At 40.4% G+C, this 1,026,921-nt stretch overlaps 7 protein-coding genes, 5 long non-coding RNA genes and 1 other non-coding gene across 60 annotated transcripts; 8 read left to right on the top strand and 5 right to left on the bottom strand.

The window, feature by feature from the left end:
- Positions 1-3,705: 3,705 nt before the first annotated feature.
- AQR (aquarius intron-binding spliceosomal factor) lies at positions 3,706-92,764 on the top strand. 2 transcript variants are annotated; one of them, XR_014058714.1, is made up of 37 exons: positions 3,706-3,956; positions 7,218-7,274; positions 9,556-9,596; positions 11,023-11,058; positions 13,764-13,884; positions 16,217-16,357; positions 18,008-18,076; positions 19,078-19,178; positions 23,002-23,078; positions 25,887-25,951; positions 29,736-29,852; positions 31,613-31,726; positions 33,055-33,158; positions 35,373-35,475; positions 37,890-38,010; positions 39,863-40,004; positions 43,143-43,321; positions 46,299-46,466; positions 47,569-47,738; positions 48,814-49,055; positions 50,978-51,124; positions 51,876-51,945; positions 54,245-54,355; positions 57,002-57,111; positions 59,518-59,653; positions 61,736-61,945; positions 64,015-64,152; positions 66,682-66,753; positions 67,757-67,944; positions 68,661-68,832; positions 70,097-70,267; positions 72,407-72,492; positions 77,144-77,318; positions 78,006-78,119; positions 81,351-81,711; positions 89,673-89,706; positions 91,921-92,764. XR_014058714.1 is itself a non-coding variant. In XM_081507092.1 (35 exons), exons 1-35 carry the CDS (start codon positions 3,882-3,884, stop codon positions 81,660-81,662), a joined length of 4,455 nt encoding a protein of 1,484 aa, XP_081363218.1. In that variant the 5' UTR covers positions 3,706-3,881; the 3' UTR covers positions 81,663-81,957. The 2 variants fall into 2 exon arrangements, 1 of the variants encoding a protein (XP_081363218.1); XM_081507092.1 differs by lacking the exons at positions 89,673-89,706; positions 91,921-92,764 and having other exon boundaries at positions 81,351-81,957.
- Positions 92,765-136,887: 44,123 nt separating this feature from the next.
- Positions 136,888-136,994, bottom strand: LOC145515911 (U6 spliceosomal RNA). The gene has a single exon (XR_014061118.1). It is a non-coding gene; the product is annotated as a U6 spliceosomal RNA (small nuclear RNA).
- A 6,678-nt stretch (positions 136,995-143,672) lies between these two features.
- Positions 143,673-145,895, bottom strand: LOC145512743 (uncharacterized). Its single transcript, XR_014058713.1, has 2 exons — positions 145,743-145,895; positions 143,673-144,746 (listed from the first exon to the last, which is right to left on the bottom strand). It is a non-coding gene; the product is annotated as an uncharacterized LOC145512743 (long non-coding RNA).
- A 40-nt stretch (positions 145,896-145,935) lies between these two features.
- ACTC1 (actin alpha cardiac muscle 1) lies at positions 145,936-151,399 on the top strand. Of its 2 annotated transcripts, none has more exons than XM_081507089.1 (7): positions 145,936-145,983; positions 146,565-146,715; positions 148,031-148,355; positions 149,078-149,239; positions 149,368-149,559; positions 150,342-150,523; positions 151,069-151,399. In XM_081507089.1, exons 2-7 carry the CDS (start codon positions 146,587-146,589, stop codon positions 151,210-151,212), a joined length of 1,134 nt encoding a protein of 377 aa, XP_081363215.1. In that variant the 5' UTR covers positions 145,936-145,983; positions 146,565-146,586; the 3' UTR covers positions 151,213-151,399. The 2 variants fall into 2 exon arrangements, with proteins under 2 accessions (XP_081363215.1, XP_081363216.1); XM_081507090.1 differs by having other exon boundaries at positions 146,424-146,715.
- Positions 151,400-182,557: 31,158 nt separating this feature from the next.
- Positions 182,558-186,484, top strand: GJD2 (gap junction protein delta 2). Its single transcript, XM_081513901.1, has 2 exons — positions 182,558-182,873; positions 183,868-186,484. Exons 1-2 carry the CDS (start codon positions 182,803-182,805, stop codon positions 184,760-184,762), a joined length of 966 nt encoding a protein of 321 aa, XP_081370027.1. The 5' UTR covers positions 182,558-182,802; the 3' UTR covers positions 184,763-186,484.
- A 33,728-nt stretch (positions 186,485-220,212) lies between these two features.
- ARHGAP11A (Rho GTPase activating protein 11A) lies at positions 220,213-350,568 on the top strand. Of its 4 annotated transcripts, XM_081507085.1 has the most exons (15): positions 220,213-220,423; positions 227,494-227,589; positions 294,575-294,655; positions 306,925-306,987; positions 331,803-331,873; positions 333,580-333,676; positions 334,194-334,447; positions 335,099-335,262; positions 335,429-335,575; positions 340,080-340,154; positions 341,223-341,387; positions 343,533-343,662; positions 344,115-344,223; positions 346,061-346,199; positions 346,740-349,218. In XM_081507085.1, exons 7-15 carry the CDS (start codon positions 334,383-334,385, stop codon positions 348,320-348,322), a joined length of 2,577 nt encoding a protein of 858 aa, XP_081363211.1. In that variant the 5' UTR covers positions 220,213-220,423; positions 227,494-227,589; positions 294,575-294,655; positions 306,925-306,987; positions 331,803-331,873; positions 333,580-333,676; positions 334,194-334,382; the 3' UTR covers positions 348,323-349,218. The 4 variants fall into 4 exon arrangements, with proteins under 4 accessions (XP_081363211.1, XP_081363210.1, XP_081363209.1 ...); XM_081507084.1 differs by lacking the exons at positions 220,213-220,423; positions 227,494-227,589; positions 294,575-294,655; positions 306,925-306,987 and adding exons at positions 327,498-327,749; positions 350,501-350,568 and having other exon boundaries at positions 346,740-348,016; XM_081507083.1 differs by lacking the exons at positions 220,213-220,423; positions 227,494-227,589; positions 294,575-294,655; positions 306,925-306,987 and adding an exon at positions 327,498-327,749.
- On the bottom strand, positions 326,002-327,966 carry LOC145512741 (uncharacterized). The gene is made up of 2 exons (XR_014058712.1): positions 327,595-327,966; positions 326,002-326,568 (listed from the first exon to the last, which is right to left on the bottom strand). It is a non-coding gene; the product is annotated as an uncharacterized LOC145512741 (long non-coding RNA).
- Positions 350,569-351,605: 1,037 nt separating the features above from the next.
- On the top strand, positions 351,606-408,280 carry SCG5 (secretogranin V). 2 transcript variants are annotated; one of them, XM_081507087.1, is made up of 6 exons: positions 351,606-351,637; positions 353,153-353,385; positions 390,489-390,638; positions 394,828-394,940; positions 401,714-401,767; positions 407,893-408,280. In XM_081507087.1, the coding sequence occupies exons 2-6, from the start codon at positions 353,160-353,162 to the stop codon at positions 407,986-407,988; spliced, it is 639 nt and encodes a 212-aa protein (XP_081363213.1). In that variant the 5' UTR covers positions 351,606-351,637; positions 353,153-353,159; the 3' UTR covers positions 407,989-408,280. The 2 variants fall into 2 exon arrangements, with proteins under 2 accessions (XP_081363213.1, XP_081363214.1); XM_081507088.1 differs by having other exon boundaries at positions 394,831-394,940; positions 407,893-408,277.
- Positions 408,281-432,737: 24,457 nt separating this feature from the next.
- Positions 432,738-447,660, top strand: GREM1 (gremlin 1, DAN family BMP antagonist). 2 transcript variants are annotated; one of them, XM_081508184.1, is made up of 2 exons: positions 432,738-432,906; positions 443,677-447,660. In XM_081508184.1, the coding sequence occupies exons 1-2, from the start codon at positions 432,740-432,742 to the stop codon at positions 444,230-444,232; spliced, it is 723 nt and encodes a 240-aa protein (XP_081364310.1). In that variant the 5' UTR covers positions 432,738-432,739; the 3' UTR covers positions 444,233-447,660. The 2 variants fall into 2 exon arrangements, with proteins under 2 accessions (XP_081364310.1, XP_081364311.1); XM_081508185.1 differs by lacking the exon at positions 432,738-432,906 and having other exon boundaries at positions 443,678-443,704; positions 443,915-447,660.
- A 71,311-nt stretch (positions 447,661-518,971) lies between these two features.
- On the bottom strand, positions 518,972-1,006,734 carry FMN1 (formin 1). Of its 40 annotated transcripts, XR_014058704.1 has the most exons (23): positions 1,006,624-1,006,734; positions 1,006,011-1,006,091; positions 990,854-990,918; positions 988,250-988,281; positions 962,613-964,604; positions 867,929-868,107; positions 846,276-846,393; positions 795,394-795,455; positions 755,436-756,208; positions 749,901-750,051; positions 711,372-711,459; positions 692,456-692,517; positions 690,248-690,336; positions 681,619-681,748; positions 680,021-680,167; positions 678,871-678,930; positions 674,783-674,903; positions 670,451-670,716; positions 619,251-619,343; positions 553,399-553,450; positions 548,348-548,497; positions 522,240-522,324; positions 520,309-521,046 (listed from the first exon to the last, which is right to left on the bottom strand). XR_014058704.1 is itself a non-coding variant. In XM_081507056.1 (22 exons), the coding sequence occupies exons 5-22, from the start codon at positions 964,471-964,473 to the stop codon at positions 521,002-521,004; spliced, it is 4,266 nt and encodes a 1,421-aa protein (XP_081363182.1). In that variant the 5' UTR covers positions 964,474-964,604; positions 988,250-988,573; positions 990,854-990,918; positions 1,006,011-1,006,139; positions 1,006,624-1,006,734; the 3' UTR covers positions 518,972-521,001. The 40 variants fall into 40 exon arrangements, 34 of the variants coding, with proteins under 34 accessions (XP_081363182.1, XP_081363175.1, XP_081363171.1 ...); XM_081507056.1 differs by lacking the exon at positions 670,451-670,716 and having other exon boundaries at positions 518,972-521,046; positions 988,250-988,573; positions 1,006,011-1,006,139; XM_081507049.1 differs by lacking the exon at positions 670,451-670,716 and having other exon boundaries at positions 518,972-521,046; positions 1,006,011-1,006,139.
- On the bottom strand, positions 870,947-872,747 carry LOC145512737 (uncharacterized). The gene is made up of 2 exons (XR_014058711.1): positions 871,964-872,747; positions 870,947-871,913 (listed from the first exon to the last, which is right to left on the bottom strand). It is a non-coding gene; the product is annotated as an uncharacterized LOC145512737 (long non-coding RNA).
- Positions 965,684-977,436, top strand: LOC145512736 (uncharacterized). 2 transcript variants are annotated; one of them, XR_014058709.1, is made up of 4 exons: positions 965,684-966,374; positions 966,692-966,796; positions 972,163-973,109; positions 973,833-974,601. It is a non-coding gene; the product is annotated as an uncharacterized LOC145512736 (long non-coding RNA). The 2 variants fall into 2 exon arrangements; XR_014058710.1 differs by having other exon boundaries at positions 965,689-965,918; positions 972,062-973,109; positions 973,833-977,436.
- A 201-nt stretch (positions 1,006,735-1,006,935) lies between the features above and the next one.
- LOC145512735 (uncharacterized) lies at positions 1,006,936-1,012,296 on the top strand. Its single transcript, XR_014058708.1, has 4 exons — positions 1,006,936-1,007,247; positions 1,008,775-1,008,862; positions 1,009,270-1,009,417; positions 1,010,290-1,012,296. It is a non-coding gene; the product is annotated as an uncharacterized LOC145512735 (long non-coding RNA).
- Positions 1,012,297-1,026,921: the final 14,625 nt, after the last annotated feature.

The raw sequence follows: 1,026,921 nt of genomic DNA, 5'->3' as shown, positions 1-1,026,921 counted from the left end.
AAGATTGAAGGCGGGAGGAGAAGGGGATGACAGAGCATGACATGGTTGGATGGCATCACCGACTCAATGGACATGAGTTTGAGTAAACTCCGGGAGTTGATGATGGACAGGGAGGCCTGGCGTGCTGTAGTCCATGGGGTCGCAAAGAGTCAGACATGACTGAGCGACTGAACTGACTGAATTGATCTTACCTACATAGTATGAATTTAAATTAGGTACAAACTTTCATACTCTATTCAAAGAAGAGATTTAGTTGAGCCAGGTTTAATTTGTTTTTATTCCATCATTATGGAAGGAAACTACAGTTTAATGTACAGAAATCAGATTTCAATTTACATTATGTAAGATAACCAATGATAATTACACATGTTTTTTAGGGGATAGCACCATGTTTGAAGTCTGCATGTCTTTTAAGAATCCTTTATTAGAAGTGATGTTGGCTAGGACTGTTTCATGCAGAGTATCTGCTCTTCAGAAGCAGTGAAAAGACACACTTAATTCCTTTCTTGTTGAGGTTTCTCTTATTGTCAGTTAGGAGGGGTTAGAATTTCAGGGCTAAGTGTCAGAATTCTATTAGCACTATTCCATTAGAGAAACAGAATTCTATTAAAGGAAAAATAGGGAACTGAACTGAAAAAGAAAAGTGGTGCAATGGTGTTATTAAACACCATTTTACATCTCTAATATTTTACATCTCTATTGACTAACTTCTATTCATTCTTTGAAGTTTGAGCTTAAACACTGCTTCCTCTGGAAGGCTTTTTGATTTACCCTAGCACTCCATTTCCAGTGCTCCCACTGCTTTTTGTTCTTAACTATGTTAATTGTCCCTGTTGATTAGTGGTTTTCAAACTTCAGTGTGCACTGGAATCTTCTAGATTGTTAAAAGCAAAGATTGATGAGCTGCACCCTCAAGAGTTTCTGATTCAGTAGTTGGGACTGGGCCTGAAAATTTGCACTTACACGAGTTATCTGTTATTGCTGTATTGAAACTACACTTTGAGAACCATTGAGTTACACTGTTGTTAGCAATACATGTTTCTGGAAAGCAAGAGAAGGCATGATTTTATGTTTTATAAATATAGTATAAAACAGTATCTCATGTTGTTACATTCTCAAATGTATACTGAATATATAAAGAAAGAAATGAATAGAGTCATGATTACGAGCTCTTATATTATCTGTAAATCTCTATTTTCATTTAGAGCCTTTCATTCACTCTTGGAATGAGTTTGCCTTCTAATGTGTTGAGGTCCCTCCCTGATGTTTTTGATTGTCAAAATCTTATCTACCTTTCAACACTCATCATAAAAGGTATTCAGAAAATCTTATTTTTACCTTTTGTTTTATAGACTTTATTTGTAATTAAAGTGTAATTAGATACTTTATGTATTCAAAATCTGTTGCTTTTAAAATTATGATCATACAAATCATCTTTAGTTCTAAAAACAAACTTTATACCATAGAAATTAGGAAAAGAAAAAAGGACTCCATATTTAATTTTCATATTTACAGACACTTTTGTTTTTCCTTCACAGCTGTTTATTCTCAAACAGGCTATAGATATTACAAAATTCAAATATTTCAAAAGGGTATAAAATGTAAAATAAGACTTCCCTTGTTCCTGTTCTTCCTTCCCCCAGTACTTCCTCCCTAGAGGCAACTGTGTTACCAGTTTCTTGCCTATGGTAATCCAGGCAGGGTTTACTAGAGACATGTTTAATTTTTGAATGGATTTGGAAGTGGTAGAAGTATGCATTCAAACTCAATGATAAGCTAAAACTAATAATTCTATTTAAAAATTGGGCAAACAATTTGAATAGAGGATTCCACAATCATGAATGGCAAAGAAGCACAGGGACACTCAACATCATTAGTCATTCTACTGCTACTGCTGCTAAGTTGTTTCAGTCGTGTCCGACTCTGTGCGACCCCATGGACTGCAGCCTACCAGGCTTCTCCGTCCATGGGATTTTCCAGGCAAGAGTACTGGAGTGGGGTGCCATTGCCTTCTCCGTCATTAGTCATTAGGGTAATACAAATTAAAGTTACAATGAGATATGCCACATAACTATTAAAATGGCAAAAATTAAAAAGACTATACCAAGTGTGGATGAGAAAGAAGTGGAATTGGAATTCTCATACACTGCTGTTGTGAATATAAATAGTACAACTACTATATGACCCAACTATTCCACTCCTACGTATTTACTTGAGAAAGGGAAACACATCTCTACATTAAGAATGCTCTTAGTGCATTATTTGGAATAGTCAAGAACTGGAAACAATTCAAATGCTTGTCCATAGATGTGTAGGTTAACAAACTGTGGTATGTCCGTAAAATAGACTACTACTCAGCAATAAAAAGGAATGAACTATTAATACTTGCATCAACATGGATGATACTCAAAATCATTATGTTGGACTTCCCTGGTGGTACAGTGGATGAGAATCCACCTGCCAATTCAGGGGCCACTGGTTCAATTCCTTGTCCAGGGAGATTCCATGTGCTCTGGAGCAGCTAAGCCTATGCACCGCAACTACTGAACCCATACTCTAGGGCTTTAAAGTCACAACTACTGAGCCCAGATGCTACAACTACTGAAGCTCATGTGCTTAGAGTCTGTGCTCTGAAACAAGAGAAGCCACTACAAAGAGAAGCCTGTGCACTGCAAAAGAGAATAGCCTCTGCTTACCACAACTAGAGAAAGCCCAAGCACAGCAACAAAGACCCAGCTCAGCCAATAAGATAAATAAATAATAAAAATCATTATGTTGAGTGAAAAAAAGATAAAGGGACATACTGTATTATTTCATATTAGTAAAATCTTATTAAAAGTATATTAATTAGATTAATAGATTAGACTATAGATTAATATGCACTAATATATATTAGTCTGTAGGTTAATATACTTTTAATAGGATTTTACAAAAATGAAATAATATAGTATGTACCTTTTTCTATAGTGACAGAGGGGCTTCCCAGGTTGCTCAGTGGTAAAGAATCTACCTGCCAGTGCAGGAGATGCAGAGACACAGGTTTGATCCCTGGATCAGGAAGATCCCCTGGAGAAGGCATTGGCACCCCACTCCAGTATTCTTGCCTGGGAAATCCATGGACGGAGGAGCCGGGTGGGCTGCAGTCCATGGGGTCTCAAAGAGTCGGACACGACTGAAGTGGCTTAGCACGCATAGTGACAAAAAGATCAGTGAGAATGGATGGGTAGAAGACGGATACGAATGGATTGCAAAGGAGTAGTAGGAAACTTTTAGGGACACTGGATATGCTTATTATTATGACTTTGGTAATGGCTTCACAGATGTATGCCTACGAAAAAAAGATCAAATTTCACACAAAATATGTGCAGTTCACTATAGTCTAATTTATATTTCCATGAATCAGTTTAAAAAGTTAAAATCAAGCCTTGCCTCCCCGTCTAATTTTTTTTTTCAGTACTACTTTTTTTTTTTTTAGGGTTGAAAGAAATCCCAAGTCTCCCTCTTCCTCCCCCAACGCTAACAACAAAACCTCCACCAACACCGTCCATCAGGCCACTGAGACATCAATCCAGGCTCGCTGGTGTTTTTCTGTCAGCTTCCCACTAGGGGGCAGAAGCGGAAGAGGTCGAAGCTCTTGCTTCTCTAGCTCAGAGCCGACGCCTCGCATGCACTTCCGGCCTTGTTGTGTTCCGCTTCCCGAAGAATGTACAAGCTGCGGTACGCGTTCCCAGTGAGACGGTAAACCTTGAGGATACTCTGCCCCGCCGAATTTTTGCATCTCGGAATCAGGCAGCTGCAATCGCCTCTTAGGGGAAGTTCATCGGATTCACCGCTGCTCGGAGCGGTCCTTTCTTTTCCATTGGAGCGGAGAGAGCGCTGCCATGACGGCCCCTGCTCAGCCCAAGAAAATCGTGGCCCCTACGGTGTCCCAGATCAACGCAGAGTTCGTGACCCAGGTGGGCTAGGGCGAGTCTGGTGTGTGTGAAGGGATGAGGACTCCGAGGCCAGGGGGTGGAATTTTCCTCGGGAAGGGAGCACCCAGGAGGCATTTGTTCATAAATTCATTAACTAAAGTGTATGTGCTGTGTGCCAGCCACCGTACTAGCTCTTGGGGAAACCATGGTTAAAGAGGCTCTGCCCTGGGGGCTTCACATTCCAGAGGATACAAAAACATGAAAAGAAAAAAAGCTTTTATGCTTGAGTTTGTCGCTGGAACGATGAATTCGCAGAAGGAACACCCCAGTCTACCTGAGACTGGCACGATTTCGTAGCAGAGGTGATGCTGAACTGAGTGTTGAAGGAGGGATAGGCTTATTCTTATTGTTAGAGTAACCTCGATCTTTGAGCGGAGTGATGAGAATCAGACAAGAGACTTGCTCCGAATAAACGCGTCTAGGGAGAGCAGTCTCCGACGCTAACGCGTGAGTGTACCTCTAGAACCAGTTACTGTGTTTTATTGTGAACCGCGGTTGGCTTTGAACAGGGAAATACAGTCCCGGTAGCTCTTAGCAACATTCCTAATCCTTATTTGTTGTTTGGGGTATTGACTAACAGCGCAAGTAGCTCAAGGTAGAACTTACTACTCACTAACTTCTTTCTTCTCTGTGCCCTGTCTCAGCAGATTTGCCAAGGCAGAAGCACAGGAGTCACTTTGAGTCCTTCTTTTCGTAGCCTGCACTTTGCTACATTCTGAATGTCTCTTACATCTGTCTGCTTTCTGTGCCCTAAGCCAGGTTCCCATGGTTTTCTTCCTGGACCGAGGTATCCCAACCTGTGTTCTTGTCTTTCCACTTGCTCTCCTCAAGCTCATTTTTCATATTGTTGTCAGTGATTTTACCCAAGTACAAATCTAATCACCTCACTTATCTTCTTAAAATTTCTAATGAGTTCTAATTGCCCTTAGGATAATGACTGAAATCATCCAAGGTGTTTTATAGTCTTGCCTGGGCTTATATCCAGTCTTGTCTGTTATTTCCCCTTTTCTAATTGTGTTTTAGCCATACTGAACTGCACTTAATTGTACTGTGTTATCTTTCACCTCCTGGCCTTTCAACATTGTTCCTTCTACTTAGAATCCTAATCTTCTCAGCACCGCCCCCCCCCCTTTCTTATATGGTTAATTCTTGGTCATCAATCTACATTAATTTGGAGAGGTTTTTGTGGACAACTTAGACTAGATTGTTATGGTTGTTCAGTCGCTAAGTTCTGTCCAACTCTTTGCAACCCCGTGAACTGCAGCACACCAGGCTTCCCTGTCCTTCACTATCTCCCTTTGCTTGAACTCATGTCCAGTGAGTCGCTGATGCCATCCAACCATCATCCTCTTGTCACCCCTTCACCTCTTGCCTTCAGTCTTTGCCAGCATTAGAGTCTTCCAGTGAGTCGGCTCTTTGCATCAGGTGGCCAAAATATTGGAGCTTCAGCTTTAGCATCAGTCCTTCCAGTGAATATTCAAGATTGATTTCCTTTGGGATTGACTGGTTGGATCTCCTTGCTGTCCAAGGGATCTCAAGAGTCTTCTCCAGGACCACAATTCAAAAGCAACAGTTCTTAGGCTCTCAGCCTACTTTATGGTCCAACTCTCAGTTCCATACATGACTGCTGGAAAAACCATAGCTTTGACTATACAGACTTTTGTCAGCAAAGTGATGTCTCTGCTTTTTAATATGCAGTTTAGGTTTGTCATAGCTCCAGACTAGATTAGAACCCTCTTTTCACATATATTTGAAATTTTTGATAGAAGTTATTAGTTTCCTCCCCTCAGGGAGCTTACAGTTTAGAGATGTCAGTAAATGAACTGTAGTTTCAGACAGTGATTATTGCTATCAGGAAAATGAAATGGCATTGTGACAGAGCAGGTGGAGTATATAAAAGCAGTCAGGAAAGTCCTTTCTGAGGTGATTTTGACCTAAGACCTGAATGCCAAAAAAGGAGCCAGTTGGGGAAGAGCAGGGAGACAGTCGGGGGAGAAGCAAGTGCAGATGCCTTATGGGGTGTATGTAAAGAAGCCAGGAGAGCGAACCTGTGAAAGGAAGGATGGTAGAGATGGGGACAGAGTATGTAAGGACAGTACCATTTCCTTTCCCCTCCTCCTCCATTATTTCTGAGCACCTGATGCACCTGACCAGAGAAGGTGCTTTCTAATGATTATTGAGTGAATGAGGTGTAGAGGTTAAAATTTAGCTATAAAGAAGACCCCATATCTGAGTTCAGTGATCTCACATTTTTAATGATAAGCATTTTTTAGCAATAAAGTATTCTTAAAGTATGTACATTGTTTCTTTTGAGACAATGCTATCCACTTAATAGACTGCTGTTATTGTTGTTTAGTCTCTAAATCATGTCCAACTCTTTTGTGACCGCATGGACTGAGCCTGCCAGGCTCCTCTGTCCATGGGATTTCCTAGACAAGAATACTGGAGTGGGTTGCCATTTCCTTCTCAAGGGATCTTCCTGATGCAAGGATTGAAACCTAGACTCCTGCATTGGAGCCTTTGGCCACCTGATTCAAAGAACTGACTTATTAGAAAAGACCCTAATGCTGGGAAAGATTGAAGACAGGAGGAGAAGTGGACGACAGAGGATGAGATGGTTGGATGGCGTCACTGACTTGATGGACATGAGTTTGAGTAAGCTCCGGGAGTTGGTGATGGACAGGAAGGCCTGTTGTGCTGCAGTCCATGGGTTCACAAAGAGTCGGACATGACTAAGCGACTAAACTGACTGACTCCTGCATTGGCAGGTGGATTCTTTACCACGCAGCCACCAGGGAAGCCCTCCTGAGTGTGTGCCAATCACTTAAAGATTTATTGTTTTGCAGATCAACATTCCTGAGGACTTTGAATCTGGTGTTTAGTACTGGCTCACTTGTTAACATTTTATCCTGGGCAGCTCATTTAATTTTTCTAAACCTGGGTTTCCTTAGCTCTATGCTGAAGATGTTTGACTGTGGTTATTAACTTTCCCCTAGAAAAGTATGTTTTGTTTTATTTTTAAAATCACGATAGCAGGTTGCCATGCAGGGCATTACTGACATTCAGTGGATTGTGGCCAAAGATGCTAACTGGTCTACAAACCCATGTAGTCCCCTTAGTAGGTAAATTACTCTGATCTAACGTGGCCCTGTGCCAGAAGTGCTTGTTACTGAATGATCTCGGTCTTTTAGCTCTACAGCGTATGAATATATGACTTACTATTTATACTGTTTACTTTTGCAGTTAGCATGTAAATATTGGGCGCCCCATATCAAGAAAAAGTCACCCTTTGATATAAAGGTAAGTATTTTTGATTTTTGGCATCCTTTTTGAATAAGTATGCTCTTTGTATCTCTTTTTCAAGAGGTGATTTATCAAAAGCTTTTCACTTTTTTTTAAAGTTAAAATGAATGGTTTTCTAAACTAATGATTACTCATAACAGAAAATTTGAAAAATACGGAGGCTACACATAAGAGAATAAAAGATCATTACTTAGTGATAACCTCTACTATCATTTGTTGTGTTTCCTTTAAGCTTTTTAAAAAGTGTGTGTGGATTTTCCTGTTCATCGATTCTTAGATTGTTTTTGATTTATCATTATTAGATGGCCACATAATGAATATCTTTGTAAATATACAGCAGTTTTCCTACAGTTTTTTTGACAGTTCACCTAGGATAGAATCTATTGTTTTCTGGCTGATGAACTGCAATAACGATCTGTAATAATGGTGGAAGAGGGGTGACTTGTTTAGTGTAGAGAATGGACTTAGGATTCATGTGACACAGTTTAGAATAATTGAAAAGAAAAAAGCCTAAACGTAAGATTAATTCTTACTGAAATAGGTTCTTAAAAAGAGGTGCTTACATGAAATAGAGCTGACATATTGCATGCCGCTTAACATGTAGTAAAGACTGACATAAAGCTTTGCCATTATAAATCGAATTGTGGTACTTTATTGGAAAAGACCCTGATGCTGGGAAGGATTGGGGGCAGGAGAAGAAGGGGATGACAGAGGATGAGATGGCTAGATGGCATCACCGACTCAATGGACATGAGTTGGGGTAAACTCTGGGAGTTGGTGATGGGCAGGGAGGCCTGGAGTCGTGCGGTTCATGGGGTCACAAAGAGTCAGACACAACTGAGCAACTGAACTGAACTGAGGCACTCTTAGTAAAACTGAACCCCAAATTTCTTATTATTTGAGCTTAAATGTTTTATCTATAAATATATTTGTTTTGCCAGCAATCCCATTTTACTCATTAGGAAGATATTAAACTTGACATACATTAGTTACTCTTAATTATTGGCCAGGTTGCTTTATCTTACTTTATGTTGTTTGTATATGTTTATGCTTGTATATGTTGGGTGTGGAGGTTCCTAGAGTCATTTTTCATTGATAACAAAATTATCTTGATGACTCTACCAGATTGTGTTGAACCTAATTAGATCAAGATTTTTAGAGATTAAATTTTAGTTAATCATTTAGATCATTTTAGTTAATACTAGAGATAATTCTAGATGAAGCTACGTATGCCTGTTTAGAAAAATTTTATTTTAATTTGGTGTTTAAAGATTATACCCTTCATTTTATTATTTTTTAATAATTTAGATTTTGATAAAAAGAAAGCAGAAAAAAAACAAATTTCATATAAATTCAAGATTTGCTTGCCTCATTATCTTCCTGCCTTTACCACCCACAAACATTTATTTGACAGATATACTCTGAGCAATTAAAAGATATCAAAATTGCCATAAAATTATATTATACCATGTTAAAGCACTTCGTAATTTTAACTTTGAAACTACTCTTATCACTAGCACTACTGTTACTTCTGCTACTGTTAACTATTATTAAAGGCTCACCTTATGCAAGGATCTGGGCTGAATTCTTTATGTGTTGTCTTTTAGCAAACCCATGGGGTACTTATTAGTGTAATTAGATCCTTTTTGTATACTGGGAAACAGCCTTAGTAGCAGTCAGGCACATGCAGAGGTTGTAGCCATCAGCAGTGAAGGTGACTGGTTTGAATCAGGCTTCCAACTCCAGAACCTGAATTCTTAGGGATCATACCATCTTACCCACTCTAACCCAAGTAAATGGAAATCTGAGGTTTTATCATGCATTTGGAAAACAGAATGTAATGATTGGCATTTGTTTCTGTTATCTCTTTGTGCTTTCAGTTTGCTTTCTGATTTTTGAAAACACATTGTTAAAACTCTTAGATGAAGCCTGGTAACGTTTAGTATACTTTGTTAAAAATATGTTTTAAAAATTATCCTGATCTTGTGAATTTTTGTTTTCCCTAGAAATAAAATAAATACATCATTTTAATAATTATTCCTATAATTATTTTTATGTAGACATATTTATTTTTTCTACTACTTTGCTTTCTTGTTATTTTACATTTTGAGGAATATAATGGGATTATAAAATATATCTCTGAAGTATTATTTCACTAGCAGTAATATTTGATAGTTTTCCTAAACAACTTGTTTTGTGTAATCTCAGTAACTGAAAACTCTCAGAGTCTGAAAAAAATTATTTGAGATATTAAACATTGTTATATTTTTAATAACAGGTGATTGAAGATATATATGAGAAAGAAATTGTCAAATCAAGGTAGGAATGAGTTTAATTTTTATAGATAGGAATTAGATGGTTCTAACTTGGATCTCATCTGAGCTTCTAAACTGAATGTAATTATAAACTTGGAACTTTCTTTTCTTTCTTGATCTGGTCATCAAGGAGATGGTAGCTAGAAAAATTACATCTAGCTGCTGAAGCGTCATAAGATATTTCTTTGCCTTGTAATTTTTAACTCAGATTAGAGAGATTAAGTTCTTTAGGGTTTATTTTGTTTTTGGAGGAATGTGAGGAAGACTAAACATGGAGATTTTAAAATTTCAGTTCAATTAATACTAATTTTCTTACTATTTTCTGATAAATCTTTTTAAAAGATTATTTAAAAATGGGAAAAATAAACGTACATGATAATTAAATACCAAATAATGAAATATGTATTTTGTACAAGCTATATATGTAATAAAAAATTATTTTGAACAATACACAGAAGAATCCAGATTGATTGTTCTGTGTAACAATCACTCTGGAGTAGATAGCTCAGAGGTTCATGTCAAGTCCTTGTCAGTCTTTTAACAAACTTTGTATAAGTAATATTTGTCATCATTACTTGTAACTTCTCGTCCTTTAAAGATTTTCTGGCATGTCTAGTCTCTAGACCCATTTTTATATCTTATACGTATATATATACCATTAGTTAAGCTCTTTACCTGTCTCAGCAAGTTTAATTTGCAAAGCTGGAAGCTTGTATCCAGTGGCATGGTTCTGGTCTGGCGTCTTTATTTCTAATATACAAAATGATAAAGCTAAATTAGTGGATATTTGAACCTGCCTTTGCAGAGATACCCTGTAACTACAAGATCATTTATCCATATAAAACAAACACTTCTGTTTCTTAAAGTATATACAGAAATATCTGATATTGTCTCTACAATTTTCTAATATTTTAGACTTAATATCAAGACTATATGACATGTCTGTAATACAGATATGTGTCCCTTATATAGGAAAGCAGGCATGACTTCAGCAGACCGTTTCCATTTTATTATTATTAAATGAAAGAAGATTAGTGCTTAAGAAATTGAGGCAGACTAGCTTTTGGCAATGGTGATCCAATAATATTGGTGATCCAATATTATGAATGTTGATGAGCACTTGTGTTTTGATTAAATCTAGTCGGCTTATTAGTTTGTGTGTTATATCCTTGTATGTCGTGGTGCTAATTGTGTTTGTTATATGAATAGGATATAATTCTTCTTAGATAGTTTTAAAAAATAAACAACAAAATAAAAATATATAAAAGCAAAATTTGCTTTCTTCAATGTTTTATTGGATATAATTATTCTGATATGAGTCAATATTAAAACAAGATTCCAGAATACATCTCTATTAGTAACTCAGAAATGTTATATTCTCTATTTATTCTCTATTTAAATATTTTTACTGTTGACTTTTATATTTTTAGGTTTGCCATCAGAAAGATAATGCTCTTGGAATTTAGGTGAGTTAAAAGACTTTACTTTGATGAAGTTAAAGATGGCAACGTGACTTAACTTTTAACTAGGTTTTCTGTACACTTCTGTGAGTTGGTAAGAAAATAATTACTATAGACTTTTGAAGATTTATATTTTTGTGTTTGGCTTATTTTGGAATACGTGTATGATATCTTTTGTTTTCAAGGATGTTGTTCCATTGTTAGTGTAACTGTATTTTGAATTGTCTCTCACTAATTAAGATAGTTTGTGCTGAGCACTTTCTGAACTCTTACTTGGTTCCTCTAGTTACAGTGGGAGTAAACTGGAATGCATTCTATAGCCATTTTTTTTCCTTCCAAGCTTATTTATTATTACCAAATCAACCTTGTCCTGACCTAAACCGTTTACAGGTATTTCAGGCAGAAGAGGATATGCAATTTTTAGATTATAATTTAGGTTATATTACAGCTAGGTATGGCCAGTAGACTGGAAGTAAAAGCCAAGATTGTTGTTGATGGTAGTAGTATTTGTCACTTATTGAACCTTGTGCTAGACATAGTGTTAAACATTTTATATAGAGAGCAATCATAGCAATCCTGCAAAAAGTCAATATTATACTTTCCATATAGTGAAGGAAAAAAACTGAGATCAGAGCAGTTAAGTAATTTGTTCAAGATAATGCATTTAAGTAATTGGTGGAGCTAGGATGCCACTGTCTGATGCCAAAGCTCATGGTTTTTCCACTTCTCCACACTCCCTTGAGGTATAGTCTGCATCAGAAGTCAGTCTCTGTTTTAATAACTATAACTCCTGGAGATAGTGAAAGACAGGGAAGCCTGACATGATGCAAGGGTTGCAAAGAGTCAGACATTACTTACAGACTGAAAAACAACACTCTCTTCATAAACTGATTTGATCCTCACAAAAATGGCATAAGACTAGCGATCTCTTCAAGAACATTAGAGATACCAAGGGAACATTTCATGCAAAGATGGGAACAATAAAGGACAGAAATGGTATGGGCCTAACAGAAGCAGAAGATATTAAGAAGAGGTAGCAAGGATACACAGAAGAACTGTGCAAAACAGGTCTTCATGACCCAGATAATCATGATGGTATGATCACTCACTAGAGCCAGACATCCTGGAATGTGAAGTCAAGGGGGCCTTAGAAAGCATCACTACGAACAAAGCTAGTAGAGATGATGGAATTCCAGTTGAGCTATTTCAAATCCTGAAAGATGATGCTGTGAAAGTGCTGCACTCAACATGCCAGCAAATTTGGAAAACTCAGCAGTGGCCACAGGACTGGAAAAGGTCAGTTTTCATTCCAATCCCAAAGAAAGACAATGCCAAAGAATGCTCAAACTACCGCACAATTGCACTCATCTCACACACTAGTAAAGTAATGCTCAAAATTGTCCAAGCCAGGCTTCAGCAATATGTGAACCGTGAACTTCCAAATATTCAAGCTGGTTTTAGAAAAGACAGAGGAACCAGAGATCAAATTGCCAACATCAAAAAAGCAGGAGAGTTCCAGAAAAGCATCTACTTCTGCTTTATTGACTATGCCAAAGCATTTGACTGTGTGGATCACAACAAACTGTGGAAAATTCTGAAAGAGACAGGAATACCAGACCACCTGACCTGCCTCCTGAGAACTCTATATGCAGGTCAGGAAGCAACAGTTAGAACTGGGCATGGAGCAACAGATTGGTTCCAAATTGGGAAAGGAGTATGTCAAGGCTGTATTTTGTCACCCTGCTTATTTAACTTATATGCAAAGTACATCATGCAAAATGCTGGACTGGATGAAGCACAAGCTAGAATCAGAAAGATTGCTGGGAGAAATATCGATAACCTCAGATATGCAGATGACACCACCCTTATGGCAGAAACTGAAGAAGAACTAAAGAGCCTTTTGATGAAAGTGAAAGAGGAGAATGAAAAAGTTGGCTTAAAGCTCAACATTTAGAAAACTAAGATCATGGCATCCAGTCCCATCACTTTGTGGCAAATACATGGGGAAACAGTGGAAACAGTAAGAGACTTTATTTTGGGGGGCTCCAAAATCACTGCAGATGGTGACTGAAGCCATGAAATTAAAAGACATTTACTCCTTGGGAGAAAAGTTATGACCAGTCTAGACAGCATATTAAAAAGCAGAGACATGACTTTGCCAACAAAGGTCCATCTAGTTTTCAAAGCTATGGTTTTTCCAGTAGTCATGTGTGGATGTGAGAGTGGGACTATAATGAAAGCTGAGCGCTAAGGAATTGATGCTTTTGAACTGTGGTGTTGGAGAAGACTCTTGAGAGTCCCTTGGACTGCAAGGAGATCCAACCCGTTCATCCTAAAGGAAATTAGTCCTGAATATTCATTGGAAGGACTGATGCTGAAGCTAAAACTCCAATATTTGGCCACCTGATGCAAAGAACTGACTCATTTGAAAAGACCCTGATGCTGGGAAAGATTGAAAGTGGGAAGAGTGTCAGTAATCTTTGATATTTTCCTACTTTGAAAGTATAAGACTCTCATTCCCCAGAGCCATATTTGCTACATATGTTTGCAATAGTAGGACTGACCTACATTATAGAGTAATTTGTGATGGGCTCTTAGACTATAAGTACAGGTTTTCAAAAAAGTTGTAAGTAATTAGACTTTTTCCGGGGAGTGATATAATGAGATGGTAGTAACTAATGAAATATTCTATGCCTTTTTATTCTTCGCAGCCAGTATCTTGAAAATTACCTCTGGATGAATTATTCCCCAGAAGTGTCCAGCAAAGCCTATTTAATGTCAATCTGCTGTATGGTCAATGAAAAATTCAGAGAAAATGTCCCTGCATGGGAGGTAACAGATTTAAATTACTTCATAGCTTTCTTACTGTGCTCACTTAAGCTGTTACAAAGTAGCCTTTTAATAATATTTTTAGAACAGAACTTTATCCAAAAATAAAGTAAATATTGAGAAAAAGAATGGGTGTATGAAAAATATTGGGTTGCCCAAAAAGCTTGTTCAGGTTTTCCCTAAGATGGTATGGAAAAAGCCAAACAAACTTTTCAGCCAACTCAATGATATTTCTTTTGGTTTCAGTTCTTTCTTTAATATGTTGTGTATTGAAAAATTATGAATGTGAAATTATTTTTCTGCTTTGTGCTTAAAGAATGGCATGGATTATGAAGACTTGTACATCAGATAGAATAAATTTTATATTAAGTAGCTCAAAGAGTCAGACATGACTGAGGGACTGAACTGAACTGAGCTCAAATAGATAATGTTCAATGAGATAATATTTTTCAGTGCCTTGTTTCACAACAGAGAGTATGTGTTTATAGTTTTACCCGAGTAAAGTAGTATGTCTAAAGTCAAGACAGGCGCTTATATTGTAATTTCAGTCTTCTCTTTATCTGATTTGGGATCTGTTTTCTCTTTTGAAATTTATTATTGACATTTTCTCTTTGTGCTACTGTAACAGAGCCTTGATCAGCTAACAGAGGTCCAAAATCTAGGTTTTCTTTGGCCATTATGAAATGGTCAGCTCATCAAAAGAGTTCCTTCCCCTCAATCATACTTCTTTAAATGAAGGAAAGCCATGTGTACTTGCCATCTCTTTTGAGGGGATGGTCTCCAAAATGAAAAGGTGTTAACATTCTTTAAGATAAAACCATGGACCCTCAAATATTCATTATTACCATCGTATAAGGGCCTTGTGTCTTATTGAGAAATCTAGGAGGTTTCTTAAAGTTGCTTCGAACCACCAGAGGAAGGGAGAGGGACACTAGAGAATGATTTCATCAGTTTTCATGTTGTAAAGACCACTTTGGTGATTAGAGTTGATACAGATAAAGAGAAGAGGTTACACACAGATTTGGAAAGTAAAATTGATTGGATTTGATCATTGAAGTAGCTTGAGGGATGGGATATTATTTTCAGTAACCTTCCAGGTTTGGGCAACCAAATGTAAAATATGAGAGGTGCCTCTTACCAAGCTAGGTAGAAGAGGGTTGAGGAATACTTTGGGGGGTACAGAATTGTTGAATTGAGTTTTGGACTTTCTGAGTTTAAATTGCTTTTGGAATATCTAGATGAAATTGTGGTAGACAAAGCAATCTAAGGACTGAAGAAATCTGGACTGAAGATGTGTATTTAGAAGCATTAGCATATGGAAGTTGACGTAATGGGAGAGGGAAAAGAAGAATTAGGCTAGACCCCCAGGGACACTGCCTTGTAAAGTGACAAGAGAAACCTTCACATCAAAAAGGAGTTGAGGGTTGGTAAGTGTCCTTAGGACTTGACAGCTGTGACAGCTTCAGGAGAGTGCTGTACATGCAAACTTGTTTTAGAGAAGTAAGTGAAAACAGCTAGTGTAGGTCATACATTTTGAGCACTTGCCTATGAAATAAAAGAGAGGTAACAGAAAGGTGGGGAGGTAGATCACAGAGAAGCTTGAATATGTTTACATTATTTACCTTTTCTTTTTAAAACATTATTTGTATGTTAAGAGTAAAGTGGAGAAGGCAATGGCACCCCACTCCAGTACTCTTGCCTGGAAAATCCCATGGACGGAGGAGCCTGGTAGGCTACAGTCCATGGGGTTGCGAAGAGTCGGACGCGACTGAGCGACTTCACTTTCACTTTTCCCTTTCATGCATTGGAGAAGGAAATGGCAACCCACTCCAGTGTTCTTGCCTGGAGAATCCCAGGGATGGCAGAGCCTGCTGGGCTGCCGTCTATGGGGTCGCACGGAGTCAGACACGACTGAAGCGACTTAGCAGTTAGCAGTAAGAGTAAAGAGATAATATAAAGGAAAGGGTAACTTTGAGATTAAATAGAATAAGAAGACTTCAGTTTTTGCTAAAGATGTTTCTTTGTTTCAGCTAGAAGAATTAAAACACTTTAGATCTTTAATAAAAAAACAAATCCTAAGCTAATTACCTGCCTAATACTTGAAGAAAAAATAAAGGAATCAAAGCCTTTTATTAGCTGAAAATTTCTGCAACTCTCACATTGTCCTGCCAGAAATCTTTATTTGACTTGCTACAGTGAATTATAAGTAATTACTATGTTTGTAATTACTACATTTGGTTAATAGACTCCTAAAAAGTCTGCCAGTGTTCGCTTACAGGAGAAAAAGAGGTGAGCAAGCCATTTCAAAATGAGTTTTTATTCTTTCTCTTTTCAGACTTTTAAGAAGAAGCCAGATCACTTCCCATTCTTTTTCAAGTGCATCTTGAAAGCAGCATTAGCTGAAACTGATGGTGAATTTTCACTCCACGAACAGACAGTCTTACTGCTTTTTCTTGACCACTGCTTCAATAGTTTGGTAATTTTACTTTATCTTTTGGGAGAGTGTTCATATTTTCTTATTCTTTTAAGTTGACTGTAAATGAGATTAGCTCTAGAGCCAGCTCCTCATAGTAGTGGAGAATGAGGACAATGCTAACATTTCAGTCCCTTCTTGGGAAAATCATCTTGTAGGATCTGTTTGCTTTTTAATAGATTTGGACTTGATCCCTTCTTTTTTCTGTCTAGCTTCTAAGTAAAATGATAAGAACTGAAATTCTCCAAATATAGAACAGCAAAGAGTCTGTTAACATGTACATTGAGTATTGAGATCAGTGTCATAAACTATACACAGGAACGTAGCTTCATTACTTCTCAGTCATACCTCATTCGTAACCCAGCAGGTCAGCAAGAGAGTTACATTTTGAGTTGACTGTGTAGGGGTGATTATGGATGATCTTTCAAAATCTCTTGGGTTACGTATTATCCATTTTTCATTCTTTATAAGATTATGTTCTAAAAAATAAACATTTATAGTAATTAATATTTCATTTGTACTTCTCTCCTGTGGTTATCTGAAGATATTTATCTTTAAATAAATAGGTATATACCTGTATATGTATATATATATGTAAAGGTGCTTCTGAATTGATAGTGCATTTAGACCCATGCAGGAGAATGCATGAAGGTTTTTCTTACCCTGAAAACAGTGTTGATAGTTGGATGGTTATTATCTGTTTCCATGTAGTACCTAACATGGGTCTTGCAAAGACCGGGAAAAGATTTATATTCAGTATTACCTCTTTAACATTTATTAAATTAAACAAAGCAAATTTAAATAGATGTGATTCCTTGTCAGAAATGGAACAAAACCAAGATTTAATTAGTATTATTGGTAGTTTTATGCTAGTTTAATTAACTTAAAAGCTGGCTTATTATTGGTACTTTTTTTCAGTTTACCACCAGTATTCATTATTTGACGTAGTTATGCTCTAAAAAATAGCTGTGAACACAGAATTAGCTAAAACTGAACCACTGCTCTTAGGGAAAATACAGAGATAGTTTCATGCAAGCCTCTGGTCACATTTTCATCAGGCGATCAATGTATAGCCTTGTTTATATATGTTTCTATTTAAAGTCACTTTATGTATGTTGTTGATTTGTTAATGTTGAACTTGTGACCAACAGTGCTGTAACTTATATCTGAACAAACTTACCTAACACACAGTATTTTCTCTTTAAGGCACATCACAGCATTCTTCCCCTGGGAACACTGAACAGCACTGAAGCCCTGTGCTTGGGGCCATTGTAAATAGCAAAATCACCAACAAAAATCACAATATTGTGAGAAAGTAGCACTAAATAGACCGAGAAGAGATGCTGGTGTAAGAGAGCTGAAGCAAGCAGGCAGAGCACACCTTGTCTAAACTCAGCTCAAAATGTGTGTGTTGGGCAGTTCACACTTGGCCCTGCCCCGTGCTGTCACTGAAGGACAGTGAAAGCATCGAGAGGATTGAACTGAGCGCTAGCAGTACATTTTGCAAGTTGATGAAATCACAAGTATGGAATTTGCAAATCATGAGGCTTAGCTTTATCTTTTTAAAAAATGCATTGAACTTCTTAATAATAAAAAATCATTAATTTGAAAGAATTGATGGCACATTCTCCCCCTCATGACTGTTTTAAACAGGAAGTAGACTTGATACGGAGTCAAGTACAGCAGCTTATCTCTCTCCCAATGTGGATGGGCTTACAGCCTGTAAGTATCTCAGTTCAGAAACTTACATGTATTTGTAAGTGGAACATGTGGTTTTAGATGGTGTAGCTTTAATATGGACATAAAATGACAGTTAAAAATCCCCCACCAAATTTGTCTAATTTACTATGCATTAACTAATCATAGGTGTAGTTTTTTTCAGTTTTAAAGCTTTTGTGTATAAGCCAATAAATGTTTCTCCTAATGTCATTATTTTAAGGTGAAATAAGGTAATATCTATTGAGCTCATAAAGGGAGTTAATTTAGTAAAATATTATTATTCATAGATACGTCTCTGGCTGAGACTAAATACAGACTTGAATTTTTAATTTTCCTTGAATGGAATGTACATACAGCTATAGGAGAAGATCTGAATTATGTTTAATATTAACAACTTCATTTTTCTATCAAAGTCTTATTAGATAAAATAGGCGAGTATCAAAGCCAAATTAACAGATTTTAGGGAGTAAAGTTAAAAATACTAGATTTCTATGTAATACTGTATTCAGAATTTCATTTCCTGCACGTGGGTGGTTTTGCAGACATTCAGATATGCAAGCTCATTCATAAGTACCAGTTGATGAAGGTTAAAACAGGCACCTATAAATAATCATTACCAAGTTAAAAACGGATAAGTGCCATGAGAAAGAGTGGTGGTATGGACATTTCCTTATTATGATAGCTGTTCTATGTGCATTGTTTCAGACTGACTTTTTGAACTTTAAATGTTAATGCTCATATTTTTCAAACTGAAGTCCTAAATTTTAGAAATAAGAAAGAAAATTTATTACTGAGCTTAAAATCTTGACAAGAAAAGGCAATTTCTTTTGTCTTATTTTTTTTTCTGTTGACAGGCATCAGAATTGAACTAGTTTTTTAAAGTATAGGTATTAGTTTCTTACATTCCAGCTTTTGTCACATTCCTATCTGGTTTTATCCCATTGCTCTATATTATATTCTTACATTGGGGTTATGGCTGATTTAATGCCACATCATTCTTTCAGGCACGATTGGAATTAGAATTAAAAAAGACACCTAAGCTAAGAAAATTCTGGAACTTGATTAAAAAGAATGATGAAAAGATGGATCCAGAAGCAAGAGAACAGTATGTTATCAAAGCTTTGTTCCATGTTGGTTTGTTATACTGAGTTGTGGGTCTTAGATGTTGCTGACTTGTTTTGTTTTTTTTCTTTTACGTAGTGCTGAACCAAATAAATGATTAAGAAGTGCTTTTACTTAGGCCATCATAGAAATATTTTTTACAGAGGTTCGATGGAGAAGCCATACATCATCATTTCTCCTTTCCCTTATTGCTGCCCCAGTCACAAGTGTTATCAGTGGTCGTCCCTTTGCCTGTTGTCCATCATAGTTTGTTCATCATGGATGGGTCTCAGTTTTCTCCACAGTCTTCAGGCTATCAGTCCAATTTTTCTTTTTTTCCCATTCCCTCACTCTTAACAATAACTTACATGCTTCACTTTATACAATTCATTCATTCAATAAATCTAAGTGTTTATTATTTGACTGGGTACTATTATAGGTATAGGCGATATGGCATAGAACAAAATAGAAAGTAATTCCTGCTCTTGTGGAGTTTACATTCTAGCTGGGGAAAGCAGCTCATAACAGATGGATTTTATGGTATATTATCCAGTGGCTCATGCTAAGGAGAAAAATAAATGCAGTATATAATGAGTAAGGAAGCAGATGAGGGTTGCAGGTTATTTTAATAGTCAGTTCAGTTCAGTCGCTCAGTTGTGTCCGACTCTTTGCGACCCCATGAATCGCAGCACGCCAGGCCTCCCTGTCCATCACCAACTCCCAGAGTTTACCCAAACTCATGTCCATTAAGTCAGTGATGCCATCCAGCCATCTCATCCTCTGTCGTCCCCTTCTCCTCCTGCCCCCAATCCTTCCCAGCATCAGAGTCTTTTCCAATGAGTCAGCTCTTCACATGAGGTGGCCAAAGGATTGGAGTTTCAGCTTCAACATCAGTCCTTCCAATGAACACCCAGAACTGATCTCCTTTAGGATGGACTGGCTGGATCTTCTTGCAGTCCAAGGGACTCTCAAGAGTCTTCTCCAACACCACAGTTCAAAAGCATCAATTCTTCGGCACTCAGCTTTCTTCACCGTCCAACTCTCACATCCATACATGACCACTGGAAAAAGTATAGCCTTGACTAGACGGACCTTTGTTGACAAAGTAATGTCTCTGCTTTTAAACATGCTATCTAGGTTGGCCATAACCTTCCTTCCAAGGAGTAAGCGTCTTTTAATTTCATGGCTGCAGTCACCATCAGCAGTGATTTTGGACCCCCAGAAAATAAAGTCTGACACTGTTTCCACTGTTTCCCCGCCTATTTCCCATGAAGTGATCGGACCAGATGCCATGATCTTAGTTTTCTGAACGTTGAGCTTTAAGCCAACTTTTTCACTCTCCTCCTTCACCTTCATCAAGAGGCTCTTTAGTTCTTCTTCACTCTCTGCCATAAGGGTGGTGTCATCCGCATATCTGAGGTTATTGATATTTCTTCCAGCAATCTTGATTCCAGCTTGTCTTTCTTCCAGCCCAGCGTTTCTCATGATGTACTCTGCATAGAAGTTAAATAAGCAGGGTGACAGTATACAGCCTTGACATACTCCTTTTCCTATTTGGAACCAGTCTGTTGTTCCATGTCCAGTTCTCACTGTTGCTTCCTGACCTGCATACAGGTTTCTCAAGAGACAGGTCAGATGGTCTTGTATTCCCATCTCTCAGAATTTTCCACAGTTGATTGTGATCCCCACAGTCAAAGGCTTTGGCATAGTCAATAAAGCAGAAATAGATGTTTTTCTGGAACTCTCTTGCTTTTTCGATGATCCAGCGGATATTGGCAATTTGATCTCTGGTTTCTCTGCCTTTTCTAAAACCCGCTTGAACATCTGGAAGTTCATGGTTCACGTATTGCTGAAGCCTGGCTTGGAGAATTTTGAACATTACTTTACTAGCATGTGAGATGAGTGCAATTGTGTGGTAGTTTGAGCATTCTTTGGCATTGCCTTTCTTTGGGATTAGAGTGAAAACTGACCTTTTCCAGTCCTGTGGCCACTGCTGAGTTTTCCAGATTTGCTGGCATATTGAGTGCAGCACTTTCACAGCATCATCTTTCAGGATTTGAAATAGCTTAACTGGAATTCCATCACCTCCACTAGCTTTGTTCGTAGTGATGCTGTGTAAGGCCCACTTGACTTCACATTCCAGGATGTCTGGCTCTAGGTGAGTGATCACACCATCGTGATGACCTGGGTCGTGAAGATCTTTTTTGTACAGTTCTTCTGTGTATTCTTGCCACCTCTTCTTAATATCTTCTGCTTCTGTTAGGTCCCTACCATTTCTGTCCTTTATCGAGCCTATCTTTGCATGAAATGTTCCTTTTGTATCTCTGATTTTCTTGAAGAGATCTCTAGTCTTTCCCAATCTGTTGTTTTCCTCTGTTTCTTTGCATTGATCGCTGAGGAAGGCTTTCTTATCTCTCCTTGCTATTCTTTGGAACTCTGCATTCAGATGGGAATATCTTTCCTTTTCTCCTTTACTTTTCGCTTCTCTTCTTTTCCCAGCTATCTGTAAGGCCTCCTCAGACAGCCATTTTGCTTTTTTGCATTTCTTTTCCATGGGGATGGTCTTAATCCCTGTCTCCTGTACAATGTCACGAACCTCTGCCCATAGTTCATTAGGCACTTTGTCTATCAGATCTAGTCCCTTAAATCTATTTGTCGCTTCCACTGTTTAATCATAAGGGATTTGATTTAGGTCATACCGGAATGGTCTAGTGGTTTTCCCTACTTTCTTCAATTTAAGTCTGAATTTGGCAATAAGGAGTTCATTATCTGAGCCACAGTCTGCTCCCGGTCTTGTTTTTGCTGAATGTATAGAGCTTCTCCATCTTTGGCTGCAAAGAATATAATCAATCTTTGCCCCTCTACTTCACTTAATTGAGGCTAACCTTTTAAGCAGTCTTCCAGACCAAGTACTTTAACCTGTAGTGCTTTCTTCTGAACTCCTGAAACACACAGTGTTTTTCGTTGAAACATCAGCTCTTTTTGTAATGATTAGATTGTGTATAGTTGTTTAGAGTGCAAGTTCTACGATCAGACTTACCTAGTTTCACACTCATCTGCTGTGTAAGTTTGGGCAAGTTACTGTACCTCTTTGAGCCTCAGTGTGAAGTCAGGACAGTATAGTACCTGTTTCGTAGGACTGCTGTCAGCATTAGATTATTTTGTATGATGTCCTTAACACAGCTCAGATCCTAGTGCAGTAGGTGCTCAGTTAATGTCAGGCAGTTTTACTAATTAATGTTGGCTTGTGTTACTGATTATATTTTATGACTTGTTGTCATTTCAACTATATTTTAGTCATTTCCCTCCTTGTTATTTCCAGCAGGACTGGCATAATCATTTGTAGCTCTCCAATACATGATGATTGGTTTTTGAATAGTTGGTACATGATGCATCTTAAATTAGTAATGAGTAAAAAGTTGTTTTTTAAACTAACATTTAATTTTTATACATTGTGATACTCTTTAATAATTTAAGCATATTAAAGCATGAAATTGCTTATTTCAACTACATAGTTAAGTACTAGATTTTTAATGTTGAAGGCAGACTATAAATGAAATTTTGAAAACTCCTTTCTAGTCCTGACCTTGAAAACACAGAGATGCTTTCTTGGCTGGTTATTAGGCCAGTAATGAGGCTCCTGTTTTCTTCATGTAATGCTGTATTTCTCTCAAGGAAGAAGCTGTTTAAATTATGGTCCTGATTTCAGAGAGAAATGAAACAATTTGAGCAGTGTGAGAAAGGCTGTTCAGCATTTAAATTTTACTTTTGAAATAATTACTTCTCAAAAATAATTTGCTCCCTGTTTGTTATCTGTCTGATTTTAGAGCCTATCAAGAAAGAAGATTTCTTTCACAACTCATCCAGAAGTTTATCTCTGTGCTGAAATCAGTTCCACTTTCTGGTAGCTATCTTTCTTTTCTCAGCTCATTTGTGAAGTTACCATTCACATGCCCATCTGGTATTTATATTTAGTCTAAAAGCTGCTCTCTAAATGATTTTAAATTATATTGACAAGGGGTTATGTCCTTCCCTTTTCAAGTATGCTACCAGTCTGAGTATTGTGACTGCCTTAGAAATTCACATCATTTAAGGGCACCAGCATGGTTATTGAAATGTTCGTTTATTTAGCAATTATTTTTGGAGCTTCCTCATAACACACAGGTTTTAAACAAGGTTTCCGGGACATGGTGAACAAGATAGTCACAGACCCTATCCACGTGGCATTTATAATTTGGTACTGAATAATGTTTTCAAGCCATGTCAAATACTGTTAGGAGGGGAAGAGGAGAATTATTTTGAGATATGAGCTACAAGATGAAATGGGAAGTATTTTCCTCCATCGTTGTCCCCATGTATTATGAAATTTATTATTATGCTGTGTGGAGTATAGACTTCAAAATATATCACGATTATCCACTGTATATAGATACGTGTGTGTGTGTGTGTGTGTGTGTGTATGAGCTCGATGTACCAAGAGGACCTAACTACATTTTGCTGGGTTGGCAAGATTGACATAAGCATCTAGTGAGTGCAAATAGGGTATTGTTTACTTAATAAAAGTATGTGTATGCTGTGTATGCTATATCATTAGTTGTTAATATTTTATTTTCTAACTGAAATATAATCTAAGAACAGTTCATTAGGTGTACCATATTTATATGCACCAGAGATTATACCATACATATGGATCAGAGATTGCAGCTTTGTTTAAACTAAAATACAACAATTGTGTACTTATAAATGTTGACTTTCCCCAAGTAATAGTTTACAACTGAAAATCACACCTGTAATTCAGTGAGGAATAGATAATAATGCTACAGATGCTAATTTATGGTACCAGATTTGGGGTATAATATTACTACCAGTATTAGTATAAAGAAAAAATTGTCATATGCTTATAATCTGTCACCTAATGTTTATACATTTAAATTTTTCAGTGAAGCACCTTGAACCTGGAAAGAGGACTTAGATTTGGTTTCCTTGACACAAATAATAATAATGAGAGCCAGTAATGTATAATAATTAGTGTCAAGTTGGGAATTCCCTGGTCCACAGTATAGGTCTTGGCACTGTCACTACCTTGGGCCCAGGTTCAGTCCCTGGTCAGGGAACTAAGACCCTACAAGCCATGCAGTGCGGCAGCACCCCACCACCTCGCACCCTCAAAGAACTGATGTCATCTGGAAAGGTTTGAAAGTCAAGTAAATATAGCAATATAGGGCCTGCAGAAATTTTAATGACTAGCAAAGCACTAAATGTTGCCATCGTCATAATATATTGTCAGAAAACAAAATTTCTTAGATTGATCTTGAGCTTTAATCAAAATTTATCAACTTGCTGACAAAGGAAACAACCTAGATGAAAATAGTGTGCCAGTTTAGAAAGGGCATAAAACCAGATGGATTATATAGTTAGAAAACAGAAAACTAATTTTTAAAAGATTGTGTGTAGTTCCATTTTGCAAGGTTATTGCAAACAACCGTCCACATCAATTGTTACAAAGGAAATCTGTGTAGGATGATTAGAAATGTCAGGGCTGCTATCAAAAGAAGGAAAAAACACACAGTACACATAAAAAGCAAGTGATAAGAATTTATTGGTGTCCAAAATTGGAATAACAGGGCTTCAGCTCTGAACAACATGCCTCATAGGGCCAATTAGTGGGAAAATATGCAGCTTTATCCACCAGAACTCAGAAATTGAGTGCCAAGCATCATGTTCTAATTTTAAATAGGCCATTTCCAGTAATTTTCTCAAGCTATAAATAAAAATATGGAATACAGATTTTGCTCATTTTTAAATTTTGGACAAAATTATTTTCCTTTTCCAGTAATAAGAACAGAAGATACAACAGAGGACCAGTTGGAACGGATTTAATTTAAAAGTCATTCGTTTAAATTCTTTAGTTTTAGCAACTGTATGACCTAGGCTGTGTCTCAGAAAACTGGATGTCAACTCTAACTGGCCAAAAATCAAGTCATCTTCCTCTGGTCCTCAGTTTCTCGCCTATAAGATGAAGAGCTAGTAAGATGTTCTCTGAGGTCTTTTCTAGCCGTGCAATTCTATAGTTACGTTATTTTAGGGTTTGAATTAAGGACATGTGTTACTTACAAAAGTATTCATATTCTTTTTTCACATAAAGCCTTCTATTTTCCTATATACAACAAATAAATAAGTAGATTTAAATAAATTCGAATAAAGCATTTGTAGGACACCTTCTGTAGGTCTAGCACTGGGTTATTCACTGCTGGGAGTCCTTAGACTAGGCACCCTAAATTTTTCTCCTTTTCAGTTGAAACAATCTTGCCAGGATGGTTTCAGCTGGTAAAATAGCAGAACATTTTCTGAAATGAGAAGAGATTTTTACTCTGAAAGTATATCATGTCACAAAGTTGTACTTATTTTAAAAACGAAAATGGCCTAAAAAATAAACACTTTAAAAATATTTTTGCAGGTCTGATTTTTAAAATGTGTCTCTGATGCAAGCTACGTTTTTCATTTTCTCCTACTTATAGAGCTTGATGTAAGGGTAAGGCTTGCCCTTTTTGAAAATATGTGAGGTCTGTACTCTGAATCATAGTTAGTCCAATTCTGATAAATGAGATAAATAACCTTGTTTAAATAATTAAATAACTGCCAGTTTTAAGATATAGTACCATAGAATGACCTAAGTAAGAAAGTTTTAACATGTTTTCTCTGTGATGTCTAGATCCTGTCACTATGGACAAAGTTCATTACTGTGAAAGATTTATTGAACTTATGATTGATCTAGAGGTAAGAAGTGTGCAGTGATTTTTCTGTTACATAATCATTAAGAAAGCTAGTGATTATATATGTAAGATTAAACCTATGACTATACGTGAAATATTTCTTTTTCACCTCAAACTGGCCTTAGTTTGTTTGTACCTATTTCAAGTGTCTTATAGAGAAGAAAGTCAAAAGTGATTAACTCTTGAAGTTTCAGATGACTGTCAAAGGGCTGTGTTTGTTTAAACAATGTTTAAAACAATGTTTAAAAACATTATTTAGTAAATCAACATGAGTCCAGCAAGGGCAGTTTATTTTCTGTCACATTTAATTACCCCTTCATAGAGTTTTAAAAAGAGCTGAAGTCATAGGTTTATGGCCATCTTTTTAATCATCTCACTTTTCTGAGTGTGCCTGATATTGTTGATGAAGAAAGATATAGCTGCTTGCTATTGTCAATTTTTAAAATTAAGATTCTTAAAAAAAAATGTCATGCTACTAGGTGCAAGATTTTGATGCAAAGTTCAGATGCAGAGCTGGTGTAGTTCAGATTGAATTCATTTCCTTTCATTTCCTCTCCCTTTTTAATGCGGGAAGTTGAAAGAAGTTGTTCATTTCTTATTGGGAGAACTAGGATGGTTTCTAGACTTGAGGATGCGAGTATTGGACTAGTCATGAGATCTTCATTCAGATTCAAGCACTGCCAGAAACTATAATCTCTGAGGATCTCAATAACTTCCCCTTTAACATGAGGGTATTTGACTAGTTTAGTGGTTTCAGAACTATGTTTGTCATAGTTTCTCAGTGTTGTCTTGCTGACTATCACAGGACAATGTGGGAAGGAGAAACTGAGAAGTTCAGTTCAGTCGCTCAGTCGTGTCCAACTCTTTGCGACCCCATGAATTGCAGCACGCCAGGGCTCTCTGTCCATCACCAACTCCCGGAGTCTACCCAAACCCATGTCCATCGAGTCAATGATGCCATCCAACCATCTCATCCTCTGTCGTCCCCTTCTCCTCCCGCCCCCAACCCTACCCAGCATTAGGGTCTTTTCCAATGAGTCAACCCTTCGCATGAGGTGCCCAAAGTATTGGAGTTTCAGCTTCAACATCAGACCTTCCAATGAACACCCAGGATTGATCTCTTTTAGGATGGATTGATTGGATCTCCTTGCAGTCCAAGGGACTCTCAAGAGTCTTCTCCAACACCACAGTTCAAAAGCATCAATTCTTCGGCGTTCAGCTTTCTTCACCGTCCAACTCTCACATCCATACATGACCACTGGAAAAACCATAGCCTTGACTAGACGGACTTTTGTTGGCAAAGTAATGTCTCTGCTTTTAAACATGCTATCTAGGTTGGCCATAACCTTCCTTCCAAGGAGTAAGCGTCTTTTAATTTCATGGCTGCAGTCACCATCAGCAGTGATTTTGGAGCCCCAGAAAATAAAGTCTGACACTGTTTCCACTGTTTCCCCATCTATTTCCCATGGAGTGATGGGACCAGATGCCATGATCTTAGTTTTCTGAACGTTGAGCTTTAAGCCAACTTTTTCACTCTCCTCCTTCACCTTCATCAAGAGGCTCTTTAGTTCTTCTTCACTTTCTGCCATAAGGGTGGTGTCATCCGCATATCTGAGGTTATTGATATTTCTCCCGGCAACCTTGACTGCAGCTTGTGTTTCTTCCAGCCCAGTGTTTCTCATGATGTACTCTGCATATAAGTTAAATAAGCAGGGTGACAATATACAGCCTTGACGTACTCCTTTTCCTATTTGGAACCAGTCTGTTGTTCCATGTCCAGTTCTCACTGTTGCTTCCTGACCTGCATACAGGTTTCTCAAGAGACAGGTCAGATGGTCTGGTATTCCCATCTCTTTCAGAATTTTCCACAGTTTATTGTGATCCACACAGTCAAAGGCTTTGGCATAGTCAACAAAGCAGAAATAGATGTTTTTCTGGAACTCTCTTGCTTTTTCGATGATCCAGCGGATATTGGCAATTTGATCTCTGGTTTCTCTGCCTTTTCTAAAACCCGCTTGAACATCTGGAAGTTCACGGTTCACGTATTGCTGAAGCCTGGCTTGGAGAATTTTGAACATTACTTTACTAGCATGTGAGATGAGTGCAATTGTGCGGTAGTTTGAGCATTCTTTGGCATTGCCTTTCTTTGGGATTGGAACAAAGACTGACGTCTTCCAGTCCTGTGGCCACTGCTGAGTTTTCCAAATTTGCTGGCATATCGAGTGCAGCACTTTCATAGCATCACCTTTGAGGATTTGAAATAGCTCAACTGGAATTCCATCACCTCCACTAGCTTTGTTCGTAGTGATGCTTTCTAAGGCCCACTTGACTTCACATTCCAGGATGTCTGGCTCTAGGTGAGTGATCACACCATCGTGATTATCTGGGTCGTGAAGATCTTTTTTGTACAGTTCTTCTGTGTATTCTTGCCACCTCTTCTTAGTATCTTCTGCTTCTGTTAGGTCCATACCATTTCTGTCCTTTATTAAGCCCATCTTTGCATGAAATGTTCCTTTGGTATCTCTAATTTTCTTGAAGAGGTCTCTAGTCTTTCCCAATCTGTTGTTTTCCTCTTTTTCTTTGCACTGATCGCTGAGGAAGGCTTTCTTATCTCTCCTTGCTATTCTCTGGAACTCTGCATTCAGATGGGAATATCTTTCCTTTTCTCCTTTGCTTTTCGCTTCTCTTCTCTTCCAAGCTATCTGTAAGGCCTCCTCAGACAGCCATTTTGCTTTTTTTGCATTTCTTTTCCATGGGGATTTTCTTGATCCCTGTCTCCTGTACAATGTCACTAACCTCTGTCCATAGTTCATCAGGCACTCTTGTCTATCAGGTCTAGACCCTTAAATCTATTTGTCACTTCCATGGTATACTCATAAGGGATTTGATCTAGGTCATACCTGAATGGTCTAGTGGTTTTCCCTACTTTCTTCAATTTAAGTCTGAATTTGGCAATAAGCAGTTCATGATCCAAGCCACAGTCTGCTCCTGGTCTTGTTTTTGCTGACTGTATAGAGCTTCTCCATCTTTGGCTGCAAAGAATATAATCAATCTGATTTCGGTGTTGACCATCTGGTGATGTCCACGTGTAGAGTCTTCTCTTGTGTTGTTGGAATAGGGTGTTTGCTATTACCAGTGCGTTCTCGTGGCAAAACTCTATTAGCCTTTGCCCAGCTTCATTCTGTACTCCAAGGCCAAACTTGCCTGTTACGCCAGGTGTTTCTTGACTTCCTACTTTTGCATTCCAGTCCCCTATAATGAAAAGGATGTAATGCAGTACTTGGATGCAATGCAAGTACTGAAATGCAGTACTTGGATGCAATCTCAAAAACGATAGAATGATCTCTGTTCGTTTCCAAGGCAAACCATTCAATATCACGGTAATCCAAGTCTATGCCCCAACCAGTAATGCCGAAGAAGCTGAAGTTGAACGATTCTATGAAGACCTACCAGAAACTGAGAAAGGAATCTCCAATTAGGGATTTCCACTCCCTTTCCCCCATTTCTAAACCTACACACAGCATATACTGGGATTTCACATAGGATTTTGTTTGAAAACTACTGGCCAAGATAGAATCTGAGATTTTTTTTCCAGTGCTGATTTTGTTTAGAAACATTACCACTGAGTTTATTTACAGCATGGACTAGACCCTTTGCTTTGTGCAGTGTCTTCTGAGGGGCTGAGGGTACTCTGTATGTGGTTAACACTTCTGCACTGAGTATCAGTGGACTTCACCTCTAGCTGGGAGAACGTGCAGACTTAGTCCTGTGGTGATTATTTTCTCCAGGCCCTACTCCCCACAAGACGCTGGTTTAATACCATCCTGGATGACTCCCACCTTTTGGTTCACTGTTACCTTTCCAATCTTGTTCGTAGAGAAGAGGATGGCCATCTTTTTTCCCAGGTAAGCACTGGTGTATCTGAATATACTTACTGTTTTCATTTCTAAGTTGATTTTTCCTTCCTTCGCCATGCAACTGGGAGTACCAGGGCATGGCACAAAGTAAGCTTTTGCTAAATATGTAGTTGAATGATGTAAATTCCAAATTAGTCATTTTAAAGTGAAACCAAGTCTTGATACACAAAGTGGATGCCTTCTCGTGTAGGTGACCTCTACTAATGTGATATCATCATCTTTTTTTCTCTTCTAAATACTCATTTTATTAATTAAACAGTAAAACAATTAAGCATTATTAAAATTGAGGGGGATAGTTAATTCAAATAAAACTTTCGTTAACATGTGATGTTATCATTGGGCTAAGTTATGCGTGATATAGTTCCACGTGCTCATATATTTTGATTCTGTGTCAGTGACTACTGTGGACTATAAATAGATGATAAGCATTAATTTCAAGCAAAGTTATTTAATGTCATTAAATATTAGCAAAGAGCCTAATATCACGGCTCTCTTTCCATGAGATGATAGTGACGGGGCGGTGGGTAGAGTGGAAGCGTGTATTTACTTAGTCTGCTGCCTTGAGTTGAAAGGCAAGTGCACTTTGTTTACTGCTGTGTGTAGGAAGACAGAGGAGTAGGGTTTCCCGTTTCCTATAATGTCATCCAGAAGAAAAGTCTTCCAACGGACTTCCAACGCTTGCCTTTGGTGTGATCACAGCTGGAGATAAAATTTTTGTATATATTTACATACTCCCCTAAAAACTCCTATCTTGTGTCTGTGAGCATTCCTTTTTTTCCTATTCTCTTACTAAATTTTACCCAGTGATTAGTCACATATATTAAAATACATTAAAATCCTAATATCGGGGAGGGGGAATAAACTGGGAGATTGGGATTGACATATACACACTACTGTATATAACTAATAAGAACCTACTATATAGCACAGAAAACTAGTACTCTGTTATGACCTATTTGGGAAAAGAATCTAAAAAACAGTGAATATATGTATATGTATAACTGATTCGCTTTGCTATACAGCAAAAACTAACACAACATTGTAAATCAACCATACTCGGATAAAAATTAATTTAAAAAATCCTAATATTTGATCTGCTATAGGTTAGAATTAAGAATAATAAAAATTGGGGGCAAATGCAGCCCCAAATTCTGTTGATGCTGCCATCACAGGGGTAAGGAGGCCTTCAGCAGTTGTAGGAACTAAGCCAAAGAAAGGGCTTGATGGCTATGGAAACTGTAGAGAGGAATGAATAACTTAGCTTTTCCTCCTACCTTGCTATTTTTTTCCTCAATACAGAGAAGAGTATCACTAATTGAGAATTGCAGAATTCTCATCAGAAAATTCTGACTGGCGTAAACCCTCAGGAGTTCCCTCTGATTGTATGGGTCTATATATTTACAGTGATGTAGAGAGAATTTTTTTTTTTTCCGTTAAAATGATTGACTTCCTTTGATTAGTTCCTTAATGTTTCTTTAGTATTGTGACTGCAGTTTTAAGTTCTTCCCTGTAGAAGCAGACCAAGTATATGAGATAGACTTAACAATTTATTCACAGTGTATACTTTATTCTCACCTAAATAAAACATTTGTACATGTTATGAAATGTTTTTTGTAGTGTTGACATTCCAAAGCTTTTCGGTACCTCTAAGAAGGTATGTGTGCATATTTATTATTTTTAATAGTGTCTGTTTTTGCCTTCTTGCTCTCATGTTTGCACACTTCATTAATTTAAATGTATCCTTTCAGCTTTTGGACATGCTTAAGTTCTATACTGGTTTTGAGATTAATGACCAGACTGGAAACGCTCTGACAGAGAATGAGATGACAACTATTCACTATGATAGAATTACTTCTCTCCAGGTAAGTGAAATGCATTATATATAGCCTTTGCATCTGTTCCATGAAGCTGTGTCATAAATAATTTAGGTTTTATATAGTACAAATAGGAAAGTATACTTAATAGTATACTCATCTTGAATTTTTAAAATATTGCTAATTCTGATGGATTTATGGAAAGGAAAGGTTTCTTTTATAGTCCTAATTATCAAGAATCAGTATATTGATATTTGACACTCAAAAAATATTAGTTATTGGGCAAATTTGGTGCATTTAAATATCACCTTTATTTTATGAAAGAGTATTTCAACTTGACAAAGTATGTGTGCATGCTTCGTACATTTTAAAGATAAAGACATATAATGGTACTGAAATTTACCAATGCAGCTCAGATATGCCCTGAAAGTACCTTTGTTTTTATTATTGAGCTCATTTTGCTCTTGAACTCCATTTCCTCTGGTGGCAGAAGGAGACTTTTATTTCTCAATTTAAAGTAATTAAGATCCTCACCTTTTAAAAGAGTCTTTTGCAGGGAGGGGGGCACGGAACGTGTAAAGACACAGCCAAACTCAAGTTCAGATTATCTTTCACCATTATCTTTCACTGTCTCTCAAGGTCATTGCTCTTCCTGCACACAGTCCCAACTCAGGTATCTTTTCCTGCTTTTCTCAGAGTGTTAGTGTTTTTGTTCCTCTGCCTCTGCCCTTGAAGTGACCATGGCTGGTGTGGTCTGTGCTGTCCTCTTGGCACCGGCGAGGCGCAATGATTGGTCTCTTGGAGGCTGGTTGTCAGCCTACTGACAAGGTCCCAGTGCTTGATCTTGATGGAGCTGGAGTCCTCCTGGGAGCCGACTCCTTCATCTTCTAGCCCAGGGAACTCACTTGCAGGCTTGGCGCAGGGTCATTTTGCTGTTGTCTGTGGTAACCTCATGGCAGGCCTCTCTTTCCTGAGTTCCAAAGTCAAGCAGGGTGCATGCAACTAAGCTGTAGGCCCCTCCCTCAGATACATCTTTAGTGGGAGTTGCCCTTGAGACTTCCTTTTAGTTTTGTTAAGCCAGTTCTTAATAATAAAGTGTTTTGTTTTGTTTTTTGTCTTTTCCTGGCTCTTATCATGTATATTCAAAACGTGACTTTAGAAATCAAAAACTGAGCATTGACTCTGGTTTTATACTCTTGCTAGAACAATTCTGTTTTCTTTTCCCGTTGTATCTAGTGCTTTTGAACAAGGCAGAGGTCACATGTGAGAAGCATATAAGAAAGAGAAGTGCGTTAATATTTTTTAAAAATATTTTTTCTGTTATGCAGTAAGTTGTTATATGTCGACGTTAATTTTTTTTTCCTGTTCTTTTCTAGAGAGCTGCTTTTGCACATTTCCCTGAACTCTATGATTTTGCTCTCTCAAATGTGGCAGAAGTAGATACTCGGGAATCCTTGGTCAAGTTTTTTGGACCTCTTAGGTAAGGCAGTATGAAAGGATGACTGGATTTTAATTTTCTTTATTTGCTTTTAGTTATTTTTGCACTGCTTTAGGTGATACTATTTGTTGCACTACTATTTATTGACAGTTAAAACTAGCTTCTCTCTAGCATTTCTTATCTTTGGGTCACTTAAATATAATTATACATCTCTCTTTTTTGTAAAATTTATATTTTTATCTTTAAAAAAATTTTTTTTCTTTGTCGTATCTTTCTTTTTTATATTTTTTATAACTTATACAGTTTTCCTAATTTATAGAGTTTGAACCTAGGTAGTTGGTTGTCTGATTTCTGATCCCTAAATTTTTTTTTTGAGGAGTAATTGACATAAAACATTATATTAGTTTCATAGGTATAATGTAATGATTTAATATTTATATTTATTGTGAAATTGATCACTGCAAGTCTAGATAGCATTCATCTTCATGCATGTAGAACTTTTTTGGTCTTGTAATGAGGACTCAGATTCTGCCTAATTGATCTATAGATATAAGTATGTTCCAGTCAAAATCGCAGCAGGAAATTTTATAGAAATTGCCAAGCTTTCTCTCAAACTAATATGGAAAGGCAAAGGAACTAAGATAGTCAAAATCATTTTTGAAAAAAACAAAGTTAGAGGATTTCCACTACCTAACTTCAAAACTTTAACTATAAAGTCACAGTAATCAAGACATTGTGGTATTGAAAACAGGGTAGACATAGATCACTGGAATAGAGTCAAGTGAAATAGACCACTCATATATGATTAGTTGGTTTTTGACTCAGGTGACAAGTCAACTCAATGGGAAAAGGCTAATTTCAACAGTGGTGCCAGAACAATTGGACATCCATATGCAAAGTATGAAACTTGACCAATTCCTCATATCATATACACAGATTAACTCAAAATAAATCATAGACTTAAATATCACAATTAAAACTTACAAGAAGTATAGGAGAAAATCTTTGTCATTGTGCTTTGTGCAGTTTTCCATAGATACCAGAGCACAGTCCATAAAGGAAAAAGATTGATAAATTGGACTTGGTCAAAATTTGAAATTTTCATTTGAAAGACATTGTTAAGAGGATGAAAAGAGAAGCCCCATACTGGGAGAAAATACTGGCTAAATTCATATCTGATAATGGACTAGTATCCAGATGTCTTAGAACTCAGTAACAAGAAAACAACTTAATGGCTGTAGATTTGAACAGATACTTCACCAAAGAAGATATGTAGATTTCAGTGAGTCTATAGAAAGGTACTAGTATCATTTGGCATTATTAGTTATTAGGGAAAAGCAAACTTGAAATGAGATACCATTACAGACCTATTAGAATTGTTTATAAAAGCAACAAGGTATTGACTCTTACCAAAGACATGGAACAATTGGAATTCTTATATATTGCTGATGAGAATTCAAAGCGGTAGTGCCACTTTGGAAAAAATTTGACAGTTTCTTACACAATTTAGCATGCACTTACTGTGTGATCTAGTGTTCTCAGACATACCCAAGAGAAATGGAAACTTAGATTCACAGAAAAATCTGTCCAGAGATTTATTTAGTAGCTTTATTCATAGTTGTCAAAACTGTTGTTTTCATTGAAGTGACAGGTTTATTATTGTTCAGATTTTTTGCTCTTATTCAAATCTGAATAACCTTAGTTTGTCAGTCATTCTTTCAAGTAAAAAATGTGTGCAAAGTATATACTTCCCGTTCTGTCACACAAAATTTCTAAAAAACAGATACTCAAGTCCAAATTAAATAATGTTAATAAATCTTTGCTGTTTCATCATGGACATTTTTAAAATTGACTTTTTAAAAAAAAAATGACTGTGGCAGCAGGAATGCCATGACCACTTACAGCACTGGATGGTGCCACTTCCTTGATCCAGGATGCCAGTTTTACCCACCACCACATTTGGACTGTCACTGTACATGTAAAGACAGTGGGAAAAAGCCTGAATAATGTCTTGGTAGTCATATGAAAAAATGTCCTTGAAACCTCCCTGAAAAGATTAGGGACTATGAGAGGTTTGCAGAAGACTGAGAAGTCTGTATTAGAGATTTAATATTCATATCTGATTTCATGTATTTGTTGCTGTGTCATAGGATTATATTTTCTAGGTAAAACTTTTCAAGCAGTCTATAAAAGGACTTTTCAAAAGTGAAGTTATTTATAAGACAATATTCTGATGGCAATATTTTTGTTCTGCAGTTCCAATACCCTCCACCAGGTGGCATCATACCTCTGCTTGTTACCAACCCTTCCTAAAGCTGAAGACACAACTTTTGATAAAGGATTTCTTCTAGAATTATTGGTAAATATTAGTGTTTCTTGAATTTTGCATGTTTTTCCTACCTTTTTGAATCATTCTTAAAGATCTAGGTTGGTAGAGGTTTTTTTTCTGGGCTAAAAAATTGATAGATTCTTTTACCTGATTCGGATCATATCAACATTTGATTTTGTCAGATTTCTTTTTCATCTCTTAGATTACTTTTTTCAAGTCTCTTACCTCTTAAAACTGCTTTCTGGTGTGGATTCATTCCATGCAGACATTTGTGAGCAACATCTGTGTCAAGCACCGGATTAAAGGCCTTGGGGATACAGAGATGACCGACACCATTTCTGCCTTTAAGTGATCACAGTTACATTTACACACACGCGTACATGGATAATACACATATATATTCATATCATTTATCTGTTTATTTTTAATGTTATTACTTAAATATAGCACCTTGAATATTAAACCATACCTTTATCACTAGAGAACTCATGAATGTTTAGAAATAGAGAAAATTATCACTTCTTCAGTCATTTTGGGAAATGAGTATTAGTTTGAGCATTAACTCAAGCTTTTTGTGAAGTTTTAATTTTTTTAGTGCAGTTTTAGGTTCATAGCAAACTTGAGGGAAATGGATATACCTTACTTTTTAAACTTCCATAAAATATTTCCTAAGGAGGATGATTATTTAACCATACCCTACCGTGAGTATCTAGATTGTTTGCAGTGTTCACTCTTACAAATAATGATGCAGTCCTAATATAGGCCTCTTTGTGCTCAGATGTGGACCTTTAGGAGAGGTACCTAGAAGTGAAATTATTTGATTGAAGCATGTGCTTATTTAAAAGATTCAGCCTAACTGTCCTTCAAAAGCTGTATGTTCCCATCAACAGTGTGTCAAAGTCTGTCTCCTTAAGCTTTTTTTTTAAAAAGCTTGTTTTAATTCTCTGTTTCCTGACTACTGTAAGATTGAGTTGTCTTTTGTATGTTTCAAAAATATTTTTATACCTATATAAACTTATACTGCATGGAGGTATGTTGTATATATCTTTTTTTTACACATAATAATAGGCAAATGGTTTTGAGATATATTTCAAGCTAATATAAGGTTTAAAACACAGTTCCTTTCTGTAAAGGGGAAGATGATATGCTTGTTTTGGGGTAGTAACAGGAAACTATCTGTAGCAGGTGTTTTAAGCCTGGTGACAGGTGTTTAATGCCATTTGGAGAGAAATTCTTGGGAAGGGTTTTAAATTAACCAAGTATGGAAAATACTCTTTATCCATATATTCACTTGGATGAATTGTGTGTCTTGGATCACTTTCTTTGCCTTCCTTCTTAAAATCACTTTTCATTGTCTCTGACTAAAAGTGCTTTCTAAAAATTCCTTGTCCTATTTTCTGACAATGTAAAATCTTCTCTGGTAAGTCAGGTTTTGGAGATTAATAATAAATCCTTACTATAGAAAGAAATGAGGATTTTTCCAGGAACCTTTCTAATGGAAAATAGGTTTGAGTATAAAGTTGATCTTGTCTATGCTTTTTAGGGTCTTACAGCTAAAATTTCATCCTTAAAATTGAAATAGTTATGTGAAAAGAAAACAGTTTTAAAAATTTATAGTGCTATATCATTATCTTTCATTTTCTCCCTCTCTTAAAAGATTTTCACAGGCTTTGAATTCTAATATCCAACTGAATTATGATTAAAAAGTTAGAATATTCTTTACATGATAGCACAGTATCTAAAACAATACTATCTTTACTGAAAAGAATGTGACACGTTATTCAGATATTATTTTAGCATCTCTTAACTAGGTAACAAACTTACTTCTATATTTGAGATAGATTGCTAAAATATTAACAATGGAGGGGAACATAGAGGTCACTAAGTCCAGCTCTCTCATTCTCGTTTTACAAAGACTACTGAAGCCAAGTTATTAAAAAACTTACCCAGATTGTTTAACCAGTTAGTACAAGAGTGAAAACCATAACCTAGGACTTAGGGTTCTCATTTTGTTCTTGCATTAATGAGTGCTGTGTGCCATAGCATCATCTTCTTTAAGGTCTCTGCATGTGCCAAGCTCTTTGACACTGTTTTACAGGATTCCATTTCATTTTTATAGGAAACCTAAGAGGGAAGTTAATCTGTTTTACTGAAAAGGAAATTAAAATCAGGGAGGTTGCAATAACTAGCCCAGCATCCACATAGCCCATAGGTAGAGGTGCTGGGAGTTAAACTCAGATCTGTCGAATTCCAGAGTTCATCACAATCAGTACCTCTTTCATATTTGATTTATGGAGAACATGGAAAAAGGAAAAAACATCTCTTGTTAAGTTTTATGAAAAATATGAAACTTCTCATTCCATACTTCTTGGTGAATTTTTTAATAAGTTATTTTGATTAAAAAAAGATGTTTCTGACTTTCTTCCTAAACTTGTTTCTTTTAGGTATCTCGTCATGAACGTCGAATTTCTCAGATTCAGCAGTTGAACCAGATGCCTTTGTATCCAACTGAGAAGATCATATGGGATGAAAATATTGTCCCAACTGAATACTATTCTGGGGAAGGTATGGTAATAAAGTACAGCATTCAGATGTAACATGAAAGTTAGTGTAGAAGTCATCATATGTACCTGAACATCCTTCTATTTGCTTTATCAGTCAGTTCAGTTCAGTCATTCAGTTGTGTCCGACTCTTCGCTACCCCATGGACTGCAGCATGCCAGGCCTCCTTGTCCATTGCCAACTCCCAGAGTACACTCAAACTCATGTCCATTGAGTTGGTGATGCCTCCCAACTATCTCATCCTCTGTCGTCCCCTTCCCTGCTTTCAATCTTTCCCAGCATCAGGGTCTTTTCAAATGAGTCAGTTCTTTGCATTAGATGACCAAAGTATTGGAGTTTCAGCATCAATCCTTCCAATGAATATTCAGGGCTGCTTTCCTTTAGGATGGACTGGTTGGATCTCCTTGCAGTCCAAGGGATCCTCAAGAGTCTTCTTCAACACCACAGTTCAAAAGCATTAATTCTTTGGTGCTCAGCTTTCTTTTGTAGTCCAACTCTTACATCCATACATGACTGCTGGAAAAACCATAGCTTTGACTAGACGGACCTTTGTTGCTAAAGAAATGTCTCTGCTTTTTAATATGCTGTCTAGGTTGGTCATAACTTTTCTTCCAAAGAACAAGCATCTTTTAATTTCGGGGCTGCAGTTACCATCTGCAGTGATTTTGAAGCTCAAAAAAATAAAGTCTGGCACTGTTTCCATTGTTTCCCCATTTATTTGCCATGAAGTGATGGGACCAGATGCCATGATCTTCGTTTTCTGAATGTTGAGTTTTAAGCCACCTTTTTCACTCTCCTCTTTCACTTTCATCAAGAGGCTCTTTAGTTCTTTTTTGCTTTCTGCCATAAGGATGGTGTCATCTGCATATCTGAGGTTATTGATATTTCTCCCGGCAATCTTGATTCCAGCTTGTGCTCCATCCAGCCCAGCGTTTCTCATGACGTACTCTGCATACCTTAGGGTAATTTTCTGGTACTCTCAAGTGCAACTGTAGAAGCTAGAAACTATTCAGTGTTTTGAATGCTTAGCATTAAGAATTTTTATTAAACTTAAGCATTCCCTAATAAATAGTGGTGTGTATGTGTGTGTGTGTGTGTGTGCATCATGCTGTATAAAATGTGCCCATAAAGCTGTGTTTTAATGAGACCTAACAATGCTATAAGTGTAACTTTAGTTATGTCACTGTAAATGTATTTTGGGGTTCTTTTTTGACCTTTTGATGTAGATGCTAAGTGCTTGGTTATTTATTATCCAAGGTAAATAGTGTTACATGAGGATAATGGAAAGAATATTATTGATTAATATTGTCATAGAAGGGAAAGAACTCTAGGAATAACATAAAGTCAATGCCTTATCCTTAAAGTCTATCAGAAAGGCAAAGATTCAGAATACAGTGGTGATCACTGAAGATAGAGTTATGTAATAAAATATGCTAATTCAGTTTTCTTGGTAAATCTGGTCATGGGCTATATGTTTATGCTAGCATTATTTACTTTGAGATTTGCCAAATGTAAGTTAGGTGGTAAGGAAAGAATTTTTTAGACCCCTTGTGTCAGTTCTTTTAAGTATCTTTAAGCACTGTTTAGAAGCACTGTTTGCATATGAGTCATAGATGTACAGACTACATGTATTAATGAAATTCATCCTTTGTTCCCAATCTTAATATATGGCATTTGTTAACTTGGTTTCAGTTTCTGTATGGAAACAAAAATAAGACCTTTTCAAATATGCTGTATTTTAAACACTGTTAAATTAGGTTCTTAACAAATTTGTGGTGCCTTTTTTTTAATATGTAAAGCAGATGTCTGATTTAAAAAAAAAAAAATTCACTGTGGATGTTATTTTCCTTTTCAGGTTGTCTTGCTCTTCCCAAGTTGAATTTGCAGTTTTTGACTCTTCATGACTACCTCCTAAGGAACTTCAATCTCTTCCGCTTAGAATCAACTTATGAAATTAGGCAGGACATCGAGGATAGTGTCAGCAGAATGAAGCCATGGTTAGTAAATTGGTTCCACTTGCAACAAAGAGATGCAAACAGTGGCTGACATACTTCTGTCAGAAACCTCATACGTGTATTTAGAAATAATACATCTGGTGTGAAGATGCACTTTAAAATATGAAATATTTACTCTTTGAGAAATTCTTTAATGTGAATTAGGTATAACCAAAATACTAAAATAGAAAATATGTTTCTGGGTACTTGGGAGTGAGACTGAGGGAAAGGGAGGAGAGGTCATTGCTCTGGGAGGTGGGGAGGGAGTGGGAGTAAGTCGGGCGATAGTAAGAGGGTAAAGAGGGAGCGGGACGGGCTGGCCGGCAGGTGTGTACTAGGCAGGGCAGTTTAAGTCCTGGGAGAAGCTTATGATAAAGGGGTATTCTGTTACCCCAACTGCTTTTGCGGCTATCATCACTAGTCAGCCTCTCTGAAGGACCTGGCAGGAGATGAGGGGCATAGCTGAACATTGCACAGAGCGGAATATTGGAAAATCTTCCCTGGCCCTCCCGCCACAGGTTGCCTTGAAGAGACGGAATCGTCAGCCCTCCCTTTTAGGGCCTTGTTGAGTAGGTTCCATTATTTGAGGAACTTTTCTGGCCCAAACTCAACTTTCCACCTGCTAGCTTACGTCTGGAGCTCCTTTAGCTAAGAAAAGCCTTTCATGCTGTTGTAGGCAGTTGTGCAGTATAAGATTTGTGAAAGTTAGTTTTGCTTTTCAGACATGACTGACTTTGGGTAAATGCCCTTCATTCACTGTTTCATTTGTAGTATGAAATTATTACTGATGATAAATTACATATCACAAATGACTGAAAACGAGTAAAAGAATTCTGTAAAATGAATTTTCATCACATTAGTGTCACACCATGCAGACATACATATAATTATACTGCATTCTTTGTGAAAACTTAACATGTTTTAAATGTGAACTGATTCTGGTATCTTCCAGGCTTCTCTCCTGACTAATTACAGAGAGCTGCATGGATACTGTGATTATGATCCATTTTTTTGTCTTCCATATTTTATTTCATACACAGTTCTATTTTTTAATTAATTATTATGTGGAAAGTTATTCTGAATGAGACTATAAAACACAGCGTAAAGTATTTTTGACTTAATAATCAGTTGAGTCAGTGGGCAGGCCAGCACTGTGAAATTTGTATACCCTCTGGCTGATCATCTCTGCCCACAGCTTTGCTGAAATCACTGCCCATTGTTTGGACCCTGGGGGAGTGCTTGATCAGAAAGCTGCCTTACAATTTATGGTTACCTCGCACTTATATGTTCAGATTCTGGACCAAATTTTGATCATTTTGCAAAGTAGGGACTTCATAGCTAGCAATTCATCAAGTAAAAAATGCACTTATACTTTACTTAAATGCCAAATAAAGCAATAATACTTAGAGTTCTTATGGTTTATTAATAAAGTAATTTTTTTTTAGCTTACATTATTTTCTGCGAGTAGAACATGTATCTTTTTGGAGATAACTTCTGATAATAAGTTTTTCTAAATTTTTTTTTAGAAAAATTTGTTTTTCTGCCGATCATTGAAAACTGTTCAAAATAATGAGATCTAAAAGGATGGGTCTTCTTTTTGTTTCATGTCCTGAAGGAGGAAAAGTAGTAGAGGCATTTTTACTCATTACGCAGTTCTAATCATATTTTCAGGCTGTTGAAACTACTGAGCAGTATAAGAGGATGTGCTTATGAGGGTCAGAAATCTACACATTTTTAATACCTCATGTTGCAGGTAGATTTTATAAAGAGGTAAGGAATTGGAGAGAGTAGATTAGTGGTTGCTTGGGAGTAGGAGCAGGACTGACTGCAGGTGGATGAGGGCGATCTTTTAAAGCGTGATGAAAATGTTGTATTAATTGGATTGTGGTGATGGATGAACAACTTTATAAACCTACTGTAAATTACTGAATTACACATTTACAATGAATGAATTTTATGGTCTATCAACTATATTAAAGTAAAGTTGTAAAGAATGGAGGAGGTGATATAAAATTATTACAGAAGCTTTTATGCTCAAGGTAATGCCTTTTTAGGGGGCTTCCTTGGTGGCTCAGATGGTAAAGAATCTGCCTGAAATGCAGGAGACCCAGGTTCAATTTCTGAGTCTGGAAGATCCCCTGGAGAAGGGAATGGAAATCCACTCCAATATTCTTGCCTGGAGAATTCCATGGACAGGAGCCTGGAGGACTAGTCCGTGAGATCGCCAAGTCGAACATGCCTGATCAACTAACATGCACACACATTGCCTTTTAGAAATTGTTTCAGTACTAACCAAATCATTGGAATAGCAAACTTTATTTTTAATTAGTTTCACTCTTTGATGTCATGTAGTTTTACGATTTTTATTTTCTTTATCTTGGTAAGCATGTTATTTTAGGCAGTACTTTCCAATTTTGGAGTGTTGCTTCAGTTTTTAATATTACAAATTTCCCAAATACACTATTTAATGTGAAAGCTAAAGCACTAGTATAAGAAGAAATAATGAGTATTTGCATGTTAGTGGTTCTCGTTATTAGGTGTAGCTTGATTATTCCCCACACTCCCATTCATGGCAATATCTTTTCAATATCTTAAATATTGTCCCCTAAAGAAAGCATTTGCATAGATATCATTTACTTATCTTTAGTTTTTTTAAGTCTAATTTGTTCTAAAACGTTTTTGAAACAATTTGTAGAAATATTCCCTGATGGCTCAGATGGTAAAGAATCTGCCTGCAGTGCAGGAGACCTGGGTTTAATCCCTGGATCAGGAAAATCCCTTGAAGAAGGAAATGGCTACCCATTCCAGTACTCTTGCCTGGAGAATTCCACGGACAGAGGAGCCTGGCAGGCTACAGTCCATGGGATCACAAAGAATTGGATACAACTGAGCAACTACCTGAAGAGGGAGAAAGGGCAAAAATATAAAACTGAATGCTGGATAATTTTATTCTTTAACAAAATGGCTCAGCTCTTACATATATAAATTCTATGTTTTTCTTAAGTTTAAGAATAAGATTTCCATATTAATGTTAGAGCTTAAATACTAGCTAAACATGTATTTCTAGTTACTAGTTTAACTTGTCTAAAAGTTGGGCAAAGTTATTTTTTGTTTGAGTAATCATCTGCTTCTGATTTTTAGGCAATCAGAGTATGGCGGTGTAGTGTTTGGTGGTTGGGCGCGAATGGCCCAGCCCATTGTGGCATTCACTGTGGTGGAGGTCGCCAAACCCAACATAGGTGAAAACTGGCCAACCCGAGTCCGCGCAGATGTTACCATCAATCTGAATGTCAGAGATCACATCAAAGATGAATGGGAAGGTAATTTTGTATTTCAAGAAGTGGTTACCTTTTGTCTTTTACTTTGTAGACGTTTGCTTAGAGCATTAGCAAAAACACATATGCTAAATATTGCCCTTTTAAGTGTATTAAATTTTATCTTTAAAGTTTGGCTTAAAAAATGACAATTGATTTATAAGTATTACTAATAAAAACACCAAGGATCATACAGAATAATAATTAAATACCTTAATACTTTACTAAAAAGCATAAAATAGCATGTATAGCAGAGTGTTTTAAAAATTGCAGTTGGCAGAGCTGAGAGGAGAGCATTTTAAGTGTTAAAATGTGTCAGAAATGGCTCGTAAATGGATTTAAATGGACACTTTTCTATTCCCAGCTGTCTATGACAGCTCTTACTACCCTGTTATGAGCAACCGGAGCTGGTGGGCTTTATCTCCTTCTACCTTTGTGGCGTGCCAGAAGGAAAGGGATAGTCCCTTAATGGATCAGTTTTCAGAAATTACTGCTCTCGATATAGCTGTTTATAACCTCAGGGACTGTATGATACATTTGTCAAATAATTTTGAAGGAATCCAGCAACAAAGCTGGCCAGATGTTTAACAAATGGCCACTGTAGTAGGTAGAGTTTGTGACAGATTGTTTTTATGACTCCTGTATCCCTCAAAACTGTTCCAGTCTGACACATTACACGTCTAAAATAATGTATACTTTTGTTATTGCTGAATTGTGAGAGAGGCATTCAGTTGCTGATGAAGGTCTTAAATTTATTGCTCCTTAGAGCTTGAGGAGGTATTAAGATAAATACTGTTTTACATAGTGAGTAATGAACTGAAGTAACTTATTGGCCACCCCTAGAAGTACTAGTGATGCCTAGAAATAAAACTTGGGGGGAAACAAAGACCCTTTGTAGAGATATATAGACAAGCTCTCATTATGATGTTAAGGGGGAAAAGGGGTTCTTTACCCCAAACCCCTTGGAAACTCCTTACTTCCATTACTTGGAGACTGCTAATCAGAAGGCCATCAAGTCATCTTATTTATTTTTTTTAATGGACCTCTGGCAGATGAGAAATAGAATGGGTAAATTTTGATGGGCAAGATAGGAAACAATAGGGTATTGTGGGATGAGTGATTTATTTGGGGCAGCAGTCCCCAGTCTTTTTGGCACCAGAGACAGGTTTCATGGAAGATAGTTTTCTATGAATGAGAGTAGGGGGATGGTTTTGGGATGATTCAGATGCGTTACATTTATTGTGTACTTTATTTCTAGTATTATTACACTCTGATATATAGTGAAATAATTATACGACTCACCATAATGCAGAATCAGATCATCAGGCATTAGATTCTCGTAAGGAGCATGCACCGTAAATCCCTCCCATGTGCAGTTCACAGAGAGGTTCGCACTCCTGTGAGAGTCTAATGCTGATCTGGCAGGAGGCAGAGCTCAGGTGGTACCTGTCTGTGGCCTGGGAGTTGGGACCGGGCCCGGTCAGGGGCATGGTGGGTAGAAGAGTATTTTCTGGGAAGCCAGAGCCAAACTGCAAGCCCTTTACTGTTTCCAGATGGAGCAACCAAATAAAAAATGAGAGAGAAGTTCTGTAAACAGTAATGAGTATTGCCCTGTAAAAAACAAAATTTTGCGGAAATGAAGTTAAATACTATAAAAGATCCTTGTCTCTTCAAGAAAGTATGAAGCTCAGGTCATTATTTTCTCCATTACCCCATTTAAAATTACAAAAACAGAATTAATGAAACTGAAATATCTAGAGGACAGAGCCAGGGTGGAGTAAATGCAAATGGTTGAAAGAGTTGAGATTATTGTAATACAAGTATTTTTAATGTGGGCTGAGACATCCCACAGTATCCCTCTGTGATGCCAAAAAGTGACATTGGTAGGGACAAAATTACTTCCCAGACCCAATTCTTTGGCTCTAAGACTTGGAGGTTTCAATGAGTTGTATGCATCAGAAGTTATGTAGGCAGTGCAACTCACTTAGTAGATCATTTCCCCTTCATTGTCATGGTTCTTCTGCTTCATTGCCTAGAATTTGTTGGGAAATAAGCAATCAATTCATTATTATGAGTCACTTATTACTTCTAGCACACTTGAACCATATTCCACGTTGAAACCACCAGAATGGTGCTAATACTATTAGCCACACTCAGATTTGCTGATTTGATTGAGTTGTTTATCTTGTTACCAAGGTTATGAGCAAGCAAAATGTTTAAATTTGCATTCGTACTATACAATAACTAACAAAAAATGAATGAGAAAAAAATGACATGTAACATTACATGCTGTGTGGTCTAAATAAAAATCCCTCATCTTCCAGTATGTCTGCTTTTAGTAGAGCTGGGAATCTTATTTAATCCATTATTTGAGCTAATGAATGGGAAACTACGGACTTTGGCACAAGTCTCCTGTTTCTTGACATTTGCTTATGAAAATTTCAGTATTTGCCAACTGAAGCAACATATATTTGGCTGTCTCCTCAAGATGCTGTCTATAAACAATGCTTTCGTGCCTTGATGAATTATTCTAGAGTTGACCTGTTCTGGTGAAATGCAGTTAGACTATTGTTGAAATGACACTGATGGATAGTTTAAACTGATGTTAGAAACCTGCTAAATATGATATAGATGCCAACCATATTTTTGGTTACTTATTAAGAATGTTAGAAATAAGAAAGATGACAAGCATCTAATTTTGGAGTTGTAACATGATCTAGAGGACTTATTCAGTAATGTTTATATGGCATAAATTTTCTCATTTTAATATAAAGAGAAATTTTTATTATTGCTGTCAAACATTGAGTATTAAAGATATAGGAAATCTATAATTGTATTACAAAGTAAATATAATCATTGATCATCTCTGATATTTTAAAAGTTTTTTATGTCTTTTCCAAAGATAAAAGGAAGAGAATTTACCAATGGAAGACAGAAAGCAGCAGCATTCTAATAAGTGAAAATGTGTTTTATGTTTTACTAGGCCTTCGGAAGCATGATGTATGCTTTTTAATTACTGTGCGTCCCACAAAACCTTATGGTACCAAGTTTGACCGAAGAAGACCTTTTATTGAGCAGGTTGGCCTAGTTTATGTCAGAGGCTGTGAAATCCAGGGCATGCTAGATGATAAAGGGCGTGTCATTGAAGATGGTATGATGATCTTTATTTTTGAAAGTGTGTGTGTACATAATGATAAATTTCTTTGCCTTTTTGCTTCCTAGGTAATTTTTTAGTTGTTTTATATACTAAATCAGCACAAAGGATTATATATATAGAAGTGTGGAGGGTACCTACCACCCAGTTTTAGAGATAAATAATATGGTTTCTGGACTTCTGTATTAGATTTTGGACAAGCTCTTTTGAAATTGCCTATATTTAAAACTCTTCCTTTTATGATATTTTATTGCTTTTAAAAACCTCTGAATACCTCCTATAGTTTTTCACTGATATATTTTCCTAATATTTCCTTTTTAAGTTTCACTGATCTGCTTCATGATAGCCATGGCTCATAAATGGAAACAACACTCTCCTGTGATTTAAAATACATGGTATCTATGATGTCATATGACTGGGGTAGGGAAGGGATGGTCAGCTATTAATGTTTGATGGATGGGGCCAGGGATGTTAAGTACCTGAGCAGAACTGTCTGCTAGAAGGAATTATCTTGCCCAAGATGCCAGCATAACCCTATTTAGAAACATCTCCTTGGGGCTTCCTTGGTGGCTCAGTCGGTAAAGAATCCACCTGCAGTGGAAGAAACCCAGGTTCAATCACTGGGTCAGGAAGATCCCCTGGAGAAGGAAATGGCAACCCACTCCCGTATTCTTGCGTGCAAGAGGAGCCTCGCGGGCTGCAGTCTGTGGGCTCACAAGAAGAGTTGGACACAACTGAGCAACTAACATATGCACACACACACAGAAGGAGCTGTGAGTAACTGACACAAGTAAAGTTCTTTGACTTGTAAGGCGCCTGTTCTAGTTGAGGGCATACACAAATAATTGCAGTTCATGGCATTGTACCACAAACATCACACGATTGTTCTGGGAAGAAATAGTAACAATTTAGAGAAAGGAGAAAATCTTTTCAGCTTGGAATTTGAAATGGATGAGTGGAAGGCATTATAGTGGGAGGAATGGCTTGCAGTTAAGTCTGAATACTTTACTCATCATTTCTAGAAAAAGAATACTGTTAACTTACTTTGATATTTGAAACATATATATTTCATTTAACAAGCTTTAAAAAAAATGTCTAGGACCTGAACCCAGACCCAGTCTTAGAGGAGAATCAAGGACCTTTAGAGTGTTTTTGGATCCAAATCAGTACCAACAAGATATGACCAATACTATTCAAAATGGAGCAGAAGATGTGTATGAAACTTTTAATGTAATAATGAGAAGAAAACCAAAGGAAAATAACTTTAAGGTAATTTGTGGGCTATATAATTAAAAGTACTGTGTCTTCATTTGAATAACTTTTAAGACATAACTACACAGATACTAGGTTTAAAAAGATTTGTTAAAATAATGGTCATTGCTTTTGTTTTGATTTTAAACAAATCTCTTAATTCTTAACATAGATTAAATATAAATAAATTTATTTGCTAAATCTTATTTTGTCTTTTGATGAGACTTCGAGAATTTTAGGTAGAGGTTAGTGCAAGAAAATAAGAAAATATAAGTGTGATTAACATACACTATCTTGTTATTTCATTATCTTGTTGGATGTATAGCATTTATAATATAAAAATGTCTGGTTTTGTTATTTTATTCTTTGAAATTAATTGCCTAACCTTCTGATTTTCGTATGTTGCATAGATCACTTTGTTGAAATAATTATTGGAAAGTCTAAGAATCTGCCTTGGCTCTTAGTAATTACTTTTGACAATATATATATTAACTATTTTAGGGACCTCTTATTGTAGTCCTAATTCTTTCATTCTGAAATTTAGACATTTCATTTTTATCATTGTTCATTTATTTTTTATTTCTTATCTCTAGCAGTGCTAATTTTAGTATTTCTAAATTGTGGTGTGTTTCACAATCAAGGCATACATTAATGTGCTTCTGGTTGTATGTGGTCTCAGTAATGAGGAACTATAGGCTATAAGGTGGAGGAAACTCCAGTAATTTCTAAGAGGAAACATTTTTTTCAAGGGTTTGTTCTATAATGTTTTCTTGCTATTGCGTAGACCTGATCCAATTTTCATACTGCTCAACAGAAGTCAAGTGGTAAACTCATCTATGACATTCTGTCTAAATGATCTCCTAATGGATAAACTGTTCTTGCTAAGTTTGGTCTTTTGTTTAACTCAGTGTATGGTATCAGCTGGAAATATAGCTGTTGATTCAGTCTAGCCAAGCACCTGTCAGCAGAAAATAGCTTCTTGCCTTGAAACACTTGGGAATTCTGGATTAGTACAGCCAGCTCTACATTCCATTGAAGTGCAAATGTTTGAGATGTCTTCTTGACAAATCCGTTTTTGTCCTCTTACTGACAGGCTGTGCTGGAGACTATCCGGAACCTGATGAATACTGATTGCGTGGTACCTGACTGGCTGCATGACATCATTTTAGGTTATGGGGATCCAAGTAGTGCACATTATTCCAAAATGCCCAATCAGATTGCCACCCTTGATTTCAATGATACATTTCTCTCCATTGAACATTTAAAAACCAGCTTTCCTGGTCATAATGTTAAAGTAACTGTGGATGACCCAGCTCTACAGATACCCCCTTTCAGGTAAAGTCAAAACTGGATATACTCCTTTCCAAGCTTTCTGTAGTCATTCTGAGTGAGGCCATCAGGACTGTAGCTAAAGTAAGTTTTAAGTATCATATCTAGATTTTGTTTGGGTAGTTTTCACCTTCCCCATATAATCACTGGGATAAATTTATTTTATTTGACTCTATTTCTAATTCTTCGTGTAAGACCACAGTAAAAGTAGCCTTTGTCTTACAAGGGATCAGTTTGAAGAGTACTATATTGATATATTTGTAGCATTTGACTGAAGAAATAAGTCCTAATTAATATAATGAGCCATGTGATTTTGAACTCTTGCTTTTTAGGAAAAAATTCTTTTTTTCTTTTAACCCTATTTGCTTTCACAATTTTAAATATTAATAATATTGTTATACTCAAAATTAAAGGAGCTTTGGATTAGTTTAAGTAAAAGAACAGAGTACCTGAAGTCCTGAATGCTTCATAAATTCCATCATATGAATTAGTGGCAAAGCACTAGGTATACCTGGGATGTTAACAAAGGATTTAGTTACTTTCTTAGTTGCAAATTAGAACATATAGCTTTTAATTAACCATTAAATATAAATATAATAATTATACATATTAAAAACATGTACCCTTTTTAATTCTCAAACCTAGTCTTCCTCCATACTTCTCTAATCTTGTTAATGGCAAAATCATCTTGAAATCTCAGCATTATTTTTTAACCTTTCTATTCCCATAACTCTTGGTGTGTCTTACAGATTCTGCCTTAAGGATACGTTTTGTTTTTTTTTCCAAATGTCAGTCCTGATGGCTCCCTCTCTAAACCTTCAGCACTGTCAGTCTTTGTAATGGTAGTGTCTTTCCTGCCTCTTGTCTCCTTTCTTAAATCCATCATACGATGCCTACTGCTAGAGTCATCCCATTGTCTGACTACAAACTGACCTCTTAGCTTCTTTGGTTCTTAGCTTTTTTTTAATCTGTTTTTTTCAGAATGTGAACAAAGACTGGAAAAAGTACATATAGAGAATTAGTTTTTTAGTTTAATCTTAAGAGTTTTCATTGACTTTCCACCAGGTACCTATGGGGAGTTGCTTCCTGGGGTATCCCTGACCCCAGGCTAAGAACTTGTGCCTTAAAGGCTTGATATTCCAAAGGTGTCATAACAAGGTGCCAGTCTTTCTCTCGAGCCTTATATTCTGTACTGTATCCTACACTTCTGTAGAAGTGGCTATTTGCTTCTTCCTGGAATGTCTTCTGAAATTCATTTTAGATACTATCTTTCCCATAAAGCCTTTTCCGATTAAATGAAGGACAATGTGTAAAGCACTTTACAGTGAATATGCTGTAAGTATGTAAATTTTCTTTTGTAAACATTATGCTAAGTGAAAGAAGCTAAACAGAAGAGAACAAATACTATATCCATTTACACAAAATGACCGGAATAGTCTGATAGGAAGACAGAAAGTAGACTGATTGCCAGAGGCTAGTTTTGAGTTGGAATACGGAGTGACTGCTTAATTTATATATAGAGTTTCCTTTGGAGTGATGAAAATACTTTGGCTTTAGAGAATAGTGGTGACTGTACAACATTGTGAATGTGCTAAAACCCACTGAATTGAACCTTTTAAAATGGTGACTTTTATATGAATATTATCCCGGTTAAAAAAAAGTTATTTCCCGTAGGAAAAAAAAATTAGATAAATGTTTTTTCTTTGATTCTCCCTTAATCAGATGTCTTTTTTCTTAATCTAAACACACTTAACCACATTTCAGTGCTTTTAAATCTACTTTTTTGAAATTTATATGCAGAGAGTAAGTTCCTTTAAACCATAAATGATTCTTGCTAATGATTGTCCTCTGTACAATGTCACGCATGAGACAGATACTTGGCAAACTGTTGTTAATTGTGAAAGTAAACAAAGGTTTTGGTCTTGTAGGATAACTTTTCCAGTAAGAAGTGGAAAGGGGAAGAAGCGGAAAGATGTAGACGGGGAAGATGAAGACACTGAGGAGGCAAAAACTTTAATTGTTGAACCTCATGTTATTCCTAATAGAGGTCCTTATCCTTACAACCAACCCAAACGGTAATTTCACTGCCTCTGCTAATTATAATAACAGATAATAGTTTGTGATTTCACATGGATTAGTAATATTTAAAAGTTTTTCTGATTCTTTGAAAATTTTAAGAAACTTCTTTTTCTGAACCCTCCTTACTTTTCTTCTGTTGGTTGACTCAATAGTTCAGACATTTTTGAGCATTCTGTAATAATATTTCAAAAAGAAACATTTTCAGGGACGATGAAAAATAAACATTAGCACTCTACCTGAATGTGACCACAAGGTTCCTACTTCATGAGCATGTGTTACATTTAGCAGCTACCCTTGCGCATGTGTGTCTTGAGTAATAAAGTGGCATTGTGTTTGGTATTAGATGGGGAACTAGTGCTTTGACACTCCAGATAAGATCTGGGCTAACCATATTGAAAAATAACTGTAGTCTTTTCTTTCCACAAGATTCATTCAGTTTTAATTGGTCTGTGGAGGGGCAGAGGTAAAATTCAGAATAGACTGGGTCAGTCACGTGATCTGCTGTGCAACATTGTGCTTATAGATAACAATACTGTGCTGTACATTCAAAATTTGTTAAAAGAGTATGCCTTTATGTACTTTTTGCTGCACAGGCACAGCCACAGAAAGGGCTCGGATGGGAGGAAGAAGAGATTGAGAGACCAGGGACAAATACAGAGCAAATGTTCAGACCTCTCGTTGTCTAAATTCTTATTAACATCATCCATCTTTATGTTTAACCAAGTTCTTATCAACTCTTATTTGCAGTAATACAATTCAGTTCACTCATACACAGATAGAGGCCATCCGTGCTGGAATGCAGCCTGGGCTAACTATGGTAAGAGAATTACTGTTCTACTAGTTCTTAAATGGATGCAGACTAGAAGTAAGCATCAGATTTTCAGAGTATATTCCATTTTTAAGCACAGAAACCCATTTGAGTTAAGTGTTTATAAGTAATTGTGGCATCTTACGTCATTGGACACTATTCATTTCAATGTTCATAAAAAATGTTTCATTGGAACCGAGCTGTAGCCATTTGTATATGTACTGCCTATAGCCATTTTTATGCTGACACAATGCATAAAGTGTTTATTTGCTGGCCCTTTGCGAAAAAGTTCTGTTGACACTGATTTAGAAGTGTGTTTAATTTACAGGTATTTTTAGGTTTTCCTGTTGTCTTCCAGTTACTGGTTTCCTGGTCTAAGTCCATTATGGTCAGAGAGCATATTGAATGCTTTCTATAATTTTAATTTTTTTAATTTACTAAGGTTTGTTTTATGGCCCAGGACATGATCTGTTGGTGAATATTCCATGTACACTTGAATATCTGTTGTGTTGTCTTGAGTGGAGTGTCCTATGTGTGCCATTTGGTTGTTGCTATTGTTCAGTACTTCTTTGTCCTTGAGAGAGGACTGTTGAAGTCTCCAACTGCAGTTGTGAATTTGCTTCTCCTTTCAGTTCTGTCAGTTTTTGCTTCTTGTGTTTTAAAGCTTTATGGAGATATACGTACCCTTTCAGGGTTGTTGTGTCTTATTGGTGAATTGATGCTTTTGTCATGTATAATGTCTGTCTTCATCACTGGTAACTTTCTTTGCTCTAAAGCCTACTTTGATATTAATATAGCCAATGCAACTTTCTTTTGATTAGTATTTACATGACACATCTTTTACTGTCCTTTCACTTCTAACCTACCTGTTATATTTGAAGTGAGTTTCTTGTAGACAGCATATGTTTGGGCCTGGTGTTTTCCCTCTGTTCTAAAGTCTCTGCTTTTAATTGATGTGTTCAGTCCATTTGCATTTAATGTTCTTATTGATGTGTTTGGATTTAGGCCTCCCGTTTTATTATTTCTTTTTTATGATTGTTCCCTTTTTGTGTGTTCCTATTTCCCTTTTCCTGCCTTTTTCTAAGTTATTTTGGTAGTTTTTAGTGTTTCATTTCTACTTATCTATTTCGTTTATATCTCTTGTATAGTTTTTCTTAATGGCTACTCTAGAGAATTGTAATATACATACTTACCTTTTCACAGCCTACTTAGAATCAATATTTTATCTCTTAAATTGAATGGAGGATCCTTGCTTCCATATAAATCCCTTTACCTTCCCATTTTATGTTGTAGTTGTCATATATTTTACCTGTGAATACATTGAAAATGCTATCACACAATATTAAAATTTTTTATTACAGACATCAAACATATTTTACAGAACTCCAGAGGAGAATAGTCTATTACATTTACCATTTATCCTTTATTCCTGATATCTCAAGTATCCTCTGGTATCATTTCCTTTTTTTTTTTTTGCTGTGCAGCATGTGGGATCTTACTTCCCTGACCTGGGATTGAACCCGGGCCCCCAGTCATAGAAACGCAGAGTCCTAAACACTGGACACCATGGAATGCCCCAGAGTCGTTTCCCTTGCCTGAGGAGTTTCTTTTACCAATTTGAAGAACAGATCAGCTAACAATGAATTAACCTTTGAATTCCTTCATCTGAGAGTATCTCTAATTCATTTTCATTCTTTAAAATATTTTTCACTGGACATAGAATTTTCATTGATAGTTTTCTCTTTTCAGCCCTTTAAAAATGTGATTCCACTTCCTTTTGGTTTCCGTGGTTCTGATGAGAAGTGCACAGTCATCTGAAATGTCTTTTTTCTATATGTAATATATCATTTTTCTCTAGTTACTATTAAGATTTTTTCTTTGTCTTTAGATTCCAACCATTTAATTATTATATGTCTGGTCTTAGATTTCTTTGATATTATTCTGTTTATGCTTCAGTGAGCTTCTTAAATCTGTTATTTATGTCTTTTGTCAGATTTGAGAAATTTCCAGCCATTATTTCTTTAAATAGTTTTCTACACTGTATACTTTTCCCTCTCTAGAACTTAAAGGATATCAGACCTTTTAATATTGCCCCATGGATTCATGAGGGCATGAATCTTTTTTTCTGCTATTTATTCAGGATGGCTGATTTCTATTGATTCATCTTTAAGTGCACTCTTACCTTCTCCATGTTGCATTGAACTTACCCACCAAATTTTTTAACTTGTTTCATCTTTCAAGTTTAAAATTTTCTTGTTCTAACAATGTGGTAATTCAGTAGTTTGCTATGTTTTCATCTACTCTTTAGGTTGTGGGCCCACCAGGTACAGGAAAAACAGATGTGGCAGTTCAAATTATATCCAACATCTACCACAATTTCCCAGAGCAGAGGACTCTGATTGTTACTCATTCCAATCAGGTAAGAAAAAGGGAATGTGTGTGTACATGTGTGCTCACGTGTACACATGCTTGTGTGAAGTGGATGTGCATGTATGGAAGAGGAGATGCATGGAAGCACAGTGTAGATTTCTGCTTATATGATAACCTGATTATGGGCACACAGAATACCAGGAAAGGCTGATGAGCATAGTGTTGTTGAGTTAATCTTGGTTTATCACTGGTCATGACCAGACCATTCTAATAGAGGCAGTCCACATATGGAAAAGCTGAGAGGAATATTTGCATGCGTGGTAATTGACTTTTTCCCCCATCTTCCATTCTTAGCTAGACCTTTTACTTTAAAAGCATTACCCCTTACTAGTAGTATTTTTCTGCTACTAGAATGGATATTCCTAAAAGACTAAACCTATATCATATTGACATTGGATTGAATTTTAAGTTCTTATGAAGTATACATATGAATATGTATATTACATGGGTGGACTGTTTTAGGTTGCTGGTCCAGTACATAAAACGTTTATAAATAGCTGGGGCTTCCTTGTGGCTCAGATAGTAAAGAATCTGCCTGCAATGTGGGAGACCCAGGTTCAATCCCTGGATCAGGAGGATCCCCTGGAGATGGGAATGGCAACCCAGTCTGGTATTCTTGCCTGGAGAATCCCATGGACAGACAAGCCTGGCAGGCTACTGTCCATGGGATCGCAAAGAGTTGGACACGACTGAGCAACTGACCCTTTATAAATAGCTAAAACAAGAAAAACAAACTCCTTTCTTATAAATAATGGATGAAAAATTATCTTTACATCTATATGTGTGCCAGGGTATTTATTCTAAAGCTGTCATAGAAATAAGGAAGAACAAGTAATATTTATTAATTCTCATGTAAAATGTGACAGGCAACTCTCAGAACCTTCTGAAACATGTTGTGAAACTTGCGCAGTAGTCTGTGCCAAAGGTACTTGTTTTCTCTGAATACATATTAAAAATAGTGCTTTCAGTTCAGTAGTTTTTTTAAAAAAACTGGTCTATGAAGAAGCACTGGGTTTTTAGAATGCTCAATGTTATTTATTCTGTTACTCATCAACTTTTAATCCCAGAATTTTAAAACTATTAACTGTCCATCCAATTCATTCATTCTGTTTTCTTATCTTTAATGTTTGTAAGTAACTGGCATGGTATACTAAAATTATGCAGGGGAGAGGGTAATCGAGGCTTTATGTTGATAAAAGAAGCAAACTATGTAAAGATTTTTTCTTTCTTCTGTTTAATGAAATCTAGTCTGTAATAATTTTACCTATTTTCAACTTCTTAGAATGAGTAAGATATTATTCATGTGTTGTTTTAACATACTGGTTTTTTTTTTTAAACAAATTTTGTCATAACTTGATAATGACTTTCTGTAGTATCCTCTACTTGTGACTGACTTGTGTAGCACTGTTTTAGAGATGATATTATTTTGCAAAAATAGCCAAAGACGTCTTTGATCCTTTGATAATCAAATCATCCTCTTTAATGCAAATTGTTTATTTTTCAGAGTATGTATACCAGATCTTGGTTTGAATATGTGATTCAAGCCATTCTCCAACATCGCTTTAATTCATGATGAAATCTTACAGTTTTTTCTGAGATTGCCATGTGCGACTATTTTTTGCCCTCTAAATCTATGTGGTTCATAAGTTTAGATAGGGAAGGTTTAAATAGTGAGTAATGCCATGTGGTCTGATCTACTGCATCTCAAGTTTTAGATGGAGAATATTAAGAGTTTGGATAGTGTGAATTATTTTTTCGGAAAATTTTGTTTATCTCATCAGTTTCTGAGCTCTAATTGCTAGAATTTTGGTAGTAAAAGGTAGCTGTATACTTTATAACTTGGATGTTTACAAGGCTGGATATTGACTTCATGGTCAGGGCTAGACTAGTGGTAAATTCAGGGAAATATTTGAGTGGGGGCTAATTTTTAAATGTCATTTTTATTAGTATATCTTTACATGCAATGAAACGTTTGCCTTTCTACAAAACCTTGTGACTACAGATGTTCAGATAATAAGTACTAGGGTTTCAGGAAGCCCCAAAGATGAACATTTCACGGGTAAATGTCTTTCATCAGAACAGTTTGCAATTAGGGCTCTGCTCCTTACTGTGTTAAGAGCTAACTTAGATTCTCAGCCTGAGATTTGAGTGCTGCACTTGGGTTTCCTCTCTGTGGGTCTCTTGATGTCTTCTACCAACACACCTCCTGGGAGGCCTTCTCCAACCACAAAACCCTTCCAGTTTTCTGCAACTCATAGAAATTTTGTGGAGTAAAGTAAATTTGATGTGATTGTTAATTATTTTAGTAATTATTACTACTTGAGGGAAATAGAACCTGAGCCAGAGCCTTCTCTTTTCATAAATTATCAGAGATGTAATAGATAGATGACTTTTTATGATTTCCAGTTATTGTTTGACTACACATACATATATTGCATTATCACAAATCAATAAAAACACTATTTCGTTTAAATTATAAATGACCTAATATGTTTCCTTCTGTGTTTAGACTTTGATTCTTAACTGACTGGGCAATACTCATCCATTTCTACCCTTGTGATTGTTAGTTTTTGTTACTTTTAAAGGAGCTTACTGATTCTTTAAAACTCACTCATTCTTTTTTTTTATTCTCCAGGCTCTGAACCAGTTGTTTGAGAAAATCATGGCTTTAGACATTGACGAGCGCCACCTCCTGCGTCTTGGTCATGGAGAAGAAGAGCTGGAGACCGAGAAAGATTTCAGCAGGTGAGCAAATTGGGGTGAGTTTTGAAACAGTATACAAAGAATTTTTAACCTTCTCCTCTTTTTCTTTAATAAAGAAAAAAACAACAGGAAAGAGCAGTGAATAATCCAACTGAATTCTGAAGGGTTTTAGTGTAACCTACATAGGTATATTAGGTTGACCCCAAAGTCCAGTCATGATCTCCCTCTGCTCCAGTTCTACACGTTTATGTCATTTTTCCCCTCAAACATATGGTTATTTCAGTGAAAAGAGTTATCTTGTTCATCTTTTTTAAATTGCAGGTTTCCATTTGCTTTCTGTTTACTGAAGTCAACATTGCCAAACCCAAACTGTACAACTTTACACAATTCCTTTTCACATTTCATCTAGACATTTAATTTCATATAATCTGAGCACAATTAGGTAGATTCACTTAACAAAATGCAATTGGAGATTAGTGATAGTATAAGCTTTGGGGTTGTAAGTATTATTTCAGGAATTTATTGTCAGTTTAGCTGGACTTTATGTTAATGTGACATAAAGTGACTAAAATTTTACAAGTCAGATTTCTTCTACTATTAGTATTTTGGTTTTTCCTTCAAAGTTGCTGTATAAAAAGCAGCTCATTTCATTTATAATTAAACTAGTTTTTAAAGCTTGATTTCTGACATAGACGTAATAAACAGCTGTACCTAATTAATACAGCCTTTGACTATTGAACATTACTTTTGTAATCATTACTAAATTGTTTATAGACATCAAAAGACTTAAAAGAGTATTGAATTACTATGTTGCATTTATTTTGAGTTCTTATATTAAACAGCTCCCAAATATTTTTTAGCTTCTAGAAAGTCAGAGGACAAGATCCACACACATTAAGTTACTTGGGGCTCTGGATTCTTAATTTTTGAACAGCTGGTAATGCTTCTGAGTTCTTCCCATGGGTATTTCTTCTTGTTAAACCTAACTTACACAAGTGGGCTCTCATCTCTCAAAATCTGCTAATCCAGATTTCAGTGAATGTATGCAGGCTGATGAAATGCTAAGTTGTGTAATTATAAGTGTATTTCGGTGTAATTTATAGTTTTTAGAGAATATTATAATAGAAAAGAAGTTGCATTTTTAAAGTGATTTCTTAGGCTACCAGTTTTCTTGGGGAAAAACTCTTTTTGCTTTCTGATGGGTAAGTCAAGCTCCAGGTCTTACTAGTAATGTGTGTGCTTGTTTGATTGTGCAGTTATTTCATTTTTCTCTTTGTCATAATTAAAAAGATGGGGGAATAACCAATTGATGGAGCAGAACACGTAGTCAGAACATGCTCATTCATCAGTTAGGTTTGCCATCTTACATGGGCATGATTTGCGGCACCCCAAAGTGTTTACAATAATAATATCAGAGATCACAGAACACAGATAACAAATATAATAATAATGAAAATGTTTGAAATAATTCAAGAATCTCCAAAATTTGATACAGACAGCAAATGCTGTTGGAAAAAAATGACAGTGATAGACTTGTTAAATGCAGTGTTACCACAAACCCTCAATTTGTAAAAAACGCAGTGTCTGCAAAGTACAGTAAAGTGAAGCCCAATAAAATGAAGTATTCCTGTCCATTGCTTTCATTTTTTTAAAATTAATTGAGACGTTTTAAATATAGTTTTAGATTTACAGAATACTTGAGCAAATATTACATAGGATTCCATTGTATACTGCTTCTGCCGCTTTTTTTTTTCCGTTGGTTAGGAATTATAGCAGGCACTCTGTTACGGTGGAAAGAATTTGCACAGGCTTTGGGATCCAGTTCTGGTTCCACTTTTTTTTCTTAACTACCTATCTTTGGGCCAGGTACTCTCCAAATTTCAGTTTTCTTACACATTCAGCAAATATTTATGAACCTATTTGGTCCAGATGCCAAGCTGTGTTCAATGCCAAAGAATAAGCAAATAAATTTTGAAATTACATTTCAAAAGTTTTAGAGCAAACCTACTTTTATGATAGTGGTATTCAGAGTAGCCAGTTTGTAAACTATATTCTGGTTCGTTATGAGATGAACTAGCACTTGAATGTACTATAGTGTTTTCTTCTTTGTAACGGTCTTTTTATGAAGAAAAAAGAAAAGATAGCTGTACTAAAGGTGTTTAGTAATATAGTTAATTTTCCTTTCTCACAGACCACCAACACATTTGCACATCATCCTTGATCCATTGGTAGATTTTAAGTTGCTTTGGTATAAAATAACTCAAGAACTACCACTTGAGTTATTTTATACCAACGCTACTTAGTAAATATAAACTATGTTTTTTACCTTTTATTCTCTTTGCCCATTTATTATTTCTGTTATGCTTTTCTTAAATATTTTGCTAACAGTTTCCTTGAAAGTCTCTTCATAATATAATTTTGCTTTTTCTGCTTAATTGAAATTTTTAGGTATGGAAGAGTTAATTATGTCCTAGCTCGAAGAATAGAACTTTTAGAAGAAGTCAAACGATTGCAGAAGAGTCTAGGGGTTCCAGGAGATGCTTCATACACTTGTGAAACTGCGGGCTATTTCTTCTTGTATCAGGTATAAGAGATTAAAGATATTTATATCATACTTTATTGGAACATACTCTTTGTTTAGAAACTGGGATGGGTTCTGGAGATCTTTTCTTGAAAATTGTTTTTTCTAGTAGATTAAAATATATGCTGTTGCCAAAGCTATATTTGTGGATGTTAAATGTTTTGTCTCCTATTGTCTTCCATTTTCTTTGCTAAATAACTGTACTTGATGACTCATTCAGTGAAAGGCCAGTGTTGCTACTTTTAAATTTTTTTCTTCTCCTTTTTTGTTATTGACAAAGTTTCTAGTGTCTCTTTTTTATTTTTTCATTTTTTTTCATTACTATAGAAATATAACTAAATAGTCTAGCTATCCAGTGGTAGAAGATGCAGTTTTTAACTTACTTCTAATATGAATATTAATCAAGGAATAAAGAAAAGCATATTTTCTGTTTAAATTTCCAAAAATACATTTTGTTATAGAATTGATTTCAAAGTAGGAGTTTAAGTTAAAAATTCTTTGACTTCAATTTAGAGGTATGTATTTGCTTTTGTTAGGGTTAATTTTGGGGGTGTGAAAATTAATGAGAAATAAACTTCCAAATAAAATGAATAAAAATGAAATTTTAATACTTGGTTTACTAGTAATTTTAAATGGATTAAACATCAAATAATGAAGATTTTTGTATAACTCTGTTCTCTTTGTACTAATGCTATTTGTATATTTTAGGTATAAATCACAGTGTTGAAATTTTTAAATGTATATGAAAAAAAAGTTTATGCTCCTTATAAGCTGATAAACCAGTTTATTCTATTCAAAATGAGTATATTTCATGGTTCCTTATGAAATATGGAACGTATGCATGATGTTGCAAAATTATCTGCATTTTAGACTCTTAAGAACTTTGAATAATGGGGTAATGATCATGCTTAAGTGCATGTTTGTCACAAAATAAAAATCACCAGGCTCTTAGAGAAAACTACTTTTAAAAGTAGTAGAAATAACATAAATTATTGAGACCTAAGTAATAAATTTGAGAAATATGAACTGGAAGCCTCACAGTGTACTTCAACAATTTTTAACACACAATAATCACATTAGGAAAATTGTTGAAAAGGAAAATTCTCAAGCTCTGTCCCCAGAGACTTTCTTTTAATACGGTGTGATATCCAGTAATCTACATTTTTATTTAGCTTCTCAGATATTCTGCCTAAGGACCACAGTTTGAGAAACACTGAAGTTATAACAGAAAAACTGAGAGAATTACAAAAATTAAGTAGGAACTGAGTAGGGTCACAGTTAACATTTACACCAGCATATATTTAAACTATCTATATCCAAAAAGTCATAAAATGAGCTTTCAAGTACATAGTCAGCTTAACCAGAAATTTTTTATATGTATACTCAAGAGAATTCAGAAAATTCTGAAGGTCTAGGAGGAGGGTTGACAAGTGCTAAATTGATTGAAAAGCTACTAGAGCTGGACTTAACCATATATGGAAAGAAACTGAGATAGTGAAAAAATAAGGAATTTCTTTGTTCAGAGAGGGCTTTTTGGATCATCCATCATAAACTGTTTTGAATATGCATGGAAAATCTGAAACATCTGAGATAAAAAGTCCCATGAGATGATTCTAAGGTACTTTCCCATCTGTACATGTTTTATTTAAGGGTTTTTTTACCCTACAGTCTTAAAGTTTACTTTTATAAAAGAAGAGCAGTTTGTCAGTGACTTGGATAAGAAATAGTCTGGTTGGGTCAAAGATTGCTTTTCTTTTCCTTTTCCTACCGGACCACCAGAGAAGACCAAACTAAGCGCATTTTTTATTCTATTATTTAAAACGTTGTTTAGTCACTTAGTCATTTGGACACCAACTCTTTGCAACCCAATGGACGGTAGCCCGCCAGGCTCCTCTGTCCATGGGATTTTCCAGGCAAGAATATTGGAGTGGGTTGTCATTTCCTTCTCCAAGGGATCCTCCCAATTTAGGAATCAATCCAAGTCTCCTGCATTGGCAGGCAGATTCTCTCCCACTGAGCCATCAGGGAAGTCCATCTAAAACTTAAGGGCTGGCCAATTTAACCTCAAGTGTCTTTTTCTTACAGGTGATGTCTCGTTGGGAAGAGTATATCAGCAAAGTGAAAAATAAAAGTAACACGATGCCAGATATTACTGAAGTCTCCGCTTTCTTCCCTTTTCATGAGTACTTTGCAAATGCCCCTCAACCCATTTTTAAAGGCCGATCTTATGAAGAAGATATGGAAATTGCTGAAGGATGTTTCAGGCATATTAAGAAAATCTTTACTCAGCTTGAGGTAAGGATTCTCAAGTTCTTTTTACTTTCTTTTAAAGGTTTTAAGCTTAGCTGGTTTTCTTTTTTTTTCAAGTAAGTAGAATATTCAAATCTAGCAAACAAGATTATTACTTTTAAGTGGAATTATTGGAAGCATGTATTGTTCTAGTTGAAGAAATAAGTAAAAATTATGATATGAATTGAATCACCGTTTTTTTTTTTCTGGTGTGAAAGTCTTAGTATTTAAGAAAGGAATGCTTGCTTTAGGAGATTTAACAATAGTTCCTTGATTTGCAATTTGGCCATTCTAAATTCTTTATGCCTTTGACTTGTGGGCAAAAAGTGAGGTTGCTGTGTTATCCAAGATGTTCCTGGTTATTAAGGTGAAGTAAGAATTACGACTATACATAGGGGACAGAGAAGAATGTTTGGAACCCAGGGCCCCTGGGATGCTTCCTAGTTTTCTCATTCCTTATTGGAAACATCCCTGGAAGACTACAGCAATACTGTAAAAGGACCACATTTCAGACTCACATTCTTCTCAGTTAGAAGGTTTAGGATTACTTCAGATTAAAATGGCAAAGATTGTCTCTTTTTAAAAGTCTTTGTACCTTTTAGATATGATTTTATCCCTACTTCCTACAACAATATCCGGCAGATAGTAAATATTCAGTGAACTCTGATACATGGTATGAGTAGGTGGATAGAAATGGATGAATGGTCAGTACAGAATAATAAATATATAATGTACATACATATGTAGTATATATGTAGTATGATAATGATAAATAAAATTGTAAAACCTGCAAAACAGTGTTGTGGTATGCTTATGATTACATAAATAGAATATAAAAGGATAAAAGCATATAATCTATAATAATAGCTGTCCGGGAGAGAGTGGGAAGAAGGAAATACAGGGTACCTCCACCTGTGCCTGTGATGCTTTAATTATTTAAAAATAAATAAACCAAAACAAATGTTTAAAAGTCTGATGTAAGTACTCTGCATGGCTCGTTTACTCCTTATATCCATCTATTGTCGATTCCCCTACTCTGCTCTGGGATCCTCTGCCATGGTCTGGGATGAGACTGGTCCTTGGAGTTTTGATTTCCCAGCTTCTCATATCAGCTGACTTCTGGCTGGGTTTACCCAATGAGAAATGTGGCAAATATAGAGGAAAGAAGGAAGCCAGGATTTTTCACTACCAGCTCTCTCTGCCTGGGGTTTCATCTCTTGCATGACTCCAGTTTCTGCTGACCTGGTCCACTGCTGTTCCAGCTTATATTAATACCTCAGTTTCTGGGCTTAGATAACACTTCCTCCTCTTTATCCTTCCTAACCTACAGATGGTCATAATATTCTGCTGTTGCCAGTCTCTGGGTTACTTCACCATTCGCTGGTTGGCTTTTCTACTCCTCCATCACCTGCATAATGGGTTCCTTGCAATAAATTCCTTTCATTATGAATACTTGACATAGTGTCTATTTTCCTGGAGGTACAAGGGTGATCAATATTCAGTATTCTTGTTGATACAGTAAATATTTTACCTTATCCAAAAAAAAAGTCCAAATTGTAGCTTTAATCTCAGTTATTATTTGAACTTAATTAATTACTTATTAATCGTGGGCATAATTGTTGTTCTATCAGTTCAGTTCAGTTCAGTCACTCAGTCGTGTCCGACTCTTTGTGACCCCATGGACTGCAGCACGCCAGGCTTCCCTGTCCTTCACCAACTCCCAGAGCTTGCTCAAACTCATGTTCATCGAGTTGGATGATAGGCTTAGTTTATGCTGCTGCTGCTAAGTTGTGTCTGACTCTGTAAGCCTATGGACTGCAGCCCACTAGGCTCCTCTGTCCATGGGATTCTCCAGGCAAGAATACTGAAGTGGGTTGCCGTGTCCTCCTCCAGGGGATCTTCCCAACCCGGGGATCAAACATCTCACGTCTTACCTGCATTGCCAGGCAGGTTCTTTACCACTGGCACCGCCAAGATATTTACATTAATCTTGCATATAAAGTCATAAACTGGATTATTGAACGTATGCATGATTTTCCTAAAACAAGTATCTCATTGTTTCCTCACTCCCATAGGAATTCAGAGCCTCTGAACTGCTTCGAAGTGGACTAGACAGATCTAAATACCTTTTGGTGAAAGAAGCCAAAATCATTGCTATGACCTGTACTCATGCTGCCTTAAAACGACATGATTTAGTCAAGTTAGGTTTCAAGGTAAAGACTTATATTTTAGTTCCTTAATTCATCTGTGCAGCTGTTGGTTCCTTTCTTTTCTCTTCTCTCCTTAATACTAGGCCCTTTCCCTTGAATGTTTGCTTCTTCCTGAAGTTCGCATTTATAATTACTTTAAAATGTCTCTAAAATGATAATACTCCCTCATGTTTATATGATTAGTAAACTCTAATAAATCTAATTTTTCTCAATTTAGTTATTAGATGTATTAATATGTCCTTTAAGTAACATTATAGCCATATGACTGTCTAAATAACTTCTAATACTTTATAAGGTAAATTAATTTACTTTCACTGTGTTAAAAGAATCTCCAAACAGAACTAAAAACTTTATAAAAATATTTGACAGTGTTTTTCACCTATTAGGAATCTGTATGCTTGCCTTATTTACCTTTTAAGCACACATCCACTGCCAGTAATTTGTTCATTCAGTAAATGAAAAGCATTCTGTGTGAGGATATGGAATACACTTATTTAGACTGTCAGACAAGATATTTAAATGACTCTATCTCAGGATAAGGACTGGAGAACCAAAGGGTAGAGACAGCCTGTTACTTGTTACTCAGTCGAAATGTAATGTAATAACTTATCAGTCAATTTGAGTTTGCAGACACTTTGTGACTTTGCTAATGGTACTGACTAAGCTCTGATTTTAATGCAAATCATTTAACTTCCCTCCAACTGGTTTATCTGATGTTGTTAGTGTTTTGTGTACTGGTTTGAATTCAAAGTTAGCAAAACATTTGTTGTTGATGAAAATAGCTGACATTTTTTAAGTGTTATGAGGTCACTGGAAGATAAGTGCTAAATAAATTCAAGGTGATAGAATTGTTGAGATCTTGGATTAAAGTTTCCTCAGCTATAAGGTAGGACAAATATGATAATTTATTAAAAGGTAGTGTGAACTTAACCTAGTGGTGTGAACTTACCTTTTGCAAATTAGTGAAAATTTTTCACCTAAATATTTTGTTCTTGCTTTGGGCTGACACATAATACACACTTTGGATTTGCTGTTAAATCATATTAGTTTTAACAACACAGGGAAATGATACAATCTAAACTGAGCATTTTATGCTTTCATGCAGCTGTTCACATGCATAATCTACAAAACAGTACTTGTAGCATATCATATTTTCATTAATCATTTTCTTATACTGTGCTAGTAAGATAGTTACCGTGAGTGCTGAGGGTATCCCTTAACATTACTCCCCACTCCCCAATTATCTAATCTTTCAACTCTTTTAATATTTCCTTTGTCCTTTTCATTTATATCAATAAAAAATGCTAAATTTCCATTTTAGGCATTGTCTTTTGATTCTGTGCTGTCTCCATGGAGACATGTAGGCACTTTTGTGTACTCTTTTCCTTCCTTAATACACCCAGCATAGTTGTGTCATAATTTTGCTTTGCAATCAAAATCTCCTTTTTAACAGGAGCTATAGATATATTTTTATAAGTTAAATCACATTAGATTTTCAGAGTTGTTTCTCAGGAAGGAGTCTCTTTAAGCTGTCATCTTTGAGCTTTTCCCATTCTGTTCTCCACATTGTGTCTATCACCTTGAGACCCCATATGGGAACTTCTGAGAAAATATGGCTCTTTGAACCCCTCCTCCTAGGTTCCCACCAGGATGACCTAACTAATCATTGTAATAGGGAAATTTAGCATCAGATAGAGCTAAAGAAGATACCCATCCACATGCCTAAAACTTAAGGTAATTTGAGTAGAAAACAGCACAGAATTGAACCTTAAATTTCATCATGTCCAATAGAAATCCAGCTACCAGTCTTGAACAAATACAAGCATATTTTGGTAAAAATGAGTAGCACAGAAACTGCTGCTGCTAAGTCGCTTCAGTCATGTCCGACTCTGTGCGACCCCATAGACGGCAGCCCACCAGGCTCCTCTGTCCCTGGGATTCTCCAGGAAAGAATACTGGAGTGGGTTGCCATTTCCTTCTCCAGCACAGAAACTAGAGGATATATAAACAATTAACTTAAAAGAAAAAAGTTAATTAAGCATTAAGAGTAAATATACTCCCCCTACCTTCCACTTCCTTGAAAAAAATCAGGGGAGAAAACTTTGAAAATAGAAAACAAAAGAACTCTACTTTGTGCTTAGTAAGAGTCTCAAAGAAGGTATTTTATGAGGAATAGGATATCATACTATAAATAGCAATCAGAATTAGAAGAGGAAGGGAAAGATAAAACCTGATGAGAATAAATCTAGAAGAAATTGGGTATATAGAAGATTCACAAAGAATGAAATTTCCTTCGGTTGGAGCAAGACTTGATTTTTCATTATTTTATAGATGTGCAGTGCTTGACATTCCTGGAAACTAGGATTCAGGCACAATGGTAAAGAAGATCATGAACTTTCTGTTTGAATAATTTGTATGTTATTTTTATCTGAATTATTTGAGAGGTTTTGGGATGCTTATTACAGTCATGGTGGTAGCTGTTTGGGTTTCAAACTGTCTGTTTCACAAGCTTTCTTTTTCTCCATTTCTCAGTATGACAACATTTTAATGGAGGAAGCTGCTCAGATTCTGGAGATAGAAACTTTTATACCTCTTCTTCTACAGGTAAGATACTGAAATTGACACAAAGTAGAGGTTTAAGAATTCTGGAGGGTGGAGTCAGAAAACTAGACTTTGGGGGTGCTAATTGCTATGATTATATATTCTCCTTAACTTCATTATGTTTAATATTCTATTTTAAGCATGTAAACTTCCTTTAATTTATTCACTGGTTTTTGAGTAGTTTGTATTATTTGGGAGTACTGTTTAAAAATTCATAGTTTGTCTCTTAGTTTTGAAAAGACAGCAGTGTTTCTCAAAATTACATTTTTATGCAGTTTGGAGGGAAGACGAGCTCTTTTTTCATTTCTTTTAGAGTTGTTTCTGGAATTATTTTTGATCCCTGGGTACATTATTTTTCTTTAATTTATGCCTGAAATTTTTTAGTTAAATGATGATGTTTAAGAATGTTTTCTTATTGTATAATAGTCTTTACTATGGAAGCGTAAAAAAAAAAAATGTGGAATTCTTGATTGAAGAACAGAGGCTCCTCTAATTTATAGATAATTGGGTTCTGAAAGTTGTTTTGTAAAGCCAAGTTATCTGGTATTTTTATTTTATCAAAATATGTTTCAAGAAACAAGGAGACATGTAGAGTAGAAAATTGAAGTAATAGAGTAGGAAATTAAAGAAGGTATAATTTCTGCTGCCTGTAATTGTGATACAATTTGACATCTTTCCATTTCCCTGCTTGGGCATCTGTTTCTTTCTGTGCACCCTTTGCCTGATTAGGACCTAAGCCTTCCAGACCTCTTTGGGTTACCCTGTGTAGGGTGAGTCCATGCCTGTCTTCTCAATCCCTCCAGCCTCCCTCACACACTGTCAGCTGGTGGTACCCATACACGTCATTCTATAAATTTGCCAGATTCTTCTCTGTGGAACTGGTGAATGGCAAGAATTAGTAAACTGTAAAGCCATCATGTGAATAGCAAGAATCTTGTGCCATGAACTGGAGATTAACAGGGTAATACATTAATTATTTTGCCATTTCCCCACTTTTTATTCCTAGAATCCTCAGGATGGTTTTAGCCGACTAAAACGTTGGATTATGATTGGTGATCATCACCAGTTACCTCCAGTCATTAAGAACATGGCCTTTCAGAAGTATTCAAACATGGAGCAGTCCCTCTTCACTCGCTTTGTCAGGGTTGGAGTTCCTACTGTGGACCTTGATGCCCAAGGGAGGGCCAGAGCAAGGTAAAGGAGACTGGGCAAGGGGAGATGGGAGCAGGGGACTGGATGTTGATACTACTTCTGTTTAAGGACATCAGTTCCATGATCCAACTATTTGATAGCATCTTCTGTATAGACTCTTAGCACTCTCTGCTATCTAGGAACTTGCCTGGATACACATCTACAAATTGGAAAATACATTTATTGCCTTCAGCATGAGTTGTGAATTGAACAAATGAGTTCCTTCATTTTATTCATTGAGATTAATTTAAGTGACTTATAAACTAAAGGCTTTCTTTCACTGTTACCTCCTTTTTCTTCATGCCCCCAAAAGACATATGATTAATATCATTTTGAAATCTAAAGCTAGAGGTGAACAAGAAGAGAACACACTAATTCTTAATTCATAAAGTATATACGTTCCCTCTCATAGAGTTACTTGTAGTTTTTTTTTCACTGTACAGACTCTTCCTTGATTTTCTTATCTAAGGAATAAAGATAGCATTTACCTTAGAGAACATAATAGAGTTATCATTTCTGTAATATCATCAGTCTCCTGATTTGCTTGATGGTAGGGAGACAAAGGTTGCAAAAGCATTATTGCTAAAACAATGAGCACAAAGTAGGTAATATGAAAATTAACAGGAAGAACCCAGTTCCTTAGAAACCCCCTTAGGTATATTAAAAGGGAATGTACACTGCTGATGTTTCCTGTTCGGGGGGGCATTTGTCTTTAAAAGCTTGTGCAACCTCTACAACTGGCGATATAAGAATCTGGGAAACTTACCCCACGTGCAGCTCTTGCCGGAGTTTAGTACAGCCAATGCTGGCTTACTCTATGACTTCCAGCTCATTAATGTCGAAGATTTTCAGGGAGTTGGAGAATCTGAGCCTAATCCTTACTTTTATCAGGTAAGAAAAAACAAGAAACTTTTAAGTTTATTTTGTATTTTCCTGGCTTACTTCCTATCTGAATTAGTATTACTGAACCATTTAGCCAACCACTGAATAAAGGAAAGTTAGATTTCCACCTCACAGACAACACACATTTTTCTATTTCAAATGGATTAAAGATATATATACCAAAGAAAAAAAAACAGTAAACATACTAGAAAGAAGAAAATATTGATGAATATATAATGTTAGGATGAGAAAGGTTTTTTAAGCTTAGAAAATCCAAAATCATAAAGAAAAATATTGATTTGAGAACAGAATTTATTTTCATCATTTAACAAACAATTAACAGCCAATAGAAAAATACAATAAGGACAAGAATATGCAGTTCACAAAGATACATGTATAGCAAGTATAAATCACTGGAGCATATTTTCACCTCTGTTGGGTTAGGTTTGGGAAATTCTATACTCATGCAATGCTAGTAGGAAAGTTATTTGGTGGACATATTGTTAGTACTTATTAAAAGCAATATTCTTACTTCTATGAATTTATCCTTTAAAAAATAGACAAACTTGCAAAGACTTATATGGTAAAATGTTCATCACATCTTTTTTACTGCAGATTATTTTTGAAAAGAAAAACAACCTAAATGTTATTAATAGGGATTAATTACACTTTTACCTATTCCATATAATACTGAATAGCTACTAAGAATATTATAACTTGGTTTACTGACAGGGAGAATTTTTATGCTATATTAATGAAAAAATCAGGTTGCAAAGTGTATCTATAATATCCCACTTTGTTTTTCAAAAACAAGACATACGTATAGAAATATGGACAGATAATTACCACATATGCCACATATGCTATTTTCATGTATCATTGTTAATTTTAGATAAGTTAATTGCTCAGTTTTATGAGAGGTATTCACTTGTCCAAGATAGTAACTTGTCACTTCTTGAGATGTGATGAATGAGCAAATTGTACTAGTTAACTGTTTTCTCTACATGTGCTGCATGCTTAAGTCACTTCAGTCATGTCCAGCTCTTTATGATACTATGGACTGCCAGGCTCCTCTGTCCATGGGATTCTTTAGGCAAGAATACTGACATGGATTGCCCTGCCCTCCAGGCGATCTTCCCAACCCAGGGATCAAACCCGCATCTCTTATGTCTCCTGCATTGGCAAGCAGATTCCTTACCACTAGCCTGGAAAGCCCTGATTTTTCTCTATAAAGGGAAATAAATGCACAATCTGATTAATGTTTTCGTTACAGAATCTTGGAGAGGCAGAATACGTAGTGGCACTTTTTATGTACATGTGCTTACTTGGCTACCCTGCTGACAAGATCAGCATTCTGACAACATATAATGGACAAAAACATCTTATTCGTGACATCATCAACAGACGATGCGGGAGCAATCCATTGATTGGAAGACCCAATAAGGTAATTTTATAATATGTTCTCTTATTCATGTTGTTGGCAAGATAGATTTATATTTATTTTGAGTTATTTGTGTTGTTCTACTTTGCTGCTGCTGCTGCTAAGTCACTTCAGTTGTGTCCGACTCTGTGCGACCCCATAGACGGCAGCCCACCAGGCTCCCCCATCCCTGGGATTCTCCAGACAAGAATACTGGAGTGGGTTGCCATTTCCTTCTCCAGTGCATGAAAGTGAGAAGTGAAAGTGAAGTCGCTCAGTCGTGTCTGACTCCTAGCGACCACATGGACTGCCGCCTACCAGGCTCCTCCGTCCATGGGATTTTCCAGGCAAGAGTACTGGAGTGGGTTGCTATTGCCTTCTACTTTGCCATCTCCTTTTAAAATATGTGAGAAAATGAAATAATAAGAACTCTATAAGTTATTCTCTGACACTTCTGACATTGTTTTCGATTTACTGTGAATGTCTGTCTCACCTTACACATTGATGATTTTTGCTGATAGTAACCAGAAATAACTGTTTCTAAAACTTTTTGTTGGTAAATGATATCTGATTATATATATCCTTTACAATAGAAATAGGAATTGTAGCATTTTTTATCTTGTTTTACAAAGGTATAATTCATACTGCTTCTTAGTGTGTGTGTCTCTGTGTGTGTGTATACACGCATAGGAAAGTGTTTTTCTTAGGGATAAAGGAAAATCAAGTATATTCAGACCTTAGGATTTTTTTTATTACTTTTTTTGTTTCTTATGTGATATGACAGAGTGATATCAAATAAAAATGAAGATCCTTGATTTTATCAATAAAGGTTTGAAAAATTAGAATAACAAAACGTAAATATAGTATTAGTAATGAAGAAATTAGGACTTTGGTTGTGAACATAGCTGTATAAAGCTCTTTCATCTTTTCTTGGAAATCATCCACAAGTAAGAGGAAAATGGGAGCGGGAGAAAACAAATTACACTTTTAGTGAGATGACATGTGACTAAGATCAGGAAGAAAATTGCAGGGAGAAGAGAATTTAGGGGATCAGTCTTGAAAGTAACAGCAAAAACATACTTAAAGTGAGTGGCATACTTTGAAGTGTAAGAGCTACATTCCTACTCAACAGTGGATGTGGGTATTGGGGTGAGCAGAAGCCTTTCAGGTCCCAGATTGGTTCAAAGGAAACTACAAGTGAACAGTATTTGGGGGGAAAAAAAGACTGTAGTAGCAGTGAAAAAGAGGACCATCTGTTGTGAAAATCACTGAGCCTTTAGGAAACAGTTCTGCTCACCCCAGCCTATCTTCTCTATTAATACATAGCTAGTCTAAGAAACCCACTTAATCAGTGGTGAAATAGAGGGGAAAAGGAAACTAGCACAAGCTCAATTTATGAACGAGGGAAAGAGCATCAGAACACACTAACTGATAAGATAACATACCCCAGAAAGCATGTTGGCCTAGAAGAGATGAAAATTTTGAATGCATATTTGGGTATGAATTTTAAAATGCTTAATGAAGTAGCCACTTCTGTAAGGGAAGGCTACAAAACAAAGAAATTGAAGAACCAGGAAAAGATAAAATGGGAACTAGCAGAAAGTAAAACAAAATGAAAGAAATGGAGACAAAAGGAACGGGGAGGAACAGACACTGTGGAATTCCATAAGGGATATAGAGAGTGAAAATGAGAAACTAACAACTTTGAAATATAGAAAGTTTAAAAATATTAAGAATCTCAGTATCGCTCTCCTTTTACTTATAAGTAACAAAAAAAAACTTAGTAAAGAAAGTTACTCTCTCTTGTATCGAGAAGATAAAAGGGACACTAGGTATATAATTAGCTGAATACGGTCCCTGCTTTCATGGGGCTGAGTAGTCTAGTAGAGGGAAGACTGTTAATACCACAAATAGTTACTTCGTTATCCACAGAGTTAAAGATGAGTGCTGTAAGTGTAACATAGAGACACAGCCTGATCTGGGCACCATGGTTTATTTCATAGGGTTCATTTACTTGTTCTTTCAGTTCCAACTATATAGTTATGTTCTTTTGGGATTGATTATTTTAAGGATAAGATTTTTATTTCTAGCACATTATTTTAATGATCTCTCAAGAGTTTTTGCTTTTGAAAATATACCACATTCCCCTTTTTTTCCTCCCAGGTGACAACTGTTGACAGATTTCAAGGTCAACAGAACGACTACATTCTTCTGTCTCTAGTACGAACCAGGGCAGTGGGCCATCTGAGGTATGTAAGGAATCATTTTCATAATAGTGTTGAACCTGACTATCTGCTTCAATTTTGAGCTTTCATAGCTAAGTAGTTTTCAGGTTTAAAGTATAGTTAATTGTTATGGCAACTTTTGGTGCTTTTTGTTGGAATGTAACAGTATCATATTCTTTGTGTAATCATTGCCATTGCTTCTGAATTTTTTGAATCTTAAATATTTTAGTCATTTTAACTTTTTTACTCTTCAGGAACATTCAGAGATAGCATTTGATCATAAAATATACACACATACATATATGTGTGTGTATATATATATCCTATATCTGTTTGAAATTTAATGTAAGAAATTAAAGGAGGTAAAGTGGTAAAAAGTCTCTTAAGTAAATTTTTCATTGCATGGGATTTCTGACTTTACCTGACACTGTCTGTTAGCTCAGTGTTAGAGAGGATGAAGGAACCATTTGTTCTCTCAGGATTAAGAATTATCAAAACAAACAGTAACCCATTTTTATCATTTATTGTGATGTATTTATGTGCTGGAGATTTTGTGAAAATAATATCTCCTTATTACAAAGCAGCCACTTAGTTTTATATAAACCTTCATCTCATGTGACTTACTAGCAAAACTGTAAGGAGAGTTCATTTTATTATTTTATTTAATGGATATAAAAAGAAAATTCTGCATGCTCTCTTAATGTTGTCATTAAGTCAAGATCTATTTGATATTTAACCCAGAGTGATCAGGTTCCACTAAGCCAATAACTTTTATGTAGGAGTAAACAAAGATGTAATGTTTCAAGAAATAATTTCAAGACTGTAGCATTCTAAAATACAGTTTATTTTTACTTAAGTGTCAAACGTGTTTTTGGAAATTAACTTTTCTAAAAAGCAGTTCCATTTCCTCATTGAAATTTATACCTGCTGCTAAATAGGGCATCATTATGATTTACCTAATTAAAATCTCTCATCCAAGCTCACAGTATGAATACGAGAACACTGCTTCCTCCTCTCTCCACCTTTTCCCTTGCTCTGTAGTGCTTTTGTCTTTTTCCCATTCCCTTGACTTTATTTCTATGCTGTTCTTTACCTGACTTTTCTGAAAACTCAACTAAATAAAGAGAAAGATGATGATAATAAAATGCTTATAAATGAAGGCTTAAAAATGAACCTGATTTCATTATTCTCTCACATATCCAGCTTTTCTTTATCCAAATAAATTAATCTTCTTTGTATTTGCCAAACTTTTGTTTTGGAAGTTCAGCTTCTTTGGTAGCTGCTGGTGATGGTGATGGTAGTTTTATTAAAGCATAGAGGGGGAAAACTTAATTTACCAATTACCTGTAATTCAACTATCCAGCTAGTTTAGGTATCTTAGTGAGAATTTTATCAAGCTCCTCACAGAATATTTTGGTTTGTGGATGCAATCTTTCATGTCTTTCTTTTTCTAAGAAGCAGTAAAATATTTTGTCTTTCAAATTTCAAGATACCAAGGAAACCTTCCGTCTTCCGTATTTTTCTTTTTAGTAGCATCTTTATTGAGATATGATACACATGCTATACAATTCAGTATGTAAATAAACTGTATTTTAAGTGTACAATTCAGTGATTTTTTTGTGTATAAATAAACTGTATTTTAAATGTACAGTTCAATGATTTTTAGTGTATTCATAGAGTTATACAACCATAGTCACAATTTTAGAACATTTTCTAAAATAGCGAGAGACCCTATACCTGTCAGTGGTTACTCCCTTCCTCTCCCCGTCAAGTCCTTGGCAACCACTGTTCCACTTTGTCCACAGATCTGCCTGTTCTGAACACTTCATGTAAATGAGATTACTTAGCATAATGTGTTCAGGATTCATCCATGTTGTAGCATGTGTCAGTACTTCATTCTTATTAATTGCTAAACAACATTTTGTTTTGTGAATATTTTACTTTTTATTTACCCATTCATCAGTTGATGGACACCAGAGTTGTTTCCACTTTGTGACTATTTGGACTACTGTGAACATTCATGTACAAGTTTTTGTGAGAAAGTATGTTTCCTTTCTCTTGGGTGTAGACCTAGGAGTAGAATTGCTGGGTCTTGGGGTAACTCTGTCTAACCCTTTAAGAGACTCCTAAGCAGTTTTCCCAAGTACCTGCCATATTTCTTTTACTCATCCAGGACAGACTAAGCAGGTGATTGTATAGGAGCCAGGCTATTCAGCTTTGGTTCCAGAGACCTGTTTTAGGACACTGTGGAGCTGTTCAGAAGCTAGAATAGTGAGACATTTCTGGTCCCTTTTCCAACATTCATTGTTCTTGTCCCTATTGACCTGAATAGCCCAGCTACAAATAGAAATGCTTGTGACTCGTTCAGAGCAAGTCAGTGAAACTGTCCCCAGCCATCCTCTGAAGATCATGAAAGAAGGTAGTAGTTCCCATTGCCCCAGTTTCAAGATATAGCTCCAAGGAACCCTATCTCTTCATGCTGCCACCCTGTACTTTTTTTGCCTAGTAGTTTGTTATGTTTATGGTGTTTGATCATTCATTTAACAGATATTCTCAGATCCTTCTATTATTTGGCAGTATGCTAGGTTCTTGATATATAATGGTAAATCTAACATTCATTGTCTCTGCCCCCATGAAGCTTAGAATCCAGTGGGGGAGACATTAACATGTCTTTGGGAAATGCCTACATTTGATTCTGCAGAAGATTTTAGTCTGTCCAGTGGAGATGAGCTTAGTAGAGCCACTTAACTGCACTGTAGTACGGGGACTAGAGGGAAGAGTTCCTCAGAGGAACAAGTTTGTTGTCGCTGCAGTAGCACTGCGGCTATGCTCCGCCTAGAGACAGAGCCTTCTGGATGAGAAGAGGAGAACTGAATAAAGTTTTAATACTTATGTGAGAGCTCATGCTGAATATTTCTAGCATTGTACCTCTAGTTACTAGTTTTGGAACCACCCACCTATGGCATGACCCCGTGGGCTTCTAAGGAAGGTAGAGGAACTGAAAAACAATTTGACTTGCAGTAACCTAAAGATAACATTTCCTTCAAGAATCCAGTGTGTCACAAATGTAGAAATTCATCAGAACTACTGTAAAAGGGTGTGCTTTCTCCTTCCACCTAAATGAACCTTCTCTTAGTTTGGGTTGGTGGGGTATAAGGATTGTACACCCTCCAACATAACTGCTATTATATACTGATGTTGTACAGTTCCTTCTGATAAGGGAAACTATATCCTTATCAAGGCCATAAAACACAACAGAAAATGAGACTGAATTAGAGATATTCCCCAAATATCTCCCATTATGCAGAGACAAAGAAAAGCCATTTAATAAATATTTCAATTCCCAATTCTCTGTCTGGTTATTATATGATCTTTGTAACATTTGGTCCCTATAACACTCTTGAACACTTTCTTTCAGTTATTAGGGATGCTTATACAAGATTTTATTATTATTCATGAACATCTTCTCTTTTGTAGAATACTCACAAATTTAAATAGCCATCTAACAGCATCTTAGGAAAACAAACTGTCCTCCGTATTGGAAACTAAAACTATATTTTCTTACTAAAACACATTGTAACTAATGTGAAATAATGAAGTGAAATCAGGCTTACATAGCTACTCTTTTATTGTTTTTTTCTTTTTACAGTAGATCCTTGTTGGTTATCTGTTTAAATACAGCCGTCTATACTTGTCAGTCCTAAACTCCCAGTCTATCCCTCCCCACCACCCTTTTCCCCAGGTAACCATGAGTTCATAATTTAAGTCTGTTTCTGTTTTGTAAATCAGTTCATTTGACTCAGGTAAATTCAGTAAAGTTTTAAGAACATATTCTTTCTAAAAGATAAAGGAAAGTGCCATCATTCATCAGATAGCCAGCTACCTGTGTAGCTGAAGCATGCATTTTGGCATTTTTATCACTGTTTATGTGAACACTGAGACCTATTATAAGCCAGGGATTGGGCATAGGTACTAGAGTAAATGCATGAATAAGACATGGTATTATTATGTTATATCATATCATCACATTGTATTTATGTTTGTATTGTAATTATTACTATTATAAATAAGTATAAAGCAGTGTGATTAGAGTTATCCAGGAAGTAAAATTTGACCTATTAACCTTGACAGAGCATGGGAATTTGGTGGGTGAAGTAAAGGAAGGGCAGGTGGTTTGGATTGACTTAATGGTGGTGATACAGTAAATTGGTAACTAACAACTGAACTATTATAGCTACTTAAACCTTTTTTTAACTTCTTATTTTATATTGGAGTATAGTCAATTAACAGTGTTATGGTAGTTTCAGGTGGACAGCAAAGGAATTCAGCCATCCATATACATGTATCCATTCTTCCCCAAACTCCCCTCCCTTCCAGGCTGCCACCTAACTTTGTACTTAAACCTTTTAAATCAGTGCATTGGTTATTTTGTGATTTCCCCCTACTCTCTCCACTCAAAAACACTTAGAAGTTGATAATAAAGCATTAACTTCTTACTTGGTTAACTAGTTACATAGCACTGATTAACTTAATGTTTATCCTGTTTTTGAGAAACTTAACTCTGTATTGCCACAGCTTAACAGTAATATTTAGTAGAATGTTTAGTAAATAAAAGGCTGCATAAATATATTTTTAATCTTGATGTATTTTAATCAATTTTGTTTGTTTCTCAAAGGGATGTCCGTCGCTTAGTGGTTGCCATGTCTAGAGCCAGACTTGGACTTTATATCTTCGCCAGAGTATCCCTCTTCCAAAACTGTTTTGAACTAACTCCAGCTTTCAGCCAGCTCACAGCCCGCCCACTTCATTTGCATATAATTCCAACAGAACCTTTCCCAACCAGTAGAAAGGTAAGACTTCTTTCTTCATTGTGTGGGGCAGCATTTCTTACAGGTGACTGCATTGTTGGAGAGCACCACATAGGTCGTCTGATCACTCGTTTAGAGTGCTCCTTACACTAAGGAACTGAATTAGGTCGTCTATGTAAAAATAATACCAGCTGTCATAATAAGGAAATCCTTATTGGACTGTAACATTTACATCTTAATGTCCTCTTACTGTTCTTATGTCCTCCAAACCCTAACAGTGTTCATACATAAGTTGGAGACATGAACTTCTATTGAAGTGTTTATCTTTCAGTGGTTTTCACTATATACTTAACTTTCTTTTTCTGTTTTTTAAAATTTATTTTACTGAAGTTTAGATATTTACAATGTTGTGCTAGTTTCTGGTGTACAGCAAAGTGATTGAGTTATACATATATATACATTCTTCTTTGTACTTTTTTCCATTGTGGTTTATCATGGGATATTAAATATAGTTCCCTGTGCTATACAGTATATTGTTTATCCATTCAATATATAATAGTTAGCATCTGCTAATCGCAAACTCCCAGTTCATACCTCCCTCACCCACTCCCTTGACAGCCACAAGTGTGTTTTCTGTGTCTGTTTCTTTCGTAGGTAAGTTCATATGTGTCGTATTTTAGATTCCACATATAAGTGATTATACTTAACTTTCTTTTTGCCTTCTTCTAGAATGGAGAGAGACCATCCCATGAAGTACAGATAATAAAGAATATGCCCCAGATGGCAAACTTTGTATACAATATGTATATGCATTTGATACAGACCACACATCATTATCATCAGGTGAGTTTTCTCAGAATTGACTTATTATTGTTCTTGCTGTAGAATCTTCTCTGTTGGCAAATAAATCTTTAAAGTACTTGATTATTCCTTGTGAGACACCAGCTAAACCAAAGTAGATTACTATTCATATAACATCCATATTTTAAAAATATCTTTTATAGATATAATCTGGCATTAATGAATTCCACATATCTAAAGTATACAATATGATATGTTCTGATATTTGTATGTACCCATGACTATAATTGAGATAATGAACATATACATTATCCCCCCCAAAGTTTTCCATGTACACCTGGATAATCCCTCTCATCCCTCACCACTTCCTATTTCACCTTCTCCAGGAAACTGAGGATCTACTTTCTGTCACAATAATTAGTCACCATATTTTAGATGTTTATGTAAATAGACTCAAACAACATGTACTCTTTTTCCCCTACCTGTTATTGCGCAGCATTATTTGAATATTCATTTGTACTTCAGAATGTATCAGTAGTCCTTTTTGTTTTATTGTTGAATAAGTAATCCATTATACAGATGTACCAAGTTTACCCATTCATCATTGATGGACATTTGGGTTTGCCTCCAATATTGGCTCTTACAAATAAAACTACTATGAACATTCTCCTACAAGTCTTTGTACCTTCTCTTTGGTAAATTTCTAGGAGTGGAATGGTTGGGTAGTATGGGAAGTATGTATTCAACTTTTTTTAAGAAACTGCCCACCTGTCTTACAAAGTTGTTGTCGTTAGTCAGTTGCTAAGTCATGTCCATCTCTGCAACACTGTGGACTGCAGCTCACCAGGCTTCCCTGTCCTTCACTATCTTCTGGAGTTTGCTCAAACTCATGTCCGTTGCGTCAGTGATGCCATGCAACCATCTCATCCTCTGTCACCCTGTTCTCCTCATGCCCTCAGTCTTCCCCAGCATCAGGGTCTTTCCCAATGAGTGGCTGTTTGCATCAGGTGGCCAAAGTATTGGAGCTTCAGCATCAGAACTTCCAGTGAACATTCAGGGTTGATTTCCTTTAGGATTGACTGGTTTGATCTCCTTGTTGTCCAAGGGACTCTCAAGAGTCTTCTGTAGCATCACAGTTCAATTCTTTGGCACTCAGCCTTCTTTATGGTCCAGCTCTCACATCCATACATGACTCCTGGAAAAACCGTAGCTTTGACTATAGTCTTACAAAATTGTACCATTTTATATTCCCACCAGTAATGTGTGAGTGCTCACACATACTTATGCTTGGTCTTTTATTTTAGCATTCCAGTAGGTATGTAGTGGTCTCGTGGTTTTAATTGGCGTTTCTCTAATAACTGTTGATGAACATCTTTTCATGTGGTTATTTGCCTTCTGTATATCTTCTTTGAGGATGTGTCTGTTTAGATCTCTCACTCTTTGGGGTTGTTTTATTATTAATGAGTTTTGAGAGTTTTAAATTTTAATCTGACTACAAGTTCCTCATCAGATGTTTGTTTTTACAAATATTTCCTAGTATGTGACTTTTTTCTTTTCATTTTTAGGTGTCTTTCAAGTCCCAGTGTATCAAGTTGTTTCTTTGTGATTCATGCTTTTTATGTCCTAAAAGCATTTAGCATTACCCAGAGTTATGGTTTTATTCCAATGTTTCATTCTACAAGTTTTATAGTTTTTTTTTTTATAAGTATGATACATTGTGAGTTAATTTTTTTATTTGGTGCAAGTGTTGAATTTTGCTCATTTACATGTGAATATCCAGTTGTTTCAGTACCATTTCCTGAGGAGGCTGTTTTTTCCCTCTGTTGACCTGACTTATTTTTTTTTTTTTTTGAGAGTAAAAAAGCAATTTTTCAAATTGAGATCTAATTGACACATAATTTTATATTAGTTTCAGGTATATAAAATAATGATTTGATATTTCTATATATTGCAAAAACAATCACCACAATAAATCTAGTTAATATCCTTCACCACACAAAGTTACACATTTTTTTCTAATGTTGAGAACTTTTAAGATCTTACCTTGTGGTCTTAGTAAAAAAAAGTCCATTGACTATATGTGAGAGTCTTATTTTTGGGCTTTCTGTCTTGTTCTGTTGATCTTTGTATCTTTCCTTTTGCCATTACACTATCTTTATTAAAGTTTCTTTATAGTAAATATTGAAATTAGATAATGTGAGTCCCGGAAATTCCCTTGGTGGTACAGTGGTTAGGAAGGACCCCACACTTTCACTGCCAAGGGCACAGGTTCAATCGCTGGTCAGGGAACTAAGATATGGCATGCCACACATTACAACCAAAATGATAATAATAATAATGTGACTCCTTTAGTTTTGTTGTTCTTTTTCAAAATGTTTTTGCCTATTCTAGTTCCTTTGCTTTTCTCTTTACATTTTAGAATCAGCCTATCTCTTTCAATCCCTAGAGAAAAGCATGCTGAGGTTTTGATTAGGATTTTTGAGTGTTATTGCTTAGGATCAATTTGGGAGAAATTAACATAACAATATTGAGTCTTCCTTTCCATGAATATGATATCCCTCTCCACTATATTTAGGACTTCTTTGAATTCTCTCGTCAGTGTTTGGCAGCTTTCAGCCTACAGCCTTCATACATACGTTGTTAGTTTTATCGCTAAGTATTTCACCTTTTGTGCTGCCATTGTGAATACTGCTTTAAATTTTTTTCAGTTTCCAACAAAAGAAACAAAATTCCTAAAGAAAGAAGCCAAGCCTTAGCTCCAGCAAGGGAAGCCGGTTATATAGAGCTGCTCCAGTGCTCTGATTAAGTGGAGCAGAAGCCCTGTGCCTGCTGCTCTCTCCCTGCCCTGTCTCAAGGCTTGGTTCCTCCTCACCCTCTCTGGGCTCCTTGATTGAAGTGGGCCCTTTCTTGAGTTGGTGTGCCAGTCAGTCCTAATCAGCCACTCTTTTCCAGTGTTTATAATAAGTTCCTTCATGAAAAAGTTTAATAGCTTTTGATATTGGTTTTTCTCCCCAAAGATTTAATATATATTCTCATCTTATTATCTGATATCTGTGTAAGCATATTCCATGGAATCAGCAAAACCTAGGCCGTTATCATCAGAGTTGTTACCTCTGCAATATAAAACAGCCCTCAGTGTTTTGGAGCTTTCTAGAGTGATGGTATCTATTAGGAAGATAATGTGAGAGCCTAACTTTATAAGCCAGGTGGTTTTTTTTGGGGGGGGGGTTGATTCATTAATGTTTTCCCTCTTTTTTTTTTTCTCTTCATCAGACTTTATTACAGCTACCACCTGCTATGGTAGAAGAAAGTGAGGAAGTGCAAAGTCAGGAAACAGAATTGGAAACAGAAGAAGAGGCCATGCCTGATCAAGCTGACATTGTACCTGATAAAACAACAGATGCCAGCTCCAGTCAGGAAACCTCAGTCTCTGAGACCGAAACCACCCCCAATCAGACAGGAGCCAGCTCCAGTCCCGAGGCTATCCCTGCTGAGTCTGCGATCACTGGGACAGGACCGGTAACTATTCCAGCGGAGAATAACACCCCTCATGATGTCACATCCACCCCCGGAGAAACCCAGTAGCCAAGCTGTAGCTCTTCTTAGAGAGGACATTTCACAGACAAAGTCATAGGTAAAGTTACGCCTTGTATTTTATATATGCTTCTGCCATTATAATGGCACTAATTAATATTCAGTCCTTATTTTTGTTAGCTGATTGTCAATGTTTGTCTTCTTGGATGTATTAAAAAAGAATGTATGTGTATGAACAACTCCAGTTTTATTTGTTCAATCAGAAGAGTAAATAACCATTCCTTTGCTATTTTGATCATTAACTATGTCTGTAATCATACCCACATTAAAAGAATTTTGTATGGAATAATAGTTCACATTTTTAGTGAACTTCTCTAAAAAAAAGGATGAAATGTACTGGAATTAACTGTAAATGACCTTAAGCAAGTGTCCGAATTGGGGAGGAAATCATTTCTTCTATCATAGTGTGAGATGCTCAGGTCATGTTTCTTTCTGTCCTTCATTTCTTTGCTGTCTTCCTTGATGGAAAGGCATTGACACCATAGGATATAGGTTACTCCAGTCCATCGAAGAGGACATGCGTTTCCTTCCCCCAGATCTCAGAATGTGTTAGAATCACCTAGAATGTCTATTTATTCTTGAGGCTGCTCCAGATCTAATGAATCAGAGTCTCAGGGTTAGAGCCCAGGAGCCGGCATTTTTATGTTTACAGGTGCTACACCATTAACATTTGAATTGCTGACTGAATGGCATTGGATTAGTCTGGTGAGGCTGAGCCAAAATTCGTCATTCAGCTAAGCAAGAAGAATCTGGCAAATCCATCTGGGCAGGAGCAAAGGTCCAGGGTCCAGGCAGTGAAAATCAGTGAACTTAATTAACTCCTGTATTCTTGATGGATTTCTCCCAACACAGAGGTTCTTCTGAGTTTTCTCTGTTGTTTAGTTCTCTTGATAGATAACCAGCTACAAAGAGACCTCAAGGTAAAATGTGCTTCAGATTTGGGAAAGCAACTGTATTAGGACCTTGCTTCTCAAGTGTGGTTTGCAAATCAGCAGCATCAGTGTTGCACTGAAATTTGTTAGAAATGCAGAAGTTTGGGCTGTAGCCCAGGTCTACTAAATCTCAGTTCACATTACCACAAAGTCCCTTGGTGATTCATCCGCACTTTGTAGTTTGAGAAGCACTGTACTGAGATTACTGTGCTGTCCTCACATGAACCAGAGGTAAAATAGTGATTCTGTGATGATAGAATTTACAGTTAGTGTGACTTATGTTTTCTGACAATGGACCTTTACTTACAAGGTTCCTGGGCATGGTGACCAGAAAAGAGATGAATATGTGTATGTGGGGAGGGTGAAATTGCCCAGTGGTTCTCTTCCCCCTTTCCACATCTGCTGGAGTGGCTAAGGGACACATTTCCCCAAAATTCTTCTCCAGTGCATCTACCTTGAGGCCTGACCATGTCCAACAAAATTTTGAAGAATTAAGCACGAATTGGCACAATGCCAGTGAAATGCTTCTCTGGTCTTGACATTTCGAAATAATGAAGAATTCATCAGGAAATTAAACCCAGAAAGTCAAGTCCCTGATATTTTTGAGTAACTAGTGTTTACTTCACTTTACCAGTCTATGGTGGGTATAATTTAGACTCTCATCTTGATGCTTCCCACAGCATCAACAATTGTGTAAAGATTGGATGGGGAAGGGGAAAATGAAAGTGATAGGATAATGAGGAAAGTAAAATGCCAAGGAAACTAAATTCAGAAACCCACCTCTTTGTTAGCAGAGTCAGCATGGCACCAAATGGTCTGTTACATAATTTCTCTGAGTATAAAAATTTGAAAGCAGGTGTTGTGGGCTTCACCTAGTATGAGGACTACTCTCAGAATTATTTTCATTTGTGAATATATAGTATCAGGCTAAGCAAGAGGGAAAGCAGCTTTACCGTATTACTGTCTTTCCTAGAAAAGATTTATTTTTCCCTCTAGCCTTTAGAGGATATGAATCATGGTACCTGAAACCAAAATAAGCAAACTGTTGTGCTGTCTTTCCTTAAATAAACCATTTCCCTAAGACTATATATCACTCTAGCTCTGTGACTGAACTTTTTCATCTGCACCTGATTTTTATCACTAAAAAGAAAATTTTAACTGGAAGGTAAATAATTTCTTTGCCTTCGTCAAATTAAGAAAGGGATGATGAAAGTGGGACTTGAATTATTTTAATTTGTTTATTCACTAAAAAGGCCAGTGAATTGCAGTTGACTATAAAATTGTGGAATTTTTAAAGGAACTTAAGAGAGCTTTTCTTATTTTAAATAATGAGGAAACTGAATGAAAGATTCTTAACCAGGGTCACAACCATGGGAGACTGGAGAATTCAGTTTATAGACTAGGGCAGTTTTTTGCTTTTTTTTTTTTTTTAAAGTCAACCACACATGAGTACTTGCTTCATAAATGAAAAAATTTTTTATTTAACTTGGAGTTAGTACAGACACAGGTATTCTCACCAGGTGACCCTTTCAGATTAATGTTCCCATTGCTCTGCATCCTGTTTTTCATATCTGAATATGTCATGATTTTGGAGTTTATTTTTAAAAGCAAACCAAAAAGACACATGCCAAGAGAAACAGCATGAAATGAAGCAATTCAAGCATTTAGACTTTTTTCCACAAAATGCTGAGTTAAGAAAGTTCATTACCAGCAGTTGAGAATAAATAGCTGTATTGATTTGGGCAAGTGAGTGGAAAGATCTAAATATTATCAGTTCCCTTGAAGTTAGTGTGAAGATAAAAGATATTTTGCTAGATACTGAGAGAAATAGTACAAATGGACCATTTGTGCTCCTATAAAAAATGAAGTTTTTTATGATCAGGAGACAGCATGATATTGAAAAACAGACTTTGGATTCATCCAGTCCTGACTTAAATTTTATTTCATTTGCTCATCAGCATTTGGTTTGACCTTGACGAGTATTATAACCTCTCTAAGTCCCAGTTTTGTTATCTACAAGATGGGGGACATATCTGTTTGTTTGTTAATAGGGTAATTCTCAGAAAATATCTGGCACCTGGCTGCTCAGTAAATACCACTACCCACCCCACCCCCACCCTCAATTTTCCTCCAAATCTTTGAGACAGGATATTACCAAATAATTCTTTGACTCGAGCACTTAGCTATGCCCTTATCCAGGGAGCATGGAGGACGATGAAGAAGGCCAAACGTGGTGGCAGATGACATTTGAGATCAGGGATCAAATTTACTGATTCAGAACCTTGAAATCAGCCCATAACAACATTGAGGAAGGTCTCTGCTGGCAGATGACACTAGGTATCATTGTGCTTGGGATGTACTGATAACATCAGTTCTGTATCCTGTATCCCCCACCCCAAGATCATCTATATTATTGCACTTATCTAGCTTGAATATGCTTTTTCCTTTTCATCTTGCAGTCACTTATATGGTGTTTTAGAGATTTTTCTTCAATTAAAATAAGATTAAACAGATTGAAAAAAAAAAACAAACACCAACCCTTTTGCACACGCCAGAAGAGCATTTAAAAACAGGCAGTGCTTTGCTTCCTGTGAAAAATGCTTGGCAGTTAGCCTTTGTAATTATGAAGCAGTCATGTTAATAGACGTTTAAGAATGATAACAACTGGAGCTGTACTGAGCCAGTGATGGAAATGAGCATGTGAGACTGTTTTTTCTTTATCCATTGCTGCTCTTCAGTGCCCAAGAAAGGGTTCTAATTCAGTAGTATCCAAAAGCTTTGGACATTCTTGTCTTCCTTCATAGAGACAAACCCCAGCTCAGTCCTCTGGAGCATGACTCAGAATGCAGAACAGTTACTGCACAGACTGACAGCTTTATTGCTGGCTCTACTTTTTGGTTTCCACTTAACTTCACTGCCTACTTAAACTTTTGCACTTACATATAAAGATGGCTAATCCCAGTATTTCTCAACATATGTTAAAAAAAACCATTCATCTGAAAGAATACTTGGAAAAAAACATGTTCCGTGATCAAATAAGTTTGAGGAACATAATTAATTATTATTCCCCATTTGTAGACTAACAGTGCATTGTTAGTTAATGAAAGGTTCTTTCCTGCTGGAAAAAATCAAGTTAACTCTACTTAATCTAGCATTTCTCAAACTTATTTGACATTGGAACTCTTTCTTTCTTTTTCTTCTTCAAAGTAAGACATTCTAGGGAACTGGTTCTGAGGTTTGATATTTTTACATTAGCAAATGAACTTTGATTCCCCCTTAGAAAGTTAGGGGGATAAGACTATACAAGCCCCAAATATGCTGCTTTGGCAAAAAGAATATTTTGAGCTGAAGGCAGTTGAGAAGATGCAGATAGAGAAAGTTTTCTCCGTCCTTTTGCTTCTGCCTAAAAGTAGGGCATGAATTTCTCTTTGTAAAGATGTTCCCTCTCTCCTGAACTAGGAAGAAAACACCCCTTATTACTATACGCAGAGATAATGCTGAAATGAGTCTGCATAAACCTTACTAAAATAACTCACCATTATCTGCCATTAATTTCCCCATATATTTACTTTCCCACAATTTACCACCCCTAAAAACCCAAACTCCTTTTTTTTGCCTTATTTACTTTTCCATAATTTATTATCTTTTGTTAAAATAGTATATAAGCTTAGAAGCCTAATAGTCTGGGGGGAATTTTTACTTCTCTTCTGTGCAACTCCATGGAAGTAAAGTTAAAAACATACTTAAATTTATATGCTGTTTCTCCTATCAATTTGTCTTTTATCAGCTCAATTCATAGGCCCCAGTTACAGACTTAAGGCAGAGGAAAAGTTTTCTCTCCCCTACAAAAATAAGACTTTAATACATTGTTTTTCCACAAGTAACCAGAGACTCAAGTAACAGCAGAAGAATCTAGAGGTGAAGTGATTTGTACAAAATGTCATAGTGTAATTTGTTGAGTGTCATGTGGTATTAATAGCAACATCCTGAAAATGCAAATGAGTAAAAATTTGATCAGTGTACCATGACATTCGTTCATGTGAGCCTTCGAAGAAAAGGTCACTGAGCATTTTCTGTTTACATTTTAATTTTAGGCTCCAGGATTTCACACCAACTTTTTCTCATTTTTTTACTCTGCAGTAAAAGAACAGTCTGTATTTCCAGTGTGTGTTGTTTTCTCAGTTCTCTAAATGTTTGTTTTCTTTAAAAGTTTGTTTCAAAAAGGGAGAAGATTTAACATGGGCAATGGGGGTGGACCAGAAATAATAGGAGAAAATTTAGACAAATGTAAAACATGAAAAAAATTTCCTTTCAGAAAAATGTAAGAGAGAAGACCCCAAAACTTACCTTGCATCAGACATGTTGAATTCTCTCTTAGTTTATCTCCAGAGATGACTGCCCACTTCTCTCTCTCTCCATCTTTGACTTACATAGTACATTCACCTGAGACCTGTTCTTACAGTAAATCTAAGGGCAAGAACTTCAATGGTAGCTGTTTCTCCTTGGGAGATGCCTGGCTTAATATGAATAGCTATTTTGAGAAACTGATTTTATCGACTTTTTTTTTAGAAAGTCAAGAGTTCTTGACAGAAGGTGGTCATAAAAAATATCCTCTTTTTCTTCTCCAGTCATTCATTCGTTTTGAGGGGAGTTATCTTCTGGTTTTTAGTCCAGTTGTTCACAATAAATATGGTTCTGTTTTACTGTATTTTCATTACCCCTCTGCTTCTAGTAGCACTTTCCAGTGCTGGTTTCTTCTAATCCCAGACTTCCCCAAGAATAGTAGTGGAACAAGAATAGCCGAAGTTAATTTACATTTTATTTTGCTGGTTGACTACTTTTCACAGAAGTGAATTAAATTATACATAATAAACTGTTGGAAGATATCTTTGAAACTATCTAATTCTTGTGTATTCCTAGACTGAGTCTCTACTCTGTGACAGGCAACAATGCCACAGTTCATAGATGAGAAACACCAAGGCATTGGCTGGTTCGCCTCCGACATGATGGTTAGTTTAACTGGGACAAGAACCACCATCTGATATGCAGGCAGATCCCTTACCTCACAGATGAGTAAGGCAAACCTACCAAAGAGTTCCTCTCAGGGGAATTCCCTGGTGGTCCAGGGGTTAGGACTCCACATTTTCACTGCCAAGGACCTGGAGTTCGATGCCAAGTCAGGGGCCTGAGATCCCACAAGCTGTGCAGTGTGGCCAGAAAAGAAAAGAATTCCTCCCAGGATTAGAATACCAAAGAGAAGACTAGGTTGCCAGAATCAGGATAGAAAGTAAGAGGTCTATAAAAAAAGATACGCTTTGATGTTTACAGTGTTTATACTTAAGGGTGAAAGCCAAATTAATATTTGTTTTGGATTGAAAAAAGTATGAGAAACATATAATGTGAAGGGACTATAGTAAGTAATGTTTAATTGCCAAAATGCTAGTTAATTATCCTAAAGCTATCTTTTATTTTTAAGCAAAGCCAAAAGAGGTTAAATAGCAATTTTGAAAGAATCTAACAAATGATAAGGGAAAAGTTAGAATGTACCAAGACCTGCGCTTTCAATCACTAGTATAGGCATACCTCAGAGATACTCTCTATGTGTTCCAGACCACTATAATACATTGAGTATTACAGTAAAACAAGTCACACTTAATATTTCAGTTCCCTAGTACATATAATGGAGAAGGAAATGGCAACCCACTCCATTACTCTTGCCTGGAAAATCCCATGGACGGAGGAGTGTGGTAGGCTACAGTGTGTGGGGTCGCAAAGAGTCAGACACAACTGAGAGACTTCGCTTTTCACTTTCAGTACATATAAAAGTTGTTTACACTAAAGTGTAGTCTATTAAGTATGCTAAATAGCATAATGTCTAAAAAGATGTACACACCTTCGTTTAATATTACAAAAAAAATCTCTAACCATCATCTCAACATTCAGCGAGTCATAATCTTTTTGCAGGAATAACATGCAGGATCACAGATCACCATAATAAATATAACAATAATGAAAACAGTGTGAAATATTATAAGAATTACTAAAATGTAGCAGAGACACAAAGTGAGCAAATGCTGTTGGAAAAGTGACACTAATGGACGGCAGGTTGCCACAAACCTTCAATTTGTTAAAAAGTAGGATCCATAAAAATGTAGTATCCTCAGTGCACTGTTCTATAGCCTTTGTCACAAATCAAATAATTGTATATGTGTGGGTCTTTTTCTGAAATAGTTTCATTGGTCTATTTTTCTTTTCTTGTGCCAGTATTTCACTGGTTTAATTACTACAGCTCTATATTAAATCTTGACGTCTAGTTATGTATTCTCCCTTAGCTATATTCTTCAAGATATCGGCCACTCTTTAGTTGTCTATTTTATAGATAGTATATATATTTATGTCAGTTCCAGTCTCCCAGTTGGAAATCCATAAAAGAAGGGATATATATATGTATGTATATGTATGGCTGATTCACTTAGCTGTACAGCAGAAAGTAACACAACATTGTAAAGCAATAATACGCTAGTAAAAAAAATTTTTTAGGATATTGACCACTCTTAATCTTTGTATACACTTTAGAATCATTTTGTCAATTCTAAAAAAAAAAAAGTGCTTGAATTTTTGTTGGGATTTGCATTGATTCTGTAGACCAATTTGGAAGAAAGCTGACATCTTTATCATCTAGGAATGTGTCATCTCTTTCCGTTTACTTAAGCCTTCTTTAATCTCAGTAATGTTTTGTGAGTTTTCTAGATTAAGGTTTTGGCCATCTTTTGTTAAATTTATTTATATTTATTTTTTATACTATAAATGGTACTTTAAAACCTACGTTTTATCATTATGTTTTGTCATTGTTACTGGTATATAGAAATACAGTCTATTTCTTGTATGTTGACCTGGTATGTAACAGTCTTGCTGAATTCACTTATTTCTTAGTTTGACTGTAGATTATTTTGAATTATCTACATATATAATTATGTCACCTATATAAATAATGGTAGTTTTATTTCTTTTTCAATCATTGTACTTCTTATTTCCCTTTTAATCTCTGTGCCTTATTGACCTATTGAAGACTTCCAGTATAGTATTGAATGGAGGCAATCAAAGTGAGTATCTGTGTCTCCTCCCTGTCTTAGAAACAAAGCTTTCAGTATTTAACCATTAAGTATAGTGTTTGCTATAGGTCTTTGTAACACTCAGATTTTAAGAGTTTCCCTCTATCCCTAGTTTGCCAAGTATTTTTCTTTTTGACATGAATGCTGCTACTGCTAAGTCACTTCAGTCATGTCCAACTCTGTGCAACCCCATAGACAGCAGCCCACCAGGCTCCTCTGTCCCTGGGATTCTCCAGTCAAGAATACTGAAGTGGGTTGCCATTTCCTTCTCCAATGCATGCATGCATGCTAAGTCGCTTCAGTTGTGTCCACCTCTGTGCGATCCTGTGGAAGGCAGCCCACCATGCTCCTCTGTTCACGGGATTCTCTAGGCAAGAATACTGGAGTGGGTTGCCATTTCCTTCTCCTTAGATGTTGAAATCTCACAAATATTTTTTCTGTATCCATCAACATAATTATATGCTTTTTCTCCTTTATTCGATTAATGTGGTGAATTGCACTGGTTTATTTTCCTATTGATTTCTTTTTCTTCAAGTCATGGGCCAAAATTACTCTTCTTCAGGTGCCTAATAACTTTAGTTGAATACTAGAAATTACAAATGCTATGTTTTTTAATGTTTAGATTTTATTGTCTTCCTGTAAAGACTGTTGAAGTCTGTTTTGGCAGGCAGTTAATTGTGGGTATTAGGTTGATTTTTGTTTTTTGTTTTGGTTTGGTTTGGTTTTTGGAGGTGGGGCACAATACATTGTCCTGTAGGATCTTAGTTACCTGACTAAGGATCCCTCACCCCCAGCAGTGGAAGTGTGGAGTGTTAACCACTGGTCCATCAGGGAGGTCCCTAGGTTGATCTTTTTTGTTTTTGTTCTTAAACTTTGTTATGCAAGTATAGTGGGGCTTCCCGGATGGCTCAGACGGTAAAGAATCTGCCTGCAATGCAGGAGACCCGGGTATGATCCCTGGGTTGGGAAGATCCCCTGGAGGAGGGCATGGCAACCCACTCCAGTATTCTTGCCGGGAGAATTCCAAGGACAGAAGAGCCTGACAGGTACAGTCCATTGGGTCACAAAAAGTCGGACACGACTGAGCAACACAACAGAACACACAGGTATAGAGTACTTTACTTTTAGCTCTGTTTCTAAATTATAAACTTTCTGTGGTCACTGCCACAGGTGTTCAACTGAAGTGTCTGTACTCGAGCTGGTAGAAATTTAAGCCTTGATTTTTGTGTGAGCTTTGGGAAATATTTAGCTTATAGTGCCCAGATTCTTTGATTGACTTCATGGAGTTTCACCCTATATATGTACAGATGAGTATTCAGCCAAAGACTCGAGGGGACCCCTGTTCAAACTTCTGGACTTCTTTCTCTGCATAATTCTCTCCTTTCATAGACTCTGCCCCCAAAGTCCACCCAGCTCAGCCTCTTCAGGTTTTAGTTCCTAAAGTCAGTGAGACTGCTGGGTTTCTACTCAGGTTCTCCTTCCATGTGCTGCTCTTTGGGAAGTTGCCTTTTGGCAAAAAGCCAAGGCAGTCACAGGGCTCACTTTATTTTATTCCTTCAGGCATCACAGATCTTTGCTGCCTGTTGTCCAGTGTCTGAAAATAGTTGCTTTGTATATTTTGTCCAGTTTCCTAGTTGATCATAGTGAGATGATGAGTTACTATGAGCAAAAGCAGAGGTTCTTACATTGATTGGTTTTTCAAATATTAAAGCAACCTCATATTCCTATACTTTGGCCTCCTAATGGGAAGAACTGACTCAATGGAAAAGACCCTGATGCTGGGAAAGATTGAAGGCAAGAGGAGAAGGGGACAACAGAGGAACAGAGGGTGAGATGGTTGGATGGCATCACTGACTCGATGGACATGAGTTTGAGCGAGCTCCGGGAGACAGTGAAGGACAGGGAAGCCCAGCATGCTGCAGTCCACAGGACTGCAAAGAGTCAGACATGACTGAGCGACTGAACTGAACATATTCCTAATATTTAAAAAATAATTGTTATATCAAGTTTACTAATGCTTTTATTAGGATTCTTGCATCTGTGTTTATGTGAGGTGGTTCTATAATTATGATGATGATGATATTAGTTTATCAGCTTGAGTATCAAGATTATTTTGACCTCATAAATTCAGTTAAATTTTCTGTTTCTTTTACTGGAAATGATTTTGTAAAAGTGGTGTCTTTTTTTTTTTTTTTTTTTTTTTAGCATTTGGAACATTTTACCAGTGATGTCATCTAAGCCTGGAGATTTCTTTGTGAGAAGGTTTTAAATTTCAGATTAATTTATTTAATGGTATAGGACTATTCTGCTTCTTGTTGTGTGTTTGTTTTGGTTAGTTGTTTTTCTGTAGGGATTTGTCCATTTAAGCTGAATTTTCAAATTTATGTGGGCAAAAGTAATATATTATCAATTTTTTAGCACAGCTCTAGCTGTATTGCACACATCCCATATGTTTCCATTAACATCCATTCAAGATGTTTTCTAATTTCCATTGGGACTTTTTTAAACACATTTTTTCATATTCTTTGAAAATGTTTTGGAACTTAATAGATACGGTAGTTACACAACATTGTGAATGCACAAAATACTACTTAATTGTTCCCTTAAAATGATTAACTTTGTGTTACATGAATTTCACCTCAATTTTTTAAAAAACACCTTCTAAGAAGTGAGTCTCTTAATTTCTAAGCATTTAGGCATCTTTCTTACCTTTCTGTTATTTCTAGCTTTGTTCCACCATGGTCAGAGAACATACATTGTATGATAATAATCCCTTGAAATTGTCAGGACTTTTATGGTACATGTTTCATGTGTCCTTGAAAAGATTGTGTATTTTGTAGTAGTTAGGTACCATTAGGTCAAGTTTGTTAATTATTTTGTTCACATCCTTATATTCTCACATTTTTTTTGTCTGCTTGTTTTAGCAGTTACTGAGAGGTGTGTTTAAAAAAAATCTGAGTGTGTTATAGACTTGTTTATTTCCTCTTTGAATTCTCAAGTTTTGCTTTGTGTATTTTAAGACCATGTTATTAAAAGCATACAAACAAAATTATTATACCTTCTTGATGGATGGATTTTTTATTATTTAGAAATATCTCTCTTTAAATATATTTCTTGCCTTAAAGACTACCTTGTCTAACATTTATTATAGCTATACCAGCTTTCATTTGTTTGCTTTTTACATGGCATTTTTTTTCCTTACTCAAACTTTCTAGGGCCTTTATATTTAGGATTTCCTGTTGTAAGCAATATATTGTTGGGTTTAGGATTTGATTGTACCTACTTTTAAATAAGAAGTTGACACAAAAGTTATGGGTGAGAAGCAAAAAGACTACCTCACTCACAGAATAGCAAGCAACATGGACATGTTTGTTTGCATCAGATCCTCTTGCTCTCCAAGTTCCACAGTGGTGACCTGGAGGCCCCGAAGTGTGCCTGCGTAGTCACAGGTTATGTTATAGAAGAGGAACAGTGGGGAACCTCCTACTTTTACAGTGAGCAGCAAGCAAACCTATTCGTAGTCCCAGAGGGAGACATGTCCTCATCCCTCTAGGAGTTTTTGCTGCACACTCAACTCTCTTGGAAAATGGCCCGAGTGAAGTGCAGCCTGGCATTCTTGACACACCCACGGAGAGCGGGCTGGGATACTCTGAGCTTATTTATTTCTCTTTGTATTCTGTCGGCTGTTCCTCGGTGCATTGTCCCCTTCATGGATCACAGCCTTGTCGTGGCAAAGGGGCTTGCGTAACTCAAATGAAGCTTTGCCATTCAGGGCCACCCAAGATGGATGGGTCACAGTGAAGAGTTCTGACAAAATGTGGTCCACTGGAAGAGGAAGTGACAACCCACTCCAATATTATAGTCGTAAGAACCCAGTGAACAGTATGAAAAGGCAAAAAGATATGCTTGCCCCTTGGAAGGAAAGCTGTGGAGGACAAAGGAGCCTGGTGTGCTACAGTCTGTACGGTCACAGAGTCAGACACAACTTAACGACTGAACAACCACAGTCAAAAATCTTTTACCTTCTTGATCAACACTATTTTATCATAAGAAAATGCCCCTCTTTAACTCTAGTAATGCTTCTTGCCCTAAAATCTACCTTCTCATATTAATTTAATAGCACTAGTTTACCTCAGGTTAGATTTTCCACTCCATATCTTTTTAAAAACCATCCTCCTTCTCAATCTTTCTGTCTTTAATTTTTTCTTTTGTAAGGAACTATATAATTATTTAATTTTATATAATTGATGGTATATTGGGGTTTATTTTAACCATTTTATTCTCCTGTGTTTTTAGTTCGCTTTTCATCTTTCTTGCCTTCCTTTGGGTATATACAGTATTTTTTATTACTTAATTTTTCCCATGCTATTAATTTGTTAAGAATACATTCTCTTATGGTCTGACACTGTGTGTGAAACATCCCACAGGCCTTGGATGATGCTTCCTCGCTTCAGAGAGGGTTCCCCCTCTCCTCTCACAGGCAGTCCGGAGGCAGATCACCTCCATCCAGAAGGGCCACACCCCTCCCAGACTGGTGTGCCATCTTTGGGAAGGTCAGCTCTGACTCACTCTCATTCCTAGGATATAGCCATGTAGAGGTTCCAGCTGAGAGTCTGGGGGACCAGTCCTTTTGGGTAAGTTCTGAATTCAGTATTGGTCTCCATAGCATTATGAAATGGTCAAAAAATTCTGCTTTGCTTTTCCACCCACTTTCTATTTGGCTCTAAGCCTCTTGCCTACATACCTTAATCAGTAAATAACTTGAAGAAAACTCATGCTGATGTTGGGGTCACACTTTTGCATCCCCTCTTCTCTGGGATCTTGATTCTGTGTGTCCTAATTACCTGGGCAGCTTCAAACTTCAATTTTTATCTTCCCACCCCCATCACATTACTGCCAACTTCTCAGCCATTTGCCCTGCACTGAGAATTGCCAAATGCCCTGTCTTTTTCCATTTGGGTTGCTTTAACAAAAATACCATAAACTGGGTGGCATAAGCAACAAACATTTCTCAGTTCTTGAGTCTCAAGAGTCTAAGATAAAGGTGGTGGCAGATTCAGGTCGGTGAGAGCCTACTTCCTGGTTTGTAAAGGACTATCTTTTCTCTGACCTCACACATTGGAAAGAGGGTAAGAATATTCTCTGGGGTCCCCTTTAAAAGGGCAGTAATCCCATCGGGTTTCCCAGGTAGCTCAGTGGTCAAGAATCCGCCTGCCAATGCAGGAAACGCAGGTTCCATCCCTAGGTCAGGAAGATCCCCTAGAAAAGGAAATGGCAACCCACTCCAGACTTCTTGCCTGGAAAATCCCATGGACAGAGAAGCCTTGCGGGCTACAATCCGTGGGTCGCAAGAGTCAGACATGACTGAGCGACTAAACAACAACAAAAATCCCATCCATAAAGGATCCACCCTCATAATTTAATTATTTCCCAAAGGCCACACGTCCAAATAACCATCACAGTGCCAGTTAGGATTTCAACCTAAGAATTTGGAGAGAATACCCATTCAGTGCATGCCCCTAGGCATAGAGCAGTATGCAGAAACTTGGAAATCACCTCAGTAAGTACATTTCCCTCAAGTCCTGGCTATGTCACCAGGTTTCTTGTGCCTCAAGCATTTTTATTTTTCCCTCTACTTTTCTCTAGCTTTTTCATTTGTTCTTGATGAGAGTCGGTCAGCCCATCCCATCAGAGCTGGACTGGACCACCTTTGAACAACACTGATTAAATGCCTTAGTGTACCTATTTTATAACGTCTCATTTCCCTTACTGAACTCTTAAGTCTCTGCAGAGTTACCGTGAATTCTCAGCTTAATCAGACTAGGCCTCCTTCCTGAAACAACTGGTTGGCTCTTCTTTTCATTAAGGAATGTCTCAACCCCACCTGCAGATGTAGCTTTAACCCTGTTCAGTCGCTCACTTGTGTCTGACTCTTTGCAACCCCATGGACTGCAGCACGCCAGGCTTCCCTGTCTATCACCATCTCCTGGAGCTTGCTCAAACTCATGTCCATCGAGTCAGTGATGCCATCCAACTATCTCATCCTCTGTCACCCCTTCCTTTCTCCTCCTGCTTCAATCTTTCCCAGGATCAGGGTCTTTTCTAATGAATCTGCTCTTCGCACCAGAGGGCCAAACTATTGGAGCTTCAGCATCAGTCCTTCCAATGAATATTCAGGACTGATTTCCTTAAGGATTGACTGGTTTGATCTTCTTACAGTCCAAGGGACTCTCAAAAGTCTTCTCCAACACCACAGTTCAAAAGCCTCAATTCTTCAGCGCTCAGCCTTCTCTATGGTCCAACTCTCACATCCGTACATGACTACTGACAAAACCGTAGCTTTGACTATACTGACTTTTGTTGGCAAAGATAATGTCTCTGCTTTTTAATATGCTGTCTAGGTTTGTCATAGCTTTTCTTCCAAGGAGCAAGCCTTAACCCTGACCTCTAACCAATCCTGAGACTCACTGGGAGAAGATGAAAGAAAGGCATGCATCACAGACTAGCCCCATGATCCGCAGCTTCAGGTCACCCCTACTATCAGATGGGCTCAGAGCATATTCATTAGACACAGGCAGTTCCAGATTTCAGTGGGCCCAAAGTGTATACAAGTTTAAGAGCCATGTTTAAGGAAAAGGATTCAAAATTATGATCACAAAATAAAGTATAAGGTTTTAGAAGAGGCCATACGCAAGAGGAGTCTTGAAACTTAACTTTCATTAGCTTCATACTAACTCTGTGTCTGGTATGGGTTTAAATTTTTGGTCCTAGCTTTCTTTCCCCACCCTTTTTAAACCCCTATCTTAAGGAGCAGCTCCTCTAGAAGTGTTTACTTCACACAAGGTTTGGATTCTAATGCTGTACCTGGCCTAACTGTATCCCTAAAAGTGGCTGGCAGGAAAGAATGTCCTAAGGTCCTCCAGAAAGGACTTTGGAGTCAGAAGAAGGAAGCTCAGAATCAATGAGAGACAAAAGATGTTTACTGACTACACTATTTGTCAAATACTGTGCTTTTACATGCCTTCTCTCATTTAATCGTCTCAGTGACCCTGAGACTTAGGTATTACTTTAAAATCCCTACTGTACAGATGAGAAAACTCTGAGCCTTATTTGTCCAAAGTAATCAAATGTATAAGTGAGAGAACTAGGATTTGAACTTTGACTCCAAAGTCTGTCTTTCTCTAAACTGCTTCAAAATATAACCATTTCATTATATTTACCTACAGAAGCCTGGCCCATAGGTGGGTTATAGTGTCTGCGATGACATTGGAAATGTTGCTTTATGATGTTGGAATCATAATGCGTAACAAATCTACTTTTCTTATTAACTGGAGATGATAATGTTTTGCTTACAACAGCCATAGAATTTTGCTTCAGGCAGGTCCTCTTTGGTTCAGTCACCATGGTTATGAATTTATTTACATCATTTGTATTTAAGCATTTTTTAGTTTCTTGTGAATCAAGTGTCAGAGAACTCTCCATTGCCATTTATTCCTAGTTTGTACCATAGTGCATTTAAAGTATCATAGGGAGGGGCTTCCCTGGTAGCTCGGTGGTAAAGAATCCGCCTGTCAATTCAGGGGACATGGGTCCAATCCCTAGTCCAGGAAGATCCCACATGCCACAAAGCAGCTAAGCCCAGGCACCACAACTCCTGAGCCTGTGCTCCAGAGCCTGCAAGCTACAACTGCTGAAGCCTGTGCACCAAGAGCCCGTGCTCTGCAACAAGAGAAGCCACTACAAGAAGAAACCCACACAGCAACGAAGACCCAGCCCAGTCAAAAAGAAACATAAATAAAAATTTTAAAAATTATCGTAGGGGTACAAATTTTTGATCATTTCCTTATTTATTACAAGAAGAATCAGTATTCCTCCAGGACCAGAAGAGAAACCAAACAGACACTGTTTCATCTTAGCAGGATCTGTAGTTGTACTGTTGCCTTTTGTCAGCTCTGCTTATGTAATTCCAAAGAAGAGCACTTAGCACTGTTTAACAGACTTTTTCTCAGAGAGGGCCTGGGTGTGCAGCACCCTGCCAAGTTTCCCATTAGTTATAGAGAAAAGCCATTTGTATTCTGAAATTGCAAATCAGCCAGGCAATCACCACCCAGAAATAGCCCCCATGAAAATAAAGCAGTGCTATATTTGAAACCTTAATCATGTATATTTATAGACCTGAGTTTAGTTCTATTTGGAAATTTTCACATTATACAGTAACGTCGTGATTACCAACATGCTCAGAGGGTGAGGGGGATGGGACGTTTGATCCACTTATATTTTCTGAGTAATGGGGAATTAGTCACAAAGAATTTTTCTGTCCATCCTTTGGTGAATGCCTTTCAAAAATTGTTTTGGTCACCTCATAAGGAGATCAGAAAGCCACCTGTGAAGTATTGGGGGTGGGAGGAGTAAGGAAGTGTGTCACTCACCAGATTTGTCATTTGACACATTAAAATCCACCATTAGAGATTCAGTTTTATGGCTTAGGGCCTTGTTCCCATATTAAGACAAAAAGTACTTGGGTTGGCTAACGCATTGCACATATTAATGTTTCAGGACTCAGTGCGTTTGTTAGGAGATTTCCGGAGAGAAGATTCAAAAATATGTAGGGCACCTGAGGCTGGAGGAGGGCATGGCAACCCACTCCAGTATTCTTGCCTAGAGAATCCCCATGGACTGAGGGGCCTGGTGGGCTGCAGTCCATGGGGTCGCAAAGAGTCCAACACGACTGAGTTACTAACCACAGTATGGGGCACCTGAGGGCCTTTGGTACCTGGAGCTAGAGAGCAGTTCACCTGTTTCCAAATGCTGCCCAGGGCCAGGCCTCTTGGCAACAGTCTGCCCCTCTTCAGGGATATTCGTCACCTATCTACGTGGCTGGCAACAGTCTGCCCCTCTTCAGGGATATTCGTCACCTATCTACGTGGCTCGCGTTTCGTTGGCCCCTCAGACTCACATTCAAATGACTCATGAGCTTCCACACTCTAACCCCTGTTTTGTGGCATTCACTCTCTCCCTGTCTCCTAGTCATTCATGATGGTGAGGAAAAGCCCCACTGAGCACACACTGGAAGGAGGTGAGGCAGAGAGACATTTAATATCTAGAGGAAGAATATTGCAGGCAGAGAGATCATTAGTGGAAGGTCCTGACCCAGGACGTGGCCCAAGGGTTTAAGACAGATGAGGTCGTGCATTTTGGAGCCAAGTGGACCTAAATTAGAGCTCTCCAAAGGACCTCTGCTGCTTGCTCACTGGGTAACCCTGAATCACATGGCTTTAGTTTTCTCATCTGCATAATTGGGGTAGTAATACCTTTCTTGAAGAATTGTTAATAAGGATCAAGTATTTTGAGATACGGGATTGACTAATATAATGCCAGACACAGCAGAAACTCAGTAAATGGTAGCTGTCATCATCATGATGGTTATCTACTGGTCCATGGCCTATTAGAACTGGGATGCACCCCAGGAGGTGAACGGTGGGCAAGCAAATGAAGCTTCATCTATGTTTACAGCTGCTCCCCACACTTTGGGTGTCACTGTCTCCCATCCCATTCAGATGGGACTGTCCAGGTACAAGGAAACAAGCAACCCATTCAAGATATTATGAAACTCATTCAAGGTTTTCACAGCCAGTAAGTGGTGGAGCCAGGATCTGAACCAGGAAAACAAGCTCAGGGCTCCCACTGATTCTGCATTATGGTGAGTTGTATAATTATTTCATTATATATCACAATGTAATACCAATAGAAATAAAGTGCACAGTGAATGTATATATTTGAATCATCCCCAAACCATTGCCACCCACCCTCTCTGGTCCATGGAAAAACTGTCTACCACAAAACCAGTTCCTGGTGCCAAAAATGTTGGGGACCGCTGACACACCTGAATGGTGGCGTTACCAAATGATGCTACAGTTACTAGCTTATGGATCTTCTCTCCCACATTAGACTGGATTCCAGAGTGGCCTTCCTATTTCAAGCAGGTTAGAAGCCTCTGGCTATAAAGACGGAGTATGTGCCTTGGTTTGCTAGACAGAAAATTTCCAGGAATCATTTGTTTGGCTAAAAATGTTTAGAGAACTCTTACTGTGTAGCAGCTCCCTTCCGTCAGACAGACCAATAGTATAACAAACATGTATTAATACATCCAAACCTGCTTTGCATGGTTTTAAATATTTGCAAAGATCTGGTCAAGAAGTTTCCTTCTTAGTCCTGACAGTGTCCGAATCCTTCTCTGTGATACCTTGGTTTAGCAGAACAGTGTCAGAGGTGGCATGTGAGATACTGCTGCTGTTGTCTGGCTCTGACACACAGTAGGCATAATCTGAGTTGGGGAAAGACCTGAGACATGGCAGTGATGATGTTGATGGCGTTAATTAAGCATTTATACTTCAGATACTGTGGTATGTGTTTTACACAGATGGTTACATTTGATTGTCACAACGACCCTAGGGTAATAGATTTCCTATTTTATAGATGAGGACATTGAAGCCTAACAAAATTAAGATTCCCATCAAGGTTTACATAGCCAGTAGTGGAAGAGCCAGGATTTGAACTAGAATATTTGGGTGCAGCTTGGCATGCTGCAGTCCATGGGATCGCAAACAGTCAGACATGACTGAGCAACTGAACAACAACAATTTGAGTACAGGAGGCGACAGAGGATGAGATTGCTGGATGGCATCACCAACTTAAAGAACATGAGTTTGAGTGAGCTCTGGGAGTTGGAGTGGACCGGGAAGCCTGGCGTGCTACAGTCCATGGGGTCGCAAAGAGTCAGAAATGACTGAGTGACTGAACAACAACAACAACAATTTGAGTACAAGTCTGTACCTGTGACTGGTTCAGGCGTGGAGGTGCTACCCAGAAGGGTGGACCCAGGTTTTGGGAAGGGGGAGAGAGTGGCAGGTGTGTGTTCATGCCACCAGGAAACAAGGTGGCGTGTGCAGAGGGGCCAACTGAGACAAAGCGGGTGCAGAGTCCATTTTCATCTGCTCCTGAAATAAGTGTAGTAGGTGAGCAGACTCACTGTGAAGGGCTGTGCTTGTGCCTAGTCGCTCAGTCGTGTCTGACTCTTTGCGACCCCATGGACTGTAGCCTGCCAGGCTCCTCTGTCCATGGGGATTCTCCAGGCAAGAATACTGGAGAGGGAGCCATTCTTTTCTCCAGGGAATCTTCCCAACCCAGGGATCAAATCCAGGTCTCCCACATTGCAGGCAGATTCTTGACCATCTGAGCCACCAGGGAAGCCCAAGAATACTGGAGTGGGTAGTGTATCCCTTCTCCAGGGGATCATCCCGACCCAGAAATCAAATCAGGGTCTCCTATATTACAGGCAGATTCTTAGCCAGCTGAGCTACCAGGGAAGCTGAGCAGACTCACTCTGGCCTCTCAGACGAGTGTAAGTGCTACTTGGCTTTCTGGAGTGAATTTCTGGTGGTGGTGATCCACAAACAGAGCCTCACAGGTTGCTACTGGTCACATGCTACTTTCCCTTGGCACCATGGGCAGCAGCATCACTGATGGACAGAATGTGTTCAAGGAGAATTCATTCCCCAACATCACACTGATCTGAAGATGGGACTGCTTTTATTAGTAAAACACTTAATGGGTTCACTCACATCCGTTCTGAAGGGAAAAAATCAGCTCCTCCTCAATCATTTTTCTTTTTTCAGAAATGACTAGAGACTTGGCTTCAAAAAAGGATGAATGACTGCCAGGTGCTGACTCACCATTCAGCTGCAACTGCCCAACCAAGGGCAGAGGCGGGGTGGTGCCCTGGGGCATCGGTGCAGAAGCCGTGTCCTGCCCAGGTGGCATGTGCTGGGGGACAGCAGCTCAAAGCCTTCTCTTCTGTTCTGGCTCACAGCCCAGGCTCTTCCCTGGGTCCCTTTCTGCTCCTCCTCATCAACACGTGCTGTGACCTCCCAGTGTCAGAGATCTTGAACACCTCGCTGCGCTCCCCAGACCCATTCCTGTCTCTGTCCTCACCGGCTCGTTTTCACCTCCACTGGAGCGTCCTCTCCTGCATTCCTGCATGGGGCACAGAGCGTCGCTCACCTCCTTTACCTCCCACTTCCACTTTGGCCCTTCAAAATGTTTTCTTCCTCCTTCCTTTGCTGTGATAGAGAAGCTGTCCAACAGCATTTAGATGGAAGCAACACAAAGGGCATAGCTAATCCCAGCAGTCGTGCTCTGAGCAGACCTCAGGGCCATTCCAGCCCTGAGCTGCTCTGGCTAAACCCTGCCTGGAGTTTGAACAAAGAAGATCTTTGCCATCACAGACAAACTAAATCTTCGAACATTTGACCACTGCGGGGAAAGTGGTCCACATACTGAGAGAGATGTTCGCATGGGAAGAGGAGCTGGGAGAAAGTGCATCAGCTAAGGTCACCTGTTCAGCATGTGGCCAGAACTTTGCTAGGATGTTGTCACCTGAAATTTTTTTCAAGCCTGAGAGGGTAGCACAGCCCCATTTAACAACTCAACAGGAACAGTTTTCTGCTCATGTGCCCGTGTGTTTAGAGCTTCTGAAGGATGCTGGCCGTGCTGCAGCTTTATAGTTGCTCAGGGTCAGCATCAACTGTTACCTGCTGTGTGTGCTGTGCTCAGTAGCTTCAGTTGTGTCCGACTCTTTGCACCCCATGGACTGTAGCCTAACAGGCTCCTCTGTCCATGGGATTCTCCAGGGAAGAATACTGGAGTGGGTTGCCTTGCCTTCCTCCAGGGGATTTTCCCAACCCAGGGATCCAACCCAAGTCACTTAACATCTCTTGCGTTGGCGGGTGGGTCCTTTACCACTAGCACCATCTGGGAAACCCCTAAATCATTACCTAGAAAGCTCTAAATGCTCACTCAGTGGCATGGAGTGATGTACTTACAAAATCTTGAAGTGGTGGAATTTACATCTGGGTGTCTTAGCTTCTCCCCAGGTATTAAAAAAAAATCACTCATTCCCATGCCTGGAGAGCCAAAGAAATGCCATAATATTTCTCAACCACTATCATCACCACCACCTTACAAAGAGTGAGAGGAAACCAGTCAAGGGTCCTTTTCACAGCCCCTCACTACCCCAGACTGCTTGCAGTGTATGTAATCCATTCAATTTTAGAAGTAAATTAAATAGAAGTTCTGTGATATCGATTATTGACTGGAGGAAGCATCAAGGTGTTACACAAAAGTTTCTTCAAACAGAAAGAGACTTTTATGAGGAAACTAGATATGAAGGCCTTCCCAGATCTTTGTCCCAGGAAAACAGGTGAAACCTGCCTTGTCCCCAGCTGCAGAGAAACTGAAGACCCATCATGCCTATGTTGTGGGCTTTCCTGGTGGCTCAGTGGTAAAGAATCTGCCAGCCAACGCAGGAGATGTGGGTTTGATCCCTGGGTCAGGAAGATCCCCTGGAGAAGGAAATGGCAACCCACTCCAGTATTCTTGCCTGGAGAATCCTATGGACAGAGGAGTCTGGCGGGCTACAGTCCATGGGGTCGCAGAGTCAGACACGACTGAGCACGCACACATGCACACAAGCCCATGTTAGAAACGTGAAGCTGTAGAACTACTCAGCTTAAGAAAATAACAACGACTCAGTGCTGAAACACAGTCTATAAATAAGTGCATCCTGTGAGGACCAAATTTGGAAACTATGATCCTTGAAGAAGAAGTCAGACTCCACACACAGATCCATACCTCCACACACAATCCATCCATTTGTGACAGAAATAATTTGCACCATAAAGATGGGACCAAACAGATGACATTCCCCATCCACACTGGTTAAGGGTTACCAGCAGCTTCTTAATGATATTGATACCAGAATCCTCTGTATTCTCTTTACAATACACTGGAGTGTGGGTTGAAAGTCTCAAAAAAATCCCACTTGTCATCATCATTACATTTTTGTCAGAGATAAACGACCTTTTTGAGCACAGTTATTCGTAGATAGCTAGATCTTCCTATCCCATTGTTGAAAGAAGCCTTACATAAAAGAATACATAAATTATTCACAAATTTATATAAAATACATAGAAATATATAGAATACATAAATTTATATAAAATTCAAAAACATGGTCACAGGAATCTATGGTGAGAGGAATCAGAACCATAATTGCTTGTGATATTGAGATCAACTGGAAGGGAGCCTAAGAAAACTTTCTGGGGTGATGGAGGTGTTCTGCATCTTGACTAGGGGTGTTGGTCATATGGGTGTAGACATATTTTAAATTCATCAAGCTACACACTTAAATATGTGCACATCAGGTTTGCAATTCTAAGGTAAAATTTATAGAATTTTAAGTCAACCTAAAAGAAAAAAAAATTACCTAAGCCCTTAGGTGATTATAGTGGATAGCACTTTCTAGAATACTCCCTCCATCAGAACATATTCTTACCTCTCAGGGTCTCAAATCCCTCTTTCTTTCTAGTATCTGGAGAGTTTCTTTTTATAGAGACTTCTACACACTTATAAAAAAATATTTTTACTCAGCATTTCTAGTTGTTTGTCCTAGGCTAAAGATTATCCTGGTCCACTATCTGCTGGAACCAGAAGCCTTTACATTCTGTAATAACTTTGCAGTACATTTTGCCTTGCATTTGAAATGTATAAATATATACACATTTCTCTGTGTGTGTGTATATATACACATGTACTCATACACATATGTAGAGAAGTCTATCTTCTCTTTAGTAGCTTTGAGATTCTTATCTTGGATTAAAACATATGCTTTCAAACCATTGTTCAAAATCTGCTGGTGGACAAGCCAGGTTATATGTCCGGAATACCTAAAGGCAGTTACCTATTATCAGTAGTGTCTCTCTCAGTCCTGTACCTGAATGTTGCTCACCAAGCAGCATGCTGCTGGGTAAAGCACTGAAAAAGGAAACAGAAAACACCATCGTGAAAGCCAAGAGGTCCTTTGGGAGCTGACAGATGGCTGTGACATCTTCTGTTCTTGTTTATCTTTTCTCATTTAACTTATATTTTTCTCCTGTGGTTAGGAGCCATGTTTAACCTCCCCCACAAATGTCACATCTAACCCCTTTATTGAATTTTAGAAAGTGGTTCTAAATAATTAGAATTATATAAATCAATATAAAAAATAATCCATTTCCATTTGTGTTATGACTTAAATGCCTCTGAACACAATGAAAATCAATGTTGGGATCACCACTGCTATTTACACTTAGCCGTGTTCACATGTGATGTTTAGAAGTTATTCATCTAATTTGGGAAATTCCTGACTGCAGTAAATTTAAACTAAGCATGATATCATCACACTGAAATTCTCATTTTCACTGTAATATCTAAAGAAGGGAGAATGGCACCCGACCTGTGAAAACTGCCTCACTTATGTGAGAAGTGTGCTTCTACCGATGGCATGTGTTAATCAGGATGTGAGGTTGGAATAGATTTACTGTAATGGTGGAGGTTTTCCCACATAGATAATGATGATGATGTGTGTGTTTGAGAGATATGTTTTTATATATTGAAAATATATGCTTATGAGAAAAAATACACATTATATATGTATGTCCTTATAAAAACATTAAGGGACTTCCCTGGCAGTCTAGTGGTTGAGACTCTGCCTTCCAGTAGGGGATGTAGCCTTGATTCCTGGTCAGGGAGCTACGATCTCACATGCCTCATGGCCAAAAATACCAAAATATAAAAGAGAAGCAATATTGTAGCAAATTCAATAAAGACTATGAAAATAGTCCACATAAAAAAATCTTTAAAAAAAGAACATTGTATATTACCTAGATTCTAAGATGTACCTTTCTCTCTACTTTAACATTTATAACCATGTCTACATTTTATGGAGTGACTTCTTTTTCCCCAAACATCTGTTGTTGAACTGATGGTGCACTTTCAGTCAATAGCCTCCTAGTCATGGGAATATTGTGCCCGCCCATGGAGAACTGAGAATTTTGGTGGAAGAGGTAGCATCCAAACATGCATTTCCTCAGCATGCAGATTCTCACACCTACTAAACCAGTAGGGAACTTCACAGAATCAACATTTTCTGTTTGTCAGGTTGTACTTTCTGGGGAAGATAGACTTCTCTACATATGTGTATGAGTACATGTGTATATATACACACACACAGAGAAATGTGTATATATTTATACATTTCAAATGCAAGGCAAAATGTACTGCAAAGTTATTACAGAATGTAAAGGCTTCTGGTTCCAGCACATAGTAGACCAGGATAATCTTTAGCCTAGGAATGGAATGAATTGAATTGAATTGAATTGAATGAACTGGAGAAGACACAGCTTTGCAAGCAACAGACTAGGAAAGACGGCTGGACCTTGCAGAGTTTTTCTAAAGTGTTATAATAGTTGGATTACGGTTGGAATCAAACCCCCAAAATATCACATTTGAGAAATATTTATTTTATTTAAAGGCAAATTGGTTTGGCCAACATTTCTTCAAAGAAGTTGGGTTAAATGAATAAATGTGTAACCATTTTTATGGCGTTCTAAGATATATAGATTAGATGCCTCCAGGAGAAACATTGATAGATAGAAATATGGAAATACATTTTAAAACTTAAGAAACTTGGAGAATAAATCTTCCACCTTTCGGCCTGTTTGATAGTAGCAAGCACAGTGTCTGGCACATAGTTGATACACAAGTATTTATTTAATGATTGTAAATATTTATTTCGTGAATTATATTTACCTGTTAAAAGAAAATAATTTCAATCTTTCAATGAAAAATAATCAGTCTGCAATGCTAATACTTTGCTTGATGCAGATATGATCTGAGATGCTCTTTCTCAATATCTTCTCTTCATGCTGTTAACGTTAAAATGTAGATATAGTTGAAAATTCTGGAATGCATGCAAGCTAAGGAGTGCGTTTGGAAGACCTAAAAGCTGGCCCTTTATCTTGAGATTCATTTCTTTCACTCTAGTTAGGAAGGACTGGCTACTGAGCTGTTGAAATCATGAGCAACATTGTTTTTAATACAAACTTCATAAGTTGACTCAGTAAAGTAATAATAGAACAATAGAAAATAAAAGTTAATTAAAATGAAGTATGGGCAATATTAAAACACTAAATCTAAGTGGAAAATATAACTGTAGTAGAGTGCAGGTGGTGGCTTTTCTTGTTTCAATTTTAGTGCTAACTGCCCAAAGTATCTACCAATATTAGCATATCAGAAATAAGACCATATGCTAAAACAACATAACTTCAGACCTCATTGCTTTATAGGTAAATGTGGGGGCTTTTACCTGTAATGCTGAATAGAATAAAAAAAACAGGATAATAAATTTCCAACCATAATACAACTATTATAACACTTTAGAAAAACTCTGCAAGGTCCAGCCGTCTTTCCTAGTCTGTTGCTTGCAAAGCTGTGCATTCTCCAGTTCATTCAATTCAATTCAACTCATTCCATTCCTCCCATATTTGCAAAACTTTCTTGTTAGATTGTTACCTTTGATTCTTCCTCTACTTCCACATAATCTTTTGGGTCTGTGGTTTTGTTTTATTCATGAAATATTAAAGCAAATCAGAAGTGCATCTGATTTTCTGTTTTGGAGAGAACTAGATTTTTAGCAAACATTTCATAGTCACATCTTTTACTAGAGTTTCTCTTCTGCCAGTTTTATAGTCTATTTCATGAAAATATTACCTTTATCTTTATTCTGGCTTGATGGTCTATAGCATATCCTGTAGACACAGCATATCTTTCTCTTCTTTTTTGCCTAGCCAAGTATCCTCTGCTTATGGCTATCCACAACCATATAATTTAAGATTTCCATATAATTTAAATACAGTTTAAAGATGCATTTCTATACAGTGTAATAGCAAAATAAAAATCTGATTTAAAAATGGGCAGAGGAACTGAATAGACATTTTCCAATGAAGACACACAAATGGCCAAGAGATATGTAAAGGTACTCAACATCACTAATCATCAAGGAAATGCAAATCAAAACTACAATGAGATATCACCTCACATCTGATAAGATAACTGTCATCAGAAAGACAAGAAATAGTTTTGGCAAAGACATGGAGGAAAGGGAATCCATGTGTACCATTGGTGGGAATGTAAATTTGTATAGCTGCTATGGAAAACATTACGGAGTTTCCTCAAAAAATTAAAAATAGAATGACTATATGATCCATCAATTCCACTTCTGGGTATACATATGAAGGAAACAAAATCACAATCACTATCTTGAAGAAATATCTGCACCCCCGTGTTCATGGCAGCATTATTTACAATAACCAAGACATGGAAATGGATGAATGGACCGAGAAGATGTGGTGTATACACATATGGAGTACTATTCAGCCATAAAAAAATAAGGAAATCCTGCCATTTGCAACAACATGGTTGTGCCTTGAGGGTATTATGCTAAGTGAAATAAGTCAAACAAGGACAAATAATGCATGATATCATTATACATGAAAACCAAGAGAAAATGAATTCATAGAAGCAGAAAACAGATTGGTCATTACCAGAGATAAGGGGCAGGGGGTTGGTGAAATGGGGGAACGTAGTCAAAAGATATAAATTTCCAGTTATATGATAATTAAGTTCTGTTGATATAATGTACAGCATGTAAATTACTTAAAAATATGCAACATTTAACTATACTACTGTATACAACTATAGTTAACAATACTCTGTATTATACATTTGAACATTGCTAAGAGAACAGATCTTAAAAGTTCTCATCACAAGAAAAGAAGTTGTAACTATGTGAGGTGATGGATGTAAATAAACTTGAATATTATTTCACAATATTAAATAATTATGTTGTACCTTAAACTAATTAAATATTTATATCAATTATAACTCAATAAAATGAGAAAATCATAAAAATGCAATTCTATTCCCCTCAGATTATTTTCAACATGTTCTAATTACGAGTTTTATTTCACCAAGTCCATGATACCTAGGAGATAATTTCAAGTTAATTTACTGTCCATGGATGTGTGAAAATATATAAAGAACTCCCAAATGAGATTGGTGGCTATTGTTTCAGAGCTGTCTATAGTAAGGGACTCACCACCTTCACTGGCGTTTAGCAGAGACTCAAAAGCAGATAGGGAGTGGAAAAGTTTCATAGTACAGAAAGGAGAAGGCCTGAGGTATGCTCTCGTTGAAGACTGTTGACCTGAGGAAGCTGGAGGTAGGCTCACTAGAAGCAGGGCATCTCACATGACTGGTTTGGGGAGAACATTTGACTTTCTCTGATTGGTCCTGCATTGGAAGCAGGGATTAAACATAGGAAACCTGGTAGTCATTGTCCAAGTTCTTACCATTCTAGGCTCATTGCTACAGGGGTTGAGGTTTGGCTTCCTGGATTGGTTGCTACAGACCTGTGGGTCAGAGTTTTATGGTCAAATATACTGTCTTACTTTACTGTTGTCTGTTTACATACTCATTCTCTCACGTGTCAAAGTTTTCGCTTAGTAGCTATTTGAATCAGACCCAAGAATGGCTGGTAACCAAGACATGGAAATAATCTAAGTGTCTATCAGTGCATGAACAGACCAAAAAGAAATGGTGTATACATATAAAAGGAGTACTGCTGCTGCTGCTGCTAAGTCCCTTCAGTCGTGTCTGACTCTGTGCGACCCCATAGATGACACCCCACCAGGCTCCCCCATCCCTGGGATTCTCCAGGCAAGAACACTGGAGTGGGTATTCAGCCATAAAAAACAAGGAAACATGAGGTGGGTTCACTTGGACATGGCATAGGAGTTGGGACAGCTAAAGGAGCATCCTGACATCTGACAAACCAAATTCTACACAGTGGACTGTGAGTAAATAGCATGGATGCAAAACACATGTAAGGACTCCAAAGACTTCCTTTAATGCTAAGAATCTCAAGATTCTGTGAGATAGTTGTTGAGAAATGTAGTGTTTCAGTTCCTGCTCTGCTACATAAGAATGGGCCTTGGCCCTGGAAACTTTAAGAAAATAAAGAGCCCTTACATCCTGTGCTGGCTTTATTGCCTTGTGTTTAAATATCTTTTCCTGTTTTAGACTCAAATGCACTCCTTTTGGTCTGTGTAAACCTGTGTGTCATATGGCACTTGGCTGACCCCACTACTATATCCATTACTGATGAGGAGGGAACTGGGTCCCTCTCTTGCAGTAAAAGAGGGATGTGTGCAGACCATCACCCTGTGTCAGCTGCAGGGTGAGACCCACTGGCTGTGGGGGAACCAACACCCACCGCTGAAGTTGACGTTGCTCTGCCTCATCTCTGTTTGAGTGAAATGCCTTTTCACCCAGTGCCTGTGTGCATTGTATCATTCTTGGTGACCTTGAACTATGGAGTGGATTGACATCCCAAGGCTGCCACTCCTGCTGGACTGGGACTTTTCCCCTTGAGGTGACGGTGGCTGTCACTTGCCTGATAGATGTTATCAAGGAAATCTGGCTGTAGAAGGAGGGAACACAGACGCAAGACTAGGATTCCAGAGGAAGATTTAAGCCCTAGGTTCTAGAGTACTACCAGGTCCTTGTATGTAGATGAATGAAGGGAGGACCGAGAAGAAACCACAACCTTGTCCAGCAACTTACGACGATGGAAAATGGTGCTAGGTCTGGACGATCAGGTTCTCTGCCAGAAGCCAGGCACTGTTAATAGAACAAGGACATAAGGTCCTGCTTGATGCTGAGTTACTCGAAATTGCTCATGATTAGAAATTAAATGGGCGCCAAACAACTTTATGTGAAATGGCAGCTGCCTTCCAGGCACCATCACAAGCCATGGGTCTCCTTTAACCCAGGGCCGAGCTGACTGCAGCAGACTTTTGCCTGGACTTTTCATGTTGTTCCTCCGAGCATGCACCCTCTCTCCTTGCCTCCTTTCCAGAGTATTCCTGTGCCTCCAGAGCACCCACCAGATCCCCAGTTCCCTCAGACCTCTGATTCAGGACCTCCCTGTTGGTCTAGTGATTAAGACTGTGCTTCCACTGCAGGGGCATGGGTTCAATCCCTTGTCAGGTAAGTTTCACATGCTGCACACTGAGGCCAAAAAAACACAAACTCATTCAAACATCTCATCCTTCCACCCCCTTTGGCTTCTCTCTGAGGTCTTTGGCCACCAGCTCATCAGAAGGGCCCGTAGCCCTCGTCTGACGCTCCTCCAAGTCCTCTTTATCCACTTGTCACCATTGTTGCTGCCTTTTGTAACCAGCAACCTTCTTTAAAGCTATAGTATCCTGTTCCTTCCTCTAATTCTATCATTTCACTGTTGAAATCCTTTTGATATCTTTTAATTTCTCTTAAGATAAAGACCAATATCCTTAATAAGGCCATGGAAGGCACTAAGTGAGCTGGTCCTTGCCAACAGCATGATGAATAGCTACCCACAAGGCATGTGGATTTATGTAGTAGAGAGTTAAACCTAAATGAACATGCTCCCTACTTCCAGGTACAGACTTCGCCTCAGATTCTTGAGCATTACACTCATCCAACAAGTGTTTAAATCATACGTGGCACAGGGCACTGAGGCAGACACTGAGCAGTCAACAAAACAAAACAAAAAAACAGCAGATGTGATCCCTGCCCCTCAAGGAGTTAAGACTCTGGTCCATTGGCTCCCAAACTCAAGAATCACCCTGGCGGCTGGTTAAAACCCTAAATGCTGGGCCCCACCCACAGAGTTTCTGACTCAGTAGGTCTGGAGTAGGGCTGGATGATTTGCATTCCTAACAAGTTACCAGGTGATGCTATCGGTCCACAGCATATACTTTGCGAACTCCTGCTCTAGCAAAGCATAAAAATAAAACAGTTAATTTCACAATACTTTACTTACTATGTATGCCAAGGAGAAGTATAGGATACTATAAGCTAGGTTAGCCAAGGCTTCCTTTAGAAATCATTGAGCAGAACCCTGGGAATGAACTCAAATTGGATGGATGAACAAGGAGAGGGAGTAAGATCCTTCTAGGCAGAGGGCCTTTGTGAAGGTTTGATGCATTTGGAGGAATGAAAGAGGGCCTTGGTTGGAGGTCAGAACAAGAGAGAAGGCATGCTTTCAGATGAAGCTGGAATCTTATCTCCCTTTACTTAACAGGTGGTGTTTACTGTTGATTTACTAAAAGAGCATGTCTCCACCCAGGGTGCACATTGGAATCATGAGAGGGAACTTATAAAACTACTAATGCCCAGAAATTCTAATTTAACCAGTCTAGGATGGGACCTGGATTTTGATAATTTAAAAAAATTTCCCCAAGTGATTCTACTTTGCAGACAGGGTTGAGAATCTAAGAAGATTGCAATTTCCATTTTTCCTCTCACTTCTCCAAAGGACTTGTTTCATTGTTTTCTTCTTTTCCAGTGGGTTAACATTCCTATATTCTAATCCTCCACCCTCCCCTTTAAAATATATCCTCTGGGATTCACTGTAAGATGAGAGAAACCAACACAAATTTCACTAGTAGTCTCTTCTTTTAAGCAATAATCAAAGTAAAAATTGAAACAGGAGAGAAAAAGACCGATTTTAATCAGCTAGGAATCTTAAGTTGGGCTCATTGACTTTTAGGTGATAGAATTTGTTTGAACCTGAATTTTTCACCATGTAATTTTATATTCTAAGTAACGTGGAGTATTTTTCATTCATATTTGTATAGAAGGATTATGTCTTATATAGTGAGACATTTCCCACAGAACCTGGTTTGTAATGACTGAATAAAAAGCTAATGTAGCATTAGTCATTATTTTGTATTTTATCCCCATCTACCTATGGGCTCAGACTTCCCTGGCGGCTCAGTGGCAAAGAATCCTCCTGTTAAGGCAGGAGACTTGGGTTTGATCCCTGGGTCAAGAATATCCCTGGAGAAGAAAAGAGCAACCTACTCCAGTATTCTTGCCTGGAAAATCTCATGGACAGAGGAGACTGGCAGGCTACAGTCCATGGGGTCCCAAAAGTATCAGACGCGATTTAGCAACTAAACAACCACCACTGATTTTTCCCCATTACACTCCTTTAAAGGAAACCAATATTCTTCCACTCAGTATATGTATGTCTGATTCATTTTGCTGTACAGTTGAAACTAACACCACATTGTAAAGCAACTAAACTCCAATAAAAGTTAATTTAAAAAATTATTCCACTCACATTGTCACTCTAGTCAATGAATACTTATTAAGGGAAAAGACAGAAGGAAGGAAGCCTGAGAGAATGGGAGCAGGGGGAGGAGAGAAAAAACACCAAGATCAAGACTGACCTCAGGAGTCCGCCCACATAGCAGAAAAGGAGAAGCAAGGGGGCCGCCTGTGGGTGGCGTGCACGCCACACACTGCTTCATTTTATCCTCCCAAATACCCTGGACAATGGTACTATCTTTCTTATTTTGCTCGCAAGGAGCCAAGACTGAGAGATCATGTTAAGCTCACAGATTTTTTTTTACTCCATGCTAGACACAGGGTTAAGTATTTTCTGTGAATTATTTTTCCAAACACTCACAACTACTTGAGTTTGGCACCGTGTTCCCCATTTTACAAAGAAACCATTGGGGAGAGACAAAATCACCTGCCTGGTCATACACACCTAATCAGAGATGCAAGTGGGACCTGAACTCAGGCAGGACCTTCTCACCCCAATTCTGGACTGTTCACACAAGGCTGCTTCACAAACTGAAGCAGGGAAGGATGTGGTTTTCCCTGACCCCAAGTCCCTGGCTTTCTCAGTGATCCCACACTGCCAAGGAAGAAGGATATGTCTGCAGCATAGAAAAAGGAGAGTCAGTCAAGAATGGACTTAGGAACAGAGGAGATGAGACACTAGAAGACACTGGTTGATGCTTGTTTATGTTGTCTTCCTGGGACAACCTGTGTGGAACTCCATACTGGTATCCGGGCAGAGGACAAAAAGGGAGAAAAGTCATGACTTCTGTTCTTAAAGACTGAAGAGAGGGTGTAAATAGATATTGTGAGCATGAGGACACAAATGGAAAAGTGACACTGTGTAAACAGACCCAATTAAAAATACACATGTGCTAGGGGCTCTGCTAAAACTGGACCAACTATCTGGAGCCAGGGAGGGTCAATCAGGGCAGCTGAAAGTGTGAGCTGAAACAGGAGTAAGTTGGTGGGAAAGAAGGGGTGGGCAGGAGAAATGCTTTGAAGGTGAGCGTGTGAGGCGCAGAGGATGTAGGCTTTGCCAGGATGGGACTGAGAATTGAGCCAAAATGTGGCAAAAGATGAGGGCAGTTGGGTCACAGAGTTGAAGGGTTGGCAGACCTCGCTAGAGTTCTTAGACCTGCTGAGTGTCAATGAAGAGTCCTATACAACAGGCCAAGCAAAGTTCTCCAGCCAGAGCTGGATAGGACCTTAGAGGTCAATGGGTCTGATGCTACTCAAAGGTGGTCTGGAGAGCTTGTTGGGCTGCCCTGGTGGCTCAAATGATAAAGAATCTGTCTGCAATGCAGGAAACCTGGGTTCAATCCCTGGGTCGGAAAGATCCCCTGGAGAAGGAAATGGCAACCCCCTCCTGTATTCTTGCCTGGAGAATTCCATGGACAAAGGAGCCTGGAGAGCTACAGTCCATGGGGTCACAAAGAGTCAGACACAACTGAGCGACTAACACACACACACACACATACACATACACACACACAGAGCTTATTAGCATACAAACTCTCAGCACGCTCCCCACTCCTGAATTAGGATCTACATTTTAACAAGACCCTCCAGTAACTGTATGCACACTGAAGTTCACCAAGCACTGAAGGAGAATGCATAAGGGATTAAGAGTCCTTGCCTCTTGTCAATGTTGAAAAGAACTAGGTCCAGAATGCTAAGAAATGATTATTTTTCTGGAAGAGGGAAGTGGCTTTTTAATGCTTCTTATCATTTAATGCTTCCCTGGTCCTGCAAGAATACTGAACTTCTTGAGAGATAAAAGGTGAGCCCTCACCCCTTGGAACAGTAGAAGATGTGGTTTGGCCTCCTACAGGTCTAAGTCAGTAATTTCAAAATGCTTCAGCCAGCTGATCCTAGTTGCTGCAACTCTATTATCAGGCACAAAACCCCTACGAAGTCCAGAGAGTCAAGGCCCGTGGGAAGAGTGGTCTGAGGAATGAGAAGGGAGCTTGGTGTGACGCAGGAGATCCAGAGAGCCAGAAGTGGTCCCTAGGTTCTTGGTGGCTGTCAAATATTTCAAGCTGGTGGTAGCTTGAAATCAGATGTGGCAGGAATCTTTATATCACAGAAGTCAACAAACAGTACAAATCCAGGCTTTATTTTTTTCAGAGAGCCAGTTTAGCAGCACATGGCTGTAGGAAAATACAGGTGGGAAGAGAAAAAGCCCAGGAGTCAGTATGTGTAAAGTGTGGAGGGAGAAATTCAGGGAAGAAGACAAGTGAAATCCTAGGAAATGATGCTACTAGAGGTCCTTCATTTCAAACTTGTGGTCGTGACTGGGACTCATCAATAGCCTCACTTCTAAAAGCCCTTTTCAGAGGGCTGTCTTAAGAGTGGAAATTCACTGAAGCTTTGATGAACCTGAAAAAGTGTGAAATAATGTGGAGAAAAACACCATGAACTGACTAGAGAAACATATAGAGATGACCGGGCAGCTGCTGCTCTATGGGGTGAAATGTCCTGTAAGTTTTCACCTGCTAGGGTATAAGCCTAGAGAAAGTACTTGGCAGGTTCATCTGGGCTGGGGGCTTTTCATCAATCACCTGGATATGTGTTTAATTCTTATCATGTTTGCACCCAAACCAGTCTTTTCTGTGACTTACGTTTATCCTTGTGCTTCTGATATTATCACTACTTCTGGTTAAAAAACAAGTGTCTGAGAAAGAAGCATGTCATAAGAATGCGTATCTCTCTCTTTTTTAATTAAACTGTCAAATGCATTTAATAAACTATATTCTCCAACATCTCTGCTTCAGTCAGGTCATTTTCCTTAATTTCCATTGAAAACATCTTGAACTTTTCCACTTCTATGGCTTTGCTTTTTTTGTGCCTCTTGTTTGGGATGCTATTCCTTTTCCTGTCCTCCTGGTCAACTCTACTTGAAACTTAAGACCAAATACTACCTCCTCCAGGAAGTCTTCTTGGATCACTCCAGCCTGTAGTAACCTCTTTCTCCATTCAATGCTGATTGTCTGGACAATGTCCTTGGGATTGTGTCTTGTACTTTCCCAAGTGAATTTTAGGAGGTATGGTCTATCTGGGCTTCCGTGATAGCTCAGCTGGTAAAGAATCTGCTTGCAATGCAGGAGACCCTGGTTCGATTCCTGGGTAAGGAAGAACCCCAGTAGAAGGGATAGCTACCCACTCCAGTATTCTTGAGCTTCCCTGCTGGCTCAGTCAGTAAAGAATCTACCCGCAGCGTGGGAGATCTGGGTTCGACCCCTGGGTTGGGAAAATCCCCTGAAGGAGGGCATGGCAACCCACTCCAGTTCTTGCCTGGAGAATCCCCATGGACAGAGGAGCCTGGTGGGCTGCAGTCCACAGTGTCGAAAAGAGTCAGACACACCTGAGCGACTAAGCACAGCACAGCACATGGTCTATCCATTGCAGAGTTCCAGCTATGGAGACTTCTGACACTCAACAGTTGCCTGCAGTAGGGCACGTGATAAAAATAATACACATTTTTCCGCTTCACATATCTTCTCTCTACTGTCAAATTCCTCAGTAGTCTAAGCATGCCACCCTGTGCCAGTTAGCATTCTTCTCTGTCTCTTTGTTCTAAAACTAGACATTGTGACAATACCAATGGCACCACTGCCCCTCCTTCCAGCCTACCAGCCAGCTCAAATCAGTAAAAAGGATCAACTGACTTTGGTTCTGATCTAAATCTTTGCTTTGAGATGATCAAATTGCATAAAACCTAATTTAAGTAAACAAGAATAAGTGCATTAATAATACAACAGGCTTACCCTGACTGGGGCAAAGGGAAAAATAGATATCTTGATAATCCTAAATGAGTCTCTTATTAGCTAAATAGAAAGGGATATACTTTTGTGAACTGGGAGAAGGGAGCAGGGCAAATATTCCCCGCCTTCCTCCCTGGCACCCCAGTAGACCCATGGCAGCACAGTTGGGTAGTAGGGTAGCCTGATCACGTAGGCGCCTTTCTTACACACACACAGTATTTTCCTTGAAGAGAGGATTTTTTTTCTTCTCTTTTTTTTTTTTTTTTTGCCTCCCGGTGCCTCATGAAAAGCTTAGACTAGCTCGTGTCACACAGAGACGTGACCAGATCTCTAAAAGAGCTTCTAATTATAAACATGTTGTTTATTTTCCTGGCTTCATGTCATCTGATTTTCTTTTCATTTACATGAAATAGGAGACATCAGCTTTGAAGACTTGCTGACACTTTAATGAAAAGAACTTTGGTTGTGAGTTGGATGTTTTTATTTGTTTCCACGTAGTCCCTAAACTGAATATCTCAAATTCACTTCGGAGCTGAGATTCACATCCTACTTTCTACTAGAGAAAATCCATAAATTAGCACAAGATAGGAATCTGGCCCTGACTCCCATTTATTTTACTCATATTTTTTTGTTTTACAATTTCATGTGATCTTTTTTCATAGGTTCCAATCCTTTGATGAAATTCTCTATTTTGCCATTTATTTTCTTGAACATATTCATCAGGTTTTAAAAAATATATCTCACATCCTTGTCAGATGACTTCAGTGTCTGAATCTCCTGGTGCTCTCTTTCCATTGTCTAAGAGTTTTTCTCACAGATTTTTAGTTATTTGGTCTTGCCGAGTACTCCTTTATTATGTACTAGACAGTATGCATGAAAAAATGTAGAGATAATTTAAAGCTCTGTAGGATATCTTTGGGCTTCCCAGATGGCACAGCAGTAAATTATCCATCTGCCAATGCAGGAGACCGGGGTTTGATCCCTGGATAGGAAAGATCCACTGGAGAAGGAGATGGCAACCCACTCCAGTATTCCTGCCTGGAGAATCCCACGGTCAGAGAAGCCTCGGGGGATTACAGTCCGTGGGGTCGAAAAGAGTCCGACACGACTGAGCACACACACACACACAAGATACCTTCCTGCAGAGGCAATTTACTTTTGATTTTGACAGACAGGGTAAGGCCAATTACTCGAAATTATCCCGGGACTGAGCTGATTCAAATCCTGTTTACTGTCAGGCTGTCTTTACTCATGGGGTATAACTCACTTCAAACAAATGTTTTTATATAAATAAATGTTTCAAAAATACGCCTTCAAATAAATGCCTTTTTAAAATGCTTGGGACTTCCCTAGTAGTCCAGTGGTTAAGACTTTGCCTTCCAATTTAAGGAGTGAGGTTCAATCCCTGGTTAGGGAGCTAAAATCCCACATGCCTCATGGTAAAAAAACCAAAACAGAAAACAGAAGCAACACTGTAACAAATTGAACAAAGAGTTTTTAAAATGGCCCACATTTTAAAAAAAAAACAAAAAACAAAAAACCTTATATAAATAATTTTAAAAATAAAATCTTTATCCAAACTTCCTAGTTAGTACTGGATGGGAGACATGCTAGCCCATCGTAGCCAGTAGAAGTTTATGTGAGTTAACGATTCATCAACAACTTAGCGTTCATCAACAACTTAGAATCAGAGGGATTTTTAATGTAGGAATGGTTTTCTATGAAATGTTACTGTGTCAAACTTTGTGTTAAGAAGTCTTAACTACTCATCTGTTTAAATTCAGAAAATACAACTCGAGGAGAACAAGATGGCAGAGGAGCAAGCGGACGTGGAGTATATCTCTCTCCACAGATACATCAGGAATACACCATCAGACACAGAACTGCATGCAGAACACCAGCTGAGAGCAGACAGGAGTACCTGACCGGTGGAAAAGAATATATAGAACCGCAAAAACTCGGTAGGAAGAAGAAACTAGGAGGAAAAACAGGAGTGTTAGTAGGACTGGACCTGCGCTCGGCAGGTGGGGGAACTGAAGCAGGGGTCCAATCCCCACATTGGGGCAATCGTCTGAGTCAGAGGAGAAACATTTAAGGCTGAGAGTGAAACAATTGATCTGTGGCAGCCTAAATGGAATGAGAATCAGGCAGTCCTTGCCACAGCCATACATGCCCCAGACAGGAACGCTGGTCCCCTGGAAAGTGGAGCTGCTGGGAGCTGAAGTATAGGGAGGCAATCCTAGGACAAGGGCTGCTGTTGACTGTGGAGAGATGGATTGGGGAAATGTGAGGAAGGAGACTGTGGTGGGAAATGCTGGTGGAGGAAAGCCAGGCAGCCATGAAAGCAAGGCAATACTGCTTAGTCAGGCATAGGGGGTGGAGCCATCCCTCTCTCCTCACACCTCAGCATCGGCAGCTGAACAATAGGGAGGCTGGCCCATCAAACGCCTGATGCCCTGAACTACAGAGTAGGACCCCACCCAGGGTGCCCCTATAAGTGCCTGACGCACCGAAAAACAGAGAAGGACCCCCAGGCAAGGGAGCCCTCTAAGTGCCTGAAAGGGCAGAGCTATGGAGAAAGACTGGCTAAACAGGCCTTCTGATCCCAGCTACAAGAGGCTCAAAAAAAAAAAGACTGCTCAGTTCAGTTCAGTTCAGTTGCTCAGTTGTGTCTGACTCTTTGCGAAGCTGTGGGCTGCATCATGCCAGTCTTCCTTGTCCATCATCACCTCCTGGAGCTTGTTCAAACTCATGTCCATTGAGTCAGTGATGCCATCCAGCCATCCCATCCTCTGTCGTCCCCTTCTCCTCCCTCCTTCAATCTTTCCGAGCATCAGGATCTTTTCAAATGAGTCAGTTCTTTGCATCAGGTGGCCAAAGTATTGGAGTTTCAGCTTCAACATCAGTCTTTCCAATGAATATTCAGGACTGATCTCCTTTAGGATAGACTGGTTGGATCTCCTTGCAGTCCAAGGGACTCTCAAGAGTCTTCTCTAACACCACAGTTCAAAAGCCTCAATCTTCAGTGCTTAGCTTTCTTTATAGTCCAACTTTCACATCCATACATGACTACTGGAAAAACCATAACTTTGACTAGACGGACCTTTTTTGGCAAAGTGATGTCTCTGCTTTTTAATATGCTGTCTAGGTTGGTCATAACTTTTCTTCCAAGGAGCAACTGTCTTTTAATTTCATGGCTGCTGTCACCAACTGCAGTGATTTTGGAACCCCCAAAAATAAAGTCTGTCATTGTTTCCATTGTTTCTCCATCTATTTGCCATGAAGTGATGGGACCAGATGCCATAATCTTCGTTTTCTGAATGTTGAATTTTAAGCCGACTTTTTCACCCTCCTCTTTCACTTTCATCAAGAAGCTCTTGAGTTCTTCTTCACTTTCTGCCATAAGGGTGGTATCATCTGCATATCTGAGGTTATTGATATTTCTCCCAGCAATCTTGAAGCCAGTTTGTGCTTCATCCAGCCCAGCGTTTCTCATGATGTACTCTGCATTTAAGTTAAATAAGCAGGGGGGAAATATACAGCCTTGACGTACTCCTTTCCCAATTTGGAACCAGTCTGTTGTTCCGTGTCCAGTTCTAACTGTTGCTTCTTGACCTGCATACAGATTTCTCAGGAGGCAGGTCAGGTAGTCTGGTATTCCCATCTCTTTCAGAATTTTCTCCAGTTTGTTGTGATCCACACAGTCAAAGGCTTTGGCATAGTCAATAAAGCAGAAGTAGATGTTTTTCTGGAACTCTCTTGCTTCTTCGATGATCCAACGGATGTTGGCAATTTGATCTCTGGTTCCTCTGCCTTTTCTAAATTCAGTATGATCACCTGGAAGTTCACACTTCACATATTGTTGAAGGCTGGCTTGAAGAATTTTGAGCATTTCTTTACTAGACTGTAAGATGAGTGCAACTGTGCAGTAGTTTGAGCATTCTTTGGCACTGCCTTTCTTAGGGGTTGGAATGAAAACTGACATTTTCCAGTCCTGTGGCCACTGCTGAGTTTTCCAAATTTGCTGACATGTTATATGCGGCACTTTCACAGCATCATCTTTTAGGATTTGAAATAGCTCAACTGGAATTCCATCACCTCCACTAGCTTTGTTCGTAGTGAGGCTTCCTGAGGCCCACTTGACGTCACATTTCAGGATGTCTGGCTCTACGTGAGTGATCACACCATTGTGTTTATTTGGGTCATGAAGACCTAGTTCTGTGTATTCTTGACAACTCTTCTTAATATCTTCTGCTTCTGTTAGGTCCATACCATTTCTGTCCTTTATCGAGCCCATCTTTGCATGAAATGTTCCCTTGGTATCTCTAATTTTCTTGAAAAGATCTCTAGTCTTTCCCATTCTATTGTTTTTCTCTATTTCTTTACACTGATCACTGAGGGAGGCTTTCTTATCTCTCCTTGTTATTCTTTGGAACTCTGCATTCAAACAGGTATATCTTTCCTTTTCTCCTTTGCCTTTTGATTATCTTCTTTTCACAGCTATTTGTAAGGCCTCCTCAGACAGCTGTTTTGCCTTTTTGTATTTCTTTTTGGGGGGATGGTCTTGATCCCTGCCTCCTGTACACCGTCATGAACCTCCATCCATAGTTCTTCAGGCACCCTGTCTATCAGATCTAATCCCTGGAATCAATTTCTCACTTCCAATGTATAGTTGTAAGGGATTTGGTTTAGATCATACCTGAATGGTCTAGTGGTTTTCCCTACTTTCTTCAATTTAAGTCTGAATTTGACAATAAGGAGTTCATGATCTGAGCCACAGTCAATTCCTGGTCTTGTTTTTGCTGACTGTACAGAGCTTCTCCATCTTTGGCTGCAAAGAATATAATCAATCTGATTTCGGTATTGACCATCTGGTGATGTCCATGTATAGAGTCTTCTCTTGTGTTGTTGGAAGAGGGTGTTTGCTATGACCAGTGCGTTCTCTTGGGAAAACTCTATTAGCCTTTGCCCTGCTTCATTCTGTACTCCAACGCCAAATTTGCCTGTTACTCCAGGTATTTCTTGACTTCCTACTTTTGCGTTCCAGTCCCCTATAATGAAAAGGACATCTTTTTCGGGTGTTAGTTCTAGAAGGTCTTGTAGGTCTTCATAGAACCATTCAACTTCAGCTTCTTCAGCATTACTGGTCAGTGCATAGACTTGGATTACTGTGATATTGAATGGTTTGCCTTGGAAACAAACAGAGATCATTCTGTCATTTTTGAGATTGCATCCAAGTACTGCATTTTGGACTCTTTTGTTGGCTATGATGACTACTCCATTTCTTCTAAGGGATTCTTGCCCACAGTAGTAGATATAATGGTCATCTGATTTAAATTCACCCATTCCAGTCCATTTTAGTTCCCTGATTCCTAAAATGTCAACGTTCACTCTTACCATCACCTGTTTGACCACTTCCAATTTGCCTTCATTCATGGACCTAACATTCCATGTTTCTATGTAATATTGCTCTTTATAGCATCGGACTTCACTTCCATCACCAGTCACATCCACAGCTGGGTGTTGTTTTTGCTTTGGCTCTGTCTCTTCATTCTTTCTGGAGTTATTTCTCCACTGATCTCCAGTAGCATATTGGGCACCTACAGATCTGGGGAGTTCATCTTTCAGTGTCCTATCTTTTTGCCTTTTTATACTGTTCATGGGGTTCTCAAGGCAAGAATACTGAAGTGGTTTGCCATTTCCTTCTCCAGTGGACCACGTCTTGTCAGAACTCTCCACCATGACCTGTCTTTCTTGGGTGGCCCTACACGGCATGGCTCAGAGTTTCATTGAGTTAGACAAGGCTGTGGGCCATGTGATAAGATTGGTTAGTTTCTTGTGATTGTGGTTTTCAGTCTGTCTGCCCTCTGACGGAGAAGAATAAGAGGCTTATGGAAGCTTCCTGATTGCAGAGACTGACTGAGGGGAAAACTGGGTCTGATAGGGCCATAACTCCTGCGGTAGAGGCAATCTGTGTCCCTGCACACTTGGCACCACCAGGGTCCCTGCAAGCCAAGCAGCTGTGCCACCTTCATGCTCAACTCTCACTGGGGTAGAGCTGCCACAGGCCAAAAATGTCTTGTGCCTATGTGCGCAGGGTTGCTTCAGTAGTGTCCGACTGTTTGAGACCCTGTAGACTGTGGCCTACCAGGCTTCTCTGTCAGGGAGGGGGGTTCTCCAGGCAAGAATACTGGAGCGCTTTGGCCAATACTAGCTGCCATACCCTTCTAGAGCTCTATATTTCCTGCTGCCTTAGCCGCCAACTCCCCGAGTTCCTGGTGCTGCCAGAATCCCTGCGACCCAAGCAGCTGCACCACCTCCACACCTGGCCCTCACAGGGGCAAACCCAAGTCTTCCAGGGCAGCCTCAGGAGCAAACCCCAGTGGGCGACCCACATGCAGAGGTGGAAATAAAACCACAATTGAAACCCAGGGGCAGAGTGGCTAAGGAAGAAGATCCAAAACCTTCCCACCAGCTTTTGAGCTTTTCTCTGTCACATTTTTTTGCTGTCATTATAAACCTCTGCCTCTATGTTGGGCTTTTGCAGTTCTGGGGAGTTTTCCTTTTTTTCTTTCTTTCTCTCTCTCTCTTTTTAATTTTAATCTTTTAAACCTATTATTATTTTTTCTACATTTACTCCTTTCTTTTCTTTCCCTACTGCTCTTTTGCCCTTGCAGGTAATCTTTAACATATATAAATCTTCTTTATCTACCTCTATTTAACTTTTCATATCTATTCTTTTTTCTTTTCTTTCTCTCCTTTCCTCTCAACATATTTGTTAGTTTTATTTTCACTGTTTTATTCCCCAATTGGCACCTTGCTTTAGTTTTGTTTTCCAGTTTGTGCTTTAGTTAGTTTTGCTCTGGTAGATATAATTTTTGGTTTCCTTTGTTCACTGGGTCAATCTACTATATTTTATTTTTTTGGACTGTCTTGATTTTGCTTATGGGTGTATATGTATATGTGTATGTTCAGTCACAGTTTTTATTGTTATAAACTTCTGCCTCTATGTTGGGTTTTTGCAGTTTTGTGGAGTTTTCCTTCTTTTTTTTCTTTTTTCTTTCTTCTTCCTTTTTTTTCCTCTTTTGATAATTTTAATTTTTTAAACCTATTATATGTTTTCTACATTTATTCCTTTGTTTGCCTTTCCTACTGTTCTTTTCCCCTTGCAGTTAATCTTTAATGTGTATAAATTTTCATCTACCTATATTTAACTTCGCATATCTATTCTTTCTTTCATTTCTTTCTTTCCTTTCCTCTCAACAGATTTGTTAGTTTTGTTTTGATTGCTTTATTCCCCACTTGGCATAGTTTTGTTTTCCAGTTTGTGCTTAGTTAGTTTTGTTCTTAACTGGTAAATATTGACTTGCTTTGTTCACCTGGTCAATCTACTGTACTTTATTTTTTTGCACTGTTTTGATTTTGCTCATGGATATATATGTTTAGGTGTGTATATTCCATTATTTTAATTATTATTTGCCTGATTTTGTAACTGCCATTTGTCTGGGGTTCATCTTTGGTTTCTCATTTTTGGATATTTGTTTTAATCTCACTTAATGTCATAACAAACCACCAGTGGAATCTTTGTTCCTGGCCAGAGATCAAGCCCTGAGCCTTTGGAGTGGGAGCACTGACTCCAAGGCCCTAGACTACCAGAGAACTAACCCTGGGGAGTATCAAAAGTGAGAACTCACACAAAGGAAACCACTTGCATACAAAACCCAGCATTACCCAACCACCAGTAGCACCCTGTGCAGGATGCCTCATCTAAACAACAAACAAACAAACAAACAAACAAATACAAACCCAATCATCAGGAGACAGGATTACCACCTCACTCAGCCTTGCCCATCAGAGGAAAAATAAACAAACAACAAACAAGAACTCAGCACAAATCTCACCCTATATGAACCTGACACAAACCACTGGACCAAACTTAGGAGGGCAGAAACCAAAAGGAAGAAAGAATTCAACCTTCTTCAAGGAAAGAATTCAACTTTCCTTGAAGCCTGGGAAAAGGAGACCTCAAACAAAATAAGTTAAAAAAAATAATGGAAAGGCAGAGAAATATTACACAAATGAAGGAACAAACTAGAAACACAGAAGCCCAAATAAATGAAAAAGAAATAGGCAAACTACCTGAAAAAGAATTCAGAATAATGATAGTAAAGAGGATAAAAAACCTTGAAAACAAAATGGAAAAAATGCGAGAATCAATTAACAAAGACTTAGAAGAATTAAAGAATAAACATACAGAGACAAACAGCATAATGACTGAAATTAAAAATACTCTGGAAGGAATCAATAGCAGAATATCTGAAGCAGAAGAACGAATCAGTGAGCTGGAAGATAAAATGGTGGAAATAACTTCTGAAGAGGAGAATAAAGTAAAAAGAATGAAAAGAACTGAGGACAGTCTCTGGGACAATATCAAATGCACCAACATTCAAATTATAGGGGTCCCAGAAGAAGAAGAGCAAAAGAAAAGGTATAAGAAAATTTTTGAAGAGATTATAGTTGAAAATTTCCCCAACATGGAAAAGGAACTAGTCAATCAAGTCCAAGGGACACAAAGAGTCTCATACAGGATAAACCCAAGAAGAAAAATGCCAAGACATACTAATCACACTAACAAAGACTAAACACAAAGAAAGAATATTGAAAGCAGCAAGGGAGAAGCAACAGGTAACATACAAGGGAAACCCCATATGCTTAACAGCTCATCTTTCAGCAGAAACTCTGTAGGCCAGAGGGAATGGCAGGATATATTTAAAGTACTAAAAGAGAAAAATCTACAACCAAGATTACTGTACCTAGCAAGGATATCATTCAAAATTGATAGAGAAATCAAAAGCTTTTCAGACAAACAAAAGTTAAGAGAATTCAGTACCACCAAACCAACTTTACAACAAATGTTAAAGGGACTTATATAGTCAAGAAATACAAGGGAAGAAAAAAGATCTATAAAATCAACCCCAAACAATGAAGAAAATGACAATAGGAACATATATATCAATAATTACTTTAAATGTAAATGGATTAAAACACTCCAATCAAAAGACACAGACTGGCTGAATGGATACAAAAACAAAACCCATATGTATGATGTCTACAAGAAACCCACTTCAGACCTAAAGATACATATAGCCTGAAAGTGAGAGGATGGAAAAATATATTCCATGCAAATGGGAAGCAAAAGAAAGCTGGAGTAGCAATCCTCATATCAGACAAAATAGACCTTAAAATAAAGAATATTACAAGAGATAAGGGAGGACACTACATAATGATCAAGAGCTCAATCCAAGAGGAAGACATAACAATTGTAAATATCTATACACCCAACACAGGAGCACCTCAATACGTAAGACAAATACTAACAGACATAAAAGGAGAAATTGACAGTAACACAATAATAGTAGGAGATTTTAACACCCCACTCACACCAATGGGAAGATCATCAAAACAGAAAATTAATAAGGAAACACAAGTCGTAAATGATACATTAGATGAGATGGATCTCATTGATATCTTCAGGACATTCCATCCAAATGCAGAAGAATACACTTTCTTCTCAAGTGCACATGAAACATTCTCCAGGATAGACCACATCTTGGGTCACAAATCAAACCTCAGTAAATTTAAGAAAAATGAAATCATATCAAGCATCTTCTCTGACCACAAAGCTATGAGACTAGATATCAATTACAAGAATAAAACTATAAGAAACACAAACACATGGAGATTAAGCAACACGTTTCTATATAACCAACAGGTACTGAAGAAATCAAAAGGGAAATAAAAAAATTTCTAGAAACAAATGACAATGAAAACAGGACAACTCAAAACATATGGGATGCAGCAAAAGCAGTTCTAAGAGGAAAGGTTATAGCAATACAATCCTACCTCAAGAAACAAGAAAAATATTGAATAAACAACCTAACTTTACACCTAAAACAACTGGAAAAAGAAGAAAAAAAAAAAACCCAAAATTAGTAGAAGGAAAGAAGTCATAAAGATCTGAGCAGAAATAAATGAAAATGAAATGAAAGAAAAAATAGTAAAGATTAATAAAACTAAAAGCTGGTTCTTTGAGAAGATAAACAAAATTCACAAACCTTTAGCCAGACTCATCAAGGAAAAAAGAGAGAAGAATCAAATCAACAAAATTAGAATGAAAAAGGAGAGGTTACAGCAGACAATGCAGAAATACAAAGGATTATGAGACTATTATTAACAACTATATGGCAATAAAATGAATAACCTGGAAGAAATGGATAGATTCTTAGAAAAGTTCAATTTTCCAAGACCGAACCAGGAAGAAATAGAAATTATGAACAACCCAATTACAAGCCCTGAAATTGAAGCTGTCTGTGATAAAAAATCTCCCAAAAAACAGAAGTCCAGGACCAGATGGCTTTACAAGAGAATTCTATCAAACATTTAGAGAAGAGCTAATACCTATTCTTCTAAAGATCTTTCAAAAAATTGCAGAGGAAGGAACTCTTCCAAGCTCATTCTATGAGGCCACCATCACCCTGACACCAAAATCAGACAAAGACAACACACACAAAAAAAACTATAGGCCAATATCACTGATGAACATACATGCAAAAATCCTCAACAAAATTTTAGCAAACAGAATTCAGTGACACATCAAAATGCTAATACACCGTGATCAAGTTGGGTCTATTCCAGAAATGCAAGGATTCTTCAATATACTCAAATCAATCAATGTGATACACCATATTAACAAATTGAAAGATAAAAACCATATGATCATCTCAATAGATGCAGAAAAAGCCTTTGACAAAATTCAGCACCCATTTATGATTAAAACTCTTCAAAAAATGGACATAGAAGGAACCTACCTCAAATAGTAAAGGCCATATATGATAAGTCTATAGCAAACATTATTCTCAATGGTGAAAAACTGAAAGCATTCCCCGAAGATCAGGAGCAAGACAAGGGTGTCCACTTTTGCCACTATTATTCAGCATAGTTCTGGAAGCCCTAGCTACAGCAATCAGAGAAGAAAAAGAAATAAAAGGAATCCAGATTGGAAAAGAAGTAAAGCTCTCACTGTTTGCAGATGACATGATACTGTACATAGAAAACCCTAAAGATAGTATCAGAAAATTACTAGAGCTCATCAGTGAATCTAGCAAAGTTGCAGGATACAAAATCAATACACAGAAATCAGTTGCATTTCTATTTACTAACAATGAAAAATCAGAAAGAGAAATTAAGGAATCAATCCCATTCACCAACAAAAAGAATTAAATATCTAGGAATAAACTTACCCAAGGAAACAAAAGAACTGTACACAGAAAGTTATAAGACACTAATGAAAGAAATCAAAGACAACATAAACAGATGGAGAGATATTCCATGTTCCTGGGTAGGAAGAATCAATATTGTGAAAACGACTATACTAACAAACGCAGTCAGATTCAATGCTATCCCTATCAAATTACCAGTGGCATTTTTCACAGAACTAGAACAGAAAAATTTCACAATTCATATGGAAACACAAAAGACCCCGAATAGCCAAAGGAGTCTTGAGAAAGAGAATGGAGCTGGAGGAGTCAATCTTTCTGACTTCAGATTATTCTACAAAGCTACAGTCATCAAGACAGTATGGTACTGGCACAAAAACAGAAATACAGACCAATGGAACAAGATAGAAAGCCCAGAAATAAACTCATGTACCTATAGGTAACTTATTTTTGACAAATGAGACACAGTATGGTACTGGCACAAAAACAGAAATATAGACCAATGGAACAAGATAGAAAGCCCAGAAATAAACTCATGTACCTATAGGTAACTTATTTTTGACAAAGGAGACAAGAATATACAATGTGGCAAAGACAAATTCTTCAATAAATGGTGCTGGGAAAACTGGACAGCCACATGTAAAAGAATGAAATTAGAACACTTCCTAACACTATACACAAAGATAAACTCAAAATGGATTAAAGACCTAAAGGTAAGACCAGAAACTATAAAACTCTTAAAGGAAAACATAGGCAGAACACTCAGTGACATAAATCAAAGCAAGATCCTCTGTGACCACCTCCTAGAGTCATGGAAATAAAAACAAAAGTAAACAAGTGGGACCTGATTAAACTTAAAAGCTTTTCCACAGCAAAGGAAACTATAAGCAAGGTGAAAAGACAACCCTCAGGATGGGAGAAAATAATAGCAAATGAAACAACTGACAAAGGATTAATTTCAAAAATATACAGCTCATACAACTCAAAACCAGAAAAACAAACAACCCAATCAAAACGTGGGGAAAAGACCTAAACAGACATTTTTCCAAAGAAGACATACAGAGGGCCAACACAAGAAAAGATGCTCAACATCAGTCATTATTAGAGAAATGCAAATCAAAGCTACAGTGAGATCTCACCTCACACCAGTCAGGATGGCCATCATCAAAAAGTCTACAAACAATAAATGCTGGAGAGGGTGTGGAGAAAAGGGAACGCTCTTGCACTGTTGGTGGGAATGTAAATTGATACAGCCACTGCGGAAGATGTTATGGAGATTCCTTAAAAAACTAGGAATAAAACCACTGTATGACTCAGCAATCCCACTCCTAGGCATATACCCTGAGGAAACCAAAATTGAAAGAGACACATGTGTCCCATTGTTCACTGGAGCATAGAACATGGAAGCAACCTAGATGTCCATCAGTTCTAATGGGATGGATGAACCTAGAACCTATTATACAGAGTGAAATAAGTCAGAGAAAGACAAATATCATATTCTAATGCATATATACAGAATTTAGAAAAATGGTACTGAAGAATTTATTTACAGGGCAACAATGGAGAAACAGACATAGGGAATAGACTTATGGACTTGGGGAGCGGGGAGGGGAGGGGGAGATGAGTGGAAAGAGTAACACAAAAACTTACATTACCATATGTAAGAGAGATAGCCAATGGGAATTTGCCATATGGCTCAGGAAACTCAAACAAGCGCTCTGTATCAACCTGGAGGAGTGGGATGGGGAGGGAGATTGGAAGGAGGTTCAAAAGAGAGGGGATATATGTATACCTATGGCTGATTCACTTTGAGGTTTGACAGAAAACAGCAAAATTCTGTAAAGGAATTATCCTTCAATAAAAATAAATTAATTTTAAAAAAACCAGAAAGTACAACTCATCTGTTTAAATTAACCTATTGAATTAAATTAAGAAAGTCAGAAATATAGCCATGCTTAAAAAACAAATGATGTGCTTATTTTATTTGTCAAGTTGGGTTCTCAAGTCATCACAGATGGCAATGCTCTAGCTTTTAAACCACATATTTCATGCATTATTTTGTTTGCACACTTATGAAAGCTTAAATGAGAGACTTCATATTTTTCTAAAACTATAACCCATTCTATCTGAGCTTCCCCAAATAATATATTATAAATTCATAAAAAGTAGCAGTGAGAGGAACACTAGATCAGTCTCAGGAATTAGAAAAGAGTAAAGACAATCTATGTTCGATTTAAAGCATGTGTCAGACCCTTGTCCCCAAGAGCCTATGACTCCTTAGATTTGAGGAAGAAAATTTCCAGATGATTCCTTTGCAGATAATCTGAGAAATACTAGTTAATAGATTTGATACCAGCAATTCCCAATGTCTACTCTTACTCAATTGTATCTGTATTTCATGAAAACCAGAAACTGATCTGAAGTTTTTGGAGTTCCATGTACATTTAATATTTAATACAATTATATCCATGGCCACCATAAAAAAATCTACAAATAATAAATGCCAGAGAGGGTGTGGGGAAAAGGGAACCCTACCACACTGTTGATGGATTTGTAAATTCATATAGCCTCTATGGAGAACTGCATGGAGTATGAGGCTCCTAAAAATCTAAAATTAGAACTACCATATGACCCAGCAACCCCACTCCCAAGCATATACTCAGAGAAACCATAATTCGAAAAGGCACATGCATCTTAATGTTCATTGCAGCACTGTTTACAACAGCCTAGACGTGGAAGCAACCTAAATATCCATCAACAGAGGAATGCATAAATAATATGTGGTACGTATATACAATGGAATATTATTCAGCCATAAAAGGAACAAAATGTTAATAGTGCCATTTGCAGCAACATGGATGGACCTAGATACTGTCATATTGAGTGAAATAAGTCAAACACAGAAAGACAAATATCATATAATATCGCTTATATGTAGAATCTAAAAAAATGGATAGAAATGAACTTACTTACAAAACAGAAATAGAGTCACAGATGTAGAAAACAAACTTATAGTTACTAGGGGTGGGGGAGGATAAATTGGGAGGTTGGGATTGACATATACACATGATAGATAACTCATAAGAGCCTGCTGTATAGCACAGGGGACTCAGTGCTCTGTAATGGCCTATTTGGGAAGAGAATCTAAAAGAAAAGACTGAATATATGTTTATATATAACTGATTCACTTTGCTATACACCTGAAACCAATACAACATTGTAAATCAACTGGACTCCAATAAAGATTAAAAAAATTATATGTAATTACTATCCAAAGCAGTGAGTATTTATTGCACTAGTGTAGTGTAATACTTAAGTGTATGAGTTTGGGAGTCTGCCTAAGGTTCAAATTCTAATCTCATCCTAACTAGCTGTGTGACTTTGGAAAAGTAACTTCTCTGAACCTTGTACAGGGATTAAATTGTTATAATGTATGAAATGTGTTTATCAGTGATGAAAAGCACTTTTTAAATACTAATTATTACAACAACCTTCTGAGTAGATGGCATAAGGGGTTTTTTTTGTTTGATTGTTTGTTTGCTTTCCTGAAGGGGAAGTTTAAGTCTAGAAAATTGGAGTAAACTATTTAAGATCATGTAGTTGCTGAGAGGCAGAGGCAGTGGTGAGGCTCAGGTCTTTATGAGCCTATTCATTGGCTCTTACTCTAAACTGCTCCCCACTCTCCAATGTGGCCAGCATCCTCACCACCAGGTGGGTATAAATGTTATCTCAGTGACCATTTACCCGAGGTCAGTGCCACTCAGGGTGTGTTCCTTCAGCATCGGCATCTTGCAGGAACATCTCAGAAACGCAAATTATCATGCCCACTTCAGACCTACTGAATCAGAAACTCTAGGGATGGGGCCCACCAATTTGAGGCTGACCAAACTCTCCAGGTGATTCTGCTGTAAGTTTAAGTTGGAGAAGCATGCGGTTAGATCGATAATTCTCACCTTTGGCTAGACATTGGCATTACTTAGGGAACTCAAAAAAACCCCCCAAAACCCTAGGGACTTCCCTGGTGGTCCAGTGGTTAAGAATCCATCTTCCAATGCAGGGAATGCAGATTCGATCCCTGGTTAGGGAACTAAGATCCCACATGCCACAGGGCAGCTAAGCCCGAGCACCACAACTACTAAGCCCACTTACTCTAGAGCCTGTGGTCCACAAGAGAAAGCAGCACACAGCAACTAGAGAAAGACTGTGTGCCATCGCAGAGAGCCTGCTGCAACGAAGACCCAGTGCAGGCAAAAATAAGTAATGAATAAATAAAGAGTGCTGAATTATTCCCATAAAAAATTTCCCAAATGCCAGGTGTACCCAGACCAATTAAGTCAGAATCTATGGAGGCACGACCCAGCTATCAGCTCCCCAGTTGATTCCATGTGTGACTGAGATCGAAAACAACTGGCCTAGATTTTTGTCTGCTAGATGCCCCTATCCACACAACTGATGGTTCCCTTCCCCATCCCTCATACACTCCTGCCTTTTTTAGGTTCCCAAGAATCCCTGGGGACACTTCATCTATGCTCAGGGTAAAGTGTGGGCTGTGCCCTCTGGCTGCTGCCATGCCTTGTCCACTCTGGCCATCATTTGAGCATCCTGTGCCACTTGCTCCTTACTGCCAACATTCCAGCCCCATTGGCGCCTTCTTCTGGTGCTACATCTCAGGCTAAACACCATTCACTGCTCGGATCTGGACTAACTCAGGAAACTGGCTTCCCACCCTTGAAGTTCTGCTCTTTTACTCTGTGATGGCTCTCTTTGTTTGCAAAATAGGCCTTCCAGTTCAAGTGTTTACCTGCTGCTGTGGTAGCTCAGCTGGGATGTTTTAAAGACCTACCATGCTATTAATCAGGAGCATCACCCCTCTCCAGCCTTCCGAGTCTGCTGAGTCTGTTCGTTGTACCAGATTCCACCTTCAGTAGATGTAAACTCTCTCTCTGGGGCTCTTCCATCACGCTGTGGTTTGCCTACTGTCATCTGGACCTGATCCATCAGACTTGCCCATGGACACTGGAACCTCTTCAACCTCGGTGGCACCTAACTGCACCTGCCAGATCTCAATTGGACCAGCCAGTATTCTTGCTATAAATATGGAAAATGAGATATATTTAATATGACTAGTATTTAAATTTCATAACTATGGTAACCTGAACATAGGAACTAATTCATTCAGAATCAGACTGAATGGAAAACTGAAAACACTGGATTTTAGGGAGTGTACCTTGTGTTTTATTTTCAATACTTTTATATTTTAAGATAATTGTAGATTCATATGCAACTATAAAAAACAATCCAGAGACCCTGTATACCCTTCATTCAGATATAACTATGAAACCCTTCATTCTCGTGTAACTATGAAACTATATCATAGCTAAGAAACTGGCACTGATGTAATCCATCAACAGCATTCAGATATCACCAGTTTTAGTTTCACATGCACTCATGTGTGTGTCTATGTGTGTATTTGTTGTTGTTTACTCACTAAGTTGTGTCCGATTCTTTTGCAATCCCCATGGACTGTAGCCCGCCAGGCTCTTCTGTCCGTGGGAATCACCAGGCAAGAATACTGGAGTGGGCTGCCTTTTCCTTCTCCAGGGAATCTTCTCAACCCAGGGATTGAACCTGCATCTCCTACATTGGCAGGGGGATTCTTTAACACTGAACCACCTGGGAAGGGCATGCGTGTATTCAATGCTATGTAATTTTATCACATGCAGAGATTCATATGGCCACCAAACTACAGATCAGTCCCATCACAAGGATCTCTCATGCCATCCTGCTGACACCACCCTGGTGGGAGAATAGGAACATTGCCCATTGATAACAGGCAGGAAAGATTCGATCAGCTCCCAGATCATCCTACCAACACCACCAAGCAAGAGAATTAGAGCACCACCACCTGCCTCTGCAGAGATGGGGTGGGGAGAAAGAGCAACTCCCTATTCTGCCCCACTGAAATGAAGGGGTATTGGGATGCAGTTTCCTTAGTGTTTAGCTGGAGTGGGGTAGGTATTACCGCAAAGGCTTTCCACTGTGAGGCCTCTCTTTTGTTGGTTCCTTGACCAGAGCCCTGATGGCTCAGACGGTAAAGGATCTGCCTGCAATGCAGGAGACCTGGATTTGATCCCTGGGTTGGGAAGATCCCCTGGAGGAGGAACGTCTACCCACTCCAGTGTTCTTGCCTGGACAATTCCATGGACAGATGAGCCATTGGCAGGTCCAGGATGGAGGCCACGAGAGTTTCTGTCTGGGGTCTATGGAAGGCAATAGGGAAATCTATAGAACTCATCACTGTACCAAGGTCCCTGTGAGTACAGCTCTTCTTTCCTCCTTTGAGTCTTCCTCTGCTTGCATGTTATATAATGTCCACAGTTGTAAGAGGGAGGACCTGGGAGGAATAGTATGTTTACCATGGCCAGATAGAAGTCAGATCTATACTTGATTTATTTAAAAGTCATTATTGAATTTGTTACAATATTGCTTCTGTTTTATGTTTTGGTTTTTCAACTACAAGGCGTGTGGGATCTTAGTTTCCTGAACAGGGATCGAATCTGCACTCCCTGCATTGAAAGGCAAAGTCTTAACCTCTGGACCACCAGGGAAGTCCCTATACTTGAATTTTAAGAGGAATAAATATTAATAGATAACAGGTATGTTGATACCAACAATTATTTCATACAAGCAACTTTTCATGGTTACAATTTTAGTTCAGCTCAATATTCCACATCTGTCATATATATTATGCCATAGTATTTAACAAAAATTCATTTTCAAAATGAGACTATTCTATAAATAACTTCTGAAACTTCAAAGAAAATTAAATTATCTTCTCTGTAGTTCTGTGTAGGTGTACTTAGATGAGTTTAATTCTCCAAACAATGATTGTTTTCCACTTAACAAAAAACTCAACACCTAACCAATTTAACTAAAAGAGATTTTATTGTACATGGAAAACTTGGAGCAGAGTGAGATAATTGACCAAATATGAGGACAGTTTTAAAAATAGCATTACTGGAGAAAAAGATCCTAAACAACACTCAGAGATGCCATATCTTTCTTCAAGTATGTGGAGGCTATTATGTAGAAATCGCCACTTGCTAAGCAAGACAAAAGCATTGATTGAATCAACAATATCTTGATTTTAATGGCTAACCCCATTTAGCCACAAAATTGGACTCTTTCTCTTGTTCATGTCTATATTTGCAAAATAAGCATCATTCTTTTGATCCTGCTTGGTTAGAAATAATGCCTTTTCAAATCAGAGGGTTTATTCATTTAAAATATTTTGCTCACTGACTTGCAAAATGACAGACTAAGAGCACGTCTGAGCTTCCACATAGGTGAAAGCAAGCCTGAATCTCTCAAAGAAATTATTTGAAGCCCTTTGTTCAAAATCAGTCACTGAGAACTGAATATCTTCTTGGTTGATGCTGAGAATTTAAATAGTATTCAGAGACACTAGGAGGGTAAAAGATACTTTATTAGAAATGACACAAACTCCAAGAACAGGGTACCAAATTTTCCTAGCATGACACTTTTTTAGGATAAAAGGTATATTGCCACACATCAGTCTCAGAGTGGTGACATTATGAAATGTTATCTAGCCCTTCTACTCCCACAAATATCTGAAGAAATAAAGAGCATTAGTTCATTCTTAGCCACTGCCCAACACCAACCTTTTTAAAAATTTATTTTTCTAATTGAAGTATAGTTGATTTACAATATTGTGTTAGTTTTAGATGTACAGCAAAAAGATATAGTTGTACACATATTCGTCTTCAGATTCTTTTCCTTTATAAGTTATTACAAAGTATTGAATACAGTTTCCTGTGCTATAGTACAGTAGGTCCTTGTTAATCCCAAATGCCTAATTTATCCCTCCCCATCACCCTTTCCCCTTTGGTAACCATACATTTGTTTCTATGTTTGTGAGTCTATTTCTGTTTTGTGTATAACACCAGCTTGTAAAAAATTCTGTCTGTGTGATTGTGGCTAAAGCAGATGCTTTGGGAAAGTGTGCTTGGTCTCTCGGAGAAGGCAATGGCACCCCACTCCAGTACTCTTGCCTGGAAAATCCCATGGATGGAGGAGCCTGGTAGGCTACAGTCCATGGGGTCGCTGAGAGTCGGACATGACTGAGCGACTTCACTTTCACTTTTCCCTTTCATGCACTGGAGAAGGAAATGGCAACCCACTCCGGTATTCTTGCCTGGAGAATCCCAGCGATGGCGGAGCTTGGTGGGCTGCCATCTATGGGGTCGCACAGAGTCGGACACGACTGAAGCGACTTAGCAGCAGCAGCAGCAGCAGCTTGGTCTCTCCACAGTAATCTTTTTATGAAATAGAGGAAACAGGAGCTAAAAGATTTTTACTCAGAGTCTCTCAGATTCACACAAACATGTTCCAGGTGAGCAAGTAGGCAAGCTTAACATTTAAGCTTTCATATTTAGTCAGAATAAAGGTTAGTTTCCAGGCAGATCAAAGAAAACTCTTGAGTACACAAAGATATAAACTATGAAACAATATTTTAGGATCTTTTCTTTAGGCCTGAGGGACTTCCCTGGTGGCTCAGTGGTAAAGAAGGTAAAGAACCTGCCTGCCAATGCAGGAGACCTGGGTTCAATCCTGACCCCCTGGAGAAAGAAATGGCAATCCATTCCAGTACTCTTGCCTGGAGAATCCCATGGACAGAGGAGCCTGGTAGGCTACAGTCCATGGGATTGCAAAGAGTTGGACACCACTTAGTGACTAAACAACAACAACAACTTCAGATCTGAAGTGTGGGTACTTCTAGAACATTGAAAGTGAGAGTGAAGTCGCTCAGTTGTGTCCGACTCTTTGCGACTCCAGGGACTGTAACCTACCAGGTTCCTCCATCCATGGGATTTCCCAGGCAAGAATACTGGAGTGGGTTGCCATTTCCTTCTCCAGGGGATCTTCCCTACCTAAGGATTGAACCTGGGTCTCCCGCATTGTAGGTAGACGCTTTACCGTCTAAGCCACCAGGGAAGCTTTAAAATATGGGACGCTTTATGAATTTGCGTGTCATCCTTGCGCAGGGGCCATGCTAATCTCTCTGTATCGTTCCAATTTTAGTATATGTGCTAGAACATTGGAGCAGTTATAATAAACAATATGTTCTGCCTCTTAGGATCACTTTTGCCATTTCTGTTACCATTCTGGGGTACACATCCCTGAGCAGGACAAGATGAGCACAGTTTACCTAAAATTTTCCACTGCCCAGTGTGAAAGCAAAGCATCACAGTATATACAATGTGTTTCCAATTTATCATTTTGCATTCCCTATTCAGACAGAAGCTAATGGGGAGGGTGGAGGGGACATGGGTCTGCACCCCTACCACCATCTCCCCACTTGTTTCCCTCTTTCTCTACCACCACCTTGGGCAATCCTTGAGTGAACACAGGAGGAGCAGGTTGTGCCTGTCTAAGGGATCCCCTTCTGCACCCTCAGGAGCAGGGCTCTGAGCAGAGGATATAGAGAGAAGATAGCTGTACCCATGGATGGAGAGGGGAGCCCAGCATAAATCTACAGATGTTAAGCTACAAAGTTATACAGCAACTGTGAACTCTCTGGAAAACAGCATATTTAAACAGAGTTTACAAAAGGGTTAACTGAACAGAGGGTGCCCTTCCTGTTCACCCATGAAGAATATCCTCACTTGAGGGCTGTCTAGTCCTTGCAAGTGTTTCTTGGGTGATGTGATACTTTATGTGGTTACACCCTGTGGATCATGCTCAAGATTGTTCTGATCACTTTTCAAAGTCATATCAGGGCTCAGTGGTGGATTCTTTTCTCAGCTCTCAAAGCCTGGCTCATCTCTCTGAAATGCCATATACGTGGCATAACTATACCTAGTTATGTGTGTGAGTGCCAGCGTCTTCACTCAAATAACAACTCAAGAAGACTTTTCAATTGTTTTTTTAATTGAGTTGGCCAAAAAGTTCATGCATTTAGTGAATACATTGCTCAATAAATTTCTTGGCAAAAATAAAGAACATGTCTTTTATTTTTACTTAAAACTGAACAAACTTTTTGGTCAATCCAATATTTTGGAGGAACAACTTCAGTTTCCTATCTCTGGTGAACACAGGCTTTAGGCAAAGCCTTTATTTTTACTACTTTTTAATTTATGAAATTAAGTTAGAGGCTATAAAGGAAAGAGGAGTTGGTTATTTGTAGTCCTAAGAAGAGTTTGGAAATATTGATCATAAAGTAGCTATAAATATGTTCCCTAAAAACAACTGTTTTCAGACTCTTTACAGAAGGACAAGGCCTTCAGCAATACAGTTACACAGTTTACTTTTATGTCCATGATAGAGTCGTCTTTTTAGGCTGTAATTTTGAAACAGTTCAACAGCTGGGTTGGCAATGAAAACCCACCCTCAAAAATATAAAAGTGAAATGTAGATGCTGTAATCCTAAGGGCAGAGCCTCTTCTCAGTTTGGCATTCTTTGGTTCCAGCTGTTGACTAGAGACAATTTAGATTAATATAGTAAAACCAAAAAATGCTTTTAATGCAAATTCCTTGCATTACTTGTCTCTCTTTAAAGAGCAAGTGGACATTCTTGCAAACGACCAGAATAGGAGGAATAGATACGGAAGCCAAGGCCTCATGAATTTTATGTCACATTTAATTTTATTTTAGGGAAGTTAAAATGGAGACCTTTAAAAACTCAGCCAGACATGTCATTTTCTTTGTCCTCCTCTGTTTAGTGTTTCCTAGTTTACCACAACAAGCATTTATTATTTTTATAGTGAGGGAAAGGTTATTTTAAATTGCCAACTAGACTTACCATGATGTTAAAAGGAAAATAAAAAAGATACAATCCCTCATAGGCAAAGGGTGTTTTCATGAAGCATATATGCTTGTATTTGGAAGGAAGAAACCTGCAGACATATGCAAGATACCTTACATTCTTGGTTACTTGATCACCCCAGTTTCAATTTCAAATATTCTCTCCATGGTCCCATGAGTTCATTTTTATCTATTTATCCATTCATCCTTTGTTATCTCTCATTAAAGATGCATGGCAGGTTATAAAGATAGATGGACATAGAAAATTTAAAGGTGGAAGAAAAAGAAAATGAAAAATAAAGGTGGATGTACAAGACAGATCATAATGAACAACTGGGCCACAAGTGTAGTTTTCTGAGGTTTTTCTTGTGCTGTGCTTAGTTGCTCAGTCATGTCCAACTCTTGGTGACCCCATGGACAGAGTCCATTCTCCAGGCAAGAATACTGAAGTGGGTTGCTGTGCCCTCCTCCATGGGATCTTCCCAACCCAGGGATCAACCCAGGTCTCCCACACTGCAGGCGGATTCTTTACCATCTGAGCCACTAGGGAAGCCCAAGAATACTGGGGTAGGTAGCCTATCCCTTCTCTAGTGGATCCCCGACCCAGGAATCAAACTGGGATCTCCTGCATTGCAGGTGGATTCCTTATCAGCTGAGCTTCCAGGGAAGCCCTGAGGGTTTTCTCGGCCACTGCCAAAAGAAAAATTTGATTGGTCACTAGATTCAGGATCTACAGGATCAAAACAAATCAACTACTTGGTAGAAATCCTTTGTACTTGGTACAAGAACCAGACAGGAAATTCTTCTAAGAGGCGCATAAAGAAGACCATACTCTATGTATTATTGCTGATTTGTGTTGTTTATGGCAGAAACTAATATAACACGGTAAAGCAATTTTCCTCCAATTAAAAAATAAATTAAAAAGACCATATCCTATGAAGAATACCCATGACAACATCCTTGCATCCTTCTAATAGAGGTGTGACTTGTTTCCTACACAGCTTCTTCATGTAGGCTAGTAACATCATATTAAAGAGCAGGTCTGTAAAAATGGATTCTGCAGCTAGCAGTCAGTCCAGCCTCATCTAGAAGCTTACTATGTTGATCATGTACACATGTGAAGTCTCAGTATAGTGCATGGACCCAATATGTAGTTTAAAAATGTTAGCAATTAGTCCTACTGCTACTTCTGTTGCATGTCAGATGTATAGGTGATTTACAATGTTGTCTTAGTTTCAGGTGTACAGTAAAGTGAACCTGTTATACATATACACATATGTATTACAGAGCATTGAGTAGAGCTCTTTGTGCTATAAAGTTCTTATTAGTTATCTATTTTATATATAGTAGTGCGTTTATGTCAATTCCAGTCTCCCATTTTATTCCTCCCCTACTTATCCCCCGATAACCATAAGTCTGTTTTCTATATCTATGACTCTATTTCTGTTTTGTAGATAAGTTCATTCAAACCCTATTTTTAAGATTCCATGTATAAGCAATATCATATTATATTTGTCTGTGTCTGACTTATTTCACTCAATATGACAATCTCTAGATCATCCATGTTGCTGCAAATGGCACTATTTCATTCCGTTTGATGGCTGAGTAATATTCCATTGTACATATGTACCACATCTTCTTGAGAGATGTGAGTGTTGGACCATAAATAAAGCTGAGTACCAAAGAATTGATGCTTTTGAATTGTGGTGTTTGAGAAGACTCTTGAGAGTCCCTTGGATCAAACCAGTCAATCCTAAAGGAAATCAGCCCTGAATATTCATTGGAAGGACTGATCCTGAAGCTGACACTCTAATACTTTGGCCACCTGATGCAAAGAACTGACTCATTGGAAAAGACTCTGATGCTGGGAAAGATTGAAGACAGGAGGAGAAGGGGATGACAGAGGATGAGATTGTTGGATGGCATCACCAACTCCATGGACATGAGTAAGCTTCAAGAGTTGGTGATGGATAGAGAAGCCTGGTGTGCTGCAGTCCATGGGGTTGCAAAGAGTTGGACACGACTGAGCAACTAAACTGACAGACCACATCTTCTTTCTCCATTCCTGTATTGATGGACATTTAGGTTGCTGCTGTGTTCTGGCTATTGTAAATACACTGCAATGAACACTGGGGTGCATGTATGTTTTTGAATTATGGTTTACTCTGAGTATATGCCCAGGAGTGGGATTTCTGGGTCATATGGTAGTTCTATTTTTATTTTTTAAGGAACCTTCATACTGTTCTCCATAGTACCTGTACCAATTTACAATCCTACCCAGTTGTGCCTATTTTTGACAAGGCAGAGATGGACGCCACACACACAGCTGAGGGAATGTGGCTGGCAGGAGGATTGCTGAGATCACAGCTCTCACCTCCTACACAGACCCCCTAGCTCTTGTGTGATCTCAAAACTTAGGCTTGGGTTTGGGTGATGCCACATTTGGGCTCTCTGGGGAAGACAGGATTGCTCCAGGTAACACTTGAAGAGTCGAAACTCCAGAAATAGTTACCGCAAGTGTGGGGAGCAAGCCAAATCTGACCTAAGAGGAATACCTTCCAAGCAGAAACCTGCGAGCTTCAGCACTTCATTCTAGAAAGATTCAAACTCCTTTTAAGGAATTCAGATTAGAAATCCTTTGTGATTTCCTGGGATAGAAGAGACTAAAGATTTGGCTTTTCAAGCATTAGTCCCAGGTGACTCAGACCCAGAAGGTTGCCCTTCTACATGATGCTCCCCTTCCCTCGTCCTCCTTGTCTTTTCTCTAAACCTCATTAAATGGTTCATCACAGTTGCTCCTATCATGTCAGAAGGCAGTGACTGCCAGAATCTGCCTAGAACAGAATCCATTTGGAGTTGAAATACCCTCCCCCTGGGTTAATCTTCTCGGGCGGTTGCATGTAAAACATGGGGCAGCATGTGGTGGAGATTAGGCATGCCCTGGTATTGAATTCTGAGCGCCAGGATGTGTGGGGGCCTGCATCCCTCACAGCCACGTCACTTTCCTCTTTTAATGAAAACTGAAGCCCAGCTCCTGCCAGAGGGCAGGGGGAGTGAACAAATGTGTAGGAAAAGAAAATAGAAATGGTTAGGAAGGGTGGCTCCCTGACCCTTGGTCTGGGCTAGAAAAAGCACCTCCCCACACTGCCTCCTAGCACGTGGAATGCAGGAGGGGCTACAGGAGGAGCTAGGCGGGCTCCTGGGGAGGAATTAAGTGTGGCTCAGTCTGTTTCTGGCTTCTCTGTAAATACTGTGACACCTCCGAATGGAGGAACAGCTGAGATAAGTGACTGCTAATCCCTCAGTGCCGGGAGGAGGCCGGCCGCTCCCTTGCAGATCCCAGCAGATGGTGGATGAAACAGGCTTCCCTCGAGGCAAGGGCAGTGGGAACTGTCCCACCTTCTGTTCCTTCAGCCAGCCTTGCACGTCTCCCCCATGTCCTGTCCCTGCCCAGAAGGGCCTTGCTGGCCCTCGAGAGCCTGAGGACATGCCCGAGTTTGGCTTTTGCCATCTCGCTGGGATGTTCAAGGTCAGCCAAGCTGGATTCAGGCCGGTGCTGGCAGCTTGGGCAGCCTTCAGCACAGCTCCTCAGGCCTAGGGAAGAAGAGTCAGGCAATGCCTGCAAGTTTCTCTGTGAAGTACCTGGGGAAGAGGGGTGGTGACTTATTTAAAATGCAGATTCACTCTTCCAGGGTGAAACCTGGGAATCTGCATTGCTATTAGGCAATCCAGGTAATTTGGCTACAAGTGGTTGCAGAATTCTGCTGGCAGAAACAGCAGTCTGAGTGGACTGGATGCTGTTTGAGGTGGTGGTTAGGATCAGGGAGTGGTCTGGTGCCTGGATTTGAAGCCTCACTCTTCCATTTGCTCACCCATATGACCTTGGGCAAAGCAGGCACAACAATGGTTCTCTACCATGTAAAAGACAAACAGTCTTTCTCAAACTGCAGGGCACAGCCATTTCTGAATTCTGAAGTCAATTTAGTCATAAGTTGCATCAAACCCTGGGTGTTTGGCTGGCTGCACAGTAATGTGAATGTACTTAACACTACTGAACTGTGCAATTTTAGAGGGTTAAAGTGGTACATTTTGTGGTATATATATTTCACCAAAATTTTTTAAAAAGTCCAAAATGCACCACAAAAGGTAAGTCACTTTTCTATACTTAACTAGACACTATCAATTTTCAAATTAAATGGATCCCTGAAAAATAATGTCAAAGGAAAATCAGTCTTGGAATCTTATATTCCCATTGACTTAAATTTTAAAGTATATTAATATAGGGTTTAGAGTTTTAAAATGTGGAAATTGAACAGTATTACAATGAGCAAAGATCGAACCATCATGACTTGAATGGGAAAAAGTGTTCTTACCATAAGTGTGATGCATAAGAAAATATGTTTTGTTCTAAATGGGAAAACATGAAATTATTTTTTAAACATTTTAAGGGTGATGATTATGAAACTGGTTTCAGTACCCCACCGACCTACTCCCAGCGTAGACTGATCCCTAGGGGGGTGGGCTGGAATTGGTGTCCTGAGCCCTGGAAGTATTTACAAAGGATTCAGAAATAACCATGGTGTTTGGTGATCTGCTAGACTTTCCAGGAGTTCCCTTTACACAAATGGCAGTGAACGTGGGAATGTGCCATCAGCTACTTCCAAGGCAAAACTGTTTCTTTCACACAAACGGTCATGAACTTCAGTCCTACTCTACTTTTAAAATAATGAAATATTTCCTCAGGAAGCCTTTCTCTGAACTCTTTTTTGGTGGGGGAAGTGTACCACGAGGCATGCAGAACTTTCCCTGTCCAGGTATCGAACCCTCACCCTCTGAAGTGGAAGCCTGGAGTCTTAACCACTGGACTACCAGGGAAGTCCTGAACCCTCTTTTGAATCCCCCTTTTTGTGACTATCCCAGTGATTCTCTCCTTGTCCTTCCCAGCATGTACCATAAATAACTGACTCCTTTGCAGTTGCTCTGCAGTATGAGTCCTGCTCTGTTTTATTGTTATTTCCCAGTGACAAGCACAGTTCTTGTCCCCAAAATATTTGCTGAATCAATAAGTGAAATTGACCCCAAATTTCAAAAGTGAGAACTACAACTGCCTGTGTCATTATTACTGAACTGTAATAGTTACTATTTGCTTTCTATCTTCTATGTGGCTTATATCACTTGTCTCTAGTTATTACTATAACTAGTAACTTCTGCTGGAAAAGAGTTGTATCCTTTTTCAGAGGGTAAAATTGCGGCTTAGGACAGTGGAGTGATTTGCCCAAGAGCAAAACAGGTAGTAAAGGGTCAAACCCAGGGTTGTTGGGCTATATCTCTAGTCGCATTTCTGCTTTTTCTTGGTTCTTCTGCATCTGCCTGAGCCCAAGCAGCTCTTTGCCTCCCGTCTATGCGCATTTTCACTGAAAAAGGCTTACCACTTGGCAGAACGAGCCCAGCTGGCATGACCCCCACCTGGCTCCATCACCCAGCCGTCCTCAGGCTTCCTTCTTCAGACCAACCCAAACATGGTTGGGGAGCTCAGAGGGGAGGACCCAGCATTCCCCAGTCTGGACAAGTATCTAATCAGCAGGCCTCCTTAGCATATCAATCCAAGACCACTCCAGAGATGGATGCCTGTGCCCAGTTTTCTATTTTTAACTAGTGTGAACGGGAGGAAAAACACAAGCATTAAAAATCAAAGTGCCGATCAAGAACTGAGAATACAGGGCACCCCAGGGCAAACCAGGGATCTGTGTCCTTCTTTCTCTCTGTTCCTTTCTCCCCTCCTTGCTTCATGTCATCCCTTTCGCCAAAATCCCAAGATCCTCCACAAAGGAGCTGACATCATTTATACCTGGGCTTTTTACATGTCGACATACATATGAATCAATTAAGCATCTTGCTAGAAAGCAGCTTCTGCTTCAGTAGTTCTGGGGTGGGGCCTGAGAGTCTGCTTTTCTAATTCATGCCTGGTTATGATTTATCTCTTTGGTGTGTTCATAGGGTTGAAGTTGCTGTTATCTTCTTGACAATAATAGTTCTCTTTCAGTCTTGTCTTCACCTGGAGTAAAGGCGTCGGCCCTCAGTTTATCAAAGTTCCCCTGTGTGTGTGTGTTAGTCGCTCAGTCATGTCCAACTCTTCGTGACCCCATGGACTGTAGCCTGCTAGGCTCCTCTGTCCATGGGGATTCTCCAGGCAAGAATACTGGAGTGGGTTGCCATTCCCTTCTCCAGGGGATCTTCCCAACCCAGGGATTGAACCCAGGTCTCCTGTATTGCAGGCTGACTCTTTACCATCTGAGCCACCAGGGAAACCCTCATCTGCCAGTTAATGGACAAGCAACCTTAAGCATTTGTTCCTTCATTCACTTTGACAGCAAGGAGTCCTTTTCTGGCCTAAAGACAGGAGTCTGAGTTTGAGCAAAACCGTGGAGACATGGAGGAGAGCCACCTGATGTCTGGGCTGGGGAACACCTGCTCTGTCCCCCAGCAAGACTGGGCAAGCTCTCAGAGCAGCTCTGTCTGGCCTCTTCCCTAACCAGCCCCTGGAACCAAGCATAAATCGGGGACCAAGGTGGCCCTGGTTAATCTTGGCTTTCTGCCACAGAAGAGTACAGATCTCTGAGCTGTCATGCAGGTTGGTGGGGACTAGCCCAGGAGGGTATTCTGGGCCATACGCCCCTTTTCTGGCCCCCAGTTGTGCCGCTGGGGTGCCCTTAGGGCCCCTGAGGATTCCCAGGGCTCTGCTCCTCCAGCTCTCAGGGCGGGAGGATGAGAAGCTACCGTCACTCCCCCGCTGCCCTGGCCCAGCTGTCAGGACCCCTCAGCAGAGGGCAGGGCGCCAAGCCTTCCCACTTGTATGTGGCTTATTGTCTCTTAGGCTGGCGGGGCTGCGGAGGAACCAGTCCAGAGCACACCCAGGGAGCACCCCCACCCAGGAATGGGGAGGGGGTGGGCTGGCGTCACTCAGTCTTCCCCTGCCCCCTACCCTTCACGGTCTGCCCCTCCCTAGCTCCCTATTTGGCCATCCCCCTGGTTGCCCCCTCCCCTTCCTTACATGGTCTGGGGGCCCTCTGGCTGATACTCTCCCCTGCCCTTGGCTCCATGAATGGCCTCGGCGCTCCTCACTGGTGCGAAGGCGACCAAATAAGGCAAGGTGGCCGACCGGGCCCCCCACCCCTGCCCCCGATCGCTCCAACTGACCCCGTCCATCAGCGCGCTATAAAGCCGCGCGCAGCGCGCGGGGCACCAGCGCCTGCAGCCGCCTGAGCCACCGAGCCGAGCCCGCCCCGCGGACTGTGAGTCAGCGCCGCCCGCCTCCGCGCCTCCCTCCGCCCCGCGCCCGGGGCCGATGCCCTGCGCTCCCGCCGCTCCATCACTTTTCTTCTTTTTTTCCTTAAGACCAAACTTTCCATTCGGTTCCAACTTCTTTTGTCCGGGGTCTCGATCTTCACAGGAGAGGGGCTCGCAGAGGGGGAGCCTTGCGCCCCACTGGGGGTCCCTGGTGTCTTGTGCTTTTCTCTCCCCCTGGGGCTGGAGCATGGATGGGAGTGTGGATGAAGCCGCAGGGGGTTCCCAGTTTGTGAAAAGGCGGAAGTGTGAAAGGCTGGGGAGGACCTTCTAAGGGATGACTGTCCCTTTTGCCCTGGGGCAGAGGGTGAGCCTGCTGGCCGGGGAGGCTGCACACGGGTCCTCTCCCCCTGCTCCGCAGCTTCTTCTCACTCTTTTTCTGTCCCAGGGGAAGGGAGATGGCAGGCGTCCCCCGCCCCCGACTCCCGGCCGCAGAACCCCCTCTGCTCTGTCCCCTCCTCCGGGGGAGCGGACCAGGCCAGCTCCGCCGGCACTGAACTTGGGCCGCCTTGCTCTGCCTCACCTGCAGACCCCGCTGAAGCTGTGCCAAGATGTGCGACGATGAGGAGACCACCGCCCTGGTGTGCGACAACGGTTCCGGGCTGGTGAAGGCCGGCTTCGCGGGCGACGACGCGCCCCGCGCAGTCTTCCCTTCCATCGTGGGCCGCCCGCGCCACCAGGTAAACTTCACCTCGCTTCGTAGTCCCCAGCCCCATTGCACACCCCTCTCCTGCCACCTCTTCAGCCCAGCAACCGAGGAAATGACTCACTTGACCCTCCTATTTCGTGAACTCTTTAGGTCAGATAGGAAAAGATAAATTAGCTTCAAATCCGAGCTGACAAGTAACAACTTAACATCGGCCAGCATACCAGGAAATGTGCATTCCACACCCCCACCCCAGTCCACTTCAGGGACACAGCTCGCCAAAGGTCCAGCTCCCTGGTGTGAAAAGGCAGCAGCTTCTCTCTTTCACTCTTCTCTTCCTCTTATCCATGATATCACCTCACTCCTTGGCCTTTTTTTTTCAGTTCAGTTCAGTCGCTCAGTCGTGTCCGACTCTTTGCGACCCCATGAATTGCAGCACGCCAGGCCTCTCTGTCCATCACCAACTCCCGGAGTCTACCCAAACCCATGTCCATCGAGTCGGTGATGCCATCCAACCATCTCATCTTCTGTCGTCCCTTTCTCCTCCCGCCCCCAATCCTTTTTCAGTCCTGTTCAAAACTCATAATAATACAACTTCTCCCAACCAACCAGGGGCCAAGCCACATTGCTCCCTCTTGTTCACAGCCAGTTTATAGGGCTCCCCAAAGATGTAATCTATCTGCTTCCTGGCTATTGCATTTTTAGAAGCCAGGCATGACAGGGGCAGTAAGTGGGTAGTGACAGTGACGTGCCACCTTGTTTATTAGAAGAGACACCATGCTCTCTGGCGGTGCCACAATGCCTGGCCAGACAGACTGCCAGGGAGGAGAGCGGTTTTCCTCAGTGTGGGTGGCCATGGGTACTCTAGGACACTCTGGGCAGGCTGGATTTCACAGACACAATGATAATGGCATATCTGTCCTTCGTTTTAGGTTCACTTGGTGAATGTCAAAATCTTTTCTGAGGAGACATACAATGTGTCTTTAGTGCAGTCATTCCACAATGTAGTCATTTATATCCCATTTGACATAGGTGATAAGCCTAATAATTTAATGAAGATGTTATGGCAATTTAAAAATGAGATGAAGCTCTGCTTCTTCAGTGAAATAGCTTCATTCCTCCTCACCCCCAGTTATATTCTAAACAATAGAATTATGCCTCCTGAGGGTGGGGTGGAGAAAAGCTGCAGGACTGATTTTAAATGATATTTCTCAACTGGGGTAAACTATTGTTTATTTCTGGTATTCATAAGATGCCCCTTGATTTGGGCAGTTAGACAAATTAATTAGGCAATGACTATATTCCTGACATGGAGGAAGCTTGACTTTCTAATCTCTTTCTTCTTGTAGGGAGTCATGGTGGGTATGGGTCAGAAGGATTCCTATGTAGGTGATGAAGCTCAGAGCAAGCGAGGTATCCTGACTCTCAAGTACCCCATTGAACACGGCATCATCACCAACTGGGATGACATGGAGAAGATCTGGCACCATACCTTCTACAACGAGCTCCGTGTAGCCCCGGAAGAGCACCCCACTCTGCTCACCGAGGCCCCACTGAATCCCAAGGCCAACCGTGAGAAGATGACTCAGATCATGTTTGAGACCTTCAATGTCCCCGCCATGTATGTGGCCATCCAGGCGGTGCTGTCCCTGTATGCTTCTGGCCGTACCACAGGTGTGTTTGGATTGTAAGGTGTGCGATTGTGAGATAGGCTCTGGTTAATTACACTCTCAAGTCACTGACCTTGCTGTGAATCAGTTTCCCCAATGAAAAATGAATGATCTCTTTCCTTACACTCCCTGGGAAGGTGTCTGTGCCAAGAGGAGAGGTAACAATAGTACCCTGAGCACACTTATTTCTAAGAGCGGGAAGAATATGGAGTTAGATCCTTTCTTTGGCTAAAATATGTGATGTGAGATATTGAGGCTCTGCATAAACTAATAACCTGGAATGCAGCAGTTGTTGGTATGTGTTCACATTATCCCAGCCCCTGGGCAAACATCTCCAGTAGAGACAAACCCAGAGAGAACCTATATTCCCTATAAGGTCTGAGTCAAAAAAGAGAGAAACATGTAAGTTAGATGTGAGGAAGAAAAAAAAAAAAACCACACCTGGATGCTCGCATAATGTGCTAATGATTGGTAAGAGGGATGGTCATTTGAAAGCCTCCTGCAGAAATTCTTCTACCACAATATTTAAAAGGATGAGCTGTCTCTGGCTTTAGGCTTAGCATTCATTATGCTCATTTTTATTCTTCACGTCTAACGGATCTAATTTTATCTGGATCTTTGCCCACTGCTAGTATGTTTTAGCCAAGATTGGAAGTAGGCTTTGACACGGTGAAAGCAGTGGTGTCCTCAGAGATTTACCTTGTTCTTGACTATTTCCTCTGATAGGCATTGTTCTGGACTCTGGGGATGGTGTGACCCACAACGTCCCCATCTATGAGGGCTATGCTTTGCCCCACGCCATCATGCGTCTGGATCTAGCTGGTCGGGATCTCACAGATTACCTCATGAAGATCCTCACTGAGCGTGGCTACTCCTTTGTCACCACCGGTGAGTCTGTGCGTGTTTCATCTGCCACAGTAGGTGTCTGGTTTTCTCCTCCACCAATGAACCCACCTACCTCTCCAAGGCTGATGTCATCCTTCAGAGTTTAACTGTGACCCCCTTTATTTCTGCAGCTGAACGTGAGATTGTTCGTGACATTAAAGAGAAGCTATGCTATGTCGCTCTGGATTTTGAGAATGAAATGGCTACAGCTGCTTCTTCCTCCTCCCTGGAGAAGAGCTATGAACTGCCTGATGGCCAAGTCATCACTATTGGCAACGAGCGCTTCCGCTGCCCTGAGACGCTCTTCCAGCCCTCCTTCATTGGTGAGTTGTATGGTCTGGTGCAGAAACACAGCTTGGGGCTTTCAGAGAAAAATCTATTATAATCAACAATGATTAAGGGGCCCTTGTGTTGAAAGTAGTCATAGCTTGGAGACCCACACAGTTCAGCCTCAGGTCCCAATGGCTTTTGCAGGGTTGGCCATTCCTCCTCTGCAGCAATGATATGATAAAGGATGACACACAGGCTTCATCTTGAAACAAGGAATGAGATAGAGTAGTAACTGAATAATCCCTATTTGCAGGGAAGAGACGATGACTCAAGAGTGCTGACTTATTCTGGTAGAGTCCATCACCAAGTAGCTAGACCTTATTTCCAAGTCACTCATTATTAAGTGGTAACAACAATCCTACTTATAGTAATAACTGGACACTCATGTGTCACTGAACATCTTTCCTAAGCAGGGATTTCCAAGAGGAAGCTTGTCAGTATCTTATTTTAGTCCATAAATAAGAATGGCATTCATTTCACATGAATGTGTGTCTCATGCTTTTCTATTACATCTCCATAGGTCTGATGGGTACAGCGAGTGTTCCCTCCAAACAGGTGCTAAAAGCAGTTGTTTGTGTCTTGGCAGTCTGTTGTAGGTTACTCTCAGCACTTTTAAGACACTTGTTCCACAAAACTCTGCAGTTTATCTTATAGAGGAACATATGTTTCAGAGACAGATGGTGACAGTTTACCAACACAGAGGAGTCTTGTTCTCTTCCCTCCACCCTGGCCCCATGGCCTGAATGTACTGTGATTTTTTTAAACTTGTTCATAGGTATGGAATCTGCTGGCATCCATGAAACAACTTACAACAGCATCATGAAATGTGACATTGATATTCGCAAGGACCTGTATGCTAACAATGTCTTATCCGGAGGTACCACCATGTACCCTGGTATTGCTGATCGCATGCAAAAGGAAATCACTGCCCTGGCTCCCAGCACCATGAAAATCAAGGTAAAGAACTTCTGTGGTGGGGTGGGGGGAAACCAAGGCAAGTCTCCATATACCAAGCAGAATTCCTAACTCCTTTCCCCTCACACGTAGCTTCCTGTCTCAGAGAAACCTTTTGCTTTTAATAGCACCTTTTCTGATTTTTCTGCCACTTTTCCCAAGATAGGAGATTTTAAAACACTTTAAAGCAGTGGATAAAAATAAATCTTTGAGGAAAAAAATCTAAATCTTTGAACACATTTTAAAAGACCCCAACTTTCAGGCTAGGTTTCACCATGCCTATAGCTTATTGCCACATTATTCTCTGGTTCAGAGAAGTGGGGAACTTATATTTTATAGAGTCTTTGATCATGGAAATGATGAAATAGAGAAAATGCATTCATCTTGAGTCAACCATATTCATTTGTAGGATTATTGGGATTATTCATTTGTATCACATTATAGTGACTTGATCACCAGTGCATTTTCCGGGAATCTCCCCACCATGTTGCTTACTCTGTTGCTTGGAATCTCAGAGTTCACTGGCAGTTTTTGCTTTCCTTCTGCAGATTATTGCTCCCCCTGAGCGTAAGTACTCTGTCTGGATTGGGGGCTCCATCCTGGCCTCCCTGTCCACCTTCCAGCAGATGTGGATCAGCAAGCAAGAGTATGATGAAGCAGGCCCCTCCATCGTCCACCGCAAGTGCTTCTAAGGTGCCTTCTCTCTTAGTCTACATTACATTCAGGATGATGGTATGATGCTTTTTGGAGTCTTCTGAACCACTCTCCCTCATCTCTCATCAATCATTGTACAGTTTGTTTACACACGTGCAATTTATTTGTGCTTCTTATATTTATTGCTTTATAAATAAACCAGACCAGGACTTGCAACCTACAAAAGCAAGCATTTCTTATTTCTGTTTGGGGTTTGGGGAAGGAGTGGGGTGGGGCCAATGTTTGCTTACTCAGTCTGTGAGCTCGTATACTGATGGCCTTGACACCATGAGCTTTGTAATATCACAGCACCACATCAGTTCATCAGTGTGACTTTTAGCTGGGAGCTACAATATTAAATTTTGATTTTACCCTTTGGGATAGAACCATGACAATAACTTATATCTGAAAAGCAGATTAGGTTTTCAGTTCAGTTCAGTCACTCAGTCATGTCCGACTCTTTGCAACCCTATGGACTGCAGAACACCAGGCTTCCCTGTCCATCACCAACTCCCAGAGATTGCTCAAACTCATGTCCATAGCGTTGGTGATGCCATCCAACCACCTCATCCTCTGTCATTTCATCAATGTGATTAGGTTTAGGTCCACATAAGTGAGAAATGGATTGGAGAATGCAGTCTGTGAAGATTAGTTTCTATGATAACACTGAAAATTGTGGTTTTAGCACATGGTCCAGTTATTTTTGTGACTTTGCCGAAGCTACATAGATATTGGTAATGAGAAAGTCAAAGGTTATTTTAAATAGATTAGTATAAATTCTCAATCCACAGTCTCTTCAGTTGTCTTCCTGAGGGCCATGCATGTTAACAATCAAAGAGTGAGGCCAGCTGACAGAAAAGCCCAGCCATACCCCATCCCAAATTCTCCCTAAGCAAATCAAGACCACTGTGAATGTTCAAAACAAATGTGAGGATGGGGAATTCTCTGGAGGTCCAGCAGTTAGGACTCTGAGCTTTTACTGCTGTGGGTGCAGGTTCAGTCCCTAAAACTAAGATCACACAAGCCACATGGTGTGGCCAAAAACAAAAACAGAAAGAAATGTGAGGAAACAGGCACCAGAGACCTCCGCCTAATCAGTGACTAACTTGTGGGAGAGACATCTTCAGGCTCTTCAGTTCTTTGAAACCTTGGGATCTTGGGTTGAGTAGAGTGAAGGCTCTAAAGTCCTGAGGGGTTAAGGGGGGCAGAAAGGCACAATATTCCCTTCACTCTGTGCTGCAGTCTTTGCAAAGGATGTTGGGGATAGCACCTCTGTCATACTCTGTCCTTGAGGGGTTTACATACACACTACTCAGAAGCTCCCAGTGTATGTGGCTTGGGAGGCTTCAAGGAAATGGACATATGAGTATGGGCCTTGAAGTGTGGTTAAGAATTAAAGAGGTGGGAAGAGGAGGAAGAAAACTTCAGCAGGAGACAGGGCAGAAGCCATCACACAAAACATGAGGCAGGCTGGTGGGAACTGATGAATTTTAGGCCATCAATTTGGAAAACTAGATTTCAATCTGATTGCAGAGCTTTAAAAATTTTCACTTTCAATTTAATTGTTAATGAACTGTTAGACCATTTGTATGTGTGTGTGCATTTCCACTCAGTCGTGTCCAACTCTTTGCAACCCATGGACTGTAGCCCACCAGGCTCCTCTGTCCATGGAATTTTCCAGGCAAGAATACTGGATTGGGTTGCCATGTCCTTCTCCAAGGGGTCTTCCCAACCCAGGAATTGAACCCAAGTCTCTTATGTCTCCTGCATTGGCAGGCGGATTCTTTACCACTGGTGCTACCTGGGAAGCCATGTAAGACAAATTGAATGAAGTTAATTAAACTTTTATCTATTGATGAGAGAATTAAAACACACATTAAGCAATGGGTTCAATGTTATATGGCCTTCCAGGTGGTGCTAGTGGTAAAGAAACTCCTGCCCATGCAGGAGACATAAGAGACACAGGTTCGATCCCTGGGTTGGAAAGATCCCCTAGAGTGGGAGATGGCAGCTTACTCCAGTATTCTTGCCTGGAGAATCCCATAGATAGAGAAGTCTGGCGACCTACAGTCCATGGGTTGCAAAGAGTCGGGCAAAACTGAGTGCACATGCCCACACATACACACACACACACAATGTTATATAGCTTGCTTGTTGAATACCCAAGTCAAGAACCCAGATTTTTTGACATCTAATCTAATGATTCTTCTACGACAATCTTTTCTAACTTAGTAATAGTTTATCAAAAGTAACCACGTTCTATCACACACCCTTTTGAGAGTCTGGGTTCAAAATTCAGAGTATTTATAGCTCATCAGACAGTCTTAATGAGTTCCCAATGTCATTATCATTCAAGGTAGTAATTATGTCTTTATGTTCATTCATTCATAGAAACATCTCTTGATCCTTGCTTCTGGGCCAGGCACAGCAGTAGGTGTGGGGGACACAAAGATGGAGTAGAGCATGTTGGCTGTGCTTAGAGCTCTGTAGTTAGCACAGCGAAATGGAAGTCTTTCTTTGCATTAAGCGTTAAAGAATAAATTAATTAGTGACATTTACATAAGATACAATAAACTTTATTGTAGATTTTCCTTGCTTCCCCCAACTATTTCTTGTAGCACAGACAGATTGATTTAAAAGCTAAGTGTCAGCCAGAGACAGATTTGGAGCGTGTATGGGGAGATAGATTTAGCCAGTCTCTGTGTCTCTTTTTTCTCAAATTGAACATGTTGTAAATTATGAATTTTATTCTCTAAATACAGTATTAATACTTTAGGTTTAGGCAACTGGCTTCCGTATCACCTGTGGTTCTTTCTATGTGTGAATGTAAATGGAATGGGTATTGTTTCTGCTTAAAAGTGGAAGTTTTTGGAATCAGTTTCTGCTATTTGTATCAAAAGTGGAGAGTACACAGGTTCTTATTGAATTTTGAGGTTTCCTCATCTCTGCTTGATAGGGTGTAAGATATTAGAACAACTGACTCTTCTAATAATCATGTTTAAGAAAGGTATTGAGGCAATAGGATTTTTCTTAAGGCCACCCTCACGTGTATAAATTGAAATGTCTACAGTAGATAGATCTTGGTTAAGATGCAACGTGAAACAACCCATATTGGTCATGATATTTTTCTCAGTTTAAAATGAAAGAAGTACTTTGATTTATTTCTAACAGCCTAAAACACTATGTCTTTATTTTCCTTAACAATGGTCATTTCTTAGCAATGGTTATTATGTAGACGTGTTTAAATAATTAGAGTGTAGAGTTAGAAAAAGATAATAACTGAAGAAAATGGAATAGAGAGGTAGGATCGGTTTACTATACCCTGAGCCTAATACCATGTCAGCCTAAAACTGGGTCTCCACCTTTCTCTCCATTTCTTCTATGGAATCTGTTATGGCCTGAATTATGTATGCCACTCCCATCCCACCCCGACCCCTGCCACAATTGCAATTCATATGTTGAAATCCTAACCTCTGCAACGTGACTGTATTTGGAGACAGGACCTTTAAGGAGTCATTAAGGTTAAGTGAGATATAAAGGTGGGGCCCTAATCCAACAGGAGTGGTGTTCTTATAAGAAGATGAGCTACCCGGAGTGTGCCCATACACAGGAAAGGGCAGATGAGGACACAGCAAGAAGGTGACTGTCTGCAAGCCACAATGCAAAAAGAAAGAAGAACACAGGATACCTACACCTTTGTTCTTTATCTCCAACCCCTGACTGCAAGCCCCAACTTGATTCTCCTAGATTCCCTATGGAGGGGAAACTCAGTTCTTGAGGCATGAGCCTACTGTATTCTCTCCTCTACTGGCTTGAGGATTAAAACTATTTTTTCTACTTCCTCCAAACTGTCTCCGTATTTTCTTACTTGGCTCCGGTGGGCAGAGAAAGCCAAGATTTTGGCGGTAACAATCTCTCCAGACTCCACTGTGGCCTGGGGATCCAGAAACCCAACAATCTCTATAAGACCTGATTAACCAGATGTTGAAAAGGAAATAAAAAGTCAGACTCACTTTATGATTAAAATTACATAAATACTATAAATATTTCCTAGGAACTAATCGGTAGGGAAGAAATTTCAAGTCTTTTAGGCCTGAAATAGCAAAAGTTGTCTATATTCAACTTGAGCTCTTTCAGGCTCATTATAGAAGGAATCTCTCCTTCAGGCAGAGCTTGGCCATTGCTATGGCAACCAAGCTCATACTAGGAAGAAGGGGGAAAATGCAAAAGTCTGCCTCTGGTCACTGGTGAACTCAATGTTAGAAGATAATTCCTGCAATTCACTCATCAGCTCTGCATGCAACAGATGTAATCAACCTTCCTTTGAGGCTCAGTGGTAAAGAATCCCCTGCCATTGCAGGAGACTGGGGTTCAATCCCAGGGTTGAGAAGATCCCCTGGAGAAGGAAATGGTAACCCTCTCCAGTATTCTTGCTGGGGAAATCCCATGGACAGAGGAGCCTGAGGGGCTAGAGTCTATAGGGTTGCAAGAGTCGGACATGACTTAGCAACTAAACAGCAACAACTAAGATTGACTAGTAGGATAAAGAGCTTCAGTTGAGCATAGCTCTCTTGAGTCCTCTGGTCCTGGGCCCTCTCTCCTGCCAGGGAAAGGGAGCTGAGTCAGAAGAGATGTAAGCAGGGGTGGACTGCAGTTCCTCCATGGCATTGTTTGCTAATTGCTCTGCACTGTTTTACTGCAGCTTCCTTGGGAATCAGGGTTGGGGAAGAGAGGCAGAGAGAAAACAGACCCAAGGAAAGATTGCAGTAAAGCTGAAATAAAATGTGGCATCAATAGTAGATGAGAAGAGAACTCTGGAGTCAAGGGTAAGCAAGAGAATAAGTCAACAGGTTTAGTGCTGAACACAGAAAGATGATTTGAAGAACTTTGGAAATACTACTGGATGGTGACATCATATTGGGTAGGATATGATAGAGCAGGCATCGTGTGGGAAATTTAAAAGCAAACCTGCCTTAGGCAAAATACTGAAATTTTCCCAAGGTATCTTTAACTCTAGGATCTACGCTTTGGACTTCTTTTCCAGTGCCTTCGACCAAGGCTGGCCATCCAGGAAATTCTTCCTACTACTCATATGGTGATGACACTTGCCTGACATTTATATGCATTCCTCAAATGCAGGCTATGCTAATTAACATATTAGTTACCTGGTTACCCAATCTGTTCCTGGGGAAAAGTTAGAACATATATTCCCACTGGAAAACACACTCATAATTTAACAATAATTTTTGATGTTGCATGGGCTTTCAGTCAAAAAAGATTCGAGTGCAAATCCTAGTTCTGCTGTTGACTAGTTGCCAATTAGTTAAGTAAATTAATTACCTAAACTCTCTAAACTTTAGAACAGAAGGACTAACTAAAATCATGATTCAAGAGTTGTCATGGGAATGTAATGGGTATCATGCATTTAAGACACTAAGCACAGTACTCATTAGGAGGGCATTTGGGCTCCAGACAAACATCAACAAAGTTTACTTCCCTCTCTCCCCTTTTTTTTTGTTTCTAGCATAGATTTTGGAGGCTTGGGTTGGGTGGTAGACAGGGAGGTGAGCTGTAAATGTCGCTCAGTCATGTCCAACTCTTTTGTGATCCAGTGAACTGGGGCCTGCCAGGTTCCTCTGCCCATGGGATTCTCCAGGCAAGAATACTGGAGTGGGTTACCATGCCCTCCTCCAAGGGATCTTCCTGACCCAGGGATCAAACCCACGTCTCTTATGTCTCCTGCATTGGCAGGTGGGTTCTTTACCACTAGTGCCATCTGGGAAGCCTGTATTTCCCGGTAAGATCTTTTAATTCTATTACTTAGAACTTTTCTTCATTCCTCTGCCCTCCAGACTAGCTCCTATATCTTTGAAAGTCAGATCCAAAATTGCCCATATACTCATGTATCCATTTTGGGAAACATGTCATCAGTCATAGAGAAAGCATGGGGGTCAGGGGGTATCTCTTCAATGTTTTCACACTGCCTGGTTTCTGACTCTACACAGCATTTACAGCACATGACTACAACAGTTGGTGCACTTGTGAATCTCCTTAGACTGTGAGCTCAGGGGAGAGATCTATGTTATTAATATGTGTGTGTGTGTGTGTGTGTTAGTCGCTCCGTTGTGTCCAACTCTGCAAACCACTGTCTGGAGCCAGCCAGGCTCCTCTGTCCATGGAATTCCCCAGGCAAGAATACTGGAGTGGATTGCCATTCCCTTCTCCAGAGGATCTTCCCAACCCAGGAATTGAACCTGGGTCTCCTGCATTGCAGGCAGATTCTTTACCATCTGAACCACCAGGGAAGTCCATGTTACTCACAGGAGTATCCAATCCTATGTACTCAAACAGGGATTGCTGATAAGACATTAAAGTTTTCCTCATTAAAGACATTGAAAGGTACTTTTATTTACACTTTACCCTGCGCTGCTCATCCTAATTAACCAAAAAACGTGATGATATTTTCTTTTTTATAGTAAACTATGAATTTGGCTCTGTGCCCTCATCCTTGCCTTTGCATAAGGAAGAAATTACTCCATTCCCAGAGCTTATTAGGAGGCTGGCCAGACAGTTTTATCCCCTGAACAACTGCAAATAGAAAGCAAAAAGGGTCAGTCTCTGGCAGTGTGATGGTGGGTTGAAATGTCCTTTGACCCCAAACCTTTGGGGAAATATTTCATCTCTGGCATCAGATTCATGTGCATATTCTTCCTTTGTTCCTCCTTACTGACTAGTTCCTACAAACTATAAGAAGTCAGTGTTAGTCGCTAAGCCATGTCCAACTCTTTGCGACCCCATGAACTGTAGCCCACCAGGCTCCTCTGTCCATGGGATTCTCCAGGCAAGAATACTAGAGTGGGTAGCCATTCCCTGCTCCAGGGGAATCTTCCTGACTCAGGGATGGAATCTGGGTCTCACAAATTGCAGGCAGATTCTTTACTGTCTGAGCCACCAAGGGAGCCACTTACTGTGGCTACAGTGGCTAAGTTCCCACAAGCTGTTAGAACAACCAGAGTGGATGAGAAAGCAGGCAGCTGCAGTGCGGTAGCAGCCTCCCACTGCTCTTTCCAACCTTCTTCCCGAACAATTGCTTGTACACACTCTTCTGCAGCCAGTGGGTGTCCTCAGCAAGGAAAGCAGATATACAGGATATACTTATGTTTTGTCGAACTAAGTTGGGTTAGAAACTTAGCTTACATAGTGGGAATCCTTACTGCTTCTTGGAGTGAAGTAGACATGGCTTCTTATTTTGGGAGGCAGCTTTTTATCTTTGTGCTTCTCACATTGGCCACCTTAGACCAGAGCAACTTGACCTCACCAATAGGTTGGGTGCCTAAAATAATGATGAGGATACTAATGTTATTATTTAACAATGACTGAGCTCCCACCTATGTCTTCCACTGCACTAAACCCTCCAAATCTATTATCTAATTTAACCAAACAATGAATTACTATCCCCCTCCCCACCATTTTTGATGAAAACTGAGAGCTGAAGAGGCTATTTGCCTTAGGTCAGGCTGCTAGTACGTGGCAGAGCCAAGAATCAGCACGCTTGGGGCGCAGCTCCACGTCCCCTGTCAGCAGCCCAGAGGGTCTCAGTATCAGTGAGGAGAGCTAGAAACCAGAGGACACCCTCTCTCAGCAAGTAGTCAGATATTAGCCCAGTACGGAGTTTCTGAGTTCCACTCATATTCTCTGTGTTCAGAAAGGAGATTTTTTTTTTTTAATTTTTTTTAGGAAGGAGTTTTAAGGAGAAAAGGAAAAAATGGTGGGATGAATTGAGAGAGTAGCAGTGACATACATACACTACCACATGTAAAACAGAGAGTAGTGGGAAGCAGGCTATATAACACAAGGAGCTCAGCTCAGTGCTCTGTGATAACCTAGAGGGGTAGGGTAGGGAGATGTCGGAAGGAGGCTCAAGAGGGAGAAGATATACATATATACTTACAGCTGATTCACGTTGTTGTACAAAAGGAACTAATACAACATTGTAAAGCAATTATGGCAGAAAGTGAAGAAGAACTAAAGAGCCTCTTGATGAAAGTGAGAGGAGAGTGAAAAAGTTGGCTTAAAGCTCAACATTCAGAAAACTAAGATCATGGCATCTGGTCCCATCACTTTATGGCAAATAGATGGGGAAACAGTGGAAACAGTGGCTGACTTTATTTTTCTGGGCTCCATAATCACTGCAGATGGTGGTTGCAGCCATGAAATTAAAAGATGCCTACTCCTTGGAAGGAAAGTTATGACCAACCTAGACAGCATATTAAAAAGCAGAGACATTACTTTGTCAACAAAGGTCTGTCTAGTCAAGGCTGTGGTTTTTCCTGTGGTCAGGTATGGATGTGAGAGTTGGACTATAAAGAAAGCTGAGCACAGAAGAATTGATGCTTTTGAACTGTGGTGTTGGAGAAGACTCTTGAGAGTCCCTTGGACTGCAAGGAGATCCAACCAGTCCATCCTAAAGCAGATCAGTCCCGGGTGTTCATTGGAAGGACTGATGTTGAAGCTGAAACTCCAATACTTTGGCCACCTGATGCAAAGAGCTGACTCATTGGAAAAGACCCTGATGTTGGGAAAGATTGAGGGCAGGAGGAGAAAGGGACGACAGAGGATGAGATGGTTAGATGGTATCACTGACTCAATGGACATGGGTTTGGGTGGACTCCGGGAGTTGGTGATGGACAGGGAGGCCTGGCATGCTTTGGTTCATAGGGTTGCAAAGAGTCGGACACGACTGAGTGACTGAACTGAACTGAACTGAAAGCAATTATTATCCAATTAAAATAAAATAACCTGTCAAACAGTTTAAATATGGTTAGGGGAATTGATTGTTTGATTGACTAATTGATTAGACCAACGTATACTCATTGACATCTTTCTACTGGGTGCTAGGGACAAAACAGACATGGCCACTGTACTCACGTGGCTTACAGTAGAGTGGCCCAGGGTGCAAGAGTGTGTGTGGCGGGGGAGGAGATAAGCAATAGATAAATCTTCAAATACACAGATACCCAGATAGAACGTGATCTCAGCCCATGGCAGGAATAACAGAGTGCAGTAAAAGGAGATTCTAGTTGAGAGAAGGGTTTTACTTAGATAAGGCTGTCAGGAAAAGCCTCTTTGAAAAGGTAACATTAAATCTGAGAACTGAAGAAAGGAGAAAGCAAGCAGGGAAAGCAGTACCTGCAAAGACCTGGATGTAGGAAAATCTATTGTGTTCAAATACGTGGGAGAACCCATGGATGGATAGTGACGAGGGGCTGTGGGGAGTGGGGTAAGTGATGCTAGAGAGGTGATCAGAACACCCATCAAGGACTTCCCTAGTGGTCCACTGGCTAAGACTCCACGCTCCTAATGCAGGGGTCCCAGGTTTGATCCCTGGTTAGGGAACTAGATCCCACATGCTGCAACTAAGAATTCTCAGCCACATCTGAAGATATTGCAGGCTGCAAATTAAAAAAAGAAAGAAGGATCCCGCATGTCACAATTAAGACCTGGCACAGCCAAATAATAAAAGAACATCCATCATACAGGGCCTTTAGACTATGCTGAAAGTTTAGATTCTAAGTATAACAGAATGATGCTAAAAGGTTTAAAACATGGAAATAGGAACCATATATTTTAAAAGCTTGTTCTAGGTACCATGTGGAGACAGGATTTGAGAAGCAAGAACAGAGACAAGTAAACCACTGGGAAGCTCTTTGATGCGGGTGGGATATCGTGGGTCTCGGACCCGGAGGAAGCTGTGAAGATGGAGAGCAGTGTGGACTGGGCCCTGATGGATCTCCTAAGAAGCAATGACAGGATGTACTAGTGGGCTAGAGAGGGCCAGGCAAGAAGAGAGAGTGCCACAGAGGCTGCCCAGGCTGTGGGCTTGAGTGGAAAATGTGTCTTCAGGGAAATTAAGATTTCATGGTAATTCAAATGCAGCCTCAGCCCAGCATTGGAAAGGAAGGTTTTGCTCTCTCAAACCTCAAAAGTGGGATTTGCTCTGGGTCTTGGAACTGTTTTCTGGGAGAAAGGGAGGGGGACTGAATGAGCAGGGAGTGGTTTGGGGGACAGAGAGGTGGTAAATTGAGCAGGGAGTGTGTGTTGGGATACAGGTGGATTGGGACCTGGTAGGTTGGGGGCCACAGCATGGATTTTACAGACACAGGTGGGCTGTGTTCTTGCCTACAACACACAAATGATGATAGAACTGTCCTTTGGAGTTGCTGGTATGGGATAAAGTCAGCACTATGCTCAGGCCTTGACACATGCTGCGAGTTTAATTAATGGTCAATAATTATTGTTATTGATATTGTTGTATTTGCATATATTTATATTTGGTACATATAATATATATGGTAATATACATGCGTGTGTATGTGTGTGTGTTGTAGAAGAATTGAAAGACAAATGTAGGAGTTCATATTTGATAAGAAAGTGTATGTGGTTCTGCTAATGACACTTCCTGAGAAGTGGTTCATTGAATGATACTTGAATTCTGGCACCTGGGCCCAGAGCAGTCTGCTGCTGCTGCAGCTGCTAAGTCTCTTCAGTCGTGTCCAACTCTGTGCGACCCCATAGATGGCAGCCCACCAGGCTCCGCCGTCCCTGGGATTCTCCAGGCAAGAACACTGGAGTGGGTTGCCATTTCCTTCTCCAGTGCATGAAAGGGAAAAGTGAAGCCGCTCAGTCATGTCGGACTCTTAGCGACCCCATGGACTGCAGCCTACCAGGCTCTTCTGTCCATGGGATTTTCCAGGCAAGAGTACTGGAGTGGGGTGCCATTGCCTTCTCCGTGGAGCAGTCTAGTGATTAGAAAATCTTACTGAACCACCCAATAGTCCAAGAGCAACTAGAGAAAGTAGGGGCACTGTAGAGTTAGATTCTCCTTCATCTATCAAAGAGGAAACTGACCTAAAGAGCTTCAAGAAGTCAGGAAAGTATGGCTTCATGATACAGGATATAAAGAATTTGATTAACAATCACCATGGCCTTACATTACAGGAACTGTTAAGAAAATATAAATTGGTTTCCTGAATTCTCAGTGCAGCAAGAACTTTTTATACACTTTTGGGCCTCCTCTCAAGTTGAAGGAATTTATTTTAAAACTGCTTAAATTCTACAGCAAAGGGCAGCCATATTCTCTTTTATACCCATTACCCTAGAGTGTCAATTCCATTGTGTTCTAATAACTGGTTTGATTTTAATACATAAAAGGAAACTCCATCACTGAAATATAGTATGAGGATTCCAGTCTTTAAAAAGAAAAGTGTAGGTTGGTAGGGAAAAGGGATTCAGTAGGAAGAATTTGATGAGTGTTTACTCCAAACACAAATCTTAACTTGAAGGATATAAAATATAAAAATATGCATCCAAACTCTGAGAATAAAGTATGATACAAGGAATCAAAAATCTACTGTAATGCTCACTTGCTGAATTGAAGCCTCCATCAGCCTGGGTCCTCACAAGATTAGAATGAGCAGCGCCCCCTGCAGACTGAAACCATGAGTGAGACACAAACGGGCAAAGGAACCACTGAGATTGTGCTTGTTACCACTGCACAACTCAGCCAGTTCTGACTGTTATCACCAGCTTTTCATTCGCCTCTGGAGGATTTCAGTTTGCTCTGGGGTTCTGAGGTGATATAATGCCAACTGAACAATACATTTTGAATAACAAACGTAATCCTGGACGGTTTGTTGTTTCAGTCGTGATGGTTGTTCAGGGCGTCCAAAGTGCCACACTTGTCAGAAATGAGTTTAGTATTGAGTAATTTTATTCCACGTTTGGAGGGAGGGCATGGAATTCTGTTTTTCTTTGGCATGTGAATGAAATAGAAAATGTATCTGAAGTTACCCCACATACATCTTGTTGGTTCAACACGTGAGTAGGAGGCTAAAAATGAAGAGTTGCATCCAGGTTACTTTGCTTAATCTATGTTTCGAGTTTGGCCTCATCGTGGAATTATATAACCTTATTGTTTCACAGCTTCAAAATATCATTCGCATATACAATCCAGTAAGATTTGGACACGACTGAGTGAACAACAAAAGAATATACAATTCAACTGTTTTTAGTAGTTTCACACTTAAGTACTACCATGGCCACAGCCAATTTTAGAATGTTTTCATCACCTTAAAAAGAAGACTCAGTACTAAAAAATAAAAAGGGAAGAGAGAAGAAAAGAAAGAAGCCTCAGACTCTATGGCTCTTACTCCATTGTAACGCACCCCTCTGCTCTTGCCTCCACAAGGAATTAGTGGGATGATCTGCTTGCATGTACCTTCTCTCCAGGGGAGAGTAAAATTAGGATTCTTGTCTTAATAAAGTCCTCTGTTGCAAGAGACATAAAAAGAATGATCAGGGTTTTTGCTCATGTGATTCTTTCTGCATCAGCCTCTTTCCTCCTGGTGGCCAAGAACCTCCTCTGCAGAGAAGCCTTCTTGAGACACCCATCTCAGTTGCACTCCTGCTTCACCTCCACTGTAAGCTTTTGTTTGCTTACTTTATAGCCCATATTATGTTTGTTTCAACTTAACTTGATTAATGTGTAATTTAAATAAAATAAAATGTGCCATTCTAAGCATGCAATTCATTTTGCCAAATGCTTATAATCCAGTAACCACCCCAATCAAAATATAGTACATCCCATCGGCCCCTAAATTCCCTCTCCTCCTCCAGATTTAACCCTTTCCATCTCAACTCCAGAGAACCCTTTTTGTCACTGTAGATTAGTTTTGTCTGTTCTCAAATTTCATAATAATCATAATTTAAATTGTTCATTTCTTTTCAGTTTCTACAACTAGATCTTTTTATTCAATTCTTTTTTATTGAAGCATAGTTAATTTACAATGTGTTAGTTTCAAGGGTATAGCAAGGTGATTTAGATATATATATATATATATTCTTTTTCAGATCCTTTTCCCTTATAATTTATTACAAAATTTTAAGTATAGTTATCTGTGCTACACAGTAGGTCCTTGCTAATTATCTATTTTTTTCTATAAATTGATATTGGAGTACAGTTGCTTTACAACATAGATTATTTTTTACCCACAATTTTCTAGCACAAGGCTAGGCAATGTCAGAATGAATAAATGCCAAATCATTCTATTTATCAGCTTTAACTTAAAAAATTGAAGCAGCTAAATATTTGAGAATAACAGTGAGGATTTGATTGTGAGGGTTAAGGAAGAGGAGTCCTATTCATCTTGTTTGCTTTCTTTCTTTCCCTGCCTTTCCCTTTTTCATCACAACAACGACAAAGGAAGCCTCCGATGGGAGAGAAAGCTGTGTTAGGAGTCACATTCCTTTGCCTTTGGGCAAAATGTATTACCATTTGGAACGAACAGGTAGAAATAGTTTCATTCATTTGTTCTGTGACTTTCAACTTTGAGATTTCAACTTCCTTGATGAAGACATTTTAAATCTGCGCCCTTGATAAGATATGAGATTCACTCAAAGGGTATCTCAGTTTCTGAAAATACAGCTGAGATTTGTGTTCTATCAGCAAAATCATAGCAGCTCTGTTAATTTTTGGCAAGATATTTCTCTCACTACAACGTAACCAAGCCTCATCACATACCTTTGAGCTGGCCTCTCTCATTCACGCACAGGAGAGGAAGGGGTCATGCTCAGCATCTCTTCCTCACAGAGGCAGGGGCTGAGGTAGAGACTCTCCTAGGGCTGCTTTTCCTTGCTTTCTTTGCTTGCATTCATTTCCGGTTTGGCAATGTGTGCATCCCCCTTCAGCCCAAGTTCTAAATCTCTTTCTCTCTCACTATCTAGGACACATGAGAATTAACCTACTCATGTAGATTACAGGGCCCCAGCCCTCATTAACCTTAATATTGAAAGAAATAGAGCTTTTGCGGTAGGAGAAGTGAAAATGCCCTTCCTTTCAGCATGAATAGTGGCACCAGGGTGAGCCAAGGAGATGGACTTTTTAGGCAGTAGTTCATCCCACACACACATTTGTGTCCAGTCATTAACAGTTTCACATGGGTGATATTTCTGGATTTGTGGGCACCTCGATACAGCGTTGTAAAAATGCAGCCCTGAGGTGATTTTGGAGTAGCTCAAGGTGCTGTCTATTCTATATTTTCTTCGCGTCCTTTGAATTAACATTTCTGTCCTGAAATTGTCATCTTCCTTCCCAGTGGGTACTCAACTGGTACCTGCTGCAGGATTGAAGAGCTGACATTTCTCTCTTAAACGCTGTAGTCAATGTTCCCTTGACCTCTTCTTTTCCAGACATCAGGTGCTCCGTCTGTCCTCTGCTTGCCGGGCCTGACCTTTGCTTTAATGAGATTTGAGTGCTGAGCAGATCTCAGCCATGTCCTCATCCCTCCTCTATGGAAGATGCCGCTTTTGTTGATGACCCTTGAGTTTGGGGAGGACAGTAATCATTCGGGGATGGAGAAGGGGCAAGAGGGGACAGGATATAAATTCATAACCCAGACAAGGTTAGAGGAATGCCGAGGATGGGCTTGAACCTCAGAGAAGGCAAAACCAGGAGACAGGTGGAATGAAAAGCTGTTCAGAGCAGCCCAGGCCATGACCTCTGGCTAGCAGTACAGTTTCTAGAATCAAATAGAGAAGTTGGGCAATGGACTGATGTACAAAGAAGTGGGAGCTTGTGAAACTATTTCATTTTCTAAGCACGATGACACCAGAGGAGGGTCAGGCTTTCCCAAGAACACTGGGCAAATTTTCATTCATTTTCTTGCATTGCTCCCACTTTTCTCTTGATTCAGGCCAACAGGAAAATAGTGAATTGCCTCCAGAATGATCTGACACCATTTAGAACTCTGTTCTTCAAACTGTGGATCAAGATCTATTAAATGAGCTTTGAATCAGTTGAGTAGGTTTCAGCTAGCACACACACACACAAAACAAGTGGGGCAGAGAACAGAAAATATCAGAGCATACTGTATGTAGTGAGGGTAAATAATATTTTGTGAAACTGTTTTAGTCTCTATGTGTATGTATTAAGTTGTAATATGGAATGTTTTTTGTTTTGGATCATGGTAAAAAAAAAGTTTAAAATCAATGGTTTACAGTGATCAATTTTCACATATTAATAAAAAACTTTTTATTAGGAAAATATAGATAAATAATAACAATAGCAAATATACCTGAAATAGCAATATAGTAAGATAGACCCTGTGCATCATCATCTAGTTTCCAAACTGTCTTTTGTAGATAGTACAATTCTATTTATTTCCTTCAGTAATTTAAAAAATTTTTTTCTCCATCCTACTAAATTCAGGGGAGATTTTGGGTAGAACTGAAGTTATCCTTCCTGTCTAAAGGTTCAAGCTGTGAATATTTCAAGTCAATTGGGAGCCTTCCTGAGAGGCTATGGGAAATTACCAGGGAAAACAAGTTTGGAAGAAAAACTGAGGCAAATCTCACAGATGCCGCTTGTACCCGGGGCTCCATGCTTTTTCTAGAGTCGGTGATGTCTCCTGGTTAAGTTCAATGTTTTCCTTTGTCCCCAACCCCCTTACAGAATATAGAAAAGTAGAGCTGGGTGGGACTGGAGGACACTCAGTCCAACTTTTGTGTCTTATGTGTGAAGAAACTGAACTCTAGGAGTGGGAACTGGGTTATTACCCAAGAGACCCTCTCATCTCAAGGCCCTTATCCCCCATGCCAGGAGCCATGTATATTTCAGATACAATGAAAAGTTTTTTTATACTCGGCCTTAACTCCCTTCTCTGTTTTTCCTCCAATCTCCTGAAATGGGTTCTTGCCCTTCTAATCCATGAATTGGTATCCTTTATACATTTGCCAACTATCCATATACCTATTAAATATCCATGTAGAAAGTATAGGCTATTGCTTCCTGTGTTTTACATTTATACAAGTGGAGCTATAGTCTACTTACTATATAGCATCTTGCTTTTTTCACTCAATATTTAGTTTTTGAAATCTATCTTTGTTGAGATATATAGATCAATTTCATTCATTTTTCACTTCTGAGTATTATGCCATGAGATGAATAAATCACATTTTGACACTTCTATCACTGAATTTTGTGGTTTTCACTTACTATGTTTTTTGTTTTGCTTTGTTTCCTTTTCTTCTTTTACTGACAGTTATGGGTTGAACGTATCTTCACAAAATTCATATGTTGAATCTTTTAACTTCAGTGTGATAGAGGCTGGGCCTTTGTGAGTAATTAGAGTTAGATGAGCTCATGAGAGTAGGACCATTATGATAAGACTGACTCAGACAGTGAAGAATCTGCCTGCAATGCAGGAGACACCAGTTCGATTCCTAGATCAGGAAGATTCTCTTCAGAAGGAAATGGCAACCCACTCAAGTATTATTGCCCACAAATCCCATGGACAGAGGAGCCTGGTGGCTACAGTCCATGGGGTTGCAAAGAATCAGACATGACAGAGTGATTAACACTTTCACTTTCAAGAAGAGACACCAGAAAACTTGCTTTCTCTTTTCTCTATTTTAGGACATGGCAAGAAGGTGGCCATCTGTAATTCTTGGAATGCAGGAAAAGATCCCTCAGAGATATCAGCTGGCATATTGATCTTAGACTTTCAAAAACTGTGAGAAAATACATTTCTGTTGTTTAAGCCACCCAGTTTATGGTATTTTGTTTCGGCAGTTTGAGCAGACTAAAACACTGACCTCTACTGAGTTGATGTTTTCTCTACTAGTCTGGAAGTTTTTACATTCCATTTCTATTCTTTCTTAGTTCAGTTCAGTTCAGTTCAGTCGCTCAGTCATGTCCGACTCTTTGCGACCCCATGAATTGCAGCACGCCAGGCCTCTCTGTCCATCACCAACTCCTGGAGTCTACCCAAACCCATGTCCATTGAGTCAGTGATGCCATCCAACCATCTCATCCTCTGTCATCCCCTTCTCCTCCCGCCCCCAATCCTACCCAGCATTAGGGTCTTTTCCAATGAGTCAACCCTTTGCATGAGGTGGCCAAAGTATTGGAGTTTCAGCTTCAACATCAGACCTTCCAATGAACACCCAGGATTGATCTCTTTTAGGATGCATTGATTGGATCTCCTTGCAGTCCAAGGGACTCTCAAGAGTCTTCTCCAACACCACAGTTCAAATTCTTTCTTAAATTTTCTCTAAAGTTTTTAATATACATTAAAATAAACACAACCTAAAATTAATTTCTATGCCTCGCCTATTATGTGTGCATTCTTAGTCTCTCGACTGTGTCCGACTCATTGAAACCCCATGGACTGTAGCCCACCAGGCTCCTCTGGCCCTGGAATTCTCCAGGCAAGAATACTGGAGTGGGTTGTCACGCCCTCCTCCAGGGGATCTTCCCAACCCAGGGATCAAATCCAGGTCTCCCGCATTTCAGGCATATTCTTTACTGTCTGAGCCACCAGGGAAGCCCCTCCTGTTATTGTTGCTTTGATTTATCCCCATTCTGCCTGCATTAAGTATTTACAGTAGATACTTAGCTTTATAAGCAAGACTATCTTTCTTTTTTCATAATTTTTTTTCTCATACCCCACTCTGGGTTTAATTTCTTTCTTGACTGATAGTTCTTCACTATTCTTTCAGTGCAGATGTGTGTATCAGAAACCATATCATTCTTTGTCTGAAAAAAATATTTTGCTCTCCCTCTTTAAGATAGTGGGGCATATAGGCAAAGAAAAATAACTGTAAGGTAGTGCTTATATCTGAATGGAAAAGCCACTGGCAGTTTTCTTCAGTTACTGGCCCATTCTAAGTTTTCTAGGTTGAATATTTGTGTAATTTCTCAAAAGTTAAAAAATACACACCGAGATGCAGTAAGATGTGAAAATCCTTTGATTGGTGCCTCATCCAATCAATGTCAAATCTTCAAGTATTCTGATCCTGTTTCTGCAAGATTTTCTTCAGGAGAACTATTGAAGGTGTGCTGTTGCCATGGCACCATAGAAGTAGTCCCCTGAGATATTGAAATGGAGGAGTCTCCTCATTCTAGGCTCAGGTTTCAGCTGCTCTGGGCTGCTTTTATTTGCATACCTTCAATGCAAATATGCCTTTAATCTTGCTTTCTACTTGACATTAGAAATTCTTCTTCACAGTGATGGAATGTAATGTCTGTCTTCATGCAAGACTTGAAGCTATAGTGTAAAAGAATTCAGAGCAGCACCCACTATACCTGCAAAGTGTGGCTACATGCCCTCTCTGCTTTCAAAGCAGTTTTTATTTTTTTTAATGCAAATGATGTTCCAGTTGGCCTTGAGAGCAGCATCTGTGCAGGAGATGGAAATCCAGAGCACAATCCAGGTCCTCTCCAAAGTCACCAAATTTCAAAGGACAATAGTGAAAATTAGATTTCTAGAGAGCAACAGATCACAGCCAGTGACCTTGAGCTAAGATCGTTTTCCAGCTGGTCAGCTGGAGAAATCTGAGTTCTTTTCACACAGAACTTCGGTTAGTCAATTAGTCCACACTGCTATTTTATTTTTAGTAGATTGTTTGGATTCTTGTTTTCTCTTGGGTTTAGGTTTAAAAAAATGTTTTTTCCTGGCTCCGATCACACTGCATCCTGCAGATTAAATGGGCTCCAAATTAGCTTCTCCTCATATTTAGTCAGTAGATTTATTTAAGAAAGAAACCACATACATTTACTTTCATTTGCTCTCTGTCCCTTCAGAAGTCTCACTAACAAGATACTAAAAGGACTTTAAAGAAGTCATAGCCTATAAAGGCAAAGGAAATAGGAAACTGGAAAGCAGATACACAGTGATAATAATTAAGGTCAGATATAGAAAAAGCTGAGCAACAAGTATTTTGTTTAGTAGAAACCCACCTTTGCCCTCAATAAAGGTTTAGAAATGGGCATGAAGGGGAGGTAAGAATGTAGCTAAAATCAGGATGATTGCTTAAAAATTTATTTAAGAAACTAAAATTCTATGTTTCCATTTCCCTTTTCATACAGCCAAGTAACTCCCTTTCCTCCACCCTAGAAGAAAACTGGATGCTTAGCCTCTGGAGGGGGGTTCTCTGGATTGGGGGAACAGTGGCTATAGTTGATGATAAGGAGACAACATTGTCAACAGAGTGATTGCCCACCAACTGTTAGAACCATAAGCACACTACTCCTGGTTTTTGGAATACTGGAAGACTGGGCTATCCCCAACAGGCAGGAGGCTGGTAGATTCTTGTCTGCAGAATCTGACCAGACCAAGAGGAAACAAAAAAACAAAAACAATCAGGAATTTTCCTAACTAATTGGTCCAATGAGATACTCTCTATTAGGATTTTTCAACCAAAACTAGACATTTGGGGCAGGGTAACTCTTTGTTGTGGAGGCAGTCCTGTGCATTATAGGATGTTTCACAGCATCCCTGGCCTCTACCCACTATACATAAAAAAGCACCACTCTGCACTGAAGCCCACAGTCAGCAGGCCCCACTCATGCACTTGGAGTCTTCGATCACTTCCTTAGTGCTTCATTCCTTTCCAATGGGAGCTGACAATCAAAAGTCAGAAGACACCTGAAGAGGAAAGCCTGTAATGTGAAATATGGACATGAAAACAATGGAAATGTTTTTCCATTGGAGGACAGTGCATTTGGGGATCGGTGCAGAGAGATCTGCAGGGCTGGAGTGCAGACATTGCGTGGGAAGAGGACAGGCCTTTAAAATAGAGAGGCAGGTACAAACCAGCTCTGAGGGACACTCATAGGTTTGTGTATGGTCAGGCCACTAAGACGGCTGTTCTCTTGCTCTCTGTACATCCCCTACTTGACCAGTGCCTTCTATACCTGCACCCTAGTCACGTGAATGTGTTTACCCCCAGCTCCAGCTAGTGATTGTTCTAATCCTTAGGCCAGAATGGTTCCACCAGCTAGTTTATTAAAGGGAAATATCTGCCCTTGTGATGATCGTTAATCTGAGGGGCTATGCAGGCTTCCCTGCTCCAGCTGCTGGTTTCCTTGGTAACAGATAAGACAACCTGAGGTCACGATACGTGCTCAGATGCTTCAGTCATGTCTGACTCTTTGCGATGCTACGGACTATAGCCCACCAGGCTCATCTGTCCATGGGATTCTCCAGGCAAGGATACTGGAGTGGGTTGCCGTACCCTCCTCCAGGGGATCTTCTTAACCTAGAGATCGAACTTGCATCTCTTATGTCTCCTGCACTGGCAGGTGGGTTCTTTACCGCTAGTGCCATCTAGGAAGCCCAACCTGAAGTCAAGTCCCGCTAAAAACAGTGGCTTCATTCTCTCCAAGGAGTGAAGACTGTTGTCATGTCCTGCCTGCATTTGCCATACAGGGTGGGGGGGTCACTCCAGGACTCTGTTTCAGACACGTAAATCCCCTCTCTGACGCACCACTTATGTCACCATCACCATATCCAGGCTTTTTCTTGGGACTTGAGGCTGGGTAATTGCAAGGCTTGCAGGTCTACAGGGTGGAACCCAAGAGTTTGCTTAAGAGTCTGACCTACCCAGAAGGCCACAGGAAGCACTTGTAGAACTGTCAGTAAGTTGGCTTGTTACTGTAATAATATTCCCAGTAAACACATTTTGAGTGAAAGGTTAATCTATCCAGTATGACCTATCCATTCATCAACAAAGCTACGCAGTCTCTCACCTCATATTATCAACACACAAACTTGACAGTGTGAACCGCAACATATTTCAAAGTAGCTCCTCTGTACACTACTTGGAAGGTCCCACGTATGCTTCCCAGCACGCCCCCAGTACACAGAATATTTCAGGAACTTGCTTGATGTTATTTGCTCTGGAGCTGGCAAATAAGCGTATGAATATTTTCAGAGATGGCAAACCCACATTTCAAAGGGGAGTTTGATTTTGCAAATAACTAAAAGTCATTAATGGCCAACACAAGGAAATCTTCCCACTTGAAAGCTGAAGAAGCAGAAGGAAACTGAATCTCAGCTCACAGTTGGCAAGAAACTCTATATGATGCAGGTGCAAATCATTTTGTCTCCCTCTTTTAAATTTCACTCATTAAAGTATGTATTTTAGAAGCTACTAATAAAAATAAACTGGGTAATCAAAGTGGCTCATATACCTTGTAGTATAAAACAAGGGGTGATTTTTCAAATAATGAGGATTTTCTTACATGTTAACAAGGGGATGATTCAAGTGCATTACATTTATTGTGCACTTTTATTATTACCTCAGCTCCACCTCAGGTCATCAGGCGTTAGATCCTGGAGGTTGGGGTCCCCTGCCCTAGATCATTTCCCTGAGAGCACACAGGCTTAGATACTGGAGGCGCTTCCTTGGTACAGCCACCCAGTCCCATAGGAAGGCAGGCAAATGCATATGGGGGTTACTGAGTGTAGCCCATCAGCAGTGGTGGTGTGGTCACTGGTTTCCCTGCATCCAGCCCTGCCCAGCCCCTCCAAACTATTTTGTCCACAATGCAAATAGAATGAGCTTTCAAAAACAAGCCTAATTATGTCAGTCTCCTTTTAAGCCTTCAAAAGCGGCACATTATTTTTATGGAAAAAGGCAACTGCTTTACCCTGGCCTGTTACCCTGGCCTGTGGGTCTTTCTTGGTGGCTCAGAGAGTAAACAATCTGCCTGCAATGCAGGAGACCTGGGTTCTATCCCTGGGTTGGGAAGATCACCTGGAGAAGGAAATGGCAACCCACTCCAGTCTTCTTGCCTGGGAAATCCCATGGACAAAGGAGCCTGGTGGGCTACAGTACATGGGGTCACAAAGAGTCGGACACAACTGAGTAACTAACAACAACCTTACTCTGGCCTGTAAGGCTCTGCTTGATCAGATTCCTGCCAATATCTCCAGCCTCCCCACTCCCCACCCTCTTGCTCTGTGAACCACCATATTAGCCCCTGCAGTTCTTTGAAGGTGGTACTTTCCTCCTGCCCCAGGGCCTGTTCACTCCTATTCCCCCAGCTCAGAAGCAACCCTTTCACCCTTTGCACTTGGTTTACTTCTCCTCCTTTAGATCTCAGCTATAGAATACCTTTTACCCCTACCCTTTACCACAAAGTAGGTCAGCCCCTTCCTGCTCCATTCTTTTTTTAAAAAAATTATTTATTTATTTGACTATTTCAGATCTTCATTGAGGCACATGGGATCACCATTGCTGAATGAATGGGATCTTCATTCTGCACTCCAGCTCAGTGGCCTGTAGGATCTTAGTTCCCCAATCAGGGATTGAACCTGTGTCCTCTGCATTGCAAGGTAGATTCTTACCCACTGGACCACCAGGGAAGTTCCCCTGCCCCATTCTTTACTCAGGGCTACAGATCTATCTCAGAGTTATCTACCAGTAGCACTTAGCTCAATTTTAAAATTATACATTAGTATTTGAGATTACTTGATTAATTAGTTTGTCTCTCCTAACAAACTTTAAATTCCATGAGGTAAAAGTCCATGTTGTTCTACTCACTTTTGTATCCCCCTGGCACAGAGCAGGAAATGAATAAATCTTCACTCAAATGATAGGGCCAAGAATCTATGTGCAAATAAAAAAAGAATCTATGTGCAAAGATGAAATGTAATGGGTTGGTGGAATTTGGTTGTAGCATGGCATATATTGCTACATGGTAGATACACCTGCATCTCTGTCGATTTTTAAAATGTATGTTCTAGGAAGGTAAAGGGGCAGGAGAGGACATGGCTAGTTAATAGAGTGAAGTGAAGAGTGGAAGTGTTAGTCACTCAGTCAGGTCCAACTCTTTGCAACCCCATGGACTGTAGCCTAGCAGGTTCCTCTGTCCATGGAATTCTCCAGGCAAGAACACTGGAATGACTAGTCATCCAGAGGATCTTCCCAACACAGGCATCAACCTTGAGTCTCCGGCATTGCAGGCAGATTCTTTACTGACTGAGCCACCAGGGAAGCCCAATAAAGAGTGAATAGCATGTTAATTAATCCATTCATTCATATTTCGTTCATTTTTGTTCATTCAGATGTCACAAGATGGAAAGACTTCCTTTTTATTTGAACAGTTGGCACTCTAATTTCCCTTTGGAAAAGAACTGTCTTGATTGCAACAACACAAAAGACTATGGTAAGTATTCAGGTTAAGTTGGTCCCCCCACCCTCCACAACCTGCAACCCTTTCCTTCTCTACTGAGAAGGCAAAAAAAATATAGTCTCGGCATGTGACTTTCTGACCATCTGTACTGTTGCAGAGACAAAGCCTAAACAAACAAAGAAAAAGTTATTAACTTAGCTCTGAGGTGATCCTTCTTGTGTACCAACTGTCACAAGTTGGTTATTGATATGAACTATATGATGGATATTTAAAAATAGAGACTACTAACAAGTGGTTTATGCTTTTCACTGAAATATCTATATCACAGATACCAGGCAGCAAAATTAAAAGTTTATTGAAAGCAACAACATTATTTGATTTATACTCTTACCTTAATGGAAGACCATGCCACCTCTGCCTGAAGTAGAAAGAATAACTTAATTACTGACATCATGACAGAAACAGTGATGCTGGAAAAAACACACAGACTCTTCTTGTGCTCTGAATAAAAGATGTAATCGGATGCAATCATTTCATTAATACACACATGGCTCTGTAATGGGAAGACAGGGGACCAGATGGCCAGGAATAGACTGAGATGAAATGAGATGGGTGCTTGCAGTTTAGCAACTAACTACTTAGGCTGTATGGATTATACTAAGTCCTTATAGAATCACAGGAACACATTTTCAGAATGAAATTCTGGCTTTGTCTCCAGAAGCTCCATTCCCAGCACAAGCAGAAAGCCCCTCTGATGGGAGTCCTACAGGGATGTTGTGTATAAGTAGTTGATGGTGGTTATAATTGCACTAGTGCGCTAGTGTTCAAACTTAACTGCATATTAGAATCACCTGGAGAGTTCTTTAAAAAAAAAATACCAATGCTTGGGACTCATCTCCAGAGATGCTGGTTTAATTGGTCTGGGGTCTAGCCCAGGCACTGGAATTTTTCAAAGCTCCCCAGGTGATTCAAAGGTGCAGTAAAATTTAAGAACCATTGCATTAGTGTAATTCCTGTATTTTCACAAGTAGGCCCACTTCATAGATCAATAAAAGAAGCCAGTGCCTGCATGGTATGATTTGGGACACCACAGAACATCTCTGGCCCTCAAATAGCTATTCTCTCCTTCAGTGTTTGGAAAACTCCCTAGAAAAATTCATTTCTTTGAATCAAGGCTTTGCAACTTAAATGAGGATAATTCCTCTGAGAAGGATAATACATTAAGTGGTTATCAGTTATTAACACCCTGGTGTGCCTGTTTATCGGATTACTTTCCTTAATGGTGGGGGAATCAGGGGGCAGGGAATGAGTGAAGCATGATGGTGGGAAGCTCAAGGGTCAATAGGATGTGGATTCAAGGTGAGTTCCAGGGCTGGGGGATATGACCGAAGGCAGTCTATAGGCAAGGGGGACGGATGAGTTTAGACCAAAAAGATAAATCTTTGTGTGAGATTCTGAAGGTCAGAGAAGACTGTGAACCAAATCCAATGGACAAGTGGGAGAGTTGCTCTTGACAAACCCTTGGCTGACTATCCAAACACTGCAACCAGGGAGCTGAACATGTGAGTGGCAAGAAAGTGCGAGCCCCTTTCCAGTCTTGCCCATCTCCAGAAACAGGAGGCTTTCTGGACTGGACTTGGACATTTAAGAGGGATCAGAAGGCAGGTAGATTGACAAGAACTGGAACATCACAAAGGCCTCTGGGTTGATCATGCCTGAGTTGCCAGAATTCTCACAAAAATGGGAACTGGCTAAATTTCAGGAGGTCAAGATACCAGGCAGCCAGGAACATCCATGCATGATTGATTGAAGAACCTTGAAAATCAGCTCCAGGTCTTAGAGAGGATTCCTTTGGGGACAAATATCAATTCAGCATAATTATCTTGGCTGTAGATATGAGGCAACAGGATCAATCCAGCTTTTAGCAGCATACTCTGATGTGGCGAAAGTGCAGGAAGGGCACCTATGGGAACTAACATATATCCTCTCAGCTTAAGGATTCTGTCCAGGGTAGGTCCTACCCATGTGCGTTTCCCCTACAGTTTCCTCATCTCTTCTATATAGACTGAAAACACACTCAGCAGGAAGCCCAGCTATATCCCTTGTGGCTGGGACTCTATCTGGACCATGATGATGACAGTGTGAAGAGTTGGATGTTCACCACCCAGGCAGGCTCTTCTGCACTGTAGCTGAATGCTTTTGAATAGCGTTGACTTAAAAGAAATCTCTTCCTGCAGGTTTAATGAGCCCTCCTGGGAAGTTCCTGATGTGAATGGGGATCACGACTTGACATAAACATGAAAGATTATGTGTCAGCAGGCCTGATTTGATTCTTAATGAGTGTTAATTTATTTGCTGTGACTTCACACATCTGCTTTGGCCACAATGTCATATTATGTTAATCCCTGAGATATTACTACACATACTATATTTTCTATACACAATGGGAAATTAGTACATGTGATGTTTCTTAAAGGGATACACACCCTTTAATTCAAAGGACTAGCAGGGAGATGTTAGATTTCCCCACTATTTGGATATACAATCTCTTGAGGCTAAAACATAACTTGGCGTTTATGTCCATGACATTGCAGAATAGTTTCCATGGTAACAGGCTCAGGGGAATCCTCAGGTACAGAGTAAGCTACAATATTTAGGGTTACTTATGATTAGTGGATTGGACAGTTCTACTTCTGTATGGAACATTAGACTCTATTACTTTGTCTGGACAATAAAAACCAAAAGGTGTTTCCCTAAACATTTAACCCAGGGCTTAAACAGAGGGAAGGAAACACACACAAAAGAGGAGAAAAATCACTTTGCGGCAAAAAGGAGTCGGCCACTAATTCACTAATTCACCTGCCACTAATGTTCTTTCAAGTCTCACAGACAGGTTGGGTTTGTTCCTGTCAGAAGACAAATTTGATGGTTTCATTAGTAAACAGATGTATGTAGGCCACCGGGGGAGATAAAGCTCAGTTAATCCTAGCTGTTTGTGAATGAAATGTGGAGGACTTTAACACAGAGACCAATCCCAAACCGAATGCAGTCCCTCACAAATCCCGGAGGCTACAGATGCTGGCGCTTCCCAGAGGCTGTGTATCCAGGGCTGAGATCAGCTTTCCCAGGCTGCCTCTCTGATGCTGAAGCCCAAACCTTGCACACTCAGCAGCATTTTCCGGATTAGTTCAGTGGGTGTTGGGATCACAGGGAGTAAAAGCAGCACAAAGGTGAGAGCAGGGGGCTCATGGTCAGCAAGAAAGCTTTTTAGCGAGGGGTCCGGCTGCCCTCAGTGGTGAGTTTTTCTTTCTTTTCTTGATTTGAATGTAGTCTATAGTTGTGCAGGAGCCAGGATCTGCCTCTGTTCAAGGAACACGCAGCTTTCCCAGGTTGACAGTAATAGAGAGCCAGAAGAGCTACCCTACTCCTCCAACAAACTTTAAGTTTCCACAACACTATGGCAAGTGTTGTGAGGTATAATGCATGCATGCCCTCTGCTCTCCAAGAATTTATGATCCAGGAGAGGACAGATCAGTGGATTCACTATCATTCTTAGACCTTACAAAGTTCCTAGGGGGTTTCATTTACCAAGTATTTGAAGCTACTAAACTGAATCTGAAGTTGAAAAGAGAATGAAACTGGATGAAGGTGGTCAAAAGCTACAGACCTCCAATTGTAAGATAAAAGTACTAGGGATATAAAGTACCTGATCAATTTAATTAACACTGCTGTATGTAATATATGAAAGTTGTTTAAGAGAGTAAGTTCTAAGAGTTCTCATCACCAGGAATAGATTGTTTCTATTTCCTTTATTTTGTATCTATATGAGATGATGGATGTTCACTAAACTTGTGAAAACTATTTCATGATGTATGTAAAGTCAAATCATCATGCTTAAATTTAAATTTAAATTTATATAGAGCTGTATGTCAATTATATTTGTAAAAAACTAGAAGAAAAAGAATAAAATTCTAAGCATATATAAAGATAAGAGCAAATCCAGATATATCCATGTAGAAAATTGGATTATTCTTAGAAACTCTTCATTTCCACCCTGTATTAGAATATTTAACTAGGCCATTTGTTATGTGTCTTTACAGTTGTTTTCCCACTAGACATGGAGAGTCTTTCCCTGAGCTACCAAGGGAAATTTCTGCTTGGAAAGACCTGGCTTCAGAAAGCCAACAATCCAGGTATTATTTTACTTTAGATGCTTGCAAGTGGCTATGTCCCCATGACCCAAACCATGTTTAATTTCTTCTTCCTTTCTTAAAAGTCACATTTTATCATCTTTCAGAATTATTTGGTCCTCCTCTCTAGGACCCTTAAATAGCACTTTATTCATAGCTTTTTCCTTAACTACTTGCATGACTTTAGGTACCTAATCTTTGGATCAGTTTTAACATCTATCAGAGCTACTGGTGAGAACTTGATAAAAATCCAGGTACCTAAACCTCACTTCCATAGATTTTAATTTAGCAGATCTAGAAGAGGACCTCAGCATCTGTATTTGTACTGAGTATCCTTAGACGGGCTAAGATACACCAAAGATTATTCTTCAAGTTCTTTTTTTTTTTTCATGTAAAGCTATTATTTTAATAGAGTAGAATGAGTTTTAAATAAGAATTAAAGCACTTCCCAGCTGTCTTAAATGGGGATCTTTAATCAGACAAGAATTGAGTCGGAATCCAGTTGGTTGAGACAGTGTACTGAGGAATCAGAGATTCCCAGCTCTACACAGAAGCTTTTCATATAATTGCAGCACAATCAGGACAATTTATTAATTAAGAGTATTGGGCTCAAAAAAAAAAGAAATACATAAAACAAGAATGAAATGTTGTTTGCATTGATAGGGATACACTTGGAGGACTTTATGCTTAAGTGAAATAAATCAGAGAAAGACATACTGTATGACAGGGGTCCCCAACCTCTGGGATCTAATGCCTAATGATATGAGGTGGAGCTGATGTAATAATAATATAAATAAAGTGCACAGTAAATGGAATGCACTTGAATCATCCTGAAACCAACATCCCCTACCCCACTCTGTCCATGGAAAAACTGTCTTCCACAAAACTCCCTGGTGCCAAAAAGGTTGGAGACCACTGCTGTATGATACCACTTACATGTGGAATTTAAAAAATACAACAGACTAGTGAATATAATGGAGAAGGCAATGGCACCCCACTCCAGTACTCTTGCCTGGAAAATCTCATGGACGGAGGAGCCTGGTAGGCTGCAGTCCATGGGGTCGCTAAGAGTCGGACTCGACTGAGCAACTTCACTTTCACTTTTCCCTTTCATGCACTGGAGAAGGAAATGGCAACCCACTCCAGTATTCTTGCCTGGAGAATCCTAGGGATGGCGGAGCCTGGTGGGCTGCTGTCTATGGGGTCGCACAGAGTCGGACACGACTGAAGCAACTTAGCAGTAGCAGCAGCAGTGAATATAATGTAAAAAGAGACAGATTCACAGATACAGAGAACAAGTTAGTGGTTACCAATAGGGAGAGGGGAAATGGGGAGAGGCAATGTGGGATAGGAGATTAAGAGGTACAAACTATTAGATATAAAATAAATTATAAAGATATACTATACAACACAAGCAATGTAGTCAATATTTTATATTAACTATAAAGGTAGTACAGTCTTTAAAAATTGTGAATCATTATATTGTATACCTGTAATGTATATATTGTATATCAAATATATGTCAAAAAATTTTTTAAAGGTTAAAAAAAGGAAACATAGCATAGTAATGTAAGACAACTTATAAATGAGTTTTAAAAATAAAGAGTTCGTTTTTTCAAGGTGTAGTGGGGAGAAGAAGGTTTTTATCTAAAAGCAGGCTACTGAATCTAATAAATGAGTCTTTAAAAAATACAGATTCTGTATATAGGTGTTTCTGTGTGTTTACACATGTGATGTATACACATGTGCTCATGTGTTAAATCTATATGTCATGTTAATGTAATTTTAAAACAATTAATTAATGATAAGCAATTTAGTCATAGTCCAGTACTTTAAAACTGCACCGTGAGAACGTTTGAAACGTCTTTCCTGTGATCTATGTCCTTAGGATCACCATCTTAAAGGGTTTGGGAAAGCCACATGTATAGAACATAATGATTTTGAATCATGCAGCCTATTTTGGGGACATTTAAATATGTGAAACAGATTTCCTTAGGGCCTTTCTCATTCATTCACTCCTTGTCTGAGATCCTTCGCCCCAAAGAGTCTTCTAGGGAAGGAGAAACTATAGGGAGCTAGAGCCAAAGGGAGTAGGATGGAAGTCGGAGCAAACACACCAAGGCTGAGCTGGGGGATCACCATTCCATCTGGAGGCAGATTAGGTAATAGGCTATCCAACCACTCCCATCTTTGTACCTCTTCTCTGCCCTGCAGGAAATAAGGAGCACTTGCCATAGCCCTAATGTTCCATTTTCACCCTACACCTTTCTCCATTTTCAGTGAACTCTTTCCTCCTTTGCAGTGAAAACCAACATCCTTGGTCTAAAGGTGTTAGGTCTAGGAGAGATCTCACTGATCCCTCTCTCATTGAAGCTTAGGTTGTGCCTTTAAATGTCATTTTATGTAGAGGTGTGCTGTGAGTAGACTCAAGCCCATGCCCTGTACCCAATTCTTCCCAGTCTCTGGGCCACCAACTATCCAACTAACTGGTATGGTCACAAACTGAAGGCTCATCATGATGTAGCTTATATAATACATACATAATAATATATTCGATGATCCCAGTGGATAATTAAGGCTGCATTACCTGCCTAGAAGGGAGCTAGCAGCTCTTTCACAGCTGTGTTTTTTAAAAGGGTGACAACCACTTACTGTGCTTTTCGTACATATATATGAGAGAGTCTCAACTACTATGTCTCCTAATACCTAGTTCTGTGCAGGCGTGTTCAGTCCTGTCAGACTCTTTGTGACCCCATGGATTGTAGCCCACCAGTCTCTGTGAAATTCTCCAGGCAAGAAATACTGGAGTAGGTTGCCATTTCCTCCTCCCCAGAGACTGAACTCACACCTCCTGCGACTTCTGCATTGGTAGGCAAGGCAGATTCTTTACCCCTAAGTCACCTGGGAAGCCCCTCCTAATACTGACCCCTGAGCTAATTAGTATCAGTGTGATTGTCTTAATTTTCTAGCTACCAATTAAGCAGTTGCTCCAGAGAGAACTGTCAGCAATATGTAAATTTAAAAACAGAGACCAGGAGCTGCTGGTTGACAGTATAGAAAGCCGAGGTTGGAAAACAAAAGTAATCGTGGAGTGAGATTGTGAGTGGCTGTTCTAGCTAGTTGAATACTGAGCTTCCTTACGATCCGATTAGCTCACAGTTTACCCGAGAAGTACCCACTCCTCCAAATAAATAAGTAAAAGATAGATATAGAATAGCAGAGAGTCTGGGTTTGCACCGGGGAAGCGAGTCCTTTGACCATGGCCACCCACTCGCTCAAACTAGGCACCTATTTGGTAGAGTCTTGTGCTCAAACCCCCATCCTCAGAGACAGCTTCACTCCTACATTTAAGCTTCAGCCTAAATGGACATTCATCGAGCTTTCCTCATCCCTGTATCGGACTCACGATGGCACCGACCGCAGACTCACTTTTAAACCACGCAGTCCTCTCTTATGAGAGATTGAAAAACGTCCTATTGTTGCCCCTGCTCTCCTTCCCCCAACCAGCACCTCCATTTAGAGAGAATTTCAGTTGCATCACCAAACACATAAAGCAAAAGATGAGGGATGCAGGGAGAGACGCTAAACTCCCTACTCACACCCCTCCCCACTCACCCATGCGTCTGCTCCCGGCTCCCCCTCCTCCTGCCCCGGGCTGGCGGTCAGGTGAGGTTACCTGGGCGCCCCGAGAAGCCTCGAGGGGCGCTGCGATCCTTCCTCTCGAAGTCGCCCCACTCCCCACCGGGCCCCCAAGACTCTGGCCCCTTCTCCCCCTGCGCGCGTCCCCTGCCCCTCGGGCTCCGGCGTGCAGCGACCGCCGCACGCAGCGCTCGGCTCCCCTCCACCGACCTGGCGTGACGCAGGCGGAGACTACTTAAGGCCGGATTAGAGGCGGCGGCCGCGGATTCCCGAGCCCTGCAAACGGCTCCGCGCGCTCCGCCCCGGCTTCGCAGGCGGCAGCGCGGGAGCGCCCGGTGCCCGCTGAAGTGCCAGGCGCGGGGATTGGTGCCCGGACCTTTCCTCGGTCCCTAACCCCCGGGAGTGAGTGGCGCTCAAACACCTCGCTCGGGCGGGCGAGAGCTCGCGGACCTGCACGCGGCCACCCCCGCTCCGCCCCGCCCCTCGCCCGGCCATCCCCCGGCTCCAGACCTGACCCCCGGACGGCGCCCGAGGTTCGTGCCCGCTCTTCGGACCGCGCCAGCTGCTCATCAGTTGGACGCGCTTGGGTTTCCTTCCCCATTTTCCCTGTTTTAAGTACAATAAAAGGGAGAGGGGGATCTTGGATTTTTAAAAATTTTGTTTGATTCTTTAATTGGGGGGCATTTCGCTCCCAGTCGGGAGGTGCGGCCCGGGGAGGGGCCCGAAGCGGGAACGTGCCCGGTGCTGCCCAGTCTTTGTCTGCTGCCTCCGGATGCACAGCGATGGGGGAATGGACCATCTTAGAGAGGCTGCTGGAAGCCGCGGTGCAGCAGCACTCCACTATGATCGGGAGGTAAGGGCGACGAGCCGGCCATCAGCGGGCCCCGTCGGGCAGCCCCCGGGAGTCCTTTCTAACGTCCAGACCGAGCCCCAGCAGCCCTCAGACCATCCTCTGCCTCCTTCCCATCAGCCTTGGTCCATGCGCCTGTGTTCCCAGCATTGAGGGATTGCCTGACGCCCAGTGATGCCCCCCTCCTCCAGCTGCTCCTCATCAGGAATCCATCCCTTCCCTATGAAGCATCACCAGGGGATTCACTTTTCTTCCATTAGCAAAGGAGTTATTGGCTCAGTCGTGATACCCCCACTCTCCAATCTTCATCCGGTTCCCTAAATAGAATCTACAAAGAAGGCAGGATTGTATTTGGACAGAGAAGGGCAAATGGGGAGATGGATTTGCTCTTCCGAGCAGATACATCTTTCCCCAACAAATATTTAACAAGCTAAACTGATTTGCCTGTTAAGACCCACAGTGCCAGAAACCCACACACCCAGTTGACACATTTTGTCTCTATATATACTATATATATTCATGTATATATGTGTATATATAGTTATAACTGTTTATGTAAAGCTTAAGTTCAGTATTCATATCGAGGATAAACTAAATATCCAGTTGGAGTACTTACATATACATACTCTGTGTATAGACTTTGTATTTGCTGTATTCAGCTATTCCATGTGCATTTGCCATATCCAGAGGGAAGTTATATTTTGTGCCTCTCTACATTCCATGTATACAGATGAAATCGATCTGTTGCAAATACACCATGTCCAGTGTATGGAAATGCACATGCTTAAGATCCCTGTAGTATGAAGTGTTCCCAGACTACCAACACCCAGCAGAAGGGGAAGAGACCAAAAGGTTTGCTGAATTCCCAGTTCAGGACCACTATGGATGGATAGCTCCCCAGTCAAGGACAGAGCTGGGAACTGAGGTACAGGGCTTTTCTGTTGAGTCGGTGACTCAACCCTTGAGAACCTCTCTCCCTCCCTTTTCCTCTGCTCAGGATCCTCTTGACTGTGGTGGTGATCTTCCGGATCCTCATTGTGGCCATTGTGGGGGAGACGGTGTACGATGATGAGCAGACCATGTTTGTATGCAACACACTGCAGCCCGGCTGTAACCAGGCCTGCTATGACCGCGCCTTCCCCATCTCCCACATACGTTACTGGGTCTTCCAGATCATAATGGTGTGTACCCCCAGTCTCTGCTTCATCACTTACTCTGTGCACCAGTCTGCCAAGCAAAGAGAACGCCGCTACTCTACTGTCTTCCTGGCTCTGGACAGAGATCCTCCTGAGTCCATGGGGGGTCCTGGAGGAACTGGGGGTGGGGGCAGCAGTGGTGGCAAACGAGAAGATAAGAAGTTGCAAAATGCCATTGTCAATGGAGTGCTGCAGAACACAGAGAACACGAGCAAGGAGACAGAGCCAGATTGTTTAGAGGTGAAGGAGCTGACCCCACACCCATCAGGGTTGCGCACTGCGGCTCGATCCAAGCTCCGAAGGCAGGAAGGCATCTCCCGCTTCTACATTATCCAAGTGGTATTCCGAAATGCCCTGGAGATTGGGTTTCTGGTGGGCCAATACTTTCTCTATGGCTTCAGTGTCCCAGGGTTGTATGAATGTGACCGCTACCCCTGTATCAAGGAGGTGGAATGTTATGTGTCCCGGCCTACTGAGAAGACTGTTTTTCTAGTGTTCATGTTTGCGGTGAGTGGCATCTGTGTTGTGCTCAACCTGGCTGAACTCAACCACCTGGGATGGCGCAAGATCAAGCTGGCTGTGCGAGGAGCCCAGGCCAAGAGAAAGTCAGTCTATGAGATCCGCAACAAGGACCTGCCCCGGGTCAGTGTTCCCAATTTTGGCAGGACTCAGTCCAGTGACTCTGCCTATGTGTGAAAGGACAGGTTTGGGGAAAGCCTAGGGGATGACAAGTAGCCCTAAGGCAGATGACTATGGAGGGTGGCTCTATCTGCCCTCATTTATGTGACTGTGATCATTGAGATATAGAATAAGGCTGGTTAAGAGAAGATCTTGTATCAATCGGAGAGGAGAGAAAGTAGAACCGTTACCACATCACACCACTGGTTCCAGAGACAACTGGACAGAGTGATGAGACGGATGAGTTGGACTCCTTTGGGCCCTTTTCTTTTGTGGTCCGATTTGATCCTGATCATAGTAGACTTGAACAGCTACCAAGTAGGACTTAGCTCTGCTAAGCTGTGTATTCTGGTGAATGGCATGAGTCAACTCTTTTACTGGTACAAAATTTGTGACCTGTCTCAACACATCCCTTCATCCTGGGCTGCAGGACAAACATCCTGGAGGCACACTTCATGTACCTCCCCCATCAGCATGCCCCTCTCCCTCAACCCAGGACAGCATGCCAGCTTTCTCCTCAATCTGGCCTTACAGTAGACCTAATATGGTTTATCTGCAAGCTAGAGGGAATTCTGTGCGGTGCTTTTCAGAGAATGGCCATGGCGTAGGTTTGCATCATAGCCCCATCTGATTGGCCCTTAGTCATTATGAAAACCTTAGGAATGTCTCAATATTTCCAGTTTTCTAACTCAAACTGCACTGGTGCTGTTTATTAGGGGCAGGGGTTGGGTGGGAGGGAGGGGATTGCAATATGCAACTACAACAGTCCTATGGGATGGTCGTTGCATTGTTAGGCATGTGGTTATGAGCTTTGGGATATTTCTGCCTTCCAGATTGTGGACTTTGGACAGCATTAAAAATATTTTTGTTGTTGTTGTTAATATCAAGGGTGTCTACCCAAGCCACAGAATCTGTAACTGGTGTATTTCATTCATTTTCTTATATAGTTTTGTTGTGCAACACAGCTGCACTTCATTTTGCCATGGTTTGAATTTACCTGTGTGCTCACACCAGAGACCTTAATCAGCCCATGTCAATCCTGATTTATTATTTTATCAGTTATTTTTGAAACATATACAATCACTGGCTTAAGAAACCTGAAACTAAACACTATCAGCTAACATGCGTTTACGGATACTTATTTGAGACATATACGTATACCAAAGGTTCAAAAACCTATTGCTTTGGACTGTGAATATGTTTCCTTCTCTTTGCTCTTATTTATTTAAGTGCCATACTGTACCTTTCATATCCACTGTTTATTTAGTTAAAGCATTGGCCAAAAGTAATATTTGGATAATGTGCTTTTATGAAGCCCTCCATTTCCTTTGCATTATCATTATGATTTTTGATTTAGATAACAGAGGTGATGTAATACACAACTGAAGATATGTTTAAAATAAAGTTCTTGCCTTTTTTTTTAATGGGAAGAGTCTACAATTTTATGTTTTGATTTGGATTCTATTTATTTAAATATATGTTCAAAAATGTTTTGTTACATATTTAAAAATCAGAACTGTGAGGGTAGGAAGTGATGGATGGTTGAATAGTACTTGGGGGATGACTGATAACGTCCAGTCACTAACAGATGAGACAAGACTGGTACATTTTGTGAAAGTTTAGAAGACTGTGACGAGATATTGAAATAGTGGTGTTTACTAACTCCTTTCCATTTTAGTCCAAGATTTCTCTGCTTGTCTAAGGATATTTCTTGTAATAAAATGTCAATGCTGCAACATATTAGTTTATTCCAGGAGTGGAATTATTTTTCCCATTTTACCATATTCTCCTGCTCTCAGCTGTCACATTTGGCAGCAGGCTGTGCTCCCTGTGCTCGTCCGTTTGAGACCTGATGTTTAAACGATGCTAGTCCTGTAGTCAAACAGAACTTCTAGACCAGCATTGTCCAATACAACTTGGTGTAATGATGGAAACTTCTGTTATCTTTGCTGCTTAATATGACAATGACTATTGAGCTCTTAAAATGTGGCTAGTACAATTGAATAACTGAATTTCTAATTTTATTTAATTTAAATAACCATATATGGTTAGTTGCTACTGTATCATAAAGCACAATTATAGGCTGTTAATCAAGCACTTCTCATTGGGTTCTTCCAAAAGAGATTAATCCTTTGCTTATGTGTCCTAAGATATTACTTTTTAGAAACACATTTTACTAACATATTTGGCATTTTCTTTCTTTTTTAGTTTCTTTTTTTTTTAAAAAAAAACTTTTTATTTTATATTGGAGTATAGTTGATGAACAGTGTTTGTGATAGTTTCAGGTGTACAGCAAAGTGATTCAGTTATACATATACACATATCTGTTCATGTTTGGCATTTTCTGTCTACATTAATTAATGGTCCCATTAGTTCAGTAAACTAATGCCCTTTCTCAGTTCTTAAATGCTATTCACCTTCTAATTCCAATATGCCCTTCATCTGAATATTGCAAAGCAATGTGAAATTTCTTGGATGATTGTTTTTCAAACACAGTTGTTGCATCCTTTAACTATGACAGTGTGGATGCCAATTTTAGAATGAAAATCTGTTTATTTCAATCTATAGGTTTCCATCTGCAGTAAAAATAGGCAGTTGAAAAGGATTATTCTTGAGTAAAGAAACAGATCTCCCTCTGTTTTGTGTTTGGTGAGCTAAAAATGTTTTAAGATGCCTCCCAGAGATGGAGGAAGAGTGTTGCTTGAGAGCTCTTAGCATATGCTTGGGTGTGAAAGAAGTAGGAAGCTGTGTGGAAAACAAGGGCTGTTGTATTTATGCCACAATGTGAGATAGGAAGAACGATAGTGTTTTCTGGTAGAAATGCATCCCGTATCAGTGGAGCTCTTTGATGTTTCCAAACACCTGCAAATGCAAGATTAATTCACTTGTTGGTAGTGGAGGAGGGAACACACCTTCCTCTCAGCTTATAGAGTCATTCCTTGGATTGACTGATGTGTGTCAGTCTGATTCTTTCACTTTCTATTTAATGAAGGAAATACACTGATGATTTGATGGTTCACATAGCTATGTGATGGGTATGATCTTAATCTGTACTTTTGAGAGGACAGAACCAATCTCTTCTTATAAATTTAAGAGCCCTATAGAGAACCACAGGGCTTCCCTGGTAGCTCAGTTGGGAAAGAGTCCACCTGCAATGCAGGAGACCCTTGTTCGATTCCTGGGTCGGGAAGATCCACTGGAGAAGGGGTAGACTACCCACTCCAGTATTCTTGGGCTTCCCTCGTGGCTCAGCTGGTAAAGAATCTGCTTTCAATGCGGGAGACCTGGGTTCATTCCCTGGGTTGGGAAGATCCCCTGGAGAAGGGAATGGCTACCCACTCCAGTATTCTGGCCTGGAGAATTCCATGGGCTGTATAGTCCATGGGATCACAAAGAGTTGGACATGACTGAACGACTTTCACTCACTCACGAGTGAATCACAGGCCCTTTTGGCCTGTGTGTGCATAATGTGTGTGTGTGTGTGTGTGTGTGTGTGTGTGTGTGCATGCGCATGTTGGTGGGGGGTTGTGGGTGCTAAGGCATAAACTGAATCTAAAAGTTTGAAGAATAGCCTGGAGAGACTGAAGTTACTTAGCCTGGGGAAAGGAAAGCCTAAAGTACAGAATTTGTCATTTTTAAGTCCTCAAATATTTAAAGGGTTAAAAAGTATAAGGGATAACAGCTGTACTTGCTGACTTCTGAGAGCAGAGGAAAAAGACTGGATTCAAAATCAAGGGTGTAGAAAATTAAGAAAGCACCAGAAAGAACATGGTTTCTCTTTCATCTCTGCTTTTCTTTCTTTCTTTTTTTAAAAATGCTGTTTCTTCTGCAGGGAATACCTGTCCCACCACCTCCTTTCACTCGGTGTGTTCCTCTGCACTGCCTAAGAATCGGTTTGACTCTGCTCGCACAGGAACCTATTCTCAGCTCTCTTCCAGGCTGCCTTAGTGTGCCTGTGCTGAGCCTCCATAAAAGTCACTCTGCCCCTTACTGCTTGGAGGTGAGATGTTTCTAGATCAGTGTGTGGGTCCTTGAGGGTGGGAACTGTGCCTTACCCATTGTAACCATATGTGACATTTATTGTCATCGCTACATCTACTACAAGATAGATGGGTGCCTCAGGGTTCCACCCGGCAACAATCTTACAGACTCAGTGTATGGAAGCTAAAAGTACCTTACGAAGACATTGAGTCAAACTCTTTATTGTATGGTTCAGAAAACTGAAAGATCTACAATTAGGACACCGAGTTTCTTGGAAAATGATGTAACCGTTCATCTTGGAGAATTGTAATATTTAGGAAATTGATATTTATGTTGGTTTTACTTACTTTGTATTTTACAAAGTGTATTCGTCTTCTTGGGCTGCCACAACAAAATATCACGATTGGGGCGGCTTGAACAAGAGGAATTTGTCTTCTCACCACTCTGCAATCTGCAAGTCCAAGATCAAGGTACTGGCAGGATTAGTTTCTTCTGAGGCTTTTCCTGGTTTTGCAGATGGTCACCTTCTCTCCGTGTCCTCACATGGTCACCTCTCTACATGTGCATTCTTAGTGTCTCTCTGTGTGTTAATCTGCTCTTCTTACGAGGACACGAGTCACATTGAATTAGGGACGACCCTAATGGCCTCCTTTCAACATAATCACTTCTCGGAAGACCCTGTCTTTAAATACAGTCACATTTTGATACAAGGGACACAGTTTAGCCCATAATACTAAATATTTTCAAACCTTTGGGTATCCTTATGCTTGGGAGTGGTTACATAATTTACTGTACAAAATGGGTTCTCTTTGAGAATAAAAGGGGCAGGATATCTAATTGAATGGAACACCAGACCTGTGAGTGTAAATTGGATCTGTCCTTAAGCAAACCAAGTTGTGTGGCTGCTTTACTTAAGACAATCAACAATCATTGAGCTCTTGCTCCAGGGCCTGGAACCCTGGAGATAATGACACCTAAGTCTCAGCTCTTGAGAAGGGCTATGAACTGCTGTTAGACAGAGATAAAAATTTATGTCAGTAATAATCAGGTGGCGCTAGTGGTAAAGAACCTGGCTGCCAATGCAGAAGACATAAGAGAAGTGGGTTCAATCCCTGGGTCAGGAAGATTCCCTGGAGGAGCGCGTGGCAACCCACTCCAGTATTCTTGCCTAGAGAATCCCATGGACAAAAGAGCCTGGTGGGCTACAGTCCAAAGTGTCTCGAAGAGTTGGACATGACTGAAGTGACTTTGCACACAATGATGGGAAAATAATATTTTAAAAAATACATATGTCTTTGCCCTCCAGACAACCTAACTTAGAATCTCTGATGCTGTAGCCTGGGCATTTCTTTCCCTATTTCTAGGGGATTGAATGCGTAGTCAGGATGGAGAGCCACGATGTCAGAGACATACATTAGCATAAAATAATGAGAATCAGATATTTGGAGGAGACGTTAGGAAAGGGGGAGAAGAGAAGTGTGAGGTTCTCATTGCTGCCCTTGCTTATGTCATGTGAAAAGTTAGTGATGAGAAGCTCTAGGTAGAGGACTAACAGCAATTCTCAGGGCTTTAAGAGTAGAAACAGTGGCCTTGGTGGTAAGAGAGGCTAACCAAGGATAGAGCCTGGAGTGAATGGAGGAGGAGAGGCCCAGTTTAAGGGCTGATAGGGCAAGTTGCAAAGTGATTTCATAAAGTTCAGGGAGGTGGAATCTCAAGGAAGAAGGTCTGTTCTGAGTATTCAACTTACAGTAAGCATTCAATTAGATTAAAATGCTAAATTGAAGCTAGTTAAAGCCTCCAAACCATCCACTAAACTGGGTGAGTGAGTGGGAAGTGAGAAAGCAGACAGTGAACACAGACTGTCCTTTGCTTTGGATACTTCCAGACCTCCTGTGGTTTCATTGAAACACTTAAAGTCAGAGCAAGTGGACAGAAAATTATCCATCCCATCCCAGCCAGGGCTCTGAGACTCAATCAGGCATGGCAAGTCAGCTTTGTGACTACTCCAAGCTTACGTTCATTTAGGAGATCGTTATACACCAGGTTATAATGGACTTTAGCTCAAACAGACCTGGTGGAACCCAGCCTAAATGAATATTGTGGCTAAAATGTGTTTAGTGGCTTTTTTCGTCTTAGGGTCTTGGGGCTGTAAGCAAGGACAGTGTATAAATATAGAGGCCTCTGGGAATTCCCTGACTGTGGCTAGGACTCCACCCTTTTTCTTCAGGGGGCATGGGTTTGATCCCTGGTTGGGGAATTAAGATCCCACATGGTGTGTGCCATGGCCAAAATAAATAAATTTAATTTAATTTAAAATAGCAAAAAAAGAAAAAATAGAGGCCTCCGAGAGGATTTTTGTTGTTGTTCAGTCGCTAAGTCGTCTCCGACTCTGTGACCGCATGGACTGGACCATGCCAGGCTTCCCTGTCTTTCACTATCTCCCGGAGTTTGCTCAAACTTATGTTCATTGAGTTGGTGATGCCACCCAACCATTTCATCCTCTACCACTCCCTTCTCCTCCTGCCCTCACTCTTTCCCAGCATCAGGGTCTTTTCCAATGAGTCAGCTCTTTGCATCAGGTGGCCAAAGTATTGGAGCTTCAGCTTCAGCATCAGTCCTTCCAATGAATATTCAGGATTGATTTCCTTTAGGATTGACTGGTTTCATCTCCTTGCAGTCCAAGGGACTCTCAAGAGTCTTCTCCGGCACCACAGTTTGAAAACATCAATTCTTTGGCGCTCAGCCTTCTTTATGGTCCAACTCTCCCATCTGTACATGACTACTGGAAAAACCATAGCTTTGACTATATAGATCTTTACCTGAGAAGATACTGGTACCAAATATCCATTAACCACTTGCTGTTGTGAATCAGATCCTTGGTTCACCCAGGCCAGTATTCTAAGTCTCTAGCAGCTGGGGCAAACCCGGTTCTGAGGAATAGGCCAGTTCTCTCTGACTCCAAAGACTAGGATGCTCTCTAAGTTAGATAGATCTATCTAACTTAAAAAATAAAAGACCTATCATCTATAACTACACCTCAGCTCCCCAGTCCCCAATCCCTTCCTTGAAAGCCTCAGTCCCTCCAAACATCAAGCAATAGAAAGTCATTCAATTGAATTCAGTGCTTTCTTGAATGCCGATGATATGCAAGGGCTTGGATTAGATATTAAAGGAAATTTACAGACAGGTGTGATGCCCTTCCTGCCCTCACAGGTCCTATAGTCTATCTGAGGGGAATAAAACAAGTTCATAAAGAATATGAAGTGTCATGTTCAAGGCTCAAAGTTTTCTGAGATCTAAGCAGGAAGCCATCACTCCAGTGTGTGTGTTTGTTGAAGGCGGGAAGCAGGTACAGATAACATCACCAACAAAGTGGTACTGAGTTGGGTCTCCTTGAAGAATAAAGGAGGTGTGGACCAACATAACCATTCATCTCTCAAGTGGTGCTAGTAAAGAACCTGCCTGCCAGTGCAGGAGAGAAAAGAGACGGGGTCAGGAAGATACCCTGAAGTAGGAAATGGCAACCCACTCCAGTATTCTTGGCTGGAAAATTCCATGGACAGAGGAACCTGGTAGGCTACAGTCAGTGGGGCCACAAAGAGTCGGACACGACTGAGCACACCAGCACGCTGGGACATAGTGGAGAATTGGGAGATTTTTGTTTTGTTTGGAGTTCACAGAGAGAAGTGGTGGGAAGTGAGTTTGGAAGGTGAGGAGAGTGGACCACATGGTGTATTCGGCAAAGAAATCTGCACTGAACTGGGGAGAAATGTGAAGAAACACCTTTCAGCAAAGGCCCTTCATGCCATCATTTTGCATACACTTGCCTGAGGTCCCCAGGCATCAGCCATACTGTCCCTTTCTGACCATGCAGAAATTCCATCTCAGGATCAGCCTTGATTTGGAAAACACATTTCAATCTCAACAGTAACGGATTGGAGCAAATATCCAGGGTGAAGGTTGGGGATTTGGCAGCATGGCCCCATTAACATTAGTGGGAGTTAGTCTGATAAATCCTAGACACTGAACGGAATCCTCATGTTTATTCACCAGGATGACCTTTCTGCTGTAAATTGATACAATATTTCAGAATCACTTAGAACCGATTAAGCTTTGTAGCATCTCTCTCCTAAAAGGGAAATCTTTTTGAAAATTGCTGTTCTGTGCACTGAAACGTCTGTATTTGTGGGCAACTCTGACCAGCAGGAACATATGGGCACCTAAATATAGAATTGGTGAATTTTGATACCTCTGAGACATTTGATCTGGGGAACTTTGTCTGTTGTACCTGTCTCCAGGTAGGGGCCAAGCTTTTTGCAAATGATTGCTTTCTCCAAAATACTTCTTTTTTGCATAATTTTCTATTTTCTTCCCTTTATATTTTTTATTTTCCTAAATATAATAAAAGAAAAAATTCTGCAGGTTTTTAATTATGAAATTCTGATCTCAATAATAGCAAAGATGTATTAAACATTTCCCCCTTAACCCTCACAACAGCCCTGGAAGAAGAGTGCTAAGTAGGAGTACATCCATTTTTCAGATAAGGAAACCAAAATGTGTAGATGTTAAGTCAATTTCCTAGGGCATATAACTAGTCCACAGCTATGTTTAGACTTCAGCCCATGCAATGTGCCTTGAAGCCAAGTTTTAACACTTCGTGACCTTGCCATCAAGAAAGCTCTTCAGGTTGAGGTCTCAGGAAACCTGACACATTGGTCTGCTACCTTGCTCTCAGTACATTTTTCAATGGGACATTTCTCTTTCCCACCAAGAATGTTCTTTTCTTGGTATGTCTCAGTGCAGTGTGAGACTGTGATGTTTTCCAAGGCATTGCCACATCATAGTCACCTTTGTTTCTGCAGTTCCTGGTACAGATAGAGCAAGATTGCATACATGTCTACTGATTGGATAAATAAATAAAAATATAGACTTACAGGACCTTGAGGTGGGATGGGAAAGGTCTTTCCATTCACTCCTTCATTTTGTAGAGACAACTTAGATCCAGAGAGAAAGGCTGAATAAAGAGCTCCAGGTCAGAAAGACATTGAGGCAGGGTGGGATTAAGAAGCAGCTCATCAAATTGTCAGGAAAAGACATCCTGGGTAGACAAAGGTTGCTAGCAGTGGCTGGCAATGTCAGAGCTCCTCTGATTCCTAGTCCAGATCTCTCCAACCATAGGTCATGGGGACCATGAGTTGGCAACGGTGTTGGAGAACCACTGGAGACATGAACCATTGTCTTGGTTAAGCACATGGCCCATCCAGCTTCTAGGCACCATATTCCCGATCTTAGTCCCGGTTAGAGGATTAACTCAAGGTCCCAGACTCATGGCCTTGACCTCCAGTTATGCACATGAGTGTGTGTCTATCTCTGGGAACACTTTGGGCAACTTCACACCCCCCACTCTGAGAAACCATGTTGTTGAACGTTTCTTCCAGAACCCCTGGTAGTATGTGTGTGTGGGGGGGGGGCGGGGGGCATTCACAGATGGAACTCAGGCTTCCCTAGCTAGAAGAAGACCCCTGACTCTCACCCATCCTAACTGCAGCTTCTCTGCAGATTTTTCTGTTTCTTCCAGAAGCCCATGGATGACCAGTGCTGCATGCTCATTAGCTAGTGTTTGCCAGTTCTGTGTAGAAGCTTCTCTCTCTGCCCCATTTTTTTCCGTCACTATGCTTTGCCTGAAGCCAGGCACTCAGGGACTTCCCTTGTGGTCCAGTAGTTAAGATTTCACCTTCCAATGTTGGGGAGCTGGGATCCCACATGCCTCACAGACAAAACAAAAACAAAACATAAAACAGAAGCAATGTTGTGGCAAATTCAGTAAAAACTTTGAAGATGGCCCACATAAAAAATCTTTAAAAATAAAAGGTACTCAGAGAATTATTATTTTTGCACATGTAAACTAAATGCAGTGTTTATACATGTTCAGCTCTGAGCTGGGTACTAAGGTTATAGAAGACATGTCAGAGAAAACCAAAGGAAGCAGCTTGGGGCTGGTCTTTCTGTATAAGAAAAAAAAAATCCGAGGTGAGAGACATCCAATCACAATGGAAAAGAGCATGAGTACTCGAGTTCCAGGACTTTCCTCCAGAGAAGCGAACAGACTATATGCATCTGAAAACATGAAGGCAAGTCTTTTCTTTTATTAAAATATATAAGGATATAACCTCAAATGATGCTATAGGCCAAAGATAACTTGGTGAACTGGGTGTAGAGATATTCTTTCTCCTTTTCCAAAAACTAAAGTCAAATTTTAAGATCAGTGACTAATTTTCTTCAGTTATAATTACTGTAATAGTGATACTAATGACCATGATACACTCATAACAGTGATAATAAACATTTGAGTAGATGCGCTTTCTCACTTCCTCCTTGTGTATTGTCTTATTTGGTCTTTGCAGCCCCTGTCTAGGAGTGGGCAGAGTACAGAACAGGTGGTACTTGTTTCTCCTTAAAAGAACAAAATCTTAGAACTTCAGTTTTCGTCGTTTGTCCAAAACCACGGTTAGTTTTAATATGGTAGGACAGAGCCTTTTTCTCTGCCTTGTAATCTGATACAGTCAAATGTTGACTAGTCAAAAGCTAAGCTTTAGGTTGTCAAGAGAGATATCTAGAAATGATAGGAGGGAAATGAATATATTCTTAGAAAGTGGCTTCCTATATTTCTAAAGAAGTTGCAGGGAAATGTGGCAGGCCAGTCTTTAGGGAAGGATGTTGTCTTGGTCTCCTGGGAACTGCAATTCATTCAGCAAAGTTAGAACTGAATCTTTCTGGACCCTGGACTGCAAACCAGAGAAAGTGAACTGAGAATCCTGGCAAGGCAGCCAGGTCTGACATGGGTTCTTACTCTTGTCTATTTTCCTTGATTCCAGAGATGAGAAAGGAAATATAAAGCAGCACTTTTTCTTTTCAAAAACACTCTGCACTTATTTCTCTAATTGCCAAAATAATACAAATTCAGGGCAGAGAGAAGCACAACAAAAACATTTTGTTACTCAAAGAGAATCATCGTCTGTCCTTTGGTATAAGACTTCTGTTCAGTAGCTAGAGAGATGGGTGTACATAAGATCTTGGATATGGAGTTCCTAGAGGTAACATCACAGGGCCCATAGTGTTTTGTAGGCTTTTTTTCACTTAGAAATAGATAGCCAATATTTTTCACATATCAAATACCTTTAAAACAAGATTTTGATTAGTGGATACATGTTTTCTAATACGATGGTACCACAATTTACTTGGACAATTCCCCAGTTTTGGATATTTAGGTTGTTACCAGTTGTCTCTGTCACGCACAATAGTGGGGTAAATTTGCACACACTTTCTAGATTGCTTCTTCAGGATAACTGGATTACAGAGCAAGCATTTAACATTTGTTGCTACATTTTGACAAATTTTCAAAAGATGAGTATGAAAATGTTAGTAGATATTGGTAGCTAACGAGAAAGTTTAAGAAGCAGATACTTCTGAGATTCAGGCAAAACTAACTTACAAGACAGGAAGATACAGAAAATCTCCTCAAATTTGTTTTTGGGGGAAAGGTGAAGGAAAAAATTTAGGTTCATTTTTGTCTCTTATTGAGAACAATCAGTATGTGTGTGTGCTCAGTCGCTGAAGTTGTGTCTGACTCTTTGTGACCCTATGGACTATAGTCTGCCTGGCTCCTCAGTCCACAGGATTCTCCAGGCAAGGATACTGGAGTGGGTAGCCATTCCCTTCTCTAGGGAATCTTCCTGACCCAGGGATTAAATCTATGTCTCTTATGTCTCCTGTGTTGGCAGGCAGGTTCTTTACCATTCGTGTCACCTGGAATGTGTTAATAATGGGAGCTAACCCTTTAAATCAGGGATTCCTAACCTCTGGAATCTAATGCCTGATGATCTGAGATGGAGCTGATGTAATAATAACAGAAATATAGTACACAATAAATGTAATGCACATGAATTATTCTGAAACTGTCCCCTCATCCCCAGGTCTGTGGAAAAATTATCTTCCACAAAACTGGTCACTGGTGCCAAAAAGGTTGGAGACTGCTGCTCTAAATGTGTGTTAGTCACGCAGTCGTGTCTGACTCTTTGCAACCCCGTGGACTATATAGCCCACTAGGCTCCTCTGTCCATGGAATTCTCCAGGCAAGAATATTGGAGTGGGTTGCCATTCCCTTTTCCAGGGGATCTTCCTGATCCAGGGATCGAACCCGGGTCTCCCAGATTGCAAGCAGATTCTTTACGGTCTGAGCCACCATACTCTTGGCTACTCGAAATACAAGATGTCAGTACTGAGACTCTGGGAGGCTATGACTCCTGAGTTTGAGACAGAAATAAGGTTGAGGAAGAGCATAATGCCCAGCCAGGTCAGGGAAGCAAATTGGAGTATCCATAAAAGGATGGTAAAGTTGTGAGTGAGAAAACAACAGATAGAATTAAATCCTGAAGGCCAGCTCACACATTGGGTCATGAAGCAGTCTTGGGTAAAAGAATCATACTATTTGTAAACCATCACTGAGTGATCAAAACCCAGCTGGTAAATCCCAAGGAAGGGGTGAAGCCCTAGCTCCTGGTCGCAGAGGTGGCACTCCACTCAGCCACCAAAGTTTCACACGCCTCCTCTCAGGCCTATGTTTGGGCTAGAACCCAAATGGGCAAATGGCTGAGATGGAGATTTGATAAAGGAGCAAGTGTCAAGACTTATTTGTTACATATCTGGGGATAAAAAGCAGGCTAGAAAGGGCACATAATATAACCAGTCCTTATTAAAAGGAAAACTTATTTCCAAAGGAACCCTTTTTCTTTGTCAAATCACTCTGGAATTCATTTATATGAAGGTGCACTTGATAAAAATAGCAGTTTCCTTCTCTGTGCCTGGGTGCTAATGAGCTCAACAGGCATTGATTCTTTACTTTGATAAATTCTCTCTCCTCACCACACCTCTTTCTGGCATTCGAAGGGTCCCAGGGTGTTGAGATGAGAGTGGCTGGTACTTAAAAGACTTTCCTAGGTGAGAAAATACAATGACGTAATGACTTCTTTTTTAAGGAATGAGGGAACAAGGGAGGTGAGTGGTGGGTAGAAAAAGTATTGTTTTAAAAAAACTGAAAGTCAAACTAACTTCACTTATCTGCATACTTTGTGTGTGGGGGTAGATTTCATATCTAGCATGTGCTTGGGGGCTTTCTAGGGTCAAAGGAAGAATAATAAATGAGGAATACATAGGAGAATGACAGATAGCTGACAAGTAGTTGCAAGCACAAGCTTTAGAGTCAAATGCCCTACAAATACGGAGAAGGCAATGGCACCCCACTCCAGTACTCTTGCCTGGAAAATCCCATGGACGGAGGAGCCTGGTAGGCTGCAGTCCATGGGGTTGCTAAGAGTCGGACACGACTGAGCAGCTTCACTTTCACTTTTCCCTTTCATGCACTGGAGAAGGAAATGGCAACCCACTCCAGTATTCTTGCCTGGAGAATCCCAGGGACAGGGGAGCCTGGTGGGCTGCCGTCTATGGGGTCGCACAGAGTCGGACACGACTGAAGCGACTTAGCAGCAGTAGCAGCAGCCCTACAAATATAATAGTGACTTGCAATTTAGTAGTGTCCCATGACCATCTTTGATTAATAGTGACATACTCATTCTATGGGCTTCCCTTGTGGCTCAGCTAGTAAAGAATCTGCCTTCAATGTGAGAGACCTGGGTTCGATCCCTGGGTTGGGAAGATTCCCTAGAGAAGGGAAGGGCTAACCACTCCAGTATTCTGTCCTGGAGCATTCCATGGACTGTATAGTCCATGGGGTCACAAAGAGTTGGACACGACTGAGCGACTTTCACGTTCATTCTGTAAGTATTTACTGAGACACAGCTGTGGATCAGACACTGAATTAGCTTCATGACTCTCACTTTCTAGTTGTGGGATCTGGGCCAGTTACTTAACCTTGCTAAACCTCAGTTTCCAGGTCTGTGAAATGGAAATAATAAAGCCATCTATCTCATTGGTTGTTGGGAGTGACAAATTTGATTATGTTTATAAAGAACTCTTTCCATTGCTTGATACCCATTAAGTATTTAATAAATGTTATTGATTTATTATAATAATGCTTATTACTATTAATGAAGCTCTAGGTGATTGGATGTGAAAATTGGTATCTGGAGTTCATCACAGCCCTATCTGAAGAGGATACTGAAAAAGGAGAAAAGAAATATAGAAAGAGGGATCTGGCGAGGACATCAGCTTCTTCTCATTCCACGGTTTGTCTCAAGCCAGTGCCATGACTCCTAGAGTCAATTTGACAGGGGGAGCAGGTGATGTGTAGGGAGCACATGATGCAATCCAGCTTTGACACCAAAGAAGGTGGACCACACTGCCAAGACATGGGGCTCCTTGCTGAAGGAGTAGTTAGAAAGTGATATGGAGGATCTGGAAATGCCTTTTTATTTATCTAGTACTCTGCTTTGTTGCAATATCTAAATAAGCAGCTTCTGTTTGTGTAGACTTTTATATTATCCTACAAGATGCTATCATCAACACTCTCCAATGAACCTCTGTCAGCAGCCTTGTAAGACAGAGTGGAAAATACTGTCTTACAGATGAGAAAATGAGGTTAAGAGACACTTATTCTTTTCTTTTTTTTATTTTAACCTTTTTATTTTGTGTTGGGGTATGGCCAATTAACACTGTTGTGATAGTTTCAGCTGAACAGCCAAGGGACTCAGCCATACATATACATGTATGCGCTAGAGGCACTTATTCTTTAATACCAAACAGCCAGGCCCAGAGTCAGGATTGAATCAAAGCTGCTCGAAACCCAAACTTCCTGTTACTAGAATGTTCTACTATTCCTAATACTGACCCCTTTACAGTTTATGTGAATATTTGTGGTCTTCTGAGGCCTTCTCTGGGCAGAGGGAAGCTTAGTTTAACCTTGGCCAGACAAGAACATGATAAAATTAGCACAACTTTTGCAGACATCGCAAAGCATGTAGAACAAAGTCTAAAGCCATAGAGAAATTTGAGCATTACTGTTACTTATTATCCATGACCTTGATCTTGGGTTTTGTTGAGGCACTACTCACAGACTCATTTATTGAATTAATAGATGTGAAGCTTTTATGAACAGTGTCTGGCATATAGCATGTCCTCAATGAACTCCTATATTGTTGCATAATAAATTTTGTTTTATTTATTGACTGCTTATTAGGAATTTTGCATGTAATAATTAACTTAGTAACCAAAACAACCCAACGAGTCCATTTTAGAGAAGAGGAAGCTGAGGCCCAGAAAGGTTATAAAGCACTAAGTGTGGTATGAACTCATTTTTGGCTGTATATATTTGCATGTAGAGAAGTCAGCAAGGAATTTGCCTGTCCTTGCTCATGCTTGTGCATGCTGAGTCTTGTCCAACTCTTTGTGACCCCATGGACTGTAGCCTGCCAGGCTCCTCTGTCTATGGAATTTTCCAGGCAAGAATACTGGAGTGGGTTGCCACATCCTTGTTCAGGGGATCTTCCTGACCCAGGGATCGAACTTGGGTCTCCTGCATCTCCTGTGTTGGCAGGTGGGTTCTTTATCACTAGCACCACCTGGAAAGTCCCACTGTTCCTGAGTGGTAGAGGAATTGAAATTTAATTCCACTTACAGATTTTCCACAAAAAATTTTAATGTATGATACTTTAATATGATGTGACTATGATATATTTAATTTTATAATCTTCAAGAATTTTTACTTACTGCATTTAGAGAAAAGTATGAAGTTTAACATTGTCTGGTCTTCTGTCAATTGTTTATTCATGAAGTCTTCTTAAAACACTCAGATTAAATATGCCACCAACATCCAGCCTGGGCCCTGACTGACACAAGCATCCATTCTGTGTTGTGCTAATGCAGTGTCCTTGTGAGAAAGGTATTTTTAGACCCAGTGTACAGATGGAAAAACTGAGGTAAGTGGCTATCTTGCCCAAGGCTACAAGGAGAGAATGGGTACATGCTAAGTCACTTCAATCATGTCTGACTGTTTGTGACCCCATGGACTATAGCTGGCCAGCTTCCTCTGTCCATTGAATTTTCCAGCAAAAATGCTGGAGTAGGTTGCCATTCCCTCCTCCAGGAGATTTTCCTGATGCAGGGATCAAACCCAAGTCTCCTACATCTCCTGCATTGCAGGAGGATTCTTTACCGACTGAGCCAGCAGAGAGAGGGTACCTCATTCATTACAAAGCCTTTTGCTAATTTTGTCCTCACCAGAATCTTACACTGAGCTTAAGGGAACAGTAGGAGATGGAAGGGCAGAGGTAAAAGCGCAAGTCACTGACAGGTAAAGAGAAGCAGGCTCTTGGTTGAAGTTACCCTCCCACTGAAGATCTTAGGATTCTGACACTGTGCGTGGGCTAGTTGGGTGGAGTAAGGGGTAAGGTCAGGGAGGCAGTGCACAGCTGTGAAGATTAGAATCTATATTGAAAGTGCCCTGGTAAATTACTAGATGTTTGGGATGTTGGGGGGTGGGGCGGAAATATTTGTAAGAGATACTTTACAAGTATTTGAGAAATTCTAAAGATGTCTCAGCCCATGTCAGACTTTGTCCCAAACAATTGTAGTGTGGGCAGATTTTCTCATAGGCCTGCTCTCCACCCTCCCTCTCTCCTTCCTTCCTTTTTTCTCTCTGTTCATAATTTAATGGGGCCTCCATCTTTTCTCTCTTGGTAGAGGGGCAGATTTTTTTAAGTTCTTTCACTCCAAAGATGAAGTTTTAAAATTACTATTTCTTTAAAAAAAAAAAGAAAAACACCTTAGTAAAAGAAAAATGTTTGACCCCAAGGAAGATATTACTGATGATGGAATTTCAGGTGTCAATGAAGGTCTTTTTAAGTATGAATTTTCTAGCTCACTCAAACAATACCACAGGGGGCTCTCCTACTTTTATTTTTTATTTTATTCAAATACAGTTAATTTACAGTGTTGTGTTAATTACTTCTGTACAGCAAAGTGACTCAGTTATATATATATATATAAAACCATGAAAGAATGCATGGATATATGTGTGCTTACTTATGTATATATATGTGTGTACATATATACATGCATTCTTTTTAATGTTCTTTTCCATTATGGTTTACCGTGTGACATTGAATATAGTGCCCTGTGTGATGCAGTAGGACCTTGTTGTTTATCCATTCTATATATGATAGTTTTCATCTGCTAATCCCAAACTCCCAGTTCATCCCTCCCTCACCACCCCACCCCCACGTGGCAACCACAAGTCTGTTCTCCATGTCTGAGTCTGTTTCATAAATAAGTTCATTCATGTCATATTTTAGATTCCACATATAAGTAATATCATATGGCATTTATCTTTCTCTTTCTGACTTACTTCACTTAGTATATAATAACCTCTAGGTCCATCTATGTTGCTGCAAATGGTATTAGTTAATTCTTTTCTATGGCTGAGTAGTATTCCATTTTATATACACACCATATCTTCTTTATCTACTCATCTGTGGATGAAAATTTAGGTTGTTTCCATGTCTTAGCTAATGTGAATAGTGTTGCTGCTAGGAAAGGGGGCTCCTTCCAGGGCCTGAGAGGGGCTCTTGTCCAACACCTAGAAATGGATTGTCGGAGGAGATACACATGCTGACAAGGCAGGAAAACTGCCATGTGGCTCACAGTCTCAGGTTTTATGGCAATTGGGTTAGTTTGTGGGTTGTCTCTGGCCAATCATTCTGACTCAGGGTCCTTCCTTGTGGCATGTGCATCTCTCAGCCACTGTGAGGATTTCTGGGATGTTGGCAAGATGTACTGTCTCTTCTCTCCTGTAGGCTGGCACGTTCCCCCTCCTCCTTTCAGCCCCTCCTGAATTCTCCTGGTTAGTTTTCTACTGGCAGCACCTCCTTCTTTATTGGGACCTCCTGTTGTGAGACAACTCAGGCAAGTTGTTATCATGGTGCCTGGCCAAGGTGGGTGGTTTCGGTCAACAACTCCCTAACTGTGCTATGTGCTTTTTGAATTATCAGTTTTGTCTGGATATATGCCCAGAAGTGGGATTGCTGGATCATATGGCAACTCAATATTTAGTGTTTTGAAGAACTTCTATACTGTTTTTCAGAGTGGGTGTACCAATTTACATTCCCACTCATAGTGTAGGAGGTCCTCCTACTTTTTATCAGCCATTCAGCGCTCTCATAGATTCACAGGCTCCCGGGGTGGCAGTGGTATTGTATGCAGCTAGTCCAGCCTCTTCTCAGATATTTGAATTCCCTATATAGCATCGTTTCTCAGTGGCTGCTCACATCTGCTGGTGAGGAACTGGTTTCACTCAAGAGTCCATTCTGTGTTCTGGCACCTCTGATTGCTTCAGAGTTCTTCCCTGTGTTGAGTTGAAATCTCCTACCCTTTCAGACAAGAGCCCAATAGAAAAGGTGTTTGTTTTTTCTTCTCTAGTTTCTTCCCATTCAGACTCACTTACTTGGTTCACTGCCAGTAGTGGAGTTAATAGCTACATGCTTTCCACTGGAGAAAATTATTATTGTGATGATGCCTGATACAATGTGCTCAGGAGGGAGGAGAGACTCTTGGAGTTGAGGGTTTGGAATTGGAAAAGGCAGGGCATAGAGGTGTGTTGGAACATCAGAGGATGTACACACTAGATTCAATGGTCGTCTCTCTTTGCCAGGAATAAAAATATTTCATTTCGAGAAAAATAGAGATAATGAAATTCAAGTAGCAAGAGCATAATTTACCCCCCACACAGGCAGTAATTCATGTACCAGGTTCACATTTGGAAAAATAGACAAATTTGTTCATTCAGAACTAGTTGGTACCAAATAACCACGAATTCCATATGTTGCTTTTTCTGTTTGGGTTGCTAGGGACAAGGAACTCATGGGGAGCTTACTAAATATGCCAGACACATTTTGCATGTGAATTATAAATATTGATGGATTCTTTTCAAGAGTGACTATCATATAGAAATAGATACTGAATGAAGCTTTCTTCCCCAAGAATAAGACCTGGATTTCAGGCTGAAAAAGGCCTGACTGAATGTGGGAAGCTGGTCCCCCAGGTATTATGTTAAAGGGTAGTAGAAATGTCAGTCCTTTATACTTGCATGGCATTGTGAGGTTCACAAAATGCCTCCCCATTCACAATCTTATTTGATCTCCTAACTTTCCTGTGAGATGAGTGTTAGGGCTGTAATCTGCCTCCATCCCAGGAATAAAGTCGTGGACCCAAAGAGACATGATGGAGAAGAAGCCCCCAGCACGGAAATCTCCTGAGAATGACTCTAGCTCATCTTGGCAGTTCTGGGGCTGGGCTCCTTAGTGTGGGAAAACACACTCCGCTACCCTGCTGAGTCCAGCCATTTCATTTCTTATCTTGGTTTACTCAGTACCCAGCCAGTGGCGCTTACATAAATGTCCTTCTGGCAAGAGGGAGGGAGAGAGAGAGAGAAGGGAAACAGCAGCTGTCAGCAGAGTGTCAGGCTGGGGAGCTGCCATCTCATTGAACAAAGCTCCGGTCAGTTCCTACAGTGTCCTGGGTGCATCTCTAATCATGGGTGATGGGATTGTCCCCAGGCTCAGGGTTACTCCCTGCCCTTAAAGAGAACAGGGAGAGAGAGTCCTTTAGCTGTTACCAAGGTGTTGCTTGTAAATCATTAACCAGGACAGAGAGGAATCAGAGCAAGGTCAAAACAAATGAATCCTGATCCTGAGGCCCCTCAAGACCTTATCTCAGTGGTAACATCTGAGCATAAATCATACTTGGCTATCACAAACAGGCCATATGTTTAGAAGTGGGGGCGGGGGTCTACATTTTGCATTTCTTTTAACTCTAAAGGGTCTTCCAATATGTAGCATTTTCCACAGAGGCTGGAAAAACACCCTCTAGGGTGATGCAATCCATCTTCTTGCCTCTGACAGCACTGTAGACCTCTACTTTCGGCCGGCATGCTTCTTTGAGTTCAACACCTCTTATTTTTCTGCAGTTCTCCATGGAGGATCACTGCACAACCTTACTGTGGACCCCACTCCAAGGCCTCAAACCCTAAAGAGTTCTCTTTTCTCTCTGAGGGCCCCCAGCTTAAAAGGCAATCAAGAAACAAGAGTGATGAATGTGCGTAATGGTTGAAGTTGGTTGATTAGTTCATGTGGGAATCATACTAGTCTGTCTGCTTTATGAGTGTAAAATCTATATAATAAATTTTTTAAAAGACAAATGGACTTGACAGAATCACAAAGTGGAAGTCTTGACTCAAGCTCTGAAATCTGTCTGGTCTGGGATCAAATCCCAGCTCTGCCACTTTCCTGTAGTAATTGGACACGATACTTAATCGTCCCCAAACTTCATCTGTAAAATCAGAGACAGACTAGTTACCCCACTGGGTTTCTCTCAACATTAAACAAGATAATAAAGTTTTTTTTTTTCCAGTTTTTTAAAATAAGTGAAGTATAGTTACCGTACAGGCTTCCCAAAGGGCACTAGTGGTAAAGAACCTGCCTGCCAATGCAGGAGACAAAGATATGCTGGTTCGATTCCTGGACTGGGACGATCTCCTGGAGGAGGGCATGGCAACTCACTCTGGTATTCTTGCCTGGAAAATCCCAAGGACAGAGGAGCCTGGAGGGCGATGTACAGTCCATAGAGTCACGAAGAGTCAGACACCGCTGAAGTGACTTAGCACACATGCATAGTTGCTGTACAATATTACATAAGTTACAGGTGTACAACATAGTGATTCACAAATTTTAAAGGTTCTATCCCATTAGCTTCTTCAAAATACGGCTGTATTTCCTGTATTATATAATACACCATTGTAGTTTATTTATTTTATTTATTTATTTATTTTATTCATAATAATAATGTACCTCTTAATCCTCTACCCCTATCTTAATGAGTAGTTTTCTTAACAAGGGACAGAAATCACCTTTAATGAGTTTTAAAAAGAGAGAGAGAATGCAGTATATGGATATAAGGGTATTTTTAAAATTCTAAGATGGGAGTGCAGCTGATTCTCAAGAGTAAATTGAAATCAGGGACTCCAAGGGCATCACGACCACGTTTGGTCTGACATCTCTGTGACTCTCTGCATGATCCGTTTACTCTTCTCTTTGCTGCAGGCCAGCTTTCTGTTTGCCAGTCTGCACAACTGAAAACATGGCCACTCACAGCAGCTCCCAGGTTTATATTTTCTCAGGTCATTAGCACAACCAGCCTGAGTTTGGATCCTCTGGATTCCAAGTTTTCTGGGAATGTCTTTTGTCTAGCTCGAACAAGAAGTCTACTCCTATACCCAACCAAACGAGGGCTGGAGCTAAGGTCATGCTGTATTCAAATGGAGGCTCCAAGGTGGTCAGACAGATGGAGCTGGCCTAATGAAGTTTCCAGAGGAAGGGAAAGCAGTCTCCAAACACTGCTCGGGGTGGGTGTGGGGATGGTGGGTGTGGGGATGGTGGGTGTGGAGATGATACTGGGCAGACAACACAATGAGAGTCAAAATGCAAAATGCTTAGAACACAGCCATTGAAACCTAAATATTGGTTCCTACTCCTTTGAATCAACCCATTTTCATGCCTCAGGGAAAAGTCGTAGGTCAGCCCATCTAACAAGAAAGAAAGAGAGCTACACAACTGTTCATTCATGCCTCCATTCCAGAGTCCCTACTCTGAACCAGACAAAGAGGTTACAGCAGGGAACAGAGACAACAATCCCTGCCTTCATGGAATTTATAATGAGAAGAGTGTGTGCTCAGTCATGTCTGACTCTGTGACCCCATGGGCTGTAGCCCACCGGGTTCATCTGTCTATTGAATTTTTCCAGGTAAGAATACTGGAGTGGGTTGCCATTTCCTTCTCCAGGAGATCTTCCTGACCCAGGGATCAAACCCACATCTTTTGTGTCTCCTGCATTGGCAGGCAGATTCTTTACCCCAGCACCACCTGGACATTCTTTAGTGATTGCTAAATGATCCATTTCTAATGGGAGAAAATCTGGAATACATCAGTTGCTCACACTGTAAGAATAACAGGAAATTATAGACAGAGCTGCAAATGGAAGGCCCAACTGTGTGGAAATGCCAGTATAATCCTCACCTCCAGGGCACTGTTCTCTATCAGGCAACTGATAGCTCACAGTGCTGGTGAGAGAACTGAGGTTTTCATGAAAGTGTGAATGTCCTTTTGCACACATATGGGTCAGTGAGCGAAGAAAATGCAAGACTAGGAAGGAAGAAATTTAATAACCATGTACTAAAAGATGGTTAAGATAAAAACCACTTAATAAAAGATGCTAACATAGTCATAGTTTTCAGTGCCTTTGATTCTGAATCTTGATCAAGAGATGGTCCATGTCATCCCAGAGAAAACCCCCAGAGGGTTGTGATTGTGCCCCCAGAGTCCTTTTTGCAATGATCATAGCTGAGTATTTGAAGTGAGGACATTAGCTACCAAACAGCTAAGAGTAAATGAAAAGGGAGAGCTGGAGAGAAGTCCTTTCCTGCTCCCAGGAAATCAGTATCAACCCAAAGCCCAAGGGATGTGCTCTTCTCTGGAAACCATGATTTGTACAGCACAAGAATAGTCTGTACTCTTGAACAGAATGTAGTTCACTTCTGAGCCTTGGACAACTACATACAAGAAAGAACATGTGGCGATTGGGTGAGGGACTCCGGAAGTTAAGCACCTGTCAAACACATGGGCAGAATGAAAGAGAGAAATGGAATTTAGAGGCAATGAATTACAAAGGAGAAGCACAGTAAATCCACTCCTCCTGTGGCAGGCAGTCCAGGAAAAGGACAGGGTACAGGATTAGCCTCTTCACTGACCTAGATTAGTAACAATATTCCCCCCTTTAATAAGTGATTTTGATAATTGGAAAAGCAAACTTTTTTCTGTGGTTTTAATAGGTGGTATCTCAAGAAAGAACCATTTCTAACAGGTAATTTGAACCTATCTTTAAACTCATGAACTTCCCAAGAGGCTCAGTAGTAAAGAATCTGCCTGCTAACGCAGGAGACATAGGAAATGTGGGTTTGATCCCTGGATTGAGAAGATCCCCTAGAGGAGGAAATAGCACCCCACTCCAGTATTCTTGCCTGGAAAATCTCATGGACAGAGGAGCCTGGCAGGCTACAGTCCATGGGGTCACAAAGAGTCAGACACAACTGAGTATCTGAGCATGATAACTACCATTTCTTTCTTCTGGGCAACTTTGATACCAAGAGCAGAGGATTTAGGGGTAATATATTACAGATCACACTGTATCACACAACATATCACTGTTAAAATGTGGGTCTATCTATCTACCCATTCTATCTATCTAATAAGCAGTACAAATATATAGCGCAAAATTCAAAGGCTATATATTCTTCATTTTCCTCAGAGACAAGAAATGTTATGAGCATCTCTTGTTTAATTGTGCCATACACACTATTCTCACATTGCCCTAGTCACTTAACAAAATAACACTGGGATGACTCCATATAGTACTGTGCCTCGTATTTCCCCAAAGGCCATATAGTATTCCATTGCATGTTTGCCCCATAACTTATTTAACCACTCTCCTGTGCTGTCCTATTCTTTGGGACTCTATGGACTATAGCCCTCCAGGCTCCCTTGTCCATGGGATTCTCTAGGCAAGAATATTGGAGTGGGTTGTCGTGCCCTCCTCCAGGGGATCTTCCCGATTCAGGGATGGAACTCAACTATCACATCTTTTGCATTGGCAGGAGGGTTCCTTACCACCAGGGCCTCCTGGGAAGCCCCAAGCTTTCATTAGGGGATGTCAATTAGATGGCCAGGGAATTTCAGAGGTCTTTAAGATAAGTGTAAATTCTCAGCTGAGATGGTTTAATTTCAATCCTGCTTCAAGTAGAAGGGATGAATAAATGGTTGTGAGAGTTCTTCCCAGTACAAATGTCATACCACAACCACATAAAGACTCAAGAAATGCCACATTAAGTCAGTTCACTGGTTCCAGCCCATGATTCTTTTTTCTTCCCCTGGCCCCAAGAGATGTTTGTGGGAGGATATAGTTGTACTCCAGTGTATCACCTAAAGGTGAAGGATGCCTTCCAGCAGCCTTTTCCAAACTCTATGAACATCCTTTCTCTGCCTCCTATGTAGTGCCTTTGGATATCATTTCATTACTGCTGTTTGGAGGACATCCTTGTTTCCCTATAAAATGTTGCTTGTCAAAATCAAAGTCCAGAAGTTAAATGTTTTCAGTATAACTTTGTTGAGCTAAATATCTGGGTTAAACTTGGCTTTTGGCCTCTCCCAAAGAGTGTTTGTTTTTTTTTTTTAAATGAGACCTATTGCGTTACCCAATTCTTTTTATTCTGTTATTATGATAATATAACATAAACATTGCCATTTTAACAAATTTCAAGTGTAAGATTTAGTGGCATTGATTACATTCATGATACTGTGCAACCATCACCACTGTTTTCAAATTTTTTTCATCCTCCCCTGCCCCCACCCCTGCAAATGGAAACTCTGTAACCATTAAGCAATATTCCCCCATTTCTTCCTCTCCCCAGTCCCTTGTAACCTGGAATCTACTATCTCTAAGAATTTGCCAATTCTAGGTATGTCATGTAAGTAGAGAATGCAATATTTGTTGTTTTGCAACTGGCTTATTTCACTTAGCATAATGTTTTCGGGGTACTCAATTCTTGAGATCTGTTGGGAAAGATTGAAGGTGGGAGGAGAAGGGGACAACAGAGGATGAGATGGTTGGATGGCATCACTGACTCGATGGACATGAGTTTGAGTAAGCTCCGGGATTTGGTGATGGACAGGGAAGCCTGGGGTGCTGCAGTCCATAGGGTCGCGAAGAGTCGGACATGACTGAGCAACTGAACTGAGCTGAACTTCTGTTCAGATTGAATATGTTTTCCTTCCCTTCCTATTTTAGGAATCATTTTATGACTTCCTTTTAACTGTCATCCAGGAAAAGAAATTGACCTAAATACATAAGGCCTTCTTCAAATGTGATGTTCTAAAAACATAAAATGATGAAGAAATAAATTCAACTATGTGATACTCTTTTACAAGTTCCAATAGCCTTAAAAAACAGCTATCATCCAGATGAACTATCAATGAAATATTTTCTTCTATCTTTGTACTGAGACAGTTGAAGTCATAGAGCTACTGATATAAATATTTTTTCAAGGCTGCCAAGTCCCTGACTATCTCATGATGGACTATAAGTGTTTAAACACAACCCAGTCCTTCAATATATAAGAGGGCTAACATGTCCATGCATCTTTAATGCATGATTAATCTTTTTTGACATTTCTCTTCAGTGCTGAGGAAGATGGTTGAATTTGCTTGTGGCTGCATCGACAATAACTTATCCCTTCCTCTTTCATTCCTGAAGGGAAATGTCATAACAAGAACCCACCATTAAATAAAACATGTACATCACAGGTTTTTTTGGTTTTGTTTTTTTTTTCTGAAAAACAAAAGAGGCTGACCTCAGAGTCAGAATGAATTTATATTGAACGGAGACAAAGTGAGACCTAAATGTAGAATCTGCTTTATTTGTTTTAGCATTTGTTATTAATATTTTTCCTACAGCAAGAAAACTACTCCAAAGAATAAAACAATAGGAAAGTAGCTACTGCCCACTTCTGTAAGTAGATTGTAAAATGATCTACTTGTATGAATAGAAAAGTATCAGCACTGTAATGTGTATAGTTCATAGTTTGCTTCATATAATCACTTATCCATCCTTCCAGCCAATGAATGTTACTGTGCGTCTACTTTGTGAAAAAGTGCAGACATTATCTGCTCTGCCCTCTGTGGCTAATGGGAGCCACTAGCCACATTGGACTTTGAAATGCAAATTGGATGAATTCAATAAATAGAATTCCTTTGTTGTACTGGCCATGTTTCAAGTACTCAACACTCACACGTAGCTAGTGGCTACCATCTTGGACAGCAAAGATAGTAGACCATTTTCATTGTTGCAGAAAGGTCTACTGAGCATCACCATTATAGAGTGTCAAACTGGGGGAGGGATAAGTTAGGAGCTTGATATTAACATATATACACAGTTATATATAAAATAGATAACCAACACAGTCTTACTATATAGCACAGGGAACTCTACTCAAGATTTTGTAATAATCTATAAGGGATAAGAATCTGAAACAGAATATATATGACTGAATCACTTTGTTGTACATCTAACACTAAGAAAATGTTGTAAATCAGCTATACTTCAAAAAAAGAGTATAAGACAAAGTTATTTGTCTTAAGGATAAGGAAGCTGTGGTACGTATACGCAATGGAATATTACTCAGCCATTAAAAAAATTACATTTGAATCGGTTCTACTGAGATGGATGAAACTGGAGCCCATTATACAGAGTGAAGTAAGCCAGAAAGAAAAACAACAATACAGTATACTAATGCATATATATGGAATTTGAAAGATGGTAACGATAACCCTATATGCGAGACAGAATAAGAGACACAGATGCATAGAACAATTTTATGGACTCTGAGGGAGAAGGTGAGGGTGGGACGTTCTGGGAGAATAGCATTGAAACATGTATATTATCATATGTGAAACAGAACACCACTCCATGTTCGATGCATGAGACAAGGGCTCAGGGCCGGGGCAATGGGATGACCCAGAGGGATGGGATGGGGAGGGAGGTGGGTGGGGGGTCTAGGAAGGGGAACACATGTAAACCCATGGCTGATTCATGTCAATGTATGGCAAAAACTATTACAATATTGTAAAGTAATTAGCCCCCAACTAAAATAAATAAATTTATTAAAAAAAATAATAAAAATAAAAAGACAAAAAAAAAAAGAGTATAAGACAAAGTTATTTCTTTAAAAGACTAGGCAATTTAGTTAAGACTGCATATATAAATAAAAGTATAATTCTTGTTTTATTCAGCAATACATGAATAATAAAATAAGAGGGGCTGCCCTTTGGGGAGCATGTATGATGTGCCAAGTCGTGCTAAATTCTTTACACATGTGGCAGAACAGAAATAACCCAAGAGTGCTTGGCCTTTTCCCTGTGCTTGTTGGCCTTTCCCCTTCCACTCCCTCCAAGTGTGCGTGGGAAAGTACAGGCCTTTGTCATATCTGTGTTTGTTCTGCAGACCTGTAGGAATGGGGAGACAGACCCAGAATTGGAAGAGAGAGAGGAAAGGGGTAAGAGTAATATGCCAGATTCTTATGGTCTAAAACTTGGAGTGGAGTTAGTTGAAAGCTATGGAAAGAAGGGTTCTAAGCAGCTGTGGGGTGTAAGGGAAACATATCGGAAAAAAGGGGGATTATAAAGGGTTTGTTGTGGACTATATATTCCTTCCAGGTATAGAGAAATGTGAGTAAAAAATTGAGATATTTTGAGGCTAATATTTTTTAATTGGACTGTGCTCTTTGATAATTACATTCTGAGATAGGGCTATATGGATCACATATGAATCATATGAATCACATATAAAGTAAAGTTGTACAATCATTATTCTCGTTAATTTAACCTTCTCTACTACTCTGCAAGGCAGGTCATTATTATTCTTGTTTTCTAATACACAGCCTGAAATTAAGAAAGTTAAACACATGCCCATGGTCATATAACCAGTTAAGTGGCAATGTCAGATTTGAACCTAGGTATACTTGACTCCTGGGGAAGGCAATGGCACCCCACTCCAGTACTCTTGCCTGGAAAATCCCATGGACGGAGGAGCCTGGTAGGCTACAGTCCATGGGGTCGCTAAGAGTCAGACACAACTGAGCGACTTCACTTTCACTTTTCCCTTTCATGCACTGGAGAAAGAAATGGCAACCCACTCCAGTACTCTTGCCTGGAGAATCCTAGGGACAGCGGAGCCTGGTGAACTGCCGTCTATGGGGTCGCACAGAGTCGGACACGACTGAAGCGACTTAGCATAGCATAGCATAGCATAGCATATTTGACTCCAGGGGCTTCCTAGGTGGTGATAGTAGTAAAGAACCCGCATGCCAATACAGTAGACATATGAGATGCAGGGTTCGATCCCTGGGTTGGGAAGATCCCCTGGAGGAGGGCATGGCAACCCACTCCAGTATTCTTGCCTGGAGAATCCCCATGGACAGTGGAGCCTGGAGGGCTACAGTCCATAAGGTCGCAGAGTCTGACACGACTGAAGCAACTTAGTATGCGTGCACATATTTGACTACAATGTCAAATATGCTCTTAATAATTCTGACTTACTGCTTCAATACAAGAAGGGTCAGGTAGTATGTGACAGTGCCAAGAAAGACATACGGACAGTAATATTGGCTATGAGATCCAAAGAAACAGAGATTAAACTGAGCTGTAGTAACTAGTACATGCTTCATGAAGAGGGTGAAATACAAGCTGCCCTTGGAGGACAGATAGGATTTAGACGGGGGGCAGGGAGAGGGAGATGAAGGCATATACAGGGCATAAACAAAAACCAGAAATGCTGGCTGCAACAGAGGTTTATGGTCTTTTCATGATGACATCATAGAAGCTGGACCAAATTAGGGGTAAAAGACCAAATGCACACAGACATACATAGTTTGATAGAATTCCTATTGGGGGTATTTAAAGATTTAAAGATAATGTCTAAAATAATATTGAGCTGGCCAAAAAATTTATTTGAGTTTCATGTACGATGCTATAGAAAGCTTGAACAAACATTTTGGCCAACCCAATACTTAAACTTCAGCCCTAAACTTGCAACTTTAGTTGCAAATTGCTCAGTCCTTCCTGGCAGCCTCTTTCTCAGGGAACAGTAAATAGTGGAGCTGGCTCCAGATCCTCTTTTTATGAGATTCTATGCAAGTGTAATGGTAAATTTTATGTGTCAACTTGATTGGGCCATAGGGTGATATCTAATTTAAAAATTACCCTAGATATTTCTGTGAGGGTATTTCTGAATGAGATTAATATTGGAATTGGTAGGATGACTAAACCAGATTGCCCTCTCCTCTGCGAATGGACCTCATCCTATCTTCTGGAGGCCTGAATAAAATAAAAAATGATCAATAAGGGAGAATTCATGCTTTCTCTGCCTGTTTTTGAGCTGGAACATCAGCTTTTCCTGCTTTCAGATTTGGACTCAACTGTAGCTCCGCTGATAAAGAATCCACCTGCAATGTGGGAGATCTGGGTTCGATCCCTGGATTGGGACAGTTCCCTGGAGGAGGGCATGGCAGTCCACTCCAGTATTCTTGCCTGGGGAATTACATGGACAGAGGAACCTGGCGGGCTACAGTCCGTGGGGTCACAAAGAGTCAGACACGACTGAACGACTAAGCGCATATACACACTATCAGCTCTCCTGGGTCTCCGATTTGGGACTTCTCAGCCTCCATAATTCCGTGAAATAACTCAGAGTAAATCTCTTGTATACCTATACATTCTATCAGTTCTGCTTCTCTGGCGAACTTTTGAGTTCTCCGGAGAACTTCTGTGGGTTGATCATGATGAAACAATGAATCAGGAAGTTCAACTATCTTCTCACTACCAAGTCATACAGCTCCTTAGGGTATGAGTTTGGAGTGAGGAGTGGGCTCTTTTGCCCTCTCAAATCTCTAGGTCTGGTCTGGAATGGGAGGAATTCCTATAAATCTGGATCAACAAGAAGATCTGGAGGCCAAGGATTGGATGTGAGTGATATTCCTATGACTGAAGACTTAGTAGTCTCCCCCAGACTTCTAAGAGAAAATTTATTCAAACAGCATGACTTTGGGTAACAAATAAAACAATAAAGGGAAAAACAGACTATCCAAGAAATGCAGGGAAGTCTTGTCACCAGACTTGGGCTGGGAATGTTACATTCCTACCTGGTATCACTCTGAAAATCATCTGCAAGTACAGACAAGCAATCCCAAAATATAAAAATGACCAAGCTTTGGTTCTTCAGCTAAGTAGGGCCGCTTGTTCCATTGAGTCAGATTCTAAGGTTAACTCTGTTTCAGCCAGAATATGGACTTCTTTGTCCAGAGTAAACTTTGCCACATGAAACACTTAGACCAAGCATTCTAAACAAACAAACAAACTTGGAGCTAGGGCTCTTCCTCTAGTATTAAGATTTAATTCTTTGAGTGACAATCTAGCACAAATAAATTTTCAGTACTCTAGTAATTCTAAAATGCAACCGGGATTAAGAAGCACTGGTCTAGACCACTCTACAGTAACATTCCATATAGGACCAAGACATAAGATTAGCCTCCAAATTTTGAAGACAATTAGATTCCTATAATTCCCTTACATGTAATTTTGCCAGAATAAGACAGCACACATCAGTCCTGTCCTACTTTCCCTGTTTTGTAGCAATTCAAGAGTCTTTTAGGGGGCTGCTGGCCCATCTCTTTCCTCCATATTCGTCTGATCCCTACCACCCTCTTCTTAGACTAAGCCTCTGCTTTTTAAAATATGGTCCTCAGACAAGCCCCAGTGCAATTACCTGGATAGAAATAGGGCTTCCTTTGGTGGCTCAGATGGTAAAGAATCTGCTTGCAATGCAGGAGACCCAGGCTTAATCCCTGGGTCAGGAACATCCCCTGGAGAATGGAATGGCTACCCACTCCAGTATTCTTGCCTGGAGAATTTCATGGACAGAGGAGCCTGCTGAACTACAGTCCACGGTGTTACAAAGAGTCGGACATGACTGAGCGAATTTCACTTTCACTTTCACTGATGGAAATGCAGAATCCCAGGCCCCACCTAATGAGTCAAATTCTGCACTTTAGTAAGATCTTCAGGTGATTTTTGTGTGTTTTAGATCCCCTTTTCAGGCATTTTTCCTTTTCAGGGATATATGCCTGAAAAGGCCTTGACACTAGGATATTTATTATGCACTCTGTTCCTTCTTTCATCTCATGAGAGATGAGTATTAGTTCTCTACCGTAAAGCCTATTCATGTCATTTGCTAAGTGAAATTAATGTGTACTCAGAGTCAAATATATATGTGTATGTGTATATATATGTATGTGTGTGTGTGTGTGTATATATATATATATATATATATATATATATATATATAAAACGGGGAAAGAGAGGGGCCACCAGTTGTCTCTGCAGTTGGCCAGACAACAACTGGTTGAAGGAGGGGTGAGGATGGGGGAGGGAGGAGCTGCATCAGAATGCCAAAGCTCAGCACTCAATTATGTACCCAATGCACAACAGCTGAATGTGTGAGCTGTTCAGATGCCATCCATGTTTCTTGAGCCTTGTTTTCTCCTTAATTTGGCTGGGGGCAGGGCTCTCTTAACTTGTGTCAGGTGGAATCTCTTTGCTTTATAATCTAGTGACTGTGGGACAGACCCTGGCAGCTGGGTCTGAGCAATGCCTTAGATATTTGACTGTTTCAACAGGACATGCCAAAGGGCTGCTGGATCTGAAATAAATCTCTTGAGCACACACTGCTCTTTATCTCCTCGTTATTAGTCAATGATGGAGTCTTCTGTTATTGAGAGGAGAAGTCCAGAGAAGTTTAAGTCAAGGTGAGGTTCCTCTTTCACACATTCATTTTGACCACCACCATTTAGTGAGGACTGTCTCTGGTTCCAATGAGGGCAGTGTAACAATACAGTACATAGTGTTGAAATTAAGAATACGGTTTTTGAGAAAGAGACTCACAGACTTAGAAAATAAACTTATGGTTTCTGGGGGGAAGGGACAGTTAGGGAGTTTGAGATGGTTGTGTACACACTGCTATATTTAAAATGGATAACCAACAAGGACCTATTGTATAGCACCTAGAACTCTGCTCAATGTTATGTGGCAGCCTAGATAGGAGGGGGATTTTAGGGGAGAATGGATACATGTGTATGTATGGCTGAGTCCCTTTGCTGTTCACCTGAAACTATCACAACATTATTAATTGGTTATACCCCAGTACAAAATAAAAAGTTCAAGAAATCAAAAAAAGAATATGGTTTCTGGAGTCAGGAAATTTTTGCCTGAATCCCACTTCTGCTGCGTCTAAGCTTTGACCTTGGAAATGTTTCTTCTTATGTTAAATACACAGTACATAGCATTGCATCAAGTACACAGAAGGGCTCCATAAATAATATTATTATGATCATCATTATGATCATACTCTGAGTTACCTGCATTAGCAATTACTATAGATCCAGAATGAGCCTGGGATTCCCTTAGGGACTGTAGTTTTATTTATTTTAATGAAGTACAATTAATGTACAATATTGTATGTTACACGTATACAACATAATAATTCACAAATTCAAAGGTTGCACTCCATCTATAGTTATTGTAAAATATTGGCTATATGCCCCATGATGTACAATATATTTTTGTAGTTTATTCTATATCTAAGAGTTTGTACCTATTAGTCCCCTACCCCTACAGTACCCCACTGGTAAACACTAGTTTGTTCTCTGTGTCTGTGAGTCTGCTTCTTTTTTGTTATACGCACTAGTCTGCTGCATTTTTTAGATTCCACATATATGTGAGATCATACAAGATTTGTCTTTCTCTATCTGACTGCATAATGTTGTCCAAGTCCATTCATGTTGCTGCAAATGGAAAATTTTCATTCTTGTTTATGGCCAAGTAGTATTCCATTGTGTATGTGTGTGTGTGTGTGTGTGTGTGTGTGTGTGTATACACATTTGCTTCCATATCTTGGCAATTGTAAATAATGCAGCTGTGAACATTGGAGTGCATGTATCTTTTTGAATTAGTGTTTTTATTTTTTCAGATATATGCCCAGGAGTGGAATTGCTGAATCCTAAGGTAGTTCTATTTTTGGTTGCTTGATAAACTTCCATACTGTTTTCCACTGTGGCTGCAACAATTGACATTCCCACCAGCAGTGCATGAGTGTTCTCTTTAGTATACATAGTGTTCTGTGTGAGTTGCTTTGAGATTAAAGAACATAGACATCCTTCTCCAAAGAATAGCAGGTATGTTGAATAATACACAGGCATCTAGGCTCCTGAGGAAATACTTTTTGAAGAAAAAGGTACAAGCTGAGGTGGATTCCTGTGGCTGAGGTGGATTCCTGTGAGTCTTAAGAATTCAAGAGTGTACAGAAACAAAATTCAAGCCCTAATGCAAAAGGATTTAGCACCATGCATGTTTGTTTAAAGAAAGCTGCTGTTACCATGGTTTATTCATTGTGTGATTTTTTGTTTTTCTTTTGAGCCATGCTCTAGTTCCAGTCAAGTGCTAGACTGCATTTACTGTCCTCAGCCTGCTGAGTTTCCCTGTGACAGCTCCGTCTCAACCATTACTGGAATGGAAGAGATTTTAGGCAAATAGTTTGAATCCCTGGATGCTGGGTTATTCTTGGCAATAATCCACCTTGGCCTGGATGGAGTCATGAGGCTCTATCCTCATCATCTGGGGCTAGAACCAGGAGAAATCGCATCTGTGTGAAGTATTGCAGGCATGGAAACCCCACCAAGGCACAAACCTGCATATAATGAAAGGGTAGACAGGAACCACTTTTTAAGTAACAGAATCCCTTATCACACAATGAAGTAGCCCCAGACAGAAAACAGACAACAGTTTTTTTTTTTTTTATTGTTCTGGTTGATAAATACATATGCACGAATAAGACACTTTCAGAGCCTCTGTTTTTCCATATAGAGTCACCCTTCCATATCTATGGGCTTCGCGTCCACAGATTCAACCAACCAGGAATCTGTTGCAGGAATCAGTGGATGCTGAACCAGCAGTTATGGAGGGTCAGAACTTCGCCAGTTTATGGATGTAAGCATCTCAGGATTCTGGTATCCTCGCGGGTCCTGGAACGGATCCCCTGAGGACATCAAGGGACGATGTACTTACTGCTGTGAGTACTTGCTATCTCACACACGTGCACACACTCAGTGGAATCCCAAGGCTTCTTGAACCTTGTTTAAAAATCACTGCATTAACTGATGTCCAAAGCCTACTCAGCTCTTGTTTTCCATTATACCAGTGAACCCACTATAGCTTCAAGGGTGTATGAAAGGGTTCCTTGTGCTGAGGTGGAGGTTGGGGGATAGAGTCTGTAAGAAAAGCCAAAGCTCAGAGAAGGGCCTGAGCCTTGGGCTGAATAGAGAAATGGCAAAGGGGCCCAGGGAAGGGCTGAGTGGTAGTAGTAGAGATGAGCAGTGTTTTAAGAGCAAATGAGGCAGGAGGGGATTATTTCTGGGTTCTCAGGCATGATACACTTGCCTCTAGCTCACCCGAGGCAGTGTTTGTCATCCATTCGTGCTCTGGATTATTCGTGTATCATCAAGGTATCAAATATGCTTCCTGCACCCAGCTCGCTAAGACGTTCCTCCTCTGTGGTCTGCTGCTCCTGTGGGCCAAAGAGGAGGCCTAGGGGGTTAGCAGAGTGTGGAGGGCAGTAGAGGTGCCCAAGCTTCTGTGCACGGAGGTCCAGCCAGGACTCCAAATCTCTAGGCCTCTTGAGTTACTTATTTATCAACTGTGTGCTTGAGAGCATTTTAGAAGCTTTTTATATCATATTTGAGATCTGTAAGATATAAGTCTGACATTTGGCCAAATATCCTCATGACTAATTCGTAGAAAGATTGAAGCTTAGTGAAATGAGTGATCCAGACAGAAACAGAGAAAACATAAAGTAGCCCCTGGGTTAGGCAAACATACTGGCAGGATTAGAAAATTTACAGGGAAAGAATACCAACCACTTTTTGAAAATCTGAAGTGTATATATATGTATATATTTAAGATTTATTCTATTATTTGGCTGTGCTGCGTCTTTGTTGCTGCATGGGCTTTCTCTTATCGTGGTGAGCGGGGCCTTCCTCGTGGAGCATGGGCCCTAGGCACTGGGCTTCAGTAGTTGCAGCACAGAGGCTTCAGTAGTTGTGGCATATGCAGCTTAGTTGCTCTGCGGCTTGTGGGATCTACCTGGACGATGGATCAAACTGGTGTCCCTTGCATTGCAAGGTGGATTCTTAAACACTGGACCACCAGAAAAGCCCTGAAGTATAGTTAATTTACAATGTTGGTAAGTTTCAAGTGTACAGCAACCCTCCTTTAGTTATACAGGTCAAAAAGACCCACAGAACCAGAGATAACCCCTTTCCCTGCTAAATATTGTCCTGACTTCCATTTTAGATACTAAAAGCTTTAGATTTGTACAACTCTGTCACTGAATCTCTAATGAAACCTGTAAAATTGCTTTTCTTCATGATCCAGAATATGCTTCTTTCTGCCTGGGAGGGACTGATGATACCTACAGAGGAGTTGTCAAGCCATCAAGATTGATTTCAAAGTCAATTTCATTTCAAAATTGGGCTTTCTAATTTGAAGTGTTCACCCACTGTATTTTCTTCTTTTTCCTTCCACTCTCCTTCCTGGCCTGTCTTGGGAGTGCAGCTACTGAAGGAATTACTGGTCTGCTCTGTCCAGTTCAATGTAAATAGGGGAACAAATGGGCCAAGATTATGGACAGGAGGAAGCAGGAGGACTTACTCTCCATGGGGGCACAAAGGGGCTGCTCTGCATCAAAAACCGAGGCCTTTTGGCCACTGAAACACATTGAGCAGGACGTGTCCTGGGGGCAGTGGCAGTGGCAGAAGGAGTGATTTCCTTCTCCTAATTTAGACACTGGGGTGGTGATTTCCTCCCAGTCATCAATTCCATCCTGGAGTCTGGACTTGGGCAGACTCCTGTACGGATTTAGGAGAAAAATCCACTGTGATGGAAGTGGAAACAGTGGTGTGGAGGCTGGAGGATGGATCAAGAGGTAAGGAGTGGGTTGGATTTGTAAGGAATGGGAGGTAACTGAGGTGGCTTTTGCAGACTCTGAACATAGTGGAGGTAAGAGATCTGGGTTTCTCAGAAGGGCTCTTCTAAGAAATCCCACTGGCACCAGCCTGTCTAGTTTCGACCATCCTAAGGCTTTGATAACCGGCTGCCTCTGTCTACTCCCTGTCTCCTCACTGGGCAGTGAGTGGAGTCATGGGTGCGAAAGGACTTGCGCAGACGCCTCCCTGTATACTGCCTCCGCGATGTGCAGGCGCCCAGCATCTGCACTTGCCGCCTGCCCAAAATAGAACGTCTATTTTGTGATGGATTAGTCCTTTGGCTCCGATCCTGCCCGGGTCACCAGCTCAGCCTGCGACGCGTGCTGGGAGGGTGGTGGGGTGGGGACAGGGGGCACTTAACTCATTCAACACATTCCCTCTTCTCTCCTGCGCGAGTGCCTGTCCAGTTGCCCAGACCTTAACTTATGTGGAAAGTTGGGACTGGCAGGTGCTCAGAGGCTCCTCCAACAAGAGGATTGTCTGCTTTTTTTTTTTTTTAAATAAATTTATTTATTTTAGTTGGGGGCTAATTACTTTACAATATTGTAATAGTTTTTGCCATACACTGACATGAATCAGCCATGGGTTTACATGTGTTCCCCTTCCTGGACCCCCCACCCACCTCCCTCCCCATCCCATCCCTCTGGGTCATCCCATTGCCCCAGTCCTGAGCATTTGTCTCATGCGTCGAACATGGAATGGTGTTCTGTTTCACATATGATAATATACATGTTTCAATGCTATTCTCCCAGAACGTCCCACCCTCACCTTCTCCCTCAGAGTCCATGAGACTGTTCTATGCATCTGTGTCTCTGCTTTAAGTGCCTTGTGGATCCCTGCGTCCAGAGAACCAAATTAAGGAAGATCTTTCCTTTCTCTCAGAACATTTACTTTCTACTTCTCACTTAACCTATTTGTGTTTCAATGTACTCATCTATAAGATGGGTTAGTAATCCTACCTTATATACATACATACATATATTCGGTCAGTCATGTCAGACTCTGCAACCCCAGAGACTGTAGTCCATCAGGCTCCTCTGTCCATGGAATTTTCCAGGCAACAAAACTAGAGTAGGGAGCCATTTCCTCCTCCAGGGGATCTTCCTGACCCAGAGATCAAGGCTGCAGTGGCCTGCATTAGCAGGCAGATTCTTTACCACTGTGCCACCTGGGAAGCTCAATCTTACCTTATGGAGCTAGTATTATGATTAAACAAGTTAAAACACATGAAGTGCTTGTAACTTCACGAAAGGATGGATATTGAAGGATACCAGTTATATGAGGTATCTGGAGCAGTCAAATTCAGAGAGACAGAAAGTGAGAAAGTAGAATGCGGTTGCCTGTGGTTGACAGGAGGGGGAATTGAAGGTTATTGTTGAATGGGCACAGAGTTTCAGTTTAGGAAGATGAAAAACTTCTGGAGGTGGATAGTGGTGATGGTTGCACAACAATGTGAGTGTACTTAATGACACCATACTGTTAAATATGGTGTAAATGGTAAATTTTATGTATGTTTTACCACAATAAAACATACACAAACTTTCTCAGGTATATGAGGTGCTATGGCATTCTAGTTACTATTTGTTATTATTATTCCCTTCTCACTTCATTTTATACACATTTTTTGTATATATACACATATTTTCTCAAAACGAACCAAAGAAAAGCCTTTTGCTCAGACATTAGTGAGGTGTCCTGTCACCTCATTCATGGACAGCTTCATTTTACCCACACAGAATGAAAGAACAGGTTTGAAGCCAGAAAGTAGAGTCTTCCCAAAGTAAATTCTGTTGCCCGTAACCTCTTGACTTCAAAGGGGACCATGTTCTCCCCCAGTGGAAATTCTGAACGCAGCCCAGATAAGACTCTTGGAAAGGCTGCAATGGAGTGATGACTGGTACTGGTTCTCCAGTTTATTTGGTGAATTGGTTTTGGAAAAGTTTGGTGAGAGCTGCTCAGGGACTCACGTCAGGACATCCTGTGTTTGGAGGACTGTTTGGAAACAGAGTCAGGATGTCAGGAATTTCAAGGGTTTGGGCCCCGCCTGGGGTGAACTTGAGGCTCCATTCAAGATTCTCTATGTCTGTGTCTCCATTGCTGCCCTGGAGAAGGACAAGGTGGGCCAAATAGAGTAGCATTGAAATATACACATTACCATATGTAGAACAGACAGCCAATGGGAATTTGCTGTATGACACAGGGAGCTGAAACCCAGGGCTCTGTGACAACCTGGAGGGGTGGGATAGGGTGGGAGGTGGGAGGGAGGTTCATATGTATGCCTGTGGCTGATTCATGTTGACATATGGCAGAAACCAACACAACATTGTAAAGCAATTATCCTTCAATTAAAAATAAATTAATAAAAAAGAAAGATTCCCTGATGCCAGTCTCCCAGGACTAGCCCCTAAGCAACCCAGCCTTTGGAAGAAGAAGCAGAGAGTCGTGCATCCTGCCATATTCACTATAAAGTCCATCCTCTCACAGAGCTGTGCTCTCATATTTTCTCACCACCTTATCACCCAACCAGAGTAAGGACAAGAGAGCAGGTCTGTAGTTTTCAGTAAAGTTCCAAACCTAACTGTTGTGAGTCTTATAAGACATTATTTAAGAAAAAAAGAAAAGAATAAAAAGTGCTTGGATCATCTTAGAGGATTCTTTGGAAAGATCCAGAAATGATTGATTGTATCTTGTAAGTCTGGAGGAAAACCAGAGGGAGCAATTTGGGGCTAAATATGTGAAAACTCTTGACTCACACAATCAGCATGAGGCTATTTTTGTGTGGAATATTTTCACAAGCTCATTGGGGGTGTGAGGCTCCATCAAAAAACAGCATTTCACCTTGCGGGAGACAAAAGTGAATTTTCAAGGACCTTAAACAACCTTTGGCCCTGGCTCGGGAGGCTGGGGAAGGAGGAGGAGTTGAGTGACACTGGGCAGCAGAGAGGAGAAGCCACAAGGCTGATGATTAAAATGGTGGCTGGAAAGGGCAGGAGAGCATGATGAGCCAAAGCCTTGAAGATGACGAGAGAGCACCAAATGGAAAAAGTTGAGGCTCTGGCCCAGCCCTCCTGCTGACCTGAATAGTTTCTGCCCCACACTGACCTCCAGTTTCACACACTTGGGTCTTGTAAAGCGGATTTTGCTTAAATTCCCTGTTAGCTAGAGATTACAGATGAGTCACTGTGTATAAAGGGTTGTACCCTCTGTGCCACCTTGGGAAGGCACATTCTGCTGAGTAGGTCCAAATGCAGCGGGTGACAAGTCGATGCCTTGCAAGCCAAAGGCTCCCTTTTGAAGCCTCCCCAGGGGGCCTCTGCACGGACAAGGGCAGAGCAGCCTGAGGGAGCTGGGAACCTGATCCGAGCTGCGTGACTGCTGCTCCCGCACATGGGATCAGACATAAAGATGCCGCCCTCACAGGCATCCTGAGTCCACTCAGACCCTCAAGATCAGCTTGATGCACCCACTCACCACAAATGTGCATGTGTTCACATGCACATCCCCATAGAATCTGGGACCAGCTTCTGAAGTCCATGGAACCTTGTTCCAGAGGGGGATGGAATTGCCTGCTAGAAATAGCAGGCTGCTGCTTCCAGCCATGGGGCTGAGATACACAGTCTGTGTGCACTTTGCATGCAGATAGAGACCCAAAATAAAAATTAATTCAAATAAAAATATTTGACATTCATGCTAAAGTGAAGAGAGACAGTAACCAGAGAATCAAGAAGCAGTCATTTCTGAATCCAGTTCTGCCGTTGGTGACCTTGAGCAAATAATTTAATCTGTGTTTCTTGATTTCTCTAAATGTAAATCAGGAGCCATGAGTCTGACCAGTGATTCAGCTACACAGAGGAAAATTGGGATCAGGGTGGTCTGGAGGGGAAGAGAGAATGTTAGTAAAATTTCTTGTCTATATACAAAAGTATGAAGTGTTGAGGAATGCAGTAAAGCCCTTATAGTGACATTGGGTTTACATGTAATTTCCTGTCTTCATCTCTTATCTTTGGGCTAAGTGTTCTCACTAACTCAAGCTAAGATACATCCACTCAATGCTGAACACCCCATAGATACTGCTTGCCCCAGTGATTACGGCATAATGAAATAGAGCATACAGCCTTACCTTACAACCTTACCTGCCAACTGATCAGGTAAATCTTAGTGAGAGTCCTGGCTTATCATTCATGGACGTCAATACTTCAGACTTCTTGATTTGCTCAGGTTTCTTAAAAATTTTCGTTTTCCTCATATTCCACAGCTGCAGCCTCCATGTAAAAATGAAAATGTCATCATTTTACTAATTTAAACTTGATGTTTCTAAGAGCTGATCACTTTGGGATTTGGATATGGAAATATTCATTTATTCTGCACTTGTCAGAAGCAGAAATAATGGTTTCTCTTGAGAGTCATGTTCTGTTCAATGGGATTATGAGTTACAAATCAGTCTTTATTTATTCCAACAAAATCTCATCTGCTATGAACCTTTTCTTCATGGCTTACATATTTGGATCTTCATGACGATAGACTAGGAGAGATAGGCTGAAAAATATGTGTAAGATCTATAACATCCTATCAAGGGATGGGGTAAAGGAAGTTACTGATGTAAATATTTCATCCATGTCTGATAGCCAGTTTGTTGAGACAGTGAGACCTAGCCTTTTTGGTCAGTCTTCTGTGGGGAGACTGGTCTAGTATATTTCTGTTTTAGTTAGATTCTGTGCTCTAAAACTAAACAGTTCGTTGCTTTGAAGTAAAATAAATTAAGTTCTCTTCCACCAGTGCAATTATTCTCATTGACTTGAATATTCTGCATGTCTGTGTTATTTTCTGCAGCATTTCAATGTAAATGTCTAACAAGGTGACCAGAAATAATAAGCTCTTGACATTTCCCTCCTCCTTGCCAACAGAACCTAATTATTCCCTGACACCAACTTTCCTTGTCAAGAGAGTCCCACAGAGCCTAGAAGCAAGGACATTTTAGACTTTACAGATTAGCAGAGCTGAGGAATTTGTACGTGTAGCTTTAAAATAGCTGAGCTGTCAAGCAGGGGTCAGTTTCCACGTAGGACATTTATGGTGAAGAGTCTGGTAAGTAACTCACACTGCTTAGCATATTTATTTATAGTAAATTAACTGTTGCCAAGTTTAGCCCCAATTTATTTCAGGGGCTGTAGGGAAGTCCACACACACACACACACACATGAGACACAGACATCACTTAAACACCTATTTCTTCCAGCTTATTCTATCTTCTAAAAATGATTCAGAGAAATTCAAGAGGAATTGTCAGAATCAAATTCCCGAAGACTTGATATAAAAACAAGACTGTGTTTACAAAGGGAAATTTCCATTAGCTGATTTTGACATTCAAGTGCATCTTAGCATGGGCCTGTCCTTCTCAGAGCAGGGAAGGCTCTTCCCAGCTCCCTTTCTGGGCCTTCTGTCCCCTTTTCCTCACTCTAACCATCTTCATCTTCCAAAAACTGGGAGCTCTTCTGTGGGATCAGGGCTGAAAGCAAGCTGAAAATGTCATGACCAGTAGGAAATTAGGGGTTAACAGGGAACCCCTTTTAAAGGTATTTGCATGTTAAAGAAGGAGCCTAGAAAAGATTCACCTTGAAAGAACTATATCTCTAATGGTGGAATAGTTGGGGGTCTTGGCAGAATAGGGGTGGCAGAAGAGGGGTGTGATTGTTTTGAAGGGAAAGACATCTTCCCCATGACCTTAAAAACATACCATAGATGTCATCTTCTATTCTTTTCACTTATAAAGCCACTGCTTGGCCCTTCTAATGGAATTTGGTGTTTTAACAAACTAAGTTCGGTTCCCTCTTGCTTTATTCTTTCCCGGAAGATGTTTATACAACTGTGAACATGTTTATTAGTAAACACTGTACCTGCTTTTAGCAACAAGCTGTCTGATAAACCTTTCCAGGGTCTCTGGCAGATGGGCCCTGTGTACCCCATTTCTGTTCTTTTTCAGACTCTTTCCTGACACAATTTTCCTGGTCCAGGAAAACTCACACAGTCCGGTCCATCTATTACTGCTGTTCTTGATGAGTCTGGATCAAAGGGTTAAACACCCCTCGTTCAAGGGGGGATGGATGTCAGTCCACTGCACACAGCGACCTGCATGCAAGGACAGCTGGCATGACGTGCCAGGTCTGCTATTCCTGCCTGAGGAATAGCAGGGTCTCGTTCTGGAAGGTGAGGGACAGCCTGGTCACTGGGCAGGGCCGAAGGGCAGGAAACACCATGTACTTTCCAGTCTCTGTCCGAGCCATGCTGGCAGCTGGATGGAGCAGAGATGGCCAGAGGCAGTGAGGGCACGTCTGTTCACCAGCTCTGCGCCTCCTGAGCCACAGAAACAGTTCAGTCATGAGGAAGCCTGTGTCTGTTCACACACGTGGCTTCCCTCACCCAGGCACAAAGAGCACAGCCCTCAGAAACGATCATTATGTATGTCCAGCTTTTCAAGCTAGAGCTGGTTTTCATACTCAACCAAACTCTGGGGAAGGGTAGTGAGGTGCTGGGCAACCAAGTTGAAGACAGGAATTCATTCGTGTTACTGAACACAGTTTACTCATGGTTGGTCTGAAAGGATGACAGCCCCTGGTCAGGATCCTAGTCCACCTTCTCTGCATTACCCCAGAGTCCTCGGAATGAGACCAACTGTAGCTTCTTTCTGGTAGATTAACTCTGTCTGGCTAACTTGATTGTCCCTCACTTTCCTTCCCACATAATTGATATTTCTCTAACATCACAGAGATGGCAGGAGTTGAACGACATCAGTTGCTGTTATTATCTGTGTCTTGGTTGGAAATTGTTTTCATAGGGTTCCCTATGATGCAGTTCATGGAGCCCAGAATACTGGTTTGGACTCTGTGCTTCTACCCTATTTGAGGGACCAAGCAGCTTGGGACTGGGTGTGGTATGTAGTCACACAAGCTGTTCTGCAGGTGTGTTTACCCCATGTTCTTTCTTCCACTGGGATTTTGGTGCCCGGAAGCAGTTCAACAAGTGCCTGTTGAGTGAATGAACAAGTGGCAAAATGAAAATACCCTCTTCTGGACCTTCAGTGCAGCTTCTTGTATGCAGCAGCCACTCAGTAAGTACTTGGTTGATAATGTCATATTTCATCTCACTGTATATACAGAACTTAGAGCCTGGTGTCAGCTACTTTGGCATTGTGTTGTTCTTAAGATGGATAGGGGGTGGTACTCAAGGCTGCCCATACCAGCACCCTATTAGTAACGAGGGTGCAGGTATCTCTGCAATGCAGTGAGAGGCACTGCAATTCTGTGGCTTCACTTGGGAAACACAAGCAATCAGGAAGATGCAGTGGAGTCACTGTTGACCTTAAAGAACAACTGGATCCATTCTTCCAAATTCTCATTGAGCAAAAGAGCTAGACATAACCATACTTAGCTGTGCGCAGCCAACATCCTCCCTGAGCTTCCGGTCTTTTTTCAGAAAACCCAGAACCCCACTTACATTTCTTTCTAGGTCCTTTCACAGTGAGCAAGCACATCTTACTTACTGCACAACCCCAGGTCCCCCAGCACCTGTGTGGAGCAGAGGGTGCAGGCCTATCCACCACTCACATGCTTTCCCCAAGTGAGAGCAGAGATGTACTGTGCCTTTGGTCTTGTCTCGTATGAAACTTGTTGTATGTATGTGGTCAAGACAGTGCATCAAGGAAGTCCTTTGTCTTGAACTGCCTCATGTCCAGGTGTGGCTGCAAGTATAGCCATGCTATTTCCATTAGACCAAAATTCATTGTATTATTAAGTATTAAATGAGTATTAAGTGAGTATTAAGGGCTTCTAAGGTGCTCTGTAGTGAAGAATCCACCTGCCAATGCAGGAGACACAGGAAACGAGGGTTCAATCCCTGGGTCGGGAAGATCCCTTAGAGGAGGAAATGGAAGCCCACTCCAGTTTTCTTCCCAGGAAAATCTCATGGACAGAGGAGCCTAGTGGGTTACAGTCCATGGTTTCACAAAGAGTTGGACACGACTGAACACGCAAGCGAGTTTTAAAAGGGTTATTATTCTGGTTGCCGACAAATGCACCAGCCTCAGTGTTTGTTAAAGTGAGTGATAACTGACCATAGAAGTGAGGATTGGGGTGAACAGAAAAGACGTCAAGTTTCAGGAATGTATCATGAAATGAAGGGGAAAAATAATACTGCAACTGTGACAGAAGGCAATGGGAAATTGCAGCTGGATTCCCTTAAAGTGACACGCACCTGAAAGTGATTATTTCTGAAAAGCTTAAGAATTTTAGTTTTAACCACTAGCCCATTGGAATAAATATTTTATCATCTCTGAATGAGGCTGCGTAAAGGCTGTGCCTCTTTCCAGCAAGGAAAGATGCTTGTCTGCATCTCTGTGTTGTGATGAGTATAGAGTCTAGCTTATAAGTGCTTCACAGGAACAACTAATATCAAATTACTGAAACAATGGTGCATTTTCCAAAAGCCCCTTCCACCTCCTATGCTCCATCTGCTAAATGTGCTTGAGGCCTTGCACAGTTCAGCATTTAGAACGCTCCAACCATCTGAGGACAAACTGACCTTCCCCCAGGTTGGAGAACTTTGTGCTGTGACCCAGTGAGGACATTCCCTTCAGATCTGAAAGTCAGGGATCCTTTCTCCTCTGGATAGACTCATGATGTCTGCTGACCCGCTTGGCTCCCACTCCTGTGCATCCTTCCACATAGAATGGCCCGTCAATAATTGAATGATATCCACTATTCATATGGTCCTGTACAATAAGGAAGGAGCTCTTGTAACTGCCTCTGAAAGTCAGGCTTATTCATTACCATTGTTACACAATATATTGCTGTCAAACCGAGATACTTACAGTTTCCAACTATGAATTCTCCTTTCCCTGTCCACACTCACCCAATTCCCCATCTCCTTGTTTACTTTCTGAAGTTCTCTGTGTTCTTTCAGGCTGAGTTCATGTGTCCTTCGCCCACAAAGCCTTCCTGGTTGCCCCAGCTGTAAGAAAGCACTTCTTCACTCAAATTCTTTGTTTTTAAATTTGAGCTCTAACATAATTTTCGCAAGGATTACGTATTCAATGTGGACAACATTTTTAAGTTGAAACATAAAGAAAATAAAGATTATTTATACCTTTATTCCCCAAAGATAATTTCATCTGAGTAGACCATTTTGCTATCTCCACTTACAGTTGTTTTCACACACATATACACACCAGCCTCCCTGGTGGCTCAGACAGTAAAGAATCTGCCTGCCATGCAGGAGACCCATGTTCGATCCCTGGGTAGGGAAGATCCCCTGGAGAAGGGAATGGCAACCCACTCCACTATTCTTGCTTGGAGAATTCCATGGACAGTGCAGCCTGGCGGCCAACAGTCCACGGGGTCGCAAAGAGTCAGACATGACTGAGCGGTGACTAACCCTTTATATACATATAATCTCATACTTTCTGTATCACCTTACTGTTTGTGTTCAGGTATTGTTTTAAAAGGTAGATATATAGTACCAATAATGCAGTGTACTCATTTTTATGATTATAGTGTACTTACAGTGCAATGTATCCCATACTAGACCGGTCTCCCCATAGACCAGGATTCTTTTTATTCCTATGGTGCTGAGCACAGAGCTATACTGAGTGCAGTTATGTATATTTTTGTTGAAAACCAGAATAAACTAATACACTTCCCTGAACACCTAGAGGAACTCTCAATAAACATTACTGATGACAATTAAAGAGCAGTCATAAAAAATTATTTCTTTTATTCAATGAACTACTCTTATTAGTTAATTGTGGTGAAATGTTCAGGTTTTGAATCTTGTAATGTCATGGGGAACCAATAAGCTAAGTCAGGCAATAGTCAGTTGATTCTGGATACCCAGTAGATTCAGACTCCCACTCTAACCTTCTTAACAGAAGTGGGAAAGGTACAGGAGATGTAGGGTCCTATGCAAGAGTATGTTCTGGAAACTCTGTTCCTAGTCCAGCTCTTCATGTCCCTAATAGGGATGCATGTTCCACCTCCAGACCTTCCATCATTCCTTGGCAATGTGTGGTTTTTGGACGAGAAGGTAAAGATTATGACTAGCTCAGTGCTTACATTTTTAAAGTACCTACCTGACCTTAGGACTGCCCTCTTCCTGTGCCATAGAAAGCCATTCTTTACCCTGGCACTAAAGGAAATGCCCATATCTTACTTTTTAACTGAAGCTAGTGTGGTTGCTGAGTGCTTAATCAGAAAATATCTTCATGGGAGTGGAATGACTGTTCAGGGGCTGAGCTGCCCAGTTAAATTTTTCAGATGACTCACATGGTGAGAGCTCCACTGACCTGAGGGAGCCAGCAGGCTGGATGCAGGGCTGGTAGGTTGAGGCTCTGCCCTGGCATCAGGGTGGATATGTGAATCCGTGCTGTCACATCGCTTCTTAGGAGCTGCAGAAAGCAAAAAGAAAAAAAAGTGGCCCTTAGAGCCACTCTAAGCTTTTCTTAGGAAGTAATGGGGTTGTTCAGAGCCTGGCAATGGAAATTGAAAAGGACAACAGTCTGTAAAGATGATGATGGTGTGTTTTATTGTCTTTGTTGTGATCATATTTATTTGTGTTGAAAATAATACTTTTTTTTTGGTTTTTTTACTAATTCAAAGCAAAGTGCAGGGGAGAAAAGAGCAATTCTGAGTTATTTGGAGAAAATGTGTGTTTATGGTGGGTAATAGGTGTGTCTTGTTATTTTATAGCCATATCATATAAAGCTACTATTTTTCATTCTGGAAGTGTTAAGCAGAGTTCGAGATAAACAAGTGGGGAGTTCTCAGTTATTTGGGGAGACACACTCTGGTAGTGATGATTTGGGGGCAAATTAAAATAGATCTAAATGAATGTCAGCTCCAGGGACTGGGCCATGGTTTTGGTCTGAGTATCTCTGCAAAGGTTGACATATGCTGCAGGAAATTACTGATGCATCTGCCCATGTAAGTCAGTGCCTGTCAAGGAATAGTCCACCTTCCTTCAGGAAAGGAAGGTAAGAGGAAGTCTCCAGGATAAGAGTGTTCTCTCCTTGGAGACATTGTAGGCAGGATGTTGTGTTTCATGGAAACTAGTTCACAAAATGAAGCTTTCTGTTCTCATTTGCCAGCTTCTTAATTTTTGTTGTTCAGTCTCTCAGTCATGTCCAACTCTTTGTGACTCCATGGACTGCAACACACCAGGCTTCCCTGTCCTTCACCATCTCCTAAAGCGTGCTCAAATTCATGTCCATTGACTCTGTGATGCCATCCAACTGTCTCATCCTCCTCGTCCACTTCTCCTCCTGCCTTCAACCTTTCCCAGCATCAGGGTCTTTTCCAATGAGTCAGTTCTCCACATCAGGTGGCCAAAGTATTGGAGCTTTAGCTTCAGCATCAGTCCTTCCAATGAATGTTCAGAGTTGATTTCCTTTAGGATTGACTGGTTTGATCTCCTTGCTTAGCTTCCTAATAGTAAGAGAGATTTATAATATTCCAAATATGAAGAGAGAGCTACTCTCTGCAAGACACTGTACGTTTTGCTGTAAAGTATGTCTTGACTGAAAATCATTTTCATTGGTCTCCTGTGATTTAGTTCACAGAGCCCAGAATGCTGGTTTGGCCTTTGTCCTTCTACATTATTTGAGAAAACCTCTTCCACTTTTCTGTTTCGGTTCCCTCATGTCTGAGATAAACGTTTTTCTATTTCCGCCTCTTAGGGATGCTGTCAGGTGGGGAGGAAAGGAAGTGAGGAGGTTCTGAGGCTATGACATTAAGACCCTCCAAGGTTGCCAGGGGAGAGTTACTTTGGCTAGGAGACAGGGCCGTAGCTTTAATCCTACCTCTGCAGCCTCTTCTAACACAGGAGGGATGAAGCAGCCTGGAGTAGGTCTTGTTGTTATACAGGTTGTCCTCTAGGTGTGTTTACCCCATGTTATATTCTTCATCACTGGGTCCTCAACCCCTCGGAAGAGTTTAACAAGTGCTTGTTGAATAATCGAATGACTGGCTGAATGAAATGCTCTTTTCTGGACTTCAAGTACAGTGCCCTGTGAGCCTGGACATTGAATAAATGCGTGGTTGATGATAAGCTGTTACATTGCAACTCACTTTGCGTACAGAATTCAGAGCCTGCTGTTGGCTGATTTGGCATTTTGTCATCTTTAAGATGAATGAAGGGTGGTAATCAGAATACACCATCACCCTATTGGCAACCAGGGTGCAGATACCTATGTAGTGAAAAGTAGTGGCATTCTGTGTCTTCACTTGGCCAGTGAAAAGCCAGGTTACCGGTCTTTCTTCTACTTCTCCTAGTTTAAGGCTTGAGCTTCACAATGAAGAACTCTGTTGAAAAGCCAGTGGCTAGGACAGTCACATTTAATCAGTCCTGTTGAAATCTGTTAGGGTTTTGCATCATAATGACACTGTTCATATGATGACAAAGGAGCCCTCTTAGGTAAGAACTAATGACTCTGAGCAAATGAGTTAATTACTGGGTAAGCAGCACAGTTGGAGGAGAGATGGGAAAGTCTGACGCCTAGTGGTCATCAGGGAGGGCCTGGAACTAACTACACATGATTCAAGGAGGAAAATGTCTAAGAGCATCACTGAATCCTAGATCTGGATGAGACTTAATGAGAACCATTTCTACCTTAAAAAAAGATTTTTGTTTTTGGTTTGCTTTAAGATACCAGATCTGAGATCCTGCCTGCATCCTGATTCTGATGTACATGGTGAGGTTGGTTAAAATTGTGGTGGAAAGGACTGGTTACCATAAAAATATAAACCCATTAAAAAAAAAAATCTAGAGCTTATAGCACTGGACTGGCAGGATGGCTCCATGTCAAGTTGCAGACACCAGCCTCCAATTCAAGGAAGGGCTGAAGAGAGAAGCCCTCTAATTCAGAGGTTACACACCTTCCTTCCTCAATTTGCCTATAAAAATATGTAGACTAAGATGAAGTGACTTCAGTAGATATCTCCAGCTCTGAAACATCTCAAGTTTTTAACAGATGGATATATAAGTGCTTTCCTGGTGGCTCAGTGGTAAAGAATTCGCTTGCCAATGCAGGAGACACAGGTTTGAGCCCTGGGTCAAGAGAAGGAAATGGCAACCCACTCCAGTAATCTTGCCTGGAAAATCCCATGGAAAGAGGAGCCTGGCGGGCTACAGTCCACGGGGTCGCAAGAGTTGAACATGGCTGAGAGACTGAACAACAACAACAGATGTAAGTACATCAGTGAGTGACTGAATCATCTTCAGCAAGCCATTGCTTCTCTCTATGCCATTGTCTATGAAAAAGTGAAAAGTAATTCTATTCCCTGAAAACCTTTCTGAAAGGTAACTCCGCTGCAGTTAACCCAGGAGTTTAAAAGTGCAAAATCTCTTAAGTCCAGAATCTGGGATTAACCTCCTAAGAAAATCATCAAACAAGTGCTGAAAGATGTATAGATGAGTTATTCGTTACAAAAAAAATGTTAAAAACAGTCTAAATGTCCATCCTCAGTAAAGAATTGATTGAGTCAAGTGCTTTTACATAGTAGAATATTATAAATGAATTAAAAATATTAAACTAGGTCTGTTATTCTAGTATTGTAAGATGTTAAGAATATCTTGATAAAAGCAGTCTACAAGACATGATAATCTTTTTTGGCAGTGAGTCAAAATATATACAGAAATGTTTGAAAATCTCAACAATCAGTGGTAGGATTATGTGTGTTATCTTTTACCCTTTATGCCCTTTTGTATTGCCTCATTTATTTTTGGCAATGAGTTTATATATCACTTAGTCATTTCTGACTCTTTGTGACCCCATGGACTATAGCCTACCAGGCTCCTCTGTCCATGGAATTCTCCAGGCAAGAATACTAAAGTGGGTTGCTATTTCCTACTCCAGAGGATCTTTACAACCCAGGGGTCAAACCCAGGTCTCCTGCATTTCAGGCACATTGTTTACCATTTGAGCCACCAGGGAAGCCCTCTTATATAACTTTATGACAACAACAACAACAACAACAAAAATAATAAAACAACTCAAAATTTTTATTCCTATTCTTGTATCACCAAAAACTCTCATTTTCACCAAGAAAATGAAAAGGTAAGAAGGGACAATGTATATGAAAGCTGTTAAGCTTTACTCTAAAGCACATGACCGTTAGTAAGGCACTTTTACTTATTTATGTTGTTTTTTTCTTAGTAGTGTTGTGCTTGCCTGGAAAATCCCATGGACGGAGGAGCCTGGTAGGCTGCAGTCCATGGGGTTGCTATGAGTTGGACACGACTGAGCGTCTTCACTTTTACTTTTCCATTTCATGCATTGGAGAAGGAAATGGCAACCCACTCCAGTGTTCTGGCCTGGAGAATCCCAGGGACAGGGGAGCCTGGTGGGCTGCCGTCTATGGGATCGCAGAGTTGGACACGACTGAAGCGACTTAGCAGCAGCAGCAGCAGCAGCTTGTAGATTTAAAAAATATTTTCTTTGTGACCCCATGAACTGTAGCCCTCCAAGCTCCTCTGTCCACGGATTTCTCAGGCAAGAATACTGAAGTGGGTTGCATTTCCTTCTCCAGGGGTCTCCTTGACCAGGGATCAAACCCACGCCCTTTATGGTGGCAGGCAGACTCGTTACTGCTGAGCCACCAGGTGGTGCACATGAGCGAAGCCAACTTGGTGCAAATAACTTAACCCCTCTGTCTCTAGTTTCCTCATCTGCAAAACAAAGAATGGAACCCTTACCACACAAGGCTGTTATGAGGAGTCAGGGATTTAGCATCTAGACAGTGTACGATAGAGTGCAATACACATCAGTAAGCATTAGTCCTCTTTATTATGATCGTTCTTAATGCTTAGTATTTTGCATGTGTCATCTCACTGAACTCTAGCAGTAAGTTTATTCATGTAGGACATCAAGGTTCGGGAAGTTAAATAACCTGTGAAGGAGAAGGGACTAACCTGTGGAAGGGCAGGGATTCACGCTCAGATCTGGTCTAGAGTGCTCCCTGTACAACCGTCCATGTTGGCCATCTTACCAAGACAATAATGCAATGTCATCAATGCAGGAGGACTGTTGACTTTACTCTCTGCATTGTAGCAAGAGGATTTATTTCAGAATATAAGAAAATACTCAAGTTTGTTCCCGAGGCTAGAACAATGTGATTATATTTTAAATGTCTGTGTAAGTCAGAACTTACTCAGTGAGAATGAAAACAGCCAATTTATTGACTGACTAAATGAAATACCCCAGAATAGAGCTTCCTGATATTCAGATGTGACTTGATCCAAGTGTCAAGTGATGTCACCAGGAATATTTCTATCTCCATTTATTATCTATCTTTCCCTCTGTTGGCTTCTTTTTCACTCAGGCTTTATCCTCTTCAAGGCAAGATGATCACCAAGGGCTCTGGGCTTTTATCTTAATAGTCACATCTACTGGACAAGGGCTTCTCTCTCCAGTTGTTCCAGCAGAAATCTCTGATGGCATCTCATTAAGCTGGAGTCACATGTCCCTTCCTGAACCAAACCGTGTGGCCAGGATGGAATGCTTTGATTCTCTAGGCTTGGCTTAAATGACAGCCCTTTGCTCCCCCAAAACAAAGTGAGACATATGAACTTAGAGCGGGGGCCAGGTGACTTTCTAAAAGAAGCTTAATTCACTATCACCAGAAGAAGGAGGAATGGATGCTGTTTAAGCAGAGAGGAACTATGTCCACTCCCAGCATGATGCTCACTAGTGGAAGATAGTGTCATGAACTGGAATGAGGAGCCTGGAGTCCATTGCTGACTAACTGAGGAACCTTAACACAAATCCTATTACTCAGCTTCAGTCTTCCCATCTGTAGTAACATCTAACATATACATATAGCCCCATTTATTTCTTATAATAACCCAAAACTGCACGTACTTTCACTAGCCTGTAACTTTCATTTGGCTGTATAGAAAAACAAAGTACAGACAAATAAATCACTTGGCCAAGGTCACACAGCTGGAAAGTGGCTAAGCCAGGATTTGAACTCGGCCAGGTTGACTTGCTGAACCTCCACTCTTAACCACCTGATGTTACTCTTGTTTATCGTGTAATGATGAGACTGGGTAAGATGAGGTTATTTTGTGTTTTTTGGCCTCAATGTTTTTGCCTCAGTGAAGAAGGCGAGGAATAGGAAGAAAAATTAATAATACAATGGAAACTCCTGAAAGCCCCATTTTACAATAAGTGCTAATTTGGAGGCATAATGTAGACCTGGTCTCTTGGTTTCATGCACTCTTATCTTGAGTGGATGTTCTCTGAATTTGTTAACAGGAAAACAGTTGCTCTGCCATTTCCAAATGAATTTGGAGTCTGTCCTTTATAACAACCAGCACACCAAGGACTTTATTCATTGTCAGTTTAGTTGCAGAAATACAATGATTTCTTAATGTAGTTGTGTTAAACACACTACTTAATGAAGACTTAACAGCCGAATATGATTGTGAAGAGGATATTTTTCCTGCCCAGCAGTAACTTCCTTTTCATTGTTTCCTTTTAATGAATTATTGAGGAAGCATCAAGCTGACTTAAATATTCTCCTGTTTTAAGCTGCTTATCTTCAAAATCTACTTCTGAAACAGTGCTTTGTCACCAGATAACTTAAGGTAAAAGCAGTCTATAAATTAGTAACTTACATCAAAGTGAAAAATAGTTACTTAATGTTGAATAATGAATAAGGCAAAGCCTTTTCAGGTTAGCAGTTCATGGTTAAATAAATAAAAATAGCCATGAAATGTGACAAGGTAACTTTTTTTAGATGGTTCAATAATATGAAAGGTTGAACAATAGCCTTTGGTATAAAAATGCCAACATTAAACATATATTATATTCATTTTTAACTTATCCAGCAAATGGATATTTACCTTAAGCTTCATGGTGCCTTGAAGAAATTTTTGAGTTTATGGATTGCTCTGGTGCAAGGGTATATGTTCCAAATTGTCTGCTTCTTGTTTGGGATGGTTTGTTCAAACTTCTCCTTTCTGTGACATATTAAGATTTTGAAGAGGTTATGACTTGTTCATTACTAAGAAATATTTAGCAACTATGAATAATAATTCTCTTCTGAGCTCCCTTCCTGAAATAAGAGTGGTATATGTAATAATAACTACAAATATAGCATCAGCAACAACTATTTATGAGCATTTTCATTGGGTCAGGCTTTGTGCAAAGTATTTTACTTACATTTAGTCATGTAATTCTAACAAGTCTATAAAGTGGATGTTGTTGTTTAGTTGCTCAGTTGTGTCTCTTTACAACCCCATGGACTGTAGCCTGCCAGACTCCTCTGTCCATGGTATTTCCCAGGCAAGAGTAGGTTGCCATTTCCTTCTCCAGGGGATCTTCCCAATCCAGAAACTAAACCTGCATTTCTTGCGTTAGCAGGCAGATTCTTTGCCACTGAGACACCTAGGAAGCCCATAAAATGGATATCACTATATATATTGTTTACAGTGAGGTTAAGAGAAGTTAACTAAAATTTGCCAAGTCACTCAGATGGTAAATGATAGACATAAGATTTAAACTTCTTAAAATCCTATTCTGAGGCTAACATCTTCCTCTCAGGTTTAGATAAATTTAAATTCTGAACTCTAACACAGGCCCTGTATAAAATATCCCCTTGCCACTCTGTTGAGATCTTAAGAGTTCCTGAATATATTTCATGGCCTCCCAGATCTATAGACTATTTTGTAGGAATAGTCTTGATGGTGAAAAAAGGTGACCATGAATTTGGTCCCATACAGATCATATGTCATATTGAAACTGTGCTTGAATCACTGGGAAGTTTTTCTCTTTAAGCCACTGGCATCGATTTTTTTTTTTAGCACAAAACACCACATGTATTATGCTGTCATCAGAGCCATCCTCGGTGATAATTGCAACATGCCAGCAACAAAAACGCCCAGCCCTAGCTCCCATGGCCTACTTCTGAAAGGAATTGCATGGCTTTACAATTATCACTCAGACTGGTAGGGAGAAGGGGAGGGTGGGAGAGCAGCAGGAGAAGAAATCTTTTCAATCTGGATGAACAGATCAGCTGCCGTGGACACCATGCTGTTCTGACCAAGCCAGGGTTCCTGTGACATCATGCCCCACTCTCATACTGTCAGCAAAATTCCCTGAGGACCACAGCTGCCACTGCCTACAAATGAGTGTTTCTGCTCACTCCATTCAAGAATGCATGCCAATTCCTCCTTTCTGCGAGGCTGCTCCTCTCCTTTCTATCCCCTAGAGATGCTGAGTTCAGTGAGGATAGGGATGCTGGAAGAACATGTTTTCATGATAGAGGACCACAGGAGAGGTTACCAAAACCCAATCATCTCTAAAGCTTCCCTATTAGAGAGCCACAGATGGGTTCTAGGTGAGCAGAGATGTAGGTCTCTTTTACCTTTGAGTCAGCAGGAAGAGGCACTGATAGGTCAGAGCCCAGCAGTTTCCTCCATTTTTCCAGGGTGCTATTTGCAGATTATTACTTACCATTTGTACCAGGATGTGATAGAGTTTGGGAAGTACTCATAAAATGATGAGGCAAACACTCAACCTTTATCTGTCCACATATCTATCTATCCAACAATGTAAAATTACAAAGAATCTTATTTCCTGGAAAATAGAGAAAGCATGTCAGGTATTTAATTTCTGCCTCTTAATAATTTACTTTATGATGTATGTTAAGACTGTAACTGTGTCCAAATGACCAGAAAATGCAAATGTCAAGGTTTTCATGGTTCGAAGTGAAGGGTCTGAAACATAGTCCTACAGTATGGTGGTATTATTAAGGCCTCTGAATTATTGAAGGTTAATAAAGTGTTTCCTGTCATGATTGGGTATTTGTTTAGAGTCTAATTCATCACAAAATTGTAATCCATTTATGATGTGACATTAGAATATTTTACAGTTTTATCACTGTAAGTTTAGCTCTTGTGAAGTACTTTGACTATGATTAAGGTAATCTACCAAATCCTCAATAATGAAATAGTGATTACACCTTGGTTATGGAGTTGTGACTTTATCTCATAGATTTCCTAACTTCGTTGCTTTGTCAACCAGGGTAATGGAGAGTCTGCCTTGGTCTTCTACTCAATAGTCATTACTTTAATTAAGTATGGAAAATTTAAACATGCTATATTCCCAAAGAATGATACATAGGAGAAAGGTTTGAAGTAATCAAGACATATTTTCTACTAACCCTTAACTTCTATCCATTAGGGCATTAAGTTGATCATTTTCTCTACATCACAGTGGATTTTTTTTTCTTCACTCTAAGAATAGATCATTCCTGGGAATTTGTCTACAGGTTCTTAAGATTCTAGATGCATTTGGTATGAAAAGTCTTTGAGATGATTTTCCCAGACAGCAAAGCAACCCACCTGTTACATTTGACTGCTGGTCTTAAACCATCACTTTTGTCATCCTCTTGGGTTTCACAGTCTTCCTATTTTATATTTAACTACAAATGTCAAGAGAGACTGTCATGTTAGCATGCTCTCTGTATGTAATATTCTCCACTCTTATCTTTTTCAATCAAGATTTCTTCTGCACAATTTTCAAAGAAAAAATTTTTCCAGCTCTTCCTTTCTGCATTCAGGAATCTAGTTCCTAAATTGTGCTTACTAGTATTTTATAGATGATCATGTTCTAAGTAACCAACTTGCCTGTAACAAAACACCTGTTCAACATAATCTTTATATACCCTAGAGACCATTTTATGAAGAGAAATTTTAGGAAATGTCTCTAATATTTGAGAAAATTGTTAAGCAAAGATGGTAGCTCAGCTGGTAAAGAATCCACCTGCAATGCAGGAGACCCCTGTTCGATTTCTGGGTCAGGAAGATCCCCTGGAGAAGGGAACGGCTACTCACTCCAGTATTCTGGTCTGGAGAATTCCATGGACTGTATAGTCCATGGGATCACAAAGAGTCAGACACGACTGAGCCACTTTCACTTTCACACATGGTAGATGCTCCATAAATACTAAATTACATATATACAATATATTTGATGTTTATTTTGCTGGTCAATAAAAACATTAAACTGCAGCATGTGCATTCTGGGGAAAATGACACAGTGTAGAATATTGCCTCTGCCTTACGAATTGGCAATGAGTTGGGGTTAAAAACCAATAGGGGCCAACAAAGAATACAAAATTGTTTGGGGTAGTTGCTGAATGTGTGACAAAGACCACGCGTATTGCAGAGTGTGGAAGCATGACTGAAAACTGGAGTAGTTAAATACAGACTTTTGAAGGGGGAATAGATGAGCCTGGGAAAATATCAATCATAGGGAAGAAGACAGTGAAAACATAAGGGCAAGAGCACATACAAAACCCACCTCAGATGTTAACCAGTTTCAATTAATTTGGGCTAAACTAGTTTAATGCAACTAAAAAGAAAGAGGAAAAAAGAGAGCCATATTACTTGATTAGGAATATCTTTGAAAGGCTAAATCGTGCACCTTCCTGTCTTCCAATATGTCATTTCTTAGCTTATTCCCAAGTAAATACAAATTAGAGCTATTTTAAAATTTTCTGATTGTTTATTTTTTACTTTGGCTATGCTGAGTCTTCATTGTGTTGCAGGGGCTTTCTCTAGTTGTGGGGCACAGGCTTAGTTGCCCTGGGACATGTGGGATCTTAGTTTCCCAACCAGGGATTGAACCTGCTTGCCCTGCACTGGAAGGTGGATTCTCAACCACTGGACCACCAAGTTAAGTCCTTAGAGCTATTTTTAAAGACCTAATCGGGCAGATTTCACAGCCTTCTTCAGTGACCTGGCCTGTTAACAGCCCTTGTTAAGGACTAAGCTCACCTGTAAAGATAATGTTACAGTCTCGCTACCCTGTAACCCGGCTTCTTTCTTGTTCTGTCTTCATGATGTTAAACAGAGATGTTGATGACTCTTCTTTTGGTCAGATGCCCTCTGTGGAATGAAGTCTCTCTTTGGTTTTCTCTTCCTTTTTCTCAATCTATTTGTGAGTTCAAGCATCCCGATTCCTTCTCTGCCTGGTTTTCCCTTGTTCATTCTGATTTTGGCAGTGAGAGGCCCACATCCCCTTCATTCCCTGTGGGTGTAATGAGAAGTGATGACCTTCCTGGGTGAGGACTGTCCTCTCCCCATGGGCACTCAGGTCACACTATACCGCCCCTGTGGGCATCTGGGCCGTGCAGCAGGTGAAGAGGGTAGTCTGGTTTCCAGCAAAGGCTAGGAAGTGAATAGATTATATCTGCATCTCATTAGCAGCCTTTGGAACATCTAGCAAACCACATCATCATGATCTGAGAGATGTGGGTTACAGAGAAAATGAGAACTGTGAAAGGGGAGAGAATTGCCTTCTGTTCCCATTTCTGTGCTGTGCATCTAGGCCACAGGAATGTGACTTTTCTACTCTAACTGGAAGTGTTCATTTTCATTAAATTATCTGTGTAAATGGGAGGAAGTGTCACTTTCACTAGGGATGACCACTGGCTTGTCCCCCAGCTCAAGATCATGACAATGGCTGTCTCATGCCTGCAGTGCCAACTTGGAATTCCTTTGCCTGATATTAAGAGCATCCAATAACCTGGTCCAATCTATCCTTTCAGTCACATTTCTCATGATTTTCTGGGGAAAATCTTTGCTCTACCAGAGAGATCTATCCACCCACTCTAGCATGGTGGCAGTGGTGGTTTAGGTGCTAAGTTGTGCCCAACTCTTTGTGACCCTACATACTATAGCCTGCCAGGCTCCTCTGTCCATGGGATTTCCAGGCAAAAATACTGGAGTGAGTTGCCATTTCCTTCTCCAGAGGATCTTCCTGACCCAGGGACTGAACCCACATCTCCTGCTTGGCAGGCAGATTCTTTACCACTGAACCAACTGGGAAGCCGCTACTCTAGCACAAGCCACTATTATTCCTACCAGTGTCCTTCATTAACATGATATGGAAAGTTATCCCTTCTTGTGTCCTCTCTACAAAATTCAATGAATTTTTCCAGACCCATTTCAATTTTCTCTTAGAATCACCAATTCTCAAAATCGGAAGGAATCACTAAAGTTATCCAATCCCAATTCAGCAACAAGCTTATAGTAGAAACAGACATTTTGTAAATATGTGTAGATGAATTAATGGGCTACATCTCCTCTAGAAACCTCTGCTGAAAAAATATTTTATCATAACTATTCAAAGTTTATTATGAGTCAGAACTAAGGCTAACTAGGTTCTCCCCAACAACTCACCTTAAAAATTTCAGTTCTACTTTTCAAAGATCAGGGAAAAACCATTTAATGGCTTGTGTTGTGATTATTTTTAATTCCTTGTAATTATGAAAATATGTTGTTGTTGTTGAAACAACAGCTGTTGTTGTTTCAAATGGTTAGACTGAACCATGGAGGGTGCCTTGGTTCAATAAGGCCTCCATCAATACTGTAAGAATTTTAGACCAGGGAGCTCTTTGTTAAGGGCATTTACTCCTGCTAATTCATTTTTGTAAACTGGCAGAAAGAGAGGACAGATAAAGAGTAAGGGATGCCTGCCAAGTATTAATATGTGTCTGAATAGCTGCTATCATATCTTTTAGAGATGGTATCACTGACTCAATGGACATGAGTTTGAGCAAACTTCAGGATATAGAAGTGAAGGATAGGGAACCCTGGCATGCTGCAGGCCATGGGGTCACAAAGAGTCAGACAGAGCTGAGCAACTGAACAACAGTGACATCTTTTAGGGAGGATAGAGAGGACATTCCAGAGCCAGAGGAGGTATTGGAATTTTCTTATATGTAAAATGAAGAAAATAACAGTACATGGGAGGATTTTCAGAAAAAAGTAAGAATTGCTTCAATCAAACAGTAAGAACTCCCTCTGATGCAGGGTAGCTTTGTTAAATGTAAGGAAAAAGGCAACTATATTTTTGTTGAAGGAAAACAATGAAAAGTAAAAGGGAGAATAGTAAGAGTTTTTCACTTTCTAAAGCATCTCTTCTTGTTGACAGGGGCAAGGAGTAAGGCTCAGATAAAGGAATGAGTATTTTTCCAGGGGGAGGGGGTGATAATGAATTAAAGATTTTGTGAATCAGGAAACATGAGGTCATGTGAAAGATTTTCATGTAGCTTCACACTGAGAGCTCAGTCCTGTACAAACATTATGGAAGGTTATGGGTGTGATGAGTGTGAAGTTAGTTAAAAAGTAAGAATAGGTCCCTTGGAGGTTGGGCTGAGGGTTCCAGCAAAACAGTAAGATTGGGAATGCTATGGATGACTTAATAGGACAATTCCTGGGTAGGAGAATATGGAGGGAAAAAAATCAAACATTTTATAGACTAGTGGCTGAAAGGCCCAATGTGGAGTCCTCTCATTGACCATTGGATTGGCCCAGAGTGAATACTTAACCTTCCTGAAAGTAGTCCCTAGAGGAGATGGGGCAAAAGACTGTGCATTGAAAGCAGATGAAGGAGGCATGTGGTTGGAAGGCTGAGGCAATCCTGCAGTTTTAGGGACCTGTGCTATCATATCGTTTTTCTGTTAAGGTTCAACATTTGAAAAATGACGTCTTTGGAAAGAAGTGGCCCCAGGCAGGATCAATATAAACAGAATTTGCCTCCTTGCTTTATGGAAGTGTTTGTCCTAGGGCGTGCTGTAGGTAGCTCCAGGAGTTCCAACCAAGGCTTATATGCCTAAATTCATGTTTCATTACACACATTCTGAAATCCCTGACACTTACTGGTCCATCTTTGCCCTTGAGAGAAGAATTGCACTGCAAGCTCTGCTTGTGCTGTTCCCCAAAAAGCCAGGAGACCAACGGGTGTCAATGTTGGCTCCCTGAGAGAGGTCACTTTGCTTGGTGAGAGAGTATAAGTAAAAATAGAAGTCCCAGTGTAGCCTCTTGGGCAAATGACTTATTCATGGATTCTAAATTATTGAGGTCATTGAAGAGAGTGCTATTTTTAATTTTTGAGAGAGGAATAAATGGGGTGAACTTGGTTTTAAGAAAGGCTGTGTCTCCATGGGGCAAAAGGTAGATGATGCAAACCCCTCTAAAAGGAGAGGGGTGGGTGTTCTGACCTGTGATGGGCATGTGCTCCGTGGGTGACCTTCAGAAGCCTTATGTCTGCCTCATCAGCGGCCCCTGCAGAGCTGAGCTGGCCCCTGCACTTTAGCTGGAGCAATTGTATAGAGTGCTGGTAAGAGCTCTCTGCCACCAAATACAGTCCCCACCTTTTGTCACTCCTGACTTTGTTTTTCTCTTGAAATGGAAATGCTTGCTGAGAAGCTACACACATTGATGACTGGTTTATCAGTTGCCACCCTCATTATTGGTGAACACCTTTGCAAAGAAAAACAAACAAACAAACAGTGAGTTGATAGTTGATTGAGCTGAAATGAATGCAGAGAGTCTTTGAGGTGAGGGGAGGGGAGGAGAGTGGCAGTAGATGATGGGCCTGGCATGTGGGAATGTAGAAACAAGGACCCTGAGACAGGAGGGAGAATTGACAATACTTGTTTGAAAACACCTTATTTCCACTGTACTGTCTCTAAGGTCCTTAAGCAATTCCAGATGATTTTCCCTTCTATTTATTTTTCATCCTCTTATAACAACTTCTCACCCACATGGATCAATAAGTACTATAGATAGCCAACAATTTGTTAAGTCTGTGTGTGCGTTTGCTGGTTCTTCCATTTAATATTCTTAGACTCCTTCTTTCTTGGTGCCCTCCACCCCGACCATTTAGCACTGTTGCTGACTTCCCACTGAGTTTCATTTCTAAAATTGGGAAATCACCTGATTTGTGAGGCAGAGCTTACCTCCTACTAAAGAAGCTCCCTTGTCACTGTGACATGAGCCCTAACCTAGCCCACCCCAGACATAAGTCTGTACCCATCCTAAACTTGGAAATGGAGGGTGATGGCCCAAGGAAGCAGGGATACTATAGAATGGCCTCTGAGGAGAATGGGGGCAGCAACCTGCAATTCCCAGTGGCAGCATTCAAGGTCCAGCATTGTCGCCTTGGCAACCTGCAGTGTCTGTTGTTATCTTTGCCCTTCATGCCTGTACTATCTTCATGGGCCAGCTCTGCCTATCTATTCGTCCCATACATTCTATGAGCTAGCTAGTACCCTGTCAATAAAGTCCAAATCTGTTTAAACTGACAAAGATTGGTATTTGTTTGTGCAACTTGGACTTCTGTTTATTTATTTATTTATTTATTTATTTAACTTATACAAAATTTTCTATGTACCAGCACTTTAAAAATACATTAGCTCATTTAATCGATTAATTCTTTAATCCTGATACTCAGTAGAGACTATTATTCCCATTTTAAGAAAAGCAAGATACAGAGATGGCACCTAATTTACCTTTAGGTAACTCATCTGGTCAGTGGTAGAGCTGGGATTCAAACCCAAGCTCTTTCTCTTTCTCTTTCTCTCTCGCTTTCTCTCTCTCTCTCTCTTTTTTTTCTTAGCTATGCCATGCGTCATGAAGGATCTTAGTTCCCCAACCAGGGATTGAACCCACCCCCTTGCAGTAAAAGCACAGAGTCTTAACCACTGGACTGCCAGGGGAGTCCAAAACCCAAGCTCTTAACCACTGTGTTCCCCTGCCTTCTAGGTAGGTCTTTCCCCATTGTCTTCCTTTGCACTCTTCCCCACCACTCCTGTCTGCCTTCATACTTGGGCTTCCCCATCCTGTAATGAACCATAAGAGCCTGTGTCTCAGACCTGCTTAGTTACTTCACTGGTTTACAAACCTAAGTTGTTTGAAAAAAAAAAGGGGGGGGGCTAGATGTTTTCCTCCTGAGACCTAAAAACATTTCATTACAATCGTGAGAAATAATTTCTCCTGAAAGACCTTAGTGTTTGTCTTAACTAAATAGCTGTGGGAATTTCTAGTAGTTTTTAGACATAAGGAAGATATATTGCTATTAGTTAAGGAAGAGCAAGGCCAAAAGAAATACTGATATTAATTTCAAGCCAAATTTTCCCTGTGTGCAACAGCTTATGATGAAATTTTGAATAAAGTAGGTTATCTCTATGTAGGATATTGAATAAAGTAGGTTATTTCTTATGCTGTTTCTGATGGGTTTTTTTTTTTTTTGACTTCTGTTTCTCACTATCTTTCTCTTTCCAAGCCTTCTGTCTTCATATCAGTTTGCCCCTGATTCTGAGCAAAACACTAACTGGCATCTAAGAGGAAAAGCCTTTTATTTTACAGGGAGCCATACAAGGAGCACTGTGGCCCAAAGACCTGTCAGTGCCCTGTTACCATTTATTCCTTCTGAATCTGTCAAAGCCTCCAAACAACTTGATTTATTCTGCTGGCTGTTGCTAAGTGTCCATCATTCCCTTAGAAGAGGATGAAAACCAACCCAATTACATTCCACTTAGGTCGCATTTACCCTTAAGAGATTTGACAGAAGGCTGCAACATGCAAAGAGATTTTCCACAAATGGGAGGCAAGAGCAGAGGACTGGATAAGAGAACAATGGTTGTCCAAATCAGCAGTGCATTTGAGCAAAAGGCTGAAAGGAATTCTCGGGTGGTGAGAGGCAAAAACATTGAGTTAGAGAGACTCTAAGATTCTCCTTCTTGGGTTTTTTTTTTTTTTTTTTTTAAGTACAGACAATTGCCAACCAGAAATGAGATATTAGTCCTGCCTCAAAGCATGAGTAGCTATCCCGCTTTGACATCCGAGTGGCACTGATAGGCTGAATCTATAGGAAGTTCCAGGAGGTCCAGGGAGGAAGAGAAAAAGAGAAGAAAATGGAATTAAGCATGTCTGTAATGCTGTGCTTGTCAACATTCCCAAGGACTTGACAAAGCATGTGTCTGAATTAACAAAAATGCCAACAAAGGGGTAGCCAGGGTATAGATGAACAAAAATGTTAGGTTCACATATTCTACAAAGTAAAGAAATACATTCTTTGACCCTGAGAATGCTCATAGCCAAAAAAGTAGGACTCTGGGTGGCATTTTAAGGAGTCTCTCCATTTATCTGCCCCAATTGTCTGAAATGCTGTTTATTCCTTCTTTTCTCAAACCTCATTTGGTCTTTATGACCTGACTCAAAACTCATCTCTTCCAGGAAGCTGTCAATGGTGACTCTAACCTTGATTAAAATTTCCTCCAAAATTCTGTTAAATTCAGAGTCTGTGGATACTTATCATCTGTATTGGATTGTTTGTCCTTGTATGTTAATCTCATCTCCCAGACAGAAGTTAAGCTTCATATGAGACCAGTTTATCCTCTGCTTTTATGTCTCCCAGGCTTCCCCTGTGGCTCAGCTGGTAAAGAATCTGCTTGCAATGCGGGAGACCTGGGTTTGATCCCTGGGTTGGGAAGATCCCCTGGAGGAGGGCATGGCAACCCACTACAATATTCTTGCCTGGAGAATCCCATGGACAGAGGAGCCTGGCAGGCTGCAGTCCATGGGGTCGAAAAGAATCAGACATGACTGAGCAACTAATAGCTACAGCTACTATTATCTGTGCTTCTGATGTTATTGATAGCTCTGTATCTGTACAGTGGAAGTGCCATATAATGGTGAGCTACAGTGTATCACTCCCAACTCTGCATTCAGTAACATCATGTTGACTATTTGAAATGGCAGTGGTGTGAGTATTCAACCATGGAAATGGTCAAATGATAGAAATCATGGGTTTGATTTATTGTTTTGCTGATTATCTAGATTTAAGAAAGTGACGGAGAAAATGTGTCTAATGAAGATGAAACACAAAAGTGTGGTGTGTCCACATCCATTTTATTGTGAATAGCACAAAACATCAAAGAAGGGTTCTTCCAGTTTTCAAAAGCCATTATTTGAACCAGTGAAGTCATTCACATTGACAAATGAATGACATATCTCTTCTTTGTTTTACTGTCATATTACTTTTATTATTACAGTAACATAAATGAAAATATCAACCAACATTCAGATCAGAATTATGCTCATTTATTAATTGCAACCATAAAATTATTAGGGATACAAGAGTTCATAAAAAAAATCAACAAAAGGATGCTGTGAGAATTGGCTTTATGGAATTTGCAATGAAGTATTATATACTTTATAATTATGTATAAATTGTATATTGTACATGCTTCATATTATTAAAACTTGTAACATATATAGGTACTAATATATAATACTAATATATGTAGTATAATACTAATATACATAGTGTAAAATACATAGTGTAATATGTGTGTGTGTGTGTGTGTGTGTGTGTATCCCCCAAAAGCCTGTTATTACACATTTATCAGTACAACACTGGGACTATCAATATATTTAAAAATCTACAATATCTTCAATGACCAACCATGGTTAACTTTGTTTGGATGTCATTTAGAAAATATATTAATCTGATTTTAGATTTCTTCAGTAAGTTCAAAGATAGATTCAAAATGGTTCATTAAGTTGATTTTGCGGAAGAAAGTCTTGAATGAACAACTCTGCTTTGGTTTAGTTTGCTGGTGATTTCAGCAATAAGTGAGGTTAATTTCCCAGATATTGAGTCCATAGTCTGAATCAGTTCAAGTTCCTGGTAATAATAAGCCACACTGACAAACAGATTTAACCGTAATCACATTATTCTCTCTCGTAATGATGAATCCTCCAGGATATGGAGCATCTAGGCATTTTAACACCCACTGAGCCAGTGCTCAGTTCTGAGCTTATACCAGGGGAAGCAAGGAACTTCATTCATAAAATGTTTCTGCCTCCTTTTTGACTTGCTTTTTCTTAGAGAACAGATTAGCGTTCACCTGCTATTCTTTCTATACATTAGTCATGTTATCCAGCGGTAAGAGGAAAAAAGAGGTTTTGGCCCCTGGAAATGCACAATCAAGATTTGACTCTCAGGAATTCCCTGGCAGTCCAGTGGTTAGGACTTGGCACTTTCACTGCTGCAGGCCTGGGTTCAATCCCTGTTCAGGGAATTAAGATCCTTCAAGCCATGTGGCACGGTCAAAAAGAAAATCAATTTTAAAAAATGATTTGAATCTCTTAGGCCAGTCGTGAGTTGAAGATGTACCCTCTTTGGGGGAGTTGCTTGGGCTTTTTTTTTTTTTTCAAGGAATGGTTTCTCTTCTCAGTAAATGCAGTGGTTTATGTTGAAATGGGGAGTGATGGGAACCCAGTCATTATAGTTTCCTCTGTAATCTTATATCTCTTTGTTGCTTATTTCAGCAGTGTTTTTCTTTTAAATTCTCAACGTAGTTAAACAGATCTCGACACCTCAGGTTGCTATTGTTGTTGTTATTAATATAAAGGAAATGGCAGTTCTTTATCGATCCTCTGCTCTAGCTTGGAAAATCCCATGGACGGAGGAGCCTGGTAGGCTGCAGTCCATGGGGTCGCTGAGAGTCGGACACGACTGAGCGACTTCACTTTCACTTTTCCCTTTCATGCATTGGAGAAGGAAGTGGCAACCCACTCCAGTGTTCTTGCCTGGAGAATCCCAGGGAGGGGGAGCCTGGTGGGCTGCCATCTATGGGGTCGCACAGAGTCGGGCACGACTGAAGCGACTTAGCAGCAACAGCAGCAGCAGCTATGTTTAAGTCAGTAGGCCAAATACTTACCCATATTTTCTCCAATACTCAGAATAACTGCACAGGTGGAGGTGTTTGTGCTAAGTCACTTCAGTCATGTTCAACTCTTTGAGACCCTATGGACTAGAGCCCACCAGGCTCCTCTGTCCATGGGATTCTCCAGGCAAGAATACTGGAGAAGGTTGCCATTTCCTTCTCCACAGGTAATCATTGTCTTTTCCAAATAATAAAATTGAAGCCTAAAGAGATTTAATAACCCAGGTTTTAACCAGAGTCTCTCTGACTCTAAAGCTCTCATTTTCCCCTCTATACCAGGATTTCTCTCTTCCCTCAATAACTTTTTAAGGCTTAATACTATCAGAGAAACATATTGAATGAGGAAAGTTTTCAAAAGTACCATTTGGGTAGTATGGGTCAATAATCCACATTAGGACATTCTTACTTTAAGCTTGACCATTTGCTAATACTGATTTTTTTAAAAATGCACTTTTGGTGTCCTTACAAGTCTGCAAAGGTCAGGTGGAGCCAGGGCAATAAGTGCTCAGGGACACTTCTTGAAAACTTAGAGACTGTCTGGGGCACAGAGTCCTGTTTCACTGGCTTCATGGACCTCTTGGTATTTGATCTCAGAGGGCAGGCGGATACCACATAGAGTTTTTCATTTTGTAGGTGTAATGCTATGAAGGTCCAGCAGTTTCAGAAACACAGCATGCCCTGTCTGATGGGACTAGTTTTTCTTGTGAAATCCTAGCTTTCAGTCAGAAAAGAAATGTATCAGGTATAAGGCCAACCAGACGAGGAGCAAGCAGCCTCTCAACAAGATGATCCAGTACCTGTTACAGAATATTGTTCGAATCCTGCATCATACAATCAGAAGAAATGGAAAAGGCCAAAACATCAGTGTAGAATCATGGCAATGCCTGGCACCCACAACCCAGTGGCAGTATGCCTAGAGAAAGAAGGGCTATTGCTGGCATCCTTTTACTTGCATGGATTGCTCCTAAACATCAGAATCAAAAACAGATGGAGATGCTTTATATCATAACAACTGAGATGCTCCAGTGGCATTACAGGTCAAGATAAGCTTGTCCACATTTGTAAGCTCAACACAGTCCTCAGACGCACAAGTCGGTTCAGCCTCATCCAAGATTCTCTCCAGCCCTCATCAAATCATTGAAATGAGCAATCGGGGTAGCCTTGAAACAAAAGAAGTATCACTAAAGGGCAATCAAGCCTATGGAAGTGTATTCAAAATGTTTTCCTCCTGTACCACTTAACAAATTAGGAAAAACTATATACCCCTGACGTACTTTTAAGTTTACAAGTTTTATCATCAGTTTTTTATAGTTGCAAAGGATAGTTTCTGACATACTGTGTTGTACATGTGCATTCAAGATCTTTTCAACAAAACTCTTGAAGTTACATATTTAAATAGCATCCAATGTATTGAAAAAATCTACCATATTTAATTGACAAAAGTGATCCTCATTGTCAAACTAATAAATCGGGGATGCTTTGTGTCAGAAAAAAACAAGTAATTAAAAAGTAATTCAGGTAAATGACTGAATATGCATTTCCCCTTGACAGTCTTCTCCCTTCTGAATCCTTTGTGAAGAGTGTGTCAGTTGGATGACACAAAGCTACTGTTCTTTCCAGTGTCCCTTAGTCAGTCCTTCTTGGTTTCTCACAGGGGCCTCTCCCTTTAGAATGATGTATTCTTGATTGACCCTTTGTTTTTACTCCCAGAGCAATGAACCTTGGTATCACGGGGGGTAGTTAGTGTGGTTTTCTTTTTAAAGTTGGAGAAGTTCTGCTGTGAAAGTGGAGGTGGGGAAGGAGAGCCTTTAGCAGCAGGAAAGTCCTCAGGCAGAGTGTTCAGCAAAGGATTGTAGGGAAGCTGAGTCTGAAAAGTTATTCTCTCAAAGCTCTTAATACTGCATATCACTTGGAAAGCTTTTTTTATGCCCAGCATTAAGCAAACTGTTTTTAAGAACCAGGGTTCCAAGCCATGGAAACAAATACGGTTTTGTCTCCGGGACACTGTGTTTATGAATTTGGGGGGTCTTCTTTCTTTCTTTTTCCCCTTTCCTTCCTTTCTCCCTCCATCCCTGGTGGCTCAGATGATAAAGGATCTGCCTGCATTGCAGGAGACCTGGGTTCAATCCCTGGGTTGAAAAGATCCCCAGGAGAAGGGAATGGCTACCCACTGCAATATTCTTGCCTGGAGAATCCCATGGACAGAGGAGCCTGGTGGGCTATAGTCCATGGGGACGCAAAGAGTTGGACATGACGGAGTGACTAATAATTTCATTTTTCCTTCATCAATGGATAGGAGCATGGAGGATGTGTTCCTCCTCACTATCTGATGTTCCTACAGCCATTAACATTGCCCTTCCTAAAAAAGGAGAAATCCCTCCCTCCTTGCCGTACCTTAGTGCTGACATACAGAGCTTACGTTGAGACCGGGCACAGAGGAAAATTTACCATGAAGATCATTGTGAAGGTAAAGTGTCAGAGTCCCTCATGTTCACAGCCTCTTCCCAGCTCTTGGGAGGGTCCCTAACATGTGTTGCAATATCATGTACTTCTGTAAATGTTTTTAAAAATGTTTGTCTCTATTCTCTTACTTAAAGAGGATCCCTCCACACAAATATCACAAATATAAGCTTCCCATCCCATTAGGGTTTCCAGATTTAGCAAATAAAACTTCAAGATGTCCAGTTAGATTTGAATTGAAGATAAACTATTGATAAATTTTTATTATTCTAAATATTGCATGGAACAGAGTTATACTGAAACATTATTTGTTGTTCATCTGAAATTTTGCCTAGCAGCCAATTTTGTCTATCAGCTGCCCTTCCTCCCTCAAAACTTTGATCCTCTGCTGTTTGGACCAAAAATGGTAAGAGAAGCCTTGCTCTTCCCAAATCAGATAAAGAATTGTTTAGTTTATGTTGTAAACTCTTCTCAAACTATAATTTGAGACTTTGAAAGTCAGTCCTGACCAATCTTATGCAACCTTATTTTTTTGGCACATTTTTTTGCTACAAAAACACAGATCAAAATAATTTCCCAACTCTGTGGGAAAATGAGAAACTCTCCTGTTGTCTGGTGAGAGACAAGAGAACTGTGAAATGTCACCGTTGGGCTTTGAGTTGGGATCCAGCATGGAGCACATGTGTTCAGAAAGGGAGCTCTGTAAATGGCTGCAGGGAAGCAGTAGGTAGTGGGGGAGCAGAGAATCCTGGCTCAAGAAGATTTGGGTCACAATAGGAAGTACTAGGGGCTTCCCTGGTGGCTCAACCATAAAGAATCCACCTGCCAATGCAGGGGATGCAGGTTCGATCCCTGGGTCAGGAAGATCACCTGGAGAGGAAGTGGCAACCCACTCCAGTACTCTTGCCTGGGAAACCCCATGGACAGAGGAGCCCAGCTGGCTAAAATCCAGGGGCCACAAAAGAGTCAGACAAAACTTAGCAACTAAACAACAAGGAAGTACTGGAGAGTATTTCTCAATCTTACACTCTGATCTACAGTGAGAAACACATTTCCCATCATGACCCCAAATTTGCCTCTGTGTATATGTGATTGAAACAAAAGTTTCATGCAGCATTCACCATTACTACATGCACAATTACGGTGTAATGCACGCTGATATTTTCTACTCTAATTTATTTGATTTTTTCTAAGAGCTAATTGTACTCAGTTGATTACACAACCAACTGGTGGATCATGAACTTAAAAACAACTTAAGTGGCTTAAAAACTACTGCATGGGAGCACTGCTACTCAAAGGCACTGCTCAGGGCACTGGCTTTAGTGGTCTCCAGAAGAAAAGGAGCCTGTGGGAATTCCCTGATGTACTGTGGTTAGGACTCGGCACTTTCACTTCAGGGACCTAGGTTCGATTCCTGGCTGGGGAACTAAGATCCTGCAAGCCATGTGGTGTGACCAAAAAAAGAGAAAAAGAGCTTGTGTCACAGTGTAACTCAGTGAGCTGCTCTCTTCATTGAGAAAATCTTTCTTTGAAAACAATGTCAACTGAAGATAACACTTAGGGACAGCGGAGTCATCCTCTGGTGGCAGTTCCTTACCCTCTCACAATGGGTAACAAATGATTCGCAAGTGAGTACCGGTCCTGCAATGACCCTTTGAGAAGCAGTGTGGGCTGGAGTGTGGCATGGAAGAGATGAACTGAACCCGTGGAGCAGGGGTCCAGAAGAGCCCAGAGGGAATGTAGTCTAGAGTTGGAAGGGAAGGGAAGCAAAAGCAGGCGCTGTGCGCCACTTCAAGTGCCCATGAGAACACATCACTGAGACCAAAGGGCCTGTTTTGGAGAAGGGGAAGCCCCTTTCCAGGGATGCCATCCACCTGAAGGAGAAAGTACCTTTCAGACAACTGGCTCAACTACAAAAATGTTATTCCTGCATTCAGAGGGATGCATCAGAGAAAATGTGAAGATTTTACTGCAGAGAACAAGATTTGTTTTTCTTACCCTGAAGAAACTAAACTTCATCTCTCCTTCTGTCTAGTGCCTATGTCAGACCCTCTCCTTTATCCTGGAATCATCAGTTCTTTCATTTGGTCTCCTCCTTCTAACTTAATGACCTTTCCTTACACTTCATAGTGAAGACAGAATTTTTTCATCTTTTCTCCACTAAACCTGCCAGTCCACCAATACAACACTCCATCTCCCTTCCCAAAGAATGTACTGCCTGGTGATGTGAGGAATTATGAGAACTTTTATTACCTCATTACAGTGTGGGTCTATTACTCCTTCAAGTCTAGTGTACAAACACAATTATATTGCTGTCTTCATTAACAGGGAAAATGACTGTTGACTAACACTTGGCAAAACAGATACATTCTGGTTGTCAAACTTTGTTTATTTATTTATTTATCTCATTGCACTCTATATCTCTGAATTTGAGAAAAGAATAACATGGAATCTTTTGTGTTTCCATACAAATTATGAAATTTTTATTCTAGATCTGTGAAAAATACCATTGGTAGTTTGATAAGGATTGCATTGAATCTGTAGATTAATTTGCTGTCTCTGCAAGCATCTTCCAGCATTCCCTCTCTACCAGATGCTTTCCCAAGCACTCAGTATATCCCATCTTTTAAAATATGCCTCCATAACCCTATATGCGGGACAGAATGAGAGACACAGATGCATGGAACAATTTTATGGACTCTGAGGGAGAAGGTGAGGGTGGGCCGTTCTGGGAGAATGGCATTGAGACATGTGTATTGTCATATGTGAAACAGAGCACCATTCCATGTTCGATGCATGTGACAAGGGCTCGGGGCCGGGGCAGTGGGATGATCCAGAGGGATGGGAGGGGGAGGGAGGTGGGTGGGGGGTTCGGGAAGGGGAACACATGTAAACCCATGGCTGATTCTTGTCAATGTATGGCAAAAACTATTACAATATTGTAAAGTAATTAGCCCCCAAGTAAAATAAATAAATTTATAAAAAAAAAAAAATAAATAAAAATAAAATATGCCTCCATTTATTCTGTCTATGCTCTCTCTGTCTACATTATTCACAGATAATTTTCTCTAAAGAATTGCCATCTCCATTTATTTCCTTCTGCTAGTCTGCCTACAACACCTACCACCCCACCAAAAATACTCTGGCTATAAAAGTCATCAGTGGTTTCTATATTGCTATATCTAACAGAGCCTTTTCAATTCTCACCTTCCTTGGCATTTTAGCAGCTTTAGACACAGTTCCAGCTCCCTCCTCCTTGAACGGCTCAGATCTTGGCCTCACTGATGACACACCTACTCCCTGGCTTTTCCTCCTATCATACAATCATCTATTCTTTACTGGCTTATCCATCTTTCATTGGATCTTTGCTTGTTGGGAGATATCCCCTTCCATCAAGAAAAAGATACTCCTTCCCGATGGTTAGACAGTAAAAAATCTGCCTGCAATGCAGGAGACCTGGGTTCGATCCCTGGGTCGGGAAGATCCCCTGGAGAAGGAAATGTCAACTTACTTCAGTATTCTTGCCTAGAGAACTCCATGGACAGAGGCTACAGTCCATGGGATTGCAAAGAGTCAAACATGACTGAGCAACTAACACTTTCACTTTGCATCCCTCACTCAGGTAAATGGCAGCTCCATCCATACAGTTGTTCCCTAAAACAAGCCCTCTTGATTCCACTTCCAGTACACAGCTCACATCTGTTCATTTTATTCCGTCTCCATTGCTCCTACCTGAGACCAAGCCACCATCATATTTCATCTCTACTTTGCAATCATTTCCTTACTGGTATCCCCATTTTATTTTTTCCCCCTACCTAGCAATCTGTTCTCCACATAGTGATCATTGTCATATTTCTAAAACATAAATCAAGTTATGTCACCTTTTCACTTGGAAAGAATAAATCATTTTCCCACTGAACTTCAAATAGAATCCAAGCTCTTAAACTTGGTCTGCAAGACCCAGAGTGATCCAGCCCCTGCCTATTTCTCCAGCCTCACCTCCTTCCGTTTCCCCTTCGTTTACCTCTCTTCTGTAGCACAGCCTTTCTTTGTTTCTTACAGGATCAAGATCTTTCCTGCTTGAGGTTCTTTGTACCAACTGTCCCATTTTCTGAGGTTGATACCCCCTCCACTTCACTTGCTCCTCTCCTGTGAACTCCCGCTCATCTGTCCATGAGGTAAAAGTTGAAATGTTAATTCTCGAGAAAAACCTCTCCCGAGTCACTCATTCCCAGCTCATCATCAATCTGAATTAAGTTCCCTTGGTTATATTCTCTTAGCACCCTGTATTTTCTTCACAACACATTCTACAATTATAATTGAGCAATTATCTATGTGTTCTTTTGTCTGCTTAATATCTTTTTTCTCCATTTAACTGTAGGCCTCATGAGGCTAGTGCTTAGAACAGTACCTAAAACATTAGGAAATGCTCAACAAATTGTTTAATTTATTTTTTTTAATTTATTTATTTTAGTTGGGGGCTAATTACTTTACAATATTGTAGTGGTTTTTGCCATACGTTGGCATGAATCAGCCATGGGTTTACATGTGTTCCCCATCCTGAACCCCTCTCCCACCTCCCTCCCCATCCCATCCTTCTGGGTCATCCCATTGCCCCAGCCCTGAGAATTTGTCTTATTTATTTTTGGCTGCGCTGGTTCTTTGTTGCTGCAAGCCAGCTTTCTCTAGTCGCAGACTGTGTGGGCTAGTCCTTGTTGCAGTGCACAGGCTTGTCATTGTGGTGGCTTCTCTTGTCTCAGAGCACATGGGCTTTAGGTGCACAGTGCGTCTCTAGGTGCGCAGGCTTCAGTAGTTGCAGCATGAGGCCTTCAATAGTTGTGTCACACAGGCTTAGTTGCCCCACGGCATGTGGAATCTTCCTGGAGTAGGATTTGAACCCGTGTCCCCTGCACTGGCAAGTAGATTCCTAACTACTGGACCGCCAGGGAAGTCCATCAGCAATTTTTAACCGAATGAATGAGGGATATGGCGACTAATTTTTCAAAGGTATGCTAAACATTGACAAACTGTATTGCTTTCAACCACAAGGCTGTTGGCAAGTATGATTCATGCAGTGGTTGTGCAACGGGTCAGATTCCTGTATATTAGTGTCCATCAGTGGTGTGTTGGAGCAGGCTTAAGAGAACCAATTCTGGGCATCTTTCTACCCAACTTCACATCGAGTGACAATGTGTTGGTAGCCATGATAGGAGTGTGTATACCACAAAAATAGCAAATGCTACAAATCACAGCTTGTTTTTCCCTTTGGAGAGCCAGTTTACTGGCATATATATCCAACATGTTAGGTATTATGGAGCCACCATTAAAAAAATATGTAATTGTCCCAGACCAGCAATAGTTTCTAGTCTAGTCTAGGGAATATGACATACATCAAGAATCAAGGAGAATCAGAGTATAGCTATAGCATGTGAGCACATCCATGGTCAGGAAAGGATGAGATCAGTAGGGGCTGGAATAAGTACCAGTGGGCATTCAGGAGGTGGACCCAATGCTAAAACTGGTGGATGGAGAGGATCTGTGTACCTGGACCACAGAAGGTAATCCCAACAGAGGGGCAGTAAGGACCCAGGGCTGGTCATGAGCCAGGGAAATGTAGTTGGAATGGAAGTAGGCAGAAGTAGGAGAGATTGTCTTCTTAGTTGTAAAGAGTTTCTCCTGAGATTTCTTTGTGCATGTAATTTTGGTAAATCAGATTGTATTTTAAAAATGAATCCAGATGTTAAAGAATTCTTAAGGCAAATTTGTTTAAAAAAGAGGAGTGAAGGGTAAACAATCTTACTTTATTTTTCAGATTTAGGTTTTACTGGAATAATGTTTCCTTGAAGCCATGCACATCTCTACTACATACCCCGCACACCCCCCCACCACCACCACATCCTCAACCTGCCAGATGCTCTGTCAAGTTGGAGATTTCCCCTATTTTGGCCCTCGGTTCCTTATCTGTGAAATGAAAGGGTCCAACTTGATTGTCTCTCAGATCCTTTACAGCTCAGAAAAATTGCATGGTTCTAAATGGTCAGGCATGTGAACCCTATTTGTAAATGAGTCTAAGAAGAAGGCCAGGAAAACACTATTCTGAAATATCCTTGCCTGGGATTTAAGGATCCTGGGGGATTCCATTTGGGGATAACAGGGTGAAGTAAAATGTGCCTCTTGCTGCAGAGTTAGGTCAGTTTTCTTTTAGTCAAAGAAGAAATTTGACATTTAAGGATAGCAGGCGATCTCATGGGTTTTCCCTATGAGCATCATTAGGTAAATCCAGTGACCATTTGACAGGAAAATAAGAGCACTATTTTTAAATCAACAGGAAAAGGGCAGAGCAGCAAGATAGAAAGATGATTTATCCTGTGGCCAGAAGTGCACAAAATTGACTGAAGAAACTAATCGAATCAGACTTGATAAAGCTGATGCTGCCTTACAGCCCCTGTGCCTAGAAGCTTTGTTGGAGCTGGTCTGCCACGGATCCTGATTTAGGATATAGGCTGACTCATTCACTTCTTCTGAGTAGCAGTGCAGCTGCACACATTGGTATTATTGGTTTTTTAAAAATTACTATTAAGTGTAACATGAGGCTTTGATGATGCTAAGTAGCAGCAAAAGGCTGGTGTCTATTGAAGGAACCTGTTCCTAGGCATCCCTGGGACCCCCAGGTAGGGCTGGCTGTGGGCTCCCAGGGCCTTCTTTTCTTTCTCCCTCTCCGCCTCCTCCTCATTCCTAAAGGTCAGAAAGACTGCTGCCAGGTTGGCTTGTTCAGTCCACTCCTCTCAAGCCTCCTTAAAGCTGCAGCACAGCAGAAAGCCAGAGAGATGTGCTTTCCCCATGGGCACAGGCCAGCTGTGGCTCTGCTCTGCTGCAGGTGGCCATGCTGACATCTGGCTCAGAGAGAATAAAGCCTGAATGAAGTCTTCTGAGTCCAGTGTTACCCAATTCAGGTGGCTGTGGCCCTGGCAGAAAATGTGGGTCAGTGCTCAGCTACCCTAGAGGGCAATTAGATATTTTGGAGGGCCCGAACTTTTTGATCTTTCCAGTTGGAGGGTGAAGACAGTAAAGATCTGGTGTTCAGAATGGTTCAATTCACCATAGATTTAGTAAGTGCCTGCACCAAGGGTAGGCGGGTAAGTACTGTGAGCCAAGAGGGAAAAGGACACGGTTTCTGCATTTGAAGAGTTCACAGTCTCACATTTTACATGAACAGAAACTTTCAGTGAAACCAGATAAGTGGTAATGTAAACATATGCACAGGTTGCTATGGGAGCCCAGAGGAAGGATCTTAGACCAAAAGGAGCTGTCACCTAAACCGTGTTGTGAAAAATGAGGAAGAGTCAGATAAAGCAAGCTAGAGAGTTCCAGGCAAAGGGATGTGCACAAAGAATTAACAGCATAGCACCACTGGGGACTCACAGGCAGCTCGGTGTAGGAAGGTGTAAAGTGGAAGACAGAGCTTGAGAGACACACAGCTGGGGACGGAGGCTGCAGCCAGGTAGAGAGGGACTCAAGAGCCTTGGTAAGAACACAGAACTGAGCTCCATTCTGTAGGAGTTTGGGAGCCATTGAAGGACAGCTAGTAAAGAAGTTATATGATCAGTTTGCATAGATTGATCCCTCTAGTGCATGGAAGGAGAAGGAAATGGCACCCCACTCCAGTACTCTTGCCTGGAAAATCCTATGGACAGAGGAGCCTGGTAGGCTGCAGTCCATGGGTTCGCTAAGGGTCGGACACGACTGAGGGACTTCACTTTCACTTTTCACTTTCATGCATTGGAGAAGGAAATGGCAACCCACTCCAGTGTTCTTGCCTGGAGAATCCCAGGGACGGGGGAGCCTAGTGGGCTGCCGTCTATGGGGTCACACAGAGTCGGACACGACTGAAGTGACTTAGCAGCTAGTGCATGGAGAGGATGGATTTAAAGAGAGTGAGATAAAAGGCAAGCAGATCCACTAGTTTGTGCAAAGGTATGTGTGCTCCAAGGCATTAGTCATACAGATAGAAAGGAGTGGGCGAGACTGAGAAGCATTTAGGAGTTAAGATCAGAAAAACCAGAAGAACTTGATAACAGACTGAGTATGTTGGATGGGATGATGGAGAGAGGGATTTGCCTAGGATGGTTGTCATGTTTCTTGCCAAGTATATAGATCTGTATTTCTCAAAGTATGTGCCTTGTAACACCAGCTCTATTGGGTGCAAGAAGGCATTGTGTCAAAAGTGACTATATCCACAAATAAGTCTGAGAAATAACAGACTTAAACAAAAGTAAACAGAACTCTTTAGAACTTCTCAGAGCCTTTAATGTGGTACTGCTGCAAATAACAGTAATTGCCATTATTAAGCATTTACGAGTTCCATTTATTGTGTCTTTGAGCAATTTGGAAAGAAGGAAAGCCCCAAGAAAACTATTCTGAAACTTGAAAATAATGTGTGAGCAAGTACACAAATATAAACTAATAACATTGGCTACCAAGCAAGAAGTTCATAGGGCAGGTGATATGAGCCAAAGGCATTTTGGGACATGGTCCGGTTCAGGACTAAATATTTGATATACATTACTTTAGGTTCCCATAACAACACTGTGAGGTATGCATTTTGTACGTATTTTACATGTGGGGAAACAGGGGCTCATAACTAACCAAAATTGCCACATATCTGGTAGAGTCGAATCTCACTGCTAACAATGATATCATATCATTTCTGTGTGCTAATGTGTATAGTGACTCTGCAAGACAGGGAAGGATGTAGCTTGCTGTCTTCTGTTGAAGAGAAACAATGAAACAGCCAGTCATTTTTACCAGCAAAATGGGTTTATTCAGGAACAGCAAAGAAATGTAGTTCAGGACACCTAGTCTTTGGAAACCACAGGGAAGTCTGGAGAACAAAGGAGAGGAGCATTCTGTTATAAAAGAGAAAGGGGAGTTGGGATGCGGCTGGTATAAACAGAATCCATTGGAGGAAACTAGGAGTCCTTTTCAGTGGCTGAGCTGTGAGTCTCTCACTGGCTGGACTGTTGCCAGGCGAGAAGAAATTCTTCCTTCCTCCAGGTGGGTAGTATAGTGGTGACTCTTCTTTCTATTGGAGACTCAAAGGCACATTTCTTCCCTTCGGTCTGCAATTGATGTTGAGTAGTAGGGGGTGACAGTGCCCCCTTCTGGCCTCCTGACTGCGTTTTAAATGAGGCTTCTGTTTATTAATTTTCATTCTCTCAAACTTAAGTGAATCTTCATTCTCCCAAACTCATTTCACACGCTAGCAAAGTAATGCTTAAAATTCTCCAAGCCAGGCTTCAACAGTACGTGAACCAAGAACTTCCAGATGTTCATGCTGGATTTGGAAAAGCAGAGGAACCAGAGATCAAATTGCCAACATCCCTTGGTTCATAGAAAAAGCAAGAGAATGCTTGAAAAACACCTATTTTTGCTTCATTGACTACACTAAAGCCTTTGACTTTGCGGATCACAACAAACTGGAAAATTCTTTAAGAGATGGGAATACCAGACCACCTTTCCTGCCTCCTGCGAAACCTGTATGCAGGTAAAGAAGCAACATTTAGAACCAGACACGGAACAACAGACTGGTTCTAAACTGGGAAAGAAATACATCAAGGCTGTATGTTGTCACCCTGCTTATTTAACTTATATCCAGAGTACATCATGAGAAATGCCAGATTGGATGAAGCACAAGCTGGAATCAAGATGGCTGGGAGAAATATCAATAACCTCTGATGTGCAGATGACATCACCCTTATGGCAGAAAGTGAAGAGGAACTAAAGAGCCTTTTGATGAAAGTGAAAAAGAAGAGCGAAAAAAGCTGGGTTAAAACTCAACAGTCAAGAAACGAAAATCATGGCATCTGGTCCCCATCACTCATGGCAAATAGATGGGGAAACAATGGAAACAGTGAGAGACTTTATTTTCTTGGGCTCCAAAATCACTGCACATGGTGATTGCAGCCATGAAATTAAAAGATGCTTGCTCTTTGGAAGAAAAGCTATGACCAACCTAGGCAGCATATTAAAAAGCAGAGACATTACTTTGCCAACAAAGGTCCACATGGTCAAAGCTATGGTTTTTCCAGTAGTCATGTACGAATGTGAGAGTTGGACTATAAAGAAGGCTGAGTGCAGAAGAATTGATGCTTTTGAACCGTGGTGTTGGAGAAGACTCTTGAGAGTCCCTTGGACTGTAAGGAAATCAAACCAGTCAATCCTAAAGGAAATCAGTACTGAATATTCATTAAAAGGACTAATGTTGAAGCTGAAGCTCCGATACTTTGGCCACCTAATGACAAGAGCCGACTCATTAGAAAAGACTCTGATGCTGGGAAAGATTGAAGGCAGGAGGAGAAGGGGACAAGAGAGGATGAGATGGTTGGATGGCATCACTGAATCAATGGATATGAGTCTGAGTAAGGTCTGGGAGATGGTGAAGGACAGGGAAGCCTAGTGTGCTGTAGTCCATTGGGTCGCAAAGAATCTGACACGACTGAGTGACTGAACAGCAACAACAGAACTTAAATGACAGAACTCTGTGTTAATGAAGTATCTCACAGGATTAGTGGTACTTGGAGGACATTTTGTGGGGAATGCTTTAACTAAGATCAAGAGTACAGGTTGATAGAGACAAATTATTTTTATGTAAGTCATGGTAGTTTAGTATAAGGTTGAAACTTGCCATAATAGAAATAAAACTGAAATATAACAGAAAGTCAAAGTGGGTAGAGATTGTTTCCAATATTAGTGTTCAGGGGAAATGTTCAGTTAAAATGCTGTCAGCATCAAGTAGCAGAAGACCCAACTAAAAATGGCTAAACAAACAAATTTATTAAAGCACAAAATCCAGAAGCAGAACAATTCCACTATTGGTTAAATCAGTGATTAAACATCATCATCAAAGATGCAAGTTTTTCTTTTTTCTGTTTTTCTGCCTTGCCATTTTCAATATGTTAGATAGTCCCCCGAGGTCCCAAGGTGGCCGGCACAGTTCCAGGTGTTGGATGCCAGCAGCGCACAGGATGTCAGGACTGATAGAAGAGAACCACGGCTGCACATCAGGTTCTCAGAAAAGGGAGGTTGAAGAGAGGGGATATTAAGTGATGCTACTAAGAAAACATCTCCTCATGCTGCAAGAAGAAAATGACGCTTCCTGCTAAAAGCATTTCAATCAGTTTTTGAGTCCATCGCACAAACAGATTGAACTGGGCAAAGTGCACCCAGACACAGGGCGCTTAGGTTGAGAGAGACAAGCTGCCACGAACAAGCAAGACGCCGGTGCTCCCCTGAGCCAAACCTCTGTGAGTACTGTCCTGGAAGTTAATTGTGAGTCAGCACAGGACAACGACTATTAACTTTGAAATTGGCGACCTGCTGCCGAGAGCCTGGCCCAGGGCACTGTGGACCTGAGACACAGAGATGATCAAAGTTGATTATCAGTTCACTAGTGGATTGGGTGATAGACTGTCACATGGGGCCTCAAACAAGAGGAATGTTGGGAGTGTGCCTTCTGCCAGTTCTCAAAAATCCTATTACTATTTTCATAACTGAGATCAAGACATTTCAGGGCTTGTTATTTGAGGTATCTGGACTAGGTGAGACCTAGCTCTGGCTCAGACTGATTCTAAGACTCAAAATGAGCACAGTTAAAGAAGTCTGTCCTATGGAGGCTCGTTTCTGAATTACAAAAGCTCTTGGTGAACTGTAGGTCCCCATGCAAATAGTAGACCTGTTATTAGGAGGCATATTGAATGAGTGCTTGGCATGCACTTTGGAGGACCAAAAAAAATGCACGAAAACGGGGGGGATGGGAATTCTCTGGTGGTCCAATGGTAGGACTCCACTCTCTCACTGCCAAGGTCCTGGGTTTGATTCTGTAGTTGGTGAACTAAGTGCCCACAAATCTCACAGCATGGTAAAAAAAAAAAAACCAAAAAAAAAAAACCTGTAAAAAATGGAGGGGATTAAAAGTAAATAAAACAAAAAGAAAATAAATGTGGAATAATTTAAATAATAGAAACCAAAGAAAATCTAAGAGAACCATCTCTGGTGTCAGTTTTCTTGCAGATCATTTCCGTTTTTCAGGAGCATCAGAGATGTGGTAGAACAGACATGTTCTCATTTTATGAAAACTAATGTGATGGAGGACGGTGTAATGGAGTATCAGGGCAAAAGCTGTCAGGAGGCATCGCACACGGCAGCCTTGGGAACAGCTCTATTGTCTAGTCGCTTGGAGTTCAAAGTGCTAAGACAGGAGATAACAGGAAAAGTGTACCTAGTTCACATTTCGTCTCCAAGTGTTGCAGAGTGCTGAGGAAGGAGTGCTGTGCTGAAGAGCAAAGTTCTCTAAAACAGAACAGCTCAGCCTACAAAATGATATCAGAAGGAAGCTGCAGAGGAGCAGACGAAAGCCAGGGACCTGAAAGGAAAAGCAGGGACGGGGGAACGGGGCTGAGAGGCGGCTGACATTTATGGGCATACAGCGGCTCTGCTAAGTGCTTTCATACGTCAGAACATCTAATCAGGAAGGTATCATTCAAGGCCATATCAAATAACATTTAATCTTATAAAACAGAAGTTATGTTGCAGGCTAAACGCACTGTCAAGTTCTGGAGGAAGAGACACAATGTCTGCCCAAGAGACAGGCATGGGAAAAACATAGCAAAATTCATCTGAGAATGACCCCTAATAGCCTGTCATTGGCCAGGGTTATCAGGAAAACCCTAGATATGCTGTGGTCAGAAGGAAAGATTTATTGGGGGTCTTATTGAAAAAGCAGGTATTGTGGGATCTGGAGGATTTCTTTCTCCTGGTTTCATGTCACTATTCGGAGAAGGCAATGGCAACCCACTCCAGTACTCTCGCCTGGAAAATCTCATGAATGGAGGAGCCTGGTAGGCAGCAGTCCATGGGGTCGCACATGACTGAGCGACTTCACTTTCCCTTTTCTCTTCCATGCATTGGAGAAGGAAATGGCAACCCACTCCAGTGTTCTTGCCTGGAGAATCCCAGGTACGGGGGAGCCTGGTGGGCTGCTGTCTATGGGGTCGCACAGAGTCGGACACGACTGAAGCGACTTAGCACCAGCAGCATCAGTGTGTCACTATTGGAGGGGGCCACACCTTCTTAATCCATCTCTTCCTCTCTAAGAAAGGAAGGATAGCTTGTATAATTGATGAGCTTGGGAGAAGCGAAAAGTGCCTATCTCAGCCCCATTCTCCTTCCTCTTTGGAGATCTGCTATCCCTCAGAGCACACATCCTGCCTTGGTACCCAGAGGGGAGACTTGGAGACCTGGCGCCACCATGACCCATTGGGGAGCTAAATCTGAATCAGGGTTGCACACTGCACACTGAGGAATCCATTGTTGCTGCACTCAAATACCGTGTCCTCCAAGTCCAACCAACCCTGCAGCAGATCCCTGGTCCTCTCCTTACTTGCTGCAAGTAATAATAAATCCCCTCCTTCTTACCTTTGGCTTGGTTGTGTCTTTTGGCTCAACATCCACCAAAAGGTGAACCCAGTTTTTCAGTAGCAATGCCAATATATCCTTGCATGTGATTTAATACTACGTTCCTGTATGTGCACCACCATCTGATTTTGCACAGGCAGGAGCACACTCAGTGCTTTTCCATCTCTGTGCCTTCACTCCGGGTGTTCCCTCCAAGTGGAAAGTCCTTTTGCCCATTTTTTCCACATCTATATCTGACCTGTTCTTCAAGCACTAGCCCAAATTTCACCAAATCCATAAGTGTTTCTCTAACAGGTTCTATTTAGAGGTTCCCAAAACATCTATTTCTGCTTTATTGACTATGCCAAAGCCTTTGACTGTGTGGATCACAATAAACTGTGGAAAATTCTGAAAGAGATGGGAATACCAGACCATCTGACCTGTCTCTTGAGAAACCTGTATGCAGGTCAGGAAGCAACAGTTAGAACTGGACATGGAACAACAGACTGGTTCCAAATAGGAAAAGGAGTACGTCAAGGATGTATATTGTCACCCTGCTTATTTAACTTACATGCAGAGTACGTCATGAGAAATGCTGGGCTGGAAGAAACACAAGCTGAAATCAAGATTGCGGGAGAAATATCAATAACCTCAGATATGCAGATGACACCACCCTTATGGCAGAAAGTGAAGAAGAACTAAAGAGCCTCTTGATGAAAGTGAAAAGGGGGAGTGAAAAAGTTGGCTTAAAGCTCAACATTCAGAAAACTAAGATCATGGCATCTGGTCCCATCACTTCATGGGAAATAGATGTGGAAACAGTGTCAGACCTTATATTTTTGGGCTCCAAAATCACTGCTGATGGTGATTGCAGCCATGAAATTAAAAGACACTTACTTCGTGGAAGGGAAGTTATGACCAACCTAGACAGCATATTTAAAAGCAGAGACATTACTTTGCCAACAAAGGTCTGTCTAGTCAAGGCTATGGTTTTTCCAGTGGTCATGTATGGATGTGAGAGTTGGAGTGTAAAGAAAGCTGAGCGCCGAAGAATTGATGCTTTTGAACTGTGGTGTTGGAGAAGACTCTTGAGAGTCCCTTGGACTGCAAGGAGATCCAACCAGTCCATCCTAAAGGAGATCAGTCCTGGGTGTTCATTGGAAGGACTGATGCTGAAGCTGAAACTCCAATACTTTGGCCACCTCATGTGAAGAGTTGACTCATTGGAAAAGACCCTAATGCTGGGAAGGATTGGGGGCAGGAGGAGAAGGGGACGACAGAGAATGAGATGGTTGGATGACATCACTGACTCAATGGACATAGGTTTGGATAAACTCCAGGGGTTGGTGATGGACAGGGAGGCCTGGCGTGGTGCGATTCATGGGATCACAAAGAGTCGGACATGACTGAGCAATTGAACTGAACTGAACTGAGCAGGACACTCATCCCACTTTCTTCTTTTTCCACAGAGTCTCAATTTTTCTTAGTTCGTAGGTGACTGTATACTTCCAATAAGGCAGTGCCTGTGACTATCTGAACCAAACTAGGGAGTGTCATTCCCCTTGCCAGTGACTGATAGGAGTGAACATAGAATTCAGTTTTGGACTTGAGCCATAGAAAGACATTGTCAAGACCGAGAAAATATTTTCCACCCCAACTTTTGATACTCTGGAAACACTCTGTAAAAAAAAAAAAAAAAAGATTTATCTATTTATTTTTATTTTTGACTGTGCTGGGTCTTTGTTGCTACACACGAGCTTTCTCTAGTTGTGGAGAGTGAGGGCTACTCTTTGTTACAGTGTGCAGGCTTCCCATTGCAGTGGCTTCTCTCATCACAGAGCATGGGCTCTAGAAACACAGGCTTTAGTAGTTGCAGTGCATGGGCTCGGTAGTTGTGACATATGGGGCTTACTTGCTTTGTGGCATGTGGGACCTTCCCGGACCAGGGGTCAAAGCGGTGTCCCTTGCATTGCATTCGTAACCATTGGACCACCAGGGAAGCCCCCTCTGAAAATGTTTTTTATTAAAACTTCTTCAATGTTAGAAGTTTCTCTTTCAGCAGCATTTTACCCTCCCTCCCTTTTCTCTCGGTAAACCACCCTGTCTTCTTTCCTTTTCTTGTATTCTTGAAGACATTCTGTTTTATTCTTCCTTGCCCTCCCTTGACTTTCTTTTCTCATAACCTTGACTCCTGACTTTGTTTTGCCTACCACCAACCCTTCACCCCTCACCAGTTAAATGTATTCCAGTGAATTCTCTCCTAGAAATGTCTGTTTTGGTTTGTGAATCCTTTGGCTCTATTCTCCTGTTTGAAAGATTTCTACATATTATACATTAATACGTTCCACCTCTTGGATACTTTTTATTTCCTTCCTGTTAAGAAGTGTACCACTGTTTTCAGACAGGATTCACTTTAGCAATTTTAGGTCTTTATCTTTCACTTTACATCTGACAATGTCTAACTTTTCTTGCATACAAATTATATCAATTCACCAACTTACTCCCCTTTCACTGTAAAATACAAATGGCCAAACTACAATAAGTAAGTAATCTTTAATCTTGTTTAATATCCTGATTCTAAATATTTGGTTTCATGGATCATTTCATTAATGCAACTCCTTCTGCTACCAACCCTCCTGAGTGGATCCCCAACAAGGGTCTTTCTGCCCAGTGTTGCTCAGGCCAATAGAACGAGACTGAGTTTGATACAGAAGCAAAGGAAAACTTTATTCTTGGATCAAAGTATGGAGAGACAGGAGCTTGTGCTCTAGAGAACACACCCCCCTCCCCACCCCTCATAGGCCTTGGCGGGGCTTCTTCATAGGATGCTGGTCTGCAGGGAGAGGGCAGAGTTCTGGCCTTCCTTCACTTGCATGTTGCTCACAGTTTCACCCTCAGCTTGCATTGCAGTGTCTAGTGCAGCTTCTCCACATGGCCTGCTGAGCCTGAATGTCAGGGCAGCTTTTTCATATGAGGAACTCTGGTCTGAAGTGAAGTGTGCAAGGGCCCCTGCACATCACCTCTATGAACAAGTGACACTACACTCAGCACAAAGAAGGACAAAAAAAGTTAGACTTTATTTTTTACCCAGGTTCTATTTTTATTTCTCACCCAGGTTCTATTTTTATTTCTCAGGAATTGTTAATGGGCTCTGCCGGTGACACTTTCACTTTTGCCCAAAGTTATGTTTAAAATTTTGCTCTAAAACCCCCTTCCTGGTCTCAGTAGGAATGGCTCCCAAAACATAAGGACCTGAGATCATTTCCTCTTCTAGCTTTCCTTATGCATTGTGGGTAGAGGTGCTTCTTCCTAATTCACATGGCAATCCCACATTCATGGAAGTAGGGTAATGAACAGATAGATGTATTAGTATCTTTATTTCACCAGCTTTCCCATGCCTTTCTCCCCCTTGCCTGCTAGGACAAAGTAAATGACAATCTTTTTCTAAGAGAGAGAAGAGTTAGAGATGGGAGCCTCTGGTAAAAGTTGGAGAAAGGGCATAGGACTTAGCAGAGAAGCCAAAGTGATTCATTGAATAAAAATCTGGGTGAGAAGGAGAGAAGATTCTGAGAAAAAATTAAAGAGGAGGAGGAATGGGAGAGGGGGCACAAAAGACAGAGAGAGATTTGTGTTCAAGAGGCCCTAGAACATCCTCCATCACGAGAAAACTAAGGAGGAAAAGAACGACTTTTGAGAAGCTCTTGGGAAAAAATTGGAGGCAGTGTAAGCCCATGTGAACAATGAGAAGCCAATAGTTTTGCTCCTGGTACCATCTTTTCATCTATTTCAATTAAAAGTAAAAAAACAAAGGAGATCTAATCAGAGCAGAAAGAAATTGGCCTCCCCACCAAATCCTAAATTTCTATGAATGTATGAGACTTAGATTCATTACTTTTAACAATGAACCTTGCCCTTAGTGTGCAATCTGCCTTCAGGTGTTTGCTGAAGTCATCATGGATAACTCAGTGTCAAAAATATTAATTCTTCCATCTTTAACTCTTCCATCCCTTTGATGTGTTTAATTTAAAATGAGTGGAGTATATTAATGTGGCTTTCCTGGTAGCTCAGACAGTAAAGAATCTGCCTGCAATGTGGGAGACCTAGGTTCAATCCCTGGGTTGGGAAGATCTCCTGGAGAAGGAAATGGCAACCCACTCCAGTATTCTTGCCTAGAGAATTCCATGGACAAAGGAGCCTACAGAAAAACATATATATGATTTACAAAGAAAATATGAGTATATTCAGAGGGCAAGTGCTTAACATTTTTTGTTGATGGGGTTCATAGTCAAAATTATTGAAAGACTGCTCCTTTATATTCTACACTAGGTACAGGTTCAGTATCCACTGTGCAGCCAGGACTTCCCTGGCACTTTGCACTTTGAAAAAGAGGTGGAATGGGGACATTAGATAATTAAGAGGCAATGAAACATGAAGAGATTCTTCCCTGACCCTCCTATTTAACATACTAACCCATGCCATTCTCTATGCCTCTCCTAACCTGATTTCTCTCTGTAGCACATATCACTTATCATACTCTATTAAATTCCCTTACCCCACTTGTATCTATCTCCCTCCTACTAGGCTGTAAACTCTTTCAAGGCAGATTTTTTTTTTCCTGCTTTGTTAATTGCTATATTTCTGGTGCCTGGAACATTTCCTGGCACATAGTAGACCCTCAATTAATGTTGGTTGAATGAAAGCATAAAATATCTATTCATCTCTGTGAAGCAGTTCCAAGAACACTCAGGTTGGTAGATGTGGTAGCAGTTTTTAAAATTTTTTTTGTTTATTTTTGGCTGTGCTGGGTTTCTTTGCTGTGAAGGCTTTTTTGTAATTGCATAGTGGGGACTACTTTCTAGCTGAGATGTGTGGACTTGTGTGGATGGCTTCTCTTGTTGCTGAGCATGAGCTCTAGGGCATGCAGCTTCAGTAGTTGTGACTCCTGCATTCTAGAGCACAGGCTCAATAGTGGCACATGGGCAACTAATTGCTCCATGGCATGTGGGATCTTCCCGGACCAGAGATTGAACTCATGTCTCCTGCATTGGCAGGTGGATTCTTTACCACTGGCCCACCAGGGAAGCCCAATTTGACAGCAATTTTAATCCACTGACTCTTCAGCAGGATAAGCCTTACGTTGATAAAGTTGCCAAGATGGGAAGTCTTCTCTGGTTTATTTCCATCTCTTTTGTCCACATTCTTATATTGCTTCCCCGCTGCCAATAAGGGATGTCATGTTCCCCCCGCCTCACCCCAACTCGGTGAAGTGCTCGTGTGCTGTACTTCCATCTCTCCTCCCTGTCCCCTGATTCACACACACCTTAGGTTTCTGTTTCAAATATCATTTCTAAGTGAATTGGTATGCTGCATTGAGCCTTGGCTGATTGTTGATCAGGTCCATACCTGCCTCACGGCTTATAACTAACGAAGGAATGCCCCAGCTGGGGAGTCTCACTTTAATGGGAGCATTTCAGAATCCAGAGCAGAGAGGTCTTTGGTACTTTAGGGTTTCTTCAAATCACCCTTTCGGGGCAACTGCCTTGGGGTCAGCCTTCTCCCTTACTGATGTACAGATCACCCCCTTCTTCCTGCTCTTAGGTTTCCAGGAATTGCTGAGTTGAGAAATGGGCTAGTGATAATGATCAATAGGCACTGGATGGGTGCTCCTTGCCCTCCAGTGAGTCTTTCAATGGAGGGCCTGGGTCTGGGATTCAGATTGTTTTGTGCTCTGGGTGGTTGGTGTCAACAGAAGCAGACAAAGAGGCTCTTGCTGTACTTCCTTCTGCTCTAGTTGGTACAAGTGTTGCAGACACTAATCAAGACTGAACTAACATGGTGTTCCCTAACTCAAATCTTAGGGGGAAGGCATTTGAAATCTCCATAAGCCTAAAAACCGGAGACATGTTTTTCTAGCACATGCTAGGTTTCTAAATAAAGCAACAGATGTTTGGTTTTTGCCTCTTTCTTTCCTGTTCATGGCTCCTAATGTGGGTGATATTAACCAAGTGTGACAGGTTTCAGATTTTTATTTATAGCAGTGGAAAATGGTTTTTATGTCTTTGCAGAGTTATGGGCCTCTGAGGCTGTCTTTCTACAGCCTCAGCTTAAAATCCTGAAGATTGAATGCAAGAATCTTGAAGGTTCTAGAAATTAGAAGTTGCATTCCAAGGGTGAGAGAGAGCATGAGGAGTCAGGCAGGATTTTTAAATCTTTATTTCCAATGTCTAGCATGATGCCTGGCATAGAATAGTTCAGTTCAGTTCAGTCGCTCAGTCGTGTCTGACTCTTTATGCCTTCTATAAATCTTTGTTGAAAGTTGCATGAATGAATGAATAGTGTAGCAGAATAGAGAAAACCATATTTGGAACTAGTTGTAGTTGCTACTTTGCAAAATTATCATGTGACTCCAAAGATTTATATTTTCCATATCTTTCTCAGTTCAGTTCAGTCACTCAGTCAGGTTGACTCTGCGACCCCATGGACTGCAACACTCCAGGCTTCCCTGTCCTTCTCCAACTCCCAGAGCTTACTCAAACTCATGTCCATTGAGTCAGTGATGCCATCCAACCATTTCATCCTCTGTCGTCCTCTTCTCCTCCTGCCCTCAATCTTTCCCAGCATCAGGGTCTTTTCCAATGAGTCACTCCTTCACATCAGGTGGCTAAAGTACTGGAGCTTCAGCTTCGGCATCAGTCCTTCCAATGAATATTCAGGAGTGATTTCCTTTAGGATGGACTGGTTTGATCTCCTTGCACTCCAAGGGACTCTCAAGAATCTTCTCCACAACCACAGTTCAAAAGCATCAATTCTTCGATGCTCAGCCTTCTTTATTGTCCAACTCTCACATCCATACGTGACTACTGGAAAAACCATAGCCTTGACTAGACGGACCTTTGTTGGCAAAGTAATGTCTCTGCTTTTTAAAATGCTGTCTAGGTTGGTCATAGCTTTCCTTTCAAGGAGCAAGTGTCTTTTAATTTCATGGCTGCAGTCACCATCTGTGGTGATTTTGGAGCCCAAGAAAAAAAAGTCTCTCACTGTTTCCACTGTTTCCCCATCTATTTGCCGTGAAGTGATGGGACCAGATTCCATAATCTTCATTTTTTGAATGTTGAGTTTTAAGCCAGCTTTTTCACTCTCATCCTTCACTTTCATCAAGAGGCTCTTTAGTTCTTCTTTCAATTCTATTCAGTTCAGTCGCTCAGTCGTGTCCAAATCTTTGCGACCCCATGAACCACACCATGCCAGGCCTCCCTGTCCATCACCAACTCCCAGAATTCACCCAAACTCATGTCCATTGAGTCAGTGATGTCGTCCAACCATCTCACCCTCTGTCGTCCCCTTCTTCTCCTGGCCTCAATCTTTCCCAGCATCAGGGTTTTTTCAAATGAGTCAGCTCTTCGCATCAGGTGGCCAAAGTATTGGAGTTTCAGCTTCAACATCAGTCCTTCCAATGAATATTCAGGACTGATTTCCTTTAGGATTGACTGGTTTGATCTCCTTGCAGTCCACGGGACTCTCAAGAGTCTTCTCCAACATTGCAGTTCAAAAGCAGCAATTCTTCAGCGCTCAGCTTTCTTTATAGTCCTACTCTCACATCCATACATGACTACTGGAAAAACCATAGCTTTGACTATATGGACCTTTGTTAGCGAAGTAACGTCTCTGCTTTTTAATATGCTGTCTAGGTTGGTCATAACTTTCCTTCCAAGGAGCAAGCGTCTTTAAATTTCATGGCTGCAATCACCATGTGCAGTGATTTTGGAGCCCTCAAAAATAAAGTCTGTCACTGTTTCCATTGTTTCCCCATCTATTTGCCATAAAGTGATGGGACCAGATTCCATGGTCTTAGTTATCTAAATATTGAGTTTTAAGCTAACTTTTTCACTCTCCTCTTTTACTTTCATCAAGAGGTTCTTTCATCATTAGTTCTTCTTTCTGCTGTAAGTGTGGTATAATCTGCATATCAGAGGTTATTAATATTTCTCCCAGCAATCTTGATTCCAGCTTGTGCTTCATCCAGCCCAGCATTTCTCATGATGTACTCTGGATATAAGTTAAATAAGCAGGGTGACAACATACAGCCTTGATGTACTCCTTTTTCTATTTGGAACCATTCTGTTGTTCTATGTCTGGTTCTGACTGTTGCTTCTTGACCTGCATACAGATTTCTCAGGAGGCAGGTCAGGTGGCCTGGTATTCCCATCTCTTTCAGAATTTTCTCCAGTTTGTGGTGATCAACACAGTCAAAGGCTTTGCCATTGTCAATAAACCAGAAACAGATGATTTCTGGAACTCTTCTTGCTTTTTTGATGATCCAACAGATGTCGGCAATTTGATCTCTGGTTCCTCTGCCTTTTCTAAATCCAGCTTGAACATCCTGAAGTTCACAGTTCACATACTGTTGAAGCCTGGCTTGGGGAATTTTGAGCATTACTTTATTAGCATGTGAGATGAGTGCAATTGTGTGGTAGTTTGAGCATTCTTTGGCATTGCCTTTCTTTGGGATTGGAATGAAAACTGACACTCAGAAGTGTGGCCACTGCTGAGTTTTCCAAATTTTCTGGCGTATGAGTGCAGCACTTTTCACTGCACCATCTTTTAGAATTTGAAATAGCTCAACTGGAATTCCATCACCACCACTAGCTTTGTTTGTAGTGATGCTTCCTAAGGTCCACTTGACTTCGCATTCCAGGATGTCTGGCTCTAGGTGAGTGATCACACTATCGTGATTATCTGGGTCATGAAGATCTTTTTTGTATAGTTCTTACGTGTATTCTTACCACCTCTTCTAAATATCATCTGCTTTTTTAAGTCCATACCATTTCTGTCCTTTATTGTGCCCATCTTTGCATGAAATGTTCCCTTGGCATCTCTAATTTTCTTGAAGAGATCTCTAGTCTTTCCCATTCTATTGTTTTCCCCTATTTCTTTGCATTGATCACTGAGGAAAGCTTTCTTATCTCTCCTTGTTATTCTTTGGAACTCTGCATTCAAATGGGTATGTCTTTCCTTTTCTCCTTTGCCTTTAGCTTCTCTTCTTTTCTCAGCTATTTGTAAGGCCTCCTCAGACAACCATTTTGCCTTTTTGCATTTCTTTTTCTTGGGGATGGTCTTGATCACTGCCTCCTGTACAATGTCACAAACATCCATCCATAGTTCTTCAGGCACTCTATCAGCTCCAATCCCTTGAATCTATTTCTCACTTCCACTGTATAATTGTAAGGGATTTGATTTAGGTTATACCTGAATGGTCCCCTTTCATACTTGTTAGCATTTGCCTTACATATTGAGGTGCTCCTATGTTGGGTGCATATATATTTATAGTTGTTATATCTTCTTCTGGGATTGATCCTTTGATTATTATGTAGTGTCCTTCTTTGTCTCTTTTCACAGTCTTTATTTCAAAGTCTATTTTATCTGATATGAGTATTGTTACTCCTGCTTTCTTAAAGTCTCCATTTGCATGAAATATCTTCTTCCAGCCCTTCACTTTCAGTCTGTATGTGTCCCTTGGTTTGAGGTGGGTCTCTTGTAGACAGCATATATAGGGGTCTTGTTTTTGTATCCATTCAGCCAGTCTTTGTCTTTTGGTTGGGGCATTCAACCCATTTACATTTAAAGTAATTATTGTTAAGTATGATCCCTTTGCCATTTACTTTGTTGTTTTGGGTTCAATTTTATAAACCTTTTCTATGTTTCCTGTCTAGAGAAGATCCTTTAGCATTTGTTGAAGAGCTAGTTTGGTGGTGCTGAATTCTCTCAGCTTTTGCTTGTCTGTAAAGTTTTTGATTTCTCCTTCATACCTGAATGAGATCCTCGGTGGGTATAGTAATCTGGGTTGTAGGTTTTTCTCTTTCATCACGTTAAGTATGTCCTGCCATTCCCTTCTGGCCTGAAGAGTTTCTATTGAAAGATCAGCTGTTATCCTTATGGGGTGTTATTTGTGTGTTGTATCCCCTTGTGTGTTATCTATTGCTTTTTCCTTGCTGCTTTTAATATTTGCTCTTGGTATTTGATCTTCATTAGCTTGATTAATATTTGTCTTGGGCTGTTTCACCTGGGGTTTATCCTGTTTCGGACTCTCTGGGTTTCCTGGACTTGGGTGGCTATTTCCTTTCCCATTTTAGGGACATTTTCAACTATTATCTCCTCAAGTATTTTCTCATGCCCTTTCTTTTTGTCTTATTCTGGGTTGCTTTTTCTTTCTAAGATTTTTTGATGTGGACCATTTTTAAAGTCTTTATTGAATTTGTTACAATATTGCTTCTGTTTTATGTTTTGGTGTTTTGGCCATGAGGTATGTGAGATCTTAGCTTCCCTACCAGGCATCGATCCCATACCCCCTGCATTGGAAGATAAAGTCTTAATCACTGGACCACCAGGGAAGTCTCCATCCCCTACTCTTTATTGATGACCCAGCCAGTCCTTTCTGCATTCACACTGCAGTAGTCATATATGCCTATGACAGCTGTACTTCCAGAAGTCCCCAATTTGGCTCAGTCATTTCAACCAGGGATCTCCAAAACTGAATAACCACTCAAACACTCAGAGAATACTTCAACACAGCTCCTGCTTCCCTGGGTGCTCCCAGGGGGAGCAACCATTCAGTTAACCAACAGCAGGAAGGTGGAGAAATCAGAGACCCAAAGCTGAGGGAAGGGGAGAGTGGGAGCTTGCTGACCTCAGGCTCTGAGAGCCTTCTCTCTTATACCCTCCCATAGCACATCTCAGTTTCCTGTATCATCTAATATTGATGCTACAGCAGCATCTGGGCTACTTCAGATTGACAACCTTGAGGGCCGCAGCATCATGTCAGCCGCCACTTTGAATTCACCCTAGGTCATCGGAGTAATTGTGCAGAAAGGCAGTAGAACGCTCAGGCCCAACCCAGCCCCTCATATGGTTCTCTCTGCCGACTTCTCCCATTCAAAATACAGCTTCTGAGCTGAATCACTCCCAGTTTCCACCTCCATCCTGTCTTCAAACCTGCTCTTCAAAAATCCTCCTTCCTAAACTGCACAGTTGTTATAGAATATTTCTAAGTTACAAAGGGATTATACATGTTCCAAAAATTTCCTTGTTGGAATTTCTTTGGAACTCAAAGCACATTTCCCAAAAAAATGATGTCAGGCAGATTCTTAGGTCACTCATAAAGCTCTGTTTAACATATGATTAGATTAATTCATCATACTTTACTCTCTTTAGTTACTACTCATGTAATGGATGAGTAAACCAAGGCCCAGTGAAAGTGAGTTGCCTGACCCAAGGCTCTCAAGTAGATTGGAGTGAGGACAGAGAATGCTTGGAGGTTGTGTGACAGGTAGCTTTGATGGGCTGGAGCTCTGGCAGTGGAGAACATGCTGGAGACAGGGTTCTGTGGACACAGTTCGAAAGGCATTAGAGAAAAAGGGATGGAGAGTCTCTGAAAATGGATAGAATTTCAACACTGAATATCACAAACTTTATTCTCCAGTAAAGACATAAAAAATAACCAAAGAGTACAGATCTAATGTGTGGAAATTGTCATGGCAACTCAGTCCAGGGTCAGGGAAAGCAAGTATCTGAGAACTGCATTACCCTGCCTTCTGATTCTTTATCAGGGGACTGGATGCTTGCTTAAGGAGAATGAGAGGGCAGCTGTCAACACAATCGCAACAAGTATCTCCCTTTCTTCACTGCCCACACCACCTCCCCATCAGCCATAGATATCTCACAGGTGGGCCCTCCGTGACAGAGCATAACTCTCCTTTAAGGAAGGGGGTAGTGTTTCCCATTCTTGCCCTGATTCGGGCCTAGTATGTAAGTGTCCGGAAAGCTGGGAGGCCCCTCAGTTTGTGGACACACCATAGTCCTTGGAACGACTCCAGCACTGGAGGGGAGGGGACCTGGGGAATGTCTTCACTTGCCCCCAGGGAGAGGTGGTGTGGTGAGCTTGGAGCAGTGGCTCTGTCACAGTGGTCCTTTAAGTGAATATTAAACACATAATGAGCACCTGCCATTGTGTGAAGTATTTCCACATATTGTCCTTGAAGTTTGCTTTAATTTGATTCTATCTATATAAAAGTAACTACATTGAAGGGGCAGGAAGTGTACTCTTCCACTCCTGCTTTTATAAGTGAATATTTATTTTATAGTTTTCCTGTCATAAGCATATAAAGAAGGCCCACTTTGTGTAAAACCATGTGATCAATTGTATGTGTGGCAGAAAAGTTTGCAAATATAAAAACAGTCCTTCAAAAAGCTTTGCAGTTTACATGGGAAATCAAATGTGCCTCAATCATATGTGGAAATCAGGCAAAGGAATGCTGACTGTGGAAGAGGGGTACTAAGGGTCAGCCTTGATATTCCAAACTGGGATTCTGCTCTTATGAATCCACTTTTTCATAGTTCATTTCTTTTGAATAAGGAAAGCATGCCTGGCAGGCTACAGTCCATGGGGTACTCCCCAAAAGTCAGACATGACTGAAGCAGCTTAGCACACACGCATGCACTCTCACAGTACAAACTCCAGTAGGGAAAAAATGATATTCAATGAATAGCTTATCTCCCCTTCCCCCCAGTCTTCTCATTTCTGTCCCTAGATGCAACCATATTTATAACTTCTTATACACCCTTCTGGAGTTTTATGTGTATTTACACATGTCTGTTATTTTCTTCCTCTTTGATTTAATTAACAGCATGTCTTAGAATACTTTCCAGAGTAGTGTTTACATAGACTTCCCTTGTTTCTTTAAATTAGGATGGGCATGCTGCAGCCTACAGCATCATATCTGGTCTCTGTTTGTTTTTGTAAATGAAGTTTTATTAGAACACAATCACCCCCATTCATTCACACATTGTCTGTGGCTGTTGTTACACTACAATGACCGAGTTGAGTAATTGCAACAGAGAATGTATGATCTGCAAAACCTAAATGCCCTTTACTGAATAAGGTTGTTGACCCCTGATTTAAATGACTGCCTGTGTACGAACTGTCAAAATTTATTTTAATAGTCCCCTATTAAAGGACAATTCAGTTATTTCTAATGTTTTGCTATAAATACAGCTATAATTGACATATTACTATTTGTGTTATTCTCAAATATGTGAGTATATCTCTATAATTTCAGGAGGAGATTACTGGGTAAAAAATGTCATAGATTTTTCATGAATATATGCACTAATGATGTAAAAGAAGGCTAAGACCAAAGATAGACCAATATCAAGAATGAACTGAGAACTCTGTGCTGCTAGGAGATAAAATGAAGAACACTATTTCAAAAGAGAGTAAATGGTGGTTGCTTTCATCCATTTCCCTGGAATGGGACTGTGGGAATCTGATGGATAGAAAGTACATTGTTGTTGTTGTTGTTGTTTAGTCGCTAAGTGTCCAACTCTTTTGTGACCCCCATGGACTGTGGTCCACCAGGCTCCTCTGTCTGTGGAAATTCCCAGGCAAGAATACTGGAGTGGGTTGCCAATGTCTTCTCTAGGGGATCTTTTCAACACAGGGATAGAACCCATGTCTCCTGCATTGCAGGTGGATTATTTACCACTGAGCCACCTGAGAAGCCCACATAGAAAGTACGTGTCTCATTCACATAATCTACTGATGTATCACAACTGTGGAAAGCAATGCAAGAGCATTCACTCCTGTTAAGGTCACCCTTTGTCCTAATTGCAAACTCCTCTCCACCTCCCTCCCTGTTCTCATTCCCCAAAAAGAGCTGTGTCAGAGCCTTGGAGGCAAACATGTTTGACTGTCAGAGCTGCTGCTTTTGGGGACAACTGCATAGATCACTGGGGTCAGGGAGTTTGACTTTGTGTGGACAGGTTTGCTTGGCTTTGCCTTTACTAGACTGAATGGGTCTTGGTGATGGGGCTCTGGGTTCCTCAGCCTGGGAAGCCAATTTGAGCTCATGTCCTTAGAAAGGTGGATCAGGAGTCAACGAGCTTTGGGAATAAAATCTCCCCAGGAGACTCAGAAGAGTTCAGATCTTCTCTGTAGAGAACAAGAGGTGTATCCAAGAACTAGGAGCAAATCAGGCTTCCACTTTTCTCCACTAATTCCCTTCTTCGTGCCAAGGCATATGCTAAGGGCAAGCGTGTAGGGATTAAGAAGAGAATTTGGATGCCTGGCCAAGGGCTCACAGCCTAGTGGAGGGAAACAGAAAGACCTGCAGTTCTCAAACAGTGTGCACCTTTTAAATTTTCAAGAAAAACACATCAATGCCTCTGTCAGACATGGCACAAACAGCTGACTCAAAGTAGTTCACAGCTTCAACTTTAGATTGAAACACTCCTTTCAATAATGCCATATCTTTGCAAAGCTAGGTTGTTGGAGGTTATTGTGCTAAAAAGAAAGTAACACATAAAACTCAACATAGAAGAGAAAATGAGGGTGGTGGTATCCAGTTTGACTCCAAGTTTGGGAAGCTATGTATGCCAAGTGGGCGCACACATCCCACTGGTAAGTGAATGTGGTTAAGAATGAAATAAAGCATGACTTTTTTCTCCCAATTTATATATATTGTTTTATGAAATGGCTACTAAGTTATTGGGACAGAAATATTTATAAGTAAATGGAACTATTAGTATATTTTTTTGGCCTTTGTGCACTAGAAAAAAAGTTCAGGAAACACGAGGGCACTGAGAACTGAAAATGTTTAGGAACTCTGAAATGGACATGTAACACTACTTCCAGCATTGTGGCCTAGTGAAAGTTAACACTCCAAGCTCAGCTACCAATTCCTCAACTATAAAATAGGGATAATAAGACTGAATACCTTTGGGGGGCTATTGTGAAAGTTAAATGAGATAATGCAAGTAAAGAAACACTGGCAAGTCTAAATCCACAGAACCTTGGGTACCATAAGAGAGGTAGAGTTTAGCCCTAACTACTCTGACCTATACCAGCTTCAATTCATTTGTAAGCCTTTGGTTTCTCAAATCAAGTGCTGCTGCCATGGTAACTGTTGTAATGTCTACAATATCTGGTGTCAATCAACTCATTCTGAAACCAGAAAATTAACAATCCCCCTGAAATTTGTCATGGTATTATGTGAATGATTTCATCATCAGTCTTTCATTAGGGCTTTCCTCCTAACATTAGTTCACAGACTGCTTATTCTGTTTGAGAAGCCTAAGGATCCTTGAAGAAGCAAATTTAAGACAAATTGTATCAAAATTATTCTCCAGAGTCTTTGAAATATTTCTGCTTCAAAAAGTTCAATTGGCTTGACTATGGTACAGTTTTATTTTGGTTTACACCTATTAAAAACAAATTTTGTGCCTGAGATCTTATTTCCCTTCCAAAGACAAGTATATAGTAAGATTTATGACTCTTCATTTGAAAAAATAAATGAACAATAAAATCCTTCCATTCTGAATGCCACCCCAATTCCAAAGCATCCATGAAGATGGCTGTTTCTATCATTAAACAGAGCCTTCCAAACCTTTCAGCAAAGCTGGTAACTTTTCTTCTAGTTACAGATGGGTTTTAAGAACTTAATATACGTGTTAACTTTAGGAAAGATGATCAGATTAGATAAAAGAAGAGAGAAAATCCACACTCCAATTGTCTAAATAAGTTGTTCTCAAATGGGGTCGGGGTGGGGAAGGGTGTTCACACATCAGAAGACATTTGGCAATGCCTGGATACATTTTTGATTGTCACAACTGTGGAGGATGCGAGGAGGTGACATTGCTACTGGCATAGAAGCCAGGGTTGCTGCTAAATTTCTTAACAGTGCACACTGGTCAGACCCCACAACAAAGATTTATCTGACCCCAAATGTTACGATGACTGAGGTTCAGAAGCCCAAGGTGGCCTTGATATTATTCCTTTTCTTCATTGAATCACACTTTTTGATTCTTCCTTCTCATACCTCTTCTCCTGACCTTATGGATTTCTTTGAATAATTAGCTTCTGAAATTAGGTTACAGTAGCTGCAGAAAAATATTGAGTTTTTCTCCAAATCAAGGGTCCTCAACAGTTCTGCACATTAGTATAACCTGGAAGAACTTTCAAACTATGTCAGTGTACAGACTCCACCTTGACCAATTAAATCTGTATCACCAGGGTTAGGACCTTACTGCAGTTATGTTTTTAGTTTCCCAAATGATTCTAATGGGCAGCCAGGGTTGAGCACCAGGAATCTAAATAAAGAGAAAGGTTATTTACTATACTGTTCATGCACCCATGAAGAGAGAACTCAGTTTCAGGAGGGTGGGCAGTGATATCTCTATCAATGTAGAAATGCTTTTTCCCCCCAGGGCTCAGGTTAACTATTTGAATTAAGGGCTGCTTGAGATTTTCACTCATGAGGCTTGATCACCTACAATATTTCACTTTTTGGTGTCTAAACTATGCATGATCAAAATTTTATGTACTTATAAGTTCTCAAAGTTTTCTTAATCTTTTTCAAAAAATTACAATTAAAAGAGAATTATATAGCCTTCTTACAATACCCCCAAATCTTGACTTTCACCTTTTCCCGAGTCTAAAGAAGACTAGAGTATTTTTTTTCTTTGGATCTCCTGCACCAGTGGAACCCAGATGCTTCTTAGCATGCTGAAAGGCCAAAGGAAGGTTTTCCAATTTGCCCTTTCTTTGTCCCTTTCACCCTCACCCACAACCCCCTTAGCAAATGTGGCTTGAGCAGATGGTTTTGGTGTGATGCCCCAGAGGTTAACAGATGTGAATTCTTATGGAACAACAAGAAGACAGAACTTTTCCATTGGCACATTCAACCTAAATTCATGGTGTTCCCCTAACAAACAAATGGTGCTTCAGATGGCTGACTTTAAAAATCCAAGCCAGGGTCAAAGAATTCCAAGAACAAGTGGAGAAGTAGAAGTCATCAAGGGAGAACTGATTCCAGCATCACAAGAAATGAAAATTTTTTAGTAGGCAACCTAGTTCTCATTTCCCAAGGATTACCACTGTCTGGCCCTGCCGAGTGTCCTCCTTGAAGGACACCAGATGTTTAGGGAAGTAGACCTCTTTCTCTTGATGGACTGTGATAAACTATAAGTGTTTTATCAAAATAGGGCAAAGGCCCATAGATATATCCTCAAGAGTTCAAGAGTTTTCTTTTGATGAATATTTTTAGTATTATGCTGTCGTGTCATTCTAAACAGTATGCGTTAGTCTCTCAGTCATGTCTGACTCTTTTGAGACACCATGGACTGTAGCCCACCAGGCTCCTCTGTCCACGGGAATTCTCCAGGCAAGAATACTGGAGTGGGTTGTCATTCTCTTCTCCAGTTCTAAAGAGTGTGTTAGCACAATTCTGATCGTCTGAATAACCACCTTAAAATTAAGATGCCACTCGCTATAGGTACCTGAAATTGTGTTTGTGTTTATGTTCAAATCCTGCAAAGGATCAGTGATGTTGCTGAGTGTTGCCCTAAAGCTGCAGTAGTAGTTTGACTACAGAAAGATAGGAGAATGGAGTCATCACCTTCCCATAGCATAGCAATCCTACAATATTTGTTCTGTGAATGGATACCCTGCATGGATACCAGTTGTGAACATACCACCTTGAGCCAACAGGTGATTGACAGTGAGCAGAGTAACATACAGACAATACAGCAGTTTTTGTTCAATTCAATAAAAATATTTTGATCATTACTATTAACACAATTTTATAATATCTCTTTATGAAAACCAGCATTCACTACTTTAATGCTTTTATTTTGATGTATAAAATGACTAAATTTAGAATTGTACCAGAGGCTACTTCTTTCTAGCATTAAACTCCAAATCATCTATTTTGCTTCTGCAAATCATTATTTATCATATTTAATTGGTATTTTAAATTTAATTTTCATTAGTCTTATATTTTGTTTGTCCTTAATGTACACATTTTTTGTGCTTTGTATTTACATAAAAGCTATAAGTATATACATGATTGTATTTAGGGAATATTAAAAATGTTAGTTCTTGCTGGAATTCTATGAGCACTCATTTTTTCCTTAAAGAAAGATTTGCATGTTGGTCAATTTTGAGAAATGCAGGACTAAAATTTTTCTTTTGAAACCAAGGCTGGTTGAAACCTCAGCTTTAGACTAGATCTGAGCTTGGAGCCTAGCTGAGCCAACAGATTGACATTCTCCGTTCTGTTGAGAGGATATTAAGGCAGATTTTACCCAATTTTCCCTGCCTTTACCAGAAGATGAATAGCCATATTTTTTTCCTTCCTAGGTAGACTTGCTAAATACTTGTTCAATAATAACGGGAAGGAAAAAAGAAGTTTAAAAATAGACAAAAAGAAATAAATCTGAAAACAAGATCACCAATGGGAAGAATACAGATTGTAAACTTTACTTCCTATTGCTATAATTTCAAAACTAATACCCTTAATCCTTTTATCTAAAATCTACTGTAACCTATTTCACTGCATGATCTCAGACCCCTGCAAAGTCCTCCTGATCACAGATCTCAGTGTTCTCAGTCTCACAGATGCTCATGAAGGCATCTGGTCAGATGCCATGAGCTGTTCACCACTTCTTTCCCTGCCCCTCCTAGTAGCTCTGTAGCAGCCAGTCCTCCTGTCACAGTTACCATTTGCTGAACACTGCCCCTGATGCCTGTGCTCTTGAATTCAAAGCATTGGGAATGTCCCCCGCCTCTTTTTTCATGTAACATTTTCTTAGCAGGATACCAAAGGTCTTGTGCTTTAGTGTCTTACAGATTTTCTATTTAAAGGGGAAAAAAACACTTTTACCTTTAGCTCTCTTTCCCTAGGATCAAGAAGTAGAATTACTAATGCAAAGGGAGAAGGGAGAAGATAGGTATCTACAAGGCAAGGTGAGAGTCCCCAAAAGATGCTAACTCTGCTGACACCTTGACTGTGGATCTCTAGCCTCAGAATTATGAGAAATAGATTTCTGTTTAAGCTACCATGTCTGTGGTACTTTGCTGTGGTAGACGAAGCAAACTGGTACAGGGAGAAAGAGCTTGGGGCTTTCAGAAATCCACAAGTATTATGGAGGGACCCATTATATGGTGTCAATCTTACTTTTCTTCAAATTTCTCTGTGTGATCAAGTGACCTGTCGATAGATTTCCTTAGTATACAGTGAAATATTAGTTCCCACCGTTTCCATCCCAGGTTCTAATGCTCTGTGAGCTCTCACAGGCATCTTACTTGTACCTTTATTATAAAACTATGTCTTATGTTTAAACTCTCTTTCAACCGTTGTCCAATTCTCCACAAGGTAGTGAGTCTGAAGAACAGGGACTGTGGCTGTTTTTTGGTCTTCTAATAGACAGTAAGTACCCAACAAATGTTTATGGAACAAACGATTTAATAAATGAATATGTTAGGGATTTCTCTGTCAGTCCAGTGATTAAGAATTTGCTTTCCAATGCAGGGGAGACAGATTTGATCCCTGGTTGGGAACTAAAATCCCACATGCCATGGGCTGCAACTACTGAGCCCATGCACTCTAGAGCCCATTCTCCACAACTAGAGAAAGTCCAAGTGCTGCAACAAAGACCCACTGCAGCCAAATTAAAATAAATGAATAAATAAAAGTAAATGAATGAAAAGTATATTTAAAAAGAATTAAAAAAATAAATGAATACATTAATAGAAAAAAGCCACCTTTATCCAAAAGATAACTTGAAGAAGCTTTTTTTCCCTGGGAGATTTAGACTAAACCAGTTAAAATTATTTATTTAGCCCTTAAGTCAAAGGTGTGGTGACAGCTGGGCACCAGAGTGGTCCCAATTTTTGGAAGCCACACAAAAGCCACTGACTATTTGCCCAACCTTAGAAGTGGTCATCTACACCCTGCAAGTCCTCTGGAGGGAACAGGCCTCAAGGTGCTCTGCCCTGGGAAATCTGCGATGGCCTCCTATCCCTGGGAGGGACCTCTGTTAAATGCTAGCAAGGGAGAAGCTGACTGAAGTAAAAAGTTTGCTCACTCAGACACATTTATTGTTGAAAGGGTTTATCGCTCCCCTTCTGAACCACTTTCTTTTGGGGAGCTACTTGCTGCTGATCAGTTTACCTAGGCAGCAAACATTTTCTGTAAAGGGCCAGATAGTCAATGCTTTGGACTGTGTGTACAATGCAAATATGCACGTAAATATTTCTAGAAAGTAATGGACACTCTCTTCACTCATTTCTAGCTCACTGGGAATGAGCAAATATCAAGGCCTGTCCTCAAAGACTGGAAGAAAATGAAGATAAAGGATACTGGAAAGGAAATAAGATAAAGCCACGTTTAACCCAACAAAACCTAGGTTGCCACCTGCAAAACAGCTCACTTAGGTTATAGCTCAAGTCATGTTGATTTTTCATTGAAAAAGGATGAGCTTATTTCTCTCATCAGAGTAAATGCTCTCATTTCAGACAAACCGAGGAAACTGGTGACTCGCTGACCTCAAATTCAGTGAATGCCTATGAGGGGTTGGCCTGGTCCTCGGTATGAAGGAAGGAGAACTCACAGCTGATATGACCTGGTGTTGTGCCAGTCTGTGCAGAATTAGAAGATGGATTATTGTGGATTTGTTTTCCTTTAGGAATTAGGGCTGGCACTGGCTTAGCTTCAGTGCAGCTGAGGTATTAACTGAAATGCATTTCTATCTTAACAGCAGCATCCCATTTAGCCCAGTGACTTTGGGGTGACTTCCAAAACAGTCTCATCAGAATAAGTTGGCAGATTAGGGCTAATTTGCATGTCAGAACTGCAGGCAAGGAGAAAAGAAATGCATGACATTGGTCCTCCTCCCGCTCGCTGCAGAAGATGAAACTGCACAGTAGTTTGAGGTGGGCAAATGAGTATTGGTTGAACTTTCAGATGGATCTCCTTTAGTCAGCTAGCTTCAGGAAGATTCAAAGCAGTGTAAAACCTTCATGACTAGGTAAAAATATGCCACCATGTCTGGCCACGCATGATGCTGGAAGGCTTTCTAGGTTCCACGTCAGCTCTGATTTGAAGTCTTTCCCCTATCTCCTTACCTGTTTGGTGAATTCACGCAGTTCAGTCGGAGCAAATATGTGCACATGTACTGAGCATGACTCCCTCTAGATGGCCATCCCCTTAACTGAGAAGTCTCCTAGCTCTGGAAGGCTCAGCTTTCTTATCTGCAAAATGGGACTTAGCCTCCACATCTCATGATTGCTGTAAGGATTAGAGCAATAACGTGTGATAACACATGTGAAAATGGCTTATAAACTCTACAAACATTGGCTTTCATTTTACCCTCTCTCCTTGCCTAGAACCCAAACAGAATGTGTCCTATTCAGCTGCCTGGAAACTGGGGAATGGACAGCTGAGTCAGCGACCCAAAGACTTACTCTCTCATGGTCTTCTTGGCTTTTGCTTCCATCAATCAGCACTTATCAAAAGAATGTATGCATTAGAGCAGGAGACATTTGATTTACAGAAGCATGGATTTCTTGCAGGGGTGGGACTAAAAATACTTTTTCAGATGCAATTCAATTTGTTAGTAGCTCCTAATTTTTACCTGTCCATCCTTGCCAAGCCAGTTCTGCACAGATCTGTCCTTTAAACACACATAGAAAACCCCAACACAGTACCATGCAAATAAGCACTACTACACGCAGAATCAGTCTTACAAATGGACAGCCAGGTGATCACCCATATTCTGTAATATGGGAATGCTGCTGAGGTTTTTCTGCTGTAAAATACCTCTCTACTAACTTGGGCTATATTCCCCAGATGCCACCATTACGGAGTTGTTCACTTTAAAAAATTTTTTAAAAAATTTGTCTTTATTTGGCTGCAACAGCTCTTAGTGGCAGCATGCAGATCTTCATTGTGGCGCAAAGACTCTCTAGTTGTGGCACAAGAGCTCAGCAGTGGCAGCACACAGGCTTAGTTGCTCTGCAGCATGTGTGATCTTAGTTCCCTGGCCAGGGTTAGAACTCACATCCCCTACATTGCAAGGTGGATTCTTAACTACTGGACCACGAGGGAAGTCCCTGGAGTTGGCCACTTAACTATAGAATTGTCCCTTTTAAAAAGCAAATATTTTTTAGAAAGGTAATATTTTGCAACAACCAGATATTAACAAGTTTGTGTATATTTCTTTATATCTTTTCTAAAGTGCAGCCAGGAGCTTCCTTTAATCTAGTAGAACAGGGAGGGGTACTGAGGACACAGAAAAGGATGTAGGATGTATCAAAGAAAAGAATATTTCCATTCCATTCCATTTACTGTTCTGTAGCACTTTATAGTGGATTCTTGGCTATCTCCTCAGCTTTATGTCAAATGCACCCTGGGGAGTATTCATTTGATTGGTCAACCCCAGGCCTCATGTCCATTCCCTATCTGCAGAGTTGGGGATATAAAACTGCCAAGGTTTTCACTTCTTGAGTGGGAGAGGTACCCTGTCTTATGTTAAAAAAACAAAATCCCTCTGGGTAAATTTCAAGAATCTTACTGGCTCTATTCAGCAATTCCTGAATCAGGCAATATCCAATCTGGCAGAGAGAAAGGCGTTCTGAAGAGCTGAACAAAGAGAGATCTTTATAGGCCAAAGTGAGCAGAAACAAAGAAGTTATCCTGGGTCAAATTTGTTGATTGGTTGAAGCAGAGTTTGTTTCCGTATATGGAACAAAGGGAAATCTTAAAGCCAGGTCAGGTAACTTGTGCTAAGTAGGCAAGAGCTGATTGGCTGGCCTAGGCCTGCCTTTTCTGGGAGAGTTGCATATAGAATCTTAGTTTGGGCTTGCTGATGTGAGGCTTAGCATGAGTGACTCCATCTTGGGCCCAGTCTGGTTACTTTGATAGCATCAAGACTCATATAGTGAATAATTCCCTCAAATATAAAAAGGAGTGAAATGATAGACAGTTTCCAAAATGACAAATGCCCCTTATTCACCTTTCATGTGTCAAGTACTGTGTTCAATTCCAGGGATAAAACATGGCCACTGTCCTTAAGTAATTGATAGTGAAATGGGAGAAACAGACATGTCAGGGGACAGCTACACAGCCGTGCCCATTATGACAGTACTTAATAGAGTGCAAAAAGTACTATTGGATCCCGCTGCAGAGAGTGACTAAAACCCAGGAAACTGGAAAAGGCCACAGTGAGGGAACACCATTTGAAATGAGTCTTGAAGGATCAGTAGAGTTTGCCTCCTGCAGAAGAGAGGGAGGTAACTACCTTTCTTATGTGGGGAAGATAGCTTGTACAAAGGTATGCAGTCATAAAAAGTGAACTCGGAATTCTTTGTTATAATCAACTTCCACTGCTTTTGGCCAACTGAATTTTGTTTTAATTTTTATTTACTTATTCATTTATTTTTGGCTGTGCTGGGTCTTCATTGCTGCACGCAGGCTTTCTCTAGGTATAGGAAGTGGAGTTTACTCTCTAGTTGCGGTGCACCGGCTTTTCATTGCGGTGGCTTCTCTTATGGCAGAGCACAGGTTCTAGGGCACTCAGGCTTAGTTGCCCTTTGGTATGTGGAATCTTCCTGGACCAGGGATTGATCCTGTATCCCCTTAACTGGCAGGCTGATTCTTAGCCACTGGATCATCAGGGAAGTGTGGCCAACTTAATTTGAAAATGAATTCATGAGATGCTAGGTGATAGCTCAGAGTTAACAGAAAGCCTGGAAACTGAGGCTGGAAAACTGACAGGAATCAAGGGATTGGAGCTAAAGGGCTGGATCTTGCCCTAGTAGCAGCTTGTCAGCATCCCACCATTGTCCTTTAACATAGAATGTTGCTGTCACTGCCACTGGCAGAATGGATTATCAGTGCCCTCTGCATCTTTCAAAGTCCGGGCCAGAACACTCAAGTCACCAAACCAGAGGGTACACCCATATTTTCACCACTCCCCACTGAGAATGCCCTTGGACTCCCACCCAAACTCACCACTTTGGATTCTCCCCAAATATGAAAAGGGTTTGTAAACTGAGCAGCCAAAAAATTAATAAATAAAACTGACAGATGTCCTCAGCAAAGAGTGTGGCCTAATCTGAGACTATTCAGGAGTTCTGCTTGTTAGATCCTAGGGTAGTGGAGGAAAAGGATGCTAGAGGAGGTTGGAGAGAGAAGAAACCAAATTTTTGAAAACTTGCATGACCACCTCATTAATTTGAACTTTCTCCCATAGGCAGAGAGGGTCAGCAGAGATAGTAACAGCCAAATGACTGTGTGCAATTCCTGTCTTTCCAGAAAGATAATGTTCGTGGCAATGTGGACAGTGAACAGGAATGGAAAGAGATGGGTTTCTGGAGGGTGAGTCAGGGCTTGTTGCTGGATTGCAAATGAGAGACACAGAGATCTTGGGCTAAGGCAGTGGTGGGGCTGGAACTGAATGACAATTAGTGGGATTTGATCAACTTGAGGTTGCACAGATTTTACCAGCTTCACTCCCCTGCTCAATGACTTCAGCATGGAGAGTAGTACAGAGCCAGGAAGCAGCTTCAGATAAAGAAGCCTATCTTTCCCACTTGTCTATGCCTACCCCAGGAGCCAGCAGAGGTACTTGTGGTTCAGGGCAGAGAGGAGATCCTTTGTGTTTCCTCATCAAGGCAGGACCCTGTATTCTGAGACTCTTTAAACACTCTCAACTGCTGGACTTTACTGGCCTAGAAGAACTGAAGGTGTGGTGATGACCTGGTACCCTGCTGAGAACTCCATACCTGCTCCACAGCCAGCTCATTTCAGAAGAGTGGACCTTAAGTTCTCAGCAGTCTTGATCTGTATATTGTCACCCTGCTTATTTAACTTCTATGCAGAGTACATCATGTGAAATGCTGGGCTGGATGAAGCACAAGCTGGAATCAAGATTGCAGGAGAAATGTCAATAACCTCAGATATGCAGATGACCCCAACCTTATGGCAGAAAGCAAAGAGGAACTAAAGAGCCTGTTGATGAAGGTGAAAGAGGAGAGTGAAAAAGCTGGCTTAAGACTCAACATTCAAAAAACAAAGATCATGGCATCCAATCCCATCACTTGATGGCAAATAGATGGGAAACAGTGACAGACTTTATTTTCTTAGGCTTCAAAGTCACTGTAGATGGTGACTGCAGCCATGAAATTAGAAGACGCTTCTTCCTTGCAAGAAAAGCTATGTCAAACAGCATATTAAAAAGCAGAGATATCACTTTGCCGACAAAGATCCATAGAGTCAAAGCACTTGCCTGATAGATCAGCTGGTAAAGAATCTGCCTGTAATGAGGAGACCCCAGTTCGATTCCTGGGTCAGGAAGATCCACTGGAGAAGGAATAGACTACCCACTCCAGTATGCTTGGTCTTCCCTTGTGACTCAGCTGCTAAAGAATCCAGTTGCAATGCAGGAGACCTGGGTTTGATCCCTAGGTTGGGAAGATCCCCTGGAGAAGGGAAAGGCTACCCACTCCAGTAGTCTAGCCTGGAGAATTCCATGGACTGTATAGTCCATGGAGTCGCAAAGAGTTGGACATGACTGAGCAACTTTCACTTTCACTTTTCATGTTTTTTTCCAGCAGTCATGCACGGATATAAGAGTTGGACCATAAAGAAGGCTGAGCACCGAAGAATGGATGTTTCTGAACTGTAGTGTTGGAGGAGAAGACTCTTGAGAGTTCTTTGGACTGCAAGGAGATCAAACCAGTCAATCCTAAAGGAAATCAATCCTGAATATTCACCGGAAAGACTGATACTGAAGCTGAAACTCCAATACTTTGGCTACCTGATGTGAAGAAGTGACTCATTGGAAAAGAACCTGATGCTGGGAAAGATTGAAAGCAGGGAGAGAAGGGGAGGACAGAGGATTAAATGATTGGATGGAATCACTGCTCAATGGACATGAATTTGAGCAAGTTCCAGGAGGTGGTGATGGATGGGGAAGCCTGGCATGCTGTAGTCCAAGGGGGCACAAGGAATTGGAACAACAACAATTCTTGAGAGCTTTATTGCCTGAATTAATTTCACTCTCTCATCCATTCTATGGGCTGCTGCTGCTGCTGCTGCTGCTAAGTTGCTTCAGTCGTGTCCGACTCTGTGCAACCCCATAGATGGCAGCCCACCAGGCTCCCCCATCCCTGGGATTCTCCAGGCAAGAATACTGGAGTGGGTTGCCAGTTCCTTCTCCAATGCATGAAAGTGAAAAGTGAAAGTGAAGTCGCTCAGTCGTGTCTGACTCCTAGTGACCCCATGGACTGCAGCCTACAAGGCTCCTCCATCCATGGGATTTTCCAGGCAAGAGTACTGGAGTGGGGTGCCATTGTATTCTCCGATTCTATGGGCTAAATGTTATTATAATCCACATTTTATGTGTTACTAAGCTGAAACACAAAATTAAGTAACCTGTGCAAGTTTAGAAAACTGACAAGTAGGAAAAGCAAGACTTAAGTCCAGGAATCTGGCTTCAGAGGCCATACTCAGCAACCCCTCAAGAAAGGAAAAGGAAAGAAGGAAGTGATCCCAAAATGCTGTGCCTATTAGCCCTACAGTCCATATTGATATGACTGAGAACACCATGGTGGCCATGTTCTGAAGCAAGGTCAGCAGTGGTCTTCGTACCTGAAAACAAATGCCCCCCAGGCAAATGCAGAGGCTTTCCAAGTGTATTGAGGGTGCAGTCAATTTTAAGGGGACTGATTTCCATGTCCTCACCTTCCATGTGTTCTTTCCTAACATAGATCTTCTTCAGAACTTACCAGCATTGACAGGCAGGCTCTCCTTCCCATTTCCCTTCCATTTACACTAAAAAAGCACACCTCTTGTCCTTCCCAACTATTGATTATCCCAGGTTGTAGGGCCTCAGACAAAGGGACAATTGGAAATTCTGGAGCTGAGAAAGCAAATAACTCTAATGATTGGACAACATAGTCTTTAGAAATAAATGTTTCCGATACTTGGCTTTCAACAAGACTAAAACACTACCTAATAGAGATAAGAAGGAGACAACAGAGGATGAGATGGTTGGATGGCATAACCGAATCAATGGACATGAGTTTGGGTAAACTCTGGGAATTGGTGATGGACAGAGAGGCCTGGCATGCTGCAGTTCATGGGGTCGCAAAGAGTCGGACATGACTGAGCAACTGAACTGAACTGAACTGAATAGAGATAATGGATCACTAAAAATAATTGTTGATGCTAGAGCACTACAGGACTTCTGGCATATAATTCAGGAGTCTGAGAATTGGATGACACTCCCATAGAGAAGGGCTTCCCAGGTAGCACTAGTGGTGAAGAACCCACCTGCCAATGCAGGAGACATGAGATATGAGTTCAATCCTTGGGTCAGGAAGATCCCCAGGAGGGCATGGCAATCCCTCTGGTATTCCTGCCTGGAGAATCCCATGGATAGAGGAGCCTGGTGGGCTACAGTCCATAGGGTCACAAAGATTGGACTATAACAGCTTAGCATGCATGGATGCTTATAAAAATACCTCTTCAGGTATGTAAATATGTGAACAAGATTATTTAGTACTTATATCTGTTAAAATGGAACTCGGAATATAATTTTACCTTCATTTGAAATATACACCCACAGGTATATAGCACTGTTCAGCCACGGATATTTGACTAATTGGAGGTTGGAGGTGACACCCACTAGAGAAGTATTTCCAAAACTTTTACTTTTATCCTTCTTTTAATTGAAGTATGGTTGATTAACAATATCATGTTAATTTCAGATATACAGCACAGTGATAAAGTTATACACACACACACACACACACATATTCTTTTTCAGATTCTTTTCCCCTATATGTTATTACAAAATATTGAGAATAGTTCCCTGTGCTATACAGGAGGTCCTTGTTGGTTCTGTATTTTAGTTATAGTAGTGTGAATATTTTAATCTCAACTTCTGAATGTATTTCACCCTCCTTTCCCCTTTAGTAACCATAAGTTTGTTTTCTATGTCTGTGAGTCTCTTTCTGTCTTGGAAATAAGTTTATCTGTATTTTTAAAAAATTTTTTAAAGTGAGCCAGCCAAAGAAAGATATCATGTGATATGCCTTATTTGTGTAATCTACTTTTACCTTTAACAATCATAAAATTTATAATATAATTATATTGTCTTGATATATTACACACCAATGGTCATTTTGATGATACCTCAATGCAGAAAACTGCTTTTAACACTTAGACAAAATGTTCTCAAGCTTTATTTGTGTCATAGCACTTTTATTGAACCAGAAGTATTTCCACTTAATGATATTTATACCCTAATAACATAGTAGACATTTGCAAAAATTCAACACATAAAGTGAAAAGAAAAATAATATTTCTATTTCATTCTTAAATAACCACAATTACTTAATGAGGTGTGTGCACCTGTTGTACTCTGCACAGCTTCTTAAACCCGGGGGTCAGATTGGGCACCACACCTTCATCTCCTGCCCCACACTGACTTTGTGCTGACTTGCTTTCAAATCACAGCAACTGCTGAAAAACCAGTTTTTCAAAAATATAACCTCATCAAAGGAATGTAGAAGCTGTAAACTACTTCTAAACTGGTAGTTGACACAGTGTTTCCCTTGCAAATTTAAAATATCCCACAGTCCTCCCGTGAATTCACTGAAAAGCTCCTGGCACACCTAAGTAGTTTGGGAGTAGCTGTCTTAGAGCCTTAGATTCACAGGAAATGATTCCTTTAATTTCAATTTATGCATCTCTTTTGTTGCAGAGAAAATGGTTGTAGCATTAATAAGACTTACAAGCATAAACTACATTTTGTTGGAATAATATTCCATGGAAGAAGCAGAATGTAAGTACCCTTTTTCATGTGTCTTTTTAAAAAGATGCTATTATGTATCAATTTGATATGGTGTTTAAATATCATTGGATACATTTAAAGGAATGATATGACCTTTATTTTAAAATATTTATTTTTCAATATCAGAATTAATGACATATTAGCTGTCACATGTTTTGCCACTGTTTAAATTTATGATTAAATATTTACATGTCAACCTATGTGTGAAGGGGCTGTATTTTTCAAAATTCTTTTAGGGCAGGGCTTCTCAACTTTAGCACCATCGGCACTTGGGAAAGCTGTGCCGGTCTTTGCTGGAAGGGCTGATCTGTCTGGTAGGCTGCTTATTAGCAGCAGTTCTGGCCTCTTTCCACTAAGTTCAATTCAGTCTTTCAGTCGTGTCCGACTCTTTGCAACCCCATGAATCGCAGCACGCCAGGTCTCCCTGTCCATCACCAACTTCTGGAGTTTACCCAAACCCATGTTCATCAAGTCGGTGATGCCATCCAACCATCTCAGCCTCTGTCATTCCCTTCTCCTCCTGCCCCCAATCCTTCCCAGCATTAGGGTCTTTTCCAATGAGTCAACTCTTCGCATGAGGTAGCCAAAGTATTGGAGTTTCAGCTTCAACATCAGTCCTTCCAATGAACACCCAGGACTGATCTCCTTTAGGATGGACTGGTTGGATCTCCTTGCAGTCCAAGGGACTCTCAAGAGTCTTCTCCAACACCACAGTTCAAAAGCATCAATTTTTCAGCTCTCAGCTTTCTTCACCGTCCAACTCTCACATCCATACATGACCACTGGAAAAACTAGAGCCTTGACTAGACGGACCTTTGTTGGCAAAGTAATGTCTCTGCTTTTAAATATGCTATCTAGGTTGGTCATAACCTTCCTTCCAAGGAGTAAGCATCTTTTAATTTCATGGCTGCAATCACCATCAGCAGTGATTTTGGAGCCCAAAAAAATAAAGTCTGACACTGTTTCCACTGTTTCCCCATCTATTTCCCATGAAGTGATGGGACCAGATGCCATGATCTTAGTTTTCTGAACGTTGAGCTTCAAGCCAACTTTTTCACTCTCCTCTTTTACTTTCATTAACAGGCTCTTTAGTTCTTCTTCGCTTTCTGCCATAAGGGTGGTGTCATCTGCATATCTGAGGTTATTGATATTTCTCCCAGTAATCTTGATTCCAGCTTGTGTTTCTTCCAGCCCAGCTTTTCTCATGATGTACTCTGCATCTAAGTTAAATAAGCAGGGTGACAATATACATCCTTGACGTACTCCTTTTCCTATTTGGAACCAGTCTGTTGTTCCATGTCCAGTTCTAACTGTTGCTTCCTGACCTGCATGCAGGTTTCTCAAGAGACAGGTCAGATGGTCTGGTATTCCCATCTCTTTCAGAATTTTCCACAGTTTATTGTGATCCACACAGTCAAAGGCTTTGGCATAGTCAATAAAGCAGAAATAGATGTTTTTCTGGAACTCTCTTGCTTTTTCGATGATCCAGCAGATGTTGGCAATTTGATCTCTGGTTCCTCTGCCTTTTCGAAAACCAGCTTGAACATCTGGAAGTTCATGGTTCACGTATTGCTGAAGCCTGAGTTGGAGAATTTTGAGCATTACTTTACTAGCGTGTGAGGTGAGTGCAATTGTGTGGTAGTTTGAGCATTCTTTGGCATTGCCTTTCTTTGGGATTGGAATGAAAACTGACCTTTTCCAGTCTTGTGGCCGCTGCTGAGTTTTCCAAATTTGCTGGCATATCGAGTGCAGCACTTTCACAGCATCACCTTTGAGGATTTGAAATACCACTGGAATTCCATCACCTCCACTAGCTTTGTTCGTAGTGATGCTTTCTAAGGCCCACTTGACTTCACATTCCAGGATGTCTGGCTCTACGTGAGTGATCACACCATCGTGATTATCTGGGTCATGAAGAGCTTTTTTGTACAGTTCTTCTGTGTATTCTTGCCACCTCTTCTTAATATCTTCTGCTTCTGTTAGGTCCATACCATTTCTGTCCTTTATTGAGCCCATCTTTGCATGAAATGTTCCCTTGGTATCTCTAATTTTCTTGAAGAGATCTCTAGTCTTTCCCATTCTGTTGTTTTCCTCTATTTCTTTGCATTGATCGCTGAGGAAGCCTTTCTTATCTCTCCTTGCTATTCTTTGGAACTCTGCATTCAGATGGGAATATCTTTCCTTTTCTCCTTTCCTTTTTGCTTCTCTTCTTTTCCCAGCTGTTTGTAAGGCCTCCTCAGACAGCCATTTTGCTTTTTTGCATTTCTTTTCCATGGGGACGGTCTTGATCCCTGTCTCCTGTACAATGTCACGAACTTCTGTCCATAGTTCATCAGGCACTGTCTCCACTAAAGCCGGTAGTATTTCCCCTGACCGTTGTGACAACCAGAAATGTCTTTAGATAGTGCCAAATGTCTGGGACGAGGGTGGCAAAACATCCCAATTGACAGCCATTGTTTTTGTTGTGTTTAAGCAAAAAGGTATAAAGACCATAATCTAGGCTTGACTTACATGAGAAGCAATAAAGCATAATCCTTAGGAATTTATGTTTTAGAACTTCTGGTCCTACTCTTACTTGCCTTGGATGAGATAGCTGATTTCTCTAAACCCATCTCTTCATCTATAACCAGAAACAAACTTTATTAGTACTCCAGAGAGTTGTTGTGAGCCTTAGATGAGAATATCTTTGTGAGAGCCATAGTGAACCTGACACACAGTAACCTGTTGATAGATCTTAGGCATAAATAGTTATTCCCAACACTTCTTCAGTATGTACTTCCCTATGGAGGCTCCTTGTCTATAGCATCATCTGCCTAAACTCCTCTGTCTTGATATTCAGAACTTTTATCATCTGTCCCCACACTGTCAAGCTAGCCTTATGCCCTAGTGAGGAAAGTATTGCACACCAGACTCAAAATGATGCAGTCTGATATCTTGTCTGAGTCTAGTGTCTGATTTTGTCACCAGGGACCGGTGTGATCCACTTGGCCTATCTCCTGGTGTGTGTGTGTGTGTGTGTGTGTGTGTGAGAGAGAGAGAGAGAGAGAGAGAGAGATGGTGTGTGTGTTTGTGTATGTGTTAGGAGGTATGCAACAAGACATCAGTTCATTTCAATCGCTCAGTTATGTCCAATTCTTTGTGACCCCATGGACTACAGCATGCCAGGCTTCCCTGTCCATCACCAACTCCTAGAGCTTGCTCAAACTCATGTCCATTAAGTCAGTGATGCCATCCAACCATCTCATCCTCTGTCACCCACTTCTCCTCCTGCCTTCAATCTTTCCCAGCATCGAGGTCTTTTCCAATGAGTCAGTTCTTCCCATCACATGGCCAAAGTATTGGAGTTTCAGCTTCAGCATCAGTCTTTCCAATGAATATTCAGGACTGATTTCCTTTAGGATGGGCTGGTTGTATCTCCTCGCAGTCCAAGAGACTCTCAGGAGTCTTCTCCAACACCACAGTTCTAAAGCATCATTTCTTCAGCACTCAGCCTTCTTTATAATCCAACTCTCACATCCATACATGACTACTGGAAAATCCATAGCTCTGACTATATGGACCTTTGTCAGCAAAGTAATGTCTCTGCTTTTTAGTACATTAAGTTTGTCATACCTTTTCTTCAAGGAGCAAGTGTCTTTTAATTTCATGGCTGCAGTCATCATCTGCAGTGATTTTGAAGCCCAAGAAAATAAAGTCTGTCACTGTTTCCATTTTTTCGCCATCTATTTGCCATGAAGTGATGGGACCGGATGCCATGATCTTCATTTTTTGAATGTTGAGTTTTAAACCATCTTTTTCACTCTCCTCTTTCACCTTCATCAAGAGGCTCTTGAGTTCCTCTTTGCTTTCTTCAATAAAGGTGGTGTCATCTGCATATCTGAGGTTATTGATATTTCTCTCAGCAATCTTGATTCCAGCTTGTGCTTCATCCAGCCCAGCATTTCTCATGATGTATTCTGCATAAAAGTTAAATAAGCAGGGTGACAATATACATCCTTGACGTACTCCTTTCCCAGTTTGGAACCAGTCTGTTGTTCCATGTCTGGTTCTAACTGTTGCTCTTGACCTGCATACAGATTTCTTAGGAGGCAGGTCAGGTGGTCTGGTATTCTCATCTCTTGAAGAATTTTCCACAGTTTGTTGTGATCCACACAGTCAAAGGCTTTAGCGTAGTAAATGAAGCAGAAGTTTTTCTGGAGTTCTCTTGCTTTTCCTATGCTTCAACAGATGTTGGCAATTTGATCTCTGGTTCCTCTGCCTTTTCTAAATACAGCTTGAATATCTGGGAGTTCTCAGTTCACATACTGTTGAAGCCTAGCTTGGAAATTTTTGAGCATTACTTTGCTAGCATGTGAGATGACTGCAATTCTGCGGTAGTTTGAACATCCTTTGGGATTGGGATGAAAACTGACCTTTTCTAGTCCTGTGGCCACTGCTGAGTTTTCCAAATTTGCTGGCATATTGAGTGCAGCATTTTAACAGCATCATCTTTTACGATTTGAAATAGCTCAGCTGGAATAGTGTCATCTCCACTCTTTTGTATGATCCTTCCAAAGGCCCACTTGACTTTGCATTCTAGGATGTCTAGCTCTAGGTGAGTGATCACACCATCGTGGTTATCTGGGTCATTAAGATCTTTTTTGTATAGTTCTCCAGTGTATTTTTGCCACTTCTTAATATCTTCTGCTTCTATTAGGTCCATTGCATTTCTCTCCTTAATTGTGCCCATCTTTGAATGAAATGTTCCCTTGGTATCTCTAGTTATCCTGAAGAGATCTCTGCTGCTGCTGCTGCTGCTGCTAAGTTGCATCAGTCGTGTCCAACTCTGTGCGACCCCATGGACTGCAGCCTACCAGGTTCCTCTGATCTTGGGATTTTCCAGGCAAGAGTACTGGAGTGGGTCGCCAGTGCCTTCTCCGGAAGAGATCTCTAGTCTTTCCCATTCTATTGTTTTCTTCTGTTTCCTCTATACCAAGCTAGACTTGTTAATCTCAAATTGTCTCATTGAACTTAAGTTAAGTGAAAATTGCTCAGTTGTGTCCGACTCTGTGAGTCTGAGGACTGAACAGTCCATGGAATTCTCCATGCCAGAATACTGGAGTGGGTAGCCTTTCCTTTCTCCAGGGGACCTTCCCAACCCAGGGATTGAACCCAGGTCTCCTGCATTGCAGGTGGATTCTTTACCAACTGAGCCACAAGGGAAGCCCAAGAATACTGGAGTGGGGAGCCTATCCCTTTTCCAGGGGATCTTCCCAACCCAGTAATCGAACCAGGGTCTCCTGCATTGCAGGTGGGTTCTTTACCAACTGAGCTATCAGGGAACTTAAGAAAGAGGAGAAGGAAAGGAAAAGGAGAGGAAGAAGAATTCAGAAAGGAGAACTCTGTAGACCGTAGCATGAAATTCTCTTCTTAAGGCAAGACTCTCGGTTTGATGTCTTCCAGGCCAGACTCCCTGCCTTTATCTATGCTGTCCCTGCTCCTCTCTGCTATTCTGATTCCCTCAAGCCAGTTTAGATTCCACTCTCCTAAACCTGCTCTGCTCACACAGTTGTCTCTCACCTCTCTAAACTCCTTTAGCACTGATGATCTGTATCACACAGTGTAGCACTTAATTACATACCCTTGGGTCACTCCCCTTGTTTCTTGTGTCTGTTGCATGGCCCCATTGAGATGAGTTCTTTAGGGCAGAAAGTACCTTACATCCTTTTTAGTATGTGTGTGTGATGCTCAAATAACAGCACGCAGCATTGAACCAATACGGGTTAATCAGTTAATTGTCTGGATCATATTTTGGTGTGTGCTACTCATGACATGTGTGTCTTAGGAAAGTCTATTCAGAAATTATCATGGGATTTGAAAATAAATAGCCCCTCAAAGTTGTACATGCATAGTCAGGCAAGGCTATGTTGTGGAAATTCCCCAGTTGTTTCACATTTAGTATTTCCTTCTGTGATTGAACACTGATGGGAAGGACAGGGAACATTAGACACCCAAGCTCCTCTTGTTCGTGTACGTTTATAGTCTCTAAGTGTGCTCTCCTAAGTAATTCCCTCAACTGTGGTTCATTAACAGCCGTTAACAATCCCCTTCTGGCCTTAATTAATTACCTTGCTTTGGAGTTAAAGTGGGAGAATGGTTGTCAAGGGCATTATTTGCTCAATTACCCAAAAGCCATAGATAATGTGTGGTAATGAATTGGAAGATGGAACACCCAGCCCTTCTCCAACCTCACGATGGTAAAATAGTTCTGCCCTTTAACGTGTGTAATGCCAGCCCTTAGAAAGAACTTGTATTCAGGACGACCCTAAATGAAATAATAGGACGTAATATCTTCATTTTCAGTTATCGTAATATCTTCCAGCAGAAACACTAAAATTCTACATTAATGACAGGGCTCAGTTTTTTAGATGATTCAAGGACCAATTACCAAGGCTTCTTGCTTTTCTTTCATTGCCTACCCCTCCTTATGGTCTGCTTTTTTGGTCATTTCATGGCTATTTCATAACTGGCTTCATCCCTAGGCTAATTATATCTTGTATGGTATAATTAGACCTCTTCTTACAGGGGCTTCTGTTATAAAACTACATTTTACTTTTGTTTGCTTTCTAAAAAGCATATTCTGTTAGGCTTGGGTTTTAAACTGCAAAAGGAACACTTTCTCCTTTTTAAAAGAAAGAAGTGATCTTCATCAGACCAAAGGTAAATCTGATCCTCTTTGAGATAGTTGCTAAGGAGATACTTGGTGTCATGTGGAAAATAACAAGGCTTCAGTGGGTAAAGAGCTAAGGTGCAGAGAAGGAAGACAGAAGCCAAGCACCTCTTCTCTAACAGGAAAGTGAAATAGTGGCATTTTCCTTCTCTAGTAGAAAAATTGTGTTTTTTATGTCCTTGAGATCTTTCTCTTTGTACTTGAACCAAGGGAATCTGAAAGCAAATTTTTTGATTGCATCTTGAGTTGGTCAGTAGTTGTGACTTCCTTCTACCCACCTATAGCAGATTTTGAACTGATAATGGCTTGGGGTCCTGAAACTATGACAGTTCTAGGATCAGTGAAGGGAGTGAGTAGGGATGGGGTTGCATTAAACAGTGGTTGTAAACCACTTAGGAATTCACAGCACTTGAAATGTTGTAATTCTGTACTGTTTTTAGATATAATTATTAGAAAATGTAAGGGCTTCCCAGGCGGCACAGTGGTAAAGAATCCACAGGAGACACAAGAGACATGGGATCAATCCCTGGGTCTTACCTTTTCATTTTCTTGGTGAAAATGAGAGTTTTTGGTGATACAAGAATAGGAATGAAAAATTTGAGTTGTTTTATTATTTTTGTTGTTGTTGTTGTCATAAAGTTATAAAAGAGGGCTTCCCTGGTGGCTCAAATGGTAAACAATGTGCCTGAAATGCAGGAGACCTGGGTTTGACCCCTGGGTTGTTAAGATCGCCTGGAGGAGGAAATGGCAACTCACTCCAATATTCTTGCCTGGAGAATCCCATGGACAGAGGAGCCTGGTGGGCTACAGTCCATAAGAGTTGCAAAGAGTCAGACACAACTGAGTGACTGAGAATAAGGAAATTATTGTTTAAAATTGTAAAATATGTGTAACAATAGGAGTATATCAGCTTGCACTGCTAGCACTGAGAAAGAGTCTCTAACTTTTTGGTGGTGGAAGGGGGGCTCTATGAGGTGTGTGTGCACGGATGTATGTTCATGTATGTGGTTGGTGCATGAGTGTGCAGTATGTGTAATATCCACGTTTGTGGTATGGTGGGGTGTGTGTGTGTGAAGGCTTCACTCAGAAGATAACTCCTGAGCTGAGTCTTGAGGAATGAGTGTCCCAGGCGGATAGAAGGATGAGGACCTTTAAATCGGAATAAACAGCACTTCAGCGGTAGAGAGGCAATGAGGAAACAGAAGCTAGATTCTGCTAAAGGGGAGAGTGCAGGCTGGAAGATGAGACTGGATGAGTGGCTACACATCAGCTTACAAATGCCTTGTCTGCCCATGTGCTGTGTTGTGCTTAGTTGCTCAATCATGTCCGATTCTTTGTGACCCCATGGACTGCAGCCCGTCAGGCTCCTGTCATGGGGCTTCTTCAGGCAAGAATACTGGAGTAAGGTGCCATGCCCTCCTCCAGGGGATCTTCCCGACCCAGGATCAAACCCAGGTCTCACATATTGCTGGCGTATTCTTTACCATCTGAGCCACCAGGGAAGCCCAAGAATACTGGAGTGGGTAGCCTAACCCTTCTCCAGGGGATCTTCCCCACCCAGGAATCAAACCAGGGTCTCCTGAGTTACAGGTGGATTCTTTACCAGCTGCCATATTTGGCCTGAGCTAATACTCACACCTGAGGAGACACCTGAGGAGAGGGCAGCTAGTTTGATCATTGATCAGGTAACTATTAAGCTGGCAGCATGGAGCTCACCCTTCTGTGCTGAGGCCTGGCCTCTCTGCTCCTCGGCCATCTCCTCAGGTTCCCTGGTCCTCAGGAGCTAACCTAAGCTAATTTGTTTAGACTCACTGGATTCAAACTTTGGTCCACTCCCTGAGTCAGCGTGTTACCGCCCATGTGGCAGACACTTTACACTTTGACTCCAGTTGCCAACTCTGAATCTGTTTCTTTTCAGCTGAAGGGCACATCCACATCCTTCCCTAAAATGGAGGTTCCAGATCATTCCTTTTGTACATACCTCACTTCTGTACCTTTCATATCCACCTCCTTGACCAAGTGTTTATTCTTTTATTTATGGCTGCACGGAGTCTTTCACTTTTGCGTGCCGTCTTTCTCTAGTTGAGGGGAGGGGGCGCTACTCTTCATTGTGGTGCAGGGGCTTCTCATCCCGGTGGTTTCTCTTGTTCAGGAGCATGGGCTCTAGGACTTCTGGGCTCCAGTAGATGCAGCGCGTGGGCTTAGTTGCTCCATGGCATGTGAGGTCTTCCCAGACCAGGGATTGAACCCATGTACCCTACATTGGCAGGTGGATTATTAACCACTGGAAGTCCCCAAGTGTTTATTTTGAACATTCTTTTCAGTTCACGACACAAACTTCAAATATCTCTTCTTACCTATTTGAATAAAAGATTTATTTTGCTGTGTTGTGTCTTAAAACATCATTGACTGAAAAACTATATGCCATCCTTCCCCCGACTGTGGCACAATAGGAAATATATTTGGTCTTTGTCCTCAGCAACTTGGGATTTCATGAGTAATAGGAATGTCTTTTGTCATTCATAAGGAGTGCCTTTTGAGCCAACCTGAGCTTATGTTAATGAGGTGACTTAGTTTTGATTCAATGGACATGAGTTTGAGCAAACTCCCAGAGACAGTGAAGGACAGGGAAGCCTGGAGTGCTGCAGTCCATGGGGTCACAAAGAGTCGGACACGACTGAGCGACTGAACAACAAGTGGTCCATAGGTAGCCTCAGGATGCGGCTGGTCACCAGAAAGCCTAAGAGATTAGAAAGCTAGAGTTTTTAGTCCACCTACTGACCACTACTGACCACTACTGACCACTGTAAGGAGTGGCTGCAGATTAAGTCCTATAAGAACTCTTGAACCACAAGAGCCAATGGGCCTCCTTGTTGGTGAACATAACCACATGCTGGTAAGGGTGGTACACCTCAGTTTTGTGAGAACAGAAACTTCTGTGCTCAGCATGCTTCAGAACCTTACCCTATGTGCCTCTTCACCTGTAGCTTTTTTTAATATCCTTTATAACAAACTGATAAAAGTAAGAAAATGTTTGACTTCTGTAAGCTGCTCTAGCAAAATGTTTTAATCCAAGGAGGAATCATGGGAATCACCAATTTAGAGCCAGTGGGTCAGAAACACAGGTAACAACTTGCACTTATAAATGCCATGGGAAGCAAGACAGTCTTGTAGGACTGAACCCTCCACCTGTGGGGTCTGACACTCTCCTGGTAGATAGTGTCAGAGTTGAGTTAAATTTGCAGTATACCCAGTATGCCCACTAAGAATTGGAGAATGGCTTGGTGATGTTAGAAAACATACATCAAACCTGCTAATCAACCACATTTGGCCACTTAGGCCAAGAGGTCTCATTACCGGTGTTTCCCCCATCCTTCATCAGTCATGGTTTGGCACAGTCCTTCTAGAAGATAGAGAAACAAATTTGTAATCTACCAAAGTTCTTCCAGTTCTCATTACTTCATGATTTTATCCCTAGGTTTAATTATTTGCAGCTCATAAATGCAAACAATGAAAGCTAAATAATACTTTTTGCATTATTTCTTTTTCAATTTCTCATCGCTGTATATCACTTTTCTGTGTCAGAGGAAAGCATATTGACACTTTGTCTCATAGAAAGAATGAAATGTCCCCAGGAGCTCCCCAGCTGCCACTCCTGACTCTAGGATAATGAGTGCTGATACACTCACTAGTATCAAGTCATCATCAGCCCAAAATTTTTGCATGGGCTCTCTCATTCTGGGAGGGAAACATAATGTTTAATTAATAATGTCTAAACATATAATGAAAACAGACAGACTTCTTGATTTCAGTAGGCACTTGACATCCAAGAAACTTGACTGTAGTACTGTGAGATGATTTTAGCTCACATTTGATCATATCTCAGCACCTGGCTCAGTTTGGTGATATCACCACTGTCTCTGGAGGTCTGGCACACCTTGGCACCTCATCCAGGTTTCTTGGGAACTCCACATATTTGCAGTTTGAAAAATGATCAGATCTTGTCTTTGTCATTTGGGCTACTATAACAGAAGTATTAATACCATTGACTGGGGGCACCTAAACAACAAACATTTATTTCTCTCAGTCTGGAAGCTGAGAAGTCCAAGAGAAAGGTGCCAGCAGATTTGGGGTCTGGTGAATCCTGTTCCTGGTTTGTAAATAAATGTCTTACTGCTGTGTTCTCACGTGATGGAGAGCTAGACTGAGAAGGGACAGTATAATGGACTGAAGCGTGTCCCCCCAAAATTCATGTTGAAGCCCTAACCCCAGTACCTCAGAATGTGTTTGGAGATAGGGCCTTTGAACAGTGATTAAGTTGAGGAATTTAGAGTCAGCCCTAGTTCAGTCTGATCAAAGTCCTTATGAGAAGAGGAGATTAGGATACACAGAGAGACACTACAGATGCACACGGAATGACCATGTTAGGGCATGGAGAGAAGGTGGCCATCTGCAAACAAACAGGCCTCAGAAGAAACTAATCCTACTAACATCTTCATCTTGGACTTCTAGCCTCCAGAAATGTGAGGAAATTAATTTCTGTCTTTTAAACGACCCAGTCTGTGATATTTTGTTATGGCAGCCTGTGTGGTCAGGCCATTCGAGATGGCTGTTCTCTTGTTCTTGGTGCATCCCCTTGCTCAACTAGCCCCTTCACTCACATGACTATTCAATCCTCACTTGACCATCTAAACCTCTTAATTAGAGGGCATCATCAGTAACTGCCTATGTACCTTCCTCCTGCCCCAGCCACTGGTTTCCCTGGTAACTGATGAGCTTATCTGACATTAATTCCCCTTGTAAATGGGAGCCTCCTTCTCTTCTGAGTAGCGTAGACTCCTGCCCAGGCCTGCCTGCTGTCTGTCCTTCAGAGTCGGGTGTTGCTCCAGGACCTTTTGCTTCAGACTTGTAAGATTCCCTATTCAACAAACCATTAATGTCTCTATTGCTGTCTCTGGGCTCTTTCTTTTGTCTCGTGGCTGGGCAACTGGAAGGCCTGAAAGGTGCAGTGAACACAGCCCTAGCAAATTAATATGTATCCTAATAGACAATTGTTAATAAGCATTTAAACAAATAAAATAAGAAACTTCTTTTCGAGGTTATGATGTAAAGCAGAAATAGAATGACCTAGTGATTTTGCAGTCTTATCCTTGTTTCCAGGGTGTTTGGAGGAAAGCAGTAGTGCCATGAGCCCACTGAGAACTGAATTGGGCTGATTCTGGGTCTGGATTACTGCCACTACTCAGGTGCCTGTGCGTGCATGCCCTTGCTCAGCCATGTCTGACTCTTTGCGACCCTATGTACTATAGCCCGCCAGGCTCCTCTGTCCATGGAATTCTCCAGGCAAGAATATCAGAGTGGGTTGCCATGTCCTCTTGCAGGGGATCTTCCTGACCCAGAGATTGAACCTGCATCTCTTGAGTATCCTGCATTGGCAGGGAGATTCTTTACCATCGCACCACCTGAAAATCCCTATTCAGGCACCTAGTGGACTATGGATCATATGTTTCCACATACTGTAGATCATTTACTGTCTACTGCTTCTTTTCAGTGCCCACTTTGACTTTGAAATGTGTCCTGACTTATATGAGAACTGATACAGTCATCTTTATAGGTAAGTTTGGGTAACGGGCTTTTCTACAAGAAATCTCTTTTGAGCTCGGATCAGAAAATCGAGCAACAGTTTCCCTGGATGATTTGCTGAAGGAGAAAAGGTGCCAAGTGTCAGTGGCAATGTGGCAAGCTCATACCACAAAACAAATGAGCAAGCTAACAAATAAAAAGCAAGGTTTGTTAATGGTACATTGTTATAGGCCTCAGTAACCCCTCCTCCCCATCCGCCTAGAAACACACCATCAGCCTAGAAACACACCATCAGCCTAGAAACCCTCCACCACCTGAGTCCAAGTGCATGCATGGGGTTTCATTTCACCTGACCTCTCTTCCTCCATGTTCTTTCAAAGGGTTTCTAGAGGATTTTAGCTTTGATGATTTGTCCCATTAACCCTGCTTTTTAAAGAAACTCAGGAACTTCCACTGGTGGTCCAGTCTAAGACTGCACTCACAGGGGCTCAAGTTTGATCTCTAGTCAGGGAACTAGATTCCACATGCCACAACTAAGACCTGGCATAGCCAAATAAATAAAAATATTCTTTTTTAAAACTGATTTATTTATTAAAAAAAAAAGGAATTCAGTTTTACTTGCTCCATCTGCATAAATATATATGAGCCTATGGAGGAGATCCCACAGTGTAATGGATCAGCTCCCCTTGACTTCCTGTCTCTGCACAGAGAAGGGAAGGATATTTTCCCTTCCTGCAAGTAAATTTGCTTACCAGCAGAATGAATGCAAATAAAATTTTTAAAGAGTAGCTGTAAAGAAAGAAGATCCTAAGTGTTCTCAGTGCTTACACACACATACAATTGTAATTATGTGAGGTGATGAATGTATTAATTAATTTTAGTGTGGTAATCATTTCATAATATATACACATATCAAACCTTCCCCTTGTGTATCTTAAATTTACACAATGTTATATGTCAATTATATCTCAATAAAGCTGGAAAAGTGAAAGAGCAGCTATAATGAGGAAGATGGCTAGCAAGTAACAGCAGCTTAAGGAAAAATAAAATCTTTATATGAAATAACAGAAAGCTCGGGAAGTGGCCTCCTAGATGCTATTTTTATTTTCAGCATTTCAGGTTAACACAGATTGAGTTAATGATGTTCTCCTATAGCTCCCAGGCAGCTCAGCAATGGCAGGGCTCAGACTAGCAGAGATGCACTTCATGCAGATTTGGAAAAGATGAGAAGTCAGGCCTGGGGGGTGTGCTGAGTCTCTAATCTGCAGACATAAAGGAAAGCAGTATTATGTCAGGGATTTCCTACTGCACCCTAGACACATGGCAATTTTCACAGGTCTTCTTCTTGTCAGTTTAACCAGTTTGACTCAGCTACCCAATTTCAATGGCTAACAGGCTTTTTTATTAAAGTAACCCCAGAGGTTCAATGATGGAAAATGAGCCGTATTAGAGCAGAGGATCATTTCAGAATCCTGAATTCCATTTCACCCCTGGTGTTTATGTTTTCCAAGGGAGAGATAAAATTGTGTATGTTCAGAAAAAGGAAATTTCTAAAACCCTAATGGGAAAGTTTGAGATGCTTCCTGTTGCAAATGGGTTGCTAAAGACTAAAGAATCAGCTCAAACTGAGGTCCACTTTTTGGTTGACTGGTGATTGCTACTTAGAGATTTATGTCAATCTGTTTAAGTCAATGAAGATTGGTTGAGACATTTTGAAGTTCCAGTTCCACTGTCTTTAGAAACATTTTCTCAATATATGCCTTTTATGGAATTATTTTCTCAACATTATTTAATTATTCAAAAACCTGACTCATGAACGCTTCATGAGTTTCAGCAAGTTGTGTCTGTGCGTGTGTGCGTGCGCACGCATGCTCACATGCATGTGTATATTTTCATGTGTACTCTTTGGACAACTCTCTTAAGTTTTCTGGACAATTGTCTGCATTGGGGTCATATTCTTTGAATCATAAGCTCCAATAGGACTACTCCCAGATCACTGAGTATTGAATTCTATTATCGTATGATGCTTAAAACATAAGCATAATAGAGATGGTGTAAGACAGAGGATTTTCCTGAAAAGGGAATTGGAATTTTTTGGATATTCCTGTCATATTATAATTCATATTATCAATGCACATTGTCATATTTTGTTATTAAATTAAAATAGTATAGGTTTTGTATATCCTTTTTTGCCCTCCCTGCCCCCAAAATGCATTCAAGATAAATGAGATAAAGACAATCAGCCTGATGTGACCTATAAAAACAGAAGTCATAAATGTTTGGTCTTCCTATCAAACTCTTGGCTTTTAGGCAGCATCTCTTTCATGTCAAATGCACTGTCTATTGTGTTTTTATTGACTTGTTTTATTGTAGCAAAAGCATATAACATAAAATTTACCACGTTAACCATTCTTAAGTGTACAGTTTAGTAGGGTTAAGTATATTCCCAATGTTGTGCAAAGGATCTACAGAACTTTTTCATCTTGTAGAACTGAAGTCTATACCCATAAACCAACAACACTACCTTTCCTCTTTTTCTCAGCCCCAAGTAACAACCATTCTACTTTCCATTTCTAAGAATTCAACTACATTAGGTATCTCATGTAAGTGGAATAATACAATACTCATCCTTTTTGTGATCAGCTTATTTCATTTAGCATAATGCTCTCAAAGTTCATCCATGTGGTAGCATCTGACAAGATGGTCTTCGTTTTTAAAGGCTGAATGATATTCCATTGCATGTATATGTCACATTTTGTTTATCCATTCATTCATCAATGGACATTTGAGTTGCTTCTACCTCTTGCCTATTATAAATAGTGCTGCTATGACCATAGGTATGCAGATATCTAGTTGAGGTCCTGACATCAATTCTTTTGCATGCATACCCAGAAGTGGGAATGCTGGATCATACTATAGATGTATTTTGAAATTTTTGAGAAACCACTGTCTGTTTTCCATAGTGGGTGAATCTTTTTACAGTCCTACTAACAGTGCACAAGGGTTCTAGTTTCTCCTCATCCTCATCAACACTTGTTATTTTCTGTTTTTCTGATATTAGACATCCCACTGGGTATGAGTCTTACTGACTTTTGATTAACAGGTTCTGCAACTTCTATTAGGGTCCATTTCAGTATCCTATGCAGAAGGAAATGGCAACCCACTCCAGTATTCTTGCCTAGAGAATCCTGTGGACAGAGGAGCCTGGTGGGCTGCTGTCCATAGGGTCGCACAGAGTTGGGCACGACTGAAGCGACTTAGCATGCATGCATGCATTGGAGAAGGAAATGGCAACCCATTCCAGTGTTCTTGCTTGGAGACAGAGGAGCCTGGTGGGCTGCCGTCTATTGGGTCCGACAGAGTCAGACATGACTGAAGCGACTTAGCAGCAATCTCCTATAATCCTCACTATTGAAATTTCTTGGTTTCTATTTTTTTCACTCAGCCTTCATTTAGCATCGACTTTGTGATAGGGATAAGGGGATACAAAGACTTTTTTAAAAGACACCTTACATGCCATCAGAGAGCTGACAGTCCCATCAGGGACAGACCTGTAAATATATATAGTCATGTATTTACATGTGATAAACATGTTACATGTACATTACATAAGCAATGTGGTAAGTGTCAAAATACATTCAGATACAGTGTTACACGGCAGTATTAAGGAGGGAATACTTAACTGCTTGGGGAGATAACCTCAAGGAAATAGTGGTTGAGCTGATTCTTGAAACATAAGACAGAGAAGGAGAAAGTAAAGGCTTAGGGATTTTGCATGCGCAGAGATACAAAAGAATGGAAGAACACTCAAGTTTAGGAAAGCACGAGTTGTTTCTTCTGGATACGGTCAGAGCATAGCATATGCAGAGAAGTGTGAAAGGCACAAAGGAATGTGACAAAGAAAATGGCAGAGTTGATGCTAAAATGTATGCAGGAGTCAGATATGAAGAGTCTTGTGTGTCATGCTCTGCAAGAGGATGTCACTTCCATGATTAGGGAAGTGACATGGATACAAATTGTAATGGGGCTGGAGGAGGGTTGGGGCGGACAAAAATGAAGATAAGGAGGACACTTCAGAAATTTCAGTTGTCCTCTAAAGTTAAATTAAATAGAGATGTTGATGTTGGACCAGATCCAAAAGATGCTTAATAGTTGAATACATGGGCTCTGATGAGTCTTTTGAAGTGATGCGTAACGGAAGGTGAGGAATCTAGGATGGCTCAGATTTCTGATATTTCTCATATTTCTGAAGGGTGATGGCATTACCTGAGAGGAGAAAATAGGAAGAAGGACAAGCAGGCTGTTGGTGTCTGTCAGGGTGACACTCCAGGAAGATGACAAGGAGATAGAGAGGTAAGAAGCACCTGTGAGATACAGAAAGAAAGATGCTTAAAGATGTAACTGGAAAAATTAGGCTGGAGTCCCAGAATGAGGTCTGAGCCACAATAGCATAGATTTGAAAGTCACCATTGGTAAGTTAGTAAAGCCGTGGGAGGGGATGGCATTATTTAAGCAGACCATGCTGATCAGGAGAAGGTTGAGTACAAAGCTCCAGGGACCCCAGTATTCACAGGGTGAAGACTTTAGAAGAGCCAGAAGAAAAGGGTTTAAGGCTAACCAGAGAAGTGATATAATGGCTGAAAATTGTCCAGTGAATTTGGTAACCAGGTAATTGTTACCTTGGCAAGAGCATGTTCAGTGGATTAAAGTCTTCAGAACTCAGATTGTAGTGACCTGAGGGGGGTGAAAACCGTAAATGCAGAATACTCTTTCAGGGTTTTTGTGAAAAAGAGGAGAGGGTAGGAAAAGTAGCTGGAGAATGAGAAGAAAGTTTTTATTTTTCACATTTTTTGGTTGTTAGTTTTTCTGAGGTGCATATTAGGAACCAGTAAAGAAGAAAAAATTGGCAATGGAAGAGAAGGGGAAAAATGGATGAAGTGAAAAGTTGGATGGATTCAAAAGAATAAGACAGCAGAGTCTTAATAAGAAGAGTCCCTTCTTCTTCAAGAAGGTAAAAAAAAGAAAAAAAGATGTTCTGGGGTACACATCTGTATGTAAGTGGTATCATTCCTATCCTTTATAGCAAGTCTCTTAATTCTCGGCGAAGATAGAAAGTAGATCAACATTTTTCTTCATTATTAAAACAACAACAGAAATACAAATCCTTCTATCTAAATTTCTACTCCTCTTAGTTATTAGAACTCCACTTAAATCTTTTGTAAAAGTCACCTTTGGTTTGTATGATCCAAAAACAAACAAAAGGTTTCTCCTAGGCATTACTCTTTAGGATTTCCCAGCAAAAGAAGGATCCTGAGTTCATTAATGGTGAGGTTACTAAGCAACCACGGCACTATCTAATATCTACCACAGTGGCCCTTCAAAGCTGCTAAACCAGGTAAGTAACAATATGGATAGTATATTCATTAAAGGACAGAGGATGGTATTAGTCCTAGATCCTGTATGGAAAACTAATGAAATTGATGAGTAGATATTTCTTGAAATGAAATCTAGAGTTAACACTTCTCTCACCTACCAGGTTAGAACTCTCTGGTAAGAGCACAAAACTTTGGTTACCACAGTTCAGTTGATTGAACAAGGAGGCCATGAGAGTGGGGTGGCTTTACTTCTGTTGTGGCCCATGTAAGCAAAGCACAATCTCAGCCTATAAATGCCTCCAGGTTAAAAAACTGAAGCCTGAGGACAACCGATCACTAACAGCCAACTTGCTTAAACTATGCCTGATCAAAAATTTCCTTACTTAGTTCCACCCTTTCTCTAAAAGTCTTTCCCTGAGCTCCTGTTTGGAGAAGGAAATGGCAACCCCCTCCAGTATTCTTGCCTGGAAAATCCCATGGACAGAGGAGTGTGGCAGGTTTCTGTCCATGGGGTCGCGAAGAGTCGGACACGACTGAGCGACTTCACTTGAGCTCCTGTTAGTGGAGCACCCCTCACCATTTCTGGTTTGGCACTATTTCAAATATATTTTTGCTCAAATATGCCTCAGTTTATGTGTTAACACCACTCTATGAAAACTATGGACTGAATGAATGAGGGAAAAACTTGGTGAACAATACCTGGATTCGATTTTGCAATTCACACCTATTCATGCAAATGGTTTTCTCTTTCCTCTAAGGGATATCTCACTGCAAAATATACTCTAGTCTGTCTCTTCAGTGAGATGTTCTCTCCCAAGGTAATTGCCTCTACAACACTGCGGTGTCTCTAATGCCTATCATCGGAATCACTCAATATTTATGTTAGGCTTCTGGCAATAATCCCTGCTATCTATTCCCTCTAGAAAGCGCTTCAAACATTCTAATCTATAGGTGCCTTCCTTCAAGATCTGGAGAAAGAGATTTTGGAACATTAACTACCATCTACCTAGAAGAAAATAACTGGCTTTTCAAAGGTGTGTGTGTGTGTGTGTGTGTGTGTGTGTGTGTGTGTGTGTGTGTGTAGCACACAATTCTGGTACATTTTGAACAGGCATCAGACTGTGTTACTACATTCGCTCTTCATCTGAATAAAGACTGTAGATCTGAGATACAATCTGTGAGAGTCAAATTTCCACCCATAAAGCAGAGCTACCTTGAAAAACACATTTCACTGAAATTTTATTCTAAGTGAATATTCAGAACTAAACTTGCAAATTAAGAAATTGATTTTATTGAACAGTGCCGAAACACAGACCATGAATTCTGGCTTCGGCTTCAAAACTTTGGGGAGCTTATTCTTCACCAGCAATGAAACTCAGACAGCAATGGATGACTTCCTTCTGGCCGATCTGGCCTGAAACATGATGGAATCTCAGTTCAGCTCTGTTGAAACCCAAACGTGTGCAGAACTACACCCAGTCTCCAACTTCTGAAAGCGGAGTCTGCATGGGGGATGGATTCACAGTTCCCTTCTGGATTTAGAAGGTGAAGAACAGGGACAGTGGTATTAACTCTATTGAACATAGTCGATGATACAGTCACTTCGATTCTTTGAGGTTCTTTGTCTTTTTGTACTTGTAAACATGAAATTTGCGTAAAAATTTGTGAGTGTATTATAAAGTGTAAGATGTTGATCTGAAAAAAAAAGAAATTGATTTTAATACAGTAAAATCAATTTCACCATAGTTCCAAGAAACTTGGAAAATAGAACTTCACACCTGGCAAACTTGGCCATAAAAATGCACTAAGGTATTTCATTCTTCTCATCAATCATAACTTTTGATCAAAAGTGAATGCCTTACCAGAAAAACAAATGACCCAATCAAAAATGGATAGAAGACCTAAACAGACATTTCTCCAAAGAAGACATATAGATGGCTAATAAACACATGGAAAGATGTTCAACATTGCTCACTATTAGAGAAATGCAAATCAAAACTATAATGAAGTATCACCTCACATCAATCAGAATGTCCATCATCAAAAAAAATCCACAAATAACAAATGCTGGAGAGGGTATGGAGAAAAGGTAACCCTCCTGCATTGCTGGTGGGAATGTGAATTGATACAGCCACTATAGAGAACAGTAGAGAGATTCCTTTGAAAAATAAAAATAAAATTATCATATGACCCAACAGTCCCATTATTGGGCATATACTTTGAGGAAACCATAATTGAAGAATACACATGTACCCCAATGTTCATGGCAGCACTATTTACAATAGCTAGGACATGGAAGTAACCTAGATGTCCATCGACAGGTGAATAGATAAGGATGTGGTACATACATACAATGGAATATTACTCAGTCATGAAAAGGAACACATTTGAGTCAGTTCTAATGAGGTGGATGAAACTAGAGCCTGTTATACACAGTGAATTAGGTCAGAAAGAGGGAAACAAATATCATATATTAATGCATATATATGGACTCTAGAAAGATGGTACTGATGGACCTACATGCAGAGCAGCAGTGGAGACACAGACCTGCAGACACAGTGAGGGAAGGAAAGGGTGGAATGAATTGAGAAAGCACCATTGAAACATATACATTACTATATGTAAAACAAATAGTGGGAATTTGCTGTATGACACAGGGAGCTCAAACTCAGGGCTCTGTGACAACCTAGAGGAGTGAGATAGAGTGGGACATGAGAGGGAGGTTCAAGAGGAAGGGGACATATGTATAAGTACAGATGATTCATGTTGATGTATGACAGAAACCAACATAATATTATAAAGCAATTATCCTCCAATTAAAAATAAATTTTAAAATGTAAATGCCTTTGTGATCTACAGATTTGTTTGTTTACCTCTGTCAGAGACTAAGCTGTTCATAAAATTTAATGTGCTCATGTGGATCCATATTGGCTAACTAAAAAAAAAAAAAAGGCATGGATTTGAGGACTTTTCTGCCCTGTTTAAGCACAAAAATTATCCTAAACTGAAAGATGTTTTGTGTTCCTTTACTCCCCTCTGCTGGTAAGTTCTAATATAGTGCTTAACTATTGAAAAGTTGATAGAAAATGTTCGCTGTGTTCTTAAAACCATTAGAGAAAATAATGTTGAAACTCATGGAAAAAAATTGCAATTCTTTCAGTGTGATTTATTAAACATTATTTTCTAGAATAAATCATTGGCCTCAGTTCAGTCACTCAGTCATGTTCAATTCTTTGTGACGCCATGGACTGCAGCACACCAGCCTTCCCTATTCATCACCAACTCCCGGAGGTTGCTCAAACTCATGTCTATCGAGTCGGTGATGCCAGCTAACCATCTCATCCTCTGTTATCCCCTTCTCCTCCTGCCTTCAATCTTTTCCAGCATCAGGGTCTTTTTCAGTGAATCAGTTCTTCTCATCAGGTGGCCAAGTACTAGAGTTTCAGCTTCAGCATCAGTTCTTCCAGTGAATATTCAGAACTGATTTTCTTTAGGATTGACTGGTTTGATCTCCTTGCATTCCAAGTGACTCTCAAGAGCCTTCTCCAACACCACAGTTCAAAAGCATCAATTCTTCGGCTCTCATTGGCCTATATAATTTGTTTCTAGAGTCCATATATGGTTTTCCCCCATACTTATATTTAATACATGGTCAAGAGAATGGAGGACTTCCCAGGTGTCTCAGTGGTAAAGAATCTGCCAGCTAATGGAGAAACCACAGGAGAAACGAGTTCAATCCCTGGGTTAGGAAGATCCCCTGGAGTAGGAAATGGCAACCACTCCAGTATTCTTGCCTGGAAAGTCCTATGAACAGAGGAACCAGGAGGGCTACAGTCCGTGGGATCACAGAATTGGACATGACTGAGCAACTGTGCAAGCATGTCCCCAAGAGAATAGAGCCACATGGAATAATAGAAAAAGGGCATTTAGCCATAAGACTGAGTGCATTTACAAACTGAAATAGTACCATATCTTGTTTGTATAAGCCATTTAGTTTACAAAACTTCCTCGCATCGGTCTCATTTATTTCTTCCAACAGTAGCATTTGATAGATATGCACATTCTAAAATATAGAACTTATTCTTCCTAAAAAGCAAAAAGGATCACTGGGTTGGCTACAGGTAAAATTCTGAAATAGATTCAAATACTTGGCACCTCTAACTGTTCTTTTTTTTTTTTTTTTTTGCCATTTTCTCTATAAAGTCCTCTTTCTCTTCCTTGGGTGATGCACTATCTAATATTATCAAGGTCTAATATTATCAGGAGGGAGGGGATATGTGTATAACCATGGCTGATTCATGTTGAGGTTTGACAGAAAACAACAAAATTCTGTAAATCAATTATCCTTCCATAAAAAATAAATAAATTTAAAAAACAAAACAAAATCCATGAACAATAAAGACTGGAGAGGATGTGAAGAAATGGGCACTCTTCTGCACTGTTGGTGGGAATGTAAATTGATACAGACACTATGGAGAACAATATGGAGATTCTTTAAGATACTAGGAATAAAGCTACCACATGTTAGCTGCTCAGTCATGTCTGACTCTTTGCGACCCCATGGACTGTAACCTGCCAGGCTCCTCTGTCCATGGAATTTCCTAGGCAAGAATCCTGGAGTGGGTTGTCATTTCCTTCTCCAGAGGATTTTCCTGACCCAGGGATTGAACTCCGGTCTCCTGCATTGCAGGCAGACACTTTACCATCTGAGCCACCAGGGAAGCCATATGACCCAGCAATTCCACTTCTGGGCATATATCCTGAGAATGCCACAATTCAAAAAGACACATGCAGCCCAGTGTTCATTGCAACACTATTTACAATAGCCAGGACATGGAAGCAACCTAATTGTCCATCAGCAGACGAATGGATAAAGAAGTTGTGGTACATATATACAATGGAATATTGTTGTTGTTCAGTCACTAGGTCGTGTCCAACTCTTTGCAACCTCATGAACTGCCGCATGCCAGGCTTCCCTGTCCTTTACTATCTCCCTGAGTTTGCTCAAATTCATGTCCATTGATTCAGTGATGCTATCTAACCATGTCATCCTCTGCCACCCTCTTCTCCTTTTGCCTTCAACCTTTCCCAGCATCAGGTCTTTTCCAATGAATCATCTCTTCGCATCAGGTGGCCAAAGTATTGGAGCTTCAGCTTCAGCTTTGGTCCTTCCAATGAATATTCAGGGTTAGGTATAGTGAGGTGGATGAACCTAGAGCCTGTTGTACAGAGTGAAGTAAGTCAGAAAGAGAAGAACAAATATTGTATACTAACGCAAGTGTGTGTGCCCTTAGCCGCTCAGTCGTGTCTGACTCTTTGTGACCCCATGGAATGTAGCCTGCCGGGCTCCTCTGTCCTTGGGGATTCACCAGGCAAGATCACTGGAGTGGGTTGCCATGCCCTCCTCCAGGGGATCTTCCTAATCCAGGGATTGAACCCAGGTTTCCCACATTGCAGGTGAATTCTTTACCATCTGAGCCACCAGGGAATAGAATTTAGAAAAATAGTACAGATGAACCTGTGTACATGGAAGGAATGGAGATACAGATGTAAAGAACAGACCTATGGACTCAGCAGGGGAAGGAGAGAGTGGGACGAATTGAGAAAGTAGCAGCTACATATATACTATCATGTGTAAAACAGATAGCTAGTGGGAAGCTGCTGTATAACACAGGAAGCCCAGCCACATGTTCTGTGATGACTTAGAGGGATAGGATGGGAGAGGGCAGGGAGGCTCAAGAGGGAGGGAATATATATATAATTATGGATGATTTGCACTGTTGTATGGCAGAAACCAACACACCACTGTAAAGCAATTATTCTCCAGTTAAAAAACAAAATTTTTAAAAAGTACCAAAAAAAAGGCTGTTCTCAAGTTTACCGGCATTCCCTGCAGAAAAGGTGCTACAGTCCAGTTGTGTGTATATCAGACTGAGCATGTATTCTGGAGCCAGGCAGATACAGACTGGAATCTTAGCTCTGCCATCTAACAGTTTAGGACCTTGTACAGTTTTCTTAACCTTTCTAAGCCTCATTTTTGTCGTTAGTAAAACAGTAATAGTACCTATTTCTGAGGGCTGCTATGAGGATTAATGCCTGACATGTTGCATATAATAAATTCTAGTTCCTTCTGCCTCTTTGCTTTGTGGAACTTCTCCGATGGCAGAGCAATTAAGTTTTGCCAAAGGTTAGACAGGAACACCATTGATCATTTCAGTTATGAGGTTGTGAAGGTGAGTAAGCTCTTTACGAGGAATTTTTCTTAAGAAACATTTCCTAGAAATATTTACCAACCAGGCCCCATAGCTGCTTCACCCAGAATTTCTGTAGGTATCATGGATCCTCTTCTGAATGTGAGAGATCCACAGAGCTTCATGTTTGCTTCTGTACACTCTTTCCGGGCTGCAAGGCTACTATATACAGTGAACAACTGCTTCTACTTGTTACAATATTGCTTCCATTTTAAGTTTTTGGTTTTTTGGCCATGAGGCACACGGGATTTTAGCTCCCCAACCAGGGGTCGAACCCACACTCCCTGCATACCACTTCTGCTTGGAGCAGTGCAGAGGGACAGATCCATGTAGGGCCGACCCTGCTGCATGGATAGTGGAAGAACAGGTCATGAATTTAGGCTGGTCAGCATCATAGACCCAGGGGGTCAGCTGCCCGATATCCTTGAGAAACCACTAGCACTCCTTTAACCATCATCCTGGTCTCAAATGTGTGAAGATGTCTCACCCACTGGTCCTGTGATCTATCACCCACTCTTGTCTCACCTTTCACCTTCAGGGAAAGTTCCAAAGCCATAAGAGCTCCCCAGTACATTGAGTTCCATAGAGACAGAATCCTGTGGACACTGAAGGTGGTTCAATGAATTTAACACTACTGGCAAGGGTTAAGAAAATATACTAGTTTTAATTCTGGCCATAAAAATGTACTGAGGTAGTTCATTCTTCTCATCTCCAATAAATTTTGATCAAAAGTCAAGGCATTTGGATTTTAATGCCTCATATATTCTGTGGATTATAGTAATGTACTTTACTGCCATGGCCTTTTCAATTTTCTGGAATTTGCTTGACTCAGTCTGGAGCTGTTTATAGCATTCTCTGTTTATAGCATTATTGACCTCTCTGCACGAGGCACACAAAAGACATAGATAAACACACTAAACTCTTCCAGGGACACTTGCAAAGGGGAAGTCTCACACCAGCTCTGCCAGTCTAACAGTGAAATGGGGATGCTGTCCTTTCCCGCTGTGTTCAGCATTTGGGAATGAACGCCTTTGCTCTAAGGAGTAGGGAGAAAGGATCACATTCAAAAGATCCCGGAGAAGAATTCTACACACAGTATGGCACACAAGGTAAAACTTCTCCTATGGTTTGGCATTTCCTCCAACTGTCAGAATTCCCCAACAGTTGAGACTTCTGAGTTTGTACCAGCTACAAATACCTGTAATACTTTTTAACAGTTAACATTTATTGAGGTTTCCAGTGCACTGGGCAAGATACTAATAATTTCATGAGTCATGTAAGTCTTAAAAGAGGTGGATACTCTAATAATTTCCACTATAGGTGAGGAATTTGGGGCTCAGACAAGTTAGGTAACTTTTCCATAATTACATGGTAGAGCTGGAATTCAACCTCTGGTCACCTGACTTCACTCTCTCTGAAGGGTATTCTCAATGGGCTCACATGAATACAGTGGACGCTCCTCAAACACCAACCACCAAGCGCTTGGAAATAAGGAGAGAAAAAATAATTTGCCAGTCAAATACAGGAAGAGCAGCCTTACTCCCTCCTCTTATTGGAAAGTCTCAGTGCACAATGGTGTATTAAAAGCCCCTAGAGTTCCTATGGTAAAGAAACTGGTACATTTGTTTGATAGGAGACCTTTTTAACATTCTAAACAACTAGAGATATGGAGTCTGTGCCCACAGATGTGTTGGCCTATAGGACCTCTGCCTTCCTCTCCTCCCAAATCCAGAGTCTTTCAGTTTTCATCCTCCAGGTGCTTTGTTGCTTTTGTTTGTCTGATTATCCTATTCTATAAGAGTGGGAGGGAAAGCTCTTCTTGCTAATAGGAATCCTTATTCAATAATTCAAAAAGCATTCATTGAGATCTTTAGTCAAAGTTCAGGGCTACATTTTATGGAAAGTGAACATGAACCTGGCCCCTGCCCTCTCAAGGGAATTTAGACCTGGAGGAGGACAGGGATGCATGCAATTAGCTGCTCCCACCAAGGACTCTAGAGTTGCCTCTCTGAACCCTCAGGGAAGGTTTTGTGGGAGAAATCACCTTTGTGCGGGCTGATGAGTGTCATCTTCCTTCAGATCAATTCAGTTCAGTTCAGTTCAGTTCAGTCGCTCAGTCGTGTCTGACTCTTTGTGACCCCATGAACTGCAGCACGCCAGGCCTCCCTGTCCATCACCAACTCCCTGAGTCTACCCAAACCCATGTCCATCGAGTGGGTGATGCCATCCATCCATCTCATCCTCTGTCATCCCCTTCTCCTCCTGCCCTCAATCTTTCCCAGCATCAGGGTCTTTTCCAATGAGTCAGCTCTTCGCATCAAGTGGCCAAAGTATTGGAGTTTCAGCTTCAACATCAGTCCTTCCAATGAACATCCAGGACTGATCTCCTTTAGGATGGACTGGTTGGATCTCCAAGGGACTCTCAAGAGTCTTCTCCAATACTACAGTTCAAAAGCATCAATTCTTCGGCGCTCAGCTTTCTTTATAGTCCAACTCTTACATTCATACATGACCACTGGAAAAACCATAGCCTTGACTAGATCAATTACAGCTCCATTTAATTTTCAAAATGGCAATGACTATACTTTTTAATGATTGTCAGGTAACATCTGTATTAATTTCCAAAATCACTGCTGATGGTGATTGCAGCCATGAAATTAAAAGACGCTTACTCCTTGGAAGGAAGGTTATGGCCAACCTAGATAGCATATTTAAAAGCAGAGACATTACTTTGCCAACAAAAGTCCATCTAGTCAAGGCTATGGTTTTTCCAGTGGTCATGTATGGATGTGAGAGTTGGACAGTGAAGAAAGCTGAGCGCAGAAGAATTGATGCTTTTGAACTGTGGTGTTGGAGAAGACTCTTGAGAGTCCCTTGGACTGCAAGGAGATCCAATCAATCCATCCTAAAGGAGATCCATCCTGGGTGTTCATTGGAAGGACTGAAATTGAAGCTGAAACTCCAATACTTTGGCCACCTCAGGCGAAGAGTTAACTCATTGTAAAAGACCCTGGTGCTGGGAAGGATTGGGGGCAGGAGGAGAAGGGGACGACAGAGGATGAGATGGTTGGATGGCATCACCAACTCGATGGACATGGGTTTGGGTAGACTCCGGGAGTTGCTGATGGACAGAGAGGCCTGGCGTGCTGCAATTCATGGGGTTGCAAAGAGTCGGACACGACTGAGCGACTCAACTGAACTGATCTTAAAGAAGTAGCACAAACTGGGTGCCTTCAAACAACAGAAATTTATTTCCCACAATTCTGGAAACTAGAAGTCAAGGTTGGTGGGGCAGTGCTCCCTCTGAAAACTAGGGGAGAACAGTCCCTTACCTCTTCCTAGCTTCTGGTGGGGGCCACCAATCTTTGGTGTTTCTGGGCATGCAGATTCAGCACTTCAATTGCTTTCTCCATCATCACACAGCATTCTTACCCCACATGACTGTACCTCTCCTCTTATTATAAGTATAACAGTTATATTGGATTAAGGGATCACCCTACTTTGGTATGACCTTGTTTTAACTAATAATGTCACATTTCGACATGCTGGGGGTTAAGACATCAACATATCTTTTGGAGGGACACAATTCAACCCTCAACAATATACCTGTTATAAATATTCAAGTGCACCCATTATATCCACTATAAATATTTAAATATTATCACTTCTGTAAAAAGTGGTAATAGCAGAAAAACACAAAGATGAATGTAAAAGTCACTTGGCTATGTTACCCAGATGTAACTACTGTTAACATCATTCCATTTTTCTTTTCATATACACATATAAAGCACAATAATCATACTATTCATATAACTTTGTGACTTGCTTTTTCTCAAATAATATCTTGAACACCCTCCAAATCAATAAATTTATATTATCCGTGTGTGTGTATGCGTGTTAGTTGCTCAGTTGTGTCCAACTCTTTGCGACCCCATGGATTGTAGCCCACCAGGCTCCTTTGTCCATGAGATTCTCCAGGCAAGAGTACTGGAGTGGGTTGCCATTTCCTTCTCCATGTAATGGCGCTCAATAACTTACCAAGCCTGTATTGTGGTTGAAGGCACTATTAAACTGTCCACTTTGTAGTTTTGTGAAAGACGGGAAAATTCTTAAGCTTTTCTGTACTTATAGTTTTTATTTAATCATTTTGGCTTATCATTGTCTTTTTCCATTCCATTTTTCCTACCTTCCCTCACACCACTGCAAAAAAACTAGCTTGAATTTCTTGCTCTAGAACAGAACAGAAATTTGCATGTGTCTCTTCCGCTCTCGAGTCTCAGACGGCTATTATTCTGTTTGAAACCTTTTGTCTGTCATTTCAGAGTTGTCACAAGTCCTTGACTATTCATTTGGAGATCAGAACACCTCATAAGGCAACCTCAAAAGGCAAGAGAAAACCCTGTGACCTGAGACTAAAAGACCTAAAATTGAGTAGTCAGATGATAACATTTACTCTCTATTCTATCTGCATAATATAAAATACAACAAAACATTTTGTTTGGTTTTCCCACCTAATAACCCACGGTAAGAAACATTTATGAGTTCAGACCATTGTCCTTTGAGCCTAGTTCAGAGTTTCTTAAACTTTAGTGTACAGACAACTCATCTGGAAACCTTATAAAAAGGCAAATTCTGATTCAGTAGATCTGGAGCGAGGCCTGAGTTACTTCTTTTCTAACTTTTCCATGTTGACAGCAGTGGTGCTGATTCATGGACCGCATTTTGATAGCAAGGCTTTAGCTGAGAGCACTGATTAGGGAAAGCATCTACCCTATGCTTTAAGTTGGATTGCCTGAATAACAGGCACTGAGAAGATTGTGAGCAGGAGGCTTACTGGGGCAAACTCTTGGAACAGCAACAGCAAAGGAGTTTGGAAAGCAGGACTGGACAGATGGAAAGGCTGAGTTGTGATACAGTTGCCACATAGGCCTCAGCTCATCCTATAAGACTTTCTAGGGTTGGGAGGCCCTTCAGTTGTCCTGAACTGAGGTAAGGGACAGGTCTACGTCCCCCCAGATGGACCAGTAATGGCACACAGACTGCCCCCAGGAGGAGGTGTCATCTGAGGTGAGGCAGCTCCCTTCTGTGAGAGCAATCCTCCGTCCTCAGAGGGACTTGGCTGTGAGCTGTCTGTAGCCAATATTCCTGTAAGCAAAGAAGAGCAAGCACCTCAGCCTTGGAGGACGATGTAGGTAAAGCATCGTTGTGCCAGTATTCTGGTGAGAACTCCAGTGACCTGAGAAAATCACTATATTATTTTCTGGTAGTCAGGCTTAATTTTAGACCTCTCCCCAAATGTTTTGGTTTTATTAATCAATGAAATCGTGTCTGTGCAATGTGCCAGGCCTTGAAGGCAATGATTTCAAGGCCTCACTTTGGCTTTACAGAGAATATCTCCAGATCTGATTTGGAAGGCTATCCAAGTCACCTTCTCCCAAGCGGGGGTGCAAGAAGAAAATGTAGGGAAGAACTTTGGGAGATACTTGAGTAATTTCACAGAAAAGAGAGCTAAGTGAGATAGCTAAAGAAAAAGATGTATGCTGCCTAGTGGTGCTAACTATAAGCAAAGTCTAGGGAATTCCCTTGCCGTCTAGTGGTTAGGACTCTAGGGACCTGGGGGTTCAATCCCTGATCAGGGAATTAAGATCCCCACAAACTGTGGGGCACAGACAAAATTAAAAATAAATAGATAAAAATAAAGGCAAAGTCTACTGATCCAGTCAAGGTTCTCTATGGGGCATTCAGTAGTAGTGTCTTGCTACTTCTAGAGGTAGGTGTGGGAGTTTGCTGAAGTGAGATAAAATGTCTAGGGATGAGTAGCCATATGGAAAAAGATAAAGCTTGATCCATCCTTTATTCTACAGTGGATGAATTCCAAATGAATCAGAGATCTAAATTTTTAAAAAATGAAACCATACTGGTATTTTTTCAAAAAGAATAAATGAATTCTTTTATAACTTGGGCGTGGGAAAAACATTCCTACCTATCATTCAGAGTCTCATTAAGGGAAGAGGTTGATTATTTTAACTACAGTTTAAACAGACAACAGACAAGCAAAGTAAATAGTCCAATAAAGGTTAGTTTTTAAAAGTGCAACCCAAGACTTCCCTGGTGGCCTAAGTAGTTAAAGATTCACCTGCTTATGCAGGGGACATGGGTTTGAGCCCTGGTTGGGGAAGATCCCACATATTGCAGAGCAACTAAGCCCCTGCACCACAACTACGGGCATGCCCTAGAACCCTTCTCTGTAACAAGAGAAGCCACCTCAATAGAGGTCTGGCTGAATAAACTATAGTACATTCATAATAACCAAAGAGAAGATGTATATCCAGCTCATTTAAAACACAGTATTTTTTCTGTACATTTCCAGTGGGACACTAATATGGAGGGAAAAAACACACATGCAAATTTAAACTTCATTCAGCAGTCTTATGTTAGCAATACTGCAATTCTTATTCTGTTAATATATATATATTATTTATAATATATTTAAATGTGTATTTATAAATATGAATAAAGCAAGTAAATAATTGTGTCAATACATTAAGAACTAGTATTTTCATCTTAAGAGAAAGGACAAAACATAAAATCAAAGAGCTCAGCTTTAAAGAAAAAGCATTAAGATACAGTTAGAAAAATTAATATTCAAGAGATACAGTGGGTCCTAAAACCCAAAACAAAGGGAAGTTTGGGTAAAGGAGGAGGCTAAAAACCATGTAAGTAATTTTTTATAGTTATGTCTGATGCAAGAAGAAAAGAGGAGAAATACGTTTAGCATAGCCTCTGATGCACTGGTCCTGTTAAAATTGATGGCTTTTTCTGTAGTGCTTTTTCAGTGCTTTTCTGAATGCTAGTCCCAGTCCACCATCCCACCTTCACTTTTTATTAAGTTAATTTCTGCTGATTCTTCAGATCAGTTCATTGTTACATCACCCCTCCCCCATCAAGGATCTTTCATTGTATCCTATTATAGACTATTCCTTTCCTTAGGGCATGTCTCTTAGTTAATAATTATGTCCCCATTCATATAATTACTTGGTTGATATTCTCCCCCGCTCCCCACCTTAGAGGCCCAAAATCGTGTCTGGTTTCATTCATCCTGTACCAAACTGCATGTGTGTGCTCAGTCGCTTCAGTCCTGTCGGACTCTTTGTAACCCCACGGACTGCAGCCCACCAGGCTCTTCCTTCCATGGGATTCTCCAGGCAAGAATACCGCAGTGAGTTGCCATGTTTGTATCCATTTCAGGGCATCTTCTTTAGATTGGAAAGGGTAGAATATCTAAGTACCTGAACTCCAAAAGGAACAAAATGCTTCTAAGAAAACTGTTTCCCGTTTAAACCCTTTCAAGTCGGGCAAATGACGCATTTGGCCTCTGGCACTATTAGGCAATAAGCACACAACTGGATAAGGCAGATAAAGTTTTGGGTTTTTTTTTTTTTTGCTACCCTTGCCAAGTTTACATGGGACTGAGGCATAGGTGGTAGTAAACGTATGCTGTATTGTCTGTAGTATTTGAGTCCAAATCTCCAGCCCTAAAAATATTTAATCCCTGATGGGACGGTTGACGTTTGAGAATGGAAAAGCAGCCCGGGGACGAGGGCTGGGTACGTGCAGTCCTGTTTGTCAACAAGATAAACCACGCTCTCTGCACCGTGAGGGCCGGGAACCAGTCTCCTTAGTGGTCTAAGTCCAGACCCCACCGAATGAAGCTTTTGCAGCGGCCGCCTCCCCTAGACTTTCCTCCCGCACTCCACTCTCTCTTGACAGGTCTTCTTTGTTATTATTATAACTACCTAACCGCAAAGATCTGGGCGTCATCATCAGTCCCCTAAGTATGGGCCAGTTCCCAAAGCCGAAGTTTCCACCAAACATTCCGGCTTAGGGTTACTAAAATCAGCGTTGATAAATCCCGACGGAATGGTCTCCCTTACGGTTTCGCAGAACCGGTTTCTTCGTAAAAGGGCCTTCAGCCTCCGCCGAGATCTAAAAAAAATGAGAATGAGGTGTCTACTACATTTCCCCAAATATATTATCTCAGGTTCAGGCCAGGTGTTTTAAAATACACAATAGACAGTATTTCCCTATAAATAATAGAAGAAGGAGCAAGTGGAACTCAGCTTTCTTCCCGTGTTTCTTAGTTTTAACCTTCACACACTTCGCGCCCCACCCCGCCGCCCGCCCCCGGCCGGTAACCCGGTAACGCCCTGAACAGGCAGCTCCTGGCTACCCTCCGGGGTCCTGATTTTGAAAAGAGGAGCGGACCAATCAGAGTGCGGAGTGCTGTTTGGCGCTGCCATTTGAGCCTGGGCTGAAACCGAGGTTGGGCCGGCCGCGGGGGTTCCGGTGTCTGACAAGGCGGTCTGGGCGGAGGAATGAGGAGGGTCGCTTGACTTCAGTAAGCGCACCAGGATGTGCTGGCCGGGGCAGCCGGCAGGCTGATGGGGGTGGGAAGGAGCAGCCTGTGAAACGGGGTGACGGCGGCCACCAGCCCGGGCGGGGACCGGGACTGGGAGAGGCCACTGAGCAGCCGGCTGGTCCGGTGGCTGGGCTAGGGTGGGGGGCGTGGGGTCGCAGGGATAGACACTCAGCTGAGCCTGCAGGGGTCAGGAAGGCGAGAAGAAGGGTAGTCTTTACAGTTCGGAGAGAGACGAGGACAAAGGGAGGTTTGGAAGAGAGTGGCTGGAAGTAGTGAGAAGCTGGTAACAGGCGTGCTGCAAGGAACTGAAAGGATCTGAGAGGAAGAAGGGAAATCTGTGTAAGTAGCTGAAAGGATTAAGTGACAAGAAGGAAGGCCAGTGAAAGTGAAGGAAAGGTTAGGGGTGGCACAGGGCTAAGAGAAGGGTCGGTGAAAGTGTATGAAGATCGAGGAAAAACCCGTGGAAGTGGCTGGGGTCCGGGGCCGGAAGAGTGCCAGACGTGGCCGGAAGGCAGCGGAGCGGAGCGCAAAGCTGAGAGTGTTTGGAAACTGCAAGACTTGGTGGCGAAAGAAGGTCAGGACTCGGATCACACCTCGGAGAGTGAGCGACATGTCCGGGATGCGGGATCAGAGGCTGGTGCGTTTGGCGGTTGTACAGCAGCTTCGGGCTGCCTATGGAATTAAGGTCAAGGGTGGCCGTGCGCAGTGCGATCGCAGGAGACAGGAAACAGCAACCACGGAAATAGCGGTAAGTTCTGGGGAAAGAGGTTTAGATTTTAAAGGGGGGCGAGGGGCGCATTCTGTACCATCGCTTATTACCAGGTCACGCTAAAATGTTCATTCTGTTTGGATCCAAAAGAGAATATGTTTAAGTGTGTCAGCAGCAGCAACATTGACATTTTGAACTAGATAATTCTTTGAGGGGCCTAGGGATTAGCTGTCGTGTACATCATAGGATCTTTAGCAGCATCTTTGGCTTCTACACTCGAGAGGCCAATAGCGTGTCCCAACTGTGACAATTAAAAATGTCTCCAGAGATTGCCAACTTCCTGTATTTTGAACAAGTTGCACGTGGGAAAGGAGACAAACACTTTCACCACTTTAAGTAATATTTGGAGAGGGACAAGGGATACCAGTACATTTTCTAAATGAATCAGTAAATGAGGAGATGTGATAGCGTTAGGAATAGGCTTTAAATGAGTAAACTGAGAAACCACAGTGGAATGGTTCAGAAGCAGTTGATTTTTGGGCGGTTGAGGTAAGGGGATTTTGAATGAGATTTTAGTATTTGTACAGAATCCTCAAGAATTTCATTGTGAAAAATAAGTTGCATATAAGGATTTTGTTTTAGATTTATATCTAAATATAAATGTATACCATATATATATATATACACCTAATTATATGGTACTTTCTTTTAAGATCTCAAATATAGTAGGTTTGTAAGTGTGTGAAAGAATTTGTGTGTATATATTTTTTTTCTTACCTCTAAGGAAAACTGACACTTTGCTTTTAGAGTCAGATAGACTTTGATTTGTGTTTGATTCCTGCTCTCCTCCTATTTGAGGTGTAATCAGAGGGCTGCTTGTCCTAAGCCTCAGTTTCCTACTCTATAAAATTGGAATGGTATCTCTCCTTGAGTTGTTTGGGGGAGTTAAAAAATAAGATTTGTAGATAAGACTAGCACAGTGCCTGTCACATGCCACTTATTTATTCAGCCAGTTGTTATGATAATCAGAGGTCTACATTCTAATTAGTAGTCATGCTAGAAACCCTAATAAAGTAGAGAAATACAGAAGATCATTGTGTTATGAGATCTAACATGTTAGGTAATTATTTAAATACTAGATTTCTTTAGCTCTTTGGTGTTTATTATCTAATGAGAGTTTTGAGCTCTTTACGAAAAGTACTAGGTATCTTTTTAAAGATAATATTGTAAGTGATGTTCTAATAAAATTTTAAAAGCATGTTATTAGTTTTATTTTGTGAGATTAAATTATAACACTTATTTGTGAAGTCAATTATTGAGTGTAATGAATCAAGAAAAACCCACCAACTCTGAATTCTAGGTATGTATGACATTTGTAAACTTCAGCTTCGGCATATGATTTATTTTTGCATTTTGTTTGATTGTGTAGTATCAAGAAAATTCTGATTTACCCAAATAAGGGGTTGCCTATACTAACATAATTTTTTTTTTCCTTAATTTTTTTTTTTTTGGCTGCACCTTGTAGCATATGGGAAATTAGTCCCCGACTGGGGCCTTTTCCAATGCGTCAGCTGTTCGAAATCAGGTGGCCAAAGTATTGGAGCTTCAGCTTCAGCATCACTCCCTCCAGTGAATATTCAGGGTTACTTTCCTTTAGGATTGACCAGTTTGATCTCCTTGCAGTCCAAGGGACTCTCAGGAGTCTTCTCTAGCACCACAGTTTGAAAGCATCAATTCTTCGTCACTCAGCCTTCTTTATGGATCAACTCTCACATCCATACATGACTACTGGAAAAACCATAGCTTGACTAGATGGACCTTTGCTGACAAAGTGATGTCGCTGCTTTTTAATACATTGTCTGGGTTTGTCATAGCTTTCCTTGCAAGGCGCAAGTGTCTTAATTTCATGGCTGCAATCATCATCTGCAGTGATTTTGTAGCCCAAGAAAATAAAATGTCACTGCTTCCCCTTTTCCCCTTCCTATTTGCTATGAAGTGATGGGACCACATGCCATGATCTTCGGCTTTTAAATGTTGAGTTTCAAGCCAGCTTTTTCACTCTCCTCTTTTCACACTCATCAAGAGGCTCTTTAGTTCCTCTTCACTTTGTGCCATCTGAGTGGTGGTTGTTATTGTTCAGTTGCCCACCCCTCTTCCATCTCCTTCATCGGCTCCCTTTTTCTTCTATTCCTTAAGTGTGGATTTTCCCCAGGGTTCAGATCTCTGTTCCTCTTTTCTGCTCTGTCCCTTTTGTTGTTGTTCAGTCACTAAGTCATGTCCAGCTCTTCTTGATTCCATGGACTGCAGCACGCCAGTCCTCCCTGTCCTTGACTATCTCCTGGCATTTGCTCAAACTCGTGTCCATTGAATCCATAATCCGGTTCTACCATCTCATTCTCTGTCACCCTCTTTTCCTCCTGCCCTCAGTCTTTCCCAGCATCAGAGTCTTTTCCAGTGAGTCGACTCTTCATATCAGGTGTCTAAAGTATTGGAGCTTTAGCTTCAGTTTTAGAGTAGTATCATCTGCATATCTGAGGTTGTTGATATATCTCCCAGCAATCTTGATTCCAGGTTGTGATTCATCCAGCCCAGCATTTTGCATGGTGTACTTTGCATAGAAGTTAAATAGGCAGGGTGACAACATACTGCCTTGTTGTACTTGTTTCCCAATTTTGAGCCAGTTAGTTTTTCCATGTGCAGTTCTAACTACTGCTTCTTGAACCGATACAGGTTTCTCAGGAGATGGATAAGATAGTCTGGTATTCCCAGCTCTCTAAGAATTTTCCAGTTTGTTGTGATCCATACAGTCAAAGGCTTTAGTATAGTCAATGAAGCAGAAGTAGATGTTTTTCTGGAACTCCCTTGCTCGTTTCTATATTCATCAATTAAATTGAACCAGATGCTTGAAAAAGGAGTAGTAAAATTTTGTCAGATCATTAAGAATGTGAATGATTTTGCCATGTCATGCAGCTTGCAGGATCTTAGTTCCCTCTACCAGGGATGGAATCCCAACTCAAAGCAATGAGTCCTAACCGCTGGACTGCCAGGAAATTCCCTGAATGATTTATGATTGTAAATAAAAGTTAAATGTTAATAACATGCTTTTAAAATGTGAAGTGCTTTAAGAGCATTCAGGGAGAGCAGATGTATGTAAAGTAATTAATGTATATGTGATTAGATATGCCCACTTAATCTAATTTTATATAAGCAGACATGTACCGGCTTGAATTAAAAATAAATTCAAGTCCAAGGTATTGCTACAGCCTTCTTAGTCGGTGACTCATTTTTGAAGTTTGAATATATGCCCAAAGATAGTGGTAGATTCTTTATTCAGAGGTATGCACACTCAATCAACATATGGATATACTCTTGGGATCTTCAAATGTATTAAAATTTGAATGTAATATATTCTATTGTGACTTCCTAAAAATGGTTTTGAAAGTGTGAAATGAAATTTAAATTGTTTACAAAATAATCCATTCGTTGGATATTCAGAGCAGTTTGCTTAGTAGTCTCCCGTAATGTGAAAGGGGTTCCCAGGTGGTGCAGTGGTAAAGAATCTGCCTGCCAATACAGGAGACGCCAGAGATGTGTGGGTTCAATCCCTGGGTCAGATCAGTTGATTTGGCCTTTTGTTCCAGTTAGTAAATATTTATAAGGTGACCAATAGAAAGTTTAAGGTCAGTATTTATATATAGTTACTGAAGGAGCTTGTAGTATTTTCTAGAAATGTTAGTATTTTGGACCAAATTCTGTGTAAGAATTTCCTGACTGAACACTAAATGGATTGATTTTCCATTATGGGATTGGAAACTGAGGGAATTTACTTTCTTGCTTAAGGGCAAAGACTTTATACTGACTGTTTTTGTACTCCCAGCACCTAGTATCTTAGTATACAGTAGTTACTTTTTAACAAATGCACTTGATGTAATTGTTTTGGTTTTTTTTTTTGTAATTGTTTTCTATGTCTTCACTAATAGTTTATTTCTGCTATTTTGTTTTATCTTTTGCAACTTCTAATTTACCTAATGTTTAAGAAAGCTTATATTGAGCCTAATATTTGTGTTAGAGTAACTGAATTTGTCATTCTAGGGTAAAATATTTGGAATATCATTAAATGCATTGCCCCAGTCCATTGTACCAGAATATGGACATATTCCAAGGTGAGCAAAGTTTGAAATGAAGAGTTAATATTTCAAACTAGTATTTGAATGTATGAAAGTAAATAGTTGATTGATGCACACAATTAGTTGGAACTAGCAAATGATTTGTTTCTCAACATTTACTCAGATTAAAAGTTGTTTTTTTTTTAATTTTACATATTTTAACTTTTTAATTTGTATTCACTTTCAGGATTGAATTTTAAGGTTCAGTAATGAATAAATGTTAGAAACAAGAATTTTTGGTTCTCTATCAGTCTTTTCACTGCTGTTCTGATTCTACTCAGTGATATACTAAACTACCAATTCAGTTATAATTTTTATTATTTTTTGTTTTAGAAATGTTGGATAAAAGAATATTTAAGTTTTTGGGGTATTTGTGAATATAAATTTTGTAACCTTTGAACTTTTTTATGTCACTATTTGTAAATAACCTTTTGGACTAACTGCATCAAAAATTACTAGGGAAGTTTACATCTTAAGAAAATAGTTTAAAAGTGCATAATATAAACAAGCTACCTTAGCTCTTACTAATTCATTTCTTCTCTATCCAAAATAGGGTTCATTCTGGCTACTATTGTCCAATAACCCAAGTTTTTAACTGATGCATTCTCCAAAAGCTTTTGAACATCTTTTTGCCTTAGGACAATTTTCCCTCACTCACATGTAGATTCACAGTCTTCATGAGGTAACCACTTAGTATTTTGCCTTTTAGATGGCCCATGAAAGACTTTTTTATGATGATACTCAATATTTAGAATTGCAGTCATAACCCTAGTGTGTGTGTGCATGCTAAGTCGCTTCAGACGTGTCCAATTCTTTGTGACCCCATGGACTGTTAGCACTCCAGGCTCCTCTGCCCATGGGATTATACCGGCAGGAATACTGGAGTGGGTGGCCATGCCCTCTAGGGCATCTTCCCAACCCATGGATCAAACCCACCTCTCTTATGTTTCCTGCACTGGCAGGCGGGATCCTTACCACTAGTGCCACCTGGGAAGCCCCATGTCCCTAGTAATAATGACTAAATCTTTGTTGTAATTTGTTTGCCTGCTTTTTTAAAAAGAAAACTTTTCTGTCAGTAACTCTCTGCAACATTCAGCCACTCTGCATCAGTAGAATGCCTTCATTTTCTTGCAGCTGACATCCATTCAAATTTGTGTTACCAGCTGTTGTTAACTAAGCATATAAAGCCAATACTGATTGTTAAAAATTATTCAAAATTGAGCACACACCCCTAAAAACATGAGAAGGGTTGTAAGGACTGGGATCAATTTATCTGACTTTCTGAGAGGTAATATTGATGAAGGAAAAAAACCTTCCCTTATTTTTGGGCAAATGTGCAGATGCTAGGTTTTTTAAGCTATGCGTGTTGTGCAAGATCACCTGTGGAAAGAGAATAGGTAAAGAGAAGGAGAAGGCCTTGGAGCCCTGGGTGATCTTAGGATGGAGAAGTCTGGCAGAAAAAGAAGAACCAGAAAAGAAGTTTGAGAAGGAGCAGTCAGGCAGACAGCAGGAAATAAGTGTAGTGAAAAAGAATATTTTCAAGATCATCAGGAGTGGTCAAGTATCAAGCAAGATAAAGACAGTGACTTGACTATGGATTTGGCGAGGCAGAGGCCATTAGTGACTTTGATGGAGTAACGGGGATGAGTTTGATTGCAGAGAATTTGTGCATCTTGCCACCTGAAAGGAGTTCTGTCTTTCAGTTTTCTTGTTGATGCTTGCACGTCTTTAGAAGAGCATGTTCATACAGAAGGGCTTTTTAGGAAATCAGGATCTGTTATTCGTCTAAAAGCGCTAAAGGTAAGCCTATGCTTGAACAATATTTGTACCACTCTTTGATTTGGTTTTTAGAATTGAAATATTTAGAATTATTACATGAATTATTGACAGAAATTGAGTTTGCAAATAGCTTTTTTTAATGACAGAAGAACCTTTTTCCAAAGTGTGTGTCGTTTATATAATGCTTTTTTAAAAAATTGAGGTATAATTGACAAATATATTTAAGGCATACAACCTGATGTTTTTATATATGTATATGTTGTGAAATGATTTTCACAATCAAGCTGTTTATATCATGCTTTAAAAATTTACAGGGTACTTTCAAACTCATGGTCCTTGTCTGTGTGTACTATAGGAAATGAAAGTTCGTTTAAAATTTTGTTTTTAGCCTTCTAAAAAGGAGTGATATATACTAAAACAAGAGTTAAGAGAAATAACTTAGACAATAAAGAAACCTCTTTAGAGTATAAGGAAGGATACTTTATTTGCATTAAACCCTCAAGCCCCAGAGTACTCAAAATGATTATGTTTATTTTAGAATAAACTCGATCATGGCGAAAGATGCCTGTCTTCTGCACCTCCCTGTGATACTGCAGGACTTCTTAAGCAGTTTTTTAGGGAATTGCCAGAGCCCATTCTCCCAGCTGATTTGCATGAAGCACTTTTCAAAGCTCAACAATTAAAAACAGAGGAGAAGAATAAAGCTACATTGTTGCTCTCCTGTCTTATGGCTGATCACACAATTGATATATTAAGATACTTCTTTAACTTTCTCAGGAAAGTTTCTCTTAGGTAAGTAGTAAATAAAAGTTTTTAGGAGATGACAGTTTAATTTCTCAACTATCTAGATTTACCCTTATGGTAATAAATTTCATTTGGAATAGAAATTTTTCTTTAAAATACTATATTTTTCCTTACTATAAAGAAGTATATCCTGTATAATAAAAAATATGTACCAAATAATTTAATATTTCCTTGCTGTCTTGGGGTTACCATTGTGAGTGCCTTAAAGGTTTATTAGTGTTATAGGATTCTTAGGCCATTAAATAGTTTCTAATGATTACTATGTTTTTAAAATATTTGTGGTTTGCTTTTCAATTTGTCCCTTCTCCAGGCTGTTATTGAGCCCGTTTGTTCTAGACATACTTACTGCCTTCAGTATTTGAATCTTCTGTGTGTGAAAATCAAAGAAATGTGTTCAATTTGTGTGGAAAAAAAAAAGTGTGGGTTCTAGGGGTAGCAGTGTTTTCATGACGTATATTTAAGCACACGGAGGCTGTGTATTTCTGATTCTGTCTTATTTCAAGTCAGTCATGTAGGTGGGTAGGTGAGAGGTTTTGTGTTTAACTGGTAAAGTGAGAGGTCTTCAGAATGTGCTCGGTGTTATTTTAACTCCGTGTTTTTATCTTTGACTCCATCTTATAAAACTTTTTTTCATTTAAGGTCCAGTGAGAATAAGATGGATAGCAGCAATCTTGCTGTAATATTTGCACCAAATTTTCTTCAGACAAGTGAAGGACATGAAAAGATGTCTGCTAACACAGAAAAAAAGCTACAATTACAGGCTGCAGTAGTACAAACTTTTATTGATTATGCATCAGATATTGGTAAGATATAGTTGCATTCTTAAGTAATGGAATGTGTTTAAATGAGGGAGATCCCAGCTTTTTCTAAGTGAGCTACCAAGACAACTGTTAGGAAGTGGCTATGTACTATTTAAACATTTTGAAGGGGGGTAGAGGAAAAATCCTGATTGTGAATATTTTCATTTAGGGCATGTTCCAGATTTTATCCTAGAAAAGATACCAGCTATGCGGGCTATTGATGGTCTCTGTGCTACTCCATCACTAGAAGGCTTTGAAGAAGGCGATTATGAAACTCCTGGTGACTATAAGAGAAAACGAAGACAAAGTGTAGGAGGTAAGTGGTCATGGCACTCCCATATGTGGAGGTACGGCAATTTGCTTTTGCCTGAAATGTGTTTCAACATAAACAAACATAAGCTATTAACTGTCCCATTGCTTTTTTGAATCTTTTGTCTTATATGGTATTCCCACCTTCTGTTTCTTCTTGCCTTCTTTGTAGATTTCCCTTGTACCTTCTGTGTTCTGTAACAAAATACTTATGATCCATTCCATATCAAGGTATTTATCCAAAGAATATGAAAACACTAATTTGAGAAGACATATGCACCCCTATGTTCATCAATAGCCAAGATAAGGAAATAACCTAAGTATCCATCAATGGATGAATAATAAAGATGTAGTATGTACATATATAATGAGTACTACTATTCTTAATTTTGGGGGGAGTCTCCATAATGTTTTCCATAGTGGCTGCACCAATTTACATTGCCACCAACAGTATATGGGGGTTCCCTTTTCTCCACATCCTCTCCAACACTTGTTATTTCTTGCCTTTTTGATAATAACCATTTTAACAGTTGTAAGGTAGTGTCTCGTGGTTTTGATTTGCATTTCCCTAATAGTTAATAATTTTGGACATCTTTTCATGTGCCTATTGGCCATGTGTGTGTCTTTAGAAAAATGTCTATTCAGTTCCTCTGCCTATTTTTTGACTGGGTTGTTTGTTTTTTTTTGGTTGTTGTTGTTGAATTATATCAGTTCTTTATATATTTTGGATATTAACCACTTATCAGATATGTGATTTGCAGATATCTTCTCCCATTTAGTGAGTTGTCCTTTCATAAAACTGATGTCACATAGGCTACTGCCTATGTTTTCTTCTAGGAGTTTTATGGTTTCAGATCTTACATTCAGGCCTTTAATCCATTTTGATATGATTTTTGTCTGTAATGTTAAGACAGTGTTTTAATTTCCTTCTTTTGCAGGTGACTGTCCCGTTTTCCCAAAACCTTTTATTGAAGAGACTATTCTCTCTCCATTTTATATTCCTTTGTCATAAGTTAATTTTCCATATATGTATGGGTTTATTTCTGGACTCTTTCTGGCTTCCCTGCTGGCTCAGTGGTAAAGAATCTGCCGGCTAATTTAGGAGACGTGGGTTTGAACCCTGGGTCAGGAAGATTCCCCAGAGAAGGAAATGGCAACCCACTCCAGTATTCTAGTCTGGGAAATCCCACGGACAGAGGAGCCTGGTGGGCTACAATCCATGGGGTCGCAAAGAGTCAGACACGACATAGAAACTAAGCATGTACATAAACCTACATTTACCCACTTCTTTTGGCTGCTATTTGCTTGGAGTATCACCTTTCATCCCTTCACTTTGAGCCTGTGTCTATCTTTAGAGCTGAGATAAGTCTCCTGGAGGCAGTGTATAGTTGGGTTTTGTTTTTTAATCCATCCAGCCACTCTGTATCTCTCGATCAGTGAATTCAATCCATGTACATTGTGGCTCAGATGGTAAGGAATCTGCCTGCAATGCAGAAGACCTGGGTTCAATCCCTGGGTAGGGAAGATCCTCTGGAGAAGGGACTAGCTACCCACTCCAGTAGTCTTGGACTTCCCTGGTGACTCAAATGGTCAAGAATCTGCCTGCAATGCAGGAGACCGGGGTTTGATCCCTGGGTTAGGAAGATCCCCTGGAGAAGGGAATGGCAACCCACTCCAGTATTCTGGCCTGGAGAATTCCATGGACAGAAGAGCCTGGCAGGCTACAGTTCACGGGGTAGCAAAGTCAGACTTGACTGAGTGACTAACACTTTCACTTTCACATTTAGGATGATTATTAACAGATGAAAATTTCAGTTCAGTTCAGTCACTCAGTCGTGTCCAACTCCTTGTGACCCCATGAATCGCAGCACACCAGGCCTCCCTGTCCATCACCAACTCCCTGAGTCTACCCAAACCCATGTCCATCGAGTCGGTGATACCATCCAGCCATCTCATCCTCTGTCGTCCCCTTCTTCCCCTGCCCCCAATCCTTCCCAGCATCAGGGTCTTTTCCAATGAGTCAACTCTTCGCATGAGGTGGCCAAAGTACTGGAGTTTCAGCTTCAACATCAGTCCTTCCAATGAACACCCAGGACTGATCTCCTTTAGGATGGACTGGTTGGATCTTCTTGCAGTCCAAGGGACTCTCAAGAGTCTTCTCCAACACCACAGTTCAAAAGCATCAATTCTTCGGTGCTCAGCTTTCTCTTCACCGTCCAACTCTCACATCCATACATGACTACTGGAAAAACCATAGCCTTGACTAGACGGACCTTTGTTGGCAGAGTAATGTCTCTGCTTTTCAATATGCTATCTAGGTTGGTCATAACCTTCCTTCCAAGGAGTAAGCGTCTTTTAATTTCATGGCTGCAATCACCATCAGCAGTGATTTTGGAGCCCCCCAAAATAAAGTCTGACACTGTTTCCACTGTTTCCCCATCTATTTCCCGTGAGGTGATGGGACCAGATGCCATGATCTTAGTTTTCTGAATGTTGAGCTTTAAGCCAACTTTTTCACTCTCCTTTTTCACTTTCATCAAGAGGCTCTTTAGTACTTCTTCGCTTTCTGCCATAAGGGTGGTGTCATCTGCGTATCTGAAGTTATTGATATTTGTCCTGGCAATCTTGATTCCAGCTTGTGTTTCTTCCAGCCCAGCATTTCTCATGATGTACTCTGATGAAAACTTAGTACTGCCTAAACTAAAACTGTTTTCTGGTTGTTCTATATGTCCATTGTTTCTTTTTCTTTGTGTTTCTGTCTTCCATTTTGTTCTCTGCTGTTTTTCTGTTTTCTCTTTCATGTTTTGTATCTCTGTTCTAGATTTATATTTTGTGGTTACTGTGAAGTTGGTATAAATTGTCTTGTAGATGAAACAGTACTTTTTCAGCCAATAGCATCTTATTACCTTCACTTGCTTATATGAGTTTCATCCTTTTCCTCTTCCTCATTTGTGTTTTTGTTGTCTCAAATTATGTCTTTATGTTGTATGTTCACTACCAAATTAAAGTAGCTACAGTTTTACTGCTTTTTTCCCTTTAACCTTTAATATAGAATTGTTTGACAACTCATTCTGATACAGAGTTGCGATTTTCTGATTCTGTTCATGGTCTTACTCAAAGCTTTGTTTACTTTTGCCTTTTGTTTCTGGTAGAAGAGCTCCTTTCAACATTTTTCTAAGGCAGGTCTAGCACTGATGAACTTCCTCAGCTTCTGTTTGTCTGGGAAACTATTTCTCCTTCTAATCTGAATAATATAGCTGACAGTTTTTATCTTTAAATATTTTGAGTTTGTCAGGTCATTCCAGTCTGTCCTGGCTTGTCCTTAGTCATCAAAATTAGGATTCTCCATGTTCTTATCTGCTCTTTTCTCATTCCCATATCCTACTGTCTACCAAATCTTATCACTCTGATCTCATAAATACCTTTATTACTGCCTCTGTTTCCACAGGACCTACCTCAATTCAGAGCCTCATCTCTTGCCTGGCTAATTCCCACTCTTCCTTCAGGTCTCACCCTAAATACCACTTCCTCGAGGATACCTTCTCTAACTCCACGATTTAAATCTGTTGTTAATATTTGTACTTCACGCTGTTTACCTATTTTTCAATAGGTATTTATCTGCTTGTTATATTTAATGTTTGCTTCCTTCAATAGAAAGTTTCGTAAAGGTCACTGTTTCATATTTTGGCTACTGTTGTATCTTCATTGTGTCTGACACATAATAGGTACAAAATATATATTTGTCGAATGACTAAATAACATCCTTAGAAGAACCTTTAGCTAGTTTGCCTACCTCCAAGAAGGCTTACACACACACACACACACACACACACACACACACACACACACACACACACACACACACACACACACACACACACACACACACACACACACACACACACACACACACACACACACACACACACACACACACACACACACACACACACACACACACACACACACACACACACACACACACACACACATCCTCTACCCCCAACGAATGTATCATACTTCTGTCAAAGTGCAGAAATGATGGTTTTGTTCTTTTTTCCCTTTGGAGAAGTTCATATTCTTCAAAATTATATACAGCCTTGTTTTCCTAACACATGAGACTTATCTCTTAAGCACAGCCACTGTTGACTAGTTGTTCTAGCTGTGTCAAACTCCTGGCTTCTAGTATACATAAATCATGTTTTTTCTTACATGCCTTTGCATATATGCTAGTCACCTAGCCTGAATTCTACCTTGTACCTAATCAACACCTACAAGGGTTTATTTCCCTTTCCAAGCTTTCTCCCTTGGTGCCATTTCTTCCTTTCCTCAAAAGGTAATGATACCCTCTTCTGTACTCTTATACATTGTACTCATTTTATACATTGTAGTTGCTTGTTTTATAATTCATTCTGTATTTAATGTTTTCCTATTTATTTATGAGTTATTGATGAAAGATAGGTAAATGTTGTTATAATTGATTATATGATTATGTGTGCCTTGCATTTCAGATTTTGTTAGTGGAGCATTAAATAAATTTAAATCTAACAGGACACCTTCTATTACACCTCAACAGGAAAGAATTGGTATGTATTATATATTTTTATTTAATTGGACATTTATACATGTACATTATGGGCTTCCCTGTTGGCTCAGATGGTAAAGAATCTGCCTGCATTCGGGAGACCCGGTTCTATCCCTGGGTCTGGTAGACACCCTGGAGAAGGGAATGGCACCTGACTTCAGTTCTCGCCTGGAGAATCCCATGGACAGAGGAGCCTGGTGGGCCACAGTCCATGGGGTCACAAAGAGTCAAACATGACTGAGCAACTAACAGTTTCACACTTTCATGTATATTATTCAGAAATTAATTGTGATAGTAATTACCTGATTTATTTTGTTTAATCAATTCCAACTGTAATTTTTAGTGGAGATATTGTACTATAATATTGTATTATGACATTGGATGTATATGTGATTACATATATAATTACATTGGATATATTGAACCTAATATTGTAGGTAAGGATTTATTTTAGTCTGTGTTTGTTTGTTTAATTTTCTTTTTTTTCTTTTGAACTTTTAATTTTGTATTGGGGTATAGCCAATTAACAATGTTGTGATAGTTTCAGGTGAACAGCTAAGGGACTCAGCCATATATATACAATATTTTAGTCTATTATATCTGTGATCTTCTAAGTCATGTTCTTCATTTGCAAGTTGGATGCTACTGAACATGTAAGACTGAAAAACTCAATCTCATTTTTATTCTAGAACCACAAAGTTATTAGTATTTGTTCCAGTTTTTTACTTTGATTTGCATGTGGCTAAAATTATTTAACCTGGTAATAGAAAATTTGATTGTTTCATTTTCTAAATTGAAGACATTAATTGGTTAATAGTTATTATGAAAAGCAAAAATATTTAGATTAGTTTTTGTTTCAGCTATTACTAAGAATCTTGCCTCTTTACAGCTTGACTTTTTATTTTAAGTAATTGCATAGTGTTAATTTAGTTATTAACGTATTTTGATAATGCTAATGTAAACATCCCCCGATTTTTGGTTAGTTTTAAGTAATAGCTTTATAAGAAAAAATTATATGAAGTGTTTGTATTTTATCAACTCTGGGAGAAAAAACAAATTTTTTTTTCAGCCCAGCTATCCGTTTCACCAACAATTCTTACACCAAATGCTAAGCGTAAACTGCCGGTAGATTCTCATGGTTTCTCAAGTAAGAAGAGGAAGTCCATCAAGCACAATTTTAACTTTGAGTTGTTGCCAAGTAATCTCTTCAGTAGCAGTTCTACACCAGTACCAGGTAACAAATAGAATTTGTATAAGTGGATTATAACCATTAACATGAGTGCTTATTCTGGGCAAAGTGCTATTTCATAATAATTCCTTTAGGAGGCAGATTTTATTCTCTGTTTTATCAAATCTCTGAATTTTGTAAAGTCCCCTAACTTTTAAAATAGACAGTGTGGTTCAGTATAATTAATGTGTATGTGTGTGTGTTTTACTGCCTTGCCTGTTGAAAGCTATGGGTCACTGTGAATAGAAATAGTACTGGTGCTCGGGTTTTACCTGATTGAATGTCCTGAATTCTACTTTAGTTACTTCTGGATCTATGACTGTGACTAGATTGCTGCCTTCTGTTGAATTGAGGTCCCCAGCATTTGAGTGTCTCTGAATTCAGAGTTGGGGTGTTACCACTAATGTAATCATTGTGGGTTAGTTGGGGGACAGGTAGTATTTTTAGTTTTATACTCAAGTAGCTTTTATAAAAAGCCTTAAAAGCTTTAACACCATTCCTTATGGCATGGTTTCCACATCCCTTTACCTGCGTGGTCATTTTATTCTGAATGAACTGCAAGTTCCTTAATGTGGCCAACCAGAGCCTCCAGAGAAAAATAAAATCACACTAATTTGAACACCAGGTTGTTGTTAGCGTGATCTTGGATTGGCTTGGCTCCTTTGGCATGTATGTGTAGAATACAAGTTGGTTCATGTTAAACTATGATCAACCCAAAATGAAATGAAGCTCTAAGCCCAGTCTTCCATCGCATATTTGTCTCACATTTAGTCAAAATGTGAGTGGTCTCAGATTCTTTTAGATTTTCTTTGTTTTCAGACAATGTTAAGAGTTCTACTTTGAATTTGTTAGCTGGATTATGAGGTCTTCTTCCCCAAAGCCTCTGTTTTGTTTCTGTTATCCAAAAGCTTTACATTTTACTTGTCTGTTTTATTTTAAAAGGTGAACAGAATAGCAACTTGTTCTCTGTAGTCCTTCAGGTTCTCTGTGGTTCATTTAAGTGTAATGATAAGAACTCTGAAGCTATGTCTGTAGTTCTTGCAGTGTTTACAGGTTGGAGATACAAACTTTAACTTGGTATATTTTTAATGTTCAGAGAGTTTTCCAGTTTGGAGGACTATTTCCAAATGGCAGATGTGCATTGGAGTTCTTCTTGCCTTTGTTTATTAGCAATACAATATCTTCCCCAGGAAACAAACCTCCTTCTCTCCAAGCTTCTGACCCTAGAATAAAGCTACCCGAGTCACATTTGATTTATCATATTGCCTCCAAGCTTTTTTTTTTTTTTTTAAGGCAAATGCACCCAAAAAGTCACTGTAATGGATAACTCTGGGGACCTGTGTAAATTCTTCATCAATACCAGTGAGAAGTTTAGAGGGTTCACGTTCACCGAGTGTATCCTGGGCAATATTCAAGTACAAGTCAAATGTATATGGAGCCTTTGCTCATAACTCATAATACTTTTCCCCTAATTTTTTTCATTATAGTTGGTTTCATGATATAGTGTTAAATAACTTTATCAAAATGAGCAGTTGTTAGCACAGAACATGGCAGTAACCATTTGGTTAGATGTGTGTTATGGGTCATCAGTTTTGTCAAAAATGTTGGACAAATTACACTCTAGAGTCAGGTTGGCTAGCAGGTGCATACTGCATACTCAGACACTAAACTGTTTTTCAGTAGTTCATTTTTGACAATATCATTAATTAATCTTATGCACCAGGTTCTGTGCTAGACATCTTATATACATTATAGCAATACTTACATTCACCATAAAAATCCAAATTTAGAGCCTAAAGCCATTTAGTAAGTGGTGGACAAACTCAAAGTCTGTCTCAAAAGCTTATTTCTCTAAACTGCAACAGTGCCCACCTCTCCCTTGTAAGTAAGTATTGAGTTTAAGTAAAACTCTTAATATAAAAATAATGTTTAATCTGACCTTTAATTGGCAACTAAAAAGAAATTGATACTTTTTTTTCTTTTTTAGTTAACTTGGGTTATTTGATCCTTGAAGATTCTAACCAGAAATTATGTGATTTTGTTGTTGTTTAGGGGTGGAAATTAAGACTTTAAATCTAATTGCTGTTAATATTTTATACTTTGAAAAGAAAATAAGTATGTATGGTCTATCACATGTGGTTGTTTTTATAGTTTACTGTGATACAAGCCCGGAAGGGTCATCTCAGAGTTCATTCTCTCCTGTCGCCATCAGTGGAAACCATTTGATCAGTACAAATGTGCTAAGGCGAAGTAAAAGGCTTGCGAGCAAAAAAGTTTGCAGGTAAGTTATCCAGGTTGGGTAAAAATTTGATATATATACTTAAAAAATATTTTGTCTTTCTATTGAGAATCATATTTGAATAATAATTTTTTTAAATCCCCTTTGCCTTTATAGTCATTAATCTAGGACCTATCCTCCAGAGAAAGATTGCTAATTTAAGTCCATTTTGCCTGTTTAAAATCCTATTTTATGTTGATGTGGGTAATTTTTAAATTTCCTGTTAATATAAAAAGCTAGTCTAATGATTCTGGTTTATAAGTGACTAAACTTGTGATCAACAGGAAAGATCATTTTTTTATACATGAACACATTGTATAGTGTCTTAAACCTAAAAAATTATTACTCTATTCAGTTACTAAATGTGATTTGCTCTGGGCTTTCAAACTTTATTTTGTAGGAATTCCTCTAGTTCTTATGCTGTAAACTGATGTTTTTAATTTCGCTCTTTCTAGGGTGGAATCAGGAAAAGCAGGCTGCTTCTCTCCTAAAATCAGCCGTAAAGAAAAGGTTCGAAGATCTCTTCGTTTGAAATTTAATCTAGGGAAAAATAGCAAAGATGGAGTAAGTGTCTTTCACCATTTCACTACTATTTATATTAGTGTAAAGCTGAAGACTTGATGCTAAAAGACCCTCTCAACCCTGTCTCTTCTCCATCTACTGCCCTGTTTTCAACTCTTCTTCATACCAAGCATTTACACTTGAGTTGTTATCTCCAGTTCCTCCTTTTCTATCCTCCTGAAATCAATTCCAGTGACGCTTTCATCCCCAAATCTCACTGAAATAGATCTCACAAGATTACTCATGAATTCAGCACTGTTCAAACAGGTGGACAAATATGAGTTCTTATTAGACTCAACCCATCAGCAACATGTAACCCAGCTAATGACTTGCTCTTCTTTCGCATATTTTCTTTCCTCGCTTCAGGGACAATTTAGTCTTTTGATTTGCTTCCTTCTTTGCCAGTTAATTTTCTGATTCCTTTATATTGGAGTACCCAAAGCTTTGCTCTTGGATTTCTTTTCTTACTCCACTCACTCAAGGTGATCATCAGCTCTAACTATCATGTATTTACTTAGGACTTCGAATTTGTGTCTCTAGCCCAAATTGGTCTCCTGAACAACTTAACTGCGTAACGTTTACCTATTTGACCTCCCAGTTAGGAGGTCCTGACATCTTAATAGAGCTCCTGAGATGCACTTCACCACTGTTATTTCTCCACTCCTCCCTCTCTCCCCAACCCATGCTTCTACCTGCAGTCTTTGCCATTTCAGTCATGGCAACTTATTCTTCCAAGCCCTTAGGCCAAAAGCCATGCAGACATTCTGGACCCCTCACTTTGTCTCACACATACCATCTAAACCATTAGGGAGTCCTGTCTAACTTCTGCTTCCAGAGTCTATCCAGACTGACCACTTTTCACAGCACTTTATTTCTAACCTTTTAAGTTATGTCATTTAAAACTTGGATTACTACAATAAGTTCCTACTACCTGCTTCTACTTTGCTGCAGTACTAGAGCCAAAATTATCCCCTAAAAAGCAGAGTTAAGTCATGTCACCCCTCTTTTCAGAACCCTCCAGTGGCTCCCTGCTTCACTCTCAGGAAAAAAAAAAAAAGTCAAAGTTCTTACACTGACTTGCAGTGCTGCACATGGTCTGTTCCTGGCCTCCCTCTTGAAGCTCTCCTCCCACCACCCTCCCCTGCTCATCTGACTTCATTCACTTTTGCCTCTTTGTGATTTCTTCAATGTGCCAGACCTTGCTTCAGCGTTAGAGGCTGCAGTGGCATTTTTCTCTCCCTGGAATGTTCATTCCCCTTATACCTGCATGACTCTCGCTTTGTTTTCTTTACTCACAAGTCATCTTCAGATCAATGTATGTAAAATTGTACCTTCCCCTGGACACAAAAAATTATACCCCCACCCTTCACCACTCCATATCCTTTTTACCCTGTTTTACTTTTCCTTCTAGCACTTTTCATCTTATGTATTGTATATTATACATTATAATTTATTGTCTATCTTACTCTGGTCTAAATCTCCCCTTCAAGAATGTAAATTCCATGAGGGTAAAATTTTGGTCTGTTTTTATTTTCTTTCACTCTTGTGAACATCCTGGGCACAGAATCACCACAAAAAAAAATTTTTTAAGCTAATGTATGAGACTATTTTTGTTTTAGATCATAATATATCCACTAATAGCCAGTCAAATGCTTATAATTTCCATCAGCATGCATGCAAATATATTGTTTGCTATAAAATTATTCCTAAATTATATATATCTACCTTTTAAAATTAGCTATAGAGGATTTTGATAACTACAAAACAATAGTTTACCTTAATATATTGAATTAACTAGGTTTATTTCTTAACCAAAACTTTTTCAATTTTTTCTGTACAGAATGAGTGTTCTGGTGTTAATAGATCTGAAAATGTTGGTCGACGACTTGCAAATCAACAAAGTTTAAAAAATAGGATTGAATCTGTAAAAACAGGTCTGCTTTTTAGCCCAGATACTGATGCAAGATTAACAAAGAAAGGTATGTTTACATGATATTGGTAGAGTTTTACTCCAAAAACCTACTTTTTTTTTTTTTTCTTTAGTTTTCTTTCCTTTGTATTGAGATAATTGACATATAACCTTTAGTTGCTTTTTTAATGATAAAATGTATTAAGTACTTTACTGTTATAGAAACTGAAAATTCATGTTTGAATGGTGAAAATATCTGAATTGGAGTGTATTTTTGTATGAACAATTGGATCTTTACAATGTAAATACAAAAATGTTTAATATTTCTACATTAAAAAGTTACTTTTTTTGTATTGACTTGTCATTTTTTATCCACACTTTAAACTTTTTATTTTGTATTGGAGTATAGCCAAATAACAATGTTGTGGTAGTTTCAGGTGAGCGGCAAAGGGACTCAGCCATACATAAACATATATATCACAAAAAATTATTTTTAATACAAATTAATTTATCGAAATTAATGCTTAGTATTTAATTTATCATGTATTTGAATAACATTTCAAAAGTAAGTCAAATATAAGTTTAAAAACACTGAACTGCTTTATTTTAGGTTCGAAAAAGATCAGTAAGTCGGAGGAAAACTTATTAACTCCAGAGCGACTAAGTGGAACAAATTACCGGATGTCTTGGATAGGACCTAGTAATTCAGATTTTCAAGAAGTAGATGGAAATGAAGCTTCTCCAATAGACGGAACTCTTGAAGTGGAGAACTCTTGTTTGGAGCCTGAAATGATGGTTGAAAAGTCCCCTGGTAGCTCATATGAGCTTATCCCTCCTAATGTACACAGTGAGCACCATAACAACATAACTGGCAGCTCTCTTAGTGGTGATGAAAATAACTTGACCACAGAGACTGTGGTGAAAATTCAGAAAGCATTTGCTGAATCTGGAAGTAATCTTCATGCATTGATAAATCACAAGCAGTCATCATTAACTAATGTGGAGAAAGTAAAATTCAATGAAACATCTTCTACCAAAGGTAGCCCAGAGAAAAATCTCTTGAAAACTAATTTGACTGTGATAGAATCAAATGGACACCGTACCAGTAATGATGAAAATAGCTTTTCAGAAAGAGACTTCTCACTACATCAGCCTCAAAAATCGGATAGAGAAGCCACTATAAACTGTTACTCAACTCAGATGAAGATACAACTAGAAAACAACATTCATTTGAATATACCAAAAGATTATTTAAGCAAGCGGGAGTTGCCCAGTGATGAACATGTAAGGAAACAAGAGTCCCCAGGGGATACCCTCACTGCTAAATTAAAGGAGAATGAAAATTTGATTGAAGAGAACTTACTGAAACGCACAGCTTCTGGGGAGGTTGTGGCTAGCACCTCTTCCTCAGAACAGAGCACGTGCAGTAGCACAAACCTGTCAAAACCTCGTCCTGTGGGAATCATTAAACAGCAGTCCCTGGTGGAAACACGTGATGAGATGGTTTCTGAATGTTTACAAGTGACAGAGCATGGAAGGGTTTCAGACCACATACAGTGGTTTAACAAGCTTTCTTTAAATGAACCAAATAGGACAAAAGTTAAGTCACCTCTTAAGTTTCAGCGTACACCTGTCCGTCAGTCAGTGAGAAGAATCAGTTCTTTGTTGGAGTATGGTGGACATCCTCCAAGGTGTAAATTAGCAAGTCTTGGTGATACTGCTTCTCCTCTGGTTAAATCAGTGAGCTGTGAGAGTGCTCTTCCCTCTTGTGTAGAAAGTATGACAAAAGATTCCTCCCTTCCATGTACCAGATCAGGTCCTAAAGAACAGAAGTCTACATCTTGCAAGCAGTCAAATATTGATATGATTTCAAAATCAAGCATGGAGGTAACTTCTACATCTTTCTTACAAATGAAGAGGCACCCAAACTCTGTGAATGCTTCTCTTGGGTCCACCAGAGTTTGTAAACAAGAAGTGATATCTAATAGCCAAATTAAGGTTCCCTTGGATGATCTAACAAACCATGATAGAGTAAAATCTATTGTAAGTAATGATAAGGTCTTTCTCCCTGGCGTAAGCAGAAGGGTCCTTAGAAAACCATCAGAAAAAGAGAGGATCTGGTATAAAGGTTCTCCAAAAAATCCTATTGGAAAAATTCAACTACTACCAGCAAGTAAACCTGTAGACTTGTAATTGGTAAATGTTGTACTTGTCATTAATGTATATAAAATTATCAATTGGTGACATGACTTGCAAGGTAATTGACGTGTTTGTAGCTCAGGATGATTGTTATGTGATGAATTTAATTTCATTGCACAAGCAACTTGAATTCTTGTTTTTCTTAATTATGGCAATATTTAAGCTATATTTAATTTTATTGTGATCTCTTAAAGCAGAGGTTACACTTTACTTTTTTAAAGAAATCGTTGACTGGGTTTATAAGAAGTTAATTTTTGAAAATTGGATGAATTTTATTTTTTAACATGTGAGAGAATGGAATGAGTTGTGCTGATTTCTTGTTACTCCTAAGTCAGATGAGGTTTCTCCAAGAAATCTCAACACATAGAGGGAGAGATAAGCCCTGCAGGTCTTATTTCTCAAATTTCATTAATGTTCAGTGTCTTTAAAAATCCCTAGAAATTAATTTGCTTCAATAGCATTTTAATCCTTTATTCCTTTGGGATGTAATTAGGTTTATATTGCCCATAGATGTGACAGTGTGTTCCCCTGAACTAAGAATAATGGCCAATGCAGAATGATGATGACTCAAGTGTTCTCATATAGTATGAGGCTGCAGAAATAACGGATGACTTTTAAGCCATACTATATTTTTAAAGTTAATTTGCACAAATACATTTGTATCTGTTTTATCCAATATAGAATTTAAAATTTTTTAAGAAGGAGTAATTAAGCTTGGAAGATTTTAATCAAAGTGATTGCTTGTACGCAGATGCTTGGTTTAAGACTTTGAAGTAGTTGATGCTCCTCTGTACATTTACCTTGGATTCTTACAAGAACCTGTGATGGTTTTGTCATATGTGTAAATGTTATTTATTTAGCATAGACATTAAAGATAACTTTCTGGAAAATGACTTGTCTGAGACTCTTAATAAAATTCAAAGTACCTTTTAGAATTTGATTCAAATCGTCAAGCTAATCTATCTAAATTGATATTTAAATTATTAGAAATAACAAAGTTTTAAGGACAGAATACTATCAACAGTAGAGTGTATTTAAGTTTTAGAAGAAGGAATATGCATGCAGAATCAGTCACTAAAGATAGTTTTGCAGGTCAGGTGTTAGAATGCCACATTCAAAGGTGAGGGCAGAACAGAACCACACTGCACACCACTCAGAACAACCAGGCAATATGAATATGTGGGAGGAATTTAAAGTCATCGGAGGCTTGCTTTACCAAGTCCTCCTTGATAGCAGTATATCTTATTTAAAAGCCATTTCCTATTTCTATAATCACTACCTAGGAATTGACCCTTTCTCAGAATTAGGAAGTATAATATAAAGACTAATATCTATAGATAGAAACATCATGTTTATCTGACATCAAAACAGGTTTTTAATACAGGTATGCATTTCTGTTGATGATATTTCTGATAGTAAGTAGATAAAGGAAATATTCTTAAATTCTGAGATGTTTGTTGTTGCAAGCAGTTTTTTTTAACTTTATTTTTAAAAATCCATTAATGTCCTTTGATTTCCATGGGAGTTGGTGAAATGTTGAATTGGAAGCCTAATTCAGTAATAAGACAAGAAATTAACTGTACAAATCACCTGAATCAGTGGATTTTCTGAGAGACTAATCATTAATAATAAAAGATATTTATTAAAAAAAAAAAAGCTACCCACATGTCACTCCATTTTTTGTTAGCTGAAGGCTGCAGTACAGAGTGCAAAGCTTGGAGATGTGGTAACTTGGAGAGATGGGAAAGTTGAGTTTTAGACTTGATTTAGTATTCATGTTTTCATTTTTTATTATACAACATAATGTTTTTAATCTCATGGGGATATTTAATCAAATGATATACAAACATACGTAAAAGTCCGAGCATGTGCAGTAACTCCAAAAACTATTTTCATTTTATTCTTACAAGTAAATAAAAATCTAATATTAATTTGGTTATTATGGGCAACAAACAATTCAGTTATACACAGAACTTAATAGACAGCTTGGCAACATTCTAAAATCACTACAAATTTTTGATACAAGATTTTGAAAATCATCAAGCCCAGGACATACAATGTTTTGTTTTTAAAATATAAAATTTCACATGAAGAATGAACAGTGTATTTTGGTCAGATTTCCATTCAACACAAAGGCAGTCAATTATTATAATGGCGTTTCTGTTTTTCCAGGCACAAAATGAAGATAAGACTGAAATGTTAAAGTAAAATTTAGAATTGGAAAAAACCCTCATTATGTGTGAATAATAAATATTAAACTCCAGCATGGTCTTTAAGCCTAGAACCAATGGGCAATAATATATTTGTTATTTTGCACTGTTAGCATGCACTGAAATAAAAAGCTTGACGCACAAGAGCATCCATGGAAGAGAAGGTGCTCAGAAGGAGGTTGGCTTCAAACCAAAAGGTCATGGATGAATTTTGCAGGCCCCTTCTTCATTGCATAAAGTTGCTGTAGATGATAATGGATTTGGGGACAGAACAAGGGTACAGAATTCTGGATATTAACCTCATCAAGGTATTTACTCTGGGATCTCCAAGTACTTTACTCATCCCCAGTCTTGATGAAAGAAATTGAAATACTTATATTCATCATATGGTTTTACATTTCAATTCTTGTGTTTGAGAAGAATAAAAATGGATACACTTTCCAATGTGCAGAGAGTATGATTTCTCTTCAGGCAAAAGAAATCTTACTTGATAGCTGGTGTGGAAGTTTAGAAATAACATTCAGAACTAATATTCCTAGAGATTTTCATGTGGTTTTGGTTTATCACTAACAGAAATTTAGAGCATCTTGTATTAAATATCTCCATAGTTTTCCTGCTCAATGAAAAGTCTTCTGAAAGCACTCAATATACCTGATCACTGCCATCATTAAATGTTCTTAAGGCCTCAATTTGTGTTTGTCTCTCCTATCAGTGCCCCAGTCCCTGTTTCCTCTTAAAGCTAAAAGACGTTTAAAAAGCTGAAAGGTGACAAAATTGAAGGTGTGCTATTGCGAATGAAGGACAAAAGTGGGGAGGCAATCTAGCACATTGTTTAGATAATTGCTTGAGAAAAGGTTGATTACTGCCATAGGGGTCGACAGAGGAAGGCGGCCTCGGGGAGATGTGTATGTGGAATGCGTGGGCGGAAGGCCCCCAGCTTCTGGGGAGTCCTGGCCAGGCAGCCTCCACCTGCTGGAGGAGGGACGGGGCGGGGCTAAGATGAGGAGGGAGGTGACGCACGAGCGACCCAGATCGCCCTGCTTCTCGCCCGACCCTCACTGAGGCCCAGACCGCGGCAGGCTCCTCCGGCTGCAACTCGGTGAGTCCTTCGCTGATGCCAGCTCAGATCTCGGCCTGACGCCCACCCCAGACGGACGGGTTCTTCGCGATCGGGAGTGGGGGAGGGCGTCCTGCTGAAATCCTTGAGCCGGAGGCTGGGGGCAGACAAAGGATGGGTGCGAAAATCGGAAGGTTGGCTCTAAATGAGAGGGCAAGAGTCCGGAGGAAGAAGGTTGGGTAGCTCATCAAATCTGAACGATGCTGGCTGGGGGTGTAAATGAAACAAAGACATCCTGCGTGCACAGCCCGGGAGGGAAAGACGGCGATGGCCGGAGAGGTGGGTGCCTGCCTCTGGCCTTTTGGTCAGATTGCGGGCTCTGCTGTCTCAGCTCTTTGTAGAACGAGGTTTTACATCTGAGAGTGGCTTCTTAAAAGCCTTTCCTTTACAGAAATAGAATTTGGGGGTTATGAATATTTCCGTTTCAGGGGAGAAATGCACGCCACCACCATCTCCGCTGGCTCCCAGAGAAGGATGGGCAGAAGAGGGTTTGCAGGGCCCCTGCCTGAGGTGTCCGCCCTAAGGTCCAGCAGCTGCAGAAGGAATCTGTGTGAATATTTGTTCTCTTGTTCTGCAGGCTTCTGGTTGCAGAGAAGCCAACGTTCAGGACAGGTTGACTCCCCAGACTTTCACCTTCTCTTTCACTTGTTCTGTTTTCTCTCATCACCTTTCGATTCCCCCAATTCCAACCTCCAGAACAGTGAGGTAATATTGCCAACCTAATAACAGCAATCTGGGGGGCTCTGCCCAGCGCTGTTCTCAGTGCTGTTGCATGTGCTCCCACACTACTCCTCACAGTGACCCTAAAAGACAGATGCTTTTCTCATCCCTTTTTACAGAGAAGGAAGCTGAGGCATTTGCCCACGATCCCCTGCTCTCATTTGGTGCAGCAAGCAGCCCTCATCTTCCTTCCCAGATTGCAGGGCAGGCCTGAGCTATGTATATCTTCATCCCCACTCAGGATCGCAAATGTATTCCATGTTTGCTAAGCTAAGATGGTCTCTTCTACCAGCCCCAAGCTTTCTGTGCCTCTTTACCATGTGTGTCTTCCACCTCCTTCCCGTGAGCCTTTTCCTCCCCAGGACTAGGAAAGCCATGATGTCACTCTCCTTCTCCCTTTCTCAAGATTGAAGCAAAGTTTTGTTGTTTGTTTTTGTTTAAAAGAAGGAGAGAGTGGCGGAGTAGGAATGGTGCAGAACTTCCAGAGAGCTAAGAGGACAGTAAAAAATGACAGAACTGCCATTATAGTCTAGTCTTCCCCAGGATGTGAGGACACAGGAAACTGGCAACCTTGGACAGTTTTGTTTCTTTAATACCTTCTCACAGCTGATGGCCAGGGTAGTGTAGACGCGTAAGGCCTAAGCAAACCCTTAAAAATTTCCATCGTAGTCTCTCCCTGGGCGGTCCTTGAATCACTCCCTGGAGTGATCGCATGACTGCATCATCACAGTTGATGATTGTGGCCAATCGATCGATGTGTGGTCTTTTTTTCTACAGGTTAAAAATGGTCTCCAGGATGGTCTCTACCATGCTGTCTGGTCTGGTGTTATGGCTGACGTTTGAATGGACTCCAACAGCTGCTTATAGCCCAAGGACCCCAGACCGGGTCTCAGAAACAGATATCCAGAGGCTGCTCCATGGCGTGATGGAGCAGCTGGGCATTGCCAGGCCACGGGTAGAGTACCCAGCTCACCAGGCCATGAACCTTGTGGGCCCACAGAGTATTGAAGGTATTTACTGTGTTCTGCCAGTTAGCAGTTTCTATCATTGCTGTTGTTCAGTTGCTAAGTTGTGTCTGATTGTTTGCAACTCCATGGACTGCAGCACACCAGGCTTCCCTGTCCTCCACTATTAGCAGTTTCTATTAGCAGTAAAATAATTAATACATATTGAAGAAACTCTACTTTCTCCCTGCTTTCCCTTTCTCCTTATACTATGCAGCATAGATATGCAGACAGACACATAAGAATATAAGTCCTGTGAGAACAGCGACCTTATCTAATTCACAGCTGTAGCCCTAGCATCTAGCACAAAGCCTGATACATTAGTATTTATCAAGTGAATGAAGAAGCATCTAGCGTTGTCACTAAAAAAAGATTAGAACCCAGATCCCACATCTTCTCCCAAACTGATCTTTGGGAAATTGTATCCCCAGCTGCCTACCTCTGAGCCACTGCCAGCCGGTATTTGTAAAAGATTTTCAAAATATAGGACCTAAAGGATCTGATCTGATTCTTAAGGAGGACATCAGATAAACCCAGAAGGAGCCAATGATGTACTGGCATTAAGAGTTTATGTCAAAAACTTAAAAAATATATCTTAAAATATAACGAATGTTAATTTAATTGTTTCATGGTGGTAAGACCATTGCCCCCTTGAGTTTTCCTGAGTTTCTGGCAATATAGTTGTAATACTTTTATTAGAAAGTGGTACTTTTTTGCTTAGCGCTTTATTTATAGAGAATTGGAGTCTAGGTCTTGAGCAGCTCTTAAGAGCAGGTGCCTTATTTCCATGCCTGGCTTTATATCTCTGATTCTGAATGTTCTCTTTGCATTGAGGTGGAGCCCTAAAGCTGGAGCATGGTTAATTTTGTTTGAACACAAGAGAGCACTTCAGGGGCTTGTGCACAGGAGTGGTTCTGAAGAAAACATGTGAGTTCTTTCTCTGCGTTTTGTCAAAACGCACATCCAGCAAGTGCTATTTCCTCTGCATCAATTTTGTATAATTTTGCCTCAGTCTATAATTTCTTACAACAGCTATCTGCCTTGGGGGTCCAGAGAATGCCATGAATATTGTTGACATATGATTCTCATTTCTGTCATGTTACCCATAGTTCTAAACCACTGAGTAAACTAACTCCGTGGGATTGTTGTCTATGTGGCTGACATTTGATTTCAGGAGTGGATTAATGCAGATTTCTTGAATCAAAAGCATGCCAGCCTAGCACAGGGCTTGAGGTGGAACAAATCAGACAGAGCTTCACACCACCCCTTCTGCGGTGAATCTAAATCCTGCCCAGCACCTGCTGCCACCTCTGGCTTCAAACACACCTACCCATTTCAGACCAGCTCTTTCAAGACAGTGAATATCTGCCCCTTTAACCATAAGTGCTGTTTAGTTACCCAGCTGTTGTCATGGAGACAGTTTCCCAGGTTTCCGTTAATATTGGAAGCCTGATCGTCTGTGCAGAAAAGAAACAGCAAATCCCTGGACATCAGCAGCCTGTGTTTATCCAGAGCCTCCTTACCTTCACTCAGTAGCCAGCTGTTTGGCACCTGCTCTGTGCCAGCCACTGTGCAAGAGGCTCTGAGACAGCTCTGTTCTAGAGGATTCTTGTCTGGGATTAGGGGCTAGGAGAGGTGATTACAGTGTGTCAGGGCCAGTGTTTTGACAGATATACAGGCAGGGTGCTACCATGGAAGTGAAGAACAAAGTATAACTTATTCTGCTTGGGTGTAGATGGAGGTGACTTTAAAGAAATGCTTCTTTGAAAAAAAGAGAAAAAAAAAAAAGAAATGCTTCTTTGAATAAGCAATGTTTGAACTGGGTTTTGAAGTTTGAATAGGAATTCATCAGGGAATGGCAAGTGAAAAGGCACAGAGATGTGAAAGCGTGGCTCAGAACAATTCAGAATCAAAAACTGTTTTTATTACCCTTGGGGTAATGTGATGTCATGAGCTTCCCAGGTGGTGCTGGCGGTAAAGAACCCACCTGGTGCAAGGGATGTAAGAGATGTAGCTTCCATCCCTAGTTTGGGAAGATCCTCTGGAGGAGGGCATGGCAACCCTCTCAGAATTCTTGCCTGGAGAATCCCAAGGACAGAGAAGCCTGGCTATAGTCCACAGAGTCACACAGAGTCAAACACGAATGAAGCGCCTTAGCATGCGTGCAGTGTGATGGCATAGCCATTTGGGTCTCTTCTAACAGTGTCTGTGGAAGGGATGAATATCAGCTGGTGCTCTAGATTTCTGTTACTGTGTAAAAATTATCAGACATCTAGCAGCTTAATACAATACTTATTTGTTACATCAGAGGTTCCTTTAGTCAGGAGTTGGGCATGGGTTAAGCAGGGCCCTCGGCTCACAGTCTCATCAGGCTGAAATCTCAGTGTTGACAGGAGTTGCAGTCCTGGCTGGAGCTTGGGGTTCTCTTCCAAACTCATCTAGGTTGTTGGCAGAATTCAATTTTTTGCTCTTGTGGGACCAAGGCCCCTTTCCCTGGTTGGCTGTCAGTGGGGTCCCTCAGGTCGGTTGTAACCCTCTCACAACTTGGCAGCTTACTTTCTCAAAGCCAGAGGGAGAATGTCCCTATAGTCTGCTAATCATAATACAGTATAATTATACAAGTAAGGTCACTTTATCTTTGTCATTTGTCAACAGAGTGATAGTCCGCTATGTTCCCAGGTCCCACCCATGCTCGAAGGCAGAGGATTTATGCAGGGCATGTGCACCAGTAGGTGGGAATATTGGGGTGGAGGGGGGGTCATCATAGAATTCTGCCTATTATAGCTTGAATGCAAACTAACAGAGAAAATAGTCCAAAGACTTTAGAGGGAAGAGGAAACAAACTGAGAAGCCTGACTTTTTTCCTGCTGGACTTTGGCATTTAAGTTACTGCATGGTCTAATATTTTCTCATGTGAGTGTGTGATTGTTTCAACTCACTTGTTTATTTGCATTGTCTCTGCTCAGACAATCATTCCTGCTAATTCCCAGGGGTCTGGCAGATGCATGGGTTATCTTCCATATACCTTCAACATTTATTTTAGTATTTTGTTAGAAAGGTTTTCTAATTTTTTTTATGGGAAGAATACCCAGAATGTAAATGCAAAAACCTCAAGATGGAGAGCAGGGAGGCTGGTGTGGCTGCAGTTTCAAAGTCATCCGCTCAGAGAGGTCTGCCCAACTGCCCAGAGTAGGTCTCCCCATTCTCTGCCATGGTGCCCCTTTGTATCTTTTAAACTCTAGCGTTTAAAAAAAATTATAATGAATGTTTGTTTCCTTGCTTGTTTATTGTCTGTCTTCCCACTGGAATGTCAGTTCCACAAGGCCGCATCTTTTGTTTACTGCTTTATACCCAGACACATCATAGGTACTTGGTAAGTATTTTAAGAATGAATGTTTATTTGAATAAATATTTAAAAACTCAGTATATCTGGCAGTGGGCTGCCCAGGTGGCTCAGAGGGTAAAGAATCCACCTATAATGAAAGAGACATGGTTCAATCCCTGGGTTGAGAAGATCCCCTGGGGAGGGAAATGGCAACCCCTCCAGTATTCTTGCCTGGAGAATCCCATGGACAAAGGAGCCTGGAGGGCTACAGTCCATGAGGTTGGAAAAGAATTGGATACAACTTTGAACAACAATATATCTGGCAGCAGTAAGTATATGAGTACAGAATTTATATTCTATTTGACATCTGGGTCTCTTGAGACTTCTTCCCCTTAAGCTCAAGGAAAATATTCCACTTCTGTTCTCTCTTTTAAAAATCAGGAACTCAGTGATAATGTGCTCATCAAAAGGTCTGTTTACTTTGACGATGACTGATCACCAGGGTGCAAATATCCCACCTTCTGTACAGGGGCGTATTGAGAAATGGGGACTTTGCGCAGTTCTGGAACAAAACCAGCAGAGGGCCTACTAGACCTGAAGCATATAGATATAAGCTGCTAAGTAGCTTCAGTCGTGTCCGACTCTGTGCGACCCCATAGACGGCAGCCCAATAGATGTAAGAGGATTCCTGAAACCCGGTACCCAGCCTCCTGGTTGTTAAGCCAGCCTCCCTGTTGACCTGCTCTAGATGGTCACTGGAGAGGAAGAATTTGCCCAAAACATCAAGAGGTTGGAGGTTATTTTTCACGTCTCCGTCGGTACCTTAATCATGACTTGGTAAGAAATATCTTTCAAATGTGTACATTTGTAACCCAAAGCAAAAGAAAAATACACAGTAAAGACAAACAGGCACCAACTTATTGTTTTATAGAGGAGAAAAGGTGCTTTAATGGAAAGGAAAACCTGGGTTGAGTCTTTTTTTTTTGGATGGTAGTTTATTTTTCCAGATTGAGTCTTAAGCATACTTTTAACAAGCTGTGTGTGATCTCAGTGACTTTCCTGAAACTTGGTTTTCTTATACATAAAGTGGGGCTCCAGCCTACTCACATACGAAGAGTTGGTGCTGTTAGTAACTGAATCAGGCCAGCCTTTTCTCATTTTGTGCAGTCTTTAATGGCCTTCCCTGATATTACTGTGGATGATTCACCCAGTCAGCAGTACAGCTCAGCAGTGCTACCGTGCACCTTGCATCTCAGCAGTGTCCCCAAGCTCAAATTGGCTCACTGGTCAAAATGACATAGATAAGCGGCTACTGTTGTTATATTTTCCCCAGAAACATTGAAAGCCACCAGCTGTCCAAGAGATTAGTTCGAGAGCCATTAGCTATGAGGTAGAGATGCTTGGGAGTGAGAAGTGGCTCTGCCAGCAGACACCAATGTTAGCTTTTGATGAATCCAATCAGAAAATGTGCTTCCGTTTTCAGGATAGCAGCCTCAGGTAGAAAGGGGTCTTCTCAAGGCCACGGGTTCATTTCCCCCTACTCTCCTGGACCACCTGATAACACCCAATATCAAACCACTGAGGGATTTATATATACTGGCCCTTGATGGATCCCGAATAAATTTAAACCAATATTGCCAAACATAAAAATACAAAAATTCCTTTTTATAACGCTAAATTTGGGGCTTTAAATTTTTTTTACTTTAAAGAGAACAAAAATTATTTACTTAATAAATGTCAGGTGGAGAAAGAATCTGTAAGGTAAGGTCTATTTAAAGGGGTGGATCCTAAGGAGCCTCTATTTCCTCAACCTCTGGCCTCGTGAAGGAACCGCAGTGCCTCCGTTTGACCACAAGGGGGCACCAGTTGCCTCCTGTTTGAAGGTTGGTGGTGGTTTAGTTGCTAAAGTGTGTCCGACTCTTGAGACCTCAAGGACTGTAGCCCCCCAGGTTCCTCTGTCCATGGGATTTCCCAGGCAAGAATACTGGAGTGGGTTGCCATTTCCTTCTCCAGGGGATCTTCCTGACCCAGGGATCAAGCCCGAATCTCCTGCATTGCTCTGGTCTCCTGCGTTGTGGGAGGATTCTTTACCGGCTGAGCCACTAAAGATGCAGGTTGGAGAGAAGAGTCTTAAACATTGACCAACTGACCTGAGCCTCTCAGTTTCAGGTTAGCCTCTGTCTGCAGTTGGAGAAAGGGGTGGGGGCTGAGACAGATATCTTGACTAAAATCTGTTCTAGATTTTCCTCATCCTGGGAGAGCCAATGAGAGCAATGGGCTTGAAGGGTTGTCTTTGAGTGCAGCAGGGCCTCCAGTTTGGCTCGTGTCCTTTAGGGTTCTGTTGAACCCACCCTGAATTCAAATCCTTAATATTTCCCTGGATGATTTCCAGTTTTTTGTCTTAGGCAATTACACCAATAGTGATATGAAATTGAAAAGGAATAGGGGGAAATTTGGGTTTTCTTCTGGTGGTAGGGGAATAAGGAGATAAAAATGATGACTTATTTTACTGTTGCTTTTAAGGTATCCTGGGACATCCAGATGTAGGTGTCCAGAAGGCACTTAGATGTATATGACACAGGAGAGCTCTCTGGGTGAAGGAGGGGGTTTGAGAGTCATTGTCATATTAGCGGTGGCGGATGTCATAGAAATGGATGAAGTATTAATTAAGAGCAGAAACCTGAGGAAAAGCCTGGAAGACTCCATTCATAGGGTCAGGTATAAGAATCTGCAAAGGAAACCCAGAAAGATTGGGCATTCAGGAGAACCAGACAGGTGCAGTGTAAACAAAGAATGAGAGTTTCGGGAAAGGGCCGTGGTCACTTTGTCAAAATTAGCAGAGAGTTTGTATGAAATCAGGACCATTGGTGCAGAGTGTACACTGAGTGTAACCACACTGAAGTCCCTGGGACTTTGGGTAGAACAGGTTCTGCAGAATAGTGGAGGCCAGAAACCACAGTGCAGGAAAGAGAAGACACTATATAGAAGTCTGTTCCAGAATGTCAGGTTGTGGGGAGAAGACTGTGAAATGGTTGTGGAAGGATGAGGAGGTTGGTGATGAAGAGATGAAGAAGGTTTTTGTGTAGGTTTGTTTTAAGGATTTGAACTTGTCGAAGTGCTAATTGGCAAGAGCTGATGGAGAGAGGAGTTTCTCTGGTGGCTCAGACAGTAAAGAATCTGCCTACAATGCAGGAGACGCAGGTTTGATCCCTGGGTTGGGAAGATCCCCTGGAGAAGGAACTGGCAACCCACTCCAGTATTCTTGCCTGGAGAATCAATCCCATGGGCAGAGGAGCCTGGTGGGCTACAGTTCATGGGGTTCCAAAAGAGTTGAACGTGGCTGAGCAACTGACCATGCATGCACACACGATGGAGAGAGAGTTAAAGTTATGGGATGAAGGGCAGATGACTGATGGGTAAATGTTCCTGAGGAAATGGACGGAGATGAAACCAAGAGCTCAAGTGGAGGCCGGGGTTTAGGTCTTTCCTCAACTGGGAAAAAAGGGAAGAGGTAGAAGTGTGCTGGGATGCAGTGAAGTTCATGCTTTGTTGTTATATTGTTGTTGTTCAGTCACCAAGTTGAGTCCGACTCTTTGCAACCCCATAGAATGCAGCACGCCAGGCTTCCCTGCCTCTCACCATCTCCCGGAGTTTGCCCAAGTTCATGTCCATTGAATCAGTAATGCTATCCAACCATCTCATCCTCTGTCTCCTTCTTCTCCTTCTCCCTTCAATCTTTTTCAGCATCAAGGTCTTTTCCAATGAGTCATGCTCACCCCCCACAATCACTTCCTTGATTTGGTCAAGGAGGGCAGGTATTCTGTAGGGATGCAGTTTGTATTTGAACATAGTTCAAACACACTAGACCCTGGTGTACCCTTCTTCTATCCTGGTCTGCTGTACACAGCATGCTACTTCTTAGGCTAGTTGATTAATGGTATGGTAGAGCACAGGCTTGATCTTGGACCAAACTGGGAAATAGATTTATCTTTAGGGATGATCCTTCTTCCTGGGCTCATTGTTGACCTTTCTTTGAATTTGCTGTTCCATATAGACTGCCTGTGAAGTGGTATTTATGATGAAGGGCTGCTTGCCTTCCCTGCCAGACTATGACATCTGCAGGAGCAGACACGGGGTCTGACCTGCTGCTTCTGTCTGTAGGGCCGAGACAGGGCCAGGCATGTAATAGATGCTCACAAAATGTTTTTTGAAAGACCCTCTCACAGTATTTGCGTCTTAGAAACATTGACCTCTGAGATGCCAGCAGGTGAAACTGGTGTTATTTTAGTTCAGATCGTCTAGCTTGTAAGTATATTTTGAGCATTTTAACCCTGATAATCCAGTACTCACTGGCTTTCCTCCCACCTACTCATCTAGGATCTCAGCTCCTCAAAGCGTCTTAAATCCATGCATGATCCAGAACACAGAGGACTGGTCCCTACCATGGGGCCCTTACCCATGTCCCCCTCTTTCCTCTCCTTGTCCCCTTCAGCTGGGCACCACCTCATCCTCCAGACTCCAGCCACTGAGCAGCTGCAGCCTCAGGGAGTCTGTCATAAAGTGTTGGGTGGCGAGTATAGGAGGAGACCCCTCCGAGTACCTTGTGTCCCTAAACCCTAGAGAGGTTTAGGGAAACAGAGCTTTCCATTTTATTTCTCGCTGTTCCCAACAACCCCCACCCACCCCCTCACCGTGCTCTCCCTCCGTAGATTCACAGGAGAGGCTGCAGAGGCAGACACACCTAACTGGCCAGCAAGCACCAAAGGGTTGAAACTGAAAGTGAAAGGGGGCTTCCCTGATAGCTCAGTTGGTAAAGAATCCGCCTGCATTGCAGGAGACCCCGGTTCAATTCCTGCGTTGGGAAGATTCGCTGGAGAAGGGATAGCCCCATTTCCCTCCACACCCCCACTGCCCCTGAAAGCAGGGCTCGTCCCTGCCTCTGGTGGCCAGCCAGACTCCTTCTCCCTTTAGTTTGAGCTTTTCTCCAGGAGGTATCTCATTCCTGGTGCACACAGGCTTCTGGCGGGTATCCTCCCAGACACGCTGTCCTGTCTGAAGCCCAGAGCAGGTTCAAGCTGGGACCTCAACCTTGTCCCACATCACCTGAGACTTGCCATCTGGAGAGAGGGTGTGGCAACGGCAGCTGCTGAGTCACTGCAGGGCGTGATGTCCACAGATAATGGGCAAAGCGGATCACACATGTATGGGAAATGGGAAAATGGTAACCAAATCTTACATAATACTCTATGGTTTGCAAAAAATCCTTTCCTGAGCCCTGTCTCATTTGATATAACCTTTCTAACCATTAAAAAAAGTGTGATGTTGCTTGCAGTCACACCGCTTGAGCTTTTCAATTTAGCTGGCATGCCAGCTGTGTTAGGTTTGACTGCGTTTCTCCAGCCAGCTGTCTTCCATCCCCATCAACTTGGCTAATCCTGTGATATTTAGCTGAGAGGCTGTAATGATGCTAGGAGTCGTGGTAAACCACAGGCAAATTGGGGCAGATGGTGTTCTTGGGATAGGAAGCTTCAGAAAGCAAAGTGTCTGACAAAACTGCCCTCTTGGAACAAGTTGGCACTGTGGTTGTAAAGAAAGCTATGGAAACCAGCTGGGAGGGTTTAGCAGACCACAGCTTGGCACCACAATTAAAAGTAAGCATGACTTTCAGCTGTGGCAGGCCGTGGGCTTGGAGTAGCAGCAGGGGCTCGTGGTGTGGTTGGTGGGGGACATGGTCACCGTGGCGCGGAGCAGGAAGAACATTGAAGCTCGAAGCCCAGGGGTTTGGGTCCTGGCTCAGACCAGCTGCGTGGCACTAAGTAAGTCCCTTAAACTCTATGAAGTTTAGTTTCCCAGTCTGAAGACGGAGGTGAGCTACCCAGACCATCTCTGGGGTTGATACAGTAGTCATGTTAAATCATGTATATAAAAGTGTTTGGGGCAATATGAAGTTTTACTCATAATGGGAAGCATCACTGTCATGGTTGTTACTGCTTTCATTCAACCATATGTGTTTCTAGGTATAAATGGCTCCAGGGCTGGAAGATGGTATGTCTGGGGTGGTATCCTGTGTTCCCTGTTCCCTGTGCCCTCCTAGACTTGCCCTGAGGAAAACTGCCTGCAATAGTTGCATGTTAGACTTGGAGGAAACCAGTTGACCCCTGGCCTTATGAACTGCTGTGCTGCCTATTAGTGTTACCTTAGGAGTTAGGAACTGTGTCTGCAGTGAGGATGGAGGGTTCCTGAAAACCAGTAAAGAGGAACTTTTCCATACACAACAGTGCTCTGTTTTACTTCTTTTCCGAGTGGCTATATAAGTCTTGTGTTTGACTGTGACATGGGTTATAGAAGCACCTTAAAAGTCAGGAAGACTGGCTGTTTAGTCAACTGCCAAGCCAAGAGCATGCTCATGTGCACGTAGGAGACGCTGGTGTAAGAATGGTGTGCAGATGGGATAGAAAGCGTGCTCTCAGTGGCTTGAGAGGAGGCTGTCTACATGTCCATGTTTCCATGGACGTGACTGGAAGGCCATGATCAGTACACTCCCCCTGAACCATGCATTCTATCAAAATACCATTTAACACGTTTCCATTTTTATTAACTTTCTAAGTAATTATTGAGTGCCTACACATTTGGGCTTCCCAGGTGGTGCTAGTGGTAAAGAACCTGCATGCCAACACAGGAGACAAAGGAGATGAGGGTTCGATCCCTGGGTCGAGAAGATGCCTTGGAGGAGGGCATGGCAACCCACTACAGTATCCTTGCCTGGAGAATCCCATGGACAGAGGAACCTGGCGGGCTGCAGTCCATGGGGTTTCAGAGTTGGATGCAACTGAAGTGACTGAACAAGCATGTTACCACGTGCCAGGAACTGTGGCCTGGACATTTGCAAGCCAACCAATATACATCTAATGTATTTACAAAGGATCTTTGTGAACTAGTTAAGACTCAGCCATTATCTTCTAACCTGTTAGTAAAGGTTAAACTCTGACCTGAGGGACTGAGGTGTTTTCCCAAGAACCGGGGCTGCAGCAGGACTGGACAGCCTTTCCCCTCACTTTCCCATCCCTGGATGCATTTTCCATCAGCACTTCAGTCTCGAGGCCTCCAGAGGAATGCGTGTGTGCTAAGTCGTTTCAGTCGTGTATATCTCTTTGCAACCCTGTGGACTGTAGCCCACCAGGCTCCTCTGTCCGTGGGATTCTCCAGGCAAGAAGGCTGGAGTGGGTTATCATTTCTACTTCAGGCGATCTTCCCAACCTGGGGATAGAACCCACATCTCTTACGTCTCCTGCATTGACAGGCAGGTTCTTTAACACTGGCACCACCTAGGAAGCCCTTCTGAAGGATAAGAATGAGAAAACACAGGCAAGATCAGGAATGATGAACTGTGTTTTCACACACCTGCTCGCTCCAGTGGGGTGGCTTGGCTAAATACAAACTGATGTCCAAGGAGCTGCTGGTTAGTGGCTGGGCCCGTGTTCTCTTATTGTAACCAGAAGCCCTTGTTTAAGCAGCTTGAAGTCTAGGTGAGGAAAAGGGATGTAAAAATGGAAATGCACATTTTCCACAGGCTGGGATAGAAGCTGAGAGTCCAGGATATAGTTCTCATAGTCACCATGCCAGGAGCTCTGGAGTGGGGGCGGTAAGGTGTTGTGCCCGCAGCCTCCCCACCACCAGTTGAAAAGATACAGCAGGTCAGTTGAACTTGAGCTGGGCTGCCTTGAGGAGGGAGCATGTGGATCGGGGGACTCAGGTTCAGGAAGGAAGAAGTAGGAGGAAATAGACTTTTATCTAGAATATGTTGAGTGCAGGATGGTTGAGGGTGGGGAGGAGGTGGCAGGAAGGCTTGACACTTTTAAGGTTGTCACTGAATTTCTCTCCTTAAGGGGATCTGGGGGGACCTAACCTGGCGGTCCAGCGGTTAAGACTCTGCACTTCCACTGCAGGGGGCACAAGTTTGATCCCTGTTTGGGGAACTAAGATCCCACTTGCCAAGCAGTACAGCCAAATAAAGAAATAAAAGTTCTTTTAAAAAAAGATTTATACAAAGAATGTTGCAAGCACTTCTGGGGACAGGGGCACGTGGTCTGTGAGGCTCAGGGCCCTAAACTCCCCCAGGAAAGCACCTGCCTCCCCAGCCTGTCTCCTTGTCTGCAGAGAGTCCAGTGACCTCTCCGTCTGCTGGCAGATAGAAAGGTCACTCGAGTCTGGAGGTGCCCTGGAGGCAGCAGTGGGCTGGTGGTACTGGATGGGAGGTGGAGTGGGCACTGGTTTGTGTTTTGGTCAAATACATGCACACTAGGCACAGCACCGTTGGGGTCTCAGGGGCTGGAGGTGGGTGTAGCTTCAGTCACTCAGCGCATGTGGATGTCAGAGAATAGAGGGAGCCTGCCTCCCACCACGCTCAGGACGGGCTGGATGACCTACCTGCATACCCGCTCATTCCTCCAGTGGCTTCACTGTCCTGGGCAGTTCTTCCCTTGGACACACTAGATTGTAAGCTCCAGGGGAGCAGACACTGACCCTTTGCAGCACTTCAGAGGACACTGGTGTCCAGTGGGAGGTGACACTGTGCAGTGGGAAGAGAGCTTTGGCATGGCATTTGGCCTGAGCAACGCAGAGTGATGCTCCCCCAGGGCCCGTAATGACTGTGGTGATGGGCCCTTCCCCTGGGGCTCCCCGGCAGGCTCAGGACACCACTGGCCCTCTCCCATGGAGGCCTGTCAGAGTTTATCTTTGCACGAGACATTGTGGCCGAGGAGACAGCCCAGGAGACTGGTCGGCCCTGCAGAGGCCCAGGGGACCTTCCTGGTACCATCCTCCCGGTCCAAGGACTCAACAGGCCTGTTGTCAACAAGCCCAGCCCGGTTTGGATGAGATGCGAGTGACTAACGTTTTCCCCCCGGGCAGCAGGAGTGGACAGGCCTGCAGGGAGGAGTCCCTTTGCTGTAAACTGCCAGAGACGCCCGTCTCCCGAGCTGAACCAGCGGGTGTCTTGCTTTCTTCTTCTTTTTTCTTAATCCTTCAGCAGATGATGGGAGGGGTCATCTGTTGAGTTTGTCCAGACTGAATAGTCCTTGATCACTGGAGTGTGCAAAAACATGGCAACAATGCAGGTGCTCTTGCCTGAAAATGTTTCCGAAAGGATGGGAACAAGAGCAGTTCTTCTGACAGTAAATGATGCATTATGCTAATATCAGAAGGACTTTTTTTTTTTTCTCCCCACATGTGTGGTCAGTGAAGAGAATTTTGACAGTTGGTTCTCATTGAACTGGGTCTGTATACAGCACTCTGGAGCCCGGTCATCGCCTCTGGCTTTTTTTACAGGCAGAGCTGTGGTGCCTAGGGGTCTGGCCTGTGACCGCAGGACGTGCCTGCAGCAGGCAGGGGGTGGTCAGCCCACTCTCAGCTCTCCAGATCCAGGCCTTGAGCAGAGTGAGCAATTGGTACCCACGCAGCCGTCTTTGCAGCCTGCCCGCCCACCCAGGCCTCCCGGCCTCCCGACCTCCCAACCCTGCTTCAGAGCATTCATTTGTGGTTAATGACTAGTCAAGTCTCATCCCTTATCCCCAGTTACAGCACTGAGGAGAGCGTATGGTGACCATCAGCCTCACTCCAATCTAAGCAGATGAGCTGAGAAGCAACAAGTGGGATACATAATAGTGTTCTTTATTTAAACGTGTTAGGGGAAGAGAACTAATATTTATTTTGTATCTATTATGTGTCAGACTACTATATGTGGTGGTGGTAGTGATTTAATTGCTAAGTTGTGTCCAACTCTTTGCGACCCCATGGACTGTAGCCCACCAGGCTCCTCTGTCCCTGGGATTTCCCAGGCAAGAATACTGGAGTGGGTTGCCATTTCCTTCTCCAGGGGATCTTCCCAACCCAGGCATCAAACCTGGGCCTCCTGCATTGCTGGTGGGTCTCCTGCATTGCAGCATTGCAGGTGGATATACATATGTGTGTGTGTGTGTGTGTGTGTGTGTGTGTACTATATATATATATATATATATATACCTACTTTTGTCCTCAGAAATGCTATGCGATGCTTTCCTCTTGCAAGGACAAGTTAAGGTACAGAGTCGGTGAGTAATTAATTGGGCAGGACTGACTTGCTAAGGGGGATATGGGTCTAGATTCAAATCATATGAGTGTGACTCTAGGGCAGGGTTTTCATTCTCAGGACCTGTGACATTGGCCAGAGCCTCCTCTTACTGTGGGGCCCCTCTAGATGCTGGCAGAACGCCCTCGCTTATGACAACCAGAAATGTCACCTGTGGATCATCATCGCCCCCTGTGGAGAACCAGTTTTCTACAGGCTTTATTATTCCTGCCACAGCGCATTTCAAAAAGATATTTGGGGGTACCTTTAAAGACTCTCTAGGATGAAACTGGAGCCCATTATACAGAGTGAAGTAAGCCAGAAAGAAAAACAACAATACAGTATACTAATGCATATATATGGAATCTGAAAGATGGTAACGATAACCCTATATGCGAGACAGAATAAGAGACACAGATGCATGGAACAATTTTATGGACTCTGAGGGAGAAGGTGAGGGTGGGACCTTCTGGGAGAATGGCATTGAGACATGTGTATTGTCATATGTGAAACAGAGCACCATTCCATGTTCGATGCATGTGACAAGGGCTCAGGGCCGGGGCAATGGGATGATCCAGAAGGATGAGAGGGGGAGGGAGGTGGGTGGGGGGTTCGGGAAGGGGAACACATGTAAACCCATGGCTGATTCTTGTCAATGTATGGCAAAAACTATTACAATATTGTAAAGTAATTAGCCCCCAACTAAAATAAATAAATTTATAAAAAAAAAATAATAAAAAAAAAAAAGACTCTCTAGATGGCATGCACTACTTATATTTATAGTAATTTTTATTAGAAAAGTAGTAAAGGTCATTATGGATGATTTGAAAAGTCATATATAATTGTATATATTTCTATGAAAAGAAAAATTAGGTCAAACTCCATGCATATTCTTAGGCTCCATTTCCTACAGAGTATCAGATTGATTTCTGTAAATGTTCGACTAATAAGGTTATTCTCTCTCTCTCTGTTTGTAGGAATCTTATTTCACTTGTTAACCATGAGTATTACCTTACAAATCCTTGAATTTAACAGGCAAAAAATATCTGTTTCAGTTTGTGTTTATTTGACTGCTAACAAAACTGACTATCTTTCTGTCTATTATATAGCTATTTGCTTTTCTTATTCTCCTAAATATTTGTTAATAAGATGTGTCGTTGTTTAGCAGATCTAGTTGTGTCTACCCACTTTCAGATTTTGCCTTCTTCACAGTGCAGGCTCATAACTGAAGTTCCTTATGTTTTTTAGCACTAATTGAGGGATTGGACTCTGGGAAAGGATTGGGAGAATAGAGGAAGGGAATGCTTGTGTATAAATAATTGATTGTCTAAATTAGAATGAATCGAACCCTGAAGTTGGGAGCAGAAAAGAGGAGAGAATGGCTTCTGCCTGAGGTCCAAGGACTGTGTGCGAGAGAAGGCAGTGCACAAGCCCACGGTCAGAGATTTCCTGCGATGGCCACCAGGTGGTGCTATCGGCCTGGGACGCTTTTGGTGTCTGATGGGGGAGGGAGAGGAGAGTATTAACAAGTGGTCACAGGTGAGTGAGGTGATAAGGCGGCTGAGTGTCGGACGCAGAGGCTTGTTGGGTGTTTGGAGTTAACCTGCCAGTGATCACAAGTTGGCCTGGTTGCGTGTATGTGTTTTTATATGCGTGTACAGAGGTGGAAGGGAAGGTTAGGACTGGTTGTTTATTCATTTATTGAGATAATTCATATACCATAAAATTCACTCATTTACAGCATACACTTTGATGGTTTTCAGCATATTCTCATCACCATAATCAACTTTAGAACATTTTTATCACCCGAGAGGAACCCCCTTCCCCTTAGCTATCTCTCCCCCTCCATCTCTGCCCCCCACCCCCTCCCATCTCTTCGTATTCCCCTTTCTCAGTCCCTGGCAACCACTAATCTACTTTCTGTCTGTCTGGATTTGTGTACTCTGGACACTTCATGTAAGGGGATTGTACAACGGGTGTTCTCTTGTGAAAGGGCTATTCTCTGGTTGTTACTACTTGTCCCAGCCAACACTACCCCAGTTGACTTTGTAGCAAGAGGCATCAGAGTAGCTGGATAGACTGTTTCAAGTGCTGTGGCATTTCCAGGCCTATTGGGATAGCGAAAACTACAGAGAACAGCAAGATTCTCATCTGATAGATAAACAGAATCACCTGGGAAGCATATGGAACTAAAGATTCCTGGCTCCCAATCTCTCCAGAGGGCTTCCCACGTGGTGCAGTGGTAAAGAATCCACCTGCCAATGCAGGAGATGTGGTTCGATCCCTGGATCAGGAAGATCCACTGGAGAAGGAAAATGGCAACCCACTCCAATATTCTTGCCTGGGAAATCCCATGGTCAGAGGAGCCTGGTGGACTACAGTCCATGGGATCACAAGAGTTGGACACAACTTAGCAACTAACCAACAACTTCTCCAGGAATTTATTTTTGGTAGTTCTGGGGAGCTGAGGCTGCTGAGGATTATTATTATTATTATTATTTTTGGTGCCCCAGGTGATTCCAATGATTGTCCCTTGACGTCCGCAGTGGGCAGTCAAGTAGTGGAGAAAAAGAAACCTGGTTTGGAATGGAGGCATGAGAACAAAATGACCTTTCCCTGCAGACTGCCTCTCTCAGCTGCAGCTTCAAATCCAGCACCTCTCGTGGGAAGGGAGTTGCACACTTATGGTCCCCACAACCACATGCTACAAGGCTGGTTCCTGTCAGAGTGTCATCTTTGACTCTGTGTGACAAGAGTGCATTTTTGAAGGCCGTCAAAAACAATGACATCAGCCTTATTTAAATACTGCTCGGCTGGCAAATAGCTTTAATGGGGTATAGCAGAAAGAACACTGAATTAGAAGCCTGAAACTCGCCAGAATTCTCCACTGAACACTCCCTGGAGCTATTGTGAGCATCTGGTGAGAGTGGGTGAGCGGTGTGGCCCATGGCTTAGATTAGGGAAGCACAGGACAAGACGGGGCTTCCGAGAGCATCTTGTCCACGTGTCTTGTTTCATGGTAGAGACCACTGTGGTCCTGAAGTTCCTTGCTGAAGGTGATGGATGTACCAGCTACCAGCAGTGCAGCCAGGGGTGGAGCTGAGGGCTCAGGTCCTTTGCCACCTGCTTTTCCCACTGCGTCTCACCTCTCCACATCTCTCTCTTTTGGGATCTGAGGAATCCTATTGAGTCGCCTGTCATTTTCAGAAGTGAGGAAACCCAGGCCTAATTTGTCCAGGGGTCCAGAGCTAAATGATTTATATTTGCCTTGGATAAGTAGGAGTTAAAATAATGGCAGATGAAAATGATGACATTCATGGATGCCTTTTAAGAACAAGCCCAGAACAGATCCAAGCTTTGTGAGGCCTGAAGCTTATGTAATTTGGAAACCCTCTTTAAGACAAATAATACCAAATTACAAAATTAGGTCCAGGGCCTTGGAAGCAGTCTCTGCAAACGAGAGACTTTGAAGCTTCAGCTTCATTCACTTCACTGTCAGTTCACCTCTAGGAACAGTTATAGCAAGATCCCTGGTCATGTGTGTCCTGCTAGAATTTTTTTTTATTTGTATAAATAATACATATCCTGCTTCGAACCATTTAGTTACACCAGTCTCACCAAATGGAGGCCAGTCTGTAAACAAATACGTCTTGAGTAGCTGCTGTACATAAAGAATACGGAAGGGGGCGAATTCCCTGGAGGCCTAGTGGTTGGGATTCTGGGCTTTACTGCTGTGGCCTGGGTTCAATCCCTGGTCAGGGAACTGAGATCCTGCAAGCTGTGTGGCCAAAAAAAAAAAAAAAAATGAATACTGAAGGGGACAGAGGCTACAGTAGGGAGTAAAGAGTAAGTACAGTAAGTAAGGAGTAAGGACAGTAAGTAAGGAATAAGTACAATAAGGAGGCCACAGTCTCAGGATATGCAGCTCCAAAGTATATAATAGTAAATCCCGAGACCATTCTTTCTTCCCACCCGTGGGCTAGGCCAGGGATGGATGCCTAAGGGACCTCAGCCTCTATTTGTGTCTCCAGTTTTGGTCTCAGAGAGCCTTCTTCCTTCCACAGTCGTTCCTCTCCCTCCATCAGATGGGGAATGGACATCAACATGAGTGAAACTCTTAGGGTTTTTGGATGAAAACCCTTTCATGGTTTAAATGACATTTAAATGACATCTCTGTGGTTAGGCACCCTTCCCAACCCACTGCAAAATCCCTTAAATCTAAAATCATTGCCTTCAAATGAATTAAAAGTACATTCATCCATCAGAGTCCCTTTTCCCTAAAATGTGCCTGATGCCATTGAGATAGTTAGAATAACATGTGTATCCTGAAAAATCTCTATGAAAATTCTCAGGATATTTATTTCTGCTTTGGTAAGAAGTGCATGCATGCTAAGTCACTTCAGTCCTGTCTGACTCTGTGTGATGCTATGGGTGGTAGCCTGCCAGGCTTCTCTGTCCATGGGATTCTTCAGGCAAGAATACTGGAGTGGTTTGTTATGCCCTCCTCCAAGAGAATCTTCCCAACCCAGGGTTCAAACCTGTATCTCTTATGTCTCCTGCATTGGCAGATGGGTTCTTTACCTCTGGTGCCACCTGCGAAGCCCTTTGGTAAGACATCTGTACTCAATTCTGTTTATTTAATTGATCATATCAGCATTAACTCCTGTATTTTTTTTTAAAGGTGTGGGTTTTGCCACTTTCTGAGAAAAAGAACATGGTAATAGAGATAAATCTGGGTCAAGAGGAGGCCTACGTCAGTGGAGGGTGTTTTGTGATGTTTGTTTTATTTCATTTTTTAATTGTTACCCTTAGTTTTATTGACTTCCCTGGGGAAACGGGGAGTCAGAGATGTGAGTCCCTTTAGGTAAAATCAAGCACTGTTCATGTCTTACTGAAATTTCCCTTTCCATTGGTGGGAGGAATGGCTGAGCTGTTGGTGTCATCTAAAGCTCACTGTGATTCTCATGGCAGTTTTATTATTCAAAAACGAGCCTTCTGAAATGTTAAAGCATGAAGGGACATTAAAATCTTGGGAGGGTTTACAACATTTTGAAGTGCAGAGTGGAAGGGTCTGAGCCCCTGGGTTGGGGAATGGCTGGAACCTTCTGGTGTCATAAGCAATCCCATCACTCTTGGGACCCTCCCTGTTTTGAATCATGGATTTCAAACATCCTCAAAAGCTCTTCTCCGGTAATTCCAAAACTCTTAACAAATCAATCCTAAGAAAAAATAAACAAATATGCAGAGGAGCAGAAGGATATTTAGGATATGGTTCTAATTAAAATTTTTAAGTTTTCCTTCTCAAAAATCTTGTATAAGCCATTAAATATGAAAAAAACAAACCCCAGAGTAGGAAAGCAGTCAAAGCCATTACCATTAGAGATTTTGAATTTTATAACACACAAATAGTTTATTTGCTTTTCTTCTTATTAACACCAAGAGAATCAAGTCACGGCTGTAGCTTTAAAATACTGACTGGTCGTCTATTGAATTGGGCATACATAGGGACATAACACAGAAGGTGAAACTCCATCTTCCATCAACATATGAAACAGCGAGCCTGCTTGCTGTCAGATGGCTTCTAGTACAGACACTGCAAAAGAAACACATCTTGGGGGCCCTCTCGAACTGCCCGAGGTAGGTTGGAGCCATCTGGACATTTGCCTGCAGTTCCCTTGTGACGACTGAGTCTGCCAGTTACCCAAGCCTATTTACCTCTGTTGCCGTTCTGTTGGTCTTTCGGCTGTTTCTCTGTTTGGTGAGACCTGAAGCCAAGGGGAAAGAAACGAACATTTATTAAGTCCTATGTTTGTACCAGTTAATCTTAATGAAGCATTACTTTCACCCCTGTTTTGCAGAAAAGGAAAATGAATATTTTAAAAGGTAAAGATATCTTGTCCAGGATCACAAAAGTTCTAAAGTATGGAGTGCGTGCATTGTAAAATGATAACCACTTAACATTTGCCAGGATCCTGCAAAAACTTTACAAGGTCTATTTTATGTTATTTTTATTTTATTTTTTTTACTTTATTATTTTATTTTACTATTTTTAAAAAATATTTTTAATTTTTAAAAATTTTTATTATTTTAATTTATTCATTTATATTATTTATGCATTTCATTATTCTATTATCTAATTTTTTTAACTTTTTATTTTGTATTTGGGTGTAGCTGATTAACAATGTTATGATAGTTTCAGGTGCACAGCAAAGAGACTCGGCCACATATACACATGTATCCATTCTCCCCTCAACTCCCCTCCCATCCAGGCTGCCACATGACATTGAGCAGAGTTCCATTCTAAATATAACGGTGTGTACATATCCATCCCAAACTCCATAACTCTCCCTTCCCCCCATCCTTTTTTATTTTCTCCTCACACCAGCCTCTTAAACTTGACATAATTTGTATCCGCATTTTATAGATGAAGTCATACAGTAGTATGATGGAGCCAAGATTCAAACTCAGGTAGGCAGACTGCAGAGCCCATACTTTTGCACAGCATACCTCACCTTCTCTAACTTGAGCTGTCCACATAGACCCCAGCCACGGGAGGCTACCACACACTTGACAGATGCCTGGTTTGAATTGCGATGTACCCTACATAAGCCACACACCAGATTTTGAAGGCAATACCATAAATAAATAAATAAAAGAATGCAAAATATCTCATCAGCCCTCTTATTTATGAAATGATAGAAATTTGCATTTATTGGGATACATTTTTTAAAGTTAAACTTCATCTGTTCTTTATTTTTTTTTAATTAAGGCTACTAGACAATTTAAAATTAACTATGGAGCTTTCATCATATTTCTATAGGATAGCACTGCTGTCTACTATTGCAAGTAAAGAAGGGGCTATGAAATTTGTTTCTCATCAGTAGTTCTAGTTAAAGTTTTGGTTAGTAGAGTGGGTGGGGAGGTTGAAGCCATTTCAAAATTTTTTAAATTGTTTCTTAAGGCTATTTTAAAATGTAAGCCTGGATTTATGAATGAATTTGAATTATGCTTTCTTCACTCTCAGTACTGGAGAAGGCAATGGCAACCCACTCCAGTACTCTTGCCTGGAAAATCCCATGGACAGAGGAGCCTGGTAGGCTGCAGTCCATGGGGTCGCTAAGAGTCGGACACGACTGAGCAACTTCACTTTCACTTTTCACTTTCATGCATTGGAGAAGGAAATGGCAACCCACTCCAGTGTTCTTGCCTGGAGAATCCCAGGGACGGCGGAGCCTGGTGGGCTGCCGTCTATGGGGTCGCACAGAGTCGGACACGACTGAAGCGACTTAGCAACAGCAGCAGCAGCACTCTCGGTACCATGTGTGGATAAGAAAGACTGCCATTTCTAAGGTTCAGAAGGAACTTGTGATTTATGTGTTGCATGGCTGATGCCTCTCTTCTGTCCTTCGTGGTGGAGCTGCTTCCATTTGCACACACTTTGTGACAACCAACTTTGTGTCTCCTCCAGCATGCCATGGGGCCCTAGCTCTGGGTATGGCACTTGGCACTTAGTTTATACCAAGAAATGAAGATAGAATAAGTAGCTAAGCATTTTTTTATTGGTTTTGATGTTGTCGTATTATTTTTTAAATTGACATTTAGTTTAAATTTCTATTTTTTTAGCTATTGTGGATTAACGTCTCTCTGAACATTGAGTACAAGTTTTTGTTGGGGGATATGTTTTCATTTCTCTCAGGTATATATCAATACCTAGACCTGGAATGGTTGGGTCATAGGATAGCTCTGTGGAACTGTTTGAGAAGCTGCCAGATTGTTCCCCAAAGCAGCTGCCTCCTACTATTGATACATTCCCATCTGTAGTATGTGAGGATGTGGTTTTATTCTTAACTATTGCCAGGCAGAGATTACATGGATACAAAAGGAAGAAATTGGGAATATTTGTGTGAGATAGAAAAACTACAGACCAGAAACACTATATACCAAATGTTTGCAGGAGATTTAGTCCAAGTGCCTCTCCCTCCTCCAACACACATATCACCTGCCCTCTCCTCCGGAGGCTAGATTCAGAAACAAAAAAAAGAAAGAAAAAAGGTAATAGCTGCTTAGAAACTCAGAAAAGAAAGTCCTGCAAAGAGATCACAGTTTGTCGAAAACAAATGCTTATGCTAGAAGCCAATGGCAACCCACTCTAGTACTTTTGCCTGGAGAATCCCACGGACGGAGGAGCCTGGTGGGCTGCAGTCCGTGGGGTCCCGAAGAGTCAGACACGACTGAACGACTTCACTTTCACTTTTCCCTTTCATGCATTGGAGAAGGAAATGGCAACCCACTCCAGTGTTCTTGTCTGGAGAATCCCAGGGACGGGGGAGCCTGGTGGGCTGCCGCCTGTGGGGTCACACAGAGTCGGACAAGACTGAAGCGACTTAGCAGCAGCAGCAGCAGCAGCTCTTTATAAAAGATGCTTAGTTACTTACGGCAGCTTTGGATGGAGAAAGGGAAATAGGGACTATATCATGCAGGTACCGATTAGTAAGACCAAGTGGAAGAGTTCTTTTTCATGGCCCAAAGGCCTTCTCTGACCCCAATTCAGTTCCTTTGTCTTAATCTACTGACAAGGGGGCTGACATATGAAATGATTGGATTCCTGAGCCAGGTTGCTGCTCCTCTGGCCAGTGCAGAACCTCAGAAAGGAGATGACTCCAAGCAAGTGGAGTGCCAAGCCCTATCCCCTCTCCCCTCTCCCATTCAGAATGGACCCATCATGGTCTCTGCTGCCCCTTATTCACACCTCCTTCTCAATATGTTCCCAGTGGCCTGCTTTCCCTGTAACACTCAAGCTTTATCAAAGAGCTTACAGTCTGGGGCAGAGGACCACCTCCATGATCATGAAGACTTGCTGTTGATTTCATCTATTGGCTCACCCATTCAGTGCTTCACTATTTTATACTTCTGCAGACATCCTTCCCTGGTGGTTCAGACAGTACAGAATTTGCCTGCAATGTAGGATACCCAGGTTCGATCCCTGGGTGGGGAAGATCCTCTGGAGAAGGAAATGGCAACCCACTCCAGTATTCTTGCCTGGAGAATTCCATGGACAGAGGAGCCTGGTGGGCTACAGTTCATGGGGTCACAAAGAGTTGGACATGATTGAATGAATAACACTTTCACTTCACTTTCAGACATCCCTTATTTTCTTTTGTGTTGGAAGCTATTTCCTTGGATGCTCAGTCACTAACAGTGAATGTTGTAGCCGTTTCCTTGGCCCTGGTTTGGCCTCTGAGGTCTTCCTTCCATTGATTTTTGCCTGCCTACCTGGATCATCACTGCCGTTGCCCTTTCTCCTGACCTGAGAACCTGACGTAGCCTGCGTGTTTCTTTGGCTGGTACACCAGGGGGCCGGGAACTCCTGTTAGTGAAGTCATGAACTAAAGTTAAAATAATTATCCCAGGAATTCTATAATGTGCAAAGATGTTATAAGGAGCAGAGTACCATGTGTTAATTCATACTCATTAGAGACCCTCACCCACAGGAATGATACCCAGGACTTGTCACATCATTGTGAACAGAGATGTGGGGCCCGGATTTTGGGCAGAGGATGTCTTCAGTAAGTGAAGTTTCAGAAAGGAAGATGTAGTTGGGAGCTCTGAGTAATTGGAGACAGCTGGACTCTAGGTGGAACCAGGAGCTGGAGGCTCCAAGTTCATAGTTTGCCTTTTTTTTTTTTATACCAATATCCTCACTTAATATCCATCCCTACCACAAATTTGTGTTGTTGTTGTTCAGTCGCTAAGTCATGTCCAACTCTTTGCGACCCCATGGACTGCAGCACCCTAGGCTTCCCTGTCCTTCACTATTTCCCAGAGTTTGCTCAAACTCATGTCCATTGTGTCGATGATGTCATCCAACCATCTCATCCTCTTTCACCTCCTTCTTCTCCTGGCCTCAATCTTTCCCAGCATCAGGGTCTTTTCCAATGAGTCAGCTCTTTGCATCAGGTGGTCAGCTTGTAGCGTCAGCCTCAGCATCAGTCTTTCCAATGAATATTTAGGGTTGGTTTCCTTTAGGATCGACTGGTTTGATCTCTTTGCAGTCCAAGGGACTCTTCAAGAATCTTCAAGAGAACAATTTGAAAGCATCACTCAGCCTTCTCTATGGTCCAACTCTCACATCCGTACATGATTCCTGGAAAAATCATGGCTTTGACTGTATGGACGTTTGTCGGCAAAGTGATATCTCTGCTTTGTAATACACTGTCTAGGTTTGTCATAGCTTTTCTTCCAAGGAGCAAGTATCTTAATTTCATGGCCACAGTCACCATCTGCTGTGATTTTGAATCCCGAGAAAATAAAATCGTCACTATTTCCACTTTTTCTCCATCTATTTGCCGTGAAGTGATGGGACCAGTTTTGTTTATATGCCCCATTATTTTTTCAACATTAGTTGATGCCTTAACTTAAGCTCCACTACCTCCCAGTCAAGTCACATAATTTCAGCAAGAATCACAGACTACAGGTTTTAAATGACCCCAAATTGGCTCCAACCTCAGTACAAAAACATACCTGGTCTCCATACAAATTGCCAAATAGAGACTTCATTTCAGGCAGCAAATAAATTTACATGAAGGGACTGGAAATGCTACAATGTAAATTACCTGTTAAAACGATTTTTTCAAAACCCACAAAATTCACAGCTATCCTGAAAATGCCTCATTTTCAAATTAATGCATTTTACTTTAATTTGGGGTTCGGGGTGTATGTGTTGGGAAGGGGTGGGGCTTGTGGCAGCTGCAGGCAAATGAGTTAAATTCACAGAATAGAATTTGAACTTTTGCAAATGAGTAAACAGCCAAAACAAACACCGCTTTGGAAAAAAATACACATTTTCCCCTTTTGAAAAGCAAGCAATGCCTAAGCAAAATACCTTAAAAGTGAACTAAAAAGCTTTTCTAAAATAAACAACTCTGCTTGTGATCCTAAATTGGGACCATATGGACATGTGAAAGCTACAAACGCACTACATTTTGACTCCGAGTTTCTGCCTTCACTGTTTGCGTGCCTCCGAGTAGATGCTGATAATGTTGCCTTTGGTCCCAAAGGAACCTGAGATTCTTAGATTCTAGGATGAGGAAACAAGCAGAAGAAGAAAGAAAAGGAATGAAAACAAATGCAGACAAAATATCTGAACAGTGAGTTTTATTTTTGCTTCCTTGCCAGCAGGCGTGACTCAATTCGAATCTCTCCGGCACATATAGGATGATGCCAGGGAAATGGAGTGCATTTACCAGGGATGCTGGCTATGTGGGGAAGTCCCTATTGAGGAACCAGGCTCCCACTCAGAGCATTAGGATAGCTTTAGCAAGCCGCCTGGACTAGCCCCCTGCCCTGGGGCAAATCAATGAATAAGCCAATTCAGCATAGATAGAATCATTCCTTTGTTTTTCTCAATTACCAAATGTTGTGTGCTTTGGGGTCACTTGTCATGAGTTTAGAGAATGTGAATATTGCAACATAAGTCCTCACCATTCTAAACAGCTTAAACTGAATTCCATTACTAGGGAGGAGGAGAGTTGAAGACATAGCATCCATCGCTAATTGTACATGATTAGAGGCTATTTTCTCATCCTAGGGTACGTCTTTCTTTTCTCCCACAGTGCTCATGGTCCGTTCCATGAAACTGGCACTTATATCAGGTGTGTTTATGTGGATATGTTTTGTTTCCTATAACTGGGTAGCAACTCCTTGAGAAAGAGATGATGCCGCCTGGGCAGTGTGCTTGCCTTGAAAACAATGAGTGAAATGAGTTCAAGCATTAATTTTTTAGTTTTAAGTGAATGAGAATGCACTACTGTTATAAAGAGTTCAGCTGTTTTTGAGCCCTTGTTGCTAACTAACTAACCCAGATACAGAACTGTGGGCATCAGAATGAAAAATATGTAGGATCATGAATCTGGGCTCTGTTAATTGTGCTATTAGGAAATAATGATTGGATCATGAAAGGAGTTTACATTTACTGAGTGCTTATTACATTCCAGACACTTAGTTATGCATTTAGCATCTTATGCCCAAGTTAAAAAGGGTTTGGGATATCATCAGATGCCTGAAACATATGGATTTGAACCTGAACAGAGGGAAGCTATAAAGTTTCTTAATATGAAAGGTGCTCTTTTTGTGTGCATGTGTGCCTAGTCGTTCAGTCGTGTCCAACTTTTTGCGACCCCACGGACTGTAACCCACCAGTCCCCTCTGATTATGGGATCTTTCAGGCAAGAATACTAGATGGGGTTGTCATTTCCTTCTCCAGGGGATCTTTCCAACCCAGGGACTGAACCTGCATCTCCTCTGTCTCCTGCATTGCAGGCATTTTCTTTACCCAGGCTTGTCTGTGGATCCTCAGCAAATTAAAATTAGTTGCTTTTCACAACTACATTTGACCTTTAGGACTCTCATTTCTCACCAGGAATCAAGGCAAAAAAGGATTTAATGCACAGAGTTAATTTGGAGAATGGATATGTACAGAAACTACTTTTCAAAAAGTTTTATTGAAATATAAATATAGTAAATATTATAAATCAATATTGTATTAATTTTTGTACAGCAAAGTGATGCAGTTATACATATAAATGTATTTTCTTTTCCATATTCTTTTCCATTTTGGTCTTATCATAGGATATTGAGTATAGTTCTCTGTGGTATACAGTAGGACCTTGTTGTTTATCCTTCCTATATATAATAGCTTGCATCTGCTAATCCCAGACTCCCAGTTCTTCTCTCTTCTGCTGCTCTCCCCCTTGGCAACCACAAGTCTGTTCTCTATGTCTCTATGTGAGTCTGCAGAAACTACTCTTAATTGTTTTCATTTCTTCCTTTGAGCCCACTGAAATTACTGGGTTTGAAGGAAGAAGAAACAAAGGTTAGACATTAAAAATTTTAAAAATCCCACCCCTTAAGTTTGCCATTTCTTTCAGGTGTTTTTCCTGCATTAATAAGGGCTAAGTTGTTTGTTTCTTTCCAGCCCTTTCTCCTTGCTTCTACTCTTTGCTCCAGTGCAGACAATCATGTGCACTGAAACTGCCTGAAGGCTATGCTGAGAAACCCGGGCGTGATTGTATAGGAGGTGACAGATTACAGGCATCCTCATTTTATTGCACAAATGATGCAGGGTTTTGTTTTGCTTTTTTTCTTTTTTTAACAAATTGAAGGTTTGTAGCAACCCTGCATTGAACAAGTCGATCAGCACCATTTTCCCAACAGCATTTGCTCTCTTCTTGTCTCTGTCACATTTTGGTGACTCTCACACTGAAAGGGAAAGTGAAAGTCGCTCAGTCGTGTCCAACTCTATAGTCCATGGAATTCTCCAGGCCAGAATACCAGAGTGGGAAGCCTTTCCCTTTTCCAGGGGATCTTCCCAACCCAGGGATCGAACCCAGGTCTCCTGCATTGCAGGAGGATTCTTTACCAGCTGAGCCACAAGGAAAGCCCAAGAATACTGGATTCACACTACTGGAAGCTTTTTCATTATCATATTTGTTACAGTGATCTTTCCGACCACTACAACTTGCTGAAGGCTCTGATAATGGCTGGCATTTTCTAATAAGAATGTGTCTTTTTTTTTTTTTTCAAGTGTGCCGATACCAGGTTTTTTTTTCTTTTTTTTTTTAATTTTAATTTTGTGTTGGAGTATAGCTGGCTAACCATGTTGTGATAGTTTCAGGTACACAGCAGAACAGCTCTGTGATACATAGTAAGAATGTATGTATCTTCTTAATGAAGGTAGGGATGTACATTGTTTTTTTAGACATAATGCTTTGCACACCTAATAGACTACAGTACTGTGTGAACATCACTTTTATATGCGCTGGGAAACCAAAACGTTGGTGTGACTGGCTTCACTGTGATATTTACTTGATGGCAGTGGTCTGGAACCAAGCCCGCCACATCCCCAAGGCCTGCCTAGCCTCCTCCAAGTTGAGAAGTGATGGCACTTCTTGTAAAAGTGTGTGTGTTTACAGGTTGTGAGGAAAAAACCCACCAACCTTCAGGGCCAGCCAGCCCTTCCTCGTTAAGGCCCCCTCTGTTCCCTCACGTCCAGCCGCTGCTGCCCTATCACAGGATCCACACCTGCTCTGCAGCCTCGGAAACCACGCTCAGGAGCCCTGCCTGCCTCACTTTACCTTCCTCCTCAGCCCCTGGGGGAGAATGCCCCTGGTGGTAAAGTGGTTAAAGAATCCACCTGCCAGTGCAGGAGAGGTGGGTTCCATCCCTGGGTGGGGAAGGTCCTCTGGAGGAGGAAGTGGCAACCCACTCCAGTATTCTTGCCTGGGCAGTCCCATGGACAGAGGAGATGGGCGGGCCACAATCCATAGGGTTGCAAAGAGTCAGACACGACTGAGCATGCACACCTCAAAAATATCAGCCCCGCCGGGGGCCTTTGTTGTCTCTCCACTTTCTTTCCTCTTTCTCTGCTGCCCCCTCCTTTGCACTTTTGAAGGGAGGAACAAAGGAGGGCTACATTCATTGGAATCACCTATCTGACTGCTTCAGTCTCCCAGACAGTGAACAAAAGGAAAGCTGGTCATCGCTTTATAAATGATGTATGGAGACACGCGGAGGAATGAAGGCCCAGACCGCAGTGTATTTTTAGCGTCTGCTGTTTGTGGTAACATAAGTGAAAACTGCTGGATGCTTTCCCTTCAGCTGAATGGCTGGTATTCAGGCGAGTGTGCCCGCTGCCTGCCAGACTCTCCTCACGGAACTCCCTCTTTATGAGGTGGGTGACTGGCTCCTTGGCACCAGGCTGCCCCACCACAATTCTCCTTTATTGCCTGGTCGCATGGTTCCCCAGGGGCCCCAGAGTGGGGCTGCGGGTGAGACTGCTGGCTGCGAGCTTGTCAGGGTGTTACCAGATTGCAAGGCAGAGTCTGCAAGGCAGGGGCTGTGTCTGAATGCTCTAAACCTTCTGGCATGAGACTGGCACTCAGACATGCAGGAACCATGGTGGTGAGGCCCGTGGCTGGCACCCCATCTCAGAGTCATTCTGCTGGTGCCTGGCTCGAGTAGGATGTCGACCCCCACTGGTCGCTGACACTCTGGAGCCTCAGAGTGAGATAGAAAATATGAGAGGCCTCTCTTATGCCGACAGGTCATTCTCCCAGCGATTGCTCTCGAGCTAATCTTTGGAAAGTGTCTGGATGGGCTGCCTGAGGCCCCATGGGGGCATGGAAACAGCCCTGGGATCCCAGGCTGCAAATAACACTGACTGGCTGAGCTGCTTTAGGCAAGTAAAGGTCTCCCAGGACTCACTTGCTCACAGTTATGAGTAGTAACTCTTGTCCTACTGACCTCACTAAAAATTTTTAATAAAGATATTAAAATAGTCTGAAACAATTGAAACTATAACGTTACAAAAAGGCAGGGGAGTGGTGCAGTCCCTGTTTATTTTCTTCATTTCTGACCAACCTTGACTTCTACCAAAACCATCCCCCTCTGACCCCAGCTCTTGCATCATGGGGCGACCAGTGGGGCTCCACTTATTCCCTGAGAGGACGTTGCTTATTCCATAAAAACATACCTTCATGCTTCATGAGCGAGGTCTTTGCTTCCAGTCCCTACAGGATTAGTTTGAATGAAAAAGGGTGCAGTGGGCTTCTTTTCTTGTGAAATGTGTGCGAGTGCCTCTATAATTAGAAAAAAACCGTCTGTAAAGGGACTTCAGCTAGCTATAGCTCCCTTATCTGAAACCTTAAGTGACTTTCAAAAAGCCTCTCAGTGGCCACACTGAATGTCACAAACTCCATGAACCAAGATGGTCACGCCAACGTTCTCAGTGCTAATTTACTCTTAGTTTGCATCTAATTTGAGTAAGTCTGGCTCTCTCCTTTTCTAGCCCTTGATACTGAATGTATGGTTAATGGACCAATAGCATCAACATCACCTGGGGGCTTGTTGGAAACGCAGGGTCAGGTCCATCCCTCATTTGTTGATCAGAGTCTACACTTTGACAGGATCCTTAAGTTATGCATATGTGTGTGGTAAAGCAAATTAGAAGAAGACTTATAGGACCTAGACCGACTATTTATTTATGCACTGTACTTTTATTATGAAAAGGATTGAGGATGACTAGGATTAATAGCTTACAAAGAAGGAGGAGACAAAGAACTTTAAAAGCCCTAGCAGCTGGGACCACTTATTACAGTTGTATTACTGTATACATTTTAATACTCTGAGAACACACTGCTACAGCGCTGTAGAGTCACGGATAGTCCCAATAATAGTCCCAAAGTATCAAGAAGAGGTAAGGTCATTTTCCAAAGTTGCTGTTTATAGAAGCAAAAGGGCTTAACATTTATTTGGCAAGAATGAAATATTTTGTGTCTATTCTAGAGACATTTGTGGAGTGATATGGCCATGATGAAAACATAAATAAAGCATCATCACCGGATAGAATTAATTAATTAATTGCCGGAAGTAATTTAAAAGCTGTAGTGAAAGATCCCGTCTTTAACCAACGTCATTATTTTCCCAAAGAAAGGGGCCTCTAGATTTTGGAAACTTCATGTGAAATGGAGCAGGACCCCCATGGTCCCTCCCCCCACCCCACCTCCACCATGTCCTCTGCCTGCCTTTTGTCTGTGGAAAACTTTACTCAAAGGATAAGTTTAATCAGAGAAATGAGAACTTGCAGAAACAAAGGAAAACAGTCAACGGAGACCAAATAATAAAAATGTAGTCATTCAGCATAGTTAAGGACCTTTCTTTCTTTCTCAAGGGCTGTAGACAATATTCTGAGCAATATCCTGTGAGCTGTCTTATAGATACTAAAACATCAGGTGGAGAAGTTAACTACATGTTGACCAGACTATACCCAGGACATGAGCTGCTACAATTCTAAGAACTGGCCTCAAAGAAATGGGAACAAATGGACCCTGGAACTGAAGGTTAACTGTACCTGAAGCAATGGAGATGACAGTGGTCAGAGCGCCGATGACCAACTTGATGATGACTGTCAGATCAGAGATGACTGTGCTGTTTCTGCATGTAGCCCCCTCCTTCTGTCTATAAAAGCTCTTGCCCCACTAGTTGCCAGCTGCGAGGGTTTGGGGGGAGTCGGCCTTTGGACAGATGTCCGCGCCCGCCCCCCACCCCTGGTTGCCAGCATCTGAAATGAAGCAAACTCTCCTTTCCACAGACCTGGCATGTTTATTGACTTTTGGGCAGTGAGCAGCCAGATCCCCCCCTCACCTCTCAGTAACACATGGACTCTTGACTCATCTCTCCCTTCTGCACTGTTGGAAATTTCTCTTATTTCTGCTCATGTTGTGGCTGCTCCAACCCCAGTCTTTATCACCTCTCCCCTGAATTTCAGCAGTAGTGTTATATTAAGCCTTCTTCACTTCCCTCCAGTCTACCTTTGTACAGTGGTCTTCAGAAAGATGCTTGAGTACAGTGGATCTGGAGTAGAGGGCTGGGATTTTTAAAAATTCCACAAGTGATTCTGATGTGCACCCTTGGTGGGAAAGAGGGTTTTAAACTGTTGCTAAATTAATGCTCTACACAACATCCAATTATTATATCACTCTTCTTCCCATAAAGCTTTGGTTGCTATTTGTTATTATATCAGTTCATAATTTTCTGCTTGGTATTGGCCTTCTCCCCTCCTATCTAGCTCCTCCCTTCCAAGCAGTGCTCATCACTGATGCTCAAATATTCTTTACTCTCACCTACCTCTGTGCCCTATGTGTGGCTTTTCCTTCACCACCAATAAGGATGAATCCTGCCTGTCCTAGTTCAACTCAAGTGTCACCTCTTCTGTGGAAGTTCTCCTGCAAGGTTCCCTATTTCCTGAATTTCCACATCATGTACCACTGGCTTGTGGTGTTGATGCTGAACAACCAGCTAGAATGAAGAACTAAGTAGGGAGCAGGAATCCTGTCTTTTACATTTGTATTTTCTATGGCACAGAGCATAATCATTGGTACGTTGCTTCTTGCAGGCAATCCTTGACGTCTTAGATCTAGGTTAGATATTTCTTCTCTACATATCTGTGACATCTCACTGTAACCCTGTCACATCATAACTCTACATCTTAAATGTAAATGTATTTCTTTTCTTTTTATTGAGGTATATTTAATTTACAATGTTGTGTTAGTTTCAAGTGTACAGCAAAGTGATTCAGATATATATATATATATATGTATATATATACTTTTTCAGATCCTTTCTATTATAGGTTATTACAAAATATTGAGTATAGTTTCTTGTTCTATAGAGTAAGTCCTTGTGGTTTACCTATTTTACATATTGTAGTGTGTATGTGTTAATCCCAAATTCCTAATGTATCTCTCCCCTCCTCCTGCTCTCCCTTTTGGTAACTGTTAGTTTGTTTTCTATGTGTGTGAGTCTATTTCTGTTTTGTAAATAACTTCACTTGATTCATTAAATGTGTGTTTCATTATGTATCCCTTACAAAACTGTAAACTCTCTAAGAGCAGGGGTCATATTTACCTGGTTCATCATTGACCCTCTAGTCCATGTCTTGATGGTCATATATACGCAAGAAATATTTTTTAAGCTGACTGAATAATAATTTTAAAATATGTTTGGTTTTTAGAGACAAATGGACCAGATAGCATCCATGGCATCCTAACAGTTGGATTGACTTGGTTTCAGGTGTAAAATAGATCAGTGTAATCTAAACATTATACTGAACCAGTTAACTAGCATTTGATTGTATACTCAATTATATAACTGTCTAGTTATTTTCTATATGTGGTTACTTTTCTTGGCTGGCTTCCCTGTTAGCTCAGGTGGTAAAGAATCTGCCTGCGAGATGTGGGAGACCCGGGTTTGATCCCTGGGTTGGGAAGATTTCTTGGACAAGGGAATGGCAACCAATTCTAGTATTCTTGCCTAAAGAATTCCATGGACAGAGGAGCCTGGCAGGCTATAGTCCATGGGGTCACAAAGAGTCAGACATGGCTGAACGACTAACACTTTCACTTTCTTATCTATAAAATTCAAGCTCTTGGAGAACAAAGGATAGCATTAAATTTTTTTTTTTTATTTTGTACTGTGGTATAGTCAATTAACAATGTTGTGATAGTTCCAAATGAACAGCAAAGAGACTCAGCCATACATATATATATGTATCCCTTCTTCCCTAAACTCCCCCCCACCCATCCAGGAGCAAAAGATAGAATTTTTTTTTAATTTCCATCTAACTCCCATAGTTCCTCAGTGAGTATTTCTTGATTTGATGTAATTAAATGTAGTTTTAAAAGAGCCTGTGTTATATCTGCCTGGTGCTAAACATCTGTTGCTTCCTAACAAGTGTGCCATTCATTCTAATGGCACTGGTGCACAGAGGTAAACAGAGCCTTGGCAGGCCTTCCATAAAGGAAACTGTGTTTGCTCCCTTCATTAATTACTACTGGAGCATTAAAATATGCATCTCCCTGAAGCCAAGTTGGATAATTCCTGGCACTTAAGCCTAGGGTGCTTTCAAAAGTTGAGACATGTATTGACACACCAGAAGGCATGCCCTATAGCAATCACCAAGGTGGCTCTAATGCCAAGATGGTATAAAGCCTCAGATATATCAATACCAAGCATACTGGTCTGTCTCTCTAAACTTTTGTGGGTCTTGGGTTAATGTGAGATAATAAATGTGAATTTCTAGAATGTCTCTGAAGGCAGGCACCTCAGTATGAATTGGAAAAATCTTCAGAGAGATACAGAAAATTTAAAAATTAAAGAATGATCAAAGGTTCACTAAACAAAACAACAGAATGAAAGTGGCAATACTAGTAGCAGAAATATGTGTCAAGATATGATTTGTCAATTGTTATTAATTTTGCCAGTTAATGACAATTAAAATGAAGAATTTATACTCTTGGACATAGCAATTATCATAGCATCAAAATGCTAAAGCAAAAATAATAAGAAATAAAAGATACTGACAGACACTTATTGGTAGTAATAGATTTTAACACAGCCATCAGATTATGATAGATAAACTATGAATAAGGACATAAAAGAATATGATTAATAATGTTGAATAATTGGCTATTTTTAGATATTTATGGGTTATATAAAAATACATCTTAAAAACTCACATGGAAAATTTATAAAAATAATACTTGTCTTTAAAAATGCAGAAAATTTGTGTACTACTCACTCAGTGAGCTATAATATAAATGTAAACAAGAAAACCCAGTTACTTTATGATGTCCATATTTGGAAGCTAGAGGAATTTGGAATTAAAGGAGGTACAATTATCCTTTTAAGAATTAAGACTCTGCACTCCCACTGCAGGGGGCATGGGTTTGATCCCTGGTTGGTTGGGAAACTAAGATACCACAAGCCATGCTGTGTGGCCAAACCAAAAAACAAACCAAAAGAATAAATGTTAATCAAGCACAATAAATTAAGACAGAAAGATGCAATGTGACTTCAATAGGATTTCCAGGACACTAGGAGCTAGCCATGATCCTACTGAATATATTAATATTTCCAAAGGAATAATATGTGTTGATCTAAATGGGAGCTGATTCAACCAACAAAAAGAGAAAAAAGCAAGTGTTGGAGGTTTATGCCTTGGCACAACTTGTCCTGGGGAAAAGGGAGACTCACCTAGCTCAACTTAAGTAACATAACCTATTGGCAAGACCATTCTTCCTGTGAAGGTGTAAGTATGGTTACTTTATGCTGTGCTGTGATTAGTCACTTCAGTCATGTCTGAGTCTTTGCGACCCCCAGAGATTGCAACCTGCCAAGCTATTCTGTCCATGGGGATTCTCCAGGCAAGAATACTGGAGTGGTTTGCATGCCCTCCTCCAGGGATCTTTCCAACCCATGGATCGAACCCAGGTCTCCCACATTACGGGCAGATTCTTTACTCTCTGAGCCACCAGGGAAGCCCAAAAATATGAGTGGATAGCCTATCCCTTCACGGGATCTTCCCGACCTAGGAATAGAACCAGGGTCTCCTGCAGTGCAGATGGAGTCTTTACCAGCTGAACTACCTGATTTTGTTTCTAATTTCACGCACATCAAGCAAGTACATTTTGATTTGCCCTTTTGTATTTAGGTCTATGTACATAGTGATTATGCATCAAGGCAGCTGTGTCATGATACAGCTAATAAATAGGAATTCATTCCTGAAACGGCTGCTGTAGTGTTGGAAGAGTAAGATTCCTGAGCCTTATAGGATATTAAGGCTGCAAGAGAAGAGTCTGGAAATTGACATGCATTATATTTAAGTAAGGAGCTTTCCAGGTGGTGCAGAGGTAAAGAATCCACCCGCCAATGCAAGAGATGCAGGAGACCGAGTTCGATCCCAGGATTGGGAAGATCCCTTAGAGAAGGAAATGGCAACCCACTCCAGTATTCTTGCCTGGAGAATCCCATGCACTGAGGAGCCTAGCAGGCTACAGTCCATAGGGTCGCAAAGAGTCAGACATGACTGAGCGAAGGAGCACAAGCCGGATATTTAAGTAAAGCAAGTTATACAACGTGAACCTACTTGTTCTTCTTCACTGCTGTGCCTTGGTGCTCAGAGCAGGCTTGGTATCTATGGGGCAACTAAATATTTATTGAAGGGATGAAATATGTAGAGAAGGACAGAATCACTTAGCAAGTGCCGATAGGATAATTGGTTAATTATTTTACATGGCCTTAAACACACAGTGTATATATAACAGAGTTAATTTTTTTTTTTTTGGAAGTATAGTTGACTTTCAATATTATATTAGTTTCAGGTGCACAACATAGTGATTCCATACTTTTATAGATTACATACCATACAAATTTATTATAATACTATTGACTATATTCCTTGTGCTGTATATTGCATACCTTTGACTTATTTTATAACTGCAGTTTGTGTAATTCCCTTCCTCTACTTTCATTCAACCCCCTGCCACCCCCATTCCCCTCTGGAAACTACTAGTTTGCTCTCTGTATCTGAATCTGTTTCTGTTTTGTTATTTTTTTCATTTGTTTTGTTTTTGACATTTCATATATAGGTGAGAGCATATAGTATTTCACTTAGTTTAATACCCTCCATGTCCATCCATGTTGTCACATGGCTGAGTAATATTCCACTGACTGACATTCTCTCTCTCCATATATATATGCACACACATACATCTTCTTTATCCATTCATCTGTTGACTCATTCAATTGCTTTCATATCTTGACTATTGTAAATAATGCTGCAATGAATATTGGGCTGGATATATCTTTTTGAATTAGTGTTTTCATTTTCTTTGGATAAATAATACCCAGGAGTGAATTGCTCGATCACATGGCAGTTCTGTTTTTCGTTTTTCCAGGAACCTCAACAGTGTTTTCATAGTGGCTGTACCAGAGAGTTAATTTTAAAAATAGAAAACTGAAATATCTAAATATTGATAGTACTTTTGTGAAGGAGCAATAGTTTTGTAAGTTTAGAAGGTGAGAGGAGTTCATGAAGGATAACAACAACAGACCTACATAAGTTTTAAAAACTTATGTTAGCAAACATTACAAATATAATAACCAGAAGTCAGTCAGACAACATGGAAAGTGTTTTCAGGAAATGTAATGGCCAAAGACTTGATACCTTTATCATGTAAAATGTTCTTGCAAGTTGATAAGAGAAACACTAAAATTCCAAGAGCATAAACAGACAACTCACAGAAAAGAAATTAAATCGGGTAAATAAACATGGAAAAAATTTGACTGAGCTAGTAATCAAAGACATTCAAAATGAAACAGTAATTTTTCTAAAAGCCTTTAAAATTAGCAAAGAAAACATAAAACTTTATTGTTGTAAAACCCAATACTGGTTGAGATGTATAAATATGGAATTCTCAGATTTTGTTTATATTTTATAAATTGGTACCTCCTTTTTGGAAAACAGTTTGGCAGTATAATATAAAGAGTCATAAAAATATTTATAGCCTTTGACCCAGTAATTTGACTTCTGGGAATCTTTCCTGAGGAAAACTAATCCAAAATATGGAAAAAATTAAATGCCTAAGAGCAAATTGGGAAACACTAAACATCCCACAATGGGGGAATGATTAATATGTAGTGGTAGAACCACTGGATTGAAGACTACATAGTCATTTATAATCATGGGGATAGAGACCGTGCAGCCACATTCTTTAATAGTAAATGAAAAACGAACAAATGGATAGAAAAAGATGCACAGAGAAGAAAAGATTGAAATAAATACACCCAATTTTAAGTGGTTGATTTAGAATGGGAGAAGGTTAAATATTTTTTTCTTCATCTCCCTTTTATTGATAATTGGTTGTCATTCAGCCTGTTCTTTTGTCTGGATGCCAGTTGCATCCTTTTCTCTTCCCTGAGCCCCATGCCCAACTTGCAAAGCCCAGCCCATCTGGGTCAGTGCCACTCAAGCTCCAACTTGTCCAAAAGCCCTCCCATCCCATCAGCCTAATGAAACTCTCCCTTTACTCTCTTCCAAGTACTGTATTTTAACATGTCCAGTATAGCACATATACAGTGTGCCCTGAGTGGAAATGATATTTGTGCAGTTTGGGTCTGTTTCCACAATGAAAATTTTAACCCCTAAGGGCAGGAACTATTGTATTTCCTTTTCTCTCTCCACAGCATAGAACACAGTGCTTGGCTTGCATGGTGTGCCTGAATAAATAGTAGTTGAAATGAATGGCATTCCCCTGAAATGATCTACTTCTGATTTCCTGGCAGGTGGAGCTCATGAAGGTCTGCAACACTTGGGTCCCTTTGGCAACATCCCAAACATCGTGGCAGAGTTGACCGGTGACAACATTCCTAAGGACTTCAGTGAGGACCAGGGCTACCCAGACCCTCCAAACCCCTGTCCCGTTGGAAAAACAGGTAGTGGGCACTAGTGGGCACACTCCTGGGTTCCCATGAAAGGTAGGAGCTTTGGGAGGAAATAAAAAATGCTAACATTGGCTATATATGTTCAGAGAAATAGTATTTCTAGTCCCATGAGCCCCTGTGTATTTATTTGTAGGTGGATTGGAAAGGGAAGTTGATTCTAGAACTCTTGGTGAGTTCTGGTGTTCAGATATACCCACAGAGGACTCCCTTGCCAAGGCTTCATCTTCTCTCTCCCTCTTTGGGAGCTGACGCTCTTTTCTGCATGTGCTTCATTTTTTAATAAAAGAGAGGGTTTTCTCTTTTTTGCCTCTTTTTTGATACAGTTGCTGCCCACTTTGGAACTTGTTTCCTTTGTGGATGATCCAGGCCCATTTGTTTTCTCACTTCTCTTAACAATCAACATTTCAACTATGTTGTAACCAGTGAGCATCTATCCTGAAATATTTCTTTGGGAGTTGGGAGGTGGCATGAGAGAGAGGGGACCCAGGAAGGTAAGTTGGTTAAGGAAGTAGGTTGAAACCTTCCTTGCTGTTCATGTATTGCTGCCAATTTCCTACCCCCCAATGCCAAAGAGGATGAATGATGAGTGAGCTTCACTTATGCTAGGCTTTGAGCAGCTTACTTTGCTGGTTCAGAGTAGTTGCTCTAGACAGAGGACTACCTGAATTCAAACCCAAGGTCAGGAGATGTGACCTCGAACAAGTTAATAAACTACTTGCATCTCAGCTTCCTTATTTGCGAAATGGGGGTTATTGGGGAATTAAATGAAATTATACATATTAAGCACTTGGCACATCACCTCACACAGAGTAAGGACTCATTAAATATCATCCAGATTGTAAATAGCTTTGCCACTAGTAAGCAACCAGAATAGTCTTTTCCCTCCAGCCCAATAATAATAATGTTAGTATTTATTGGGCTTCCCTGGTGGCTCAGATGGTAAAGAATCTACCTGCAATGCAGGAGGCCCGGGTTCGAGCCCCAGGTCGGGAAGATCCCTGGAGAAGGAAACAGCAACCCACTCCAGTATTCTTGCCTGGAAAATTCCATGGACAGAGGAACCTGGCGGGCCACATGGAGTTGCAAACAGTAGGACACAGCTGAATGACTAACACTACACTTAGTATTTATTATCCTTACTTTACATATAATGAACCTGAAGCTTCCGAAATAGCTTGCTCAAGGTTATTCATGTAACAAGTAGCTGAGCCAAGACTCAAACTTGGGTCTCTCTGATTCAGGACCATGGACCCAACCACTAAGACATGCCTCCTTGCTCTGAAAATTCTGACAGTGTTGGTACCTCAGTTTTTCTTAACACAATACAGGCTTTCTTTGAAAGAGGTTCCCTCTGAAAGACAGTCTTCTTTTCATTTATGGTGAGGTCTCTGTTTCCCATGGGGGACAGAGCCTCCCTCCTGGGATGGGACAACCAAAATAGTTGGATGTGGCCAAGACGGTGTGGGGATGCTGGCCCAGGACTGTAGGAAAATCTAAATCACTGCACAGAACCAGTGATTCAGCCGCATTTCTGTTGCCTGTGAGGCTTTGGATGAGCAGGAAGAAAGACCAGTTTGGAGTCTGAAGAGTAACAGTCTCCATGGGGATTTGGTTAAATTGATTCAATATCATATCGGACAGTGGTTCCTAAAGTGTAGTCCTGGCAGTATCAGCATTACCTGGAGACTTATTGGAAATGCAGATCTTCACCCCTATTCTAGAGCTATTGAATTAGAAACCCTGAGGGTAAAAAATAAAAAAGTAAAATGTTAGTTGCTTAGTCGTGTCCAACTCTTTGTGACTCCATGAGCTGTATGTAGCCCACCAGGCTCCTCTGTCCACTGAAATGGAAACTCTGGGGGCAGGATGCAGAAATCTGTATTCTAAGCTGCCTTTCCTGTGATTCTGGAGCATACTGAAGTTTGGAGAACTTCTGTTAAAGGGGAATGGAAAGAGAGCCAGAGTTTGAGCCAACAGATCTTCTATCTAGTCCTCATTACAGTGTGTCAGTTTACTTTCTTGGGCCTCAATTTCTTCATCTGTAAAATGAAGACATAGTCAGTGCCTTAAAAAAACATTCAGTGTAGTCCTAGCTAATCCTTGAAACAAGTAATATAGAGATCTATGTAATCAAGCCCTAATCAGTAGCACTTAGGAGCTCTGAGATGGAGCAATCCTGGCTGGCTGATCGAGTTGGATAAAAACCCAGCTCCCAGGCTCTTTCTTGTCTGCCATTATCTGCCCCTTCCCTCCCTGCCTTTTCATTAAGCTAACATACTTTTCCCTCTTTGTTCTACCATAATCTGCATTCTAGAAAAAACTCACTTGCTAAGTTTAGCCATTATTTGTAAGAAATTGCTTGAGACATGCCTCATTGAGAATCATGACACCGCACAGTCCAGCCATCCAAGAATAACCTTCACTTCCCTCCCCAAGCCACACTCACCTCTGAATCATGGCTCACTCACCCCGGTAGAGCAGCAAACAGAACTCACAGTCTGTCCTGGTCCTCAGGGATGTGAATTCCAGTGAGCATTTTCAGGCTCCAGAGACCTTTGGTTCCCAGAGCCACAGGGCTCTGTCTCTACATCTCAGTTCGGGCCACTCAGAGGTACTTGAGAAACAATTAGGAAGAGGTTGTAAAGCTGCCACGTGCAGACTGCCTGACCTCTTTTGCTTTGCTCTCCCTTTCCTCCATGTTAGTTGCTCTAGATGAAGAAATCAGATAACCAGTTCAATGAGAAGTAGGGAGCCATGTTAGAGTCACATTAGGGTGTTTTCCAAATGCTAGTGCTTTCCTCACAAGCTTCATGCTGCTAAGGGCTGAGAGACTGGATGCTGAAAGCTGCTGGTAGGCGTCAGAGCAGTCTCAAGAGACCAGACTACCTGCCTGATTGTGTTAGACCCCTTTTAGCATTGACTTTGATGCTTCACTCTCCCTTTGAAAGGAAGTCTCTTTCATTTTCCTAGTCCTGCACAAAACACCCTCCCAACCTCCCCACCCCACTTTAAAGCTGTTGTCTATAAAGCACATTAGAGACAGAAAAAAAAGGACTCAGTTTCAGAACACTGTGTCTTATAATGACGGGGCTTAGGTAAAAGCAGCACCCAAGAGGGATAACCTTTTTCTGTGTTTGAATGGAAGACATGCTTTATTTCAAAGAGCATTGATAATATGAATTGTCATTTAAAGAGAGATGATGAGAAGGGAACTAAAACATAGAGGAAACCTATTATGTGCCAGATGCTCTCTATATGATCATCTCTGTTCCCCAGAGCTACTCTGAAAGGTAAGGATTTGATTATTCTCATCTCATAGGTGAATAAATGGATTTAGACTAAGTTAACTCTCCCAAGGAACTAAACCCATCTATCACTCATGAGCTAAGATTTGAACCCTGAGCTTGGGTCTATCTTTCTGACTCCAGGCTTACCCCATTACCACTACAACACATACCATCAAGTTCTGTCTAATAATTATTTTTCTTATATGATGGACTTTCTCCAAGAAGCCAAAATCATTTCTTAAGAGCCACCCAAGAGAAAACAGAGTAAGTCATGTGGAATGGAAGTATATCAGTAAAGGAAATAATTGCTGTTATGACAGATAAAAAATAACACTGTCTTAACACAGTAGAAGTTTATTTCTTATTTGAAGTCCTGCCAGAGGTGGGTGAGGGTGTTGTGGAGGTGGATGGTTCAGCAACCCAGACTACCATCTTTCATCTTTGCACTTGACATCCACAGTTTCCCTGGTAGGCAACATGTAGCAAGCAGACCAACAGATGCTGGGGGTGAGGGTGGGGTTGGGAGAGTAAGAGACGGGGTCCTCTAGAGGGTTTTTATGAGCCATGCTTGGAGGTGGAATACATCACTTCTGCCCACATTCCATCAGCACAAACCCAGGCATATGACTCCACCTGATTGCAGAGCAAGACTGGGAAATTAGCCATGTGCCGACGGGGAATGGGAAGTGGGTTTGGTGAGCAGCCAACCATTCTCTGCCATGGGGAGGAGAGGAATGGGAATCTGGGATGAGCAAATCCCAGAAGGATATTGATTTAGAATGATTGATGTGAATACATTCTAACCTTTGGATGTCTAGTTGTTTTTAATAAATTAACTCTTAGAATAACAATAAATCCTTGGCTGTTCCTCAAAAACCTTTTGTTGTTTGCAGTAGATGATGGATGTCTAGAAAACACCCCTGACACAGCGGAGTTCAGTCGAGAATTCCAGTTACACCAGCACCTTTTTGATCCAGAACATGACTATCCAGGCTTGGGCAAGTGGGTAAGTCCAATCTTAATTGCTAGTAGGTCATATACTCTGGTACTCTGAAGGTACTGATGGCAGAGAGAAACAATATGGGTGGGGAGAGAGAAGGAAAATGGTTTAGACTCTAACTTTTTTTTCCAGAGATCTCTAGTTGAGAGGGACTTTTAATTCCAAACCACACTCACTGCCTAGAGCACAATATACTAACCCATTTGAAGAGTCAGTGACCTGAACCAATCTCATCAGCTCTAATCTCAAGAGGGTTCTACTCTGGCCTGCTCCATAGTCTGTGTCATAACACGTCCTAAAATCTCACCAATGTTTCATGCACCTCTTACAGGAAGTATATGAAACTTTTGTTTTTAAAAAAAGGATACTAAGAAAATTTGCAGGTTTTTTCCCTAGACTGAGGGAGGTGATCTCTGCAGAACTAAGGGAAAACCACGCCAGAAACTGAGAAACAGACATACAATTCTGCTTTACGGAAAGGGAAGAAAAATTCCAAAATATGTGGCAGTGAACTTGCCATCAATGGCAAGAACTTATAACTGCCAGTTAAGGAAATTGTTTATACGCACTTGGAAAGAGAAATCATAACCATTTGGCATAGGTTTGCTAAAAACAAGTTTTGTCAATCTAATTGTATTCTTCCACTTGCCAGCATTATTCATGTACTTGCCAGCTTGATGAGGGAAATGAAGTGAGCATGGTACATTTGGACCTTAGCAAAGTATTTGATGAGCTCTTTCATGATATCCTGTTGGAAGAGGTGGAGAGATACAACCTAGGCAGGAAAACATCACCGAAAGGGAGCTTATTAAAGAGTCCATGTCAAGAGGGAGAGCAATTTCACATGTATCCTATGTGTCTTAGCGATATCCCACTCCACATTTTTATAAATGCTTGTAATGAAAACTATAGAGCCTATGCTTATCAGATTCTCAAAGAAAGACACAAAGTTGGAAGGGAGAGCACTAAATGACAGAGTTGGGATTCAAGAAGATCCCAACTGGCTGGAATAATGAATCAAACAAGATCACAATTGAATGGAGATAGATCTATTTTCCTGTGGTTTGGATGATGTAATCAAATGCAGAAGCCATGTGAGCAAAGTGGAAAACTACTAAGGAGGGTTAGTTCATGTATACAGAGGTGGTCAATATACCTGTGGAAGGAGTGAGTGAATGAGGAATGAGCAGATACTCCTAACTGCCTGCTGCTGCTGCTGCTGCTGCTGCTAAGTCACTTCAGTTGTGTCTGACTCTTCGAGACCCCATGGACTGCAGCCTACCAGGCTCCTCCATCCATAGGATTTTCCAGGCAAGAGTACTGGAGTGGGGTGCCATTGCCTTCTCCCCTAACTGCCTAAGCCTATCTAAAGCTATAGGCCTCCGTCACTGGCAGCCAACTTGCTACCTACTTTACTGGGAATACTGTGGTCTCAGAACTACTCTCTCTCTTTTTACATTGTTTTAGAGAGAGAGGTCCCTTCTCATTAATGACCACTTCCATTTTTTCCATCATCCAAGCACTGAGTTTGATTCCCTCTCCTGTCAGCATGCACATTTCCTGTCTTCAAATGACAAAGCAACAATGCCCTCTAAGTTAATTTTGCTTCCTCCAATATTCATTATTCTATTTCTCTTCTTTTTCATAAGCAGTTATGTTAGGGAGAATTTGCAGAGCCATCCTGAAGCCTACTAGCAGGGTTTAAACATGTTGAATTACGTAGGCAACCATCTATAGGTTCTTGAATAGAAGGCTAAAATCATGAAAGTCTTCTATAAAAGTTATTCTGGTGGCATATGGAAGGAGGAGATGTAGAGAGAGGAAACTAAAGGTGGGAAAAAAATAAAGGAAATAATTCTAGTTATGAAGTCTGTGAAGACAGAGAATTTAAGTGAATCTCACTAAAGCGATAAGAATCCAAGACGTTTCAAAGGGGACTAGGGAACCGACTAGATTTGGTATATGGCATAAACATAGAATGAGAAGGTAAAAAGAGATATGTCAGGTTTGTAAGAAATGGATGGTATGAACTTTTCCTCTGAGGAAATGTTTTTAAAAAGAAAGGAAGAAGAGAAGGAGGTAGGAGGGAAAGAAAGGAGCAGAGGAAGAGTAGAAAAGAGTAGATCATAGAGGAGCACTAGGAAGGAAATCTACAAGTGATGGGCAAAAGTGCCACTTAACAGAAGCAAAGGACCAGACGGAGCCTGCTGTGTTCCGGGCACTGTGCTAGGTGCAATACAATAGTCATTGACATGATATTGGTCTCATTGCGCTTACCAGCTTAGAATAAATTGCATGAAAATAAAATGAACCCACCTCAGCACGGTTCAGCTTCCAGATCAAGCTAAACCAGGTGCAGTTACTGGGGGAGATGGAAGAGAATAGTCAAGGAAGACCCAGGACTGAGGACTCACATGGCCAATTGTACAGTAACCACTGAGGATGCCGAAGGTGCTAAAAAGGGCAGCACTGAATTCTAGGGTGATGCATCTACCTTGCATGACTGCTAGTCTGGAAATGAGGAGAAGGTGCAAGGGGAAGATGGAGAACAGTCTAAGTGAGGGCAGAGAACCCAGCTGAGGACTTGAGAGAGATGGAAACTTCTCTCTTGCCAACTTTCCTCTCCTCTTCTTGAAAATCTTTACAGATTTCTCTCATCATGTTCCTCTCACTCCCAGCACTCCGTATGAAGTCAGCCACCATCTCATTGTTTTTGCCTCCTTTCAATACTGATTTCTTTCCTTTGAGTCATTGCCATTCATTGTCTACATCAGAGCTAAAGACTAGAAGTTTAGGACTATTACAGATCAATGACCAGGAACAATGTTTACACACCTTCCTCATCTGTAAGTATGTGTCTGTTTAAACTAGTTTCCTTCATTTATTTTCTCATTACCACCTAGCAGTCAAGCATGAGTTCCACTTCATGTGGAAGTGTGAATTGAGTATGTCTTGCTTTTCTAAGCTGGGGTCCCCAAGCTTTCCTTAGCATTTATAAAGAATGACGGTCTCAAGCTCCACTATTCTTTAAGTTAGCAAAGGGATCATCTTCCACAAGAGAGCTACACACAAGATCCTGATTCCTCTTTTTTTCCCTTTGTTTGACATTAGTGGGAGCTCAGCTGAGTCTTGAGTAGTGATTCATATAAATATCAGTGTCTGTCTAATTTCCTGCATTTCTCTCTCTTTGTTAATGCATCAAGACACATTTATTAAATGCACATCATATACCTTCCAGGCCCTGCATTGGATGATGGGAATACAAAGATGATAATAGTCATTGTATTTTATAATAAGACAGTAAATAGTCATATTTGTTGAGCACATACTGTGTGCCAGACACTGTGCTAAATACTTTACGTGAATTATTTCATTCAGTCTGCCCTTCCCTATCATGCTCATTTTACAGATGAGAAAATACAGGCTTAGGGAGTTTAAGGGCTTCCCAGGTGGCACTAGTGGAAAGGAACTCACCTGCCAATGCAGGAGACATAAGAAATGCAGGTTCGATCCCTGGGTTGGAAGATTCCCTGGAAGAGGGCACAGCAACCCACTCCGGTATTCTTGCCTGGAGAATCCCATGGACAGAAGAGCCTGGTGGGCTACAGTCCATAGGGTCACAAAGAGTCAGACATGACTGAAGAGACTAAGCAGGAATGCATGAAGAGGGAGTTTAAAAGGACTGCCTAACCTCAGGGAGCTGATCATTGACAGAACTGGGATTTGAACCAGAACACTGGACTCTAGGAATTCTCTAAAAACTGGATAAATTCCTTTTCTTTCCATGGCTCAGCACTCATAGTGTGTCCTGTACAGTGGTTCTGTCGAGTCCTGTCTACAACTGGTTGTCTTTCAGATGATATGTCACCTGGAGCTGCCGTAGACAAAGGCTGGCTACTATAGATGTCAGCCAACCCCTCCTTCATACATTCGTTACTGAGTGTTACTCACTTAGAAAGAACTTGTCTTGAAAAGCAAATGTTACTCCTTTCCAAGTGCTGCTTTTCACATCTTTTCACCAGCAGCTTGGGTGACTAGAGGCTCCTCCTTAACCAGATGCAGCTGAACTGAGCCTTGAACCTGAGCCTTGGGAGAAATGAGACACAGGACCTTCTCTGCCTTTCTTTGTCTTTCACGCCCTCATTGTGTCTGAAGAGTCAGATGCTCTTCAGTTTGGGTTTCTCTCATGTTTCCATGTCATTAGTCATGAGCTATGCCTTTCTGATATGTTCTTCTTAGTGTTTCCCTTGGGAAATGCCTGAAGCCAGTTTATCCCGGAATTGGTGGTGACTTGGGCAAAGTGGTGTCTGCCAGGTTTCTCCACTGTAAAGTTAGTATTTTTCCCTTTGAAATTACTAATTAATCTGTGGGGATTTACTTCAAGACTGTATAAATATTCTGTCCCCATTAAACTTTCAACTAACAATTGTAGTATCCACTGATAGCACTCACCAGAATAATGATAACTATGGTAGTTTTAAAATGGTGATTTATTTAAAAACGTTACTATTCTTTTGGCATTTCTTGGTTGGCATTCTATTCTAAGCAAGAGTTTCCCCTGTTCCCCCATTTTTAAAAAATTTTTTATCGTATTGATTCATTGTTTCCTATTATTATTTATTGTGCTGCTCAAACTGTCCTAGATTTAGCCAGTGGGAGTCTCTGCAGGCTGGCTTTTCTTTCCTTTCACCATGTCTCATCACTTTTTGAGTACTTCCTTACTTTCTGGCCCAATTAGATATCCCAACTTCATTCATCCTTGTACTTTCCCTGCCCTAGCTCTGGAATCAGACATTTCTCCAAAAAGCCTCCCTGGTTCCATTTAGGAATGGAATTTGAAACCAAGATCTGGGCAGTTGTCCAAAATCTTGATGGCACAATGGAAAGCCCTCTTTGTGAACTCAGACCTGCTGCTCACATGGAACACAGGCTCTCTGCTCCCCTCCCCACCCTATCTACAGGGAATGGGTGTCAGGAGGGGGGCTGGTCTCTTCTCATTGGCTTTGTGTACGTCTTTCACCCACAGGAGGCCTGTCAATCCCTGCCTTCAAATCCATACAATAGCAGGGCTAATCAGGAATGCCCAGGTCACTGGCAGGCAGGGGTGGGAAAGCATCTGGCTCATCCTAACTTGCACTCTTAGGGAAACACAGGGACCATCTTTGAGAGGAAGGCTTGCAGTACCTTTCCTTTTCTCTTTGAATGAAGGCTCTTATGAGTATAACCCTGGCCTTCTAAAGGGGAGTAACTAAGATGCTGCTGTCTTTACCCTGCTGGTGGCACAGTGGACCTCGACCATGGCTGACTGGCTGTCCCACCCCATGGTACCAGCTCAAGGGCCCCTGTGCCCTCCCTCCCACTCAGGCAGCTGATCCCAGTGATGCACAGAAGCCTCTTTCCTGGCCCCCTGTCTCCCAACCCCTGTCCCCAGCCTTGGCATGAATTCCCAGGACTTTCTCTTTCACCAGGAATTGTTCCATCTACAGAAAGGCAAGCACAGACAGCAGGAATGAGCCTCACAGCAATACCCTCATTCCTCGAGTGAATGATCTGCACTTTTCTCCCTTCTGAGATGAAACTCATCAGTTCTCCAAGTGAGCATGAGATTCAGGCTCCGGCCAGGACCCATCTTTGGGGCTGTGGAGGCTCCTTGATGCTCTGGCATGGCCTCCGTGCATAGTTGAGGTTGGGCAAGAGATACACATTGTAAATTGTGGGTGGAGTAGATTTTAATGAACATGAAAACTATGACCTCGTTCTTGGTATTTGTCATTTTCATTTCCAAATCTACCATGAAAAAAAAAAAAAAAGAACATGATATCCAAACAGCTCAGAAGATACAAGGATTGTATAAACTTGTTCCTTACCAGAACTCTGTCATCTTCTTCTTTTAAAAAATCAATGTCAGGGTATTTTAGAGTAAGATGAATCACCTCTTTTATACATTATCTCCCTTCTGATGAAAAAAATTTTTTAAAAAGTAAACAGCTTGAGAAAGCCCCCGAGTCCCCATTTCTCATTCTCTCTTCAGGTTAAGTGTCCTGTCTCTTATAATCCCAATAGAAGGGAAATATATTCAACATGCATGTGATATTCTAGAGCTCATTTAAATCCACTATGTGTTTGAAATCCAGAAATATGTGGAAACACTTATACAAACTGTGGTAACAGAGCCTGTCCTGCACCCCCCTCAACAACAGCTTTGCTTCTGCCAAGAAGATTTTTGGCAGTTTTTAAAAGGTTCACTCTATTAAAAATGTTATAGACCAAATGGTTTTCCGATTGTCTTGACTGGGGGCACTGACTCAAGCCACAAGAGGAAGGGTTGCAGAAGTCAGATGTCTCGTTTATTTACATAGAGGATTGTTGCTAATAGTCAGACGCTCCTCTAGAGAACAGTTTATGTGTACAACTCATAAAAAGGGAGTTAGATACCAAAGTAAAATAAGATAAAATTGTTTATTTTAAACAAAGGCTGTTCAAAGTGAGGAGATGGGTCTCCAGTGCCCCTCGTGTGTTAGAATGTCGTATTTTCTGATTTATATGATTGTTGATGACATGAGTGTGCCTTGGGGCATCACAGAGAACTTTATTAAAAGCTGCACAAGACCGGCTTTTCTCTTGTGGTCTGTCTTTCTGACACGACACTCCTTTCATCTGGTTTTGTTTCCAAAATATGTGTATGCAAATATCCAGGGGGACACACCAAGGATATAATAGCCATTGACCGAATGTGATCCATAATTCTGCATTTGTGTTTTCTTTTCTCTCGACTCCAGAACAAGAAGCTCCTTTATGAGAAGATGAAGGGAGGACAGAGACGCAAGCGGAGGGTAATGTCTGACTGGCTGTGAGGCTGGGGGATGCCTAGAGCTTTCTGAGTGGGGCAATGGACAGGCTGTCACCCTCGGGAGGTCAGAAAGTAGCAGAGTCCTTTCACGTACAGTCCTGCGTGGGGGCGAGGCTGAACAGTGGTCCCTAGTGACAAGAACTGTGCCTAGAAAGTCTGCCCTTGGTTTCTGTGATGTCTTCTCCAGGCTTTAGCATGTAATTTTTAGTGGCACACCAAGTTCCTTTTTAATCTTTTTATTTTGTATCAGAGTATAGCCATTACTGTACAATGTTGTGATAATGTCAGGTGGACAGCAGAGGGACTCAGCCATATATATACATGTATCCATTCTGCCTGAAACTCCCCTTCCATACAGGCTGCCACATAACATTGAGTAGAATTCCATGTGCTATACAATAGGTCCTTGTTGGTTATTCATTTTAAATACAGCAGTGTGTACATGACCTTCCCAAACTCCCTAACTATCCCTTCCCCCATCTCTTCCCCCATCCTTTCCCACTGGACAAGCTTAATTTTTTTTTAACTTCGAACTTATTTTGTATTGGAGTACAGGCATTACTATATAATGTTGTGATTGTTTCAGGTGGACAGCAAAGGGGCTCAGCCATACATATACACGTATCTATTCTCCCCCAAACTCCCCTCCCATCTAGGCTGCCACATAACACTGAGCAGAGTTCCCTGTGCTATATAGTAGGTCCTTTTTGGTTATTCATCTGGCACAGTAAGTTTTGTGGCAAATCCACCACCATCATTGCACTCACAAAAAGTCAATTGTCTCCCACCCATGGGTGTAGATAGGGATGTGAGGAGTACAGGAGTGTATGTCCTTCCTCAAAGGGTCTATAGGCCACTGGGGGAAACTGCCCACATATCCATCTGCATCAATTACATAAAAACTCGAACCGGGAACCAGGAAGTGTTGAACTGCCTGCTCCAGGCAATAATTTGGAAGAAATGTAGGGGCAAAAGATGACATGAACAAATCTCATTCCTTCTGCATACTTTTTTTTTCTTGGTCCAGCCAGACCGATATAAAAATCCACTAGATCCATTTTATTTGTTTACTGACTGGAATTTGCAGGGTTAGTTATTCAGCCCATTCCAGGGCTGCCCACGGTGCTGTTCATTTAGCCACTGCAGTGATTCCTCTTGTAAAGCTGATGTCACTTGACTTTGGGCTTCCAGTGTATTTGATGGTGTTGAGACTGAACAAGTGGCCAGTGGTTGGTGTCCTTCTAGACAAAAATGCCTGGCCACCTGCCATTTAAAAGCAAAAATTTGGCAGCACTGAACAGCATGTGGGATTGTAGTTCCCCCACCAGGCATTGAACCTGTGCTCCTTGCCCAACCCGCTTCTGCCTACAACATTGGCGGCATGGAGTCTCTATCACTGGACCACCAGGGAAGTCCCACCTGCTTTGTTTTTTTAAATCAGATTTTAAAAGTTAAAGTCTGCTTATTCTGTAGTAAAATGCTGCCAGATAGTAACCATCTTAGTTAAAATACACAAACCAAACCGTACACGCAAGGCCACTGACTTATTTATTTAGAATTGGAAGTACCTGGATCCTGGCAAAACTGGGGAGTTTGGACAGTGGTCATTGTGGCTTTTCTGAATCGTTTTGCCAAATCTAGTCAGAATGCTTGAAGAGGTGTGGGTTTTCTGGACTCAGCATTAATTCCTCAGGCCCCCAAAACAGAAAGTTCCAAGCCCCTGTGCTGCCTGACAAAATACAGAAGACCCATGGCCAGTTTTCTATTCAAGAAGCAAAGTTTTGCTTTGGAAACAGATGTTCAGAGAGTTAATGGGGTTATTCAGAGACTTTTCTTGGATGATTATGGTTTCCAGTGGTAGATGGTGGGAGGGAAGGTCTGAAGGGTATAATGTGGTCTTGAGAGAACATCAAGAAATTCTATTCCAGGAGCTCAGAATAAACATAATTTACCAGTAAGATGGCTTGAATGTCTCCCCATGGTACAATAAAGACATTTCCAAATAAGAACAGTGGCCATACTGAAATGGTATCTTAGCATGAAGCTTTAATTGTCTCTACTTCCTGGCTCACTATTCCTCCTAGCCTGCCTTGGTTAATGACTGCAAGTCACGATTTAGATCATTTTTGTATGAGACCAGTGATGACCAAAACTCAGTTTGGCTAGGACACATGTTATAAAGGATTTTACTTTGGCTTCGTCTTACTCCACCTAGGAAAGGCTGAGACTTTATGAAAATAGGGTTGCTTTGACCCAGAGGTGTCAAGTTCTTCCTATTCTCAGACATCTACAAAGATCCATGCTCATGCCATAAACCAGGGTCCTCTCAGGTCTGGAGGAGAAACAGAAAATTACCTCCCCTGTCATCAGACCTCCGATCATGTTCCCATCTTGACTGATGACTTTTGACTGCTCCCTCCATTATGCAAATCAATATGAAGAAATTACAGGCTTGCTTTTATGAAAAATCAGGACTTTCTCCAGTGAAGCTCAGTATCTGCTTTGGGTTTCCAGAGGTCATCAGAGGCAGGGGTCCAATCCCAATGGTTCTATCAGTTGTGAAATAACAACTGTGTAACCTCTCTCACCCAAGGGAGAAGGTAAATATCTAAGTGCCTTGAGTTCTTCAGAAGGTATTTAAAACCAAGTATCATTACTATTGGGCTTTCCTGGTGGCTCAGTGGTAAAAAATATGCCTGCTGATGCAGGAGATGAGGATTCGATCTCAGGGTTGGGAAGATCCCCTGGAGGAGGAAATGGCAACCCACTCCAGTATTCTTGCCTGGGAAATCCCATGCACAGAGGAGCCTAGCAGGCTACAGTCCATGGGGTCACCAAAAAGTCAGACACAACAGAGAAACTGAGCATGCACACACATCATCATTATTATTAACCTTGTATGTAGAATTCAGTACTCAGACATTTATCAAAAAAGTTCAAGTGATTGCTCCTTTTACTTCCTCATTAATTCAGTTCCTTCATTCCCTGCTTCATTTGTTGTGGCCTAGGTCTGAGCAGAAGGACTTGCTCTCACGACAGTCCCTTACCAGGACGGCTTCTCCCCAGAATTACAACAGAGCCTTGGGTAGTTTTATGTAGCTTTCTAAATTTGCTCAAATCCAGTTGAATTCCTAGTTGCTTCAAGAAGAAAAGGTCAATGAATGACCTTTTAAATGGCTGCAAGTTTTTAATTCTTAGGAGGTATCTTGTTAATATTTGAGATCTGCTATTTATCTTATTTAAAGAATTTGTCAACCCTTTATTTCTGTATTTGATAAACATGACTATCATGAAGGGATACATGTATATGTATGACTGAGTCCTTTTGCTCACCACCTGAAACTATCACAACATTGTTAATCAGCTATATGTCAATATCAATTTTTTTAAATGCTCAAAAATCATATTAAAGAACATATCTTGGAAAAAACATTTTTCAATGAATATCTCATATACTTTTAAATATGTTAGAAATTTCAGAATACATTTTTACTAAGAAAAAATAAAAATATTTATAGTACTGAATATATTTTTCAGTCCATACGTGCTCCACCTAGCCAGAGATTCTGAAATGATTCTCTGGGTTAAGCCAGGTCATTCTAGTTGACAATTCCTAATATAAAAAAGTAGTTATTTAAAATATTTTAAAGATGCTTCCCAGCAATGTACTGTTATTAGTAACATACCGCGTCAATGAGAACATTGCATACTTTGTAACTCTCAGCTTGTTTGTGATGCATTTTTGCAGGATAAGTGGGGCCTTTCATCATTTATACTTTTACCTATCAGAATGTGGAAGTTTATTTTTAAATACTAAACTCAGATTCCAGGCCTTCTGTTTAGGAGAATGTCTGCTCAAAAATCATAGCAGACAATGTCCCATGGGCAAGAGAGACCTCCTGTGAAATGCCTCCATTCATCCGTGGGGCTTAGAGGTGCCATGGGATTGCAGATATATTGTAACTACAGTTTCTTTCTTATATTTGTGTTTAGTTATTGGAAGACAACTTCAATAAACAAATACCTTTCAAAACTTGAATTTTTGTCTGCTTGCTAAATACTGTTATAAAACTCCAATTCCTAGTTCAAATCCAAACCTCAAAAATTGATATAAATTAAAGAGGGAATGGAAAAACATTGATACATTCAGAATACCAACAGATGAAAAGAATTTCAGACAGTGGAGTCTTGAGTTAAAAATAAAGGAGTTATGTAAATAAGTTCATTTGCACTCTTTTTTTTTTGATTCCACATATAAGCGATATCATGTGTCATTTGTCTTTCTGTGTCTGACTTGCTTCACTCAGTATGACAATCTCTAGGTTCATCCATGTTGCTGCAAATGGCATTATTTTGTTCTTTTTTATAGCTAAATAATATTTCATTGTATATATGTACCACATCTTTTTTATCCATTCCTCTGTTGATGGATGTTCAGGTTGCTTCCATGTCCTGCTATTTTAAATAGTGCTGCAATGAACATTGGAGCACATGCACCTTTTCAAATTATGGTTTTCTCTGGGTATATGCCCAACAGTGGATTGCTGGATCATATGGTAGTTCTATTTTTAGTTTTTTAAGGAACCTCCGTACTATTCTCCATAGTGGATGTAAAATTTACATTCCTATCAACAGTGTAGGAGGGTTCCCTTTTTTCCACACCCTCTCCAGCATTTATTGTTTGTAGATTTTTGATGACCATTCTGACTGATGAGGTAATACCTCTTTGTAGTTTGGAGTCACAGATGTAGAAAACAAACTTACAGTTACCAGGGAATAAGGGAGAGACAGGATAGATTGGGACTGACATATACACATTATGCTTCCCTGGTGGCTCCGCTGGTAAAGAATCCACCTGCAATGTGGGAGCTGCTGCTGCTAAGTCGCTTCAGTCGTGTCCAACTCTGTGCAACCCCATAGACGGCAGCCCACCAGGCTCTCCCGTCCCTGGGATTCTCCAGGCAAGAACACTGGAGTGGGTTGCCATTTCCTTCTCCAATGCATGAAAGTGGAAAGTGAAAGTGAAGTCGCTCAGTGTGTCCAACTCTTAGCGACCCCAAGGACTGCAGCCTACAAGGCTCTTCCACCCATGGGATTTTCCAGGCAAGAGTACTGGAGTGGGTTGCCATTGCCTGGGTTCAATACCTGGGTTGGGAACATCCCCAGGAGAAGGGAATGACTACCTACTCCAGTATTCTGGCCTGGAGAATTCCATGGATTGTATAGTCCATGGGGTCACAAAGAATTGGACACGACTGAGCAATTTTCACTATACTATACACATTACTATATATAAAATAAGTAACTAGTAAGAACCTGCTATATAGCACAGGAAACTCCACTCAGTACTCTGTAATGGCCTATATAGGAAGAGAATCTTGAAAAAAAAAAAAGAGTAGATATATGTATTTGCTGTATACCTGAAGCTAAATTGTTAATCAGCTATACTAAAATAAAAAATTTTAAAAATAAAATATCACAATTTTATACATCTTAAAAAATAATAATAAATATAAAGAAGCTTTCTGTATAATTTTCTTTCCTTCGGCTTTTGAACTTGACTGAGAGAAGGTAACAGTGATAGCTAGAGCCCTTGATGAGTCCTCTTTAAGTGGGATGCTGCTTTGGAAGAGTCAGTCACAGCAGCGGGTAATCTGTGACCACTTTTCCCTTTTGGCTCCATTCTGTCCTCTTCTTTAGAACATTCTTCTTGTAAAATGATTTAATTCAGTTTGTATTCTCTCTTCTCTAAGGCCATGGGATAATAATTCTGTTTCATGTGAGGCTTTGTAACTAAGTTAATAGTGAGGGTTTATTAGCTGGTTCACTTCAAATCTTTATTCCAAAAAAGGGAATGGGACCAAACTGCATCTGATAATGAGTTGTGTGAAACAGTTGTGTGAAAGACATAATTAGACATATCTGTCAGTCAGTGTTTCTCTGGCTACTGAGGTCTTGATTAGCGCACCAAAGTCATCATTTGGTAGGTGGTAGGCTCCACTGTTACTGAGTTAACCCAATAGGTGAGAAAGAGTTCTCGTTCACCTCTTCTGTGAGATGTCTGTATCTGGTATTCACCTATGATTCTACACCATATATATTTTTCAGAGTGTCAATCCATATCTACAAGGACAGAGACTGGACAATGTTGTTGCCAAGAAGTCAGTCCCCCATTTTTCAGATGAAGATAAGGACCCAGAGTAAAGTGAAGACGCAGTGTGGAAATTCATGTGACCTGCTAGACTTCCTTGGTACTGCTTCTGCCCATGTGTTGTTATAGCCCCTGTGAAGGGCAGCGTGTTTCTAATTTAGATAAGTATGGATGAAAGGCAAACGTATTTTGGTATTGTGTTGTCCTTCATGCCCATAGCTCTGCTTTCTGCTAAATTAAGATAAGAGCCTTTTTTCCCCTTTAAATGTGGATCTGCAATGAGCATTAAAATTGAAGTGTATGTGTCAACAACAATAAAAAGCAAATGAATGAAATGTCCTCTGATTTCTTGCAATTTAAAATGGTGTTTTGGGTGGCACTGTTTTGGCCAAGACTATAAAAAGCTGGCATTTGATTTTTATTATGCAGTTCAGTCAGCCCTTATGCATTGTTACACACCAGTAAAACAGACAGTATCCAGGAAAAGGAGCCGACACATTTCACTTGGGTACATCTTAATAAATCTGCAAGCACAGGTATGTGAATTTTTTTAAATTTAAGTGTCCAAATTTTTAAAATTAAAAAAAAATTTTTTAAATTAAACTTAGAACATTATAAGAATGATTTCTTTGCTTACTAGGACAAACTCTCAAATATGATCTTATTTTAACAATAGTACTGTGAAGTAAATATGGAGTCAGTATTATCATCCCCATTTTACAGATGGTGGGACTGAGACTCAGCTTCCATGAAAAGCTGAAAGTGGCACAGTCAACAAACAGGGACTAAGGTCAACGGACTCTGAGTTGTTTTATTTATTCAGCAGACTTTGGGTTTCTACCATGTATTAGGCACAGAGCTGGGCTCGGGGGGGGCGGGGGGGTGTGCACTGGGGACTCAGACTGACACCAGCAAGGTCCTCAGGCAGCAAAGCATCCAATCTGTGAGCTCCAGGTAGGTCAGTCAGCTCCATGCTACTTTTAAATTTTGAAATGCAGATGCAGACGTGCTTTCCTGCATGTTTCTGAAGAGTCGTGCCGTCTTCTTTCAGCTGAGTCCTCCCAAGTCAGAAAATCAATTCAGAGAAAGGCTGGTGGGAATTAGTTCACTGGTGAGATTATTTTTGTGCTCTTTATACCTCCTCACTGTACAACTGTAAAGGAGATGATGGTTTCAGGCTTTGATATCATTGGCCTCAATTTCCTTTTCTATAAAAGGGAGATGACAGTGAGAAAGCACTCAGAGACAAAGATCATTCTTTTTTCTTTAAAAAAAATTTTTTTTTTAAAATTTTTTTACTTTACAATATTGTATTGGTTTTGCCATACATTGACATGAATCTGCCGTGCACAGCACAGCATGTGAGATCTTAGGTCCCTGATTAGGGATCGATCCTGGGTCCCTTGCATCAGAAGCACAGAGTCTTAACCACTGGACCACCAGGGAAGTCCTAGAATGATCATTTTTCATTTTAGTAAGTGAATGTGTGCTACGTGCTAAGTCGCTTCAGTCATGTGCGGCTCTTTGCAACCCTATGGACTTTAGCCCACCAGACTTCTCGGTCCATGGAATTCTCCAGGTAAGAATACTGGAGTGGGTTGCCATGTCCTCCTCCAGGGGACCTTCCCGACCCAGGGATCAAACCCATGTCTCCTGTAATGGCAGACAGGTTCTTTACCACTAGCGCCACTTGGAAAGCTCTAATAAGTGATTATTAAATCTAAATGTCAATGACTTGTGTAACAGAAATAGCTTGTCCATATTTAGTTAGCACATGAGTCTGTTATTATCACTTATACAAATTAGGAGAGGTATAGACACCTGTTTCAGAGTAGGAGGCATTTTTCCTAGAGGGCTTCAGCAGGCAATTTCTCCCCAATCCATAGCATTATTTCAGAAGAATCATTAACACCTGATTTTAAAAGATCACTCACATTCTAGAGATGTTTAAAGCTGGGAGGGTCTACCCTAGGGATTCTGTGTTCCATAAGCATTTTAATTACAATTTATACCAGTTTCAGCTCTCTTAGAAAAAATAAAAGACACCTATTTTCCAAGATTGACCAGAAGGAAGGAAAGATGGCTAAAGACATATTCTGAGTTCAGGAGGAAGGAAGTACAAGCGAAGCAGGAGGAGGAGGTGGCTGTTTGACTCACTTGCCTTTCAATGCCTTTTTTTTTTTTTTTTTGCCTTTCTCTGTTTCCCAGGCTCTCTTGTCAGCTGACATCTGGCTGGGTCCAACGTGAGGCGGCTGAGGGCAGAGTAGAAGGGGAGAAAATGGAAGACAACAAGGTAATTCATTTTTGATCCCAGTAGCTGCGTCTTCTCTGAGGCTCCATCTCCTGCCAGGTAAGCCTGGTCCCCGCAGGACCCGTCATGTCACCTCTTCCCCTGGTCCCTGCAGCCTAAGGAGGTCACAGCTTCTGTCATATTGTTAATCTCTGGTTTATTTCACCAACTCCTGTTTGGCTTCCTGGCCCTTCTGTCACCTGCATAAACCATTTTCTATATTGAATTATTTCTGTATGAAATCCTTAGGATATTTTCTATTTTCCCGACTGGTCCCTGACTGGTACACTCATCCATAGGGGAATCAAGATTGAAGTATTATGAAAAAAAATTTAGAACAACTCCTGCGGGGAACAGACAGGAAAGTGTTTCTTGATCGTTAATGATTCACTTAAGGATGTTGTTAAAACCACACGTTCTGATACAGTAGTTCCAGGAAGGGCCTTCTATTTTGCATTTGTTTAAGTTCATAGGCGGTGCTGTTGCTGCTGGCCTTTGAACAACATCTTGAGTAGCACAGAAATAGGGAATTAGAAAAAGGTGAAAGTGTGTGAACTGCTCTGAGAGCCCAGTTTAGTAACTTACTCTGAATTTGTAAGGACCCTGCCAACATGGCTTAGTAATCTTATCCAGTCACTCTCAGCACCTTGAGGGGAAGAGCTGATAGGGTAGACATGAGAGTGGCCCTCCTCAACTGACACATGTGCAACATTAAGGAGTCAAGATTCTAAGACATGAGGAAAAGCAATCCTGAGATGCCCCCATTGTAGACATGAGGCTCTGTGAAGGGTCAGGTTGGCTCAGTTGATCTGAGAAATGTCAAAAGAATTATGGAAATGATGTGACCCAAAATAAGCTTCAGTAGATACAAAGGGGAATGAGAGGGAAAGGGAAAAGAGTTAGCAGCCTGGGAGAAGCTGAGTTTGGATTCTCCGCAAAGGAAAAATTTCAAGTAACAAAGAATGACGTCTCTGTTGTGACAACTACAGCAAGTAGAATTGAGTGGAGCTGATAATCAGTGGGCTTGAAGTAGAAGAACAATAAGGTCAGGGGAACCGAAGACAGAATCAGTAATGCAAGAGGTAAAGTCTTAGAGGGAAGGTCAAGGGAGCAAGGTTCTGTACAAGGTCAAAGTTGTACACAAGCTTGTAGATTGCAGGCTGAATCTGAGGTCGAAGAACCTCTGACACTCGCTAGAATTCTGTGTGCCTATGCGTATCTGGAGGGATGCTTTTCCTCTTATGAAGGAGTTCCAGATCTCAAAGTGATCTGTGACCCCCCAAACCTTAGAAACCAATGCTAAAAGTAGTACTGTGAGCCATGTTGGTTGTCACTGAAGAGTAGAAAAGTCTGTTGAGGAGCCCTTGAAAAAGACAAGAGGGTGGAGTAAAACTTATGGGGATTTCAAAAGGAAATGTCAGGCCAATAATCATCAATGCCCTCTAACCACCAGGTGAAAGACCAAAGAGTTAATTGCTAGTAGATCCATCAGGCCAGCAGCTCCTGAACCCACTGGTCAACCAGATCAAACAAGAGACAGGTATTATGGACCTCTAGACCCTAGTAATCTCACAATTGCCATAAAATTAAAGTAGACCAATACAAAATAGATACTGCACTTCCTCTGACACTTAAGAACTGTATCCTATTTAGCCAAATTCATCGGGAGCCCTTTGGGAGTCATCAAGCACCTATTTAAGAGGGAAAGATGCTCCATCAGAGCATCAGAACTGCAAGGGGCACCTGGTGGGCTACTGGGTTCCTCACTACTTTGCAATCAACACCTCTCTCCATCAACTGCAGTGTTCTATGTTCAATAATCATTCAAGCACATACCAGGCAGGTGGTCCAGAATCTCTTTTCTTAGGGCCCCTCCAAGCAACAGTTTAAGAACCCCAGGACACTCCATCCACTGAAATCAGGTAGGAAGAGATTATTACATCCTTGTAGGCTCCTGTGCTGTCTTGCTGCCACACAGCCTTGTTGATAAAGCTTGATCTTGCCTGATGCATAGACACTTGCCTAGTTGGGTGGCTGGTGTGGGGCTCCATGATTGGGATATGAACTTAAAATTCTCTCAATTCACAGTCATGGCTACTTTCTAGAGCACAATCTAGTTCTAGGAGCACGTGGAGTTGCTCCAACATGTGCCACCCCATCACGCTGTCTCCTGCCCTCTCTCCAAAGGACCACATAAACATGGAGTAGGTCCAGTCACACCCTTTCCCGGGAGCCTTAGATACCCAAGAAGAGCCAGTGGCCCTTCTCCCTCTCACTTTTGTCTCTGCTGCAGATGGTATTCACACTCTGCCCCTAAACGCAGAAGAGGCTGGCATCTGAAGCATGTGTGTGTGACTCCTCTGGCTCTTTATGACAGTCTCTGCCTCCCTCACCAGACTCCTCTCTCAGCTCTATTCTCCATGTTACCCCCAAAACTATCAATAGACAGGGCTCCCCCATGCACTGTTGCCTCTCTCTCCTCTGCACTTTCATTAGGCACTTAGTTTATAGTCTCTGGAGAAGGCATTCCTACACCTCCACATGTGAGGATGACTGAGATTCTCTCCAAGTTTCTGTGATTCCACCCAAGCATTTCAAGAGTTGGGACTGAGTCAGGTGGGGAGACAGAAAGGATTTCTGAGCCCAAGGAACTCACCATGTAGAGGGGCTGGTAGGAGGACAGGAGTCATGGCAGAGTCCGTGTAGGTATAATGATGACCCAGAAGAGGGGCAGCTGACCCAGAGGGAAAGGGTCAGGAAAGGAAATCAGACCAAGCTGAGTCTCAAAAGAGTTTTTCAGGGCTTCCCTGGTGGTCCAGTGGTTAGGGATCCACCTGCCAATGCAGGGGACTCAGGTTTGATCCCTAGTGTGGGAAGATTCCACATGCCACAGGGCAACTAAGCTCTCAGGCCTCAGCTACTGAAGCCTGCACACCCAGAGCCCATGCTCCACAACAAGAGAAGCCACCACAAAGAGAAGTCCACTGTGACGGGAGAGTAGCCCCCACTGTCCGCAACTAGACGAAGGACTGCACGCAGCAATGAAGACCCAGCACAGCCATAAATAAATAAGTAGAATTTTTTTTTTTAAAGGAATATGTTTTTAATAAATTTTTTTAAAAAGTTCTTCAAAATCAAGAAGGAGAATGGAAGGGAGAATGCTTCAGGCAAAAGAATGTATGTTCAAAATTACAGAGGAGAGTGAGGCAACAGTGCATGGGAAAGCCCCGTCTGGTGATAGTTTTAGGGGTAACATGGAGAGAAGAGCTGAGAGAGGAGTCTGGTGAGGGAGGCAGAGACTGTCAAAAAGAGCCAGAGGGGTCACACTAGAAAGGATGGATTTTATCTTGAAGGGTGAAAAATCTCAAGAGGATTTCATCAGAGGTGGGGACATTATAATTTCATGTTTTAGAAAGATCACTGACAGTAGTGTATAGACCAGGCCAAAGGCTGTCCAAGTTTCTAATCTACACAAGAAAAAAAAATAGGAGGTGGTGGTAAGGGAGCTAAAAATACTGCAATATCAAGGCAAATAGAAATTCCAGGTCTTGTGAGCCCTGGGAGAGATTTGTAAAGCTAGGTGGACTCAGGGCTGGGCGAGTATACTATCTCTACCTCATTATGTCAGAATAGCCAAGGCTCACTTATAGAGAATATGAACTCCCACATATGGGGTAGATCTTCCCAGCAACTTTCACCTGGAAATACAGCCAGGTAGGAGGTCACTCTTTCCCCCAACATCAAGTAGTGTTGACTCTTTTATCACCCTTCCTAGGAGTGTGTCTCTAGGAGACCTCCACATACTTCCATTCCCTGTATGTCCCTGTAACCGGGCATAATAATAATGAGTTACTATGTATGCAGAGCCGACAAAGGTCTGTCTAATCAGAGCTATGGTTTTTCCAGTAGTCATGTATGGATGTGAGAGCTGGACCATAAATAAATCTGAGCACCGAAGAATTGATGCTTTTGAATTGTGGTGGTGGAGAAGACTCTTGAGAGTCCCTTGGACTGCAAGGAGATCAAACCAGTCAATCCTAAAGGAAATCAGTCCTGAATCTTCAATGGAAGGACTGATGCTGAAGCTGAAGCTCCAATACTTTGACCACTTGATGCAAAGAGCCGACTTGTTGGAAAAAGACCCTGATGCTGGGAAAGAGTGAAGGCAGAAGGAGAAGGGGATGATAGAGGATGAGATGGCTGGATGGCATCACCGACTCGATGGACATAAGTTTGGGCAAGCTCCGGGAGATGGTGATGGACAGGGAAGCCTGGCGTGCTGCAGTCCATGGGGTCGCAAGGAGTCAGTCACAACTGAGTGACTGAACTGAACTATGTATGCAGCGCAGGTTATGTATATGTGGATCATTTAATTCTCCCTCCTTACATTTTCTAGATGAAATAATTAAGGCAGAGACATTACATAACTTAACCAAGATTCTGTGACTGTGGCAGAGCTGGAACTTGAATTTTGGTCTCTTGATCTCCACATTTTGTACCACACTGCTAACCAATACTTATTGGTTTAAGATGTATCTGCCTCACTCTACTAGGTTAAAAACTCTGAGGTCATGGACTGTGTCTCATTTTGCATTCTATCCTGGTACTTACATGGGGCCTGATAAACACAGTAACTGCTGAATGAATGACCATTATGAAATGTTTTAAAGAAGTCATATGAGTTTGACTATCTTAGAGTATGTGTAAAGAAGGAAGAATGAAAGAATTCCCTGGCGGTCCAATGCTTAGGACTTGGAACTTCCGTTGCCGGGGCCCAGGTTCAATCTTTCGTCTGGGAACTAAGATCCTGCAAGCTGCGGCCAGGGGGGAAAAAAAGAAGATTACCGTTATTACCCCATACTTTATGTTGAGTTGACAGATTGACAATAAGTTGTGTATACGATTGTCAAGTTCTATTAAATATCAGAAATAGAACCCCACCTTACTTTCCTGAATCATCATCCAGATATTGGCAGCTAAGGCGTTCCAGCCACATAGCACCATTTGCTGTACTCAAACGAAGGCTATGCCTGACTTAGTCATCAAGGAAATAGACCAGACTAGGGGAGTGGTCCTTGCTTATCATGAAGGCAGATCTCTGGGCAGGCTCATCATTGGGTTACACTATGGCCTTTCATGTTTGGGTGTTCCTCTGACCAGGGGAACATCCAGTAGCCATGTGGGAAGCACACAGGGCATATGAGAGTCTTTAACTATATTGTGCTATGGCAACTGCTTAGGGAATTAGAACAGTGAGACATTGGGAAACATGGGCCAATCCATGGGAACTTGCTTAGTGCACAGAAGAGTCCCAAAGAGAAGTCAGAAGGGTGGGTCAGTTCTATCACCCCTCAAAAGCAACTCCCAGGACATTTCATCAGGAGAACTATTGAAAGCTAGACCTACTTAAAGAAGTGTATATTTTGTGACAGTAACATTTCCTGAAGACACTTGAAGTCTCAGTTTTGTGAACAGCCTGAGAACAGCAGGATTCAGAATGCTTGTTCTTCACATCTGTGACTTCCCGTTTCTAAAGCATAAAAGAGTCTCTACCAGGACTCTGTGGCTGTCGAGCTGCTCTCCTCAGTTTGGTGACTTCATTATAGATGAATCAGAAACAGATGGGTCAAATTTCCTCCTAAAATACACATGGGTTTGGCAACTGAAAGAAAATATGTAGAATATAGCAGATCTGGTGGGCTTCCCAGGTGGCGCTAGTGGTAAAGAACCCGCCTGCCAATGCTGGAGACACAAGAGACTCAGGTTTGATCCCTGGGTCAGGAAGATCCCCTGGAGGAGGGCATGGAAACTCACTCTAGTATTCTTGCTTGGAGAATCCCATGGACAGAGAAGCCTGGCAAGCTACGGTATGGTCCAAAGGGTCTCAAAAAGTCAGACACCACGGAAGCGGCTTACCAAGCAAGTGAGGATAGCAAATCTGGTAGCTCCTAGCCCTTTGAGAAAGCAGGGGCCACTGAAAATTGTCATAACTATTTAAAGGTGAAAATGGGTTGCTATTGGTGCAGAGGAAATCCCTGAAAAAACTAGCAAGAGCTTTGTGGCTGTCTTACCTTGGCTTCTGAGGTTTGTAAGCAAAGGCAAGGAGTTTGCAAAATTCTACTAGGAACATGTCCTTGAATTTAGGTTCAGAAACCTTACTTGTGAATTGTAAAGAAAAATTTTTAGAAAAGAGATGCTACAAGATGGGATGAAATAAATAGATCTACAAGTCCACCCTAAGAGACTGCATGTTCTATTGTTTGATGACTTTGATGTGGCAGTAGAACTTGTTGATAAGCTATTCCTCCCAACAGAAACCAAGTGTGTATTATATATATATATATATAAAACAGAAAAATACTTATAATTGCTGTTAGTGGAGGCATGGGCTTCCCTGGTGGCTCAGTCCATAAAGAATCCAGCTGCAGTGCAGGAAACCCAGGTTCAATCCCTGGATCAGGAAGATCCCCTGGAGAAGGAAATGGCAACCCACTCCAGTGGGAGTGGGTTGGGAAATCCCATGCATAGAGGAGCCTGGCAGGCTATAGTCCATGGGGTCACAAGAGTTGGACATGAATTAGTGAGTAAACCACCACAACCTTAGCAGAAGCAACTGAACACATGAGGAGTGAGAAATATACTAATAAAACCAGTTTGGCAACTTTAATAAAACCACAAGCAGGCCATCATATAAATTGTTGTCTTTAGATGTCACTTTCCTTGGTCAGAACTCATCACAATGCTGTCCATTTATTCATTTATTCTTTCAGCAGTCATTTGTCAAGGACCTAACCTAGGCATCAAATACTGAGCAATGCTCTGGGATTTGAGAACCTCATAAAAGCTATGTAAAACGTAGATTCTTCCTTCATGTGCTGTACAGAAAAGCAAATAAAAAAATCTTTGGCTCTTTGTACATAATTATTCTGTATTGATCCCATACCATCAGAGTTCATCAGAGTTCATCAGAGTAGTTAGGCAAAAAACCTTTGTGATTAGATTTGCATTTGACCTTGGGTTCTGCTACTAACAAATTGAGTGACTTTGTTATTTTATCTCAATGAATTTTAGTTCTTTCATCTGTCAAGTGGTAAAGGTAATACTTAGCTCATTAAATTGATGTAAGGACAAATTCCCTGCACTACCACACCTGTATTCAACTTTGATGTAGGTGCCAAATTCAGAATTAGTCAGATTACAGTGCACGAAACAAATTCTTCACTCTGGCTGTTTCCAGATGAAAGTGATTTAATGCAAAGAATTAGGTGCTTAGAAAATTATTTGAAGATGTGGAGGAGCAGGCAGGAACCCACGGCTGGGCTTAACCAGTTCAAGGTCACCAGCATAACTGGAATCCAGATATCAGGAAGTGGTGACTGATATCACTACCACCGCCACCCTGCTATGACAGATGATGATACCCCCAAAGCCATTGTCTTGACAGAAGTGTGCAGCTACTATCTCTCATAGCAGAAACAGCAACAGAAAAATACTCTCTTCTTCCAAAGCGTATGAGAGTGCATCTATCTGATGTTTTATTTTCTTCCAGAATCCTTGCTGGCCTCAGGTTAGCAAATGCAGTTTTTAGTTTTCCAGTCCTTCTGTGCAGGAAGGCACATAGAAAGTGATGGGAGTAAATATTGTGCACCAGTTGACCATATCCAATGTTTTAGCTATTTAGCACAGTGTCAACATAGAAGATCCTAAATGTTAATCATTACTAATAGATTTACAAATTTAAGCCAACATTCATAAGCTATTATTCTCAGACATGACCGTAGTCCATATCGTATCTTCCTGCTCAATTCTATCAAGTAAATCATCAGGAAATCTCTATTTTCCATCTAGGAATGGTTGAAGCACAGGTCAGTTGAATGCTCTGTCAAAGGTCAAAGTAGGGCCCATTGACCTGATCTCAGTTTAGCCATTATTCACCATTTTATAGTAGCTCCACAGGAGAAAGTATGGCCAAATTGTAGGCTGGAATTTCAGACTCCTTTTTAAATGAAAATATTCATGTTGAGTAATTGCAGCAAAGTTGTAATCACACTCAAGCTTTATCACTGGCATTGACATAGGAACCATTTCCCCCTGCCCCATTTGTACAGTGGCATGAATGAAGAAGGTGAAAATGGAGGTTTTTTCTTTTTCATTTTTCACTATACTTTGATCTTTTTTTGACTGAGATTTGGATTGGGCTGTTACATAATTTATCCTGCGTGGCTTTTGGAAGCTTTCAGATTGGATGATGCTATTTTGGAGTGTCTGGTGGGGAATCATCATCATATCCAGGTAGCACCCATTATCCAAAATGGTCAGATTACTTTTCAACCCTGAATATTCATTGGAAGGACTGATGCTGAAGCTGAAGCTCCAATACTTTGGCCACCTGATGTGAAGAGCTGACTCATTGGAAAAGACCCCGATGCTGGGAAAGATTGAAGTCAGGAGAAGGTGACAACAGAGGACAAGATGGTTGGATGGCTTCATCGACTCAGTGGACATAAGTCTGAGCAAGCTCTGGGAGATAGTGATGGACAGGGAAGCCTGGCATGCTGCAGTCCATGGGGTCGCAAAGAGTTGGGCACGACCAAGTGACTGACAACAGAAACAACTTTTGAATTAGGCAACCATACCCCCAGAAAACTCTGAGAGAGTTTGGCATCAGAGAGAGGGAGTTATTTTTATTGTGACAGTAGATGAACTTAGTGAAAGGGGCCAATGGGAAAGCAAGAAAGAGTATGGAGAGATGCCCCTACCCTCATAACCCAGAAGAAATTTTCCAAATCACTTTTTACATATGCCCTGACTGTTGATTCATCAAAGCTGTCTTCAATAGACTCACAACTCAAACCACATTGCAGTAGTTTTTTTAAATAAAGCAGAGAATTGAAAATGTGAATAGAGTATTTCTTTTATTTTTACAAATGGATGTGTTCAATACAAAACACTGTCGGCAGCTAATACTATGCTTGTTAATATGCTCAGATCAAGTGGGTACACATTCCCAGATGAAGTATGTATGATCAGATGCTCTCACATGCAGTTTGTCTTCTTCCTCCACATCAGAAGAGGAAAGGGCTTTTTTTGGACAGATTTTGTCAACGCTAAACAGCATAACAGCTTTTCTCAAGACGCTAGAGTGTTTTCCTCCTGATTCACTGTGGATGTCTACACGAGTATTTCCTTTTAAGTTAAAGCATTTTACACATTCTTTCTCCTGAATCAATTTACATACTTTTCTCATCACTATTTTTAATAAGTAACTTTTCTTACTAAAAATACATTTCATCACAACCTTTCTGTGATGCTTGGAAGAAAAGAAACAGAGTTCATTTAAAACACTCTTGTTTATGATGGAGGAAACCACAAACTTTTTGTGATGTTGACCCACTCACAGACAGAGCATCTGAACTTTAGAATATTTTGTTTGGAGAGAAGGCACACCAAGGAGAATGGGCTCATTTCAATTCAATATATTATAGGAAGGAAAAGATCAAGGAAGAGCTGGTCTTAAAACTGTCAAAATATGAAAATTTGATGGGAAGAAAGAAGGAAAACAGAGCAGTTGGAAATGTAAAGATAAAAGAGTTGGATCCAGACATGTCCATGTAATTTCCCAGAAATGGAAACTGTACTGGCAATTTGGAAGGAGATAGCGAGAAACAATACGCATTAAACGTTGAGCATTTCTTATAGAAATGAACTTGGAAGGCTCTTAGAACACATGGTATGATGGTCTTATGATTCATCTACATATGGCCTTGTTCTTAGTGACTGAGAAAGGGAGAAATGAACTTTCATAAGGAATTAAACATAGAAGAAGAAGCTAAACACTGTTTCAGAAAAAAAGATTCTGGGAAGACTCTAGGTCACCAGCAGGGTATTAACTAACTTGGCCTGTTAAATACTCACAGGGATTGATCACATAGGTAATGTCCTTTACATCTGCTGCATCCTTGTTATGTAGGTATGATTTCTTCTGTTTTCCTGATAGTCCAAGAAGTGACTTGTTTAAAGTTGTTTAGGCAGTTGCTGGTTGAGCTTAGGTGCAAATAGAATTCTTTCCTCTACACCAGTGATTTCCAAATCTGGTTACTTATGAGAATTATCTGAAGAGTGCTGTAAAAATACAGATTCTTGGGCCCTAGCCCAGGAAATTTTGATTCAGTATTCTAGAGAAAGCTCTGAGAATCAAAAAAAGTTTAAGTCCCTTCAGTGACTCTGATGCCTGGTCCATTCGGGAAAACAATTGTGGGTATTGTTGTGGGTATTGTGGGTATAATTACAACCAGAGATAGTGTGAGAACCGGTGAAGGTAAGAGATCAGGAGAGGGTGGGTGGAATGCAGGCACTCCACTGCTCTCTGTCGTTATTGTTCAATCACTCAGTTGTGTCCAACTCTGCGACCCCATGGACTGCAGCATGCCAGGCTCCCCTGAACAGTGAACAGAACTACACCTGACCACAGTCAGTCTCGAAAAATTCTACCAGACCTGAAAAATATGACTTGGCATCACCTGAATTGATTTCTGAGACCCCAGACTTTTCTAACCAGCCTACTTCCTGCCAAATGACAATCAGATACTCCTATGAGTTTGGAACTGGGCTTTCAGAAGCCACAACAACCATGATAAAATGCTGTCACTATACCCTGTCTCCTCAAGATGAATTAGGATGAGATACGCAAGCCTCCATCAATAAATAGTAAAGGAAAAGGCATCAGGAAATATGGATGCCCTGAAAGTGTACTTTGACCTTGCTTCAAAGAAAAAGAGTAAGAAGTAAAATCAATTGACAAAATGTACATCATTCCTGGGCATGTACACATATGTTCCTTCTCTCATTTAGTATCGCTTTCTTTGTCAGGCTAAGAAAATGAAAATATCTGCTTACCGCACATCTTTAAGGTCTCCCCCAAAGATAAGAGAAACAGTGCATTGTTAATTTCTCAAGAAACTTTACTGTGATATTTTTAATGGAGCGGATGTTATCCTATCTGGCAGGCAGTGAAAATTCCTCACTTCTCTGGGGTCTTTGGGATGTTGTTTCCTGATTGGTTTTACAAGGGAAGTTGGGATGTGGTTGAAGTTCCCAGAGTGAGTCTGTGCCATCATTACTGGCTAGTCTTCAATGGGTGGGGCACACAGAACATAGAGATGTGCTCTCTGATTCCACTAAGAAATAACTAAGAATTGAAGTTCTGCCGGAAGGCTCAGATCCAGGGCCATCATTCCATGCTCATTTGTCCAGCAAGTTCTAAGCAAAGTGCAAAAACCAGGAAAACTGGAGGTAGAGCAAGGCTGCTAATGCAAAGGAGAATGATAACAACTCTGCACTTTTATCTATTCATTTAACAAATGTCTGTGAACATCTACTATATTCTAGGTACTGTGCTAGAGCCTGGGGGACAGGGAACCAGGCAGAGATGATCCTTGCCCCACAGAGCTTGTGGAGGAGACAGACAAAAATGAGGTAAGTTAAACTGAATAATATGACTGGTAAGAGCTAGGAAGAATGGGTCTTAGGTAAGGGAAGGACATCATCTAGTACGTGATTTAAGAAGCTGACTCCAGCAGCTGCATGTCCATGTCAATGGAATTGAGGAGAGCAGTCAGTAGAGAGATACCCCATCCATCCAGATGAGAAATGACCGTGACCTGGACCGGGGTGCTGGCAGCAAAGAAATGGGGTGGACTCGAACTCAGCACCTGAATGGCCAACACCAGCATCTAGCTGAAAGATCAACACTAGTGCTTAGTACTTCTGATACAGTTTCTACAGGTGATAGGATGAAACAGCAGACTAAAGCAATAAGATTTGGGGCAGTTTTGTTACCATTCAATTCAGCCTTCTTTATTTTAAGTGAAATCCAGTTCAACAAACATTTACTGAGTGAGCATCTTCTTTGCTCAGGACACAACCCTAAACCCACAGTGAACTCAAGCATGAAGAGTGAAATGATGCCAGATCTCCAAGTCTACATTCCATGGACAAAGAAACATCAAGTAGACATGCAACTAAAACAAAGTAAAATATACTCCTAGAATCACAGAAAATGCTCAAGGGTCTGAAAGGAAGACTTGAGGTAGAAGCAACAATTTAAAAGAAAGAGATGAAGGTGGGAAATTCTAAGTGGGAGGAGCGGCAGGAGCAAAACCCTGAAAGTGGGGCTCTGGGGATATGTTTAGGGACCAGCCGTGGTCCAGTTTGGCTGGAGCATTGGATTTGCAGAAAGTGAGACTGAGAGTGTCCCTAGGGGTAGGAGCAACCACTTGTAGCTCCTTTCCCGTCTTCCTCCAGCTGTATTTGTGCAACTTTATATCAAATGTTTTTATCAAAAGCAAACTCTACTTCCTCTTCCTAGTGGCAAGATTCTTTTCCCTGGATTGACAGCACAGAGCTCACATAGCAATCATGACTATTAAAATAGACACTTAGACAAAGCCAAAGTTTAGGTACCAATTAAGGGAAGCTGTTGTTTTCTGAAATAATTTGTCTTTCTTATTTAAAAGACATGATCCCTTTCCTCCTTCTCCCTCTCCCTCCCACCCTTCTGTCCTTTCAAGGAATATTGGAAACATAACAAGGGGCTCAGGCTAGTGTCCTGAGGTTTTGGCTAGGCAGGCTTTTTGAGGCTGCCCAGGTGGCGCAGTTGTTAAAGAATCTGCCTGCCAATGCAGGAGGCGCAAGAGATGTGTGTTGGATCCCTGGGTTGGGAAGATCCCCTGGAGTAGGAAATGGTAACGCACTTCAATATTATTGCCTGGAAAATTCCGTGGACAGAGGGTCCTGGTGGGCTACAGTCCATAGGGTTGCAAAGAGTTGGACAAGACTGAGTGACTAAGCATAGTGTTGAGAGGTGGCCACAGAGATTTGTCCAAGGAAAGTATACCCTAGTCTGCCAATGGATGTTCATGGATCTCTCTGGCTAGCAGAGTAGCTGCTGCAGGAATCATTGTGATTTATTTCAGAAAGTTTTTCTCCTTTGGCTCTATGTGACAGTGACTAAGAGTCATGCTTGACAGTATTTATTTATTTTTACTGAAGTATATTTACAGTTATTATAAAATATTGACTGTATTCCTTGTGTTGTACAATTTATTGCTATAACTTATTTTATACCTAATAGTTTGTACCTCTTACTCTCCTGCCCCTATATTGCCCCTTCCCCCTTCCTTCTTCCCACTGATGTTAGTTGTTAGCTGTTAGTTGCTCAGTCGTGTCTGACTCTTTGCAACCCCATAGACTATAGCCCACCAGGCTCCCCACTGGTAACCACTAGCTTATTCTCTATATCTGGAGTCTGCTTCTTTTTTGTTATTTTTACCAGTTTTTTGTCCACACATTACAGTTTTTAAGAGCCTATGCCCAGCCCTGCATTTCCATACACCATGGTGGATGTGAGGCAGGTAGACATATGCCCCTGGAAGACCCCAAGACCCCCTCACCACTCAGGCTGATGAGGTAACCAGTCATCAGAACCCCCCAGAAGATCATATGAAAGCTAGTGTGTGTTCCAGAAAAACATCTATTTCTGCTTTATTGACTATGCCAAAGCCTTTGACTGTGTAGATCACAATAAACTGTGGAAAATTCTGAAAGAGATGGGAATACCAGACCATCTGACTTGTCTCCTGAGAAACCTGTATGCAGGTCAGGAAGCAACAGTTAGAACTGGACATGGAACAACAGACTGGTTCCAAATAGGAAAAGGAGTACGTCAAGGCTGTATATTGTCACCCTGCTTATTTAACTTAGATGCAGGGTACATCATGAGAAACGCTGGGCTGGAAGAAACACAAGCTGAAATCAAGATTGTCGGGAGAAATATCAATAACCTCAGGTATGCAGATGACACCCCCCTTATGGCAGAAAGTGAAGAAGAACTAAAGAGCCTCTTGATGAAAGTGAAAGAGGAGAGTGAAAAAGTTGGCTTAAAGCTCAACAAACGTTCAGAAAACTAAGATCATGGCATCTGATCCCATCACTTCATGGGAAATAGATGGGGAAACAGTGGAAACAGTGTCAGACTTTATTTTTTGGGCTCCAAAATCACTGCTGATGGTGATTGCAGCCATGAAATTAGAAGACGCTTACTCCTTGGAAGGAAGGTTATGGCCAACCTAGATAGCATATTTAAAAGTAGAGACATTACTTTGCCAACAAAGGTCTAGTCAAGGCTATGGTTTTTCCAGTGGCCATGTATGGATGTGAGAGTTGGACGGTGAAGAAAGCTGAGCGCCGAAGAATTGATGCTTTTGAACTGTGGTGTTGGAGAAGACTCTTGAGAGTCCCTTGGACTGCAAGAAGATCCAACCAGTCCATCCTAAAGGAGATCAGTCCTGGGTGTTCATTGGAAGGACTGATGTTGAAGCTGAGACTCCAATACTTTGGCCACCTCATGCGAAGAGTTGACTCATTGGAAAAGACCCTAATACTGGGAAGGATTGGGGGCAGGAGGAGAAGGGGACGACAGAGGATGAGATGGCTGGATGGCATCACCGACTCGATGGACATGGGTTTAGGTAAGCTCTGGGAGTTGGTGATGGACAGGGAGGCCTGGCGTGCTGTGATTCATGGGGTTGCAAAGAGTCAGACATTACTGAGTGACTGAACTGAACTGAACTGTTGTGGGGATACACTATCACGCTGTCCAGTCTCAAGTATGTCCTCTGTATTTTTCTCTTGTCGCACAGACAACTAACATAGGCTCTAAAAACCAACATTAAAGGCCAGGCTACCTAATCTCCTTGGAAGGTTCCACCTCATGCCATAGCCTTCAACACAGTGGGAAAAGCAATTTGCTGCTCATCTTACAGATTTCCTTTCACATTCTGGGTGTGAGCATAAAGGGATTTCTCTTTATTTTGGTTTCATCCTTCTCTGATCCTCTTTGCAAAGGCACCACATTTCTCTAGAGAGTGTGTCCCAAATGCCTTCTGTCTACGAAGCTCTTTACAAACATTAATAGACAAATGGTTAGTTTATATAAAGCACACATGTATTGCTCTGACATAAGCAGCGAGGAGCCCACAGTTTACATTTTTTCTGTTTCTTTTAAAAAGAAATGAGAAATCATATTCCAGATGATCCAACCTTTTAAGCCAGGGAGGAAACGAGTGAAGAAGGAACCAAGACTTAAAAGAGATTTAAATTTGAACGCTTTGTGAGCCCAGTGCAAATTGACATATGAGTGCCTGTTGTTCTTTAGATGGGAATGTAGGTCTTGAATTTACTTTCCCACCTTCAGCCCTGCACTTCTCTGCCCTGAGCAGATCCCCAACACTGAGCTTATCAATGAGCACCTAATTTTAAAAACAGACTGATACTCTCTCTCACTAATAACAATTGTAATCGCAATAAAGCAGTTTTTACATGAAACCCCAACAAAACAGCATACTTGAGTTTTCAGTGTTCACATGTTCAGAATTTTTTACAAGTAAAGTCATGTAGAATCTAAACTTGTATTTCTCATACATATGTTCACATCTTATACAATCAATGTCTTGACAATACCAGCTACTGAATTATTTAAATTACTTGACATTTAAGGTTCTTTTTTTGTGGTGCAGTCATGGTGTTTGAATGCCAGCTCTAACACAGTGTGCAGTATGGATTGAACTACACAGTGTATGGTGTGGAAGGGGTGTAGATATCAACCGACTGTGAATATTTCCTCTGTCTCATATAGCTGTGTGCTCTTGAGACAGTTACACAACCTCTCTGGATATCCATTTCCTCACCTTCAAAGAGAGCAAATAATAGCAGCAACTTCACAGGATTGTTATAAAGATTAAATTAGATGTAAAGCCTAGGGTTTAGTACATGTTAAGCAGTTAATAAAAGTCAACTTTAAGATATACATGCACACTTTATATCACTGAAAGTAAATCCATATATGTATATATGGATATTGTGTGTGTGTGTGTGCTGGGTATGCATAAACAGTGGTTTGGTGGGATGAGATTATGGAAATTTTCGTTGTATTTTCTCTATTTCCCAAGTTTTCCTGGATGAATTAATATTTCTGTAATGTTATAAGCTCTTTTTGAAAAATACAATGAGGCAGAACAAGTTACTTATTAGGACAGTTATAGCAAGAGCAAAATCAGATATAGATGTCCATGCCTTAAAAAAAGATAAAGCCGTAAAATATAGCTCCTAGTAAACAGCAAATGTCTCAAAGGAACAAAGGCTGTAAGTGAGTTAAATTGAGCCAAAAGTAAAAGAAGGAACGGGGCAGTGAAAGACAATGGGGGTAAAGCCAAGAGACTTTCAGTTTAATAAGCACCTTCAGCAGATCTTCTCCAAGGTGCCAACATTTAAAATTTGCAGTAGGATGAGTTTTCTTGGGGGGAATTGTCCCCCCACCCCAAAAAAAGATTTGGAAAATGAAGACCCACAGCAGTTCAAATACTAAGGGAAAGCAGGAAATCAATGACTGATGAAAATCCCATCCAATTTTTCCAAGAGTGAGGTCACATCAAAGAGCTCAAAACAAATGGAAACTTTTCAGACTGAACAAGAGTCACTGAGTCTGCACACAAGGATGGGATCTTCATATCCATCAGGTTCTGTTATATTCTGGCACTAGGGATGTGAATTTTTGCCGAGTGATACATTTCTGTCTTTCTCTGTCTTATTTCAGTCCCATGTCTCTGCCAGTAGACCTCGGCCAGCAGAGCTTCAGCCCGTCTTCTTATGTGTTCAGGTATCTTCTGGTCTTTTTTTCTCAAGTTTTGTCACTGCGGTGAAAACATCCTGAGGATTGTAAGTTTAGGTTAAAGTGATTCTTATGACGCAGACAGAAGAGAGCCAGAAGGGTTTGCTCTTTTGCTCTGCCCCTCTGTGGGGTATTTATACTCTTCACTGGTTTTACCAAAAATAGAAGTTGCTGTGCCATTTACTGAAACAGGACTGCTTCTTTTCATTTCTTTTTCTTCTTTCCCTTTCTTCTCCTTTCCCCCCTCCCTCTTCCCTCTCCTCCTTCCTCTCTTCTTTTCCCCTCTGCAAGTACTCATTGAGCTTTATCAACCACCTACTATGTGGCACCCATTGCATTACGCAGTGTGAAATTAAGAGCCAAAGACATGACTTATGCTGATATTATAGTTTCATTGTCTTGTTTTAGCTACCAGCTGAACTCTAGTATGCATGCAGATATCATTGTTTATTATGTGTCTGTTATGAGCCTGGCACTTTCACGTAGCTTATGTTACTTAGTTCCATCATCCACCTAGAGTTGGTATTATTACCATTCCTATAATACTGATGATTGAATTTAGGCTTAGAAGATTTAAATATCTAACCCAGGGGCACTCGGTTCCTATGCTCTGTCAGAAAAATGAATTTCTGACTCCCAGTTCAGTGTTTTCCACCATGTCCACATATCTACTGGGAAGGACTTTCATGCTTTGGTCCATACTTTTATGCTTTCACCTTTTATATACTGCACTGTATACATGCAAGGTGAACAATAAATACTTGTATAGAATTAAGTCCAAACTGTATTAAAATTTGCATGATTCAGCCTTTCATTTGGCAGCATTGTTCAGAATTTTCACATGAACATGCATTTTTGAATATACAGAAAAACGGTAAGCAATTTACTGCTTATGTGTGAAGAGCAAGGTAACTAGGCGGGAGTTGACTCTCAGACAGATCTGCAGACAGACACCAGTAAGGGCTTGGATGTGTTCTGAAAGCCTGCCTATCTTGATTAGAGCTGGTTACAGAGGACACTTGGAAAGGAAAAGTCTTCAGGGCCCACATGAGGATCAAAATCACTCTTGAAATCATGACAGAAAGATCAAATCCTTTTTTTTTTTTTTTTGAGAAATTTGAAAAAATAACCAAAATATGAAGAGAATAGTCTAACAGATATCCATGTGCCCACACCCAGAGATGAAAACTGTCAATATTTTTGTCATATTAATTTTGATATTTTTTTAAAAAGAAAACTTTCAAAAGCATTATAAAGTTGAAATCTCTTTTGTCTTCTACCACCAGTTCAACCCCCTCCCCCACTCCATTCTGGTGGGCACCATCAAGGGTCTGGTTTCCAAGTCACTATTTATATATTTACAAAAACACATATGTTTCCATAAACAATTTATACTATTGTTTTATATGTTTATTATACAATATACATAATGGTGTCATACTGCCTGTATCATTTTACAGCCTTGCTTTTTTCAAATATCTCTAGGTTTTTGAGCTGTTGTGTTGAAACAGAAAAATCTAGTCCATTCTTTTTAGTAACTATAAAGCATTTTGTTCGGAGAAGGCAATGGCACCCCACTCCAGTACTCTTGCCTGGGAAACCCCAAGGATGGAGGAGACTGGTAGGCTGCAGCCCATGGGGTCGCGAAGAGTCGGACACGACTGAGTGACTTCACTTTCACTTTCATGCACTGGAGGAGGAAATGGCAACCCACTCCAGTGTTCTTGCCTGGAGAATCCCAGGGACGGTGAAGCCTGGTGGGCTGCCATCTATGGGGTCGCACAGAGTCAGACACGACTGACGCGACTTAGCAGCAGCAGCAGCAGCAGCAAAGCATTTTGTTATACGGATAAAATAATTTATTATGCCTTCTCCTACTCTTGTTAATATACACTAAGATTGTTATAAACAAAGCACAATAGAAGTACTCATATAAGTTTCTGTTCCTCATACATGTGCTCAAGTTCTTCTAAGGTGTCTGCCTAGAAGTGGAATGGCTGGGTGGTACACTAGATCTGTGCTTTCCTGGTGGCTCAGATAGTAAAGAATCCGCTTGCATGCGGGAGATCTGGGTTTGATCCCTATGTTATGAAGATCCCCTGGAGGAGGGAACAGCTACCCACTCCAGTATTCTTGCCTGGATAATCTCCATGGACAGAGGAGCCTGGTGGGCTACAGTCCATGAGGTCGCAAAGAGTTGGACATGACTGAGCAACTAAGCACAGCACAGCATACCAGGTGCATGTTTAATTTTATCACAATTTGACAAATTATTCTCTGAGATGGTTGTACCAACTTACAGTCTCATTGGCAATACATTTAATTACCTGCTTTCCCATACTCTTCAATGCTGGATACTGACAGACTTAAATCTTTGCTAATTTGCTTGATAAGCAAGGGTACCTTCTTATTTCTGTTCACATTTCACAATTTACTAGTATAACCTGCTAGTTTTCATGTTTATTGGCTGTTCAGTTTCCTTCTTTTGTGAAATGCCTGGTCATGTGCTTTGCCAACTCCTATTGAGCAATTTGTGGAATATTTTTGTTAATTTACAAAAGGAACCTATTCTGAATGTAAATCATTTAACTGTTATTTGACCGTTGCAAATATTTTTCTCTGTAATCATTGTCAAGTTCACTATCACATTTTTTTAAGGACCACATAAAGTCAACATGCCTCTGAGGCTGAGGCTCAGTTGGTAAAGAATCTGCCTGCAGTGCAGGAGACCCAGGTTCGATACCTGGGTTAGGAATATCCCCTGGAGAAGGAAATGGCAACCCACTCCAGTATTCTTGCCTCAAAAATCCCATGGACAGAGGAGCCTAGCGGGCTACAGTCCATGGGATATACAAGTCAGACACAACTTAGTGACTAAACCATCACCACATAAGGTCAGTTCCAAATGGACAAAGGACTTTATTGTTTTTTAAGCCAATGCAAGATGGCATACACGGTCTCTGAAATTAAGGAAACAGACATAAATTGCTTTAGCAGACCTAAGCAAAAACTTCCATGCAAAGGCCTTCAAATTTCTTCTCCAGATTGGGAGAGTAGCCTCCTCTTAGCATCTTGTGAGTTAGATGGAGAGAAACATGTTTTATAGATAGGTGAGCAAAATGAGAGAAATGGACTTTCCTTTTATAGACCAGTAGCTGAGAAGCACTGATACTTCTCTCATAGCAGCCTCAAATTAATTTGAGTGATTTCTGTAAGTGAAATTTATCATTTAGTGATTATTGTTTAGGCATCTCAGATTTCAAATTTTAAGTTTGCCTACATGGAGTCATTCTACTTCTTCCCTCTCTTAGTAAGAGCAGGTTTCAATTATGTAATTATGGTTAAAGAGGTCTGAAGAATTTTTACTCTTATGCCTTCATCTAGATTGGATAATGGTTTGCAATGACTGGTTGAGAGCTGTGGAAACACAAATGTGAGGCAGAAAGCTTAACTCTCTATATAAATATTTACCAACAGAGTAGACTATAAACTCTGCAAGGGGAGGGCCTATCTTTACCAAATGCATCATGGCTATATCCTCAGCATTGGCTCAGCTGATAATCATACCTAGTGGGCATATGCTGAATATTCCCAATCCACAGCTACTTATTGAACCCCAAGTCTGTGTTAGACACTCTGTTTTCTTCATACTTCGTGGAATCAAAGTGATCAAGACAAAGTGCCCACTCTCATGAAGCTTACATTCTAGTGGCAGGGAGAGAAAATGGCAAAGAAGAAAAATAATGCAGTGAAATGGGGCAGAGAGCTGTGTGGTAGCGGGGTGGGGTGGGGGTGTTTCTACTGTAGGGAGTGTGGTCTGAGAAGCCTCCTGAGGAGAAATACTAGAGATTAACAACATTTACTAGATAGAGATAGTGATGGAGATAGATTGAGATATACAAAACCAGAGTGTTGGGGCTCTAAAACAATTACTTTCAATGTAGGAGGTTGTAGTTTTATTTGGAGCAATTTATATGAATCTTGAAAAAAAAACAACCCACGACTAAACCATTGATTTTAGATTAGAAGGAGCTTATGAATCTGTAAAATATGCTTCCTTTTCTTTGGTGGAATAGTTTACACACGGAGAGAGCAGCTGGCTCATACAGCTTGGTGGGCTTTGGCTGGGCTGTTAATTGCCTAAATATTTTGTATATTTCTGTGTATCTCTCCCGCAGTCCACTTGACCAAGATAAGTCTTTGAGCCCTGTTGAATGTTTGAATCTTGCAGGCAACTAGAAACTATGAGTCAAACTATGGCTTTTTTTTTTTTTTAAACAAAAAATTACTGAAAACATTTAAAGTGCAGCACTGAGTTCATGGGTAGAAACTGCCGTTTGCACAAAACATGCAGATTGATGAAGATTCTCTAGATAGTGATTTAATGCAGACTTCCTTCTTGTTTCATTTATTTTGAAAAGTCGATTTCAAGTTCCTAACATCATCTAGAAGGAGTTCAATACTTCTCGCCCTCTCCCCCTAATGACTGCCTAGAGAGAAAAAAAATCCAAGCTGTTTGGGGGTTTGTTTTGTTTTCTTAAGCTAAGTACTTAAATCACGAATGTTTCACAAGTACCTTTTGATGAGTTTCATTGTTTTGTTTATTTTGCTGTAGTCAGTACAAACACCTTCAAATTTCCTTCTGTGACAAATGTTTTTCAAAGTCATTCTCTGACCTCGCTGATGGAGCCGGTCTGCAAACCTTGCAGCCGGGTCGATTTTTGCACGGGCTTCTAACGTCGACACACAAAAGTTTACGGCCTCTTTGAGGAACCGATTTCCAAGCTAAGAGAACAAATGAAAGCGTTCGCTCATCTTTCAAAAAATATTTCTGCTCTTGATATGTTCGCCACTCTTCATCGGGTTCTCAGTAGTGAATACAGAATGTGACATCGGTTTTTCACACACGTAGGTTTTTGTCTTCCATTTCTGGAGAGTTATTTCCTCGTCTGACGTTTTATTTTCTTGATTTATTCATCTTCAATTTGCTACGGAACACCTCTTCTCTCCTAGCGACTGTTCTCTCCCTTTTAAAAGTAACCTGCATGGAAACCTGACTTTGCATTTTAGATTTTTAGGGTCTTTTTCGGTTATTCTGTCCCCCGTTACTCCCTCTGTACACTCACAGCCGAGGCCGCCGGCATCTGAGCTGAAAGCGCTCGTGGCGGGCTAGGAAAGAAGGGTGTCATGTTGGCGACAGGCTCCTGCTGGCGGCCAGCGAGCCCGCCGAGGTTAACGGGGGCGCCGGGGTCAGCGCCCTCGAAGTTGGGGGCCTCGGGCGGAGCCGCACCAGAGCCGCGGCGACCGCTCAACCGGAGCTCCCGGCAGTCCCGCTGCCTCCACCGGAAAAGAATCGCCTAATCTGTCGCGATCCCACGGAGATCTTGCTCTTCCCTGTTCAGTCTCCGCGAACGAGCGCGTCGCGGGGCCGACGAGAGGAAAAGCCCAGGCCTGGGGCGGAGGAGGAATGAAGGGCCGAGAGCCGGGGGGATTTCCTCCCGCGCTTCCCCCTCCAACGGGAGCGGAAAATGTGATTTGCTGTGCATTCCAGGCGCAGTTCCCTGGGGTGACCTCTCCCAGCCGGTCCGGGCGGGGGGAGCAGACAAAGAGGCGAGGCCGGCAGAGAGAGGGGACCCCGCGGGGAGGTAGGAGGGGTGCGGGGGGCGGGGGCAGTACCGGGAAAGGGGGCGGATAGCGGGTCCCGCGGCGGCGGCGGCGCCTGGCCAATGAAGAGGCGCGGCCCCGGGCGCCGCGCTCCGCCGCCGGCATTTAAACGGGAGACGGCGCGATGCCCCTCACTCGGTGCGCCCTCCGCGGACCGGGCGACCCAGTGTGCTGCAAGAGCGGTACTCTCTGTCCCGCTGAGCCCACGCCGAGCCCGGGCGGCTCTGGCCGCGGCCGCACACCGCGCCACGCGTCGAGAGCGCAGGCCCCGAAGGCCCGCCGCATTGACAGGTGAGCGCGGAGACGCAGGCGTGTGTATGTGTGTGTGTGTGTGTATGTGTGTGTAGGGGTCGGCAAACGACTCCTGCGTCCCGCTCGGTGCGCGACAGCCCTTACTGCGCGCAGGCCGAGGCCCCGCGTTCCCTGGGTGAACCCTAAAGAACCATCAAGGGGTCCTTCGTGGCCAAGGTCTTGGCTGCTTTGACCTCACCTTGTGCAGTGTGCAGGGCATGACTGGGAAAGAGGATGCTAAGAGCAAGAACCTCGCGTCCCATTGCCACCTCCTGGAGCTCCGCTAATACTCTGCTAGTGTGCGTGGCAGCCGTGCCTGCCAGGCGTGCCCGCTGGGTGAGGGCGCGGAGACTTTGCGTACAGAGCGCAGGAGCAGAAGGAGAATGAGCGCCGGAGAGTAGTGGGGAGCAGCAGGAACCTTCAGCTCGACCACAGACGACGGGGCAAGTTGCAACGAGAGGGTCCCCTATGTTTGAGGCGGGACTCTGGGTCTGGGGACTTCAGGGCGCGCCCGTCCGAGGTCTGTGACTGACCCTGCCGTGGGGTGGAAGATCCTGAGAATGAGCTATGTATCCATTTGCCTATCCTCAAGGTGAGATGGAGACTTGTGCAACGGCGGAGCTGCGGAGTTCAGCCGCGGCGGAAACCCGAGGGTGAGGTAACCGGACGGGTGAGGTACGGTGAGCCGTCCAGGACGCCGAGGCCCGCGAGCCCATGGTGCTCACACCGCATATACCACACACAAGTACTTGCGGGCTGCGCACTCTTGGGTGCTGCATTTCCTCTTCTAGATTCTTCCTGCCCCATGCGCGTCTCGACTGAACGGCGGACGTCCGGGCGCTGGGCAGTGACAATCCATTGGGTCCTAATTCCGCGAGTACCGCCCTAATAATTTGTGTCCGAGAGGACCCTGCAGCGTCTCGCTGCGCGGACGACCCAGGACTGGCAGCGGGAGGCTGGTCCCCGGCTTGGAAGCCCGGTCATCCCTCGTCTTCACCCGCCACTTTGCTGACCGCTCTGCAGCTCAGGGAGCAGGGTCGGGGGGCGGTGGGGTGTCGGGGGCCGTCACCTTGCCAGTTGGAGTTATTTGTAGATTTCTGGCTTGGGAAAAACAGACGCGCCACCGTTCTGACTTGCATTGTCTTCGGATCCCAGCACCGCCTTGGGGGGCGCCCCAGCCAGGCTTTTCCCAGAGCGGGGCGCTGATAAGGTACCCCGGGCGAAGCAGGGGGCAGACAGGAGTCTCTCCAGTGAAGCCCTGCCAGCGCGCCCAGAGCTGGCCCGAAGGGGCTCCCGGGTAGAATCTGGTGGCTGTTGCCTTCTCCTCCCCTTCCGTCTCTGAATCCCCGGCTCTTTTAGACAGAAATACAGCCTCGAAATTAGGGGTTAAAAGTCTCTTCTTAAATGGTACAAGGACAGAGGCGACCATCGGTAGGAAATTGGATCTCCGGCTGCAAAGAGCAGATCCAAGCGGTGAGCGCGTCTGTTTACGTTCCTCTTCGGGATGGTGCCAGGACACGAGTTGATTAAAATAATCTATTGTGTTAAGTGGGTCACCAGGGATTTAAACTGCCCCAGGGACCCCAGAGTAGTGGCTTTCTCTGACTGTACACACAAGATAAATAAATAGCGGAGAAGAGTTTAAGATAACCCCCATCCCAGGGCAAGGAGTCTTCTTTCACCCCATGGCTTTTCAGACCCCACGTCTTTTTCTTTTTTCTTTTTTTGAAAGAGGGGGACTTGAAAGGGTGGACTTTTCAAAGCAAGGAGAGAAGGAAGTATTTTCAGAAAACCACAGATTTTCCTCTCCTCCCTGGTACACTCCAGCTTACAACAGTAGGTGATCCAGTAACCATCACTGGATACATTGCACTCTGCAAATTGTTAGTATGATTTAATGATTTAAGGGCTCTCTAGAACTTGGTTGCTGGTTGTAGTGCTGTAGTGCCTGTGTGTATCTAACCCCCAGGTCATTGTAGGAATTAAAGTGTTTTGTAAACTTTGTAATTTCACAGGTTTCCTATTTTCTTAAAAGTTCATTTTGAGTGAAATGTTTTGCTAACCCATGCACGATCTATGGGAAATTCAAGTTGGCTAACCTAGTTTTAGGTGAATGGCCACACAGGGGAGAGTAGAAACCTATTACATTCCCACATCTCTGAATGAAAGCTGCCTGCCTTTTCTTTATACTGAAGCCCTTAAGGTTTAATTATTAAAAGTGATATAACGCCAAGAAATTTTATGCCACAAACCCCTCTCCCAAGAAATGCTTGTCAGCAGCAAAGCAGTGCAGAACAAAGTGAAGGACAGACGGAAAACCTAAACCTTCTATGTAAAAGGAGTGGGAGAGGTAGAGGAGGTGACTTAGCATCCAACTGAAAAGCACAGATCAGGCCAGTGTTATCAGCCTACGTCTTGCATCCAAAAGGAATTGTCTTTAGTTTTAACATATGCTCTTAGAAATGGGAAGTACAATAGTATTTCCTGGGATCAGAAAGGTTTTTTTTCTTCACATATGAACAAAACAGAGAATTATTTGAGTTACAATGTTCGTCAAATTTGATTGCACTAGAAACAAGTCCATGTGTCCCTTATTAAATACTGTGCTGTGTGTCCATAGAATAGTGCTTAAGGCCATGTGTTTGGGGGCTCAGAAGAATGGGACTGAAACCCCAACTTCCCCACGAGGGGCTGTGTGACCTTGGACAAACTCCTAACTTTTCAGAGTCTAGATCCCCTGGTCGGTAAAAGGAAAACGAAATTATCTACCTCCTATTTTGTTGTGAAAAATCAATTATAAAGTTCTGTCAGAATTGAGTGTATTGCCTCACATAGGGTTTAAAAATATAGGTAGCTCTTATTATGACTGATGGCATTTGGAGAGGCAGTAACATTTTAGGACCTCAAGGTGTTCCATAAGATGGTTCTGAAATTAAAGCCCAAGTCCTGCTCACACAGAGATCAACACACACATTTTACTACAACATAGAACCTGTGATTTGGCTGTCTCTCAATTGTGCCACTTAGTAAACATTTAACATTCATTACTTTCCAACTTGTTTCCTGTTGACCACAAAAATTGTATACTATCATTAACTTCACCAAAAAAGAATCTTCCAAGAGCCTGGAGAGCCCCTGAGATGCTTCTCTATGCCCTCTATGATGTTGGGCTCCAGCCTGACTTAGCCTGAGTGGTCTTCAACATAGAAAAGATGCAGTTAGTGTGCTTGCAGTACATACAGGAGAGATTTATCTTCTACTAGTTTGCCAACCATTTTGGTACAAATTGTCTGAAAACAGAAAATCAACCCAGTAGATTCTTAAGAACATCACTGCTCAATTTCTAAAATGTGACTATCTTTCTAAAAATTAAAGAGCCAATTAAAAATGCCCTTAAAGATTTAGTTCTGAGAAAAAGAAATAGGGTCTTCTATAATCAGGCCTGCACGTAGAGCCTTTGCTGTCATTTCCATCTTTTTCATTTTTTTAATGCTGGTGAGTAATTTGCTGTCATGCCTGTTGAAGAGCTTTCTAAAACATTGATCAGACATTCAGCCACAGACATCTGGCTTGCTGATCATTGTCTCCTCACTGTTAATCCCACTCAGCACTCCATTTAACTGATTACAAGCAGGTTGGTTAGCTAAAATGAGAAATACGGCGAGAAGAGTGCTGAAAGGAGCTGGCCTAAACTTTCCCAAAGACATTGAGGATATTAGAAACAGGTTACACATAACACTTTTATTCCTCATTCCCAGGAATTAGATGATTGTATTCTTATGGCCTGGAGAAGGTTAGAATAAATCACCATGACCTGCACAGGACAAAGGTGGCTGATATGGGTTATCTTTGGGCAGATGTTTGCTTTTGATCACTCAGGGTAACCTGAAGGAAAGCATCAGGAAGAGAAGACATACTTTGAGAGTATCTATGTCCTCTGGGACAAGTGGGTTAGAGGGCAGGACAGTGGTAAAGGGGGAAAAAGGTAGGGGTGGGTGGGTCTTGCTGGTGGGAAACAGTTGCAGAGAAAACTCACCATGAAAATATAATCACATGACTTGGTGAAGCAGAAATGCTTTGAGGGGAAGCTAAGGCAGCCTTTGGAAAGAAGAATATTATCTGCAAAGGAGAAAAAAGGGAGATCTTTGTAGGTGTCTGATGCACTCTGGATCCATGAGCTACAGCTTTAATTTAATAAGGTGAGTGGGTCATTTCAGAATGCAAGTTACCAGAAATGTTTTCAGCTCATGGTTGAACATGGGTGATAATCCATTAAGACCTAAATCTGGGTTGGCCTTTGCTTTTATTTTTTTTTATAATGGGACACTCTGCTAGATGTCAAGGTGAAGAATTTATCTGCAAGAAATTTACATTTTCTTGATTTCCCTCATGTCTAGATATTTATAGGCTGCAAATTATTTAGTGACAATACAATTGGAATTTCAAGAACACATCAGTCCTATTTCCTTCAATGCATAATCAAGATCTTTTGGTGTGGGGGGAGGTTGAGTGATTGACCATGATGACTTGACAGAGCCCTGGTACTACCACTAAGTATAGTTTTCATCCCCCCAGCCCCCACCTTACTCATGTGGGATATGCAGAGTTCTCATTGCTCTAAGAAGTTGAGGTCTCTGTTGACTGAGATTCATAAAGTTGTTTTTTTCTTCTCTCCAAATAACTAGTTATAAGATTTAAGAACTCAAAAGCTGAAGATATTTAAGAGTAAGCTTTAAATTTCTGTGTAGCCATTTCATAATATTTTTTCACACGTAATAAATCTTATTTTGAGAAAAAATTTACTTTTCTTAAAAACAATCTGTCCCTCTAGACCCCTTTTTCTTATGGGGTTTGCACACTCCCATAGGAACAGGAAGTTGGTCCAAATTAAAACAGAAAACCACAGTTAACTGATTTTGAATTTACTGCTTTACTCTTGGTTTCTGCCCAAGTGAATCCAATGGCTTCAATGGGAAAATAAACCCCACGGTGTTCTCCGGGGACCTGGTAAAAAGTAGTGGGTATTTGGAGTTTTCCTAGAAAAAGGAAGAGAAGTATTAAGAAGCTCCCAAGGCTAGGAGACAGAAATCAAAAGTTGGCTCTGCTCATCAGCTTGTGGGAATGCATTTTAAATGCAAAGAGCAGAAGTTTTGCTGGTCAGTGTGGTCCATGACAATCATCATTGAATAGAAGAGAGCCTACTCTGCCAGGAATGGAAGAGGAGGTAATGAATAAGCCCTTAGAACTCTCAAACTTGGTTCTATTTAATGACAGATGGAAAAATGCCAGATAGGAAAAGATGAATATAAAGAAGGTCCTAAGAGGTGAAGAGAAAGAAAACTGCATTTTTTGGATAGATGTTTGTGGGTAGGGCTGGCCGCTTAGCCCCATGACTCGAACCTGTCCTGTGAGGTCATCATACATTCCTGGTCAAGTCTCAGATTGGCCTCTGTGATGCTGGCTCTGCAGTCTTGCTCTGGAGGCTTCAGTTTTTCTGGAGGTCCCTTTTAGGAGTGATGGGGAAGATGGTGGGTGGAGGCCTAAGGCTGTCTTATGTGCTCCTCTTGGAAATGGGCAGAGACTGAATTTTAGTTTAGATCCTGGCCTGGAATTGAGTGAAGAACAGAGACTTTGAAAGCTTCCCAAATTCACGCTTTATTTGCTCGGGAGACTGGAATTGTCACGGCTCAAGTTATCCTGGTCTCTGGAGAAAATCAGACTGTTTTATAACTGGGTTGTCCTCATGAGCTATTTTTTTTTTTAAAGACAAAACAAGGAAATTAATTTTTTGTTGTTGTTGAGGCCAAAAAGGCTCTGTTTAAAGAACAGGGATGTTGTAACATAAACTGACAAAAGCCAGGGAGTCTGCAGTCAAAGCAGGAACTAAGTCACATTATCAGCTCCAAACTTGAACTTGCCCAAAAGTATTAGGTTAATGTTTAAAAGATGGTGCCATTTAAGAATATCTTGATTTTCATATTTAATTGTCTTAATTTGACATTATCCTTAGGGTTGCATGGTCTTTACTACAGGGCTTGCCCCTTAGAGGATATAGATTCTACCCTGCCTTTGTCTTTGAAAGGTAACTGCTCCAGCTACTAATTCCAGCCTGTATTGTTCCTAGGGGGGCATGATGAGGTTACTATTCAATTGCACTTAGTGGTTATCATGTGTCACACTGGTGGTCAGAAGGCAGCAGGCAAATGGATGCTTCACTGCTGTGTCCTTGGGTTCAGGACCACAATGGCAGTGCAAGACAGGGGAAGCCTCAGGATCCATCAGTCTCGCTGTTCTAGCCTGAGAAGGGAGGCTGTGAATTTGAAACTGCACTCATTGAAAAGAAAATCCTTTCACATTTTCACAGCGCCTTCCATGCCCCATAGATGCGGGTACCACAGACCTTGCTGTTCCAAGCTTGTTAGAAAGGCAGACCTACTGAATGACAATCTGCATTTTAACAATATCCCCGGGTGATTGTCTGCAAAATCAGGTTTGAGAAGCACTGTCCCAGGAGAATCTTAATACTCTGATTCTTCTCTCTTGCACCCTCCTTTTGAAATATATACTTCTCCTGTTCTTCCTTCTCTGTCTGCCCCACCTTCCCTGAATATACTGCTTTAAAATAGTCTTCTTTCTCTGATTTACATTCCTCATTCCATTCATTTTTCTCTCTCTCCATCTTTGCTTTCCTTTTTTTTTTCTTTTTGGTCAGTTTTCCTATAGCCTCCTCTTCTCTTATTTTAATTTTTTTTTGCCATTGTTCATATGCCATTGTTCCTGCTGACCCATATCTAACTCCAGACCCAGTCATAATAATTCACTATCATAAACTTACTCAACATATCTCTGGCACTTATCTATGTAAATATTTGCACACACCTGTTTTCTTGTGCCCATTTTCTACCTTGTAAATTTCATATACACATCCATGCACATACACACATATATGTGAAGGACATGTTTCATCATTTGGAAGTGTATCATGGTATTTGTTGTTGTTCAGTTACTAAGTTGTGTCCGACTCTTTGCAACCCCATGGATTGCAGCACACCAGGCTTTGTTGTCCTTCGCTGTCTCCCGGAGTTTGCTCAGATTCATGTCCATTGAGTCGGTGATGCGGTCTAACCATCTCATCCTCTGCCAGCCCCTTCTCCTTTTGCCTTCAAACTTTCCCAGCATCAGGGTCTTTTCCAAAGAGTCAGCTCTTCACATCAAAGTGGTCAAAGGATTAGAGCATCAGCTTCAGCATCAGTCCTTCCAATGAATATTCAGGGTTGATTTCCCTTAGGGTTGACTGGTTTGATCTCCTTGCAGTCCAAGGGATTCTCAAGAATCTTCTCCAGCACCACAATTCGAAAGCAGCAGTTCTGTGCTCTGCCTTCTTTATGGTCCAACTCTCATATCCATACATGACCACTGGAAAAAACCATAGCTTTGACTATATGGACCTTTGTCATCAAAGTGATGTCTTTGCTTTTTAATATGCTGTCTAGGTTTGTCATAGCTTTTCTTCTAAGAAACAAGCATCTTTTAATTTCATGGCTGTAGTCACCATCCACAGTGATTTGGGAGCCCAAGAAGAGAAAAATCTGTCCGTGCTTCTACTTTTTCACCTACTATTTGCCATGAAGTGATGGGACTGGATGCCATGATCTTTATTTTTTTAATGCTGAATTTCAAGCCAGCTTTTTCACTCTCTTCTTTCACCCTCATCAAGAGATTCTTTAGTTCCTCTTCACTTTCTGCCATTAGAGTAGTATCATCTGCACATCTGCACATCCTGGCAGTCTTGATTCCAGCTTGTGATTCATCTAGCCCAGCATTTTGCATGATGTACTCTGCATATAGATAAATAAGCAGAGGGACAATACACAGCCTTGTCCTCCTCCTTTCCCAATTTATAACCAGTCAGTTGTTCCATGTCCAGTGCTAACTGTTGCTTCTTGACCCACATACAGGTTTCTCAAGAGACAGGTAAGGTGGTCTGATACTTCCATCTCTTTAAGAATTTTTCAGTTTGTTGTGATCCAAACTGTCAAAGGCTTTAGCATAGTCAATGAACCAGAACTAGATGCTTTTCTGGAATTCTCTTGCTTTCTCTATGATCCAACGAATGTTGGCAGTTTGATCTCTGGTTTCTCTTCCTTTTCTAAATCCTGGTTGTACATCTGGAAGGTCTTGGTTCATGTACTGCTGAAGCCTAGCTTGAAGGATTTTGAGCAGAGTGACCTTGCTAGTATGTGAAACACACACAATTGTGCAGTAGTCTGAACATTCTTTGGCAATGACCTTCTTTGGGATTGGAATGAAAACTGACCTTTCCCAGTCCTGTGGCCACTGCTGAGTTTTCCAAACTTGCTGACATATTGGGGACTTCCCTGATGGCTCAGACAATAAAAAATATGCCTGCAATGCAGGAGACCTGGGTTCGATTTCTGGGTCAGTAAGATCCCCTGGAGAAGGGAATGACTATCCACTCCAGTATTCTTGCCTGGAGAATTCAGCCCATGGGGTCACAAAGAATCTGACATGACTCACAACTGAGCAACTTTTTTTGAGTGCAGCACTTTAACAGCATCAACTTTTAGAATTTTAAATAGCTCAACTGGAATTCCATCACCCCCATTCGCTTACTTTACACTTCAGGATGTCCAGCTCTAGGTGAGTGACCACACCATCATGGTTATCCTGGTCATTTTCTCTGCAGTTCTTCTGTGTATTCATGTCACCTGTTCTTAATCTCTTCTGCTTCTGGGAGGTCCTTACCATTTCTGTCCTTTATCATGCCCATCCTTGCATGAAATGTTCCCTTTATATCTTGAAGAGATTTCTAATCTTTCCCATTCTATTGTTTTCCTCTATTTCTTTGCATTTTTCACTTAAGCCCCCTGCCGCCCCACTTTTTAAAAAAATCTTCCCTTGTTATTCTCTGTAACTTTGCATTCATTTGGGTATATCTTTCCCTTTACCCTTGCCTTTCATGTCTCTGCTTTTCTCAGCTATTTGTAAAGCTTCCTTAGACAACCATTTTGCCTCCTTGCATTTCTTTTTCTTTGGGATGGTTTTGGTCCCTGCCTCTTGTACAATGTTTTGAACCTCCAACTGTAGTTCTTCAGGCACTCTACCAGATCTAATACCTTAACTCTATTGATCACCTCCACTGTATAATCATAGGGATTTGATTTAGGTCATACTTGAATGATATAGTGGTTTCCCCTACTTTCTTCAGTTTAAGCCTGAATTTTTCAAAGAGATGCTCATGATCTGAGCCACAGTCAGCTCACAGTCTTATTCTTGCTGACTGGATAGAGTTTCTCCATCTTCAGCTGCAAAGAACGTAATCAATCTGATTTCATTATTGACCATTTGGTGATGTCCATGTGTACAGCTGTCTCTTGGGTTGTTGGAAAAGGGTATTTGGCATGACCAGCATGTTTTCTTGACAAATCTCTGTTAGCCTTTGCCCTGCTTCATTTTGTACTCCAAGGCCAAACTTGCCTATTATTCCAGGTACCTCTTGACTTTACTTTTGCATTCCAATCCCCTATGATGAAAAGGACACTATTTTTTCTTTTTTTGGTGTTAGCTCCAGAAGGTGTTGTCAGTCTTCACAGAACTGGTCAGCTTCAGCTTCTTCAGCACCAGTGGTTGGGGCATAGACCTGGATTACTACGATGTTGAATGGTTTGCCTTGGAAATGCACCAAGATCATTCTGTCATTTTTGAGGTTGCACCCAAGTACTGCCTTTCAGATTCTTTTGTTGACTACGAAGGCTACTCCATTTCTTCTAAGGGATTCTTGCCCACAGTAGTAGATATAATGGTCATCTGAATTAAAGTCGCCCATTCCGGTCCATTTTAGTTCACAGATCCCTAAGATGTTGATGTTCAATCTTGCCATCTCCTGCCTGACCATGTCCAATTTACCTGATTTGTGGACCTAACATTCCAGGTTCCTATGTAATATTGTTCTTTACAGCATCGGAGTTTACTTTCACCACCAGACACATCCACAACTGAGCGTCATTTCTGCTTTGGCCCAGCCACTTCATTCTTTCTGAAGCTATTAGTAATTGCCCTCTGCTCTTCCCCAGTAGCATATTGGACACCTTCTGACCTGGGCAGGTTGCGGGGGATCATATTTTGGTGTCACATCTTTTTGCCTTTTTGTATGGTTCACAGGTGGGCTTCCCTGGTGGCTCAGTGGTTTAGAATCTGCTTGCAGTGCAGGAGACTCAGGAGATTCAGGTTCCATTCCTGAGTCAGGAAGATCTCCTATAGGAGGACATGGCAACCCACTCCAGTATTTTTGCCTGGAGAATCCCATGAACAGAAGAGCCACAAACAGTCCAACATGACTGAGTGAGTGAACACACACGGACTCTGTTCATGGGATTTTCAGGCAAGAACACTGGAGTGGATTGCCATTTCCTGCTGTAGGGGATCTTCCCCTACCCAAGGATTGAACCTGTGTCTCCTGAGTCTTCTGCATTGGCAGGCAGGTTCTTTACCACTCAGCCACCTTGGAAGTTCCAGTTGAGTCCATATCTTGGCTTATTTGCTGTATAACTCTGGATGAGCTAATACATGGCTTCATGGCTCAGAGGGTAACGAGAATAGCAGTACCTAATTCATGGAGATATTGTGAAAGCAAAAGAAATCACTTACATCAAGTGTTTACCAAGTGCCTGATAAATATTGGCTGTTTTATTAATGCTTTTGTTAATTAACTTTTCTGTTTTTCATGCCTCCTCTGTCTCCTCTCTTTAGCATGAGCCGCACAGCCTACACTGTGGGAGCCCTGCTTCTCCTCTTGGGGACCCTGTTGCCAGCTGCTGAGGGGAAAAAGAAGGGGTCCCAAGGGGCTATCCCCCCACCAGACAAGGCCCAGCACAATGACTCCGAGCAGACTCAGTCTCCCCAGCAGCCTGGCTCCAGGAACCGGGGGCGGGGCCAGGGGCGGGGCACTGCCATGCCCGGAGAGGAGGTGCTGGAGTCCAGCCAGGAGGCCCTGCATGTGACCGAGCGCAAATACCTGAAGCGAGACTGGTGCAAAACCCAGCCGCTGAAGCAGACCATCCATGAGGAGGGCTGCAACAGCCGCACCATCATCAACCGCTTCTGCTACGGCCAGTGCAACTCCTTCTACATCCCCAGGCACATCCGGAAGGAGGAGGGCTCCTTTCAGTCCTGCTCCTTTTGCAAGCCCAAGAAATTCACTACCATGATGGTCACGCTCAACTGTCCTGAACTCCAGCCACCCACCAAGAAGAAGAGGGTCACGCGTGTCAAGCAGTGTCGTTGCATATCCATCGATTTGGATTAAAGCCAGGCACACCCAGCCTGTCCTTGGGATGCAGGCCCCAGGCGGGCCCAGAAACAGACCTCAATCAACCTGCTTCTTACTTTGGCTTAAACCTAGAGGCAAGAAGGACCACCAGCTGCCTCCTCCCAGGAGCCTGCTAGTGCATAGTTTGTGTGCAGGAGTGTTCGTGGGTGCCTGTGGGTGTTTGCAGACACCAGAGGAAACACAGTCTCTGCTAGAGGGCACTTCCTAGTACATAAATGTATCTGCTTCCTTGCAGGATGACACAGAAAACCCAAGCTACTACCCCAGGCACTGTGGGAGGGTGGGTGGTGGGCAGGCTGTGGTCTGGGTCTGCCTCGGTCTTCCATGTGCCCTCCTGGGGACCAGATCCTCCCTTCCAAATGAATATTAATAGAGAGGCTTCTCTGAGGGCATGAGAACTGTTTTGTGCTGCCTTGGCCTTGAAAAAGATGTTTTACCCTGTGCTTGCTTCCTTCCTTCCTCTTCCGTCTCACAGTCCATCCCCTCTTGGGATCTCAGTGAGTATTTCTGTCCAGCACCTTCCCTGTCAAGGGTTCTAAAGCAACTTGCTTGACCATAGATGCAAATGTTTCCTATTTGGGGAAGACCTTTCAGACTCTGGGGGGAGCTGATGGTGCAAGGGCAAGAAGGATAGAGGGTTGAGAGAAGGGAGAGACTGCAGGTGAGGACCAGTTGGTCCAGCAAAATTCAGGCGGGAGATATTCAAGAGTGTGGAAAGGCCAAGCCCCAAACACAGTGAGACCCATGCTTTAGCAAATTTTCCCCTGATGTTTAAAGAAGAGAAATAGAATTGCCAAAAAATCATTAACTTTGGCAGTCACTGTGACTGTTGAAATTAGCTGTAACTCAATACCAAACTTAAAACATAAATATTGACCACTCCTATTTTCAGAACCAAGTGAGTGAAACCAAAGCAGCCCCTCCTGCTTTGCCCCTCAGATGGACAAAAGATGTAATTCAGAAACTCCTACAAAGGAATAGGAAAAAGACAAAAACCTCATAAGCAGAAGGTCTTATCTGTCCTTTTGGCTGGGTTATCATCACCTTTTCCCCAGTTCATTGTTTCTGTGTGTTGCTTCTGAGAACCACAACCCTGTGGGATAAAGATGCTGTCTCTGCTGAGTGTACCTGACAGAGAAGGACCCGGCTGAGATAAAAGAGTTTAGGACCTGCTCCTTTCCGCTCCTTCGGGGTCTCTTTTAGACATTGTTAGGAGATTGAGCTGGAAAGCAGAGCAGAGTAAGGCAAGGAAGGCAATTGCTTCTGGCTAAGGAGTAGTTAAAAGGCAGGGAGGAGATGTAAGGAGTATGACCTTCGCTTCTTCCTTCACCCTCTGAGGGTCTAAGGGAAACCCCAGTCAAGAAATCAGAGCATTTGCGTGCATTAGCTGTCCTACTGCTGTAGGACATTATAATGTAACATTATAGCTGCTCGGAACCTACCGGTAGTTGCTGTTCTCTGATTGAACTTGGGTTATTTGCAGTGCCTATTTAGGATTTATCTAATGGCCAGAGTGCAGGGTGGGGAAACCTTCCTGCATTTTGAATTTGGCCAACCTGCTTTCTTCAAGCCTGAGGTTTTATATGTAAACCACCCCACCCCCATACTCTTTTTGCCTTGCATCTTCTCAATCTCACCAGCCAAGTCATGTGTAACATGGGAAACAAATACCATGGACTTGCATTTAGGTTGCCCATGAAGGCTCTAGCGTTCAAAGAATCATTGCAACTAAAGAGGCTGCTTTTATTTTATTTTTGTTTTGGTCCAGTGCTCTCCCCACTAACAACTAAATAGGAACCATATTCTGAAGCAGAAAGTCATCTTGAACACCCAAAATATTGAGTCTAATTTTAAAACGTTGAAACTCACTACTGATGATTCTACACTAGGAGAATTTGTGCTAACATGTAGTCTATGCATTTCACATACACTGTAGCCCCTGCCCTAAATCCTTCTATCGTCCACATCCTCCAACAATAAAGCACAGAATGGATTTAATTAAGCATGCAAATACTAAGCTAGAATTTTGAGGGTGGGAGAGAAGAAAAGAAAGGAGAAGGAGCTGAAAATATACAACCACACTAGAGAGGAAAAATGACATTCAGAACCAGCAGACACCAAATCTCTTGCTGTTTTAACTGCCACAAGCTTGCAATTTTGTTAAAAAGAGATGACTTAAGTTGGCAGCAGGAATCTTCTTTTAGTAGCTTGTACCACAGGTTTGCATATAAGTCGGATTTGGCTTAAGTGAAGAGAATTTGCTCAAAATGAACTTCACTGGGATAATAAGCAACATAACTGCCCTAAAAGCACAGCAGTACCCAAAGAAGGGGATGTCTGCTTTTCTTTTTGTGCCTATATTAAGACGAGCCCAAGTCCCACACATCTTCCAACATTTATTGAAAGTGCCATATCTGTTAATATTGTATTGGAGTCACTGATGATGTAATGATATGTTTTTTTCATTACTATAGTAGAATTTTTTATGGCAAGATATTTGTGATCTAGATCTTTCCTATTAAAATAATGCCAAACATCAAATATGAATTTTATGATGTACACGTTGTGCTTGGCATTAAAAGAGAAAAACACACATCCTGTGTCTGTAAGTTGTTTTTTGTTATTGTAGTTTTGCAAAGTTAAAAATGTAAGTGAATAATCTGAAGGAAAGGATAATTTCCACTGTGTGGAATGTGAATAGTTAAACAAAAAGTTATGGTTATTTAATGTAATTATTAACTCAAATCCTTTGGTCACTGTGATTTCAAGCATTTTTTTTTTCTCCTTTATATGACTTCCTCTGAGTTGAACAAAGAAGAAGCTGGCACATTGTATGTTGTTGGAGGTTTTTATCAGGTCAGAGGGAAACAATAAAATCTTGACACATCTGAACATGCTTATAGAGTCAAGACCTGAGCTTTTATTTTTATAATTGAATGTTCCTTAAAGGTTAACATTTCTGAGGCATCCTAAGAGAGATCTTAAATGTTATTTTGTAAGAATTAAATGTGCATATACTAATAGCAAATAATAATGAATTGTCCACAAGTCCTTTTATGGAGAAAATCTAAAATAAAAAATGTATGTACAGAACATTTATAAATGACAAGTTAATGCTAAAGAGTGAAAGTAGTTCTACTGATTTGTCATTCTCAATATATTTAATATCAACTGCATTATGTATTATGTCTGCTTTAATCATTTGAAAAACAGAGAATTATGAAGACTGTGATCAAGGTCCTTTGCTGTCTATGAGGATAAGGGGGGATTTGGTAGTCTCATAAAAGCTAATTTGGTCGAAAGCAAAGTTTTATGAATCTGTAACTAGAATTTAACTTCACCTCAATAATGTTCTATATAACCTTTCCCAAAAAGCAACCAATAAATTGAACCTCTTCTCTGTTTGTGTGTGTGTTTCACTGGTAGTGTTCACAAGATAGAGCTGGGGCAGGGATTCACTTGTCATGGGAAGTGGGGTAGAAAATAGATCATGAGATCTCTTGTGATCTGAAAAGGAATTTATTTCCTCCATTCAGACTTTCCAGATCTCACTTGATTTCAGGAGTACACCTCAGGCAATGGCAGTTAGAGGCAGGGGAAAGCTGGTGAGCAGTAGAAAGTACCAACCTCTTCCCCAGAGCTAGAAAGAAGAGTTAAAATGCTTCTGCGAAGCCTTCAGATAGTGGAAGAATCATCACACTGAAATGGTAATAGCTTTATTCTTGAGGTATTCAAGGGAAAAAGGGGAGAAAGATTTGGGGCTCAGTAGAAGAAGGAGCTTTCTAACGATGAGAGTGATTCAGCAATGCAATGAGCTATCTTTGAGATAGTCAACTCCCTTGGAAATATCAAAACATATGCTTGATATCATTTGATGGGGATTTGAGGCATTGTGAGTTATTGCCCTGGTCATGCAATTGAATGAGTGGATTTCTGAGGTCCCTTCCTACTTAGATGTGCAATACAGGATTGCTGCTACATTTTGGTGCTCTAACAGTGATAATGAAAATGCCTATGCCAGACACTGTCAAGGCTTTTATTTTAATTATTTTCCACTTAATTTTCATAGTGACTCAACAATGTGTGTACCATTATGATCACTGCTAGGAAATAGTAAATTCTTGTCTTACTACAGCACCTGTGCCCTTAAACACTATGGAAAGTTGTGAGATTTTTCAACTTACCAGTTTGTTCTTTTAAGGATAGAGTGCAGCAGTTTAAAAACCGATCCAGTCTTGACTATTTGCATCTAATGATCAAGGCCACCCTGAGGTTGTATTGGCATCATCATCTTGATGGCATCATCAGGAACTCCTGTTCTGAAGCGTTCAAAGTCTCTTTGCCACCCCTTTTTGTCATGGCCTCCTTGGACTTTGAGTGGAAAAAAGGTGGCAAGTCCCCAAAAGACAGTGTCCTCAGAAAAATGACATGCACACCTAGGAGGTAATATCTGGACAGGGTTTGAAAAGGTAGTGGGACTGGAAAGAGAAATACGTTCTAGGTTTCAAAACAAGTATGTAATAGGACATCAGCAAAAATGTTGGAGTGAGAAGCATTGAAAATTCTTTCCTCCATAAAATCTTTGGAAATCTGCAAAAATAGAATCAAATATTTAGAACACTGGAAATTTACCTAAAGGCTTGCAGCAGTCTGAGGAGCGCTTATTGAAGAGAAAGACTGAATCTCGGTAACAATAGTGAGCGCTGTCGTACTGTAACTCGCCCTATTCTCATCTCCCTCTCCAGTTCCGTGGAAGCCTTGAAACCAACAGCCTGCAATTATGGTAAGCACCAGCAGTCTGACAGTCACTGGGAGAGGGAGAATGGGATTTGAGTTCTTTGAAAGCCAAATACCCAGAGAATTGTAATTATTTGACCTGTCTGTCAGGCCCTGGAGGCCCCACTTGCAAAGGTATCTTTACTTGACCTAATTGGAAACTGCCTAGTGTGAAAAGCCCTGTTGAAAACAATTAGAGGCAATTGATTATTTTTGCGGCCGCCTGAGGCAGTGGATAGCAATTGGGGCTCACAATAGGTTAAACAAAAAGCTTAAGAAGGAGACAGCAGAATGACATTTTGGGGGGCTTTGAAAAGCTTCAACATGTTACTGGAAATCTAGAAAGCCAAATCATTCATAGGGCTGTGTGCCTGCCCCAGGCTGTGAACAAGCTCAGGAAGAATCTGAGCAGGCCATAAGGTCTTACCTCAGGCTGACCTTGAGGCTCTGCACAGGCAGAAAGCAAAGGCAGGGCGGTCAGCTGCCTCGCTGAGTGTTGAAGGTGTGCCCCAATATTCACACAGAGCCCCTCAGCAAAGACTGGAAGACTTATTGGTTCCAAGTATTTGAGGAAATTACTGTTCAGCTATTAGCTGAACACTAAGCTAGCCAAGCAGAGGCTTTAGTGGCCATACACAACACAAAATATAGACTTTACACAGTTAGCTTGGAAAAGTTTCTAAAGAATGAAATAAATATTAACAAACAGCAGCAACAACAAATCCTGGGGACGGGGAGGGAGACTGATTTCAAAAGTCACCACATCATATTATTTAAAGTGCCCACTTTTCAACAGAAAATTGAAACATGCAAAAAATAAAATAAAATCCAAGAAAGTATGGCCCATACATAAGAAAAAAAAATAAAAAGAAACGGCCCCCTAGAAAGCTCAAACATTAGGCAAAAGCTTTGTCAACGTTTTAATATGTTCAAGAACTGAGAAAAACCATTTCTAAAGAATCTAAGGAAAATAGGAGAATGAAATCTCACTAAATTTGTAATATCAGTAAAGAGATAGAAATTATTGTAAAAAACAGAAATTTTGAAGCTGAAAAGTATTATAAGTAAAATAAAAATTTTACTGGAGGGGCTGCACAGCAGATTTGAGCTGGCAAAAGAAAATTGAGAAAACTTTACCCAGACTGATATGAGAGAAAGACTACTAAATCCAGGAAAAGAGGGAATAGTGCTATGAAACTTACAGAAATAAAAAGGACTATAAGAGAATACCATGAACAATTGTATGCCAATAAATTAGATAACTGAGGAAATGGACAAATTTCTAATATAAGCAAGTCTGATTCCATTTTTTTGATGTTTGACTACTTAAAATCTTTTAAGCCTCACTCCTCTCTTCCCCTTATGCCCCACATCTGATAAAGCTGATAAGAAAGACCAGGTTCTCTTTTATTTGTCTCTGATGAGATGATTAAACTAAACAAGAGCCCATCTCCTCCAGGTGGGAGCTCTCATCCCAGCATCATTCTCTAACCACTATAAAAACTCCACGTCAGCTTCCTTCTCCTGCTCTCTCAAGCCATTTTTCAGACCAGGTTGGGAGGCCTGCCCTGTTCTCTACAGAAAGCCTCTTTATGTGAGTAGTAAATCTTTTCGTATACTCTTGGGATGTTTGTGGTGTTATCGGTCTGAACCAAACTTTAGGTAAGATCCATTCTGTTTATGCAGGTGTTCACAACACCTAGAAACACACAAACTCCTGAAACTGACTCAAGAAGAAATAGATATTTGAATAGAATTATTGCAAATAAATGAGATTGTATTTGTAATTAAAAAAAAACTTTCCACAAAGAAAAGCCAAGACCATAAGCTTCACTGGTGAATTTACCAAATATTTAAAGAATTAATACCAATTCTTTATACCTCTTCTAAAAAAAAAATAGAAACACTTTCTCATCCTATGTACCCTGACAACCAAAACCATACAAAACATCATAAAAGAAAACTATAGACAAATATGTCTTATAAAGATGCAAAAATCCTCAGCAAAATAAGTAGGTGAATCCAGCAACATATAAAAAAGATTATACACCATGATTGAGTGAGATTTGCCCCAGGAATTTTAGGTTGGTTTAATCATAAATCAATGTAATAAAACATTAATAGAATATAGAAAAAAAAAAACCCCATACAGTCATACGGAAAAAACACTTGACAAAATACAACATCTTTTCATGATACAATCACTCAAAACACTAGGAATAAAAGGGAATTTCTGTAACCTGATAAAAAGGCATCTATGAAAAACCAACAAACTGATGTTAAAAGACTGAAAACTTTCCCCGGGAGGATATCTTTACCACTTCTTTTCAATGTTGTACTTGAGGCTGTAGCCCTGTAATTAGGCAAGGAAGGGAAAATAAAGTCATACAGATTAGAAAGGAAGAAGTAAAACTATTTCTATCTTCAGACAACATAAACTTGTATGTAGAAATCCTAAGGAATTGACAAAAAAAAAATATTAGCATTGCCTTAGTCCATTCAGGGGCTTCTTTCGTAGCTCAGTGGTAAAGAATCCTCATGCCAATTCAAGCTGATCCCTGGGTTGGGAAGATCCCCTGGAAAAGGAAACAGCAACCCACTCCAGTATTCTTGCCTGGGAAATCCCAAGGACAGGGAAGCCAAGTGGCTCCTGGGGTCCATGGGGTCGCAAAGAGTCAGACACAGCTGAGCAACTGAACAACAGTCCATTCAGGAACTGTAACAAAATACCATAGACTAGGTAGCTTATAAACATCAAACATTATTTCTTACAGTTTGGGAGGCTGGATATCCAAGTTCAGGGGGCTATCATGGTCTGGTGAGGGCTTGCTTTCAGGTCCCAATTTTTCATTGTGTCGTCATAGAGGGAAAGGGGCTAGGGATTATTTCTGGAGCCCCTTTTATAAGGTACTAATCTCATTCATGAAGTTTCCACTCTCCCAAAGGCCCCACGTATTCATTCCATTGTATTTGGGGGTTAGGATTTCAACCTATGAATTTGGGGTGATGGGCGGACACAAACATGCAGACCATAGCAAAAACTAATATCAAAGTTATGGGTACAAGATCAATATTCAAAAATTAACTGTCACCTATACACTAGCAATAAAAAAATCTGAAACAAATTTAAAAACTAATTCCATTTACAATAGCATCAAAAGAATAAAATACATAGGAAAACATTTGACAGAGGAAGTTTTATAATGAAACTATAAAACATTATTAAAGAATTTAGAAAACACCTAAAAAAATAGAAAGATGCTTTGTGTTCATGAATTAGAATTAATATTGCTATACAGATTCTACACAATCTCTACCAAAATCCTAATTGGCTTCTTTACATGAAATTTACATAAAGCCAATTACATGAATTTACAAGCCAATTTACATGAAAATGCAAAGAGCCCAGAATAGCCAAAACGTTCTAGAAAAAAGGACAAAGCTAAAGGACTCACACTTTCTGGTTTCAAAATTTACACAAAGAATTGTTACAAGGTGAACACTCTTTTTTAACGGTCATTAGGTTAAGAAATAATAATTTTTTCAATTTCCCCAGAAGCTCTCCTATGCCCCAGCCCAACTTTACACACTTTTTCACATCACAGTAACAGTCAAACTTTTATAGTAATTTCTTCTTTCCATATCTTTAGTTTTATTATAAAATTGTGAATCCCTTAATTCTACAGTGCAGTCTGATTGCACACATTTTAAGCAGGAAAAGATAAAAGGCTGAATTACAGTAGCACTAAACCCCTTCCTATGATCTTGATGGGGATTACCAAGTAGAGAATTACCAGCTCACTTCCTGTTGCACCAAGTTTACTGAGCCAAAGGTTAAAATAATTGGACATATCAAGGTATTTAAAATAATTTTCCTCACTGTTTTCTACCATCATAGAAACAAGGCTTAGATTCTGATGCTCACTAAAGGATTCTATCATCTTCAAAGCTTAAAAAAATCCCACTTTATCTTATTTATCATTAAACACATGTAGCACGAGTCCACTGGAAATGAGCTTCCCTACCTTCCAATTTATTCCAAAATTGCCAATACTGATCCCTTGAATGTAGAAGTTTATTACTATGCAGAATGACAGCAGAAGGTTAAACATGGGAATGACTTTTGAGTAGATTACTATTGTTTATTTCTTTCATCTCTTTTCTATACATTTTTAAAGAATTACTCTTCCCTCATTTCATGTGGGGCCATCTAGGCTTCTTATCATTGTACATTTTGTCCCTATTCTCTCTTAGGAATAGGGGTGGATAAGACCACAGTAGAAAATCAGAATACTCATTCCACTTGGCCACCATGATTAGCTTTAGAAATGGGCTTGAAACCAAGCCGAGTCCATAGCATCTTCCTTAACATTTGAATATGGAAGCTGGGAGATCTATTTCCTTTTCTAGGATCACAAGTCATAATAAGCCTGTAGAACAAAATCTGCTGACAGCCATCTTTCCCAAATGTAGGGAAATTCTGAAGAATGAAGTGTCCACACAGAAAAGTAGAGCCAAAAAGATGAACCAAATGTCTTGACAGGTTCCCCTCCCCCTGCCCTCTCCTGGATCAAGCTATGACGGAAGTCAGGTCAACCTCTGAATCATCTCATATTAGTTATATATTGCTGTTACGAATTACGCCAAAAGTTAGTAGCTTTAAACTAACATTTACTATCTCACACATGTTCAGATAGGGATCTAGGAGTGACTAAGCTGGATGTATCTGGCTCAAAATCTTTCATGAGCTTGCAGTCAAGGTGTCAGCAGGGGCTAAGGTCATCTTAAGGCTGACCAGTGCCATAGAATCTGTCTCCAACATGGCTTACCCACATGGCTGTTGGCTGGAGGCCTCAGCTCCTCACAACGTGAACCTCTCTTCACAACATGGTGGTTGGCTTCCTTCAGGAAAGTAATCTCGGAGAAAACAAGGGAGAAGCCACCATACCTTTCATGACTTAGCGTCCAAAGTCATATACCTTTACTTTTACTTTATTTTATTAGACAGAAGCCACGCCATGGACTGTAGCCTGCTAGGCTCGTCTGTCCCTGGGATTCTCCAGGCAAGAATACTGGAGTGGGTTGCCATTTCCTTCTCCAGGGGATCTTCCCCACCCAGGAATCGAACTGGAGTCTCCTGCATTGCAGGCAGATTCTTTACCAACTGAGCTATGAGGGAAGCCCCTATTAGAAGCAAGTCACTAAATTTGCCCTCAATCAAGAGGAGGGTTTTTAGACTTCAACTTTTTAAGGGAGAAGTATCAAGGAGTTTCAAAACCGGCACACTTGCGGCTACATAAATAAATTCCTCTTTTTGGTTTAATTTGTATTGGATTAATGTCACTTAAAACTCAGAGTCCTGAACAACATCTATATCTTTTTTTTTTTTTAATTTATTTATTTGGCTGCACTGGGTCTTAATTGTGGCACATGGGATCTTCTGGCTGTAGCATGTAAACTCTTGCTTACAGCATGTGGGATCTAGTTCCCTGACCAGGGATCAAGCCTGGGCCCCCTGCATTGGGAGCACAGAGACTTAGCCACTGGACCACCAGGGAAGTCCCCAACATCTATATCTTAATCGCTCAGAAAGATTTAGATGTTTATAATCTATTGCTTTTACTCTAGCTAGTTCATCTCTCACGATCTAATGTAATCACAGCAGTGTTACTTTCACTGTCTTACATATGTATCACCAGTAAGTAACAAAATTGGTCTTTAGAAGGCTAGACCATAACATATAGCAGAGGAAACTTAACTTTCCAGCAGGTCCAGAGCATGGCCTTTTTCATAGGATCTAATAAAGCAAGTAAAGTGTGCTTTGAATGGAAGGGACCATCAGTTCAGTTCAGTTGCTCAGTCGTGTCTGACTCTTTGCTACCTGATGGACTGCAGTTATGGAAGGGACCCTAAACCATGAAAAAAATTGTCCTTTGAATTACATTTATAAACTAGTTGACTAGAACAATTATTGTAAATTTTTAAAATTAATTTTCAAAAAAATATATCAGTGAATGTTCTGGGTTATAAATAACAGAATCCACTCTAGGTAGTTTAATCATAAAAGACTATATAAAAAGTTATCAGATAGCTCACAGAATCTCTGAAGGGTCAAGAATATAAAATCCAGAAATGATCTAGGTGTCTCCAACACACCATGGGGCTATTGTAGAAAAATGCCACTGGTTTGCCCGTTATTCACTTCTATGTTACTAGGGACCTATGTAGAAGCTGCAACCAAGTTGCCCAAGAACCCAAGGACTCCCTCTCCATGCTTAACAGACGTTGAGTCTCTATGAATGGTTGCTGATGCAGGGTGGTTGCCTCTGCCTACAAGTCTAGTGTAAGATCTGTTCATTGGAACCTAATGCAAATTATTAACTTCTTGGGAGTCTGAGAAGTACAAGTTTTTAGCTTTCTATGCTCTATAGTATAGGAGACAATCTAAAAGGATACTGGAATAGATGTCCAGGTAATTCATAAACACAGGGGTTGGAAAAAAATATTTAAAGGCTTCTATTGAAAAAAACTGTCTCTTTCTCATCTCTTCTACCTAACTCTCTTCAGTATCATTTCTCAGGATCAACTCTTTTCAATTATTTTTGTCTGTTTCTTCTGCATCCATTTTTCCTGTTTCTTATTTTTAATTTTACTTATTATCTGTCACCGAAGTATTGTGGGAAGGAATCTTCAGCTCATTCATTTTCCGCTTTGTTCATTCCATCCTGTTGTTGTGTTGTTCAGTTACTAAGTTGCATCAAACTCTTTGTGACCCCATGGACTGCAGCACGCCAGACTCCTCTGTCTTCCACTATCTCCCGGAGTTTGCTCAAATTCATGTTCATTTAGTCAGTGATGCTATCCAACCTACCAACACAATTATATCACAAATTCTGCTTACATCAAATAACCAGAGTTCATATTGTTATGACAATTATTATTTACTGCTGAATTACTTTTCCTTGTTCAATTTTTTAAGTTTTTTAAAAAAAATATGGACCATTTTTAAAGCCTTTATTGAATTTGTTACAAGATGTTTCTATTTTTCCTTTTTTGCTTTGTGACCAGGAGGCATGTGGAATCTTAACTCCTCAACGAGGGATCAAACAATCAATCCCTGCATTGGAAGGCAGAGTCTTAACTGGACCACCAGGGAAGTCCCATCCTTATTCAATTTTTTGATCCTAGAATTATTTGATGTTTCTTCATTCACAGGGTATTTATTCATATATATGCATATACTCATCCTTATTTTTATGTACTCCATTAGTTGATGTTTATGATAGTGATTTTAGGTGTTCAAATATTTCAAAGAATGTATTAGTTCCATTTTGTTCACTGAAGAACTCCCTTTCAGGACTTTCTACTTAACTGGCCTCAGTGTGGATTGGTTGTTCTTTGTTTGAGAGTTCTCTGAGTGCTTGTACTTTTTTAGATGTCTCTTGTTTCTCCCCCCTTTATTCATAGAGTCAATGAGCATAAAATTTTAAGGCCCTCAGAATTTTAAGACATTCCTCCATCATTATCTATGTTCTGCCATGCTTTTAAGAAGTTCAATGGAATTCTAATTTTTCTCTCTGGAAACAATTAGAGTTTTCATCTCTTGTGTTCTAAAAATTCACAAACAAATGATGTGCTTGGATGTTGAATTTCTTCTTAATTTTTGATAGGCACTCCATGTATCCTTTTAATCTATAGAATCATGTCCTTCAGTTCTGGGACATTTTCCTGTGTTACCTCTTTCTTAATTTCTTCTCCACATTTTTCTTCTGGTCTCTGTTTCTAGAAATACTGTTAGTCGGATATTAGACATCTTAGACTAATCCTCTTAGTTTCTTATATTTTCACTTCTATTTCAGAGCTTTTTGTTTTCTAGTGATTTTTCTGAATGCACTAATAAAACTCTTTTGTGGCAAGCAGATTTGTAAGTGGCCCCTCTCATGTTTGAGGTCATTTCACCAGAAAAACCATTTACTGATATTCAAATGTTTACATGGTACCCTCCCCTTCAGTGTGGCTGGGTCCTAGAACTCGATTCTAATCAATGGAATGTGACTAGGTGTATAGAATCCATATGATCATCATGTGAGTGTGATTGCATAAAAGTGTAGTTCCCATCTTTCTGGGATCTTTTTCTCTTCCCACTGGTGACTTCGAAGAGACAAGCTGCCATGAATCCTACAACTGTTAGGAAATGAATTTTACAGGCTACTTGAAGGAGCTTAGAATTGGATTCTCCCCTGGTCAAGCTCTGATCAGAACCTAGTTCTGGCTAACACACTGATTGTTACCTTGTGAGAATCTCAGCAGAAGACACAGCTAAGTCGTGCCTAGACTCCTGACCCACAGAAGCTGTGAGTTTAAAAATGTGTGTTGTTTTAAGCCATTGAATTTGTGGTAATTAGTTTTGCAGTACATAAAATTATCTATTTTCCTATGAATTTTAAATTTGGGCTATTATGTTGATCATTTCTAAAGTCTCTCTTTTGCTTATTATCCTCTCTCTCTTAACGTAACGTCCTATTCTTTTTTCACAGATGTGATATCTTTTTCCTTTGTCAATTTATTTTTTGTTCTCTCTATTGTTTCTGTTTAACTCTAGCTTTTTGGGTGTGTGTGTGTTTAATTTCTATCTTTCCTAAGATGCTGGTTGATCCTCAGTGGTGTTTCATATTTAAGAGTGACACTCAAATAAGCTGATGAGAAGATCTGTACGCGGGAAGGGCCATTAAACTGGTGTCCTTCACTGAAAAGTAATCTACTAGTGAGGCAACCTTTTCATTGGAGAACTCCTAGATGTCAGCATTTAATAATCTTTTCTCTGGGGCCATTCAGTTTCCCAAAAGAAGACCCTGTTATCTTTTTCTGGACACTACTAGTCTTCTGTGAGGGAGAAAAAGGATGGGTGAGTTCTTTATTTAGCACGAAGACCTTCATTTATTTCTTTTCTTTGTAGCTCCATGGCTCATTCCAGTCTTAAGTTGGCCTAGTTTCCTGAATTCAGAGGTTTCTAGGTTACCTTCTTAAAAAAAATTAATTTTTAAGGGTCAAGTGAAGTCAGGTGTTCCTGGTGTTCCAGTTATCTCTTGTTGCATGAAAAACCACTCTAAAACTTAGTGGCTTTTAAACTTATTATCTCTCACTTTTCTGTGCATTGACTGAACCCAGGTGTTTGTATGTATGTTCAGTCACTAAGCCATGTCCAACTCTTTGTGACCCCCTAGACTGAAGCATGCCAGGCTTCCCTGTCCTTCACTATCTCCCGGAGTTTGCTCAAACTCATGCCCATTGAGTTGGTGATGTCATCCAACCATCTCATCTTCTGTCTCTCCTTTCTCCTCCTGCCCTCAGTCTTCCCCAGCATCAGGGTCTTTGCCAGCTAAGTGATTCTTAATTGGGGCAGAGGTTTCTCATGCTAAAACAGTCAGATCGCACTTGGGGCTGGAATCATCTGAAGGCTCAACTGATGTAAATGCCCCAGTGACTCCCTCAGATGTTTGGCAGTAGAGGCTGGCTACAGCTGGAAGCTTAGTTTCAAGTGATCCTTTAATGTGTCTTAGGCTTCTGTGAACATGGTGGTTAGGTTCCAAGAAAAAGAAGGAGAAAGCTGCCAATTTCCTGAAAACTACACTGTGTGATTTGTACCATCGTCAGTTGGTCAAAGCAAACTAGACTTGCCCAGATTCAAGAAAGGGTGTGTCCCTACCTCTTGATGAAAAGTGACAAGTAATTTGTGACCATCTTTAACTTACCACACCTGACTTTCCTGGCTGGGAAGGGACATGGGGGTTCAGCCCTTCTGCATATGGACTTAGAGTCTATCTCCTTGTATTCAGCCTTGCAAATTGCTGTGCCATCTCTCTTCTGATGTATCTTGCCTCTGAGCCTTGATTCTCTTAAGATTTTAATTCAGTTTGAAACTTCTTCCATTGTGATTTCAATGTTCACTCTCCCGTCTTCCACCCATTTCCTAAAAAATTTACTGAAATCACTCAATTGCTATTGTCTTTTTTTCTTATTCTTTGTTCTTGTATGGTCATACCCTTTTACAGTTTTTACTTTCATTTTAGAGGATTTCCAAAAGAGAAATGATGTGGTACATTTTTCTGAGTTCAACAAAAAATTATACCCCTTGTTACTCGTTAGCAAATTGACTTTGTAGAGTGCTTTAAAATTTATGAATGTACTTTTGCATACATCATTTTGATTCTCATTAATTTTGAAAGAAAGGCAGGACAGATATCTAAATTATCTCTATTTTAGAGGTGAACAAACTGAAATCAGAGACACAAAACGATTTGTACAATGTTGCACATGTGATTTGCTTTCATTTAAATCCTCTAGGGAAATGTTCTGGAATTAAGTCTAAAGGACAAGGGCAAGTCAAAAGAAAACTTGTTTTTCTTTTTATTTGAGGGGAGGGTGCTGTACATGGAGTTCAGAAAAATTAGAATTTGTATAGCACTGAAGCAGTCATGTCACAATCTGGAATTTTTATATAAATGGGTAGCTGTGGTGGGTGGGTCAGGAACCTATTTAGTAATGAAGTAGGAAGATTTTCACGACCTAGCTCAGCTTCCTATTCAGGCCACACTGGTGATTCTGTTCACTTGCTCCACATGCTGGGATGTGAGAATTTTTTCCCACGTCTCTTCACAGGAGCCCAATTTGGCTGTTCTTAGGGTAGTAACTGAGTTTCAAAGAGGAAGACCCTATAATGTCTCCCAGGCATACTACAAAGGAAATATAAGTCAGCAGACAGTTGGATCTGGATCTGGGCCAGGATAACTCGACTCTTCTTGTAGAAGGTGCCATGGGATCTCTAGTGATGGCAGGTGATGGAAGAAGAGGGTCCCCACAGCTTTATGTCTTGCCTGAAAGATGATAACCATGCTAATAAATTTAGTGCCACATTCTTTACAGTGTGCTCATCCGACCCCTAGAATAAGGCCATAAACCATAATGGGGTCCATGATGCTTTCAATTATTAGACATTCATTTCTGCTCTTCAATTTCTTTCTATGCTGCCCATATTTGGCTTTATTGATGTGCTTTCTGGAGGCATGGGAGAGGGCAGGGGTGGAAAAAGAGGTCTACTTTTTAGAAATCTGAGAAAAAGTATATGTCTATCAATATAAAACCTAGGCTCCCTAATGGGGGAAAACATAACATTTTGTCATTGTATCCACAATAAATACATAGACATATTATAATGAACAGAGCCTATTTGCAGGCATTCCTGGTTCTTTTCAGAGCCATAAGCTATTTTATCACCACCCTCATTAAGAGAAGTATTAAGTTTTTCTTTTAGTAGATAGAAGTTAGGATTTGTGTAACCTTATTTCTCAGGCTTTTCTGAGAGCAGGAAGGCATCCAGAAAAGAGTTTATGGGATGTGGCACAGAGCCCCAGAGAGAGGCTGAGTTTGTTAGGAAAAAAGCAAAAAGAAAAGTCAGTGCTAAAAGAAGATACTTTATTTGGGTTTCTTGCCCTGATACTCAACACTGAAAAATTACCTTTCTAGTTCTTTGAAGCAAGGCTGGAAAGGTTAGCTTCATCCTTGCTGGTCTCTCCCTCTACATTTTATTAAACATTTCAACTCTTCCTTGCCTTTCCAGACACACTGTCAAAACTTGACTATCAGATCCATACCACAATCTCACTTCTGATGTTCACTCATGATTCAAGTGAAACTGGGCAGTACTCTCAAAATAGAGTTAAAGAACCATTAATGTTAATGAAATACTAAATGTAAAAATTCCAACTCCTCCCAGAAACTGAAGATTCTTTGATATCCTACTCTGAGATCTCGTTGTGCAATAAAATTAAAATTTCCCCATTTACTCTTATTTCTCACCCAGGATTCTGTTTGTGAATGAGTCTTTCATCAGCAAAAAAAAAAAAAAAAAAAAAAGTCATACTCAGGGACAAATGAACAAAAATTACAGAAGAGACTCCAGTCTCTTGGAGAAGATTATTGGCTAGGATTATTACAAATCTCTTGATGATTCTCTTATTTTTAACTTTTGGTTGGCCAAGAACCTTTCACCTGAAAGACTAGGATAGGGGAGAATAGATGAGGAGAAGAGAAGACAAAATTTTGATTTGTTTTGGAAGTTTCCATTTCAGTTCATTTCAGTCACTTGGTCATGTCTGACTCTTTGCGACTCCATGAACCGCAGCACACCAGGCCTCCCTGTACATCACCAACTCCCAGAGTCTACCCAAACCCACGTTCATTGAGTTTGTGATGCCATCCAGCCATCTCACCCTCTGTTTTCCGCTTCTCCTCCTGCCCTCAATCTTTCCCAGCATCAGGGTGTTTTCAAATGAGTCAGCTCTTCGCATCAGGTGGCCAAAGTATTGGAGTTTCAGCTTCAACATCAGTCCTTCCAATGAACACCCAGGACTGATCTCCTTTAGGATGGACTGGTTGGATCTCCTTGCAGTCCAAGGGATTCTCAAGAGTCTTCTCCAACACCACAGTTCAAAAGCATCAATTCTTCAGTGCTCAGCTTTCTATAGAGTCCAACTCTCATATCCATATATGACTACTGGAAAAACCATAGCCTTGACTAGACAGACCTTTGTTGACAAAGTAATGTCTCTGCTTTTTAATATGCTATCCAAGTTGGTCATAACTTTCCTTCCAAGGAGTAAGCGTCTTTTAATTTCATGGCTACAGTCACCATCGGCAGTGATTTTGGAGCCCCCAAAAATAAAGTCAGCCACTGTTTCCACTGTTTCCTCATCTATTTGCCATGAAGTGATGGGACCGGATGCCATGATCTTAGTTTTCTGAATGTTGAGCTTTAAGCCAACTTTTTCACTCTCCTCTTTCACTTTCATCAAGAGGCTCTTCAGTTCTTCCTCACTTTCTGCCATAAGGGTGGTGTCATCTGCATATATGAGGTTATTGATATTTCTCCCAGCAATCTTGATTCCAGCTTGTGCTTTTCCAGCCCAGCATATCTCATGATGTAGTCTGCATATAAGTTAAATAAGCAGGGTGACAATATACAGCCTTAAAGTACTTACTTCTTTTCCTATTTGGAACCAGTCTGTTGTTCCATGTCCAGTTCCAAAAGGCCCTCCATGGAGAAGACCAAAATTAGAAGGACATTGGGGTGGAAGGGAAATAGACAAAGGACTGAATAATATCAAGCAATCTGTGGGGATCCTTCAGCAGAAACCTAGACCATTACTGGAAAGTGAGTGGGGAGTTAGTGGTTAAGGGGGACAGAGTTTCAGTTTAGGAAGGTGAAAAATTCAGGAGACGGATGATGGTGAGAGTTGCTCAACAATGTGAACGTACTTAGTGTCACAGAAATGTCCAGTTAAATATGGTTCAAATAGTATGTTTTATGTTGTGTGACTTTTACCACAGTAATTTTTTTTGTTTGTTTAAGAGAGTGAACCATGTTAGTAGTTGAAGAATGCTGCTGGGAGCTTGGTGTGATGTACCCCACACAGAACAACTGTTGCCATTTCTGCAGTTGTTTCTAGACTCTTGGGGGTGACGAACAGGAGAGGAGACAGAGGGTGGTGTTGAGGTGCCAGAGAACTGGAAAAAATTCTAATTATGTTGCTTACTTCTCTACTTGCTCCCCTCAAGAAATCTGGGAGAAAAATACCCTGCGTTTTGTGTTATTAGCTCATGAAAACCAATGAAATTAGAGCCAAGCACCCAGGTGGCATAGTGGTAAAGAATGTGCTTGCCAGTGAGGAGACGTGAGTTTGATCCCTGGGTTATGAAGATCCCCTGGAGTAGGAAATGGCAACCCACTCCAGTATTCTTGCCTGGAAAATCCCATGGACAGAGGAACCTGGCAGGCTACAGTCCATGGGATAGCGAAGAGTCGGGCACGTCTGAGCACAAGCACTGACTAAGTGAAGAGTTCCTAGTTTTGAATATTAATGATGGCCTTTAAATTGCTGTAATTCCCTCAACAGTGCTACAAGGGAGATCTTATTCATGTAATTTAGAACTGAATCTTGTATAGAATTTGTACAGATATTAAGAAAATTGCACAGTCGACAGTTGCAAAGCTGACCTTTCTTTCAAAACTGTTTTTATGAAATATTTATGGTAGGCTTCCCTTGTGGCTCAATTGGTAAAGAATCCGCTTGCAATGTGGGAGACCTGGATTCAATCCCTGGGTTGGGAAGATACGCTGGAGAAGGGAATGCCTACCCATTCTGGTATTCTGGCCTGGAGAATTCCATGGACTGTATAGTCCATGGGGTCACAAAGAGTCAGACACGACTGAGTGACTTTCACTTCACTTCACATGGTAGGACAAACCTGTGCTTTTATAAGCAAAATGGAGGAAAATAAGCACATGAGTTTTCAACTAAACATTGTTACTTGGTTTTAAACCATGATTTGGGCAAAACAGATTCAAATAATCTAACGTGGATATACATCCTCAATTATGAAGTTAGCTTTGCAAACCGAAAGTTCTTGCTTTGGGGGAGGGGACTGCAGAAGAGGGTCAGTGGATTGGACCACATGATGACAACATGGTCATGGCTTTGAGCCCTTGAAGGCCTCGCATGTGACCAGAGAGGCATAGGCTTGAAATTATCAGTACATATTTAGGTGATCCTGTGGAACTTATTTTCAAAAGTACCAGGTTTGACTGATTCTTCCAACATGCTTCCCTAGGAGCTAAAAAGCCCTGTTCTCTAGACCCCAAATCAGAGAGGGTGGATGTATCTAGTGATTGGTAGGTAACGTGATCTGCCTTTTGTAGCAAGCCAGAAGCCAGATGTCCCCTCCCCTTTGATCTGAATAACACTTTAGGCTGCAGACAATAAGATTGGTTTTAAATTTATTGTCTCTTTGATTTCTGCATTCTAATGCTTTTTAAATTCTTTACACAAGACAGGGCTATATATAGGCAACTGGGGTGGTTCAATGGAGGCCAAAAAAATGCCAGTAGCTTTTGAGAAGTGCTGGGCAGAGGCTCGTGCATATTTCTCTGCAAGGAAACAAAGACGACTTGCGGGTAGGAACCTTTTTCTTTTCCAGGCGTTTTACTCCGAAAGAAAGAAAGTTTCCCACTCCTGGTTCCAGCCAGATTTGTGGAAAAGTTCCTTGCAGAACTCTCCTCTTAGTAAAGCACTAAAGCAGAAAAATCCAGTTTAAGTGAAGGAACCTAACATTAGAATGTCTTCCTCCTCGAAGCTCTCTTATAACCTTCACCGCCGTTAATGATTTATTCCTGCCCTTGGTGGTGGAGCCTGTGTGAGGCTGTCAGCTGAGGCCACGGGCTTGATTTCATTAGTTCTGTTGAGGGTGGAGATGTAAAGGTCTGAATCCAACTTCACTCCCTGAGAAGGGTTAAATTGTTAAGTATTTGGGAATCTCCTTCAACTAAGTGAGCAATTCAGACCAGGTCATCAAGTGGGTAAACATACTTGGCCCAGTTCCTCCCCTGAAATGGATGAAACCACAGAAAACTGCCCCAAGAAGTCCGCCTGTTCTAGGAAGAGCACCAAATTGATGGCAGTGAAAGGGGTTCACGTCTCCACGTTTGCAGTGCAACTTTGTGATCTTGAGTAAGTCATGGCTTGCCTTCATCTCTGTTTTTTGAGCTAAAGGGATGACGGTGTCCTTGGAAGCCTTGTAACTAGTCTGAAATGAAGGTGAAACTAGGACTGAGATCTCACGATAGCTTCTCTGGCCCTCTGTCCGCCTGGTAAGACCTGCCCTTGTCCCTTCGCTCTGGGTCATGAGGACCAGGGCTGGTTTTGTCTGCAGGGCAGCTTTGCAAATGAATACAGTCATTACAGCAAAATTCTGATTCTTCTCCCCAAGAATCCTCTGCGAACTTCTCCACGAAGAAAGGACAAGCCATACAAGGAATAAGAAAACATCAAACGCTCATTTTCCCTGCCTTCTGAGACTGCAGCTTACCTTTGCAGCATGGGAGCAGAGTCCCAGAGGATCCCCTTTGTGTAGCACATCCATCAGATTTTCTAGGCCGTCCTCAATCAATTCCTTGGATATCAGGTATTAAGCTAGAAAGCACGTTTTTTTTCTATCCTTTATGGTTATGAAATATGAAGGATGGCCACAGCTGAAGCTTTTAAGTCTGATGGGGATGGCTCCCCAGAGAGGCTCTTACAAACTTAGAGGATTGTGAGAAGGGGCTGTCAGGTTGGAAAAGCACTTCAAAAAAAAATCCTGTGAAGTCAGCAACTACAGGATAATATTCTAACAGGCATACCTGGAGATAGACTCAGGACCAGTCATGGAATTGTTGATGTGGCTGGATTCACTCGTGTTTTAAAGAGAGGTGTCTTAAAGTGACTGCTTCAAGGTGTCCTTTCAGACCTGTCTCTTCTCTACACTTTCATCCTTTTTCAATAAATCTTAGAATTCTTCCTATCTGAATGAAGACTTCCAATATGTTGAATGAATGACTAGCAGGTTCCAACTACATGATCAGATTAGATCATGACCCTATATTTCATTTTGCACTGGGCCTATAAATTATGTTTCTGGTCATGCTCCTACATCATTTAGATGGCTTGAGAAAGAGCCATATAGAGACCATGGGATTTTATCCCAAAGGGTCAGAACCTGTTTTTATTCATTTTCTGAGAGTGAGCCCCAGTTCTTCCCTCTGACTCCCAGTCTGGCAGATAGAATGGGAGAATTGGGTTCTTTCCATGACAAGGTCTGGGCTACAGGCGACACGGTACCGTGAGCAGGGAAGCAGGGTGCCACTTTAACTCTACGTGAGGGAGAGATGACTGCTGGGAATGGAGGTTTACAGTTCAGGATGGTCTGTCCAGTCCTCGGATTCAAATGCGTAAGAGATTGCAAAGGAGCCTGGAAATTCCGTTGTCAGGCCTTGTCCTTGTCCCAGTCAAAACACGAAGAAAGAAGGAAGCTGGGGACATCATTTAAATTGAGATTCCCTGATGTACGTAGATAGCATGGGGCTATTTAAACATGAAATTTAAAGTGTAAAGAATACGCTAGTTCTCCTGTCTTACAGTGTATAGCAACTTGTTCTTTCTAAAGTGCTGATGTCTGATCCCATTAGATTCTCATCACTTGATGAGGTAGGGAGGTGAACGCACCTTCGGCAGATTGAGAGATCAACATTCTGAAAGATCCAGTGACTTGCCTGAAGTCACAGTGCAGAGATGTGACAGGGACCCACCCTTAAAAATTAGTCTTACCCAGCCTAATTGAGCGCTTTTGAGCATTTTTGCTAGTGTATTTTTGCCTCATAGTAGGATCTGTGTTAGCCTCCAAGATTCCCTGGATTGGAATGAAATTGTGGCTTCTGTGCTTTATTTCCTTTTGGTCCTTTTTAAGATGTCTTATATACATACAGAAAAACACACAAAGCGAAGTTAAGTTTATTGAATCATTAGAAAACAAAGAGTTACGTGACACTGCCAGCACCATGGAGGCTTTCTGTGCTGCCTGGGGAAGCTGTGTAGGTATGAGACAGGATCCTCTGTTTGTCTGGGCTCTACTCTTGGCTGGATGTTCTGCTGTCACTGTTGTGAAATTCTTAATAATTTATGAACAAGGGACCCTATTTTTCATTTTGCACTGGGCCTATAAATTAGGTTTCTGGTCATGCTCCTACCTAGTCATGCCGCCTCTTCCAAAGTAACTATTATCCTAACTTTGATGGGCTAACTCTTCTGTATAGTTTTATCACCACAGTATGCATATGTAAACATTATGGTTTATTTTACTTGTTTCTGAATTTTATAAAAATGGAATAATATGGCATGTTACTTTGTGTGTATGGCTTCTTTCAGTCAGCCTTGTTTGTGAGTTTTATCTGTGTTTTATTTGTAGCTGTCGTTCATTCAGTTGTATCATATTCTAACATATTAATATATATCACAATATTTTATTATACTTTTGATGGAAATTTGAGCATTTTTTCCAGTTTTGGCTATTATGAATCAAGCTGCTATAAACATTGTTGTGTATGCATCCTTGTAGAAAAATACATTCACTTCTTTGGGGCATTTTCCTAAGATGAAATGGCTAGGTCAGAAAGTATGTTTGTTCAGCTGTAGCAGATAATGCCACACTTTTCCTAAAGTAGCTTCTCAATTTACATTCTCTAACAGCATAAGAGAACTTCCTTGCTCTGCATTCTCATCAGCAATGGGTATTATCTATCTTTTAATTTCAACCCTTCTTGTGGTTATATTAAATCATAATGATAGCTCACTGTGATTTTAATTTGGATTTCCCTGATCAGTAATGAATTTGAGTATCTTTTCATAAATGTATTGGCCATTTGAATAAACTCATTTGTCTAGTTTCTTACTGATTCTTTTTTTTTTTAATTTATTTGGGTGTTTTGGGTCTTGGTTGAGACACGCAGGAGCTTTAGTTGTGCATGTGGGATCCAGTTCCCTGATCACGGATGGAACCTGGGCTCCCTGCATTGGGAGCTCAGAGTCTTAGCCACTGGGCCACCAGGGAAGTCCCATTTTTCACTGATTGTTGTATTATAATATTTGGGGTCTTTTCATATGAATTTATTATGGGAGATGATTATGTATTCTGGACGGGAGTCCTTTATCAGAAATATGTACTGCAGATATCTTCTCCCAATCTATGCCTAAAAAATATTGAAACTGTGGCTTGAATCCATTTCACCTGCCTTCACTAATCAAGGTAGTTTTAAGACTTGCATGTCCTCCAGGCAGCACATAGTCTAAGATGTTTGCCCCAGTTATTTTCCAGAAACTAGGAGTGTCAGCTGCATTTAGTTTGAGCTGAGCTGGTTAAGACTAGATGGGATCATCTATCCTCTAACTGAGCATGCGCTGAGTGTCTGCTTGGTAACTTTTTGCACATGTAAAGGCCTCTAGCATAGTTACACCTGGGCATAATGAGAGTTACCACACCTTTTTCTTTTTTTAAAAAATTTTTTAAAATATTTATTTATTTGGCCCTGCCAGGTCTTAGTTGAGGCACATGGGATCTAGTTGCCTGGTCAGGGATCAAACCTGGGCCCCCTTCATTAGGAGCACAGTCTTAACTGCTCCAGGGAAGTCCTGCCACACCTTTTCCCCATCACCTTTCCCTATGCTCCCCACTGCCCAGATCACCCTGCTTCATTATTGGTTGTTCCATAAATACCTCAGCCCTTTGCCTGCAGGGAGGTGGATTTGAAATTTGTTTCCCCATTTCCTCGCTTGGCTGCCTTGTGAATAAACCCTGTCTTTGTTGTCAACTTCTATGTCTCAATGTCTTGGCTTGCTGTGCATGAGAAAGACAAACCTGGTTTGGTAAGAAATTTAGTGAGCCAATCAGGATGTAAGTCCAGATGGTTACTTTGCCCGTGTTCTGTCAGCCCTTTGGTGGTATTGGGAGTCTGTGGATGAGTCTAAGCATCTGCCTGGTCTCTTTGTTTGAGGGACTGTCCTCAGGATTTCCCCAGTGAGATGCCATTGACCTTGGGTGCTTAGTTTTGTCTTACAGCAGAGAGATGGGTTTTGGGTTTCTGTGTTGGGAAGACGTCTTTGGATGAGTAATTTTGTTAAAAAGCATCTGTGCCTAGATTATTGTTGTGATCCCCATCAGATTGTGGGTTAGAGGCCCACCTGGTGGGACTTTGGTAGATGACATAAAAGGTTACAGCTGCGAGGTACTCTGTACCCGGGTCAGAAGCCGGGGGCTCTGGCTTTTGGTTTTGCTTCAGCCTTCTTTGTCCATCTGTGTCTGATTATCTTAATTGTTAAGAATTGGCTACTGGGGATATAGCTTCTTGGTGCTTAGAGCAAGGACCTTTAGAAAGATTTTGTTTTTGTGACCACCTGGAAGCCAAGCCCCTTCAAAATGGGAAAGTTTAATCCTCCCTTGCAGCCCCCTAGGTTGCATTCTCCAAAACTGGGTGACTTTCAGTTATGGTATTGTGCAAAAAACCAAAAATATGATATATACACACACATACACACACACACACACACACACACACACACACATACATATATATATATATGTTTTTGGTGTCACTGCATGGCCACAATATCATTTAGACTTGGAGCAAAATGGCCTAGAAATGGATCCTTAAATTACGATACAATTTCGCAACCAGACTTATTTTGTAAATGAGAAGAAAAATGGGATGAAATATCTTACGGATAGTCTTTTATATAATTAGAATAAGTCTGTTTTGCCTGATTCTAATGAAATGGAGGCCAGCTTGCTGTTAATTCAAACAGTTTGTTTCTTCTCCACTCTTGTCTGATAGTGCTGCTGCTCCTTCCCCGCCCAGGGCCTGAGCCACAGCCTCAGGCTTGTCCTCTTCCCCCAGTCTCTGAGGATTAAGAAATAGAAATAGTCTCCCCTCTCAAAGATGTGAGGGCACTTAATTTGGCCAGAGAGTTATCTAAACTTAGGTGGGCTAATATCCACATAAGGCAAGTCACACACGTTGGGGGTGTGAATGCTGAAGCTGGGCAGCCCACAGGATTGATCTGGGTCTACACCTCTTTTTCAGCTTTGGATTTATTTAACTGGAAGAACCATCTGCTGACTCAGAGAGTGGAGCATCTTTTTTAATCGATTTTTGCAACCCACAACCCAACCTGTGCAAATGTTCAGAATTCACTACAGACACTCCTCACTTGAGAAGTATATAGAATGGTGCTGGATAAAACTAGGGAGGCAGCAGATCAATTTCATACAGAAACCCCTGGCAACACAGTATGGGCTGCTGCAAGCATAGCTACACCAACAGCAGATCCTAATTGGGATGTAATGTTGGAGATAGAGCCAAAGTTGAACACAATCAAAATCGTATTCTCGTGAGACTGTGAAGAAGGGTGCAAAACCCTGTAAGACTTAGTGAAGTACAGGAAGCAAAATAGAAACTGACTGAGGAGACTTCAGAATTTCTAGAAAGGGTCTTTAAATTCTATAGGCTATGTGCAGATACAGACCCTGAAGCCCCAGAGAATTTAAAGATGCTTAATGACTTTCATTGGTCAGAGCACTCCTGATAACACAGAAGCAACTGCAAAAGGTGGAACGGGCTTTAGGAACACCTCTGCTCAACTTCAAATTGTCTTCAAAGTTTCTAATGACAAAGACCAAGTTTAGGAGAAAAGGGAAGAGTGTAGAGTAAAATAGTTACTCTCCTGGCAGCTTCCTTAACATGAGGAAGGGCTGGACAAAATTGAGGACCCCCACGAGGGGCTTGGCAAGAGGTGGGTGGTTCCAAGCCCCAAACTTTCACTGAAATAGGGCACTGGATAGTGGGACCCTGCCAGAGTGCATATTACAAAGAGGAGGAATGCTGGAAAAGAGACTGTTCCAAGTAAGACTCTTGAAGGTAAACAAGATGCCTGAGCTGAGGATGCAGTCACCCTGTTGGTCATTCCTAGGACATGGCCCCAGGGGCTCCTCTGAATTCTGTTGAGTCCATCAGTAGCTCCAGGTGACTATGACAGTGGGAAATCAACTTTTGAATTTTTTGGTTGATATGGAGGCCATTTACTAGGTTTTAGATACTTGATTTTCTAAACTTTGTTCTAAGACCGTGGGATGTCTGGAGAAACCTGGAAAAAGGCTTTTCTCCAGCTGCTAGACTGTCAGATGGGAAAAACCCACCTGAAGCTTTCTACACAATGCCCCATTTCCCTGCTGGGATGAGGTTTACTAAGTAAATTAAATACCACGGTTACCTTTGCACCTGGACAAATGGACTTGAAAGTACCAGCAGAGCAGGCTTGAGCATTGCAGTAACTGGAGGTTACCCCAACCTCCAAAACAACAGCCTGCATCCATTCTGGAAGAGATACTGCAGAAGGTGAGTGTGGAGATGCAGGCAGATGGGAGCAACAACAAAGACGACTATGCCTGCACAGGTTAGGCACTGGCTTAAGACGGTTTGTACCCCACTTAAGAGCAATTGATCGAATAGAAGATGAGATATTCATCCAGTCCCTAATACATACACTCTGCTCAGTACTTTGTCTAAAGATTTCTGTTGGCTCACCATATTGGATTTGAAGGATATATATGTGTGTGTGTGTGTGTGTGTGTGTGTGTATTTTTTATATCCTTGAGCTTTGAATCCCAAGAGCTGTTTGCTTTTGAAAGTGAAGATCTAGGTACATGTTAAACAGTACTGCTGAATAGTACTTCCTCAGCAGTCTAAAAGTTTCCTTACAGTATTTAGAGAAATCCCAGGGAAAGACTCAAAGACACAAGAGAACCCTGATCAGTATGTAGATGATACTCTGATCATCAGTAAAACAAAGGACACCTTAAACCAAGATACAGTTTGACTTGGAACTTTTGGCTGAACAAGGTATCCAAGAAGAAAGCGCAAATCTTTCATCCCTCAGTTAATATTTGGGTTTTGAACTCTCACAAGGATGGAGACACTAAATCCCTGACAGAAAGGAAGGTCTAACCATGGGTGGGGTTTTAACTACCAAGGTAAAATTGCACAGAGTCCTAGGAATGACTGGGTTCTGCACTATTTGGATCACCAACTTTGGACTTGTGGAAAAACCACTTTCAGAAGCTCCTAAAGGAGGAGACATTGAACCTCTAGACTCAAATCATGGAAGGATAAACATTCAGAAGGCCAGCTGCACCCTCACTGGACCAGACTTTATGAGGACCATGATGGAAAATTAAAACCATGCTACAGAAGAACCACAACTGATATCATCCAAATCTTGGCTGGTTCCAGAACCCTATTAATGACTTGTCCAAGAGGGCAAGTGAACCCCTAACAGATCTTAAGTTGCTCTTTAGAAAGAAGCTGCAAGAAAGAAATTAAGGTGAGTGAGATTCTGCAGTGTTTTTTTTTGGGGGGGGGCAAATAAAATTCTTCAGAAGGCAATTTAAATAACTTGTTAGGCTACCAGAATGATTTATTTTTTAGGCTTTGTTTCTAACTTCCCAGGCTTGGAAGGAAAACTCAATAATTAGGATTTCCCAAATTTTGGCAAAAGCAGGTAATGTCTCTAGTGATGGGATATGTCATCCAAAACCGTCTTCTGTATTTGATCATTCTAGTCCTTTGATTGTGCCTGTCATTAATTCTTCAACCACTCCTTACTTGACTGTGTCTTCAGATGTAACATATTGGGTAAGGCTAATCAACAGAATTGCCTGTCCCTGTGTTTTTCTCACTATGCAGAAATTTGGTTCTATCCTCCTGTCTCCGGTCAAGGTTCTACTTGGTTAGGATATTGTAGACACCATACTTGGAATAGGAAAACACTGTCCCTTCCATATTAAATACCTAAGTATTTCAGCCAAACAGAGTGATTGAGGCACTCCAGTATGTAAATAGGTAAAACGCTGATCCTTGGCTTGACCGTGTAAAATTTAACAATACGTCCTGCATTCTGTGTGCTCCCTCAGGGTACATCTTTGTTTGTGGTTTCTATTACCGATCTTGGGCCTATGAATGCCTTGACAACTGGCACAAAGGTGGTATTTGTTTACTGGGATCGAAATGTTAATTTGAAACCGGGAACAGGAGAATATTCTCAAGTAATTGCTAAACAGTTCCATTCCTCAAGGCCTATTGAGTCTATACCCCTATATACCCAGAGCAATCACCCCCTCTTTCTTCAAGACTGAGAAATAACCAAAAGATAGGGAGGTACCAAAACCGTGGGTCAAATCCATTTCACCTGCCTTCACTAACCAAGGTAGTATTAAGACTTACATGTGCTCCAGGGTCAGGTGGTGCAGGGTAAAGGATCCACTTGCCAAGGCAGGAGACACAAGGGATGTGGGTTCGATTCTCGGGTCGGGAAGATCCTCTGGAGAAGGAAATGGCAACCCATTTCATATTCTTGCCAGGATAATCCCAAGGACAGAGGAGCCTGGTGTCACAAAGAGTCGAACATAACTGAGCATGCAAGCACACATGTGCTCCGTGCAGCATGTATCCTAAACAATAAGATGTTTGCCCGACTCATTTTCCAGGAACTAGGAGTCTAAGTGGCATCTAGTTCAAGCTGAGTTGGTTAGTTCTGGAGAGCACTCCTGATCTCCCAACTGAGCATGTGCGAGTGTCTGCTTAGTGACTTCTTGAGTATGCAGAGGCCCATAGCTTGTTTTGCCTGTACAGAATGACGATTACTGCATCTTTTTCTAATCACCTTTCCCCACGCTCCCCACTGCTTTTGTTCCTTATTCGTTACCCTGTAAATACGCTGAGCCACTTGCCTTCAGGGAGGTGGATTTGGGATTTGTTCTCCTGTTTCCTCATTTGACTGCATTGCAAATAAACCCTCCTTAATGCAAACCTCTGTGTCTCAGTGTTTTGGCTTGCTGTGTGTAGGGAAAGACAAACCTGGTTTGGTAACACTAGCTTTTGATGAACAGATGCTCTTAGGTTGTTTTTTTTTTTTTTTTGCTCTTAGTTTTAATGTAGTAAAATTTATCAATCTTGGTCATTGGTAATTTTTTTATGCACTGTTTAAAAATCTTTCCCTTTGCTCAAATCATGAAGGTAGACTTCTAAAGGCTTGACTGCTTCGCCTTTAACATTTAGATCTACAAAAAATCTGCAAGGGATACTTGTGTATATTATTAGCAAGAGGTCAAGTTCTTTTTCCTATATAAACACACCACTATTTCAGCACCCTTTATAGCAAACATCCTTTTTCCATTTCTTTGGAGTGCTACCTGGGTCATAGATCTTGTGTCTGTTTTGAGGCTCTATTCTACTTTTCTGTTTATCCTTGCACCAACACCACATTGCTATGATATGTGTAGTTTCAAATTTTTATATCTGAGGACTTTATAAAATACCTCTCTTCAAGAGTTTCTTGGTTATCTCTTGACACTTTGCCTTTACATTCAAATATTAAATTCAGCTTGTCCAGGATTTCTCTAGTGGTCCAGTGGTTAATACTGTGCTCCCAGTGTAGGAGGCCTGGGTTTGATCCCTGGTCGGGGAACTAGATCCCACATGCCACAACTAAGATCCATACGGAGACAATTAAAAACAGATAAATAATCAGCTTGTCAAGTTTTACAATGAATGGGATTGCACTGAATCTGTTAATGAGTTATGAGTGAATTGACAACCTAAAATATTCAATAAATAGATATGATTACCTCTACTTGTTTAGATTTTTACTCACAATGGTAATAAGTGGGTAGAGGTGGTATGGATTTTGTTAGATTTGTTCCTTTGGTACTTGGTATTTCGTTATGCTATTGCAAATGGTATTTTTAAAGTTTTATATTTATATGCAACAGATTTTATATAAAATATATTTACCTTGTATCCAAAAACTTTATATGATTATTCTAATGACTTACCTATAGATTATTTTGGATTATATATATGTAATATATGTATATTTTATCTCTTTGATTCTAATTTCTCAAATTTTCACATTTTAACTTTCTTACATTATTGTACTCTTTAGGTTCTTCATCCAGAATAAACATGATTAGAGATGATAGTAGCATTCTTGTTCTCCATCTCAAAGGGGAAAGTTTTCAACATTTTACCATCACGTATGTTTGCTTAGATTTTTAAAAATATGTCTCTATCAGGTTTAGGAGGGAGAAGGCAATGGCACCCCACTCCAGTACTCTTGCCTGGAAAATCCCATGGACGGAGGAGCCTGGTAGGCTGCAGTCCATGGGGTCACGAAGAGTCGGACACGACTGAGCGACTTCACTTTCACTTTTCACTTCCATGCATTGGAGAAGGAAATGGCAACCCACTCCAGTGTTCTTGCCTGGAGAATCCCAGGGACGGGGGAGCCTGGTGGGCTGCCGTCTATGGGGTAGCACAGAGTCGGACACGACTGAAGCGACTTAGCAGCAGTAGCACAGCAGCAGCAGGTTTAGGAAGCTCTGTTGTATTCTAGTTTGGTAAGAGTTTTAAAATTTGAATTTCATCAAATGCTTTCGAGGAACATCAATTGAGATTATCATTATTCTCCTTTATTCTGTGACTGTGGTGGATTAAATTGCTTGATTCTGTTCCCTCCCCAATATTAAATAACCACAGCATTCCTAAAATAAACTCAATTTAGCCATGGTGTATTTTTATATATCAGTTAGATCCAGGGGGCTTCCCTGGTGGCTCAGATGGCACAATACCAGATGCTGAGGTCTGACTCCTCTGGTTGTTGAAAATAATAGGTTGAATTATAATTTGGGCTTCCCTGGTGGCTCAGCTGGTCAAGAATCCGCCTGCAATGCAGGAGACCTGGGTTTGATCCCTGGGTTGGGAAGATCCGCTGGAGAAGGGAATGGCTACCCACTCCAGTATTCTGGCCTGGAGAATTCCATGCACTGTATAGTCCATGGGGTTGCAAAGAGTCTGACAAGACTGAGTGACTTTCACTTTCACTTTAGATCCAGGTTGCTAAAATTATTAAGAATTGTTAAAGTAAATATTATGCCTGAGAGTTACCTGTAATTTTCCTTTGTATGCCTTTGTTAGATTTGCATATCAATTTTTGTCATTATTTTGTATTTTCCTTTGTTTATTGAGGTACAGTTGATCTACAGTGTATAAATATCAGGTTTAGAACATAGTGATTCATAATTTTAAAAAATTATACTCTATATATAGTTATCATAGAACTTAGGAAATATTCCCTGTGCTGCACTACATCCTTGAAGTTTATTCGTAGTTTGTACCTCTTAACCCCCTCCCTGACTCTCCCCCTTCCTTCTCACCACTGGTTTCCTCTGTTTCTTTTTTATTGTATGCACTAATCTCTTAGAATCCACATAAATAATTGTCTCTCTGTCTGACGTATTTCACTAAGCATATTCTCTAGATCCATCTACATTGCTACAAATTGCAGTATTTCATTCTTTTTTAAGACTGAGTAGTATTCCACAACACACCTTAACTGTTCATCTGCTGATGGACACTTAGGTTGCTTCTCCGTATCTCTGCAACTGTAAATAATGCTGCTGTGAACACTGGGGTGCATGTATCTATTCAACTTAGTGTTTTCATTTTCTTTGGATATATACCCAGGAGTTGAATTACTGGATCATATGATAGTTTGATTTTTAGTTTTGAGGGATAGCCATAGTTTTCCACAGTGGTTTCACCAATTTATATTGCCACACGTGTATATGGGTTCCCTTTTCTCCACATACTCACAAAAATTTGTTAGTTAGGGTATTTTTTATAACCCTTCTGACAGGTATGAGGTGGTATCTCATTGTGGTTTTGATTTGCATTTCTCTGATTAGCAACATTGAGCATCTTTGAGCTCAATCATTGATGCTTTGCATCTGTTGAGATCATATGGCTCAATCATTGAGCCTGTTGGCCATCTGAACGTCTTTTTTTTTTTTTTTTTGAAAAATATCTATTCAGATTTTCTGCCCACTTTTTTCTCATGTCTTTTAGATGTTAAGTCGTATGGACTTTTGGTAAATTTTGGACATTAACCCCATATAGGTCATATCATTTGCAAACATTTTATCTCATTCAGTAGATTGTCTTTTGATTTTGTTGGTGGTTTTCCATGCTGTGCAAAACTCTGGTTTAATTAGGTCCCATTTAGTGTGTTTTGCTTTTGTTTCCCCTGCCTTAGGAGACAGATACAAAAAGATGTTGCTATGATTTATGTTAGACTGTTAAACCTAGGTTCACTTCAAGGAGTTTATGGTTGCCAACCTCTAAGATTTTAATCTGTTTTGTGTTTATTTTTATATATGCTATGAGGGAATATTCTATTTTTTTCTGCATGTGGCTGTCCAGTTTCCCCAGCACCACTTACTGCAGAGATTATCTCTTCTCCACTATGTATTCTTGTCTCTACTGTTGTAGATTACCTGATCATAAGTGCATGGGTTTATTTCTGAACTTTGTTTTGTTCCATTGATCTGTATCTTTGTGCCAGTATCACGGTTTTGATTACAGTATCTTTGTAGTATAGTTTGTGTCAAGGAGAATGATACCTTCAGTTCTGTTCTTCTGTCTCAAAACCGTTTTGACATTTGTGATCTTTTGTGTTTCCATACAAATTTTAAAATTCTTTGTTCTAGTTCTGTGAAAAATGTCATTATTTTGATAGGGATTGCATTAACTTTTTAGACTGCCTTGGATAGTATGGTCATTTTAAAAATATTAACTATTAGTAGTAATCCATGAACACAGTATCTTTCCATCTATTTGAATATGATAGTTTCTTTCATCAATGTCTTAGTTTTCTGAGTACAGGTCTTTTACCTCCTTAGGATTATTCCTAGGTATTTTATTCTTTTTGATGCAGTGGTAAATAGATTTCTCTGATACTTCATTGTCAGCGAACAGAGATGCAACAGATTTCTGTATATTTTGTGTCCTGCAGCTTCACCAAATTCATCAGGATCTAGTAGTTTTTTGGTAGCATCTTTAGGATTTTCTATATATAGTATTAAATCATCTGCAAACAGTGACGATTTTACTTCTTTCCAATTTCTGTTATTTTTCTTGACGGACTGCTGTGGCTAGAACTTTGCATACCATGTCAAATAAAAGTGGCAAGAGTAGGCATACCTGTCTTGTTCCTGATCTTAGAGGAAATCTTTCCAGCTTTTCACTGAGTATGATGTTAACTGTGGATTTGTCATATATGACCTATATTGTGTTGAGGTATATTCCCTCTGTGCCCACTTTCTGGAGAGTTTGTTCTTTTTTTAATCATAAATGGATGCTGAATTTTGTCAAAAGCTTTGCATCTGTTGAGATCATATGGTTTTTTACTCCATTTTTAAGTGGTATACCACATTGATTTGTAGATACTGAACCTTTCTTGACTTCTTGGGAAAAAAAATCCCACTTGATTAAGTTGTATGATCTTTTCAATGGATTGTTGGATTTGGTTTGCTAACATTTTGTTGAGGATTTTTGCATTTATGTTCATCAGTGATACTGGTCTGTAATTTTCTTTGTTTGTAATATCTTTGTCTGGTTTTGGTGTCAGGGTAATGCTGACCTCATAGAATGAGCTTGAAAGTGTTCCCTCTTCTGTAATGTTTTGGAATAGTTCCTTCTAAATGTTTGGTAAAATTAACCTGTGAAGCCATATGGTCCTGGACTTTTGTTTGAGAGTTTTAAAATTACTGATTATTGAACTACAGAACTACAGAGTAGTACAGTACAGTACTACTCTACTGGTAGTTGGCTTGTTCATATTTTCTATTTTGACCTGGTTTAGCCTTGGGAGAATACACATTTCTAGGAATTTGTCCACTTCTTGTTGGCTGTCAATTTTATTGACATATAGTTGTTCCTAGTAATCTCTATGATCCTTTTATTTCTGCGGTATGGGTTGTAACTTTTTCATTCCTGACTTTATTGATTTGGGCCCTCTTTTTTCTCCATGCCTCTGGCTAAAGGGTTATCAATCTTGTTTATCTTTTCAAAGAACCAACTCTTAGTTTCTTCTTTTCTTTTTAGTCTCTATTTCCTTTATTTCTACTCTGATCTTTCATGATTTCTTTCTAACTTTGGATTGTTTTCTTCTCTATAGTTCTTTTAGGTGTAAGATTAGGCTGGTTTAGGATTTTTTCTTGTTTTCTGAGGAGAGCGTGTATTACTATGAACTTTCCTCTTAGAACTGCTTTTGCTCTGTCCCATGGTTTTTAGATCAGTGTGTTTTCATTTTCTTTTGTCTCAAGGTGTATTTTGATTTCATCTTTGACTTCATCAGCTAGCCATTTGTTTCTTAGTAGCTTATTGTTGAGCCTTGATGTATTTGTGTTTTGCAGCTTTTATTTCCTGTAGTTTATTTCTAGTCTAATAACCTTCTGGTCAGAAAATGCTTGATTATGGTTTCAATTTTCTTAACTTCACTGAAGCTTGTTTTGTAGCCTAGCATTTGATCTATCCTGGAGAAAGTTCCATTTGAGTTTGAAAAGAATGTGTATTCCTCTGTCTTTGGATGAAATGTTCTCTGTATATAAAACCCAAGTCCATCCTGTCTGAGTCATTTTAAATTTAGTGCTTCCTTAGTGATATAAATATGTACATATACGTAATATATGTGTATATATTATATATATATTTGTTTGAATGATCTGTCCATTGATGTAAATGGGGGAGGTGAAGTCCTCTACTACTATGTTACTGTCAATTTCTCTCTTTGTGTCAATATTTGCTTTATGTATTAAGGTGCTCCTATGTTAGGTACACTTATATTTACAATTGTTACATGTTGGATTTATACCTTCATCATATGTACTGTAATTCTTTGTTATAACAGTTATTGTCTTTTGAAGACTATTTTGTCAATATAAGTATTGCTACCCTAGCTTTGTTTGAATTTCCATTAGCATCAAATACCTTTATCTATTCCCTCACTTTCCTCATAGCTCAGTCAGTAAAGAATCTGCCTGTAATACAGTAATCTCTCTGCAATGCAGGAGACCTGGGTTCCACTCCTGGGTCAGGAAGATCCCCTGGAGAAGGAAATGGCAACCAACTTCAGTATTCTTGCCTGAGAAATCCCATGGACAGAGGAGCCTGGTGGGCTACAGACCATGGGGTCACAAGAGTTGGACATGACCTAGTGACTAAACCATAACCACCACTTTGTTTTTAATTCTGAAGGGAGTCTCTTGTAGGTAGCAGGTCTTGTTTTTATATCCATTTAGCCACTCTGTCTTTTGATTAGAACATTTAGTCCATTTATGTTTAAAGTAATGTGTATGTTCTTATTATCATTTTGTTAATTGTTTTGGGGTTGTTTGTTATAGTTTTTTTGTTGTTGTTTTTTCTCTTCCCTTGTGAGTTGATGACTCTTTAGTGTTATGTTTGGATTCTTTTTCTCTAGTTTTTATCTATCATAGATTTTTGCTTTGTAGTTGCTGTTGTTCATTCACTCAGTCATGTCCACCTGTTTGTGACCCTATGGACTGCAGCACAGCAGGCTTCCCTGTCCTTCACCATCTCCTGGAGCTTGCTCAAAGTCATGTCCATTGAGTCAGTGAAGCCATCCATCCTTCTCATCCTCTGTCGTCCCCTTCTCCTCTTGCCTTCAATCTTCCCCAGCATCAGGGTCTTTTTTAATCAGTTGGCTCTTTAGAGAAATAGCATCAGGTGGCCAAAGTATCAGAGCTTCAGCATCAGTACTTCCAATGAATATTCAGCATTGATTTCCTTTAGGATTGACTGGTTTGATCGCCTTGCAATTCAAGGGACTCTCAAGGTTTGTAGTTACTGTGAGATTATATAAAGCCAGCTATATACATGATGTAAGTTGGTGATCTTAATTTCAAATACTTTTTAAACAACCTTACATTTATACTCTTCCTCTTAAAGTTACTGTTTTTTGACACTATATTTTACATCTAATTTTTCTGTGTATCCCTTAACTGCTTACTGTGGATATAGATGATTTTCTACTTTGTTTTAACCTTCCTACTAGCTTTGTACATTTGACTTTTCTACTTTTACTGTATATTTGCCTTCACCAATGAACTGTTTCTTTCTGCGTAATTCTCATGTTTCTAGTTGTGGCCTCTTTTTTGCTTAGAGAAGTCTCTTTAACTTTTCTTACGAAACTGATTTGATGGTATTGAACTCAAGTTTTGGTTGTCAGTAAACGTTCTGATCTCTTCAACAAATCTGAATGAGAACCTTTCTGAGTAAAGTATTCTTGGTTATAGGTTATTACTTTTCATCACTAAATACATCATACCATTCCCTTTTGGCCTGCCGAGTTTCTACTGAAATATTATGTGATCACCTTATGGGAAACTCCTTTGTATGTAACTTGCTTTTCCCTTGCTACTTTTAATATTTATCTTTGATTTTTGCCATTTAATTTTCATTTTATGTTGGAGTATAGTTGATTTGCAATGCTGTGTTAATTTTAGGTGTACTTCAAAGAGATTTAATTATGCATATACATATATCTATTCTTTTTCAGACTTTTCCCCCATATAAGTAATTACAGAGTATTGAGTAGAATTCCTTGTGCTCTTTGTTGATTACCTATTTTATATATAGTAGTGTGTATATGTTAACCCCAACATGCTAATTTATCCTCCCCTCACCTTTCCCCTTTGGTAGCCATAAATTTGTTTTCTCAGCCTGTGAGTCTGTTTATGTTTTGTAAATAAGTATATTTTTATCACTTTTTTAGATTTCACATATAAATGATATCATATGATATTTGCCTTTCTCTGACTGACTGACTTCACCTAGTGTGAAAATCTCTAGGTCCATCCATGTTGTTGTGAATGGCATTATCTCACTAGTTTTTATGTCTCAGTAATATTCTAGTGTCTATATGCCTTTTCATCTGTTGATGGACATTTAGTTGCTTCCATGTTTTGACTGTTGTAAGTAGTGCTCCAATGAACACTGGAGTGCATGTATCTTTTCAAAGTATAGTTTTTTCCCAGATATATGCCCAGGAATGGGATTGCTGGATCATATGGTAGTTCTATTTTTAGTTTTTTAAGAAATCTCCATGCTTTTGTCCATAGTGGCTGTACCAATTTACATTGCCACCAATAGTGTAAGAGGGTTCCCTTTTCTCCACACCTTCTCTAGCATTTACTGTTTGTAAACTTTTTGATGATGGTCATTCTGACTGGTATGAAGTAATACATTGTAGTTTTGATTTGCATTTCTCTAATAACTAGTGATGTTGACCATCTTTTTAAGTGCTTTTTGGCTATCTCTATTTCTTTTTTGAGGAAATGTCTATTTAGAATTTTGGCCCATTTTTTGATTGGCCTGTTTTGTTTTTTGATGTTGAGCTGAATGAGCTATCTGTGTATTTTGGAGATTAATCCCTTGTCAGTTGCATTGTTTGCAAACATTTTCTCCCATTCTGTGGGTTGTCTTTTCATTTTCTTTATGGTTTTCTTTGTTATGCAAAAGCTTTTAAGTTTAGTTAGGTCTCATTGTTTATTTTTATTTTTATTATCATTACTCTAGAAGGTGATTCCAAAAAATACCGCTGCAATTTATGTCAAACTGTGTTCTGCCTATGTTTTCCTCTAAGAGTTTTGTAGTATCCAGTCTTAAATTTAGGTATTTAATTCATTTTGAGTTTACTTTTGTGTAAAATGTTAGAAGATGTTCTAAGTTAATTCTTTTACATGTGGCTTTCCAATTTTCTAGCACCATTTATTGAAGAGACTCTCTTTTCTCCATTGTTATGTTCTTGCCTCCTTTGTCATAGATTGACTGTAGGCACACACGTTTATTTCTGGGCTTTCTGTCCTGTTACATTGATCTGAAGTCTGTCTTTGTGCTGGTACCTACTCTTTGATTACTGTGGCTTTAGAGTATGTGTGTATGTGTGTGTGTGTGTGTGTGTGTGTGTGTGTGTGTGTGTATTTCCCTGGTAGCTCAGACAGTAAAGAATCCACCTGCAATGTAGGAGACCTGGGTTCAATCCCTGGTTTGGGAAGATCCCCTGGAGGAGGGCATGGCAACCCACTCCAGTATTCTTGCTTGGAGAATCCCCACGGACAGAGGAGCCTGGCAGGCTCCTCTGTCCATGGGATCACAATGAGTTGGACACTACAGAGTGACTCAGCACACCACAGCACAGGCTTATCTAATATGAATCTCTCTCTCTCTCTCTAGTATAGTATAATCTGGAGTCAGTGAGCCTAATTTCTCCAGCTCTGTTTTTCTTTCTCAGTATTGCTTTGGCTCTTCAGGGTCTTTTGTGTTTTCATACAAGTTTTAAGATTTTTGTTGTTGTTGTTGTTCTAGATCTGCAAAAAATACCATCAGTAATTTGATAGAGATTTTGCCTTGGGTAGAACAGTCATTTTGACAATATTGATTCTTCCAATCCAAGAACATGGTATATCTGTTTCTGTCATCTTCTATTGATATGTCTTTCATTAGTGTCTTACAGTTTTCAGAGTACAGGTCTTTTAACTCCTCAGGTAGCTTAATTCCTTGGAGAAGGCAATGGTACCCCACTCCAGTACTCTTGCCTGGAAAATCGCAAGGACGGAGGGGCCTGATGGGCTGCAGTCCAGGGGGTCACTAAGAATCGGACACGACTGAGCAACTTCACTTTCACTTTTCACTTTCATGCATTGGAGAAGGAAATGGCAACCCACTCCAGTGTTCTTACCTGGAGAATCCTAGGGACGGGGGAACCTGGTGGGCTGCCGTCTATGGGGTCGCACAGAGTCGGATACGACTGAAGCGACTTAGCAGCAGCAGCAGCTTAATTCCTAGCTGTTATATTCTTTTTGATGTAATGATAAATGTAATTATTTCCTTAATTTCTCTTTCATTGTAAGTATGTAAAAATGCAAGAGATTTCTGTGTATTTAATTTGCATCCTGAAACTATGCTGAATTAATTGATAAGCTTTAGTAGTTTTCTGGTAGCATCTTTAGGATTTTCTATGTGTGGAATCATGTCATCTGCAAACAGTGACAATTTTATGTCATTTTTTTTTTTCCAATTTGGATTCCTTTAATTTCTTTTTCTTCTCTGATTGCCTTGGCTAGGAAATTCCAAACCATGTTAAATAAAAGTGGCAAGAGTATAGACATCCTTGTCTTGTTCCTAATCTTAGATGAAATGATTTTAGATTTTCACTATTGATTATTATGTTAGCTGTGGATTTGTCATATATGCTCTTTATTATATTGAGGTATGTTCTCTCTATGCCAAATTTCTAGAGTTTTTTTTTTTTTTAAATCATAAATGGTTGTTGAATTTTGTCAAAAGCTTTCTCTACATCTACTGAGATGATCATATGGTTTTTATTCTTCAATTTGTTAATGTGTTTATCACATTGATTAATTTGCAGATATTGAAAAATTCTTGCCTCTCTGGGATAAATCCCACTTGATCATGATGTATGATCCTTTTAATGTACTATTGGATTCAGTGTGCTAGTATTTTGTTGCAAATTTTTGTGTCTATGTTCATTAGTGATATTGCCTGTAATTTTCTCTTTTTTTGTGGTATCTTTGGTTTTGGTATCAGGGCTATGATGGCCTCATAGAGTGAGTTTCAGAGTGTTCCTTCCTCTGCAGTTTTTTGGAACAGGTTCAGAAGCATAGGCGTTACCTCTTTTCTAATGTTTGATAGGATTTTCCTGTGAAGCCATCTGGTCCAGGAATTTTGTTTGTTGGGAGTTTTTTGTTTATTTTGGGGTTGTAATTTCTTTTTTGGCTGTGCTGCAAGACCTGCGAGATCCCAGGTCCCTGGCCAGAGATCAAACCCAGGCTGCCGGCAGTGGAAGCACTGAGACCTAACCACTGGACCACCCAGGAATTCCCGTTGGGAGCTTTAAAATCACAGTTTCAGTATCAGTGCTTGGATTAGTCTCTTCACATTTTCAATTTCTTCTTGGTTCAGTTTTGGGAGACTGTACCTTTCTAAGGATTCGTCCATTTTTTTCTAAGTTGTCCATTTTATTGGCATATAGTTGCTTGTAGTAGTCACTTATGATCCTTTGTATCTCTGTGGTGTCTATTTTAACTTCTTTTTCAATTGTAATTTTATTGATTTGAGCCCTTTCCCTTTTCTTCTTGATGAGTCTGGCTAAAGATTTATCAGTTTTATCTTTTCACAGAACCAGTCTTTAGTTTCATTGATCTTTTCTATTGTTTTCTTCATATCTATCTCATTTCTGCTCTAATCTTTATGATTTCTTTCCTTCTTCTGACTTTGGGTTTCATTTGTTCTTTCTCTAGTTGCTTTAGGTGTAAGGTTAGGTTGTTTATTTGGGACTTTTCTTGTTTCCTGAGGTAAGACTGTGCTGCTATAAACTTCCCTCTTAAAATTGCTTTTTGCTGCATTGCAAAGGTTTTGGATTGTTGTGTTTTGTTTTGATTTGTCTCTAGGTAATTTGTTTATTTCCCCTTTGATTTCTTCAGTGATCCACTGGTTGTTTAGTAGCATGTTGTTTTTCCTCTATATATTTGTGTTGTTTATAGTTTTTCCCTTGTAGTTGATTTTTCATCTCATAGTGTTGTGGGAAAGAGGCTTGATATGATTTCACATTTTTAAAACTTAACTCTGCCACCAGTGTTTTGTCTGCAGTGAGGTACAGCCACCCCCTGCTTGCCCAGGAGACCCTCCAAAACCAGCAGGTAGATCTGGCCCTCGCTCCCATGAAGTCACTGCTTTTTCCTCTGGGTCCTGGTGCTCATGAGACTGTGTACACCCTCCAAAAGTAGAATTTGTTTCCCCCAGTCCTGTGGAGTTCTTGCAATCAAGCCCTGTTGGCCTTCAAAGTTAAATGCTCAGGGTGCTCCTCCTCCTTCTGATGCCAGACCTGGGGCTCTCCAGTTGGGAGAGCCTGACCTGGGGCCAGGAACATTCACTTTTGTGGGAGAACCTCTATGATATGATTATTTCCCAGTTTGTGGGTCGCCTACCCACTGGGTGTGGGATTTGTTTGTATTGCAAATGTGCCCCTCCTGCCTTCTCATTGTGGTGGCTTCTTTGTCTTTTGAAATAGAATATCTTTTCTGTAGGTTCTAGTCTTTTTTCAATCAATGATGGTCCAGCAGTTACTTTTGACTTTGATGTTTTCGTGAGTAGGTGACCTCAGGTACTTCTACTCTGCCATCTTGTCCCTGGCCCTGATTTTTGCCACTTTAATTACAGTGTGTCTTGGTGTGGTCCTCTCTGTTTAGAATCTCTGTGTTTCCTGGACCTGGATGTGTTTCCTTTCCCAGGTTAGGGATGTATTCAGCTATTAGGTCTTCAAATACATTCTCTGCGCCTGCCTATATCTCTTATATATGACTCTCTCTCTCTTTAGTTGCTCAGTCTTGTCCGACTCTTGTGACCCCATGGACTGTAGCCCACCAAGCTCCTCTGTCCATGGGATTCTCCAAGCAAGAGTATTGGAGTGAGTTGCCATTTCCTTCTCCAGGGGATCTTCCCGACCCAGGAATGAACCTGGGTCTCCTGCATGGCAGGCAGATTCTTTTCCGATTGAGCTATGAGGGAAGCCCCACTTATGACTATAGAGACCCCTATAATGTAAACGTTCAGTTCAGTTCAGTTGCTCAGTCATGTCCGACTCTTTGTGACCCCATGAATCGCAGCATGCCCGGCCTCCCTGTCCATCACCAACTCCCGGAGTCTACACAAACCCATGTCCATCGAGTCAGTGATGCCATCCAACCATCTCATCCTCTGTCATCCCCTTTTCCTCCTGCCTCCAATCCTTCCCAGTATTAGGGTCTTTTCCCATGAGTCAACTCTTTGCATGAGGTGGCCAAAGTATTGGAGTTTCAGCTTCAACATCAGTCCTTCCAATGAACACCCAGGACTGATCTCCTTTAGGATGGACTGGTTGGATCTCCTTGCAGTCCAAGGGACTCTCAAGAGTCTTCTCCAACACCACAGTTCAAAAGCATCAATTCTTCGGCGCTCAGCTTTCTTCATCGTCCAACTCTCACATCCATACATGACTACTGGAAAAACCATAGCTTTGACTAGATGGACCTTCGTTGGCAAAGTAATGTCTCTGCTTTTAAATATGCTATCTAGGTTGGTCATAACCTTCCTTCCAAGGAGTAAGCATCTTTTAATTTCGTGTAAATGTTAGTATGCTCAATACTATGCCTGAGGTCTCTTAAACTGTCCTATTTCTTTTATTTCTGTTTAGGAATAGTGATATCCACTACTGTCTTCCAGCTTGCTGATAGAAAGGAATGTATCATTTAGTTTATTAATACATTCTAATGTATTTTTCATCTCAATTATTCTTCATATGTTTGGTTCATTTTCCAACTCTTTGTTTAAAGAGTTGTTTAAAGCCATCAGGGCTTCCCTGATGGCTCAGACAGTAAAGAATCTGTCCACAATGTGGGAGACCCAGGTTCAATCCTTGGGGTCAAGAAGATCCCCTGAAGGGAATGGCAACCCACTCCAGTATTGCTGCCTGGAGAATGCCATGGACAGAGAAGCCTGGCAGGCTACAGTCTATGGGGTTGCAAAGAGTCAGACATGATTGAGTGACTAATACTTTATTTAAAACTTCTAAGTTCTTAATCTGTGCATCCAGTCTTCTGAGTTCTTTAATAATCTTTCTTCTGGGTTTTTGCCTCATTCCTTTGTTAGTACATGTTCCTCTGTTCCCTCATTTTGAAGTAAGTCAGAAAGAGAAAAACAAATATCATGTATTAATGCATATATATGGAATCTAGAAAGATGTTATTGATGAACCTATTTGCAGAGCAGCAATGGAGACACAGACATTGAGAACAGATTTGTGGACACTGCTGATGTTGGGGGAGGAAGGAGAGGATGGGAGTATGGAGAGAGTAACATGGTAACACACACTACCATGTATAAAATAGATAGCCAATGGAAATTTGCTATATGACTCGAGAAACTCAAACCAGGGCTCAGTAACAACCTAAAGGGGTGGGACGGGGAGTGAGTGGGAGGCATGCTCAAGTGGGAGGGAACATTGGTAAGCCTATGGCTCGTTCATGTTGATGTTTGGTAGAAACCAACACAATACTGTAAAGTAATTATCCTTCAATTAAAATAAATGAAATTTTAAAAAGGGCAGAATATCTAAATAGACATTCCCCCAAAGAAGATATATAGATAACTAAAAAGCACATTAAAAGATGCTCAACATCATTAGTTATTAAAGAAATGCAAATCAAAACTATAATGAGGTATTACCTCACACCAGTCAGAATAGTCATCAAAAAGTCTACAAACAATAAATGGTAGAGAGGGTCTGCAGAAAAGGGAACCCTCCTACACTGTTGGTGGGAATGAAAATTGACACTGCCATTATGGCAAACAGTATGGAGCATTCTAAAAAAATAAAAATAGAACTACTATAAGATTCAATAATCCTACTATTGGGCATATATCCTGAGAAAACCATAGTTTAAAAAGACACATGTAGCCCAATGCTCATCGCAGCACTATTTACAATAGCAAGGACATGGAAGCAACCTAGATATTCATCAACAGATGAATGGATAAAGAAGTTGTGGTACATATATACAATAAAATATTACCCAGCCATAAAAAGGAATGAATTTGAGTCAGTTCTAGTGAGGTGGATGAACTTAGAGCCTGTAACACAGAGTGAAGTAAGTCAAAAAGAGAAAAACAAATATCATATATTAATGTATATATATGGAATCTAGAAAAATGATACTAATTAACATATTTTCAGGGCAGGAATAGAGACACAGATATAGAGAACAGACTTGTGGACACAGCAGTGGAAGGAAAGGGTGGGACAAATTGAGAGAGGAGCACTGAAACACATTTTCTAGTGTAAACAGTTTTGATTGGCTTGTTTTGCTTTTTGATACTGAGCTGCATGAGTTATTTGTATATATTGGTGATTAACCCCTTGTTGGAAGTTCCTAATGGGAGAGACTGATCACTCACCTAGAGCCAGACATCCTGGAATCAAGTCAAGTGGGCTTTAAACATCACTACGAACAAAGCTAGTTGGAGGTGATAAAATTCCAGTTGAGCTATTTCAAATCCTAAAAGATGATGCTGTGAAAGTGCTGCACTCTATATACCAGCAAATCTGGAAAACTCAGCAGTGGCCACAGGACTGGAAAAGGTCAGTCTTCATTCCAATCCCAAAGAAAGGCAATGCCAAAGAATGCTCAAACTACCACACAATTGCACTCATCTAGCATGCTAGCAAAGTAATGCTCAAAAGTCTCCAAGCCAGGCTTCAGCAATAAGTGAATCGTGAACTTCCAGATGTTCAAGCTGGATTTAGAAAAGGCAGAGGAACCAGAGATCAAATTGCCAACATCCATTGGATCATCAAAAAAGCAAGAGAATTCCTGAAAAATATCTACTTCTGTTTTATTGACTACACCAAAGCCTTTGACTGCGTGGATCACATCAATCTGTGGAAAATTCTTCAAGAGATGAGAATACCAGACCACCTGACCTGCCTCCTGAGAAATCTGTATGCAGGTCAAGAAGCAACAGTTAGAACTGGACATGGAACAACAGACTGATTCCAAATTACAGACTGATTCCAAATTGGGAAAGGAGTATGTCAAGGCTGTATATTGTCACCCTGCTTATTTAACTTATATGCAGAGTACATCATGCAAAATGCTGGCCTGATGAACCACAAGCTGGAATCAGGATTGCTGGGAGAAATATCAATAACCTCAGATATACAGATTACACCACACTTATGGCAGCAAGTGAAGAAGCACTAAAGAGCCTCTTGATGAAAGTGAAAGAGGAGAGTGAAAAAGTTGGCTTAAACCTCAACATTCAGAAAACTAAGATCATGGTATCCAGTCCCATCACTTCATGGCAAGTAGATGGGGAAACAATGGAAACAGTGAGAGACTATTTTTTTGGGCTCCAAAATCACTGCAAATGGTGACTGCAGCCATGAAATTAAAAGACACTTAATCCTTGAAAGAAAAGCTATGACCAACCAAGACAGCATATTAAAAAGCAGAGACATTACTTTGCCAGCAAAGGTATGTCTAGTCAAAGTTATGGTTTTTCCAATAGTCATCTATGATGTGCGAGTGGAACTATAAAGAAAACTGAGAGCTGAAGAATTGATGCTTTTGAACTGTGGTGTTGGAGAAGACTCCTGAGAGTCCCTTGGACTGCAAGAAGATCAAACCAGTCCATCCTAAAGGAGATCAGTCCTGAATATTCATTGCAAGGACTGATACTGAAGCTGAAGCTGCAATACTTTGGCCATCTGATGCAAAGAACTGACTCATTGGAAAAGACCCTGATACTGGGAAAGATAGAAGGCAGGAGAAGAAGGGGACGACAGAGGATGAGATGGTTAGATGGCACCACTGACTCTATGGACATGAGTTTGGGCTCCAGGAGTTGGTGATGGACAGGGAAGCTTGGTGTGCTGCAGTCCACTCTTTGGGGTGGCAAAGAGTCGGACATGACTGAGCGACTGAACTGAATCCCTTGTTGGTTACATTATGTGCAAACATTTTCTCCCCTTCTGTGAGTTGTCTTTTCTAATTGCTTATGGTTTTCTTTGTTGTGCAAAAGCTTTTACGTTTAATTTGGTCCCATTTGTTTATTTTTATTTTTATTATCATTACTCTAGGAGGTGGATCCAAAAACATACTGTTGCAATTTATGTCAAAGAGTGGTCTATCTATGTTTTTCTCTAAGAGTTTTGTAGTATCCAGTCTTACCTTAAGGTCTTTAATCCATTTTGAGTTTATTTTTGTATATGGTGTTAGAGGATACTCTAAGTTAATTCTTTCACATGTGGCTGTCCAGTTTCCCAGCACCATTTATTGGAGAGACTGTCTTTTTTCCTCCATTGTATTTCCTTGCCTCCTTTGTCATTGATTAATTGACTGTAGTTGCACAGGTTTATTCCTGGAGTTTCTATACTGATCCACTGATCTATAACTCTGTCTTTGTGCTAGCACCCTACTGTTTGATTACTGTGGCTTTATAGTATAGCCTGGAGTTGGAGAGCCTGATTTTCAGCTGCATTTTTCTTTCTTGGAATTCCTTTTGCTATTCAGGATCTTTGGTGTTTCCACACAAGTTTTAATATTTTTCTTTTTGTTCTAGATCTTCAAAAAATGCCATTAGTAATTTGATAGGTATTGCATTGAATTTGTAGATTGCCTTGGGTAGGATAGTCATTTTGACGATTTTGATTCTTCCAATCCAAGAACATGGTATCTCTTTCCATTTGTTTCTGTCATCTTCTATTTCTTTCATTAGTGTCATATAGTTTTTTGAGTACAGGTCTTTTGACTCCTTAGGTAGCTTTATTCCTAGGTATTATATTCTTTTTGTAATTGTTTCTTTATTTTCTCTTTTATTGTTAGTGAATAGAAATTCAAAAGATTTCTGTATATTAACTTTGTATCCTGCAACCTTACTGAATTAATTAATAGTTTTCTGGTAGCATCTTTAAGATTTTCCACATGTAGAATCATGTCACTTGTAAACAGTGACAGTTTTATGTCTTCTTTCCCAATCTGGATTCCTTTAATTTCTTTTTCTTCTCTGATGCCTTGGCTAGGAAATTCCAAACCATGTTAAATGAAAGTGGTGCGAGTAGACATCCTTATCTTGTTCCTGATCTTAGAGGAAATGCTTTCAGCTTTTCACCATTGAGTATTATTTTAGCTGTGGGTTTGTCATATATGCTTTTTATTATATTGAGGTATGTTCTCTCTATGCCAACTTTCTAGAGTTGTTTTTAATCATAAATGAATTGAATTTTGTCAAAAGCTTTCTCTGCCTCTGTTGAGATGATCATTCAGTTTTTATTCTTCAATTTGTTAATGTGTATATCACACCGATTGATTTGCAGATATTGAAAAATCCTTGTATTCTTGGGATAAATCCCACTTGATCATGGTGTATGATCCTTTTAATGTATTGTTGGATGCAGTTCGCTAGTATATTGTTGCAGATTTTTGTGACTGTGTTCATTGGTGATATTGCCTATAATTTTCTTTGTCGTATCTTTGTCTGGTTTTGGTATCAGGGTGATAATGGCCTCATAGAATGAGTTTTGGAGTGTTCCTTCCCCTGCAGATTTTTTGGAATGGGTTCAGAAGGGTAGCTGTTACCTCTTCTCTAAATGTTTGATAAAATTTTCCTGTGAAGCCATCTGGTCCAGGAATTTTGTTTGTTGGGAGTTTTTTGTTTTTGTGTTGTGTGTGTGTGTGTGTTTTCCTGGCTGTGCTGCACTGCCTGTGTGATCTCAGTTTACTGAACAGAAACAAAACCCAGGCTCCAGGCAGTTAAAATGCTGAGACATAACCACAGGACCACCAGGAAATTTCTTCCTGGTTTAGTTTTGGGAGATGTACCTTTTGAAGAATTTGTCCATTTCTTTTAAATTGTCCATTTTATTGGCATATGGTTGCTTGTAGTAGTCACTTGTGATTCTTTTTATTTCTGTTGTGTCCACTGTAATTTTTTTTCATTTCTAATTTCATTGATTTGAACCCTTTCCCTTTTGTTCTTGATGAGCCTGGCTAAAGATCTATCAAGTATATCTTTTCACAGAACCAACTTTATTTTCATTGATCTTTTCTATTGTGTTTTTTTTTTCATCTCTATTTCATTTATTTCTGCTCTGATCTTTATGATTTCTTTCCTTCTGCCAACTTTCGGTTTTGTTTGTTCTTTCTCTGCTTGCATTTGGTATAAGGTTAGGTTGTTTATGTGGGATTTTTCTTGTTTTCTGAGGTAAGATTGTGCTGCAATAAACTTCCCGTTTAAAATTGCTTTTGCTGCACTGCAAAGGTTTTGGATTGTTGTGTTTTGTTTTCATTTGTCTCTAGATATATTCTGTATTTCCTCTTTGATTTCTTCAGTGATCCACTGGTTATTTAGTAGCATATTGGGTTGTGGTTGAAAAAGATGCTTGATATGATCGCAATTTTTTAAAATTTACCTCTGCCACCCGTGTCTTGTCCACTGTGAGGCCCAACCACCCCCTGCTTGCCCAGGAGACCGACCAAGACCAGTAGGTAGGTCTGGTCCTGGCTCCTGTGCAGTCACTGCTTTTTCCTCTGGGTCCTGGTGCACAGGAGATCTTGTGTGGATCCTCCAGAAGTGGAGTTTGTCTCCCCTAGTCCTGTGGAGTTCCTGCAATCAAGCCCTGCTGGCCTTCAAACCCAATGCTGAGGGGGCTCCTTCTCCCGGTGTCAGACCTCCAGTTGAGAGAGCCTGACTTGGGGCCGGGAACTTTCACTTTTGTAGGAGAACCTCTGTGATATGATTGTTTCCAAGTTAGTGGGTCACCTACCTACTGGGTGTGAGATTTTTATTGAAAATGCACCCCTCCTGCCTTCTCATTGTGGTGGCTTCTTTGTCTTCGGAAGTAGAATATCTTTCTTGGTAGGTTCCAGTCTTTTTTCAGTCAATGGTTTAGCAGTTAGTTGTGATTTTGGTGTTTTCATGAGAGCAGGTGAGCTCAGGTCCTTCTACCCTTTCATCCTGTTCCTGACCCTGATTTTTTCCACTTTAATTACAGTGTGTCTTGGTATGGTCCTCTATGAATTGATCTTGTTTAGATTCTCTGTGCTTCTTGGACTTGGATGTCTCTTTCCTTACCCAGGTTAGGGAAGTATTCAGCAATCAGGTCTTCAAATACATTCTATGCCCCCTGCCTATATCTTTTCTTTTGGGACCCCTAAAATGTAAATGTTAGCATCCTTGATACTATCCCAGAGGTCTCTTAAACTGTCCTTATTCCTTTTCCTTCTGTTCAGGAATAGTGGTATCTACTACTGTCTTCCAGCTTGCTGATAGAAAAGAATATATCATTTAGTTTGTTATTACATTCTAGTGTCTTTTTCATCTCAATTATTCTTCATATGTTTGATTATTTCCCAGCTCTTTGTTTAAAAACTTCTAACTTGTATATCTGTGCATCCAGTCTTCTGAGTTCTTCAATAATCTTTCTTCTTCTGAGTTTTTGTTGTGTTCCTTTGTTAGTATGTGTTCCTGTGTTGACTCATTATGCCTAACTTTGTTTTTCTTATTTCCAGCTATCTGGTAGGTTAGTTACATTTTCCAGTCTTCCAGAAATGGCCTTTGTAGGAGGTGGCCTTTTCAAGAGATGACATTTGTGTCCCAGGATCACACTTCCCTCCCATCACCAGAGTTCTGTGCTCTAGGGCTGCCCTTTAATGTGGACTCATGACTGTGGGCAGTCTGGTAGGATTGGTTGGTACCCCTATTCAGTTGATTGATGTGCCTTACATTTGCAGGGGCTGCTGACCACTGGCTGGCAGGGCTGGGATCACAAGTTGGCTGACTTGCTACTCCAGGACTAGTGCTGTTTCCTGGGTGAGCAAATTTGGGGTCTAGGCGAGCCTAGGACTGGTTCCCCCCCAACTAGTGGGTGAAGCCTGATCCTGAGGTCTAGTGTCTGGCCACCAGCAAGCAGAACTGGGTCCTGTGGTCTGATTGTATGGCTCAGGGGACCCAGAGCTGGTTTTAGGCTGCTGGTGGGTAGGGCTGATTCCCGACACAGCTGGCTGTGGGGTCCCGGGTGTCCTGAAGCTTGTGTTGGCCTGATGGTGGTTGGTCTCAACATTGGTGCTGGCTTTGTGGCGGGTAGGCTAGGTCTGCGACTGTGGCTACTGTTTCCTGGGGCCAGGCCTCTGCCCTGGTGCCTATACACTGTCTGAAGAGGGCTCAGCTGGGTTCTGAGGCTAATGTGCTAGAGGGAGGATTCCAAAGTGGTGCTTTCCAGCACCAATGTCCACATACTAGAACAAGCTTCACCAGAATGACTGCCACCACTGTCTGTGTCCCCAGGATGAGCTCCATTTGCCTCCTGCCTCTCCAGGAGGCTCTCAAGGATTGGCAGGTAGGTCTGATCCAGGTTCATTTCAAATTGCTAATGCATTCCTGATCCCTAAACATGTGAGATTTGTGTGTACCCTCCAAGAGTGGAGTCTATTTCTTTCAGCCCCCTGGGACTCCCAGAGTATGCCCCACTGGCCTTCAAAGCCAAACATTCTGGCAGCTTGTATTCTTGTTGCAAGACCCCCAAGGGTGGAGAGCTTGATATGGGACTCAGATCCCTCACTCTTTGGGGAGGATGTCGGCAACAAAACTTTTGTTTGTGGGTCACCCACCTGAGTGTAAAACACTTGACTATACAGTGACTTGGCCCTTCCTAACTCATCTCGTTTTGGCTTTTTCTTTATATCTTTAGTTGTTGAAGATCTTTTCTGGTTAGGTTCAGGTCTTTTTCATAGATGGTTGTTCTGTAAATATTTGTAATGTTGGTGTGTCCATGAGCAGAGATGAGCTCAAGGTCTTCTACTCTGTTATCTTGGTCCATCTCAGTCCTCCTTTTTTTGTTCTCTGGAAGAACATCAGTTCTTCTCAAATTGTTGTTGCTAGTGAAAGCTGAGCTTGGACCTCTAATTATGTTCAACTTTTCAAATTTTAAAAGTGCACATATTTTATTCTTAGTTTTGGTTATTGGATATTACATTTTCCATTTTACTTATGTCTTAAATATATTGGCATATACAGTTTTTAAATCTCTCAACTTCTGTACCCTCTGTAATGATACATCATGTCCCTTCTTTCATTCTTTCTTTTTTTCCCCCTATCACTATGAAAGAAAAGTGAAAGTGTTAATTGCTCAGTCATGACTCTCTGTGACCCCATGGCGTATAGCCCGCCAGGCTCCTCTGGCCATGGAATTATGCAGGCAAGAATACTGAAGTGCGTTGCCATTCCTTTCTCTAGGGGATCTCCCTGACTCAGGGATCTCCCCAACCCAGGGATCAAACCCAGGTCTCCTGCATTGTAGGTAGATTCTTTACTATCTGAGCCAAATTAGCTGGCACTATCTTCTATCACTATAGATTAGTTTTATTTGTTCTTTGCTGTCACATAAATGGAAACATACAATATGTATCTTTTATATTTGCCTTCTTTTACAGTACATAATACTCCTGAGATTCAATTATGTTGGATATATCAGTAGTTTTGGATATTGTGTTTATCCATCCTAAATACACACTATTTATTTCAACTGTTGAGTGACTTTTAAATTATTTGGTGATTATACATAAGACTGCTGTGTATATTCTTGTGAAATATTTTGGGGGACAAACACTTTAATTTTTATTGGATAAATATCTAGGAGTAGAATTGGTAGATCACGTGGTGTAGGTGTAGGTTTAACTTTATCAGAGACCACAGAACTACACTCCAAAGAGGTACCATTTTACATTTTGCTTTGTTGACATACTTTATCAACGAAGTATGACAGCTCCAGATGCTACATACCCTCAGGAATGCTTGATATTGTTCAGTTCTCTATTCCAACAACACAAGAGAAGACTCTACACGTGGACATCACCAGATGGTCAACACCAAAATCAGATTGATTATATTCTTTGCAGCCAAAGATGGAGAAGCTCTATACAGTCAGCAAAAACAAGACCGGGAGCAGACTGTGGCTCAGATCATGAACTGCTTATTGCCAAATTCAGACTTAAATTGAAGAAAGTAGGGAAAACCACTAGTCCATTCAGGTATGACCTAGATCAAATCCCTTATGAGTATACAGTAGAAGTGACAAATAGATTTAAGGGACTAGATCTGATAGACAGAGTGCCTGATGAACTACGGACAGAGGTTCGTGACATTGTACAGGAGACAGGGATCAAGACCATCCCCATGGAAAAGAAATGCAAAAAAGCAAAATGGCTGTTTGAGGAGGCCTTACAGATAGCTGGAAAGAGAAGAGAAGTGAAAAGCAAAGGAGAAAAGGAAAGATATTCCTATCTGAATGCAGAGTTCCAAAGAATAGCAAGGAGAGATAAGAAAGCCTTCCTCAGCGATCAATGCAAATAAAGAGAGGAAAACAACAGATTGGGAAAGACTAGAGATCTCTTCAAGAAAATTAGAGATACCAAAGGAACATTTCATGCAAAGATAGGCTTGATAAAGGACAGAAATGGTATGGACCTAACAGAAGCAGAAGATATTAAGAAGAGGTGGCAAGAATACACAGAAGAACTGTACAAAAAAGATCTTCACGACCCAGATAATCACGATGGTGTGATCACTCACCTAGAGCCAGACATCCTGGAATGTGAAGTCAAGTGGGCCTTAGAAAGCATCACTACGAACAAAGCTAGTGGAGGTGATAGAATTCCAGTTGAGCTATTTCAAATCCTCAAAGGTGATGCTGTGAAAGTGCTGCACTCAATATGCCAGCAAATTTGGAAAACTCAGCAGTGGCCACAGGACTGGAAAAGGTCAGTTTTCGTTCCAATCCCAAAGAAAGGCAATGCCAAAGAATGCTCAAACGACTGCACAATTGCACTCATCTCACATGCTAGTAAAGTAATGCTCAAAATTCTCCAAGCCAGGCTTCAGCAATACGTGAACTGTGAACTTCTAGATGTTCGAGCTGGTTTTAGAAAAGGCAGAGGAACCAGAGATCAAATTGCCAATATCCGCTGGATCATTGAAAAAGCAAGAGAGTTCCAGAAAAAACATCTATTTCTGCTTTATTGACTATGCCAAAGCCTTTGACTGTGTGGATCACAATAAACTGTGGAAAATTCTGAAAGAGATGGGAATACCAGACCATCTGACCTGTCTCTTGAGAAACCTGTATGCAGGTCAGGAAGCAACAGTTAGAACTGGACATGGACAACAGACTGGTTCCAAATAGGAAAAGGAGTACGTCAAGGCTGTATATTGTCACCCTGCTTATTTAACTTAGATGCAGAGTACACCATGAGAAACGCTGGGCTGGAAGAAACACAAGCTGGAATCAAGATTGCCAGGAGAAATATCAATAACCTCAGATATGCAGATGACACCACCCTTATGGCAGAAAGTGAAGAAGAACTAAAGAGCCTCTTGATGAAAGTGAAAGAGGAGAGTGAAAAAGTTGGCTTAAAGCTCAATGTTCAGAAAACTAAGATCATGGCATCTGGTCCCATCGCTTCATGGGAAATAGATGAGGAAACAGTGGAAACAGTGTCAGACTTTATTTTTTGGGGCTCCAAAATCACTGCTGATGGTGATTGCAGCCATGAAATTAAAAGATGTTTACTCCTTGGAAGGAAGGTTATGGCCAACCTAGAAAGCATATTTAAAAGCAGAGACATTACTTTGCCAACAAAAGTCCATCTAGTCAAGGCTATGGTTTTTCCAGTGGTCATGTATGGATGTGAGAGTTGGACGGTGAAGAAAGCTGAGCGCCAAAGAATTGATGCTTTTGAACTGTGGTGTTGGAGAAGACTCTTGAGAGTCCCTTGGACTGCAAGGAGATCCAATCAATCCATCCTAAAGGAGATCAATGCTGGGTGTTCATTGGAAGGACTGATGTTGAAGCTGAAACTCCAATACTTTGGCCACCTCATGCGAAGAGTTGACTCATTGGAAAAGACCCTAATGCTGGGTAGGATTGGGGGCAGGGGGAGAAGGGGACGACAGAGGATGAGATGGTTGGATGGCATCACTGACTCGATGGACATGGGTTTGTGTAGACTCTGGGAGTTGGTGATGGACAGAGAGGCCTGGTGTGCTGCAACTCATGGGGTTGCAGAGTCGGACACGACTGAGTGACTGAACTGACTGAAACAAAGAAAAGTATACTTTCCTATTCCCATTGAATTCTACTTGGTAGTTTTGTTGAAAATCAATTGAAAATATATGTGAGTCTATTTTTGAATTCCATATTTTTTTCCTTAGTGTTTGCCAAATTAGATTATTATTTTACTAGAACAGTACTTAAAAAATTTTTTTTAATTGGAAGATAATTGCTTTACAATGTTGTTTTGGTTTCTGCCATACAACAATGTGAATGAGCCATAAGTATACATATTTCCCCTCCCTCTTGAACTTCCTTCCATCCCCTACCCCATCCTACCCCTCTAGGTTGTCACAGAGCACCAGGTTGAGCTCCCTGTGTTATATAGCAGCTTACACTAGCTCTCTGTTTTACATATGGTAATTTATATGTTTCAATGCTACTATTTCAATTCGTCCCACCCTTTCCTTCCACTGCTGTGTCCACAAGTCTGTTCTCTATATCTGTGTCTCTATTCCTTCCCTGAAAATAGGCTCATTGGTACCATTTTTCTAGATTCCATATATATATGTTAATATATGATATTTGTTTTTCTTACTTCACTCTGGAAAACAGGCTCTAGGTTCATCCACCTCACTAGAATTGACTCAAATTCGTTCCTTTTTATGGCTGAATAATGTTTCATTGTATATATGTACCATAACTTCTTTATCCATTCATCTGTTGATGAACATCTAGGTTGTTTCCATGTCCTTGCAATTGTAAACAGTGCTGCAATGAACTTTGGGCTACATGTGTCTTTTTGAATTATGGTTTTCTCAGGGTATATGCCCAGTAGTGGGATTGCTGGGTCATATGGTAGTTTTATTCCTGGTTTTTAAAGAAATTTCCATACTGTTCTCCATAGTGGCTGTATCAGTTTACATTACCATCAGCTGTGCAAGGGGGTTCTCTTTTCTTCACACCCCCTTCAGCATTTACTGTTGGTAGATTTTTTGATGATGGCCTTTCTGACCAATGTGAGATGATATCTTATTTTGATTTTCATTTCTCTAATAATAAGTGATCTTGATCATTTTTTCATGTGTTTATTAGCTATCTGTATATCTTCTTTGGAGAAATGTCTGTTTAAGTCTTCTGCCCATTTTTTGATTGGGTTGTTTGTTTTTCTGATATTGAGCTGCTTGTATATTTTGGAGATTAATCCTTTGTCCATTCCTTCATTTCCAGTTAGTTCCTCCCATTCTGAGGATTGTCTTTTCATCTTGTGTATGGTTTCCTTCACTGTGCAAAACTTTTTAAGTTTAATTAGGTCCCGTTTGTTTATTTTTTATTTTATTTCCATTACTCTAGGAGGTCTTGCTGCAATTTATGTCAGAGTGTTCCGCCTACGTTTTCCACTAAGAGTTTTACAGTTTCTGGTCTTACACTTAAGTCTTTAATCCATTTTGAGTTTATTTTTGTGTATGGTGCTAGGAAGTGTTCCAATTTCATTCTTTTACATGTAGCTGTCCAGTTTTCCCAGCATCACTTATTGAAGTAACAATCTTTTCTCCATTGTATATTCTTGCCTCCTTTGTCAAAGATAAGGTGCCCATAGGTGCATGGGTTTCCTTCTTTAGTTCTTGATACTGGTTGCTTGTCTGTCTCTGATTTGATTCAGTCTTGTCAAAAGTTTAAAATGTTGATTAGACATTTTAAAGAATTTTGGCTTTAATATTTTAATCCTTTAAATTTTATCCACTGTTTTCCTGATTTCTTAATGGATATTTAGCTCATTAATATTTATCTGTCTTGTATTTAGAAGTTAATATCTTAAATGTATAATACTGATTTTGCTACATCCCACAAGTTCTTTTCATGAAATATTCAGCTCAAAATATTCTCTAATTTCCATCATGTTTTCTTTTTACCTACTGGTTATTTATAAGTGAATTTCTACATTGATGGAAATAAATATTCTAGCTTAATTATATTTCAGTTTAATTGCATTTTCACAAAGCATATTCAATAGATTCAATACTTTTTGAAACTAGCCTTATGGCCCAAGACATTAATCAATTTTTGAAAAATGTTTTGTTCAAATCTATTTCTTCTGTGTTATATTATCACTTCTACAATGTTTGAATCTATTTCTCCTTACAGTTCTATCTTTCCTTTAAATATTCTGATGCTGTGTCATTAGAGGACTAAAATTTAAGATTGTCTTATTTCCTCAGTAAGTTAAGCCTTTGATCTTTGTGAAGTGTCAGTTTTAATCTACAGTAATGCTTTTCACCTTCAAGCATTCTTTAAATCAGTGGTCCCCAGCCTTTTTGGCACCAGGGACCAGTTTTGTGGAAGAGAATTTTTCCATGGACCAAGGTTGGGGGAATCGTTTCAGGATGACTCAAGCACATTAAATTTATTGTGAGCTTTATTTCTGTTATTATTACATCAGCTCCACCTCAGATCATCAGGCATTAGATCCCAGAGGTTGGGGACCCCTGCTTTAAATGATATTAATATAGCTACATAAATTTTAGGTCACGGCTTCCAGTGAAAATCCTTGTACTTTTTTTTGAATACTGAATAAAGCATGTCCTTATCTTTTGGATTTCATTGCTTTGCTTGAGAAATTAGCTGTCTAATTCCTAAAACTTTAAATAATATATTAGTACACTTTAACATTCTTTGACTTTCACCCTTTTGGAATACTTATATATCCTGTCAATAACTACAAGGTCTATTTTTTTCCCCCAGAGATTCAAGTGATAGGATTTAAATAGGGTAAATCTATTTACTTAATTATATTTATTTAAGTATAATTTAAGTATAATTATTTTATTAATATAATTAAGTAAATAGATTTACCCTATAATTACTAATGTAAGTTTAAAGCAATAGTAGTATCCTCTCATTTGTGATTTGACTTTCCATGGTTTCAGTTACCCAAGCATGTTCAGAAAATATTTAAATGAAAAATTCCAGAAATAAATCATAAGTCTTAAATTAGGCACTGTTCTGAGTAGCACATTAATCCAGCACTGTCCAGTTCTGTTTTTCTCAGGATTCCCCAACCATTGACATTGTCATCGATCAGTGATCCAGGATCACCTGAAGTGGATGATGCTCCCTCTGACTTCCCATCTCACTTCATCTCATCTCATCCTGAAGGTATTGTATCATCACATGTCATCACAAGAAGGGTGAGTACAATAAGGTATTTTGAGGGAGAAATAGACTGCATTCACATAATTTTTATTATAGTGCATTATAACTTCTCTATTTTATTAAGACCTTGATGCTGGAAAAGACTGAGGGCGGGAGGAGAAGGGGGTGACAGTGGATGAGATGGTTGGGTGACATCATTGACTCAATGGATGTGAGTTTGAGCAAACTACAGGAGATAGTGAAGGACAGGGAAGCCTGATGTGCTGCAGTCCATGGGGTCACAAAGTCGGACATGACTGAGTGAACCCCAAGTCTTAATGTGTCTTATTCAAACATTAAACTTTATCATAGGTATGTAGAAGAAAAAAATATCGTGTATATATAGAACTTGGTATTATCTGTGGTTTCAGGAATCCAGTGGGCATCTTGGAATATATATTCCCTGCAAATAAGGAGGGACTATTATTGAACCATTCTACTACAATGACCTTTTTATTTTCATGTCTTTTGTCCACTGCATGCATGTCAGATTTTAAAAATTTTCCTGGTTTAATTATGATATATCTAGGAATAAATTTCTTTTAATTTATGTTGCTTTGGTTTCTTGCACCTTCTCAGATCTGGTAGTTCATATCTTTAGCTTTAGAAAACTGTCATTGACTCGAGGATTTCTTTGTTACTTCTGCTCTCATTGTGTCCTCTACTTTTTCTTCGTTTCTTGTCAGTGTTTAATCTCTTGAGCTTTATTTCGAATACTTCCTTCTGACTTGTCTTCCAATTCTGTTAAATTATTTCTAATTTGCTATTAAACCCAGTCATTGCATTCTTAATTGGGATTGCTATGTTAGTTCTAGTATTCTTTTCACCAAATCTGCTCTCTAATTTTGCGATTTCCTGTTCCTTGGAAATGTTGGCCATCTTATTTTTACTTCCTGAACACAGAAAGCTAATAGTCCCAATATCTGGAGCCTCTGCACATTTTCTTCTTCTGACCGTTTTCCTTGTTCTCATGCATGATTGTCTCTTCTTCATCCTCGTGTGACAAGACTTTATTTTTTAAATTAAAAAAAATTGCATTGGAGTATAGTTAATTTACACTGCTGTATTAGTTTTGGGTGGCCAGCAAAGTGAATCAGTTATATATATACATATGGTCACTGTTTTTTAGATTCTTTTCCTAGATAGGTCACCACAGATCACTGAGTAGGGTTCCCTATGCTACAGTGTAGGTCCTTGTTAGATATCTATTTTATATATAGTAGTATGTATATGTCAGTTCCAATCTCCCAATTTATCCCTTCTCCCACTCCTTACCCACTGGTAAGCATAAGTTTGTTTTCTACTTCTGTGACTCTATTTGTTTTGTAAATAAGTTAATTTGTACCTTTTTTTTTTTTTTTAGATTCCACATATAAGCAATATCATAGGATATTTGTCTTTTTTGGTCTGACTTACTTCAAGATTTTAAAAATGGGTTTGTTTGTACAGGTTTAGAATGATACTCTTCAGAAAGACTCGGTCGCAGTTACCGGAGAGCGCTAGCAATCTGGTATTGTCTTACCTTGGCACTATTGACATTTCAAGCTGGGTAATTCTTTATTGTGAGAGCATGTCCTGTGTTTTACAGGATGTTTAGTAGTATCTTAGCCTCTTCCCACTAGACACTATAATATGTCATCACAGTTAAAATGTCTCCAGATTTTGCCAAATGCTCTCTGGTACTTAAACCACCATCTTAACCCAAAACAAGAGAATTTTGTCAGGTTTAAATATAGTAGTCCTCGATCTTCACTTTTGTCCCCCTAATTCAAGTATTATCCTGCTTTTCCAGTTGTTCTCAGTGGAGACTAGATCCAAATTTGACATGGGGATGTATATGCACACATCCATTCCTGCTGCCTGGACAGCATGTATGTTTAGAATCCCAGTATCCACAGTTGCACGTAAGTTCTATCATCAATACTGCGTGATTCTCACATGGGCCATTCTGCTGATTATAGAGGCTTTTTCTTTGCCATACCAGAATGCTTTATGCTATTGAGACGTTTGTGTTGAAGAATATTTTAAGAATCAGTCTTCAGTTCTAAACTCAATGACCAAGTCTCAAACATTGTTGACTGTACATGCCCATCCATTTTCACAAATGGAGTACTTCCTTTTTGGTATATTTGTGTGTCTTGAAGACCAGGGCTTAGAGGATGCTTTCTATGGTAGCTGCTCAGAGAATCCTAAACTCTCTGGGATTTAAAACTGGGAATCCTAAAAAAGCACCTAGTCCAAATGGATATAGAAAGTGAAGCACAGTAAGTCTGTGTAACTATACTGTCTTGTGATAACCAGAACTGAAGAAATGTGTCCCCTCTAGAGAAATGAGAAGGGCCAAAATGAATCTCACGTACTAACAAGGGTGGGGTTGAGGAGGTGGGACAGTTCTATCCCACTGTAGAATTCAACAGGCGAGGGTCCCAAGAGAAGTAAAGCTATCCTGATGTTTCTTATGAGAGAAGGAACATATTTCAGGAATTTCTGCATTATTTAATTTTATCCTTGATAAACTTAGGCAGCCAGATTTTTTAATGTCCACTTTTAGAGGAGGATCTGAGGTCTAGCATGCTATAACTTGCTTCAGGTCATCAGGTTGGTAGGTGGTAGAGCTGGACTAGAAGACTGAGTCAAAACTTAGAGCCAATGATTTTTTGTTTTTTTATGGTTTGCTGTTCTCTTAGGGTCATGACTTCTCATTCAAGGGCCTGTGGATTCAAATATGTATAAAAAGATGATCCAAGTTACCACTGAATCTTATGTGGGGACCCAGTGAAAAGAAGGACTCAGATCAGAAAGGATCTCTTTGTATATTTATTTATTTGGCTGTGGCAGGTGGTACCTTCTATCTTCATTGCAGCATATGGGATCTATTCCCCAACCATGGATTGAACTCAGGCCCTCTGCATTGGGAGTGCCGAGTCTTAGCCACTGGACGATCAGTGAAGTCCCAGAAAAGGCCTCTGGGGTGAGACTGTAGTACGATGGCCACTTGGAAAGCCTTGGTGGGGGCAGTGTTCTCTTACCTGTCACGCAAACCGGAAGTAGGATCTGAAAAGCAGGGGTGCTCTGCTTTCTAGGTTAGCACTCTCTACTTCTTACACACACATTCTTTCATCTGTGGGACACATCCTCCTAAATTCAGTAATCCTCAAAGGTGGCTAAACCATTCTATTATTTGGAATTAGGCTGGAAGTCTTAGAAGAGCAGGTAAGTAATGGATAATTTGGTTACTCTGGATGTCTTCTAGAACCTGAGGTGTGAGTGAGGACATTTGCTTTCTACTTCTGGTTCTGGCCAGCATTAGAAAACTGAGTGCAATCATTTAGTGGTTCTTTCACTAACAATAAAATACTATGAACAGAAGGATTTAATTTCAACAGTAAATTTCTTCAAAATGGTTTAAATGAGGTCCAACTGGGCCTCAATTTGACCTCAAATCAAGCAATGGACATACCACAGTATTGGTCAAAGGCTCTGAGAAATTCTAGCACTATATGATCCAGTTTGTTTAAGCAGTCTTTTCTGTGGCTAGGACACTTTTACCTTGTCAGATATTTTTCCAGACTGATTCATTGCAAGGTTACTCTAGGATAACTATTCAAATAGATGCTGCTTACACTGTTTCTCATATGTTTCTCACCAACTCTTACTCATTTCTGCCTTGTGTTATACCCTAGTATAGAATCAAGAAAATTCCAGAAGGTACCTGTTAGCAGTTCCTTGAAGGTTATATATACAGCTCCATTCCATTGGTTTCTTCGGCTTTTATAGAAGTGCTGTTGGCTCCAATACTTTTGGGTTAGATACTTTTTTGTCAAGCTTGAAAGAGCAGTGATGTATTATAATATGTTTGTACATCTCCCTTTCTCCTGTATCAGCTAATTCTATGATTATAGAGACAGGGCAGTCGTTGGCAGTGTTTCTCTGGAGTGTCTGAATTCTCCACTTAAAATTACATGGGAAAGTTAACTTCTCCAAGAGTTAGTTTTCTTTTCTGTAAAATGATAGTAAAGCAGTATCTCTCCCTCATAGTATTATCAGGTTCAAAAAAGTTATTCATATAATACACTAAATACAGCACCTGTAATATAAGCTGCCCTTAATTCAGAAATTACTTTTCATTGTAGAATATACGTAAGACTTACATGTTAACCACTTGTAAATGTACAGTTCTGTGGCACTAAGTACATTCATATAGTGCAACCACTGGCACCTTTCATTTTCTTAATGTTTCCATCTTCCCAAACTAAAACCTCATATTAAACAACTACTCCCATTCTAATCCCTGGCAACCATCATTATATACTTTCTATCTCTATGAATTTGACTTCTATATGTATTTCATGTAAATGGAATCATATACTATTTATTTTTTTGTACCTGAAGAACACTTAGCATCTTGGGTTCAGCGTTCATCCATGCATGTTAGAATTTTCTTCTTTTTAATGGCTGAATAATATTCCATTGTGTTAATATGTACATACTATTATAAGAGTCAAAGCTCTATTATAGCTATTGAAAAAGTGATTTCACTTACTTGCTAAGACATAGCTTTAGTAAGGGTCAGCATCTCTACTACTATAATAAACAATGCAGGCTTACACTTTTGGAGTAAATTCCCAGACTCACCTTTGATTCCTTTTCTCTATCAGTGTTTACAAAGTCTCCCAGTTAGGATGTCCTCACTTTCTTCAAAGGTAAAGAATGCCTGGAGAGGGGGATTAAGATGGTGGGGAGCTCAACTCCCCACCCGACTCCCAATACCTCAAAAACACATCCATATGTGGAACAATTCTCATGGAAAACTGGAAACCAGCAGAACTCCTACGCAACCAATGCTGCAAGAAAGATTTCCTCATGACCAGGTAGGGTGGGGGGAAAGATAAACAGTGGGGTGGGACCTGGGCCCCTGAGAGGAGACTTAAGATCCCAGGGGCAGATCCTCACCCTGGGGATCAAGTGGGTTAAGCCACAATTGGATATCCCTGTCTCACGTGAGGAAATAAGCCCCCTTGGCCGCTAGAATAGTGCTGTGACAGACAGAAGGGCTGGAGAAGTCTAGACGCCACCGGAACAGTGTGGACGTACTGGCTTACCCAGCCTCACTTGCTGCACACTTGCTCTAGTGATGCAGAGATGGCCAGGAGTGTGGTTCAGATGGGGCGGCAGCGGTGGGCATGGCTGGTACTTGCTCAGGCAGTGCCATCTAAGCAGGGTCAACCCTGGAGGGCAGAGCAGCCATCTGAACCCTTGCGACCAGCACACCACAGTCCCCACTCTCAGCAGAGCTTACGCAGCCCACACCCACTTCATGCCATAGCCTTGCACTGGATCTGGGGCAGAAAAGATTCGATCTAGGGATGGAGAGGAGGCCTGGGATGTGGTTCTGGTGGAGCAGCTGGTGTTGGCACTTGCTCAGAGATCCAGAAGCAGCCCAGGCCTCTGATGGCAGCACAGCCACTTTAATTGCTGCAACTGCAACACCCTAACCCTCACTCCCAGCCTAATGAATGCTCTGGCTCTGCCTGCTGCATGGCGCAATCTGAACACTAGAGTTGGGCTGACCACTGAGGAGAAAAGATGCCACTGTGAGCGAATTCTGAGCAGAGTCACAGACACTTGCAAAGGGAGTGTATCAGACCTTGGTGAGCACATGAATCTCACTTCACTACTCGCCTCCTTTGGGGCAAAGGTCACAGTGCAGGGACAAGGAAAAACACACTTAAAGGGAACAGAGGCTGCTTGAGCCTAACCCTCAGTACTTCTCCCCTAGCAACTGGAGAACAGATTCTGCTCCTGACATGCTAACAGCCATGGAGTTGAGAGGAAGTCCTGCTTTACACTCTGTGTAGGCTTTAGCCCTTCTTACACCAACCACTCGCTCAAGATGATAGTGGGCACTAATGCCCCCTGAAGACAGACATGGCTGGCTGGCATCCACAGCCAATCTAGCCCTCACACCAAAGATATTAGGCACACACAGTTAACCTAGGAATGTTCCCACATAAAAGTCCAAAAGGAAAATCCCTGAAAAGTAATGAAACAGTCTTTGAGATCATGAGTTACAAGGTTAGTTTGAAAAATGCTGACTGAATTTAATAAGATTATCAAAACAAACCTACATCATTTTAACAAGGAATTAGAAATTATAAAGATCCAGTCAACAATAGATAATTCAATTTCTGAGATAAAAAGCAATCTAGAAGCAATGAATAGCTGACTAAATTATAAAAAAGAACACTTGAGTGATGTATAAGATTGAAAAATGGGAATTGCACAATCAGGACAGCAGACAAAGATAAAAGAAACAACATATAAGATCTATGGGATAATATGAAATGTGCCAATCTATGCATAGTAGGAGTTCCAGAAGAAGACAGAGAAGGGGGTCAAAAATGAATTTGAATAAATTATGGCTAAAAACTTCCTAAACCAAAAAAGGAAATGAATTTCCATGTAGAGGGTTCCAAATGGACTCATACCAAGACATATCATAGTTAAAATAGCACAAGTTAAGGTAGCAAGAGAGAAAGTCATTTGCAAGGGAACTCCCATAAGGCTACCAGCTGATTTCTTTGCAGAAACTTTGCAGGCCAGAAGGAAGTGGCATGACACATTCAAAGTCCTGAAAGGGAAAACCCCACAACCTAGGATACTCTAACCAGCAAGGCTATCATTTAGAATAGGAGAGAATTTCTCAGACAAGCAAAAACAAAGATTTCAGCAATACTAAGCCTATCCTAGAGAAAATGTGAAAAGCAAAAACAAAGATTTCAGCAATACTAAGCCTACCCTAGAGAAAATGTGAAAAGTCTTCTCTAAATGGAAAAGAGGCAAGAATCTATAGAAAAGGGAAAAATCCCAATAGAAAGGCAAAAATATAGTAAGATTGGAGATCACTTAAATAAGCCAGTGTGTTAATTTAAAAAAAATTGTAAATGACTAATAAACAGTAAAGGGATAAGCATGAAGATGTAAAATAGGTCATCAAAAACACGTGTGTGTTTCAGTGCTATTCTCTCATCATCTCACCCTCTCCCTCTCTGAGTCCTAAAGTCTGTTCTTTATGTCTGTGTCTCCTTTGCTGCCCTGCACATAGTAAAACAGGTAGCCAGTGGGAGTCTGATGTATGACGCAGGGCACCCAAAGCCAGTGCTCTGTGACAACCTGGAGGGACAGGGTGGGGAGGGAGGTGGGAAAGGGCTCTAGAAGGGAAGGGACACATGTATGCCTATGGCCAATTCATGTTCATATATAGCAAAAACCATGACAATATTGTAATTATCCTCCAATTAAATTAAAAAGACACAATGTGGATCTTTTAGAATGTGTTTGAACTTAAATGATTATCAGTTTAAAGCAAGTAGATATAATTATGACATCAAACCTCAGTGCAAGAAAAAAGAAATGAACAGAAAACTACAAAAAGAACTAGAAAACAATAAATTAAGTGACAGTAAGTACACACATACTGGGTTTCTCAGGGTTGCACAGAATTGGACACAACTGAAGCGACTTAGCACACACGCATGCACTATCATAATACCCAGGACATTTTTCATAGCACTAGAACAAATAATCCTAAAATTTATATAGAACCACAAGAGAACTCAAACTGCCAGAGAAATCCTGAGGATGAAAAGAACAAAGCTGGAGTTTAATCCTTCTAGGCTTTATACTACAAATCTGCAGTAATCAGAATAGTATGGTACTGGCACAAAAACAGACACATATATCAGTGGAACAATATCACAGAATAAACCCATGCACCTATAGTCAATCTGTGACAAAGGAGGCAAGAATATTTAATGGGGTAAAGACAAGTGTCTTCAACGAGTGGTGTTGGGAAAACTGAATGCCACATGTAAAACAATAAAATGAAAACATTTCCCCACACCATATACCAAAATAAACTCAAAATGGTTTAAAGACCTAAATGGAAGACCTGAAACCATCTGCAAGAGAACATAGGCTAAACCTCTTTGACATAAATTGTAGCAATATTTTCTTGGATCAGTCTCCCAAGGCAAAGGAAATAAAAGCAAAAATAAACAAATAGAACCTAATTAAAAGATTTTGCACAGCAAAGGAAGCGTTCAAAAAAGGAAAATACAACCTATGGAATGGGATAAAATGTTTGCAAATAATATGACTGACAAGAACTTAATACCCCAAATACACAGACAGCTCACAAACTGAATATTGAAAACAATTCCAATCAAAAAATGGGGATAAGACTTGAATAGATATTTTTTCAAAAAAGACATACACATGATTAGTAGGTACATGAAAAAATGCTCGATATTGCTAATTACAAGAGAAATGCAAATTAACACTGACATAACACCTCAAACTGGTCAGAATAGTTGTCATCAAAAAGTCTGCAAATAACAAATTTGGGGAGGATGTGGAGGAAAGGGAACCCTTGTACACTGTGGGTAGGAATGTAAATTGGTACAGCTACTATGGAAAACAATATGGAGGTTCCTTAAAAAACTAAAATAGAACTACCTTATGATCCAGCTATTCCACTCCTGGGTATATACCTGGAAAAAATAAAACTCTAATTTGAAATGATATATGATACATGCACTCCAATGTTCATAGCAGCACTATCTATGATAGCCAAGACATGGCAGCAACCCAAGTGCCATCAACAGATGACTAGCTTAAAAAAGTATTTCACATAATGGAATATTATTCAGCCATAAAAAGAATGAAATAGTCCCATTTGCAGCAACATAGATAGACCTAGAGAATATTATTCTGAGTGAAGTTAAGTCCAACAGAGAAAGATAAATATTGTATGATATAACCTTATGTGAAATCTAAAAAATAATACAAAATAAGTGTATACACAAAACAGAAACAGACTCACCGGCATAGAAAACAAACTTGTGGTTGCAAAGAGGAGAAGGAAGGTAGGAGAGGGACAAATTAGGGTTATGGAATTGATGCATATAAACTATTGTGTATAAAATAGGTAAGCGGTGTTCCAGTGGCTAAGAATCTGCCTTCCAATTCGGGGGCTGTGGATTCGATCCCTAATTGGAGAACTAAGGTTCCACATGCCATGGAGCAGCTAAGCCTGCGAGCCACAACTAAAGAGTGCATGCAGGGCAACAAGAGATCCCACATGACATAACGAAGATCTGCAACTAAGGCCTGACACAAGCAAATAAATAAATATTAAAAAAAATTTAAAATAGATCAGCAATAGGGATTTAAGGTATAGCACATTATCTAATAATCTATAATGGAATATAATCTACAAAAATACTGAATTACTATGTTGCACACCTGAAACTAACATGATATTTTAAATCAACTATATTTCAATAATAATAGGAAAGAATGCCTGTATTCAGAAGATTAGACAAACATTTCTGTGCTGTGATATGCAGGCAGAGAGAAGATCTGGGGAAAACAAGTAGGGAAAATTTTGAAAACAATCTGAAATTGAATTTTACAACAAAAATAGGAACAAAACCAAAGAACAGGGCAAGTTACTGAGACAGATTGTATTATCCAAAAATGGTTGTACCAATATATTTCTCATCTCACAAGCTCTTCCTATACTATTGTTTTGACATTCTTCCATTAGGAGGTGAGTCCTTTTTGTCCATTCCATGGGAAGAACTTCATAAATGCCTCAATCAATAGAATACAATGAAAGTAACTTTAAAGCCTTGGTCAAAAAAAGTATTACATATTTCACCTTGGACATTCAAGCAGACCTGTAGAGACAAAGGCCCTGAGGCCCCCAGCTTAGAGCCACCAACGGTTTGCCAGCCAAGTGAGTCAGCCACCTTGAAGGCTTATGTTCCAGCCACCCAGATGACTGCAGACCCAATGGATACAGCACTAAAACAATATGAGATTCCAAGTGAGAACTGTCCTGTTGAGTTCTTCTCAAACTAACAAGAACCATGAAAAATAAGTGATTATGGTTTATTAACACTGAATTTGGGGGTATTTTGTTATGTAGCAGTTGATAACTATAAAGTTACCTTATCTTACCTTTCATCCTCACACAATGATGGGCATGAAGCAAACATTACCTGGAGAAGACTTAGAGGCATACAAGCAGGCATGGCTGGTGCAGGCCAACGTTAAAGTCTTATTTCCACGAATATATCATATCCAGGTGAAAGTAGACAGCTAGACCCTAAAGGGGAATATTTAGTCTCAGGAATTTATGGCCTGTTAGTTGGACCATTGGCATATCTGGACTATTTGAAGAATAGGCAAAAATGCATACTTAAAAATTCAACAGGTACCACTATGCTCTGCAAGGAGAGTAAATCTCAGTAAATCAAACAGGAGATTCTTCCTAAGGTGGTGTATTTTCCCTAGGTCTTTATGATACAGAAGTCTCCATCCTCTACTAAGTGCTTTAATTCAGGGTACAACTTTAATAATGGTTTCTCCAAACCCTTAAGGAGCATTTGGACCCTACTGTCCAAACAACAGTTCTAGAACATTTCTCCATAATGGGGTCTTTTGAAGAAAAGAACTTAATGTGATGAATGAGTTGAGCGGTGGGAAGGGCTTTGGCCTTAGGGTCAAGAGATGTGGATTCGTCTTGATGTATTTACTAATGCTGAGTATAACTTTCAACAAGTCCCTTGAATTACAGTGGTTTCAACTCTGTGAAATGGAGATTTTTATCCAGTGTCCAAAGATTTTTGCAGCTCTATGACTGATTTTGAAGCTCTCCTAGTGATAAAATGTCTCCCCAGATGATAACTACGTGTGTTCATTAAACCCATTAGGGCATATTTCAACAAACTTCTAGAACTCAAGAGTGCATGGCATTCAGGCATACTGACCAAATGAAGCAGTTAAACATGCAATCACACAGATTGCTCTTCTGTTTCACAGAGCAGTGTTTTGCTGAAAGTCTTTTAGTTTTTTCATAAATACCTGCATTTATCTCATCATCTGCCTGAAAAGAATTTGAATGTTGTATTTAGTGTTAAAATACAATCATATTTCTGTTCTGTTTCCATACTCTACCAATTCATAACACAAAGTCACCAATCCTTCTGGTTCTCCACCCCACACCCAACATTGGGCAATTTATGTTCAAGCAGAGTTGCTTTCAGATCAGTACAGCTGAGACCATGCTTGGCTGGGTTTGTCTGTTTGGTGTTAGCCTCGAATGCCTTGCCAGATTTCCCACTGTTGGTGTGGAGGACAGAGGAGAAAGAAGAAAATGTGAATGATGGACTTACCGAGATCCAGCTTTTGTAGTTCAGCAGTAATGCTGCCCTTGAGCAATAATGCAAGTTAGAAATAATTGGTCTTCTCCACATTAGAGCACTGTTGGGATACTATCTTAAATGCCTCGTGGAAACAGATCTGTACTGCACACCAGACAGACATGAAACCAAAATTTATTAAAATACCCTTAGCATATTTACAACTGGAAGCTATGAATGCAGTTCTCTGCAAGTTCCAAAAAAATAGAATTCTATCTCTTAAAACAAATTAACAGAGGTATCAACAGTAGGATAAATATAATCTATCAGAGATAGACGTCTTTGAATAGACAATCTACATTTTCTAACCAATATATATATTATGTACAAAAATACAATTGATGTGGGGACCAAGTAGTGTCAAGAAGGAAAAATATATTTATACATACACACATATTCATTATGTACAAATCAGTATTGATTCCTTCACCTTTTTAAAAATAAATACTTTATTTGGTTTGCAAATAACATTTACAAGTTCAACTATCAAGCATTTCTCAGTTTTGACAAAATTAAATATGCAAATTAGAGATACGTATTTTTAAAAATTTAAAGGGAAAAAAATACCTGAATCCAATTAGCTTATTACATTAAAAAATATCCACGAGTGTGTAATGTAAGGGTTCATGTCTTTAAAGTGCCTTCTCATTTCTCAAACTGTCTTCATTATTGCATAAAAAATCCTTTAAGATTACATCTACAGATTGGTCTAATAATTAAACAGAAAAGCCAACTTTTTCCCAGGTCAAATGGTTGAATATTTAAGATACGCTTAAACTTTCTTTTTAAGTGCTTTCAAGAGGGGTAACAGTTACTGTTGATCTGAAAATAACCACAAATTGTCAACATCCTGACCCAGCTTCGTGAAGATGTTTGAATCATGAGTAGTAGTAAGAACTGAGGGGCAATAAAAAGCCTATGATTCAAAATATTTGCACAGAATTCAGCCACTTTGTCCAGCAGCACACGATTCAACACTTGAGTCTTATGCATCATAGCTGGTGACCTGGACTGATTTATACATTTATCAAAAGAATGGTCCTTCATTAGACAGTTTTAAAGTAAAAATCTCTGGGAAACTGAGAAGGACTGGAACCACCCCTCTCCTCAAGCTTCTGCAAGTAGAATAATAATGAAAAAAAAGAAATGTATTTTCCATCTCTTTTATGGATTTTTCCCTCTTTGCTTAAGTGATGAGGTGGTGCTGACATTAACAAGAAGCAGTCACAAGGCTGTGTCTCTCTTGGTGACAGCAGAGCTCCCTGTCCACAGGGCTGGGGGATGGAGCACGGGTGTGAGAGGATACAGTGAGGGCTCAGGGGCACTTCAGGTGTCCGTGGGGCAAAGAGGGAGAGAAAGCTGGGTCCTGGAGAAACAGTAAAGTGAGGCAAATGTCACTGTGGGATGTGAAGAAAGGGGAGGCAATGCAGAAGTACTGAAAGGCGAAAAATGAAGCTTGATGCCAAAATGAATTTTAAACAGGCAGAGAGGAAGCAGGAAGGTTCATGGACAACTGATCCCATGGAAATTAATCTGAAATTCAATGGAGTTATTTCAGCAAGCACAGGCCAGTCCACTGGTACATGTCTGCTTTTCCAGCACACTGTCAAGCATGGACCAATACGAGATACCGGGCACTCCCACTGCCCTCATACATATGCCCTGAGCTTCTGTTGAAAGGCTGCCCATGATATAACCATGGCAACAGTCACCAGATCCCTAACAATGCATCATATCAGCAAAACATCCTGGCCTTGTTCAAATTTTCCTTTTCTACTGTCTATTTTTCTCCATCATCCCATTGCTTGCAATCTCATAAGGAAAAATGAAGACTCATAACTGCATGGATCAAATTAATTTTAGGAAACAGGGTCGAGGGTGTTGCTAAGAAAATTAAACCCTAAAGGTCTTGAAATAATTTACATTTCTGTTAGGCCTGATTCTCATTAAGACACTGACTGACTTCATTTGGGTTCTGGGCATGCAGGCCAGTACTGACTTTCCAGGCCAAAGCACGATCCCCTAAATCAAAGTCCAGGGGCACTCTGCTTCCCATGCTAGTCTAAATTAAAACTCAATGAAAGGAAAAGACTATGATGAATCAATGATATGTTTTCTTCAAAGAATCTTAAAAATTCTTCAATTTCTAATTTTAAAAGTTTCTGTCTTTTGAGGAATATCTTCGATTTTTTCTTTAAAGAGAAGCCTTTTTTTCTTAGTGCTTATGTTCTTCAAAGATTCTACATCCTAGTAATGGTAGGGTCACATTATTTGTATCTTGAGAAATTACTTTCCCCTCTTACCCATGGATTTGTTTCTAAAGGAAATGGACATTTTTAGAGGATTTTGCAGGGGGCAATCTGAGTGGGTTGATACTTAATGCCTTGGTGGTCAGATGTGAAGGAATAAGATCATAGATAGGAACAAGTTGCCAAGAACAAAGCGGGGGAAATGAGCTACTTATAGTTCGCTGAAATCTATCTAAGATGTATAGATTATAAAGCTCTTAATCTCTTACTGGGAAGGGCAGTATAATCTTTGTATGCTATGTACCCAATTTTATATACTTCATGGAAACCTGGAATTCAAAAATCTATCCCAAGAGATCCCAGAAAGCTGTGCATTCCTAAACACACCTATCAACCATGTCATGGGGTGGTGTAGGGTAACTTCCTTTATACTCAGTGGTCCATGGGACTAGCCTCTCATTCTGGGAAGCTGACCCAGATGAATAAACAAAAATACATTTGTTTCATGAGACAAGAATGGAAGCAAGTCTGAGAAGAGAACAGGGAAGGAAAGTATGTATAATTTTGCCAAAGATGTTGACAGACCTCTGGGAACGCATGCCTGAAAACATTAGATTTCTTACTTGATATACTAAGTATAACACACTGCCAGCTCACACGATATATGGGGAGAAGTACTCATTCTCTTTTAAGACATTCTTACAGCTTCAAAGACAGAAGAACCCCTTGGTGTCTGCACAGGTAGAATTTAGGCAAACACTCAGTCTACAAAACAGCTTAAGGGTGGTAGAAGGTTGTTTATTCCATGGAGAAGAAGGCCAAATTGCTGTGGGAAACTGGGCTCATTTGCATTTTGCTCACCCAGTGCTACTGAATTTCACACAAAGCATAAAAAACAAACAAACAAAAAAAACAGCCCACATAAGTCTATGAATAAGCTTTCAGAAAAGGAGATACAATGGAGATTCTTAGTATATTCAAGAAAATATTAAAAAACAGAAAGTTATATGAGATGGAATGTAGCATAAAATAGTGGTTTTAGCTACCACTCTATATCAAAACTTGAGATTAAACCAGTCTTTCCCAGATTATAGCGTGAAGAAGATATTCATGAACAAGTACTCCAGAGACATAATACGCAAGAATGAGTTTGAGCTCTGACTAAAGTGAACCATCATATCAGAGAAAGGAGGACGAGAAGAAAAATGTCCTCTGTGTTACTGTTTATCACCAGGATGACTGAGAGAGGAGCTGGGGGTGGAGAGGAAATGAATCCAGAAGCTCTAGTGAGGACGGTCTGACCTACTAGATGAGGCTTGATTTGCCCCACTAATCTCTTCATTGGTAGAAACCTCACGGGCACCTTAAGAGACAGAGACACCTTGCTGACATTTTCATATCTTCACATTTCCAAGTCAGCTGTCAACTACAAAAATTTCCCAAATGCTAAGTTTATATCACAGTGTTGATTAAGGGTCTTGGAAGAAATAAAACTACTGAAATGGCTTCCAGTCTGACATTTTAATACTCTGGAATTCACTACTTCCCAGCAAAGCACTAATCTGGGAGGGTCTGGTAGATTGCCCGCTCCCTGGGAGGGGAAATGAAGAACCGTGAAACTAAATTTCAATGCCTCTATCAAGGTGTCAACAACTGACGGGTTTGCAGAAATGACACAAAATTAGCCTCCGAGTCACATACAGCAGTGTAATTGAGCCCAGTGATACCTGGATTCAATCACTAATGGAGATATAAATACAATTATGTGAGTCTCAAGGAGCCAGACCCGCTGAGGCCTGTGCCAAAAGGTGCCTTTAAGTGACTTCTGCACCAATAACAGATCAGCCAGACTGTCTCTCTCCATAGCTGGAAAATGGAAATATGTTCAACCAAGTTATTTACATTTTGGAAAAGTTAAAAACTAGCCATTAATTTCAAATACTGTAAACTTGTCTGCACAGACTTATTTCTCTTGTAGATTTCTTTATGATAACAAAGTAGCTGACATGAATGAAAGTTCATTTCTTTATTCAGTCCACTCTCTTTAGCTGTGTTTCTATGGTAAAAACCTGATATATGAAGTGTGGTATTCATGGTTTTCTGGATGGTCCATCCATTTATGAACTGTACTTACAAGAGAATCAGAGAAAGGAAATTTTAATTGTCTAACACTTCTTTCTCTACATACCACTTCTCTTTGTATGTGATTTTTCCAAAAATAAATTGTTCAGAGCAATACTTCACTCTCTTGAATCCACTCTGAAAATTGCCTGGTTTAGGCTGAAGTCTCAAGTGAGCAGTTAAGAGCTTTTACTTTGTCCACACTCATCAGCCCTCACAGCTGTTCAAATTCGTATATGCTTAGGACCTCTACAACACTGGGTTTCACAATATGTCCTTCTTTTGTGATTCAGGAACCAATTAATTTGTCGACTTCCAAATCTGCTGATGCTTCTTTTCCCCTTCCACTTTTTGGTCTTTTTGTTTTTAAATGATGAGAATGGGCAGGATCAAAGGAAAACGAAGCTCAAATCTAGTGGAGAGTCCTTGTTAGCAATTTTTAGACTATTTAAACTAATTACAGAATTGGATATTTGATATTTGCATCAGTTATTTTGGGGGGAAAAGCTATGTTTTTTTGACTTCTTCCTTCCTCTTTGCACAGAAAGCCCCAAATTGGTTTTATCTTTGTTTGGCAAGGGTGGCAGTGCTACAAAACAGACCAATTTAGAATGTCAGGGAATGAAGTTACCATGTCAATGTTATAGTCTGGTTACTGGGAAAGAGCCCATAGGTCTGCACTGCTAATTCCCTTTCATATTCTGGCTGACTAGGTACTGTCTGCTATGTGCAATGATCTATGTCAGTGACACCAGGCAAGAATGAAATAGAAATAAAATATGTCCAACAAAGAAGTAAAATTAAAATTTCCCCATGCAGGTGGTATAATCTAGAGAGAGAGATGTGCAATCCCAGTCCAACAAGCAAATCTTTACCAAAAATACACTTACATATCTTTTGATACATCTGATCACGGTCTTGGATGGACTGTACCAATGACTTCTTCACCTTGCTGAATACTACCAAAGAGTTTTCTTCCTTTAACTTTTCCACCAGCAGCATATGAGCTTTTAGGGAAATGCCTTTCCTTACAGTACTTATGAGAAAAGGAGGTGCCTAAGAGCGGCTGAGCAGGTGTGCAGCTTCTACTATTCTTACCGGAAAGAAAAGAGGACTGCAGACCGGAGTCCAGTCTGGCATTCAGTTTCTCATCATGTTGCCCACTGTTTTAGCTAAAACATTTAAAGATGGAAAAGCATGACTGGATCTCTTTATTCTACTTCCCAGATTTCAGACTTTTTTCTTCACAGTTCCTGGGTAGTTGCAATGAATGTTTAAAGAGATTTCATAGACATCAACCCAAGGATTCAAAAGGTAACTTCTGAGCAGCAGGTCTATCACCTGTGACTCTTGGGCCTTGACTATCATCATATCATTCATTTCTTCTTGGCTACCTTTTCCCTTCACCATGCCTCCGCCTATAAACTGCCTCTTCTTGGGTTAAAAAGCCATACAGCACACTTCCTCTTCACTTGATCGTCAACACTTCATAGGCCTATGTTTTTACCTAACATGTTTATACAATGCTTTTATGTCATATATGATATACTTGTGTGCTCAATGATTATGCAGGTTATGCAAGAATCTGAACTGCTATCCACTGTGTCCTCAGCTTTAATGAATCTTAACTTGGAAGAGATGATGTTGTTATAAGTTAAGGTTTCTCTGCGTCTGATTAGTAGGTCAAATATGTCTGATTAAACGCAGAGTAGAAATACTGGCCACTGTCCCTCTTGTGCAGCCAGGGCTGTGCTAAGAACAGCAGCATGCTCAAGCTGCTAAGTGTACCCCAAATACTTACTCATGAAGTTTAGCGACACCTGCTGTAGTTAACACAATCTCAGCTGCATTTTGGATGGGTCATTCTTTCAGGGCCTCTGGGTTGTTTTAGATGGTCCACCTTGGACAAAGTCTTGTGAACTTTTACCAAGCACCAGGTCAAGTTACAAACGAGGGCACCATCACACTGCAGTCCATGTGTGGACTTGGAAGGGGTGCCCAGATACCTAATGCAGGATGCAAATTGGGTGAGAATCACGGGGATCCTGCCATGGTGTCTTCACACACTAACAGTACAGTGGACTCACTAGGTTTTCCCAACAGAGGTAGGCAAACTTTGCTCTTTAGAAAAAGTTTTATTTTACTGCCAATTTCTGGTCTCTCCACTAGAATGAAATCCAGCTTAAGCATGGGTAAAACAGGTGCTTTTTCTTTCGTCCGATAATACTAGAAGGACTCTCACAGAGCACAGGGTATCTGTAAGTAGGATTTGTTTCAAATTGAGGAATTTCTTAGGTCCTCACCATTAAGTGAAAAAATGAAGAGAAAAACAATCTAAGAAAGCAGTATGAAAGGCTTGCTCACAAGCAGCTACTACTAGTCATGTAAGTTCTTACCAGCTCTTCTGTTTTGCTTGTCTCATTCTTTTATTTTTTGGGGAAAAAAATAAACCATGTTATTATATTCCTTTTTTTTGAATTATTAGACAGTGGCTAGCACCTACAGGAATATGGCTTTGTGACTAGATTTGATCCTGACTCTACATCCCTGGGCATTGTATTAGGAAATGGTGCTGCTTTAATTGGCTGTATCTATTATGGGGTCCCCATGGGGGCTGATAACTAGCAGGCAGGTAGGTCCTGGGTAGACACTCAGGTACCTGGCAAGTTGAGGGATTCTGGCAAGATGCTGGGGCAAGGGGCAGCTCACACATGACCAGCAGATGGGGAAGGTTTTAAGGTTTCTGCTCATCTCTAGATGGTCTTCCACCAGTTTGGAGGAGAAAGCTTGGACCTCTCTCCTTTCAAGACTGAAACCTGATAGGCTTTGATCCTTACCTCAGTTCACCCCAAGTCTCGTCTCTTCTTCTCTCACGGCATAGGAGAGTGGTTTAAGGAAAAGATGTCAAGAGAGAGGTCCAAGGTGGTTTTCCTGTGACTCTAGAGGCAGTGGTCACACAGGCTTCCAGGGTCAGAAAAAACTGCCTATTGAGAACTCAAAATTCAGTATCAATGTAATCACCCTCTTCCCATTTTGATGTAAAGAACTTTTTTTCTACCCTCTCTTTTTGGACATTAAAACCCCCTGCTTCACTATAGGTCCCATGTCTGTAAGTCAAGGTCATGATAAACAGCGGCAAGTAGCATTTGCTCTCCTGTCCAGACACTGCCTCCTGGGGTGTGTGTGAGAGGTCCAGCCATATTCAGTCCCAGAACCTGGTGTACAGCTCAGCTGCAGGTCAACAAGGTGTATCCACTTATAGATGATTTGAGGTGTGAAATGTACTCTGATACTCAGGGTCACTCATCAAAGCAGATGCTTTGACCCCAAGTCTGTTGCTGCTCAGTTAGCATCGTTTTTTTTTTTTTAAAGAAGGGGTAGAGAATTCCTACTGGCCTAGGAAACCTCAGTGAACTGATATGAAAACAGAAGAATGGGCCTTGCTAAATGGCTGATGCCAACTACCTGTATTATAATTTGTTCTCCAGGAAGAAGATTATGACTATTTAACCCCCTTCTCCATCCATGTATAATTCCATTTTCTGTTCTTTCTAGTACATGAAAAACAACGAAAAATAACCATTTTTTGAGTGTGGGGCATACAGTCTTGGGGCATACAGTCTTGGGCCTCTTAAATAATTCTGGTAAGTCTCAACATTTTTGGCAAGAAGGGTGCTTCAGGATCTTGCTGCAATAGAATCAAAATTAAGATCAATAATCAAACCAGCAAGCTTAATTATTGTAAAGACCAAGGGTTGAACTTGCTCAAGGCAGCTGTCACAAAAAGTCCATTTCTTCTTCTGTCACAAGTTTACATATATCCTGCTTGGGTTAGAAAGCCTGAAGTCTCTGATTTAAAAAAAAAAGAAAAAAAAAAAAGATTTGAAAATCTTGGTAATTCTCTGGTCTTGTAGCAGAGTGAACTTTGGACTTCTAGAAGAAACTGTTCTCAAATACTTCTTCAGCAGCATTTCATTGTTCCTATGGCTTAACAAGGGACTTCTTTAGGAAGGCACAGGGTGCTCAGAAAGAGATGAGCAAAATAAACATTGAGTGACATATCTTTTGAAGACTTGTAGCATTGGTGTTACAGAGGATCATGCGGGTACTATGCCTCACTATCACTGTTTTCCCGTGTCTCTGTGTTAGCTGGTGCTCACACTGGCTTCCTTCTGACGCAGTCTTTCCTTCTGTTATTTGAGACAAAAATTGAGTTTATTATTATTCCTTTTTCTAAATTTTCACCTTTCTCAAATTTTGATATGTCTCTCAAACGTTGGTCTATGATGCTGAATAGAGGTGTACCAAATGTCCTAAAAATGAGAGGGGAGAGGCCTGGGGAAGGAGCAGTGGATAATGAGGGAAGAAGACAAAAATCTAAGTTGAGCCCACTGCCACCAAAAATATAGGTATACCATATAAAGATGAGTGTACCGAATACACCACCAAATGGGCACAGAATGTTTCCATTCAGGTAGGAGCTCTGTAAGCCAACCATGGCTGTCCCTGATGAAACTGTAGGGCCCTGGCTTCCCCATTTCTCACTCAACATTCGCTGAGCTGCTGATGGAGTTGTTAGGAGAATATCATCGTTGGTTAACAGAAATCATCTCACTTATACCCCACTTAGGTGGTCAAAGGATTTAAAGCAACTGGCAAAAGTACTAGTGAAGAATAAAGAAGAAAAGTAACTTCACAACTAGTAAAATACAACTAGCAAGTGGCTAAGCTGGGACCTGAACCTCTATACCTTGGGTTCCTAACCATTCAGCTATTCCAACTGTATCGTGGAGATTCCTAGCGATCAGTATTGCAAGTGGGTCTGTGGAGGAGAGCTTCCCTTCATGGCTAGGAAGACACACTAGTCTGCTAGTTTCTATCCTAGGGAGAGCAGTCAGGGGACCCAGAGTCTGGTTCTGGTTTTTGCTATCCATTTGAGAAGTGATCTTAGGTAGGCTGTATCTTTCTGCATCTCAGTTTTACCAGCTATCAAAAGAGGTTACGCCCTGCCCCTTTCTTTAACAAGGAAAAGAAATTGGCGAGGGTAAAATGCTTCAACAAGTTCAGGAGAAGGGTTCTTTGAGATGAAGGGGATCCTGGTGTGAGGTGCGATGGGGAAGGGTGTGAAATGGCAAGTGACTACATTTGGTTTATGGGGAAAGGACCCTGTTTGAATCTGCTGGAAGGGTGCACAAAGCTGGGGTTTGCTCCTTCCTCTGTCCTCCCCTATGTCCTTTCTCACCATGTGGTATCCTGGGATGGGAACTGAGAATATGTATACTACTCATCCCTCTGAGTTTTATCTTTTAAATTTAGGCCCACTCCTGGGTGCACCTCAGTTATAATGAAAAGTCTTGAGGTTGTGATGAAAAATGCATCTCACCAGACTAGCCGTGGGGTTGATTTTCTTTGTCTCCACTTTCTTCTCTGCTGTTAACTTGCTGACTGATTCCTGAGCCATTTTCAATCTGAAATCAAACGAGGGAGTGGGGAGGAGAGAGGAGGAAAAGCAAAGAGGAGAAAAAAAGGAAAGAAGAAAGAGGTCGGGTTAAACAGAAATCCAAATGCTGTTGAATTAATCATTTAGCAGTCTGAAATATAAGGGGTGGCTTTTCAGTGCTTTTCATGATTAAATTCAGACGCTGTGAGGGTATCTCCTCTGGGGTATCAAAACTGATCTTCCTTCACTGACTGAGAAGCTCACTGAGATCTGTTTGGAAATCTGTGCTTTTGTGACCAAGGTAAGGGTTTCTGATCTATGGAATACTGGATGGACTCCCTGTACTCTAAGGGCACATCCCAAGGCTATCTGGCTTGTGAGCCACTCAGAAGACAGGATGAAGACAACCTGAAAAAGTAAAATTTTGAAGAAACATACAAAACTGCAAATATTAAAATCTACTGGAGAGTTCCCTGGCTGTCCAATGGTTAGGACTTGGTGTTTTCACTGTCAAGGGCTCTGGTTCAATCCCAGGTTGGGGAACTAAGATCCTGGAAGCCATACAGCCCAGGAAAAAAAAAAAAATCCACCAGTTCACATCAAGAAAGTCAAAAGACAACCTACAGAATGGGGAAAATATTTGTAAATCACGTATCTGATAAAGGACTTGCATTCAGATTACATGGATAGCTTACAAACTCAAATAAAAAGACAAATCACCCAACTTAAAAAACGGCAAAATATTTGACTAGACATTTCTCCAAAGACAGACAGATGGCTCATAAGCACATGAAAAGATGCTCGACATCATCAGTCAGAGAAATATAAAGCAAAACCACAAGGAGATACCACTCCTAGCCCCTAGGGATGGATAGAATTAAAAAGAAAGACAATAACAAGCATTGAAGATGAGGATGTGAAGAAATTGGAATCCTTATACATTGCTGATGGAACTAGAGAATGGTATAGTCACGTTGGAAAACAGTTTGGTAGCTTTTCAAAATGTTAAACATAGTTGGCATATGACCCAGCAAATCCACTACTTGGTATATAAGTATATGTATACCCAAGAAAATGAAAATATTTGTCTATAAAAAATATACATATGAATTTTTATAGCAGCATTATTTAAAATTATTTAAAACAGCCAAGAGTAGAAACAGTCCAAATTTGCATCAGCTGATAAATGAATAAACAAATGGTAGTATATTAACACAACAGAATATTTTAAGGAATGAAGGACTGGACCATATTAAGGAACAAAGTGCTGAATGAAAGCTACATCATGGATGAATCTAAAAAATCCATTTCATTAAGATAAATGAAAGAAGCCAGCTACAAAAATCCACATATGATTCCATTTATATGAAATGTCCAGAGTAGGCAAATAAAAGAAACATAAAGTAGATTAGCAATGCCAGGGGCTGGGGGCAGTGGAGAAGTGGGAGTGACTGCTAATGAATAAGGATTTCTCCTAAAACTAGCTATCGGTGGTTGCAGATCCTTGTGAATATGTGGAAAACCACTGAATTGAACACTTTTAAAAGGGTAAATTTTACAGCATGTGAATCATATCTCAATAAAGTTGTTATAAAAAACCCAATTCCACAACATGGCATTATTTCTTAATCAGCTTATCAATTCAACAAGGCAGTATTTCTCAACCATCAGATTGGCAAATCTAACAGTCAGAGAATGTCAACTGACACTGAGGACAACAATGGGTGATAGGAACTCCCAAAACATGTATGAGGGTATGTGAATGCATACAGCAAGCTTTGGCAGCATCAAGTGAAACTGAACACATACATACCCTATGAGCTATCCATTCCTCTTCTAGGGAGATACCCAAGAGAAAATTTTATAACCAGACACAGGGCTTTCATTGTTGCAATATATGCAATAATGAAAAATTGAAAACAACCTAATAATCAGGTTCAAGAGGATACAGGATAGATGATAAGAACAAATAGTAACAGCTGACATTTACAGGTTGTGTACTCTATGCTCCATACTCTTCTACCTGCTTTATTTGAATTAAGCCATTTAACTCTCCCAACAGCGCTTGAGATAAGAGACTTACACTGTTTGCATTTTATAGGCCTTAAGCACCGTGTTGTCGTGTGTGTGCTTGGTCGTGTCCAACTCTTTGCAACCCCATGGACTGTAGCCCATCAGGATCCTCTGTCCATGGAATTCTCCAGGCAAGAATACTGGAGTGAGTTGCCACTGCCTATTCCGGGGGGTCTTCCTGACCCCTGGATTGAATTGGAGTCTTTGCATCTCCTGCATTGGCAGGCAGATTCTTTACCACTGAGCCATCTGGAAAGCCTAAGCACAGTGCAGTGATGCTTATATATTATATTCATTTAACAGAATACAGTAAAACTGTGAAAATGAATAAACTAAACCTGTGAACGACAATTATGGATATCAGAAACATGATATTGAAAGAGTGACAAATTCTGCAGGGTGACAAAGTGAAGAGGCCAGCTATCCTGGTGGTTAAGTGCTCAGCTCCAGAGCCTAACTGTGGGATTAATTCTCAGCCCCACTACTTACTAGCTGTGTGACCCTGGGGAAGGGACCTCTCTGTGCACCTAGAAAAGGAGATAACAACAATGTGGGCTATGCTGAGTCACTGAAAGGACTGAGAAAGTGCTGCTCCAGGCACAGTGCAATCACTCAACATGTTCACTGCTATTGTTACTGTGTGTGCGTTATGCTACCTAGTGTGTATGTTGGGGGGTAGTGCCCCCAAGAGACTGTTCACAGATGCCTGCACCTGTATGTAAACATCTATTTATACTTATATGCAGACTGGAAAGAGAATAGAGGTTAGCACTAGAAAGATGGAAGAAGAGAATGACTTTGGGAGGTAGTATGTCTAAAGGAGAAGAGGGTGGCAGAGGATGAAATAGTTGGATGGCATCACTGCCTCAATGGACATAAGTCTGAGGAAACTCCTAGACAGAGTGAAGGACAGGGAAGCCTGGCGTGCTGCAGAGTCCATGGAGTTGCAAAGAGTCAGACACAACTTAGTGACTGAACAACAACAAATGTCAAATAGAATTTCATTTTTATCCACAATATTTCATTTTCAATTATAAAATCTTAAAGAATATGTGGCAAAATGTTAACAATTCTAGGTGGTGGGAATATGGGTGTGTTGTGTTACCTTGAATATGTTTACTTAAAAATTTCTTCAAAAATATTTTATGCTTTTGAATGTCTTGGTTTTAAATGTCTATGTTTTAAAAAAAGTCTTCAAAGACATAAAAAAATGAACATGGTTTTTTTCAGGGCCTCAAATCTGAATCTTTCACTCATTACTAATCCCATACTTGCTTAATACTGAATAAGTGGTTGAGTGCCTTAGCTCATTACTTAATTTTGCACAATTTGTTTGAAATACAACTTCATAATCCAATCTCCCTGCCCACATGCACAAGTTAGTTCAATGAATTCAACATGCTGACTTGTGCATCAGAAAAGAAAAATGAGACAAAGATGAGCAATGATTTATGTAACCCAAGAAATGCATCTGCAGAGCTGCCGTGAGAACAAGCTCTGGCATAGGTCTGACATATATACCACACTGCCTACTAAACTTTTCTGCTTGTAGCAATAACTGTCACCATACCCACATAAGAAAAGAATGCACTAGAAGGATCAAATCCTGTTCAGACTGCATTGGAGACCAATCAGTAAGGGATCTGCAAACAAAATGAGGCCATGGCTTGTAGCATCTTCTTTCCTTGGTTTTCTCCAGCAAGATTTGTTTTCAACAAGAGCACCTATTGTTCATCCTTTAATCCCAATTCCAATGGAATCGCTTGGAATTACTATTCCTCCTGCAGCTCCCTAACTTTTAGGAAATTTGAGGGTCATCTTTTGCTTAAGTAGTTTCTTTTCACCTTAGAATTCTGATCTCTTCTTCCAGAATTGGTCTTCTACCATGATCCAGGCTCAGCATTGCCTCCCCTAATTCCCATACTTCTTAGTAGCTCTGCAATCACTTTCCATGTTCTCTCGGTATCCGGGGAGGATGGTAATTGGAAAAGGGGAGTTAGGTAAACCAGGAGATAACCTAAGGTCCTGTCCCCACTGCTAACCATTTCCCATTGCTCCGTGACTGTTCTGTAGACTGAGGCTCTTATGCACACCCCAGGTTTCCGAGGACAATTCCAATCTCGGTGATTCTATCTTGCTTTTCTCTGAAGATTCTCATTCAATTATGATGTCTCCCTTTCACAGGACACTCTAGAAAATCAGAAAGGACTGAGAGGAATCAAAGCTTGGTGCAAAGTAGCTTCAGCATCAGTGAGGCTTGATTTTAATTCCAACTCTGCCAGTTATTAGACAACTTGAAGTGAGTTAATCAACTTTCAGTTTCTTTATATATAAAATGGTATGATATACATATGTATCATATATATGTGTGTGTGTATGTGTGTCTGTGTTAGCTGCTCAGTCATGTCCAACTCTGCGACCCCATGGACTGTAGCCCACTGGGCTCCTCTGTCCATGGAATTCTCCAGGCAAGAATACTGGAGTGCATAGCCATTCCTTTCTCCAGGGGATCTTCCTGACTCAGGGATCAAACCTGGGTATTGTGCCTTGAAGGCAGATTCTTTACAGCCTTAGCCACACAGGGAAACCCTCAAACAAACAAAAAAACACAATCATATATACATAACATTAATTACATGGTGTTAGTGTGAGGATTAAATTAATTAAAATATCTAGATCAAATTGCCAACATCCGTCGGATCATAGAAAAAACAAGAGAATTCCAGAAAAACCTCTACTTCTGCTTCATTGACTATGCTAAAGCCTTTGACTGTGTGGATCACAACAAAATGTGGAAAATTTTTAAAGAGATGGGAATACCAAACCACCTTACCTGCCTCGTGAGAAACTTGTATGCAGGACAAGAATTAACAGCTAGAACTGGACATGGAACAATGGACTGGTTCAAAATCATGACAGGAGTACGTCAAGGCTGTATATCGTAACCCTGCTTATTTAACTTATATACAGAGTACATCATGCGAAATACCCAGATGGATGAAGCACAAGCTGGAATCATGATTTCCAGGAGAAATATCAATAACCTCAGATATGCAGATGATACCACCCTAATGGCAGAAAGTGAAGAGGAACAAAAGAGCCTCTTGATGAAGGTGAAAGAGGAGAATGAAAAATTGTCTTAAAACTCAACATTTAAAAAACTAAGATCATGACATCCAGTCCCATCACTTCATGGAAAATAGACGGGGAAAAAATGGAAACAGTGAAAGGCTTTATTTTCTTGTGCCCCAAAATCACTGCAGACAGTGACTGCAGCCACGAAATTAAAAGACGCTTGCTCCTTGGAAGAAAATCTATGACAAACCTAGATAGCGTATTAAAAAGCAGAGACATCGCTTTGCTGACAAAGGTCCATATAGTCAAAGCTATGGTTTTTCCATAAGGTTTTTCCATAAGCCTCCATAAAGAAGGCCGAGTGCCAAAGAATTGATGCTTCTGAACTGCGGTGTTTGGAGAAGACTCTTGAGAGTCCCTTGGACTGCAAGGAGATCCAAACAGTCAATCCTAAAGGAAATCAGTCCTGAATATTCACTGAAGGACTGATGCTGAAGCTGAAGCTCCAATACTTTGGCCACTTGATGTGAAGAGCCGACTCACTGGAAAAGACCCTGATGCTAGGAAAGACTGAGGGCAGGATGAGAAGGGGGCAACAGAGGATGAGATAGTTGGACGGTATCACTGACTCAATGGACATGAATTTGAGTAAGCTCTGGGAGTTGGTGATGGACAGGGAGGCCTGGTGTGCTGCAGTCCATAGGATCATAGAGAGTCGGACACGACTGAGCCACTGAACTGAACTGAACACCTAATAAAGGATAACCATTATGGAATCTTCCATCACAGAGATAAAGGAACTCCTGAAGAACGTGTGACAATAGTTTCTGACTGTAAATAATACTAATGGAGCTGCTAGCTAAATACTATCTTGCAATAATATTATTTACATGTGTTCTGAAAGCAAACCAAATCAACTAATGCCATCATCCAGAGATTCAGCAAACCAAGGAACTCACCTCAACTTTTTCTGATCTGAACACAGATTCTAAAAGTCATAATGAGAAGCTTTACTTTGGTGCAGGTATGATATACGTTTCTCAACCAAATAAATCAGTTCAGTTCAGTCTTTCAGTTGTGTCTGACTCTTTGTGACCCCATGAACTGCAGCACGCCAGGCTTCCCTGTCTATCACCAACTCCCGGAGCTTACTCAAACTCAACTCCATCAAGTCAGTGATGCCATCCAACCATCTCATCCTCTGTTGTCCCCTTCTCCTCCCACCTTCAATCTTTCCCAGCATCAGGGTCTTTTTCAATAAGCCACTTCTTCGCATCAGGTGGCCAAAGGATTGGAGTTTCAGCTTTAGCATCAGTCCTTCCAATGAATATTCAGTGTTGATCTCCTTTAGGGTTGATTGGTTTGATTTCCTTGCAGTCCAAGGGACTCTTCAAGAGTCTTCTCCAACACCACAGTTCAAAAGCACCAATTTTTTGGTGCTCAGCTTTCTTTATAGTCCCACTCTCACATCCATACATGATTACTGGAAAAACCATAGCTTTGACTAGATGGACCTTTGTTGGCAAAGTAATGTCTCTGCTTTTTAATATGCTGTCTTGGTTAGTCATAGCTTTTCTTCCAAGGAGCAAGTGTCTTTTAATTTCATGGCTGCAGTCACCATCTGCAGTGATTTTGGAGCCCAAGAAATTAAAGTCTGTCACTGTTTCCATTGTTTCCCCATCTATTTGCCGTGAAGTGATGGGACCAGATAACATGATCTTAGTTTTCTGAATGTTGAGTTTTAAGCCAACTTTTTCACTCTCCTCTTTCACTTTCATCAAGAGGCTCTTTAGTTCCTCTTTGCTTTCTGCCATAAGGGTAGTGTCATCTGCATATCTGAGGTTACTCTTATTTCTCACGGCAATCTAGATTCCAGCTTGTGCTTCATTCAGCCTGGCATTTTGCATGATATACTCTGCATGTAAGTAAAATAAGCAGGTTGACAGATGCACTCCTTTCCCAATTTGGAACCAGTCTGTTGTTCCAGGTCCAGTTCTAACTGTTGCTTCTTGACCTGCATACAGATTTCTCAGGAGGCAGGTCAGGTGGTCTGGTATTCCCATCTCTTGAAGAATTTTTCACAGTTTGTTGTGATCCACACAGTCAAAGGCTTTGGCGTAGTCAATAAAGCAGAAGTAGATGTTTTTCCTGGAACTTTCTTGCTTTTTCAATGATCCAACGGATGGTGGCAATTTGATCTCTGGTTCCTCTAGCTTTTCTAAATCCAACTGGAACATCTGGAAGTTCATGGTTCACGTGCTGTTGAAGCCTGGCTTGGAGAATTTTGAGCGTTACTTTGCTAGCGTGTGAGATGAGTGAAACTGTGCAGTAGTTTGAACATTCTTTAGCATTGCCTTTCTTTGGGATTGGAATGAAAACTGACCTTTTCCAGATAAATAAATAGGAAACTATTTCAACTTCAAAAGAAGATTACATCTATTTCCTCACAATTTCCCCAAGTTTCTTTGATGTAAGTATCATAAATAAAATTTACATTTCAAATTATAGAACTTATGAGTAAATATATTTTTTCACGTTAACCTTGTTTTTCTCATAACCAAAATAACACTTGTTCCTTATAGGAAAATTCTATAGTTATACATGGATGGATTATATTTTCAAATTTTACTATATAATTAAAAGTATAAAGAAAAAGCAAGACTTAGTGGCCATTTAAATACTTTTCTGAGAATGTAATTAAGACACAATGGGACAGTTAAGGAAAATTATCACATACAAATCTCACAACTAGACAGTAAGATACACGAGGGTAGAGATGGTGGCTATCATTTTTATTGCTGTGTTCCTAGCCCTTGATACACTAGCTGGCACATATTTACATGCCATAAACAGACCTACAGAATGAAATTTTTTTTAAATCCTTTACTTCCTTAAACTACTGTCCACTTGAATTTTTTAAAATGCTGAGCCCTTGAGGCTGCCTGGGCACACACACGCACAGTTGCATGGGGCTTCTTCATTTAATGCCCTCCCACCACGTTCTCGAGATTCTCAGTTTTTGAACAAGGAGTCCCATAAATTATAAGGTTGGTCCTGTCTAAGACTTTCCAGGACATTTAAAGTTATTTTATTAATAAAATGGAATGTTTTCCAATCTTCTTTTCCACAGCAAAGAAATATGGTTGGATAAAGTTCATACCTCCCATCAAGGTTCATTTATTTCCCTGTGTTGCAATCATGTTATGCACCTGCTTTTTACACAAGACCAGAGCTTCTCAAAAGCAGGGGGTAGGACTTCACCTTCTTTCCTTCACATTTTACACTGCAAAATGGCATCTAGTATGTGACCGTAAAACTGAGTTAATGAATTAATAAATAATTATAAGTCATTAACTGTAAAAACTTAGGTCTCAAGAATGGTTATGGGGAAAATATTCAAGTCCATTCCGGCACATGAAAATATAAAGTCACTTTCTCTCACCAGAACATCACCAGTGCTCAGTGCTCAATGACACCACCCTCAGGGCAAAAAGCAAAGAGGAGCTAAAGAGTCTCTTGATGAAGATGAAAGAGGAGAGTGAAAAAGCTGGCTTAAACCTCAACATTCAAAAAATGAAGATCATGGCATCGGGTCCCATCACTTCACGGCAAACAGATGGGGAAACAATGGAATAGTGACAGACTTTATTTTCTTGTGCTCCAAAATCACTGCAGATGGTGACTGCAGCCATGAAATTAAAAGACACTTGCTCCTTGGAAGAAAAGCTATGACCACCTAGACAGGATATTAAAGAGCAGGGACATTACTTTGCTGACAAAGGACTGTATAGTCAAAGCTACGTTTTTTTCCCAGTAGTCATGTATGGATGTAAGAGTTGGACCATAAAGAAGACTGAGCACCGAAGAACTGATGCTTTTGAACTGTGGTGTTGGAGAAGACTCTTGAAGTGTCCCTTGGCCTGCAAGGAGATCCAACCAGTCCATCCTGGAGGAAATCAGTCCTGAATATTCATTGGAAGGACTGATGCTGAAGCTAAAGCTCCAATACTTTGGCCACTTGATGCAAAGAACTGACTCACTGGAAAAAAAACCCTGATGCTGGGAAAGATAGAAGACAGGAGAAGGGGACAACAGAAGACGAGATGGTTGAATGGCATCACTGACTCAATGGACATGAGTTTGAGCCAGCTCTGGGAGTTGGTGATGGACAGGGAATCCTGTGTGCTGCAGTCCATGGATTTGCAGAGTCGGACACGACTGAGCGACTAAACAACAACAACAATGCTCAAAGCCAATCCTGCAAAATACAGACCACCAAGTTCTTATGCGATTCTCTAAATGTCTTTAACATTAGATGGCAATGCTAATGGTGCAGGGCAAGTCTATTTGTCAATAGTTTTTGTATCATATGATATGAAACTTACACATGCATGCTAAGAGACAAACACTTAAAAATTCTGACCAGCTAGCTATGTTACATATATTGTCATAACAGAGCATATAGGCAGGTCTTAAAAACCGCCTTGACCTGACAAGAGATCGCTTTTTTTGATAATTTGTTGATCAGTTAGTTGGTCAGTTAGTCTGTCTGTCTCTCAAAAATGTCCTTTAAAAACTGTGGTCAAAGTATCCTATATCTGCTGAAGAAGTGACAGCAGCTGCTGTCATTGATCACACTAAGTTCACTCAGCATCAGTGTTCTGGTAATCACGTGGGAAGGGACTGAAGAGAAGAGGCCGGCAGTGTGATCTGGCCAAGGGGGATTTAAACAAATGTAAATTCAGTTTCCATCACCTCCAGGAGGTTTAAACAAATGTGAGCTAGCGTGGGTAATGCAGAGACTTCACATAGAACCCAAAGTTCTGGCCTCCCTAGAAAACTAGAAGGTATGGTTACACTGAGTGGCATTTGTCTGTGACCACACCTCAGTCTGTAACACTTGCCATCACTGCCCGTCCTGTGCTCAGCCCTGAGGCTGTGAGGTGCTGCCAGCTACCAGCTTGTTTGCACATACCTGGCACACTTCAGTTATTTTTGCTGCCTGCCTGGATTCTCTAAGCTTCCAAGTTTTGGTCAGAAACTTGCTGGAAGGCTACTGTGCAGTTTGAGACCACAGGGGTGAGGGCCTAGATTACTATAATAGTCTTGGAAATTATCTAGTTCCCTCCGATGCATCCTACTGATGAAAATGGTATCAGTGAATAACGCATCACTCTAAGAATGTCATCTCCCTTCTCAAAAAAATCTCAGTGACTCCCAAACAACCACAGCCGGGGTAGCAAAGGTTTCCTATAAAGGGCCAGAGAGTCAGTATTTTATAGACTTTGTGAGCCACAGGGTCTCTGGGACTACTCAACTCTGTTGTTGTAGCATGAAAGGAGCCCTACAATGATACAACTGAATAGCAGTGCAATGCTGTGTTCTAAGAAATTTATTTACAAAATCTGGCTGTGAGGTGGATTTGGCCCACAGGCAGTAGCTTGCTGATGCTTGAACTATAGTATGTTGCTGCTGTTGTTTAGTCGCTAAGTCGTGTCCAACTCTTTTGCGACCCTGTGGACTGTTGTCTGTCAGGCTCCTCTGTCCATAGAATTCTCATGTCAAGAACACTGGAGTGGGTTGCCATTTCCTTCTCCAGGGATCAAACCTGCGTCTCCTGCATTGGCAGGTGGATTCTTTATCACTGAGCCACCAGGGAAGCCAGAACTACAGTACAGGATCCAGAAAATTCCTTACTCTGGCACTCAATGCTCCCCTGGTTTTAAATGTAGTTTACTCGTCAATTTTACCTTTTCAGACCCAGATCTAGTTTAATAGTATCCTTGGGCAAATCCCTTAACCCTTTAGAGCCTCAATTTCCTCATCTATTAAAAGTGGAAATAGGGACTTCCCTGAGGGCTAGTGGTTAAGACTCGGGGCTTCCACTGCAGGGGGTGCAGTTTTGATCCCTGGTTGGGAAACTAAGATCTAGCAAGGCAAAAAAAAATTTGTTTTAAAGTGGAAATAATATCACACCTAAAGAGCAAAATTGCTATGAAAACTGAAGAAACATATTATCTATGGCTACTTATCAAGCATCCTTTTCTTCACTTCACTTCACTCCATATGCTCCTGTCCCGGTCAAATTTCTCACTCTTCTCTGTACCAAGGCTCTTCTCTCCCCTGCATCTTGTTCCCTCAATGACTTTTTACTCACTTCCATGTGTTCAAATTCTTCCCATTCTTCTAGTCCCAGCTTAAGTGCCAGTGTCATGAAAGCTTCCTTCATCTCTCTTAGTCAGAAGTAATTGCTCTCTTCTCAAGCAAAAGGGCACTTTGCCCCTCTCTTAAGGCACTTAGGAACTTTTCCTCTTAGGATTGTAGAGGTGTCTTATTTCCCTTCAACTACTGGAACCACTTGAGGACAGCCATTATGCCTTCTGCATATCTGGGTGTCCTCCCTGATCCCACACTTAGCACTGTGCCATGCACCAGTCAGTTGTTAGCAAACGTCTAAGTGACAAATGACTTGCACTGACAGTTTTTACCCTCTTCCTTAAACAAGACTGAATGTTTAGTAAATACCCAGAAGTTGTAGAAAAATTATTTTCTGCATTTAGCTTTGGGGAAAAAAATAACAAGTAAAAGCATTTAAAAATCTACCTCCAGTAAATCTAGCTGGTTGAATCCTACATACAGAAAAGGAAAGGATGCTCAAGGCCACCCAAATGTGCTAAATATTTACACATATCAGATTATGCACACATTCTGGGATTCCTGAAAGTATCCACATTGCTTTGTCCCCAAGGAGATTGAGGCTCCGTGAGGTTATACAACTTTTCCCAAGTCTGGAATCTGCCTCTCTCACTTACGAGGTAAGAACTTTTTTGCATTCAGTCAAAGAACTGGTTAGACAATTTCTAACCTCCTTGGCTCCACTGCTCATGGACTTATTTTTGGTCCTGGCCTAGATCTTGGTTCTATTTTTGTTTCTTGTCTAAATATTTACTCTAGACCACCACACACAGTTGCTCATGATTACTCATAGGAGAATACCTAGACTTGATTTCAAAGATTACATCTCACATCCTCTAAAAAAAATCTGAAATATAGGGGGAAAAACATACAAACAAGTTAGAGAAAGAAAAGAACTACTTTGAATTTACAAATGCTTTAGTAAAATTGATTTTTGAAAACCTTTTCTTCCTTCTTGTTATAATGTATCTCTAGAGACTTATTGAGGGCCCCAGTAAATTTCAGTTGCTGTCAAAGGTTCCTGGGGAAAGACATGAATATGAGACAGGGAGGTGACATGTGTCCTCTGATAGTCCTGCTCAGTCTTTATTCCATAGAAATAATTCACAACCTTGGTTAGTTGGGGAGGGAATTCTGCTTCTATTCCTTGGTTGCAGAGGAAATTCTGCTTCCATGTAGAAAGCGCCAAAAAAAAAAAAAAAAGAAAGAAAGCGCCAAGAAAATATTACTCCCATCCTAAATGAGAAGGTCCAGACAATGGACAAGATCATACTTTTTCTTTAACCCATCAGAGAGCTGGGATCACAAGGCAGTTGAGGGAACTGCATTCCAAAGAGTGATATGTCTTTCCATTCAAAGGCTCCGATTCTCCGCACTATAGCCTCCTTTTCTGGAAGATCTTAAAACTGGGCATACTTTGGAGTTTCTACAGGCTGGATGTGTATTTCTGCAGCTGAATGAAACCAACTCAGAACCCAGACTTCTGTGAGACTGAAGAAGATGTCTTTATTCTTTTGGCATCTAATTTTTCATTGGTTCACAATGTACAAGGCCGACTATATTGAAATCATCCTGAACTTTATAATAACAGATGTGCCTTCATTTTTAACCATAGGGATTGGGCATACTAGCCAACCAAGAAGTAAACGATATACAGGAGATGGGGTAGAGTGTTAGGCTGTTTCGTACTCCATGTCACTAATGGAATAACCAATGATTTAGAGCAGCGTTTTCAAACTGTCTTCCAAAACTCCTTAAAACTCAGCAAAGGTGCCTCAGGAAAAGAAGGAAGAGTTAAGGACTCTCTTAACCCCAGCATCTGCAAGACTGCTTCAACCAGAAAAGTTAAAATTTATTTGTTTAATATATTGAGGTTCCATGAATGTTTTCATTTGTATAAAAAAAAGCTCTTAAAAAAAAAAAGTTGGAAAACCCTAATGTATGGAACTCAGTGGAATCCACTGAATCTCCTGGGAGAAGGAGGAAAAAATGACCTTCTTGTCCAGGAGAATGAGAGCCAAGAGAAGTCTTCTTCTTAAAGAACTCTGCAGGGATCTCTGGGAGATAAAGAGCTGATTAAGAAGACAAGGCCCCTCAGAAGAATGATTCTTCTGACAGCCATACTCACCTGATTCCAGCTTTGGGGCTTTAATAAAATATCAAAGCTTTAAAAATCAAAACACAGCCAGTTTTGCACTGTCCTCTGCTTGATACTTTCCAGAAATGTTCTAAGCCTGGAAAATCAACAGCCTCTAACAAAGACTCACAGACAGGCATTGTGGGGACAGAATCAGAGGAGCTGAAATGTGGGAAAATTAAGTGCCCATTGGAGCATCCACTTACTTCCCTGTAATAAAGACATTACATTTCATTATGATTCATTTTCTTTGTGGTTTTGTACTGGAAATTTTAATAGATCTTCCTGATTTTGGCCCTATTCTACTTTTCAATTTCTGTTCACTTCCTTTGCTCTTAATACCTTAGACTGGAGATGAAATGAATCCAGTTGATTATAACCTAAGATTCCTTCCAATTTAATTGACTGCAATTAACATTTTCTTTGGGTCATCTGTACTTTCCTGTTTTCTTTCTTTCCCATTACAAATAACTGTCTGAATTGTAACAAGACTGTCAGCCTATTAACCTCTGAATAACTCTTACGTATGAGCCTAGGTTATATTTTTAATTTAAAAAGTCACATAGGCAACTCACTGGTGTCTGGACACAACTGATCTCAAATCATAGCTCAGGTTGAAATCTACACTTTAAAGAGTGGGGTTAATTTCAGTACTTAAAAATGAGTAAATGTTCTGGACAAGGCAAAACCATGGAGATAATAAAAAGATGAGTGGCTGTGGGCAAAAAGGAGATGTGAATAGACAAAGCACAGAGGAGTTTTAGCACAGTGAAAAATACTCTGTATGATGTCAGATGTTATAATAGATTATAGTACTACACAGTTTGTCAAAACTCAGAAAATGGAGACCACTACCAGGGAACCCTAAGGTAAAAACTATGGACTTTGGGTAATTGTGGTATGTCAATATATTCATCTTTGGTTAAAAAAAAAAAATGTCATTATGATGAGTGACATTAATAATGGAGGAGGCTATGCATGTGTGGGGACAGGAGGATATATGGGAAATCTCTGTAGGAAATCCACCTACCTCTCAATTTTGTTGTAAACCTAGAACTGCTCCAAAAAAATGAAAAAAAACAAGTAGATGGCTCCCACAAATTACCATTCTGTTTTAAACAGTTGTTGGTGCGATTTGTTAGAAATTCTCTAAATGATAATGATGAATTCATTTCAGCAAGTAGAAAACAGATAATCTGGCTATATTAGCAGGACATACTTGTTAATAACTCATTCAACTCTTGTAATGTTAACAATGGGACTGAGGAAGTGACAGGATTACAGGAGTACAGTTTTACTTATAGTGCCGCTAGCTTCAAAGAGGAAGCTCTGTTACCCATCCAGGATGGTATGACCTGGAAACATTAACCACTGCATGACCCACATCATCTACACATCCTCACTGAAGATTTTCAAACTCAATGGCTTTGGGAACATGGGTGGATGAAGGCAAAGAAAAGAGTGGCATTACAGGAACACAGTTCATGAAATGCATGTTGGTAAAAGCATGAAATCTGACCAGCTCTAATGTAAACCTGTTTAAAGAAGACTTAATATCACTCATCACTAAAGAGGTCAAAATAGTCTAGAAAGGGAACACGGCAGGCTCTGAGCGCCAGTATGTGTAGTAATGGGCATCTGAGTCAGTGTGATGCCGTGAATAACACCCAAGGTCCCAGAAAGACAGGATAATAAAAGCTAAAGATCCAAAAAACTATGTCACGTGGCTTATCCTAAACTTTAAAAATATGTGAACCAGAATCTACCAAGTATGAGAGCTCTTCATTCTGGTGGCTATTCTGAAAGACACAGAAGAACATGATCAGCAAAGGAACGTGAGAGAAACATGTCCTTGTCTGTGGCCTCGTAAATTCCAGCCTGGACCTCTTTGAAAGGTGGATAAGGTTTTTGTGGGATGGAAAAGGTATTGGCACCTACTGAAGATCATGCTTCTAAATAAATGTCTTGCCAGTCTGGCTTCCCAAGGTGGGTTGGCCTTACCAGTCATTATTAGGGACACCTTCTATAAGTAAAGTGCTATGATAATAAAGTCCTATTTTTATGGTCTCCCTTTAGGAGAAAAAAACAAGAGACACTGTATAAGAAGCTGCAGAGATGAAATACCAACAGATTATTCACTCCCCTGCCATGATCTCCTTGCAGCCGTGAACTAAGTAGCATCAGGTCAAGGAGCAAAGAATACTATTCAAAGAGACTTTGGGGAAGCATGGGAGTGGCTTGATTGCTTAAGAAAGTTCAGCTACACATAGTTTCTGGTACTTTAGATGGAGAAGGTTGAGGCCAACATCCTGGTATTTTCCTCATTAGGATTCCCTGCAGCATAGATGGTATTAACATCATAGGGGTTGTTTTTAACGTGCTTTTAGAAGGTGTTGCTATGTCAGGCTATCCTTCCAACCACTGCCTAGTAGCCTGGACATCAGAAGGAAGGTATGGGCACTCTGTGGGATTTCTCTGCATCTTTTGATACTCCTCAAATGTCCATAGGTACTGTCCTCAGTGAACTGAGTCAGGACATTTCTCCACACCGGGAGCGGGGGCGGGGAGGGGGGAGGGCGGCGGGGAAAGAGGGCAAAGGTCCAGCTTGGGTTCTAAATAAGTAAGTGCAATTAGGGAGATCCACACAGGGGCTGTAGGAACTGCCCTTATTTCTACCTGCCTTGAGAACACTCCTTCATGAAGTGTGTTTCTGAATTCTTGATAAAACTACTACACAGAGATAATAGTTATGAAAGCCAATGAAATAAAGTCACTCTTTATTGTCAGTAAAGAACCAGAAACACAATATATGTATAACTGAACCACACTCCACCTGAAACTAACACGATATTGTAAATCAACTATACTTCAATTAAAAAAAAAAAACTACAACACAAAGACTAAACTCATCATCTCCTCAATGTAAACAGACATTTCTCCCTCACGGCAGCAGCTGATGGAAATATCATGAACTCGTCTATATGGAATGTTTCCAAAGGGTAAGAAAATAAAACTCCAAGAAGACAGCCACAGACAATATGAAATAATGGGTAGCCTCAAAATCATTTATCTCAGGCAGGCCAGCAGGGCTACAGACTTGGGATAGACGCACACTCTTCTATGCTTATTCCCTCTTCAGAGTCTGACCCTTGACCTTGACTAACCCTTCTATCCCTATGGCCCCCAGGCCAGTCTCACTAGCAGCCATGGTAAGACAGACCAGCTGGAAAGTAAGGCAGGTCTTAGACTTAAAAGACAGCTCCTTACACATCAGAATCTAGCCTCTCAGTGATTCCATGATAAATTAGCCCATCACTTCCACTTCCTACATTTGACAACTTTCTCTACCTCATTCCTAAGATATTTTTCTATTTACAATGAAGGAAGTCCTCCTAGACACCGCATTTCACCAGCTACACAATCAGTCACTTGATAGCTTTTGTGGGTTATCACTAGTAGTACCCAAACACACTTTGACTTCAAATGATTAATTGCAGAACAAAGGCCGCTTCCGTTTGCAGAGTGTCTCCCCCAAGACACAGGGGAGTGGAAGTAGGGGGGTCCTGGACTTGCAATGGAATGCAACGATCAGTTAAAGCCAATCACTCTGCACTTGGTAGACGAAACACCCTGAGCCGCCTGGGCAATTTAGGTGCAGAGTGAAAGGTAACAGCATTGCGTTTCCTTGTTCAGGGAGAGGCGTCTGGGAGACAGCTCGGAAACTCAAGCCGGCCCTGGGACATAAATCTGCAAGTTTAATTGCAATGCACTGCTAGTCCTTGGAAGACATTTCCAATCCTGATAATGAAGACATGCACGTGCTTGTAGATGCCCACTCCTCTTTCGGTTTTGAAACCTTTACCACCAACCGAGTCTCACCAAAAACTGGGACTGATCAGAGCCTGATTGCAGGGGTGACTAAAACAAAAAGGGGAGGAAGCAGGGGAGATTGGGTGGCGCAGGCAGTCTTTCTGGCGCCCCTCAAATTATACTACCCGGGCAGCCCCCCATTCCATCCATTCTCTGCCCAAGGCAGGAGCTGTCAGGAGTCCCACAGATAAGCAGTTTAGAAATACTCTAGCTGAATGAAGGAGACTTACTAGGGGTTTCCATTGCTGTCTGCCAAGCTAGGGAAATAGAGTGTGGACAGATGCTCTCAAAGGTTCTTATGTGAGCTCTAAAGAGGTCTGAGGCTTGGCACAGCCATGAATCCTAAAGATCTTCACTTCCTTTTTTTTCCCTAGGTTTTTTTTTTGTGTGTGTAAAGACAAATTGAGAGTCAAGAACAGAGAAGGTGATTGTTTTACCCCACTAACTAGTCTTTCTTGTTTTGAACATGTCTAGCCTCTTTAATCAAGCTATAAAGATTTTAGATACTTGAGCAAAAGCAACCCATAGGGGATATGTTTGGGGAATTCTACCACCTAAGTCTAAATAAATAAGATCTCTCACCTATCACCAGGAGACAGCAAATTTTGTAATCAATTTCAACATGCCAAATGAAAACACAGTGATTGTTTATTTGTTCAACCAATATTGAGCACTCACTATGTATGAGGAAATATAAGATGCCAGAGAGAGAACAAGTAAGTGTGGACGCATTGCTCTTGTCTTCTGTGTGTTAGTCACTCAGTCGGGTCCAGTTCTTTGTAATCCCATGGACTGTAGCCTGCCAGGCTCCTCCGTCCATGGAATTCTTCAGGCAAGAATACTGGAGTGGATTGCCATTCCTTTCTCCACTGTCTTCTAGGGCTTATGATTTATTTGAGGGGAAAATGTCTATAGCAAAATGAATGGAAAAGAAATCACTAATAGCAAAATTAAAGAGACAGTAACCATCTCTTTCCTCCCTCCCAAATTTTGGAGGAAAGGTAGCTCACAGAGATCAGAGAAAGCTTTATGAAGGAGGCATTACGTGATCTCCAGGCTAAATTCTTTCAGAACAGGAAGCTTCAGAGCACTTAAGAAGGAATAGGTATTTTAAAAGCATGTGCTTAAAGCAAGCTGATTAAGTGATGCACATTTATGTTAGGGGATTGGTTGAACATAGAGAGACTCCCTGGGAAGATGAACTTCTTCTTCCCATCTCCAAAGCTGATCTGATAGATTTCATCAGGGGATGAAGCCAAGGCATTTATTGAAGCAACCAAACACAAACTGTGTTCTTGCTCGTCCTCTCTATGAGGAGCTTTCTAAAATGGCGAGTCCCTAGGTTCTACCCCCCTGGGATTCTGATTTGGTAGACCTGACAAAGCTCTCCAGATGATTTAGAAGACCTGCCAAATTTGGAAGTGACTGATATCCAACATTCCCATATAGGCTTCTGAATCTCTTCTACAGCTTTTGCAGAGGGTGGCCCTTTTGATGGCTAACCATCTTCCCAAAGTGCCCCCTAGCCCCCTCATTTTTCCTAGGAATTCATTTCCTCCTCCACACTCATCCTGCCCAGGATCCTTAATGCTCACTCAGCATCATTTTGTGCTATGTTGGAAAGTCCTTTCTCTATCCATAAACAATTATCAGGCTCTGCACGGGAGATGTACCATAGAAGATATGACAAGGAATGGGTTTATACCCTAAAGGTGGAAAAAGACATGTAAAGTGCCACAATAACAAGCTGGAATGAATTAAGTGCTAAAGGATAGTAAGAAAAATATGCTATCTGAGACCAGAGGAAGACGTAATTCTTTTATTTAGAGGAGAGGTTTTAGAGGTAGCCCTTAAAGGATGACTGTGCTTTGATCAGCAAGAAATAACTGGGAACAATGCAATTTAAAGAAAGTACACAATGAGAAAACAAGGCAAGGATGTGCAGATGTGAGAAACACTGAGTCAACATCCTGAGTGAGGGAGATGAGGATATGAGAAGTGAGGCTGGAAAATAGGCTTAGGCAAGTTTTTGGAGACTTATGCTCTAAGCTGGGAGAAATACGGAATTACTGAAAGAGCTCAAGCTTTAGTTGTCACATAAGACCTAGGCTCTTATCCCCATCCTGTTACTTAGGAGTGAAACTGTGATGCTGGAAATTCATTTACTCTCTTCTCTGCTTAGCTGTACACCTTTTCATGGCTGTTGTAAGGCTCTCAAGTTAATAAATATAAGAACCAATCATGGCTGAGTTTCTTCCTTTTATTTCAGAACAGAATGTGCTTAAATAGGAGTATGTGAAGTCAACATTGTTAATCAGCTATACCCCAATACAAAAAGTTAAAAATGTATATATGTTACAGCTAAGTATAAATAAAAAGAAATAGATGTGATCTAACTCCTGTTTTAAAAAGATAACTGGATACAATACTCAGCGCCAGTGAAGAGGAAATAGAAAAACTACAGGCAGAGAGAAGAGTCATAGGATGTAGCAGTAATCCAGGGAGACATTAGGTCCTGAACTAGGGCAAAGTCACTGAGAAAACAGGGTGAAAAAGAAGCCACCGAGGAGGCAAAGCTGAGAAGTTTACAATGGGTGGAGTGAATCTTGTAGCATTAAATTGATTCCAGTTTCCAGCCTGCCACTGACTAGTAGGAGGAGAGGAAAATGAATTTGTTCCCTAACCAATGAAAGTTAGGGAGCCTCAGAGGAGTAGGCATACTGAATTGCAGATGAAAGCTGGGCAGCCTGTGGGAATGCTGAATGTGAAGTAGGAGATTTGAGACCAAGACTTAGAACTAAGAGGTTAGTTCTGGATAGGAAGACTGGGCAAAGAGGTGATCAATGAAGTTGTGAGAATTATTGGGATTAACTAGGGACAGAGTACAAAGAAGAAAAGAACAGAGATCCGAACCCTGGGGAAGATCCACACTTAAGGAACAGAAGAAAAAGAGGAGCTGATGAAGGAGATGGAAGAAGGAGCCCCAGAATACCCTCAGAGCACCTTCAAGACGGAAGAAACTAGCATCAGTGTCAAAAGCTAGTAGTGGCAAGAAGTCAGCTGCTTGATTCCACAAATGGGAAAGGTGGCAAAGTCTGCCAACGGTCTCAACATTCATTTCTCCTGCTCTCTTTAGTAACAGAAATCAAGGCTTCTCCAGTCGTTCAGACAGTAAAGAATTTGCCTGCAATGTGGGAGATCCAGGTTCGATCCCTGGGTTGGGAAGATTCCCTGGAGAAGGAAATGGCTACCCACTCCAGTATTCTTGTGTGGAGAATTCCATGGACAGAGAAGTCTGGTGGGCTACAGTCCATGGGGTCAAAAAGAGTCAGCCATGACTGAGTGACTAACACTCATCAGTCTTTAGCTGGGCCCTGGGTCCTAGAAAAACCTGTATTACCTGGTCTCCCTTGCATAGAGCTGTGAGACTAAGTTCTGCCTAGTGAAATATGCGTACCTTTCAGGCCACACCCTTTAAAGGAAAAGGTGTGCCAGCCCCTTTCCACTGACAAGAACTCAGAGCTGGTGGACATCATGTGAGCTTCTCTGTCCATGGAATTTTCCAGGCAAGAATATTGGAGTGGGTTGCCATCTGCTTCTCCAGGGAATCTTCCCAACCCAGGGATCAAACCCGGGTCTCCTGCATTGCAGGCAGATTCTTTACCACTACGTCACCTGGGAAGCCCCTTTTTAGCAGTTAAGTGTATATAAATCATTTATATACACTAGAGGGCTGGGGAAAAGAAAGTTAACTTGTTAGACATTACTGTAATGATCATGATTCAATAAGTAAAAATTTTAGTTTATGGAACTTTTTCCAGGAATAACTTTATCATATAAAGAGAGGAATTCTTGCGATGTCTACACTGCAATCAACAGCTTCTTTGTGGGTTGAGTGACGGCCACTCCAAGTCCCCAGCTCCTGGTCCTAAAGTGACCTGAGCAGTGGGGCCCTGAGAACAGCTCTGGGATAACCCCACAACAGCTCTGAACCATCTGCTGTCAAGGGTATGGCAGTTGCATAATTAACCATAATTGCTGCAACTAGTACACTTAAAACAAAAACTCTGTTGTTATTTAGCTGAACTTAAAACACCCCACTAACAGTCCATTCCCCCATGGTGTAAATTATAGTTACGTATATAACAAAATGTCTTATTTGCATTTCATATAAAATTTACCAAACTCCTTATTCACTCATTACTCAGCCATTATGGGTTTTTAAATGGTACTTTTAAAGTTTGCCTTGGCTCAGGGTTGAATTATTTGTCAAGACTTTATTCCTGGAGTCATGACTCCCCTGGGACTTCTTTACCTTTTGCAAATTCATAGCTCATTTTGTGGGTAGAAGTGGTTTGTGGCCTCTATGTGTGCATGTGTGGGCATATGTGGGGAGCAGTCTTAACATATCCTAGAGAGTGGGAAACTTCATAAGGAAGAGTTGTATATGCCAGAGTAATTAAACAGGGAAAAAAGAAAAAAATCAGAAAGTGAGTAAAGAATAGTCAGTGAAGGTAGCAGCAAAAATTAACTTACCTCCTTGCTACTATGCATATGGTTCAGATAACCCATTGATTTAATAAGTGGAAGAAATGTGCATTACAAAAATTCATTGAATGTTTGCATGTCAAGAGACACAAATTCACAAAAGTGAATGAAAAGGTAAAATTGAACCAAAGCTGCTTCTGAGAATAAAAACCTTGATGAACCTTCATAAACCAGCAAATGCAATGTTGGATGCAGATAAGCAGAGGAAAATTTTTCGTGTGTATACTTTTAACAAAAAAAAATGTGGTCTTCAAGACCAACCTTAGTATTTTAGGGGAGGATCTGGGGGTGTGAGCCAAGCTAGCTGTTGACAGTTACTAAGGCCAAGAGGACAGTGGAAACTCTGCCCGTCTCCAAAGCTCTTCCCAACTCACCAGCAGACCTTGGCTTGAAATGTCTTTTGGTCTAGTTCCCTATGAGCTCAGGAGCAAAGGTAAGGGACATTATCTCAGAAAGAAAACACACAGTTTCTCAGAATATTTAAAAAAAATAGTTTCTTGATTCATAGAGATTTCAAACCAGAAAAGCTCTTAGTAAGCATTTAGTTCCTGCCTCATCCCAATACATACATTTTTCAAATGTGATATTTGGGTCCCCCAGGCAATAAGTGACTGGCCCAAGATCACAAAGCAGACTAATGGCATAAAAATGCTGGTTTTCAGCTCTCTATCCAGAAGTCACTTTTTACACTATGGAGCACTGTCAGTACTCAGGAAGGGTAGAAGAGCCTGGTACATTTCTCTAGAGGGTAAGTTCTAGTACTTGGGCAGCGTGAGGACTGGGTGGGTCACAGACTGAGGTCTAGGGAGCAGGGCACTCTGAATTTGTGTCCAGTCTTAGAAGCTTGCCATTTTGGCTTAATAATGGCTTTCATGACAAGCAAAGTTTAATGCCGCTAATATACCATCATATAGTAGCTTGCTCTTCCACTGACAGAGTTAATCTACAGGTAAACCATACCCCCAGTGAAGTACTGTCTCTTCTACTCAAATACAGAATTGTGTCCTGATACCAGCTTAATAACAGGGTTTATCATTCATTTTCAAGGCACAAGCATATTGAATGTTTCAATCAGTCGTCTGTGTGTTTAGACATTGTTCTGGGTCTCATGAAGAGTACTTGTCTTCCCCATTCTGACACCCATGGCTGATTCATGACAATGTGTGGCACAAACCCACTACAATATTGTAAAGTAATTAGCCTCCAATTAAAATAAATTTTTAAAAAAGCGTAAAAAAAAAGAGTACTTGTTACGCTGCAATGGAGTTGCATCATTCAGTTTTGCATCAAACTAATGTGCATTCCAGGAGACCATGCTAAGCAGAACAACAAGCAAATATTGTCTGTCACCTAAAATCGGCTTCAAGTGGCCTAAAGTACTTTTCAAATTTTCCATTTCATTTGGAAGTGACTTTGTCCCTTTGAAAATACTATTATTGATCCTTAAGTTTTCCCAATGATTTTGGGGGTTTTAGTTGGCCTTCAAACACATCTAAAAATGAAGTGGATGAAGTTATTGGATCCTAAACTATAGCTTTTTTCGCTAATAATTACAAGCTATCAAGTTTTCATTTGGTTACGAATTTAATTTTTGAGGATGTTTTCATACTATGTTATGCTGAAAGGGAAAGTATTAGTTGCTCAGTCATATCTGACTCTTTGTGACCCCATGAACTGTAGCCTGCCAGGCTTCTCTATCCATGGGATTCTCTGGGCAAGAATATTGGAGTGGGTTGCCATTTCTTTCTCCAGGGGATCTCCCCGACTCAGGGATTGAACCTGGGTCTCCTGTATTGTAGGCAGAATCTATACCATCTGAGCCATCAGGGAAGCCCCCTGACATTTAGTGTTGTTAGGATTTATTGGATTTATGGGAAAAGTCCAATAAAAATGATAACATCAAACATCATTAAATATAATATTAGAGCAATCATATTGTTTCCCATCATTAAAGCAGTCATATTGTTTCTCATTTGATTACAATAGAAGAATTTGAGTTAGTTCTCTTATTTCACCATAATGAATGTGATGACAATAGTTTGAAAGCTAAAACCCTTAGCAAATATAGAGAACAATTGAAAAATCCCTCATTTCGCGAGAAAACCCTGGATGTTAACAAGTTTGTTTTAAACTGGATGAGCAGTAATACATATAATGTGCTAAAATTTCTTAACAAAATGATTTTTGTAAACAAGCTGCTTCCACAAATATTTTATGAGCCACCATTAACTTTCAGAGATGTTGTTTTAGGTTGGAAACCTTGGTGATCCATCTCACAAAGCACGGCTGGAATGAAGAAGCCCCTGAAACTGCTAAATGAGATCTGAAAAGGGTCCCGGGAAGTCATGACCCTTTAAAGGTGTTGGTTTACGGAGTGTGAAGTGGGCAATTCACCAGCTATACCCAGGAAGCAGCACAGCAAGTGCCCATCACTAGGAGGACAGGTCATTCTGAAGGGCAGCTGGAACCACCGCAGGCCCAGAGTGAGTGTGGTCTAACTTCTGTGATAGGGGAAAACTCCATTTGGAACATGGGTCGGTATTTCAATAGTAGTTTATTCAAATGAAAAGCGATTCATTACCCTCTCTGCTGGCTTTTGGGGACTATTTTCAGGGGTCCAACGAAAAGGATAAAATCACTAAGGGCTATGGTCAAAATCTAAGATGTAAAATCTCAAGCAAAGGCATGACACTCAGGGCCCGCTAAGGAACTCCCCGGCCTTTGGGTGTGAATGTGGAGAGCTGACTGGCCTGCTGCTGCCTTGTTAGAGACAGAAGAACTTGGCTCTGTCACTTTTCTCTGAGGCTCACAAAACACAGAATGCATTCCACAGAGGCTTATCTTAGCTTAAAGGGCTAGACAAGAGATTGCAGGGTGAGAACAATGGGTTGGATGTCAAGACTTTTAGGATTTTTTTCATGCTCTTATCAACAATCTATTTTCTTAACAACAATGTCACGAAACTTTTTTCTGCTTCACTCTATAATGGATATACTCGGTTTAATTCCCATGTTCCAAAAAAGGTATGGCGGGAAGAAGATATGTTGATACACATTTTTAAAGCTCTGTGACTTCCTTAGAAAGCAAGCGTATGAAAAAATTCCCTGAGAAAAATATTTATAGATTTAGTGAAACTGAGTCAAGAAGTCTCTAAATTATGAGTCCTTTAAGGTAGCTTTATAAGGTAAAATATATTAGTGTACTGTGTGTGTATATCTGTATGTATATAGCTATATTATATATACACCTTTTCTCTGATTCCAAAGTAAAGAACAAAAGTACTGAATTTTGGACATTATAGGGTCTCAATGTTTAGTGAGATATAGATGCTACAATTAAACCACTTCCCTTCATTTGTTGAATTTTTTTGTCTCCAACTTCACTTTGAATGACACTCTTATACATCTGTTCTGCAGGAGTAGTAGCAAGACCTGTTTGAAGTTTAAATCCATGACACCCTTTGTAGAACAGTGGCAACCTGATCAAAACACTGATCAAGCAGAAATGCTTTTTTTTTTTCCTGATCAACAGGGCCAAACGCAGTCTTTCTCTAAGGGGAATGAACACACACACTCTCCCTATATTCAGTGCCGAGGTTTTCCTTCTACCCCCAACTAATAAAATCAGGAGGCTGCAATGAGGCGAGCGGCACGCAGTTTGATGTCCTCAGCAGGATGCGGGGAGTCAGAAGTGGCGCTGTAAATCCAGAGCGGGGCTTCCACACCGTGTTAAGTGTGGCCCGACTCTCAGAGACTTCCCTTTGATGCAAGTTCAGTATATTAATGGGAAAAGCATTCACTTTTATTTGTCTGTACTGTCTGCGACAGCAAGGCTGCCTCATTTAGCTTGGGCCGACATGAAAATACACAGAAAAGCAATCTGTTGCAAATTAGCACAGCTCCCCTTTCATTTACTAGCTAGTAATTGGAAGGGGTTAAGAAAGTGTAACTTATCAGATCACGTGAGAGTATCTGCCTGTGTGGACAGCAAGCCCTCCCACCCCCACATTTCCTTATAAACTCTCAATAATCCTTCCCTGATGTCCACTTGATCTGAAAGGCAATACTGACACGGGTGAGATGTACACGCTTCATTAGGGTTGAGAAGGTGGTTTCCTAGACTCCCAGTGTTAATCAGTCTATTAGAGCCTTACCTTTCTTTAGATATGTTTTTACTCTCCCGTTTCCAGATTGTCTTGAAGTCACTGCAGAACTCGTACCACACCATAAACACGTAGTTGGGTGTGATCTCCTTCTCACCAGACTTTGGCTTCATCCCAAAATATCCTACTGTTGTTTCAAAACTGCAAATGTAGAGGAATAACAAACTGTGAGGTGGAGGGTGAGAAGCTGTCAATGCCAAAACCCATTAGGTGAGGAGAGAAGATACTCAGAACTCCTCGCCATCCCCCTCCAACCCCCCACATATCTTTTCTAGCTCAGAAGCCCAGGCTTAGCAGTCACGGCGGCTTATGCTAAGCCTAAGTATTGAAGCCAATTTTCTAAGAAATTCAGCATGATTGGGGATACTCTTGGACACATCTTATCTGCATAAAATCAGCATGAATAGTTTCCGGGTGTACATAGGTAAAAACTTTGGGGTTTGCTCTTCATCTCAAATCCATGTCATTTACCCACTCTTTGTGTTATGCTGAATGATTACATGGAACACTGATGCCATGTTGGTTTTGTACCACTAGCAGTGGACAGTGAAAGAGCCTGCAGGGAATTCTCAATCTGTTGAGTGCTCCATGGAAAATAAAGAGACTGTTTTACCCTTATTCTGGCATCTGCTGGCTCTGTAATCTTGGGTCAATCATTCAACACTTGACTCTCAATTTTCTCAAGAGTAAAATAAGAGACAGACTATATGATCTTCAAGAAGGCTACATTTTAAAGCTTATCATGATATAAGAATACAAACCACCAATGTACAAAAATACATATAATTGAGGATGTAGCAAGGATTGAAGGAAAAACCATTTTTGGTCTTAAAAATGATCTCTAATCTGGGTTGGAAAAGAACCCAGGTTTTATAAGGGTGATTCCCAGATATCACTAAGAAACCTCTGACCAACCCCATGGAGGCTTGTTCCCAGATGACTACCCAGGCCCCCCAAGCAGCCCTTCTTGGAGGCACCAGCTTTGCAGCAATTTATAGCTCTGCACTCAATCCTTCCCCCCACCCACTCCAAGCCCCACAAGCTCATTTGCCATGAGCAAGAACACTTAAATAAATGGCCCCCTTTTCTAGGGTGTTGGAAACTAATCAAAGCAAGAATGACTGGCCAGGGTTTATTACTCAATGCTCTATCATCTGTTCAGACACAGTGGTTTTTTTTTTTGTGGCCATCCTGAATACGGAGTTTCTAATGGAATTCTATTCAACAAGGATTGTAAAACCTTGAAGCCCCGTTACTATTATGGAGCATACTTTCATCTCGTTCTCAGTTATTGGGCAATATGTATCTCATAAGATTTTATCACATTTCACAGATGAACTGTTAATTGATTCCATGGCTATGATTAGGCGAGATCCAAGCTGTAGCTGCAGCTCTGAGTCCCATAAATTCTTTGTGCTTCTGTAAATAATAAATCTGTTTTTAATGCAAATTAAAACTACTGGTCAGGGAATTTTGGCTCTCAGTTATTAAAAGACTAGAAGTGCATAGGTGGAGAAAGGCAATAACTGCAGTAATTTCTTAAGGGACTCTCTTATAATTCCAAACACACATATTTTGGAGCAAAACCAGAAAGGAGCAATGTCCACTTTGGCTCAGACATGACTCCTAATTCTATGGCAGTCAAAACACTGATAAAACCCTATGTATACTCTACAGCATATAGTTTTATTTCATTCAAAATGTAAACTACATTGATTGTATTATAGCATGGAAATATGTATGAAGAGAGTTCTGTAACCTAAAGGAACAGGCCATGAATTTCTTATGGAGTCACAGGGCTTTAAAACTGGAAGGGATTTTGGATCAGTCGGTCCAATGTTCCCATCTTACAGATGAGAAAACAGAGACCTAGAAAGAATGAATGACCTTATTCATTGGCAGAACTGGGTCTACAGAATCATTTCTCAGTGAAATGCTTTTTTGCTCTACCCACCCTTCTGTTGTTCATACTCACTGACACATGCATTTAAGAAATAAAATAGTCAAGTTTTGGTTTGTTTCCACTTTTGACGCAGTTGCTGCTTGTATGACACATAACATGCATTACCCTCAGCAGAACACATCATTATTTTTCTCTCTTCCTTATGCAGACCTTCTACCCAGAAACATATTTACTTGTGCACTGAAGAGAGAAGAGAAAGTCTTTCATGTTTAGTATTCAGAGGGACAAATTATCTTCCTACTTTTCCAGCAGGATATAGTGAAGAGCACAGAAACTCCAGTTACCACTGTGCTTTAACCCCAACTCTGGCATTCTTTGGAGTGTAGATGGTGAAATCAAGACACTGCAAGTATGATGCTGCTTCAGAGAATGACAGCATTGTTTGGTGGGTTATTACAGAGCTTGAGAAAAGCATTTCATCATCCTGTGGGCCTTGCTTTTCCTAGCTCTGAAATGAAGCTAACCATGTACCCTCACCACCTTTCCCCTGGGACGGGGGAGTCTGACTTACTAACCCTCAAAGAGGATGAAAACTAAAGGAAAGAATGAATTTCAGCAGCTTTTCCCCTATGTGTTTAAGAAAGCAAGTGAACCTCTTCAAAAGAACCAATGCAGAGTTGCAGAGGATGGCCTGGCGAAGCCACTCTGAGGGTGTGCCTTATTGGATTTCAGCGTGATCCCTTTGTTCTAGGAAAAGCCAAAGCTATAATATGAACCTACAGCTATCGGATAAAGTCTAGACTACTCCCTCCCATCCCCAAACACAACTCTCTTCCTTTCAAATTCAATTCTGATTCACAGAAGACTGATTATTGAAAACCTTCTGTAATTTGGGCATGAAAACTGCTGTTATTTGACAACAATATTGGAATTTTCTTTTGCAGGTAACTAACATAGTTTTCAACTTTTAAAAGACAGGTTTCTAATTGTATGTTAGGTTCTATAAAACCTCTCTACTCCACTCTCAATTGCTCCCTGGTTCTTTTTCTCTCTGCTGTAACTCCTTGTCTGATTTCCACCTTTTTCGACTCAGCTAAACATTTTGAGAGCTCAGACAATGATTCTATCAAAGAGCCCATGGCAAAGGGAACGGTTTTTCTTTTGCAGTGTTGAGATGCCAGGGCAGAACATATTCGCTTATTGCCCCTCATGCACGCCTTCAAAAACTGCTGAGGAAAAGCAAATATTCCTTAGCCTCAGAGTAAATTGTTTCTCTTGAGAATACAACATAAGAATTTCCTAAATCTCACACGAATGTTGCAACACTGACCACCAACCTCCTTCAAGAGTGTAAGCAAACAACTGTGGTTTCTACATTAAAGATGGGATCTAACGTATTTCATGTACGACATGAAAGCTAGACTACCTTCACCACAAAGTCACGGAAAACGCTGACAACCAAAATTTATGACCCCCCTCAGCATAGCTAATGCACAGCAGCAACATCAGCCCCTCTCACAAGGGCCCCCTTTTCCTGGAGCGAGAATCTTGAAGAAGAATTATATATTTGACATCCATCTTGGAAAGTGAAATTTTGTTTGGCTTGATACCCATGTGCCCGTGTGAATGATCTTTTTTTATGCTTGTGGGATATTTATATAACACAGACACACCAGCTTGACATGCTGATGAAGGGAAGCTTAATACAGGGGTAATGTAAAATATATATAATACTTAGGGGATAAAGCCAATAAAGAGGCACACTCCCAAAATTTATAAACAGAACCATGTGATCATCTTGGTTGTTAAAATTATCATGCAAAGATGATAATCATGATTCAAGAACATGTCTGCACTTAGAAAATCGTGAGATTAGCCTTCACCTTGCTTTCATCTGCATTTTAATTTTATCGGCACTTAAGTGGGAAGAAGAGCAAGATGTCGGCATTCGTCAATGCAGAGCAGAAACAGCACTGACTACTGACTTTCAGAACTCTCAGAAATTGTGCTGAAACAGGAGGAAAAGGGTTCATTTCCAGAGCTTGTTCACTTGCATTTAGTGAACTCTTCTCACACATTTGTAAAGTTCATTTTATCTTATATATTGTTTCCTGTCCTTATCTCTTATTTAATTTTCTGGTATTTTTTAGAATGGGTCCCAGCAAAATTTATCTCAGTTTTTTCAGCTCTGAGTATGAGAAAGCCTAAGTGTATTCCCCTTCACCTTTCTAAGAGTGGGAGAGGGCCAAGCTGACTAATGCCGGTCAACTGCCAAAAAGAAAAACCACCATAAGTCGAGGGGCTCTAAGACACCCCAGCCAATCATTACTGAGCTCTAACAGGTGAGGTGGATAGTTTCAGTTGGGTGCCTATTCAGAGAAGAACACAGCAGAGGTCTGAGGTAGGTGAGAGGTTGAATAGAAGACCTCTGAGGTCTCTTTCCCAACTTCTGGGGGAGTCTTCTGGACACACAGAGAGATGAGTCCCTACTGTCCAGTTGCCCCCTGTTTACCACATCCTCCAGAACCTGAGGAGAAATGTACATCTCTTAGGTACCTGTAATAATTGGTTTAATCTAGTTGTGCTACTAAGAAGGGTCCTGTTGTTCCCAGCATCCATGGAGTCTTTAGGAGCCGAGTAACGGGAGAGGCAAACAGATGGAAATAGTGTCAGACCTCGTGAGGCAGGTGGGTCATTTCTGGATGATTTCCTGCTTCTCGAGGAAAACTATTCCCAAGGGCTATTCCTGGAGTTTTTCACTCCAGCTCTCCTTAGACTTGAACTGCTCCTGGATGCACAGTCTTCATGGGGGGCGGTCAAAAGAATGGCTAATCATTCATTATGCTAAGTGAAATCAGCCAGTCATAAAAGGAAAAGTTCTCTATGATTCTGCTTACGTGAGGTATCTAGAGTAGTCAAAGTCACAGAGACAGGAAGTAGGATGGTGAGTGCCAGGCTGAAGGAAGGAGAGAATGGGGGAGTTATGGTTTAATGAGTACAGAGTCGACCCTTGGAGAAGACGAAAAAGTTCTGGAGAAGGCCGGTGTTGACGGTTGCATAGCAATGTGAATGTTCTTGATAATAATAAAAAAAGAATGGATGGTCAGAGAGAGACTTGAGGGCAGTCAGAGCTACTTACCTTTTCTGTGCATTCTCCAGGTGACTTTCTTCCATTTTATGTTCCTTTTTGGCTGTGAAAGAGAATTAATTATGAATTAGAACAGCATTTTCTTCCATCATATCCTTTGTGTAATCTGACTTCAATCACACCCATTTATTATCAAAATAAGTCCAAATTCAGGGGTTGGCAGCCCCTGCCACACACCTGGTGATTGTACTCAATTCTCTGTGTCCATTATCACTGCTTTCTTGTTAACAGCTATAGCTAACAGTGACCATAAATATAATTCACTTTTCTTTCTGGAATACTTTTGAAAGGGGTGATATTGTTAATTATGCTGAACAAAGGCTTAAAGTGGAATGACCTCGGCCAGGTTGGAACATGTGGTCACCCAAGCTATAGCTGGCCTCTTTGTGACCCTTTGGCATGTGGTCAGCAACCCCACTCCCTCAAAACAAGAACATAAACTCAGTACCATTTGTAGCAGTTCTGCTCAGATTCAAAGGAATTCACTGGAATCACTGCATACGCTGTCTCTATACCTGTGGTCTAAGGACGCCTATGGTCTCTTTTCTTAGAATAATGTTTTAAATGCATTGGAAAAAATACTTATGATTACTAAAGAAATGACACTGAGATAGTATTCTGAATTTACAGATTAAGAACTTTTGGGAAGGTCATATACATACTACTATATTTAAAATGGACAACAAACAAAAAACTATTGTATAGCACATGGAGCTCTGCTCAATGTTATGTGCCAGACTGGATGGAGGAGGGTTTGCGGGAGAATGGATATATGTATATGTATGGCTGAGTCCCTTCACTGTTCACCTGAAACTATCACAACATTGTTAATTGGCTATACCCCAATACAAAATGTTCTTGGTGTTAAAAAATAAAATTAAAAAAAAAATAAAATTGATAACCAACAAAAACTTATTGTATTTATATATAAAAGAATCCATGTTCTGAAGGACCACAGGGAAACTGGGAGGTTTCATTTTGGAGTGGTTCTTTTATATATTTTCTCTGTAATCAGAAGATAATACTGTCATATATGATAATACAACTCTTACGCATTAAATATGTCTAGAAAAATCATCAAGACAATCTCTATGAGCCTTAAGATTTCTTTCATTTAGATATCCCATACTCTTGGATTGGAAGAATTAATATTGTTAAATGGCCATACTACCCAAAGCAATCTACACATTTAACATGGTCCCTATCAAATTACCCATGACACTTTTCACAGAGCTAGGATAAATAATCTTAAAATTTATATGGAACTTTAAAAGACCCAGAATTGCCAAAGTAATCCTGAGGAACAAGAACAAAGCAGGAGGCATAATGCTCCCAGACTTCAGTCAACACTACAAAGCTATGGTAATCGAAACAGCATGGTACTGGCACAGAAGCAGACATATCAATGGAACAGAATAGAGAGGCTGAAATAAACCCACATACCTATGGTCAATTAGTCTGTGACAAAGGGGGCAAGAATATACAATGAAGAGGAAGTCTCTTTAGCAAGTGGTGTTGGGAAAGTTTGACAGCTGCATGTAAATCAATGAGGTTGGAACACACCTCACATCATACACAAAAATAAACTCAAAATGGCTTAAAGACTTAAATATAAGACATGACACCATAAAATTCCTAGAAGAGAACACAAGCAAAAAATTCTCTGCCATAAATTGTACTAGTGTTTTCTTAGGTCAGCCTCCCAAAGCAATAAAAATAAAAGCAAAAATAAACAAATAGGACCTAATCTAACTGGCAAGCTTTTGCATAGCAAAGGAAACCATAAAGAAAATGAAAAGACAACCTATGAAATTGGAGAGACTGTTTGCAGAAGATGTGACCAACAAGGGCTTAGTTTCCAAAATATACAAACAGTTCATACAATTCAGCAACACAAAACAACTAACCGAATTGAAAATGTGAAGAAGACCTAAACAGACATTTCTCCAAAGAAGACATACAGATGGCCAACAGGCATGTGAAAAGATCAAAACTGCAATAAGATCAAAGAACAAAACTACCTGACACTGGTCAGAATGGCCATCATTAAAAAGTTTAAACATAACAAGTGCTAGAAGGGTGTGGACAAAAGGGAACCTTCCTACACTGCTGGTGGAAACATAAGTTGGTACAGCCACTATGGAAAACTGTACAGAGGTTCCTCAAAAAACTAAAAACAGAGTTTCCATGTGATCCAGCAATCCCACTCACGGGCATGCATCCACACAAAACTATAATTCAAAAAGATACATCCATCTCTATGTTCATAGCAGCACTATTCACAGTAGCCAGGACATGGAAACAACTTAAATGTCCATTGACAGATGAATGCATAAAGAAGATGTGGTACATATATACAATGCAATACTACTCAGCCATAAAAAGGAATGAAATAATGCCATTTTCAGCAACATGGATGGATCTAGAGATTATAATACTAAGTGAAGTAACTCAGAGAAAGACAAACATCATATGGTATCACTTATATGTGGAATCTAAATATGACACAAATGAACTTATCTATGAAACAGAAACAGATTCACAGGCATAGACAACAGACGTGGTTGCCAAGGGGGAACTGGGGATGAGGAGGGTGGAGGGTGAGTTTGGGGTTCAATTCAGTTGCTCAGTTGTGTCTGACTCTTTGCAACCCCATGAACTGCAGCACTCTAGGCTTCCCTGTCCATCACCAATTCCCAGAGCTTGCTCAAACTCATGTCCATTGAGTCGGTGATACCATCCAACCATCTCATCCTCTGTTGTCCCCTTCTCCTCCGGCCTTCAATCTTTCCCAGCATCAGGGTCTTTTCCAATGAGTCAGTTCTTCACATCAGGAGGCCAAAGGATTGGAGTTTCAGCTTCAGCATCGGTCCTTCCAATGAATATTCAGGACTCACTTCCTTTCAGTTCAGTTCAGTTCAGTTGCTCAGTCGTGTCCGACTCTCTCTTTGCGACCCCATGAATTGCAGCACACCAGGCCTCCCTGTCCGTCACCAACTCCCGGAGTCTACCCAAACCCATGTCCATCGAGTCAGTGATGTCATCCAACCATCTCATCCTCTGTCGTCCCCTTCTCCTCCTGCTCCCAATCCTTCCCAGCATTAGGGTCTTTTCCAATGAGTCAACTCTTCACATGAGGTGGCCAAAGTATTGGAGCTTCAGCTTCAACATCAGTCCTTCCAATGAACACCCAGGACTGATCTCCTTTAGGATGGATTGATTGGATCTCCTTGCAGTCCAAGGGACTCTCAAGAGTCTTCTCCAACACCACAGTTCAAAAGCATCAATTCTTCGGCACTCAGCTTTCTTCACCGTCCAACTCTCACATCCATACATGACCACTGGAAAAACCATAGCCTTGACTAGATGGACCTTTGTTGACAAAGTAATGTCTCTGCTTTTAAATATGCTATCTAGGCTGGCCATAACCTTCCTTCCAAGGAGTAAGCGTCTTTTAATTTCATGGCTGCAATCACCATCTGCAGTGATTTTGGAGCCCAAAAAAATAAAGTCTCTCACTGTTTCCCCATCTATTTGCCATGAAGTGATGGGACCAGATGCCATGATCTTAGTTTTCTGAACGTTGAGCTTTAAGCCAACTTTTTCCCTCTCCTCTTTCACTTTCATCAAGAGGCTCTTTAGTTCTTCTTCACTTTCTGCCATAAGGGTGGTGTCATCTGCATATATGAGGTTATTGATATTTCTCTCGGCAATCTTCATTCCAGCTTGTGTTTCTTCCAGCCCAGCGTTTCTCATGGTGTTCTCTGCATATAAGTTAAATAAGCAGGGTGACAATATACAGCCTTGATGTACTCCTTTTCCTATTTGGAACCAGTTTGATCTCCTTGCAGTCCAAGAGACTCTTCAAGAGTCTTCTCCAACACCACAGTTCAAAAGCACCAATTCTTTGGCACTCAGCTTTCCTTATAATCCAACTCTCACATTCATAAATGATTACTGGAAAAACCATAGCTTTGACTAGATGGACCTTTGTCGGCAAAGTAATGTCTCTGCTTTTTAATATGCTGTCTAGGTTGGTCATAGCTTTTCTTCCAAGGAGCAAGTGTCTTTTAATTTCATGGCTGCAGTCACCATCTGCAGTGATTTTAGAGCCCCCCAAAATAAAGTCTGTCACTGGTTCCATTGTTTCCACATCTATTTGCCATGAAGTGATGGGACCGGATGCCATGATCTTAGTTTTCTGAATGTTGGAGTTTCAAGCCAACTTTTTGACTCTCCTCTTTCACTGTCATCAAGAGGCTCTTTAGTTCTTCTTCGCTTTCTGCCATAAAGGTGGTGTCATCTGTGTATCTGAGGTTATTGATTATTTCTCCCAGCAATCTTGATTGGGGTTAGCAGAAGCAAACTAGTATATATACAATAGAATGAATAAATAACAAGATTCTACTATGTAGCCTCAGGAACTATATTCAATATCCTGTGATAACATAATGGAAAAGAATTAAAAAAAAGAACGTATATGTATGTATACCTGAATCACTATGATGTAGAGCAGAAACTAACACCACATTGTAAATCAACTATACTTCAATTTGAAAAAGATTCTTTTCATTTAATGCTTATGATGTTAAAATGAATGAGAAAAGAAAATCAATCATATCTAGCTATGTTGTGATACCTCATGAAAGGTATTAAAGGATTTTAAAAGCTAGGATATTTAAAAGGATATTAAAAGATTTTAATAGCTAAGATATTTCAAAGGATATTAAATAGCTAGGCTATTTAATAAGCCTAGCTCTGCCATTTACTACCTGTGTGACTGGACAAGTCACTCATGATGAACTGTGTATTTATGGCCTCATCTGGACTATGAGCATAGCCACAGAGACTATCATCACACAGATGTGATAAAGATTAAATAAGATAATACACGTAAAGCCCTTGGCACCTAAGATACGCTCGATAAATTACAGGACAGGTATTATTAGCATCTCATCATTATTCACTTAATCAATGGAAATTTATTAACTTATTTCTCTGATCAAAACAGCTTGTCATCACTTCTGACAAAGCCTTTGAAGTCTTTACGATGGCCCAGAGGCCCTGCCAGTCTGCCCCCTGGCTCCCCTGTGATGTCATCTCCTTCTTCTCATGCCTGTTCCTTTCCAGCCTAGCTGGTGGGACGGCTGAAGCAGCGCCCTGAGTGTGTGTTCCGGGGATCATGGCACCTGCCTTTCCTCCTCCTCCCTGGAGCACACTGCCCACAGTCCCTGTGTGACTGGCTCCCTCACTACATTAGGTCTAAGCTCAAATATCACCTTCGCTGATCCTGCCACATTTAAGATCATCCTTTGCCACACATACCCCTCCTCTTTTCCTTAGAGCCTCTATCTACCTGACAGACTATCCATTTACTCATTTATTACACAGCATTGAAAGTAAGCTTCAGGAGAGCAGCCCCTTCATCTGGCCTTAAACATGGAAAAGTGTCTACATGTTAAATAAGTCACTTTAGCTAAAACTGTATATACTTGACAATAGTTGCTTAAATAGACAGATACTAAGTGTCCTGAACATAAGACTTTATATTCAGAATATGAACAGAGGCTAAAGAAGAATGTCAGGCTAAAACTGTATACTAGTATCTCTAAGTTCAGTAAATTTCAACAAAATTTTTTATATTAAAATGATTTAGATAGCTACATCATTTTAGGTAAAGTTACAGTCATTGCCATTTTTTGTGCTATGATTTCCCTAGTTCTTACAGGCATCTCTGTGAATTAGTTGAGTTCTTGGCCGATCAGACACAGAGAAGTGGCTTGCATCTCTCCTAGGCTACCAAGTTCCCCCAAATATGAAATCAACTAGTGGTTTGTTTTTATCCAGTGATTATTAATTATGTTCATGACCAAATAAAGGGGAAAATTCCTTTGAGGCCTGAGTGATCTTCCTGGAGCTTACAGGTGCTGTTCTCTGTCACTAGGTGTTTCTAACTGGCTACTTCCACTCTGTGCTAAGCAGACTGTGGTCAACCCTGTTGCTGCATATAAACTGAGTCACGAGAAATACCCTTTCCAAACTGAATTAAGCATGAGATGAAGACTGTGCAAGAGCTCTATAAATATAGTTATTTGGGGAAAAACACAGCATCCAAATGTAAAAAGAGGTATTGCTAAGTGGCAATGCATACTGCAGAACCTCTGAGGGTTTCGGGGATGAGAGCCATCAAGAAAAGTAGAAGAACCTAGAGATCTCAAGCTTTCTTAGGACAAGGGCCTCTGTTCAGACAGAAAAGGCAGCCACTTCCCTGGTGTGACCCTGAAGCTCCACCAGCCTAAAGTATTTCTCCTGTCACAATGTGTGAAATTTCCAACCATGTTATTATACATTTTAAGTCCTCAGTGTTCTGAGTAAAACAAAAATGACATTACCTAGAAGGAAAATGTTGAAAGACAGGAGTCACAAACTCAACTTGCAACATCACCAACAAATAAGGTAACTGTAGGCCAGGTGTAAGAATCATACTATCCCAAATTCTATTTCTAGCTTCTCAATACTAGAACTGACAGCCTCAGTTCAAGAAAGTCAGCAGAGAGTGGGAGAGAAATGGGAAGCCCAGGCCCCTTCAAGTCACTGGCCACTGCTATTCCATCCTCCTCCACCTTCTTCAGAGAAGCTAGGATTTTTAAACATATGTTCCCAAATTTAAAAACATTTTTCCTGACAGTCTGTAGGACAAAGAGCACATTCCTGTTGGCTGTATCTGGCTCTGTAAGCTCTGGTAGCTACCGACATCATGACATAGGTGAGTCTGTTCTTTCATTCCATTTGCCAGACTCTGTTTTAGGGGCATGGCACCCCTCAGAGAAGAAAGCAGACGAATATCCTATAGAACTTTCATTCTGGGGAAGATAGACAACTAAACCTGAGAGAGTAAGAAGCAGTGTAAGTAATTTTTCATGAGAGTTAGCAAAAAAAAAAAACACAGAAAAAACTTCCAGAGCACAGATTGTTCCCTATAGTGGGAGATTCTACCTGGGTTACTGAATTAGGGGTGCCTAGGCAACCACAGCATGCCACAGAGGTACCCCACCCAAAAAGGGAGAGACAAAGTTTAAACTGAAGATGGCCCATCTTAGACAGAAACTGTCCTTATCCTACAAATGAAATGAGCAGTGGTCCTGACCCCAGGTGTGGGATCTCCTTAGTTTTCTATTGTACAATTCCATGGATAGAGCATAAGTGTGCTTCTTTTTCAGTTTAACTTGGTAATAGCTCTGGGAGAGGGGGTTTCCCTGGTGGCTCAGTGGTAAAGAATCCGCCTGCCAATTCAGGAGATGCAGGTTTGATCCCTGGGTCAGGAAGATCCCCTGTAGTAGGAAACAGCAACCCACTCCAGTATTCTAGCCTGGAAAATCCCATGGTCAAAGGAGCTTTGTGGGCTACAGTTCATGGAGTCACAAAGAGTCGGACATGACTGAGCAGACATGTGTGCATGTAGCTAAGAGGGAGGTGGGTAGGATTCCAGAAGAGTAAGTTTGGAGTCGCTGTCAGATACTGACACAGCAGTAGGAGGGATAGAGAAATAACAGGCACCCCTGACCTTCCTTTTTTCTCTTCTCTTCGCTTTCGCAAAAAGTTGTCTCATTGTCTCAACAAATTATTTTTCAAATCAAGGGACTAAAACAATTGCTTAGGAAGATAACAGTCTCACAACTTAAGATAATAAAAGCAATAAGAAAAACAAACCAGAGTACTGAAAATGAGATTTTGCTTAACATCAATTCTGTCTTCCAAAGTTCCTTATCAAGACCAGGAATACACTGTGATGATGGTGATTTAATGGAGGGGCCAGGAGAGAGTGTAGTGGTTTTTGCTTGATGATTTGCCTACAGCATCCTATAATTTCTCTATCACTGATAGAGCTGTGTTGTTTTTCTTTTATTTTAATTTTCTCCCTTAAAGGACGATATTTATTTCTTATGTAACTCTATGTCCCAGAGAGAAAGCAACACAGCTTCTTTGGAAGTTTTTTATTTAAGAGATAATTTTGTGGATTTTATTTAGTGCAGCCTTTACTGAATAAAGGCCATTTGTTTTTGTGTAAATCTTTAATGCCTTGGCATTTTGTTTCCTGGTTCATTGGATGGCCATTGTTTCATTAGTTTTCATAAAGTCACCCCACGATAACAATTCTGAAATTTATAAGTACTGTGGTCGACCAACTGAAGCAGAAATGGTCCTTTCTATTCACTGGTTGCGGGCCCAAGGAATGCAAATCAGAACTCAAGCTACTTAAACGCTAAGTTTCAAGCCCAGCTCTGCCACTTAATGTTATGGACAAGATGCACGTATCCTGTATTCCAGATTCCTCCTCTAGAAATAATGATAACACCTACCTCCCACACAGTTATGAGGGCTACATGAAAAGCACACAGTTCTTGGTTGAATCAGAATCATTGCAGTCAGATCTTCAATGACTCAGTGCCGTGCAGAGGCTGCTGGGGATCCAAGCTTACAGCTGGATGGATGCTTTGACCACGTTAAAAACAGGTGTGGTAGAGTGAAGAGTGCTTGGGCTTTGTGTTAGGTGGACTTGGCTTGAATTTCTGCTCTGCCACTTATTAATGGAGAGACCTTGAGGAAGTCACCTGACTGCACTGAACCTTGCTCATAAAATTAGAACGATAAGATCTTGCAAGGTGGTTTTGAGTATTGGACACACTGAACGTGAGAGATGAACACAGTGACTAACACACGCCAGGCACCCATGGATGGCTGCCATTTATTACTGATTGGCTTGAAGCAAATGCTAGTAGTCACCACTCCAGCTCCTTGACATTGGGATGAATGGTACACAATTTCAAGCAAAATGTTCTTTTTTTGCTTGAGAATGTTAACAACCATTCTCAGTAGATGATAATTTTCCTTGATGTCATTTTCACATCAGATCAGGTGTGCTCAGGTGCTTAGTCATGTCCAACTCTTTGCAGCCCCATGGACTACAGCCCACCAGGCTCCTCTGCCCATGGAGTTTTCCAGGCAAGAATACTGGAGTGGGGAGTGGGGTGCCATGTCCTACTCCAGGAGATCTTCCCGACTCAGAGATCAAACCCACATTCAGGTATCTTCTGCTCAAACCTGTTTTCCCACTTTACTCACAAAGCTGATGCTACCTTTTTGTTGTTGTTGTTGATGGTCTCCTTTGCTGTGCAAAAGCTGTGAAGTTTAATGAGGTCCTATTTTTAAATTTTGCTTTTATTTTCTTTGCTTTGGGAGACAGATCAAAAAATATTGCTGTGATTTACATTAAAAAATGTTCTACCTAGGAGTTTTATGGTTTCTGCTTACATTTAGGTCTTTAATCCATTTTAAGATTATTTTTTAATATGATAAAGGTCATTTTTACCTTTATGTTCTAATTTCATTCTTTTATATATAGCTATTAGAAAGAGAAGTTAAGGAAACAATTCTCATTTACAATCACATCAAAAATAATAAAATATCTAGGAATAAACCTACCCAAAGGTGTAAAAGGTATGTACTCTGAAAACTGTAAGACATGATGAAAGAAACTGAAGACAACACAAACAGATGGGGAAAGATATACCATGTTCTTGGATTGAAAGAATATTGTTAAGATGACCATACTATTCAAGGTAATCTACAGATTTAATACAATCCCTATCAAAATATGAAGGGTATTTTCCACAGCGCTAGAACAAATAATTTTAAAATTTGTATGGCAATAAAAAAGGCCCCAAACAGCCAAAATAATCTTGAGAAGGAAGAACAGAGCTGAAGGAATCATGCTTTCTGACTTCAGACAATACTACAAAGCTACAGGAATCAAAATAGTATGATACTGGCACATACTGATCTCTGAGTCTACAAAGATCAATGGAACTGGATTGAGAGCCCAGAAATAAACTCATGCACTTATGGTCAATTAATCTATGACAAAGAAGGCAAGAACATACAATGGAGAAAAGATAGACTCTTCAATTAGTAGTGCTGGGAAAACTGTTTCCTCTGATTTGAATGCCTCCTCCTCCTGCCTTTCTCCCTCCCAAACACGCCCACTATAAGTGTCTTTTTCTGTCTTCAAAAACCCAGCTTTAAAATGACCTTGACTGGGAAGCCCTCCAAGTGGGCCTCTCCTCCATGGAGTGGTGAACGCTCTTTCTATGGAGCTCTAACAGCACTGTGTTCACATATGTGGGTCACGGTACTGGGGTCCTTGGTTGGCAGTCTGCTTACTCTCTCAGATTCTGTGCTTCTTCAGGGCAGTGACCTAAGCTATTTCATAGTGTTTCTCTCAACTGCCTAGTAGGTAAGCCACATATCTGAGAGCAAGGAACCCATGCGAACAGAATACACTCCCTGCTCACTGTCTCTCCACTGCAGGACCACATCCCATTCCCTGGCAGAGCAATTTCAAATTTTCCATTTTCTTTTTGCAGCAAAAGAGAAGAGTGCAATAGAATCAAAGGGTAAGAGAGGACTATTTTTCATCCTGTTACATCCTGTTTTAGACTGATCCATTATTTAGGAGATGGCACCCCACTCCAGTACTCTTGCCTGGAAAATCCCATGAACGGCGGAGCCTGGCGGGCTGCAGTCCATGGGGTCACTGAGTCGGACACGACTGAGCGACCCCACTTTCACTTTTCACTTTCATGCCCTGGAGAAGGAAATGGCGACCCACTCCAGTACTCTTGCCTGGAGAATCCCGGGGACGGGGGAGCCTGGTGGGCTGCCGTCTATGGGGTCGCACAGAGTCGGACACGACTGACGTGACTTAGCAGCAGCAGCAGCAGCAGCATTATTTAGATTGATACATCACAGGCACAAAAAATATTAACTCTTGAGTTTCATTTATATTGGACTGAATTTTTTGAATATAGTAATTACAAAAAATGTAAATGTTTTATAAAGAAAATGACCCTTCCAAAAATAGACTAAGAACATTCATCATCTAGATAACTGAAATATCCCAAGTTTTATCAAGAGGGTTGCATTCATGCACTAAAAGAGGCAAAAGGAGGAGGGCACTCTTCAAAGAAAGTAGGGGGTTTTATGCCAAACATAATTAAGTCATATTTATGGATGCCCACCTGGGAGGTAGTAAATTGTGAAATGAGGGAAAGGGATAGAGGTTGGAATATCTTCCTAGTATTCTTTACACAGTCTATTACACTTTAATATACCATGGTTTATGGACCTGACATGGTTGGTATAAACCAACAGGACGCACAGTAAAGAAGCTGTTTTTATTACAGCTCTACAAATAGAGGAGCTGGTGATGCTAATAAGGAAACAAAGGGACCGCACTCCACTTCATGTGGTATCCATCTGATGTGAGCACAGCAGTAATTTTTCATTTCTTAGAAAATCAGCCCGTCCTGACTTTCTAGGAGAAAAGAATGCTTTCATCCACAGAGGCAACAACAGCACATTGACACTGGAAAAGAGGGATAACTTCTTAACATTCATGAGAGAGGGGAAAATATAAATATATAGAATCACTGGGTTATGGAGAGGCCTTACCCTTATATTTTTTCTTTTGGCATGCTTGCCCACAGAGGATGAGATCCTCCTATTTAGTCTTCCTATTTTATTAGTTTTCTTGGCTGTGATTAAACTAAAAGAAGGATCATTTTTGGGCTGTCACAGAGTTTACATTTGCAAAGGTCCTGTTGGTTGGTAAAGTTGAAGTGCCTAAGAGATCATTTAGAAGATTTTCTGTGTAATCTGGTATGAGCTGTGCAAAGGCATAGTATGAAGGTTCTCAATATATGGGTATAATTTGATTTCTAGGTCACCTATCTAAGGTTAAAGCTGACTAGGAAATTCAGGCTTTTGATGAAAGTACCAAGTAAAAGACACTGGAAAAGAAGGCATTGAAGAGGTCTGGAGAGTCATAAAATCAAAGGGACCCAGATAAAAGGAGTGTGAAAAATCATCTAGTCTAACCCTCAGGCTTATGTTTGAGCTGGGATCCTCTTGTGTTCAATTAGACTTGCCAGATCTCATCTTCCTCATCATTTTGACCTGCCATTTTCAGTTGCCTTTACAACTAAATCTGAATATCTTTATGGGGGACAAAGGAAAGCAAAATAGGGCTTTCATGTAACTCGGGTACCTGGGGCCTTTCTCAACCGAGGTTCGTCATTTGAACTGCAGAACATGGAAAATGATTTGGGAAGCTATTTTCTCAGTCTCTCCCCACCCCTCATCTCTTGTGCATATCAGTAAAACGTTCTAGATGCATGTGGTGGTGGCACAGGGATATGCAAATTCATTACACACAATGGTGCCCTTTTAGGCCAATAGGGCTTAAGTCTCTCACCAATGGTTGGAAAATAGACAGTCTTGATGAAATCAAGATTACAGATGACTCATGATTTTAAGTCATTTACATTTTAATATTTCTAAACCCAGGCAATATAATATTCAAATACCTCATAAAATATCATTGGAGAAGGAAATGGCAACCCACTCCAGTATTCTTGCCTAGAGAATCCCGTGGACAGAGGAGCCTGGTGGGCTGCTGTCCATAGGGTCGCACAGAGTCAGACACGACTGAGCAACTTAGCATGCATGCATGCATTGGAGAAGGAAATGGCAACCCACTCCAGTATTCTTGCCTGGAGAATCCCAGGGACAGAGGAGCCTGGTGGGCTGCTGTCTTTGGGGTCGCACGGAGTCGGACCCGACTGAAGTGACTTAGCAGCAGCAGCAGCAGCAGCAGCATAAAATATCATCCTGGAGTAAGGATTTGACTTAGAAAAATCTCCCTAGTTATATAAGAATTATACTATTTTATATTCTATGATGACTCTAATAATTATTTGTATTGGTGATGAGTACAGTTTAACAGACCATAATGTAAGTCTAAGTGTTCATCAGATTATGGATCTGTTTTTTTCTCTAGTAACTATTGCAATAGTAAACATTTTATCCATTTACAATTCTAGGAAGTAATCAGGTTATCAGTATCACTGAATGAAATAAATTTATCTACAATTCATAAGTCAACTCACTGTGAAAGCTTTATAATACTTTTTTTTCAATATATATCCATCTTAGATGAGATTTTGCCCCAATAGGTAAGTCTTTCACCACTCACAATATTGACACAATACTCAACTTTAGACTCTGGAAGGAATTCTGCTTATTATTTTTAAAGGCAACCACTTAATTAGCTGCTAATATTCTACTATCTTTTTTCCTCCACTTCTCTGTAGTCTAGTGAAGTCCCTAAAGACTGTAAACTATCTGTACACAGCAATTTTTTTGTTTCAGGGTGATACAGATGCAATCACTTGAGAAAGTTGATAAGACAGTATCACCTACAACCTAGATATAACCTATTCCAACAATTTAATTTTATGGAAGTGAGAAAATGGATACCTGAGTTGACAAAGTTACTTTCCTGGCTCACGCTGATAATGGCAGAATCCAGGTCTCTTGATTCATAATACTTTCCAGTGCCCCCTGCTGCTTCCCAAGATGGTAGGCAATGTTTTTCTCCAGAATTTTCAAATACCAAGGTATACTGGGGATGCACTGCATTGCACATTTTCCATAGGAATATATACATCAGAGAGGAAGTGCCAAGATGAAATTTTAGCTTTCACTCTAAATTTCCTGACTCTTGATACTTTAAAACAGACCATGGGGTAAAATTTTAGAATGATCTGTGAGAGGCTCATTAACATTAATGGGAGACAGGTGGTTGCATTCTCAACACGACCTGAAATTCTCCATGTTATCTCATCTTCTGGGACCATACATACCTCTAACTTATAAACATTAAAAGAAGTGACGAGTCTTTTGTAAGGATTTTTTTGTTGTTGTTATTTTTTCATGGATACTTAACCATACACATAATATGATTTTTACTTAGAGAACAATTATACATATATCCTGTTTCCCATAGTATCTACCTTATCTCTCTACCAGTTCATTCTCAATGGAAAGGCTCAGGCCTTCTACAATGCTTGAGGATATTTTTTAGGGGTCATGGAGTAATAGTGAATTCCTTCTGTGGGCTCATCATTCAGGGAGCAGACACTAAATGAATTATCATTTAGGAACTATTAGGAATAACAAAGATATTAGCTTTGTAAAAGAGGCTGCCCATCTTTTGTTTTGTTTCATCAAGAACCTTGGTGATATTTCAAAGACAGCAGGGTCCAGAGTTTCAAGCCTCTAAATAACTATCTGGTGACAAAATGCAGGTATACTAATATTGGAAGAAGATCTCCTTTCAACTTTGTCCCATCTTTGTATTAGCACTAGCCTAAAGATGCATATTAAAAAGCAGAGACATTACTTTGTCAACAAAGGTCCGTCTAGTCAAGGCTATGGTTTTTCCAGTAGTCATGTATGGATGTGAGAGTTGGACTATAAAGAAAGCTGAGCGCCAAAGAATTGATGCTTTTGAACTGTGGTGTTGGAGAAGACTCTTGAGAGTCCCTTGGACTGCAAGGAGATCAATCCAGTCCATCCTAAAGGAGATCAGTCCTGGGTGTTCAATGGAAGGACTGATGTTGAAGCTGAAACTCCAATACTTTGGCCACCTGATGTGAAGAACTGATTCATTGGAAAAGACCCTGATGCTGGGAAAGATTGAAGGCAGGAGGAGAAGGGGACGGCAGAGGATGAGATGGTTGGATGGCATCACCGACTTAATGCACATGAGCTTGAGTAAACTCTGGGAGTTGGTGATGGACAGGGAAGCCTGGCATGCTGCAGTCCATGGGGTCGCAAAAAGTCGGACACGACTGAGCGACTGAACTGAAAGATGCATAATTTTGGGAAGACATTGACTGTGTGTGTCTGTGTTTAACTTTGTAGTCAAAATGCTTAGCACTTGAGACTATAAGCTTAGTGTTAACAAATCAACAACTTTTTTGCTCCATTAACTGGTGAGAAGGAGAAGATTACAAAAGCAGATGCTTGTTTGAATTTGTAAGCAGATTTGTGAGCAAAGCGGGAACAGGCTCCATGCTCATTTTTTTCCTGATTTAAAAGTATTGTGCTCAAATAGCAAGGGCCTCATTTATTTGTTTATTTAATAGCATTTTCACACTTGGTTTTCAACAAATCTTTCTTTAAGCCCACATTAACAAATTGGGAAAAAGTTCACCAACTGGCTTCTTTGGCTAGCCCATAACTTCCTTTGATGACTATCCACGTACTTAAAAGTCATCGCTTGATTCTTTGTACTTCAGCTTGCCCATCTGTACACTGGATAAAATGAAACTTTACACTTAAGAACCTTGGAGCAACGAGAAACCTAAGAAATTCATGTAAGCCTCTCATGCTATAGTTTAAAAGTGAGCTAAGTTAAAACAAGAGGATAATGAATAAAAAAATATTGGATTGTATGCAAAGAGCGTACAGGACTGTGACCCCATCAGCCCACCAACCATAGCTAGTGGGGTCCAAGGACAGTTAATCCACTGGCTGATTAGCTGCTGAGGAAGCAGTTTAATACAACTGACTGGTGGTGGCAGTGATAATGGTGATAACAATGAATAGTCACTGAGGCATATTCAGTGTGTTCCAAGGGATTCATTTATCATTTAACCTCTTCACATATCAGGTGGGTTCTATACTGCGGATAATACTGGAGCCAAAGCTTCACATTGTTCTGTTACTTATGAGCTGTTAGTCATGGGCAAATTATTTAACTTGGATAAGAATGAGCTTTTTAATCTATAAATGGAGGTAATAATAGGACCTATATTAGGCGGTTGTAATAATTAAATGAGACATTTGTACGGTACTTAGCCATTGCACCTGGCATCTGAGCTTGGGAAATGACAATTACAACCAGCCCCTCCTAAGGGAGATCAGTCCTGGGTGTTCATTGGAGGGACTGATGTTGGAGCTGAAACTCCAATACTTTGGCCACCTCATGCGAAGAGCTGACTCATTGGAAAAGACCCTAATGCTGGGAAGGATTGGGGGCAGGAGGAGAAGGGGACGACGGAGGATGAGATGGTTGGATGGCATCACTGACTCGATGGACATGGGTTTGGGTGGACTCCGGGAGCTGATGATGGACAGGGAGGCCTGGCGTGCTGCGATTCATGGGATCACAAAGAGTCGGACACGACTGAGCGACTGACCTGAACTGAACAATCATTTCTATCACCACCACAACAATTATTGGTCCAAATGACACTTGCTTGTTCAACTTTTCTTGGGTTCCCATGAGACTTGTCTGAATAGTTAAACATCCTGTTTTTTCCTTTAGTGACATTTGTATTACCACAATAAGCTCCCTAAGACCTGAAGCAAAGGGACTAGATTTAAACACCAAAATCATGCTTTCAAAGGATATCATGGAAAAAAGCTATGACATGGTTACAAGTGAAGAAATTCAGAATATAAAGCAGTAAATATGTTATGGCTAAAATTATATTAAAATACATATCACAGAAATACATATCTAGTAAAAATATCAGAAGGTAATATTACAATTGCTATTTCTGCCTCTCTGGTTGATAGGTCTTTTGTTTTTCCTTTGTTTTTAATTTTTTAGAAAAGAATTTGCATTGCTTAAAACAATCAGATATGGTAACAATAGATTCTATTTGGAAGCATGGCACACTGAAAGTAAGTGACTTGCCTAAGGTCTTACAGATGGTTTGAGGGATAAAAAGAAACAATTTGTTCCCTTATTACAGTTTCTTTTCCACTATTTCACACTGTTATTCCTTAGAGGTTCCTGCTTAAAAACTATAAAACTGCTGTATCACTGCGCAGTGGGAAATGAGAGAAATAAGAAGTGATAACTGAAAAACAAGCATTTGAGTGAATAAGTTAAATTTAAATGTATAGTCACCTACATTAAAGTCATTTATTTATATCTTATACACACACATACTCAAATGCAAAATTTTACCTTCTCTATAAAGTAACCATCCTACATATTTTTATGAACTGTCCAGAAATATATCAACTATAAAATATTAAACTGGTTTTAATCATATTTTAAAGACTAAAACTCATAAAAAAAACTGTTATGCATGGTCAGAGAGCTTAACAGCTTAAGACTGATCTTAAGTAATCAAAAACAAAGACAGGGAAAAAAATCCATACTCATATTATCAGCTAAAATATAACATGGTACCCATAACTTTACAAAAGAAATTTTCTCTTTGTCTAGATTTATTTATATGGAAACTCTGACATCTTTAAGGCAAAAAAAGGATGTTTGTTAAAGAATAGAAGCTCTCCCTCTAGAAAAATAAATGCTTAGATGTTTAGTTATGAACATGAATGGATCACCAGAATGTCCAGCAAATCACCACAAAGCACCCTTTGCTACTTTTGAGTCAGTCTTCTTTTAGAACCTTGGCAAAGCTGAGTATACTAGGAAGTCTCATTTACAGGGCCACATTAGCTAAAAAAAAGACTCACTTCCCTGATAACTTCTATTGCTTTGAACATTAAAATACTTTCTTATCTACTTTTCTATCATATGGTCAAGAATTTCTCCTAGCTGGGGATATAAACTGACCCACTAGATATGGTACCCAAGAACTACCATAACTTCAACAGTTGTGACATTATCAAGAATATAGGTGCAGGGAAGGGAAGCAACAGTCTGTTTGTTGAGAGACATTTCTAAGAAGAGAAAATACTTGAAGAACTAGGATTCCTTAAAAAGATACTGTAGAAGATAGTTTTTCATATTAAGGCACATTTAATTTGTTCTACCTGTAAACGTTACGCAGAAGAACCATTAGCACAAGTAATCACTATCAAGATCAGTGTGTTGTTGCTTAGTTGCTAAGTCATGTCCAATTCTTTTGCAACCCCATGGATTGTAGCCCAACAGGCTCCTCTGTCCATGGGATCTGCCAGGCAAGAATGCTGGATTGTGTTGCCATTTCCTTCTCCAGGGGATCTTCCCAACCCAAGGATCGAACCCACGTCTCTTGCGTTGGCAGGTGGATTCTTTACCTGAGTCAGCAGAAGCAAACAAAGAAATGAGGTTTGGTTTTAAGACTGACCACAGCACTTATACGGCTGCTGAGGTGAAAGTGCTGATGGGTGAGGTTAGCAGAATTCCAGGTGGTTCCCCTGGAGTCATCGTTCAGCAATAACTGTTACTTCCCTTTCGCTCATTTTTAGACAAATCTTTATATTTTCCCCAGATTTTAAATTAATAAATCCTCATTGTAGAACATTTGAGGGAAAAAGAGAAAAATAAGAATAGTACATAAGCCTTTCTCTAAGTGAGATATTACTGATATTCATTTTCCATAAATGTAGGTATATATTTATGATCACATGTACTCATTTGTGCTTTTTTACATAGTTGAGATAGTACTGAATACGATAGTACTGAATACACAGTTTGCTGCTAAGTCGCTTCAGTCGTGTCTGACTCTGTGCGACCCTATAGACGGCAGCCCACCAGGCTCCACCGTCCCTGGGATTCTCCAGGCAAGAATACTGGAGTGGGTTGCCATTTCCTTCTCCAGTGCATGAAAGGGAAAAGTGAAAGTGAAGCCGCTCAGTCGTGTCCGACTCTTAGTGACCCCATGGACTGCAGCCCCCCAGGCTCCTCCGTCCATGGGATTTTCCAGGCAAGAGTACTGGAGTGGGGTGCCATTGCCTTCTCCGGAATATACAGTTTACTTGCTTGCTTTTCCATTTAATGTGTCAAAACATAGGTAACTTTTAAATGAATATTTTTACAGATAATCTGTGATTATTGAAATTAATTGCTAAAAAACAAGTCTCTATTCCAAAGCAGGTATGGATCCTATTCAAATAAAACCAAATAAATTTCTAGAAACCCAAGACAACATTTCAAGATAATTTTCCTACAGTATCTCTTACATAAGATAGTGTAGGAGAAAAATGCTTGGTTTATGAAGCACTATTAGAATATCACCAAGTAAAATTAGAGCAAATTCTTATCTTTTGATTCAACTTGGAAATAATCTATTGCTTTACCCTTTAGTTTTCACCTTTTTGTAACTCATTAGAGAAATGTTTTAAATGGCCACAAGTATTAAAATTATGTCAAATGCTGCAAAATAAGTTAAAATTTCTGTCCACTGTACTTAAACCTAATATACCTATTCTGTATTTGGAAAATACAGGATAAAGAAAATATCCTCAATAGGAAAAAATTTTGAGGGTCAATATATGCTTGGAACGGAGAAGGCAATGGCACCCCACTCCAGTACTCTTGCCTGGAAAATCCCATGGATGGAGGAGCCTGGTAGGCTACAGTCCATGGGATCGCTAAGAGTCAGACACGACTGAGCGACTTCACTTTCACTTTTCACTTTCATGCACTGGAGAAGGAAATGGCAACCCACTCCAGTATTCTTGCCTGGAGAATCCCAGGGACGGTGGAGCCTGGTGGGCTGCCGTCTATGGGGTCGCGCAGAGTTGGACACGACTGAAGCGACTTAGCAGCAGCAGCAGCATATGCTTGGAAGCAAGTGAGAGGCCTCTTAGCATATGAAGACACACACACACACACACACTTCTTAAGTAAGGGGTCTCCCTGAACATTGAGAGAAAGGGAATGTTCAAATATCTGTTCAGTTGAAGAAGTGCCACTGTCTGGCTTAGTCTGAAGCTAGGCATGCCCCTGGCATGAAGCTCATTTCATGACAGGAGGAAAAAAAGGGAAAAAAGAGACAGAGATCATGAAACCAGAGGCTTGAAATGTTTTACTGGAGAAAAACCATGGCATTACCTCCTCCTGTGGGATGATAACAATGATTTATGAAGCTGAAGTCATTTCTTGTGATTGCATTCAGGGGAGATTGGTTTCACATGAGCTGGGAAGCCAGGCAATGCAAGCTGAAGAAGAGCCCCACATGTTCCACTGAGGCTGGGATCTGCCCTCTTCAAGGGGATTCCAGGGCCCATCGGAGGGGGAGGAAAAGCTACTGCTTTCTGATCCATGAACCCCCTTCTTCCCTCCCACGAGCTCATTAGGTAGGCACACGGCTCTCTTATTCTCTCTCTCCTTTTAAAAGTATTACTACTTCTGCTGTGTGGGAGTGGAAGCTCATTGTAAATGCGCAGCAGGATAGTAGCAAAGCCGAGATTAATTCCCCATGGATTTATAAGGGTCGTTCTCACCCACGATGACTTGTCCCGTTTCAAAGGTGCTTATGCTGCTGTTTTTATGGCTGGTCACTAACTTTATTCTGGCATATGGCGGCTGGCGCCATGACACGGAGTGAACATTTTATACCTGAATTAAAGTGGATATTTGACAGTTTCTGTCAGAAAGTTCAGAGCAAAGAATTTGTGGGACAAGATTTATTGCATATTTTATATGGGACACATCTGTTTCTTTGCTTGCTTTGTTCCTTCCCTTAAAAAAATTTTAAGAAGTCTTCTAAAGAAATATAATGATGGATAGAAAAAAAAAAAGAATTCCAAAAGCAGGAGAAAAATATGGTCAAAAGTTGTGTGTTTAGGAGCTAATTTGGAAAACAAAGCAAAAAAAACAAACAAAAAAAACCACTTCTCATTTGGAGTGGGAAAAATGACTCATGGTCACAAATAAAAGCTCAGTGAAACAATGCTGTTATCACTGGCAATTATTTTATGGTTGGTTTAATGCCATTTATATAATGAAGTTAAAAATTAAAGTGCATAACCTACCATTTTCTGCGTACTTGAAACAGGACTAGAAAGAATAATCTGCCTTTGATGTACTTGTAAGATTTCGTCATTTCAAATGGTGGACTAAATAATAGAAGTCTAACCATGTCGATGTTAAAAAAAAAATGCAGATATTTAAACATTTAAAATGGATATGCTTAAAGATAAACGCAGACAATTTCCAACCCAAATCCATCAACACAATGTGAAGGGCGTATGTAAACTTCATCCTCATCTAGAAACTCTTCCCATTGTAGCAAGTGAGTGCCATAACAAAGATTTGTGATTACATAAACAGTGGGCTCAACCTGGAGCCTTGTATTAACAGACAGGCTACTTTTTTCTTTTAACTGTGACTAGAGAGCTTTTAATTCTGTATACTGCAAAACTGAAAACTTCCAGTCCTAAAGATTTTGAAAAATTAATTTTTAATTGCTTTAGGTATTAAGCATTCTCCCTGTAAAAATATTAAACATTGAAGATAAGGTTCTCTTTGAGAGCCCCTGCATCTCATCCTCAGTCCCTCCCTATCCCTTCCATTTTTGTTACTTTCTGAGACTCCAATACTGTTATTGGTCTGCAGTATATCCTTCTAAAACCTTGAGTGTCCCTGTCCAAATGTACAAGATTTTTCTAAGACAGAGAGAAGACTTGCTTGCTCATCAGGTATGCATGGTTGTAATTTTAATTGAGACTGTCAAACAGTCCTCCACAGAGAGAATACCATGTTTTGCTCCTAATAGCCAGTAACTCGTATCTTTGAACCCCAATTTTTGCAAGTCACACAGGTTTTGGTACAAATCCTTATGATATGTATGGGAAATACTTTTTCTTCTACTTTTGCTTGCCTTTTGATTTTGTTTACAATACCTTTCATTTATCAATTTAATTCTGAAGAGGTCAAATTAATATTTTCCTCATGCAGTTTGCCTTTTAAATTAAAAAAAGACCTTTGTCACTTCCAAGGTCAAAAAGCTGCCCTATATTTTCTTATATATATTTTGCCTTTCATTTGTCTTTTTAGATTTAGTCCCTTAATCATCTGGAATTGTGTAGGGCAGGACTCTTATTTTGGAGATGGTTAGGAACTGTTCAAACAGCACTGATATCCTAAAAGATAATCAGTGTATGCAAATAATGGTAGTTTTGTTTGGTCTTCTCTTATACTTAGATGCACCATTTCTTTTTCCTTTATACTGCCTAGGTTAGAGTGTTCAGCCTCTGGGTAGAGTTGATCCATTCATGATTATTGTGAGTATAGATGTTATTTGGATTTATCTCTGTCATATTTATTTTTGTACTTTCATTTACCAAACTTTCTAGCTATTTCCTTGTCCCCCTTTCCTGACTTTTTTGCTGGAGTCATCAAACTTTCATTTTTCATTTACTGGTCTGAAACTGATTAATTTTAACTTTTTGAGGGTGAATATGTTTAAATTTCAATACCTATAAGCATCTGTGATTCTAAGAGTATTCAGAGTTTATTATAGCTCTGCACCCTAACTCTGAATAATATGAAAGTGGCCTGTTTTTCCTTTCTCCCCCTGCCAAACTTTATGGCCACATTCATGTCAAATCCCCTGTTGCATCTACAATTTTACTTCCGAATTACCAAAAATGCAATGTTTTTACAATTAATATTTAACCATCATTTTACAAATTTATCTGTTCATCATACCTTTGCCATTCCACTTCCTCCTGGATTCATTTTCTTATTGAAGAAGTGCAACCTCAAGAGTCGATTTGTGAAGAGTAAACTTCTGAGGCTCTGTGTCTCTCAAAAAGTTTACTTTTGTCCTTCACTTTGATGATGGTTTGGCTTAATGTAGAGTTCTAGCTTTAAAAGTATTTTCCTTCAGAATTAAATGTATTATTTCCATGTTTTCTTTATCAATGTTGCTGCTGAGAAGTTTGTTGTTTAGAATTTTTCTAAATCCTTGTTTCTCAGGGTTGATTATAAAAATCAGAGGTTGTGAATATATGTGTACATTTATCTTCTGTTGCTCTGAAGAGCTCTTTCAGTAAAAAAAAAAAAAATTGCAATGTCTTTCTTCATTTCTAGGGAGTAATCTCACATTATTTCTTCCCTTCTTAACTTGTATTAAATAGATGCAAGATTAAACATGCAATTTCTAAATACATTTTCTATAGCCCAACATTTATGCATGCTTTTCATCACTATTGTTCAGTCGCTAAGTTGTTACCCCATGAAATACTTTTTATACATTTCTCTTTATGTTCTACTCTGGAAAAATTTCTTTATTCTTTCAATTCACTAATTGCTCATCAGTGCTGACTATTCTTCCACTGTGTGCATTTATCGATTTTAAAAAAATTCCACCAACCAAAACTTTCATTTCTATGTTCTCTACTGGATTCTTTTTTATGGAGTGGTGGCCTCTTGTAATTCTCTGAGATTAGAGAGTACACATGCTCTGAAGACCTGTTCTGGCCACTTGTGTATTTTCTTAGGTGCCGGTTCTATTCGCTGAGTTTGTTGCCTTTCCTTAATAGCTGATTCTAGATAAAAATCCAATCTTTATAGTTGAGCCTCACCACTGGGTGCAAGAGTGGGATATTATGCTGCAGCTGGTAGTCTAGTTGTTTTGAGGAGAGATACACAGAACAGGGTAAGTGTAACTGAGATATCATCAGTTACCCAAGGTACTGTTCTGTCTCTCCCACCCACAAGCCCCTTTCCTGCTCCTGTCTCAGAGGCAGATACTTCCTCCTCCATGGTGTGGTCAAAGGGGTTGCCTATGCAGAATGAGAAAATTCCTCGTAGTTCGCAGCAACTGTTTACATTTCAAAACTCAAAGTTTTACATTGCTTCCCCCATAGTTTTATGACCATAGAATAGCTCATGCATGCTGTTCTTACATTTTTTAAAACCAAATAATATGCCAAAGAAGCAATTCTAGGATTATTACTATAGGGAATGACGTGGGAGTGTAAATAATCATAATTAACCTTGTAAAAATAATACCTATTTTAAAGGCGCTACATGGAAACGAAGCCCCTGAAACAAAGGTTCTACTCTAGGCTCACAACTGGAAGTCTGTTCACAAAGATAGTACAAAATACTCTGCTGGAAACTTTCACATTTGCAAAGTATTCTTCACAGAATGGGCTTCTTTGGACTTACAAGAGAGAAGGCACAGAGCCCGGAGCTGTAACATTCTACTGCAAAAACAGTGGAAGGCTATGCCAGAGCTTTGTGCCCGGACCCAAACCATGTGCTTCCTTTTTTACAGTTCTATAAAATGGCATCTGCAAATAAATAAGATTTCATTTAAGTGCTGGAAGCCACACACAGTTGGAAAACAAGAGTTTGGGGATGGCAGCACACACTGTCACCAACAGATACCATACTGCATTTGCAAGAAGACTGGGGTAGGAGTAAGGCAAGAATTAAAAAATAGCCTTGGCCACACTATTATTAATTATATTATTAAGTAAACGTGAGCACCATTTGAAAAGGGACATGTCCCATTTTCTTCATGGCATGACATGTAAGTGTCCAAATCAAAGAGGGCACAAACAGATGGAGAAATACTCCATGTTCATGGATTGGAAGAATCAATATAGTGAAAATGAGTATACTACCCAAAGCAGTCTATAGATTCAATGCAATCCCTATCAAGCTACCAACGGTATTTTTCACAGAACTAGAACAAATAATTTCACAGTTTGTATGGAAATACAAAAAACCTCGAATAGCCAAAGCAATCTTGAGAAAGAAGAATGGAACTGGAGGAATCAACCTGCCTGACTTCAGGCTCTACTACAAAGCCACAGTCATCAAGACAGTATGGTACTGGCACAAAGACAGAAATATAGATCAATGGAACAAAATAGAAAGCCCAGAGATAAATCCACATACCTATGGAACCTTACCTTTGACAAAGGAGGCAAGACAACGGAGAAAAGACAGTCTCTTTAACAATTGGTGCTGGGAAAACTGGTCAACCACTTGTAAAAGAATGAAACTAGAACACTTTCTAACACCATACACAAAAATTAACTCAAAATGGATTAAAGATCTAAACGTAAGACCAGAAACTATAAAACTCCTAGAGGAAAACATAGGCAAAACACTCTCCGACATAAACCACAGCAGGATCCTCTATGACCCATCTCCCAGAGTATTGGAAATAAAAGCAAAAGTAAACAAATGGGACCTAATTAAACTTAAAAGCTTTTGCACAACAAAGGAAACAATAAGCAAGGTGAAAAGACAGCCTTTAGAGTGGGAGAAAATAATAGCAAATGAAACAGCTGACAAAGAATTATTCTCAAAAATATACAAGCAACTCCTGCCAGTAACTCGTATCTTTGAATCCCAATTTTTGCAAGTCACACAGGTTTTGGTAGAAATCCTTATGATATGTAATGGAAATACTTTTTCTTATACTTTTGCTTGCTTTTTGACTTTGTTTACAATACCTTTCATTTATCAATTTAATTCTGAAGTGGTCAAATTAATATTTTCCTGATGCAGTTTGCCTTTTAAACTAAAAAAAGACCTTTGTCACTTCCAAGGTCAAAAAGCTGCCCTATATTTTTTAATGTATATTCTACCTTTTAATTGTCTTTTTAGATTTAGTCCCTTAATCATCTGAAATTGTGTAAGGCAGGACTCTAATTTTGGAGATGGTTAGGAACTGTTCAAACAGCACTGATATCCTAAAAGATAATCAGTGTATGCAAATAATGGTAGTTTTATCTTGTCTTCTGTTATATTTAGATGTGCCATTTCTTTTTCCTTTATACTGCCTAGGTTAGAGTGTTCAGCCTCTGGGTAGAGTTGATCCATTCATGATTATTGTGAGTATAGATGTTATTTGGATTTATCTCTGTCATATTTATTTTTGTACTTTCATTTACCAAACTTTAGCAATTTCCTTTTCCCCTTTTCCTGACTTTTTTGCTGGAGTCATCAAACTTTCATTTTTCATTTACTGGTCTGAAACAGATTAATTTTAACTTTTTGAGGGTGAATATGTTTAAATTTCAATACCTATAAATATCTGTGATTCTAAGAGTATTCAGAGTTTATTATAGCTCTGCACCCTAACTCTGAATAATATGAAAGTGGCCTGTTTTTCCTTTCTCCCCCTCCCAAACTTTATGGCCACATTCATGTCAAATCCCCTGTTGATATTATCTACAATTTTACTTCCAAATTACCAAAAATGCAATGTTTTTACAATTAATATTTAACCATCATTTTACAAATTTATCTGTTCATCATACCTTTGCCATTCCACTTCCTCCTGGATTCATTTTCTTATTGAAGAAGTGCAACCTCAAGAGTCGATTTGTGAAGAGTAAACTTCTGAGGCTCTGTGTCTCTCAAAAAGTTTACTTTTGTCCTTCACTTTGATGATGGTTTGGCTTAATGTAGAGTTCTAGTATTAAAAGTATTTTCCTTCAGAATTAAATGTATTATTTCCATGTTTTCTTTATCAATGTTGCTGCTGAGAAGTTTGTTGTTTAGAATTTTTCTAAATCCTTGTTTCTCAGGGTTGATTATAAAAATCAGAGGTTGTGAATATATGTGTACATTTATCTTCTGTTGCTCTGAAGAGCTCTTTCAGTAAAAAAAAAAAAAATTGCAATGTCTTTCTTCATTTCTAGGGAGTAATCTCACATTATTTCTTCCCTTCTTAACTTGTATTAAATAGATGCAAGATTAAACATGCAATTTCTAAATACATTTTCTATAGCCCAACATTTATGCATGCTTTTCATCACTATTGTTCAGTCGCTAAGTTGTTACCCCATGAAATACTTTTTATACATTTCTCTTTATGTTCTACTCTGGAAAAATTTCTTGATTTGATTCTTTCAATTCACTAATTGCTCATCAGTGCTGACTATTCTTCCACTGTGTGCATTTATTGATTTTAAAAAAATTCCACCAACCAAAACTTTCATTTCTATGTTCTCTACTGGATTCTTTTTTATGGAGTGGTGGCCTCTTGCAATTCTCTGAGATTAGAGAGTACACATGCTCTGAAGACCTGTTCTGGCCACTTGTGTATTTTCTTAGGTGCCGGTTCTATTCGCTGAGTTTGTTGCCTTTCCTTAATAGCTGATTCTAGATAAAAATCCAATCTTTATAGTTGAGCCTCACCACTGGGTGCAAGAGTGGGATATTATGCTGCAGCTGGTAGTCTAGTTGTTTTGAGGAGAGATACACAGAACATGGTAAGTGTAACTGAGATATCATCAGTTACCCAAGGTACTGTTCTGTCTCTCCCACCCACAAGCCCCTTTCCTGCTCCTGTCTCAGAGGCAGATACTTCCTCCTCCATGGTGTGGTCAAAGGGGTTGCCTATGCAGAATGAGAAAATTCCTCGTAGTTCGCAGCAACTGTTTACATTTCAAAACTCAAAGTTTTACATTGCTTCCCCCATAGTTTTATGACCATAGAATAGCTCATGCATGCTGTTCTTACATTTTTTAAAACCAAATAATATGCCAAAGAAGCAATTCTAGGATATTACTATAGGGAATGACGTGGGAGTGTAAATAATCATAATTAACCTTGTAAAAATAATACCTATTTTAAAGGCGCTACATGGAAACGAAGCCCCTGAAACAAAGGTTCTACTCTAGGCTCACAACTGGAAGTCTGTTCACAAAGATAGTACAAAATACTCTGCTGGAAACTTTCACATTTGCAAAGTATTCTTCACAGGATGGGCTTCTTTGGACTTACAAGAGAGAAGGCACAGAGCCCGGAGCTGTAACATTCTACTGCAAAAACAGTGGAAGGCTATGCCAGAGCTACGTGCCCCGACCCAATCCATGTGCTTCCTTTTTTACAGTTCTATAAAATGGCATCTGCAAATAAATAAGATTTCATTTAAGTGCTGGAAGCCACACACAGTTGGAAAACAAGAGTTTGGGGATGGCAGCACACACCGTCACCAACAGATACCATACTGCATTTGCAAGAAGACTGGGGTAGGAGTAAGGCAAGAATTAAAAAATAGCCTTGGCCACACTATTATTAATTATATTATTAAGTAAACGTGAGCACCATTTGAAAAGGGATATGTCCCATTTTCTTCATGCCATGACATGTAAGTGTCCAAATCAAAGAGGGCACAAACAGATGGAGAAATACTCCATGTTCATGGATTGGAAGAATCAATATAGTGAAAATGAGTATACTACCCAAAGCAATCTACAGACTCAATGCAATCCGTATCAAGCTACCAACGGTATTTTTCACAGAACTAGAACAAATAATTTCACAATTTGTATGGAAATACAAAAAACCTCGAATAGCCAAAGCAATCTTGAGAAAGAAGAATGGAACTGGAGGAATCAACCTGCCTGACTTCAGGCTCTACTACAAAGCCACAGTCATCAAGACAGTATGGTACTGGCACAAAAACAGAAATATAGATCAATGGAACAAAATAGAAAGCCCAGAGATAAAACCACATACCTATGGAACCTTACCTTTGACAAAGGAGGCAAGAATATACAATGGAGAAAAGACAATCTCTTTAACAAGTGGTGCTGGGAAAACTGGTCAACCACTTGTAAAAGAATGAAACTAGAACACTTTCTAACACCATACACAAAAATTAACTCAAAATGGATTAAAGATCTAAACGTAAGACCAGAAACTATAAAACTCCTAGAGGAAAACATAGGCAAAACACTCTCCAACATAAATCACAGCAGGATCCTCTATGACCCACCTCCCAGAGTATTGGAAATAAAAGCAAAAGTAAACAAATGGGACCTAATTAAACTTAAAAGCTTTTGCACAACAAAGGAAACAATAAGCAAGGTGAAAAGACAGCCTTTAGAGTGGGAGAAAATAATAGCAAATGAAACAACTGACAAAGAATTATTCTCAGAAATATACAAGGAACTCCTGTAGCTCAATTCCAGAAAAATAAACGACCCAATCAAAAAATGGGCCAAAGAACTAAACAGACATTTCTCCAAAGAAGACATACAGATGGCTAACAAACACATGAAACATGCTCAACATCAGTCATTATCACAGAAATGCAAATCAAAACCACAATGAGGTACCAGTTCACGCCAGTCAGAATGGCTGCTATCCAAAAGTCTACAAGCAATAAATGCTGGAGAGGGTGTGGAGAAAAGGGAACCCTCTTACACTGTTGGTGGGAATGCAAACTAGTACAGCCACTATGGAGAACAGTGTGGAGATTCCTTAAAAAACTGGAAATAGAACTGCCATATGACCCAGCAATCCCACTACCGGGCATACACACCGAGGCAACCAGAATTGAAAGAGACACGTGTACCCCAATGTTCATTGCAGCACTGTTTATAATAGCCAGGACATGGAAGCAGCCTAGATGTCCATCAGCAGACAAATGGATAAGAAAGCTGTGGTACATATACACAATGGAATATTACTCAGCCATTAAAAGGAACACATTTGAATCAGTTCTAATGAGGTGGATGAAACTGCAGCCCATTATACAGAGTGAAGTAAGCCAGAAAGAAAAACACTAATACAGTATCCTAACGCATATATATGGAATTTAGAAGGATGATAACAATATCCCTATATGGGAGACAGATAAAGAGACACAGATGTATAAAACAGTCTTTTGGACTCTATGGGAGAAGGTGAGGGTGGGACTATCTGAGAGAATAGCACTGAAACATGTATATTACCATATGTGTAACAGATCACCAGTCCAGCTTCGATGCATGAGACAAGGTGCTCAGGGCTGGTGCACTGGGATGACCCAGAGGGATGGGATGGGGAGGGAGGAGGGAGGGAGGTTCAGGATGGGGAACACACGTAAACCTATGGCTGATTCATATCAATGTATGGCAAAAACCACTATAATATTGTAAAGTAATTAGCCTCCAATTAAAATAAATAAATTAAAAAAAAAAAAAGGAAAGCACAGGGGCACATATTAAAAAAAAAAAGAAATGTAAGTGTCCTTGGATCTGGAGTCCAACAGTGATTTGTAAAGGCTCAGATTCCTACATGGTTGCCTTAGTTTATAGTATGTCATACAGTACTGACACATTAGCTACACACAGGTAATGCTTTATACACATAGTTTCAGAAACAGGTTTTTCCCCCCTTTAATTATCATGAAAGAGAAAATACATATCAGAAGCAAGCTAGACAGATTCACGTTCAAGATTGATCAATATCCCACCTACTCTGATCACTTTCTCCGTTCCTTCCCTTGGCTTTTCTTCTTCTCCTTTCTCTTACACACTAAATATATGCAGCCCCCAAGACTGTCTCTTGACTCTCTGCTATTCGATCTTGAGAGAATAAACTAGACACACAGTTTTCTACCATTCATCTGCTGATGAATCCCAAGTTTATACTGTCAACTCCAAACTACATTCTCTTCATCAGTTTTGTTTTCGCCCTGCCGGACACCATAACATGAATAGCTGTCTAGGAATTCAAATGAGCCCCACCATAACACAAACCTGTTCCTTTCATAGTTGTCCACATCTCAGTAAATGGCATCACCATTCTTGAAGGTGATCAAAACCTGAGAATAATTTTTGGCTCCTCCCTCTGCTCCAAGGCTGAAATTGTTGTCAAATCCCTGTCTTTTCTATGGCCAGCACATATCTTTAATTCATCCCTATCTTTCCATCTCAACTTCCACCATTCCTGTCCACAGGGCTGTTGTTTGTCACCTGAGTTACTTCTGCAATCTTATATCTATTCTTGCTTCTTTCATTTATTTTCCACAGAGCAATCTGGATCATCTTTTAAAACACAAATGCAGTCATGTCATTTTCATTTGATAAACTCTTCTAAGCCTTCCCTAGAGAAGGCAATGGCAACCCACTCCAGTATTCTTGCCTGAAAAATGAACAGAGGAGCCTGGCGGGCTACAATCTATAGGGTCGCAAAGAGTTGGACACAACTGAAGTGACTGAGCGTGAACACACATAGAAATACTATTCTGTACACCCATCCCAGCCATCTTAGCGCCAGCACTTTCCAAAGTTACTCATTCTTATCTCTTTCAACCACTTTCTAGAGAAACAAGTTCAGAAAACCCAGATGTCTGCCTATAACAAATGCATTTGCTCTCTCCTAAAGCTAAATAAAAGTAAGAAGAGAATGAAGAGAGAGGCTGAAGGCATGGCATTTGCCTCAGGCTTGTTGCCATATCTCCATTAGATTCTGGGTTTGTGTTTATTTTTATAGCTCTCTTTTGTGAATAAATGGTGTGAGGCAGAAGTCTTATTTCCAAGGTTCACTTTACTGAGTGGCCTGTAGTCAATCTTTCCAAGAAGAAAGATGGAAAATTATGGCCCAAGCAACATTACTGTCCATCGAGGGACCAAGGAGAATCCTGGACCTCATCCACTCAACTGCTTATACTACCATTTATGAGCCACAAAATCACTGTCCTTGGGTCCCAGCAGTATTATTTTGGGCTGAGTTTATGGCCCTAAGGTCCTTGCTAATCACAATTATCTAATTTTACATTCCCATCACTTTCACATAGGGATGACAGCGATTACACTATTCAAATAGGAAAAAAGAATACTTGAGGAATCTTTTTTTTCCAAACGTAAAACACAATGTATACGAACACAGAATTAGTTTTAATGTTTGTACCACTTCATAACTAAAGAGTCTTATTCATTTCATGCTATTATCTTGTTTATTTTCCCAAAGTCCCAGTGAATAGGAAGAAGGGATATACAAATTCCTGGCTCTTTTTTATAGTGAAGTTCCAGATGGATGTGACTGACTTTATGACAGAAAGGGAGAGGGCTGTGGATAAATAAAATGTGGTTCATTCACTCACTGGAATTAGTCCACAGCAGTTAAAAGAATTAAATCTGTATTTACTAATATAGATAGATTTTTAAAACAATCCTGAATGAAAAATCAGGATGCAGAATGATATTATAAAACCTAGTATGAGGCATCCTTTCCATTGTTCTTTTACTGCTTTCCTGAACAAAGTCAGGATTCTTCTTATTTCTTATTTTTCATTTGGTAAATTTTGATCACCAGAAGTCATCCAAAGGGAAATTCAATTCTCTAAGTGAATGTAGTCAACAACAAAAATGATGTCTTAACTTTTTATCATTTAGGATTTTCTTTCTACTGTTTGTGCAATAGTGAACGGAGTCTAGTCTGGCTGCAAGATCTAACAAATTGGACAACAGTTCCTCAGCATCGATTGAATTCTGCAGAGTATGATCCAAAGAGGCTAGCCGTCTCCTCTGAGAATCAAAGATAAATATTTGTGGTTACAATAGTGTCACGATTCTCAGATAAAAGGAGGGATTTAGGTCTACCACTTGGCTCATGCTCCCTCCTAACCAAACCACAATTTTTCAGTAACCTAATAACATTCTGGGGAGGGAAAGCATGTTCTCTGACTACTAGGAATATCAACACAATAAAGGGAACAATTTCACAATTTTATTTTGGTCTTTAAGGATTTCAGAATTCCTCCCTATGCTACTTGATGGCATTTCCAGTGAAGAGGGAACTGGACAGGTAAAACTTAATATTTCTTGGGAGGTGACCTAAAGCAAACCTCTTTTATACATGTGCTGCGCATCAAATGTTCTGTCGTCCCTTAGAGGAAAGGCCTGGTGGATGATGGCAAGCATGCCAGTAATTACTTTCTTATACCAACAGTTTGCCATGTGGTCACAAACTCAAAACACAATTTGCAAGAACACAAGGAGGGCAACAGAACTCCAGTCAAATTGAAGAAAACTTCTTTGCTTCCTCAAGGTTTACTCTTAGTATTGATGTAACTAGTCAAATATCCCAGAACAAAAACTTGTTATGCAACATCTAGTCTAAAACTACACAATTTAGGAGACTCATCAATTCTTCCCACTAAGTTAAAAAAGACACTGAGGTGCAAGTTCTGTCAACCCCTGGCTCTTCAGAGCAAGGAACCAGGAGGACTAGGTGAACCATTTACTACTTTCCAGCTGCTAGTGTTTCTAGCTGGTGAATAACACAGGTTCTGGGAAAAGGGAGTGGGGAATTATTTTCTAAGAATGACAATTTCTTTCTAATCTAATACTTTCATTAATATTAAGAACTCCATACATGGCTACTAGGGAAGACTGGTGGGAACCAAGTCAGCAGACTATGCCTTCTCTGAAGTCAGTTTCCTGGGACTGGTTTTTTTTTTTTCTTTTTTGGTGTGTGTGTGTGCCTGTATTGCATAAGCTGAAAGCAGATGGATGCAATCACATTCCAAGACACCTTATTTGCTGTGTTATGGACTGGGCCTATTGTCTCAGCTTACAAAAGCAATAAGGATCCTTAGACCCCTGCCAGTCCATGTAAATCATCCTTTCATCTGCTTAAAAGCTGGGATCCATGAGTGATGAAAATAGTTACAACTTTTCTGTTGCTGGCATATAAAATCAGGTTCTACATGTAGATCCAGCTCTCAAAGGTCTGAGACCTCAGTGGTGGGAAGATACTAACCATCCACATACTTCCTCATCTCTGTTTTCTCTCTCTTTTTGCTTGACCCCTCCAGTCCAAGCTAGCAAACCCCTACACTGAATTCTTAAGTTGTCCTCACTGGGGTCCTCCTTTGACATCAAACAAACCTGGCTTGTCTGAGCTCAGTTTCCTCATTTGTAAAATGGACTTAATACTAGCTCTTTTTAAATGAGAACTAGAAGAGACTACAGTTAATATCAAATCTAGGATGAGAGAATTAAATAAATGTTAGTTAATATTATTCCTATTATTCTTAATAATATATCACAAATATCAGAGGAGCTTGGGAAGTTTCTATAGGAGAGGGAGGACCTGAGAGTGAGTTTTGGAAGGTAAGGAAGCAGAAAAACAGAGCTATGCCTCCAGGCTCAGGCTGAAGCTTCTATTTCTTCATGAGCAAATGCCTAGATGAGGCTGAAGAGGAAGAGAGGCTGATGTGGGTGTGTGTTGGTGTGGGTGTCAGGTGTTGCAGGGGTCATGGGGACAAGCATGGGACTCAGTAGACTAGAGGAAAAATCTTTTGTGGGAGCAGTAAGCTTGGACAAGTGGAACAGAGACCATGAATATAACCTCTCAGAGAATGACGCAAATAATCCACTCATGCAAATAATCCCCAAGAATGCAGCAGTTCTTCTTACTGACTTCTGATTCCCTGGTGGGTGAAGAAGGGGGTAGGGAAGGGAGGCTGGTTCCTGGTGTCAGTAAATACAATCTCCTGGTGGGGAAATGTTTTGAATACATTCCCAAGAGAAGTTCAATACTCTGCAATGCAGGAAAAACCAGCACCAGGGATCTCCATGTACCTATCTGGAAATGCCGGACCTCAATTTATGGCCAACTTGAATTTTTGAAACTCTTTAAAACAACATCATTCCTGAGGGATTTGGGGTCTGTTGAAAAAGTTTTTCTGTTCCATAGGTTAGCCTAACAATATCAAGAGTTCCTGAGACCACTTACAATTTAAAACACAAACTCAGCTTTTGCATGTTTTTAAAACATCCCTACAACTATGGGTTGTTTAAAAATAGCTATACCCCAAAGAGTTTATTTCCAACATCTGACATGATTGCATTTTGCAGTGATTTGTTATGTAAATAATGGTAGCAGAGGAGAAATATGAAAAAACATTGCCCCTTCTCAAAGCCCGATGGATTTAATGCTTTTGTTAACTCTGGATTGCAAGTCTGGGGGTTGTTTGTCTGTTTGTGGTGTATAAAATAAAATACTATATGCCTGCCTCAGCTTTTCTTCTGATGTACAGCAATTTGTAAAGGAACTATTGTTCCTCTATGGCTTCCCTAAATTTTCTTCACTGTATTTCAGTGTGGAGAGGGGTTTCACAGTGGTGGCTGTTGAGATGATAATGTGAATATTTTCAAAGCTAAGGGGAGGCCTTTTTGAGAGGATGACTCAATCAGTGTTTAAAACTGCTGATAATTCGAGGCTTAATGGTAAGTAAGTCATTTGCTAAAGATTCCGTTTGTCCATCTCTCAATTCTGTTTCAGTTACCTGAATATGGGATGCTTTCTGTGTGTGTGTGTGTGTGTGTGTGTGTGTGTGTGTGTAAAGCAGAAGGTAAAGCAATTTATTACATTTAGATTGGTCAATGGGAGAAAAGGCAAGGGACATATTGCTTTGCCTTGATTCTGTTTTCCTTCTAAAACATTACTTTGTCATTCCTCTAATGGCTGCTACCCCTTCAAGAACAATCCTACTCTATAATTCTTCTCTTAGGGGATAAGTAGAAAAGACATAGTGAGGAAAAGATAAGTTTGAGTCTTCAGGTAGTGTAACTGATGGTGAGGAAAAGACTTGGGTTACAGGAATGGCTTTTGAAACACTGGCTGTTTTGTAAGGGGTTCACCTGGAAATGTGGGACATATCCCATATTAATGATGCAGAAGACCCCCAGAAAGCCAAAACAGCCTTGAAAGCCAAGGGCAGAAGAAGTGAACCTTCTGATCCAGATCATCCAATATGCTCTGAAATTACCCTAGAGAAGAGATGATACCATAGTTCAGAGAATGGTTTGCTACCCACATCAATGATCTAAAGGTGTAATGGACTTTGCTGTATAACTATTCTTGAGTTAAAACGATTAATGAGTTTGAATCTTTCTCTAAAACCTGATGAATTATCTGACCATCTCCTTTCTGAAGGTCTCCAGATCTTCTTTATGGAAGTTAGTACAAAGCAGAATTTTCATACTTCTCTGTGTAATGTGATAAAGGAACTGTTTAAAAAAAGAGAAAACAAAAAACTTTCGGTGAATAATCTTAGACTTTAACCATATTAAAGGCCTAACTCAAGTTCATCCTCTGAAATCAGTAAGGAAAGAAATGTGGGCATCTTCATTTAATTAGATATGAATTTTCTTCCTCCATTCTCATTTTCTCAAGTTTCTTCATAAGCCCAGATCTTATACTAAGAAACAGATACTTCTCACGCTGTAGCAGTATTTTGAGAGTGAAAACCCTCTGTAATCTCCTCTCTGAACTTTCCCATGTTTTCCTGGCTCTTAGAACCTCCAGAGATTTATTCCCAACCCAGTTTTAGCTCTGTTAGTCGTGCCTGCTGCTGCTGCTGCTAAGTCGCTTCAGTCGTGTCCGACTCTGTGCCACCCCATAGACGGCAGCCGACCAGGCTCCGCCGTCCCTGGGATTCTCCAGGCAAGAACACTGGAGTGGGCCGCCATTTCCTTCTCCAGTGCATGAAAGGGAAAAGTGAAAGTGAAGTCGCTCAGTCATGTCCGACTCTTAGCGACCCCATGGACTGCAGCCTACCAGGCTCCTCTGTCCATGGGATTTTCCAGGCATGTGCCTAGACCCCAGCATACCTGTTTTGCCATCTCTGCTGAAAACCAAATTAAACCCTTAGATGGTCAACTCCTCTCCTTCAATTCCTTTTTTTTTTTTTTCCTACAGGAAAACTAGAAAAGTTATATTGACACCACATCAGCCATGATCTTGAGTCCCGCTCAGGAGCCTCTGACCCTTGACCAACACACTGATGAAGCTGCCTAACTCATCTGAATCATCTCCTCCCCCGACTTGGCTTTGGCTTCCACTGGGGTTTGGTAGTAGCAAACTGAGAAAGTGAGACCTTAATCATATACAGATATGTTTCTCATCCTATATCAATTCTGCTCCCTTACCTTTTTATTTCAGACTGCTTCAAAGAGAAAAGCTATACAAAACAAATCAACAAACACTGAAGCCAAAGGCTCAAATCAAGATTATTATTAGTTACCCCAAAGAAACCCAACTGCCACTACTTGGGCTCTACTTAGCTGGTTCCCCCTCTCTCCCAAATATGTCTGAAATTCACTTCCCTCGTGGCCCTCTCCCACTCCCATCATTGTTATTTTAACCCACCCCCCCTCTTTTTTTTTTCTTTAAAGAAAAGGCAGCAGCATAAGCAGATAAGGTAATCCAGGTAGCACCTCTCTCTAAAAAACACTCTTGCATCTTTCTATTGTATAGTCAAAGCTATGGTTTTTCCAGTAGTCATGCATGGATGTGAGAGCTGGACCATAAAGAAGGCTGAGTGCCAAAGAATTGATGGTGTTGGAGAAAACTCCTGAGGGTCCCTTGGTCAGCAAGGAGATCAAACCAGTCAATCCTAAAGGAAATCAACCCTGAATATTCACTGGAAGGACTGAGGCTGAAGCTGAAGCTCCAATACTTTGGCCACTTGATGCAAAGAGCTGACTCACTGGAAAAGACCCTGATGCTGGGAAAGAATGAAGGCAGGAGGAGAAGGGGATGACAGAGGATGAAATGGCCAGATGGCATCACCAACTCAACAGACATGAGTATGAGCAAGCTCTGGGAGATAGTGAAGGACAGGGAAGCCTGGCATGCTGCAGCCTATGGGGCTGCAGAGTCAGACACGACTTAGTGACTGAACAACAACTGATCCTGAAGAACCATTCAAAGGCAGAATGGTGGTCATCACTGATTACCTTGTTAATGTTAGGACAGGGGTCTCATAGTCATTGCATAGAGAAGTCTGAAGCTTTTACTCATTTAAACTGTTCAAAATGATAACACTGGTACCAAAAATACTCAGAAGTTTTGCTGTATACAAAGTTGCCATGCAGTTGGTACTGTGGCTTTTGGGCATCCTCATAGGAAAGGCATTACCTTAATTCAAGCCTGAGAATCTGAATTATGTAGGATTGGTTTGGAAGCAGAGTAGAATCAGGGAATCCATTCCCTTTTTTCCTAAAATCCATGGGTGCTGGGAAGCCCATGAAGAACTGGAGGAGAGGGCAAAACACACAGATGTCAACCAGCCTGACTGGGATGCATGTCAGGTCCTTACCACGTAATCACAGACACTCAAGCACAAGGGAAGCAAATCATTCAGGGAAAATGTAAGTTGACTGACTTTAAATAAAAGGCATCCCTTCTTTGGGTTTATTTTTTCTAAATCATGACTCTAAAACAGTAAACTTAGAATTATTTTTCTCTCCCAAACTGAAATATCACTTTACTTCCTGGCTCAGACCACCAACCAGGTTTCTGCCACCGGAAGTGGGGAAAGTACTAGAGATCCTGCGCGGAAGGCTGATTGAATGCCCTATTCTTCCAGTTTCCAAACCAGAGTCACTTGGAGACGCAGACACATTTTTGTTTGTGTGGCCTAAGTTGCAACCTCAAAAAACTTGGCAGTTTTCTCATCATGGGCTGTGATTTCCATGATGTGATGGTTTGCAAGGGTTTTGTTTTCAAATAGATGTTATGGGTAATTCCACAGGACTCCTATTTCAATCCCCCTGAGTTGATAACCTTTCCTTCTTAAGTGTGACCTTGGTGTTCAGATAACCTTGGGACACAGACAAGGAGGATTCCCAGTGGTAAAAGTCTGTCTGGTGTAAAGGGGGAAGGAATAAAGTGAAACTTGCAAAATGATGGAAAGAGAAAACAAAGCTTTTCACATGCTATTCTGTTCACTGTTTTTTGTTTTTTTTTTTGAGGAGTAATGTTCACATCTTCTCCCATTTCACTGGTTCTACTTATTGTAATTTATAGCAACAATAATTCATACTCTAACTTAGCTTTACTTCAGCAACTCTTTCTTCCTTACTTTTGGATTCAACATTACAAACGGCCAGATCACAAACTTTGGACTTAGTGAAAATAAAACTATATCTATTGTTTGGTAAAGAAGATGACACACCCATTGTTTGAGACACCTCTCTCCTGGTCTCTTTATTGTACACTTAATAAGAAAGTTTCAAGCTTTTAGCCACCTCAGAAATACTGATGGAGAACTGAATAGACAGTTCTTCAAAGAGGAAATGTAGATGGCCAACAGGCACCTGAGATGTTCAACATCACTAACCATCAGTTCAGTTCAGTTCAGTCGCTCAGTCGTATCTGACTCTTTGCGAACCCATGAACCGCAGCACACCAGGCCTCCCTGTCCGTCACCAACTCCCGGAGTTTACCCAAACTCATGTCCATCGAGTCGGTGATGCGATTCAGCCATCTCATCCTCTGTCGTCCCCTTCTCCTCCTGCCCCCAGTCCTTCCCAGCATCAGGGTCTTTTCCAATGAGTCAACTCTTCACATGAGGTGGCCAAAGGATTGGAGTTTCAGCTTCAACATCAGTCCTTCCAATAAACACCCAGGACTGATCTCTTTTAGGATGGACTGGTTGGATCTCCTTGCAGTCCAAGGGACTCTCAAGACTCTTCTCCAACACCACAGTTCAAAGGCATCAATTCTTCAGCGCTCAGCTTTCTTTACAGTCCAACTCTCACATCCATACATGACTACTGGAAAAACCATAGCCTTGACTAGACGGACCTTTGTTGGCAGAGTAATGTCTCTGCTTTTTAATATGTTGTCTAGGTTGGTCATAACTTTCCTTCCAAGGAGTAAGTGTCTTTTAATTTCATGGCTGCAATCACCATCAGAGAAATGCAAATCAAAACTACAATATCACCTCACACCTGTCAGAATGGCTGTCACCGAAACGAACACAAAAATAACAAATGCTGGGGAGGGTGTGAAGAAAAGGGAACCTTTGTACACTGTTGGAAGGAATGTAAATTTCCATGGTGCAGCCACTAGGGAAAACAGTACCGAGGTTCCTCAAAACACTGAATAGAGAACTACCATGTGTATGTGTGCGTGCTCAGTCACTTCAGTCGTGTCTGACTCTTTGCAATCCTACAGAATGTAACTCTCCAGGCTCCTCTGTCCATGGGATTCTCCAGGCAAGATAACTGGAGTAGGTTACCATGCCCTCCCCAAGGGGATCTTCCTGACCCAGGGATCGAACCCATGTCTCTTACTTTCCTGCATTGGCAGGTGGGTTCTTTACCACTAGTGCCATCTGGGAAGCCCCAGAACTATGGTCCAGCAATTCCACTCCTGGGTATATATCCAAAAAATCCCCAAAACGCTAATTCCAAAGGATGCATACACCCTAGTGTTCACAGTGGCATTATTTACAGCTGCTAAGATCTGGAAGTAACCCAAGTGTCCATCAACATATGAACGGGTAAAGAAGATGTGGGTTACACACATAATACACACACAGTGGAATATTATTCAGCCATAAAAGAACTAAAAGTTGCCATTTGAAGCAACATGGATGCACCTGGAGGGCATTATGCTAAGTAATGTAAATCAGACAGAGAAAGACAAACATCGCATATCACTTACATGTGGAATCTAAAAAATACAACAAACTAGTGAACAAAACAACAAAAAAAGAAACAGATGCAGATATAGAGAACAAACTAGTGGTTACCAGTGGGGAGAGGGAAGTGGAGAGGAGCATGATAGGGATATGGGATTTGGAGGTACAAATTATTAGGTATAAAATGAGCTACAAGCATATATTGTACAACACAGGGAATATAGCCAATTACTTTATAAAAACTATTTTGTTTGTTATTTTTGTTTTTAGTCACTAAGTCATGTCTGACTCTTTCCCAACCCCATGGATTGTAGCCTGCCAGGCCTGTCTGTCCATGGAATTCTCCAGGCAAGAATACTGGAGTGGGTTGCCATTTCCTACTTCAGGGGGATGATCTTCCCGACCCAGGAATCAAGCTCCTCTCTCCTGCACTGGCAGGCAGATTCTTGACAGCTGAGCTAGCAGAGAAACCCCATAATAACTATAAAGGGAGAATATCCTTTAAAAATTGTGAATCTCTGTATTGTACACTTATAACTTATATAATTCTACATCAACTATACATCAATTAAAAAGAAGAGAAATTCTGATGATAAAGCAACATGAGAAGCAGAAGAGCTGAGTAGGTCCTGCTGTGCTAGGGTACTGTGGGGACAGGATGAGCAATGACAGGGTGCAGCCAATGCCCAGGCTGCAGGGCGATGCTCCAGAACACTTCATGCCTTTCTAATCCCCTACTAAGCCCTCACAGAAGAGAGCACTCACAAAACTAAATCAAAATGGCAACTTGGTTTGCTCTCCCCACAACCCCCCTGGCCCGGGCTGGAAAATAACACAACAGTAGTAGACAAATGCTTTAACATTGTAAAAAGTAGGTGTTGAGATTTATTTCTCTCTCCAAGTGGAGAGACAGTCTTCTGGGCAAGCTTGGGTCTGACATAAACATGTGGTTGACCAGGATACACGAAAACGGCTATGGAAGTAGTAAGGAATGATGTGATTTAAACACAGAGGTCTGACTCCTCCTCAAGCTACCCTCAGTCCTGCAGTGGCAAATCTGTTGCCCCAGGGCCACTTCTGATCCCCCATCTCCATCCACTTTATGTGTAGATTAGCTTTGGTTGACATTCCATACTCATCCTCTTCAGCCTCTTTACAATAGTTCACGCTGCTTATACCAGCTCCTTGGACTTTTCTTCCCTTAGCTTTAGTGTCATATACTACTTTAGGTTGTATCATTCTTTTCCCCCCTATCTCTTATGGTGGGCTTCTCAGGTGGTGCAGAGGTAAAGAATCTGCCTGCCAATGCAGGAGATGCCAGAGACATGGGTTTGATTCCTGGGTTGGCAAAATCCCCTGGAATAGGAAATGGCAACCCGCTCCAGTATTCTTGCTTGGCAGATTTCATGGACAGAGGAGCCTGGTGGGCTACAGTCCATGGGGTTGCAGAGAGCTGGACACAACTTAGCACATCTCTTATAGTATGATGCCTGCCCTCCCACAGGCAACCTACTTCCACTGCTTTCTTTCTCTCCTTTCGTTCTCCATTTTCAACCTCATTACAACTTCACAACTCAGTATTTTGCTGTGACTTTTTTCCACTGACAAGTGCTAGACTCAAGTATCCATCACCTGCTAGACATATTATTCAGGTATATTCCCAATATGTCCCAGAGTGAAATCAAGATGTATGGGCCAAGTTCATCTTTCAGAGTTCACTTTTTCATTTTCATGATACTCTGTTCTTTCTGCAACTAAAGCTGAGTCTCACTGTCATCTGAACCTCCCACATTCAATGACTCACATTCATTCACTGACAAATATTTAGTGTCTATTTGTTACATGTCAAGTGTTGGGGATACAGTAGTGAATACAACTGAGGTGGTCTCTGCTCTGCCTTCATGGACTGTACACTGAATCAGTGCCTAAATCCTGGGGATCTGGCCTTTGTAATGTCCATATTCAACTTCTCATACCTTTCCTCATAAAATATATCCTAATCCAGACCCGCGTCACTTTTCTCTTAAACCACCACAGGGCTTCTTAAATCATTACTTCTAGTCACTGTCACTCCTGTCTCCAGGTCACTGTACATGTGGCCAGTATCATCTTTCTATTTCTAAGCTTTCAGCACATCACTTTCTTACTTAAATCTTCAATGGCCCCCTAGCACATAGAGGGTCAAATACAGACATTTTAGCCTAGCATTCTAGACTATTCATGATCTAGATACATTTTTCCATCTCCTCTACTACTTTTCAAAAATTCCCAACTTTGTTTCCTACTACTGGTAGATATATAGAATGGTGAAGCTAGATGGGACCTTTGGGATCCCAGTATCTTCATTTTATAAAGAAACAGATGCCATAGCTCAGTTGATAAAGAATCCACCTGCAATGCAGGAGACTTGGGTTCGATTCCTGAGTCTGGAAGATCCCCTGGAGAAGGAAACGGCAACCAGTCCAGTATTCTTGCCTGGAAACTCCCATGGACAGAGGAACCTGGCAGGCTACAGTCCACAGGGTCGCAAGAGTTGGACATGACTTAGCAATGAAACCACCATAAATGCCCAAAGAAGTCAAGTACTTAAGAGTTTCAATGGAAGGAAAGTTCAAAGTGGAATGGAGCTCAGAGGTGGTGTTGATGGTAGATGGAAGACTCCTGGTCCATCCAGCTGTAATGCATCATTTTTGAGTTTAGTTTTTAGACTATATGACTACAAACCATCTCTATCAGGGGATGCAATCTTTACTGCTTCTCTTCATCTACTTCCTTTGTATCTTCCTCACACTATCCCCAAAGTGATTCTGCAGGTGATTATATCAAGAATGTCTCCCAGTTCCACAAGCAGCCTCTTACTTTGTTACCTTCCTTTGGGTCTAGCACTGGCTCACCAGAAATCTGACCTCAACAAGACAAGCGTACCTTGGGCAGAGTGGTTAGGAGCATGGTTAGAACTGCCTTGCCTCTTGATTGCTCCTGGGCAACTGGGACACTGGGTATAGAATGTGCCAGCTACGATGAATCTATTTACTGCAATCTGTATATGCTGCTTGGAGTCAATCCAATCCCCCTGGAATATTCTTCAGGTTCTACACATCAATTCTTAGCTCATAATCCACCTTCTTTCCTGATTTCTCTCTCCTCTGAGTTACATGGCACCTTTTATGCACATTCTTGAAAGGACCTCTTCTCTTCATTAATTCAAAAATATCCATAGGGTGCTTACAGGCACTGTTAGTTATGAGCAGAACAATCTCTGACTTAAAGGAACATACATTTTATGGGACCAAACAGAAAACAATGAAACACATCATATTTTGAATGCAGATAAGTTCTAAGAAGCTATATAAAGCATAAAAATGAGAAGAGAGAACAGTAGGGTCGGAAGAGTTGTCATTTTGCCAGGATATTCTCTTTAAAATTTGTGCAAGGACCAGAATGAAGTGAGAGAGGCAAGCCATGTGAATATTTGAAGGAAGTGCATTCTGACCAGAGGAAGAGCCAGGATACTTCCTGCAGCCCAAGGAACTGGTCAGGCCAGGACTATGCTGGCCAGGGTCAAAGGTCAGCAGGAAAGCTAAGGGCATTAGAGCTAAAAAGAACAAGGCAAGGAATGATAAAAACTGAGGACAGTGAGGTGGCTGCAGTCAGATGACAAAGGGTTTAATAAGGGCTCTGAATTTCATGATGATTAAAATGGAAAGTCTCTGGAAGGTTTTGTTTTTTTTTCAATGAGTGATAATCTTACATTTAATTTTAAGTATTACAATAGTCCAGACAAGAAAGAATGATGGCTTGAACCAATGTGGTAGCAGGAGAAATAGAGAGCTGTCAGATTCTGGATATATTCTGAAGGAAGAGGTGACAGGGTTTGCTGATGGATTGGTTGTTGATTGAGAGATCAAAAAGGGTCTAAGTGTCCAAGATTTCTGGCTCCAACATCTTGAAGAATGACAGTTCTATTTATTAGAGGAAAGCAGATGTCTGAAGGCGATGGGGTGGAGTGGGAAATCAAAGTTTGGTTTTGGATACCAGCTATGAGACACTTACTTGGCGGTCAAGTGAAGACATCAACAAGCCATGAGACATGCAAATCTGGAGTCCAGAGGAGGGGTATAGCCTAGAGACATAAATTTGTGAGCCATCAGAATAAAGATAACAGCTATTTAAAGGCTTGATGCGATCACTTGGTACCAGTGAGCAGAGCTAGAGAGAGAAGACCTCCATGGACCAAGTCGTAAAGTCCTCTGAAGTTCAGAGATCAGGAAGATGACGAACCAGCATAGAAGACCCAGGAGCATTCGTGAATTATTAGGTTGGCCAAAAAGCCTGTTCAGATTTTTCAGTGACATCTTCCATAAAGAACTTTTTGGCCAACCCAATAGAAAGAGGACAAAAGAGAATGCTGCCTGTAAGCTAAAAAAAAAAAAAAAGAAGAAGGCATTTTCTAAACCGTGAGTTGCTCAGTTCTACCCAATGCTGTTGAAATGTCGAGTGAGATTTTGTGTTAAAGCTACAGGGCCCTTGAAGCTGAAATTCATACCTGATTCATCATTTTTTCTCAGGGCCTACCCACAGTAAGGCCTATAAATGCTCAACAACTGGAAAAGAATAGTTACGAGCAGTCACAGAGGACTTCCTTGCCCATGAGCAGATGTGCAGGACAAAATGGGGGCAAGATGGTCACTTTCACAGTCGTCACACTGAAAACGTCGCCCAGTGCCCTTGTTCCCTCTACACACCACAGCACGACCCGGAGACACCCCTAGTCTGAAGACTTCAAAGGTTTGAGGAGGTGGTAGTGGAGGGTTGGGAAAGGAATGAATGTAAGGCTGCAAGCAGTGAGAAAAAAAAAAGACCAGAATGTTTGGAATGATGCTGGGCCAAGATAGGGATTCCTGAATAAGAAAGAATCTGGAAAGCATGTTACCAGAAACCAAAAACATAAGAGGGGAGGGGGATGCAGAGAGAAAACAGAAAGCTATGAAAGAAGGCAGAGAAAACTGAGGTAAGAGGGAAAAGAAAATTAAAAGCAGAAGGAGAGAAAGAAAAAAAACCTGAGGAGGTGATGCCAATGTCTGGGGAAAGAACAAAGGAAATACAACGCCATCGGCTCATGCTGAGGATGGCCTGGGTACCGAGGGACCGGTGTCTGATTTCTGTGCACCTCAAGAAGAGACAAATGGTAAATTGTGGGGTGGGGGGGGGGTGGGGAGCCTCCACAAAGCCTCTGGGCATTTTGAATCCAAGAAGAAACACACTGGCCAAAGTGAAATTATCAAGTAAACATGAATGACAGCAGCCCTGGGGTTAAAAGTGACCTGACTGCATGTTTGACAAGGCCACGGGCAGCCAAGCAGCCCAGGAGGCCCTAGTCCCATCCTCCCTACACTCCCCCAACCTCTGGTCTGCGAGCATCACACATATAGCGGCTTCAAGGAGCAAGAAGTAAACTGTGCTCAACTGGGTGACCTCTCTGTCAGCGTTTGGCTAATTAAGGAACGATATTACCTACAGATCTCCATGTCTCTATTTCCTGCTCGTTAAAAAATGGCTTAATGAGAAAAAGAAAAATCAAGGCCACAGAATCTAAATTATTCTCCCCGACGCCCCCCCCCAAATTAGCTGAGTGGCAGTGGTTGCTGTTGCCAAAAATGCTTGAACAATAGGATTTTGACACGAAGACTGAAATCTAAACAGCATGAAGAAATCTCGAAAGCTGGGCAGTCCCCATTATCTCATGCCTGCTCGACTGTCGTCCAAGAGATGAGGGATGGTTCTCTATCGGTGCCAGCGGCGTGGCGGGCCAAAGCCTCACAGAGCCACTAATTGCCCATCTGCTTGTTTACACAGCCTAGAGATGGTGACTGGACAAACAGCTCATTTCCCTTGAAATGGGACCAAACGGGGGGGGGGGGGAGCCTGTCATATGTGACAGAGGAGGAGCGGGCAGAACTCTCATGGGAACACGACTCCAGATCAAAGCCAGGGACCAGCAAGCCCAGCTCAAGTAGCCGGCTTTCCCTGAATAGTGTCAGGACCGTCACTTTCTTTTTTTATTTTATTTTTTCAAATTGAAGATAGTCGATTTACAATATTGTGTTAGTTTCAGGTACACAGCAAAGTGATTCAGTTACACACACACACACACACACACACACACACACACGTGTGTGTTTTCTTTTTCAGATTCTTTTCCCTTATAGGCTATTACAAAGTATGGAGTATAGTTCCCTGTGCTATATCGTAGGTCCCTGTTGGTTATCTATTTCATATATAGTAGTGGATATATCTTAATCCCAAACACCTCTTTCTGCATCCTATTCCCCCAGGTCACCACTCCCTGGGGTTGGGAGATTTGGAGATATTCATATGCAAGAATCAACTGGAGAGACTCTCCTGTAAGCAAAGTTCCAAGGCTTCTGCAGCTAAGAAGAGTGTTTCAGTGAACTGGGCCCTCTCAGATTTCACTGGACACTTAGCATTGGCCACAATGGACAACTGCTCACTATTTCAGTGTCTTCCTTGTCTCCTAACCTAGACAGTGACCTACTTGAGATCAAGGACTGGAAGCCCCCTGGATTCCACAGCAGTACATGTCATATGTAAAGAGCTATTAACTGGGAAACGCCATGGAGGTGAAAGGTGATGAGCAATTTCTAGTGTGGTTTATATGTGTTTTTCTCTTTGCCTCCATCAGAAGGTCTCCATCAAGAGACCCAGACTTGGGCTGACTATGGAAATCAATAATGCCTGGTGCCTATCAGAGTCCCAGAAACAGAACTGAGAGGATTCTCTTGAGAACCTATTCTTCCTCAAAATGAGAACGAGCATAAAAAAAAATTCTCTCTAATGTGCAGCCCTAGATATTGTTTTAACATGCAGTGATATAGCCACAAAGCAGGCAGCAACAGTAAAAAATGTTGCCTCTAATTATTGGGAACTATCTATAGGTACACGGAGAACTGTACGTGTAATGTGGGGAAAAACTACATTGGTAAATCAACCAAGTTTCAGATTTTGCCCTCTGAACAATCAGGACAACACAACTTAGAAACCTGATAGACTCACGTTGAACAAGCGCCCAAGGGAGGAGAACCGCAGTCCTGTCATCCAAAAGAGACTGCGGGAGACGGGGAGGCTGGTGAAAAACAACCTGAGATTTGTGGGCAAAACTTAAGAGTCCCTGCTTAGCGCATTACTCACCTTCCATGTGTCACTGCTGTGTCCCAGCTCTGTGGCTCAGGGACTCCCTGTCCCTGGAGCAGCTGTGGCCGTGAAGGAGAGGGGCAGAAAAAAGCAAGAACAGCCGATACCTCTTTTCTGGAGAGGGTCGACAAGTAGGTCACCTTCAGGATTAACATATCCTCAGGAGGAACCATGAGACTATCCGAAAATCTAGCTAGCAGTAGCTCTCTTTTCCCCAGATCACCATGAGAAAGGTGGGAGCATTTGGTACCATCACCTTAAAGATTCCACTAACGAGTTAACAGCATGGCATGAGCCGCTCATCTCTGCAGATAATTACCTGTAAATGACTGAAACCATTTCACTTCTAAAGTATAATAGCCAAGTGAAAGGCATTTTAGATCACATGGGATCAACATGCAGGCAAGTTACAGGAAGCCCAGAGGCTTGGTTATTTCACTCAGCACCAAGGCAAAGATGGCTGCTTTTGGGGAGAGGCAGATGTGGGGAGCACAGCGATCCTCGGGATGATGAGGACAACGACCCAAGAGGGAGGTGGGATGTATAAAAATGGTACAAACACGAGGAGGGCTTGTGTCAGGGGGTTTGCACGTCCCACATATACAGAGCAGTAAGTGGACAGCAATGTGTACAACTGGAGTACTGGAAAGAGAATGCACACAACTGGTTAAGTTCTAAACAGTGTGAGAAAAAGCTGTTTAAAGAAGAAAAGATGACTCCTCACTCCACCCTCCCCATCTTTGGAAGATACACACAGACAGGAGTGTCACACAGTACAAAGGGCTTGTATTACACAGAAACTGTTGCTCAAAGAGGGACTTACACATAGGAACAAAATTTAAAAACAAACAAACCACCGCCATTTATCACAGTTTATCCAGCCAGTGGTTTTCTTTATCCCTTTGGCTATTACTTGAGATATTTCTGCTTGGAATGTTTGTTTCCTGTTTCCCGGCAGCTCATTGATCTTGCCTGAGTTTGGATTATCACAGTTTGTGGGAAACAATCTAGGCTACTTTTCTAGCTTGTTCCTCCTTAGATGCCTCTTGGATGCTGTCCATTTAATACTTATGAGAAATACAAACATACACATTATGTGGTATTCTAATCTCAGAGTATACCTGGTGTGTCCTGGGAGAAGATGTTATATAAATCCAGGGGAACAGTATCATTATTTTAAGTTAAGACAGGTGGTATTGCAAATCAATCCACCTGGAACACGTAATCAAAACTCATAAACTTGAGCATAAATTTCAGATTATGGGTTTCTCATCTATAGTTTCGGGAACAGAAAACTGGTAGATAAAATAGCAATTGCAAAAATATTTTCAATGTCATTTATAGACATGGCTCTTAAACCTATATGTTTCATCCCATCCTGATCAGAAAGCATTTTTATTTATTTTTTATTTTATAGCTTTTTTTAAATTGGAGGATAATTACTTTACAATATTGTGATGGTTTCTGTCATACACCAACATGAATCAGCCATAGGAAGACATATGTCCTCTCCCTCTTAAACCTCCCTCCTACCTCCCTCCACACCTCTCTACGTTGTCATAGAGAACCTAAAGCCATTTATACTAAGTCAGAGAAAGACAAATATCATTTATGCATATATATATGGAATTTAGAAAGCATTTTTAAGCATATCTAGGCAGAGCGCAAATGGTCATATGTACTTTGTTATTCAGTAGTTCATAGTTAAGATAGTAAATGAGGACAACCCTGATAAGCACAGAAAGAACTCATTGAGTACAAAGGACAAATCCTGATCCCATGTGACCATAGCTAGGAAGAGTCTTCCTAGGTCTGTCTTTAAAAGGTTGTTTACCTTCTTAGGGAAAAACCGAAACTCTATGGATTCATATTAGATTAAAATATTCCAGGAGATGCTTTTCTGGCAGTGGTAGACCATTCAATCTTCTGTCAGAGACAGCATCATTAACCTGGCCATTGAGGGACCAGAGAGCAAAACATAACTCACTAGAGAAAGGCATACAGAACCTATCACTGGGCTTTTAGAGTGGACAATTTTATTAAAGACAAGAGTTCAGTTCAGTTGCTTAGTCGTGTCCGACTCTGCTACCTCAAGGACTGCAGCATGCCAGGCTTCCCTGTCCATTACCAATTCCTGAAGCTTGCTCAAACTCGTCCATTGAGTCGGTGTTGCCATCCAACCATCTCATCCTCTGTCATCCCCTTCTCCTCCTGCCTTCAATCTTTCCCAGCACCAGGGTCTTTTCCATTGAGTCAGTTCTTTGCATCAGGTGGCCAAAGTATTGGAGTTTCAGCTTCAGCATCAGTCCTTCCAATGGATATTCAGGACTGATTTCATCTCCTTGCAGTTCAAGAGACTCTCAAGAGCCTTCTCCAATACCACAGTTCAAAAGCATCAATTCTTCGGTGCTCAGCTTTCTCTGTGGTCCAACTCTCACGTCCATACATGACTACTGGAAAAACCATAGCTTTGACTAGATGGACCTTTGCTGGCAAAGTAATGTCTCTGCTTTCTAATATGCTGTCTAGGTTGGTCACAGCTTTTCTTCCAAGGAGCAAGCATCTTTTAATTTCATGGCTGCAGTCACCATCTGCAGCGATTCTGGAGCCCAGGAAAATAAAGAAAACAAAAGTACAGGAAAGGAAATACCCAAGTTCCCAATTTGGTCAATTTTCTGATAATTTATTCTTTAAAAGTTGTAACAGTTAAATTCAGACTTAAATCAAGCAGCAATTACACTGACAAGAAGAATATGGCAGCTTCAACTTTCTTTCCTCTCTTGTGTCTATGCTGGGGAATTTGACTTCTTGGTTTTTATTTTAGTGCACTGAACCATATTTAAAATGAAAAGATGATAAGGTTGTAGGAAATGGATCTAGGAGAGTAGGTTACAGGTCATTTGTCCCTGGGACAAGGAAGGAGGAAAATCTTCACAGCATCAGCAGCATGAAATGTTGAGTTCTCAGGGGACTGACGCTTTAAGGCTCCAGTTCCAAGGAAAACACCATAAACAATGTGGAGTAGAAACTATACCAATGGGAACTGATATTGAGACCCAGGAAATACATCCTAATGGTGATGGTTCTCATGTGCTGAAACAAGTGCTAGAACATGCGAATCACTTGGCAAGGTGGGTTCATGGCTACTATTTTTGAGGTTATTTCTTCCCTTGTAGTAACACAGAGAAATAAGGATGTTTCTTCAGAAGGAGACTGAGGAGAGTGATGAAATCTTATTCCCTGGAAATACCATATGTCCTGAAGAATTTATAAGGACCAGAGGAAACATATTTGTATTTTGTCAACTGTCTGACCACTAAAGGCAATACTGATTCCTATTCCCAGGGCAAGCACTAGTAGTCAGCTTCACAAATCTTGGTGGACTCAGTTAAGTAAAAGCCAGAAGCTACTAGTTAAGAGTCTAGACAATAAGGGACATAAAACTGGAGAACAACAAATTACACTCTGTGGTCACTTGCCTCCAGGAGAGCCAACATCAATTTTTTCCTTTCTCGTACATATGTACTGTTCTCCACTGAAAAGTAGGGTCTATTGCTCCACTCTGTTGAAAATGGGCTGGTTTGTGACTTCTTTGATCAAGTGACAAGATGTCTTATCCCTAGCCTTTAAGAGGATTAGTTGTTTCTGCTTTGAGGGGGAACATTTTTTTCTGGAAAGAGTCAGCCACTATGTAAGAAATCTAACCACCTCCAAGACCCTATGCTGTGAGGAAGCCCAGGCCAAGTGGGGAGACTGCATGGACTAGGAGATGTTCAGTACCTCCCACCCGTGCTATCCATCCCAGCCCAGGATCCAGACATGTGTATGAAGAAGCAATCAGATGATTCCAAATCCAGCTACTTTCTGACTTCAACCTAATGGAAAACTCAGAGTAAGAACCACCCAGATGAGTCAAGTCAACCCACAGAACTGTGACAGACAGTAATAAACCTACTCAGTTTTGAGTTCATCTATTATAGATAGCCAGAATATAGCATGTGGATTCTTAATGCCAGTAAGCTATAATCTCCACTTGCAGACATAAATTCCAGAAGCAAAGACTGTGTTCGTCTTGCTCATCATTAGCAAGTAGCACAGTGCCTAGAACGTAGTAAGACCTTACTACTGAAAGAACAATTTGAACAGCTATATCTACACTAGTATGGCAAAAAAAAAGACCCGTTATCAACAAAGTATCTTAGATGGAACTAAATCTGACTTTGTTTAAGAAATATAAGTGACAACAAAACACAAAGGACACAAGGGAACATAATGGGAGGGTTAAGGGAAGGCAGAGGGCAGATATTTATGCATATTACTTGGTGAGATATTGTACTAAGTGGCTGACGTATGTAAGCTGATTTGATCATTACAAAAACCTTATGGTGTTGATGAGATGAGACAACTCAGCCTTGTTTGGATACAATAAATTTCAAGGTCAGAAAGGGAAAGGATTTGAATTCAGGTTTGTGTAATTCTAAAGCCAGCCCTCTTTTCACTACAGTCTCCCAGGAGACTACAACAGAAACAATAAGAAAACAATTTGAAAGAGATGCAAAACCCATCCCTTGAATCTTACCCAGGACCAACTAGCTTCATTAATTGCTGTCAACATGCTGGAACCTATTTCACCACATGAAGCTCAGACCAATTACCGTTAATGCCACAGCCATGACTACAAACTGGAAACCAGTGCCAGAGGAAGCTTAAGTTTAAGAAAGCAGATGATCACGCACATATATTATGTTAGCAATTAGGCTTAATCCTAGAATCATGAAACCAAAGGGAAGATATTAAGGAAAGAATAGTTCCCTCCTGGGAAGAATAGCAATTTCAAATATATTTTTAGTGGATTTCCGCATTCAATCTACTTGAATATATTACACTCCCTTATAATTATTATATTACAATTACTCATCCCACGTTTCATTTATTTCAGCAAGGAACTGGGATGGGGTGATGATCTCAGTAGGCAGATGGTTTGTTCATTTCAATGAATAATTTGAATGTCAACACGTTGGTAGATGATAGGGAGAGAGGGGAAGTGGTAAGTAAAAAAAGGTGCTGGTGCCAGACTCTGAGATGGAGTGAGGATGTGCTATCATGGATCAGCACTTCAAGAAGCTAACCACTTAGCTTTTGCTAATTTTATTAAAGGACATAAACCAACACTGCAGATTTTCTATAGTGGAAAAACCATTGTTTATCCCTATTGAAAACAGTTATGATCTACTCAAATACACATTTTTTTTATTTGCAGAAGAAAACTAATAGAAATCAAAACTTGAATATAAAAACTGGTGGAGAAAGGTGGATACAGTTCTCAATTCAAAAGATTAATAAAAGGATCAAGGAATTAAATGATCACATTCTCTAGCTTCAGCTTGCAACCTTTCAAAGTCTCATCTTTCTCTCATCTGCTGGAAAGCAGAGTTTGAACGTTCCGGTAATTAACAGTGATCAAGGATAGTTACAATTATTCACTCTAGTGGCGCTCAGTGTCATTTTCAATCACTTTTAGCCGGTGGAACAAGGCAGTCAGACTCGTCGTGAGTCCCAGGGATCATGTGTTTGCAGTTCTACTTGGTGGCCACTAGGTGGTAATATTGCTGACTTGAGTAGCCATGAAGTTAGATCCACAGGGCAAATCTTATTTAATTATGGAAATACTTTCTATCATTAAGGTATAACTATAGACATTACAACTTAAAATGAAATATTTTAATATTATAGTAAAAAAATACAATACTGTAGAAAAGCTCAGGTATATCTGGTACCTGATTTTTCCTCTAATCACATATACAGTGATTTACAAATTATTCCTAATGGAAATCAACCCTGAATATTCATTGGAAGGACTGATGTTGAAGCTGAAGCTTCAATACTTTGGCCACGTGATGCAAAGAACCAACTCATTGGAAAAGACCCTCATGCTGGGAACTACTGAAGGCAGGGGGAGAAGGGGAGACAGAGAATGAGATGGATGGCATCACCGACTCAATGGACATGAGTTTGAGGACACTCTGAGAGACAGTGAAGGACAGGGAAGCCTGGTGTGCTGCAGTGCATGGGGTCGCAAAGAGTTGGACATAACTTAGTGACTGAACAACAAATTATAACACATAAAGCTTCATGTCCTAGGGAAATTCAGTTTATTTTCATTGCTTTTGACTTACTTTTAGAAAAGAGGACAAGTTGAACATGATTTTCCCTCTGGTACGTAAGACCTTTTACTGTACTTATTTATTATTTGCCATTTGATTTTGGAACTACAGTTATTTGAATCATTAGGAAGTAACACTTCTGTGATTGATTTTCTGAGTTCCAACCTCTGAACCTTTTGATCAGATTGTGATAAAATGCCTGAGAATATAGCAGTAGCTGACATATATATAGTGCCAGGCTCTGTGCTAAGCTCTCCACCTATATTATATCATTCAATCCTGGGTTCCTACTGGCTGCCACAATTCTTCTAAAGCAAAATGAACTCAACAGAAGAAACAGACCTGTAGGCAGGTGAAGAAGGGGATGACAGAGGATGAAATGGTTGGATGGCACCACTGACTCAATGGACATGAGTTTGAGCAAACTCCAGGACAGGAAAGCCGGGCATGCTGCAGTTCATGGGGTCGCAAGGAGTCGGACACGACTTGGCAATTGAACGAAAACAACAATTATTTGAAAGAATGAAGAGATCATTCCAGAGTTGTACATTATCTGCAAAATCACATATTATATAATATGTATTCTGGACAATAACTCCCAGAAGGCAGTATAGGTGTTAGGTTCTTCCAACATGAAGACAATAACTGAGTAATTCAAAGAGAAGTCATCTGATAGCAATTGCAATCAATCACTGATGAAAACCTCAAAGATAGTTGTCAAGAATCCAAAGAGGAAGTGGTGGCTGAGCCAACAATTACACAAAGCAATTTATCATGAAGACACTATTATGCAAGAATGTAGAGTTCAATACTGATTCCATAAAATACTGAACTACTTGTCATTGCAATTCTTTCCTAAGTACAAATGAAACTTCTGTTGTTACTGTTGGTTGAGGGGGCGGGGGCACCTAGAATGGAGTCTCTATTAGGACTCCAGGAATGGGAGTTGCTGGCATTAAACTATGGTGGACAAGTCTGCTATTTTCATGTTTTTCTCATTTAGATGGTTAGAGAAAATGCTTATTTCTGGTTAGCTACCAGGGTGTTGGAATACAGAAAAAAGAAATTATTTTCCAAGTTATTACAATGGCACAATACCAACGCTAGGATTAAGATCACACTGACCTTGAGTAAGTTCCTGAAATTCTCAGACTCAGTTTCCTTATCTGGAATATTAGGGATAAGAAAATCAGCTTCAAAAGACTGCTGCATTAAATGAAGCACTGCTTTAACTGTTGGAAGTCATGATGCATTTTGGAGATCAATCAAGATGGTGGAGTGAAAGGACATGGAATTCATCTCCTGATAAGAAAATGTCAAAAATACATAAACGTGTGGAGTAATGCTTATTGAAAACTAACTGGAAACTGGAAGAAGGACTACTGTACAAACAACCAAGGCTGAAAGAAAGGTACCCATGTAGTTGGGTAGGAAGCAAAGAAAAGTGATTGGGTAGGGATCCTGCAACTAGGGGACGCAGAGGGAAACGGGAGGTTTCACAGGTGGACACCCACCCTAGGAAGGGAGTGGGTCGAGCCACAGACTGGATGCTCTACTCCTAGGGTCCTACTAGGGAAGATGAATCCCTTTGGCTCACTGGAGGACTTCTGGGGTAACAGGAGCTTGGCACTGGATCTGGGGCAGCCACAACTGGGAATACTCAACTGTGAGATGCAGCAGCAACGTGGTCCCAGGGCAGAGCCTATTGTTGGTGTTTACTTGAGCAGTGAATCAGAAGCAGTCCATATCTCTGACGGCAGACACTCTACCACAGCTCACTCCCCAACAATACACACTGAGAGTCTGCTGTGAGCTCCAGTCTCCGGGCACTGTGGCTCCACAACAGGGTGCCAGAGACTAGGGTCAGTGATTGGCTGTGAGGGAAAAGGGGACTTGGACCCAAGACTGAGTCTGAGTGGAGGGAGGGAAACAATTCAGGGCATCTATACAAGAACAGGGATTCCCAGGTGGTGCAGTGGTAAAGATTCCTGCCAATGTGAGAGATGCGGGTTCGATCCCTGGGTTGGGAGGATCCCCTGGAAAAGGAAATGGCAACCCACTTCAATCTTCTTGCCTGAGACAGAGAGACCCGGTGGTCTACACTCCATGGGGTCACAAAAGAGTTGGACACAACTTAGCAACTAAAAAACAACACAAGCATAGCATCAGAAACAGCTTGGACCTCTGCAGCTGACATGGGCTTAGAGCCTGCATGGGCCCCCCTCGCGTCAGCACTGCCCCTCTCTGAGGCAAGGGTCTCCATGCAAGGATAGGGGAAAACACACACTTAAAAGGAACAGAGACAGTGTGAGGCTGAACCTCAGGACTTCTGCTCCAGCAGCTTGGGATCCGACTCTGTCCCTGAAAGGGCAGTGAGGGTCACTGAGCAGAAGGGGTGTCCTGCCCCACACCTGGCTCCAGCTCTAGCCCCTCCATCTCCAGCCGCACCCTCTACCAAGGTGAGAGCTAACAGCACACCCCAAGGAAAGACAAAACTTGTGTCCATGTCAAATCCAACTCTCCCACTGAAGACATCGGACACATGCAGTCTGTATAGGGATGCTCCCACATAAGACGTATGTATGTAACGGTTTCACTTAAATACACAGAGGCAGAGAAAGTTAAGTAAAATGGAAAAGGCAGAGGGACTGCTCTCAAAGGAAAGAGCAAGAAAGAAACCCCTGGAAAACAAAACAGTGAAATAGAAATAAATAATTTACCAGAAAATGAGATCAAAGCACTGGTAGTAAAAATATTAGCTGGATTAGGGAAAGAATAGATGTGAAGATTTTAACAAGGAAGAGTGAAGCTTACCTATCCTACTGTACTGCCAATAGTCTGTTGTTGAATTTTTATAATTTTGCCAGTCTTGAATGTGAAAAAATGGAGTTTCAATGTAATTTATTTTGCATTTCTCTCCTTTTGAGAGTGTTATTTGTCATATGTTAAAAAGAGCAGTTTCTGTTCATATTATTTGTCTTTCTTTTTAATGGGTGCTGGTATTTTTTCTCACTGTCTAGAAGCTCTTATATAGAAGGTAGATTGAGCTTTCACCTATGCTAAGAGTTGCAGATTTGGGGTTATGATGGATTTATTTTTATTATATTAAGGAAGTATGTGCTAGTTAATTATTATTGAGCTTTTAAATGAAGAATGGATGTTGAGTTCTGTCACCTACATTTTTTATTATCTAAAGAGATAATCCTGAATATTCATTGGAAGGACTGATGCTGAAGCTGAAGCTCCAATACTTTGGCCACCTGATGCAAAAAGCTGATTCACTGGAAAAGACCCTAATGTTGGCAAAGATTGAGGTCAGGAGGAGAAGAGGGCGACAGAGGATGAGATGGTTGGATGGCATCACCGACTCAATGGACATGAGTTTGAGCAAACTCTGGGAGATAGTGAAGGACAGGGAAGCCGAGCATGCTGCAGTCCATGGGATCACAAAGAGTCGGACAAGACTTAGTGACTGAACAACAACAACAACAAAGAGATAATCATACGAGTTTTCTTGTTAGAGCTATTAATTGATGAATTGTATTAACTGTCACTGTATTAGCAAGATGAGACTTCCCTATACAGTCTCATCTTTACATTCTGGGAATAAATTTCATTTGGTCATGAGATGTGCTGTTTTATTTAGAAGTTTTAAACTATCCGTTTTCTTTTTCTTGAGGGGGCAATATTTTTCAGGTATTTATATCAGTAAAAAGAACTTAGACATTTTTTTTTTTTTGCAAAACTTTTCACTGGAGAGAAAGGCGGGGGAAAGTTACTGAAAAGAGAATTTATTGGATGCTTGGCCAAAAAGAAAACTAAATATTGAGTAAATATTTGAGTAAATACTTGAGTAAATTAAATATTTAAAGGGGATTGAGTGGAAGGGAGAAGAGAGGAGGAGGAAGGGAGGAAGAAGAGGCAGGGGGTGGGGGTAGGGAGAGAGGCAGAGAGGAGAGGGGAGAAGAGATGCAGAAACTGCTGGGGGGGGAATATATGCTCTTGACAGAAATATCTGGAAAAAAGTTGGATTCAAATTAATCCTGTCAGATATGAGTCTACTTAACGAACTTCTGATAAGGTTTTCTCCACCTTCCAAGGATTACTGCTCTGTTACTTCAGGGACTGGAAATCACGAGACGGTCTTAATTCTTGGCCATCTAATGTTCCTTGCAGTCATTCATCCCCATGGGTGCTTTTTTGAGTAGTGATGTATACAAGAACTCATTTTGGCCCATGTAGAGTGTGTGTTTCCCCCGCCACAGTCCTTCCTTCTGGAAGTTCTGTAAAGAATATAAGAATTATTTCTGTTCACAGGTCTCACGGTCCAGATCAGTGACCTGTCCTGATCTCCGTAACCTTAAAGTTTGAATACAGTGGCTCAGATGGTTTTCTTTCTATATATTGGGGGCTGAAGTGAAGAGATTATCTAATAACCTGTTCTTATTCTACAGTTTCCCGAGGTTCAATTTCAGCCTTTATCAATCCACTCTGAGTGTTTATGAAAAAATGGATATATGCATATCTGCAGCATAGAAAGATGCTTTGATATCCAAGAGACCTAACCACAGGTGTGCGTTGTAGACCAAAAATGCATCTTATCAGATTCTGGCACAATTAACCAACACTAAAAGGACTTAAACAGGAAACCCACGTAGGGAGGAAAAAAGTCTGAAGGCACTTTACAAGACACAGGTTCTTTGTTCATTAATTAAAACAATAATTATTAACACCTATTATTGGCCAGGCTAAGCCTATATTATATTGCGACAAGAAAATGAACAGAACCAGACAGACATAGTTCCAGCTATCACTGGGTCTGCAACTTAATAGATAAACCTTTTTGCTTTCAGTGCTTGAAGTCACAGTTACTGTTATTTTTTTTTAACTTGGTAAACTTACCTACTTAGTTTTTATTAGAACACAGTTTCTTGACATTAAGCGTACCTTTAATCTCAGATGGTCAAAGAACCTCAGAAGATAGTTGGATAAATTAAGACTAGCACGGATCATTCAGATTCACTTTGAGTCCACTCATGGATGCCAAGTAAAACTAATGGAGAATGAGATAAGGCCAAGTGTGGGAGAGTGTTGGTATTAGCACCAGGTTAGATTCCAGCCCTCCCTGCCAAAGCTATAAATACAAATGACCAATTTAACAGCATGAAAAGACCACCCTAAAGATCTACACCTAAGATCTAATCAGTTGTTCTGCGCCTTCTTTCAATTACAGGATCCCTGCCACGTTTATGGGGACTTTTAATACAAGCATCACATTTTTGAAGGCCATATCATTATGACCATGTTTGATCTGAGGGTGGGAAAACATGAGCTCAAATAATGCCTGCACAAGGTCACTCTGAACAGAGCTGTAAACTGGAATCAATAACAGCCTACTGTGGAAAAGAAAAACGAAGTCAGGGAAAAGGCTCAGATACTGTGGAGGATGCAACTCTGAAAGGGGGTGCCATTAAAAGTACTTTCGATTCTGTGTGGAAAGTGAAATTAGTTAAGAACACGCTTTGTCAAACCACACTATTTAAGGGCATTTGGAGAAGGGAAGGATGATAAAAGATAGAAGGACAAGCACATCATCTCCACTTGAGTGTGGCAACAGGATACGATTTACAAAAGAAACTTAAACCAGCATGATGGCCAAAAGAAATGAACTGCAGCTCATATGAAAATGACCCTAACCATGAATCAACTGAGTCACGATACACGTGTGTGACTCTTCAGGTGTAAAGAATGTAATTGCTTAAGGCTTTGTGAGTGATGAACCTCTAATAGAAAACTGGCTTTCCTGCCAGAAATACTCAAATACTACAGAAGTATAGAAGTATCTTTTCTCAATTATGGTTATTATATTATACCTTGTACTCAGACATTCTGATATTCCAGGAGTTTTTCATTCTCCACCCTTGAGGGATATCTCCTTCATTCCTATGACTTACACTGCCATCCTCTGAAGTCTCACTCAGTGCTCTCCTATGAGCCCAATATTCTACTTGTGTCTCAAATTTATGTCAAGTCAATGTGTCCAAACTTTATGTCACTGTATTCTACCTCAAGTGGGACTTCCACATCAGTATGCAGCCAGTTATTCAAGCAAGAAAAAGGAGAGTCATCGTTTCCCCTCTGTTTTTGTACTTCTCATCGGTTAGCTAGTTTTCTAACTCCTAAAAGCTTTATCAATATGTTTCTTCCTTTCTTATTTCTACTGTGGTTGCTTTTGCTCAAGTTCTTACCATCATTTGCCTGGACAGCTACAGAAAAGCTTGACAGTATGGGGTCCAATTATTTACTATTCCAACTCTTCTTTATACTGCTCTTAGTTGCAATGTATTTAAAAAAAAAAATTTTTTTTTTTGGCCATGCTGCACAGCTTGTAGGATCTCAGTTTCCCGACCGGGAATTGAACTGCACACTGCACTTTCATCAGGGAGAGTGTGAAATCCTGACCACTGGACCACCAGGACATTCTCTATAATGCATTTCTTAACAACAACAAAAAGCAAAATGATTCCAACACACCAACATCACAACAAACAAGCCCAACAGAACATGTTACTCCCACACACATAATTTTTCAAAGGGCTCTCACTTGCCCATAAGACACAGTCCATATTTTTAAGCAAGTCACCGAGATTCTCCTCTCCTTTGGGGTCCTGAGTTCTTGCCATATGCCCTGTGATACAATCACACCAAGTCTTTTGCCATTGCCCAAGCACAGCATGTCTTTCATCCTGAGATTTGCAGTGTTTTCCTTTGCCTGGAATGCCCTTCATAATTTGCAGAGAATTTCTAATCTTTAATTTCCTCATCTGTACAACAGGATAATAGTGTTTACTTCAGAGGGGTGTCATGAAGACTAAAACGATCTACTCCCCACTGTGTCTCCCCTATAGAAGCAATCACCAAATGTTAGCAATCACTGTCATTGCTGTCACTGTCATTACTGTTATCTTTGTTTGGTTTTGTTTTTCAAATCTCAACAAAAACATCTCCTTCACTCAGTCTCCCCTCTCTTACCTGGAAGCATTAATCATTCCTTCTCGCTGATCTGATATGCCTAAATATAGTACCATATTACATCAATTTCAAAATTGATGGAATTTTCATATTTTAGCATCTTTGACTCTGGGGTATATCTTGTAATCTATGACCAGTCCTGGCTTAATTGGCAGCAATTTTTGTTTCTTTGGCCACCTGATGTGAAGAACTGACTTACTGACAAGAACCTGATGCTGGGAAAGATTGAAGGCAGGAGAAGGGGATGATAGAGGATGAGACGGTTGGATGGCATCAATGACTCCATGGACATGAGTTTGAGTAAGCTCTGGGAGTTGGTGATGGACAGGGAAGCCTGGTGTGCTGCAGACCATGGGGCAGCAAAGAGTCGGACACGACTGAGTGACTGAATTGAGTAGCACTTGGAATAACGGTGTTACTTATAATGAGTAGCATAACAGATGACACCTAAACTTATGATAACTGCCATAAAAACATGATTAACCAGGGTGGATAATGCACATTTATAGTAGACAGGAAATCCCACATTTCCTGTGACTCAATGAATCATCTCCAGAAGAAAGGGACTGCTACGTGGAACTCTACAGTAGCCAAGAGCTATTTCATTTGTATATACTGCAATGTAGCAAGGCCCCAGTTCCTGAACCACAGAAAGGCAGCCTGATGAAGAAGCGTGCTATCACCTCCTTCAGTTAAGCACTCACATCTGAGAGCCAAACAGCAGCCAGATCCAGAGAATAAGTGGGGAGAGGCTAGTTTGTGATACTGGGTCCCAATAACCCAAGATTTAACAAGCTCAGAAGGTAAAACAATTACATGGAGAAGAGAACGAAGGAATATGGTGGGAAAGGCCAAGGGATCATGCTTCTAGACAGCTTGTCCAATAGACTTCAAAGCAAGACACAGACATAATTTTAAATGTTCTAGTATCCATGCTTTAAAATGAAAACAAGTCAATTAAGATTAATAATATATTTGTTTAACCCAACATAGAAAAAAATTCTATTTACCATGAAACCAATATAAAAAAGAAGACATATTCTGGGGGACTGTCTTCAAAATCTGATGTATGATTGATTCATATGGCACATCTCAGTTTGTATCAGCCATATTTCAACTGCTCAGCAGCTGCACGTGGCCAGTGCCTACCATCCTGGGCAACACAAATCTAGACTGTTTTTTTGACCAACTCAGTTAAGTAATGAGTCAACAGTAACAGGTATTTCAACAGTGGCTCTTTTTCACCACATGATATTGGGAATGTTTAAGGTTTATTTTTATATTTTAAAATTCTTTTTAGAATAGTAATTTTCCTTCAAATTCTTTTCGTGTCTCATTTTGGCTGACTTTGTTTTAACCATAATTTGAGATTACTCCTATGTCCTTCCCAACTTGCCTTCATTCTGCTGGTTAAAGAAGAGGTGACTCCTTTATTCAATTACAGACCTTTCCCCAGTGAGTCGATCCCTGGGGGAGGGACAAGGAGTCTCTGGTTCACCTTAGGATCGTCAGCTTCTGTCACAATGCCTAACACATAGCAGGCTCTGAAGAAATATTTTTGAATACACATTAAAAGGTGAACTAAGGTTGACAACAGTGGTTCTCAACCTGGGCTGCACACTGGGATTATGTGGGGAGTTAAAAAAAAAAAAAAGTGCTGATGCCTGGTCTCACTCCCAGAGATCCTGGAAGTAGGTCTAGAATTTGGCTTGGGTGTTGAAATTTTACAAATCTCCCCCAGGCAATCCCAGTATGCAGTCAGGGTTGAGAACCACTGTTCTAGGGCTTTCTTAGGACAGCTTACTCTGGCCACATCCTTGCTTTCTTGACACAAGGTTCAGTTTGCCTCAGCTCCATGCCTACTCTCAGAAGAGATCAAAAGTTTCTTAAGAAACCTTGTAGAGAAGAAACTAAAACAGAATTCCCAAGAGTGATTTGCAAATCCTGTTCCAAGGCATTGAAGATTTTCAGTGCTCTAAATCTATTCATATTTATCTTTTTCCAACAAAAGGAATAAAATTCACAATGTAAGTGTTTTAAAATGCTAGCTAATTTGAAAAGATCATAAGGCCATTATAGCATATAGACTGATAATATCCACACACTCTCACTGCAGAATTTTTTATATATAAAATAACAGCAATTAAAAATAGAAATGGAGAGCCAAGACATGGAAGCAACCTAAATGTCCACTGACAGACAAATGCATTAAGAAGATGTGGTGTGTGTGTGTATATATATACACACACATATATATATATATGTACATATATATATGTGCTGTGCTTAGTCACTCAGTCATGTCCAGCTCTCTGCAACTCCATGGACTGTAGCCTGCCAGGCTCCTCTGTCCACAGTGATTTTCCAGGCAAGAATACTGGAGTGGGTTGCCATGCCCTCCTCCAGGGGATCTTCCCAACCACCCAGGTCTACCATATTGTAGGCAGATTCTTTACCAGCTGAGCTACTCAGGAAGCTCACATATACACAGATATACACATATATATATACATACAATGGAATATTACTCAGCTACAAAAAAAAGGTGAAAAATTCCATCTGTAGCAACATGGATGGACTTAGAGATTATTATACTAAGTGAAATAAGACAGGTTAAGCCAAATATCAAATGTTATCACTTATATGTGGAATCTAAAAAAATGATACAAATGAACATATTTCCAAAACAGAAAGAGATTCACAGACAAAGAAAACAAAAGTTATGGTTACCAAAGGAGAAATGAGGGGTAGAGAGAGGGATAAATTAGTAGTTTGGGCTTAACATATACACTCTACTATATACAAAATAGATAATAAGGACCTACTACATAGCACAGGAAACCATACTCAACCTTTTATATCAGACTATAAGGGAAAAGAATTTGAAAAAGAATATAAATATTTATATATATATACACACACACATATATATATATTCCACCTGAAACTAACACAATACTGTAAATCACCTAGACTTCAATAAAAGAATTTTTAAAAATCCAGAAATGGGGAAAAAAGGAATGAAATTTAAGCACACATGAGCCTCAGTTCAAGTTTCCTATACATATGTCAAAAATAGAAATTATTAATCTGAGGTCAGCAAAGAGAAATATTGTGTGCTCTTCTTTAGGGCATTTAGGCTATATACAAAATAAACATAAAGCAATGTATCACAGCAAATGAAACAACTGACAAAGGATTAATTTCCAAAATATACAAGCAGCTCATACAACTCAATGCCAGAAAAACAAACAACCCAATAAAAAAGTGGAAAAAAGACCTAAACAGACATTTCTCCAAAGAAAACATACAGATGGCTAACACATGAAATGATGCTCAACACTGCTCATTATTAGAGAAATGCAAATCAAAATGACAATGAGATATCACCTCACACTGGTCAGAAAGGCCATCATGGAAAAGCCTACAAACAATAAATGCTGGAGAGGGTGTGGAGAAAAGGGAATGCTCTTGCACTGTTGGTGGGAATGTAAATTGATACAGCCACTATGGAAGACGGTATGGAGATTCCTTAAAAAACTAGGAATAAAACCACCATATGACCCAACAATCCCACTCCTAGGCATATACCCTGAGGAAACCAAAATTGAAAAAGACACATGTGTCCCATTGTTCATTGCAGCACTATTTACAATAGCTAGAACATGGAAGCAACCTAGATGTCCATCGACAGATGAATGGATAAAGAAGTTGTGGTACAGATACACAATGGAATATTACTCAGCCTTAAAAAGGAACACATCTGAGTCATTTCTGATGAGGTGGATGAACCTAGAGCCTATTATACAGAGTGAAGTGAGTCAGAAAGAGAAAGATAAATATTGTATTCTAAATCATATATACAGAATCTAGAAAAATGGTACTGAAGAATTTATTTGCAGGGCAGCAATGGAGAAACAGACATAGAGAATAGACTTATGGATGTGGGGAGAGGGGAGGAGAGGGTGAGATGTATGGAAAGAGTAACATGGAAACTTACATTACCATATGTAAAACAGATAGCCAACAGGAATTTGCTGTATGACTCAGGACACTGAAACAGGGGCTCTGTATCAACCTAGAGGGGTGGGATGGGGCAGCAGGTGGGAGGGAGGTTCAAAAGGGAGGGGATATATGTATACCTATGTCTGATTGATGTTGAGGTTTGACAGAAAACAACAAAATTCTGTAAAGGAATTATCCTTCAATTAAAAAAATAAATTAAAAAAAAGCAAATGTATCTACTTTATAAATCACATATAAAATCTAATTTTAGCCACATAACTCATAAATGTCGGTATTACTGCCTGTTTTCAAAATGATACCTTGGCCTGGTGGCAGGACTTCCATCATATTTGAGGTTCAGCTGCGGCCAAGAGAGAACTCTGACTTCTGCTTCAACACAAATGAGACCTCATCCAGGAGGAGGAAGCAATGAACTCTGTACCAGGGGGCCAGTTGGAATGAGGTTTCTCTGACTCACGGACTGAGAATTTCCCTGCCAATTCCCAAGGTGGTTTGGCCATATTTTATGAATTTACTCTGCTTAAAGGTCTTTTGTTGATAGTTTGGTATCATGTGGCCTTATTAATAAATAGAAATAGCATGCTAATAAACCACTAAAGGTTCCTACATGCATTTCCCCTGGTTTTCGAGCAAAGACAAAAGCTCCCTCTTACTACCCCACACTTTTTTTTTCTTTATTTAGACATAATTGATGTAAAACATTATATTAGCTTCAGGTGTACAACATAATGATTATATATATATACGTATATAGCGAAATGATCATCACAGTAAGTCTAGTTAACATCCATCCGTGTAGAGTTACAAATTTTGTGTGTGATGAGAACACTTTAAGATCTACTCTTTTAGCAACTCTCAAATACACAGTTCAGTATTATTAACTACGGTCAACATCCTGTACATTACATTCCCTATGAGTTATTTCTTTTACAACTGAAAATTGCAGCCCACACTTACTTTTGTTTCACATCATAAGTTGGATTTGAGAAATTAGAATAGGAAATATCCAAAAGGCATTAAACTTTCATACTCACTACCAGGGCTCAACAAAAGTTCCCCAGTCCTGCCAAAACCATGGAGAAAGGAACATAATTCGGTAAGATTTTTAAGTCAGTACTGGGTCTCATGCATATCACTTCCATCTGCTAACCCCTGAGGGCTGATGGGTGCCAAGTGATTGGATATGTGACATTCACCTGGCCCCAATTTTCCTTTCTGAAAGGGAATGGAAAATACAATACCAGTTTCCAAGTTGCTACACTCATAAAACCAGAAAGATAATCGACATCCGCCTACACGACTGCATAAGCCTTGCGTGGCCATCACTTGTCAGTTCACAGGTATTGAGGATCCTCTTGGGAACCATCAAGAGACAAAGAGAAAGCTTTCCCTCATGAAGTTTATAGAAAAAGGAGTAATGTTAAAGGATTTAAACTATTGCAGCACATTTGAAAGGTGATATAAAGGTTACAGGACAACTTCATCTACACTGAGCATAGCTCCACCATGGGAAGATGGTCTAATGGAATTCTTGGCGCTGCCAGGGCTCAGGCAGGATGTGCAGGGTGGTGGGACTCAGGGAAGACAGGAGGACAATTCAGAATGTGGCATTTCCTACCTTTCTGGAAGAACTCTTCGAGTCTGTCCTTGAACGGTTGCAGGTACTCCTCTGGCGACTCCTTACACACAACTGCCATCTGTTTCTCACTTGCTGTGAAGAGAAGGTGGCAGTTAGACTTCCTCAAGAACACAGATTTGCTGAACTTATGCTCTGTATTAAGTGTGAAATCCTTACCCATCACTATTTATCCAAATGACAGGGCAAAGAGCAAAAACAAAAAACAAAAATAATTACTCATTCTATATCTTTCTTCAGGAAGAGGGAAATGCATCATCTTCAACCTTTTTAAATTTTTTTTAAGATACGCAGCAAAACTTCTGACTTTGCACAGGTGAAAAACTCTGCTTTTTGGTCTCTCGAAAAGAGAGGCAAAAGCAACGTAAGGACTAGTCCTAGCAAATTAAGAGCCCAGATCCTCTTCAGATTCATAGTCCAAAAGCTTAAAATAGATGTTGCAAAAATTCCCAGGTCTTGAACCACCACACAGCATGAGAAGCCAGGTTAGGGAGGATCAAACCTCTCTTCACTTTTGTTCACCTACGCTTCCCATTAATATTTTACTAAAACGTGTGAAATCATTTTAAGTATGACTTACTACAGACAGGATATCCAGAATTTACCATATGTTGTTTTTTGGTAATCAAGGCCCCTCAGATAGTTTTCATTTGGTGACATGGAAACTACAATAACCCGTAACAAATCAGTCACAAAAGGCAGTTAACCCAGGCAAGAGGCATTTTCCCAAAGTTTTGATACATTTGTACAGTGGCAGAAATGCACTGGGTAGAAAAAAAGGCTTCATTTCTCCCAAGCTAGAGCTGAGTCATGATCACTTTTGTCTGTTGATCATGGCCAGAAATTACTGACATGCCATTGTTCAAGAGAATATATTAAAGCACCAGATTTTCACCATAAAGAAATCACCATAAATGGTTCAAAAAATAGAGAAAAGTATATTCTTGGAGGAATTTACAGAAGCACAAAGGGAGGTATTTTGGAAGAGTACGGTCAGAAAGGATGCCTTTATTTATGTCGGGAAATCCGTATACAAGAACTCGGCATTTCCAAAATCAGCACCCCAGAATGTTTACTATGAACATGTGAGGTAATCCACAAGCACAACAGCCCTGAAACACAGAAAAGGCTAAAAAGGTCATGCGAGGGTCCTTCAAAATTAGTTACTTGACACTTTCTCTTACAATATTGCCACCTAGATTGCTGAAATCCTAGATGACTCTGGGAGACTATCAGATTGTACTGTAGATGAAAGGATGATGGGAGGGAATTCTGTTAAGTTCAGCATCAGCTGCAATCTCAGAATCACCTCCAGGGATTCCCTCCTGGGATCATGAGGCTGATCACAGGACACAATGGCCTAAATGCAGGCTCTTCTCATTGGCATTGTTCCTTTCCAACAGTTTTTCATAGAGTTTATTTTGAATATCTATGCTGAACTATCCTGATAATCACTCTAGTGCTATCTAGGAAAACTTTGTCCACTGAGATGCAAAGATTCATTTCTTTTTTTTTTTTTTTTAAATGATCCATCTTACCTGGAACAAATACCTTAAAACCAGCCAATCATTATTTCAAAACATTCCTCCCCCCACTTCTACATTTTTACCTTTATTTGTCTGTATGTTTGTCCTTTCCACAATACCTACTTAATAATTTTCTACTGTTGTATGATTTTCCTTTACCTCTTTGCTAGTTCTCTCCTATAAACTTACTACTCTACCCGTGTTTCTCAAATATATGTTAAATCAACATGTCCAAAATTTGTGCTGGTGGTTTAGTCGCTCAGTTGTGTCCAACTCTTGTGACCCCATGGACTATAGCCCACCAGGTTCATCTGTCCATAGGATTTTCCAGGCAAGAATAATGGAGTGGGTTGCCATTTCCTTCTCCAGGGGATGTTCCTGATCCAGGGATCGAACCCGGGTTTCCTACATTGTAAGCAGATTCTTTACCTACTGAGCTACCAGGGAAGTATGTCATTGTATTTTATCCCAAGTGGGTCCTCCACATCAATATCCAGCCAGTTATTAGAGCAAGAAAAAGGAGAGTTGTCCTTTTCTCCTCTATTTTTGTATTTCTCATAGGTTATCTAGTCATGTAACTCCTAAAAGCTTTATCAGTATGTCCATTCCTTTTTTTATTTTTACTGTGATCAAAATGATAAGTACCTCCCTTCCCATCACTATTCTATTATCAAAATAATGACTTTGGGCTAGAGCTATCAGAGAGAGAGGGAAGAGGGATAGTGTAGATAGAGCTGGAAGAGGTGAATGTATTGTTTTTTCTTCTATCCTTTTTTGTTTTAAGGGAGAGAAGATCAAAAGTTAACTTTGAAACTTAAGTTTTCTCTGGTCTCTATGGATTAAAATGTAAGATCATCCACTGAAAACAAAAAGGCAAAGCGACAAAAAAAGATGAAACTCTTAATGGATTCTTGTTGCTCACTCAAATGAACTCAAACTTCCAGGCTGAGATTTAAGGCCCTTCTCTTTTTCAGCTTTATTTTCCCATATATTTGACTAATGAGACCAAAATCACACAATGTTTCCAAATTATATCAACCAGTGTTGCCAGCTCCATGCCTCCATGCATGTGGTTCTTTGTCCATCCTGCTCTCACTCCCTACATACTTTCTACTGCATTTGATAAAATCCTATTCATCCTAAAGAAACTTTTTTGAGATGCCACCACTACCATAAAACCCTTCCAATCCAAAGTTTTTGAATCTTTTGAACATCTATCTTCCAGAGAGCATTTGTTTTACCTTTTATTGTATTTGTCTATTTATATTAATCCCTGCAAAATCACCATGCAGGTCTCATTTCAGTTCAGTTCAGTTCAATATATTTCAATATACACGCTCAGTCATGTCCGAATCTTTGCGACCCCATGAGCTGCAGCACGCCAGGCCTCCCTGTCCAAAACCAACTCCTGGAGCCCACCCAAACTCATATCCAATGAGTCGGTGATGCCATCTAACCATCTCATCCTCTGTCATCCCATTCTCCTCCTGCCCTCAATCTTACCCAGAATCAGGGTCTTTTCAAATGAGTCAGCACTCCACATCAGGTAGCCAGAGCACTGGAGCTTCAGCTTCAACATCAGTCCTTCCAATGAACACCCAGGACTGATCTCCTTTAGGATGGACTGGTTGGATCTCCTTGCAAGGGACTCTCAAGAGTCTTCTCCAACACCACAATTCAAAAGTATCAATTCTTCAGCGCTCAGCTTTCTTTACAGTCCAACTCTCACATCCATACATGACTACTGGAAAAACCATAGCCTTGACTAGACAGATCTTTGTTGGCAAAGTAATGTCTCTGCTTTTTAATATGCTGTCTAGGTTGGTCATAACTTTCCTTCCAAGGAGTAAACATCTTTTAATTTCATGGCTGCAATCACCATCTGCAGATAAAGTCTCTCACTGTTTCTACTGTTTCCCCATCTATTTCCCATGAAGTGATGGGACCAGATGCCATGATCTTAGTTTTCTGAATGTTGAGCTTTAAGCCAACTTTTCACTCTCCTCTTTCACTTTCATCAAGAAGCTCTTTAATTCTTCTTCACTTTCTGCCATAAAGGTGGTGTCATCTGCATATCTGAGGTTATTGATATTTCTCCCAGCAATCTTGATTCCAGCTTGTGCTTCCTCCAGCCCAGCATTTCTCATGATGTACTCTGCATCTAAGTTAAATAAGCAGGATGACAATATACAGCCTTGACGGACTCCTTTTCCTATTTGGAACCAGTCTGTTGTTCCATGTCCAGTTTTAACTGTGGCTTCCTGACCTGCATACAAGTTTCTCAAGAGGCAGGTCAGGTGGTCTGGTATTGCCATCTCTTTCAGAATTTTCCACAGTTTATTGTGATCCACATAGTCAAAGGCTTTGGCATAGTCAATAAAGCAGAAATAGATGTTTTTTCTGGAACTCGCTTGCTTTTTCCATGATCCAGCAGATATTGGCAATTTGATCTCTGGTTCCTCTATCTTTTCTAAAACCAGCTTGAACATCTGGATGTTCACGGTTCACATATTGCTGAAGCCTGGCTTGGAGAATTTTGAGCATTACTTTACTAGCATGTGAGATGAGTGCAATTGTGTGGTAGTTTGAGCATTCTTTGGCATTGCCTTTCTTTGGGAATGGAATGGAAACTGACCTTTTCCAGTCCTGTGGCCACTGCTGAGTTTTCCAGATTTGCTGGCATATTGAGTGCAGCACTTTCACAACATCATCTTTCAGGACTTGAAATAGCTCAATTGGAATTCCATCACCTCCACTAGCTTTGTTCGTAGTGATGCTTTCTAAGGCCCACTTGACTTCACATTCCAGGATGTCTGGCTCTAGGTGAGTGATCACACCATCGTGATTAACTGGGTTATGAAGATCTTTTTTGTACAGTTCTTCTGTGTATTCTTGCCACCTCTTCTTAATATCTTCTGCTTCTGTCAGGTCCATACCATTTCTGTCCTTTATTGAGCCCATCTTTGCATGAAATATTCCCTTGGTGTCTCTAATTTTCTTGAAGAGATCTCTAGTCTTTCCCATTCTATTGTTTTCCTCTATTTCTTTGCATTGATCACTGAGAAAGGCTTTCTTATCTCTCCTTGCTATTCTTTGGAACTCTGCATTCAAATGGGTATATCTTTCCTTTTCTTTTTTGCTTTTTGCTTCCCTTCTTTTCACAGCTATTTGTAAGGCCTCCTCAGGCAGCCATTTTGCTTTTTTGCATTTCTTTTTCCTGGGGATGGTCTTGATCCCTGTCTCCTGTACAATGTCATGAACCTCTGTCCACAGGTTTCATTTACTCATCCCCAAACTTGTCCAGAGACCTCCATGCATATCTGGCCAAATCATCAGATATCCTCAACAAGATTCTTATGTGGAGGTAAGTAGAAAAAAATTTAGCAATTTTGACCCAGACTGAGTGAGCTCTCCAGGGGTGTAATATGACCTCCTTGTCTCTTTACTTTTTCCTTCCTTCCTAGGGCTTCCCTGGTGACTCAGATGATAAGGAATCTGCCTGCAATGCGGGAGACCCAGGTTCGATCACTGGATCATGAAGATCCCCTAGAGAAGTGAATGGCTACCCATTCCAGTATTCTTGCCTGGAGAATTCCATGGACAGAGGAGCCTGGCAGACTATACAGTCCATTGGGTCGCAAAGAGTCAGATGTGACTAACACTTTCACTTTCCTCCCTAGGTACATCAACAGGTCCCAGTCTCTTTATTCTGCAAACACTGTGACTGTCCCAAGCTGATGTGAAAGTGCTTGGTGTATTTTGAAGTATCCCCCAAACATCTACCACTTCATGCTGGAAGGTACAGGAAAGTAGCAAAGATTATTCTCCTGACTGAATAGTTCTGACAGCAGACTAAGATGCATGAGACTGATCAGACACACTTTGGAAGAGTTCTACTTTCAAGAATTGACATTTTTCAATGAACTTTTATGACCACATAAACTTTTCTGATGGTACTGAACTATGATTCTGAAGCCATTATTTATTCTCACAATATAAATTGGGAGAGGGTTTCAAATTCTTTAACTGGTCATCTACTGCAACAGTTTCATTTATAGAGAACTATGTTTCATGAACACAAATAATATACAGTGACACAGGCCTGCATTTTGGTAAAAGGACATAACTGAAGCCAGGACAGTAATTTCTTCAAGGTTATTTCTTCCTAGGCAAAGCAAAGCCCAAAGTAGAGCTTCTTTTCTCAATTACACAAACAAAACCTCTGTTTCTGCCTGAATTAAAAGGGTTGATCACTGTGGTTCTCCCTTTGTGCTGGCTGAGGTGACAGAGCCCATGGTGTCCATCAAACTCCCCAGATTGGCCAGGTAGTGGTGTGGTAAAAGGCTGGTGCTTGGATCCACACCTACCTGAGTGCAGGTGGGTTGTGGCTTTTCTCATTTGCAAAATGGGGACCCCCTTACTCACAGGCAAGATAGCCTTTCCCTTCTCCAGGGGATCTTCCCAACCCAAGGATCAAACCCAGGTCTCCCACATTGCAGGCAGATTGTTCACCAGCTGAGCTGCAAGGGAAGCCCAAGAATACTGGAGTGGGTAGCCTATTCCATTTTTAGCAGATCTTCTTGACCCAGGAATCGAACCAGGGTCTCCTGCATTACAGGCAGATTCTTTACCAACTGAGCTATCAAGGAAGCCCTACAGGCAAGATACATGAATTAAATGAGCCAATGCATGTAAAGTGGTTTGCAGAACGCCTGGCAATAGCAAGTGGCATCCAATATATTATCTGTCACTTTTAGAACTCTGTAAAATTGGTTGGGAAACATGTCATAGGCAGAACAGCAAGAGAGCCATGGCTGGAGATTATGTACTACAAATTCTACACACTCTATTTATGAAAATACACCCCAGTGCAAACCTCCTGTTTGGAACAAAGAGATAATGATTTTTGTTCCCTTGCTGATGATCTACCACCCATTATGAGAATTCAAGGAAGAAACTCCTGGGGGAAAGATGAAGCAAAACGTGAAGTAAGTGTCTAGGGCCTCCGAGCCTCATGGGTTTGAAATCAGAAACACTGAAACCAGTCCAAAGGACAGCAGCTTCCCTGCTGGGCCCCGAGGTCCTCTTTGCACTCCAATGGGCACAGCATCCCATGTGGCCTGTTAGAATTAAACTTTTCCACACGATCAAAGCACAGGATTGCCCTCTGTCTGAGTGCAGTGCCATATTCGATGGCCAGGCAGCTTGCCGGCTCCCACTTATTAATTTGGCTTATCCAGGATGCATTCGAGCAGACAAACAGGAGACCTGGAGACTAATTAACACTGACGTTGGAGACTAGCAGTGCATAAAGGAGAGCGGTCCCTGACAAAGCCCCAATGTCATTAATTGTCCAAGCAGGAGACACTTATGCAATATTGCTAGACCACCAAGGCTGCCTCACATAGGGCTGGCCAGGAGTTCCAACATTAGAAGCCAAAGTCACTCAGGATTCTCTCTCTCTCTTCTTTTTCTATTAAATTTGACAGAATTAAAGAATATATTAATTCCTGAAGTTAGTTACTAATAGATCATTGTGAGAGATGAAATACTGAAAGCAGTTTCTAAAGTACTTTATAATATCCTATCCTATCCTTTCTCTGAGCTCCATGCTCAAAGAACTACGTCAGAGAATTGCTAAAGCAATACAAAGAACTGAGACAGCATGAAAAACTATTAATATATGCCAATAAAATGGGCAACCAAGAAAAAAAATGGACACATTTTTAGAAATGTATAATCTCCCAAGGTTGAATATATAATATATGTACATATTATATATAATAAAATTATTGATACTAAATTGAGATACTAACTAAAGGTTAAGTACTTGTGAAGCATTTAAAATGTAAAGTATAGCCAATATTTTATAATAACTATAAATGAGGTGTGATCTTTAAAATTGTGGATCACTATGTTGTATACTCAAAGCTTATATACTATTGTACATCAGATATATCTCAATAAAAAAAAAACTTAAAAAATAGGTTAAGTGATTGTCAAGCATTTTAGAGGAAAGAAAGATATAGCTTTGAATGTTTTGAGATTTCAAATATTAGACTGTTAAGTTTCTAAGTGGTTGTCTGTTTTTTTGTTTTTTAACCTTTAAGAACAAGGAATAAAGCTTATTGAGTCACTTAAAAAGCATGGGCAGGTTATAAGGATACAAAGGCAAGATCGACATATAATTCATAAAAATCTGATACATGTTTAATCATTTTAACAGATCAAATGTGCATGGGCATTTTTAAGGAAAATAGGGTATACATTTTTTTCTGTATGAGTGAAGGACCTATGGTCTTCGTGATGAAGTCAGAATATATTTTCAGAGAAAAAGAAAGACGTATCTAGGCTTTGCTTTTTAAATCTGGGATTCCCTCTTTTTCCCCTCTCTGTTTACCTAATTCTTACTCAACTTCTCCTTGGATCTGGGCCAGTTCTACTTGTTCTTCAGTTTTATCAGATCCTTAGCCTTTCTCTGAGCTCCATGCTCTAAGAACTAACTCAGAGAATTGCTAAAGCAACATAAAAACTGAGAGAGTATGAAAAACTGTTAACATATGCCAATAAAGTGGACAACTGAGAAGAAATGAACAAATTTTTATAAATGTATAATCTCCCAAGAATGAACCAGGAAGACATAGAAAATATGAACAGGCCAATTACCAGTAATGAAAGTAAATCAGAAATAAAAAGTAATTCCTGAAAAATGAAAGTCCAGGACCAGATGAATTCTACCAAACATTTAGAGAAGAGCTAACACCTATTCTTGTCTAACTATTCAAAAAAAATGCAGAAAAAGGAATGCTTCTGAACTCATTCTATGAGGCCAGCATCAGTCTGATATCAAAATCATACAAAGACATAACACACACGCAAATTACAGGTCAAAATCACTGATAAATATAGATGAAAAAATCCTCAGTAAAAAATAGCAAACTGAATTCAACAATACATCAAAAATTTTCTTATACAGACATCTAATGAATTTCTACACACTAACAATTAACTCTCAGAAAGAGAAATTTAAGGAAATGACTGCATTTATAGTCACATTGGAAAAAATAAAATATTTAAGAATAAACTTAACTAAGGAGGTAAAAGAACTATACTGGGAAAAACTATAAAACACTGAAAACAGAAACTGAAGACAACACAAACAGATGGGAAGATAGACTGTGTTCATGGACTGGAAGAATTAATGATGTTAAAAATGATCACACTACCCAAGGCAATATACAAATTCAATGCAATCCCTATCAAAATACCCAGGGCATTTTTCACAGAACTAGAAAAAATAATTTTAAAATTTGTATAGAAACAAAAATAGACCCAAATAGCCAAAATAATCTTGAGAGAAGAACCAAGCTGCAGGAATCACGCTGTCTAACTATACTACAGAGCTTCAGTTATCAAAATATTACGGTGCTGTCATAAAAACAGATACATAGATCAATGGAACAGAACAGACAGCTCAGAAATAAGCCTATGAACTTATTGTCTGTTAATCTAAGACAAAGGAGGCACGAATATACAATGGAGAAAGGACAGTGTTTTCAAAAAGTAGTGCTGGGAAAAAAAGACAGCTACCTGTAAAGAAATAAATTTGAATATTCTCTAACACCATATATAAAAATAAACTCAAAATGGGATTAAAGACCTAAATATAAGACTAGAAGCCATAAAACCCCTAAAAGAAAACATAGGCGTAATATTTCTTGACATAAATTGCAACTATACTTTTTTTGGATCTGTCTCCTAAAGCAAAGGCATTAAAAGCAAAAACAAACAAATGGGACCTAATTAAACTTAAAAGCTTTTGCACAGCAAAGGAAACCATCAACAAACAAAAGGACAACCTAATAAATGGAGAAAATATTTGCAAAAGATATGACTGATAAAGGGTTAATATCTATATCTATCTATCTATAGATACATATATAAACAACTCATACAACAACATCAAAAAACCCAAACAACTCAATTTTAAAAATGGGCAGAAGACCTGAACACTTTTTCAAACATAAATACAGATGGTCAACAGGCATATGAAAAGATGCTCAATACTGTTAATCATCAGAGAAATGCAATTAAAACCACAATGAGACATCCTCCTCACACTTGGCAGAATGGCTATCATCAAAGAGATCACAGATTACAAACGTTGGTGATGATGTGGGAAAGAGGGAACCCTTATATTGTTGGTGAGAATGTAAATCAGTGCTGCCACTATGGACAACAGTCTAGAGGCTCCTCAAAAATCTAAAAATAGAACTACCATATGACCCAGCAATCCACCCCTGGGTATTTATCTCCCCCCCCCAAAAAACCAGAACACTAATTCTAAAGGGTATATGCACTCCAATGTTCAAAGCAGCATTATTTATAATTGCCAAGATATGGAAGCAACCTAAGTGTCCATCAACAGATGAATGAAGATGTAGTATATATACACAGTGGTATACTACACAGCCATAAAAAGAATAAAATTTTGAAATCCTGCCATTTGCAACAATATGGATGGACTTGGCGAGGATTATGCTAAGTGAAATAAGTTAGATGGAGAAAGATAAATACTGTATGATACCATTTACACGTGGAATCTAAAAATATAAAACAATTTATTGAATATAACAAAAAAGAAACAGACTCACAGATACGGAGAACAAACTAGTCGTTACCAGTGTGGAGAGGGACGCAAGGGCTGGCAATGTAGGAGTAGGGGATTAAGATGCAGAAACTACTATGTTTAAAAAAATAAGCTACAAGGATATACATATAGTACCACATAGGGGATATAACCAATATTTTATAACAACTAGAGATGGAATATAACCTTTAAATATTGTGAATGTTGTTTATCAACTTTGTATATAAACTACAGCTCAATAAAAAGAAAGTGATTTTAAAAAAGAACTAAGAGACTAAAACAAATGTTTATGTTACATCAGTGAGGTTTATGTGAGAGATACAAGTCAGAGATAGATTATAAAGAGCATAGACTTCTGGGTTAAGGAGTTTATTCTAAAGAAATTCATTCAGTAAATACATCAATTCACCAAATAGTCACTGCATGCCAACTGTCTGCCACAAACTGTATTCAATACTAGGGATACATCAGTGGGAAAAAAAAGACTAAAATCTCTGCCTTCAGACATTGTAGTGAATGGATCCCCAACAAAATTTTCTTAATAGGAATGGAACACAGTAGTTATTGTTTCTCATAATTTGAGCTGCATGTAAACATGTGGGTTATTTACTTTAATGCTGCAAGGAGATCTAACCAGTCAGTCCTAAAGGAAATCAATCTTGAATATTCATTGGAAGGACTGATGCTGAAACTGAAGCTCTAATACTCTGACCACCTAATGTGAAGAAATGACTCATTAGAAAAGACCCTGATGCTGGGAAAGACTGAAGGCAGGAGAAGGGGACAATAGAAGGCGGGATGGTTGAATGGCATCACTGACTCAATGGACATGTGTTTGAGCCAGCTCCGAGAGATGGTGAAGCAGAGGGAAGCCTGGTGTTCTGCAGTCCACGGGGTCACAAAGAGTCAGACAAGACTGAGCTACTGAACAACAACATACTGTACTTCAAGGCTTCTCTTTAGTAACAGCAGGACAGTATATCGTGTTCTTCCTAGTGCGTTTCACATCAAGCAACATATACACACAAAGGGCTTTAAGTTATCTAGCCCCAAACCTACTTTTATTAAGATAAACTTAAAAACAAATTCAGAAATCAAAATAGCAGTCTTGGTGCAATGAAGCTATATAATATCTTTTCATGCTATTGGCCTTGAACTGAATGGCTGGGGGATTATATTACATCCAATGCATTAAAAAAGATACAAAAAACACTTTGAGCTAACTGCAAATCAAGGACTTCTACAGGGGAGGCAAACTCTACATAAAATCAGTAAAATATCACTAATTTTAAAAATTTGCTTTTTAAAGGTTTGGCACAAATGAGAATGCTATTTTGTGGCTACTTTCTGCATGTTCATTTTTTAAAGAAGGCTACAGAAAGGAAAGTATCAACTTAAGTTAAAAATAAACAACAAAAGCTGCAAACAGAAAGTGCCTATTTCATGTTCTTGGATTCTGATGGTGGATGTGGGAGCATTTATGGCTTCCCTGGTGACTCGTGGAACAACAAATAAGATAAAAAGCAGAGTATGGGGTTGCCCAGGACTGGGGGAAGGAGGGATAGAAAGATTGTTGGGGTGATGGTTAAAAGACATGAGGCTTCTTTTTGGTTAAGGACAATTTTCTAAAATTGAGTGTGTTGATGGCTGCACAACTCTGCAAATATAACAAAAATCACTGAATTGTACACCTTAAAAGGGTGAATTAGATGGCATCTACATGTATCTCAATAAAAGAAAAGTTAATTAGAAACTCTGAGCCTTAAACTGGAGAATGAGCAGGTAAATAAGTAAAGAATATCCAATCTGTGCTTCTTTTACAAGATAGAATCATTTTTCAAATCTCAGGTCCAGTTATATCTTCATTGTAACTGTTACAATAATGTTTATTAAACCATGGATGTGAAGTGAAAAATGAGTTTGGAATACACATGTATTTGAGAAATCAAACATATTAGTCTTCAGAAGTACCAAAAAATGTTATAAAAATAAAAGACCTAGTAAACAAATAGTTGGATTTAAGAGAAATACAAGGGACTGAAAGAATTTTGTTAACTTTTAACAAATTAAAACAAGAACTTTGGCATATTTTTTAATTGTGGAAGACAGCTGTATATATATCTGTAATATATACACATAGATAATTAATATATATTAAAATTTTTTCTCTTTGAACTACTCTTAATCTAAAGATACATTCACTTATTCTTAGTTTTCCTCACTCTTTATTGGCTTGGAAAGTTATTTAATACCTCTCTGATTCTTGGTTTCTGATATATAAAATTCTTGAGGACTGAATGAGATGTACATGAAAAAGCATTTTGTATACTGAGCAGTAAAATGCTATTCAAACTATTCTTTATCCATTTAAAATATTCAAACAGTTCTAAGCCTAGTTAGAATACATATTGTATATGGCTTTATTCTTCTCATTTCCAGGAACAATGAAACAATAACAGCCCCACAAATTCTTTAAACAAGTTGACTTTCCTAATATTTATGTGTTTAGTAAACAACAAATCACTATGTTATAAATAGTCTGATTTCTTTCACAGCCAAACCATCTTTAAAAAATTGCCCATACTCACTTTTTCTATTTCTCATTCACCACTTAGTTCCAGACCCATTGCAATTTACTTCACTCCCATTATGACATGGGGAAAACACCCTCAAGTTACCAGTGAATCCCCCCTACTGTCACTGTCTTAAAAAAAAAAAAATCACTGCCGAGCGGGATTCCACTCTGTCATCCATGTTCCCATCTTGAAATAATTTGTCCCTTGGCTCTGGGTCCAGCATCCCTGACTTTCTTCCTACCTCAATTGCTCTATCTCCTTTGCAGCCTCATCTTTCTATACTCAGCCATTAAATGTTCAAGTTTTTGAACATTTCTTCTTTTCTCATGTGGCACTCTCTTGCTAGACAACATCTGTGTAAACATTTCAGTCCCATCTCTGGGACTGTAACTCCTGCATGTACATGTCTATCCCATAGCTCCATCTCCACAGGAGCTCTGCAGTCCACCACTCTGACCAGACTGCTGAGACACCTTCTCGGCTGTTTCTCCCACACCCTTGCTTCCTCTGGATTTGTCCTTCACACTGGAGTCACAGTGATCTTCATAAAATACACATCTGATTATGCCAATCCCCTGCTTAAAATCCCCACCAGCTCTTAGAGACTGGCCATTGCCAGGCCCTGCAGAGGCTGACTCTTGCCCCTCCCCAGCCTCACTCTGTCCCCCCACCACACTCTGTGTTCCAGCCACAGTGGCCCTCGCTCAGTTCCTCAAACTTCATCAGTTCCTTCCCATCATCAGGGTATATTTTTAGCCAGTGATATTTCCTCTAGATTTCCCAGGCAGTGCTTGTGGTAAAGAACCCACTTGCCAAGAGAGATGCGGATTTGGTCCCTGGGACAGGAAGATCCCTTGAGGAGGGCATGGCAACCCATTCCAGTATTCTTGCCCAGAAATACCATGGAGAGGGGATTCTTGCGGGGGCTACAAAGAGTCAGACGTGACTGAAGCAACCTATCATGCATGCACACATGTACACACTCTCCTCTCTCCTATGGGTAACCAGGGCCTGGTTAGTGGTTAGTCATCATTTTCATCTCGGCTCTAAGGGCACATCATTGGGATTTCTTTTTGACTCTCCACTCTATATGAATGAGGTCTTCTCCATTACACAATCTCACAGCATGGTGTACTTCCCCTTTGTAACTACGATTTTCACAATTATTTGGTTGTCTTCTCCATTAGGCAGAAGCAGTGTACTTTGTTATCTCCCTGGCACCTAATATAACGTCTAGTCCAAACAAGACAATGAGTATTTGCTAAATAAATGAATAAACTACCAAGTAAACTACAAAATGAATACACTTATATCCATGCAGTACAGTTATTAGTGCCCTGATAGAATATATCTCTAGTATATACATATACAACCACACAAAAATACATCTTTATATGTATAATACACCTAGATAGATAGAGGCAGGGGCTAGGGAAAACATATGTAGACAGGATACCATGTTATTTTCATTACTATTCATTTATTCAGATATGATATATATGTTTTTTAAAAAACCTCTCAAAAGCTAGATTCAGAATTCTTGGAAAGAGGATAGTCATTATTAGAAAGAAGTCTCTGATCCATTCTTGGAGTCAAACATCTCAGGATCTCCAGATGAGGCCTCAGGAACATTCTGGCTTCAGGGAAATGGGATGCTGTCTTTTGTAACAGAGGAAGAGGAGTTTGGATCTCTCTCAGAAGGAGAGATGGATGCAGACATTTATGGGTAGGAAGAGAATATAAGTAAATTGGAGAAGTCTAGCCTCTGGGGCATCCCCATAGCTTCAGTAGAGCCTCACTGATCTCACAGTGCTTGTGACTGTGAGTGAGTGTGGCCTGTGAATAATGAAGAAGGAGCTCAATTTTCACAAAGTTTGGACCTAGTGCAGAGCAGACACCTCACAGGAAGGTAACCCTCCAATTCCCTGACCTTCCAATCCTATGGACATCTTTGTTTTTCAACATGCATGACAAGTCGCTTCAGTCATGTCTGACCCTTTGCAACCCTATGGACTGTATTCTGCCAAGCTCCTCTGTCCACAGGATTTTCCAGACAATACTGGAGTGGGTTGCCATTTCCTCCTCAGGGGATCTTCCCCACCCAGGGATCGAACCTGGATCTCCTGCATTGCAGGCAGATAATTTATCACTAAGCCACCTGAGAAGCGCCTTATTTTTCCACAGAGATGGGATTTTAGAGTGAGCTGCACTTTGATCACAGGAGACAGGGTGGTTTCTATCCCTACAAAGCATCTTTATGGATTATACAAATACTCATACCTTCAAAATATTGAGTATCTGAACTTTTGTCACTGGTAAATGTTGGAGACCAACATGTAACCAGACATATTAGAGAGGCATCTGCATGGTGCTGGAGCGGCGGGTGGCCAAGAGGAGATACCCTATGTCCAAGGTCAGTAGTGGTGGCAGTGAGGAGATACCCCAAGTCTAAGGTAAGGAACAGTGGCTGCACCTTGCCAGAGCTGCCGTGAAGAGATACCACACATCCAAGATAAGAGAAACCCCACTAAGAGGGTAGGCGCTGAGAGAGGGAGTCAGAGGGCAGACAGACTGAAACCACAAAAACAGAAAACTAACCACTCTAATCACGTGGACCACAGCCATGTCTAACTCAATGAAACTAAGCCATGTCATGTAGGGCCACCCAACACGGATGGGTCTTGGTGGGGAGTTCTGACAAAATGTGGTCCACTGGAGAAGGGAATGGCAAACCACTTCAGTATTCTTGCCTTGAGAACCCCATGAACAGTATGAAAAGGCAAAAAGACAGGACACTGAAAGATGAACTCTCCAGGTCGGTAGGTGCCCAATATGCTACTGGAGATGGGTGGAGAAATAACTCCAGAAATAATAAAGAGACGGAGCCAAAGAAAAAACAACACCCAGTTGTGGATGCGAACGGTGATAGAAGCAAGGTCCGATGCTGTAAAGAGCAATATTGCATAGGAACCTGAAATGTTAGGTCCATGAATCAAGGCAAATTGGAAGTGGTCAAACAGGAGATGGCAAGAGTGAACATTGATATTTTAGCAATCAGTGAACTAAGATGGACTGGAATGGGTGAATTTAACTGAGATGACCATTACATCTACTACTGAGGGCAAGAATCCCTTAGAAGAAATGGAGTAACCATCATAATCAACAAAAGACTCTGAAATGCAGTACTTGGATGCAATATAAAAATGATAGAATGATCTCTGTTCGTTTCCAAGGCAAACCATTCAATATCACGGCAATCCAAGTCTATGCCCTGACTAGTAATGCTGAAGAAGCTGAAGTTGAACGGTTCTATGAAGACCTACAAGACCTTCTAGAGCTAACATCCAAAAAAGATGTGCTTTTCATTATAGGGGATTGGAATGCAAAAGTAGGAAGTCAAGAAATACCTGGAGTAACAGGCAAATTTGGCCTTGGAGTACAGAATGAAGCAGGGCAAAGGCTAATAGAGTTTTGCCAAGAGAACACACTGGTCATAGCAAACACCCTCTTCCAACAACACAAGGGAAGACTCTACACATGGACATCACCAGATGGCCAATACTGAAATCAGGTTCATTATATTCTTTGCAGCCAAAGATGGAGAAGCTCTATACAGTCAGCAAAAACAAGACTGGGAGCTGACTGTGGCTCAGATCATGAATGCCTTATTGCCAAATTCAGACTTAAACTGAAGAAAGTGGGGAAAATCACAAGACCATTCAGGTATGACCTAAATCAAATCCCTTATGATTGTACTGTGGAAGTGAGAAATAGATTCAAGGGACTAGATCTGGTAGACAGAGTGCCTGATGAACTATGTACGGAGGGTCGTGACACTGTACAGGACACAGGGATCAAGACCATTGCCAAAAAAAAGAAATGCAAAAAAGCAGAATGGATGTCTGAGGAGGCCTTACAAATAGCTGTGAAAAGAAGAGAAGTGAGAGGCAAAAGAGAAAAGGAAAGATATAACCATTTGAATGCAGAGTTCCAAAGAATAGTAAGGAAAGATAAGAAAGCCTTCCCCAGCGATCAATGCAAAGATATAGAGGAAAACAATAGAATGGGAAAGACTAGAGATCTCTTCAAGAAAATTAGAGATACCAGTACAGTTCAGTTCAGTTCAGTCGCTCAGTCGTGTCCGACTAGCTGTGACCTCATGAACCGCAGCATGCCAGGCCTCCATGTCCATCACCAACTACCAGAGTCCACCCAAACCGATGTCCATTAAGTCAGTGATGCCATCCAACCATCTCATCCTCTGTCGTCCCCTTCTCCGCCTGCCTTCAATCTTTCCCAGCATCAGGGTCTTTTCCAATGAGTCAGCTCTTCACATCAGGTGGTCAAAGTATTGGAGTTTCAGCTTCAACATCAGTCCTTCCAATGAACACCAGGATTGATCTCCTTTAGGATAGATTGGTTGGATCTCCTTGCAGTCCAACGGACTCTCAAGAGTCTTCTCCAACACCACAGTTCAAAAGCATCAATTCTTTGGCACTCAGCTTTCTTTATAGTCCAACTCTCACATCCATACATGACCACTGGAAAAACTATGGCCTTGAATAGACGCACCTTTGCTGACAAAGGAATGTCACTGCTTTTTAACATGCTGTCTAGGTTGGTCATAACTTGCCTTCCAAGGAGTAAACGTCTTTTAATTTCATGGCTGCAATCACCATCTGCAGTGATTTTGGAGCACAGAAAAATAAAGTCAGCCACTGTTTCCCCATCTATTTGCCATGAAGTGATGGGATCAGATGCCATGGTCTTAGTTTTCTGAATGTTGAGCTTTAGGCCAACTTTACACTCTCCTCTTTCACTTTCATCAAGAGGCTCTTTAGTTCTTCTTCACTTTCTGCCGTAAGGGTGGTGTCATCTGCATATCTGAGGTTATTGATACTTCTCCTGGCAATCTTGATTCCAGCTTGTGCTTCCTCCACCCCAGTGTTTCTCATGACTGTCGCTCAGATCATGAACTCCTTACTGACAAATTCAGACTGAAATTGAAGAAAGTCGGGAAAACCACGAGCCCATTCAGGTATGACCTAAATCAAATCCCTTATGACTATTCAGTGGAAGTGAGAAATAGATTTAAGGGACTAGATCTGATAGAGTGCCTGATGAACTATGGATGGAGGTTCCTGACATTGTACAAGAGATAGGAATCAAGACCATTCCCAAGAAAAAGAAATGCAAAAAAGCTGTCTGAGGAAGCCTTACAAATAGCTGTGAAAAGAAGGCAAGCAAAAAGCAAAGGAGAAAAGGAAAGATATACCCATTTGAATGCAGAGTTCCAAAGAATAGCAAGGAGAGATAAGAAAGCCTTCCTCAGCAATCAATGCAAAGAAATAGAGGAAAACAATAGAATGGGAAAGACTAGAGATCTCCTCAAGAAAATTAGAGATACCAAGGGAACATTTCATGCAAAGATGGGCTCAATAAAGGACATAAATGGTATGGACCTAACAGAAGCAGAAGATATTCAGAAGAGGTGGCAAGAATACACAGAAGAACTGTACAAAAAAGATCTTCATAACCCAGATAATCATGATGGTGTGATCACTCACCTAGAGCCAGACATTCTGGAATGTGAAGTCAAGTGGGCCTTAGGAATCATCACTACGAACAAAGCTAGTGGAGGTGATGGAATTCCAGTTGAGCTATTTCAAATCCTGAAAGATGATGCTGTGAAAGTGCTGCACTCAATATGCCAGCCAATATGGAAAACTCAGCAGTGGTCACAGGACTGGAAAAGGTCAATTTTCATTCCAATCCCAAAGAAAGGCAATCCTAAAGAATGCTCAAACTACCACACAATTGCACTCATTTCATATACCAGTAAAGTAATGCTCAAAATTCTCCAAGCCAGGCTTCAACAACACGTGAACCATGAACTTCCAGATGTTTAAGCTGGTTTTAGAAAAGGCAGAGGAACCAGAGATCAAACTGCCAACATCCACTGGATCATCAAAAAAGCAAGAGAGTTCCAGAAAAACATCTATTTCTGCTTTATTGACTATGCCAAAGCCTTTGACTGTGTGGATCACAATCAACTGTGGAAAATTCTGAAAGAGATGGGAATACCAGACCACCTGACCTGCCTCTTGAGAAACCTGTATGCAGGTCAGGAAGCAACAGTTAGAAATGGACATGGAATAACAGACTGGTTCCAGATAGGAAAAGGAGTACGTCAAGGCTGTATTTTGTCACCCTTCTTATTTAACTTAGATGCAGACTACATCATGAGTAACGCTGGGCTGGATGAAGTACAAGCTGGAATGAAGATTGCCGCGAGAAATATCAATAACCTCAGATATGCAGATGACACCACCGTCATGGCAGAAAGTGAAGAAGAACTAAAGAGCCTCTTGATGAGAGTGAAAGAAGAGAGTCAAAAAGTCGGCTTAATGCTCAACATTTAGAACTAAGATCATGGTATCCTGTTCCATCACTTCGTGGCAAATAGGGAGACCGAGGAAACAGTGGCTGACTTTATTTTGGGGGCTCCAAAATCACTGCAGATGGTGACTGCAGCCATGAAATTAAAAGACGTTTACTCCTTGGAAGGAAAGTCATGACCAACCTAAACAGCATATTAAAAAGCAGAGACATTACTTTGTCAGCAAAGGTGCATCTAGTCAAGGCCATGGTTTTTCCAGTAGTCATGTATGGATGTGAGAGTTGGACTATAAAGAAAGCTGAGCGCCAAAGAATTGATGCTTTTGAACTGTGGTGTTGGAGAAGACTCTTCAGAGTCCGTTGGACTGCAAGGAGATCCAATCAATCCATCCTAAAAGAGATCAATCCTGAGTATTTATTGGAAGGTCTGATGTTGAAGCTGAAACTCCAATACTTTGGCCACCTCATGCGAAGGGGTGACTCATTGGAAAAGACCCTAATGCTGGGTAGGATTGGGGGCGGGAGGAGAAGGGGACGACAGAGGATGAGATGGTTGAATGGCATCACCGACCTGATGGACGTGGGTTTGGGTAGACTCCGGGAGTTGGTGATGGACAGAGAGGCCTGGCGTGCTGCAATTCATGGGGTCGCAAAGAGTCGGATACAACTGAGCGACTGAACTGAACTGATGAGTAGAATTGCAAAGGTGAAGGAGGAGGCAGTCAGTCAGCCAAGGAGAATGAAGGAAGGGGGAAGTAGTTTCAGAAAGAGGAAATATGAGGAGTAAAATTAAGGTATTATGGAAATGCATGTATCTTTAGGGATAAGTTAGGGCTTCCCTGGTAGTTTAAACAGTAAAGAATTTGCCTGCAATGCAGGAGACCCAAGTTTGATCCCCACGTCAGGAAGATCCCCTAGAGAAGGAAATGGCAACTCACTCCAGCATTCTTGCTTAGGGAATCCCATGGACAGAGGAACCTGGCAGGCTACTATTCATGGGGTTGCAAAGAGTCAAACATGACTGAGTGATAACACTTTCATTTTCTTTGGGGATAAGTAAAATGGTAATGGGTTTCCCTGATAGCTCAGTTGGTAAAGTATCCACCTGCAATGCAAGAGACCCCAGTTCAGATTCCTGGGTGGGGAAGATCTGTTGGAGAGAGGATAGGCTACCCACTCCAGTATTCTTGGGCTTCCCTTGGGGCTCAGCTGGTAAAGAATCCACCTGCAATGTGGGAGATCTGGGTTCAATCTCTGGGACGGAAAGATTCTCTGGAGAAGGGAAAGGCTACCCACTCCAGTATTCTGGCCTACAGAATTCCACGGACTGTATAGTCCAGGGGGTTGCAAAGAGTCGGACACTACTGAGCAACTTTCACTTTCACTTACATGGTAACAGGATGACTGAACCTCTCTCTCCTGGATCTCTAGTGTCCTGATTCAAAAGAACTGGACTCAAGGAACCGGGTTAAAAGGAATTGGAACTACTCTGATTAGGGAAAGGAGAACAGAAAGTGCCATAAAAGTAGAAGGCTTGTAATTATATACAAAAATGTCTCACTGTTAAGATGTTTGACTAGAGAACCTGACCAGAGTAATGGAGGGGCCTGTAAGTCTGAGGAGAAAAATCAACAGTGTGATTTAGGACATGTTAAGTTTGAGATGTCAATTACACACCCACATTATATATATAATAGTCTGAAGTCCAGGCTATGTGGCTGGGATACAAATCACACCAGTGAGTCACAGGTCTAACACGAGTATTTTAAACCATGGAAATAGTTGAATTGCTAGGCAAAAAAGAGAAGAGGTTACAAGCAAGCAGTAGGGGAGAGGGCAGTAAAGGATGGAGAATGAACCTCACAGGATGCTGTGGGGCTTCTGGGCACTGGGCAGAAAAGCCTTTCTGCCCTACTCTAGCCTCTGTGACTTTCCCTGAGTGCCAAAGGGCAGATTTGGAACAGTGCTAATTCGGGAAGGGAAAGAAAGGGCAGCCAAGAAACAACAGTGCTGCCTTGGGGCAGGGTCCTGGTTATTCCTCAAGGGATACATGTACTGTTGGTAGTGGTTTAGTTGCTAAGTTGCCTGACTCTTGCCACCCCATGGGCTGGAGCCCACCAGGCTCCTCCATCCATGGGATTCTCTAGGCAAGAATACTGGAGTGGGTTGCCATTTCCTTCTCCAGGGGATCTTCTGTCCTAGGAATTGAACCCAGGTCTCCTGCACTGCAGGTGGACTCCTGCATTGCATGCAGATTTTTTTATAGACTGAGCTATGGAGGTAAGCTCATAAGGGATACACATAACAATATCTTTAAATTCTTTAAGATGGCAGCTTAAACTCCTCCTACCAGAGAAGACCTCCTGAGGCTAGGAACCAGAGAAGCTCATCAAGAAGAGCTGAGACCAGATTAGAAGAGTGCAATCCCTGCACACACCCCAATCTTATTAGCAACCCCAGCCTTGAACTGTTGCTATAAAACTCCTCATCAAATCCTCCTGGGTTGGGACATAGATTTCTGGGGCATGAGTCCACTGTGTCCCCCTTTGCCCGGCAAAGCAAAAAAGCTTTTCTTTTCTATTTCACCCAAAACCCTGTCTCTGAGATTTGATTTGGCACCGGTGTACAAAGCCTGAACTTCTGGCATCAAGAATGAGCAGGAAAGTAGAAAATCAGGAGTGGGGAGTCACAAGATACAAGAGGAAACCATTACTGCAAGAAAAGAGCAGTTAACCCTGCGCGATACTATTGAAAAGAGAGAAGGGACCACTGATTCTAGCAATAGAGAGGTCGCTGGTCATCTCAAAAGCAGTTTTAGGGTATGGGGGGCATGGAGGGCAGAAGCTAAATAGGAGAGGGGTGAAATAAGGGAAGACAGACTCTAGAGCCATTTGTTTAAGAAGTTAAGTTAGAGGGAAAAAAAAATAGCAAAATGAGGAAGATCCTTTCATCCAAGAAGATATTTTCTCAGGTCTACTCAGACCAGGAGTGGGTGCTCCTTTACTCAGAGAAATGTTCTGTAAATATAAACCCACCAGGAAGCTTGGGCTCAGGGGAATCCCATGATGCCGATTCACCTCACAGAGGGAGGCTGCCCAAGATCAAATTCACCTTAATGTCCCATGATCATGAGTATTCTCCATAAGAAAAATTAAGCGAAGTGAAAAGGCCAAGTGAGGACATGCCAACATGCTTTACGACTTTTGGAAAGACTTGCAAAGCTGCACCACCAGCTACAGCTTTTGCACGGAATTGTCTCAAGCACTATTCAAAGGTCCCTCCTATCAAACATCACAGCTGAGTCAGAATTTCCACCGCAATGCTTATGTGGTTATAGACGCTGCCTTGGCCTGTGAGACATTAGCATGAAAAATATTCATTAATCACCTACCCATGACTAGGCCTAAATATAGATGGATTGGGCATGCTTTGATTTATAGAGTGTTAAGTGATCCATTTGTTTGAAAACATCCCTTCCCGTGACCTCCATGAAAACTGCCATCATGAGAAGTCTTCCCTTTAACTAAAGATGCTAACTTCAGAAGAAATGCATATATATATATTAGCTGAGAAAGCAAACACAATCAAACAAGAATTCATTAATATTAACAAGAAACATTAATTTCTTAGAAGAGTTTGGAGAGGGTAGATTTCAAACAAGAGACAAGGAAGTTGTATTATAATGGAAGAAAAAGTCACCATCAACAGGGTTCCATCTCTGAGTAGATGGTCTAATGGGAAGCCTCAGGCAGCAAACACGAAGTTTCTGAGCATGTGAAGGGGAAGGGAACTTGAGGAGAGCAGCAATTATCTTCAACTAAGTATTATGAGGGCTTCCCTCTTAGGTCAGTTGGTAAACAATCCGCCTGCAATGCAGGAAACCCTGGTTCAATTCCTGGGTCGGGAAGATTCACTGGAGAAGGGATAGGCTACCTACTCCAGTATTCTTAGGCTTCCCTTGTGGCTCAGCTGGTAAAGAATGTGCCTGAAATGTGGGAGACCTGGGTTCGATCCCTGGGTTGGGAAGATACTCTGGAGAAGAGAAAGGCTCCACTCCAGTATTCTGGCCTGGAGAATTCCATGAAGTATGTAGTCCCTGGGGTCGCAAACAGTCAGATGCAACTTTCACTTTCACTTCAAGTATTATGAAGGTAAACACATATAAACAAATGCAAAACACACTTACAAAAACTGAAGTAGGAAAAAAATCATTCATGGTACCATGAACACAACAATCACCATTTAAAACTTTGATACTTCTTTTGTTTTACAGTATCTCAGTCTCAGCATCACCACCACACTCCCACCTCCATAATTTTATAGAGGTTACTTTTATATGTTATTTTTATATACTTTTACTTGATAGAGAAATTTATGTACCTTTATTATTTCTATTAAACATATCAGGCACACTTTCTCATATTATTTCACAAAATTCACAAGCACTGTGTTTAACGGCCACATAAAATTTTATCAAATGGATGTGCCCCAGTTCATGTAACAATTCCCCTGCAGTTGAATACCAGAGTCCTTTCTACTTCTCCTTATAGTGAATTATTCTGGTTGTAAGTAACATCTGTGTCCATAAAAACTTATTCTGAGTTTAAGATTACTTCTTTAAGATAGATTTTAGAAGTGAAATTATGGGTAAAATTAAAAAAAAAAAATTATGTCCATGATATAATACATAGCAGCCAAGCTGCTTTTGGTACAACATGTATTGTACCAAAATGGGAAAGATGAAGAAGAGAGATTTTGAAAGTAAAACTGTACCTTCTCTATCACTCTGCAGAGGTGGTTTTATATATAAGCTAGAATTATATCTGTCATTGTAATATAAAGACTATGGTTCTTACATTTGAAGTGATTACACTCTAGGCTGGAAAACAGTGAGATGACGATCCACCCATTGAGGTAATTTACTCAAAGGTGACGATAATTAGTGACATACAGAAGTTACTAAGGAATTAATCACAGAATAAGACCAGGGTTGAGGCCTGTCCCTGTCAGCAGTTTTGAAAGGCCCTCTGTATCACATTTATTCTGAATATCAATTATACTACTGTCAACGCCAGTGGAGCTATCTGAATTTGGGGAGTGTCTATAAGCAAATTTAAAATTTACATAAAACACTCACATTCTGGGAGAAATACACATTTAAATGGGATTCCCAGGTGGCGCTAGTGGTAAAGAATCTGCCTGCCAATGCAGGAGACATAAGAGATGTGGATTTGATCCTTGGGTCAGGAAGATCCCCTGGAGGAGGGCATGGCAACCCACCCCAATATTCTCGCCTGGAGAATTCCATGGACAGAAGAGCCTGGCAGGCCATGGTCTATAGGGTCACAAAGAGTTGGACATGACTGAAGCAACTTAGAATGCATGCATACATTTATATAATTATGAACACATAAATTTAAGATGCTCAGACCTGCAGATGCACAATGTCACATAATGAGCTGTTTACAGATAATTACATAATTACAGTTCAAACTATTTGTGGAGAACAGATGGAATCTACATTTTGGGGCAACCAAGTGAGTATTGCTTTAAGAAGCATCTTTAAGTGGAAATCAGTGGATGAAAATTAACAGGTTGCTGATGGGATCAGGAAAGGCAGAGCCAAGTCCTGGTGGGTAGGATGCCTAACTCTCAAAACAGTGACATTTGAGATGGAACCATCCATTTTACCCACTGCTCAACTAAGGAACGGAGAAGGCAATGGCACCCCACTCTAGTACTCTTGCCTGGAAAATCCCATGGACGGAGGAGCCTGGCAGGCTACAGTCCATGGGGTCGCTAAGAGTCGGACACGACTGAGCGACCTCACTTTCACTTTTCCCTTTCATGCACTGGAGAAGGAAATGGCAACCCACTCCAGTATTCTTGCCTGGAGAATCCCAGGGACAGCAGAGCCTGATGGGCTGCCGTCTATGGGGTCGCACAGAGTCGGACACGACTGAAGCAACTTAGCAGCAGCAGCAGCAACTAAGGAAAATGCTTTTCCATGGAAGTGTTAAAAGATAACTTCCTCTGGAGGCAAAATGCTGAGCACATGCAATTTTCATTAAAATTAAGTGATGAATTCACTCACACATATAATTCTGGAAGGTAACAGCAATTCAAAGAGATTGGTATGTGGAAGAGGTAGCAGTGCTTGCTGATCTTAGGATTATTTTCTTCCAGCACTACCACAATCATCTAGCTACAGAGACTAGTGATGATGATACACAAGCCCATTAGCAAAGAGGAACCTGTTTCCATGTTGCTCGACTAGGACAGCTGTGAGCCTTCTACAGCCTCTCTGACCTCCAGACCCGCGTTCCCATTTCAGCCTTCACTGGTTAGTCACACTAACTGTAATTTTCTACTCTGCAAAGTGTTTACATCTAAATAAATCATGAAGAAATAAAAGAGAAAAGACAGAAAGGAATAAAGAGAAGGGAGAGAGAGATGGAAAGTTATTTTAAAACATACAACCTCAACTGGTAGATGGATTCTCTTATCTAGTCTTGGCTACAAGAATCACTGGCAAAGCATGAAGCTGGCAACTACTGCTAATCAGTTTGCCACTGTCTTCAGATTTAATGCAATATTTGGCTCAGACATTAAAAAATAAAATTCCCTATTCCAGCTAAAATATTTACACAGTCCTATGTGTCTCACTTAATGCCGGTTAAGCAATCATCTTTTAAAACTCCGCAGACACTTGTAAATCTGTCGGGAGGATTGCGGCCTATAAACAAGGCTTCATATAAAGAGGGCCGCATTGACAATTTGCTGGGAGTCAAGATTTCTTAGGATGTGTCTGAAAATAAAGCTGAAAATCAGAAATAGTTTAGAGTGGGTAACAAAGTGGCCAATCGTCTCTGCTGATCGGATGCTGTTAGTGGTATTAACGGGAAGCCTCCAGACACTGACCTCAGCTATTTAAAGCCCCGCTCTCCTATAAACCTGTCACTGATCCTACCTCTCTGTTGAGTTATGGCACAGGGAAAGTTACTAGTCCAGCAGCCCTGGTCACCCACAGCCCAGGGCCTGTCAAGTTGGAAAAGGTAAGCTGGTGAGGCTGTCACAGGAGGCTACTTACTATATGGTTACACGTGACATGAGTGTGTCTTAAGGGGGAAGGATGGGGGACACTTGGAGGAAAGGGGGAATTCTGACCACAGCTAATGCAGGGAAGAACAAGACAGCTGAATGGTAACAAAAAAACAGTATCCTCTGGGAGAGGCTAGATGTAACAGGTTTTAAAATGTCTATTAAACTCCCGATATCTTCAGTACTGATGTTAATGAAGCCTAATAGACAAAATTCAAAGGCAAAGGAAGCCCATGTGAACTATCCCCTGCTGGCCTGGGGAGTGGTGGGATCTTATCCCTTTATCCCTCTCTTCAAGATGAGTCAGGTACTTGTGATAAGATTTTGAGCAAAGTGAACAATCATTTAATTCTTCCTATCAGATTAAATGCCTTTTTATTTCATGTCACTGACTTGAACATGTCACTGATTATGACTCATACTTTTATAATAGCTTTAAAGAAGAAAAATGATACATTAAAAGTACACATCAAAAAAAAAAAAGTACACATCAGTTTAAAAACCTAATCTCAGGGAGAAGGTTCAAGATGGCAGATTCAAGATGGCAGTGTAGGAAGATCTTGAACTCAGCTCCTCCCATGAATACAGCAGTCTATAGCTACAAGAAGAATAGTTCTCTAGGAAAAGGACATGAAAAATGGAATTACCACAGTCTCCAAAAAAAGGGTAAAAAGATAAAGGGTAAAAGGTAGGGTAAAAAGGGTAAAAAGATAGTATCAAGATAGCACCTTTTCCGTGAGGAGTGAGGGATTTGAGCTCCACGTCAGGCATTCCAACTTCTAGATCCTGCACAGGACAGACAAGACCCCTAACGTCTGGCTTTGAAAATCAATGAGGAACAGTCCAGAAAACTACACGACCACGTGGAACAGGAAAATCTACTCTTAAGGGATTTGCATGCAGACTCACTGGACCTGAAAATCAGTGAAAACACACCAGACTCAGTAGCACATGGACGATAGGTGAAACCCATGTACTAAACTTGAAGTGTCTTCCAGAGACAGAGGAACCAGTTTAAATGTCCCCCCAGGACTGAGACACTGGCAGAAGTCATTTTTGTGAACTCAGGCTAACATGCTAATGCCAGTGCTGGTGGGTACCATTTTCGGAATTCTCCCTCTAACCAGTCAGCACAAGTGAGCACTCCCTGCTGAGGCCTCAGACAGGCTTCAGAGCTGGCTGAGTGATAACCCTGCCTACCAGTGCCCCACAGCAGCTGCAGCCCCAGGACAACAGAAGGGTGCATGCAGCCCACCTACAGGACGCCCCTTGAGTACCAGACTGTGCTTGCAGGGTGGGATTGTGCTTTAGAGCTCCACAGGACATCTCCTAAATAAGGCTACTTCTTCAAGACCAGGAAAGGTAGCTGACATAACCAATACAAAGAACCATACACAGAGTATTAGGCAAAATGAGGAGACAAAGGAATATGTTCCAATAAAAATAATAAGATAAAATTGCTGGAGGAAAAAAAACACTAAATGAAACAGATGAGCAATCTACTCAATAAAGAATTCAAAGTAATTAAAAGGCTGACAGAACTCAGGAGAAGAATGTATGAACATAGTGAGAACTTCAACAAAGGGATAAAGAATACAAAAAAAGTACCAAACAGAAGTTTTTGCTGAAATGAAAAATACACTGGATGGGTTCAATAAAAGACTGGGTGAGGTAAAAGAATGAATCAGTAAGCTGCAAGACAAAACAATGAAACTCATCCAAAGAGAGCAGCAAAATGAAAACAAAGAATTTTAAAAATAAAGATACCTTAAGAGACCTTTTGGCCAACATGAAATGTAATAACATTCATATTACAGGGCTTTCAGAAGGAAAAAAGAGAGATAAAGGGCCAGAAAAATTGCTTGATGAAATATAGCTAAAAACTTGCCTAATCAGACATTTAGGCCCTGGAAGCCCCGAGAGTTCCAAATAAGATGAAAAAAGATACACACCAAGACACATTGTAATTAAAATAGTAAAATTTAAAGGTTAAGAAGGATTCTAAAGAGTAGCAAGAAAAAAACAACTTGTTATACACAAGGGAAACCCATAAGACAATAAGTAGATTTTTGTCAGCAGAAACTCCACAGACCAGAAAGGCATGACATAAGATATTTAAAGTCCTGAAAGGAAAAAAAAAACAAAAAAAAACCCTCTAACAAAGAATTCTTTATCCCACAAAGTTATCACTCAGAATTGAAGGAAAGACTGAGTTTCCCAGATGAGTAAGCTAAGGGAGTTTATCATTATTAAATTGGTCCTATAAGAAATATTAGAGGGACTTCTTTAAACTGAAAAGAAATGACACTAATTTGTAATAAGAAAACACATGCAACTAAAAGGCTCACCAGAAAAGGTAAATACGTAATCAAGGCAGTGGGCCAATCACAAAGAAGCATGAAGGTGAAAAGACAAAAGCAGTAAAATTTACTAAAATTACAAAAATTAGCTAAGGGATGCATTTAAAAAGGCATTAAATGTGTCACCAAAAGTATAAAATGTGTATGTGGGGCAGAGTAAAAAGTTAAACCTTTAACAAGTGTTCAAATTTAAGTTGTTAGGAAATTAAAACAGGCTACTACTTGGATGTTTTGGGTGAAGCTCACTATTACCATAAGAGAAAGCCTATGGAAAATACACAAAAGAAAAGAAAGAAATCTAAACATAATTGTGAAGAAAAACATCAAAACACAAGGGAAAAGACAAAGAGAAGAAGAATGGAACAGAGAGGAACTACAAAAACAACCGGAAAAATAGTAACAAAACGTCAGAGTGTAACTGTACTTATTATGTGATATTTTATAAGCATTAATAATCACTTTAAATGTAAATGGACTAAATTTACCAATAAAAATGAAGAGATTGAATTCATTAAAAAACAAGACCCATTTATATGGTGCCTATGTGAGCCTGACTTCAAAAGAAAGGACAAACACAGCCCTAAAGTGAAGTATTGAAAAAATATTCCATGAAAATAGAAATGAAAAGAAACCTGGGGTAGCTATATTCATATCAGAAAAAAGACTTTAAAACAAAAACTAATAAGAGACAAAGAAGGGCATTACATAATAATTAATGGGTCAATCCAACAAGATAATGTAGCATTTGTAAATATTTATGCACCCAATATACAAGCATCCACACATATAAAGCAAAAATTAACAGACATAAAGGGAGAAATTGATAACAATACAATAGCAGCAGGAAACTTTTACACACCATTTACATTGATGGATAGATCACCCATAGAGAAAATTCATGAGGAAACACTGACCTTAAATTACCATTAGATCAAACAAATTTAATAGATACACATGAACATTCCATCCAAAAGCAGCAGAATACATAATCTTCTCAAGTGTACATGAAACATTCTCCAGTACAGATCACATGTTAGGTCACAGAAAAAGTTTCAATACATCAGAAACCCTGAAATCATATCCAGGATCTTTTCTGACTACAACAGCATGCAACTAGAAATCAGTCACAAGGAGGAAAAAAAATGGGATAAACTACAAAGTGGAGATTACACAACATGCTATTAAAGAACAGGTCATCAAAGAAATCAAAGGAGAAATTAAAAAATATCTAGAGACAAATGTAAGCAGAAATATGACACACAAATGTAAGCAGAAATATGACATACCAAAATCTACAGAATGTAGCAAAAGAGGTTCTACCAAGGAAGTTCATAGTAATAGAGGCCTACCTCAAGGAACAAAAAAAGTCCCGAATAAAACAATATAATCTTAAACCTAAGGGAACTAGAAAAAGAAAAAAAATGAAGCTCAAGATTAATGGAAGAAAGTATATAAACAATAAAAATAATGAATGAAACCAAGAGCTGGTTCTTTGGAAAGACAAACAAAATTGATAAAACTTTAGCCAGATTTATTAAGGAAAAGAGAGAGTGGGCTCAAATCAATAAAATGAAAATGAAAGAGGGAAATTTAAAACTGATATTAAGAAATACAAAGGATCATAAGAGACAACACCAACAAACTAGACAAGATAGAAGAAATGGATAAATCTTAAAAACATACAATCTTTCAAGGCTGAACCATGAAGAAATAGAAAATCTGAACAGACTGTGTACTAGTAAAGAGATTGAAATAGTAATCAAAAATTTTCCAACAAGCAAAAGTTAGCTGAATTCACTAGCTTCACTGGTGAATTCAACAAAACAATCAAACAAGATTTAATAGCCATCCTTCCCAAAATAGTCCAAAAAAAATCAAAGAGAATGGACACCTTCCAAATATACTTTATGAAACCAGCATTACCTTGATACCAAAACCAGACAAAGACACCACACAAAAAAGAGAAGATTATAGGCCAATATCCTTTATGAATACAGATGAAAAATCCTCAACAAAATATCATCAAACTGAATATAACAATACATTACAAGTATCACATACTGTGATCAAGTGGGATTATTCCAGGAATGCAAAATGGTTCAACATTTATAATTCAGTCAACATGATACATCAACATGAACAAACTGAAGGATAAAAACTATATCATCATCTCAATAGATGCAGAAAAAGCTTCTGACACAATTCAATATCCATCCATGATAAAAAATCTACACAAAGTGGATATAAAGAAAACGGACCTTAACATAATAAAGGCCATATATGACAGTACCACAGGTAACATCATATTCAATGGTGAAAAGCTGAAAGCATTTCCTCTAAGATCAGGAACAAGATAAGGCTACCCACTCTCACCAGAGTAACGCAACATAGTACTGGAAGTTGTATCCACAGCAATCAGACAAGATAAAGAAATAAAACAAATCAAAATTGGAAAGGAAGAGGTACAACTGTCACTGTTCATAGATAACATGATACTCTTCATAGAAAACATGATACTCTTAATAGAAAATTTTAAAGAAGTTACCAGAAAACTACTAGAGCTCATCAATGAATCTGGTAAAGTTGCAGGATACAAAATTAACGTACAGAAATCTGTTGCATTTCTACACACTAACAACAAACTATGAGAAAAAGAAATTAAGGAAATTAAGAAAATAATCCCATTTATAATCATATCGAAAAGAATAAAATACCTAGGAATAAACCTACCTCCAGACTTAAAAGACCTGGACTCAAAAAGTTATAGGATGCTGATGAAAGAAACTGAAGATAATACAAACAGAAGGATATATTGGTTTCATAGACGGGAAGAATTAATGTTGTCAAAATAACCATACTGCCCTAGGCAATGTACATATTCAGTGCAGTCTGTATCAAAATACCAATGGCACCTTTCATAGAACTAGAACAAAAAATTCTAAAATTTACATAGAACTATAAAAAGACCCCAAGTCAAAACAATCTTGAGAAAGAAGAACAAAGTTGAAGGTGACATGCTTCCCAATTTTAACTGTTGCTTAAAAAAGATACACAACGTGAAAGTTGCAAATTTTATTTGGGGCAAATGAGGACTGATGCCCAGGAGATAGCTCCTCAGATAGCTCCAAGAAACTGCTCCACATAAAACTTAACTCACAAGTCTGTTGACGTAAAAAAATACGCACAACATGAGAGTTGCAAGTTAAGTTTTATTTGGGTCAAAATGAAGACACGCCCAGGAGACAGCATCTCAGATAGCTATGAGAAACTGCTCCAAAGAGGTAGGAGGAGAAGGTCAACATATCTGATTTTGGTGAAGAGGGAGTTCATGCAATCAAGCACTTATCTTACAAAAGGTTTTCTGTTACAGTCACAAGGAGTTGATGTCACCATGCAGGTATTTAGTGCTTTTGCAGATATGAGGAGATGTAAGGATTGGGCTCATGAAATCAGTTCCTAAAAATATCTATCTAAAGACCTGTTCTACCAGCTTTCCTGGAGTGCCTCATTCTCCACCCTGGACTCCCTTCAGGGCATGTCGAAGGTCAACAGCTACAGCAGCACAGGATTCAATCCCTGCATAGGCCGATGGCAAATGTGCTTGACAAGTACCAATTTGTCCTTGACACAAACTAGGACAAAGCTACAGTAATCAAAACAGTATGGTATTAGCAGAAAAACATACACTGATCAATGGAACAGAATTGAGAACCCAGAGATAAACACACATATGTGGACAATTAGATTACAAAAAAGAAGCAAATAACGCACAATGGAGAAAGGATGGTCTTTTAAATAAACGATGTTGGGAAAACAGAACAGCCATGTACAGAAGAATGAAACTTGACTCTTATACCATGTACAAAAACTAATTCAAACAAAATTGAAAACTTGAAAATAAGACCTGATACCTAGAAGAAAACATAGGTGGTAAACTCATTGACACTGGTCTTAGTTATGTTTTATGGATCTGACTCCAAAGGCAAGGGGAACAAAAATAAAAAAAAAAAAACAGATGGGATTATGTCAAATTAAAACCTTTGTACAGCAAGGTAAGATCATTAAAATAAAAACACAACCTACTGAATGGGAGAAGATATTTGCAAATCACATATGTGATAAGGGCTTAATAGCCAAAATATATAGAGAACTCATACTACTTAATAACAAAAACACAAACAAATTAAATAAAAATGGGCAGAGATTCTGAATAGATATTTTTCCATAGAAGAGATGCAGATAGCCAACAGGCACATGAAAAGATGTCCAACACCACTAATTACTAGAGAAATACAAGTCAAAACCTCAATGAGATAAACTTTACACCTGTTAAAATGGCTATTTTGGAAAACACAAGAGATAATACATATCGGAGAAGATGTGGAAATAAGAGAAACTTGTACACTGTTGGTTGGATTATAAACTGGCACTATGGAAAACAGTTTGGAGATTCTGTATGGATAACCAAAAAATTACAAATAGAAATACTGTATGACCTAGGTAAACTTCTGGGGGTTTATCTGAAGAACACAAAAACACTAATTCAAAAAGATAAATGTACCCCTATACTTATGGCAGCATTATTTACAACAGCTAAGACATGGAAGCAGTCTAAGTGTCCATCAATGGATGAAAGGATAAATAAGGTGTAATACATGCACGTGTGCATAAACACACACACACAAGAAGAATACAACTCAGCCATAAAAAAGAAAGAAATTCTGCCATTTGCAACTATATGGATGGACCTTGAGGATATCACACTAAGTGAAAAGAAATCAGACAAACACCATAGGATTTCACCCATATGTGGAATCTTAAAAAGCAAACAAACAAACAAAAAAAAATGAGCAATCAAAATCAAAAACAAACTCATAATACAGAGATTAGATTAATGATTATCAAAGGAGAAGGGAGAGGAAAGTAGGGGAAATAAGTGAAGGGGATCCACAGCATGGTGATGTATGGTATAATAACGAGATTTGTGATGGTGCTCATTGTAGAGTGTATAATGCTGTACACCTGAAACTTACATAATCAAAAAGCTTCATCCCCAGCTTAAAACACTCAATACTCGGGGTAGGTTTAGGGAATTCAGGGGAAGTGTTTACTGCACTGCAACAACAAATGAGGTATTTGTAATTTCAAGGTATAGTGCCTTGAACAGAAGGTATTTTAACAAATATCTGTTGATTCTTTTTACAATATCATAATCAAGAAGGGTTTTGCAAATACTTTTGTGAATCTGTGGAACATCAAACTGTGTTCACTTCTCACCTCTGTCAGACATCGGGAAAGTTTAATCACTGTCCTTAGGAACAGATTCCTGCTCCAAGGCAGAAGAGAAATCAGAATAACAAGCAGGAATAAATTTCTCCTCTAGAAAATGAGGGTAACACTTGTTCTTAAAATGTGTTTACAAATGAGTTGATATTTCAGTGAGTTTATTTAAAATCAGCAACTAACTCAGTGCTTTGAATAAATATTTGCTGAACAAATGAACTGATGGAAAAGGTCAAACAAGGCCCTTCTCATATTTTAGAGAATTTTTTCCTTTTTGGATACCTGGAGATTTGATGGTGTTTTCAAAGGCCATCAAAATAGTCAAGAAAAACAGTTTAAAAACACAGTAAAATTAGCTGTTTTAGCATATTAGCCATTATAGATTTTCCTTAGATTTTTCTCTTTCTGTAAGTTACAGCACAAGGAAAATTACTGGTCTAACAGTGCCTGGTTATCTACACTGATTTGCCATAATTGCCTTTTATCTCTGCACCCAGTAATCCATGAAAACTATCAAGCTCTCAACCTACATGATGAAAAACAAATGGCCCTTAATGGCGAAGAATGTCTTGAACTTCTGTCTGTTTCATGCCTGTTATCTCATTTTACTCATCATAAGAACTCTATGAGTTTGGCCCTGCCATTATTGCTGTTTATTTGGGTGACGGTAGGTAAAGTCATAGAAATATTAAGTGGCTGTGCCAGAATCTGAACCCAGGGGTGTCAGATCTGCAGGCCTTGTGCTATCCTGTCTCCTGCACTAACCATCTACAGGTGTACATCAGAGATACTACAAGCTCAGTTCCAGATCACTGCAATAAAGCTAATATCACAATAAAATGAGTCAAAAAATTTTTTTGGTTTCCCAGTACAAATTTATGTTTACATAGTATACTATAGTAAGTGTGGAATGGCACTACACCTAAAACAATTCCTCTGTAGCATGCAATGCTGTTTGATAGCATTTTACTCACAAAAGAATTTCTTTCAAAATCGGAGTCAATCCTCTAAGGCCATGCTGCTACTTTGTCAACTAAACTTCTGTCATATTATAAATCTTTTGTTGTCATTTCAATAACATTCACAGCAATTTCACTAGGAGTAGACTCCATCTCAAGAAAACACTTTCTTTGCTCATCCAGAAGACGGAACTCATTGGTTAAAGTTTTACCATGAAAAATGAAAAAGTGAAAGTGAAAGTCGCTCAGTTGTGTCTGACTCTTTGTGACCCCATGGACTATACAATGCATGGGATTCTCCAGGCCAGAATACTGGAGTGGGTAGCTGTTCCCTTCTCCAAGGGATCTTCCCAACTCCAGGATCGAACCCAGGTCTCCCGCATTGCAGGCAGATTCTTTACCAATTGAGCCACCAGGGAAACCCAAGAATACTGGAGTGGGTAGCCTATCCCTTCTCCAGTGGATCTTCCTGACCCAGAACTGAACTGGGGTCTCCTTCATTGCAGGCGGATTCTTTATCAGATGTGCTACCAGGGAAACCCATGAGATTTACTACGAGACTGCATGGTTTACCATGAGATGCAGCAATTCAGTCAGATCTTCAGGCTTCACATCTTTAATTCTAGTTCTCTTGCTATTCTACCACAACTGCAGTGACTTCATCCACTGAAGTCTTGAACCTCTCAAAATCATCCATGAGAAATGGAATCATCTTCTTCCAAACTCCTGTTCATGTCAACATTTTGTACTCTAACCATGAATCACCAATGTTCTTAATGGCATCTGGAATGATTCCTTTCCAGAGGTTTTGAACTGACTATGCCCAGATCCATTAGAGGAATCACTATCTATGGCATCTATAATGTTATGAAATCTATTTCTTAAATGGTAACACTTGAAATTATTCCTTGATCAGAATGGATGTTGTGTTAGTAAGTATGAAAACATGAATCTCATTGTACATCTCCATCAGAGCTTTTGGGCGACCAGGTGCATTGTCCATGAGCAGTAGTATTTTGAATAGGATCTTTTTCTGAGCAGTAGGTCTCAACAGTGGGCTTAAAATATTCATTAAATCATGTTGTAAACAGATGTGCAGTCATCAGGGTTTTATTGTTCCACTCATAGAGTAAAGGCAAAGTACAATCACCACAATTTTAAAGGGCCTAGGATTTAGGGAATGGTAAATGAGCACAGGCTTCAAATTAAAGTCATCAACTGCATTAGTCCCTAACAAGAGACTTGTCCTTTGAAGCTTTGAAACCAGGTACTGACTTCTCTCTGGTTATAAAAGTCCTAGTCGCATCTTCAAATAGAAGGCTGTTCCATCTACATTGAAAATCTTAGTGCAGCCATCTTCATTAATGATCTTAGTTAGGTCTTCCGGATAACTTGCTATAGCTTCTACATCAGCACTTTCTGCTTCATGTTGTACTTCAATGTTACAGAGACGGCTTCTTTCTTCATGAACCAACCCCTGCTGGCTTCAAACTTTTCTCTTTCCTTAACTGTTTCAGCTTTCCTAGAACTGAAAACAGTCAGGTCCTTGCTCTGGCTTAGGCTCTGGCTTAAGGGAATACTGTGACTGATTTGATCTTCTACTCAAACCACTAAAACTCTCTCCCTATCAGCAATAAGGCTTTTTCACTTTCTTATTATCTGTGTGTTCACTGGAGTAGCACTTTCAATTCAATTTCCTTCAAGAAATTTTCCTTTGCATTTACAACTTGGCTAACTGTTGGGTGAAAGAGACCTAGCTTTGGGCTCATCTTGGCTTTTGACATGCCTTCCTCACTAAGCTTAATTATTTCTAGCAATTGAGTTAAGAGAGAGAGAGAGACTCTTCATTTCACTTGAACACTTAGAGGATATTGAGGGGTCACTGATTGGCCTAATTTCAATATTGTTGTGTCTCAGGGAACAGTGAGGCCCGAGGAGAGGGAAAGAGATGGGGAACATCTGGTTGGAGCAGTGAGAACACACGGAACATTTAAATTCCTGTCTTATGTGAGCGTGGTTCATGGTGCCCCAAAACAATTACACTAGTAACATCAAAAATCACTATTCAATGATCACCATAAGAAATACAATAATAATGAAAACGTTTGAAATATTGTGGGAACTACCAAAATGTGACACAGAGACATGAAGTAAAGCAAATGCTATTGGAAAAGTGGCACAAAAGTGGCCACAAAACTTCAATCTGCAAAAAGCGCAGTATCTGCAAAACACAATAAAGAGACATGTAAAACAAGAGATGCCGGTGTAGCAAAGTTCTGGAAACAATGTGGAGTACCTATGAAAATACTTTGTAAAAGGTAAGGAACAGGGCAATGAAAGCTAACCACCACCAGTGCCCTTGCTTCATTCTGAATGGAGAAACAGAAGGTCAGGGGAGGCCAGATGAAGGTCAGGTTATGAAGTGGCATGAAGGTGATAGCAACCAGGGCTGCTGATTTCCAGGGAGTTAACTGATCTTTCCACGGGTTACCTAAAAAGGAGAGTCATAGTCCATGACCTCTGTCTGCCTACGGGTCACACTGAGGCCTGGAAATCTGGGAAGAAATGTGGAAGAGATATGGAGACTGGCAAAAATTCCAATCCCCTTTCCTGGAGTTACAGAGGTCTTCCTCTGACTTCACTCACTTGGTTGTCTGACACCAGAAGAATCCATTTGTGAATTGTGACTCTTCCACAGGGTCCAAAATACACAATTTACTTGGGCAGGAAAATATTTTGATATTCACAAAACCACTCACAAATCTATTTCTGTGAAGAAAATGTTTTGACCTGACATGAGTTTATGGTAACGTAGCTTGAGTGCTGGCTTGGCAATCAAAGAACTCAAGTTCCAGGCCTGGCGTGATCCTGACCACACTCTTCCTATCTTGGAGACCTGTCTTCTCTACTACTTAGCCCTGCCCGACACACTCCAAAGGATGGAGTTCTACACACATAAGGTACCACTGATACATTAATAACATTTTTTTTTTGGAATGGGAAATACAAAAAACACTCCATTAATTGACTTCCCAAGTCCATGTTCTTTTCTATTCCTCCTACCCGATTTCTACAGCATGCTGGATGTTTGCAGCTGAAAGGCTGTTCTCTGGTTTCTCTGGGCAATTCTTCCCACCATGGAGTTCAGTTCAGTTCAGTTCAGTCGATCAGTCGTATCCGACTCTCTGTGACCCCATGAATTGCAGCACGCCAGGCCTCTCTGTCCATCACCAACTCCCAGAGTCTACCCAAACCCATGTTCATCGAGTCGGTGATGCCATTCAACTATCTCATCCTCTGTCGTCCCCTTCTCCTCCCGCCCCCAATCCTACCCAGCATTAGGGTCTTTTCCAATGAGTCAACCCTTCGCATGAGGTGGCCAAAGTACTGGAGCTTCAGCTTCAACATCAGACATTCCAATGAACACCCAGGATTGATCTCTTTTAGGATGGATTGATTGGATCTCCTTGCAGTCCAAGGGACTCTCAAGAGTCTTCTCCAACACCACAGTTCAAAAGCATCAATTCTGCGGCACTCAGCTTTCTTCACCGTCCAACTCTCACATCCATACATGACCACTGGAAAAACCATAGCCTTGACTAGACGGACTTTTGTTGGCAAAGTAATGTCTCTGCTTTTAAACATGCTATCTAGGTTGACCATAACCTTCCTTCCAAGGAGTAAGCGTCTTTTAACTTCATGGCTGCAGTCGCCATCAGCAGTGATTCTGGAGCCCAAAAAAGTAAAGTCTGATACTGTTTCCACTGTTTCCCCATCTATTTCCCATGAAGTGATGGGACCAGATGCCATGATCTTAGTTTTCTGAACGTTGAGCTTTAAGCCAACTTTTTCACTCTCCTCCTTCACCTTCATCAAGAGGCTCTTTAGTTCTTCTTCACTTTCTGCCATAAGGGTGGTGTCATCCGCATATCTGAGGTTATTGATATTTCTCCCGGCAATCTTGATCCCAGCTTGTGTTTCTTCCAGCCCAGCGTTTCTCATGATGTACTCTGCATATAAGTTAAATAAGCAGGGTGACAATATACAGCCTTGACGTACTCCTTTTCCTATTTGGAACCAGTCTGTTGTTTCATGTCCAGTTCTAACTGTTGCTTCCTGACCTGCATACAGGTTTCTCAAGAGACAGGTCAGATGGTCTGATATTCCCATCTCTTTCAGAATTTTCCACAGTTTATTGTGATCCACACAGTCAAAGGCTTTGGCATAGTCAATAAAGCAGAAATAGATGTTTTTCTGGAACTCTCTTGCTTTTTCGATAATCCAGCGGATATTGGCAATTTGATCTCTGGTTCCTCTGCCTTTTCTAAAACCAGCTTGAACATCTGGAAGTTCACGGTTCACGTATTGCTGAAGCCTGGCTTGGAGAATTTTGAGCATTACTTTACTAGCATGTGAGATGAGTGCAATTGTGCGGTACTTTGAGCATTCTTTGGCATTGCCTTTCTTTGGGATTGGAACGAAGACTGACCTCTTCCAGTCCTGTGACCACTGCTGAGTTTTCCAAATTTGCTGGCATATCGAGTGCAGCACTTTCACAGCATCACCTTTGAGGATTTGAAATAGCTCAACTGGAATTCCATCACCTCCACTAGCTTTGTTCGTAGTGATGCTTTCTAAGGCCCACTTGACTTCACATTCCAGGATGTCTGGCTCTAGGTGAGTGATCACACCATCGTGATTATCTGGGTCGTGAAGATCTTTTTTGTACAGTTCTTCTGTGTATTCTTGCCACCTCTTCTGAATATCTTCTGCTTCTGTTAGGTCCATACCATTTCTGTCCTTTATCGAGCCTATCTTTGCATGAAATGTTCCTTTGGTATCTCTAATTTTCTTGAAGAGGTCTCTAGTCTTTCCCAATCTGTCGTTTTCCTCTATTTCTTTGCACTGATCGCTGAGGAAGGCTTTCTTATCTCTCCTTGCTATTCTTTGGAACTCTGCATTCAGATGAGAATATCTTTCCTTTTCTCCTTTGCTTTTCGCTTCTCTTCTCTTCCCAGCTATCTGTAAGGCCTCCTCAAACAGCCATTTTGCTTTTTTGCATTTCTTGTCCATGGGGATTTTCTTGATCCCTGTCTCCTGTACAATGTCACGAACCTCTGTCCATAGTTCATCAGGCACTCTGTCTATCAGGTCTAGTCCCTTAAATCTATTTGTCACTTCCGCTGTATACTCATAAGGGATTTGATTTAGGTCATACCTGAATGGTCTAGTGGTTTTCCCTACTTTCTTCAATTTAAGTCTGAATTTGGCAATAAGCAGTTCATGATCTGAGCCACAGTCTGCTCCTGGTCTTGTTTTTGCTGACTGTATAGAGCTTCTCCATCTTTGGCTGCAAAGAATATAATAAATCTGATTTCGGTGTTGACCATCTGGTGATGTCCACGTGTAGAGTCTTCTCTTGTGTTGTTGGAATAGGGTGTTTGCTATTACCAGTGCGTTCTCGTGGCAAAACTCTATTAGCCTTTGCCCTGCTTCATTCTGTACTCCAAGGCCAAACTTGCCTGGGAGGGGCAAGGCCGGGCCGGGGGCCGGGGGCAGCAGCTGACAGGGCCTAGGCCGGGCCGGGGGCCGGGGGCCGGGAGCTGGGGGCGGTGGCCGAGAGGGGCTAGGCCGGGCCGGAGGCCAGGGGCAGCAGCTGACAGGGCCTAGGCCAGGCCAGCGGCCGGGGGCTGGGGGCCGGGGGCCGGGGGCCGGGGGCGGCAGCCGAGAGGGGCTAGGCCAGGCCGGGGGCTGGGGCCGGCGGCGGCGGTGGCAGCAGCAGCAAGAGGAATTACCCAAGGCCCAAGGTAAGAGAAACCCAAGTAAGACAGTAAGTGTTGCGAGAGGGCATCAGAGGGCAGACACACTAAAACTAAAACTACAGAAAACTAGCTAATCTGATCACACGGACCACAGCCTTATCTATCTCAGTGAAACTAAGCCATGCCGTGTGGGGCCACCCAAGACGGATGGGTCATGGTGGAGAGGTCTGACAGATTGTGGTCCACTGGAGAAGGGAATGGCAAACCACTTCAGTATTCTTGCCTTGAGAACCCCATGAACAGTATGAAAAGGCAAAAGGATAGGACACTGAAAGATGAACTCCCCAGGTCAGTAGGTGCCCAATATGCTAATGGAGATCAGTGGAGAAATAACTCCAGAAAGAATGATGGGATGGAGCCAAAGCAAAAACGATACCCAACTGTGGATGTGACTGGTGATAGACGCAAAGTCCGATGCTGTAAAGAGCAATATTGCATAGGAACCTGGAATGTTAGGTCCATGAATCAAGGCAAACTGGAAGTGGTCAAACAGGAGATGGCAAGAGTGAACGTTGACATTCTAGGAATCAGCGAACTAAGATGGACTGGAATGGGTGAATTTAACTCAGATGACCATTATATCTACTACTGTGGGCAAGAATCCCTTAGAAGAAATGGAGTAGCCATCATGGTCAACAAAAGAGTCCAAAATGCAGTAGTTGGATGCAATCTCAAAAACGACAGAATGATCTCTGTTCGTTTCCAAGGCAAACCATTCAATATCACGGTAATCCAAGTCTATGCCCTGACCAGTAACGCCGAAGAAGCTGAAGTTGAACGGTTCTATGAAGACCTACAAGACCTTCTAGAACTAACACCCAAAAAAGATGTCCTTTTCATTATAGGGGACTGGAATGCCAAAGTAGGAAGTCAAGAAACACCACGGAGTAGAATCCCTATTAAGAAGTGTTATGCTGTTCCCAAACCTCTTTATTCTAGTGGTTCTTTTTATTGTAAATACATAATTCAATTACTTGATGGTAAACTGTAGAAATATGACTGAGAGAAAGTACTATTTCTATAAATTTAAGTAGAAGAGGTTAAAATACTACTGTTACATACTGGGTGGGACACCAGTGGAGATTGGACAGATATGGTCATTCAATGCAATGTGGAACCCAGAGATGGATTCTGGAACAGAAAGAAGACATTAATGGAAAAATTGATGAAATCCAAATAAATATTAAGTTCATTTAACAGAAATGGGTCAGTGCTAGTTTCTTAGTTTTAATGAATATGTCACAACAGCTTAAGATATTAATAATGGGGAAACTTAAGAAAGGCTATATGGGAACCTCCATACTATCTTGGTTGTAAGTCTAAAATTATGCCAGACTCAAAAGAAAATGTTCATTTTTAAAAAGATATGGGCAAGACAGTTTTAAAAGATTAAGAACAATTATAAATATCTAGAAAGATTTGGTGGTGATATTTTTGAGAGCCATGACTCCACTTTAAAAATATGAAAAGGAAATCACAGGTGGTCTATTTATGGATGTGGAAGGTGTAGGAGGACCCACAAAACTCTATTAAACAGATCTGTAATTCAAGAAGAGGTCTCGGTCCTGTATCAAAAGACAAATGATATTATATTTAGCTTGTTTTAAATGAAAGGTTAAGGGATGCAAGTATCATCTTCTGTGATTTCTGATTTGGGTCAATGTGTTTTTTTTTAATATTAAGTACCCACACTCAATAAGAGTTCTACTCTGTAAAGCTTACTTCTAGATGATATCAATGCTAGAATTTTTGAGGCATGGATTAATTCGAGAGCAGATCCTTGAGTGTCATTAGGCACAGAGAATACCTGAAATCCAAACTTCATATAATTTTACAGTTGACTTTTATATCCTATAAATGGTCAGAAGCCCAAGGATTTTCAGCTGTTCTAATTAAGTATAAGGAAGAACTTAGTAACTCTTACTAAATAAAGAGAACACTAGAATGCACAAAAATAGCACAGTATTATTCATTATCTTCGAAATCCTGAGTTAAAATGTGCTTTCAAAATCACCTAGCATAAACCCTTTTGCATGGCACCTATCCTACCCATCTACCATAACACAGTCTTCCAACTAGAAGTGTGTGGAGGACCCACGTTCTCTCAAGGCCATTGGTTCTCCTGTGAGTAGCTTTCAAATGACTTCCTAAAGGTTCTACTTCTTTGACTATTTGGCATCTTACCCAGAAAGACAGAATCTAATTCCTCTCTGATAGTGAGGTCAGCAATTATCTAAGTGAGCTGAATCTTTTCTACCACTCATTCATTTGCTCCTTCCTTCACTCATTCAACAATTATTGGCTGAGCAACAACCACGTGGTAACTACTGATCAACACAGTAGATAGAAACACCAAAAAGGCCATTAGATCCCCACCTTCATGGGTGGAGGGGGAAGGGTTCACAAAGAAATAAGAAATAATACTAATATCAAAACTGAGGGCTGCAACAGAGAGTGACTATTCCAAGTAGCCGCTGTAGATTGGGTGGTCAGGGAAGGCTCAGGGCATGGGAATATCCAGACGGGCACTCTAGTCAGAGCGAATAGCTACTGCAACGGTCCTAAAGCAGAAATGAGCTCACTGGGTGGAAGACAAAGGCCCATGAGACTGGGGTTTAGTGGGAAGGTGGGGATGGGTGGCATGCAATGAGACAGGAGAGGTAGAAGTGGTCGAATCTTGAAGACGCCTGCAAGGCCCAGCTATACGTTTTGAGGTTGGATTTTATTCCGAGAGCAACAAGCATGAAAAAAAAAAGTGGCCTGACCCATTTGCTGTTTGGAGACTGGATTAAAGGGAGGGTAGGCGGTACTCTTGCCTGGAAAATCCCATGGATGGAGGAGCCTGGTAGGCTGAAGTCCATGGGGTTGCTAGGAGTCGGAGACGACTGAGTGACTTCACTTTCACTTTTCACTTTCATGCATTGGAGAAGGAAATGGCAACCCACTCCAGTGTTCTTGCCTGGAGAATCCCAGGGATGGCAGAGCCTGGTGGGCTGCCGTCTATGGGGTCGCAGAGAGTCAGATAGGACTGAAGCGACTTAGCAGCAGCAGCAGGCAGGGAAGCAGGGAAACCTGTTAAGAGTCTGTTGTGCTGGGCCAGGCGAGAGAAGGGGTTTGTCTGGGCTAACATTGTGGTGTGGAAATGAAGAGCCTTACACCGATTCAAGGCATGTCTTGAAGGAAGAGTCAACAGGATTTGGTCATGGACTAGATGTTGGATTTGAGGACACAAAAGGAATTAAGAATAAGTATTATGTATCTTGCTTACACCCTGCCAAGGGATTTCCTTCATATGATCCTGATTAACCATCTAAAGCAACCAGAGTGGAAGGCCAGGATACTCTCCTTCTTATGCAAGGATACAGAAATGGGAGGGTGAAACCTGCCAAGGCTTACACAGTTTCTGAAGCAAGGATTTGAATTCGGGACTTATGACTCAGACTTCTCCATGATGCTAGCTTTTCTTTCAGTATTTCATCGCTTGTCCAAGGAAAAGGAATTTTATTAACCGTGTTGATTTATAAATAAGGGATAGAAACAAGAGTCAAAACTAAGAAGAAGAAACCAGGACAACATAAGTCATCCTTCCCACCTAGAGATGTCACAATTATGGCTTCAAAGGACAACACAGACTTCTTCCATTAATTAAACGGATGAATCAGGTTTCAGTTTCCGCATCCTCTCTCCTTTCTGCACAACTTGTCTTTGAAGGCATTCCATTTGGGAAATGCATGACCTTTACCCATGGTGTTGCGCTTAATTGAATGCTTTGCATCAGAAGTCACCATGCTGATCAACATCTTACACCCATTGCCTTTCTGAAATCCTTACCCCAGTTCCTGGGTCTGTTTGGTTGAAATCATTTTACAAAAATAAATCATATCAAAGTTTTTCTTTTATTATTTCAAAGACTTTGCTTGCAAAACTAAATATTTTTAACACCATGGCAACACAGTCAGGACTCTGGCTAATGTATCCAGGCCTGTACCAGAGTTCAGACTTCGCAAACTCCTGCGGCAGACAAATGGGCTTCGAAGGAGGAAAGAGCCAATAAATTAGGCATGGTCAATAATCAGTCCAGTCACATTTTCTGGAGCTTCCTAAAGAGTGATAAATTAGCCAGTCTTGCCCTAATGGGTCAATTCCCCCCTCTCTACTAGGACACACCAACACAAACTGAGCAAATTGCAAACTACTCGGCTTCTCAATGAGTTCAAATAATACCTCCCACACCTTTCCAAGTGCTATCCTCACCCATCTGCTCCTCTGACCCTTCCCTTTTCCCTCGGAGTTGGGCAGGCTGGGTTAGCAGCTCTGCTTTTTCCAGGGGAGGCTCACAGAGGTTAAGTGATTTGTCAGAGTTGCAGGACTGATCACGTGGTTAGGAAGAGGCAGAAATAATATTTTCAACTGCATCTCTTTTAAACTCTGGCCAGTACTACTTTCAACACACCAGCCTTTGCTGTTGAAATTGAACTAAACTATCACCTACAAATGCTTTGGTTTATTGTTATCTTTGGTTCTGTACATTTATCAAAGTTATACATGCACAGAGTTAAAAGAATAAATGGATGCTATGCATTCTATGAATATCCAGCCCAATGACTTCACCCAATTCTTCATCTCCAGAGGCAACCATTTATACCAATTTTACCTGCTTAGTTGAGCACTTAACTGCATGTCTCTAACAGGTTGCTATTGGCATCTTTTGATTTTTCTCCTTATGCCCTATAAACGGTGGTCCTCTTTCCTCCCCTCACATCCACCACACACACGAGCTTCCTCTCAACGTAGTACTACCATGACTTGGTTAGACTGATACTCAGTTTTGCCATTACTATAAACTTACAAAAACAACTTCCAGTCCCAGCTGAGATATGTAAATTTTGATTAATTTATCTGTCCTAAACATCCCCCCTCCAACTCTCTCATCCTCAGAATGAATGATTTCCCTCCTAATTTCTGTTCTCCATGCCTGGCTGTCATCTAGGCTCCCTGTCTATTCTGGAATATCCCTTCACTTCCCTTTTCTGTTGGACTTTTCATTTCCTGTCACCTTTGCATTCCTATTTCATTGTAAAGCACATTCTCTGGTAGCTTCCTGAGGATGGATGCATGGGAGATGTGTTGTTTGATATCCAATAAGCACATGGAAAGATGCTCAATATCGCTAATTACTAGAAAAATGCAAATCAAGACTGCAATGAGGTACCATCTCACACCAGTCAGAATGGCCATCATTAAAAAGTCAACAAGTAACAAATGCTGAAGAGTGTGTAGAGAAAAGGGAACCCTTCACTGCTGGTGGGAATGTAAACTGGTATAAGCCACTATGGAAAACAGCATGGAGGTTTCCTAGAAAACTAGAGTTGCCATATGACCCAGCAACCCCAATCCTGGGCATATATCCAGACAAACCTATAATTCGAAGAGCCACATGCACCTGTTCACAGCAGCACTATCCACAACAGCCAAGACATGGAAGCAACCTAAATGTCCACTGATAGATAAATGGATAAAGATTTAGTATACATATACAATGGAACACTGCTGTTGTTCAGTCACCCAGTCATATCTTATTCTTTGCAACCCCATGGACTGCAGCACACCAGACCTCCCTGTCCCTCACCATCTCCCAAAGTTTGTCCAAGTTCATATCCATTGCATTGGTGATGCCATCCAGTCATCTCATCCTTTGACACTCTCTTCTCCTTTTGCCCCCAATCTTTGGGACTTTTCCAATGAGTCAGCTGTTCTCATCAGACAACCAAATTACTGGAGTATCAGCTTCAGCATCAGTCCTTCCAATGAGAATTCAGGGTTGATTTCCTTTAATATTGAGTGGTTTGATCTCCTCGCTATCCAAGGAACTCTCAGGAGTCTTCTCCAGCACCACAGTTTGAAGGCATCAATTCTTTGGCACACTGCCTTTTTTTTATTGCCCAGCTCTCACAACCATACGTGACCACTGGGAAGACCACAGCCTTGACTACATGGACCTTTGTTGGGAGAGTGATGCCTCTGCTTTTCAAAACACTGTCTAGGTTTGTCACAGATTTCCTACCAAGAAGCATTTGTCCTCTGATTTCATGGCTGCAGACACCACCTGCAGTGACTTTAGAGCCCAATAAGAGGAAATGTGTCACTGCTTCCAACTTTTCCCCTTCTATTTGCCATGGAGTAATGTGGCTGGATGCCATGATCTTAGTTTTTTTAACATTTAGTTTTAAGTCTGCTTTTTCACTCTCTTCCTTCACCCTTATCAAGAGGTTCTTCAGTTCCTCTTCGCTTTCTGCAATTAGGGTGGTATCATTCCCATATCTGAAGTTGTTGATGTTTCGCCTGACTATCTTGATTCCAGCTTGGAATGGAATATTACTCAGTCATAAAAAAGAATGAACTAATGCTATATGCAGCAACATGGATGGACCTAGAGATTATCATACTAAGTGAAGTAAGTCAGAAAGAGAAAGACAAATACCATATGATATCACTTATGTGTGAAATCTAAAATATGACACAAATGAACACATACATGAAATAGAAACAGATTCACAGAGAGAACAAACTTGTGGTTGTTCTGGGAGAGGGAGAATGGGGGAGGGAAGGATTGGGAGTTTGGGATTAGCAGATGCAAGCTAATATATATAGGATGGATAAAAAACAAGGTCCTACTGTATAGCACAGGAAACTATACTCAATATTTTGTGATAAGCTCTAATTTAAAAAAATATGATAAAGAATATACATATATATAATTGAATAACTTTGCTGTGCAGCAGAAATTAATACATTGTAAATCAACTATACTTCAATAAAATTTTTTAAAAAGGAACTAAATTTCAGTTGGTTTTATTATTGCTTTTAAATTCTCTACAGAAATGTCAGATAAAAGCTGGGACACCAAGTTAAATGTGAATTTGAGATAAACAAGGAATAATTCTTTTAGTATAAGTATTGTGCATTATTTAAAACACACTTTTTAAAAGTCTGGTTTGTCTGAAATTCAGATTTAAATGGGCCTCCTGAATTTCATTTACTAGATTTGGCAACACTAAGGGTACCCCCATATTATATGCATGGAGGGCAGAATGCTCCACTGAAATCCCCTCCATGCCACTTCTTGGTAGGCCCCCAACCTTGTCTATTGCAAATTCAAGGCAACAGCCACTTCAGACCTTCTTTAAATGGTCTTTTTTGCTTCCTGAGATAATATCAATAGGTCATCACTTTTCTCAAGTTCTGTGTGGGGCTCAACAGTACCGACTAAGTCTGCAAAATACCATACTTTCATCCAAGAGTTGGACAGACCCTGGATGGGGAGGTGCCAACATGGCCACGAGGGAGACAGGAGCCTTCCTCCTGCCTCCAGTGGAACAAACTTGAATATTCATTAGATTAGCAACACCGGTTATTAGCATTTCTCCTCACCTCTCAGTCAATTCTTCATTAACTACAGTAATAGGAAGAGGGATGGATACCACACAAAATTCCACGTTAAACATTTCCCAAGTTAAAAAGTGGTCAAGGGCAAGATGAAGTACAAGTTCTGGTAACTCACTGTCTGCCTTCTCTTCATCACTGCAGACAACAACTCCCCTGCAGGCAGGTTCCCTCCCTGATGCTATCATCAGTGCTCAGAGTTCCAAACTCATCTCACCCTCATCACCTCACTAATACTATCTCATCAATGTATTTGCCCAGACACTAATTTGTTTATGAAGTTAAGTGAGTTAAAGACAAGGATTGTTTTCACCTTGCAGGGGAAACAGTAGGTGGTCTACTGCTTACCGCGTAGTTTCAAACAGGGAAGGTCTTCCAACATATAAATAGTATAGCTGACTCATAGAGATTACTGTTAAAAAAGATGCATTAATGTTTTATGGACTATCACGGATCCTTAACCTCACTAATCTAGCTACCTATAGTTGACAGTTGACTATAACTTATGTTTTTGAAACTAGTTTTAATTGCATGATTTCATATTCATATCCAAATTGTTAAACTATTGCCACCACATTAGTCTGTGTCCAGGGCCATAAGCAACTTACTACGTAAAAATGTTCTCATTTCCTGTTTATATATGTGTATGTGTGTGTTCCCTCCCTAATTCCTCCTCTTATAGCTGATTATATTGGTATTGACTGTGCGCCTCTAAATGTTTTTGTTTTGTGGGCTTTTAGAAAGGAGTGAAGCTAAGTGAATGAGTTCAATCTACCAACTTCATCCGGAAGACATGCTGACTGACTATAATTATAAAAAATCTACCAAAAACAAAACACATCTCCTTTTTAAGTTGTTGCTTTCATGTAAGTATGAATTTACATCCTTCTATAACTTAGATTTAGAGGTAGAATATTCAGATACTAATTTCATACAAAACAGAGGTTCATTTGGATCCTTCTGGGCTAATCTGGTCACTATATTAAATAAGGACATGGGGATTGAAAATGTCAGAAGAAGTGATGAATATATTTCAATGTCAAGTTAGAGATCTTACTATTATTCAAATTTAGAATAAAGACTTCAGTGTTTATTGAATGCCTGGACTACATATTTCACACAGCATCTCATTTACCGACAGAGGATGAGATGGCTGGATGACATCACTGACTTGATGGACATGGGTTTGGGGAGACTCCAGGAGCTGGTGATGGACAGGGAGGCCTGGCGTGCTGCGATTCATGGGGTCGCAAAGAGTCGGACACAACTGAGCGACTGAACTGAACTGAACTAAAAGAGTTAACATTTCAGGATAAACATTTGAAGGATAAACATTTATAGAGTGATAACAGATATCAAAAAAGTTAACAGACTCTTTGCCTCTCTGAAACTGTTTAAGTGTATTCCCAAATATTTCTAAATGATACATAAGAAAGGACATGTTCAAATATAGTCTAAAATGTTTAGAGAAAAGAACATCATCAGAATTATCTTAAAACACACATGAACACACACATACTCACTTGCATCTCTGCCAACATTCTTAAACAAGTTAGATTATCTTACCCTGAGTGTAAGAATACTGGAGTGGGTAGCCATTCGCTTCTCCAGGAGATCTTCTTGCCCCACGGATCAAACCTGGGTCTCCCTCAATGCAGGCAAATTCCTTACCATCTGAACCACTTGGGAAGCCCTAACTACTGATTACATTTTCTCAATTTACATATGCAGTAGCAGGGTTAATAATGCATCACTTTCAAGTCAAGATTTAGTACATAGTTAGTTGATCAATGGACTTCCCTGGTGGCTCAGAGGTTAAAAGCGTCTGCCTCCAATGCAGGAGACCTGGGTTCGATCCCTGGGTCGGGAAGATCCCCTGGAGAAGGAAATGGCAACCCACTCCAGTATTCTTGCCTGGAGAATCCCATGGATGGAGGAGCCTGGTAGGCTACAGTCCATGGGGTCGCAAAGAGTCGGACACGACTGAGCGACTTCACTTCACTTTAGTTGATCAAATATCCTACTCTTAATGATAGGGGATACCAAGTAAGTCTTCTTAGCTATTAAGGGCAATTTATTTTTATCCTTAAACTTTTCACAATAGACTGACTCCTCAACACCTATCTGAAGAGTTCCTATCCTTTCCAACAACAACAAAAAAATTAGCTGTACTACTTTGAAACCCAGAAATAATTTTTATAATTATTTAAATAACAACATAATTATTTAAATAATAATAATAAAATTGGATCATGTCACACAAATGTGGATTTGGGGGCAGTGATATCATACTAGAATAATTTTGAGTAACACTAAAGTTGTTCATTTTGGCTTTCAAGCGTCAAGACATCAGAGAGGATGTGACATATTCTACTATATTTGTTTTTGAGGATAACAAACCTATGTAGGGTAATGAAGCTAGGGAGTATGAAGCGTGCTTGTATAGGGCTCTTTATCACAGTTACACCTATGAAGATCATCCAGGAATGACCATTTAACCAACAGCTGTGTTCTTTATATTAAGAATTAATAGCAACATCAACATCCCTTCTTCTTAAACTGTATTTAACCGAAAACATAGTCTATGACACATACTAAGTACGTACAGTGAAAGAAAAAAAACAATGTTTGATATTTTGAGAAATCTTGCTTCAAACAGAATTAAACCTGTTTTTGTTTGTTTTTTCTGAAAATTGCAGGACTTCCAAGAACCTTGAATAAGTTCATGTGCATTTTATCCTTATGATTTGTTTTTAGTATACAGCATTTCCAGGTTTATGAGGCTACAGCCTTTTTTTTTTTTTTTAGAGAGCACCAATTCACATTTCATCCAATACTGGTGAGAGTCACTAGCTGGGGAATCCTACATCTAGGGCCTCAGCAATGGGGTGTGTGTGTGTGTGTGCGCGTGCAGGCGTGCGTGTGCATGCATGAGTGCATGTGTGTGACTGGTTTTAACTGGCACAATCAGAAAGAAAGCATTTCATGGCGTGTTTGTTTCTTATTGCTATTATGACAAATTACCGAAGACTTAAATGGCTTAAAACAATACAAATATATTACCTCATAGTTTTGTATGTTAGAAGTCTGACATGGGTCTCACTGAGCTGACATCAAGGTGTTGACAGGGCTGCATTCCCTTCTGGAGGCTCCAGGGAGAATCTGTTCCTTGCCTTTTCCAGCCTTAGAGGCTTCCCACATTCCTTGGTTCACTGCCCACTTCCTCCATCTTCCAAGCCAGCAACACTGCATCTCTCTGATCATTCTACTGTAGTATCTCCCGCTGATCTCAGAGAAAGTTGTCAGCTTTTAAAGATTCATTTAAAGATCTGTGTGATTAGATTAGGCCCACTTGGCTAGTCTGGTACAATCTCCCCATCTCAAGGTCGGCAAAGTCCCCTTTTGCCATGTAAGGTAATAAAGTCACAGACTCCAGGGAGCAGGGTTTGGACATCTTTGGGAGCCATTACTCTGCCTACTACAGATGGGTTTGTAAGAGTACCTTCAAAGTGCTAGCTAGCAAACAAGGTCAAAGGATGAGACAGAGAGCAGTTATTCCTGTTGCTTGCTCCCAGGTATGACTTACATCACCAAAGTATCAGGGAAATAAAAATTACTGTCTGATTAAGGGATGTACGACAATAAACAAGACAAAGAACACATTCACGATCACCAAGAACTTGTTCTGCAGTGCTCTGGGAATTAGGTTCTCCATAAATAGTCAGTTGGCCCTCAACACTATGGGCCTGATTCCACAAGGTATGTGTTTTCCAGTAAAAGGTGTGTACCGTTAATCAGCTATATTGAAGCTTTCCTTACTAAGGGACGGTGCATTCATTACCTCTGATGATGCAGGTGTTATAACTGCCCTTAAAAAAAAATTCAGGTGAAATAATACTTTTTATCTGGGCTTCCTAGGTGGCACTAGAGGTAAAGAAACCACCTGCCAATGCAAGAGACATAAGAGACGTGGATTTGAGCTCTGGGTCGGGAAGATCCCCTGGAAGAGAAAATGGCAATCCACTCCAGTATTCCCATGGACAGAAGAGCCTGGCAGGGCTACACTCCCTGGAGTTACAAACCTGGGATTTTCCCAGGCAAGAATGCTGGAGTGGGTTGCCAGTAGAAAGTATATCTCTGACTCTGAAGTCTGAGTTCCTAATCCTGTGCAGTACTGTTCACCTAGATAACCCATCTCTCCTAGGTCTCCTCCAACCTTGTAACCCCACCCCCCACACACAGTTCTTTCCCATGTCTCTAACTGATCTGAGGGTCTATCAATACATACATAGTTGGAGCAGGTTCTTGTGCTCACACACACACTCATCCATTAACTCTCTCGTTTGTTTCCTTACGAGGCTCTATGCATTTTCTAGGAATATGTATCTTTCTGTTGTGACCTCTGACCAGATATGGAGACTTCTGGGGCAGCAGCAGGATAAGTCATGAGTAACAGGCCTTAGAGTCATATCTAGTTTCAAAATGTGGCTATGTCATCAGCTGTAAGTAACCTGGCAGGTCACCTGAGCACCATGAACTTCCGTTTCCTCCTCTTGTGAGGGCTGTATAGCGACATCTGCTTCACAGTATCATTGTAAGGACTTAAAGAGATGCTCTATGGAAAGTGCCTGATAATAATAATCACACAATAAATTGTAGCAGATACTACTATCCTCAATTCCCTGCTATGTCTTCCTACATAAAAGTGCTGGCGGAAGTTCTGGTCTCTAGGAAAGATGCTCATTGACAATCTCTACTGCTATCAGCAACATCTATACAACCAAAAACCATCATTTAACTTCCACTCCATTGTTAAGGTGTGGTTCTTGCTATGCAAGACGATTTTCTTTTCAAAGTCTTTGGCTGCCCAGAGAACTAGGGCCTGAGCCTTCTTGAAATTTGCTAATCACATCTGGTTTAGCTTTAGACGTTTTCTGGGGTTTTGCCAGCAGCCACGACATTTTAATGGCTACAATAAACCTCAAAGCCTCATCAAATCTTTGCTGTATGTGTGAAAATTATGTCCTTTTCAATTAAACATTCAATCTCAGCTCACACCCAGGCCTTATGGAAACAGAGCTGAAGCCTGAATGGGGATGGGAGATGAAACAGGCCGCCACGACTCTGGCCATCTCACCAGATGGGATTTGGAAGAACAAGAAATTCATTAGAGAACCCATGGTCTGTATTTTCTTTAAATATTTACTAGGTACCTTTCATGTATTAAAAACACTGGCATCTCTAAAGATTAGCAGGGCATTTTTGTTTAAATATTCAATGTGTGTGGGGCAGCCCCGGTTTCTTCATTTGCCTTGGTGGTGAACTTCATGTCTTCTGATGACATGCCACGCAAAGAAGAAAAATAGCTGAGGTATTGTTCAGTTTTCCTGCATAAGGCAGCTCTTCCAGCTCCAGAAGTTCCTGTATTACCTTAAGATTGCCTGAGGAAACTATCAGTTGAGTCCTCAGAGATCTGGAATGACACCCCAGACCACCCTAGAGAAGATAAGGTACATCCCTGCCTCTCCACTGTCCTCCGAATTCACTCTTCTTTTCCCTTTGTTATTTATCATCAAACACACAGAGACATCAAAGGCAGGGGGCCGAGCCAGGACGCCTGATAAAAGAGAGCCCATGGAGGGAAAGCAGGTGAAGAGAAAAGATCCAATACAGATCAGGTTTCTGCTCAGAGACCACGTAAGAGGGCAGGCCGTGGTTTCACAAGGACCAAGAGACGAGAGAGGATGGGCAGTCAGGGATAGCCCTGGTGGCTCAGATGGTAAAGAATCTGCCTGCCAATGCAGGAGACACAAGAGATGTGGGTTCGATCCCTGGGTCAGGAAGATCCCCTGGAGAAGGAAATGGCAAAATACTCCAGTATCCTTGCTTGGAGAATTCCATGGACAGAGGAGCCTGGCAGGCTAAATTCCACAAGGTTGCAAACAGTCAGACACAACTACATATCTAACATACACATGTACTGGACAAGCACAAGTCCTCTCTGCTACTGCAACAGCCACCTTGAAGACTGGCCTGGTCCTAATTCTGCCATTGAAGAGGGACAGAAAAAAAACTGATATGTGATGGCTTACTCTGCTTTCTTACAATAAGAATCAAGCTCATCTCAGTCAAGGAAAAAACTGTTTTTGAGGAGAGGAAAAAGAACAATCATGTGTTCACAGATCACATTCCTGAACGAAACATCCATTTGGTTGAATTCACGCTCTTGACCACATCAACAAGAAGAAAAAGAAACTCCACATGTTCCTTTAAAAATCATTTACAAGGTAAAAATATTCAGTTGTAACCACCATCCTTATTTAAGTAAGTTTTATGCCTAAAGTAAAAATAAATGGCTCGCCCTGCCACCGGGAGCAGATCTTTCCCACTTTACTTGCATTTCCAAGCTGTCCTCTGTCTAAGACTTAGATTTCTGAGTACTCTTTCACAATAAACATTTTAAAAATGTTTATTTTACGTCTTAGTGTAAAAATATTCCTGGTGCAAGCTCTTCATTTCCTCAAGCTCTGCTTTTGGCGCTCTGGGCTCCATTTCCACATTAACACGCTCCCTAAATCCTACGCAGAGCTCTTCAATAGGAGTTATACAAGCTCTGAGGCAAGTATTTATATTCTTGGACAAGGAGATGTCTCCACTGTGAAAACACAAGACTCGAGAGATGCCAAAGGAAAATTCCTGCCCAACAGAGACATATTTTCACCTTTTAAAAAAGCCAAAATGGGCTTTCAGCATTTTGCTTTGGATAATTAAAAATGTAAATTAAAATAAAATAAGACTGTTTACTATGGGTCTTGCCATCACTATTAGACTTACATACATAAACAAAATATATAGGAATGTGCGTGTGCATTTTGCGTGACAGCAAGAGAGAAAGAGAGAGAAGGCAGCATACTAAACTAGCTCAGAAAACATAATACATGGGATTTTCTAATTAGATCTAATCTGCCTTTCTCTGGCTGTGTGAATATAGCTTTTCTAAGCCTCATTTTTCTCATCTATAAGATGGAGTTAGCATAGTTCCTGCTTATTTGGGTTACCTTTACCTTCTTATCCTGGTTAGAAGAATCGTATAAGACCACAGCAAGAATTAAAAAAAAAACAAAAAGAGTTGCTGTAATTATTATTATTAAAATTATATCTATTACATGTTGGAAAATATAGGTAACAAGATACATATATAATAAGCACTGATTAACATGAAAAGAGAAAGATGTGTAAATAAAGTGACTCCAAATGGTACACAGAGATGGAAGTTTCCCGAAGCCTGTAGTAACTGAACTCTCACCAATTCCATTCCACGAGCCAGATAGAAATCATCCCCTTCAACCATTTAAAAAATATCTATGATCATCATAACAGAACAGTTCCCATTACCTTCTAGTTGCCTCTTCAGTTTTCTCAAATCTTTTATAAGGTCTTCAAATTTGACTTGAGAAGCCAAGAAGAAATCCTGTGGTTCAGGCAGGGGGAAAACGCTCTTTTCTGTTCCCGCTTCCTAGAATATACGGTAAACAAAAGTACATTATACTTCCCAATTGTCACTTTCAGTTGAAATTCCAAAACATCTTTTTTTGGATAGTCGGATAAGAATCATAGCAAAGATCCCCTGCTATTCCTAACTTTGGACTGGTTACTTTGAAGTGCTTTTATGTCTTTTGTACTATCATTTTGGTCTTACTGGCACTAAGGCTAAGGCTACAGCTATGGCGTGGGCTGAAGTTTTAATTTTTTTAATTAATTTATTTTTTGGCCGTGCCTCACAGCATGTTGGCTCACAATTCCTGGACCAGGGATCAAACTCGTGCACCCTGCAGTGGAACTTGGGAGTCCTAAACACTGCACTGCCAGGAAAGTCCCTGGGCTGGGTCTTAATTTGACTCTCGAATCAAAGAGAAAATGGTCAGATATGTCCTAAACTTAGACCCTCTATTCCCATGGAAAAAGGTATAGGAAGAACACATGAAAGTGCTTAAATTGAAAGTCCCTGTTGAGCTTCACATGGTAGTAATTAGATAACTCATCTTTGGGGTATGCCCATGGGTGTGAATTAGAATGTCCTGGACTAGGCAGCACTAAAGTGGGGAAAACAACTGCACTCATTTATGCTCTTACCTACCTTCCTCTGCAGTTTAAAGCTCGTGCATGTGTTTGTGTGTGCATGTGTGATCAAATTCTTCACCTATTTGTAAAGATTCTCCTAATGTTGCTTGCCTTGGAAGTATAAAAGTGTTAATTGCTCAGTCGTCTCCAACTCTTTTCAACCCCATGGACTGTGGCCTGTCAGGCTCCTCTGAAATTCTCCAGGCAAGAATACTGGAGTAGGCTGCCATTTTCTTCTCCAGAGGATCTTCCCAACCCAGGCATCGAACCTGGGTTCCCTGCATTGCAGGCGGATTCTTTACCATCTGAGCCACCAGGCAAGACCTATCTTAGTAGGTATTTACAAAGGCATGGCTGTGTAGAGTGCTGACAAGCTTCACAAATACAGCTAAGAGAGGATCTCAGCAGAGAAACATCCAGAGGTGCACAACCTGTAGGCACATGGGGAGAAGCAGAGCCTCAACTATCTTTTCCAGTCCAGCCTGCTTTCTCCCCGAGTTGTTCAATGTAAGCTTTGTGTCTTACATATCTCAGGCCGTCTTCGCTTATGTTTCTCTCCACACAGGCTACTCCGCCAACTCTCCTTCACATTCCATCTTCCCTACTGCCATTAGGACTAATTCCAAACTCTACAACTGCTTTACAAGGCACTTTATGATCTGGCCTCTGTCTCCATCTCCAGCCTGATTTCTCCCTTCTCCTATCTCTAACTCCCTCACTCTTAGACTTTCAGAAAATAAAGGAACAGGCCACAATCTCTTGCTTGTAGACTTTTGTCTACAAAACTGTCTCTTTCCAAATCCTTCCCCAGGCCCTCCTCACACGTCCTGGTTCTTCAAGTCTCAAAACAGCACTTCCTTAAAGCTCTCCCCAGAACTCCAGCACTTGGATGTTTCCAAGAGCCCCTGCTACTTCCCATATCACAGAACTTATCAACATTAATTTAAAAATTGCCTTATTAGCTTGGTGTCTTCCCCAGTAGACTATAAACACTTTGAAGGCAGGAATTATGTCTTGTTCTCAGTTGAGCACTTACCATCAAGTCTACCAATAAACTTTGGCACTATTACAGACAGCTTATGGAATGCTGTTCTGGGAAGTGTGCATCTTGGACAGGGGTCATCTCTCTTATCACCCTCTTTTCTTGTGATTTCAAGAATTCCCTGGGTCCTTCCCTCTTCTTTTAAGACATCTGGCCCCATTTGTAATGCTAGAAGAAAATGGTTTTCCTCATTTGATCAGAACAATATTTTAGATGATCAGTGTACTGTTTTTCACTTTCCTTTACTTATGTTACTGCTCTAAGAAACAATGGAAGCAGTACCCTAGTATGACTGCCAAGATGGAGCAACATCTAAGATGCTTGCCACAAAACTCCATGGTACTCAACATTGGAAGAATTCGTGTATATCTCTTTCTAGTCTTCAAAACTTTTTATCAGATTCAGTCTCAGTTTCTTTTTTTTTTTAAGGTAGAAAAAGAGAAAATGCTGCCGAGCAAATCAGCCTAGTAGTAGCTCTTATGAAAGTTGCTCAGTTAGAGTTCAAAAGACATGGCCCTAGAAGGGTTTCTTTAAACTTCACATAGACCTCAACCTGGACCAAAAATCAGCCATGAGTAGAAGGAAGCTTGGAGCAAGAGTCACCTTTCTGCTGTTAATTGCTCTTCGCCACTAACCACAAACATCATCACTTAGGCTTCTAAGAGGGAAGGGATCATTTTATAAATCACATAATCCTACACTCGAGTGAAATTCATGCTGCACAGTGAAAAACTAGGAGAGCACCACACAGTTGTTGACTTCTTATTTTTCCTAAACTGGACCATCCTAATACTCAGTTACCAAGTGGTGTCTGACTCTTTGTGACCCCATGGATTTGTGCACACCAGGCTTCCCTGTCCTTCACTATCTCCTGGAGTTTGCTCAAATTCATGCCCGTTGAGTTGGTGATGCCATCCAGCCACCTCATCCTTTGTCACCCCCTTCTCCTCCTGCCCTCATATTTCCCAGCAGAGTTTTTTCCAATGAGTTGGCTCTTCACATCAGGTGGCCAAAGTATTGGAGCTTTAGCTTCAGCATCAATCCTTCCATTGAATATTTAGGGTTGATTTCCTTTAGGATTTCTGAAATGAATCTTATTGTATTTTAACATTTTCCTCTGTGAAGCTGATTCCACTGGGTTCAGCTCTCTTCCTCAGGAGTCAAATTCCATAGGCAAATTTCATCCTTCCTACACAGTGAGTCTGCGTAGGAAGGATGGTTGAGACAGAGACTATGCATAAATCTACTCGTGTCAACTTTGAACTGCCACCCCAAGATTCTTCAGGATAGTTCTTCTGCCACTCTGGTACCTATTGTCAGAACGGTGGGTACACAAACATTGCCTCAAGCTCAACACACCTGTACTGCTCTACCAGAAAACACCTGTCACCTCCACTCAGCTAATTCTTCACAGATGCTACTGACTACTTGCTTGGGGACATTTACAGTACATTCAACTCAGTAAGTATGTATCAAGCACCTACATTACAGACGGTCAGATAAACCCACCAGGAGGGGAGGAGAGATGATGAAAGACTTGATCAGTGCTTAGCTTGTCCTCTGCATGAAATTGTAGGCCTTTTGAAAAGGACGCCCTGGAATCGTGACTTTTCTTCCCTCGGTACCTAGGAAAAACTCTGCCTTTGTGGATAGCTAAGTGGGACTCCTGACAACATTTTCCCAAGACTTTTTCCATTTATTGACTGCTAGGTTTCTTAACAACTTACAATAGTACCTCTTTCTTCTCAAAGCTAGGACTCCTTGTTCTCGATTTAATGAGAAGGAATAAAACATAGAAAATGGTGCTCAGGTGGATTCTCAGAAATTTTTATTTCTAATGGCCAGTGTAATTTAAGCAGGGAAGATGGATTTAAATTCCACGTCTTTAACTTGTTCACCAATGAACACTGCTGATAAAGTATTGGGTATTAGTGCATATTAAGTTCCTAAATTTTGGTCTGCAGCCCAGAATCTAGTTTCAAATAAAACCAATTACTGAATGGATATAGGTTTCACAGGAACCCTCACAATCTGGTCAGAAGGCACTGAGATGACTAGGGATCTCTCTGAAGCTGTGTTACATAGTAGATTAAGAGGCAGTAAATTTGTACCACTGAATAATGCTTCCCTTCACAAGAGTCAACTAAATTCTCTTGGCTCCAGTGTTCCCATCTGTAAACCAAGGAGGCTGGAGAGCTCTCAGATTCTATGTTGGACTTGAAATTCATCCATCCAGCCATCATCCAGTTTCTGAATGCCAACAATGTGAAGGAGTTGAAACCCCATTAGCTGCAGTTTTCCACATAATGCCATTTCTTACCTGATCATAGTAACGCAGGTAATATTTCACCACGTAGTCCACCAGATTAATCCCATTATCCTAGGTTTAAAAGAGAAGCTTAAATGAATATCCTTCACATGAGACTCTGCCATAGTATATAGTCAAAGAACTGAAATCTCATTTTGTAACTCTTATACTTTTGTGATACCTAGTCTTGACTCTGTTTGATACTGGTGAGATTTTCCTCCTTGTCCCACTCATTTTTAATGGCATCTATAGAAAGAAACGACACTACACTTTTCCTTTGAGGGGGAGAAAACCCAAACAGATAATCCATCAGACCTCTGAGGTAATGGCTAAGACAAGCAACCAACCAACCAAAAGACTCTCTCAATATTTTCAGGCATAAAGCCGAGAGAGGAGGAGGTAGGGGAGTGCTAAAGAGAACCAGGGAGTAGAACAGAAAAACCATCCCTCCCTTCCCACCTCTCCAAAAGTGTGTGTTCTTAATGGCATGAAAAACAATCAAGATGGCTTAAAAGGAACACCCTGCCACTTTATGACCCTAGGACTCCAGGGGAGAGCAAGCCCTCCCACAAGGCAGCCTTTGTGTCTTGTTCACGTGGGTCTAACTCTAATTTGCCTGTGTGTTTCCCCTCCCTCCATTCCCCCTCCCTGCCCCCCGACAGGGACGCCTAGCTATGGGCAGCTTGTTTCTAAAGAGAGCTCTGCAGGGGTGTGGAGCCAAATGATAATCAGGCTCAGAGGGGTTGACAGTGGACCCCCCAGTCCAATTGTTGTGGACCAAAGGATAATTCAAACGCTCAGCTCCCTGGGTGATTCAGCATCGCTCCCTACTCAGGGGTGAGTAAATTACAAGTAGCTAACACCAAATTCAAACAGATTCAAGTCTTGCGCTATGGCTTATACTGTACACTATCTGTTTTATCCTCTCATGGTAGTTCAACATCTAATTGTGTGCTTTCAAGCAAATGAATGTTGGGAATTTTTTCATCAAAAGAAGATCAAACATGAAAAACCTGTATTCAAAAGAAAGCAAAGAAAAAAATGTACTGCTAGGAGGAGGATAGAGATGAATGGAACAACTAGGGATACTTTAAAAAAAGAAATTGAAGGCATAGAAGGAAAATGATGGCGGATCACAGATACTCATATGAAAAATAAATACCCGACTTTTGACGTCCTTGAGTTTGGGCAGAATTTCTAAGCTATATCCATCTGCTTGTCCCCGAGTCCTATTTCCTCCATTCATATAATTTCCAAAAGCCAGAATGAGAGCTAAAATATCTTTTACACTCTTCATGTGCAGCAAGCCCTGGGGAAAAAAATTACAATTATTATGAGGCTGAACTCCAAATGCACCTATGTTCATTCAACAACAAATGTTCACCAAGCACCTGATAGTCTGTTTGCTGGCCTGTTACCAACTGGATTTACAGTTGGTGAAACGGAAAATACACTTCATTAAGCCATAAGTGTCTTAAAAATGTTAACAACCATCAATTTTTATCCTTCCAATGAATTACAAACTGTGCATGTTTTAACACTGAATATTAAATATTATATTTCTATTTGAGCCAATTTTATTTTTTAAATACTTATTTTAAAGGATTCAGAAATTGAAACAAGAGAGTTGTTACAGTTAGGTTTTGTATTTGATGGCTTCTAAATAGAAAAGGTTTTAAGATCATTTGAGAATCTGGTTTTGGACACTGTCTCTATATAAACAGCATAGTTAAATGTCAAGTAGATAAAACAGCATGCCTATGCTTCCTCATCCCTGGAAATAACCCTCAGAGGTGAACTACAATAATGTATTTGGAGGTCACAGGCTCTGTTTATTAAGCACTTGCTGATTTGTCTATTAACTTTTACAATTGCAAGCTTCTTGGGGTTTTTTTCAGCTTCCTCTCTCATTTGTTTTACCTCTCTCTCTCTCATTCTTTGGCTCCAAGTGCAAATTTTCAAATTGATACTTTTCTCCCTTCTCTATAATTTCTGTCAACTTTATTTTCCTTTATTTCAGGGTAAAGACAGAAAACCAAGTGCAGCTCCAATTTGACCTCTGCTCCTGCTTTTTAGGGCATTATTAGAAGGTGCATATTATATACCTTGGTGATATTTATGCTTTCTTTATTGAAATCATTTATGTTTTAGAAGGGGAAAAAAAACATGCCTTCAAATAAGCAACTAAACGCTACAGTATTTATGGAGGATCATCATGTGGTTAAGGATGTAGGTCACTGGGAGAAAATGCCAAGCTGAAGAATTTAACTTTATAAAGAACGCAAGTGGGACGAAGCCAACAAAAATTTATTGGCCTATCACTCACTGCCATAATCATTTATTTCATTTATCAAGTCTCTGGAATCTTCTTACAATATTTCACTATGTAAATACATTTCAGATGATCCAGTGCGTTGGTTTAAGACAAATCTCTCGCAATCTTAGAGTAGAAAACACACTATACTATTAAGGTTGATTTTAAGTGGCCAGTATGCATATTGGGAGGTATCTGGAATATGTGAGAAATCTGTAAAAGTGTTATTTTTTTTCTCCTTCTTTATCCTCTATCAATCTGCATCTCCTTTCTTACTCATTCACCTACATGCACACAAACTTATGGGATAATTGTCACAGGGAAATACACAATCTTAAGTCAAAAAATTTTCTACAAAGGGACTCAAGTTGATCTTTCCCACTCTCCACTCCCTCCTCCACCCCTAAGAAAGGCAAAGTTATCCTTGAGTTAGGCAGCAAACATACCTTAGAAGCTCGTGTGATGATCTCTACCTTTCGGTGCAAGGCGGTGATCCCCTCAGAAAAGACAGATCTGAAGATTATGCACTGGGCACGTTCAGCAAAATTAGGGATCTGGGCTAACTCATGTAAAAATCTGTAAAAATTAAGAATGAATCAGCTAACTTCATATACTGTCACATGGGAAATAAAAAGACAGCAGAAAAAGATTCACCATGAGACCATTCCTCATTTGACAATGTCAATTGAACCATCATAAAAGGTATCAAATAAGCAAACTCAAGGGATGTGCTCTACTGTGGACAACAAAGCCACTTTTCAAAATGGGTTTCCACATAACAACTCCCACCCATCAGAATGGCTATCATCAAAAAGAACACAAATAACAAATGTCGACAAGGATGTGGAGAAAGGAAAATTCTCGTACACTGTTGGTAGGAATGCAAATTTTTGCAGCCACGGTGGAAAACAGTATGGTGGTTTCTCAAAAACCTAAATACAGAATTACCTTATAACCTAGAAATTCCACCCCTGGGTATACATCCAAAAAAACTGAAAACACTAATTTGAAAAAATATATGCACCCCAATGTTCACAGTGGCTTTATAATAGCCAAGATATGGAAGCAACCTGTGTTCATGAATAGATACATGGATAAAGAAAATGTACACACAATGGAATGCTATACACATATACACACAATGGACTACTACTCAGCCATAAAAAAATTTACCATCTGCAGCAACATGGATGGACACGGAGAGTATTACGCTATGCTAAGTGAAATAAATCAAAGAAAGACAAATACTATATGATATCACTGATATGTGGAATCTAAAAAATATAACCAAATCATGACTATAACCAAAACGATGCAGACTCACAGATACAGAGAACAAACCAGTGGTTACCATGGGGGAGGAGCAATATAGGGCTAGGGGAGTGGAAGGTACAAACTACTGGGTATAAGACAGGCTCAAAGATACATTTTACAACACAGGGAATAAAGACAATATTTTGTGATAGCTGTAAATGGAAAGTAATCTTTAAAAACTGTATACAATTTTTATTTATTTTTTTTCACAGCATCATCTTTTATTTTATTTTTTAATTAGTTTATTTATCTATTTTTTAACTTTACAATATTGTATTTGTTTTGTCATACATTGACAGGAATCCATCATGGGTGTACATGTGCTCCCCTTCCAGAACCCCCCTCCCACCTCGCTCCCCATCCCATCCCTCTGGGTCATCCCAGTCCACCAGCCCCGAGCACCCTGTATCATGCATTGAAACTGGACTGGCGATCCGTTTCACATATGATAGTTTACATGCTTCAATGCCATTCTCCCATATCATCCCGCCCTCACCCTCTCCCATAGAGTCCATAATACTGTTCTATATATCTGCGTCTCTTTTGCTGTCTCGCATACAGGGTTATCTTTACCGATTTACTAAATTCCATATATATGTGTTAGTATACTGTATTGGTGTTAAAAACTGTATACAATTTTTAAAAATATATTAATGGGTTTCTATAATGGTGAATAAATGTATGGTGTATAAGTTAAGAACAGAAAGTTAATGAAAGTATACTGAACCACATCAAGTAATCTATCTCCTGCTTCCCAAATAAGAATAAACCCAAATGGGAAGCATTAATCTTCACCGTCTGAAAAAAAAAAGAAAACAACACAATAGACTCCTTTTATAATGCAGTATTCTCTAATGGTGTATTAACACAGGCTAAGTGAAGACGAGGCAAATGTCTACAGGCAAATGACTAAAAGAAATCTCTTTCTGAAATGAGATTACTATTATTTTTCTGTTCAATCAGTTATAATAGTCATAATGATTCTATTCTACAGGTGTTTACTTTTCCACATCAACTTACTTACACAGACAAGAGTTCATAGTTCCATGCTTGGAACAAGGGAGGCACTCTTTAAGCGAGAACAATCTAAAGTTTCTTAAAAATTTACAGCAAGACAGATCTTAAAAGCTAAAGGTGAGTCCTGACCTATACACAGAAGCTCACTGTCTGAGCAGCTGGGTACTGGAACCCTTTGCAAAATTAAGTTGGAAGAGTTACATATTCTCGAAGCCAACCACCCGAGGAAGGGGTATAAACTAAAATGGATGGAAAGAGTTGGAAATGAATCCAGAAGAGGAGAGAATCCACTAACAGCTACTAAATCCATTCTGGGGTTGAAATGATGATTAACTGATAGTTCTGAAAGTCTTAGTCAAATTGTAACATCAATACCTTGACATTTTGTAACCTCTTACCAAGAATACTTTTACGTAGGAGCAAAGCTGGAGCCCCCTTTTTTCCATAACCCCCCCAACGTTTCTTAGTTAATACTCTGTGCCTCTTTTAGGGACACTTGGGTTTTAATAATAATTCTAATAATCAGCTGTTTTTCTTATTTATCCTACAACCAGATCATAAGCCTTTTTCTTTTTAATGGCACTGAGATGAAGCAAAGAATGCTCATAAAAGAAAACATACCTTTGTTTTAAGGTTTTGTAACTTTTGATTATTATGAAAACCATGTGATGGGATATAAAAATGAAAACCCAAAGGAATTCTCAATCAGAACAAGATGAAAAAATTACACACTATATGTAAATTGCTTCTTTGCTAAAATTAGTTTCAAACCACTGATTCATTTATGACTGAAATCAGGAGTATCACCAGTTTTCACAAACGTGAGCAGTAAAAGGCTTGTGGGCCTGGAGGCATCTGGTTCTGTGAGTGAGTCTTGGAAAGTCTGACATAGTCAAATGCTGCCAAGAGATATCTCAAGGGTAGCACCCTGCATTTCTCCCTTTCCAAATGCAACCATGAAACACTATTCCCAAAGTAGGACCTATATCCCAGAGAAGGTACACTTCCTTGTTTAAGTGGACACAGTGAGTGAAGAACTGATGGCAAGAATATACAGATCAATACTCCAGCTCCCCAGCAAGGACTTAGAAGAGAAGACGGAAATGCTGGATAAACAATCTCTTATAACTAGTCTCCAAAAAGGAGGTTTAGGATCCACGGAAGGAGATGAGCCCAAGCCTCAACTAATTTGTGTTATCCAGAAAAAAATGAAATAGAACTGTAAGGTTCCCTGGGCTCAAGCTTTACTGGAAGTAGGGCTTGGCACTAGGAAGGTTCTCAGAGAATCTTAAAGACCCAATGTTCTGTGTATGGAGAAGGGGCCAAAACATATCCAGAGTGAGTCGGGAATGGAATTCAGAAATTTCACATTATTTTTAGATTGGACTCTAGGAAATGTGTCACCAAAAATACTATAGCATCAGTCACCAAGAATTTTACTGTTTTTAGATGTGTATGAAGCATTTACAGTGTGTCAGGCACCATGCTAAGACCCAAGAACCTAATTTAACTTATATATAATTGCTTCTTGATCACCTGAGAAATAAATCCACAATTACCATGGAGTTTGATGAGTGATCTTGGTGATGGGACCTAAAACAGGAGCTATGGATGCCACATGCAGGGCATTGAAGTCAGAGCCCTGGAAGGACTATGTCAGCCCAGGTCTCTGGGAGCCCTCTGGCGCTTGCGCAGGTCACGTGTGAGAAATTGCCAGTGTGAGCCTAGACAGGCTGCCTGATATTCATGGGCAAAGATGAGAAGAAGCTAAAATGGAGCTTCGTATTCTAAAACAAAGATTTCAAGCTTTTTCTGAATGAATGAATGATTTAAAACAGAAGAGTGACACTTTCAGCTTTTTGTTTTAGAAAATTGTCCTGGCAAGGCTTGGATGATTGACTGGAGGTTATAGCAGATCTGAGGCTGGGAGCAGCCAGAATATTCTAATGGGGTAGGTGAGAGGGCCACCAGTGTGGATGTACAGGGGCAAATGGTTAGAAAGCAACTGAGGTGGCCAGACCCAGAGGAGCTGACCCATCCCGTGAGATATTGAGAAGAGTCCAGGATGACTTGTGGGTTTGGGGCATGGTCACCTAGCAGAAGGTGAAGATAAGAAATACTAGAGTAGCAAATATGGGAAAAATAAAGACTTGAGGAAAGCACCATTTCCCATTTATCTGAGAAAGTACCAGAAGCATGTGCTGTACTGTGCTTAGTCACTCAGTTGTGTCCGACTCTTTGCGACCCCCGTGGACTGTAGCCCACCAGGCTCCTCTGTCCATAGGGATTTGCCAGGCGAGAATACCGGAGCTAGTTGCCACGCTCTCCTCCAGGGGATCTTCCCAACCCAAGGATCGAACCCAGGTATCTTGCATTGCAGGAGGATTCTTTACCATCTGAGCCACCAGGGAAGGTTACCTCAAAGGTTATGAAATGTCTAACATCTTATCCCCTTCTCCTCAGCTGGGTTTTATACTCTACCCATAAGGGAAGGGATAAGCACTCTTTCACCCATCCCCAAGGAGGGGGTCTTGGGCATTATTAGCTCATGGTACTTATGAATATTTATGGACTGATTTCCTTTAGGCCTAGTCTATGCTAGGGCTAGAAATAGGAAGGATTAAATATCCCCAAAGAGCCACAGACTAGGGACCTTCCCCTTCTGTCTTTAAGGCCGGATGATCTTGCCAGAGTGGATTGTAACTAGAGCTTGTGTACAAGAGAGAGATTCTGCACCTCATAGAGAATGGGTCACACATGCACAGCAGTAAGTCAGCTGATAGCAGGAATGACGCAACAGGCCCACTGTTTTCAAGGGACTAATATTTGGTTAATCATCCCTCAGAGCCCTGAATGATAACATTTCTGTCTGTGCATGTTGTAACCTATGTTGCTTCACAGAAGAAGACGCTAACAGAGTCTTGTTTCAACAAGTCAACGTGTCTTCATTTGAGGGGACGGGAGGGCAAGGCAGCTATGGGCATAAGTGAAAAGTGAAAGTCGCTTAGTCATGTTCAATTCTTTGCGATCCCATGTACTATACAGTCCATGGAATTCTCTAGGCCAGAATACTGGAGTGGGTAGCCTTTTCCTTCTCCAGGGGATCTTCCCAAGCCAGGGATCGAACTCAGGTCTCCCACATCGCAGGCAGATTCTTTACCAGCTGAGCCACAGGGAAGCCCAAGAATCCTGGAATGGGTAGCCTATCCCTTTTTCCAGGGGATCTTCCTGACCCAAGAATTGAACCAGGGTCTCTTGCATTGCAGGTGGATTCTTTACCAACTGAGCTATCAGGGAAGTCCATAAGTAGAGCATCCCAATAGGCTATATATGGTATTCTCACTTCAGGCCAGAAAAAGCACACACCAGGCCTAATCAAACCCAATAGAAGCTCCCACTGCCTCACTACCATCCCAAGCAGAGTGTGAACAGAGTTGAGGACCATCACTGGAGAGAGTGGTTCTCAGAAAGCCTAGTCCCAAGCAGATGACATCTCTGTGGGAAATGGCTTCCTACATCTGGCCCCACGGCTCAAGAAAGCTGATGAGGTGAGTGATGAAGCCAGCCTCTCCAGACTCCAATTTATGGGACTGGGCACCACAGGAATCTTAGGAAACTGCAATGTTGAAACTATAAATGATTCATATTTTCCAGTATGTAAAACATGCTTATAGTCAACTCACTTGGAGCTAATGGCAAGTAAGTGGCCAAAAAATCAGACTCTGGCATAAATCAAACAAATGCTGCACTGTGCAGGAGGTTGGGAGCAAAGGTGAAATTCACTCAGGGCTGGAGGCCCTACCTCTCTGGGCCTCACGCTCTAAAAACTGAGTCCAAACACATCACCAGGACAATATGACCATATTCTTTGCTGTCAGTAAGAACTTAGCATGTTATGGAAGCCATTATAATGACCACTTACAAACTTTAAAAATGCCCTTCATCTGCGTCTCTATTTCTGCCTTGGAAATGGGTTCATCTGTACCATTTTTCTAGATTCCACATGTGTGTGTTGATGTATTTGCTTTTCTCTTTCAGACTTACTTCACTCTGAATGACAATATTCCAATAAAAATATTTTAATAAATTAATAAAAATGCTCTTCTATCCAGATCCTCAGTAGAGAAAGCAAGAACAAGAAGTCATTTGTTAATTACCTGCTGCCATTACTCTTTGTCTTGGCAATTAACCTTGTAAAATAATACCAAAAAGGCATTAACACAGAAGGAAAAGAGGACCCTTTCCAGGAGCAGGGACCCACTGTTCATTTCACCAGATTGGCCATTCCTATAGCTTAGAGCAGAGGTTGGTGAATTACAAACCCCAGGCCAAATTCAGCCCATCACTTGTTTTTGTATGGTCCATCAGCTAAGAATGGTTTTCACATTTTTAAATGGTCGGGAAAAAGTCAACAGAGGATAATATTTTATGACATGTAAAAATGATAAGAAATTCAAATTTCAGCATCCATAAATAAAATGTTATTGGCGCACAGGCACGTCCATTATCTATGGCTGCTTCTGGACTACAATGGTCGACTTGAATAGTTCCAACAGACTGTAATGGCCCACCAAGCCTAAAGTACTTACTGCCAGGTCCTCTACAGGTAAAGTTTTCCAACTTTGGGCTTAGAAGATCATTGCTTAATGTGGTATAGTTAGCACTACCCAAATGCTTAACCACATGATGCAAAGAGCCAACTCACTGGAAAAGACCCTGATGCTGGGAAAGATTGAAGGCAAAAGGAGAAGGGGACAGCAGAGGATGAGACAGTTAAATAGCATCCCTGATTCAATGCACATGAATCTGAGCAAACTCTGGGAGATGATGGAGGACACAGGAGACTGGCATGCTGCAGTCCGTAGGGTCACAGAGTCAGATATGACTTAGCAACTGAATAACAACAACAAATGTGTGAAATGTCCTATTATGGACTGAATGTTTGTGTTCCCCCAAATCCATATGTTGAAATCCTGACCCTCAATGTGACAGTATTAAGGAGTAGGGCCTTTGGGCAGTAATGAGGCCATGAGGGTTAATCCCTCATGAGTGGGGTTAGTGCCCTGCAGAAAAGAGACACAAGAGCTTCTTTCCTCTCTCTGCTCTCTGCCACGTGAAGATATAAAGAGACGTTGGCAGTCCACAGCGTGCAAGAGCATTCTCACTGGAACCTAGCCATGGCTGCTGCTGGATCTCAGACTTCCGGCTTCAGCAATTGTGAGATATACATTTTTGTTGTTGGCAAGTCACCCAGTTGAAGGTACCTTGTTATAGCTGACTAAGTCAGTCCTCAAATATTTCCATGGCCTGGTGTCTAAATATCCGTTATTAGTCTTTCCATTTTCGGTCATTAGCACCTTAGTGGAAATTAACTGATTATATTAGAAAGCATGACTTGGGATTGACCATGTGATGGGTTAGGGGTAGGGTTGGTAAGGATGGGGACTCAGGGTGATAGAACTGAAGGGCAGGGGAGCCACTGAGTCACAAAATTCCTAGGCTTCATGAACTAACTTTGGGTGTGTTTTGGGGGGAGAGTCCTGGCATATGCTCCACATGAGAGCCAATCATTGAAGTGTCCCCAAATTACCATAAAGGTTTGTCAGTAACTGAGTAAACCTAAAAATCCCCCACCCAGTCACTGGGAGATGATTTTTGGACCTTGGTATCCAAAGGAAGTGGGGCATTTTAGAGGAACCAAGGGCAAGGTATGAAGGTTTCAGGACAAGCCGTTCACCTTTGGATATCTCTGGGGCTGACTTAGAACCCCGGTGGTGGTTTAATCATTAAGTCATGTCCAGCTCTTTGTGACCCCATGGATTGTAGCCCACCAGGCTCCTCTGTCCAAGGGATTTCCCAGCAAGAATATTGGAGTGGGTTGCCATTTCTTTCTCCAGGGGATCTTCCCCAGCCAGAGATCGAACCTGGGTCTCCTGCATTACAGGTGGATTCTTTACCAACTGAGCCACCAGGGAAGTCCTGCTTACTCTAAACTTGATCAATTTCCTCTGTTTCCTATCCCTCCCCTCATCTCCAAGCTGAGAAGGGTACCCTGCCTTCAGCAGGAAGCACTCAAAGGAACAACCGACAAAGGAGCCCTCTGTCCACTCAGGACGCAGCCCACATTCTCAGTCCTAGGTGGAACCTGGGGGGCTGCAGATCCCAAGAGCCCAGCAAAGAACAAGAGTGTGCAGAACACCCCAAACTAGAGAGCAGACATCTCTAAACAGTGACTGGAGAGCAGCATAAGCACGTGCAAATGAAGGATGAAAAGTCACATCGAAATTGGGCAGAGCAGGTGGAGAGTGTGGGGAGAAAGCTGGCACATGCAGGCAACATTTACTGGGTACGATATTTAGGAAAATCAATTTGAATCCTGTGACTCTGACATCATCTCTTTCAACTGCATCAGCAGAACCTTAAGCAGAGCAGTAACTTCTTCCTTCCTCAGTCACCCTTTTGGCCAGAATGTTTAGTCTAGGAGGAATTAACGATTTGCTAGGACAAGAAAAGGGGAGTCACGAGGGGTGGGGTGAGGGCTTGAGACATGCTACCCAGCAGCACAAATCTCCCCGGCTGCCTTTCCCGGCAGTCAAGTCACTCTGCTGCATGCAATAGGTCACGGGAATGACGCTGCTGTGACTGAGCTTGGCACAGCTTAGATGTGGTTATTCGAGCTGGAGGCAGGAAGATAGGGAAGGCCCTTCTCCTTTTATTAACAGAAAAGTGTTCAAGCATCCTTACTGCTCAGGTTTATCCAGCAGCTTCAATTCTTCCTCTTTGGATGTCTCATAATACTTTCTTATTTTAACGAGTTCATCCTCTTGGGCTCTCTGTGTTGGAATAGAAGCAAAACAGACACACAAAAATGAGCAATGAGAATCTGTCTAAAGCAATATGTCTCCAAGTATGGTCTCTGGACCATCAGCACCACCTGTCACTAATTAGAAATGCCAACTGCAATTGTTGGCCCTATCTTGGGCATAGGGCTTCCCAGGTGGCACAGTGGTTTAAAAAAAAAAAATCTGCCTACCAATGCTGGAGATGAAAGTTCAATCCCTGGGTTAGGAAGATCCCCTGGAAGAGGAGATGGCAACCTACTCCAGTATTCTTGCCTGAAGAATTCCATGGACATAGGAGCCTGGTGGGCTACAGTCCATGGGGTCGCAAAGAGTCGGACACGACTTAGTGCAACTGAGCACACCTTGGACGTACTTTATGCCGGAAGCAGAGCCAACACTCTAAGAGTGGGGTTCAGAGAGCCCTCCAGGTGATTCTCAGGCATGCTAACGTTTGAAAATCACTGGCTAAAACCCAATGGTCATATAAGTAACCTGAGCTGGATATACAAGCCAGGAATTTGATTGCTACCTTAAATCCCTGGTGTCTTTCCCTGTAAGATAGGATATGGGTCAAGCTTTCCTTAGCATTTGCTTCCTCATCCTCAAAACAGCCCTCCTAACTTACATAGGGTCCTGATTTTTAAATTTCCAGTCAGCAGGTTCTCTCTGAATTTTCTAAGTATTTGTTGTCTGCACTACTTTCTTTGGCATTTGGTCTCATACTTTCTCAATTTATCCACCTATGTCAGTTATATGCAGCTTACTGCTACTGTAAGCTAACAAGTACCCACCAGGCGCACAGTCCCAAGCCTGAGGTAACAACTAAAAGCCACTAGAAGGCATTTTGCCTTTTACAAAGTCCTCCAACAACAAGCATTGCATCCTTGTTTTATAGATGACCCCACCGAGGCTTAGACTAACTACCTGGTAAAGAGCTTGACGTGAAACATCTTTCTTCCACAATTCCAGGCTGCCCTCCAGGTATTCCACACATGTGCCAGGATGGCCTAGGATTTGTGCATCTTCTTATCTATTAATGAAAGCCTTCCTAATAGAAACGTGGGACATTCCCACTCATCATATTATATTAATACTAAACAGTTCCTGATATACACAAAGGATGTAAAAACGTGAAGGGAATTGGAAATCCTGCTAGACTAGATGATCACACTATGGAAATTTTCTGTGAGAGGTTTAAAGTCCCTGGGAACCAAAGTATTGAATCATTTTTTGAGCTTGGTAACCAAAGCATGCTATACAGCTCTGGGAAATAGCATTACTCAGTAAGGAGAATCTGGTTCAATGTATATATTCAAATCTAACAGAGTCAGTAAACCAGAGCAGTTAACAATTATGGAAACTGGGACTCTCCTGTGTCATGTTCTCAAGAAAGCCTATCAATTACTCTGGTTATTTACACATATAATCCACATTTAAAGACAATATATGTATACAGTGCTGCTCATTTTCAAAATACATTGCTACTGCTATATATATTGAGCTCTATTTTAATAGTCACAGAAATCATGTAGAGCCTATTATAAGCCCCATTGTACTGAGGATCAAACAAGTTTAGGAGTTTATCTGACCCAAGGTCATTCAGCTGTCCATGACAGAGCCGGATCTCAAACCTGAATATCTCACTCTAAATCCAAAACACACACTCACCATCCGATACTATTTCCCACATTCAATGCCATCAGCTTACTTGGACTAAAAGTAATCATCCAAGCTGGAGACAGTATCCCCATTCCTCAGAAGATGATACTGGTTATACAGCAATATTAAGCTGGTAACTTAGCTTCATTCACTCTGATTGCAAACCACCAGGGTACCGCCCTCCCCTGTAAAAGAAATCTACTAACCCAGATACCACAGTAGGAGGGAGGGATGTCAAGAACCTAGTGTTTCCTCATGAAACACTCTCATTTGAGCTTGCTTTTCTGTACCTTACTCTCTTCCACTCAATGTCAAAATTCCCACTGCCAAAGAACATGAATGGATCAGTGATTTTTTGGGTGGGAGGAGTCACATACAATGATTTTTTAGACATTAACATATTTTTTTAAAGTTACTTAAGATACAAAAATCTGGAAATTCTGATACTCACGTTTTCATATAAGGCTGCCAGGGTTTCCAGATCAACCACAGAATCATCCACGTTAAAAATGGCTGCCAAGCACCCAAAGAGAAAGAGAAAGGATAAGAGGTTAGACCGGACTCTGCCGCACTAACATTTACTCCATGTCCAGCTACCAAGCAATGTAAACGTTTGCCCTCTCTCACACGGGTTGTCTTCTGACATGCTCTTGCCCCCTTTCCTTCTGCACCAGGGGGGCCCTGTGAAAGAAACCAAAATGGTTCTGATTGCTGGCCTAAGCCTTGGCCCTGCCTGGTTTAATTCCTCAAGCTCTGCATCCTTTCTGCAGTTTAATTTAGGCTCCGCAGGAGAAGTGTTTGTGTTTTAAAACTAAATCAGTTAGTAGGTTTGAAACACAATTTTAAATCTTTTTTCCCGCCTGGTAATTGAAGAGATTTAATACCTAATGCACCAGAACTGACGCTTGCCCATTACCAGGAAGAGGGAGAGAAAAAAGACGATGTTGGCAAATTAAATGAATTCAGGCATGTGATTTCAGGCACCTTTCCATGGCTGCTGCAAACATCTTGTTTGGATTAAAAAGACAAGAAAAAGCAATAATTGCATCAATGGCAAATTAAGATTATGGAAACCTCCCATGAGCAAGTCTTAAGGCAAGTTCTCATTCCCATGGTTTTATTTGGATTCTACTTGTTGTTCTATATCTTAAGTAAGTCATTTAGCTGTTAACTAATATGCCTGTGATTTCATCTAAAGAAATTCCTTCCCGTATATACCAGCATACAAACATGGAGATTTGAAAGCCTTAATGGATTTGGCAATCAAAGTGCTTGAAATAGGCAGCTCCACATCTTTAAATAATTATTCAAAACTAATAAGGTTTGTTCCCTCAACCCCACCTCCCTTCTCTGACTTTACATTGTGAAATTAACCAGCACGCTAGTAAATTTTCTCCGTGGCAGGCTAATTAATTTTATTAAACCAACCAGTGATATTTAGAATGCCTTAAAATTCTGCTCATCAACCATTGCTCTGTTGGTTGGCATTACACCATGGTTTTGGAGAAGGTAGGGATCAAGGTAAAGGGCAGGTTGCTTTCAAACCGTTTTGCTTCTTCTGTGGTTTAGAATTGTATGAACCCCTTCATACAATTTTAATAAACTTAATTAACTAAGCTAAGATCATGTAACTTCACAGAATACTGAGAAATGTACTTAAGATTCCTTCACAGAGCACCTTCTCTAATTCAGGAGTTAATCAGCGAGCTGTTCCTCAGCTACATGGAGTAGTGAGAAAAGAAGTGGTTAATATGCTAGTGACAAAGTCAGTCATCTCGGATTCCACCAAGACAAAGGAAAATTACACTTCTGAAGAGGCCAATCTAAAACCACAAAAGAAAAATGTCCTTTGAGGAAAGAAGGAAAGAATTTACCCTCCCAGGACTGTTATACTATGCATGGAGATAAGATGATTTCACTAACTTATTAAAAGGACCAGGCATTTTTAAATGTCTGATGCTTTAAGGAAACAAAGAAGAGCCTGGAACAATGTCTATTTTATGTAAATTATAACAGTCTCCTATAAAAATCAGCCAATGAAAATGCAGTAAGACAAGACAAAATTCTAAAAATAATTTATCAGAGATGTTCATTTCTAAACTAGGTACTACATATAACTGCAAGTTTACATATAATCAAGTGATCTTAACTAATGGGAAAGAGAAGGATCTGCTGGCTTCCTTTCCTGGTGAGTAAATATTTGAGTTTCAGAAGTTAATCAGTCTGGGTCCCAGATATACAATTTGATGGGTTATATCCTCAGCCAATTCCCCTCCAGTGTGCTAGGAAATGGAGGAAAACACGTATTTGGAGGATGGGACTGGAGAACGAGCGTGGGCTCTGGCGACATTTATTCATTCATTCACCCAGGCCTTGAATAAATATTTGTTGAATGTGCACCAAGTTCTAGAAACTGTTCTAAAATGCTGTGATTATATAAATCAAACGTGTCTAAGACATTTAAGGCACTTGGTCTCATGAGACTTATACTCCAGCTTAGAGGATAGAAAATAAACAAGTAAATAGTTACAGAAAATGATGTAAAGAAAGCGTAGAGCAATAAGCAACCTTAGAGAGGCTGATGGATGAAGGCTTCTTTGAAGAGGTGACATTTAAGCTAAGAGCTGAGCAGGTCAAGTTCTGTGAGTGTCTGGGAGAAGAGCCTTCCAGTGAGAGGTAAGGGCAGAAAGAGGTTTCTTATCCTGATGAAGGAATAAGCTCAAGATTCAGATGACTATTATGGATGGAAGCAAAACTTACTACATGATCCTGGCACGTTCAGTTCTATTAGGTTCAGTGTACCGACTCCAGTATTCTTGCCTGGGAAATGCCATGGACAGAGAAGCCTGGCGGGCTACAATCCATGGGGTCACACAGAGTCAGATATAACTGAGCACACACACACACATTCATAGGATGGGTCTAATTTCACTTACTGAAAACACTAAAACAAGATGTATGCTCAACCGAACTCATAGAGCATTATGAGAAATCAAAACAGTACCTACAAATAGTGACTATTGTGATGTTAAATATACACACTGTGTACATGTTTTAATGCTTGTTAATGCCTTATCTGCTTTAACATCTGGAAAGAATTAGAGAAAGAAGATTACCACTTTCTAGAATACTTGAATGTTTCCAGTAGAGGCAGTTGCTATTTAAACCCTTTTGGTCCTTTAAAACCCCACTCAAGGCCCACCTTCAGGAAGTGTATATGCACAAATAACTCTAATTATGAAAAATAATGTATTGAACGTCTTAAGGGAAATATAAGATAACTTTGGGTCCATTTGGGCTTCCCTGGTGGTTCAGACAGAAAAGAAATGGCCTGCAATGTGGGAGACCTTGGTTTGATCCCTGGGTTGGGAAGATCCCCTGGAGAAGGGAATGGTTACCCATTCCAGTGTTCTTGCCTGGAGAATTCCATGGATAGAGGAGCCTGGAGGGCTACAGTCCACGGGGTTGACCAAGAATTGGACATGACTGAGTGACTAACACTTTGACTTTTCAGGTCTATTTAGAAAGCTTACCTAATCTTAACTTCTCATTTCCATCTTTCCCATCAAAGCACTTTTCTTCGTATCACCCAAGTGATTTTTTTTTTAATCAAAATTTTATTTTGATGTTTGAAATACCTCAGATGTCTTTCCTTTAAATATTGGGTAAAGTCCTACCGCCTAGGCCTGATTTTTAAGTCCATTCCTTTCCTTTCCTGAGTGACATTTCCAATCTCATCCTTTACCATTTCCACTGTTCCCAGGCCCCCTGAGCTCCAGCCACACACCTCTCTACTCCTGAACATTCCATGGTTTTCTCCCTTCCTGCTCCTCACCCTCCTAGGCCCTGGTGAAAAGTTTCTTGCCCTGGAAGGATGCTCCTTGACCTTTGGATCATTAAGTACTCATTCTTTACCTCTTCATGGCACCACTCACATTTTATATTGGGTGAAAGAGTTTATTTTAAGAAGCCGTATTAGTAAGTTGCTTAACACTGGATCGTGGAAGGCCTGTAGTCAGGGACCATTTCTACACATCTTGATAATCCCAGCATCCAGCATAGTACTGGAGATAGTAACAGGAATAAGATAAATGTCTATGGATAAGACAGGTGTCCCAGGAATCCCAAAGAGTGAGTCTTGCTGTTGGGTGTCAGGAAAAGTTCCTTGATAAAGACAGCATGGGGTTTTGAAAAAGGAAAACATAGACTTTTAAAAGGGATAGAACTGATGAGTAAAAATAATATAATATGCATATCTGAATTAAGGTTGTTTCCCCATCCTTGTTTGTTCCCGTTTGAAAAATCAAAGTATGGTGAGTAAAGCTGCACAATCATGCCCCATCCATATACTCAGTACAGATACAACACTGGCCCGAATACTCCATACCTCAAAATCACTAAATTTGACAAGCAAATCTTCTCACTTTAAAGGAAAGAATACGGAAACTATCTTTCCTCTCATTCTTAACCTTCAAAGATGTTTTAAACAGTGGTATCACCATAGGCAAAAAGCCATGAGTAGAAATTCAACTGTTATACTGCTTTAGGCAGACAGCTAAAGCACCCATTTATTAATCATCATGAATCAAGCCAAGTCCATTCCAAGCACTAACAATCTGTAAATGGACAAGTGCCAGCGAATGTCAATGGGAAAGCTGTGAGACATTCCCGGGATGAAGAAGCAGACACACACAGGCTCAGAGAACACACAGGCAACAGTGGAGAGTCCAAGTCTGGCTTGAAGAGAGTATTCCTTACACACAGTTTGGAGCAAGGTCCTGTGGAATCCTGAAGGCCACGGTGAAGAGCCTGTGGTACATGGCAGGGAGGCCATGAGCGCTGATGCACAAGTGAGGCAATGGGACAGAGTTCTGTTACATAGGATAGAGCCAAATTTGGAAAGAATGGTTTAGAACTTAGTTCAGCACAGCAGAGGTAGTGAAAGCCAGAGTACTGTGGACAGCAAGAACAGAACAGGAGAGAAAGATCACAGAGCTCTGTGGAGTGCTGTCATCAACTGAGCAAGTCTGGTGTCAAATCAGCCTGAGGTTTTCCATCTAGGTGTGGAGGGAGGGCTTGGGCCACCACGAAATAGGCAGAGGAGCTGACGAGGTGGATATGCCTGATGCTGTCCCCTTAGGACTGGGGGAGGAGACGGGGAGAGGAAGAAGTCGATGGAGAGGTTAATTTAGGGCCAATGCCAAGTATTCCGCTGAGGTTTCTCCTCTTCCACGTGAGGAGCTTAAAACTGAAAAAGTGAAATAAAGTTCAGAGGTGGAAGCAGCCCTGAAACGAGATCATCTGGTTGAGCCCAGGAACTTAAGAAATTAAACACTTTCTATTATTTCTATTTTACAGGGTGGCCAGGGAAGGTTAGGCTATTAGCCAAAGGGGTGAAAAGTAAAAAGAGCCGAAGTCCTGTGACTCACAGGAGAGTCGTCTTGCATGTACATAGTCCTGCCTTCTATTCACCATGAACAGTGTAAGTTCCTACAAGGGCCAAAATACATACATGATCCTGCTATTCCCCAGATACGGGACAGTGTGTTAGATAATTGATTCTTGAAAGCACTCACTATCAAATTTAGAAGCAGTCCCTGAACCTATTCTGTTAGTTAATTGACAAATACATCAAAGAAAGAAATCAGTCATTGATTAAAATATTTTTGGAGTTACCTAGGACCAGGTAGTCCCCTCCACTTTGTACTTGCAAAAACATACTCTATTTCTCTCTCTCATAAACACAAAACCCTTTACATCATGTAAGTTGAATAAGCAAATACCAGCCTACACAATTCTCCAGCACACCTCCAAGCCCTGATACAGTATTCCAAGTAATTCTCTAGCTTTTGCTCCCATCTGTATTGGGCTCATTATACTAACACTCCCGCAGATGGTGTCAGAAAGGTGAAGTGCCAAATTCACAAAGGGGAGACCCCAACAACTCATTGCTACTGTGATATCAATCATGGCTGGTGGTTTTTACTTTTATCTTCCCCTCTCCTTAGTTACTCCTGCTCCCACTGTCAGTTCAGTTAGAATATTTCACCTACACCTCACAATATGTCAAGAGGAAATAGACACACGCTGTGAAAAGCTGGTAATTTTATTGGGTTCCTTTACCTTTAAAAATCTGTTACTTGGTCAAGTCTGGTTTCTGAGCTCCTTTTTTGCAGGGAAATTGAGGCAAACATTTTTATGTGGTCCTCTGGTGCCTGCTCTGTACTCCGAGAATTATATACACAAGGATCATTAGAGTAGGGTTTCGCCCATTAAGATATAATAACCGTCAGCAGGGACAAAAAGCAGATCAGTATCACAAATTCAAACTAACAGGCGCACATAAAAACTATGCGCCTGCTTCAGGCACAGGGACGGGGGTCAAGGTCTTACACAATAGGTAAATTCCCTCTCCACTTTGGAGACAGCTTTTCACAAGAGCGGGGTAAAGAGAAAGAACAGGCAAGAATTCTCACAGCCCTCCAGCCATTTTTAACCCTGAATGCTTTTCTATCTCCAAGCGCACCTTGTCTGAATAAAGAATGGTTGTGTTTGCTGTTTTGAAGGGTTTCCAATTAGTAAAAAACATGTACTTACTCAAAACAGCTGTTCTTGATCAAAGTAGCATCTTTGGGCAAGAAATATATGACAGACTGAGGTAGGAAAGGCATACTCCTTTTATTGTTGTTCAGTTGCTAAGTCGTGCCTGGCTCTTTGCGTTCCCATGGACTGCAACACACCAGGCTTCCTTGTTCTTCACTATCTCCCAGAGTTTGCTCAAATTCATGTCCATTGAGTCAGTGATGCTATCTAACTATTCTTAGTTTGTTCGATTACACCAAGTAAATCTGGTTGTCCAAGCTGTGAAAGATGTCACATGGGTAGGGTTGGGTTGCTTTAGCAGGCTTTAGCTATCACTGGTTTTAAAACTGGAGCCTATCATACAGAGTGCAGTAAGTCAGAAAGAAAAACACCAATAAGGTATACTAACGCATATATATGGAATTTAGAAAGATGGTAATGACGACCTTATATGCGAGACTGCAAAAGAGACGCAGATGTAAAGAACAGTCTTTTGGACTCTGTGGGAGAAGACGAGGGTGGGATGATTTGAGAGGGTATCGTTGAAACGTGTATATTATCATATGTGAAGCGGATCGCCGGTCCATGTTCCATGCATGAGACAGGGTGCTCAGGGCTGGTGCACTGGGATGACCCTGGGGGATGGGATGGGGAGGAAGGTGGGAGTGGGGTTCTGGATGGGCAACACACATGCACCCGTGGCTGATTCATGTCAATGTGTGGCAAAAACCACTACAATAATGTAAAGTAATTAGCCTTCAATTAAATGAATTAATTTTAAAAAGAGGCTACATAGCCTCTATGTAGCCCATTGTATGCTTCTTTGCATTACCTTCAGTAGTTGACACCTTTTACAAGTGGGTGTTTAAAGATTCTTTTCAAGTGGAACAGATTTGTTCTCAGTCCAAGAAAGTAAAGATGAATATTTGATTATCAATAGAAATTATTTTGTTAGCAATGTTAGCTTTCAAATAGCCAACATAAAACTCAGCTCTTTCAACCAAATTATGATTTTTTAGGGCTTGATAAATAATTCGTAAGGAAAAGAGAATGGAATGGAGAAAGCAACATGGAAGGCCTTGGGTTTTTTTGTCTTTTTTGGGATCAAATTCATGCCCCCTGTCTTGAAAGAATGGAGTCTTAACCACTGGACCACCAGGGAAGTCCCAAGCCCTGGGGTTTTTTAACTCTCAGGTAATCTAACCCTCAAAACTCTCACAAACCAATTGCTCTGACCTCTCTCAAGAGAAAGGCAAGAATGTGGGGTCCCAGAAAGATGGTGGTCTTGGCAGAATCTGAAAGCTGAAGAAAGGCAAAGCAGACTATTTCCCCACAGTCTCAGCTCCCAATGAGGCCATCACTGAGAATGAAGACCAAGCTTGTAATGAAACTGAGCAAGAGGTGAAAAGAAGGGGGCCAGGCAGAAGTGTCGAAGAACCACACAGAGGCCAGAACAAGACCTGCACAGAGCCTGCCCCACGGGAAGCTCAGTACCCAGGTCTCTTCACAACGGCCAGAACACTCCTATAACCTTTCCGCCATACGTCTCACTCTTTCCCTACTGACCACCATGCTTCTCCTCCGATGGTACCAGGCCCACCTGTGCAGACACAGGTACAGGCCAAGCCTCATTCCACGCACATACCCAGAGCAAATGCTAAGGGCACCAATTATTAAGCAGCTTAAAGGCATCTCTGTGCACTCCAGCAGCGGGTGGGGAAAGCAGGCAGGCAGTACTGGAGATGAATACTTAATTAGTAGCTTGCCTTTAGTGGGAACTTGCTGTGTGCAAGGCATTGTTCTAAGCATTTTACCTTTAATCATACAAGGAAGAGTCTACTGTTGCCCTGAGTTTTACAGGCAATGAAAGTAAGGCATGAAGAATGGTTTCCCAAGCTCAGTTCTATAACCAAATTGACTGGACTATGAAGCAACGGTTAGAACTGGACATGGAACAACAGACTGGTTCCAAATAGGAAAAGGAGTACGTCAAGGCTGTATATTGTCACCATGCTTATTTAACTTATATGCAGAGTAGATCATGAGAAATGCTGGGCTGGAAGAAACACAAGCTGGAATCAAGATTGCCGGGAGAAATATCAATAACCTCAGATATGCAGATGACACCACCCTTAGGGCAGAAAGTAAAGAAGAACTAAAGAGCCTCTTGATGAAAGTGAAAGAGGAGAGTGAAAACGTTGGCTTAAAGCTCAACGTTCAAAAAACTAAGATCATGGCATCTGGTCCCATCATGGGAAGTAGATGGGGAAACAGTGGAAACAGTATCAGACTTTATTTTTTTGGGCTCCAGAATCACTGCTGATGGTGATTTCAGCCATGAAATTAAAAGACGCTTACTCCTTGGAAGGAAGGTTATGACCAACCTGGATAGCATATTTAAAAGCAGAGACATTACTTTGCCAAAAAAGGTCCGTCTAGTCAAGGCTATGGTTTTTCCAGTGGTCATGTATGGATGTGAGAGTTGGACGGTGAAGAAAGCTGAGTGCTGAAGAATTGATGCTTCTGAACTGTGGTGTTGGAGAAGACTCTTGAGAGTCCCTTGGACTGCAAGAAGACCCAACCAGTTCATCCTAAAGGAGATCAGTCCTGGGTGTTCATTGGAAGGACTGATGTTGAAGCTGAAACTCCAATACTTTGGCCACCTCATGCAAAGAGTTGACTCATTGGAAAAGACCTTAATGCTGGGAAGGATTGGGGGCAGGAGGAGAAGGGGATGACAGAGGATGAGATGGTTGGATGGCATCACCGACTCAATGGACATGGGTTTGGGTAAACTCCGGGAGTTGGTGATGGACAGGGAGGCCTGGCATGCTGCGATTCATGGGGTCGCAAAGCGTCGGACACGACTGAGCGACTGAACTGAACTGAACTGAACTGATGATTGTACTTCTTTTATCCTTTGTAAGTGTCAGTCTAGAAATAATCACTCCACCTAAAGGAGACCTGAGTTTGATCCCTAGGTTGGGAAGATCCTTTGGAGAAGGGAATGACTACCCACTCCAGTATTCTTGCTTGGAGAATTCTTGGGACAGAGGATCCTGGTGGGGTACAGTCCAAGGGGTTACAAAGAGTCTGACACGATTGAGTAACTAACACTTTCACTTTTCAAAATTGCTCACCACAAAAAAAAAAGTGCTAACCAACTACCTATGAAAGTCTACACAGATGCCTCTGAATGGCATCACATGTTTTGTACATCAATCAGCAGTCTCCCAGTGGGAACCATAGATAGCCCAGGCCACAAAAATGTTATTTGTGTAACATTAATAATAATGCCACCCATTATTTAATTATTGCTAATACTTAATTCATTTCTAATATACTATGGTCCTTTTTTAAAATTTGTGGCTACACCCCATGGGCATGTGGGCCCTTACTTCCCCAACCAGGGACTGAACTCGAGCCCCCTGCATTGGAAGGTGGAGTCTTAACCACGGGACCACCAGAGAAACCCCTCAAATAGGCTATCTTAATATGTGTCATAAGACAATCAAACTTCAATCTTTGTTAATCATTCACAGTTAATGACAATAGTCAGTATTGTGGTTCCAATCATAGTAAAAAAGAACGTCTAAAAGCAAAAGGAAACCCAGAACTTGAAAAGGCATTATCTTAAAAGAAAATCTAAAAAGAAATCAACAGTAATATAAAATCCATTTTTCTTAAAAAGATATTACTAATTGCAATTTTATACTGCATGCCAGAACTGACTAAAAAGGGAAGCAAAGGCACAAAGAATGAAGAAACACAAACAAAAGTTGCCTCCAGACACATAAAGAAGAGCAACTATCAAGGGAATATATTTTATGATATTATCTACATTGCTAAATGCTTGCTGGTGTATCATGTGAGTTGGTACAGACCTTTATTCAAGCTTTGTTGGAGACAGGAGGCAAGTATAAATGACACAGTGTAAACAGGAGCCAGCTAGCAGGTGACAGAAATAACCATCCCCAAAGGGACACATCTAGTCCGTCCCCAAAGCTCCAAATCACTCAATCTCATCAAGCAAAAATCCCAGTTCTTGTCTAAGTCAAGGCATGTACTCGGCCACAAGGTGCTGTTTTACAGGTGCAATTAAAATTGTCCATGGTTCAAACCTCAAAGAGGAGCACAAGCACAGAATTCACAGAACTCCAGCTCCTTCATTCCCTCTATTCTCTGTAGGGCAGTGGAATGAGAAACAGTCTGAGTTAAGCTGCTTCTGTTCTTCCATTAGTTCTGGTTCTTTTAAGCCAAAATTACATTCCAGGCAGATCGGATGGTCTCAGCCAGTTGCCTGAAGGTAAAGTACAAAAGAAATGCCACCCTTGGCTTTCTGGACCCAGCTCTGAGAGGGGGGAAATGCACAGGGGTTCAGAGAGAGGTGGGTGGGACCCTGTCGCTCAGGTGTTTTAGACTCAGCAGGAAGAAATGAGAGCTGGGAAAGGACATATAGTAGCATTAGAGCTACTGTTTATATTCATCCCCAAACTGAGCTCTGCCCATGCTTAAGAAGTTGATTGACCCCGATGCCTTCCTTTGGTACGTCAGTAGGTCATGACTACCTGTCACCATCGGTGGGTAAACTCTTTCACACATGGCTTCCTCACTTGTTTCTTTACTTCCAATGTACTGTGATTTGGTAGCAGTGGTGGCAGGGGTGAGGGCGGCGGGAGGGGGTGGTGGGGAGGCAAGTAAATAACATTTTCTGATTCTAAAATCTAGTTTTAACTAAACTTGACAAAATAAACCAGTTGGCTTCAAACGATTCCTGAAGAGAAACCCCAGACTGAAAATAATCCATCAACAATAAGAAAAATGGCAGAGCACAGGCTTGACTGCTAGTACAAGTTCTTCATCAACTGTGGAATGAATTAGAAACGGGGACAGTTGAATTAGATATGCCAAGATGCTGACCTCCATAATTATAGTAGAATTTATCAAGAGACTGTTTGAAATGTGGGTTTAAATTCACTATTTTTAATAATAAGCTTCATTTTATGTATATATTGAGCCGTGAGATACTAGCTGTTGAGAATTTAAAGCTATCAAAATCAGTAACACATTTGAAAATATTAATCTCAATTTAATTTATATCTTTGCACACATTTTATAATGTGAATAGTAGCTCTGTTACACATTTACATGATGTACAAGTTCTCAAAAACATATCTTGAGAAGCATGCTCTAAAATTTTTACTGGCAGAGGTGCACAATAAAAATTTTGCCCTTTGAATATAGCTCTTCCAGACCAGAATTAGAACGTTCCTCAGGAAGGTCTCGCAGACAGTGACTGCAGCCACGAAACTAAAAGACGCTTGCTCCTTGGAAGAGAAGCTATGAAAAACCTAGACAGTGTATTAAAAAGCAGAGACATCCCTTTGCTGACAAAGGTCTGTATAGTCAAAGCTATGGTTTTTCCAGTAGTCATGCACGGATGTGAGAGCTGGACCATAAAGAAGGCTGAGTGTTGAAGAATTGATGGTTTCTAACTGTGGTGCTAGAGAAGGCTCTTGAGAGCCCCTTGGAAAGCAAGGAGATCAAACCAGTCAATCCTAAAGGAAATCAACCCTGAATATTTACTGGAAGGACTGATGCTGAAGCTGAAGCTCCAATAATTTGGCTACCTGATAAGAAGAGCCAACTCATTGGAAAAGACCCTGATGATGGGAAAGATTGAAGGCAGGAGGAGAAGGGGACGACAGAGGATGAAGACGGTTGGTTGGCATCACCAACTCAATGGACATGAGTTTGAGCAAATCAGTGGTGAAGGACAGGCAAGGCTGACATGCTGCAGTCCATGGGGTTGCCAAGAGTTGGACACGGTTGAACAACTGAACAACAACAGGAAAGCCCTAGACAATTCACAGTGAATTTCAGATGCCTGGAAATTCATTATGTTTTAGACAACTGGCATAAACCTTGACAGAGATTTCTATAAATTATTAGGCAAAAAGGAGCAAAGTCCAGTCAGCATTCTCAGATCTGAGTTTTAGACTCTGGGTATACAACTAACATACATTTTGATTCGAGATTCCTAAACAGAAAGATGGTCTTTGATACCGCTGAACTCGAAACTGAGATTCTGGACTAGTCAGAACTGAAGTAAAAAATGTTTTATTTTGATGTTAGATTAAATATTATAAATATGAATTCTGAGAGTGTACGGGAAATTCCAAATGGATGCCAGGAGGTTTCTGGCACCTAGTCTGTTGCAATGCATATGGAGGTTTATATCAAGAATAGTCAACAGCAATTTTCCATCTCCCCTGGGAAAAGAATAAGAGGAAATCACTAACATGGAATGAAAACACTAATTTGTAATCATTTAGGCAGTCATTGTAGCCAAGGATGCCAAATGCTTTTAAATATAAGTCACCCTAGTGAAGTAGATGGAAAACCAGCAAGGAGTAAATCACTTGTTCAGGATATCTCCTGGACCAAATACAAGTGGTGTGGTATTATGGTCCGTGTCCTGAAGCCACTCTTCCTCCACAAAAAAGGTCTTGCCTTTAGTCATGCAGTGCTTTAAACTTCAGTCAGAACAGAGATTTAGGTTTCCCCTACAAGATACTGCACACTGCCTGGGGTGAGGAGGAACACATATGGGCGGCTACCTTTGCGGGGATGTTCGGTCTCTAACCTAGCCCTATTTACTTAGCATCAGGCTGGAATTTTCATACGTTCTTGAGTACTTCAGCTGAAATGGCACCAGTCATCTCCAGCTCAAATCATGCAAAACAGAATTGATCTTTCAGCTTCTACTCACGCTTTCCCCCTCCATTTTCATTTTATGCTTTTGGCACCATTATTCCCATTCTTGTTGAAACCAGCAACCCCAAACTTCTCCATCATCATATGAATCTCATGGGGCTAACCATAACAATCTGCTCCTCAAACATCCCTTGTACATGGTCTCCTCTACATTTCCACAGACACAGCCTTAGTTCTGGCCTTTGTCATTTATTATGTCAACAATCACAATCCCTTTCTATCAGATCTAGCCATGCATACATGCTAAGTTGCTTCAGTCATGTCTGACTCTTTGTGATCCCATGGACTGTAGCCCACCAGGCTCCTCTGTCCATGGGATTCTCCAGGCAAGAGTACTGGAGTGGGTTGCCATTTCCTTCTCCAGGGGATCTTCCCAAACCAGGGATAGAACCCGTACCTCTTGATGTCTTCTGCATTGCAGGCAGGTTCTTTATCACTAGCACCACCTGGGAAGCCTAGATCTAGTCACCTTCATGACTATTTCTGTTTATTCATTCTACAGACCCTTGATGACTCTCACCTCATTGCCAGCCACAACAAGGTGCGAGGGACACATCAGTGAGTATTATCCCTCTTGCAGTTTATCTTCTGATGGCGGATGTAAGTGAGAAGTATATGAACAAAGGAAATATTAAGTGCCAGGTAGAAAATAAGAGAATTAACTTAGAGTGACTTAAATTAGGGAGGAGGATCTGGGAGGACCTCTTTGAGGTGTTTAGCTGAACCCTAAGAAATGGCAACCCACTCCAGTATTCTTGCCTGGAGAATCCCATGGACAAAGGAGCCTGGTGGGCTATGGTCCATAGGGTCGCAAAGAGTCAGACACAACTGAAGCGACTTAAGAGCAAAGAAAAACAGTGTGTGCTATTGAATGGGGTTGGAAAAGCATTTCAAACAGAGGGAACATACTGTGCCTTCAAAGACACGGAGGAAGGAAAGAACTTGGCCTGTTAAGGAATCAGAGGACCACCGATGCTGGACAGCAGTGAGAGAGAAGTGGGCACAGTCAAGCACAGGAGAAGGTATGGCTGCTGCCAGAGCATGAAAGGGCCTGGGGGCCAGTCTTCTGTGATCGGAGAAGGATTTCTGCACTCAAAATGAGATCACAGCACTGCCCCTTTTAACTTCTGTCTCCGTGTTACTGACAAGATAATGTTCAAATTTCATCCGATGACAGTCAGGATCCTTCCTGGTCTGGATACTACTTGCCCTTCGAGTACTTTGTTCTGAAACCACCCATGCTCACATGCAACTAATAGACTCTAGACGTGCCTCCTTTTCTCATGCCTTCTTTCATCAACTGGAAAAGCTCCTTCTCTGTGTGATGACCACCATTTCATCCTCTAAGACTCATCTTAAGTTTTACAGGAGGAGCCAATACATTGATCTCTGTTATTTCACAGGTAACTTTATTCTGTGATCTTAGGATACTCTGTACATCTCTCCCACCATCCTGTGAACTCTTGAGAATGTGAAATTCAGGATGTTATGTGTTGTGGTAGTCATGTTGTCTGAAACAGAGCTGGTATTCAGTACATGCTTATTAAGGGAGAGAGGGAAAGAGGAAGGGAGGAGTTAGGCAGGCAGGAAGAAGTTTTGTCCAAATGCACTAGAATGAAATTTATGACATTCTGATTTCATCTAGTCTAAGGTTTACTCTACTCTTTAAAACCAAATTAAAATTTAAAAGATTCTTTATTGAATGACTTCTATATAGGATACATTAGCCCAGTTCATGGTAAACAGTGTTTACTTATCAGAGAAATTCTGAGCAAAGTAATGCTACATGTCATAAAGGACCACACACGGCTCTGTTACTTGCTATCAGTTAAGACCTTGAGGAACTGAGCCCCCAAATTCCATTTCTTCAACATACACTATAGGCAGTGTCAGACAGACAACAGAGAAGGGCCCACTTTACAAATGAAGAAAATAAGGTTGCTTTTTAAGAGTTGAGCAAGTAAAAACTGGATTATCCATTACCTCTGTGGGAGGTAATGGTGGCCTGAAACACCCAGAACTATTATTAAGGTGACCAAGCTGTAATCTCAGCAAGAGGAGAAATGGCATAAGCAAATATCTAATGCCAAGTAGAGATTAAGTGAGGTGGATGTAACAGTGAATAGATATTATAAACATTTTTGTCATGCTGAAGGAAAATTCTCTATTCTCCTCTGAGTGAATATACTAGCTTTCTGCTTTATTCATCAGCTTCTTATGAGTCTGCATGAAGCGCAAGTTAGTGTACCTACCTCTGCACACTGACAAAGGTGAATACGTGACCAAAAGACTGAAGAACAGTCTCTTAGCTGTGGTCACTTCACCATGGTTAATATGCTGTGTGACCCTGCCTGCCTGCCAGCTGGTCTGTTCCAATCAGATCTCATGACAGCTACTTCTCTCACATTAAAACAAATGTTTTAGGTCAAGGTCAGCACAAGGAGTCCTTTCATCAGGATGAGAACACAAGGCCAAGTGTATTCCAATCATGACCAGACATGGATTCCAAATGAAACGTAACTGACACAGCTCAGGCTCCTAAGTGACCTTCAGATGCCAGTGCCAGTCAAATGATTCTAAAAAGAAATTAAGCAAGAGTTATACTGTTAGATTCATCTGGAATGTATTACTAAATGAAAACATGAAGTGAAGATAATTGTTCTTTATAACTTAGGATCCAACTCTGGTGGATAACAGAGATGCTTGAAGCAAGAGAAAGAACTAAAATGGTGCCATGAGTCCTAAAGTTTGTGATGCTACAATCAACATTTCCAATGCTAAAATTTAAGTTCATGTCTACTTCATGAGAGCACATTCCTATCCAGAGTAGAATGTTGAAAAAGGTCTGGGTGAACTAATCTCTTATTCAACTCACCATGAACATTCAACATTCAACATTCAATGTTACAGTGCCAAGGGAAGAAGGTTTACAGTCCTCAGTTGATAACTGGAATGGCACATTGTTGGAATGAGTCTTATCCATATGGCAATCTGATGTACACTACAAAAGGACAAGCCTAAAGAGAAATGAATAAAGTGCCGCTGACACTGTAAAGACTAATATCCATAGTGCTACTTGTTATGCTAATGAAACCAAGCCTACCTGATTTTCACCAGGCTTATAAAGAGCACTGTGGTTTAGGATAAGACTCTGCCACTATATCTGAAAAATTCCTTTCTAATTTCAATGATTGCATCAAAAAGGGAGTCTCCTTGACAAAAGATTATAAACTTACCTGCCAATATTATTTTTATTTTTTTCATTTGCCTTAGTATCACAGTTTTCTGCGTGAATTTCAGAAATTCCATCCTAGAGGATCTAATACCTAAAGCCACTGAGGTACCCTTTTCTAATTTTGACAGTGGACATTTCCAACCACCCTCTACTCCAATGTCAAACCAACTGCTGCAGCGCTGTTTGAGGTTTAATATTTCACACTTATGTATTCAGTTCTACTACTAAGCTAAAATAGTAAAGACAAGTTTATTTGAATATTCTGAGACTGTCATCTGATTCCGTGTATGTTTAGTTTTATGTGTAATTGTAAATGTTTGCAGTAAAGCAAAATTTTAAGCCTTTAGCAAAGCTTATTTCAGAGGAAAAATAATGTATGCAAGTTTCTTAAGTGCCTGTCAGTTTAGGACCTCCGTGGGGAGGGGTGGGGTCCTTCTGCTGTGTCCTAGAGACAACTTGAAGACATCATCAACTAAAACCTGAAGAGAAGTGTGACTTAAGAGTGTCTCCAATGTTACACTGAACCTAAATTTCCTGAAACCATCTATGAGAGATTGTACTGCCACTTAGAAAATATTATCAGTGATATGTCAAAATGAAGATCTACACTTAACTGATAGCTGAGAAAGGAGCAGAATATCTTCCTGTAAGACACAAATTTTAAAAATGTCGGAAGATTTTGGGTTTACTTTCCCAGGGCCTAAAAATATGTATACAAGTAAAATGTCCTTGCTTTAAATGTGTTTCAAATTGAGCCAAAGATAACCAAGTTGAAACAGTGCCACTTAAAAAAAAAACAACAAGCAGAGGACTAAGAAACAATGACATAACCAAATGTATGAACATGGAGAGTGTTTCTCTGCAGAGGCATTCCTGCGAACCAAGAAGAAATCAGGAGATCATTATTTGGCAAACTTCTAATGAAACAATGAACCTAGGCAAAGATCATCAGTGCCCACAAACATCATAAAGAGAATATTACATACTTAAGAGAATAAAGAGAACATTACAGAATATTACAGAATATTACATACTTCTTGACAGAGTATACAGTCGCACCTATGAACTATTTTTTCTCCAATGAGATTAACTTTCTAGATGAAAGTAAAAGTTTGCAGGAACCACAGGAGACAGAAGAACATAATAAATAAAAACATGGCAACGCAATCAACAAAACCTAAAATGTGGGAAATTTCACAGGACAAGTGATCTGGGTTCTTTACAAAACCAATAATTGAAAAGGAAAAAAAGAATAGAGGCTAGAAACGTCTAGATCAAAAGAAACCTAAGAGATGGATATATTCAAGGCAATGCATGAAATCTGTATGAATCCTCATTTGAACTAATTGTACATGAATGGATAAGTTTACAATCAGTGATATTAGAATTACATACTTGATGACATTAGGAAATTACTACAAATGATTTTAAATGCATGATAATGACACTAGCGTTATGCTTAAAGTATCCTTATCTTTTCATGGTATATTACCATTTTTAAAGGAGGAATTGTAAAACATCTGAGATTTGCTTCATAATAATCTAGTAGATGGACTGTTTTAGATGAAACAATCTAGTTAATGAGTTAATGATTTTGCCTCTAGGTACTGGATACATATAAACTGTGGAAAATTCTGAAAGAGATGGGAATACCAGACCATCTGACCTGTCTCTTGAGAAACCTGTATGCAGGTCAGGAGGCAACAGTTAGAACTGGACATGGAACAACAGACTGGTTCCAAACAGGAAAAGGAGTACATCAAGGATGTATATTGTCACGCTGCTTATTTAACTTAGATGCAGAGAGCATCATGAGAAACTCTGGGCTGGAAGAAACACAAGCTGGGATGAAGATTGCTGGGAGAAATATCAATAACCTCAGATATGCGGATGACACCACCCTTATGGCAGAAAGTGAAAAAGAACTAAAGAGCCTCTTGATGAAAGTGAAAGAGGAGAGTGAAAAAGTTTGATTAAAGCTCAATGTTCAGAAAACTAAGATCATGGCATCTGGTCCCATCACTTCATGGGAAATAGATGGAGAAAGAGTGGAAACAGTGTCAGACTTTATTTTTTTGGGCTCCAGAATCACTGCTGATGGTCATTGCAGCCATGAAATTAAAAGACGCTTACTCCTTGGAAGGAAGGTTATGATCAACACAGATAGCACATTTAAAAGCAGAGACATTACTCTGCCAACAAAGGTCCGTCTAGTCAAGGCTATGGTTTTTCCAGTGGTCATGTATGGATGTGAGAGTTGGACTATAAAGAAAGCTGAGCGCCAAAGAATTGATGCTTTCGAACTGTGGTGATGGAGAAGACTCTTGAGAGTCCCTTGGACTGCAAGGAGATCCAACCAGTCCATCCTAAAGGAGATCAGTCCTGGGTGTTCATTGGAAGGACTGATGTTCAAGCTGAAACTCCAATACTTGGGCCACCTCATGCGAAGAGTTGACTGATTGGAAAAGACCTTAATGCTGGGAAGGATTGGGGGCAGGAGGAGAAGGGGACAACAGAGGATGAGATGGTTGGATAGCATCACCAACTCGATGGACATGGGTTTGAGTAAACTCCGGGAGTTGGTGATGGACAGGGAGGCCTGGCGAGCTGCAGTTCATGGGGTCCTAAAGAGTCAGACACGACTGAGCGACTGAACTGAACTGGATACATAGTATTCACTGTGGCCATTCTATTTTTGTATACGTTTGACATTTCTCACAATAAAAGCTGAAAAGTTTTAAAGTCGGGGGAGAAAAGTATGAATAAGACTTACCCTGCTGGATATCCTTCATTTCTAAATGCAAACTAGAGATCAAGATTCCCACAGTTTGAGATCGTTTTCCATCCAATAACTTGATGATCTAGAATTAAAAAAAAAAAAAAAAAATCAATACAAGCCTAAATGACCAGGCAATCTTTCAGAAGGATAACGAAAACATTCATAGTTTTAGATACCCTGACCTGCTAACTGAACTGATGCTATAGTTACTGCATTTTAAAACTTTAATTGGACAAAGCAATCTATAGATTGAATGCAATCCCCATCAAGCTACCAACGGTATTTTTCAGAGAACTAGAAGAAATAATTTCACAATTTGTACGGAAATACAAAAAAACCTCGAATAGCCAAAGCAACCTTGAGAAAGAAGAATGGAACTGGAGGAATCAACCTACCTGACTTCAGACTATACTACAAAGCTACAGTCATCAAGACAGTGTGGTACTGGCACAAAGACAGAAAGATAGCTCAATGGAACAAAATAGAAAGCCCAGAGATAAACCCACGCATCTATGGACATCTTATCTTTGACAAAGGAGGCAAGAATATACAATGGAGAAAAGACAATCTCTTTAACAAGTGGTGCTGGGAAAACTGGTCAACCACTTGTAAAAGAATGAAACTAGAACACTTTCTAACACCATACACAAAAATAAACTCAAAATGAATCAAAGAGCTAAACGTAAGACCAGAAACTATAAAACTCCTGGAGGAAAACATAGGCAAAACACTCTCTGACATAAATCACAGCAGGATCCTCTATGACCCACCTCCCAGAGTAACAGAAATAAAAGCAAAAATAAACAAATGGGACCTAATTAAACTTAAAAGCTTTTGCACAATGAAGGAAGCTATAAGCAAGGTGAAAAGACAGCCTTCAGAATGGGAGAAAACAATAGCAAACGAAGCAACTGACAAAGAATTAATCTCAAAAATATACTCTATATACTCTAAAAAACATATAATCTCAAAAAGCAGCTCCTGCAGCTCAATTCCAGAAATAAGTGACTCAATCAAAAAATGGGCCAAGGAACTAAACAGACATTTCTCCAAAGAAGACATACAGATGGCTGACAAACACATGAAACACGCTCAACATCACTCATTATCAGAGAAATGCAAATCAAAACCACAATGAGGTACCACCTCAAGCCGGTCAGAATGGCTGCTATCCAAAAGTCTACAAACAATAAATTCTGGAGAGGGTGCGGAGAAAAGGGAACCCTCTTACACTGTTGGTGGGAATGCAAACTAGTACAGCCACTATGGAGAACAGTATGGAGATTCTTTAAAAAACTGGAAATAGAAATGCCATACGACCCAGCAATCCCACTGCTGGGCATACACACTGAGGAAACCAGAACTGAAAGAGACACACGTACCCCAATGTTCATTGTAGCACTGTTTACAATAGCCAGGACATAGAAGCAACCTAGATGTCCATCAGCAGACGAATGGATAAGGAAGCTGTGGTACGTATACACAGTGGAATATTACTCGGCTATTAAAAAGAATTCATTTGAATCAGTTCTAATGAGGTGGATGAAACTGGAGCCTATTATACAGAGCGAAGTAAGTCAGAAAGAAAAACACCAATACAGTATATTAACATGTATATATGGAATTTAGAAAGATGGTAACAATGACCCTATATGCAAGACAGCAAAAGAGACACAGATGTAAAGAACAGACTTTTGGGCTCTGTGGGAGAAGGCGAGGGTGGGATGATTTGAGAGAATATCATTGAAACATGTATATTATCATATGTGAAACAGATCACCAGTCCAGGTTTGATGCATGAGACAGGGTGCTCAGGGCTGGTGCATTGGGATGACCCTGAGGGATGGGATGGGGAGGGAGGTGAGAGGGAGGTTCAGGATGGGGAACACATGTACACCCGTGGCTGATTCATGTCAATGTATGGCACAAACCACTACAATATTGTAAAGTAATTAGCCTCCAATTAAAACAAATAAATTAAAAAAAAACTTTACTTTGAAAGTAACTTACCCAAAAGTATAGATATCTAGAAAATATAGGAAAAATACCACCCAATTCCACCAACCCCACCAATCGAATACAACCATGCAAACCTCTAGAATATTTAATTTACTCTGATCTTTTTTATTCAAACACACTTTAACTAAGTTGTAACTGCACCACATATGCAAGTTTTTATCCAGCTTTCCCACTTATCACTGGCCTATTTCCACATTGGACTTTGTAAGTCACTTCATGGCCTCCAACCTCCTTGGCTGCGGACCATCTGCTGAGTGGCTTAGGGGAAAGATCATTGTGATCTGGACTCCACTGCTGACCAGTCATATGACCTTGGAAAAGTGACTTAAATTCTAGGAATTCAACTTTTTCGTCATGAGTAGGCTTGACTGTACTGAGTTTGTGTATTTATTCCAGAAATTAAATGACATAATATACATAAAGCACCTAAAATAGTTCCTGACATAGGTATTATTTAAATAAAATTTCTCCATTCAAGAGGGTTAGGTTGCTCTGTGGTTGTGCTATGATTAATAATACTTTGTACATACAGCTTTAGTTTGAAGTTGTTTAGAAGTACTCTTTTATAAAAGTAATATTATATATGTATATAAAAACTTCTATAATCTTTTTAGAAACTCTAAATACCTCACTGACAATTATTTCAACCCTCTATGAATGTTCTATGGAGAGCTCATTATAGTTTCATTTCTCTCTAAATCTAGTGAGTCAAATCAGCTCCAAAGAACATATCACACAGTGACCACTAAGGGAAAAATTTTTCTTTTTCTTTCTTGTGGCAGTGCTACAAAAAGCAATATGAAATCACATAAAACATCATCAAATCATATGTCTTTAATGCATTTTGTTGGCTGAAATATAAACTAAAAAGCTATGCTTCCTCTCCCACCTATGAGCATATAAACTTACCAAAAACATAGTGAAGATAAGATTGAATAGTAATAAACATCTACATTTATACTGGTACTAATTAGCCGAGTTGCTTGCTGGTTGAACAACAAGGTATAACATTAGTCTGTTCCAACCAAGACTACTGTCTACCTATCTATCAATCAATGCTGAGTCAATTACTGCCAGCCCCTTATCTTCCCCTGCTTAGCATGGCTACTCTTACATATACTGTTAGGCCAAAAGTACTGCAAACACTAAGCTTTCATCAAGATAAAAGTAAAAACTGATGATCAGCTTAATGTGTTTAATCATTGCAACATCAGCCTTAGAGAAGGACTTTTGGAGGATACAGAATTTCAGTTTTTAAAAGAAATAAAGAAGATACTTGGTATTTTCATTTATTTTTTTATATAAAAGCAAAGGAAGAAGAGATTATATATAATCAAACATCTTCTTTAAAAATGAAATTTCTGGTTTTTTCTTAGAGGACACAAATTTAAAGTGAAACCATCATTAAAGTCCAACACAAAATTAAGAAAATCCAAAGTTTGGTGTACATATTCAGGCATGTATTCATTTATTAACAAACATCTGCCATGCGCCTGTTATGTGCCTGGCACTGCTCTGGATTTGCAGGATGCAGAGGTGACCAAGACAGATCATGTCCTTGATATTATAAATTTTGTAAAGCTTAATGACTTAATACTGCTGAGAAGAACTAAAACGGCAAATAAAACTATCTGCAAAGCAAATTCAAAGGAAGAAAAGCTTTGAGAATGGACTAGATTTACCCTTAAAAGTCCAAGATAGTGACTGAGATACAACCTTGGTCATGGCATACACATCAACGTCAAGGAGAGAGGCAAGGGGACAAATGTAAGGCAAGAGGACAATCTGGTTGTAAAATATGTCTTCGGACAAATATTCACCATGCTATCCAGTTACGGTTCTGAAAACCCTGGATAACAACGGTCTTCCTACAGGAAAAATAAGATTCAAATTCAAGGTTTTCTAATAGTTAATTAAAAGAAGACAAGAGAGCAACCACAAGAGAACAGAGAGGGAAGGATTGAAACTGAAATTGAGATTCTGTCATAGGATAAAAAACAAGCAACTACTATCAAAAAGTCTACAAACAATAAATGCTGGAGAGGGCGTGGAGAAAAGGGAACCCTCCTATACTGCTGATGGGAATGTAAATTGGTACTACCACCATGGAAAATAGTGTGCAAGTTCTTTAAAAAAAAAAATAGTTACTTTATGATCCTGTAATCCCATCTCGGGACTTATATCAGGAAAAGACAAAAACTCTAACTTGAAAAGATACATGCCCACCAACGTTCATTGCAGTACTATTCACAACTGCCAAGATACAGAAACAATCCAAGTGCCCATAAACAGATGATCAGTTTAAGAAGATACAGTGTATATATACAGTGGAATATTACTCAGCCAGAAAAAAGTGAAATAATGCCATTTTCAGCAACATGGATGGACCTAGAGATTACTATACTAAGTAAAGTAAGACAGAGAAAGAAGAGTATCATACATCACTTGTATGTAGAATCTAAAAAAAAGATACAAATAAATTTATTTACAAAACAGAATCAGACTCACAGGTGTCAGAAACAAACTTATGGTTTCCAAAGCAGAAAGACGTAGGGAAGGATAAATTAGGAGTTGGGATTTACATATGCATACTACTATATATAAAATAGATAACCAACAAGGACCTACTATGTAGCACAGGGAACTCTACTTAATCTTCTATAATAACCTACATGGGAAAGAGTCTGAAAAAGAATGAGTACATGTATAATGGAATCACTTTGCTGTACACCTGAAATCAACACAACATTGTAAATTAACTATATTCCAATATAAAATATAAATTTTTTAAATAAGCAAAAGCAAGCAAATCCATTCCCACTTCATTGTTCAACCAGGCTGACCTGTGGAAACAATGTGACTACCCCCGCAATTCTATTAAACTGGCACAGCAGGTGTTTGGAAGAAAAGTGTCTATTACTTCCAGCTAGCTGGACTAAACGGAGAAGGCAATGGCACCCCACTCCAGTACTCTTGCCTGGGAAACCCCATGGATGGAGGAGCCTGGTAGGCTACAGCCCATGGGGTCGCGAAGAGTTGGCCATGACTGAGTGACTTCACTTTCACTTTTCACTTTCATGCACTGGAGAAGGAAATGGCAACCCACTCCAATATTCTTGCCTGGAGAATCCCAGGGACGGAGGAGCCTGGTGGGCTGCCGTCTATGGGGTCACACAGAGTCAGACACAACTAAAGCGACTTAGCAGCAGCAGCTGGACTAAAAAACTGAATTTCCTGAAATGCGTTGCTACTCCCTAAAAAGGGGGTCGGCAGTGCGCAAGAGCATTTGTATTCTCTTCCTTATTTGTGTCAAATTTTTTGTCTGTCTCTAACTAGACCTTTAAAAATGGACCTATATACATTTCCATGTAGTCTCTTTTCGATTGTGGAATAATACCATGTTTCTCAAAACCAGCTGAAATGGTAGGAACACAGTGGACATAGAATGGATATACGCTCTAAGCCCTCTTCATTTCTTTCATTTTCATAATTGAAAGGTTTGAAAGACCTTGAAAGACCATAATTGGTCTTTGAAATTATTGTTTGAAAGACCGTAATTGAAAATAAAGGTTTTCTTTTATTACAGTAAAAAAAAAAAGAGTGAGAAGTAAAATCATGAAATCTTCCATATCGACACAATTTTAAATGTACAGTAAGCACTGTTAACTATAAGCACACTGCTGTACAGCAGATGACTAGAAGTTTTTCATCCTACAGGATGGATACTCTAGACCCCTTGAACATCTTTACTCTATTTCCTTCTCCCCCAGCCCCTACGCAGCTTTCTGCTTCTACAAGTTTGACTACTTTAGATACTTCATGTAAGCAGAATCACGCAGTATTAGTCCTTATGTGACTGACTGATTTCACTTAGAATAACGTCCTCAAGGTTCATATACGTTGTAGTGTGTGACAGAATTTTCTTCTTAAGGCTGAATAATATTCCATTATGTTTGTGTGTGTATATATGTGTGCATATATGGGAGAAGGAGGTGGCAGCCCACTCCAGTATTCTTGCCTGGGAAATCCCATGGACAGAGGAGCCTGGCAGGCTATAGTCCGTGAATCGCAGAGGAGCTGAACATAACTGAGTGACTAAACAACAACACACACATATGTGGAGATACATATATCTGTTAAGAAGCTGTGTAGAAGCTTCTTAATTTGATATCATCCCACTTGTCTATTTTCCTTTTGTTGTCTGTTCTTTGGTGTCATATACAGGAAATAACTTCCAAGACCAATGTTATGAAGCTTTCCTCACATTTTCTTGTAGGAATTTTATAGTTTCATATCTTGCATTTAAGTCTTAAATCCATTTTGAACTGACTTTTGTTTATCTGAAAGATCTTGGTGCAATTTCATTCTTTTGCATTTGGACATCCAGTTTTCCCTGCATCATTTGTTGAAGAGATTATCCTTTCCCCATTTCTTAGTCTTGGCACTCTTGCTGAAGATCATTTGACCATGTACAGGTGGGTTCATTTCTGAGCTCTCTATTCTGTTCTATTGGTCTATGTCTGTCTTTATATCAGTACCACCCTGTTTTAAACACTGTACAGGCACACCTCAGAAATATTACAGGTTTGGTTCCATACCACTGAAGTAAAGGGAACTGCCATAAAGTGAGTCATGCAAAGTTTTTGCTTCTCAGTGCATATAAAAATTATATTTACCCTGTAGTCTATTAAATGTACAAGTGTATTATGTCTAGAAAAGCAGTATGCAGTGAAAGTTGCTCAGTCATGTCTGACTCTTGGCAATTCCATGGACTATACAGTCCATGGGATTCTCCAGGCCAGAATACTGGATAGCCTTTCCCTTCTCCAGGGGATCTTCCCTATCCAGGGATTGAACCCAGATCTCCAGCATTGCAGGCAGATTCTTTACCAGCTGAGCCACAAGGGAAGCCCAAGAATACCGGAGTGGGTAGGCTATCCCTTCTCCAGAGAATCTTCCCGACCCAGGAATTGAACCGGGGTCTCTTGCATTGCAGGTGGATTCTTTATCAACTGAGCTATCAGAGAAGCCTTAGAAAAGCAATATATATATATATACACCTTAATTAAAAATAACTTATTACTAAAAATGCTATCATCTGAGCCTTTCAGCAAGTGATAATATTTTTGCTGGTGGAGGGTCTTGCCTCAACATTGATGGCTTCTGACTGATCACGGTGGTGGTTGCTGAAGGTTGGGTGGCTGTGGCAACTTCTTAAAATAAGACAAAAATCAAGTCTGCCACGTCAATGGACTCTTCCTTTCACAAACAATTACTCTGTAGCATACAATGCTATTTGATAGCATATTACCCAGAGTAGAACTTCTGTCAAAACTGAGTCAATCCTCTAAAACTATGCTGCTACTTTATCAACTAAGTTTCTGTCATATTCTAAATCCTCTGTTGCCATTTCAACAATTTTCACAGCATATTCACCAGCAGTAATTCCATATCAAGAAACCATTTTGTTTGCTCATTTAGAAGAAGCAACTCCTCATCTGTTAAGTTTTATCATAAGGTTGTATCAATTCAATCAGATCTTTAGGCTCCATCTATAATTCTAGTTATCCTGCAATTTTTACCACATCTTCAGTGATTTCCTCCACTGAAGTCCAAATTGAATCCCTCAAAGTCATCCATGAGAGTTGAAATCAACTTCTTACAAACTCCTGCTCATGTTGATATCTTAGTCTTTTACCATGAGTTACCAGTGCTCTTAACAGCATCTAGAATGATGAATTCTTTGCAGAAGGTTTTCAATTGACTATGACATGATCCATCAGAGGAATCACTATCTATGGCAGCTATAGCCTCATAAAATGTACTCCTTAAAGAATAAGACTTGAAATGAGAAATGACTCCTTGATGTATGGGTTGCAAAATGGATACTGTGTTAGCAGGCATGAAAACAAAATGTATCTCACTGTACATCTCCGTCAGAGCTCTTAGGTGACCAGGTACATTGTTCATGAGCAGTAATATTTTGAAAGGAATCTTCTTCTTGAGTCGTAAGTCCAAACAATGGGCTTAAAATATTCAGTTAACCATGTTGTAAACAGATGTGCTGTGATCCAGGCTTTGTTGTTCCATTTATAGAGCACAGGAAGAATAGAATTAGCACAATTCTTAAGGGCCCTAGGATTTTTGGAATGGTGAATGAGCACTGGCTTCAACTTCAAGTCACCAGATGCATTAGCCCCTAACAAAAGAGTCAGGCTGTCCTTTGAAGCTTTGAAGTCAGGCTTTGACTTCTGCTTCTCGAGCTATGAAAGTCCTAAATGGCATCTTCTTCCAACAGAAGGCTGTTTCTGTTTCAGCTACAATAGAAATCTGTCCTTTAGAATAGCCACCTTTATAAATTATCTTAGCTAGGTCTTCTGGATTACTTGCTGCTTCACCTTGCACTTTTATGTCATAGATGGCTTCTCTCCTTAAACCTCATGAACCAACCCCTGCTAGCTTCAAACTTTTCTTCTGCAGCTTCCTCTCCTCTCTCAGCCTTCACAGAATTGATGAGAGTTAGGTCCTTGCTCTGGATTAGGCTTTGGCTTAAGGGAATGTTGCAGCTGATTTGATCTGTCTAGACCACTAAAACTTTCACCGTTTCACTTTCTTATCATCTGTGTGTTCACTGGAGTAGCACTTTCAATTTCAAGAATTTTTACTTTGCGTTCGTAACTTGGCTAACTGGTGCAAAAGGTCTTAGCTTTGGGCATATCTTGGCTTTCAGCATGCCTTCGTCACCAAACTTAATCATTTCCAGCTCCTGATTTAAAATGAGAGCTGTATGGCTTCTCCTTTCACTTGAACACTTAGAGGACATTGTGGGGTTCTTAGTAGGCCCACTTTCAATACTGTGTTTTATGGAATAGAGAGGGTAAGGAGGTGAGGAGAGATGGTGGGAGTGGCTGGTTGGTGGAGCAGTCAGAGCACACATAACATTGATTCAGCTCTCCATCTTCCATGGGTATGGTTCATGGTGCCCCAACACAATGACAAGAGTTATGTCAAAGATCACTGATCTCAGATCACCATAACAAATAATAATGAAAAAGTTTGAAACATTATGAGAATTACCAAAATTTGACAGAGACATGAAATGAGCAATGCCATGGGAAAAAACGGCACTGATAGACCTGCTAAATGCAGGGTTGCTACAACCCTGCAATTTGTAAATAATGCAGTATCTGCAAAGCACAATAAATCAAGGGTGCCTGTAGTTTGTAATGCTCTCAATTTAGGAAGTGGAGGACACTACCAAACAAATTACAAGAAAAAAAAAACACACACAAGTAAAAAGGAGATTTAAAAAACCCACAGAGAGTAGAATAGATAAATATTTTAAAATATCTTTAAGTCCAATATGCAAAAAGACTGAAAAAAAAAAAAACACGGAGGAAAACAACACATCAGATTTAATAAACAGACTCACTGAGAGTTCAGTCCGCTAAAAAGTCTGCTCTAAGACTTCAATATATATTCAGATCATTCCTGAAGTCACTTGAGGTCATATTTCTATAGGACAGACTTACAGAAATTGTTCAACCATGTCCATTTTACATTTTGATAAATATTATCACACTGTTTCTAACAAGAACTATCAATTTACACTCCTGCCAAGTATTTGAGAGTGACTGTATGCCTGTTCCCTTACCTAGGCTGGGTATTACTGGTTTTAAAAATGTTGGCCCATAGGATAGGTCAAATTTTTTTTTTCACTATTTTGCATTTTTAATGATTTAATACTAAGGTTAAACAGTTTGTTATTGCTCACATGTTCTTGTGAATTGTTTCTGTGTCCTTTTTGCTGTTTTCCAATGACTATCTATTGGATTGGTTCAACGCAAAGAAATTTAAATAACAACATGGCTGAATAGCAGGAAGAAAGACTTACACAGAGATGGTGGTGGTTAGAGGCATTGTTTAAGGGAAGAAGAGGGAAGGGACTTACCTTTTACTGCACCCCTACTAAGGTTTTATGTGCCTCTGCCCACGAGCCAATCCAAATGGACAGTTGTGAACTGGGGGCAGTGAGCACCACGATATTGTAAACTTTTATTCCTTTAGTGGCCCCCTGTGGATTTCCAGAAAAGTAACAATACTTCATGCTCAAGAGCCCTATAAAGTCAGTGTGGTCACCTCACTGCTAGGGCATTAAACCAAGGGGCTAAGAAACAGAAGGACACTTTGTTCTGCTACCCAACTCTCCTTTCTGATCAATCTCTGATTTGTGGTCAAATCTCATTAGCTCCTTACACAGATTTTTACCTCTTACCTGAGGCATTTACCTTCACAGCAGAGTAGGTAAGAAGAAAACATGGAATAAAAGACAAGATTGAGAAAACTGATGGAAAGAACAAAGGAAAGAAAGAGAACAAAGATTTTTTTTTTTTCTCAGGTGTACAAACATTCAAACTAAGATTTTCGGGGATATATATTATGCAAAACATTTATCTGATTAGTATTTAGATTTATTTTCATGATTCCTTTTCTAGAAGAGAGTTTTAGTTGTGTGCATCAACAGTAAAAATTTTGGTTGTTTCAAATGATGTTTTGGGACATGTGGATCCCTCTAACACTTTAACTAGTTGTGTTGCAGTTTCTCATTTATAAAGGAATGGGAATTTGAAAGGGGAAAAAAATCCCAGCAGAACCAAGATTTTGGTTTCAAAGAAGAAAGAAGAGGCTAAGAAACAATAAGTTTTCCTCACCTGTTTTCTTAATTTGATCAGGTTTTTTTGTTTTTGATAGTAGAATAAATAATATTTTGCTTTGAAAAAAATAAATAAATAAAAAGATGTTCAATCAGTTATCAACCAATGATTATTATATTGCTTTTAAAATATTTTTTATAATCATGGTCAAGTTTCAAATAACCAGATCCATTGTATGTAGAACCTTTCACTAACTTAAAATACCTCGTTTTTCTTTTATTATATGTTGTCTTGATCAGCTAACTTCTACACAGGTTAAAGTCAACTTCAAAATTCCTCTTTGAAGAGAAAGAAAGTATGACAGGAAGATAAACTAATCTTGTATATTCTTCCCCATTTACTAGCTTCTCTAATATATCTTGGGCCTTTTGGAATGGGAGAAAATAATAGCAAATGAAGCAACGGACAAACAATTAATCTCAAAAATATACAAGCAACTCCTGCAGCTCAATTCCAGAAAAATAAACGACCCAATCAAAAAGTGGGCCAAAGAACTAAACAGACACTTCTCCAAAGAAGACATACAGATGGCTAACAAACACATGAAAAGATGCTCAACATCACTCATTATCAGAGAAATGCAAATCAAAACCACAATGAGGTATCATTTCACGCCCGTCAAAATGGCTGCTATCCAAAAGACTACAAGCAATAAATGCTGGAGAGGGTGTGGAGAAAAGGGAACCCTCTTACACTGTTGGTGGGAATGCAAACTCGTACAGCCACTATGGAGAACAGTGTGGAGATTCCTTAAAAAACTGGAACTAGAACTGCCATATGACCCAGCAATCCCACTGCTGGGCATACACAATAAGGAAACCAGACTTGAAAGAGACACATGTACCCCAATGTTCATCGCAGCACTGTTTACAATAGCCAGGACATGGAAGCAGCCTAAATGCCCATCAGCAGATGAATGGATAAGGAAGCTGTGGTACATATACACTATGGAATATTACTCAGCCATTAAAAAGAATACATTCAAATCAGTTCTAATGAGGTGGATGAAACTGGAGCCTATCATACAGAGTGAAGTAAGCCAGAAAGAAAAACAAAATACAGTATACTAACACATATATATGGTATTTAGTCAATCGGTAAAGATACCCTGCATGCGAGACATCAAAAGAGACACAGATAAATAGAACAGTATTATGGACTCTATGGGAGAGGCCAAGGGCGGGATGATATGGGAGAATGGCACTGAAGCATGTAAATTATCATATGTGAAATGAATCGCCAGTCCAGGTTTGATGCATGATACAGGGTGCTCGGGGCTGGTGCACTGGGATGACCTGGAGGGATGGGAAAGGGAGGGAGGTGGGAAGGGGGTTCTGGAAGGGGAAAACATGTACACCCATGGTGGATTCATGTCACTGTATGGCAAAACAAATACAATATTGTAAAGTTAAAAAATAGAAAATAAACTAATTTAATAAAATATATATATATATATATATACATATATATATATATATATATATATATCTTGGGCTTGAAAGAAACCACAATCACCTACACCTTCCGTATCTGCCTTACTGAAAAGTATGAACTGGCGATAATAATGGTTATCTGGAAAACTTTTAGAATCCTAAATTGCCTGAGGCTGTCAGATATTCAATAGTCTTTTATTTAGTCTTATATACTTTACTGAGACTTCCCTGGTGGCTCAGATGGTAAAGCATCTGCCTACAATGCGGGAGACCCGGGTTCAATCCCTGGGTTGGGAAGATCTCCTGGAGAAGGAAATGGCAACCCACTCCAGTATTCTTGCCTGGAAAATTCCATGGACGCTGGAACCTGGTAGGCTACAGTCCATGGGGTCGCAAAGAGTTGGACATGACTGAGTGACTTCACTTTCACTTTTCATATACCTTACTATTGAATACATTTTAAAAGTTACCACGGGACTTTAAATAGCAAAAATCCATAACACGTCAAATCATTTATTAACTCAAAAATTTAACCCATCATTAAGCATTTGTCTTTAAGCATCTTGGCTGCTATTATCCTGTTGAAACTTTAAAGTTGTCTGGCCCAAGTCAAAGGTTCCCAGGAGTTCAACAATCTAAGTAGAAATGCAAAGAAAACTAAGAACCAGAGCCATAAATACAATGGTCCTTCCCTCTAGCTTTTAGCTTTAGCCTTCCAAGCTGTCATAGTCCCTTGGCCAGCTATGGAAAGTGACAGACATCATCACCAACGACTAGTTGTTGAGAGAAAAATCAGGAAACCAGCCTTCTATTTCTAGGCCTGCCTTCACACACCAACCCTGAGACACAGTCCAATTCAGCAGCACTCACAAAATGCAAACTCCTATGTTGGTGCACTGCAGGGGTATAAAATTAAAAATAACAGATATACATTATGTATATAACACACATATATACATACATATACATATATACACACACACTTGTCCAATGGGAGTTCAAAGATGAGTTTAAAAGAGAAACTCACATAAATAACTCTGACATAAGGGAGGTATTTACAAGAATCAGTTAACATGAAGAATTTCTAATTGTTCTTACGTATATGATCCCTTAAAAAAATGCCAGAGCTCTTTGAAAGTGGGGGTTTTAAGTGAAATGGCTGTTTTGGGCATAGTCTTCCTCCAGATAAACTGAAAAACATTTCTGGAAGTGCTACATTCACTGCCTTTCTCCTAAAACAAAAGTCCAGGTCTCACCTGTGGAAAACCTCTCCATGAGGGAGAGCTGAGAAATGAAAAGTTTTGCAGACCAGGGCCCGCAGATGACATTGTAACTCATCTACCCACACAGAAAGGATTCCTTCCATTCTATGTGGCCACTAGGCGAAGGCTCTGCATTAGGCATGAGGGGCTTTCAAGCTGCAGACCTTTAGGTCAGTCTTCCACATTTGACTCTTGGATATTGGTAGGATTCTTGACTTTACTAGTGCATAGTTTCATAATGTGAATGAAGATTAATAGTTTTCTATGTGGATATGGAGCCAGTAGGCAGAATTACACCTTGAAGCTCTCATTGTGACTTCCTTCCAAGTGGGTCCTTGGAATAAAATGCCCATTTCAGGCTGTTTGAGAAAGATATTTCAGAAAACATTTATAAGAGAGTATGAGTACTTATAAAAGTTTGCTCACCTAATGAATATTCTGCTTTAAGTGGATTCTGGAATCACTCAGCTGTTGGCATTGAAGAAAACTGCAAATGATTTATCCTCTTTCTTTGGAATGGCCCAGATATTTAAGGATGGACCTTACTTTCCCGGGCTTCCCTGGTGATTCAAACAGTAAAGAATCGACCTGCAATTCAGGAAACCCAGGTTTGATCTCTGGGTTGGGAAGACCCCCTGAAAAAGGGAATGGCAACCTACTCCAGTATTCTCGCCTTTAGAATTCCATGGACAGAGGAGCCTGGTGGGCTCCAGCCACGGGGTCAAAAAGAGTCAGACACAACTGAGAAACTAATACTTTTACTTCTCTGGTGGCTCAGATGGTAAAGCATCTGCCTGTAATGTAGGAGATGTGGGTTCGATCCCTGGATCAGGAAGAACCCCTGAAGAAAGAAATGGCAACCACTGAAGTATTCTTGCCTGGAGAATTCCATGGACAGAAGAGTTCTGGTGGGCTCCAGCCCATGGGGTTGCCAAGAGACGGACACACCTGAGCAATTAACACTTACTTTAGAGGAAAGTTCATACTTTAAGAAATTATTGTTAAAGGCTTGTAACACATACATATTTATAGCCATTTTCCATCAAACAAATAAAATACAATCCTTCCTCAGATGTCAACACAGTCTAAAATTTTCATCCTATTCCTATTCGATGACTGTTCCCAATATCCGTTTTTTATTCTCCTTTGTCCTCAGGTGCATATTACTTGATTTGTTATAAATCCTCAAAATCATTTTCTAGGATTAAGTAACTTTTGGCACCAAAGCATTTCACTTTGTGTCTGACTTGAATTCTTCATGCTTCCATTTCAAACAACCTTTTTCTTCTCTCAGGGAAGGCAGACAATGGCTGGTCTCACCGTCCCCTACACAAAGCTCCTTCATAAACCTCAAGACCATCATTTTTTTTTTTTTAAACAAGAGATGCTTTATACCAAAGCCTTAAAAATCACTTTTTGAGAAGCATTAGCAAGCCCTTAGTTTATCTTGGTGCTATCTGAAGTCAGCTGAACTTGGCAGCCCATGGCCTTCTCCGAGGTGTAATTACAGTCTGGAGGAGAATGCAATTTGTGCAGCATTCCGCTGACCTACAAGCCGACCTCGTGCAGGGGCAAACACACAGGTTGCATTAAACCCTATTAGACATGCCTAGTTTAAGGCAAAGCCTTTCCAGACCCCCGCTGCATGCTAGGATTAGGGCCTGTCACACATGCGCACTATCACCTTGCCTAAGGAACTCTTGCCATGCCTTCCAGAGAGGGGAAGGCAGGCCCATACCCCACCCTGTCTAAGCCCGCACCTTGAGCCCATGCATCCAAATGATCATTATTTCTTACATATGTGGATTTTTAGAAAAACCTGCCTCTCTGAATAAGAATGAAGACAGGAATGGGAAGACAGATCTGCTCCAGTGGAAAAACCACACCCTGGCTGCTCGGCTAGAAAAGTCTTGCCAGACCGACCGAGAAAGAATTCCTGCCAGGTCTGGTGGGATTTTCACATCTACATAAAATCCATATATATCTTCAGCTTTCTGCCTGGGCTTGGCAGATGTGGCCAGAAATAAAAATAAAAATAAATGGTCTGGATAGGCCATGAATGCTGGAAGCATGCTTGGCTGCGTGAACTCGGCTCAGCTACAAAATAAAGAGAATCACAGAAGCCTTCTTCCAGGGAGCCCTCCCTCCATCTGAAAAAGAGGATTCATTTCCACACTTACACCTTAGCTACACAACAAACACACTGAAACCTAAGGCAGAGGAAGGTGGGTATTCTGTTCCTCAGCTTAGTCCTCACATTTGAACTTTCTCAGTTTCAGTCACAGGATCTCCATTTCCGGTGAACTCGGTTTTATCACAGAGGCCATGAGGACAGGCCTCATGTCTAGTTAAATAGAGCCTCATCTGTTATCACCCATGAACATCAAAATTTTGTCACTTCCCCTAAATTAAGTACGTTTGAAATTTGCTGGCTTTCCTTTCCTCCATCAAAAATGAACAAATAAATGAAGGATCCATATACATGGGTAGATAGTTACTTTCAAGATAATGAGATATATCAAATCTCCACAACCACGGGGAGGACGTTTTCGACTGTAGAGAACAAATGAGTATGTGGCTGCCTCTCTCAGGGAGATCAAACAACACAATGGAGAATACACAGAAAGGAGACGAGCTGACTCTCCAAAGCAAAATTCTGAAAAACATTATTTCTATTTTTGTGTCTTCAGACTGGCCATATCTTTTGCTTATGCTTCATATCAACACTCACCAAATTCCACTACTTGGCAAAATTACAGATATTAGGAGGCTGGCATGTAGCACATGCGCTACTGATGACAAGTCAGCTTGTCTCATTAACAGTGATCCTTCGAATTTCTAAGTTATCAGCTTCCAAAGGGACCAAAGTGGTTTCATAATGACTGTTGCATTTACCCTGAAGACATTCTTGTGGACTAGGTTGAAAAGCGGGTAGACTCCTATGCTGGAGATGCAGAAATTGATGCACCTATCCTAGGGGCTTTAAGCTCAGATGATTGAGCTGATCATTTCCTCCGGATTCCTCCAAACCACAAATATAAATAGTATGGAGTCTGAACTTTGGCTGGATTGAGGAACCCGAACCCCTAGGCTTAATTTTTACTCTCATTTAACTCTTGCCCATTCACATACCCCCTACACTGGAAATCCTTATTTTTACAAGAAACAGAAATCTAATTTGGAAAAGAGTATTTCCCAATGGAAATTCCAGAATATTCACTGGAAGAAGTGATGCTGAAGCTGAAGCTCCAATATTTTGGTTACCTGATGTAAAGAGCAGACTCATCAGAAAAGACTCATGCTGGGAGAGATTGAGGGCAGGAGGAGAAGGGGGCAACAGAGGATGAGATGGTTGGATGGCATCACCGACTCAATGGACATGAATCTGGGCAGTGTGGGAGACAGTGAAGGACAAGGAAGCCTGGAGTGGTACAGTCCATGGGGTCATAAAGAGTCAGATACAACTCAGCAACTGAACAACAACACAAGATGATGGGCTTCCTAGGTGGCTCAGATGGTAAAGAATCTACCTGCAATGCAGGAAACATGAGTTAGATCTCTAGATTGGGAAGATTCTCTAGAGAAGAAAATGGCAACCCTCTCCTGCATTCTTGCCTAGAAAATCCCATGAACAGAGGAGCCTGGTGGGCTACAGTACACAGGGTAGCAAAGAATTGGACATGACTGAGCATGCAACACTCATTCACAATACAAGATGAAACAGGGCCGCAAGGCATGGTAGCCCATGGATGCAGGCCTTATATGCCACCTCCTCCCCACCCAAAATCATGGAAATAAGCAACTGACTCAATCCCATTTCATAGCTGTGGCCATCCTTGTTCTCTCCTACACATTGCTAGTGTGACAATGACTGGAGATGGGACAGGTAAGCAATTACTTTCCCATCCAGTACCAAAATCCAGGGCCAGCTGGAGGGGAAGAGCAAGCTCACAGTTGGCAGCCATCTTGCTGCCAACTCCGCAGGGAGAATGAGCATGCATGTTTATTGGCAGGTGCCTGGGAAAAATAAATGCTGACTCGGGTTCCTTGTCCCTTCTTCTCCACCCCTGCCACTCTCTGGCATCACACCCACAGGAGCTGGTTGGCTGGCTCCATGGTGCCGTATTATGAAATGTCACCTGATTTGGTATAAACAAGCTCTCACTGCTGATGGCCAGCACGGCCGGGTATGCTGCTGGGCAGCAGCCTCTGTCAACTGGCCTGATAAATGCCACTAAAATAAGCTTTCCACATGCAGCCTGATTATCTGTCCCAAGAAATGTTTCAGCGAAAACTAAGCTTCACTGTTCTGTCAGACTGTTAGGTCTGAACCTCTTCCATGGCCTCATTTCTGGGGACATGTAAAATTGCTCAGATGAAGTTTACTTTAAGGATTTAGGCTCTTCACCAAGAAATGTGAAAAGGCAAATTGTCATCCTGTCCTGCATCTGAGAACATATTTGGCATCCTGTCCCTTTACTGATGAGACAGAAAAACCCTTTTACTGCTTTCAGACCAGTGAATTCTGTTCAGAAAGCAAACGGAGAGAAGGCCACAGCAGGTGAAGGCTGAGGCTGGGCTGGCAGAGGAGGCACATGGGATCAGGGGTGGGTGTGGCAAGACACACTTCTGTTGGTTTGGGAGTTTTCGTGATCTATAGAAAACAAATTCTAAAGATAAAACCACATGCATTTTCTCTTGATCAGAGCCTCAGGAGAGAAAATGACCAAGAGACATCAGTGTATTCATTGTCCAGTCTTCAAACAGGACCAAAGCTACTGTTATACCCAAGGTACAGATGAGAAACGTCTGCCTAGTACTTCTTAGTGCTCAAGGTCTCTGAAAGAGTGCATGTGTGTGATGAACATGAAAATTCTAAACCACTGAGAAGCATCTAGACAGAGGGCTATACAGCAGAAAAAAGAAAAAAAAAAAAAGAACAGAAGAGTATGAAGATAATGACTTTTGGTAAAACATAAAAACAAAACTAAATATTCAAAAGTTTGACTTTGAAACTGACAGTGTGAACACTAAGCTATGGTGGTCCCCAGAAAGTGGGAGGAAATAAGAACTCTCTTTGGCACAGACAGTAACAACAGGATAACCTGGAAAAACTCAGTTCCATACTTTCACATGGTCTCCAATCATCATGACTCAACTTTCCCAAACCAGGAACTTACTCCATACATGTAATTCCCACTTTAACAGCAGGAGGAAGAATTTATTTACTCTCTTTTAGGAGGGATGGGAGCACAGAGGCTCATTACTACAGATATACCAGAGGTATGATGCTATGGGACCCATGAATCATGTTTCACTTGTTTTCTGTTTTACATTTCTTTATTACAATCTCACTTCAAATTCCTGGCTCAATAATCAATCTGCATGACTATCAGTGACTGAGAGAGTAAATATTCTTTCTCTTCTCCTTCCCACCCTACTGAACCTAGCATTGAGGAGCAAAGGGAAAGCTTTCTCTCCAGTACTCTTAAGTTGCATGGCAAACATCTCTATCCTACATACCTCTACATCCTGTAGGCAAAGCCCTCAGAGAATTCTGGTGGAGAAACTAAAAAACTGTCTATGGTACATGTGAACAGCCCATGGGATATTCTCCTGGAAGTTAAGTGTGCCTGTGAATTACTGGGGCCCTCAATAAAAATACAAAATTTCATTCACTATGTATGGATGAGATGGTATTCCTTCTTAAAAAGATATGTTTATGTCCTAACCCCCAACACCTCACAGTGTGATCTTATTTGGAAATAGGGTCATTGCAGATGTAATTAAAATGAGGACCATACTAGAGGTAAAGGAGTGTAGTGTTAGTTGCTCAGTTGTGCCCAACTCTTTGAGACCCCATGAACTGTAGCCCTCAAGGCTCCTCTGTCCATGGGATTCTCCAGGCAAAAATACTGGAGTGGGTTGCCATTTCCTTCTCCAGGGAATCTTCCCAACCCAAGGATCGAACCCAGGTCTCTCACACTGCAGGCAGAATTCTTTACTGTCTGAGCCACCACGGAAGGCCCCAACTGGAGTAGAGTATACCTCTAATCTAATCTAACTGGCATCCTTTTAAGAATATGGCTATGTGAGGACACAGAGACACACAAGGTGAAGATGAAGGTCATGTGTTGGTGAAGGCAGCTATATGCCAGAGACTAACAAAGATTGCCAGCAAACCACCACAAGAAACAGAGAAAGATTCCACTGCTGGTTTCAGAGGGAGAATGACTTGGCCAACATCTTAATTTCAGACTTTCTGGAACTGTGGAGACAATAAATTTTTGTTGCTTTAAGCCACCCAGTTCGTGGTAATTTAAGCTGGCCTTAGGAAACTAATAAAAGGAGTGAGCATGTTTTATTTCTAATAAGCTTCCAGGTGATACTTCTGCTGCTGGTACATGGATCACACTTTTGAGTAATCAGGTGACTGCAAATAAATGAAGTTCTTTGTTCATTATCACTCACATTTAGCACAGTGCCTGATATATGCTTGTACGGTTATATAATCCCTAATTCCTAGAGTTTTTTCTGCTAACTAACTGGAAATGTACCCTTTCTCTATCAGTATTCATGGAGTCCTCTCTCAAAACTATGTGCTCAGTCAAGGAGTACAGCTTTCTCATATAAAGCCAATCGCAGGTATACAGATAGCCATATTGCCCTCTGAAGGATTATCAATAACAAAGTTTATCAGGCGTATGGACTTCCTGCCTCATCTATGTAATTTCTCAGTTAGTATTAAACCACTGAATCTAGTCTCTTATATATTCTTGGTGGCTCAAATCGGGCTTCTCTCTCCAAAATTTAAAGTGTTAGGCTTTTGAAAAGAACACATGCTAATAATTACTCCAAGCTGGTTAGAGATAATGGGCAACAGAAAAGTTATTATCTTCAATGTCATCGTATGTCTTTGAAATGATAATCATTGCATTCAAGGTATCAGAAATGATGGATGGCCTTTGATTTTACATGTACCATAATGCAAATTACCTGGCTCTTTCTCACTCCTGCTTGGAAGGTGAAGAGCTAGTGACAGTGGGCACTCCTAGCTTCAGGGCCTTGAGCCACTGGATGGCATAATCTGCGACAAAACTCAAAGAGAAACATTTCCTCTTTAAAGATACCTAAGGCTACTTTCATTTTTCCTTTTACGGGCATACTTCATCCAGAACAACCTCGCACATAGTTCTAATCTGCAGCCATTGCTGTAACATATACTATTTACAACCTAAGTCATTCTACCCTGTTAAGTTTCTGGGTAACAACAGTTGACATAAGTACCACATTGTTTCAAGGAGGCTCCCTGAGCTCCTTCTATAAACATAAAATGACGATTCCAGGAAATGTTAGTAAGAAAGGAAAGATGAAAGAGCACTGTATACACAGATTTTAAAACTGCTACAAGTTTTTGTTAGGGCTTTCAGTCTATACCAGCACATTTTCCCTATAATTAGTCTTTATCATCCTCCTTACTCTCACAGCCCATCTATCATGGAAAGCAAATGCATATTATATTCTTCAGTCATCCATGGGAATAGAGTAACCCTGTGATCCAAAATATTTACTCGCCATCATCCATGAAGAGTGAGCCTCTACATCCATCCTGTCTAGAAGAGAGAAAATAAATATGTTCCCCGAGGTTCTCTCATACAGACAGGTCACCTTCTGAAAGTATGACAGCAATAAGCACACAGTAAGTGATTCGTCCAAAGTCCTCCAGATGGCCTACTTCAGTCCTGTGTTCTTTCCCTAGCAACACATCTCATCCCAGCAAGGATGTGCCTGCCTCATCAATCATGTTACAACAAGGCAACAGCCTCTCAAATGTGAAAATCACAACTACTTTGAGTTTTAAAGCAGCAAACTAAAGGCCTGTTCACTTTCTTTTCTTAAAAAAATCAACCTCAAATGATAAGACTGAGAATCAGAAACAGAAAATCTACCTGCAGTGAAACCAGCTATTGTTGTTCAGTTCCTCAATGATATCCAACTCTTTGTGACCCCACAGACTGTAGCCCTCCAGGCTCCACTGTCCATAGGGTTCTCCAGGCAAGAATACTTGAGTGGGTTGCCATTCCTCTCTCCAGGATCAGGGATCGAACCTGTGTCTTCTGCATTGGCTGGCAGACTCTTTACCACTGAGCCACCTGGGAAGCCCAGTGAAACACATAGACTCTTCTTAATTTCAAAATAGAAATGTGAAGGTAGAAGTCATTGGAAGAGTGGTAAATTACATGGCAGAGTGACAGAAGGACAAACCTAATAATCTGCAGGGGAAGGCATAACCTCGGACACACATAAATTACAGTCATCTTGTGCTGGGGAAGGGTGAGACGAGGAGCTAAAAACTAGGGGATTATTTAAAAGTTGGTTCATCGGTGCAACTGAGTGCTGGGTGTATACTTTTAGACAAATTCAATGAGACAGATTTGGGACTCAGACATCAGACACAAGCCACTGTCTTGAACTAGAGTCATTTTTAGAATTCCATATCCTTTCTTAGATTGTCACTCAGAAAACTAGATGGCAGATTGACACCCCATCCCCCCAGAGTCAGGGGCCTGGAGAAATCCCACCTGGAAAAATAGATCAATCTAAGAGCAAAGACAAACAGATCCTGTCATTCAAAGCCCACCCAAATGAAATGGCTGGTCTGCAACTGTTTATCCCACTGTGAGCCCCATCCTTGGGTATACATCACTAATTCATGCTGAGTTTATCATGCTTCGATCCTGTATATAAAACAGCAGCTAAGGATTACCAATTCTTTGAGATAATTCTCTAACATGAAATACAGAGGTCACAACCAAGAAATATAAAAAAGAAACGTGGAAAAAGGGACAGAAGGACAGTAGAAAGCAAAACAAAATATGAAGAAACTATAATTGATAACGTCAGAAAGATAATTGTATTTCTTTAAAAAACGAGCTTTTATGCATTCATATGGAATTCTGAAATACAAAACTCCTTGTCTCCCAAAATAGGAAGCACATAGTGACTGTCTAAAACTCTATTCACAACAGATAACAGAGTATCAGAGCAACACCCAAAGGTGTTAAAAACTGGTGCTGCAGGCAGCAGGGTGAGAGTGGAACGGTGGTAGGAGGTGGAAAGGAAATCTTTTTTAACACTTTTAAAAGCTGTGAAATACTATAGAGAAGCGTAGCACATGCATACGAAAATCATACAAAGAAGATATTCATGACCCAGACAACCACGATGGTGTGATCACTCACCTAGAGCCAGATATCCTGGAATGCGAAGTCAAGTGGGCCTTAGGAAGCATCACTACGAACAAAGCTAGTGGAGGTGATGGAATTCCAGCTGAGTTGTTTCAAATCCTAAAAGATGATGCTGTGAAAGTGCTGCACTCAATATGCCAGCCAATTTGGAAGACTCGGCAGTGGCCACTGGACTGGAAAGGGTCAGTTTTCATCCCAATCCCAAAGAAAGGCAATGCCAAACAATGCTCAAACTACAGCACAATTGTACTCATCTCACATGCTGGTAAAGTAATGCTCAAAATTCTCCAAGCCAGACTTCAACAGTACATGAACCGTGAACTTAACAGATGTTCAAGCTGGATTTAGAAAAGGCAGAGGAACCAGAGATCAAATTGCTAACATCCGCTGGATCATAGAAAAAGCAAGAGAGTTCCAGAAAAACATCTACTTCTGTTTTATTGACTATGCCAAAGCCTTTGACTGTGTGGATCACAACAAACTGTGGAAAATTTTTCAAGAGATGGGAACACCAGACCATCTGACCTGCCTCCTGAGAAATCTGTATGCAGGTCAAGAAGGAAGAGTTAGAACTGTACATGGAAAAACAGACTGGTTTCAAATTGGGAAAGGAGTATCTATTTTTCCAAGTGGAATTTCTCCAGGCCCCTGACTCTGGGGGCTGGGGTGTCATTCTGACTTCTAGCTTTCTGAGTGACAATTCAAGAAAGGGTATGGAATTCTAATATAAGGCTGTATATTGTCAACCTGCTTATTTAATTTATATGCAGAATACATCATGTGAAATGCTGGTTGGACAAAGCACAAGCTGGAATCAAGATTGTTGGGAGAAATATCAATAACCTCAGATATGCAGATGACACCACCCTTATGTCAAGAAAGCAAAGAAGAACTAAAGAGCTTCTTGATGAAAATGCAAGAGGAGAGTGAAAAAGTTGGCTTAAAACTCAACATTCAGAAAACCAAGATCATGGCATCATCACTTCATGACAAACAGACAGAGAAACAATGGAAACAAAGACTTTATTTTCTTGGGCTTCAAAATCACTGCAGATGGTGACTGCAGCCATGAAATTAAAAGACGCTTGCTCCTTGGAAGAAAAGCTATGACTAACTTAGACAGCATATTAAAAAGCAGAGACATTACTTTGCCAACAAAGGTCCGTCTAGTCAAAGCTATGGTTTTTCCAGTAGTCATGTACAGATGTGAGCGCTGGACTAAAAAGAAAGCTAAGTGCTGAAGAATTGATGCTTTTGAACCGTGGTGTTAGAGAAGACTCTTGAGAGTCTCATGGACTGCAAGGAGATCCAACCAGTCCATCCTAAAGATCAGTCCTGAATGATCATTGGAAGGACTGATGCTGAAAATGAAACTGCAATACTTTGGCCACCTGATGTGAAGAACTGACTCATTTGAAAAGACCCTGATGCTGAGAAAGATTGAAGGTGGGAGATGAAAGGGACGACAGAGGATGAGATGGTTGGATGGCATCACCGACTCAATGGACATGAGTTTGAGTAAGCTCCGGGAGTTGGTGATGGACAGGGAAGCCTGGCGTGCTGCAGTCCATGCAGTCACAAAGAGTCGGACACGACTGAGTGACTGATCTGAGCACATGCGTGTTTATGTATGCATAGTTTGTTGTTATTGTTGTTGTTTAATAGCTAAGTTGTGTCTGACTCTGCCACCCCAAGACCTATAGCTCACCAGGCTACTCTATCCATGGGATTTCCAAGGCAAGAGCTGGAGTGGGTTTCCATTTCCTTTCTAGGGGATCTTCCCAACCCAGGGGTTGAACCCGGGTCTCCTGCATTGGCAGATGGATTCTTTACTGCTGAGCCACCAGGGAAACCATACATAGTTTAAAGGACTATGAAAGTAAACAATGTATGGACACTCATGTTAAGAAACAGAACTGTTAACACCTTTGAAGGCCCTTTACCTTCTCCTACAGTTTTCCTCTAAAGGGACCATTTTTTTCTAAATTGCGTATTTATAATTCCCCCAACCCCCTCTTTTTTTAAAAAAAAAGTTTTGCTACAAACATATGGTTTCATAAATTTTGTTGACTTTTTATGCTTTTAACTTGAGACAAATGGAGTCATTATTTTGTGACTTGCTTTTTTCATTCAATATCATGTTCAAGAACCATCAATGTGGATGCATGTAGCGGTCACTGACTTTTTTTTAAAAGTTGTATAGTATTTTACTATGTGATATCCAGCCACTCTAATGATGATGAAACTGTTATCACTTTCAGGTTTTTGCTATTATAAAATACTTAGCTTTTACGAAGTACTCTCACGAGTCTCCTGGCATAAAGGTGCAAAAATTTCAGCAGAGAGTGTACATGTGTTCACGTGAACTAGACAGCTGGGTAGTAATTCTTCATTTAAATATGTTAAAAATGTCTCCTCTAAGTTTGCGGCTTATCTTTTCATACTCTGTGGTATCTTCTGATGAGCAAGAGTTTTAAAATTTTTAATGTAATTTACTTAATGTACTTATTTCTTATTTATGCTTTTTGTGTCTTTTCCATGTGAGGTTAAAAGATATGCTCCTACATGCTTTTTTAAAAAACTATTAACTTTTTCCTTTCTCATCTAGGAGTCTGATACATCTGGAATTGATCTTTATTCATAATGTGAGGGAGGGATCTATTTTCTTTTGGAGATATATACATATAAATATTTTCCAATTTTTAAAGTACTTTTTCAATAGTCATTTTTGCCCACTGATCTGAGAGACCACATTTGTTATATGTTAGTTTCCATTATATGCATGGATCTGCCTCTGAACCCTCAACTCTTTCCACTGATCTTTGTTTTTTCTGTGCAAATTATTATCACACTATAGCTATTATACTGCCTACTGCTTTATTTTTTCTTGATATGAGGGACAGTAAGTATCCTACCTGGCAGAATTTGTCAGAATTTTTAATTTGTTTGAATTTCATGTTTATCACTTCCTTGCTTTTTAAAAAATAGTTTGCCTCAAATGTATGATTTCATAACATTCTTTGGCTTTTATGTTTTTTTAACTTCAGATCAATGGAATAATTTTTTTTGTGACTTACTTTTTTCACTAAACATGATGTTTAAGATAGATTTTGTAAGGTTATTTTTGAAATTTTGCTTTCTATACAAATTTTTTAAAAAAGCTTACCAAATTTCAAATAATCCTATTTAGATTTTGATTGGAATTATTTTGAAACTAGAAATCAATTTGGGGTGAACTGACATCTGTTATCTAGGTCTACCTCAATGCTTTCAATGTAATAACCTTTTATTCATTGCTGGATTCCATTTACCAATACTCTGTTTAGGACCTCCATAGGTAAGAGGACCTCCTTCTATGTGACAGAAACTGACCTGTAACTTTTGTTTTACTTCCTGACCTTGTCTGGTAGTGCTATCAAGACTATATGATAGTTTTGAGTGTATTTTCTATTCTTTCAAGTATTTTGTGTAAGAAGGAAAATGCTTGGGGTAATAAAACCAACTGGGTCTGGAACTTTCTTGGTAAGACGACTTTATGGATCCAATTTCCTTAATATTTATAAGACATTCCAGTGTTCTGTTTCTCCTTGACTCTGTTTTGGTAATTTATATTTTTCAAGAAAGTTTAAAATTTCATGTTATTTTCAATTATTGCCAAAAGTTTGGTTATGGAATTATCTTATACATTTCTATTGCATCTATAGTTACATTCACTTTTACTTTCCTATTATTTTTCTTTATGTTTGCTTGTTTTGCTTAATCTTGCCTAAAGTTTCTGAATTTCAATTTCAAAGAACAAACTTTTGACTTTATCAATTTTCTATAATGCATTAAAATTTTTACAAAAATTTCCATTCTCATCTTAAAATGCATTTAGGTTGAACCATATGAAATTTTAAATCTTTGATGACACTTGATCTGCAAAAATGGCTTTTCTTGTTGTTCAATCTAATTTTTTCTTCTAATTTCCTTGGTTTGTTTTTCTTTTTCTAGCTATTTATTTTAAAGGCTTTATTTCTGACCTATCTTTTTTTCTAATATAAACACTCATGACCATGCATTTTAGCTATATCTCTGAATCTTAATAACCAGTATTGTTTGAATTATGAGGGTTTTCTCAATCCCATTATAATTTCCTTTTTGATCCATGAGTTATCTGCAGGTATGAATGTCAATTTTAAAAAGCAAAGGAGATTTTTGTTATTGATAAATTACTTCTAACTTAATTTCACTTTAACCAGAGGATGTGGTCTGTACAAAAAATGGCTTGAAGTTTGTTGAGACTTTCAGGACCTTTGCTTTTCTTACATCTTTTAATATTGCTTGACTCTTAAAATTATATCCATGCATGATGTTGATAAAAATAAAAGTCAATTCAATTTTATTATTAACATAGAAACCAACCTAAAGTAGCACACTTTAAAGGGTGTCATCATCACCTGTATCAGTGATCCTAGACATGATTATATTTATTTATTTATAGCCTATCATATTCTAAAAGGATTTAAAGAAGCACCCTTATGTTGCCTCCCTAGAGCAAACAAACTTAAAACCTGTACTACCAGCATAGTATATTTACGCAAGCCAAATAAAAATAGTACTAGAAAATGCAGGCAAATTTATCATCTTTTTGTTCTAGTGCATGGTTTTCTCTTGGCACATCTTGAGGACGTGCATCTCTGAGCATCTAGCTTAAACTTATTTACTTTAATTACACAGCTGTGTCCCAACGGGACGGACACACACACACACACACACACACACACACACACACGAGAGGATGAGATGGATCTCTGCTAGCCCTCTGGGGGTTCAGGAGTCATCCCTGCAGGAGAGATGAGGCTTCTGGTTGGAATCCAACCTCCTGTTCTCTTTTAGGGGTAACACTAGTGGAGTTTTCATTGTTCTTATTCCTACTCCTGATGGTCATGATGATGGTGGTTAACAGTATGGTAGCAGCAGCAGATATGTATGCATCAGACATGCAGCTAAACACGTCACAGATTATTTTAATTCTCACAATCACCTTTTGAAATAGGTACTATTATTATTCTGACTTTACAGATGAGGGAGCTGAAAAGAGGAAGCTTAGAAAGATGAAGGGACTTGCCCCACGGATGAAGTGATGACTCAAAGAAAAAGAAAAAGTGAAGCCTGTGTGGTTTCCAGAAACCCTTGCCGAACCATGACACTACCACCTTCCATACTCAGATGAGTTGTGATTCTTGGTGCCCTGGGTGTGCTGGAGGAAGCGACTAATTGGAAGCCTTGAAACTGGCTTCTTGGTGGCTCTGAGACAAACACACACCAAGATCTCAGCCAACTGGTGTCACCTACTGTGCTGGCCTGTGAGTCTTACTTTCTTTTCCATGTACCTTCAGCCTCTGAGGCTCAACCCTTCCACTGGTGGTAAATGAACGGCTCTGTCCTACACAGCTGAACTTCACAGACTTCCACAGCCCAAGAGCGTAAGTAACACACAACAAAAACATCACACGGCCCAGTTTCTCCAATGCCTTCCTAAATCATTCTAAACATCGCATGCTTTAGGCATCTTGCTGCTATTCTGAACTACATTCTCTGAGCAACCATCTCAGTGTCTCATTTTTTCCATTAGTAAGATGATTATAGTACAGAGTGAACTATTTGTAATGAGGCCCAGCTCAAGCACTGTGGCTTTTGGTTGGCTTCATTTTAAATACATCTTTCTTTGTTAATTAATGTACCTTAGCCTAGGGTTGTAAGTAACACTCATTTATGTTTCTGAATTGAGCAGGGGAAGAGAACCACACCCAGACTGAAAGATCCAAGATCTTCAGAATCAATACGCACGCCATAACCATTTGAAAGTGAAATTTAAAAGTTAGTATTTGTGTTTGTTGTAAACTAAGGAAGCTGTACAAGAGGGTCTACAAGAGAGTCAAAAGTGATGTGATAATTAGGTCATGAATTAACCCCCTGGTCCTTGCAACTCTATACCATTTTTAAAGAGACCTCCCACCTTCTCACCTCCTAGGATATTTTGCACATGCAAAATGTCTAATGTGACTAATAAGGTACCTAGCATAAAAGTTAATGAATGAAAATGAAAACACTAAGACTGAGGTTATTTAGTAACCAGGGCCTGGAGCCAGACCCCAATTAAACCACTCTTGTGGTGAAGGAAGGGATCAAAATGCCCAATAGGTTCCATCTGGCTGCTCCTGTGGGTCAATCTAGAGCCCCACAGCCTCCCCACCTTCTCTACCCAGCGATGAGGGGCTGGGGCAGTCCTCTTCATGGGGTATGGGGAACTCCAGGTAAGGGGCTTGGTAGTGAAGGAAATCAGCTACAAGCAAGCACCACTCCCCAGCCCTTCCCAACCCGACCCCTTTTGCCATCCATTGCGCTGGAGGGGCCAAAGCCCTCCAATCCCATTTGTACCCCACTGAGGAGATCTGATAATGGTCCTGGCAGAGCCATGGCTTTTCAAAACTTCTGGCAGGGGCCTCGCTGACCCATAACTTGCCTACACACATGATTTCTTCTCATACTGTCTTTGTAAATTGACCATGGCTAACCTTGTTGCCCTAATCAGATCAATCAGAATAACATTTCTTTAGCTGCCACACGCTGGCAGCCTCCTGGGCTGAGGCGTGACTGTGAGTCAGGCTCAGATACTGAAGGCAGATTTTGGAATTTCCAATGGTCTCGGGTTTCCTTTGCTTTTATCACAGTTGGTGAGCTTTGTCGGGTTGTGTTTACAGCCATGCAAATAAGCCTCAGCTGGAGAGAAATCTGGTCAGGCTAAAGGAAATCAAGCTCTGGGACAAAGAGTACTTTATAAAAAATTATAAGTGTAGCCATAGTCCTGGGGTCAAGCCAGACTGTCCTAGGAAACACGTGGATGGCTTTGTCTGGTGTAACCTGAACTCTGGGCTTGGCCTCTGAACCCTGGAAACTCTATCAGAAGATGGAGGGGAGGCTGGAGGGCCACCTGAGCTGATAGGAGCTGGTCAGCTCAGTCATTGGCTGCCACTGCCAAAGATACTTTTTATTAAATAGAGACAAGTGTGAGAAGGGAAATAGTTCATCTTTGGGGGAAGAAACATTGTGTTTGAGAAGAGTATATCCATGTTATTCATTGACTAAACAAGGTCCAAATCCATGGTTTCATTCTATTCACACACTTGTACAAACTCAGCTTTAAAATGTATGTGTGAAGGTGTCCACATACAGGTATGATCTGATACTTTGCATCTGGAAAGAATCTTTAGAAATACCTGCTCCAGAGTCCATGACAGTTACCAAAACTAAGGCCAGAGAGGTTACATGATTGGACACAGTGGCTAACCAGTTACCTTCAAGACCAGACCACCGGAGCCCTTCCACTGCAGTTTTCCCCAGCAGATTTCCAGTCCTTCAATACCCCAATACATAGAGAAAGTTTGTTTATTTTAAAATAACTCTCCAATACGTTTCTGTCTCTTAAGACCATTGTTGTTTAGTCGCTTAGTCATGTCCGACTCTTTGTGAACCCATGGACTCTAGCCTGCCGGGCTCCTCTGTCCAAGTGATTTTCCAGGCAAGAACACTGGACTGGATTTGCCATTTCCTTCTCTAGGGGATCTTCCCAACCCAGGAATTGAACTATGTCTCCTGCATTGGCAGGCTGATTCTTTACCACTGAACCACCAGGAAAGGCCCCTTTTAAGATTAGGGGATTATTAAAACCCTAACAACTATTCCCTGAGCTCCCATATACCTGTGGCTCATACAAGATGGTGCTTACGGTGTCAGGCAGTTTGATCTGTGGGTCTGATCACAAACATGTTGAATCACATGCCTTTGTCTTGTTCAGTCGCTCAGTCATATCTGACTCTTTGCGACCCCATGGACAGCAGCATGCCAGGCTTCCCTGTCTTTCACTATCTCCCTGAGTTTGCTCAGATTCATGTCCATTGAGTCAGTGATGCCATCCAACCATCTCATCCTCTGTCGCCCCCTTCTCCTCCTGCCCTCCATCTTTCCCAGCATCAGGGTCTTTTCCATCTGTCCATTTGCCCTCTAATAAATAAGACCAAAGTTGGTGGCTCTTGAGTGTTCCCATTTGCAAAGGAAAAGTAATGACCATATCTTTGGAATTTATCTAATCAAAGTTTATCTTTTGACAGATGAAAGACCTAAGACCTAGAGAAGTTAAAGAATTTGCCCAAGATTTCATAGTTGGCTAAGTTCAGAGCCATAAGTAGAAACCAGGTCTATGGACAACAAAGCCAGCACTCTTTTTATTAGACAAGGACCAGAAAATACAACTCAGGCTTCTCCAAGTGAATATAAAGTCAGCACTTGTAGTTAAATTCAGATCAATGGACCTTTTGTCAAGTAATTAAGAGCACAGGTTCTGGGGTGGTTGGTGGATTCATTTTCTTGACACTTAAGAGCTGTGTGATGCTGGGCAAGTTACATAAACCTCTAAGCTCCAGCTCCCTCACCTACAAAATGGGAATAATCATAGAATGATCTCACTGGGTTCTTATAACAACTGGATAAGTTAACACATGCTAGGAGCATTAACCATTATTATTGCTATTGAAATCTTGTCACCTTCACTTGAAAGATTCTACATAAGTACAAGATCATTAAGACTTCTGTCCATGTTAAGCACATACTTATGAACGTGCACATGTGCGTGTGTGCATGTGACATGGGGGATGTTTTGACCTTTGACTATATCAGAGATGTGTATACTTTGCAAAGCATTTATGAGTTCAGTTTTGCAAGCATCCACGTGACTTGGGTTTGTGACTTAAACACACATATAAGATCTTTGCTCATTCTTGTTATTTCCTCACATACTTCTAGCTTAGCACTGGAGGCCAAAGAAGTCACTGACACCATCAAGGTCCCTTCACTGACACTCATTCTCAAACCACTGTCTAGCTCCAGCCAGTTACAATCTTAGAAAAGGTCTAAGTATATATATAAATGTGTTAAGTATAAATGAATGAGGTCCAGAAAAATACAGGTGGGATTTCAAAAATTTTACTCTACTAGGAGTAAAGGATAACATACTTAAAAAAAAACAAAAACAGGTATTAAGAAGTGTTCTCTCATACCATATCTTGTGACATCTAATCAACTTCTTTATTTTCCAATTAGGGAGCCCTGAGTCTATACTCAAATACATCTTCACTCCCTTTAGATATGGACAATGTAAAACACTCTGTGTGTGTGGCAGAGGGAAGAAGGGAGGTGATCCCATAATCAGTCTCAAAGGGGCTAAGTCTAATACTTCATAAATTTTTATACTGCTGTCATTCATTCTAAGTACTGGGACTGTTACTAATGATTTCTATTCTACTAATACCTATAAGTCTTTCCAGTATGCATTTGGCCATTTGGCTCCCAATACTTTGAGTGGATAATTTGCTGTGAAATCTGGCCTCGTGGTCCAAAATAAAGAAAGTTAACAAGAAGAAAGGTAGTGCTGAGGGGCAGTTAACTCTCTTGTAGGTTCTACTGCCCCAGCTCTAGGATAGAAGCTACTTTAGCTCTGGAGCTCGGCATTCGAAGGTGCCCTCTTGTGGTGTGGGTAGGAACTGAACACCCTGCGATCCTCTAGCTGGCTTGAGGTATAAACCCAGATTAAGTTACTGTTTAACAGCCAACAAGAGAAACATAGTTGAACTCCAAGAATAATACTCAAATTCAACATTCTGAAAGAATCATTGATATCCATACTTGACAAGTTCTAACAACCATTTAAAAAAATAAGTAAATAAAGTAAAAGTACAACTTAACTTTCTGGGCTGTCTTATTTCCAAATAAAATTTACAAGACAGAATTTTTGTAAGCTGGTGCTTGCCACGGAATAGAAGCTCCCGTTTGCTTTCAGTACATTTGGCCAGTCAGGGGCCTTTAAACCAAAGAACAGCAAAGCCCAGATCATTCCAGATATCACTCAAAGAATCTGGACATAGCACTAATGACCTCAAGGTCATATATTGGTGCAATCAACACACGGCCAAGTAATTTCACTCACTGCTATAGATGATAACCCCTAACCTCACTGCTCATTTTTCAAACACATGAGAAACAGAAAGGGCTGGGCAAATGCATTCCCATTCCTGGGCGGAGGAGGGCAGGGAGGGGAATTATGCACATACCTTACCAAGGCGGCCCAGAGAAATTATCTTTGTACACAAAAGCTGAAATTATATAAACTTGGAAGGCAACATGTTATGAAAACCCTATAAATTTACGTTCAGGATTCCAAATGATGTTCTCCTTTCACTCTTCTCCCCTCCCCACTAAACTGAGACACCAAGTCTGGGATTTGAGAGTTACAGCTACGATCCTGGCCAAAATGACCCAATTACAACTGAAAGCTTTTGGCTCCAGGAAGTTTCAACAGACAAGCGTCTGAGGGACCATCACCACCCCTCCCTATACCATCACCCCCACCAATGATCAGGGAATAGCCATTATCTCATTAATTCTTAAGAAATCTCTGTTAAAATGGCCGAGGGAGAGGAATGATTTTTATGTATCTTACAGAGGAGGGAACAGGCACGGACATTATTCATAATTCAAAGCAAGATCGTGCCATTTCAACAGAGGAAGAATATTGGCAGGTCACGCTGATTTTCTGAACGCTGCTGGGCAAGTTTAGAAAGCAACTGGAAAGTTTATCAGAGTAGCTACTTCTCTGACACACACCAGGACAAAGAATCTCAGACGATGAAAGCAGGTTTCTGGCTCCTTGTCAAGGCGCTGACCTACCTTTCCCCAGAATACATGTAACTTAGAGATAGTATAAATATGGGCGTACTGACAGTGAAAACTTTCACTTCCCAGTGCAAAAAGACATATCAACCACTGTAAGACGAACTACTAGATGTCTGTACTATGTGCCATTAAAGGAAGCTGTGGAATTCTTCCACAAATACTGAACAGGAATGATCTAGAGATGAACATTTGCAAAGTTTCAGGAATGGACACACTTATATTTGAAGGCCCTCTAACAGTGGTTCCCAACCTTTCTGGCACAAGGGACCTGGTTTCATGGAAGACAATTTTTCCATGGACTGAGTGGAGGAGGGGGAACGTTGGGATAATTCAAGCACATTACATTTATTGTGCACTCTATTTCTATTATTATTACATTAGTTCCACCTCAGATCATCAGGCATTAGATCCCAGAGGTTGGGGCTCTACAAGTTTGTGGGAATCAGTGATGTTCAAGAATTTCTTTGCAAAGTTTTCACATTTGTTCATAAACTAAGAGATTATTACATTTCTAGAGAATTCTTAAGGTACTTTCACAATCATGATTTCATTTTATGCTCAGAACAACCCTGAAGGGTTGTTATTCCCTATTTTTTAGAGAAAGAATTAGTGTGGACAAGTTATATGACTTGCCCTGAAAGCTATCAGAGAGCAAAAAAAATTGGAGGTGGTATTAAGCGTTGGTGGTACAGACAAGAGATGATGTTCTGAGCTCTGGTTCTCAATTTGGTAAATGTTACATTTGTGGTGGCACAATGGTCTCAGGTCACAAATGAGGAAGGCTCTTGTCTGCGTATGCAATAAGAATTTGTCATAGTTAGGGTCAAAGGAAAACAGTTCCAATTCTCCGTATTATGTTATAGCTGGACTTATACCTAAAGTGTCTTTTTATTCAAAGATTTGGATTCCTATTGAAAGACCCTAATGAAAACTCTGGATAATTCACCTTGTAGGACATATTTTAGATTTGCACAAGTGTAGCTGTATCCTGTTGATAATTCTAACAATGGCTATTCTCATTTATAAATGTCAAAATCAATCACCCTAGTAAAATCTATCATCTTTAAGTATGGAAAATTACTGTTTAAATTAAGGAAAAGTGGAGACACATACTGAGGCTCTTCTACATCCTCTCAAGGCTCTGTCATTATCAATGACTTCCTGCGAAAAGCGTACAAACCCTAGAAGTCATCTTTATCTTTCTAGGTCTCGTTTCTCATGGGCCAAAATGAAGGTACCGAATTAGTTGATCAGGAAGGTTCCTTCTAATTCTTAGACTATATCTTACTAGAAAACAGGATCCTGGCCCAGTTTAAGAAGATATGTATCAAAAAGGAAAGAAAAGAAACTATATATCTGTTTATTTAAAACCAGTGTCAGTGGTGGGAACTTTAAATACTGTTATAAAAGATAGAAGTAGAAACTTGTATCTGAGTTTAGCAGAACCATGACAATTTGAACAGTTCTCAGCTAAAAATGTGGGATACACAGATGGATGCAAACCAGCTCCACTTAAGAGATGCTCACGTCTCAGTTCTAGCAAAGTCCCAGAGACCAAGATTCAGAATGCTGAATTTTTAAAACTCTAACATATACTCCACCTTTGGTCACCATAAAAAGATTTATTTGGCAAGTGTTTCCTGGTCATATTGTTTGGGAACCATTCTGTGGTTAGGCTAACAAAGCTGGCCTCCAGTGCTGAAAATCCCAGTTGCTCACAATTGCTAAAATTCACTTTCATCTTCATTCTCAGAGAAAAGAAAAGAAACATCTGACTTTCAGAAGAGACTGAGGGATCCACCTTGATGTTGGAAATCTGGTCATCGGCACAGAGTGAAGGCATATAGGAGGCAGGTCCAGAGTTTTCTGGCATTGACTCATTATTTTCTTTAAAACTTAGAATATCTCAGCTCTAAGGTGGGACCACAAGCTCACTGCAGACTTCAAGCAGCCTCAAGACCATGAAAACCCTCTAGTCATTTTATTGTTTAGTCGCTAAGTTGTATGCAACTCTGCGACCTCATGGACTGTAGCCCGCCAGGCTCTTCTGTCCATGGGACTTCCCAGGCAGAAATACTGGAGTAGGTTGCCATTTCCTTCTCCAGGGGCTCTTCCCAACCTAGTGATCGACCATGTCTCCTACTTGGCAAGTGGATTCTTTACAACTAAGCCACCAAGAAAGCCCAGTAGACCTACCTTTAAAGAAAATAATAGTGACTTCACATGTGCACAGATTCTTTGGGGTAACAGTAACCTCACTGTTCACAAAGATTAAAGAGTTTGAATGAAGGATATTTTTCCCCTCAGAAAAACAAACACATCAAGTACTAACAGCCTTAGTGAAAATCCTTTGTTGATGAGGCAACCAATTATGAGATAAGAAATAAGAATAAACTAAAAAAATAATGCTTTGATGTTTCAAAAACAAATACTTCAATGTTTTAAAAATTTTCATTCACCAAAACAGAAAGAATTAGCTTTATGAACAAATAACATGTAATCAAGCATCCAGAGAGAGGCAAACACAAGGAGTAATAGCAATCTTAAAAGAAAAAGAGAACAAAAGTAAATTTTATATGATATTGGGTAAGAAAACATTCAATGGATTTCCTGGATGGTCAGAGAAAACTTCCTGGAAGAGGAAATATGATGCCACCTTTGGAACACAGAGATTCTGGTTTTGCCTTTTGTATAGAAACAAGTAGTCTTCTGTTCCTATAGATGGCATTTAAAAAGTAAGCTGGCCTGCAAAGCACATTTATTTCCACGTCATAGGATTCTAACTGCACATGTATATATTTCATAGTCTATCATTTGACTTCTTGCCTATAACTAAGTTGTTTCATGTAATATGTCCTCTTAAAAGATTTGTTCTGATATTTAATTATAATTGGGATCACATTTTTTTTTTTTTATAAATTTATTTATTTTAGTTGGGGGCTAATTACTTTACAATATTGTAATAGTTTTTGCCATACATTGACATGAATCAGCCATGGGTTTACATGTGTTCCCCTTCCTGGACCCCCCACCCACCTCCCTCCCCATCCCATCCCTCTGGGTCATCCCATTGCCCCGGCCCTGAGCCCTTGTCTCATGCATCGAACATGGAATGGTGTTCTGTTTCACATATGATAATATACATGTTTCAATGCTATTCTCCCAGAAAGTCCCACCCTCACCTTCTCCCTCAGAGTCCATAAAATTGTTCTATGCATCTGTGTCCCTTATTCTGTCTCGCATATAGGGTTATCGTTACCATCTTTCAAATTCCATATATCCATATATATATTCCATATATATGGATCACATTTTTTTTTATCAGGAAAACTGATAAATTCCATCAAACAAAACAAAAAATTCCATCAAACTTAAGAGGCAAAAAACTTTGATCATGATTTTCTTGTATAATTCAAGTCAGTGGTCCAATTTGACTTGATTAAACAGAAAATTGCATTCAGACTTTTGCCATTTCCCCCATTATGAGGCACAGCAGATTTCTCAATCATAATGTTATTTGAGATGCCAGCCAATGCATGAACCTCAGTGTATAATTTAAGAATGAAGAGTTGATGAAACTCTCATTTGATATTATACACTTTCAAAACACTTCTTCCAATCCTCTTAGATTTGAATTTCACAACAACCTGATGGCTCTGGTAGACTTGGATATTGTTAACCCTATCTTAAAGAGAAAGGAAAATATGGCCTGAAGAAGTGAGACAAGCTGCCCAAATCACATTGTAAATCAACAGCAGAACCAAGTACTGCAAAGCTGACCCTTGAACAACTAAGGAGTTAATTGCATATAGCTTAGAGTCAGCCCTCAGCACCCATGGATTCAGCCAACCACGGACTGTTTAGGACTATAGTATTTACTATTGAAAAATATCCACGTCCAGGTGGACCCGTGCAGCTCAAACTCACACTGTTGATGGGCCAACTGACTTTCCTCAGCACCATCTATGTTTTCATCACAACACAAAGGTAGAGAAAGAGCCGCAGTGGCAGCAACAGCGGCAAAGAGAGAGCAGCAATCACTGGCTGAGGGCTGACTGGGTGCCAGGCACTATGGAAGCACTCTGTATACACTCTTGATTCTTACGTAGAACAATATGGAGAGATGTTGTCACATGTGACACTACTTAGGGGGACGAGGCAAGTGAAAGGACTTTGACTTGGGTCATACAGTCAGTGCAAGGCACATGGGTCACTCACCTCCATACCTGTCTGACTGCTTGAGGATCTTGATCTTGTTCTCTGATGGATGGCTCATGGCCTCAGATTTTTAGCCCTCAAGTCTGCTCAGAGGTCACCTTCTCCATGTGTTCAGACTACTCTGAACACGCTGTATTCAAACCTGTAACCCATCCCCCACTTCTCCTAAAGTTGATCCTCCTTATGCTGCTCTTATCACATGATTTGACTTTTTGTTTTTGATGTTGACTGTTAATATAATCTGCACAGGGCAAGGATCTCTGTTTTGTTTTTTCACCAACATACCGCAAGTGCTCAGACAGTGCTATCCAATAGAACTTTCTATAAAAACAAAAATGCTCTTTAATCTGCTGTATGGTAGGCAACAGCCAGAAGAATAAAACTGAAAAGTAGCAAATGCCACTTGAAGAACTAAATTTTTAAATTTATCTAATTTTATGACTTAACCTTGTCACATGTGGCTAAGGAATACCCTACTGGATAGCATGGGCCTAAAACAAAATCTAGCACAGATACACTCTCAATAAATAGTTGTTCAATAAATGAATTTATAAATAAGTAAGGCATATTTTCCACATAGCCTACAGACCACTTTTCACTAAATTAGTTTTTTTTTTTAATAGAATTAATGGCTGGAAAAAAGTTCAGATTAAGAAAATAATTTGAAAATTCAGACAATATGACCAAAATAGTAAGTACAGATTTCTCAAACTATTGGCTTCTTGATGTCATCTGTGACTCAAAACCTTCCAGGACATTTTTTTGAAAACAGAGGGAAAGCAAACCAGCAGCACATAATGAAACCCCATGTAGGACAAAAAATAGTGATATAGTTATGACTACTATAGCCAGGCAATACCTTTTTGACCTTGTTTTTTTTCTCATAGGTCTCTGAGAGAGGTTTTTTCTTCTGCTGAGGTGTGTCTTTGGAGAATAAATACTCAAATTCGCTAGTATCCCGAATATCAGGTTCTTCTAAGGAATCCCATAAAGTTGGCGTAGAATTTTGGCTTAAAAGAGAAAATGGCAAGTTAAATGTAGGAACCAAACAAAAGAGAATAGAATACAGCGACATCCTTAATTCATTTTTTAACTCCTTTAAAAACTCTAATAAAGCTTGAAGAAAAGCTTCTTATGATTATAAATTTTTAAATCAAAATATACCTCAAAGCATTAAAGCAAACACAGGTTTCCAAAACAGAATGGTCCTTGTGAAAGTACATATTGTTGTGAGAAAGAACCAGAGAAATCCCGTAGGGCCAGAACTTCTGGGGTGTGTAAGCTGTCCCTTCCTCAGTCTGTGGCATTTTCATGATGGGTAAAAATGGGCATTGTATAAAGGCTGAAAGGGAAGTGAAAGTGAAAGTGTTAGCCGCTCAGTCCTTTGTGACTCTTTGTGACCCCACAGACTGTAGCCCACCAGGCTCCTGTGTCCATGGGATTTCCCAAGCAAGAATACTGGAATGGGTGGCTATTTCTTCTCCAGGGGATCTTCCTGTCCCTGGGATTGAACCAGGGTCTCCTGCATTGTAGGCAGATTCTTTACCATCTGAGCCACCATTCTGAGACATTCCATGGGATAATTCCTAAATATAATGAAAATGGAGTGATAAAGTGAGGATTTATCCTCTTTTAGATTTTTTTTCTATTCATTTCAAATATAGTTTTTGGGTTTAGCTCACATCAACTAAGTACAGGACCCATACGTGTGTGTGTGTGTGTGTGTGTGTGTGTGTGTGTGTGTACTAAGTACAGGACCCATACGTGTGTGTGTGTGTGTGTGTGTGTGTGTGAATAGGCTGTGCTCATTTAAAAATATTTGATTTAAAATACACTATCTCAACAACAGTATTAATAAAAACAAACAAAAACACCATTGCACCAGCCCCGACAGAGATCAGCTAAATCACTCATGTGGAGACTGTTTTGTTTGTTTGCTTTTTTCTCTCTCTAAAAACAGGTACAGCCTAGTTTTGAAACAAAGGAAGGGAAGAAGATATGGGAAATCAAGTTCAAAAGAATTGCCTCTGAGAACGGCCTTAGATGGATTACTATTCAGGCTCCTTTTAGTCGGAACATATTTTCTCCTAAATATCTACTTTCGTAACTTACTTTCTCACCTTATTTTTAAACACTTTTAATGCCCAAAGACAGCTAAAAAAAAAAAAAGTCTTACCTACACATCAAATAGACACATCAAATGTGTATGTTTGTTATGATCCATAACTGTCTACAAATACTTATCTTTGTTTCAATACATATTTTCCCAGTGAATGAAAACGAAAGGAACTACTAATACATAGTGTGGCCCATACAGTTTTTTGATACTAAATGACAATTTTTTTTGTATTTGAAACTGTTGGCAACACTGTCTTTTCAGGCCTGAGTGTTCCCATTTTGCTATGTGTCTGCCTTTCCTGTGAAATATGACATTTGGGTTCTTGCCCATAACAAAACTGAACATTTGTTTTTCTCTACTTTTTGTGTTTTCCTATTACCATTTCTCTAGTGTAATATTTGAAGCATTTAAGAATATATATGTGACATATGTAAGTTATAATGTATAGCGGGTAGTGAGTACCTGTGAAATCATCACCCAAGGGTTAGAATATTCCCAGCGAGGTACATCCATCTGTGTGTGCTCCTCCCTCAGCACTACTCCTGCCCCCACTCACTTAATTTCAGTTCAAAACATGAACACCTTTAATGTTAAATGCTTTTGTCAGCTGCTCTTGGCAAAGGGATTCTTGGTGGGAGAAGACAACAAGGAAATTTTGGACCATGCTGCCTCAGACCTGCTGGACAGGGCCTCAGGAAGGTTCTGGGAAGCTAAGGAGAGGGTGCCATTAGGGAGGGAATGTGATGCACAAGGAAGATTATTCAACCCCCCACCCCCGCAGTCTCCTGCATCGGTACCACCCGGCCCCAGCTCCAAGGACTCTGAGCTCAGGTCAGTAGGATGAGGGCTGTACCTCACTCATATACTGAAGTAAACTGGCTTTGGAAGTCCGGTTGAGCATCTCATGACCATTTCCAGCATTATTTCCATAGGAAAAGGCATTTCCAAAAACGAATCACAGAATTTTGGAATACCACTTCTCAAAAAGTTGCAGGCAACTGGGTTGGTTGGGCACTAGCAAGGAGTTGCTCACAATGGACCATCTGCCATCATGGTCAATGAGGTGAGGGAAGAAATCATGGAGAGGGGAAGGATGCAGGCATAAGCAGGAAGGAGGGTGGAGCAGGAGAAGGGCAGAGGGAGAGGAGAAGATACTTTCTCATCAGGAAGGTACTTATGAGGAAGCCAAAAAAGGTAGTTGGATGAGTATTTTTCTTTAAAAAAAAAAAAACAACAAAAAAAACCTAAATGGCTTTTCCCTACTCTAGAAACAGACAACAGACATCAAAGAAAGCAAAACAGCAAAAGTTTAAAATCACATTAGCTGGAGGAGAAGCAGTGTGTATATAATAAGAGAAAATTCATTTTTTATTCCTAATTCCTCAGAAGACCAAGATCAAAATGTATCATGTATATTATGAAGTACTTATTCCTCTGGTGATACAAAATAGCACCTCTTTCCAAAGAACAATCCCAAATAATTTTACTTCTGTCCATAATGAATAGTACACAGCATCTTCAGACCATTTTAACTTAAAAGATGTAGGCACGCTCTGAGGTACGAAGATATTTTGAGAGACCCATAATAAGAGACTAAACCCCTGTGCCTAGAACTCAGGCTCAAAGCTGACATGTTCACCAAGCAGGGATTTCCTGAAGTCCCAGGTCAGGAAAGTTGGTACATCCATCTAACTTTTCATTTAGCTCAAAATGGACTTGCTGGTAGCGGCAGGACTTCAAACTCCATACACCAGTTCTCCCTCTGCACCCGGCAGTGTCCACATTTCTCCATTTTATAAGAAGGTCAGTCATTTTGGATTAGAGGTCGGTCCTACTCCAGTCTGAGCTCATCTTTACCTAACTAACCACATCTTCAACACGCCTATTTACAAGTAAGGTCACAGTCTGAGGTAAGGGGGAGGGGTCTAGGCCATTAGTAAATCAATCTGGGGGGAAGCAATTCAACTCGTAACAAAACTGAAGCCCTAGATTTATGGTGAAGCTGGTAAGAACTTGAGCACTCAACTGTTTTCTCTTTCAAAATGTCTGACTACATAAGGGCAGAAAACATGCAATGATTACCTCCAGCTTGTCTTTGTTGTCTTAAACAGTGAAGGACTCACATCTCCTAGTTGGTCCTATTATGCCACTGATATGGTCCAGGCTATTATTTGCTCATGAAGTCTAATGGGAATGAAGCTGAGGCAGGTTAGGAAGACCTAAGTGTGGGACAGCTCTGTGTGCCCTTAGAACACAGAATGCCAGGGCTGATGGGTGAGCCTCATCACCCTGGAATGACTTGCACATTAATTTGAGAACACTAATAAGGGAACACGGCTCCAAACATTCTGAGAAATAATTTCTTAGGAAATGTCAGCTGAGCCTTGAGTGGGAAAAGAGGAATACTAGTACATTGGTTAATGGTAGGAGCTATTTCAGAACTATTTGATGGTTTTTTAACCATCCATTTGGGAAGTTTAAATATAGAGTATCACATTAAAAAAAAAAATACATTCGTGGCTCTTATTTTTTGATGAGAGGAAAGGGGCCAAATACAAAGTATACAATCAACTTGGTTCACCACATGCTAGCATCAAGGTGTGCCACATCCCTTCTAGAGTGATTTCCATTTACTTGCTCACCAAACTGCATGTTATTTTGTTCAATATCCTGCCATTTCTAAGCAGAATGTTACAGAAATAGAAAAATTTTAAACCACATCTTAATCTGGGGAACAAGTTCAAAAATTTAAGAGTGAAAATCTATTCTATATTTGCTGTTCTTTGCCAACAAATGAACTTCACACCTAAAGAGTAGTCAAGAAGCCATTCAATATCTTTCTTATTGTCCTCCTGATGGGCTCCAAAATGAGGCAGAAGAAATCCAATCAGATCTGTTTGAGTGGAAATTTTCAAGCAAGCATCTCTTGCTGCCTTACAGACCCACCTTAACAACCTATACAAATGGAAGATGCTTTTTAGCTACCTACCCATTGGTACTTTCTCTAGAGGGCAACAAAGTATAAAAATGTGAGGGCACTCAGTGGCGAGAGGTATCAGAGTTCAAGCAGAGAGAACGGATATTTTAATACTCCTCTCTAAACTCAACACTCAGAAAACTAAGATCATGGCATCTGGTCCCAGCACTTCATGGCAAATAGATGGGGAAACAGTGGAAACAGTGACAGACTTTACTTTTTGGGGCTCCAAAATCACTGCAGCCATGAAATTAAAAGACACTTGCTCTCTGGAAGAAAGGTTATGACCGACCTAGACAGCATATTAAAAAGCAGAGACATTACTTTGCCAACAAAAGTCCATATAGTCAAAGCTATTCATGTTTTTCCAGTAGTCATTTATGGATATGAGAGTTGGACTATAAAGAAAGCTGAGCACCGAAGAATTGATTTGAACTGTGGTGCTGGAGAAGACTCTTGAGAGTCCCTTGAACTGCAAGGAGATCCAACCAGTCCATCCTAAAGGAAATCAGTCCTGAATATTCATTGGAAAGACTGATGCTGAAACTGAAACTCCAATACTTTGGCCACCTGATGCGAAGAACTGACTCATTTGAAAAGATCGTGATGCTGGGAAAGATTGAAGGCAGGAGGAGAAGGGGGCAACAGGGGATGAGATGGTTGGATGGCATCACCGACTCGATGGACATGAGTTTGAGTGAACTCTGGGAGTTGGTGATGGACAGGGAAGCCTGGCATGCTGTAGTCCATGTGGTTGCAAAGAGTTGGACACGACTGAGTGACTGAACTGAACCGAACTGACTTGAAGAGTTAATGACTCAGCTATGTCTGGTTCTTTGAACACAAACTGAAAAATTACACCTACTTGCTGAATATACACATCATAGGGCTGATGATACTATCCTAAAACAAGACAGATATTCTAAAAATCTTCAGTGAACCTGAAGTATAGACTCAGGCTCGGTGTCTTTATGATTTTTCACTAATTGCAGGGATCCAGGAGGAAACCCTAACTTAGCTCTGGGCTCTTCTCTAATCTAGCAAATGAATATATGCCTTTGAGAAGGGTCTGACATAGAACATGGCATTTCTCCCAGCTATCAATCCATAGAGAACACAGAGAAGACCTGGTGGAGACATTCTTCCCAAAACATTCTAGACTCATTTATCCAAGGCCTTCACTACCATGTTTGAGAATGAGTGCCACATTACAAAGACACTGAACGCATAAGAATACATCACCTGTGAAAAATCCTGCAAATTCACAAGCTGAGAATGGACTAGGGAGCTGAATTTACCTCTTATCACTTATCTGTATCCTAGTCCAGTACAGAGGCTTCATTGGACAACTGGGTTCGATGGCTGGCTTCCGAGGACACTGGCTAGAAGAAGGGCCAACTCCGAAGAAGAGTCCAGGAGGAGGAGGGGGTGCAAGTCCTGGGGGTGGTGGAGCAGGAGGAGGACCCCCGCTATTGGGCAGAGGGAGAGAAGGCGGGAGAGGTGGGGGCGGAGGAGGTGGGGGAGGCCCAGCACCAGGAGGCAGAGGAGGTGGTGGAGGTGGTGGAGGTCCAGTATTCACAGGTGGCGGCGGAGGTGCTGGTGGCAAAGGTCCAAGTCCAGGTTGGAGGGGAGGCGGGGGAGGGATGGCTGCTGGTAGCGGTGGGGCAGGAGGAGGAGGAGGAGGGGGAGGGGAAGGAGTTGCTTTCTGCTGATTCAACGAGCTGCCTTCTGCAGGTGGTACACAGGTGTCTTTGTTGTCATTTGGGGGAGAGAGTTGGCTTAAAGAGGAGATGTTCAGCTTTTTAGGTATTATTTGGTTACTTCTGGTGGTCTTGCCTTCACCTTCGCAGGGTTTGAGGAAAGTCTGTCTGTCTGTCTGGATGCACACATTTCTGAAAGTCTTTGGAGGGCAGTCATCATCTGTGGAGACACATACATCTCTCATCTCTTCGCATCCTCTTTGCCATCGGTGTTCTATCTCATGTTTGAGATTCTCAATGGTTTCTTCTAGTCTTGCTGTTATCACTGCATGCTCACCCCGGATGTGAAAGGCTTGAAGTTCAAACTGAGCCTGTAGAGATATCAACGGGAAAGGAAGCAAAAAATTTATAAAAGATCAATGATCAGAAATATAATATTCAATAGCATCCCCATACCACCAAAGCATAAGGCCGCACAGACCTGGAAAGACAGGGTCATTCTTCTGAGAATCCTACAGGGTGTAAATTTCACCTTATGAATTTTCCAAGGATTTAAATAGCTGGAGTAAAAACATAATTTCATCCAATCTGAGCTCACAAGCAACAATAACCATGGATTAAGGATAAAAGTAAAACAGTCATCTAAGAACTTCTACTGGTTTTAATATCAAATGCAAAAGAAAACTTTTAATAAAGATTTTAACATGCTTGAATATACCTTTCATTACTTTTGGTTTGAAAAAAAGAACAAAAAAAGGTTTGGAGATCCTTTTGGCTAGGAGCTGCTATTCTCACGGTCATCCATAGAATGTCTCCCCTCTGGAGTTTCCAAAACAACACAGTAGAAAGAAAAAGCTCAGGAGGAAGTTATGATACATGTGCTTTTTTTTTTTTCAAGTTTCCATATCAAAGCTACCCATGAACAGTATTTGTGTCTGCTTGATAATAATTCATAATATAGTAATAAAAAAAAAAATTTAAGTGCAAAGAAAATGAAACTATTAAGATCTGCTATTGTTCTCTTCTATATACTCTATATTTTAAAGTATTTTATAAGATACCTGTCTTTTTAATGCTTATCTTTTCAGTTATGTCAATGCCTTGAATCCATTACTTTTCACTTACCAGCACAAGCTAGCATACTCTTGGTTCTTAAATAGTCCATTTCCCAGCATTTGAAACTATTTAGCCTTTTACAGTTAACTGGGAGGCAATCATTTACAAGTTTATTAGTTTTTCTAAAAGTCAATTTAATAGTAATTAAATATTTCTGGTGAACCTATTTAACTTCTTTCTTTCCCATCAGACTGAAAACTCCACCAGAAGAAATCAGGGGCAGTATCTGTGCCTTTATTTCTGTACCCCAGCAGCTAGAACAGCAAATACCCGGTACTGATGAGATGGATGGATAAAAACCACTGTAATAGTTATATTCAGTCACTGTCCCAAGAGCCTTCGTTATGGCTTATAAGACGTTCTTCACTGTAATTTCAGTCCACAAATATCTAGAACACCAAAGTATATATAAGTACAGTTATAGCTTACATTAAAAAGGTGAAGAAATATTTTCAATGGCCTAGTCTGTCAAGGTCACGACACAGGAAAAGGTAGCATCGTTTGGAACATTAGTTCTGAATAAATGTTACTGTTGCTAAGGATAATATTAGAGGAAGAGACTAATAGATTTCTAATCATTCTTAAAAATTTCCAAACAATGCCATCTTTGTGGAGTGACAGGCTAAAACTAGGAAAGCTTCAGCAGTCAGGATGAACGATGTAGTACAAATACAAAAGTCCATCCAATCTTTCATGAGTTCGACTATCTGAAAGCAACTTCAAGCTTCATTCAACTAAGTGATCAAGACCATCTTTGTTTGGACATCCTACCCATCTTCATCTCCCTCTCCCTCTCCCTCCCCTCCCCTCCTCCACCTATATTTCAGCCCTGATTGCCAACCTGAATTATCACCAATATTTAAATTTCATTTTAGTGCCTACTTTAGTTCTGCCATAGCAAACCAAATGTTGAATGCTGTTCCTGACTAACTTGATCACCTAAGAAGGTGAACAGTCAGATAATATTCATTCATTATTTATTTGGCTGCACTGGGTCTTAGTTGTAGCATATAGGATCTTTAGTTGTAGCACATGAACTCTTAGCTGTGGTATGTGGGATCCAGTTCCCTGACCAGGGATTGAACCCAGGCCCCCTTCACTGGGAGAGCAGAGTCTTAGCCACTAGACCACCAGGGAAGTCCCAAGAGTCAGATAATGTTGATGAGCTAATAATTTTACACAATGTTCACCTTCTTAATAATATGAAAGAGTTACAAAGACATGCTCCAAAAGGAAACTTGCTTCTCTCACACAAACTGGATGATATCTACACAAAGGTCCCCACCTCTCCTATTTCCCACCTCTCAACCAATGATCTTTTGAGTTGGCTGAATCTGGTGTACACATCTATACAGACCATTTTGATGGCTCTGTAATTCATCTGCTTAGTGTAGTGGGTAGAGCACAAATTGGTTAGGCTACTTAACCTCTCTGTATACCAGTTTTCTCATACAGAAAATGGGGGTAATAACAGAACTTACCTCACAAGGTTATAAGAAGTACATGAGTTAATATATGTAAAACCAGAGAGGAGTGACTGGAACACCAGAGGAAATACAGAAGTTTGCTACAATGGTAGTATTAATGGTATTACTACCAATGGTATTACTACTTACGGTAGTAATAATACAATGGTATTATTTTGTCTCTTTGCTGCCTGACAGATCATGGAGGCCAGTGGCCATGTCACCTTGCTTTCAGCTCTCAGCGTGTTTTCCAGCACCACGCTCTATCCCTCTAAAGAAAAAATAAAGATACAAAATTCCTTCTTTAATCCCTTCTAACTGTTGCTCTTTCTTTTCTCACCCTCCCTCTTTTTCTTCACAGTTGTTTTTTTTTTTTTTTTAAGAAAACACACAACTCTTGCTCTATCTATTTTCTTATCCATGCTTTTTTCAACCAATGACACCTTGCTGCTAGCCCCACTATATTACTGAAACTCCATGATTTGAGTGTTACATTTGATCAGCACCTTGCAGTGATTTTGCCCTCTCAGCTGCATTGTTAAAGTTGACTGCTGCCTTGCCTTGAATCTCTCTCTACTTCCCTGATCATCAAAACTCTCCACTCACCCCTATTTTCTTCCTATTTCTTGGTTCTCTTCAGTCAATCAGTGGACTCCTCTCCCTCCATTCATCCCTTAAATGTTGTTCCCCAGGCATGCTCCTTCCTATTTTACCTTTCTCACACGACACAATCTCTCTCGGTCATCTTGCATACTCATGAGGTAAATGACAGTCATTGACTCTATCGCAACTTCCAAACTGCTATCTTAAAACCATAATTCCAACTATGCTCTGGAACTAGTCTACCTGAATATTTTTAATCAGCCACCTCAGAGTCTGAAAATGAACTCATGATGTCAAAGCTCAGTCTCCTCCTCTGAAATTCTTCTTTGCAATTAATAGCATCAACATCCTCCCAACGATCTCTTTCAGAAACCTGGATATCATGATGGATTCCTTGTTCTCTCTCATTCCTAATAGATTATCAATGAGTTTCATTAATTTCTCTGATTCATTCCTTACCTTCTACCCCAATGCCTCAACTTTTCATTGGGTCTTAGTTACCTGGACAGTGACAAGAGTCACCTCAATAATATTCCTGATCCTGGTTTAGACACATTCATTCCAAGATGATTTTTTTAAATTCATATCTTTATTCCTTAAAATCCCTTCAACAACTAGCCATTACTTATAAGCTAACATTAAAATTGTTTAGCATGGCTACATTGAAAACTCTTCTGTGTTTGCCCATTTTTTCCACTATTGGCTCCTGCCTCGTCCCCAAATATGTCCTAGATTCCAGTTCTATACAACTTCTCTCTCTCCCAGGACCACAGTCATGCACATGGCCTTTGCAAATACTGTCCTCTCTTCACACCTCTCCTGTCTGCTGCAACCACCCAAGGTAACGGGACAGATTACCAAACACAGATTCCATGGGTGGCTTCCTCACAAACTGTATTTACTAATGTAAAGAATAACCAAATAAGAACCATTAACTATCTATGTACTCCATATCAATATGCCCAAATAGCCCAAGTAAAGAAACCGGTTACCTTTGCTCTTCTCTGTTTCACAACTCGTTTTGATCATTACAATTTCATGTGTAGAAGCTCAACATGACATAGTTATTCAAAGTGATTAAAGTAATAAGCACCTTATTCATTCTCTATCTGTCCATATGTAACTGTTGTTTAGTCATTCAGTTGTGTCCTACTCTTTGCTATCCCATGGACTGTAGCCCACCAGGCTCCTCTATCCATGGGATTTCCCAGGCAAGGATACTGGAGTGAGTTGCCATTTCCTCCTCCAGGGATCAAACTCATGTCTCCTGCTTTAGCAGGTAGATTCTTTACCACTGAGCCACCAGGGAAGCCCCTTCATATATAATAGGGAAGAACAAATCTGACTCCATATTAGATCTGTTCCTTTTGCTTTAACTTGTGAGAAGAGAAGAGAAGCGAAAAGCAAAGGAGAAAAAGAAAGATATTCCCATCTGAATGCAGAGTTCCAAAGAATAGCAAGGAGAGATAAGAAAGCCTTCCTCAGCAATCAATGCAAAGAAATAGAGGAAAACAACAGATTGGGAAAGACTAGAGATCTCTTCAAGAAAATTAGAGATACCAAGGGAACATTTCATGCAAAGATGGGCTCGATAAAGGACAGAAATGGTATGGACCTAACAGAAGCAGAAGATATTAAGAAGAGGTGGCAAGAATACACAGAAGAACTGTACAAAAAAGATCTTCACGACCCAGATAATCATGATGGTGTGATCACTCACCTAGAGCCAGATATCCTGGAATGTGAAGTCAAGTGGGCCTTAGAAAGCATCACTACGAACAAAGCTAGTGGAGATGATGGAATTCCAGTTGAGCTATTTCAAATCCTCAAAGGTGATGCTGTGAAAGTGCTGCACTCGATATGCCAGCAAATTTGGAAAACTCAGCAGTGGCCACAGGACTGGAAGAGGTCAGTCTTTGTTCCAATCCCAAAGAAAGGCAATGCCAAAGAATGCTCAAACTACCGTACAATTGCACTCATCTCACATGCTAGTAAAGTAATGCTCAAAATTCTCCAAGCCAGGCTTCAGCAATACGTGAACTGTGAACTTCCAGATGTTCAAGCTGGTTTTAGAAAAGGCAGAGGAACCAGAGATCAAATTGCCAATATCCGCTGGATCATCGAAAAAGCAAGAGAGTTCCATAAAAACATCTATTTCTGCTTTATTGACTATGCCAAAGCCTTTGACTGTGTGGATCACAATAAACTGTGGAAAATTCTGAAAGAGATGGGAATACCAGACCATCTGACCTGTCTCTTGAGAAACCTGTATGCAGGTCAGGAAGCAACAGTTAGAACTGGACATGGAACAACAGACTGGTTCCAAATAGGAAAAGGAGTACATCAAGGCTGTATATTGTCACCCTGCTTATTTAACTTAGATGCAGAGTACATCATGAGAAACGCTGGGCTGGAAGAAACACAAGCTGGAATCAAGATTGCCGGGAGAAATATCAATAACCTCAGATATGCAGATGACACCACCCTTATAGCAGAAAGCAAAGAAAAACTAAAGAGCCTCTTGATGAAAGTGAAAGAGGAGAGTGAAAAAGTTGGCTTAAAGCTCAACGTTAAGAAAACTAAGATCATGGCATCTGGCCCCATCACTTCATGGGAAATAGATGGGGAAACAGTGGAAACAGTGTCAGACTTCATTTTTTTGGGCTCCAAAATCACTGCTGATGGTGATTGCAGCCATGAAATTAAAAGACGCTTACTCCTTGGAAGGAAGGTTATAGCCAACCTAGATAGCATATTTAAAAGCAGAGACATTACTTTGCCAACAAAGGTCCGTCTAGTCAAGGCTATGGTTTTTCCAGTGGTCATGTATGGATGTGAGAGTTGGATGGTGAAGAAAGCTGAGTGCAACAGAATTGATGCTTTTGAACTGTGGTGTTGGAGAAGACTCTTGAGAGTCCCTTGGACTGCAAGGAGATCCAACCAGTCCATCCTAAAGGAGATCAGTCCTGGGTGTTCATTGGAAGGACTGATGTTCAAGCTGAAACTCCAATACTTTGGCCACCTCACGCGAAGAGTTGACTCATTGGAAAAGTCCCTAATGCTCGGTAGGATTGGGGGCAGGAGGAGAAGGGGATGACAGAGGATGAGATGGTTGGATGGCATCACTGACTCGATGGACATGGGTTTGGGTAGACTCTGGGAGTTGGTGATGGACAGGGAGGCCTGGCGTGCTGCAATTCATGGGGTTGCAAAGAGTCGGACACGACTGAGCGACTGAACTGAACTGAACTTTGTTGCCTGTGCTTAGTCATGCTGGCTCTGTACCTTTTATAAAAGAATGTTATCTATAGTCTGAAATATACAGGACAGCTTATTCTCAGGGATCTGACCTTTAAGAGTCCATTCGTAAACAGAAAAAACTTGCAGTAACAAAGAATAGCATTTGTCTTTTTGGAGGTTTACAGGAACATTCTGACCTAATCTACATGGGCAGAGGCAAGAAGAAAGGATTCTGACACCAGGAAGTTTGCAACAACTGATCATGCCCCTCCCTCACCTTGCCTAAAAAAGTGCTTTGCTGAAACCCTTTGGAGAATCCGGGGCTTTGGGGGCATGAACTGCCTGTCTCTTTGCATGGTCCTGCATTAAACCTTTGAACTAAACATGTTTGGCTTCACTGTGCGCTGGGCACACAAACTTGCATTCAGTAACATATATCCTATCAATTATTTCAAATTGTTACTGGCTCTGTTACAAATGGGGCTTTCCAGGTGGTGCCTGCCAATGCAGGAGATGCAAAAGATGCAGGTTCGATCCCTGGGTCAGGAAGATCCCTTGGAGCAGGAAATGGCAATCCACTCAGTATTCTTACTTAGAAAATTCTATAGACAAAGGAGCCTGGCAGACTATAGTATCAGGTCATGAAGAGTCAGGCACAACTGAGCACGCAAGCACTATTACAAATAGGCATCTCAAATCTGTGCATATCATAAATCAAGCCTTCGAGAAAAGTATCTTTTAACACTTTTTCACTCTACTTTCTGTGCCACTTTTACTTTGTACCTGGAAATCATATACTGTTTTCCCTCTTTTATCTAGAGCCATAGCTAAAAGGACTGTTAATGATTTGATGAATCAAATACAGAGAGTAGAACTTTCTGGTGAATAATCATGTACTCCCAGGCACGACCCTGGATATCTTTATGAAATTTCAAGTCCAGACCCTCACAGTCAAAATTACAGATAAGGCTGGATCAAGGGAACATAATGCTTTTAAACCCTACTGACTCTCCTTTCAGTCTCCTTTACTTTTGCACTGAACATGCTGTTTGTACACGGTAGCCAAAACGACTGCAAACCTTCCAGTCATTTTTAAATAAATGTTCTTTAGGACATAGGAAGCATTACAAGTTTCCCTTTCCCCAACCTTGTCTGCTGAAAGTCTGTCGTTTCTCTGCATTCACCCTAACATCATTTGAAAGGAGACAGGTCTGAGTTTTGACATCTTTCCAATCTCCCCTAAGTTTTATCTCCAAATTGCACCTGAATTTTTATCTATCTTCCATTATTTTTAACTTGATTGCTTCTATTACTTTCATTTTCAATCACATTCTCTTCCCACCTGCCATAGTCTATTAGTCTGTATCCATTTCCTTCTAAGCAAGATGCAAATTCACAATCTTTAAGAGAGCAATCCCAATTAAAACACTGTTCCAATCACCCTTTTCCCTGATTGACACTTTTTATCTGTTTAAGGTAATGGTTCTCAGGCTGCTACCCATTAGAAATATCTAGAGAGCTTTGTAAAAAATCCTGATGGGTCCATCTCAAAAGATAATCATTCAATTGATCTGAGATGGTGCTCTTACACAAGTGTCCTTAAAGCTCCCCCAGAGGATTCCTGGGCAGCCAGAGCTGAAACCAGAAGTAACTGTTCTAAATCTTTATTCTGCTTCAAATACAGCTGAGATATTACAGCACTACAATATTGGTGGAATTTTTTGGCAATGACTTTTAACTTGGGTCATTGCAGAATCTCCAAAGGAATATGTGTTACTTGAAAAAGTCCCTTGGTAATTCTGATATATCTCTATAAAGAGACTATCCCTTCATTACCCATATTGAGAATAGTTATTTCATGCAGCAGATAAGCCTAAATTCTTTCCATGACACTCATGGCTCTTTAAAACCTGCCCTCTGCTTACTTTTCCAGATATTTCTTTATAGTTTCCCTGTGTTGCACCAGTACAGATTCAAACATCCCAGTAACTCCCACATCTTTATGCTTTTGCACATGCTGCTTCCTCTCTGTGAAACACCCTTTCTCTCCATTTTTGCCTTGTGAAAGCCCTGAAGGAAAACTCACTCCATTGCATCTGAACCTTCTGGCTTCAACTTTTCTTGATTCTTCCTGACAAAAGTTTTCCTTTGACTTTGTTGCCAAAGAACTTCCTAGGTTCACATCACATTACAGTCACTTAGGTTTATCTTCTTGGCAAATCTAAAAGCTCCAGGCAGTTGGGGACCATGCCTTATTCATGCTTGAACTTTCAGAACACTGTGCACTGCTTGGCTAGTTAGTGATCCTTAAATGCTTATTGAACTGAATTATTTCTTTAGCTTTAAATATTAAGACTTCCTTGTACCTCTGTCGCAAAGAGTCGGACACGACTGAGCGACTGAACTGAACTGAACTGTACCTCTGTATTACCCAACCAAATAGACTCAAAAGCCTAAGAAAATGTAAAGACATAGAGACATGTGGTCCCCTTCCTTCCCTGGTGGCTCAGACAGTAAAGAATCTGTCTGCAATGCGGGAGACTAGGGTTTGATCCCTGGGTTGGGAAGATCCTCTGGAGAAAGGAATGGCAACCCACTCCAGCACTCTTGCCTGGACAATTCCAAGGACAGAGGAGCCTAGTGGGGTACAGTCCATGGGGCTGCAAAAAAGTTAGACACAATTGAGTGACTAAAACAAGCACAACATAAACTATGAGATTGCATTGTTGTTATTACCTAGAAAATTCAAATAAAACCTCTAGATTTTTTAAAGTGTGGGTCTAAAAATTAATGTTGATACTACTTAATTTTAACAATTCAAAATATTTAGGGTAGATAAGTGTTCTCTTCACAATAAGCTTAAAGGTTTTTCCCATAAGTATAATGAACTATGCAGTAGAATCCAACAGTATTTGTCATTCTAATCTGATTAGGAATTGGGCTCCAGGCAACTCCTGCAGTCTCCCCAGGGACTGGTCCTCTCTTCCCCTACCAAATTCTCTTTTAAAAAAATATCCTCCACATTACCACTGCTCAGAGATATCATCAAAGGAACACACTGTCCTGAAACCCAAACAACAGAGGGAGACTTTGCTTGTCTGGCCCCCACAAATACGTCTGTCAAAAAGAATTGGAAAAGTGCCTACTGATGAAAGACATCATGGTGGTGCCAAGTACTGAGCAAAAATCACCCATTAACATTTTGTTGTTATGAACATCCTCTCCCAGTGGTGCTGCCAGGGGCCATTAAAAATTCAGGTTATCTGCTATACAATCTAAGTCAACTTTTCCCAGGGACTCTTGGAAATTCTAAATTTTTCCAGGTTGGGGAAGGCAATTCCAAGGGACTGCACAGAAGCACAATGAAACTTCATCACTTCAGGCAAGTTCTAAGATAGTAACAATTTCCACAGCCACAACTTCATCCTATCTCTTTCTCTTCAACTTTCCAGAATACAGACAGTCCTGCTCGTGAAAGCTGTATAAAGAGGCAAAGCACAGTATCATCTAAGCCATACAAAGAAAGAGTCCCAGCTCTCATGAATGCAAATCAACATGGAAGGTCAAGCAGACTCATTATGGCTCTGAAATCATACCAGTGGTTCAGCCTGCAGTTCAGATAAAGTTGGGCATTACTTCTGAAATGTGATAGCTATTCCAGACAGGATTCTGAAATATACTCTGAAAATATGCAAATAAAATTATGGATAGTCATCCAAGGAAATAAGAAGTCAAACAGATAAATCTTTGAAATCGGTACCTGGGAAACAAGATAAAACCTCATTGTAGCTACAGTGTTCTTATGAAACAGAAGAAATAAAATCATGACTCATGGGGGATTCTAATAATGTTTTATTTCTAAGTTATAATATCACTAAATTAGTGTAAGTCACAGAACAGATATACCTTGGGACATCCATGGAAATGACTTTCAAGGTTTTTTCCTCTAAAAAGTAATTTGAAATCTAATAAGCAAATTCAAGACTGCATATTTTTAGGCAAAGAACCAACATACTAATTCCTTCTCTACTAGGAGAGGGGACTTGTAGTTTTATGTTGTGTTATTATTGTCACTAATGAAGCTACATGTAGCAGAATAAGTTATGTATGACACATTCCAGAATATGTATGCACTTAGAAGCAACAGGTGCTAAACCCTGGTCCTTAATACTGTGACAAATTGAGGTTCTTCAAGTAATCACAGCAATCACATTACTGTTTCTTTCTCAATTCACTCACTGTCTATGAGGAGTCGTCATCCTATGGTCAGAGCCCATCTGTCCACTAGTATCATTTTGGTAACTAACTGTGAAGTAGGTTCCTCAATTAGGTTTGCTTCACATATTCTCAACTTTGTCTTTTTCTTGTTTTAATTGAGAAGGGGGAGGAAATGAAAAAAATGTCAAATAGCATTATCAAATAGGAGCAAGTAAGGAAGGGCTAGTTGCTGAGTTCTTTCTGACATTAAAAGTGAAATTTATGTCTAAGACGGTAGGACTACTATTAGAAAAACAGTCTCCACATCTTTTACCAATGTAAAAGGAGGCTTTCTGCTAGCAAGAAGAAGTTCAGGGGAGTGGTTGTAATAAATTTCCTATTTGTAGGCTTACTTTTCATCGTGATGTTGTATGAACCAGACAGACACTGAACAAGTCTTCATTATATCAAATGAGATGAGACTCTGGTCTCTCTACCGTCTAATCTTCAATCTAGCTTTAATGAGCATCTACAATGCACTCAATCTTGCAAATGTATATATATAGAAACAAGTCAGACTTCGAGAGGCTCAAATTCCAGCTGAGAAAAGGTATTCGAGCTGTTTTTAATTTTCAGGACAGCTGAGCTGGTGTGGATTTTACATGCTTATTCAAACATGACTTTTTCATTGATAACTGAAGAAAACCAAGGACCACGGAGGCCAATTTGTCTGGCAAAGATATTCCCGGTTGTCCGTGTTGCTTTCATTATCCAGTAAAGAGTCACTTCAGGGCCCACTCCCTGGATGTATTTTCATGAGTAAGTAAGGAGGTATTTGGCTTCCCACCTTAATATTTGAACAAATGAACGATGATGTGTGCATAGGCCACAATCACCTTCTCCTGGCCACTTCCAGTCTTCCTGGGGATTAGTCACTTGATAAATCTGCCATTGAATGGGTTTTAAATTATAGACTAATCGACAGGGAAAACAAGAGGGTTTACGTGTTTTTCATTAGGATCTGGGCTCTGGCCTAGGACACCTCCTTTGGAGGAAGCTAGGAAGGGAAATGGCTTAAATTTACAAATATTGCTCACCTCAGCCAAGAGACGCACTCATTATACAAGACATAAGTTGAGATGCCAGAAAAGGGCTCACAAAATTGAGTATAATCTTCATTTCTCTAAGTAATGGACCCAAGGAGAAATATTTTCTGCTCCAATTGGAAAGACCAGGTCAAGTTAACGGAAAAAAAAAAAAAAAAACCAAAACACTAAAATAGTAATCAGAATGACTGGATTTAGTTCAGCATAAGACTGTTGTTGACCTTAAATTTGCTTATCTCTGGCCATCTTCTTCATTTGTAAAACAAACAGGTCAGAAAGAGATCAGCAGCTTACCAACCAGGTTTCTAGGGATCCATGGAGGTATTTCAGCAGTTCTGCAAACAGTTGTTTTTTGGGGGTTTTGTTTTTTAAATTTTAAAAGGATATTTTTAAACAACCTTAAAAGCAATGGATTTAAAAAATACATATAGTTACACCAAAACCTACATATGTGGATACCACCAGCACACCTAGTATGAAGGTACTTAGTTTTTTGGTTTGCTTCTTTTTTAGAGCCTTTGAAATACAAAGTTTTCTCTGACATCTTTCTGAATCTATTCAGATGATTTGAAAATGTTTTACTGACCAGGAAAGCAATAACTTTGTACTGGTCTCTCTCCTTTCCTTTCTTCCTCCCTCCCTTGTTTTACATTCAGGTTGGTACATATACAAGCAGCTAATGGCTACCCACTCCAGTATTTTCGCCTGGAGAATCCCACGGACAGAGGAGCTGGTGGGCTACAGTCCCTGAGGTTGCAAAGAGTTGGACAAGACCAAGCACACATACACACAGACATGTAAGTATATTCTACGGCACACATGCATCATATTCCACTGTGCATGGCCAAGACTCAGGCTAATCTGCTCTGTGTAGGACCCTATTTTGGCAAAATAGTCCATTGTTCAATGACAAGCACATGAATGGGCAGAGTAACAGATGATTTTAGCGTTTAATTTTATACTTGGGGCTTTCTGACAGAGTGATGTTTATGATTAAAACTAATTCCAGCAGTTCTTAATTGTTAACTGGTTCAATTGTAAAGTAAAAATTTCGACAATTCATGTTTCAATCTTAGGGATTATTTTAATTGAATACAACCCTAGGATAGTAAGGGAATTTTTTCCAAAAACCGTTTCCATTTTTAACTATATATTTTGTAAAATGTGGTTTTTGAGATTTTGTTAGTAAAATAGAACATAGAAAGTAATTGGGTGCTGTGGCTAATAAAAGAGTCAACATTGAAAATCACTAAATTTAAATTTGTGCTCAAATTTTTGCAGAAAATAGCTGTAAAATATGCATCTTGACAAAACATTTGTACGCAGAACACAGAACTCCATTAAAGTGAAAATAAGAAAACAACCTCCTCCTCCCAAAATGGGTAAAAGATATGAGGCACAGTTCATGAAGACGCTACATGGATAATATATAAACACATAAAAAGATGCCCAATATGTTAGTCATCAGGGGAATGCATATTAAACCACAATGAGATACTACTGCATACTTACTGGGAGGGAGGGAGGAAGAAAGAGAGGGAGAGGTAAACTGGCCCATTTGATAACATCAAGTAATGGAGCAACTGGAACTCTCAGTTTGCAAACAGGAATGTAAAATGGTATAGCTGCTTTGGAAAACAGTTTGTTTCTTAGAAAGTTAGATACATACTTTCCATATCACCCAATAATCTCACTGCTATTTGCCCAAGTTAAATAAAAACGTATGTTAACATGAAAATCCATATGCAAATATTTTAACAGCTTTATTTTTAATTGCCTGTGATGGTTAATTTTACTAGGCCATGCGGTGATCAGATATTTGGCCGAATATTATTTTAGGTGCCTCTGTGAGGGTGTCTTGAGATGAGATTAACAATTGAATCAGTAGCCTGAGTAATCTGCTCTCCCTAATGCAGGCAGGTTTTATCCAACCCAGTACTCTTGCCTGGAAAATCCCATGGATGGAGGAGACTGGTAGGCTACAGTCCATAGGGTAACAAAGAGTCAGACAGGACTGAGTGACTTCTCTTTCTTTTATCCAATTAGGTAAAAATCTGAATGAACACAAACCTGACGTTATTAAGAAAAAATTTCTCCAGCCTAAATACCTTTAAAGTGAGGCATCAGCTAATTTTCTTGTCTTAGGACTGAAATATCAGCATTGGGTCTTTCTGGGTCTCAAGACTGCCAACTCACCCTACAGATCTTGAGACTTATCAGGCTTCATGACTGTGAAAGCCAATTTCTTACAATCTCTTTCTCTCTCTCTCTCTATATATATATATACATAATATATATATATACCCTATTAGTTCAATTTCTGTGGAGAACGCAGACTAATGCATTGCCTCAAATTGAAAGCCACTCAAATGTTCTTCAGCTGCTGAAAGGTCAACAAACTGTGGCACACGCACGAAGTGGAATTCTAACCAGAAACAAAAGGAATGGACCACAGGAAGATGCAGCAACACGCATGAATCCCAAATGGATTAGGTCAAGTGCTAGAAGCTGGACGCAAAAAGCTACAAACTGCATGATTCCATTTATTTGACATTCTGGCAAAGTCAAAGCTGTAAGGGCAGAAAAAGTATCAGCAGGGGGACAGGGTTCTGAGTTCAAAAGAGGAGCTGTCTTCCAAAGGACACAAGGGTATTTTCTATGGTGATGAGAATATTCTATGCTTTGATTGTGATTTGGTTATGTGACTGCTGCTGCTGCTAAGTCACTTCAGTCATGTCCAACTCTGTGCGATCCCATAGATGGCAGCCCAGCAGGCTCCGCCATCCCTGGGATTCTCCAGGCAAGAACACTGGAGTGGGTTGCCATTTCCTTCTCCAATGCATGAAAGTGAAAAGTGAACGTGAAGTCTCTCAGTCGTGTCCAACTCTTAGCGACCCCATGGACTGAAGCCTTCCAGGCTCCTCCGTCCATGGGATTTTCCAGGCAAAAGAGTACTGGAATGGGGTGCCATTGCCTTCTCCGTATGTGACTGCATGCCTTGTCAAAACTCATACACTAAAGAGTGATTTTTATTGTACGTAAAATTCTATCTCAATGAAAAAAGCATCTTGAAGATTGACATTATGGTAAGTCATAGACACACATTTCTATAAATTTAAAACTGCAAAATAAATGCATTATAAATAAAATGTCACTCAACTGGACTTCCAAACAAGATTTTGTTTGTAACCAAATCTTTCTCTTTTAAGAAAACACACGTCAACAGACAGAGTGAAATGAGTCCCCTAAATGTCCAAAGAGTTGCCTACGTCTTAACAATACACAAGTGTCCAAATTTTCTAAGGCAAAAGTTCAACTTTTTTCACTGATGCTACAGAATTTTCACCTCTATGGCCCAATTTCCAGAGCTTTCTCTCCCGAGGTCAGGCTTAGGAAGGAGTGAGTGGCAATCATCCAAGATGGCCACATTCAGCAGTATTTGAAATTTGCAGCTTGTGGGCACATGGCCAGGGGAGAATGAATGACTGACAGCTCACAGTCCCAGGCAGGATGTCATGGTGCCTTGAACACTGTGATGTCACATCTCTGGTGCTTTCGCACAGCCTACTTTCTATCTCATTACTCATAAGGAGTCCAACTTCCTCATAGTCGTTCATTAATAAGCACGTCCAAGGAAACAGGGTTCTAATTTTTTACTTATGTAAGAAAAAAAGTACTTAACATCGATTCCCAGGCTACCATGAGAGTTTTCTTTATGCTTTTCATGAGCCAGTCTCTAAGGTAAGGATCAAAGTATTGCCTTGGATTTTCATTTTCTTTTAAGCAATAGATTGACAGTTTTCTTTTTTTTCTTTAGTTGCAGAGAAACCACCGATCAATACAGATAGTCTGTTACACAGTGCAATTAGAACAGTTTCTTCCTATACCTAGTGGGTCTCCAAGACACAGGAGGCCTTTTATTCTATCAGTGTTTGTAAGCTGAATATCACCCTCCAGGTTTCTATTCTGTAAAATGAGGATGATATAACCTGTCTTTCTTCCTAATATATTTTTCATGGGACGTAAAAGAAACTAAATAATATGTTCAGAACAAATTAAGAAATATGCTGACTGAAAAACAATGTAGAGTTTTAAGACACTGGATAAAACTAACAGCAACTAGTCAGGCTTACAGCATACTGTCAGCTGGAAACTACTAACTTAGTAGTAGTAGTACAGCTCCCCATGGGTAAATATATATCTATGTTCAAATGACCTTTAGAGGACAGCGTGTATATGATGTGGTTAAAGTCAACCTTTCTTCTAAATAAACTGCATTAAGTGGGATCCATATACCATGAGAATGCACAGAAAAATAAACTAGCATATGTATCATATAATAAAAGTTAGGCTATCACTTATATACAAGATACATTGATGTTTGTGCCAAGATTTTTCTCAAGCAATTTAAACATATTCATTGATAAATATTTCTTTTGCCTTTTTACCCCCTACTTGAAAAGTGCTCAAGTTCTCCTTTGTTTCCACCTCTAACGCCTCCAACAAAAATCAGAATAATTGCCTAAACTCTGGCCCCCTCCTCAAGAAAAAAAATCTCCCATTATGTTCACTGACAAACATCATTCTAAAACTTGTGCAGCTAGCTACTTTGCATCTTTATAATACCTTTGTATAATTTCTCAAAAACCTGGTTTAGGTTGCCGCCATTTTACTGAAAATGCTGGCAAAATCACTAATGGCTTCCTAAGTTACCCAGTTCAGTGGATTTATCTTCATCCTTCCTCTGTGACTTTGCAGCTGAACTTAAAAAGGGCCTCTCTTGCTTTTTCTGACAATATCGCTCCATAGTTCTCTTTCTACCTTTGTGATTTTTCTACCTACCTTCTTTCCCCATTCCATCCTCTAAGTATGTCAATTTTCTGAGGGCTCACATTTTTGTCTCTCTTGCTCACCAGCGCATTCCTAGAACCATAAGTACAGCCTGGCCTGTAGGGCCTCAGATAGCTGTTGAATGAATGAAGGCATGCCTTTTTCAGGATCCCTGACTCGAGGGCTTCCCCGGTGGCTCAGTGGTGAAGAATCTGCCTGTAATGAAGGAGACGTGAGTTTGATTCCTGGGTGAGGAAGATCCCCTGGAGGAGGAAATGGTAACCCACTCCACTGTTCTTGCCAGAAAAATCCCATGGATAGAAGAGCCTGGTGGGCTACAGTCTGTGGGGTCACAAAGAGTCGGGCACACACACAACTGACTCTCAGAAGTCCTTAAAGCTATTGTGCCCGTGATTACTATGTTCAGCTATCAAAAGGAAGACAAAGGGGAAGAACTATTGAGTAATGCCTACATAAAGTCTATTGACATACATGATTACAAACCTTCTGATGTGTTTAATCACTGCTATTAAACCCTCAGTGATGTCCTAGCTGACAAGGGCAGAGCTGATGGAGACCACGTTCTTTCCAACAACTCTCATGAAATTCATAAGCACTCGTAAATCCAATGTCACAGGTGCATCTCCATTCAGACCTGGTAAGTTTCTTTCATTCAGTGGACCTCCAGACTGGGTTATCTTATAATACACACAGGGCCTATATGACAGCTGACAACTGTACTGACCCCAAGTGAGTCAGAACAAACATTCTACACCAAAAACATTCATAATACCAACATTGTGAATACCTATTATTAGTAAAGGATTTTTATAGTTCCAAACAAATCTCCATTTCAAAATAATTGAGGAGCCCACAAAAACATGTTTTATTCCATGTGTATCCAAGTATTGTGAGTTATTTTCTCATCTTCCTTTACTGGGACACACATCAAAATGGTTGGAACTGGGTCCATAGAAATGCTTTGATCAACAAAAAAGAACCTTGAAAACAGCACCCATAATAATGTGGGAGACCAGTTTATTCTTCATAATGGCTAGGCCTCTTTTTTGAGTTTCTGTATAGTTATCCCCTGTATCTGCCCATGGATATGGAGGGCTGAGTGTACTATACCATTTTACATAAGAGACTTGAGCATCTGTGGATTTTGTTATTTTGAAAGGGTGCTGGAATCAATCTCTCAGATACTAAGGGATGACTATATAAGCAGTCAGACTTACAGAACATCTCCAGTCACAGATCCATCTAGAAAGAGGCAGAAATTTCTAGAACTGTGCTTTCTACATTCGGAATATGTGCAATTGAGGATGTAGATGGACTGACAGTACACAAGTGATAAAGTTCATCTGTAGCCCCTAAGCTCTATACCTTTGAAAGCAGAGAGACCCAAAATAACATTCATTTTGAGTAACTAGAGAATTCTAAAACTCCGCTAAGGAAGTTTCCTGACCACAGGGCATCAATACTCATCATTTTTGGAAACTTTTGGCAAAGTATCACACTGATTTATTTGAGCTCACGAAGATCTGATGTAATATTTAAAAACAGATTTCTTCTTTGTGTAAACATGAATTAGGAAAAATGTAAATCCCCCATCTAGGTTTATTTTTTTAATATGGATTTTAATTATATATTTAGAAATCTGGGGTGCTCAAAGCCTTAAACAGTTAAGATAATAAATGGAATTTGGCAGAACATTTGTTCTGATTACTAGATGTTTAATGATACTTGGAACGTCAAGATGCATGTGAAATTACACTCAAGTATGATGCACACAAAATAACTTGGAAAGGATCAGATCTCATTTTGACTTGATTCTTTTCTCCTGGAATACAGACAAACCACATTCTTGTTTTCTTCCTGCATTCTCCCCCTTAAATTAAACTATATTACTTTTGACTGATACTCATCTCTGTAATTTGTGCTTTTTGAAAGGATAATTGTTACAAGAATTACATTTTCAGTTTTTTCCAGTAATTGGAAGATACAGCTTTAAATCAGTAGTCTTATTTCCTAGCTGATCAAACGTGGAACATAATTCACGAATTGTTTTCAAAATAAATGTTTAACTACTCTATGCAAAGTTTAAATGTCACTTTGAATTGAGTTTGACACAGGTTTATAGATGACATAATTTTTTCTCTCTAAGAATTTTTCCATGTTAAATGTTACAGCTATTCCAAATTAAAGTGTGAAAAGACAGGGGCACTATTACCTAAAAATGCATACATAATTTCTACATAAGTCATTCCAAAGTTAATAACTAAATATGAAGGTTAATGATGATATAGGACCAGCTATATAACATCTGTATCAGACCACATAACTGCTGCAGTATTTCATGAACATGCTGCTGTCTTATGGAATCTGTCTGCTACAAGAGCTTACACGTGCCAATTTTGTGCCAGGCACCCTTCGTGAAAAAAATGAATGGCTCAAGTATCTATACCAGTCATCCATTCTAAATAATTACAAAATACTTACATTCTAAATATTTAGATTACTAGGAGTCTCAGTGTTGGACCATCACCTTTCCTTCACTGCACTTCAGAGCAATGGAAGGCTTTGTGATTGCATGTCCTTGAACATAAAATTAATACACATATGAAATGGATTAGAATGGTTGAGGTGTTTGAAAGGAAGGAATTTTGATTTTTATAGAGATTGACGCAAAGATCATTTTTCTTGGTCCAAATTTACTTTGTTAAACATACTCTGACCTCAACTGTAGTTGCCAAATGTAAAAGCAAATGCCTATTTTCTTTTGAATCATTTTCTTTTTTATATTTTTTTTCTCTCATATGTTTTTCAGATTTTGCTATCAAGACAGCACAGGTAAGATTAAAAATGTAGAATTAAATCCAAACACGATGTACCTATAAGGAAAAGAGTTAACAGTCCAGTACTAAAAATTGGGGTCTCATAAAGGAGGAAATATTTAACTTTACTTCTGGGTGTGATTGGTTTTAAAAGCTGGGCTGGGGGGCGGGGGAGGGCAGTTAGCCATGCAAAATCCTCGAGCAACACTTTCAACTGCCATTCACAGTTATGGTGTTTTTAAAAATCCTTTGGTATGGGTGGTGCACGGTTGCAGGTTTTAGAGTAAAAAATGTAAAATCACTCCAAGAGGTATTTCTGACAGCTGGTAGCCTCTATGTCTCAACCTTTATTATTATCATTATCATCATTATTATTATTTTGGTAATTAGGTTGCTACTGAGCAAAGAATGAGTGATGCTGTAGGAGTCCAACGTTTGAGTTCAAGTTATAATAGAACAGAGTCCATCTGAACACAATGATCCATATCTCACAAAACTGGACTGTCTCATTCAAAATTAATAAAATTCTCTCTCAAGTTCCTATTTATAAATCCTGAATGCAACTCTTACCCTTGTAGAGATAAGGAATGAAGACAGGAGAAAAAAGTATTAGACAACCTTCGGAACTTAAAAAGCAAACAACTTAAAAAGTTGAAAATGAATGAAAATATTTGGAAGAGGTGGCCTTATTTACCTCTAATTGATTTGTACATTTCTAAAAGAATTGTGTTTAATTTTGCTCATGTACCTAAAGATTTTGGTTTTGAACAAGCTATGTTAAATCTCAGATAGCATATGCTTGATACCACACACCATTATGGAATATATGATGTTTATACTGCCTATCACAATTAACACTTGCTCTGCCTTTAGCAGAGCACTCTGTGTATGGATTAAGTGATGGACCATTGGATTGGGAAAATATCTGACTTCCAGTCAAGGTGCATCTATCAGCTGCCTTCATGGGCTTGAGCTCTATTACTGCTAGTAAGTAGTATCTAGAAGGTGAGTCTCAATGGGTGATCAGCTTCCTTGGTATAAGGAACTTCGTCCTGTTGGGAGCATGTTTTTCCCTTAATGGCAGTACTGAAGAAAAGGCTGAAAATCACTAAGCTTGATTCAAAGATCAGTTCTTTCAGGCTTTCAGACTCATCTATAAAAGGAAAGGGTTTTACAAATTACCAAAAATTCAAATGAGTACATTTTGCTTTCACTTAAACTATTACAAATGATCAATCACCATAACCTGTCTAGACATACAAAGTCTGATAAATGTTCATTTAAGACGATGAGAAATAAACACCATTCTTCCAGTTGAAAGTCATAAACTTTTGAAACTATCTTTAAGAATCCTCGTGGGAACATAGTTTTCCTACTAGAGTCCTCCTATGTCTTTGAATTTGAAAAATACTGCCTGTAAAATCACTTTGGTTTAAATCCAGTTTCCACTACAGAGAAAGAAAAAGAAAATCAACCAGTGGTTAATTTATGCATTAATGCATGTGTCACTGTGATAGGAGATTCAATTGTTTGCTGTTCATTGAAGGTTTTTGTCTATCGTGGGCTTTGTCACTGGGGCTTAGAGGGAAGGGGCTAGAACCTCTGCTTTCATGATTATAATAGCCGAGTCTGCCAATTGCCTAAGTCTGAGATAAAGAATCTAAGGTTTCAAAAGAGGGAGCCTTTGGAAGTTAGAGATATGAAAGTTTCATGTATAACAAGAACTCTTGCTGGGCCACAAAGGATTGGCAAGGTAGTGGGGCAGACTGTGAACAATCAAAGCAAAGAAAAAGGCAGAGTGATGAGAAAGTATTAGGAAAGAGTAGAAGAGCAAGCTAACTAAAGTTGTAAGACTGATTCTGACTTCAGAAAGTCTTAAATACCATGCCAAGGACTTGAACTCAACTTAATTAGCAATAGTGAGCCATTAAAGGCAGGTATGAGAGAAAACTGATGCTTTCGAATTGTGGTGCTGGAGAAGACTCTTGAGAGCCCCTTAGACTACAAGGAGGTCAAACCAGTCAATCCAAAAGGAAATCAGTCCTGAATATTCATTGGAAGAACTGATGCTGAAGCTCCAATACTTTGGCCATCTGATGTGAAGAAACGACTCATTAAAAAAGACCCTGATGCTGAGAAAGATTGAGGGCAGGAGGAGAAGGGGGTGACAGAGGATGAGATGGTTGGATGGTATCATCAACACAATGGATATGAGTTTGAGCATACTCTGAGAGATGGTGAAGGAGAAGGAAGCCTGGTGTGTTGCAGTCCATGGGGTTGAAAGAGTCAGACACGACTTAGCAACTGAACAACAAGAGAGAAACAACAATCTCTAAGCAATTCATAATACGGCCTGAACATAGGCAAGGTAAGATGAATCAGGATAAGGACAGCATGGTGTCAAGGGATCATGGAGATAAAAATCAGCATCATTTGGCAATCAACTGGATGCAGAAGCTGAGGATGCAGGAGCTGCAAAAGATGCACTCAAGATTTCTAGCCTGAAAAAAAAAAAAAAAAAAGATCTCTAGCCTGGACTTTAACAACAGTGGAACCTTAAATAGGACAGCTAAGAAAAGACTGTTCTGTGTTGTGTTTACTGAATACATTGTGTAGGGGGAGGTCAGAAGTGGACAAAGAGATGAGTCCTTTCAACCCTGGGATTATTGACATTTTTGACGCTGAGACTTTGAAAAATTATACTAAAGACATTTCTCAGTCTAGGATTTCCAGCAAAAACTAGAACTTTCCTGGAGCTAGAACTAGAGTAAACACTTGAATCTGAATAATAGGTCTGAAAAGCCTTTACATAGATATAAACTTGCAGCAATTAATGAAATCTCTAAACACAGCATACAGGAAGCCAGGAAACTCAAGGCCACCTTTTGGAGGATCACATTTAGGACTGCTGCAGAGACAGGGATAAGGCAGCAGCAAAGATGAAGAAAACACATTCAGATGAAGAGGAAAAAATGAGAATTCAGTGTCTTAAGACGTTTCGGGAAGAGATTGAGGATTTCAACACTGACACACTAGATTCAAGGCCAGTGGAGACCCAGAGGCGACCAGGACCATGATCACTTCTCTGTGGTCTCAGCTTCTTCAGTACGGGCAGCAGAAGGCAGGTGGCAGAGAACCTGAAACATGTAACTAGTGGTGGAGAACTGTGCCATCAGGAGGACAGATCGAAACTCCAAGATGTAGGAGTCAGTGAAGAGATTTTAAAGTAGAGGAGAGCTGAGTATATTATTACAAATGGGGAAGGCACCTGCCAAAAAGGGAACAATGAAGGAGAGAAAGTGCAGAAAAGATGGTAGAGGGTCACACAGAAGGTGGGAGGTGGGGCTGGGTGAAAAAATATCAGGGGTCTCAGTTTCCTTTCCTAGGTACAGTGGCCAAAATTTAAAAAGGAAAAAAAGGCAAAGAAATAGAGGCATTAATAGTCTATAGACAAAGGCATTCAATCTCTATTTTCCTCTTGTCTTAAAAGAAGTGCCCCTCCTGCCACCATATGTACTATATATATGGTTGAGCCACTCTGCTGTCCAGTGGAAACTAACACAACATTGTAAAGCAACTATACTCGAATCAATTTTTTAAAATAAATAAAATTTTGAGAGAAAGAAAAAGAAGTTCCCCCATTTACCCCTAAAGCTAATTTAGCCTGTTGGGTCCCTGATTTCACCCTTTTGCACATTCTCAGGAACACTTTCTCATCCCTTTGCTGCTCTCCAGCCAGACTCTTCCCTTTACCTACTTGGGTCTCCTGTTGACAATGCAAGGCTGCTCAAACTGGTTCCCCACATAATCGATGCCCAGTGCATGTCTGTTCTTACTGCAGGAGATCAACCCCACAACCATTCCCCTATATAATCAGAGCATCACCATGGTGAAGGCAGCATCCCCATTTTATGGACTGTCCAAAGCCACAACCCTACAATATATCCAGGCTAAGACTTAAAGACTGGGTCCGACTCTCAAGCCTTGTCTTCTTTCTCCTGTGCAGAGCTGTCTCTACACACTTGTCAAGATGCCGGCAGTAGACTCTGTTTTTGTCTAAACATTACAAAGTACCTGGCTTGCTGTCAGAGGCCAAATTTTAAATGGCTGAAATAGCTTGATAGATTGTGTGAAAATTTTATGGTCCTTCCGTCAGACACTATAATTTATTGTCACATAATACACAGTTAGAAGAACCAAAAGAAACCATCCCACAAGGGCAAACAATGTGGAGGCGGTGGCCCTTTGACACGCTAAGGCCACAGGCATTATATGGATCCAATAAGAAAGCTGCTTCTACGAGCGAGAAAACAACCTCTTGATCTTGCAAAATGTTTTTGGACACCTAAAGGCTCTTTTATGACTGTGGCTGATTAAAATGAAAAGCTTAAACGACTAAAATGCTCTTTTTGATGAGTTTTTGCCATGAACTATGGACCTTGTGGTCCAGTGGGATTCGAGCCCTTTGATCCTGGGCACTCACATAAATTCAGTCATAAAACAACATTGGATTTGATTTTACTAGTGTGGCTGATGTTGCCAGATTTGTAATGCAATCTTGTTTTCTCCCCTCCTCAGTTTTAGGCCCATCCACCATTATTTTATAGCAAAAGCAAAGGAGTTTCCATTTGTTTTTGGCAATAATCAAGCCTCACAACTGAGACACTACTCTAGAATGTGGGAATTTTACAGGAAAAAAATGATTCTGTATTATCAGTGTATGAACATTGGAATGAATGTCATTTTTGTGTGCTGAAAATATCAAAATGAAAAACCCCTTTCTGCATGAAAATGATTACAGATTTTCATTACCTAAGAGGGTTAGAATATGATGTGGTTGAGAACTACAAGTATAAAGTAGGAAAAATATGATCAGGTTTTAGTATTCATAAATTTTCAGCAGGACTAATTGAAAATGAATTTTAAAAAATCAAAAGAACCTCCAGATTATTTATTAATGAGTGACAGATCATATCTTAGTTTTAAAATTTCATTTACCTAAAAAAAAAACAAAAAAAAACACTGGTATCTGTGGAAGAGGTAAAGGAAATAGTCAACAAAACATTTGTTTAAGAAAAAGACATGCAATAACTATAACTTAAGATGTTTAACTCACTTCCCTTCCTAATCTTCTAATCATTTGCCTTTGAATGTGTCTGTACCATAATATAATATTCTTGTAACTTCTAATTTTAGAAGTGAACGTTTTACTATGAAAGGTCTATGAGGGAGCCAAAATACAAATAACTCTGCAAAGACCTGCATTATGGAGGCCAACATGATCAATGGTGGGGCAGCATTATTCATTTTTTAGGGAGTAAAAGATCAGTTTGGGCTCACTTAGGAAGAATCATGATACCTTTAGCCTGTTCACTAGACCAGGAAATACTAATTTAAGCTGGATAAACAGTTGTCAGAATTTTTTTTCATGGATTGCTTGAAGGCTGGGAAATTGCTCACCAAGATTATTCTGGAAGTGACATGAGCACTGGAGTCATGAGACTCTCAACAATAGGTCTCACTTAAAAACAACTGCCATAGAATATACAGATCACTATCCTTTGGGAACTAACAACAACAAATTCTTTAGGCAATGCCTTAGGACATTTTCAGTGTAGTCACTCAGTCCCTGCTGACCCCAGGGAGCAACTCAGCCTACAGCCCATCCAGAGGAATGTCACTTCAGCACACATTCACCCCCATGCCTTCTGATGCTAATACACCGGAGTAAGCCATACAAAACTGCTGTTTTAGAGTCAAAAGTGACCAATTATCAACAATTTCCTATGAATCAACTTATAAGCCCCATCCAAATTTGGAAAAAAAAAAACCCACTTCATTCTATGTTTTCTCAATTATGTGAGAAAACTTTAAATATGTGTATTTCTGGCTATTTGCAGCAGATAGGGGTCGTGCTATATGCACTATTAATAAACAGAATATTATATAGATAATCCACAACAGCTTCCAAAGACTATATAAGTAATTGTCACTGACTTGTTGAGAAAACTAATTGTCCTGGTTATATGCATATATTGAGTTATAATGAGAGAAGAGTATGTAGATACTGAGAAAGAGTTTTTTCATGGGTAGTATAGTGTCAACACCTTTCTCCCACTCTATTAGTTAGTTCATTGAAAAAATATTTATTGTGTACTTATTATGTTCAAATGGGGCTTCTCTGGTAGCTCAGCTGGTTAAGAATCTACCTGCAATGCAGGAGACCCTGGTTCGATTCCTGGGTCAGGAAGATCACCTGGAGAAGAGAAAGGCTACCCACTCTGGTATTCTTGAGCTTCCCTGGTGGCTCAGATGGTAAAGAATTTGCCTGCAATGTGGGAGACCTTGGTTCGATCCCTGGGTTGGGAAGATCCCCTGGAGGAGGGCATGGCAACCCACTTCAGTATTCTTGCCTGGAGAATTCCCATGAACAGAGGAGTCTGGCAGGCTACAATCCATGGGGTCACAAACAGTCAGACACGACTGAGTGACTAAGAACAGCACGTTACATTCAAATAGTGGTCTAGGTAGCCAAGGAAAAGAAAATCAAGCTGTACAAAATAGAGAAGCAACAGTGGCAGCTTTAGTAGTTCCCGTTTCAGCAGAAGCCACAATCAATCAGCACTGGGAGAAAGTCAATGCTTTTTGTCAGAGTGTGACTTCTCCCACCCATGCCCCTGCCTTCATCAAAGTCAGCGTCACCTTCTGCCTGCAAGATGGCCATGCTTTGCAACTATCCTGTCCACTTCCATTCTGGCTCCACTACTATTGATCTGCTGAAACAGCAGCCAGGGGGATGTCTTTTGAAAACACAAATCTATTCATGTCACACACTTCTCTGCTCAAACTTAGTAGGTTCCTACTGTACTGAAGATGAAACTGGAAAACTTTAAAGAGACCAACAAAGTCAAGGCCCCTCCAGAATCCGGCCTCTTGCTCTCCTCCACAGCGAGGGTTTTCAAACCACGGTCTGTGATCACGAGCGGGATAACAAATCAATTTGTGCTTTATTACCAGCATTTTTAAAACAAGAGAACTGAATATACCAAAATACAGCACATGAAATAATTTCTGTTTAATAGAATTCCTATCTCACACACATAGAGTCACACACAAACATGTAATCTGGATTTTGATGTAAAACTCATTTCTTATTCTAGGATGCAGCTTAAGAAGTTTGAAAAATCCTACTCCAGAGCTTCACCTCCAAAGTCTCTGCTATTTGTCACTCACTGCCCTGTGGTCACACCGACCTCCCCACAGTCCTCAAACCAACCACACTCCTCTTCATCCTTCGGATCTCTGCTTAAATGCCACTTCCTTAAAATATATTTCCCTGACCCCTCAAATCTAAATTATAGCCTATCTGTAGCACCCCATACTGTATTTTTCCTAACAGCATCATATTATATCAACTGATTATTTTATCAACATCTGTCTCTAACTGGACTATAGGCTTCCCTACAGGAAAGTAGGGACCATGTCTGTTCTGGTTCCTCCAACACCTAGTATAGTGCCTGACACCTAGTAGCCACAAACTTATATATAGTGAATGAACGAGTGATAGACCTCTAATTTCTTTTTGCTGAGTCCATTATTAGAGGAAGCATAGATGATCCATTTCAAAAGGCATTGTTTTCTGGTGACTGTTTGTCTTTTGACATATAGAATACGCATGTATATATATGGACACAAACACATGACATACTGCTTCTGTAATTACATTAAACATTATATACAGAAGAGAACTATACATACCTATGAGTATATGCCTGTGAGTACAGAACTATACATACATATTTGTGTAAGCTGTTCTGTGAATAAACTAAGAGTGATATTGTTATTCATGTGTTTAAGGCAAAGCTCTAAACTGGAAAGCTCTTTCAATAATCAACAAAAAACTTGGAGCTTTATTAAGAGAAAAAGAGTCAAGCTGACCTCCAGTGGTGAAATTGGGGAATGACTTCTAAAATAATTGTACAGTGTACACAGAATACTGATCACACAAATCCACAAGTCTATGAAACAGCTTTCTCAATTAACACTTTAAATTATGTGTATTATATATATTTTAAACAGATAGGGGTCATGTCACACAGGCTGTTTTAATAGAAAATAAGCAGAACTGTATTACAGAGACACCCACAGCAGCTTCTAGAGACAGTCAAAAACAATCTCTAAAACATTTAAAAATATTTCATCTAAATTTAAACTAGAACATTTTAAAACATTTAAGACAATCAGAACATCTGAGACTTGAGAATTCTCTTAGTTGAGATCTAAGATCTGAAATTTGCAAGCTCCATTAAAAGGAGATAATTTAAAACGCAAACACTCACAGAATCTTTCCATTTATCAGTATCCGGGTAATATTAGAGACTTAGTTTAAACTGCCTGCTATCTAGCCTTTATGGTATAAATTCTATTTTCTACCTAAACAGTAAATCATCTGAGAACAGAATCCATGCAAATATTAAATAATCCAGGGTATATGCTAACTAGAGTATCTGGCATACAGTAATATGCAATAAATGTTAGCTGCTGTTATTATTAAATATTTTATTTCTAGCACATTTCATATTTGAAAGGTGCTGAGTATTGAATATTATTAAAAAGTATAAAAACCACAGCTATGTATATAAAGTTGTATTTCAAGAAGTTTCTCAATTTTTGGCAATAAAAAATTCTGAAATGCAGTATCTCACAGTACAAACTTAAGGAGCCCTAACTCCTGGGATGTTTTCCCATATCAGATTTTTTTCTTAAAATCGTGGCAGCAGCAATATTTTCCTTAAAAGGCAGTAATGGAAATAAGAGCATCACAATTATATCACAAAAATGTTAAAAGCGATGCTCTTGGGAACATTATGACATTAATCACAGAATATTTTTCCTTTATATAGGTACATGGTTTATATTAAAAAACTTCACTGCCAAAAAATACACATCAACAGCCACTGACTTACAGTGAACTAAACATGCTGATCCTCAGAACAAATAGTTATTTATCGGTCATCTATCACTGCCATTGTACCTTGAGTCCCACATTTAACTATCACAACAGTTGCCACCAGCATCCTATTAACCAAGTTACAGTGTCACCATGATCACAGTTTCAGAGGAGAAACTAAAGCTCAGGAAGGTTTAGATAATTTGTTCAAGGCCAAACACGCAGGTCTTTGACACTTTTGAACTGTGGTGTTGGAGAAGACTCTTGAGGATCCCTTGGACTGCAAGGAGATCCAACCAGTCAATCCTAAAGGAAAGCAGTCCTGAATATTCATTGGAAGGACTGATGCTGAAGCTCCAATACTATGGCCACCTGATGAGAAAAACTGATTCCTTAGAAAAGACCCTGATGCTGGAAAAGACTGAAGGCAAGGAGGCAACAGAGGATGAGATGGTGGGATGGCATCACTGACTCAATGGACATGAGTTTGAGCAAGCTCCGGGAGTTGGTGATGGACAGGGAAGCCTGGCGTGCTGCAGTCCATGGGGTTGCCAAGAGTTGGACATGACTGCGCAACTCAGTTGAACTGAACACATGTGGGATTCAACCCAAGAAAGGCTGCACAGCTACTCGGTTGTTCCTACTCAGTTCTTCTGCCTAGAGTTGTGTTACATTTCATCCAACAAACGGTTACTTAAAGTCGTTATGTGGGTTAGTTCTTCAGCAATTTCTGCTGCTAAGGTACACTGCTCTTAAGGACTGATATTTTACCCAAGGAGAAATCAAAGGCAAGGGGTCATGAGTCCAGAAACAAGGTCATGTCACAAATCCTTTCTAGGAAAGGACCTTCAAGGTAGAAGAACTTCCAGAGTTTCAGTGTAGATGTTGAGAGCCACTTCATAAGGTTGATGGAATAACTCATTTAATCTTCATACGAAAAGATTGGAACACAGTAAATGATCATAAATAAGCAGCTATGATTACTATTAATCCTTCATGAGAGTCAGTGGCAGTGAAATGGTCACAATGTATACACACACAGACATCATAAATTCACACTCTGGATTCCAAAGCCCACATGAGGCTGGACTTGTTAGAAGAGGTGAAAGTGCCACTTATCACACATGAGCCCATCCTACAAATAGATGACAGCACAGAGAACAGTCACATCACCCATGGGCTTAAGGAATCAGTAATGCTGGGACTCCACTGGGGAAGGTCGAGTCTGAGAACAGCTGAGGAACTCCTATGTTCAAACTGTAGAAATCAATGAAGTGAGTAGCTGGCAATATGCAGAAAAGTTGTGCCACCAAATTTTCTCCATGGTCTCAGGAATTAATTTGTCTGAGACTCAGGTGTCAAATCTCTAAGATGAATATAGACAACTATCAAGATTATGGTGATAAATACTAGAGGCTCTTCTTCAAGCTGGATTCAGGACCTGTTATGAGAAATGAGGCTAGAAAAGGCAATCTTCAACATGCTATTTTCTTCTATACTTAGGTAGGAAGAACAGCTTGTCATTTCTGAAACCAGTGAAATTAAAGAACTCTGTTGCTATTTTTTTGTTTATAAACATCATAGAAATGTCTCCATCTTTTTTACCCAATAAAGAGCCTGTATAGGATAATAAAGGATGATCTGCAGAGATCTTTGCCACAGGATGAAGGAAAGAGGGAAACTGAAAAGTTAGAAAACTATTATACCAGAGAAAGTACATCAAATCAGCTGATAAGTTGACAGCAGAAACAAAGTATATTTAGAAACCAGACAGACCGGGTTAGGAGACCCTGCCACTATACTAACCAGTTATGAAAACTCACGACAGCACTTAGCTTCTGAGCCTCAACTGATTAGAAATCATGTATATAAATAAAGCATCAAGCAGAATGCCTGGAAGTTTGTACTTCATATTCAACAATTATGATCATAATCATCTCCAATTAAAGTCAGAAAGCAAAGGGTACTCAGCATTTAAATTTTGAAAAATAAAGCAAAGACTCTCTCTGTCCCTTGCTAAAAATGTAGTAGAACACCAACGATACTCAATTTTCTGCCCTAAGAACTATCTTTTGCTCACCTTTCCAACATGGCTGCCCTCTCTATTCCATCAATAACGCTTTCAGAGAAGGACAAGAGAAAGAGAGAAAGGAAAGGAGGCAGGAAAAGAAAAGAAATGTAAAAGTCCACGAAGTTCTAAAAGCAAAAGGGATGTTTGCTTGTTATTCATGAGACCATGGAGAAAGAGGATGAGGACATTCTTACTCAGCTTCTCCAAGCTCAGTATCAGGAGTCACCAATATGGATGCCCACAGGATCAGGCAATTAACATCAACAAGATGATAGGGAATGGGGGGAAGTATTGTGGAAATTAAAGCACAGGTGTTCATATAAATTGATTGAAGGGTGATTTTTTAAATGGCATTATTATGATCAAACAAACTTCTTTGGATTGTGTTTGATGGCGCCATAAAGTTAAGAACTCTTTGGCCTCCCAATGCTACCTCCAAAATAACATAATACTGAAATACCGTGAATCATGAAGGAATTTCTAGCAACATCCAGTCAGATCACTCAGTAACTTTTCATATTTTGACTCACCATTCAGCACTGCTTCAGGTAATGTGGAACAAGGGTATCTCAAAGACTTTTGGATTGAGTTGAGGCAGACACACGGGCCCACTCTCCCCAGGCCAGAAACAATTCAGAGGAAAACATAGACTACCCAGTTCTATACTCTTACTTTACTGCTACAGAATCCACTATTCACCCAATGGTACAGGACTACCAAACACACAGCATTACTGAGCAAAGTAGGACATATCTAGGGAGAAAGAAGCACTCCCCATGGGATCTAATATACTTCATTCACTTTCTCATATCTCATGAAAAGTCAAAAGAGCAAAGGTCAATAACTGAATCATGTTGCTGTATACCATAAACTAACACAACACTGTAAATCAACTATACTTCAAATTTTAAAAGTTTTTTTAAAAAGCAAAGACCAACATTCAAAAAGTCACCATTCCAGCATCTGCTTGTCCCCTTCCATCAAAAACTATTGAAAAAAGAATAATCATCTTGGCTCACATAAGTGACTCAAGTTCAGAGTTTAAGACTCAAAGGGATTCACAGCAGCACTATTATGACAGCCAAAACTTGGAAACAACCCAGAAGTCCATTGACAGATGAATGGAGAAAGAAGATGTGGTACATATGTACAATAGAATACTACTCAGCCATTAAACGGAGAAGGCAATGGCACCCCACTCCAGTACTCTTGCCTGGAAAATCCCATGGACGGAGAAGCCTGGTAGGCTACAGTCCATGGGGTCGCTAAGAGTCGGACACGACCGAGCGACTTCACTTTCACTTTTCCCTTTCATGCACTGGAGAAAGAAATGGCAACCCACTCCAGTATTCTTGCCTGGAGAATCCCAGGGACGGCGGAGCCTGGTGGGCTGCCGTCTATGGGGTTGCACAGAGTCGGACACGACTGAAGCGACTTAGCAGTAGCAGCAGCCATTAAAAAAGAATGAAATAATGTCATTTGAAGCAGCATGGATACAACTAGAGATCATACTAAGTGAAGTAAGTCAGAAAAAAGAGACAAATACCATATGTTATCACCATATGATATTGCTTATATGTGGAATCTAAAATATGGCACAAATGAACCTATCTACAAAACAGAAACAGACTCACAGACACAGATCAGACTTGTGGTTGCCAAAGAGGGGTGGTGAGAAGACGGATGGACTGGGAATTTGGGGTTGGTAGATGCAAACAATTACATTTAGAATGGATAAATAACAAGGTCATACTGTATAGCACAGGTAACTATACACAATCTTCTGGGATAAACCCTAAAGGAAAACAATATTTTAAAATACTACTTTGCTGTACAGCAGAGGTTGGCACAACACTGCAAATCAACTATGCTTCAATTAAAAAAAAAAAAAAGATGGAAAGACACAGTGGGGACGTTTGGAGCCGATGGTGCCTGAAGGAGGCAAACAAAGCCGGCATCAGCCTCAATGATACGAATTCAAGTAAAGCACACAGTCTTCATTCTACAACCAGCTTCCCTCTATCAGCAAATGCAACTTGAAAAAATAGTGGAATTATATGGGGCGAGACAGCATCTTGAAGGCTGAGACAAAGGGCTCCTGGGCTAAGTCAGCCAGGGAATTAATCACTTTTTGTTTTTCATCAAAGTTCAATCCCAAAATTACTTGCATGCTTCTGCGTAGCCAGGGAGGCTACAAGGCACATCAACAGGGGCAAACCAGCAAATCCACTAAACTCCTAACACTATACTATATGCACACAATGAAACAATAAATTAAAATGTTTCCCAACACTCTGTCATCTTTACTGGCATCTCAGTAATGAAATATCAGCACTTAGGGGAATGCCATAAGGGTTTAATGAAATATTTCACATTTGCCAAAGTTTTGTTTATCAATCTACAAATCATTTCCCTTCCCTCCAAGTATTCTCCAGGAATTAACAGATTTAAATGTGTTATGTTGATAGCAAAGGACATAACAAATGGGCTAGGATCAGGGTGTGCGTGTCTTTGTAAACTTAGCTGCATCAGCTCAAGTGTAGTTTGTACTCAATTTTGTTTCAACAGCAATGTGTTTACTATTAGAAATGGACCAGTGGGGTGGGTTGGAGAGAGGAAAGTAAGGACGTCTACAAGTTTCTCTTAGTGGAGGCCAACATACCATTTGGTTCTCTGGGGGCCCACAAGGTACAACATAAGTTAATTTCTAGTTTGGCCCCCATTCCTGGATCATTTCACAGTAGGAGTTACCATATTAGAAATATGCCTGCATTGCACAATGAGCAGGGGCCTGCTAGAGGCCAGTTTTCAGTCAAGTTTCCCCTCAGTGAGGGACTGTGCCTATGATGAATGGGGTCAATGGAAAAGGTTCCCGTAAAGGAAATGTGACTGTTGGCTAGTTTTCTTCTATCTCACAACTCAAAGAACATTAGTTACAAACTGATAAAACAATGTGTCATTTCTAAGGCACTTACTTCTGAACTGCTGAAAGTGCTGGTCAAAAACAGGATTTTTACATTATCCAAGCTCCTCAAAAGACAGATATGGGGCATGCATTTTTTTCCCCTCCACTTTCAAAATTGAGGAAGTAGAGAGCCAAAGAAGTCCTACCGATCTTTATGCTTTCCGTCCCGTCAGAAAGCAGAGCTGGCCCTCCTATAGAAGCTGCATTTGCCATTCTGAGAGCTGTGCTCCCCCACTGAGTCAGGCATCCTAATCAGCACTGGGAGGACAGAAGGCAGTGTCCCAAGGAAGCAAGGAGAACTGAGAAGAGACCCCCCTGGTTAGAAAAGGGGACCTCCAGAAGAAGGAGGAAAACAAGGAAGAGGTGTAAAACACAGGGTTTTACAGATGGTGAGTTAGGTAACCCTAAGGCTGAAAGGACAATGTGGTGGACAAATTGAACTTTTTTTCAAAGAGTAGTTGGACTGACACTTTCACTTTTCCCTTTCATGCACTGGAGAAGGAAATGGCAATCCACTCCAGTATTCTTGCCTGGAGAATTCCAGGGACGGCGGAGCCTGGTGGGCTGCCGTCTATGGGGTCGCACAGAGTCGGACACGACTGAAGCGACTTAGCAGCAGCAGCAGCAGCAGTTGGACCAATGATAAAATTCAAAGCTGCTATTAGTATATGGCCTGGTTCTTTATTTTGTAAATTAGAAAAATGACTCAAAAAAATTGCCTGAAGGTCACACAGCTCATTGTCCCCAAAGTGAGACCACACTCCAGACCTTGTATTTCTAGATCCAATGTTCTTTCCATTAATGTTGCATTGATTAATAGAAAGACATTGGCTTCAAAGTCAGACAGATCTAGATGGATGCAAATTCAGGTTTGCTGGCAACCTACTCCAGTATTCCTGCTGGGATAATCCCATGGATGAGGAGCCTAGTGGGCTACAGTCCATTGGGTTGCAAAGAATTGGACACGACTGAGAGACCCAGCACACACACGCATACTAGTCTAGGATTTCTGACAATTCACAGTCTCTGAAAGCCTCAGGTGTTAAAATCTGAAAATTGGGACATATCTTTGTTTCTATTTCTACATTTACTCTTTCTAATACTAGTACCAAATGCATAGAACAAAGGTTGGCACACAGTGGGGATTTGATTACATTTTAGTCGCTACTTGTTTTTCAATCATAGGTTGTTATTTTAAAAAATATTTGTGCATCATCTATGTGCCAAGAACTTTACTAGGTACTTTCAAAACCAGAGGAAAAAAATTGCTCCCCCCAGGTGCCTACAATCAGATTAATAAGCAGGACCTTGGTGGCACGAAAAGGGTAATAAAATCACTCAAAGAACTTAACTCAAGACTAAGAAAGTAGATTGTACACTGAGATAAGATTATACAGATCAACACAGAGCAGCATTCAGAAACATCGGTTACTAGAAGGAAGAAAAGAATTATGTGAGAAACAAGCTATACAGCCCTCCCTTCTTCTCTCCCTCCCTCTGCTCTTCTCTATTTACAGTAAAGCTCTAACAGGGGAACAAGATATTTTTCAAACTTATTAGACCATGAAATATTTTTGTCAAGGAGCATTTTGGAGGCTCACTGTTCAGCATAATGACCTCTGGGAAAGCCTGGTTTAGACCCCCTGATATAGAGCACAGAGGCTAGTGGACAGCTGGAAGACCATGGAAAGAATAAGTCAAAGTCCCAAGGAAGTCCTCAACCAAAAGGGCCTGAGGACTGCTCTAAACTCAAGCTGCCTAATTACAAGGAGACTTGAGCAGAGCAAAAGGAATGAGAAATGGTATTTACTGAACATGTGTTTATAATCGGGTATATGTCATATTGAACAATCCTAGAATGGAGGCATCAGCAAAATGACTACATTTTTAAAAACTGAGTTACAGTTGATGTACAATATTTTATGTTATAGGTGTACAACACAGTGATTCACAATTTTTTAAAGTTATATTCCATTTAGAGTTATTGTAAAATATTGGCTATATTCCTTGCACTGTACTATATATGCTTGTAGCTTATTTATATCTTCATCCATTCATCTGTTGACAGACAGTTAAGGTCCATCCATAGCTTGGTAATTGTAAATAATGCTGCTGTGACCATTGATGCATGTAGCTTTCAAATTAAGTGGTTTTGTTTTTTTCAGATATACATCAATTGCTGTCTCATATAGTAGATCTGTTGTAGTTTTTTGAGAAACCTCCATATTGTTCTCCATAGTAGCTGCACCAATTTACATTCCTACCAACAGTGTAGGAGGGTTCCATTTTCTCGACATCTTCTCCAATATTTGTTATTTGGGCATCAATACGATTATTATTGAACAAATGCTGAAACTGAAAAAACTAAATGCCAGAGAAGTTGATTAATTTCCTAATGTCACAGTGCAAAGAGCTGAACTGAATCCTGACTCAAAAACCTGAATTCTTTCATACTCTCATCATACATAAAATACCATCACACCTGGTTCTCTGACTACAATAAGACAAAAATCAACTACATAAGATTTTGTACAAGAGCTGTGACGGTGATTTTCAAACCGTGCTCCTAGACAATTCCAAAGGAAAAAATCTTTATTTACACCATGGGAGAATTAGCTTTTATCATATGCTTTGAAAGGGCAGGTGTGAACTATGTTTCTACATAAACCATGAACTTTTTGTGCAACGGCTACCACAGGCAAAATTTTCTCAAATAAATATCTGTAAAGGTGCCACTCTTTCAAAAATAAAATCAGTAACACAGACTTATTCAGAACTGAAAAATGAACTACATGATGCTGAATATCAGGAAGTGATCAAATACTCTTAGGGCAAAGTTTGCTAAATGAAGGGCACACTTGAACAAAATTTAAGAATTTTGCTGGTTTTAATATAAATGAGATAGCTAAGCCATGGAAAATGTTGGACCTGCCACAACTCTCCTACTGGAGATTTGAGTAGAAAAGTCAGTCAAGGGGTTTGAGTAAAAGGTGTATATAAATTGATGGAATTTGGAAATGAATTAATTCAAATCATCAATAACTTTTTGCTTTTGAATTACAGGGAGGATATGTATCTGAGTTGCTACACATTATGAAAAGCCAGTCCCAGGACCAAGCCCCTTCTAGAGCATCGTCTTCCACAAATGTGGGCTACAGAGCATGTCTGAGATAAAAACTCCTCACTTTTATAAGTCTTGAGACTCTGGGCTAAAAGTTCCAACCTCCAATCAAAAAGGATTCCATTTTGTAGGTGGGGGAATTTAACAATTAAATGACTTCCTACGAATTTACAGTCAAAAACAGAATAGCAAGCTGACATTAAGTTCTCCATTTGTTGAGTAAGGCCCCCCCCCCTTTTTTTAAAGTCTATGAAAACAGTCAAAAAACTAAATATGAAACATATCAATTCTTATATATGGTGACAGAATGAATCACTTTCCCTATGTACTTAAGCACAGACTCTTTCTTACTCTAGAAAGGTGTTTTGAAGAGGTTCTGAAACAAATCTGACTTCTCTGTGACCTGTGAGCAGAGAAAGAAAATCTAACAGGCAGTGAAGGCTGCCAGTTGAAATCCATATAAAGAAATGAGCAACAAAAGAGCTGCTCACCAATTGTCTTCCGCCAGTCCTGTGACAACAGACATGACTTTGTCACTTAGTAGAATAAAACAGGTAGGGATGATGTTCAGCAAGTGCCCACAAGTACAGCCAGATGGGGTTATAGATTTATGAACCTGCATCTTTTCTGACTTGGTCTGTGCTGCTATACATCTAGGTATTTTCTGCATCTCCCAGGGGTTAAAGGAACCTGGCAGGGGAAATGGCCCAGAGTGGGGACAGAGGCAAACTAGAGACCACCTGCCCTAGTTGAAGTGACGTCTGCTCCTCAACCCCAGCAGGTTAAAGTCACACAGGAAAAGAAGCGCACCATTACCAGTTTTTCCACTGTTTTTTCAGATGCAGCTAGAACTCTCCCCCTACTTTAAACTATTTCTAATTCAATCTTTAAAACGTTCTATTTGCCAACAAGACACTTCTCTAGGTCAGATGAGTAAGAGTTGCCAGTTTCCATACACACTACCATGTGTAAAAGAGATAACCAGAGGGGATTTGCTGTATGACTCAGGGAACTCAAACTAGGGCTCTGTGACAACCTAGAAGGGCGGGATGGGGAGGGAGGTTCACAAGGGAGGGGAAACGTGTGTACCTATGGCTGATTCACGTTGATGTATGGCAGAAACCAACATAATATTGTAAAGCAATTTCCTTCAATCAAAAATAAATAAACTGAAAAAAAATATGGGACATATTTTTAAGTTTACTAATAGCACTAAAAGAACAGATAATTATTTCAGATATACTTAAAGAAAGCTTAATATAACTAGGAACATTTTTTAATGTTTACTATTGCCAATCATACCTTGGTCTAATCTTTATTTTAAATGTAGATCATGATAACAATACAATTTTTTCCTTTCCACTTTTCATCCTTTCCCTTCTCAAAACTTCTCTTAGTTTGAGATGTAAGATCATGAGACTTTTTTGTGGAGGGAGATTGAAAAGACATGAAATAATATATGTAACATGCCTAGAGAAATGCCCAGCACAAAGGAAGAGCCCCAAGATTGCAAGTACCTGTGGTCCCTGTGAATATTATTAGCTGTCAAAGTCCTCCCAGGGCTGGTCTATAACTTGGAGAAGATTGTGTTAATTCTTATGGCTGAGCTGTTAACAGAATCCTTCTGCTCACAGACTCACTTCTGTACCCCCCTCTTGAGCAATCTGCTTCTTTAATTAATCCCCACTTCAGCTTCTCTCAGACAGCTGGCAATCTTTTACACACCAGAACAAAGGGAAAAAGCAAGGTCTCTGTAGAGCATTTTGCAACAAAGGAGATAAGGGCCTCCTCCCTCCCCCCACTCTGTTCCCTAGTAGTCAGAGGTACTTTTCCACTTTTTTGTTTCTTTGTGAAATGGACTTATTCCCTCCCCCAAACTATTTAAACCAAGCTGTTCAGGGGTGGCCTGAATTCATACCCTATAAGGGTGCCCTGGTAGCTCAGACAGTAAAGAATCTGTCTGCAATTCAGGAGACCCAGGTTTGATCCCTGGGTTGGGAAGATCCCCTGGAGTAGGAAATGGCAACCCACACCAGTGTTCTTGCCTGGGAAATTCCATGGACAGGGGAGCCTGGTGGGCTACAGTCCACGGGGTTGCAAAGAGTCGGACACGACTGAGTGACTAAAACACACACATGACTTATTTAGTGATCTTTTTGCTACCTGCAGTAGTTTCATATAAAATCAAATATACAATCTCAGTTATTTCTCAGTTATTTAAAAAAGTATACTATCACCTAATGGAAAGAAGAATATTTGATCTACAAACTCACTGACTTAGCATGTAATGACTTAGCACTGGACAACTACCAAGTTTGATTTGAATTTCGCTAATGTTCTCTCCTGAGATATGGGGTCAATCCCAGTTATCAGTAAACTGGAATCAGTGCCTGATTCAATATTTAGTTATGTGAAATTATGACTGTGAAACTTCCTGTTACAGGCCCAGCAAGTAAATACCAAACATCAAGGAATGATAATTAGTGGGACAAAGGAAACAATCCCTCAGGCTTTCTGGACTTCACAAACGAGATCAAGTCAGCGGTGTCCAAGCGCTCTCTGGGGATACGTAATGGCTGATCCAGCACAATTCTTCCTCCTACTAGGGCCACTTCCTTAACTGCCTTAATCTGCCTGACATCACATTGCAGACATGTGCTAAGCAACAGACAGAAACGAACACAAGGCTGGGAGGACGCCCAACAAAATAAATTGCAATGTGCATAGGAAACAGTATTTCAGAGCTTTCTTATAAACAGTAAAAGTCTAAATACTTGATCTTCTTCCCTGCATTCCAAATAAAACCATCATTTCCTCCAATCAAATCTTTCCCCAAATGCATCTGTGGTATTTTTTAAAAAATAGGGATTTAATTCTACTAAAAATGGCATTCAAGACTTTCATCCCCAGGATAAACTCAAGACCAGGTGGCAAGTACAAAGTGGAGATGCTGTCTCTGTAAATGTGTCAAAAAAGCAGAGTATTTACTTCAACACATGAGAAAACCAAGCATCAGTCTCAAATAACCAGTTCAGTAGAATCAAAGAAATATACCTGCAGGTTTTCAATTTCTTCTTTGTGCTCCCTCTTCAAGTGTAAAATAGCAGCTTGGTATTCTGTAAGATCACAAAAGAAGTCAATTACAAAGAAGCACAAAATTATGCACAGAATTCTAATGAGTAGCTCTAAGATTCCATAAGCCCTCCTACTAGTCAACTGAGTAAATGAATACCATAGTTTGACATTAACCTGACAAAAGATGATAAAAACTGGGGCAAAATACAGCTAGAAACTCAAGATAGAAGGAAGATTTCCCTCTGATGTAGCAAATCCTGAAATATGAAATGTCCGAAATTAAGCAGATAGGATAGAGTTTATAAAAAAAAAAAAGGACATGATGAGTGTTCCAGATAAAGACTGATCAGGTGTTTTGTCTTAAGAAGGAGTTGGAAGCTAAAGACCCACAGAGAACAAATATAGTCATGTTAAGAGGAGACACACAGGAAATAAAAGAAAATGTCTCCATGTGAGATCAGAGAACTCTATTTTTAACTGTTTCCAAAAAAAAAAAATCTCCATTTGAATGCAAGCACCCAGGGCTGACTTTAATCTTTAAGATCATTTCAAAAAGTCAAGACCATTTGTCATGTGGATGGGAGACTGGAGGGTGAGTTGAGGTTGAAAGGAGGATGAAAATAAATTTCTGGTCCAATTTTAGTTTGAGTCTAATAATGTTTATTCCAACAGTCAGTCCCAAGTGTACACAGGAACTCCTGCCAACCACTAAAACTACCATCCCACTGGCGAATCAAATTTCCTTCCAGCAGGACGACTTAGAATGTGGGGTTACAGCACTACACAGGCTGTAGAGAACCACAAAGCAAAACACTTGGAGAAAACACTGTTGTGGGATAAGTTTCCATTTTTATTATTATTATTATTTTTTTTACAAATGTGTTTGGGACTGTGATTATGAGTAAGAAAGAAATCAGATGTCATTTAAAGTGTATGAAAAGGCAGGCTATTTCTTTAGGTGGATTACAGAAATTAGGCAAGAAAGTTTAAGTTTCAATTCGAAAGTAGATGACACACGACTATACATAAAATAGATAACTAATAACCTTCTGTTTAGTACAGGGAACTCTTCGCCTACTCTGTAACGACTGGTGAGGGAAAAGAATCTAAAAAAGAGTCAATATATGTGCATATGTATAACCGATTCACTTTGCTGTACAGCAGAAACTAACACAACATTGTAAATCAACTATATTCCAATATTTTTTTTTTAATGGATGAGGAAAATCTTCAGGAAAGCCGTAAGAGAAAACAGTGTTGCTGCTGATAATTAAGACTAGCCACCAGCCACACCACTACTCTGATGGGGAATGTGTTCCACTGAACTACAATCCCTCAGCAAGTTCTGTGGGTTCTACCTCCAAACCCTACCTTCAATCAAACCACTTCTCACCAACCCCATAAGCACTACTATGGTCTAAGCGACCACCATCTTTTCTCTGGACTACCATGGTAATCTGCTTTCACTCCTTCCACCTCCATAACCCATTTTCCTCATCACAGCCTAAAGGATCTACTAAAGTCACAAACCAGATCATGTCTCATCCCTGTGCTTTCCACTGTATTTGGACTAAAATAAAAACTCCAGGCTGTAGTCCATAAGGCCTGACCCTGCTCCTCTATACCTTCTACATGCCACCTTCCCCTCTCATTACACACCAGGCATGTTGGCTCTCTTCCTATTCCTTGAACTTGTCAAGTTCTTTTCTACTTCAAAATCTCTACTAATAATGTGGACAATAATAATGGATTGTATTTATTGAGCACGTACTATATATCAGAAATTACCTAAGTATTTCATAGCAATTAACTCATTTCACCCCCACAATAACCCTATGATGTAGGTGCATTATCCTCATTATCCAAAGAAGCAAAATAAGTTGCATAGCTAAAAAACGTGCGTAATTCATCTGGTTAATGTATACATAAACTGTGGCATGTCCATAGAATTCGATACTACTCAACAATAATAACAATACATCAACAAAGACAAATATCAAAGGCTTTATGCAGAGTGAAGGAAGTCAGTCTCAGAGGTTAACTGTTGTTTAATTTCATGTAACATTCTGGAAAAGGCAACACCACGCAGATGAAGAACAGATCAGAGCAGCAGTGGCCAGAAGTTAGACACAGGGATATGTTTGACTACAATGGAGCAGCATACAAAGGAATTTTGAGGGTGACTATTCTCGATCGTGATTATCGTGGTAGTTACATGAATCTACACATCAGGTTAAAACTCAGAATTCTTATACTAAAAAGAAAAAAGTTAACTCTATAGTACATTAAAATTCTTTAAAATTTACAAATATTTAACTTCTGAATGCTTTCCCTAGGAAATTCACCGTAACACAAGAATACTTGTTACTACTACTTCTATTCATTGTTTTCCTAAGGGTATCAGCAGATGCAGTAGGACAAAAAAAAAAAAGAAAAACACACGTGCACACATACACATACACACACACATATATATAAGGGAAACGTAAACTCATTATTCACTATGATTGTGTATTTAGAAAAATCCAAAAGATTCTACAGGTAAAATATTAGAATTAATACATGAGTTTAATAGAATTGATGGATGTAAAATCAGAATACAAAAATCTTGATATCACCAACAGTTTAAAGAAAAAAACTTGACATTTACAAGTACCTCTAAAAATATCAAGTACTTAAAAAGAACCTAACTAAAAAATGCAAGACTTCACATGAGAAAATAGAAACACTGTATTTAAATATATTACAAAGAAAGACATAGAAAGTAAGCAAATCATGTTTTGGATGACTCCATAGTGTAAAGATGGATCTTTCCAAATTGGTCTAATAATTCAATGCAATCCCATTCAACATTTCTCAGGGTTTTTGTTTTGTTCAAACTTAAGGAGCTCATTCTGAAATGTATATTGAAGCATGAACATGCAAAAAGCCAAGAAACTTCACAAAAATATAAAGGTAAGACAACATGCCTTTCTACGTAACAAGAATTACTTTTTCCTATCACAACCCAAGTATGGTGGTATGGTACTAAAAGAGAAACTAACAGACTAGGACACAAGAAATACAACATAAACTTACGGTTACTTGGTACGACAGAAGCATCACAAAAGATCTTTCTTTACAATAAAGAGCAGTCTTTTCAATAATTATTGATTGGGAAAAGTGGATAGTCACATGAAAAAAACATGAAGCTGGATCCCAACTTTATACCATGGAATATTCATTCTAAATTGATAAAGAGCTACACTGTACAAAACTAAGTATCTTATAAGCAACATACAGTAATATTTTTATAACTTCAGGATAGGAAAGAACTTAAGATTCAAAAAAGCATTACATATAAAGGATAAAAGTAATAAACTCACCTATATTAAAATTAAGAACTTTTCATCAATATACTATAGAGAGAGAGAAAAGACAAGCCATAGAGTAGGAGAATATAATTGGAACCCATAATCAAAGATCTAGTATAAATATAGGCATGAATAGTTCCTTAAAAAACTACAGAAAATGAAAAATAGCTAAATGCGTCAATAGGCACTCTGAAAGAGGACATGCAAGTAACAGATACATTACAAGTGCCTATTCTCATTTAGCAATCAGGAAGAAAGTTAGACAGAACTGACTGCTGGTGAAGATGTGGAGCAATGGAAACCCTCAAGCTTTTGCGGTAGGAATGCAAACTGGTACAATCACTATGGAAAATGTTCAACATTTTCTAATAAAGTTGAAGATATCCATACCTCCTTATCCCAAAATTCTATATCTAGGTTCACAAATGGAAGACTATACAAGAAAAGCAAACAATGTTAACAAAATCAGGAAAATGGTGCCACCCAGGAGAAGAGGAGCTGAGATGGGTTGTGAGGGAAGAAGGCTTTTCAATGAAAATCTCTTTTTTAGCCTCCATGGGGATTCCCAATTGGCTTAAGTGGTAAAGAACCCACCTGCCAATGCAGGAGGTGTTAAGATGTAGGTTCAGTCCCTAGGTTGAGAAGATCCCCTGGAGAAGGAAATGGCAACTCACTTCAGTATTCTTGCCTGGAGAAGTCCACTGACAGAGGAGCCTAGCAGGCTATGGTCCATAGACTCACAAAGAGCCTGACAAGACTGAAGTGACTTAGCACTAGCACTAGCTTCTATGTCTCTTATATCATTTTCTTTATGCATACCTAGCATTAAAGTACAGAGAAGGCAATGGCAACCCACTCCAGTACTCTTGCCTGGTAAATCCCATGGACAGAGGAGCCTGGTAGGCTACAGTGCATGGGGTCTCGAAGAGTCGGAAACGACTGAGAGACTTCACTTTCCCTTTTCACTTTCATGCATTGGAGAAGGAAATGGCAACCCACTCCAGTGTTCTTGCCTGGAGAATCCCAGGGACGGGGGAGCCTGTTGGGCTGCCGTCTATGGGGTCACACAGAGTCAGACATGACTGAAGCAACTTAGCAGCAGCAGAATTAAAGTATAAGAAAAAGACTGCTAAGGTTATATTTATATATATTAGCTTCTTCATGTGTCATAAAAAGAATATTAAAAGCAGAGACATCACTTTGCCAGCAAAGGTCCATCTAGCAAAAGCTATGGTTTTTCCAGTAGTCATGTATGGATGTGAGAGTTGGATCATAAAGGAGGCTGAGTGCTGAAGAATTGATGCTTTTGAACTGTGGTGTTGAAGAAGACTCTTGAGAGTCTCTTGGACTGCAAGGAGATCAAACCAGTCAATCCTAAAGGAAATCAATTCTGAATATTCACTGGAAGGACTGATGCTGAAGCTCCAATACTTTGGCCACCTGATGTGAAGAGCTGACTCACTGGAGTCACTCATGTGAAGAGTCAGACACGACTGAGCGACTGAACTGAACTGCAACTGTACCTGGAAGGGCGTGACATAGAGTTCTGACTAATCAACAGACTGATGAAGACCACTGCAAAACTAACACCCAGCAAATCTTGATTCATCTCCTCTTCAAACAACAGTTTGGTGCCAACAGTCCCAGTGTGACAGGTGGCAAGAAAACACATCCCCATTCGTGACAAAGATGATAAAATACAATAAGCGGGCAGCACACCGCAGGAGGAAGTTAACACCCTCGCTTGTGGAATACTCCCTTTGAGGGTTCATAAGAGAATGGTAAGAGAGTATAAAGGTTACAGAATAATGAATCATGGTTGGTGGTTTTCAACTGTGTCCTGTTGGTAGCAGTCCCCTCCCTCCACAGTTTTTGGGTTTGCAAATACCTTGGAGAAGACCAAGGCAAATCTTCCCGGTCTCTTGGGGGTGATGATGGGGAGGCAGTGGTCTCTATTCAACACAAAGGATGTTTTTGTTTCTTAAAAAGGGAACTTGACCCTGAAATTCAGTAGCTTTGCGACTCTAATCAATGTGTGAAAAAGATGAATAGAGGTTCTAACTATCAGGGCCTGAAAATGGTAGACTTCTCTGAAGCCTCATTAGCCTCAATGGAAATTAACAAATGGATTTAAATAATCCAGCCCACAAAAGAAGCAGTTTGAATAATGTCTTTTAGGGAAATAATACATGATATGGAAAGACAGAAAAAGGATCCTAACATTTTGGGAGGAAGTAAGAACTTCCCTCCATAAAAATAGAGCTTTTTCTAGTCAAGTACTTGGTCTAATTGGTAGCAACCCCTTTTACTATACAAACCTTTCTTTTTGATCAGCTCCCAACAACAAAATGTACTTTGGGCAGGTACCATCACAGGGGTGTATTCTTCAACTCACCAAGAACAAAATTAAAGATGACCTCTCTAACATGGGGTTAGTAACCACTACTACAGTTTATCACTGACTGAATGAGTTTCTCTTAATTACATACATTATACACAAGTATAGGTGACATTACTGAGTGCTATTTCTCAAGAACTGTTCTAAGCACTTTACATAGGTTAATTCATGTCATCCTCACATCATACTTACAAGACAAGGTAGATCTTATCATATCAATACCCAGTTTGCAGATGGAGAGACTGAGGTGAACAGTTGAACAACTACCCTTAGACCACATGCTAGTCAGTACCAATGATGTCATTCAAGCCCAAAGAACCCGTCTTATTTCCTTAACAGAGTTTTGTTAGCTTATTTTATTTGTGAGTTACTATTGTACTTATGGTTAGGTAAACATCAGGTATAAACAAAATTCCAAACGCCTGAGAACGTAAAGGTTGTTGACATTATCCAATTTCAAGAATCACTTGTAAAATTGGGACAATTTTTCCCTAACTCTTTAAAAGAGGCAGGGGTCTTTTTAATCACAGAGAGGTTTGATGAGTGTGGGGTCAACATGAACAGTGTGAGTTATAATGATTCCATCAGGTTATATGACTGATTCGTTCATCTTCTCCTTGGGGACTTCCCGGCCTGTAGTCGCCAGTTTGTGGTTAAATCTGGTTTTCATTTATACTCTCTGAACACACACATCCACTATATCTCAGCCCCTCCCCAACATACGCACACGACACTGAAGGAACTAGATTATGCACACAGCTGGGGAATTAGAGACTTGCTGATTTCCCCCCAAAATGAAAAACACAGCTCTGTTTCTGCCCACGGACTCTAATATTGCACGGTGTGTATCTCACAGTGGCTTCACCCATTGTCTTATATTGTTCAGAAACACGTTCAAGTACATATCTTCAGTTTTAATGGGAAAGGATGCGGATGCTTCCTCTGAATTATATTTGGAGACTACTCAGTGTTACAAGGCTTTGCACACACACCAGTGAGGTCATATTTTCAGTAACAGACAGCTGGACTTTAACTGTTGAATATTTATTTTAGGTGCATTAGAAAAAAGTCAAACTAGCACATACTGCTACTGCTAAGTCGCTTCAGTCGTGTCCGACTCTGTGCGACCCCATAGACGGCAGACCACCAGGCTCTGCCATCCCTGGGATTCTCCAGGCAAGAATATTGGAGTGGGTTGCCATTTCCGTCTCCAGTGTATGAAAGGGAAAAGTGAAAGTGAAGTAGCTCAGTCGTGTCCGACTCTTAGCGACCCCATGGACTGAAGCCTTCCAGGCTCCTCCATCCATGGGATTTTCCAGGCAAAAGAGTACTGGAGTGGGGTGCCATTGCCTTCTCCGAAACTAGCACATAAAACCCATGCTATTACGAGTATTACTGCTATAAGACACTGTTCATAAGACACTGTTATAAGATGGAGTTTAGTCCCTGGACCCGCAGCATCAGTGTCACCTGGAACTTCTTGTTCAGTCACTATGTCATGTCTGACTCTTAGCAATCCCCATGGACTGCAGCATGCCTGGCTTCCCTGGCCTTCACTGTCTCCCAGAGTTAGCTGAAACTCATGTCTATTGAGTTGGTGATGCCACCCAATCATCTCATCCTCTGTCACCCCCTTCTCCTCCTGCCCTCAATCTTTCCCAGGGTATTTTCCAATGAGTTGGCTCTTTGTATTGGGTGGCCAAAGTATTGAAGCCTCAGCTTCAGCAACAGTCCTTCCAGTGAATATTTAGGATTGATTTCTTTTAGGATTGATTGTTTGATTTCCTTAGAGTCCAAGGGACTCTCAAGAGTCTTCTCCAGCACCGTAATTAGAAAGCAACTTCTTAGAAATCATCATTCTTAGGCCTATCCTAGACCTACTGATTAAGAAACTGAGAGAACACTTTAACAAGCTCCCCAAGTAAGAAGGCATGCTAAAGTTTGAGAATCATTGCTTTAAGATAAAGTTAATTTTATTTAAGCAAAGAGAAAACAATCAATTGGTTTAAAGAAGAAATTAAAAAATAATAAAAGTAGTCTAAGGATATGCCCCAAATTAAGGAGCTGGGGAGAGGCTGGGACTTGGGACCCCTGGGTGCAGGGCTCGAGCGCATGCATCCTCAGTCGCTCAGTCATGTCCAACTCTCTGCAACCCCATGGACTGTAGCCTACCTGGCTTCTCTGTCCATGGGATTATCCCAGCAAGAATACTGGAGTGAGCTGCCATTTCCTCCTCCAAAGGATCTTCCCAACCCAGGGATTGAACCCGTCTCCTGCAGTTCCTGCAGTGTCAGCTGGGTTCTTTACCACTGAGCCACCTGGGAAGATGGGCTACGGTGCTTATACCTGGACAAACATCTCCTCAAGCAACAGAATACAAACAAACTACAAGGGACTAAAAATAACTGTGTACGTGCCCAGTTGGGGCAAATTATGAACAAGATACAAAAAGATCAAAAACCCAAGTGCCACTTTGAAACAGTCAGAAATAAAAGCAGAATACTATCCATGTACCCTGCAGAAAACATGAACCATCAGGCGGTGGGCAGACCACTCAAGCCACTCCTACAGCCTGACCCACCAATCTACCCCTACCCTCACCCTGTTTACGATACCAGCTCACCAGCCCTCAGAGACAGAGCCTGGGAACATGTCACTTGTTCTCGCTCCCTCATGTTGTAGAACGTGTCCCAGTCAAGACTTGCCTGAATTTCTCGTCTGGCTTCAGATCAATTTCTACTGATTTAAGGAGGCCAAGATCCCCGGTCGGTAACACTGGCACATATTAGATGATGTGTTGGGGAAACATGCTAGTGACTGACAGATTAATAAACATTCAAACTCATCCATGAATGAACACAGGAACTTCCTCCAACTATCTCTTAACATGAATGAAAATAGTACTGGTCATGGAAGGCAAAGTCATAGATCCTTAGCTCTAATATAAAAGTAAAGTTAAATTTGGGCTCTCATGTTTAATAAGCAAAGTGTGCCACCCGGTCTGGGCGCACAGTAGATCCTCCACGTCCATTTCTCACCAGACACCCATCCACAATGCACTTCACACAAACAATACCATTTGGAGCAGGGAAGGCTGTCCGTACTTGTCAGAAATAGTAAAAGTCAAGAGAACAAAGTTGGATGAAATCAAATTCTGCAGCTGCCAGCCAGTCCACACAACACAATGTCAATACAACACCTTCCATCAATGAGCCATCAACAATCACACACGTGGAGGGAAAAGTATAATGAAGAGTCTAACTTTATTTTCTAATCTTTAATTGCTGACAGTTTTTAAGCTTCATCTCTGCCTCTTCCTCTGTGCTCCATATCTTGGCACTCTGGTTACAAAGTTTTTGCGACTGGCAAGAAATTTGAACACACAAGCCACTGCCCATGAAAGGAATCCTCAGCCCACTCCTAGCCCCCAACCCTGAACATCATAAAACTCTCCTACCCTTCCTCTCTCAAGGCATTTTTCAGTCAGCTTGAGAGGCCCTGCCCTACTCTCCCCCGAAGTTTCATTATGCTAGTGATAAACCTTTCCATACGTGTGTGTCTGTGTGTGTATGTGCGTGAGAGAGAGAGACAAAATCATCACTCTTGGCATCTGAATCAAATTTCAGGCAGAAGATCTAGCCTGCCGCTTTCAAAAGGAAGAGTGTCATGGTCCATGCGTGAGTTGGCAAAGAATTTCCAGACATGAGACAGAATGAGAGGAAAATAAAGTTTATTAGAGTGGGAGACGCTGTAAGAACACAGGTCAGCTCAAGGGAGAACCGACATTGAACAGGGGTCCTTGGTCCATTTTTATAGCCAGGGTACAAGGAGCAGGATAGGGGTCTTTTGGGTCACTTGCAGATTGGATGAGGCATGTATACTGGGTGGGGGGAACAGTAAGGCAGAAACCTTCTCCCTATATGGGGCAGAAGGGGAGACAGGTTATACTGCTCAGGAGGACCTGAAATTCTTTAACAGTTACAACAAGGGGGAGAGAAGGATTGATAAGGGTCTGTTTTGTTTTTTTTTTCTGTTCCTGCATTCTAAGACTTTCCTTGGTTTTATCTATTCCTGCATTCCAAGACTGTCCTTGGTTTTTTCTGGTCTTTCATCCTTGGGACACCACAAAGAGGCCATGTAGAAGTCATGTAAATCAATAATCAATGTATTATGTTGTTCTATATATACACAGAAGGGAGACGACTAGTTCCCACGTCAGAAAAATACAAGATTTGACAACAGAAATTCCATGAACTTAGAATGATCATTTTCCAATATCTCTCAGAAATATACAAATGCCAATATGAAAAAATGGGAGAAAAACCCAATTCTTCAATCCCACCAGTTTGCTTGGGAGCTCTTTCATCCATGTATCTTGATAAGCCTGGCCTGAACTAAGCATTAGGTAAAAGAAAACAAATGGTACACACTTCCAGTCTTAAAAAGCTTCTCAAAAAAAAAAAAAAAAAAAAAGCTTCTCAAGGTGTACATCTTTGAAACGTCTAAGAAACTTGTAGCACTTGTAACTTCAGTATTCATAAATTAAGACTTTATTTTCTTAAATGACTTCATCTGATTTCATTCAATGATTTTAAACGTAGGTGTGGAAAACTAGAGTACCATTCAGCAAATATTCATCCACTTACACCTCCCCTTTCTGCTCGGGATGCAGAATACTTCCTAGGGCTCTAGGCTCTGGTGAGCAGAATGTGAACTGACAGGATGTAAAGAGTATTTGCATTTGCTTGCACACAGTTTGGCTTGCTTCCAGCACTCCTGCTATTTCACAAGAGAAAGACGCACCCTACACAGCCACTACTGACTCAGCCTGGGTCACAGAGAGCGAGAGCTGGTGCAGACCTAAACCCTTGCCAGAGTCCCCAGCCAAGCACAGTCTATGCATAGCCTGAGAGAGCCCACACTAGCTTAGCTGCACCACATTTGACCTTTATTCCTATGCAAATAAATGTTTATTATTGAAAACTACTTGATGTCAGCAAGGTCTGTTACACAGCATTGTTGCGGCAATGGCTGATGAACACGTTTCCAGCCAAGTTTACCATTTAGAGGCTCATACCACTTTGAAAGCTTTAAGTAACTGGAATGTAATCTTACCAACCAACATAGACAGAAGAGGGCTCAGGTTGGAAAGATAAATGGTGGGGAGGAACACACACATTTATATTCTTTCATACACAAAAAATGAGCTCAGACAACTTGAGTCTCTATGTCTTTGGGTGATGATGTAAAATAGGTACAAAGGTCAATGAATTTATGGCTATGTTTCTTTGATAATGACCTGGGTTCCCAAGGTACGTATTCAGTACCAGGCGCCATAGAGATCTTACTGTGGGAAAAACAGTCAATTCAAATTTCAGTTGCCTATGTTTGGAAAACTTGTCTTTTCAATTTGCCTTCTTCTCTTACCCTTATTTTTTGTTCTATTAAAATGGAGATATCAAGCTCTTTTGAACCCCAGGAACACAAGCTCCTCAAACCTTATTTCCCCCTTTCTATCTCTGTAGTTTTAAAAGACACACACACATAAAAAAAAGTCCAGAGGCTCCCAACTTGTCAGTGGAAAATTTAGGATTCAACTGAAAGTACCCAATGCATGCCACTAGGTGGCAGTTATATTTCATATGGAAACGTGAAACCTGCTAACAAATAATGCCTTAAAGATTTGGTGGGGGTCAGGGGATGGGGGCGATGAGGGTGGGGCAAAACTGTGAAATGAACATTCTTCTTCGCTATAAAAGATGGATTAGTATAGATATGGTACCTACATGAGAAAAATTAGAACAAGAGGCATTTCACACACTAGCAAAGTAATGATCAAAAGTCTCCAAGCAAGAATTCAACAGTATGTGAACCGAGAACTTCCAGATGTTCAAGCTGGATTTAGAAAAAGCAGAGGAACCAGAGATCAAATTGCCAACATCAGCTGGACCACAGAAAAAGCAAGAGAATTCCAGAAAAACATCTACTTCTGCTTCATTTACTACACTAAATTCTGTGACTGTGTGCATCACAACAAACTGTGGAAAATTCTTCAAGAGATGGGAATACCAGACCACCTGACCTGCCTCCTGAGAAACCTGTATGCAGGTCAAGAAGCAACAGTTAGAATCGGACATGGAACAATGGACTGGTCCAAAACTGGGAAAGGAGTACGTTAAGGCTGTATATTGTCACCCTGTTTATTTAATTTATATACAGAGTACATCATAGGAAATGCTGAACTGGATGAAGTACAAGCCAGAATCAAGATTGATGGGAGAAAGATCAACAACCTCAGATATGCAGATGACACTACCCTTATGGCAGAAAGCGAAGAAGAACTAAAGAGCCTCTTGATGAAGGTGAAAGAGGAGAGTGAAAACACTGGCTTAACACATTCAAAAAACGAAGATCATGGCATGTGGTCCCATCATTTCATGGCAAATAGATGAGGAAACAATGGAAACAGTAACAGACTTCATCTTCTTGGGCTCCAAAATCACTGCAGATGGTGACTGCAGCCATGAAATTAAAAGACACTTGCTCCTTGGAAGAAAAGCTATGACAAACCTAGACAGCGTATTGAAAAGCAGATAAACATTACTTTGCCAACAAAGGTCCATCTAGTCAAAGCTATGGTTTTTCCAGTAGTCATGCATGGATGTGAGAACAAGACCATAAAGAAGGCGGAGCACCAAAGAACTGATGCTTTTGAACTGTAGTTTGGAGAAGACTCTTGAGAGTCCCTTGGACTGCAAGGAGCTCAAACCAGTCAATCCTAAAGGAAATCAGTCCTGAATATTCACTAAAGTACTGATGCTGAAGCTGAAACTTGGCTACCTGATGCGAAGAACTGACTCATCAGAAAAGACCCTGATGCTGGGAAAGACTGAAGGCAAGAGGAGAGGGGGACGACAGAGGACAAGACGGTTGGATGACATCACTGACTTGATGAACATGAGTCTGAGCAAGCTCCAGGAGATGGTGAAGGATAGGAAAGCCTGGCGTGCTACAGTCCATGGGGTTGCAAACAGTCGGATACAACTGAGCGACTGAACAACAATTCCAAAAGTTGAGAGACCCAATAGACTTCAGTTGTCAAGAGTTCACATTTTTCAGTTCCCTCCTTAATCCCCATGGACAGCAGACCCTAGCAGGCTGCAGTCTATGGGGGTCACAAAGAGTCAGACATGACTGAGCGACTAAGCACAGACTTAACCTCTATAACAATGACATCTGAAATAAAAAGCAAGAAAGTCACTGGTGAGTACTAAGACAGGGTAACACCTTGGAGAAACAGAAATGGACTACAGCAGCACAGTGGTGCTTTGGGCCTGATGCTTGGGGTGGTTGAGCTCAGGTTCCAGTGCTGGGCACGATGGCCTGGAGTTCAGTGACTGCAGAGAAGCTGGGCTAACAGGGCCCTCTGTGGGGTAGGAAATCAGGGCTAGGCTTGCAGCTTAGATAAAGGGACGGGGTGGTGTTCCTAAATGGTCAAGAGAATCCAGAAGTATTAACAGTTGCTGTCAACTGCTGCTTGGGGGCTTAAACAGGAGGCTATAGACAAGAATTGGGACCAGATTTCAAGTATATCCATCTCTGTTCCAAGTGACTAGAGCTGCAACGTCCCAACCACACCTTGGGCTGGGGATCCCAAAACACCATTATTAAACCAGTTTCTGGTCTGGGAGTCTTGTAAGGACCAGGTGAGCCAACTGTAAAACAGACAAGTGTCAAGGGAAAGGGAAAATTTCTTTTTTAAAAAAAGCATCCCACATACCATGAGACTTCAAACCAAACCAAACCAAACCTAAATACCAAGACAGGCAACAAAATCAACAATTGGAAGAGAAAATTACATTAATACAAATTTTAAACATAAATGTTTAAAATATTTTAACAGTGTTTAGAATTGTTACCAAGGTGAAAGAATAACAACCATTATAAACAATAATGAGAAAGGTAATATAAAGAATATTAAGAAAAGAATATATAAAAAGAAGTAACAACAGGTAACTACAAACTTTAGAAGGCTTCCCTAGTGGCTCAGGGATAAAGAATCCGCCTGCCTAGGCAGGAGATGCAGGTTTGATCCCTGGGTTGGGAAGATCCCCTGGAGAAGGAAATGACAACCCACTCTAGTGTTCTTTTGCCTGGGAAATCCAATGGACAGAGGAGCATGGTGGGCTACAGTCCATGGGGTCGCAAAAAGAGTCGAACACAACTTAGCAACTAAAAAACAAACAAGAAATAACAGAAATGTAAAATATAGTAATTGAAAAGTTTAAGAGTGGGATAAAGGGCACTGTCAAGGAATTTGTGAATAAAAGATAATACTATATAAGTAAAAGTGCAGCATGAAACAAAAAAGGATAAGAAAGAATCATAATTAAGTAACTCTGACCCTGATATATGAATAACAAGTTAGACCATAAAACAGTACAGAAAACAAAGTCTGTAAATAGAGACATGCACACATGGAAACTAAATGTGAGAACTGAGCCTGTTTTGAAATTTGTGATGGAAGTCTAGACTATTTCTAAATCCAAATTTAAGAAAAATATTTATATTTCATACCATACACAAGAATAAATCCCTGTGGCTTAAAAAATCCAAATATGAAAAGCGAAACAGAAAAAATACTTTGGAAGAACATTAGGATATCTTTATGACACTGGAATTTGAAAAGATTTCTTAAGCAAGACTTTTTTTTAAGGAAAACATGTTTTAGATTCAGTTTCATTAAAATTACCGAAATTACTTATGTTAAAAGATGCCACTAGAAAGTGATAAGCCACACTCCTGGAGAAGACATTTGCAAGATATGAATAACAAAAGATGAGCATCCAGGACAAACAAGTACTAGAATAAACAAGTGGAAAGAAATAAGAAAAGCAACCAATAGAAAAATGGACAGTACATTCATGGAAGACTACTAAACATATAAAAAGACACACAGTCTAACCTGTCCTCTGCTGCTGCTGCTGCTGCTTCTAAGTCGCTTCAGTAGTGTCCAACTTTGTGCGACCCCATAGATGGCAGCCCACCAGGCTCTCCCATCCCTGGGATTCTCCAAGCAAGAACACTGGAGTGGGTTGCCATTTCCTTCTCCAATGCATGAAAGTGAAAAGTCAAAGTGAAGTCGCTCAGTCATGTCCGACTCTTCGCGACCCCATGGACTGCAGCCTACCAGGCTCTTCTGTCCATGGGATTTTCCAGGCAAGAGTACTGGAGTGGGGTGCCATTGCCTTCTCCAACCTGTCCTCAGGATGAAGCAAATTAAAACTACAGTGGATGTCAATTCACACCTAATAAACTTGAAAATATTAAAAAGACTGCTAATACTAACTACTGGTGAGAAATAATAAGAATTCCACACTCCACTGATGAAAGTATTAATTGTTACAATCACTTTAATATTCATTTTGACATCTATTAAGCTGAAAGATACACATTAATAAAACCAGAAATTCTACTGTAAAATTTAACCTAAGTGGGTGTTTACCATGAACACAAATGTTTAATAGCACACTTGAGGAAACCCCATTTCCAGCAGTGGAAAACAGGAAGAAACTTACATTTCCAATACAGCAGTACAGATAAATACTGAACAATATATTCACCCAAAGTGATACTATACAGACATTAAAATGAATGACCTGGAACTATACATACCAACACAGATTAATTTAGCAATTGTAATTTTGAGAGAAAAAGTTGCCAAAAAATACAGCTGGATGCCACTTTTAGAATTTTAAAACACACAATCGTATTATACATATTTAGGGATTTTATACCTAAGTATAAAGAAGTACATGGGATTAATAAACAATTTCACATAAGGGGAAAGTAGAAGGTGCACAGGAGGGTGCAAATGTATTTCTAATGTTTTATTTCTTAACTAAGGCATTGGGTATAGTAATGATCTTGAATGTCACTAACATCTTAGCCTTAAAATACATAAAGTAAAAACTGACAAAATAAGTTAAATGATAGGAGATAAGCAGAACCCTTCTATTAGAAACTGTAGATCAAGCAAATAAATACATAAGTGGCACAAGAAACAAACTTTACTATCTATAGCCCAGAATCCAACGAAAACAACATGCATCCTTTTCAGACACATGATGTATTTGCTAAAATTGATCACAGAAAATCGCTCCAAAAAATTTAAATATTATTATACAGACCACGTTCACTTTCTATAATACAATTAAAATCAATAAGAGGATAGACTAAAAAGTAAAACTAAAATTAGCAAATCTAATTAGCCAACATATGAAAATAAGCCATGTAACTAAGCAGGGTTTATTCTAAGAATGTAAGAATTATATATCATCTGAAAAGTTATCAGTGATATCTAACATACTAACACATGAAAGGAGAAAAGGCATATCTCAAAATCTCAAAATGATACAGAATGAAACAAAAAAGTATCCTGATAAAGCTCAACAGTCACCCTCCATTTTAAAAAGAAAAAGAAAAAACTCGGAGCTAATTTACAATAGAAGGAAATCAAATTCAGGACATTAAGAATTTTTCAGCAAACTTCACATGTCGTAGTAAAACCTCAGGAAGCCAGCTTAAGAATACCCAGTCACTCGTGTTTTCCTATGTATACTAGAGGTCTGGGACTATGCAGTAAGAAATGAGATGTGAAAACTGGAAAGGAAAAGCCAATACTAGTATTATTTACAGTGATATGATTGTCAAAGTATATATGGCAACACCATGTTTACAGGGTTTAGAAAACCCATGCTCTATACCGTCTAGGAATACACAGATGACGCCATTCACAACTGACTTTCCTGTAATGGTGGTGACCCCCACACAAACCAGAAAATGGCTGCCGAGACAAGCAGCGAAACTGGATTAAGAGGGGTTACAAAAGTGGTCTCAGCCCTGGCTTCACAAGTCTGAAGAAACTGTGGCAAAACGTTTGAGTACAGATGATTAATATACAAGTGCTCATTCTACTTCTCTATTTTCCTAGTAGTTTGAAATTATGCAGGACTCTCTTCCACAAAAGATAATGAATGTGTTCAAAGTCTCACACATATACTTTTTCTACATCAAGCTTGGTTTAAAGTCAGTGAGAAAAATTAGAAAGCATACACCGAGTCCTAATGAAAATACATTCCTCATGGGGCACATACAAGCATTAGATAATCTGACTGAAAACTCTGGGAGAAGTTCTTCACTCTTTAGCTTGTGCCCGGACGCTGTAGCTGACAGAGCCCTTTAAAGCCAACAAAAGGAACCTCAGGAGAAGGGGAGATGAAGGTCAGTCCCTGGAGAGGCAGGTAAAAGCCAGCCAGCTTTAATTTGACTGAGAGTGGAATTTTCTAGTAAACCAGGCCAGACAAGTACCCAGGAGTCCAGGCTACCTGCCCAGATTTCTAAGGGCAATAGGACACTTGTTTCTCCCACATGGTGGAAAAGTACTCCAAAATACAACACATTACACCTGCCACTGTGCTTACTGCCTGTTAAGTGTAAAATCTTGACTTGCATTGCTTCTACAAGTCAGAATTTAAGAACTGATTTCTCATGTATATATCTGTTTTCAAGTCTCTCTCAATTCTAAAACCAAAGACGAGAAAACCTATTAGACATCTAAGGAAAACCTCCAATGCACAGGGCCCAGGTGTGACTCCTGGTGGGGGAACTAGATCCCTCCTGTTGCAAGCAAGACCCGATGTAGTCAAACAAATAAATTAAAATATATATACATATATATATATATAATTATAAAAAAGTAAAATAAAAACTCAAGATAACTCAGTTAAAAGTGAACTTCAGATAACCAGCAGATCATTTTTCAGTGTTAGTGTGTCTCAGGCACTTAACAGTAAAAAATTATTGTTTATCTGAGAGTCATATTTAACAGGACATCCTATATTTTGTCTGGCAACCCTACTTCGGGATCTCTTGGCACTCTTAGGGAGAATTATGCACAACAGGTCAAGAATTTCTAAAAATTGGAGATTATGCGTGCACACAGATGGAGTTGTAGTAGAAATCTTGTAGCTACCTAGAAACACTGATTCTATACATTTTAGTTGAGCTTGCTTTCTTTAAAATCTCCTGGATTTTGTTGTTTTAGTTTTATAATGGCAATTTGAGTTTTGTTTTTTCCCCCAGCTAATCTGATCTTTTCATATGATTTTTCACTGAAAATTACATGGAAGTCAGTTACCTACTTTTTACAGTGAACACAATAAACAATGACACGAAATGAAGGCAACACAGAGAACACAGATGCACACATCACCCTCTCTCCCTTCTTGCAGAGAGAGAGGAACGCCATTGTTAAGAGCATATGAAGACAAATACAGTGATTCAACATGCAAATCACAGTGGCCCCTCAGACACACACTTCTGAAAAGTCAGTTGTGCCCAGCTGCCCACCTATGAGCTTGCTCCAGTGTTACCACAGTCAAAAATCAGCCAAGACAAACTGGAGACACAACCAGCTCACTTGTGAAAGCCAAACTTCTGCATCAGCCAGCCAATTTAATCCCTCCCTGTAAAGCCTTTATTCAGTGGTTCTCAGCCTTGGCTACATATTAGAATCACCCAGGGAGGCTGAAAAACCACTGAAGCATGAATTCCAGCCCAGAGATAGATTTTATTGGTATGAGATGCACATTAGGCATTGGATTTTTTAACAGCTTTCCAGGCGATTCTGACAGACAGCCAAGGCTGAGAACCACGGCTACTGTTAGGGTTATCCTCAAACAGTGTTGTCGGGGGACGCTAGAAGGTGACACATATATCTAGATTGTATAAAGCATGAGTCTCCATCTGCTGCTAACTCCAAGCTCTCCTCCATCCAAGCTGATGAGCAAACAGGCAATGCACAGGACTTGGGTTCTTCCCTGCCCTCCTGTATTTCCTCTTAAATTTTAGCATCCTGAAGTAATGTTCAAACGGCAGGATGATAGAGAAGGGACTGCAGATGGGAATAAAAATGGCAAGATCTTCTGGTCAATTCCACTTTACTAGTAAACCCAATGTAACACGCCAGATTATCATTCTAGAAGTATATCATCTGAGCAGCATGCAAAGGATAACAGCTCAACTGACAGAAATGTGCAGCTTTTTAACTGAAGTATTTAGTTGTTTTATGATATTGCATGTGTTTCAGGTATACAGAAAAGTGATTCAGTTTTATATACATATACACACATATACATATATATATACACATATATTTTTTCAGATTATATATACACACATATGTGTCTTCAGATTATTTTCCATTATAGGCTATTACAAGATATTGATTATAGTTTCTTGTGCTATACAGTAAATCCTTGTTGCTCAACTATTTTATGTATAGTAGTTTGTATCTGTTAATCCCATACTCCTAATTTATCCCCCATCCTTTTCTCCCTTTGGTAACCATAAGTTTGTTTTCCATGTCTGTAAATCTGTTTGTTTTGTATACACATTTATCTGTATTACTTTTTAGATTCTGCATATAAGTGATATCATACAACATAAGTCTTTGTCTTATTTCACTTAGTATGATATTCTCTAGATCTATCCAAATTGCTGAAAATGGCATCATTTCATTATTTTTTATGGCTGAGTAATATTCCATCATGTGTGTGTATATAGGTATGTATGTGTGTGTATACACACACATACTATATCTTCTTAAACCAATCAATCATCTGTTTGTGGGCACTTCGGTTGTTTCCATATCTTGGTTATTGTAAACAGTGCTGCAGTGAACATTGCAGTGCATGCATCTTTTCGAGTTTTTGTCTTTTCTGCTTACATACCCAGAAGTGGGACTGCTGGATCATATGGTAGCTCTATTTTTAGTTTTTTAAAGAACCTCCATACTGTTCTCCAGGTGGCTGTATCAATTTACATCATCAACAGCACTGTAGGAAGGTTCCTTTTTTTCCACACTCTCTTCAGCATTTATTGTTTGTAGACTTTTTGATGATGGCCATCCTGATCAGTGTAGAGCCAATACTTTGTTGTGGTTTGATTTGCATTTCTCTAATAATTAGCAATACTGAGCATCTTTTCATTTGCCTGTTGGCCATCTGTATGCTTTCTTTGGAGAAATGTCTATTTAGGTCTGACTGGGTTTTAGTTTTTTTGATATTGAGCTGTATAAGCTGTTTGCATATTTTAGATATTAACCCCCTGTCATTTACATCATTTGCAAATATTAAGAAATGTGCAACAGTTTATTCTTGCAGCAAAGCTTCAGGTGATGCTGACTGATATACCCAACCCACTCTTCAGTGTGAAACCTGGTCAGTAAACGTACATCCTTCTTTCCCAGAAACCCCAGTCTGAGGCTCAAGGCAAAGCCTTGATTAACTCTATTTCAGAAAAACAAAATACTCAAGTTTCTCTTCCTTTCTACTGATAAAATGATAAGACAAACCACAGGAAATCATTTTTACTAATTCAAAAGTAAGATAGGAAAAGGATAAATTTGCTATCACAAAAGGCAACATGCCTTCCAGGTTTCTATGACACAGGAGAATTTTCTCATCTTACCAAAGAAACGACACTATCAGAAATAATCTCTTCCTGTAGATTGTTCAGAAAACCAGACAAAACTTAAATCATAAAATCATAGGATCTTTTAAAATTTTTACACAAGTTTGAAGGTTACATTCAATTTACACTTGTTAGAAAATACTGACTACATGTCCTGTATGGTACAATACATCCCCAAGACTGGAACTCGAGGGTTTGTACCTCCCCCATGAGAACAGAGTTGGACACAACTGAGCAACACACACACACACACACACACACACACACACACACACACACACACACACACACACACACACACACACACACACACACACACACACACACACACACACACACACACACACACACACACACACACACACACACACACACACACACACACACACACACACACACACACACACACACACACACACCCCTCTACTGCCCCTCCCCATCACTGTTAACCACTAGTTTGTCCTCTTTATCTGTGTGTCTGCTTCTTTTATAAAGTTACAGAATTTTAAAGACAAAATTTCAGAAGACACTTAGACCAGAGCCTCTCCCTCAAAGCACACAGGAAGAAACTAATATCCAAATAAAATGACTCATTTGCTTTAGAACAGAAGGTCACATCCATACTCAGGTGAAAACACTTTTTATAACTACAAGAGGGGGAAAAAGTCACATGGCTGTTCAGCAGAGCTCAGATTTCCTGACTACTTCTAACAAGTATTTTCTACCATACTCTGAAGCCTCTTCATGACTTTTAAATGAGGTCAGATGTTCAGGCTGAAAGGCAAGAGCTAGAGGTTTTGAGCATGTGGTGGCACATACTGGAAAAAGCAGCTGCTGTGAACACAGGAGAGCGGTCTAGGAGCACTTATTCAAGTGGTGGACGGGGTAGGGCTGAGTCTCAGGGGCAGAACCTGGACACCGAATCATTTTCTCCAAATGCTCCCGCAGCCTGGGTCAAGGTAGGAAGAAACAGATGTTTGGATCCCTCCAGGACTGGGATTTGGTCAGATGGCTGCCACAGAAGATGATGCGGTCAAGAAACGAACAGTGTGACTGAAGAAAGAACTTCAGTGTCCTGAGAAGGAAAGGAAGAAAGGAAAGGCTGACAGACATAAAGACATAAAGGAAGATGTCTGGCATCAAGCCCCCAAGGAAGAGAAGGAATCTGTGGTTTGGGGGGAACTGAGGCGTAAAGCTGGGATGAAAGAAGGTGGTGGACAGAAACTGGGTATTATAATTTATCTTCTCAAAATTAAAGCTCTCTTCGGGAGTAAATGTGGGGTTAGGATATAGACGTCCAGTATTAGCTGACTGAAATGGAAAAGACTACCACGGGGAGAGCAGAGTGGCCAGGATTTGGAATGTGTTACCCACTTATTAGGGGGAGTGATCTGGGCGGTCAAGAGATGAGTAACCTTGAAAGTCATATAACACATCCTGAAACAGGAGATCATGTGACTCTTTATGGGTAGATATTCTAACTTATTTAGATTTTTTTTTTGCCTTTAAGAACTCTCACAGTACAGGGATAAGGAGCTTGCAATGAATATATTCTTATGTGTTTAGTGAAGTCATTAGGATCTGGTTGTGATTATAAAGCCAAATAAATGTTAACACTTACATAGCATTTTCTATTACCAAGCCATAATTAATGCTCTACTAATAATATACAATATTTCCTGAAACATATGACACCACTGATTTCAAGATCAATCATTATTTATGCACCACTAAGAGAGAAAAAAATGCTGCCAATTTTGATTGCAAAATGCCAATCATAAAATTGTCATTTTAGATGCAGATAATGTGCATCAGACATTTGATGAAATATATTTTAACTCAATTTTCATAAAGTTGTATGTATTTTACGTGGGATGTATTGTTATTATTGCCTCCATATTGGGGCTTCCCAGGTGGCACTAGTGGTAAAGAACATGTCTGCCAATGCAGGTGTGTAAGGGATGTGAGTTCGATCCCTGGGTTGGGAAGATGCCCTGGAGGAGGGCATGGCAACCCACTCCAGTACTCTTGCCTGGAGAATCCCATGGATAGAGGAGCCTGGCAGGCTACAGTCCATAGGGTTGCAAAGAGTCGGACAAGACTGAAGCCACTTAGCACGCACACAAGCAAAGCCCCATTTTGGAGATAAACTGAGACCCGGAGAGGTGAAGTCCTTGCCCACGTTCACAGGGATAATAAGGAATATAGCCAGGATCTGAACTGAGGAAGCCTGGCCATACTCTGTATACTAGTCCAACTCTATAAGTATTCATTGATGAGGACAAAAATCAATCACGATAACACCAACCCAAGCTTTCCACTCACTACCAGAAGGAGCCAGCATTCTGGAGGGTCTGCTGCTGACTCAGCCTGCAGACACAGACTTCCTCAGAGGACTCATCCCACATAACAGATCTGACTCAGGCCCAGTCCTCTGCAGAGGATCCACCCCAATTAGTGGTTTCCTGAAATTCATCCCTCATGGTACCAACTAGTCAGCATGAACTCATCCCCACACGTGCACAGGTTTTTCCCCACTTGGTCATTACTATACCCATTCATCTTTAGTAATATTTACTCTTCCTCCTCCAACTGTCATCATGTGCTTCATTTTGCGAGGGCGACTCCTGGAGCCACATTCACAGCTGCTCCTAATAGAGAAGCCACAGCTGAATAAGTACTGAGATGCATCCAGCCATCAGATTCTACAGCTTCCAGCTTGTCCAGCCCCTTTGGCTCACTCAACCAGTAAGCTGGCGGCCAGGCACATGGATTCACACACTCCCTCTAAGGTTCACTGCCTTAGTTACTGTGGCAACAGATGTCACAGAAATACAAAGTCAGAGTCACTGTTTCCATGTCCTCTAAACGTAGGAGCAAACATTCAACCTTGCTGGTAATCAAATAAATATTAATAAAGCATAAGATACCATTTTTGTTCCTCTGGTTGGGAACCATTTTTAAACCATGAAACCTAATGTTGTCTAAAAAGCAATCAACAGAATCATAAACCGTTAACACCTTTATCAACAAAAATGAACTGCTATTAGAACATTTATTGACTGTTTTCTGTGAATCGGGCATTGTGCTAAGTGGTTTGCCTCACTTTCTCTCATCCTAAGAGGGTGACATTCCAGTATTTCCTTTTGTAGGACACTGAGGGTCACTGGTAAAGAAAGTAAAGCGGGTACTATCTTTGAGAAGGTCAGTTTCACTGTAGATACTAACAGCAGACTCTGAACCTAGGATATCTGGTTTGCATCTTAGCTTGGGCACTCACTAGTAGTGGCATCTCGGTCAAGTTATTTCACCTTCTGTGCCTGTTTTCTCATCCTTAAATAAGGATAATGACAATTCCTACCTTACAAAGTCTCTAAAGAGATGAGTTAATATTTGTACAGCACTTATAGCACTGTCTGGTGCATAGCTGTATAATACACATTTTCAGCTGTTATTACTACTATTAAAAAATAATTTTTTCACTTTCAATAATTTCATTTTCATTCCAAACTGATACCTTTGCTTCCTACTTCACTGACAAAACTGAAGCTGCTGGAAGAAGCTTCACATCGTTCTACCTACCAGCATTGATACCCATATTCTTTGCTCTTGGGATCAGTTACTAGAGATGACTTTTTGTACTCCTATCAAAGCCAACCCCTCTGCTAGTACCTAAAATCTCTATCCAAATCAATTTCTCAAAGATACCATTCCAGGAAGCCTGCCTTCTTCCTACCTCAAATTTCCCCTTTCTGCTAGAACCTTCTCTCTGGCATACAAGAGAACTATTACATCTCCCATCTTAATTAGAACAAAATGAAACCTTTCTTTTGACCCCACATGCCCCACCAGCTACTCCCCCAATTTAGTTCCTTTTGCAAAACTTCTCAAAAAAGTTGCCCACATACTGTCTCTGATCGTCATTCTCTTAAAGCCACTCGGAATGAGACTTCTGCCCAAGCCCCCTCCAACAGGACCCTCTATGCTTCTAAATTCAATGGTCAATTCTCGGTCCTTATTTCTTTCTGCTCTACCATTCGGCACACTTCCCCTACTCCTTGATACTCCTTTTTGGACTGAGCATTCAGAATTCCACAATCTCTTGGTTTTCTGGCTACCTCACTGGACACTCATCCTCAGTTTACTTTGTTGATTCTTCCTCTTCACCTCAATCTCTTGCTACCGGGAGTTCCCTAGGGTCACGCCCTCATGGTTACCCTTTTCTATCTCCACTCAGTATCTCACCAATCTAAGTTTTAAACATCAACTTTTAGATGTGCAAATGACTCCCTAATACACATCTTCAGAAGCCCTCCTCACCCCCAACTCCACACTCATATAATATCCAAATGCCTGCTAGCACTTCGTTGTGCATGTCAAATTGATGCCTCGAGTTTCACATCTCAGAAATAATGCTTCATCTTTCCCCTACCACCAACAGTATTCTTCTCTCAGTGGCAGTTCCATCCTTCCATGGCTCAAGTCAAAAACTCTGTGGTCATCCCTGACTGCTCTCCCTTACATCCAATCAAGAAACCCCAATGGTTCTGCCTTCAAAACAAATTCAAAATCTGATTATGTTTTATTGCCTCTTTTTCTACCACCATAGTCCATGCCACTGTGCCCTAAGCAAGTACAATCTCTTGCCTGGATCACCATGAAAGTGAAAGTTGCTCAGCTGTGTCCGACTCTTTGCGAACCCATGGACTATACAGTCCATGGAATTCTCCAGGACAGAATACTAGAGTGGATAGCCTTTCCCTTCTCCAGGAGATCTTCCCAACCCAGGGATCGAACCCAGGTCTCCCGCATTGCAGGTGGATTCTTTACCAGCTGAGCCACAAGGGAAGCCCACAAATACTGGAGTGGGTAGCCTATCCCTTCTCCAGGGGATCTTCCCGACCCAGGAATCAAACCGGGGTCTCCTGCATTGCATGTTATATAGGAATCGAATTGGGGTCTCCTGCATTGCATATTATGTTATGATAACATAATAATCTGATAACTGCAACCTGGGTCTGCTGGGCCCCACACCCTCCTTCCCCACCCCCTGGTTCCTAATTAAACACAGCAGCCAGCGTGGGCTTTTCTAGACACAAAGAAAATCATGTCAAGTCTCTGCTCAAAATTCCCTCACAGCTCCCTATTTCACTCTAAACAAAGAGGCTGACGTCAAACAAGATTTCACACTGGCCTGCAAAGCTGTTCGTTAGAGGTTCCTCCATACCTTTTGTGCCACAGGCCTCTTTGGCAGTGGCAATGCCTACTGATCCCTTTAGGCTTCCCAGGTGGCACTAGTAGTAAAGAACCCATTTGCCAACACATGAGACATAAGAGGCAAGGGTTCAATCCCTGAGTCGGGAAAATGCCCTGGAGGAAGGCATAGCCTTTCTCCAAAGAATATATTTAGATGTATAAAATGAAATACTATAAATTACAGAGGAAACCAACTCAGTGTTATTTTAATTGTGATATATAATAGTAATACATGTACTCCTTAATTAATACGTTAAATAATAGGATCCAGTGGCAAGTCTAATGACTAATGGAACTTTGATGTGATGTGGTGATGAAAATAACCATATTTTAAAAGGTCTACAACACCATCATGTGGTATGATAATATCTGTGACTTCCACTGCTGACAAGGTCATCAGTTCTATTATCTAGGTTTGGGACCTGATGAAAAACGTTAAATTCCAGTTAGATGTTATTATGAAAAAAACTGGATGGAATGTTTTCCCATCCAAATTAACAGACCCCCTGAATTTTATCCTTGAACTCCTTAGAGGTCCTTGGACCCCAGGTTAAGAGCCTCTGACTACATTTCTCTTGAATTTCCATTTCTGGCTAAGAGCTGCAGCTCCCCAGCCCACGCTACACTCACTCTGTACTCAGAGACTTTGCACTGGTAGTTCCCTTCCCCTGCATTCCCTTACTTCTTTCTCTTTTCTTATTTCTTTGCTCAAATGTCACAGTCTTAAGAAGTCCTATCCAGACCATACTATTTAAAATGGTAACCAAGTCTTCCACCACACTCCCAGCACCTCTAATCCAACTTTTCTTTTCCATAGCATTTATCACCATCTAATACACAATCTACTTATTTTATGTCTTCACTATCTGTATTCACCACTAACATGATCCCCTGTTCCCTTAGAAGCAAGCTCCCAGAAGGCTGAACTTTTTTCTTCTTGATTCACTGATGTATTTCAATGCCTCGAACAAGTCCTGGCATGTAGGAGGTGTTCAGGTAATATCATTTAAATAAATGATGCATTTAAACTAAAATTAACATTGAATGTTTATTATGTGAATTACCTCCTCTATACACAATTTCATGTAAGAACGCATTACAGGATTTTATCCATTCATCATCATGCCATATCCAATATTTTTTTCCATTCATTTCAAACTGAGCTCTCATTTCAGTTCCTAGAAATGTTCCTATATTTACTCAGAAAGGATGGAGCATGGTGTCAGCTGGTGTGAGCTGACATGTCTGTCAATTTAATGATGCCAAACAGTAGTTTTGGAACCAGCTACCAAGGTTCAAATACTAGCTTCTCTCTTTACTAGCTATACAAAGCCCAAGAAAAGTACATAATTTTTTCTAAGCTTCAGTATCCTCTTTAATAAACTATGAATAATGATCTTCCTCATAGCATTATACTATGAATTATAGTTATCTACTCCATGTGTAATATTTAGTTCATTTCCATAGGGCTTGGCAGGTGTAAGACAGATTCATTATTAGTTGTTATCACTGAAAAATGGAAATATTCTCTTGGAGAACAAGTGACAGAATATTCCTTTGTGCCACTTACGAGTGTCTGGTATCCCACCTCTTAGAAAGGATAATTTAGAACAGATTTCTAAATTGTAAAAGCAATATAAGCATGCTTATATTTAAGAATTATAATTTAGAAAACAGGCAAATCCACTCCTCTTAGACACCACTGTTAGCATTTTGCTGTACTCCTTCTATTCTTTGTTCTATAAATCTTATCAGGGTTGTAACCATTCACAACTAGTTTTAAAAATGACTTTGAACTTTGTAGCAACTGACTTATTTCTGATTCTTATTAAGAATCCTGAATAGCCAAAACAATCTTGAGAAAGAAGAACAGAACTGGAGGAATCACTTTCCCTGGCTTCAGACTATAGTACAAAGTTATGATAATCAAAACAATATGACACTGGCACAAAAACTGACACACAGATCAATATAACAGGATAGAAAACCCAGAAATAAACTCACACACTTACTGTAATTAATCTAAGACAAAGGAGGCAAGAATATACAATAGAGAATAGACAGTCTCTTCAATTAGCAGTGCTGAGAAAACTGGACAGTTACAGATAAAAAAATAAAATCAGAACATTCCCTAACACTGTACACAAAAATAAAAATAAAAATGGATTAACATTCTAAATGTAAGACTGGACACTACAAAATTCCTAGAGAAAAATATAGGCAAAACATAAATGGCAGCAATATATTTTTGGAACTGTCTCCTAGAGTAATGGAAATAAACAAATGAGACTTAATTAAACTTAAAAGCATTCGTATAGCAAAGGAAACCATAAACAAAATGAAAAGACAACCTATGGAATGGGAGAAAATATCTGCAAGCAATGCAACTGACAATTAATTTCCAAAATATACAAACATGTCATATAGCTCCATATCAAAAAATAAGCAATCCCATCAAAAAATGGGAGAACATCTGAATAGACATTTCCCCAAAGAAGACATAGAGATGGTTAACAGGCATGTGACAAGATAAAAACTACAATGAGATCAAAGATCAAAACTATCTCATACTAGTAAGAATGAACATCATCAAAACATCTGCAAATAATGAATGCTGAAGAGGGTACAGAGAAAAGGGAACCCTCCTATCCTGTTAGTGGGAATGTAAAATGTGCAGCCACTGTGAATAACAGTGTAGAGGGTCCTTAAAAAAACTAAAAATACAGTTATTATAGAACCCCATAATCCCATCTCTGGGCATACATCAAGAAAAGACAAAAACTCTAACTCAAAAAGATACATGCCCACCAACGTTCACTGCAGTACTATTCACAACTGCCAAGATACAGAAACAACCCAACTTCCCATAAACAGATGATTGGTTTAAGAAGATACAGTGTATATATACAATAGAATATTACACAGCCATAAAAAAGAATGAAATGATGCCATTTGCAGCAACATGGATGGACCTAGAGACTATCAGACTAAGTGAAGGAAATCAGAGAAGGACAAATGTGATATGATATCACTTATATGTAGAATCTTAAAAAGTGATACAGATGAACTCACAAAACTGAAACAGACTCACAGGCATAGAAAACAAACTTATGATTACCAAAGGAGAAACAGTGGAGAGGGATTAATTAGGAGTTTGGGATTAACAGATACACGTTAATTGGGAAAGGAGTACGTCAAGGTTGTATATTTAACCCTGTTTATTTAACTTCTAGGCAGAGTACATCATGCAAAATGCTGGGCTGAATGATTCAAAGGCTGCCACCAAGACTGCTGGGAGAAATAGCAACAATCTCAGATATGCAGATGATACCATGCTAATAGCAGAAAGCAAAGAGGAACTAAAGAGCCTCTTGATGAGGGTGAAAGAACAGAGTGAAAAAGCTGACTTAAAGCTCAACATTCAAAAAACTAAGATCATGGCATCTGGCCCCGTCACTTCATGGCAAATACATGGGGAAAAGGTAGAAACAGTGACAGACTTTATTTTCTTGGACTCCAAAAGAACTGTGGGTGGTGACTGCAGCCATGAAATTAAAAAGACACTTGCTCCTTGGAAGAAAAGCTATGACAAACCTAGACAGCATATTAAAAAGCAGAAACATCACTTTGTCTACAAAGGTCTGCATAGTCAAAGCTATGGATTTTCCAGTAGTCATGGATGGATGTGAGTTGGACAAAAAAGAAAGCTGAGCACCAAAGAATCAATGCTTTCAAACTGTGGTGATGGAGAAGACTCTTGAGAGTCCCTTGGACAGCAAGGAGATCAAATGAGTCAATCTTAAAGGAAATTATTCCTGAATATTCATTGCAAGGACTGATGCTGAAGTTGAAGCTCCAATACTTTGGCCACCTGATGTAAAGAACTGATTCATCAGAAAAGACCCTGAAGCCGGGAAAGATTGAGGGCAGGAGGAGAAAGGGGTGACAGAGAATGAGATGGTTGGATGGCATCACCAACTCAATGAACATGAGTTTGAGCAAAGTCCAGGAGACAGTGAAGAACAGAGAACCCTGGCATGCTGCATCCATGGGGTTGCAAAGAGTCAGACATGACTGAGCAACTGAACAACAACAATGACTATAAACAAAACATATAAACAACAATGATCTACTATATAGTACAAGGAACTATGTTCAATATTTTGTAATAGCCTATAATGGGAAATAATATGAAAGATAATAAATATACATATATATAAATCATATACGTATGTATATAACTGAATAACTGCTGTATATGTGAAACTAACAGTATTTTAAATCAACTATACTTCAAAAAATTAATAAGACAAACAAACAAACAAAGACAGTGATCCACTTTAAAGAAAGAAAAGGAACAAAGCAAGACAGAGACCACACTCCCATCTCACTGATCCCCCAGAGATCTGGCTCAGAGTGCTGGAAGCTCAGCTCATACCTGACACAGAAGCGGGAAGCTCCTCCGGGTACAGCACAATAGGACAGAATCGGTTTGTTCCTGGTGGTGACATTGACCATCCCACTCTCCTTCAAACACCCTACAGCTGATCTGAGTTTGGGTGAGAAGGGGAAAGGTGTGAGGAGGTTGGGGAGAGAGTCCAGAAGCTTCTTCCCTGAGAATGTCTAAAGATGGGCTGACTCCACAAGTGCAGGGGTGGGAAGGGAGGGGAGCAAGTTCTCTGAGCAGGCTCATACTTGAGGGAATTGGCTGTGTCCTCTGTAACCGTAGGCTCTGGTTATAGCCACTGAGAACCAGGCAGTAAACCACAGGGAATAGAGCTCTGCCATGCCCTCAGGAAAGGCAAATAGAGTCGGCACGTTTTGTAGAAATGAACCTTCTACTTTCACTTGCTTTGGCACACGGAACTAAATAAATGTCAGCTATTATCACACACATGATCGTTCCTGGATCAGACTCAGTGAGCTACATTTTTTACATGGTCACTGGTGATTCTGATGCAGCATTTTGCAAAGTACAAACTAGAACAGTCCTCTTCAAACTCTTGCTCACGCACCCACTACAATTTCTCTAAAAAAATAAACTCACACATTCTAAACTGATATTTGAAACTTGTCACTGTAAGTTTAAACAGGACAATTTATGAATACTGATCTGAAAAGTAAAACTACTAATTTTTTAAATGTAGTTAATGGAATCTAATAATATAATTTGCCACTCAGCATTATCTGTTTTAAAAGGCTGTGAACAAATGGCTTTAACATTCAGAAATTTTACCTGGTTCTTTTTCTTCCTTTTAAACATTTCAGTTACTTTTAACAGAATTTAATAATGAAGCAAGTATTCTCCAATAAAAAAGGAACCCCCCCAAAAAAAACAAAAGTAATAGCTTTATACTTGAATGACTATCATTCACCCTCTTATAATTTTCAAGGAATACAAATAAAAAAATGATTTTTAAAACTTTCTTCTGATCACAATCAGTTTGAGGTTTTGTTGTTGTTGTTTAGTTACTAACTCGTGTCTGACTCTGCAGCGCCATGGACTGTAGCCCTACCAGGCTCTTCTGTCCATGGGATTTTCCAGGCAAGAATACTGGAGTGGGTTGCCATTTCCTTCTCCAGGGGATCTTCTCAACCCAAGGATCAAACCAGTGTCTCCTGCATTGGCAGGCAGATTCTTTACCACTGAGCCATCTGGGAAGCCCAGTTTTAGGTTTACTTCTGGGCTAAGTTATCAAAATTTTTTTAGTCTCTAACCTATGAAAACATATTGAAATGTGATCATTATTAAACAATAAAATTTATTTGGAAATATAGCTCTTATTGGAATGGATAGGATGAAACCATTGGTGCTCTAATAAAGAAGGCTTCATGGATACCATTACTTGGAATTATCCTTTGACACCCTGGTGGTTTTTACACCTGAGCAAGTAGAGCAAAATTTGGAATAGGTTAAATACTTTCCCTTTATAAACTGGGTAGGAGGTCCATTTAAATTAATAAAGTACTAATTTAAGAAGGGCTTCCCTGGTGGCTCAGTGGTAGAGAATTCATCTGCCAATACAGGAGCCTCAGGTTCCATCCCTGATCGGGGAGGATCCCACATGCCACGGAAAAACTAAGTCCGTGCACCACAAGTATTGAGCCTGTACTTTGGAGTCTGGGAGCCACAACCACGGAGGCCTTGAGCCTGTGCTCTGCAACAAGAGAGGCCACTGCAATGAGAAGCCCACACATCGCAGCTGGAGAGTGGCCCCCGCTCACTGCAACTACAGAGGCCTGAGCAGTAACAAAGACCCAATGCAGCGGAAAATAAACAGATAAATAAACATAAAAGAAAACACTAATGAAAGTTGAGGATATGGAAGGTAAATTGCTCAAAATATCCATGCCTCCCCCCCACCCCTTGGAGGGTCCTTCTGCATCCCCCCGTTTGAAGACTACTGATCTACCACTATATCCAAAGTACCTGTGCATTGTGTGAAAAAGGCAGATTCATGGACTCTATTCCAGATATCGGTATTATCTGAATTAACAGGCTCCCCAGATTACTTCCTGCCTCACTAGAGACTGAGAAACGAATTGGGACACAAAATGAACACATAAAATGTTAAATGATGTATCATTGGAATAAAAATTCAACAGTAGAAGACCTATCACAGGTAGTAGGGATTCAGAGGTGCTCATGAGAGGGTGGGATAGTCAAAGGCTTTCTGGAACTGGGGGAAGGACGGGTAGAATGTGAAGAGAAAGAAGCAGAGGAAAATGGTTTACCAAGTTTGGCTGTAAGGTACTGACTTTGTTGACCAGGAAGGAGGAATTGATGTCCTCAGAAAGTAAGTGACTCATCACAGAAAGTCGCTGGTGGGTCAGCAGTAGGTTATTGTGCTTGAGTGTTGCAAACATAGTTATTTGCTGGGGTGTGTGTGTGTGTGTGTGTGCGTGTGTGCGTGTGTGTGCGCACACGCTCAGTCGTGTTTGACTCTTTGTTACTCCACAGACTGTAGTCTGCCACGGTCCTCTGTTCATGGGATTTTCCTGGCACAAATACTAGAGTAGGCTGCCATCTCCTTTTCCAGGGGATCTTCCTGACCCAGGGATCCAACCTATGTCTCCTGAATCTCCTGTACTACAGGCATTCTTTACTGCTGAGCTACCAGGGAAGCCCCAAAGACAGAAATAAGTGGTTGATAATACTAATCCAGGTAAACTGATTTTAGACAACTGGTTTTGTATGTTTGTTTCAAGCAAATTGACCTAGAGCTGAACACATATTTTACCCATGTATTGGATAATCCATAATCAGTGGATTCTCTACCATCGAGCCACCAGGGAAGCCATAATGATAACATTAAGGATAACTATTAAGGATAGCCATAAGGATAACTATTAACATATTGCTATTAAGTCACACATTCATTCCAGGCTGGGCAGGCAATGAATTCAAATTATTTTATTCTTCTAGTAGCCCTGGCTTAGCAAAAGGTATAAGCCATCACCTAAAAGGAAACCAAGAGTATCTAGATTTTTTTTGTATTATCTCTGATTCCAATATCGCTGAATATCAAAAATAACAATTTTTTTTTAAATGTATGTGTTCACAAGAAAGTATAAATCATTGATTGCCTCTATCATCTATCCTCTGGGTCACTACAAGGATCACACCAAACTGGTCTCCCTAGTTCCCCCAGTAGCCACTCACCACCTTCCCAGATCCATACTCATCCTCAATATCTCTAAAGTAGTCCTACAATATCTGCATTTGGTTCTGTTACTCCCCTGCCTAAAACCTTTCAACAGTTCTCCCCACTATCTACAGCCTTCCTTAGCACAGGATATCATATTTTTCTCTCCCCTAAAGACCTGGCCAAAATCAGATTGATTATATTCTTTGCAGCCAAAGATGAAGAAGCTCTATACAGTCAGCAAAAACAAGACTGGGAGCTGACTGTGGCTCAGATCATGAACTCCTTATTGCCAAATTCAGACTTAAATTGAAGAAAGTGGGGAAAACCACTAAACCATTCAGGTATGACCTAAATCAAATCCCTTATGATTATACAGTGGAAGTGACAAACAGATTTAAGGGACTAGATCTGATAGACAGAGTGCCTCATGAACTATGGACAGAGGTTCGTGGCATTGTACAGGAGACAGGGATCAAGACCATCCCCAAGAAAAAGAAATGCAAAAAAGCAAAATGGCTGTCTCAGCAGGCCTTACAAATAGCTGTGAAAAGAAGAGAAGCAAAAAGCAAAGGAGAAAAGGAAAGATATATCCATTTGAATGCAGAGTTTCAAAGAATAGCAAGGAGAGATAAGAAAGCTTTTCTCAGCAATCAATGCAAAGAAATAGAGGAAAACGACAGAATGGGAAAGACTAGAGATCTCTTCAAGAAAATCAGAGATACCAAGGGAACATTTCATGCAAAGATGGGCTCAATAAAGGACAGAAATGGTATGGACCTGACAGAAGCAGAAGATATTAAGAAGAGGTGGCAAGAATACACAGAAGAACTGTACAAAAAAGATCTTCACGACCCAGTTAATTACGATGATGTGATCACTCACCTAGAGCCAGACATCCTGGAATGCAAAGTCAAGTGGGCCTTAGGAAGCATCACTATAAACAAAGCTAATGGAGGTGATGGAATTCCAGTTGAGCTATTTCAAATCCTGAAAGATGATGCTGTGAAAGTGCTGCAGTCAATATGTCAACAAATTTGGAAAATGCAACAGTGGCCACAGGACTGGAAAAGGTCAGTTTTCATTCCAATCCCAAAGAAAGGCAATGCCAAAGAATGCTCAAATTACTGCATGCTGCTACTGCTACTGCTAAGTCGCTTCAGTCGTGTCCGACTCTGTGCGACCCCATAGACGGCAGCCCACCAGGCTCTGCCGTCCCTGGGATTCTCCAGGCAAGAACACTGGAGTGGGTTGCCATTTCCTTCTCCAATGCATGAAAGGGAAAAGTGAAAGTGAAGTTGCTCAGTCGTGTCTGACTCTTAGCGACCCCATGGATTGCAGCCTACCAGGCTCCTCCGTCCATGGGATTTTCCAGGCAAGAGTACTAGAGTGGGCTGCCATTGCCTTCTCCGAAATTACTGCATAATTGCATTCATCTCACACACTAGCAAGTAATGCTCAAAATTCTCCAAGCCAGGCTTCAACAATACGTGAACCGTGAACTTCCAGATGTTCAAGTTGGTTTTAGAAAAGGCAGAGGAACCAGAGATCAAATTGCCAACATCCGCTGGATCATCAAAAAAGCAAGAGAGTTCCAGAAAAACATCTATTTCTGCTTTACTGACTGTGCCAAAGCCTTTGGCTCTGTGGATCATAATAAACTGTGGAAAATTCTGAAAGAGATGGGACTACCAGACCACCTGACCTGCCTCTTGAGAAACCTGTATGCAGGTCAGGAAGCAACAGTTAGAACTGGACATGGACAACAGACTGGTTCCAAATAGGAAAAGGAGTACGTCAAGGCTGTATATTGTCACCCTGCTTACTTAACTTCTATGCAGAGTACATTATGAGAGACGGTAGGCTGGAGGAAGCACAAGCTGGAATCAAGATTGCCAGGAGAAATATCAATAACCTCAGATATGCAGATGACACCACCCTTATGGCAGAAAGTGAAGCAGAACTAAAGAGCCTCTTGATGAAAGTGAAAGAGAAGTGAGAAAGCTGGCTTAAAGCTCAACATTCAGAAAATGAAAAAGCTGGCTTAAAGCTCAACATTCAGAAAACTAAGATCATGGTATCTGGTCCCATCACTTCATGGCAAATAGATGGGGAAACAGTGGAAACAGTGAGAGACTTTATTTTTTTTTCCTCCAAAATCACTGTAGACAGTGACTGCAGCCATGATATTAAAAGACGCTTACTCCTTGGAAGGAAGGTTATGACCAACCTAGACAGCATATTAAAAAGCAGAGACATTATTTTGCCAACAAAGGTCCATCTAGTCAAGGCTATGGTTTTTCCAGTGGTCATGTATGGATGTGAGAGTTGGACTCTAAAGAAAACTGAGCGCCGAATTGATGCTTTTGAACTGTGGTGTTGGAGAAGACTCTTGAGAGTCCCTTGGACTGCAAGGAGACCCAACCGTTCCATCCTAAAGGAGATCAGTCCTGGGTGTTCATTGGAAGGTCTGATATTGAAGCTGAAACTCCAATACTTTGGCCACCTGATGCGAAGAGCTAACTCATTTGTAAAGACCCTGATGCTGGGAAAGATTGAGGGCAGGAGGAGAAGGGGACGACAGAGGATGAGATGGTTGGATGGCATCACCGACTCAATGGACATGAGTTTGGGTGGGCTCCGGGAGTTGGTGTTGGACAGGGAGGCCTGGCGTGCTGCAGCTCATGGGGTCGCAAAAAGTAGGACACAACTAAGGGACTGAACTGAACTGAACTGAAAGACCTGGCCTCCTCCAAGTTTACAGGCATAATGTCCTTGCATAACATTCCCTTTACTTCTTACCTATCAGTCAAAATAAACTATCCACTATCCTTCAAACAAGCTCTGCTCCATCTTTTCTTTGACTTTTTGGACTACCTTGCTTTCCATGACTTATCCAGACTACTATTTTCCATGTCTGCTCAAGAGGCCTGTCCTCGTTTCCCCAAATAGGATTGATCATGCTCTCCTTTGTGTTCTGTGATATGCTGCTGCTGCTGCTAAGTCGCTTCAGTCATATCCGACTCTGTGAGACCCCACAGACGGCAGCCCACAGGCTACTCTGTCCCTGGGATTCTCCAGGCAAGAATACTGGAGTGGGTTGTCATTTCCTTCTCCATAAGATATGCTAGACACACTTCAATAAGAGCATTAGATTATTTTATTGCACTTATTTGTATACATTTCACTTCTCTCTCCCCTAAGTTACTCTCTATCACCTACCTACTACCCCTGAGTTGCTTGAGTGAAAGGATCTTGCCTCATTCATCTTTGAATTCCAAGCATCTATCAAACGTATCAGTATATAATAGATACTCAGTAAATATTCGCTAAATAAATGCACATATATTATTATTTGTAATAGTGGAATTGATAATGAATTAGACACAATGTGCTAGATGTTACTAAATAAGAGTTAGATATGATCTAGAAGCAACAGTAACTCTGATTTCACTGCCATTTACCTGAAACTTCTAAGATTACAATTCAAGATAGAACATGTGTTCTAACCAAGTCAAGGGAAATCCCCCAGGAGTTGTCCTAGCTGTGCCATGTAACTCAACACACAATAGAGCTGTTTTTCAAAGTTCAGATCCACTTAGTTTGATTGGTAGTACACTGAAGAAGGAAACTTAATGCTAAGGAAAAAATAACATCAGAGAAAAACACAAGGAGCAGATCTAAAACCCATTTCATTGTCGTTTCCATCTTAACAAATCCATTGCTCCACTGCAGGCACTGCACACTTTGCTACTTAAAATATGAAGAATGTCTCCAGAGTTTCCTTTAGATTACCTTATCTTGAAGTCACAAAATTTATTACATTTGGCTAAGACTTTTCTTTATTTAAAATGACCAGAAAATCAGCAAATCAAATTCAGCCTCTCATCATGATGAGATAGTACAGAGAAGGTTCCACACTAATGAATTTAAAATGTAATTACTGGATAATCAGATTTTTTAAAATAACATGAATCATACAGTCATTTCAATAAATATATCCCTCACATATTAAACTAAAACTACTTTTTGTGATTTCAACACTTAGAAACCCAGATATATAAATAACATTCCTTAACTTGATAAAAGCTATTGACCAAAAAATGTCCAATCAACATAATGCTTAACTGGAAAATATTAGATGGAAGTCTATAAAATCAGGAATAGCACAAAGAATTCTAGTAATTTCTACTTTTCTAGCTTTGTTTTGGAGGCTCTAGTCAACAGAAAAAGTCCATAAAAAGAGATAGGCAACAATCTGTATCTTTTTTTTCAAGTTAAAAGTTTGACTAAAAACGGGCAATAGTATTTGAATAGACATTCATCCATAGAAGATACACCAGTGACCAACAGGCACATGAGAAGACATTCAACAGCACTAATAATTAGAGAAACTCAAATCAAAACCCAATGAGACAATACACTGATTGAGGTGGCTACTACTAAACAAATAAAAAAATCAGAAAGTAACAAGTGTTGACAAGGTGGATAAATTGGAACTTGCATAATACAGTAGCAATGTATCATATACATTTAGCAGCTATGAAAAACAGTATGGAGGCTCCTCAGAAAGTAAAATAAAATTGCCATATGATCCAGCAATCCCATCTCTAGCATATACTCAAAAGAATTCAAAGCAGGGTCCCAAGGAAATATTTGTACATTTATGGAGATAGCAGCATTATTCACAATAGCTCAAAGCAGAAGCAACCCAAGTGTTTATTGACAGATGGATGGATAAAGAAAATGTGGTACAGACCATATAGTAGAATATTATTCAACCTTAAAAATGGAGAAGAATCTGATACTCTCTAACACAGGGATGAATCTTGAGGACATTATGCAAAGTGAAATAAACCAGTCACACAAAGACAAATACTGTATGATTCCACTTATACGAGGCACCTGAAATAGTCAAATTCATAGAAATAGAAAATAGGATAGTGGTTGCCAGAGTTTGGGAGAACAGGAGAAATGAACAGTTGCTTAATGTGTACAGTTTCAGGTATGAAGATGAAAAAGTTCTAGGTATCTGTTACACAACATAAATATACTTAACACTACTGAACTCTACTTAAAATGGCTAACATCTATTCACCCTTAGGTAAACCATTATGTGCCACATATACAGAGTGTTAATAAATGTTTTGAGTAAGTGATAAAAAATTTTTCATGGTTAAGATGATAAATTTTATGTTATATCTATTTTACAACAAATGCAAATTGTCATCATTTGTCTATACAAAAAATTCTAAGACTCTCAACTGAAAAACTAGAACTAAGATGAAAACAAAATCAAAAACAGATTCTATAAGCTAAGCACACTGCCACCCATAACATATCTTTATGTATGCCACACACAGAAATAAATTGCAGACTGAATAAAAATCTAAATATATATGCATATGAGTTGAAATACATATATTGTTCAAGTTTAGGTTGGGGAAGGCTTCCTTAAGACCAACAACAATAAAAACAACAACTTGCTGAAAAGATATGACTACTTGAAACAAAATTTCCATATAATGAATGACAGCAAAAGGTAAAAGAAATGGTAAGCTAAAGACAAGGACTGTGATATATATTTACACCTGTATATATAAGGAAATCATGGAATAATTCCCTTAACATATAAAAACCTACCTTTAAATCAGTAAGAATAGAGACTAATGACCCAATTTACAAAAAGGCAAAAAACACAAGCAAACAAGTCACAAAAGACAATGAAAAGACATCCAACTATGCGAGTATCGGAGAAATACAAATTAAAAATAGTGGTATGCAACTTTTAACCTTAGATTGGCATAAACTAAATGAATACTGGTGAAATGTGAGTAAAGGACATTCTTGTTTTAGCTGAGTATTAATGGGTTCCATATTTTGAAAGGGCAACTGTGTAGTATCTATCAGCGTTTAAAATGGGCAGGAACTCTAAAAATTCCACTTCTATCCTATTGAAACACTCACTGGTATGCACAAATAGATGTACAATAATTTCATTAAAGCACTGTTTGCAAAAGTGAAAGATTCTAAAAGTTAAAAGGTTCATTAATAAGGAAACAATTCAATAATTACAGTAACTATTTTATTGAGAAAGACATTCTGACAAAAGGTCATAAAATGGAATTTTTAAAAATGTGCACAACTGCATCAAAATTTTAGAATACTTAGGAATTGATTTAAGGGAAACTAAAACCTCCACTAGGAAAACTGAACAGAGAAATCAGAAAAGACAATATACAAATAAGTATTTACAGAAAAGACACACATACTATATGAAATTAAAAATTCAGTATTGTAAAGATGTCGATGCAATCAAAATCAGAATGTCCAAATTAATAAAGTAATTTTAAAATGCATATGCAAATACAAAGAGCTGAGAATAACCAAGGTTAGAGGACACACTCTAGTAGATTATGACTTATTATAGTTGTCATTAAGACAGTGCTACACTGTTACAAGGTTAGATAAATCTAGAGAATCAGTTCAGTCGCTCAGTCGTGTCTGACTCTTGGCGACTCCATGAATTGCAGCACGCCAGGCCTCTCTGTCCATCACCAACTCCCGGAGAATACTGGAACTTCTGTTCCAGTGTCCTGAACAGTGTCCAGGGAAGGAAGGTAGGTTTCTCAGTAAATAATTCCAGATAATTTTGATATAGAAAAAACAAACTTGATTCCCACCTCAACTTGTACACAAAATCAATGTCTAGTATATTGTAAGTCTAAAGACAAATGAAGAACATTAATACTTTTATGAGAATATTTTCATGACTGAGCAAAGGATTATTTTAAGAAGGCTTAAAATACCCTAATGATAGGACAAGAATGATTATAATAAAAGTGAGAATTTCTATTCATCAAAAGGCACCATTAAGATAATGAAAAGCTAATCCAGAGAGTCAGAGAAAATACTTCCAACATATTTAACCAAGTGGCTGTTAAAATAACTTCTGTGTAATATAATAAAAAAGAATCTACTTATTAAAAATGAACAAGTGATTTGAACAGGCACTTTACAAAACAGGATATCCAATGGTCAATAAGCATATGAAAAAGTGCTTGACTGGGAAACACCAGTTAACAACAGACTGGCTTGAATTAGAAAAATCAACCAAACCAAATGTTGGCAAAGATGTTGCATAATCAGAACTGTGATGTTTTGGTGATGGGAATACAAATTGATACCATCATTTTGGAAAAGTATTTGGTATCATCTACTAACACTGAAGAATTGATGTTTTTGAATTGTGGTGCTTCGGACAACTCTGGACATCAATGAGATCAAACCAGTCGATCCTAAAGGAAATCAACTCCAAGTATTCATTGGAAGAACTGATGTGGAAGCTGAAGCCCCAGGACTTTCGCCACCTGATGCGAAGAGCCAACTCAATGGAAAAGACCGTGATGCTGGGAAAGACTGAGAGCAGGAGGAGAAAGAGGCAACAGAGGATGAGATGGTTGGATGGCATCATCAACAGAATGGACATGAGTTTGAGCAAACTCTGGGAAATAGTGAAGGACAGGGAGGCCTTGCTGCTGTAGTCCATGGGGTCACAGAGTCAGACATGACTCAGCAACTGAACAACAACAACTGACACTGAATACAGACATATCCTATGACCAGAAATTCCACTGCCCGGTATATACCAAGGAGAAATGTGCTCCTTTGTGTGCCAAAAGACACATACAAGAAAATGAACAGCAACATACTCATAACAGCCCCAAACTGAGGACAACATGAAGGTCCATCATGGATGAATAAACACATTGCAATGCATTCATACAGTGAAGTAGTATAGAACAATGAAAACAAATGGATTACAGGTACCTACGATTACATGTTTGGTTCTCACAAGCTTAATGTTGAAGGAAAGCAGCCGGACACAAAATGAATCTATTTAGGTTCAAAAGCACTGAAACTAATCTATAGTGTTAGAAGTCAAAATTGTGGTTTCTTTGGAGGAAAAAGGTAGCTGTGATAGGAAGGGGGCAAGAGAGGGGCCTCGGGGTTGTAGGCAATGGACTATTTCTTGATTTGCATGGTGGTTATGTTCACTTTGTTATAACTAACTCATGGAGCTATATTATTTGTGATAAAATAAAAATTTGTATTCTAAAGCAAGTCAAGGAAAATTTACAAATTACATTTTTTCTTTGGACTTTGGCTTCTCCTCTCCCCTCTACTGTATATTGTGTATATGCATTATACATTATACATTGACCAAACCTTTCCATCAGAAGAAAGAACTACTCAACCATATAAAACAATATTCTCTGAGCATCAACAAGATTACTCCTTAGGAACACCCTTCCTTAATCTTGTAAGGTGGTCAAGACTCAAGATCCACTACTCTCTCTAAAGGGCAGAATAGTTCTTGGACATTTCTGAAAGTCTGTTCCCGGGTTTTAAGTTTTAATTTGGCTCAAATAAAATTTTCCATTTCTTTCTGAGGTTGACTGATTTTTTCATCAGCACTTGTAATATGAGCAATTTTCCACATGTATGCTACACTTCAACATAAGCTGTTTTATTAGAAAGCCAATTGTGGGAATTCCTTGACAATCCAGGCTTCCCAGGTGGCACAATGGTAAAGAATCTGCCAACAAATGCAGGAGATGCAAGAGATGCAGATTTGATCCCTGGGTCGGGAAGATCCCCCAGAGTAGGAATGGCAACCCACTCCAGTATTCTTTCCTGTAAAATTCCATGGACACAGGAGCCTGGTTGCCTCCAGTCTATGGGGTCACAAAGAGTCAGACACAACTGAGCACACGCGCGCACACACACACACACACACACACCCTGGCGATCCAGTGGTTAGGACTCCATGCTTTCATGCCATGGACCCAGCCACAATCCCTGGTTGGGGATCTAAGACCCTGCAAGCTGCTTGATGTGGTCAAAAAATAAATAACATAATAAGCTAGTTATGATGCCACTGAACTTCATATATTATCTCATTTTATCTTTACAATAATTATTTTAAATTATTATCATTGCTCTTTTTAAACAGTCAGTACATGGAAGAGCCAAGCTTCAAACTCTAACTCTATTTGATGCTCAAATCCATGAAACCCAAAGTAAAGGAAATACCAAACTTAAGCACATCCCTAAGATTTCCCTGGTTCAATTTCTTTCTCTATGAGATCATCTTCTACTTTTCCCATCTTACATTCTCACTCCTTCCTCTGGGAAAGAGTGCTCAAGAGTTTAGCCATGGAACCTTTGCTTTAGTTACTAGTCAGAAATACAGTCATTTGTTCTATCAAAGAGGAAAACATACACCATGTCCCAACTGCTGTTTCTGGGAGGAGGGATCTGAAAGAGTGAGTGCCCTTTCTTGGCTGAGCTGGTGGGTGATCTCAGAACAGTCAAGGTGGACCAGAGGAAAGAATTAAATGCGTTGTAAGTGAAAGATGTGTGTTGTGGGGGGAGTGGTAGGGGGAAGGGTACAGAGGTTGGAATGGTAGAGTGGTGCTTGGTGGAGGATCCAGAGAACAAGCACTGGGCAGCTGGCAATAGCTCTTTGAAGAAGAGAAGAAAAATGAGGTCACCTGGATAGAAATTTTCAGTTAAAAAAAATAGTGAAAGGAGGTATTTGTGAAAATGTGGCACAGGATATGGCATATCAAACTTCAGCCTCGTCTCCCCAAAACAAGCTTCAAAGTGGATTTTAGTGCTTGTTTTATTTTCTCTAAAACATAAGTCTACTGAAATACACAACCATTAAAATAAAAACATTTGTTTCTGTACCTCCTAAAATCAAATAACATGCACCCTGCATTTCAGCATACAAACTGAGCCCAGCCATGAGCCCCACCTGAACTTTGCAAGAATCCACAAACCAGAAGCATTTTTATTTGTTTTACATTGCTTAAGTGAGACTAGATCGTGTTAAAGATACCATTAAAATTCCTGTTAACAATTTTTATGAGTCAAAAAGCAGCATGAAATGACCCAGTTAATTTCTGTGGATGTGTCTGGTGAGCTGGCATGGTATCCATATCTCTCCTTTATTATTCAGATGGACTCACTCCAGTGCCATAATCCTTTGTTTTTTTAATAATCAGCATAATTCTTAAATGCTCCTGTTCCCATGTGCTTTCCTTGCTGGAGCTTTAATTGTTGTGTGTTGGCAAGAAAAAAAAAAAAACATCACTCACTCTCCAATGCATTCCCCCACCCCCATCCCAGACTTGAAGCTGTGGTTCTTCTCTTCTGCTGTCATTTCAGCTCTCATTAATTACACGTATCTTTCAGTAAGTCATAACCTCTTTGGCTCTCATTTGTAAAACGAATAGGATGAATCACACAATTTCTGAGATGCTTGCAGCTCTAAATTTTTAATATTCTAAAGTTTCAGGTTCTGTATTTTAATCTCTTGCTTTTAGTCCTCTGAGCTAAAGACCTTTACTAATATTTCCTAGGACACAACATATGATTCCTGAGTCGCTGGTCCACATTTTGGAATTCCCTCTGCTTAATATCAATTCTTAGTTCCCATTTGTGCTCAGGAAGTCAGTCTCCCTCCCCCACAGCTCCCAGATACATAGTAAGTAGAAGCCTGTAACACTTGTGTCACCTCTGGTTTCTCAGTATAAGATGTAAAGTTTTCCTGGGCCATGTGTACAGCTTCCAATTTCTGAACCATCACCCTAACTCCATGCAAGTGATGGTAACATGTCACAAAGTCCTGTGAAATATACAATGAACTAACCTATTGCCTAGACCATGAAAGAAGATACTTAGGAAAATCTGAATGGACGTATGACATTAAAGGAAAATCCATTCATGGCTAACATAGCTTATTAGCTATGAATGAAGTTTTTAAAAGTACTAGAGGCCAATGAAATATTCCAAGATATTTATAGCTCTCCCTGGCTGGTGGAGACAAGACTGTCTGACTCACCAGGAAGGGTGGCAAACAGCTCTATCACTTTATAACCAAGGGAACCTAAATTAGAAACAAACCAGAAAGTAGGCAGATCTTTATTATCAAGCTGAGGAATGGGTTACCTAAATTACTCCAAGTAGGGACGCTCCTGAGCTACTCCAAGGTTCTGGGTGGTGTGAATAAGCCCAAAGAGATGCCATACACACTGACAACTTGCCCACTCACAGTAACCCTGATGCCTGCTGTTAGGTTCTGTTTACTACATAAGCCACAGTGTTCCTTGAGTATGGTGGTCCTTGTGCCAGCCCCCAGTCCCAGGCCAGCTCTGAGGTACAGCCAGGGGAGAGAAGGGCAGTTCCAGATGCACGCTGAAAGAGAAACTAAAGATGCACAGTTCATTTCGTTTTGGGAAAACATGAGGGTTTTCCTTCTTCATCCCTTTTTTCTCCATTTTTTTCTTGGGTAATTAAGTGACTGCCAGTTTCCCAAATGGTACCATTTTAATCTCACACACATTAGCTTCATTTCCTCTTTGGATGCTGAAGTACACAGAATGATGGTATACTTTTTAAATATCCTAATATTTAAATAATAAAGAAAGAAATGTTTCAGGTCATTGGTTGTAACACAAAATAGGAGATGAAGAGGAAAGGAGGCCCAGCTTTAGGCTGAGTATTTGCAGCAAAGGTTCTTTATCTAAACCTGGGGAGGTGTTAGGAGGTGGGGGAGGATGTCCACAGATGGTTGTGGGGTGAGGAGGAGGGTCTGAAATACTGTAGATGCAAAATTAACTGTAATGTCTTCTTCCATAGCTTTCTATCATCATTAGGTTTTTAAAGGAGTCTCAGAACACTAAGAATCACCAACCAGAGTAAAACTAAGGAACAGTAGCCCTGAGATCAGATGGTCCAAATATGCCCTTCACTCAGGCCACCCCTGACCTGAAGAGGAAAATTTGAGTATCCAGTGTATGTGACTCACTAGATTCGAAGGAATGCATTTGACTTTAAGGAAAAGTAATCACAAGATACAATTTCATACCATGTATTTTTTTTTTTTCAAAAAAATAACATGCCTGGGAATACATTTAGGAAAAATACAAGATATACCCCTATGTATCCATGTATTTAGTTTATTAAGTCAGAAAAGAAAACTTGACTAGGATTATAAGATATGTTCCTGGAAAGAAATACTAAGCATTTTAAAGATCTTGATTCTCATTCCCACCTTCTCATTAATTTATAAATAATGCAATTCCAATAAAAGTCCCAAAGAGATTCTTTCAAAACAAGACTAAGCTAAAGTTTTCTGGAAGAAAAAAATAAGAAACAAAAATTTTTTTGGAAGTATGCCTGAGAACTTGAACAGATTCTGAGATGTATTATAATAGTACAATAATGAAGATACTGGTACAAAATACAAACACAAAGAGAACAGAAAGCTCAAGACTGTCCTAAACTTATCCTGGAGAGGAATAATACTCCAGAAGCCTGCTGTACAATTAGCTACTTACAAAACCAGAAGCTGCCATAGCTCTCTACTGCAGGCTAGGCCCTGAAATAAGTTTTCAACACGAAATGGACAAAAAGAAGAGAAGGAAAGAAGAGGTATAAAGAAATCACTTAAAAATTTAAACATAAAGCTGATATTTGAGTAGGGGAAGTCCTCTTAAGCCAAAAGAAAAGGCATACAATAAAATGAGGGTAGATTTGATTATATAAACATTTAAAATTTCTATACACCAGAAAATACAAGTAAAATAGAAAGGAAATAAGAGGGAAAAATAATTCCAGTGTTTTAAAAGTATTGATTTCATACTGAACAACTTTAGATAAGAAAATTAAGTTTGGCAATTAACATGCATAAAAACCTGAAAAAGGCATATATACTTTTATTTAGCCATTGCACAATGTATTCTAAATAAAGAAAACACTGATAAACAAAAATATTTATAACGTTATTTTCATCACTACACATTTCAAAAAATGAAATCTACAAATTAATCATTGTTCAATGCAGAAATCAAAGATAGTCACATTTTCAAGTATAAAAAGCAGTCTCTACAGTGTGATAAAAAAAATTTTAAGTATTAAATTCACATAGGACTATCACAATTCAAAATGGTAGAAATGATATCTCTATGAAACACAATTTAGAGACTCTGTTTTACTCTGTGATATTTCTCGATATTTCCAAACTTATTTTATTTTGTAATATTGGGAAACCACTGAAAGTCTATGGAAGGTTTTCTGAGATCAGTAAACAAAGCCTCTACACTAAGGTGAAGTAGCTGTGCACAGGGCAAGGCTCTGAGTCATAGCCATTGTCATTTTCCATGAACTGACTGGAGTAGAAAACATACCCTCCCACGTGATACAAGGCAGGAGTTTTTCTTCACGCCCAATGTGGTCAGGTATGATGTGGCACGTGTGTGCCAATTCTTCACACAGACTGTCAGGCTTCAGAACCTTCTTGCACCTGGAGTCAGCCAGCAGTGAAACTGGGCTGGGTTATCTTTCATCTGCCTCCCAGATCCACTCTTGCCCTCTCTGGGTCTTTTTCTGGGCTCTGCTGTCTGGCCTAAAGTAGATCCCAGTCCTCTGACTTCTCTTCGGATTTGGCCAAGAGGAGAGATGGCAGGAGACCAGAGAGCAGGAGAAGAAAGTCAGAGCATTTATTCCCCCCGCTCCCTGCCACAGGCAGGTCACCGTGGACTGGTTGCATCCCTCCACTGAAGGCCACAGCTCCTGTTGGGCAGCCCCCCCACACCACTCAGCCTCCCTCTGACATTCTGGGTTTTCTAGCAGCTTCACCTGGCCCTGCCTCTGCAGGTGTAGGGCTGTAAACACCTCCCATGATTACTAGCCCCAGAGACCTGCTCCGTCTCTCACTGCTTTTCCCAAACCCCTTCCACACCTTTGTAAACCATTTCCAACAAACTGTCAATCAAATCATCCTTACTTGACCCCTGACAAGACCCTGGCTGATATAGTAATAGTATACAGAATTATCCAAAGACAAAATAAGTATAGCTAAGTGCATTTATTCTCCATAAACCAAAATGAAAAGAAAAAAAAAAAGTTGCCCAACAGGGTTTAGAAAATTCTTTCAAGTTTGAGACAAAAGTTTAACCCCACGTTACCTCTATGATTTTATTATTCTATGATACCTAGATCCTTATCATTTCCAATCTTTTTTTTTTAATAAGACTTCAGGCCTGTTATAAACTCCTAAGTAACCTAACCACAGACAGGACAGCCTGTTAGAGGATGAACAGAAGAGATCCCTGGGAATCTATCTCTGATAAGACAAATTGTTATTGCAGCATTAAACTTAAAGGTAGACATTGACATTTTTCTTTTAGGTTCCCCTTGTATTGTTTCACACCTTTTCACTTGGTTGTGATTGGGTTTTACTTAGCCCTGGGCTTCACAAGGTAATCAAGTTTACTCCACCCAGATGTTTCTGGTCTGCAGTGCAGGAAAGTGCCAGGGACTCAACGTGACTTAATCATTTAAGAATGTGATGAGCCCACTGAAAAATTCTTCCTAAAAAAAGCCAGCTATCCCAGACTATACCACAAACTTGTTTCGAGAGCAAACTCCTGTACTCAGGAGGAGGAGGAAAGACAATTCTGAGAACATGAGGACTGTCACTCAGATAGTCCCCAGCACGATTCCAAGGAATGGTGGAGGGTGGGGGGTGGGAGGGGAGAGAGAATGCTCTTTTCACTCATAATAGCTGTGAGGCATCCCAAGCACAAAGCAGAACTGCATTGCTAATAATATATGAAAGGACAGTACAGGGCTTGGGAGAAAGTGATTCTTTCTCATTTGAGCAGAGCAATTCAAATACTGTGTGAATGAACACGGGGGACCCTCCCTGGTAGAGATCAACTCCAGCACCTGCGCAAGTCCCTTGAGTGACAGCTCTGGTGAGCGCTAGTGCCACTCTCAACTGGCACATCACCTGGGCTCTGAGAGCTCAGAGACTAGCAGTGGAATGGCCCTTAATGGTGGATCCAGCATCATCAGAATGGCGTCAGAGGCTCCAGTGGGAGCCAAAAGCTTTGGCTGCCAAGGGAGTGAGTTTGTTGCAAATGTCAGCAGCTATAGATGATGCTGATGGCTTTGGCAGTGGCAAAAGAGTGCATCCTTGACAGTTGGCACCAGCAACAGTGGTCAGCTTCTCTCACATGGCTACGAGGGCTCCAGAAGCCATAGTTTAAAGGGACAGCTTCCCTTAGATCAGCTCTTTCTTTTTATCCTTGAACAAAAGTGATCTGACTATATCAGATGACCGCCTAAGCCCTCAGAAAGACATCACTGAACGATAAACTCTGAACAGAGGGAAACACAAGCGGTGGCATATCCAAAGTAGCCAAGGGCAGCACAAGGACAGTGAGAGATTCATGATGAAAAAAACCATCTCTGGGCCAGCCCTGCTGAGGACTGGGCTCCGATGTTGACAGCACAGAACTCTTACATCTGTATGCTTAATTTCTCAGTTGTGTCTGACTCTTCGTGACCCCGTGAACTGTAGTCCACCAGGCTCCTCTTTTCATGGGATTCTCCAGGCAAGCATATTAGAGAGGACAGCCATTCCCTTCTCCAGGGGACCTTCCTAACCCAGGGATGGAACCCAAGTCTCCTGCACTGCAGACAGATTCTTTATCATGTGAGTCAATAGCATACCTGAAATACAAATGCTGGACTCCTCCTATCCCATTTCACTAACTTAATGATATTATACATGCCAGGAAAAATTAAAAGCACTTCAAACACCCTGAAATATTTTGGATCTAATTTTTCTATCTCTGTGCTCCATACTTCCCTAAGGGCAGGGAAACCAATGGAAGTATCACAAAATGTATAAGACTCCAGATTTCTCAACAACAGAACTTAAAATCACAAGGAAAATGTTAACTTCCTCAAGATTAGCAATAAATGACAAGGCAACCATATGTTGGTATTGAGTCATGGGGTAAAAAGAAGTTTCCTGCAGGCATAGGGTATCTGCTTTAATACTCCGTAAAGTGTTATCATCAGGGTAATTACTGCTACAAGGTTCATAAGAAAATAAGCACCAGACGTGGGAGCACAGAAAGTGAGCCACAAGACTGCCAACCGTGGGAACCAGCTGGGGATCTAGATGCCTTCTCCAGATAACAGTCCGTCTTCTCTCTGTAGCAAGCTGTCCTTGTGCCATCAGAACGCACCCAAGAGGACTGTTACTATTCATTGATTCCCCCCTCCTTTTTCCTCATCTAATCCCAGACCTTAGATAGCTCTGAAAACACACATTTCATGACCAAAAAAAGACAGAGAGCTTGGAAAGCTACTGACTTGGGGTGTAATTACACAGCAAGGTAATGACAGGACTCCTCTGAGCTTCTAGAAACAGAGAGGAGAGAAAGCAAAGACTCGGGAATCTCTACAGAGTATAAATGCCCCCAAATATGATTTGACATAGACTGAAAAGTCATTTAGGACATTTCTTTCTCTACTCAGCAAATGCTCATTATCACAAGGAAGACTGCCACCCCATTATATACTAGGAATAAGAATTCATAGGATTCTGGTTTTTCACTAAAGGGAACTTCAGGACTTTTGACTGTTCAAACTGTGCCAGATTATGGAAAAGACAACTTGGTAGGTGGTCAGTATTGCAGTCATAAGCATTCTGATTTTGGAAAAATCAAATGTAGGCAAGAAGAATGAAATAGTTATATACATTTTCCCCAAGGCTATGATAGCTTTCACTCTATAAGTCAAGCAGGTCAGAAAAAAATGTTATCAAGTAGTTGTCTTGGGGGCAGTCAGAAGTTTGCAACTGTGTAAATGGAAGCTAGAACTGAGATCCATTTGTGCCATCACTTACTGATTGTAATTTTATCATCTTTCAAAAAGCCTGTGGATTACTAAACCATCCAAATTTTGATCCACTTATGTCAACCAATCAACCAATAAGAACTGAAAGAAGTATTTCTTTTGTATAACCATATAGACTGGTAATGTATACAGATACCTAAGACAATCAGCAAAATGTAAGCCTATATAAGAAATCTTCAAATATCAGGAAGAAGACAAAGAGGTTTCCTCAGATTCATAAACACACACATATATGCAATTAAGATATAACCTCCTCCCATTCTTTTTTTTTTTTTTAATTTCATGTGAACTCTTCACTTAAAAAGTAAAAATATCTAGATTCCCATTCTATTTAGATACATTCAAGCAAAGCTCTGGGGAAGATTTCCAGGGAGTTGGATTGCTTCAAAATTGGCCATGCATTATAAAAAGCTTTGTCTAACAAAAGTGAAAGAGTAACTGATGGTATCTGTACATTCACTCTGCACAAGGTTCCTGTGGCTCAAAAACATTACTCGAAGACAAAGAACAAATCAGATTCCAGCTCTGGAGACTCACACTCTGCCTCTGCCAGCAGCCCTGACAGCTCACACACTCTCTGAGGGCCAACCACCTGCTTCCTGAAGAATCTGTAATCTACCGTCTCCATTAGTTCCCCCAAGGTCCTCCTCCTTTACACAAGTGCCCCCCTTCATTCATTTCACTGCATTCACCTTTCATCTCTAAGAGATTCATTCCTGATAAGTGTGCCAGGGTTCACTGTAACATCGAAACCAAAAAGAAAAGCTTTCAGCATTGCATTTTATAATGAAACAAAAACTCCAATTCTCAGAGTCTACCGAGCTAGAACTAAAAGCCAATGCAGCAAGAGATTCATTCCTGAGACCTGGCTTCTTTTCACATTACCTGCTTCAGTGTACTTCAATCCCACTTTTTCTTCTGTGTCCTTTGTCTTCGGTGGTGGCCAGACAGCCTGGAGTCTGCCAGGAATCCTATCATCCTGCTCAGTGGGGCTGTGGTCAGGCTGTGGGAAAAGTGGGCAGAGAAAAGTTGAAGTTCAATAAAACGTGACCAGAGCCAACTAAACCCTGAGAATGCACTCACTCCAAAAGTAATTCTAATCGCCAGCTGCATATTGCTCTCACTTGCTGAAACTGAAACAACTCACTACAATACAATCTTTTTCCAGAAACATAAAGTGATCAGCTGGAGTGGAAAAACGAAACAACTTAAGGCCAAGTATTACACAACCTTCAATAAGTGATTTTTAGCATGTAACTCTTTTTTAAAAAAACATAAATACACTTTGAGCTGAAGATACAAGTGTACTATAATTTGGTACATTTATAGGTATGTTTACAAATATATCCCAAACAACTCCAGGGTTAAAGATATAAACCAGTTTTGCACTTTCCATGAACATTAGTTCTAGGTCAAGATAACTCTTCTCTAAGACATTCACATTGATCAATTCTTTTTTTTCTTCTTTCCTACAAAAAAAAAAATGAATGAGATGGCTTTCACATTCATAAAGCTATTTTACAGGGGTTGATTTTACAACCAAGAGAATGCTATGTTGTATTTAGTTTTTAACTGCAACTCAAGATAATTTTTCTAAAGACCTTAAATTTGACATTTTAACTGATCAAATGTATGAGGGAATGATAATTATATGCAGGTTGAAACTAAGCAAAAAATTCTACTCACTGCCCTTATGAACTTTCAAGATCCACTGAACAAGTGCTTGCTAGTCCTTACAAATTTCCTGAATACTTTTTTAAACAAGTCTAACAGTTTTCACTAATTAGATGGTTACTCTGTGCTAACTTCATTTATTCTTCACAACTACCATATAAAATAAAGGTTATTTTCATCATTTTGCTGATGAAGAGATTGAGGCTCAGAGAAGATCAAGGTCATCCAACTAGTAATTGGTGGAGTTAGAATTATAACCTAGGTCTCATTATAAATCCAGTCCTCAATCAGGATGTCTTGTAACCAACACAGAACATTTTAATCACATCACAAACATGTGTTTGGCCAAGTGACCAATTTTCAAAGGAAAAATACAGTTTTCACAGAGGTATAATTAAGTGGGAAGGAAGTCTGGGCTACATTTCCATATTGCATTGATTCTGATGCTGCCTGGTTTTTATAAGCACATTTACTATTAATGTTTAAACTCAGAGTGACAGTTTCTCTTTCTGATCTGCACATCTTTACTTAACACCTTTCTTACAACAACCCAGAGAAATATAAAAAAGAAAGAAAATGCTCCAACTCCAAAATGCTGTCCAACTCCAAACTCCTTACAAGGACCACTTGATTATATCGTCTTTCACCTAGAAGAGGGTCACTAAGAGTAGGTAACTAAGATTCTCTTTGACAGGAAACCTGAAAAGAAACATGGCCGCATCACACTTTATGACAAATCACACAACCCAACTGCTACGTACGCTTTTGGAATCTGAGGGACCATCCGCAGGCCTTGACTTTGACCGCTCAAACACAGCTCTTAGGGACTCCTTCTCATGCCTCATCTTGCGCTTGAGGGCTTCCAGCTCAGAGGTGTCAGCCGTGGTCCCCTTTTTGGGGGGACGGATGAATAAGGCTTTAAAGGCCTCTAAGGCAGTCTCTGGCGGCTTTGGCTTGACCTCTCCTCCCTGTGTTTGGGCTTCTCCAGGGTCGCTCTGGCTCTCCTGAGGTGCACCACAGCCCATCTCTTCCCCCTTGGGCTGTTCAGGGTCTTCTGCCTTCGGTTCGGCTTTGGGGACATCAATGTTGAGCAGCTGAGAGAGCTGCTCCAGGAGAGTGGGAGTGGCCTTTGGATAGCTTGTTTTCTCTCCCGTTTTCACTGTTGGAGGCCCTGTCTGTGCTAGGGACCGCTGGACTGGCTGGGTCAACTTGAGCAAAGCCAGGTCCCCATCCTTTGGTTTAATTTCAGTGACGGTCTCCCCGCCCTCGGCTGTGGCTCCCTTCTTCAGCACACGAAGCCCACTGAAAAAAGCTGGCAGCTGGAAGGACTTCTCTCCAGGGACTTCTTTTTTAGAAGAGGTGTTCTCGGTGACACCAACACTTGAGTCCTGGTCTGCTACCGCAGGTGGAGCTATGGAACCTTCTTCTCCAGCTTCTCGCTCGCAGGGGCTGTGCTCTGTCTGAAGGCCACCTTTGTCGGGTTCCAACTTGCAGCTTATCTCCTGCCGAGTTCTTTGAGGACCTTCTCCACTGAGCTCTGCATCACCCCTGTCACCAGGGGCAGTATTTTCCCTTCCATCTCCTGGCTTTTCTTGGGGCTCCTCGGATGGCTCAGATAAAACAACACCAAGGGATCTGGGGCTATCGGTCTTGCTTCCTTCTTCTGGTTCCTGGCCTCCATCAGAGTCAGAATCACTGGTGGTGTTCACCAGGGTCCCTCGAACCAAAATAACATTGTCTTGGTTCACATTCAAAGCAGCGAGTGGAAGCAGCTCTTGTTCAGGGAGAGAAATCCCGGCCTCTGCTTTTCCCTTAGGACTTTCCTCCAACTCCATCTGCGTCTCCACCTTTGTCTTCCCATCATTTCCATGGTCAGGTGGAACCTGAGCCTCTGCCTCCTGCAGATCTGATCCACTACTAGACTCCACCACTAAATTACGGAAGGCTTTCAGCACCGCGTCTTCCTCTTCGGGTTTCACAGATTCCAATTTACTCGTGAACCCAAAGAGGGATTTCATAGAGAACTTGGTCAGGATCGACAGCGCCGGGTCAAGTCCGGCTTCAGGTTGTTCTGGTTTCGAGCCATCACTGCCATTCAGAGCGTTTCCAACTTCCTCCATGTCCCAGCAGTGCCCTGGGTGGCAGTTCTCACTTCTGCTACCTTGCCCTGCTCTCTCAGTTTCTGCACTCCATCGGCTCTTAACTTCCAGAACAGAGAGCAACAGGACCGGCCGGTGGACTCAGCCGCAGCGCGGGCACAATTGGCCCGGCCCTGGTCCCTCCCGAGTCCTCCTTCCGGTTTGCGCGGTGATGGGGCGCCCTGGGCAACTGTAAAAAGTCCGCGGGGCTTTATGCCCAGAAGCAGCTGAGGCTGCACACCTTACTACACACGGACTGGGAGGCTGCTCCTCTGGGACTTCCGTATTTATTCCCGGGGACAAAAGGCTTTTTGTCGTAGGGAAAATCAGCCTGCCCCCACTTATCCCAGCCCAGGATTTGCCACGAGCTCCGCCCCAGTGCCGGCGGTTCTCCTGGTGGCTTTTAACTTCCTCATTGGTGAGCAAGGGAGGTTCCAGAGAGTGCTGAGCGGGCAAGCTGATCCTGACAGCCTTCAACCACCCCTCGGAGCAGCCCAGGAAGTTCAAAAGTGAATCAGCAGAAAATGACTGAAATACTTCTTGCGGGCTCTCTTTTGCCATCTAAATCACGGTCAGAAGCCTGTATCATCCAAGCAAAAAAAACCCCCCAAAACTAGCAGTGCACACAGACCGACAGCCACTTACAAAACCCGAAGCAAAGAAATATTTAAAAGTAAAGAAAGAAACAGATCATCTCCAAGTGCCAAGGACTCTCAAAAGCAGTTAATTTACTACCCTTGAAGCTTTTTCTTTCCTTTTTTTTTTTAATTGCTTTCTTCCGCTTCCCTGCAGGTTTCATCTGGAATGCAGATTTTAGCTTCCAGCAAGGAAAACCAACACGACTGGTTTCAGATTACTGCTGTTTTAGCTCTGCCCTGCTGTCCCAGCGTTCTACAAACAGGTACTTAGGCAAGCACGCCCACCACACCCACTGTTCACCAGCCTCAGGGTGGTAGAGTAAACAGCCCCAGTCAGGGAGGAATGATAACCCTCCACTTTCTTGGGCTAACCTTGGGCTTCTGTTCAGCAGCTCTGACTTCCTAGCTTTCTTAGGAATCCTGCCGGCCAAAGGGCACCCCTCTGTGCTTCAGCCATCCAACCAACAAATTGAAACCTAGCATGGTACAAAGTAACACACAACCTGCCTTGTTAGGCAAAGCAATTCATTAAAAAGGTCCCCAAGGAGCCACATTCCCCTAAAGGGAAAAACATCTGAAAGGTCTCTATCAGGGCTCTGTCACAGACCCATTTGCCTAAAACAAAAACAGGAAAGACAAAACCACCACCAAACATCAGCTCGGTGTAGTTTCCAATGCTGTACAAGCTGGGAACCTGGCAATGAAGGACATGGAAAAATTGCTGCTCTGTTTCCTAGCAGCATACCTGCCTCTTGGAGCAGCTTCCTGTTGTACCTGAAGGTCTCAATGTTTACCAGATCCTATTGAGTCAGCAGGCATTTAGTAAGCACCTGGAATGGATAAGGCACTATGCCGGATCAAGAGAGTCAAACTGGCTTAATAGTCATCATGGTTTAATAGTAATCACCAGCTCTCTGAACAAAGCTTTGAGAAGATTGAGCCCAAGTGTTAAATGCAAACAAATTTATTCTGCAAAACAGAAGCTGTAGCCATAAGCAAAACAGCTGTCTTGCTTTATCTGCAGCAGGGAATGCTGTGGCTTCCACACTGCTAACTTGAATTGTGTCCTCCACTGAGAAATTCTGATCACAATAATAAATTTCCAGTGCGATGTGTTCAAAAGAAACCTTCACACAAAAAGGGTACATATGATTATAGCCCATCAACTCCTATAGGAAAGTTAAAACAGTACTTCCTCATCCCTGATTTGACCTTGTGTCTAAATGGATACTTTCCTGGTTGCTCCTGACCCCAGTATATTTTGAGATTATTAAACAGGGCATGGTTAATCAAAAGGCCACCACAACACTCAGGAAAATTCATTCGTGCCGTTTAAGCCTCATAACAAGCTTCCTATCTAAAGGAAATGCCTGTTGATAAAATCATACTTCTGCTTCTTCAGGACAGAAAAAGAAAAAGGAATCATTACATCAGATCATAAGATCAGTCTTCTGAAGAATCATGTAGATCAGTCAACATAGGGGTGAGGGGAAGAGACGTGGCACATATTTGTTGTTCTTTAACTGAGAAAGCTCCATTTTCTTAGACATAATTATTGATTTCCAGAATAAGTTGCTAAGCACTTTCAGCAGATATGGGCAAAATGGGACATAAACTAGAAGGCTCTTCTACACTACAGCATGGAGTGGAAATACAAAGTTCTAGCACCTTCTCAATACCCACGGACATGAATACAATGTCGTGGGAATCTTGGGTCCCAGGGAGACAATTTGATTCCAGTCCCTTGACTTAGTGTAGATAAGGTATTATTAGGTTCATTTTAAAAATGAAGCAACTATGGCCAAGAGAATGCAACCAAGCAAAGGCGCACAGCTAATAAGTGGATGATACTAATAATACATAACATTTATTAGGTGTTTACAAGCACTGTTCTAGTTGCTCCATGTGTATTAACTGATTAGTACATCTAACTATGGGCTTCCCTGATGGCTTAGTGGTAAAGAATCCACCTGCGAAGCAGGAGACACAGGTCTGATCCCTTGGTGGGGAAGATCCCTCAGAGAAAGAAATGGCAACCCACTTCAGTATTCTTGCAGGGGAAATCCTATATACAGAGGAACGTGGCAGGTTACAGTGATAGGGTCACAAAAGAACTAAACAACTTAGCAACAAAACATCAACAACATCTAATTATGAGGTTGGTATTATTTTCTTTTTCCTGTTTGAAAACTGAGGCATGGAAAGATGATGTAACTTGCTCATATTCACAAGAAGAACTGGAACTTGAATCAAGGCAATCAGGCCACAGAATCCACAGTCACTCTTCCAAAACCCTGAGCCCTGCTTCCTGCCATAATAGGACTCCACATCCACCTGCATCTTAAAATGTGCAGGCGTGTCAGCCCGGTTAGGTGGTGGGGTCTCACTAGGGCATGTATTGTACCTTACCCTCTGAAATGATACAGAAGACTGACTTCACAAAAAGAAAAAAATATGAGTGGGACCATTCTTTTCCCTTGTAAATTTAGGGGGAAATCTAGATGGGCTATTTAGAAAAATCAAGTAAAAATTCCCTAGCTGGCTTGTCTACTGGTCACAGACAAGACACGTAATCCTCAGGACTCGAACTTATCAAGAGGCTTTCCAGTTAACTTATACAATTCTCCCTCATTTAGGAAACTGAACTATCACAAAGATGCATTCATCCAACAATCATTGTCAAGCACCAACTCTGTAGGAGGCTTCTGGGACATAAAGATGAAGAAATTCCAGCCCTCCACCTTGATGAAACATGAAGTTTAATAGGGGAAATCAGCCAAGAAAGAGGTGATTGCTGTTCAGAGACTATAACTTAGTACTTTATACTCCAGAGTCAGTTTAATTAGCAATAGGTGGATCTAAGACAATTTTGAATGAAAGCAAGTTATGACCATAAAAATATGAAGAAAGAGCAGCATGGTAATTTAAAGAGATTTTTGAATATTGACTCTTTCAGGACACTCATTCTCATGACCATGAGAAATGTTACAACATCTGGTCATTTAGGGAATGGAAAAATGTTTCAGACCATAGTAGTTTTCAAATAAGCAGCCTACAAATCTGATCTTAGTTGGGCGGTCTTGAAAAATTCATCTATTTAATGCTCTAACATTCTCAGAGGGAAAAAGAAAATCACCTCTTTTGGACATTATTTTTGTCTTATTCTATGATACATGCTTTTACAGTACCTACTATGCAAAAACAGCCAAGTAACAGCCAAGACTTTCTTCTTTACAACCTCACCTGATTCTCTTTTGTTCTAACCTCAAGATACTTAAGTTCTCTAATAGCTACCTGTGCAAAAGGCCAGATTAAAAATTATCTACTTTGGACAGCTCGTTGAAACAGGCATGATCAATATCAGGTAGGATAACTCACAAGTTGCCCTTTGTAACTATTTATTACAAACAGTCGGTACCCAGCTATGTGAAAACTGAATACAGAATTTATGTGGAGAATTTACTACTAATGAATTCTCCATGTTCCTCCCATCTCACCATCTTCTCAGATTGAGGCTGGGCCTAACTGAACCTCATGGCAATGAGAACATCATTCCAATAAACAACACCTAGTGAGATAAGCCTAAAAAAAAGGTTGTAATAAACAAAAAAGAAGGGATATCATCTCCTGGAAGTAGTAGAACCTAGCTTCTTGATTCTCATAACAACTAAAGGAATGAGCATTAAAATTTTTTCAAAATCAATTTGCAGAAATGGCACAGTCTAAAGCAAAAACTTCCTAAAGCCCCCTGCTCCCCACCTCACACACTCTTTGCAGCACTCTGCTATGTCATTCAGCTTAGAGAATTCCTTCCCACCCATATTCTCATAAAACCCTCTCCCAGCGCTCTCCCAGAAAGGCAAGGGAAAAGTGGAGCAAGTGAGATTAATTTCATGGTATTAGGCGAAATGATTCTCATGTTTCTCCTATCCAATATGCTCCAAGTTCTGGGTCTGATTTTTCATGACTGCTTCCAGCTTCTAGGGATTCAACTGGGTTCATAGAATGACTGCTTAAGAAAAGTAGAAGTTAAAATTAGTAAGAGTATGTAAGATTTTAGAAACTATTTCTGTGAAAGAAAAGTGTTTAGAGCAATGGACTAGGAAAAGTCAGTAAGTCAACTATGAAGAAAGATATAAGTGAGGTAATGGGTGGAGATGGGGTTTTGGAGGTTCAGGAAGCATGTTTTAAATAAGTGACACTTAACTAAGTGAGCTCTGAGGAAATAATGACACACAAGTACTCAAAAAGACATTTGTTAAATGAATGAGGTGTCAGATGAAAGAAGTATAAGATAATGGAAGAAGATGGGTAGAATCAAATTGTTGGGAGGCTTAAGAGGACTTCAGGAGGACTAGAAATCAATCAGCTCAACATTCATGTTTTAAAGATGGAGACATCTGGAGTCAAGAGAAGCTAGCTAACTGTACCAGTTCACGAAGCTCCAGGGCAGCCAGGATAGGAAATGACACACCGCCCTCCTGCCTTGGCGTTTGATCTTACCTTCTTCCTGACCAGCAGCTTCTTTAAGTTAATTTTCCACATCTTGAAAATGGAGTTATGAGGCCAGACCAAGGGCAGAACTGGAGGCCTCCCTAGGCTGCTTCTTCCATTTCAGGCAGCGCTCTGCCGGGCTTCACTACGTGAAACCCCCCTGCTATCTACTGCGGCGCTTCAAACAGCCCCTCCAGTTCAGCCTCGGAAAAGCTAGCAGCTGTTTTCACTGATTGCAAACGAAACAGGCTGCATCTGCTGACAGCAACAACCGGACTCAGGGATTAAGGCCTTTTTCCGTTGAGCCGTCTTGGTGCTAAATGTTTCTAAGACTGGTTCCACTGAGCTGTATTCCAAGTTTCTGTGGAAGCGGGTTGAATGTTGGTAACAAACATTCCCTTCTCCTCTGAAAAGGAAGAGGAGAGGCCAAGGCATATTTATGAAGCTGAAGAAGAGTTAAGAACCTGGCCCTGGGTCCTGGGCTCACCTCCTACGCTACTCCTGCAAGAAACTTGACCTTTGGCAAGTTATATAAGCAACCTGTGACTCAGCTTCCTCTCCAAGAAACTTGGAATAAGAAAGGCTCCTTCTGTGAGGGTTATTAGAAGGAGTAAATAGATGATATGTGTTTTGCATTCTCATCAGTGCCTGACACAAAATAAGTCCCATATGGATGTGATATGTTTTCAGAACAAAGGAATAGCTTTCTTAGGGGCATCAACTGATATCTAACAATGTTTTTTAACCTCGTCAATATGAAGCAAATATTTACCCATGAAATGAAGGCCCAAGCAGGAAACTGCCCCGCCCAGCTCCCTCCTACCTATGCTCCCTGACATAGGAGCCATTTGGTCTGAAAAAGATTATTCGCTATAGACTGTTGTTATTGTTGTTCAGTCGCTAAGTCATGTCTGACTCGCTGTGACTTCATGGACTGTAGCCCGCCAGGCTCTGCTATTCATGGAGATTCTCCAGGCAAGAATACTGGAGAGGGTTGCCATGCCCTCCTCCAGGGGAGCTTCCCAACCCAGGGATCTTCTCCTGCTTTGGCAAGTGGGTTCTTTACCACTGAGCCACCAGGGAAGCCCTCCTTATAAATAGGCCTACTAAATACCACGCCTCCCCATATCATATCTGTGCCATGAGTGAGTTGAGCTCCAAAGAAAATTCTTTCAAGGGGTCCCTCTGGGTGTTTCAGGGCCAGTGTTCTCTGGGTTGTTTTTTTCCATCTGAAGAGAACAATTAGCTTGAAATGTTCCCAGGTGGCTACTATAGATCATGACAAAGTTCATCTGTTTTTATTGTAATACTTTTCCTCTGTTCCTAATCAGCTCAATCATTTCAGGGGAAAAAAAACATCTATGAATTTGGATTTTTTCCAGAAGATCCTTTTTTTAAGAGTCTGCTGACACAGGCTGATGCTGTGTGTTCCCTTAGCACTGAGACTTCCCTCCCTTTAGGGAAGGGTGTTCCCAGACAATGACTGGCCTGGGAGACCGCCCAAGGTGTCAACAGCAGAGCAAGGACCATTTTTTTGTTGTTGTTTTTAGGCCAACTCATTATACTTCAAAAATGTACGGACTTCATTGAAAACGTCCTTACTCTTACAAATACAAAAATCAAGTTTGAAATAGTTATTACATTACTGCTTAGGGTCTTGTGTGTGTGTATGTGTGTGTGCATGCTCTTTGTGATCTTATGGACTGTAGCCTGCCAGGCTTCTCTGTCCATGGTATTCTCCAGGCAAGAATACTGGAGTGGGTTGCCAAGCCCTCTTCCAGGGGATCTTCCCGACACAGGAATTGAACCCGCGTCTCTGGCATTGTAGGTGGATTCTCTACCCACTGAGCCACCTGGGAAGCCCGCTTAGGGTCTTACTGTCAGATATTTCTAAGATTGGTTCCAATAAGCAGTATCAAAGACTCTTTGGAAATGGATTCAATGTCCATGACAAAATAAAATACTGTAAGGAAAAGGAAAGACTGTGACTTACTTGTGAAGCTGGAGAGGAAGGGAAAAAGAAGCATTCTTTAAGGTACAGAATTTCCTGGGACAGGTTTTTGAAGAATTTTGTACTTTTCCCAAATGACTAATAGTTTTGTCCCACAGAAATAACCACTACAGAAGGCCTGGGGTCCATGGAGAAAGTATTTCACTGTGGCTAAAGTTGTTCGTGATAAAAGTTGTAGATACAGATCTGGACTCTAACAAACCATATGCATCTCTTGATGCTTTTATTCTTCTTCTTCCTGAGTATGAAGCTAGACAGCCATTGGCTTCACTATAACAAGGTATCTTTTTTGTCCTTCCTTAGTTTTTAAGCTGCTAAGTCGCTTCAGTCGTATCCGACTCCGTGTGACCCCATAGATGGCAGCCCACCAGGCTCCTCTGTCCCTGGGATTCTCCAGGCAAGAATACTGGAGTGGGTTGCCATTTCCTTCTCCAATGCACATATTTAAGAAGTGAAAGTTATCTTGAGAATACTTGTTCCAACACCAAATATCTAGTTATCAATTTAAAATATTTTTAAATTTTAAAGGAGACAAAAGAAAAATTAGAGAAGATGAGGATTTGCCCAAAACAAAATGAAGGTGGATAACAAAGACATGCATGAGAGATGTGCATTATTTTAGGGTGTCATTGTCCCAAGTAGGCACCATGCTAGGTTCCTTATGCAAGCTTTCTAGTACCTTAATCCTCCCAGTAACTCTAGGAGAAAGGTGTCAGTGACCCCATTTTATTAGTGCTGTTCATGGCAAGTTTCTGTAATGATGGAAAAGCCCTATATCTGTGTCATGCAATGGATACTAGCCACAGGTGATCTCTGAGCACTTAAAATGTTCCTCATGTAACTGAGGAACTACATTTTAAATTTTATTTCATGTTAATTAATAGCCATAGGTGGCTAGTGACTACTGTTTGGTCACTGCTTTTGATGTTAACACTGAGGTTCAGAAAAATTAGGACACTTCTAAGATTACACAACCAGTGAGGAGCAGAGTCAGGATCTGCACTGGATCAGCCTGATTCTAAATGTACCTTCTTTTCATTACAATAAGTCAAAGAATGATAGATTTGTAGTAGTTCTCTTTCACACTGAAACATCAGAATGGAGGCAAATATTATAGATGACCAGCTGGTTACCAGAACCCAAAGGCCACTGCAGTTAGAAAGAGTTGGCAGAAAGCAGAAAGGACACAGAATCATTACTGATTCCTTGAAGTTAATACCCACATCATTTAGTCATTTTTAAAGAAAAATATGGAAACCAATGTAAAGGCATTAAAATTGCAAAGGAGAAAGTAAGCTAAGCATTGTCACAAAAGTGAAAGTGCTAGTTGCCCAGTCCTGTCCAACTCTTTGCAACCTCATGGACTATATAGCCCACCAGACTCCTCTGTCTATGGATTTCCCCAGGCAAGAATACTGGATTGGTTAGCCATTTTCTTCTCCAGGGGATCCTCACAACTATGACCCTATTCTTTACCACAGTTAAGAGAGGACAAAGAAAAAATGAGGGGAGCATAGCCCTGGCTTTGAAGTGAAACACATTTGGGTTCAACACAGGATCTTACTAGTTACATACAAACTGTGACACTTAGGCAAGTTCTTTAGCTCTATGAACCAGTATTTACATATATAAAATGGGGAAAATATTTAACTTGTAGGATTGTTCTAAGAATTAAATGTGCTAATATCCCTAACCCAGTGCTTGCTCAGTTCACCACAGCGGCTCAATAAATAGTGACCATTATTACTGTGGAGCATGTATAGCTACAGGGATCAATAAAGTGGAAAAAATCGTATTTCCATAATTTTGAAATATAGTCACTGTTGCCTCCATTTTGTACACTATTTTAATTTGGGACTTAAACCAAACAAGTATATATAGTGCTACTGCCATTTTCATGAAATATTCTGGAGAAATGTTACAACAGTTCCTAGAATCACGGTCACTTACTTCCTGTAGCTCAAAAGGGACATTTGTAATGCTCATACTCAGGACAGTTATAGTGCTGCAGTTCTTAATGCAATTCAGAAGCAATAATAATCATATATTAAGATGACTTAATTAAAACATGTAAAAATCAAAAAGCAAGAGAAAAATAATCGGGTCATAAAAACTGGAGCCTTATGTTAGCTCAGGAGTACTCGCAAACATTCTCTAGGCAAAGGCTGCTGTGTTTCAAATTCTAAATGGGTCATATGGGATGTAATTTTTTAACCACAGATTCCCATTTCTATCTTAGAAAAGACAGAAAATACTTTTCCGAAATTCACACATGGAACATAAATGATACATGTAGAAAGAGACCAGCTTTAAAGAAATAATGTGAAGCTCATAGTCTAAGCAATGCACACAAAACTGTAGTTTTGGGGGCAGAAAAGGGAGGCTTAAAAAAATGGAACCCACTCTAAGGGAACAAAAAAGCAATTATTTGAATTTTAGAGAAGCTAAATGAAATATATCAGTGCAATATTCCAATAATTTAAATAAAATTCATCTACACATTTCTCACCGATTTTATAAAACTCAGTTCTAATCTGTGGTCTTTCAGGGTCTGAGAGTATAAGTGTCTCTATGTAGACACTTCAAGAGTCCAGTTTTACATGAATAGCTATTCTGTTTCATGTCAGGACAGAGGAAATGAGCACAGTGTTATCAAGATTAAAAAAAAAAGTGAATTTCACAATTTCATTAACCACTAAGGTGTCCAATGGTTAAGTCAAACTTACTCTTTTTGTTTTATAAAGAAATCTGGGATGTCACTAGGTTTGTTGTGATCTTGTCATTTATAGAGAAGACAAGTACATGTCAAGGGAAGTGTGAGAAATGGCCTAAGAACTGAGCTTTATGACTGGCATAAACTAGGGTTTCTACTGAAATGTATACCAACCTTCCATACTAGCTGCAAAACTGAAACTAATTTGAAAGAGATAACAGGTTAAATTTCATGGGCTTTAGGAATAAAACCAGATAACTTTTTTTCAACTGCTTTGTCATGACTTAAAGTGCTGAGGAGTTCTTAAGAAACAAGTGTAATTTTCTAGTTTCATCAATAATTCATCCCTTCCAACTGTCCTTTTTGCCTGAATCATTTCTTGATCATTTATCACACAGCCCACAGATACACAATCTCTCTCTTTCTCTTTCACACACTCACACATATGTACTCACACATGCAAATAAACACACTCCTTCAGAAAACAAACTAGTTGGCTAATTCTGAACTCACTTCACTTGCAAATATAATCCCCATTGCCATGAATATGCTAATGATTTGAGGACGTCCACCTGTGGCCTTTAGCTTTAAGCAGTAGGCTCTCACTGGCTTCCGTGAAAGACGAGACCAAGATGTGTTCCTTTCCATGTACTGCGTGCGTGCGTGCTCGGTCGCTTCAGTCGTGTCCAAGTCTTGTGACTCTATGGACTATATAGCCCACCAGACTCCTCTGTCTGAGGGGTTCTCCAGGCAAGAATACTGGAGTGAGTTGTCACGCCCTCTGGGGGATCTTCCTGACCCAGGGATCGAACCCATGTTTCCTGCATCTCCTGCATTCCAGGCAGATTCTTTACTGCTTGAGCCACCAGGGAAGCCCATGTACTGCAAAGGCAGCATATCAGAGAGCCCTCTGCATTCATTCTTTGCAGTTGAAGCTAATTGATGGCTGCGGAGTTTGTCTTTTAGGAATGAAGGAATGTGGAGGGACTGAAATCTGCTCATGTTCCCACCAGTGTTCCCCCGTTAACCGCAAAGACCAAAGGTCTAAAGCATGCAGTGTTCCATGTGAGAATCTGTTACAGAATCTTCACTGGACTGAGTTCTGTGGGGTGATTTTTGTTCTGGTTTTAATTCTCAAGCCTTTGCACTGATTATGGGAGCTAATTCATATCTACACAATGGATTTGGTTCTTCAATTAGAAACAAAACAGAAAAAAAAAACAAAACAAATAAACAAAGCATCCAATTAATAGAGAGGTAGAGAGGCTTAACATTTAAGTACCTGTGTCCAGACTCAGACAGACTTGGGTTCAAATCCTTGCACCTGACTTTACTGAACCTGTCTCCTAACTTGTACAACAGGTACAAAGGGTGGGGCCTGGCCTTGAGCCAGTGATCAATACATGGCAGTTTTGTCACTGGTGTAGACACTTAAGGTTGGGTGTGGACTTGGTAATTATATCCTTCTGTTCATAAGATGTAATTACTTGCAACCCGATGCTGTGTCCTCCCCAGACAATGAACCCAGTTCAGCAAGGAGAACTCCAGGCCCCACAGGTGGGGTGATTGAGATAGTCCTTGGAAACCAGTATCTCCAAGAAGAGTTCAAGGTCTGTGTTTTAAAATCTGCATGCGAAACCCTACTTTCAGAATTCATGCCACCAATACAGAATCTCGATGGCTGTTTACCTTTTCTACTTTTCATACCTTGTGGCCCATCTCAGGCCACACCTCCATCAGCATCTTTTTTCAACCCTGCCCATATCCCTTGTTTACAGACGTTTTACACACTATCCTCCATGGTGAAAAGTCATCTCAGATGGAATCTTTAAGAAACTGCACCTGTAATAAGAAGTTAGACTCCATTTGCTCTCTAGTCTTTTCAGATTCAGTTGCCTTGACATGTCTAGCTCAAAGTGCACTAGAAAATGAGAAGCATAGCTAATGATAGTGTCCTATAGTGGAATTTAAGAAACTGCCCTTTAAGGCTAACTGTGTAATGTTCATGCTCTAAATGGGCACTCTTGGGTGACTGAGGATTTATCATGCATAGACACTACCTTAAGGCAATTCACACATTTGGTTTATTTGGATGGTGCTCCCAAATTGATACCTAGGGTTGCCAGATTTAGTAAGCAAAATACAGGACAACCAGCTAAATTTTAATTTCAGACAAACAATAAATAATTTTTCACTATGAGTATATCCTATATAATACTTGTGTCCTATATAATATTTAGCAACCTCACGACCTAAAAGTGGAACTGACTGAGCAAGAGGTTCTTTTGAGAACTTTCTAGATCACCCAGAATGGTCTACATGGTTTGCTACAGCAAGATGATCACCCAAACAGAACCTCTCTACATAACAGTCTGGCTGACATGCAGCCAAGTGGCGCCATGTTGGCAGCACTGGTCACTTAAACACTGAAATATATACTGCTTGGTAAAAGATGCTGCTCAGAACCTCCCTGGTATTTACCCTCTACCAGCTCCACCTCCTGCCATTCTCCCAAGGAACCCTTGCACCTTCTCACAGTTCAGTAACTAAATGATGAATGTGACAGGCAACAACATGGATGGACCCTGCGAGCCCTGTGCTAAGTGGAATAAGTCAGACAGAGAAAGATGAATACTGTATGCTCTCATTTATAGGTAGAATCTAAAAATAGCCAAATTCATAGAAACAGAAAACAGATTGGTGGTTGCCAGATATGGAGGGAAATGGGTGAGGTGATCAAAAGGTACAGGCTCCCAATGTAAGATTTTTAAGTCCTGGGGAAGTAAGTACAGGATGGTAGCTATAGCTAACAATGCTGTATTGTGTATTTGAAAGTTGCTTGGTAGATTTTGAAAGCTCTCATTGTAAGAAAAATAATTGTAACTATATGAGGCGATAAGATGGGTGGTGATCATTTTACAGTATGTATGTATATCAAATCATTATGTTAAACATCTAGACACTTGAAACTTATACAGTATTACATGTTACTTATACCTCAGTAAAATGGGAGGGGAAAAAAGGATAGCATTGAAGAAACAGAAGTGATATGAGCCTTCAGAGTTATGAGACTATAAATTTTGGTCTTGCTATCGGAGTGGTGACATTGTTCCTCATTTTAAAACAATAATTCACGTTGAGAATATTAAGATTTCTTCCTTTTAAATAACTGCCATTTCTTTCTTTACATTTCTTTTAAATAATTTCCACTCTCCATACATCACATTGCTTAGGTTGATTTATACTCCTTTAGCAGAATCAGGAAATTTAATATTATAACAAAAAGGAATTTTTGTTTTATCTGTTCCTGTTCGTCCCATTCTGTCAGCACACATTTGATAAAGAAACTGAGGCCCATGGAACTTAAGGTGGTGCCCAGAGTCCCATAGCTACTTAGTGGTTGAGTCAGCAGTAGAAGTGAAGTAAATGAGATTTCCATCTCCTGGTCCAAAGCAGAGGGGCCCAGATCTGACCCACTGCTTGTTTTTGAATGTCTTCTAAGAACGATCCTTACATTTTTTAATGGTGGAGGGAAAAATCAAAGATGAACAATGTTTTCAATAGGCGAAAATTATATGAAATGCAAATTTCAGCGTCTACAGAGTTTTACTGGAACACAGACACACTTACTATGTATGTATTCTTTATGGTTACTTTTGTCAACAGAGTGATTGCAATAGAGACTGTATGGTCCCCAAAGCCTGAAATATTTCCTCTCTGGCTCTTAACTTCAAAAAAAAAATTAATCTGCAGCTAAATAAGGGCCCTAACAGTCCCAGCCCGAATGCTTGGGGTCATTCTGATTCGTGGATGCCAAATTTCCATCAATTAGTAAATGTTATAGCTATCACCCCTACACACTAATGAAAAGCTATATCTCCACTGAAAAAGCCTGATTAAAGTAACTTCTTGATGGTGACATTGCAAATCAGATTCAAAACTGAAAACAGAACAGTCCTGCAACATTTAAGACTGATCAAAATATCATGCAGCGATACCCTCCTCCCTGACCTTAGCGTTCACAACCCCCAGAGGAAAGAAGTCCTTTCCTTCTGGTATGGTGGTATGGTGCTGGTATGGTGATCAGTGCGTGCATGTGTGGATGCTAAGTCACTTCAGTTGGGTCCGACTTTTTGCGATCCTATGGACTGTAGCCTGCCCACCTGGCTCCTCTGTCAATAGGATTCTCCAGGCAAGAATAGTAAAGTGGGTTGCCATGCCCTCCTCCAGAGATCTTCTTGACTCAGGGATGGAACCCACGTCTCTTATGTCTCCTGCACTGGCAGGTGGGTCCTTTACCACTAGTGCGAGCTGGAAATCAGTAACAAGATGCAAACTTTTACTAAATCAGGAGAACCCTTCTCCTGAATGGACATCTTACTTAGAATAACAATATTTAAAACATAGGAGTCAAATTGTAGCATCTAAGGAAGGGAGAGAGTTGGAGGTGGGGAGGCTTATGGCCCAAAGTGTAAAAACTGCTAATGCAGAAAATAATCTAAAGGAACTATCCCAACGTTTAAAAATTATAATTTAAAAAACTAAGAAGCATGTAAATATTTATATATTTTATTGTGTATTTATATAAATTTTATATATAAATACATGCTATTTATATATGATATATGAATATTATATTTATAGTATAATATGTATAAACAGGGGCTTCCCTGGTAGCTCAGAAGGTAAAGCATCTGCCTACAATGAGGGAGATCCAGGTTTGATCTCTGGGCCGGGGAGATCCCCTGGAGAAGGAAATGGCAACCCACTCTAGTACTCTTGCCTGGAAAATCCCATGGACAGAGGAGCCTGGTAGGCTACAGTCCATGGGGTCACAAAGAGTCAGACATGACTGAGCAACTTCACTTCACTTCATGTATAAACATGTGTGTATACATATATATACATACACAAACACATATACCCCATTAAAGGTTAGTTCAAGATATAGGCCTTGTTTATGTGATGATATGTTTCAAAAGTCTAAAAATACTTATAGACAATAAACCAAAGTTTATCTTAATATTGGTAGGGAGGGGTATAAGAAAAATTATACATATGGTAGTGCTATTTATTTCCAAGTTGTAATACTATTTCAAATTTTTAAAAAAACCAACTCTAGCCTCAATAATAGAGAAATGATTAAATAAATTTTAGGACACAATGTTGAAGAATACTACACATTCACTTAAAATACATCCAGAGGAATTTGTAACACCATGAACAAGCAATGTAAGAGTAATAAGTAAAGGGGAAAGAAAGGTATAAAATCTATGCTTACAAGTTAAAAATAATCCCTCACTGAAAATAAGTCATACATAGTGAAAAATACAAATATAATTTATCAAATTTTTATAGTTGTTGTCTTTGGTTGCTGAGGTTATGAATTATTTCTTTTCTTTCAATTTAACTACATATTTCAAATTTTCTAGAAGTATTATATATGATTTCTATAACTGAAATAAAGTAAAATTAGGAAATAATTTAATTTACAGGGACAAGGAAAACAAGGAATACATAGTTTAGCCAATAGGTTAAAAACAACATAAACCCAGAATTTTTTAAAACACAGAAGAAAAAGAAAGACTTTCAAGCTCATTTCAGCACTGTTACATGCCAGACCTCCTGCTGCAGCAAGCTCAACTTAGTCTGACCAGTAGATGTCGCTGTTACACTTCTTACTTGAGTGTATCTCAAGATACACAGCTGCTTTTTAGGTAGCTACTGCTACTGCTGCTGCTAAGTCACCTCAGTCGTGTCCGACTCTGTGCGACCCCATAGATGGCAGCCCACCAGGCTCCGCTGTCCCTGGGATTCTCCAGGCAAGAACACTGGAGTGGGTTGCCATTTTCTTCCCCAATGCATGAAAGTGAAAAGCGAAAGTGAAGTCACTCAGTTGTATCCGACTCTTAGCGACCCCATGGACTGCAGCCTACCAGGCTCCTCCATCCATGGGATTTTCCAGGCAAGAGTACTGGAGTGGGGTGCCATTGCCTTCTCCTTAGGTAGAGTGAGGTTAAAAAAAAAGTCAAAAGCCTCTGTGTGGATCACAACAAACTGTGGAAAATTCTTCAAGAGATGGGAATACCAGACCACCTGACCTGCCTCCTGAGAAATCTGTGTGCAGGTCAAGAAGCAACAATTAGAACTGGACATGGAACAACAGACTGGTTCCAGATTGGGAAAGGAATATGTCAAGGCTATATATTGTCACCCTGCTTATTTAACTTATATGCAGAGTGCATCATGAGAAACCCTGGGCTGGAGGAAGCACAAGCTGGAATCAAGATTTCCAGGAGAAATATCAATAATTGCAGATATGCAGATGACACCACCATTATGGCAGAAAGCAAAGAAGAACTAAAAAGCCTCTTGATGAAAGTGAATGAGGAGAGTGAAAAAAAATTGGCTTAAAACTCAACATTCAGAAAACTAAGATCATGGTATCTGGTCCCATCACTTCATGGCAAATATATGGGGAAACAATGGAAACAGTGATAGACTTTATTTTGGGGGGCTCCAAAATCACTGCAGATGGTGACTGAAGCCATGAAATTAAAAGATGCTTGCTCCTTGGAAGAAAAGTTATGACCAACCTAGACAGAGTATTAAAAAGTAGAGACATTACCTTGCCGACAAAGGTCTGTCTAGTCAAAGCTATGGTTTTTCCAGTAGTCATGTATGTGATGTGAGAGTTGAACTATAAAGAAAGCTGAACGCTGAAGAATTGATGCTTTTGAACTGTCGTGTTAGAGAAGACTCTTGAGAGTCCCTTGGACTGCAAGGAGATCCAATCAGTTCACCCTGAAGGAAATAAGTCCTGAATATTCATTGGAAGGACTGATGTTGAAGCTGAAACTCCAATACTTTGGCCACCTGATGCGAAGAACTGACTCATTTGAAAAGACCCCGATGCTGGGAAAGACTGAAGGCTGGAGGAGAAGGGGACGACCAAGGATGAGATGATTGGATGGTATCATTGACTCATTGGACATGAGTCTGAGTCAGCTCTGGGTATTGGTGATGGACAGGGAAGCCTGGCATGCTTCAGTCCATGGGGTTGTAAAGAGTCAGACATGACTTAGTGACTGAATTGCTGCTGCTGCTGCTGCTAAGTCACTTCAGTCATATCCGACTCTGTGCGACCCCACAGATGGCAGCCCACCAGGCTCCCCCATCCCTGGGATTCTCCAGGCAAGAGTACTGGAGTGGGTTGCCATTGCCTTCTCTGAGCAACTGAACTGAACTCAGGTTAAAAAAAACTATAAATTTCCAGTTCATCTCATGAATGGTTGTAGTTTTTACATCTCTCAGCTTCATTCCAAATCTCCTTTTACAATAACTGAAATGTCCAGTGCTTTTCTAAAATGACATACGATGACTGGTTTTATGATTATGAAAAGTACAAGATTCTTGTGCTCTTGCATGCCTGAGAAAATTGTCACCCATATGAATATTACAGGCCACTTCCAGGCTTGAAAGTAATGAATTGGAAAGTGTTAAATGAAATCAGGAACCCAAATTGTCAGTAAGTATTAAAGTTAATGGCAGGGGTGGGGGTGGGGGGCTGCAGTGAGGAAGCACCTCTTGGATTCCTAATGCTCACTCTCATCTCTGACAGAAAATGGGGAGGTGAAGGGGGGTGGTGACAATTTAACAGTCTACAATGTGGAAGTAGATAAAACCCAGCCCTCTGCTTTGTATAGGTCACTTAGTGCTTCTGTGTCAATGAATCCATACATGAATGGGAAAGAGAAGGCTGTTTTTTTAATGGGTCATCCTGTATTTGGCAGATTTCCTGCCAAACTGTTCATCTGTTATTTGAGTGGCTGCAGAGAAAGGAAGGTGTAGGACTGTGGAAGACAGGCTATTTGAATTTCACTGGAGGATCCAGAACATATCAGTCAGTTACTGTATGTTCTCAAAGTTTTAGAAAAATATTCAGTTCAGTTCAGTCGCTCAGTCATGTCTGACTCTTTGCGACCCCATGAATTGCAGCACGCCAGGCCTCTCTGTCCATCACCAACTCCCGGAGTCTACCCAAACCCATGTCCAGCGAGTCGGTGATGCCATCCAACCATCTCATCCTCTGTCGTCCCCTTCTCCTCCCGCCCCCAATCCTACCCAGCATTAGGGTCTTTTCCAATGAGTCACCTCTTTGCATGAGGTGGCCAAAGTATTGGAGTTTCAGCTTCAACATCAGACCTTCCAATGAACACCCAGGATTGATCTCTTTTAGGATGGATTGATTGGATCTCCTTGCAGTCCAAGGGACTCTCAAGAATCTTCTCCAACATCACAGTTCAAAAGCATCAATTCTGCGGCGCTCAGCTGTCTTCACCGTCCAACCTTCACAACCATACATGACCACTGGAAAAACCATAGCCTTGACTAGATGGACTTTTGTTGGCAGAGTAATGTCTCTGCTTTTAAATATGCTATCTAGGTTGGCCATAACCTTCCTTCCAAGGAGTAAGCGTCTTTTAATTTCATGGCTGCAGTCACCATCAGCAGTGATTCTGGAGCCCAAAAAAATAAAGTCTGACACTGTTTCCACTGTTTCCCCATCTATATTAGGAGTGGCAAATGGCGTCTCCCACAATGAGGTGTAGGCCACAAAGTGATGTTATCAGAGTACTCTATAAATGCTCAGATATTTACATGACTGTGTAAACACAGTCACTTCCTAGTGCACAAATTTCAAATCAGCAACGTATCTGTTTTCCGCAGCTGACTGATTTTTAGACAATGACCCTCACACAAAAGACAGCTTTAGCAGCCTCGCAGACACACTTTATGTTACATGCATATTAAATGAATCTCTATCATATACAAAGAGTCATAGCACAAACACAAAGGTTTCTACTCACATGGAGATCCAAGTGCAATTCATTTCTGTTGGGTTTCTCTCTTTCCTCATGGAGCAGAAATGGACAGGCTGGCCCTGCTCTGTAAGCCAGGACCCATGCCCCTCCATCTTTGCTGGGAAGGTCTTTAGCTGCTGTCTGCTCACTGAAGCCGTCCCGGGCAAAGCCCTCAGAGGAGATGCCTAGACCAAAGCAGAGAAGACCATGAGTGACACAGTGGTGACAATACATCAAGCCAGCCATTTCTGGGGACTCCTATGTGGGCTACTGCATACCACCTCTTCCTTCCCTTTCTAGGTTATATTTTAAGGGTTTGCTTTCCTCCAAAAGCACTTATCTTAATTACTCTTTCTGCATCACACTCAGAATGAATTAAAATATATGCCCTCATATCCAAGGCATATAAAAAATAAGTCTATTAGCTGTATTCAGTGCTCCCTATTCCTGCTTACCAATCAGGCTATCCAGAGCATTCTGTTTCAGAACAGAATCAGAAGATGAGCTGCAGGACAGAAGTCCAGAGTCCTGCACTCCTGACTTACAAGTTGGCTTTACTAGAAAAAGGTATCACCTGAACCAAGTCACTAGTGTGTATTCTTCGAGAGCAGGAACTGCACCCAGTTCATCTTCATTTCTGGGGATCGCTGGCCTTTGGTCAGTGTGTTGAATTAGTGACACCTACATGAGTGCGCTACTGGGAACTCACTTTCCTATCTCCAGAATGAGAGTATTAAGCTAGTTCTTCTTTGAACTGTGTTAGGGTAATAATAGTCAACTACGTGTCAGGCGCAGTTCTTAACCCTGTTCTTTGGTTTTCAAAATAAGTAAAGGTAGGTATCATTAGGGTTCTCATTTTAGATGGGAAAACTGAAGTGCAAAGATGTTCAGCGAATTGCTTAAGATCAGTAAATGATAAAGCCAGGAATTGAACCCAGGCAGTCAAACACTAGCAGGCGTGCTCTTAGTGACTAGACTCCATGATCTCTGCCTGACATTTTTGAGATGGCGATACCGGTCCTACAATAAAAGGACTTTGTGGTCAAGTGAGTGGGATAAAAGCTACATGCTTTTATCCCCAGAGCCATGACTCATGTCAGCATACTTAAGACCTTGAGATGTCCTTTGGCAAAGAAACTTAACTCTATATAATAGCATTTTCCAAACTTAGTTGACCACAGAATCCAATTAAAGGGACACCCGTTAAACATGTCACAAGCCACCAGTGTTCCACTTGAATAGAGTTTGGAAACAATGAGATTACCCCTAACATCCCATAGAGCTCTCAGGTTCCTAGACCTCTTCTAGTTCCTGGTCAGCAACCTTGGCAAAATATTAAGCGCCCAGGCAGAAGTTAAGGGTTTAGGCTCGGTGTACTTTTGCAATAGAGATGACTGTTGGATATGTGATAGGGTGTTTATTACACATAATCCTTGTAATAGTGTCTCTTTGGCAGGGGCCCAGTGCCAGCCAATGACTTCAGCCACGCTGAACACCTGACTTACAAGTAATCTGAGCCGAGAGTAAGTCAGCAAACAAAAGGACTGTGGGATAACACACTTCTCCTTTATATTAGAGTAGCATTTCAGGAGAAAATTTGGAAACACCCAAGGTTTTGCTTTTTGTTTGCCTGTTCGGTTGGTTGGTTTCCAATCACACTTTAAAACTGAAAGATGATACAGGTCACAGTGTCTCTCCAGTTGCCCTCTGGCAGGATGTCCACAAAACACTGCAGTGAAAACCAAGAAAATGAAGGTCCAGGGCCTTGGGCATCTATTCTGCAGACATGTGCGTCCAGAAGATTACAACTAAGCTCTTTCTTCACCTGAGTTAGGTGTCTTAGAATGAGGGTCTTTTCAGGAACTTGGCCTCATTCTTTTCACAAGCCTCTTTCTACCTACTATCTCCAGACAGACTTTCTTCTGGGGTCTTGTTTAGGGCCTCGTGTGCTACAGAGTGGCCCCCACTCCTGCTCTGAAGACACGGAGGAATAATGCCTAAAAGAACCTCAGAGAGGAGACAGTCTGCTAAGCTCCTCAACTGTATACTCATGGTGACCCCAAGAAGAGGGCAGTGCTGGCCATGCTTTAAGAGATGAAGGGACTAAAGCGTGGACCCCTTTTAATTTCCATTTATAAAGCTTCTTCCTCTCCTAGAATATTTCTGTTTAGATAATTTCTATTTATTTAGCTCATCCCCCCTCATTTTTGGCAAGAAAAGAGAAAATAAGCCTTTTAAAATTTATGGTGTACTCTAACCTAGCTACCTTGTCTTCGAAATGTATTAATTACTAATCACACCTCTCATTTCAAACCCCTCCACTCTCCACTTTTATTTTGGAATAGCTTCTGGCTTTGGGTACAGTTTACACAGATTGACAAAACAACATAAAACATGCTGTATACATCACAGAGAACATGCTGTGCAACACCTAAGGTAAGACACCTTGATCATCAAAGGCACATTGTCTGGTGAGTGGTTCATCATTTAGGTATATGAGAGAGGTAAATTCCCACAAAGATAAGGACCTCGTGTCCTTAGATAAAATACAGATGCCCATGGAAATGCATCTACACACCTTTTGTGGCTGTCCACCACTGCATGAAGCAGGTGTGGGGTGCAATCTAGCTCACTTTATGCAGAGGGAAAGACTGTGAAATTTAGGCAGAAACAATGAAAAGTAAGTTCATATTAGAAACAGTTTTAATCATGAAGAACCAGTTTCTAATACCTAATTTTAACCAGACAATATCCCTATGAAGCAAACAATCAAGGTAAAACTATGATGGGTAGCAATCTGGGGAAAGGTTGTTAGGAAAGGAAAGACCAAGGGTAGAAATAAGTAACAAAACAGTTCTTCTCAAGGTCTGACAAAGTAGGCGAGGACACAGGACAAATTCACCATTGGAAATAAAATAAATTATTTTATTATTTCATTATTTTTATCAAAGTATAACTGATATACAATATTGTGTTAATTTCTGCTGTAGAGCAAAGTGATTGAGTTATATATATATGTATATATTTTCTTTTTTTTTTCTTGTCAAAGAAGACAGTAGTTTAATGAAGAACAAACTTTTATTTTGGACCATCTATTTTCCTAGTCATTCACATAAAAACACTCTTGAAATGTCTGTTTTCTGTCCAGCTAATTGATATTAGATTCTCACTGATTTTATCTTCTATGGTTATAGACTTATTTGTTTTTGCATAATATCACTGGGGATTCCCTGGTGGTTGAGACGAAACCAGTACCCTGGTCCCCCCCCCACCAATGCTGGAGACTTGGGTTTGACCCCTGGGTCTGGAAAATACCCTGGAGGAGGAAATGGCAACCACTCCAGCACTGCCGCCTGGAGAATCCCACAGACAGAGGAGCCCGATGGTCCACAGTCCCCAGTGTCACAAAGAGTTGGACACGACCGAGCAACTAACACACACTGCATTTTCATATATTCTAAAAATTATATTAGTTTGAATCTACTTACAAGTATCAGGAACCGCTATTTAAGATGTGTCTCACAAATTTGCCATTTATCTATTTCGTATTTATGTACATGTGCTCAGTCATGTTCCACTCCCTGCGACCCCATGGACTGCAGTCTGCCAGGCTCCTCTGTCCATGTGACCCTCCTGCAAGAATACTAGAGTGGGTCGCCACCTCCTCCCAGGGATCCGAACCCGCATCTCCAGCACTGTAGGCGGAACCCTTACCGCTGAGCCAGCATGGATAGCCCATTTATTTGTTATAGTAGGAAAACTGCAGGGAGGTTGGTTGGTTGCTGGCACTGATAAACAGCTTAAGGATTCATCCTTCTGGCTTTCTATTACATCATCATCATAGGTTGGCATTTTATTTCTTGCCTCCAGATGCCTGTTCCATCTCCAGGCATGAGGAGAAAAGTCAGTGCCAGAGCTATTGTTACCATTTAGCAGGAAAGAGAAACGTTTCTAGAAATCTCTTGTCAGGCTTCTGCTTTAGTCTCATTGCCTAAACGTTTCTAGAAATCTCTTGTCAGGCTTCTGCTTTAGTCTCATTGCCTAAAACTGAAAATATTCTTTTCCATTACAGTTTGTTACAGGATATTGAATACAGTACCCTGTGCTATACAGTAGGATCTTGTATATCCATTCTGCATATAATGGTCTGCGAACCCCAACCTCCAATTCCATTATATATATTATAGAATGGATAAACAACAAGGTCCTACTATATAGCACAGAGAACTGTAGTCAATATGATAAGCCATAATGAAAAAGAATATTCAAAAATAATGTATATGTACATATATGTATAACTAAAGTAAGTCTTTGAAGAGTTTTAATAATATCAACTCATTTTCTGAACAGTCAAAAATAAAGCATATGTCTATGTCTACTAAAATAGGTCGTATCCATACTACTCTCTTCAACTGAATATATTTAATAAAGAGAGATAAAAATTATCTGAAATTAGGTAAGTATATTCTGTCACAACAGTCAAATATCATTTAAATTTCTAATGCAAATAGATTTTAAGGTGTTAGATTTTCATGGAACATTTTCTGAAAAGCTTAAAACAGCCTTATCAACATAATCATGTCTTCCCCCTTTCATGTGCACAGATTATAAATCTAATTTTTCCTCAGTATTCATTAGTTATTTTGTTTCTCAAAATCATTTCAACAGCTTGATGGACCACACATACACACACAGGTTAATTCCACAACTGACCATCTGTTAATACAACATACAGCACAGTCACAGTACAGGAAGGGCAACTTACCTTGGGACCACTTTGAAAGTCTGTGTTTTTCCCACATGAGCTGCACTTCCTGATGCTAACCTACAACATCAAACTGGGATTTTGCTGTCAATTATCAATACAAAGGAAGCAGACAGAAAGGAAAGGTGATGTGCCATTTAAAACCAGACGCAGTCTCCACAGCCCAACTTCCCCAGTGGAGTGAGTCTTCCTACCTAAGATATACTGGTTTATTGTTCCCACATCTTTACTCTCTTCACTTCATTGTGATTATTCACCCAAGGCCTTTTCCAGTTGCTTTTGTAGCTTCTCCCACTGATGCAGATGTCATATATTTCCCCATGTCCATGGACACCGAGTCCCTGGATGTTGGATGTGGCCCTGTGACTTGTTTGGGGAAACTGCATGTGGCCAGTGTGACAGTGTGCCAGTTCTGAGCCAAGCCCTGAAGAGGCATTGTGTGTTTTAACACCCTGCCTTGTGTTTCTGCCATTACCACAAAATAAGCACGTCTAGGGAGCCTGGACTTAGACACAGAGCAGACCCAAATCCTGTCCTACCTCCCTGAGCCAGCACAGCTGAACTCAGATCAGATCAAGTAAACCTTGACAACTCTAGACCAATGAACAAAAACAATAAATATTTGCTCTGAGCCACTAAGATTTGAGTTTTGTATGTTGAAATAGCTGCCTTATACACTCTATCATCTGTCCCCATCAGAAACACCATATCTATTAAAAAAAAAAAAAAAAAAACCATTTCAGCTGAGAGGACTAAAAGACTACAATATGTTTCTTTTATAATTTGTACTGAAAATATTCACTGTATTAGGTTTTGAAAATATCAGGTGAAAAATCACAGCATGCCCATATCCTTATTCGTACCACAATCCACACACAAACTACATTTCATTAAAAATGATAACCTTATTTACCAGGCATTGGTTTTAATTATCACACACGCACACACACCAACTTCCAAAGAGAAGTATGCAAACATACTGTATAATCAGATCTGGACAAAAATCTCTAAGGAACAAAATTACAGTGCCTTTCTCCTCTAATTTTCCCATCATACTGAGCCCTCACTTGACAGCAATGATGGAGTATTATGCCTCCAAAAGGAGAAGAGAAAAAAAAAAAACAAACCCTCAGCCTGAAACTCTCATGAGTTTTGTTCCTATGCTGTAGCTCCCAAGGCCATCCATCATACTTGACTTAAAATAAATCCAAAGAGGTGAAATTTTCTCAACCGTGAATATCAGAACTGATATGTAAAGGGAGACAGGTTGTCTTCCGTTATGTTATTCAAACAGGTACTTACAAGCAAGAGAGACAGCAATCTAAATGTGTAGCTAATGGAAAGTGACATTGTTAAGTACTTGTAAAGAGGGTATGTGCCTGTGTATAATTATTCACGTCTATGTCTAGGAACATGGAGCTTTGGCAAAAGTCTCATGGCTGGTATCTGTCAATTAGAGATCAACCCTCAGCAATCCCACTGCCCCAATTCTCATTCCTTGTGATATTTAATGATATAATGTCATTAAACCAGCCAGGCAGATACAACTCTGAGAAAGCATCTTACTAATCCAGCTCAGCCTCTAACTCTCCTCGTAAGGAGTATGTAGAGAGAGAAATGATGAGCACAGACAGACAGGTGGACAGTGTACAGAGGCAGAGAAGGCTGTGGGTAGATCCAGAAGTAAGACAGATGGGGGAGTAGGCATATCAATTTCAGAGTCTATGAAGAAAGCATCCAATTCCATCAAATAAATGCAATGTTATTTGGATTTCTAAGATTATGTGCAAATTCAAACAAAATATAATTTAGAGTTAGAAGGGATCTTATGTATCTCCCCTCCCTACTGCTCATTTTATAGTTAAGGGAATAGAAATCCAGGAAGATTGTAGTATTTCTGACATACCCAGATAGCAGCAAAGGTAGAACTAAAATCCAAGTTCCAGGGAAATCTTTCATGCTGTTTAGAGAAGGACATTATTGTCAATTCCCAGGTGGGAATACTGAAGTCTAAGGAAGAAGGAGATGTGAATGGTTTGATAGGTGGGATCGAGTCTTAACCATGACCTTTAGTAGTTGTTTTAATGTTAGTGGAATTACCAGACCTCCTTGAATCTTTATTTCCTCATTAATAAGATGAACATAATCAAAATATGTCTAATATTGAGCTGTGCTCAAAATCGTTTTCCTACAGAAAACTTTTCATGGACTCAGGGTGATCAACTGATGGAGTATGAAAACAAGACTCTATTTTAAGTTAAAAAAAACAAAAAAGAAGAAGAAAGCAGTTTACAACAAAAGCATAATACACATCACATACTTGTGTTAAGGACTTTTTTTTTGTCAAAGAAGATACAGGGAAGAAAAATTAAGCTCATAAGAATTCACAGTAGCACTCCAGTGCAGCAGATCCCAAATCTGTTCAAGTTCTAAAAATAGAATTCACATCATCAAATGCAATAGCTCTCAGGAAGTGGCTGATCATCTCTAGAAAGTGCAGCTCCTCAGGGCACTTCACAGACACACTATGACACATGTTCCCAAAGTTCAAACACAGGAGACTAGAGCATGAATGAAACTATTTATAGGCATCGCTGTAAATGAAATCGCTTTTTAAAGAGGTGCATTAAATCTTTTTTTATGATTATTACGTTAACCTCCTTCCATGATCTTTTCCTGTAGAGAATACAAATGTTAGGTGAGAGGCAAATATTACTCACCCCAGGAAACTGAACTGTGGCTATAGTTATGCTGGATATTTTAACACCTGAAAACAGGGACGTGTATTTAAAGAAGCACAAATGCTGCTGAGTCATTCTGCTTTAGAAATGATACAAGGAAGGAGGGAGAGAACCTAAGTAAGGTTTGGTGCAGAAAAGATCAAGAAAGGGTCAAATCTGGAAGGCTGTAATGTTCACTGAGATATTAAGAGCCTCTGTCCATAAGCATATAGTAAATGCTGAAGAAATTGATATTGGTACTTCAAATGCCTAGGTTATCAATACATTTTGGTCTGCTTGGTCATGAGGAAAGTACTTGCTTATTGAAAAAAATATATTACTGAGGGACAAGAATAAATGTGTTTCTTACAGTATTCATTATAAATAAATTTGAATAACCTTTTTTTCTTTTTAGTCACATCGCTCCAGTTATTATGGGGATATTTCCACCAGTGGGAAACCCAACTCTTGAGGAGATATGACATAATTACAAATTATCTTAATAGCCAAGGTAGTACAAAAACTAAGCCTTGAATGATAAAATCTATAATCAACAGGTTTTTTAAAAATCTCTCTAAAAAGAAATGATCTTAAAAAATTCACAAAAATTGAATACACATAACAAGACTGACATAGAGAAAAAAAGAAGGCACATATGCCAATTCTAAGGGTAAACATTTAAGATATTAAGAACAAACTATGGTTTTGAGTGTCCTTATAAAGCAAGAATGAAGCAGTATTTAGTTATTTCACCTCTGTTACCAAAAAGAAGAATCACTAATCCTGTGGGCGGACAAAAGTTTTTCTAATATTAAATTCTGAGAGAAATTGCTAGATTACAGAATTCCCACCTAAGCCTTTTCACTGACTATACAGTCAGCAAAAACAAGACTGGGAGATGACTGTGGCTCAGATCATGAGCTCTTTATTCCAAAATTGAGGCTTATATTGAAGAAAGTAGGGAAAACCACTAGACCATTCAGGTATGACCTAAATAAAATCCCTTATGATTGACCTAAATAAAATCCCTTATGATTATATAGCGGAGGTGACAAATAGATTCAAGGGATTATTAGATCTGGTAGACAGAGTGCCCTGTTTATGAAGAACTAAGAAGAACTATGGGTGGAGGTTTACAACATTGTACATGAGGTGGTAACCAAAACCACATCCCCAAGGAAAAGAAATGCAAGAAGGCAAAGTGGCTGTCTGAGGAGACCTTACAAATAGATGAGAAAAGAAGAGAATCGAAAGGCAAAGGAGAAAAGGAAAGATATATCCAACTGAAGGCAGAGTTTCAGAGAATAGCAAGGAGAGATAAGAAAGCCTTCTTAAGTAAACAATGCAAAGAAATAGAGGGAAACAATAGATTGGGAAAGACTAGAGATCTCTTCAACAAAATTAGAGATATAAAGGAAATATTTCATGCAAAGATGAGCTCAATAAAGGACAGAAAAAGCAAGGACCTAACAGAAGCAAAAGAGATTAAGAAGAGGTGACAAGAATACACAGAAGAACTATACAAAAAAAAAAGGTTTTAATGACCTGGATAACAATGGTGTGGTCACTCACCTAGAGAACACATCCTGGAGTGTGAAGTCAAGTAGGCCTTAGGAAGCATTATGACAAACAAAGCTAGTGGAGGTGATAGAATTCCAGCTGAGCTATTTCAAATTCTAAAAAGATGATGCTGTTAAAGTGCTGCATTCAATATGTCAGCAAGTTTGGAAAACTCAGCAGTGGCCACAGAACTGGAAAAAGTCAGTTTTCATTCCAATCCCAAAGAAGAGCAATGCCAAAGGATGTTCAAACTACCATACAATTGTGCTCATTTCACATGCTAGGGAGGTAATGCTCAAAATCCTTCTAGCTAGACTTCAACAGTACATGAACCAGGAATTTCCAGATGTACAAGCTGGATTTAGAACAGGCAGAGGAACTAGAGACCAAATTGTCATCAACTGTTGGATCATAGAAAAAGCAAGGGAATTCCAGAAAAACATCTGTTTCATTGACTATGCTAAAGCCTTTGACTGTAGATCACAACAAACTGGAAAATTCTTAAGGAGATGGGAATACCAGACCACCTTACCTGTCTCCTGAGAAACCTGTATGCAGGTCAAGAAGCAACTATTAGAACCAGACAAAGAACAATCAATGGTTCAAAATTTGGAAAGGAGTATGTCAAGGGTGTATGTTGTCACCCTGTTTATTTAACTTATATACAGAGTACATCATGTGAAATGCCAGGCTGGATGAATCACAAGCTGGAATCAAGATTGCCAGGGGAAATATCAACAACCTCAGATATGCAGATGATACCACTCTAATGGCAGAAAGTGCAGAGGAACCAAAGAGACTCTTGATAAGGATGAAAGAGGAGAGTTAAAAAGCTGACTTAAAACTCAACATTTAAAAAACAAAAATCATGGCATCTGGTCCCATCACTACATGGCAAATAGATGGGGGAAAAGTGGAAACAGTGGCAGCTTTTATTTCCTTGGGCTCCAAAATCACTGTGGACAGTAACTGCAGCCACAAAATTAACAGATGCTTGCTCCTTGGAAGAAAAGCAATGACAAGCCTAGACAGCACATTGAAAAGCAGAGACATCACTTTGCCAACAAACATCCATGTAGTCAAAGCTGTGGTTTTTCCAGTAGTCATATACAGATGTGAGAGTTGGACCATAAAGAAGGTTCAGTGCCAAAGAATTGATGCTTTTGAACTGTGGTGCTGGAGAAGACTCTTAGGAGTCCCTTGGAAAGCAAGGAGACCAAACCAATCAGTTCTAAAGGAAATCAACCCTGAATATAGGAAGGAATGATGTTGAAACTGAAGTGCCAATACTTTGGCCACCTGATGCGAAGAGTCGACACATTGGAAAAAAACCCTGATGCTGGAAAAACTGAGGGCAGGAAGAGAGGGGGATGACAGAGGATGAGATGGCATCACTGACTCAATCGATATGAGTTTGAGCAAACTCCAGGACATAGTGAAGGACAGGTAAGCCTGGCATGCTATAGTCCATGGGGTCGCAAAGAGTTGGATGTTACTTAGCAACTGCACAACACCTGAGCCTTAGCCCTATCCCAGCTGTCAGACCAATAGTTGACTTCAAAGAGCCAATTGGGCTGGTCTAGTCATCTGTCAGTGACCTTTGTCCTTCTAGCCAGAAAAGTTTGGAGATTATCTTGACCGTGCAATGATTTGGAACTGAAGTGATGAGTTTTTCAGCAGATCAGCTAAATAGCATCCTAGGAACAGCAGGTTTGTTTAAATGAACCCCTTTTTCTGTGTCTTAGGAAACAGAGTTTTTCTATCTCCCTTCTTCCCCCAGACATTAGTACTGAACAGCAGCCCAGCACTTTATCCCAGCAACCTTAGCTGAGGCCTGATTATCACTTTCTCTCTCTAAAACATTCATTTTCCTAAGGATAAGCTATGTCCTACATATGGGATGTTTACTATGCATCACACACTTTGTGTATTTTGCACATTATTGAGAATCTTCACAACAATCCTGCAAGTTAGATGTAAAACTAATGAAATACAGACATTAACTTTGCCCAGGGTCAAACAGCAAGTAGGAGAATTAGGTTCTGAACCCAAAGCCTAGAATTAGCCTCCTGCCATAAACAACTGAAAACTAAGCAAACTATAGGAAATAACTATTTTTAGATATTTGCTAGCAAGCAATGCAAGTACTGTAATCCTTGAGAGAGGTACAACAAATGAAGTGAGCCTCAAAATTGCCTAGGCTTACAGCTAAGAGGTGATTTTTGGACTGAAAAATAAATAAAAGGGCCCCAGTGGCCTATGGGACATTGTCAAGTAGTCTAATGTATGTAAAATTAGAAGCGGGGGTCTAGGAGAGACAGAAAATATTTAAAGAAAAATTGACTTTCACGAGCACTCAGAACTTCCAAAAAGTTTTTTAATCTCCAGACCTTAAGCATGGACAACCAATGACTGTGAGACAGCTAAGGACATCTCATGTAAACAGCAAGGACGTGGGAGCAAAAGGAGAAAGAGGTTGTGTCACTTTTGACCTGCTGGATCAATATTTTTAAAGGTGGCTACTTTTTTTAGCAACCATATCTTTGCCACCTGGCCCTGTTCCATACCTCCAGTTCTTGCCAGCTTACTATAACACTGTCTCTGCCATTTCCCCCTTCATCCCCCTAGGGCTGATAATGGTTTTTTGCTAGTGTCTAGGAACCTCACAAACTCATGCTGGTTTTCTTAATTGATCTGGACATAACCTCTTTATTAAGTTTACTTTTGAATATATACCCTCTGTTTTCTGCCAGGACTCTGATAGAGTAGAATCAGGAATGGGGTTTATTTCCTACCTTCTAGCATGCTTTTGTATTATTAAGGCATTTAGGGCACTTGCTATCTGATGCTTGCCATATCCAGCTGCAATAATAGCAGCAATGTAATGGGCCAGCATAATATTTTAAGAGCTATCAAAATGATCAAACTCCTTTCAGACTTTATGACAGAGAAAAGGTAAACTGTCATACCTCAAAGTAAGGCAGTAACAAGTACACTGCTATCCCTTCCAGAAGAAGATGAATTGGTTGGTATGAAAATAAAGCATTTTCTCTATCAATAAATGAATATTAGCTCCCACAGGCTGTGTTGATATACTCAGGAAGTATACCATATCTGAAACAGCACTTGCAATTTGCATTCTCATGTAATTAAGTTTAGAATAATCCAGACATTCTCTAAAAACCATCTGTTTTCTCACTAGCCAAAAGAGAATTTAAATGGGAGTGCAGTATGAGTCACCACCCCTGTATCTTTCAAAGCTTTGATGGTGTCACAAATCTCTGAAATTACCCCAAAGATATAGTATATGCTTTCAACTAGAAGGAAAAACTTGGTGCTCTTTCTCCCAGAACATATGGGTCTAGGGACCAAAAGTAGAAGTGAGAGGGGCTCCCTCACATTATTAGACCTAATTAATCGCTTGCATAATTTTAACTTCCTATTCTTTCAACGTTGGACTTGGTGGGTTCAGAGATTTTAGTACCCAGAGGAGGGAGGCTTCCAACAAGGGAATGCAGTCATGGTGCATTAGACAGGAAGCTAAGAATGCTCCCCGACCACTTTAAGTTTTCATACACTAAAGATGCATTTATTTTATCTCAGTGCCTTACCAGGTGAATGTCTTCAGTAGAATATTTTGAACTGGGCCTAGAATATTAAACTTCTGCAATCAAAGAAACAGGAATCAATGTTAAAGCTGCACATTTTGAAAAATAGTGTAGAATGAATGTCCTCACATCAATATTAAAATGACACAAAGAATGTACTGTGAAATATATACTCTCAAAAATTTTGTAGTGAGATAGTAAGTTGGTGTACATCCTTGATAAGCTATTTGGCAATATGTGTCTGAAACAGGGGTGGACAACCCTGGCATAAGGGCCAGATATAGCACACAGCTTGTTTTTGTACAGCTTGTGAGCTAACAATGGCTTTTGCATTTTTTCCATTTTTAAAGGAGGAGAAGGAGGAGGAAGAGGCAGGGAGAGGAGGTAGTGGATGAGGAGGAGAGTGGGGGAAAGGAGTAGGGGGAGGAAGAAGCCACAGACATAGAAGAAGCCTTAGCCTACAAAGTAAAAAATATTTACTACTTGACTCTTGACAGAAAAAGTTTGCTGATACCTACACAAAATGTTAAACATGTCCTTATCCTTCACTAAAACCTGACTTGTGTGAATCTATCCTAGAAGAATAATCATTTTGTTATTCAAGCTCTATGATAGGGGATTCCTGGAGGCTCAGTGGTAAACAATCCGCCTGCCAATGCACGAGACATGGGTTTGATCCCTGATCCAGGAAGATCCCACGTGCCTGAGAGCAACTAAGCCCATGCACCACAACTACTGAGCCTGTGTTCTAGAGCTGGGGAGCCACCACTACCGAGCCCATGTGACTCAGCTACTGAAGCCCGCTTGCCCTAGGGCCCATGCTCCGCAACAAGAGAAACCACCGCGATGAGAATCCCACTCTCCGTAACTAGAGAAAAGCCCACGCAGCAACGAAGACCCAGCACAGCCAAAACTAAATAAACAAAAGATCTATTATAAAGATATATTACAAAATATCCATCAAAGAATAATTTATAGTTTAAAAAGGGAGAATATTTATTTGTTCAAGCTGTGTAGAATCTAAGTTCACCAACCAGAGATCAAACTCACACCCCTTGCATTAGAAGCACAGAATCTTATCCACTGGACTTCCAGGGCAGTCTCCAAGAACTGAGGAACTAAATGCTGTAAACACTATATACACACTCGCTATTAGAATGATTTCTCTTTATTTGGTGCTGAATTAGACCCTACAAGGCAAAAAGGAAGAATGGGACAGAACTCCATTTCTCCAAAGGGTTCACTTTTAAATTCAAATGAATGGTTCAATAACATGTTTTCATATTCCATTTGATTCATTTTGAAATATTTCAGTTGTTTCTCATTTTCCCTTCAAGTTAGTGTACGCCCAAAAGGAAAAAAATTTAAAAAAAAAAAAAGCAAACAAAACCTAAGCCACCAAAAAGAATTTCATGTTTTTCCTCAGTAGAGTATTATAGGAGTCGGGGTCTTTTCAAAATGCTTTGTTTGGCTAAGTTATCATAGTTTCTTTTCCTTTATATTTAAAGCATAAAATTAATCCTAATCATCTTTAATTTAACAACTTGTTTTTCATATTTTATCACTATCTGAAAATTGCCTTCCCTCCCCCCCCACGAGGAGACTGTTATAATCTCAAATGTGATTTTACTATGTCTTAGGGCTATTGTCTACTAGGAAACACAGCTCCAATTTAAAACACATGTCAGTAGAAAAATCAATTTAATAGAAGAAAATTAATTTCATTGGCAGATCTTTCAGGAAAGCAATTGATCCATAAAGTGAGCTAAATCTATACTAAAAGAGAATTGAGCTCACCATATATTTTTCAGCTAAGAAGAACTTATCAATATACTCAAGTTCATGATAAATATTCCCTGGAATGATTCCACCAAACAAATAATAGAATTGGAACCTCTGAGTCTAGTACTGCTAAGAAATTATAAATAAACACAAGATTGTCAATAATGGCTTCAGAAGGACAAGAGGATTAAACTGAATTGTGCTGACAGGTATTTCAGGTGTAAGGTTTTTACTGTGGGTTTGCATTTTATTTACAAACATAGATGTAGATTTTCTTGACAAATTTTCACAATTTATGATTTACAATAATATGAGGCACTGCACTGACTTGTTGCTAATGAGCAAAAGCACCAAATCATTTCTTTTCTTTCATTTGAAATGACAGCCATATCTATCAATGATGGTGATGCAGAAAATTCCTAGGGAAAGCCACAACCACCCTGGTATGAGGTTAGGGGAGATAATACATAACCAAATTCAGTACAATTAAAACATGAGATGTACCCAGGATGGCTGCAGCTTTTGAGAATAAAAGGAAATGAAAACACAATTACTAGGGAAACCAGTAGTATGTATCTACTACTGCAGCAATGTCTACCAGCTAATTTAATTCTCATAATTTGCCATGGAATCAAGGATAGTGTGAATTAACTGAAAAGAGAAAACAGTAAAGGAAAAGTTGGATAACTTGATATAACAAAGGTGTTACTCTGCTGAAGAGATTTGATACTGTTTTCTTTGCAGAAATTTAAAAAATAGTTTCTATTTTTAAAACAATGCAAATTTGAGCCTTAATATTTGCTCCATTAAAAGAAAAAAAAAATGGTAAGAATGTTGAAATCTCATTGTGATGGTTTCCATGTTAAATGAGTGAGACGCTCTCCAAAGATTCTCAGAGAGACAGTGGAGCTGCCCTGGGAGGCAGCATTTGTAAGCTGGGGAGCTGTCCAAAAACACAAAGTACATGCTCTGTTCTGATGATCGATAAAAAATGCCATCTGCCTCACTGCCGAACAGGGGACTAGGCACTGAAGAGTTCATAATAAATGAGTCTAGGTCCAAAGGTCTGAGTGCTCAGACTGTTTCACTGCCAAATGCACCAGGCAGGGGTCCGGGGCAGGAGTCATTTCCCAGAATTAGAAACATATTTTCTCTGGACCATTTTGAGCTTCTTCTACCAGGAAAAGAACAAGCAAAAGGTGGTAGGGGTTTTGCTTAAGAGCTAGCATGATTTATCCCATTAGATGGAAACAGGATTGCTGGAGATTCTGTGGGTATAAGAGGAATCTGGGGGACAGGTTAGCAAGTGTCTCTTGTACTGTTATCTAGGCTATACTGGCGAAGGTTGAGACCCCTCAGAAAAAAAGGTTCAGACCCCAGAGGAATTCAGACCTGCTGAAATGCTGGCTGAAGGCAAGAACAACTTGAAACAGGAAATGAATGCAGAAAGACTCAGCGTAGTTTATGACTTTGTGATTAGGTAAATGGAATCATGACTAAACCTCTATTTTCTTACATACTGTTGGGATATCTAGAGAATGATGAATTCTTCTTATTTATCCTTTCAATTAATACTATTAACTTTTTCTTTGTCTCCCCCCTCCTTTTTTGAGGGGTTTCTTTTCTATATACATGATATATTAATTGCAATAAAAATATTCATTTGATTCATAAGTTGAAAAACATTTAAATGGAGTATGATGGGACAAGAGTAGAAATGGACACTATCCAGTGACTGTGAACTCAAAGAATAGGGTTCTCATGACATCACTCCTGGATCCAGTAACTACCGGTCTGTGTTATCTCCAGTGAAGAAGGAAGTGTTTGTGGTTATATATGGTAGAACTAAAGCAAAGGTGTCAAGGACCTACCTGGATGTACAGATGTTTACATCTATAGGATAAAGGAGAGATATCTAGAAGGCATCTCTAGAATGTTGGCCTGTCCCTTCACTCTTCTCCCTTTCTGGGAACAGCTCCCAGAATCTAAGGGGAAGCCTCTGAGCAGCAAATGTGGTCTGGATTTTTCAGAGGTGACTGGTCATAAAATAGCTACCTGTGTGTGTGTGTGTGTGTGTGTGTGTGTGTGTGTGTGTGTGTGTGTGTGTGTGTGTGTGTGTGTGTGTGTGTGTGTGTGTGTGTGTGTGTGTGTGTGTGTTAGTTGCTCAGTCATGTCTGAGTCTTTGAGACCCCATGGTCTTCTCTAAGCAAGACCATGGAATTCTCTAAGCAAGAATACTGGAGTGGGTTGCCATTCCCTTCTCTGGGGGATCTTCCCGACCCAGGGGTTGAACTCAGGTCTCCTGCACTGCAGGCAGATTCTTTGCCATCTGAGCTACAAGGGAAGCCCAAAATAGCTGCCTGACCCAAGTTAATGCCAATGTATTTTTTTTTTTTTTTTTTTTTTTTTGCTGAAAAGAAAAAAAAAGTAGGAACAAGAAACTAAAAGAGACTTAAAGTCATTGGATCTGGGTTATGTAAATGACAGAAAAGACCCATGAAATCTTGCTTACAAGCAGAGCTTTGTGGTTGCCACCTGGCCCAAGCCTCAGTTATTCAAATCTTCCTTAACTTCATGAAGTACCATCGTATTTTCCAAATAAATTCCTGTCTTGTTTAAGCTAACCAGAGTCAGTTAGTTGAAATCAGTGCTTCACAAACTAAGTCTAAGAAATGAAAATAAGAAAAATTTCATTTGGAATTGCCTCTGTGTCTCAAAAAAAAAAAAAGAGTGGGGGTCAGTTTTCTTTAACGTGTACTTAATTTTAGGAAAATGTATATTCTCATCATTTGACTCTATTATCCTTCAAAGGAATATTGAATCCTATAGATACACCCCCAAATCCTCTGTCTTACTGGATCAGTGATCAAGTCTCAGTCCTCATCTCATGCACTTTTCAGTAGCATTATGCAGAAGTGAACACACATCTTTCCCCTTGAAATTCCTTTCTAGAAACCCAAAACCCCATTCTTAGCACTCTTCCAATTTTCCTCCTAGTTCACTACTCACTCTTGCTGGCTTCTTGCCCCCCGACCCCCACTTTACCCCCAGGTTCTTAACCTTAGTACCACTGACATCTGGGGTCAGATAATTCTTCATTGTGGGAGAATGTTCTGTGCATTGTAGGATGTTTAGTAGACTCTCTGGCCTTTGTCCACCAGTTACCAGTAGCACCCCGCCCTCCTCTCTCCTGTCAGTTGTGACAACTAAAAATGTGTCCAGACATAGCCAGATGTTACTGTGTTGAGAACCAAAGCTTTAAATGTTTCACCATCCCAAAGATCTGTACTGAGCCCTCTTCTCCATCTTCACCAACTCCCTTGATCACCTCAATTAGACTCAAAAGTTTAAATGAGTGTTAGTTGCTTCAGTCGTGTCTGACTCTTTGCGACCCCATGGACTGTAGCCTGCCAGCCTCCTCTGTCTATGGAATTCTCCAGGCAAGAATACTGGAGAAGGTAGCCATTCCCTTCTCCAGGGGATCTTCCTGATCCACAGATTGAACCCAGGTCTCCTGCCTTGCAGGCAGATTCTTTACCATCTGAGCCACCAGGGAAGCCCCACTGAAATTCTAATGACTCCCAAATTAATGTATCCAGCCAGACCTATCACTCTCCTGTCTCACAAAGGCATCAATGACTCACTGCATGAAATATGGATCCCAAACTCATGATTTTCATCCTAAACATGCTCCTTCCTCAGTCTTTCCCACTTAGTCAAATGGCATCAATATCTAATCTTTCTAAAATTAAGAACCTGCTTCATCCTTGAATCCTCTCTTTCTCCCACATACTTCATTAATGATAGGAACAAGACTTATTTGATCAGGTATTAAATAGTACCCTGCATCTGATCACTTGGCATATTATTACCACCCAGTCCAAGCCACTATCTACACTCATATGGGCAACTGACATAATCTCCCAGCTCTTTTCACTTCTTCACTCCTGTTCCCCATAATATTATCCCAAAGCATCCAAGGGATCTTTTAAAATGTCATACAGTTCCTCAAATCAACATCCTACAATGGCATCCCATCACAGTTTTAAGAAAAGGCAAATTCTTGGCTTTAAAGGACTCACCTGATCTGACTCCTGCCTACCTCTTTCTCCACCCACCTTCTCCCCTCTCCTTTATTCACTTCATTCATCCTGCCATTTCAACCTTCTTGCCATTCTATAAGCCAACCACATTCCTGTCTATTGCATTTACACTTGGTATTTCTTCTGCTGGAATGTTGTCCCCCAGATCATCACATCATTGCTTTCCTGACATCATTCAGATATCTGCTCAAATATACTTCCAACAGAGAAGATTTCTTGTTACTGCCCCTTGGCCAACATTTTCTCTCTGAAATATTTTATCCTTAACACTTAGCATTTCCTGAAACTATATAACTAAGTCTCAGAAAAAGTTGGTTTTAGCAAAGCCAGTTTTCAGATCAGATTTTATTCTCTACAGATGGCATTATGGTAGTCCTTCTTTTAAGAGAAAGAAATGAGAAATGCTAGTATATGACAGATATTTTATGTAGGTTACTTCTCAATTACAGTTAACACTTAAAGCCCTAGAGGTATGTTTGTGTTCAGTTCAGTCACTCAGTCATGTTCGACTCTTCACGACCCCAAGGACTGCAGCACGCCAGGTTTCCCTGACCATCACCAACTCCCAGAGTTTACTCAAATTCATGTCCATAGAGTCGGTGATGCCATCCAACCATCTCATCCTCTGTCGTCCCCTTCTCCTCCTGCCTTCAATCTTTCCCAGCATCAGGGTCTCCTCCAGTGAGTCAGTTCTTCCCATCAGGTGGCCAAAGTATTGGAGTTTCCGCTTCAGCATGAGTCCTTCCAATGAATATTCAGGACTGATTTCCTTTAGGATGGACTGGTTGGATCTCCTTGCAGTCCAAGGGACTCTCAAGAGTCTTCTCCAACACCACAGTTCAAAAGCAGATCTTACACTAAGGAGCCAGATCTTATATTAAGAAAATAAAACAAGTTTCAGCTTGGGTGCCCTGATATTGCGAGTGAATGACTAGAATGCAACATTGGCAAGAATTCTAAGGCCATGTTCAGGCTCGGTAGGAACAAGTCTTGTGGCTGATTAGCACTGCTTTTCCTGACATGGGAGGGAAGAGTGGAGGTAAGCGTGCCATGTGTTTGCCCATCCTTTGACTAAGCCCTCTGATTCTTTTGTCGGCTCATTTTTGGGCAGCTTATGTTCACTGGCATCGTCGTCAACTTAAAACAGGAGACATGTGAAACTCAATCTTTGGTAAAAGATTTGATGGGGGAGAGAGCTAAAAGATATGCTGAAACCATCAGTAGGTGTGAATCACCCTATACTTTTTTTTTTTTTAAACCCCTATACCTTTTAATTCTTGTAAGTAGAGAAAGGAGATAATGGCAAACAGGAGAAAAGGGAATGAATTCAAAGATCTTTTTCATAAGAGAATGTGATTATTTTACTTTCCTTGCTCTTCAAGAAAAGCCAGATTCAAGGATGAAATTATGAGATACCATGTTGAAAATTAAGCAACAGGCCTGGAAAAACTGAAGATAAGGGGAAAAGGGGGGAAAGGATAAAAAAAGTTCCCTCTACAACAAAAAGTTTTCCCAATTATCCAGAGTCCTCTCCCAAGGCTTCAGAAAGGTCAACTGATAGCCCTTGGCTCCTAACATGTAACTGTATCCCATTCCTCTTTTGATCTTCTCACCAAGAGGGATTTAACTGCCCTCTTCTTGATTCATTAGATGGCCACTTCAAAGAGACGCCAAAGAGGCATCACTTGCCCAAACAACTCCTCTGTCTTAGTAAATCTAGGCAAAAACCCAAAAGCAATTTATCTTAAATTTCACAGATTATCGTCTTTGGCCCCTGTCAGTGACCTCAGCCTACAGTACTGATTACCCTTTCTGCCTCCCAATACAAATCTTCTAGATGATCAATCAGTTCTTAGAACAAGGAAAGAGTTATCTGGTCTAATACTGAAGAGGTCCTAAGATCCACAATTAGCCCAAGGGAAAAACCAAACAACCTAGTAAACTTGCCATAACTCTAACACTATTTACATCTCATTTCTTACCCCAAAATTCAAGAAGGGATAATTCAAGGAGTATTAACACTCAGTTTTAACAGTGCTTCCTTCAAGATGAAGTTGGATACTCAATTTAGCAACAAATGGACTAAAATATTTTATTTAAATTAATAAATGTCTCTAACCACTCTAATTTAAATAAGACTTATGCAGTCCCTGTGAAAAGACAACATGAAAATCCATGAGTTTTCATGTATTTTTTAAAAAGACTTTAATGGATAAATGGGCAAACGGCAAATAAGAAAAATCACCAAAGGAGAAATGTTCAACATCACCAGTAAAGAAAGAAATGTTAGTTAAAAGAATAAAATACAACATTCTCACATCAAGTCTAAAAGGTAAAACTCTGAAAATATGCAGTGCTGGTAACAGAGTGGTAAATTGGCACTCCTCCCTTAAAAAAGCAGCACAGTGCCTGCCATATTCATTAAGTCAGCCCTAATAGTTTACATGGTACCTGGATATAGCAAGTTTCTGTTAAGTATTTGCTGAATAAATAGATGAAATCAGTCAATGGATACTCTGCTGGTGGGAGCATACTGAATAAAATTTGGACAGACAATTTGATAACAAGTATTTAAATGCACATTTAACAGTCATACTTTTCACACTAATTCTTATAGAAATCCACTACTAAGAAATTCTTTAAAAATGCAAACATCCTATGCAAAAACATTTGTCACATTATTCAAACATCAAAAAATTATAAACAAGCCAAGGATCCGAAATTAGGTAAATGATAGTAAATGGATAACCCAATTCTCTACACAGAATAGTTCATGATAATTAAAACAATATTTACAAAATGTTTCAAAATATGGGAAAAGGTTTATAACATGTTAAGCCAAAAAAAATTACATATCAAGTGTAGGAATTTATCTACTAGAAAAATTGAACAGAAATGTAAAGTTTAACAGTAATTTTTCTATGGACTGTGATGATAGAAGGTTTTCTTTTCTTCTGTTCCTATAAATCTTTCAGTATTTTCCTATAATGGTTATAGAATATTTTCATAATTATGGTAAAAATTAAAATTCTATACTAACAGAAAAGGAAGATCACTTTCCAAGGAGGGTTATCCAGTCATGCACCCCAGATAACATAAAGAGGACGAGTACCCACAACACATCACATAGGGGTTTCTCTTCTCATTTCTTTTTCATTCTAATGTTTAACAATATTCAGGATCAGTTCAGTTCAGTTCAATCGGTCGTGTCCAACTCTTTGCAACCCCATGGACGGCAGCATGCCAGGCCTCCTTATCCATCACCAGCTCCTGGAGTTTACTCAAATTGATGTCCATTGAGTCAGTGATGCCATCCAACCATATCATCCTCTGTCATCCCCTTCTCCTCCTGCCTTAATCTTTCCCAGCATCAGGGTCTTTTCCAATGAGTCAGTTCTTTGCATCAGGTGGCCAAAGTATTGGAGTTTCAGCTTCAACATTAGTCCTTCCAATGAATATTCAGGGCTGATATCCTTTACGGTGGACTAGTTGGATCTCCTTGCAGTCCATGGGACTCTCAAGAGTCTTCTCCAACACCACAGTTCAAAAGCATCAAAGCACTCAGCTTTCTTTATAGTCCAACTCTCACATCCATATATGACCACTGGAAAAACCATAGCCTTGACTAGACGGACTTTTGTTGGCAAAGTAACATCTCTGCTTTTTAATATGCTGTCTAGGTTGGTCATAACTTTCCTTCCAAGGAGTAAATGGCTTTTAATTTCATGGATGCAGTCACCATCTGCAGTGATTTTGGAGCCCCCAAAAATAAAGTCTGCCACTGTTTCCACTGTTTCCCCATCTATTTGTCATGAAGTGATGGGATCAGATGAACCGGAGATCAAATTGCCAACATCCACTGGATCATCAAAAAAGCAAGAGAGTTCCAGAAAAATATCTATTTCTGCTTTACTGACTATGCCAAAGCCTTTGACTGTGTGGATCACAATGAACTGTGGAAAATTCTGAAAGAGACGGGAATACCAGACCACCTGACCTGTCTCTTGAGAAACCTGTATGCAAGTCAGGAAGCAAGAGTTAGAAGTGGATGGACATGGAACAACAGACTGGTTCCAAATAGGAAAAGGAGTACGTCAAGGCTGTATATTGTCACCTTGCTTATTTAACTTATATGCAGAGTACATCATGAGAAACGCTGGGCTGGAAGAAGCACAGCTGGAATCAAGATGCCGGGAGAAATATCAATAACCTCAGATATGCAGATGACACCACCCTTATGCCAGAAAGTGAAGAAGAACTAAAGAGCCTCTTGATGAAAATGAAAGAGGAGAGTGAAAAAGTTGGCTTAAAGCTCAATATCCAGAAAACTAAGATCATGGCATCTGGTCCCATCACTTCATGGGAAATAGATGGGGAAACAGTGGAAACAGTGTCAGACTTTATTTTTGGGGGCTCCAAAATCACTGCAGATGGTGATTGCAGCCATGAAATTAAAAGACACTTACTCCTTGGAAGGAAAGTTATGACCAACCTAGATGGCATATTAAAAAGCAGAGACATTATTTTGCCAACAAAGGTCTGTCTAGTCAAGGCCATGGTTTTTCCAGTAGTAATGTATGTATGTGAGAGTTGGATGGTGAAGAAAACTGAGAGCCGAAGAACTGATGCTTCTGAACTGTGGTGTTGGAGAAGACTCCTGAGAGTCCCTTGGACTGCAAGGAGATCCAACCAGTCCATCCTAAAGGAGATCAGTCCTGGGTGTTCATTGGAAGGACTGATGTTGAAGCTGAAACTCCAATACTTTGGCTACCTCATGCGAAGAGTTGACTCATTGGAAAAGACCCTGATGCTGGAAAGGATTGGGGGCAGGAGGAGAAGGGGACGACAGAGGATGAGATGGCTGGATGGCATCACTGACTCAATGGACATGGGTTTGGGTGGGCTCTGGGAGTTGGTGATGGACAGGAAGGCCTGGCATGCTGCGGTTCATGGGGTCGCAAAGAGTCGGACACGACTGAGCGACTGAACTGAACTAAACTGATAGGATCGGATGCCATGATCTTAGTTTTCTTTTTTATTTTCCATTCTGATTTTATTTATTTGTTTATTTATTTTTAAATTAGCTTATTTTCTATTTTTTAACTTTACAATATTGTATTTGTTTTGCCATACATTGACATGAATCCACCATGGGTGTACATGTTTTCCCCTTCCAGAACCCCCCTCCCACCTCTCTCCCCATCCCATCCCTCCGGGTCATCCCAGCCGTGCTCCAGCCCCGAGCACCCTGTATCATGCGTTGAACCTGAACTGGTGATTCGTTTCACATATGATAATTTACATGCTTCAGTGCCATTCTCCCATATCATCCCACCCTCACCCTCTCCCATAGAGTCCATAATACTGTTCTATTTATCTGTGTCTCTTTTGATGTCTCGCATACAGGGTTATCTTTATCGATTGACTAAATGTTGAGCTTTAAGCCAACTTTTTCACTCTCCTCTTTCAATTTCATCAAGAGGCTCTTTAGTTCTTCTTCACTTTCTGCCTTAAGTGTGGGGTCATCTGCATATCTGAGATTATTGGTATTTCTCCCCACAATCTTGATTCCAGCTTGTGCCTCATACAGCCCAGCGTTTCTCATGATGTACTCTACATATAAGTTAAATAAGCAGGGTGACAATATACGGCCTTGACACACTCTTTTCCCTATTTGGAATCAGTCTGTTGTTCCATGTCCACTTCTAACTGTTGCTTCCTGACCTGCATACAGGTTTCTCAAGAGGTAGGTCAGGTGGTCTGGTATTCCCATCTCTTTCAGAATTTTCCATGGTTTATTGTGATCCATACAGTCAAAGGCTTTGGCATAGTCAATAAAGCAGAAATAGATATTTTTTCTGGAACTCTCTTGCTTTTTCGATGATCCAGCAGATGTTGGCAGTTTGATCTCTGGTTCCTCTGCCTTTTCTAAAACCAGCTTGAACATCTGGAATTTCACAGTTCACGTATTGTTGAAGCCTGGCTTGGAGAATTTTGAGCATTACTTTACTAGCATGTGAGATGAGTACAATTGTGTGGGAGTTTGAGCATTCTTTAGCATTGCCTTTCTTTGAGAGTGGAATGAAAACTGACTTTTTCCAGTCCTGTGGCCACTACTGAATTTTCCAAGTTTGCTGGCATACTGAGTGCAGCACTTTCACAGCATCATCTTTTCGGATTTGAAATAGCTCAACTGTAGTTTCATCACCTCCACGAGCTTTATTCATAGTGATGCTTCCTAAGGCCCACGACTTTGCATTCCAGGATGTCTGGCTCTATGTGAGTGATCACACCATTGTGATTATCTGTGTCGTGAAGATCTTTTTTGTACGGTTTGTGTATTCGTGCCACCTCTTCTTAATATCTTCTGCTTCTGTTAGGTCCATACCATTTCTGTCCTTTATTGAGCCCATCTTTGCATGAACCGTTCCCTTGGTATCTCTAATTTTCTTGAAGAGATCTCTAGTCTTTCCCATTCTATTGTTTTCCTCTCTTTCTTTGTACTGATCACTGAGGAAGTCTTTCTAATCTCTCCTTGCTATCCTTTGGAACTCTGCATTCAAATGGATATATCTTTCCTTTTATCCTTTGCTTTTCACTTCTCTTCTTTTCACAGCTATTTGTAAGGCCTGCTGAGACAGCCATTTTGCTTTTTTGCATTTCTTTTTCTTGGGGGGGGGTCTTAATCCCTGTCTCTTGTACAATGTCATGAACCTCTGTCCATAGTTCATCAAGTACTTGGTCTATCAGATCTAGTCTATCAGACATCACTAGATGGTCAGCACCAAAATCAGATTCATCATATTCTTTTCAGCCAAAGATGGAGAAGCTCTATACTGTCAGCAAAAATAAGACTGTGAACTGACTGTGGCTCAGACCATGAATTCCTTATTGCCAAATTCATACTTGAACTGAATAAAGTAGGGAAAACCACTAGACCATTCAGGTAGGACCTAAATCAAATACCTTATGATTATACAGTGGAATATTCCAGATAGACTTTTACAAATGCACATCAATAAGGCATTTTGATGATTAACATATCTTTTCTTTTAAAGTTTATTAAATGTCAATCAAAATCCTTCTGCCACACCTTTAGCCATTTTCTATTCGCCACTAATGAATATAGAGACAACTTGTCAGTATTTTTGGTCAATTAAAATTGTCTATATTAAAATAATTTTTAATACCTTGTCATACAGTATATTTTTATTAACCTTAATGAAGTTCTAGAAATAAGCCTTTACATTTCCTTAAAATTGTCTTTGTATGGCATCTAAAATAATAATTATTCAGAGTAAATGAGATAATATGTATTAATAAGTCCTATATAATTATAAATTGCTATTCAAATAGTTTTAAATTTCTTGTGCCATGCCATTTCTCACCTTTTATGTATTTCTGATGGAATATTTCCCTCTCAGTCTATGAACTGTTCACTCATGTATGTTTTCCATGGTATATGCATGGTACATGCCCTCTATGAAGTATACTGAGTTTTTTTTAAGTGTATGTTGTAAAGTGCTTTGAACACTACAAGGGTAATTTATAACACCAAAAAAATTTTAACAGGCCCTGTGACATGCAAACCAAACCACAATGAAATACCATTTTAACATCCAGCATGGTGGCTGTAATAAAAAAGGCAGATAATAACAAGTATTGACAAGGGTGTAGAAAAATTAAGACTCATACATCACTAGTGGGAATGTAAAATGGCCACCAGCTTTAGAAAACAATCTGATATTTCTTCAAAAGGTGAAATAAAGAATTAAAATATGACCCAACAATTCCACTCTTGGTATATATCAAAGTGGAGAAGGAAATGGCAACCCACTGCAGTAGTCTCACCTGGAGAATCCCATGGACAAGGAGCCTGGCAGGCTACAGTCCAAGGGATAGCAAGAGTCAGACACAACTTAGCCACTAAAAGAAGAGAAATGAAAACATATGTCCACACAAAAACTTGCAGACAAATGTTTATAGAAACATTATTAATAACAGCTAAAACATAGAAAACAACCGAAATGTCCACCTACTTCCAAATAGATAAACAAAATGTGCTATATCTATACAATGAATGTTACCTGGCAATAAAAAGGACAAATCTTGAAAACAGTATGCTAAGTGAAAGAAGCCAGTTACATATTGAATGATTCCATTTATATACAATTTTCAGGCAGGAAAATCTACACAGGCAAGTAAATTAGTGGAAACCTAGAGCTGAAAAAGTTGGCTTAAAACTCAACATTCAGAAAACTAAGATCATGGCATGTGGTCCCATCACTTCATGGCAAATAGATGAGGCAACAATGGAAACAGTGAGAGACTTTATTTTTGGGGCTCCAAAATCACTGCAGATGGTGATTGCAGCCATGAAATTAAAAGACACTTGCTCCTTGAAAGAAAAGATATGACCAAGCTACACAGCATATTAAAAAGCAGAGACATTACTTTGCCAACAAAGGTCTATCTAGTCAAAGCTATGGTTTTTCCAGTAGTCATGTGTGGACATGAGATTTGGACTATAAATAAAGCTGAATGCCGAAGAATTGATGCTTTTGAACTGTCATGTTGGAAAAGACTCTTGAGAGCTCCTTCGACTGCAAGGAAATCAAACAAATCAATCCTAAAGGAAATCAGTCCTGAATATTCACTGGAAGGACTGATGCCAAAGCTGAAACTCCAATACTTTGGCCACCTGATGTGAAGAACTGACTCATGGGAAAAGACCCTGATGCTGGGAAAGATTGAAGGCAGGAGGAGAATGGGATGACAGAGGATGAGATCATTGGATGGCATCACTGACTTGATGGACATGAGTTTTAGCAAGCTCTGGGAGTTGGTGATGGACAGGGAAGCTTGGCATGCTGCAGTCCACGGGGTTGCAAGGAGTTGGACACATCTGAGTGACTGAACTGTACTGAAGGTTGAAGGGAATTGTGGGAAATGGAAAGTGACTGCTAATGAAAATTGACTTTGGGGGAATGATAAAATGTCTAAAATTGATTACGGTGATAGCTGCACATCTCCATGAATATAGTAAAAACTGCAGAATTGTATAGCATGTATATTACATCTCAATAAAGCTTTTTTAAAAAAAATAACACCTATGATTTACTGATATATTAACATAATGTTGGGGAAAGAACTGTGGCAGTAACAAGTTATTCATGTCTTTTTACTAATATTTCTATGAATTTACACTAAAGATATCATTTAAGGAAATGAAAGGCTATGTGAATATTTTAACCACAGTATTTTATATTAGTTTCAACTTAGAAAAAAATTTAAATACCTAACAATGGATTTGGTATTATGGTTCATCACCATGACAAAATATTATTATCTATTAAAATTACAAAATTATAATTAAGAATATTGTACAGAAATATAAAAAGTTCAAAAATAATCTTAGGTAGATATGGAAGTATGTAAAATCTAAAATAGACTTACTCATTTAAAAATACCTATGTTTATGAAAAGGGCTGAGGTGACTGGATTATGGAAGATTTTTATTGCTGTCCTTTTGTCTTCTGTAGTAGTTTTCTTATATAATCCCTTTAATTAAAAAAATTGAAATTGTTTTTGCTCCATTAAACCAGTGGTAAGTACGATAATTTTAATACAATAAAATTAAAAGGTTCCCTAGAGATGAGAATGAAAGACCATTGGGTACACATGAGGGAGAATTTCAGGCACCTGTGTTTAAATTTAAACTGTCACAAAAAAGCAATCCAGTGATATTAGGGGCAACAAGCTACTTACAAAAACTCCAGTTCATTAAGTGACTGACACATACTCCAGCTATACATCTGGTAAGTTCTCTGCCAGTGTTTATCTGGACTGTTTCCAGTACATGGTAACAGTCATCACTCCTCAAGCACTAGAAACTTAAGATGTCATCCTTGTTCTCTTAGAGCTCACACCTGAAGTTAAGTAATAGCATAATACTTAATTAATACTTAAGTAATAGGAGTATGCACAAATATGCCATGCATGTGGTTTTCCAGGAAGTGGTGTGTGGAGACAGCAGGAAATGAAGGGCAGTTAGAGCAGAGGTACACCAATTTTATGGGCTATCACAATTGTGTTTACCCTGTCAGAAAGGTTTAACTTCCACATCATGGCTGCCCTCATCAGGTGTATAGCAGGGTATACAAGAAATGACCTGAAGACAAAGCTACACTAACAGAACTTTGTTTTTCAGTACATTGACTATATATATATATATATATTCACAGTGCCTCAGAGTGTGCAAGGCACCAGGGGACAAAATTCTTATGAGTAAAGTACAATCCAAATGTTAAATAAGTTATGTTTTAAATGCCCACACTTACTGGTGTAGGGGTACAAGTCTGTGGCCTGTTAGGAACTGGGTTACACAGCAGGAGGTGAGTGAGCGAAGCTTCATCGGTATTTACCGCTGCTCCTCATCACTTGCATTACTGCCTGAGCTCCACCTGTTCTCAGATCAGCAGCGGCATTAGATTCTCATAGGAGCATGAATCCTACAGTGAACTACACAATCAAGGGACCTAGGGTGAATGCTCCTTATGAGAATCTAATGCCTGCTTCCATTTCTAACATCCTATCTTTGTGAAGCAGGGTTTTCGGTCGTGACAGCAACCAAAATGAGATTACAGAGTTAACTGAATATAAACAACACACTTGGAGTGTCTCCCATCACCTCCAGATGGGACCGTCTAGTTGCAGGAAAACAAGCTCTGGGCCCCCACTGATTCTGCATTGTGTTGAGTTGTATAATTATTTCATTATATATCACAATGTAATAATAATAGAAATAAAGTACACAATAAATGTAATGTGCTTGAATCATCCTGAAACTATCCCTACCCCACCCCTGGGTCTGTAGAAAAACCGTCTTCCACAAAACCAGCCCCTGGTGCCAAAAAAGTTGAGGATCACTGTACTGGTGTACATGCCTCACTCCCAAAGCCTGACCTGTATCCTGTGTGAGCATTTGTTAATGGATTATTTACTTTCTGACATATTCTTTCGCAAAGGACAGTTGACTTCATCGCATGGATTAAATCATTCCTTCCAGTAAGGAATTGAACAAAATGAGTGTTGCCATGTATTTATGACTTACGTCCACTATACACGGAATCATCTGTTGTTTTGAACTACCCAAGCATCTTATCCTTTCAACTAGTAGTTAATAAAAATGAAGCAAAGCTTTGAGGCAGGTGAATTTAAGATCCCTCCCATCTATCCTTTATTAAATGTATTGTTTTGTTCTTCATTATCAAGGTAGAATTTGCTTATATTGAAGATTTAAAAATATCTATGAGTAGAAGGAAAAACAGGCAGTCACAGTCCCCCTATTCAGGAATGATTATCACAGTATTTCAGGGCTTCCCTCATAGCTCAGTTGGTAAAGAATCCACCTGCAATGCAGGAGATCCTGTTTCGATTCCTGGGTTGGGAAGATCCACTGGAGAAGGGACAGGCTACCCACCCCAGTATTCTCGGGCTTCCCTTGTGGTTCAACTGATAAAGAATCCGCCTGCAATGCGGGAGACCTGGGTTTGATCCCTGGGTTGAGAAGATCCCCTGGAGAAAGGAAAGGCTACCCACTCCAGTATTCTGGCCTGGAGAATTCCAGGGACTATATAGTCCATGGGGTCGCAAAGAGTCAGACTCAACTGAGCAACACAGTATTTCAGTGGATTTTATTCTAGGCTTTCTTTCTACATAAAATGTCTGTTGGTATCTTGTTTATTTATTTAAGCAACATAGCTAGGAACATAGGGCATACACACTTCTGAAGTCTCCAGTCTCCAATGAGAGTTTGCATCTCCATGAAGCACAACCGTGCTCCCTCACCTCCAGTCAATACCTGGGCTTCTGCAGGAAATAGAAAATCACCCTGTGTCAATACACCAAGGGACCTTCCTCCACACTCCATCCCCCACTCCAACTTAAATTGCACCACTGCCCGCCTGCTGTTACTCCTCTCTCCCTTATAGATGGGAGTCACTTGGATAACAACATGTGCCACAGTCAAACCCAAATTTGCCACGTTACGTTTAACACTGCCCAGCGGACACGAGTCATGCTACCTCATAATCAGCTTCACGGCCAGGTCAGTCCCTCCAGCCTGGATTCCTTCCAGACCAACTCCCTGAGGTACCAACTGACTTCAAAGCAGAGCCTTCTGTAATAATAAAACACCCACAGAAAACTGCTTCTACTGTCCCTTTAATTACTCTCATTACGCTCTGACAGACAAGTGTGAGAAATCAGATAAAGGCCACCTGCCTGCTCCTTAGCTCAGGAATTGCTACAAGCTTGGCCCCTCAGGACCAAGTCAAGCTCCTCCCTTGGTGGCTCTCCATACATGGTCTCCTAAACTGATTTCCTGCCTTCCTTCCCTTCTTGCAGTTCTGTTGTAGAAGGTCAGCCTGGTTTCACTCTGAACCTGGAAGTCCTGCAGGACACTCCTACTAGTGCCTGCCCTTCAAGTCAATGCTCTGCAAGTGTGGACAGGAGGCTTCACACGCTCTGTGTGAAGTGAAGTGAAGTGAAGTGAAAGTCGCTCAGTTGTGTCCAACTCTGTGACCCCATCGACTGTAGCCTGCCAGGCTCCTCTGTCCATGGAATTCTCCAGGTCAGAATACTGGAGTGGGTAGCCATTCCCTTCTCCAGGGAATCTTCCCAACCCAGGAATCGAACCCACATCTCCCACATTGCATGTGGATTCTTTAGAACCTGAGCCACCAGGGAAGCCCATGCCAAGCCTGTGGCTTTTATCCATGGAAGTCCCTGCTTGTCTAAGGAGGGAGAATCAAGAGGCCCAGGATATTAAGTAAAGCATCCTAAGCGCCTGACATCAGAGCAAGGACATAAGCAGAGATAATTGCTCTCTTGCTTCCTGAACATTTGGACCTTGGCATAAATATGTAGAAATCACGAAAATCTGAATATTTTCCAAGAAATGTTCAGAAAAGAGCTGAGCGTTTAATGTGTGTTCCTTGACTCCCAGATGTCTGTCTCTGTCACATCTGTTCTGGAACAAATCATTGCTGGTTCAACCTTTTGAATCATCCAGCTGCTTGTTTGTATACACCCCAAGAACACCACGCAAATGTGAGTCTCTCCCTGTCTCATGACAAAAGCACTTAGGCTTTCCCTCCCTGCCACGTGAGCAACAATGCTTCCTTTCTTGGACACAGCCAGTAAATAAAGAGTAATGGCTTGCTATAGTGTCTCACCTAAATTATTAAGTCTGTCTTGAACGCACATCCCAAATGCCCAAAAGTACAACAATTAAAGAATGAAAATGATCCTACATCAGCTGCTAAATGGAAGATCTTTCTCTTCTGGAAATTATCCTTTTTTCTCTCCCTTATTTTGCCATTTGTGTGAGATTAAAAAAATGCAAAACCCCTATAGTTACCATTCAGCCAGTCACGGGAAAGTTTAAGGATGATTGCTGAACATATTTTGGAAGGAAAGTGACCTGTACTCATCTTTAATTCAATGTATGATCAGTGTATTTATTTCACAAGTAACGTGTCTACTATCCTTGAAACATTTATCCATTCAGTCAAAATACTGAATAATCACCTACTGAATCTTGTGTGATACAAAGATAACTAAGACAACTCCAGGAGCCCAGCATCCCATAGGGAAAAAGAAGAAATAAATTCTTGGATTTTAAGTATTAAATGGAGAATACTAAGGGCATTAAGGGAGTCCTAAAGGGCAGGGTGGGGTAGGGTTCCTCAGGAATGGGCTACTTCTCAGGGAAAATAATACTTGATGATTGAGAAATGAATAAAATTTAACCTAGCAAACCAGAAGGGACAGTATGTGTAAAAGAACATATGTGCTCGGCAGATGGCACATGTTTCAATGTGACTAGAAGATGTGCCTCTCATGGAAGAGGCAGGCAAGGACCAGGTGGTCAAGGCCCTTGCGCAGAGCCTTGCTAAAGAGATTGGTATTATACACACAATGGAGTATCACTCAGCCATAACAAAGAATGAGATGATGGACCTAGAGAATAATAGCCGTAGTAATATTAGTCAAACAGAAGAAGACAAATACTATATGGTATCACTTGTACATGGAATCTAAAAAATAATACAAATGAATGTATGTCCAAAACATAAATAGATTCACAGATATAGAGAACGAACTTGTGGCTGCTCTTGGCTCATTGTGGGCAGGTAATCTTATCAACCTTAGCTTCAAGTAACATGTGTGCATGGGTGCTCAGTTGCTCAGTCATGTCCAACTCTTTGCGACCCCACGGTCTGTAGCCACCAGGCTCCTCTGTCCATGGAATTTTCCAGGCAGGAATACTGGCGTGGTTGCCATTTCCTACCCCAAGGGATCTTCCTGACCCAGGGATTGAACCCAAGTCTCCTGCATCTCTTGCATTGGCAGGTGGATTCTTTATCACTAAGCCACCTGGGAAGCCCTCAGGTAACAGGCATCTCCACCTTAACCTGTGGCCTTACCAAGCTGACCCATCTGCATTGCTGTTCATTTCAAGGAATTCTCTAACACACCACTTGTCTTGCAATAATAGTATCAATAAGCTTCTTAGTGGCCCTGGGGTATGTTAAAGAGCTTTCTTGAAGAGAATGGGAATTATAGGCTCTCACCTCAAAGGGATATTCAAGAAGACTAGAGAAGCCTGGGGGGGTACAGTCCATGGGGTCATAGTCAGACATGACTGAGGGACTAACACATGTAAAGCTCTAATCAGTGGAGGACACCCACTTAACTCTTTAAGACTTAAAAACTCTTATACAAACTGCCATATTGCCTAACTTTTCCATTTGAGTTGATTCGCTCTTACTAGAGACAGGCCAATGTATCGAAGCAACATCAAGCTCTTGCAACATAGCGAGGCAACATCCAAAATCAAAACGAGCATCGAGCTTGTCTCTAAGACTCTAAGACACAGAAACCACTTCCTGGTTGAGTGAGAAAAATCAGTTGTGTAGCTAAGACGTTACCCCAGCGAGGCTTATGCTTGTCAGTTATTTGCAGCAGAAACTTGATAAGAATGTATTACAAGACTTGAGTACTCAAGAGTACTGGAGTGGGTTGCCATTTCCTTCTCTAGGCTATCTTCCCGACCCAGGGATCGAACCCAGGTCTCCCATATTGCAGGCAGACGCTTTACCATCTGAGCCACCAGGGAAGCCCCTTAGCCCTATTAGTATCATTTAAATCCCCATTTTATAGAGAAAAGAAAATGGAGAGCTAGAGTAACTTTCTCACTAGAGTTCAACCTACAGAATAGGAAGCCTAACTTTCTACTTTTCTTTACATCTGGTTGGGAAAACCCTCTAGCTATTGTAAAGTACAGTTGGCTCACACTAATTCTTGCTTCACCCAAGGATAAAACTTGGAAAAATCTCCCAGGGTTAAATTATTTCCGCTCACTATTCAGCACTCCATTCCAACTTCTCTCAGAAAAACTGCCTATGATAAAGCAGTTAATAGAGGGAGAATTCATACTGAAGTCCAAATATGACTATAAGCCGCAAAGACAAATAATACCAGATATGATTTTTTTTTCTCAAATAGAATAGTGAGAAAAGTATAGACCTTGGATTCAGAAAGGTTACTATTCATCCATTTGGGCAAGTTCACCATCTATAAAGTGGAAATAACAGAGATCCTCCAAGAGTTTTGTGAGGATTAAACAAGATGAAATATTTAAAGTACTTTATAGAGCACTCAATAAATGGTTGTTAACACTTTTATTACCATCAATACTACTACTATTACTTTTACTACCACAACGAAATATGGCACTAAAGTCAATGACCCAACTACAAGATAAGTTAATGGATTATATTACAGGGACTGAGAAATATTCTATTTGAAATTAAAATCAGTCTCAGATCCAGGTGTATCATTTATACCTGGAGGAGTAACTGTAGTCTTAGGAGAGAATATAAGATTTAATTTGGGGACTATTCTAGCACTCAAAGGGGACAAGTCTTTACTAGTGGAGTTTCTGGATGATTAATATATGAAAAATGTTTTAACTGTTGAATGTTGGCAAAGAGCTTACTACCCTCCACGAACTCTCATCAGCCCCCACCCCCAACTCTCAAAGAGGAAGAAAGAAAACAAACCCAGGTGCCATGCTGGAAGCTATACGCCCTCAGATTCTGGCAATAACAACAAAGGCATCCGTAATTTCCTGCCATAAAGAAGACAATGCAGAATCCTCCATCTACTTGAGAGAAATTTAAAATCTGGAGGTTGAAGAAATCATAGCTGCATTTTGATTACTGGCATTCTGGGAAATACAGAGGCTGTGAGTCTTACAAAGTGCATTCAATTCTTGGAGTATTCTTATTTAACTAGGATATGCTTTTGAACTTCTTTTCCCCAAAACAAGTGATTTAACCTTGACAACTGCTGTTGGAAAATCTCAGCTATGGATTGAGCTGAATGTTTGCTTCTTGCACTTGGAGAAATTTATTGGGTCCACTTCAGAGACAAAAGTTTATAGATTCATAAAAAAAGAAATTAATGTTTTGCAAGTGATTCCATAAGCAAACAACCTTAATTTAACATGTGTTTCACCTACATCTACTAAAAATAGTCATCACACTACAAATAGCGTTTTTGTACCATTCTGATGAGATAGGACACACTTTATATCTTTAAAGGAAGAACCATTAAAGCAAACAATAGTTATAAAACATACTCAGGGTCATATAGCAAATTAGTGTTTGAAGTAGAAATAAAATTTGGATTTACCCTGCACTGCAATGCCCAGGGACGGGGGAGCCTGATGGGCTGTCGTCTATGGGGTCGCACAGAGTCGGACACGACTGAAGCGACTTAGCAGCAGCAGCAGCAGCAGCAATGCCTGTCCTTCATCTATTCCAGGTTGTTGGCGATGGGATGGTAGTGGGGAAGAAGAATAAACAACATTCTCCTTCCTGCTCCTAAATAGAAAATCTTTGCCATCCTAAATCAAAATAATGATATAACATGTTGTGAATCTGGACAGACTTTTTCTAAAACTGATTCTGACTTCGTAAGATGAAATCATATGAATTCTGAGTAAATGGGAATACCTGTGTATGTATCTCTTTAAGAAATGCTTGGATCAGAAAATATAGCTTGCAAACTTAAAATTATTTGATTCATTGCCTAATATCCTCTGTGGGAAACTTTAGCCTCTTCTGTTTTAATTATTAGTTTTCTCTAAGCAATTATAATGAAAGAATTTTTTCATTTGCTTTATTAACAACTTTCCTCATAGTTTAGTACTGACTCCATTCGGAAACATTGATAATCCCACATCTAAAGATAGAGATTCTCAAGGGCATACTAAGAAGTCCATCTAAAAGATTAGAATGAACCAGAAAATAGAGATCGTGGCATCAACTAAGCACCAGCACGTAAAAACAAGAGCGCAAAAAAAAAAAAAAAAAAAAAAAAAGGTCAGTATCTCCCTTAAGGCTGAAATTACTTTGTTTTACATAACTTATCTTTCCTCGGTAACTTCTCTAATTTGAATATAAAATTAGAAAGTACACCATTACCACAAAACGTGTTTGATAGGAAAGTGGGAGAGTTCTTGTAGGAAAGAAGAAAGTCAAAACCTCTCACATCCTAACAAGGTCCATATTAAAGTTGAAATGTAAAGAGAATTATTTAAACAATGTCCATAATAAGGATTAGATACAAAGTGTTTTCACTTACTTTGGCTAACTAATCTAAATTAAACTTATCTGACATCAATACAGCATTTTATTACAGTAACCCATCTTCGAAGAACTCTATAAAAGCTTCATATTTCAAAAACACAAATTGTCACATTTATACCCCAAAGCCCTTATGATGAAAATACCCTATCTAGAGGAAGACTATTTTTAAATCTTCCTTTACTGAGAAAATTAAAAAATAAAACATTGCTAATCCTTAGTTTTGTTCAACATAATTAAATGAACATATTCAGATTTTACATAGATAGATAAAATTCAGATTATATGATTTTAAAAATTTGAGATCAGCAGCCTTGCAGGTTACAGTTGGAAGACACCTTAACCAACATGTCAGGTGCCAAGCAATGACCCTTCACCAAAAATCCTTCTTTCATAGCTTAGCCCGTCAATTCTGATCATCTAAATAGATTTCTCTCTTTCTCTACCTTCAACCCAAAACATGGGCTTACCTTCTTCTGGGATTACTGACCTCCTGTGTCGGCACTTCCAAATCTTGGGGACTGAAATTGACTGTCCATGTCTTGGGTTATAATGGCAGCAAGCACTCATGGTGCCAAAGGGTGAGGAGCCTGCAGCAAACATGATGGGTTCTCAGGAAAGCTGCAGAAGAAGGACCAGGTGGGAAGAGGGTGTACTTCCCCTGCTCCATCGTAGGAGCAACTGGTACAGAGCCACGAGAAGAAACTCCGCCCAGCATGAATGAGTCAACGTCCGTCCCCTACACACAGTGGGCCAGACAGGTCTCACCACTTTACAGTAATATGAGTGATACGTTTTTTTTTTTTTTTTTTTTACAAAAGGCAGGAGGAGAAGGGGGCACAAAGGATGAGATGCTTGGATGGCATCACTGACTCAATGGACATGAATTTGAGCAAACTCCAGGAGATAGTGAAGGACAGGGGAAGTCTGGTGTGCTGCAGTCCATGGGGTCGCAGAGTTGGACATGACTTAGCGACTGAACAACAACAACGATATTCTTGAAGAGCTTCCTTTAATTTTCTTCTTTCAGAGACTAGGAGAAGTGACCCTTTTGCTTTTTAAAGACATTTCCAGTTAAACATAGAAATGATTCTTTTTTAATTTTCAAGTTTTTGATTCAAAACAAAGTCCTCCTATTCTTAGAACTAGTGATTCTGCTATGTTTGTCTTCAACATGGGTTAAGAATTTTATTTTCAAATTTTGAAAGCTAAGCTCCTTCCCTGCCTCCATAAAATGACCTTGAATGTAAACCCATACTATGAAAAAAAAAATTACTGTATAATTATCTTAATGAGACTTCATGTTTGCATCGCATTTTTGTCTGAAGAGCTCAAAGCATTTGGCTAACATGGTCTTAGTAAGCTTCATGACACCCTGCTCAAGAATGTGATGGTAAGGATTACTACTATCATATTTAACAGGTGGGGAAACTGAGAGATTAGCACTTAAATAACTCAATTTGAGGCCACAATGCTAGTTGAAGGCACAGTTTGATTCAGGACTGTAACCTTGCTTTCCAAGGGCATACCTGACTTACCGACAGAGAGCTTCATGTGGAAGTGAGAATTCAATTCTCAGAAAGAATCTTTTCTTCTGTTCTAAGGCTTTACAGAACATAAAAATAAGACAAATAAAATTTATCTTAGCAAATTATGGCACAGGTGAGAAAAATAGCATATGTGCTAACTCCAGTCACTTCATTCTTCTCCTTGTCCTTTCCAACGGCCACCATCATCTTCCTCATCAAGGGACCAGGTCACAGATGGCGCTCACTCTCTCCATACAGAATATTTACTTAGCAGTGCATTTTTTTCCATGCACTAGGGCAAAGAAGTTGTCGATGTTGGCCACTGCGTGCATGTTCATTGTAAGACAGTCAAACAGTATGGAATTGTTCAATGTGAAAGTGAAAAAAATCTCATATTGCCACCTCCAGAGGTTACCATTGTTAAATACAGGGATGTATGAATACGCACATGTAGTGATACCAGACACAATGTTATCCAGCTTGTTTGATTGTTTTTTAATTTCCCAACATTCCTCAGTCTTTGCCCTTTGTCAGTGCATATACATCTACATCATTCTTTTAAGCGGCTACATATCCATTTCATGGATATATGCACAAGAACACATGAAAATTCACTTACTCAATCCCTTTTTACTGGACATTTGGGTACTTCCTCTGTTTTTCCACCTTATGCATGGTAATAAATATCCTTGTGTGTATAATTTCATGTAATTTTTAAATATTTCTTTTGGATCTACTACCTATTTTTTACATGATCCAAAACTCTTACTTATGAAAATATACATGCCACACTGATAGGGACAGAGTAAAGGGACAAAGTAGGTGACTAGTTAATCCCACTAGGAGACTATAAGTAGGAAAAATATGGGAGACACCTATAAGTTAATGATTACTCAAGAAAGCAGGTTTGCTTAACCACAAAACCAAGTAGGCTTGCTTAGTAACAAAACCATGCAACAGAAGCATGAGACCTGCCCCTAAACAATCAAACAATGGTGGCATGAGACCCACGTTGTGCCCAGTGAGCACAATAAGTTAATGATCCCCAGGACATGCTCTCTGTACACATAAAATATAATAATGTGAGGATCTAGCTTGACAGTGTGGGGACAAACAAACTCCCCTGCACAACCCGACGAGGAGCTGATGATGGAAACATGATGTCTACTCAAGAAAGACAAGGAAGTTCTTCTCCCCCTCCTCACTTTTCCTTTGATTATAAAACTGTAGCACAGTAAATTCTCAGGATGGGGCACTCTCTTGCCTGCCCTCTTGTAAGCTTCACAAGCATCCTAGTCTAATAAATCACTTATTTATCACTTTGCTTCTCACTGAATTCTTTCCATGCTGAGACATAAAGGACTGTGGTGCCAGGAGCTCTTTGGAGCCCCTAGTGCGTGCCTGCTCAGTCATGCCTGATTCTTTGTGACCCTATTGACTGTAGCCCACCAGGCTCCTGTCCATGGGATTTTCCAGGCAAGAACCCTGGAGTGGGTGGCCATTTCCTTCTCCAGGACCTCCTTCCAATTCAGGGATAGAACCCGAGTCTCTTGCATCTCCTTGCATTGGCAGGCGGATTCTTTACCATTGAGCCACCTGAGAAGCCAGAAACACCACCAAGCAGTTTCAGCTCTATACACTGAGCTGCTGATTAAACTGTGAGCCTGCAGCCTTGAACAGAAAACTCAGTTTCCCTCTTTCCTCCTATCACTGCTTGGTAGAGGTTTTGGCTTTATCTGCAGGATACTACCCTCTATCCATATGACCCCCAAAAGTGAAATGGAAAACATTCCATGTGGGGCAGATGGAAGGAGAGCCAGGTGATGCTATAAGAAAACAATTTACAATGACCCATCTATGACTCACAGCCTACATTCTCCAAGGCCTTAGTCCAACAGAAATCTAAAAACTGGCCTTTTACCAACAGATGGAGTGGTGGGTCCTATGTTTTGGAACAAAAAGTATTTTACCAGTAAGACTTAGATCATCTGCCTAAGTTTGAGTGCTCATATGACTGGATACTTTGTGCCTCTGCTCCCTCAGACCACATGGGAGATTCAGGGTCATATGAAATTCAATATTGAAATCATTTCAATGTTTTGGATTGCCCATAAAGTGAGAGCCCAAAGGAGTGCTTTCCTCCTTCATTTCTAGTGGAATTTACACTAGTGTCTCATCTATTTCCACATAGATATCCTGTCTGTTATCTTACTTCCCAATAAAGTACATACTTGACAGGGATTTCTATTTTAAAAACTGATGAAGGAAAAGAAAGCAACAGACTTGGAGCCACAAGAAAAATCTAAAACATAACTAGGTCACCATCACTTTTTTTCTGTTAGTTCATTTATCTATTTATTTACTAAATATGTACTGCAAGCAAACAATGTGAGTAAGACACAATTCCTGCTTGAAAGGAGCAGACAGTACAGTCAGGACCATAGATGAACAAAACAGGCAAAAAAAAAAAAAAAGAAAAGAAAAATTAACATTCTGGAAGTTCAGTAAAGGGTTCCTGGAAACTTTTATAGCTAACTACACAGAGAAGCAAAACAAAACAAAACAAAACTGTCTTGCCAACAGAATGAAGTGCAGTGTTTTTGGTCATCTGAAGCCTAAAAGATTCTGAAAAACCTTAGCTCTTCTCATTACAAAAGTGAATAAGCTGAGACGTGAATATTCTTGTCATATTCCAATTCTATTTGTTTCCATCCCTTCTTAAAACATTGTTGTATTCTATAAGTTCAAGTAACCAAATAATTGTGCTCTTCGAGAAGAAAAAAAGTGTTTTAATGTAGTCATTTATTAACAGATTTCTCCCCCAAAGGTACCTACTACAGTGGGAAGGTGAGGTAGTTCAGAAGAGATTTTATAAAATTAATACAGGTTTTAGAATATACACATTAGGCTCACTCTTTATATGCTTATCTCACAGTAAATTTCATGCATGCCTTCTAGGTGTTCTGAGTTTATAAAATACAACAGGATAAGCAACTAGGTCAAAATCCTGTTATCACCTAAATAGTTCTGCTCAATAATCCAACAATGTGAAGGCATGCTTAGTCGCTCAGTTGTGTCTGACTCTTTGCGGCCCCATGGACTATAGTCCACCAGGTGCTCCTGTCCATGGAATTTTCCAGGCAAGAATACTGGAATGGGCTGCCATTTCTTATTCCAGGTGATCTTCCCAACCCAGGATTCAATCTGGGTCTCCTGGCATCTCCTGCATTGAGCAGTCTTTACCACTGCGCCACCTGGGAAGCACAACCCAGCAATATTGGAATCTCATGGCCACTAGCAACATACATTCATGACAGAGAAAAATCTTAATGTCTCTGTCAAATCCACGAATGCCAAACTGACCCCTACTGGACTGTCCTACTCCAAGTATGCTCCTCCAAAGAGTCAAGAACCAGAGTCTTTGTTCTAATTGCTACCACAATTTTGCTACATAATCTAAAAGGAGAGGAAACTGCTGATACTTCTTATATGTAGGGATGGTAAAAGATTGGCATGGTACAAGCTCTCCAATTTTAATAAAGGAAACTAATTATTTATTTAGCATGTGCTATGTAGCAGGGGCTTCCCAGGTGGCTCTTGGCAAAGAATCTGCTTGCCAATACAGGAGATGCGGGTTCAATCCCCTGTTCAGGAAGATTCCCTGGATGCCCTGAGCAAAGGAACTGGCAACCCCCTCCAGTATTCTTGCCTGGGAAATCCCACGGACAGAGAAGCCTGGCAGGATACAGTCCACTGGACTGCAAAAGAGTCGGACATGACTGAACGACTAAACAACAACAATGTACCCAGACACTGAGCTAAATGCTTTCCAGATGTTGCTCTAAATTCTAGATCCAGGAGATAAGCCTCATCCTCACCACATAACATGAGAAAGTAGGAGTAGGTCCACAAAGGAAAAATGAGTACTATTACTAGACAACGGGGAAATGTGGACAAAGGATACCGTGTGAGAGAGCATAGTGAAGCGCACCATAAACGTTCTTACACTCAGACAGGAGACAGTGGTAGTCAGCTTCTGACTTCGCTGTTACAGCTTCCCTGTGCCACTCATGGCTTCTGACCAATGAGGCACCTCTCCGCACACTTCACCGCCTCTATCACTTGCTTCTGCATCAGCAATGCTTTCCATGGCCCCACTACAGGGCAGGAGGGCACAGTGCAGTGGCCTTTTGACACAGCAGCTGGGGCTGGTTGGGATTCTTTAAAGCTCCCTGATCCTACTATGTAGTCAGGCTGGAGACTCACTGGAGTATAAAAGGCTTTGGTCTTCACCATCAACACACACAAATAGTGCTTAACTCTTCGAGTATCTGCTTGCGTGTACTAAGTCGCTTCAGCCATGTCTGACTGTGACCTTATAGCCTGCAAGGCTCCTCTGTCCATGAGATTCTCCAGGCAAGAATACTGGAGTGTTTTGCCATGCCCTCCTCCATGGGATCTTCCTGGCCCAGCGATAGAACCTGAATCTCTTACATATCCTACACTGGCAGATGGGTTCTTTACCACTAGCATCTAGTCTAGTAACCTATGTTCTGAAAGACAGATCTCAGATGGTTGCTTCCCTTTTCAGAAACTGATCCACAAAGTTTAGAGGGCGAGGGAGTAACATCCATAAATCAGACACTGGACTCAACAGCACTCTTCTGCCCCCCTCATTATGTCTTTGCACCACCTCAATTCAGTACTAGAAAGAAGGACAAAAGTGGGCTTAATTTTTATTTCTTAGATTTTTAGTAGGAGGAGAAACAAATAATGGAGCCTTGTTTGACACAAGGGAAATTGTTAGAGTTCCCATGTGCCTATCTCATCTACTGAGGCTCTGACTTTGAAACCAGAAGTGATGTAATGAGGTTATATCACTAGAATATACCAAATGCCTTCTCAATCCCACTTCTGCCCTATCAGAGGATTCTGAGATAATTTAAAGGGACCAAGTTTCTCTATATCACTGTCTTTCTAAAACAGCATGACAGCAGCGTGTGTGCATGCTAAGTCACTTCAGTCATGTCCGACTCTGCAACCACCAGGCTCCTCTGCCCATGGGATTCTCATGACAGTATGACACCCTACAATAAGATTATAGCCAGGGAGGCCACGTGCTTTGGTGGAATGTAGAATTTAAATCCCTGATCCAACACTGACTACCTATAGGTAATCAGCTTAAGAAAGTTAACCTAAGCCTAAGTTTTATCATCCATAAAATGGAGACAATAAATAACCTTTCTCAAAGGCTCCTGAAGGCTTTAGAAATAATACACAGAAAGCATCTGACATGTAATCAGTTGTCAATAATTGTTAGCTATTACATTTGGGAAAGAAAATTTCTTTTAAAATCCAATCTTGAAGATTAGTGCTAAATGAAGAAAGTTAGAGTCTTCCTGGATTGTAAATACCAAGAGACTAGGACAGTAAATGTAAATGAATATTCAAAGGAAATATCAAATGGGGTTTACAAATCAATAATGTCTATTGTTCAAACAAATAGTTCTTGAATTTAAATATATAAATTATAGCTAATTGAGTATAAGAGGGACTTTCCTGGTGGTCCAGTGAGGTTCATTAAGAATCCACCTGCCAATGCAAGGGACATGGGTTCAATCCCTAGTCCTGGAAGATTCCAAATGCCATAGGACAACAAAATTCATACGCCACAATTGCTGGGCCCACGCACCTCAACTAGTGAAGCCCACACACCCTACAGCCCGTGCTTGGCAACAAGAGAAGCCACCGCAATGAGAAGCCTGCATACGGCAACTACGAGCAGCCCCTGCTCGCTGCAACTAGAGAAAGCCTGCATGCAACAACAAAGACCCAGCCCAGCTAAAAATAAAATAGATAAAAAAATTTGAATAAGTAAAATAAATGAGTACAAGATAGGCTCAAAGATGTATTATCTAATGTGGGAAATATAGCCAATAGTTTGTAATAACTGTAAATGGAAAGTAACCTTTAAAATTGTATAAAAATTTAAAAAAGTTTTTTTAAAGAAACACTGTTAAATGTTAGAGGCAAACTGATCATCATAAAAAGCATAGAGGATTTTTAGGGCAGTAAAATTATTCTGTAAGATACTTTAATCATGGATATGTATCATTATACATGTGTGCAAACCCATAGAATGTACAACACCAAGCATGAACTAAGGTAATCTGTGGATTCTGGGTGATCATGAGGTATCAGAGTAGGTTCATCAATTGTAGCAAATGTCCCCCTCCAATGGGGGATGCTGGCAGTGGGGAAGGAGGCGGTACCTGTGGGAGGGCAGCAGGTTAATGAGAAACCTCTCCATCTTCCCCTTGATTTTAATGTGAACCTAAAATTTCTTGAAAAAACAGTCTGGAAAAAAGGTTCAGTACTAAAAGCTGTTACATGTCAGAGGCAAATATGCAATTAATTAATTATAGTTACAAAGTAAGAATAGGGTTCATTAAATGACCAGTAACCAACTTCATGGGTGAAATTTTTGTTAAAGCTCCCACAGCTTTAGTGGCTGAGGCTGTCTTCATGTGAGTTTATCAAGGAAGTGTTTCATTACGATTAAACATCTAAATGTTTAACTTCCTAAGTACAATTGATCGGTTATATATATAGCCCATTGAAAAATGCCAAATTTCTTCCTAAAAGCCATCTCTTTTTAGTAATTCATGGTTAAAGGCTCTCCTTTGCAATAAGTCACTAAGCTGGGACAGCAGCTTCTAAAGATCTGTATACAAGATAAAAATAATAATAATACCAACCTCACAGTGCAATTCTGAAAAACCAGATTAGATAACATAGATGAGAGGGCTTTACAAATGATAACACACCATGTAAATGTTATGTTTTTGCAGCTGCTGCTGCCACAACTGCTGACTAAAAGGAGTTTATCCCTGGTCATAAGGGGCACTCCTCCTCATTAGAGACACTGGGTGTGATTAAGCACCATGAAGAAATATTATATAAACAGTTCTAGACTCAGAGGAGGATAAGAAGGTGGAATGATCGAGGAAGTAACACCTTGATGGAGACAGGATGGGGGCTTCCACCTCACCGATGGGCAAGAGTTGGATGCAGAAGAAGCAGACTAGTACCATGGACAGGCAGTGTGAAAAAGCAGCACAGAATATTCACAAATAATAGGAAGCCTTGAGGCACACAGTCTGTGCCAGGGAGCTGAGTGTGAGATAAAGCTAGAAAGGAAGGTGGGCACAGATGGTCGAGGGTCGATGCCTAGAATGTCCAGAGTTCTTTCAAGACAGACTGACCCTACATCTCCTCTTATTCACTGAATATGTATATTACTTCTATTCAATGTTATCATATCAGCCTCTAAAACTCATTAAAAAGGTCCATGAATCTCGCTGAGGGTTCTTACACCACTTCTGTTCATTCTGCAGCAGGTCAGAGACAGAAAGGGAAGAGCAGGAAGTGGGCTAAAAACAGCCACAAACCCTGGCAGCATGCCCAGACTGGAGGCAGTTCAGGAGACAGGAAGGGAAGGCAAGAAAGGAGCCATGTAGGCTGCAGGCAGGTTGGAGCAGAGACCAGGGAAAGGGAGGAAGACAAATGACTGTAACCACCAATTTGCAGGGCTGTGAAACCTGAACTCTTCAGGATCCGCCTTCCTGGAGAGTCCTCTGGCTCCGAAACTTTGGGAAGGAAAACTGATACCCATAAATAACTGGCTATGTAACTGCAGAGTGGGATAAACGCTTCATCTTGATTAAAGGCAAAGTGGTTTTTCTGACAAAGAAAAACTGTGACTGGCTGACTCTGCAGAGAGGTTACCTACATGGTTACATGTGGGAGTTCGAGAAAATTGCAAGATGCATGTTGTAAAAAGATTTGTGGAGCATTAGGAGCTGGGTGGGGAGAGGCAAGCAAAATACAGTCCTGTCAACAAGGGGCAAAGAGGAGACTTGACATCTTATGTTCCCTCAAATAGACAGGAGGTCAAGCTGGACCTGCTTTCCTTTGGGACTATGGTCTCAAAATGAATCAGATGGTTGGCTGGACCATCATTAACCAACCACAAATAGCCACTGTTTTCAGTAATGCCATGGTCAATGCTCATCTGGGTCCAACCCAAACCCTGAGACCTCCTAACAATGCGATTCAGTCCTCACATGGACCATCGACTTACACCACAGTCTCAAGGGAGGGGCCAGAACAACTAATAAGCTGAGTTAATAAGTGAACCCAAATATGTTAACAAAATAATAAAACAAATCACTATTACTTACTAAATGAAATCCAAGTGTAACCGTCCCTATTAAAGGGAATAAAGATTTTTTTCAAACACTTGTGAACCTTCTAAAATAGAAGCCAAATCTGCAAGCATCCTAAAGCGACTCAACCAGGATAAAAGTGGAAGTGAAAATATTTTCAAATCAAACCCAGCTCCACTCCCACCAAAGTGTCCTTCTCATTCACTTGATCAAGTTCCCCACTGGGGCTGTGGAGCTTCCTCCTCGGGTGTAGGCTACGCCGAGCCCAGGAGATGATTTCAGGAAGGTCTTATTATAGTGATGCTTACAAGGACACTGATGCTTGGTCCACTAGCAGTGTCTGTGGAGAAGTAGGTGCCACAATTCCAAGACCCTCTCCTCAGGTCTCCTGAAGGTAAAAAGGATGTGCCGCTGAGTGATCTCACACCTCTGCTCATTTGAGAGGAGGATCTGGAGAAAAAAGGAGAAGAGGCAGCAACAGGACAGGAGAGACAGAGAAAATGAGAGAAGCAGATGATGGCAGAATGCCCAGACATGGAGGCAGAATGCCCAGACATGAAGGCAGGTCTGGAGGCAGAAGAAAGGAAAGAAGGAAAGATGGAGGCTACAGGCTTGTTGGAACAGAATCCAGGAAAGAGGCAGGAGGAAGAAGGAAGAGGAGGACACGGTGATGGGACCAAGACAGAAGCATAATAGAAGTTGGATAGAGCAACAAGGAAAGCAAACAACTTGCCCTGGAAAAAGAGAGTAAAGGGCAGATTAGTGAACAGCTAAAGACCACAATTTCAAACAACTACAGAGACAGGCGATGAGAAGCAGATCAAGGGAAAATCTGGTCATGACTGTTGCTTAGATAAGACCAGCAATGAGGGCTCTGATTCTTGACCATTGATTCTTGAAGGGTCCTAAAGATTCACCAGTCTCTGTCTGTAGTCCCAAGCCCTCCATTTGCTCATCAGTGAAAATGCTCTTTCCACGTCCCAAACGGAGAATTTATGTTGCTATGACATTTCAAGGTCCACTTATAAAACATCCCACTGAAGTTATCTTGGTCATTACACTGAGGCATCGTATTTTATGTAAGGACATATTTTAAAGCTCAAGTAACACAACTCTCAGTGAAAATAGCAATTAGGCAACACCACAGTGCAATGAGCTACTAGAATTTTGGAGCAAAAATTGAAATTACTTAGTGAAATTCAGAAACTGTCAGTCATAAATAAGAGCTTTACACATAAATAATCCATCATTTTTTTCAAATGAGAAAAGATTAGTAAACCATTCATTTTAACTGAGCTGTTCCCTGGTGGCTCAGATGGTAAAGAATTTTCCTACAATGCAGGAGACCCAGGTTCGATCGCTGGGTTGAGAAGATCCCCTGGAGAAGGGAGTGGCAACCCACTCCAGTATTCTTACTCGGATAATTTCATGGACAGAGGAGCCTGGCAGGCTACAGTCCATGGGTCTCAAGGAGTCAGACACGACTGAGTGACTTAACAGTACAAAGATATAAAAGATAAAACATCTTAACTGAGCTGAAATAAATGTGAAGCTGGAGTAGCAGTGTGTATGAATAACCATGGTGAGATCACTGAAACTCTATTTTAAAAAACTCGTAACTGTCAGAGATTTCTCAGTATCTGTGCCAAGCCTCACGACTAAATAGAAATACTTCTTGTTTCCAACATACCTTCAACTGTTAGGTCAAACCAGCATTTTCTTAGGTCTACTTTGTATGCGTTACTCTAGGCTCTCCCACATGCATGACCTCATCTAGTCTCTCAACGGGCTACTGCAGTAGGCGTTATTACCCCAGTTTTCCAGATGGGGAGACTGAGGCTTGGGGCGGTTAAGGTCACACACCCGGGAGCTGGCAGAACCAGGATGCAGATGCAGGTCTCTGACTTCAAGTCTAGCACTTTCTGTAAGATACCAGACTGCCTCTGTTCCTATCTCTGGCCAGAAAGGAGGTGACTAGCATCCAGAAGATAGGATGCTGGAATGTCAATGTTATCTTCTTATGCATCTACAAGCATGTCAAGTATTTTACAATAAACACATGTATAGAGTAATGGAAGGGACTGAATTATGCTCCTCTAAATTCATATGTTGAAGCCCTGACCCCTGTGCCCTATGCCTCAAAATGGGATGGTATTTAGAGATGGGACCTTTAAGAGAGGATTATGTTTAAAAGAGGTCATTAGCATGGGGCCTAACCCAATCTGATTGGTGTTCTGATAAAAAGAGATAAGGACACACTAGAAGTACACAGGTGCACAGAGGGATGACCACGTAAAGAGGCAACAAGACCCCGGCAGGCATCTGCAAGCCGAGGAGAGAGCCTGAGGACACCATTCCTGCCAGCATCTTGATCTTGGCTTCCAGCCTCCAGAACAGCGAGAAAAAACTGTCTGCTTTTTAAGCCACACAGCCTGCGGCGTTTTGTTGTGGCTCCTGAAGCAGATGAACACAAGAAGCTACAATAAGTAAGGCAGGGTCCCCGCCCTCAAGAGTAGGCAGTCTTGTAGGGGCTTCTCAGAAGCAAACAATTACAATGAACAGAGCAAGGATAAGTACTACAAAAAGAGCAGGTGCCGAGTGCCAGGGGCAAGTGAGACGCTCCTATAATCTGATATGCGGTGCGTATGTTGTTGTTCAGTTCTTAGGGCCTCTCTGACTCTTTGTGACCCCATGGACTGCAGCCCACCAGGCTCCTCCATCCATGGGATTGTCCAGGCAAGAGTGTACTGGAGTGGGTTGCCATAGCCTTCTCCGTTATTCAATGAAACATATGTAAATATTAAAGTTGATCTTAAGAATATTTAATGGCATGGGAAAATGTTGTGATACAATATAAACTCATAATTTTGTTAATATAGATATGCAGTTTTAAAGTTCAAAATATTAAGTGGCTACTACAGGCTTACTTATAGAATTGATGCAGCTTTAATTATCAATTTTTAAAATAATTTCTATGTTTCCAAAGTTTTCTAGAAATATAAATAATTGCTATAATTATATATATACACACACTCATACATTTTTTAATGAGAGAAAAGAAATATTTTTTTTCCAGAAGGTTTGGGAAATTATCTGATTCTTTCAACCACACTATTAGAACCAAACTACCCACATTAGCTCTATCATATATCAACAAACTGTTATCAGTTTAAAAGCTTATACTTGTACTGAGAAAACCTAGATGTAAATTTTGGTTCCATCTCTTACTAGCTGTATTTCTCAAGGAAATTTGCTTAAACTCTGGGCCTCAATTTCTTCACCTTTAAGGCAAATAATAATTGCAGGGACCATCACAGGGTGGGTGGGAAGATCAAATCAGATGTGTGGGAGAGTGCACTGCAAACTGTAAAAAGCTATAGCAAAATGAGGATGAGGAGGGTTATTATTTTTACTGACTTACACGGTGCTGTTTCTGAACAAGTCAATGTCAGCTGAAGATGGAAATAGGCTTTGAAAAACCTCTAATCATAACTGGTCATCAGTGTATTTGTTCACTGTATGTCAGTGTGGCCCAGACCACATTAGGTAGACTTTTATGGGGCAGGGGTCACATATATTCCATACAAATTCTCATAGTCTGAATGGAATACACAAGTGCCAACCCCAGGAAACACCCTTCACAGACACACGGCCAGTGTGAGTGTCATACAGTCAGATGATAGGTCATGGTAAGTCACCTCCTCAAAGCAACTGCCTGAGTGGCCAGAAGGACAGGTCACCATGAAAGCTGACAGATTAGAGTATGGACAAATGGGAAAAACACAGTCAACATTTAATAGGTAAAAGCCCCCTGGGGGTAATCCAGCTTCAAGTGACAGAAACACCTCTACTGTAATGCCGAGTGTTATTTAAATAGATGTGAGAAAAGTTCTTTCAGATCCCAGGAGGAAGATACTGATCTGATCAGATGTAGCATGCTATCAAGATTTTCATAGACCCTCTCAGAAAGAAATAATGGAGGTTAGGACATCTAGGACCTGGGAAGTGCCCTGTGATGACCTCTGCCATCCAGAGTCATCGAACAGACCAGGGAGGCAAGGACCTGCCATCACATTTTCCATAGCTGGGTCACAAGAAGGAAGTTGAGAGGTTTCTTTTTCTTTCTTTCTTCCCCACCACCACACCTCTCTAACTTTCAAACTTCCCCTCCTTCCTTTTCTACCTTTCTCTCCCTCTTTCTTTCCTGGCTGTAAATACTTTTTTCAATTTTGATAGCCCAAAATGTGAGCAGCTGAATATTTTCAATAAAACGACACTTCTCCAAAATTATTCCACAGCTTCAGATTCTCCAGCTAAGATGATATTCTCCTTCCTGCGCTTCCATATTCCGTTCAGGAGAAGTAGGTGTCTCACATTTTTTTCTTTTTTTTAATATCAAAGCAGATTTTAAAAAGTTACTGCTTAATTTGTCTTCTGAGAGGCAGTGAATGAAAATGGGGGGACAAACGTAAAAGTAACAGGGGCCTGAGAATAGTTTCATGCTACATAGTTCTATTTCCTTTTCACTTTATGATGGAATCATCATAACCTGTGGTAATAAATAGGCAGAAATTTAAAGGAAGACTGTAGTGTTCATCTTTTTTCTTGAGATTCTATCTTGATCCATGGCCATCTACCATCTTTAGTAAACATGAAGGAATCAGCTGGTCTTTCTCCGGCCTCAGCACATAGGCTTCAGGGGTGTAGAAGCTGCCTGTGTGCGACTGAGTGTCCAAAGGAGATCTTCTATCTCTGCCTAAGGCAGCCTCATTGTGTCATTTGGAAAAGGAGCCGTAGACCAGGACTGGCATGATATATACACATTACTCCCAGGGTATTCATCACATCTAGGAGCAGAGGATAACTTGGCAATAGGAATATCCAGACCTGGAGCTTCTCAGTTCATCATTCTTGGTGTGGCATTATCATAAAAAGAATTTCTGGGGCCCTGGAGAGCTATTTTCTAGGAATATCTTTAATTTCCTTCGCTAACTCCCAGTTCTTCCATCACTGTCTCCAGCTCCTCCCACATGATGTCTTGCCCAGATCTGCATCTCCTACACTACACCCTCTAGGTGTTTCCACAATAATCCAACCTGGAGTAGCCCAAGGGGCTTAGTTTGTGAGCACACACCCCCCTCTACTGGACAAAACACTAAGACACACACACAGTTGGGAAAGGATCACAGAATTTTCCAATACAAATATCCAATTCACTACCCTCGTTTTGCACAAGAGAAAGACATGACAAAAACCAACAGAATCACGGAAGGAACTGAAGTCAGAAGCTCTAACTCTGCACCATTGTTATCCTGTGCTCTTCAATGGAGAAGGCAATGACACCCCACTCCAGTACTCTTGCCTGGAAAACCCCATGGACGGAGGAGCCTCGTAGGCTGCAGTCCATGGGGTCGCTAAGAGTCGGACACGACTGAGCGACTTCATTTTCACTTTTCACTTTCATGCATTGGAGAAGGAAATGGCAACCCACTCCAGTGTTCTTGCCTGGAGAATCCCAGGGACAGGGGAGCCTGGTGGGCTGCTGTCTATGGGGTCGCACAGAGTCGGACATGACTGAAGCGACTTAGCAGCAGCAGCAGCTCTTCAATACTTCAACTCACAAGAACAGACACAAATAAGTTCACGGAGGTCTCTGAGTTGAAACATTCTCCAAGATGCAGCCATTGATGAAGAAGCAAGGTTTGGCTGAAAGAGCCCTGGGCTGGGAGTCAGAGGACCTGGTCCCTAGTTCCAGTTCTAGCATCTACAATCTCTGTGATTCTAAGCAAGACACATAAAAGTCTCTGGGCTTCCCTGCCCTCGTGTGAAAGAGTTAGAAGTGAAAGAGTTAGAAGAGATGACCTCTAAGGGAGTGTCTCACAGTATGAACCCATGAAGTCTATGACTGAACATAAGTGAGTGAAAGAGCACAAACAGGATTCAAGACATAGAGGAAAAATGCATTCACCGGAATGCTGGAGACCCCATCCTAATCCTGAGTCTGGCAACTAGCTACTTGACCATAGGAAAGTCACTGCATCTCTCTGGAATCCTGTCTTTGGCATAAGGATAAAGCTAGATTATCTCAGTAGGAAGATTATAGCTTCTTAACCTGCAAGTTTCTACAATTATGAGTAATGATAACTGGGCACTGATGCTTTCTTCAAAGGATCCTGAAGCCACAGGGGTGTGTTTATACATCTTTGGGTAAAGGAGGGAGCCATTAACCTTTCCACTTGTTTTATAATAAGTATAGCTAAGAATAAATACATCAAACTTCTTGCTTAGAGCTCAGAAGATCTCGAGCAAATATACTTCCTTCCAACCTGTACAGTGGACAAAACATGAGTCCAAGGCACTACTATCAAATCCCAGAGCTTATATAAGCCACACTACAAAACAGCAAGGAAGCCACTGCTTTCTGTAAATGATTGTGTGCTTGCATACTCAGTCACTTTAGTCTTGTCTGACTCTTTGCAACACTATGGACTGTAGCCTGCCAGGCTCCTCTGTCCATGGGATTCTCCAGGCAAGAATACTGGAGTGGGTTGCCATGCCCTCCTCCAGGGGATCTTCTCGACCCAGGAATCGAACCCAAGTCTCCTGTATCTCCTGCATTACAGGCGGATATTTTACCCACTGAGCCACCTGGGAAGCCCCTGTGAATGATTATGTAGACCTAATAAATTATCCTTGGAAGAAAAGTTACGACCAACCTAGACAGCATATTAAAAAGCAGAGACATTACTTTGCCAACAAAGGTCCGTCTAGTTAAGGCCATGGTTTTTCCAGTAGTCACATATGGATGTGAGAGTTGGACTATAAAGAAAGCTGAGCCCCAAAGAATTGATGCTTTTGAACTGTGGTGTTGGAGAAGACTCTTGAGAGTCCCTTGGATTGCAAGGAGATCCAACCAGTCCATCCTAAAGGAAATCAGTCCTGAATATTCATTGGAAGGACTGATGCTGAAGCGGAAACTCCAATACTTTGGCCACTTGATGCGAAGAACTGACTCATTTGAAAGGAACCTGATGCTGGTAAAGATTGAAGGCAGGAGGAGAAGGGAACGAGAGAGGATGAGATGGTTGGGTGGCATCCCCGACTCAAAGGACATGAGTTTAGTAAACTCCGGGAATTGGTGACGGACAGGGAGGCCTGGCGTGCTGCAGTCCATGGGGTCGTAAAGAGTCGGACATGACTGAGAGACGGAACTGAACTGAACTGAACTGAATAAATTATCAAACCAGATCACTAATTCTATTCATTTTAAATGGGGTTGTAGGAACTGACACAAAGGTTAAAAGAACAGTTAAAACCAAACAATGGTAAAGATGCCTGGGTGGCCTGAATATGGCTCTGGAAGCAGAGGGAAAGGGTGGTACTGAGCTAAGAGTTCCTGCTCACAGCACCCCAAACCATGCAATAAATAACCTAAAAAGAGTGTGCTTGCCATACATGTGCAGTTACTAAACAAGTTCTCCAGCAGCCTCAGCAGCCTACCATGCACCTGGCTACTCTTATCCAGGTTGTTGGGATCCACTGAGGACATTAGGGAAAACAGCAGTGGCTGGAGAAAGCTTCATGACCAACTACTGGATTGTTGGCCACAAGGTCAAGTGGAAGCACACTGAAAGGAAAAAGAAAACTGTGACCCTGGAAGAACTGCTTAACCCTTCTGACATTCAGCTATCCTGCTTGTCCTAAAAAAACCTTAGAAAAGAAATACATTTTGAGTCACAATGTTTTACACTAAAATAAAGGCAACCTATGCATTTGAAATATCTTGTCTGCTGGGTTTTCACCTTCAAATTACCTTCCGATGCTCTCCCCTCTTCTTTTTGATCCCTCAAAGAATTTTTTTAATTTGGTTTTCATTTTACATTGGAGTAGAGTTGATTTATAATGTTGTGTTAGTTTCAGGTGTATAGCAAAGTGATTCAGTTATACCTATACATGTATCTATTATTTTTCAGAATCTATTCTCATATAAGTTATTAAAGAGTATCGAATAGAGTTCCCTGTGCTATACAGTAGGTCCTTGTTGATTATCTATTTTATATATAGTAGTGTACATATGTCAATTCCAAACTGCTAATTTATCCCCCCCCCCACTTTTCCCAAGGAATTTTTTTAAGTATTAAAATCCAAACAATGTGCTATTTGACCCGTACACACCAAGACCAATAAGCGCTTTAGATGTTAAAGTGACTACTTACTATTTGAGAACCCTGTCCTAGAAGTTTCTCAACATAATTTTCATTTCAAAAGGCCAGTGTCAAGTTTTGAGAATTTTCAGAATTGCCCCCCTTTCCTTAAGTCCTCTTTTGTAGGGATGTGTCCTTTAAAAATCAGAATATTGATCTTAAATGTTGGTACAAAGCAGACACCGGTAGGAAGGTCTCACTGGAAGATAAGCAGAGCAAAGAATAACCCAGTTAGAGAGGAGAATGTGTGCCCTGTCTTTCCGCCACCCCTGGTGCTGCTTCTCGTTGGCATCAAGCAGGAAAGATTCTTTTCACACCTGGTACAAGCACGCACTGTCCTTCTGAAATATGAGAAAGCAATTCCCTGAGGAGCAAGGAGGCCTCTTGGCAGAGGTGAGTGAAGCTGAGAAATTGAAAATCTTAGCTGCAGTAAGAAGTGACTCTCTCCATGGAACACTACTGCAATCAGTTAGTTTACCTTCCCAGGGTGATGCAATAGTCTATATTACTTAAAACTGGACAGAATTATCATGGTGCTTTATATACTGAAATTAAGTTTCTCTGCTATGGACCATAAAACTATGGAGCCAACTTGGGCTCTATAACTGCCTGAAGTGCCTCGTTTTTGCCCATCACACATAGGCCCTGCAAACGTAGGATAGAATTTACTGATGACTTTATATTCGGGTCCTCACCTCTGAAGGATGGACATGAGCTCTGTAAGAACAGGGATTAGCTTTTAATTTTGGTCTGTTTTGTCCACTGCTGTGTCCACTCTACCTAGAAGAGTGATGAACCCATGATAGTATTCAATCAACATTGCTGAATGAACGAATGATTTTTGAGTGCCTCCCAGATATAAATACAAATTACCACAGTGACAGAGCCGTGTTTCACTGCTACAATTCAGAGAAGATGGGTCCATGGCCAAAAGGGGACATAGTAATGTGGTGAAGCAGGAGGACAGGTGTTTAAACACCAAGTCTTCCCTGTGCCATTTACTTAGCAAGTTATTCTCTCTGAGTCCCAGTTCCATCCTTATTCAAAAGGAGCTTGAACTACCTGCCTAAGGAACAGGACTGTCAGGAATCACACAGCAAGCATGTGGTCTTGAAGAGGTTTAAATCTCTTGGGAATGTACCAAAAATACACATTTTATGCAACATAATGTGCATCCACATAGATGTGGACAGAAGCATGAGCATAAACCAAGATGGAAGGGTTTGGGAATCATTTCAAATAGGAATAAAAAGTACCCACTTCTCAGTCTCTGGAATAGATCTTAAACTGCTGCTTCCTAATTGTATATGGTGAAATTTTAGGATGAACGTGTCCAAGCAACTGATTTCTTTGATGAACAATGTTATAGTTATTTCCTTCTGAAAACAGAGCCAGGGTCATGTTAAGGGTTCCACACTGTTTTGGATTCAAAATTTGGGAAGGTGCACACACTTCTATCAAAAGAGTACTTTCTCTCTGATTCTTAACACCTATGTTAAATGTAGTTTATCTGCTACACTGAATGCAAGTCCCTTAAATCTTTTCTGGAACAAAATAGACATAAAAAACCCAAATGATTTAAACCAGGAAAAGACAGAAATATACCCACCCATTTCATGGGGGCTTTTATGAGGCTCTGACAATAACGCACGTGGACATTCTGCGTAAGTAATCACATGTACCCACAGAGGTGACTGCAGTTGGTGGTTCTTGTCCACAGCTCTCTTTAGCTGATTCCACCCTTGCCTTCTCTGCTGCAGTGAGCCCCTTCACCATCACCACCACCCTGCACTGAAGTTGCTCTCCCTCTTCCGGTTGAGAGGCAGAGACAGGTAGGGCAGGAGTTTCAGAAGCAATCCAGAATTCTACCTTCTTTCTCTCTGCCCATTTTGAATGAGAAGGGATAGCTCCACATTTCAAAGAAGAAAAAAGAAACCAACATGATTCTGAACTAATGTTGGTCCCAAAGACTAAGTATGGCACTAATCAGGAAAGTCCTCCATTCATGAGCCCAAGGACAACGTTTACTGATGGACATGTCCTAGCATCCACATTTCTTCCCAGGAGAGGAAAGAATCAGAGGAATCAGAGAATCAGAATCAGAGGAAATTCTGATTTTTGGTCATAGTCCACTCCAGAAATTAATGTCCCTACTAAGGGTAGACAAAGTATTTCCTTCCCACGTAACATGTGAGATGCTCACACATTTCTTTACACTGGGAAATGACTTCTCCACGTGATCGGGGTCTTCGGGAAACTAGTGGAGCCCCAGTACTTCAGCCTCTTAAAGGACCCCCTGCCACCACATAGACCCACTCAGTAGCTTGCCCTACTGCACTGGTTCCAGTTTCCCTCTCCCTTCCCTGCCACCAATGACAGAAGGGCCAGGAATGAGGGAGGCCCATGAGGGACAACAGTGGCAGCCGGTCAGATCTGGGTTTAACTCAGTTCTGCCACTTTCTGGCTGAGTGACTCTGTAATTGGCTTCCCTTCTCTGACTTTCTGTCCCTCATCTGTAAAATGGGATAACAGCTATTGTAGAGATTGTGGCTTGAATTAAAAGTAATATTTATCACGCATCCAGTTCAGTGGTTGGTGCTTAGCAGTATTAGTCACTCAGTCATGTCCAACTCTTTGTGACCCTATGGACTGTAGCCAGCCAGGTTCCTCTGTCCATGGAATTTTCCAGGCAAGAATACTGGAGTGGGTTGCCATTCCCTTCTCCAGGGGATCTTTCCCATCTAGGGATTGAACCTGGGTCTCCTGAACTGCAGGCAGATTCTTTACCCTCTGCACCACCAGGCAAGTGGCTGGTGCTTAAGTTTGCAACAAAACCATTGTTGCAGTTACTGTTGTTTTCAGCCAGTGTCCATACTCCATTTTCTATGGCCCAGGAAGGGCCAAGATCACTAGAGGAAAATGAAAGGGATGGAGGAACATGAGAAGAGAAAATAAGCAAGGGCCAATACTGGGAAAAGACCTCCAGGAATGGCTCAGCTGGTGGGAACATGATCATTGATCACCCACACTGTGGACTTAGGTTTCTATCAGGTAATCAATCTAAAGGAGGGGAGGTGGAGGATGTATCACCTTCCGATAGTGGGGGATCCCGCAGCTGTCGCTCCCTCTCCCCATGAGCTACTCTTGTTTCAGTCTTCCTCCCTCTTGCTAATGCAACATGCAGCCTGTGCACACATTAGGCTCCTATATTCCCCTCACTTCCTCCTTTACCATCCCCTCCCCAAGATCAAGACTCTGTGTGCCCCACCCAGAGTCTCCCAGGGCCATACTGCCTTCCCCTTGTCTCATGCTCCCAAGTGGACACCGGGACTTTGAATCTGCCTGGCAATTCTGCATTTTCATGGTTTAAGGGTAACCTGACTCCACCTAGCAGTGAGGACACCATTTCTGTCTGTCAAACTGGGAACATGGCTTTGATATTCTAATCCCCAGAGCTCTGGAAGTATGAGAGCTATGAATTAGGGCTCCTGAACCCACTCAGAGTTTAGCCTGCTATGGCTAAGTGGCCCCTTCATGAGGAGGTGATGCCCATAGCCGTGGGGGAGGCAAGAGAAAGGGCTAAGACCCAATGCTAGGAGTGCAGGTCCCAAGCTCTGCTCTGGGCCTTTGCCATCTCTGACCTAGACTGAAGGGCACCTGCCACTGCAAGTCCCCAGAGATCTTCTCCATGAAATTTCATGCCTCATCTGCTCTGTCAGAGGGTGATATGCCTGGGCTTCTGTCATCCCAGAGAATGTCACTGTCCTCTGACACGGCAAATGGATGGAAACCAGAGGAAAGGGGATGGATGGGAGGAGGGTGGGCAGGAAGAGAGAGCTCACCCCAGAGCACACTTCAGACCTGAGAAATGCTGAGGAGTCTGACTGCTCACCTGCGTGCTCAGAGAATTAAGAACAGCAGGCTTGAGAGGGCCTTCACAACAGATCATATACTGAACCTGTTCATCGAATAGACAAGAGTGATGAGGTTCCTGGGAAACTGAATTATCGAGACCCCCCCCAGCAAAGTGGTCAGTGGCCAAGTCAAGACTAAAAGCCAGTTTGCTCTGAGTAAACTGGAAGCTTTCATAAAATTTAAAACCAAGTTTTTGTTTGTTTTCTCACATTCCTCTGTGAGTGTGTGTGTGTGTGTGTGTGTGTGTGTGTGTGTGTGTTGTAAGGTCTCCAAAAGTTTTCCTAATGAATATTCCCAAACATACACAAAAGTAGAGACCCAAATAATGCAGCCACACAAACACAGGACCCCTGACAAAACCATTATCAAGATGTTGCCACACTTGCTTCATCAAACCTTTAACCTATTTTAACTCAAATATTATAAAACTATTCCATAATTTCATTTCAGTCCTGCACACCCCAGTATGTATCTCCTTTAGAAAAATGCATATTTTCTTACACCAGTGATTCTCAGAGTTTTGCACGGCCCCACTCCCCAGAGTTCCTTATGTAGTGAGTTGGGAGCAGTGCTGAGGATTTTCATTTCTAACGTATTCCCGGGTGATGCTGCTGGCAGACACCAGTCCAAGGCCACACAATGAGAATCACTGTCTTATGTACTCACAATGCCATTGTCAAACCTAACAGGTTTAACAGTATACCACAGTATTATCAAATATTTATCTGTATTCAATTTTCCTGCTTGTCTCCAAAATGCCTTTTTACAGTTGGCTTATTTCAATCATATTCCCAAGTTCATATGTTACATTTGGTTGCTATGTCTCTTAAGTTTCTTATATATATTTGCCAGACCAATCAATCTTCCCTCCCCCACTAAACCTGTCTCCTTTGTTTACTGCTTTATAAACGAATCAAAGTTGCTAAGAAACTAGATCTTAATGGTTCTCACCACAAAAGAGAAACAATAATTATAGGATGCGACAGAGGTGTTAGCTAATACTGTGGTGGTAATCATACTGCAGTATATAAATATCAAATCAACATGCTGTACACCTTAAACTTACACAGTGTTCTATGTCAATTATATCTCAATTAAAAAAAATAAAGAATCCAGTATAGCCCCACTTATGGACTTTTCTGTTTGCTTGCTCATGATGTTGCTTAATTTATTCCTCTAGTTTCCATATTTCCTGTGAATTGAAAGTAGCCCTGAATGTCTGATTACTTATAGATTCAGTTCCCTGGAAAGAATATGCCATAACCCCATAGATAGGGCTATGCGTGGTAAAGTCAAGGTTTACATTTTAAACTCAGATCTGAATATACATATACATTTTCAGTGGGGCTTCCCAGGTGGTGCTAGTGGTAAAGAACCCACCTGCCAATGCAAGAGATGCAAGAGAGGCTGGTTCGATCCCTGGGTTGGGAAGATCCCCTGGAGGAGAGCATGGCAACCCACTCCAGTATTCTCGCCTAGAGAAACCCATGGACAGAGGAGCCTGGTGGGCTGCAGTCCACAGGGTCGCAAAGAGTTGGACACGACTGAAGCGACTTAGCACGAATGCACACACATTTTTAGACACCTGGAACAAACATTTTAAAGCCCACCTTATCTATTTTTAAACCACTTTATAATAATTCATGCTCTTTATACTAAAGCAACCTCCTTCCCTTGAAACTTTATGGATCCTGTTTTTTCCTGAAGAAAAGAAGTAAGTTCTCAGACTCCTCAGTAAGCCACACACCTGGGGTCCAGTTCTTGATCACTCTGGTCAGTTTAATCCAAGTATAATAAAACCGTACATAAGCATTCCATTAAATGCCTGCCACCTGACAAGGAAAATCATTTAGTTTTAACAACCAAGGCTGCTATTTGTAGCTATTACTTGTCTTGAAATCCACCTCTAAGCCACTCAGATGCCGCCAGAACTGTCCTCTGGCACATCAAATAGGGGAAGCTCATCTCTCAAACCAACAGGCAGGGGGGTGTTCTGATGGTACCTGGAGCCAAGGAAAAAACAAAATGGGCTGTTTGGGGATGAAAAGGGACCTAACAGATAAAAGTGTTGAGAATAGGCCAGCAGTTAGAATTCTTGAGAATAAATTTGGATTCCTAACATCTAAAAAACATAGATGGCTCTTAAAGGCAGATTAGACGTTTATCAAAATGTTTTCTACTGACAAAATGACATTCTCGGTCATGAAAGAACACTTACCTAATTAAGCAGTTTTTAAAAACTCAACGGATAAATACACAGAAGTCCATATTATACACCACTGGAGCTGTACTTTCAGTGAAGCTCATCGCTTCTCACATAAAGAGGTAAGATGGTGGGACAAGCACACTCCTAAGGGTTAAATGAAATTCTATGTAATCAGCCTAGCACAGTTGGGGATGCTGTAACTAACATTAATTCGCCATGTCTCATTCATTCTATTTTATGAACCTTATTGCTGAATTTTCTAGAATTCTATGTTTAGGGATGGGATAAAGAAGAACTGGGTTCTGGCCGTCAATTGGTTACTGACGAATAGTTCTTCTAATCTCGTCTTCTGTTGAAATGGAGAAATAGGAGAGGTGAGAAGACACACTGGTCAATGTAAACAGAGATAAAATAAACTGTGTACGCTGGAGATATTTTTTGCAGTCATTAAAAAAAAATAACCTTGAGTTCTAATAATCAACTCTGAGCAGCAGTGGGGCATTGATCAGAAACTTCATTTTAGATAAGAATTTTCACGGGCAGGAATGAAAATGTTCAGCATGCAACGTCATTATTTGTTGAACCAGTAAACAGTAAACAGCACTTCTAGAGAAAAAAATATTTTGTTATCAGCATTTTAAAAATATTTTTATATGCAGTTAAAAAAATTGGTACTGATGTAATGCATAACATATTTGGTTGGAAATAATCCTTGTTGAAATAGCATTCTATAAAAACAATTGTTTATTCTGGTTTCACTTGTTTTAGGCATCAAACTATTATTTATAATAATTAGGTAAAGTCTCTTAATCTGTTATAACATTGCCCAGGAGAGGAGCTACTCTTTAAGTTATTACTTTGTGGTGACAATAAAATAATTAACTGACAATGAAGAACTCTAAACAATTCAGTTATATAAATATATGTAATACATTTTAAATGATACAGTGGGTTTTGATGGAAAGTTCTAAATCCTCTTTACAAAAAATCATTTGAAAACCCATCACCATTGTGACTAAGAGAAGAGTCTCAGTTATGGTCAAATCTGTTTAGGAATCTACTTTCTCCATTGCTTATGTACTGAGATCAGTACATATAAGCACTATCATCAACACGGTAGTGCTGTGGTCCCATTCAAGCCTTCACTGGGTTTAGTTGCTCCTTTATACCAGAAACATTATAAATATGGGCAGAAAATGATCAGTTTCTGTTTATGAAACTGATTAAAGTGCCAGTTAAGTACCAAATCTTTACTAGAATTTGGAAGGAAGTTTACTTGCTCCCATATGCTCTATAAAATACTCACTCACTACTGGATTTATTCATGCTGGTTGGGTACTGGAATGCAAACATGAAAAAGACAGAATCTGTACTAAAAAATTCACAGTATACTGATTCTAGCTTCTAAAGAATCTACCCATTGTTCTTTTCTGACCACTTATATAGAAATCCAGCAATCCTTTGGCTATGCTGTTTCTATAAAGAAATGTGGTGGGAAAGAAAGCAGAGGAATTTGCTGCGGAACTGAGAACCATATACTCCTATCCACCAGCACATCAAATTATGACCAATTGTTTTGAATATACTATCAAAAAGTAACTTTTTGAAAACACACACCGTGGAACAGTAACAGCAAGTAAAGCTTCAGTGAGATCAATAGGAAAGGTAGATGTCAGCACCAAAAAGAAAAACTTTCCTAGCTGTCACAGTTTCTTTTGGTATACCCCAATGCCATGGTGGCTTACAGTGTGCCTGATTGTGCCTGGCATCTTCTTCCTAAGAATCCTGTGAAGCACATCTTGTTATTATTCACTATGCAGAGAAGAGAAAACTGAGACTATGAGAGGTTGTATAACTTCATCAGAGCACAGCAGCAGAGTTCAGACTCAAGGATAAATGTGGCTACCCATGTTCTTCCACGATGCCACCTTCAAACTGTACATCCAGCCAGTCAAGTACCACCTTCTTTGAACAACTATAATTTATCTAGATTCTGTAAATCATAGTCTTACCAAGTATGTGAAAGACAGAAAACATGTTTATGTGATTGATTAATGAGATTCTTAGGAATCTTTCAGAAAGATAAGACAGCATGGTAGTCATAGATCACTCTTCCAAACAATAAAATGAAGAAAACCTTTGTTAAGCAACACTTAGGGCTTCCTAGGTGACTCAGTGGTAAAGAGTCTCCCTGTCAATGCAGGAGATACAGGAGACTGGGTTTGATCCCTGGGTTGGGAAGATCCCCTGGAGGAGAAAATGGCAACCCACTCTAGTATTCTTGCCTGGAAAATTCCAGGGACAGAGGAGCCTGGTGAGCTCCAGTCCAAGGGGCTGCAAAGAGTTGGACATGACTTAGCGACTGAGCACAACAACAACAAAAGAACACTTAAAGCATCAGTTAACTTTGTAAGACAAGCAACATCTAGGTGAATTTTCAGAGAATCACAATATTTAGAGGTAAAAGATCCTCCAATTGTCCTCAGAGATTTATCCTAAGTTATTCATTTTTATCAGTGAGCAAATGGAACTCCTGGGACATTGCTAATTATATTTCAATTATCATGTAAGATTATTATATGCAACACATTCTTTATTATAAGTTACTTAATTACCAAGTAAATTTTTAATTTAGTTTTCAACTTTTACCTCTTAACTCCATAGTGACCATGAGCCTAAATAACTGTAGTACTCTGGAACTGAGTGGCTTTATCCCCTTGAGTTTGAGTGCTAATGAAAGTTAATCATTAATGGAACAAAGGTCACCAGGCACTTGCTTATTGGAGAAATTTTAAGGGCTCCAAAGCAAATACCTAAGTAGCTATTGTAACTCAAATTCCCTGAAAATCCAAATAAGTTTCTTGTCACCTTTGAATTGGTGGTGGGGACAATATTTGGAGAAAAGGAAAGAACCAGAATTGAAGTTAGAAGATCTGGACTATTCTATCACTAAACAGCTTCAACCCTTCAAATGGAACCTCACTTTCTTTTCCTGTACCATGAAGGCACTGGGCCAGAGGATCCTTCCCAGCGTTAGCAGTTTATAATCACTGTTTAGAGGTGACAAATACCAACTAAATCTTGCATTCCCTTGTAGAGTTTGTAGAACTGCTGCTGGCTTTTATAAAAGAAATGAAAAAATGTTCAAGTCTTTTGAGGGTGTATACTTCTAAAGACTTAGATTTCCTGAGGGAGATATTTTATTTTTTAAAATATGTCAATGTATTTTATCTCTCTAGGCAAAGTATACTTCTTTCATTTTTTCAGGATTAAAAATAAGTTCTGATAGTACCACTAAAGCAGCAATACGCCCAGAACAAAAGCAATAAATAACAAAGAATAATAATATTAGTTTGTCTCTGTGCAACTTTCTACCTATGGTAAAAAGAACCAGCTTATCTGCTATCCTCTTTAATTAGATTGAGGGTGGAGACCACATTTAACCATATGCTCCACTGCAGGTAATGAGAAATCAAAAACTCTTTTCAAAAGTAGAGTTTATCTCAAATTCACTTTAGTGGATACATCAAAAAGAAAGCAATGTAACTATTGCAGAGTATTTGACTTCTCAGCCCTCATTTTGAAGGGTTCTGATCTTCAGAGAAAGCCACTGGGGCAGGGAACTGGTTCATTCATTTATCTAAGGTCCACATAGTCAAAGCTATGGTTTTTCTAGTAGTCATGTACAGATGTGAGGGTTAGACCATAAAGAAGGCTGAGTGCCAAAGAACTGATGCTTTTCGAATTGTGGTGCTGGAGAAGACTCTTGAGAGTCCTTTGGATTGCAAGGAGATCAAACCATTCAATCCTCAGATAAATCAACCCTGAATATTTATTGGAAGGACTGAAGCTCCAGCTCCAATCCTTTGGCCACCTAATGCAAAGAGTCGACTCACTGGAAAAGACCCTGATGCTGGGAAAGATTGAGGGCAAAAGGAGAAGAGGGCAGCAGAGGATGAAATGGTTAGCTAGCATCACCAACTCAACGGACATGAATTTGAGCAAACTCTGGGAGACAGTGAAAGACAGGGAAGTCTGGTGTGCTGTGGTCCATGGGGTTGCAAAGAGTCAGACATGACCTACCAACTGAACAACAAAAACAACAACAAAAAATATACATTTACCAGTCAAGTGCCAGGCACTACCATAAGTGCCAGAGGCACACAGACAAACATCCTATGATTTTTGCCATCCAGGGGCTCATAATCTAGTTAGTGTCACATACTCACATGCAAATAAGTGATCATGACAATGCCAAGTGTTTTGAAATGAAAGAAACACAATGCACTATCTGAAATATATAATAGGAAATGCTTAACTCTAACTAGGAAGGTTAGAAGAGCTTTGTGAAGAAGATGACATTTGTGCTAGGTCTTGATGGATGAGTAGGTAGCTTTTCATGGAAATGGCACATGCAAAGGCACAGAAGTAGAGAAACGAAGGGAGGAAGGAAAAGTAGGGAAGAAGGAAAAATATCATAAATTTAAAATAATATTTTTACAATCTGACATGTCTGAAATACGATCTTATTTTCATTGTCATTTTCCTAACTGCTTATGAGACCAAGCATATTTCCACTCATTCATAAACTCACTCATCATTGAAATTTTTGACTATTTTCTTCTCCTGAGTAGTTTGTCTTTTATTTACTAACTTATATGAATTTTTTATATATTCTCTTTGTTAGTCATAAGTGCTGCAAATATCTTCTCCCAGCTTTCTATACTACTTTTTAAAATAATATCATTTGTCAGAGTAAAATGATTTTCATTTAAATTTTTAAATTTCAGATTATTTTAATACAAATTGACCAATAATCTTTATGATTTGTGTTTTTAAGCATCCCTTCCCTATCTTTGCATATTTTCTACTAAGAGCTCTCAAGTTTTGCTTTTCACATCTCAGTTCTAAAGCCACCTGAAATAGATTTTGTGCATGGTGCAAGATTTATTTTTTTCTTTCCATATGGCTTACCAATTGGCCCAGCAACGTTTATTGAATAATTTATCCTCTCCCAGTCTTTGTAATGTCAGCTGTTGCAGGCAGGATTTACTGAGAGGAGACTTCCTCTCCAAAGCTTTAGTGGAGGGTGCTATTAGAGAGTGAGGGATGCAGGGCTAGGCAGAAGGAGTTGCAGCCACAACAGAGGCCGCAGCAGGTCACACAGGGATCCCTGAAGCTGGATGGCTCTTCAGTCATTTCCTGCACGAGACAAGGATTGGGCTTTGGTACCCTCCCACATAGACCCGTCATCGTCATCGGATAGGGCTGCCCCTGTGGAATGGGTGGAGTCTTTGGTGAGGCAGCTCCCTTAGGCAAAGGGCAGGGTCTGAGGAGGGACTCAGATGTCATCCACCACATTACAATTCCAGCATCTGGGTAGCTGAGGGAACTAGGGCTTTGATCTTGACAGGGGGATCTGTGTGGCACATACAGCATTCACTACATTGCCTTTGTCATGTACCTCCTCTCCCATTTTACTGTCTCACTCTTCTTTTGTATTCTTTTTCCTACGAAAACATTTCCAGACAGGTCTGTCTCCTGGTCCCCTGCATGTCATCCAATATGTTGACATCCCCCTTCAAGTAAACCCCCTTCAAATATGTACATCTGATCACACCATAGGCTTTCCTGGTGGCTCAGTGACAAAGAATCGGCCTACGATGCAGGAGGCCTGGGTAGGATCTCTGGGTCGGAAAGATCCCCTGGAGGGCATGGCAACCCACTCCAGCATTCTTGCCTGGAGAATCCCCATGGACAGGGGAAGCTAGTGGGCTGCAGTCCCTAGAGTTACAAAGAGTCAGAAACAACTGAAGTGACTTAGCACACATGCATGCAAAGAGTACAGTATCGCATTTTCTCCCTTGATATGAATATATATGAATATCTATCACTAATGTAGCCTGGCATTTTACTTTAAATAGGCACCTTCCCCAACTGGCTCAAAATCAGCATGTTGTCAACTAAAGTTGAAACTGAATTCTCCTGTGTCCTTTACTTGTAAAGAATATTTTAACCTAAATGGAGAATGTTTCCAGTATCCTCTTGACTTGAATCTTGTTCCATTTAGCTTAGGAAAAATTTAACACCTTGATTCTGTCATGTAACCTCGCTCCACTTGCATTTATCTCCAAAGTTGATTATGAATGCCAACAAGATGTTGAAGAGAAAAGATCTGAACAGGACAGGGAGTAGTGATGAGGCCATGACATGCCAGAGATATTTCTCTACATTTCGACACAGGTGCATTCATCAACACTCTGACAATGAATTTTCATCTGGTTGCAGATCCACCAAGTTTCAATAGAGCAGCTCTCTTCCCAGTCACTTGGGGCAGGAACCTTCTAGGGATCCTTATGATCCTTCTCTCTGTTTTCTCCCTCAATTGTGGATCCAATCAAATTCATCTAGTTTTGAGTCCAAGTATTTTGGAATCTATTCCTTATTACCATAAGTAATAGATTACCATAAGGTCATCATGGAGCTGTTTGATTCTTCAGTTCAGTTCAGTCAATTCAGTCACTCAGTCCTGTCTGACTCTCTGTAACCCCATGGACTACATCACGCCAGGCCTTCTGCCCATCACCAACTCCTGGAGCTTACTCAAACTCATGTCCATTGAGTTGGTGATGCCATCCAACCATCTCATCCTCTGTGGCCCCTTTCTCCTCCCACTTTCAACCTTTCCCAGCATCAGGATCTTTGCAAAGGAGTCAGTTCTTCGCATCAGGTGGCCAAAGTATTGAAGTTTCAGTTTCAGCATCAGTCCTTCCAATGAATATTCAGGACTGATTTCCTCTAGGATGGACTGGTTGGAACTCCTTGCAGTCAAGGGACTCTCAAGAGTCTTCTCTAACACTACAGTTCAAAAGCATCAATTCTTTGGTGCTCAGCTTTCTTTATAGTCCAACTCTCACATCCGTACGTGACTACTGGAAAAACCACAGCTTTGACTAGACGGATCTTTTTCGGCAAAGTAATGTCTCTGCTTTTTAATATGTTGTCTAGGTTGGTAATAACTTTTCTTCCAAGGAGCAAGTATCTTTTAATTTCATGGCTGCAGTTACCATCTGCAGTGATTTGGGAGCCAAAAAAATAAAGTCTGACACTGTTTCCAATGTTTCCCCATCTATTTGCCATGAAGCGATGGGACCAGACGCCATGATCTTAGTTTTCTGAATGTTGGGTTTTAAGGGAACTTTTTCACTCTCACTTTCATCAAGAGGCTCTTTAGCTCTTCTTCACTTTCTGCCATAAGTGAAGGCTATGGCATATAACCTCTGCATATCTGAGGTTACTGACATTTCTCCCGGCAATCTCGATTCCAGCTTGTGCCTCATCCAGCCCAGCATTTCTCATGATGTGCTCTGCATATAAGTTAAATAAGCAGGGTGACAATATACAGCCTTGATGTACTCCTTTCCCGATTTGGAACCAGTCTGTTGTTCCATGTCCAGTTCTAACTGTTGCTTCCTGACCTGCATACAGATTTCTCAAGAGGGAGGTCAGGTGGTCTGGTATTCCCATCTCTTGAAGAATTTTCCACAATTTGTGGTGATCCACACAGTCAAAGGCTTTGGCATAGTCAATAAAGCAGACATTTTTCTGGAACTCTCTTGCTTTTTCGATGATGCAATGGATGTTGGCAATTTGATCTCTGGTTCCTCTGCCTTTTCTAAAACCAGCTTGCATCTGGAAGTTCACAGTTCACGTACTGTTGAAGCCTGGCTTGGAGAATTTTGAGCATTACTTTACTAGTGTGTGAGATGCGTGCAATTGTGTGGTAGTTTGAGCATTCTTTGGCATTGCCTTTCTTTGGGATTGGAATGAAAACTGACCTTTTCCAGTCCTGTGGCGACTGCTGAGTTTTCCAAATTTTCTGGCATATTGAGTGCAGCACTTTCACAGCATCATCTTTTAGGATTTGAAATAGCTCAACTGGAATTCTATCACCTCCACTAGCTTTGTTCCTAGAGATGCTTCCTAAGGCCCACTTGATTTCGCATTCCAGGATGTCTGGCTCTAGGTGAGTGATTACACAATCGTGATTATCTGGGTCGTGAAGATCTTTTTTGTATAGTTCTTCTGTGTATTCGTGCCACCTCTTCTTAATATCTTCCGCTTCTGTTAGGTTCCATACCATTTCTGTCCTTTACTGTGCCCATCTTTGCATGAAATATTCCCTTGGTATCTCTAATTTTCTTGAAGAGATCTCTAGTCTTTCCCATTCTATTGTTTTCCTCTATTTCTCTGCACTGATCACTGAGGAAGGCTTTCTTATCTCTCCTTGCTATTCTTTGGAACTCTGCATTCAGATGAGAATATCTTTCCTTTTCTCCTTTGCCTTTTGCTTCTCTTCTTTTCACAGTTATTTATAAGGCCTCCTCAGACAACTATTTTGCCTTTTTGCATTTCTTTTTCTTGGGGATGGTCTTGATCCCTGCCTCCTGTACAATGTCACAAACCTCCATCCATAGTGCTTCAAGCACTCTATCAGATCGAATCTCTTGAATCTATTTCTCACTTCTGCTGTATAATCATAAGGGATTTGATTTAGGTCATACCTGAATGGTCTAGTGGTTTTCCCTACTTTCTTCAATTTAAGTCTGAATTTGGCAATAAGGAGTTCACGATCTGAGCCACAGTCAGCTCCCGGTCTTCTTTTTGCTGACTGTATAGAACTTCTCCATCTTTAGCTGCAAAGAATATAATCAATCTGATTTCAGTATTGACCATCTGGTGATGTCCACGTGTAGAGTCTTCTCTTGTGTTGTTGGAAGAGGGTGTTTGCTATGACCAATGTGTTCTCTTGGCAAAACTCTATTAGCCTTTGCCCTGCTTCATTCTGTACTCCAAGGCCAAATTTGCTTGTTAGTCCAGGTATTTCTTGACTTCCTACTTTTGCATTCCAGTCCCCTATAATGAAAAGGACATCTTTTTTGGGTATTAGTTCTAAAAGGTCTTGTAGGTCTTCATAGAACCATTCAACTTCAGTTTCTTCAGCATTACCGGTGGGGGCATAGACTTGGATTACTGTGATATTGAATGGTTTGCCTTAGAAATGAACCAAGATCATTCTGTCGTTTTTGAGACTGAATGCAAGTACTGCATTTTGGACTCTTTTGTTGACCATGATGGCTACTCCATTTCTTCTAAGGGATTCTTGCCCACAGTAGTAGATATAATGGTCATCTGAGTTAAATTCACCCATTCCAGTCCATTTTAGTTCACTGATTCCTAAAATGTCGATGTTCACTCTTGCCATCTCCTGTTTGACTACTTCCAATTTGCCATGATTCATGGACCTAACATTCCAGGTTCCTATGCAATATTGCTCTTTATAGCATTGGACTTTACTTCTATCACCAATCACATCCACAACTGGGTGTTGTTTTTGCTTTGGCTCCGTCTCTTCATTCTTTCTGGAATTATTTCTCCACTGATCTCCAGTAGCATATTGGACACCTACTGACCTGGGGAGTTCATCTTTCAGTGTCCTATCTTTTTGCCTTGACACTTACCTGTTTTTGATTCTTTTTTATCCTTACCTGTTTTCAGTTGACCACATTCTCATTACTAAGAAGCCTATTTGCCTTGAAATACAAAGCTGAGAAAGTTAGAGCATGAGTTTGAGCAAGTTCTGGGAGTTGGTGATGGACAAGGAAGCCTGGTATGCTGCAGTCCATGCGGTCACAAAGAGTCAGACATGACTGAGTGACTGATCTGAACTGAGAAAGTTATGAATTTTTATGGGTTCCTTACATGGAAGAAATGATAGTAAATAGTGCCCCTGAGAATAAGAAAATAAATGCAGCTTCCCGAGATGTATTCGGCATAGAAGGTCCTTTTAACTTTGGGTCTCTTTGGCATAGAGACTATTAGGCTCACCAAGGATTAACTGATCGCTCTTTTCAAGGCAGCTATTTGTAATCATAGAAAGAATTCCTTATATTTATAAAGCACTCCCATGTATGCTTTCTCACTTAATTCTTACAGCAACTCTGAAAGGGTGATGCTATTAATCCATTGTTAAGAATGAGACTTGATGAGGTTGTATCTTACAGTCACACTGCTAGTAATTGATAGAGGCAGGATTTCAACGTGGGTTTCCTGATTCCAAGGCAGGGTCTTCTTCCCCAGCCCAGCTCAACCAAATAGTTGTGGGAATTATGGTCTATTTAGCAGGAGAAGGAAGAAGCCATCAAAAGGCAGGTGAGTCCTAAACGGGCAGTCTGTGAAAGAAAAATATTGCCCAAAGGACATAAGGAAGTGATTTTCCTCCAATAACACAGAGGCTATGTTTTAGCTGCAAAGAAGCAAATGCCTTCCTGATTCAGGCTCTTTGTGAGATTAGTCATACATTATCATGTGATTTTCTCAGACATTTGCTCTGAAAGGAATTAGAAAGATGGCAACAAAATAGTAGTGCTTCTCTTTAGAATAAAGCTGCAGTTGTGTGATTGTAATATCTTAATTACTCAGTAGATGAAACCCTCTAACTCCACAAATATTTGCTGATAACATAAAACTGGTTATAAAAGCTCTATACTGAAAATCTAACGGACACTTAAATACAATTTGGAGAAATAGCATCTTGGACCACATGACAGCAGCTGGTCCTTGGCAAGCATCAGTAGTTGTTTGAAGACATCTGTATTGAGGCCATAATGGTGACTATTATAGTTAACAGGAAAAAAGTTGTGATCACAGCAACAAATGTCAGACAGGGAAATATCCAAGAATAGCATTCTACCTTTCTGTATTAAAGCAATACACACGAATTGTTTGTGAGGAAGCTAATAAAGAATATTAAGAATTTTTTCATGTTGATAAGAATATAGGTTCCTACATCTGATAAGTTCTATAATAATTATTCAAAATCATTACAGAAATGGCTAAATGGGAATTCAGTTATTTCTCAAGGATAACTCATCTATATCATTTCCCTCTAAAAAAACCAAACCTAAAATATTTTGAATTCATATGGTAGCAATACAGTAGTAAATAACTTATGTTTTTAATTTTGGTCTCCACTAAAGTGATTATGCACAAACAGCTTGGCTCTAACTCTCAGAATTTCTGATTCACTAGGTCTGGGACCCAGGGAACAGCATTTTAACACGTTTCCAGTTGTGGCTAATAATGCTGCTACTGTTCTACACCATGCTGACCTTCCCATAAGTTCCTATCACCACAGCTCATTTTGCTACTGGTGAATTTCTTGTACATAATTAATAAAAATTTATTTGACAATTACTTATTGAGCTGGTATTTATGTAATTTGTGCTATAAGCAACACCAGGTGTGATACCATACGTTAGAGAAAAAAAGGTGAATAAAGCTAAGTCTTTGCGTCCATGGAGTTTATATTCTGGAAAGATATGTAAATAAATAATATGATAGAATGTGATAAACATCATAGGTAAAGTTCCATAGAAGTAAAATGAAAGTGTTTATTCTACAATAAGGGGAATCAGAAAGATTTATAAGGGAGACAACATTTAGGACTTTTTAAAAAACTTTCTATTTTGCAATAATTTTAGATTTATAGAAAAGTTGAAAAATAGAGAGTCCCCTATACCCTTCATTCAACTTCCCATCATTGTGCAAACATTGACATTTTGTATAATCAAGGTTAGGATGAATTTTGAAGGACACACAGGAATCTATTAGGGTTTCCAATGTATAGAAATAATAAATGAATAAAACCATTCATACAGGATATATTAAGAACTATAGCAAAACATTTTTGGAAAATTATATGCTAGACACTGTGTCAAGCCCTTTAGATGTATTATGTCACTTAAATCTTATAACAACCTCTATCTTCTGTATGGATACTATTATCACTCTCTCTATAGATGAGGAAAATGAGGCCACTGTCAATCTGGTAGACAACAAAACTGGGATTTAACAACTAAAATGTTCTACTTCAGCACACACACTCTTAACCAATATACTATGATTATTATGACCCAGAAATAAGAAGAGTCTATTATGGATATAGATCAGGTTCCATGAGGGAAAGCTGTAGGGACAGGGTTTTGACAGTGGAAGCAGAAGACAAGAAGAGACAGGAATGGATACTTCTAGACAATGGAAGGATACTGTGGAGGCAGAATTTAAAATAGTCTGAATTTCTGTCTCCTGCATGACCTGTCCAGAACAATCCCCTCTCCTTGAATGAGGAAAGAACCTGTGAAGATAATGGCATACCACATCCACGACTCAGTTAAGTTATATAGCAAAGGCAAAGGAATTTACTGATGTAATTAAGGTCCCTGGTGCTATGATATTGCCCACTGGTTCAGGGTCTCAAGTTCTCATGTCATTTTCTAGGTCTGTTCATTTCTTTCCTGGCCTTGACTTCTGCTTCTATTTTTGGAACCCCATTCTATAACTCATCCTCTAAGGAACCTGCTTTGCTAGGTAATACCAGGAGCTTTATCGCCAAATTAATGACTTCAGTTTTGTGCCTAGCTTTGGAAATCAATCACATGGGCTCAACTTATGTGTGTATTATACACAACTCTTCTAGCAACAATGCTTTCACTGTTTGAAGCTTTAAGGCAAACTTCAATGGTGGGCATCAGACACCCAGAAAGCAGGTCTTTTAGGAGCCCTGAATCACAGTCTAGAAGAGTGACATGTACGTCCCTAGCCTTCTAGCTCACCAATGTGTTAGGCAATAAACTGTATCTTGGTGCAAATGTGCTAGCCTTTGATCATGCACAATGAAACATGGTTAATCTGTGACCAGCAAAATACACGAAACAGTAAGCTGCCTCTGGCTTCCATTTCAGGTTTGATCACTTGACCACTTCTCAGTGACTAGTTCTGACAATAAAGTTAAGACTTATTTAAAATTAAAAGAACAAAAAAAGGTCTGTTCTGGTAAAACTGATCATGTAAAGTTATTCCAAAAAAAATAACATTGGAATAACATTCCAATAAAAATGTTCAGAAAAACATCTGCTTTTGAGGATCCAGGTTCATTTAATTTCACTCCTGTCCTCTGAGTATGTTTAGATTCCTAAACCTGTGCAGAGATTAACAGTTTTGAGGTTACTTTAAAAGTAAAAAATCATCCACCAAAATAATATGATAGTAATCACAAAATAGGGTATGAAACCAGGTTCATTCTGTTTAACTTGAGATAAATGGGAAAAATTTGCCTCTCTTACCAATTTTCAGACCAAATTTTCCCATCTTTCATTCATTCATGTATTCATTCATTCAATAAAAACATTCACTGAATACATGCCATATGTCATTTACTAAACCTGATTCCAGGGAAATGATGAATGTGACTCCATTCCTAAATTTGAGAGGGCTTTTTTAAAAATAAAAATAAGAAAACATCTGCTTTAATTCTGACATGTTCTATCATCAGCAGAAACAGACTCCAAATGAAGATGAGACACCAAGAGAACGGCATAGACAAATCCACTCCACTCTGCTATGTTATATGACACACCAGCTGAAGGAATTTCCAACCATTCTGTCTAACTAGTCTTAGGGAAATTTGTCACTATAGTCACTTGCTTTGTCACTTGTAAATCAACCACCATAAAAATTCATTTATTACATGCTGACTACTTCAAGTGGGCCATAGAAAGCATCACTACGAACAAAGCCAGTGGAGGTGACGGAATTCCAGTTGAGCTATTTCAAATCCTCAAAGATGATGCTGTGAAAGTGCTGCACTCAATATGCCAACAAATACGGAACACACAGCAGTGGCCACAGGACTGGAAAAGGTCAGTTTTCATTCCAATCCCAAAGAAAGGCAATGCCAAAGAATGCTCAAACTACTGCACAATGGCACTCATCTCACACGCTAGTAAAGTAATGCTCAAAATTCTCCAAGCCAAGCTTCAGTAATACGTGAACCGTGAACTTCCAGATGTTCAAGCTGGTTTTAGAAAAGGCAGAGGAACCAGAGATGAAATTGCCAATATCCGCTGGATCATCGAAAAAGCAAGAGAGTTCCAGAAAAACATCTATTTCTGCTATATTGACTATGCCAAAGCCTTTGACTGTGTGGATCACAATAAACTGTGGAAAATTCTGAAAGAGATGGAAATACCAGACCATCTGACCTGTCTCTTGAGAAATCTGTATGCAGGTCAGGAAGCAACAGTTAGAACTGGACATGGAACAACAGACTGGTTCCAAATAGGAAAAGGAGTTCATCAAGGCTGTATATTGTCACCCTGCTTATTTAACTTATATAGAGAGTACATCATGAGAAACACTGGGCTGGAAGAAACACAAGCTGGAATCAAGATTGCCGGGAGAAATATCAATAACCTCAGATATGCAGATGACACCACCCTTATGGCAGAAAGTGAAAAAGGACTAAAGAGCCTCTTGATGAAAGTCAAAGAGGACAGGGAAAAAGTTCCCTTAAAACCCAACATTCAGAAAACTAAGATCATGGCATCTGGTCCCATCACTTCATGGGAAATAGATGGGGAAACAGTGGAAACAGTGTCAGACTTTATTTTTTGGGGCTCCAAAATCACTGCTGATGGTGATTGCAGCCATGAAATTAAAAGACGCTTACTCCTTGGAAGGAAGGTTATGACCAACCTAGATAGCATATTGAAAAGCAGAGACATTACTCTGCCAACAAAGGTCCGTCTAGTCAAGGCTATGGTTTTTCCAGTAGTCACATATGGATGTGAGAGTTGGACGGTGAAGAAAGCTGAGCGCCGAATAATTGATGTTTTTGAACTGTGGTGTTGGAGAAGACTCTTGAGAGTCCCTTGGACTGCAAGGAGATCCAACCAGTCCATCCTAAAGGAGATCAGTCCTAGGTGTTCATTGGAAGGACTGATGTTGAAGCTGAAACTCCAATACTTTGGCCACCTCATGCGAAGAGTTGACTCACTGGAAAAGACTCTAATGCTGGGAAGGATTGGGGGCAGGAGGAGAAGGGGACGACAGAGGATGAGATGGCTGGATGGCATCACCGACTCAATGGACATGGGTTTGAGTAGACTCTGGGAGTTGGTGATGGACAGGGAGGCCTGGCGTGCTGCGATTCATGGGGTCGCAAAGAGTCAGACACGACTGAGCGACTGAATTGAACTGAACTGACTACTTTGTGGCATGCTATTTAAGGAACTGCAAATCTTCCAACCAAAGTATAAGATAGGAAAAATCCTGATGGGAACTCAAGATTGATACACAGAACAATGAAAGAATATAATGAAATATATGTAGTAACATAATAAGATGCAAACAATAGAGGTCCAAAACCTACTGTCTTCACAAAAATATGACATGAAAATCAGGAGAGACAAGATTACTATTAATTGCAGAAACTGAAAAAGCTCAGTAGTGGAAAGCTATGACTTCAGGTGATTCATAAATAACTGGTACAAAGAAAGGGGACCTTTGTTTTCTTTTCTTTTGTATTTAATTCTTTAATTTTTGATTTCATATTGGAGTGCAATTAATATTGGAAATGCAATTTCAACTTCTTTGTTAATTAATTTAAAAATAAAACCTCCCTAATTCAAAAGCTATTGAGTGGGCTATTTTTAAGCTATATTCTGGGATGTGAAGCACAGGTATCATACATGATCACCACCTTCAACTTTTTTTACAAATTAAGTGAAAAATCCATGATTTACCTACATAAAACAATAAGAGACTGGAGGAGTGGCCAAGATTGCAGAGTTGGAAGACCCTGAGCTCACCTCCTTCCATGAGCCACCACAGTTACAACTATTTATTTACAGAGCAACTGTGGATCAGAAAGACCAGAAGACTAGCAGAAGAGATCTTCTACAACTAAAGATTAAAAAAAGGAACCACAATGAGATGGGTGGGCAGAGTGAAGATCTTGTATAGTCAAGACTCATATCCCCAGATAGTCAACACACAAATGAGAGGATAATTACAACTGCATAAGTTCTCTCCAAGGAGTGAGGGGTCTGAGCCTCACATTGAGACCCACAGCTTGGCATCCTGCACCAGACAGATGAACCCCTAGAATATTTAGTTTGAAGGCCGGCAGGACTTGCTTTGAGGAGAGCCAGAGGCCTTTAGGAAATAGAGATTCCACTCTTAAAGGGAAAATCACAAAATCCACATGCTCCAAGGCCCAGGAAAGAAGCAGTAATTTGAAAGGAGCTTGTGTCAGACCTGCCTGGTGATCTTTGAGTTTCCCAGAGAGGCAAGAGGCAACTGGAGCTCACCCTGGAGACAAGAGGACTGGCAGCAGCCATTTTGGGGAGCTTGTTCTACTACAAGGACATTGGCGCTGGCAAGCACCATTATGGAACCCTCCCTCCAGCTTGTTAGCTCTGAGACCTGACCCTGCCCACCAGCCTGTAGGAACCAACACTGAAATGCCTCAGGCCAAGCCACTAGCCAGGGAGAGGCACAGCCTCATCTACCAGAAGGCTTGTTATCTTAAGACTCTCTGAGCCTACAGACACCCCTGGACCCAGCCCTGTTTACCAGAGGACCCAAGACCTGTGTCCATCAGAACACCACACACCAGTGTGGGGTCCACAATCCTCTGGACCTCAGCTCCACCCACCAGCAGGGGACACAAAGTTTGGGACCCTCATGGTCATGTTGCAGAGACCAAAGAAACTAGTTCCACCCATCAGTGAACAAGTACTAACCCTGCAACGCCCTCCCTCCACCATACACCCACCCTGGTCCTACCCATCAGCAAGCCAACAATAGACCCAGAAACACCAGCCCCACAGCTATGCACCCCAGAACATGACTCTGCCTACCAGTAAGCCAGCACTAATCCTGGGACCCCTTAGGGCTCAGCAACCAGTTGCCTCATGACCCAGCCCTGCCCCCCAGCAGAAGTGAAGTGAAGTGAGTGAAAGTCGCTCAGTCTTGTCCGACTTTTTGCAAACCCATGGACTATCCAGTCCATGGAATTTTCCAGGCCAGAATACTGGAGTGGGTAGCTGCTCCCTTCTCCAGGGGATCTATCTTCCTAACCCAGGGACTGAACCCAGGTCTCCTACATCGCAGGCAGATTCTTTACCAGCTGAGCCACCAGAGAAGCCCAGTAAAAACACCTTTCATATAAGACAGGGCCTGACAACAAACCAAACTAGGGGACCAGAGAGCCTACTAGACCACCCACAGTAGTCAGTCTGCCACATCAGAAGGACCCACATAGCCCACATATGGAGTATCCCTGGATCATATGGTGCTGGTGACCAGAGGGGAGTGTGCTGCTGGCATGCTCTTACATAAAGCCACTCCTCTATGGTCAAGAAACATAATCAACCTAACAAATACATACAAATATACACATAAAGAACTAAATGAAATGAGAGACAGGCAATCTACCTGATAAACAGTTTAAGACAATGATGGTAAATATGTTCAAAGGATTCTTGGGAGAAGACTAAATGAACAGAGTGAGAAATTAGAAGGTTTCAACAAAGAGTTAGAAAATATAAAGACCCAAACAGAGACAAGAAATACAATCAATGAAATGAAAAATACACTAGAAGTCATCAACAGAAAATTAGATGATGCGAAGGAATGTATCAGTAAGCTGGAAGACATAATAGTGGAAATCACTGAAGCTAAACAGAAAAAAGAGTAAAAAGAAATAAAGAAATGAAGACAGTTTAAGAGACCTCTGGGATAACATCAAGTGTACTGACTATCACATTACAGATTTTCCAGAAAGAAAAGACAGAGAGAAAGGGACAGAGAACATATTTGAAGACATAATAACTGTAAAGTTCCCTAACCTGAAAGAAAACAGACATCTAAGCAAAGGAAGCAGAGAGAGGCACAGGAAGGATTAACCCAAAAGGACCACGCCAAGATACATTCTAATTAAAATCAAAGATAAAGAGAGAAACAAACAAACAAACAAAAACAATAAAGAGAGAATATTAAAAGCAGCAAGGAAAAAGCAACAGCTATACATAGGAACTCCCAGAGGCTATCAACTGACTCTTTAGCAGAAACTGCAAGCCAGAAGGAAGTAGCATGATGTATTTAAAGTGATGAAAGTGAGAAACCTACAACCAAGAATAAACTACCTGGCAAGGTTTTCGTTCAGATTTGATGAAGAAATTGAAAATTTTACAGACAAGCAACAGCTGAGAGTGCAGCATCACCAAACCAGTTTTACAAGAAGTGTTAAAGGAATTACTCTAAGCAAAAAAGGCCACACTAGAAACATGAAAATTATAAAAGGAAAAAGCTCATTGGTAAAGGAAAATACACAGTAAAGGTAATAAATCAACCATGTACAAAGATAAGAGGAAGGTCAAAAGACAAAAGTAATAAAATAATTTATATCTACAATAAGTAGTTAAGGGATACACAAAACAATTAGATGTAAAATATGGTAGGAAACAGTAAATGTAGTTTGAGGAGAGTAAAATGCAGGGTTGTTAAAATGTGTTTGAAATGAAGAGATAACTGGCTTAAAATCATCAGATAGATAGATGTAGACAGATCAACAGATAACTATATGTAAGCTTTATAATAAGCACAAGCCAAAAATCTGTAACAGATACACAAAAAACAGAAGGGAATCCAACAAACAAAAGAAAACAGAGTTATAGGTACAGAGAACAAACAAGTGGTTCCCAGAGGGCAAGGAGATGGGGGAGGGAATAAATAGGTGAGAGAGATTAAGACGCACAAAGTAAGTCCAGGGTGTGAAATGTACAGTATGGGGAATATAGTCAGTAACTGTGTATTATCTGTGCGTGGTGACAGATAATAACTAGACTTAGGGTGGTGATCAGCTTCAAATGCACAGACATATTGAATCGCTGTGCTGAGTAACAGGAAACAACATAGTGTTGTAGGTTAATTACACTTCAAAACCCAAGAAAATTGAGTAAGAGAGACCAGATTTGTGGTTACCAGAGCGAGGGGTGGGAAATGGGAGAACTGGATAAAGGTAGTCAAAGTCAAAACTTCCTGTTATAAGATAAATAAGTACTAGGATATAATGTACAATTCGATAAATATAATTAATGCTGCTGTATGTCATATATGAAAATTGTTAACAGAGTAAATCTTAAGCATTCTCATCACAAGAAAAAAATTCTTTTTTCTATTTCTTTAACATTGCATAGATGTTCACTAAATTCATGGGATAATCATCTTATAACATATGTAAATCAAGTCATTACACTGCGTACCTTAAACTTATACAGTGTCAATTATATGTCAATAAAACTGGAAGAAAAAAAATAAGGGAACAATGTCACTTTAAAAATAGCATGTGACTTAAGAAATAGAGGCAAATGTAGAATCTTTGAGAGCAAATCAGGAAATTCACATACAGTAACCCATTGTGACCTATTGTTTGTAGCATCATTTCATCACTGGAAAACAAAAAATAAGGGAGTAGCTTATTAAAATCCCTTCTGCCTAATGAACCAATAATGGTCTATAATTATAATAAAGCTAACACTTTCTAATATGTTAGGAAGTATTTTCATCGACATTATTTCATTTGATTCTCAAAAGAACCCTGTGAATTTGATATTCTTCCATTCTTCAAATGCAGCCAAGGGAGTAATAACAGAGTGTAAAGTTAATATTCTGGAGAAGAGCATGGCCACCCACTCCAGTATTCTTGCCTGGAGAGTCTCATGGGCAGAGGAGCCCAGCCGGCTGTAGTACAGAGGGTCACAGAGGGCCAGACACAACTGAAGTGACTTAGCATTCATGCACACAAAGTCAGTATTTCTCTGGCTCGATCAATTTAGGGGTTCCCCTCCCCTTAGACACCAATGTCTCCAAATCATTCCAGGAAGCACATGCATGCATGGACCTGATCCCCCTCATCCCTCACTGACACCACCATCCTCACTTGTCTAGAGGCTGAAGGTGCCTCTGGATGCTGCTAGAACTGTTGCTGGGTCGTTGCAGCTAAGGTACCAGGTGCATTGTTTATGCACTCCTGCCCACCTCCCTGGATGTGCTCCCAGTCACATTCTGCCTCAGCAGCACCAGGAGCAAGGGCCCTTCACCCACAGTCTCTTATGAAGACTCTGCCTTCATCTCTATCTTAGGGACATTTTAGTAAAATTATTCTTTAAATTTTCACACTACTTTCTTATTACTGTCCTCCCTCCCTACAAGCCAGGTGCAAGTCAGCAGGGCATCAGGACACATTATACTATTTCCAGCACTGTTTCTCCTCCGGGCTTGGTACCTACCCTCTCCTGTGCCTTGAATCCTGCTTTCCTCTGGAGGGGCTCTGCCTGGTGACCATCCTTTAGGCACTCGAGCAAAAGACTCATGACAGTTGTAACCATCTAATTATTTGGACATGCCCAGACTTGTCTGAATCCCAGGTAGACCATGTGTAGACTCAAGCCTCATGTGGTATTTACTCTCTCCATGATTCCTCTGGGCTAAATTGGAAATCAACAACTTTCATCAGCCATAGGATTATTTGGGATTTCTCCCTTCAAATGCAAAATTCCACCTCAAAACTTTAACTTAGGTTTCAAACAGACAAAAAACCGACATCAGAATATCTTAGGAAAAATGTATGAATCCTGGATGATCCAACTTACTGCCTCAGAGTGAACAAGACTGTGTCATATGCTGCACAAACATCTGAACCTACATGTCTAAAGCCTTCCCTCACTTGCTTGGCATGAAGCCCAGTCTTTCCTCGGACCCTTCCTCCCCACTTTTGCCCTCCAGAGGTCCCTCAAGATCTCTGCGTGTGGGGGCCTACTGCCCTTGCCACCCTTCTGTTCTGGTGCTCTCACTCTGGTGCCTTTGGCTAGCTAATAACTTGGGACCATGGAGGCCATGAAATTAAAAGATGCTTGCTCTTTGGAAGAAAAGTTATGACAAACCTAGACAGCATATTAAAAAGCAGAGACATCACTTTGCTGACAAAGGTCCATATAATCAAAGTGACGGTTTTTCCAGTAGTCATGTATGGGTGTGAGAGTTGGACCAAGAAGGTTGAGAGCTGAAGAATTGATCCTTTCGAGCTGTGGTGTTGGAGAAGACTCTTGAGAGTCCCTTGGATCACAAAGAGATCAAATCAGTCAATCCTAAAAAAAATGAACCCTGAATACTCATTAGAAAGACTGATGCTGAAGCTGAAGCTCCAATACTTTGGGCACCTGATGCAAAGAGCCAGCTCATTGGAAAAGACCCTGAAACTGGGAAAGACTGAAGTCAGGAGGAGAAGGGGATGACAGAGGATGAGATGGTTGGATAGCATCACTGACTCAATGGACATGAGTTTGAGCAAATTCCAGGAGACAGATGGTGAAGGACAGGGAAACCTGGTGTGCTGCAATCCATGGGGTCATAGAGTTGACACGAGGCTGGGGCTTTGCCCTGCTCCTGGCCAGCAAGAAAGTTTCTTCCTCTCTTTAGACTCATAGAGAACAGAGTTGTGGTTGCTGGTGTGGAAGAGGGGGGAGGGCAGAACTGGGAGTTAGGGATTAGCAGATGCAAACTATTATACACAGAATGGATTAACCACAAGGTCCTACTGTATAGTACAGTATATTCAATATCCTGTGATAAAGCATAATGGAAATGAATATGAAAAAGAATATGCATATGAATAACTTAATCACTCTGCATTTTTCAAAGCAGAAATGAACATAACATTGTATATCAACTATACTTGAATAAAATAAATATTTAAAACAAAAAACTTTCTGCTTCTCTTGAATAGCTCTTCCACATTGCAAAACTGCTGGGCTCCTGATCCAAAGCTCTTCATTCCCTTCATGCTAAAGCTCCTTCTTCCTAGAGTATAAGGGCCCCCTAAGGAGAATGAGGAAATGTCTATACACAGACTTTTGGTCCAGGCTTGTTTTCTCGTGATACTTCTTCCACTGTCCACTGTTCCTCCCTATGGTTCAATAACCTTCATGTCCCCACAAGTCCCTCTCCATCTTATACATATCTGAATCCCAACTCTAGTTCTGTCCTGGAAGGCTATGGGCCAGATAAAAAGCACCAGGTTCAATGCAGTGGAACAATCCAGGAATGAGAGAAGGAAGGAACTCCATAACTTGCTGTGGCAGGAGGCTCAGCTGCCAGGCCACACAGAAGAACTACAGGAGGATGGTATGGCCTAATATCACAGCCCCAAGGCCACAAAAATGTACTAAATACGGATTTAAGCACATTTAAGAACTATCTAACAGAAGCTGCTTTCTTGTACATAATGAGGAATTTGATGAAAGAAGATGGGCAGTAACAGTCATTTACTTGATAAAAGCCATCAAGAGGGAGTGAGTGGCCCAGAGTATTCTTCACAGTTTTCAAAACATACCCTCTTCCAGAGGAGCCCATGAGGAATGAAACAAAACACAGAATTTCAGTATTCACAATTTTGCTTTATCAATTTGATAAAAATGCTTCTAATCCAATTACAACTTAAAAAATTTGAGTCTTTTATATCCCACAACCAATGATGCTATGAGATAGAATGATTGAGTTATAAAAAGGAAGGGAGGGAGGGAGGCAAGGAGGGAAGGAAGGAAGAGAGAGAGAGAGAAAAAGAAAGGGAGGAAAAAAGAAAGAAAGGTCAGAAGAAAGAAAGAAAATTTTCTTCAAAATATAGTGTCTATTTATTTATAAAAATTTTTCAGCAGCTGTAACTTTTCATCACAATATTAATGCTGCCATTTCTACATCTTAGGAATGACTTTAGATGGATGGATATGGTCTAGGTAGGGCCACAGATTGCCACCCGTGCTTTAAATATTGTACTCTTACTCCAAGAATAGAAAAGAGACAAGTAAAAAACAACTCCACAGAAGGTGCTATCCTCAAAGCACAATTGGACTTTAATTTGGGAAAAAATTCACATATATAGAACTAGCTTGGGGTTTTAAAACATCAGATCATGGTCATGGTCCTGGCTTTTGAAACTTATTCCCTTTCAAAAAACAAAATTTAAATGAGAGAAACACTCAGCATTTATGTAACAAGGAAACTGACCTCAAAATACAAATTGTTCATTAGTGGAAAATCCATTTCATATTTCATATGCTAATAAGCTATCCTTAACTTGAGATAATTGGGGAAGATATTTTAAAATTCTTTTTGTGCTTTTCACAGAAAACAATCAAGCACAATGGGCTATCAATTGATGTTAAATATAAGAGTTTTGTTTTTAAAATCTAGATAATTTTTTCTCAATCCACAGACTGAAAGCTGTATCACAAAATCTTTCAATTATTTCTTTCACTTCCTCTCGTTTGTACTTTAGAGGTAGAAAGGTCATATGACAAAGAAATGAAATGCTGTAATAATCACTTATTATCAAGATAACCATGGTTCTATATCAAAACACACACTGCACATACACACACATTGTTTTTCACCCTGTTGCCCTTTTAAAATTCCACTCTATCTTCCTGCATTTCCTAGTCTTCATGGTGCAGCCTATCTGCATCAACTTGTCTCTCATTTGCCCCTCCAGATCTACTTGGACCCTTCTCCATTCTTCCTTGGGCCCTGGAAGGCTGAGCTTAGAGACACCCACCCACTTCCTTACACTCTGCCCTCTGGGTGGTTCACTTCGAGGAAGTTTAGGCAGAAGACCAACAGAGAGAGAGGCCATGGTATTTATTCCACAGCTTCCTCTCTGCTAAGTACCTCTGCAACAGGATACCATTCCTGCCATGTGGTCCTCCCCTTTAAACTCCCCTGTTTGGGTTCCATTGATCCTCACTTCCCTTGCTCATTCAGGCCTGGGTATTTGTTCCCTGTCAGGACCTGTCTAACCCAGAAGGCTTTCTTTTTTCAAAAATTTATTTTATTGAAGTATAGTTGATTTACAATGTTGTGTTAATTACTGATGTAAAGCAAAGTGATCAGTTACACATACATATACATTCTTTTATATATATATATATACGATAATTGGGGAAGATATTATATATATATATATATATATATGATATACATATACATTCTTTTCCATTATGGTTTATTACAGGGTACTGAATATAGTTCCCTGTGCTATACAATGGGTCTTCATTGTTTACCCAGTCTATATATACTAATTTGCATCTACCAATCCAAAACTCCCAATCCATCCCTCTCCTACCCTACCTCCTCCTTGGCAACCACAAGTCTGTTCTCTACATCTGTGGGTCTGTTTCTGTTTCTTAAATAACTTCATTTGTGTCATATTTTAGATTCTACATATAAGTTATGTCATATGGTATTTGTTTCTTTCTGCTTTACTTCACTTAGTATGATAAAATCTAGGTCCATCCATGTTGCTGCAAATAGCATTATTTAATCATTTTTATGACTGAAAGATATTCCATTGCAATATATGTACCATATCTTCTTTATCCATTCCTTTGTCAATGGACATTTAGCTTGTTTCCATGTCCTGGCTACTGTAAATACTGCTGCTATGAACACAGGGATGCATTTATCTTTTTGAATTATAGTTTTGTGCAGATATATGCCCAGGAGTGAGATTGCTGGATCATACATCAAATATAGTTTTAGTTTTGTGAGGAACCTCTGGCTTGAAACTCAACATTCAAAAAACAAAGATCATGGCATCCAGCCCCATCACTTCATGGCAAATAGATGGAGAAGCAATGGAAACAGTGACAGACTTTATTTTGGGGGGCTCCAAAATCACTGCAGATGGAGACTGCAGTCATGAAATTAAAAGACACTTGCTCTTTGGAAGAAAAGCTATGAAAAACCTGGACAGCATATTAATAAGCAGAGACATGACTTTGCCGACAAAGGTCTGTCTAGTCAAAGCTATGGTTTTTCCAGTAGTCATGTGTGCATGTGAGAGTTGGTCCATAAAGAAAGCTGAGCATCAAAGAATTGATGCTTTTGAACTGTGGTGTTGGAGAAGACTTGGACTTGAGAGTCCCTTGGACTGCAAGGAGATCCAACCAGTTCATCCTAAAGGAAATCAATCCTGAATATTCATTGGAAGGACTGATGCTGAAGCTGAAGCTCCAGTATTTTGGCCACCTGATTCTAAGAACAGACTCCTTGGAAAAGACCCTGATGCTGGGAAAGACTGAAGGCAGGAGAACAAGGGGATGACAGAGGATGAGATGGTTGAATAGCATCACCAACTCAATGGACATGAGTTTGAGCAAGCTCTGGGAGCTGGTGATGGACAGGGAAGCCTGGCATGCTGCAGTACATGGGGTCTCAAAGAGTCGACTGAGCAACTGAACTGAACTGAATTGAGGAACCTCTATGGTATTTCCACAGTGGCTGCACCAGCTTACATTCCCACCAACAGTGCAGGAGAGTCAGCAGCCTTTCTGAACTTCCTTCTTCTCTTGGTTTCTGGATACTGCCTCCTTTCATCTAATCCTGCTTTCCTGACTAGTCCTTATGGAGCATGGCTGTCATAGCTCACTAGCAACCTGCATATTCCTTTGTAACAGTGCTCTAACCTAAATACTGAGCTTCTTGCTTCTTTAAAGAACATGGGGAAGACATAGAAAATTGTGATATAGCTTCATCACCTACTGCAAAACATACATACACACACACAACCCCTATAGGTGGTGTATATTTTTCTGTAAAAATTAGTTCAATAACACTTTAAAAATCATAATAGTAACAGATTTTATTTTCTTGGACTCCAAAATCACTATAGACGGTGACTGCAGCCATGAAATTAAAAGATGCTTGCTCCTTGGAAGAAAAGCTAGACAGCATATTAAACAAACCTAGACAGCATATCAAAAACAGAGACATCAACACAATAATAGTAGGAGACTTTAACAACCACTCACACAAATGGACAGATCATAAAAACAGAAAATTAATAAGGAAACACAAGTCTTAAATGATACATTAGATGAAATGGATTTCATTGATATCTTCAGGACATTCCATCCAAATGCAGAAGAATACACCTTCTTCTCAAGTGCACATGGAACATTTCCCAGGATAGGCCACATCTTGGGTCACAAATCAAACCTCAGTAAATTTAAGAAAATTGAAATCATATCAAGCATCTTCTCTGACCACAATGCAATGAGACTAGATATCAATTACAAGAAAAAAACTGTAAGAAACACAAACACATGGAGATTAAACAATACGTTTCTAAATAACCAACAGGTTACCGAAGAAATCAAAAGGGAAATCAAAAAATGTCTAGAAGCAAATGACAATGAAAACATGACAACTCAAAATCTACGGGATGCGGCAAAAGCAGTTCTAAGAGGGAAATTTATAGCAGTACAATCCTACCTCAAGAAACAAGAAAAACATTGAATAGACAACCTAACTTTACACCTAAAACAACTGGAAAAAGAAGAACAAAAACCCCCCAAAATTAGTAGAAGGAAAGAAATCATAAATATCTGAGCAGAAATAAATGAAAAAGAAATGAAAGAAACAATAGTAAAGATTAATAAAACTAAAAGCTGGTTCTTTGAGAAGAGAAACAAAATTCATGAGCCTTTATCCAGACTCAAGAAAAAGAGAGAAGAATCAAATCAACAAAATTAGAAATGAAAAAGGAGAGGTTACAACAGACAATACAGAAATACAAAGGATTATAAGACACTATTATGAACAATTATATGGCAATAAAATGAATAACCTGTAAGAAATGGCCACATTCTTAGAAAAGTTCAATCTTCCAAGACGGAACCAAGAAGAAATAGAAATTATGAACAACCCAATTACAAGCACTGAAATTGAAGCTGTGATCAAAAATCTCCCAAAAAAACAAAAGCCCAGGACCAGATGGCTTCACAGGAGAATTCTATCAAACATTTAGAGAAGAATTAATGCCTATCCTTCTAAAACTCTTTCAAAAAACTGCAGAGGAAGGAACACTACCAAACACTACCAAACATTCTATGAGGCCACCATCACCCTGATACCAAAACCAGACAAAGACAACACACAAAAAAGAAAACTACAGGCCAGTATCACTGATGAACATAGATGCAAAAATCTTCAACAAAATTTTAGCAAACAAAATTCAGCAACACATCAAAAAGCTCATATACCATGACCAAGTTGGGTTTATTTCAGTAACACAAGGATTCTTCAACATATGCAAATCAATCAATATGATACACCATATTAACAAATTGAAAGATAAAAACCATATGATAATCTTAATAGATGCAGAAAAAGCCTTTGACAAAATTCAGCACCTATTTGTGATTAAAACTCTTCAAAAAATGAGCATAGAAGGAACCTACCTCAACATAGTAAAGGCCATATATGATAAGCCCACAGCAAACATTATTCTCAATGGTGAAAAACTGAAAGCACTCCCCCTAAGATCAGGAACAAGACAAGGGTGTCCACTTTCACTACTATTAGTCAACATAGTTCTGGAAGTCCTAGCTACAGCAATCAGAGAAGAAAAAGAAATAAAAGTAATCCAGATTGGAAAAGAAGAAGTAAAGCTCTCACTGTTTGCAGATGACATGATACAGTACTTAGAAAACCCTAAAGATAGTATCAGAAAATTACTAGAGCTAATCAGTGAATTTGGAGAAGGAAATGGCAACCCACTCCAGTACTCTTGCCTGGGAAACCTCATGGACGGAGGAGCCTGGTAGGCTGCAGCCATGGGGTCGCGAAGAGTCAGACACGACTGAGCAACTTCACTTTCACTTTTCACTTTAATGCACTGGAGAAGGAAATGGCAACCCACTCGAATATTCTTGCCTGGAGAATCCCAGAGACGAAGGAGCCTGTTGGGCTGCCGTCTATGGGGTCGCACAGAGTCGGACACGACTCAAGCGACTTAGCAGCAGCAGAATCAGTGAATTTAGCAAAGCTGCAGGATACAGAATTAATACACAGAAATCACTTGCATTTCTATACACTAACAATGAAAAATCAGAAAGAGAAATTAAGGAATCAATCCCATTCACCATTGCAACAAAAAGAATTAAATATCTAGGAATAAATTTACCTAAGAAGACAAAAGAACTGTACACAGAAAATTATAAGGCACTGATGAAAGAAATCAAAGATGACATAAACAGATGGAGAGCTATTCCATGTTGCTGGGTAGGAAGAATCAATATTGTGAAAATGACTACACCACCAAATGCAATCTACAGATTCAATGCAATCCCTATCAAATTACCATTGGCATTTTTCACAGAACTAGATCAAAAAATTACACAATTCATATGGAAACACAAAAGACCCCAAATAGCCAAAACAGTCTTCAGAAAGAAGAATGGACCAGAGGAATCAAGCTTCCTGACTTCAGATTATACTACGAAGCTACAGTCATCAAGACAGTATGGTACTGGTACAAAAACAGAAATATAGGCCAATGGAATAAGATAGAAAGCCCTGAAATAAACCCATGCACCTATGGGTACCTTATTTTTGACAAAGGAGGCAAGAATATACAATGGGGCAAAGACAGCATCTTCAATAAATAGTGCTGAGAAAACTGGACAGCTACATATAAAAGAATGAAATTAGAACATTTCCTAACACCATACACAAAGATAAACTCAAAATGGATTAAAGACCTAAATGTAAGCCCAGAAACTATAAAACTCTTAGAGGAAAACATAGGCAGAACTCTTGATGACATAAATCAAAGCAAGATCCTCTATGACCCACCTCCTAGAGTAATGGAAATAAAAACAAAAGTAAACAAGTGGGACCTGATTAAACTTAAAAGCTTTTGCACAGCAAAGGAAACTATAAGCAAGGTGAAAAGACAACCCTCAGAATGGGAGAAAAAATAGCAAATGAAACAACTGACAAAGGATTAATTTTCAAAATATACAAGCAGCTCATACAACTCAATGCCAGAAAAACAAACAACCCAATCAAAAAGTGGGAAAAACAGACATTTCTCCAAAGAAGACATACAGATGGCTAACAATCACATGAAAAGATACTCAACATCGCTCATTATTAGAGAAATGCAAATCAAAATCACAATGAGATATCACCTCACACCAGTCAGAATGGCCATCATCAAAAAGTCTACAAACAACAAATGCTGGAGAGGGTGTGGAGAAAAGGGAACGCTCTTGCACTGTTGATGGGAATGTAAATTGATACACCCACTATGGAAAACGGTATGGAGATTCCTTAAAAAACTAGGAATAAAACCATCATATGACTCAGCAATCCCACTCCTAGGCATATACCCTGAGGAAACCAAGTATGCCATTGTTCATTGCAGCACTATTTACAATAGCTAGAACATGGAAGCAATCTAAATGTCCATGGACAGATGAATGAATAAAGAAGTTGTGGTACAGATACACAATGGAATATTACTCAGCCATAAAAGGGAACACATTTGAGTCAGTTCTGATGAGATAGATGAACCTAGAACCTATTATACAGAGTGAAGTGAGTCAGAAAGAGAAAGATAAATATCGTATTCTAATGCACATATATGGAATATAGAAAAACGGTACTGAAGAATTTATTTACAGGGCAGCAATGGAGAAAAAGACATAGAGAATAGACTTATGGACATGAGGAGAGGGGAGGAGAGGGTGAGATGTATGGAAGGAGTAACATGGAAACTTACATTACTATATGTAAAATAGATAGCCAACGGAAATTTGCTGTATGGCTCAGGAAACTCAAACAGGGGCTCTGTACCAACCTAGAGGGGTGGGATGGGGAGGGAGATGGGAGGGAGGTTCAAAAGGGAGGGGATATATGTATACCTATGGCTGATTCATGTTGAGGTTTGATAGAAAACAACAAAATTCTGTAAAACAACTATCTTTCAATTAAAAAAAAACACAAAGACATCACTTTGCCAACAAAGATCCATATAGCCAAAGCTATGTTTTTTCCAGAGAGTTGGACCATAAAGAAGACTGAGCACCAAAGAATTGATCCTTTCGAACTGTAGTGCTAGAGAAGACTCGTAAGAGTCCCTTGGACAGCAAGGAGATCAAATCAGTCAATCATAAAGGAAATCAACCCTGACTATTCAATGGAAAGACTGATGCAGAAGCTGAAGCTCCAATAATCTGGCCACCTGATGTGAAGAGCTGACTTATTGGAAAAGAACCTGATGCTGGGAAAGATTGAGAGCAGAAGGAAGAGAAGGCAATAGAGGATGAGATGGTGGATGGCATCACTGACTCAAAGAACATGAGTTTGAGCAAACCTAGGGAGATAGTGAAGGACAGGGAAGCCTGGCATGCTTCAGTTCATGGGGTCACAATGAGTCAGACACTACTTAGCAACTGAACAACAACAAAATCATAAAAGTGACACATTCATTACAACCAGTGTAAAAATATGTAAAAAAAAGTCAATCCTCTTCCCCAGTGTTTCTGGTTCCTTCCCCTTTCCCTCACTCCCTTCACCCTGCCTTGCCCTTAGATATAGAATATGAACACCTTGGACTATCTTTCTTTACACTGTCTCCATGATATTCAAACCTATACCAAACATATATACTCATATATAGAAAGCAGTGTGATTTGTTGTCTTTAGAAAAACAGGGCATACTCTACCTTATTTTCAACTTGCTAAATATCTAGTTCCATTCTTTAGAGATTAAATATATTTAAATTTATGTAGCCATTTCTCTATTGATTGACGCTCCATTTTTTTTTTTTTCCAGCTACTTTGGCTACTAAACACAATGTTGCAATAAACAACCTTATACATATATTCTTACTAGTGCATCTATTTATGTGACCTAAAGTCCTAAAATAGGGTTGGTAGGTCAAAGTTACATATAGTTTCAATTACACATGGAATCTTCCCAGATCAGGGATCGAATCAGTGTCTCCTTCATTAGCAGGCAGATTCTTTACCACTGAGCCACCAGGGAAGCCCTGATCTTACTTTCTGTCAACATAAATTACAGATAATTTTGTATGTGTTACATACTTTTAGTAGTCATCTTCAATGGCTGGATATAGCCATTAGTGTTGTGGAGCTTCTTAAAAATTTTATTGGCATTTATCAAACCTCAACATCAATATAGGGGGAATTGATATCTACTTCCCATAATGTACGTCCAAAGAGAAATCAAAGCTTTGACAGTAGCATTAGATACAACAAAATCTACTATAAATATGCCTCTCAATCCTTAATCAGTTGACATTAATTACATCTTCTGATGGGCACAAGCACTGATCAAATGATTCACAGTATCAAAAGGAACTATGCCTGGGGCATGTGGCTCCATCACCACCTTAGTAACTTCAAAGGAGAAAGATCATGAGATTGCTGAGCAGAGCACTGCAGCACTGGGGATCTTCCTGAGTATGGCAAGCCAAATTCCATGTGATTCTTCGGGCATTAAAAGGGTCTATTTCAGATCAAAGGTAAAAGAAGGCCAGAAAAACAGAAGGGAATCCCAGCCCCAAGGATATCACTATGCAGGTTAACACAACTAGAGTCTCTCAGGCTTGAGAAAATACTACATTCCACAAAGGCTTGGGAACATAACATATAGCAGTTTCCATAAAGCCAGGGTGGCAGTGGGCTGAGGATGAAGGTGTGGGAAGAGGAGGACCAAAGAAGACAAATCTGGCCACCATTCATTGTTAGCATATCCTCTGTTTGATCATATCACCACCAGAAAAGAAATTCCTGTGCACAGACCTGGGAATGAAAAGTAAGGAGAATTATAAAGCCAGAAGGAGGTGGACCAAGAGCGGTCATGCTGTTTCCTGTGTGGATGGTAATGTTGGCTTTCACTGCCTGGTCTTGTGAGAAGAAGAAGCAGGTTTCAGTCTTTCCTGGGAATTACTACTTGCCCATAACACTAAAGAGCCCTCCAACTGGAAACAGATCTCATTACTTTTGCCAGACTTAATCTCTTACTTGAGTAGTTAATAAGCACTTTCAATAACCTTAATCGCATCACTTCAATTAAATGCCTAGATGCTATTTCCACAGGAAATAAATGTCTACAGACCATAAACTTGACTTGGTTAATAGCTAACGTGGGAGAAAGGTGGGAACTGGACTCAGATAAAGGGCTACTGTTGGGCGATGGTAAATGAGTGATCCACCCTCACATGGGGCTATCTGAGGCCTCTGTTGGGATATGCAGGTAGGGGAAGTGAAATGAAACACAAAGGCAGCTGGAAGCAGGAAAATTCTCCCTGTGTGGACCCTCCAGCTACTGAAAGTCGCTGAGAAAGAAAGAAAGTGAAAGAAAGTGAAGTCGCTCAGTCGTGTCCGACTCTTTGCGACCCCATGGACTGTAGCCTACCAGGCTCCTCCGTCCATGGGATTCTCCAGGCAAGAATACTGGAGTGGGTTGCCATTTCCTTCTCCAGAAAGTCGCTGAAGGATCCCGAAAACAATGAGGACTCATGGCCACAGAGAAGGGGGACTGATGGGAGATAGGAGACAGGAACACAAGATACAGATGAAAAATAGTATCCGGAGAACTCCCTCCCTTCACACTTTTCAAAGAAGGACCGATGATAAGAAATAATGTTTGGATGTCCCAGAGGAAGGTCCCAGCTAAAGAGAAGTTACCCATGTCAGAAAAACAAGGTTTCTCCTGCTCCCATTTTTCTGCTTTCCAATGCCTTTTTTTTTAAATAAAATGTTAGAAGCACAGGCAGTCTTCCTGACAAGGAATCCATGTGATTCTAATGACTGGATCCTAAAGTGCTGTGACGACCCCAGCACAAGGCTGGGGCCAAAGGAAAGGGAATGGTTCTGAGCACTTGTATGGAGCGGTCTCGTGAAAGGGTGACCATCTGTTGAACTGGCCCTTCAGTGAGTTCAAGGTCGACAGTCATCAGGGAAACTGAATGTCCTCTGTGTGCCTACCTTGACCCAGATACAATAGAACTTTTATAATACCTTTTTTTTTTTAATAGAAAAAGGACAACAAAATAAAAAGATAATTCTAAGTTGGGATAGGGGGACATTTACTGAAGTTCGGTGGACTTAATGCAGTTTCTGGAGAAGTGGCACACCCAGTCATAGGATTTAGTGTGACTTCTAAAAAGAGCCTTTGGGGTTGTGGTGGCTCTTGCATGCCCAGTCTCTAGAAGTCTCTGTCTAATGATTGCAGAGAGCTTCCTTTCCTGGCATTTCAAAGGCTCCAGCATTCACACGGAGAAAGGATTTTCATCACTAGGGTTCTATGATGCATGATATAAAATCTACAATTCTATGACTTTGCTGATGAAGCAGTTTGGTTCTATTAGGAAGTAGCAAGTTTCATCAAAGTAAGAGCAGTACACTACAAACACAAAATGAAGAACATTTACTACACTTTAAAGAATCACACCCTGGATCAGTGATTTAGAGAAATTTATAAAACGGCAAGAGTTCAAAATGAACAGAAGCTTTTTAAACGCCTCTTTCCTAGATAGATATTTTTATCTCAAAAATTTCACATGATGTTTCCTCTAACCTTTAAGAGACTCTATGTTATATTACGAGCCTAGACAAAGCATTGACCATATGCTGTGAAATGACTACTGAAAAAGAACCTATTATCTACACAGCGGCATGCTATACCCTGAGCACCTGGCCGCACTGGACTGGAACACGGTGTCAATACAGGAGTGGCACTTAAATAAACTGTCTTTTTGGGCCTTACTGAACCCACTTATAGAACCGCCAGAATTATTTTCATGTAAAATTTTAAATCACATGAAACATACAAGCCAAATTAGCTCTTTAGCACCTTCTGCATAAGACATGATGTTATACCAGTAACAGCAAAATCCATATATAAAACATAACTTCAGGATAAACATTACTTTGTGCTTATTTGAGAAATAAAAAAGTTAAAAAAAAACAAACAGAAAATCTGAACCAAGTTTCTTCAAGTGAGAAGGAATTCATCCCTCTTCTAGTATTTAAAAAAAAGTTTTTGTCATAAAATAAGACCACTTACAAAAGGGATCACTATAAAGAAGCAAAACCAAAACCTGAAACCTCTGACAATAGAGGAGCAAAGACACAGTATGCTTCCACTCTTCTTAGAGAATCCCAACAAATCCAGGCTACCCCAGCAACATGAACAGCAGAATTTAGGTCAAGGGGCCAATTAGCATCAAAGGCAGTGACAAGTTGCTACTTCTCTCTGCCCAGTCCTGTTTCCTTTGAGAGTCTTGTGTTCAGCAACAATGGAGGCAGCTTAAGAGCATGCCGAAACAAACAAACAAAAAAATTTAAGGCATTTACAAAATATTGCTTCTAGAAGCAACTATACCCCTAACCCCCTAAGTCAACACCATCTCCACACTCCTTAATACCACTCCGAGCTATACTGTTACAAGGTGAATTAACTGGGCCAAGGAAGATCGATTCATTGTTAATTAGCCAGTCTCTGAATAGCACAAGCAGATTGCCTGTGGGTCGCGCATGAACACATGTAAAGCATTTTAAACCGGGACTAACCTGGAGGTGACTGGTGCTGGGGCTGAGCTGTGGTCCTTCCTGGCCCCAAGGTCTTTTCCAAAGGTTCCCCGGGCACCAACCGAGGTTGGCCCACTCTGAGGGAGGTCGAGCTGGCCCCTTTGGTCTCCGTGACCTTGGCAGAGGATGGTGGCTCCAAGGTGTCAACAGAGAGGGACCCAGAGAAAGCACGGCTCCTTCCAGAAAGAGAGTCATCAAGAGCGGCTTCCCTCTCTCCAGGTGGTGAGGAGAGCCGGAGGATCCTGTGATGCTGCTGAGGGCTGGGGAGCCTTGGAGACAGAGGTAAGGGAACAGGTGACATTCGTTTGCACGTGCTGGGCGGAAAGGCTGAATTATTCATTACCGGGCCAAGAGCGGCCAGCGCTGGTGGGGGCAGCCTCTTCTCATCACTTCCAGGGTCCACACCACCACGGGGCAGATCCAGAAACAAGGTTTTGCGGCTGCTTCTTCCAAGCCCAGCTCCCCTCTTGCTCCTGGTTTCTGGGAGGGTGTGGGCGCCGATCGTGCCAAAGGGAAAGCCCAGCAGTTTGCCCTCGGCGGCATCATCTATCTTCTCGCTCTCTATCACCTTCAGGAGGACCTTGTTCACAGCCCCCTCAGTGCTGGTTGGGGGGCACTCCCCAGCTGATGGCTGCCATGACCTGTCCCTTCGCTGTTCCTTGTCCAGGCCCCTGGCTCCCCAAGCCCCAGCCTCAGCTCCCGGGAGGGTGAGCAAGTCTGCACCGGGTATGAACTCAGCTGGGGCTGCTAGGCCAGCGGCAATCTTTCCCTCACCCTCAGGATACGTTTTGACTACTCGCTGTACCTGAGTGGACAGATCCTGGACTCTAGCCACCACTCTGGAGACAGGCTTCTTCCTGTGAGTCCACTCAGCAGCCTTCGCTCTCCGGCCTCCCACTGCCTCCAGTTCTTTCTCAGGCTCCTTGTGACTTTCAGTCAAGCCTGTTTGCTGATGCACTAGCCTGCGAGGGATTCTCTTCAGCTCCCTTGCTCTATCATGCCCTGGCTCCGTGGAACTGCAGTCAGGGGGCAGCCCGCCTTTTCCCAGCCCCGCATCTTCAGAAGGCTTCTTGATGCTTCCCGAGCCAGAGTCAGCATCCAGGGTCCTGGGGACCTCTAGGGTGCAGCTGTCTCTCCTCTGCAGGGATGAAGTAAGCGCCCCATTGAGGAGCAAGTTGCCTCTCTCCTCCAGAAGCCAAAGATGAGGCCTTGTTCGAGAGAGAGGAAGGGAACTGCTGGAATAGACCTGGTCCTTCCCCAGCAGAGGAGCCAATTCCTGTCCTCCATGCCCCTTTCTTCTTGTCCTCTTCTGCAGGGAGCTTTGAGAGAGCCCCTCAAAGCTCTCTCTCCTTCCACCAAACCTCCGGGCCTTTTTGTTCCCATGGGAGCTCCTCTTGTTGAGACAGCCCACGGCAGGCTCCCCCAGCCAGTCGCCAGCACTCTGGAAACAGTCATCCTCGGGGGCCAGGCTTACAGTGAGCTCGGGCAGCTTTCCCTCCTGGTTCCCCATCGTAATCCCCAGGATGTGGTCTGAGCTCAGCAGACCGGCCAGCAGTCTCTCCCTCTCGGCAGTAAGTTTGTACAGCTCAGTCAGGATGTCTTTCGTGGGAGTCGGCTTGAAAAAGATGTCTCCTGGATGTTCGTTCGGCTGCAGACTGAGGCTGTGGATGTCGGACCCCTCCCTGACTTGGTAGCAGTTATGAAACCCTTTACTGGATCTGTCTAGAGTTATGGTGTCCTTGTATGAAAATCCTCTGACTTCGCCCCTTGGAAGATAGAAGCTGATGTAGCAGAGTTCGGTAATGGGTTTACGCAATTGGAGGGTGCAGTGAGTGCCTTCCATTATGCCTACCTAATTATTCATGCCTCGGAGATGCTGGTCTGTGGTCAGGCTTCTGAGGCTCCAGTGGTGGGGCATGTGATGGTGGCAGTGTGGGGAAAGCAGCTGACAGTCATCTCCAGCAACAAGACTGCCTGTGAGGGAAATGGGAGGAAAGCAGCTAGTCTAACAGACTGCAGGAATCACATACCGATAGAATTCAAAGCATAACCGGTCTTACCCTTCCTCTCCGGCTGACCTCAATCAACTCGAGACATCAGCCAGAAGGCTGAGTGCAACCTCTTCCCCATTCCCAGCCCACCCTTGACTAGCAAAGCTTTTCTACAGCTGAGAATAGGAGAGTGCTCTAATATTAGCCCCAAGACAAAAGTCCCTTTGCCCCTTTTCCCTATGTGGTAACTTAATGTATACCCTAAGCAGGTCTCTCAACTTCTCAAGGTTTCGTTTAGGTTCTTCTATAAAACAGAGCTAACATACCTCCCAGAAATCCTGAGGAGAGGGGACTTTGAGATCCTTAGAAAACATAGCCATTTTAGTAACTCGGGTTTGGAAGATTACTTTGCAAAAATGAGTCAAACCTTTTTACTCTCCAAGAAGCACCTTCTAAGATTTAAGATTATGGATCAGACGGTAAAGAATCTGCCTGCAATGCAAGAGACCTGGGTTCCATCCCGGGGTCAGGAAGATCCCCTAGAGTAGGAAATGGCAACCCACCCAGTATTCTTGCTTGGAGAATCTCATGGACAAAGTACCTGGTGAGCTACTGTCCATGGGATCACAAATAGTCAGACATGACAAGCAACTAACACACACTCTATTTAACTTAAAGAAATACGGAGGAAAGATATTAGGTACAAATCTGACGTCTCTTTTGGACACAATTCATAAATTCTGCTAAAAGAGCTAAAAGTGAAAATTTTTAATTTTAAAATTAAAAGAAGTAACTCAGGCATCTTAATCAGGTTCTCTTTGTTTTTTGTTTTCCTACTTCTTTCCTATCTGAAGTCAAATGGAACGGCAGAGAAAAAGGAAAAATCTGTAAGCCATTGCTGGCCCTGTATGGACTTTCAATCAATGTCTTCACCGTCAAAGTGGCTGAAATGTCACATCGATGGGGAAGGCAGCTGCTCCCTCTTGTGATGTGAAGTATCCCAGGGGCGTCTCTCTGGCTAACATTCCTCCACACAATCATGAGTTTAGAATTCTATATTATGACACTTCATTTCTCAAATGAAGGCACTGCCCAGTCTTCAGGACTTCCAAGCTTAAAAAGAAATCCCCTGGGGAGGGTAACACAATAGCCATTTATTAACCACTGATATCTTTAGTGATATCTCAGCTCTCTACATAAAACTACATTTTGAGTGTAGGAAGAGAGAAAGGATGAAGAGCATTTTAACAGAGACTCCTTACTGAAGACAGATGAAAATAAGAGGGATAAAATGAAGGTAAAAAGAAAAGAAGAAAAAAAGCAACCGTCTGGCCAACCTAGAAGTTCCAGAAGGACTCAGGGTACTCATAGGTGTTAAAGGGCAAGAAGAGAGGAAGCACAGAAGAAATGAGAGGCCAGCTGAGGCCTTGCCTCTCTCATAGCTTTCTATGGGATTGTTCTCATTCAACTATAACATCTCTAAAACTTGTCTAATGTGCTCATTCCTGGCCTTTCTTAAAGGTGCCCATGTATATAGATTCTTAATACTTAATAGTACAAACTCTCTGAATATATCCAAGAACTCACTTTGGAGGTGGTTTTTTTATTCGGAAGTGGTACAATAGTCATAAACAACCAGTTATAAAAGCAAATGCATAGCTGCCAATATCCACTCTTCATGATGCTGAGCATTGAGAGTTCAACTTAGGAACTGTCAAAACAGCTGAAGTGAAGCTGCTGAAGTGCTATTATTGTAAGTTGGAGAACAATGGGAAAGGTCTTGTCTTGCCTTCGAGCATCACTCACCTCTAGTTCTTCTTACCTTCTCAATTTCCCTGGATTAGAAAAAGTGTGTGATGTGGGAGAAGGGGAAGAATCAAAGTTGGTTGTTTTTTTTTTATAATCTGTCCAAAGTAGCAGCACAAAGTTCATGCTATGATTTCAGATGAAACCATGATTGCCTATTTTAAAAGTCTATGCCCTAAGAGAGGGAATTTTATGTATTGAATATATATGTGTGCACACTTCTATTTTACTATCTCATTTAACAAACATATTTCCCTTTTACAGGTGAAGAAATTGAAATTCAGAGAGCTTAAGGACCTGGTCTAAGGCCATATGGCTCAAAAGAAGCAAGAATAAAACCTAGATCTATCTCATGTCATGGCTTTGTAGGTAAAGTGGCTCCTTATTTACTGCCTTCTAGTGCTGAACTAGTTTTTCAAGAAATTTGAATAGAAGAGTTCCTCTATTTTGCTAGCTTGGTATTACATTATTTCTTCAAATATGTCTCATATCTTGCTACTTTTACAACTCGTGTTTTGGCATGTCTGATCAGACAAAATGCTGTTCTCTAAGGCTGTCCCTTAAACAATATAATTCAAGGTCAGGGCACCAGAAACTCATTAAATCTATACCTGTCAAGTGGAACTCTTGAAAATTCTAATACAGAAAATAAGGAGGAACAGACTCACATGAAGGCTATATCTTTCGTGAAAATTATAGACATACAGTGCTCTTTTATAGGGTTAACTACTTTTTTCTCCTTGTCTTTATAAGTCTTGATTATACACATGGAGAAAATGTCATGGTTAGTATTATGTATATTAGTCATGGTTGGGAAACTAAAGCCAAGTTTTAGGAAATTATGAGATTGGATTTTATAGCTATAAAACCACAATTCAAGGCATGAACCTACTATTTTTTAAAAAAAACAGTTCCACATAGAAATTTCAATACAGAATGCTCTTTTTGGTGCCCATGACTAGGATCAGGGAGGCGCAGAACAGAGAGAGAGAAAAAAAAAAATGGAAACAGGAGTTTGCCCCATGCTCTTCAGTCAGTTCAGTCGCTCAATTGTGTCCGACTCTTTGCGACCCCATGAACTGCAGCACGCCAGGCCTCCCTGTCCATCACCAACACCCAGAGTCTACCCAAACCCATGTCCATCGAGTCAGTGATGCCATCCAGCCATCTCATCCTCTGTCGTCCCCTTCTTCTCCTACCCCAATCCTACCGAGCATTAGGGTCTTTTCCAATGAGTCAACTCTTCACATGGGGTGGCCAAAGTATTGGAGTTTCAGCTTCAACATCAGTCCTTCCAATGAACACCCAGGACTGATCTCCTTTAGGATGGATTGATTGGATCTCCTTGCAGTCCAAGGGACTCTCAAGAGTCTTCTCCAACACCACAGTTCAAAAGCATCAATTCTGCGGCCCTCAGCTTTCTTCACCATCCAACTCTCACATCCATACATGACCACTGGAAAAACCATAGCCTTGACTAGACGGACTTCTGTTGGCAAAGTAATGTCTCTGCTTTTAAATATGCTATCTAGGTTCGTCATAACCTTCCATCCAAGGAGTAAGCGTCTTTTAATTTCATGGCTGCAATCACCATCAGCAGTGATCTTGGAGCCCCCAAAAATGAAGTCTGACACTGTTTCCACTGTTTCCCCATCTATTTCCCATGAAGTGATGGGACCAGATGCCATGATCTTAGTTTTCTGAACGTTGAGCTTTAAGCCAACTTTTTCCCTCTCCTCTTTCACTTTCATCAAGAGGCTCTTTAGTTCTTCTTTACTTTCTGCCATAAGGGTGGTGTCATCTGCATATGTGAGGTTATTGATATTTCTCCTGGCAATCTTGATTCCAGCTCATGCTTCTTCCAGCCCAGCGTTTCTCATGATGTACTCTGCATATAAGTTAAATAAGCAGGGTGACAATATACAGCCTTGATCTACTCCTTTTCCTATTTGGAACCAGTCTGTTGTTCCATGTCCACTTCTAACTGTTGCTTCCTGACCTGCATACAGGTTTCTCAAGAGACAGGTCAGATGATCTGGTATTCCCATCTCTTTCAGAATTTTCCACAGTTTATTGTGATCCACACAGTCAAAGGCTTTGGCATAGTCAAGAAACAGAAATAGATGTTTTTCTGGAACTCTCTTGCTTTTTCGATGATCCAGCGGATATTGGCAATTTGATCTCTGGTTCCTCTGCCTTTTCTAAAACCAGCTTGAACATCTGGAAGTTCACGGTTCACGTATTGCTGAAGCCTGGCTTGGAGAATTTTGAGCATTACTTTACTAGCATGTGAGATGAGTGCAATTGTGCAGTAGGTTTGAGCATTCTTTGGCATTGCCTTTCTTTAGGATTGGAATGAAAACTGACCTTTTCCAGTCCTGTGGCCACTGCTGAGTTTTCCAAATTTGCTGGCATATCGAGTGCAGCACTTTCACAGCATCATCTTTCAGGATTTGAAACAGCTCAGCTGGAATTCCATCACCTCCACTAGCTTTGTTCGTAGTGATGCTTTCTAAGGCCCACTTGACTTCACATTCCAGGATGTCTGGCTCTAGGTGAGTGATCATACCATCGTGATTATCTGGGTCGTGAAGATCTTTTTTGTACAGTTCTTCTGTGTATTCTTGCCACCTCTTCTTAATATCTTCTGCTTCTGTTAGGTCCATACCATTTCTGTCCTTTATCGAGCCTATCTTTGCATAAAATGTTCCTACATTTTCTCCACTCTGGGCACTAGGGACTAGAAGTGTGGTAAGAGACTGTACTGAACACAGGCTAAGGAGCTGGAACATCGCAGGAGCCATAGCGAATCACTAAAGAATCCTAAGCAAGGTATGCTGCTTCTTTAGATTTGTATTATAGAAAGATCACTCCAGAAGCAAAGTGGAGACTAGACCAACAGGGCTAAGACTAGGGTTATAGGCTTCCCTAGTGGCGCAGATGGTAAAGAATCTACCTGCAATGTGGGAGACCTAGGTTGGATCCCTGGGTCTGGAAGATCCCCTGGAGAAAGAAATGGCAACCCACTCTAGTAATCTTGCCTGGAGAATCCTATGGACAGAGAAGCCTGGTGTGCTACAGTCCATAGGGTCGCAAAGAGTCAGACACGACTGAGCCAACTAACACTTTCACTTTCATATCATATATAAGGAGTTCCATGTAAGATAATCACACTCCATCCTTATTCAACCACCGAATACACCTTAAAAATCTATACAGAATGCATGGAGTAGTTATTTGAGTACTCTGAAAAGTAAATAGTACCAAGCCAATTGGTGAAGAAGACTAGACTTTGAAGTGTCATCCAACTGCTTTATTGCAGTTAAATTTGTCCATTTTTCCTCCAGTAGCCCCTTAGCCTAGACTCAGATCACCCTGAAACATGAAAGTGAGTATCAGCACAAACAGAGAAAGTTCTGGAGGAAATCTTCCTAGTACAGGATCAGAAATAGAAAAGATATCTCCCGACAGTGACAGCAGCAGCAGTAGCAGCCCGTTGGCACCTAAAACTCTAAAAGAAGAGAATGTTCCTCTTTGATCAGAGAAACTGTAGTCCCAAGACACTGGGGGCAAACTCTGTTCCTTTCTTCGTTTTTGTCTCTTTGTTCTGCCCCTCGTTGGCCCCAGATGTCAGTACAGTTCCAAGAAGTTTGAAGCAGAGCTAGATAAAGTCTCAGGTTTATAGCTAGAGGATTGAAAATCCCCAGAGAGTCCCCCAAATATGGGGAGCTTAGAAAATAACCCAATCAGTGATTTATGAACTCCGGAATTCACCCCCAACTGTGTATGTGTGGACCTAATCCACACAGCAGCATTCAAAAGACTTTGGGAAAAAAAATAAACAAAAAACTAACAGACAGACCTTCAGACTAAGAGACAGACCTCCAGGACGTCCCTAGTGGTCCAGTAGTTAAGACTCCATTCTTTCAATGCTGGGGTCCCAGTTTGATCCCCGGTTAGGGAACTAGGATCCTGCATGCTACCCTCCTACAGGTGCAAATGGGTAGCATGTGCATGGGAAAGCCCCAAAGAACACTGCAAAAGCTCTGAATGTTGACATTAAAACCACAACCAACAGAAGACTGATTAGAACTTTCAGCTTGAACTAAACCAGGTTGGCTGCCTGAAAAGGGGAAAACATTACTCAGAGTGTATAATATTCCAAATATTCAGGATGCAACTCAAAACTACTTAGCAATACAAAGAACCAGGATGCAAACAGTATGGAGTTTGGATGGGTCATGGGTTTGGATGAAGTTACTCAAGGAGAGTATGCAGACTGAGAAAAGATTACAGAGTATAGTACTGGGAACACAGATATTTAAGGAATAAATGGAGGAAAAAGAAACCTCAAAAGAGGCTGAGACAGAAATAGGAAGTAAGACAACTCCCCAAATTTTGTATCTAAATAAACTAAAGTTCAATAGTCTAACTTATTATGCTTTTATTATAAGTTTATAAACTCTAGATTTAAATCTTTCAATCAGTGTAGCCAAACTGAGAGCAAAACCCACACCTCAGAAGCTAATGCTATATTAAACCATAGGGCTTCCATAATATTGGTAAGATGTTATGGAAAAATCTATAATGTGGATTGAACTTTTGGCCAACCCAATCCTATTAATGGCAGAAGTTTCTTTCTCCCTTCTCTGAGAGTAACAGAAGTCACATATCCAGTTGCATCCATAAGTTCTTAGCTTCAGCTTTATCTATCATCCCTTCTCAATGACCTGCTACATTTTCTTCTATAATTATCTTTACTACATTTTTTTTTGCAGAGAAATACCATAAAAATAGTAAAAATCACATGGTATCATACCACAGTGGAGGCCATTTCAACCAGGGATCAAAACAGAGGGCATAGAAAATGAAAGGTGTGACTTTGAGGTTATAGATCTCAACACTGGCTGTGGTGCATGGCAGGATACTTGGCAAAAATAAGTCCCCATGAATTGTCAAAGAGAAGAGTTCCATTCTTAGAGTCCCGAAAAAAAATTTTTTTTAGTCTCACAGAGGTGTTGCTGCTTCCAAGATGAAATACTATTCTACCAGATTCTGGGGGTCCAAATCCAGATGTAAATGTTCATGCCATGTGTTCAGAATTCCTTAGTTTCCAATGATCATAGAGAAGGTATTCCTATTTATTCTCTCTCTGGGCCTTATCATTTAACAAAAAATTTCAAGCAAAGAACATTATCTTCACTGGAAGGTAGGGACTGAGAACAATAGTTTAATAATAAGGTAGAATTAGTTGAAAAGAACAAGTGCTTCCACTGAATGCACAAGAACACAAGTTTTGATATACTAGTGGCACAAAGACAATCCAACTTGCTTGAATTTGGCAACCACTGTGTATCTTAGAGGAAACTTATGGAAAAGAAAAGATAATTTCATGTTTTCTGGTCCAAGGATGAATTTTAGAATCATTGGAACATCCAAATTTAAGATAGATTATTGCAAAGAAATACAAACATTTTCCAATTTACTTCCCCATTCTCTTCCACAGTTTGAAATTATTTTTATCAAAAAAAACTCATTGTGTATATCCTTTACTATCATCAGTGAATAATTAAAGAACTGCTTCTGGAGCATGGAATAACTATCTGTGGTTCTCCCTAAATCTCCCTCTCTCAGGCAAGAACAGACTGTCAGAATTCAGCCATCAGTCCAGCATCCCTGTCAGTGTCTGGATCTGGATAAACATACCTCATGTTCTTTCTTCCTTCAAATTTTAGGTCCTCTGTGACATGAGAAATTTAATTTCTAAGCTTCCAATCCACTAACTGAAAATACTACTTGGTGATACCTACAAGATGACCAAAAAACTACAAAATGCTTCCTTTTTGCAGAAGTCTGCCCTGAACCAATGAACTTCAACCTCAGCACTCCAGGGTGCTCCACATCAAAAGAAAGCTGCTGAGCAGGGCAAAAGCTACTCTGGGACAATCCATTAACAAGTTGGAGTACAGTACAATGCTGAATCATTTCATGTATTTTCCATCTGAGAAGCCAGAAGAAAAGAAACTGTAAGTCTTAGGAGGGGAATAAAGCAAGAAAAGCAAAATACAAGGAAAGGGACTTCCCTGGGGTTGCAGTGGATAAGAATCCGCCTGCCAATGGAGAGGACATGGGTTCGATCTCAGAAGATCCCACATGTCACAAAGCAACTAAACCTGGCCCCAGAGCAACTAAGCCCGTGTACTACAGCTGCTGAAGACTGCACGCTCAAGAGCCTGAGCTCCACCACAAGAGAAGTCACTGCAATGAGAAGCCTGTGCACCACAACAAAGAATAGCCCTCACTTATAGCAACGAGAAAAAGCCTTTGCAAAGCAAAACAAAGACCAGCATAGCCAAAAATAAAATAAATAAAATTTAAAAAAAAAGAAAGAAAGGACTATAAAGTGGGATTATATACAATTCCATGCTGAGTTCATAGGCCTATTTCAAGCAGCACTGCCTCACTCTGCTTTGGCTAAAACACAGCAGCTCTGCAGGTGCCACACACTAAATTATACATCTTAATCCGGTCTGCCAAGTGACCTTCTCTGGTTGTGCCTACTGTCAAAGCACTTTGTTCCCTGGTGAGTCTTCAGGTCTTTCATTTCCTCTCGCAAACACCAGGCAGACAGTCTCTCCAAAACAACACTGCTGGGCTGATTTCTTCCCTGACTCTTTTTCCGGTAAGTAAGTACATGATTTTTCTCTACCCCAAATGGAAAGATCTGTTGTGCCTCATCATAATAGGAAATTATTGCCTTTAGCAGATGCTAGTCAATGCTCATGACATTATTTCACCAATGCCTAAAATTAGATCCAACAATTAGCTGCAGTCATTCTGTTTACTGTAGATTTCCTAACTGATTCTGGGCCTAAAAGGCCAATGCAAAATCTTTTTTTGCTCAGTCATTGGCCCAGCCATGGCCTGTGATTCCATCTGAGTCCAATATTACTAAGATAGATTACCTATAACTTCCATTTTTTAACTGGATATTGTCCATCTCCATACAGATTCACGCTCTGTCCTTTCACACACCAATTTAAGCACCAGGAGGCTGACTTTTTTGGACTCCGTCAACATCAACAAGCTCCCCTGCACTCTAGCCACTAGGTTTAGCCACTGAAAAATACTAGCACCAGGTTAGAAGGCAGAATGGGAAAAGGGTCAGGATATCTACTCCCTGGCTCCCTCCCTCCTAGACTATGGTTTTCTAACAGGTGGGTCCCCTACTCATGAAGACCACAGCGGCTCTTGGGGGGTCGTCCTTCAGCTACAGTCACTTCTTCTGGATACCATTACTGCTCCCTCCCATTGCTCATTCAGGCCTAGGTAGTTTTGAATTCTGTCTCTCACATGTGATTTGGGACACTTTACTGCCTGCCTGTCTACCTCCTGCCCACCCTAGGTTGGGACACAGCGTCACTGTTCTTCAGATAGAAGATACAAACACGAGGGTAGATCTGCAACAGCTTTCTAGCTTTTCTCTCCCTGAAGGAATTTTTCTTCAAAGACTCTAAACACAGCGGGAGTAGGAGTACAGGAGTCACAACTAAATGACTAAAATACAAAGCAGAAAGAGATCCATTCAATAGACATCAAACAAAAAAATCAGAGGTCAAATAAAGGAGAAAGTACATTAGATTTGTAGGATCAGAAAATCCTTCAGGAGAAGCATTTGAAACTGCCTCTCAAAAAGGGTAAGATCTCAACAAGTATAGATTAAGAAAAGGGAGATACAAGAGGAGGAACATTATATAAGACTGGGAAATTTGCTAACGTGCACAAAGCGAAAAATGACTTTCTTTCTTTTTTAGATGTGTATCAGGATTGGTAGGAAATTAATGCTAACTTCATTAAAAAAAATGGGAAACCACTGATGAGTCTTGATCAGGAAAGTAATATGTCCAGGATTAAACTTAAGGAAGATGAATTTAGCAGTAACGTCAGAACAGAATAGAGTAGAAAGAGATCAGAAAGAGCGTCAAGAATGAGGAACTCAGGAAAACAGAAAATTCTGCAAAGAAATTGAAAAAGAAACCAACTAGAAGGGGAGATTAGAAAAACAGCTTTAGATAGTAATTTTAGCAAAGTAATAGAACACCAAAATATACTGCAAAAAGCAAGAGATAGGCAGATAGTTAAGAGAAGGTAATAAAGAATAACCTGTACAAGTATTATGGCTTTGACTTCGTGGTTACTTTTGTTTTTGTTTTTTAAGACAAAGGAAACTTGAGCATGTTTTTAGGCTGAGAAAAAAGTAGTAGTGAAGAGAGAGCTATTAATGATACAAGTGAAAGATGGGATAAAGTATGGAACAACAGATGAAGGAAGGCCCCAAAGGGTGAAGACATGGGCTCAAGGATAAATGAGGAGGATCAGCCTTGACAAGAAAGAGAATCGTTTCATGATCAAAGACTAGGTCTAAGTTAAAAGGAAAAGACAATGATAAGCAGAAAGTACTGAAACTAACAGGGTTTACATATCACCTTCCCTGGATGGCTCAACTGGTAAAGAATCTGGCTGCAATGCAGGAGATACAGGAGATGTAGGTTTGAGGCCTAGCTTGGGAAGATCTCTGGAGAAGGGAATGGCAACCCACTCCAGTATTCTTGACTGAAAAATCCTATGGACAGAGGAGCCTGGGAGGTTACAGTCCAAAGGATCTTAAAGAGTCGGACATGACTGAGTGACTAAGCACATATGCATGCACACACATATCACCTCATTGAATTTTTTCTTCATAAAAACTGCAATTGTATGATTTTCTTTGTATTCCTACAATGTCACAAGAAGGACAACACTATGCTATTCTGTAGAAGCCAAACCTGTATCTTTAAAACCCTGATTTGACTAAGAGTCAAACGCATTCCAAGCTGGGCCTTATTATAACATACTGGAGAATCTCTGAAATAATTATATAGAGGTGAACTTTTGTTCAGTAGAATTATTTTGGTCAATAAATTTCTAGCCAAAGTCACAGCTGATAATCAAATAACAAGAAAAATGGCTCCTTTTGCAATTTTTACAAAATCAGTTCAGTTCAGTTCAGTCACTGTCGTGTCTGACTCTCTGCAACCCCATGGACTGCAGCACACCAGGCTTCTCTGTCTATCACCAACTCCCGGAGTTTACTTAAACTCATGTCCATCGAGTCGATGATGCCATCCAACCATCTCATCCTCTGTGGCCCCCTTCTTCTCCCACTTTCAACTTTTCCCAGCATCAGGGTCTTTTCCAATGAGTCAGTTCTTCGCATCATGTGGCCAAAGTATTGGAGTTTCAGCTTCAGTATCAGTTCTTCCAATAAATATTCAGGACTGATTTCCTTTAGGATTGACTGGTTGGATCTCCTAGAAGTCCAAGGGACTCTCAAGAGTCTTCTCCAACACCACAGTCCAAAAGTATCTATTCTTCGGTGCTCAGCGTTCTTTATAGTCCAACTCTCACATCCATACATGACTACTGGAAAAACCATAGCCTTGACTAGATGGACCTTTGTTGGCAAAATAATGTCTCTGCTTTTTAATATGCTGTCTAGGTTGGTCATAACTTTTCTTCCAAAGAGCAAGTGTCTTTTAATTTCATGGCTGCAGTCACCATCTTCAGTGATTTTGGAGCCCAAGATAATAAAGGCTGTCACTGTTTCCATTGTTTCCTCATCTATTTGCCATGAAGTGATGAGACTGGATGCCATGATCTTAGTCTTCTGAATGTTGAGTTTTCAGCCAACTTTTTCACTCTCCTCTTTCACTTTCATCAAGAGGCTCTTTAGTACTTCTTTGCTTTCTGTCACAAGGGTGCTGTCATCTGCTTATCTGAGGTTATTGATATTTATCCCGGCAATCTTGATTCCAGCTTGTGCCTCATCCAGCCCAGCGTTTCTCATGATGTACTCTGCATACAAGTTAAATAAGCAGGATGACAATATACAGCCTTGACGTACTCCTTCCAGCTTCGGAACCAGTCTGTTGTTCCATGTCCAGTTCTAACTGTTGCTTCCTGACCTGCATACAGATTTCTCAGGAGGCAGGTCAGGTGATCTGGTATTCCCATCTCTTTAAAAATTTTCCACAGTTTGTTGTGATCCACACAGTCAAAGGCTTTGGCACAGTCAATAATGCAGAAGTAGATGTTTTTCTGGAACTCTCTTGCTTTTTCGATGATCCAGCGGATGTTGGCAATTTGATCTCTGGTTCCTCTGCCTTTACTAAATCTAGCTTGAACATCAAGAATTTCACAGTTCACGTACTGCAGATTATTTTTTAAAATAATTTTACTTATTTATTTTTAGTTGTACTAGGTCTTCGTTGTTGCATGTGCTTTTCTTTAGCTGCAGCAAGTGAGGGATACTCTCTAGCTGCGGTGCCCAGGCTTCTCATTGCAGTGGCTTCTCTTTTGCTGAGCACAGGCTCTACAGCACAGGTTCAATAGTTAAGGCGCACAGGTTTAGTTGCTTTGGGGCATGTGGGATCTTCCTGGATCAGGGATCAAGTCTGTGTCTCCTGCATTAGCAGGCAGATTCTTTACCAATGAGCCACCAGGGAAGCCCTGTTTGTTTGTTTTTTTAATCCCTGAACCAAGCCACTCAGATACCCATGTGTGCTAAAAGGTGTGAGCATTGAAGATTCCCCCAAAGACTTCAGAGAATCCTTTCTTCACCTCTCCCTCATCTCTTTAAAACTTCATGACACAAAGATAAATTCCAGCCTACCACATGATCGCCAAGAAAATATCAGATATCGAGATCCTCAACACATCTCTGGGCTCATGCCTCTACTTGGTTTATATAATCATCTATTGGAAGTATATGAGTATATTGAGGGAAGAAACCCCTTCCTTGTGATTTTAAAAAAGAATCTGTACATATGAGATACTTACACATTGAATACTTAAGCTTCAAAGGTCAGTGTTTGATTGCACAGCATCCCATAAAGATGGGCTTGGCACATCCTTGGTTAAGACAGGCATAGCTTTCTTTTCAAAAATTAAAAGTGTCTTTTTAAATATGTGAACCCGTTCTGTGGAGTTTGCTTTTATGAGAAGTTTAAATCAGGAACAGTGATTGCATGTGTTAAGTCAAATTTGCATTTCCTAATTAAGGACACTGCTCTCGAATAATGACTTTCCAATTATACAGAATAAGGGGATTTAAAATAGACTTCTACATTTTATAGAGGAGAAAAGACCCTGGGAGGGGGCTTTAAGGGCACTCTCTTGTTTAAAGATCCACCAGAGAGCACAGATCTCATGGAGGAAGGGAGAAGGATGGGGACTCTCAGAGATAAAGCAATTCTGCCATCTCTCTTGTTTCCCCTATAGTCCCTCTGTTATGGAAAAAAAAATTAACTGTCTCACATTATGCATTCTAATTTTATAAAACATTCCCAAATACTTCCATGAATGTGTGCATGCTAAGTCACTTCAGCTGTGTCTGACTCTTTGTGACCCTATGGACTGAAACCCACCAAGCTCCTCTATTCATGAGATTCTCCAGGCAAGAATACTGCAGCGGGTCACCATGCCCTACTCCAGGGGATCTTCCTGACCCAAGGATCGAACCAGCATCTATTTTGTCTCCTGAATTTGCATACATCACCATAATATGAGATTTGTATAAACTTCTGTAAAAGAAGTTGTGTGGCTCCAATATCCATTGGAAACATACAACCACTCTCCAAGGCCAGTATGACAGATGTTGTCATTGTTGCTTACGTACAGAGAGGCTAAGGAGGACCAGAAAGTTTAAAGTGACTTGCCCCTGATTACACAGCTAGTGAGGAACAGAAGTGGGACTCAAATGCAGGTTACTGGATTCCTAGTTTGGTGGTCTTTCTACTATTCCACTATAGCTCAAAATCATTTTAAAAAGTGCCATAAAAAATTTATTGCTGGATAGACTTTTAAATGCAATGTAGTACTACACAGGATGAAGCAAGTGGGCTCAAAGCCAGTCTTTGGTAAGGGTTTCTCATGTAAGTATGATCTGTAGAGTTCTATGTCTGATTAAATATTCAGAATTCTACAGAGGTCAATAATTTATAGGCAATAGTTTCATAAGGTGTATCTGCTTCCTTTTTGTGTTGTTGCTTTTGAAAAAGACATACAAGATTCACAAACCCTAATGCTTACCATGGTAATCAAGATAGGCTCTTATTCATCTTAAATTTAATGTCAGTTCATAAAGTCTGCCATATGAGTTAGTTATTTTGAAATGAATTTTTCACAATACCAGTAACTCTCTCTATGGCAATGTTTAAACAGAAAGATCTCCCAAGAAAGGGACAGGGTAACCCACCACTCCATTCCAACCCAGTGTCCATGTCTCTTTCAGCAAAGATAGCTGGAATCTCCACTGCTGTCTGGCAAGCTCATTTTCCTTGGTTGACTAAGAGCCAGGAAGGTAACATTTTGAAGACAATCAATAAGAATCTACAAAAACTAAAAATAGGTGGATTCATATTCGGTTAGAAGGAGGAAGAAAAGCAAGCAGAGGAGGAAGAAGAAGATGAGATGAGGCAACATCTCATTAGGTCTTAACCATTGCTAGGCCCCAGTGAAGTGCTTCCAATGTCTCATTCATTTAATTCTCATAGATCTATGAGATGAGTACTAACAATACTCCCTCTTTACCCATGAGAACCATATAAGCTTAAGTAACTTACACAAAATCACAAGAACTGGAAATTGAATCTAAGCCTAAACGTCTTAAAAATTTGCATGTAGAAGTTACAAAATAATGCATTTTCAAAAACTTCAAGGAGAGAGGCTTCCCAGATGGCACAGCAGTAAAGAATCCACCTGCCAAGACAAGAGATGCAGGAGACCAGGATTCAATCCCTGGGTCAGGAAGAACTTCTAGAGGAGTAAATGTCAACCCACTCCAGTATTCTTGCCTGGAAAATCTCCTGAACAGGGGAGCCTCTAGGGCTACAGTACCTGGGGTTGCAGACAGTGAGACACAATTTAGCAACTGAGCATGCACACGCTGGGGAGAGAAAATAAATCTGCTATGGGACACTCACAAGAGACCTCTTACACCTCTACATAAGGATTAGTTCTCTTCTTTGATGGTTAAGGCTTCCCTGATAGCTCAGCTGGTAAAGAATCCGCCTGCAATGCAGGAGACCTGTGTTCGATCCCTGGGTTGGGAAGATCCCCTGGAGAAGGAAATGGCCTCCCACTCCAGTATTCTGGCCTGGAGAATTCCATGGACTGTATAGTCCATGGGGTCACAAAGACAGTTGATGGTTAAGACATTATGGCAATTACGCAAGTAAGGCCATGATCTACATGCTCCTTAGCCAGTATGTTAATTATCCATCTGGCAGAAAGGAAAAAGCACATGTAATGTTTACAAAATTCCTGCCAGGAATTTTTCTCTGTTCTAAAAGTATGCAAGTGTTCAGTCTAATGTTTTCACCAGGGCCTAGAGAAAGATTTGTCTCACAATGGCCCAGAGCGGTGAGGACAGTCAAAATTGGACATCACCATTAAATCTGCTTAAGTGAAGTTAACAGAAATATGATTGAATATTAATAAGTTTTGACTTCAGAGACTTCCTGGGCAGTCCAGTGGTTACAACAGACTGGTTCCAAATTGGGAAAGGAGTACGTCAAGGCTATATATTGTCACCCTGCTTATTTAACTTATACACAGAGTACATCATGTGAAATGTTGGGCTGGATGAAGCACAAGCTGGAATCAAGATTGCTAGGAGAAATATCAATAACCTCATATATACAGATGACACCACTCTTACGGCAGAAAGTGAAGAAGAACTAAAGAGCCTCTTGATGAAAGTGAAAGAGGAGACTGAAAAAGCTGGCTTAAAACTCAACATTCAGAAAACTAAGATCATGGCATCCAGTCCCATCACTTCAAGGCAAATCAGTTCAGTCGCTCAGTCGTGTCTGACTCTTTGTTACCCTATGAACCACAGCATGCCAGGCCTCCCTGTCCATCACCAACTCCTGGAGTCCACCCAAACCCATGTCCATTGAGTCGGTGATGCCATCCAACCATCTCATCTTCTGTTGTCCCCTTCTCCTCCTGCCCTCAATCTTTCCCAGCATTAGGGTCTTTTCAAATGAGTCAGCTCTTCACATCAGGTGGCCAAAGTATTGGAGTTTCAGCTTCAGCATCAGTCCTTCCAATGAATATTCAGGACTGATTCCCTTTAGGATGGACTGGTTGGATCTCCTTGCAGTCCAAGGGATTCTCAAGAGTCTTCTCCAACACCACAGTTCAAAGGCATCAATTCTTCTGCGCTCAGCTTTCTTTACAGTCCAACTCTCACATCCATACATGACCACTGGAAAAACCATAGCCTTGACTAGGCAGACCTTTGTTGACAAAGTAATGTCTCTGCTTTTCAATATGCTGTCTAGGTCGGTCATAACTTTCCTTCCAAGGCAAATAGATGGAGGAAAAATGGAAACAGTGACAGACTTTATTTTCTTGGGCTCCAAAATCACTGCAGATGGTGACTGCAGCGATGAAATTAAAAGACGCTTGCTCCTTGGAAGAAAAGCTATGACCAATCTAGACAGCCCATTAAAAAATAGAGATATTACTTTGCCAAGACAACTGAGTGACTGAACAACAACCACCACCACCAGTGGTTAAGACTTTGCACTTCCAGTGCAGAGGGGGAGGGTTCAGTCTCTGGTCAGGGAGCTAAGATCTCACATGCCATGTAGTGTGACCAAAAAAATAAATTAATAAATTATTAAAAAAAAAAAAAACTTTGACTGCAGGTATAATAAAAAATATTAAAGCACTCTCAGGCTTTGAAACAGTAACCCCTGTGAGCAGGAGCTTAGTTGTGGGTATGGACACTTAGAACTATGTCTACTCAAACATTTAAATCCATTCCACCTTGGGCAGAAGGTTGGAAGTTGTAATGGGAACGTCTAAACAATTTCTAACAAGTTTTTACCTTCTGATACCTGAAGTTAAAAGAATTAAAGTCTCATCCCTAATTTCAACAGGTCCTAAGACAAACACCTTCCATGTCACAGCAGGTATAGTTGGACCCAAAGGTTTGGCAGAGAAAGTAGTATCAGGCTCTAAACAAGTCTTCCTTTAATAAACTGTGCTGCTCTGAGAACTCCTCGTTTGACTGCCACTCACAATATCACTACTTAATGCAAAATGCTCATGTCCACAATTCCTATAGTTGGATATGTCACATGGGTGTCTAACAGTTCTCTTACACCATTTACACCCAATTTTAGAAGCATTTCCAGATGATTTCACAAGTTCCTTCTCAAAAATCTGTTAATTGACCTCAATTGAAAGGCAGAAACATTAAAAGACATTACATATCAGAAGTCAAAGATTGCACCTATCCAAATGGCAGGTTTGGAAAGAATAAAGGTAAAGGTAAGTATAGACTCATGAAACTGATGGAAAAGCCAAAGTTTTGAGGTATAGATGGTTACCCAAGACAACTTGTTATAGCAGTCTCATGCTGTTTCTAGAAATCTCCTATGTTCCTAGAATTCAAATAATATCCCCAAATAATCCTTTGAAAAATATCTGTTGTTGTTCATTCGCTGAGTTGTGTCCAACTCTTTGTGACCCCATGGACTGCAGCACGCCAGGCCTCCCTGTCCCTCGCCATCTAGGAAAAACATAAAGCAACTTAATAAGACCATTTTCGAATTTGAGATGGCTAAAACTCTGGTAGAATGAATACATAAATACATGCCACAAAACAACAGTAATTGAATTTTGAAACAAATGGCTATTGTTCTGATTCCTAACTGAAACTGTGATAGGTCTCTCCCCCTTCCCAGCACACAAGGGAACTCCTGGGAATTCACGAACTCTGAGCACAGTTTTGATGTCAGGAAGAGTTTATATTGTCTGTGACAAGTTTCAAAAGCAAATATATAAAAAGCACAGCAAACAGGCCTGTGATGGTAAGAATGCAGAATTAGAAGGACATGAAGTCCTGGGGTTCCATAAGTTTTTGCTGTTGTTCAGTCACTCAGGCATGTCTGACTCTTAGCGACCCCATGAACTGCAGCATACCAGGCTTCCCTGTCCTTCACTGCCTTCCAGAGTTTGTTCAAATTCATGTCCACTGAGTTGGTGATGCCACCCTACCATCTCATCCCCTGTTGCCCCCTTCTCCTCCTGCCTTCAATCTTTCCCAGCATCAGGGTCTTTCCCAATGAGTCAGCTCTACTTATCAGGTGGCCTAAGTACTGGAGTTTCAGCTTCAGCATCAGTCTTTCCAATGAATATTTAAGGTTGATTTCCTTTAGGATTGACTGGTTTGATCTCCTTGCTGTCCAAGGGACTCTCAAGAGTCTTCTCCAGCACCATGATTTGAAAGCCTTTTATAAAAAGTTGCAACTGACACACATTTCTGTCATACAAATTGCAGACTAAATCTGTGCATCAGATAAGGCTTTTAAATGCTTTATCATCAGATTAGGCAAAAATCTACTCTAAAGTGGGCATGTACTTGCATGATAAATCAGTTTTCAGTTGGGGGAATTCTGTGTGGATTAAGAGATAAGGATTTACCAAGAAAATCCTTCTTAAAGGGCCTGACATCATCAGGAGAAGCATTTGTTTGGCTGCCCTGGGGGCCTATTTGAGCTAAACAGATTTACAGCATTCAAGTTATTCTTCTAAAAAACCTCTTTTGCAACATTAAATATTTCAGTAAATACCAACATTTTATAATATAACTAACTTCTGGGCATGCAAATTTAATTCTACCAATGGGTCTGGGAGACAGGATACATTTCCCCACTCCTTTTCTTCAGTTGCAACTGCCTTTCCAAACTCAAAATGTCACTCTTACAACCTTAACAACAGCTAGTTCTTCTTCAATTCTAAGGTGTTTCCGTAAAATCTGTACGATGAACACATTCACAAATAAAGTTAGACATGTGGTCATGTATACAATTGTGTGTTAATATCACTAGCTGTCATCACACTGCATGGATTTGCATAGTGTGCAAAACACAATGATTCAAATGGGCGACATGAATGATACACCTAGGCTTCCCAGGTAAAGAACCCTCCTGACAAGCAAGAGACGTGAGTTCAATCACCGGGTCAGGAAGGTCCCCTGGCAAAGGCAATGGCAACCCACTCCTGTATTCCTGCCTGGGAAATCCCATGGACAGAGGAGCCTGGTGGGCTACAGTACAAGGGGTCACAAAAGAGTCAGACATGACTTAGGGACTCAACAATAACAACAACTAAGGTACAAAGACCAAAGGATCAAGACACATACTAACTTGAGGTTCCATGGCAAACTTGATGCAGAGGTCACTGGTATACTGAGTAGCCTGGAAGGAGGATGGCAAGATGAGGAAGGCACTCGACATATTGCAGGAGTATTATGGGGATCAGCATGCAGTGATGGACCACAGCCAGAGTAACTTGTCACCAAACGATGGGATGGGAAAGGGAAGGAGACTGATACTGGTTCTGTGGTTTGATACTGAATTAGAAATTCTGCCTTTGTCATCTCATTTAACTCTAGCAATTATCTTCTGCCTCATAAGGTTGTTGTTTCTCATTTTATACATCATAATAAATGAGGTTCACAGAAGGACGTAGTAGGGTTGGGCTTCAGCACAAGTCCACAGTCCTTTCAGTACAGAAAATTTGAGGAGCAGGGGCTTGAAGACTGGGTCTCAATCCTCTAGCTTATTAGAAAGGATATCAAACATGGAAAAGGAAAAGAGAAGGCAAATCATTCAAATAAAGCTGGAGGAAAATATAAAGGATGGAGAATGAACGACTGTGACTTTGAGGAGGAAGAGAGTAGGGTGGGGGTAGGGAGTCATATCACTGAAATAATGCAGCTAGTACAAGGATGACTTTCCCGGAGATTTTTCAATAAAAGAACATCGTATATCCCACAGGAAAAGGATGCAGCAGCTGAAAAACACCAGTCTAAAACTGCCACGTAGCAGAGTGACCTACGGGCACTGGTCTGGGATATCTAGTCCACCTTTTTTGTGAAAGTGATAGACAAGGAATCCTTCATGAGTTTATTATATGTGCAGATATACAGAAGAAGTTTTGGGGATTGGAAGGACAAGAGGCATGAAGGGGACCTATTTAGTTGCAGGAATCTGGAGGGAGAGGGGAAATTGTGGGTAAGGGATAGGTGGAGATAGAGAAAGAAGAGAACAATGGACAGAAAAGGACAATATCTGACACACACAGAGGAAAAAAGGTAGGAAAATTCCTTGTGTTCATAAAAGACTTTGTAAGACTATGAAACCAAGCAGCGCTGCCTCGGGGCCCAGGTGAGAGAGCATGGCCAGGGGTGGAGAAAGAGCTGTTCTTTCCCATGCATCATCTCCTTCAGTGTCCTGGGAACTCAAAAAGACCATCACAGAAAACTACTGTGCTCAACAGGGTGTCATTTTAACAGAGGGTTCCTGCAGAAGAGGTCAGAATAAAGACAAGGTACAGTGAGGACAGGCTGGAGGACAGTATGACTAGTCTGATGGCTGAGCACATATGAGGCTCCAGGAAACAATGGGAAGTTTAAAGAGGTGGATGAAGTCCTATGTAAACAGCAAAAACTAAGATTGATCATATTAAGGTGTTACTATTAATGCGGCTTGAATTCAACCCACAAACAAGTGATGGCCTCCACACAGGGTGAAGAACAAGGGGCACAAAAAAGAATAAGAAATAGATGAAATGCAATGATAAACATGACTCCCATCCCAAAGAAGAGAAAATCAGTCATCCAAATGAATGGGTTTCTTTGAAAGGTTTGCTGTAACTGGACATTTTTAAGTGAATGTTGATGACTATTTGGTGAAGATTCTGAGGAAATTATTAACCATTATCTATCCGGTTCCACAGACCTATTAGTCTTCCTTAAGATCTGTCCCCTCTCAGAGTTCAATCCATTACCAGTTCCTCTTGGTTTTACCTCCATGATGACTAGGTGCTTGGATGAGTTGGAATTCAGAACACTTCCATCCCAAGCTAGTATAATTTTTTGAAAATGTTATGGTACATACTCTTCTTGGAAAGGCAAAGAATCTTTGATCTCTTAATCTATGTTTCATAATATTCCATATCATAAAATTTTCATTCCCAACAAAAATAATTGATCCCAATAATTATTAAAATTTTCTTGGTCAGTTAGACCACTGAATTTCATAAAACCCAGAATTTTTGATAATTTTTATCTATCAGTATTTGAGGGATCAATCTAGTGTGTCTAGATTCCTGGGAGGCTCCAGATCAAATGAGCAAATATCACGTGTAATAGTTTTTCATGTTCCCAGCTCCCCTATGATATGAACATTATCAATGACAACATCCCTGTGTATGACTGACCCAGATTTGGACTTATGGAATGTGGGCAATCAGAAATATTTCCACATTCCTCACTGTAGTTTTTCCAAAAGCAAAGTGTAATGGTTTGATTCCACCATTCAAAATCTGAGAACTATCCCATGGAGCTAGATAAGGAGCCCATGAACCTGAGCAAGTCTTTCAGATGGAGACAATTTTTTCTACTACACATCAAGTTTAATTAATAAAACTAGATTCCTGGGGCTTCCCTGGTAGCTCATAGGTAAAGAATCCACCTGCCAATGCAGAAGACATGGGTTCGATCCCTGGTCTGGGAAGATCCCACATGCCACAGAGAAACTAAGTCCGTGTGCCACAACTACTGAGTGTGTGCTCCAGAGCACGGGAACCGCAAGTGATAAAGCCCATATGCCCTAGAGCCTGGGCTCTGCAACAAGGGAAGCCACAGCAATGAGAAGCCCCCACTCACTGCAACTAGAAAAGAAGCCCATGCAGTAATGACCAAGCACAACCACAAATAAATAAATGAATAAAATATAAAATAAAACTAGATTCCATTCAGAGGAAAGAACTGTTTTTTAAGGACTAGAGTCTCAGTCATAGAGGTTGCCTAGGTGGTTACTTATAGGGAGGAAATTGACATTGTAGAAGAAAGTTCCTCAATCTTCTAAGTGCTTTATATTTCTTCCTTTCATTATTTCTTTTCATAAGAAATTGAAGAAGGCACATCACCCTTATTTTGCCACATCTTTTCCTCTTTCTTTTCTTTTTAAATAAAGAAAGAAGTCCTCAAAGGCTAAGCTTAGATACTTCACACAGAGCTTGCTGTATATCTGCTGGCCTGGGAACTGGAAACCAAAAGTATGGCCCCAGTGAGGTCAAAATTTAGTACAAATCAAAGCAGAGAAGCTCTGAAAATACCTACATTCTCCACGTCCCCCCACCTCCCCAACCGAGACACACACACTTAGGAGTACTCTTCCACAGATGTAAAAAGAATCAGGACTTCCCTGGGGGCACAATGGATAGGAATCCACCTGCCAATGTAGGAGACAGTTCAGTCCTTGGTCCAGGGAGATTCCACATGCCGCGGGGCAACTAAGCCCACACATCACTACTACCAAGCCGTGTGCCACAACTACTTAAGCCTTCGTGTCTAGAGCCTGTGCTCCGCAACAAGAGAAGCCCCCACTGGCTGCAACTGGAGAAAGCCCAGGCAAAGTAACGAAGACCCAATGCAGCCAAAAATAAGTAAAAAAAATTCTCACCCGTATAGCATCTTCCTCAAATGAGAAGTCCTGCCCCAATTGAAATGTTTATTTATGACTGTCAGAGTTGAACTGAGGCTACAATGCAATAAAATCCCATAATGTCTCATACTTTTTGAACAAATCTCACATGCATATTCTTTTCAAACAAGCAATTTATCTGATCAGATGTGACAGATAAATGGACCTTGCTGAGAGAGGTTTGAGAGAAATACCTGGCTGGAGGGCCCCGAGAGCAAATGGCACATTTCCCATTTAAAAGTTGTTCCTTGAAGGCCAACTATATGTCAAACATTTTCTTCTTCACTTTTCTAGATGGAGAATTTGTCTTTGGCACCTCTAACCAACCTCCTCTACTTCCCTTCCCCTTGCCAGTAACACATTCTCTCTCCTGCCCCTAAGAAAAGTCACTTTCAACATAAGACCAGATAGAAATCATTCACCTTTTGATGACATGAGTTAGCCGTCACAGGAGTATTTTCATCTGCAGCCTTGCCCTGTCAAAGGGATTGACAGGCCATGGAGCCAATTTAGGGAATTCAGCTTCACTCATATAGAAGAGGGAGTGATTTGGTCAGAGGTCTCCCCAGCACTGACAAAATCCTGAAGCTATTATCTGCAGCTAAGTCACAACTTCTGAGTACCAGAATGTTTCTAAGCTTTGGTTCCCAAACAAAAACTTTAGATACCTAAGGTAAACAGCTTTAGTTCTTTAAATAGTTAATTAAATAGGTGATTGCTTGTTTAGTGATCACTCACCCAATGTTGGTCACTCTTAGAGCTTTTACCTATTTTAACACATTTGTTTTCACACACGCAAAAAAGTCTATGAGACAGGTACTATTATTTATCCCTGTTCTATAATGAAGATCATGTCATGTGCATGGGTAATCTGTCCATGGGATTCTCCAGGCAAGAATACTGGAGTGGGTTTCCATTTCCTCCTCCAGGGGATCTTCCCAACCCAGGGATAGAAACCAAGTCCCCTGCATTTGCAGAGGGACTCTTTACCACTGAGCCACCTGAAACTGAGTCACAGAGAGGGTAAGTAATTTGCTAAGAGTCACATAGCTGGCAAGGGGCTGAGACGGGATTTGACCAGAGATGGTTTTTTCCCAGAGGGGCTCTGAAAATCCCTTACAGGACTAACCAGGGACACCAAGTCTCATTCTTCTGAATGAGACCCACTCATTCACTAGTTTGTCTTCTTATGTCATAGGATATGAGCACTCACCCCATAGTATGACTGATCCAGGACTCATCAATCTTCACATGAGAAAGTTTCCACCCGAGCAGCGCAGACCGAAGGAAAAACAATGAATTCAGAGTCAGAAGGCTTGGGCTCATCTCCAGCTCTGTCAGTTGCTAAAACAATGACCTTCTGAAAGTCACTTAGCCTCTCTGGACCTCAATGTCTCCATCTGTAAAATAGCTTTTTATTCTCCCTATTTTCAATGCAGTTCTATAGTCCCTTCTGCAGAGAAATGAAGTCCACTCTCCAAATTACTTTTCTAGGTAGAGTAAATTCAGGGCACACATGGGATCAGAACCTAGACTTCTGGAACCAAAGATACCACAGGACAATAAGGGATGGAAGCAGGTAAAGGAAATGGCATGAAAAAATCACAAAAGAACCAAGCTTTCATCAGTAATGCAAGAAGCAGAAGGAAAGCAAGTGAAGTGTAGGAAACAAGTAAAACTGAAAATTAACATGGGTGAAAAATAGATGAATTAATCAAGGCTCATTATTTCTACCTCTGTTAGAAAAGAAAATTCATTATTCGCTTGAGTGAGACCCAGGACACAGTGATCTCTCCACCCCAGCACTATTGCAGACTTTTCTCCTTTGGTCCAAACCCTTGATTGACACTTAACAACAACCATCTGAAGAGGTGCTTTGATTGCTCCCTCCTGGCCCATGCACAAAGGAAAAAATCTTCAACTTGAGGCCCTTCTCGAGCTCTTACCAGCCTATGATGCCTCCATGTCCTGCACTGGGGCTCAAATCTGTTTAGCCTGCTCTGTCAGAATGTTTAGCTTAATCCCAACGGTACCCATGAACCCAGACTTCAGATGTCCTTGGGCTCCTTGCCTCATCTGTCTGAGAGTCAAAGCATCCCTTCCTTAGCACAGCTTTAGGACGAATACGACCTTGCTTCAAATTCCAGCTCTTCCACCCAGCATGGCAACCTTAGCTATGTCATCTCTATGTACTTCAATTTCTCATCCCTAAAATACAGGTAATAATGACACCTGATAGACCTATTGGCAGTGAGAACTGGGTATCTGATACTTAGCAGGGACTATAAAAGTAATAGCTATTATTTTGTGTTCCAGACCCATGTTATCCAGGAAAAGACTCCCAACACACCCTGTCTCTGATGGCCAATTGACCTTCTGTGACTTATTTTCCCTGTTTGATCTAAAGCTCCCTAAGGGAAGGGACTGTCATCATCACCATCTCTGTATTCCCTATAGCACATGCCTGAAAGATGGCAGACATTCAGTCAACGGTAGACTGAAGCATCATTGTCCAAAAAACACAGGTCCAAACTGTGTCTCTGCCTGGAAATTCAAGCATATTACTTTTCTAGCCATAATTAATGATCAATGATGGCTTGAGTTTTACTTTCCATCAAACACTACATTTAAAATGGACCAAAAAGATCATTAAAAGGAACAAAATTGGCTTTCCAGCATTAAAATGTATATCAAGGAGAGAAAAATATGAAAAATACAAAAAGTCAAATTAGAGAGTAAAAGATTAGTTAGTACCAAAATTTCCATTAAAGATCAAAGTGATAGTAGGAAATATAAAAAATGAAGAAAAGAAAATTTTTTTAAAATGCGCCAAGATTTTAAACAAAGGGGAAAATGTATTTATGAAACCTTGACTAGTGCCTGAGAGAAAAATGAAAGGTGTGATTTCAGAATTTCACCACAAACCATATATATATGCTATATGGTTTATATATATATATATACATACATATATATATGTATGTGTGTGTATATATATATACAGTATATATATAGTTGTTACTCCCTTTGCACGAAATTTTCTGGAATCTTTGTGACTCAGTCTCTGGCTGCCTTCAGGGATCTGCTCAAATGACACCTCATGTAAAGGCTTCCTAAGTTATTTGACATGAAAAAGTGCCCACGGCCAATGTCTCTCTCCAGTCCTCACCCGAATGCCTCTGTCCCATGGAACTTACCATCTGCCACATTATATATTCATCATTACTCAGTCTCTCCCCACACACTATAGAATATAACTACCATGAAAAGAGGAGCTTTGTTGCTGGTTACGCCCTCTCTTTGAGCAATTGACTAGAAAACCATGGGTACTCAACAAAAGTCTGTCCAATGAGTAATCTCTTTATTAATACAAATATTAATAACTATGTATGTGAAGCATTTAAAAACAGTGCCTGGCACATAGTGGGCCCAGTTAGCCATTGACAGTGAGAGCAGGAGTAGCAGCATTCTTCCCTCAGTTCTCTCGGACGATTTAGTAACAAACACCTTCTGCCTCTGGGGACCACAAAAAGTAGGAAGATTAAGCTAAGGGGGTGGCGGAAGCAGCTCTGAAGTCTCAGCATGGAGCTATTAACTCTATTTAGGGTGCACTTCGGAACCTTCAAAATGCTCAGCAGTATAGCATGGTCAGAAAGCTAGTTTTAGTGGGATTGGGGGCCTAACAGCATAGGCTGGAAAGCACAGCTGGAATCAGGAAGCTGGGCGTGAGGAGACAGCACAGAAGTCTGGGGACAGGGTGTGGCTTGATCATGAGCAGAGGTTCAAGATGCGGCAATGACTGAGTCCCCCTTCTTACCTCTATCGACCTTCGCTTGGGCAGGCTCCAGGCTTTGAGATGTCAAAAACGTGATGCCACCCAGCCTGTACAGGAAAAATAATCAAGGCTCATCTAAAGCAATTTGCACATTAGGCAAGTGTGTGTACTGCTGTGCTGCCTATATATTTAAGGAGGCCAATTCAAAAGGGCTTTAAGAAATAGAGATTCATCGTGCTGACCCTTTTGCTTCTAATGTGGGTCCACAGAAGAGATGCTCCTGCATCATTCATGAGACCATTGTAACCTCTCACCTGAATGATTACCCAGCACTGGGTGACCAACCAGGCAGGCTTGCCTTTAACTGGAGAATTTCCCGGATGCAGGCCTTTCAGTGACAAACCCAGCCAGGTTCCCGGGCAAACCTGCACCAGTTTGCCACCCTCTCGCTGCAATGCCTCCTGACTGGTCTATGCTCACACTGCAACCAGAGCAATCTTTTCAAAATGAAATCTGACCTTGTCTCCTCCTCAACTAGTCACACAGTCAAAACGCCCCAGTGGCAATCTCACTCTTAAGACAAACTACAGCCCTTAATACGCCTGGAGATGCCTATGTGATGGGGATCCTGCCTATTTCTGCAGCAGCATCTCATATCCTGCTGCAGCCACAGTTCCCTTCCAGTGGCTCACATGCCGCCTTCTCCCTCCCGTTGTGGGGGCTCTGTGCATGCTGTTCCCTCTGCTCAGACCACGACCACCATCCTCTTTCACCCAGTTAATGCACAATCATTTTTCATGTCACGGTTCCATTACTGTCACGTGTTCTGAGAAGTCTTTCTTGACTTCCCTGAGCACACAAATCCCCTTCTCTCTGCCCTTCAAGTGTCGTATCCACTACTGTCCATGCTTACCCGTATCCTCACCCACACCTCTCAGCGGTCATTGACACACACCGAGAGCTTGTCACTGCCAACACCTGTGCCTTTGTACCCAACAGCTTCTGTCTGTCCACAGAGCACCCCCCCTAGCATGCAGGCTGGCACTGGAAGAAACTGAAGACCTCGGAGGAAGACCAGACTGATTTTGGGGGCCATGATGTAAAGCCCAAATTTTATTCTTAGTCCAGTGGGAATGTATCTGAGAGTTTTAAGCAGAGGACAGACATGATCTCACTACATTTTTAAAAGGTCACTTGGGCTGCTATATAGAAAACTGACTGTGAAAGGGCAGGCAAGGAAATACAGAGAGAGAGAAACCATTTGGGAAGCTGGTGCCGTAGTCCACATTATTTTTCTAGAGGGCTCACTGCAGAAGTGCAACTGAAAGCATAATAAAAAAAGTGGCTATTTGTGGGCACAGCAGTTAGAGCTTTCACGTTCAGGGTCAGCTCCAGACCAGCAGCTTTCCTGAAAAGGCCCTCTGAAGTCTGTTTCATACAGGTTGGTTCTTGGAGAGAGGGTCAAAAATCTTACTCTTTCTATGTATGAAGTAGGGATGAACACACAGTACCTAACCTGATATGCAGTTATCTGTGCTATTAACATTTCATGGTGGAGTTGGGGACAGCAATTAGAGACAAGTCTAATGGAGAAAGACAATGAAAACAAGGGTGAGAAACACTCTTCTAGAATATCAGACAGGCGGATATCCTTCTGAGGACCATCAAGCACTCTTAAGCTGGCCTGGGATGGCCCCTGGCCTTCTGGACCAATAGGCCTAAAAATGCCCCGTCAACTCACATTTCCTCAGGGCAGTACAAACATTGACTAATTCTCCCTGGGAAGATGGTCCAGTAAGATATGCTGCTCTATTTGCAAGTCAGCCTTTCTAAACACAGATACTCCTGTCTGGATGCCCCGGAGACGTACAAGTGAAGGAAGTTTTCAGAGCTGAATAGGGGAATGCAAATACTCCGCAGGATCTCCAGTCCTGTTTCATGTTTTTCTTTCCGCTAAGACTCCATCTACCTCTGCCTGGGTGAATGCCCATGCTGCCAGGACATCCCAAGCATGAGTGTCTCCTCCCCTGAAAATCCAGGGGGAAAAACGATTCCTTCCTTTGAACTTTCAGAGCATGTTGCAGACATAATATGAAATGCTACTCTTTCTTGAGCACCTGTGGCAAGTATTATGCTAAACATTTACCTGAATCATTTGATTTACTCTTCCCACCCTTAATCCTATTTCACAGATAGAAAATGGACGCTTAAAGAATGGAAGGAGCAGACTTCTCTGGTGGTCCAGTGGTTAAGAATCCACCTTGCAGTGGAGGGGACACAGGTTTGATCCCTGGTCTGGGAAGATTCCACATGCTTTGGGGCATCTAAGCCTACATGCTGCAACTATTGAAGCCCGTGTGTCTAGAGCCTGTGCTCTGCAACAAGAGTAAGCCACCACAATGAGAAGCCCAGGCACCACAATTAGAGAGCAGCCCCTGCTCACCACAGCTAGGGAAAGCCTGTGTGCAGCAACAAAGACCCAGCACAGCCATAAATAAATAAATAAAATGTTTTTTAAAAAGAGGATGAGCTTGCTCTATGTCATATAGCAACTGGGTGATAGAGTGGAAATTTACCACCAAGCAGCCTCTTAACTGCTAGACTGTATATACACTATTAAACCACTCATACCACTGAGAAGTATAATTACTAGTTCTAACCAGTAGTTCATGTGCCTCTTTCCTCTATGACTTCCAACATAAATGACCAGGTGTCATGAAAATAGAATGAGTTTTACAATTAAATTCTGTTGTATAACTTTGGGATATTATTTCTGTGACTCAGCTTCCTCATCTACAAAATGGAGACAATAAATGCCTACCTAATACGTTTGCTGTCAAGACAAAATTAGATATAATTTATAATACACTTAACCACAGTTTCTGGCACATAAAGGCCAAAGTATTAATTGCAGACCTAAGGAATACCAGGTGATTCCCTGGTGGCACTAGTGGTAAAGAACCTGACTGCCAATGCAGGACATGTAAGAGACCAGGGTTTGATCCCTGGGTCGGGAAGATTTCCTGGAGAAGGAAATGGCAATCCTCTCCAGTATTCTTGTCTAGAGAATCCTATGGACAGAGGAGCCAGGCGGGCTACAGTCCACTGGGTTGCAAAGAGTCAGACACGACTGAAGCAACTTAGCACAAGGAATACCAGGCCACATGATGGGCTCTGATGTTAAGAAAATAATAGCAATGCTCTCAAGGATCCAACACACTAGGACTTTAAAAACGCTTTGGCTGCTCTCACTTCTTGAAAGGAGGGACTATGAGCTCTCCAAGCCTGAATTTTCAGCATTCCACAATGCTTAGCATCAAATGGTACTCAACAACTTTTCAGTGATGAGTGATAATGGTTTACACAGCTTTGGAGACCCTACATATGGGGGATGATGAATGATTGTGTCAAGTCAGTGGGTGTTGTTTATCAGACAGTTGACAAAATAACTGAGTAAAGCACAAAGATATCACTCCCAGAGGTTTATGCCTTCAACCATTTAAGCACAGAGCCACTACTAAATAATTCTCAAAATACATCCCCATAGCAAAATTGAATATATAACCTGAACAATGCAGAAATAATAATAACACCTAAAAACATTTCAGAGGTGAGGAGGAGAGGAACTTTCAGAAGTGTTAACTTTCAAAAAAGGAAGTCAACTGATACTGAGGAAGAAAGCCCATAAAAACAATAATATAGTTAATAACAAGGACTCCAGCTTCTAAATAGTTTTCATGATACTTCAGCCATTGAAAGATGGTAACGATAACCCTATATGCGAGACAGAATAAGAGACACAGATGCATGGAACAATTTTATGGACTCTGAGGGAGAAGGTGAGGGTGGGACGTTCTGGGAGAATAGCATTGAAACATGTATATTATCATATGTGAAACAGAACACCATTCCATGTTCGATGCATGAGACAAGGGCTCAGGGCCGGGGCAATGGGATGATCCAGAAGGATGGGATGGGGAGGGAGGTGGGTGGGGGGTCCAGGAGGGGGAACACATGTAAACCCATGGCTGATTCATGTCAATGTATGGCAAAAACTATTGCAATGTTGTGAAGTGATTGGCCCCCAACTAAAATAAATAAATTTATAAAAATAAATAAATAAATAAATAAATAAAAGAAATAATGTATCTTGAAAAGGGGCAAACTTATTTGAAGTTTGACTCTAGTTTCAACTCTGTTTAATTGCTTGAAAAATTTTTAAAAATTAATCATGTTTATTATACACAGCATCTCTATTCAGCTTTATAAAAGTATTTCTACTTAAATATCCATCCATAATAATAGACAGATGTCTGAAATGAAGTTCACTAAGTTTACGATGGAAATTGTTAAGAGATGATTTTTTAAAAACTGTTATCTTCATAACTTTCTGCCTTATTTGAAATCTTGATAATCAGCATACAGGATATTTTTTAAAGTGTGTTCCTTAAAATAAAGGAAGGGAAAATACCAAGGTTTAGTTTCATTTTTCCTGGTGGCAATATGAATCATTGTTATTTTCTTCTTTGTACCTTTTCTATTTCTTTACATTTCCAAAAATGAGTTTTAAAAGGGTTTTACAAGAGCTGCATTCATGATTATATTTCTTTCCTTTTAAGTTAGACTTTAGGTAGAAAGCATGTTTTTTACTTATGTTGGAAATGGTATCTTTAAGATGACTTGAGAATCCAATTTGCAAAGCAGAAGAGGCTGGATTCTTTTGGATGCTCTTTATAAATGTAATCCACTTAAATAAACAGAGTAGAGAGCTAATGAATGGTTATGTGTATGTTTATGTTTTCAAAGGTTTTTACACGGAGAGTACGAGATTATGAAAGAGATTATGAAAAGCTTCATGATGTCAGATTCTGTCTGGTGGAGTCTGTAAGACCAGGATTTCAAACTAAGTGGCTTTCCTTGTCCATTCTTGTTTAAGACATGATTACTGAGTGTCAACATCTGCTTGCTATGTAAATGATAAACTAGAATAACCTAGTTCTTACCCTCTAGTTAAGAACAATAATCTAAAATACACAAAGGGTCACAGAGTTGTGAAAGGGACTAGTTTATGTAAGAATGTTTTGGGGAGTGGTGGATAAAGTATCTGAGCTATCTGTTTAGGTTTAATAGAATGTGCTCTGGTGACATTCTTTTCACTTATAAAGGTTTGGGAGAAGAGTTCGGATTCTGATTTATTCCTTAAAATAATTCAAAGAATCTACTCAGTTTCTTACAGCTTAGAAATTTAGAGACAATGAAATTCGGTATTCCCTGGGTTTTGTATGATTATGTTAACATCACAGAGAGTTTTTTCAATTCAGTGAACCACCTGGCAGTGAAACCATTAATCACTGTCAATTCCATTTAGAGAAAATACATTTTTGTTGCCTTATTTTTTGAAAATGTCTTCCTTCAATGACAGTTGGTAGCCAACAGGGTTTTTTTTTTTAAATAAAGGAAGAAATTTTTCATAAAAACTGTATTTGCAAAGTGCTTTAAATCCTATTACATTCTGTCAAAATGTGTGTTGGCATTTTTCTAGTTGAGGAGTTAGTAATATTTATATGGAAAATGATGAAATCTAGGACTTAAAGGAAATTTAGAAGTTATCTATTTCATCCCAATTCTGGATTCTCTCTTTCATTGAAACTTTGTGAATGGACATCAAAGCTCAACTTGAACTCTTCTATGGCATATTGTTCTCTACCTGCCAAGGAAATCATAGAATGTCAGATAGCTCTAAATGTTAAAAACAAGCAAAAAAAAATTCCCTTATTTCGAGTTAAAATCCATCTCCATTAATATCTCTTCATGGGGGCTTGTTCTTACTTTTGGAGCTGAAACGAGTAAATTCAACTTCTCTTCCATCCATTTGTCCTTTAATCCTTTAAACACCTGAAAGACAGTCCTGTTTCCTAAGACATCTCATCCTGAGTAAAACACCCTAGTCTCTTCAACAAGTTCTCAAATGCAAACACTTTCATCCTTGAAAACCCAGTGTACCATCTGACTGTCCTTTAGTGTGTCAAAATTTCCACTACAAAGCCATGAGCACAGTTAAAAATGACTCCTCAAAAAAGGCCAAAACTTGCTCCAGGATTACAAATATAATTCTTGCAACAGTCACTTTAAGTCATTAGATGAACACACCCTAAATATCTAAATTCTATCTTATTGTCTCTTTGCCTATTCTGAGTTAGTTTCCTTGTCACCATGTTTTTCTGCCTTTGTAATTCTAAAGACAATTCTTAAGTTATTCTTGGATGCAAGCAACTGAAACTAATTTTGGCTACCTTAACAAAAAGAGAAGCATATCCAATTTCATGAAATTCATGGACAATTTCATGAAATCATAAAGAGAGCAAGAAAGCCAAGAGCAAGAAGAATAGGAAGCAGAGACTTCCAAGGGCCACCGGGACAGTGCTCAGGGGCCGTCCTTGGAGCACTCTCTGTGACTTGACTCTCCCACTCTTAGTCACTGTCACCCTTCAACCCTAAACTCTAAATTCTTGGGGAAGAGGCTGCAACTTGCCCAACTTGGATCAAAATGCTATCCTCGATTTAAGCAGCCCTGTCCAGGGACAGGGTCTTATGTATATGAAGCCCATGCTTATATATACACTGGGGTTATTTTCAAAGAAAGGAAAATGAATGAGAACAAGACAGGTATACCAAATTACTGTCCTGCTAAAGGAATGTTCAGAGATACTAATCTATGTTTCTTTTCTCCTTGTATTTTTCCCTTTTGTTTGACCCAGGTGTCAGAAGTGGGATTCATTGCAGCAGGAGAGGCATGTGGCATTGAGAAAAAAGAGAATAGCCTGAAAATATTTCTGGGGTTTTGTTTTCCAAAATCCCAAACACTTAGAAGAACATTGGGAATTGCTTGAAGGAGGTAAGAAGGAATAAGACTGATGGACACAGAGAATCTTGAAGAAACATGGAATATTAGTTCCCAGGGCTGCTGGGAAAGGAGAGAGGTAGGTTGATGGATTCTAGAGGAAGAGGGGCCAGGCCCTGCTTCCTGTCAGTGTCCCTAAGGAGGCCACATGCCCCTGACCTGTGTGTGGTACACCTAGGCAGAAAGAATAATAGGAAGTGTCACCAATATAATTCTGTGGACTAAAGATGACCTGAGCAGCAGACCCTGAGAATGCTACAGGAGCAGCAACACTGGGTGCTGAAGTGTAAACTGTGTGATCAGATGCCTCAGTGACCAGAGGGTCCCCTCTCCCCATGCCGATCCACTGTGTCAGCCCCCTGGAGCCTTGACATAGCTCTGGGATTATGTGTCTATGACCCTAGAGAGGACTGAGAATAAGTCTTTCTTAAGACTTCCTTCCTCCCAGAAGGAAGAGGCTTGAAACAGACATGAACATGGTTTGAAAATAAAAATAATAAAGACATGAGATATTTTTATATACTTGTCCCTGTAGATGGAGACTCTCATCTGCTCACTTAAAAGGAACAGACAGGAGCAAAATGAGAATTGAGTAGTTCTGTTTCCTCCCTATAAACTCTGACCTCATCTTATTCAAGCAGCAGAATATATACATCATGCACTGATTGCACTGTTAAAAACCTTCTCTTATAAAAACTGCCTTAGCAACTTTTTTCAAATCTTCCTGTTCATGACCTTGGTTTTCCTGATGCTATATATGTCATCTTAGACAACATACCCCTTCTCTCCTCTTCTGTGAATTTCTTCCTTCACAGATGCGAATTGAGCACAAGCTCCTAGCAACCACTTGGGAGTCTTCAGCTATCTCTCCCTTTCGTTTTGTCATTTGCCCAGGTTTTGACTGTGATATCAGAATTTTGTTTATCTTTTTGTAATTTTTTATTTATTTTGATAAGACCACAATATGCAATATACCTTCTTAAATTAAGTGCACAGTACAGTATTACTGACTATAGATACAGAATTCTGCTTTCTTAACTAATTCTGCCTTAGTTAAGACCATAAATCCTGCTAACAGTGCTGCAATTTAGCAGCTGTATTTACAGCTGCAATTTACAGCTATTGCTGTATGATTTAATTCACTATAACATTTAAAAAAGACCAAGCCCCCAAAACAGAGGCTGAGAGTTGACTGTCCTTTCATTTGTGTGGTTGGCAGGGCTGTCTCTTCCTGAAGAGAGGTTGAGTGATGTAATGAAGAAAGCCCAGGGAGTCTGGTGACCTGGATCTATTCTTGGCTGTGCGGCTGACCGTGAGTGACCTTGACCAAGTCACTTTTTATCTCCCTATCTCAGTTTTCTCCACTGTACAACTAGAAAAATATCTTGTCAGCTGCCTAGAGAATAACCTGGGTACAAGATTTGTAAAGGAGACAGGACACTTTTTTTTTTTCAATCTGTCAACTTTATAACACTAAGGTATCATGGAGTTTTGGGTCTTCAAATCATCATGAAAAGTAAAGTCAACCTTTGTTTTCAGAGCTTTAAAGAAATCAGAACCAGCTTAAGACAGATCAGACAGTGACCTTAACACAAGGACGATATCTGCTATTACATGAGATGGGCTCTCTTCATATTTATTTGAGGGGTGGTAGGTAGGAAAGAGTGGTTTCAGAAGCCCAGGTGATCTCTTGTAGTGGAAGGTAGAAGATGCTACAGCAGAAATAGAGATAAAAGGAGACAAGGACGTTGGCAAATGGGGACAGGATGGATGCCAGTTCTGCAGATGAATTCTGTTTTCTGCAGACTTGTGGGCTTTTAACAAAATTATTTGCAAAGCTTTAGGCTTAGAAAATTTTCTAAAGTGGCTGCTTTATCTAAAAAGAGAAAGAATAATCATTTTAATGCCTAAAAACAGCAATTCCAGATTTTTACTGAATCCATACCCAGAAACTGCACTATATTTATGGTTTATTCTGCTTTGAAAGTTTAAAAAAAAAATAAAGCTAGGAATGTTCTCTGTGGCTTAGAAGACACAGACAGAAGGTAGAATGCAAGTCCAGCAGGGAGGGTAAATACTACCTGGTTCCATTAATAGCCATACCCTTCAAAAGCATGGTAACCTCTCCTAACCCTGATTTGCTCATCTATACAAAGAAGTATAGCACACGTACCTACTGCCCAGAGGTAACCAAGGGAAGGAGTTTAAATGCCCTGTATTAAGCACAGGATGGGCACAGAGGAACACACACTCGTACTCACTGCCTGCTCTTGGAAAAGACTTTGAGGATATTTTTCCCAGAACAGAGCATCAGCAAGCTATGTGGACTCCATGGTATAATGGTGAGATGTTAGCTTTATGAGTACTCACAGCGCTAAAACCATAGGGATGAGCTTTCAATCAGTCAGTAGATTAGCGCTGCAATGTACCCTCTGAAGAAGGTTGACAAAGATTTTATTTGTGTCTCCCAGGGACTGAACACATTCAACATAACTATCCCTAGATAAACAAGATCATGCAACACTAAGAGAGCACTTGTCATTCCACAATACATTCCCCATTCTAGCTCAGCAATCTTTATAGCACTGAAGAGCATAAAACCAGAACATAAGACTCAAAAGAATCCAGAACACTGGAAGAGCTCTCGGGGAGCCGGAGGCAGCTCCGTGATCCTCTATGTGCTGCTCTGAAGGGTTTTCTCTCGGCCACAGGTGATGCTGCTTTCAGAGAATCTCACTGGAACTTCATTTGTGCAAATGTCCAGATTTGGGAAACTGTATGGTTTACCAAAACTACCATGGTGAGTGGACCACGGGGGTGAGCTTCTACTGAGAAGTAGACAGTCTCCTCTCTCTGAAACATCCATGTGTTTCCTACCATGTTTCACAGAGGAAATCACTGAAGAAACCATGTTAGCCTGGATGAGTGTGAACAGACACTCATATGGGCAAAAACAAAACAACCAAAAAAAAAAAGAGAGGAAAAAATTAACAAAAACAAGGCAACCATAGCTAAAGAAGAGCAGCCATGCCCTTCTCTGTTGGTTGGGTTTTTAAATACTAGTCGGCAGGGCATCTTGTGTTCTTTGTGCTTCTTTCACAAAAATGTGCTAGAGAGCTCCTTCTGGGTTGGCAGTACTAATACCTTGACAGAATTGTGGTGCCTGAGAAGACTCTTGAGAGTCTCTTGGACTGCAAGGAGATCAAACCAGTCAATCCTAAAGGAAATCAACTCTGAATATTCATTGGAAGGACTGATGCTGAAGCTGAAGCTCGAATCCTTTGGCCACCTGATGTGAAGAGCCAACTCATTGGAAAAGACTCTGATACTGGGAAAGGTTGAGGGCAGGAGGAGAAGAGGGTGACAGAGGATGAGATGGTTGGATGGCATCACTGACTCAATGAACATGAGTTTGAGCAGAATCCAGGAGATAGTGGTCAGGGAAGCCTGGTATGCTACAATCCATGGGATGGCAGAGTTGGACACAACTTGGCAACAAAACCACAGCAACAGCAAGCAATATAATGTGTCTCCTGCCCTGCACTTACAGCCTTATCTACCACCTGCCCCTCGGTCAGCCTTCTGACTGCATCTGCTGCTCATCCTTTAATGCCTACATTCTGATGACCCACACAAATATTAAAAAGTCCTGCCTACCAACCTTCATTCTGGTTGCTGGATAGGGTGCTCAGAAAATTCACTGGAACACCCCATGCCATCACCAGAGACACAGAAACTGCCAGCCAGGAAGTTCATCAAATTGCCACTGCCTGTCCTCACTCTACCATTCAAGGATGCTTCAAGTCCAGTATCTAGAAATCTTTTTGACCCAAATGCCCTCTGGACTCAAAAACTGGGTTTAGAGTTTGTTCTAACCATTCATCTTTGTTTTCTCCTCGTTTCCAATGAAACGCCCCTTACTAAGTGGAGCATTTATCACACCGTATAGAGGGCTAACTTGGGGGGTCACCTTACTCCCACTTACTCTACCACCTCCTGAAATGAGACACAACTGTTTAACGGAACTGACCTGTTCCAGGACTGAGAGAATGACTCAGTGAACCAGGGCAATGCTTTAAATTTGACCTTTTCTTCTTTCTCATAGATTGTTCCAATCTGTGTTGTTATTCTTGTTTTCTCTCTCCCTTTGTATTTCTCCCACAAACCCTAACCAGAATCTGCTACAGCTACCAGCTTGATTTTGATATATAAAACCTCTTCAAAAAAAAAAAAAAGGAAGTGTTAAAGGGCAGAATGAGGGGTACCAGAATATGCTACTGCAAAATATGCCTCTTTGGCATATGGATTATTTTGACTAAATACCACTGAGTAAAAAAAAAAAAAACCACTGAGTTCCAGCAGATGCAGGAAAGCTCTAAAACCAATGCACGTTTTCCTTTTATAAGGAAATTTACATTTATAAAAGAAATTTCTATTTGAAAAAGGTGTTTCCTTCTCTCACACAATAAAGAGAACTAACTTTAAAAAAAAATTTTTCCATATTCATTGACTAGTTGTAACAAATGTACCATAATAATGTAAGTAGTCCAAGATGTTACTAATATGGGAAACTGAGTGTGGGGCCTACGGGAACCCTCTGTATTACCTTTACAATTTTTCTGTAAATCTCAAATTGTTTCAAAATAAAAAGTTTATTTTTAAAACAATGCTCCAGTTAAATCATCCATAAGGCTATTACTGTCTGCAGTTGTTATTTAGTCACTCAGTCATGCCTGCCTCTCTGCAACCCTATGGACTGTAACCTGCCAGACTCCTCTGTCCATGGAACTTCCCAGGCAAGAATACTGGAGTGGGTTGCCATTTCCTTCTCCAGAGAACTCAACTCTTACCAATGGAGAAGTCACAGACTGAAATCTGCATAACCTTATTAAACAACCCTTGTTTATTATAACTTTTCCAGGTTACTTTCTCATAACTTGCCTCGCCCACCCAGAATTCCTTTTCCTCTAAAATGATCTTAAGCCCAGGTTCTAACTGCCTCTTGGGTAACTCATGTCTGAGTCTTCCCACATGTAAGCTCCACACACATCCTAATAAACTTCTGTTTGTTTTTCTCTTTAAAAAAATTCTATCTCCCTCCAAAATATTCCCCCCCAATAGTCTGTGACTCAGAAGACCAAGGTAAAATGCATTTAATGTGAAAGATGTTGGTCTTCAACAATGATCTGACAATTTAGAAAGGAGAAACAGATACAGCCCTAATAAGATGGAACACAATACAGGTCAGTTTTGATTAAGGTAAGGATATAGATGAATTGGTTTAAAAAAACAAAAACAAAAAACCAAGACAAAAAACCTAGCCAATAGCCTGCTTTCTGCAGAGGTGAATTACAGGGGACATTTCAGGAAAGCAGTGAGTTGAAGTGGCCTAAAGGAAGACCAACTCTCTGGCCTCCCCTAGCCTCATACAAAATTATGGTATTAGGTGTTCCAAATCTAAAGAAATATAGAAATAAAGATTATTCAGGGACTCATTATACATCTAGCCAGAGAACTTGAGAAACCTAAGTGGGAGGGAATAATCCATTTCCCAGAGGCTTGCTTTCATATGTTGACAAGGTAAGGAAGTTCCTAGCCTCCTTTTCATCTTTCCACTCTAGTAGTTATATTACAAGGCATACAGACAACTGCTTCGTTAGCACTTCTACACAGACACTAAACACAGGGATGTTTCAATTCCCTCCCATGGCCAGCCTGTTGGTGCAAGCTCATATTTGCTCCGTAAGGATACAATTCCCATGGTTTAGCATCTTTACAAGATCAAGCAAATCAGATTAATGGCTATAACTTCAACAACCCACAGGCTGGGACCTGCTGAGAATAAAGGTGATTTTTAAAACAGTGCCTCTAAAAATAATGCTCCTGTTAAACAAAGTCCCAGCAAGAGGCTATGAGTAATCCCCAAACATGATCTACCAACAGTAGAATCACTGTATAGTATTAAATATCTCTGATAAATTTTCACAATTATACACATCAGGTTTTAATAAGAAAACCATTAAGGGCAAGATCATCTAAAATACCACTGCCTGGGATGACAGGCATGAGTCCAAAGCTTTAACATAAAATGATTTTGAATCGCCACATGTGAGGCAGGAGAGGAGTGTTTCTGACTCCTCTATCAAGGATATTTACCTTCATCACATCAAGCTCTAGTCTGTTCCATTCTTCCCAACCCTCCTATTTTGGGGACAGCTCCACCAATTTTATGTCTAGAAAGTAAAGAAGCAGATATACCCCTAGACAATCATAGGACCCAAAGGACCCCATCCTCTTAGCCAAGAACTTCATTCTAAATAGTTAAGTCTGTTACCAAGGACTCATGGATCACAGTTCTTCCCTGTGGATTCACTATGGAAATAAGGAAAAGGGGATTATCCTCAGGTTACAGAGCGAGATGGATGTAAATATAGACATTATGAAGGCACTGAGAAGACAAGGCCTGTGATAGGAAGGAATAAAGCCAAGACAGAGAAATAAGGGCAGAAATAAAAGAATTCAAAGGTATAAAGAAACAGAAAGCAAGCTAGCAACCAGAAAAGCACTCAAATCTCAGAAGCTGGGGGTAGGCTAACTTTCTCAACACAACATTAGAGTCTGGTCATGGCTCAGTTATATTAGCCACAGTGTTCATTTTTGCTTAGAATTCTTTCTGCTGGGTTTCCATCCGATACAACAGAAAATACCCTAATGAATATTGATAATATACTCTAAATTTCAAAGTATCCCCAAGAGCAGTTAAGACTGTTAACTTCTCCTTCTACATAAGAAAACTAAACCACAAAGATGTTCATGTTTTCTACATGAACAAAGAAAAACACATTATTCTTAGAGAATAAAAATACTGTAAAATACAAATGCTTCCATGCTGGCAAGTTAGAATTTCTTCTATTCCCAGGGGCGTTTTTGAAGTAGTTTTGCTTCTTCTGGGCAGAAGCCAATCACTAGTGATTCTGTGAAAAGCACAATTTACCAAGTCAGTGCACTGAACACCCTGGGGAAAATGAGCAACCTAGGACAGGCCCAGAGGTCCAAAAACCTTCTCTAAAGCTACATCTCTAATGTATCTCAATGGAGCTTGCTAAGCAGCTGCTCAGGTGGTGAGAGAAATATCTGTCCAAACATATGCCACTTCTCTAAGATAGAGTCTTACGAGGAGCCTGAAGAGTGCCAACCCCCACCGGGATCATCCCTGAGACCAAAAAAGGAGGGAGAAAGACAATGGGGTAAAAAGGTACTTTTTAGGGACAGAACACTGGCCTTTATTATCCTTGTTGGTAAGTATTATTAATAAAAGTTACATTCATTCTTCACTCACAATGTGTCAGGAACTACTGAGCATTTTAACAACATCCCCTATGAGGCAGGTAATATCCTCATTTTATAGACAAGAAGCTAAAATTTAAAAGGTTAGTGCCTTGCCAAAACCCACTCAGCTAGCAAGTGGTTGAATCAGGACATGAACCCATGTGACAGGTCTCTAAGTTTAACCATTATGATGTACTGCCTTCCAACTTTTACCCATTGTTTTCCTCCAGTGACGCCCCTCTGCTCCTTTGTTCCTGCAGGTATCTAAAGGTGTTTAATTCATGGGTCCTACTGCACTATAAACACAGTTGAGAAAAACAAGACTAATGATTATAGATGGCTGACCAAGAAGATCTAGGACTTTCACAATACTTTTAAGGCACTGTCTTCCATAATGAGTTAATCTGATATGCAACCCTTAGCTTTGCTGTCTTTCCTCCTAATGGTTAAGGAGCATGAGAGCCAAGTGATCTTGGAGTTAGCGCTAAGAACAGCTGAGCAATGATTGTTGAAAACCAACAGTGTGCCCATAACATAAATCTCTCCCCAGGAGCTTTGATCCTCAAGAAGACAGAGCACATGATGGCACATACCCCATATAGAACCACTGCAGAAGAAAGTCAGATACTAAGCTACTTGACCTAGTCCTCCTAAGGGATCTGAGCATTCACCTCTCCATGACTGAAGCCCCCATACTGCACAGGCCTGTATCACTGGTCCACAACTCTGCATTCAGCCCATCAAGAATGTATCAATGCCAATGCCAATGTTAAATTCTCCAGGAGCCAGCAAGCAGTAATGTGAATGATTAAAACAAAGGGTTTTCTGTGACAATCTCAACAACCCAAAGAGGGGATAAAGAAGCTCCTCCCATTCAACCCCGTTCCCAGCTACTTGTCCTTGAGTTAAAGGAGTACTTGGTTCTGGCCTCAGATGGGGCAAGTTTATTATTTGGGGGTCAACACTTACATGCCTGAACAGAGTCTGCTTTTGCAGAACTTGAAGAGCTCTGATGGAAGGAGAGAAATGTTGATGGCGGTGGTCGTGGTGCTGTTGATGATGATGATGAAAGAAGAAAATAATGACAGTGAATGCCACCTATAAATATAAGCACAAAGCAGCAACAGATAGCCCTCTAGTCACTCCCAGTCAAAACCAGGAAGCAACTTCCGTTCCCAAACCAGCCCCACTTAAGTACTCCCCCTCAGAACTAAACACACCCAGCTTCACAATACAGCTCTGCATCGCTCCTTCCGCCACCCGCCCTTCCACCCTTCCTGTGCCAAGGTGAGAATGAGACTGCACTGGCGGGTCGAGAGGGCTGGGAGTTAACAGACAGTTCTGTAATGAGGAGCGTTAGGAAGACCCGGGTGGAGGGCCCAACAACGCACTTCGGAACCTCTTAGTTGCGGAGCTGGAAGAACCGACGCAGCAGGGGAGAAAGATAAGGTAACCGGGCAAAACAGATTTGACGCTTGTTTCCTAGAGCCCTAAAGTCTCAGGAGGCGGAGCAGGCAACCTTTGTTCGGGAAGGAGAAAAGGCGGGGCAGACCGCCAGCAGGACGGACAAGACTCTCTTTACCTGACCAGGTGCAGCAGCGGTAGCCGCAGCGAGGATGCTGCGCTTGAGTCCGAGAGCTAGAGCCTGAAGCTGCCGCTGCGCCGGCCTCCGTCGAGGCCCCGCCCCAGCCCCACCCCCAAACGTGAGGCCCCGCCTCCCTAGCACGCGCTCGCCCGACGGGCTGTTTGGGGGAGGTAAGCTATGGACTGATCGGCAGGGCTGATGACCAATGGAAACGCGTAGCGACTCCGGGGAGGGCGGATAGCAAGGTGGGGTGGAAGGCGATGGCGCCCAATCAGGAGCAGAGCGGCAAGATTATTGGGCAACGCATATCCAGGCTGCTGGGCAGGAGGTGATGGTCTCAAGGCTAGATCTAAGGTAGACCGCAAGGGCAACAGCCAATCCCTGGCCCCGTGCCCCCAGCTTGCTGGGTTGCCGCTCAGGTGCACGCCGTAGACTGATTCGAAGCAAAGGCGGGAAGGGAGCGGATCCATGGCAACCACGGTTTCAGAGATTCGGAGACCCCACAAGGCTGTGCTGCTCCAGTGATCAGGTCAATGGCCACTGCCCTTGCAACCCTAGCAACCCCAGATCGTAAGTGCTAAAAGGAGTCAAAGCAGAAAACTCAAGAAATAGAATCTTCAGGTAAACACAAGCTCTTCTGTTAGTTTCCCTCACACTCCTAGTTCCACATCCAAATTGCTTTTTAGCCAGAACCCATGGCAAGTAAATTACTTTGACTACTTGGAAATAAGAGCTAACCAGGTTTGGGCAAAAATCTGAACGAGGGGACTTGGCAATTCGGTAAAGGAAGGCTGAGTCCAGATGTCAAGATGCCTCACAGTGGAGGGTGCCTGCCTGCTGGCGTTCTGTGCTGGAGAATCAGTGTATTTGATGCCAAGACAAATTATTTTTCCCCTAAATAAATGTAATTATTACTGGAATGAACTACTCTAAAACGTTTCATAAGAGGATTTGAAGCCTGAATGATACAGTGATTCGGTCTGTGATTTGGATGGCCTATCTGTTCCAAGTGGGTGGGCAAGAAGGGGCATTGCCTTTAATCTGCTTCCTGATAAATGCAAATGTATTATCCTTCTGGGACTTAAGAAGAGCAATCTATCTCGAACAAATTCTGTGCAGATAATATTCTGTTCAAATAATAAATAACTGTGAAAAAAATTGGAAAGATATTTTAAAGTAATTTTTATTCCTCAAATTTTTTTCTAGATAATAGTCTATGGACACTCTGAGGTATTCTTACTTACATTAGTCAAACACTGATAGGCACTTTTTAGTTATCTCCTTCAATCCATACATCTATCTTGTGTAAATTGCACCTTTTAGATAAGAACACCAAGGCCAAGGTCAAGTAACTGTCCCAGGATCTTATAACGAATTAGGAATTGAGTCAATACTTCTTTTTAAAGCCCATGGTTATCATTTAGAAGAAGAACAGAAAATGTTAACACCAATTACTTTAAAACTTTTTTTTTTTAACCTGAAAAACTATCTTAGAGGGACCCAATTCTCACACTTTTTGAAACTGCATTCAGAAGCACTTCCAAGAGTGAAGCATCACCTCTGAAATGTGTTAGGAGCAATTGCAAGTTAGCTTTGCTCATAGAACACAAATGGATTTGATACTGATGGGGAGGGAGTAAATTTTTCCAGAGCTTGAACCTAACTAGATTTTAACTGAAGTAGGAATCTTTTAAAGTAAACCAACACGATAATAACATGGCCGTAAGAGCTTAGTCCTGGAAAGAAAAAAGAGGCTATAACCCAAAGTCTTTTTCCAGCATTGTTTCAAAAGCTTCCTGGAGAGATTAATAAATCCTATTCTAACCTTTAGTCAAACTCAGAAATATGTAAATTGCTCTAAACTTGGGAGGAAGGGGTGTGTAGGAAGTGACTTAAAGAGAAATAAAAATATTTTTCCAAAAATTTTATTTATAAAGACAAAATATAAATTTAAGTTAAAGGTTGTAGATAATAGAAAGGTGCACACTAATTAACAGTGGTAATTAATTAATTAGTGGTATAGACGTTTAGGGCTGTATGTGCTCCTCATTTAATAAGCAATTACCAAGTGCCTAATAAATGTTAGTGGCTGTACTAGACTCTGAAAATGTCCATTTCAACAAAACCAATTTCATGTCCTCGATGAAGCACAACTGAGTTGAGGACACAGTCTGGATCAGGCTTGAAGAGATCATTTTGTAAACATCATTGCCAGTCTTCACAGCCACCTAGGAAGGTGAGTATTATCCTTATTCCAAAGATAAGAAACTGAGATCAGAGAGAATGATAACTCACCTGAGGCTACACAGTTCAGAAAGTCTTCATTCCAAATCCTTCAGATCCAGAGGCCCAAATTTTTATAATACACCATTCTGCCTCCCTAAGAGAAGAAGCTATCTCTAATAAGCCCCATAGAAATCCACTCCTCTCTGAAATATGTAGCATGGATTTAAAAATACTGAATTTGGTCAATTTATCAAAGTACTCCACTTTCTAAAGGGAAGCAAGAAAATGTAAAAGATGGTTCCTGCCTATTTGGGCTTCATGTAATGTTTACTTGTCTTTTTTTAAGCCCTTAGTAGTAGGTGGAAGGTTTTCATCTAACTCCCCATCAGTTCCAAAACTCTCTTTATTATCTCCTAGTTCACTTCTAGTGAAATGAGATAATGACATTCACTCCAATCAATGTGTCATCAGGTCAGCCTCACCTCGATGTTTATTGGAAATGCAGAATCTCAGAGCCACCCCAGACCTACTGAATTGGAAGCTTCAGTGTCATAAAATATCCCAGGTGATTCCTATGCACTCAAGTACTGTTTGTAGAAAATGTATTTAATAACTCAAGCAGCTTGATGCCCAAAGACGACTACTCCTGACCTTGGACTGGGGAGGGGAACATCTGCAATGTACCTGTTCAGTTATGCTTCCACCATAACCTGTAACAGCAAGAAACATTGCTAGTGCTCACTGATCATTAACTTCTCTCAAAAGATCAAACCATCCCTTTCTTACAAGAAAGATGGATGGATCTTCAGATGGATCCTCCATATACCTGATGCTTCTCAGTCTTATTGTGACCTGCTATAGTCAATGAAAACCACGGATGTCAAGTCAACCACTAAGTGCTTCCCTTCAGAGAATGAAATAAGTAGTTCCTTCCTCCATTATGCTTCAGCTTACAAGCCACTTCCTCCCTGAAGCCTTTCTTCCTTCCCTGTCAGAGTTTATGTCCAGCTCTATGCTTCTGTAGCATGTTGTTTGCACTTCTCTTATCCCCTCGTCCCTCATAAAGGGCTGCAGACATATTAATATTTGTTCCTTCCTTTGGGTTCAAAGCAGCTTGAGGGAAAGGATTGGCAGTGGTTTACCTCTTTATCCCCATGTGTTAGTCGCTCAGTCATTTCCGACTCTTTGTGACCCCATGAACTGTAGCCTGCCAGACTTCTCTTTCCATGGAATTTTCCAGGCAAGAATACTGGAGTGGGTAGCCATTCCCTTCTCCAGGAGATCTTCCTGACCTAGGGATCGAACCCAGGTCTCCTGCATTGCAGGCAGGCTCTTTACTGTCTGAGCCACCAGGGAAATCCTTTATACCCATAATGCCTTGCGTAAAATAAGTGATCACACTATGTTTAATTGCATCTCTGTCTTTCCCTGAGGTAGGTGACTTCAGTGTCAAAGAAAAATCAGAAGTATTTGAAAAAGGAGCAGAGAAGCCAGGCACAGAAGAAAGGACACAGACATTTTGGTGGCTCTGTTCAGAAGGATGCCACTCTAGACAGGGAACAAAGAGATGAGATGTGGCAGGTGGCATCATCTGTGGCTCAGAGTCCCACATCCCACCTTCCCATCATGTGACCAGGCAGAAGCAGGGAGTTTCTTGTACTGAAGAACTGATGTCAACGAACAGGCATCTGTGGATCTCCTGTGTGGATGCCAAGGGGAGACCAGCTGGAGTGAAGGTGGGGACGAGACACTGCAAGTGCATTCTGGGAGATGTGACGGGAACACGGATAGGAAGATCCCCCCAGTGAGCATTCCCAGGGGAATGGATTTGCCCTTCAACAGAAGGACTGTGCTCTCACAGGATACAGCAGCATAACATCATTCTAGAAAGGGTTTACACTTTCAGTACACAATGTGGCCCAAACCACCTTAATCAGTCTGAATCTCAGTGTCCTCCCCGTCCCAGACAGGGGGTGACACAATTATCTGAGAATGCCAACCATAGGACCATTGATTTTAATGTTGCTCTTTGTCCTGACTGAGCTGAATTTCTACATGCCACATCCTCCAGGATAGATTTTGTGTTTATTTCAACCCTGAGAAAAGCTGTCCATGGGAAACATTAAACCAATGATCGCATCCCTCTGAAATGTAGGACACAGGGAGCAAACCTAATCTCCGAGATGTTTCCACCTCATTTGCCCTCGGCTGTGTAATCAGCTTTTCATCTCAACACTGGATAAATGCATCTTGCCTGCTGCCACATTCATCCTAATATAGATGCTATTCTGTCAATTGATAACTGCTCATCACCCCCAAATTTCCTGAAAATACTCCATGGTACTAAGATGCCAATCTCTGTAGCACATCCAGGGATTTCAGACACAGAAAAAACAAGGCTTTGTGCTGCAACTTTGTCTCTTAATTCACAGTCTGAGAAAACATCAATCAGCCATGGAAAAGCCAGAACTTAAATAACGGTGATATTATATTTATACCCCCATTCAGACCACCAGAATCATAGCTGTTTAGACTGAGGAGGCTCCATCCCTTCTGATGCATTATCCATATTTATTTATTCTCCAATTCGTTCCAAAAAGGATTTGAAATGACAAATAATCCTTGGAATGTTGCCATGTATAGGTGAGCATGTGTGGAGGCTGGTAAAATATTAACAGGCTGGAAAGATTTTTTTTTAACTTGCCTGCAGAAGTATTGAAAATATCTCAAATGCCACCTGAAGTGCCATATGGAGAAATTACTCTCACTAAGCTACAACCATTATTGCATTTATGCTGTCAGCTTGTAGGAAGAAAGTAGGAACTTGAGTCTCAAACTGAAACCATTAACTTTCTCATATTAATTCCCTGGAAAAGATAAGGTTTGACTGAACAGGAAAAGTCATAATGACTGTTTTTTGGGTTTTTTTTTAATAAAGGGGAGTGGAGTGGAGTGGAGTGATGTATGATGGTTTCATGCCAAGAGATATATCCTCAGACACTAGAGCAGAGCTTGCACTCAGTCAAACCCCACTGTCTCATCATTAGCTGCCAAGACACGCTTCACACACAGTTTTGTCCAAGAGTCATCTGCTGAGTCATGGGAGCAACCAGGCTGCACCTCTGAGGGCAGGAAAGATGTAACAGCAGGAGTCCAAAGCCTCTGCTTTGTGGCCAATAACTCAGAGGCGACGGGCAGGGAAGACTGTCTCCAGCTGGGGAAGAATTTCAGACAATGCAGCATGATCCTGTTCCATGGCTCAGGCTAGCCTAGAACAGTAGTAGTCAGAGGAATCAGTGCCAAAGGCAGCAGGCTCTGCAGAGAACAGCTGCAGCCTCAAAGGAAAGGAAAAGCTTTTAAAAAATGATTGTCTTTTTATTATAAAAGTATCCCATGATTGTTGAAATTTGAAAAATTAAAGAAAGCACAAAGGGGAAAATTAAAGTGGATTTTAATCTCATTTATTTATTTAATCCACAAGTATTTCTTGAGCCCCTCCTAAATGCCAGGTCCTTTTCTAAGCACCAAGAATGGAAAGGTGAACACAAACCTGCTCTCTTTGAGCTTACAGTTCACCAGGGGAGACAGATGAACAATATAACCAGGAAAAGGAGAGGATCAAGACTTACTAGGCTAAGTAGCACAAGGAAAGGAATATAGTCCCTAAAAGTAGAGTATAAGGGCATCTGTCCAGTCTTAGGGGGTCCAGGGAGAGGAGTGGTGGTCTGAGAAGGCTTCCTGGGGAAGTGACTCTTAAACTGAGGTCTGTAGGATGAGCAAGAAATGATTGGTGAAAACATGGATGAAGAACCACCCAGGCAGAAAGAATAACATGCAGGAGGAAACATGAGATGTGTTGCGGTGCTGAGAGAACCCAGTGTGGATAGACTCAGTGCTGGAAGGAGAAAGGGGTCATGAGACTGGAGAGGCAGACAGGGTCAGACTCCACAGGGCACTGTTGGCTGGCCTCTAAATCCTTCAAGTATTATTATGTATGTATATATACATGTATGTATACATGTATATACACATGTATGTGTGTAGACATATACATATATATATATGTATATGTATATGTATATACATGGACTTCCTAGGTGGCCCAGTGGGTAAAGAATCTGCCTGCAATGCAGGAGACTCAAGAGACACAGATTTGATCCCTGGGTTCGGAAGTTCCCCTGGAGGAGGGTATGGCAACCCACTCCAGTATTCTTGCCTGGAGAATCCCATGGACAGAGGAGCCTGGCTGGCTACAGTCCAAAGGGTCACAAAGAGTTGGATCCAACTGAAGTGCCTGAGCATGCTCACATGCATACATATACACATTTGTTTATATAATGTGTGTGCTGCTGCTGCTGCTGCTAAGTCACTTCAGTCGTGTCCAACTCTGTGCGACCCCAAAGACGGCAGCCCACCAGGTTCTGCCGTCCCTGGGATTCTTCAGGCAAGAATACTGGAGTGGGTTGCCGTTTCCTTCTCCAGTGCACGAAAGGGAAAAGTGAAAGTGAAGTCGCTCAGTTGTGTCCGACTCGTAGCGACCCCATGGACTGTAGCCTACCAGGCTCCTCCATCCATGGGATTTTCCAGGCAAGAGTACTGGAGTGGGGTGCCATTGCCTTCTCCATATAATGTGTGTACATATATGTATTTGTATAGTTTAATCATCACCATCAAACTGCCAAACTTCCTTCCAGAACATATGTACCAGTTTATTCTCTTGCATTGTATATGTGTCAGTTTCACTTCATCTTCAACAACATTATCTTTCTTTTTACCTTAAAAATTTGGTAAGCAAACCATATATCATCGAAGTTTTCCTTTAACAGTGAACAAATATTTATTGCTTGTTGTTTTTTTCACTTGCCTGTCACAGAGCAAGACTTTCATATCGGTGAAATAAGTACGCTATTGTCAATGTCAGTCAAAGGCAGCAGGAACAGCCCCTCTGTTGAAGCTATCGCTTGCACAGCTTCAGCCTGGGTACCTAATGGACCCTCATCACTCATCCTTGAGCTAAGGAATTGAAATGTGAAAGCAATCCATCAAATTAGTGTTAACCATTAGTCTTAGCACTAATGAGGGCAGGAGATTAATTTCCTCTTGGCCAATCACATAGGACAGCCCTGAGAGTAAAAGGGAAGTCAGCTGTGACCTTTAGAGAGAAGGGAAGAGGCAGATCTGGGCTTGATGGGGAAATGAGCCAATCTGAAGGAGGTAAAGGAATAGTGGGAATAAAGGGCCACCGGAGGAGGCTGCACACTAAGGAGAAATGGATGGCTGGTAGGTGAGAGGAGCTGCAGAGAGAAGCGATTTGTACCCAAGTTTGACAGCTTCATGGTTCTGCCCAGGGAGCACTGTGTTCATGAAAGTGCATTAGGTGCGAGACTGCCTCACTTCTGTCCTTCAGTCCCTTCTGCACAAACTGAGGGTGTGTGAGGGCTGCAGGGGCTTACCCATAAATTGTATGTAGTGTATGTGGCCTCTTCTGGGACTGAAATCACATCACATGGCTGACAAAAGCCACACCTGTGGGAGAGGACTAGCGAGGTGTGGGGGTGGGCCAGGACAGTTTCCCTAGTTTCACACACCTGGGTCACCAAAATCTTGACAGCCGTGGTCAGGAAGGACAGTCCAGAGAACAACACTGGAATAGTTGTATAACTTGAGGACTTTATGAAACAAGGAGAGAAATTGAATTCTACATTTATTTTACTGTATAATCTATGTGTCACAAACTACAAATACAATGAAATGGTGAAAACATGGATGAAGAACCACCCAGGCAGAAAGAATAACATGCAGGAGGGAACATGAGGTGTGTTGAGGAGCTAAGAGAAGCCAGTGTGGATAGACTCAGAGCTGGAAGGAGAAAGGGGACATCATATATACGTTTCCACTTTCAGCTGATGAAAGAGGCTTGGAAAAGGGAGGCTAATGTTCTCTCTTATGGATGCACTGGGTTCTGCTTCTCTTGTCTAGTTCGTGTTCTTTGAATGACCCACCTTGGGTCTCAGTTCCATATTCTAATGGCAAATCCAAGTACAGCTTCATGAGCGCATGACCTGCATAGTCATACAGGGGCCCAGCAAGGAAGGCCCACACTTTGTGTAATGGTCTGCTGCCTCTCTCAATATTTTTGGTAATTTTTGGAAAAGGAACCTTGCATTTTCACTTTGCACAGAGTCCCATAAATGTTATAGCTGATCCTAGTCATATCCTGTTCCCAAGGCTCTTGTTTCCAAAACTGACACACTTTATTTATTCTTTAACTTTTTATTTTATATTGGAGTATGGTTGATTTGGGCCTCCCTGGTGGCTCAGATGGGAAAGAATCTGCCTGCAATGTAGGAGACCGGGTTGGATCCCTGGGTAAGGAAGATCCCCTGGAGGAGGGCATGGCAACACACTCCGGTATTCTTTCCTGGAGAATTCCATGGACAGAGGAGCCTGGTGGGCTACAGCCCATAGAGGTTGCAAAGAGTTGGAGAGGTCTGAGAGACTAACACTTTCACTTTCATGGTTGACTAACAATGTTGTGATAGTTCCAGGTGGACAGCATTGATCAAAGCTAACACACTTCAGAGGATTCAGTTTAATTGTGTGGTTAGAGGATGTGTTTGGAATGAGAGAGACCAGGGTTTATGTCTTAGTTTTGTCACTTCCTAACAGGGTAATTTTGGAGATACAAGACCTTGGTAAACCTCAGTTTTCTTATCTGTGCTTTCCTCATAATATGACTTTTCTGGTTTTTTTTTTTTTTTAATTAAAATGTGACAAAGCACTTAGTACTCTGCTCAGCACAATGCATGAATATCAGAATTATAAACATTTTACTTTAATTTTGTGCATCTATTTTGCTATTATAAGAAGACTTTGCTTCCTTCCAATATGGTTAGCAAAATATTTGCCCCTAATTGCCAAAGTAACAGCTTATCTGATGGTGTATATTTCCTCTCTCCATCCCCATCTCAGTGCTCTGCCCACCTTGTTACCTAAGCAAGTTGTTGCTGGGTTTTTTCCACATTTGGCATTTTGCATTCTTTTTGTGGCCATGATAGGGTTGTTTTTATTCTCTACTTTAGGCTGAAAATCTAACTCCTAGATTTGAATCTAGGCAAAAAATGGATTCTGAGCCCCCAAGTCACTCCCCAGCATCATCCACCTCACCCCCATCCCTGTGTTACACCTGTGTTACATGACAATTCTTGTGTAACACCACCCAGCTTTGGTTCTACCCACAGTAATGTGGCTTTTTAGGAACCAGCATGCACATTCACAACCTTCCAGATCCCTCTCTTTTGGATTTGCTTCACCTTGGATAACCTAATTCGTTCACTAACAGATACCACTCCTACTTATTTTGGATTTTTGGCTGGATTTCACAGTGGACCTTCTTTCAGATAAGCTGTTCAGATTAATTTTCCTCATTTAACACAGAAGCATCTAATGCCTGGACACTGGAGTCACATGAGATGTGAGGATGCTCCCAGCCAGGAAGAAGACAATGCTAATGATTGAGCTGGAACTTAGATTCCCTGTGAAAGAGGAAAAGACGAATGAGAGCAAGGACCACCTAATGAGGATCTGATGTGTTCTTCTATCCACGCTTCCTACAAAGGACTGCCACCTCTAAACCAGCAGGTGGTTCAGCTTTCTACTACAGCAAAAACTATGCAAGTCAAGAAGCAACACTTAGAACTGGACATGGAACAACAGACTGGTTCCAAATAGGGAAAGGAGTACTACAAGGCTGTATATTGTCACCCTGCCTATTTAAATTATGTATAGAGTATATCATGAGAAATGCTGGACTGGATAAAGAACAAACTGGAATCAAGATTGCCAGGAGAAATATCAATAACCTCAGATATGCAGATGACACCACTCTTATGGCAGAAAGTGAAGAAGAACTAAAGAGCTTCTTGAGGAAAGTGAAAGAGGAGAGTGAAAAAGTTGGCTTAAAACTTAACATTCATAAAACTAAGATCATGGCATCTGGTCCCATCACTTCATGGCAAGTAGATGGGGAAACAGTGGAAACAGTGACAGACTTTAATTTTTTGGCTCCAAAATCACTGCAGATGTTCCCTGCCACCATGAAATTAAACGACACTTGCTCCTTGGAAGAAAATTTATGACCAACCTAGACAGCATATTGAAAAGCAGAGACATTACTTTGCCAACAAAGGGCTATGGTTTTTCCAGTGGTCATGTATGGGTGTGAGAGTTGGACTATAAAGAAAGCTGAGTGCCAAAGAATTGATGCTTTTGATCTGTGGTGTTGGAGAAGACTCTTGGGAGTCCCTTGGACAGCAAGGAGATTCAACCAGTCCATCCTAAAGGAAATCACTCCTGAATATTCATTGGAAGGACTGATGCTGAAGCTGAAACTCCAATATTTTGGCCACCTGATGTAAAGAACTGACTCATTGGAAAAGACCCTGATGCTGGGAAAGGTTGAAGGCAGGAGGAGAAGGGGATGACAGAGGATGAGATGGTTGGATGGCATCACTGACTCAATGGACATGAATTTGAGTAACCTCTGGGAGTTGGTGACGGACAAGGAGGTCTGGCGTGCTGCAGTCCATGGCGTCATAGAGTCGGACGTGACTGAGTGACTGAACTGACAGCAAAAGGAAAATGGGTTTGTTCCTGTGGTACTGGTATACCAGCTGTTTTACTAAATGTGGTCACTAACAAAAGTACAATTCTTTGTGTTTTATCAACTCATTTTTTTCTAATTGAAGTATAGTTAATTGGTGGCTCAGATGGTAAAGAATCTGCCTGCAATGCAGGAGACCCAGATTTGATCCCTGGGTTGAGAAGATCCCCTGGAGAAGGGAATGGCAATCCACTCCAATATTCTTCCCTGGAGAATTCCATGGACAGAGGAACCTGGCAGGCTACAGTCCTTGGGGTCACATGACTGAGCGACTAACGCTTTCATTTTCATAGTTGATTTACAATGTTGTGCTAGTTTCAGGTATACAGCAAGTGATTCAATTATATATATTTCAGATTATTTTCCATTATAGGTTACTGTAAGTTATTGAATATAGATCCCCGTTATACAATAAATCCTTGTGAAATGAAAGTTGCTTAGTCGTGTCTGACTCTTTGTGACCCCATGGACTATACAGTCCATGGAATTCTCCAGGCCAGAATACTAAAGTGGGTAGCCGTTCCCTTCTCCAGGGGATCTTCCCAACCCAGGGATTGAACTCAGGTCTCCCACATTCCAGGTGGATTCTTTACCAGCTGAGCCACAAGGGAAGCCCAAGAATACTGGAGTGGGTAGCCTACCCCTTCTCCAGCGGATCTTCCCAACCCAGGAAGTGAACCAGGGTCTCCTGCGTTGCAGGTGGATTCTTTACCAACTGAGCTATCAGCCTATATATTTTACGTATAGTAACTTGTATCTGTTAATACCATACTCTGAATTTATCTTCCCCTCCTTCTTTACCCTCCCCACCTTCCCCCTTTAGTACCCATAAGTTTGTTTCAAACTGTTTGTTTTCAACAATCTGTGAGTCTGTTTCTATTTTGTAGATTAATTTTATTTGTATAATTTTTTTGATTCCACATATAAGTGATATTATGTAATATTTGTCTCTGTCTGCCTTACTTCACTTAGCATGATATTCTCTAAGTCCATCAATGTTGCTACAAATGACAATGTTATCTTATTTTTATGGCTAATATTGTATTGTATATATATATATACATAATATATATAATTTTTTACTCTAAGGATACTAAATTCATAAATCTATTCCACTTTTGAAGTGATAGCCAAAAATCCACCTGATCGATGGCACATGCTTCTCAATTCTGGCCACTAAGCTACACCCTGAGTTAGGATGAAAATAATGCAGCTTTCAGGCTTTAAAATGCCTACATTTAAATTGCCAACAGAGTCATGTGGTTGTCTGTGCAGGACAGCATTCTCCATCACTTACAAAGTTATATTTGGCATGCCAAGAAGAGAAAACATAATCCCACAGCAGCAGCCATTTAAAACAGAAGAAGACAGTCACCAGGATTCATGCAGAATACTTTAAACATTCCCATTGAGCAAAATGATTTAACTGATTTTTGTGCAAGGACAATGCTCCTATATGCATCCTCTGAAAAATGAAAGATCCTAGAGTAATGTCTTCCATGTGGAACATCTTGAAAGATAATATTTTGGTTTCAGTGAGTTACATACCAGTCATTGATAATTTAGCAATTCTGTTTAGTGACAGATTTTATTTTCTTGGGCTCCAAAATCACTGTGAATGGGGACTGCAACCATGAAATTAAGACAGTTGCTCCTTAGAAAGCTATGAAAAGTCAGGATAGCTAGTGTATTACAAAGTGGAGACATCACTTTGACAACAAAGGTCTGTATAGTGAAAGCTATAGTTTTTCCAGTAGTCATGTACAGATGTGAGAGCTGGGCCATAAAGAAGGCTGAGCACTGGAGAACTAATACTTTTGAATTTTTATACATATCACATTTGCTTGAACCAATCAACTCGGGAGTATCATGTTTCAAAGGATTTTTAAAAAAGCAAGTTCACACCTGGAATGGTGGAGGCGGGGTAGGACTAAGGTGACCAGGTGTCTCTGCTAATCATCAGGTTTATTATCTTCTCTAGTACACTCATCTGGCTCCATGCTGGAGCAGAGATTCACTGGCTCCTTGCCAGAGCTCACCATGACTTGAAATATCCATATCTTACACAATTCTAGAATATGAAAGAGAGAGATGAGATTAATTGATTGGAAGATAGTCTTCACTCTTAGAATTTCCTTTCCCATCAAGTTTTATTTTAGGGATCTGTGTATCATTGATTTAGGGCTGCAGTCTAGAATTAGTTCATCCTGAACTGTTAAGCTATAAGACAAGACTCTTTGTGACCCTGTGGACTGCAGTCTACCAGGCTCTTCTGTCCATGGGATTTTCCAGGCAAGAGTACAGAAGTGGGTTGCCATTTCCTTCTCCAGCGGGTCTTCCCAACCTAGGGATCGGATCTGGGCCTCCCATATTGTAGGCAGATGCTTTACCATCTGAGCCACCAGGGAAGCCCAAGACAAGACAGAGACTGAAGATACTTTATCCTCACTATATGAAGTATACATTCAAAAAAACAGGAGGGCTGGGAGGAACCTCCTCCTTTTGTTTCGTTTTCAGTAATTTTCCTAAATAAGCTAATGGGTTTATCTTAACTTAATGTTAAAAGTGTTCTTGCAATCTGAGTCCTTGGAGGAAATGACTGGGGAGGTTCACAAATTTTAAAAAGCCCCACGTAAACAAATGATATTTACATAAAGTTAGTAGTAGGCAGAAACTTCCTAAAAAAAAAACCTCTTTTACAGTATGTATGTGAAAGAAAGTCACACCATTGCACCAAGCGGAAGATTTTATGTTGACATAGTTGGGATCACTCATTCTTCTTTACCCTTCAGCCTCATAATAATGTATAAGGGGAGATGCTGCATTTGATCTTTGAACTCCTGGGAACCTGGAATCTGCCTAAGGATGTACCTAGTAAAACTGTACATGTAGCCCTAAGGCTTACGATATTCAACCACACCAACAATCAATGCTCCGGCTGAGCTAGCAAATCCATTTGAAGTTTAAGTCAGCTATCCTAAATCCTTCACAAACCAGATTCAGAAGGGGGCTCCAACAGGTTAATTTGAAATAGAGACACTTGGGCAAAGACCTGTGAACCAGAATGATGCACTTTAGAGGACAGTTGTGCCACAATTTGACTTGTTTGGGGGAAGCGAGGCTCAATTCTGTGTCGTTTTTGTGCTTAGTTTTGTTTTGTAAAAAGATTTTACAGTTGTAGTTAGAAATAGAAGCTTGAGTAACTTTAGATTAGGGACTATGGATTGTACAAGGACGTAGAGAGTGAATATTTGCTCGGGATGAGAGAGGCTTGGGGAGGGACAATCTTATGGTGTTAACAAAAGCAGTTCCCAGGATCCTCCAGAACCCATGTTCTCATCCAGAGAGCCTGAGAAAATAGCCCCTCAATTAAGATTAATATGAGAGCACATAAAGGATAATGGTTTCATTGAACATTCAGTTATAAGGACACTCCTTCTCTCTGACTGGGAACGCCTTGTCAATCTCATTAAGAATTTGACATCAGAGAATAAGGAAACAAGTGCAGGCTAGACTAATTTATAAGAACAGAGTGGAGAGGATCCCTATTCTAGTTTAGCTGGAGAAGGAATCCAAGGAAAATGAGCTGATGGTTGGGTTTAGAAGTGTGTGTTTTTTTATATAACATTCAAATTAGGTCATAGATTATTTAAAAAAAAAAATCTTAGCTGTCTAGGGAGGTCATTGAAGTCCATTCCCTTGACTTTGGAACAATTCTGGAAAATTATTTTCATGTTTTATATATCTAGTTGTCTCCTTTTGAATTTTTAAGTAAATGGTATATGAAGATTAACTTAGCCATATTTTGTGCAGAGTTCTTTCTCTGCACCTCACACTTATCCACTGTGTTTTCAGAAATGTGATTACATTGTGATTTACTTCAGCCATTTCATCATGATGTTCTTTCACATTTCATACTCACATAGTATTAAGAAGAATTTTCTATAACAAATTTATTCACAGACTTGTAGTTCTTATTTTCTTTGCATTTCATCTACAAATAAGTCAAACACACCAGAGTTTTCATTCTGCTAGAGTTTAATATCAAGTCCTTGTGAGTTAAATACATATACCCAAGACTGTGGATCTTTGGCTCCTCCATTTATCTCCCTGGAATTTTAAATAGGATTCAACTTAATCATGAATAACAACATGGTCATCCATTATGGCTAATATTGTTAAAAATCTGCTATCATCCAGTGAGAGTGTTAGTTGCTCAGCTGTGTCCAACTCTTTGTGACCCATGGACTGTAGCCCACCAGTCTCCCCTGTCCTTGGCATTCTCAGGGCAAGAATACTGGAGTGGGGAGTCATTCCCTTTCAAGGGGATCTTCCCAACCCAGGGTCTGAACCCAGGTCTCCTGCATTGCAGGTAGATTTTTTACCATCTGAACCACCAGCCAGACACTATACTTAATGGAAGAAGCAATCTGCCATGTATTCTGAGCATCCCTGCACATTTGCTGAGTGTGTGGAGAATGAATGCAAGGCTCTGACCACTCATTAGCCAAACCATTCCTCAGAGTTGTGTTTGTAGCACGTAACCTTGAGTTCTGAGGTAGTTAACTCCCCCTGGACCAACAGCAAGTTTGCTTCTGCTTATAAGAAAGTGGTAAATCCCCAAACTCAACTTAGTGGTGAATCCTGCAACTTAACCCATTGTCTGTGCAAACGTCTCTCACAGGCCTTGTGTTGCCCCCATGGGACTTGGAGAACACAGAGAACCAATCCAAATGAACGGGAAGTTCTGGCTACTGTAATAAAGGTCTCTGTTTTTGACTTAAGAATCTTGTCACTTCTGCCAGCACCCTACAGCAGGCTAACTGGATAGTTTTTAAGTAGGGTAAAATTACAGACCCCGCCTGCATAGTGTCTACCAAAGTTTTGTATATTATCACATGTAACACTCATGAAGCCCCTATGAGACCTTTTCCCCCTGACTTTCCTGAAGTTATTCTTGACAAAAAGTTAATCAATGGTCATTCTAAGAAAGAATGGAAAATTTTATTTGTACCAACCTGACGATTATGACCTGGGAGACAGTCTCTCCGAGAGCTGCGAGGACTGTTCTAAAAAAGTAAGGTGAGGGGGCAGCACAGACATGATTTTGGCAAAGGGGTATGTGCAATCAAGCACACATCTTGGTATAATGGTACTTCTATTTTCAAGAAACATATACCTTAGTTAATGGTTTTAGTGCTTTTCTACTTAAGGGAAGATGCAAGAAACTGGGCTTGTAAAATTTCCTCCCGAAAATAGCTAACCATCTGAGGGCCTGTCCTGCCAGTTTTCCCAGAGCACAAAGTGTCTGCATCATCCTGATCTTGGCCCTGAATTCCTTTCAGAGAGAATTTATTGTAGGTCAATGACATCAAGCCCTGGAGAGAACTGGATGGTGGGCAACGTTCTTTATTTCACAATCCCTTCCCTTTCAGTCTTGACTTCAACCAGGGTGTGGGAGGCATTTCATGACCAGTTTGTCCCATGATGCCAAAGTATTGAAGCTAAGAACTTTCACTAGGTTCAGCCCAGCATCTCCCCAGGAGGTCTGACCCAGTCAGACCTCCATACCATTTTCTATCTTTAAAGGAAACTATTTATCAGCATTATTTATTTATCAGTTCACCAAAGACATTTGCACGTACAGGGCTAGTGGCTTGTCATCATGACCTCATACAGGATTGAGAAAGGAATGTTATCTTCTAAGCCATTACATTGCTGGAGCCAGAAGAGCAGGCCCATCTGCTATTGGCAAGGTCTGGTTAATGCATAGTGCAGATGCCCAGTGCATGCCAGAAGAAAGGGAAGAGGTCCAATGAACAGATAAAAAAAAAAAAACAACTCTGGTATTTCTTGTCTGGCCTTAAAATATGAATTTTATTTCATCACTGTCAACACACTACTGATCACGTTTTCCTTCATCACTAAGTCTAGAATCCACTATCATTCTCTTGTCGGCACCCTCGACTTCATATGCTTCCCCTGCAAACACCAGGTACAACCCACAAAGCGGGACAATCCCAGGTAAGCTTCTCCACACCTGTGCTGTTAAGAGCAGTGCTTTCATCTGCAGACAGGGAGAGTCACCTCATGTAGCCTCGCTGAGACATCTCTGACTGCTCTTTGCTTGTCTAAGGAGTGTCTCCACCTCTGATTCTCCTCAGGTCCTAAACGTCACTCTTTCCGGCAATCTTTTTCTTCCTCTAATTCCTGGACTACAGTGTCCTATCTCACAGAAAGCATAGATATTCTTGGAAAATGATATTATCAACTCCCGTACACACAAACCATTAAAGGTGTGTTTGTGAACATGGTCCCCACAGCTTCCATTCTTAAAAACCCAAGCACTTCAAATCAAATGTTTCCCCCCAACCCATGCCTTTGATCTAGTCTCTGCCCATCTATTGAAACAGCACATAAAACATTGACAAGCTTAAACTGGTTTTGCCTCCTTAAATAGGTTGTTGATTAATCAAACTTTGAGTTATTTTACAGAGACAACACTGTGCATGCATAAGATGACCTCAAAACCAAGAATTTCCATCTATGGAACTCAAAGAAAAGAAATATTAAGACCACAGACCTTTATAAAGCAAGAGGCCCTTCATTAAGGAAAATCTAGCTTCCAGCAGTGTGGTATCTTAAATGGACTGATTCAAGACTAGCCAATCAGTTTCTCAGTTTGACATTTCCCTAACCCTTTAAATTGTTGTCCTGATCCTGAATGCAAGAGACAGATTTGAGAGACTTCCTTCTTTTCTCCTTGGTGATAGACCTCGCAATAAAGCTTTTTCTTTTCTCAAAAGCCAGTGCCATAGTATTGGCTTCTGTTGCCATTGGGCAACTCTCTCTGGCCCACCACTCCAATTATGCTTGAACAACCACAGACTGTAAACATTCTCAAACCCCTAGCCTTTACACAAAAACCTTTCCTCAAGACTTCTCCTCTAGGATCTCTTCCTTCTTTTCTCTCCTATGCCAGCAAAGATTACTCCTCCCTGTCTTTGCTCCTCTTCCAGGCTTCCATCCATTGCACCTCATAAGCACTCTGGCAAAATTTAACTAAGATCTTCTGACTGCACAGTCTGGTTGGTCTCTCTCTTCTCTACACATCTAAGCAACAGGACAAAGGTTAACAGAACCAAGGAGATGCAGGGTTCGGTTGTTCTGCCCTGGTTAAGGGACATAGCCAGAGGGAGGTAAACTCTCAGGGAGTAGCCGTGAGAATTAATACCCTTGTCTCACTTTCCTCTCTCCCTCTTATCTGTCTTCGGTACTAGACCCAATTGAAAGTAGGAAGCCCTTATTAATGCAGGCTGAACAAGCCAACCTCTAGAACCAAAGAGAGCAGGTGAAAAAGGATGAGAGTTGACCAGAAGGGCAGATGAGGGGCACACAGTACAACCCAGCACAGCCCGCTATGTGAGAAGGGCTTAGCAACGTTTTTTCAAATTTTTAATAACCTAAATTCTTGTCTTGGAGACAAAAGAGCAGAAGGCATATATATAGCAATCAAAATGGGGCACAGAACCTAAAATTACAGATGAAATAAATGACTTTAGATTTTCTCTGTTTACACAGGCAAAAGCACCACTTAAACTTCTAAGATGGGCTCAAACCATGAGACTGAAGTGTTATTCTTAAGTGATTGTAAGATGCCAAGTATTAACCATAGTAGGAGTTGACATTTGAAGAGGCTGGGGAAAACTGATAGGTAGTTTACCGTAAATGACCTTCAAATAGGTTTTGCTGGATCATTTATTACATAGGGAAGGAAAGAGCAAATTTTTTTTTCAGTTTCAGGTTAACTTATTTGCATCATTTTTGGATACTATTTTTATTGTGTGCTCATGTGTGCTGGAGGAGTATGTGGCATAGCCGCCATTGCTGTTTAATTTCTTTAGAAACTTAAATGTTTAGCTTAAAGTGCAAAAATTAGATATTCCATGGCCCCATGACATCCTTTGGCTGAGCTCTGTATTTAATCAGTTGGCAACACCTTCCTCTGTGATGTCTGCCAAGGACAGACATCAAATGTAAGAGCAGTAAGGACCATGAAGATTACTGCATTTGACACCAAAATTTTACAGCTGAAACTAAGATCCAGGGATGCTGCAGGAATTATCCAAGGCCAAGCAGCAGTTATTAGGAGAGACTAAACCAGAATTCAGTCACTCATAATACCTAATAGTAAGTCTGCTCTTATTTCTACTTTCCTGGTGTTGCATGGGACCACTCAAAATGTGGAGCAAATCTTCTCTTAATGCTGTTTGGTTGCCTAGAGGCTCCTTTACCTGGAAGCATCGGGGAGAGATGCCCAGTGCCCAGTGCTGAGCATTTGGGCACCCATGTCAGAACCCAACTTTGACCCAAAAGCATACATGCCCTTTTTCTCCTACTGGGCCTAAATTTCTCCTTCTGAAAAAAAAGCAAGGGAGGGGAGTTAGGACAATATTCCTATGGTCTCATTCGGATCTATTTCTGCACAAATGCAAAAATGAAAGCTTGAGTTACTGCTGTGAAATTTTGTTTTATGGAAATAAAGATGTGGGTGTACTATATCTCCAGGGCACTTTAAATCTCTCTACAGATATTCAAGGAGATTTCTAAGAATTATGATTTATCTTTTAAGTGGATTATTTTCTTATTTCTAAAATAAGGACACTTACTGAACTTTAATAACATCAGATTAGAATCACAAAAATTGCTGCATATCCACTTTCGAAACTGGCACACTTTCACCCAAACATTTTAGTGAGCATGATGGGAAAGGATGCATAGTCACATGTTCACACTTCTGCCTATCCCTCCCGAAGGTTAGAGCCTCTTACTTAGATCTGTACTGTTTTCATGCCATAGCCTTCTTGCTCTGGGATAGATCTGCCTTGTATTGGAAACCTTATGGCTAATTGCAGGAAATGTATATGCTCGAAGGCCAGTAGTCACAGTTCAAATCATAGGTTCAAAAGTCATAGGTTTTAGTCAAAGTATATAGGTTTAGTTCAAAGTCATGGTTTTAAATCTAGATTCTCATCTGTACTTAGAGTAAAGTGCTTTCCTCCAATTTCTCTCCTTTAAATGCCCACTGCCAGTTTTTTGTCACTTGGGAATGGGTTGCAAATAGATATAGGCAAAATTGGTCATACACACTCTCTTAGGTTCTTTTTAACAAAACAACAACCAAAAAGGTAGTCACTAAAAAGTTATAGATGACCAAGGATTAGCAATCCTCAGTGGCTGAAAACAACAAATTTGGAATCAAGCCTTGAGTCCATACACAAGGTATAGACTACATATCTCCCTGGATGCTTATACTCTCTGTTCATGCGTGGATAGGAGGTGGATTAAAAATGTCTTGGCCATATTTACTTTCATAAAAAAAGAGGGGATAATGAAGGGATAGAATT

This window comes from Giraffa tippelskirchi, chromosome 7 (genome assembly GCF_054371585.1).
Source record: "Giraffa tippelskirchi isolate mGirTip1 chromosome 7, T2T-mGirTip1v1.2.pri, whole genome shotgun sequence".
In the NCBI taxonomy this organism is placed as follows: domain Eukaryota; kingdom Metazoa; phylum Chordata; class Mammalia; order Artiodactyla; family Giraffidae; genus Giraffa; species Giraffa tippelskirchi.
The sequence above is the reverse complement of the archived record's forward strand: the minus strand, read 5'-3'. Positions and strand labels throughout refer to the sequence as shown.

What these genes read in the sequence shown, in the direction of transcription:
- AQR (XM_081507092.1), top strand. Translation starts at nt 3,882, where the DNA reads ATGACGGCCCCTGCTCAGCCCAAGAAAATCGTGGCCCCTACGGTGTCC. An exon ending in CAAGGGAGGGCCAGAGCAAG is followed by an intron (nt 67,945 to 68,660) that starts GTAAAGGAGACT and finishes TGTCTTTAAAAG; the next exon opens with CTTGTGCAACCTCTACAACT. An exon ending in TGATTGGAAGACCCAATAAG is followed by an intron (nt 70,268 to 72,406) that starts GTAATTTTATAA and finishes TTTTCCTCCCAG; the next exon opens with GTGACAACTGTTGACAGATT.
- ACTC1 (XM_081507089.1), top strand. Translation starts at nt 146,587, where the DNA reads ATGTGCGACGATGAGGAGACCACCGCCCTGGTGTGCGACAACGGTTCC. An exon ending in TGGGCCGCCCGCGCCACCAG is followed by an intron (nt 146,716 to 148,030) that starts GTAAACTTCACC and finishes TTCTTCTTGTAG; the next exon opens with GGAGTCATGGTGGGTATGGG. An exon ending in CCAGCACCATGAAAATCAAG is followed by an intron (nt 150,524 to 151,068) that starts GTAAAGAACTTC and finishes TTCCTTCTGCAG; the next exon opens with ATTATTGCTCCCCCTGAGCG.
- GJD2 (XM_081513901.1), top strand. Translation starts at nt 182,803, where the DNA reads ATGGGGGAATGGACCATCTTAGAGAGGCTGCTGGAAGCCGCGGTGCAG. An exon ending in CACTCCACTATGATCGGGAG is followed by an intron (nt 182,874 to 183,867) that starts GTAAGGGCGACG and finishes TCCTCTGCTCAG; the next exon opens with GATCCTCTTGACTGTGGTGG.
- ARHGAP11A (XM_081507083.1), top strand. Translation starts at nt 327,612, where the DNA reads ATGTCCGGGATGCGGGATCAGAGGCTGGTGCGTTTGGCGGTTGTACAG. An exon ending in GGAAAAATAGCAAAGATGGA is followed by an intron (nt 344,224 to 346,060) that starts GTAAGTGTCTTT and finishes TTTTCTGTACAG; the next exon opens with AATGAGTGTTCTGGTGTTAA. An exon ending in TGCAAGATTAACAAAGAAAG is followed by an intron (nt 346,200 to 346,739) that starts GTATGTTTACAT and finishes GCTTTATTTTAG; the next exon opens with GTTCGAAAAAGATCAGTAAG.
- SCG5 (XM_081507087.1), top strand. Translation starts at nt 353,160, where the DNA reads ATGGTCTCCAGGATGGTCTCTACCATGCTGTCTGGTCTGGTGTTATGG. An exon ending in GGGCCCACAGAGTATTGAAG is followed by an intron (nt 353,386 to 390,488) that starts GTATTTACTGTG and finishes ATTTCCTGGCAG; the next exon opens with GTGGAGCTCATGAAGGTCTG. An exon ending in GACAGAGACGCAAGCGGAGG is followed by an intron (nt 401,768 to 407,892) that starts GTAATGTCTGAC and finishes TATATTTTTCAG; the next exon opens with AGTGTCAATCCATATCTACA.
- GREM1 (XM_081508184.1), top strand. Translation starts at nt 432,740, where the DNA reads ATGCCCCTCACTCGGTGCGCCCTCCGCGGACCGGGCGACCCAGTGTGC. An exon ending in AAGGCCCGCCGCATTGACAG is followed by an intron (nt 432,907 to 443,676) that starts GTGAGCGCGGAG and finishes TCCTCTCTTTAG; the next exon opens with CATGAGCCGCACAGCCTACA.
- FMN1 (XM_081507056.1), bottom strand. Translation starts at nt 964,473, where the DNA reads ATGGAAGGCACTCACTGCACCCTCCAATTGCGTAAACCCATTACCGAA. An exon ending in CCAGCACCAGTCACCTCCAG is followed by an intron (nt 868,108 to 962,612) that starts GTTAGTCCCGGT and finishes GCTTTGGTCTAG; the next exon opens with GCATCTCCTCTGAGGGCTTT. An exon ending in TCAACCCCACGGCTAGTCTG is followed by an intron (nt 521,047 to 522,239) that starts GTGAGATGCATT and finishes CTCAAATAACAG; the next exon opens with AAGGAAAGACTGCGTCAGAA.